Source organism: Prionailurus viverrinus, chromosome E3 (genome assembly GCF_022837055.1).
Source record: "Prionailurus viverrinus isolate Anna chromosome E3, UM_Priviv_1.0, whole genome shotgun sequence".
Classification (NCBI taxonomy): domain Eukaryota; kingdom Metazoa; phylum Chordata; class Mammalia; order Carnivora; family Felidae; genus Prionailurus; species Prionailurus viverrinus.
In genome coordinates this window covers 31172814-32225975 of record NC_062576.1, presented here as the reverse complement: position 1 = coordinate 32225975, position 1053162 = coordinate 31172814, and the positions used below count along the sequence as shown (strand labels likewise).

Below are 1053162 nucleotides of genomic sequence, written 5' to 3'. Positions count from 1 at the left end.
GCGGCGGCGGCGGCGGTGGCCCCGGCGGCCCCGGCGGCCCCGGGGAGGGACGCGCGGGGCGCGGCGGGCTGCGGCCGCGGCCGGAGCCGGTGGAGCGCTCGCTGGACGCGAGAGCCGACCGCTGGCTGACGCACGTTCACATTTCCGGGCGCCGCGTGTGCGGAGCAGCGGGGACTTAGCGCGGCGCCCGGCCGGGAACTGACCCACTTTCGGGGATCGGGAGGGCTCCCCGACACCCTTGGCAAGCCCGCCTCCGGTGCTTCCTACTCTGCGAATGGAAACTGGGGGGCCGCGGAGCAACCATATTGTACCCCCCCGCCCCCAGCCCCGTCTTCCAGAGGCGGAGCGCTAGGGGGCAGCCGTGGATGCCAGGCCCGCCTAGGCCGCGTTCCGTGTGCTGGCTCTCCGAGGGCCTGGCTCCCTGCCCTGCAGGTGCCTGACAAATGCCACGTCACCCACCCCACTTGTAACAGCCAGGTGCCCCTGGGGGCCAGGCCCTGCCCTGTGCCCTGGGGCTCAACCGCGGGCAAGGCAGAGTTACCACCCAGGAATGGGATGGGGAGCGGGGTGTCGACCGTTTAGACCAGTGAAAACCAAAGACACTGAGGCCAGGTGACGTGACCGTGATGGAAGGCTACACCGAAGGTGGGAGCTGAGTGAGGAAAGGCCTCAGAAGGTGACAGCCGTGCGGAGATGGGGAGCATGCCCCAGGCGGAGGGAAGAACAAGTGCAAAGGCCCTGAGGCTGGAGCTTGGTGTCTGGGGAGCGGGAAAGGCACATATGGTGAGTGGGTGTAAGGGGAGAAAGGTCTGAAAGAAGAGAGGGGCCGTGATTGGGAATGTGGCGTTCTGTGTGGTGTGGGAGTTCCTTGACAAATCAGAGTCCAGAGGGCCTAACCTTGGTTTACATTCTGGAAAGTTCTCTTGGGCTACTGTGCAGAGACTAGGCTGAAGGAGGGACAAGACAGAGCAGAGAGCAGACGGACCAGCTAAGTGGCTCTCACCGTCGCCAAGGGGACATAGATTTACAAACCAGATGTGTTGGCCTGCGCGGGCTGTCCTAACAAAATGGCCACAGACCTGGAGGCTTTAAAACAAGAATTAATTTTCTCACAGTCCTGGAGGTTGGAAGTCCAAGATAAAGAAGACAGTATGGGGGGGAGGGGGCGCCTGGGGGGCTCCCGTCCCTTAAGCGTCCAACTTCCGCTCAGGTCATGATCTCCCCGTTAGTGAGTTCAAGCCCCATGTCAGGCTCTCTGCCGTCAGCGCGGAGCCTCCTTCAGATCCTCTCTCTCTCTCTCTGCTCCTCTTCCAGTTGCACACTCCGTCTCTCTCTCTCTCTCTCTCTCTCTCTCTCTCTCTCTCAAAAATATTTAAAAATAAAGGTGATGGCACGGTTGGTTTTTGTGAGCACTCCCCGTGGCTTGCAGGTATCCACCTTCTCGCCGTGTCCCCTTGTAGCCTTTCTTGCGTGCACACACGTCCCTGGTGAGTCATAAGGATGCCCCTCCTGCTGGTTTAGGGCTCACTCTTGTACCCTAACCTTAATCACCTCGGCAAAGGCCTTAATCCCCAGGTACAGAGACCTAGGAATTCGGAGGGGACGCAAATCCGTCCAGGGAAGCGCCGTGACAGAAACGTGCAAGGAGCGCTGACTGGGGCTGGGACTTGAGCGAAGGGTCCTCTAAGAAGGAGGCTCTTCTCCGGGCCAGCAGCCTGTCAGGCCTCCGTTCCAACAAGGATGTGCCAGAAGTCAGGAGCTGCCGGGCTGCACGGAGAGAAAAGGAAACATGTAAAGTGGGGAGATCCTGAGATCGCCAGGTGGCCAAACCACGGCCAGCTGGGCGGGGCACCAGGGCGACGACCCGAGCAAGGGCCAGGCCCTGAAGGACATCGAAAAGCCACGGGAAGTTGCACGCTATTCTGCCAGTACGAGGAAGAACTCAATGGGCTCGTGTCAGTCGCCTGCACCTGCTGCTACCGAATCACCACAAACTCAACGGCTTGACGCATTCATTATCTGACAATCCTGAGACCGAAATGGGCTTCCCCGGGCCAACGTCAAGGTGCCGACAGGCCTGGTTTCCTTCGGGAGGCTGCAGGAGAGAATCCTCTCGCCCTTCCCAGCTTCGAGCCGCCGCCCGAGTTCCTGGGCCCCCGGTGCCTCCCCCCAACTGGACGCCTGACTCAGACTCCTCTCCGGCTCTCTTCTTCCTCTCAGAAGTACCCTTGCGATGACACGGAGCCCATCCAGGTAACCCAAATGCCCAGCCGTCGGACTTCATCCTGTGACCCGACGATCTGGATTCTCAAGAGACACCATTCCTTTTCTATAGGTTTGTTTTTCCCGGGGTGTGTTCCGTCAGTCTGTGCTTTCAGTCTCCTTACTTCCCTTGGATATGACGGGGTGGGGGTGGGGGGTTTGCCCTCCTTACTTGCCTGTATTAGGAGTCAGTATATAGGACTCTTTCTGGTCCCCTTGGTTTTCTTTTCAGCTGGGCACTAAAGTAGACATCTCAGTGAAGGAAGGTCATCTCCAGTGCTCATCTGGAAATGCGGGAGTGACTGCCCACTGGGCCGTCTCAGGACACAGCTCCCACACCCTGGCAGGGATGGCAGTGTTAGCTCTGTTTCGGGTATAGAGTTCTCCAAGATTCGGGGCGCCCAGGTGGTTCAGTCGGTTAAGCATCCAGCTTCGGCTCAGCTCATGATCTCCCGGTTCGTGAGTTCAAGCCCGCGGTCAGGCTCCGTGCCGACAGCGCGGAGCCTGGAGCCTGCTTCGGATTCTGTGTCTCCCTCTCTCTCTGCTCCTTCCCTGCTCTCTCTCTCTCGCTCTCTCTCTCTCTCTCTCTCTCTCAAAAATAACTATTAAAAAGTTTTTAAAGAAAATAAAGTTCTCCAAGATTCTCAGCTGAAGCTGGCCTGCACCACACGATGAGAATGGTTTTTGTTTTACCTATTTACATCCTAAGTTGCCTCTAAAGGAAAAAACAAGAATGTTCTGTATTGTGATAAATGCCACACTCTCACTCAAGCTCCTCCACATAAATACAAGGTGAATGTTGTGGAATAAATTTGTGTGTCCCCCTGAATGCCTAGGTTGGAATCGTAATCCCCAAGGTGATGGTGTTAGGAGCTGGGGCCTTTGGGGAGCAATTGGGTCACGAGAGCAGAGTCCTTCTGAATGGGGACTGGTGCCCTCCTACAAGAGGCCCCAGAGAGATGACGTCTGTCTCCACCATGTGAAGGTGGCCGTCTGCAAGCCGGCAGAGGGTCTCACCAGACACCAGACCAGCTGACATCTCGTTCTTGGATTTCCCAGCCTCCAGAGCTGTGAGAAATAAATGTGTATTTCTTTTTAAAATTTTCTAATGTTTACTTACTTCTGAGAGAGAGAGAGAGAGAGGGAGAGAGAGAGAAGATAAGCAGGGGAGGGGCAGAGAGAGAGACACACACAATCTGAAGCAGGCTCTAGGCTCTGAGCTGTCAGCATAGAGCCCAATGTGGGACTCGAACCCACAAACTGTGAGATCATGACATGAGCCGCAGCCAGATGCTTAACCGACTGAGCTACCCAGGCGCCCCTGAGAAATCAGGGTCTTTAAGCCCTTGAGTCTATGGTACTCTGCTAGAGCAGCCAAACGGACTAAGACAGTGAACATCTGAGATCTAGGAGGGAGCTTAGTGGTGAGAGGAGAGGGGCTCTGGGGCCTGGGAAACACGTGCTAATTGCCAAGGTGTTCCCTACCATGTGGGTGGCCCCAGCCAGCATCTCACAGCTCAGAGGCTTGCTTCGATCTCCTGGAAATTGTGGATAACGACCCCTCGGGCGTGGTGAGGACGGAATAAAGTGCGTGTAGGTAAGGCACCTGTCTCAGAGGGGGTGTTCAGTTACCTTTCCCTAGAGGAGCTAATGAACAGAGTAAGCTTTCCAGCGTAATCTTGGGGGTGGGATGGGGCACTTGCAATGCTACACCACCTCCCAGACATGGGGAAGCATGTTCCCTGGTCCGTTCCCCCCCCCCCCCCCGCACTGCCCCGGAGTTAATGACCTTGGAGAAACTGTTCCTGAGGGGCATGACGGAGGGGTGACCTATCTCTTCGGTGCACTGCAGCAGGGAAATCCTTGAGACTCACTGCCTTAAAAATGGAGCCTCAATCTTGGGACCATTATCACTACTTATGGAAATGGACTGACCAGAGGGACAATGTCAAATAAGAAAGAATAATGGAGGCACCCGTGTGGCTCAGTTAAGTGTCTGACTCTCGATCTTGGCTTGGGTCGTGATCTCACGGTTCGTGGGTTTGAGCCCCACGTTGGGCTCTGTGCTGACCCGCTTGCTCAGAGCCTGGACCCTGCCTTGGATTCTGTGTCTCCCTCTCTCTCTGCCCCTTCTCCCCCAAATAAATAAACTTAAAAAAAAGAAGAAGAAGGAGAAGAACGAAAATGATCTATTTTCTCACATTACATACCTGTACCAGAAAAGGAAATTTGGTAGCACTCAGGATGTGAAAGACATATGCTAAATGTTTCGCCCAGCAACCATATAAGTGTACAAGCCACATGCATTGACATTTGTCAGTTAATCATAGGGGACTCTGTGCACAGCATAAAAAAAGTTTAATATTATTCCATTCCTAAGTGAACTGAACAATATCTGCGAATCACCTGGGCTATACTTCTTCCAAATTAAGCTCTGACAAAATCCTGAAGGGTCAGAAACCTACAAAAATATTGTCTGGATTCCTTTATGTCCCATAGGCTGGTGGCTTGGACATTAATTTGAATATGTAACTAACTGCAAAGCTGGCTCCTCAACATGAGATAAGGGAAGAGAACCCTAAGTATTCAAAGGGGGGAAAAAAGCAGTTACATAAGTGGATTTGGGGGCCAATAAGACAGCCTTTGTATTTTACTTGTCAGCACTTTTTTTTCCAGTAACTTTTCAGGAGCTCTCCAGAAGGACGCCCTGCACAGTGATGGGAAAGCAGATCCTTGGGGCACCTGGGTGGCTCAGTCGGCCGGGCGTCCGACTTCGGCTCAGGTCACGATCTCGCAGGCAAGACCTTGCAGTTGGTGAGTTCGAGCCCCACATCGGGCTCCATGCTGACAGTGCAGAGCCTGCTCGGGATTTGCTCTCTCTGCCCCTCAGCCACTCGAATACTCTCTCTGTCAAAATAAACAAACGTTAAAAAAAAAAAAAAAAAAAAAAAAGGAAAGCAGATCTTTGCTTCTGAAGGACATTTCGTCTTTCTGGATTTGACACCTAGTTTAATGTCACGGTGTATCACAGTTCCCTGCTCGTATCGGGGGAGACAACACATTTACCAGAAAAAAGGACCCCATTAAATCGTAGTAGCTTCTGAGAACGGAGAAGCATGAGAAATGAGGGGCCCTCCCTTCCGAGACCCAGGCTCAGTTCTTGCCCCTACTTTTTTTTTGCCCCAGTATGGGCAAAGAGGATCCCTTTTCCCTGTGTTCTGTCTCCCCTCAATACCTATTCCCAGCTGATTTTTCCTCCCCTACCCTGTGATTATGGAGTTAATCCTGCCGTTACTTTCAACTGCCTCCAGGTTCTGGAGCTCAGGCCACTGGGAACTGGTCCTTCCAGAACTGTGGATAGAACCTAGGGAACTTCATTCACCTTTTCAACAAATACAAGCGCCGACTACATTCAGAGCAGTTTTCCAGGAGCCAAGTCCCCCAGTCACGGTTCCCACACTCCAGATACTTAGAATAAAACATGCCATTCGAAGGCCCTCCAGGACGTGGGTTTGGAAAACGGAGTATGGAACCAGCAGGAACACCAGGACCCTGTGACGAAGCAAAAACCTCATCTGTTTGAATGTAGAGGCCAGGATCTTTGTCTTTCAAGATGTGAGGTTGGGTGGGGGGGGCGGAGAGGGGCGCCTGGGTGGCTCCGCCTGGTAAGCGTCCAACACTGACTCAGGTCAGTTTGTGAGTTCGAGCCCCGCGATGGGCTCTGTGCTGACAGCCTGGAGCCTCCTTCGGATTCTCGGTCTTCCTCTCTCTCTCTGTCCTGCCCTGCTCGTGCTCTGTCTCTCTGTCTCTCCAAAATAAGTAAGCATGAACATAAAAAAATTTTCTTTGGAGATGCGAGGTTGTTGGGATGCGTATAAATGAAAATTAATGTGAAAAAAACACTGCCCTCAATGAAAGGGGAGTGCTGTCAGGCTCCATGAATGCAACAGATCGACAAGAGAGGGCTGACTTTTTTTTGTTTTGTTTTTTTAACATACTCAAGGATCATAAATTTTACTCAGTCATTTATATCCCTTGGCAGGGTGCCAAGGCTTATTAGGAAATTCGCAGAAACCATAAATATAAAGAGGGCACACCTTCCCCCTTGAGTAAACCCGTGAATGGTTCCAAAAATATGTCCAAAGCCATGCGAAGTTGTTATAAAATGCACTGAGCACAGACCTCCATCTGCTGTTCTAGACTGACTTACAGCAAAATTGAAGTCAACATGTAAAAGACATTTGCCAAAAGGCATAAATGTGAACGCATTCTAAATCTAAGTCACGGTGGGGGCGCCTGGGTGGCTCAGTTGGTTAAGTGCCTGACTTCGGCTCAGGTCACCATCTGGAGGTTCGTGGGTTTGAGCCCCTCTGTTGGGGTCTGTGCTGGCTGCGTAGAGCCTGCTTGGGATCCTCTCTCTCCCTCCTCCTGTCTGCCCCTCCCCACTTGCGCATGCTTTCTCCCTCTCAAAATAAATAAATAAACTTCAAAAAAAGAAAAACAACATCTGACTTCAGTTCAGGTCATGAGCCCACGGTTTGTGAGTTCAAGCCCCGAATCGGGTGGCCCTACTTCCTCTCCTCTCTCTCTCTCTCTCCCTCTCTCTCTCTGCCCCTCACTCACTTGAGCACTCTCTGTCCCAAAAGAAAACAAAAAAAGCTTGTTGTGAATATATGCTCCTTGATGACCACTGGTCTGCAACAGGGATTCTAAGGGGATTTTTTTTTCTTCAGTTTTATTTGTTTGAGAGAGACAGAGACAGTGCAGAGCCCAGAGCGGGGGCTCGAACTCACGAAGCCCCAGGTCAACACCAGAAACCAAGAGTCGGTGCTTAACCGCCTGAGCCACAATTTAAAAGGCCATCCTGATGTCACCTGTACTTCAGTAATAAAAAAAATTTTTTTTACAAAATTAAATAACTAAGTAAAAGGCCATCCCAAGGGTGAGTGTAGCATTTTGTATTTAGTTGGGGAAAATCCAGCAAGTGGGAGATCGCGGTACAGCCGGACTGATGGACAGGTCAGCGCGAGAGAGAGGCGATGCTCCCCGGGAGGAAATAAAGCAGAAACTGATGAGATCAGCAAAGGCCCAGGAACAAAATGCAAAAACAAGGAAGGAAAAGTCAACAGTAAGATGTGATGAACCAAGGAGCAAACTGTCCTTCAGGAAAGCCAAAGCTTTCTGAACAAAGTTCAGGGTGTTTACCAACAGAAGCAGCGAAGCGTGGGGGTTTTGAATCTGTGCTTTTTACAACCGAAAAATTCAGCGCTGTCAAGGATTTGCCTCACGAAGGCAATTAAGTCAGAATTCTGAAAAAGGCTGTGAAGTAAAATAGCTTTAAAAATTTTGTTTTAATGTTTATTATTTTTGAGAAAGAAAGACACAGCATGGGCAGGGGAGGAATAGAGAGGGAGACACAGAATCCGAAGCAGACTCCAGGCTCCGAGCTGTCAGCACAGAGTCCGATGCAGGGCTCGAACTCACGGACCGCGAGATCGTGACCTGAGCCGAAGTCAGACACTTCACTGACTAACCCACCCGGGCGCCGCATAGAATAGCTTTAATACAGTGAAGAAATGTTAATATTACAAAAGCCATTCACACGAAGAATCCATTTTGGAAGGCAGAAGACCCAAGAGGAGCACTAGAATGTTCTAGAGCAAATACAGAAGTTAGGAGGAAAGATATGGAAAAGTGAACTGCACTCGTCACGTGCTCTAAGAGAATGTAGTGGGTCTAGAAAACATCCGTATCAGAAGATTAAAAAGTGGAAGCATTATTGTGGAAAAGTGAACTATGAAACTCTGAAAGCTTTATCGCAGAACCTTCCGAGAGAATCCTGGGAGCATTTATACTTCCATAACAACCCCAGTCTGAAGAAAGGAGGGGACATCTGACACACTCTTGGAAATCAGTAATTATTAAGTGATAATAGAATATATTATTTCACTGCAAAACCAACAGATTGGGGTAAATCATTGTCACTAAATTATTAAAAGCATGACTAATGTTTTGGCTTGAGTTTCTACAGGCGTTATCGCTAAAGTTCTGTTGTTGTTGCAAGATCAGAACCAAAGTTTGATGTGTAATAAATATTTAATACAAGGCCTATGTTTTATGTGTCTACACCTATCCCTACAGACATTATTTTGTGAGTATAGTCAGAGCAACTGCTGGGCCAGTGGCATGAGCCTTTTGGGCTTGTTGGGAATCCGACTCAGTAGATCTGGGGTAGGACCTGAGGTCTGGCGTTTCTTACCAACCCTCAGTGCTGCCAGTCTGTGGACCACACTTTGGAGAGGGAGGTTCCTCTAGACAATGTCCCATTTGCCTTTAAAAAAAAAATTATTTATTTTCAGAGGCGCAGAGAGAGAGAAAGAGAGAGAGAGATCTCCAAGCAGGCTCCGTGCTGTCCGCGCAGAGCCCGACGTGGGGCTCGAACTCACGAAGACTGAGATTGTGACCTGAGTCGAGATCCAGAGCTGGATGCTTAACAGACAGAACCACCAGGCGCTCCCCACCCTCCATCCCCCACCCCCAGGCAATTTGCCTTTTTTATTTTTTTTTTATTTTTTTTTCAACGTTTATTTATTTTTGGGACTGAGAGAGACAGAGCATGAACGGGGGAGGGGCAGAGAGAGAGGGAGACACAGAATCAGAAACAGGCTCCAGGCTCTGAGCCATCAGCCCAGAGCCTGACGCGGGGCTCGAACTCACGGACCGCGAGATCGTGACCTGGCTGAAGTCGGACGCTTAACCGACTGCACCACCCAGGCGCCCCAATTTGCCTTTTTTAAACTCCATTCCTTTCCTTAGGGTTTTTCTGTGTTTTCACCTAAAAAAGAGTGGGATACTGGGATTTCACAATGCTCCCAATCAGAAAAAAAAAACTTTGTTTGGGGTGCCTGGGTGGGTCGGTTTGTTGAGCATCTGACTCTTGGTTTCCCCTCAGGTCATGATCTCACTGTTTATGAGTTCGAGCCCCCCCATCAGGCTCTGTGGGAACAATGTGGAGCCTGCTTGGGATTCTTTCTCTCTCCCTCTCTATCCGGCCCCCTCTCCTGCTTGCTCTCTTTGTCTCTCTCTCAAAATAAACTTAAATGTACAAAAAATTTAGAAAAAAGTTATGTTTGAATTCAGAAGTTTTGGGGCACCTGGCTGGCTCAGTCGGTATCAGCATGTGACACTTGATCTTGGGATCGTGAGTTTGAGCCCCATCTTGGGGGTAGAGATTACTTAATAAGTAAAAGTCAAAAAATCCATATGGCAGTTTTATGCTCTTAAGTCATTTCAAGAATGACAACTCTCAAAGAGGAACCCTTTTGCACTACCGGTGGGAATGCAAGCTGGTGCAGCCACTCCGGGAAACAGTATGGAGGTTCCTCAAAAAATTAAAAATAGAATTACCCTACGACCCAACAATCACACTACTAGGCATTTATCCACGGGATACAGGTGTGCTGTTTCGAAGGGACACATGCACCCAATGTCTATAGCAGCACTATCCACAATAGCCAAAGTATGGAAAGAGCCCAGATGTCCATCGATGGATGAATGGGTAAAGAAGATGTGGTCTACACATACAATGGAGTATTACTTGGCAATGAAAAAGAATGAAGTCTTGCCATTTGCAACAACATGGATGGAACTAGAGCGTATTGTGCTAAGCGGAATTAGTCAGAGAAAGACAAATATCATATGACTTCACTCATACGAGGATTTTAAGAGCCAGAACAGGTGAACATAAGGGAAGGGAAGCAAAAAACAATATAAAAACAGGGAGGGAACCAAACATAAGCGACTCTTAAATACAGAGAACAAACTGAGGGTTGCTGGAGGGCTGTGGGTGGGGGATGGGCTAAATGGGCAAGGAGAATTAAGGAGGACACTTGCCGGGATGAGCATTGGGTGTTATACATAGGGGATGAATCACGGGATTCTACTCCTGAAATCATCATTGCACTATATGCTAATTAACATGGATGTAAATTTTAAAAAATAAATTAAGTAATACATGAAAAAAAAAAAAAGAATGACAACTCTCCTTTAGGGAAAAGGGGTGGGGAACCCAACAACAAAAAGCAAGTTTCAAAGGGCTTTGGCAGACCACTACTGACACCTTGTGGCAAGTTCTTATAATTACAATGGCATTTCTGGCCCCAAATGTAACCAGTGGAAAAACTGACGTCGATTTTTTTTCATTACAACAGTCTACGGATTAGTACTATTTAAACTTTTAACTTTTCGTTTTGAAATAATTATAGATTCACCAAATATTCCTAAAACATGTACAGGGAAGTCCCATGTGCCCTTCTCCCAGCTTCTCCCGATGTTCACGTGTTCTACTTTTGAAGGCAAGAAATTGACGTTGTTCAGATTGTGCCAGTTAGACGTGGACTCGTTTCTGATCATAGCATTTTGACATGTCAACCACAACAGACCTAGAAGATTCTTTTACTTGGGTGGTTAAGTAATATTAAATTCAATACCAAAAACTGGAAATCCTTAAGGGTCGTAACAAAGTAAAACAAATCTGATACTCACAACCCACAATTTTACTGAGTCAAATGTTGTAAAAGGCGTGAGATGGTTAAGTAAGCGCCAGACTGGGAACCAGGAAGTTCAAGTTCTAGTGCTCGGTTGGGCTCCGCTTAGCTGAACAACCTCGGGCCGACTGTGTCATCTCCCTGGGCCATATTTTCCCTATCTGCAAAACAGGGGCATTGGACTAGCTGACTTCTAAGATTTATTCAAAGCCAATGATAAAAAGTGTATTCTTCACTTTTTCATTGAACAGTGGTTTAAATGTCTATGGGGAGCTTGGTGGTGAGATACATCAACGAACAACAGTGTTTTTCTTCAAGGAGCGGGCAGCCTCGGATAGGGCCATAGATCTGTAAGTGCAGATGTCCTGCGTGGTGACCAGTCTATGCCCGCGCTGTCTGGTGCAGAGACCCCTCGCCACATGTGACTATTTATGTTAACGGGCACCTGGGTGGCTCAGTCAGTTGAGCGTCTGACTTCTGCTCAGGTCATGATCTCTCGGTTCATGAGTTCGAGCCCCGCGTCAGGCTCTCTGCTGTCAGCGTGGAGTCTACTTGGATCCTCTGTCCCCTCCACTCTCTGCCCCCCGCCCCGTTCCCACTCTGTCTCTCTCAGAAATGAATAAACATTTTTTAAACCATAGTAAATTAGTGGGGCGCCCTGGGTGGCTCAGTTGGATGAGCGTCCAACTTCGGCTCAGGTCATGATGTCACAGTTCGTGAGTTCGAGCCCCACATTGGGCTCTGCGCTGACAGCTCAGAGCCTGGAGCCTGCTTCGGATTCTGTCTCCCTCTCTCTCTGTCTCTGCCCCTCGCCACCTCATGCTCTCTCTCTCTCTCTCTCTCTCTCTCTCTCTCTCAAATATAAATAAACATTAAAAATTTTTAATAATAAATTAGTTAAAATTACATAAAATCAAGACTTCTGCTTTGGTCAGAAAGGAGCAACAGGGATCAGAGACACCCCCCTGCATGAGAGCCCTAGAAGGTATAGAAAACAATGGTTTTCAAGTTGCTGGACCACAGACCAGGCCGGCCAGCGATCCCAGGGGACAGGAAGTAAACAAGCAAGACGAGCCTCCTATGAACTCTTAGTGTCCCCTCTACAGATGCGTATGTTGGAGCCCTGACCCCCAGCGTGAGGCCATAAGAGGCGAGGCCTACCTGAGGCGAGTGGATCATGAGGGCGACTCATCCAGAATGGGATGCCCCTCTTCCTGCCACGTGACCCACCAGAAGTCTGCAGCCTGCAGAGGCCCTCCAGAACTTGGAGGAGTGGATTCCTGCAGCTCATAGGCGCCCCCAACCCCGACTGTGGTCTTTTGTTGCAGTAGCCCAGATGGACGCAGACAGAGCCCCACATTTGTCCCCAGCTCACTGCCTAGAGAGAGATTCCAGGCCACAGCACAGGGAGGGGACAGAGGCACAGCCCCGCGGGCTCCCTGAGGCGGAGGGACCCAGCCGAGAGGGTGGGGAGGCCGCCAAAAGTACACTTCTCGGGGCAGAGCACCAGAGAAGAGAGGGCTGTCCAGAGAGAGCCCCAGAGCCCTCCAAGGGGCCCTTCAAGTATTCAGGGGGACACTGTGTGCGAGGGAGCTGGGGCCAGGGAAGAACCACTCCAGGGGGTGCAAGGTGCAACACCCAGGACTCAAGCAGGCCTGGTGACTGCCAGTTCCACCAGCCAGAGGAAACTTCGTGATTCCCCGGGGCGGGGGGAGGGGAGGGAGCACTGGGTAGAACATTTTTCTGTGGCAGGAAGTCTCAGCCTTATCCTCTGGTCCTGCTTAACAAGCTTTAAAAGCTAGACCTGAGATCCAACGATTTCAAGTAATGTAGCTACGTTCCGAACAGAGCGCAAGAACAGTTAGAAGCATCCAGAAAAATAAACAAGCCAAAATAAACAAGCCAATGCTCTGGTCCTGCTTAACAAGCCTTAAAAGCTAGACCTGAGAGCCAACGATTTCAAGTAACGTAGCTGCGTTCCGGACAGAGCGCAAGAACAGTTAGAAGCATCCAGAAAAATATCGGACACGCAACCACTTGACAATGGCAATGCGGGGCAGCCAGTGAAAACCTACAAGGCAGGCAGGAAGTAGAACGGAGTGACCCAGTTCTAGCCGATCCAGGAACGACGCAGCAAATAGTTATTACAACTGCATCCCATGTGTTCCAGAAAGTGGAGGAAAGCCTAAATATGCTTAGTAGAGATATGGAAGAGGTGTTTAAAAAAAAAAAAAAAAAGACCCAGGGGTGCCTGGGTGGCTCGGTCGGCTGAGCGTCCGACTTCGGCTCAGGTCATGATCTCACGGTCTGTGAGTTTGAGCCCCGCGTTGGGCTCTGTGCGGACAGCTCGGAGCCTGGAGCCTGTTTCGGATTCCGTGTCTCCCTCTCTCCCTGCCCCTCCCCTGCTCACACTTTGTCTCTGTCTCTCTCTCAAAAATAAATAAACATTAAAAAAAAAATAATAATAAAATGCCCAATTTAAACTGCGAGGGACGAACCCTATCATGTGTGAGATGAAAACCACGCTGCACAGGAGTTTACAGCAAAGCAGACGCAGCAGAAGAGATCCGTGCCCTGGAGACGGTACTGATTTCCTGTTACCGCTGTAACCGACCCCCACAGACCTACCAGCTTCAAACAACACACGTTTATTCTCTTACGGTTCTGGAGGCGCCAGAAGTCCCAAATGGGTCTCACGGGCCCAAGATCAAGGTGTCAGCAGGGTCGCGTTCCTCCTGGAGCCCCGAGGGGAGAGTCTGTCTCCTTGCTTTTCCCAGTTTCTGGTGCCTGTGTGTTCTGTTCCTGCGTTTGCACCTCCTTCCCTCTGACCTTCCTGCTTCCCCTTCTATAAAGACCTTCGAGATTACAGTAGGCCCACCTGGCTAATCTAAGATAATTTCTCAATTTCAAGTCCTTCACTTAGTCACACCTGGAAAGTCCCCTTTTCCATGGAGGGTAACATAGCCACAGGGTCCAGCGATTAGAACGTGGATACCTCAGGAGGCCGTGATTATTCCTTCCACGGGTTACGTCTAAGAAAAGAGGAGAAAAGCGGTAAGTCAGGCAAGGACTTCACAGCAGACTTCAATGTAACTATAACGTCTTGTTTATTTTATTTTTTTAAAGTTTATTTATTTTTGAGAGAGCGAGGGACAGAGCAAGAGTGGGTGAGGGACAGAGAGGAAGACACAGAATCCAAAGTAGGTTCCAGGCTCCGAGCCATCAGCACAGAGCCCGACACGGGGCTCGAACCCACAAACTGTGAGATCATGACCTAAACCAAAGTCGGACGCTCAACCGACTGAGCCACCCAGGTGCCCCTAATGTCTTAGTTTTTTTTAAAGTCTAAAGTACGTAGGCAAATTGTTAAGATCTTGCCCTAGATAACAAGATAGTTTATTTTATTGAGATACAGTTGCATATAAAAAATTATAAAGATTTCTCAAAGCCTGTGGTACCTGGGTATTGATTATATTCGTACTATTTTTGTATGTGCTTAAACACTTTTAAATGTTTATTTTTATTTTTTTAAAATGTTTATTTTTGAGGGAGAGACAGAGCATGAGCAGAGGAGGGACAGAGAGAGAGGGAGACACAGAATCGGAAGCAGGCTCCAGGCTCTGAGCTGTCAGCACAGAGCCTGACATGAGGCTTGAACTCACGAACTAAGAGATCATGACCTGAGCAGAAGTCAGACACCTATCTGACTGAGCCACTCAGCCACCCTTAAATGTTCATTTATTTATTTTGAGAGAGAGAGAGAGCGCGCGCGCGCGTGTGTGTGCGTGTGTGTGTGTGTGTGTGTGTGTGTGTGTGTGTGTGTACTCATGAGCAGGGGAGGGAAAGAGAGAGAGAGACAGAGAGACAGAGAGAGAATCCCAAGCAGACTCCACGCTCCGTGCAGAGCCTGACCTGGGGCTTCATCTTACGACCGTGAGATCATGACCTGAGCCAAAATCAAGAGTTGGATGTTTAACTGACTGAGCCACCCAGGCATCCCTTAAACATTTTTATGACAAACGAACTTGAAATGCCTAATCAATAGTCAAGCCTGGAATCATATGATAATCCTCAAACAGTGCTTTCCTAATATGTGACTTCTTCCAAATATGATTTCTACATCTCCAATTTAGTAAAGTCACTCCTCTCCTGGAAGGATAGACCATTTAACATGAAGTGTTAATTTCCTTAAAGGGGAGACAGTCTGATATACTTTATAGAGTTCTGGACAAGATCCTGGTTCATTTGCTTCCATGACTGATACCTCTATTCCTCATTGATAATACGAGCATCTACTTTTTCTTCCAAGTAGAAAAATTATATGACTAGTACATTGGTCTGCTAGGACTGTTATAACAAAACAACAGAGATTGAATGGCTTAAGCAACAGAAATTTATTTTCTCACAGCCCTGGAGGCTGGAAATCCAAGATCAAGGTGTGGGCAGATTTGGCTTCTCCTGAGTCCTCTCTCTTGGTTCATGGATAACCACCTTTCCCCTGTATCCTCAGGCGGCCTTTTCTCTGTGCCCACGCACACTTGATTCTCTTCCAAGAGAATGATCCAATAGGACAATCCAGTAGTGGTCCTGTTGGATTAGGGCTCCAACCATATGACCTCGTTTGACCTTAATTACCTCTTTACAGATTCCATCTCCAAATACGGTCACATTGAGAGTCAGGGCTTCAACAGGGGTTTTTGAAGGGACACAACTGAGCCCATAACAACTCTTAGAAGGTATGATGTGAAGGGATACCAAATAGAGAGCTGGGTCTAAAGTATCGTTGAGGTCCTTTAAAGACCATGAGGAACTCACAGAAGGGTCATAAAGAAGCCAGCCAACTTTTCACTGAGCCCAGGTCTCCTTTCTTAAGGTGGTATACTTCCCGAGAATGGATTCTCCTCGTCTCCTATGGGAAGTTGGGGGCTGGCAATAAATGTGGACGAGAGGGCTGACTGCCCAGTTGACATGGTTGACCTTGGTCTTAGACCAATAAGAAAGAGTCAGTTGGAACACAATGTTTAGCTACATCAGTACAGACACCCAAGAAGTCATTCGTAAAGTTGACCAACGTTTGTGTATTTTAAGAAGAGCGGCGGAGCAGGAGAGAGAGGAAGAGGGGTTTGAGGGCACGTGGAAAACAGTGATGGTGGAATATGGACTCCAAGTCAGATAATGGGAGCAGTAAAGACCCTACGGGACTCGTGGAAAATGAGCAATTTGGCAGTGGTCGTGTTGGGGGTCTTCGGAGAGAAGCATTTCCACAGTGGGAACAGTAGTGTAAATGATCTAAAAGATTGGGAAGCTGTGGTCAGAGACTAGAATGACTGAAGGTGGGGATCCAGGCTCCTGTGGTGCGGGTGGCAGTGTCTGGGGTATGGCAAAAAGGCTGTTGCAGAGAGACACGGCCAAAAACCAGTGGCTGTCCATCAAGTGATGACTGGATGCATAACAGGCGGTCTAACCGTAAGAGTGGAATATTGTTTAGCAATGAAAATAAAAGTGGATGAACCTAGAAGACACGACAGTAAGTTGCAAAAACCCATATATTGTGCAATTCCATTTACATGAAAGGTGCTGAGTGAGCAGAGCTATAGAGCCAGAAAGTAGATCAGTAGTTACCTACGGTAGGGGGGCAGCAGGAAGTGACTGCTAATCTGGATGAGATTTTGGGGGGGGGGGCAATAAAAATGTTCTATGATCAATTGTCATGATGGTTGCACAACTCTGAATATACTAGACACCCCTTATTCCCATAGGTGGATCAATTGGATAGTATGTGATTTTTGTCTCAATAAAGTCGTTTAAAAAAATACCAACGAGGGGCGCCTGGGTGGCGCAGTCGGTTAAGCGTCCGACTTCAGCCAGGTCACGATCTCGCGGTCCGTGAGTTCGAGCCCCGCGTCAGGCTCTGGGCTGATGGTTCAGAGCCTGGAGCCTGTTTCCGATTCTGTGTCTCCCTCTCTCTCTGCCCCTCCCCCGTTCATGCTCTGTCTCTCTCTGTCCCAAAAATAAATTAAAAATGTTGAAAAAAAATTAAAAAAAAAAAAAATACCAACGAGGGGTGTCTGGGTGGCTCAGCTGGTTGAGGGTCTGACTCTTGATTTCGGCTCGTGTCACGATCTCATGGTTCGTGAGCTCGAGCCCCACGTCGAGCTCTGTGCTGGTAGCATGGAGTCTACTTGGGATTCTCTGGCAGGTTTCAGTGACCAAAGGGGAGGGGGCAGCATATGGGCCGACGGACGCTAACAGGTCAGCCATAGGAAGGAGAGAGGGGCTGGAACCAGATAGCATGAGCTTTAGAAAACTCCAGAAGGAATAATCAGTTCCAAGTAAGGTGGAGATGTTAAAAATCTCTTTCACTTTAGTTTTCAGGGTCTTATTTCAAGTTTGAGAATGGTGCCTAAAACAAAATTGGAGGTGTAGAGACAGTCAGGTTCCATATAAGATTACAAGCAGGATGGGGCGCCTGGGTGGCTCAGTCAGTTGAGCGTTTGACTTCGGCTCAGGTCATGATCTCACAGTTCTTAAGTTCGAGAACTCACATTGGGCTCTGTGCTGACAGCTCGGAGCCTGGAGCCTGCTTCCGATTCTGTCTCCCTCACTCACTGTCCCTCCCCCACTCATACTCTGTCTGTATCTCTCTCAAAAATACATACATATTAAAAAAAAAAAAAAGATTCCAAGCAGGTACTGGCCTTGAGGTGGAACCTGATACAAGACAAGGTGGATGTTCTCAGCTGCTTCTTGTGCTCCAAAGGATCTCTGGAAGCATGTTGATACTTTAGAGATAGTCAGAAAAACGAGTACGATCCCGACGATGACCACTATATATGTTGTCTTAAGCTCCGATTGTGACGGCAGTGCCCATAACTGGAGTCACCGATCCCAGGCTGGTGAGGATGATGGAGCCCAGTAGCGAGTGTGAAAAGGCTTTCGCAGGGCGCTCTTTGGTAACCTTATCCTCCAGATACTCAAACAGACCGCGTCCTTGTCGGAGAAGCTTAAAAAAAAAAAAAGTCATGGGTTAGGCAGGCAAAAGATGAATCATAACCCTCCTTTTTCCATTTGGAGGCACATTAGATTTAGATAGAATCTGAAATCTACTCTCATGAATATGACAGGATAGACTAATAGTTGATCGAATCTGATCTTCTCAGGGTGCAAGAAGGGCTGATCTCTTACACGGTACTCTTGTCCTCCCTAAACAATCTTTGCAAGTGTTTTTTGTCTGCGATACCTTTTTAGGTGACCTCAGGAAGCCATCTGTCTTGATCTTCAAATCCAGTGAGTTGCCTCCAAAAAAAAAAAAATGGTTTAGTCAGTACTCCTGAGATTCGCGTGAAGCACAAGGAATCCCAGGGAGAACAGAGAACACGGGTTCGAGAAACTTCGTATAAGTAAACCTATATAAATGTTGGGATAGGACGAACACTCTTTCAAATTTAAGAAGAACAGGAACAAGAGGGGAACTTTATTCTTCCCCCCTGGAAAACTGGGTAACTCTCTCCCACCATTCCAGCGTATGGATAGAAAAATAAGGAAGGAAAATTTTCAGAGGGGGGAAACACTCCCAGATGTTTCCTGTCACTGCTGTTGACTTGGGGTCAAGCTCCCGGGAAGGGGGAGCTCACATTGCCTTGGGAAGGGTCAGCTGTGATTGAAGCACTAAGTACAAGAACCATTAAGATATCTCGTGTCTGGCGCCATTTTTGCTGGGCAAATCAGCTGCCGGGATTTTATTTATGTTCTGTGTCCCTGGATCCACGTGAGGACTGAGGCTTGAGCCTAGCTGGCCATGGTATGAATTCCAGGCTCACAATTCAGCAGCTGCCAAGTGTGAGGCCAATACCAAAGTGCCCCAAATAAATCTGCAGGTCACGAATCTTCGGAGGTTGGTGGACGCATGGAATTCTACAAGAGAAGTCTGTCTCAGTAGCATCCTTTTTACAGAAAGACTTCACTCCCTGATCCATACTCCCACGTTCTCTTCTTTCACTAAACAAGAGGGCTCACCTCTTTTCTAGAAACTTCGAGACTTTTTGATTTTGCATTCAAGTCAGGACATGACCTCTGGAGTGACTCCACTGCGTTCACCTTACAAAAAACACTCACCTTACAAAAAACACTGACTACAGAGAGATGTTCCCATAACAGTTTCCTTGAACTCGTAGACTTCAAAGTCTAAACTATGTATCTCTGAGTATTTTTAAATTTGTCGTGTTTCTTTTCAATAGCTTTTTGAGGTATACTTTACAAACTATAAAGTTTACCTATTTCAAGTGTGCAATTCAATGATACTTATTACATCTACAGAGTTCGTAATATCACTACAATCATTTTTCTGACATTTCATCGCTCAGATGATCTGCTATGTCCCTTTAGAGTCAAGCCCTGTTCTCAGCTTCCGCTCCAGGCAACCACTAATCTACTTTCTGTCTCTTTAGGTTTGCTTTCGGCACGTTGCGTGTGAATGAGATCTTACAACATGCAGTCTTTGCACCTGGCCTCATTCCCTTGGCATAATGGTTTCAAGGTTCATCCATGTTGTAGCAGGTGTCTGGACTCATTCCTTTTATTTAAAAAAAATTTATTTTATTTTATTTATTTATTTTGAGAGAGAGAGAGCGAGAAGTGGAGGAGAGGCAGAGAGAGAGAGAGAGAGGGAAACAGAATCCCACATGGGCTTTACACAGTCAGCACAGAGCCCTAACCTGGGCTCAATTTCATGAACCACAAGATCATGACCTGAGCTGAAACCAAGAGTCCCACACTTAACTGACTGAACCACCAAGGTGCCCTGATACAGTCCACATTTTTTTTAATGTTAATTTATTTTTGAGACAGAGAGAGAGAGAGAATGAGTAGGGAGGGGCAGACAGAGAGGTAGACACAGAATCAGAAGCAGGCTACAATCTCTGAGCTGTCAACACAGAGCCCGACGCGGGGCTCAAACTCACGAACCCATGAGATCATGACCTGATCTGAAGTCGGACGCTTAACCAACTGAGCCACCCAGGCGCCCAAGCCCCCATTTCTAAGAGTCAATTTATCTCTCTTTTCCAGCTTGATGGTGTTTTTTTGTTTTGTTTTGGTTTGGTTTGGTTCTCCAGCTTTGTTTAATAAAAGAATTTAAGGTCCTAATTTTGTTTTCAGGAATGAAACTGAAAACAGTAATACAACACAAATGGATTATTTTCACTCAACAAAAAAAGAACAAATGTAGAGGAAAACAGAGCAGACGCCAAGTCAAAGGCAGGGACAGAGCAGGAGGATGGCTCCACAAGTTGTAACAGACAAGAAACTACACTTGAGCCACTGGAAGGAAGGGCCAATGAGGAGAAAGCCAAAACCCAACAGACAAACAGACCAAGTTCCAAGCCAGAAACACAAGTGAGGACAGGCAAACGGTAAAGCAACACATGCTGTGATGTTCCATCCTCACGAACGAGGGGGTTACGGGAAGAGCCAGGGGGCAGGCAGCCTCTGGGTCTCTGGTGATGCTGAGAGGCCAGCAATGAGCAAGAGGAAACTGATTTCTTCACCTGACACGACTTTGAGAGCCAAGGATTTCTGCAGGAAGAAATAGAGATTTCACAGAGGCAATACAGGGAACAAGAACATTCCGAAATTCAGGTAACAAGCTTTTTAGAAGCCAGAGTTTATTTCTACTCAAAACAATGCTCAAAGAGGTTTAAGGGGATCCAAAGGCCCAAAGATATCTGGGTTTAACATAAAATTATAGTCAGGTGCTTGCTCTGGACGCTTCCATTTTACAATACCAGGAGTAGTTATTCTAAGCCTCTGGGCACTTCTAAGATTTGCCAATTCTTCTAGGCTGAAAGATGAATTTTCTGGAATTTTGACATGCTCCATACAAGGTGAACATTGAAGTAATAACAATAAAAACAATTCCAGAGGCATCTGGGTGCCTCAGTCAGTTAAGCATCTGACTCTTGATTTCGTTCGACTCAGGTCATGATCTCATGGTTTTGTGAATTTGACCCCCATATTGGGCTCTATGCTGACAGTGTGGAGCCTGCCTCAGATTTTCTCTCTCTGTGTTTCTCCCCCACTCTCTCTCTCTCTCTCTCTCTCTCTTAAAATAAGTCAATAAACTTAAAAATTTTTCAGAAACATCATCATTGCAAGAGAAAGAGTTATGTGATCAGACAAGAAAGCCACTGCAGAAAGTTCCAGAAGCAAAATGAGTAATCCCAAAAAAAAGGATACATTTATAAAAATTCTGTGGAAACCCTTCCTGCCATCTTCTCAGCACCCAGCTCCCCTGGGTATCACCTCAAAAGCTGAGGTCATGAGGAGTCTCGTCTGCAGAGATTAGGAGGAAAAAATTAAGGTTAGTAAGCCAGAAGTTGACTAGGAACCTATCTCTCCATTGGGCATGACATTTAAAAAAAATTAACTAATTTTTAAATTTACCACCAAGTTAGTTAGCATATAGTGCAACAGTGATTTCAGGAGTAGATTCCAGGGACTCATCCCCTAAATATAACACCCAGTGCTCATCCCAGCAAAGGCACAATCCTCCAGATTGGTTCATAGAGGACCAGCTTTCCGCAAGCCCCACAGGGACTCTTAATGCTGAAGAGAACTAGCAAGACAATGCTCTAAAATTATTCACTCTCTACTTCCTCACTGCTTCAAAGAAATACAATAAGGCACAAGGATTGGCACCATTAAGATCATGAACACATCCGTCACCCCTGAAAGTCCCCTTTTGTAAATCATGCCTTCCTCTGTCCCACCTGCATTCAACCACTGATCTGCTTGCTTTTTCTTTCTTTCTTTCTTTCTTTCTTTCTTTCTTTCTTTCTTTCTTTCTTTCTTTTCTTTCTTGTGCAGAAAAGGTGTTTTTATTAAAGCATGGGGACAGGACCCCATGGGCAGAAAGGGCGGCCCAATATCCGCTTTCTACTGCTGTGAATTATTTTGCATTTTATATAAATAGCACCATTCAGTATAGACTCTTCTACATTCCTTCCCTCGGCATAAATATTGTGAGATTCATCCCTGTTGTTCTGGGCATCAATAGTTTGTTCTTTTTTTCCAGCTTTGTTGAGGTACAATTGGCAACTAAAAATTGCATATATTTAAGGTATACAACTGGATGATTTGAGATATATATATATATATGTATGTTGTGAAATGATCTCCATAATCAAGCTAATTAACATACCTATCGCTTCCCAGAATTACCACCTTCTTTCTCTTTCTTTCTTTTTTACTGTTGCTATGAGAACGCGTAAGATCTACCCTCTTTGCAAATTTCATGTATACAACACAGTATTGTTTTTTAATATATAGTGAGTTTATTATGGTTATTTTTAAGTATCCTTAATACAGTCAGCATACCGAATTTTACATCCCTGGGTCTTATCTCATTTTGCACGACCGAAACTCTGTGCCCTTGGACCAACTCCCCATTTGTCCCTCCTCGCCAGCCCCTGGCAACGATGATCCTACTGTCTCCTTTTAGGAGTCTGTTTATTTATTAAAGTATTTTTTTTTTGAGAGAGGGAGAGCACAAGAAGGGGAGGGGGAGAGGGAGAGGGGGAGAGAGAGAATCCCAAATAGGCTGCACACAGGCAGCGCAGAGCCCAACGTGAGGGTGATTCAGAGGCTCAGTCTTCCGCTCAGGTCACGATCTCACCATTCCTGACTTTGAGCCCTGCATCCGGCTCTGTGCCGACAGCTGGGAGCCTGGAGTCTGCTTCGGATGCTGTGTCTCCCTCTCTCTCTGCCCCTCCCCTGCTCACACTCTCTCTCTTTCAAAAAAAAAAAAAAGTAATACATATGTTCCTTGGAAAATTCTGGAAAATAGAAGATTCGTGTAGAAATAAAGGTCATTGAGTATTCCACCACTCAGAAACAATCACTATTAATGATATCCAATGTATTTCTGTTTCCAGCTTTATTGAGGTATACTTAATAGACAAAAAATCATACATATTTAATGTATATATTTTGATGAATTTATGGACGTATGCATATACCCATGATACCATCCCTGCAGTCAAGGTAATAAATGAACCCATCATCTCCGCGAGATTGCTTGTGTTCTCTTGGTTTTTTTTTTTTTCCTTGTCTTCTTTTTTGGTAAGAACACTTAAGAAGAGATCTTACAAATTTAAGGGTAAAAAAATTTTTTTAAGTGTATTTATTTTTGAGAGACACAGAGACAGCGCGACTGGGGGAGAGACAGAGAAAGAGAGGAGACAGAGAACCCCAAGCAGGCTCTGAGCTGCCAGCACAGAACCCGACACTGGGCTCAAACCCATGAAACCCCAAGATCATGACCTGAGCCGAAACCGAGTCGGATGTTTAACCAACTGAGCCACCCGGGTGCCCCAAATTTAAGTTTTTAAGTGTGCAATGCCATTATGTTTGGATTTGTTAAGTAATCTCTATGCCCAACATGGGGCTTAAACCCCAAGATCAAGAGCCACATGTTACACCGACTGAGCCAGCCCGGCGCCCTGTAATGTTTGGATTTTTTTTTTAATTTTTTTTTTCAACATTTATTTATTTTTGGGACAGAGAGAGACAGAGCATGAACGGGGGAGGGGCAGAGAGAGAGGGAGACACAGAATCGGAAACAGGCTCCAGGCTCTGAGCCATCAGCCCAGAGCCTGACGCAGGGCTCGAACTCACGGACCACAAGATCGTGACCTGGCTGAAGTCGGACGCTTAACCGACTGCGCCACCCAGGCGCCCCTGGATTTTTTTTTTTAAATGTTTTTATTTATTTTTGCGACAGAGAGAGACAGAGCATGGATGGGGGAGGGGCAGAGAGAGAGGGGGACACAGAACCGGAAGCAGGCTCCAGGCTCCGAGCTGTCAGCACAGAGCCCAATGCGGGGCTTGAGCCCACGAACCATGAGATCATGACCTGAGCCGAAGTCGGACGCTTAACCGACTGAGCCACCCAGGCGCCCCTAGATTTTTTTGACATCCACCTTAGGGACAATAAAATGTTTCAAGATCATGCCCCATTGTATGTGTGTGTGAGTGTTTGTATGTGCTTAATCACTATTTTTGGACATTGTTTTCAGTTTTCCACATTGCAAATGGTTGTCCTTCAATATATCCCTACACCTTTATCATACAAAAAATTTTCAATTTTTAAAAAAAAATTTAATGTTTTAAAATTTATTTTTGAGAGAGACCGACAGAGTGCAAGTGGGGGAGGGGCAGAGAGCGAGGGAGACACAGAATCCGAAGCAGGCTCCGGGCTCTGAGCTGTCAGCACAGAGGCCAACGCGAGGCTTGAACTCACAAACTGTGAGATCATGACCTGAGTCGAAGTCGGATGCTCAACCAACTGAGCCACCCAGGTGCCCCCCAAATTTTTCAATTTTTAAGCTCTATCCTCATTTTTTTTTTTGAGAGAGAGAGAGAGAGAGGGAGAGAGAGCATGTGCGAGCGGCAGAGAGGGGCAGAGGGAGCAGGACAGCCAATCTTAACAGGCTCCACGCTCCGTGTGGAGCCCAACGTGGGGCTCGATCCCACGACCTGGGATCATGACCTAAGCTGAAATCAAGAGTTGGACACTCAACCGAGTCACCCAGGTGCCCCTCTGTCCTTGTTTTTAATTCCCAAGAGCTCTTGCTTTTTTTCTTTATTGATCCTTTATAACACACTATTCTTACGTCTCTTATGTAATTTGTTCTCCTATATGTCTGAAAATACCAGTATCAACTATCTATACCAATATATTTTTTCTGTTTCCTGTTCCCTGCCCTGGCTTTTCTGTTTCCTGTTCCCTGCCCTGGTCTTCTAAAGTCCTTTGAGTTTGCAGATCATGGCAGGCAGAGATGCTCCTTAAAAGTTTGTCTTCCTTCATATTTCAGAGAGAGGGGCTCGGGGGCTGTTGGATAGGGCTTGGGGACCAGTAGGACTCCCAGGGACAGGAGGTGAAATGGTAAGCCATCCCTATCATTGTGGGACCCCCAAATGCCCGTCGAGGGAGAAGGAAAGACTTTTCATTGGCCAACTGTCCTACAAAAGACTCTCTCAGACTCTAGGCAGAGTTGAAAGCATGATCGGACAGAGTGGGGACTGCCTTTTGAGGTTAGTGATCACGATTTGAAAGGCAGCCAGTCAACCTTAATCCGGTCAACCTTGGATTTGCTCCAAGATGTTTGCCCCTTTGATTTCATGTGCCCTGGTGGTGGTTTGGTGGGGGTAAGTTTATACAGGACCAGGCATGTAGAATTAGAAGGGAGGGAGGATTCACAGGTATTTCTAGAGGGAGCACGAATCGGACAAGAAGAAGGGCAAGTCAGGGAATCCAGGTCACCTGACCAAGAATGAGATGGGCTGTGTGGTGAGAGAATGGGTATGTGAAGGGGCTCACAGGTGGCAGTGATGACGGGACAGGACAGGACCATGGAAGCGGGAAACTGCTCGCAGAGGTAAGATTGGGGCATCTCATCCCAAGGCAAGTGACGAGGGCATGAGCTGGGAACCTTCAGTCTCGGGCAGGTCCCTGATGTGCATGTGAAACCCTGCAGGAGGTGACGTGAAGAGACAGAACGAGAGGCACAAGTAGATCCTCGGCGACAGCAGGTGAGAGAGAAAGGGTTCCTTTGTCTGTCATGAACTCGACAGAGGTCTTCCCCACGAAGAAATTTCACAGAAGCAATAGGGAACAAGAACATTCTGAGATCAGACAAGCTTTTCAGAAACCAACATTTGTGTCTTTCAAAACGCTCAGGAAGCTTTAAAAAGGCCCAAGGGTCTAAAGAAAGCCAGGTTTCGGGCAAGTTTACTGGCCAGCGCTGACCGTGGGTTTCTCTGTCGCTAAGTGTAAATTTCAACCTGTTCCATCCTGTACCTCCACGATTCTTCTACGCGGGGAGCGCCGATTTCCGCCGACTGGCAGCGTGCTCCGAAGGCGAGCGCTCCGAGAATGACGACATAAACCACGGCGGTGGCAATCATCATCACTGCCAAGAAGAACATTCTAGGATCCAAGGAGACAGCTGCCGTGGCAATTCCAAAAACCAAAGCCATTAATCCGGTGAAGAATAAAAATGAAGTGTCAGCAGAATCTACCCGAACACAACTTTTTGGATGAGTGTGGATATTGTCTGCAACCAAGCATGCTGACAATAAGCCCGAGGTGCTGAGATCATGATGAATCTTAGCTGCCGGGATCAGGGAAGAACGAAATGAAGGTCAGATACATCGACAGATGTCCTAGGAAACTGTTTTCCCTGTATGGGGTGACATCACCTTTAGATGACGTTTCAAATTCTGTGAATTACAAGTTACCCAAGAACCATGGTATGGTTCAAAGGGCCAGCGGTCAGGACAGCCTGGAGACGGACTTCCGTGGAGTCAGGATTTGCTGGAAACTCAGGGGGTCTTAGTACGTATTCTTGATTTGCTTTGGACATTTCTTTCAACAACCTTCATGGAACGGTCACAAACTTCTGGATTCTATAGAGAGCCCACTACCGAATTGGGTGCCCCAGGTAGGAAGCCCTGAGCTTTGCTAGCAAACACGTCGAGACTCGGAATATACATTGCATTTTATGGGAATAGCAACCCTGTCTGGTGGCATATTTAAGATTGTGGTACTAAACCGGACACCCATGGAACGGAGCACAAAACAGGAGTTGTGTTATCGAACGGAGACGCTGAGAGATCACAGAGTAGGTGCTAAAAGCCATATGTGCCTCAGACGAGGCAGAACGGGGAACTTTGAACTCAGTACAGGGGTCCGTTCTCTCCTCCTCTGCCAGTGGGGAGACCCGGGTGCCGCGTTTGACGTGCAGGAGGGAAGAAAGCTTGTAGAAGTTTCCCACTGATGCTCTTGTCCTGGCCTGAGTGAACTGAAGGGGTTTCTCGAGTTCCCCAGACTTCAAAGGGCCACTGGTGAGGGGCAGAGTTAAGGCCAGAACCACGGGGAAACCCCGCCTTGGTTGGCATTTCAGCAGATAGACGGGCTGCCCGCTGACTGAGGACCGTGAAGGACCCATGTGAAGACAGACGTCGTGTCTCATCCCTATGGTTCACAGCGACGATCTCAACTCAATCAAGGGACTGATTCAATCAACTCAACCGACTAGTCCTCTTTCTCATTGTTCATCTTCCTTTTTCCAGGCACATAACCCAGCAGCAAATCCTGGTGCTGGGCACGATCTGTGACATTTGAAGACATTTTTAAGAGGCACGTCACAGTTAGGGGTCTTCTGTTTGATAACTACCTTACTCATTTTATTTTTTTTTTTCTAATGTTAATTTTTTTTTTTTTTTTTTGACAGAGAGACAGAGGGCAAGTCGGGGAGGGGCGGAGAGAGAAGGAGACAGACTCTGAAGCAGGCTCCAGGCTCCGAGCCGTCAGCGCAGAGCCCGACGCGGGGCTCGAACCCACGAACTGTGAGATCACGGGCTGAGCTGAAATCAGACGCTTAACCGACGGAGCCACCCCGGCGCCCCCACCGTATTCAATCTAATCCATAGGTAATTTGTGTACATTGCTCACATGGGAGTCTACGTGATATCGGTGCTGATGTTAAGGGAATATGAAGAAAGTTAAGTGAGTGACTTTTTAAGAATGGGAGTCACCGAAACAAGTACTTTTGCAAGCAGATGTCTCTTACTCTTCTTAACAAAAAATGGGAAAATTAATGGACTGCCAGCTCAGTGAGAAAAACTTGATAAAGGAGCACCCGGGTAGCCCATTCGGTTAAGCGTCTGACTCCCAGTGTCAACTCAGGTCATGATCTCACAGTTCGTGAGTTCCAGCCCCACATCCGGCTCCACTCCGACAGTGCGGGAGCCTGCTTGGGGTCCTACCTCCCCCACCTGTCTTTCTGCCCCTCCCCTGCTCACTCAGGCTGTCCCCCTCTCTCTCAAAATAAGTAAATAAACTTAAAAAACAAACACGAAGAAAAGGATAACTTGATAAAAGATTACGTGATTTTTGCGCGTCGCCCTGAAGAAATTCACAGAACTCAGTGACAGCATGAACGAGGCTCTGTTCCCGTACTTTTAGGAGTGTGAACAGATGTTTTCCATTCCCACGAGAAACATCCCTGACCTCACCTGGTAGCCACAACAAAAAAATCCTCACGACTTCCAAACACACGGCGACTCGTATTTTTCAAAAACACAGTTTCCTGTACCTGATGAAGTGAATCTCCTTGACAACCAACAGCCAACTGGCTTCCAGGGAAACACCAAACGCGGCTCTTGGAGTGTCTCTTGTAGGAGGTGGGATCTGGATTGGGTAACTGCGGTAATGTGGGTTCTCACGGAAGTCACTTCACCCATCAGCTTAGCCTCCTCGCCATTCAGCCCATCGCAGAAGATGCCGAGGAGCTGGGAAAACTCCTTCCAGGAGAGGCTGTTGGGACACTGTCGTGCTGTAGTGATGGAACCGGGAGAAAAAAATCAGGAAATCATCCTTTGTCTCCCCCTGGCTGTGGATGGAGGTAACTTCATGCGGTTGCTCCTGATGAGGGTTTGGTCAAGATGAGGGAGGCCTCCTTCTAGGCCCACGTTATACCCGTGTTTCCCATCGTGCCTCAGCTCGAGAATTCCCACGTCCCTTGTTGAAAGCACAGTTCACCTGGTGCTTCACGGGGATCCAGGAAAGTAGACTTTCCCCAGCACCCGGGGCTTACGATCTGCAAAGACTGGGGAACACTGCTTGGAACCGTCCACTCTCTGCTTCTTTATTCACAGCTTCACGGAGGTAATAATGAAGGAAAAAACTGCACACAGTTAAAGTATCCAATCGAGGGGCACCTGGGAGGGCTCAGTCAGTTGAGCCTCTGACTCTTGACCTCACATCAGGTCTTGACTTCAAGGTCCTGAGTTCAAGCCCTGCACTGGCCTTCATGTGAAAGCATTAGCACATGAAAAACACATCCGTTGTTCCCAGAAGTTTCCTTGTGCCTCCTGGTAATTCACACCTCTCTGTCTCCCCTTGACCCAGGCAACCACTAATCTGTTTCTTGCAGATTAATAAAGAAGTGAATTTTTTCTTACTTTTATTTAAATCTCTGTTAGTTAAGGGGCGCCCGGGTGGCTCAGTCAGTTGAGCATCCGACTTGGGCTCAGGTCATGATCTCACGGTTCGTGGGTTCGAGCCCCGCGTCGGGCTCTGTGCTGATGGCTCGGAGCCCGAAGCCTGCTTGGGAGTCTGTGTCTCCCTCTCTCTCTGCCCCTCCCCCACTCATGCTGTGTCTCTCTCTTTCTCGAAAATAAACACTTAAAAAGAAAATAAAGGAAATCTCATGAACAAAAGCTTGAAAATATAACTGGCGAAAAAGAAGGGACATGGAAAACTCTAGACACAGGGGATAAAGACAGAAAGGACAAGATGTTCTGTTTAGAATCTTACAGATTTCAGTCACTTCAAAAACATGCATCACTACTTCAGGGATGGAGAAGCCAAGGCAAAGCATTTGCAGCTGTTGTTAAAATAATACCAACGAAGTGCCAACAGGACAGATTGGCAGGAGAACTTCTAGGTACCTACATGCCAGCTTCAAGTTCATTGTCACCGGAGGTTGCAGGAAGTCTCTCATTTGAGGAAGGTATTTCCTTTTCCTGTAATCTTTAACTTGCCAATGTATTGACACAGATAAAGCCATTTTTTCTTTAAAAAACAACGTAGATCCTGACCTGAGCCGAAGTCAGACGCTTCACCAACAGAACCATCCAGGTTCCCTATCTGCTTCCTTTTTCATTTCTAAGCATTCTTGATCCTTTTGCTGATGATACCCTATTCTGACTTCATTTGTACAATTTCTGTACACGTGGACAATGTCAGTTACCGAGAGCAAGACGTTTTTTTCCCGTCAACTGCTCCCTGTTCCGTCTTCAGGTCCCGTCCATTGCTTTGAGTCTGGGGTCATAACAGAGGCGCTCCTAAGGGGTCTAGTTTCAGGGCTCTCCATTCATCTGAAGAAGCGAAGGGAGATGTTTGGGGGGCTGTTGGCTGGGGCTTGTGGACTGTTTCGGGGGAGAAGCTGGCATGCTAAGTCCCCACGTTCATTGCGGTCATGGGAAGTGCTTAATTTTGGTAGTTTAAAGGACACCTTCCCACACATTTCATGAAACTATCTCATGACATCCAGACGCTGCTTCTGAAAATCAAGTTCTGTGTCAGGTAGACCTGACCTGACATCTTCCTGAAGCACGACCACTACTTGATGGTGCATTTAGATTCCTACGTGTTAGATACAAGCGATCACATTCAAGATGAAAGGCTAATTTAAGAGGAAGGACTGGGGGCCCCTCAGCGGCTCAGTCGGTTGAGCATCCAACTCCTGATTTCAGCTCAGGTCGTGGTCCTGGGATCGTGGGGTCGAGCCCCGAGCTGGGCTCTACACTGACCTTGGAGCCTGCTTGGATTCTCTCTCTTTCTCTCTCTCTGCCCCTCTCCTCTGCTCATGCTCTCAAAATAGAATAGGATAGAATAAAATAGAATAAAATAAAATATTAAAATAAAATATTAAAATAAAATATTAAAACAAAATATTAAAATAAAATAAAATATTAAAATAAATATTAAATAAAATAAAATAAAAATTAAATTAAATAAAAAATTAAAATTAAATAAGAAATTAAAATAAAATAAGCAATTAAAATAAGAAATTAAAATGAAATAAAAAATAAAATAAAATAAAATAAAATAAGAGGAAGGAAACTTTGGACAATTGCCCAAGGGAAGTGTATTTTCCATACTAATTGTCAGTAGGGAACCCAGGGCCAAATTTAACAAGCACGAAGTTGAGCGGGGACGAGGGATCCCAAATGTTTCCCACGGTTGGTATTGCTCTGGCCTTAGGCACACTACTGAGCAAACTAGAAAGCATCACTTGTGAATCGCAGAATTAAATGGCCACCAAACTAACCCAAATCTTGATGGGTATTTTAACAGATAAATGTGTCACTTGCATCTTCCAAACACACCAGGACCCACGTGCGGAATAACGCCATCTCATCAGTGGGTTTATCGGCCAACTTGCCCATCGATGGTTTTTCTTAGCGTATGCAGACAAAAGCCATTTCCTGAATGAGCGCAGCTTGATACAAAATTACCACTCATGATCTTGGGCCAACACAAATGGCCAAATCCTGGGTTTTCCAGAATCTGCCCGTTGCCTGAAGTATGGGTCTATGTTTTCCCCCAAATGAATAACCAAGAATCTCTAATTCATTTGGAAAATTTTGTTTGTTCTCCCTACTGTGAAAAACCACTATTATAGTAAATTCCCCAAAAACAGACCTGTGCGACGTTACCACTCCTCTCTATTTCTTCTTCGTGTGTGTGTGTGTGTTTTCCCGCACCATAGAGCAGACCTTTGGAGCTTTTGGAACCTGGTTGGAAATGTTTTCCCCCTCAACAGCCTTCGGGACTTTTCCCGTCTAGTTCCATATGCTTCCTTTTCTAGCAGCATTGACTTCAATTTGCCCACGTCATCCTCAACACGCCTATTCAAGTTTGATGTTTTATCAGATTTGAAATAGAGCACCTAGGGAAAAGTTACATCTTCTGAGTCCACAGGGACTTTGGGAAGAGGGAGGGTGTCCTCTTGCGGAGGGTCGACTCTGTCCTTCGGCACATGGCCAAACTTTTTTTTTTTTCTGCAAGAGACTTCTTGATCGTGCTCGATTTATGTGTATGTATTTTCTCCATCTACTTGCGGTTGTAAATGGGAGTTTTGTTTTGTTTTTTATCAGTTCCGGTTATAAGTGGTCTTTACTCCCAGGAAGGAAAGCTACCTGACCTTACCTTATGTCTAACCGTATTTATTTGCTTCCTCCTTTTTTGTTCTGGTACATCCCCTATCACTGTGGTCTTCAGAATGGGCCACACAGTCCCTGGGGAGGATCCAGGCACTTTCCAGGTACCACACAGGTGTGACAGCTTTAAGGGAATAACTTCCAGGTCCTCGCCTTCTGTATGTGCTCGAGCTTTGTTTTTGTTTTCAGTTTAGTTTTAGTAATGTCTACACCCAACACAGGGCTTGAACTCACGACCCCGAGATCCAGAGTCACACGCTCTTCCGGCTGAGCCAGCCAGCAGCAATACCCAACAACCTGCAAGGTGTCCCCTTTTGAAAGTGCCCTTCTCCTATTTAAGGGACGAAAAGCAGTGGACAGAGGCTTTGTTTTCATCTGTTTTTGTTAAACCTCCAGGACGGGAAACCTCGGAAAAGTTCAAAATATATGCTATCTGTGCTAAGAAAATGAATGACTAGTGATTGGCAATATTGTTCAAGTGACCGGGCGTTTGCCCGTTTTTGCTTTCAGCCCTTCTTCGCCCTCAAATGGAAGGAGAAATAGACCCTCCAGCTCGGAAAAAATAATTCAGCGGCACGTCACTGTAATGGATGTGCGTATCTAAGCAACTCCGAACAAAGCCAAAGAAGGGAGCCACGTTGCTAGAAGCCTCATTCCATTTCTATCTGGCAGTGTGAGGTTTTCTGCACTTAAATCTGTGACAAAGAAACACAGGAGGCGGAACCGTGTCTCCTTGTAACCAGAAGGAAGAGCCATTCATGGAAATGTGCACAAGGGGAAAGAAAGACCCAGCTCACTGAGAGAGGCGCTGCTCCTAACAACAGGTCATGAAAAATGAAATCTTATGAAAATACGTAGTATACGGGCGCCTGGATGGCTCAGTCGGTTGAGGGTCCGACTTTGGCTCAGGTCATGACCTCACCTCCGTGGGTTGGAGCCCCGCACCAGGTTCTGTGCTGAGCGCTCAGAGCCCGGAGCCTGCTTCCGATTCTGTGTTTCCTTCTCTCCCTGACCCTCCCCCACTCACACTCTCTCTTCCTCAAAAATAAAATAAACATTAAAAAGTGTTATATTTAGGAGCGTCCGGGTGGCTCCATCAGTTAAGCGTCCGACTTTGGCTCAGGTCACAATCTCGCGGTCTGTGAGTTCAAGCCCCGTGTCAGGCTCTGTGCTGACGGCTCGGAGTCCTGGAGCCTGTTTTCGGCAGCTCAACCAAAAACAATATTGTAAAAAGCATTTTTAAGGCACTTCCAAGCACACAAAACAAAAGCAAGCTACCAATTTTATACAAGAAATGGTAAGTTTCTCTCACCTGGTCCGAGAGGCAGCTTTTTAGTCAAAAATTATATATATCTCGGAAATAATTTCCTCCGAACGGTCCGATAACACTCAAGATGAAATGATTTTAGATGAAAGGCGAGTAAAGCCGTCTCAGCGTTTCTTCTGTATGAATTAGGCTCTTGATTGGATCATTGAAATAACATGGATTCTCAAGAGAAGCAATTCTCATGCATCAGATCAGTTTTTTTCTTAATGCAATAATATACACGCCTCGGTCCTGTAGATTTGGAAGAAACGCCTAACAAGGAGAGACTGGGGCCAAATGCACATGCTAAGTAGCTTACTTGAATGTCCTAAGACACAGTTTGTAATAAAAAGAGGAAAGACAAGATGTTTTCCTCAGGTTGTCTTACACTTGGCCGTCTCATTTTGTTTCACCTGCAGAGAATTTGCTACAGATGTTACTAAGTGTAGGAAACTTCTAGCTACCACTCGCGTTGTACCAGTGTTTCCCAAACCTCTCTGAGGATAGGAATCACCTGCTCTTGGGGCGCCTGGGTGGCTCAGTCGGTTAAGCATCGACCTGACCCTTGATTTCAGCTCAGGTCATTGTCTCTTGGTTTGTGAATTCGAGCCCCGCATCTGGCTCTGTGCTGATAGAGCAGAGCCTGCTTGGGATTCTCTCTCTCTCCCTGTCTCTCTGCCCCATGCTCGCACGCTCTCTCTCTCAAAATAAACAAACATTAAAAAAAAAAAAAAAAAAGGAATCACCTGCCCTCTTGTGAAACATATAGATTCTGCAGGCTGCCATGTGTTATCTAATCAAGTAGGTCTGCAGTGGGACCCGGAGTGTATATTTTTTATTTTTACTTATTTTTTAGGAATGTATAATTTGGAAAATATAGATTGGAAAAAAAAACCCACTTATGCCCAGGAAAAAAATATTGTCAAAAATATACCAGATATTAAAATATTAACTGTGTTTATCTTTGGAAGATAGATCTATGGATATTACTTACAGATTCTCAGGCTAAAGAGGACAGAGCACATTAAAAATATTTGGTGGCAGTAGTCCCACTTCAGAGATGGAAAAAACAAGCACAGAAGCTTATTTGCAGACGTTTCAAAACAATACCTTGGGGCGCCTGGGTGGCTCGGTCGGTTAAGCGTCTGAGTCGGTTTCGGCTCAGGTCGTGATCTCACAGTTCGTGAGTTAGAGCCCCACATCGGGCTCGGTGCTGACAGTGTGGAGCCTGCTTGGGATTTCTCTCTCCCTCCCTCTCTGCCCCTCCCCTACTTGCTCTCTCTCTCTCTCTCTCTCAAAATAAATAAGAAACTTAAAATAAAATAAAATAATATAAAGAACCCTTAAAATGCACCAAGAAAACAAGCCGATTAAAAAAAATGGCCCAGGGGCGCCTGCGTGGGCTCGATGGGTTGGGCGTCCGACTTCAGCTCAGGTCACGATCTCGCGGTTTGTGGGTTTGGGCCCCGCATCGGGCTCTGTGCTGATGGCTCGGAGCCTGGAGCCTGCTTCGGATTTTGTGTGTGCGTGTCTCTCTCTCCCCCTCCCCCATCGTCTCTGTCTTTCTCTGTCTCTCAAAAATAAATAAAACGTTTAAAAAAAAAAAAAATCAGTGGCTGCCAAGTTTCCCAGTGGGTAGGGGAGAGGGAGGAACAGGTAGAGAATGCGGGATTTTCACATCAGTAAAATTACTCTGTATGATAGTAAAATAGTGAGACGTGTCATCACACATCTGTCCAAACCCACGGAATGCACACCACCAAGAGCGAACCCTTGGAAACTACTAGACTCTCGGTGATGATGACGTGTCCGTGGAGGTTTATGGGTTATAACAAATGTACGGGGATATTGATAAGGGGGGTGGCCCATGCATGCACCGGGCAGAGGTATATGGGAAATCTCTGTACCTCCCTCTCAGTTTGACTGTGAGCCTAAAATTGGTCTTTTAAAATGAAGTCTTAGAGGGCACCTGGCTGGCTCAGTCAGTTAAGCGTCCGACTCCCGCTCAGGTCATGATCTCAAGGTTCGTGAGTTCGAGCCCCACGTTGGCTCTATGCTGACAGCTCGGAACCTGGAGCCTGTTTCGGATTCTGTGTCTCCTCTCTACCCCTCCCCCGCTCATGCTCTGTCTCTCTCTCTCTCTCTCTCTCTCTCTCTCTCTGCCAAAAATAAATAAACATTAAAAATTTTTTAAAAAAGAAATATTTAAAAAATCTATAAAATACAATAAAATAAAATGAAGTCTGAGGAAACAACAGAACACCTGCATGTAAGACTAGCAAGAAATGACAATGACGGGAAAACCAGCTGCCTTTGCTGACCATCAACCCATACTGTGCCATGTGGGGGTTACAAGTGCCCTTTGACAAGTTGAGAATCTATTTTCATTTCTTGGGATCTTTCCGTAAGGCGTGAGGATAAAGAGAGAAACTTGATCATTTTTCTTTTATTTTTAATCACTTTTTAAAAATTATTTTTTCAAGTTTATTTACTCATTTTTGAGAGAGAGAGGGAGCAAGTAGGGGTGAGGCAGAGAGAGAGGAAGACAGAGAATCCCAAGCAGGCTTCAAGCTGTCAGTGCTGAGCCCGATGCAGGGCTTGATCCCATCAATTATGAGATCATGACCTGAGCCAAAGCTGGTCACTTAAGTGACTGAGCCACCCTGGCGCCCCTTAAAATAAAAATCTTAATAAAAACAATCTGAGTTCCTTACCCAGAAATAACCATTATTAGCATTTTGTGGGTATCTTCCCATCTTTTGCGGCCCATTGGGACTTTAAGACAGAATCCGAAAGAGATCGTGTGTACTGTAACTTTCTTTGTCCCACTGATAATACGTAGCGAACATCCCACCGTGTTTATTGATTTAAATGTTTATTTACTCCTGTGTTTGTTGCTCTGTATCATTTGTTAATGATTGCATAGTTTCTCAATGAATTGATCTGTGTTTACTAAGCATTTTGTAGGCAGCAGGCACTGTTCTAACAAGCATGGATTAAGTCTCTTTAAAAAAAATTGCAGCTGACAATGTTGTGTTCCCTTCAGGTGTCTAATGTAGCGATCTGACAATTCTACCCGCTAAGCTGTGAGCATTAGATAACTGTGGTTCCCATACGCCACCGTACGCCACCATACGCCATTATTACGGTGTTACTGACTCTATCGCTACACTGTACTTTTCATCCCCCTGATTTATTTTACAACTGGGAAGTTCGTATCTGTTAATCCCCCTTCGCCTAGTTTGCCCATCTCCCCGCCCCTCACGCCCCAGTTTTTCCACATCCATCTTGTTACTGTCTTTTGTGTTCTTTTTAAAGTTTATTTTGAGAGAGAGAGAGAGAGAGAGAGAGAGAGAGAGAGAGAGAGAGCGCAAGTGGGGGAAGAGGAGAAAGAGAGAGAGAGAGAGAGAGAGAGAGAGAGAGAGAGAATCCCAAGCAGGCTCCCAGCTGTCAGCGCGGAGCCCAGCCTGTGGCTCGATCCCATGAACAGTGAGATCATGACCTGAGCCTAAATTAAGAGTTTAACCACTGAGCCACCCAGTACCCTCCACTTTGCTCATTTTAAAAACTGGATTGTCTTTTCATTGTTGTTTTAAGAATTTTGCTCATTTGGGTTTTTTCGTTTTTGTTTTGTTTTTTTTTTTTTTGTAAGCTCTACACCCAAAATGGGGCTTGAACTCATGACCCCAACATCAGGAGTCACATGCTCTACCCACTGAGCCAGACAGGTGCCCCTTGTTAAGAGTTGTTAATACATTCTTAATACAAGTTCCCCATCAGGTAAGAGATTTTTGAATATCCCCCCATTCAGTAGGTTGTCTTTTCACTTTTTTGTGAAGCACAAAGTTTGTTTTAAAAATTTTTTTTAATGTTTATTTTTGAGAGAGAGAAAGAGTGTGAGCAGGGAAGGGGCAGAGAGAGAGGGAGACACTGAATCTGAAGCAGGCTCCAGGCTCTGAGCTGTCAGCACACAGCCCGACGTGGGGCTCGAACTCACGGACCGTAAGATCATGACCCAAACCAAAGTCAGACGTCTAAACGACTGAGCCACCCAGGTGCCCCTACACAAAGTTTTCAATATGGATGAACTGGTTTTTTGTTTTTTTTTTTTTCACTTGTGTTAAGGTGTCATAGCTCCAGAAACTAGTGCCTTAACCAAGGTCATGAAGATTTACTCCCGTGTTCTCTTCCAGGGTCCCATTTTGAATTATTTTTTCGTATCCAGGGTTAGATAAGGATCTTTCTTTTACATCTAGATATCCAGATGTCCTAATGCCAAGAGTTGAAGACTCTTTTTCCCATGGTCTTGATAGACTTGTCAATCAGCATACAAGTAAGGGGTTATTTTCTGGACTATTCTATGCCACGGGCCTGTATGTGTAGTTCTCCTTCTAGCTCCCTCCCGTGGTTTCCATTAGCACTTCCCTCCAAACACACACATTCTAAGCTTAACACTCAGTTATCGGCAGATGGCAAGTTCCCGAGCCTCTGGACCCCCTCCTCCTCGGGGCCGAACACAGCCCCTATTCCCAAATTCTGGCGCCGTCACAAACTAGACCGGGGCTCTCTTGAAGTTCAAAGCTGTGCTGTGTGCATTAGTTTCTCAAGCCCAGCCCCACACCCGGCAGGTTGTAGGAACTTGGTGGTTAAACGGCAGGTAGGTGAGTGGCCAAACGAAGGAAATGAACACTGATGTAACCCGGCAGCTGAATGGCTAGTTCAGCGAAGTTTCTGACTCTGTGCCACCGTGAGGCTGAGGACCCTGAGGAAACGATTTTATGGGAAAATCTGTACAGAAAAGTTGGGTATCGAATTCACATCATCAGCTAGCTTCTTCTGAAAGGCTTAAGAGCCAGGTTTTTAGGGGACTCAAAAGAATACATATGGCCTGATTACTTCCTGGGTATTTCAAGTATAGAAAATGCCCCCAACTGAGTCAAACAGATGCTAATCCCCCTTTTTTTAAGCTTATGTATTTATTTTTAGAGAGACACAGAGACAGCTCAAGCAGGGGAGGGGCAGAGAGAGAGGGAGAGAGAGAGACAGAGGAAGAATTCCAAGCTGACGCCCCACTGTCACCGCAGAGCCGGACGGAGGACTCGAACCCGTGAAACCGTGAGGTCGCGACCTGAGGCACAACCAAGCTTAACCAACTGGGCCACTCAGGCGCCCCCGGATGTTGATCCTTTTAAGACAGCACTGGACTAAGACGTCGAGTCTGTGGTTAAACATAAGCACCCAGTTTGCCATTTTCTCTCCGAGACCATCATCCTGAAGTCATCGCTATAACCCAAATTATATCTGTGGTCCTTCATCACACGCATGAATTCCTTCAAGACCCAAGGCTTGACGAGGGCTTCTGATGGTTCGTAAAGTCCTGCTGAGAATCTTGGTGCTGTACATGTGAACACAGGGAAAACCGTAGCAATTTGAGGAGAAAGAAATGTGGGTGGTACAGAACCTTCAAATATCTAGTAAAATGGCCAAATAGTTCTTGGCTGGTTAAACCCTTCAACGCCTGTGAACTGGAAGCGGCCAGGGCAAGGGTCTGGGGTCGGTAATAAGATAACAGGACTCAACCAATTCCTTTGGTCCCTCATTTTTATTATTTCTCAAGGAGACTATGAAATACGATGTGATCTTCACTAAACAGCGAGGCTGTCTTAAATACAAAACATTTAAAAATATTTTTGGAGGGGAGGGGGCTCAGTCAGTTGAGCATCTGACTCTTGATTTCAGCTCAGGTCAGGTCACGATCTCACCGGTTTGTAAGTTCGAGCCCCACGTCGGGCTCTGTGCTGACAGCACGGAGCCTGCCTGGGATTCTGCCTCTCAAAATAAATAAACTTCAAAAGTTTTTTTGATGGTTATTATGGTTCCTTAAAAAAAAAAAAAAAGAAAGAAAGAAAAAGAACCAAAATTCAAGTATTTCTTCAGAAAGGTTGCATGACATTTCTCCCACCAGACCCAGTTTTGTCCCTTGAATCTCCACGGCATGGCGGATGGGTCCAGAAACCCAGCACTGACTCCCAGTATAGTGTCAGCCACACACCCAGCCTTTTAACCCCAAGAGCGTGACTCACCATAGCAGCGGTTTCCCGCTCCTCTCGGCCCCAGGTCGCAGCCCTATCGGCCAGCTGGGGACGCGCCTGAGCCTTAGAGACCTAGCAGGTGGGTTTGTGCCTTGTTGTTGCAATTCAGAATTTTCACCCATTCCCGAGCCGTGGTTTCCAGTTGTCAGAAGGTGAGCCTCCTGCTTAAGAAGTTTAAAATAAATCTGCTGTTTTCAACATAACCTGAGTGACCCCTGATGTACAAAGGACAGGAAGGTAAGCAGCTGCCCCACATTTCCATCAGGAGGAAGCCATAGACCAAAGAGATCACTTGTGTCACAGAATCCTTATTGGTTGGGTGGAGGGTGGGTAAAAGACCGAATGCTGTCCCCTCCCCCCATCAGGTCACGTAGAGAGGAGCAGCACTGTGTACGTGATGACCCACGCCAAAGAGGACTTCACCTTCACGTCTCAAGATGTGGAACAAGGCTGGCCTGTTGCCGTGGGACCTCGTTTCTGCAGAAAATTCAAAGCGATTGTGCTAATCCTCTTTGTGAAATGTGTACTTGAAAGCCTACAAGGACAGCGGAATTACAAAGTTGTGTTATTTGAGAGGATTTGAGGATTGTAAGTTAACGTCTGAAAAGCAAAAGCTCTCGCTCCTCTAACTTGATGGAAGACGGTCTGCAAGTTGACTGCTTCCCGAGCCACGTGATCCCTGAAAGCGTGCCTCACTTCGGCCTTTCCGGTAGGACAGGGAACCCGTCGCTTACCACCAGGGATGGGGACCCTGATTCAAATCGAGGGAAAGGCCAAGCACCTGAAAAGTTACTGACTGCCTCAGAACACATTTGAGTCACCCCAAATCCACAGGCCACTCTCTCCGGCTTCCTGGCCTACAGTCGGCACACGCGAGCGAATCCACACAGGCCGAGGAAGGGTCTGGAGGAAGACGGCAAAGCTAGAAGGATTTCTGGTCTCTGGCAGGCGGGATTCAACTCCGCGTCTCTGAAAACGGCTCCCTGTTAACCGGTCTCATCAAGGGCACGCCCCCTCGGCGGCCCCGGCCCGGGGCCGACTACCACCAACATCCACTAGTTGATTCCGAAACCCGCCGAGGGCTTCTTGTAAGTTGCACAGCTGAGTGCCAGGCAGCAGCCCCTCCCTGCCGGCGGACAAGGGCTGGGAAGGTTCGCACAAACTAGGGTAATGGAGCCTAGGCAAAACCCACGGTGACAGCAGACGGGGCCAGGGGTCACATCGCAGGGATTCAAGGAAAACCAAGATAGGGAGCACCAAGAGTTTACTCAGAAGCCGTTACACTTTAATGACAAGCAACCACACAGAAGCACTGTATTTTCCCTCTGTTACATTAGCAAATACATGGAAAAGCAACTTAAAAAATGGGTCTCCTTCACAACTACTCCTTCCCACGCCCACCAACATCCGTCAGAATTGCTTGCGGAGGTTTTAACAAGTATTTAAGTCTGGGCCTCACTCCTGGAGGAGACTGCGCCGGGCAGGGGCGGGATCCAGGCATTTTTTAAAAAGCTCTTCAGGGAGTCTGGAGGATTCCTTCTGCTTGAGTCTCTGATTTTTAGGTCGACTGGGGCACTCTGGACTTTTTGGGCCACTGTTTGGGGGCGTGGGGGGCTTTTTTCGCAGACTTACTAGGAGTAGTGAAGAACTTGGCCCCTGGCTTCTTGGTCACCTGTCTTGGGTCTTTTTTGCCCAGTGAAGAGTTTTGTTCTTTTCCCGCCTCTTCTTTGATTCTTGGCTTCTTGCCCGGGCTGCTACCTGGGGTCTTGGGCTCCGCAGCCTTCGGGGTCTCGAAACTGGGAAGGGCCTTTCTCTTCTTCCCACGAGGTGCGCTGGGATTGGGACTCTTTTTCGGAGACTTCTTTCCTGTGGCGTGTTTTTGCATCTAAGAAAAATAAGAGTTAAGTGCAGGGAAAAACGGCCCCTGACAATGGAACTCCGAGAGTGACTGTCTTCACCAGGCCTGAAAGGTTTTCCAGGCAGGACCCAGCACCCAAGCTTGCCCTTGCCCTGGTACATTTCCAAAGATTAATCATGTGGTGATCCGGGACTCACTGTCAGAAACTGAACCACTGCCCAAATGTCTGCCCCGGCCTGCTTTTGAAAACCCACAGGCGATGGGTCCCAGAATTATTAACATGACCACCCCTCCCCTGAATCCGAGATACACAGGGGAATGTGTGCACTGCACATCACTCCAATACAGGGCAAAGGAAGCCCCTCCCAGGCTTCTGGGTCTACCTGGTAAGTTTCATCTATGACCTCGGGATCTTTGCTACGACAGATTCTGCTGGAAATACACTAGGGACAAACAACGCCCCCGTCCTTGCAATGCCTCTTACACGCATGGCTCAGCGGGGTCTGCCTGACACACGGGGGCACTGAAGCCATCGGCCACTAGCACCAATAGAAATACCTCTCCGTTTTCTTTCGCTGGAGTCCTCTCTATTGGTACCAGTTGAGGGAGCTCCTCTTCGGATTCGTCCTGCACTTTATTCTGGGCTTTTCCTCGACTGCTCTCTTTCTTCCCACACGCTCGGGCCTCCTTCAGGGGTGCGGGGTCCTTCACCGGAGCACCGCCAGTTCCAGGGCCTGCCTCCTCCTTCTTCGGGGCCGACGAGGCCTTTCTGGCCTGCTTCGTAAGCCTTTTGCTTCTTTTCTTCTCCTTTTGTTTTTCACGATACTCTTTTTGTTTTTCTTTTTTCTTTAATTCCTACCAAAACACCAAACAAAAAACCCAGTAACAAAAAAGCCACACCAAACTCCAAGCCTAACTTTAGTAGGGAACACACTTGTTGGTCAATAAATGGCATAGACTTAGAACTTGCAATGCTCATTATTCATAAGCTTCTGGAAAATGCCTTGATCTGTGGCAACTCTGAGCAAACAAAACACAACACCAGCACTGGAACCTCAATGGCACTTGGCTCTGACTCACAGAACTACATATGGGGACTTGGAAGCAATGAGGTGTGCAGTCAGAGCTTCTGCAAGGTGATCTGATTTATAGGTGAGTTAAGAATTATCTTAGGGATGCCTGGGTGGCTCAGTCGGTTTGAGTGTCCAACTCTTGAATTCGGCTCAGGTTGTGATCCTAGGGTTGTGGGATCAAGCCCTGCATTGGGCTCTGTGCGGACTGTGCTTAAGGTTCGTTCTCCCTCTCCATCCCTCCCTCCCTCCCTCTCCCGCTCTCTCTCTCTCTCTTCCCCTCTCTGTCCCTCCCTGGCCTGTGAGCGTGCGCACACACGCACACGCGTGCGCGCACACACACACACACTCTTTCTCTCTCTCAAATAAAAAAATAAATAAAAACCTAAAAGGAAAAAAAAAAAAAAAGAATTATCCTAAATTGTAGAGTATTCTGATGTGAATTACATCTCAAAACAGTTTTAAGAAAAAAAACTGATAATTTTTCCCTACTTCAGACTGGGGCAGCAGTTAGACTAAGAAGTTTATAGAACCAGGGGTCCACTGTCCTTACCACAGACCACTGTTAAATGACCCCCATAATAGTGTGTAAACTCCATGTTAGCCAACAATTCCAACATTTTTGCAAACTCCTCAAATCAATGTGCTGACAGATGGCAAAAAAATTCACGTGTCCTGCTCCTGATAATGGCAGTCTTTTATTTTGGGTCATTCTCCCAATGAAAACAAGTAAAAGTGGGATGAAATACTTAAAATTTTTTTTTTCTTAAAGGCATCAATGAACCAACTACCTGTGAGACATCTAAAATAAGGACCCCATGGGTAAGTGAGTCCAGAAGCAAATTTTGCTGTGAGTACTGGCTAATCGATAATTTTTGTTTTAACAGGGGGTGGGGTGGGTGGAAAGAAATCAAACCCCAGTGTCCACACCAGGCAGGGGTCCTAGGAGGACCCCCCCCCCCAATAAGCTGGGACCCCACTGAGTCATGCTCTTAGGGCAAAGATGAACAGAAGTGGAGGAGTGCAGATTCTGAGCATGGTTTGCTCCGAATCACTCAGGGAATCTCAAGCCTTTGATCTGCCTTCAGGGAGTCCCAGGCCAAGGTCCAGAGACTTAAATGGAAATCTTCTAGAGAAAGATCTTCACCCTACACCTCAAATTAGTTCTACAAATAATTTTCCAATGCGACGACCGAGACATGGTCAACGATGACCGAGTCCACAAGGAACCAAAGGGCACAGAGAACAGGCTGGGATACCAGGATCTCCACTACTCGAATGACCAGACAGTGAAGCAACTGTGCTTAAAGTGTTCCAACAATTAAGGTGAACAGGAGTACTGACAGGTAACAGGAAATTAAAAGAAATAAGCCAGTGTGAAAAAGAACAAACATACAACTTCCAGAAGCAGGGGGTGGGGGGGGTGGGGGGGTGTAATTAAAAGACCAAAATTAAAAACCCACTGAACATGATTAACATGGCTAAAAAAAAAAAAAAAAAGGTGGGGGGTGCCTGGGTGGCTTAGTCGGTGAAGCCTCTGACTTCGGCTCAGGTCATGATCTCGTGGTTTGTGAGTTCGAGCCCCGCGTCAGGCTCTGTGCTGACAGCTCAGAGCCCAGAGCCGGCTTCAGATTCCGTGTCTCCCTCTCTCTCTGCCCTCCACTGCTCACGCGGTCTCTAACATAAATAAACATTAATAATAATAAAAAAAAAAGCGTCACCAAACTAGGAGACTGGTCCAAAACAGAGCAAAAATAGCAAAATAATTCTCTCGTTCTACCGAGAGAGGCACTAAAAGCCTACAGACCCAAACTGACGGCTATCTGTTAGCCTCACGCAATCGTCAAAGCTGTCCACAGGAAAGTTCTTAACACGCTCGGTTTTGGTTTTCTTTCAGCTCCTCCTGCCGCTACACAGGCCCCTACTGAGCTGACTCACCCCACTCAAGGGAAACCAAAAATGATCAACAAACACAGGATATTTACATCAGACCTCAATATACTTCATTCACACCACCATGAAGTGATCTCGGAGAAAAGCGGGAACAAGGCACCTAAATGCACGAGCCCTGGAAACCGCGGAAGGTCAGGCAGGAACGGAACCCACTCTCCTTGGGCCACGATCACGCCTGCGAGGAAGCCCACCTGGTGTTTCAAGTTCGACTCACCTTCTTCTTCTGACTAGGAGTGCGCACTCCTTTGGCTTCGCCCTGACAGCTGACAAACGAGGAAAAGATGGGAAGCGAAGCGGACCTCTCGGTTTTCACATACAGGAGCTTCACACTCTCCCACTTCTGCAACAGAGACAAGAACGACACTGTCGGTCCACGTCCCGTTTCTGCTGCGCGAACCACCGACTGCTGCACCTGTTAAGACCGCACCTCTGGCAGCTTCTGGGAAAGCCTCTTCGTGACCGCGATGATGTTATCGATGATGTGCTGGACCTCCATTCCCGTGTGACCCACGCGGATGGTACTGAAATGTAACACGGCAGCAGACAAGAAGGTTTTTAAGAATAAGTTGTTTAAGCAATAATAATGATTTGTTTCTCGGGGAGCCTGGGTCACTCAGTCGGTTAAGTGTCCGACTCGGACTCAGGTCATGATCTCACAGTCCTTGAGTTCGGGCCCCGTGTCGGGCTCTGTGCTGACAGCTCAGCGCCTGGAGCCTGCTTCGGATTCCACCCCCCCCCCCCCCCGGTCCCTCCCTGCTTGTGTGCTCTCTCTCTCACTCTCTCAATAATAAATGAACATTAGAAAAATATATGAAAAAAATTTTTTGTTTTTCAAAATGCAGCACAGGCAGGTATGTGAGAAATCTAAATACACAATCCTGAAAAGAAACGTAAGGTAGAAACATTATAACCTTTAGGGTTTCAACAGATTTTAGATTCTCTCTCTTGCTCTCTCTCTGCCCCGCCCCATGCTTGTGTGCACACGGGCATGCTCTCAAAATGAATAAACAAATGTTTATTTAAGGTCACCTGGGTGGCTCAGTCAGTTAAGCGTCTGACTTTTGGCTTGGGCTCAGGTCATGATCTCACAGTTCGTGAGTTCGAGCCCCGTGTCAGGCTCTGCACTGACAGTGCAGAGGCTGCTTGGGATTCTCTCTCCCCCTCTGTCTGACCCTTCCCGGCTTGTGTGCATGGGCGCTCGCTCACTCTCTCTCAAAAACTAAATACTTCTAAAAATAAAAATAAATAAACATTTTTAAAAGGGGGGGCGGTGACACGCCTGGGTGGCTCAGTCAGTTAAGCCTCTGACTCTGGATTTCAGTTCATGAGCACACGGTTCAGGAGTTTGAGCTCGGTGTCGGGCTCTGTGCTGAGCTCTGAGCTCTGTGCTGTCAGTGCGAGGCCCGCTTGTGATTCTCTCTCTATACGTATTCTGTATACCCTCAGTCCTATATAGAGAACACTGATAGAGACCACTTACATCACTGTGGAAAGCTCTAAGGGGCAGCTGCTTCCAGAGAATGACACGCTTGGTAGGGATGGACTTTAGTTTTAATAGAAGGATCTGGTTTTCATTCACACAATCTCGTAAGAAACAGCTTACAAAATTATTACCGAATGAACAGGAGACTAAACAGGCACACACGAACACCTTTTCCCTACCTGCAAGAACCACTTTTTGAGATGTTCAAGACAGTCCCGCCTATACAGGTGTTGATCTCCTTGGATAAATTCTTGGCCAGAAGGTTTACAGGAACGGGAACCCTGTAACGACACGCAGGCGCTTGGAGCACAGTGCACGCACACGGATGACGTCCACGGGGCTCAGACGCAGCCACTGCGAAGCAACCTACTTCTTTCTGTGATAGAAGTGTCTCCCCAGGTGTGACGGCAGGAGCCGCCGGATTCTCGCATCAGTGAGGAAGAAGTCAAAGCTGCCCAGCAGGCGAAGCTTGGCTTCATAGGGTTTGTATTCCGTCTTTAAAGTTCGTAGAGGGATGATCTAGAAACATAAGAGGAAAAACCCCAAAAGTTAAGGACTTGACCAAGAAGGAGAAACACTCAAGCGGTAACTTCGGTCTGGATCTCAAATCGTCATAGAGCCACATAGTTCGGTCAACCTGCGGCGAGAACCCACGACGTGCCGGGAGCTGGGCTCACCGATGGAGGCACAAATGGGCTGGGACCCACATCAAGAAAGGACACCGGTGACTACAAGCCACGACAGTGACCTAACGGAGAAGTCTTTTGTGAATTCTTCAAGATAATAAAGGTACTGCTGTACCTGTGAGCTCTGGGGTCAAGAAACCTCAACAGCTCATCCATCACAGAGAAGATGAAGCCGTCCTACCAAAGCCAGTGAGAACCGAAAAGAAAAAATTAAATTAAAACTTAAATTCCCAGGGGCACCTGGCCGGCTCAGTTAGTGAAGCGGGCAACTCCTGATCTCGGGGTTATACGTTCAAGCCCGACGTTGGGTACAGAGATTGCTGAAGAACAAAATCCTTAAAAACTAAAAAAAAACAAAAACTAAAATCCCTAGGAAAGAAATACTAGATTATAAGGTAGTGCAAGAATGTATGATTTAGCACTTCAGTCAAAAGAGCGAATCAGAGCTTTTCATTGCCCTGAAAATATTAACCACTCCTGACCTGAGAAATGGTTTTAATTCCATGTTTGTTCAAAAGCTTCTTGTAAAACCGTTCTGTCTTTTCAGGAGTTAAATTGGGTTCATCCTTGGTAAGTAAACAAATATCTGTTAAATCTGATCGAATACCATGAGGCAAGGACCTGCAAAATACATGAGAAGGAAGTGAGGGATAAAGCATTATAACGGACAAAATATACGTTTCTACTCCACAGAATACACAATAAATTCAGTCACTTCAACAAACTTCATTCATGCTGTCTAAGCAAATACTCTACCAAGAACATTTAAAAATACATCTAGTTTTCAGCAGTCTGGACAGATTTAAGATTCAAGTAAATCATCACAAATACCCAGCATCCAAAATATCAATTAATATCTGAGATATAACCAGACTTAACATATAATCAAAGATACCCAAGACAGCGCACACGCAGTTATCATTATACGACGCTACAAAAGCATGTGTTCTAAAATGTGAACAACCTGGTTTCATGAGGATAGTTCTGCTTCAGAACTTTACCCTGCAGAAAACCCTGGATTCCATAAACAACATAACCCTTAAGAGCTGAACAGAAGGGGCGCCTGGGTGGCTCAGTCGGTTGAGCAACTGACTTTTGATCTCAGCTCAGGTCCTGATCTCATGATTCGTGAGATTGAGCCCCTTGTCGACCTCAGCACAGGAGACTGCTTGGGATTCTCTCTCCCTCTCTGCCCTTCCCCTAAAATAAACTTTAAAAAAAAAAAAAAAAAAGGCTGAACAAACCAACAAGGACCAGAAAACTTATGGTTTTTTTTTGACAGGAGACAAAAGGACCCACAGAGGCAGGGGTGCAAGAGAGAATACAGGACATGTTATATACATATATATATATTTTTTAGTATAATTATGTCCCAAATATTACATGGGACCTACTTATACGAAAAAATTACTTCTATTTTTATTTGCTAAGTCTGACAACTCTGGAGAGAAGGGATCTCTGACCTAAAAGTCCTAGAGCAAGAAGAATGTGTGATCACCATAGCTTTGTTTTCCAGAAGGAGCTCACTGCCGTCTGTAACCATCTCTGCATGTAGGAGCGAGTCGGGGACCTCACGAGTTTAGCTTGAAACTACCATGACATGGAAAGATAACAGAATGTATACAAATACAAAAGCTGTACTAATTTATTCTAAACCCAGGTTTCAGATTCAACAGAACTGTGCATCAATCCCCAGAAAACTGGTGACATTTTTAGAAAATTTAAGCATGTGTGAATTCTTTTTTTTTTTAAGGCACAATTACACATTTCAACTCATATTTTTATTTTGAATTTGCAAAATGTGCACTAGAAACAAAAGGGCGATGGTTACAGACACACAGAACGACCAAGCCGGTAACAGAGGCAAAGGCAGAAAATCAGAACTTACAATCTGACCCTCAGTTCTTTACTTGGAATCTTCCATAACACTACCATTAAAAAGAAATTTTCATTCTCATTCAGAAGCAATCCATTCGCGTTTTTCCTCGACTTGGAATGTGCCAACAGAGCTTCCACTGCCTTTCTTATCTGCAACGTGGAGATACACCAACAAATTCATTCTCAATCTGATTTATGATTTAGCATTTGTCCCCTCCTCGCGTCTATTTTTCCTTTTTTTTTTTCCTCCTCAAATTCTATTTTAATGGGCAACCTCCATAACCATCTCTATCAGGATCCTGCAATTTGGGATCAGAGGAATGTCAGACTCATCAGAAACCACCTAAGGATCCACTCAGCACCCGTCTACAGAAAAGAGCCTCTTTCTTCCACGTTAAGGCGACTATCGCGCCAGGTGGGAACATGCTTCCCGGGAAGTGGGTGGCGAAGGCGGCAATGCCAGGAAAAGGGCAACACGCAACTAGCGTATACTGGGGCCATTACTATATGCCAGGGACCTGACCGAGACCAGCAGAGACACTTTCTTTAAACCCAAGGTCACGGAGACTGGGAAAATTACCCGATCTGCCAAAGTCAAAGGGTAGGGGAACAGAGCCGGGTGGAGCTCACGCCGGAAGCCCAGGCTGTACCTGCATCCACCTGGAGGGCCAGGCCGCAGGGCTGGGGGCGGCGAGCGCCTCCCCGAGCGCAGGAGGAGCGGGCAGGCTGAGCGCGACGCGACACGGCGACCCTCTTCCCAAAGCTCCGGGGACGTCGGCGAGGGCCAGGGGCCCGGCCCGGCCCCCCGCGTCTCGCACGGCCGTGGCCACCCCGCCTCCCAGCCCCCCTCCCCACGGGACCACTCACCTGCCCTTGGTCCAGCTGATCCAGGGAGGCAGGGGTCTCTGGAGCGGTGGCGGAGGCCGCGGTTGAGGAGGAGGGTGGGGTGGAAGCCGAACCCTCCATTTCGTTCCCACCTCGTGCAGACGCTCGCGCGGTACCGGCAGGGCTCTCTGTGCGCACGCGCGAGCCCAGGCCCGCAGCCGGAAGTTGGGGGGCGGGACCGGGCCCTGATGTCACGTCCGGGAGCGCGGGGTCAGGCCAGGGGATGTGGCACCGGCGAGGTTTGGAGGCTGCGCCGGCTGTCCGAGTCTCCGTCGTCAGGCGCGGGAGCGGCCTCGGTGACACCTGGCTCTCATTCTGTACCGAGCGACTCGAGCGAGCGCCTGGAACTAGGGGAGGAGGCCTGGCCCGCCGCCCACCTGCCCCGCCGCCGCCGCCTCTTGGGAGGCCGACGCGGTGGGGCGCGAGTCGTGAGCCAGCGCCGGTCTCTCCTGGGCCTCGGTTCCCAGAAAGGCGGGAGGTCAGCGCAGGTACGCGGAAGCGTGCAGGCTGGACCACCTGCGGCCGCAGAAGGTAGAGTTCCCCGCCTCTCCCGCAGAAGGTAGAGTTCCCCGCCTCTCCGCAGCCCCAGTGGTGGCTCCTGTTCCCTGTTCTCCTGGAGCCTTGCGGGGATGTTCCTAGGCACGTCTAGAAACGACTCTTTCTTTTTCTTCTTCATGGATGATGGGTTTAAACTTAAATCTTTTTTTTTTAAACAAATCGTAGCCTCGTAGACCCATTCTTTGTTCTGCACGTTGCATTTCCCTCCGAATGCTTACTTCTTGGAGGTTGTCTGTGCCGCTACCTCATGCCCTGCCTCATTTTTAAAAACTGCCCAGTGGCCTTCCATCATGTGAATAAACAGTTTATTTAGGAGGTTTTGGTGAACGTGCGGGATGGTTCTAGTCTTTTTGCAACCAGCTTTGGGCATTTTTGAGAGATGAAAGAATGGGAGTAGGGGGCTTTCCATGTCTCTTGCTTTCCAAAAAACCCTCCTTCCATATTGCAAAGCTGGAAGAAGGCATGTTCTGCTGCTGGTCCCTGATAGTGACTTTGTCCGGCATCAGCTTGTAGAAGAAATGTTCTTAAATCATTGATACCCACTGTTATTTGTCTATTCTAGAATGTTGTGTAAGATGGAATTCGTTTTAGCACAGTATTATGAGTTGTTACGTTAGGCCTCGTGTATCAGCGTTTTCTGGTATTCTGAGAGGAGCATTAGGGATGTCACATGTGTCGTTTGAATTCAAGTTTGCGAGCCAGATTTCTAGACCAAAGGAAAGGCATGAATTCAGGTACAGGAGCAGAGTGATGTTTGCAGGTGGTATTAAGAGGCTGGAGAAGGGCCATGCAGAGGGGAGGGATGGGAGATGGGGCTAGAATGGTAGGTTAGGGAACTAATGCATCTCCAAGGCTGATGGCTTGTCTGTACCTTGGAGAAAACTATGCATACAAGATTGTTGAATTGCCGGATTGTGATTTAAAAAATGATTCACGGGGGCACCTGGGTGGCTCAGTCCGTTAAGCATCCGACTTTGGCCCAGGTCATGATCTCATGGTGGTGAGTTCCAGCCCGAAGTCGGGTTCTGTACTGACAGCTCAGAGCCTAGAGCCTGCTTCAGATTTTGTGCCTCCCTGTTTCTCTGCCCCTCCCCCACTTATGCTCGGTCTCTCTCTCTCTCTCTAAAATAAACAAACATTTTAAAAGATTGACAGAGAGATCAGAAGGGAGCTCATGTTATTTCACCACCTTTTAGGAATACTAAATGGTCTGTGTTTGATAATCGCTTTAATAAAATCAGATAAACAGAAAAGATGAAACTTCTCTGGTTTACTTATTTGCATTTCTAATGATAATTCAGAGAAGGCTGTATTTGCAACCATGACAGAATCTTAATTGGGAAACAAAATTAAACCTCCTTTCAAGGAAGGATAAAAAATTCTGGGATATTCATAATATAAAATGTTGGTCGGCAATAGGGAATAAACTACTGATACAACATGATTCATCTCTAAAACATGATGTTGCTTCAAAGAAGACAGTTGAGGGCCTCGTGATTTCCATTTATGTGGAGTTCAAAACCAGGCGAAACTAACACGGCAGAACAGTCATCCCCCTTGGCAGGAGGAATGAACTGGAAGGGGGTGAAAGGAACTTCAGTGATGGAAATGTTCTCTGTGTTGATGTGGATGTCTACATAATTGTATAGACTGGACAAACTCATTGTAAAGTTATATATATTCCACTGTATACACATTTTACCTTAATAAAAAATTCCTCTTGTACACAAGTTCTGTCTGCTGCACCTTCTTTACAAATAGTAAATAACTCCTAAGTCTAATTCTTTCAAAAATTTCTTTTTCCGAAAATTTAGTGTATTTCCCGGGGAAATAACAAAGCTTGGTAATGGACAGATTGCTTTTATTCTAAGTAATTTGTGAAATCTACAAGCCAACACAAAATACTTGAATACTTCGGGGCACCTAGGTGGCTCAGTCGGTTCTGACTTCAGCTCAGGTCATGATCTTGCAGTTTGTGGGTTTGAGCCCCATGTCGGGCTCTGTGCTGACAGCCTACAGCCTGGAGCCTGCTTCAGATTCTGTGTCTCCCTCTCTCCCCTCCCCTGCTCATACAGTCTCTCTCTGCCTCAAAAATAAACGTAAAGAAAGACTTGACTACTTCAATTAAAAGGGGTTAAATCACCATAGTAAATCTCAATCTAAATATAATCACACAATAAAGAATGCAAAATAGGTTAAATATTAATTTTTCCCATTCCCTCTCTAGCTAAACTTTTACCAGTAGACTTAGATGATCAGTAGCCTCACTCTTAAACCAGAGAATGAAACTTTTTTTGTAAAAATGTTTTAAAATTAAAACTCAAATCATTAAGTTTGAACTTCTTTTACTGCTTCTTTATTTGGGCACTGAAGTGAAATGTTTAAGAGATCAAAGGTAAGATGGGTTAAGAAAATGTGCAACGAACATTAAATGGGACCCAGTGCACAGTGAGAGGGTGAAGTTTTTGCCTCATTTTTTTTTATCTTAGGGCAAGAGAGGGGGAAGGGGGCAGAGGAGGGGAGACAGAATCCCCAGCAGTATACATGCTCAGCACAGAGCCCAACATGGAGCTTGATCCCACGACCCTGGGATCATGACCTGAGCTGAAATCGAGTCAGATGCTCAACTGACTGAGCGACCCAGGCACCCTTAACAGAAGGATCGTATCATAAAAAATAGTACTTGATGGGGCACCTGGCTGGCTCAGTCGGGAGAGCATGCGACTCTTAATCTCTGGTTCATGAGACCAACCCCCAGTTGGGTGTGGAGCCTACTTTAAAAAAATATACACAGTCTTATAAAAAGTTAGTAATTGAGTAACAGCACACTTGTCAGTTCCGAGGTTTTTGTTTCCTTGTTTTGACTATTTCTAGCAGAAAACAGGAAAATACTTCATGCAAGGAATTTGGGCACAAAGAGCCTTCGGAAAGAATTTAAAGGACATACATATTCGTGGTAACAAAAATTTCACTTTCTAGACTGGATTTACAGGATGAATGTAAGGAAACAAAAACACGTGCCACTGCAGTACAGGACTTTTCAAATTCGTCATGTATGGTCACAATGGCCATAAATGGTCAGAGACTTAAAATAGATGAGCTTGTCACTAAAGAGGTTAAAGACAAAGTATCTTCCAGAACCTGGTTTTTCCCACGGTCAAAGAAACTGCCGTTTTGTTTTTTTTCAGGTCTTTTTAAATTCGGAAAACTTTAAACGTCTTTTATTGTAACCTGGCCATCATTTATCCTAGATCTCTCTACTTCTTCACTACAAAGCTACCGAGTCCAAGGTATTGGTGCTCTTTTTCTGCTTTAAGACGCATCGATAGAACGGGTGTCTCTGAAACCGGCCAGGAGATCTAGAACTCTCTCCCGTCAGCCTTTACATGCCGCAGTCCAGTGCCCATGAGTGGTTGGATGCCCAGACACGTTTAGGCCACAGGGTTTGCCGTGCGGGGATGGTGATCCTGTCCCTGAAGGGTAGAAACGTGTTGACCCCTGGGGTTACTCACAAGCCACTTAGTTAGAACTTTCCTAATATGAACCCCTGCTTTAAGAGCAAGCTTTAATAGCAAGCCTTTAAGACTCATTCATGCCAAACACCTGTACTGCAGACCGATTCCCAAAACCTGTCACCTAAGATTGTTTAAGCAAGAGCTCATTGTCTCACAGAGACAAAGGAATATGCAGGAACATACTGTTGCCATCCCCCGAACCACTGTGTTTACTGCCTCTCTACCATTAATTTCTTCTCTCTGGGCCCTTCCTTTCTTGTTACTAAACATCCTGAACATAGAGGTTTGTACTTGTGACGGAATCCCTGATGGCTCCCCAACTCTGTTCGTGTAAAAACCATGTACTGTGATATTTATGATTAGGCACCTTGGACTTCCTACATGGCTGTTGTTAAGACTCAGTCACGTGGGCCACATGGAGGCCTTTGCTTACCATGTGCGAGCAGACTACACATGTGCAAGTTCCTCGGTCAAAGAGCTGAGGGGACCCGTCCACATCCGCTGCTAGATAGTTCCCGGCCCTGAGGCAGGAAGAAAGGATGTGAAGAAGGGACAGAAACACACAGGGTATGACAGGATAGGCAACTGTAAACACACAGACAAATCCTTCAAAAGGGAAGATGACAATCTTTATTGTTATTACAAAAGCAATTTTTTTTTTTTTTTAACTTCAGTCATTTGAATAATTGCAAGAGCGACTAGGGGCTTAATCCTCACACAGGCATCAAGTCAGGCACAGTAGGTAGCTACAAATCATAAGAAAAAGGTTTCTCTACCTTGGATTCCCACCGTCCCTACCTAGAGAGCATTCTGCCACGCTTTGGAATCAGGTTAAAAACCCCAGCAGACCTACTCCGTTCCCTTGAATTCTCTGGCTTTTTTTTTTAAAATGAGAGCTAGGTATTGTCCTATGCTGTCTAGTAAAACCTAGTCGCTAAATCCTGGCCTGAGAGAGATCCCCATTTCCTTTAGAACAGAAGAAACTTGCCAACTCAGGGGAGTCCATTTCTGAGAGCCCAGGGGGGGTCCCTAAAACGCAGACCTTGGGCTCAGAGCGCAGGTGCACCTCAAGCATGTGGATGGTCCCCTGAGGAGCGCGGGAGCCCCGGGCAGCGGGAAGGAGGCAGCAGGGACTCGGGGGGACGTGCGGAGCCTCGGGAAGCACGAAACGTCCTTCCACCTTGGCTGGCCACAGACCTGAGGTTTCCAGTGGTAGGTTTTAAAGGGCACAGTGGCGTGTGTGGCAAGGTAGAAAAGACAGTTCCCATTCCGACGGCTGCTTGCAAAATTCCGCCTCATCGGACGTGGTGCCTATCCGCTTTTCCCTGACGCTGGAGAACGTACCAGGTTCTCCTGTCCACTCCCCCACCTCCAGGCGCTGAGAACATTCCTTAGTAATTGGCTCGGCTAGCATATTACTGTTTCAAGGAAGCATCGGATTAGAGGTATGTGAAATAGCGTATTAACTGAAGGGAAGTCTCAGTATGTTCTAGGATACCAAAAGTCAACAGTACCCTAGAGCCCAAACCATCACAGGTTGAACCAAACCTACCCGATCTGAATTCTGGCAGTAAATTGGTTCAAATGGAATCCACTGAACTGTCGCGAGGCAAATAAAAACAGTTCTGATTCCACTCACTAGGAAATCTAATCTAACCAACCGACGGCTAAATTGAAACCTACCAAGAAGTCGTCTGAGTTGTGCACGTGAAATTACATTTATTTACCAAGCGGCTGCCACGGCGATCTCTGAAGAAGCAAAGCGTGGACGTATTAGACGGCATCGTGCTAGGGTCACTGAGAAAGGAGGTGGAGGAAATAGAAGCCATGGCATTTGGAGACAGAATATCGTCCCCTAAATCCTTCTGACTGCCGTCTGCCTCACGCACGTCTGTGAGAGGATTACTAGCACAGTTTCTCTGAGAAGGTAGGCCAACCCTGTCCAGAACATCAGATCGTTCAACAGTCCGCTCTAGTGCAGCAAACCAGAATGTTCACAAAGGGTTTTAAAAGTTTCAAAGTCGCCGGATGGTCAGAGCGGTCCTAAGAACGATCTGCCCCTCGACTACCTGAAGTCCCTCCCCAAGGCAGCGAAGCCACCAGGGACGCAGTGGCGGGGCCGTGAGGAAGGCTGACAGCAAGGAGGGCAGCTGAAACGCTGCCCCGTGGGACCGTCCTCACAGACCGCGGAGCGGTGACAGCCGGGGACTAGTGTTCCCGAAGATGCCAGGGAGTCTAGCGGGGTTTTGTCAAGAGTTCATCACGGAAGCAGCGTTTGACCGCAGGCTCGCCTTGTTCTTGGGTCACGAAACCACATCTGATGGAAAGTATGACCCCAAATATCCCGCAGCACTTCCGTCACGGTCCAAGCGCATCGGCCCCTTCAAAGTCCATCACATCCCGGAAAAGCCGTTCTCGTGACTAGTGTGAATTACCACTCGTTACGGCGAACCGCCTGTACTTTTCACAACTTACAAAGGTCTGATATCCGGGTATCACAGATTTCAAGACTTTCAGTTCCAAACGAAGAAATACGCACGGGCTTCATTATTCAAGAACACTTTACTCTCTGTCACCTCGTTTCATGGCGACAGCTGCTCGGTCCGACTCTTTGGGTTTGGTTTTACGTGGACTTTGGCTGGACAAGTCCTTTTTGGCAAATTAAAGACAAGAAACAGATGCTAGCTTTACCCCTCTCCCGCAGTCAAGGGTGGAAAATGGCAGTTACTTAAGATGTTCATTTCAAGGACAGCTTTCTTGTCTTAAATTGATTAATTTAAAAAACTATGAATAATCAAGCATGAAAGTTGTATCCAGAACATGAATGCAAAGAGATGCAAAGAAAGTTGTGATTCTAACGTATCTACGCCAAAGCCAGAGAACAAACTGTTTCGGTATCGCCCTCATCTGCCGTCAGCTACCCTGTGTTTGCACCGTCAGCCACAGCAGCACACGTGCGCTTGCAGAGAACAGAACGGCAGCACAGGAACCCGAACTGCTTTGGAAGGGCCCGGCATCGCCCACGGCCCAAAATTCAGCGCTCTTCGACGCGCGCGCACTTCCCGAAGAACTTCAAAGCCCACGGAACGTAAGGTGGTGGTTAAGTTAAGCAGCGAGGTTTCTTTTAAAGCATCTGATTGTTTGCACAAACGTAAAACGAATCCGGTGAGATCTTTCTTTCGTCATTTTACTCATCTTCGTGATGTTTTCTTTTTGAGACGTAGGCCCTCCACAGCCGGCATCCGTTCGTCTTGCAGCAGAGTCTTGGCAACGTGTGCCTGATATTCTAGAAGTGTAAATGTTGTAATAGCAAACAGAACTGGTTTTCAAAAATGAGTTCAGTTTAAAAATGGAAATCTAGTCTTGGAAGTAATTTCAACAACTCTTACGCGTTTAAAGATTCATTAAAATCTAGGCAACTGCTATTCTGTTCCTATTACCTTGGAAGTACAAAAAAGAGGCGTTAAGTACGGATTAGACCTCCCCTATTTCCCCGAAAAATAAAAGCCCAGAGATTTGCAGACATAGTAAAATTTAGCTAAATTTCATGCACTTTAATAGCCACGAGTATGGTTCTAGGGAGCTTTAGGGCAAGAGCTTTGCTCCGTCCCTAAGGTACAGCCTCGTTCATGAAATGCATGGTAATTCGAAAGTTAAGAGAACAGGATTAGATTAAGGTTTATATTTTGTGACTGGAAATACAGTCTGACTAGGCTTTTCTTTTCTGAGGAAGATTACAGGGCACACTACATTAAATACACAATTACAAAGTATCTTATTTCGAGATAAACCACAGTCTAAAAGAGGTCAGGTCTTTGACAAATGGCAACACTGAAAATCAAGGGCGGCGGGGAGGGGGGGGCTTCCCAGGAAACGCAGAAAGCGGCTCTTCCATTTCCCACTTACTCTCGTTAAAAATTTCAAAGTCACGACAGCTGCAGTCGAAAGTCAGCCTTCCATCTAAAAACCCCCACAATGCTCCAGTGTGGCTCTTCCAAATTACAGGTTAGCAAATTTCAGCTTTGTATTTAAGAAAACAGTCAGTTTCAAATAATAGAAAAACGTCGATACTGTGCTTGATTCCACTGATCACTGCTAACTTCCGTCCGTGCAGATTCGGGTGGCTCTAAATAGGTGTTCGTTTATAGTTGCTGGACGAGATGCAGCTTTCGCCAGCAAGGATCATCCAGCCTTTAAAATTACCGACACAGATAGTAAACGGTGTCGTTTGCAGAAGTGGCACTTGCGACTGATACGGGTTTTCATACTAGATGCATGCAGCTCTTATAAATACTAAAGGAGGCATTTTTTTGCCAGGTCTCAACATGCTGTCTTTATTGCAAATTCCACTGATTTAACGAGTGAATGGAATTTTCCGTAGGGGTACAATTTCATTATGCTTTACTTATAAAAACGACAGTATGCTGTTCTTTAACTTTAAGACAACTTACTGTGTTTAAGAAGTCATGTTAAAATACAAACTGGCGGAACGTAAGGGACAGACCTACGAAAGCAGCGTCACCGTCGCATAAAGGCGTTTAACTGTATGTATGCGTCAGCCATCAAAAGGAGGGGTCCAACGAGTTCTTTCCTTTAATACAAACACGAACATCGTTTGTAAATGCCTCATTTAAAGTAGTGGATAGGGGAAGGAGTTTAGAAAAGTCCAAGCAATAAAATGTACTCAGTTACTTGGTAAGTTAAAAAGCTAATGCAACAATGTTACATCCAGATAAAAAATATTATTCAAAAGCAATTCAAATACCGAAAAGGATTTCAAATTGAATATTTTATTAACATGGTAGTTGTCTCTGTAACATGTGCACACACACTCGCACACTCAGAATGATCTGCCTGGGGGAAAAAGACTAAGTAGGTCTAAGGGGAAGATGAAAAATAAAAAAATTCCGGTAAGTTTTCATTATTGTAGGCAATTATGTCCACATCACTTACAAAGCTATTGCCAAATCTGTCCAAGGAAGCAGAGTTTGGGAGGGGAGGGGAAAAAAAACCTGGGGGAAAATTCAACAGTGGCATAGCAGAGCTCTCAATATGAGAAAGCTGACATTATGTGGACTTTTGCTGTGAATTTCGTCTTTGCAAAATACGGGGAGAAGTTTGTCAATGGGCAGAAAATGAGAGAAGGCGGTGTGAAGTAGGCTTTTGCAGTCAATTTTCCTCACAGTACTGTGCAGGGTCATCGAGAAAATGCTTAGTCTTTCTCTGGAACCAGTTTCAGAACTTTTCCAATTGCAATGGTTTTACCTAGAAATGAAATTTAAAAAAACACAAACAAAAACCCTTTTCAGTAGTTAACAGCAAAGCTACGTGAGGTATTAAAGCTGATTATTGTAAAACATAAAACTATTTTTCACAATGCAAATTACTGACTGGCTTTACCACCAAAGGTGTGATTTCTCATCAGGTCGTCTCAGTAAGTGGATCTTTGGAGGGTGGGGGGAGCCGAAAAGAAACTACATTTCCCGTTATCACAAACCTGTGTGTGGACAAGTAAATCGTGGAGCGCCTGTACCATGGCATACTATTTGGCAATAAAAAGGAGTGAATTACATACGTGTCCTAACAGAGCCGAACCTCAAAAACGTGCCAAGCAAAATAAACTAGATACTAACGACCACAAAGCGTATGGTTCTATTTATATGGCACGTCCAAAAAAGGCAGAGAGGGAAAGATTTGTGGTTGGCTGGGAAGAAGAATACCAAGCGACCGTAAACAGGTGCAAGGGCTGTTTTTGTTTTTTTTAAGATGTTGTGAATACTCCACAATCAGAATGTGGTCATGACTGTACACCCTGTAAACCTACAAAAATTCATGAAATTGTACACTGAAAACAAGTCAATTTCAACGTATATAAATTCTCTCAATAAAGCTGTTAAGAAGGGTTCTCAGTCCTATTTTAAGAGGTACGAATCCCATCAGGTCACGTGAAGAACTTAAAAGCCAAGCACCTCCTTAGGAAAACAAGTAACTCTGGGGTTAAACACTTTTGCTAGGTTACTTTCTTCTGGCCGACTGATTTTTATCAGGTTCTAACCGGCAACTAAGGTTCTCATTTTGTTATGTGAACAGGACAAACCCAGTGACCGGCTTCACTAGTACTAGATACAGACTTTAAAATAAAATGGAGCCAGTCTCCGTACAGATTTCGCTGAAGGAAGGTTCAGGAACTGGACACATTGTGTTCCCCGAGCTCTGCACAGCTGCTGACACGCAGGAGACACATCGTTTTCTGTCCAAGAGAACCGGGACTAACTAAGCTGCCGATTCTGTATCTCAGCTGAGCCACAGTGTTTTATGTAAGGTTTTCCACCGTCTTAAACTTAGTTACCTAAGTCAGAAATACGAATCAGCCACAGGGAGCCATTTACTAAGAGCCGCTGTGTTTTCATGCTACCAAAGACTTTCACGGCCACAAGACAGGGAAAGCACAGTTGTTCAGATTCACTGAGAAGCAGGCAGAAGGACACCCACACTCACATAAAAACGCTACTAAACCTCTGTAAAAATTAGGTGCTAAAAGACCATCAGCTTCTGTATCCCCTTTATCCCCCCCAATATCCATGTAGTGAATGTTTTATCACACTTGATTTTCAAATGTCTTCTGACCACAGAAATGACAAGGTTTTACTGCAGAGGCTCGTATGGCAAAAAACGTGCCTTCCAGGGTTAAGCCCTCCAGGACGGGCTTTAATCACTCACGGTACAAAGGATTTCCTCAGAGAAGGTCTTGCTTAGTGAATAAACTAACTCTCAAAGCCCGCTCCTTGCAAGAGATCAAAATTAAGATTCTTACAACTACAGCATACACTGCTAAAACGCACGGCCGACTCTGTCTGCTGTTCAATTCCCTCCGCTCATAAAACGTTACAGGAATCTGTCACAAAACACGCACCCAAGTTTTCCACAAACTCGTGATGCGTGCGGTACTCTTACCCTCATCCCTTAAGGTAAAGCGCCCCATCTGAGGGAAGTCTTTGAAGGTCTCAAGGCAGATGGTTCCCGCCGTCCTTAAGCGAGCAATGCATACTTGATCTTGTTTCACGAAACGGGGTCGGGTCTTACTTTTCTCTCCTGATTTTTTGTCTACCAAGCAAATTAAGGCCTGTCCGAAAAAAAGGAGGAGGTCACAACAGTGCCGAGTGAAAGAACCTTTAAGACAAGGAGTGCAGATACAAGTGCTTCACTGGTGCCGAGCCGAAATGATCAAGATGAGACGGTCTCCGAACCCATACACAAACAAAGCCCCCGGTGCTCTTAATGATCAAAGAATTTCGACTCACTGTTATTTCGACTTCCTCAATGCAGGTGTGAATGTGCAGCACCGCGTTATAGCCTGGGCAGATGATGGACTTGTGCTCTATGATCACTATCTGTCAAACAAAACAATGCACATCTTTATCCCTGGGGTGAAACAGACCTGACCGTCCTGCAGAGCCACTTCGTACCACCGGAATGTGGAACTCACCATCTCGGCAGGACACCAACTGAACTTATTTTTGAGTTAGAAGTGCTGGGTCAAGCGGCCTGATATCCAAGCGTGACCGCGGAGATGCTTCCCCTACCCATCTTCTAGGCCACGGCCCGACTTTAGAAACCCAGCAGGCAGACTACCCTGAGAAGCCTGTCTCTCCAAGCCATCTCCTCCCCGAGGAGTGAAGGAACTCACCGGCACTGCAGCTGGTTCTCATTTGTTTTGTTCCAGCTGTGAACTTCACAGTTTTATCCAATTCTCAATGACTAAGGCCCAGCAGAAGTAAACAGCCTCGTACCCAGCATCAAAACCTATCCTGCCTAGTCATAGGAGCTCGTGACAGAACTCGAAAATTCTGTGAGCTACGCCAGTCGTGCTCCGTCATCCCTGTGGGGAGGTCACGTAGCTAAGGACACGGACACCCTGTGTCTTCGTGTCTGGAAGGGGACTTACTCTGAAGAAACAGACACAGCCTCATTTCCAAGGTGGCTGTGCTCTCCTCAAGGGAAGGGCGCTCTGAGCAAAATGTTAAGTCGTAATACCTCTTACCAACAGGTGACCAAAAATAAAGAGGAACTTCCGAAGAATACCACCTCTTGAAGACCGGGTGTGTGTGAGACATCGCGGTGGCCGTGATATGTACGTATGACCTCCCCTATCTCATTCCCCTGATACACACGATGGAGGGTCACCAGTGATCAGGCAAAGAGCATTTACATCCTGATCGCACATGGAGGGTGAGGACCGCTAAGGCAATTACAATGACTAGTCTACCTGGGCATCAAATGTGCGTCCAGAATGACAAAGATTATTAGGGTCACAAAGGATGAATCCTGGGAGAATCTCTTCCTCTTCAATTCCCTTCAGTCGGATTTTGAGGTTTTCACCTGGGGCTACAGAATCAGTTTCTACATCATCGGAAAGGATTCCAAGAACTTCCACGTTGTGCTTGAAAACAAAAAACAAAAAACAAAAAAAAAACCACATGCAAATAAACCCCAAACTGGAGGTTTTCGGACACACACGCTGCACGGCAGAATGTAACGTGATCCGATGGTCCCTTCAAGCCACATTTTCCTGCAAATCGTGGATGAGCCAGAACGTTTATTAACACTGAATCTAACATCTGGATTTGAATTTGATGAATGTCATTTTTATTACGATGATTACATTCTAGGATTCCAAAGGACACCGTTTGTACTACCTCTCAACCCCAGATATCTGAAGAGTGTATGTCTCCAAAGTTTTCTGAACAATTAAGCTTTGAAAGAACAGTCACTAGGGGCACCTGGGAGGCTCAGTCAGTTAGGCGTCTGACTTCGGCTCAGGTCATGATCTCACGATTCAGGAGTTCGAGGAGCCCCGCATCGGGCTGCGGTCTCAACGCGGAGCCTGTCTGGATCTTCTGTCTCGCTCTCTCTCTGCCCCTCCCCTGCTCTATCTCGACAATAAACATTAAAACTATATACATTAAAAAAAAGAATACCGACTAATGGGTACAGAATTTCCTTCTGGGATGTTGAAAACGTTCTGGAACTTGACAGCGGTGACAGCTGTGAATGTACCAAACGTCACGAATGGTAAAACTGCCATCTCTTACCAGTTACTTAAAAAAGAGCATACCGGTGGGAAAAAGTGTGAAAAGCAATACCCACAAGCGTTGCCTTACTTTACTCCGTCTCTGCCCCTGGAGAGAATTCATCTTTTTAAAACACACACCCCAGGGGCGCCTGGGTGGCGCAGTCGGTTAAGCGTCCGACTTCAGCCAGGTCACGATCTCGCGGTCCGGGAGTTCGAGCCCCACGTCAGGCTCTAGGCTGATGGCTCAGAGCCTGGAGCCTGTTTCCGATTCTGTGTCTCCCTCTCTCTCTCTGCCCCTCCCCTGTTCATGCTCTGTCTCTCTCTGTCCCAAAAATAAATAAAACGTTGAAAAAAAAAATTTTTAAACACACACCCCAAAACAAAACAACCTGGTGACGGCAGGTAAGGGGCGGCGAATCCAGAATGCACTCTTCCCCCCGCGGCGGGCTGAACTCCAGTCTCTCCCCTCCCCGACCCAAAACGCTCTCCTTTCCCAAAAGGCAGCTTAGACCTTTTTGACAGCTGTCGAAATTCCTTCCAAGAAGTGAGATGGAGCCAGATTTGTTAGCTAAAGTCTTTACGGTAACAGGACAAAGGGGCAGAAACCAGCAGTCCCACCGCACACAAACTAACAAGTACTGTCTGCTACTTTCTGTCCAAAAATCCAGCGGGACAATCCCTCTCCCAAACACACTCTTTTACGGCTTAACGCAATGCGGCCAGTCCAATCTTTAAATTAATCCAGTTTCAAAAATTAAGACAGAGGCCAACAAATTCTCTTGGTTTATGAAAGGTAAGGGGCACATGGGTGGCTCAGTCAGTTAAGTGCCCGACTTCAGTTTTAGCCACGATCTCATGGTTCCTGAGTTCGGGCCCCACGTTGGGCTTGCTGCTGTCTACCTGTCAGCACAAAGGCTGCTTGGGATCCTCTGTCCCCCTCTCCCTGCCCCTCCCTTGCTTGCGCGGACTCTCTCAAAAAGTAAGGAAAAAAAAAAAAAAGGCACTAAGGATTGTCTGCTCTAAATACCTCACCTAAGTGGAATCATACATCATTTATCTTCTTGTGACCGGCTCCATTCACTTGGCACAAGGCCCCTGAGGGTCATCCATGCTGTAAGCCTATGTCAGAAAAGCTGAATGACAGTCCATTGTACGTACAGACGTTTCGTTTGTCTCATCGGTCAATGGCCACGATCAGCTGCTTCCCCATTTCAGCTTTTGTAAGCGGTGCTGTGGATATCGGTTCTTGGTTCTTCGAGGTCTGCCTTCCATTCTTTCGGGTACATGTCCTGAAGTGGAACTGCTGAATCGTGTAATTATTCTATTTTTAAAATGTGGAGCAAACATCATTACGTTTTGGCATAGCCGCTGTGCACGCTTACATTCTCGCCAACAGCGTACGAGGGTTTTCCAATTTCTCCACACCCTCACTGACATCTGCTATTTGGTGTTTTGACGGTAGCCATCCTGATAGGTGCGAGGCGCCGTCTCGCTGTGGTTCCGATTCGCATTCCCCTGATGATCAGAGACGCGGAGATCTTTTTCAGGTGCCTGCTGACCAGCTGCACATCTTCGGAGACAGGTGTAAGACCCCTGCTCATTGTTTAGTCGATTGTTTTTTTTTTTTTTGCGGACTTGTTTTTTTGTTTTTTTTTTTTTAATTTTGAGAGACAGCAGAGCGTGAGCAGGGGAGGGGACAGAGGGAGATGGAAAGAATCTTCCGCAGGCTCCAAGCTCAGTGAGGAACCCAACCTGGGGCTCGATCCCATGATCCTGGGATCAGGGCCTGAGCCAAAATCAAGAGTTGGACACTCAACCAACTGAGCCAACCAGGCAGGCACCCCGTAGTTCTTGATATATTCTGGATTTAACCCCTTCTCAGATTCATGATATACAATTACTTTCTCCCATTTCGTAGGTTACCTCCCCATTAATTTTTTAATGTAAGATAGGCATCTGTGTCTTTTAAAATATTGAACTCTGTTCCACGGAGACTCAGCAGGACTAAAGCGAACGGAGTTTTTAAGGCTTCCCTAACGGCCACAGCCCTGCTACAGCGACCGGCCCAGCAAGCAGCTGTAATGGGCCTACGAGGACGCCTCCCCTACGGCTAGGGCCTGGCACTAGGTCACTTGCTCAGAGCAGACTGTACTTTTCTTTCTGTTGTGGTGGCACACTCATGAAGTTTACCTTTTTCAGCCACTTGCCATTGTACAATTCAGGGGCAGCCACTTGGCATTTCACAATATTGTACAACCATCACCAGTTATCTAGCTCCAGAACATCTTCATCACCCCAAAAGGAAACCGTGCCTTTCATTAACCAGTCACTCCCCATTCTCTGTCCCCTCACCTCTCGGAACCACCAATCTGCCTTCCATCACCACGACCAAACTACTCCTGTGACTGCTCTACGGATTTACAGTGAGCACTATTTTCATTCGCTGTCCCTGACATTCAACTGCAGCGATAAATACCTTGGTAAAAAGAGACCAGGAGAGGCTACTCCAGTCTCCAATGCATAAGGTATCAAGAAACCTCAAAGTACAATTTGTAAGGCGCCAATTATACCTAAACGTTACAGTGGCAAGGGATACTTTTCCTAATTCACTGTGCCTAGAATAAGCATGGTGAAGAAATTCTCCCTTAAACCCAACAAAATCTCTATTTGGAGGTTCTGATGGCTCAGGCCTACTTTCCTACACAAACATCTTTGGAGCTGGGAGACAAGGCCGCTCTGGGAGGCAGGTAACAGTTCCTTAGTTACATGTCTGTCATTATCAGCAACTGAGCAGTCAGACGTAACACAAAGGAAGAATTCATGGGGGTTCTGCGTGTTTGAACGAAACCCTCTCCAACAGTAAACAACTTACAAAACGATAGGAAGAAAGAATTCACACGAGACTCATTTATGATTAAGGCAAACCCTCTTCTCTAAAAACAGGTAAGGAACACAGATGGGATACATTATTTTATAGTATCCAATGTAATTATGTACAAGAAGAAGAAAAAAAAAAGGCCAATGATACCATGGTTAAACCTGACTCTTCGTCCCTGGCTTGCTCGATAACCCAATGTGTTAAGAGCAACAGGTCACTTAACCACTCCAGACCCCTACCTGCCTCTTTTTTTTTTTTTTTTTAATTTTTTTTTCAATGTTTTTTATTTATTTTTGGGACAGAGAGAGACAGAGCATGAACGGGGGAGGGGCAGAGAGAGAGAGGGAGACACAGAATCGGAAACAGGCTCCAGGCTCCGAGCCATCAGCCCAGAGCCTGACGCGGGGCTCGAACTCACGGACCGCGAGATCGCGACCTGGCTGAAGTCGGACGCTTAACCGACTGCGCCACCCAGGCGCCCCCCCCGCCCCCCCACCTGCCTCTTGTGAAAGAACAGAGGCAGAACTGTCTTGATAAACCTTTTAGCTCTAACATGGTGCCGGCCCCTCCCCATCTGTCACTGGGTCACTGTAATACCACTTACTCTGTAGTACACTGTGCACGTGACGTTAATAAAATGTAATCATGGATTTTAAAAGTTTTCTTTTAACGGAAATCCCTAATTTTTTTTAAAAGTTCTAGCTCCTTGCTACTGTTTTCAAGACGAAATCCAAATAAGACCATTACTAATTCTTACCTTGTTTGGCATCATCACAAGCTGCTGGCCTTTACAAATAGATCCTGATTCCAGCTTTCCCAGGACCACGGTGCCCATATCCTGTTTAAATTCGAAATTAAAAACACGGAGTTACAGACTTTTATTACTATTCTACAACAGTTCAACAACCCCAAGTGAAATCTTATGGGGCTTACTCATAAAAGAAAACCTATGGCTCAAGTGGCAGAATGCTTAGGACTAATCTTAAACACGAGACAGGTAACAAATACTCCATATTGTTTGTCATCAGCACATGTACAGTTGTCACACTAAGAAGGATGCCTGACATCTAAAAAAGCATGCTACTGGAAACAGCACAGAATTTTACATGTGAAGATCTGAATTATTTGTTTCAATTCACTCCGATTCTCTGAAAATCTGAGCCTGCTTCCTCATACAAAAAATTAGAAAAATACTTGTTCAAAAAATGTAGCAGGGAGCTACTGACAGAATGAAGTATTTGAGGAGAGCAAACATGACATCGATAAAACTTCAAAAGCGCGCTGCTGAGGCTGCGGTCCGACCAGCACTCACGTACTCTGCTCCCAGTATCTGGAAGGCTACTGGTCAGTATCCATCAACCGTAACGTGTAAATCCTCTGCCTCCAGCAGTTTTTCCCTGTATGACTTTCTCTCTAAAAAATGATTATTGGCCTAGTGGGGAACAGCTTAAATGAAGTAGGCTGGCTGATTAAACAGCGATCCATCTATGTCACTAAACATATGGCCACTAAGGAAGACCTCCAGGGGCGCCTGGGTGGCTCAGTCAGTTAAGCCTCCGACCTCAGCTCAGGTCATGATCTCACAGTTCATGGGTTCGAGTCCCATGCTGGGCTCTATGCTCCCAGCTCGGAGCCTGGATCCCGCTTTGGATTCGGTGTCTGCCTCTCTCTCTCTGCCCTTCCCTCACTCCCTCTCAAAATAAAGAAATAAACATTAAAAACAATAAAAAAGAGAGACATCTATGCTATGTTGTTAATTATCAGGACTGTTTCATAATGTAAAACACAAAACAATGACTTCACCTCCCATAAAACCCAATTTCTTGAACATTCGGGGTACCTTGTACTTATCCACAATTGGCAGCCTGATTGGTCCATCAACTGATCTATTGAAGTTTGGCAGATTATCCAAATACGGAATAAATGGCAAACCACTGAAAACATAATAATATCCATTAAAGAGCATCAACAGAAGTATTAAAATTTTAAGAAATTACAGGACTGTAACTTTATACAAAAAACAGTTCTAATAATACTCCCATTCTACCCACGTACTCGCTCATTCAACCAATTTATTACCCAGTTCATTTCCTTCATTCTTCAGAAAACGCAAAAAATAACAAAATAGTTCTATAATATAGAATATATTATAATAAATATTATATAAATATAATAAAAAAGCTTCCTCATAAACTTAAGATTTAGAAAATATTTTATAGCAAATGGCCTACATAAATTGGCTACATTCTGCTACTTAATTTTTATGGACTTTTCCAGCTCTAAAATCAGGATTCTATAAAATCATTTCCTCTGTAACGCTACAGTGTATGAATTGGGAGGCTTAATACTGCCAAGACAGCAATGCTCCCCAAAGCGATCTACAGATTCAGCACAATCCCCATGAACCTCCCAGCTGCCTTTTGGAACAAGGTGACAAGTTGATGTTAATGTTCGTGAAGATATTCAGGGGACCCAGAATAGCCAAAACCACCTTGGAAAAAAAAATAACAATAGTAATACTAATAAAATTCAGAGACACTTCCCAATTTGAAAAACTCACAAAAGCTCAGTAATCAAGACTTTAACAAAAAAAATGAACCCAAAATGCAGCAGACATCTAACTGTAAGAGCTAAAACCACAACAGGTTTCGAAGAAAATAGTGTGGCTCAGTCTTCACGCCTGAGTTAGGCAACGTTTTCCCAAGTATGTCCCCACAAGCACAACCAACAAAAGAAAACACAGACTGGATTTCATCAAAATTAAAACCTTTTGTGCTTCAAAGGACACCGTCCAGAAAGGTGTCCCCGAGGAGAAAATATCTGCACATCATTTATCTGATAAAGGACTTCTACTCGGTACATAAAGAACTCTCCCAACTCAATTAACAAAAAGACAGCACAGTTACCAAATGGGCAAAGGTCACGGTATTTTTGAAGCCGAAGTCAGAGAAAGTATTTACTGAGATTACTTATAAAGACATAAATTTTTTCTACACGGAAGCAAAGGTTACTTACGTGTACCAAGGGCAGAAATCTGATTGCTCTTTAAGATTTGCTCCGGTCAGTCCCGAGCAGGGCATAAAGTGGATGTCCTTTTTGGGATTGAAGCCAACTTTCTTCAAAAATGGCACTAGTTTCTCTTTGCACTCTTCATATCTATGAATATTTATGAATAACTCCATTATAATATGAAATAAGTGAACTCTAGTTTCATTATTAAACACATTAAGGTTAAAAAAATTTTTAATGTTTATTTATACTTTTGAGAGAGACAGAGACAGAGCATGAGAGGGGGAGAGGCAAGAGGAAGACAGAATCCAAAGCGGGTTCCGGGCTCTGAGCTGTCAGCACAGAGCCCGAGGCGGGGCTTGAACTCACGAACCGTGACATCGTGACCTGAGCCAAAGCCCGACATTTAACCCACCGAGCCACCCAGGCGCCCCCGACAAATTAAGGTTTCAGAAAAACCGCAGGGGCAAACAGCACTCGGTCGCAAAGCCACCCTCTGTCCCACTAAGATGCCTGTACAGACCAGGAAGACGGCAAAGCTCACCTCTCGCTGCTCCAGTTCACTGTCGGGTCATCCATCTTATTAATGAGCACGATCAAGTGCTTCACACCTGCCGTCTTTGCCAACATCGCGTGTTCCCTCGTCTGTCCGCCCTTCTCAAATCCAGTTTCAAACTCTCCCTTCCTAGCAGAGATGACCTATTCCAAGAAATCCAGAGTTTACTCTTACACATTCACGTCTACCCTCCGAGGAACGGGGTATCTTTCCTTTCAGTTTTATCGAAGCTTTTTGCAAGAAAATAAAAATAAGTGAGTTATAATATGCATGCTTTTGAACATCCCGATATCTAAATGGCTGAAGATTTTGGCACACGTTTGTACCGATCCCCTAATTTTCCAAAATCTAGCACGCCTTTATAATTGACAATTCACACCTGCATGTGACAGTGCCGGCACACGGACAAAGCGAACGACCCTGAAAAATGCCCGAAGGCCGTGAGAAAACAGATCATTTCTTACTGAGTTTTGTACCCACGGCACATGGGAAATGTGCAAAACGGATCAGGCAGGAGACTGAGCAGACACTAAGTTCTGACACGGTCATAGATGGGAGTGACGGCAGAGAAAAGATGAAACGCTGTTTTCCTACGTGAATCCAATTACAAAGATTGCTTGAGAGCAGGTGAGACAAAAGTGACGTCTGTGACCGGAGGCTCCAGCTCGCTGCAACCTGAGTTCTAGCTGTTCGAGGGTAAAATCAAAACACTTCACCACGAAGCAGGGCTGCTACCAAATACACAGGTGGCCCGGAAAGGTCTTTCTTACCAGAACAGCCAAATCAGCTTGAGAAGCGCCACCAATCATGTTTGGGACAAAACTCTTGTGGCCAGGGGCGTCCAGGATCGTGAAATGCTTCTTTTCCGTTTCAAAATAGGCACGGCCCACTTCGACTGTTTTACCCTTGTCTCGTTCTTCCTGATTTGTGTCTAAGGCCCAAGACAAGTACCTGAAGTAATTTAGAAATAAGAGTAATGTCACTAAGAACATAGGAGTTTTGAAGATATTCTTCTACCGCTAAAGGTATAATGAGGACATCCAGCTTTATGTCCAGAATACAACATTTAAATCGTGAACAGGACAGCAGCGCCCGGCTGGCTCAGTCAGTGGATTGTGCGACTCTTGATCTCGGGGTTGTGAACTGGAGCCCCACGTTGGGTATGGAGATTACTTAAAAATTTTAAAAATCAAAAAAAAAAAAAAAAATCACGGGGCGCCTGGGTGACTCAGTCATTCGGCATCTGACTTTAGCTCAGGTCACGATCTCATTATTTATGAGTCTGAGACCCACACAGGGTGAACTCAAGCCCCGCTTGGGTGAGCCCTGCTTTTTTCTCTGTCTCCCCGTCTCTCCGTCTGCCCATCCTGGGATTCTCTCTTTCTGTCTCTGCCTCTGGCTCACTTGTGCGCTTGCTCGCTCTCTCTCAAAAAAAAAAAAAAAAAAAAAAAAAAGAATAGGACTGGGTAGAAATGAAAATTGATAGAATAAAACTTTTATTGTTGCGATTCAAACATTTAGAGCTTTTACAAATATCCAGGCAATTACAGGTATCCCCTGATTTTTGAAAGTTCATGTTATGCCACTTTGCTTTTACAAACAACCTACCTTAGTACCTGTTCTTACAAACTGAAAGATACTCAAAGAGGATTTTTTTAACGAAAAAAAGTGAAAAGCAAAACTAGCGTTCAGCGTTTGTTCTGCAGCGAAGGGCGAGACACGGCACTGAGCGGCCAGGGCGACACCACACGCTTCTGCCCCAGGAGCCTCTCAGCATCTCTGCGTCAAGCTGTCGCAGCTTTGAACTGTGTCTGCGCATCTGGGCCGTATCGCCATTTATTGTGTGTATCCGTTAGCACAGATGAGTCCTGAGGTATCAGAAAAGCCCGAGAGATTATTCTCCGGGTCTGGGAATGCTCAAAAAATGTTTTCCAGGTAAACTGATGACAATTGCTTCTTTGCTTCACGCCATTTTGGCTTACAAAAGATTTGAAAGGAATGTTCTACTTTTGGATATACAGGGGGAAAACCCGTATATATATTCTATAAGCAAAGAGTATTTATGGAAACAAGCTGACTACACAGAAAGGCTACTTAGTACCAATGCCAATATCACTGTGAGTTCTTAAAATCGCCTGGCACCAAGTATAATACAATAACGCTATCTAGGGATATTTTTCAAAAGTGAAAGCCGCGAACAACCATCTGGGAGCAATGGTTACCTGCTAAAAATTATTCTGGTATTTCTTTGCCATGTGAAAACAATTTATGTAAGTTCAAAGCGTTCATAATAGTACGTATTAATTTAGATAACTCATCATCTGTATTTCATAGTAGATAATCCATTTTTAGTACATTGATAAAGATCTTTTCCCTTAATACAGAGCAATTAAAAAACAAAACAAAAACCATGAATGTCCCAGGTAAACCTGAACTTTTAAAAGAAAGGTAAGATTAGAAGGAAAAAAAAACTGACCCTTTCTCTCACCACTCAAGGCAAGCACTGTCAATAATTCTGTCCACTCTTGTTTCTTTCCAGGGTTTAATTTATGTCGTTACTGATCACATTCTAAGTAAGATCACGTCACCTGCTTTCTCCCCAAATTCCACTGTAACTTGAGTTCTATTTCTGGTTATCACAAATTCTATAAATGCAGTTTTTTAGTGGTTAGGTAATGACCCCGTCAAATGGATGGTTTAGAATTCATCCCACGAGTCTATTACTGACACTTGGATGTTCCCAGGCTCCCTGTGTAGGCTCCGAAGTCATCCGGAGCCAAGATACTGTGCAGTATGAGGGCAAAGGACCCCTCTCCTGTATTATGACACCATCTCAGACCTCATGCGCTTATATCACGGGGGACTAGAGAAGCAGCAGGCAGGGTTTCCTTCAAAGTAATTTATCGTGCCGTCAAGGTATACTATACCAGGTTTCTCTGTTTTTTTCTTTAGCTTCTCTTTCATATTTCTCAAGTGTCCTTTTGTCAACCATTCCAGTCAAATACCTGCAATCAAAGAAAACAAAAGTAAACATTCCATTGCTCAGAAATTACTCAGAGAAGTTTAGGAAAACTCTAAAGGTCTTTAGGGGAATTTCAACCCCAGAAAATAGCTATTTTAAAATAAAGGAACCACTGATGGATGCTCAAGCCGTGGAACGTTTCAGAGGAAAAGATATTTACATAGTCTCAAATTATCTCCCTACACTTAAAGGGGAAAAATAATAACTTTACAGTGGAGAATCCAGGCAGACAACACATGAACCAAGTAATCCTGGCTAATATGACCAGTAGTAGAGAAAACACACTAAAGGGTGCCTGGGTGGCTCAGTTGGTTAGGTGTCCAACTCTTGATTTCGGCTCAGGTCATAATCCCAGGGTGGTGGGATTGAGCCCCCTATCAGGCTCCACACTGAGTGTGAAGCCTGCTTGGGATTTTCTCTCTCTCTCTGCCCTTCCCCCGCCCCCGCTCATGCTAAAATTAAAAAAAAAAAAAAAAAAAAGAATAAAACAAAATTAAAAAAAGAAAACCCATTGAATACTGACATGAGGCACCCTCGACAGGATGCTGAGAAGAGCACAACATCCCGTGTGAGATTCTTGCCCAAATGTACGGCCACAATCTAAATGTGAAAAAGTATCAGTTGAACCCATACTGAAGACCGTCCTAAACAGCACCCTTCAAATGATGAAGTCATGGGAGACCAGAACGAGGCAATGTCACAAGCTGGAGGAGACAAAGATGGGAAACTGGAGGACGGAACAACTAAATGCACCGTGGAATTCTAGAACCGAAAAACGCCACGTGTGGAGAAACCGGTAAAATTCAAGAGCAAGAGTTTAGTTAATAGGATGATTATACCAATGCGAACTTCCGAGTTTAACGACCGTACCACGGTTATTTAACAACGTTCACGTAGGGCAGGCTGAAAGAAAGTTATATGGGAACTCGCTACTATTCCTTTGTAAACTTCTAAGTCTAAACTTATTTCAGAATAAACATTTTTTCAAGGGCAAATAGAAATACTACATAAAAGAAAATAATTCTTACAGTGGTGCTCAGGCAATTCAGTCTTACTAATGCATTTCAACATTCAATACTTAAAAATATTGTCAAAGTAAGATTATAATTTTAAAACAATTCCTTAGTAATACTGAACTGCTTCCCTGGACTCAATCCAAACCAAAGCCTTCCTCTGAGCTCTCATCTCTGTGTTCTCTGCAGTCATCTACAGTGCACGCTCCTAACCAGTTGAGCACGGAAGCCTAGTGAAATACCCGTGAAAATTACAGCCCATAAGCAAGAAATATACATTCTCCTAAGACACAAAATCGAACGGGCCCAACACTTCCATCCATTGATGGAAGGATCTCTATTTATTACCCTATTTTAAGGCGTGTTGTAGACATTTTCAGAAGTTGGCCAAGATTACCAATAAGATTACTAAATAATGAAGATATGCCCTTGAGATCCTCTGATGGATGACACGGTTTAAAGAAAAGGGGTCTAATGTAGGAGGGATTAAAACTGTAAAACCTTTTTTAAAAACGGGGGGTGCCTGGGTGGCTCAGTCGGTAAAGCGCCTGACTTCAGCTCAGGTCAAGATCTCACAGTCTGTGGGTTAGAGCCCCTCATTGGGCTCTGTGCTGACAGCTCAGAGCCTGGACCCTGCTTCGGATTCTGTGTCTCTCTCTGCCTCTCCTTCCTTGGCTCACACTCTGTCTCCTCTCAAAAATGAATAAACATTAAAAAAATTTTTAATATAATTAAAAACAACAACAATAATAATCTCTATCCCAAACCCGGAGTTCAAGAATCAAATGCTCTAAAACAAAAAACAAAAAAAAAAAAAAAAAAAAAAAGGAGTCACATGTTCCACCAACAGAGCCAGCCAGGTGCCCCCAAATTCTAAGACGTGTTACTTAAAACAATTTTTCAGGGGTGCCTGGGTGGCTCAATCAGTTAAGTGTCTGAACTCTTGGTCTCGACTCACGTCATGCGATCCAGGTTAGTGAGAGAGAGCCCCATGTCAGGCTCTGCACTGACAGCACAGAACCTGCTTAGGATTCTCTCTCTCCTCTGTCTGCCCCTTCCCCACTTGTGTGCTCTCTCTCTCAAAATGAATAAACTTTAAAAATAAAATTTTCAATACTAGAATATATTGTAAAGGTCAACCATGATGTTTGCATACTTACATAGCTTCTACATATGATAAAAAGTTATCTTAGCATGTGAGCCAGACTACCTGTCTTTGATTAATCCACCTAGGATTTAAGAGCTGATGAATATGGAAAAATGAGATCCCCCTGCCCAAGTACCCGATTTAAGTGCTGGTTTTCATTATTCCCAAGAAAATGATATTCAAAGCAAACTAAGATTGCCTATAATCTAGGGTTCTATTTTAGTTTTTATTTTAAAAAATGTAAAAGACAGCATTCAGAAACACACTTAGTTAATGTTCTATGACAGTGGGACAGTGATAAAAGAATTCTAGGGAATGCCTAAAATCCATCAGAAAATACTAACGATTGGGACACCTGAGTGGCCCAGTCAGTTAAACGGTCGACTTCGGCTCAGGTCATGATCTCACTGCTTATGGGTTCGGGCCCCAAGCTGGGCTCTGTGCTGACAGCTTGCAGCTTGGAGCCTGGAGCCTGCTTCAGACTGTCTGCGTCTGTCTGCCCCTCCCCGGCTCAAGCTATGTCCGTATCTCTCTCAAATATAAATAAAATATAAAAAAAATTTAGAAAATACTAACTGATCACACTGCAGAAATTCCTTCTTAATTAACATCAGCTTTCCTTACAGGTAATGTCTTTGTAACTTTTTCAGGTGACCTGTTTGATTTCCTTTGTATGCCTGTACGTTCACAATGCCCAAAATTTATTCAGTCAAATTAACTCTATTATTTAACAAAAAATACAGACTTACATTATCTGTCCTCCAATGGTTGACTTGCCGGCATCTGAAAGTAACAACATCATCAATAATATGCAAACCACGGGTGTACAAAAAAATAAAACAAAACCCACTATATACACTAATACAACTAAAGGTACCACTTAGCACATACAATTACATGATGTCGTTGCAAAAGAAGCTGCTAAGACCCCTCCCAGCTCAACAATGACGAACTCGTACTCGTGGTAGAGAAGAATGGAGAACTACTTTACTGATAAAGAAGATTCTTGAACAGACTGCTCTCTGACCTTCAGCTAAGAGCACAGCAGCAACAGAATATCAATTACCCAAGGGCATCCTCAGGGGAGAGCGAAAGCACCCGAAGAGCTATGAACTACATTTAGGTCGTGTGCCTTTCCCTAATTTTAGCAAATACAGGCATTCCTTTATAAATTTCAGAGGGAGTCCTTGCTACTAAAATAGTGTGGTATAGTATTATATTCAGGAGGAAGCAAGAGACAAAGGGAAGGAAAAAAGAACACATAATTCTGTGTTTTCTCACAATTTGGGGGATAAGTCAGATGGTCAGGGAATGTGTGAGTCCGTTAAACAGGGTTTTGTTTTGTGCTAACCAGCAACTTGATAAGCATCTAGAAGTCACAACAAATTAATTTCCTAGGTCAGACAAAATGAAACTATCTAGGTTAGATGAAGCCCATAAAATAAACAAATTAACTGAAGTCACCCCAAAAAGGAAGCACATTATCTAGGATATTAATTCATAAATGTCTTAAGATGTTTAGCCGCCATCAGTGTGGATCACATACAAATATACTGAAGCTAATTTTCTTCCTGCTTCTGTGCCATCACAAAATTATTTCTCTGTCCCACCTTCAAAATCAAAGCATTGGCAATTTTTTGCCAGCTTAAAAAAAAACCTATCGAGTTAAAAATCAGAAACCTTTCAGATTAATTCAGTTCAGTTTCACTAAACATCTCCAAGTAGCTGTTTGATGTACCCCAATGACCGGTCATTTCTTTCACCGCTATGAGTGCAACTTACCTACGTGCCCAATGAATACTACGTTTACGTGTTCTTTTTTAGGAGCCCCTGGCGGGGCAACCACGGATTTAGGTTTTGGTATTTCCTCTTCCTCCTCCATCATTTCTTGGGCGCTCTCCTCTGGGGGTCTCCCATCTCCCAAAGAACCACCCCCTGGCTCTGCGTCACTTATTTCTTCTTTGTGCTCCCATGATTCTTCTGGGGACATTTCTGTCTCCCCATTTTCTACTGAAATAAGACACTTAACTTAGTACTCTGAAAAAGAATCACAGTCTGTACTCTAAAACACAGATGCCTTCAAACAACTAATGTATTTTGCATATTTAGTTCCATTTCCTAATGTCTAGTGAAACATAAGCAAGAAAATCTTTCACAACAGAAATGGATTATGGCTTTCAAGCCCGGCCCCACTCTGGTATCAGAGCCGACACAGAGACTACGGGCGATTGCCATCCTCACGAAGCTTCATGTCCATGAGGCCACACAAGATGTAAACAGGAGATGTACCATTCCTAACAGCCCAGTTGTCCCAGGGTCAGGATGCCCTGACAGAGGGCAAGCAGCAAAGTTTAAAATCAGAACACAGGATTTACGAGATCTCTGCTTTTTCCTCTGCAAGTACTTTGGCATCGACTTCATCAATCACCTTGGGAACAGGACACCCTTAACAGTAAGCAAATGACAAAAAGGAAGGAAACCTTTCACCAAGGAAATGGAACAAGCCCAAGCCCTTAAACTGACTTTTGCACTCTTGCCCTCCGCTCGTCTCTATCTGCCGTCACTCAGTTTATCGCGGCAGCGCTGACGTCCAGCTAGTGCTTTCTAAATCCCAACAGCCAAGACTCAATGTCAGGTTTAAATGTAGGCATTCCAATAACCATAACACTTACATTTGTACCTTCTATCTTGAGAGTGAAAGGGTTTCATATTACTGTATTAATACAGTCAGAAATTTTCTTACCAACAGGTTCTGAAAGTTCCATGCTAACAGCTGAATTTGAACCTAGACAAGAAAGTGAGATATAATACATTTACGAAACAATATCTAGGCTTTACACAGAGACAACTTAATGTTTTCTCCATTAAACATTCGAAGGGTCATAGCATAGAAAATTACCTTCGCATAGCAACGACTGTTCCTCTTGGGAAGGTTCCGCAGGTGCTGTTTAATAGAAATAAGTTCTATTAAAAATTAAGTCCTATGCATCCATTTGTGCGTATCTTTAAAGACACAGTAAAAACAGGATTTCAATAACACAACAAAAACCTCAATAATGTAAACCAACAGGAACTAACTCAGGTGTTCAAATTAGAAGTCTCTGTTTAAAAAAATCCTTTTAAAAAATCTACTGAATACAGCCAATTTTAAAACATTTTTGTCAACTGAAATGTATTCATAAAGGCACAGTTATTCTCTTAATTTGCTTCATAAAACTCTTCCTTCAAAGATACTGTAAAAGCAAGCCGCAACCCAGTGCTGATCAAATTAACCAGATGCCTAACCGATCCCCAGTGCTTCTCTAGATTCTCTCTTGGTAGCTCCAGCCTGAGAAGGCTATGATTAAGCTCTTTTTAAGATTCTATAATCACATATGTTCTCATCAAGGTGCTTGAATAAATTCTATCTGATATCAATAAAATAAGAAGGACAGTCACACAGAGTCCTCGAAATGCAAACGACCCCTTACAACATCTCAGAAAAGGTGATGACGATGACGCCAGTTTTGTCCTATAGCAGAATTCTGAGATCAAGCAATAATCCTGTTTCCACAGCTGTCACACTTCAAGTCTACTTATGACCCCGCTGGAAGAGATGTAGGACAAATATATACAGATACCCAATCGCATAAGTTTATTTTTCATATCTAAATGATACTCCAACATGAAAGCGCCCTGGCTTCAAAAAAAATCTCCAAGACGCAAATGGTATCAGAGAATTTGAAGTCACCTGAATCTACGCACGAATTAATGAAGAATAATGAATTCATAAACTGCACAGCTCATATTTAAAATCACTGCCCAGAAACACCTGTAAGCCAAGAAAAAGTTTGGGGCCCAACCTTCAATAACGTGAAGTGTGGAAGAGGGTCATTTCCTGTTCCTGAAAGGGAAAAGAGCAACCAGCTTTTTCCGAGGAGGGAAGTGACAGGCTGAGCGTCACCTGGGAAGGTAAGGGTAGCACAGCGTTCATCGGGGAGGGAAAGAAGACCACTGGCAGAAAGACCAACATCTTCACTGCAGGAAGGCAGGTCATGGGAACAAGTGAACAGTACAACTAGAGAGGAGGGGTTAATCGCAAAGATAACAGAGGCATCATCGGACGGGAGGGGGAGGAGCGAAAGGTCTGAGTGACCCCGGCCTACGTGATTAGCAGCATATTAACAGAAGAGAAGAAAAAAATCATTTGAACGAGGTTTGGAAGGGGACAGGAATCATACTTCAGACAGAACAGAGGTTAACCTTTCCTCGTTTTCCATTTCAAAGGAAAGTTCATGGGCAGGGTAAAGAGAAACTGCTCCATTTTCAGAGAAAGCCAGCCAGTGCCAAGGGCATCAAGTCCACATGCCTCCCAAGGGCCAGAGGGGGCGGCAATGGGTAGCGGTGAGGGGCCAGCACCGAGCTGACCCCCGCTCTCCGTGCTGGCTTGTCACCTGACGTCGTGCGACGCAGTTATTTCGATGCAATTACAGACAGGACATACCACCCTCCCGACAGGACTGCCAACAGGATTAAAGGAGGGAATACACTTGTTCGCCAGTGTCTGTGAAGTAACTCCTGGCACCAAACAGATACTCAACACGTGAGTCTCGACCCCCTAACACGCGCTGGGAATAAACTCAACCCTATCAACCAGCACAACGGACTACAAAATGCGGGCCAGACCGGACAGAAAGGCTCACAAATCTACACGGTGCTGGAGGTGGGGGCCCAGTACCTCCCAATGATTTCTAACAAGCCCTGAGGCGCTGACTCACTTGATCCCCCCACAAGCGCCGTGCAAGGGACGGCTGCCACCGCTCCCATCTGACGCTCAGACAAATCCGACCCACTAGGCTTTTCCAAGGTAGACAAGCAGCAACTCGCCCTCCGTCAGACAGCGTCTGCTGAGAAATCACTCAGCACAAGTACACGGAGTCGGCGAGGAGGTAGTGTTTGTTGTAAGGCAGGAAAAAGACGCCTGGCACGGTGGGCTCCCCCATCGCGCAGTAAGACACCCCGAAGTGCAGCCGACCTTTACAAAACCAAACAGTACGTACCCCTGACCACCCCGTTCCAGAACCGGCTCGCGGGCTAACAAATACACAATACTGCAGAAGACCGTAAGGCACGTCTTCGGATAGTGACACCCGTCACAAGACCACCTCCATGGCTGCAGAATGCGGCATACTGAACATCTGTTCAAGGTTTTATTTTTCAAAACACCTTCCATGTATAATACGCTTGCCTTAAGTCTGTACGGCTGGTACAGAGAGAGTCAAGTACCAAACACAATCAAGTGCTTAATATATACACAATGAAGGGGCGCCTGAGTGACTCAGTCGGTTAAGCGTCCGACTTTGGCTCAGGTCATGATCTCGCAGCTTGTGGGTTCGAGCCCCGCACTGGACTCTGTGCTGACGGCTCAGGGCCTGGAGCCTGCTTCGGATTCTGTGTCCCTCTCTCGCTCTGCCCCTCCCCCATTCGTGCTCTAGCCCCCCCCCAAAAATAAAACTTTAAAAAAAATTATAGTATCACACAATGATGATATTAAAGAGCCCCCCCAAAATAAGTTGACCATATTTTCCCAAGGTGGAAAAAAGCTTTCCACACATTCAGACATGAATCACATTATAAATCTAATGGCAATGCTAGTGACATTCGTGAACTGTTATTTTTGGAAAAATGAACCAGAAAAATCAGATATAGCCAAGATGTTCTTTTAAATTTAAACTTCTCGGGGCGCCTGGGTGGCTCAGTCAGTCAGGTGTCCAACTTCGGCTCAGGTCATGATCCTGCTGTCAGTGCAGAGCCTGCTTCGGATCCTCTGTTTCCCTCTTTCTCTGTCCCTCCCCCAACTCATTCTCTCTCCCTCTCCCCCCCCCCAAAATAAATAAACATTTGAAAAAATAGGTTAACTTCTCAATATAGTTGTACCCAGTCTTCTCATGCGCACACACGTACAGACAACCTTTTCCAGCTCCTTCTACTCAGGTCATATTCATGATGCATATCACATCCTGATGTTACTGGCTACTGAGGAGTTGGGGCCCAGAGTCATTCATTTGTTCGTGGTTAGCAAACAGATGATGTGATTTCTCAAGTCCTGCACAGGTCATACCCGATAGCAAAAGAACAGTATACCTCCCAAGGAGTGAGGAGTAAAATCACAGTTTCAGATTTTCCAAAGGTGTTTCCATGTTCAGAAATACACCCTGGTCAAGCATTGGAAAAGAGAACAATTTTCATCACGGCGGAGAGTTATCAGAGTGTATCAGTGAGTAAAACTGTGATTCCCCAAATTAAAAGGAAAACTAATACTATAATTTACGATAAAGGAAGATTAATGAACTGGCTGTGATACTAGGTACATTATCACAAATTTTAAAACAGGAAGTGAAAGAATTCACCAGAACACTGTCAAGCGAGAGCACTGCCTGTGGTTTAACAAAGATGAAAATCCGAATCTTCAAATTATGAGAGAAAATTTGACCATGGTGAAGTAAGTCAGACACAAAGGGTCTCCTGTTGTAAGATTTCACTTACGTAAAATGTTCACAATAGGTAAATCCACAGAGACAGAAAGCAGGATGGTGGTTGTCAGACGCTGGGAGGAAGACAGTGACTAGGAAGTGACTGCTTAATGGGTACGGATCTCCTTTTGGGGTGATGAAAATGCTTTGGAACTAGAGAGGATGGTGGTACAACACTGGCTAAATTATTCACTCTAAAATGGTGAATTTCAGGGGTGCCTGGGTGGCTCAGTTGATTAAGCATGCGACTCTTGATTTCAGCTCAGGTCATGATCTCATGGCTTGTGAGTTCGAGCCCCGCATCTGGCTCTACGCTGACAGCATGGAACCTGCTTGGGATTCTCTCTCTCCCTCTCTGTCTCTCTCTGTCTCTCTGTCTCTCTCTCTCCCCTCTCTCAAAATAAATAAACATTTTTTTAAATGGTTAATTAAAAAAAATTTTTTTTTTCAACGTTTATTTATTTTTGGGACAGAGAGAGACAGAGCATGAACGGGGGAGGGGCAGAGAGAGAGGGAGACACAGAATCGGAAACAGGCTCCAGGCTCTGAGCCATCAGCCCAGAGCCCGATGCGGGGCTCGAACTCACCAACAGCGAGATCGTGACCTGGCTGAAGTCGGACGCTTAACCGACTGCGCCACCCAGGCGCCCCATTAAATGGTTAATTTTAAGGGGCGCCTGGGTGGCTCAGTTGGTTGGGCGACCGACTTTGGCTCAGGTCATGATCTCACAGTTTGTGAGTTCGAGCTCTGCGTCCGGCTCTGTGCTGACAGCTCAGAGCCTGGAGCCTGTTTCAGATTCTGTGTCTCCCCCTCTCTCTACCCCTCCCCTGTTCACACTCTGTGTCCCTCTGTCTCTCAGTAATAAATAAACGTTAAAAAAATTTTTTTTTAAGGAATTAAAAAATTAATAATAAATAAATGGTTAATTTTAAGATTTTACCTTAATTTTCAAAAAGAATACAAATATGTTTAAAAGATCTGATCGTAAGGGGGAGCCTCAGTCAACAGAGTGTGAGACTCTGTTCTCAGGGTTGTGAGTTCAAAGCCCCACATTGGGCACGGAACTCATTCATCAATCAATCAATAAAACAAATACAATAAAATAACTGAATAACTAACTCAAGAAAAGCTGTTTTCATGGATCAAAAGGACTTCAACATGCAGACTTCTACTATGCTAGCTCATCATACGGCACAAGTCAGTCAAGGCCCTGAGAGGCGGTAGGTTGAAAGCCACGCTTTCACTCAAGCTACATGTTTTCAACACAAATGTTTGGCCGATTCTTGAAAAGTGCTTATTCTGTACAGTTCATAAATTAGTAATTTAAATTTGTACTGCTGTAGATATAAAATTGATTTTTAATCTGCCTTATACACTAAACAGCAATATTAATTTTTTTAAATTTTTTTTAACATTTATTTAAAAAAAATTTTTTTTAACGTTTATTTATTTTTGAGACAGAGAGAGACAGAGCATGAACGGGGGAGGGGCAGAGAGAGAGGGAGACACAGAATCGGAAGCAGGCTCCAGGCTCTGAGCCATCAGCCCAGAGCCCGACGCGGGGCTCGAACTCACGCACGGCGAGATCGTGACCTGAGCTGAAGTTGGACGCTTAACCGACCGAGCCACCCAGGCGCCCCTAAACAGCAATATTTAAAATAGCTACCCTACCTAAAATTCCTTAGTCCTATTCGCTAAATGGTGTGCTCATTCAGGAAAAAAATAAACAACTTCAGTGCTGTCACAGACGCCCCAAGTGTCTTACACTGAACAGAAATGAGAAACAGTGTGACAGAATTCTGCCCCATACAAAGTTGCTGCGATGATGGAAATATTCCCAGTGCTGTGACAGGAGGGTCACTAGCCACAGGTGGCTATTAAGCACTTGAGAGGTGGTACCGCAACCAAGGAACTGGAAACTTTATCTCATTTTAACTGAACAGCCTCACGGGCAGTTTGAGCTGCACATACACATTCTCCTCAATTCTGGCACAAACTTGCCACACCTGATCTTCCACTTTTTTTTTAATGTTTGTTTATTTTGAGAGAGAGAAAGGGAGGGAACAGGGGAGGGGCAGAGAGAGAAGGAGAGAGAGAGAAAATCCCAAGCAGCCTCCACAAGGTCCACGCAGAGCCCGGCGCGGGGCTCGAGCTCAGGACCATGAGTTCATGACCCGAGCCGAAATCAAGAGTGGACACTTAACCCACCGAGTGACCCAGGAGCCCCGATCCTGCACTTTTATCACACTCCCCGGCCGGCCCACAGCCTGAAGGCTAAGGATCCCTCGGCAGAAGCCCTCCAGCTAGGACCCTGCCTTCAAGTACAGGTGCACACACGTCAGTCTGGTTCCCAAGGACAGGACAGACTTCCGGAGTGACCGAGCCTCCCTCTGTTCTCTACCCTGCAGTCCCCACAGGCTGGTACAGAGCCCGTCCTGTAGGGCCCAGAGGCACCGCTGGCTCATTCTCCCGAGTTAACGCCGGCTTCCCTTTGGTCTCCAGGGGGCTGCTTCCCCAGCCCGGTCACGTACAGGGTCACGTACACGGAGTCTGCGCGGCGGTCCCGGCCCGCCTACCTCACCGCTCTCCCAGGAAGGCCCGGGGAAGGCCCATCTTCTCCGCGCCCACTTTGGAACAAGGGCTCAGAGAAACAATACTCAAGAGATGCTCAAGTACGGTCTGAGTGAGGAACTCAGAATTCGCCAGCGCTCGGGCGGCCACACAGTGTCACCCAAACTGCACGCGGGGGGATCTGTCTCCCAGACACAACACCGGAAACCAGTAAAGGCAGAGACATCAGAAACGAGAGGCCACGGGACACACACACAGGTCCGTGGTTTTGCCTTAATACCGAACACTCTAAAATTACAAGGCACGATGTCACAGACAGCAGTGACTAGAACCACTGAAATCATTTAAGTCATCGTTTCCTAAAATGTATGAAGAAGCAATTTCAAAGTATTACTTTATTTTTTTAACGTTTATTTATTTTTGAGACAGAGGGAGACAGAGCATGAACGGGGGAGGGTCAGAGAGAGGGAGACACAGAATCTGAAACAGGCTCCAGGCTCCGAGCCGTCAGCACAGAGCCCGACGCGGGGCTCGAACTCAAGAGCCGTGAGATCATGACCTGAGCCGAAGTTGGGTGCTTACCCACCTGAGCCCCCAGGCGCCCCTCAAACTATTCCTTTAAACGAGAGCCTCGATCCTTCTCAGAAGGCCGCTCTGCTACCACTGAGCCAGCACACAGAGACTGTGCCACAGCCCACGAACTCTTGGGCTCCATTTCGGAAAAAGTATCGCAGCTAAAAAGATCTTTTTTTTTTTTTTTTAATTTTTTTTTTTTCAACGTTTATTTATTTTTGGGACAGAGAGAGACAGGGCATGAACGGGGGAGGGGCAGAGAGACAGGGAGACACAGAATCGGAAACAGGCTCCAGGCTCTGAGCCATCAGCCCAGAGCCCGACACGGGGCTCGAACTCACGGACCGCGAGATCGTGACCTGGCTGAAGTTGGACGCTTAACCGACTGCGCCACCCAGGCGCCCCTAAAAAGATCCTTTAATATCAAATCACAAGAAAAGGACGAGTGGGATAACCGTTACTAGAATAAGCTTGTATTTTTTATTTTTTTGAGAGAGGGAGGGTGAGCAGGGGGAGGGGCACAGGGAGAGAGAGAGAGAATCCCAAGCAGGCTCCACCCTCAGGGGGATCACGACCTGAGCTGAAACCAAGAGTCAGATGCTCAACCAACTGAGCCATCCAGGCGCCGCTAGAATAAACTGTGAAATCAGACCTAGATTCTAATCCTAGCTCCTTCGTTTATTCCTGGATGTCACTTTGCTCATTTATTTAGCTTCTCTGAGGCTGAATTTTCGTATCTGTAAAATGCTTTTAAGAGGACCTAGGGGCGCCTGGGTGGTGCAGTCGGTTAAGCGTCCGACTTCAGCCAGGTCACGATCTCGCAGTCCGGGAGCTCGAGCCCCGCGTCGGGCTCTGGGCTGATGGCTCAGAGCCTGGAGCCTGTTTCCGATTCTGTGTCTCCCTCTCTCTCTGCCCCTGCCCCGTTCATGCTCTGTCTCTCTCTGTCCCAAAAATAAATAAACGTTGAAAAAAAAAAAAATTAAAAAAAAAAAAAAAAAAAGAGGACCTATGCCTCAGGAGGGTATAGTGAAGGTACGGGCACATTAAGCTGCTCAGTAAATTTATTACTACAACGAGTGTGTCAAAGCCCCATAATAATCACAGGAATTTAAGAATGAAATACAAGGCAAATTCGCGAGCGAGAAGATCCATGCTGGTTGGAGCACCACCTCTGGGAACACCCTCCTCCCCATCATTAAACAGTGGGGTGCGTGCAGAGCACTGAACTAGCAGTTAGCAAATGTGGATTCCAGAACCAACCATGTCATTAAAGCCGCCAGAGACCTTTTGCGTTCCCTTAGCATCTCTAGGCTTCAGTTTCTTTATCCATAAACAGGTTATTACTTTATCCAAAGGCAGCTGTATTACTACTAGGGTCCTGTCTGCCCCTAACATTCCAAGGTCCTATTTATTCAGTCCCTAAAGCAATGCCACATACCAAGGTGAGCAGGCTTTCTCAAAGAGTAAAATTCCACTACATTTTCCAAACACCCCTCAAACATACGTCTAGGAGTCATATCCCACCCACTTCAAAAACAACTTGGGGGGGCGCCTGGGTGGCTCAGTCAGTCAGGTGTCTGACTTCGACGCAGGTCAGGATCTCACGGTCCCTGGGTTCGAGCCCCGCATCGGGCTCTGTGCTGACCGCTCAGAGCCTGGAGCCTGCTTTGGATTCTGTGTCTCCCTTTGTCTCTCTGCCCCTTCCCCACTCATGTTCTGTGTCTCAAAAATAAATAAACATTAAAAAAAACAAAAAACTAGAGGCATACTTAAAATTCACACAGTGAAACCATTTCAGACAGCCCCAATAAGGTACAAAGAGAAAACAGCTATGCACAACCCAAATCACTACCCAAAAGAGGTGGCCACAGACCGCTTAACAGCACGGTAACCCACCGGAGTTCTACGGCGCCGGTCAAGCAGGAAACACCCCAGTGACATTGAAGGTATGCACTTTGTTTCAAGTGAAGGGACACAATTACCTAGTCGGTATGTCGTTTGGAAGTTGGTGCCACCACTCTTAGGCCAGGCTACTGAAAGATGCTCAGAAAATCCTTACTAAGTGTTCCTGTCACCTTGAAAGTAGCATTACGATGGGGATCTGGTTTAAACCGGAGCAATGAAACAATGAAGTTTCCTTAGAACAAAGCCATTTATGAAAAAAACCAAATACATCTACAGCCCAGCCCTGCTTGGTTACAATCTGAAAACAAAGACAAAATTTTTAAGCAGCTTTGGTACGAATCAATGATTGCAGCTAAAAAAGGAGGCTAAGGATCTCAGAACTATCAAGAACCTTCGACTAGTGGCCCAATTCTTGCTTCCCAAGGATTTGTTAAGAACTGGGCGCGGACCATGCGATCCGACATCGACCAACCCCAAAGACACCACCGGAGCTGGGGGCTCGCTGCTGTTTGACATGAAAGCCACGGCGCGCGGTGGGAAAAGAAAAGTGTCGCTCACGGGGACGAGAGGCACAGCACAGGAACATGGCCAATGGCATCACAACTGCAGTGTGGTGACTGGTGGAGCTACTCACCGCGAGGGGGACCACGATGCTGTGCACCTGTAACTAGTCACGCCGTGTGTCAACCACCCTTCGATTAATAAAAGGTAACCAATGCTCTACGCCAGCCAATTCCTAACAAACTTAACAGAATACAGAAACACAAGAAAGGGGGACTGTACATGTGAATTACAACTCAATCCAAAAAACGCCCAGGTATTCACACAGAACACTTAGCAGAAAACAGAGCTTTATTTTTATGATTAGGGTGACAAGACTGAAATCATCACGCACGTCAATCTAAGAACAGCTCCCCCTCTTAGCTTTGAAAGCCCTCCAACCCCGCTGCACGGCCCTCTTACCACCTTGTGTCTCCCAGGAGAGGAAAATGGGTATTTGATCACTTACTAGGCTCCTTGAGGATCACAACTTAATCATCTTGGCGGCATCCCTTCAAGTGCCTAGCCCAGGATCCTGTGTTCTGAAGGCAGGCAAACGTTTGTTCCTTTAACTGCTACATATATGTATATCTAAGCAAAACAGATTCCCGGCTCCAGACATTCCATTCTAATTCTACTAACTCACCCCCAAAAGGATACCCAATCTCTTTTTCACTCCTTTCTTTTTCAACCAGGACACTACTATGTTAACACTTTAAGCCATTTTCCTCCCCACTAAACAAAAGCAAGCGAAACGAGGCTTAAAAATCTGTCCTCTACATTTCCCTAACTCACATGACAGATTTTAATTGCTGTCTTTTCATGCAGTACAATTCCAGAAAAGGTGAGAAATTAGCAAAGGACAAAAGAATGCAAACAGTGATGTACTATCTACGCTAAAGAAAACCTGCCCCAAAGAGAGTTTCCTCCCAAACATTCAACAGTTTCAAAAGCTGCTGGGCCCGGCACAGCACTCTTGACACCTTACTTGTTCCCTAAACCCCAATGCGCCAGCCAACCCAGCATGTAAAATCATAAAACAAGAGCCCAAATCTGGTAGTCTAGAAATCAAGTCAAGAAAAGAAATAACCAGGTAGATCACTCTGTAGCAAAAGTAACACCCCAGTAACAATACTCTTCCCGGATTTCCTCTGCTTACTGGATGCCATTTCCTAGCCCATCAAAGCCTAAAAAAGTCTTAACATTAGAATTGTTATTGAAAGGAAGGCATTTCAGTCTTAAAGAAAAAGAAAAACAGATCATAAGAACCTTATCTATCATCTATCTAAACATATCTATCAGTTTTGACAGGCACTGTTTAATGTAAGAGCTCTTCTGGATGAAACACTATTACTTTGATTCTGGATCTTCTCCACTCTGATGGCTCTGAACAGGTCACCTTTGAGAGACTAGGGATTAATGAGCATCCACCAAGTGGTGAGTTTTAGGGGCACTTGGGTGGCTCAGTCAGTTAAGCGTCTGACTTCGGCTCAAGTCATGACCTAGAGGTTCATGGGTTCAAGACCCCACGTCGGGCTCTGTGCTGACAGCTCAGAGCCTGAAGCCTGCTTCAGATTCTGTGTCTCCCTCCCTCTCTGCCCCTCCCCTCCTCACACTGTCTCTCTCTCAAAAAGAAATAAACATTAACAGAAAATTAAAAGGTGAATTTTATGATGAGTTAGAGCTCAATCGTTAAAAAAAAAAAAAAAAAAAAAGAAAATCCTTCCCCTACAAAAAGATACTCAGTGGGGTGCCCGGGTGGCTCAGGCGGTTACTTCTGCGACTTCGGTTCAGGTCATGATCTCCCACTCTGAGTTCGAGACCCCTGTCGGGCTCTGTGCTGACAGCTCAGAGCCTGGAGCCTGCTTCGGATTCTGTCTTCCACTCTCTCTGCCCCTCCCCCACGCATGCTCTGTCTCTCTCACTCTCAAAAATGAATAAATGTTAAAAAAAAAAAAAGATACTGAGTGAAACCCAAACACTACAAAATAGAACATTTCTCTTTAAAATTCCAGTTCCACGACACAACATGCAACATCTTGGAGACAATTCCTCCTCTGAGGGCCTACTGAGGACTGCTGGTTTTGTTCCATACTGTTTTCACCAGCAGAGTTTTGAGAGGTGCTGAGGACGGGTTGGTGGAAAGAACACTACCCCCCCTCCCCATTTTAGAAGCTCTGGCCCTTCTAAAAGGTCCCAGTGCTATGTATGGTCTGAATACCTGTGCCCCCCTGCCCCCCAGCAAATTCCTATGCTGAACTCCCAGTGCCCAATGTGATAGAATTAGGTGGGGCCTTTGGGATGCCCGAGAGGTCATGAGGGTGTAGCCCTCATAAAGGGATTAGTGCTTTTATTTAAAAAAAAAAAAAAAAGAAGTCCCAGAGAGCTCTCTTGCCCCTTGCGCAGCGTCCACAAATGTCAGCAGTTGGCTATCCAGAAGAGGGCTCTCTGACCAGGCCGGAACCCGGATCTTGAACTTGAAGCCCGCAGACCTGACACCAATAGACTTCTGCGGCTTACAAACCACCCGGTCTGTACTACTTTGTTACAGCAGCCCGAATACACCAAGTAACCCTCATCACCACCGATGAATCTGTTTGTCATTTAACAAAGAAAAGACCGACCTGGGTGCAAAGCAGAACTGTGAGTACATTCTATGGGAGAAAAATGTTAGTTTTAATCCAAGTAACCCCCGTCTTCTACATGTTAATTCATTTCAGGGCCTCCACTTTAAAGGGCATCACTTAGCCAATGCACTTACTTGGATCCGTAGGGAATTAAATGAATTTAATGAACTTAAGTGAATTATACTTAATTACACTTAAATGGGTTCCACTTAATGATTCCTTTGGAAATTTGTATTAAATTTTCAAAGAGATCTAACTAAGGTCAGTACTGAATCCCCAGTTCTGACCTGGGATGGCTAGAAACAGGCATACGTATGAATGAGCCTTCCAGAAAGGTGAATGGCACTTTGGGCAAAAGCACCTTCTTCCTCCTGCTCAAGCCACCACAGAAAGTATTTTCAAAAAAAGAGACAAAGGAAGAAAAAATGAACTAGCCTGTTTTTGGGAGAAATGACAGATATCCATTCTACACACATATATTTTACAAGTCAGTCATTCTAGTGCTCTCCCTCTAGACCCTGTCAAGAGTTCTCCTGATATTTAGTCTAAAAACACACCCACCACAAATTTCAGCTATGGCTTAACAACAAAAGAAAACAGGCTTACCCTCCTGACTATTTCCTCACTACAAAAAACTTGCAAATTTTATGGCTCCCACTTTGTAAATTTCAATCCAAGGCCTAATTTCAACTTTTTGCCTGCTTCTTCCAAGCACAGTTCCCGGCTCTGATGGTGGTCTTTTATGGACCTGAATGGGCTGAAACATGTAATCCAACAGTCCCAAGCAAGTATGGACCTCAGTTTAGAAAAACCATTCTCGGAGCGCCTGGGTGGCTCAGTAGGTTGAGCGTCTGACTTCAGCACAGGTCACGATCTTGTCCATGAGTTCGAGTCCCGCATCTGGCTCTGTGCTGACAGTTCAGAGCCTGGAGCCTGCTTCGGATTCTGGGTCTCCCTCTCTCTCTGCCCCTCCCCCGCTCATGCTCTGTCTCTCACTGTCTCAAAAATAAACATTAAAAAAAAATTATTAAAAAAAATCCATTCTTTTCTAAATTGACGTCCTATGGAAGATTATGTTTTGACATTAATGGGCATTTTGTAGAAGCAGCTGGTAAAGTCAGTAACACCAAAATAGGTTTCTGATTTAAAAAAAAAAAAAAAAAGAAAAAACTGACCACAACGTAGGGAGTTTTCCACCAACTTCCCCACACACTTTTACATCTCCAACTTCTAGCAGTGCCACAGAGAAAGGGTTAAGAGTAAGGCTGCAAGTGGCAACTACCAGGAAGAGAAAAGACAGTCCCCAGCATAAGAGGTCACTCAACAATAACCATCATTACTGACCACTGCTCAAGGATGCCTGTCCTCTGACGGCTGATGACTACGTAGTCTGGAACAGGAGCGCTAGGTGAAGCCAAAGTGGTGGTGGTGGCTCCAGAGGGAGGAGGGAGGGCCAGAAAGAGAAAATGGATGGATAAAAGCAATCTGCACGGTAAAGTATGCGGAAACAAATAACGGAGCTGGTAATGAACTAGTTTAGGCAGCCAAAATGGCTTGGTCTAAGCAACAAAATAAAATAAAATGAAATAAAGATAATAGTAATACTAAATAGTAATAATGGCTGAATTCCCTTATTCAAAAGGAAAACATCAGCCACTCACACAAATAAATAGCAGTCAATGAAGCAACCCAAATCCAAACTGCGTGCTCACACACACACTTTGCGAAAGTATTTCTCCAAACTTTCTGCTTCTAAAGACAAAACTATAGCGAAAGCTGCTGAAAAAACTAACTTCCGAGAGCACTTTTATGATGTCCACTTACCTACGACATGCCACAACACAGAACTCTAAAGAGAAATCAACAATCTACTCTCACTGGCAAATTGCTGGGAACCTCGAAGACCCAGTTCCCAACACCCTGGTTAAAGAATTGGAAGGACAATGCACCTTTTCCTTTCTCTCTCTCTTCCAACAGATACGGACAGTTCCTAAAGTAAGCGCCTTTATATGGTACGCATAGAGTTCACTCATTTCACGTTGCTATACAATCAGCTTCTGAAAGCATGCTGCCCTGAAGCAGAATACAGGAAGATTTTAAAGACCCGACTCAACTTGAAACCACAGAAACAATGTCTACTAGCAATGATGAAAACGGCACATGACAACTATTCGTTCTAACAAAAGCTCAAGTGTATGAACAGATTCGTTACTGACACGTGAACAGAGAGAAAGAGCGACTTACACCTAGCAGCCTGAATAAGGTATCCGATCGTAACGCAACGAACATTCTAAACGTGTCACTAAAGAGGAAAGTCCGAGCCCCGCTTTGAGAAAAAGGCCACACCAATCAAGACAGTTGCCTAACACATGAAGGCTTAAGAGAGGAACTCTGACTTTGTGACACTTTGTGAACTTTACAGGCTTACAAATGCTGAGGGTGAAAAAGATCTTTGTATTGATAGCCAACAGTTTCTGCCGGATCACAAGACTGCAATGCATCTTGGGATTCCTTCAGGACGGTTCCGTGTCACAGATATTTAAAACGTAATTACTGTCTCAATAATAGAAACTGCAGCAAGAGACGCTCTCTCGCCTCGCCCTAAGGTGAAGCGAGAACTCGAGCATTCGCCCTCCCCAGCTCCTCGGATCTCTCAACGTCCCCCCCGACCCACTCCTGGCCCCATCTGTCCTCACTTCTAGGCCTCGTGGCACTGACCGGCCGCGGGCCACCCCCCCCCCCACTCCGTCCCATACGGTCCCCACTCCCAGCGGGTGACTGCGGCCCCCCGGGGGAGGGGCGGCCCCTGGTCCCGCCGGTGTCCCCCCCCCCCCCCCGCACGCCGCCCCCGCCCCGCCCGGCTCTCCGCCGCGCCCGGCCCGCGCAGGCCGCCTCCCGGGCCACGGGCCGCCCCACCCAGGGCTGCTCTCGCCCCGGCGCCGCTGTCAGCGCCCCACGTGCCGCCGGGCCCCGCGGGACGCGCCGCCCGAGCCCACCCCACCCCACCCCCGTCCCCATCCCCGGCGAAGGGGGGGCCCCTCCGGACCCAGGCCGGCTGCTCCAGCCCCCGCAGCCCGGCTCCCCCCCGCCCCCCCGCGCACCCCGCGGCTGCCCCGCGCGTCCCGGCCCTTTACCCGGAGGACCTCCAGCGCCGCTGCCGGCTCCGTGGTTGGGGGCGGCGGCGCCAGCTGGGGACAGCGGCTGCTGGCTCGGGCCCCGCAGGAAGGACGGCACGAACTCGGCAGCGTGGACGTTGGGCACGAAGGGCTTGGCGTTGACGTTGAGTTGCCGGCTGAAGGCCGCGCTGAGGTGCTCACGCTGGGCCTCGGTCGCCGCCGCCGCCAAGGGGCCGCCGGCGCCACCGCACGGGCCCGGCCCGGGGGCTTCCATGTCCGCTTGGTCCCAGCAGTCGGGCGCCGAGTCGCTGCTGCTGCTGCCGCTGCTGCTCCCGCCGCCGCCGCCGCCGCCGCCGCCACCACTGCCCGGATCCATGATCGGGGGGGCCGTGTGTGTGGTGAAGAGAGGGCGGGAAATGGAGGCGGGGGCGACGGGCCGGGCAGGAGCAGGCCGCGCTGACCCGGCGAAGCGACGAGGCAGAGGGGCCGGGGGCTAGCGACACAGTCCCCGGCGTCGTCGCGGCGAAGGCTCCGGTCGCAACTCCGCACTCGCGACGACAACGGCGGCACCAGCTCAACCCTCCTCGTGTGTGCGAGCGGATCTCCTCCCACCCAACCCCAACCACCTCGGACCGCCTCAGCTCCGGCCCCACGCCCGGCGCGGATTGACCCCTCCCCGCCACCCGTACCTTCGCCTCGGTAGTTCCTGGCCCTGTCCGTCCCCGTTTCTGGCTATGAACCACGGCTGCAGACGGAACTACGAGTTCCGGCAGCGCCCGCGCGACCCCGCTGCGGTTTTCCCGTGGGCCGATGGGAGTGGGAGTTCGGGGCTCCGGAGCAACCGGAAGCGACTCCGGCTCCCGGCAGGCAGCGCGGGGAGGCGGAGGTCTGGTCACAGCCCCGCGGCCCCACCTGTCACCGGGTGGGGGTAGGGGTGAGGGCGAGTCCTTGCCTGACTCTTCAGCCGCGGGGTTGGTCCACGCTGCCCTGCGGGGCACAGGCTGCGGGGAAACGGATAACAGTTCTAACGCGCAAAGCAAAGCTCTCGGCTCCTGGAATCCCCTCCTTCTCGCATCACCGGTTTCTGCGTTCTCTGCCTCCCCAAGTCTCCCTACCTACCTTCTGCTCTTTCTTTCCACCTTCCTTCTCCCCGCCCCCAGCCAGAATCTGCCCTACATTTCGAAGCCGACGCTGCGCGTCTTGCGTTTTATGTATTCATTTGGTGGAAGAGAATAAAACCGTGAGACAGTACAACTTGAACTGCAATGTGGCTCGTAAAGCGCTCGGGCCCAGCCTCTGCCCCGGCAGAGGGGATTATTAACTGGAAACTTTGAATGACTCACCGTCTGTTTGACTAGTCATTTAAAGCCTTCACCCAAACTTTTCCATCCCTCTCCTCCTCCCGGCCAAGGGCTTTGCAAATCAAACAGAGGATTGCCATATTCCATGTTGTATCCAGTTGTACCCACCTAGTTAAGATTTTTTCCGGTGCGTCCAGCTTCTTTATGCACCATTAGGTGAAGTGGTTTTCTTCTGAATGATGGGATTTGCTCCAGTATTCCGTAGTGCTTTATTGACTGCCTCTCACTCACCCGGACCCTGTGCCTTTAGGTAAACACGGAGGAGGGGAGAAGCAAACCCTTAGGTCAACTACATGAAGTAGGAAAATAACGTTGTTCTGAGTACCTGTTAATTTCCTGTAATTCACCCACGTGGAACCCAAGACTGGGGGGGGCCGAGGGGGGGACCTATTGTTGATATTTTCTCAGAGGAGTCTAGACAGCTTGCAACTAATCTGCCAAAAATTACAGAGTAAAGGCGTAGACGCACACAGAATAGATGATTCTTAACAACCTTAAGTTAAGGTCCCAAATCTAGATCTAGATATGAATTTAAAATTTAAATATCTGTACCTTAAAGATAAAAGAGGATCCAGCCTAATGAGACAGCTCAAAAACAAACCTGTCAGTTACCTTTCAAAACAAATCCTAAGCTAAAGTGGTTTGAAATTGTGTTTAATATTAAACTAGCAAATTTTATCAATGCCTTTTTTTTTTCTTTAACTCATAACACTTGGAATATCAACTGCTGTAAATGTAAAGAAACCAGAGACCTCCATTATAACAAGGCTGGCTTTAAGTTTATCTTTTTTCTTAAAATTTTTTTTTCAACATTTATTTATTTTTGGGACAGAGAGAGAGACAGAGCATGAACGGGGGGAGGGGCAGAGAGAGAGGGAGACACAGAATCGGAAACAGGCTCCAGGCTCTGAGCCATCAGCCCAGAGCCCGACGCGGGGCTCGAACTCACGGACCGCAAGATCGTGACCTGGCTGAAGTCGGACGCTTAACCGACTGCGCCACCCAGACCCCCTAAGTTTATCTTTAGATCTGTGGTCCATACTGCCTGAAATCTTCTGGATGTTGATTTCTTTTTTCCCCCATGACAGATGATGTAATCCTCTAATTAATACAAAGTTCAGGTTACAGCCTATTAATATAGTTTTCTGAAGACCTGTTTGAATCTTTCTTAAGAGCATCCCCCTTCGGGGATACCTGGGTGGCTCAGCTGGTTAAGCCTGGGGGTCTTATCTCGGCCCAGGTCTCGATCTCACAATTGGCTCCTGAGACGGAGCCCCACCTCAGGCTTTGCGCTGACAGCGTTGGGCCTGCTTGGGATTCTCTTTCTCCCTCTCTCTCTGTCCCCTCACCCACTCACACTTCTGTCTCTCTCTCTCAAAAATAAACTTAAAAAAAAAAAAAAAAAAGCGTGTCCCACTTTAAAGTTGGTATTAAGTGATTGCCCTCAGGTTTACTGAGAAGTTGTTAACAATTGATATAAAAACTCAGACCTTCCTTCATATAAGGGAGACTTGAATTGCTACTGAGTGAGATAAATATTTTTATTTTCTAGTCACAAGAAGAAAATACTGTGTCCAAAATAAAATGCCTTCTCACTCGAGATTGGCACTCCCTAACCTACTCCTTAAAAAACGTCAACACAAGCGTCTGGCTCAAAGAGTGAACCGTACTGTCCTTCAATCACTTTGTCATTGGACGCTATACTTCACCGTGGACCAGCCACAGGGCACCAGAGGACGGGTCCCTCTTAGGTTAGTTCTTCACGCTAATTAAATTAGCAGCGTCTTTGTGGCTGCGGCTTTTTCTAGAGACAAAGACAAAAACTGCTGAGACCGCAGCTTAGAAAAGCAGTTGATGTCGTTAGCTGCCATGTCCCTGAATAGGATCATCATTGGAAATTCAGGAAAGAATCCACTCCGTTGGTTTTCAGAAGCTTTGACCTGCCAGGGTTGAGGCACTGCTCTAGCGGGCAAGTGGGAGGCTCTTCTTGATAATCGCATGCCCCGTATGATGCACGGCATAGAAAATGTGCTTAACAACCTCTTTAGTTCACGCCATGCTTGTTCAAGGTCTGAGTCGTTCCGGGACAGAGAATTCCTGTCTTCCAACGCAAGCCCCACCAGCTGGCGTTTCTAGTATTCTCTCTCTTTCGCTCTCTGCATTCCTCCTATCCTCCCTTGATTATTCTGCCTTTAAAGTGAATCAGGGTGGGGGCACCTGAGGGGCTCCGTCGATCAGCTCAGGTCATGATCTGACGGTTCGTGGGTTCGAGCCCCACGTCGGACTCTGCACTGACAGTGCAGGGCCTGCTTGGGATTGTCTGTTTCTCTCTCTCTGTGTCCCTCCCCACCCCCTTTCAAAACGAAAGAAATAAATATATTTAAGTAAAAAAATGCTTTAATAAGTAAAATAAAATAATAAAATAAAATGAATCAGAGTCTTGGGGTGCCTGGGTGATTCAGTCACTTGAGTGTCTCACTCAATTTTGGCTCAGGTCATGATCCCAGGGTTGTGGGATCGAGCCGCCTTGGGATTCTTTCTCTCTCTCTCTCTCCTCTGTCCCTCTCCCCAGCTCGCATTCTTTCTCTCTCTAAAATAAAAATAAAAATAAAAATAAAAGTAAAAATGGGGCACCTGGGTGGCTCAGTGCATTAAGCATCACACTCTTGGTTTCCTCTCAGGTCGTGATCTCACGGTTGTGAGATCAAGCCCCTTTTGGGCTCTGCCCCAAGCGCTGAGCTTGCTTAGGATTCTCTCTCTCCCTCTCTCTCTCTCTGCCCTCTCCCTTACTCTGTAAATGAATGAATGAATGAATAAATAAATAAATAAACTTAAAAATAAAAACAAATAAAATGAATCAGGATCTCAGCACCTGCACCTTTGAGTTTCCCACCCAGTACGTTGTTTTGTTTCTTTAATCTGAAAGTTTATCCTTCTTTGCTTCCAAACACGAGGCTGATATGAAAACTCACGGCCATCCCAGGGTTTTAGCAGATGGAAACGTGTGCACACAGCTGGACACTTGAGATGACGTGGGCATCCCGCCAAATGTTTTCTGCAGAAATACAAACAGGAGGGTAAAAGCCTGTCCTTTCCAGCATTTTTGCAGTAGCTCCAAAGCAGGAACAACCTAACTATCCGTCAACAGGGAAATTATGATTAAATGAGGGATGGTATATCAATACCGTGGAGTAATATGCAGCTATCAAAAAGAGTGACAGACTAGGTGCCAACGTGGAAATTCACTTCTAGCATATGGTGAAGTAGAGGAGGAACGCTTTGCGTTGTATGCGGAATATGTAGTAAATCAGTGTCTCTAGTACAATCTATGTCTTTAAAAGCATCTAGATTTTTCCTCTCCCTGAAATGTTCTTTCCCCAGATATTCACCTCTCCAGCTCATTGTCGTTCAGCCCCGAGATGTCCTTTCCTACCCACCCTGGCTCTCCACCAACTCACATCACTCTCAACCCTTATACACAGTTTTATTTTTTTCAGATGCCTTATCACAATCTGAAATTCTTTATTGGTTCCCGTGCTTACTGCCCATCTCCTCCTTCCGGAAAGTTAATTCCGTGACTGTCTTACTTGCTACTGCATTCCTATCACCGACAACAATGCCCAGCATGGAGAAAGTGATCAGTAGACATTTGAGAGAGAAAGAGACATATGTATCTCTTTGTATGTTGTAAACATTTTTAAAAGTGTGGACAGTTACATATTAAACAGTTCGTGGAAGGTGTATTTGTGAGGTGGGATTGGATGTGGAAAGGAAAGCAGCTAGAAGAAGAAATTGTAATTTTTTACTTCTGTTTTGTGTTTGGGTTTCCCTGCAGGAAGCAAATGGCTTTAAAAAAATTCTTTTAGGGGCGCCTGGGTGGCGCAGTCGGTTAAGCGTCCGACTTCAGCCAGGTCACGATCTCGCGGTCCGTGAGTTCGAGCCCCGCGTCAGGCTCTGGGCTGATGGCTCAGAGCCTGGAGCCTGTTTCCGATTCTGTGTCTCCCTCTCTCTCTGCCCCTCCCCTGCTCATGCTCTGTCTCTCTCTGTCCCAAAAATAAATAAAACGTTGAAAAAAAAAATTAAAAAAAAAAAATTCTTTTATTGGGGCGCCTGCATGGCTCAGTGGGTTGGGCTTCTGACTTCGGCTCAGGTCACGATCACACAGCTTGTGAGTTCAAGCTCCAAGTTAGGCTCTGCGCTGACAGCTCAGAGCCTGGAGCCTGCTTCAGATTCTGTGTCTCCCTCTCTGTCTGCCCTTCCCCCACTTGTGCTCTGGTCTCTTTCTCTCTCTCTCTCTCTCAAAAATAAACCTTAACAAAAATAAAAAATAAATAAAAAGAAGGCTTTTATAGGCAGGAGGGAGCAGGAACAAGGAAATGATAATAGCAAAAAGGCAGATTGGTTGTGGCAAGGTCCCTTTCCTTGGGCAGATGGCAGGGGTCTGTTACGCAGAGGACCTCATTAGTGCTGACCCGGTGATTCTTGATTGACTGATTATTAAGATTCCATTTCTGGGAGAGACCAACACTAGAATTAAGACTCATTTTGGTGACATGGGCTTAGCATGTGACTCTATGCTTGGGCTGTTGCCTTATTTATAAAAATAACCATCATGTATGGAAAGAGCCCAACTGTCCATTGACAGATGAATAGATAGAGAAGATGGGGTATATATTTATGATGGAGTATTACTCGGCAATCAAAAAGAATGAAATCTTGCCATTCGCAACTACGTGGATACAACTGGAGGGTATTATGCTAAGTGAAATTAGTCAGAGAAAGACAAATATCATATGATTTCACGCATATGTGGAATTTAAGAGACAAAACTGATGAATATAAGGGAAGGGAAGCAAAAATAATACAAAAATGGGGGGGGGGGACAAAGTATAAAAGACTCCTAAATACAGAGAACAGGGGCACCTGGGTGGCTCAGTTGGTCAAGCATCCGACTTCAGCTCAGGTCATAATCTCACGGTTTGTGGATTCGAGTCCGTTTTGGGCTCTGTGCTGACAGCTCAAAGCCTGGAAACTGGTTCAGATGCTGTGTCTCCCGCTCTCCCTGCCCCTTCCCCACTCATACTCTGTCTCTCAGTCTCTCAAAAATAAATAAATGTTAAAAACAATTTTTTTTAAATACAGAGAACAAACTGAGGGTTGCTGGAGGGGTTGTGGGCGGGGGTATGGGCTACATGGGTGAGGGGCATTAAGGAGGACACTTGTTGGGATGAGCACTGGGTGTTACACGTAGGCGATTAGTCAGTGGAATCTACCCCTGAAATCATTACTGCGGTATCAGCTAACTAACTTGGATGTAAACTTAAAAATTAATTAATTAATTTAAAAAGTGAAGAATAAAAATAAAAAAATTTAAAAAAGCATGTGACTCTTGATTTCGGCTCAGGTTACGGTCTGGAGGTCGGTGATATCAAGCCCCTGATCGGCCTCTTCGCTGACAGGGCAAAGCCTGCCTGGGGTTCTCTCTTTCTCTCCCCCTCTCTCTGCCCTTCCCCCACTCCCACTCACACGTGCTCTAAACAAACAAACAAACAAACAAACATTTTTAAAAATACATAAAAAGAAAAAGAAACCCTAAGATAGGACTTTCTTGTTATTTCATTGCCTCAGGAGCTTAATGACATCAGGGGCCCCTACCTTTCCATCCGTCTGCTGGCCTGGGTGTTGGCTTCCTCTCCAGTCTGGTCCCAAGACAGCTGCAGAGTCCCAGAGGCCAAGTCCAGAGAAACAGTAGAGAGCATCTTGACCGGTATCTTCCTTCCAAGAATGAGAAGTTTCTCCCAGAAGCCCTCTAGGAGGTATCTCCTCCCATGTCATTGGCAGGAATTGGGCCAGATACCCATTCTTTTTTTTTTTTTTCAATAAATGAAATTTATTGTCAAATTGGTTTCCATACTAGATACCCATTCTTGAAAAGGACATCTCTTTTTACTGTGGTGAAATACACACACAAAAATACTAAGATTTACCACTCTCACCATTGTAAGTGGATACTTCAGTGGCATTAAGTACATTTCACATTGTCAGAGTGCCTGGGTGGCTCAGTCAGTTGAGAGTCTGGCTCAGGTCGTGATCTCATGGTCTTGAGATCGAGCCACACATTGGGCTCCGCACTAAGCATGGAGCCTGCTTGGGATTCACTCTCTCTCTGTCTCTCTCTCTCTCTGTCTCTCTCTCTCTGCCTCTCCCCGCCCCCCTCAAAATAAAGAAATAAACATTAAAAAAGTGTATTTCACATTGTTGTGCATCCACCACCACCATCCAGCTCCAGACCTGTTTCATTTCTCCAACCTCAAATTCCATCCCTACTAAACACCAACTCCCCATTCTCCTCTCCCCTGTTCCTGGTAACCACCATTCTGCTTCCTGTTTCCATGCAGGTGCCTCGTGTAAGTGGAATCCTACAGTGAGAAGCATTGTATTACTTAGCATAATATCCTCAAGGTTCATCCCTGTTGTCAAAATTGTCTTCCTTTTTAGCGTTGAATAATATTCTATTGTGTGCGTGTGTGTGTGTGTGTGTGTGTGTGTGTGTGTATTTTGTTCATTCATCTATCGGTGGACGCTTGGGTTTCTTCCACCTTTTGGCTATTGGTATGAGTGGACAAACACCTGCTCAAGTCTCTGCTTCTGCTGCTTTCAGGTATATGCCTACAAGTAGAATTGCCAAATCATAGGGCAATTCTACATTTCATTTTCTGAGGAACCTCCATACTGTTTTCCACAAGGCTACACCATTTTGCATTCTTACCAGCAGGGGCACAAGAGTTCCAATTTCTCCCCCTGCTCACCAGCGTGCATTACTTCCCGTTTTGTTTGTTGTAATCATAGCCATCCTAGTGAGTGTGAAATTTTATCTCACAATCGGGGTTTGCACTGTTGGTGGCACGTTAAAATCACCTGGGGGAACTTTAAACCTAACCCACCTGGGAACCGAGACATGTTATTCTTTTTCTTTAATTTTTTTAATGTTTATTTATTTTTGAGAGAGAGAGAGAGAGAGAGCGCGAGCATGAGCGGGGGAGGGGAAGAGAGAGAGGGAGACACAGAATCTGAAGCAGGCTCCAGGCTCTGAGCTGTCAGCACAGAGCCTGATGTGGGGCTTGAACTCACAAGCTGTGAGATCATGACCTGACCTGAAGTTGGAGGCTCAATTGACTGAGCCACCCAGGAGCCCCAGCAGTAATACATTTTAAATATGAGGTCTCTGTGTGAGGCCAAGCTTGAGAACCATTGGTCTAAAGACAAATCATCTAGAAGGAGGGAAGGAAGGAAGGAAGGAAGGAAGGATGTTGGGGAGTCAATTACCGCGTGAAATACATCTCAGAATTGAAAGTACAGAGTCCTCAGTTGGGTTTCTAACTCTAAATTATTCATAGAAATTTGGAACCAGGGTAGCACATCAGCCCAGGTAACCATAATGGATAGAAAACATGTCGTGTGCTGCGAAATTTCTTCACCCAGCAAACATTTAGTCACCATTGGCAACACAAGCTATGGTAAGTTGACTGGTGCTGCACTTTGGCTAGACTCTCTCCTTTCATGCGGTTTGTTTGTTTGTAACAGCGTTTGGAGGTTCCATTCACGTGCCATACAATTCCCCCATTTAGAGCGTACAGCTCAATGGTTTTTTAGTATATTCACTGTTGCTGTGCAACTGTCCCCAAACATCATGGTGTTTGTTAGTGTTTGAAGCCTGGATTAACGGAAACGCAGTTTGGAATGAAATGACCCAATGGCTGACCTCGAGCAGATAAAGGGCGGTAAGTCGCAAAATACGTAAGCAATTCTTTACAAAGAAGACCGCACCGAGCAAGGCCAGAAAGGTAATGAAAGGGCGGGGGGGGGGAACCTGGGTGGCTCAGGGATTTGAGCACCAGGCTCAGGTCATGATCTCACGGTTCCTGAGTTCAAGCCCCGCGGCGGGCTGGATGCTGTCCGGACAGAGTCCCCTGGGCATCCTCTGTCTCCCTCTCTCTCTCTCTCTCTCTCTCTGCCCCTCCCCCGCTCTTGCTCTCTCCCTCAAAAATAAATAAACATTAAGGGCACCTGGTTGGCTCTGTGGGTTGAGCCTCTGACTTCGGCTCAGGTTGTGATCTCCCAGTTCGTGAGTTCAAGCCCCACATCGGGCTCACTGCTGACAGCGCGGATCCTGCTTCGGAACCTCTGTTCCCCCTCTCTCCCTGCCCTGCCCCCGCTGACACTTTCTCTTTCAAAAATAAGTAAATACACATTAGACACATTTTTAATAAATAAATAAAGATTAAAAAAAAAAGAAAGGTAATGAAAGACTGAATCGATAGAGGATAACAGAGATACTGAATTTGCTGAGGCCAACCTGAGCGCCATGACCTTGAGCCCCAGAGCTCTGTCTAAAGGAGTCAGTCACCCAGTTCCTGTGCCAAACTGGCTTCCTCAACCAGTTCCTCTGGGTTAACCACCTGTCCAATGAAACTGCCACGAGAACCAGTTGTTCTGGTCTCCCCGGGACTCGGAGGCGCTTCCACGAGTAAGTTTCCTACGTCACGTTGCAGGCTTCGCTTTCCAAGACCATCTGCCCGGAGGGAATGCTTGTATTCAGAGATCTTAGCCAACATCATCCTGGGTGCCCTCCGTGACTACAGTCCGGGAGGTTTAATGATTGCTGACCCCTGCTGGCTTTCCCTGCCAATGGTTTGTCCCCACGAAGCAGAAGGAAGCTACCAGGACCCCCCTGAGACCTGCCTGTTTCCTCAGCCAGCCTGGCCCGGCTCTGCTCCCCGAGCTAGCAGAGCTTGGCCGGTAGAAAGGTGTCTAAAAGACAGCAGTCTCCAGGTTCCACGGGCCTATTGATTTACATTTGAAACGGGCTGTCTCGTGGCTAATGATTATCGCATTACATCCCCTTTGTGAACGTAAAAGACCCAGAATGGAGAGCACAGAGAAACTCTGATAATGATCAGTTAACTCAGATGAAAAGTTGATTCATTCGGCAGAAATCAGGGTTCATTATTTCCGAGGGAGTAACAGATTGCTAATTATGTTTTACATCTAAAAGCCTGGCTAATTTCATTCCAGGGTCCCCGGCATGTTTTTACAGACTCCATGTCGGGGAAGGGGATTCATAGGTGGGAAGAGGAAAAACAACTAAAACCAGTAGCTTTAAGCTGCGCAGCTTGCCTATTAAATAATGTATATATTTTACCAATACGTAATAACAGCAATTATTATTTCATAGTTTTCATTGAACCATTCAGTGGCATTAAATACATCTCCATTGTTGTGTAAACATCACCACCATTTATCTCCAGAAATTTGCATTGTTTCTAACGGAATCTTTGTGAACAATAGCTCCTCGGGGCTCCTGGCTGGCTCAGTCCCTTAAGGTTAACGTCCCGGAGTCCAGCTCATGTCATGATCTCACATTTCCAGAGTTGGAACCCTACGTCGGGCTCTCTGCTTTCAGCGCAGAGCCCGCTTAGGATCCTCTGTCTCCCTCCCTCTGCCCCTTCCCTGCTCACACTCATTCTCTCAAAAATAAATATTTTATTTAATTTATTTATTTTAATTTTTTTTTTCTTTGAGACAGAAGGAGACAGAGCATGAGCAGTGGAGGGGCAGAGAGAAAGGGAGACCCAGAATCCAAAGCAGGCTCCAGGATCTGAGCTGTCAGCACAGAGCCTGACGCGGGGCTCGAACTCACGGAATGTGAGACCATGACCTGAGCTGAAGTTGGACGCTCAACCAACTGAGCCACCCAGGCGCCCCAAAAATAAATATTAAAAAACAAAACAAAACAAAGCCACAATAGTTCCTCATTCTCTCTTTCTCCAGTCTCTGGTAACCTCTATTTTGTTTTCTGTTTCTGTTAATTTGCCTACTCCGGGTGTCTCATAGACGTGGAATCACACATTCCGTTTGTGTCTGGGTGATCTCACTAGCATGTTTTCAGGGTTCATCCGTGTTGTAACCTGTATCAGAATCTCATTCCTTTGTAAGGCTAAATCCTTTGTAAGGCTAAATAATATTCCAATGTGCAAATGTACACCATTTTGGTAGGGTTTTGGGTTTTTTTTTTTAATGTTTTTTATTTATTTTTGAGAAAGAGAGTCAGAGCATGAGCAGGGGAGGGGCAGAGAGAGGGGGAGACACAGAATCCGAAGCAGGCTCCAGGCTCTGAGCTGTCAGCACAGAGCTCGACGTGGGGCTTGAACTCACAAACTGTGAGATCATAACCTGAGCTGAAGCCGGACGTCTAACTGACTGGGCCACCCAGGCGCCCTTGTGTATCAAGATTTATTGAGTGCGGAAGGCTACAGGGACTGGTCACAATACTTAACTCCAAGTTCCTCAGCCCACAGGGAGGAGAGAGATGGGTGGATTGTGTACCCCTCTTCGGTAGTAGAGAATACACTAGTTTGTTCGTTCATTCATTCATTTTATTTCAATTCATTGTGACTCTACTGAGGGCCAACAAACTTTTTACTTATCCTGAAGTCATTTCCTGGAAATTGAGGTTAGCACAACACAACACAACCTGGGATGTTGGGCCCCACCCCCCCTTCCCTCCCTGACCTCTAACCTCCCCAGATGTGACTGGCATCCATCATTGACGCCAACTTTGTCCGGGTCCTGACAAGCACTGGAGCACACTCGGGAAGGCAGAAGACATTTACCAACGTGTGATGCTACATAAGCCGACTACGCGGTTTTCAGGACATGGGTGGCATTGAAGACTGTGTCTGTCCTCCGTTCATTTCACCATAATTCTTCCTTATATCCTTACTGATTCATCAACAGCCATCTAGTTCTCTTGCACCTTCTGTCATGGGATTTTCATGATTCTTTTTTATTTGAGAGAGAGAGAGAAAGAGAGAGAGAGAGCGTGAGTGGGGACAGAGAGAGAGAGAGAGAGAGAATCCTAATGCTTAACTAACTGAGCCACCCACGCGCCCCCAAGTGTTTCAAAAGTTTTAAAAGTGCGACTTCTATGGCAAAAGGAACCTAGACAAGGCATTCTTTAGCTGTTTATTGTTATTTTACTTTTCGGCTGTATTGAGGTATCACAGGCAAGTAAAACCATAGTATGTCTGGGGGGTGGGGAGATAGGCAAAATGGGTGAAGGGGAGAAGGAGGTACAAGCTTACAGTTATGGAAAGTACCGCACAGGTAATACGGTCCATGGTGTTGCAGTGGTGTTGTATGGAGACGGATGGTGGATATGCTTGTGAGCATAACATCACATATACACCTGTCAAATCACTACGGGGTATACCTGAAACCATTGGAACAGAGTGTGCTAACTATACGCCATTTCTTAAAGGTTTATCTTAAAAAATTTTATTTATTTATTTTGAGAGAGAGAGAGAGAGAGGAGGGGCGGAGAGAGAGAGAGGGAGAGAGAGAATCCCAAGCAGGCTTTGCAAGGTCAGTGTGGAGCCTGATGCGGGGCTTGAACTCACGAACTATGAGATCATGACCTGACCTGAGATCAAGAGTGGAACGCTTAACCAACTAGGCCACCCGGGTGCCCCTGTACCTCATTTTTGAAAAGTAATATGTTTAAAGTATATAGTGTGATGATTTGATATCTATATACACTACGAAATTATACTCAAGGTAATTAACACTCCACATAGTTACTGTGGTTTTTGTTGTCGTTGTTCATTTGTTTGCTTCGGTGAAAATGCTCTTTGCCAAGTTTAAGGGCAGGGAATACTTAATTTCTTAGCTGGGTTGTGACCCCTTAGCTGGGTTGTGAAAGATGGACAGAGGTTCACCAAGGGAAATGATACTCAACATTAACTTGCGTGATATGCATATCCAATTACTAGAGACTTTGGGGGAAATGTATGGCTATAATTCTTTTTTTATGTTTAATTTTTAAAAATAATTAATTTATTTTAAAATTTACATCCAAGTTAGTGCAACAATGATTTCAGGAGTAGATTCCTTAATGCCCCTTACCCATTAAGCCCATCCCCCTTTAGCCCATCCCCCTTCCCACAACCCCTCCAGCAACTCTCTGTTTCCTAAATTTAAGAGACTCTTATTGGGGCGCCTGGGTGGCTCAGTCGGTTTAAGCTTCCGACTCCGGCTCAGGTCATGATCTCACAGTCTGTGAGTTTGAGCCCTGTGGGGGGCTCTGTGCTGACAGCTCAGAGCCTGGAGCCCGTTTCGGATTCTGCCTACTTCTCTCTCTGACCCTCCCCGTTTATGTTCTGTCTCTCTGTGTCTCAAAAATAAACATTAAAAAAAATTAAAAAAAAAAAAGAATAAAAAAAAATAATAATAATCAAAGTAAAGAGTCTCTTATGTTTTGTCCCCCTCCCTGGCCATAATTCTTATAGCAGAATAAGGTTACACTTATTTAAAATGGCCTGATTATTGAAGGTAGCAGAATGTGTCATCCCAAAATATGCCACTTTGGCATAAGGACTATTTCGACCTGAGGGCAACTGAGAAGAAACAGATTAGAGAAAAACTCTCTGCCTTTTCCCTACTTGCTTAACAAGTAAGACAGAAATTTGCAAAGGCGTCTCCCCTCCCCTGATGCCAGGAAGGACAGAAGTTAATCACTGAAGACAACTCTAGACCCTTATCACCAAGGAGACATTTGCATAACGAACCCAGGTAAACACTAGCCCTGGGGGGGGGGGGGGGACACCTGCGTGGTTCAGTTGGTTAAGTATCCGATTCCGCTCAGGTCACGATCTCCCAGTTCCCGTGAGTTCAAGCCCCAGGTCGGGCTCCCTGCTGTCAGCATGGAGCCCACTTTGAATCCTTTGTCCCCCCCCACCTCTGTCCCCCTCCCCTGCTCATGCTTGCACTCTCTCTCTCTCAAAATAAACAAACGTTTAAAAAATTAAGACCAGCCCTCACCTACCACTAGTGTCCCCATATACTTACCTTCCCATCATTTGCTGCCTGTAGAGGCGCAAAGTCCTTTTCCTTTAAGTTGTCCCTTCTCCCCAAATGTTGTTCTTTTGTTAAGAAGCCCCAGTCTCACTTGCGTGAGGGCTTCCGCTCGCACACTTAATAAACTTCTGTCTGTTTTGCCCTTGTCCGTCTCGCCTGTCTTTTGTTGGTTCAGTTTCCCGGGCCCCAGCCGGAGAACCCAAGATGGGTCGAGGACAAAGGCTTTTTTGCCTCCCCTCCACTATCAAGCGGCGGCCAGGGCAGACCCATCACGTGATCCAGGGTGATGGGTGAAGGGGGAAATGGGAAGGAAATGAGGGATTCGCTCGGTGAATTACCTCGGACCGGTTTGATCCTCCCGGAGGTGTCATTCGTCACCCCGGGAGCTCTGGAACAGTTTCCGTCTCTGGGGCTCAAGGCTTGGGTTCCCACCGTACCTGGCGGCGGTGGCTCTCGGGTGTTAATGCTATCTGATTCACCTGTGGGCTTGCCAGGACTGCAGACTCGGGCTCCCAAAGACACTGGCGTCAGGTGGCCCATTCCGGGAAGGGAAAGAATGTCAGGAAAGGGGGAGCGGCGGCGGGAGGGTGGGATGTGGAATCAAAGGAGATAGAGGCAAAGCGAGTTCCTGTAGAGCCTCAGCGGTTTGCAGAGCAGTGGGTTGTCCGGCAGAGCTCGCTCCCCACGCTGCTGTCATGTGTGACTCTTGTACTCAAAATGCTATGGGAGATCATTTCCCATCTCCCAGCGATGAAGGTCAAAGTCTTCATCACGGCCGGCCGGGCCCCGGGTCACTCGGCTCCCTGCTGCCCCTCTGCCTCTCTGATCGCTCCGCTCGGCCACACTGACCTCGCTGGACCTTCACCATGCCAAGGGTACACCCACCTCAGGGCCTTTGCACTTGCTGTTTCTGCTGCTTGGAGGACTTATGCGCTTACAGGTCCCTCAAGTGATCCCTTGGCAGAAAGGCCTTCTCCACAGTCTTTATTACTACCTGACATACAACGTGTTTTACAGATTTAACCTCATCATCGTCCACTCCGCGAAGGCAGAGATTTTATGTCATGTCCCAGTAGCATGATGTAATAGAGAGCTTCCCTGAAAAAGCAGTTTAAAACAAGGAATTGTATTTTGTTCGTTTGTTTAGGAATTGTTATATAAATATATGCGTATAAATATATACGTATATAAATATATATATTTATATATATAAATATATACGTATATTTTAAGTACTCTCGAGGCCCTACTCTCGAGGCTTGAACTCATGACCCCAAGATCCAGTTGTGTGCTTTACCGACTGAGCCAGCCAGGTGTTCCGGAATTGTGGTTTTGTGGGTTTTGGGTTGTTTTGTTTTGTCTTTTTCAAACAACAGCTGGGGCCCCTGGATGACTGTCCGTTGAGCGTCCAACTCTTGATTTCAGCTCAGGTCATGATCCCAGGATTATGGGATCAAGCCCCATGTTGGGCTCTGCACTAGGCATGGAATCTGTTTAGGATTCTCTCTCTCTCTCTGTCTCTCTCTTTCCCTCACTCTTGCTCTCTTGCTCTCTCTCCCCTTCTGCCTCTCTCCCCTGCCCACGCACGCTCTCTCTCTAAAACCAAAAACACAAACAACACCTGCATGCTTCAAATCTATAAATATGCTTTCATTTGTCAATCCCTTGAGGTGGGACAGACCCTTTCTTCTAGAACAGGTCCGGGTATTGATTGTGGATCTAGTCTGAGAGCTATAATATCTACCTCTGCCTTACTTATGCTCAAGGGCATTGGTGACAAATGTAGCCGCTAGCTGCTAGCACAGTCCGGCCAGCACACCGATGTCCCTCTCACCTCTGCTCAACTCAGAGTCCAGGGTCACGGCTGCCCCCCGGCCAAGCTGTTGTCACATTCTTTCCCTGCTCAAGGGGACCGTGGAAGGCGCTCATGCGGGACCGCTTCCCAGCAAGAGAAAGTTTACCCACCAAGGTATTTCCTCAACCTGAAATTGGTGTGTTATTAAAAAGAGGGAGTGAATATGGAATAACCAAAAATAACAAACGCCAGGACAAATACTGTGTGACAGACACTCACAACATGGGCACAGCGTGACAAACGCCCGGGCATTGGCCCATTCCGCCAAAGTGGCGGAATGTGATCCTTCCTGCTTGGCTATTCATTTAACAAATGTTTAAGTCAAATCTACGGTATTCAAGACTTAAACAGGATCAGTGTACCTTTGGTCGCTGAATCCAGTTTTGCTGATTATAAACCTTGCAAGTAATAGTAAGCCATTGAGACTGACTTTTGATTCGCCCTGCACAGGGCAACGTATGGTGAGCAAGATAAATCACAGAACACTGTGGACCATCCGTAGAGAGAAGCACCGAGAGTCTATAGGTTTAAGAAGAGCCAGGGGAGAAACAGAACGTAATAGAAAGAGCCCAACTTGGAGTCAGATATACCTGAGCCTGAATCTTCTCAGAGCATCTAGCTGTGTGACTTGTGACAAGTTACTTAATCTCTCTGAGCCCTTTTCCTTAAAATACATCGCTTGTGCTTGGAAATAGATTATTATAATATGTTAACAGATAAGATTTCACTGCTAACCCCTCTATATTATTACTGAAGTCAAGGCGACAGAAAACGGACTCGGGGGGCACCTGAGTGGGTCAGGTGGTTAAGCGTCCGACTTCGGCTCAGGTCATGGTATCATGGTTCATGGGTTCGAGCCCCACATTGGGCTCTCTGCTGTCAGTGGAGAGCCCGCTTCTGATCCTCTGTCCCCCTTTTTCTGCCCTCCCTGCTCTCACACTCTCTCTTTCTCACTCTCAAACTAAACAAACAAAACTTTAAAAAGAAAAGAAAAGAAAATGAGCTTAGATTGTAGCAAGACTGATTTCGGCCAGGCATGATAAATTACACTTGTTAGCGTGTAAATGTATGGGACTTAAGCCCTGGGACCCAAGTGAAAGGACAGGGCCTGGGCTGTTAGAGGATCCAGGTGGGGACAGCAAAGGTAGAGGCTGAGGGTGGGACCATGAGGGTGGCCTGAAGGGAAATATTTGCCTAGAGACAGATCCATTTTTTTTTTTTTTAATGTTTATGTATTTATTTTGAGGGGCAGAGAGAGAGGGAGGGAGAGAATCCCAAGCAGGCTCTGTGCTATCAGCACGGGGCCTGAGGCGGGGCTCAATCCCACACTCCTCGAGATCATGCTCGATTTGAGTTGAAATCAAGAGTCAGATGCCTAACCAGCTGAGCCACCCAGCTGGCCCCGGATCTGGGTTTTGTGTAGACGGTGGGCCAAGATCTATGTGGACCCTCAGGACCAACCTACCCCCGTGCTCCTTTTCCAGCTTTATTTCCTGCCTCTCTCCCCACGGCTCTCTCTACACTTCAGCCGCTCAGACCTCCTTTCTGATTCCCCAATTCTCCACGGGGGTTTCTTCCTCAAGTCCTGTGTTCTGGAGGTTCTTTCTGCCTGGCGTGCTGTGATGCCTGAATCTCACACGGCTGGTAACTTCTCATCATTCAAGTGTCAGCTCAGGTGTTACCCCCTCCTGAGAGAGGCTCCCAACTGCAAACTAGCTCCCCCACCCTGCCCCCCCAGCCTCGACCACATCACACTGACTTATGGTCGGTCCGATCATTTGCACGTAGCTTTGGTATTTGCGAATCTGCCTACTCGCTAGAATGTATTTGTAACCTCCCAAATCAATACTCATAGCGTTTTCACAATCGTCGGCCGAGGGACGCAGAGTGGCAAAAAATTTCAGTCACCCCTTGTGCACATTCCCTGCTGGATTGGAGCAAGGCCGTGTTCTGCCTCTTTGTTTCTGCTGTCATCTTTATTATTATTATCTTTTAATTTTAGTTTTTAAAATTTACATCCTCCTTTATTATTTTTTTTAATTTTATTTTTTTAATTTACATCCTTCCTCCTTTATTGTTATTATTTTTTTAATTTTATTTTTTTAAATTTACATCCTCCTTTATTATTTTTTTAAATTTTATTTTTTTAATTTACATCCTTCCTTCCCCCTTTATTGTTATTATTTTTTAATTTTATTTTTTTAATATACATCCTCCTTTATTATTATTATTTTTTTCATTTTATTTTTTTAATTTACATCCTTCCTTCCTCCTTTATTGTTATTATTTTTTTAATTCTATTTTTTTAAATTTACATCCTCCTTTATTATTATTTCTTTAATTTTATTTTTTTAATTTACATCCTTTGAGCTGTCATCTTTTTTAAAGGTTTTTTTTTAAAGTTCATTTATCTACTTTGAGAGAGACGGAGATAGCATGAGTGGGGAGGGGCAGAGATCGAGAGGGAGAGAGGGATTCCTAAGCAGGCTCCGTGCTGTCAGCATGGCCCCCAACTCGGGGCTTGAACTCAAACCAGAAGATCATGACCTGAGCCAAAACCAAGAGTCGGATGCTCTTGAACCGACTGAGCCACCCAGGCGCCCCTCCAAGCAAATGTCCTTTTCTGGAGAAGACGGGGCACAGATGATCTGAAATTGACTCATGTCTATGGGTCTTCTTGATTATTATTATTATTATTGTTTTTTTTTAATGTTTATTTTATTTTTGAGACAGAGAGAGACACAGCATGAGCAGGGAAGGGGCAGAGAGAGAGGGAGACACAGAATGTGAAGCAGGCTCCAGGCTCTGAGCTGTCAGCACAGAGCCCGACGCGGGGCTCGAACTCACAAACTGTGAGATCATGACCTGAGCTGAAGTCGGCCGCCTAACCGACTGAGCCACCCAGGCGCCCCATTATTATTGTTATTATATGTGGTTCCTATTGACTGTCTCTGCTTTGGGAATGTAAGTGTCCTGAGAGCGGCAGCCTTGTCCTCCACGTTCCTTACTGTCCTCCCCCAAACCCTTGCCTAGCAGGCACTTAATGAGTATGTGTCACATCGGTGAGTAAAATAAAAGATTGGGCTGTCTGCGTTGGGGAGGAAGGGTCAGGAGCCAGGTGGCTCCGTCGATGGGTGGCCACACCGGGCAGGACAATCGCGTCAATAGCATCCGCAGAGCGAGCTGGTTTTATGAGCCAGTTGGTGTGCTGGTGTTTGGCTTACATACATCTCTCTAAACCACACAAGGACTCTGCAGGGATGGGACCATCTCCTCGAACAGGTGGACTCACTCCCTGAGGGTCACGGAGCCACCAAGGGGCCAAGCTGAAATTCAAACCCAGGCCAGTCTGATCCCAAACCGGGACGCCTTGGCCACCACGATCTGTTTCTCAAGCTTGAGCCTTCACGTTTCTGCTGTCTGCACCTACCACCTGTGCTTTTATTTACTTCATGTCTTTTCTTTTTTTTTTAAACTTTTTTTTTTTTTAACGTTTATTTATTTTGGGGACAGAGAGAGACAGAGCATGAACGGGGGAGGGGCAGAGAGAGATGGAGACACAGAATTGGAAGCAGGCTCCAGGCTCTGAGCCATCAGCCCAGAGCCTGACTCGGGGCTCGAACTCCCGGACCGCGAGATCGTGACCTGGCTGAAGTCGGACGCTTAACCCGGTTGACTGCGCCACCCGGGCGCCCCTACTTCATGTCTTTTCTTTAAACTGCCACCCTTTTTTTCACCAAGCGTATGTTAAAAGGAGACTTTAGGACTGCAATCAGTGGAAAATAGGTGTCCCTTCTTACAGAAAGAGTATCATTTTGACAATACATATAAATTTTTAAAAATTTTTTTTAATCTTTATTTATTTTTGAGAGAGAGACAGAATGTGAGCAGGGGAGGAGCAGAGAGAGAGGGAGACACAGAATCTAAAGCAGGCTCCAGGCCCCGAGCTGTCAGCACAGAGCCCGACGTGGGGCTTGAACTCATGAGCTGTGAGATCATGACCTGAGCTGGAGTCGGACGCTCAACCGACTGAGCCACCCAGGCGCCCCATTTTGACAATACATATAAAGGAAACAAAATAGCATTACATTCCGGCCAGACATGGCTCTGGGGACTTGAGGCTCACTCTCTCGTTCACAGTGGAGGTTAGCAGGCCTTGGAGGGGTGTTACAGACAGAGGAGAATTCACCTGATGCTGTCTTCTGGAAGCATCACTGGGTGGCTCGCTATTATTTACTGCCATGCCTCTCCACCATACATGATCTCCCCGTAGTCCTAAAATCAATTCATGTGACGTCTGACCAGCATAGGGAGGCAGAGTTTATGTTATGGAAAGTTGTAGAGGGAATTTAAAGAGCCAGAATGTCCTTGAGCCGACATTCGATCCAGTCTCGGAGGACAGGCTGAGGGATCAGTCGTCCCAGACAACGAGTATCCTGCTGTGTTGACTTTCTAAGGATGCATCAAAGTCATGATGTATGGCTTTGAGAATGGTGGTAAGGATCATGGGCAGAAATAAAAATTCATAATAAGGGCAGAGTAGGGGCACTGGGTATTGAGGAGTGGCTCACAGTCCTTAGCAGGTGGAGAGCCAGTTTAGAAGACTGACATAAGATCTCCGTCTTCCAGTCTCTGCCTTCCTCTGCAGGCCTTCTGGAAAACAAGTCCATCACTTACTGCCTAAAGGGGGATTGAAGACATACCGAAAGAGACAAAAGCAGAGGGGAGGGGATGTCATGGTGGAGAAGCTATGGGATTGCTGAAGTTACAGGGCCTGATTGTCAGAAGTGATATCAGATCAGATGCTGTAATGTACATGCACCAGCCTGGGGTTTAAAGCCTATGAGATCTTGAAGGATCTAGAACGGGCAGGTAGCTGGATGGTTGAGGGAGAGGCTGCTAGAGGGGCTTTCTGTCTTCCTCCTGTGCTTTTCATCTCTAGTCATTTTATTTTTATATGTTTTTTATTTTTGAGGGGGGTGGGTAGGGGCAGAGACAGAGGGAGAGAGAGGGAATCCCAAGCAGGTTCTCAGCCTTCAGAGCAGAGCCCAGGGCGAGACTTGAACTCACAAACCGCGAGATCGTGACCTGAGCCGAAATCAAGAGTCGGATGCTTAGCCAACAGAGCCACCCAGGTGCCCCTCATCCTTACTCATTTTAGAATGAATGTGCCCTCAGGGGCGCCTGGGTGGCTCAGTCAGTTGAGCATCCAACTTTAGCTCAGGTCCGGATCTCACGGTTTGTGGGTTCGAGCCCCGTGTCGGGCTCTGTGCTGACAGCTCGGAGCCTGGAGCCTGCTCTGGATTCTGTGTCTCCCTCTCTCTCTGCCACTCCCCAACTCTGTCTCCCTCAGTCTCAACAATAAATAAACATTAAGCAAAAATTACATTAGAATGAATGTGCCCTCGGTTAAAAGGTGGGATAAGGGGTCTTTCTCTGCACTCCATTAATATTCAATTATTCAGCAGGAAGTACTCAGCACTTGCTATGTGCCAGTCACTGTGCTGGCCCTGGGCAGCCACAGATGAATGAGACCGTCCATGATCGCCAGGGCTGCGTGGTCTCCACAGGGAGATGCTAGTGATAACTAGATGACCAGAAAATACAATATAATAGTTAAGACAACGGACTTTAGATTAAACAGACCTGCCTGAGTTTGGTTCTTGCTTCTTCCCGGTTGTGTGTGTTGCTTTACTTCTGTGCGTCTCAGTTTCCTCATCTGTAAAGTGGGGATATCCGTCGTGCCCATTTCACGGGCTATTTGTGAGGCTGGGATGAATTAATCCAAGTAGCACTTGCCCAGAGCCTGGGATACTATAAGAGCTCCATAAGGCAAAACTATTATTATTGGTATTTTAATCGGTGGAGGAGGGAATAACTATCTGGGCAGTTGGGGAGGCTTCCTGGAAGAGGTGATGGTTTCTAAAGTGAGCTGTAAAGAATGACTAGGAAGCCCCATGCGGGACTCGAACTCATGAACCGTGAGGTCATGAAGTCGGACGCTTAACCGACTGAGCCACCCAGGCGCCCCTGCCTACTCCTTTATTAGAAGCCAGGAAGGACACACAAAGCGGTGAGCCAGGGACACCAAATGGACTGTTTAAATTGGTTCATATAACCTGCGGTGTTTCATACTTATAGCATGTGGAGGCGCATAACTTCTTCAACTTACCAGTGCTCATTTTCTTTCTTTCTTTCTTTCTTTCTTTCTTTCTTTCTTTCTTTCTTTAGATTTTATTTTTTAAGTAATCCCTACCCACAACACGGGGCTCGAACTCACAACCCCGAGATCAAGAGTCACACGCTCCACTGACCGAACACCACCCAGGCTCTTCTCCCACCCACCCCAGCTCCCGTTTACTAAACAGCATTCTCCCTTGTTTGTCTACAAGAGAATTCGCTGGAGGACTTCGTGAATAATGCAGAGGCACGGGCTCCTATCCTGGAGATTCTGGCTCAGCTGACCCGATGGGAGGCCCAGGACTCTGTTTTTCAAATAAGCATCCTGAGTCATTCTGTTGCCAGTGGTCCCTCCTCGCGCCCCTACGCTTTGGGAAACTCTATCCTAGGGTTTCAACTCTCAGTTTGAAAGATACCTGCCAAGGGGCGCCTGGGTGCCTCAGTCGGTGAAGCGTCTGACTTGATTTCGGCTCAGGTCATGATCTCGTGGTTTGTGGGTTCAAGCCCCGCATCAGGCTCTGCGCTGACAGTGTGGAGCCTGCTTGGGATTCTCTCTCTCCCTCTCTCTCCGTCCCTCCTCTGTTAGCTCTCTCTCTCTCTCAAAAATAAATAAACACGTTACTTTTTTTTTTTTTTAAAGAAAGCTTCTTGCCTAGCTCTATAATGTAGACAGACATTATACCTGAGCCCCTGAGTAGGAGAAAATGGCATATAATCAAAATTGGCTTTGACTATCTCCTGAGAACCATTCCTTTGGATCTATCTACCAGCTGTAACTCTGAGCACACTTTTAACCTTCAGCATTGGAAATGCTGTTGCTGTTTCCTTGCTTCTGGACTTGGCTTGTATTAGGGGCCCATGATATAAAAAAAACCCAAACAAACATATTTCTAAACCAGTGTGATTTAGAAACTAGAAGTTTCTGCGATGATGCAAATGTTCCATATCTGTACTGTGAGTATCCAGCACTTGAAATGTGGCTGCAATGATCGATGTGCTGAACATTTTATTTTAATTAATTTAAATGGATTTAAATAGTCCCTCGTGGTTACCACTGTGAACCAGGGGCTTCTAAGCCCTGGAACTGTGCTGAGCACAGAGAGCACACACACTGTGAAGGTCTCAGGGACTGACACAGCTTTGGGGACCAGCAGGTGCATGTTCCTCCTCTTGGGCTCACCCTCTGGGTTCTGTGTTCTTTGGAGGGAGCGGAGGGCAGAAAGTCCTGCATTACTCAAAGGGCAATTTTCTCTCTCTCGCACATACAGTTGGATTTTCCAAATTAAAGACACGTATAATATGACTCCACTGTGGGGCTTGTCAAAGCATTCCTTCATGGAGCGCCTGGCTGGCTCAGTCGGTAGAACATGTGACTCTTGATCTTGAGGTTGTAAGTTCAAGCCCCATGTTTGGTGTAGAGATACTCAAAAATAAAATCTTAAAAAAAAAAAGCATCTTTTCATGATCCTGTTTTTTTTAATGTTTATTTTTGAGAGGGAGAGAGTGGGGAGAGGCAGAGAGAGAGGGAGACACAGAATCTGAAGCAGGCTCCAGGCTCTGACCTGTCAGCTCAGAGCCCTACTCGGAGCTCGATCTCACGAACCACGAGATCATGACCTGAGCTGAAATCAAGAGTTGGACACATAACCAACAGGGCCACCTAGGCGCCTTGGCATTGATGTGATTGGAAAGGAGATGATTCTGAAGCGGGGTCAGGGTTGAGAACCACAGTTTGAAGGAACGTGGTTTCACACCCGCTCTTCTCAAAGCCTGGGATCTTCCTGCCATGGCAACTTTGGCCTCAGCTCAAAAATCACTTCCTCAGAGACACCCTTGAAAATACTTTCTGGAGAAGGCTTGTCTCTCCCTGAAGATACTGTCTACCAAATCACTCTCTTATTTTCTACAGCACTTTCGCCGTGTGCGACGATCACTGCTTTATTTTCTGTGATATCACTCCCACTAATCCCCGACAGCAGATATGGTTTCTATCGTGTTCCTGCAGCACCCCCAGGGTCTGAAATGTTCCTAGCACACAGAAGACACTCCATACATATTAGATGAACAGATAATTAGGTTTCTTTATTCGCAGGGACGTGCTATTCCCTAATCACTTTGAATGGACTTGGTATTCCTCAAGTCTTTGTCAGTAACACATTGATAAACTATCTGCTGAGAGTTTATTTTAGATCTGGCTAATTTCGTGTGCTATGCCTGTATTTTTTAAAAATGATAAAAGTTGCACAAATATGTGTCCATTATAGTTAAAGGAGAAGCAGGGGCACCTGGGGGACTCAGTCGGTTAAGGGTCAGACTTAGGCTCAGGTAGTGATCTCGCGGTCTGTGGGTTCGAGCCCCGCATCAGGTTCTCTGCCGACCGCTCAGCCTGGAGCCCGCTTTGGATTCTGTGTCTCCCCCTCTCTCTGCCCCTCCCCTGCTCACACTGTCTCTCTCTCTCAAAAATAAATAAACCTTAAAAAATGATTTTTTTAAAAGTTTAAAAAAAGAAAAGAAAAACTAGAAGCAAAAGTCTCAAGTTGAAAATAAACTGTGGTGAAATATCCACGAGGGTTGCCTGGCTGGCTCAGTCATTAAAGCATGTGACTCTTGATCCTGGGGTTGTAAGTTCGAGCCCCAAAGCGGAGCCATACAGTGTTTGTCTTTTTCTGCCTGGGTTATTTCCCTTAGCGTGATGTCCTCAAGCTCGTCCACGTTGTAGCGTGTCAGCACGTCCCTCCTTTTTAAGGCGAAAGAATATTCCACCGTATGGATAGACCGCATTTTGCTTCGCTACTTGTCTGTCGATGGACACTTGGGTTGTTGCCACATTCTGACCATCGTGAATGAATCTTTGGCTATTGCTGTGCACGGTGGCAAATGTCTGTTGGAGTCCCTGTTTTGAAAACGGGACTGCAGAATCCTGTAGTAATTGTGAGTTCAATGGTTGGAGGAACCGCTATACCGTTTTCCACAGGAGTGGTGCGATTTTACATTCCCACCAACGGTGCCCAAGGATTCCCATATCTCCACATCTTCATCAACATTTGTTGCTTTTTTTGAAACAATTTTTTAACTTTTATTTTTGAGACAGATAGGGAGAGAATGTGAGTGGGGGAGGGGCAGAGAGAGAGGGAGACCCAGAATCCGAAGCGGGCTCCAGGCTCTGAGCTGTCAGCCCTGAGCCCGATGCGGGGCTCGAACTCAGTGCAAGATGGTGACCTGAGCAGAAGTTGGACGCTTAACCGACGGAGCCACTCAGCCGTCCGGTTGTTGTTGTGTTTACGCTCACCATCCTTACGAGTGTGAGGTGGTATCTCATTGTGGTTGTGATTTGTTTTTCTCTAATGATTACTGGTGTTGAGCATCTTTTCCCGTGTTTGTTGTTCATTTGCATATCTTCTTAGGAAAAAGGTCTCTTCGAGTCCTGATTTCTTTTCTTTTCTTTTTTTTTCTTGAGAGAGAGAGAGAGAGAGTGTGAGCATTGCAGGGAGGGGCAGAGGGAGAAAGACAGCCTCAAGCAGGCCCCACACCCAGGGAGGAACCTGACGTGGGGCTTGATCTCATGACTGTGAGATCATGACCTGAGCGAAAATCAAGAGTGGGACGCTTCAGCGAGTCACCCAGGCGCCCCGGGTCCTGATTCCAAGTAGCCACCCTCCCCACCTTCCTTTTGTGTCAGGGTATCTAGCTCTGTACCACCTTTTACATAGTTGCATAGTACTCTGTCGCAAAGCCGTTCTACATTTGATTAAACCAATTTCTCACGGTAGGGCTTTTTCATGATTTCAGATAATACAGTGGTAGCGTTCTTGTTATTTGATGGTGGTTCCTGAAAGCGCATTTGGTTTTTGTCTCCACGTGCCCATGGTCTTTCAGCCTTGCAGAGTTAGATACAGCAGCGGCACCAGAGACCCAGCTGGGAAATGATGTTCAAATGAAAAAGGCTTTGTCACCGCGCGCTGGCTCTCACTCTTCTTCTGTCGGCATGGTGGTTACGTTGTTTTGTTGTGTCACCGGCCATGAACGGAGTCCTAGGAAGACAGCATAAAAAAATAGCCATCCAAAGCCCCAGACTCGGAGACGTTTGGATCCATCACGTATCAGCCGTGTGACCATGGACAAGTCATTGAATCTCTCTGAGCCTCAGGGTCATGTTTAAAGAGGCATAAAGGGGCGCCTGGGTGGTTCAGTCATTTGAACATCTTGCTCTTGATTTTGGCTCAGGTCATGATCCCAGAGTCATGGGATTGAGCTCCATGGTGATGCTTAAAATTCTCTCTCTCTCTCTCTCTCTCCTCCTCTGTCCCTCCCCTGCTTGTGTGCATACACACACACACACACTCTCTCTCTCTCTCTCTAAAAAATAAAAATAGGGGCGCCTGGGTAGTTAAGTCAGTTAAACATCCGACTTCAGCTCTAGTCATGATCTCATGGTTCCTGAGTTCGAGCCCAGCATCAGGCTCTGTGCTGACAGGTCTGAGCCTGCTTCAGATTTCGCATCTCCCTCTCTCTCTCTGCCCCTCCCCCGCCCATGCACGCGCTCTCTCTCAAAAGTAAATTAACATTTTGGGGCGCCTGGGTGGCTCAGTCGGTTGGGTGTCCGACTTCAGCCCAGGTTCACAAGTTCAAGCCCACATCAGGCTCTGTGCTGACAGCTCGGAGCCTGGAGCCTGCTTCAGATTCTGTGTCTCCCTCTCTCTCTGCCCCTCCCCGTCTCACTCTCTGTCTCTGTCTCTCTCTCTCTCAAAAATAAATAAACATTAAAAAAACTAAATAAACATAGAAAAAAATTTAAAATAAATAGATAAAATATTTCAAACATTAAATAAAGAGGCTTAAAAATAATAGCCTCCCTGCAAATGGCAAAATGAATGTAAAAATGCTCAGCGTGCCGTGAGAATGTAAGACCAGCCCCTCGGTGAACATTCACTCGTATTCTGTTTCAGTCCCTTAATGCGATTTTGGGTTCTAGCCTCCCTGGGTGAGGGACCGTTGAATGTTTCTTTTCACCATAATCAGGGCTCTCAGTTCTTGTAAAGGAGGTACCTCATCAACTCAGTGTTTACGTGGGTTAAAGACGGATAGCTGGGCACTTACACGGAATTTACACGCTAGTGCGTTCACAGAACAGGTGCTCGGGAAGCACCTGTCGACGACTGCCCAGGGATCTCGCCATTGGGTGGTTCCCTATTCCCCATTTCGTGATTGCTTTTCTTCTTCTCTGTGTGGGGTGACTTCCCCCTTCTTTGAAGTACCCCACTATGATTCTGAAGGGATGGCCCTAGGTGGCATATTCGTACTAGTTTTTTTCTTCCACCTACTTGCCACCAATGATTGAATGAAGGTGGGCCCGTGGCTCAGAAACTGTCATGTTTCTAGGGAAGAACCCTCCCTTGCTTTTGCTAGCTTCTAGTGACAGAGGGCAACTCTTGCTGTCCCTTGGCTCATAGAGTGCCCCCCCGCCCCACTGCCGCCTTGAGTCTCTGCCTCTGTCTTCCCATGGCCTTCTGTGTGACTGTGTTCAAATTTCCTTTTTTTTTTAAATTAAAAAAAATTTTTTAATGTTTTTATTTATTTTTGAGACAGAGAGAGACAGAGCATGAGCAGAGAAGGGGCAGAGAGAGAGGGAGACACAGAATCTGAAGCAGGCTCCAGGCTCCGAGCTGTCAGCACAGAGCCCGATGCAGGGATTGAACTCACAGACTGTGAGATCATGACCTGAGCCAAATTTCGATGCTCAGCCGACTGAGCCACCCAGGCCCCCCTCAAATTTCCTCTTCTTAAAAGGACAACAGTATTGGACCAGGGCTCACCTTAATAACCTCGTCTTTCAAATTTTTTTAACATTTATTTATTTTTCAGAGAGAGAGGTGGGGGGAGACAATGTGAGTAGGAGAGGGCCAGAGAGAGAAGGAGAGAGAGAGAATCCCAAGCAGGCTCCACACTGTCACCACAGAGCCTGACATGAGGCTCAAACTCATGAAACCGTGAGATCATCACCTGAGCTGAAACTAAGAGTTGAACGGATGGAGTGGGAGGAAGGAGGGTAGTCAGGGAAGGCATCTCAGAAGAGGTTTCGGAGGCAGACTAGGAATAAAAAATAAAGGACCCAGTCAAAATGTGGACTGAGGTAGCTCCCTTCCCCCTTCCTCCTTGACCAGTGGTCTCCTCTGCTTTCCTTTCTCTTCAGAAGTCTGGAATCTTGGGGCGCCTGGGTGGCTTAGTCGGTTAAGCGTTCGACTTCAGCTCAGGTCATGATCTCACGGTTTATGAGTTTGAGCCCCACATTGACCTTGTTACTGTCAATGCCATCTGTCTTAGGAGAGTGCTTAGGACTGTCTGTCCTCTTCTCGCTGCCCCTTCCCTGCTTGTGCGTGCACGCTCTCTCTCGCTCTCTCTCTCTCAAAAATAAAAATAAAACATTAAAAAAAAAGTCAGTTCTTACGGTCCTCTGTCCTCTCCTCTTCACACAAGCCCACCCAGCCCAGCCGTAGGGGTTTCTCAGCGTCCCGAGAGAGGCATGGAGGGACGGACCACCTCGGGGACCGGCACACCTGGGCAGAAGCTGCTGGAGGATTTGTCGACAGTTCCCAGCCACTTACCTTGTTTTCCCAGAGAACTGGCAGTGGTCCCAGCGGTTCGCCTGTCGGGCACACGAAAACCAACCGTTCCCCGGGTGGGATTGCAGGATAGATGCCAGTTATTCCTGCTTTTCTGTCTGGATGAGTCCTGGGCTGTGACTATAGCTGTGTGTGTGTGTGTGTGTGTGTGTGTGTGTGTGTGTGTTCTGTCACTGAGTGGGCTTCGAGGTGTCGGGAGGGGAACCCGGAGGCCCAACTGCAAAAATGGCAAGAAGTTGGACGTTAAGTGCTGTTGGGGCATTAGGAGCTCAGGGCTCTAACACCCTCTGAAAGCTTGATCCATGGCATGGTCAGTTTCATTTGTCAACTTGAGAGGGTACAGGGCGCCCGGATATTTGGTTAAACATTACTCTGTGTCTGTGGGAGTGTTTCTTTCTGGAGGAGATAAACATTGGGGGGGGGAAGCTTTTTTTATTTGTTTATTTATTATTTATTTATTTATTTTTAATGTTTTATTCATTTTTGAGAGAGAGAGAGAGAGAGAGACAGAGAGACAGAGCATGAGCGGGGGAGGGGCAGAGAGAAAGAGATACTGAGAATCCGAAGCAGGCTTCAGGCTCCGAGCTGTCAGCACAGAGCCCGACGTGGGGCTCAAACCCACAAACCGCAAGATCATGACCTGAGCCGAAGTTGGATGCTTAAGGAACTGAGCCACCCAGGCACGCCAAGGAGGTAAACGTTTGAACAGGGAGACCGAGGACATTGCACTGCCCTCCCCAGTGTGGGCGGGTTCTTCCACTCAGTCAGGGGACGATTTTCGATTTTTCGAGCTGGGTCGTCTGTCTTTCCTGCTTTCAGACCTGGACTCACACTGGAAATTCTGCCATCAGCTCTCTTGAGTCTCCGGTTCGTCACCTGCGGACGCTGGGGCTTCTCAGCCCCCAGAACCCCGTGAGCCAATTCCTTGTAGAAAATGTCTGTTCTCCGGAGAGCCCTGACGCATGCAACCACTTTTCCGTAATTGAAAAATTCCCCTCTTTTCGGCGGTCACAATCCACAGAGAAATCTTCCCAATGAAATGAGTCTGTGGCTGGTTTAATTTGGGGAGTGGAGCTCATTCATCCATCCCTTTGTTTAGCAGATGTGTACGGACTAATACAGTCCCTTATGTTGCGCACTTCTTGCCGGTGAGATGCACAGAGAACACACGGGACTCGGGAGCCCCCAGAGCTGTGTGGCTTGGCAACCCTGTGCCTGTTATGTTAGGTCCTGGCTGTGTGCTGGGCTCTGGGGACATATCTGACTGAACTGATCCGATCGCTTCCTGCCCGCTGGAGCTCACCTGGACCTGTTGCAAGATGCTGGAAAGCCAACCAGTTCCCCAGCTTCAGATGCCTCTGGCCTAAACATAAGGAAAATTAATAGTCTTGATCGCAAACTGGGGCACCTGGGTGGCTGAGTCGGCTAAGCATCTGACTTTGGCTCAGGTCACGATCTCACAGTTCGTGAGTTCAAGCCCCGCATCTGGCTCTGTGCTGACAGCTCAGAGCCTGGAGCCTGCTTTGGATTCGGTGTCTCCCTCTCTCTCTGCCCTTCCCCCGCTCTGCTCTGTCTCCCTCAGAAATAAATAAACATTAAAAATCCATTAAAAAAATATTCTTAATCACGAACTGAAGTCTTACACTTTGGGGAATCTGTAGGGAAACCTTCTGCTGGGTCTCTTATCACCCCCCCTCCCCCCCCAGTCTGGGTTGGATGCCCCTCTCTTTGTTCCGGCTGCATTCTCTACTTCCCTGATCACAGCCCTTATCTTCCTGCTTGAATGTGTAAACACAGAGGCCAGTTACCAGAACCCAGGGGAACTCGAGCCGTAGGAGAATGCGGCCTGGCAAGAGCTGTGGCATCTGCTGGAGGAATATCCCCAGCAGGATGTGTCTGAATAAGAGGGAGACGGCGGTATTAATACCCCAGGCTCTTTTCCCCAGTGCTGTCACGCCGGGATCTCCTACTGGCCGACCCCAACTCTGAGCAAGAGGGCAAGGATCAACTAGTGTTGATGTAGAGCCTCCTCATCAGCCCCCTGGGACAGAAAGCCGGGCAGAGGAGGTAGAGAGTAGATCTGGAGAGGTAAATGGAATGATTGTCCTCTGCAATAAGGCAGAACTTTCTAACTCTCCAAAAGATGGAGTGAGCCACCGGATGGGAGTGCATGGTGTTTATAGACATCCTAGTGGGGTCAGCCGCCACCCACCCGGAAGACAGGAATACGTGACCACTCAAGTCCTTTACCAAGGACTTCAAAAGAGTAAACGCTTTTGTGATACCTGCGGCCACCAGCTGCCCTTCTCCTTTATCCTTAGATGAGACAGCAGTGACTGTAATGGCAATGGTAGTCACATAATAATAATAGTATTAACAACCATCACCACTGGCAACGTGGCTGCTGTCATGTAATTAACACGTAATGGGGTAATGGGCGCGCGGTTGGGGGGGGCGGTGCTAAGCCATTTGCAGGTTTCACCTTTATTTCTTCCTCATAACAACGCTACCAGGTAGCTGCTTTTACTGATTCCATTTTGTAGGTGAATAAATGAAGCTCAGAAAGGGTTTCAGTAACTTTCTGGAGGTCACACTAGTAACTCACAGAGCTGGGATTTGCACCCAGGCCCCTGCGATGGATTGGTATAGTCTGGAAGCCTGGAACCGCCAGAGTCTTGCAGTGAAGAGTCAGGAGGAGGTAGGGAGTTGCTCTGAAAAGAACAGAATCCCCAGGAGGAAGCCTCTCCAAGAGTGGGACCCAGTTTGCTGGACTCTCTCCCCGCTACAGATGCATGGGCTTTGCTGACTTCCAGATCAGCTGAGGTCATCAGTTTCAGTTCTTCCTGATGGTTCACCAGTCTCCGTGGGCTTTTCAGTCTCTGGCCGAATCTTCCGGCAGCTAAATACACAGACAGAGCTCCCCCTCCAGCTGGGGAAAGGAGAGCTCTACATAATAAGGTTGGGGTTCTGCCTGGACCCAGAGTCTCACGGGAAGAGAACACTGGTGACGGCCAAGATCCGTCACTCTTCCTCTTTGCTGGCTTCCAGACTTGGTTTCTGCTCGTCCGTGTATCTTGGCATATTGAATGGGAATGATGCCCTCCAGGGTCCTCCCACACCGATCAGCAAACTCTTGGTGCCTGTGGCCCATGGCAGAGCTTGGAGTCTTGTTTTTTAGAGAGGGAGATACTGGCTCTGGGACCACATGATTCACAGAGGGGAAGCATCCTTCACGGTGAGCGTCCATAAAATGGGGATCATAACAGAACCACAAGAGAACTGCATAAGGCAGGTAATAAGGGCTAAACGGTACCACCTAAGAAGGGCATCTAGCACGGTGCTTAGTACATAGTAGTCACTCAGTAAGCAATGAATGAAAATGCCTCCCCTTATAATTCCTGAAGGGACACTACTTTGTTATTTTGACTTCTCTGTATGACATTCTTTATGTTTTAAAAATGTTAAATGTTTATTTATTTTTGAAAGAGAGAGACAGAGAGAGAGAGCGCAGAGGAGGGACAGAGGGAGAGGGAGACGCAGATTCTGAAGCCGGCTCTGGGTTCTGAGCTGTCAGCACAGAGCCTGATGTGGGGCTTGAACTCATGGAGTGCGAGATCATCATCTGAACCGAAGTTGGATGCTTAACTGACTGAGCCACCCAGGCCCCCTGCTGTATGATATTCTTGATTGAATGATATCAAATGCTTTCTCTACATGAATTGTGTTAATCATATGATTTACTCTGCTTAGCCTGGTAAAATGATGTATTAACAATGATAGGTTTTCTTAGTTTGAGCTCTCCTTGCATTCCTGTGATAAACCCTACTATTTATTTATTTATTTATTTATTTATTTTAATTTTTATTTTTTTAAAGTTTATTTATTTTTGAGACAGAGAGAGACAGAGCCTGAATGGGGGAGGGTCAGAGAGAAGGAGACACAGAATCTAAACAGGCTCCAGTCTCCGAGCTGTCAGCACAGAGCCTGATGCGGGCTCAAACTCACGGACCCCAAGATCATGACCTGAGCCAAAGTTGGCCGCTTAACTGACTGAGCCACCCAGGCGCCCCTAAATCCAACTTTTAAAAAAAAGTTTATTTATTTTGAGAGAGACAGGGCACATGCATGCATGAGTGAGTGAATGGGAGAGGGGCAGAGAGAGAGGTAGAGAGAATCCCAAGCAGGCTCTGAGCCATCAGAGCAGAGCCCAGGGCGGGGCTCAAACTCACGACCATGCTCATGACCTGAGCTGAAATCAAGAGTCCGGTGCTTAACCAACTGAGCCACCAGGCACCCCATGGCTTTTTTCACTTATTATAAAGTCTAAATAATATTCCACTGTATAGATATATCCCACATTTTCTAAATCAAGAGGAAGTAGAAAGCCTGAACAGATCAGTAACAAATAGGGAGATTGGTCAGTAATCAAAACCTCTTAACAAAGAAAAGCCCAGGACGAGATGATTTCATGGCTGAATTCTACCAAACATTCCAAGAACTAACACAAATCCTTCTTAAACTCTTCCTAAAGTAGACGAGGGAACACCCCCAAACTCATTTTATGAGGCCACCATCACCTGATACCAAAACCAAAGAGATTTCAAAAAAAAAAAAACTCGAGGTCAGTATTCCTGATGATCACAGGTGCAAAAGCCTCAATATGATCCTGGCAAGCTGCATTTATATTTTATTTTTTAAAACGAGACCATCTATTATCTGTGACTAATTGTTGAAATCCTTAAGAAGAACCGATGCTGCAACAGCTGCCCTCTTGGGTTTAGGCGTTGCTCCTTCACAGAATCCACGCCTGACTCCACGGTACACAATTTTTACTCGCCTGGTTCAACTGGTCCTGGTGGTTTTTCATCTTTTAGCCTTGGCACTCTTCTGCTCGGCAGAATAGTCACATTTGCCACAGGTTGATTTCTTTCTTTTTGCTTTTTTAATGTTTATTTGTTTGTTTTTGAGGGAGAGCGAGAGAGATAGCACGTGCGTGCATGTGTGCAAGTGGGGGAGGGGCAGAGAGAAAGAGAGAGAGGGAGACAGAGAATCCTAAGCAGGCTCCAGACCCTGAGCTGTCAGCACAGAGCCCAACGTGGGGCTTGAACCTATGAACCGCGAGATCATGACCTGAGCCGAAGTCGGACACTTAACCAACTGAGCCACCTAGGCGCCCCTGGCACAGGTTGACTTCTGAAGGTGGCGGGCCTTAGGGCAGTGGCACAACACGTGTGTCTTATTGCAGTGCTTTCCAAATGATGATGTCCCCTTCATCATCTTGTTTCCGCAGCCAAGACCAAAGAGGTAAACTGCATTTAGCAGTACATTAAGAGGACGATGTACCATGGCCAAGTGGGATTTATCCCTGGAATGCAAGGATAGTTCGACACTAGGTAGGATTTAGACATCTACATTCATAAGTGAAATGGGCATCTAATTTTCATTAGAAAATTGATCTCTGGTTTTAGACTCAGGACCACACCAGTTTCATGTTATCTGGGAAGCTTTCTCTTCCTTTCTTTCTCTCTCAATCTCTCTGTCTCAAATTGTTTCTTGGCAGTTTGGTAAAATCCACTTAGAAAACCAAGAAACAGACCCCTAACTCTAAGGACACACTGATGGTTACCAGAGGGGAAGGGTAAACTAGGGGACAGGGATTAAGGAGGGCATTTGCTGTTATGAGCACCAGTTGATGTATGTCGGTGTTGAATCCCTGTATTGGACACCTGAAACTAATATTACACTGTATGTTAACTACCTGGAATTTAAATAAAAACTTAAAAGAAAAAAAGCACCGACATGGAATTTTTGGGGCAATGGAGGTCTTGGTGACTCTTCAGCTTTCCTAATACTCATTCATTTATTTTAGCGCTCTATCTTGTTTTCATGTCTATTTCTACAACTTCATCTATTTCCCAAGTCATTGATGGTAACGGTTGAATAGGAGTTCATCTAGTCCATCTACGTGTATGTAACTTAGACACCAGCTGGAGGCCCTCCTGCCACAGAAAGTGTAGGTGAAACAGGAAACTGTCTTTCCATCATACTTAACAAAATGCAAGTAGCAGAAAATCCAACTCAACCTGGCTTCAACCACACGAAGGACTTATCGGTTCCTGTCACTGAAGAAGTCTGGAGATTGGATGGACTTTGAGTTGGAGCTTCGTGTCGGGTTTTGTGCCGACAGCTCAGAGCCCGGAGGCCACTTCGGATTCTGGGTCTCCCTCTCTCGGCCCCTCCCCGCTCATACTCTGCCTCTCTCTCTCTCAAGATAAATAAACATTTAAAAATAGTGTAAACAGAAATTTACCATATGATCCATCAATTTCCTAGGTATTCATAACTGAGAGAAAGGAAAACCTATGTCCACGTAATGACTTACACAGAAACATCCATAGCAGCATTATTCACAATAGTCAAACGTAGAAACAACACACATACCCAGGAAGTAATAAATGGATAAACAAAGTATGAGCTATCCATGAAATGTTGAACAACAAAAAGGAATAAGTCACTCGTACATGCTACAACATGGGTGAGGCTTGGAAACATGCTAAGAAAAAAAGCTAGTCACAAAAGACCGTGTATTATATGATTCCATCCCTATGAAATGTTCAGAAAACACAAATCCATTAGGATGGGAAGGAGATGAGTGGGCACCTGGCTGGCTCAGTTGGTAGAGCATGTGACTCTTGATCTCATGAGTTGTGAGTTCAACACCCATGTTGGGTGTGGAGCCTAGTAGAAGGAAAGAAAGAAAGAAAGAAAGAAAGAAAGAAAGAAAGAAAGAAAAGAAAGAGAAAGAAAGAAAAGAAAGAAAGAAAGAAAGAAAGAAAGAAAGAAAGAAAGAAAGAAAAGAAAGAAAAAAGAAAGGAGATTAGTCATTGCTTGGGGCCTAAAGTAAAAGTGGGAAAGACGGGGAGGCTGGGTGGCTCAGTCAGTTAAGCACCAGACTCTCCCTTTCAGCTCGGATCATGATCTCCCAGTTTTGTGAGTTCGAGCCCCGACTCGGGCTCTCCACTGACAGCTCAGAGGCTGGAGCCCTCTTGGGATTCTGTGTGTGTGTGTCTCTCTCTCTCTGTCTGTCCCTCCCCGACTCATGCTCTGTCTCTCTCTCCCTCAAAATTAAAAAAAAAAAAAATTTTTAATTAAAAAAAAAAAAAGAATAAAGATGACAATAAATGGCCATGAGGGATCTTACTGGGGTGATGAAACTATCCTAACACTCTATTGTATTGATAGTTGCACAACTAAATAAATTTTTAAAAAATCACTGAGTTGTACGCTTCAAGCGGTTTATTGTATGTTAAAGGGGGAGAAATGAGGAAGTGTTTGTTTCAGAAGCTCCCCCTGTGACTCACCCGCCCAAGCTGTGGGTCGGGGAATGGCGTGTCCCGACTGGTCTGGGTCCCGGTTCTGGCAAGGGAAAGCCCATCCCTGGGATCGGGGCTGTGGTCAGCCCTTGTAGCACACAGACTGTGGACAGGGATCACTGTCACTACCTAAACAAAAACAGGGTACACGAGGAACGTGGCAATGGAAGATTGGTGGGTCACCAGCAATGTATCGACGACACCCAGACTGGCTGCTGAACACCGCGGCTCTATCCCTGCATTGTCCCATCCGTTACCCACATTCTGTCTCCAGGCTCTGCCCAGGACAGAAAAGGGAGGCACGGGTCATGAGAAGAACCACTTCTTGAAAATGTGGAGTCTCAGTTAGGGTCACTGACTGTCCTGGAGAGTTTGGGTTGGAGTGGTTTCCCGGGATGCAGGAATGAAGGTACCAACATTGAGGAAGTCCCAGGCAAGATGGGAGGGGCTGGTCACCCAATGACCTCACCAGGTAGATAGATAAAAGCATGCCTTTTTTTTTTTTTAAATAAAGTAACTATGGTTCTTTTTATTTTTCAAGTTTATTTATTTTGAGAGAGAGAGAGAGAGAGAGAGAGAATCCCAAGCAGGATCCTCATTGTCAGTACAGAGCTCAGTGCCATGAACCACCAGACCATGACTTGAGCCGAGTTCAAGAGTTGGACACTTAGCCCGACTGAGCCACCCAGGCGCCCCAGAAATACAGAAGCAGTCCTAGTGGATTGGTGAATCCTGGCGTCAGGCTGCTAACAGCACAGAAAGACAACTGGTCATTGTGTGCCTCTCGTGAAAGTGTATTCAACACCTCTTTTGAAATTTTCTGTTTGTTTATTTATTTGCGTAATCTCCACACCCAACATGGGGCTCGAACTCATGACCCCAAGATCAAGGGTCACATGGTCTACCTACTGAGCCAGCCAGGTGCCCTGACAAATGCCATAGTTCTTCAACAAATAAGTTGGAAAGGGGAAAAAACAGAGGCAGAAGGGAACCTATAAAGGCACTTAATATCAACTAATTGCAATGCACGGGTCTCGTTTGGATGCTGATTTTAACAAATTAGGCAGAAAAATTTGAAATTGAAATTTGAACCTTAACAGGATATTTGGATATGAACAGGATGTTAAGAAATTGTTGGGGGCAGCCGGGTGGTTCAGTCGGTTAAGCGTCCGACTTCGGGTCAGGTCACGATCTCACTGCTTGTGAGTTCGAGCCCCACATCGGGCTCTGTGCTGAACTTTTAGTCCTGCTACGGGAGAGGCGCGTTGGCCTCATCTTCTTTCAGAGTAATGGGTTCTTGCATCTGGCCACCCTCACTTCACAAAGGCCACCAGACGTGTTTCCTTTGGCTGCACTGTGTTTGATACTCTCAGATTAATTGCCAGCATTTAACATTGGGCACATGTGGCTAAAAATCCAGATTCCCAGCATCTTCTGAGAAACAGGAGCTCTGGCAGCGTGGAAGCCACATTCCTGGACCGTGGTGACGGGGAGCAGACAGGGGTGTGCTCTGTCTGGTTCTCCGTGCTCCCCACTGCTCCCCACTGCCTCCCATGTAGCCCTAGGCCTGTGCTGTTTTTCTAATGCTCCTCCTGCTTTATTCATTTCTATTGCCTCCTTCCTAAGGATTGACACCCCCCACCCCAACCTCTGTCACCCCTCCCCTGGCTTTGGCTCTGGGCTGGAGACCACAGGGTCTCTGTACATTTTTCCTAGATGGCATTTCAGCGGCCGGCTGGAACAGATTTTGCACAGTACACACATCTGGATCTGTGTGTATCTCAGCCTTTTCTGTTCCGCCCACACCGTGGCCCCGAGATACCCCGGGCTAGCTTTGCCTACAGAATTCGCTTCTCTGTGGTGCCTTGCCTTTAAGAACTTGCCCCATTTTACAGATGGAGAAGCTCCAGGGGACACAAACACGGGGATGTGTCCGAAGAAGAAACGCACCGGAAGCCTAGCGTGGTGTCCGAGCGGTTGCGGGCGTAGAGGGGTGTCCTCCGTGCAACGGAACATATTCAGCCACAAAAAGGAACCAGGTTCTGATACGTGCCACAACACGGATGGTCCTGGAAACGTTTTTGCGAAGTGAAATAAACCAGTTACGAAAGGGCACATTTCGTACGACTCATGCGAGGTGCGTAGAAGAGGCAAACTCAGAGAGACAGAAAGTCAAATAGAGGTTACCAGCGGCTGGGAGGGGCGGAGGATGGCATGAGTAAAGAGCTTCTGTTCGAGGGGATGAACAATTTTGGAAATACGGACGATGGTTGCGTAATACTGTGAACGTAAGTAGTGCCACTGAACCGTTCCCTTAAAAAGGCTTAAAATGGCACATTTGATTACTTATTTACGTTTTAAGCTTATTTATTTATTTGGGGAGAGAGAGCGAGAGAGAGGGAGAGAGAGTATCCCCAGTAGGCTTCACGCTCAACGCAGAGCCCGACACGGGGCTCGATCGCACAAACCGTGAGATCATGCGTGGCCTGAGTTGGAATCAAGAGTGGGATGCTTAACCGACTGAGCCGCCCAGGCGCCCCAAGGAAGTAAAATTTTTAAAAAAAGTTGTTGTCATCTAAGACACCAGGGAGAGGACCCTTCCCTTCCAACTCTTGATATGTAATAACTCTTGCTCGTTCCTCACACGTTGGCTCACCTGTGGCTCCCTCTCCCTGGCACTTCCTGTCACATTTCATCACGCTCAGTGGCGTCGCTCTGTGTCAGCCTTTAGGGTGATGATCGATTCATGTGTCTTCTGTAAGCATCGCACATCACGTGACCAAAAATCGTCCACGATGAGGAGGAAGGAGAGGGAGGAAGGGGAAGTGGGTACCATGTACATTTTCTATTGCTGCTGTAACAAATCACCACAAATTTACTGGCTTTAAACAACCAAATTTGGGGCACCCGGGTGGCTCAGTCAGTTAAGCATCGGACTCCTGATCTCGGCTCAGGTCATGATCTCACAGTTCGTGAGTTCAAGTTCCGCCTAGGGCTCTGTGGCTGACAGCACGGAGCCTGCTTGGGATTCTTTCTCTCCCTCTCTCTGCCTGCCCCGCCTTGTGTGTGCTTGCACCCTCTCTCTGAAAATAAATAAATGAACTTTAAAAAGAGAGCTTTTTACTAAAAACAAATCAACAAAAAAACAGACACATTTCTTCTCTTACAACTCTGTAGGTCAGGAATCTAAAACGGGTCACCAGGGCTGTATTCTTTCTAAAGGGTCCGGGGAAGAATCCATTTGCCTTTTTTTAGCTTCCGAAGGCTGCCTGAATGCCTTGATCCCGCATCATTCCAACATCTGCTATGGTCGTCACCTCTCCCCCCACTCGCGTCCCCCTGGCCCCCTCTGATGAGGACCCCTGGGATTGTGTTGGGGCCATCTGGATAACGCATGACAAGCTCCCCACCTCAAGATTCTTAGCCCCATCTGCAAACTCATCTGCAAAGTCCCTCCTGCCGTGTAAGGTGAATATACCCGGGTTCTGGAGGATTAGGGTGCGGATGTCTCTGGAGGGTTCTTCTGCAACCTACCTCTCCCTGTGCCCAAATTTCGGTTTATAACCATTTATGCAGAAGGTTCCAAGATAAAGAAATAATCTCTTCTGCCTTCCAGTGGCTTCTAATCCTGCTGGGGAGACAGAATATTTCTGTGTCACAGAGAGAGTCCGCAAAGCCCCAGGCAGTGCGGTCAGTGCTGCCGTATCTGGTGGCGGGTACGCTGAGGAGATTAAGGTCAATGCAGGGACCCGTTCTTTCTCTCAGTATCTCCTCTGCTCTGAGCTGCAGCTACAGCCCTGAACGCTGTGCCCCCCACCCCAAGCTGGGGCCCACCTCCCGGGAACCGCGGGTCTCGCGACCGCTGTCCCCTGGCGGTATGTGACACAGCCTCCCTTCCTTCTCATAGGAAGAGAAAGACTAGAAGTTGGGCAAGGCTTGGCTTCGGGAAAGGCGGGATGGCATCTCCTAACTAAGTCCGCAGACTCCTTGGCTTTCTACTTGCATTGATTGCAATGGTCTGAATGTTCGCGTCCCTCCCCAAATCCCCGTGGTGAAATCCTGATCCCCAAACGGGACGGTAATAGGCGGTGGGGTCTTTGGGAGGTCCTTAAGCCTTGCGGGTGAGTCCTTGGGAATGGGATGAGCCCTTTGCAACGAGAGGCTTCAGAGAGCGCCCTTCTTCCGCCACGGGAGAAGATACAAGAAGTCTGCAATCCAGAGAAGGGCCCTCACCTGAACACCTCGCACCCTGCTCTCAGACTTCCAGCTTCCAGAGCCGTGAGCGACAGATTCCTGCTGTTTATAAGATGCCTGGTCTGTGGTATTTCGTTAGAGCAGCCCACACGGACCGAGACACTGAGGCTTTGTTCGTTTGGACTCCGGGGACAAGGTTCTCAGTGTTCCACTGACGTAGAGTCCGGAAGGTAAGTTGATGGTAAAACGGGGTGTGGTAAGGGTGAGGGCCTGTCCTCCTCCTCTCGCTTCGCAGAGCCCTGGAGAAATTGTATCCCTTAGGAACGGGGCAGGACGTGGGGCGCCTGGGTGGTTCAGTCGGTTGAGTGTCCGACTCTTGATTTCGGCTCAGGTCGTGATCTCACGCTTGTGAGTCTGAGCCCCGAGTTGGGCTCTGCGCTGGCAGTCGGAGGAGGCTGCTTGGGATTCTCTCTCTCCCTCTCGCTACCCCTCCCCCGCTTGTGCTCATGAGCTGTCTTTCTCTCAAAATAAATAAATCAACTTAAAAAAAAAAAAAGAGGGACACCTGGGTGGCTCAGTGGGTTGAGTGTTTGACTCGGCCCAGGTCATGATCTCACCGTTCGTGAGTTCCAGTCCTCCGTCGGGCTGACTGCCGTCAGCACAGAGCCCGCTTTAGCTTCCCTGTTCCCCTCTCTCTCTCAAAAAGAAATAAAACATTAAAAAAAAAGGAAAGAGAAAACGGCACGACAGTCCAAAGTACAGGAAATCAGGTACTACATTATACACTGTGTGAGCGGCTCCGTGAAAGCAAGAACATTGCAGGTCCAGATAGTAAAACCCGCTGCCGACAGCAATAAAGACAGGCTGTGAGCAATTTAATTGAATTATCTGGAAGGGAGACCGCCCACCGTGCGTCCAGTTTCCAGGTAACTGACTCTGGGTCTGGCCCGTGGCCGGAATGCGCTGGGCCGTTCACGGGTGGGTAGTTACTTTTGCAACCGGTATCTGTCCTGGGGCCTGGTTCACGTAACTCTACTTGCCCAGACTAAAAATTGTGACGTGTGTCACTCAGTAAGGATTACTCGATGCGTGTCAGCTGTGTGACACATATGGCAGCCCTAAAACGTATTTACACATTGAATCTTTCCTTTAAAAATAGCTTCATCAAGGGGCGCCTGGGTGGCTCTGTCAGTTAAGAGTCTGACTTTGGCTCGGGTCATGATCTCGCGGTTCGTGAGTTCGAACCCCATGTCGGGCTCTGAGCTGACAGCTCGGAGCCTGAAGCCTGCTTCAGATTCTGTGTCCCACCCCCCCACCTCCGCTCCTCCCCCACTCAAGCTCTGTCTCTCAATAAATAAATAAATAAATAAATAAATAAATAAATAAATAAATAAAGCTTTATTGACAGGTGCCTGGGTGGCTCAGTCGGCTGAATGTCTAACTTCCATGTAGGTCATGATCTCACAGTTTGTGAGATCAAGCTGCGGGTTGGGCTCTCTGCTTTCAGCCCAGAGTTCGAGTCATATCCTCAGTCCCTATCTCTCTACCCATCCCGTGCTTTGCATTCTCTCTTTCTTAAAAACTAAACGTTAAAAACAAAACAAAACAAAACCTTTCTTGAGGGGTGCCTAGCTGGCTCAGTTGGAGCATGTGACTCTTGATCTCGGGGTTGTGGGTTTAAGCCCCATGTTGCATGTAGAGATTCCTTAGCAATAAAATCTTAAAGGAAAAATAAAAATAGCTTGATTGAGGTAAAGTTCATGCAGCCTACAATTCACCCATTTAAAGTAATTCTTTAAAAAAATTTTGTTTAACGTTTATTTTTGAGAGACAGAAAGAGACAGAGCACTAGCAGGGGAGGGGCAGACAGAGAGGGAGACCCAGAATCTGAAGCAGGCTCCAGGCTCCCACCTGTCAGCACAGAGCCTGACGCGGGGCTCGGGGCTCGGACTCCTGAACCGTGAGATCACGACCTGAGGCAAAGTTGCATGTTTAACTGAATGAGTCACCCAGGTGCCCCCACCTGTTTAAAGTAAAGAATTCAATTTTGGGGGCATATTCAGAATTGAGCCACCATTACCTCGATCAATTTTAGAACATTTTCTTAATCCCCTAAAAGAACTCCAAACTTCTTAGCAGTCACTTGTCATTTCCTTTTCGAACCCACTCCCCCGGCCCTGGCAATAACTAATTTATTTTCTGTCACCATGGGTTTCCAGTTCTGGACCCTTCATATACATGGAATCGTATAATATGTGGTCTTGAATAATGTTCCTTTGTATGGATATACCACATTCTGTACATCCACGCATCGGTGGATGAACGTTTGCGTTCTTTCCACTTTTTGGAGACGCGCAGAGAGTAATGTGGGTGTAGAGAGTAAAGTTGCTATGAATATTTATGGGCGAGGTTTTGCATGAATGAATATTTTCAGTGCTCTTGGGGCCACGCCTACTCGTAGAATTGCTAGGTCATATGGTGACTCTGGGTTGAACTTTGTGAAGAACTGTTCTCGTCTTTCAAAGCCGCTGTACCATTGAGCACTCTTACCAGCAGTGTATGAGGCTTGAATTTCTCCATATCCTCCCCAGCACTTGCCATTGTCCATTTTGTGGTTGTGGTGAGGGTTATTTGCTTGTCTGTATGGCCATGCCAGTGGATCTGAAGTGGTATCTCATCGTGGTTTTGATTTGCATTTCCCCGACGTAACCCTCTTAACAGTGTCGAGCATTTTTTCATGTGCTTATTGGCCACTTGCATACTTTTCTTAGAGAAATGTCTATTCAGATCCTTTGCCCGTTTTGTCACTGGGTGCATTTAATCCTTTTTTCTTTTTTAAATGTTTATTTATTTTTGAGAGAGACAGAGTATGAACGGGGGAGGGGCAGAGAGTGAGGGAGACACAGAATCCGAGCTGAGCTGTCAGCACAGAGCCCGAGGCAGGGCGTGAACCCACAAACCACGAGATCGTGACTTGAGCCGAAGTCAGACGCTTAACCGCCCAAGCCACCCAGGCATCCCGGGTGCATTTAATCTTGAATAGTCTCCATAACAATTACACATTGGAACCACTATTGATTTGTGGTTCACAGTGGACACTCTGAAGCTGATGGCCTGGATTAGGATCCCAGCTTGGCCACTTAATAGTACATGACATCGGCCACTCATCTGGACCTCAGTGTGTCAGACACAATGGGGATAGAAACGTTAGCTAATTCACAGGGTTGTCATAAGGATCGAAAAAGGCCAGGGTGCCTTGGTGGCTCAGTTGGCTAAGTGACAGTTGATCTCGCCTCAGGTCATGATCCCACAGTTGTGAGATTGAGCTGCACATTGGGATCTATGCTGGGTGCAAACTCTGCTTGAGATTCTCTCTCTCTCATTCCCCGACCCGTCCCCAACTTGTGTAGCATGCTCTCTCTCTCTCAAAAAAACAAACAAACAAAAAAACCCACAAAACACAAAAAAACACTGCGTGTCAAAGGTTTAGTAAGGACTTGAATGTTACCTGCAGTGGTAAGGCCATCAACACTCACTAAGCTTTTCCTATTTTATTATGTGCACGTAGGTGATCTTATGTAATGTACACGGCAATCTTGCAAAATAGGTCTCATCGCCTCCATTTTACAAGGGACAAAACTGAAAGCTGCTGGAGGCGAAGGAAGGTGTGCAGGGCTCCATCCCTGGTAAGATGCAGGGCAGAGATGCCTCTTGGGTAACTCTGGAGACCCTCTGGAAGTGTTAATCTTGGGAAGGTTTTCAGCCGGAATCGGCACGTCCTCTGGCGGCTTCTGCTATTCAAGTGCAGCTGTAATTAAGCAAATGCCATCAGAAAGGAACTGGAAAAGAACCCAGTAATGAAATCATTAACGGCTTATTCAGGCAGAGAAAAGCCACTGCAACCCCGAGAAGAATGGGCTCATCTCGCTCCGCTCCCCGGGCAGGCTTCTGAGCCATGGAATTTTGCACAAAGTCCTGGCGAGCTTGCCTCGTTTGGCAAAGGCCTCTGAGAACTTCACGGAGCTAATTGGAGAAGTGAAAGCCAAGGGTCCCGCTTTGCCCCCTCTTCTGGAATCACTATTTACGATTTCCCTGTAGTTCCCCTTGGCGACATTGGGTGTCACCTCTGAGTTGTCTGAAGCCACTCGTCCCCCGGACATTGACAAAGTGCATTGTTTTCCCAGAGTTTCTGTCTCTGTAGGATCCAATATGGAGGTATCCATCACCGGTACTCATGCCCCCAAGACAGCATGGCTAATCTGGTTTTTATTTGTGGGGCCAAAGCACTGTCCTGGACGAAGTCTCCCTGCAGCTGGATAAGCTTTGAGTTTGAAAACAGGCTCCACAGTCATGACTTTGCACTTGGTTTTTCTTCCGTTCATGGGGGAGTGATGAGAGATGGTTTAGGCAAAGCCCCGGTAGCTCAGAACCTTTTACTTCCAGAGTTCTCTACTTTCCAGAAAAGCTCGTCTGCTCCAACGACTGTGTCTGTGCGGCACTGTGAGCAACTGCGGGCAACTTGGGGACAGGAACTCTCTCCCTGTCTCTGTTTCTCCTTTCCTTCGTGCCTTCCACTCCATACACGTTTGCTGAATCTGTGTTATGTGCCAAACACTGGGGCAAAACAGCCAAGTTCTCTGTCTCCATGGAACTGACCTTCTAATTTCTTAATTATCTCTATGTTCACAGCACCTAGGACATAGTAGGTGCTTAATAACTGCTTTGGTGGCTTGGTGCATACACTGCTCTTCCAGGTTTTTTCCTATGCATAGACTAACACATATACATGATATTTAAATTTTAGATGGAGAGATAGATCACGCCTTAATGGTATCCTGTGACTCCCCTCCCCCCCCCCCCCCCCACTTAATAGTGTATTTTGGCCATGTTTCTATGTTAGAACATAAACATTGACTTCAGGGGTGCCTGAGTGGCTCAGTTGGTTAAGCATCCAACTTTGGATCCAGTCACGCTCTCATGGTTTGAGAGTTCGAGCCCCGTGTTGGGCTCTGTGCTGACAGCTTGGAGCCTGGAGCCTGCTTCAGATTCTGTGTCTCCTTCTCTTCCCCTCCCCAGCTCCCACTCTGTCTCTCTCTTTCTCTTTCAAAAATGAATAAACATGAAAAAAAAATTGTTTTTAATTCGACTTCAGTGTTTACATGTCCCCAACTGCTATTCGGGGTCTTTCTGCCCCTTGGAATCTAGAAAAGACTGGCTTGAATCTATTCCCTGTAGATAGATTCTCAGGGTCAGGTTAGGATTGCTCGTGTTCTCATGGTCATTTATGGTGTCTTTCCATGCTTCTGCTGTGTATTCCTTACAATATATTGAACCAGTTTCCTACTGATGGACATTTAGGTTGTTTCCAGTCTTTTGCTATTATAAACACTGCTGCGGTGAATAAGCTTGTTCATCCTTTGTTTTATGCACATTGAATAAATTGCTAGAAGTGGCATTGCTAGGTCAGTTTAGCAATAGAGGCTGCTGTAGACACAGATACTGCAGTATGTATGGATGCTGCTAAATTGTCTCCACAGTGCTTGTACTAATTTTCATTCCTGATAAGATGTGCTAGCAAATTATGATCTTTGCTTACTGTCGCATACTGTGAGTCTGGAGTTCTCTCTTGTCCAGCAAGAGAGCCGACGCAGAATTGAATACGAGAGAGGCTAATGCCCAGGAGGAGACAAGAGCCCCGAACAGGGGTTTCGTCTCCGTATTTATTGAGCTCACAGGATGATACCTGCGTGGTGAATGTGAGGAAACCAAGATCTTACACACGTGAACGTGGAGAAAACAAGCAGACAGTAATCATTAACTTGTATGTGTAAGAAGCAAAGGGTCTGGGGGGGCCAGTGGAGTTTGTGATCACAGCACCGTATATTGGCATCAGATGGAAAGTAATTTCTTGCAGGTGATACAACAAGTTACTCATGATCCCATTACAATATCTCACTAGGTAACCTCGAGTGCTTTTTGCGCCATGGTTGGCGGCATGGTGGCGGCTTTCCACCCTAAGCTTCTTTCTAACCCACTTATGTAAGTAGAACTTATTTCCCCACAGCCTACCTGTGCAAATACACACATACACTCACACCTTGTTTTTTCATATCCTTTGCCCTTTTTTTATGAGTTGTTGATCTCGAAGAAGCTTTTATACGTTTAGGGGAATTATCCCTTTGTGATTTGAAATGCAAATATCTTTTAGCTTATTATTTGTTTTCCTTTTTTTTTTTAATGTTAATTTATTTTTGAGAAAGAGAGAGCACGTGAGCGAGGGAGGGATAGAGAGAGAGGGAGACAGAGGATGGGAAACAGGCTCCAGGCTCTAGGCTCTCAGCTCCAGCCCACGAGCCCTGGGATCATGATCTGAGCTGAAGTCAGATGCTTAACCGAATGAGCCACCCTGGCACCTTTATTGTTTGTTTTCACATCCTTTTTTTTAACCAGCTGGCTAGTATTCCATTAAATGGTCCTACCGTAATTTTAAGCGGTCTCTCATTTCTAGACATTTTGGTTGTTTCCAACCTTTTGCTATTATAAACATTTCATTTATTTTTTTAACTAAACTCTGTACCCGATGTGGGGCTCTGAGGCACGACCCTGTGATCAAGAGTGACATGCCCTACCTACTGAGCGCAACTTTTTGCTGTTATAAACTGCACAGCTCTTTCCACCACTCTGCATTACATCTCTCAATCTAGGCTAAATTCCTAAAAGTGCAATTGCTTGGTTACAGAATGTTTAAAAAGCCTTTTGATGTGTATTGGGCTTTGGATATTATACTTCTTTCTTTCTTTCTTTTTGTTAAATTTTAAAACAGCAAATGTTCATTGGTTTAAAAGAAAATCCCCCACGTGCTCGCCATTCACCCAGACCGGCTGGTCTAATCTGTTCTCCCACTCGCTTCAGCTTCTTTCTCGTTGGATCAAAGCAAATCATTTCATGCATCAAGATGGAAGGATTTAGAGAGAAGCTATCTTTGGATGAGAAACTCCCCGCCTCCCCTCCCAGTTCTTTCAGAGAGTGGCAAGGGAAAGTTACCCATTACCCAACGCTGCTGTTTGGAAACCTTCCACGGTGGGGGGGGGGGGGGGGATGCAAGGGGGTGACTGTGCATTCCCACCCCAAGGGCCCCTTCTGCGAAGCCCCACTCTTCTTTTGCAGACAGGAAAGAGCGATTGCCCACGTGGATGACTCAGCCAGCCCCGGGCCACTTTGGTCCAGTACAGAAGCGCCAAGGACCCAAAAGCTTTGCCTCGACCATCCGTTTTCACTTAGTTTTGATTCATCCGGTCCCAGAGGCCGGCAGGAAATTGCTGGCAGTGTTGTCAGTCACGTAGGAGACTTTGCTCTGCCCCCTGCCATTTGGATATTGCTTCCTTGAACAATACCACTTTGATGGGCACCCCCTGCCCCATGCCATCTCATCTGGATGTGCACTGACATCTGGCCAGTGGGGGGCTCTGTCTATGTCATGGCTGAGCTGCTAAGACCCAGGGAGGGAACATTCTCCCAGCCTTGCCAGCCAGAAAACCAGGGTTCGAGCCTGGCTCTGCGGGCTCTTTCCATTAACCTATATCTCGTCTCCAAGACGGCTCCTCCCTGTGGAGCTGCTCCCAGTAGCCACCTGGATGGGAAACAATGTCAAATACAGTCTTCGGGAGGGTGAATAAATGACCGAGTGACAGCACCTCCTACTGGGGTTGCACAGGGGGCCTCCTCCCTGGACTTTCCAGGCTGGTTTCTGAAAATTCTGCTTGCTCTGGACAAGTTCCCAGTCTCCATCCTTGGGTGGCTTCCCCGCAGGGGTACCGGGTGCCGAGGGGTGCAGGGCAGGCACGTGGCCAGCCAGGTCCTCAGGAGGGCTTCACGGCCACCCCTGCCTCCTCGTCTACACAGCACCGATTATTGCCAAAGTGGCTGCCGGTCCTTAGGATTTGGGAAGCAGAGAATCCTCAAGACTGCAGCAATATCCAGAGTTTTTCTTTTTCTTTTCTTTTTTTTTTTTTCCAGCCTGGAGATTGCTGCAGTTGTCTGCCTGGAAACGTGAGCCACAGCCTGACTGTCTCTACATGAGTAACATGAGCCCAGACTCCGACCCTGGGCAAGCCACCGTGGCACCGGGGCCTTACCACTGAAGCCTCCCGTACCCTGTAGACGAGCATTTAGTTATTCTTGTTTTACTCAACAACAGTAGGAGGCTCTCAGAAAGAGTAAGCGGGGCGCCTGGGTGTCTCAGTCAGTTAAGCACCCAACTTTGACTCAGGTCATGATCTCCTGATCCGTGAGTTCGAGCCCCGCGTTGGGCTCTGTGCTGATGGCTCAGAGCCTGGAGCCCGCTTCAGATTCTGTGTCTCCCTCTCTGCCCCCCCCCCCTCACACTCTGTTTCTGTCTGTCTGTCTGTCTCTCTCTCTCTCTGTGTGTCAAAAAACCAACATTAAAGGAAAAAAAAAAAAGAAAGGAAGAGTAAGCAACTCCCTGAAAGTTACAGGATGAGCAAGTCCTGAACTGGGATTTTGAACCCAGGTCCTTAAGCTGGAATTCTGACCCCAGGCGCTTTGTCTTACCTATTGATTTGTGGTTTTTTTTAGAACGAATAAATCAGATAGAGGTCATAGTAGAGACGCCACCTGATAAAACCTACCTCTGAGGCTCGGCCTGGGGAACTCAAGAGAACTAATGTCAGGTAAGAGGTAACATGAATACTGGCCAATGACACTTTTCCAGGTAGAGGTGGGGTTCAGGCACTGGAGCCTTGTGGTAGGAAGTCTGTGAGCAATGACTTCTGGCTTCTTTGGGGTCTTATCTAGAGATGAGAGGGCTGGTTCTCCACTGGGGGATTTTCTAGCTCAGTGATGAGCAGTATTGGGGCCTTTGGGAGGTTTTCACATCACAATTAACAGAGCACCTTGTGCATTCGTGCAAAGCGGAGTACTTAGCCCAAGTGGAGGTACTGGGGCTGGTGTCTCCTCTGCCCACATCACCAGGACTCCCAGGCACCAGGGAGCTATGGGATGCCAACGTGGTAGAAAAGAATGTATCCTGCTGAATATTACATGTGAGGTAACAACCAAAGACAGGATTTCATTGTTCCCACTGCAGGAGTGCAGAATATATCACCCCAAAATGTGCCACTTTGGCAAATCGATTATTATCATTTTTTTAATTTTCTAAAATTCATTTTGAGAGAGATGGAGACAGCGTGAGTGGGGGAGGGGCAGACAGAGGAGGAGAGAGAGAATCCCAAGCAGGCTCTGTGTTGACAGTGCAGCTCGAACTCATGAAACCATGAGATCGTGACCTGAGCCGAAACCAAGAGTCGGATGCTTACCCGACTGAGCCACCCAGGCGCTCCAGCATATTCATTATTTTTAATTAAAGTTGCTTGAGAAATAACCAGTGCAAGAAGAACCGTCTGACTATCCTGTTTCCCCATGGAAACAGGAGAAAAATCTCCCATGTGAGAGTTGCCCTCCCTGTACCGGGAGGGGAGAAGGCATCCTTATTACCAGAGACAGGGAATTTAGGGCCAAGGAGGCTGCATAAGAAAGCTTTGTTAATTCTTCACCATTTACCCTCTGTAGCACGTAGCCCTGTGCCTTGTCAATTCTTCACAAATGTATTGTCTCTTTGTCTAAAAGGTATAAACCTTTCCTGCTCTGTTCCCTTCTTGGGAGGCTCACACCTTTGCGGGGCTTCCATATGGACATATGTCATTAAACTAGTTTTTCTCCCGTTCAGCTGTCTTTTATTATAGGAGGTCTCAGCCGAGAACCTAGGAGAGCAGAGGGAAAGTGATTTTTTCCTCCCCTACACCACTTAGCCCCGTTCGCTAAAAATGCATGGTGGAGAGATTTCCAAATGTGAGCTTTGACATGTGTCAGGGCTCAGTCATTATTTTGCACTGATCTCCCCTCCCCCGACTCCAGCCCCTTATGTGAGTTTGTGACATCACCCTTCGTCTGGGCTCTCACACGAAAAACAGGCTCCTCTTCACTCTCCCACACTCCCCACAGTCAAGCGTTCATCACTGACTTCGCTCACTGATTCTCTCTCTCCATCATTTTGAAACTTGCAGCAAACCCTGCAAACACATCTCACATCTTTTGACTCTTCTGCATGTCTGTTTACACCGTCCTGACTTCTCTTACTTGGGGGGCGACTGTCCCGTTGGCTGTCTGTGGTTTCCCTCTTTCTCCACTGCAGTCTATTCTCACAACACGGGCAGAATGAGCTTTTAAAACTCAACCCAGATCTTCTCACTGTTCTGATTAAAATCCTTCAATGGCTGTCTTCCCGCTGTGTCAATGTAGGAAAAATGCAAACTCCCGCCCTTGGCTTCCCAGACCCTCAGGAAACTGGTCCCTGCCTGCCCACCTGTCTTGGCTGCGCTTTGTTGCAGGCACGCTGGCTTTCTTTCAGCTCCCATGATTAGCACCGTCTAGCCAGCCCCAGGCCATTTGCACTTGTAGCTTCCTCAGCTATACCACTTATAAGCCTGGTCCTTCTCATCCTTCAGGACCAGTCGCTCAGAGCTGTGGAAGTGACAGTCGCTGAAGTGACAGTTGCTCAGAGCAGGCTTCCCTTTAATCTCTATCATCTAAACAGGTCTCCTCTCCACGCCCCCCCCCCTTTTTAAATGATACACTTGCGTTCATTTTCCCCCTATAATTTACCCCCGGGTTAAATTATGTTGTCCAAAAAGGTATGTCTAAGTTGTAACCAATGGGAGCTGTGAAAAGCAGCCTTATTTGGAAATAGAGTCTTTCCAGATAGAATCAAGTTAAAATGAGGTCATACTGGATCAAGGTGGGCACTAATCCATTGGCTAGTGCCCTTATGAGAAGAGACAGACAGACACAAGGACACCATGTGACTGTAGGAGCAGAGACTGGAGTGATGTGTCTACAAACCGAGGAGGGCCAAGAATTGCTGGCAGCCACCACAAGCTCGAAGAGACAAGGGATGGTTCTCTTCTAGAGCCTTTAGAAGGAGCGTGACCCTGCAGACACTTGACTGCTGACTTCTGGCCTCTGGAGCTGTGAGAATGTCAATTTCTGTGGTTTGAAGCCACCAAGTTGTGGTGATTTGTTACCTAGGAAACTAATTGGTGGCAATTATTTTGTTTGCTTGTTTGCTTATGATTTTTCTTCCACTCGACAAGAAGTTTCTGTCTTTGTTCTGTTGCGTATCCCTAGTGTCCAGCTGTGTGTCTAACATAGAGTAAGTGCCCACCGTGTAGTTTTGGATGAATCGATTCCCTCCCATAGTCAGCCACAGCGTTGTACCAACTTGAGCTTGTCTTTTGTTCATCACTCTGGATTACGTGTATTGCTTCTGCTCTGGCTCATCATCTCTCTCTCAATTATTGCAAGAACCTTCCATGCTTTCTCCTTGCTGCTTCACCTTTCACCCTCTTTTACTCTTTACAATTTTTTTAACGTTTATTTATTTTGAGGCGGAGAGAGCGAGCATGAGTGGGGGAGGGGCAGAGAGAGGGAGAGAAAGAATCCCAAGCTAAGATTCTCACCCTCTTTTAACACAAATTTGGGGGTGTCTGGGTGGTTCAGGTAAGCGTCTGACTCTTGATTTTGGCTCAGGTCGTGCTATTACCGTTTGGGAGATCCAGCCCTGTGTCGAGCTCTGTGCTGACAGCACAGAGCCTGCTTGGAATTTTCTCTCTCAGCCTCTCTCTCGAGATAAATAAAGAAACATTAAAAAAAAAAAACTATAAATATCTCACTTTTCTTTAAAAAAAATTTTTTAAATGTTTAGTTTTGAGAGAGAGAAAGACAGAGTGTCAGGAATAGGGGAGGGAAAAGAGAGGGAGATAAAGAATGCGAAGCAGGCTCCAGGCTCTGAGCTATCAGCCCAGGGCCCAGTGTGGGGTCCAACCCACAAATTGCAGGATCATGACCTCAGCTGAAGTCGGATGCCCAGCCACCTAAGCCACCTAGGTGCCCCTGATCTCAGTTTTCTACTTTAAACTCTGTTTTTTCCCTATTATCCTACGCTAGCTATTGGACCTCCGGCATGCTCCATAAACTCTGAGCCTCAGCCTTAGTCTTCCCATCTGTGGAATAGGAGTGACAATGACATCTACCTGACCAGGTTGATATGCACACGAACTGAGAATCATTGCAAAGCGTGGAACGCAGTGCCCTGCACATCACAAGAGCCCTCGATTAATTTCAGCATTTGTTTTGGACCAAGGCTAGAGGCCCACGGCTATATAAAATGAGTCCTTTGTTAAGATGGAAAAAAGCAGTTGAAAAATCACATGTTCAAGGCTGGCTTGCCCAACGACTGTTCAAAAATAATGAAGAAGCAGTTTGCCTAGCATTTTGGCCCGTTGAAGTTTGGAGAAGAAGTTTGAGAGCGTGAGTCTGCATATCATTATACCAACAACACAGAGACAGTAAGTGAAAAACTTAAAATAGGTTCACATGTATATTAAAATCATATCATTTGTACCATAGGCATAATCATAAATATAGAAATAAAGGGATTCATCTTAATCATGACTCAGAATTGATGTTCTTCATCTATGAAAACCTCTTAATCAGGAAATTTCAAAAAAAATGTTTAAAATGCATGGTAACACATTTCAAAGCAATTCCAAAATCTAATGTGTGCAAATTATTCATATATTCATAATTTTATTATAGCACATCAGATTTGGGGAATCAAGTGCAGGGTAAAGAGAATACCCATTAGCTGCTAAAAAAAAAGTCCATAAGTGAAATGAATTTAAGTACTCTAACTTCCTTCCTCTTGAGTCAGAACTCTCGCCCAAGCACTAGCCATTTAATAAGATTGGAATTTCTCCTTGATTTGAAAGGCAAGGTGAGAACTTTTCTTATTCATTTATTTATTATTATTTTTAAGTTTATTTATTTTGAGAGAAAAAAAGAGAGAAAGAGAGAACAAGCAAGGGAGGGGCAGAGAGAAGATGAAGCAGAATCTCAAGCAGGTTCCGTGCCATCAGCACAGAACCTGATGTGGGGCTCGAACTCACAGACTATGCCGAGATCAAGGGTCAGATGCTTAACTGACTGCCACCCAGGGGCCCCAGAACTTTTTTTTATTAAAAAAGCTTCCTTTCAAGAAATCAGGCTTTGTGTAGAATTGAACTGAACTGATGTGGTCAGCTGCTTTTCAGAAGCTGCTTTTGTTTGATTTGGGAAATTATTGTTGTTTTTTTAAAGTTTATTTATTTATTTTTGAGAGAGAGAGGGAGAGAGAGAGAGAGAGAGAACGCGTCCTCATGCGCTGGGGAGGGGCAGAGGGAGAGGGAGAATCTTAAACAGTGGAGTTCAATCCCAACATGGAGTTCAGTCCCACAACTGTGAGCTCATTACCTGAGCCAAAATCAAGAGTCCGATGCTCACCCAGGTTTCCCAAGGTAGTGTGTGATTTCTCATTTGTGTCATTTAAAATTCTAAGTTGTACATGCTCATAGTTTAAAAACCAAATCATCAACAGGGGCGCCTGGGTGGCTCCGTCAGCTAAGCATCCGACTTTGGCTCGGGTCATGATCTCGCGGTCTGTGAGTTCGAGTCCCGCGTCGGGCTCTGGGCTGACAGCTCAGAGCCTGGAGCCTGCTTGGGATTCTGTGTCTCCCTCTCTCTCTGCCCCTCCCCCACTTGTGCTCTGTCTCTCAAAAATAAATAAAATTTATTTAAATAATAAATAAATAATAATTAAAAAATAATAAAATAATAATAATACAAAAATGTAAAAAAAAAAATAATAATACAAAAATGAAAACCAAATCATCATCCAAGACTGTTTATTGAGCCCTTACTTAGTGCCAGGTACCGAGCTACAACGGTGTCCCAAGTCAACAGTTTCCGTGGGTGCCTCCTTCCCCTCTGGGGGGACCACGCCCAGCTGACAGTCCCCAGCGGTGGTGTCTTAAATATAATCTCACTTAATCTTCCCACTGACCCAGGTGCTAGGTGCTGTCCTTAGTGTTTCTCTCTGACAAGTTAGAGAAATTTGACCGAAGCCCCGTGACCGGTAACGGGCAACTTGGCGGAATCTCAAATCAGGCGGTCTGGCTCCAGGGCAGGGAGACTCCACGCAGGAATGTTTCCTGCGGTTTGAAGTGGCTCCTGCGTTCATCTGAGAGCAAAGCTCGGGATGAAAAGAAATGAGTTAGAAGGTGAAGCAAACAAGCATGATGCAACTTTGCATTCTGTGTCCCGTGACACCTTGAATCATGCCAGAGTGTCGCCCTTCACACTTCATCGCAAGTATCGGTTCTGCGGCTACCGGTGCCCCGGAGAGGAAGCTTCATGGAAAAGGGTTGTGATAAAATAGCCATGCATACCGTATCACAGGACGCAGCCGCTGCTTGAGGAATGTTACCCGCCTCCGGTGGGTGGAGGTCAGGGAATCCACTAAACGTTCTACGATGCCCAGGGCATCCCCTCAAACAGAATGATCTGGCCCCAGATTTCAGTAGTACAGAGGGTGAGAAACTGCTTTAGGATAAACATCCAGAAATGGGATGGCTGTGTTGTATGGTAAGCATGTGTTTTAGTTTTTTAAAAAGGTTTTATTTTTATCTTGTCTTACTTTAGAGAGAGAGAGCGAGCATGCGAGAGCAAGGGAGAGGGCCAGAAGGAGAGGCGGACAGAATCTTAAGCAGACTCCACGCTCAGCACGGAGCCCGACGCAGGGCTCAATCCAGCGAGCCTGGTATCATGACCCAAACCGAAATCAAGGGTCAGACATTCAACCAAATGAGCCACCCAGGCGCCCCAGTTGTTATCATTTTTTTAAAAGTAATCTCTGCACCCAGGATGGGTCTCCAGCTTACAACCCTGAGATCAAGAGTCTGATGCTCTACCTACTGGGACAGTTCAGGTGCCCTGGGCTTGATTTTATAAGGAAGTACCACAGTGTTTTCTGGAATGGCTGCACAGTTTTGCATTCCCACTTGCAACGTAGAAGAGGTTTGTTGATGTAAGTCGCTCACCAGGGCTTGGTATCGCTGATATCTAGATCTGTATCTATATCTATATCTATACCTTTATCTTTAGCCATTCTAATATGTTTGTAATGATAGCTCACTGTGATTTTAATTTGCATTGCCCTAATGGCTCAGGATACCAAGTATCTTTCCATGTACTTATTGGCTTCTTTACTTAGGTGAAGTGTCTTTTCAAGTCTTTGCCCATTTTAAAATTGGGTTATATGGGTTTTTTTTTAAAGTTTTGTTTATTTATTATTTAGAAAAATTTTTGATGTTTATTTATTTTAGAGACAGACAGAGCACAAGCTGGGGAGGGGCAGAGAGAGCCAGAGACAGAATCTGAAGCAGGCTGCAGGCTCTGAGTTGTCAGCACAGAGCCTGACGTGGGGCTTGAAACCATGAACTGTATGGATCATGACCTGAGCCGAAGTTGGACACCCAACAGACTGAGCCACCCAGGTGCCCCTAATATTTATTTATTTTTGAGAGAGAGAGAGAGCAAGCAGGGGAGGGGCAGACAGAGAGGGAGACACAGAATCTGAAGCAGGTTGCAGGGTCTGACTTGTCAACACAGAGACCTATGCAGGGCTCAAACTCATGAACTGTGAGATCATGACCTGAGCCAAAGTCAGATGCTTAACCAACTGAGCCACCCATTTTGTATATGATGGCAAAATTCTCCTCTAGTGCATATTTTTTCTGTTAATGTGTCTCTCGCACAGCAAAAGTTTTAATCAAAATGAAGTCCAGTTTATCAATATTTCCTTTTATGGACTCATTCTTTTGGTGTGCAGTCTAAGATCTCCTTACCTAGCCTCAGGTCCCAAAGATTTTCTCCTATTTTTTTCCACCACAACTTTTGTAGATTTACATTTTACATTTAAATCTAAGGTCCGCTTTGAATTTTTGTATCAGATGTGAGGTTTAGTTTGAGGTGTGTGTGTGTGTTTGTGTGTGTGTGTGTGTGTGTGTGTGTATGTGTGTGTGTATATATATATATGGTATGGATATCCAGTTTTTTCAATGCAATTTATTAAAAAGACTGTCCTTTCAGGGCGCCTGGGTGGCTCAGTCGGTTAAGCATCCGACTTCAGCTCAGGTCGTGATCTCACGGTCTGTGAGTTCGAGCCCTGCATTGGGCTCTGTGCTGTCAGTTCAGAGCCTGGAGCCTTCTTTGAATTCTGTCTCCCTCTCTTTCTGCCCCTCCCCACTCATGCTCTGTCTCTCAAAATATGAATAATTGTTAAAACAATTTTTTTAAAGACTGTCCTTTCTCCACTGAATTTCTTTTAATCAAAAATCAATTGATTATATTTGTATGAATTTATTTCTGGATTCTCTATTCTGTTTCCTTAACATATGTGTTCACCTCTCCATGGTCTTAATTATCATGAGTCTTTTTTTTTTTTCTTTTTAATGTTTGTTTCTATTGAGAGAGAGGGAGAAACAGAGCATGAACTGGGGAAGTGCAGAGAAAGAGGGAGACACAGAATCCGAAGCAGCCTCCAGGCTCTGAACTGTCAGGACAGAGCCCAACACGGGGCTCAAACCCATGGATGGCGAGATCATGACCTGAACCGAAGTCAGACATTTAACCGACTGAGCCACCCAGGCGCCCCTTAACTATTTTAAGTCTTAAAATTGGATGGCTTGAGTCTTCCATTTTTCTTTTTCTTTTCTTTTTTTTTCTTTTTCAAGATTGTTTTAGCTGTTCTAGTTCCTTTGCCTTTTCGTATAATTTTTTGGAATCAGCTTGTTTGTATCTACCAGAAATTCCACTGAGAATTTGCTTGGAATTGCATTGCATGGATAGATCAATTTGGAGAGAACTGACATTTTTACTATGTAAGTCAATCACATACAGGGTATATCTCTTCATTTATTTAGGTCTTCGTTGATTTCTCTCATCAGTGTTTGGTGTTTTTCAACACACGTATCTGTATGTGTTCTGTTAGTTTTCTATGTGATTATTTCATTTTCTTTTTCTTTTTTTAAAGATTTTTTTTTTATGTAATCTCTACACCCAACATGGGGCTCGAACTTACAACCTAGAGATCGAGAGCTATATGCTCTTCCAGTAGAGCCAGCCAGGCGCCCCAAATTATTTCATTTACTTGGTGGGGGGCTGTTGTAAATGTATCATTTTTTGAATTTCAGTTTCCAGTTACATATTTTCAGTACATAGAAGTACAATGGATTTTTGCATGTTGACCCTGTATCCCATGCTAAACTGGGTTATTCGTTATGAGATAAAGCTTTTTTGGTAGTTTTCTTGTTTTTTTTCTGCAGGCAATCATGTCATGTGTGAATAGGGAGAATTTCATTTCTTCCTGTCCAATGTATATTATGCCTGTTATTTATTTTTCTTGCCCTTCTTTTCTAAGGTACTTACATTATTATATTTGAAGTAACTTTCTCATAGATAGTGCATAATTGGGTCATGCTCCACCAACACCAATCTTCCCATTTTCTCAATTTCTGTCTTTAATTGATTTTTTTAGACCATTTACATTTAATATAATTATTAACATGTTTGGATTTAAGTCTACCACTTTATTATTTGTTTCCTATGTGTTCCCTTTGTCTTTAACTCCTCTGTTTTCCCTTTTCAGCTTGGGTTAAACACTTTGCTAGTATTAAAAAAAATAAATAAATGGATGTCAAGATGACATTGCTCTAGGCAGCAATCAAGCTAGTTGGGTTTAGGGTAACCATTTTTATCCATGTTCTGTGGGTTGTGGTCCCAATATCAGTTCATTCTTTCAAGCTTTGTAATGCTAGTCAGATCTGTCTCATATGTGTGCCACCAAATGGCCAGCATGGGATCTGGACAAGGCATTAGTCTTAATGTTCCCAAAGTCTCTTCAGCATAGAGAAGTTCAGGAAGTCATAAATGACTTTATAGAGTCACTTTGCCTTTCTGTAATATCCTCAGTACTTTTTAGTCCTCTGAGGGCCCCCTTTTTGCTCTTAGAGCCCCAATCTGACAGTTTAGTTATCCCACACTGCCATGTAGTTCTTTGGCTGCACCCACGTTCTGGCTCAAACAGTGAAAGCATTGGAGGGCTCCTCTCTGGTTTGCTAGTACTTAATATTCTTTTCATCTCCATTTACAGCCGTTATTTACATTTCAGAGTCCTCAAGTAGCTACATTCCATCCAGTTTTATAGCAATAATCAGTGGGAGACACAAGAGTATCCTTACTCCATCTTACCTAGAAACCAGAGCCCTACATGTAATTTTAGAGAACATCTTGAAGAACTTAAATCAGAACTGGTTATTATTCAAATCTTTAAAAAAATTTTTTTAACGTGTATTCATTTTTGACACAGAGAGAGAGACAGACGGACAGAGCGTGAGCAGGGGAAGGGCAGAGAGAAGGAGACACAGAATCCAAAGCTGTCAGCCTTGACGCGGGTTCGAACTCACAAACCGTGAGATCATGACCTGAGCCAAAGTCAGACGCTTAACCGACTGATCCACCCAGGCGCCCCAGGTTGTGAATTTTTAAAAATTGCGGTAAATTAAACATAATGTAAATTTACCATCTTAACCATTTCTCAGTGTACTGTTTAGTGGCATCGAGTACATTCACGTTGCTGTACAATTATTACCACTATCCATCTCCACACTCTTTTTTTCTTCCCACACTGATGCTCTGCACCCATTAAACGCTAACTTCCCATTCCCCCTTCCCCCAGCCCCTGGCAACCACCCTTCTACTTTCTGACTCTGAGGTTGACGACTCTAGGTGAGTCATATACGGGGAATCATACAGTATTTGTCTTTTTGTGACTGGCCTCTTTCACTTCGCATCACGTCCTCCAAGTTCGAATGTTACAGCACGTGTCAGAATGTCCTTCCTTTTTAAGGCTGAGGGATATTTCAGTGCATGGATAGACCACATTGTGTTCATCCATTGCAGTCATACTTTTATTTAATTCTTACAACAGACCTCCCAAGAGACACGTGTCTGTAATGAACACATAGTACGTCCTGCTCAGAGGACCTCGATGCCCTTCTCCTGAACCCTCACTAGCTGGCTACATCTGACTGGTCACTTGCGTTAGGAGTCCTGGACCCACCCCTGCAGCCGGGTCGACCAGCTGGCAGTGTAGTTTCTGGCTCCTCCTGTAATTTTCAGATGTGGATGAAACCCCACCATCCCCTGTGGCCAACACCTGTTGTAAAACCCCCACCTCTCGTCCTACAGGGGGTCCTGCCTGGTCTGTGCCCTGCTCACCTCCCTCTGCCCTTTTCCAAGTCCTCCAGCTCACCTGCCTCCTTCCTGACCTTCGGGGCATTGCTCTTGGCCTTCCTGTTCCCAGGAACACTCTCCCCAGGAGGCTTGCACAACTGCCTTCTCTCAATCTGGTGGGTCTCAAACTAAACATTACCTTTTATAGTCATTTCCTCCGGGTTCTGTGACAAAGTACCTCAAAAGTGATTGCTTAAAACAACGGAAATTGATGGTCTTGCCATTCTCGAGGCCAGAAGTCCAAAATCAAGGTATTGGCAGGGCCAGGCTCCTTCTGAAGCCTCCAGGGGTGACTCCGTCCTTTCCTCTGCCAGCAATGCCCGGTGTTCCTTGGTTTGTGGACACATTTAGTCCTATCTCTGCCGCTGTTTTCACATGGCCCCTTTCCTTTGTGTCTCTGTATCTGTCTCACCTTAGAAAGACGCCGGTTGCTGGATTTAGTGCCTACCCTCATCCAATATGACCTCATCTTAACTTGATCCTATCTGCATAGCCCCTATTTGCAGATAAGGTCACATTCACAGGTGCCAGAGGTTAGGACTTCCATGTATTTTGGGGGGACGCAGTTCAGCCCCTACCACCTGTTTATAACGGTTCCTCTGAGCACAAGTCCTGAAGAAACGTGTTCCTTAACTCTATATAGGGGGCTTGAACGGCCATGAAAAAGGTGCTCCCCAGGTCCCCCACTATGGGGAGTGGGCTTGAATGGTCTCAGCTGCTGCCAGTGGTTTATCCTTACAGGGATCCGTACCTGCCCTGGGTTAGCCTGGATACAGCATGGCCTTTCCTACTGGCAGATGCTTAGTTGGTAACACCACTACCTAGAGTCTCATGGAATGCTGATCCATGGGCGTGGAATCCCACACAACGTGGCATTCACCCAGGGGACTTGCTTCACAGTGAAGGAGGCCTGGGAGGGGGCCTGTGACCACCGGTCATATTATATTCTGTACCATCCAGAAGCAGCTGGTCGCCTACAGAGTTGGAAAGGCCACCTGAAGTCATGGCTGAAATGCCATATTATATGCAGTCCTCTGCAAGACGGGCTGTCATCCTTCCAGATGCAGGAAATCAGAGACCTCCCGAGGGTGCTGTGTCCCTGACCGGAAGCATATGCGGGTGCAGGTACCAAGGGAGGGTGTTGCTCAGCATGAGTCACTGGGGGATTTTCTGTTTCCCATCTCTGCCAGTCTGGGTGTTCTGCAGTGTGGTAGGTCCTGGTCCCCATAGGGCATGCACTGTCAACTGGGAATGCAGCAGAGGTCCGCACAAGCTGTGCCCAGTCACTCTGGACACCTGTGCCCAGACCAGTGGGGAGATGGGGAATCACCATCTTCCTGGGGGTGATTGGCCTGGTCCTTGAAAGAGGCACGGGTGCTTGTATGTGATGGGAGAAGGGAGGAATATGTGTGAAACCCAGGGCATCTAGTTGGGGGGCCTCCTGGCACTTCCCTGCCCCCCTGAAACTGTGAATGAACACGTGCAGTAAAGTGGGCCTGAGAAAGGTGTGATTCGCTAGTTCACACCTCTTAGGAGCAAAGGTTTGGGCCACATCAGCAGGTGCAACCTCAAGACCAACTGCAGTGACAAAGACCTTAGTGTGACTTTTTTTTTTAAATTTTTGAGAGAGAGAAGGTGGGAGGGTCAGAGGAAGAGAGAGAGAGAGAGGGAGAGAGAGAGAGAGACTCTCAAGCAAGCTCCACACTTAGAGTGGAGACTGATGCGGGGCTCTATCCCATGACCCTGAGATCATGACCTGAGTCTAAATCAGGACTCAGATGCTCAACCGCCTGAGCCACCCAGGCGCCCCAACAAAGGCCTTAGTTTGAACCATGAACTTCCCTCAGGGAGTAAGACCCATGGAAGTCATGGCGGGCTGCTCCCCAAACATACCCGAAAAGTCCAAGTGTCAGCCATGACAGTGACCTCAGGGATGTGCTCCAGCCAGGCCTGAGCCTGCTTCCAGCCAGGCCTGAGGACGGTAAACGCATTAGTGCCCTGGGCCCATTTCTACAAGACATGGGATTCCTCTGATGGCCAACTTTGGCTCAAGAACTCTCCAACAGGGGCACCTGGGTGGCTCAAGTTGGTTGAGCATCCGACTTCGGCTCAGGTCACGATCTCATGGTTCATACATTTGCACCCTGCATCGGGCTTTGTGCTGATGGCTCAGAGCCTGGAGCCTGCTTCGGATTCTGGGTCTCTCCCTCTCTCTGCCCACCCTCACTCTCTCTCTCTCAAAAATGAATAAACCCTTATTTAAAAGAGAGAGAGAGAGAGAGAGAGAGAGAGAGAGAGAGAGAGAGAGAGAGAAAGAGAGAGAGAGAGAGAGAGAGAGAGAGAGAGAGAGAGAGAGAGAGAGAGAAAGAGAACTCCCCATCAGACTGGCCAAACCTCTGTGGCCCTTGCATTTCAGGCAGGCTGAGGTCCTTCCTAACCTGACTGCCCTTCCCTCCCCTCTCCTGGTTCCTCCCCTTCCTCTGGCTTCCTCCCTTTATCCTTCACAAGCATGACCCCCCCCCCCCCCCCGAACCTGTTATGGTCTAATTCCATCATGACTACTGCTTCTGGGAAGACCCCCAGCTAACACTGAAATTTCTCTGCACCCCACCCCTGCCCCACTTTTTTTGGTCTCAGTAGCATGCTTTTTCCTTGAAAGCACTTGCAAGGTTGGATATGCTTCCTCAGATCGTCAATTCCGTTAGGGCAGGAGCTCGTCTACAAGGAACTCACTGTTCTAGCTGGTGCCCAGCACAGAGCCTAGCACACGGTGGGCAGGCGGTCCGTATCTGTCATATCTGTCGACTGGGAGGCTTTCCTCTGCCTCTCCAATCCCTCAGCGATGTGGACACCCCGGTCAGGATGTTCTGGGGCCTGGGGCTGTTGGTGTTTCAAGTGGGGACATAAAGTGTCACCGGGAGACGTCAGCGATTTGCAAAACGAGAAATCACCCTTCCCCCACACCGTGAGCCTTAGACCGGCAAGCAGGCAGGACATTCTGGAAATCAGAGAAATCAGAGCGAGGCCACTTGGAAAAGTTCTAAAGAGTGGACAGGATGTGGCTCTTATGATAGCCCGGAGGGAAAGCAGGAGTTCAGACGTGCTCCTCTTCAAAGGGAATCTTCCCTGAGAAGGAGCAGCCTTGGCCCTGAATCAAATCAGCCTTTTCATGTCCGCAAGCAAACAAGGCTTCTGAGTGATGTGCCCAGAGCTAAGTGAGGGGAAGAGAAGGAGGGAGGAGCGTCTTTGCATTGGAATCTTCTGGTGCAGGGCTGCTCAGCGGGGCTTCTGGGCTCTGCTTCCTCAGATCCTGGCTCTGAGCGGGGGGAGATCTCCTCCAGCTCCTCTCAGCGAAGGCCCGCTTCCCCCAGGCTCTGTTTCAGGTTGAAGAAGAAATGAAACCGTCTGGAGTTTGGGGACGCTCTGGTGGGCCAATGGTTCCGGCTAAGTGTTTGCTGTTCCTTTGTGTTCTTTGGGATTTCTTTCGTTTTGGACTGCACTGCGCTGGAAAGGGCTTGTTCAGTAAGAGCAGGTCTCCAGAAGCAGTTTTTAGTGGCAGTGAGGAGACCGTGCTGCGCGGTGGTTAATTCCATGGCTTTGGGGCTCTGTATCAGTCAGGAGAGGTGAGGTCATGTCGCAGTAACAAACACACCCAGATTTCACTCATGCCTTGTGTCTGTCTTAGCTCGGGCCGATGTAACAAAATATCATAGGTGAGGTGGCTTAAACAACAGACCTTTATTTCTCTCTGGAGGTTGGGGAATCCAAGATCACGGTGCCGACTGACTTGGCTTCTGGGGACAGCTCTCTTTCTGGCTTGTAGCTGGCCGCCTTCTCACTGCGTCCTCCCGGGGTGTGAGATTGCTTGAGAGAACGTTCTCTGGTATCTCTTCTTCTAGGGGCACTAATCCCATCACGAGGGCCTCCTCCTCGAGACTTCATCTAAACTTTACCACTTCCCAAAGGCTCCCCCTCCAGATACCATCCCCCTGGTGGCTAGAGATTCTACAAATACATTTTGGGCCCATCGGGGCCTTGCCATTCTGTGTGGCAGAGGGAAGGGCATGTGATGAATCCATGCGATGAGTCTGTCTCTTCTGTTTACATTCCCTTAATCAAAGGAAGTTACACATGCACGTGTAACTTCAAACAGGGGTATGGGAAATACAGTCTGGCCTTGTACTCAGAAGAAAGAAGTATATTGTGTAACAGCTCTAATGATCACCAGAGTGTGACAGTCTAGGTGTTGTTGTGAGGGTAGTTTTTTTTTTTTTTAAGTTTGTGTATTTATTTTTGGGAGAGAGAGAGAGACAGAGCACGTATGGGGGAGGAGCAGAGAGAGAGGGAGACACAGAATCTGAAGCAGGCTCCAGCCTTTGAGCCGTCAGCACAGAGCCCCACGTGGGGCTTGAACCCACGAGCCGCGAGATCATGACCCGAGCGGGAAGTCAGATGCCACCCAGATGCCCTGCTGTGAAGGTGTTTTTAAGGTATGACTAATGTTTAAATCAGCACACTTTGAAGGAAGCAGATCACCCTCCATAATGTGGGTGGGCCTCATATAATCAGTTGAAGGCCTTGATCACAAGGACTGAAGTTTCCCAAGGAAAGAATGTGGCTTCAAGACTGCAACCTAGAAACTCTGCTTTGGTTTTCAGACTGCCTGGCTTGGCCTCTGGATTTTTGACTCAAGACTTTGAGTCTTCCGTGAATTTTCAGCCTGCTCACCTGTCCTGTGGATTTCGGACTTGCCAGCCTCCCGAACTGTGTAAGCCAATTCCTTAAAATATCTATCTCTCTTGGCTTTTCGTGGTTTCAAGCCTGCCAGTTCTTGGACTGGAATTTACACCAACACTGTTGATTCTCCTGGGTCTCTAGCTGGACAGCTGTAGATCTTAGAACTTAGAAGCCTCACTAATTGTAAGTCAATTTCTTATAATAAGTCTCTCTGTCTCTGTGTATATATTTATGTATATGTTTGTTTATACACCCACATACACACACACACACACATCCTGTTGGTAGTGTTTCTCTGGAGAACCCTAATTCAGGTTTAGATTTTTCTCTCTAAGTGAACAATCTACTAAAGTCCCTGGAAGAAATTGTGTACTTTTGGTTTGAAGTTGAGAGCTAACGGGGCACCTGGGTGGCCCAGTCGGTTAAGCGTCAAACTTCGGCTCAAGTCATGATCTCATGGCTCGTGAGTTCGAGCCCTGCGTCGGGCTCTGTGCTGACAGGTCAGAGCCTGGAGCCTGCCTCGGATTCTGTGTCTCCCTCTCTGTCTGTCCCTCCCCTGCTCACACTCTCTCCCCGCCTCTCTCTCAAAAATAAAGAAGCGTTAAAAAAAAAAAGAGCTAAAGTTCAAAGAGTTCTGCTGTGCAAACTTGATCATAGTTTAATAATATAAGGAGAAGAATCTTCTGGTTGGATGGAGTTCTCCTTGCAGAGAGTGCTAATGGCTTTTCAAGTTTGAGGGAGCGTCTCTGCTTTTTTAGAGCTATAAGGAAGCACAGAAGCTTGGGGCTGACTTGGGAGGTTGGTTTTCCTCCTGGTTGTTTTTTTTTTTTTTTCTGTATTTTCCTCCTATGTAGAGTGAGGTCAGACCCAGCAGTCTTTTGGTGATGTTATCACATCAACAAACTCTATCGTGAAACTTTAAAAAATCCTTATTTTAAATGTTGGTCCGCTAAGTCCCTACGTCACAGTCTTTGAGACCTGGGGGGAATCGTGGAGCTAATCTGGACTCATTTTTCTCAAATTGTGTTCCATGAAACATACATTCCGAAATGTAGGTGGTCCTTGAAAAAAGGGATTCCGTGACCACGTAGGTTTGGTAAAGGCAGCGTGCACTCTCTCCCTTGTCGCAAATCCAAATGCTCTTCGATAAAGTTTGAGGTGCTTCTTAAACTTGGAAGTAGAGATATCAAGTAGTCAGTTAGCAGATGGGTCTGGATTTCAGGGGCAAAGTTGTTGCATTTGTAGATTCGGAAGTTAACACATTTAAAACCATGGAAACAAGGGCACCTGGGTGGCTCGGTCGGTTAAGCATCCAGCTCTTGGTTTCGGCTCAGGTCATGATTTCACGGTTGGTGGGTTTCAGCCCTATACTGGACTCTGCTCTGATAACGTAGTGCCTGCTCGAGATTCTCTCTCTCCTCTCTCTCTCTCTCAAAAATAAATATTAAACATTAAAAAAAAAAAAAAAACCACGCACAGAGAAGCAGAGGAGATGACCCTGGAGAGGGTTTGGCAGGAATAGGAGGCGTGAGGTCTGGAGGTGCTGCAGCTTTGTTGTGACCATGAGGTGAAGGCCCAAGAATTGAGGCAAGACCCAGAAGATGGCATTGCTGAACCAAGTGACAGAGAGAAACCAGATACTAAGACAAAACTCAAGCTACTAGAGCCGATTCTACCTCTGGATTTCTCAGCTGGACACCGATAAATTCCTTTTTGAGTTTTTATGTGATTTTATGTGATTTCACTGTGTCCTGACTAGTATGACATCTCCCAACCTCTTTTGCACACTTATCTCTGTTTCCTCCTAGTCTCTGTTTCCCCACCTCCTTACCTGTCCTGTAGGTGGACCAACTGACCCCGAGATGTCAGAATTAACTAGTCACTCCCCTCTTGAGGAGCAAAGGAGAGGGCACGCCTTCCCCCAGTCTGTGTCTGTTGTCATTTCAGACATGAGTGGAGCGATCAGCTAAAAATCGGTTAATGTGGCTAAAGATTTTATTTTTAGTTTTAGATTGCTAGCTGCCAACCCAAACTGACTCTGGCGAACCCAAGCCGCAAGGGGAGTTTATTGGAAGGATCACAGGCTTCCCCCCACAGGATCAAAGGCAGAGCTGGACACACTGCACAACAGCCTTGGGGAAGCGGAGTGAGGGGGGGTGGTGCGTGTCCTGGGGAGTCTCAGCAGGTTTTCATCAAAACCCTTTCCGGGCTGACCCACCGCCTTGGTGCTCTCTCTGTTCAAGCTTGGAATGACTGGGAGAGAGAACATGTTCTAAGGACAAAGGCGTGACACAAGATGAGCCTCTTGGCCCTGGTTCCCAGGAGCCCAGCCTGCACATCGGAGAAGCTTGGTGGCCCGCCAGGAAGGGTCTGCCAGATCTCTCTGCGGGTGGAGCTGTCCCTGGGCTTCTCGAAGCGAAGCCGAGAGGCTCGCAGGTGGTTAAGAACAACCTGTGCAGGCCTTCCCTGCTCAGTGGGAGCCCAGTGGGGGCTGGGAGATGCTTCCCTTGGTGCTTTTGGCTTTCAGGACTCACGGTGGCCCAGATGCTGCCCATCAGGGGTCTCTCTGACATCTTTAATCTTTATCCCTTTCCCTTGGTCCAGGCTGTTCATGCCTTTTGCTCTACCTTCTTTCCTCTTCTAAAAGCCCCTCCTTCTATAGACTGAATGTTTGTGTCTCCCCTTTCCCCCTACCCCCCATTCATGTTGAAACCTAATCATTAATGTGATGGTACTGGGAGGTGGGGTAAGTTTATTTATTTTGAGACAGAGAGAGAGTGGGGGACAGGCCGAGAGAGAGAGGGAGAGAGACAGAAGTCCAAGCAGGCTCTGCACTGCCCAACATAGAGCCCGATGCGGGGCTGGAACTCACGAACTGTGAGATCATGACCTGAGCCGAAACCAAGAGTCAGATGGTTAATCGACTGAGCCACCCAGGCACCCCTGATTAGTGTCCGTGTAAAAGAGACTCTAGAGAAATCTCTTGCTTCTTCCGTGCTGGAGGATTGTGGCCAGTTTAGCTTTTCCCTTAGATTTCCCCATTTCTGCCCGAATTCTGGGATTCTCCCTAGGTTCAGGAAGTGGGCTCTCACCAGGTGCTGAATCTGTGAGAACTGCATTTCTGTTTTCCGTAACAGAACTATATTCTGTAGTATTCTGCACAGAGCAGCCTGAATGAACTAAGACACCATCCTTTAAAAAAGCGATTCTTATTTAAAGAATGATTCTTCCAAAAGAATGATTCAAACAGTACCAACGATTTTTCAACGAAAGCGAAGTCTTTTTCCCAGCCTATACTTCCTGTCTCTTGCCAGTAATTGCAATCAGTTTTCTGGGTATCTTTCCAGACGTATCTTGTGTCTATACCTCTATATACCTTCTATATTTTACTCTGTCCACCTGCTGTCAGCAGAACGCATTACACACCTGCTCGGTAACTTGGATTTTTCCACTCAGTGATGTAGTGTTCATATCAGAACGCATCTAGCGCATTCTTTTGGACGGCTGCGTAGTATTCCACTGTGAGGCCCCCCCCCCCCCACCGATGGACAGGCTTTCGAGAATACGAATGACGTGGCAGCGAACATCCTTCTGCACCTGATGTCAGGCCCCTGAGCGAGCCCATCTGTCACAAACAACAGTGCCTTCCTTCCCCAGAGTTATCACAGCTTTGGTCGCCCCGAGGCATCGCCCACACTGACTGCTTCCCTTTCTCCCCACTCGTTGAAGACTTACCATATGACTTCCGCCCATGGATATCCTCAGAGGACACCGGTGACCTCGTGCCTTGGTGTGTCAGCTCCGGCTTTTCTGCAGGATTTGACCTCACTGCCTGTCCCGTTCTGAAAGTCTCCTTGCTTGGCTCCTACGGTGGATGATCTTTGTCCTCCTAGCTTCTCCGTGTGTGCTGTTCCTGTGACCTTCGTCTGCCTTATTGTCTGGCGGGAGCTGGATGGAATGGAACCTTCTGGGTCAGTCCTTGGCCCACCCGGGCGTCACATGTGTTTACCTCACTGCCTGGACCCCACAGGAATATGGGGTTTTGATCAGTATCTGAAGTCACGCTCTCTTTTAGGCTCCAACCCTTCATTTAAAAAAAAAAAAAGGGTTGTTCTTAATTCCTGCATTTTATGTTATTATCACTCTTTTATTTATTTTAATTTTTTTAATGTTTATTTATTTTTGAGAGAAAGAGAGAGACAGAGTGCGAGACGGGGAGGGGCAGAGAGAGAGGGAAACACAGAATCTGAAGCGGGCACCAGGCTCCGAGCTGTCAGCGCAGAGCCCGATGTGGGGCTCGAACTCAAGAACTGTGAGATCATGACCTGAGCCGACGTGGGAGGCTTAACCGACTGAGCCAACCGGGCACCCCTATTATCACTATTTTAATATTTATTATGTACCATTTAAAAAAAATATGAAAAGGTGTTAAGAATAACAAAGAATAAGGGTACCTGGGTGGCTCAGTCGGTTAAGCATCTGACTCTTGGTTTCAGCTCAGGTCAGGATCTCACGGTTTCGTGGGTTCGAGCTCCACATGGGGTGTGGGGGGGTGCACTTCGCTGGCCGCTTGGAGCCTGCTTGGGATTCTCTCCCTTGTTCCCTCTCTCTCTGCCCCTTCCCCACTCGCTCTGTCTCTGTCTCTCTCAAAATAAACACATTAAAAAAAAAAGAATAACAAATAATACAACAAAAGAATTCTACAGCAGCTATCAATGTATCCACCACTCGGCTTAATAAAAATGTGAGTCTCTTTTGTATCCTCCCTGTACCCCAGAGATGATTACTGTACTGGATCTGGAGTTTGTCATTTTCTTGCATTTTAATCGAGTCCTGAATTTCTGGCTGACCTCTCCGGATATCTCTCCATGGGTATCCTACTCAGTATGGCTAAAAGCAAATGCAAACGCATTTAGCTTAAGAGGAAAATGCGCCCTATCTATCATCGATCTTCAGAAACCCTTCCAGAAAGATTTATATCAGCGGTCCATCCAACGACACGGCAGCAGGCCTGTTTGCAACCTCTCTGGTACATCAACGCGTTGACTCTTTCTGGATGCTAGGACTGTGGATAACTTTTCTGTCTGCTCATTTGCATTTCCTAAGTTTTCGACAGCGTTGTGTGGGCTACGTTACCGCTACCGCTCGCGTTACTCCTGATACCCCAAACTTTTCTTCCCCTCGACCCTCTTCCCAAATTCGCTTTTAGCCTAGACGTCCCTGTTTCTGTTGGAATTCTGGAATTCTTCACGGGTCGGAAATGTGGGAGCCGAGCTTGACTCCTTTTTCCCTTTTTCACAGGCCATCAGCTTTTACTACGCTCCGTGGTTGAGTGGATTTCTATTCCCCCCACCCCGCAGTTAGATTTTAAGTTCTTAAGGGGCACAGACCTCATCTCATCTATCTCCCTGGGGCCGATCACACAGCACAGCTCTTCAACAGATGGGCCCAAAACGGTTTTCAAACCTTTCTGCCTGACGCCTCAGGCTTGCCTGCCGTCTTGCAACTGTCACCTGGCTTATTTATAGACATTTCCTCTATAAATAAGCAGTTTCTGTTTCAGGTCTGGTTTGTCCTTGGTATTTCCAGTCTACCTCTTGCCCCACCCCTAGGTCTCAAACTTAGAATCCGGAATTGGAGCTGGTATTCAAATCCTTCACCACAGTACGGGGAGATAGCCCCCGCAAGAACTAAGTCATCGTGGTGAAGTTCTTTTTCACCCTCGACACCCTAGCTGCTGTCGTTAACGTTTGCTGCGGACTTCTTGACGAGATTTTACCTGTCCTTCCATGCTGTTCGTTCTGAGGTTTGCTTCTTTCTTTTTGCGATCCAGTTCCGGATGGCTCAGCCGTGCTTCCAAAATGAATATTTTGACAGGTTGCTTAATGTTTGCAAACCTTGTCACCTTCGATGTCTTAATACCCCTCCCTCACCATGTCAGCGATATTGCAGCGCAAGTAAGTAGTTCCGCTTAAACAATTAATTCATTCGTGTCAAGGAGTTTCTCTACGTCGGCTCTTTACTCAAAGAATAAACGTTACAGGAAAGATGGCGAGATCGGAATCAAAAAGTGCAAGGAAACAAGGCGAGCCTTTAACTGCCAAGCGGAGCCAAGTAATTATTCAGAAGTGAACTCAGTTTTATTCGGCACTGTTAGCAACAGAGGTTTTACCGACTCTTCTAATTGTTATTTAGAATCTACAAATCCGTGCTGACGAATTAGGGGGATTGGAGGACAGATCACCTTTGCTGGATGTGGATATCCCGTTGTCAGTTCATTATCTCTCTGATATTGTTTTAATGCAGTGAAAGGAACAAATACAATTCTCTGGACCTGTCTGGGCCTGAGCTTGACAGTTTCTTTGACGGTTTTCGTGTTGATGTTCTTGCTAAGGAAGATGAGGTCTGAACCATCAAAGGACGCATTTAAAAACACAGGTTGGTTTGATGGTCCCTCTTTGAAATCTATTTCCAAGAGCTGGCTATTGTGAGTTTCAGTTCCTCGTCCTTTTTTCATGTTATTTCATTTGGTTAGAGTCCTTTTGAGTGTGTTAGAGGACAGTTAGGTTAAATGAACTTTTGGCGTTTTCGGTGTTTGTATCTTCTCTGGAGGTACCCTACAATGTCAGCCTTCCCCCAGATTCTTCCCTTGGTAATTACTCTTTTGAAGTACTGAGGTTTTCTTGGCAAACATCCAGCTCTTTGACCAAAGTTCGCACCTTGACTGGATGTGCAGAAACTGCTAGCCAGGTTGACGACCATCAGGAAAAAATGTATTTGGCAAGATCCCTGGCCATATTTTTAATACAAATGTTAAGTGCTATTTGCTTGGGTGAACATTTTGCTGCCCAAACGATGCTAGAAATGAATAATAACCAGTTGTCGTTAGATTGTTTGAGGAGTCATTTCAAAGATTATTATCTTTATTAGGCGGTAGAGAAGCGGCCTCAGAGAAATGAATGCTCTACTTAAGGGCTTTTTAAGAAAAAAATATTTCCGTAGCACCTTTGTCTGTGATCTGATCCCCCAACACTTTGCAGCCATTGGCTTATTTGCTTATGCACTTATTTTCCGTCCATAACCCGTAAAGCACTCACCTCATTTGCTTCCTAGTGCAGTGAAGAGAGTTGGATGGCTGTTTTACATAATTTATTCATTTTTAATTTTCCCCCCTCCCCCCTTCCCGTCGGGGTCTGAGAGACAGGTGGGGAGTGACTTTAAGTAGAACATTTTGGGAGATGGAGTTATTCTGTGGCAGCTTGGAGAAGTAGTGAAACTTGCCTTCACAGGCATATAAATGGGGACATAATAGAAACTCCTACCTTACGTGATCATGAAAGATTCATGATAAAAAAAATTTGATATGCTACCAAGTGCTCTGTAAGAGAAGCATCTTTACTTTGAATTCTGAAGTGTGGCCCAAAGGCTGGGTTTGGTGTGCTAGAACATATGGTAATTTGTCACCTTCCATGTGTCAAGTGGGGCCTCAATGCCTCCAAGGGCCAAGTGGGTACCCAGTGAATGCAGTGGGCCAGGTGGAGACTTCAGCCGTGGATGCCCTTCTGAAGGAGACTGGTGCTCTTGACTCTGGCCATTTGTTTCCGTGGAGGAATGTTAGCTCCAAGTTGCCACGTTTTATTGTTGTTGTTGTTTTAAAGAGACCAATCCCCTAGATTTGCATGTGACACCTCTGGAATTTTTTAAACTCTTTTAGAAATTATTTATTTATTAAAAACAGTTTTAATGTTTACTTATTGTTGAGGGAGAGACAGGCGGGGAGGGGGGGAGAGAGAGGGGGGGGGGGGAGAGAGAGGACATGAGCGGGCGAGGGGCAGAGAGATAGGGGGAGACACAGAATCGGAAGCAGGCTCCAGGCTTTGAGCTGTCAGCCCAGAGCCCGACGCGGGGCTCGAACCCACCAACCGTAAGATCATAGCCTGAGCCGAATTTGGACACTCAACCGACTCAGCCACCTGGCGCCCCCCCCCACCCCTTGTAAAAAACATCTCTTGATTTCTAAACGTGGGCCAACAGAACATGTAAGCAAACACTTGAAAACACTGTGTGGCCTAAACAGACTCTGTCTCCAAACCCGCTGTGGCCCGTCGGTTCGTGACTTCTAGTGCAAACATACTCACTTGTTTTGTAGATCTGTCTGCATTGCTTTGAGCCCTAATGTGTGTTGCTGAGACTGTCGTGACCCACCTGTCAACCACCTGGGGAGTTCAGGTTAACGGTTCTGTTTCCGCATCACCAGGATCGGCTCTCCGGAACGAGGCAGAGGCTGACCAACGCGAGAGCCGTGAGAGCAGGACTGGAGCGAAAGTACTCCTCTCGAGGGGTCTGGAGTACACAGTCGAAGAATGTACCTGTGAAGACTGTGTCAAGAACAAATCCACGGTCGATTCTGACCATTCCTTTCCGCTCCCGGCTATGGAGGAAGGTGCAACCATTCTCGTCACCACGAAAACAAATGACTACTGCAATAGCCTGGTAGCTAGTGTCACAGAGATGGAAAGATCCATTTTTACCAGATAATTGACCATGTTGCCTGGTATCGAGCTGCTTTGAGCATCTTTTGTCAGAAGGCAGGAGGGCGATGTATCCCATCTCTTTAGGATGATTGTATGTGTCAGTTGCCGATAGAGCTTTTTTGGTCCTGTAATTCCAGCCAATCGTTATGTTGGCTATACTTCCCTACTTCATTGTTGGGAGCCTAACTGTGTAAATTTCCTTGGTTTAACGATTAAATTCTTGACTCACTGAAAAAAAGCCCTGCAGTGTGTAAATCGCATAGTCACACATTTCTCTGGTAGCCACCTTCTCTCCTAGACCTGCACGCATACATTTAAGGCCAGATTGGAATTTTCTCTTTATTATTAAAGGGAAGCAAGGTTGTTCTATGTACTCCTGTAGGTAGGAGGAGCCTAGAGTCAACCACAGTAATTTAGTGCGCGAGGCAGGAGTGCAAGGTTCCTGACCTTGTAAGCTTCCAGCTTAATGGAGACATCAGGCATTATTATAATTGTGTAAATAAACGTGGAACCGCAAACTGTGACAAAGGCATAGTAGGTATCACTTTCAGAACCCGAATGCAGGTAGTAATAATTATAACTAAAACCTAGCCTAATGTGCCAGGAATGTTCTATATGCTTTGCCTGTACTCACTCCCTTAATGCATACAGCAAATCACAAAGTATGTGGATGATTATTATCTCCACGTTATAGATGATGGCAAAGACGTTTTACAGATGTTAAGTCAGAGCAACTTAACATAAGCAGTAAATGGCAGAGCCAGGATTTAAACCCAGGCGTCCTGATCTTTTTCTCTTTTCTTTTCGTATCAGTTTAAGTCCATGTGAATTCTCCCAAATCTTTTTTGGGCTACAATTTTAGTCATTACTGGGCAGCATTCCTCTCCCGGGGTTGTTTATAAAGGTCCTGGGGTGCTATGGAAACGTTATGCAACAGGTGATGCCTTCTGGTAATGTTGACTTTGATCATTAAGATGCTCACTGGTACACCGAGCATAGATCTCTTGGGGCATTGTGACTTTTGTGTCAGGTTTGGGATATGGGCTTCCATTTGGGGCCCATAATGGTTCCATTCTAGGCTCTTGAGGGCTACGGGAGACAATACAGTACAGTGGTTAAGGCATTGGCTCTCGGAGCCAGACTGCCTGGGTGTGAATCCTGGCTCTGTTGCTAGAAGTTATAAATGGTGGGTGACTGTGTGAAAGTGACTTACACACTTGTGCCTCAGTTTCCCCATCTGTAAAATGGGAATGATAATAGTCTCTCCTTATAAGATTGTCTTAAGGATTGAATGAAAACACACTGACACACCCAGTTGTATACACACGTGTACATATATTTTTTCCATGAAAGTTATCTGGTTCATAATCTTTTGAGTCAGTTATGCTGCTGTAATGATTAGTCCCTTTGAGTTGTAGTATCTCTGAGAGCAGGCATACGTTCCCTTTTAATATACGGAACGTGGCTCCTAGCTTCTCACAGACCCTTTTCCTTCTCCCCTCCCCCCCCAGTACAATCTCTTCAATAAGTAGTTTTTCAAGGCCAAGAAGAGTTGTAGACTTTAAGCTTTTGATTCTTGGTCTTTGAGGACCGGGCTAAAATCTCGGAAAAGAGGAATCACAGTATTTAAAGGGGGTGAGTGGAGAGTGGAGGCAGAACACATAAAGCACAAACTGCAACGTCAATGACTTACCCTGCGTCAAGTGCCAAGGAGAAAAGGCACAGAGTGCTACGAGGGGGTCTAACAAGTTAGGCTCACAACAGCTCCGTGAAGCAGGTGTGCATTGCCTTACGGAAGGTTCCAGAGGCAGGTGGACCTAATTGGGGTGGGGGTGTGCAGGGGGTAGATCTACACACAGACTCTTCAGAATAACAAGTTTATTTATTTATTTAGAGAGAGAGAGAGAGAACGAGAGACAGGGAGCAGGGGAGGGGCACAGAGAGAGGGAGAAGAGAGAGAGAATCCCAAGCAGGGAGCCCGGCACAGGGCTCAATCTCACAAATCATGTGACAGTGCCCTGAGCCGAAATTCAAGTTGGATGCTTCACCGACTCAGCCACCCAGGTGCCCTTCTTTTTCCTTTAAATTTTTATTTAAATTCTAGGTAGTTAACATACAGTGCAATATTGGTTATCAGTAGAATTCAGTGATTCATCACTCACAAACAACTCAGTGCTCATCATACGTGCCCTCCATAATACCCAACCCCCACCCACTTGTCTCCCATCAACCCTCAGTTTGTTCTCTATCCTTAACAGTCTCCTATGGCTTATTTCCCTCTCTCCTCTTGTCTGGTGGGTTTTTGTTTTTTTTTTTTTTTATTTATTTTTGGGACAGAGAGAGACAGAGCATGAACGGGGGAGGGGCAGAGAGAGAGGGAGACACAGGATCAGAAACAGGCTCCAGGCTCCGAGCCATCAGCCCAGAGCCCGACGCGGGGCTCGAACTCACGGACCGCGAGATCGTGACCTGGCTGAAGTCGGACGCTTAACCGACTGCGCCACCCAGGCGCCCCTGTGTTTTTTTTTTTTTTTTTTTTTTAATATTTTCATCTTTACGTTCTCTCAGTCCCTACACATAGCCACATTTTGCATGTTTGTAATCATGGCATACAGACTAATTTGCGTGGGCTTTTTCTTACTTAATGTATTATCATTGGCTTTTCTCTGGGTTTCCGACTTTATAATTAGCATTTTCAACGACTCCAAGAGATTCCTTGTGAAGTGGGCCATGATCTGCTTAGCTCTTCTGTAGCTGGGCTTCGGTGCTTTCCCCTCTTCCACTATCATATTATTACTTTTTTAAGTTTATTTGTTTATTTTTGAGAGAGACAGAGAGTGTGAACAGGGGAAGGAGGGAGGGGGAGAGGGAGGGAGGGAGGGAGGGGGAGAGAGAGAGAGAGAGAGAGAGAGAGAGAGAGAGAGAGAGGGAATCCCAAGCAGGCTCTGCAATGTCAGTGCAGATCCCGATATGGGGCTCGAACTTACGCAACTGTGAGATCATGACCTGATCTGAAACCAAGAGTCGGATGCTTACCGGACTGAGCCACCCAGGTGCCCCCCACTATCATAAATAATGCTGCCTGACAACCTTCTCCAAAGAGCCCTTGACCTCTGTTGAACCCAAAAGATCAATTCCCAGGGGCCAGAGGTTTTGTGCTGAGAGGCAGCGTAGTAGGAAGACCAGCCGGCTGTGCATCGCACAGAACTGGGCTCGAATTCCGGCTCCATTTCCCTGTGGGGTCTGGTCTCTCAATTCAGTGTTCTTAACTGTGGGTCAAGATTTATCAGCGGATCAATCAACGGTCTCAGTCAGCATGAAAGAAAGAAAGAAAAGAAAGAAAAAGAAAGAAAGAAAGAAAGAAAGAAAGAAAGAAAGAAAGAAAGAAAGAAAGAAAAAAAGAAAGAAAGAAAGAGAAAGAAAGAAAGAAAAAGAAAAACAGGAGAGAATACCTACAGAACTTTGTTAAAACGTCTCCTTTAACCACGCATGCGTGTACTGGGTTGTGACGTAAAATACATTGTTACTCCCAGTTGAGGGCAGGACAAAGAGGAAAATTGCCCTTTTAGCCTTTCTGGGTCCTTTCTCCCCAATCTGTAAAATGGGCAGTAACGTGGGCTTTATATTACGCGCACGTGTTGGCACATCATTCATCCGCCTTCATCTCCGATGCCACCACCGTAGCCCCAGGCGTATTATTTCTCTCTGGGCAACTGACTGAAATGGCTCCCTAACCAGCCACCTTCTTTCCAGCCTGTTCCACTAAAACTCATTCTCAATCCGGGAAGAGCAATCGTCTTAGCACCTAATTCAGATCCTGTCACTCTTCTGCTTCAATTCTTGCAATCCTTCTGGTTCCCTTACCTACGTAAGAGCTACACAGAACACAGAAGGGTCCAGGCCCCTCAGCACGGCCCTCAAGGCCCTCCGCCCAGTTCTCCTATCTCCTCTCTTTGAACACTCTCTTCTCACCCACCCTCTGGCTCCAGTCAACCCGTCAAGTCAGGGCCTTGGCGTTTGCCGTTCCTTCTGGAACATTTTTCCTGCGCCATCTTCCCCGACCGTCTCCCAGCCATCATCCCGGTCTGGGCTCAAAGGTCGACTCCTTAGAGGCGCCCTCCAGAACCGTCCGCCTCCCCCGTTCCCACGCTTTGGCCCATTCCCCTTTTTTATTTCCCTTCTCAGCTCCTATTACTCTCTGGAAAGGTGTTGGCCCATTTCTCGTGGCCTGGCCACGGTCTCCCGACGGGGCTGTGGGCCCAGGAGGAAAGCGTTGCTCTCGCACCACCGCGTGGCCCTGCGGGCGCCTCTGACCCGTCCCGGCCCCCGCCGCACCACCGCCCCACCGCCCCGCCGGCTCCCCTGTTTACCTTCCGGGTCGGTGGGCGGGTCCGCGGCGGCGGCGCTCTACTTCCGGGGCGGGGCGGGCGGGCGGGGCGGCGCGCTGTCTCCCGGCCTGTCTGGAGCCCGGCGGCGGCAGTGGCGGCAGCGGCGGCAGCGCGGCGCAGGCACCGGCCCGGGAGCAGCACCATGAGCGGTGAGTGGCGGCCTCGCCGCTGTCACCCGGCCGGGCCGCCCCGGCTCCCGCCGCTCCAGCTGCACACTCCGGCCCCCGAGCCCCCGCGTCCCGCCCGCCCGCCGGCCGACCCCGTCCCGTCGCTCGCAGACCCCTGTGTACGCCCGGGGGCTGGACCCTGGTCACCTGCACTTCTCTGGCGACCCGAGCCCAGGCACTCCCAGCCCCCAGCCTCCCGTCCACCACTTAGCCCGCTCCTGGACACCTGTCTCCAGACCTCCAGTCTCTCCCAGCGCTCCGACCCCCGTGCCCAGTCACCACTCTCCCCGTCCTCAGTCCACCGGGTCTCAGTCCCTCCTAACTCCTGGACGCCCCCAGTCCCAGCTTCAGCTCCAGGGCCCTCGGCTCCTTCACCATTCCCGCTTCCCAGGCCCCGTGTGTGCGGTCCCTCCAGTCTCCAGGCAGGCAGGGAGGGTGTCGTCTCCAGACACTCTTAGCTTGCTGGCCCCCGAGCCCCGAGCCCCCGTGGCTGTCGGTCCCCAGAGGACTGTGAGTGCTCCAGCCTCTTTGTCTTCCCCGCGCCTCCCATTCCCTTGCGCCCTGTCCCCCGGTGCTTTGCTGTCCCAGTCCCCAGTGGTTCCCAGTTACTCGCTCAGTTTCCCTACTGGCCCTTGCTTCTTACATTTTGGTTATTATTATTATTATTATTATTATTATTTGTTTCATACTCCCGCCCCTTTCACTTCTTTTCCTAGCTCCTCTGAGGTCTCCTTGGCCCTGTCCTGCACCCCCTTCCCTTCTGGGTCCACACCGAACCCATCTGGGGACCAACGCGTCGCAAGTCCCAGCCCACCCCCCTCCCGCCCGCAGGGAGGGGTGTGGTTTTGGTGGGGAGGCCGGGAGTGGGAGGGAGGTGGGTGTGGACAGCTCGTCCTCGGTGTTTCTGAAGTTTAGTCCCTAGACTTGGACGCGTGTTCTCAGCCCTTCTCTGAAGCGGTCTGTCGGTGTTTTGGTGCTAAGTCATTCCTGGGTGGTGGTGGACGTTCAGAGTGACTCCGGGAAGCCTCTCAGCCCGCCCTGACTGGGATCTGCATTTTCTTAGGAGGATCCGCCTACCGTTTCCCTGCCTGTTTTCCTCTGAACTGTGGGATTGCCTCTGAAGTGTCCCTGCATTCCCCCCCCCTTCCCCCCCCCCCCCCCCCCCCCCCGCCCGTAGCCCTAGCCTTTCACCCAGGCATTTCTGGAGTTTGGGGGGTGGGGGCAAAGAGGTGAGGATGTGTCTCTCTTAGTTTTTAACGTTTGAGTTATCTCCATGGGTCACTTTTTTTTTTTTTTTTTTTTTTTTTTTTTTTTTTTTTACAAGACATGCGCCTTTTGTTTTGCCTTTCAGAGCAAGATGTGTGAAATTGTTGGTCCTGGTGAGGGAGCTGGGAAGGGGGTTTCCTGGGAGATAGGCCAGCTTCTGTTGTCAGAGCAAATGATTTTTGGCCAGTTAAAGTTTCTGGCCCCTGAATGTCAGTGATCCTGCAGCAAAGATGTGATGAGCTGGTTTCCACCCAGGAGATAATACACCCTGGTGTAAGTGCGGGCCCTGGATGGAGCTAGACAGCCTGAGTTCAAATCCTGACTCTGCTATAAAAAGCTGTGTGATTTGGCCATTCTGGAAGTCCCAGCAAAATGGGGGTAGATAATAGTACCTGTCACCTAGTTGTGTTGTGATGACTAAATAACTCTACCGGGTTATTGGTACTGTGCTTCGTGTGGTGTGTAGATGGGAACTTAGTGCGGTTGTTGTGGAGGTAAGGACCCAGCCGAGGCTCAGGTGGGGTGATTTTCTGACCCAGCTCTGAGACAAGGGCTGGGGCTAACTACGCCTTGAAAACCTCTTGCTTTTAATATAACCAAGGAGACTGTGCCTCAAATTCTGGACCATTCTCGGGCCTTGATCCCAGGTGCCAGTGAAATTGACAAGCCAAGGGAAATTGATCAATGTAGCCTTCAAAAGCCAACTTAATACCAAAGATAAGGACGTTTTAAAATTTATTAAAAAAAATCATTACAAAAGGAAACCAACAGATGGCTTTTTAAGGAAGAAGTGTTCAGGATGGATGACAGCCTTCTTTTGGAAAGATTGTAATTGAGGCAGAAAAAATGGTTGCTGAGGGCAGAAGGGAAGTCCGAGGTATTTTCAATTTTTTTCTTTCCCCTAGTTTTATTGGCAAATAATTGACATACATCACCGTAAGTTTAGGGCGAGCAGCGTGATTGCCATTTATCGTGAAATGATTACCTTGATGGGTTCAGCTAACATCCATCTTCTTTGGATACAATAAGAAAATAAGAACATTTTTCTCTTTGCGATTAGAGCTCTTAGGATTTCCTGTCGTAGCTCTTTTTCTAGATATCGTACAGCTGTGTTGACGTGTTGTCCTTGACATCTCTAATGCGTACATATCTTATAACTGGACTTCTGTAACTTTTGACCCCCATTCTCCAGTTACCCCTTCACGTTTCTTTTTTTTTATTTTTTAATTTTTTTTTAATGTTTATTTTTGAGAGAGAGAGGGAGAGACAGAGCACGAGCGGGGGAGAGACAACGCGAGACACAATCCGAAGGAGGCTCCAGGCTCTGAGCTGTCAGCACAGAGCCCGATGCGGGGCTTGAACCCATGAACTGTTGAGATGGTGACCTGAGCCAAAGTAGGACCCTTAACCAACTGAGCCACCCAGGTGCCCCGCCCCCCTTCACGTTTCTTGAGAATACAGTTAAAACAAGGTTTTCTCACCCTTGGGGTTGATGATTGGGCACCATAAAATAATGTTGCATGGAAGTATGTCTTCTCTTCCCTCTGTCCTTCCTTTTTTTTTTTTAATAGAAAATTTCAAACATCTCTAACGTGGAGAGAATAGTCTAATGAGCACTTACCATCTCATGATCACTTCCCCTTTGTACCTATCTATTTCTTACTTCTGTCCCCAGTTTATTTTGAAGCAAATCCCAGACACTGACCGGATCCTTTCATCTGTTACTATTTTAATGTGTATCTCTAACATATTGGGACTCTTTTTAAAAAAAAAATTTAGCTCAATTTCATTATCATACCTGTAAGAAATTAGCAGTAATTCATTAACAGCAGATATTCAAGATTCAAATTTCCATGATTGCCTTATAATTTTAGAGTTTTTTCTTTAAGACTCAGGATCTAAACAAGGTTTAAACAATGCAGATTGTTGTGTTTTTTAAGTCTTCAAATCTCTCTCTCTCTCTTTTTTAGTTTAATTGCTATCTTTTTAGTGTTTAGTATATTCACAGAGTTGTGCCTGCATCAGCATAATCGGATTTAGAACATTTTCATCAGTCCAGAAAGAAATGCTGTACCTCTTAACTGTGGTTCCTCATTCTCCCTCCCCTTAGCCCCAAGCAACCACTAATCTACTCTACCTATGGATTTACCTATTGCCAATATTTCATATAGATTGAGTCATACAATATGTAGCCTTTTGTGTCTGGCTGTTTTCACTAAAAGTATCCTTCTAAACTTTGCCACAGTGTAGCATGGAACTCAGGTTCATTCCATCTTGTGTTTGAATAACATCTCATTGTTCTCTGTTTTGTTTAGCCATTCTTCAGTTGATGGACATTTGACTTGTTTCCACTTTTTGGCCCCTTTAGGAATAATGCTGCTGTGAACATTCATGTACAAGTTTTTGTGTGAGCGTATCTTTTCATTTCTCTCTGGTCGATATCTAAGAGCAGAATTGCTGGCCCCGTCTGAGGAACGGTCAGACAGTTTTCCAAAGCAGCTGCACCATTTTCCATTCCCACTAGCGCTGCATGAAGGTTCTGGTTTCTTCACACCTTTGCCAACAGCCTTTTGATTATAGCCATTCTGAGTGGGTGTGAAGTGGTGCCTTTTTGTGGTTTTGATTTGCATTTCCCTAATGATCAATGATGTTGAGCATATTTTCATGAGCTTATTGGCTGTTTGTGTGTATCTTCTTTCGAGAAATGTCTGCTCAGATTCCTTTGTCCATTTTTAAATTGGGTTGTTTTTATTGTTGACCCATAAGAATTCTGTATAGTTTCTAGGTACAAGTCCCTTAGATGTATTATTTATAAAAATGTCTCCCATTTTGTGTGTGTGTGTGTGTGTGTGTGTTTTAACTTTCTTGATATTGTCCTTTGAAGCAAAAAATCTTTTTTTTAGGGGTGCCTGGGTGGCTCAGTCGGTTAAGCATCTGACTTTAGCTCAGGTCACGATCTCACAGTTGGTGAGTTCAAGCCCCATGTTGGGCTGTGTGCTGACAGTTCACAGCCTGGACCTTGCTTTGGATTCTGTGTCTGCATCTCTCTCTGCCCCTCCCCTACTCCTGCTCTGTCTCTCTCTGTCTCTCTCTCTCAAAAATAAATAAACATTAAATTTTTATTTTATTTTTTTTTAACTAATAGGTTGCCGTTTCATCTGTCTGTTTTTACCCCTTGCAATTTTTGATGAAGGAAATAGATCATGTCTTTGTGGGATTTTGCTGATTGCATCCTTTTGGTGTGGTTTGACATGTTTCTCAGTCTCTTGTATTTCCTGTAAATTGGCAATTAGAGTCTTCTGTATTTTGTAGTTGAAAACGTTTGAGTCAGAGGTCAGCGGGTTTCAAGGCCAAATGCATTAAGTGCAAATAACCAGGAAGTGGAATGCCTAGGTAATGCGTACACAAGATAAATGGGTGTCGTGAGGCCGAACAACCCTGATGACCATTAACAGGGTAGATGAGACATATATGTGGTATGGTCACATGATGGAAAACCTCAAAGATGTTAAAAGGAATAAAATGGATTTATACATATCACTGTGGCTATATCTCAACATTAACGTTCTCTAAAAAGAAGCAGAGTGCAGGAATATACTAAAATATATACCTTGATGCACATTAAACCATGTGTATGAAACAATGTTTGTGGATTCGTATGTGTGTGTAGAGGTAACATAGCCAGTAGGAAGGATGCCTGCTACGTGTGGGTGGTTGTCGGAGGTTAATAGCTGGTCATGATTTATTTGTTTCTCTTTAAAGAATCTAGTAGGGAGGAATACTTACTTGATGACCAGCCTGCTCGAGCTAAGGAATTATGATTGCCAGATAATTCTTCTGCTCTTATTTAGAAAGTAGAACTTGAAGGACCAGAAAGTCATGGTTCTCAAGCTTTTTTTTTTTTTTTTTGTAAGACTGTTTGAAGGACCTTGATGCTCATTTCCATCAGTAATTAGTCTGTCAAGGATCTTTAAGTTAGTTAAGACGCTAAAAACCCTGTTTCAAGGGTGGGGAAAGCTAAACCTAGAGAGGTCACATATGTCCGAGTTTGGGGCTTCGTGGGTCATTTGCTGCTGTTTCTTGCCTGATTTTTATGTACATTTTGGCAGCTTTATCTTGTTTTTCTGGAATGTTGAGGCTCATGGTTTTCTCTTTGGCATTGACTGGGTTATTTTCAGCAGTAGCTTGTATTTGGGATGAAGAATCAGCTGAAGCGAGTGAATAGAAAAAAAGAATGTGTGTGGTTTTCATTCAAAGAAAAAAGTGATGATATCAACTTTTTTCCCCTCTAATGAAGGCATTGGGTTGATCTGTTATGGCAGATTGCAAGAAGTAAGTGTTCTACTGTCAGCAAATATTTGACCATGTCCTGTGCTAGTAAGTGGCAATGGACTAAAACCCATTGACATCACCTCTCCTGCTTCCTTGTTGTAACCAATAGGAAACTAAGTTCTTAGAGTTCTTAAAATATGGGAACTAAAATCTAAGAATCTGTGGCCTTCTCTGAATTCTGGCAAATGTAAACATGATTCTAGATAAAGGATAAAGCGCCTTCCATCCCGCTGCCCTCTTGTCTCAATGGGGGTGAAAAGTGGTTCTCGAGAGAGAAAGAAATTTTAATGTTATGTGGGAAACACAGATATGTATGCAGTATGTAAACAGATATACAGTGTATTTGCGGTATTGAAATTTCATGGAGGGATGATTAAAAAATTGTCTGAACGAGATCTGAAGGGGGAAGGTAACGAATAAAGGGTTGAGCAACACTGATAAGAGCTGAAGTAATTTTACCATTACTCTAGAAATTTGCATTTTGCTTTTACCCTTAACATTTTTGGGTAAAGCTTTGCCACATCGCTACATGATCTTTGTATTGATCACTTTTGTAGGCTTCATAACCCATCAATCCATCTACCTGCTTGTAGTATAATTTTTTAAAAACATGTTTTTTTAAATTTATTTTTGAGAGAGAGAGAGAGAGCATGAACAGGGGAAAGGCAGAGGGAGAGAGAGAGAGAGAGAGAGAGAGAATCTGAAGCAGGCTCCAGTCTCTGAGCTGCCAGTGCAGGGCCGGACGCGGGACTTGAACTCACAAACTGCGAGATCATGACCTGAGCTGAAGTCGGCTGCTCAACTGACCAAGCCATCCAGGTGCCCCATATGTAGCGTAATTTTTAAACCATAGTATTTGATTCTACTTTTGGAAACTTAACTTATTTTCCTTTTTCTTTCTTTTTTTGGTTCTTATTATAAATAATGATGCATTATTATAAATAATGATCCTTTTGATTGATATGTCCTTAGGATGATTTCCCTGAAGTAGCTGTAACATGGAAATGTGGATAGTTCTTGATTGTTCTTGCTTTCGAAGTGGTTGCAGTAACTTGAAATGCTGCTGGAAGGCGTGAGGGCTCGGGTGGCCACAGAGCCTGGCCGGAAATTCAGGGTTCAACATTCAGCAGACATTTACCGAATGACACTTTGATGCTTCATCCGTCACTTAGCAGAGGGCTGCACTGTTGGTGTCTGTGGAAGCACATGGAATGAATGGACCAAAAGGTTTTGTGGGAGTAACGGACATGTCAGCCAGGACTCCTCAGTTGCCTGTGGCAGAAGTTGATCTGGGAAAAGCTGGAGTTTAAAACATCTTGCAATGGAGAGGTCTAGGGATAGGACTGTCCTCAGGCCCAGTTGCATTCTGGTGCTGAGAGCATCATTAGGACAACCTTTCTGTCTGTTTCAAAACTCCACTTTCCTCTTGGTTGGCTTCTCCTTCAGCAGCCTCTGTCTACCCCGTGGAGGCAAGATGCCTGCCCGCAGCTCTCGGGTCACAGCCTACCGTGTAGCAACACCCAAGCAGAGGGTGGGCCTCTTTCCCAGTTGCTCCCGCAGCAGTGCTGGGGCTGACTCACAGCAGTCTGGCAGGCTATGTGGTCATCCTGGAACCCATCGCTGTGGCTCTTGTTGGCCGGGTCTGGGTCGCACGCCCAGTCCAGAGCCCGAGGGTGGCGTCTGACTACTTGTTGTCTGGATAGAGGAGGAACTGACGGGAGAGGGCTGTGAGGAAGGTGGGTTGTGAGCAGAGACCTGAGGGAGGGGAAGGGTTGCTCCTGAGTTTTGCTCCTGAGCAGCTGAAGGGGGGGTAAGCCTTGCCTCTCACTGAGGTGGGGAGGGTGACGGAACATCAGTTTGGGGCGTGGGCGGTAGCAGTCTGAAGCCTTAGGGGGAGTGAGGACTCTTCCTGGGCCCTGACTTCTGCTTGCCTCTCTGGGAGCCCTCCAGGGGTCTGGCTCTGGTGCTTTGCCCGTCGCCCCTGCAGCGCCCTGCTGGGCTGTGCTCCCTCCAGGCTTTACTTGGAGGGAACCTTGTCCATCGCATCTTATTTTTCCTTGCCTGTCTGCATGTTTTAGGATCTGCTCTTTTCTCCCTCATCTTAAAAAATAAATACATAAAAAATAAAAAAGCAAAAAACCCCAAATGACTTTAAAGATGATTGTGAATACATGGAATATCCCTATAGACATACCTTCCAAGAACATTAGGATGTTTAGATTTTTAGTTATTGCACTTCTGTCTCTGCTCAGTGCATATGCATTTTACATAATTGCCTTGAGTCTACATCTGAATTAGTGTTTCCACTTACATTATAGCATTTATCCATGTGTCTTCCTGTCACCGTTATTTAAAAAGGCTGCATAACGTTCCACCAAATGGATGTACCATTGTAGGAAAAGAGAGTAAATTCCATTTATGATGTTCAAGGATAGAATTGGCAAGCGTTTTCTGTAAAGACCCAGATAATAAATATTTTCTGCTTTGTGGGCCATCTGGTCTCCATCCCAACTACTCATCCCTGTTGGAGTATAAAAGCAGCAGAGGCAATCAATAAACGAAAGGATGTGGCTGTGTTCCAATAAAACTTTATTTAGAAGAACAGGCAGCAGCTGGATTTGCTGTGTTTGCTGACCCCCCTTCTAGAATACCCCAGGAGGAGTCTGAGTGCCCCTGATGCTGTGCTTGGGCTGTTACTGTGGCCTAGTGGCATCAAGTTGGGACTCAGTCCTGGATTGAACTCCCTGTGGAAGGACCTGAGCATGTTCTGGAACTTCTCTGACTCTTAATTCCCTCATCCGAAGATGCAAGTTAAAGCAAGCGATGGACCTGTAGTTCCTTAGTATTTGGAGCATAGAGGAACTGGTGAAATAGTCACTTCTTCCTTTTCTCATTTCCCCTCTTCCTCCTCTTTGGCTTAGTTTCCAGGGTGTCAGGAAGGTATTTGGATGTTTTGTTAACTTTTTGTGTGGACTTCCCCCTTGCTCTTCGGAACCTACTGCCGCCATACGTTGTTGGCAGTGAGTGCTGTGTGTGCCTGCTTCCACACACTTTACTGGCAGTGGAGAATTGCATCCTCAGTGTTCCTTGGTGAATTGAGTAGTTATATAATGGCAACATGTGGCAGCTAATTTGGTAGGTTTGTAATTTGCATTTCTCCAGCCGTGAGGAAAGATTCATTTTCCCTTCAGAGTGCTTGCACAGTGCCATTATAGTGTTTTTTTGTAAGCAGAGACTGGCAAACTGTGCCGGGCACCTGTGTTAACGTTAATAAAGTTTTATTGGAACACAAGCACGTCCGTTCATTGACTCTCGATAACAACTGCTTTCGCTGTCCGGTGGCAGAATTGAGTGGCCGTGACAGAGAGACCTTATGGCTTGCAAAGCCTAAAATATTCGCCATCTGTTCTTTACGGAAAATGTTTGCTGAGCCCTGCTCTAGAGTGAATTCTTTGCCTGTTGATGAATATGCTGTTGACTTAGTCTTTGATCTTAGACATCACAAGGCCACTTGGATGGCCTGAGGCCATCTCTCTGCCTTGAAGCAGAGCCTGCCCCTTTCCATTGTGTGGTGACGACACTCTGTCCTTTTGTCCTGGCCCAGCTGTGCCACTTTACCCCACAGTACAGGGAGCTAGTGCCTGGACTTTGGGGAAGAATGGAGTCTGTTTTATCCCTTCGTGCGCAAACGCTGAGCAGACAGAACGGCTGCTTCACTCCACCCGTTACCCCCGCGTGGGGCTGCTGCCGTGTCCTGGCTCGCTGCGTCTTCTCCATTTAAAGCAGCCACTTGGGGAGCCACAGAACCTAACCCCAGAGCCCTGACTCTACCACTGTTGAGCTCCTTGCATGAGTGGGGGCGTATTGACGCTGGCTCCCCCCCTGAGCGAGAAGGCTCACAGTCAAGGATAGGCGTGTGCCAGGAGATTTCTGATTCCCCATAATCCTTTGTGTGGTGGCGATTATACCAGGGGTGTGGTGTGGCTGCAGGGTCGTGGGGACACCCTGTAGAGAACAGTGTATTGTGCCGGGGCAGGGAGGTTTCTCACAGAAGGTGACACTTGAGCCGGCCACTGGGAGGTTGGTTTGTCTTTAGTGGCCCTTTGTGGAGTCCCTTTGCCTGCATGCAAGCTGGGCTGCCCGAGGTTAGCCTGGTCTTGTGGAGGCTGGAAGGCCTGGGTGTTGGGGTCCAGCGTTGGGGCATTCTTCCTGGGACAAGGGATCGATGTCTCCAAACCTCGGTTCCTTTATCCGTTAGGAAGGGGTCACGAGCACACATCTCATGGGTGGATATAAAGGTTTAATGTGTATCTCAGAACAGATTTGTAGCAGATCTGGCCTCTGGGTGTCTTGTGTTTGGTTCAGGCAGAGGTGGCTGAAACACTGCTGTAAAATTAGGTGCCAACTGACGGACGTGAAGATCTGAGTTTCTGTCTCCTTTGAAAAACCACAAGGTGGGGCAACTGCATGTTGGTGTTGCTGTGCGGTGCTGTCCCCTGTGCGGTGCTGTCCCCTGTGCGGTGCTGTCCCCTGTGCGGTGCTGTCCTCCGGAGCCCGGTAGCAGCTGCCGTCTCTCCAGAGGCACCCCTCAGCCCCTTCCTGTCCCTCTTTTCTGCCCTCCCTGCCCACTGCACTCGTTTCCATCCTGCGCCTGACCTTGGAGGCGTGGGGGTTGGGAGGGAAGATCTGATGTCGGGCTTGTACGTGCCTCTCTGGCCTATACGAGGCCGGCCTTTGTGCCCATTCTCTCTTGCTTCCGCTTTGGAGTGGTGGTGGGTTTTTGGGCATCGTGGAAACTAAACAAACAACGGCACTAAACTCTCCACTGGGCTGAGAGGGCCAAGCATCCTGTGTGCCTGCAAACATGAGCGAGCCGGCCTTGCAGCGGTGGCCACGCGTTGGTGGTGTACCTGTCCCTTGCCAGGCTCTGATGTGGGCCGTTGGTTATAGGGTGAGGGAAGATGAAGGGGTGGGTCTGGTCTATAGTCTTCCGGAAATCCCTAACGTGTAACCGTCTTACTGCTTACTGGGTAGCCATAACGTCTAGAAACACAGACAGTGTTGTGTTAATTTTTAAAACCTCCATCTGATTAATTCTGCTAGGGCAGTGGTTGGCAAACTATGGCCCGTAGGGCAAATCCAACCCAAGGCCTGTTCTTGTAAACAGCTATGCTCGTTCCGTAATGTGTTGTCTCTGGCTGCTTTTGAGATGTCAGAGCAGAGTTGAGGAGTTGGGACCCCATGACCCACAAAGCCTAAAATGTTTACTGTCTGGCTCTTGATAGAAAAAGTTTGCCGACCTCTGTCCTGGGGCACATTAAAGGTGCAGGTTTATTCAGTGAAAACCAGAAATACAAATCATCTGAGACAGCCCATCACATGCTTAGGACTTGATAGAAACTCATTGTTAGCTGCACTTTTGCAGGGTGCGTTGCATGAACAACTCATATAATATCATTGAGTGTATCGTGTGTTTGTTGTATAAGATCACTCGGTCATCTGCTGCCACCTGTGCCGCTGTGTAGGTAATCGGTGCAGGGTGAAGGCCATGGGAACAGAAGGGCGCAGGGCCACAGCCCGGAGCAGCAGTCACAGCAGGGCTGGCTCTCCCGTGAAGGAACAGCTGTGCTGGCAGCTGGAAGCGTGTGCAGGCGCAGGCGTGGCTTTTGGTAAACTTTCGGGGAGATATTCTGACATCCTCGCATGCTATAAGAATTGCACAGATGAGGGGCGCCCGGGGGGCTCAGTCGGTTAAGCATCCGGCTCTTGGTTTCCGCTCAGGTGAGCATCTCACAGTTTTGTGGGTTCAAGCCCCACGTCAGGTTGTGCGCTGCAGGTGTGGAGCCTGCTTGGGATTCTCTTTCCCTCTCTCTCTCTGCTCCTCCCCTACTGTCTCTCTCAAAATAAATAAATAAACTTTACAACAAAAGAATTGCACAGATGAGAAGAAAAAACTGACTTGGTGGGGCAGTTGCTGGATATGTCCTTGAGCAGATGAGAGGAGACAGGAGTCAGAGCACAAGTGGAGGTTTCAGTTATTTAGCCTCTCAGAGCCTCAGTTTCTTCATCTCTGAAGTGGGATAATCACATGTACTTTCAGGAAGAATTTCCTAATTGCAGCATTGCTGACCGGCCAGATAACTCTGCCGTGGGGGCTGTCCTGTGTGCTCTTGGAGGTTTAACAGCATCCCTGGCCTCCACCTGCCCCGTGCCCCCTCCGACTTGTGCCGACAATATCTGCAGACATTGCCCAGTGTCCCGTGGTGAAGGCAAAATCACCCTGGTTGAGAGCCATGTATCTCCACCCACCATTCGTAGGGCCCCTCGTAACCAAACCTCTCAGAACTTGCTTTATTGGACTGTGCCTGTTCCCCGTTATTAGGCTGATGATGCAGAAGTGAAGGACCTCTTAGCGTCAGACCCCCTCAGTGGAACCAGAAATATGGAAGGGAAGTGAGGCGGGGGCTGGGTGCTGCTATCTGGAGTCCTTTTGCCCTCCTGCCCCCCCCACCCCCCTTAACAATTATTAAACCAACCATTTCAAAGTGAACAATTCACTGGCATTTACTACATTAATGATGTCGTGTAACCAGCATCTCTGTCTAGTTCCAAAAGATTTTCATCACCCCAAAGGAGACCCCGGACTCATTAAGTACTTGTGTTCTGTCTGTGTGGATTTACCTATTCTAGTTCTTTCCATCTTTTAAAGCACAGCTCAAGTTCCTACTTTTTCAGTAAGCCTCCCTGGGCCCTGGCAGAATGGCAGTGCGGCATGGTACAGGGAGCACTAGTCCAGGAGTCAGGCAGACCAGGGGCTTAACCTCTGTTGCACCACTGATTTTGCCACGTGACCTTGGGCAGAATTCCTGGCATGCAGCGGGCACCCAGAGAACATTGCCCTTTTCTTCCCTTCCAAGTACCTGTTCAGTGCATTGTGAGGATTAGCCTTCAACCAGAGAAATACGTGGTGTGACTTTACATCTGCCGCTGCATGGAGAGCCAGGGAAATACTACTGTTTGAGTGTGTATGTGGCCTTGATCAAATGACCTACCTCCTCTGAGAGTGGCACCTTTATTTAACCTTGACCTGCAGGGTCCTTGCAAGGATTAGAGAAGGAATGTACATAGAGTTCCTGGTATATCTTGATTGTTTTCCCCTCCCTAGAGTCCATGGGGACTTTATCACTTTTGTCCCCCTCAGGGCAGTGAGCACAGAGGCCTGGATTGCATAGCTTCCCCGTGCTTCAGAGAGAAAGCAGCCAGTTGAAAGCATTTCTTAGAGCCAGATGTCTGACACCCCTGGGGGGTACAGGGCTGTCAACAACAATAATAGTAGCTAACATGTAAAAAGTGATTGGTATAGACTAGGCACTGTTTTAGGTGCAATGTGGATGCTTATTTATTTAATAGATCTAGGAGGTGCAGAGAGGATAAGTAACTTACCTATGGTCACATAGCCAGTGGTAAGGAATCTGGGCTATCCCATTCTTTTTCTTTTCTTCCTTTTTTTTTCTTTTAATGTTTATTTATTTTGGAGAGCGAGACTGAGTGCGAGCAGGGGAGGGGTAGAGAGAGAGGGAGATACAGAATTGGAAGCAGGCTCCAGGCTCTGAGCTGTCAGCACAGAGCCTAACGTGGGGCACGAACCCACGAACTGAGAGATCTGAGGTGAAGACCTGAGCTGAAGTCTTAACCGAGGGAGTTACTGAGGCGCCCCTGGGCTTTCTTAACCCCTGCTCTTTCTCCCTAGGAAGTAACTGAAGGCAGGAGGTTTGTGGTAGAAATTGATTTAGGATCCTCAGGATTCTAAACATTAAAAACAACAAAGATAAACACACACACACGTGTCATATCTTGTTAGAGCCTCAGGGGATCACTGCATTTCTCCGACAGTTTTGTGGCCCCCTGGGGGTATTCCCTGGGGTACCTTTCCATTTTCTATTTTCATTTTGATAGTGATCTACCAAGAAATTCAAAAGAAGCCTGTTCTGGCCCTTGTGGTCAAGGGTGTGGACTGAGGGCTGCCCTTGGAAAAGGCAGAGAGCAGGAAAGCTGGGGCTTGCTTCACAGAGAATCACAGAGAAATCCTTGCTGAGTCGGCAGTGGGGCTGTGACTGCAGGTTTGTTACAAGGCTTGAAAGCCAGCAAGATTTAGCAGACGGCCGAGCCAGGAGCTAGTGGACTTGAAACCGAATCTCTCCTTGAGTACTTCCCATGAGACCAGCCTTGTGTGCTCCCCACTGAGCCTCAGGGCTCCGGTGAATGGAGCCACTTTATCTGTGTCAAGGGTTAAATGTCCATCCCTTAATGGCACCCCGCGCCGCCCTTCTTCACTGGAAGAAGGCAGGAAGGACCCTGGTGGCATAGATTCTTCTGCCTGCCTTGTCTCCACCAGGGCCCCGTGTTCCAGACTGCAGAGCTAGGAGAACATGATCTCATGCAGAAACCAGTGTCCAGAGAAGGGAAGTGAGTGTCCCTGTCACATGGCCAGCAAGCAGCCCTATGGAGATAACTATGATGCCTTGTGACTTTCCACTGGTGGTCCTTCCACTGCTCCTCAGGGCTGTGGCCTCCCGGGCACCCCCTGCAGTGGCTGCATGCCCCCAAGGCCGCCTGGGCTCCCTTTGCCCTACGACACTCCTTTCTCTGAGTCCGCAGTTAGGGCCAGGGTGGCCACAGGTGCCTCTTCTGAGGTCAGGATGGTGTCACTCAAGTGCACTTCTTACCCGCAGAGGGATTACAGCCAGGAAGGGTGAATGGAGGGCTGAGGCCTGCACAACTTCAGATCGGTCCTCCGTAGTGAACAGGCCTTTTTTCTCACCACGAAGAGAGGCTTTGCAAGGTAGGGCAGAGGAGGCTGCTGACATCTCATCTAGGAAGAGCAGTGGCTCAAGACACTGTAGAAGAGATGGGATCATCATGCCTGTCAGGAAGCATAGGCTGTGACGTCCTTGCTGTTCAGGTGTGGGTCAGGAACCAGCGGCCTCAGTCAGCATCACCGGGAGCTCGTGAGAAATACCAAATTCCAGGCCCCACCCAGAACTGCCGAATCAGAACCTGCCTTTGAACAAGACCCCAGGAGATTTGTGTGAATCCAGAAACTTGAGAATCACTGTGCTAAAAATGACCAGTAGCATGATGATGGAGATTTTTATTTTCTTGGCACATTTTTTTCTCCTGATTTGTTTTTTACTGTGGTAAAATACACATAACAAAATTCACCATTGTAACCACTTTTTTCAAAAAAAATTTTTTTTCACGTTTATTTATTTTTGAGACAGAGAGAGACAGAGCATGAGTGGGGGAGGGTCAGAGAGAGAGGGAGACACAGAATCTGAAACAGAATCTGACACAGAATCTGAGCTGTCAGCACAGAGCCCGATGCGGGGCTTGAAGTCACGGACCGCGAGATCATGACCTGAGCCGAAGTTGGACGCTTAACCGACTGAGCCACCTAGGCGCCCCTTTTTAAATTTTTTTTTTTTTTCAACGTTTATTTATTTTTGGGACAGAGAGAGACAGAGCATGAACGGGGGAGGGGCAGAGAGAGAGGGAGACACAGAATCGGAAACAGGCTCCAGGCTCTGAGCCATCAGCCCAGAGCCTGACGCGGGGCTCGAACTCCCGGACCGCGAAATCGTGACCTGGCTGAAGTCGGACGCTTAACCGACTGCGCCACCCAGGCGCCCCTAGGCGCCCCTTTTTAATATTTATTTTTGAAAGAGCATGAGCATGTGCGCATGCATGAGTGGGGGAGGGGCAGAGAGAGGGAGACACAGACCCCGAAGCAGGCTCCTGGCTCTGAGCTGCCAGCACAGAGCCTGATGCAGGGCTCCAACCCATGAACTGCGGGATCATGACCTGAGCTGAATTTGGACGCTCAACCGACTGAGCCACCCAGGCACCCTGCAGTATTTATCTTTTTGGGGACTTAGCATAATGTCCTCGAGGTTCATCCATCTAGCAGATTGCAGAATTTCCTTCCTTTTTGCAGCTGAATAATAATGCATTGTGCAGATAGGGCACATTTCGCTTATCCCTTTATCTGTCGATCGACACTTGGGCTCTTTCACATTTCAGCCACTGTGAGTGATGCTGCTGTGAACATGGGTGTACAAGTATCTCTTTGAGACCCTGCTTTCAACTCTTTTGGGTGTCTACCCAGATGTGGAATAGATGGGTCATATGCTAATTGTATCACATAAATTACTTTTATGATAAAAGAAAATGGCAAGGGCATTTCAGGGTGGAAAGCCTTGTCGAGTTTCCAGCTGGCACTGCCCAAGGCCAGGTAGCGTTGTTGGATGCAGTACTTGGAAGAAGGAAGAAGGAGAGCCCGACTTGTCCATCCTGGCGTTAGAGAGAGAAGAGCGGGAGCCAAACATGTTAAACAAAGAGTAGGATTTATTGACAGACACAGGTATCAAGAGAGCTGTTTGGGGGGTCTTGGGCAGGTGGCATCTTCAGGCGTCCTGAATGATGCTTCATCATGGCCTTGTGAGTTGGGAATGACATGGAGGCCATCCTTTCTCAGAGCCCTCCAGAAAAAATAACAGTGGCAGAGTTCGGGAAGTCAGTTGTATCACCATGTGTCCATGACTGGCTTTATCTCTGGGTCTGGAGTGAGGCAGCAGCCTTGTGTGGTGGCCTGGACATAGACTCTGGAGGGGCATGGTCTTGACTGAGGATCACAGTTCCACCAAGTGGTATTCAGATGAGAACAAAACCTACCCCAAACCTGTGATTTTGGTCCGTGAGGCCCTTTGTAACCGGCTCCTGCCTGCTGTCTCCTCTTTACTTCCTCCTTTTGGCTTTTTGCTCAAGTCACAGCTGATTTCCTTCTGATCCTGGAAGAGTAGAAACCAAGCTGGTTCCTGCCTCTGGGCATCTACCCTGGCTGCCTGCTCTGCCTGGAATGCTGGTCTGCTGTAGTTCTCCAGGCTTGTTCCTGGTCCCCATACAGGGCTCAGCTCACCTGTCGGCTGGGCGGAGAGGCCTTCCACCGCCACCCTGGCCGCCGGGGCCTCTTGCTTCCTCCCTGTCTCATCACCCCATCTGCTTTTCCTCCGACTATGACTCTCTGACGTCCTCCCACTGTAGGTTTACTTAGGTGCCCTGGGTTTCTTCCCTAATAGAAGTTTTGCTCCATGAGAAGATGGCTCTTGTCTACCACTTAACTCCTGTGTCCCCAGCACTTGGGACACTGCCTGGCACACGGTAGAAGTTAGATTAATACTGAGTGCATCGCGCACAATGCTGTTCTCCCTGAGCTTCACCTTCCCCGTCTGCGGTGTGGGGTGTGTGTGTGGGGGGGTCCCAATCCCTTGGTTGCAGGGCGGTTGTGGAAATTACAGGGTGTGATCTTGCCGAGCACTGAGTGTAGCGGCTGGCACGCAGGAAGTGCTCCACACGCGGTCACAGTGGTGGTCAGCCCAGTGGCCCTGGCATGATTTGGATGAATCGCTGACCGTCTGTGGGGTGATGCCCAGCTGGTACTCCCTGGTGAAGCCCGTGTTTAGTTGCCCAAGAGAGAAGCAGCTTGGTGGCACTTCCAGGCTTATGGCGTGGGGCGTCTGCTCTTGTACCTCTGAATTTGAGTCTCGTTTGAAATGACTCTGTTCTGTGTTTGGTGCGTCACAGTACGTAGCCGTGTCTCTGTTGATTGGGGTCCCTGGGCCTCGCAAGGGACCGCAGATGTAGCTCTGACAGGGTTCTGCTTGGTGCTTTAAAGTGTGCCTGCCTTTGACCCTCATAAACAGAAGTTGAGCACACGCTACATGCATTGGTTAGGAATGCTTTTGGCCGCAAGTAACAGCCCGGCATACAGCGGTTTGAGCAAACAGGGTTGTTTGCTGTGTGAGAGGTGGGAGATTTCTGGTATTGGTTCAGCAGTGAAATGGCACCAGGCCTGGAGTCTCTGTGATTCCCTTGACCTTCCTTCCAAGCTTGTTGCTTCATGGCTGCCCGGTGATGCTCTGGCTCCCCCCAGGGTATTTATGGTGAAGGCGTGAAGGATGGAAGGAGGAATGAAGCGATTACCATCTGTTCTTTGATCAGGAAGGCGTGGTTTCCCCAATGCCCACGGCCCTCTGCTCTCTAAGGCCAGCCCTCCAAAAGAGGCTGAGAAAAGGAGTAATTTGGTTTTGCAGCTTGTACCGCAGGAGGTGGCCTGGGGAAAGGATGCTGGAGAGAGTGAGGTCAGCCAGTGGGCAGTGCCTGCCATACTAGGGAACCTCGGTTATAGTTACACTGTGGGTTCTCACCTGGGGGGGCAGTTTGTCCCCCGGAGGACATTTGGTAACATCCGGAGACATTTTTGTTGCCACAACCAGGGTGTGTGTATGTGTGTGCACTCGGTATCTGGTGGGTGGAGGCCGGGGATGCTCCTAAACACCCTGCCGTTCACAGGGCAGCCCCACCACAGAGAATGATCCGGCCCAAATGTTAGAAGCGCCAAGGTGGGGTAACCCTGGGTTAGACTTTGCTGGACACGTTCTTCAACTTCGGGGAATACTAGTTTAGCTGCTTTCCTGTGATGCCTAACAGGCAGATGGCCAGACTCCATTGTAATGATGTAGATTATTGGTACCTGGTCTTGTTGTTCTCCTCGCAGAGGCGGTTGATGCTAGGTGGGGACAGCCCTGCACCATGTGGCAGAAAGTCTCGATAAAAGGCTTACGCGCAACAGAACTAATGACGCCTTGTTGCATTTTAGGATCACAGAACAATGACTTGAAAAGACAGTTTCTGCTGGAGCGACTCCTGGATGCAGTGAAACAGGTAAGAGGGAAGCTCGCACTTGCCTCTGAGGTCGAGTAACGGTGCCCGGCAATTCACATGGGGTCATCTCTGCCCTTCCACGTGCGCGGACTTACTCCCACTTTCTGGGAGCAGTGAGGCTGGCGGTGTTCCGCAGGAAACGATAGGGCAGGTGAGGCAGTCCGAAGCAGCGAGGGAGGGGCGCCCGCGTCCTGACTTTCTGATACCTTTGGAGGCCCCCGTCCTTCGTGACGTCCCGGTGGGAGGAGCGTTGGTGTTGGTTTCGAAGTCTCCCTCCAGGCAGTTTGATGGCAGCGCTTCCAGGAGCTGAGGTCGTGGTTGGAGTTAGCCCCTCCTGGGCACAAGAGCAGGGCAGACAGGAGGGAGGAAGCCTCGCCCAGGGTCCGGAGGGCCCTCCCGGAGGGCTCTCCTCGGTGCCGCTTTTGGCGTCCGGCTTTTGGCCGGGCCTGGAAGCAAGCTTTGGCTTAGGCTGGCGTCAGCGTGCCGGCCTGGCGTGCGTGAGTGACACGTGCATCATTTAGTGCACGCTCGTCACGTGCCAGGCCCCCTGCTAAGCGCTCCCCGTTGAATCCTTCCCACCAGCCTCTGAGGCAGTTCGTATATTTAAGTGTCTTTAATTCGTATATTTAAATATCTATATATTTAAGTGTATTTATTTTGAGGGGAGGGTGCGGAGGGGAAGAGAGAGGGGGAGAAAGAATCCCAAGCAGACTTTGCCCTGTCAGTGCAGAGCCCAACGCAGGGCTTGAACTCACAGACCTGGAGATCATGACCTGAGCCGAAATCAAGCGTTCAGTGCTCAGCCGACTGATTCACCCAGGCGCCCGTGGCACCACTTTAAGTGTAGCCGTTGAACAGAAATAAATTGGAGCTGATGCCCAGAGCTGCTGTTATTATTATTGTTGTTAAATATTTTAGTGGGTGAAAGTGTACATATGGTTTTTAAAAATCAATCTTACTGACATATAATTGAGGCATGCAATAAAATACACTAATTTTAAGTATGCGGTCCCACGTGTTTTGACAAATACATCATTTAAATTCATTAATGCATTCATTCTTTGGATGAATAAGTTCCGGAATCTTGCGAGCCTGCTCCCCACAGGGGAGAGAGTGGCTGATGGCTGGGCGATATTGTGAATTGAATGGTGTAACTAAAAATGGTTAAGATGGTGAATTTTACGTTATCTATATTTTACCACAATTAGAGAAGAAAGAATGGTTTGCTTTCATCTGTATCCACCCTGGGTGAATTGTCATTCGGCACAACCAGATGACATGTTTGAGGCTTGAATCATGCTGCCATAATTTCCTAGCCAGTCATAACAACTCTGGGGCCCTTTCCAAAGGCACCCATCACCACAGATTTGTGTAAGTATTAATTGTCGCCCGTGGGGAGCTCTGTGTTCAGACAGTCAGCTGCTGACATACAGAAGCTTCCTAGAAAATCTGCACAAGGCTGTGTGCTTCAGTTTTCCTCTTAGCACTGTTTTCCCACACGCCTTCCTTCTGTGCAAGTGGGAGATAAAGGCTTCAGTAGGTGGCGGCTGGAAGGCTGCCTCACGTCTTGGCTTGACACCTGGGACAAGGGGACACCCCGACTCGGTACCTGGAGTTTCTGGCCCTGTGTGTCCCAGGACCCCGAAGGCCTGTGTGGGCTGTTAGTGACGTCTGAGTGTCCCATCGCAGCCGCTAATCTCAGCGGCTTCTTTTTCCATGCAGTGCCAGATCCGCTTTGGAGGGAGAAAGGAGATCGCCTCGGATTCCGACAGCAGGTAAACGTGTCGCTTCTAAAACCATCTACTGTCAAGACCAAAAAGGCGGCCAGAGCTGAGTCGCTTCTGTGTTGTCTCTGCAGCCGAGAGGTGCGGTGACTCAGCTTGGGTAAGCTGCGGACCACCTACGCAGTGACGGCTCGTGTCGCGTATTCGCGGCTTCCTGCACTACTCCTTCTGGTAGTCCGTTCTGAGGGAATTGTTTGAAATACCTTTCTGCATAAGGTTATCTTCAGGGTAATTGATAATGATGGCAAGTCAGAAATCTAAGCAGGGCATCAGTAGAACAGAATGTCACATAGCCATTAAATTGACGTCCACACAGCGTTGACTTGAAGCAGAGAAATGCACATGGAGTAATTTACAAATTATGTAGTTAAAACAAAAAGACCAGCATATAAAGTTATGTCGACACAGAGTGATGCTAGCTATGTGAAACCACCACTCTGGCGAAGAACATACCAGAATGTGAACACAGGTAATCCTGGGTCTAAGAATATTGGGGATCTTTATACTTTCTGTTGGTCTTCATATTTTATACTGTGATTGCTTGTTTCCTTTATATATATATAAAAAAGAAGCCCCAAAATTGGCATTGACTTTCCTGACCCGGGAAGGACTGACATAATTGTGTAAGCTTCTCACATTGCCTGGGAGGAGATGGGAATGTTTTGGCAAAGGTAAGAGACACACAGGCGTTTGCTTTGTGAAGTCATTCAGTGATTGACGGTGGCGGGAGGAACGTTCCCCGCAAAGGAAGGGAAATGAGGGAACTCGCTTGCTCGGTGCTCATGTCATTCCGGAGACTGGCCGTGGCCCGGCCCACTCACCCCAGCCCGCCCAGCAGAGCCCGTTCCTGGTCTGTCCTTTCAGACCCATGTCTGTGACACACTTTACCAGCCGGAGCAAAGCGCATAGCGCCACATTGTCATAGAGCTGCAGGGACTATTTGAAACTGGTGCAGATTTAACACTGTATCCCTCCCGTATCCTGTCTCTCCTTCACCTGGTTTTTCTCCCTGGCACTTACCACCAGCTGACAGACTGTATGTTAGGCTTGTTTATTTTGTTGGTTTCTGTCTCTGGGTGTTGTCATGTCAGCTTTGTGCAGACAGGGATGTTTGCTGTCTTGATCGCTGATGTAAGTCTGGTGCCGGGAAGCGTGTAGAAGGTGCTTAGGAAAGACCCATCAGGGTGAGTGACTGGGTGAGCGCGTGCACGGCATCGTATCGTAGTCAGCTGTTTAATCTGTGGCACCACGAGGCTTGTGAGCTTTGAGGGCCGAGGGGCGACTCCTCTAGTGTGTATCTCTCTCTTTTGCACAGACATTTTGTGCCTGTCGCACATTTGGTTCTTAGTATGTGGTTGTGGCATCAGATCATTAGACCGATTTATTGTTTCAGTTCTCTTTTGTTTCAGTAGATGAAATTATTGTTATTACAGAACTTGCCATGTTGCACTGTAATAACTGGTTTATGAATGCTCTTGTGCCTTGACTGTGAACATGGAGAGACAGCAGGCAGGCCCTGGGTCCTGACCTCTCTCCTTCCCAGCGGAGTACTCGTAAGCAGTAAGTAGAACGGACGTAAATCTGTAGTGTTTGCTGGAAGATAAAATAGCCATGGAAAGTGCCAGAGCAAAAGCTTTATCCTTAAGAGTATAAAAGCTGTATCCTTACTGAGATTTTTATTTACTTACTTGTCAGTGTCTGTTTCTGTTTCATTGATCTTTTTGTCTGTCCTTCCACCCCGTATCATACAGTTTTAATAAGTGTAAATACAGAATAATTCTTTTTTTTTTTTATGATTTGCATTTTACAGTTGTTCTTGAGGCTTTACTATGGGGCCTGGCCTTGGTCAGCACAGGGGTCCTGATTTGGGGACACAAGGTCCACCTGCATCAGAATCATCTGGGAGGCTCATTCGTTAATGATGCAATTCTCCCTCCCATCCTAGACCAGCTGCACATATGTGTGTGAGTGCGTGTGCATGCATGTGTGTGGATGGGTGAGGGTGTGTGTGCTCAGGACTTCTCCATCACTTTTTTATTTTCGTAATTATCCTGTTCTTTTCTTGAGAGAGACAATCCATCTCTAAATGTTAAATGAATGTGTTCTTATATAATAGAATATACTACTAAGGTTCTTAGTAGGTAAAATATTACGTTTCATAGAAGTTAGAAAGTTAATTCCTTCAATGAGAGCTGTGGTTTATGGCTAAAAGGAGGGTGCTGCTTTATGTTAATAATAATGGTTACTGCTTCTTATTTATTTTGAGAGAGAGAGAGAGAGAGAGAGAGAGAGAGAGAGAGCGCGTGTGCGTGCATGCACACACATGGCAGAGGAGCAGAGAGAAGCAGAGACCGAATCCTTGGCAGGCTCCACCCCATCAGCACAGAGCCCGATGGGGGGCTTGAACTCACAAACTGTGAGATGGTGACCTGAGCTGAGATCAAGAGTCAGATGCTTAACCAACTGCACCATCCAGGTGCCCCGATAGTTACTGCTTCTCACGTCTCTGGCCACTCCTTGTGCATGTTGACACTTAATGTCTGGAGTGGTGGTGTTATTCCTTCTTCACGGATGAGAAAACAGACTCAGTCCAGTAGAGTAATGCAGCCAAGGTTAGACATCTGAGAAAGTTAGAGTTGAAAGTGGGACCCTAGTTTCTCGGGCTCCAAAGTCCGTTCTTCCCGTGTTAGGCTGCAATTAGTGATTATGTTGATTTTGAAGCTGTGTTTAAAAAAATTGTTTTGGGGCGCCTGAGTGGCTCGGTTGGTTAAGCATCCGACTGTGGCTCAGGTCATGATTTCACAGTTCGTGAGTTCTAGCCCCGCGTCGGGCTCTGTGCTGACAGCTTGGAGCCTGGAGCCTGCTTTGGATTCTGTGTCTCCCTCTCTCTCTGCCCCTTTGCTGCTCACGGCCTGTCTCTCAAAAATAAACATTAAAAAAATTGTTTTTCCCCCAAGACTCAGAGTCTTGGTCTTATCTTTGCAATATGTTTGGGTAGAGGTGGCACCACCTTCATACAGGAAAGGCCACATCATTGTCCTTATATTGTGACAAAGCTTGACCTTGCAGTTAAGAACATTTTGTTGTGGGGTCTGGAAAGATAGATGAGTCCCCTTTCTTCTTCACCCCTGACAAATGGCCCAGCACCAGAGGTCACCTCACATGTATTCACTGCTTTCCAGCTCCCCGCTATCACCCTGTCCCGGTCACCACACCCCCCATAGGATGGCTGCCATCGACTGACTCCCTTTCTGTCCTGCTTCCTCTGCACAGAGAGACTTAGGAAGAATGCAGTTGCCGTCCCTTCACTCTGCCATAGGGAACCTTCGCTCTTTGGAAAAAGACTCGCATCCCTGATACAGTCTGGCTCTTTGCTCCAGCTACTCTGGCCTGGCCTTTTCTGGTTTTGTTTTGTTTTGTTTGTTTTCAAAGTCTTTGAATAATTGTCGGGGAAGTCTTCAGGTCCCCCGACTGCAGTTCTTCCCCTGCCCCACCAGACCCCGAAGTCCCAATTATCTGGAGCTATTTTCCTTGCTCTGTACCATGGATCTGCACACTTTCTGCGAGGGGTTGTCCTTTGTGACCCCTGCTCAATACTGTCAGAGTCTAGAAATCTCTGTTTCACATTACGCGTTGGTACGATGGATTGATTACGTTTATCTGTTCAACTGCATGACAAGCTGGAAATAAACCTATTTTGCGCACACTGTGTCCACAGTGCCTGGCACATAGTAAGTGCTCAATAAATATTTATTGGATCACTCATTTGTTCAGCAGTTAGTTGCTGAATGCTTAGCTGGTGTCAGGTTCTGTGCTGGACACGGGGCCTTCTCAAGTATTTCAGGAGTGTTTCTACCCTTCAGGTGGCTTTCTTTCTACTGGGGAAGATAGCCCAGTGAGGCAGTGATTACAGAACGTGACTTGAGGGCTATGTCTAGGAGGTTGGGAATGTGCCCTGGGCAGGCTGGCGGGAGAGAGCTCTGGCTCTCACTGCCTGGCTTCGAGTCTGGCTCTTCCCCTTTGCGGTTGAGCCACCTGCCTAACTTCTCAGAGCCCAAGAATTAGGTCTACTGTGATATCTTGATTTAAACAGGAAACATATTTGTTCTTTGCCGTTCTTGGCCTTGAGCTGTAAAACCCCTGGAATTTCCAAAGCTATGAGAGCCATGAAGGTGTCTTCTGTTATGTGAATACAGTGACTTTTAGCAAGTCCCAAGGTTGGGGGCTGGTGGCCAGGAGAACCAGCCACGCTATTAGAGGGTTGGAACTTTCTTTCCCAGCAGCCCCCCCCCGCTCCCCCAGGGAGAGGTGAGGAGCTGGAGGTGGAGGTCAGTTGCCAGCTCCTGGTGATTTAATCAGTTGTGCCTATGTCATGAAATCTTCATACAAACCCAAAAGGATGGGGTCCCGAGAGCTCCTGTGTTGATGAGCACACAGGGGTGCAGGGAGAGAGGTGCTCCTGAGGAGGGCACGGAAGTTGCGTGTTCTCTTCCTTTACCTGGCCCCACGCAGCCCTCCCCCCGGCTGTTCCTGAGTTCACATCATCCTCTTACAATAAGCCGGTTATCTAGTAAGTAAAATGTTTCTCTGAGTTCTGTGAGTCGCTGTGGCAAATTCATCTAACCCACGGAGGAGGTCGTGGGAATGTTTGAGATACACAGCCGGTCAGGCAGAAGTACAGGTGACCGCCTGGGCTTGTGACCGGGGTTGGGGGGGGGGGGGGGCTGGGGGATGTGTGGCGTCTCATAGAACTGAGACCTTGTTCTGAATAGTACTAATTCACGATAGCCACACTTTTGGTTTTGTGGAGGAAAGCTCTATTAATTATGAGGGAAAGGGAATATAAGCAATTCAACAATTCCAGTAAACATAAAGAGGGAGAAAAATACAGAGAAGAACAGAGAAGGGTAAATTCATCAAATCGGGTACTCACAACATCCAGCCTTCTCGCTGGGGGAGCCCAGCGGCGAGCAGCCCCGTTGGAGTCCCAATGGAGCATCCTGAGCAGAGCGCCCTCCCCTCAGGTGGGACTTCCGACTAAGTCTTCCCACCGGGGCAACATATACACTTACCCATATGTGATTTATTAAGTCTGCCTGAGTGCGGTCCTGAGCAAGCCGTTTTTTCCTCTGTTTCTCTTATTGTATCTCACAATCTCTGGAGCCCGGGTGTGTGCATATTTCTCTGCCCTCCCTGATCCCTTCCAGGGGCCCAGCCTGGTCTGGCTCAAGGAGGTGAGGCGAATTAATTCCTCTTGGTGTCGGGGACAGAAGGGCCAGTTCTGATCCTGAGCCCGGATACGGAGCACAAGCCGACTAGTAAGCCCCCCATGACTGTGTGTGTGCGGCTCTGGGCGGAAATGCATGACAAACCACACCAACAGCTTCTTTGCAGAACAGACCTTCACCTGTGGGGTCTCTAATGTTGTCTCCAGGTGGAAAATGTCAGAATTGAGTTGAGGTGTAGGACACCCAGCTGGTGTCAGAGAATCGCTTGGTGGTGTGGGGAAAACGCACGCATCCGAAAAGGTGGTCAGAATCAGAGCTGCCCTGCCATTTGGGAAGATTAAGTCAGATACTGTGTGTAAAAGTGCCAGACATGTCGGAGTGTTAATTTCACTCCATACGGAGTGCAGTCTGGTGGGGACGGTCCTCACTCGGCTGGGACTCCTGCCATGCTGTCTACTGATGCAGGCACCAGTCTGCAGATGGAAGGGAAGGGCAAAAGTGTATTAGCGAGACCTTTCGATGTTCCCGAGGGTGGAAGATTTCTTTCCACATAACTCTGGGTACAGTTCTCAGACCCCACATCCTGAGACGTGCCTCTTCTGTGTCATTCTCCTATAGGAAACTGAGAACAAGTGACTACTAAGATATAATGGATAATTGGAAGGGATCTTCTCTTAAAAGGCCAAGTGTTACCTTTGAAGGCCATTGAAAATTGACTGTCGTAGGTAAAGTTCTGGGCATGACTGTGAGTGTTGGCTTAGGGTCATAGCCAGATTCCAGTTGGTTGGACGAACAGCAGTAGGAACTTTTTTTTTTTTAATTTTTTTTTTTAACGTTTATTTATTTTAGAGAGAGAGAGAGAGACAGACCATGAACGGGGGAGGGTCAGAGAGAGAGAGAGAGAGAGAGACAGACAGACCATGAACGGGGGAGGGTCAGAGAGAGAGAGAGAGAGAGAGAGAGAGAGAGAGAGAGAGACAGAATCTGGAACAGACTCCGGGCTTGGAGCTGTCAGCACAGAGCCCGACACGGGGCTCAAACTCACGGACCGTGAGATCATGACCTGAGCCGAAGTCGGATGCCCAACCGACCGAGCCACCCAGGCGCCCCACCAGTAGGAACTTTTGAAAGGCTGGCACACAGCTGTATCTGCCAAGGCTCTTGGGCAACAATCAACAGGAATCTCCAGCTAAGGATGTTGTGGGCTTGTAGAATTGATGGAAGGCCGGGTTTGGAGATGGGAAGGAGTCAAGACAACTTTGGAAGGCTCCTGTGCTAGACACAGGGGCCCAGAGGTGTCTCTTAGCAGGAATGCTGGTCCAGTTGAGGTGCTGCTGCCAGAGTGACTCTCATTCTGGCCAAGATTGAAGGTCTAGGGAGGAAACACCTGACTGGCCAGTCTCAGTCTCAGGTCACATGACCACCTGCTGGCCACCAGCAGAAGGATTTGGCTGAAGGAGCTTCCTGGGAGCCCGCTGGCCTGTGTAGTGCCAGGTGTTTCCTCGGGTCACCATCCCAAGACAGGATCCAGTGAGGCAGAAGTAAACTTTCAAATGAAATCTGGGTGCTGTTATGAAGGTGGCTGTTATGAATGAACACGGGGTGGCCATGATGCCCACCAGTTGTCCCCTGTTGCTGCTGTATTGTAGTGATAGGCTTTCTTGTGACAATACCATGCGGTTTAAAAATGTCCGTGTCTAGGGGCACCTGTGTGGCTCAGTCGCTTAAGCAGCAAACTTGGGCTCGGATCATGATCTCGCACTTCACAAGTTTGAGCCCCATATCCGGCTCTGTGCTGACAGCTCAGAGCCTGGAGCCTGCTGCAGATTCTGTGTCTCCCTCTCTCTGCCCCTCCCCTCCTTGTGCTCGGTCTCTCTCTCTCAAAAAATTAAATAAACATTAAAAAATAAACAAAAAATAAAAGTGTTCATGTCTATGTGATCGGTGTCCTTTGATCCTTGCAGTGACCCTGAGGGGTAGGCAAGCAGGAGCAGGGTAATTTCCCTGCTCTTACAGCTGTAAAACCTTGGAGGCTGGTCATTTTTGTAGCATTGACTTTGTATCTAGTACCCATTGGTGCTGGAGCATGCACTTTGATTAGGTGGGTCACGTGGTTTGTAGGTAGTGAACAGGATTGGAGACAGACTTTGTTTTCCTACTGTGGTCCTGTTCTCTGACACTATAGCCCCTCATGGTTTTCCTAACACACCGTTTCCCCAAAAAGTACTTAATGTTAAGTGTTAAATGTCAGGGCATTCAATTCCCCTCAGCTGCCTAGTGGCTCAGTGGTTCGCCTTTTCTTTTCCAGTCCCAGCGATACTGGGGGAGAGACCTGGTTTGGTATTAATGTGAGGTTGAATGAAATGAAATTACTGATACTTGGTCCTTTCGACCTGCGAAGACAACAGTAGCCTACGGTTCAAAGTGTGTCCAGCACAGCCCCCTCCTCGTGTCTAAACAGAGGCTTCGGGCTTAGCCTTCCTCCAGCAGAGCGGCACAGGGGCTTGCTTTGTGGGGCCCAGTGCTGTGACAGCAATAGGTTTTCCCTTTTCAAACAGGCGTCTCTCCCGTGGAAAACAGGAGTCAAACCCAGGACAAGTAAACCAGGCTACCCATGCTCGGATGTAACAAAAGTTGCCCATCTGTTTGTGAATGGCTCAAGTCTGGGAAAGAGCGCTGCCCCTGTGCCTTTTGTACACAATGTTATTCTGTTACAGCCGAAATCGCAAAGTGTGAGCGTGTGGGAGGCAGATGTGTTTGATCTTTCGGAGATGACACAGCAAGATGCCACGGGCCTCATGTAAAGCATCAGACACCACGGACATGAAAGGAAATGGCAGGCGAGGCTCCTTGCATGATTTTGTCCTCCGAAAGCCCCCCAGGAGGAAATGGGGCAGTCAGCAGGCTCCCGAGCGCAGCGTTTCTCCTCACCCCTTCCCATTGGAGTTGTGGTCCTGCTCTGTTTGGCCCTCAGAACAAAGACCCATTCTTGTGCTTCATGAAAATTATTCCACGTACTGTCAGTCACGCTGGCCTTGGGAGAGGCTGTAATGTGTGTTTTGAATAGTTTGCCTTCCGGAAATAATGGCCCAAGGACTCAGCAGGCACTGGAAGTCACCTCAAGGGCCAGATACGTTATTGTTCCTCAGAAGCGTCTCCTTCCTCCGTGGAATTACAGAACACCGTCTGGAAGGTGTCCATTGGAATTATCGGCAGCGACCCAAACTTGGGGCCGGCAGGATGAGTGTGGGAATTGGAGCTCAGTTTGAATCCTCGTGTCGCCAGTCCCCAGTCATGTTGGACTGTGGGCAAGTTTTGACTTTCTTGTGCCTCAACGTCCTCATCTGTAAATGGGAACAGCAGTAACTTTATCGACTCAGTAGAGCTCTGAGTCAGTTCATGTGAAGCCGAACAGCTAGTATGTTTCCAGAAATTGTTAGCTATTGTTACTGTCGTTGTAATTTTATGTAAAGTGTCCCGACACTTGGTAAATATTCTCTGCGCACTGTGTCTCTTTGCCGTGATGGGTGGCGATGGGTTGGCTTTGAGTATTTGTCTCAGAACATTTAGGAAATGTACATTTTTGTGATCCTTTCAGGGAATGTTGTCAGAAGAAGTCGGAGAAAGGAGCATTTCTTCTCCTTTCAAAGCTTGCCAGGGAAGAATGATTTGTTTTGGTGATTTTTCTTTACCTGTGAAGAGTTAGAAACATTCATGAACTTTTCAGGAAGCTACAAAACAAAACCAGCTGACCTTTGCTGTTCCTTAATGTTATTCTCAGCACAGTTGAAAACTGTCGTTATGGATTCCTCTGGACACTTATGAAACCAAATGGCTTTGTCAGGCATTCCTTTTCTTCTTTTAAAGGTCTTGTTCATCATGTGATTTTTGTCTTCAGTTTGTCATGGGTTTCTTCCCAAGCTATTAGTTTGAGGTGTTGCCTGGATGTTTTAATTCTTCTCATCTTGCAAAAAATCTTGGGGTTCATTAATTGGATTTTCTATCCTCCTATCTTGAGTACTTCATTTCCACTTTGAGGATCTGTAGTAGGTGGTTCCACATTGTGTGTGTGTGTGTGTGTGTGTGTGTGTGTGTGTATAATTTTTTTAACATTTATTTATTTGAGAGAGAGCGAGAACATGCCCAAGAAGGGGAGGGGCAGAGAGAGAGGGAGACACAGAATCCAAAGCAGGCTCCAGGCTCTGAGCTGTCAGCACAGGGCCCAACACAGAGCTCAAACCCACGAACCGCAAGATCATGACCTGAGCCGGAGTCGGATGCTTAACTGACTGAGCCACCCAGGCGCCCCTGTATATGTATATTTTTTCATGTTGTATATTCTTTTATTTTACTGTAGTGATCAAATGAATTGATTTCTTTTTGGAAAAAGATTATTTTTAGCTATAGGGGAACTCTAGGGCATTTAGCAAATCTGAGCGCATTTCCATGTCTGAATATCAATAAATATTTATATTGTTTATAGCCGCTGACAATAGTGCTTGGCCCAGGGGAAACAATATGTAAGCACTGTCATCACCATCACCATCATCATCACTGTCCTGATAGCAGAGAGAGGCCATGAGCCTGAAGTCTAAGCTCTGACGTGAGAGGCCCACCCAGCCACAAATCACCAATTACCAGCCGCGTAATTTTGGACTTGATTATCTTCTCTAGGCCTCTGTTGTATCATCCGGAACATCAGATGATAATCATGGTCCCCGCTTCCTTATATATAACAATGTTTGCTTGGCACAGCCAGTAAGAACTTACTAAAACTCAATACATTGTCTCCGTATGACTTGACATACCAGTGTTTGGGCCAATTTGGAAACGAAAGGCTAGAATGACCGCTCATTAATTCCTCTATGCAACAGTTATCTATCTGTAGACTACTGTGTTGGCATTAGGGATGTAAACTGGACGAGATGTTTCTCCGATTGAGTCCAGGAGACGGGCATGTAAATTGCGGACAGTCAAGGAGGCCTGTAGTAACAATTACATTGTATAGACGTGAGAGGTGAGTACTGGGTCTTTAGCGGTCACATGGGAAGAATGGGAATTCCAGCAGCAGGAGTAGCAAGTGGGAAGGTGGAGGCAGGCATGAGCAAAAGAGGGGATTGTGGATGATGTGTTGTAGGTGTTGGGAGGTGATCTGGAAAGTCACTAGGTGTTTGAACTTTATCCATTAGGGTATCATTGTTTTTCTTTTTCTTTATTTTTTTAAAAATTTTATTCTATTTTAAGTTTATTTATTTATTTTGAGAGAGAGAGAGAGAGAGCGAGCGATTGAGCAGGACCTGGGGAGAGGCAGAAAGAGAGGGGGAGAAGAATCCCAAGCATTGTTAGTGCGGAGCCTGACCCGGGGCTCGAACTCCTGTACAGTGAGATCATGACCTGAGGTGAAACCAAGAATCCATTGCTTAACTGACGAGCCACCCAGGTGCCCCTAAGTTGTTGTTTTTTTAATGTTTTATTTATTTATTGAGAGGGAGAGCGTAAGTAGGGGAGGGGCAGAAAGAAAGGGGACAGAGGATCCAAAGCGGGCTGTGTGCCGACAGGCTGACAGCAGTGAGCCTGATATGGGGCTCGAACTCATGAACCACCAGATCATGACCTGAGCTGAAGTCAGACGCTCAACTGACTGAGCCACCCTGGTGTCCCTCTTTTTTTTTTTTTTTAATTCATTTTGAGAGAGAGAGAGCAGGGGAGGGCCAGAGAGAAGTAGAGAGAGTCCCAAGCAGGTTCCACGCTATCAGCGGAGAGCCCAGTATGGGGCTTGAATTCATGAACTGTGAGATCACGACCTGAGCCGAAATCAAGAGTTGGATGCTTAACTGACTGAGCCCCCCAGGCACCCCAGTTAGGGTGTCATTTCCCAGGCTGTGGCTATTTGCATACCATTTTCACAGTTTTTGCCATTTCTCTATACCGTCTGAGCCAGGTGTTGGCTTGTGGTGGAATTTGAAGGCCCTGTCTTATGACTCTGGTCTTGTCCTAAGTAACAGCATCAGTGATATCAAAGATGGACGGCTGGTTATAGATTTTCTTGATGCATTGAAGTGATTAACATAGAAATGTTCATCTGTGTCCCTTCTGAAATTGTGTCATGGACTGTATGCCATGGCAAAGTGTGGCGTGGGTGAGAGAGAAATAAAGGACAATATACTCAGATCTGCATTTCCCGAGGAGGTGGGGGGGATGGGTGGGGTGGGATGGGGCCCGGGGAGCAGGGGACAGGGGCGCTGGGTGGAGGGAGTGCTCTTGGGAGGAGAGACGGAAGGATCGAGAAGCATTGTGACTGAGCCTTGATAAGCCTGAGGTGCTGACTGGACACGGAGGATGAGATGTCCGTTCTCTGGCTCTAAGGTGCGGCCAGAAATCAGAACAAACTGGTTTTCAATTGTTCCCTTTTGTTTGAAAGCAGGCTTCGGCGTGAAGTTTTCTTTCTAACAGACTGGGTTCCCACCAGGCTTGGAGACTCATGGGCCACTGGCTTAATGTCCCTTCTGTGTCTCATTTCCCATTTATTCCCTCCTTCTGCATCTAGGGACTCTTGTCTCCGTTCTTTTTCCCTTTTAATGTCACCAGCCCCTTCAGCTGATTTCCTTCCCAGCCGCCAGCCCCTGTTCCTGATTTTGAAACGTCTCTTCTGCCGGGAGAAGCCGGGACAGTGTTTGCTTCTGGAGAGAGCTGGAGGTCTGTCCACCCCAGAGAAGACAGATCCTGTGTTGGTGTTAGTAACTTGTGAAAATGGTCAGAAATTACGATTTAACCCATTTAAGAATTGCTCATTGTTTTGATTTCTTGCTCTTCTGGTAGAACATACATTTGATTTTTTTCACTTTCTTTTTACACCCTCAAACGCTCACACTTAACACTGTCTTGAAAACTATTGCCTTGTGAGTTTTCACCCTTACCAGGCTTGCATTCTTTTTTCTGGTTCTGTGTCAGCTTTTTTTTTGCTCTCTTTTTTACTCCCTTCCCTCCCTCTGGGTACCTTGTGTTCATGACCGAGATTTATTTGTTCTGCGGTTTTCTCCATGTTCTCAGAATTTTTACAAATAAAACACAGGTTTTATTGCTATTGTTTTACAAAAATTGAATCATATGTAACGTTTTGCTTCTGCATTTTCTCTCTTGGCCAAACCCTTTCCAAGTTACGGTTACCTTTCCAAGTTACGGTTCCAATAATCGTTCTAATTATTTTTAGTTTTTTAATTCTACTAGTTTTTATTTTTTTTTAAGTTTATTTATTTTTGAAAGAGAGAGAGTGAGCGAGCAGGGAAGGGGCAGAGAGAGAGGGAGAGAGAATCCCAAGCAGGCTGCACACTGTCAGTGTGGAGCCTGATGCAGGACTCAAACTCCTGTACCATGAGAATATGACTTGAGCTGAAATCAAGAGTCAGGTGCTTCACCAGCTGAGCCACCCAGGTTCCCCTTGAGCATCTTTTCTTTTTCTTCTTTTTTTACAAAAAAAAAATTTTTTTTTTAACATTTATGTACTTTTGAGGGACAGAGAGAGACAGAGCTTGAGCCAGAAAGGGGCAGAGAGAGAGGGAGACACAGAATCTGAAGCAGGCTCCAGGCTCTGAGCTGTCAGCTCAGCTTGAGCAGAGCTTGGGCTTGTGAACCACAAGATCATGACCTGAGCCAAAGTCAGACACTTAACCAACTGAGCCACCCAGGTGCCCGTCTTTTTCTTCTTTTGAGAGAGAGAGAGAGAGAGAGAGAGAGAGAGAGAAAATGAGTGAGCAAGGGGCAGAGAGGGAGAGAGAGAGAGAGAGAGAATCTCAGGAGGGCAAAGGATGATGAATCGTGAAGCGGGGCTGGAACTCAAGAACCGTGAGACCATGACCTGAGCCAAACTCAGATCCTTAAAGTGACTGAGCCACCCAGGTGCCCCTGCAGTATTTTTTATTTGTGGGTTAGAAACACTTTTTAAAATCTTTTTGTAGATCTCCTTTTTTTTTTTTTTGCTTAACATTATGATCTAAACTTAAAAAGAAATGTATTTCAAGTTCTCTATAAGCATTTAAAATAGTTGTACACTTTTTTCTCATCATAACTTTTAAATCATATTTCTTCATTTGTTGTAGCTCAAGGTAGCAATATTTCTGGTTTTTGAGATAAGAATATTTCTTTAATGCTTATTTTGGAAAGAAGCTAAGTTCAGGAAAACATAAAGGCAAGAAAGACATCAGCAGTAATTCTTTTGCCAAGTGGCTCTTAATTTTTTTCACCTAATTCTCTTTAGGATTTTTTTTTAGCATGCTTGAGAGCATACTTAGTATGTAGTTTTTAAAAAAAATTTTTTTTAACGTTTTTTTTTAAAATTTATTTTTGAGACAGAGAGAGACACAGCATGAACGGGGGAGGGGCAGAGAGAGAGGGAGACACAGAATCGGAAGCAGGCTCCAGGCTCTGAGCCATCAGCCCAGAGGCTGACATGGGGCTCGAACCCACGGACCGCGAGATGGTGACCCGAGCTGAAGTCGGACGCCTAACCGACTGAGCCACCCAGGCGCCCCAGTATGTAGTTTTATATCCCGCTTACTTTTCATTTTATATTTTAAACCTGTGGATCTTCACTAGAAGCTCTTGGTATGAGTTTTAAGGGCTAAATAGCATTTGACCATATGCTCTGTTACTGTTCATTCAACTAGTTCCCAGTGTCAGCTCTTTAGGTGTTTTTTAACTTTCCACAGGTGCAGATGATAATGTTTAGAATATTTTCATTTGTAAATCTTTATCCGACTTGTAGATTGCAGCGGGGGACTGGTCTTTGCCAGTGAAATTCACAGGCTACAGGATGTGCCCTTTGGAAAAGTTAGTTCATAAGGCACAAATACAGAGCATAGCCGCTGCAAATGGTTGTCGTGTCACGGCCTTGCCGTAGTAAGGCTGGTGTGATCGCGCTGCCTTAAATGTGGCACAGGGCTGATGCTGTTAATTGCCTGACTTTTAGGGGTACAGTTGACTCCGCTCCAGGTGACATCGGAGCTTTCCACATGAGGATGATCCAGTCCATTTTCATAACTGTACTTGGTTTTCTCCCAAAGGTTCCTCTAACACGTGAAAGGAGTGCTTTGAAATGTGCCCTCCTTCGTAAGGTTACTTTCATTGTTGATCCTGTCTGTTGTTCTAACGTTTGCCATAAAAAAGTAGAGGATTCTTAAGAATCTTACTGTAGATTGATGTGGCAGGTTAAGGAGTCTTGAAATAGAGGTCGCAGCTTGCAGAATTTCAGCAGTAAACCAGTTAAGCTCATGCCGTGTCCCCCTTTGCTGGTGGTAGATAACTTTCACATTCAGCCGGAGCAGGCTATTTGATTTTCCATACATGAACTCCTTTATCAAGCTTTACTGAGCACCTTGAGGACCGTTTTTTTTTTCTTTTTAAATAGCTTTTTTTTAAGTCTAATATACATACCATACAAATCTACCTCTTGTAAGGGTACAATGCACTGATTTTTTTTTTTTCACTACTTTTATAGAGTTGTGCAACCATTAACCACAATATAGTTTTAGAACGTTTTCATCGTGCCAAAGTTTCCTCCTGTGCCAATTTATAGTTAACCCCTGATTCCAGCATTAGGCGACCACGGATTGACTTCTGGTTTGTATGTATTTACCATTTCTTAGCGTTTCATGGAATCCTGCGCTGTGTAGCCTTTTGGGTCTGACTTCTTTCCCTTAGCATAGTGTTTCCAAGGCTCATCTTCGTTGTAGTGTCAGTTTTTCACCCCTTTGTAGGGGGTGCTGAGCAGTGTTCTGTATCGATACACCACAGTCGATGTATCTCTTCATCTGGTAAACAGTTGTATGCGTAAATACTTGAAGTGATTTTTTTTTGACTGGTGCTTTTTCTTTAAATTTCTTTTAATGTTTTATTTATTTCTGAGAGAGAGAGATAGAGCATCAGCAGGGGAGGGGCAGAGAGAGAGGGAGACACAGAGTCCGAAGCAGGCTCTGGGCCCTGAGCATCAGCACAGAGTCCAGTGTGGGGATTGAACTCACGAACCATGAGATCATGACCTGAGCCGAAGTTGGATGCTTAACCGACTGAGCCACCCAGGTGCCCCTAAATTTTAAATTTTTTTTTATCTTAGAGAGCGGGAGTGGGGGAGAGAGGCAGAGAGAGAGAGAGAGAGAGAGAGATGGAGAGAGAGAGAATCCCAAGCGGGTTCCATGCTTAGTGTGTAGCCTGATGTGGGGCTCAGTTTCATGACTCTGGGATCATGACCTGAGCCGAAATCAAGATTCGGATGCTGGGGCACTTGGGTGGCTCAGTTGGTTGGGTGACTGACTTCGGCTCAGGGCATGATCTCACCGTTTTGTGGGTTCAAGCCCCATGTCAGCCTCTGTGCTGACAGCTCAGAGCCTGGAGCCTGTTTCAGATTCTATGTCTTCCTCTCTCTGCCCCTCCCCTGCTCACCCTCTGTGTCTCTCTGTCTCTCAATAATAAATAAATATTAAAAAAAAAAAAAGTCGGATGCTCAACCGAATGAGTCACTCAGGTGCCTCTTGATTGGTGATTTTAAAAATATGAAAACAGGGAGACTCTTAAATATGGAGAACAGAGGGTTACTGGAGGGGTTGTTGGGGGGGGATGGGCTAAATGGGTAAGGGACATTAAGGAATCTACTCCTGAAACCATTGTTGCACTATATGCTAACTAATTTGGATGTAAATTAAAAAAAATCAATAAAAAAATGAAAACATGGGTGCCTGGGTGGCTCAGTCAGTTAAGTGTCTGACTTTGGCTTAGGTCTTGATATCACAGTTTGTGAGTTCAATCCCCACGTTGGGTTCTGTGCTGACAGCTCAGAGCCTGGAACCTGCTTAGGATTCTGTGTCTCCCTCTCTCTCTGCACCCCCTGCCCCTACTTGCACTCTTCCTCTCAAAAATAAACATTAAAAATTAAAAAAAAAAATTGAAAACATTTGCTGTTAAGTCCCCCCACTTAATTAAAAACATGCCCAATTCACTGACTTACATTAGAAGTTGGATGTGATGAAATGCCATGGAGGCAGCCAGCCCACCACAGTGATGCCAGAAAGCATTTAGCAGAGAGCATTCTGGGAAATAGGAGAGACCAAGCTGAGAAAATGAAGAGCCCCGCTCAAGCAGGTGCCCCTTTGCTTTGCAGGAATTATCATAGCAATGAGTAAAGATGAGAAGAAATGGAAGCCTTAGGGTGTGAGGTCATAAATCAGTGCCTGTAGTGTGTCCGCCATGCGTTAACGAGGTAGAGATGCGTGTGGTTGGACAAGTGTGTTCTGCCTGATTCAACTGACCTGGGCCCGAAATACGAATTGTACAACATCTCCTGAGATGCGTCTCTTGCCTGAGTGTGCAAGTCTGTATTCTGAGTCCCCCAGGGGAGGCGCCATTTTGGCCACGGTTACCACACTTGTGCCACATACTGGGACAGGCATTGTGCTACATACTGGGACACTGAAGATGCATGAGGCATGATCCCTGGTGTCTGGGAGCTCAAGTTAGTGAGAGGAGACAGCTCTAGGAAGCAGCTTATTAACAGAGAGGTTGGTCAAGTGCCGTACTAGAAAGAAGCTCAGAATGAGGAAGCACTCAGGAAGGCTTCCTGGTGGAGGGGACCCTCGAGGCAAGTCTTGAATGACCAGTAGGTACAAGGTCAGGTAGAATGGGAAGTGAAAAGGGGACATGGGGAGGGTGATAAACAGAATGGCCTTTGGCAAGGCGGTCATCGCAATGAATTAATTATAGGATTAGTACCCCCTGTGGGTTTTCTGCTGCATTAGGTTGATTGTGACATGTCTGCATCTGGAAGGTAATACTGATGATGTAACCTGAGCCTTGGGGACTGGGTTTGTGCTGTTCACCTGCATTCCATTCTCTTTAGGGGCCAACTCATTATCTAGAGTTGGCGGGGCAGTTACTGACTTGTGCACTAGAACCAAGCAAACTAACAGGGATTGTTGATTTCATTACCGTATTTGCCGATAATTTGTTTAAAGGTACAGGCTGTGGTTTATTATGGAGAATAATAATTCTGGTGTATTCCTCCTGTGATAGGGCTTTGGCTGGGCTCCATTTTGCCATACGTCTTTTGGTTGCTGTGGAATTTAGATAGTTTTGCTAGGTGTCCCAGCTTTCAGGAAGCCCTTAAATGTGTGCCTGGGTAAACTTGCAGAGAGACTGGCATAGGCACAGCTCATATTTAAGGGTGACATCTGCCCAGCAAAGAGGGTTGTTCCAGTGTGGGGGAGTAATCTGGGACTCACGATTTAAGATTATTTACTCATTTTCCTGCCCGCTGAGAAAGGATTTAGGGAGCACGTCCTGTGTACCAGACATTGAGCAGTTGCAGGAGAGCCAAGGTAGCAGCTGGAAACCAGCATAGTTGAGGACACTTGTTCGGTTTGGGATGCCACATAGGTTTCTTTCCTGTGGAGGGCCAGCTTTGATCATTGGCAGTGGTCACCTGGAATGCTGGGATGGATTAGTGATGTCTGTCATGAGAACAGGCTGGAGAGTGAATGTATGAATGCTGGGTATTTGATGCTCTGTTAGGGTTTTCTGGTGCAGGCAGAGGACTTGAGTAAAAGTGGGGTATGGGAAAGAGAGGACATTTGTCTTAGAATAAGCATGTTTGTCTTGGTATGGGGTGTATTGGAAACTACCTTGGATCAGTTCAGGCTTGGGCAGGACTGGAGTACAGATGTTGTTAATTATGTACTGTCTTATATTGCTGCTTATTATGTACTCATGTTACTGTCTCTGAAATGTCTTTAGCCTGTATTTTTAAGGTGTAAAATGGATGTAATACCACCTGTATCATAATGTTGGTGGAAAGAGTTAATGAAATAATGGCTATGAAAATATTTTACCACCCACAGAGCAATAAACTCTTAGAGTATTATTGCTACAGGTGTGGAGGTGGTGGATCAGGAAATGCCTGAAGTTAGGCAAGGTTGAGCCAGATGGTGATGGCCTCCGGGCCTTTGCACTGGGTCCCCCTGCCCAGCCTGCTATGTCTTGTCACATCCAGGTCGTAACTCCAAGGTTACCTCCATTTGGGCCACTGAATCTAAGCCTGTTCCTGACGTGTCTCCACCTGTCACCTCGTCTTGTTTTATTTTCTTCAAAGTTCTCATAACTGAAATGGTCTGCTCAGTTTGTGTATCTCCCTCTGTTAGAACCATGCAAATGTGGTGAGGCAGAGACCTTGGTATGTCTTTGTATCCTCAGAGCCTAGATTAATAGAGCCTGGCACAGAGGAGTTCAGGATTTCTTAACGTATGTTGTATGAGTGAATGGAAGGGTCTCTGAAGTCCACAGACCCGATGGGCCTTGGGGCCCGAGAGCCCTGGGATGGTTGTTAAGAATAGGACATAGTAGCTGTGACCTCCTCTCTTTGCCAACATGACCTTGAAACTCCTATTTCCTTGGTTATTGAGAAATAAATTTAATTGAATCCACAGTAGTTGTAACTTAATTGAAAATTCTTTCCATTAACTCTGGATCTGACTTCACAATATTCTTGCAACAAAATAAAGAACAAGAATCAGAATTCATATTATTTTTTTAGTGTATGTAACAGGCCATGAAATTATACAATGTTTCCAATTTGTCAGGCTGGTGCATTCAATCTCTTCAAAGATAATCTAATTCTTTAAAGTACATGTGATATGAATTAGAGTTGGAACTTGTGAATTGGATACAGTTAGCAGCCAGCCCCTCCCTAAGCCTAACTGATCTGTTTTTAAATTGGATTTTATTCTTTTCTCCTCTGATGGCTGGCACCAATTCCATTTCCCTTGTTTCCTGTGAATTGTTACTATGCGTTCAGGAGTCTGATGAATATGGCCAGACTTTGTGGGGCTTCCTGGACTTATGTGAAATGAACAAAAACGGGGAGAGGTGTGTGGAGAGGCCCCAGTCAATTCCGTGTCACTTACCTGACTGCCAATCCAGCTGTCCAGTGTGTACCTTCCCGCTGAGCTTTACAACCGCTGACACACCCCCTCCCCGGAGGTGCTGGGGCTGCCCTGGTTATCTGTCTCCCTTCACAGACGGACTGATGAATCACTGGTTCTCTCGCAGGGTGACCTGTCTGTGCGCCCAGTTTGAGGCCGTCCTGCAGCATGGCCTGAAGAGGAGCCGGGGATTGGCGCTCACGGCGGCCGCAATCAAACAGGCAGCAGGCTTCGCCAGCAAAACAGAAACAGGTACTGCTTGGCCTGATGCAGCGCAGAGGATGAGGTCTTTTCTGTTGCCCTCCTTTTAAAAAGTTTTCATTTTTTAATCGTGTGGGACGGGGGAGGGGGGAGCGTGGTGGCGCAGAAATCCACGAGTGAGAAAGTCTTACCCGGGTCACTATTGGCGTTGTCCTTTGCGGACCCCTTGGAGCCGCGGGTTGCCATCTCTGGGGGCTCGGGGTGCTGCAGCCAAGGTGCATATGTGACCAGCGTGGCTGGCAATCGCTGGGAACTCAACGTGTTCTAATTTTGTGTGTGGGGATAGCACGCCATTCCGCGGTCAAGTCTGTCTTCAGCAACAGCGACAGCAGGTCTCTGAGCTTACGCCTCTGCTACCGTCCGTATGCGTGTTGCCACAGCATTTCCCGCGTGCCCTGCTCCTGTGTGTCTGACGGACGGGGCCAGTGTTAATAATGACTACCGACACATAGGAGCAGTTTGCACAAGCCTGGAACCTCGTCAGTCTTTTATATCAGTTAGCTCATTCGGCAGCCTTGTGAGTAGCAGGGACCTTATTTTCTCCATTGTGCAGATGAGGAAACTGTTCAAAGCGATTTGCTTTGGATCTGAACCTAGAAGCATCTCATGTCCTATAAGATACGTACTCTGCCCTTCCTCCAGGGCATTTTATTTAAAGAAAAAAATTTTTAACGTTTATTTATTTTTGAGACAGAGAGAGACAGAGCATGAACAGGGAGAGGCAGAGAGAGAGGGAGACATAGAATCTGGAACAGGCTCCAGGCTCCGAGCTGTCAGCACAGAGCCCGACACGGGGCTGAACTCACGGACCGTGAGATCATGACCTGAGCCGAAGTCGGACGCTTAAGCCGAAGTCGGACGCTTAAGAGTCACCCAGGGGCCCCCCTCCAGGACATTTTAAAGAGTAGGTTCTTTCAGACCCTGCTTGTGGGTGCTGCTCTGAGTTCCTGAATCTCGTCACTGTGGCGACGTGCGTGTCACTGCTGACCGAAATGCTCGGAGGGCCCCTCGCTCACAGCTGACCGTTGGCCCTCGCCGTGTCTGTCCGGGGCGTCTGTGGGAATTCTCTGCCAGACAAGACAGTTCTCTGCCTCTCCCTCTCCCTCTCCCCCTCCCTCTCCCTCGTGTTGTGTGTCTGCCTTCCTTGGATTCTCAGCTCTATTGTTCATTTCCCCAGTTGCTCCTGTTCACAAGTGAACGTGCTTCCCCTTGGGGTCAGGGGACAGCCACGAGAGGGATTCCCGTCACTGTTGATTTTTCTTCTGTGCTCCTGGGTCCCTTCTTTAAGTTTTGGGGACATACGGGGCCGGGTTGGACAGGAGCCACCTGCAAGGGCCTCATTCCTCGTGGAAGCCACCGCCTGCTGCCTTGGTCGCCTAGGATGTTGGCCTCTGCCGTCTTGGTGGCTTCTGTCCTCCACATGCAGCCGGCTCAGTGCTCTGGGCTGGTTGATGAGCTGCTGGAGGACGTACCTTTTCCCAGGGTCCTCCTCACCATGATGGGCCCTCGTGTTTCTTCTTGTTTCCTTCTTCCCTGTCCGTGCGCAGCTACTTGAGAGAAACCAGTGTGGGGTAGGCCATGAGGCCTTGGGTCTGCTTGCGTCCGACGAGGGCAGCCGCTGGCCTGGTGGGAGGCAACGTTGGCTTTGGAGTCAGGCCCTGAGGGTAAGGCTGGTAGACCCTAGGGCAGCGCCCCTGCTGCGCCTTCGTTGTTTTCACCAGTGAGTCTGACGTACATTCCGTCTCCCTGGGGGGCTGTCCGGAGGCTTCCGTCGAGGCTGCCTCGGTTCCTACAGCCTAGTCACCATGTAACCAGTTACCCTCCTCTCCCCAACACCCTTTAAACGTGTAGACTCTTCCTCCGTCTCCTCCCACGGGGGTTCCAACCTTCGGCCGTGCAGGATGGCTCTGTCTGGCCCTACCCGGACTAGGATTCGTGTGTTTCTCTTACTTGGGCCTGGTGATCAGAGGAGCGCCAGCACACGTGTGAGGCTGTGGCCACCGTTCGTTCATGCCCCTTCCCGGTGTCTCGGCGCCCTTTCCACACCTGCATCCGGAACAGACCCCGGCCGGTGAGCAGGGTCTCTGCTTTGCTTTCTGCTGTGGAAGAGGTTCCGGGCCTCCCGGCAATTAGGAGCGGAGGAAAGACCGAACTGGCTTAGCCCGCGAGTGGCTGCCAAGGGCTTCCTTCAGTCTTGTCGTGGTGCAGTTAACCAGTCACTGGTACACATGGTCCTTGGCTGGTTAGAGCCTCTTTCCTCTTATTGAACATTTTATTAAATCCTTGTATGGGGGGTGGTGGTGGTGGGTTTTCAGCTGCTAGGAGTCAGGAAGAATCAGATTGGTGGCTGTTTACAGCTGCTCGTAAAGCCATTGGAATGACCGTAGCAGGCGGAATGGAGAAAATGAAATCTTGAGAGGAGGGTTGGATGTGAATGAGTGTCCCTGTGCTCCCTCGTCCCTGCTGGCTGCTGGCCTGGGCCCTTTATGTAGCTTTGCAGTTAATACCAGACCCTAGAGCTGGTGACATGTGACCCTAGAAATCCCGCTCTGTGACTCGTCACACGTGAGCTCCCTGGGACATCCTCTCTCTGAGCTTCCATTTCCTCGTGCGTAAAATAAGGTCGCGGTTTTGTGGTGGGGGCTTGATGAGAAAGCGCGTGCAGAGCCCAGGCCTGGGCACAGAGCTGCCAGAGCTGGTGCTTGATAACCTGGCAGCAGCTTTGCAGGCTGGGTGATGATGCCCTTATTTTTCGGATGATGCCACCGAGGCTCAGATAAGTGAATAAGTTGCTCACTTTCGCATAGCTAGTAAATGGCAGAGCTGAGGCTTCCAACCAGGTCAGACTGATGTCAGATTCCTGGCTGCTGTCAGCTCCCCCCTCTTCAGGCAGGAACCCTGGTGCCCTGCCCTTTGTTGCTCCTCTGTAGACCACTGTAGCCCAGTTAACTGGACTGGAAGCGACAGGGGACAATAGGATAACAGTGAATTAACCCACAGGCTGTTGCAGTAGCTCTGTTTACACATGAGGAACATTACCTTTTGAAGAGAGGAGAACGGAGTTCAAGGTAATGACTGAACAAAATGATACTGTCGAAAATCACAATACAGTCGATAGTACTGAGGGTCTGCCGGGCAGGACTGCGTTTGTTCAGCTGGGGTTGGGGTGCACGTTGGGCTGAGTTTAGAAACTGGTGCCCTTGTACAGTGTGCTTAAAAAAATTTTTTTTTAAAGTTCTCAACATTTAAAAATGATGAGTTTTTGTGCTGAAAGATGGATTTCTAGCTTGTCTTCAGCTTGAGGATCTCTGACTCTGGGCCCACATTTACTGTTGACTGTGCCCCTGACAGCTGAGATAGTGTTGTGTTGTTAGCATTCTTGCTGTTCTTACCTGAGATTTAGCAGTTTTTGAACAGAAACACTTCTTAGATGGTAAACCCCTGAAGTCAGTTTCCAGAGTGCAGAATGGTGGTCTCTTTCATTTCTGTCTAGTTATAAACTTGCTTTCTAGGGAGAGGATTTGTTAACTTCTCACTTGGCTATCGCCAGAAGCCCCTTATTTTTTGTTGTCATCTTGATATTGAGTGCATTCTTGTCTTTGGCTTGTGCTTGGTGGTTTTTGACTGAGTCCCAGGTGTTGTGTATGTTGTGTATGTGACTGAGTTCCAGGTGTTGTTGGAAGCTTGGGATGATGTTCTCTTTCTTCAGAGAGAATTCACTCTTGCTGCTCAGGCAAGTACAATAGAGGAAGATCAGTTTTCTCCTGTCGAGGACTGAGCATTTCATGCCTGGGCTTCAGCATTTGCGAGGGCTGATCTATTTCTGCTTTTGCCTTACTGCTAGGACTAGTTATTTGGGGTTTCCAGCATATATCCGTTTCCTAGAGCTGCCATAACAAACTTCCACACCCTGGGTGGCTCAAAACAGCAGAGAGAAATTTATTGTCTCCCGGTGTAGAGGCCAGGAATCCAGAATCTGGGTGTTGGCACGGTTGGTCCCTTCTGGATGCTCTGAGGGAGAATGCGTGCCCAGCTTCCGGTGGTTGTCTTCCGTCCTTGGTGGTCCTGGTTGTAGCTGCTTCAGTCCAGTCTGGGCCTGTGTCTTCCCATGGCCTCTTCCTTCTGTGTCTCTGTCTCCTTGTCCTTCTCTCTCCTTAGAACAACAGCCCAATGGGATTTAGCCCCACCCTACTCCAGTATTACCTCAACTTAACTAGTTACATCTGCAAGATCCTTTTTCCAAGTAAAGTCACATTCTGTGGTTTCAGACGGACAGGAATTTTTGGGGGACACTGTTTAGTCCAGCCCACATTGGATCCCTGAGCTGTTTACCAGTTTCCATCCTCGTCTGCTGGTTCTGAGCTCTAATTTTTTCCTTTCAGACCTTGTGGAAATTCTGAAAGCTCTGTTTAGCTTCTCGTCAGAAACTCTGTAGCCGGAAGAAGCCTCGAGGGCGAAGTAAGGCCCCAAGCGTAGGACTGTCCGTGGACTTCCCTTCTCTTTGGGATCTGAGTTCTTTAAGTCTTGCCCGGGCAGCAAGGTCCTCGGGACCTCCCAGGTCCTCAATTTTGTTTCAGTTAAATAACTGCCTAGCGTTTTCAGTTGTTTTTGTGGGAGAGGTGGTCTGTCTGGACTCCTCTTTCAAAGCTGAGAAAGTGGCCCCTTGAAGTGACACTTTGAGTGTGTGCCTTTTCCTGTTGCTAGATCGCCCCCTTCACGTGTGGCCATCTCGGTTACTTTCCTATAAGTCAGGCGTCAGGTTTTCCTTCTGTGATGAACTGTAGCCTGAGACAGAGGTTGTGTAGGCAGATTTCCTCCAGTTTTGTGAGGTTTTTAGCCAGCACCTGCATCCACCTCTCTGCCCCCCTCCCCCCTGCCACCCATTCCCTAGTTTGCTTGTCTGTTAGGCATTTTTGATTTGCTTTTGGCTTAGCATTCAGGGTTCATTTGTTTGTTTTTTGACTTGGGGAGTTTTTACCCAAACATCCCTGAATTGTGCAATGTTGGTAGGGCAGACGTGATTACAGCTCAGCTTTGTCTTGTCACGCATTGTCTGCAGGTGTGGGAGCAGTGTCCAAGCCTCGCTGAGATCTCCTCGAATAGATCGTGCAGACATGTGGGTTGTGCGGGACCCAGAGATGCTTGGGGTGAGGTTACCCAGTGTGTCGTCTTTGGGATTTAAACCCCAGATGTGAGAGCCTGCTTGTGTCTGGGGGAACTGTTTCCTCTTTGATATGTGTCTGGATTTATCTACACAAAAGATTGATTTGGGGATGGCGAGAGGGGAGTCTGCATTTTCAGAGTCTGGGCCTGCAGTCTATGTAACTTTGCTCTTGCAGTGAGGCAGGTCAGTGTGAATAATCACAGCAGGCATTGGTTATTCCTCCCCCAGCAGTTCTGTCCCTTCTTGCTGAGAGAATGCTGATTTTGTTCAGATGTTGGGTGGCCAAGAGCTTCAGGCCTGGAGCTAGCTGCAGGGGCAGTGAATCCAGACCAGATCAGGCCACCCGTAATGATGATCAGCTTGCCAGTAGCTGCTTTTAGTACAGACCCAAGACGCCGTTAAGGAAGGAGAAGTCTGCTGTGGGCTTCTGAGAAAATTCATTGCCACCTGAACGGAAATAGGAGAGAAGACTTACTTTGTGGCCTTGGGTTGTTGCTTGGGACTGCGATGTTTGGAACTTTGGCAATGATCTTGTGATGAAGGGGGACAGATCTGAGGACAGCAGCTCAGAAAGATGGAAAGTACCTGGTTCCTTGGTAGTGTCACTGAGCTTCTGAATTAACCAACTCGAGACCTGCCTTACCTCTGGACTTGATGTGTAAATGTCTAAACGTTTCCTAATGGTTTAAGCCATCTTGAGTTGGATCTCTGTTGACACGCATCCAAACATGTCCTAACTTAAACAGTAGAGAAAAGCAAGACAACTTAAAAAAAAAAGTCAAAGGCCTGTGTTCCAGAAATGAGAGGAAAGTTGTGAATAGCATGTTAATCTTGGAAACAACACTGGGATGTTTTCTCCTTTTTAATCAATTGGCTGACCACAGGCCTCGCTTCCTTGTTTGCTAGTGACTCATTCTGAGCACCTCCCGTGAGCCAGGGGATTCGTTAGACCCTCCGTTCCTGATTTCATTTTATTCTTGAAACATCAGTGCATAGTGAATGATAGTGTCCCCGTTTTATAGGTGAAGAAAATACGGCTCAAAGAGATGAAATCGTTTTCTTAATGCTCCAGAACTAATGATTGTGGCAGAGCTGGGATTTTTACTCAGGTCTACATGATTGTGATTGTGTAGCTCCTACTCTTTTATTCATGATGGTATGTTTCCAGAAAGAGGGCTCTCTGAGAGATCCTGATCCTTTCCCTTCCCCCATTTGAATTCATGAGTAAATTAAGCAGCAAGTATTAAGTTATGATCACTTAGGGCAGAGGTCAGCAAACTACGTCCTGCTACTTCTTTTTATAGATAAAGTTTTATTGGAACACAGCCACATGCGTTTATCTACTTAGTTTGCATGGTGGCTTTTAGGCGGCTGTGACTGAGACTGTTGGTCCCATAAAGTCTAAAGTATCTGGCATTTGACCCTTTGCAGAACAAGTTCTCTAATCCCCATCTTTGAGAACAAAGGACAGGGATTCCATTTTACCTTACCACACCAATTCACATGTGTGTACCCCCACTGGATGGTAAGCTTTGGGACTGCAGGGTATCATGTGCGTCTTACTTCCTCTTGACTTTCCAGCTCCTAGCAGAGTTTTTGGGAAATATGTAGGTACTTCAATAAAAATGTATTCATAAATGCGATATTTCAATTTGCGCAGTCCTATCTTTCGTGATTTCTGAGGTACCAGAGTGCTACCAAGGAAGAGAGCAAAGATCCATTTTTAAAGTTACTACAGATGAATTAAAAGCGGCGGAGAGCTCTGCATAGGCTTGGCTTGGGATTGGAGGGTTTTGCCCAAAGTTGTCAATGTGGAATGCGGTGTGGAAAAAGGAATTATTTTTCATTGTACTGGAGAACGGAGACGGACCCACTGCAGCTTGTGCCTGTCTTGGTCTGCTTGGGCTGCCGTAACGAGAGGCCACAGCCGGAGGAGCCTAGAAGCAACAGCAGTTTATTTCTCACAGTTCTAGAGGCTGGGAGGTCCAGGATCAAGGTGCCGGCATGGTTGGGTGAGGGCCCCTTCTCTGCTCCATAGCCGGTGCCTCTCTCTGTGTCCTTACACGGTGGAAGGAGCACGGGACGCCCTGGAACCTCTTTCCTAAGGGCCATGATCCCATTCCACGAGGCCTCCACCTTCTTGGCCTGAGCGTTCTCCCGAAGGCCCCACCTCCTAACACCATCACTTTAGGGGCAAGAGTCTTGGAGGGACACGTTCAGACCGCACGGGTGACATTTCTCTGCAAAACCTTGGAACTTGCTGTTTTTGTGAATCACTAACATATCGTCATGAGGTGATGTGTTGGCGGTCTGTGACAAGGTCATACGCTTGGTTCAGGACATACCAGAGTCGCACTTGCTGTTACGGATCCGCCCGTCCTGTAGAGCGTAAGTCTGATCTTCCTCGTCTGTTTAGCAGCCTTGGGCAGCAAGGACCCTCTGACGTTGAAACAGTTTCCCCCTCTCTGCCACCACGTCCTGGCATACTTACTGCTGCTTTGTGCCTCCTTCTTCTATCATTTCTACACCCTCAAATATTAAATATCGTTCGTCTTCTCATTCTTTTGTTTGCTCTTGTTTCTGTGCATACAAGTACTGCCTGAATTCCTTGGTGAAAACTGCTGTCCGTGTGTCCATTACTGAGAGTTCTCCCTCCCCCGACCCCCTCTTTTACGTGTCTCTGTTTGGACGTACCGCAGGCTCATCGCAGGTTCCAGGACGGAATCTTCCTGACCTCCCCCATTTGCTCCTGTATTCCTTGCTTAGCGAATGGCTCTGCCCTTCACCCAGCTTTCCTGACAGCCCCTGGGCTTCCTTGCAGCCTTCTTGTCCTTCCCCTCTGCCCTGTTTTGTCCTTCTGCCATCCGTTGCCATCTTCTCTAGTCCACTGTGCACGTTGTGCCAGGCCGGGGGCGGGGGTGTCTTCAGTGACCAGCCTGCTCCCCTGCCTCCTACTTGAAGTTCTGTCACGGTTCTTTTCAGAGTGGGGCCGGAGGACACACACCTTGTCATGGCTTCCGAGGTCTCTCCCCTCCCTGCTTTGTCTGTCTCTGCCCTTCCTCTGAGCCCTGCCAACACCCAGGGCTGACATGGAGACGCCAGGTAAGACATTGCAACACTCGGATCCAGTCGATAAACCACGACCCGAGCCTTGTGAGTTCCCCTCCTGCCACAGCCCCTGCCGGGAGTGGGGCTTCTGGGACCTCTTCATGATTCAGCCCCTAAAGTGTTAATGCTAGACTCTCTGGGGGAGAAGGTCTTCAGTACCTCTGTCTTTTCATTGCTCAGTGATCGCTTTAGATGGTTAAATCCTAAATTTTGAACGGCACTGCTGGTCTCTGCAGTCCTGAAGCTGTCGAGTCTGGAAGTGCACTTCGTTCTTACCTTTCCGTTACCCTCCTTGCTCCCTAGCCCTCGCTCAAACGCTAACGACTCAAACTTCTCTTCTCGCTTTTAAATTGTGGCAAAACATATATAACTTAAAGATGACCATTGTAACCATTCTAACTGTATATATTGTACGACCATCACCACCACTCACCTCACAACCTTTTCATTTCCCCTTGTTCACAGTCCATCCCCATTAAACACGGACTCTCCATTCTCCCTCCTCCCAGCCCCTGGCACCCGCCATTCTCCTTTCCGTCTCTATGAATGTGTCTTCAGTGCTTCTTGTAAGTAAGGTGTACTTATACTCCACATGGATAAGGCTTATTTCATTTAACATAATGTCTTCAGGGTTTGCGCCTTTGCAGTATGTCAGAATTTCCTTCCTTTTTGAGGCTGAATAATACTCCATTGTGTACACACACACACACACACACACACACCCCGCTTTACTCATCTCTGGCTGCACACCGGGGTTGCTTCTATTTGTAGTAATGCTGCCATGAACGTGGGTGTCGACAGAACTATTTGCATCCCTGCTCTCCGTTCTTTTGGATAAATACCCAGACGTAGAATTGCTGGATTGGGTGGTAATTTTATGTTTCACTTTTTCAAGAGACGCTGTATTGCTGTTTTCTGGAGCGGCTGCCTCATTGTACATTCATTCCTACTGGCCACAGGCAGGGGTTCCAGTTTGTCCACATCCTAGCCAACGCTCGTTATTTTCATTCATTAAGTAATTATTTAAAAAAGATGTTATTTATTTTTTTTTAAGTTTATTTTATTTTGAGCGAGAGACAGAGAACGAGAATGTGTGGGGGTGGGGGGGGGGGTCAGAGCGGGAGAGAGAGAATCCCAAGCAGGCTCCACACTCAGTGTGGGGCCCATCGCGGGGCTCGATCCCACCGCCGTGAGATCATGGCCGAGCCAATATCAGGACTCAGGTGTTTAACCAACCGAGCCACCCAGGTGCACCCATTAATTTATTTTTTGATGATACCCATTCACATGGCTGGGAAGTGGTATCTCATTGTGGTTTTGATCTGCTCTCTCTTGCAATTTCAGATTTCTCCCCCAAAAAGTCATTCGTGAGCTCCTCACCCAGTTCACCTGGCCTCTGCCCATCCTCTAGGTGTCGTCTTCTCCTTTCTGCCCTCCCCCCACCTCTCACACCCAATAGTCTTGAGTCCTTGTCTCATCAAACCTATTTCTGGCGCTATGTGTTTTCCTGACTTTCTCTCTCGATGGTCAAGGGCTGGATCTATTTTTGCCCTTTGTTCTTTCTTGTAGCCCCAGTGTATTGCAAGTTGCCTGGCCACCAAAAAGGATGTTCAAAACAAGGACTCCAGGTCCCAGACTTCAGGACGTGGGGCTCATGGTCCTGGGAAGACTGACACCCCCCCCCCCCCCCATCTGTATCTCTTCACAGTCAGCTGGAAGCAGGTGGTATTAATATACACCCAGCTGTAAAATTAGAGAAACCGACTTCCTTGATCCTCAGTGGGGCTTTTTGAAAATGGTTGATTGCATTTAGCTCAAAGCAGAATTTATATTTTGCTTCATTGGGTCACCTTGGGTAACAATTTCATTTCTGTAGAAGAGTATTTTTGGAGGAAGCTTCATGTGCCGGGAGAAGCCCGGGCCCATCCTTTTGATCATGAGGGGAAGTCCACTCCCCACCCTCCCACCCCTGTAAGGTTTTCAGTTCCCTCTTTGTGTTTCTCTGTCATGTTTATAAACTTGCAAATCAGCTAGTTCTGGCACAAAGAGCCTTGGAAGGATGTCTGTGGAAGGTGTGAAGGAAACACTGAGCTCTGTCCAGGGGTGGTGATAAACATGTTTAACAGCTGGTAGAGAACGCTGGCCCTGGGGGGAAGCCAGAGCCAGAATGCTAGCCCCCTTGGGCCCGGTGTGCACCTGCGAGCTCCTTGATTACAGGGATGTCCACAGTGTCCTGGGGAGGGTCCTTGACAGTCTGGGTGGCTGAGGGCGTGGGCCAGTGGCTACTTACTAAAGGGCACGAAACCGTCCCAGCACATAAGGATCCGCTGTAGCCGGACTGAGGCCTCTGGGCCAAACCTTTGGCTGTTTGAAAGGTGTCTCATCTTATTTTATTATTATTTTTTAAAGGAGGCTTCATGCCCAGTGTGGAGCCCAGCGTGGGGCTTGAACTCAGGGCCCTGAGCTGAGTTCAAGAGTCAGATGCTTAACCGGCTGAGCCACCTAGGTACCCCTAAAAGTGTTTGATTTTAATGTCTAGTAAATTAAAACTCAGATTTGGCCTCAGAGTTGTCAGTTTTCAATCCGTAATTGCCTGGCCTGTTGGACCCATGAGTCCTTTGCTTTATTCCTGTCAGCATGAACACGAGTCTTCAGCAGAGGATGGAGTCCATCCCTAAATGGAAACAAGGCACAAGCCTTAGAAGCCCTTTGTGTGGCCCGTTCCCCCTTTTTAATAAAGGAGGTGGTGTAGACTCGCATGTTCTGTGGGTGAATGCCAAGTGCGCTCTGCTGCGTTGTTACAGCTCGGGACTGCAACCCCGGATGCTCGCGGGGGCCAGGCAGACGACAGAGATGAGCGCATCAGGCCGGTGAAAGGCACCTGGGTTGGTGCCCACTGAGTTGTCTGGCCGCTGCAGAGCAGGCTGGGAAGGGTTGTCTGTCTGGGGGTTCAGGAAGAAGAGAGATTTCGATGAGCAGCTAGCAGCCTGGGATGGGGTGGGGGTTCAGTCTTCTGCATAGAGCGGTCAGAGACCGTCTCTATGGACTTTTGAATAGAGACCTGAGGGAGGGAGGGAGGGAGCCATACTGTTACCTGGGGGAAGACGTCTTAGGTAGTTCAACACATTGAGAAGCCTGTAGTCCTTTGCCTGTTTGCTCTCAAATTTATTGTCTGCCTTCCCTGCAGCTGTGTTTCCCAGGCTCCCTTGCCCACTGTCTTCACACTCGTCCAGAGGGAGATAGTGATGAGGTTAGAAGATGGGAGGAAAAGGGAAGCTAGAGCATTTCTTCCCGGCCTCACACGGCATCTGTAGCAATGCCGTGCTTCCTCTGTGGTCTGTCGAGGTCCCATGAGGTCTGCTGGTTAGGCCTTGGCCTTCCTGTTTCACCGTCCTCTCTGGTGCCAATGCCACAGTCCAGCCGTTGCCCGGCAGGTATGTATTTAGGAGTGGAATTGCTGGACCATACGGTAATTCTGTGTTTACTTTTTGAGGAAACACCGAACTATTGTCAACAGTGGCCATGCTGTTTTATGTTGATAATTTTTTTTGAGTAGAGATGGGATTGCCTTTATTTCTTTGCAATTGAACTTAACTCTGCTGTTAAATCTCCTTTCAGTTCTTATACTCTTTTTTTTTTCAAGGTTTTTAAAAAAGTTTGTTTATTTTGAAAGAGAGAGAGAGACAGAACTAGTGGAGGAGGGGCGCAGAGAGAGAGGGACTGAGGATCCGAATCAGGCTCTGTGCTGACAGCACAGAGCCTGACGTGGGGCACGAACTCACGAACTGTGAGATCATGACCTGAGCCGAAGTCGGAGGCTTAAGTGACTGAACCACCTAGGTGCCCCTCAGTTCTTACACTTTTTTAAACAACAAAAAAAATTTTAATGTTTATTATTTATTTTTGAGAGAGAGAGAGAGACAGAGCACGAGTCGGGAAGGGGCAGAGAGAGAGGGAGGCACAGAATCCGAAGCAGGCTCCAGGCTCCGCGCTGTCAGCACAAAGCCTGATGCGGGGCTCGAACCCACAGACCGCGAGATCATGACCTGAGCCGAAGTCAGACGCTCAACCCAGACACCCTGGTTCTTATACTTTGAACACTACCTCTTGCTTTTGTTCTTCTGGCTTCAGGGATGGATTGGCTTTCTGCCGTTAGTAATTTCTGTGGCCTCATTATTCTCTTATTTGGCCTCGTAGCTCTTGCAAAGTCTTCGTAACAAATGGCCTGTGTGAAATTCCTTCATTGGACTCCCTGGTGTGGTTTCTGTTCATGGCCGGGGAGGCCCTGAGGTGGAGCGTGTTTGGCATGTTGGACGAGTGTCAGGCACATCAGCGAGGCTGCAGCAGGGTCAGTCGGGGGGAGAGCGGAACAGGGTGAAGCCCACAGGTGGGGGAGGAGCCAGGCCACAGCCGGGCAGTAGGTGGCAGTTTATTCTCCTTATCTTGCTTTGTTTTTCTGATCTCCACCCACCTCTACCAAGATAATTGGCCCTGGTTCTCTGGAGTCAGTAGGGATGTTTAGTGGTTATCCATCTATCAATTCATTTTTAGAGAGATGCCGATGGCGGGGGGTGGGGGGGTGGGGGGGGGTGGGGGTGGGGGTGGGGGGTGGGGAGGGGCAGAGGGAGAGAGGGCGAGAGAGAGAATCTCAAGCAGGCTCCATGCTCAGTGCAGAGCTCGATACGGGGCTCGATCCCATGACCCTGGGATCATGACCTGAACTGAAATCGGGAGTCAGGCGCTCAACCGAATGAATCACCCAGGCACCCCGGGATGTTTAGGTTTTAGATGTAAATAGACTGGAGTCTTCAAAAGTGATCCAGTATCTGTGACTATTGTGCATTTGTTCACTCTTAAAAATGTACCAAGTTCTGCATTATAAGCTTTAAATTGGCAGATTTTATGTTAAGTAAATCTTACCACAGTTAAAAAAGAAACCTAGGGTGGAGCCTGGGTGGCTCCGTCGATTGAGCATCTGATTCTGGGTTTCAGCTCAGGTCGTGATCCCAGGGTTGTGGGATTGAGCAGTCTGTTGGGAGTCTGATTGAGATTCTCTCTCTCTCTGCCCTTCTACCCCACTCGTGTGCACACACTCTCTCTGTAAAATTAAAAAAAAATCTGGAAGTGGCTATAGTTACCTTTAATTGGCAAGTTTAAGGTTTTTTCCTAAGAGAGAATTTAATAGCAGAGTTAATTTCAGTTGCACAGAAATAAAGGCCATTCCATCTCTATTAATAAAAAATATATCAATGTAAAATGGTATAGCGGCTCAGAAAGGTAAATAGCGGCGCCCGGGTGGCTCAGTCTGTTAAGTGTCCGATTTCGGCTCAGGTCAGGATCTCACCACTTGTGAGTTTGAGCCCCATGTCAGGCTCAGTGCTGACAACTCAGAGCCTGGAGCCTGGTTCGGATTCTGTGTCTTCCTCTCTCTCCCCCTCTTCCCCTCAGACTGTCTCTCTCCCTCAAAAGTAAATGAACTTAAAAAAAAAAGCAAACGGAATTATTGTATGATCCAGCAATTCCACTCCTAAATACAGACCTAAAAGAATTGAAAGCAGGGACTCAAACGGACACTTGTATACAAAGATGTTCCTAAAAGCATTATTCACAAGAGCCAAAAGATGCAAAAAAGGCAAATGTCTGTCGACAGATGAATAGATGAATGCAACGTGGTATGGCCATATAGTGGGGATATTACTCAGACAAAAAGAAATGAAGTACAGATAAGTACTGTAATGTGGATGATCCTTGAAACGTGATGCTAAATGAGAGTAGCCAGACGCAGAAGGTCGTATGTTGAATGGATTCCACCCAGAAGAAGTATCTGGAATAGTCACATTACCAGAGACGGAAAGTAAAATACAGGCCCCTGGGGAGAGGGGACAATGGGGGAGTTAGTGTTTAATGGGTACAGAGTTTCTGTCTGGGATGATGGAAAAGTTACATGGTAGTCATGGTCGTACAACATGGTGACTGTACTTAATGCTACTGAATTCTAACTTAAAAATGGTTAACTTGTTAGAGGCGCCTGGGTGGGTCAGTAGGTTGAGCGTCTGACTTCGGCTCAGGTCATGATCTCGCATTCCATGGGTTCGAGCTCCACATCGGGCTCTGTGCTGACGGCTCGGAGCCTGGAGCCTGCTTGGAATTCTGTGTCTCCCTCTCTCTCTGCCCCTCCCTGACTGGTGCTCTGTCTCAAAAATAAAAAAATAAACATAAAAAATTAAAAAGAATGGTTAATGCGGTACATTTCATTATGTATATTTCACCACGATTTTTAAAAAAGCAAAAAAAAAAAAAATCAAGTTTACATACTTTTTACGCGTCTTTTTGATGTGACGTTTAAACCACACTTCCTGTGTCCTGCTTTCAGGAGGCAGCCTTGTGGCTGCTTGGGGGATGGCTGGGTGCAGCCCCTTACTGGGGACTCTGCTTTGCTGAGCCAGTGGTGTCTCATAGTCAGGCTCATCCAGATTTGGATGTGACTGGGTTTGGGGGGCACCTGTGCTCACCTAAGCCTGAGGCCGGACTAAGGGGGTGCTTGGTTGCCTTTTGTCCCTGGAATCATTGACAGCGTGTATGCGTGACTCTGTTAGTTTTTTAACACTTATTTTTTTACGTTTATTTATTTTTGAGAGACAGAGTGAGACAAAGTGAGAGTGGGGGAGGGGCAGAGAGAGCGGGAGACACAGGATCCGAAGCAGGCTCCAGGCTCCGAGCCATCAGCACAGAGCCCGACGTGGGGCTCGAACCCACAGACCGTGAGATCATAACCTGAGCTGAAGTCGGACGCTCAACTGACTGAGCCACCCAGGTGCCCCTGTTAGTTTTTTTACTTAAAATCCATGACCCGTTTCTTCTTTGGCTTCACAGATCTTGATTTTGCCTGGGGCTGTGGGATGTCTTCTAGGTAATGGATCCTAAGTGATTAAGCCAGTCTTGACATTCTGCTCCCTTTGGTTTTCTGGGATTCCTTACGCCAGCCTGGAAAAAAAAGGGGTGATGGGGCTGGTTTTATCCTGTCCTCTTTCTTTGTGCTCTGATTGTGCATGTGATGCCCAGCGTGGTGGCAGCGCTCTGAGACAGTGAGGGGAAGGTCAGGAGCTCGGAGATTCTCCCCGCGACAGAGCCTTTGAACCAGGTGCCTACCTCCAGACTAAGTGTGTGAGAAGAACAATCCTTTCTTCGTCTACAAGGAGCCTGGCCCCCTGTTGTTGGGCTTTCTGTTTCTTGTTGAGCAGGGCTTTTTTTGTTTTTGTGTATTTTTGAGGGATGCATTCTTCACTTTTCTGCATGCGGCTATTGCTTGGTGCCTGGCGTGTCCCCTGTCCCCTGTAAATGATTGTCAGGTGACTGAAGAGCATACTCTCTGTCACAGCATCAGGCTGCTTCTGCTTGCAGGGGACAGCAAGCCACTTAGATGTCAGCAAAACAGGGCACTTCTAACTCAGGTAACAGGAAACTGAGGGCGAGCTGGGTTCCGGGGCTCAGCACCCCCCGCACCCGTCTCTGCTCTCAGCCCTACTTCTGTCTGGGTGGGTGTCTTTCCAGGTGGGCGCAGTCTACAGGAGAGGGAGGAAAAGAGCCACAGGTGGCTCCAGGTTTGCAGGATTATTAGAGCTCCTGCTTCTAGCACAGTGGATGGCAGCCTCTTCCTTGAGGGATCACATAGTAGGTATTTGGGGGTCTGTGGGCAACTCCGCTGCTAGGACTGTGTAGCAGGAAAGCAGCCACAGACAGTATGTCTACAAATGGGCACGACTGCGGTCCAGTAAAACTTCACTTACGTAGACAAGTCGTGGGCCACGTTTGGCCCTTAGGCCACTGTTTGCTGACTTCGGTTCTGGAAGAGACAAGGTCTCTTCTCTAGTGGTTCGTGTAGAAGCCGTGGGGAGAAGCCTGTGGTCCAGGGCTGGGACTCGGGTGAGGCCAGTAAGGCATTTGCCGCAGCCTCAAAATTTATGGCGGCACCAAAAATTTAGCAACCAAGAGAAATAACATCTTCGTGCAATATTTTTAAAAAGTCAATTAATACAGAAAAAAAAAAAAATGATGCACAAGATAGTAATCAGGGCCGGGATGAGCACAGGGTGGTGAGCGAGGCCAATTGTGGTCTACACCCTGCTCCTCCAGGTGGTTGCCCCGCTGGGTTACCTGTCCACCCCGGTGGGAGGAGAGCTTCACAGGCAACCAGATGGAATGCGGTTCTCCTAGGAAGGAGGGACACGGCTCCCGGAAGAAAGGGGGGAAGGGATACTGCTTGCCTGCTGTGGTGCCTTGGCCCGAAGCATTTAAGCTTTATTTTCTCATTTTTTCCCCTTGTCACAAACCGTAAAGGCGGGTACTGTTATCCCCATCTAACAGATGAGGAACATGAAGGACAGAATAAGTTGCCCAAGGCCACACGGTGCCTGGACTAGAATCTGAGTCAGGGTTTTTGTCCTTGTCCAAAGCGTCTCAGCATCTGTTAAAGTTGAGTCCTGTTAGAAACTTTGCCAAAGGGCCTGTGGTGTTCGTCGTCCTCTGTGAAAGGTGCCCCGGGAGGGAGCTCGCTGCAGCGCCCCCTGCATGGCTCTCGTTTGTGTGGGGAGACGGCTTTCCGGCGTTTGGAGAACCAGGAGCCCTCACCCCCTTTTGGAATCAGCCCCTGGTTTCGGGCCATAAGGGATCGATGTTAATCCCGAAATTAAGTTACGGACACTGCAAGCCTTAAGTGGCAGGTGAGGTGAGAGGCACTGGAAATAGACCTTATTAATGCTGCAGTGCAGGTGGAGCCCTGCCGGGATAATTCTTATCATCGCCCGCATCACTTTGGCAGGCTTTAGAAGGATTCTGTAGCGCTAAGCAATTTACGAAATTGAAAGGTGAAAACACACGTTCAGGTGCTGCGTACACATTCAAGGTCAGAGGTAGGTCACGGCAGTTCTCGAGAAAGACCGGATGCAGGTGAGAGTCACCTGATTTGAGTCATGACAGAGATGCAGACGGTTGTTTGGCACATTTGAAAACAAGCGATGGGCCTTTCGGCCTGGGCTCTTGCTCTCACCGTCGCCAGTCCTGGTTTCCGAGGGAGGCTTTGAGCGGAAGAAGGGCCGTGATGCACACGTGTGGTCTGGGCTGACCTCACGGGCTCGGGAAGGGGATTCGTGTGGCATTTAGGGATTGAGACACAAGGTAGTCCTGAGTGAGTGGCTCCGTTGGTTTTTCCAGTCATTCCCGAGGTGTTTATTACGTCTAATCCTGGAGGTTAGCTGGATCCACAGGTCCCCCTACGCACGCATTCAGTTGCTGTTACCAGAAAAAGGAGAAGAGGAAACAACACAATTGCTTTTGTTCGAGAAGGTAGTCATTGAGCAAATGGTGGTTGGCCATCATGGCCCGGGCATCGTGTTCAGGCTTTGCTTCCCTGTTCTCCGGTCTCCCCGAAATCTCTGAGTGATTCTGCACTTTGGGGCTTATTTGGAGGGAGAGGAATCTGAAGCTTAGCGTGGCCGAGGGAGCTGACCAGGGCCATTCTGTTGATTGGTCTCTTCACTGTTGTGTGGCCTGCTGGACTGGAAGCTTGTTGGGCGGGCGTGAATCCTTATCTACCTGGTATCCCACAGCCTTGCCTGGCCCGTGGCAGCTCCCACGAAGCAGTCCAGGGGCACCTGGGAGGCTCAGCTGGTTAAAGGCCCTTCTTCTGATTTCGGCTTAAGTCATGATCTCATAGTTCGTGGGTTCGAGCCCTGTTTCGGGCTCTGTGCTGACATGCTGATCCTGCTTGGAATTCACTCTCTCTCTGCCCCTCCTCTGCTTGTGCTCCCTCTCTCTCTCTCTCTCTCTCTCAAAATAAGTAAACTTAAAAAATTAAAAAAAAAAATGCAGTCCAGGGGCACCTGGGTGGCCCATTTGGTTAAAGTGTCTGACTCTTGATTTTGGCTCAGGTCACAATCTCACGGTTTGTGAGGTCGAGCCCTGCATTGGGCCCCTCACCTGAGAGCATGGAGCCTGCTTGGGATTCTCTCCCTCTTTCTCTGCTCCTCCCCTGTGTTCTCTCTCCCTCTCTCTCTCTCTCTCTCTCTCTCTCTCTCTCTTTCTCTCTCTCTCTCTCTCTCAAAATAAATAAGTAGAGGAAAACTTGAAAACAAATGCAGTCCATGCTGACTGAGCTGAACTGAAAGCTTCCAGCGAGCTTACTAACCTGGGATACAGTTTATGGAGATGCGTGTCTTTGCATTCTTCTAGAAGGAAGGTGGAAAGATCACGTCTCCTTCTCAGAGGGGTCTGTGATCCTGTTTAGCTCCAGGAGTAGAATCGCCGTCTGTCCGCAGAGACTCCGCATTTCCCCCTTTGGGATAGTAAGCAGTTGTGAACATGACCGTTTTGATGAAGGTAGAACCCTCCCTCATTGCGCAAGGCTCTCTGATTTAGCGGTTTGCAGTCAGGCGGCTCCGAGGTCCCATTCTACTGTACCGCTTACTGATCCTGTATCCCTGGGTGAAATTAACACATTGGTCAGGCTTTGGACCTTGTCTTTGACACAGAGATGGCCTTGGTGCTTAAGAGGACTGAGGTCAGGTGTAAAGTCTTTAGTGCGGTGGCTGGGACTTAGCTCATAAGGCTCCATCCACAGTTCCAGCTGTTGTTGTTGCTGCTGTTATTGGCAGCATGAAAAAGTGTTGATGAGCCAATGTGCAGAAAATTGATCACAAGATTAGGTAGATACTAGAATTAGAATTATGAAAAAATCTGTTGTGTGTGGATGAAAAAGGCAGGATGTGAGGAGATACAATAACTTTCTTAGCTCGTCCGTAAAGCCTCAAGTCTGTTCTCCCTCAGTCATATGGAAATCTTTTGTAGGGAAGTAGAAATGAGGACAGTTATGTACAAGAATGTTCAAAGCAGTAAGTAGGGATAATTGGCAATATATCATGTTTCCAGCAGAAGAGAAATAGTTCAATTATGTTTAACCGGGAGGCTGTCAAATACCATGTCTTCAAAGATCTTAAAAACTTTTTTTCAATGTTTATTTATTTTTGAGAGACAGCACGAGCAGGGGAGGGGCAGAGAGAGTGGGAGACACAGAATCCGAAGCAGGCTCCAGGCTCGGAGCTGTCAGCACAGGGTCCGACACGGGGCTTGAACCCACGTACCATTAGATCATGACCTGAGCCGAAGTTGGACGCCCAGTTAACTGAGCCACCCAGGTGCCCCGAATGTCTTCAAAGATCTTTAAATGTTATAGGAAAACGTTTGTGATCCAGATCAGTAAGGAAACAAACCAGGATTCAAAATTACACTCGTTGGTACCTTTCTTTTTCTGTGCTAAGGAAGTAACTCTTTTGCAGAAATGACTGGGAAGTGTAAAGGGATGCGCGTCCCAGGCTGAGTGCCACAGTGTCCGTCCCTCTCTCTGCAGAGCCGGTGTTCTGGTTCTACGTGAAGGAGGTCCTCAGCAAGCACGAGCTGCCACGCTTCTACTCCCTGCGCCACATCGCCTCAGACGTGGGCCGCGGCCGGGCCTGGCTCCGCTGTGCCCTCAACGAACACTCCCTAGAGCGGTACCTGCACATGCTCCTGGCCGACCGCAGCAGGCTCAGGTACCCGGGATGGGCATCTGCGGGGAGGGGTAGCCGAGCGCTTGGAATTGCAGAATCTGACTGCCCGGGTTTGCATCCCAGACTCCACATCGGGGCGGGCGGGTTCCCCTCTTATAGTCCCTGTCGATTCAGCTGTGCTGTGGGCACGGTCGGTCAGAGAATTAGTGCCAGAGTGGAAGCTCATAAAGGGCTCAGCATGGCACCTGTAGACAGCAAGCACTCCATAAATGTTTATTATTATGTAGGTGTGGGATGCAGAGGGAGCTGTCATCCCGGCACATAGCCTGCTCTTCCTTTGGTGGTTTAATCTGGGCTTCTTTCAGATCCAGAATTTCTTTCTCTTCAGATACTGGGTGTTCAGAATAAGTTTCATGTGTGTCTTTCCTTTGTGCTGGGTTCTTTACAATTCCTTCTGTTTTTTTTTTTCGAGGTTAATCCCATATTGACTGAAAGAAATAGGGAAGTTTTGTGTAGGGGATAGAAGTCAATTGTTAGTTTAAAAATAGCCATTTTATGATATTTCCTCTTTTTGTTTTCCCCTTGATTGTAGACTTAAAGCTCACTCCATCAGTTAGTTTAGGTCAGTTTTTGCTGCCAAAACAAATATCATAAAACCCTCAGTGACTTGAGATGATAGCCACATTTACCTCTCCCCCTGCTACGTGTCTGTCGTGGATGAGTTGGGGTTTCCCATCTCAGGGTTCCAGGCTGACATAGGCTCCGTGTGAACGTTGCTTCCACGGTCGCTGAGGTAGGAAGAAGGGATGTGGGTTGAACTGAGCGTTGGTTTTTAAAGCTTCTGCCCAGAGAGAACCTTCACTTCCACTCACATTTCATTGGCCAGCAAGTCACATGGCGGCAGCCTAGCTCGGCAAGGTGGGGGTGCCTGGCTGTCACAGAGCAGTGGGGAGAGGACACCGAATATGGGTCAACTGTGGTACGGTCAGCCATGTTCCTTTCAAAACCGTGTGACAGCACTGTCATTTTCCTATACTCGTGGTGTTGATGATATCTCTGTGTTAGTGGCTGTTATTTACCACCTGAGAATGGTGGACGAGACATGTTGTTTTGTGTCACCTGATGATGCAAAGGGACGGTGATCCATCCCACACTGGTGACCTGAATAGCTTCCACATTAGCAGTGCCCAGATCCTCAGTAGTGAGGATTTGATTTCAGTGAATTAATCTCATTTAATTCAGTAAGCTGGCATTTCATCAGTGCCGTGATGCATGGCCACAATTTTATCTGCTGCCACGTGCTCCCTGGCTTGTCTCCCCTTCTGTTTTGTGTGTGTGTGTGTGTGTGTGTGTGTGTGTGTGTGTGTGTGCTGCTTGTGGTCATCTCCCTACCAGCAGTTTGTTATGTGTTCTGGGATGATCCACTCAGGCCCTTACAAATACCCCTGAAGTTCTCCCGGTGATGATGCTCGTGGCGCCTCGCTTGGCTGGACACTCAGACTGTGGGTCTGAAATGGGAGGCATGGGGGCCAGGAAAGCCATGCTGGACAGCACCCGTGTGCTATTCAGCTCTGGGCCGGGAGGCTGTGAATGTCTGCGTGCACCGCCCCCCAACCCCACCCTGAGCATTAAGCGGTTTTAGTTGAGGAGAACACACCCCGTTTCTTACATTTCCAGGAAGCTCCTCCCAGCAGATCATTTGCAAGTAGTTCCGAGTTGTCCCACTCCATTTCAAGGTGGACTGTTAACAACGAACAGCCGAATCACAGTTGAACTTAGCTGAATCACTAGCCACTTATCCACCTAGCTGTGGGAAAACCAAATTCACTTATGTGCGTGGAACCTGGCTTAGATTTTTAAAGAGTCACGGCCTTGGGAATTGGAGGTACAGTTGGCATGCCAGCTCAAACACGTTTGTGCTTCCGCTGACGTTCTGCTGGGTGAGTCTGTTGAAAGTGGGGCGTTTCTTCTTTCCTGTTAGTTGTCCTCAGTCACTCGAGTGGGGAATGCATCCCGTCTCCTGCTGAACCCCATGACCCTCACCACTGATGGTGCTTCAGTGATTTGAGCTTTGAGGCAATTAACTGAGAGTTCTCCTACCTGGTGGCTGAGTCAGGGGTTGAGGATATTGGCTTGCTGTGGTTTAGCAGGGGTTGGATAAAGAGCCAGGGAATTGGGCTGGGAGACCTGCTTCAAGCCCTGCCTGTACCATTATTGCCGACGACCTTGGACAATCCCTGTAGGTCTTGCTGACCTCTTGCTACAGCCATTTAGATTCATGGGGCCCTTTTAGCTTCCCAGCCCTTTCCAGGGATAACTCGGGCTTTTGGGTCTGCAGCCCAAGGAGGTATTTCATGAAAATGTTGTGGTTGCTGGAGCCACAGAATTGTAGAATTTCTTTCTGAAGTTGTTTCTTGCGGTAGCTTGGTCAGGGGGCCAGCTTGGATTTCTTGTGTGTCTTACAGACATTCCCTGAGTGAGCACTACCTCTCTGTTCGTCTCCTTCCCCTTTGCTTCTTGATATAAATGCCCTGTTTACGTTGCCCATTTCAGTACACCGGAGCTCAGGGCACCAATGAGGAAGTCGTAGGATATATACCTTCAGTCCTTTACAACCAGAAGCTTCATCCCCATGGAGACCTTGGATTTCCGCTCTGGGATGACCGGGCGTGGATTTTCCAGGGAGCCATGTAAGGGAATTTATTTGGCTGATGGATGCAGAGAACTGCTGTTCAGAGCTTTTCCCCTTTCTCTTTCAATTTGCAGCACTTTTTATGAAGACTGGTCTTTTGTGATGGATGAAGAAAGGTCTAGCATGCTTCCCACCATGGCAGCTGGTAAGCCCGGCTCAGGCCAGGATTGATGAGTCCTTGAAGTGTGGTGAGCACAGTCGGCTACCTGGGAGGGAATTTATAACTCCAGGGGATGCTGTGATTTCCCCTGTCCCTTGCTGACTTCATGGGTCACTGGCCGCTGCCCTTCCTTTGGTGGAATTGATTACTGAGCCCATTTGTCTTGAATTGGATACCCTGGTAGGGAAAGCCTGGGGGTGGGGGCTTTGGCCGTGGCTTTACAAGTATAACATGAAGACCTGGGGATTTGGAAGCAGGAGACCTGCCTTTGAAGCCTGGCCCTACCCCCTTCCTGGCTGGTGGCCTGGGGCAGATCCTGTGAGCTCTGTCACCCTTACTGCCTGCTCCTCTGCAAGGCAGGGGTCTTGATAGCATGGGAATTGTTTTCATAGTGCCATGAGAGAATCACACGTGACGAGAGTAACATGTGATTTATCAGCGTGAGAGCCCTGGATTGATGTTAGTTGGTGAATCGTTAGATTATCATTTGATTTTCACTCAAAGGGTGAGCCCAACAGAAGTGGGTAACTTGCTTCTTTCTTTAAAATCCTTCCTTGCCTCCCTCCTTTTTTTTTTTTTTCCCCTGAAGGTTCACACTAAGGCCCACATATTGAGAGTTAATGTTAGTCGTGTCCACTGAGGAGGAGAAGTCAGGCTCTGACCGTGAATTCTGGGTAGGCCAGAATTCTGCAAGCTTTTACCTAAAGTAATTGTGGTAATGATACTGGTTGGCGCACATTTTTGGTTGCGTACTGAGCTGAGCGTTCTTGGTGGGTGATTGTCTTTGACACCCTGTGAAAGCGATGCTGTTGGCCCCTTTTTACAGATAAGGAAGCTGAAGCTCAGGTGGTGCATGGCCTGACCAAGGTCTCCTAGAACGTGGTAGGATTCACCGCAGGCCCTCTGACCCCAGGGCTTACATCTTAACCTCCCCCCAGGCTGACCTCCTGTCTTCCACAGATAGGGAGAGGATTTGGAAAGACTCCCCTCCTGCCATCGCTGGGGTCTACTGACCCCATTTTGTGGGAGGTTTTTTAATCCATGTTTAAGATCAGCCGGTCCCCTCTTGCGTGTTCTGCCAGGCCCCACGTGTTCATCGTGGTGGGGGCGTGACTCTCCCATGGCAGACACTCCAGACTTTTCCCTTTTTTGGGGCAGGTCTGAACTCTATCCTCTTCGCAATTAACATCGACAACAAGGACTTAAACGGGCAGAGTAAGTTTGCTCCTACCGTCTCAGACCTCTTGAAGGAGTCCACGCAGAACGTGACCTCCTTGCTGAAGGAATCCACGCAAGGAGTGAGCAGCCTTTTCAGGGAGATCACAGCGTCCTCTGCTGTCTCCATCCTTATCAAACCCGAGCAGGACACGGAGCCCCTGCCCGTCGTGTCCAAGCACGTCAGCACCGGTGAGCAGGATGGGGCGTGCGCGGTGGAACAGGGGGTTCGGGTGAAAGGACGACTGGCCGCGGCCAAGAGGGATGCGTCTGTTGGTCTGAAAGTCCCAAGGGGAATGAAATCTATGTTCCCTTCATTTTTAGTTCACGTTTGTGTTTATTTTTCTTCCGCTTACTCAACTCTGGAAGGGGCTGAGAGCCCTGCTGAGCTGTGGAGATGATATGGTGGGAGAGCAGACAGCTCACCGAGAGCACACTGAACGTGAGGGTGTTTGAGTCGCATGAAAACAGAAGAGCTGGAACTTCATGCATTTATTCCTTCCTTCGTTCACGTGTTGATTCACTGCATTCTGTGTGCTCAGCGGGGAACTAGGAAGATTGCTGACATTTAGACCGCAGTCTCTTTTGGGCTGGGTAGGGGTACCCATTTGATGGCAAATTATACAAATAAGTGAGTATCCTCTTGATAAATGGGATAAAAGCCAAGCAGGGAGTGCTATCAAGAATGTGTACTCTTGCTGGGGTGGGGAGGGGGGGGTGACAGTTAGGTGCAGGCCAAGGGGGAGGGAGGAGTTGGTCAGCTTTGACTCTAGGCTGTGGGGAGGCAAAGTTGATTTAGTTGAGATCAGTTTTATGAGAAGTCTGTGATACGCTTTGAACCTTCCGGGGCGTCCAGCATGTTGCTACAGCAAAGTTGGAGATGTGGGGTTTAAGTACGTAGTCCTAGTATTCTCAAACCTCTTAAACAAGGCAGTGATCATGGGCATCTCTTTGGAATTATTACTGACAGTGAAGATTCAGAACCCATGGGGTCTTTGGTATACATTGGCTTTATCTCTCTGGTCCTCCCCTTCTCTGGCAGAGACCCTAGCAAATGACAGGAAATAGGACCGTTGGGGGCTTTGTGAAGCAAAGACCCTGGAAGTTGTGTACCCCAAGGAGCATTCTTTCCATCCATTTTGGGGACTCTGCTTTTGACACTGTCTCAGCGTTTGATACACTGGTGAAGCATCCCCATGTGGTTCAGACGGGAAGGAGTGTCTGGAGTCAGCTTGAAGTGTCTCACACCCAAGTTGGACGATTAAGATGGGTGAACAAACCGGTTCACATAGGTACTAGTCACCAAGACAGCCTTGATTTCTGTTTCAGGTAGTCTTTGCTGTGTAACAAACAGCTCCAAAGTGTAGTGGCTTGAAACAACCACAATTTATTATTTTTTTGATGACTGTGCATTGATGGGATAGTTCTGCTGGTGTCGCTTGGGCTTCCTCATGGGGCTGTCCCGAGCTGGTGGCTGAGCCGGAAGATCTAAGACGGTCTCACTTATGTGCCTGGGAATAGTGCCCACTGTTGGCTGGGGCATCTGTTTTTCTACACATGGCCTCCTCTGCTCTGATACGCTAGACTGGCTTCCTTCCCCGGTAGTTTCAGGGCAGCATTCGAGGGGGTGCAGCACCTACTGATGGCTGGGCTCCAGAGTTCCCCGTTACTTGTGCCACAGGCTGCAGGGAAGATGTGAGCACTGAGCCAGCCTGTGCTCAAGGGGGTGGGGAAATAGACACACCCCCAGAAGGAGGAGCAACCGAGTCCCATTGTAAAGGGGACCATTGACCACCACCCCAAACGGCTGTTCTTGGTCTCATCAGTCAGCCAGGAGAGCACTTTCCAAAGTGAAAGTTGTCTCAGGAGTGGGAGCACCCTCTGAATCAAAGTGCTCAGAAGGGACAGTTGTAATGTGTGCTCTGTGGTGTGTTTGTTTACCCCGGAAGGGTAGTCCCACATCCATTTTGTTCAGTCTCCTGTAGACAGGTTTTTCTCCTTCGAGGATTAAAAAAAATCTGAATGTATCTGAAGTGTATTTTTCCGTTGACCAGCGGAGGAATTTCCACAATGTAGACGCCACATGGCTCAACTGTGGCTTCATCTTGCCTACTTCTTGTGACACCATATGTTCTTTTACCAGATGCCAAATGTAAAAAGGAGCGGAAGAAGAAGAAAAAGGTGACCAACATCATCTCGTTTGACGATGACGAAGAGGAGAACTCTGGTGACGTTTTTAAGAAGATACCCGGGGCCGGGGAGAGTTCAGAGGAGAACTCCGACCGCTCCTCGGTCAACATTTTGTCGGCCTTTGAAAGCCCCTTCGGGCCAAATTCCAACGGAAGTCAGAGTAGCAACTCATGGAAAATTGATTCTCTGTCTTTGAACGGGGAGTTTGGGTACCAGAAGCTCGACGTGAAAAGCATCGATGATGAGGATGTGGATAACAACGAGGATGACGTGTACGGAGGGAGCATGTCCGGAAGGAAGTGCCTGGGACACTCGGGGTCGCCTGAGAAGTAAGTTCCACTTGGAGCTTTTAGTGTGGGGTTGGCGCGTTAACGGCTTTCTCTTTCTGCAGCCTCGGGTGAAGTGGGCGCACACACGGTTTATAGGAGGCATCATTCGCTTTTCTGATCTTGAGTTAGGAGGAAGGAGCGTTAGCTTACTGTCCTCCTGAGAACGAACTCGAGGGAAGGGAGTGCATTTGAAGGTCCTTCTTCTAAAGTTGGTGTCCAGACGCGTGCCTTGACGTTCTCGCCTTAGGTACGTGTCCTTCATTGCTGTTGCTTGGATGTTGCTTGTGTCTCTAACTTGCTCCTCGCACAGGAAGCTCGGGAGAGAGGCAGGGTTTTTCTAGAGCACAGTTGTAGGCTGCCAGTTTCTCTGTTTATGTACCGGGGCGTGAACAGCAGGAATTTGCCTGCACTTGCCGCTTGAACAGTGGACTTGGCGGTAGGTGGATGTTTGGAAGGGCCCTGATGCACACGGGGGCAGAAAGCACAACAGCACAGTGCAGAGTGTGGGTCCTGGAATCGACACAGCCTGGCTTCTCATTTCCTAGCTGCGTGGCTTTGCTTGGACACGTTTACCTCCCAGAGCCTCAGGCCTCATCTGAGACCTGGGAGCAAAACAGCACCTGCTTCTCGGAGTTGTTGAGTTAGCGGCAGACGTGCGTGGGGCCTTTGGCAGCAAGAAGGCACACAGGTCAGCTGCTTCTGCTCTCGCTGCTCTGTACTCATTCCTGTGCTTGGTCTTGCTCTGAGCACCGGATGAACGAGCTGCCCCTTCACTTGGGCCTTGCGGTGCACGGGGCCATCGTCACGCTGGCTTCACACCCAGCCCATTGACAGCATCACCTGGAGATGCCGACACCCCGTGGCGGGATTAGGGGCACAGCGTCTCTGGCTGTGAGCTTCTCATGTCCCGCCTCGTTCTGTCTCATGACACGGTGCCTGTTTCTGATTTCTGCTCTTTTGCCCTCATTCACACGGGTGCCCGTCTGAGCAGTGTTACCGTATCAATCACCTGTGATAGGCCGGGCACGGCGGGCTCCTCGCGTACCCGCCCTGGGAGGTTGGTGGGTGCCACGCTCGCTCGGTGGATGAAGGCAGACAGCAGAGATGTGTCAGAGCAGCGGCAGGGCGGTCCCTAAGGTTCAGTTACGCTGTGCTCCCACGCTTTGACTGCCAGCTGTTTTCCACGTTTCTACATGACGTAGGGATATCGCTTGGTTGACAGTCCGTCGGATCAACTTGTCACGATTTGCTAACGTCTCTTTCCCCCGCGTTCAGTATTTAGGTTGTTGGCCTTTGATGTTGTTGCTGCCGTTTTTGCCTTTCTTGTGATCAGCCACTCTGAACTGGACGTGTTCACGCACTAGCGTTTCTTCTACTCCTGGAGGGTGTGTTGGGGTAGGTCCCCCGGAGTGTTTCTCTTGTCCAGAGGGATGAGCGTTGGCCATCTGGGACCCACGTGCTGTGACCCGCTGTATGAGTCCGGGTCTCCAGGGAAGCAGAACCGATGGGGGCGGCGTGCGTCTGCACATGGGCAGGAGTCCTGCCCGCTTGTCCGCGGTTCCACTTGCCACGGTTTCCTTTCCACGGTTTCCGTTCCCCCGGAGCCAACCGTGGTCCTGGAGCAGTGGCGCTCCTTCTCCCGGCTCATCACGAGGTCCGCAGTGGCCTTGCGCTGTGTCACAGCACCCGCATTCACTCTGCTTCATCTCACTGATGCCGGCAGGCTGGGTCCGAGGACCCAGAAGGGCTCCCACAGGACCAGCCACGAGCGGCCCTGGCTGCACACAGGCTAGAAATCAAACTCGAGCCAGCAGCAGAGGAAGACAGAACTCGCTGAAGGCGTGGAGTACAGGGACGGTGTGTTTGGGAGACTCAGCAAGGGAAGGACGGAGTCACGTCCTTGCTTGGAGCCTGGGGTTTTTTACTGAGGATTGTGCTCTGGGGTATGTCACCTCTCGGGCGTCCGGGAACCGCTTAGAACAAAGACCAGGATCCAGGTGTTATGCCTTGGAGCCAGGGGGGTCTTGGCGTCGAGGGGTCTAGCGCCGGTGGTCTGGAATACTCTCTGAGACCTTCCTCCGGCTGTTCTGGCCTGGTCCTTCCTTGGATGTGATCTGGTCTAAAGAAATCATTCGCTCCTTGTCCCTTACAAGGAGGACGTCTGCTATTTGCATTTTGAGGCACGTGTAACGTGGGGTTGCGGGTCCTAGCAGGAAAAGCAGCAGGAAGGGGAGCAAAAAGCCGATTTCTGTGGAGTCCTTCAGCTTCCCTGCCTCCTCATCACGTGGGCAGTGGGTCATCTCACGTCATCACGAGAAGGGTGACTACAGTGCAGTATGATATTTTGAGAGAGAGAGAGAGACCACATTCACGAAACTTTTGTGGCAGATCATGGTTACAGTTGTCATATTGCATTGTAAGTTACTGTCGTTAATCTCCTAACGTGCCTCATTTATAAGTTAAACTTTACTATAGGTGTGTATGGATAGGAAAACACAGTATAACTATAGAGGGCTCAGCAATGTGTGTACTCTTAGGAATTCCTTGGGGGAGTCTTGGGACATATCCCCTGCGGATAAGGAGAGGGGGACGCTACCGTCTGTCTGGATCTGTCTGTCTAGATAGATTTTAAGGAATGGGCTCACATGATTGTGGACACCTGACAGGTCCAGGATCTGTAGGGCATAGGCCAGCGGGCTGGAGACCAGGGAGGAGCTACATTTCCAGTCCAGGGGTAGGCTGCTGGCAGAATTCCTTCTTCTTTTTAAAAAAAAAAAAAAATTTTTTTTAAATGTTTTTATTTATTTTTGAGACAGAGAGAGAGCATGAGCAGAGAAGGGGCAGAGAGAGAGGGAGACACAGAATCTGAAGGAGGCTCCAGGCTCTGAGCTGTTAGCACAGAGCCCGACGCGGGGCTCAAACTCACACACTGCGAGATCATGACCTGAGCCGAAGTCGGACCCTCAACCGACTGAGCCACCCAGGCGCCCCCAGAATTCCTTCTTCTTTGGGGGACCTCGGTTTTTCCTGTTAAGACCATCAGCTGATTGGATGAGACCCAGCCAAACATGGAGGGCGATCTGCTTTACTCCGAGTCCACCATCTTAGGTGTTAATCTCATCTGAACATATCTCCTCAAGCAACTGGAACAACGTTTGATCAGATATCTTGGTGCCGTGGCCTAGCCACGTTGCCACATAACATCCACATAAGCCCTTTGTTCTTCAGCAGGGCCTTTTGGGACATGCCACTTGCATTCAGTGTCTCTGTGGGTGAGTGCATCTCTGAGTTGATTCACCCTGTGTATTTTTTGTCCCCAGACACAGTCATTTCTCTTCCTATTAGCCTGGGACCATTGAGGGAAGCCTGAGCGGGAGGGCAGCCTGTGAACTAAGGTAGCCACCGCCGGCATTGTGATGTGTAAGACACAAAACAGTGCAGGGTGACCTTTACAGGGGCCCGGGCCCTTCCAGGCCATTGGGCCTCCTGCACATGCTGGATGGACTCTCCCTGGCGTAAGGCGGTGGATCTTGATTGAGCATTCTGCAGAGCCCCTTGGCGAAGAGCGGAGAATGATCAGATGGCCCACTGAATAATACTTTCGTTTTGATTCTAAGCTCACGTTCACAGGAGAGGTCTGGGAGCTGGAGGGGCCGGCGTCTTAGCAGTTGAGCAGCACAGCCAGGTTTGTGAGGGAAAAGTGGCCCTTCCTGGAGAAGCTCTCTGTGGATGTGACAGCCTCTGGCCAGTCAGTGCCCTGATTGTCTTTAAAATGCTCTGTTGGGCATTTAAAAGCTGGGTTTATGTTTCTGTTTGCTGGCAGTTAAAACGCTTCTTTGGTGACCGAGGGAAAAAAATCTTGTCCCTCCCGCCTCAATATTTACAAGTGTTTGGTTTGCCTTTTTTTTTTTTTCCTTACAAGAGGATAATATCTTTATTATAGAAAGGGGTTTTTCTGTCACTTGACGTGTGTCCTTGGACAACCAGTAGGGAAGTGGGGTGAAAACATAATTCAAAAAGAAATACAAACATAGGGGAAACTGTTAACGTCTTGCTAGCAATTAAGCAAATGCAGAGTGCAGCAGACAGCTGGAATTTTCCCCGGGATTTAAACTGAAAACCAGAGACAAGGAGAGCTCTAGGTTAGTGCTCTGGGGGGAGGGCTTGCTCTCCGCGTGTCCTCAGCTGCTTGGTACCTTCTAGGCACACAGTAGGCCTTAAATGTGGAGTGGATGATGGGGCGAGTCTGGCGCACAGGGCCGCCAGATCCTCACAGATCACGTCCCTCGTGTTGACCGCCTTGTGGGAAGACGGTTTGACACGACCTCAGGAGCCTCCGAAATGTTTGTCCCACCTGATTCAGCAGTTTTGTTGCTGGGAATCTACCCTGAGGAACGAGCCTCTGGAAAGGAAAACCCGTTGCTGCCTCTTGACTCCAAAGTCCTTGCTCACAGAAGTAGAACACTGGAGCTGACCTCAGCTCTTGTGTAGTTCAAACTCGAACGTCTTAATGGTGCAGATCTTGGACATCTTTTTTTTTTTTTTTTTTTTTTTTTTTTAAGTTTTTAACGTTAAATCCAGTAGTTAACGTAGTGTTTCATTAGTTTCAGGTGTACAATATAGGGAGTCAGCAGTTCCATACAGGACCCAGTGGGATCTGGAACATCTTAAATGACATTTAAGAGTGTCTTAGTAGTGTGAACACAAACTTATGAATTAATATGGAGTGGGAAAGAGCAAAATATTAATCTTACATTGAGTTTCGTTATGACCTCTTGAAGAAAAATACGTGTAGAATGAAGCCGCTACGGAAATGGTGTCTAATGCAGTTTTGCTTTTGGTGTATCCCCTCCCCCCCCCCCAGCCACCCCCCACTTTTTGGCATTTTCTATCTTTTAAAAGAAATGTCTGACTTTTTTGATGAAAAGCAACACCCATTACTGTTTTTAAGCCAGATGTGGCACCACGTTCTGAGTGGGTCTGTGCCTTAGGAATCACTCACTTCAGTATAAGTCACTTTGGGGGTGGTAGCCCTTGGGCCCTTTTGCTTGGGTTCGGAATCTCAACTAAGGGGACCTGGCTTCACCTGTGCTCTGCCCGTGTTGCTGAGAAGTGGCAAAATTTCCCCTTAGAAAGAGCAGAAAATCCCATCTGCCTGGAGCAAATGATTCTGCTGCCTCCTCCTGAAGGGCCCCCCTGAGCGCCTCTGGGTGTCTGGGAGTCCCCTGGGTCACCAGTTGCTAGATTGGAGCCCCAGGAGGGCGGCTCTGTACGGATTCTAGAGGCACAGCCAAGTTCACCCCAGGGCCCGGCCAAAGTTTGGTTCTGCTGGTGCACCCCACCCAGTCTGCTGAGCGTCTCATTGTGGGTGTGACCTGCACGGTTAAATGACGGAGTTTGCAAAATTCTGGTAGGATTATTTCCCGTTTGTTGCTCTGAGCCAAATGTTTGACCAAGAGGTAGACAGGACTGAAAGGAAAAGCTCTAACCGACTCTGGAAGCAGCACAGGCTTGCCTCCAGAGGCGGGCCCTCTCCCCTCACCCCTTGTTAAAATTTAAATTCTAGTTAGTTAACTATCGGTTTCAGGAGTAGAACTCAGGTTTTCATCACTTCCATACAACACCCGGTGCTCATCACATGCCCTCCTTAGTACCCATCACCCATCTAGCCCAGCCCCCGCCCACCCCTCCCACCTCCCTGGTTGTTACTTTTTAAAGGATTGCTAAGGACAACAACAACAAAGAAGAATACTTATGCCACAAAGCCTAAAATACATCCCGTTTGGTCCTTTACAAAAAATTATTCTTGATCCCTGCCCTGAATCAAAAGAAAAACTGCATACATCATGTCACATGGTGGGCGGCAGCCACGGGGCCCAATGTGATTGGATTTGGAAGATGTGGCCTCAGATCCTTGAAGCCTCGGTTCTGTCCAGGATGCTGAACTTGCACTAGTGACATAACCTCCTGGAACTGGTTTCCTCTCTCCCGCCCCTCACTTCCCCCTCTTCCTCTCCCGTTCTCTTCCTCTTCCTCCTCCTCCTCCTCCCTCCCTCCCTTCCTCCCTTCCTCTGTTAAGTAGGCATGACCATGGTTTGCTTTGGATTTCTTTATAACTGTGTCCCAGAAAAGAAACTGAGTTACAGAAAGAAAGGAAGGAAAGGAAGGAAGGAAAGGAAGGAAGGAAGGAAGGAAGGGAAGGAGGGAGGGAGGGAAGAAAGGAAGGAAGGATGGAAGGAGGATTCTATGAACTTTAAAGCCTGTGCAAACACATTCTGGTATTTATTCATGTCTCCTACTTGCCCAGAGACAACTGCTGCAGTGGGGAAATCCTTTTTCAGACTCACTGAACTGAACCAGCTGGTGTGACAAAGATGGTCCAGGTTGCTCTTGTACTTCGTGGATAAGGGGACGGCATGACAGCTCTTATGAGCCTGCTTTATGTTTAAGCTGACCCCCTTTCTTGGAAGGGACCCAGACACGATCTGGTCTGATTCTGCCATTTTACTAATGAGGGCTCGAGAACCAGCCAGGCAAAGGGACCCTCACCCCGGGTCTCGTGGCTGCCGTCCCTCCAGAGCCTGGGACACTCTATCCTTCCTCCTGCTTCAGGACTTTGCACCTGCTTTTCCCTTGCCTGCGTTCTTCTCGTCCTTCTCTTCACTTGGCTGACCTTGTGGTCTCGCTTTCAGCTCTCATCTGTCACCTGTCTTCTTCAAGGAAGCCTTCCGTGGCCTTCCTGACCAGCTCCATGTATCTGAGCTGCTGTCTTATGTCTACTTGTGGGATCGTGTGGTTCATGTCCTGGTCCCCCTGTGACTTGTAAGCTGCCGGAGGGCGGGATAAACACTATTTGCTGGCTCTTTGGCCAGCACAAAATATACGTGAGCACAGAGCCTGGCATATAGTAGGGGCTCAAGAAACACTGGTTGAAGGCACGAATGTACGAGGCCTGGGTCTGGACCACACGCTCCTGCTCCCAGCCTGGGCCTCCTGTCTTCAGCTCAGTCATGGTCTGGTTGGTTCCCCAGAGGGAACTTGAGGGAGGCTGGCGGATGCTCGTGGCCCTCAGAGGCTCTTCGGTCTGTCACGCAGCTGTACTCTCTCACCTCAGGCCGCTGGATGCGAACGCCCGCCTCGCCCAGATGCACAGCTGGGCCCCGCTGCAGGTGCTCCAAGGTGACGCCGATGTCCTCTTTCCGGTCAGCGGAGTGGGCTCATATGGCCCTGCAGGTGGGTGTTCCCCGATGACGTGTTCCGTCCATTCATGAGCTTGGGCCCTGGGAGCCAGCAGCAGGGTCCGGGTCCCCTCTGAAGTAGGACTGCACGAAGGGGTGTGGGGCCCAGGGCTGCAGAGGCTTGTTGAGGTTGGGACTGCCTGAGGCTTTGGCTTCTCTTCTTGCTGAACCCGAGGGCTTGACTTGCTCCCACCTGAGCGAGTGCTGGGCCAAAGCAGCTGACAGGTCATGAAGGAGGCCCCCAAGCCTGTGTTTTTTCCTCCCCAGTGATTTTGTTTTGGAACTTGGTCATATACAAGCAGACCACCAATGGTGATGGTTATTGTTGCCTCTTAGGGAAAAAGTTACAGCACCCTTTGCAACCAAGTGCTTGGGGTCAGAGAGTAGCTTGCTTGAAACCTGCCTTTAGAGCGGATGAGCGTTTCGGACCCCTTCCATTTGGTTGCGTGTGCTCTTGTGTGGTTTGTTACTCTTTTCTTTAGCTAGAGCAGGTCACAGGGAGCAGCGGGAGAGGGGCGAATGGGACGCGGATGAGCCCGGTTGGTCCAGGGGTGGGCGTGCGGTGCAGCCGGTACGGTGCCCGGCGGCTGTCACGGCCCCGCGACACCACCGGGTTGGTGAGGTCCCAGCCTCTTCCCCTCCCCTGCCCACAACCCCCCGTATAGGCCCCTTCTCACCCTCCCAGGGCCGGGTCTGAGAGGACGTAACAGGGCCCACCGACTGCTCAGGAGGCTGTTGACATTGTGAACCGGATGGTGGACTGTTCTCGTCACCAGCGGGGGACAGAAACCCCCTCCAAGTAGCTGGAGCGCAGGGGTGGGCGGGCGGGACCCTCACTGGTGGTGGTCTAGAGTGGGGGTCAGGGAACCTGGCTCCAGGAGCCGCGTGAGCTGGTCACCTCTCCGGGTGGCAGTGCTCCTGGCGGAAACTGAGGCTCCAGAGCGTGGTGGCTGAGTGACTCAGTCCGCCGGGCTGGGCTCCTCTTCGGAAGGTGCAGCCGGTGGTGATCCTGACAGCTGAGGCGTACCAAGCCCTTGAAGCGAGTCCGGGACTGCAGGGCAGCCGGTGTGGATGAACACGTCCCCTCTCGCCCACGGCCCGTGAGGAAGGGCTGGGCGTGTTCTCTCACCTTCCTCTAGATTTGTGGCAGGGACTCCCAGGCGAATGTGGGGAGAGGCACCAGGCACCTGCCGCGGCCCCGAGAGAGCCTGCCGTCCACGTGGGCATCTCGTGCCGGGGAGTTGGAACGAAGAAGGGCGTTCGTGTGTGTCCCCCGTCCCGCACCCCGCACTTCCTCATGTGGTCTGTCCTGTCTCCACTGCCCTTTGACAGTCTTGCTCTCTCTTGCCCTCTCCCCTTTCGGCCTCAGCTGCGCGGCCTTCTTACCAGCCAGCACTTCTCCTGAGGTCTCCGCTGAAACCGCTGAGAGGGGCCGGCTGGTGGGCCCGGCTTCTCCTTTCCCTCAGGTGGCCATCCGTGGTCCCAGCGGCCAGTGGTGGGGTTGGGTGCCTCGCCGCTGTCCACTGAGCATGGTGCACGTGGGGGCTCGCAGAAAGCAGGTGGTCCTAACGCCCACGTGGGACCCGTGTGGGACTTCCAGCTGGTGACCCAACACCCTACTCACCTTGTCGCCCTCCCCACCGAGGGGGCCTTTCTGCCCAGCTGCCAGGTGCCCGCACTAGGCACGCTGTCTCGTTTCTGGCAGCCCCTTCCTCTTGGGGCTGGGGGCTGGCTGCTCCGGGGGCGCTGCCCTGTTGCCCTCTGTGCTGGGGTGGAGTCTTCCAGAACCCAGCACTCCTCCTCCCTCTGCGGGCTTCCTCCAGGGTCTGCGGGGAAAGCGGCCTCTGGCCAGCCTCCAGCATCCTCTCGGGAAGCTTTCCCCTGGTCCCGCCTCTGCTTGTCAGCCTTCCAGACCCGAGGCTTCACCTTGTCACTGTTTGGGGACCCCGAGCTCCAGCTTATCTCCATTATCCTCATCAGACATGCTGTGTGTGAGCCGCCTGCCAGCTTGTTAGTTTACTGTGGTAACAAAGCCGCCAGGAGTCCCGGGAGCCTGTGACAGCCTTGGGCAGACTCGCCGTGGGTAGGAGTTGCATAGGAAGACAGTTATGCTCAGGCTGCAGAAGACAGGAGAGACAGCACCGGAGTCGATCTGCTGCCCGACTGGAAGGCCAGGTGGCATCGAGTCCCTCCCGGCCTGGCCCCCGTTTCCCTGGGAGGTGGGCGGACCTCTGGTGTCAGGACTCACCTGTCAGGGAGGCCTTTCCCTGGGCGGCTCTGAGTGCATGCTCTCGGCATTTCTGTCCCAGACTCCTTTGCTTCTGGTGACTTCTGACCGCTCTCCTTTCTGAGTGACACCCTTCTACTTGAGCAGGGTTAACCTAGCCTCTCATTCTGGCCAGGGAGCCATTTTGTGTCTTCAGTGACAGTTTTGGACCCAGATGGCTCTACCCTGAGGAGACCTTCCCATCATCTTTGAAAGTGTTGGTATCTGTAGTGTCACTGCCCGTGGGGACATTTAGAGGAAGATGGAGGGAGGCACGTGGTGGAGGAGGAGTGTTTTGGTGGCCAAATCTGGAGAGAGAGAAGGTGGCAGAGAAGGGGACTCTGGACACAGAAGCATTGTCCTGATTCGTGGACGGGGAGGCTCTGTGGCTTAGGGGGCCGTGCTTTGGAGCTGGGGTGGGAGGCTCAGAGAAGGAAGACACCATTCAGGTCACATGGGACCAGGGTGTGGGATTAGATACAGTCATTCCTCTGGGCGTGTCTGTCACCTGCAACATAGCAAAGCACATTTACCATTTCTTTGAAGCTGCATGGGAGAAGAAGCCCCAAAGTTCCTTTCAACCCAGAATACTCAACGGAGGTGAACACCCATTTCTACCCATGGCACACATGAAATTGTTATTGCTCCTGTCCTCATCGAGGGTCCTGGGGTTGGTGGTGGGTCTTAGCAACTTCACAGTTAGTTAGCTTCTTTTCTTTTCTTTCCTTTCCTTTCTTTCTTTCTTTCTTTCTTTCTTTCTTTCTTTCTTTCTTTCTTTCTATGTTAGAGAGACAGAGAGCATGCGCACAGGTGGGGGAGGGTCAGAGAGTGAGAATCCCAAGCAGGTTCCCTACTGTCAGTGCAGAACCCAACGCGGGGCTCGAACTCACCAACTGTGAGATCATGACCTGAGCCGAAATCAAGAGTCAGACACTTAACCGACTGAGCCCCCCCCAGGTGCCCCCCAGGTGCCCTCCAGGGTCCGTTTGAGGCCTTGTTCGTTCATTTGAGACCTTGGGTCCTCAAACCTTCATTTCCCTGGTTCTTCAACTTCTTGCCTCATGTTGGGTCTTTGAGGTTGCTTGTTGGGGTTGAGGAGGCTCTGTTGTAGCACCACACTGACCTGAGACGGTTGATCCGGGGCTTGGCTCCCAGTGGGCAGTGTTACTGTTGGGGATGTCAGGACCCTGTGGTGCCCCTGGACCTGCATGATGTGTGGTCCCCACACTGCTCATGAAGGTCGTGTGCCACTCAGGGCTCGTGGTTTTCTTTACGCAACCAGTGGGTGTCCTGCTCTCTACCGGCCCTGTGCTGGGCTCTGGGGGGATCCGGAGATGAGCCTTCCCAGCCCCCGGAGTTTTGCTTGCAAGGAGGGGACAAGGGACATCGACAGCTCCCTCTGCTCCCACCCCTGCCCCCACCCTGGCCACTCTTCGCACAGCAACTGGAGTGATGTCTTAGAACTTGAATCAGATCGCCTCATTTCCATGCTTCAAGCTCTTCTAGTGCCCTGAGGATAAGATTGGGAACCCTCACTGTGGCCCCCGAGGCCCCGGCTTGCCCCACAGCTTGATGCCCTCGTGATGCCCCAGCCACACCAGCCCGCTTCTGCTTCCTTGAGCCGAGCCCACCGCCGTCTCTCTCCTCCCACCTCCTGCAGCCTGTGCGCGTCCTTCGGGTCGCAGCCCGAGTGTCACGTGCAGAGGGCTCCTCCGCCCCCTTCCCAGGCAAGCCGGGCGTCCTGTCCACACTGCCATAAACCTCGTGTGTCCCCATGCCCTCACCTCAGCTTGGAACCGTGTATTTGTGTAATTACTTGGTGATGCCCATCCCCCTGCTCGTCTTTGAGGTCCTTGAGGGCGGGGCCGTGTCTGCCCTGATTCCGGTGTGACCCTGACCCTGGTCAGAGCCGGGCCCACAGTGTGGGCTCGGGAAGCCTGTGCTGAGTGGGGGCGCAGTGGGTGGACCGAGTACCTGGGGGTGGGGCTTGCCGACGGGAGTGGACACCTGGTGGTTGGAAAACTGATATCCAGGTGGGGACACGGTATAGACAGAGGAATGGGGCTGGGAGTTCAAGGACGCCTAGAGAGAGAGGCACGTGGCCCAGATCAGCTGTGTGAGAGATCACGGAGGGGGAAAGGGCTTAGCTCTGGCTCTGGGCAGAGTGAGGTTCAGACTCTCACACATTAGCTTGTGATCTCGGACAGGTCACTGAACTCCAGGGCCGTCTCCACATCTGAAAAATTAAGATAATAGTAGCGGGCACCTCTGAGGGCGCCTTGAGGGCGAGTGAGGCAGCCTGTGCTCCCGTGGGACATCGCTGGGCTGAGTCGGATGGAGGGTGTCTGGAATGCTGGCAGACGATGTGGGCCTTTACTCCAGCCGTGGGTTTCCGCTGTGTATGTTGGAGTCCCTGTTTCCGCTCCAGGGAGGGGAATCTGATAGCTGTGAGTGGGTTGGACCATCAGGGGTGAGGCAGAACTGTGGGGGCTCCTGCAGGAGACCCCTGGAAGGTATCGAGCCTCAGCACTAGGGCGGCAGTGGAGACGACTCTGGACAAGGAGTGGGCGATAATGAGGTGGAGCTGGCAGGTCTGGGGCTCTCTGGCTCCATGATGGAGGGAGGAGGGCGCCTCGCTCTGAGGGGAGAAGGCCCAGTGGAGAGGGTGACAGAAGGGAGCAGTTGGGACGTTACTATCAGTTGGTGGGCCCTGCAGGTGGCCCGGTAGAGCTTCAGGCGGGCAGCTAGCACCGTGGGCCACGAGTTCCGGATTGAGGTCTCAGCCAGAGGCGCTTGCTTGGGACGTGTCCCCTTTACACAGCCGGGGGCCAGGGCCCCGACCCTGTTGGAGTGGCCAAGGGGGGCCCCTGAGCCGGGATCCAGAGGCACGGTCACAAAGGAATCAGAAAAGATGAAGGTGGGAGGGCGGGGATGATGATGGCGGTGGCGATGGAGCCTGTGGTAGGCAGGCTGGGCTGTAGGGTGACGTTTCCCTCTCAAACTCCTTTAAAAAAGTAGGAGCGAGTGGAATAGCTTGATGGGGATGGCAGGGTAGAAGAAAAGGTGGCAAAACATTCTCTCCTTAGGACTCCCCAGTGCAACCCCTTTAAGAGCTGGGGTATCTCCAGCAGGATGAAACTCAGGCCAAAACGGGAGGAAGGACAGGCAGGAGGCCGCGTAGCTTAGGGCAGTGAGATGGGCTCCCTCCCGCCTCTGCCCCGTGCCTGCATCCGGGCCTGGTTCTGCAATGGCTGTCGAAAAGCCAGAAATTTCTCCACTGGGCAAGTGTTAGCCATGGGTGATACCGGCCTTAATGTCACCGTCCAGCCCAGGGGGCCATGATTTGCACTTTTTTCTGAAAAGAGACTTGAACAGCAACTAACACATATATGAAAATCTTCAGTGCCTCTAGAGATGATTTGTGGCCTCACTTGTTCCGAATGCCTTTCTCACACACCACTCTCTCTGTGCGAGGTGGTGGCTTTTCAGAAGGCGGCAGGGCCCTGGGTTTTGATGTAGGCGCTGTCGGTGATGGGACTGTGCTGCCCCCTTGTGTCTGTCATCAGCCACTACAGTGCAAGCAGTTTTGTCCAACAGAAAGCTGATTTCTGTTCTCTGATCCTGAGGCTGGCTCTGAATATGGACTTGGTGCACCATTCCAGGTGGCTCAAGGTCAAAAAGGTTAAGTGGGATGTTGGGGCCCCCTGCCTTGTGTCAGTGCCTGGTGGCAAATCTGGGATTCTGGCCAAAAGGACGAAACAAGTAGCAGATTAAAATCCGGCGTGCGGGCCAGGAAACATTTGCCAGTCGACTGATGTAGAGGGGAGCCCGTGTCTGCACCGTGCCCGTGCCTCCTGGAGAAAATGAAATGAGAACAGACAGCTGACTTTCTCTCCGCCACTGCTCTCTGTGCACAGATGCCCCCCTTGGGAGCCTGGAGAACGGGACCGGACCAGAAGACCATGTTCTCCCGGAGCCTGGGTCCCGGTACAGGTTAGTATTCAGAAGCCAGATCGCCTTTGGGATTGAATTGTCCTGTTGACAGCTGTACCTTTGATGCTTTTTTGAAGGTAGGAGCGCACCTGCTGGGATTCAAGGTCAAGGCCTTATTTCACACTCATGTTCAGGTTTAGATGGGAAGTTGCCGAGGGTGTCCGCGTGAGAAACGGCGTGTTACCAAACTTCGTTTGTGGACCCCCTTTACTTTTTATGATTTTGGGGGCATATCTGGGTACCTCTTCTACTGTCATTTACTGGGTTTTAACATTTGGTCACAATATTAGGCAACTTTCATATTGTGGAATACTCGAGCCACTTAGCTCTCACGTATTTGAGAAGTGCTTCGTCCCGCATAGAGTAGTAAGCACCATGTCGGGTTTCTGATTTTCAAATAAAAGTATCTCCAAGGGAAACTGAGTTGCTCAAAGTCGTTGGATACTTGGTGGCAGAGCTCAGATGGACACTGAAGTCTCCCTGATGCCACCGCGATCTTTGCGGCTCTTAGAGTTGTTTCTTCTTCTCTCTTCACGGTTTTAACTGGGCGCAAACCAGGGGTCGATCACACCTGCATTTTCAACCTCAGCTCCAGGGTGGGAGTCACTGGTTACATCAAACCATGCTTGGTGTTACTGTCTCTCCCTGAGTCGACGGGGCTCTGCTCTGTGACAGTGACACCACCTGTAGGTTCCTGCACGGTCAGTGCATTGTCAGGGAGGACGGGTGTCACCAGGTCCATCCAGGATGCAGAGTCCTTTCTGCTGTTTCTTAAAAAAATGTTTTTAATGTTTTATTTATTTTTGAGAGAAAGAGACAGAGTGCTAGCAGGGAGAGCAGAGAGAGAGGGGGACACAGAATCCGAAGCAGGCTCCGGGCTCTGAGCTGTCAGCACACGGCCCGATGTGGGGCTCGAACTCACCGACTGTGAGATCATGACCTGAGCTGAAGTTGGACTGAGCCACCCAGGCACCCCTGCTGTTTGTTTTAGAAGAATACTGAGTGTTGATTTCAGGGACACAAATCAGCATCAGCGAGCAGGCAGATTTGCAAAGAGGGAGTCTGCAAATGATGAGGGCTGACCGGGGTTTTTGAAGGGCTGCCTCCTGCGCCTTCTGGTGGTTGTACCTGAAAACCCTGAGTCCCTGCTAGTTCTGTGTTCATTTTGAGTGGCCGAGTGTGACTTGCTCCCGTCTGCTTTTTCCCAGTGTGGAAGCCAGTCCTCCTGGCCAGGGAGGCCCTCTCAGCAGCCTGCTACCTTCCTCCTCGGTGCCAGAGTCGATGACAATTAGTAAGTACCTGCTGAGTATCCTCCCCCAAGGCCGGGTGACTCTCGGGCCTGCACCTCAGCGGGTGCCGTGGCGCTTGCCCCTGCGTGACTGTGGACTTCATGAGATGTGGGGTAAAGTCAGGTGTGTGTGTCCGTGGTGTGAGTGTGCTGTGCCTTTCTAAGCTTCCCGAGCTGTGGTTAATGACCAGTTTGGGCGTGTGCCCGCTCTAAAGGACACGCTTCAGAGCTGGAGCGGCACTGAGTTTTGAGGGGTTTGGGGGCTTGCCTCCTGTACGGTCATTAGCCACAGAGGAACTGTGCTGATTGGGTAGGTCTGGAGGAATCATTTTTATAATTAAGGAAGAGTGTATCTCTTAAGTGCAAAGGTTGTTAAAGATCAGGTTCAAACGGTTTCGAACCTTCGTGCTTGGGAAAAAGTATTAGAGATATAACAAGGTTAGGTTTGTGTGGTTTTATATAATAAAGAGAAAGCCAGCTGTAGCTTAAGGAGATAGAAATTCATCTCTCTTTCCAGAAGTAGGCAGGCTGGGGCTGGTATGTGGCTCCATGTTCGTCAAGAGACTGGGACTCCTTCCATCTTGCCTCATAGTCCAAAATGGCTGTTTGAGCTCCAGCCATCCCAGTCTCATCCCAGGTAGCAGGAAAGAGGAGGGAGCAAAGGAGACATTTCCTCCATTTCCATCGATAGGATTCAACTTTTTCCTCTAGCCTCTGACTGAAATTTACATTTCCTTCAATTATGAAAGTACCAGCAAACCATAGAAACCACATTCATGTTAACAAAATGGGTGACTTTATCACCGATAGAAGTCGCAGGCCCCCCTGAGAGCTGCAACATGAAAAAAAATCTCAGATTATTGTTTCTGCTGGAAAATAGGGTAGTTTTTAAAATGTGATAATAAAGAATTCTGTGTATTTTTGTGTCACTTTTATTTTTTACATTTTGCTAATCCTATTTCAGTATAATCTGTTTCCTTTGAAATCTTGTGTGTTTTATTTTCTGTATTTTAAAATCTTTTTCTGAGAAGTGGTCCGTGGGCTTCACGAGACTGCAGAACGGGTCCACGGGGTACAAAAAAGTTGACGCCTGCCCCCAGCTGCGAGGACCCTTCCTAGAAGTGCACACAGTATCCCACTGACTTGGCCAACATCAGTCCCATGGCCTCCCCGACTGCTAGGGAGGCAGTGCCCCCCTACCCCCACCATAGGGTTTTCGTTGCTTAGGGAGGCAGTGCTCCCCACCCCGTCATTAGGGTTTTCATTGCTTAGGGAGGAAGAGCGGGGTCTGGGAGACGGCCAGCACTGTCTGAGTCAGGGATCAAGGAGGAAATGAGGTTGGTCGGTGGAAATGACCAGTCTCCCTCTGTGCAGTGAAAGCGTGCAGTTCATTATGGTCCTTCTCAGGCTTGAGTTCGGCCAGGCAGATATTTGTCGATCTGTACTTGTGGGGCACACGGGCTGGGAGAACACTGAAGTCGCTGGCTTTCAAATTTCAGTTATTTATTTACTGCTGTACTAGTATTTATCCTGTAATTTTTTTTTTTTAATGGGTGCACTTAGGAAAAGTTGAGTGCCTTTATTTAACAAGGGAACTTTCCATGATTGTAGTAAATGGAGAGTCGCTCTTAGTTGACCTAAATAGCAGGTAACTGAAAACAAAGGCAGCGGAAAGGGCCAATGCTCAGTCGGCCTGGATGTCTTTGCCTGTCCCAGCTTCTGTCTGAGACCCCCTCCCATTGTTAAAAGGAGGCGAGTAAGTGAGCAGCACAAGGAGGATGTTGGGGATATCCTAGCGCTAAACTCCGATCTTTTTCCTGGAAGTAACCAGAAGGATTGAGAAGGGACAGAAGGCGTCTTGTCCGAGTCCCTGTGACTTCATGCCTCGTCTTTCTGCGTCTGCAGTGTTCTCTGTGTGGCTCCCACCTCACGTAGAGGGACGAGACTTCACTCTGGCCCTGAGGTGTGTCCCCTCCAAGGAGTTTCCGTTTCCTTTGCAGAGAACGGCGACCCCGAGATCGTGCACCCGAGTACCACGCTTCATAGGGGCCTTGCCGTGGGCGCTTTACTGGGGTGCGGGCATCTCTGTGCACCCCAGCAGCTGTCCAGCACTGTGTTCCCCAGATGAAGTCCCTCCACCACCGCCGAGCTCGGGCCGTGCTGCCGGCTGGCCTGTGGGTCTCCCTCAGCCACTTTGTGCCGGAGCAGGTAGCTGGCCCTGCGTGCCCACCGGCAGTAAGGTCATCCGTCCAGACAGACTGCAGTTGTGCCGACGGCTGAGGTTTAGGCTCTGTTTTCCTTGCTTTGACTCAGACGGTTTTCCGAAAATGTAAATCCGGTTGTATGACTTGCGATCTTCGGCAAGTAGGGACTTACCCAGAGCTCGTGACTCGAGTCTCGGAGGAGATATGTCAGCACACCCGCATCTCGACCCTCGGTACTTTGTGGCGGTGAACGTGTGCTTCCTGGGGCAGGGGCAGGGGGTGGGGGCCCTGTTTGCTGAGGTGGCGGCAAATTTCAGCGAGCCTTCTGGACGCAGCCCTGCATCGCCCGTGCGTGTTCCTGGTGAGAAGTCAGGATCCTTAGAAATTTCGGATGGAAGGTGGGTTTGACTCGTGGCCCCCTCATCCTGCCTCTGGCACCGTGTCGTTGTAGAAAAACGAGAAGCGTGAGCCGGTCCGGGTGTCCAGGGTGTCAGCTGGGTGTCAGCTGGGGTGGCCCTAACAGAGCCCCACAGACTGGGCGGCCTGAAAACAAACTTCTGTCTTGCAGTTCTGGAGGCTGGGAGTCCAGGTGACCGTGACGGCTCCTGGCAGGGCTGCTGGCCTTGCCTTGCAGCTGGCCTTTTCTGTCTGCCTGTGCATCCCTGGTGTCTCCTCCTCTGCTGATAAGGACCCCTGTCCTGCTGAATTAGAGTCCTACCCTTAGGACCCCATTTCACCTTAGTTACCTCCTTAAAGGCTCTACCTCCCAGTACAGTCCCACTGAAGGTTAGGGCTTCACATATGAATTCTGCCTGGCTGGGAGGGGGGGGGGCACCTGCAGTCCTGGGGAGTCCCGAGAATGGTGTCCTAGGAGCTGCCCACCTCCAGTTCAAGGATTGCATCCCAGCATGTGAAGCACGTAGGATTCCACTCAGGGGAGATGCCTGCCTCTCTAAAACCCCGAAGAGCCTGGCTGGGGGGCCCCAGCTCTGCTCTGTGAAGCAGGGAGCGTTTCCTTCACATCCTGCCAAGCGGCTTCCCCAGTTCCTTTACTGGTCAGTACAGGCGGCTGCCTCAGTGCTGTGACGAAACTGGAGTCCTGAATCCTCAGTGCTTGGGGATAACTCACAGGTCCCCTGCCAAGCAGCCTTCCCCTCGAGAGCTCTCTCTCTTTTCTCTCTCTCTCTCTCCTGTGTCTGTCTCTCTCTCCTCTCGAGAGATGTCTCTCGATGTGGCAGAGGGTTTTGTCCTTGGCTTTTTGGCTTTTTGGCTTTTTGGCTTTTTGGCTTTTTGGCTTGTCAGCTTGTCGGCTTGTCATTATTAAGGGCCCAAGAGAGGATGCTGTGGCCAGGCCTACATTGCTGCCCTTTCTGCAGGCCCTTTGGCATTTAAGAGCACACAAGGCCTGTTGGGAAGAAATGGTTATTTCGTGAAGTACTAGAGGCAGTCTGGAGCACCCCAAAACAGCCGCAGTTCTGCCCGGGCACTTCCATTTCCGCAGCTAAGTTTGTGTGTGTTTGTGTTTCGGGTGCTCAGGGGTGGGAACCGCGGCCCGCCTGTTGCTTTGGCGGGTGATGTGCTGTCCCAGCCAGGAGGCCACACTCTGAAACCAGGCCGCCCGGTTCCCCACACTCCCCAGGGTGGACGGAACCTCTCGGGGTCTGTCATCCCAACCCAAGGATGCTGCCAACACCCATCTTTTGCTGAGAAGAGTATTTGGGTCAGAGCTGAGAGTCGGTGAACAGCAGCTCTTACCAGTGAGCCTGTTTGTATTGTTTCCTTAACGTTATTCCCGAGGCCTTTCCCCCTTCATCTCCCGGGTCATCCTGCCGCACGACTGTAATATTCCGACTTACTGGATTGTTTGGGCAGTTGGGGTGCGCCAGCCAGGTATTTTTGTTGTTTTTTTTTGCACTGACTGTCTTCACTCAGTTAAAAAAAATTTTCTGTTAAAAAGTTTTTAATATTTTTTTAATGTTTATTTTTGAGAGAGAGAGCATAAGAGAGAGCACGAGCAGGGGAGGGGCAGAGAGAGAGGAAGACGCAGAATCGGAAGCAGGCTCCAGGCTCTGAGCTGTCAGCACAGAGCCGGACGTGGGGCTCAAACCCACGAACCGTGAGATCATGACCTGAGCCGAAGTCGGTCGCTTAACCCAACTGAACCACCCAGGCTTCACTCATTTTAAGGAAAGAATGGGCAGCACCAGGCTTGTAGTAAATTATTTTTTTCTGCTTATGTGTTCCTTCCTGGTTAGTTCCTGGGCTGGGGCGTGAGCAGGCCACAGGTGAATCCTGTATTTATGGGCCTGTTACCAGTAGCCTTTTTATGTTCTCAGTTAACCGCATTGCCAGTAGGGTGACAGCTGGTGACAGCTGGTGACAGCTGCCGGGTTCTTGTCAGTTCACCAGCAGTACTTGCGAATAGTTTAATGCAGTCTGCTACTTGAAGAGCTGGAAAAATGGGGCTTTGAGGCTGGGTGGCTGTGCATTCCCTGGAGGGGCAGCCCCCTCCATGCTTTTGTATGACATTTGTAGCCCCCCCCCCCCCCCGCCTTTTGTTTCTATCCTTTTGTTGGGGACTCTGGTCCTCCCGTTGGCTCTTCTGCCTGATGTGGAGAGGAAATGTGGAGGGGGGGCACACAGGACACTGTTCGCTGCTCACAGCGGTGGCCGTGTGGCTCGGGGAGAAGGCCAAGAGGACAGGCCGACGGCCCCCGCCTCCCCGTGCTAACCTTGGCCTGTATGTCAGTGAGCAAGGAGCCAAAAAGCCTGCCCCGAGGAGTTGCCAGCCAGAGGGGAAGACCCACAGTGGCGACGTTAACAGACATGTGAACTTGGCTGGCGAATCTCAAGCCCTGGAAGGGGGGCTGTTTCAGGGTGTATTATTAAGACAGGTTGGTCTCGGGTGATGGTGCAGCTGAGGCCTTCAGGGTGAGGGGGACGGTGGGGCTCTGCTGGTGGGCGGTGATGCTGGAGGTATGGCTGGGTAGCGGGAAGCGGGGAGCCCTGAGCTGGAGGATGCTGGAGACGGCCCTCAGTCGGATTTTATGCCAAGAGCAGCGGGAAGCCGGTGCAGGGTGTTAAGCAGAGCGACGTGACGGCTCCTGCTTGCTCTTGCAAAGGGCAGGTTGGGAGGCTCGTCTGCTACCTAGGGCACCCTCAGTAGTACGCCCTCCAGGCCTCCAGTCCTCCCCGTAAGTCCCCGCTGGCCCTTCCTTGCTTGGTGGTTCGTGAAGGCCTCCCCTGTGCCTCTCAGGCTGGGACTCCTGAGTTGGCGTGCGTGCCCCCACTCTCTCAAGCTGCCAGCAATCCACAGTCGGTGCCCTGAGCGCTGTGCACGGACACCCACAATATAGCAAGGTGCTAGGTGCTGCGGAGAGCTGGGGGGGGGTGGTGCACAGCCTGGGGTCTGGCCCTCCCTCCAGTGCTTCCTGACTAGGCATCCCTTTCTCTTGCTTTTTTCTCCCCCCAGACTCTCTGGGCCCCGTTTCCTCATGTGTAAAATGAAGACACTTAGACTAGCTTCTCAGGGCCGTTCTGAGGGTTAAATGCACTGACCTAGCACGGCAGGAAACCCGAGTGCTGAACCAGGCATTACACGGGATGGGCGCCCCTCCGAGTGCTTGTAAGCGTCACATGTGGTGAGCCTTGCCGTTCTGGGTTCCCGAGTCTGTTTGTCGCCCAGCAAGGCGTGGGGACCAGGTCGAGACTGAGGACAGTGAGAGAATCGCCGTGAGTGTCCAGCATCATGTCATGATGTTTGGGTGGCATCTCTGGAGGAATGCCAGTTCTTTCTGGAATTATTTCCGGAGACCCTCTGTGGGGGTCAGTTTGGAACCCATTCAGTAGCCCCAGGGGTCAAGCTCTGAACCCTAGTTGGAGCCCAAACTCCTAGGGTCGTGAGCCTGGTCCTTGGCCAGTTCCCTCCTGGTTCTTTCTAGGTGACCTCTGCCAGCCTGGCTTCAGACGGCACACCCCCCCCCCCCCTGGGTTCAGACCGGTCTCTGGGGCAATTCCAGTCTCCTTCGAGGAGTGCCCTGAAGAGGTTCATAGTATGCTGTCTCCTCGCTTGTTTCGCCTCCTGTGACCCAGGCTTTATTTACACTGTTGCCCAATTGTCACAGCATCCCTGCAGGCGGGCGTCTGGGCCTCGGTTCGTAGTTGAAGAAACAGGCCGAGAGGCGCCGCGGGAGGCCTGAGTGCCAGGATGCGGTGGGACCGGGCTTTCCTCTCTCCCTCCTCGCTGTTCCTGGAAGCCCAGGGCTTCTGGAGTGCTCCGCCCTCAGAGGAAAGCATTCGGGTCTGCCGAGATGTCCCCCCTTGAAGAGGCTTCCCTCCCGAGCACTCGTCTGGAAGAGTTTTTCCTGCACCACCCGTGCTATTTTCACGTCTGCAGATTCCAGGTTTTCAAGCCTTCCTGACCTGAAACCTGAATATGCTTTTCCTTGGATTTGCATGTCCCCACGGGGATGTGAGCTCCTTGAAGCCAGGCGCTTTGCCTGCTCGCTTAGGGCCTGCATCCCAGGGCCTGTAATCCTGCCTGACATGTCGTTGTGGCTCAGGAAACCTTCGTGGAGTGGATGAAGGAACGGAATGGTGTTTATTCGAGTTCTGACAAACCTGGAGACTTTGGAAAGGGTTCTGCTGGAATGACCTGAAAGCCAGTTCCCCCGTCACCCCTCCGTTTCTAGCTCGGTCATGCAGCATGAGCCCGGGACTGTGAGTTACACATGGGGGTGAGCGGTACCCCCCGCTCCCGTCAGGGAGGAGGCAGCTGGTGGTGGTAGAGGGAGCACTGGCTTGAGAGTCAGGAAGCCTTGGCTCTGACACTGCCTCTGATAGTAGTGGGTCCCTCGATGTCCCTGTGCCTCAGTTTCCCCAGCTTTGACTCGGAGGAGACTGCGCTCAAGGATTCCTTATACTTCTCACCATCTATTCTGGGAAGGGAGTCGTGATCCCTGTGTTCTGTGCAGCCATGAAAGCCAGGTTGTTGAAGTCTGGATGTTTCTAGTGTCTTGTCTTGTTGGGCCTGTTGGTCTGCGGTCAAAGCCAGACCTTGTCATTTTCCCCATGCTGACTGGCTCCCTTGCAAATGTGCTGACCGTGGAGCTGACTTTGCATGACCTTTGGTTGGTACACTCGTAAGCACAAGCACACTGACGTTGACATCTGGCCCGTAGCTTTTCCTCCTCTAGGCCAGGTGCTGGCCGATGTAGGAGGCATGGCCATTTGGAAAGAGGCAGGATGGTGTGTGTTTGAGTGCCCGGATGCCTGCGGACTGCTTTGAAAAGACGCTGCCTTACAGAGTTGGTACAAGGTGAATTAACCTTCGTGAGAGGCAAATATCACCTTCAGGTTTTAATTCTGAGTGGCCAGCAGCCCTTTTACATGGTCACTGCCAAGTTTCTATCACCAGTGCTGCTGGAAGATGAGATATATAAATCCGTTCTGTACTTTACGCGTCCTTTATTTTTATAGTGTTCTGGCGTGGGTGGTCGCAGATGAATTGAGTTGAGAAGGCAGCCTTTTGGGGTGGGAAGAACACTGGGGTCAAGCTGACCACAGTGCTGCTGTTGAAGAGCTGTGTGACCTTGGGCAAATGCTTTACCTTCTCTGAACTCGGTTTCCCCGTCCCCGAAACGAAGTGAAATACCACCTGCTTACAGGATTCTGAACGAGCTGTGTGAAAAGTGTAGCACACAGCTTCGAGTATATTATGTGTGGTGTTTTACTGGAAGCCCGGGGATAGTTTCACAGACTGCAGAAGCCCTTGCCACAGTGTGCAAAACTGTGTTAGGGAGTTTGTGCTCATACGTGGATTTTTCCTGGGGAGAATTTCTTTGCTTTCGTTATTCTGCTTCAGAGGGCTCCAGACCTTGGAAGAAAGTAAGAAACACGTGGGTGCTCAGTGTGTGGCGATTACACACGGTATCTGCAGCAGCCCTAGTGGGTATGGTGGTGTTACCCTTGCTGTCGCCATTCTGCTCTGATGTTACTACCGGTAGGCTCGCCGTGTTCTTACCCACATCCCTGCCCCGAGTAGCAGTGGGAGCTTGAGCAAGGTATCGAGCCTGTCTGTGCCTCCGTATTCTCATCTGTAAAACGGGGCTATTAGAAGTACTTGTTGAATAGGGTTGTGAGGATTAAATCAATACATACATGGAAACTACTGAAGATATTTTATGTAAATTACATCTTGGTAGGAAAAAATGGAAAAAACATGTTTGGGAGAGCGCCTGGCGTATTAAGTGTTCAGTAACTGGTAGCTCTGTTATTAACATCCTCAAAGGGTACGTTTCTGGCTAATCATCCTGAAGGCAGGATCTGGGCCTTCTTGTTGAGCTGCACAGGGAGAGGCCTGATTTCCTGGTTTACTGAAATCCTCCCTGCTGCACAGGCCCCTAAAGTTCCCTTTATGCGGCTTTTGCTCCTGAGTCTTCCCTCCTAGTTAAGAGGAGAAGAATGTGGTCGGTCTGAGAGGCTGGGGGCCTTGAGAAAGGAAGTGATTGGAAGGACAGTGGTTCTCATTTGGGGGTGCTTTCATCCCCAGAGGACATTGGGCAACACCTGGAGATGTTTTTGGGTGTCACACTGGGGTGGGGATGCTGTCAGCTTCCTCCTGTGCACGGGACGGCCCCCCAGCAGAGAATGGTCCAGCTCTGGAGACAGCAGTGCCCAGGGCCTGAAACCCTAAGGCCGGAGAGGGAGGCAGTGGGGCTGTTTTCCGGGATGTGTGTTTTGTTGTAAACCTTTTCCTTTTTTTTTTTTTTTTTCACCACGTGCCTCCTGCATGGCCCAGGGACTAAAACTTAGGAGACAAATGGATTCCAAACGAACCCAAATGAAATGATCGTTCTCAGAGAGCATTTGTTCTTGGGCATGACCTTGGGAGCCGTTGAGTTCCATCAGTGCAATGAGGATGATTTAGGGGGGGGCTGTAGATGCATAAGAATAAACACCTGTAGACTGTGCTGGAATAAATGATAGCTGGATCTGATCGCTGTAGAGACATGCACATTCAGAACGTGCAGCTCCTTGGGGCTCCGCTTATTCACAATTCCTTCAGTTGGTCCTTGTTGGTATTCATGCCTTATATTCCTTCACTTCCCCTGTAAAAATGAGTTTCTACTCCTGAATTAATTTCTTTGTTTGAACATATGATTATTTGGAAACGGGAAGTTGAAGTGGCTCAGCCTTGATTCCCGCTGATTGCAGGAAGGGCAGCCCTGCGGCCACCAGGGGGCACTCTGGCCCTTTCTCTGCTTTGCTCAAGACCGCTTCCCTTCTGCAGCTGTGGGGTGTTGCTGTCTCAATTTTGGATGCCCCGTGCTTGTGCCCTATTTTAACTGTGAGGTGGGGGTGGTGATGGCAGTGGGAGCAGCGGTCTTTTCTAGTCGACAAACATCAGGCACGCGCAGAACGTTGTATTTGCTGTTAGCGTGACTACAGTTGTACGTTGCTGGCGGCTTTCTGAGGAGGGGTAGGTGTCTGGCCCTGTTTTGAAAAGGCATCATACAGCTAATTAGAAAACAGTTCTCCTCTGTCACTGCTTTTCACGAGGTATAATTCATTATCGGTGGAGTGTTACTCGGCATTGGAATCCTAACTGTTGCCTCCTTTTTCCTTTTTTTGGGGGGTGGGGAGTGATTGGTAGGTCATAGAGAGAGGTAAGCCCAGATAATCTACTCGATTGTTTCCTTTTGATGGCTCCTCACTTTTGAGAATGAGCCGGGGCAGAGGGTGAGAAACACCTCCTTGGTTGTCAATAGGCCTTGTTGAGCGGGTCCTCTTCTGTCCCGCTCTTACTGGAAGGGGTTCTCAGTGCTAGCGAGGAGGTCTGGCTCATCGCCTGGCAACACAATTCCACACATTCTGCAGCTTGAAGAGTGCTTTGTAGCAATTCAGAGGGGGCGGCGAGGCCCGACAGCTGGCCCATTGCTTGGCTGAGCGTTTGATGATTCGGTTTCAGGCGGGGAGGGCGGGCCAACAGGCCATTGCCCTGGTTGCACTCTGAGCCCCTTGCCCACTCCCTTAAGCACAAGGAGTGCATCTGGTTGGTACAGCCAACACACATTGGCAAAGTTTCTTTAAAGGGGAAACTTCCCACTGAATGTTATCTACTAGACCTTCAGTTGTTGTCTTGGTACTTAGAATGTTCCAGATGGAATTTAGACATGCTTCACTTCTTTATTGATGTGTTTATGTAGTCCACAACGTTTACTGAGCATCTCTCACATGCTGGGCCCTGCTGTAGGTGCTGGGGAGTCAAAGGTAAAGGAGGTTCAGCTCTGCCACTCAGAAGCACTGTGCCTCAGTTTCCCCATCATTAAAATGCAGCATCCTCTGTCGTGGTGAGGACTAAGTTAATCTAAAGTGCTTATGCCAGTGCGCTCAGCATCTGTGAGTTCTTGCTACATGGACCCGGCCCACAAGAAGCTCAGGGTCTCTTGGAAGCAGCCACGGTGAGAAAGCCCAGAAATAAACAAAGAAGGGTCGCACGGGGCAAGGAAGGCAGTTGGGTCATGCGGGGTGATGTATTCCTTGTTGCCTATGGGCACCAGGTGACTGGCACAGTGACCTTCCCTCACCCCCACCTTGAATGCCCCCCTCCCCCAGAACCGGAGAGGCCTCCGGCCCCACGTGGGGCGCCGCCTGGAACTGACCTGCATGGCTGTTTCCCTGCTGCTGCCTCGCGATGGGGGCTGCTGTCCGGGCCGACAGGGGGGAAGGGCTCAGCGGTGGGTGTAGGGGGTTGGGGGGCACTCCAGGGAGAGGGCAGCCGTGTGCAAAGGCTCCTGAGGGAGGAGTGCACCCAGCCCCACACCCCTGGGGTCTGGAGGGACTCTTCCTGCTGCCAGGCCCTCGGTCCCCTGCCACGTGCACTCACCCTTCGCAACACCCCCGTAAGGGTGGAGCCGCTGTCACCCCATCTTACAGAGAGGGGAAGGGACTTGGCTGGAGCTGGCCTGTCCCCCGGGGTACTGCCAGGAGTCTCTCTTCCAGGGTGACCTCTTGCTTTAGGCTGGGGTCGCTCCCCCGTGAAGCTCTCCCTTGACCCTCATCACTGCGGCTGCCGTGAACTACTGTCACCTCCCCAGGTCTCAGCATCATGTCTGTGCTCGTGGTTCTTTTGAGCCAAACATGATTTACCCCCTTTTGGGATTTCATGCTTCTAGTCTCAGATCTGTTGTGTTCCTGCCGGCTCCCTTAGCAACGCACACTCTTGATTTGCTTACGGATAGGGGTGCTCACGGTGGGTGTTGATTGCCCCTCAGGCAGGAATACTGTTTGGTCTTGAGCTCTCCAGTGGGCTCTCAGTCTGGTGGGCAGCAGCTTAGGTAATGTAACCGTTTGTTGCAGTTCCGAGCTGATCCAGAGCCGGCTTCCTGCTCAGGGGTGAGGCACCGGTTTAGACTTGTTTGAAATGCCAGCTTTGCTGGAAATGCGCCACCAGAAGAGCCGGGGCAGCTCAGCGTGTGGTCACATCACAGGGGCAGTTACCAGGTGTGACTTTGGCGGGGGAGGTGGCCTGCTGGGGCGGGCATCCCGTGGAAGTGGTGGGTCCCCGGAGCAGTGAGGCTGGAGAATGCCTCAGGCTCCAACGGGGGTTCCAGTCCTAAAAGGTGGGAGTCCTCCCCCACCCCCCCGTGAGACGGCCTGATCGATAATGGGAGGGGGGTAACGGGAGGCGTGCCAGGGGTTCTGGCACAATTCTTCCTTTCCCTCCATCTCTTTCCTCTCTGCGGGATCTTCAATATTACCTTTTTAAGTTTTATTTATTTATTTTGATGGGGGGGGGCGGGGAGAGAGAGAGACAGACAGGGAGAAAACATGCACAAATAGGAGAGGGACAGACAGAGTGGGAGAGAGAGAATTCCAAGCAGGCTTTACATGGTCAGTGCAGAGCCCGATGTGGGGCTTGAACTCAGGAACCCCGAGATCATGACCTGAGCCGACATCTAGAGTCAGCCGCTTAACCCAGTGAACCACCCGGGTGCCTCAAGGGCAACCATGAAAGTTTGTTATTTGTGTGTGAATACATTTGCACGGAAGAAACTGAAGATACTAACAGGGCGCAGTAAGGGTTTGCCTTCCCCCTCTTCCCAGCCTCCCCCCCGAATCTAACCTGTGTGGAGGCAGCATCTGGAAGAGTGCAGCTGCCGGCCTGCAGGGACAGGGCTGGCCCTCGCCTTTGACCCTCACCCTGGGACAGGGTGTCAGCTTTCTTCTGAGCACACCCAGCTGCCTCAGGCGTCTGCACCCACTCAGCTTCCTGGTGCCCATGACGCCGTCCCTCTGGTCCTTCTGCTGGGAGCACTGCCCACCGCCTCTGCCTCCCAGCTGGTGGCCTGGAGAGCGCTGGCTCATTTTTAAGACTCAGTTTCGGTGTCACCTCTTCTAGATGCAGAGACATCACAAATGGCCGCCTCGTTATCAGTAAAGCTGCCTGGAAAACAGCTGTAAGCCGGGAGCACGCAGGCTTGCCAAAATGTCAACCCTGCGTTCACTGCTCAGGTGGAGACCCCGCTGGGGTCGGTCCTGAGTGTCCCCCACGGGTGGGTGGGTGTGTGGGAGTGTCCCTCCCTAGGGAGAGAAGAAAACAACAAAACGCCAAGGCAACCTGGTCATACACATACGGGACAACATCCCTCGCGACCTTGTAACCTGAGACCCCTTAATCAGACTACGTGTTTGTTACCACATACGGGAGGCGAAGAAGTAAAAAAATATACAAAAAACTACGCCACGTGGCCTTTGGGGCTCAGCTCTTTGCATACGAACCCAACCGAGCGGTGCTGGCAGGAGTAGCTGTCAGGACTCTGTGCGAGAATCCTGCTACATGTGAGCCCCGAGAGAGGGAACCTGCGAGGGCTGAGCATGTGCCGCCCCTCCTCGCAGGCTCCTGAGCGGGACACGTCACCCGTGCCTCCCTCCCTCCGGGGAGCAGGGAGTGAGGGGCAGAGAGAGCGGGGTGGGAAGGTGGGGACATCTGTCCCGCATGGAGGTGGACAGTGGGAGGCGTGGTGGCACCTCTCCAACACAGAGCACCTCACTTGAGAAGGCACTTAGATTTCAGGCTGTTTTTAGGTCTGTGGTTTGGGTGGGTGACTTTCCCGAGGCTCTGTTTTCTCTTCTGCAAAACGGGATCCATAATCTCTCCCTCACAGATTTGCTGGCAACGTCCGACAAACTAGAGCTTGTCGAGTACCCGAATCTGCTGGGTGCAGGCCGAGTGTGAGGTCCAGGACCCCTTTCACTGGCGTCCGGGTTTCGGTTCGCTGTGCCACCCTTTTCCCCCGATCCTTCCCGAAAGGCCCTCCTCCCCTTGTCCCTGAAGCACGGAGATGGGAAGGGCAGCTACCGAAGGGGGTTCCCGCTTACGTCTAGAGGGGAAGTTAGGTTCCGCTCCTGGGACATCAGGTGACAGGTCATAGTCAATATCTAGTGACGCTTGCCCTAGTGCCCCCTGTGGCCGCAGCACACGTGCTGGGTGTTTGTGGGAGGCTTAGATGAGATGGGAGGGAGAACTCGGCCAGGGCCCAGGTGGGTTTTGACCTCTCCCCTCCCCATACACACACATTCTCCCGAGTTTCCGATGGGTTTAGCCAAGAAGTCAGAGCTTAGGGGAAATCAGGAGGTGGCAGGGCACAGGAGACACAGCCTCTCTAGGGCGGTGGTTCCCTTGCCTGGGCTCCTTCTACAGGATTCTGCCGGTCTTGGCTCCTGCTGCCGGTGGACTCCTGGCTTTGAGAAGGGAGCCCACTTCGGCCATCACTGGCCGCCTGCTCTCAGACGTCCACCGCTGTTGGCGAGAATCGCACGGGTGCCCTGTGCGCATCTGGTGCGGGCAATGCGTACCAGTGGGGCTTCTCTGGGGGACAAGGCGGAGCACCCAGGGTTGCCTGTGCCTCCCGGAGGTGGCACGTCCTGCCCTGCCGTCCACCTCTCTGGGACCTCGGGCCCTTGCACCGGCCTGGTTCTGAAAGGGGCTGGGAGCAGGGGACCCGGGACGCAAACCGGTTCCTCCGGAGTGCTAGGGACAGTGAAGGCCGGGCCGCAGGGACTCCACGTGAACACGTGCGTGTGAGCACGTGTGTGTTCAGTGTGTCCTCGGTGCCAGGCTCCACTCTAAGTGTGTTCCGTTTATCCCCCTCCTCTGCCCTTCCCACCAGCCTCATGGGGCAGGTGTTGTCCTGCCCGTCTTACTGACAGCCAGAGGCTGAGTCTCGGAGATGAGGGGGCGTGCCTCCCTTCACACAGGCGCTGAGTGCTTGTCGGGAGCGCCTGGGTTCCCCCCCTGTGCCCTGCCGCCTCCGGCCGTGTGTATCCACTCGGGCGTTCATTCAGCAAGTACCGAGAACCCGCCGTGGGCAGAGGTTCCCACAGTGCCGGCACTGCTGACCTTTGGGTCGGGTCATCCCGTGCTGTGGGGGCCGCCCTGTGCACTGTAGGATGCTGACCAGCGTCCCTGGCCTCTCCCCCTCGATGCCGTAGCACCTCCACTCCAGTTGTGACAGTCAGAGATGTCTCCGGACATGGCCAGGTGCCCTGTGGGGTGGGCAGCCCGCCCCCTCTCAGGTGAAAACCACTGCTCTAGGGGGGAAAGCGGGAAACACGGAGCTTACCTTTTATTGGAGAGTTTCGGAGACCACAAACGTAAATAAGTCTATCAGGGGATGCTCTGTCCTCTGAAGCAAAATGAAGCAGAACAGGAGCACAGATGGAGGCTGACTGGAGGGGCTGCTGTGGCCTCCTGTCTGTGAAGGCCCTTCTGATGAGGGGCCTTTTCTTTTTTTTTTAACATTTTTTTTTTTTTTAATTTAAAAAAAAATTTTTTTTTTTCAACGTTTATTTATTTTTGGGACAGAGAGAGACAGAGCATGAACGGGGGAGGGGCAGAGAGAGAGGGAGACACAGAATCGGAAACAGGCTCCAGGCTCTGAGCCATCAGCCCAGAGCCCAACGCGGTGCTCGAACTCACGGACCGCGAGATCGTGACCTGGCTGAAGTCGGACGCTTAACCGACTGCGCCACCCAGGCGCCCCAACATTTTTTTTTTTTAACACTTATTTATTTTTGAGAGACAAAGCACAAGCGGGCGAGGGGCAGAGAGAGAGGGAGACACAGAATCCGAGGCAGGCTCCAGGCTCGGAGCTGTCAGCACAGGGCCCCACCTCAGGAACCGTGAGATCATGACCCGCTCGAAGTCGGATGCTGAACCCACTGAGCCACCCAGGCGTCCCGGGTGAGGGACCTTTTGTGCAGAGGCCTGATGCAGTGAGAAAGGGAGCCGTGAGCATATTGGAGGAAGACTGTTCCTAGCAGAGGGATAGCCAGTGCTAAGGCCCTGGGGTGGGAGAGTGCCAAGTGGGGCATAGGCAGATGGAGCCAGGGGCAGGGGGAGAGGAGGGCAGAGAGGGTGGGCATGGCTTCAGCTGTCTGTATGGGATGGGACACCCACCGGGGCTCTGGAGCAGGGGAGAGACACAGACCTGTGTTTCGGAGGACCACTCTAGCCTCTGGGTGGAGAGTCAACGGTGGGCCGACGGGGGGCGGGGGGGGGCAAAGGAGAGACGCTGGCAGATGATGGTCGGGGTCGAGGCAGCAGACCCAGACACCGGAGGCGACTCTTGGGCTCTCTGCTTAAGAGGATGATCTCTGGGCGCCGTGGTGGCTCAGTCACTTAAGCGTCCTGAGGGTCACGATCTCCCTGTCCGTGCATTCGAGCCCCGCGTCGGGCTCTGGGCTGACGGCTCAGAGCCTGGAGCCTGCTTCAGATTCTCTGTCTCCTCTCACGCTCTGTTCCTCTCTGTCTCAAAAATAAGCACTAAAAAAAAAAAAAAAAAAAGAAAGAAAGAAAGGATGCCCTGTGGGCTCTTTTGAGATTCAGATAATCATTGTGATCCCTGCCCCAGTTTGAAAGCCCTGGCCAGCCCCGGCTAGTCCTGTCCCTTCCAGAGCTGAGAGTGTGCCTCTTAATCTTTGAGCTGTTCCTTCTGCAGTTCAGTCCTCTTCTTTGACCCCATTTCTTGAACCAGCACTTTTTAAAAAAGGTCAGTTAGCTTCCTGCTAGGAAGGGCAGGCACTGTGTTTCCTGATCTGAGGTCCCTGATGCGCTGAAGGAAGCATCTTCTTCTGTGCTTCTTAAGGTTACCGTTTGTTTTTTTTTTTGCCTCATTCAAATCCAGTTGCCCTCAGATAGCTTTTTTCTTTTTCTTTTTTTAAAGTTTATTTGTTTTCAGGGGCATGCACGTCGGGGAGGGGCAGAGAGAGAGGGAGAATCCAAGCAAATTTCACGCCATCAGCTCAGGGGCCGACACGGGGCTTGAACTCACGAACCCATGAGATCCTGCGCTGAGCCCCAGTCAGGAGTCGGATGTTTAACCCATGCAGCCGCTCAGGTATCCGCCCCCCCCCAGCCCCACCCCCCCCAGATAGCTTTCTGCCTCAAGTTGCCTTGCGGGCCTTCAGCTGCCCTCGAGTTACGTTCCTGTCTCCAACAACTGCGTTTTATCGATCCCCTGATTAATTTTAATCACTTTATATTGCTAACCTTAGTCACAGCTGCCCTTGATAATAATGAAAAAGTAAAGTGTCTCTGAACGTGTCCTTGTTTTCATTTATCATTCCTCCGTGGCATTCTTGTAATCGTTAATTTATTCGTTTATCCCTAGGGGCCTGTGTGATTAGGGCCCTTCTGAAATTCACTGATAAAAAGATGCACTATGCTCGAAAAAAACCAATCACCTCTCCTCACTTCAGTTTCCTGGAATTGGAAACCACGTCTGAGGCTTTTTTAATGAGGATGAGGCAGCAAAAAATCAGAATTGGTTTTCTCGAACTGTGGCCACGACTTGGTCTCAGGCCATCTGACGGTTATGTGCCTCATTTGAAAAATCAAGGCACAGTTCGATGCTTATGGGCACTTGGATGCCAGAAGAATCTCTTCAAGGGAAACCAAATGCAGAGGTACCCCTTGCTAGAGTTCTCTTGGGCCAGTTCTTTCTAAAAAGTTCTTGTCACCTACATTTACCTGGTGGTGTGGCTTCATCCAGAATTGTTCCAGGGTTAGCTTTGGGTTGAGGCCATCATGTGGTGAGCTATAATCGAAGTGTTCTTTATAGCACACGAAATAGTTGAGGCACTGATCCCAGGAATACTGGAAATCTGCATTTTTCTGTGCCTGTCTTTGTTAAAATTAGTTGCTGACCCTTGTCCTTATTGCTGTATATTGTATTCAGAGCATTCTCTGCCTTCCATAGATGGGTCCAAAAGAAAAAAACCTCCTGGGGGAAAGGAACCGGAAGGAGACCGTGGTTTCTGCTACACGGGGATGTCTGCCGGGAATGTGGGCGTGGTCCAATTCCTCAGGTGGGAGGAGTTGGCTCTGAACTCAGGCCCACTTGCGCCGATCAATGTTTCTTTTTTTTTAATGTTTTTATTTATTTTTGAAGGGGGGGGAGAGAGAGAGAGAGAGATAGAGAGAGCGCGCGAGCGCGCATGAGCTGGGGAGGGGCAGAGAGAGGGAGACACAGTATCTGAAACGGGCTCCAGGCTCTGAGCCTTCAGCACAGAGCCCCACACGGGGCTCGAACTCACGGACTGTGAGATCACGACCTGAGCCGAAGTCGGACGCTCAACCGACTGAGCCACCCAGGCGCCCCCGATCAATGCTTCTTTTTGCCTGTTCCCTGGCCGATCGCTGCAGGAGGGAGGTTGAGGTTTGCTTTGAGAGTTTCTAGGAAGTCAGCCTATCTCCCCAGAGTGTTGGGACAACGCATTGGGCAGGTGTTCACAGGTAAGGCCGCAGTTAACTCAAATACAAAGCCAGGCTGCTCTAAGAATTTGATTTGAAAAGAGCATTTTTTGGGGAAAAAAAATCCACCAACATATCTTTAATGAAACTCAACCCTTTAGTCTACATTAGAATTTTTTCTTTCCCGAGTAGGATGGATAACTTAGAGCAGATTCATTTTTCTCCAGGTAACACGTGAGCCGTGGAAAACTCAAACTGGTGCCAGGGGCTATCTGTCTGGGGATTCCTGTCCTTCCTCCCTCTCTTTCCAGAAGCCCTCAGATGCACCAGTGTGGTCCTGTCACACAGATGAGTCACAGTCCCTGAAGTGGAGAGAGTACTGTGGAGAGTTTTACCGAGTTCTCTTTGTGCAGATATGAAGTTCAGGTGATTGAGTTGAGGAGTTGGGGCCCAGGGACCCTAACCGTATTTAACAGAGCTCCACAGTGGGCGTGCTGCCTGGCCTAGCGTGGGAGGAGGTGAAGAGTGAGAAGAGTGATTGCTTTGCGGAGGCGGCCCTCCCACCATCCATCGTCACTAAGATGGCTCCTCCGGAGAGACAGGGCCTATGTCTCCATCTGAATCTCGTTGGGGAGGAGGGAGAGACGCAGAAGCACGATTGTCACGGCTTAATCTGCACTGCTTTCACCAGGGCCCCGAGGAGTTTGGCTTCTGTAAATTTCCTTTGCTCATCCCCAGCTTGCGTGGGCTGTGGGATGCCACTGAAAAGCCACCTTGCTAGTGCGTTGGTGGCCCTGTCGAGAAATGCATATGGTAGCACGCGAGGCAGGAAGTCACTCCGGCTCCTGTCACAAAGACCCGCCGTAGAGCTGGTTTAACGAGATGGAGCTTCACCCCTCCCCACCTCACAGTCTGGGACCTGGATCCCCCTGTAGGTGGCTGCTCCGTTGTTTCTCATGCGTTGCCCTGGTCCACATGCCCAGCACATTTACGTTTCTGCCAGAGAGGTGGCAGGGCCCCTCAGGTCCAGCACGGGTTCCCACTCACCCCTCTCTTCTCTCATTTGCCTGCGTGTCTCCAGCACCTTTACTGTGTCTGGCACCTGGTGAGTGGTTGGCCCAGTGAGCGCAGCCAAATCAATCAGCGGGTGTCGACGTGCCGACTGCTCACCGGGTGCCAGGCCTCTGCTTGACCTTGACCGTCACCCTTGCGCATCTGCACCCTGACGCTGCAGGCATGTGTTCTTTTGTCACCTATCTTACAAGTGAACGATCCACGGTCCATAGAGATGAAAGAACTTGTTTGCAGTGATAGCATTTCTTACCGAGAACCTGTGGAGACTTCTGGCGTGGGTATTTTTTTAAGGCCAAGAATTGATTGACAGCCCTGGGATGAGGTGTAGAACTGTGTTAGAAATTGCTAGAAAAAGACAGGAAAAAGGGGAATGTTGGGATAAACCATAGAGATTGTCCTATTGATATATCAATTGCTGTTTGCTTTCCCCAAGAGGATAATCACAACATTCCAGCCGAGGTGGTAGGCGGGCTTGGCATCGGAAGGCCAGGATCTTCTTGGACCATCCGTAGGATGCGAGAAGCCCTCTCGGTGGCAGGAAAACTCGACTTTTCCTAACCTTGCCTAACACCCCTTGAGAAGCACTGGTGGAAATGAGGAAGGGGTCCGCGTGAGGCTCGGGGAGAATGCCACCTGGCTCTTGGGGCTGGGATGCCAGTGCTGATGCCGTCTTCACGGGACATGCCATGACAAGCCACAGGGACACTTGGTTAGTGGCTTCCAAAAGAAGAGAGGACTGGGCCGGACCTGCCCACTGGTGGCCTCACAGGCCCTGGTGTCTAGAGCCCACGCGCTGCCGTCAGCTGTCCCGCCAGCCGCCTCTGTAGGGTCTGTGGCTCCAGCCCCATTAAGACAGGCTGGCGGCCCCGGAGGCAGACGATTAATACGAGCTGGTGGTTCCTCTAGGGGCCCAGGGACTCCTAGAAAGACCACCACACTCTCATCCTCCTTAGGAGACGGCCCCTTCCCTGGCAGATGGGCACGTCCGCCCCTCCTGCCCTGGCTCCCTGCCCCCCTCAGAACCCGGCAGGAGCTTTTTTCTGCACTTGGGGCCACATCCACATTCCTGCCGCTACACAACCCTGCCTTTTTCTCCCGTAGGCCGTGCCTGTCACTCTCCCCCCACACTGACCTTCAGGCAGCTCCTTGGATGTGCAGAGTTCATTCTTGCCTGGGGGCCTTGAATCCGGCCCTTCCTTCTGCCTGGATGCCCCCCTCCCCCCCCCACTATCACCTTTCAGTTATTGTCTTGCTTCCCTCAGGCTCGCCTGCCTGCTCCCCCACAGAATCGTCTCCTTCCTGATCTTTCCCTTCCCAGCCTCTCTGTGGTGATTTTCTTCTGTGCCTGTGTAGTATCTGTCTTCCCACAGGCCCTGAGGGGAACCCTGCCCTGCCCCCCCTCCCCCCCTCGACTGGCGCCATGGATGGCACATAGCAGGGGCTTGGCAATGACTGGCGAATGAATGAATGGATGAGTGAATGTTCCTGGGAGGGGCCAGTGCTCACCAGCCTGGTGGTGTCGTGGCCACCCAGGGAGGACAGCAGTGAGAGTTTGGAGCTGCCTGATCCTCAAGGAGCTGCCCTTTTTGGAGCAGGTGGCTGTGAGCTTGTCCTTGGAGGAGGGGCAGGGCCAGGGGGTGGAGGCCAGCGTGTCCCTCCAGAGGCCGTGAACATAGTGGTGTCTTTTGCCCGGCTCCCCTCCCCTCCGTGGTTTTAGGAACCGTCGGCTCGTGCTTGGCAGAAGCCTGGATTTGGGCTCAGGGTGCAGCTCAGTTCTGTGTGGTGCTCGCCCTGCGACCTTGGGCCGACCCCAGGGTCGAGGTGGGTGCATCAGGGCAGCCTCACCCGACCAGGGTGCTGCGCTGTTGGGGTCAGTGGGCGTGCCGCCCCGTGCCCTCGTGCCTGCGGGCTGTTCACAGCACCTGGTCCCTTCCTTGCGTGTTCTCAAGCCGGGAGGACGCCGGACTCTTGGTTTTGGTTCGCGGCCTGGGGCGCTCTTTGGCTTCTCTGGTGTGTGCCCCCCAGCTCCCCCGCGGGTGGCTTCGGTGGTGTGGCATCTCCCTGCAGGAGTCTCCGTGAGTGATCGGCGGGGCTCAGCATGTGTAACTCTCGCACAGAGAGCGCCCAAACCGCGGGTTCGCACGGAGGGGGTCGTTCCCCCCCTCCCGGAGGAAATAGATGATGGTGGTGGTGTTCCTCATGCTGTCTCCTTGCTGGCTTCTGCACCATCTGAGGGTACGATGGCCTTCCTTTTAGGTGTTGGAAACGGGCATTTAGCATGAAAGAAGGGAGAGCATTCTCTGGGGCTGCATTTTGTCTTGGGTACATGATCCCCTGTTGAGTCTGGGGGGCTGTTTCTGCCGGGACGGGTTCTCTGCCTGTTTACTGTGTGCAGTGCCTTCCCCTTCCACCTCTCTGCTCCGGGAAAAGGGAGCCAACAGATTGGGCTGCACTGAGGGGAGGTGCTGGTCTCCTCTTGCTTCCTTTGGAGGATTTGTTGTGGGGCGATTCTGCCCCGGGTGTGGGGGGGGGGGCTGGGGCAGCGCGTGGAGGCAGGGGTAGGAGAGGGGAGGGGAATGGCCTTACAGCTCCTGCTGCCACCTGGTGTCTTCCAGTAGTCTCCTTTAATCCCCATAACTGCTGCAGGAGGGGGAAGATTCTTGCTGTTTTACGGGCGAGAATTGGTTTCAGAGAGGTTAAATCACCTGCCCAAGGTAGAACAGCTGGTAACCGATCTGAGCTCTTCTGACCATCAAGCAGGAGTGTTTATTTGTTTTGGCTGTGTTGTGCTGCCTCCCAGGGAAATCGGTTAACTATTGAGACCTACTCTGTGTGAGAGGTGGTCACATTCTACCAAGGATTTCTTTTCCCTTAGTCCCCAAGGCCAATCTGCGGCGGTCCCCGTTGTAAAGTATGGCAGCTCGAAGGCTCGGAGAGAACCCCTATCTCGGTTCTGAGCAGGATTTGGGCTCAGGGTGGAGCTGAGACAGCTTCAGAGGCCAAGAGGGCCCGTGTCCTTGCTGAGTTCCAGGTGGGCCTGCTGGGGGTGCTGGGCGGAGCTGGGAAGTCAGGCAGGGGCGCTGTCAGCTGCAGGCACCGGAGAGCCCCCTTCATGGTGGTTTAAGTAAGCTTGTTTTCTTCCTGTACCAGACGGTGGGGAGGTGGGTGCTCATTGGCACGGTTCAGCCGCTCAGTGCTCCTAAGGGCTCAAGTTTCTTCTGCCCCATCTTCTTTATTTTATTTAAAAAATGTTTATTTTTGAGAGAGAGAGAGCGCGAGCGGGGGTGAGCATGAGTGGGGGAGAGGCAGAGAGAGGGAGACAGAGGATCCCAGGCAGGCTCCCCACTAACAGCACAGAGCCCGATGCGGGGCTTGAACTCATGAACCGTGAGATTGTGACCTGAGCCCAAGTCGGGTGCTTAACCGACTGAGCCACTCAGGCACCCCTGTTTGTTATGTTTATGGGAGTGTCATTAACAGAGTGTAATATTAGTTTCAGGTATGTGATAGGATTCAACAACTCCATTTCTCAGTGCTCGTCAAGATAATTGTACTCTTAATCCCTTTTATCTGTTTACCCACTTTGCTTCTGGCCACCCCCAGCTCTCTATATTTGAGAGTCTCTTTCTGTCTGTCTTGTGTTTCTTAAGTTCCGCATGCAAATTGGTGCAGCCACTGTGGAGAACTGCATGGGGGATCTTCTAAAAATTAAAAATAGAAATCCCACGTGCTTTGGTAATTCCACTGCTGGGTGTTTATCCAGAGAAAATAAAAACGCTAATTGGAAAAGAGCTATGCACCCCAATGTTGATTGCAGCATTACTTAAAACAACCAGGATACCGAAGTTGCCCCAAACTTCTTGGGTTGTTAGTTTTCCATTCTCGTGTTTGCTGCCCCCTGGGTGCAAGCTGCCAGACCCCTGTTCGAGCTGGAAGCCAGGGAGAGAGGGTAGCCCCTGCTGTTTCTTCCTGGGAAAATAAAAGCCCTCTCACCAGTCCGTCTACTTACTAGACTCGCTTTTGTATCTCGGTGACCAGAACTGAGCCACGTGGTCCCCTCCAGCTACCAGGAAAACCGTCAGGCCGTGTGCTAGGCTGGATGTTGAGAGAGGATAGGCTTGTTTCTGCTCCTACAGAGCTCCCCCTCCAGCAGGGGAGGTTGTTAGAGTTAGGGCTGAGGTCCTTGGGCTGCCCCAGGATGGGGAATTGGCTTCATCTTGGCGAGTTCAGAAGGCTTCCTCCGGGAGAGGGTATATGAGCCAGGTTTTACAGGTGAAATAGAAGGCAAAGGACAGTGAGTCCAAATCACTAATGATTTTCCGTGTGCAGTTGCTTTCTTCCTCCAAGCTGACTGGTTCTGCCTGTCCTGCTCTTAGCTCTCGAGTCTCCATTCCCTGCCCCGGGGGCAGCTTGACCTGTAACTCCCATCTCCTGCCTGTGTTCTGCCTGATGTTTGAGATCCGCCCTTCAGCGGAGTCCTTGGTGCCCCGAGAGCGTGGCTGCCTGGTGTGCAGTCACGGAAAACCCTGCTAGTCAGAGACCGTGTGGTACACGTGGGGTCACAAGGGTCCAAAGATGGCCACTCTGGGGCTCCTGGGTGGCTCAGTCCGTTGAGCGTCCGACTTCTGCTCGGGTCATGATCTTGCGGTTCATGGGTTCGAACCCTGCATCGGGCTCTGTGCTGACAGCTCGAAGCCTGGAGCCTGCTTCGGATTCTGTGTCTCTGTCTCTCTCTCTCTCTGTCAAAAATAAACATTTAAAAAAACAAACAAACAAAAAAACCCCCAAAACAAAGATGGCCACTATGTGTTAGCCTCTTGTGTTCTGAGTGTCTCCGGTCCCTCCACCTTTTCGGGCCTCCCTTGCCGTAACTGTAAAACTTGGGAGTGTTGTTAGGCTTCCCTTCCTCGCTGTCCATGGCTGAGAGGAGGCGGCTTGGGGGGTGACTACCTAGCCAGACATTAGCATCCCGTCGTTCATTCACAGAGCGCGTCCTGTCCTCTTTCCCATCAGATCACCTCTCACTTTAGAGGGGGAGGGTAGGTGCCATCATTCCCACTTCAGAGTCGGGGAAACTGAGACTCCAGGCAAGTGAGAGGCCCATGGCGGCCTCGGGAAATCTGCGGTAGAGCTGGGACTGGAGCCGGGTCCGTCCTGGCGACGTGGAGCTCGCGTGCTGGGTTCCAGACCTCGAAGTGTCTGAGCGTAGAGGAGGACAGCAGAGGGCCGCAGACGCAGTCCTGGTGTGAGGCTGGCCTGTGTCCCCTCAGTAGCTGTGTGCTTCTAATTAATTGCAGATTAAGTGTGCGGATCTCTCTGAGAACTGGCCATACATAGGCTAGCACTGCCTGAGGGCCAAAGGAAGCTGTGCAGCTGATGTCTTAATTATTTATGGGCACTTCACATGCAATTAATCTGCCCTCTGCCATCAGTTAGCCCCACCCCTCCGCTGAGTGTGAGGCCAATTGCAGCCGATGTTGGAGTTGGAGCCCTCGGGGCTGTGGCCGACCGGGTGCTTCCGACAGGTCGAGGTCATGTTTACGCTGGTCACCTTTGGCGGTCCCGCCGAACACAGCCGGTAGGTAAGAGTGGATGACGGGGCTGCCCGGCGGTCTGTGTTTGCCTCCAGGAGGCAGAAACTAGCCAGGCCCCTCTGCTCTTCCCAGAGAGCCCCAGCGTTGCAGAGCTAGGGGGCTTCCAGAAGACCAGCGTGACTAACCAGCTCACTCTCCAGATGGGATGTCTCCGGCCCCAAGGGGCTGTAAAATGCCTAACGCACCTTGCCGTTTAGCGGCTGAGCCGGCCGAGGGCTGGGAATCCAGCCCAACAAGTAATTTGTTACTTGTCACATCTCCCATCTTTGCTGACAGCCTTTAATCGTCCTGCGTGTCTCTCGGCTCGCTGGACCCTTTGGCTCCCGTGCCCACTCCTTTTGGTTCCAAGGTGCAGCTTGTGGGGCCGGATCCGTTTGTTTGCAGGGGATGGGAACCTGCTTCAGTCAAGTAAGGGAACGCTCCTCTCCTGTCTCCCGCGGCACCAGACTCTGGGATCAGGTGGTCTCCGGGGCTCCCTGCTGAGGGCTCTGTTCGTGGAGGAATAATGAGGAGGAGCTGGGGAAGGTGTGCCCTGACCCCTGGCCCAGGAGGCTGCCTAGACCCTGCCGAGGCTTTGTCCCCGATGAAAATCGGGAATGTTGACCTGTTTGGGGGTGTGCGTGGGGCTCTCCGTGAGATCCCACCGTGGGGCTGTGGGGTTGGGGAGACTGTAGGTATCGCATGGTAGTTGCCGTTGTGTGTGTGTCTCATTGTCAGGTCGCCTGGGTTGTGATCAGTGCCTCTTTCCTTACCGATAAAGTGGGTTTGCTTCTAGAACCTGCTTCATAAGGCTGTTGGGAGCACTTAATGAGACCGTTTCCACTGCATCCGATCCGACGTCTGGTGCGTACGGGCAAGTATCCTGCTAGCTGCTGTCACTGGAAGAGCTCTTTGACTTCTTGTTTCTTCCACCTCCAAAGTGGGGGATGACCCCCTCAGCCCCATGAAACAAGGAACTTCTTGGTTCCTTTAATACAGCTGAGCCCTGACCTTCACTCCCAGGTCAGTAGTAGAGGCAAAATTACCACGTGCAGGACAAGTGCTAGAACCCGGGGCCCTGGTCCGTCCCCGTGGGCTCTGCCCTTCTGGCTCGCTCGCCAGTCACACTGAAACCCCAAGCTGCCTCTGGGGGCGCTGGGTCCCCTTTAAGTTGTAGCCCTGCCACGGGCGGCCTGCTCTTCATGAACACCTGAGAGCGGCTGGAGTGGCTACTGGGCTTGTCTGAGCGTCGGGGTACATGCATCCTTCACCTTTGCCTGAAGGGGCCTCCTTCAGGACAAAGGACAGAGCCCCCCCGCCCCCCACCCCGGTTGGCTATGCAACCTGGTGATGGGGAACACAGGCCCTTGGCCTGGCAGGCTTCCCCAATGTCCTAGCTGTGTGACCCTGAGCAGGTCATTTAACCTCCCTGAGTGTTTGTTGGCTCATCTGAAAAATAAGAACAGCAGCAGCTTGTAGTTTTGGGGATTACCGGGGGGGCTCGTCTGAGGTAATGTCTGTGAAGTTCTGTGGACAGTGGCTGGTCCCCAGTGGGGGCTCTTGAATACTGGCATGTGGCCCTCTGCTGCTGTGCTGAGTCGTCTGCAGCCTGGGGTCTCCTGGCCACCCTCCGCTGCGTGTTGACGTTGGCTGAGCTTTACACGAACACTGATGCCCTTGTCCCATCCCTGGAGATTCTGGCTTACGTGCTCTGTGACGTAGTCTGAGCCTGGGTGGTGTGGGTGTGTATGCATGCTTTTTTAATAATGTGTTTTTAAAGTTTACTTTTCAAAGAGAGAGAGAGAGAGACAGACAGACAGACCGACAGCATGAGCGGGGGAGGGGCAGAGAGCGAGGGAGAGAGAGAATCTGAAGCAGGCACCGCACTGCCAGCACAGAGCCTGATGTGGGGCTCAAACTCATGAAACTGTGAGATCATGACCTGAGCCGGAACCAAGGGTCAGACCCTTAACCGACGGAGCCACCTGGGCGCCCCATGTTTTTAATAGCTTCCTAGGTGTTCCCAGCGTGCAGCCCAGCCAGGCTGGAGAGCCGTTACCCTCCAACATCTGCTGTCCCCTGCTCTGTCCCAGGGTGGTGCTGACCCCACCTTCCCTCAGCACCTGGGTGCTCGCTCACTCTGTTTAAGCCCTGCCAGGTCCAGCCCCTGGAAAGTGAGATCTGGGGAGGGAGGCTTTCTTTTCCCAGGGGTTGAAGCCAGGGAAGCCACCTCTGTCAGCAGAGACTTTATTCTCTGTCCACACCCATGATGTAGCACCAGAGCACAACTCTGGGACCCGTGGAAAAGCCACACCAAACAGAACGGGGTGGTGGTGTCCTTTTGTCTCTTGATTAAGGTAGTACACGAACGTTGTGGATGCTGACCGGATCTGGGTCAGTCCCAGGAGACCGTTTTCCACAGCGGGTCTACTTCTGATTTCTGCATGTTGGTGATGTTGTGGGAGCAGAGAATTCTGGCAGTGGTGTCTCTGGAGTAGTGGGGAGGGCACAGTGCTGCCAGGGTTGTTGTGTTCCTTATGGTGAGAATCCTTTCCTCTGGTGGAGATTGTGTTCTTCACAGCTGCAGAGGGAGAAAGTGGTTTCTCCATTTACCTGGGGCTCAGAGACCCGAGTGCCTTCAGGGGTCAGGCCGGGGTGGGGCCCAGCGGGACAGGACCTGCTCTGAGATGAGGTTTCGTTGGGCCTCCTGCACAGCACAGGGCAGGGGGGTAACCAGGTGGAATCCCACCGTCCCAGCAGCAGGACGAAGTGACCCGTGGGGCCAGGCAAGTTCCTCTGTGGAACGTTCACCTCCTTCTGGGCACCTGCTGACCCAACTGTTGTGCACTGACGAGCAGGTAGGCCCTGCTTTCCGTAGCTTCACATTTATCCGGTGCCATCCAATTAACACCTGTATCCTCCTTGTCACCTTAAAACCAGCCACTGGCCTGGTTTCTACTCGGTGTTTCTCACCGGGCCTTCCTTTCTTTTTTTTTTTAAACATTTTTTTTTTTAAATTTTTTTTTCAACGTTTATTTATTTTTGGGACAGAGAGAGACAGAGCATGAATGGGGGAGGGGCAGAGAGAGAGGGAGACACAGAATCGGAAACAGGCTCCAGGCTCCGAGCCATCAGCCCAGAGCCCGACGCGGGGCTCGAACTCCCGGACCGCGAGATCGTGACCTGGCTGAAGTCGGACGCTTAACCGACTGCGCCACCCAGGCGCCCCCGGGCCTTCCTTTCTTTATGAAACGCTTGAGCCCATAACACTGAAGGGGAAGAGCCCGGGCTCCAGGTATGATGGTGAAGTAAAGTGCCTGCCCCTCCCTGCGGAATCCCCTTGGGTGAGCAGCGGCCTCCTGCCCCTTCCGTCTCCACTGCCTGTCGTCTTCTCCAGAATCCATTTCTGAACTGTGTCCGAAGTGGTTTCTTGTTGGAAAAATACTTGGCAGTGAAGGAGGACGAAAATAAGAATGGTAGGAATTGACCAGCCTGGGTGGTGAGGGCCCCGGGGGGCTGCCACGCGCATCTGAGTTCTTCTGTGAGGGGCGGCGGTTTTAAGCAGTTCCTGCCTCAGTGCGGAGAACGGTTTGGCGGTTTTTCGAAAAGTGCGACAGAATTCCCCTGTGACCCCACAATTCCACTCTAGGTGTCAACCCCCGAAGAGTTGAAAGTAGAGACTCCATCAAGTTCACGTACACAAATGTTGATGGCAGCACCGTTGACGATCCCCCAGCGGTAGAAACAGCCCGCATGTCCGTCAAAGGGTGAACGGACAAACCGATGTGGTTTATCCCTGAGGCCTACTGCTGTCCAACCCTACAAAGGACGCGGTCCTGACACCAGGGCGAGCCGCGGCAACCGAGTGGCACAAACCCTTCTCAAAAGAGTACGTGTTGGAGGCTTGGATTTGTGGACCGTCTGGGGAAGGAAATTCCAGAGGACCAGAAAGCAGGCGGGTGGTTGCTGGGTGGGGGGACCTATGGGAGAAAGTGCGTCACAGGAAGGGGCCGGGGAGAAGTGTTTGACAGCTAGGTCAGGGTGGTGGCTGTACGATGTGCGGTGTGCTAGGCATCGCTGAATTCGTCACTTTAAAGTTGATTTCGGGATGCCTGGGTGGCTCAGTCGGTTGAGTATCTGACTTTGGCTCAGGTCGTGATCTCATGGTTGGTGAGTTCGAGCCCCGCGTCGAGCTCTCTGCTGTCTGCACAGAGCCCACTTCGGATCCTCTGTCTCCCTCTCTCTCTGCCCCTCCCCTCAAAAATAAATAAACATTAAAAAGTTTCACCTCAGCGCATTATTAAAAAAAACAAAACCACAACCTTATGCCCACCCCCTACCCCCATCTACTGTCTCACCAGGTAAGTCCGTACATTCTATTTTTTTCTGCTTCAAGCAACCTTTAAAACTGCTTTTAGTTCTTAAGGCAGATGCCTCTTTAAAGGTAGATGGTATCCTGATACCTCTCTTTTTCTTTTTAACTTGAGAAAATAAACGTAGAGACTATACTTGTTGATAGGAAAAAAAATGTGTGGAAAGAGCCCTCCCCCGGCCCCCACCCCCGAGTCCCTCTCGTTCCTTCTAAGCTGATGGTTCTGTGTGTGTGTGTGTGTGTGTGTGTGTGTGTGTGTGTGTTCTGCTTTTCGAGGTGTCTCTGAGAGGGCGGGGGCGCTTGGACCCTTGCTGCTCCCCAAGTCCATCGCTTTGAGGTTCCTGGGGAGTTTTCCTGGGGTGCTGAGTCCTGCCGGCCCCTTCCAACTCCACACTTGGGACATTCTCTAGGAAGCCATTTTGTTTGTGTCTCAATGGCTCCACCTGTGTGCCCCGTTTATCGTGCGTCTCCAGGCTGGTGGCAGTCAGGAGTTCCAGCTTCAGGGCCCGGCTCTCAAAGTGGTGGCCTGTGGCCATGATGCATTGGGCCTGTTTGTTGAGGCCTTGTCAACCCCGTTTAAAATCTGATTTACCTAAAAATGTGGTTGCTGGCTTCGCTTGACAAATCCAAATCGGTGGCAGCCCTGGATGTGCCCTGTGTGGGACAGTGGACTGGAGGCAGGGGCCACTGCCTTGTTGGGGGTGGGGGGCGTGCTCTCCCCTCCTCCAGCTTCCCCATGTTCCTTTGAGGACCCTGTTGTGTCCACTACGGTTACTTGTGGGGCCCGGTCTGCCTTTGCTTTTTGGACACTTGCTTTAAAGTTTGTGTTACAGTTGCTGTGAATACACTGTGTGTGTGAGAGTGTGATGAGAGAGAACCCCCAAATTACACCTACGGAGAGGATGATAAAGGTCTAGAACTTGATCAGATTGTTGCAAGGTATTTTTCTTTCCCTTGTGACTTTCTCATTTGGTTCCCTTGGGTTTCTCAGATCTTTTCCTTTGTTCTACTAGATTTTGTAGAAACAGTAGAGTGAAGGGTGGGGCAGGTGGAGATTTGAATCGATTCCTCACGTTTCCCTCGCCAGCAGAGGCTGGGGGAGCGCAGGCCACAGGCTGGGGGCCCCATCCCAGGGGTGGTTTGGCCTGGTGCTGCCACTGCAGGTCCGGGACAGGCTTCCCAGGGAGGCCGGGCCCTGGCTTTGTGGCCTGCGGCAGGTGCCTTTGCTTTTTTGGGCCTTTGTTTCCCCATGCACGGAATTGGTGCAGTAGGCCTTGCTCTTCTGGAGGTAGCAAGAATTAAAGGAGATTGTGGATAGAAAGTGCGTTCCCCTGGCTGGGCCCGTAGGAAACTCTCTGCAGGGTAGCTCCTGGCCCTCGGAGCTCAGGCAGCCGGTCTGGGGCCGTTTCATCCCCAACTTACCAAATCGCACAGTAGAAACCCTGGGTGGGCAGGGGAAGGGGGAGGCTGGGAATGGAAGAGAAAGCAGCAAGGGCCTGGATGCATCTCAGAAATTACAGTGGAGCTCGATACAGTCGGTCCTTTGTCCTGGAGATGGGCAGGAGCGGGTAGACAGGCAAAGTTAGAAAAAGCAGTAAAGTCTGAAAAAAGACGGTGTAGGTTAAGTATATAGTGATAGAAGTGCATTATTTATTTCCGTGCATGTGCCCTCATGAGCGGTCTCTTTAAATAGAACGGAGTATGGGCCCCAGGGGAGCATTTGTAAAGGCTCTTTGAGGTCTTTGGGAAGAGGTGCTTTTTATAAAGGCAAAGAACTATTACACAGATCTATGCATATGTGAGTGTGCACGCCCACGTGCACACCCTGATAGACCACATCTAGTTCGCCTATTCCTGGACTCCCTCTTCAAATGACCTTTAACTCCCTTTTCAAATTACTGTCAAGATAATTTCCCCCCTTCATTGAAGGGCCTTCAATGTCAGAACAGGGGAGGGCTGTCCCCTTCCCGCCCCATCGCTGTCTCAGTACTTTCTATACTAACCCGACCCCCATAATCACCGTGTGAATGGGGTTATCCACGGTGTGCATCCGCGTTTATGTTGGTCCCTGCTCTGCTGATCTGTTTGAAATCGGGGATTCCTGTGGGTGGATTCATGTGCCAAGGAGGAGGGGAATGGTCCAGTTTTAGGTCCTGGTAATGATAAAAGAATTCGTTCCCTCCCTTCTGTGGGTATCCATTCCCAAGATGCATAGGAAAAAGGTGTGTTCGAGCCTGAACTTGTGTCATGGGGACAGGAAATTATAGCTGTGAATCTGCTGGTTAGTGTTTTCTGGGGAGGCTGTGAACTTCTGATTACACGCAGTTGACATTTCTGCCTGGCCCATCGTATGCTCTGCGCCTGGAGAAGAGCGGGCTTCGGCAGTGGGTGTCGCTCACTCCTTAATCCATCCCGCCCTTCACTCATTCCTAAGGTCTTGTGTATACTGTGGCCAGGGGCTGGGGCAGGTGGGGGGCTTCCTCTTCTGCTCCCCCACTCCCCCGTTCCGGGCTTTGCTGCTTCCGTGGAGGTATAGACGAGGGCCGGCGGGGCTTAGGGAGAGCCGGGTCTCAGTTGGCCTCATTGGCTGTGAGGACTTAGAACAGCTGAGGTTTCGGACGTGAGGACAGAACAGTAGGGGCTTCCCGGAGCCTGGCAGGAGTTGGGGTGGCCCTTCCTCTCTCCCCGTGTCATTCTTGTGGCTCTGCGTCTCTGAAAGTGACCCTCAGAGAGCTGTGCTGGCTCGTACATCTGTGCAGTAAGAGACCAGGTCAGCCACTGCTGCCTTTCCCAGGTCGGTAGGGATTCTTTGTAGACTTTGGGTTTCCCTGTGGCCTTGCCCCGGTGTTAAGCAGCACTCTGTGGCTCACGTTAGACACTTGAGACACCACTCCCTTTGTGAATCTCCATATTTTTTCAGTGCTGGGTTTGCCTGGAGGGGTTATACTGGTTTCTCTCTTGGGTGGCCTTCTGCCCCTGTGTCTGTTAGCTCCTTTGTCCCTGGCCTGGCCAGTGGCCCTCTGCTCAGCTTCCGGCATGTGGCTCTTGGTGGAGCAAATTAGAACGGTTTTCTCTTGGCCAGATGCATCTGGTCGAGTCCAATACTGGCCCATCCCAAACTTCTGGAGGACTCCCTGTGATTGGCTCGGTTTGGGGTAACCAGCCATCCCAGATTTCCCTGGCTGTAGTTGGAGGACTGTGGGGGCGGACTCCTGAGGAGGATATGGGTAAGACTTGTTGTTCCCCCTGCTGGTGGGGGAGGGCCTCATGGAAGAGGTGCTCTCTGGCCCAAGCCTGGAGCAGGCCCTGAGTCCTTCAGGACTGCCTGTGCCAAGACGCAGAGGCATGAGAGAAGGGGAGTGGTTCCGCCCCGCGGCCGACAAAGCAGGGAAGAGTGGAGGAGTTGGTCAAGGTGCGAACCGTCCAAGGGGCTGTGGGGCACGTGTGCTGGAGCTTTGGGTGTCCATGGGGTTCAGGTGGTGTTTGAGCCCTGGGTGTAGATGCCGCCTGTCCTGGGAGCCGGTGAAGGCACACGGAGGACATCTAGGGCAGGAGGCTGAACGAGGACAGTCGGAGGGACGAGCGGCAAAGCTGAGGAGACCTCTGAAGGGGTGGGGAGCGGTCCGCAGTATCTGAAGCAGGAGCCGCTCCCCTGCTGCCTCGCGTCCGTTTCAGCCTGGTCTACCGTCTTACTGGGGTCCAGCCAGTGAGCTCCACTGGCCGGCCTGAGCGTCCGGCAGGCCTGTTCGTCACCGCAGACTGCTGCCCCCAGCCCTGAATGGAAGGAGGCTGGCCATGGGACAGGCGAGGGGGAGTTCCTGGACGTCTTCCGACAACAGGCAGATCTTTTCTGAAAGGGGCCAGGTGGCAACCAGGTGAGGCCGTGCAGGACCCTCCGTGTCTGTCACGACAGCTCAGCTCTGCCCTTGCGGCACAGAAGCAGGCGTAGACCCAGACAGAGGAGGGTGGCTGAGTTCCAGGAGAACGTCTGCCGACCCCCGCCCCGTCCCGTGAGGCTGGCGGTGTGAGCACCGTTCTTCCAGCTGAGGGGCCTGACCGCCAGAGGGTGCCCAGGGTCCCTGAACAGAGACTTGAGGGGTCTGGGATTTGATGGGAAGACCTGGTTTTCTACTCTGCCAGGGACTGCCTAGAAGAGTGTCCAGTTTCCATAGTGGGTCGGTGTTGTGTTAGATTGGCCCTCCATGGGCAGAAGTTAAAAACAAAACAAAGCAAAAAAACACGAGCAAGACAAAACATAATTTGCCTAATGCGCTTGTTTGCTTTCATGGCAAGGTCTCTGCTGCTGTGGCGTAAACGTGTGTTCGCATAGTGACACTGTTGGGTTGCCGCACTCACGTTGAAATGACGCGTTCTAACATTTATTTGGATACAGAACAGAGGCAGGGATGAAGTCCTGTTTCTCGCTCCCAGAATGGTTCTCTGCCCCAGTAACATTTACAGATGAATCTGTCCTTTCCACAGTGGTTAGAAATGCCCCTCGTTTGCCCAGATCAGTTTCTTGCGGTTAAAACGAACATTCTCCTGTGTGCTGGGTTGGATTTGCCATTCAGTCCTCTGCAGCCGAGCAAGGAAGCGATTTTGAGGTGGATGGTCCTCCCCCTTTCAGCCCTAGGCGAGGGGGACCCCGGCTCCGCCGGGCTCTGCGGAGGCCGCGGTCTAGAGAGGCGTCTCCATCGGCCCTTGAAACGTGTGTTGTGGCAGGTAACGAAGAGGAGGAAGGCCACGATGCTAGACCTGAAACCAATAATGGGATGCCTGGTGCTGGGGAGAGGAGAAAAATTACCAGTTTGGGAGGAGGCCCTGCCGGCCTGTGTCACTGCTGCTCAGAGAAATACTGTATTTCTATGATCTGTGCAAACCAACCCCAACGTTACCTGCTGGCTTTACTGCCTGAGAAAAATCAGTAAGGTGAACGTGTATAAAGTAAAGCCTGTTGAGAGTGTTTGTCAGGCAATGCCGCTCTCTTGGGACATTTTTTTTTTTTTTTTAACGTTTATTTATTTTTTTGGGGACAGAGAGAGACAGAGCATGAATGGGGAGGGGCAGAGAGAGAGGGAGACACAGAATCGGAAACAGGCTCCAGGCTCCGAGCCATCAGCCCAGAGCCTGATGCGGGGCTCGAACTCATGGACCGCGAGATCGTGACCTGGCTGAAGTCGGACGCTTAACCGACTGCGCCACCAGGCGCCCCGGGACATTTTGTTTTTAACCCTGACTCTGAATGGCGATGGGGGGGGGTGTGTGTGGAAGGTGGGAGGGACTGTCTGACGACACCCTTTTCTCTTGTGATTCCCGGAATCTGAGAACTGTTTGACTTGTGTTTGTGTCCTCCATCATCCTGATGTTGATGCAGATGCAGGGGCATGGTCCACGAGGCTGGCATGCACCGTGTGTGGGGCAGGTGATGTCAGCAGGATGGGGAGCTCAGCCTTGGTCATCCTGGTGTTTGTCATGGTGGCTCCGGCCTCATGGGACCGGGGCCCCTCTGAGGTGAGCCTGTGGTCGAGCTCCCATTCCAGCTACTGTGGTTCCTCTTGCCAGAAGAGCACATGTGTTTGCTGGGACTTCGTCAGGATTGCTTCTCGTTCCGAGTTGTCTTTCCCCCACCGAATACGCAGTTTTTAGGGGCAGAGTCTGAGTGGCGGTATCTGGGATCCTGCACATCGTATGTCCCCAGAACCTGGACACTCAGCCTCCTCTAAGTGACCCCTCCCTCTCTGGGTTTGATTTCCCACGTGGCCCACAGTGATCTTGTTTGACACTTCAGAAAATTCTATTATCTAGTCTGCTGCTTTAGGGCATAGACCACTTAAAAAAAAATCTTTTATTTCCCAAGGTCGAGGTATACAGGAATTCAGTGAAATCTCCTAACTCCTGAAAATGTGCTCAAATGCACTAACTCCTACTTGGGCAGTCTCTGCTACCTTGTCCTTGTCTTTCTGTCCCCTGCTGTTGAATGAAAAGGCACTAATTATAGGGATAGATAATGCATCGTATGTTTTCTATTTGCTGAGCATTTTCTTTTCTTTTTTTTAAAAAATGTTTATTTTTTTGAGAGAGCGTGAGTGGGGGAGGGGGTGCTGAGCATTTTCTAAGCACCTAATTTACGTATTACCTTATTGAGTTCTCATGGCATTTGTATGAGCTGGTGCCCATTGAGATCCCATTTTGTAGATAAGGGAATCGGTGTTCGGAGAGGGTGGGTTACTTGGTCGGAGTCACCTGACTGCAGAGTCACAATTTGAACCCGGTCGTATGCTCTAGAATTCGGGATCCTGAACCACTTCTCTGCATTGACCGCCGTGTGTCCACCAGGTGGGGAACTCCCGTGAGTCTTGGAGCCAGTCTCCAGGGAGTGTGGTGCGGTCACCATTCTGCATTTTGCACAGATGCAAGCCCAACTTAAGTTTACCAGGCAATTAGGGGCTGAGCTGGGGTTTGAACTCCGATCTTCTCAGCTCAGGAGCCTGTTGACAACAGCTCTTCTTGGGTACTGCTCTTATTGGAGTGGAAGCTGCTAGAACCTATTCCTCACCATCTTGCCACTCCCCACGAAAGCACCTCCTCTCCAGCTCTTGGTCCTGCCAAGGGCATTTTCCATAATTCTTGGCCTTAGGGTGGGGAAGGTGAGTTGAGACCCTACAGGCCTTGTTCCGGTTTGGGTTTCGGCTCTGTACTCAGCGCCCTCATTAGGCGGCTGTGAAAACTGAAACAAGGCTTGTCAGGTGCTGAGACTTTGCACGTAGAAAGTACTCATCACGTAGCCGCTATTACTCTTGTTAGTTTCAGGGGTATTGTCGTTGGATATGAATAGTCTCTCTGGACCACTCCTTTTCCGTGAACCTTGACCAAGCACCCGACTTGTTGGGCCTCTGGGGACCCAAGATGCCTGACATGTTGTATGTCTATAAGGAGTTGTGAGTTAAGTGCAGGAGACAGGTGGTTACTTCACACTCTGCAACTTGTTGAGGGTTAGGGAAATCACAGAGGGCTTCCTGGACATGACACCTTTTTGTCTGGACCCGAATAAAGGAGTTGGATTTTATCAGACTGGAAGTTGGGCATGAACTTGAGAAAAGACGGGTTCCGTCCATGAAATCCATGAACCAGTTCACGGGTAGGGTCAAAATAGTTAAAATCGAGAGGGTCTCTCAGGAAACCTGGTCAGAGGCTGCTGTCCGTGCAGGTGAGGCCAGGTACAGAGGCTGGCGATGCCTGGTGACACCAGGAGGGGCCTGATGCAAACCGCTCAGCATAAGGATAATGTTTCTGGATAGTGAAGGGCTCCCTCCTGCAGAGGCGAGCAGAGCCGGTGGACTGAGCAGTCGGGGGCACCCTGTACTGAGCACTCTGGCGGTGGGGGGGGCCCTGCTGTGCACATGGGCTCGGCAGAGTTCGGCTTAGATCCAGAGCAAGTGGTTTGTTAGCATCAGTCCCACCTGTGTGTGGTGCAACTTCCGAATGGAAGGCTGATGGGTCGAGTGGAGATTCTCTGATTCACGGAAGATTTCAGCGAGGGGTTCGGGGAGAAAGGGATAAATGGGCGGAGCCCAAGGGATTTGGCCGGGCAGTAAAACTATGTTGTGTGTTACTATAACGGTGGATACATGTCCCTACAATGTTCCAAACTCCTGTGATCTACAAGTCCCCTTTGGGTGGTTATGATGTGTCTGTGGGAGTTCATGAAGCATAACAAATGCCCCTCTGTGGTGGGGATGCTGACAGTGGGGGAGGCTGGGATTGTGGGGGGGGGGGCAGAGGGTGCCTGGAAAATCTCTGTACTTTGCAATCTGCTGTGAACCTGAGATGGTTTTAAAAAGTCTATTGAAGAAAAAAATTTCACTCTTGCAGCCTCCTGGCAACTCCCTGCAAATGAATATCTTCTTCCTTTGTCCCTGTAAGAAAGCTGAGACCAGTAGAAAACCTCAGCAGGAAGGCAGCTTTGTAGGAAGATTCAGGATTCAAGCAGTCGTTGGAGTAAAGGAATGATTCCCAGGTCTGTGTCCACAGTCCACAGCTGCTCGCCACTTGTGCTGGGCATCTTGAAGAGAAAGACAGATCTTATCCTGGTCTTAATAAGTCTTTTTTTTTCCCCCCCTTTCATGGCTATGACATCATGCTTAACCGACTGAGCCACCCAGGTGCCCCCTATCATGGCTATGACATCATGGAACAAATGACTGGGTTATGCTTATGTGTGGATTTTTTTATTTCTTGAGCTTTTTCAGATAATTAAATAAAAGCATTAAAAATTTTTTTTTTATTTTTGAGACAGAGACAGGGTGCAAGCAGGGGAGGGGCAGAGAGAGGGGGAGACACAGAATCTGAAGGAGGCTCCAGGCTCTGAGCTGTCAGCATAGAGCCCGACGCGGGGCTTGAACTCAGGGACTGTGAGATCATGACCTGAGCTGAAGTCGGACGCTTAACCGACTGAGACTCCCAGGCACTCCCAGATAATTTTTTTTTTAACATGATGATTTCTGAGTTCTGAATGCACCTGCTGCAGTGTGTAAGAGTCGATGCCTCGACCAAGGGCCTGCCCATCTCCTTGCTCCTCTGAACATCCTAGCACCCCAAGGAATTGGGGAAGGTGGGTGCTGTTTTTGCTGCTTGTACACAAGGGAAAGGCTGAGAGACACTGAGACACTGGTAGGAGGCTGAGAGCCAGGAGTGTAGACACTTGGTCAAGTTCAGAAGACAAAGTCCTGTAGACCATTTCGTGATGGGCATATGCGAATGTGTGTTGTTCTCCATTAAGAGATTCTCCTTTAAAGACATTTCTTCCTTAGTTCAGTTGGGAGCCTGGCTCTCTTCTTCGGAAGGTATCTTGTGCCTACTGGGTGCCCAGTAGGTGCTGACCGATGAATGAATGAACGAATATGTGAGCTCTGGGCTGTTGTAACTCCAGGCAGGGCACAGCTGAGGCAGGTACACGCTCCTCGGCTTTATCTGCTTTGCGTGCTGGTTCCCGTCTCCCAGGGCAGGGCTCTGACGTTCACACATGTGTGCTTGTGTGACGTAACCTGCCAAGTGTGCACTTCCGCTGTAAGATGGATTAATGTCCCTGTGAGGCATCGATAAAACCCAAGTTCTTACATCTATGCACGTGACTTGTAACAGTTAACTGTTCTCTGGGGTCGAACACAGAGTTTGGAATTGGACGGATCTGGATTTGAATTCGCTGCTCTTGGTGTTGAATCTCCTTCATCTCGTTGGCGTGCCTGTAAGAGGACTGGAAGATAGGGACCCATGAAGTTGCTCTGTGGCCCTGGTGAGGTTGTGGGCCTCAAATGCTTTGCCGGGGGTGCTGGCATTCTCATCCAGTCCTCCAGAAGGGAAGTTTCTAGAACTCAGGGCGGCGTGCTGCATCTTCCCTCCATGCCCCTGGACTCTGGCAGGGTCTCTGTCTGCTGGATTCAGCCCTCCTGGTGTGCTGCTTCTTCCGTCTCCCCACCCCCGTCCCTTGGAGGAGTGCCCCTGCCCCCCTGGCCCAGTGACCAAGCTCACACCGGTCTCTGGGCCTTTGCATGTGCTCTTTGCCATGTGGCATGTTTTTCCTCCATGTAGCAGTGTGGCCGGCTCTGCTCGGAGGGGCCTTTCCGGAGCACTTCAGCGTGCAGTGACACTGCTGTCCCCTGATTTGCCCTTGGCCTTGCTTTCCTTTCCTCTTGGCATCCCTGACCACCCTCGGTGCCGTGTGCCTGTTGGCTGGATTGTCTCCCCTGCTAGAGAGGAGGCCTCCTACAGGCAGAGACGTGGGTCTGTTCTGGTCACTTGCCCTTCACCAAGAAGAGTGCTTGTACCTTGTACGGGCTCAGTGCCTACGTGTCGACCCAGTGATTGTTTGGGGTCTTCCGCACTGACCCCTCAGTGACCCAGGACAGGGACACCTCAGACCTCCCTCCTCACTGACACCTCACAGGGTCCACTTTGTCCCAGTACAGTGCACAGGTTTCGTACCGTCAGAAGCTTGATGGGGGAGTCAGGGTGATGACCGCCTACTTGTGTCCATGTGGTGCCCAGGGGACTGCTCTGCTTTTAGAGACAGGACGGTCTCTTTCTTTTTTGCCATCTCATCCAAATGGAGCAGCCTCTAGAGCTGAGGAGGAGCCTCTCTAATACCTTTCCTTCCTTTTCTTGCCCTGAGCCCCGGACCGTGGAATATCCTTTTCCCTCCTGCAGCCTGAGGACATCATTAGTCCTGTGGCCCCATTTCTTGCCTCGGGGTCTTTGGCGGGTGTCTTTCTCCCTGGGCATTCTGAGTATGAGGGGACCCAGAGGACCCACCTATTGGTCTCCCCCCCCCCGACTTCTCTTTCCACTCCTGCAGTTTCTTCATACCCCGGGAGCAGGGATGGTGATGTGCATTTCTTAGATGTGCATAAAGAATTAAATGAGATAGTGCCAAGGGCCCTGAACTAGAGCTTGGCAAGTCGAAGGATTTCAATTTTAACTAAAAGGAAGAAACCAAAACTCCTATCTCTTTCCAAAAGAGGATTTGAAGTAGCGTCTTAAGATAGCCTTTGCAACGTGCCATAGGTTGTGAGTACTTTGGCCCGAGGTGGAGATACAGGTTGGAGAAGATGGGCGGGGGAGGGTTAGGGCACATTGTGGTTGCCACACGGATGTGAGCACTTCCCCGATGGGCAGTTTTGGCTGGGAGCTTCCTAGCAGCCAGTCCCAAGGGGGGAAACCATTCACAAGGTTTGTCAGGGGTTGAAAAACAAAACAAATCCAGAAGGTCTGGGTCTTGAGATCTGAGGGATAGGTGAACGACGTCTTTGACCTGAGGATGGGTTGAGACAACAGTTACGTTTGCAGATCAGAAACTCGGAGGCTAATCTAAAAGCATGGTGTTCTAGCCATGCTTTCTTAAGTTGAAGGTGTCCAGAAGAGTAGCCCCCATAAATAATTACAGAAAGTGCACTGGACAGGAACCCCTTTACACTGTCGCCTGAGTACGAACTAGAGAGAGCCGTGTAGGACTAGACCAGATCTCTTCATAAACTCGGGTAAGTATTTGTAGGTCTGAGTGGAGCCCTATGTCTCTCAATCGGCTCCTTCTCCTCTGTTGATAAACAGCTATAACTGGGGGTGGGGGGGATCCTTGTTCAGAGCGGATGTTGTCCAGTAGCAGGGACTCGGAACAGCGAGTTTAGGAGCTGCAAGGCCGTCTCGTCCTGTAGCAGCCGACCGAGGGGAGCCCTCCAGGCTCCTCGTGCGGCCCTGCCCTCCCGTTTTCGTGGGGCTGAGAAGTGATCAGCTTGGGCCCGTTGGGTCTTGCAGACTGTACAGGAATTAATCTTGAAAGGGAAAAGGGGAGCTCGTCTAGACAGCTTGCCCTCCATAGCACTCGATGCATGTCTGTGAGGGGACAGCTGTAACACGTGGGGTCTGCTGGTTAATCTCAACCGTGCTTTCTTCCCTCAGACGAGCTGCGCCAAGCCATCGTGGCCATGATGACCCGGAAAGACGAGCTGGAGGAAGAGAACAGGTAGCCTGACCGTCAGGCCTGGAGGGTCGTCTCTCCAACGTCCCACCTGGGGAACGTGGGGGGTCCCAGACGATGGGAAGCGTGCTTGGGTGACAGAATTGTGATCGGTGGTTCCTTTTAGTGTGAGACGAGCCACTTTACTGTTGGCAGGGGATGAAAACCTTACTATCCGGGCTCTACCTTGGAACAAACTAAGAATTTGGTAAAGCAGTCTTTTAAAAAATTTCTCTTGTAAAAGAGCCTCTGGGATACAATTCACACATTACATCATCGACCCACTTAAAGGGTACAGTTGAGTGGTTTTCGGTGTTTGCGGACATACACAGCCATCACCAAGGTCCGCTTGAGAACGTTCTCCCCTCCTTGAAGTCTTCCTCCTTCCCTGCCTAGAGCAGTCTTTAGAATGATCTTCAAACTGAGAGCCTATCTTTCCGTGTTCTGAGCATTCAGACACTTAGTTTTCTCGAATCGGGGGTACCCAGGGCAGGCTGGAATCCGGCTGCTTGATCAGAGTAAGGCCCCCTGCAGATGGAGAAAGGAGCAGGGCTCTGTTCGTGTGTGGTTTCCCGTTGAAACCAATGGTAGATGGCCACGTCGTTGCCATCTGGCTGCCTTGAACGTGAACTTCTCAACCGCCAGGACCTTGTCTTGGCTACAGGGCGGTGGGTGGAAGGATTTGCCCGCAGTTGTCGGTGAGGCTTCTATGAGCCTGACAGTGCTGCGTCCTGGGGGGTTCGGGCAGGTGCCCACGTGAGCCTGCAGTGCGGGTTCCTGGGGCTTTCTCACTCTTTCCCTCAGAGTAGGAATTCGGTGTCTGTGGTGCCAACCCATCACAATTGTCCTTTTTAAACCTCCTCTTGGGCCCTGCTTCCCAAGCTTCTTCCCCATCCTGTATGGAAACCCATAAAAGCAAACAAGCATGATTTCTAAAAACAAAAGATAATTTTTTAAAAAAGAGATCTTTAGACAGCACGATTTTCCAACTAAAATAAGGAGGGGCTTTAAAAGGAGGGGCTTGTAGACATTAGAGCATTGTTTTTCCTTGCTGCAGCTGGAACTGTTCTCTTGCAAGAAGCCATAGGTTTTGTCCTACCTTATGAAGAAAAATAGTCCCTGTCTGTTAATTTCTCCTTTCCAGAAAACAAAAACAAAAACCACACCATGTTTGTGTTGGGGGGTTCCGGGCCCCAGGAAGGGAATTTTCTCAAAACCCTGAAGGAACACAGGCCTCAGAGTTGAATGAGTGACAGGGCTGGGTGCGTGCCAAGCTCACCGCCATCCCTGTGCATCTATCCTGGTATCAGCTGGCATGTGTACAGATTTAGGATGTTAGGTGCCCCAAAGTCAGTACACGTTTGCCAGAAATAGCCATTTGAGGTCCACGAGACCATCAGAACCATGTATGGCTCACTCCTTGGCGGCAACCTGTGGTTATTTCTGGAAGAGCTGCCATCTTGTTTGCTTTGCAAGACCAAGGATGACCAACAAATGGACGTATTTTGGAGGGCGAGCTCCCAAACATAGGGTGAAACGGGATCCACGCGATGTCTAACTAGACCGCTCCATAGAACGTTGTATCTGTCTTTTTCACCTGGAGATGGCAGGGGGCAGGGTTACAGCGTACGTTGGGGCAGCTTTGGAGTTGAGGGTGGGCCTCTGTCGGTATTCCTCACGGATGTCTCAGAGGACGCGTGTGGCCTGTCCTGGTACCCGCTCCTGTCTCTTTTCTGGAGTGACTGTCACAAAATGGTCTCCCTTAACGTGCTGCCCCTTTGGGTGGGATGCCTTGAAAGGGGCTTGCCTGGGATTCTCTGAACTCTTTGTCTCCCCTTGATGGGCCCATCCTACGGGCTGTCGGGGACACAGATCCCGGGCCACGTCCTCCTCCTTACTCTGAGGCCCTTAAGCCGAGTTTGGGATCTCTGTAAATACCCTGATGCGAGATTCAAGTTTGCGGGGGCCCCTGGAGAAAACGGAGGGGTTAGGACTTGCGTAAACAGCTGTGTTCTGGCCCAGTGGACTCTGCCGACGGCATCTGAACGGATCGGGCCCCCTCTTCCCAGGTCTTTGCGGAACCTGCTCGATGGTGAGATGGAGCATTCTGCTGCACTCCGGCAGGAGGTTGACGCGTTGAAAAAGAAGGTGGCCGAGCAGGAAGAGCGGCACGTCACGAAGGTCCAGGCGCTGGCAAGGTAGGGGGGCGGAGGGCCTGAGAGGCGGGCGTGGGCGGCGGCCGGGTAAGAACCCAGGCACGGCCTTCACTGGCGCTTGGAATGAAAAAAAAAAAAGAAAAGGAAGAAACCAACGGAAATCAGCGCGTTTGAAACCTTCACGTAACTTTTTGCATAAGTACCGAATGATGTGTGTGCCCATGGTTCAAAACGCGAGGGGTAGTAGGTAGGGCTAAGTGATCCCCAGCCGCCCCTCTGGTCCCCCGGAGGCGGGCCGTAGGAGCGATTCTGGAGACGCTCCTTAGCTCCATGTGGCCACTTCCTTTCTTCTTTTCACCTCCTCCTCCCTCCTCCCTCCCCCCTTCATGAAAGGTGGTCGTGTATTGTACAGTGCACTCACTTGGCCTCACGGAGCTTGTTCTGTGTGGGTGCACGGGGGGCTGCCGGCTGTGTGAAAGCTCGTGACATTTCTCGGTCTGCGCCAGAGTTCATCCCACCCGCGTGCCGACTGCCAGCCATTGGAAGTGGTTTGTGACCCTTTGCTGATAATGGTGTTTGTAGTAATGCCACAGTGATTTGCGTTTGTGACTTGATTCTCCTATGACTATATTTATTGGAAAAACTACCAGGAGTAGAATTGCTGGGTCCAGGTGCTGTAGTTTTCTAAGGTGAGTGGAGGGCACCTGTCCCCTCTCCTCACAGGCTGGGCCAACATGTTCCCTGGAACAGCAGCCAAGAGGCCTGCTCCGGCCCGTCTGGGCCCGAAGGGGCTGCGTCCCCTCTGTGGGTCCCGGACAACATCACCGGGAAAAAAGTGGCCCTGACAGAATTTTCGTCTGCGTTTTCCTAATGAAGAGTAAGGTTAAGCGTCTTCTTGTTAAAGAGCCATTTTATTTCCTTGGCTGTGATTTAGTTTATATTTTATTAAAGAAAACTCGGAATCTCCAGTCGGATAAAAATGTGGATTTTCCTGAATTTGTTCACGTGCAAAGATCGTTAGGTACTCCACTTTGTCTGTCTGCTTCTCTGAACCACTTCCATTTCATGTTAATGACTTACATGCTCGGATGTGGCCTTTCATTGAGTTAATGTCCCACGTTAAAATAACTTCCATTTGTTGGACATTTGAGTTTGCGTTTGTTGCCTTTTGTAGGTAAGATAAGCAGTTCATTGGTGGTTCTTTAAAGCTACTTGAAAATAAGACCAGGGGCACGTGGGTGGGTCAGTCGGTTGAGCGTCCGATTCTTGATTTCAGCTCCGGGTCATGTTCGGTTCCTGAATTTGAGCCCTGCATCGGGCTCTGCCCTGCCCGAGCCTGCTCGGGGTTCTCTCTCCCCATGCTCTCTCTGCCCCTTCCCTGCTTGTGCGTGCGCTCTCTCTCTGTCTCTCTCTCAAAATAAATAAACATTAAAAATAAGACCAGGAGGTGGGGCTGTCTGGGTATGTAGGGGAGTCCAGAGCTCGGTAACCAATAGCAGCATTTACTGCCCTGGTGCTGCTGGGTGATGTGGCACTAATGGAGTTGTTACATACATGTCCTCGAGAGTTGGTGCCATGATCCCATATCTAACTTTAATTAGAATGTCTTCACGTTTTACAGTGACCTCTCAAGAGCATCCGACAGTTAAAGGACTATGATGAGTCCAGTCCTAGGTTTTCTCCCCTGGACCACCATTTAGCCTGGCCACGCCAGGAAACCGTGGTATCATTGTGTTTGCTTACAATAAAGGTTGGCGTCTATAGACACTCTGGTTCTGAGCCACAGACAGACTTCTGTTCTCGGTCGTTCTTGGATTGTGCCAGGAGTCGGCTTAGCCTGGAGTCCCAGCTGCATCGCTTGCAGATTGTGTGTTTCTGGGTGATTTCTTACTGGGAATGAGTGTGCATTTCCTAGTTTGCGAACTAGGATGGTCGTATGCAACAGAAAGGACAAAATGATTGTATTTGAAAGGACGTGAGGCCCTAGACACAGGCAGTTAGGTGTGTTTTACAGTAAGTGTGTTTCAGGACCTGATAATTCTGGGGAGAATTTTAGCCCATGAGTGGAAAAGAAAAGTTTTTTTTTTTCCCCTCACTTAAGAGAGGGTGTGAGTGGGGGCACCTGGGTGGCTCAGTCGGTTGAGCGACTGACTTCTGCTCAGGTCCTGATCTCATGGTTTGTGAGTTCAAGCCCCGCATCGGGTTCTCTGCTGATGGCTCGGAGCCTGGAGCCTGCTTTGGGTTCTGTGTCTCCCTCTCCCTCTGCCCCTCCCCGACTCATGTTCTGTCTCTCTCTGCCTTGGAAAGAAACAGTAAAAAAAAATTTTTTTTTAAAAAGAGAGGGTGTGAATGGAAGGAAGGGAAGGAGAGAGGAAGGGAGGATCTTAAGCAGGTTCCATGCTCAGTGCAGAGCCCAACATGGGATTCGATCCTATAGTCCTGGGATCATCACTTGAGCTGAATTCAAGAGTCAAACTCTTTTTTTTTTTAATGTTTATTTATCTTTGAGAGAGAGAGAGAGAGTGGGGGAGGAGCAGACAGAGAGGGAGTCACAGAATCCGAAGCAGGCTCCAGGCTCTGAGCCGTCAGCACAGAGCCCGACCTGGAGCCCAAACCCACAAACCACCTGATGGTGACCTGAGCAGAAGTCGGATGCTTTACTGAGCCACCCAGACTCCCTTCGAGGTCAGACTCTTAACTGAATGAGCCACCCAGGTGCTCCTTAAATTCTTTGTTTTCTTAGCTGTCAGATGAGGATAAGAAAATCCTGTACCTCACTGTTGTTGCAGGATTAAATGAGAACCCATATGTCGGCTCAGTAAATGTGCCTCATAAATGCTCATAAATGATGGTAAATGTTACCATCATTTTTCTTTAGTACAATAATTACATTACTAAGAAACCTTACCTAATCAAAACCTAAATTTTAATGGCAGTGGTGCAGAAATAATTAAATGCTAGGCTCTTTCAGACCCTAAGAAGTGAAATTATTTATGCTGTATATGTCGGAGTACTCAGGGTGTTCGTGTGGATGTGTGTTTTACTGGCTCTGAGTGTGGTTGCACAAGTGAAAAACCCCAGAACAAATCCAGCATTTTATCACATTCCTTTTTGCTCAAAATTAATGGCTTTCCTTGGTGCTGTCGTGGCTCAGCCAAGAACAAGGTCATTAAACCAGCCCAGTGCTTTTAGGGCCCCAAGCCGCTGCTCAGTCCTGAGGTGGACGTATTTGCCGTCAGCAGCACGTCAGGGCATGTGAATCTCCTTCCCTAAATGATTGCCTCCCTTCCTACTGAATTAAGAATGCTCAAGTGATAAGATAGGTGTTCACAGGAGGAAGACCTTTCCGTGAGAACTGCCTGGGAGAGAAGCAAGTGACCTGGGTTGTTGGACGCTTGCTGGCCTGTTGTCTGTTTAGGCTCATTTTATTAGGTAGCTTTTGCTGTGTAAAAAATTATTTCTAAGCTTGGCCGTTTAAAACGCAAAACCAGGGTCCTCTACAATTCTCGTGGGTTGGGAATCTGTGAATGGCTCAGCTGGGAGGTGGTCCGTCAGAGTCGATCACAAGGCTGCAGTCCTCTGATGGCTTGGCTGGGACTCGAGGGTCCGCTTCTGAGCTCACTGGTGTGGTCGCTGGTGAGAGGCCTGTGTTTCTGCCACAAGGGCCTCTCGAGTAGAACTGCTCACAACACAGCAGCTGGCTTCCCGGAGTGAGTAAGCACTCCCCCACCCGGAAGCCACGGTGTCTCTTGCAACCTAATGTTGGGAGTGAGACCCTCTCAGGTTCACTGTTCTCTGTGGTCCCAAAGATCAACCCTGGTTGAGTGTGGGAGGAGTCTACACATGAATGTGATGACCACGAGGCAGGGGTCGTTGGAGGTCAGTTTGGGGGCTGCCCTCCAGGCCCACCAGGATTCTTTCACCCCCTGGGGTAGACCCTATCCCAGTCTTTCTTGGTGGGTGTGGTTCTTCGTTCCTGTTGTGTGTGATTCGGTGGAAACGACCCCACCACTGCCCAGCTGGGTTCCAGGGCAGGGTAGGTGGACCAGGCCTGGGCAGCCGGCTTGTTCTGTTTCCTGGTCACTGTGATTGGCTCACAGAAGGTCATGTAGCCAGGTTGATGAGGTCTTCTTGAGGGCCTTCTTGAGAAGGTTATACTATAAGCCAGGAGTTGCTGGGTGCAGTCTTTGCTGCTATGTGGGAAGATCCTGACCCCAAATGGCAACAACACAGTGAAAAATGGAGACAACCTGGCAGGTTCTAATGATAGACCTCGAGCTCCTGGATCCAGCCTTTCCGGAAGCTGTTGTTCTCCTGGACTTGGCAGTTACATGAACTAACACGTTCCTTCTGTTACTTGGGCCTCTTTGTAACTGGTCTTCTCTGTTAACAATCCTGAGTCCTATCTGACCGGGCTTCTTTTTTTGGATAATGGCAGATTGGAGTGAGTTGTGTTTCCTCCATACCTAAGTAAAATCGCTGCCTTAACCATGAACCTGTCAGGTCCGTGAAGAGACACGCATCTGGTCATGACTGTGGAGGCCATGTCCTGAGGGGAACCCGGTGGGTTGACAGAGCCCTGCTCAAGGCCTTGTCTTCCTGTGTTCCTTCAGCACCAGCCCCACTATTACTCTCGGTCACACCTTTACCTCCTGTTCAGGACGTTTGGTGTGTGAACAAGAACGTGTAGCTGGTTGTGTGATGGAGCCATTCCCTTTACGCTTCGGAGCCTCTGGTTCCTCGTCTATTGAAAATGGAAGAGGTGGTGGGTGTGCCTGGGTCCTCTCCCTGTCTCCCGTGGGAGGACGAAAAGCAGGATGCTGTGTGATGTGTCGTAGTGATGGCTGGTGTGCCAGGGCTGTGTCTGACCCTTGGCTGGGGAAGCAGCGCAGCGACCCTTCCCCTGGCTGGGCCACCTCGCACATCCTCACGTCTCCCTTTCCCTGTCTGTGAACCGATGCATGATAATCTTAACCAATGTCACTAAGCTTTTGGCTGTAGGAACCCGAACCAAACTAGCTTGGATCAACAGGGCAATTTTATGTTGATGTGACCGGTCCCTCTCTTCAGGACCCAGGTTCTCTCGGGAGGTCCTCGCTCTGCCCTTGGCCCTGTGTCCTCTCTGTTAGTGTTCTTGGGCAGGGCCTTGGCACGTAGCAGTAAAGAGGGACTCTGCTAACGCCAAGCCTCGTGCGGGATCTGAAGAGCAGAGACTCTGTCCTGATGTCCAGGTAGAACATCTTCGACTGCACTGGGCCTGTTGCGGGCAGCAGTGAGCAGAAGGCCATGATTGACTGCCATGCGGCAACGGGCAGATAAATCCTGTCTGTTGCACTTTGGCCTAAGTTGGTGGGGACGAGGACATGAGCTTTTTTGCTCCTCAAGCCCTGAGCAGAGCTCCAGGCTCCTTGTAAACGTTCACTACGTGGTCCCTGATTTCTTCTTAGCTGGCGCATTGGCCATGGGTGGCTACAGATGCCGAGGCTAGAACAAGAGCTTGCAGGTTCTTCCCTTATCCCAGCTTCTCCCCGCAGTGAGTACCTTAGAGCCTTTGGCCTCTCACTGGCCTTCACTTGACCTTCAGCTCCTCCCGGTGTGATTTTTGCCGCCCCGTGTGCCCAGCGTCCCTTTATTGGTCTCTGTGGGGCTGCTGAGTAGTTGCCTGCTGTGTCAGTGTCCTGTTGGTGGCCAGAACTGCACTACACCATCTGTAAGGGAAGGCTGGATGAGGATCTTGGGAGCCTCGATCCTGTCATTCCACTCGCTGTCCTCTGGGAGACTTTGGTTGGCTTTCTATGAAGGCTTTAAATCTGTTTCTGCCCTAAGTCTGTCTCTGCCTTTTTCTCGTTGTTAAATTAGAAAAATGAGATGAATATGCTTTTTGTGGAAAAGGACAGAATGTGTCTTCAACGTCCATCTGAAGGCATTGATGGTTTTGTTTTGTCTTAGCAAGTCTTTATTTTAATTCTAGTTAACATACAGTGCGATAGTCGTTTTGGGAGTAGAATTCAGTGATTCATCGCTTACATACAACACCCAGTGCTCATCATATAGGTGCCGCCCTACCCACACTAATGATGTTTTTAATCCCAAGAGTCCAATAGTCAGCGTTGAGAAGGTCACACGCAGGTCCTATGTCCTCTTTTCTGTCTTTCCTTGGTTGGATCTTAATGTCCAGTGATAATTTGACCTCGTCAGCAGTCACCGAATCTTGTGGACTTGGGGTTCTCAGGCTCTAGAAGAATCTCTATTCTTTTTTTAAAATAAATATTGGGGAAAAATTTTTGATAAGGTCCCCTTTACTGCAATGAAATGCACAGTTACAATAACCTACGGATGGGAGCTAATTATTTAAAATTGAGTATAACTCCCTAACTACTATGAAGGAGAAGGCTGAGGAAAGTAACAGGTAATAAAAGGTAGATTTCAATATATTATTGGCCGGGCATGGCTTTGATGGAGAACATGATGCGGTTGAGTGCTTGCACCTACTTACAACACATGGATTTGGTTTTAAAGGCAGTACAGTAAGAAGATCACCAGGCATTCTTGATAAGAACAGAAAATGACAGAGCAGAGTGTACGTGGGTGGATTCTTGGGTAAAAACTAGTATGTTGTGTATATGTGAAATGAATTGTAGACTCAGACTGTAGATGAACGTTGCACCCATGTGAAGCGTCCTAGGACAGTTGAAAGGACAGTGGGATGTAGGTTGCTCTAGGGTGTGGGGCTGCCTTGGCCACCAGGACTGCTGGTGTCTCTGCCCACCCCCCCCCCACCCCCCGGCAGCCCACCATAGTCACCAGGGGGGCTTTAGAAACACCAACGTCCATACCTCTAGGAGGCATTCCAATGCCATTTGCAAATGTGCCATCAGAACTGGGTGTTGAGGAGCCTTCTGGTCCATTTTCACTTGCTTGAGTCCTTGAGAGTCTTTAGCCAAGAACTAGACCATGACCACACTGAATTCTCTGTGGAGCCCCCTCTGTGTGTGCCAGCCTACTCTGGTGCTCTTGTCCCTCACTTCCCCTTGAACACGAAGCTTGCTTTCCCCAAGGTCGCTGGTTCTTATACTTGGCTGAGTCGCATTAGCTGAATAAGGTGTGCTCTTCGTCATTCTCCACAAGCCCTTGTCAGCGGCTGACAGTCCTTTATGACTTACCCCGGAGCAGCCAAGGAGAGTTAAGTGCATGGGGTGGAGCAGGGAGGAGTAGAAGACGCACACGTCGGGGCTGGAGACAAGATGGTCAGGGGGAACCGGGTTCCTGAAGCTTAATGCTTCCGAAATTCAGTGAAGGATGGAGTCAGACCAGATGCAGCTGGCTGTAACCTGTAGGTGTGACAATGGAGGGGCAGATATATAGATATCTTCATATATATGTGTGTATGTATGTATACATATGTATGTAAAGATTTTAACCTTTTGGCTGACATTTTTGCTTGTATTCCAGTAGACTTGGCCCTTCTTAGCGGGAAGCATAGTGTAATGGTCTGGGGCAAGTCTTGCATTGGAGCCCTCCTTCTCAAGGTCAAGAGTAGGGTAAGGTGAGTGAGAAACTCCATCTGAAGGTCATGGAAGTACTTTGGCCACTTGTATTGTGTGATTTCGGGTGGTAATTGTACCCCTAATGCTTCTCATGTAGAAAACTGGGATAATCTTCTCACTCTTACAGATACTATTCAAGAGCTAATGAATGAAGAGGGCTAAGCGCAGTGAGTACCCTGAGTAAGTACTTAGGAGAAGCCAGCCATGGTCGTTAGTGTTTTCGTGGAAGTAAATTATGCCTCTGTCCAAGCTTGCAAAGAGTCATTGTCTGGAGTTAATCTAGCCTGATGTTGCTCAGATGTAACTAACTTTCTAATAAAGAATTCTTGGGGTTGAAGTGCTAAATGCCTCGCTTAGACTTGGCTGTATATTACATTCACCAGGGGAGCTTTGAAAACTGTGTCTACCCAACCCTCCCAGAGCTTCCCCCCACCCCCCCGTCCCCTAGGAAAAACCTGTCCATGCTGCCCCTCCAGACCAATTACGTCCAAATCACTGGCAGCAAAACCCACCCTGCCCCAGTAAGTAATTCCAGGGTGTAGCCAAGGTGGCTGGTGGTGGTAGAGGTTTAGAGCAGCCTTCCTCAAACCCGAATGTCTCCACCAGTACCCATGGCAATCGTGGCTGGGTGGGGCCTGTCAGCAGGTGTCTCTCACAAGCTCCTGGTGCTGTTGATGCCTTGGGTTCCTGACCCACACTCTAAGCAGTAGGGATGTGAAAGGGGCAGTTCTCTGAAACCACCTGGGCTTGTAGAAAGCTCAAGGCTCTTGTGATTGTTTTTTTTGTTTCTTTCAGTGCCAAAGCGGGAGTTAGTTTTGTTTGCAGGTTTTTTGTTTTTTTTTTAACGTTTATTTAATTTTGAGAGAGAGAGAGAGAGAGAGAGAGCGAGCAGGGGTTGAGGAGGGGCAGGGGGAGACAGAAGGAGACACAGAATCCAAAGCAGGCTCCAGGCTCTGAGCTGTCAGCCCAGAGCCGCATACGGGGCTCGAACTCACGAACCGTGAGATCATGACCTGGGCCGAAGTCGGCCGCTCAACCGACTGAGCCACCCAGGCACCTCTTGTTTGCAGTTTGAAAACTAGAATACTTTGATCCACTACAAGAATGATTTACCATTCCCATTTGCCATTTTTGCTTTTGCTTTTATTTTTAAGCTAATGATGAGAATACCATGTAGGTTTGCTTTTGGTGGGTTTTGAAGGATCTGCATTTGAGCTTTTAGCATGAGCCCAGCATCCTGCGGCTTGATTTGCTCCTTTGATGTGGAATTGGATGCTTTCATGTTCAGATGCATGCAGGTGGGATGCCAGGGCAGGATTCTGCCGTGACTAGGCAGCTGGAGAGTTCTTGAGAAAGCTCTGGTTTCCATGCTTTTTTTTTTTTTTAAATCACCTTTAAATTGTAAAAGTACCATATGCTGAAATGGAAAAGAGCATCCCAAATCTCCCGACACCAGCCTAACGATGTTCTCCCCTCTTAGTCCATTTCAGTACGATTTGTACCTGGTTCTACCACCATCAGTGTGTGCGTGCATTTTTTAATAACATTTTCTTGCGCTTCTCTGTAGACTTCAAATTATGTTTAGAGATCTCCCCCTCCCCCAAGAATATAAAAATGTACAAATGGTAGTCCTTAAGTCTGAGACTAAGAGAGGTTTAAAGAAGAAAATCCTCTGGACGCAATTACCGTTCATGTCTTTTATTTATTACTGATGAGGCCCTTTATCCCAATTCATCTTATGTATGTATTCATTTTACATAATTCAGATCGTTCTGAATCTGCAAGTTGGTCTGCTTTGAAAAGCAATTAGCATCCCATCATGCAGGTTTCCTCACGCTGTTCACTTCTGTGGGCATCCCTTTCAGAGGCCGTGTGGAAGTCTGTTTGGCTTTGGCCTTGTTTCTCACACTATTTCCTTAACCATTTCTCTCCACTCTTTTCCAACACCCACACCACCCCCCTCCACTGTAGGAGTAGGATTTCTACTAATGTATTTTTTGGTAAAGCTCTTTAAAGTCCTTAATCTAGACTTCTAGAAGCTGAGTTTCGATGTTAGAAGGTATCTGTAAAGGCCCTTGCTCCGTAGGGCCAAAGTCCTTCCCGGGAAAGAGGTGTCACCTGATAGCCCCTTGGTGATAGGTGGAGGGCCTGCCTCTTTGTCCTTTGTGAAGGCTGTAAAGGAGGCCGCCATATCTGACCAAATAGTTTCCACATGGGCCAGTGTTCGGCTGCTTCTGGTTTTCTGAGATTATAGCCTTGTGTCTCACTTGTTTTCGCCTCTCTCAACTTCTTTCCTCTGTGTGTATGGGCAGGAAAAGGATCGCTGGGCAAAGGATAGGAATGTGTTAATGGCCCCAGTCCTGGGTTGCTCTGGCTCCAGGGTGAGGCAGGAGGATCCACCCAGAGAGCTTCAGCCGGTTTAATAACCTTCTCCTCTCAGCTCCTGCTTCTCAGAGTGCAGAAGTTGAAGGTGTATTTGGCACGGATGATTTTCCAGCTGGTTTTTCTTTAGGAAGTAGAGACATGGGGATCATCCTTTCCCCAGACTGAAAAATGAAGAAGCCAAACTTGTTAACACCTGAACCAAAAATGATGAGACAACCTTCCCAAACACCGTGCGAGGTGGATGGTCCTAAAGGTTCTTTCACCCTCCTTTCACAATGCCATGACCCATGTGAGTTTCCTAGACACTTTTTCCGTATGAAAATCAGGGACCGGAAGAGAGGAACTGGAGCATCGTGGCATCTGTTAGAGCAAAATCACGTACAAGGGAGAAAGCCATGTGCTTGTTTATTTTCTCTAAAGCTTCTAGAACCCAATCAAAGACTCCGGTTTTGTTGATGAACTAAAATTTTTAGGGGGAGGAAGCAGCAAGGTATATTTGCACGAACAGCTGCATTTTGCAGCATGTGCCCACGTCGAACGGCTAGGCGTTAGTGCCATTAGCGGTCGGTGCCAGATGTTCCCCGCAAAATGTGCACCAAACATGGATTTGGGCGGTTCATCAAGATGCAGAAAAAACCCGCAGCTGCCGGGGGGGGGGGGGGGGGGGGGGGAACGACGGGGAGAAGGTTGTGTCTGAAACATTGTTGCAGCCCATCACTTTCCCCATCGGAGCACAGGAGCGGGAGATAAAAAAAAAAAAATTACCCAAACCAGTAACTGTGATAGAACTCTGATTAAAAGGTCACGATGATTATCCACGGAGGAGGGGAACGCGTTTACCATTCATTAACGTTCCATTTGCTGTATTTTCTGATGAGAAGTCAGTAGAGAAGTCTGGAGGAGTCAATAAAAATAACAGAAGGGTTTTGAGGGGAAACCGAAGCAGAGCCGGGGAAGGGAGAACAATTGGAAGAGAGAGTGGCTCCCCCGAGCGAGTGTCAGCGTCTGTGCTACTCGAGGGAAGTGGTTGAAAGGCCCCAGTCGGACCTGGCTGACCCCAGAAGCTGGACCCCGGTGCTCAGTTGAACACCCTGGCCTGTTTGCCTGGGGAGAGGCAGAGTTTGTAACCTGGTTATCCGTAGAGAAATTTTCAAGCCTTGCCTTTCCGGTATGGTTCACGAGGTGGCAATTTCCATGTCCCCGCGCGTGAAGCCTGGGTCTTAAATATAGCTGGCATGTGGATGCCCTGCAGGCGGTGACAGTGACAGTGACATCACTGCCAAGCAGCGCCTTGTTATTTTGGAGCCGGGGAGGGGAACAACAGGAAGCTCAGCAGAGGGGAGATATTCTTGGCAGCGGCAGGAATGCGGTTTAAAGAGCGACAACCGTCAAGTCGAGGGCTTGTGGAAGGTGGCGGAGCTTATTTGCTCAGTCAACTGAGTTCGTGCTGGGTCCCAGACACAATGTACAGACGCGTGAGACGCTCCCCTCCCGCCACACGCCTCCTGTGGCCCAACGACCCTCGCAGAAACCTTTCAAGCGGGAGAACTGTTTCTTCAAACATGGTCTGTCTCCAGTGCTCCAAATGCAGCCTCACGGAGAGCAGGGCCGCGCAGTTGGAGGGCGGGGGTCCCGGAACACCACCTCCTGAGCTTTAATAAAACTCCATCGAGAACCATGCTGAAAAGACACGTTGTAAATGATTACCTAGAGTGGAAAGAGGTTGGCCTTTCAGTCCGGTTGCGCCTTGTTGCTGCTGCCTCGTGGGGCTGAAACCACACGTGGCCTCTACACCTCTTCTCCACTCGACGGTGAACCCAGGGGGCTTCACCAAGCGCTAAGTTAAGGGCGTCTTTTTGGATCGTGTTTTTCTCTTCATGGACTAAAAACATTTGTCTGTCAAATTTCCCAGTGGGATCCCTCTCCTTCCTTGTCTTCTCAGTCCCCCTTACTTGGTTTTTATTCCCCCTAGCTCTGTTACGATGTGCACTCTGGCTCCTTTCTTCCCCTTAAGTTGCAAGCCTCGTGAGGGCAGGGACCTCGGTCTCCTTTGTTGACTGATCTTTCTTAGGGGCCTGCACAAAGCCTGGCACGTGATAGAGCCCAGAAATTTCTTGAAAGAGCAAGTGGGTATCAGTTTCCTTTATATTGCTTTGCTGAGTTTGGCTTACCTTTCTAAGGTCCTGTCATGGTCTAAGAAGGCTGCTGGATCCCTAGCCGTTATATCTGCATTCTGTGCAGCAGGAAGGATGAAGCAGGGGAAGGGGGAAAAAAACAAAACCGTTCTGACTTGTTTTAAGGAGGTCACCCACCACTCAGAAAAGTTTCTTATATTTAAGTGGCCTGAACTATTTCTGTTAGGGATGGTGAAAAATACTTGTTTTTAGTAGGGTACCTCGTCACCCCAGACAGACTGTGGAAGGGAAGAGTTGATATTTCGGAGGGCAGATTGTGGTCTGTGCTCAGTGCCTTGCGTGTAGGCCTCCTGCGTTGGAAAAGGTCACTTTTGTTACATACAACGGTGAGGTTGTTTCCGGGGTCAGTGGTATATTCACTTGCCCCCAAGGTGCTGAGCAGAATGGCTTTTGAGTCAGACCTTGGCTCAAATCTTTGTACTAAGCACCGGCTTAGTGCACTAGCCATGTGACCTTGGGTAAAGTCACTTTACCTCTGTGAGCCTCAATTTTTAAAAGTCTATAAAAGGGTGATAATCTAGAGCATTTTCACGCATGATGGCAAGGATTGAAGGAGATGATGGGATAAAGAAACGTGGCAGGGTGTCTTTGGCAAAGGAATCTGTATTCTCCCATCATCTTGATGACCATCTTAGCTTGTTTTCTGGTGTCTAGATTCCAGGGATCCAAGTGTGACAGACGTGGTCTCTGTGTTCCAGAAGGTCACAGAATGGCATGCTGGGCAGGGAGAAGAGTCGCTGTAAGGGGAGAGAGGCACAGACACGGCTGTTAGGTTGAAGAAAGCTGCAGGTAGCTTGGGATGGCCACAGCGCGGACTGCTAGAGTCCACCGTGTGTTTGGGGAATGACTACGGAAGGTTCTGGAAGAGCAAACTGGAGACAGATTCCCAAGGTCCCAGTGAGGAGTTTGGCCCTGGTTCTGTGAACGGTGGGGAACTGGCCAAGGCCCTTAAGAAGGAGAGTAATTGATCAGGTCTGTTTTGTGTGTCGTTCCCTGTCCCAGGCCCTGTGGAGGACTGGATGGGACAAGGCCGGTCTTAGAGGTCTGAGTGTAGACTGGAGCCATTCGGGCAGGAGGTGGCAGTGGCCACGTCTAGGTAGGGCTGGTGTTTCCAGAGAGAAGACACGGTGGGTGAGACCATGGTGGGTCAGCACTGAGGGGTGTGGTGCTGCTTGCCCCGCACTGGATTAGGGTCTGTCTGCCCAGCGGACACCATTTCCTGGGGGTGAGGGGAGGCTGAACAAGCCGTAGATGAAGGACTTGAGGAGCTCCTCCAGGCAGAAGACCATCTCCCACCTGGGTCATTGCTGCCCCAGTGTTTTCTCTGCGATGTGCATTTCCTGCCTGAGCACCCTTCCTAGTGCCTGGTCTTTGGGAGAGTGAGGCAGCATGGAAACGTTACAGCCCTGTGCCCGTGACGGCGTGAGGCCCCAGCTGCCGAGCTCATCACTGCCCCGTGATCACATCCCGAAGTCGGGTGTGCGGTCCTGCACCCCTTTGTGATGACGGTGGTCGTCACGTCAGCAGGCCCTAAGCCCACAAGGAGGAGGTTGCCCCTGGGTCACCAGGGCGGTCACAGCTTGTGATTTGGGCTCCTTTGTGCATGTTGAGGCTCCTCTGTTTTGACTCTTTTATCTGAGTTGGAAATTGTTCAACTGGTCAAGAGATGTGTTTTTTTTTTTTTTTGTTTGTTTTGTTTTGTTTTGCAGAGGGATGCACTGCGGTTGTGGCCAGGGTTGGGGTGGTGGGGGGAGATGTGGCGGGGATTTTCTGCCCGGGTGGGCTGCTCATCAGGACGTGGCCTTGGCTTTCAGAGGACCTGAACCGAGCCAAGAGGGCTCTGCCTTTCTCTGCCACAAGGCTGTACGGTGAAACTTGGGATATCTGCTTGCTCATGTTTCTTAACTTTTTTATGGAGGCATTTTTCAAATACTTAGAAGAGTCAAACCTACCACCCAGGTGCCCAGCAGTTACTCACATGCTGTCACTCTTGTCTTGCCCGTTCCTCCTCACTGACTGCTTGGGGTTGTGCTGGAGTACTTTAAATTCTAGATACCATGTCACCTGTAAAACGGGTTATATATACATCTCTAACAGATAAGGACTCGGAGGGAGAAACATAACCATATGCAGCGCTATTAGTTGCATTTAATACAAATGCCAGTGATCTCTTGGTATCCTCTAGTTTCTAAATTCAAAGATACTGGTTGTCTCAAATTCTTACAGTGACTTCGTTGAATCTATTCTGATTTTACTTTCAAAAGTGTAAATCTGCTCATGCCATTCTCCTGATTCAAACTCTGTGCACTCAGGAAAAAAAACCTTGCCTCCTTACCGTGGCCTGCAAACCCTGCACGATCTGGCCTGAGCCTGCCTGCTGTCTTTGCTGTCTTTGCTGTCTTTGCTGTTTCTTCTGCCTGGAACGTTGCCCCCCCTAGGTCTTGGCACGGCTGATGCTCTTCCTGGTTTTTGAAGAGAGGGCAGCCTTGTCTAAGCAGGCATATCTCGCTTTCCTAACCTCTTCTCTCCCTCTCTCCTGGTCTTATGCTTTCTTATTGTGGTTTTTTTTTTTTTCAAAATTTTATTTAAACTACAGTTAATGTAAGGGTAATATTGGTTTCAGGAGTAGAACTGATTGATTCATTATTTACATGCAACACCCAGTGCTCCTCACCACAAGGGCCTCCTTAGAGCTCCTCCCCCTTCTAGCCCATCCCCACGCACCCCCATCCTTCAACTCCCTTTGTTCTCCATCTTGAAGTCTCTCCTGGTTTGTTTCCTACGCCCTCCCGTATGTCCACGTGTTTTGTTTCTTAAGTTCAAGGTAAGAGTGAAATCATGCGGTATTTATCTTTGTCTGACAGACTTACTTTGCTTCACATCGTATACTCTAGCTCCGTCATTGCAGAGGGCAAGATTTCATTCTTTTCAATGGCCGAGTGATATTCCCCTGTATAGTCTGTGTATGTATACATCCCGCATCTTCTTTATCCCTTCATCAGTTGATGGACATGGTGGCCCGGTGCGTAGTTTGGCTTTTGTTCACGCTGCTGTAAACACCGGGGTGCAACTCTGTATTTTTGTATCCGTTAGGCAAATACCTGATGGCGTAGTTGCTGGATTATAGGGTAGTTCTATTTTCAGGTTTTTTTTGAAGAACCTCCACACTCTTTGCCAGTTTGCATTCCTCCCAGCCGTGCAAGAGGTTCCCCTTTCTTCATAGCCTCACCAACACCTGTTGTTTCTTGTGTTAATTTTAGCCATTTTGACAGGTGTGAGGTGGTATCTAATCATGGTTTTGATTTGTATTTCCTGATGGTGAGTGACGTTGAGCATCTTATCATGTGTCTATTAGCCATCTGGATGTCGTCTTTGCAAAAGTGTCTGTTGATGTCTTCTGCCCATTTCTTAACTGGGTTGTTTGTTTTTTGGGTGTTGAGTTTGGTAAATTATTTGTAGATTTTGGATACTAACCCTTTATCAGATAAGTCTTTTTAAAATGTCTTCTCCCATGCTCGAGTCTGCCTTTTGGTTTTGTTGATTGTTCCCTGTGCAGAAGCGTTTTATTTTGATGAAGTCGCAATCGTTCATTTTTGCTTTTGTTTTCGGGCCTTTGGTGACGTATCTGGTAAGAATTTGCCATGGCTGAGGTCAAACTCCCTCCTGGTTTTAAACTTCTTCACACTGCCTGTCCTTGGACATTTCTTAGTGTTCTTGTTTGATGTAGACCTCCTTCCACTCACAGATGTCTGCCACCTAGGTCTCGGCCCAGGCCCGCTAGGGTGTTCTGTTCCCTCAGTGCCTGGCACTTGAGCCGTTCAGCCAGCACTTGTTACATGAGTGGACGATTATTGAGCACAGCGCTTTTGCACTGTGTGGCCTGGGAGCCAGGAGCACTCACCTCTTGTAGGGAGGACTCATAAAGGGAGTTGGCCTTCCCTTTGTCTTTTTTTTTTTTTTTTGGTACTCATAATGTTGGCACAGGTAGGTCAGGCCCTCAGAAAAAGCCATGCTAATTATTATTTACATAATAGTGTATTATTTTATATATTATAAATATATTTATCTGGCAATATATTATAGTTACTATTTATATAATACTGTTTTTATATCAATATAATTTTATATATTATAAACATAATTACCTTATAACATATCATAGTTATTATTTACAGAATAATACTCTGTAGGGCACGCAGAGTAGCATCGTTGGTTTCTGTAACTCTCTCCCATTAAGAGGAGGTCCCAAATGAGATTTTGAATCCTCCCCTCCCACATTCGGGCTGGGAAACCGGGTTACAGATTGGGAAGTCAGGACCCCGACGGGTGGTCATTTCAAGGTTTGGCCTCCCGGTATCCGGAGAGCAGACCGTGCGGCCTGACAGGTTGCGCCCCGGGCTTCACAGGAGGACTGTTGGGGGAGCCTGCAGGTTGTGTGCTGCAAGCCCCAGGTGCCTCCCTTCTGAGGACCTCAAGTTGCTCCTGCAGAAGGTGGGGCGAGCCAGCACCTCCAGAGCAGCGGCCAGCAGGGCCTTCCCCGGGCTCTTTCTGTGCCGCACAAGGGCCGCTGTAACTGCTGACTGTGTCCGGCCTGGAGATGAACGAACGTGGCCACAGCTCCCTGAACAGATGCCGTCCGTTAACCGGAGCTGAAACGTGTTTTTTAACTACTTTTTCCCCCCCTTTTCCGAAGTGTTTTCTGTGCCCCAGGGATTGTTTGGTCTGTCAGCTCAGCTATTCCTCACAGCAGCCAGTGAGTCGGGTCCTGTGCTTCTCCGTTTACAGGAGGGAGGCCAAGCTCACACACCTACACAGAGGCGGGGCTGGGGTTTGAACCTGTGTCTGCCTCCCGATTCTGTTGTCAGGTGCCCTTGACATCCCTCTTCACGGTCATCAGGGTGGTTTTAGCACCGTGTGAGAGTCACAGTGGGTCTCTTGCAACGTTGTGATTCGTTTTTGTCCCAATCCTGGCTGTTTGCAGTCCAGGATAACGATGGTTGAAAGGGGGTCGCCTCCTGCATTTTCGTAGTCCCAAAATAGCGCCTGGTTCTGAAGCTTCTGTCTGGCTGCCCCTCTCAACCCCTCGGCCACTCTCCTGCTACGTGTGACTCAGGCCTAAAGCTTCTTTCTGGCGACCGTCCTCTGTATTGCTTTTCCCTGAATCTTCACGGAGAACTTGAGAATGCAGCTTTCCCGGAAAGTTTTATATAGCAAGACATGTTGACAGGAAGACCGATCGTGGGGCTGTAAATTGAAGAAAACCAGGCGGCAATTTGTCTGATGCCTTCCAGTTCTGTTCTTTTACCTTCTTCGAGTCTGAGTTATGGAGACGGTTTCCTCTCGCTTCGGAGGTTAAACTGCTAGGCGGTGTTTTATTGGGGAACGTTCTATTAAAGCATTAAGAACAATTAGATGCGGAGTCCTATTTTATTTTTGCAGGTTTTGACACTTAAGTAGTTGGAAGTTTGGCTCTCTCTTTTGCTCTTCCTTTAAAGAATTCGGAAAACGCTGGAAGAAGACGTATTTCAGGGGGGAGTTTGGCGGCATCCTTCCTGTAATCGCCCAGAGAAGGAGAAAAAACGTGGGCTTTTGGAGTTGGAAACCTCCAGACCTGAGGGGCTTTGCTGGGGCAGCCGTGCCCTCCCCGCCGAGACCCTCAGGATGGAACAGGCTGTGCTTGTGTGGATTCTGGCAGGCTTTTGTTCATAGCCCCGACTGTGAGCTTCTAATTACATATGTGGGGCCTCTCTGATGATGGTCTGTCTGCTGCGGGACTCAGACTCCCATGAGAAGGAGGGTCCTGGCTCTTTGTCTCGGCTCTGACTCTTCCAACCTGAACCCCACACCTCACGCAGCAGATGCTGGGCACCTTGAATATTTGAGGAGTGAATGAATGAAGTTCGACTAAGGCTTGTCTTCTTTCATCCTGCTCCCCATCCCCCTGTCCTTTCACCTATGACAGCCCGCTGGATGCCCCTGTCCTCTTGCTGCTGTCTGACCACTCCCTCCTCTGCAGGCCGCTCTGGTGCCTGCTGTAACAGTGCCGATCAGAGGAGAAAACTCCGTCCGGGAGGAAGGGACTTTGGTGAGAAAGGTTGGGACAGTATAATTATGTGTCTGCGAGTGCTTGGAATATTCTGTACATTCTGTGGAGAGAAAAATATCGTGTTAAGTCGGTGAATTCAGAACACGTAGGATTTAGCAAGCCTCTGGGAACCGCTGACACCAAGAGCTCCTGAGTGTTTATTTTCTTGGGAGCAGAAGAACGAGGTGAGCCAAGGACTGTCCCTAACAGGTACAGGGGAGGGGTTGGTGGCGGGGTGGAGGACACCAGACCTCTCCAGTGGCCTTGGCGTAGACATTGGCTCTGTGCTTTGATGGAAAATGAAAGGGTGGACTGAGCTGGTTGAGCGCTGAGAGCCACGTGGACCCGGGACTTTGGTTGCCCTTCTGGAGTGGCCACACCAGCATGAAGGCACTGAGTGATCGTGAGCCCGGTGGCCTCCCCTGCCCTCGTGGTGACACCGCTACGAGGAAGGGACCCGTGCCCACGGGCACGATGTAACGTGTGCTCGAGAGTCCGACTGACCTGTGTGGAGTCCCCTTCCTTCACTTCGTGCCGTGTGACCTTGGGCCCCTCGGAGCCTGCTCCTTCCTTTGTAAGGCGGAGTATGGGGATGAAAAGAAATGGAGCCCTTAGCCTTGTGCTCAGTGTGTGGTTCTTGGCCACAAGATCGTGAACTTTGACCTACTTCCCCAGTGAGTTGTTGACACTGACTCTCCCCTGAAAACAAGTCCTCTGTGCTTGTGCAGTTGAGTCGTTCCCTTCTTCCCGGGGAGTGGGTGGAGGGCGTGTTGGCAGCACCTGCTGGGTCCTGTCCGTCCTCCCGGCAGGGAGACTCATGCGTGGGTGTCTGTGGAGAGCCCTTCTTGTTCCCTGTCTCAGCGACTACGACGAATGAAGCCGCGGGTGGCCTCTGCCAGGGACACTGGTCCAACGGAAGGCCTCTTCGGCTCCCAGGGGTGGTTGTCGTGTCTACAAGTGTGTGGCGACCCCCTGCGAGGTTAAGGCCCGGTCCTGCCTACACCCCGGTTCCTGGCAGAGCCTGCAGAGCATTATGGGGCAGCTGGCTGCGTTCCCCGCCTGTCCAGAGACGGCGGCTCAGCTCGCGGTGGGTTTGGCCGCCTCTCGGAAAGGAGGCAAGAGCGAATGGCCGGCGATCTGAGGGCCCGGCGTGGGGCAGATGCAAGAGGGCCTGGAGACCCCCAGCCGCTTCACGTGCCGGGCTGTGGCTTCCGAGGTTTCTCAGGAAACGTACATCCCCAAAGATGGCGAATTTTCGCCAAACCGGAGACTGTATCTCTTTGGAGACACGGTGGAGTGTTAGAGGAGATGACCTCACTGGCGGGAGGAGGATGGAAGTCTGCACTGACTGGTGAGCTCACTCCTCGCGGGCACTGGCCTCCTTGCCCCTGATGCGCATATCTGGGGGATGAAAGTACACGGAGTCTGCAACTACTCCCACATCCCTCGCTCGTGACAGACCTGAGTCCTCAATCTCTGGAGTCGCGGATGAACCCCAGATTCCTCGTAATCCCACGTCCAGGTATCCACTTCTGATTGGAGTTGGTTCTTTAGGGAAAATCTGTTCTTTACCTTTCCTGTCTCTTTGAACCCTGAGACAAATCCTTTCCAGAAAGGGCAGGCTAGCCAAACATCTCTGACAAACGGTTCTAAGGCCGCGTGGGGATGATGAGCTTGACCAGAGCTGGGAGGAGCGCCGAGGTGGTCACGATGAGCAGGCCCAGTCCTTAGGCCAAGGCGTTGGTCGCGTTGACCGTCCCACCACCCCCCAAGGACCGCCTCATGTCCCTTCCTCACTGTGTTCACCCTGCAGGTGGCCATGGTAGGGACAAGTGTCCAGTCTTAACATGAAGAAACTTGTCTGGGTGGAGTATGCTTGGCTTTCACCTGTTTTGGATTCACAGCCTATTTCGGCCTCTGTGTCTTCCTCCTGAGATACACAAGCAGAGGGTTCATGTGGCCTGCTCGGCCCACCAACTTTGAAGGGTCCTAGCCAGCAAGATGTCTCAAAGCATTTAATGATAACTTAGAGCTTTTACAATTCCATTTAAAGATAATGTCAAGAATAGGCAAATTGGTGGAGACAGAAAGTAGACGGCTGGTTGTTGGGGAGGGGGTTGGGGGGCCATTGGGAATGACCGCTAATGGATACAGAGTTTCTTTGGGGGGTGGATGAAAATGTTCGGGAATACGAGTTGGTGGTATATATACTTGGGCATATTGACAAATTACAGACGTACACATTTTCAAAGAGTGAGTCGTGGATCGTATCCTAAGGAAAAAGGTGGGAAAATTACGTGGGGATTTGAAGCAAAACAGTGCAGGTTTACTAACGGCTACTCTTTGTTGAGCACGTAGAGGATGACTTGGTGATCTGAGTGCTGTGCCACTCCCCGTTTATTCTTTCCAGAACATCACTGTGGGGAAAGGAAGATGGTGGCCTTTCCCTTGCGGGTCCCACGTGGCAGAGAGGTGAATGCTTTTGTCTCTGAGCTCGCACAGAGAACAGCTAACGTGCATGTGATTTGGAGAAAGGCAAACTGTCCTCCGCTTTCCCGGTCCCTCTCAGGAAGGTGGACACATTCCAGCCGAGCAGGGTACACACCCGATGGCCTTTTTGACAGAGCAGTAGGAAAAAGTTGATCTTTCGTTCGCCTAACCCTTCGTCCTCCCGAAGAATATGTCTCTCTGGTACCTCTCGACATCCTGTGATGTTGGAGACATTGTCTCCACCGATGGCCTGTGGAGCCACGTTTTCACCTTCATGTGGGTAAGGCGATGCCATAGAGATGACGTCTTCTCCTCTGGATGTAACATCCTCCCTTCTCTACCTCGTTTTGTACCCCGGGAAATGCACCTTGATGGACTCCATCACTGGGCTCCTTTTCCCCACACCTTGCAGGGAGGGTTTGGTCTGCTTGGTGGATGGGAGGCGGTGGCCCGAGGAAGGCAGGGAAGGGGCGAGCATTTAGTCCTCTGGCCCCCTCCCTGCCAGGCCTCATGTTGGTGGTGGCCGTGTTCCTGTCTTGGAGATCCCAGGACCTTAGGTGTCGGCCTGTGTCCTGCTGGGTTCTGGTAACTGCTGCCTCCCTCTGACCTTCGGGCCTGGAGGAGTGTGGGCTGGGTGGCTTCCTCCCATCGCCAGCTCCTGAGTCAGTCACCGTCCCTTGTTGGTTTCTCTTCACTTTGCCCGCGTAAAGAGTTTCTTGATTAAACCCCGTGGTTTCCCCCTTGTGTTCTGTTTTCTGCTGAGCCGTAACTGAAATGCCGGGCTCGATGCAGTTATCTGGCTTTGCACTTGCTTGTTGCTCTCCTGGAATACTCTTTTCCCCAGATCTCGGTGGATACCCAGGCTCCGTGTGATGGTACCACCTCAGGCAGGGGGGGTGGGTGAACCTCACCTGTGTACCTTCCTACTCATTCTATCCAAGGACCTGACTTAGTTATTTATTTTTTTAGCACTTGGACCCCTGAAATCCTCGTTTGCTTGGTTGGCTGGTTGGTCTTGTCGAGGACATCCTGGCTCTGCTAAATAGACCAGGGGTTAGCAGACCTTTCCCGTAAAGGGCCAGAAAGTAAATACTTTCAGCTTAGCAGGCTAGTTGGTCTCTGCTGTGGCCAGTAGAGTCTGCTGTCCTAGCAAGAAAGCAGTCACAAAGATTAAATGAAGGAGCATGTTCGTGTTCCAGTAAAACTTGCGGTAGGTACATGCCCTCTTACTACAGCTATTAGAGTAGTAACAAAACAAGCTGCATGATGGGTTTGGCCTGCGGGCCATAGCTGGAGAACCCTCAACTGGACTGAAAGCTCCATGAGCATTGGAACCTTATTTGTCTTGTTGATTTTGGTCCCCAGTGCTTGGCCTGTGGACCGTCCCATAGGAGATGGGTCATAAGTGTTCACCACATGCAGACACGTAATAAATGCCTGCCCTATGCAGGTCATTGTGCTGGACAGTGATACCAACGGGAGACAAGGACCAAATCCTTGTCCTTGGGGTCCCAGGGAGACAGACAAACATGTTGATTGTACAACTTACTTGGTGGTTCTGAGAGATTGAAGTGGCTAATGGGAGCCCCCAAGTGAATCGGCTCACTCTGCTGAGAGGGTCCGGGACTGGCCTCCATGTGGAGGGAACCTCGAGGGTGCATCTAGAGGGATGATGACTGGGTTGGCACGTGGACAAGGTGTGTGTCTGGCGGCCTGGGCAGAGGCCAGGTCATGGGAAGTCTGCTGTGCTGTGCTTTCTGGTTCGCTTGTTGTGTTATAGGTTGTGGAGGGTCCCTGGAGGAGGCTGAACTGAAAAGTTCCCATGATCAGAGAAGTTTTTCATTGAGAGCAGCAGGGAGACTGGGTTGGAGGGGGCTGGTAGCAGTGGGAGACCAGGAGAGGAGAAGCTTCTTGCCTGAGAGTGGGTGTTAGTCTGGGGCAGGGTTTCAGGAGGACGTGGATTTCCTAAAGCTAAAGTTTATGCTTCACCAGGTCTGGAGACTGTTCCCTGCCTTAGAACTTGGATGTGGGAGGAAATAGACGATAGGTTCGTACAGACTGTTTCAAGCTTGGTGGATGGAGGTACTGTTCCCTGGAGCAGGAGGGCAGGTGGGTGTGGATGAGGCAGAGATGTGTTCAGAGTTGATGCAGCGGGTTGGGATGGGGAGGAGAGGGGAAATAAGAATGATAGGAAAAGTAAGATTTTGGATAGTGTAAGTATCGAGAAGACAATAAAAGATGGTTGAGATGAAGCTGTTGGGGACATCTGGGGAGAAGCCACCTCTTTGTTTTGTTTGTTTTTTAATATAATTTATTGCCGAATTGGCTAACATACAGCATATACAGTGTGCTCTTGGTTTGGGGGGTAGATTCCTGTGGTTCATCGCTTACATTCAACACCCAGCGCTCATCCCAACAAGTGCCCTCCTCAATGCCCATCACCCATTTCCCCTCTCTGCTGCCCCTCACCCATGAACCCTCCGTTTGTTCTCTATATTTAAGAGTCTCTTATGTTTTCCTCCCTCCCTCTGTTTGTAACTATTTTTTTCCTCCTCCCGTCCCCCATGGTCTTCTGTTAAGTGTCTCAAGTTCCACATATGAGTGAAAAGGTGCTATCTTTCTCTGACTTATTTCACTCAGCATAATACCTTCCAGTTCCATGCACGTTGCTGCAAATGGCATGATTTCATTCTTTTTCATTGCTAAGTAGTATCCATTCATCAACGGATGGGCATTTAGGCTCTTTCCATAATTTGGCTATTGTTGAAAGCACTGCTGTAAACATTGGGGTACAAGTGCCCCTATGAGTCAGCACTCCTGTATCCTTTGGATAAATTCCTAGTAGTGCTATTGCTGGGTTGTAGGGTGGTTCTATTTTTAATGTTTTGAGGAACCTCCACACTGTTTTCCAGAGCAGCTGCACCAGTTTGCATTCCCACCAACAGTGCAAGAGGGTTCCTGTTTCTCCACATCCTTGCCAGCATCTGTTGTTTCCTGAGTTGTTCATTTTAACAACTCTGACCGGTGTGAGGAGGTATCTCCGTGTGGTTTTGATTTGCATTTCCCTGATGATGAGTGATGTTGAGCATCTTTTCATGTGCCTGTTGGCCATCTGGATGTCTTCTTTGGCAAAGTGTCTATTCATGTCTTATGCCTGTTTCTTCACTGGATTATTTGTTCTTTGGGTGTTGGATTTCCTAAGTTCTTTATAGATTTTGAATACTAACTTTTTATCGATATGTCATTTGCAAATATCTTTTCCCATCCTGTCAGTTGCCTTTTAGTTTTGTTGGTTGTTTCCTTTGCAGTGCAGAACGTTTTTATCTTCATGAGGTCCCAATAGTTCATTTTTGCTTTTAATTCCCTTGCTTTTGGAGACGTGTCAGGCAAGAAATTGCTGTGGCTGAGGTCAAAGAGGTTGTTGCCCGCTTTCTCCTCCAGAGTTTTGATGGTTTCCTGTCTCACATTTAGGTCTTTCATCCATTTTGAGTTTATTTTTGTGAGTGATGTAAGAATGTGGTGTAGTTTCATTCTTCTGCATGTTGCTGTCCAGGTCTCCCACCACCATTTGCTAAAGAGACTTTTTTCCATTGGATACTCTTTCCTGCTTTGTCAAAGATGAGTTGGCCATACATTTGTGGGTCCAATTCTGGGTTCTCTATTCTATTCCATTGGTCTGTGTGTCTCTTTTTGTGCCAGTACCATACTGTCTGGGACTGTTATGCCTCCTGCTTTGGTTTTCTTCTTCAATATTACTTTGGCTATTCGGGGTGTTTTGTGGTTCCATACAAATTTAGGATTGTTCTTTCTAGCTGGGAGAAGAATGCTGGTGCAATTTTGATTGGGACTGCATTGAATGTGTAGATTGCTTTGGGTAGTATTGTCATTTTAACAATATTTTTCTTTCAATCCATGAACATGGAATGTTGTTATATTTTTTTAAATGTGTATTTGTTTTTGAGAGAGACAGCTTGAGTGGGGGAGGGGCTGGGAGAGAGGGAGACACAGAATCCGAAGCAGGCTCCAGGCTCTAAGCTGTGATTACAGAGTCTGATGTGGCGCTCAAACTCACGGACTGCGAGATCATGACCTGAGCCGAAGTTGGATGCTTAACCGACAGAGCCCCCCGGGTGACCCTGTGTTTCCATTTCTTTGTGTCTTCTTCAGTTTCCTTCATAAGCTTTCTATAGTTTTCAGAATATAGATCTTTTACATCTTGGTTAGGTTTATTCCTAGGTATTTTATGGTTCTTAGTGCACTTGTAAATGGGATCAATTTCTTGATTTCTCTTTGTTCTTTTTGTTTCATTATTGGTGTACAGAAATGCAACTGATTTCTGTGGACTGACTTTGTACCCCTTGACTTTGCTGAATTCATGTATCAGTTCTAGCAGCGTCTTGGTAGAGTCTTTCTGGTTTTCCACTTAGTGTATCCTGTCGTCTGCAAAAAGTGAAAGTTTAAGTTCTTTGCCAATTTTGATACCTTTTATTTCCTTTTGTTGTCTGATTGCCGATGCTAGCACTTCCAACACTATGTTAAACAACAGCAGTGAGAGTGAACATCCCTGTCGTGTTCCTGATCTCAGAGGGGAAAGCTCTCGGTGTTTCCCCATTGAGGATGATATTAGCTGTGGGCTTTTCATATATGGCTTTTATAATGTTTATGTATGTTCCTTCTATCCCGACTTTCTTGAATGTTTTTCTTAAGAAAGGATCCTGTATTTTGTCAAGTGTTTTTTCTGCATCCATTGACAGGATCATATGGTTCTTATCCTTTCTTTTATTAATGTGATATATCACATTGATTTGTGAATATCGAACCAGCCCTGCAGCCCAGGAATGAATCCCACTTGATCGTGGTGAATAATTCTTCTGATATGCTGTTGAATTTGATTTGCTAGCATCTTGTTGAGAAGTTTTGCATCCATGTTCATCAGGGATATTGGCCTATAATTCTCCTTTTTTGTGGGCCCTCTGTCTGGTTTGGGAATCAAGGTAATGTTGGCTTCATAGAATGAGTCTGGAAGCTTTCCTTCTGTTTTTATTTTTTGGAACAGCTTGAGAAAGATAGGTATTAACTCTGCTTTAAATGTCTGGTAGAGTTCCCCTGGGAAGTCATCTGGTCCAGGACTTTTATTTGTTGGGAGATTTTTGATAACGGATTCAATTTCTTCACTGGTTAGGGGTCTGTTCAAGTTTTCTATTTCTTCCTGCTTGAGTTTTGGAAGTGGGTGGGTGTCTAGGAATTGGTCCATTTCTTCCAGGTTGTCCAGTTTGGTGGCATGTAATTTTTCATAGTATTCTCTGATAAAAGGCCACCACTTTCCTACTTAAGGAAATCCTCTTGGTGGTTGGAAGGAAGAAAAAGAGCCACCTATCCCAAGATCTGGGGGCAGGCGATTTGACTTAGAGGGATGGACATATGCAAAGGTCCTGAGGTAACAATGCATGGGAAGTATTCGAGGAAAGTAGAAAAGGCCCATGGGACCAGAAGAGACCACGTGGAGGGGAGTGAGCTGTGGAATTAGGCTGACGACACTACCAGGAGTCCCATGACAGAGGCCACTGTGAGGAGTCTGGGAAGTAGAATTTCCAGTTAATGGTGACTTGTGGTTTGACAGGATCCTAGTTTGGCCAGCTTCAGAAAACCTGTATGGTAGTGAAGAGTTGCCTTAACAGATTTAGAAGATGTGCCTGGGCGCCCTGGGCTGTGTAGGTTGGAGGCTTTCAGAAGTTGAGCCAGTACATTTGCCCTTCTGGCCCCGTGTCCCGACTTTGAGAAGATTCACTACTGTTTACGGCTGTGTTCCTTTCTGGATGATGATCTGTGTCTTTTTTCAACTTCTCACTTGAAAATGGGCTGGCATGGGAAAAGCTGTGGGAGCAGTCTGAGCATTTGGCTTGTTTTTAATCATGGAATTTTCTTCCTTGGGCAGTGAGATGTGTACGGAATGTGTTTATTCATGCTTTCTTGACTGCCTGCTCCCACAGCTATTCGTGGATTTGCACAGCCACTGTGGAATGAATCCAGAATCTGTCCTGTTGAGGCTTTTGAGGAACGTTGATCACAACTTTCAGGGAGAGGTTATAACTTTTTACGTGTATGGTTTTACAGGGAAGGGAGTATAACCGCGTCGGCCTGTGTTTTGGCTTTCGAGTCATTGTCATTTAGTCGGCCCTGCGAACGTGGTTTCTCTAGGTAATCTTCCTGAAGGGTAGAGTAGCTCGAGTGATGCTCATCTCCACAAACACCTTTTTCCTTGTTGCACCGCGCTTTCTAGCTGTTAGGTGGCACGTGTGTGGCCTGTCGAGCCCTTTGGCGATTGAGTGGCATGAAAAGGTCACTTGCCTGTCATTTTCTGTTTCTGCTCAGCTCGCGTACGCCTAAGGAAAGGGGAAAGTGACGAAGGTAGTAAAAATTGCCCATGCTGTAGTTTCTGAGTGCTTACTCAGCTCACCGTCTTTTATAGGCCTGCTTTCATAGGCCTGTTTTTATCATTCAAATGATAAAAAGAGACTTGGACGCCCTGAGCACTTCTGGAGGGGTTCTGTGTCATTTAGGGCTCTCGACGGTGTCAGGAAATCTAATGCACATTGCCTAGAGCAGAAAGGGGATTCGTGGGCTTGCATGAACCAGGTAGATTTTGTCTTCAGGCATGGCTGGACCCAGAGTCCACCTCTGTTCCCCTCTCTGTGTGGGCCCCAGACTTCCCATGTTCTTACTTTTATATCCAACAGGCAGGCTAGAGCTTTAGCTCTTTGTAGTCAAACAGAAATCTTAGGCTTGACTCTCATTGGCTTATACGCCGGCCAAATGTGTGCCCATCCCTGAGTCAGTCCCTGTTACTGGGGGAGAGTGAAGCCCTGATTAGCCAGCTCCGAATTATCTGTCTGTGGAGGTGAGGTAGGGTCAGCTCTCAGGTGAGCATAGGGTGGGAGGAGGATCTGTGGAGGTCCTGTTCTTGCTGTGAACAGAAACATGAACTGCCCCCCGAAGTTGTATCCTGTTCACGTGTGTATCCCTTCTCCCTGGCCCCCACGTGCCCAGCGCAGTGCCCTGCCGGTCCCGGTTAGATTCAGTGAGTGTCCCCAGAATCGAATTCTACACCTGAGACTGCCAGTTAGACTGTGCTCAGGTCGGCCAGAGGGGGTGCTGTGGCACTGGCTGCGGTCTCCAGTTGGGGAACTAGGAGGGCTTCTCTAGTTGTACAAATATTTTTTATTTCTGTAATTATATTGGGTTTTTAGAAAACGTAACCCACCAAACGTGTGATGTTGCAGATTCTCTTGCTTAGGACAAGGTGATGTCAAAATGTGGGTTGACTTAAAACCATTAAGGGAATCCTAGCACAGGTGCCATAGGCTATGACTCATGCGTGTGCAGGCCTGGCCCAGTAATGGTTAAGAGTGGGGGGTCTTTGAGGCCGACTGCCTAGGGTCAGCTGACTGCCTCACCCGAGCCATATGACTTTGGGCTCGCTGCCTCCCCTGCGTGGGGCCTGTCTCCCCCTGTGGACTGGAGGGTTGTTGGAAGAAGAGTAGGAGAAGTGCGTAAAGTGCTTAGCACCACAGTTAACGTGGTAAATGTCGAGCGGATAGCAGCTGTTTTTAACAAGAGTAGTGGCAGTATAGATACGGCTCAAGGTTAAAAATGTGTTTAGGAGGTTCAGTGAAACACACACGTTAATTCGTTCATGAAATAAGTGTTTACTGAGCGCCTACTGTGTGCCAGGCGCTGAGCAGAGTACTTGGGATACAGAGGTGAATAGGTGTTGGAAGGGCATCTAGCCTAGCGGTAGAGAACAGCGGAGAAGCCGTGCTGGGAATGCTCTCAGGCGTTAAGGGGAGGGTGTGTGCCAGCACGGAGGAGGAAGCCTTCCTGGAGGGCAAAGTCCAGAGGGGGCTTTGGAGCTCTGCCTTGAAAATGGAGGAACTGGCTAGGGAAACGGTGAGGGAAGGGCCATCTGCCCAGGGGGGCTGGCGTGTGCCAAGGCCCCAGGCATCAACAGCTCAATCTCACAGTGTGCCGGCAAGACTGGAGTGCCGGGGGCAGGCGTGTGGCCCTCAGTGCATTTGCAGCTAGGTCGTCTGGGAGTTTTCTTCATCACAGTCTTTCCCACCTGCTTCCCAGGGGACTGCTGTCTGTTGGGGGCCTAGCAAGAGGGCACATTGTTGCGCAATTCGCAGAAACAGAACATTCTTTTATTTTAAAAATTTTATTTTTAGAGGGTGAGTGTGAGCAGGGGAGAGGGGCAGAGAGAGAAAGAGAGAATCTTAAGCAGGCTCCGTGCGGAGTGTGGATGCGGGGCTCAATCCCACGACCCTGGGATCATAATGTGAGCCGAAATCAAGAGTCGAATGCTCAGACGACTGAGCCCCCCAAGGTGCCCCAAAGCTGAGAAAATTCTGTGTGCCCTTCCTCCCTTGGAGACCCACCTATTTCTTTTCAGAATTGCCACCAATAGGTTCAGACATCCGGAGTGTGGTGTCTGTGTACATGTGAGTATGTGTGTGTTTAAAATCAGGAGGATGTGATACAGCTTTATTGGAAGATCACAGGGAATCTCTGATCCAGCTGAGCACTGTGAATTCAATAATTGCAATTATTGGTCTGTTGGGGCAACTTCCATATTTATTGTGCAAAACAGAACTAAAGCCTTACTTTATTTTTTTTATTTTTTTATTTTATTTTTATTTATTTATTTTTTATTATATGAAATTTATTGTCAAATTAGTTTCCATACAACACCCAGTGCTCATCCCCAAAAATGCCCTCCTCAATGCCCATCACCAATCCCCCCCTCCCTCCCAGCCCCCATCAACCCTCAGTTCTCAGTTTTTAAGAGTCTCTTATGCTTTGGCTCTCTCTCCCACTCTAACCTCTTTTTTTTTTTTCCTTCCCCTCCCCCATGGGTTTCTGTTAAGTTTCTCAGGATCCACATAAGAGTGAAAACATATGGTATCTGTCTTTCTCTATGGCTTATTTCACTTAGCATCACACTCTCCAGTTCCATCCACGTTGCTACAAAGGGCCATATTTCATTCTTTCTCATTGCCACATAGTACTCCAGTGTGTATATAAACCACAATTTCTTTATGCATTCATCAGTTGATGGACATTTAGGTAAAGCCTTACTTTAAACAATGAAAATGTTTCCATCCTTGCTTGGGGTTGCCGCATGGATCTCCTGCTGTTTGTGGGGTCAGCCAGTCATCTGTGATGGTGGTGAACCAGCTACTTGGTGTTAGAACCTTCCCCCTTGGCTCATTAGTGCCACGCCTGTCTCATTTGCATCCAAAGGGATTTTTGACATTGTGGGGACCCTGTGATCAAGTCTCAGCTTTGCTGGCTGGACCAGGAAAACTGACTTCCTGGCCATTGTCCTCATTTGGAAATGGAAACCGTCCTGTCCTTTTTCCTGGTCTCCCTGGCTCTTGAGAGATGCAGTTGCGGTGGCCCATGACTGCACCAGCTGCCTGGCCGGTCCGGAGCTGTGTCACCCGGTGGTGCTTGTTTGATCTCTGCCAGGAAAGCAGGCGGGTCGGTTGCACAGAGGTGACTGTGGTGAGCCCCACCCGTCTGGCCATCCGGACTGTGCAGGTGTCAGATGTCATGGAGGTTCTGTGCACCCAAGTAGATGTCTTGGAATCACCTTCCTTCCCCGGGCTCCCCCGGTTGCCTCTTTCCTTGTTGGGGCTGGCTTCGTCATCCTTGTCATTGCGGCCACCAGCGTGGCAGCCACCGCTTGCCAGCTGCTTAGGGTGGGATTCTCTTGTCGCTACCACCGTTGACGATGACTCCTGTGACTCTCATAGCTCAGTTTATTGAGTGCTTACTATATTCTGGGTGCTCACTGAATCCTCCCGGAGCTCAGTGCGGTAAATACTAGCATCCATCCCATCTGACAGGGGACTGAGGCCGAGAGGGTTTCAGTGAGTTGTCTAAGGTGTTTCTGCTGGGGGGTGGCTGAACTGGGGTTTGAGTGCAGACCCTGCCTCTAGACCGGGGGCCGGCGAACTGCGGCCCACGGTGCTGCTGTGACACATGCATTTCTGGATCGTGCATGGTGGTGTTGGCATTGCCACGGCAGAGCCGAGCGGTGGCAGCAGAGAACGTCGGGCTCACAGAGCCTGAGGTATTGACTGCCTCACCCTGTAGAGCAGAAGCCGGCGGATTTCTCCAGTAGAGTCCAGGCCGTCAGCCACCATGCGCACCGCCTCTCCGTCGACAAATAAAGTCCCTGATTTCCTCCGGTGTGCCAGCTGCGGTGCCAGGCGCCGGGAGACGGTGATGAACTGGCAGACGTTTCTCATGCCTCGGTGGGGCAGGCAGGCCATGTGCCTGCCTGCCTTACATACACCTTAGCAAATGTCTGCTTACGAGCAGACTCGCGCTCTGAAGGAAGCGTGCGGGCTGTGTGAGGGCCACGAAGAGACGTGTAGTGCTTGTACATAAGGTGGAGGGATCCGGGAGGAGGCTCTTGGGGAAGACATGCCTAAGCACATAGAGTCGGTGGGGAGAGGGGTCCTCGGGGAGACAGCAGCAGATGAGGAGAGAAGTCTCCTTTCAGATGCAGAAACTGCGGCTCAGAAGCTGAAGTTGAACCCCCTTTGATTCTAAACTCTAGGTGGTTCCTTGTGTTGTGTGTTCCTGCATGTGAAGTGTCCCTTTCCTTACACGCCTTATCCTGGCTGGAATCCTCTTTGAACGGGTGAGGCCGAGGGGTCTCCCAGGACCCTGGGATGAAGCCCGGACACAGAGCTGACAGCAGCACAGGTGAACGGGGTCTCCGAGACCCTGCCAGTGCCTTTTAGGGCCTGACCTGCATGACTCTCCCGCTCTCCTCCTCGAGAGCGACCGCTCGTGTCTTCTTTTCATCCTGCATCACAGTGAGGCCAGTAGAGCGCATTCCTGAGTTCACCTTTGCTGCTAGAATTTTCTTAATGAACCACCTTGAGTTACTAGATTGTAACATAAATTCTTATCAATGCATTCTGGTAGGTTGCCCTCTGAAGAGCTCTTTTGGAAGATAAAAGGAATTCACAGAAAAATGATGTGAGTGAGTTCAGGTTACTGGAAGGCTGGTTTATTCTTGCCCCGAATCATTGCTGGAAAAGGCTGAGCGTGGCAGGCTGGAGGCTGTGTGGGGACGTGCCGCTGCCCTCCCCCCTGCACCGCTTGGGGAGGACGGTCACAGGAAAGGGTCTGCGTCTCCAGGGATGGTGTCCTAACTGAAGGAGGACTTTAGGGGTGACCTCGGCACCAGCCCTCTGCTAACGGCTGTGGGTTTGGGAGATGAGGAAGTTCTTGAAGACAGATGATGGGGCTGGTGGCCCTAGAAATCATTTATTGTTGGCTTGGAGTAGGTGAATTGCCTGGCATGTGAAGTACATCTTCGTAGAGCTGTTAGTTAACGAAAAGGGACTGGATGGGAAGGAGAAAGCCCCCCCTGCAGCTCATCCAGGCTCAAAACACGAGTGTGAGTGGCATACCAGGTGATTGGCCAGAAGGTGTAAGAGGTATCTGATTCTAGGAGGCTCTCATCCTGTCGATAATGGCGACGGGACCCCCATTGCAGACAGAGCCTGACAGGTTCCTATGGTGGACTCAGAGCACAAGGCTGACTGGTCTGTACACAGGCCTCTCGCGGCCCCGCACGGACATGGAACATGCCAGAAGGCGCCTACTGTGTGTGGAACCCTTGAGGGATTTCTCCCCGGGAAGGAGCCCAGGGATGCCTTGTGGGGCTGGTCAGTGGGGCACAGGCTTGGTGGGCCTGGGTCGGGTCAGGCTTCTCCCACCTTCTACCTGAGGGACTTTGGTACAGGACACAGTCTGAATGGGGGAGCGTGGTGGGCCTTGAGGAATTCACGTTCGGTGTACAGGTACCTGTGCACCGGGCACTGGGGGAGGTCGTGGAACAGGGAGGAAGGATCTCCCCCGAGGGGAGCTGAGTTTACGGGGAGGTGTCTCCCCTTCGCTCTGCTGACGTCACCGGTTGAAATTCTGTGTTGGGGGCTGTCTGCTGCCCTGCGGGACGTTGAGCGGCTACTCTGGTCTCTACCCACTAGATGCCAGTAGCACCCTCCTCTTAATCGTGACAATCAAATGTCTTCGAACATAGCTCGCTGTGCCCGGGTTGGAATTGGCCTGGTTGAGAACTAGCTCTGGGGTTCGGGGGGTGGGGGACACCTTGCGCCACGCCCCTGCACCGGAGGAAGCTGGCCGTGAGTGGGTGCGGGAGGCGCCCCACAGATGAAGGGCAGCAGGGTCCCGGTGAGCTCTGGCGCTCTGCACGCGAGGTGGTCCCTGGGAAGGCCAGCGGCGGGCGCGACACATGAGAGCCCCGGAGTGGGGCGCTCGGGGGAACCCTGGCTCCGCCTCTTCTCTCCGGGGCCCTGCGAGCCGGTTTCAGCTGTGAGTGGGGGGGACGCTGTCCCCTGTGCTGTCGTGGGAAGGAAAGGGCTGTGGGTGTGTGGCCCCGAGGGTGCCTGCCCGTGTCATGTGCATGAGGCAGGCACGTGCAGGGGGAGGGGGGCCCACGACATGCCCAGGGGTGGGAGGGTCTTGGGAAGACGTGACCTTTGATCGCTGGGAATCTTGGGCTGAGAGGGCGTGGTGTGCACTTGTGTGTGGGTGTGTGCTCACGTGCCCACGTGCACTTGCGTGCGGGCGGGTGTGCGTATGCCCCTCCTGCTGGGCAGAGCGGCAGGGAAGGCCTCTCCGGCACGCGGGTCCCGTGAAGAGTGCTCAGAGCCCAGAGAGACGGCGGCACGTTCCAGCAGCTGCTTCTGGTTCAGCGTGAGGGAGGTGGCCGGTAGGGCTGTGCTTTTCAGTGGGGGCAGGGCTGACGGGACAGCAGGGTGGAGGCAGAGAGGGTGGTGGTGATCCCGGGGGTCAGATGGGCCACCCTGAGGATGTGCTGGGGCGGGTGTGGAAGGTGCTGTTGGAGGAGCTTGGGAGGCAGGCTCCGTGAGATGGGTGGGTTATGACCAGGGAGCAGTGGAGGATGATGGGCTCTGGAGGTGTGTGTGCCTGTGTGTGTGTGTGTGTGTGTGTGTGTGTGTGTGTGTGTGCGCGCGCGTATGCACGCGCGTGCATGCATGTGCCTGTGGGTCATGTGTGTGCATATGTGTGTTGGTGATGCCAGCCAGGGACTTGATAGACATCCAGGAGACCTTCAATGCCAGTGGTAGGATTTATTGATGGCTCTGGAGCTCAGGAGAAAAATCATGGCTTTTAGGTGCTTTTCGGGTCTCGGGGATTTTCGTATCTGAGATCACTCGGGTGGTTTGGAGAAGGGCTAGGAGGACCTTTCACTGGGGCCAGGGTGCCTGCTGGTGGTCTGATTCCTTCTCTAGCTCCGGACAGACCCCACAGGAGAACACCAAGGTTCTCTGCTAGTCTCTGGGTTTGCTACAGGCTCATATAACTGCTGCCATTAATTGGCAGTTTCAGAAAACTGCCCACGTCATCTTTGTGTTAAGGCTGAGAGCACCACATTGAACTTGGCTCTGCAGTTAGCTTCTGTATCACTAAAGCCTTGCCAGAAGGCTGAGGTTTATTAACAACAACAAAAATAAATAAAAGGAGGGGATAAAAACACTCGGTTATTGCCATCTTGTGATCATCCTGAGTCAGGTGGAGATGTATACTTTTGGTAGATCTTTCCCAGAACATAGGTTTTTTAGGTGCTTTGGGTGGGTTCTCTTATTTTGAGCCTGTGCTGTTGAGAACCAACTGCCGAGGGCGGGAAGGCGGGAGCCCCCCAGCTCTGACTGCAGCCGTGTTCCGAAGTCCACGCGGTTGTCTTTGCCAAAGAGGAGAGAGTCGTTGAGGGCTGTAGCCTGTGGGTGCTCTCTCTAGGAGCGGCAGATATAGAAGAAGCACTGTGTGTGAGGCTTACCGATAAAAAATCTGAACTTGAGTCAGTTTCCATACGACAAAACCAAAAAAAAAAAAAAAAAAAGCAGCAACAAAAAACCAAGGAACGTTGGTCAGTGTAATGGGAAGCCCGAAAGGGTGGTGTCAGCTTCTGATGTGGGTCCAGAACAGTAATGAAGTTCCTGGCCTCTGAGTCTGTCCCCTGGACTTTGTTTCTGGAGTGATGTCTTACTCAGGTGGGGATTCTCAAAAGGTGGCACATGTGACCTTGAGCAGCTCCAGGCTTAGGTTCCTGAAGATTTTCCACAGAGTGAGTAACCCTGTTCCTGCACAAAAGGCCTCTGGCTCGGGCTGTATGGGTCAGTAGGCTCTCCCCTGGTGTGGTCGTCCATTCCAGAGAGAGGGGCTAGCCAGGGTCAGATGCCCACCCCTGGTAGGTAGGGAAGATGGGGCTATGGATTGACAGGCCCACTGGAGTCTCATGAAGGGCAGTCTCCAGAAGGAAGAGAATGACCCCCAAGGCAGAAAAGCTTCTTCGACCAGAAACTTGGCAAATGCCAATACCCCAGGATCCTGGATTTCAGGTCTCTGAAGAATAGAGGGACTTCACCCGGTCGAAGGGTAGGAAGCCTTACTTTTAGGCTCAATACTGCATTTAGGTCCAATTCAGGTTTGTAGGATAGTTGTTACAGGTGCTCAATTTTGACATCTGCCTCTCATGTCTCCTGAATCCACGACTCATGGCTTGGGGCCTGCAGGTTGTCAAATCTGGTCTAGGACTTTGTTTCAGTTCTCAGCCCCGTTCCTTACAGGCTGTGTACCTTCGGGAAAGTTTCTTGTTCTCTCTCTCTGCCTCAGTTTCCAATGAATACCCAGCCTACCTCCCTCATGGTGCTTTGTGAGGACTGGATGGGAACCCAGACTTGCTTAACTGTGAAGTTCCTAGAGGACATTCCCACTCCCACTGCCTGCTGGTGGTGGTCTGGGGCACGCATGGTTTTTGTTTTTGTTTTCCCTAAATGACACCAAAAGTTTTGAAACTTTGTTCGGGGAGTATTACGCTCTCGGACAAGTTGTGTGTGTATGTGTGTGGTAAAATCGTACTTATTTTTATCTACTTAACAATGTGAAGTGTTGCGCGAGAAGGAAATGCAAATCGTCCCCCAGGTGGCTCTCAGATGGTTTGGCTTTGCTTACCCGCTGAGGAGAAGTAGGTTACGTATGTGTCTTAAAATAAAAGATGGCTAACTGTTCTTAGCCACTGAAGGGGGAAGGGAATGGCAGGAAGGAGAGGGGGCCAGGCTGGAGGGAGAGCATGGGGACAGGCCAGGGGGTGTCAAGGTGCCTGGGTGGGGCTGAGATCTGTCCTTGGCCTGCTCCAGTGGTCAGCACCTCCACCTGTGTCCCCAGGGCCTGAAATAGAAGTGGGTTAGGAGCTTGGGCTGAACCTCAGCTCCACTGTCACCTTAGGGGTGTGAACTTAGAGGTGTCGCCTTGGTCACCTTTCTTCTCTGAGCCTCCGTGTCCTCGTCTGTGAAATGGATTCATAACATGACTTTCCTCATAGCGTTGTCGTATGGACTAAATAAAATCTGGGCAATGTGCTCAGAACTCTCAAAGAATTGTCATTGAGAGTATAATGTTACAACAAATGACTGTGAGTTTTAGATAGGAGGGACAGATGGCCGTGCAATTCTCATTTTAAGGGAAATAGACATGAAGATTGGAAGATTGAAAGCAGCTTATGTGAGGTGTTTGCGTGGCTCATGAGTTGGCAAACTTCGTCTGTAAAGGACCAGATAGTAAATACTTCTGGATCTGTAGGCCGCACGATCTCTGTCGCAGCTACTCAGCTCTGCCATTGTCCTGTAAAAGTCGCCACAGGTGACATATCAACTAGTGGTTGTGGCTTTGGGTCAGTAAAAGTTTATTTGCAAGATACTGTTACAACACTTAATTTACGATAGTTGTGGCTGCATTTGGCCCGAGGGCCTCGTTTTGTCCCCCCACCCCCCTACGCCCCCCATAGCTGGTGAGTGGCCAGGTGCTGAGTTAGCCACTTGCATGTAGGTCTTGAGACTTGAGATTCTAGCTGCGTCCCACTGTGACATGCAGCTTCCTCTACATGCGAATCAGGAGAAGCTTGTCTGCCACCAGGGGCCAACACCTGCTTTGGGAGCCGGTGGGAGCCTTTGGGAGAAGGGAAGGGCTTCATCTCCCAACTTGTGAGACGCTGGCGAGATGTTTCCTCTCTTGAGAGCTTCATGTATTTTATTTTTTAAATGTTTTTATTTATTTTTGAGACAGAGAGAGACAGAGCATGAGCAGGGAAGGGGCAGAGAGAGAGGGGGACACAGAATCCGTAGCAAGCTCCAGGCTCTGAGCTGTCAGCACAGAGCCAGACGCAGGGCTCGAACTCACAGACCGTGAGATCATGACCTGAGGTGAAGTCGGACGCTTAACCGACTCAGCCACCCAGGCGCCCCTCATGTATTTTAATTCCTTTGACACTTAGGTGGGTTTTGCCGCCCTGCTGCTGTTGGCTGATGGTTCAGCAGAGGTGAATGAGATGCACTGAAGTCTTCATCTGGATGGGCAGGCAGGCTCCCGCGAGCTGCCAGCTGAGACCAGGTCAGCACCTCCCTGGTGGCCCATCGCTGCCACACAGCAGGCTCCAGCGGCCTCTCCCGGGAGGTAGCTGGGGCCCTGGCTGGCTTTGTGCTCCTGAGCTGCTGGAACATCCCTGTGGAAGGGGGGTGGAGTGAAACCCTTCGGGAGAGCAGGTGGCTCCCGGTCATCTTGTGAACACTCTGCTCAAAGGGCAAGAAGAAGAAGGTCCCATCTGGGCAAGAAGAAGTCATTAGAGTCTTTCAGCCTTGACCTCTGCTCCAAGGAAAGGGTGAAAGAATGCATTTGTTGCTGTCACTGTCTGCTCTGGGAGGCGGGAGGCAGAGGGATTTCTCCTTGGATTCCTGCCGACTCCACCTCCGTGGCCAGTTAGTGCCAGGTGACCCGGGCTGGGCGGGGAGAGGATTGAGCGGTGACAGCACAACGCCTTGTGTGGCATTCGCCTACCGTCAGGGCAGACCTGGAACCGGCACAAAAGAATCCTTGAGGCTCATTTAAAAGCCGAAGGAATAGGTGTATTTTCCATGAGATAACACTGTTGGTTCTTGAGAAATACGAATAATAAAATGATTAGGAGGTTCAGTATGAGATGAAAATGGAATCTGTGCTGGGTGGCTTGCCTGAAAGTTGCTAAGTTCTCCCTCTGAGTAATAAACAGCATGTTGAAGGAGATTGTGTGTTTGGCGGTGTTGCTCTTGGGATTTTGGAGGGGAAGAAAATGGTTCTAGGAGTTGAAAATATGAATCTATTGCATATCTAAATTCTTTTGTTCCTGAGCTAGGAGGGACCTAGCTTAGTGTTCTCTCCTGAGCAGAAGCGTAACAAAAAACATTAATTATATTTCGTGTACGGCTTAGGTAACTTCCAAAGGGAGATTGGGTTTGGGAATAATTATTTGGGGATTATTCTATTTTTAGTGCTGACATTCAGGGATTAACTAAATTGTTACTAATCTGTTACTTGCCGGCATGTTCTTCACCGCCTGTCTTATAAACTTGACGTGGGTATTGGCCCCGTCAGAAGTGGGTCACTATTTGTTATAGACTGAATTATGTCCTCCTAAAATGCATATGTTGAAGCCCTAACCTTGATGTGACTGTATTTGGAGATAGAGTCTTAAAAAAATTTTTTTAATGTTTATTTTTGAGAGAGAAAGAGAGAGAGGGAGAGGGAGCGTGAGAACAAGGAAGGAGCAGAGAGAGGGGGAGGCACAGAATCCGAAGCAGGCTGCAGGCTGTGAGCTGTCAGCACAGAGCCCGATGAGGGCTTCGAACTCACAAACTGGGAGATCATGACCTGAGCTGAAGTCGGATGCTTAACTGAGCCACCCAGGCGCCCCAGAAAATAGGGTGTTGGAGGAGTAATTGAGGTTAGAAGAGGTCATGCAGGTGGGGCCCTGATCTGATACGATGGGTGTTCTTTGGTTCTCACGAGTAGAGGAAGAACTGGCCGAAATGCAGGCACACGGGGGATAGACTGTATTGAGGACACGGGGAGAAGGCGACCTTCTGGTAGCTGAGGAGAGAAGCCTCGGGAGTAAACCAAACCTCCTATACCTTGGTCTTGGGCCTCCAGCCTCCAGAACGCTGGGAAATAAATTGCTCTTGTCTCAGCCCCCCGGTTTGTGCTACTTGGTTATGGCCGCCCCTAGGCAGGCTAAGACCTTGCCAGCTGATGGCTCTTGTCCCACCTTTTGACAGGTGCAGGTTCAAATCCTGGATTCACGGCTTACTAGTTGTGAGTGCTTGGGACATCTCGTGCCTCAGTTTCTTTTCCTGTAGAATGGGGGGGGATGGTGTATGTCCCAGAAACGGCGTGTTCTGTGATTGTGTGGTGTTGTAGTGTGAATCGTGAAGGGGTTTGACTTGGTCTGAGCCTTGCTTCCTGATGACCTGTGTGCTGGTGTTCCCTGTCCCTGTGGGATCTTGGTTTTCAGTGACTCACATTTGTCAGTGATGGAGGCAAACCTCTCCCTCGGATTTATGGCCAAAGTGGAGTAGTATAGTGAGAAGATAAGCTAGCTCTGGGGTTAGGCTGCATGGATTTTCAGGCTCCTGTTGGGTGGGACCACCGGCTGGCTGCTTTCCTACTCATGGCCGCAGTTGGCTCAGCTGTATAATGGGGCCAGAGTGGAGCTGGGCTGGCATTCTTCCGTGTTGTACAGATGATGGTTCTGTGACTCCATTTTAATCTGCGTGAGACGAGATCCCTCGAGGCTGTCCTTGTGGTTTTTCTCCCCTGTTTGGGGGATGATACTAGGTAGACAGTCTTTTCTTAAAGTTTGTTTATTTTGAGAGGGAGAGAGTGTGAGCAGGGGAGGGGCAGAGAGAGAATCCCAGGCAGGCTCCATGCTGTCAGTGCAGAGAGAGCCCGATGTGGGGCTCAGTTCCTCGAACCTCAAGATGATGACCTAAGCCCAAATTGGGAGTCTGACGCTTAACCGACGGAGCCACCCAAATGCCCCTGTATAGAAGGTCTTAATAAAAGACTGATCAGTCTTCTCTAGAGGTGGACCTTGTTGGCTTAGATTCTTGCACATCCTTGGTGCCTGGTATAAAGTGGATGCCCACTTATTTCTATTAAGTTTTATTGATACACATTTCACACATCCCAGAATTCATTTACCTCAAGAATGTGGTTTTGTGGTTTTGAGTACATCGGCAACATTCAGTTATTTTCTCGATGTTTAAGTACGAAGGAGTGAATTCTTTGGCGCTTCATGTGTAGCCTTTGTCGGGTCAGTCATTGTTTGCTGTATCCCTGCTCTGTGCAAGGCCAATGCTAGTTCAACCCTGGGGATCGAGCATTGTCCCAGTCGGAGGAGACGGTCTGCCTTCGTGGGGCTCACGTTCTTGTGAACTCGGGACGACACAGGCCAGGATTTGGTTGTGTTTGGCCTTCCCTCTGTCATGGAACTGCTCTCTAGCTATTGAACAGAGCTACCTAGCAATAACTCAGTCTACTTTACCTTACATTTCATCGTCTCTGCCGTTCCAGAAGTTGCTAACGTAGGCTGTCACTGTAGTTTTCATCTGATCAATATTCATTGGACGTGGGGAAGGGGACCGAGGGCAGGAAATACCGGGGTGGAGGTTCCGTGCTTCTCTGAGCTCCAAGGAGGACATGTGAGGGGACCGCCCAGGATGAACATTGGGTTACGGGGAATGGCTGCAGTGGAGGGCTGGCCGCTCTGGTCTCTTACCACGTTGTCTTGCATTTGCCGTGATCTGTGGCTGCTTATGGTGGTGAAAGGGGCTGCACTGAGCTCTTACTACAGTTGGGGGTGACGGGAGGCTGAGTCACACTCATGTGAGAGTGACGTAGGATACAGCCCTTCCTTGTCTGTGATGCTGTGGCACGTGGAGCTCCATCAGGACATCAACCAGATCCCAGGGTTCCACAAACCGTCTTGGCTCTGCTCTCATCATCTTTCAGGTCAGCTGGGACCACAAAGGGCGACCCCCCCCCCCCCCAGGAAAAGGCCTTGTGGTCATGGAAACAACATGGAACCCTAAACAATCAGGAAGCTTGTCGAATAGGTCTTTTTGTCTTTATTTTGTAGAGGGGAAGGGCACGTAATCAGACTGACCAAAGATGAGTCAAAACAGAACTTTGGATTGTATACCGCAGTCTCCTCTCCTTTTCACCCTCTGCTCTGTGGCCACGGTCACTTGTCTTTGTGGGTCCGGAAATCCTATCCAAGTCCTCAGAATTCAAAAAGTTCCGACGAGCTTGAGTGGTGTTGTGTCGTCTCTGCACAGTCACGTGAGCGGGTGTGATTTGGAAGCATTGATTTGGCCAAATGGTCACGTGGACTTCTCCTCGAGTGTCTGCTCTGCTAATAGTGGCATTCTGGGACCGTTGTGTGTATGTCGTGGTACAAAGCCCACGAGTTACCCCAGGATACCCTAGAGCCACCATGCTATGTGTCGTTGCCATACTCTGTATGAGGAGCACGGGATATAGAAGCGGCAACGTCAAAGAAATAAACTCCGTAAGACTGCCTTTGAATCGGAAATAACAGTAAGAATAATGAGGTATTTTATCTTAAGAAGAGATACTCGTGTGTATATTCCTATGTGTAGATAATTTGTAAAGTCTCAGAGTAACACCCCTGCTACTGCTATAGTATAATGGTTTAGCACAGAAACATTTTTACAGATGCTTTCCCCGTTCTTGAAGAACAATCCTGCTGCATCTGTATTCCCTGAGCACGTGGCCAGTAACCTCTTGTTTCTCCTTAATCCTTGTTTAGTCTTCGTTCCGTAAGCTTACGTAAAGTCATAAGGTTTTTCCCCAGCTCTTTGGTTATCTCGCCAGTCCTTTGGGCTCTCACAAGCTTAGGCGCTGATATTTTGTGGGGTGCCAGGCGGGTGGGGTGGTGCTTATGGGAACAGCGGGCTCAGAGTTGTTGCGTGCTGTTACTGGTTTGTGCTCTTTATATTTGAAAGTAAATTTGGTGGATCTGAAAGCTCTTAGATCTCGATTTCTCGAAAGCCCTCAGTTTCTCGATTATCTTAAATACGTTACTATGTCTTTTGGAAGTATTGCATTGAAAGCTGGACCATAATCTAATTTTCTTGCTCTGAGAAGTCCCTTGCCCCAGGGTGTTCTTCACTTTTTCTGATGTTCGATAATTTTCCTTGACTGAATCTTGGTGTTCGTCACTGAGGACTTGTGTTCCCAGGTATGTGGTATGCTCTTGCAATAGGTAATTTCAAATTTCTTGCAACAAAGTTTATTTGCCCTCCAGGGGCTTCTGTTTTCTCTCTGCTGGATCTTCTTTGTTGTTCGTATTTGTCAGTTTCTCTCAAATCTTTTTTTTTATTTCCCTTTATTTCTTTTTCAGTTTTTTAAAGGTTCATGTTGAGAGAGGGAGAGGGAGAGAGAATCCCAAGCAGGCTCTGTGCTGTCAGCGCAGAGCCCAACGAGGGGCGTGACCCCACGAACCGTGAGACCATGACCCGAGCCGAAATCGGGAGTTGGATGCTTAACCGACTGAGCCACCTAGGTGCCCCATTTTCTTACTATTTTTCTAAAGCTTTTGTCTATTTGTTTATTTGACCTTCTAGGTGTTCCTTCTGGGATGGTCTTCATTTCTGAAATGTTTCAATTGCCTCAGTTTTGTCACCTCATGACTGAGTCTTTGTAATTTAGTTCCTGTTGTTCTTTGCTGTGGTGTAGCATCTCCGCGTGTCTTTGAGCTTCTTCGGAAATAGAAGGTCACAGTTACATGGGTATTTTGGGCATGCTTTCATTACCTGTGGGTATGTTCCACTTAACTTCTTACAACTTGGGATTTTATCTGGATCCTTCTCTGTTGCTCTTTATGTAGACGCAGGAAAGTAAACTTCTGGAAGGAGGGGAGGTTGAGGGCTGCATTTTCCAGCTTGGTAGAGCTCCCTCTTCTGTTCCGACGGTGCGCTCAGGCGTGTGGCACACTTTTTCCCGAAGCTTTCTGCCCGTGTTGTGCTCCCCTGCTTGTACCTAGGTCGCCTCTGGTGTCTCTCCCCTCCATTACGATTCTCACCAGTGGATGGTGCCCTTGCCACAGGGCCCTCCCCGGGAAGGGCATCCTCTGGGCCAGTGTGCAGGATTAGCGGAGGCCAGCCTGCATGAGCCCCTCAGGGTCACGGTAGGTCCCTTGCTCCCCTCCCCCTGCTGTGGGGAGAAAGGAAACCTGCCCCAGCGCTTCTGTTGTCGGCTCAGCAGGTTGTCCTTTCCAGGGGGCATCCGCTGGTGACCGAGGGGTTCATTTTGCAGGGTATGTTCTCAGATGCCCACGTTGCTTCCCTCTGCACTCGCCTGCACGCACACAAGCTCACGCCATGGTGGCAGTTGGTTTGTCCTCTCCTGCTTATATTTGAGGGTTTGTGGGGTGCCTCGTCACCCAGCTTCACCTCATCGATAGGCTTCGGTTTTGCCATTTAGCTATCGATATATTTAGAGAGATTAACAAATTAGGCTGCTGTCACTGCTCTTTTCCTAGAATCCCTTGCTGAGCAGACCTTTAAAGTAACACTAATAGGGGTACCTAGGTGGCTCAGTCGCTTGAGTGTCCGACTTCAGCTCAGGACACGATCTCCTGGTTTGTGAGTTTGAGTCCCGCGTTGGGCTTGCTGCGGTCAGCCTGTGAGCGCACGACCTGCTTCCCATCCTCGTTCCCTCTCCCTCCCCCGCTTGTGCTCTCCCCATATTAAAAAAAATAACATGAATAAATCCCCCCTTAACAGTGATTCCACCAGAGCAAGCACAAAAGAAGGAAGTTGCCAGTGAACATGAAATTGGAGCTGAGTGGTCAGCTGGTCAGAGCCTCATGGGTTGCTGTGGATCAGAGCTCCTTTTCCTTCACACAAGCGATGCCTCTCTAGACTCCCAAGCACCGCCTGTCAGTGCTTCCCGCGCAGGGTGCCGCGGACGGTTCCTGGAGGCGGGGATAGCGATGCCTTCAGCCCAAGGGGCTGCCAGCGGGACCGAGGTGGCAGGAGCCCCTGGCCAGTCACCTCCACCCTGAGGGGGGCATAGAAAAGTCATTTTGAGTCAGCCTTGGTTATGGATCGCTTTGTTCATTAAGCCCTCCTTATTAAAAGAGAATTGCATGACTTTTTATTGTGAAAAATTTCAGGCCTTCCCAAGAGGTATAAGGCTAGTACCATGGATTTGGGTAGGCATGCCCTTTTCCTAGATTCACCCGTGGCTCCCACTTGGCACATTGGTCTTTATTTCCACTCTTAATAAATGAATAAATTGTGTGTGTACACATTTTTTTCCCCTCAGCAATTGGAAAAATGATTTCAGACCTTGTGATTCTTTACCCGTAAGTCCTTCCACATTTATTTCCCAAGAATAAAAAGAGTCTCTTCTATTACCACCGTAGTATGATGCCTGAGAAGATTGAGAGTTCCACAATATTTAACATACAGTCCATAGTCCTAATTCCCTCATTGTTCCTAAAATGGTTTTTTTAAGTTATTTTCCCCCATGAAATGGCTGCGTTCCTTAGCTTTGGTTGGCCTGTCATCAGACCGTCTTTGAGCCTGGATTCTGTGCTGTGCCCTCGCTGCGTGTCGCACAGGGTCAGGGTCCTGCTTCTCAGGAGCTTCTGCCTGGAAACAGCCGCGTTACAAATAAAAGCTATGAAGATTCGGGCTTCCGAGAGCTTCCCGCTGGTAGCTGTGCTCCTGAATTTGAGTCCCCTTGGTCACAAAGGCCATCCAGTCCCTGCTAGACTTGCAGACCCCTGTGTGCGGTCAGCTTCCTGGAACGCATAGGATTTCATTCGCATTTGGGCACTGGCCTTTTAAAGCCATCGTAAGAGCTTTCTAGGCACAGGGTTCTGGCCCTTGTGAATTCTCAGGAAGCCTGGAGGCCAGAGAACAAACACTCCTTACGTTTAGGAGCGTCTTCTGTCGTTCTTCAGTAATTCATCCCCAAGGTGTGGGGCGGAATCGAACACAGCAGGAAACTGTTGGCATCACGTCCAGACGACCCACAGTGGTGGGCAGCTTGAAGGAGCCTGGTTTTGGGCTTTGTTTTTTTCTCTTCTGCTTTGTCAACTTGTAGTCATTAGCTGTTCAGGGGAAAAAAAAGTGTTTCCTCAGGAACGCATTATAGTTGGTGAAATCCTCTGGGACTGATTGTGCATCCCCGCGAATGTGCCTTTTTGAGCAAGTTGTGCTGTGGCCACTGAACCCTAAGCCATTGTGTATGGAGGGCCGTGTGTGTGAACGTGGATTTACAACCCTGGGGGAACCTGATTTTTATATTCTGTCTCTGCTTTGACGCTGAGATTTTCATCCCACAGCCGTCTTTGAAATTGGTCGGAGTGGCCGTGTTTATGGGCTGATGGGCTTGGGTGGCTGGGGGGCGGGGTCTCAAACTGGAATTCCTAGAGGGGCCAAGTGGGTAGCGGAAGTGAATGAAGAAGGCCCCAGGAGAGAAGAGGGACCGGGGGGAGCCTTGGGGGAGCTGGAAAGCACTTGCCCTGTCTGAAGGAGCTGCCACCCGCCCCAGCACCACCCATGAGTGGCCACCAGGCCCGCAGCCCCGTGTGGTCAGACACTGGGCTTTTTTCAGCATAAGCTGAAAAGGGAGAGATCTCGATCTGTAAGATTTGTATCTAATAAAACTGCATCTCTCTCTCTGTCTCTCTCACACTCTCTCTCTCTCTCTCTCTCTGTCTCTCTGTCTCTCTCTCTGTCTCTCTCACACACACACACACACACACACACACACACACACACACACACGCCATCCGCACCCCCTGAGGCTCAACAGAGCACGTCTCCATGCCACACAGCCCTCTACAGTCACCTTTGTCTTTCTCTCTCTCTGCTACTTGGCCTCCATTGTTGTTATTTTGTGGCTACTTTTTAAATTTTGCGTTTTTCATAGTCTACATTTCCTGCTCATGGTCTCAAGAGGTTGGGATTGGGTGAGGGTATTGTGACCTACTCAAGAGCCAAATCAAGTGTTCAATTTGGCATTCACGTGCCGGGTGCGTCTGTCTCCCAAGGCTCCTCCACAGTCCATCACATTCCCAGACGCCACACCACCCGGAAGGAGGGGGACCATTCCAGGCCTTTCCTGCCTTTCCTCGTACGCAGGCGGCACAGTAATGATGAGTGTGTCCCCTTGCTCCCTGGTGCCCCTGGAAGTGTTGACCAGGTTCTTGGCACCAAGGAGATGGGCACATTTTGTGAACGGCACCCCCTGAACTGCGTGGCATTTATCCATGTAACGCACTACCTGGGCCTTGTTACTCTCAGATCCTTCGATGTGCTGTATTTACTTGACGAAGCAAACTTTTCAGTGCCAGTTGTAAGCTATTTAATCCTTCAAACCTTACTCTATGGGTTGTTTTTATAAACCCCTATTGTTGGTTGAGAACCTTTAAAATTTTTTTTCTCTTTATTTTGAAATGATTTAAAAATTGCTAAAGAATTGCAAGAATAATAAGGACTCCCTTTCGGCCAGATTAACTGGTCATTAGTATTTTACCATCTTTGAGGTTCATGACTCTATATCTGCCCATAAGAACCTTTTTGCTGGTCATTTAAGAGTCGCAAACATCATGACCTTTAACCTTTAAGTGCTTATGTTTCCTAAGAACAAGGGCACCTGTGTAGAGACCTATTGTGTGATGATAAGATCCAGGAGATAGTGATGTGATAGAGTGTAAAGCTATTTTACCACTGCGGCTACTGAAGCCTTTTATGGCCATCTTCTTTGATCCAGAATCAGGCATTGCGTTGAATTGTTGCATCTGTTAAATCCCCTGTAATCTGGAGCCCTTCCACAGCGTCTGTGTTTTTCATGACCTTCTGTCTCTATTCCTTTCTGGCCATTTGCTTTGTAGACCATCCCTCAATCTGGGTTTGTCAGCTGTTTCCTCATGATTAGATTCAGGTAATGCATTTTTGACAGGCCCTGAAGGGTTTTAAATCCGCTTGGTCTTGGTCTAATAAAGGGACACTAACTAGCAAGTAGACTTCTGGTCATGAGAGTGAAAAGCCATGGGAGCCCTGGGGCCCCAGCCAGAATTGGGCTTACAGGTGGGTCTTGCTGGGCAAGTGAGTTGCTTTTTTAAAAAAGTTGTGAATTAAAGTGTTTTAAGACCTTAAAGCCTGACAGAGAAATCCAGATTGCCAGCTGCTGTTGAAGATCTGGCATCCCTGGGGTCACAGTCCCACATGCCTGCTCTTGGGTCACGGATGGCCCCTGAGACGGGCATGTGCTCTCTCCTGTGACCCTTACCCACACACGATGCCCAACGTGCATTTCTCCTGCCTGCTTCACTCCTGCGTGTTAGTTGCCTGGCCCCCGTGGGTCTGCGACTCTGAAACCTCTAGAATAAACCTCTAGAATAGGCTTGCAGTTAAGCTCTCTCTCTATTCTGCTCTTGTACACAAGTCCTGTGTTCTTCTCGGGAACATCCTTCTTGAGGGAATAATTGGCCATTGCATTACTGCTTCTTCTGCTCCTTCTTGCCTCTTTTGAGAGGTTGGTTTTTTGGCTATATTTGTCATCCCCCTGCAGTGAAACTGCTCGTGTTCACTGTTCCCAAAGGTAGATTGCACATGGAGGACCTTCAGGTGTCCTAAACTGGCTCCCAAGGAGGCCCGGTTGAGGGAGAGGCTCCTTCAAGCTCCCAGTCAGTGTGGAAGAGGCTCCATCCCAAGCTGGGGAGGGGAGGCGGCCTACAGCAGCCTAGGGAAGTCAGGCGAGGAGGGGAGGTTGAGTTGGTGTTCGTCCACAGAGCTCCGGAAGAGCACTGCCTGTTGATGCCTGACCTGGAAATACTTGAGGGAGGACTTGGGCATTGCTGTGCGTCAGCCCTCGCCTTTCAGTTGCATGGAGAAAACAGACCTTTGTAGGTTAGAAGACCATGATGGCGGAACTTCCGTTTACAGTTTATGAATAATGATAGCAGAAGAGAATAGCTAGCATTTACTTAGTACTTAATATTTTCCAGTCACTTGATACATATTTGCATTTGTGCCCGTGTGTTTGTGTGCACACATACTTATTTTAATCGTCCCTGTCAATTTCTAAAGTAGGTACTAGTCTCCCATTTTACAGTGATAAAACCAGGGCCCAGAGAGGTCAAGTGACTTACCGAAGGTCGCACAGAGGCAAAGACAGTGTTTGTGTTACGCCTGTTGGGCCTCAGAGCAAACACTGGGATGACACCAAGGACTGGGGAAGGCAGCTTACTGCTCACTTGAAAAGTCAGTGCCCTAAGAAGTAACTTGAAAGAGTTTTGAGTATAAATGACAGTCAAGTATGATGCAGCTATTAAGTTTGGAACCCTATGATTTTCCTGTTGTGCTCTGGATATTTTGGGTGTGTATCATCTGCAATTAATTACCTTCGTGAGTTGCTGGCGTTGTTTGGGCTGTTTCCCTGGCTCTGGATATGAAATGTGGGGCCATCGTGCCATTCTGAGTGGAATTTACCAGGTGGCTAATGAGATGGGGTTTATAAAAGAAATAGTGAAATGGTGGGAATAGGGAGCAAGCACTAAAAATCAAACAAGCTTTTTACGACCCTCTTCCCCGCCCCCCCTCCAGCTGGCAGATGAGACACCATACAGCTCAAGGAGAAATGCAGACTGCCCAGAATTCGGCCCCCCTGGCTGCCTTTGCACTGTCTTTTTAGAGAACATGGCTGGAAAGCAAGAAGTAGTCAGATTTCTTGTGCATGGTAAGGGACCACTGCTTCCTGAACCACGTCACGAGAGGTATATTGTGCCTCTCTGGACTCTGGTTCCGATGGGGTGTGCTGGGAGAGCACAGGGCCGTGCGTGGTTCTTGGGTTCACGTGTGGCCCGGAAGTGACCTGGGGGCTGGTTAAAATGCAGATTTCAGATCTGCTCCAGAGTGCAAATGTTGAGCTGTGCAGCGGGGCCTGGAATTATTTTTTAACTCCTCACTGTACTGGTGTTGGCTATGAACAAAACATTCTCCTCCATAATGTATACAATTCGTCAAAATCAGAAGATCAACATTAGATTTTTCCATCCAGTCCCTTTTTCATTTTCAATCTTTACTGGTGGTTCCAGTAATGGCCTTTCTTGCAAAACGATTGAGTCCAGAATGAGTTGTTAACATGTAATTTCTTAGGTGTGGAACAGTTGTTTTTTGAATAGTCATTTCCGTTGACTTTCATGACCTTGACATTTTTGAAGGTTATTGGCCAGTTGATTTTGCAGAATGTTCCTCGGTTGGTTGGTTGTTTCCACGATTAGCTTCAGTTTATGCATCTTTGTTATTAACATCATGGTGGTGATGCATGCTCTTGTGAGAGCATCCTCGTGGGTGGCACACGCCTTCAATTTGTTCCATGAGAGATCATGTTGACTTTGATCCCTGGATCTGATGGCGGCTGCCCTCCTTCCCCACTGTGAACAATTCCCCCCTTTATAGTTGCGCACTATTTTGTGGGGAGGTAGTTGGAGCCAATGTAAATATCTGATGAGGCATTAAACTTTCCACTTATTCATTTTTGGGTTCGTGGATGTCTCTTTCGTTCAGTGGCTCATCATCCATTACTCTCAACATTTTGGTGGTCAGATCGTCCTGGATTGGTCTGGTGGCAGTGCTGATGAGTTGGCTTCTGTGTCCTTTTGAAATGACCTCATGAGTTTACACTGACACCCACCCAGAATTCCAATCCAACACCACACTGTCAACCTCCAGTCTTCTCAGTGTATGTTGTGACTCCCTTCTTTGAAGTGAGAACCTCGGCTCCTGCTGTCTGTATGTTTAGGGATTTGTTTAAAAGATATCATTATGTTTATTTTTGTGTTTTTTTTTTTTTTACCGTAAATTTTTGGTTTAATTCCATTTAACATACAGTGTAATACTAGTTTGAGGTGTATGGTGTAATAATCCAATAGTTGCACATATCACCCTGTGCTCATCATGACAAGTGCATTTCTTAATCCCTGTCACCTACTTCACCCACCTCCCCCCCTGCCCCCACCTCCCCTCTGGTAACCCATCGGGTAATTCTGTATAATTTAGGATGTTTCCTGCTTTGTTTTTCTATCCGTCTGTCTCTCTCATTTTTTTTCCATTTGCTTGTTTGCTCCTTAAATTCAACATATGAGTGAAATCATACATTTGTCTCATTTCACTTTGCATTATACTCTCTAGCTTCATCCATGTCATTGCAAATGTCAAGATTTCATCGTTTTTCATGGCTGGATGATAATCCATTGTATTCATACGCCACATCTTCTTTATCCATTCATCAGTCATGGGACACTTGGGCTGCTTCCATATCTTGGCTATTAAAAGTAATGCTGCTATAAACATCAGGGGTCTCTTTGAATTAGCGTTTTTGTATTCTCTGCATAAATATCCAATAGTGCAGTCGCTGGATCTTAAGGTAGTTCGGTTTTTGACTTCTTTGAGAAACCTCCATACTGTTTTCCACAGTGACTGGTCCAGTTTGAATTCCCACCAGTAGTGCATGAGGGTTCCTTTTCCTCCACCGTCTCACCAACCCTTGTTGTTTCTTGTGTTGTTGAGCTTAGCCATTTTGACGGGTGTGAGGTGTTAACTCACTGCAGTTTTTAAAAATATTTTCCTTTTTTTTGAAATTTTGTTTATTTTGAGGGTGAGAGAGAGAGAGAGAGGGAGCACGAATGGGGGAAGGGCAGAGAGAGGGAGAGAGAGAATCTCCAGCAGGGCCCGGCACCTGATGCTGCTCTTGGATCCCACAAACCATGAGATCATGACCTGAACCACAGTCCAGAGTTGGAATCTTAACTGACTGAGCTACCCAGGTGTCCCTCATTGTAGTTTGGATTTGCATTTCCCTGATGATAAGCGATGTTGGTTAGCTTTTCATATGTCTGTTTGCCATCTGCCTGTCTTCTTTAGAGAAATGTCTGTTCATGTCTTCTGCCCATTTTTTTAGATGATTTGGGTTTTGGGTGTTGAGTTTTGTAAGCCCTTGATGTATTTTGGATACCACGCCTTTATGAGGTATGTTATTTGCAAACATCTTCTCGTAAGGCTGCCTTTATTTTATTTATTAAAAAAAATTTTTTTTAATGTTTACTTATTTTTGAGAGAGACAGAGACAGAATGCGAGTGGGTTAGGGGGAGAGAGGAGGGAGACACTGAATCCGAAGCAGGCTTCAGGCTCTGAGCTGTCAGCACAGAGCTTGACGCAGGGCTTGAACTCACAAGCTTTGAGACCATGACCTGAGCCGAAGTCGGACGCTCAACCGACTGAGCCACTCAGGTGCCCCTAGGCTGCCTTTTAGTTTTGTTATTTCTTTTGCACAAACCTTTTATTTTGATGTAGATCCAGTAGTGGATTGTCACTTTGGTTTCTCTTGCCTCAGGAAACCTATCTAGAAAAAGGTTGCTCTGGCCAGTGTCAGAGAAATTACTGCCTGTGTTCTCTCCTAGGATTTTTGATGGTTTCAGGTCTCACATCTAAGTCTTGCATCTATTTTGAATTTATTTTTGTGTGTGGTGTAAGAAAATGGTCCGATTTCATTGTTTCGCATGTTGATATCCAGTTTTCCCAGCACCATTTGTCGAAAAGACTATCTTTTTTCTCCTTTGGTTATCTTTTCCTGCTTTGTCAAAGATTAATTGATCATATTATTGTGGGTTTATTTCTGAGTTTTTTGTTCTGTTCCATTGATCTGTGTGTCTATTTTTGTACCAGTACCATACTCTTGATTCCTGCAGCTTTGTAGTAGGTTTTGAACTGTGGAATTGTGTTGCCCTCAGCTTTGTTGTTGTTGTTGTTGTTTTTTCTTTCAAAGTTGCTTTGGCTATTTGGGGTCTTTTGTGGTTCCATACAAATTTTAGGATTGTTTGTTCTAGTTCTATGAAAATGCTGTTGGTATTTTGATGGCAATTGCATTAAGTGTGTAGGTTGCTTTGGTGAGTGTGAACACGCTAACAGTATATATTCTTCCAATCCATGAGCATGGGATATTTTCACATTTCTTTGTGTCTTGAATTTCTTTCATCAGTGGTTTATAGTTTTCAGAGTTAAAGGTATTTGACCTCTTTGGTTAGGTTTATTCCTAGGTATCTAATTTTGGGTGCAGTTGTAAATGAGATTTTTTAAAAAATTTCTCTTGCTGCTGCTTCGTTTTTGGCACATAGAAACACAACAGATTTTGGTACATTGATTTTGTATCCCGTGACTTTATGGAGTTTGTGTCTTGGTTCTAGCAGTCTTCTAGTGGAATCCTTATGGTTTTCCATAAAGAGTATCACGTTCTCTGCACATTGTGAAAGTTTGATTTCTTCCTCACTGATTGGGATTCCTTTTATTTCTTTCTGTTGTCCGATTGCTGTGACTAGGACGTGGGCTGCTATGTTGAATATGTTGGTGAGAGTGGACATCCCGGTCTTGTTCTGACCTTAGAGGAAGAGCTGTTTTTCCCTTGGGATGATGTTTGCTATGGGTTTTTCGTGTATGCCTTTATTATGTCGAGGCCTTTATTTCATATGTGGCCTTTATTATGTTCCCTCTAAACATATTTTGTTGAGGGTTTTTATCATGAATGGATATCGTATTGTGTCAAATGCTTTTTCTCCATCAATGAAATGATCATCTGGTTCTTACCCTCTTTCCTACTGATGTGATGTATCACATTGATTTGTGAATATTGAACCACCCTTGCAACGCAAGAATAAATCGCACTTAATTGTGGTGAATGATCTTTTTAAATGTATTGTTGAATTCATTTCACTAGTATTTTATTGAGAATTTTTGCCTCTATGTTCATCAGGGATATTGGCTTGTGTGTGTGTGTGTGTGTGTGTGTGTGTGTGTGTGTGTGTGTGTGTTTTAGTGGTGTCTTTATCTGGTTTTGGTGTCAGAGTAATGCTGACCTTGTAGAATGTAGAAATTTTCCTTCCTTTTTTATTTTTTGGAATAGTTTAAAGAAGGATATAGATAGGTATCCTTTAAATGTTTGATAGAATATTTGCCTGTGAAGCCATCTGGTCCTGGACTTTTGTTTGTTGGGAGGTTTTATTTATTTACTTAGTTACGACTCAATTTCTTTGCTGGTTATCAGTATTTCCTCCTGTTTCACTTCTGTTTGTTTATAGGAATTGATCAACTTCTTCTCGGTTGTCCAATTGGGTGGTATGTAGTTTTTCATAATCTCTTATGATTGTATTTCTGTAGTGTTGATTGTTATTTCTTTTTTCTCATTGATGATTTTGAATCTTTTTTTTTCCCCTCAATAAGTCTGGATAGAGGTTTAGCCATTTTACTGATTTTTTTTTTTTTTCAAAGAACCGGCTCCTGGTTTCATTGATCTGTTCCATTATTTTATTTTATTGTTTTAGTTTTTATATCATTTCTTTGTGCTTTCATCTTTATTACTTACTTCCTTCTGCTGGTCTTAGATTTTGTTCCTCTTCTAGTTTCTTTAGGTATAAGGTTAAGTTGTCTGAGGTATTACTTCCTGAGCAATACATTGCTACACCCCCCACCCCCACCCCCCCCTTCGGGCTGCTTTTGCTGCATTCCAGAGATTTGGGGCCATCTTGTTTTCATCTCCATGTTTGTATGTTCTTCTTTATTTCTTTTATTTCCCAGTTGACCCATTCATTTTTGAGTAGCATGTTTCACCTCCACGTATTTGTGGTCTTTCCAGATTTCCTCTCGCGGTTGACTTCAAGTTTCCTAGTGTTGTGGTCAGACATTAGGCGTGGTGATTTTCATCTTGCATTTGCTGAGGTTCGTTTTATGGAGCAATAGCTTATCTTTTCTGGAGAATGTTCTGTATGCACTTGAAAAGAATGTATGTTTTGCTACGTTAGGATAGATTGTTTGGAATGTGTCTGTTAAATCCATCTGTTCCTGTGTGTCATTCGTAGCCATTGTTTCCTTGTTGATGTTGTATTTCAATGAATTCCTCTGCTAGTATTGTGTTATTATCAGTTGGTTTCTTGATGTTTGTTACTAATGGTTTTATGTATTTAGTTGCTTCTGTGTTGGGTGCAAAAATATTTAAAATTGTTACATTTTATTGTTGGATGGTCCCTTTATTATTATTATTTTTTTAATTTTTAAAGTTTATTTATGAGATAGAGATAGCATGAATGGGAGAGGGGCAGAGGGGCAAAGGAGGCTCCAGGCTCTGAGCTGTCAGCACAGAGCCTGATGCGGGGCTCAAACCCACGAACCGTGAGAACCTGAGCGAACCCGTGAACCTGAGCCGAAGTCGGATGCTCAACCGACTGAGCCAGCCAGGTGCCCTGCCCCCCCTCCCCCCTTATTATTATGTAGTGTTCTTCTTTGTCTCTTGTTACAGTCTTTGTTTTAAAGTGTTACTACTCTGGCTTTCTTGTGACATCCATTTGCACTATAGATGTTTCTTTATTTGCCTTTCCCTCAGCAGGTGTCTGTAGGTCTAAAATGGGTCTCTTGTAGGCAACATATGTAGCTGGGTCTTGTTAATTTTTTTTTTTTTTAATATGTCACCCTGTGTCTTCTGGATTAGAACATTTAGTCCCGTTACATTCAAACTAGTTATTGATAGATATGTATTTATTGCCATTTTGTACTTTGTGGTTGTTTCTGAAGATTTTGTTTGACCCTTTATTATCTTTCTCTTTCATGCTTTGCTGATTTTCTTTAGTGATATATTTGGATTTTTTCTCTTTACTTGCATGTTTTTTAGTGTTTTTTGGCATATGGTTACCATTAAATTCATACATGACCTCTTCTGTGTAATTAGTCTATATTCAGTTGATGGTCATTCAAGTCTGAACCTATTCTTTTCTGTTCTCCACATTTTTAGATATAGGTAACTATATTTTAATCCCTTGTTTGAGAGTTTCTTGACTGATTTTTTTTCTTCTACAGAAATAATCATTTTTACTGCTTTGTTTCCTGTCTTTATGTTGTCACTTTTTGTCCCTCCTTTCTACTCAGAGTCCCTCTTAATATTTCTTGCTGGGCTGGATTAGTGGTCACAAACTCCTTTAGTTTTTGTTTGTCTGGGAAACTCTGTCTCTCCTTCTATTTTCAATGGTAGCCTTACTGGATAGAGTATTCTTGGCTGCAGGTTTTTCCCATTCAGCACTTTGAATATATTGTCACTTCCTTCTGGCTTGCCAGATTTCTGTTGAGAAATCTCCTGCTAGCCTTATGGGTTTTCCCTTGTAAGTTAATGACTTGTCTTGCTGCTTTGAAATTTTTTGTTTTATATTTTGCAAATGTAATTATGTCTCAGCGTGGCTCTGCTTTTGTTGATTCTCTTGAGAGTTCCTAGATCTGTTCCCTTCCCCAGATTAGGGAAGTTTTCAGCTATTATTTCTTTAATAAATGTTCTGCCCTCCTTTCTCTTCTTCTGGTACTTTGATAATATGAGTGTTGTTATATTTGATGGAATCACTGAGTTCCCTAAGTCTCTTCTCATTTTTTATAATTATTTTCTCTTCTGTTCTGCTTGATTACTTTCTGTTCCTTTATCTTCTAGGTCATTAACTGGTTCCTCTGGGATGTGTGGCTGGGCAAGACACACAAGGGTGGCTAGGGGCTTAGAGCTCGGTGTGATGCAGCAGATGTGTGGGGTGACATCTGTCTACCTGGCTGGCTTGGTAGGGTGCCTGGAAGGCCTTCACAAAGTTTGGCCTGAGCCCAAGACGAAGGGCAGCAGGCTTGGAGTGGGTGAGTCCTCCGAGAACTCAGGGTGTTGGGCACACTGCTAGCGGGTTAGGTAGCAGGTGTATATGCAGCCCTGCCTCCAGCGTGGGTCTCTGTGCTTATTCTGGGGGTGGGGGCAGGAAAATGGCACTTGTCATTTCCCTCATTTTTAGAAAAGTTCTCGACAGGTTCAGAAACCAATATGAACAGATGTTTTCTCTTTGCCCCTGGTGTTGTGTAAACTGCCCTTTTTATTTTGCTTCTCTGCCCAGGCTGCTATCTCTTTAAGGGCTGTCACTTGCCTGCCTTCCCGCTCCCCCGGTGCCCCCCCGGTGCCGAGTCAGCTGATCTCCAGAGCTCCAGGTCCCACACCCTGGTGGTTTTACAAACCAAAAGAATTCAGCCCCTGTGGTTTTTAAAGCCAAAAGTTAGGGGGATTAGTCTTCTCTGTGTGAGGGCCCATTTCTTGCCCTCCTTCAGGCAGCCTCCTTCTACCTTTGTGATCTTCCTAACTTTTCAGATGCAGCTTGTTCTCTCTATATTTAGTTGTGGCGTTTGTTCTGCCAGTCTTCAGGTGGCTCTCCAGTTTAATGACTTGGATGTGGATGATATCTACTTGAAAACGTGGGACACAGTGAGATCAGGGTTCCTCTGCTCTGCCACCTTAACATATCAGGCTATGTTTAGTTAATTTGTTACTTCTCCTGTATGTCACTGGTCTCCAGTGGTTGAGGAAAAGCAGGGCTGGAAGATCCCTATTTTTGGATAAACTCCTCCCGCTGATTCCCTTTTAGGGCATTCTCCATTCCTTTAGCACGTCGGAAGAACCCTGGCCTGTTGGAAGGTGTAGACTTTGGGGTTGCTGAGATAACAATCCTATTTCCACTCCTGGGTGACCTTGTCCAGTCCCCGACCCTGCTGAGCCCCCCTTTCATGTGGGCATTAGTAATACTAACTATTTTATAAGGGCTAAAAGAAGAGAGATAGGATCTGACCACTCTCCTCAAGGTCTCACAGTGTAGACTGAGGTGATGAGCACAGGCCAGGGCTATTAATGTTTTTTCCTTGTCAGGAGGGAAGCTTCTCTGGGATATGGTGGAGGCTGAAGAAGGGGTGGTCTCAAACCTCTGATGGGGGAGGAAGGGCTTCAGAGAGAACATGCCTTTGAAGAGACTCTTGCAAAACCTGGAGTGTTCACCAGGGAGCGGGGGGGGGTGGGGGGGGGGAGTGTTGTAGACCCAGGGTCAGATCAGCCTTGGCAAGGCACAGGTGTCAGGAGTAGCCTGGCTGCTGTGGGTGGCAGTGATGAGCTGATTGCCAAATCCCAGAGTCGGGGTAGGGTTCTGTGTGGCTGGTCATCTGAGCTACTCTGGGAGCCCCGGGCAGTTGCAAGAGGGGATGGGGACAGGTCCAGCCTGAAGAGCCCTGTGTGTTGCAGGGGTCAAAAGCCTGCACGGAAGCCTAGAATAGGCTCCCACAATGGCCTTTGATGGCCACCTCTGAGCCCATTACCGCCTGGGTGCTGGCTGGCCACCTCGGTTTATCCCCCCCGAACCTCTTTGCCTCGTTGATGGTGTTACAAAGGCAGCATAGGGAGAGCTTGTCTTCCAGCTCTGCAGCCACATGGCCCCTATCCGGGGCCTGGTTCTGCTGCTTGCCTGCTTGTTAGCTACCAGGAGAATGACGGAGTCTCTCTGTAGATCTAAAAACCCTGGCTGACCCTGGTCCCCTTCTCTGCTGTCCCAGTCAGTGCTGGACAAGCGTTAGCTTCTGTTGTCATTATCATGGTGAAGAGTGAAGAGGGTGTGAATGCCCAAGTACGCATCCTCGTGCCGGGGAGCAGGAATTCCTGCCACTTCAAGGGTCCTTCTAGCTGGACTAAGAATCAAATTGATCTGAGTCAAATGGGCAGGAGAAAATACAATTTAATAGTGTGCGCACAGGGAATCCACACAGGATGGAAGTTCCAAAGACAGGCATAATGAGGTGTCTGTGGTCATCCTGAACCAAGGAGAAGGGGGTGGGCGTCTAGGACTTCAGAGGAAAGGAATGGAACTCACAGGGCGATGAGATGAAAAGGTGTTTCATAGTTCGATGTTTGCCCTGCCATACAGATGGGTCATCCAGGCAGAAGTTAACTTTGCTAATACCACTTTCTCTGCAAAGACACTTGAATTGAGATTCTTTTATGTAGTTAAGGGAGTGGCTAAAGTTTTTCTTGAGCCCACACTTTCTAGATCGCCTTCAGTTCAAGATAAGGTACACGTCGAAGTGGTACCTTTTGGAGGAGGGGGACCTGTCCTGAACTCCTTCCCAAGCAACAGGCTTGAGAGATCATAATGCCCCCAAAAGGTGGTGGCGCTAGAATTGGTGAGAAGACTCATAGGGGAGCACACAGTTAGGAAAAAATGATTTTTCTGCTTTGAGTAGTTTTGCAGGGAGCTTGACCTTGCATGCTGAGGAGTGGCTATTTAACACCCCAAAGCCCAGCCATTGATGCCACCCTTCCTGCCTTTTACCGGTGGCTTCTTGGGACAATCATTGTCCTTTCGGGTAGCCTGGCCACACTTAGCCACATGCTTTTTAATATTCAGGTGTGGCTGTGGTGAGTGCCTGCTTGGTACCCGGCAGATAGGTGATGTGAGGTAGCCTCGCTCTAGCCTCAGGCTGGCTGAAGCGGAATTCCTGTAGGTGTTTCTAACTGTGATGTTTTGATGCCTGTGAATTACCACATGCACTTAGCAAGTTCTTTGGTTTTGTTTGGGGTAATTATCTTTTGAGTAGCGCTGTCTGGGGTTGCTGGTTGTTGATTCTGACTTTGGGGCAGGCGTAATTGCTTTCACTTACAAAGATGAATCATTGCTGTTGGAGAGGTGCTTACCACCTGCTCCGTGATTGGCTTCCCTCACTCATGCTTTTGAAGAAAACTGCAGGGTGGCCAGCCAGGTGTTTTCGGGGCTGGGGTGGGAGTTGGCCAGACGTTTTGGAATCCTGCAGAAGAATATCCGAATATTTCTGCCTCCTCTGTCACCACCATTGTCCTTTCTCGCCTGGATGAGTGGCCACAGTCGCTTTCGTCTGGTCTGCCCAACTCGTTTCTGTCGCCTGTTTGTTTTACTTGTTCTCACATACCATGTCATTTCCCTGCTGAACACCTTTTATTGGCTGAATGAATTCGTAATTTGGGGTCCATCAGGATTCCTCGCCTGCTTCGGCCGCCTTGGCTGCCCTGAGTCCTAGGTCCAGGCTAGACGCAGGCCGGCCTGGGGGCTTCCCCCCACCCCACCCCCTGGCTGGTCCCTCTGCCCAGAACTTTCTCCTCCACTGTCTGGGAGTACTGGCATCCCCTGGGGGCTTGGTAGATGTGCCAACTCTCAGGCCCCACTCCAGACCCTCTGAATCAGAACCTGCATTTTAGCGAGACTGCGCCTTTCCTTACTTGGTACAGGTGGTACATCTTTGTCCCCTTTGTGAAAGGTCATCTCAGACTGTCCTGTCTGAATTACTCACTTACCTTATCTCTTTTTCCCCTCCTTCCTTGCTTTGTTAATAAATAGACATTGGGGAACAGTTTTAGATTTTCAGAAATGTGACCAGAAAGTAGTGAGTTCCCACATAACCCTTCTTTGCCCTTGTCCCCAATTTCCCCTATTAACATCCTGCATTTGTGTGGTACATTTGTTAGAATTGATGAACCAATATTGATAGTTTATTATTTTTTAATATTTATTTTAGAGGGTACAAGTGAGGGAGGGGCAGAAAAAGGGTTGGGAAACAGAGGATCTGAAGAGGGCTCTGCGCTGACAGCAGGGAGCTCGACATGGGGCTTGAACTCAGGAACCGCGAGATCACCACCCAAGCCGAAGTCGAATGCTCAAGTGACTGAGCCACCCCGGCACCCCTTGATATGTTATTATTAACTCAAGTCCATAGTGGACATTAGTGTTTGCTCTTGCTTGTGTATGTTTTGTGGGTTTGGACAAATGTACAGGGACCTGTGTCCGTCATTGTAGTGTCATACAGAGTAATTTCACTGCCCTAAAAATCCCCTGTGCTCTGCCTGTTGACCCCTCCCTCCTAATCACTGATCTTTTTACTGTCTCCATAGTTTCGCCTTTTCCCGAATATGATGTCATTGGAATCTTAGTCTGTAGCCTTTTCAGATTGGGTTCCTTCGCTTAGCAGTATGCGGTCCAGTTTCCTCTGTCTTTTCATGGCTGTTGTGGCTCCTTTCTTTTCATCACTGAGTAATACTCCTTGTCTGCATATGCTGGTTTGTTTAGGTAGTCACTTAGGGAAAGATGTCTGATGGCTCCCCTCTTCTGGCAGTTAGGGAGAAGACAGCTATAAATATTTGCAAGGTTTTGTGTGGACATAGTTGCAACTCCTTTGGATGAATACCAAGGAGTGTGATTGCTGGATTGTATGGTAGGAGTGTGTTTAGAGTGTAAGAAACTACCAGACTGTGTTCGAAAGTGACCGTACCATTTTGCCTTCACACCAGCAATGAGAGTTCCTGATGCTCCAGGTCTGTGCCAGCATTTGGTGTTGTCAGTGTTCTGGGTTTCCGCCATTCTGTCGGTGTGGTTTGGGTTAGCTTTTATAGTCCTCATTGTTTCTAAAGTCTGTTTCCTGGTTTGCATACCTCCCTTCTGTGATTGTCTCCTTCCTGAGGGTAGAGACCTTGTCTGTCCTGTTCCCCTCACCATCTCTGTTCCTGAGATAATGCCTGGTAATGAGTTGAACAAATCAGGTACCTTCTACAACGTCCTGGTTAAGTCCTCAGTATTTTTACCTTATTGAGGCAAGTGAACTGAAGCGCGGAGAGGGACATCCATGCTGCACACATTTGCTGAGACGTCGCCCTGACTGTGAGACCCTGACACGGACAGATGAGAGATGGGTCGGAGGAATTCATCACCTCGGGCACGTTACTTGTCCTCTGTTCTCCTCACCTCTGTTCTGAGATCCGGGATAAAAGGACCTCAGAGAATTGTTGGGATTAAATGAATGAATCTATGTAAAGCATCTTAGTTATCAATTCTGTAAAAAGTGACCCCACAACGTAGCACATGAAAACAACAGTTTCGTCTTCTCGTTTATATGGGTCAGGAATCTGGACACGACTTAGCTGGACTCTTGTGGCTCAGGCTGTGGGGAGGTTGCGGTCAGGTGTTGGGGGAAGCTGCCGTCATTTCACGGCCCCAGTCGGCCCTGGACCATCTTCCGAGCTCGCTTACTCGGCTGCTGGCAGACTGCTTCCGTCACGGGATGGGCCTCTCCCTGGCTGCCCTTTAGGGATTGCCCACCTGGAGGCGTTGAGAACAGACCTTGAGGCCCGTTGAGCACTAGGTGCATTCAGGTGGTGGTGCCGCTGTCCCTGCTGCTGCCACCCCCCTTGCCCTTCAGGTGTTGTCACAGAACTGGTAAGAACTGGAGCTGAGAGCTGCCCGTGTGGCTTCGTTGGTTAAGTGTCTGATTCTTGATTTCTGTTTAGATCGTGATCTCATGGTTTCATTAGTTCGAGCTTCACACTGGGCTCTGCGCTGACAGTGTAGAGCCTGCTTGGGATTCTCTCTCTCCTTCTCTTTCTGACCCTCCCTGACTTGTGTGCATGCATGGGCCCTTTTGCTCTCTCAAATAAGCATAATAAAAATGTTTGTTTTGAGAGAGACCGAGTGTGAGTGGGGGAGGGGCAGAGAGCAAGGGAGACGCCGAATCTGAAGCAGGCTCCAGGCTCTGAGGTGTCAGCACAGAGCCTGGTGCAGGGCTTGAACTCATGAACTGCCAGATTATGACCTGAGCCGAAGTCAGATGCCTAACTGACTGAGCTACCCAGGCACCCCTCAGATAAAGATAGAAAGACAGAAAGACAGAAAGACAGAAAGAAAGATAGATAAAGGGAAGATAAAGATAGATAAAGATAAAGAAAGATAAAGATAGAAAAGAAAGAAGGAAAAGAAAGATAAAGAAAGAAAGAAAAAACTGGAGCTGAGAGTCGAATCCAGGTGTGTCTGACCCTAGATACTTGGTTTCCTATGCGGGCCACTGGAGTTGACTCTTCTGCTCCACTCGTGGTTGCCAGGGCTGGTGTCTCAGGCCCACTGCCTTGTGAACCCCAGGAGGGTAGAGCGTCCTTGTCTGTTTTGTGCAACCTCAGGCCTTCTGCACCCAGCCCTGTTTAGTAGATGCTTTTTGATAACCTTGTTAGCAGAACCCACCAGCATTGTACCCTCTATGTATTGAATTGGAAAAATAAAATTGAGAAATAAATGCAGCTCCAAGAGGCCAGAGAATTGTCTTTTTTGTTTATTGATGCATTCCCTTCTCCTTACATTGTGCCTGGCCCTCAGTCAATTCCTGCTGGATGAACGAGAATGAATTGATAGCCCCTTGTGGCAAACAGTGCGGCCGCTCCCTGGTCAGGATGGACTGAAGGTTGTGGGTAACACTGTGCAGTGTTGAGTGGAGGTTAAATCCAATCGTCCGGCTCTGTTCTCACGCTGTTTTGTATTTTATGCAATTGAAGACAAGTTATGTTCTGGATGTGAGGTGTCAGTTTTCAAAGAATTGAAAGGTGGCAATAAAATAGTCGAATCTAGAGTTGAGCTTCTTCTTGGATTCTAAAGTCAAGTCAGGGTCTCAGAAGGAGACCTCAGGCTTCTACCCAATCTAGCAATTTTGATGGTGCTGAGCCAGCGTGGGAATGTGCACCTCTGTGCATTGGAAGCCTGAGCAAACTAGGCTAGGCTGGGGGCTTGTCTTGTTGAGAGGTCCTAAAATGGCTCTTGATCATGGCTCACAGAGTCTTGGGGGCTACGTTTCAAACTGAGTTTTGAATTGCGACAGGCCGCCTCATTCCCCAAAGCTCTGTTCACAGGTTGATGTACCACTGTTGATGGTGACGCTGGGCCAGTCCTCCCCTTAAAAGCCAAAGGGGTATTAGTCACAGAGACAGACAGTGGGATGTGGGTGCCAGGGGCTGGCGAGGTGTGCGGTGGGGGTGGGACTGGGGAGTTGTTCAGTGGGTACAGTGTCCATGCAGGATGACAAAAGTTCTGGAAATGGCCGCACGACACTGTGAATGTACTGGGTACCACCGAACTGTACGTGTAAAAAATGGTTGAAGGCGGTAAATTTTATGTTGTGTGTATTTGATTAAAAAAAAAAAACAGAAAAGATGCAGAAAAGGTACAGAGATAGTGGAAAGGAGGTGACTTTGTTACTCTTAGTTTTTTTTCCTGCCCGCAATTAGCAGCCAGCTTTACGGTGTCTTTTTTAGGTGCCCATATGATGGATGGGGGTCAGTGGAGGGATGCCCCGTGGCTGGGCCAGTAGCGAATATGGTCTTACCTTCTTTTTCTCTATAACTTACTCTTTTATATTAACCGGTTTTTGGGTTTAATGTACATACCGTGAAATTCACTTCTTAAAGACATACAGTTGGCAGTTGTAAGACCTGCATGGATGAGTGTCACCTCCCTGCTGCTGCGGAATAGTTTCATCAACTCCGGAAGGTCTCACCTGCCTCCCCTTTGTGGTCATTGGTGCCCCTGCCAAGTTTGTCTGCTGCTGACCTGTTTTCCACCCCTGTAGTTGGGCCTTTTCTAGAATGTCTTGTACATGGAATCATAGAGTGTATAGCCTTTTGAGACTGGTTTTAACAAACGTTTTTGAGATTGACCCAAGGAGCTACCCATCAGTAGTACATGGCCTTGCGTGATGAGTGGTGGTCCTTTGTGTGGATGGGCCCTCGTTTATTCAACTCTTGACCCACCAAAGGACACTTGGTTCCAATTTTGGGGATTGTGAATAGTACTGTTCTCAACATTCATGTAGAAATTTTCTATGAACAATAAATTTTTATTTTTCTGGGAAAAATCCAAGGAAGGGAGTTGCTGGGTTATTTGACTAATGTGTTTAACCCGGTAAAACACTGCTGTGCTCTCCCCCATTTCCACCGGCCGTGTAGGAGCGTGTCCCTTCCTCCACACTTACTACTATCCTTAGAAAGTTTTTTTAGGTGTTTTAGTAAGTTTGTAGTGCTCTCTCCCTGGCTTTAATTTGTATTTCCTTAATGATTAATGATACTTAGCATTTTTTCATGTGCTTGTTTATTGTCTGTATATCTTTGGTGAAATGTCTGTTCAAATGTGTTTGCCTCTCCTCTTTTCTTATTGGGTGGTAGTATTTCCTTGAGTTTGGAGAGATCTTTATTAAACGTTGGATACAAGTCCTTCGTCATCTGTATGATTTATAAGTATTTTCTCCCAGTCTGTAGCTGGTCTTTTCATGCTAGCAGTGTCTTTTGCAGTGCAAATCCAGTTTAACATCTTTTTTCTATTACAAATCCTGCTTTTGGTGTTAAATAGAAGAACTCTGTGCCTAATCCCGGTTAGGCATGCAGATTTTCTCACAAGTTTTAGAGTTGTATGTTTTATGTTTATCCATCATCCAGTTTAGGTTAGTATTTGTAAAAGGTGTGAGGTGTTAGTTGAAGGTGAGTTTTCCGCAAATGGATGTGTAGTTGTTCCAAAACCAAGTGTCCAGAAGACCATTATTTCTCCTGAGTTCCCTTTGTACCATGGTCAGAAATTACTTGGCCATGGGCACCTGGCTGGCTCAGTCGGTGGAGCGTGTAACTTTGGTCTCAGAGTAGTAAGTTTGAGCCCAATGTTGGGTGCTCAGATTACTGAAAAGTGAAATATTTTTTTAATTTTTTTTAATGTTTATTTATTTTTGAGAGAGACAGAGTGTGAGTGGGGGAGGGCCAGAGAGAAAGGGAGACAAAATCTGGAGCAGCCGCCGGGCTCAGAGCAAGCTGTCAGCACAGAGCCTGATGCGGGGCTTGAACTCACAAACTGCGAGATCATGACCTGAGCCAAAGTCGGACACTTAACCAACTGAGCCACCCAAGTGCCTCTGAAAAGTAAAATCTTAAAAAAAGAAAAAAATGACCTGGCCAGATTTGTGAGTTTATTTCTGGACTCTTGGTTCTATTCTATTGGTCTCCCATCTTCCTTGATTGCTGTACCTTTATAGAAAGTCTTAAAATGCAGTAATGTGAGTCCTCCAAAACTGTGCTTCTATTTCAAAATGATTTTGATTGTTGTAGTTTCTGTGCCTTTTCATATATATTTTAGAATCAGTGAGGGCACATCTATAAAAAAATCAGGGATTTGATTGCATGAAATTGATGGATCAGTTTGTTGATTGATATCTTAACTATACGGAGTCTGCCAACCTATGAACCTGATGTTTCTTGTATATGTAGTTATGTTTTTATTTCTTCCATTTGTGCTGTGTAGTTTCCAGCCTCCATCTCCCGCATGTATTTTATTGAATTTACACCCGTCCATTTCCTCTTCTGGAGCTATGATGAATGACTCTTAGAATTTTGCCTTCTAATTTGTTCACTGCTGACATATAGCAATGCATTTTTTTGCACGTGACCTTTAAAAACTCACGCAACTTAAAGGTGCTTGATTTTGGGGATTTCCTGTGTAGAAAATGAGGTCATCTGCCAGGAGGGGCTGTGTTACTTGCTCCTTTCCAAACTGGATACTCTCTTTTGTGGCTTGCCTTCACTGGTTAGAACATGTAACACTGTGCTCAGTGGGAGTGGTGATGAGGGTGACTTCCTTGACTTGTTCTGGGAAACCATTCAGTCTTTCATCGTGAAGTGTGATGCATTAGATGGAGGGTCCCTCCCCCCCCCCCCCCCAATTAGATCTAATCTTATTTTAAACTCTCCCCCCCCCCAGTTCACCTGGTAAAGTATATTGATGGAAAACTTAAATTTGTCTCCTGATAGCATCGCTGAGAAATGAGTGCTGCCGACGTGTGGTTTCCATATTTCTGTGGTACGTACCAAACCGTACATGTAACAGCTCCACAGTGTCTTCTTGTACGTGGCTTCTCTGTAATTTATCCACCCCCCATACTCACGCATAGAGTCTGTAACCAGTTTCTTGCAGATACAGTCGTCACATCCTTGTGTGTGTTTTGAGACTTCTCCTCGTTTCAGGAGCATGGATTCCCAGACCTGGTATTGTAGGGTCAAAGGTGTACAATTCTTGAGGCTGTCGATTTCCTGTTTGCTAAAGCTCACCTCTGACCTGCCGTTTCCATTCGTGAGGTTTCTGACGATGGGTGGCAGAGGCTTTGCTGTGCAACTCTTGGAAAGTCCGCCTCTGAACAAAGCCTGGCGGTGGGGAGAGTCCTGTTCACATTGGCCCGGGACCTGACCAACCCAGGGCGTGTGCACACCCGTGCTCTTCAGCCCTCCTTGTTCAGTGGAATCCTTCAGGGCTTGAAGTTTTTGGCTCTGCCCATTTGCTTAATTCCCTAAATGTATAGGGAACAACATGAGACTCGGGAGGTAAGGGACATCGGTTTGAATCTCAGGTTTGACTCCCCGGGCCTTGGCTTCTCCATCTGTAAAATGGGCACAGTGAAACCAACCTCCTGAGGTGATCCGCTGAGATTGAGTGTTGACACAGTAAAAGAACAAGGACTTGGAGATGCTTCTGTGTGAATTGTGGCCCTGCCTGGAACTTGCTGTGTGATTTTTTGGGTTGGCGACTGAACCTCTTGGAGCCTCGGGTTCTTCATCTGTACGATGAAGGTGATAAAATTGGGGGGTCATCCTGACCCATCTTGCGTGGTTGCTGTGCAGACTCCCCAAGAGCCTTTCTGCAGCGTCTCTGCCATCGGGTGCTTCACACAGGCAGACCCTGTTGTGTTGTGGATACGAGAGGGACGCTGGTGAGTGAGGCGCAGGGCTTCCCTGTGGGAGGACTTGGCACTGAGGTGCTTCTCATTTCTTGGCTGGCACGGAGGAATTTCAAGGAAGACCTGAAGATCTCAAATGCCCACCTCTGCCACCGTCCACACGGGCCACAGTTTTCTAACAGAGACTTGGTTCTTTGCCACTAAAATTTGTCTCCCGGTCTTAAGGGGCTGTGTCCAATCTGAAAAAGCAGCATCTCACAAACCGTAGGGTTGGAGGGGTTACTGGGTGGCCAGTGTGCATAAACACGTTGGGGCCTCTGAGGAGCTTTGAGGCGACGGGGGAAGGGGTGGGCAGTGGGGGGTGGGGAGAGAAGGAAGTTGTTCGGCACATCTTTCCGTGACTGTGTCTGACTGTAATCCCCATGGTCCTCTTTCCACGCCCTTTGTCACCCCCTGGAGTGCAATTTAGGAAGTACACTTAAAATACTGCTCTGTATTAAGGATCTGCTTCTCCAGATTTTGGTCACTGTGTATCAGGTTCATGGTTTGGGCCACGCCTGCATGCCCCCTGCATACTTCTCAGTTTTCTTTCACTCCACTGATTTTTGCAAACCTTTAAACTTGTTTTGTTTTCAAAATATTCTGTATATCACTGCAATATATGGAAAATCAGCTCTTAAAAAATCTAGAATAAATATTTTTTTAAAAAAGTTTGGTGAATTGCTCAATTGTCTTGGGAATATACCACATTTGGAAAATTATTTCTAGTTCATTCTCTTTCTGTGTGTTTGCTCGTTGATTGAGGGAGTTGGGTCCCACTGGGGAGGGGGGAGAACTGGACAAGGGGTGAGGAAGGGGGCTTTCTGTAAGTTTACCTTTGTGAGGTTAGATTCCCGCTACAGTTGCTTGGGTCCCGAAGACTGGGTCTGCCTGATGGAGCCCCTACCCCTCCCTGCTCCTTCTTGTTGAGTGGTTTTCTTGTTGTCACCATTGTGATGACTGAGCCGCCCCCCACAGCCCCCCGCATTTGAGGCAGAGGGTGAGTTAGAGCTGAAAGACCAGATCCTTGGGAAGAGGCCAACTGTTAACAGGTGGGTTACTGACTTGTCCCATACAGGGTGTGAAGCTCCCAGCTGTACCTGCAGCAGCAGTAACTTCTCAGGTGGATGGGGAGAAAGTGGTCACACCCTCAGGACTCTGGAGCTGCCTGTGCCCCTGGAATGTCTGGGCGTGGGCAGTTCTTAGCAACGACAGCATCCCACCCCAAACTTTTGTAGATGGTTCTTTGGATGGCACATCAGGGTTTAATCAACTCCGTTGGTTACAAAGAGAGCTAGATGTGGTGGGGTGATGTTCGTCTGAGTGATGTGCACCCTGGCAGCAAAGAAGGGGAGAGTCCTCTGAAAGGGAGAGGAGGGGCTTGCTCTACGGTCTTACTGGAGAGGGAGGCAACCATCCGTGCTTCCTCCATCAGAGCTCTCCTCCTCCCAGGCTCTCCAGCCACGTGTCGCCAGTGTAGACAGGGTGGGGGTGCCTCCCCACACCCAGAAGGTGAGGCGGTGGCCTGCTCCCTAGCAGCTTCCTCTTCCTGTTTAGCATTTTGTTTACGTTTTCTGAGCAGATTCTTTACATCTCCAATTTACGAGACTAGGCGGTGCGGGTGTTTTTTGTTGGCAAACATGACTTAGCTCTAGAAAATCAGGGATCGACCAAGGGAGGAAAGGGTTAAAAGTAAAAGCCCTGTGGCCTCATCCTTCAGAGGAGTCTGTTGGAATACTGCCTGCGTGCAGACCCTTCTGGGCTGTGTGGAAGTGGGTGGGGTGTAGCAGAGAGGCTAGGTCCCCCCAGCTCTGAAGACACCTTGCCCGTGAGCCGATGCACCCGGAGCTGCCCCCAGGCTTTGGTCTGCCCTGCTCCCCTTGCCCCTTCGCTGCTGAGGCTGACCGGCCCCTGGTGGTGGGGCGTGGGGTGGCTGGAAGGCCCTCGTGAAAATGGGCCTACATGGCCACCCCCGTCTTGCACACGCTCAGAGGATCTTGGAGCCCTTGTCTAGTTAGGGTTCATTTAATCGACTAATCCATTCAGTTGTCTCGTGAGGTGTCAAACAGAAAGGCATTTTTAATTTGATAATCATAACAGACCTGTGTAATAAGAATAATGGATTCTCTGTGGCTCTTCTGGCTACAAATTAAAGTCCTGTCAGCTGGTTGCATATTAGTCGTCCAGAGCCTGGGAATTATTTTCTTGGCCTGGTAATGTGTGTGTGTGTGTGTGTGTGTGTGTGTGTGTGTGTGTGTGTGTGTGTGTGTTTAAGTTTATTACTTTTTTTTTTTTTTTTAGTGATCTCTGTACCCACTGTGGGGCTTGTTCTTCCAAGTGGCTGAGCCAGCCAGGCATCCCAGTAATATTTTAAGTTATAAAAAAATTTTGTAGTGGGGCAGGAGCTCCCTGGTTTTCATAGCCTCCTGCCCCCTACTCCCTTTTAGACCTGCTTTGCTTTACTCATTGGTGTAGCCTTTGTGACTGTCGTGCCATTGTAGTCTGTATTCCACGTTAAGAGACACACTGTGGGAGAGGATTCTTAGGGGCATCAGTGAAAGTAGTGGGCTGGACAGAAACACACACACACACACACACACACACACACACACACACACACACATTTCATGCCCGTGTCAGACTCCTGGGTTTACTATTGCTTCGTAGGTAGGACGTAAGCTGTAACCACTGGGGACACTGGGCCAAGGGCATAGGAGCTCTTGGTATTATCTTTGCAGCTTCATGTGAATCTCTGTAATCCTTTCAAAATAAAAATTGAACAAAAAAAGGGGCACCTGGGTGGCTCAGTCGGTTAAGTGTCCTACTTCGGCGCAGGTCATGATCTCACAGTTGGTTGGTTCAAGCCCCGTGACAGGCTCTGTGCTGACATCTCAGAGCCTGGAGCCTGCTATGATTCTGTGACTCCCTCTCTCTGCCCCTCGCCTGCTCACACTCTGTCTCTCTTTCTCTCAAAAGTAAACATAAAAAAAATAAAGAAAAAAAATTGAACAAAAAGGACTTCATTCCTAGTGACCTGAAAGTGTTAACTTCCTGCAAAAGGCAGACAAGTTGACTGCTGCAGAATTGTCTGGGATGAATTTGTGCCTCTCAAAGGTATTCATCCAGTGGTTTGATGTACTCTCACAGTTTCTCATCATTTTGATGGAAATCCGTCTATATTAAAAACCTTGGTTTTCATCTCTCACATCTAATTTTTACATGGAATCTTAAGAGACTAGTAAAAGATCCAAACCAGAAAAGCGAGCACCTGAGATGTCTCCATGCTGGCTGCGGTGTCACTGAGGAACAAGGGGGCTGAGGGTCGGTCCATGTGCTGTGAGCACATGACAGGAGCCTGAGTAGCCAGAACGCGACACAGTTCACCTGTCCGTCAGCCCAAACCAGCCTGCGTGTTCCCCCATGTGGTGGATGGATCTGCCATGAACCCTTGTCAAATTAGGCCATATAGAAATGCAGATAAATAGCGTTCCCTAGTTTTCAGGTCCTGTGTGACTTGAATTCCCTCATGGGGTGAGGAACAGATCGGGATGAGTGACAAGACCCTGCAGAGACAATTCCAGAAAATAAGCAGTACAGTCCACATGTGTTGGGAACGTCTCCCTCCCACGGGCCTTTCCAGGACTTGGTGCTTAGCTTCAGACATTGGCTGTTCATGTCACACGTGGGGAGAGTGTGGACGCCTTGAGGAACATCTGAGAGACGCTGTCTGCGAGGGGAAGGGGGTGATTAAGGGACCCTCTGTGGTGTACTCTCTAGAGCTTCCAAGATGAATGCAGTGTCCTCAGCGGTTGCCCGAGTATGGGGTAGAGTCTCTACTTGGTGATGTTCTTTCCGCCAAAAGTGCAGGAAAATGAAATAGCAAATGCAGGGCTGAGGTGTAGCCGGATGCATTGAAAACAGAACCGGTGATGGGCAGTCTAGAGTTTTTACACTGCGTAAATGTGTGGTGCACATCATACCAAGGACTGGTATTTCCATCCGTAAATGGATTGAGTTGAGTTAGAAGCTTCCTGTGGTGAATTGTTAAACAAGGCAACCCAGTTGTGACAAGATTTATAACAGCTGGTTTGCTGGGTTTCCACATTGGTTGCCATGAGGAAGGATGGTGAGTGGAGCAGTAAAAAAAGGAAAACAGACTTCAGAAAGAAAAGAGTGTGAAAGATGCTTCATCCAGGAAAAACGATACTTACTTGGTATATAGGTGCGTGCCTAGAGAGAGGTGTGATACAGACAGCTATAAAAATGTCACCAGAGTTGATTTCATGGTATTGGGCTCTCACGTGACTTTTACATTCCTGCTTAAATGTCCTCTGATTATTTTGTGATGAGCATTTAAATTTTTATATTTATAAAAGAAACCCAGCCTTAAAGGTGTTGTCATACTGAGGAAATGGTCTCTGGTATTTAAAGGCATTCAGGTTCAGGGCGCCTGGGTGGCTCATTCGGTGAAGCGTCCAACGTTGGCTCTGGTCATGATCTTCATGGTTTGTGAGTTCGAGCCCCACATTAGCCTCTCTGCTGTCAGCTTGGAGCCTGCTTCAGATCTTCTGCTCTCCTCTCTCTCCCCCTCCCCACTTCAAAAATAAACATTACAAAAAAAAAAAAAAGGCACTCAGATTCCAGATCTTTGGGTGGGAGGAGTACAAGCAGAGAATGTGGGAGAGGCACCTCTCCCTGTGGCTGGAGGGTAGGGGGGTGGTGATACTTATGAGAAACCAAGTCCAACTCCCAAAGGAGACTGAGGAAAGATCCTCTGGGCCTTGTGGGCAGAGCGACCTGGGTTTGTGTCTTGGGAGTGTGCCTTACTTTTGACCTTGACCTTGGCCGTGTGACCTTAGTCACAGACCTTATCTGTGCCCAGAGAATTTCTGCTCTGTCACCTGAGAAGCATAATATTGGATCATTGTGCCTAATACATGACAGACACTCAAACATTTTTCAAACAAATGAAGAATGAATGAATGCATGCATGCTTGATTCACTGAAGGGACCTGGGTAAAGTCTGATATATGTGGTACATAATAAACAACATTTTTCTTCTCCTGGTTCTCATGTTCTTTTCCTTAGCCAGTATACCTGGGGAGTGAATTTTGTAGAGTCTTCTTACAGCCTGAGTTCTGTGTTCCGTAGTATGGTCTTATATGGAGGTAGGTGTGGGCTTAGCTGCTTCTCCTCTTTATGCCTCAGTTTCCTCGTGTATAAAATGAGCATTGTGACAACACATTGGAAGCGTTAGATGATAAAGACTTCACATGATGCCTGGCAAATACTAAATGTTTGTTGCATGTAGCAGTTAATAAAAATAATGAGTATTCCCTAGGTTGAGTACATGGTATTTAGTACATGCTTCTATAAATGGAGAGAACATTACCTAGTGCCTGATACAGAATAGAGCACAACACGCGTCAGCATCTTGACTTTGTGGGAACTGGAACCAGTTAGTACTGATTTTCATTATGAGTGAATGGTTTTTGAAGGGATTCTTCAAATGTGCCCTATGTGGTGTAGTCTTCTCCAGTGGTGATCGCTAAAACAGAAAAATGTAATAATATTTGTAAGATGCACCTTGTGTGTTTTTCTTTACACAGTTTCCCCCTCCCCCCAACTTCGGTCTATATTACCATTTTTTAAAAACGTATTTTTTAACATTCTTGTACCTGCAGAGAAAACGAGGTGCTCAAAGTCCAACTGAAGAAATATGTAGGAGCTGTCCAGATGCTGAAAAGAGAAGGTCAAACAGCTGAAGGTGAGGAGGAGACTGAGCTTGGGTGGGGAGCGGGCCAAGCTTTTTAATCTTTATAGCCTCTGTGCCTGGCACACAGTAGGCACTCAACATGTGATGAGTGCATATGCAGGTGAATCGCAAACACAGTACTGGTCAGGATTCTAGAAAACTAATCAGTTGGAACATCCTGTTGTGTTTTCTTGCTCAATCCGGTAAGACATCCTTGCTAGATCACTAGCAACAATTGTATCAGTTTGTATACTTAAGGAATTTTATATATTTCCGGTCTTGAGATAATTGCCAGATAGCAAACCTTATAGAATGATTAAGTCCCATCAGGCTAGTGGTGAAAGCAACAGAACCCCAAAGTGGTGGAGAATCAGATCTGTGGAGTTAGGCTGACCAGGCTCTAGCTCCAATTCTGGCTTTGTTTTGTTTTGTTTTGTTTTCAAGCTCTCTGTATGATAATTTCTTCATTGGTAGAATAGGGTTAGTTGACAGTCCCTACCTCATGAGGTAGGTACATAGACATCTTAGCATCTTGCCTACTATAGGCTAAGTACCGAGTAAATGGTAGCTAGTCAGAAATAAAAGGGGATAGAAAAATGATCTCTTGACCAAGATTTCACTAAATGAGGTGATACCCTATGCTTCCTCTCTGCATTTTGGCTACAGTTGAACTGTCATGAATCAACCAGAACATTTCTCAGTTCAGCAGGAAGAAAGGGTGTTTAACTTTGGCTGAAACGTCCTGCAGCCTTTCAGCCAACTTAGCATTAAAAGACTGTCTTACATGGAAGTGAGCTCTTGGAGTGTAGACATTTTAACAAAAGGGTAGACCCTCCGGGCTCCCAGGTCTTGGGTGTCAGCCAGACCTGCACTTGAAGCCAGGCTCAGCCAGTATAACTTGATGTCTTGGAATTATTTTGTCATGTATAAGTGGAAACATCCCACCACCATCACAGAAGTTGTTGTGGGGTTTTCCTGAAACAATGAACGTGAATAAGTTTCCACTGTTGCACCTGGCATGTAATGAGTGTTGGGTAAATGGTAGTTACTTTTCTTTGTTATAGAGAGAGACAGGATTGGAATCGGGATGTAGTTTGTATATTAATAACAGAAAGGCTTGAGTTTTGTTTAAAGCTTTTGTGTTTATTATGGTCTCTGTTTGATCGGCCTCAATGTGTGTGTGTTTTTCTTTTTTCCTCTGATCACATGCCTCGCGTCATTTCCAGTTGGTCTGTGCCTGTTGGCAGTCTAGGGGGTTATCACTACAGAGTCAGTTGAGTCCTCCTCTGTGGGCTCATCACCTTCTCAAACAGATACTGCCGTTACAGCCCTGCATTCATTTCACCTCGTGCAGTTAGGTGTGTGTGGGTCTTTCACTTTTCGCTCCCCATCTTTGTGTCCCCAGCACCTAGCTTTGTAGCTGCCTGGCCCACCCATGACGTGTCTCCCATTTCCAGGCTGCTTCAAGTCCTTTTTCATTTGACTCCATCACCCTGTGAGGAGTGGGTATTTTTGCTCTACTTTAAAAAGTTCCTTATTTGAGGCTCAGGAGAGCTTAAGGGGCTTGTGTGTGATTCTCAGGTGGAAATGAACTCAGGTCATTTTCTCCAAATCCCTGGTTCTTTGCTTATAAGCGTTCTTTGTTTTAAAATTTTTTTTAAGATTTATTTATTTTTGAGAGAGAGACAGAGCACAAGCAGAGGAGAGGCAGAGGGAGAGGGAGAAGGAATCCCAAGCAGGCTCCAGGCTCCAAGTTGTCAGCACAGAGCCCAATGAGGGGCTTGAACCCATGAACCGCGAGACCATGACTTGAGCCAAATTCAGACGCTTAACCGACTGAGCCACCCAGGCGCCCCTGCCTTGCAGAGTTCTTAAACTCTTGTGTGCAAAGGGAAGTACCTGAGGAACTTGGTAACTATGCCACTTCTCAGGCGAGAAGAGGGCTCCTCCCTTCAGGAGCTGTTGCATTGGATCTCGGATGGACCGCACGTTTGCTTGTCTAGATACGTGACTCTTACGCCCGTAATGTGTAGTCTGCACCCTTTGGAGATATCTGTACTCTGCCTGCTCAGAACTTTGACTTGGTGCAGTAAGAAAATTAAACCTAGGAAAAAAGAACCCCTGCAGGGCTTGTGTTGGATTTAAAAACCTCAACGCTGTAAAATGCATTTTGGCGTGTGAGCACTTTGGGAGTCTTCCTCCGGCAAATGGGTCCATGGAACCTGCAGTGTGCAGCATAGTTTTTTTGTTTGTTTGTTTGTTTGTTTGCAGCTGAAGTTCCCTGTCCTAAGACATAGGCTGAGAGTTCTGAGCCAGAGCAGGGTATGTGCCTTCAGGATGCCACGACAGCCCTGGAACGGATTGGAGCTGAGACCCTGTAGCGTATTTTGTACTCCGTGTGGTAGCAGTTGTTAACTGCTCTTACTACCGGGAATGCCCTTCAAGACCATCTACTTTACCTGTGGGTCCTCTGTCAGCAGAAGGTTTTTATGAAAGCCCTTGGGCGTCGGCATACCCTCACGGAGGCTCTGTTGTTTATTAAGTGCTGTAGTTTGCACTCAGAAATGCTAGTGAGCGCCTCCTCCGTGCCCGGCACCGTGAAGCAGCCTCACTACAAGTTACTCTCTGGGGGGGCGGGGGGGGGGGGCACCTGGGTGGCTCAGTAGGTTAAGTGTCCGACTTTAGCTCAGGTCACGATCTCACGGTTCGTGAGTTCCGGGCTCACTGCTGTCCGCACAGAGCCCGCTTGGGATCCTCGGTCCCCCTCTTTCTGTCCTTCCCCTGCTCATTCTCTTTCTTTCTCTCAAAATAATAAACTTAAAAAAACCCCAAAAGCAAGGGGCTCTTTCAGAGAGCTTTTACCTCACTTTCACGTGATGCCCTCTGTTAGTCCAGCAAAGTGGGACTCCGTGCTCGAGCCCAGCTAGTTGCCGACTCATGCTGAAATGGTGAGCGTGGACCCTCATCAGGCTGTGGCAGCTTGGGGTGTCTTGGCCAGGCTGGGATGGCGTGGGGTGTGTGGGGCGTTGGAGGGGCAGGGGCAGTAGGAGAGCCCGAGAGTCGGTTCTGATCTCCGATTGCCGCGGCTCCTGGTGTTACGGGGCTGGAGCTGGAGATGGGTGCCAGCTTCCCAGGTTCCAGGTGGGGATTCAGAATGCATTTTCCACAATATGAGTCTTTTAGTTCAAGGGTATAAGGATCCTTTTTGTCTTTTGGCAACAATTTCTTTATGAAAGTGTGAGCACTCATCAGTAGGGAAAAGAGTGAAAAACCACTTTAAGCCCTAAATGCCTTCAGGGCTGAAGAGAAGTCTGAGGGCTGTGTTGAGACCCCCCATCTTCATTGTTATGGAAATGTCTCTGGGAGTTAAAAACAAAAGCAAAAACAAACCTTGAGAATAGATTGTTGACACCCTTTAATTTTCTGGATCTTAGATTTCAGATTTGCACCCTTTTCCTTTTTTAAAAGAATGGTATAATTCCTCTAAGAAAACCATGGTTTAGTCAGCAAAGTCTGGACTAGGATTCTGGTGGCCTCATGAAATAACTGAAGGAAAATTTTTGTTTTTTCCTAATGTCCAGAAGTGAGGTTGGGTTGTTCCTCCCCTCAAGTGCTAGGTTTCCTCAGTGAGGTCAGCTTTCCCAGCAGCTTACACCTCCACCTGAGGTTTTGGATCTCTTGTCATCCCAGGGTGTGTCGTCTGTTCACCTCCAGCCTTAGAGCTGTGGCGTAAGGGCTTCCACATCCACAGAGAACTGGCTGGACGGTGAGGCTCACAGCGTGACTCTCCCTGGGCCTGGGAGCAGTTGTGTTAAGGAGTCGAGGCACCAACTCTCCTCTCCAGCACCGGGCGCTGGCACTTACGGAGGGGAGGGCCACAAGGAGATCACTCTCCAGACGAATGTTTTCCTCTCAGGCTTCGCTGAATTTTGAAGCGTACTGTGACAAGTTGGACTCTTGCCCGAGGGGGCTGAGGAGCAGGCGAACCTATTCGGATCCCTGATAGGTTGTGTCCGCAAGACCGGCTCATTCTCTTAAGAGTCGACTCACATTAGCCAAACTTGCAGGGAATGATGTACAATCAGAGGAGCAGTTCATCCATCAGTAGGGAGAAGCTGGAAGGCCCAGATCTGATCCTCAGGTACTTCATTCCTCTGGGCTTCTCAACTTGGGGAGCTGGAGTCTGCACTGATGGTGGCCCGCTGAGTCAGAGAAGCGGGGACTGGTTGGGCGCTTCAGCTGTTCAGTGGCTTAATGTGTCCCAGACCTGGTGAGGGAAAGGTCTCGACTGGGGTAAGCCTTTACTTGGAGAGACGCTGTCACCTGCTGGTCTTTCCGTGGTCCTTTTTCTCCCTTTCGGCTTGTGGGTTAACAGGGTGCTGTGCTAGTGTCACATGGTAGTTGGTGGTGAGAGCGAAGAAGAGAACGTGATCTTCTGAGATACGTACATGTTTTGTACTTTCCTCCTAACCAGTAGCCAACAGATGACTTTGTTGCAGCTTCGAGATCCTACTTAACGAAGGCTCCTCTCCCTGTCTCTCAAGTTCCCTGTAAGACACAGACACAGGACTCTCTAGGAAACTACAGCGTGACCTGCAGCCATTGTCACCGTCCCTCACACACTGCCCCACGTGTAGACCCAGGGACTCCCCTTGTGAGGGCTTGTCGGGTCTACAGAACTCCTTCTCCCCCAGTGGGGGCCGGGAGGGAAGAGAGTCCATGGGGGACCTTTGAGTGCCCTGCACACGGTCGAGAATCTCCCCAACCAGCCACAGGGTGGGGGGTGAGGCTGAGGGTATTTCGCTGATGGAAGTCTCCGTGGGGAAACGCAGCCCCTGAATGGAGTCCACCTGCCAAGAGCTGTGAGGGCCGCAGCCGCGGAGGGGCCTCCGGGGGGGAGATGGTGGCGGGGCTGGGTCGGGAGCATAGTGTAGTGACAGGGCTTCTGCTCTGCTGCTTTGGCCGTCGGAGAAAGAAGGAAGGCTTGTCCTGCCCTTGGCTGGTGTCTTTGTCCAAGGTGCCGCTTCATCCCGCCCATGGCCCCGGAGCGAGACGGTTGCGACCACAGCCTTGGGGAGACCTGGCATCCCACCTGGTCCTGGCGTCTCACGATGGACGTGGGTGGATGAGTGACTTCTGTGTAAGAACACTGAGGACGCCCCTGTACAGTTGACTCACGGGCCACGTGGCCTTTCTGTGACTCCGTTTCTTCTTCTATAAAAGGGGAATTGCCGTAGTAACTTCCTCGCAGGCTTTGGGGGAAAGCAGACATAGATCAGTACGAAGCCTTTAGAATCTTCTCTGACTTGTAACCGTTCAGTACGAGTTAGTAGTTGACATTATGGTCACTCTTTATACCTCTGACAGCCCTTTGGTACAGTCTTAAAGTTAGAATGAAAACAGTATGTACTTGATAAGCCCTTGTGAGGATTATGTGTTAGATGAGGGAGTTGAGATCACACGCTCGTATCAGAGTCTGGCATCTGGAAGATACTGTGGCGGGCAGAATGCTGGTCCTGCAGGGACATCTGTGTCCCGAGCCCCAGAACCTGTGAATACGCTACCTGCTCTGGCAAAAGGGACGTTTCAGCTGTGGGTAGGTGAAGGATCTTGACGAGGGGAGATTATCCTGGTTTCTCCCGGTGGCCCCAGCGTGGTCACAAGGGTCCTCACGAAAGGAAGGAGGAGGGTCTGAGAGGTTCCAGACGCTGGGAAGACCCGGGGAGTGGGGTCTGCCCTGGAGCCTCTAGGAGGAGCACGGACCTGCCTTGGGCCTGACCGGAGCCTGTAAGACCTTCGAGACTTCTCACCTCCCGAGCCGTGAGGTAACAATTTTGTGGTGTTCTAAGCCCCCGAGTTTGTGGTTGTTACAGCAGCTATAGGAAACGAGCACAGCTACTAAGCTGACTCGAGGTGCTGACTCGACCGTGGACAGGCCCTGGGCCCATCGTCATCACGGTCTTATGGAGCTTGAGCCGGGTGTTGATGTTTTGAAGGTGGGGTTTTTTGTCAGAGTTTCCCCGTGGGCAAAATGAGACCTCAAAGGAGAGCTGTGGCCTTTGCTGGGCGGCACACATGGGACAGGAAAGCTCACTGCCCCGGCCCGTGCCTGTGCACCATGTGTCCTGGGGTCACCGGTGCCAACCCCTGTGGATGGTTCCCGTCACCGCCTGCCCTGGACGCCGGAGGCGAAGCCCCCATGCCGTGTGGTTGGGACCTCACTGCTGGAAGGACCCTTGGTGTTACTCTTGAGATGAGGGCGGTGGCCGCGGGTGCAGTCGACGAGGCTGCTTTCTCAGCGTCCCGTGGGATTTCTTCTGGGCTCTTTGCCGCTCACCAGAACCTTGCTCAGTGGCGGCCTTCTCTCGGGCTCCCCTGAGGAGCATTTACCTGTGAAACAGAGCTGGCTCTCTGGGCCAAGGAGGAGCGGTGTTCCTGCCAGGGGCACCCTTCTTTCCTGTTGGGGCCTGGGAGGCTGGGGCCACTACAGTTCTCTTTTCTCCGTGTGAGGCCGTCACGCACAGGGAGGAGCTGAGCCGGGTGGCAGGGAAGAGCTGGGTTCTGATCATGTCCTTTGAGCCTCCGAATCCAGCCATACTTGACAGGAGAGTGCAGCCCTGAGTTCCCACCCTCGCTCCCCGGCCCGTTTTCAAGCTTGAGTTGGGTTTCAGTAGCTCATAGGCTTGTGCGAACGATCAGCTTCTTGACTGGATGCGGAATCCCTCCTGTCCTGGGACAGGGCTCTTAATTCTCGGAATCTGCCTTTGCAAATACCCCCGTCTGTGGTGTGTGGGGGGCTCTCGCTCCTGGCCTTCCCCTCGTTGGGCTCCCTCCACTGTCCTGCCTTGGCCACCGTCGTCTTCTCCTGTAGTGATGGGTTTAAGGCTGCACGCTCTTGTCGGTGGCTCCGTTTAATTAACGTGTCATGGGCTCAGGGACAGAGGGCTCTGTTGCTAGTGGCTGTCCTTGTCACTGGCGGTGAGGCAGGAGGTACAGTGGGAGGAACTTGACAGATGATGGAAGTTTGGGAGCAATTTAAAAAATTTAAGAAACGGAAGAAGAAGAAAAAAGTCCTCAGCCTCTCTGATTTGTTGCGTCTCTGCCGGCGTGTGGCCTGCTCGCTGATGCCCCGTTGAACATGGCGTGTGCTTCTTACTCTCAGGGACCTGTGTGTCTCTGGGCTCCCAGAAAATAGGGCAGGACAGTTGAGGCCCCTACTTCTGTGGAGATGGATGGCCATGGGCGGGGTATTGCTAGAGCCTGAGTGTGTCCCTGGGTGTGGGGGGGGCCGACTTTGTGTCCAGTAGTATAAACCACAGCAGGTGTGGGCCGTCTCTGCTTGGGTGGCCTTGCGTCCTGCCCCCCGTGTGCACAGATGCCTTGATCTGCGGCGGGCGGCTTTGGTCACGAGGAAGGCTGGCTCCTGACTCCGCCTGTGCTTGTGTCTGGGTGTAGTGGGACAGATGTGGAACCTCGTGGAAGCATCTACCAGATGCCATCACTGTGCTCTTTAAAACCCGTTCCACCCGTTCCAGGCCTTTTGATGCTGGCCTCCAGTGCTGGCTGTGGCCCGGCCCTCTCCCACCACCTTCCAACCCTACCTCCTCCTGGCCTGTCCCCGCCCCCGCACCCCCCCCCCCCCCCCCCCCCCCCCCGGCCACACTGGCGTTCAGGCTCTTCCCCAGATGCACCAGGCTCGTTCCTGCCTCAGTGCCTCTACAGTTGTTCCTCTGCTGGAATGCTCTTTACCCGTGTCTGCACGGCTGACTCCACCCCGTCAGGCAGGTCTCCGTTCAGGGGTCCCCTCCCCTGACCGCCCTATCTCATGTTGTGTCTTCCCCCTCCTCTTTTATCATGTTACTTCATCACAGACTGTATCGGGACCTCGGAGTATCTTGACGCTTCACCCCGTCCTGTGCTTGCTGTCTGTGCCCCTCTGTGCAATCCACAAGAGCGGGGACCTTGTCTGTTCTTTCTTCCCCTTTGTTCAAAGTGCCTTGAGCAGTGCTGGACTCAGGTACGTGCTCCATGAGTGTTCACATGAATGAGTAGAAATTTCCGAGGGGCTCTTGTAGGACCTTGTGGCAGGCTAGGTGACAGAAGACCCGTGGCCGCTCTGCAGGGAGTGGCCGTGGGCGGGTTGGTGGGTCAGTGCCACGCTGCCAGTGTGCTGGAGCCCACGTAACTGCTTCTGATGCTTGGCGTCCAGTCAGATTCTTCCACGTGTCGCTTGTTTATCCTGCCTACGGTTAGCACACGATTTTGACTGCTCTGGTGTCATCGTTCAGGGGTCTTGAGGGTAGGACTACTGCAGTCCGATTTTATCTGGCCTAAAAAAAGTCTAGAAGTGCCTGTCTTCAGGGATGTCTTGATCCAGGGGTTCAAATAACAGGACCCCCCCCCCCCCCATTTCTCAGGTCTGGTTTTCCCCCACCCTTCTCCCCCTAGTGTTGGCAGTGTGTGCTGCTACGTGTCGGACCGCTAGTCCTCTGGGGGAGAAGTCCTCCGGTTGAGGGTGCTGGCCGATGCTCCCCCCGTGGCGGAACCCAGGCTGCCAGTCCTGTGTCGCTGAGTGCCGCGTAGGGAAGAATGCACAGCCTGGGCTCCTGTGACTGCTAGGCCCAGCCCCCGTGCCCCAGTGGGCGCTGGCCCGCGCTCAGCAGGCCTTCTCACGCCGGCAAGAGGCTGCCCGCAGCTCTGGGTTTCATCTTTTCGGCAAACGAGCGGAAGAGAGTGCTTCTCTTCCCCAGCAGTTTCCATATAAACCACTCTGCCATCTTTCCCCACGTGGAGCAGACTGGTGCTTCCCAGCCTTGGCTCCACACTCAGTCACCTGGGGAGTAAAAATGCCCGTGCTTGCCCACAGGAACCACTCCCTTGGCAGATTATCACCTGCACACAAATGAAGTTCAGGGCCAGCCGGTAGGCTACAAATGTGACTGCTTTCTGGCTCCTGGCCGGCGGCAGGCGTCCCAGGTCAATCAAAGCTCTGTCTTTCATCTCCAGTCCAGGTGTGGCCTCAGGACTCGTCTCCAGATAGGTTCCAGCAATTATGAAGAGGGTGGGTGGTTAGGGAGGTGGGTGTGTAATGGAAGGTGTTCGCCCCCACTGCTGAGTCAACACAGTACTTGTACTGTGCCCGCCCCTGCCACCCCCCACCTCCCAAGGACCCACAGGGGGCGTCAAGCCCGTCTCCTTTGTTTCTCTGACCTTTCCCTTCCCCCAGGAGCGTGGCCCTGCTTCCCCGTGCCCAGTGTCCTTCCCCTCTGGGTGGCGCTCAGGAAGCTTCATTGCATTCTGGCCATGTGCCCCCATCCTGACCGCTTTCTGATCCCTCCTGTTGGCTTATCCAGTTTCCTCTTCTGGAAGCGCCACTCCCTTCTCCCTGGCCAGGCCAGATGTTGCGTTGATTATAAGAGCCAGCTCTTCTGTCCCCATAAGGAAATGTAATCACACTGGTCTTCGGTTTGCTAAACTCCTCTTGCCCTGGGGAGCAGTAAGCTAGCCCTGGCATTTGATTGCCTGCCTGCCCTCAGGACTTTGTAGCCCTGTCTCGGGTATGTGGTCTGTCTGACGGCACAGAGGATTGTTACTTTAGTTTGTGTGTGTGTTGACCAAGGGCACAATAAGTATTTGATAAAACTTGTTGCCACATTCCATCCACATACTCTCAGCAGTGATTTTGGAGTAGTGGGCAAGTTGGCATAGACGGGAGCGGCGTTATCTGAGAGGAGGAGAAGTTGGGGGGAAGCAGCGTTACTCAAGAAAAGGAACAGAATCATTGTTCCCCCTTCTTTCAGCAGTGGCCCGCACCACTCTGCCTGCAGCCCACGGCCGGGGACTAGGCCTGGGGTTCCAGCTGGATGCAGACGGGTCTGGGGACTGTCTTCTCTGGCTGGGTGGCTGCTTCCCAGCAGCAGTTCAGTACAAGGGAAGGGGATCAGAGGTTCATGCCAGTCATAGTGGGCACTCGGTTGGATGCATGTGGGGGTCTGTCTCCTAAGCCACTTGGGTGGCTCCTGAGAAAGGGACCTCAAACCCAGTATGCTTTTCATGGGACTTGTGCCTTTAGAGTCTTGGAAGGAGTGCTTGGTAACTTGTAAGGGTCTGCAGTAGAAAGAGCGTCCAGGAGTGTGGCTGAGATGTGTCTGTGAGGAAGACTGATGGCCTTGCCGGTCATTAATTGGGGTGGAAAGGCCATGTTGTACCTGCCCCATGTTGAAAGGTGTTTCTGGTGTCCCCTGCAAATCTTGGCTTATTGATGGGAAGAAAGGATCCCCTGTGATTCTCTCAGTAGATTGGACGTGTGCCAGGCACAGTTGTGGGAATGCTTCAGTGACTGACAGGTACAAGCTCTCCACCTGAGCTGACTGCTTAGTGAGGGCACGGACAGTGAAAAGTAGACACACAACTACAAATGCAGGGCACGATACAGCTCTGCCTTTTCTGACAAGACCTGGAATCACCTCGAGAAATACCTGGTCGATGGTGAAAGCAGAAGCCTCCATTCAGTGGGTACCCGTAACGTGCTGGACCTGTGGCGGGTTCTTCGGCCTGTAGCGTTTCTGTTGGTACTCCCACTTGACACGTGTGACGAGACCGCGGCTCTGAGAGATGGGTGTGCTCAAGGTCCCCATACTAGGGGTCTCCAGAGAAACTGCTACATATATACACACACGCACATAAGCACGCATGTATGCACGCATACATATGTGTATATCCAAGTACACACGCGGGTTATACGTACAAACATATGTATGTAGAGCTGTGTGTATGTACATATACACTTGTATGCACATGCCTGCCTACCTCTCTATCTCTGTGTGATGTGACTGATCAATTTTTGAGGAATTAGCTCATGCTCTTGTAGAATCTGGGAGCTACGAAATCTGCTGGGTAGGCGGGCAGCCCGGAGACCCAGGGAAGACTCGATGTGGTAGTCTTGAGTCCGAGGCCATCTGGAGGCACGATTCCTCCTTTTGGGGGAGCTCCGTCTTTCCTCTTAGAGTCTTCAGCTTAAGGCCTGCTTCCCTTCCATGCATTGAATGAGGCACGCCCACATTATGGAGAGGAATTAGCCTCAAAGCCTGCTGTTAAAATGTTAATCTCCTTTTAAAAAGTACCTTCATAGTGGCAGTTAGACGAGCGTTTGACCACACACATGGGTGCCAGGGCCCGGGCACGTTGTCATGTGAAATTAACCATTTGAGTCCTCTGTCTAGACAGAGGCCAAGCTGGGGTCTTAGCCAGGTTTAGGCTGAGTGCATGCGTTTCCCGCTTCTCCACGCCCGTTATGCTAGCCGGAGAATGGTGTCCTAGGTGGTAAAATCTGTTGTGTCACCCTGGACCTCCGAGGTGGGGTATAGCTGCTGACCAGGAGCTGCCTGCCTATGTGGGGCAGCCTGGGGTGGGGTAGCTCAGCGGGGTAGCATCTACCCCTTAACTTTATCCTGAGAAAGGTCCATTCCCTGTCCCTCCTCTCCCCGGATGACTGAAACCTAATGTGTGCTGCTGGGTCAGAACGTGACTGCTTCGGGACTGGCCATCAGACTTGGGGAGAAACCACTTCTAGTAGCAGTGGAGACGAGGCGGGCTATCGGCCTTGTCTTCTTCCTCAGCGAAGGCTCCTCCTCCCACAGTAAAAGGAGAGGAGGTGCCTGAGGAGGCCACAGTAGAGCACGGAGGCAAAGACAGGCTTGGGTTTTCCAGCCAGTGGGGTCTGGCATGAATCTCCACACTCTCCTCGATTAGTTCCAAATTCTTAGAATAAGTTTTTAACTCAGAGCTTTCAGTGTGTTCATTTGGGGGGCAGAGGTAATAATGTAGTGTTGACTTGTGCAGCTATTTGAAGTCTCAAACGGGTGACATGTGTAAAGTTCCGGGCAATTGTTGACGTTATTTTGGATCGGAGGTGCGTTTTGCAGGGCATCTAGTATGCAGAATTCAAGGCACATTAGCAGAACACCTGTATGTTAATTTCTGAAAGTGTTAATTTCTGAATAATTGTGGTGATAATCGTAAAGTCGATCTCCTTGAGAGCCTTGCAGTCCTGGTAAATGATTTGTGTGATGAGCTAGTTTACTGACCTTCAAATAAATACCCGAACCAGTAGCTCAGTACCTGGCCCCTTACGCAGGGATCAGTACTGGCAGCACCCAGGGAGCCATTCGTGGGACAGTCGCCCAAACTCTGATTTTTTTTTTTTTTAATTAGAATTTACTGGAAAAGCCTGGGGAGTAAGGTACCCAATACCCAGTGTACTCACCCCCCAGATTCAATGGACAGTTTTCCATATTTATTTCAGATCAAGAAAAGAATTGAGTTTCAAGTGCCATTTAGGTAGGACGTCCTTACTGATGACATCCATATGTTCCCAGATGAACCCTGTGCCCCAGCTTGCGTCGCCTGCCTCCCTTATGGTAATCCTGTGGATTTCAGAGGAGGGTTAGAACTCTGATGGGCCATGCCAGGCTCCTCGCGTGCCCACTCCTGGCGGGGTGGGGGGGAGGTGAGGTAGGAGCAGCTCTACCCAGCACACTGGATTGAGAATGGGAGGGAGGCAACCCCCTGAAATGAGGAGGGAGACTAATGAAGAGGGCACATTGGGTAGCAGAAGCACAGGTGACCATGCAGCCCAAGTGACGTGGGGAACGTAACCTCTCCAGAATTTTTACTCAGGAGAGGTTTGGTGGTTTTGTTGGGTACGGGTTTGGAGGCATTGTCTTGACACTGCATCTGCATAACATGGGGTCTGCTACTTTGAATTTTGTATGTTCATTTGGGCTAGTGGATCAGGTGGCAAGGTGTGGCTGCCTTAAAAAAACCAACCCAACCCAAACAATGACTTGTACAAGATTTTTCTCTTACTTACCAAAGTCCGGAAATACATCCTCTTGTCTGGGGCTGGTGTGATGGTTTTATGATCATCAGGAACTCGGGCTGTTTTTTCTTTTTGCTCTGCCATCTGAGGTACGTGGCTTTTTATCTTGTTGATTGCCTCATGGCACCTAGAAGGCAGCTGGTGTTCCAGCCCTTACATCTGTATTTCAGGCGGGTGGAAGTGGGAAGTGGGGAATGGCCGAGGGTGCATTTTGTAGCTGAATTGTATAAGGATTTAAAGCTTCAGGGACAATCTTTAAGGAATTTTTCAGAGTACTGCCCCTCCTCTAGGGCCTCTGCTTCTAGCTCTTGGGCTCCCCTGATGGCAAGGAAACCTGGGAAATGTGATGGCGTCATTGGCACACCAAGAAGGAGGGATAACGGATATTGGGTAGGCAGCCGGCAGTCCTGGCCCCAGGTGGCTTGGGGGAGGGTCAGGCTGATTGATGGAAACTATGTGGCAAGGGTGGGGGGTTGCCACAGCTCCTCCCCCCCCCCCCCCCCCCCCCCGTTTCCCACCACCCCCAACCAGCCCTTAGCGCTGTCAGCATTGAGAAAAGCTTCATCAAAGGCACAGGGGTCATCATTGCAAGAGGATCTGGTCCCTGGTCTCTCCGGGGACTGCCATAAAGGGTAACATTTTATTTACTCGCCCTGATTTTATCCCCTGCAGGATGCTTTCCCCTGCTAAGTCATTGCAAGAGCAATTGCCTGGAAATACCAAGTATCGATTCATGATTTCTGTTCATTTCTTTTTTATTGTTCGGTGGGAGATGAAGGCCCAGAAGCAGAATAGGAGCACTTGGAGGGCTTCAGCTCCCTCCTCGGAGGCGGAGGCCATGGCCAGAGGTCCATGGATCATTGTTGCTGTTACTTTTTAGGGCCGCCTTGGCCTTGGGTTGTTGTGCAGTTTGTCAGTCAGCGTCTTCTTTGGTGTCCGGCTCCTCTCCTTCCAGGAAGCTGACAGGTGGCTTGTTTTGTTAAATGCCACTCTAGTTCTGAAAGCTGCTCTAAGTTTCTAATCAGAGCTTTCATCAGGCATCAGGTCTTTGTGCTTTGCTTGTGTGGGTAATGACGCCTTGTACCTCAGGTGAGAGTCGCTTGTCTAAATGGTTTTTCTTGGACCGAATAGAAAAACAGACATCCTGTAAAGAGATAAAGCTCATCTCTCCATCTGGAGTTGTTTCACGGGTTTACGGCCTCGATTTCACACTGTGTTTGGGTGGAAATCCCCTTCCTCCTCCCCTCCCCTCCCCTGCTCCCTGGAAGGCGTCCTTACCCGTGTGCCTCCTGTTGACTCTGTCTAGAATCTTCCTGCTGCCCAGCACACGCCCTGTTCACAGACCTCACTGCCCCACCTTGATTTCGCTCAGTTCTGTAGTATTGCTGCCTCTTTTGTGCTTAAAATTTTTTTTTTATTTCTTCCTTTCTTGCGTGACGGATTCACTAAGCGTTTATACCAGGATTCGGGTTCCTTGTGAGGAGCACTGACTTGGTTTTCATACTGTTGGGCAGACACCTTGCAAAGACAGATGCCTGACCCCTGGGAGGTGACAAATAGCTTTTTGGTGAATGAGTGACAGAATGAAATGTGTTGAGCCCCTTATGATAATAGCTCATGTGGATTAAGCCTCATATGCCAGGCCCTGCTCTAACTGCTTGATAGGCACCCTTCCTGCGGGCTGACTGCTTCATCGTCCCTGCTGTGCAGGTGGGGGAACTGGGACTTAAGAGGCCCGAACATAGAGAGGGGACGAACTGGCTTACGGCCCCTGCCATCCCCTGTGTTTTAGATTGTTGTTCCTGTCATCGGCGCGGCCGAGTGCTTTGCCCAGGTGCACAGTGTGTGAATGGTGTCCCGACGCAGAGGGGAATGACGCACAATGTGTGCCCCTCTGGAGCCCGCAGGCAGGGGTGATTGGGTGGGTACACTTGGTGGGCTCCAGGAGACAGAGCACCCACATTTCCCCCAGCAGCCAAGCCAGTGGGCAGAACAGGACAGGATGCGGACGTCGAGCCACGTGACGCGTGTCCTGGGTGCACTTGACCACGGGACCCGGGAGGCATTCCAGGTACGTGCTGTACCTGAGACTACTCACTTTGCCGGGCTCCCCGTTGGCCTTTTCATTTCCCTCTGACTCATCCTCACACTTTTCCTGGGACCCGGTCCCTCCAAAAACACACCCTCCTTTCCCCAGGTGGAGCCAATGAGGCCCAGCTCGGCTCTACCTTCATTTTTTTATTTTTATTTCTTGGAAACATATGAAATTTGTTGTCAAATTGGTTTCCGTACAACACCCAGTGTCGGCTCTACCTTTAATTACTTGTGCCTTTGTTTGCATCTGGTTCGTCTCATTATAATGCCATTAGCAGAGTGCAGGGGTCCCCGCTGCTGGGCAACCAGGAGCGGTGCCCGCTCAGTTTGAAGCCTTGCTTCTGTGCTCTTGGCTTCTTCCCGATGAGTAAAATGAAGGATTTGGAATAGACAGGAAGCAAACGTACATCCAGGGGCCAAAAGCAGTCTGCGGAACTGGCAGCTTGCTTAAAAATAGTTTTCCCGCAACTTTATTGTTGAACGTTCAACAATTTGCGTTTTCTTGTTAAAAAAGAGGCCATATTTACTGTAGAGAATGTAAGACGATACAGAGAGGTGGAAAGCGAAAAAATAAGTCACTTACAAACCCTCGGGTGTCATTAACCATCTGGAGCCCACCTTTCCGGGTAGGTACGGCGCTTTGCCGTGTGACCCCTCCTGGGGTAAGCACCCCCACCTGAAGACGGCTTTGTGATCTGTGACCCCCCTCCCCTTCTGACACGTGGACTTGGTGGGCGAAGAGAAAAGCTGATGGCATGGAAGAAACCCACAGTTAATGATAGTAAAGTCAGGTAGTGGTGAAATACACCTGTACCTGCAAGGTGGATCAAGTGTCGGCGACCAGTCCCATGTGGGCTGAGTGACTGGAAAGAGGGTTTGATGGGGTGAAAGCTGGCTGCCGCTGGCTGTCTTGCCTCCTTTCTCACCTCTTTTCCAAAGTAGAGTGGGACAGCCTTCACGGAGGCAGCCTTTACCCGAAAGTGTTAGAACATGAACATGAGACCATGGCTCGGGCTCCGAAAGTCCCAGGTCTGCCCTCTGCCAGAAGCGTGACCTTGGGCAGGTTACCTGGCCTTTGGTTTTCTGTGTGTGTACTTCATTTTGGGTAGTTTCTCCTCCTGAGTCTTCCCGTTCACGAACTTTTTCTGCTGCAGTTTGCCCATGACACGTTCATGTGGCCTCACGTGGCTGCAAGGGATGCTGGGAAATTGTCTTTGTTTTCCATCCAGATGGTCAGGTGCCCGGCAAAAAATTTTTCTTGCTACTGAAGAAAGAATGGCTAGGAGGGGACGTGAGCCCTTTGTGCCACACTTCGGAATTCGCAGGTACACAGCTTTTACCCGAGGGAGCAGCCGTGCTGGCTTGGCCAGCAGGGCAGCAGTGGGGTCTGTTTCAGTGGAGAAATGGGGAAAACTAAAATGTGAACGATGCTTTGTGCTCACTCCTTTTGAAACTCTCCCCATTTGTGTGAAACAGGACAAACGGGAGTCCCCCTTCTCTTTGTTTAAGCCGTTCTCTTTGTGTCCCAGGCTTATTTGCCCTGTGAGTCCAGGGTGCCCTTGTAGCGTGCAGAATCGGAATTACCACGGACAGTTGTCCTGTTGACCAGCTATTGGTCAATACTGTAAGACTCTGAACTAGAATTCTGAGGCCCAGGTGCAAACTCTGACTTAAGGCTCGCTGCTGTCATTTTGGGATGATGTAAACTGAGCCACTCCACCTGTAATGCCCACCTGGTAAGATTCATTCCTTCATTTCTTCGAAAGAAAGTGCTAGAGGGGGAGAGAGAGAATCCCAAGCAGGCTCCACACTTAACATGGGACTTGATCCCATGACCCTGGCATCGTGACCTGAGCTGAAATCAAGAGTTGGATGCTCAACTGACTGAGTCACCCAGGCGCCCCTGAGCTTAAGTATTAAATTACTCTTTGTGTATCATTTGGCCTCCCATGGGGAGAGGAAAATAAAATTAATCTTGGTTTCCTCTGACTTTCTTTTCTCTTTTCATCTTTTTTGGCAAGTTGTAGCCGGAGAGCTCTTTGTATGACACTTGACATCCAATTAAATACAAATTATAGAAGGTACCTTTTATAACATAAAGATGTACAGAAGCACAGTCACTCTGTGTAGACGTGAGTTCGGTGCCCGTCAGTTGCCTTTTGGTTTAAAACCTAACAGCAAAAGTGGTTTTCTATCCTTTTTGACTATGGCTCACGATAAGAAAGAGGCTTTTAAGTGCACACGTTCATGCATTAAGGAATTGAGACACTGCCTTCCTAGAACACTACTTACTTAACCTTTACTGTGTGCAAAACATTCTTATGTTGTATTTTCCATTCTGTTCCATCATAACAAACAGTTGTGACTCACTGAATTACTTTCACCACCCCACTAAAGGGATGCAATCTGTAGTTTGAGAAACATCATTTTATAGAAGGGGGTAATATTCCAGAATCTTGTAATCTAGTTAATACGTTCAGTATTTTTTCTGTTGGTTAAGACGTTTCCTCCCTCCTTCCCTTATCTAAGGTGTAAACATTATTTCTCTTGGCGAAAACTCACTCAGATTTTAGTACGTGATTTGTTTATAGTTGCAAGGCGGGAACAGACCAGTTTCTTTTAGAAATAGGACTTGTTAGGTCTCTTCACATTTCCCGGGGGAGTGCATGTGGGGGCTTTGCTGCCATGCACTGTGGGCACCCGTGAGCCAGGCCAGCTCACAGGTGATTTGTCTTTTCTGGGATCCAGCCCAGTCCCTCCTACATAGATCCTGAAGACCCTCTGACCCCAGCAACTGGAAGTAGGCCCCCGGTTGCAGGTGTGGCTCGATCTAGGCATGCACACAGTTTACCAGGAACATGTATCCCTCTGCCCCTTGGTTCTGTCTCCAATATAGGTTTGTTTCATTGTCGGACAGGTCTTGTTTCTTGGAGGGAGAGAGAGGTAAGAGTGCAAAGCAGGGGGTCAGAGCAAGTAGCACCCCATATGACTTGCCAGCGGTGTGGATTTTATGCCCCGGCTCGGGGGGCCTGGGGAGAAAAGAAAAGCAGGAAGGGACATGAGCCAGTTGGCATGTTTCTTCCCCTCAGACGAAGATCTGCCCCATGTGTTGTTTCTGTGCACGACAGAAATGATTCTGCCTTTAGAGGGCTGGTTACTTATAGACACTGAAAATATTTTTCTCCCCCCCCCTTTTTTTTTTGAAATTTCTGACATTGTTTGAATTTAATGATTCATATTACGAATTATTCATGAAAATGATCTTTTAAGCTTCTTATAATAGCTGAAATTATCCTTCATTAGATACTGACAGGTCCTGTGATGGGTGTAATTATAAAAAAATATTCTTAGGCTAGCTATATTCTGCAGTGTTAAAATTACGCAAATGAGCAGGGGATAAGAATAGAAGCTGAGTAGGATGGTCAGATTTTATGGGAGCGGGGAGGGTGGCGGCTTTGCAGATTTTCTAAAGATGAATAAATATGTGCTGCACACATTAAGTACGTTTTTATTAGCGTCTGCCTCAACGCTTACCTTTTCCTCATCGGCAAGGGAGCAAATTAATTTTAGCGCCCCGAATTGTTTGTCACTCTTGCCCAAATATGAATCGCACGAAGGAGAATTTTTTTTCCCTTTCCTCCTTCCTTCCACTCAGCATTTTCTGCAAGGCGCTCTGTAGTAATCTGACGGTCCTGCCGAACGGCAGACCTGTCGCGGAGACAGCTGAGCGGGGAGGGGGCAGCAAGTCTTCGTCCCGGCGCCCCGCGTGGTCCTCTGGCCAGCTGAGCCCGAGAAATCAGGACCTGCTCTCCTTCCGGTCCTGAGGATGGCCAAGTGGGAGGGTCCTGGCTTCTCTAGGGTCCCCCCCCCCCCCCCCCCCCCCGGCTTCCTGGAACTAGCCTTGGTGCTTGTGTAGGGAGATGCTGGGAGGAGCAGCCCTGAGCAGCCCATCGTGTTTGGTCTAGAACCATGGTGCCCGGGGCCCCCTGTGACCTGGCCCTGCCTGCCTCTCTGAGGACTCTGTCACTCATGCCACCTCTCTACCTCTTGGGCGCTCCCATCCCTTGTTGGGGGCTGTATGGCAGAACCCCTGAGAGAGGGGGTGGTTGGCAGGGGGCCATCATGGACTCTACAGTCTAAGTTCTACTCACAAGTAAGGCCAACGGAGTGGACTCTTAATTCCTTGTCTTTGAATAGCACCGTTCAGCAAAGTGTCGGGTAGGGAGAGTGCTTGGTGGGGGGGAGCTAACATTTAAGTGGTGCTTACTCTGTCAGGTACTGCATGAACACCTGTCCACTTACTCACTTAATCCTCATATCTTAGATCGTGGATGCTGTTACCACCAAGATGGTGGATCTTTGTTCTGCAAATAAGGAACATAGCTTAAGTCAGTTGCCCAAGGTCACACAGCAAGTTAGGAAGGTGAAGCACCTCTGGTGGATTCGCATTGATGGGGGTGGGGGGTGGGGACAAGGAGAGACCCCTGATGTGCTCATCCAGGAGGTTAGCAGAACAGCTTGGGTTTATTCGTGGAGGCGACTCTTCTAGAGTTCTCCTTTCTGTTACCTATTGCTTGCTTGCTTGCTTGCTTTTTCCATTCATTTATTGTTTATTCCAGAGAGAGAGAGAGAGGGAGAGAGAGAGAGGGGGAGACACAGAATCGGAAGCAGGCTCCAGGCTCTGAGCGGTCAGCACAGAGCCCGATGTGGGGCTTGGACTCACCAACGCAAGATCATGACCTGAGCCCAAGTCGGGTGCTTAATCACCTGAGCCACCCAGGCCCCCTCTCTCTTACCTCTTTAGATTTCATCCTGGATCTCCTGCTACCTGGGCAGGTTTTGAGCGCACACTGTGCTGCCTACAGCTCTGCCCGAGTTTGGTCCCGCCATCCCTTGTACGTCCCTGTAGGACAGAGATGGCTTGGTGTCCTCCCTGCCTTGTGCCTGAGCAGCCTTCCTTGCTGTTGGGTTTTCTTCCAAAATGTGCGCAAACCTTGTTCTGCCTTCAGGTGATAGGAGGTGAAGGTTCACTGTGTGTCGTATCTCAGACCAGAGGTAAGGGCCCAGAAGCACATATTTGGGGCATGGTGGATGGTCTGTCTCCTTGGCCTCTCCTGCCTTTATCCCTCCTCTCCCTCCTCCCGTTCCTCTCCCTGAAATGTGCGCTACTCACAGTATAACAGACCACAGGCTGGATTTCACCCAAAGGGTATAGTTTGTCAGCCTTTGTTACAGACATTTGTTGGTGTTAAACTGCCTCTTAAGAAATCTAACTGTCCTTGTTCCTGGGGGTCTGATTTTTGCCTCTGGTTGTTCTTCTCTTATGATGTCTTCTTTTGTCCCGAAGTACTGTCAGCCCACCTTTGTATTTTCTCCCATTCGCCCTTCATCTCCCGTCACTCCAGCCACACTGGTGCTCTAGAAATTTCTCGGAGATACGGAGGTAGTGGGGTTAAGGGTGTTCCTTACTTTTTCATGCTATCGTTTCCATGGTAGACAGGCATTACTTGCATCAGAAAGTAACTGGATTAAAACATAACCTCTAGCCTGTGTGTCGGTGTCAAAGGGATATTCGCTTGGGACGGCTTTCCCCCGAGCTTCCCGTGTAGGCTAGAGGAGGAGTTGGGTCGGGCCCTTCATGTGGGCGTGAAGCTTTATGGGTTACAGAGTGCCGTCGTCTGACTGATGGTGTGGTCACCTCACGCAGTCACCAGTGTCGATGTTCCTCTGACTTGGCACGTGAGCAAGCTGAGGCTTCCTTACTTGGCACAGGGTTCCGCAGCCAGCAGGGGGCAGAGCTGGAAATGGAGTCCAGGTCTTGGGATTCGAAAGCGGGGCTTCCGGCTGTTGACTTCTTGACACCCCAGTGGTTCTGGAATGCTTTTTCCCAGTGTGGGTTGAGGTTGAGAGTAGGGTTTCTGGAGTCCGACTCTCAAGGGATGAACCCAGATCTGCAGCTCAGCCAGTGTGTGTGACGTCGGAGAAGCTACTTCTCTTCCCTGGACCCTGGCTTTCTTACACCTGAAATCGAGATAACGGTAGTACTGCCCTTACGGGATTGTTATGACTGTAGAATGAAATCGGTGAGAGCATGCTCTGTAAACAGTAACCCTCATCGCTACATCGTTCCGTAGTTTGTGGTTTTTGCTACAATTAGTAGGAAAATACACAGAACAAAATTCACCAGAGTAACCATTTTTATGTGTGCGCTCGGGCCGCGTTCAACACATTCGCACTGTTGTGCACCCCATCTTCAGAACTCTCTCTTTCTTGCAAAACTGAAACTCTAAACCCGTTCAACAATTCCCCATTCCTTCCCCACCACCTGGGTCTTTGCTGTGCTTTTCATTTATGTTTGTCACGCTGTTGAACGCCGCACCCGACATCCGCCGCCAGTGGTCGTGCTCTGGGACGAGGCCTGTGACCAAGCCGTTTCGACAGAGAAGGGACTGTCCCTCCCTGGCTGTCATGGCGCCTCCATTTATCAAGCACTTGCTCCTCACCGGGGCGCGGACCAAACCCTTGATGGCGAGCGCCTGGCACGAGCCTCGGCGTGGGAGTTTGCTGTGTGTTCTCGCTGCCCACGTGGCGTGTGAAGGTGCGGCCCCTCCGAGGGCCCGAGCAGCTGACTCAGGGTCCCGTGGCTGGCAGGGGGCAGAGCCGGCGTGGACACCCAGGGCCACCCCGGAGCCGGCTCTGTACCCTGGCACCGGGACTGGCTTTGCTTTTGGTGGCTTCTCCTCGCTGCCCAGTCGCTGGTTCTTGGGCGGCTGTGGTGAACTTGTTCCTATCTCCTTTCTCACCGTGTGACGTACGCATCCCCTCGAGGGGCACGTTATCGGGGCGTCTGTGTCAGACTTGAAGACCGGAGTGGACGGAGCAGATGGGGCGAGTGGCCCGCCCTCTTCCCGTTGCCCCTTCCTCCCCCGTGGCCACCTCCTGCGTCCTTCCTGCTCCTCCCTCGCCCCTTCTCCTCACGTCACTGCTCTCTGACACGCGTACGGAGGGCCCGCCGCAGACCAGGCCTGCTGTGGACACGAGACACGGTCGCTGTCCTCAGAGCTGATGGACGAGAAGGGCAGGCAGACGAGTAGGGAGGTCACAGCACCACAGGCTGTGTCCCCTGAGGTGGCCCTGAGGAAAGGCCACGTGTGACCAGAAGGGTTCTTGGAGAAAGTGCTGTCTGCTTTGAGGGTGGAACTGTGAGTAGTTGTCCAGGTGGAAGGAGGAGGGGTGAGATGCTGAGCACTTTGAAGAACCCGAGTGGGCACAAGCGGGAGGCTAAGTGCAACTGACCAACCGATCTTTCTCCTGCCAAGACTTTTTCTTTTAATGTCGCAAGCAGGCAGAGCGCCAGACAAGCTGAATGGGGTCCCAGCTCTGTATCCTCTTGGATTCCTCCCCGGTACCTCATGGATGAGCCCAGGGCCAGTGACAGTGCTCTAGGGCAGTCAACACCGACTCGGGCTTCAGATCCGGGCCTGAACACAAGGCCCGTTCGGAATCCAGCCCGGGTACCTCCCAAAGGGTGAACGCTGTGGGGGCTCCTGGGCATTGTACTCAAAGCAACCCAGGACCGAGTGTCTCTACCCAGTGTTGCCAGCTAATCTGTGAGCCTTGAAGTCCTCTTCCTTCCATGAAAAATCTTTACTAACAGCCATTATTCTCATTCACAAACCTTTGCTGGCGGTCAGGGATCAAGACGGTTGAAGTCTGCATCCTTCGTACTTGGCTGGCGATGTGTCATAGAGTTACAGTAGGCATCTGGGTCCACGCAGGCCCGGAGGCAGGGTAGACGCAGCGTGGAAGGTTGAAGTTCTTCCCCCGAGCTGTTGGAAGATTCGAGGAGCTGATGTAGGTTCTGACCAGATCTCAGCAAAACCTAAAGAGGGGTTGTTCTTAGGTCGGAACTCGGCAGGCTTTCCTTGATCTGTTAGGAAAGCGTTGCCTCTCCAGTATCCGACCCCGCCTGTGTTTATGTGGCTGTCCTCATCTGAGTTAAGCCTGTGGTAATACCCTGGAGCTGATGACGAGACCCTCGTGTCTTTTAACTAACACCAGTTCGACAGATGAAGTAGTTGAACTCTGTGTTTTGTACTTGGAAACCAGCCAGAATCCAGCCCTCTCCCCCAGCATCCTGGCCAGAGGCAGCGTCATGCATGGTGCGAAATCCCTCGCATACAGATGACTTCTTTGTCGTCCCACCCCTTGCTAACCATTAATTCTGGTGATGATTAATCTTTTCACCCTTATGTTATCTGACAAGCAATCTTGTTCAGCGCTCTGGAGACCTGAAAAGTGCTATGTGTGTTTAATGTTAATACGCAGCCACTCCGAGATGTACAGAGTACATGGGAGCTGGGGCTGCCGTAACCCGCAGAGGCTCGAAAGTGAGGTGTGTGCTGGGAGAAAGCATGAATCACCTCTCTGCAGCAGGAGAATGTTCTCATGATTTTTTAATGGTTCTCCGAAATGAACGTGCACTATTAAGGTAAACTGTTTAAAAATTAAGGCTTTTGACATTATGTGAGTTTAAAAGGGAGAGAGGGAGAGAGAGAATCTGTAGACTGATGCATGGGACGCGGCTCTTGGGGTCGACAGGGATGGCCTGGAGCCTTGGGTCTCTGTTTCTTTGAGAAAAGGGCTTTGGTTTCCAGGGAAGCTCAGTGCCGTGGACTGAGCCTCCAGGTTTTGGGGATGTTTATTTAACACGGAGTCCATTGGCCATCTGATGTTATATGCGGGCAGCTGGGTCTGGCTCCCACCCTGGATTCCGAGCTGATTTGCATCTGTCTTTAGGAAGGAAATTTGGACTTAGCTGATGTCCATGACAGTTAGGATTATGGACCAGGAGTGTGGGGGGTTCCGCACACAGGATGTAAACTACCCTTGGGGGCTTCTGTAAGAGCTAGCATCCCCCCACCGCCCCCATCCCCGCAGTGATTGTCAATGCAATAAGGATGCAGAGGCCCGCAGAACACGGACGATACGTACATATGACGTTTGTCGTATTCTAGGGTGATGTGGTTTTTTTTTTTTTTTTTTTTTTTTTTTGCTCAGCTATCCCTGGAATCTTTGGGACTCATCTTTGTAGCAGTTGAGGGCTGAAAGTCACACACACATGCACACACCCCAGCTCCATTCAGTCAACACCTCTCCAGTGTCCTTCTGTGTCAAGCTTTGGGAGCTGGTGCTCAATCTGATAAATCTGTGGTGACAAAAGAGCGCAAGTTCTCAAGATCCCCACTATTCAGAGTGAGGCCTCCAGGCCAGCAGGACCGGCGTCAACTGGGAGCACACAAGTGCAGCTCCTCGGGCCCTACCCCAGCCCCATTCTCTTAGGATCTGTGCTCTGAGTAAAGATCTCCAGGTGAGTTGCCAGCATGTTACCGTGCGAGAAACACTACTGGAAGTTTCTGTAAATGGAGGACAGATACGGAAACAGGTTGCTGTTACTCCTCCTGTTCCTGGAGCAGGCATCACTAATCACACTGGATACTTCTTCCCAGTGAGCCCTGTCTGCGCCTCACAGCTCTTCTCAGAGCAGTGGTCCAGGCGGCTGCTTCCAGCTGCTCAGAGCAAGTCCGTGAGGTCAAGTTCAGCCTCTTCACCCCAGTCCACACTTCTCTCTTACTGGACAACAGCAGCATCCTGGTCCCCTGCTTCCCCTCTTTCCTCCTCTCCACAACCTAGAGTCCTCCTTGAAACATACAAAACCGCCCTGCCTAGAACCCTTTAGTGACCTGCCGTTGCCAATAAAGTAAAACTGTGCCTGACCAGGCCCTGGTCACCTCCTAGCCCTGTCTTGGGTCTCCTCCCGCACTTGCCTGCTCATCACTGCCCCTCTGGCCTTGTTTGTATCTGTCTTCAGAGCACGCCCACTCGTGCTGCAGAGCTGGGACATACTGAAGTCACCGTCTCCCTGGGTGTCCCCGCTGTCCGTGTGAGAAAGCCGAGGAGGGCAGAGTTTTGATCGGCCTGAGGCCACATGGCGGTTAGAGCCCTGGCAGGCTCGTCTCCAAGCCTGAGCTGCTTGTGGAAGTTAACCCCCTCCAGTGGCCACACCAGGGAGCCACAGCAGGTCCTTGAGTCTTCTTGTGCTTCCTGTATCCACACTGTCAAGAATGCTCCTCTCTCGGGACGCCTAGGTGGCTCAGTGAGTTAAGCGTCCGGCTTCAGCTCAGGTCATGATCTTGCCCCTCATCTGTCTCTGTGCTGACAGCTCAGAGCCTGGAGCCCGCTTCAGATTCTGTGTCTGTCTCTGTCTCTGCCCCTACCCCTCTCATGCTCACTCTCTCTCTCTGTCTCTGTCTCTCTCTCTCTCTCAAAAATAAATAAACAAACAAATGCATAAATAAAGAGAATGTTGCTCTCTCCCCCTCTCTCCAACCAATGCCTTATGTGGCTGGCTCCTCTTTATCTGTCAGGGCTGGCTTTGGGCCTGTCACCTTCTCAGATAGGCCCTCTCTGGCTGTCATCGTCAGGCAGCCCCCATCGTTCTGTCTCAGCATCCCAGTAGTTTGCTTCAGAGCCCTTGTCATAATTCACAATTGGTTTTTATATATCTATTGTTTGACTTAGTCTCTCTGCTTAGGGTCTAAGGTCCATGGTGGCAGGAATTCTGTTTGCGTTATTGGCCCTGTACCCACAGCACCATCACAGTGCCTGGCACATTGTCAGTATTTAGTAAATGTAATCTGGGCTTAGGCATGAATGGATCACGGGAGTGGAGGACAGTCCTAAAATTTTAGGCTTGGTTTGGACCCAGAACCGTGTCTCACGTGGTTTCCACATTATGTACACAATAAAGCCAAGAAACAGAGGTCTGACCTTCCTGAGGTCAAGTGGCTCATCAGATCCAGAGTGATTTTATTTCAATACTAGGATACTTTTTAAAGTTACCTACTCCCAGTGGGCCACATCAAATAGCCCCAAATACCCTATTCTTCTTACCCTTTTTTATCTTACTTCCTTTGAACAATGGTATCTTTTGAGACACTCAAATAACCTTTTCCTCAATCAAGTAAGATACTTTCTGTGTTGCACAGAGATCTCCTATCAGTGAATTACCTAGCATTTGAAGTAGGGGGTCTGCTTTTCTTGGGTGAACAGTCTCCATGGGGTGTGCCCTGAGCCAAATCCGAACGGGTGAATTGTGTTGCCTCTGACTTGTGTCTATCACTGTCTCTTGCTGAGATCTCCACCCATAGCTCAGTCCTGTCTCCTACGAAGTCTATTTGGACCCATAAGGGTGACTCATGTGAATTGCCTTGATTCTTTCTTGGACAGGGATCAGCAAATGTTTTATATAAAGGGCCAGTTAGTACACATTTTCAGCTTTGTTGGCCACACAAACCTCTATGAAAACTACTCACTGCTGCTGTTGTGGCACAGAAGCAACCCTAGACCTTCTAGAAATGTGTGGTCATAGTTGGATATCAATAAAACTTTATTTACGAAAACACTGTCAGCCCGGATTTCGCCTGAGTGCCATGGTTTGCAGACCCCTGTTCTGGGATGTCCAAATTAAAAATCGAAACCAAAGAACTTTAAAAGTTAGCTTTCATTTGTTCAAATTTGTTTGTAATGTACCTTGAAAGATGACTTCAAGGGTGCTCTTCTTTGGATGGGGAACTGGTTCTTAAACTTAAGAAACAGAGTTGCTTTTGGCCTTCTGTGTGGGCAAAGAGTCAAGCAGTGATTTATCACTTGCAAAAATAGTTTTGATTTTTCAAACAAATAATTGCATTCTCATGAGTAACCCACCTGCCAGTCCATCAGCAGTGTGAGGAAAGATTCATCCTTAAACATGGTAGCAGGATCGCATAATCCAACTAACCTGCGTTGTTTAGTGATAGCTCTGTTTTGGAAACTGGATTGCGTTGCAGATGGGTCCATCGTCCTTGCCCGAATGCTGGGAGGGCCCATTCAGCTTTCTTGGAAATGCCAACCTTCTATGAGATAGATTGGGTGGAAAAAAAAAACCCTGCACGTGGACCAATGTCAGCGTTTGTGTTTTTGACAAATGAACAGTCAGTAGGCATTGAATGCCCCAAACGCTGATCTTTGAATTAGGTTGGAGAAAAATAGAAAGCCAAACCCAAAGTATTACTCTATCCCTTGGGAACGATTTGGGCTGTGAGTAACGTCAGCAGCTTTTAAGAATAAGGGTTGAGTTTTCCCTTGCAACAAGTCATTTAAAGGTTACACTGGCTGACAACAACACTCTTTAACCAGGTTGATTAAATAGGGTACAACGTTGACTCTCTTGGGCTCCAGAGCTTGGTCTTCTGCTGCCACACTATGTCACTTCATTAGAGAAAATAAAACAGGACTTCCTTCAGAAGAGTTTTCCTCCCGCTAACACTTTGAAAAAGATATGCACTCACACCGTGCATGCAGTTTTGAACCTTGTTTTTCTCTGTAATTGTCCATCTCAAGAATTTTTAAGTCTTTCATAGACTGTGTAACTCCCAATTCCTAACAACAGCGTATTATTAGATCTAGAGGATAGACCAGGGTTTATTTAGTCAGTTTCCTATTGTGTTAGACCTTTTTTTTTTTAAATGTTATTTTACTGAAAAATGCTGCAGAGAATGTCTTTTGTATACAGAATTTTCCCATGTTTCTAGTTACTTAGGAGGAGTGGTACCATAAATACAACTGCTGGGTGAAATGGCATGTTTTTTCTGACTCCTGTGATGGATTGCCATGTTGCTCTTTGGCGATCTGTCCATTTGAAAGTGTCCCCAGAAACAGGTCTAGTTGGCCGCTCTCTGCCGCATTAATGAATGGTTACCATTTAAACACCATCAGGCAGAAACCTAGCTGATTGTATTTGATTTGTATTTCCTGAGTTGCTATGGAGATGGAATACTTTTTTTTTTTCCTCTGTATTTATAAATTGAATTTCCTTTTGGTGAATTGCCAGCTCATTTCCTTGGCATGTAGAAGAATTTTTCCTAGGGGTTATATGAGGGCTCGGCATCGGTAAAGATGCTGGCTGTGTGTTTTAACCAGCTGTGCCTCTTTTGTTAATTAACCCTATAGCACAATAGTAGCTGGCTCTGTTTTAGTCCGTTCCCCGTTCAAGTGTCTGGCATAGTTCTAACTTCTCCTCCCCTTCTGGAATGTCCTCGGTTTGGGTGTTCAGCAGTTGGCCTGGTGTAGGCACTCAGACGGTCAGGATTTTGGGAGCGAAACCTTCAAGCCTTTGTTTGAAGGGACTTACAAAGGCTTATGGTCATTAAGGGGGGAAAGCACGTGTAAGCCCTGTTGAAATCCCCCTGCGGTCTTTCTCATGGTATAATTACTTCCGTAGTGGATGTGGTTTAAAACCTTGAATCCTGGGCTCACTTTTCCTTTGGTGAACGAAAGAACAGCTCTGGTTCGTAATCTCCCATTGAGCCTCACGGTGGGTGGCTGAGACTGAAGGAAATCTGGCTACTGACCGGAGCGTCATTCTCCCTAAGCTACCAGGGTGCTGATCCCCAGTTGCCTTGTGAAACCCTTGACTGTGGGAACAAAGCAGGGGCTTGGAGCCGGAGGAGTGCGGATTGACCGCCGCCGCGTAATGAGCGCTTGCTGCGTGAGCCCTAGAGGCGTCGAGGGGAGAGGTTCCAGGATCAGGCTGGCTGCCAGCTGGGTCCAGGCCGTGCCCGTTTTTGAGCTCTGTGCCTTGGGCAGGCCACTCTGCTGAGCTTTATCGCCCCGCTCTGCAGAGCGGGTATGGTTCACTGTTCCCTGAGAACTGTCCTTGCGAAGATGCGGCGAGCTGAGCCAGTTCAAGCCGAGCCCTGCACTGCCTGGGGCGGACTCTGCTCTTGAGTTTTTCTCCTTGGTTCCCCGTCTCGCACGGAGGTGCCCAGAGTCCATGAAGTGCGTTCATGTCTACCACCTGTTTGATTCTTTCAGATAACTTGATGGGTTCTGGTCTTTTTAACATGCAAACCGATATATACCATCGTGTCCCTGAGTCCTACCCTTCACTGCCCTGACATGGCTCCTGATCTTCGCTGTCTTCAGCATAGGCCGGCCTGTGGTCTCTACAGCCCCCTCCACACACCTGTTCACCTTCTCTCTCCGCTCTAGCCCCCTGGACTGGTCTCTTCCTCCCGTTACAGGACCACACCACTTTGCCTCTCAGGGCGTTTGCACTGACCATAGTCTTTGCTTGAACCTGCCAGGAAATCAAAACCAGCCAACTCCTTCACCTTTCTGACTGGCCTGTAGGCCCCAGCCAAGTACAAGGCCTGAGGGTCTGGGCAGTCAGAAGGCGCAGGGACAGATGATTTCTCCAGCACGTGGGTGGGTTGTTGGTGACCCTTAGCTGGATTGCAGTTGTGTTGTCATTTATGTAATTCTCTGCTCCAGTTCTGTCTTCCTCACTGGAAGCAGACACTCCTTCCCCTCCCTCCAGCCCAGGCAACCACTAATCTACTTTCTGTCTCTATGGATTTGCTTTTTCTGGGCCTATCTTATGAATTGAATGGTATGATCTGTGTCTGTCTTCTTTGATTTAGCATCATGTTTTCAAGATTGATCCAAAATTATAGCACGTTTTACTACCCTGTTCCTTTTTACGACTGAATAATATTCCACTGCATGGCTGTACGCCATTTTGTTTATCCATTCTTCCTTTGCGGACTCTGGTGCTGTCTTTGGCTGTGGTGAACAGTGTTGCTTTGAATGTTCATGCACAAGTTGTTTTGTGGACATGTCATTTCTCTTGGGTGTGCCCTTAGGGGTGGCGTTGCTGGATCACATGGTAACTATTTCACTTGTCGAGGAATTGCCCCCCTGTCTTCCTAACTCCACCTCCCGCTAGCAGTGAATGAGGATTCCCGTTCTTCCCCGTCTCTGCCGGCTCGTGTTATCATCTGTCCCTCTTACTATAGATGTCCTGGTGGAAGTGAAATGCTGTCTCATTGTGGTTTTGACTTGCATTTTCGTGATGGCTAGTGATGTTGGTGATTTCTCACGTGCTTTCTGGCTATTTGTGTATTGTCTTTAGAGAGCTGTTCCTTCAAACCCTTGCCCTTTGGTTTTCAATTAGCTGTATTTTTTATTGACTGTGTGTTATTTGTATATTCTGGACAGTAGGCCCGTACCAGATGCACGATGTGCAAATATTTTCTCTCATTCTCATTTCACTTTCTTGCTGGTATCCTTGAAGCTCACTGGTTTTTGATTTGGATGGAGTTCATTGATGCTTATTTTTGTTGTTGTTATTTGAGCCCTCATATTTTTGGTGTCTTGCCTAATTGAGTTTGTTTTAAAAATCAGTGTTGCAGTATTACGCCTCAGAATGATTCACTATTTGCAGAGTAAATACTCTGGCTCTGGCCCAATGATTTTGGGGTTCATTTGGGGAATTGTTCATTCCCCCTCTGGACTCACCACTGTGCTACGTGGACATACCTCTTGTGCCGGGGACTGACGCTATTTCGGGTACAGCGGTCTCCCTTCTGAGCAATGTAGTGGGTGCCCGGAACATACCTGTTGACCACATGACCGAATGATGCAATGCTTCCTCTGGGTCTCGATTCCTCACGTGGCATGTCTGTGTCCCTTCTTTGTTTCTCAGTTACTGTTGTTCTCCCCCCTCTCCCCGCCCCCGGTCTCTCTGAGTGTGTGCGTGCACCTGTCTTTCTCTCATTCCTCCCCTTCCTCCTCTGTGTCTTCCTCTCTTTAGGTGCCCCTGGCTTGGTCTCTTTATTTCTCTCGAAGTATTTCTCTCTCTCTGCCGTGCCTCTTTGTTCATTATTCCTTACCTTTTTCTTCCACTTTACCCCATCAGATGGCTACAGCAGGTGACCGGAAGTGACCCTTTCTCTGCATTTCTTTCTTTCCTTCTTTCTTCTCTTTGGTTGTCTCTAGTGTTTTAGAAGTTTGGGGAACTTAGACACAAACTGTTGAATTCCTCGTCCCTGCTACGCCCCCGGCTTGGCAGGAGGCGCTCCGGAACCAGCTGGCACAGTGCTCACGTTTGCAGCTTGCCGTGTGCGAGCCTGTCCCCTAGGCCTCCGGTACTTAATTTGAGATTCAGTTACAAAGCCGCAGCGATGCCTTTGCACTTTCTGAGCTACATCTTTGGCATGTCGGGTGGGAGCAGCGCGGGCAAGTTTTCCCGTGTGTACCCCTGCCAGAGTTCATTAGGAGCTTTATTATGGAAATGACTGCTTCTGCCTTTGCATTTTCCCGTGTTACTCTTCTGTATTGATATATTTTCACCTGCGCAATGTTGGGATATTCTTCAGGGTTCTTGCTTTCTGATTGAGTGGCAAGCCTCAAATTAACACACGGGAAAGGAATGGAAAAGCCTCTGGGTAAAACAGATTTGCACTCCACGCTTCTTTTATTGAAAGGAAAAGTAATCAGTGTTTGGAACAGAAAAACTTAAACATAATAGAGAGTGGGTGAAAACCTAGGTTGTAAATTTGATCTGGGTGTATATGTATATGTTTGGAGTACAGATTCTGATTTATGTTCCCAGTTCTTTTTGGCAGGGCATAGAAGCCTCAGGGAACTGAAGAGAAGCAGGTAAGGATTTGGAAATAAATAACAATTTAGGGGTTATTGGAAAAGTACAATTTTCTGTTTCCGTAGGACTTGTGTCTGCGCTGGGGAGGATAGGGAGGGATATGCGTGACTTAATAACTGATCTCTCCCTTGAATACAGCTACCTCTGGTCTCAGAGATAACTCAGAACTGCTTTACATATATATTTCCCAGTACTATAGGTTTTGATTTTACATCTCCACTTTCTTCGCATCAATCCGACACAAATCTTGTTAAATAAATATCCATCAGGTGTGTTCCAGCAGTTACCGCTTGTTGGTTTGTCCAAAAGACCGGACTGGAAAAAGAAAGGCAGTCGTTTCAGTTGGCGAGTATTGACTTTAAAAGTCTTCGTCTCAACGCGCGTCTGCGTGAACAGGGCTGATGGTGATGCCTGCTGTCCATCCTCAGGTTAAGGAGCTTTCCTGGAGGCCCCATCTAACAACCGGGGCTTACAGCTTACTGGCTGGTGTCTCTTAGTGGCACCCACTCACGTGAGGGAGGTGCGACGCGATCTTCTGGCCTGGAGCACGGCCTTCCTGAATAAGGCTGGGCTTCTGCCGTGACGGAAGAAGGAGGCACGCTGGCCTGCCCTGGCCGTAGAGGGGTTGCTGGCGGTAACTAGCGTTCATCGGGCGACGCTGTGTACCAAGACGTACAGCGAGCACGTTAAGCGCATGGCATGTGGGTAACCAGACGGAGCCGACGTCTGCCTCGGCATTTAGTGTGTGGTTGGCTAGCAGGCTTGATAATCGTTCAACCCCATTTCCTGGCTTGTACCTAGCTCCCTGGACTCGAAGCTCCTTGAAGACTGGAGGATTCGCTTTTGTCCCCCAGAGCTTACCTAGCTCGGTGTTATGTACCCAGGAGCTAGCCAGCGAATGTGGACTTACTAAACCAAGGCTATTTGTACTGAAAAGTGTGTGTGTGTATTTTGATTGCCGAGAGCAGTACGTTCATTAGAATTTTAAAAGCGGGCACTAGAACAACGAGAGGAAAAAACTGCTTTTAATCTCATCACTAGTTTAGAGCCACTGTTCACATTTTCGAAGTGCTTATTTTCAGTCTTTTATCTTTGTGTGTCTGTGTGAAACAAATTTGGGACATTCTATGTATATCATTTTGAATTCTCTCACTTCACTTGGGATTACATCATGAGCATTTTTACATGTCGTTAAATGTTTTTCCTTAGCAGTCTGTGTGGCCACATCACGTCTCCTCCTTGCTACGGCCTGGAATTGGAGTTGTTTTTTATTGTTACGCTGACCATCGTCTGTTTCTGTATCTGTGTCTCTATATCTGTATCTATCCACACGCACACATACACACATACATTTATACATACATTTATACATACATGTATACACACATACATTTGTAATATTTTTTTAAGAGCATGAGAAGGGGGAGAGGGGCAGAGAGGGAGAGTCTTAAGGAGGCTCCGCCCTCAGTGCACAGCCTGACGTGCTCTTCAGTCCCACGACCTTGGGATCGCAACTTGAGCCGAAACCGAGAGTTGGACGCTGAACCGACTCGGCCACCCAGGCGCCCCATATGGTGACCATCTTTCTGTGCACATTTTTGTATGTGACTCCAATGATTTCTCTAGGGTCAGCTCCTACAAAGCGGGTCCCTGGGCCATTCAAGGCCCTTGACAGAGATGGCCAGCACTTTTCTGGCAAGAGCACGTCGACGTGGGCTTCGCGTGCTTGCCTGCTCTGCTTCCCTCTCTCCCACATGGGGTGTTAGCATTTTCACTTTGCTAATCGGATGACACGTCTTGGGTGTCTGTGGCGATGGGATTTTTCCCAAGTGTTAACCGTTTGTGGTTGTTTTTGTTGGTGTGAAGAGTCCGTTTATTGCTGGTCTTGATTGTTTTTTTCTTACCACGTCTTTAGGCTTTTCTCTTTATAATTTGGTTGTGCTTCATATTTATAAGAATTGTGGTAACACGTGGCCACTTTGGTGGCAAATACTTGTTTTCCCTTCATTTTTCTGTGTCATGTGTTTTTTTTAATGTTTATTTATTTTTGAAGGAGATAGAGACAGCATGTGAGTGGGGGAGGGGCAGAGAGAGAGGGAGACAGAGAATCAGAAGCAGGCTCCAGGCTCCTAGCCGTCAGCACAGAGCCCGACATGGGGCTCGAACTCACGAACTGCAAAATCATGACCTGAGCCGAAGTCAGATGCTCAACTGACTGAGCTACCCAGGCGCCCCTTCCCTCCCTTTTTAATGTTTATTTATTTTTGAAGGAGAGAGAGACAAAGCAAGAGTGGGGGAGGGGCAGAGAGAGGGGGAGACACAGAATCCGAAGCAGGCTCCAGGCTCCGAGCTGTCAGCGCAGAGCCTGACACGGGGCTCGAACTCATAAACCGTGAGATCATGACCTGTGCCAAAGTCGGACGGTCAACCGAACGAGCCACCCAGGCGCCCATCTGTGTCATGTGTTTTGACCTATATAACATTTAAAATTTTTCACCTGATCACATTGGTGGACTTTTCTTTCTGATTTTGTCTGTTGATTTGGAAAGTTGTTACATCTCCTGAGAACGAGTGTTTACTTCTTGGACTTACTTAAAATTTTCAAGTCTCTGCAATACATTGGGAGTTTATTTTAGTGTTAGAAGTAGAGAGAGATTCTGACTTGGTCCCCGTTGTCTCCCTCCAGCTCGCTAATTAAGCAGTTACTTCATTCTGCGCTGTTCACTAACACTTGGTCTCCCTCGGTTTGTGATGCTTCCTTTCTGTCTTTTTCATAACTTAAAAAAAAAAAAAAACATTCTAGGGTCTGTGTCTGGTATCTTTCTGTTGCCTTGAGTCTGTTGGTGGACTCTTGAGGCCATACCGTAGCATGTTAATATAGTCTTGTAGTATGTGTGTGTGTGGGAACAAGTCCCTATTCAGTGTTCTTTTAAAAGAACCTTTTATTTGCTCCTTGTCAAGATAAGCTTTGAAATTTGGTCAGATTAAAAGAATAATGAGGATTCCAGTTGTGATCTCGTAACATGCCTAGGTGGCTTTTAAGAGGATTAATGATTATTGATTAAAATTCTTGCCTGGGCTTGGCCTGGTGGTCCTGTGGAAGTCATTGTTGTGGAGCGGGGGAAGTTGACTTTGTATTAAGGCAAGAAACCCTAAAAATTACTAATACTGTTTTATATTAAGAGGGAATTTATTGATGACCTAGGTAACAAGTTTTCTGGCTTTAGGCACTGCTCGGTCAAGGACCGGCTATTATTAGGGCCTAATTTGTGTGTGCTTGTATGGCTATTTGTAAGTCTTTGTTTCTCTCCTTGTTTGCCTCCGTCTCTCTCTCTCTCTCTCTCTCTCTCTCTCTTTCTCTCTCTCTGTCTCTGTCTCTGTCTCTGTCTCTGTCTCTGTCTCAGCGTTTCCCTGCTTCTGCTCCACGTTGGCTCCATCATCAGACAGGCCAGGCTCCCCTCCTGAATATAAGATGATTGCAGCAGTTCTGGGACCTGGGCCATTTTAGTTCACGTCCAGTGTGGCCTAGGGGGAGAGCCCCTGCGTCGGCATCGCACGGCTGTGCACAAGTTTCCTGGAGCTTCTCTGACCCGAGCGTGCGCGTCTTGGAACCAGCACTTGGCTGGGAGACTGCACGCCTTGGTTGGCCCAGCCCCGTTTGCGTGCCAGCCTTGGCCCAGGGCCGGAGTCAGGCCCTGGGTGGAATCCGTGGCGAGGGAAGGTTGGGGAGAACTGGCCTTCCAGACAAAAGTTGGGTGTTCTTTCCCAGAAGTTGAGAAAATGGGATCCAGGCTTCCAGTACCTAGCACGTGCCGGAAAGTTGGGTGTTCTTTCCCCAGAAGTTGAGGAAATGGGGTCTGTGCTTCTAGTATGTAGCACCTGCCCATGACAGTCTCTTGCGAGCAGCTCAGCGCTCTCCAGCAGCGTGCTTCGAGAGAGCCCAGGGCAGGCCAGGTGCCTGTCGGAGGAAGCCAGCAGCACCCTGACGTTTCAGGACAGGGGATTCCTCTTGGTCCCGACCTCAAATCCGGTGAGCGCGGATGTTTGCCGTCCTCTGGTCTTCTCTCTGGAAAGCAGCTGCCTCTCCCCCATCCCTGGTTAGAGGAGCCCTGGGCCGCCGAGTTTCACAAAGAAGGGCATCGATCCCAGAGTTGACCTACGTCTGCCTTGGCTGTCTTCCGTTACGGGTAGAGAATCCAAATCTTGCCAATTTCTTCCAGCTCTCCCGACGGCTGATTTCACGTAAGGGTCAAGCAGAGCCGAGCGAGGTGCTGCTGGTCGGTCCGCATGAAATCCCGTCAGGACCTCTGAGGTTAAGGGTGCACGAGGCAGGAGGAAAAACAGAGGCTTCGAGGAGGCCGGTCAGTATCAGCTGAAGCACGAGGTTCAGTGGAAACAGGCCCCGCTGTCAAAACGCAGAGTTAATTTTTACGATTTTTTCCCTGTCATTCGTGTTTCTCCAGCACCTGATTCCACAACCTGGGGTAGCATTTTGTGTTCCCGAGAGAGGGTTGGCCGGGCCTCTCAGTAAGAGTCTCTGTAGTCCAGTCACTGGTGGGCTCAAGAGACGCCTCTTGCCTGTTCAAGGATGCTGATGGCCTGTTTGGGCCTTTGTTCTGGCCCAGACACCCCTGGGCATTTAATTGGGTTAAACAGTTGTTCGATTGGGTTTCGGGTCCGTTTAGAAAACTCCGAGGGCGTTGATGGCGGGGTCGGCTCTGTCCTCATGGATGTGGGCGGGATCCCCAGCCCCCGGAAACCCTGCTCGTTACCGTGCGCGGACGGCATTCCGTGAGTCACGTGGGTGACGTCGGAGGATCCCTGTTGAGACTTTGCACCCAGTGTCACAGGGTCCCTTGTGGCTCTTGCAGGGCTTGGGTTCTCACCAGCGTGGACAGTGGGAACCCCCAGTAGTTAGAATTATTCTGGGAAATCCCTTGGGAAGGTATCATTTTGTGGGTGTTGGTGCTTCCGGCAGCGGAACGGATGGTTGATTCTGAAGTCAGAGCCCACACGCGGTGGCTGGCGGGCATTTAAGAGCTAGGTCGTTCCAGCACCCACACTCTCACACAATGTCAAGCCCTACAACCTCTCATTGAGTAGGAGCCTCCTAGCGGTGGGGGCACGTGGCCGCCAACACTCCGGGGGAGCAGCAGGCCACGCGTCTCTTGTGCACACGTCCTGGCGCCCGAGCGCGACCAGCGGAAACGTGGGGCGGCACCCGGTAGTGGTGTTCCTTTCTCCTTTCTCTCTCGGTGCGGGTCTGGTGTATCATGTACACACCGGTGCGTGCACCTAACTGCACGTGCATGAACTGTGCGTTTGATGTCACTCTGGGACGCGTGCTGCACGTAACCTCAGCCCAGTCCCCTCACCCAGGTGGTCACGTAGCTGGTAGAGCGAGTGCTGGGGGCAGGGTTCCCGTCTGGCCCCGCCGACCCCTGAGCCCCAGCCTTCTCCCACTCTGCCGCCTGGCTCTTGGTGTCTCTCCCGTGCCTGGCGTCTCCTTTGCAGACAGATAATAACTCTGATGCCTTGTGATGAGTTGATGAATGAGTAGCTGAGAATACATGGGGCTGAGGGTCTCACAGGATGGGAGGTCGCTGGGTAACCTGAATATGACTCTGGAGGTTCTTCTTGCCCCCTCAGGGTGATCAAGTGGGTCTAGCTCTGAGAGTGAAGAAGATTCTGTTTTTTCCTTCATACAATCACGTAAGTCACACGCGCTAAACCGAGTTTCTTGTGCCTCCTAGAAGCAAAAATCTTCCTCTCAGTATTGACTGGGACAGTATTGTGTAAATGAAAGACGGTTTTACCATTTTTGAGAACCCATCCCCCGTCTCTGAGAATTGGCTGCGGCTGGAGGGAACGAAGCGGGCGCGCTCGCACGGGAGGGTGGCTGGTTCATGTGCAAACACAGATGCGCGTAGCTCCAGGAGCCACATTTCTCACCATTTGTTACTGTTACTTAATTGGAAGTGACAGTTTTGTGTTCCCAAAAGAACAGTCACGTTTCTCCTTCCAGATTTGTTGTGGCAATTTACTAGTGGATCTAATTACGATGTTTGGTGGGGCCTCGGGTGGAGGGCCCACCTAAGTGGTAATCACACATTTTTCTTATGATATAGAGCACTGGATTTTTCCCCCCTGTGTAAAAATTGCTTCTAAATGGTAAAGCTAAATTGAAAAATGTTGCCCTTTTTGGGGGGATCCTTTATGTGATGGTTGAGAGCTTTGGCCATGGAATCGGTCAGTCTAAGGCCGAACCCTGACGCTCTACCTTACTCGCTGCATGCCCTTGGCTGGGATGTGATGTGACCCAGCCTCAGTTTTACCACCTGTCAAATGGTGAGATAAGAGGAGCTCCTCAGAAGGTTGATAGGACACTTCCATGTCTGTGGCGGACTGTGACCGTGCTGTCAATCACTGACTAGTGTGGTGCCCGTCTCCCAATATGTGTGACTATCTTTTTTTTTTTTTTGATGATTGCAAAAAGATGGCTTTTTTATTGTTGATAATCTTACTATTCTTTTTTATCATTAAAATTAAAAAAAATTATTTAATTTACATCCAAATTAGTTTATAGTGCAACAGTGATTTCAGAGGTAGAGTCCTTAATGCTCCTTACCCATTTAGCCCACCCTCCTTCCCACAACCCCTCCAGTAACCCTCTGTTTGTTCTCCATATTTAAGAGTTTGTTGTGCTTTGTCCCCCTCCCAGTTTTTATATTATTTTTGCTTCCCTTCCCTTGTGTTCATCTGTTCTGTCTCTTAAAGTCCTCATATGAATTCAGTCATGATATTTGTCTTTCTCTGACTAATTTCACTTAGCATAATACCCTCCATTTCCAGCCACGTAGCTGCAAATGGCAAGATTTCATTCTTTCTGATTTCTAAGTAATACTCCATTGTATATATATCCCACATCTTCTTTATCCTCTCATCTATTAATGGACATTTGGGCTCTTTCCATACTTTGGCTATTGTTGATAGTGCAGCTATAAACATAGGGGTGCATGTGCCCCTTCAAAACAGCACACCTGTATCCCTTGGATAAATACCTAGTAGTGCTGGGTTGTAGGGTAGTTCTATTTTTAATGCTTTGAGGAACCTCCACACTGTTTTCCAGAGTGGCTGCACCAGTGTGCGTTCTCACCAGCAGTGCAAGAGGTTCCCCTTTCTCCGCATCCTCACCAACATCTATTGTTGCCTGAGTTGTTAATGTTAGCCATTCTGATCAGTGTGGGGTGGTATCTCATTGTGGTTTTGATTTGTACTTCCCGGATGATGAGTGATGTGGAGCATGTTTTCATGTGTCAGTTGGCCATCTGGATGTCTTCTTTGGAGAAGTGTCTAGTCATGTCTTCTGCCCATTTGTTTGCTGGATTATTTGTTTTAGGGTGTTGAGTTGGATAGGTTCTCTGTGGATTTTGGATACTAAGAAAAATACGGAAGCTTTGCGAATCTGCCTGTCATCTTTGTGCGGGGGCCATGCTAATCTTCTCTGTATCGTTCCAGTCTTAGTACATGGGCTGCCGACGTGAGCACTACTTGTGACTATGTTATGATGACTTTGTCTTAATTCTTTCCATCTGCTTGTGTTTTGAATGACAGTGTCCACTTAGGTGTTTCCCCTAGCACAGGCCATGTGGACTTTTCCTAGATACGTAAGGGAAATTTCTCTTCCACGTGGTTAAAAGTATAGTGCTTAAAGACATTTAATTTTGTTTTTATTTTTTTCCTGCCCAAACCGAAACCAGTGGTTGAAGGTTAGCTTATAACCCTTGCACCTCTCCTGACTGATGATGACGGAGACCTTGGTCAATGAATTCTGAAATAAAAGTTGTTTCCTGCAGAAGCAGCTTCTGTTTCTTTTATGGGAAACAATGAGTTAGCGGCTCTGGGGGCAGGCTGGTTTGGTGGTCGATGGTGTGTTCTAGAGAGATGAGTTGGTTGGGGGAGGGCACAGCGTTAGTCATTTCCTTAAGGTTCCCCTTTCTCATCTGTGAAATAAGGATCTTACTCACAGTGTTCACTCTGTAGAGTTTTTGTGAAACTTCAGAGAGCCCACAAAAGATAAGGAACACAGTGCCTGGCACATAGAGAGCACTCCATAAATGTTAGCTGTTGCATTTTTATTTCTGTTCTTACTTTCCTTGCAAAGTTCTGAGGATGACTGAGAGAGGCACCCCACGTGTTGATCTTGTCATCTTGTTCCTTGGAGTTGGTAATTTGGACTGCTGCAGGTTAACACTGAAAAAGGTTTGGTGTGAAATCACGTGGTGCCTGATTTCGGAGAAGCGCACAGCTCTTGAGGTCTCCAAGGACGTGGAGCTGGCAGACGTTGTGATGTATGACCTTGGATGGTGTGAGGAAGGGACAAGATGCTGGTGGAGACAACTAATTATCATTAGAGCTAGTCCCTCCTCCGTTGTTTGGGGGGGGGTCACAGCTTGGGGGTCTTTGGATCAAAAACAGCGCTAAGTTGAGTTCTAGAGTCAAAGAGGAACCTTTCAGTATCAGCAGTACAGAAGGGCCAGTTTGTGATGTGCTGGGACCGATGACCCCGGCCCACTGTGGTCACCGTCAAAGACCAGAGCTGTGACGCATCTACTCAGGTTTGCGGACTGGGGTGTGGGTCAGGTCTAGCTCCGGTGAGGAGGAGCTGGAGCTCAGACCTGAAAGAGGAAGGCATTCCCCTTCCACACCAGGTTTATCTCGTTGCCTCGCAGGGGGAGAAAGTCCAAAGCAGGAGGAGGAACAGGTGGCAGAAAAACTGAGGAGAGGCCGGTATTGTCAGGGCCCAGGGTGAAGGAATGGGGGGCGGCCCAGAGCACCCCAGGCCTCACAGGTTCCAGGAAAGGATTTGGTCTTTGCTTTAAGAAGAATGGAGTGTCTTTCAAGAGTCCTAAACAGGGATCAAGTTGGCCTTTTAAACTTGTTACATCGTCCAACTGCGGAGAGAGAATTGGTGATGGCCAAGGTCTGTGCCACTTGAGCTGTTGGCCCCTGCAGCTTTCAGCAAGCCAGGTGCAGTGGTTGGAAGTTGGGGCTAGGACGATGGGAATTAAGGGAAGATGCAAGGATTTGGCCGAGGAAACGGACAGGACCAGGGCTCCGTGTCTTACGTTTTTAGATCGAACCCTTTCCTTTCAGACTATATTCTTGGTTCAGTCTTTCTGCCTCTGCTTCATTTCCCTATGGCTCGCACGGTCTCTTTCCTCCTGCTTTTCCCTGAAAATGATTCTTTGGGTAAAAATAAATACCTTCCCGCTTAGAGCAGCTCCTCTTCCAGATGAAGCGAATAAGTGAGTGACTGAAATGAGCAGTGACTCGTAAGGAGGAAGGTGCCCGTGGTCCGTGATTGACACAGGCGCACCGTTTCCTCCCGGAGAGCCGTTGGTTCAGTGTTCCATTTACAAAACGCCCAGCAGGACCCGCACTTCGTAGTGGCTTTACCCAGCAGAGCATTACAATATTGTTTATTTTCAGGCTCAGCGAAGGCTGAAAAGGTCCCCCTTTCAGGCAGTCTCCAGGCTAGGTTTGCTTGTCTTTCGATTGGGTTCCTTAGGTGGCATGCTTGGGAGGTACCATTAGTGCGTGTCTTCCAAAAGAAAACCACCTGTGACGGCGGCCACGTGTGTTTCGTGTTCCAGCCTTGCTGTTGTGCAAGAGTGACGCTCTCATTTTCGTCTCCGAGAAAGGTGGACAAAGGTGAGACCCACAGCTCTGAGCCCACCTGCCTCCCCAGTTGGGAGAGGTCGTCGGCACGTGCTGGGATTGTCGCGGCAGCCTCTGCTGGTGGCCCTGCTCCCACCGTGGCTGCGCCTTCCCTGCTGTGAGTCTCTGCTGCTGCCATGGGGGGCCCTGGAAAATAGAAGTTGGGTCATGTCCCCTCTAGCCTCTCGGGCTTCCTTTCATACCTTGCCCCTCACAGCCCCACATCGTCTGGCCCTTCCCTCTTCTCCGTTTTCCTTCCGCCATCCTGCCCCGGACACCTCCGCTCCTTCCCCTCTGGCATGTTGCAGTCTCCAGACTCTTGCTGCCTCTTTGGCCTGGTGTGTTCCACTTCCAGATCTTTATAGGCCCTTCTCCCTTTCTCCCCAAGGTCTTCAGCTAAATACCACTTTAGCGAGAGACTGTTCTATGTGTGACAGCACCCCTGACCTAGCTTCAGTTTTCTGTGTAGCTCTTTGCACTGTTTGACATAAAAACTGGTTTGTTGGCTTCCCCGGCTATCCCCCACTAGTGTCAGCTCTAGAGAACGGGGGCTTTTCCGTCTCCTCTGCCGAATTCTGGACCCAGACAGTGACAGGTGCACGGTTGGGCTGTGTGAGCGTGGCCGAATGAGTAGGAACTTGACAAGTACCCCACTGGGTCTGCATGGTCGTATCTGGGAAAGCGAGGCAGTGCTTCTGTTACCTGTTTTTGCTTAACAAATCACCCTAGAAGTTAGTGGCTTAAAACAGCCACCGTTGCATTTGCTCACATTTGTGTGAGGCAGAGATTCGGTGGACACAGCTGGGATGCTCATCTCTGCTCTGTGTCACCTGAGGCCTCAGCTCCAGTGGCCCGGAGGACCGGGGCGGGGGGGGGGGGGTGCGCCGGGCCAGCTGCGGCTGGTGCATCTGCACCCACGTTCTGGCTGGTGGCCACGTCCCTTGGTCCTCCTTCACCCGAAGTGTCCATGCGCCCTGCTCGGCCTTAGGCGTTCCTGGTCGTCTCAGGGCTCTCGGGAGTGTTCCTGCCGGACGTGGCAGCCTCTGCTCGTGTCACACCTGCTGGCCAGAGCGAGTGTCACAGCCAAGTCCAGGTCAGCGAGGGCAGTGCCTGCACAAGTACAGGGACACCAGGGGGTGTGGTCCGGGTGGGGCCGCCGTACAGAGTCTGGCAGTGTGTGATGCGGAGCTGAAGGGACAGATCTAGAACCGCCTGCTGGGTTTGTACCTTGAGCTCACAACTCTCCAGTGGTGGGCTTGAGCTAAGTGACCTGGTTTTTCTGTGCCTGTTTTTCTCACGGGTAAAATGGGGCAGAGGCTACTTGGTAGGCTTGTTGCTGAGAGTGGTGGGAATATGTGTAAAAGCTCTGAGGTTGCCTCCTGGCCCGTAGTGAGCGCGGTGTCAGCCAGTGGGTGACCGGCACCCTTCCGTGTGCTGCACCGTCCTGCCCTGCATTTCCGCTCTCGTTTCTTTGCCTTCCCTTTATTTCACCTGCCAGATGTTGCTTAAGCACCTGCTGGGTGCCAGCCCTGTGCCTGGGCTCTGGGATACAGGAGGTCCCTCGTGGGGCTTGCGGGAGGCCGGGGAGGGCATGTGGGGAGGTCAAGAAGTCTTCTCAAAGCGTGTCGTGGGCCGGGTTGGAGGGCTCGGGGAGCCCAGAGTGCACGCCCTCACCTGGGCTGGGGCAGGGCCGGGCCGAGAAGACTTCCTGTGGAGAATCTCGTAAGACAATCCCTGAAGGATAAGCTGGGCTTTGGTGGGCAGAAGTTTCCAGTTAAGAAAGGGCACATGGAAGGGCATGTGCAAAGGCCCAGAGGAGGATGAGAAAGCAAGGTCGATAGAGGGACTGAAAAGTTAGGGGCAGGAAGGGCCGGACACAGTCCCCCAGACACGGACCTACAGTTTGTTACTTCTTAGGGTTTTTAATGCCTGAAGTTTGTGATGCAGAAGCCATTAACTTAATATTTTTAACTTTTACTTTACTTTTTTTTTTAAGTTTCTTTATTTATTTTGAGAGAGAGTGAGAGCAGCCGAGGGGCAGAGAGAGAGGAGGGAGGATCTCAAGCAAGCTCCGTGCTGCCAGTGCAGAGCCCAGTGTGGGGCTCAGACCCACAGACCGTGAGATCATGACCTCAGCCACAGTCAAGAGTTGGACGCTCAACCGACCGAGACACCAACTAGTAATTAGTCAGTGCCCCAACTAAATATTTTTAAAGAAAATTGCCACAGTTCTCCAGACCCGCTTGTCACAAATGATCCATAAGGACTTCCAGAAACGGAATTAAATGACAGAGAAGACTGTTTGCGAGCCCCATCCTCAAACCTCAGAGTGACAGATTTAAAGCAAGGCTTTTTACCCCTTCTTCCACCCACGCCTACCAGGTCCCAAAGCATTTGAACTTCCTGTCTGTAAGCCGGAAAACTGGGAGGTCCTGCTTGAGAAATTCTGGGTTGGGGTTCCCCCTTGGTGACCTCATCCAGTGTCCTCTGAAAGTATGAGACCTCCTTGGTCTGCTTCACCGCCCACTGGCTCCTTGATTTCTCGGGAATCCGGTCTTCCCCTCTCCAAAATGGGGGGCTGTATGAACCTGATAGGCTGGAGAAGAGAATTAAATCAGGTGCTGTAATCACACTCTCGTGCATGCTTATTACTTCTCCGTGAACATGGGCTCAGCCCTGGAGGAACCCGTGCCCTGGGTTTCTCGCCCCTGTCCCGACACCTGCCTCGTAATCTCCTCCTGGTGCTGGCGGCCTCCCCTCAGGCCTCAGACGTCTTTGGGAAAGCTTCCTGCGTCCCCTGGTCACACCTCTGAGAGGCAGCAGCTGCCTGAGGGGCCCCAGGCACCCAGCCACTCGGAGCCTTTGGACCACCGGCTGCTCCTCCAGGTGGCACGGCGCCCGTCGCGGGGGAGCCCCTGCCCCTTCCAACTTTGTAACTGTTCCTCAGATCCACTTGGGCGCCAGCCCAGCAAACCTCAGCCCCGGCCGGCTTTGTCCTCGTGATCTGGACCGCCCGCTGGGGATGAGGGTGGAGGAGGGTTTGTGTGTGGGGTTCTAGGAATTTTTGGACCCACACGGAGAAGCTGGTGGTACTGGGGCTCATCTCTGTGGGTCTGACCCACAGGAAGTAGTCATTTGTCCGTTCAGCTGGTGCCCTCCAACCCTCCCACGTGCTGGGCCCAAAGATCGGGGGGACACAGTCCTTTGGGCCGTGAGCCTCCAGGGACCGGGCATTCACCTGGAAGTATTTGTTTATTTTTTCATCCATTAATTCCTTTTTAAAAACACTTGTTAACTGGCAGTCATAGGCCACTCTCCTTGCCATTTGGGCTCCCAGTGAATGAACCACGTGAAGGTCCCTGTCTTGGTGGGCTTACCTTCTGGTTGGGGGAGACTCACCGTCATCAGCAAATAGGGTAAAAAAAATGTATGTCCTGTTGCAAGGTGATAGTTGCTCTGGAAGAAAAGTAAAAACGGAGCGGGCCGAGGGGACCGGGAGTGTCTGACCGGAGGCACGCAAGGAGGAGCTTTGCTGAGAAGGTGCTGCTTGAGCGCGAGCTTGAACAAGGGAGCCGTGGCCAGCAGGTGGGAGAACATTTGAGGCAGAGGGAAGTGGCCTGGAAACGGCCTAGGGTGGGAGTGTGCCTGGCACATCCCAGGGACAGCAAGGAGTGACTAGGAAGGAAGTGAAGTCACAGAAGGTTCCGGTGGCTCACCTCCTGCAGAGCCTTGTGCACTGCTGTGAGGAGGTTGTGTTTTTTTCTGTGCAGAAACTGGGGGGGGGGGGGGGGGCGGGGAGGGGAAGCCACTGAAGGATTTCGAGAGAGGAGTATCACCTGACTTAGTTGTTGAGGATCACTTTGGCTGCTGTCCAGAGATGAGCGTCTAGGTGAGAACGGCCAAAGCAGGGAGGAGAGCAAGGTGGTGGTCACAGGAATCCAGGTGGGAGGTGGTGGCCGAGACCTGGGTGAGCTCTGGCTGGATGTCGATGTTGGGTGTCCAGGAAAGGATTTCCCGGAACTTGGGCGGTGAGGTGTGAGCGAGAGCAGCACGGGATGGCTGGGAGGAGCTTGCCCTGAGCAACCAGAAGCTTCTCCTTGCGGTTGAGCAGGATGGGGATGGCTTTGGGCAGAGCAGCCCTCGTGCGACCAAACGGGAGTTCTGGTGCAGACGTGCTGTGTTGGAGATGGCTGGGTGTGGGAGAGGAGACGGGAAGGATACGTGTGCATCCTGGGCTGGAAATACACGTGGAAGGTGTGGACAAACCAAGATGCTTAGGGCCCCGAGATGGGATGAGATCCCTGGGAGAGAGAGCGTAGATGGGCCAGGACTGAGCACTGGGGCCTTCCACCTTGAGAGCTTGTAGGAAGGAGGGGGACGTGCCAGCTAGGGTGACGGAGAGGCAGTGCCTGGGGAGGGGGGGTGGACACCGAGGGAGAGTGTGCGGCCCTGGAAGCCCAGTGAAGAACATGCTTGAAGGTGGAGACTGTGAACACCGGTGTCACACGTTGCTGATGGACGAAATGAGATGGGGGCAGGTGACCTGTGGAATAATCCAGCGCCCGCCAGCGGTGACGTGGGCTGGAGCAGGTTGGGGAGAGCCTGGTGGGAGACTGTTCAGACAGTGGGAGGAGAAGTGCCATGAGGACCTGGTTTGGCGGCTCTTGGAGGAGGTTGGCTGCGGGTGACGGACCACATTCACGCCGCCGGGATTTGTGGAGGACACGCTGTGCCGCCGTCTGTTTTAGCTCTCTTGCAGGCGATGGTGGGTGTGACTTGAGGCCTCTCCGCGTGTCGTTCCAGCTGTCCGTGACCCCCTGCCTTCTGGCCTGCTCTGCGGATCTGCAATGGCGGAGCCAGAGCGCTCGGTCTTGCCACCTGGCCTCCGGTTCCTCCTCTGTCTTCCCGGTTGTATTAGTTTGCTTTTGCTGCAGTAACAAACGTCACGGCCTTTGAAGCCATGTTAGCGTATTATTAAATGTCTGACGGTCACAAGTCTGATGTGGATCTCTCTGGACTGAAACTGAGGTGTTTGCAGGATTGGGTTCTTCTCCGGAAGGTCTGGTGGAGAACCCATTTCCTTGCTCGTCCAGATGTTGTGGAAATAATTTCCCAGTGATCATAGAACTTAGGTCCCCGTTTCTCTGCCGGCTGTCACAGGCATTCCCACCCCCGCAGATCTCTTCCAGTCCCCACACGCAGCCTCTACGTCCCACACCACCAGTGGCACACTGACTGCTTGTCGCATGCAGAGTCTGACTTCTTTGTAGCATCCCCTGCCTTCCAGCCAGAGCAAGTTCTCTTCTTCGAAGGGTTTGGGTGACTAGAGGGGCCTCACTCACATAACCCGAGATAATCTCCCAACTCAGAGTCACGGAGGTGCTATGCGAGGTGACACATTCCCAGCTTCCAGGGATTCGCGTGTGGTCACTTTAGGGAGACCCAAACCACCCAAACCACACTGCCTACCACACTTGTCTCCGTGCGTGCCGCTAACTGGTTGCTCAAACCTGGGAGTCAACCTTAGATTCTCGACAGACTGCATCTCCCATTGTGGTCAGGAGGTCTTGTCTCCTCCATAACCCGCCCCCAACCCACCTCAAAGAGGGCCAGCAGCTTCTGCCATCTCACCGCCGTGAGCCTGGCTCAGGCTGCCACCGTGTCTTGTCTGGAATGTTGTAGCAGCTCCTAACTGCTCTCTTCTCTTCCAGTTGTGTTGTTTAGCCATCCGTAATTCACACAACCATCAGAGCAACTTAAAAATAAGCAAACGAATGATATTCTAGAAACCCTCCCCGGCTTTGCTTGTGAGAATAAGGTAGAACATTCTGCCCATGGTCTCTGAGGCCCCGTGTGATGCACCTGATACCTGCCCTCTGGGCTCCTCTCCCCCCACACACCCTGTTCACCATGCCTCAGCCACACTGGCCTCCTTTATATCCTCGAAGAAGCCCCCTCTGTCCCGTGCCATAGCCTTCACCGTTCCTTTGCCAGAATGTTGTCCCCTGCGGTAGTTCCTAACCCGTCTTGTCTCCTCGGAGAAGCCGAATTCTCCCCTTGTCTGAGGAGGTCTTCCCCATGGCACTTCTTCCTGGTTTTTATATTTTGCATGGCCATTGTTACCACCGGAAATTACACCCTTTTTTGGCTCGTTTGCCACCAATCAGGTGCCAGTTCTAGGAAGGCAGCAGCTTACTGTGTCCTGCTCCCCGTGGGGTCCAGAGCATGTGACCCATGGACACCACTCCACATGCATGTACTGGGGGAACAGACGAGCTTCTGGCGTGAGGATCCTAGAATGCTTTTGGAGAATGAGCTGTGTCTGTAACGGCAAAAAATGCTTTCTTCGACTCGCAACACTGCAACACCAAATGTGTGGGGATTTTTCCCACATGAACCATTCCCCAACTCTGGGGACAACAACCGGGTGTCCTGAAGTTGAGTTCAGTTCTGATGAACCAGAGTTAGTGCAGACACCACAGCCTCGGGGCTCGTCCCAGAAGGTGGCCTCCGTTTCAGATGCCAGTCGCAAGTCCGAGGTCTCCACCTGCACTTTGGAGTGACTGGCTATAAATTGGAGTTCCCACCACCCCTTCCTCGGGTTCAGCAATTTCTAGAATGGCTCCAAGCACTCAGGGAAATATTTATTTACATTGAATGGTGTATAAAAAATATTAGAAAGGATGCAGGTGAACAGCCAGATGAAGAGGTAGACAAGGTGAGGTGTGTTGGGTCCCGAGCACGGGAGCTTCTGTCCCCATGGGGTTGGGGTGTGCCACCCTACAAGCACATGGACGTGTTCACCAGCGCTGAAGTTCTCGGATCCTTCTAGATTAGGAACTTTTGTGGGTACTTGATCACATAGGCATGATGGACCGTGATGAACTCGACCTCCGACCCTTCTCCCCTCAAATGAGGACGGGGGTGGGACAGAACGTACCAAGCTTCTAATCACCGCTTGGTGTTTCTGGTGACCAGACCCCTTCATGCAGCCCACCAGGAGTTACCTCATTGGAACATAGGATACTTCTCTCAGGAAATTCCAAGGGACTTGGGAACCCTGTGTCAGGAACTGGGGTGCTTAAGACCAGTGTTTATATGTCTTACACAGTTTGTCTGCCTTTCTACCTTCCTGGCCAAGAGGAAGAAACACTTTCTATCTGCTCATGATCCATGGGATTTGTCATAGTTTGGGAGTCAGCTCGCACATCCAACATCTCCTCAGGGGCGTCAAGTATGGAGAGAGTGGTTATTTTTTTATTTACTTTAATCTAATACACAGTCAGACACCTTAGAGGACTTCTAGCCTCCCTTAGGAAGTTTCCTTGGTTCTCAGTATGAAGAGGACTTTATTCTTCTATCATTATCTGAATGTAATAGTCATGTATGAAGACACTACCATATGCGGACCAGAAACAGCCCATCCATGCAGAAAGAGGTAGATTCAGCCCTCTGGCTTAGAATGTTCCAGTTCCTTCCCCGGATTCCTCCTCTTGTCCCTTCCATCGTCGGCTTCCTCCAAATCTTCCTTGCTTTGGGTTCTTAGATATAATTAAGATTTTTTGAAAGTTGTCAGGGTTGCAGAACATCTCTGTGGTCTTTTTGAAATAGGCTCCTGGTTTGTCATATATTATCATGTTCCAAATATGTCAAAGTCTGTTGCGCACGTGGGAAGGAAACGGTCAGCTTCTAGATATCCAGGGAATTGTTGAGAACACAGAGCGGTCAAGGCCAGGCCGCATGGTCCGTCTGCCCCAACTTTGAGGGGAGGTGGCATGGGCTCCCTCCCAGTGTGGGTGGGATTGGTGACGTCACTGGTGGATTGGAGCCCTCCCTCTTTTTGCCTTCCGTCAGCTAGAACAAGCCCTCATTATGTTGCGTTGTGCTGTGGCCACCGCCAAGGTATGTCTCTGGCTTCCCTGGCCCAGCAGCCTGGGTAAGAGCCGTGACTGAAGGTGCTGTGCCTGGTGAGCTCCGCGGAGCCCCGAGGAGAGGATGATTGGGGCTAGCCCTGGAGGGTCCCTTGTGGCCCCTACGGGTGAGCGCGGGGATATGCCTGTTCTCTCAGTTCCTAGTTGCTGTGCGTAGGACTTCTCTCATTGCTTACTGCACTGGTTCAAACTTCATGCATTGAAATCACCTGAGTATTTGTCGAAATGCAGCTTTCTGACTCTCCCCTCAGACTGATTGAAATAATTCTGGGGTCTGGGTCTTGGAACCTACCTTTTACCACTTGCTACTCCCATCCATCCCTCGCCAGGTGATTCTGATGAGGGTGGCCCACGGTCCACCCTTAGAGTCCCACCGATCTAATGGACCTGCCTGTGGTGTCACCACCTTGTCCACCAGCACCCTTCCCTTCTCCCTCCCTCCCTCCTCTCTCCTGCCCCCCAGCTGCATTGGTCTCTGTCCCGCTTGGACCTTTGCTCTTCCCCATGAACATGGATGTTCCCTGTTCTTCTGTCCCTTTAGGAGGCAGCTGCCACGTTGAGGCTCTTCCTGTGCTTCTCTGTGATCCCTCTTTTCTTTCCATGGTGACTTGACCTTGTAGCATTCTTGAGAATTGTAAGCGAGGTGAGCTTTCAGAAGGATTTCTTTTCTAAACCCATCAGTAGTCCCCCACCCCCGCACCCCGTCTGAAACATCAGCTCTGACCTTGAGTCTCAGGGATGTGGATTTTTCTTTCCTGCCTCTGTTCTGGGCGTCCCTGTTTCAGCCTTGACATTGCCCTGCTGTGGGTGCCTGGAACAGAGACAGATTGTGAGTTTTCAACATGAATTGTGTGAGCGTTAAAAAAACAAACAAAAAAACTCCTCCCCTTGACAAAAGTCCCTTCCTTAAATCTTTTGTATTACTGGCTTTTGTTGACTGGCTGTGTCCTTGTGGCTTCAGGCGTGGTGAGTGTCCCGTAGCTGCTTAACGTACGTGCTGCTGTTCCCTGTGGGCTGGAGAGGTTGCTCCTCCGAGTCCAGGCTCCGGTCCCTCACCTCGGGGGTGCATGTCCCTGCCCTGCAGCTCTCCAGTCTGGGGGCACCGAGCACATGCGTTTCAGCCCTCTGGCATCTCTGTCCTTCTGCCTGCTGCCTTCGCCTTTCTCGGGTGCCTGGCTGCGGTGGCCGTGCCGTGAGCTCTGGTTTGCCGCTTGCCCCAGCGCCCCTCCTATCTTGTCATGCTTCCTGTGGATCTCCTGGACTGCAAAATGAACATCAGAACTGAAATCGACTCAAAAGTCTTCTGCTTGGTTTCATCCACAATGATGCGGAGGCCCACGGCAATGAGGTGACAGTTCAGGGTCACAGAGCACTCTGGAAATCTGGGCGGTGGGAACCTTTTGTCAGCTATTACAATTTAAGTTGTACATACCCTTTGACCAAGCGGCTGTGTTCCTAGGCGTCCAGAGAAAGGTTCCTAACCGTGTGTAAAGACAGGCACAAGGCTGTGGATTGTGGCAATTGAACTGGGATCCGTTCCAGGCGCTGGTGGAAAAGATTGTGGTTGCACCCTGTGATGAATGACGAAGCCCGTCTGCCTGTGCTGGCTCGGGGTGGTCACCAAGGCTGGGTGTGGAGTGACGGGGGGTTATGCAGCGTGTGCCCCAACCTGTAAGAGCACGCAAGCATGTACGTATGTGCACATAGAATCATGTAACAACAGTGAGGGGCGGGCTTGGGTTGGAAGGGGAGACCATGGTGCTTGCTTTGCTCTATAGTTAGGCGTTGGAATTTTTTTTTTAAATCAAGGTTTCACATCACCTACGATTTGCATGTTTTAAGTACACTATTGAGTGTTTTCTAGTATATTCACCAGGATGGGTGACCATCACCGCTCTAACTCCAGAACATTTTCATCACCCCCAAAAGAAATCCTGAACCCGTTAGTGGTCACAACCGTGAAACCACTTTCTGGTTGTGTGAGTTTGCCAATTCTGGACATTTCGTGTAATTCCCTGCTCTCCGAAGGTAGGGTGTTACTAGGAGGGCTTCCTTCAGCTGAAATGATCTCAGGTGGAGAGCCTCCCTGCTTTCTGAAAGTTCGTGTCTTGCCCTTGGCTTTCACAGAAGACCTGCATCAGTAGGGTGACAGCTTTTCTCCTGTCTCACTGTCCAGATGCTTTTCACTGAAAGGGAAAGTTTCTCTCAAATTTCTCTCAGAGCCTCTGCTAGGCTCCATCACATGAGCAGGTGAAAATGCGTTCGGCGAGGGTGTGAAAACAGTTCTGGTTTTACGCTGCCGTCATTCCCAGCTGCCCTTGTGCCCGTGTTGTATATTTAGATGAGCTCTTGGAACAGAGATGCGGCATCTGAACAGGTGAGCATCTTTGTCTGGAGAGACCTAGGCGGGATGGAAGTTTCTAATGAAGAGGGTTTCTGTTTTGAAAAAGAAGGCAGGCTCTTACTTTGCCTTTGTTTTTAAGAACCTATCCTATCTTTAATGCTTGGAGTGGGGATATAAGATGCTTTGTAGTCTTGTCTTGGTTAATCCTCAACCGAGGCTCAAAGAAATAAAGTGATGTGTGTAAGGTCTCACTCTAGTTGGTGGCAGGGCCAAGATGTGAACCTAGGGATGCCCGTGTGTCTGCACACACTTCCCGTCATACATAATGCGTCGCCTGTTACTAAAAAAAACCTATGTCTCTCAATCCCTTGGTTCCTCGTTCTGATCTTCAGGGATACAGATGAGTCCGCACTCTTTGGATAGATCACGCTGGCATGGATATCCCACCCTAGGGCATTCTTTAGATCACTTTCTCTTGGCCTGACTATCACACAAGCCCCCTGCTTTTTTGCTTGTCTCTCACTCTTTTTTTTTTTTTTTTTTAAACCAGAGAATCCTCTGTGAGGTGGGTGGGTTTATGTGAAGTTTTGGAAGAATTTGGTTGCAACTCTCAGGAGAACTGGAAATTTTTAGTATTCTTACATCATGAGGCAACCAAAACCGTTAGGGGGTGTGTGTGCACATAGGAAAGTAGGTCTCCCTTGGAGTTGTGGCGCATGGCCTTGGAATTCTGCCATCTGTGGAATGGGGACCGCCCTGGTGAGTAGGCTCCTCCAGATGGCAGGGACGCAAGTGTGGTGAAGGGGGGGTGTGTGGCACGGGGTTTTGAGACCAGACCGACTGGGGTTTGTATAACAGGGCCGATCATTTACCCTGTGTGTGTGTGTGTGTGTGTGTGTGTGTGTGTGTGTGTGTGTGTGTAATTAAACCCAAACCTCTATTTTCTCATCTCTGAAATGGAGATTTGGGGCAGCGGTGTTCTGAGCCTTAAGTGAGAGGCTGCGACTCAACGTGGGAGTTGTGTGGTGTGTAGGGCTCGGGTAACAGGAGCTCATCTGGCTCTTGACTGCCGCCAGCGGTGTTGGGGCTGGAGTGTGTGGCGGAGTCAATGTGAGCGAACCGTTCCCGCACCAGGAGAACAGCCGGCTTTTCAAAGCCACCTTCTTTCCCAAGTACGAGGGCCTGGCTTCTCACGAGAAGTTCAAGGTTGGATAAGGTTGTCTTAGCTTTCGGGGACTTCCTACTCCAAGATCAAAAGTAGCTGAATGGCAGCCATGGCTCATCTTTTGCCCTGTCCCTGGAAAGGCATGACATGTTGAGTGCTGAATGAGCAGGCCCCCAGAGCGTCTGTCCTGAGAGATTCCAGGCTGTTGTCCGGGCGGCACCTGATTTGGTGAGCCTGGGGCCACATGGGGGCCGGTGGCAGCGTCTTTCCTCCGTCTCTGTCACAGCCCTGGGGCGGGGCGAGAACCACCGTGCCCCCTGTCCCCTGCCCCCTTCTTTCCCGAGTTCTCCTTAGCCTTTGGACCCCATCAATGCCTGCTGGACCGAGGACTGAGTGAGAACGTGAGCAAGATGCTCACTTACTCAGCTGCTGACGGGGCCGGACAGGCAGCACGTGGCAGGGGGAGGGCACGGGTTGAGTTTTTTCTGATCCCATCGCTTGATAGCTGTCTGACCTTGGGCAAGTCATGGAACCCCCTGGAAGGTCATTTTGGGGGTTGTTAGTACCCACCTTGCGTGTCTGTTGTGAGAACAGGAAACGCCGTAAAGTGCCAAGTAGCGTGGCTGGCGAGGACGCGTCACGGCTCAGTGGCGAGCTCAGCAGTGAGAGCGTCGGTGCTCCCAGCCCCGCTGAGCTGAGTGTTTGCCCACGTCAGGGTGGCTCCTCCCGCGGCTCTCGGGGGTTGGGCTCCTGCTATTTCACGACGGAGGAGACTCCGCTTCCAGGGGATGGGCGATCTCGTCCAGTCCGGTGGCGTTACGGTGTCTACACCGTTGACTTCGGACTTGAGATGCGCAGCCTCCCGTCTCCCTGGAACTCTGGACTCACACGCTCCCGGGCTCCTGCCGCCTGTTCTCACATGGCCGGTGGTTGTGCCAAACCTGACTTGTCTGAACACCAGCCCCCTGGTGGGCAGCCGCCTCTTCTCTGTCACACCCGCCCTTTCCCCAGCTCGGTGAAACGATGGCCTCATGCGTTCAGGTTCCTGAGGCCAAAGATGGTGGTGGGAGCGCGACTCCTGTCTTCGCTCTAACCCCACATCGGATATGTTAGAGTCTTCCCTACACCTCCGGGAGTGCTGTAGCTGCAGGTTGTCGGCTAACTGCCCTCCTGGAACAACAGAACGGCAGGTTCTTCCCTGAAGGGCGACCTGAGCCGTGCCTCCCGCCCCCAGGCCCTGCACACGCCCTCCCGTTTTCCCCACTCGCCCCTTCGTGTGGCTGGTAGAATGATCTTTTAAAAAATGTCTGATTTTCCTGCCTTTTGTTCTGAATCTCTGGGGTTTTCCTGTTTTTGCTCACAGTAAACTATCCTCCCTTCCAACCCCCTGCCCCCTCCTCTGTGGTCTCACTTCCTGTTCCCTCTCTCATCCCTTATCCTTCAGCCGTCCTGTCACCCTTGCTCTTCCTGGGAATGCTCTCTCCCAGGGCCTCGTATGGCTCATTCCCTCACTTTATTCTGGTCTCTGCTCAGATGGCATCTCTTTGGTGAGCCTTTCCCTGCACTCACACCATCATTTTCTCATGCTTAACCTCCCCCCATCTCCGGCTGCAGCACTTTTCACGACCTGATGCATTACGTAGTTCTTCATTTGCCGAGGCCCACCGTTGCAGCGTAAGCTTCTTGTTGGCACTCAGTTTCCCCCCTTAGTACGTGCCTGCAGGTCCAGTGTCTAGTGCCTGGCACATAACGAATCTTCAGGAGCTAGTTGTTGCATGAAGAAATAAAAGACTTGCCCAGGGTCACTGCCTGGGGAGTGGCAGAGCTAGACTTGGCCCCTGGTCTCTGATTGCGGAGCCCGCACTCTCACCATCAACATGCTCTCCCCTTGCCACAGCGGGCACTTGGAAAATGGCGGATGCTTTCCTTATGAGGACCGTCTCCTTGGCTGGAACAGTGGTGGGTACCTATTGTCCTGTAGGGATCATCGTCGCTCACCCAGGAGGGACCTTTCTACTTTGGAACCTCCAAGTGTCCCAGATCTCCCATCACCGCAAACCTGGCCTGCTGTTCCAGGACCCGCACCCTTCCTTTTGTCCATCAAAACGTTCCGGGGAACCGTCTCTGAATTTAAAGTGGCTCCTTACCCTCTTCTGCCACCAGCGTCACACGCTGTTTGCATCTGGGGTCCTGCTAAGCTTGTTGCATTTGAAAGTAAAACAGTGGCCTTATCGTGCTGTTTGCCGTGCCGCTCTCCGTGGCGTTTGGAGTTTTTGCTTAAAATAATTGAGGCAGAAAACCTCCTGTGTTCCCTGGTGCCTGCGAGTGAGACCCGCATAGCTGCTGCCTCTTTCAGATGACTTACCACGGACACCTCCAGACTGTAATGGCAGGCTGCGAGGAGGTGAAAACTGTGTCATGTTCACTAAGTTTAAATGACCTGTGGGTGCTCACAAACCCACAGCTTTTCTGGAACATGAAAAAATGGTTCTGATTGAAAGTAAATATCTTTGTGCTCCTACCGAACACGATTTTAGTTGTCTACTAGATTTACAAAGAAAAGGCTTACCGGTTTGGCCAAACGTTCCCGTTTGGAGTCTCGCTTCTATAATTAGCCCATGGGGGAAATACAAGAGAAAATGGCGGACCTCTCAGAGTGGACGCATGTAAACCAAGTGTAGGTTGTCCTGTGAGTGATGTGGATGTTAACCGGGTTGCCTGGGCTGATGGGGCGTCTCCTCTACCATGCACATTACATAGATCTCTCCCCCTCTGGCACAAGCATACGATGGCCAGACCGCCCGGTGCCTGGAGGCTGCAGTGAGATGACGCATTGGAAGGTGCGTGGTAAGTCATAAAGTGCTGCGTCAGAGGAAGCACTGTCACTGTCGCCTTTTTATGGGCACCTGCTGTACGAGGATGTAGCTCTCAAATTTTTTTAGCACGTTAAATACAGTTCTTCCTTTTGCTTTTGGACCTATCTCTGTGCCTTGGCCTTTTCAGTATAACTTAAGTTCCTCATCCCAGTGGAAGTAGCCAACCACATAGATGGAAGTTTCTGTCTTGTTGGGTCCTGGCAGCTGCACTTGACTTGTAGTCCTTGACTGGGGCAGGCCGTGAAGTTCTGAATGCTGTCAAAGTAACTCAGAACACGGACTGGAAATGTGAATGATGAAATTGTAGATTTGAGACTGCACTGCTGGGACGCCTGGGTGACTCGGTCGGTTAAGCGTCCAACTCTTGATTTCAGCTCAGGTCATGATCTCACCATTGTAGGCTCGAGCCCCGAGTTCGGCTCTGCAGTGACAGCACAGAGACTGCTTGGGATTCTCTCTCTCTTCCTGTCTCTCTGCCCCTCCCCGACTTGTGTGTGCACGTGCAGTCTCTTTATCTCAAAATAAATAAACATTAAAAAAGAGAGACTGCATTGCTAACCTCTTTTCAAGCCTTGTGTTCTTGAATTCAGGAAGAGCTGTTTTTGATAGGAATAGAAAACTGTGCTTTCCTCTTGGGCTTAAGTTGTCTTTCTCTCCCTTCCAAACTAATAGATCGTTCAGGAGATGCGTGTCTTTAAAACACCCTGTCACTCCCGTTTAGTTGGATCTGTCACAAATGTTTGTGTTTGTCGTGTGGGTGTGACTTTCAGAGATGAATCACGTTGATGCTCCCCACGTTGATTGGTGTACTGGGGGGTGTGCAGAAAGTCTGGAATGGGGGTGTAGCGTGCTATTTCTGGCTCTCACACAACTTGATGTTACTCGGGCTTTGATGGCGTTGCCTTCCTTGAACACCCAAATGTCCGCCTGCTCCCCAGGCAGATGAAGTGTTTCTGACTGGAAAGTAAAGAAAGGAGACATGGCCCTGTAAAACTTGAACTAGCGGGATGGCTGGCTTCTCGTGCCTTGCGGTGTGCGCTCCTTGCCAGCCGAGAGGTGGAGAGTGTCTGACCGAGAAGTGGCTCCTTTCACTTTCCTGGTAACCCTTAAGCCATAGAGATATACCGGCCAAGTTCACTTTGTCCTTGTCCTTTTCATAAACGTCATCCACGGGGAACCACACCATTGTTGTCCTTTTTGTAAATGCCATCTGTGGGGAACCACCATCGTCCTTGGGACTCCAGGGCCTAAGTCAGAGTCTCACCACAGTGCTCTCTAGGAACTACCTGTTGAGTGACTAAAGGTACTGTATCGTTGATCTCTTGGTGTGTAACAAATGACCCCCAAATTCAGCAGCTTAACACAACACTCAGCTCACTCCCTTGAGTGTGTGGGGAGGAGCAATCCAGGCGTGGTTTAGCCGCGTCCACTGGCCCAGGGTCTCTCACGGAGCTGCGGTTGTCCTCTCCAGGCTTGACGGGAGGAGGACTCGTGTGGCTGCCAGCAGACCCCAGGGCCTTGCTGGCTGTGTGTGGGGGATGCATCATGGCTCTCTCCATAAGGCCGCTCACAAGGCGGCACCTGATTTTCCTCAGAGGGAGTGAGTGGGAGTGGGCACCCAAGACAGAAGCCACCGTCTCCTAAAACTTAATCTCCACAGTGACATCCCTTCGCTTCCACCACATCGTGCTCCTTCGAGGTGAGTCAGTAAGTCCAGCCCTATACGCAGGGGTGGAGATCCAATGACGTGAGTGCCAGGAGGGAGGGATCACTGGGAGCCATCTTGGAGGCTGCCGACCAGCGAGAAGATCGCAGTGTAGCTGGGATTTGCTATTTATTATTTCGTGCATGGAATAGAAGTCTCTGACATGCTTGTTAAAGCTGCAGGAGCTGGACCGGGGCACCAGGAGGTCAGAGAGTTGCAGGGGAAGGTTGGCTGGTTCGTTTCTCAGAGACCTTTTATAAATTCATGACTGTCCAAGGTCTGATTCCTAGTCTTCAAGGTTAACAAGCTTATTCATGCATCTGCCTCCTTCAGTGCAGAGGACCGTGGCTTGCTCTCACATGAACCTACAGAGGGGCTGGTATCTGAGGAAGGGAGGCCAGTGGCTGGATTTCTAAAGAGATGTGCAGACCTCAAGCGGGTTGGAAGGCCACGTCTTTCTGAGCAGCGGGATCTCCTTGTGGCGGAAAGCACCTTCGCTCAGGCGAAGATCAGGTCGTTTGGAGAGCACCTGCGGACCGTGCCGTTAGCCCGTCCGTCACACCTTAGATGCGGACTGGCCCCGGACTGCGCTGATCAGCCACAGGCAGCTTCGTGCTGGGGCGTCTGCCCTGCCTTGATGGGCACTGTTAGTGTCTGAACTTTTCTAAGTGCAGCTTCCTCTCAGATTCTTTTCCTTGAAATCAATTCCTCCCTTCTGTTTTTTAAGTCCCCCGCTGGCACGTGGCCTTACCATAAAAGACCTGGTACCTCTAGCCGCCACCCCTCCCCCACCCCCATATTCCACACCCCACAGGCAGCTGCTTCAAACATTTACCTTACGGTTCAGGTACTTACCTTAATGTCTCTCAATAATATGTGTCTACTGCTCCTTGTTGGTTTCTCAGTTGTAGGTATTCTTGACTGATTTCTCACTGTGGAGCGGGGGGGATAGCTCTTGGGTCCCTCTCCCCGCAGGGACCCCTCTCCCCACCCGTCCTCTAGCACAGACATACCCTCTTTTTAGTTTGGTCCCTCTTCGCTGAATGCATTACTAGGATCCCTAAAATGCTATCTAGCCGAGCTGCAAGGTACGGGATCGTTATTTGGGCACAACTTCTAAATTTCTTTTGAGTTCCTACTGGAACACAACCAAACAAACATGGTGGGTGTTGTGTGAACTTACTACTTACTAATCAAAATGCACGTGCTCTCTCACTTACGGAAATGTGAATATGTGAAAAACCGGGCCCCTGTGAGGCCGTCTCTCCTGCAGTCCTCTGCCCGCCGTGGCCCGAGGGAGCCTGGCTGCTCCGTGGGCTTGTCCCCACCAGCTCTCTGGTCTTACCGCTTCTTCAGTCAGATGTAGTTCGCGGGCCACACAGTTCACCCTTACGAGGTGTGCAGTCCAGTGGGTTTCAGTGCATTTACAAGGCATGTGACCTTCCCCTGTCTCTTTGGGATGATTTCGTCATCCCAAAGGCGAACCCCATCCCCATGAGCGGTCATCCCTTATCCCTTCCTCCTCCCGGCCCCTGGAAACCCATACCTGTTCTTGGCGTTTTGTATAAATGGAATCCTGCCGTCCGTGACCTTTTGTGTCTCTTCTGGCGTCTCGCCCTTTGCGTGACGTTCTCAGGGTTCATCCGTGTTGTAGGCGGTGTCCGTGCTTTACTCCTTTTGAGGGCTGAGTGGTCTTCGGCTGCAGGGACGAACGCCTTCTGTTGATCCATCAGTCCTCCACGGTGGCTGTGTGGGTGGTTTCCACTTCCTGGTTATTAATAATCTCCTCGCTCTTGTGTCGTATCTTCTCTTTTGTAGAAACTGTGTTCTTTTTCTTAGATTTTTTTTGTCTTTTTTTTTTGGTTGGGGGCGGGTTAAGATTTTTGGAAGATTGCATGTCTGAAAATGTTTTTACTTTCTTACCACAGGGTTTGGCTTGGTGCCTAATTCCAGGGTGGAAATAATTGCCCTCAGGGTGTTGACAGCAGTTATCACTTGATCGGTTGCTAGCTTACAGGGTTGTTCGGAAATCCAAGGTCATCTAGAACTTTCTGTCATCTGTAAAAGTTCTGCCTCCGCTCCGGAAGTTAGCACCCTCTTCAATTTGTCTCTCTTGACCTGAAATTTCCCTGTGAGGTGCCTGAGCATGGTTCACCCCTCGTGCTGTGTGCCCACTGGGCTCTTCTGTCCCCGCACCCGCCTCTCTGGTTCTAGGACATTACTTGAATGAAGTCTTTGATTTCCTGGTCTCTGTTAACTTCCTTTCCCCCCTTCCCTTTCTTGGTTTCTCTCAAATGGTAATTCTCCGTTTCATTTTTTTTCCCCTTTTGTTATCCTTTGGCTCTGTCTTCCGGACATTTTCTTACCGTCTGTCCTTTGTATCTAGTGTTCCCTTACTGCTGTCCCAGTTTGGCGTTCCAAACGAGTTTGTCTTTTTACTCTGTGCGTGTGTGCCTCTTTTTCTTCTTTTTAGACTCCTCTCGGTTCCTGTTTTCAGCTGTACCGTCATCTTCTGTCTCTGGGACTGTGACCGACAGTTTGCAGATTCTCGAGTGTATTTTTCCCTAACTTGTGTCTCTCCCTTACAAGATGTTCTCTCCTGTCTGTAGATTCTGGTCCGGGTTTTCCGTCTTAGGTGCTTGTCTCAGACATGAGGCGATCTCTGGCCATGTGCTCCGAGATAGGGGTGAGGTGCCACAGAGCCGAGCTCTCTGTGTAGGAGCTGTGCTCGTGCCCTGGTGGGGTGATCTGGCTGTGCTGTGTCACTGCAGAGCCCCTCGTATCAGCCCCTTCCGGTCTTTTCCTCAGCCTGTTAAAATTCCAGGACAATCCTTTGTACTATGTTGGCTTCTTGCTGCTGGGGAATGGGAAAAGAGGAATGGAAGAAGTTCAGCAGTACTGTTTCTCACTCTCTTTCCTGTGGGGTACCCGTGCCTTCAGCTCGGTCCAGACCACTGTTTTCACCTTCTCTGGAGAATAAGCCCTTAATTTTCTGCAAATGGTTCCTCCTTCTCCTCCTCCCCCTCTTCCCCCCCTTCCCCCTCCTCTCCCTCCTCCCCCTTCCCCTCCCCCTCCAGTGTTTGTTTATTTTTGAGAGAGAGAGGAGCGGGGGAGGTGTAAAGGGAGAGGAAGACAGAGAATCCAAAGCAGGCTGGGAGCTGTTGTCACAGAGCCCGATGCAAGGCTCGAACCCAGGGGCTGTGAGATCATGACCTGGGCCGAAGTCTGACACTCAACTGACCGAGCCACCCAGGCACCTCTGCAAATTGCTTCTTAAACAGACTTTTTTATCTTTCCTCTTCACATTCAGCCCCATGTTTACCCTCCCCCCCCCTTCTAGAAATGTCTTGTATTAGCACTTTGTCAGCTGTTGGCGAGTTGTCCCGTTTGAATGAGATTGCATTTTGGTGTTGTGCACCTGCAGCCCAGAAAGAAATTCTCTCAGGTCTGTCTTGTTGCTCGCCAGTGATTGGCCTGCTTCTTGGCTTCTCGAGTTTTGTCGTCTTGTCCCCTCTCTCGCTCCCTTTCTTTCTCAAGGGTGATGCTGCTAGAATTTTTAAAATTGGTATTTCAATGGGACTCAGAGGATGCGAGCGTAAATGAATGTGTTCAGTCTGTCATCTTGAAGTGGAAGCCCTTTAAAGGTTTTCTCAGTACCTATTTCAGGTTGCGGAGGGTTCCTGGGTCACTGTCCTCAGCACTGGCTGGGCTGCGGTCACTCCTGGGATGGGAGCAGCTTAGGACGCATTCCAGTGGGATGTGTGTCGTCATTCAGGGCCCTGCTGCCTCTGGGCCTCTATCTCGTGGCCTGATGGAGCCTCTGGGAGAGGGCTGAAGGCGGAGCCGCAGTCGGTGCAGACTCAGTACCCCCAGTTTTGCTTAGCCTTGGCCCACTTTCTCGTCCTCCCCCGGTCTGTCCAATTGCTGGTGCCAGAGGGGGGCTGGCCTTCACTACCATCTCCTCAGTCGATGGGGCGTCCGGGAGTTCCGTCTCCTGGAACACGCAGGAGATGGAATCCGCTTACCTGATGCTTCTTTCTGGGCTTGGGGCTAATCCACATTCTTGATCCACGCTAGTGGGGCACTTCCTTCCTGTCCGTGTTCCCTTGTTTTTCTTGGAATTCACCTGCTCGTTCCCAGTTCTCACTTCTTGTCCTTTTCTACAAAGCAAGCATTCATGGATGCGACTCTCGAAGGAGGAGTGGCACCCGCCCGTGTCTTCTGTGCTCCTAACTCCTGCCCTGGCCTGGGAGCCAGTCTCTTGTTTGCATGGCCTTGCTGGGGATTCTGCATCAGTTGTCGAGTGTTTCCCGAAGCTGCCTAGCTTCCGCCCTAAGCACGGTTGGTAAACGTTCATTCTTAGCGGCTCTGCGTCTGCCCTGACCCCTGCCGTTGACGTCCAGCTGTAGGCGGGCGGTCCTGAGCTGGGGAACTGTGCTGTTGGAGAAAAAGAAATGTGACCAACATAACAGGTGGAAACGGAGGCTCCTACGTCTTGCCCGTGTGTCATCTGTTTTGCCCTGGGATGGGGAGTGGTGACCGGGCGGTTCCCCAGACTTCTGTGTGTCTGTCTCTGTGACACTTCCATTCTTACCATTCACTTCATTGTACTTGTGTGAAAATGTTGGAGGGGTGAAGTCATTAGTAGTTGGGATCTTTTTTCTGCCTCATCAAAAGCACTCTCTCTGTGGAGAAACCATTTGGCAAAGACCAAAACATTTTTTCACTGGGAGAATAACTTTTGGTTACTGTGAAAATATTTATGGGGTTTCTTTGTTTTCCTAAAGCTGTCCCAAACCTTTGGAACGTTGATGGAGAAGTTGCAGTCACTGAGCAGAAGCCGGGAGAAGTCGCCGAGGAGCTGGCGAGCTCCTACGAGAGAAAGCTCATCGAGGTAAGGCTGGCTGTCCCTGTGTGTTTACCCCCATGGTGGCTGCTTCGTGGATTTTCCGGAAACAGGTCCAACCTGTCACACAGATGGTAGCAGAGCATTCAGACCCTACCCCCCCCTTCCCCACGAACAAAGCAAAACACAAAATGGTGAAAGCATTGTGCTTGGTGAAGAAAACCTAGAGCAGGTTCTTCGAAAATATTAAATTAGAAAGTCTTGGTGCCTGTGGCAAGGAAGGAGAGAAAACGAAAATGTGATGTTAAAAGTAAGCAAACAAATGGACCCTTGGATTTGGAGATTACAGACAGGAGAGAATATGACAAACGACTTTGTGCTCAGCAGTGCGCACGCGTGGATGAGATGGTCTCTTTCCGAGGATAACATGGATTGTCCACATGAATGGAAGACGAGGCCAGCTTGCCTGCGGGGCACCAAACAACCGGAAGAAAGTTGTGAACATAGAGGAGGTCCCTAAGAGATAGCAAACCTGGATGCTTTTATGGCCATTTTGCTCTTTGTGCTTCCTTAAAGCATCATCTCTGTCTTTATATCCACGTGTCTGTATCTTGGTTCAAATGTGCATTATTTCAATATCAAAAAAAAATCACGAAGATGGCATAAAAAAGAAACTATAATCCACATTAAAATGGGACTTATTTAGAATTTCAAGGATGGCTTAATGTTAGGAAATCAATCAAGTCAGCTTATTAATAATTAAAGGTGAAACACCAGATAGTGATCTTGATTGGTATTAAAAAGTGATTTGATAATGTTCATCATCTCTATCTATATCTAACAAAAATACTTTTCATTGATGTAGAGTTGATATATAATGTTTCAAGTGTACAACATAGTGAGTTGACAGCTCTATGATAAAAATATTCCTGATCTAAAGAATAAAGGCAGGCACCTGGGTGGCTCAGTTGGTTAAGCCCCTGACTCTTGACTTGGCTTTGCTCATGATCTCCCGGTTCGTGAGCTTGAGCCCCATGTCAGGCTCTGCACTGACTGTGCGGAGCCTGCTTGGGATTCTCTCTCTTCCTCTCTCTCTGCCCTTCCCCCTCTCATGCTTTCTCTCTCTCTCTGTCTCTCTCTCTCTCTCTGTCTGTCTCTCTCTCTCAAAATAAATAAACTTAAAAAGAAATCTTTAAAAAAATAAAAGGGACTTCTCTGATAGGATAAACTTTTATTTTTTTTAATAAGAAACCATTAATTGTCACTGTACTCAGTGGTAAAGCTGGAGGGCTAAGTTTTCAATTAGGTAACTCCTATGTAAAATATATACTGTATAAGTGCATATCTATGTTGTATATGTTGTGGTCACATGGTGATAGTATTTATCAGAAGTCGTGCACATATACACCTATAAGTATACAACTCTACTTGTAGTACTTTCTGAATACTCTACGTTGTGTTTTATTTTGGGAATCAGGAAGATACCCACTGTTACCCTGGAGACATGCCTGACCTTGAGGCAGGGTCTTTGAGGAAGAGCCCCTAGGCTCATCTCTGGTTCCTTCCACAGCCTTGTGGTCTGTTTCATTGTGTTGCTAATGAAATCTAAAGAAGGGAGGTGAGAAACAATTTGAATTCTAACTCAAGGGAGCTCAAAGGGGAAAGAGCTGGGGTCTTAGCACAATAGGCTGATGGGGGAAGAGTTCCAAACCAGGATGGAAGGGCCTGGGGAGACTGTCCCCTCAGGGCCTCTTGTCACCCCAACACCTATCCTTGAAGCCCTATTCAGTGGGGTCGTTGACCAGAGTTGGCTGCTGGTGCTCTCAGGTGCTGGGCCATCAGTGCCTTCCCAGAAAGCCTGGGTGGAGAGGCAAATGGGCGCCCTTCCTTCAGGATTGTGGTAGCCTGTGTGTTTGTCTCCCCCAGGACCTCGAGTCCCCGGAAGGCAGAGACCATCTGTTCTCATCTGTGTATACTCAGCTACCGTTTATCGGCAAGTGGTAACGCGAGTATTTTTAAGTTCTCCTAGGACAGGCATGTCTCTGGTTCGTTGAATGAATGAAGAGCTCTTGAGCTCAGAACGGTGGCAGGGTTCTTCTCAGAGTGGAAATGGGTTGGTAGCTTGTGTCCCTTCAGGAAAACCAGGGCCGAGTGTTGAGTTGTAAGGACTTGGTCAGACCTGCTCACATTGTGGAGATTAGTGCTCCTGTCCCCTGACTCCTTTGAGCATGCTCAGCCCCAGGCCTGAGGCAGCGATCCACCTGTAGGTTCGTCCAGCTGGAGAGCTGACCTGCTCTTTGGTAACTCTGGCTGTGAAGGCTCGAGAAGACCTTGGCTGGCTGCTTGGCCCACTGAGCGAAGCACCGTAGATCATTTGTTCCGTGGGACATTAGTTGCTTGATCTGGTGTTTAGTGGGTTCCTGCTTTCTGCATAGGAAACGGCAAGGACAAAGGTCCTGCCCAGGGAGAGAACAGGCAGGTTCTAGGACCAGAAAGGAGACCCTCATGTCTGGAACAGAGCAGACATGTGGAGAGATGTAGCGCTGTGGCTGCTGAAGTCGGTGGGCCAGATGACAGTGCTTTGGAGGCCGTGTGTGGCCGTGCCACCACCTGCTTTGACTGTGACGGAGTCTCCCCATCTCCCTGAACGGAGTTAGTGACGTGCAGGGAAGGTGGTGGTGGGGTGCGCTTGCGTTGTCGTTCTTGTTAGCTGCTGCGTCGGAGGGGGTGGTGGTCGGGGGCTAAGAATTGGTCTCGTCAGCCTTAACTTCCTGTCTCGTGGTCCGCAACCTCCTTACTCTGGGACCAGTAATAGAGTTGGTGGCCATGGCGGAGGAGCGGGGAGGGACGGGAGCTTGGAGCAGAGATGGTCCTCCGAAGGCATTCGGTCCCCCAGACTGATTTTTCGTTATGTTTCTGATGGCACAGGGAGGTCCGTCTGTCAGTGATCTTTCGTCCGTGGCATCTCTTTATCCCAAGACTTTTGCTGAACCCTTTAGGTTACCAGTAATTGAGTGCTTTTCAACGTTCTTTGTGATGCTTATCTGTCATTTCATTATGGTTGGTTGTTACCAAGGGGTTCTAAACACGTGTCTGTGTGACGTAATGAAAGCATGTGGGGGAAGAGTTGATGCACTTCCTTAATTTCAGGAGCAGAGGGAAAAGCGACCTTCCATTTTAAATAATAGGACTGTTTGAAGAACCCCAACAACTGAATTACTTTTTCGTGATTCGTTCCAGTGAGAAGGGAGTTCCTGAACATTCTTTTCCTAGATGTCTCTCAGCGTTGAAGCCGCCTCATCCACCCGTGCACATTGCATACACATCGGTGCTCAGTGACCTGAATCTCACACCCCTGGCAGCTCAGGACCCAAAGTCTACACCGTGAGTCGCCTTTTAATGGCTGGAGAGCATCAGGGACCAAAGACTGCCAATCGAGAGATGGTTCTTGACACCCTTTGATGGTTAACTTTTGAAAGCAAGAAGGAAGGGAGAGTGCTGGCAGGTGTAGGCTCACCTGGCGAGGGGGGAGAACATGAATATAAAAACACCGATTATTTACCAGCCACTGTGATACTCACAGCTCGCTGTTGGGTGCACACTTCTTTCCGGGCCACGGGCTAAGAAAGCCTTTACGTGGATGAACTCATGTGATCCTCAGCAGACTTCGTCAAGGAGGAACCTGTTCACAGCTGTTCAACTTTGAGAAGTTGAGGAACGTGCCCAAGATTTTTCGGCTTGCTAGGCAGCAGAGCTGGATTCGAATCACCCAGGCCGCCCAGCACGAGAGCGCAAACTGTAATCTGTCTGCCATGCTCTGGAAGGCCGCTCTCACGGGAGAAACAGAGGCTGGGCCTGACCGAACAGAAGGGATGGTCCCTGGTCGTGTTGGAGAGAATGCGTGGAGGGAGGAAAACGAGCGGTAGAAAACAGAGATGGTACGGCGCCAGCCGTTCACGGCGGTGCTGCGGGGAGGGCACACCGCGCACCCTTCCTTAGTTGCGGCAGAAGGGTGTGATCTCCTCGGTGCGGCAATTACCTGCTTCTGTAGCGAGTGGAATAGAGCCCCAGGCTGGGAGCTCCTCCAGGGAACCGTAGATGTTATCTTTTTAACTGCATGTTAATTGCCCGACATGGTTCCAGCATACAGTAGGAGCTCCCTAAATAGTGAGCCGAATGACAGTCTCTCGAGCGGAATCAGCTGTTCACTGCAATGTTTGTAGAAAGTGGTAGATGTGACTTAATGAAGCCCTGGGTTGCGAGGGCGTCGTACGGAGCACTGCTATAGCTCAGGAGGGATGTGTGATGAGAGGAAACAGGGGTTCTTCAGGGGAGGCAGACTTGTTTCTGGCCCTCAATTTCAGGAGGAATTTGAGCCTGGAGAGGACACTGAGGGACAGACAGACCATTCCAACTCCTATAGCACATGTTTATTGAGGACTTCTAAGTGTCCAGCCCCTTCTTCCTTCCTTCCTCCTCCTCTCGTGGCCTTCCCTTCCCCGGGAGCCATATGGCTGATGGTTCCAGGAGGTGGTCATAGAAGATGTGAGTTGAGGCAGAGACGCCTCTCAAATGGCATTTACTTCCCTGGATTGTGTTTTCCTTCTTTTCTGGTGGCGTCTCTGATGTCTCACTGGTGGGTACCACTGGCTCCTCATCACCCCCAGGCTTGGTCCTGGGGCACAAGGATGAGGAAGAGCTCAGGCACCTTATGGGAGCTTCTAGAATGTGCCTCCCTTTTTCTTCCATTACTGTTAGTAAGGACGCTTGAAATTGCTTTTGTAAACTTTGTATCTATCTTGAGGATCTAGCCATGAGGAGCAGTTGGTTTGTGCTCACCAAGGGTCTTGAGGGTAAAAGACAATGGATGCGTCCAAGGAAGATGTGTTCTGAAAGTCTGCTTTACCTCCTTTAAGGACAGTTCCTTCAGTTTAGAGTCCTTTGTAGAGGTTTCCCGGTTCTTTTCTGCCAGGTGTGTCAAGGAGAGTGTAAAATTCTGTGGCATCTGACTTTGTTCCTGCATTTCTTCAGCCCCACCTTCTCCAGCTGTGTGGCCTGCAGACCACATCTGTCCCCCATCAGAGAGACGGAGCACAGGTTGTCACTCCCTGCCGTGTGTTCCGGGGCACTCCTGTCCTCTCTAAGTCCTCATTTCTCTGTCAGTAAAATGCAGCCAGTGATGCAAACGGGTAGGGCTAATTTGAGGAGGCATCTTCGGGCCTTCTTTTCTCCCTTCTGGTTTTTGTTTTGTTTTGTTTAGTTTTGAGGGTTGACCTCGCCACAGCTTGCTTTCACGGAGGGGAGAAAAGCCAAGTCCTCTGCCCTTCCTTGGCACGGGGGCGGGAGGGTGCCTGAGCCAAGGCAGAGGGGCTTTAACTCTTGCGTGAACAGCAACGGGGCGTGGGAGGCCCATTCATTCAGAAGCGGCTGCCTGCATGCTCTCTGCATTCCCGTTGAACTTGGCAGCACTATTCTGGGTCCAGTCCTTTATCGGAGCCCGTTTTCTCCCACTTTTCTGTTCACAGTGATGATTTCTCGGTAGTTTAGAGTCTGTTTCTGTTACTTACCTCCAAAGTACCCCAGCTCATAAGAAACTATATATATACAGTTGACCCTTGAGCAGCCGCGTGGGTCCACTTACATGGGGATCTTATCCAGTAAATACGGTATAGTACTGTAAATGGAGTTTTCTCTTAACATTCTTTATTTTAAGAATACAAGACATACACCGTATGTGTTAATTGGGTATGTTATCGGTGAGGCTTCTGGTCGAGAGTCAGCCATTAGCAGTTAAGTTTTGGGGGAGTCAGAAGTTACATGCAGATTCTTGACTGTGCAAAGGTCACGCCTGTAATGTCCATGTCGTTCAAGGTCACCTGTGTGTGTGTATTAGCAGTAGATGACATTTCCATTCATTTCCCCTTACAGTCTCTGCTTGCCAGGCCTCCTTTATACCTCCCTTCTCTGTACCCAAGTTGGTTTTTTTTTTTATTTTTTTTTAACGTTTATTCAGTTTTTTGAGAGACAGAGACAGAGCGTGAACGGGGGAGGGGCAGAGAGAGAGGGAGACACAGAATCGGAAGCAGGCTCCAGGCTCTGAGCTGTCAGCACAGAGCCCGACGTGGAGCTTGAGCCCGCGGACCGTGAGATCATGACCCGAGCCAGCGTCAGACACTTAACCAACTGAGCCACCCCCACTCCCCTCCGTACCCAACTTCTGAGGTTTGGCCCTGCACCCCTGCTGTTAAATCGCCGGTTCACCTGCTTCAGAACTGCCAGCCCCTCCTCTCTGCAAACAGGTTTTTACTTCCTCCCGTGTGTCAGGACTCAGCTAGCTTTTGATTGATTTCTCAAATTATAGGATACTTATCATTTACTGTGTGAGTGTAGTTGGTCCCTGAATTTTTGCTCATGGGTGAAATAAATGGTATATTAGCAACATTTATTCTCATTATAATGGCAGGTTACTATTAATGGAAAAGTAAGCTGCAGCTGGCTAAAAAAAACCACATTCATAACCACATGCTGGAGATAATGGAAAAGTTCCCTGAGGCGACCTGGACCTTGGGAACGGTCAGACCGCCAGCACTTGATTCATAAATTGGCCCCAGTAGCATCAGGCCATCTTGATGGATCTGAGAGTCCTTTTTATACGAAAGAAGGATGATGAACTTTGCAGTAGAATACCGGATTCCATGTAAGGACTCAGGGTGAAGAACCCTGAGCTGAGATCTACATGAGACCTCTGCTCCTAGTGAAAAATAGGGTGTGAGTTTGTTTTTGTTATTTTAGTCACAAGGCGCTGAGTGATTAAGACCAGGCTCTCCCCTCGTGGTGGGGCGTGGAAATGTTTTCTCAGGAAGTAAGACCGTTGAAGTGTTGTCACCTATGAGTGAAACCTGGCAAGGAGTTCTCTTTTCTGGAGGGGTAGGTGTAATTCTCACTAAAATGTGAATGACAGACAAGACTAAACCTCTAAGGACTTCTCTAAATCTTTTTATTTTGGAGATGTGGCAACATGTACAAAACCCAGAATAGTCTCATGAGCCTGTGTGTCCCCATCTCCTGGCTTCAATAGTGACCCACCTCTTCACCACTCTCGCGTCTTCTTTGTCCCAGTCTCCTGCGCAGTCTTTCACGGTATTGTGAAGCAAACTCAAGATTTCATGTAACTTCATTCCCACTTATTCCAGAATGTATTTGTAAAAAGTAAGAGGTTTTAAAACGCACACACACACACAGTCCTGTGAACGGAGCACCTTTCAGAGGGCCCCTTGCTTCCGGATCCCCCTCCTCGGGGCAGAAGGAGGCTGGGAGAGGAAGCTTAGCCTTTAGTTCGTTGAGGACCGCCCACCTCGGGTCTTGTCTTCCTGTGTGCCCCTTGCTTCCGTCAGACATTGATTCCAGCTGGTACTGACCATGGCTATGTCTCCAGCACAGCCACACTGGCCCTGCGCTGGGAGTGCTGGGAACTGAGGAGTTGGGAGAGGAGTGACCGGGGCTTACAAAGTTTCCACCAGCGCCCTGGGCCTCCCGGCCTCCCGTGTGTTGATGAATGAGCTCATTCCCTGATGATGACCTCAGAAGAGACAGGCTGTCTCCCACAGGCGGCTCTGCCGGTAGTCATTAAAAGGGTGTTTTTGCTGTGGATTCTTCACATGTATTTAAGAGTAGACAGGACAACACATGAGCTTCCACGTATGGTCCGTGAACCTCCACCCTTGTGAACTCGCGTGGCCAATCTTGCTTCGTCCGTGTATCTTTCCACTTCCCCATCTTCTCCTTGTGTTGGAAGCAAATCCAAAGCATGGCCTTGATTTCATCCCAAAGTATTTTAATCTCTTATAAGACATAGGGTTTCCCCCTTTTTAAAAAAGAAAAACAGCCTACGCATATCACTATCCTACCTACAAGTCAGCAATAGTTCCTTAATGCCATCAAGTCTCTGGCGAGTGTTCAGATTTCCAGTCCAGACACATTTGACTCATGTCCAAATGGGATCCATCCACATACTGTGATTGGTTCATAGACCCCTAAGGTCTCTCAAACTACAGGTTTCCCACCTGTATCTTCCCTGGCCCCCTTGTTTTACTTGTAATTTATTGAAGAAACTGGAGAATTTCTCCCACCAGTGTTTTTGAGGGCTTATTATGTACTTTGATTTTTCAAATTATAGGATGCTTATCGTTTATCGTATGAATGTAGTCATTCCCTGAATTTTGCTCATGGGTGAAATAAATGGCATATTAGCAGCATTTATTCTCATTATGATGGCAGGTTACTATTAATGGGAAGTAAGCTGAAGCATAAAGCTGGTAAGAACGCTCTGTGATCTGTTTGGCTTCTGGTGACATTTATGTAAAGAAAAGCAGCCAATAATCTATGGTAATGATGGTGACAGCAGTTAGCATAAATTGAGGGCTTACTCTCTTTCTAGGCATGTGCTGATGGTGGCACCTTGGATTGTTTAATGTTTGGTACATCCTCACAGATGAGGAAACCGAGGCTTGGAGCAGAGAGCCCCGTCCGAGGTCACAGGGCTTGCGTGTGAAGAGCCAGCACGCGACCCTGGCCGTCTGACTCCCACACCAGCGCTTTGGCTCTTAGGGCCTCCTGATGCCCAGCTAGGAGGAGCCGGGCCTTCCTAGCTGGCTCTAACTTGGCTTTTTCAGAGCCTGGGCCGTGAAGGCACTGACCAGTGAGCCGGCCATCAGCTTGTCAGACCCGGGAGTTACGGCAGGGATGAGGAGGGGTCATAGAGATAAATTCTCACTGACACGCTCCATACCCGCAAACAAACCTGAGTGCTTGCTCACACGGCGGGCGGCTCCTGGTGTCGGTCGTGCTCAGCAGATGCCCGCAATCTGCTCCTGTGTGCACACGCTCCCCACCCAGTGCGACAAATGAGGAGCTCCACTCTTCTCAGCGCCCTTTTTCACCGGGCGGGCCGTCTTTCTTCGCTCTGGCTCCCTGGTCTTTCGGGGGCACGTTGCCCTAGGCAGGGCGTCACCAGCTGCAGGTGACATCTGTGTCCCTGTGCGGCACGCGCACGCCCCAGTCTTGTTAGCGTCTGGCCTTGCCCATCTTATGATTTCTCTGAGACCTTCGGGCCTCTCGTTTCCCATGTCCTGGTGGAGTCACTGCCTTCTGGTGATGGTGACAGGCCCTGCGGTTGGCTCACTGTCTCCACTTGGCTGCCTTCCCGTTCTGTTGAAGTCTCATTTCTGGTTTTGTCTCTGATCTGGGAGTCTGGCGTCCTTGACAGTGAAAGGATGAAACTTTCTTAGACGCCAGGGAAAATGATCCACTCCTCCTTTTTGGGAAGTAGATAAAAAAAAAAGTTGTAATTGGGGTGGCTGGTTTTGAGCTTTTCAGACCCACACTCTTTTGGGCCTGTTTTATATTTGCTTTCCTCCTTGAAGCGGGAAGTGGCTTCTTGGAGCTACTTCTGGGTCCTCAGAAGGAATCGTCTCTATAGAAGTGGGTACAGGAGGCATTGTCCTGTTGGGGTTGGGCTCAGTGTTGAGAATAGGCCAGGTGAAGGGACAGAAGTGTCCCACCCCAGGCCACCAGCCAGCCCACCAGTAGCATCTAGGAGGTATCCCTGGCAGAGTGGAGCTATAGCAGGTGGGGGTGGGGGCCAAAGGCTGAGACGTGGAGGAGGGAGGGGTTGACTTTAATGCTCGAGGATGGAATGATGAAAAACGGCTCTAGGCCGGGTTGGTCCAGGCTGTTTCCTTGCGTAAAACTCAAAATGGCTCACCTTTGCGTTTAGACGGATTTAGACGAAACGTGTTTTTAACATGTTCACACCGTAGGACCCTGTGTCTTACAGCTCGTGCCTTCTCTTTGAGACGCAGGTCTCCCCTCCCTCCCAGCTTGTTTTAGTTCCCAGATGTGTGTGTTCTCCTCTCCAGACCTGCCCACAGGCTGCTCTTCACCCGAATCCCTGTTCTTTCTCCGTGCTCCCTCCCCATTTGCCCCGGCTGCTGCCTTGCATCCTTCAGATCTTCTCCCAGGAGCTTTCCCCGTCACCCGCTGCCCTGCCCAAGGCCAGGTTCGGTTCCCCGGGTGTCTCGTCGCAGCCCTGTCTGCTGTCCTTGTCGTGCGAGTGTCGTGTTGTGTGCTGGCCTGCCTGTGTCTTTGTTTCCCCTCCCCTCCCCCCATCCTCTTCCGTTGCCTTGTTCACAGTTCTTCTTGTCCTGGCACCTGCCGTGACCCCTGCCACCTGGCCGGTGCTGGTGCTTATCTCACGGAGGAGGCTTTTGGTTGCAGGTGGCGGGGACTCTGCTGTGTGTTTATCAGGCCTGGCCTGTGTCATTGCTGTCCTCCAGGACGAAGACGACTGGGGCCTTCCCTGTCTCCCTTATGGTTTGGTCAGGACCCTGTGACGGCTGCTGGCCGTTGGGCTGTCAGTAGAAGTGGGGAGTGTCCTCCAAAGCTGAAGGCTGGAGTGGATTTTCTGCGCATTTCTCCTGTGGTGACCCTGGAAGCTGCGTGTTCTGTGTGGCGTGGCTACAGACAACACTAGCCTGGGTTCCCGAGTCGCTGCTTGGAGGGCGCGGTGCGGCACGGGCACGCCGCTGGGCCCCCTACAGGCTGGGTGAGAGCAGGAGCAGACCGGATCTGCCAGGCTTTGCTTGTTACTGTGTCAGAGCACCGCCTACCCTGACTGTCCCCAGGAAGAGTATTCCTTGATCCCAGGGAGACACCGGCTTTAGGTGTGGCTGAACTGTGATATGCGAGCTGTGTTACCAGGTGCCTGTTGCCCTCTGTCTGGCCCCCGCCTCTACCATTTCTGAGTTGGCATCATCTTCTGTGGATGTCCCCCTCTCCTCGGCCTGGTCATACATGGCTGTGATAACCCCTGGACAAACGTTCTTGTTTGAGGTTCCCATGCAGAGGAAAAAGCAAGAGTTTCCATTCCCAGCAAGAGGCTTCAGCTGACTCGGATAGAGCCGGCTTAGATCCCACACTCCCTTTCCAGCCAGGATCTCACTCATGTGCTAGGCTAAGGGAGGGCCCTGTTCACACACGCAGGCGGAAGGCTGGGGAGAGGGGGCCCCACATGAAAACTGAGACCATTGCTAGAGGGAAATGGGTGCCAGAGAGGTGGATGCCAGCGTCCACGTCGGTGCTCAGTGAACGTTTGAATGAGTGTATGAAAGAACAAACAACGTCTTGAGTTGCCAGCCGAGTCGGTACATGGATGAATGACCCTCGTCCTTGCCTTAGGGGCTCCCAGCCTAGTGGCGGAGTCAAACAGTGATTTCCAGCAGCAAGGGGTCAGAGAACCAAAACGAGTACCACAGAGAAGAGAGGGTTAGCTGCGAGGTCTGGTGGTGGAGGGGACATGGTTTGGCCTAGCCCGGGGAAGATAACGCCAGCACTCTTCCATTTCTAAGCTGGGGCCTGTAGGCGGAGCAGGCATTCACCAGAGAGACAAAGGAAGGACGGTCCCGGCTGCGGGACCAGTGTGTACGGGGGTCTGACCGGTTGTCAGGAGGACACTGGCTGGCGGATGACGGAGGCAGAAGCCGAGCATCCTTTATCAGCGCTATATCCATTGGACACGCCTGCTAGCGTCCTTTTCGCTGGCTCCGATTAAGATTTGTTTTTCCAAAAGTGGTACGATTGGAAAATATTCTCTTCCCTCGGCCTTCTCCTCTCCTCCTGCCCCTCACACGGGCATCCGTGGGCTGTCACACGTCCCTCCTGCTCGCCGCTCTCGGCCCATGACAGCAAGCCCCTCGCAGAGCCCGGCCGGCCGTCTCCACCCGTGCAGGAAGATGTTGTTTTCCGAGTTTGGGCGGTGGTGCCGAGAGACTTTGGTTTCTTAACATCGCTCTGCAGTTGGGTCCTGGGGGACGACGCCTGAAGACGATCAGCTGGAGGGGGTTGCGGCCCTCTGGCTCGGGTGTGATTGGTCAACATTTTGTGCTAAGCGTTGTCTGAGGGGGCCCTGTCATTTTAGACGCGGGGCCCGGCTTCTAACAGCTTGATGTCATTGTTTGCTTTATCTAAAAGGAAGTAAAACCCTCTCTCCCCTGCCCATTCTCCACCACGGAGAGGCTGGTGCAGCACCGTGGCTCTGGGGATAGGTTTGCAACAGCCCGAGGTTCGACTGTCTTAGCTTTTGTGTAAGAATTGCTGCGGACGTCCGTGCCAACCGCTTTCTCATGTGGAATAGGTAGAAACCTTCCTCCAAAGTGCTTCACACACCTGGAAATGGAGCCGTAAATGAAGGAATGGTGAGGTGCAAATGAATACAGTTGATGGCACTTAATAGGCCCCTACTGTGTGTCAACAACCGCACTGGGACATCCCACACACCCTCTCATTTAATCGGCATAGCCGGTCAGGAGACCGAGGCTCAGAGAGGTTGAGCAGACCGTCCCCAGTCACACCGCTGGGACGTGGCAGTTCTGACATCGGAACTCCGTTCCCATGCCGGTGGGGGGGTGAGGGGGGGAGGCTGTGATCCTGCCACCTCACCCTTCAGACGGTGCCTTTGTGTACGGAGGTGCTCCTGGGATTGGACGGCCGTCTTTGGAGGTTAAGCTTAGCATTCGTTTCCTGACACATTTTAGGACTGTCCTCTAGTGGAATACCTTTCTAAAACTGGAAATAGCCCCAAGATGGGAACGGGAGCGGCTTTGAGGTTTCTTGCCTCCTCCTTGCTCATTACAGTGCAAATTAATCAAATGAATTATGTAGCTCAGCTAATAACTCGCTTTGATCCAACAGCTCTGTAGAAAGAATGAGTGGAACATTTTTATTTAATCCACTTTGGGGGCATAGTTGAGTGGATAAAAAAAAAAAGCACAGAGAATCCGTTTTATCCATGAGTTTTCAGCCTGCCTGTTGTTTTGGGCGGGTGTCTTTCTTCATAATTGTTAAGGTCCTTGTCAGGCTGGCTAGCTTACATGTTTTCAGCGTTTATACTGTGTTGGGCATTTTTCTGAGCCCTTTGTGTCATTTGATGCTTAAAATCACTCCCTGTGGTGGTGTTACTGGGCCCCGCATTTTACGGGGGAGGAAACTGAGGCGTGGTGACACTATTCCCATTTCAGGTCCCATGGGTACTTGGTGGCAGAGTTGGGAGTTACATTCCAATCCCTGCTGGAAAGAATTGATTCTTGAATCTGAACTACAAGTGATGACGGAGGTGGTCTGTCCCCAGGTTGGCCAGAGTGTGAGGGTTCCAACACAGCCTGAGGCGTGTGCCCTGGCCGTGTTACCTAGCCTCTGGCTGCCTTGGCTGCCTCTGTTGATGGCCTGGGAAGAATCATTCCTTTTTTCTTTTTTTAATTTTTTTTTTTTAACATTTATTCATTTTTTGAGAGACAGAGCGTGAGTGGGGAAGGGGCAGAGAGAGAAGGAGACACAGAATCCGAAGCAGGCTCCAGGCTTCACGCCATTGGCACAGAGCCCGATGCGGGGCTTGAACTCACGAGCTGCGAGATCATGACCTGAGCCGAAGTTGGACGCTCAACCGACTGAGCCACCCAGATGCCGCTGGGAAGAACCATTTCTGAGGCGTAGTGTTGAACGGGGATAGGCATCTCTTCACGCTCTTCCTCTTCTCCATAGGTGAGAGAAGGACTCTCTCGTCTCATTACCTGCTGGGGACAGACTGTGTCCCTCCTGCACCAGCAGCCCAAGCTCCAGCTGTCACAGAGCAGCTGTGGGTGTAGTCGTGTCCCGGGCCTGTCTCTCCTGATGGGCTGAGAGTGGCCCCAGCGTGCTTACTCAGGGACAGGGGGCCATCCCTGGTTTCTGTGGATGCACCGCTCCACCTGAGACCGGGAAAGACCCCGGTCCTCCCTTCTCTGCAGTCTGCGCGGGAATCTGGAAGGCTCTGGGCTCCCGCCACAGCTACTACGCTGCTCCCTGAGAGGTGGTCCTGACTCCCTGCCCCGTCCTCTTCTAGGGGATGAGGACACACTTCCCCTCTGGGGAAATGCAGACCTTTTCATCGGCGGTGTCCCCAGGCCGGCCTCTGCCTCCCTTCTGGCTTGCCATCACATGGCCGAGGACTGCGCGTCCCTCCCGGAACTGCTCTGGGTCTCTCTGGGACTCTGGATCCAGGCCCAGACAGGCGGGGCCCCAGGGAGGAGCTGGCTGTCCGTTCCCACCAGCTCATCATCCACGTCTCCGGGCGTGACTAGACGGGGATGAAGAGCACTGTGGGGGAGGGGGGGATGCCGGGGTCACTGTTCCCCCTAGGGCACCCACACCCGCCACGGGGCGCTGAGGTCCACCCCTGATCGTCCCCCTGCGCCAGCCGCTAGTTGAGCTTTCCACGAGCCTGCTGTGTTAGAGCGCTTGCCACTCGTGCTCTGGGCCACGTGCCTGAGCCCCTCTTCCTGCCAAACCAAGGGCGCTCGCTTGCACAGTTGCCCGGCCCTTTGTCGGTTCTGCCGTTCACCAGACAGCTCTCTCGCACAGCTTCAGGCTGATCCCCCCCTCCCCGGCACCCTGCTTTCTCAGCGGCTTCCGCTGACGAAGGTGAAGGTCACCCCTGCAGCGGGGGAAGGAGGAGCTGAGCCAGCCGGGCTCCGTCTTCCTCGGCGTGAGCCACCTGTTCTGGTTCCGGTGCCGCAGACTGCGCTTCGCGGGCGCCGGCCGGCCGCCACTTTGACGTGGTGACAGGAGCTTCCCGAAAGTTCCTTCTCCCCTCCACGGAACCTTCGGACTGCCCCGGTTCACTTACGTCCCTGGGCCACGCCGGCAGCTCCGTGGCCTGCTTGGGGCAAACAGGGTTACTGGAGCAGAAGAGGTTGAGAGTGGGCTTTGCTGAATTTTTCTGCTCCTCCATATTGTCCAGGTGGCTTAAGAAAATTGATTTTTTTTTTTTTTTTACATTTTAAAGATAAAAGAGGGAGACCAGCCTTACAGAAACTTTTCCTCCCACAAACTGCACCTTCTGTGTACCAGCTCTTTAACTTCCAGGTGCCTGAGAGTCACACTTCTTGAAAACGAGTCTTTAAAACTCCCTTCCCCTCCTCGACACGAAACGTGTTTGGTGGGAACGATCCAATTCCCGCTCTGCAACACATAGAAATTCTTTTCCCTTGGGGAAGAGAACTGAATTTAAATGCTAAAACATTACCCTTTTGTTTTCTTGGAAGATCTTTTCTGCTTTCGGTGGAAGAAGCTTTTAAAATTAATGGAAAATTCCTCTATCCCTTTGCTGTAGCTCAGGAGGAGAGCAAGGTACTGGTTTCTCTGTCAGTAACGTAACTGCTGCCTTCCTGGGGTTTGAGGTTTGAATCGCTGCGGCGGCATATATTTTAAAGCAAGGTGGTGGTCAATTTGGATGAAAAGTGATAAAATCGAGTGGATTAAATTGGCTGTCAGCCGTTAAAATGCCATTTTGCGTCTGAAACTTTCTGCCAATAGCTTTTATGTATGTAGGGAAAGAAATGTAAATTTCCTCCCATTTTTTTTTGACACCTCAGAATTGTATCTTTGTGCACGAGTGTGTGCACGTGTAGCACTTGACAGCTGCTAGAGGGTGGGCCTGCAGACTTCTATAAAGTGCCAAATAATAAATATCTGGGGCATGCAGGCCACACAGTCTGCATTGCAGGTTCTCAGCCCTGCCACTGGAGGCCCCACGACAGCCCTAGACAGTAAGCCAACATGGGTGTGGCTGTACCGGGGAAACTCTTTACCAAATCAGGTGGCCGTGGGCCGGTCCCTGATCTAGATGGTTCTCCAGCTGCCTGATGCTGGCGATGGCGGTGATGGGGGCATCGTGTGTTAGAATTGGCTACCGTTTTGAGTGCCTGTCATGGGCCAGGCAGTAGGCATGTTTCACGCTCCTGCATGCTTGAAGGAAGGGTGAGAGTGATTATTGCCACTTTACAGAAGAATAAAGTGGGGTTCAGGTACGTTGTCATAAAACTTTATGAAAACTATGAAAACGTGAAAAAGCTACAGTTCAAAGGACACCTACTCTTGTGTGTGTTTTGCACTGATAGACTTTTCTGTTATCGATTGTATTGTCTGCCAGCTTTCTGGGAGCTCTGTGTTAGGTGCGGTACCTTTTGCAAAGCACAGTGGACTATCTTGGAGACAACATTTTAGGGTGAATATGTTTTGAAAGAAATCTCATCATAAAAAAAAAAGAATTTTTAGTTAGAGAGGATCCATTTTGGGCTCTTGAGGAGAAGAGCCATTGAAAATGAAAGGTAACTTGATTAGTCACATTCTCATGACACTAGGAGGGAAGTGACCTATCATTGAAAAAAATACAGAGAAGTAAAACTTAGGAAAGAAAACACACTTGCTGTTCATCCTGGAGATCATCATGTCGGGGTTTGTTACGACAACATTTTATTTCTATGCATAGATACAGTTATCTATGTCTTGTATAGGTATATAAATAGAGGTATTATCTGTCACATAATACACTTATTTTTGACGGCAATGTATTGAATTTTTAAACTTGGAATCCTACTCTCTGCAGAGGTGTGTAACTTATCATTGAAATCAGATTCCCATTCTGGAGGCATTGTCAGTAGCTAGTGGTTTAATAACACCACTTCTGAGTGCATAATGTGACCTTCCAACAGGCTGTCAGATTGCCCTCTGACTCGGTAGGCTTTGAAACGGTAGGGACCTGTCCTTGGTCAGCAGCACATAGGTCTTCCCTCTGGGTGTGTGGGGATGAGTATAAGGTGAAACTTGCTGCTGTCCAAAAGTCTTCATTTAAGAAATGGTATTCATGAACTCCTGCCCAAAGGTCCTCTGGTCTGTCCATGTGAGACCCTTTTGTCCTTAAATTAAGCTAGATCACGGGCAGGAGCAAATGTGGTCTGAGTTGCTTTACTGCTTAGAGAATTATTTCCCAATTCACCATGAAGCCATCGGCCTCTTCTTTCTGAGTTGGAATTAGTTTGGCCATGACTGAACTCTAGAATTTAGCCCTACCTTGAAGCGTTGTCCACGTGCACCAGGAAAGACATGTACAGTCACATCCATTGTATTGCTTATTAGGTGACACATTCAATACAACTCACACCTCCATCAGCAACAGATTTGAGTTAAAAGAAGTGGAATGTCATGTAGAAATCAGTGCAGCAGTGAAAATGGATGTTGTTGAGCTGGTACATCATGAGAGTAGGTCTCATGAAGAACGTGTGGCCTGAAGAAAGCAAGTTGTAGTAGAAACCTGTTTCTATTAAAGACCAGAATAGTGTAGAATGGAACAGGAGACAGGGTAGGAGTCCACACATGTGGTGAACCATACATCCCCAAGGGGGTGACGCATTTAAAAACCAGGCTAGTGGGGCGCCTGGGTGGCGCAGTCGGTTAAGCGGCCGACTTCAGCCAGGTCACGATCTCACGGTCCGTGAGTTCGAGCCCCGCATCAGGCTCTGGGCTGATGGCTCAGAGCCTGGAGCCTGTTTCCGATTCTGTGTCTCCCTCTCTCTCTGCCCCTCCCCCGTTCATGCTCTGTCTCTCTCTGTCCCAAAAATAAATAAACGTTGAAAAAAAAAATTTAAAAAAAAAAAACAAACCAGGCTAGTGATTGGGGTGCCTGGGTGGCTCAGTCGGCGAGTAAGCGTCCGACATCAGCTCAGGTCATGATCTCACGGGTCGTGGGTTCGAGCCCCGCATCGGGCTCTGTGCTGACAGCTCAGAGCCTGAAGCCTGCTTCCTATTGTGTGTCTTTGTCTCTTTCTCTGCCCCTCCTCTGCTTGCACACGCTCTCTCTCTCAAAAATAAACATTACAAAATTTTTAAAAAGTAAAAAAAAATCAGGGTAGTGATAATAGATGGGGAGAGGGTTTCAAGAGTACAAGAAGGTTCTATCTCTTAAGTGATACAGGAAGTGAGTAGGTATACAGATGTTTGCTTTATTACGGTTACTTATTTCCTAGTCGTATGTGTTCTTGTTGCTTGAAATCTTTCGTAGTTTAAAAATTGGATTTGTCGGGAGCATGGGGCCCATATTCCCCCACAGTAGCCGTTGGCTGGAGCTGAGGTAGAGATTCCTGCGTTAGGTGCTACGCAGACTTCCCAGCTTGTCAGAGCCCCTAACTGTCTCCTGTCCTCTGCTGTGCCCCTGGCTCAGTGTACCTCCCCCATTTTCATTGGCACTTGAATTTTGATCTCTGGCCTTGGGGTGATAGAGGAGTACAGCTTACTGAAAATCATCGTGGTTTTTCCTGCAGCATAGAGGTAAGGATGTCGTGGTTCAGTCAGATTGTGTGTGATTTCTGTGTGAGAGAAACTTGAGTTTGGTAGATGGACCAGGAATGATTTTTTTGGCTAAGTAGCCCATTCTTGTGTGTGGTATGAATGTTGTCACTGGTGTTTCCTTCTTTACCTTGGCTGCTAGGAAGCTCAGAGGCAAATGTGGGCTCGTCTCTAGCTAAAATGGAGGTGTTGAGGCATGTGTCTTTGATTCTGACCTTACTATTGGCTCCGTCTATTTTCCTGCCTCTCCTTCCTTCTCTGTTTCCTCACTTAATTTAAAAATACTATTCCATAATGTACCCGTTTATAAGTGGCCATTATTCTTTTTGGGGAAAAAGAGGATATAAATTAGAAACCTCTCACTTAGAATGATGGCAGAATATGGGTTTGCGAGAACATTCTGGAAATCTGACCTTTATCCAGAATGTTTTATTTACAAAGCTGCCTTGATGATCTATTTCAGCCATGTGGGTTACTAATTTCCCAAGAATGAGAATATAATTAAAACACACTTACCGCTAAAATGCAACTGAACATAATTTGATCTTTGATAATTTGGAAGGCAGTTAAGGAACTTGCCTTGCCTCAAGGCCATAATTACAAACATCAGTTAGGATAGTGTGACACTATAAAAAAAAGTCTGGTTATTTCAGCTTTCTGATGATTTCCAGTCTGTAGGAACCAGAGTTGAGAGTCTGTGTGCAGGAAAGGGGTTGTGCATAGAAAGGGTTCCGTTCTCCAAACACGTACTAGGCAGTGCCTACCTGAGTGCTGGGAAAAGCCTCGCCTTTTGGTTCACAGCAGCACATGAGAAGGTAAATAGATAGGTTTTGAAGAAGCGGCAAGAGCACAGACTGGTCTCGGCCTGAGCACGAAGGGAGTAGCTGAAAGAAGTCGCTCGACCGGGAAGGAGCGTGGCCCCCTGGGAGGCGGAGTGTGGGTGGGTTGGGATGCGGGGGGGATTGAGGGAGGCCTGAAACAACCTGGATTGTTTTAGAGGCTTGTCTCTTTTTTCATCCTTATGCTGATGGTGCTAGAGGAGGTGGCGGAAGTGATGGAGGCGGCCGTGTGGGAGATCGGGTGCTGGCTGCAGCGTTTAGGGGGCTCAGATGTGTCCGGAACTGTGCTGTGCTCTCGGCACACGTGATCGCACTTCAGTCCCCGTAGCAACCGCGTGGGGGTAGGCGTTCAGTATCCTCCCTTCCGAGGATGAGGAAGCTAAGTACCTTCTCAGGAGACGGGAGCGAAAGGAGACGGATCGGGGCTCACTTGCCCATGTCCTTGGATGTTTGCTCACACAGGGGTCCACCCCGCACGGAGCCCCCCCCTCAACACCCCGTTGTTGCCCCAGCTTTATCGAGTTCTTACTCATGCATCAGTTGTGTGCGTGGAAGAGGGGTACAAGGGGATGATTTGACACGTGTGTGGCATGAAAAGCTCGCCACAAAAGGTCACTTAACACCTCCATCCTCTCCCATAATTACCGTTTGTGTGTCCACGGAGAGAACGTTGATCATCTGCTCCCCTAACAACTTTCAAGTATGTGGCACGTGTCATCAATGACAGTCACCGTCCTGTCCATCGATCGTCAGGATGCATCTTAACAGCTGGAAGTTGGTACGCTTGGATCAACATATCCCCGTTTTCCTGAGCCCCTGGCAACCTCGACTTCCTATTTCTGGGAGTTCAGCTGTTTGAGACACCGCAGCCGAGTGAGACCTTGTGGAATTTGTCCTCTGCTCTCGGAGTCATTTCACTTAGCATAATGCGCGCAAGGTATATCCGTGGTGTCACAAATGGCAGAACTTCCCTCTTTTCCTGACCACCCTATTCAAAACTGCTTCCCGCTCCCCACAGACAACTCTTCCTGTCCCCTAACCCTGCTTTGCTTTCTTCCATATCTGCTATTTTCTGGCTTGTTCTCCGTGTCACCTGCTCTGCTGACTGTGTGTCCCCACTGGCATGTGAACGGTGCATGGTCCCTTTGTCCACTGTTGTGTGCCCAGTGCCTCGAAGAGTGCCCACATGCGGTGGGGCTGACACTTCATGGAGAGTTCTTGTTTCCCTCCCCCCATTGTGGGAAAGTTGGGCTCAATGTCCCAGAACCACTTCTTTAAGAGGAGTCGAACATCTAGGTTTTTCTGAAATCTTCATTTCAAAATGGTGGGAGCCGATTTTAATTGGAAACAGGGAGGCCAACAAAATGCAGTTGTTGCTGGGTTCACCTTGCACCCACTGCCTGCACCCCTCTGTCAGTCTGGGAGTGGCCTCGGCCGGCTGGAAGCAGAGGTGTGTCCGACCCGTCCTGCCGGTAGCCCTGTAACGTCATGAGTGGAGTGGGGACGGGGCGCTTGGTATAGGAACCCCACCCCAGGTGCCCGGGCTCCCGACAGCACGGGGTGGAGGGTATCTTAGTTCCCAGTGACAGTGTGACTGTGACAAGTCACTTTGCTTTTCTGTGTGTGTCTTACCATCCCCAGAAGGAGGAGCAGTGCAGAGCCCAGCCATATCCGAGCCTGAGGCAGGAGGAGGAAACCATAATACTGGTCCCATATTTCCTAACAGTTTTGCTCTTTTGTTCGTTAGAGACCCTTAGGCCTTAATTTTGGTGTTTCAGAATATCACACGAAAACATTATCATGATGGGGGAGTTTTTTGGCGTCCCCTTAAATTTTGCACCTGGCCCCTGGTCACCCCAGTCCCACCCCGAAAAGCAAAAGAGGATTGCTTTTGACGTTGGAGCCCATTTGGGCTCAGAAACCTCTGACATGGTGCAATCACAGTTTTACAATTAAGGCTCCCTGGGCTTTGAGGAGGAAGAGACTGTGTTTCCACCTAGAATTTTGTCAAATCACTTGTCCTTTTATGTGGCAAGGCAGAGTTCCAACCAGCTCGATAACCTATCCTGACACATAATAGGCCTTTAAATAACATTTTGTGATTTGTTGAAATCTTTGGCTGGAGAATTAGATTATTACAGAGCGTTTCCAATCTTTGTCCTGCTCTTGCGAAGACAGAGTGTGTGAATGTCTTTGAGTGCATATTTCGCCGCCTTTACAACCACGTTCCCTCCGGCTGAAATTGAAGGCAGCTTCCGTGTTTGATGATGATTGCTGGGAGTTAGCCCACTGCTAATGGCAGAGCTCCTGCTGCAGTGGCCTGGCCTTTGGGGATAATGGCAGAATGTTCGATTTCGCTTCCCCAGCACTTTGGAAATCGTTCAAAAAAGTTACTCTGGGTGTGACAGTAAAGGACAGACTTGTTGGGCGAGCTGTCCTGTTGAACTCACCGGGGGCGGGAGCCTCTGGTTGAAACAGAATGTTTGTCTTGGTTGGGGGTGGGTGGAATCGCTGCTCTTGAAGCTTCGTCCTGAGACCGCATCTGGGGTTGTGGGCACATGGCCGTGGGCCACGTGTGCCATGGGGGGGAAGGCAGGGGGGAAGCAGAGTGGTGTCTTAGAGCATGATGTTCAGAGGGGTCCAGGCTGGATCCTGAGCCTGGTGTTTTCAAGGGTGGGTGTGCAGGTGACCAGAATCAGGTCCTTCTCCTTCCCTGCGCCTCGGTGTCCTCGTCCTTAGTTGGCCGAACAGGCTGTTCTGAGAAAGGATTGCAGAAGCCCTAACAGACGGGTACGGGTTCAAATTCTGGATACGCTTCACTGCTAGGAATCTTACTTTTTCTCCTCCGTCAAATGGAGTAGTGATCCCAAGTGCGTGTTGTCATGAGTGTGACTGATGATTTGTATCGGGTGCCTGGCGGACAGGATGTGGGGTGGCCCGTGTGTTCTGTTGCTGGGGCTGAGGGAGCTGTTTGCTCTCATGGGCCCCATGGGTACGGTTCCTGTCCCCACACGGGATGATGTCACAAACAGTGTGCAGCAGCATCAGGCGTGTGGAGTTGGCCCCACACCCACGTTGCTGGAATGTCAGATGGGGGGACGGATGCACGAAGTCCTTGTGTTGCGAGGGGCTCGTTTCTGTCCTCTGTTTCATCCCATGAGTCTGGCCCAGAGTGGGGCAGCTCAGCGGGTGCACACTTGCCACGTGCACATCTAGGCCAAGAAGGGACAAGAAGCCATCAGTGGTGTAATCCGTGGAGGCTGCCTGGTCTCCTGCGTGGTCTCGAGTGTGTTCCAGCCTGGAGCGGCTCTGGGGAGGGTGGAGGCCCGTCCGCATGATGGTCTGTGCCCAGCCGCCTTTGGTCAGGGCTCTGGATTAGCACTCATGTGGCTGTGCCAGTCGTGACAGTGGTGAACTACGTACCCCACCTGTCGGCGATGTGCTGTCATGAACTTCCCATGTCGTCCTTTACTTCCCCAGTGACCTTGACCCTGCGGACTCTCAGCCCACCAGCCACCTGTGCTCTGAGGTTTTTTGTTTTGTTTTTCACCACCGGCAGCAGGGGTGATACTTCACTGGCTGTGGTGGCACCTGACAGGCAAAAGCCCAGGACTCATCTATCAAACCACCAGCTGGCCGGCCACCCAGCCTCTTTTCACAGTGGGACCTTGGGGACCTACAGACCCTGTCCCGTCGTGACTGTTCCCCACAGGGCCTGGGGTTGTCCCAGATTTGGAACAGGCTCCAGGTTGTGTACTATCCATGTGCTAGGTGAGTGCTGTGGCCTAGCGCTGCTCTGGGCCCTGTACACGTGATCCTCTTCAACCTCAAACACTCGCGAGTAAGGTACCATCATCGTGTCTGCCTTGCGTGTGTTGACTTCCGGTACGAATACCGCGTGCTCGCGGCTCACCAGTCCCTGCTCTGGGTGTCTGGGATAAACTGAGCAAAACACGAGAGGACCCTTGACTTTGAAGGTGGAAGGCAGATTGTCGCAATGCGTGTGTAATACTGCCTCTTGCGATTTACACATAAACAACGTTCTAGATGGGTACAAATGACAGGCCATCCCGCCAGATTTTTAGCCGGAGGGTCTTGACAACACGTAAGGATTTGTTTACCTAATAAGCAAAAGCAGTAACAATGCCTGCAAGGCACGGCGATCGTATGCCTGATTGTGTAAGCTGTCGATTATGGAATCCCGGAGAGGGGAAAGGGGCAAATCAGGGAGATGCAGGTCACAGTTGGCTGGGGTTCATGGGACCGACATGAATGCTTCTAGCAGACTATTCAAAAGGAAGCCTCGCTGTGATGGAGGCTTGTCTGTCTTTAGGGCTTTAGCATTGGCAGACGCTGCTCTAAGAGAGGATGATCCACCCAGTGTGCTGGGGAGAGATTTTGGTTTCTGAGGCCCTGCTGTGATTCCTGTGTAACCTGAGACGGAGGAGTGAAGACCAGCACGTTCCCCAAGAGCTGAGTGTCCACTGGAGTTGTGTTCGGCTCACGGCCCTTGGTCTGAACCAAGGGCTGTGTTAGCCCCGAGCAGAGAGGTTCCCCCTGCCTCCCAGGGGCTTGAATGGGGGAGATGCACAGACACTCGCTCAGGTCCGGCCAGCCACACCCCATTACATGCGTTTCTGGCTGATAAGATAACAGCAACCCGCAACCCGCGAGGGTACACAGCGCTACAGGCATCGCATGGTCTCTGCTCAAATGTCTGCCTCTCTGGAGGTCCTTCTTCCTCCATGCTCCTCCCCAGAATCACCTACCTCCACCCATTGTGCTCTGCCCCCCTCCGCACACTTATTTTTCTTCCCTGCACCTGCCGCATTGGTTTATTTGTGGCCCATCTGTCTTCATCAGCTCGCTTGTCCGCTTGGTGACAGCGAGGACTGCTTTGTGCACAGTCCTCTCTGGGAGTCCACTCCAGTTCCCGGCACATCGTAGGTACTTGGTAGATGTGGATTGAACGAACCAAGGCTCCCAAGGACTCCTGCGGGTGGATTCTGTTGTCTTCAGGGACTGTGGGGCCTGGGGCTGAGTCACAACTTCAGTCTCTCCTGCCAGTTTTTTTTTTTTTTAATTTTTTTTCAACGTTTTTATTTTATTTTTGGGACAGAGAGAGACAGAGCATGAACGGGGGAGGGGCAGAGAGAGAGGGAGACACAGAATTGGAAACAGGCTCCAGGCTCCGAGCCATCAGCCCAGAGCCTGACGCGGGGCTCGAACTCACGGACTGCAAGATCGTGACCTGGCTGAAGTCGGACGCTTAACCGACTGCGCCACCCAGGCGCCCCTCTCCTGCCAGTTTTTGTGGGGCTGGAGGTGTGTGGTTTGGAGAAACCGGAAGACTGGCCTTAGAAGGGTCAGGGCAGTTGAGGGCCCCATAGAGGGTCACACAGTGCCTCTGATTTTCCTCGGTGTTGGCCTGGAATTTACGTGCACCTCCTTCAAGTCCACGGCTTAAGTCACAACTCAGAACTACTTGATGTTTTGTCCTCCGACTTCTTGAGCCAAATATGCAGGGATCAGGGTTCAGTCAGAGAAGCGGAACCGCTGAGAGATCTGTCTGTGTATGTATTAAGGGATTTGATACAGGAACTCTACCTCACACGCTTGGCAGGAGTCGGTTAAGCAGACTCTGTAGGGCTGCTGTCTTCACCTCTGATGCCGGGGCGTGAAGTCCTAAGGGCAGGCCGTCAGGGAGGGGAGCGCAATGTAAGCTCGGGACATTGAGAGTATCCTGGGAGCCACACTGGAGCCAAAGGCCCAGGGCAGTTCTCATTTCCTTAGCCGTGGTGCTGTGGGTGTCCTGAAACAGCCAGCATGGTGCTTTGGGTGCCCTGAAACAGCCAGCATACTGGGCTGGGTTCCCCGAAACAGCCAGCGTGGTTCTTCGGGTGTCCTGAAACAGCCAGCGTGGTGCCACGGGTGCCCTGAAATGGGCAGCGTACTGGGCTGGGTTCCCTGAAACAGCCAGCGTGATGCCACAGGTGCCCTGAAACGGCCAGCATGGTGCTGCAGGTGCCCTGAAACAGCCAGCGTACTGGGTTGGGTTCCCTGAAACAGCCAGCGTGGTGCCGCAGGTGCCCTGAAACGGCCAGCGTGGTGCTGCGGGTGCCCTGAAACAGCCAGCGTACTGGGTTGGGTTCCCTGAAACAGCCAGCGTGGTTCTTCGGGTGTCCTGAAACAGCCAGCGTGGTGCTTCAGGTGTTCCGAAACAGCTAGCGTGGTGCCTTGGGTGTTCTGAAACAGCCAGCGTACTGAGGTGGGTTCCCTGAAACAGCCAGCATGGTGCCGCGGGTGCCCTGAAACGGCTGGCGTGGTGCCACGGGCGCCCTGAAACGGCCAGGCCCTCCCTCACCGAGGAAGTTTGTGCACTGGAGAAGTAGACCCAGAAAGTGGAGTCTTGCAGGAGCATATGCACAAAATGCATTAAAATAAAGCCCTAAGAGCCGCCTAGCATCTTGACTGAGCATGCGGAGCCACTAGCCAGGCGGTGGGTTCAGATCCTGCCTCTACCCGTACCCGCTGCAGCGGTCTGGCCCCTCCTAGTTCGCAACGTGGTGATGAGAATGATACCTGCTTCATAGGACTTTGAGAGGATTAATTCGCTCAACAACTGGAAAGAGCTTATCATGGCCTGAGATATACATTAAGTGTTCAAAAGGTTAATGGTAATAACAGGATGAAACGTTTACCTTTGCCCTCACTCAGATCCAGGTTCCCTCTCCTGTCCAAGATCGTAGTTGTGCTGTACTTGGAGACTCAGCTGAACGCTGATCCTGGTATTTGAGCCTGAAAACGAAAGATGCGCCACAGGGATAATACTGCACCTTCAAAGCCAAGGTTGGCCTTGTGCTCTGAGGTTTTTATCCACGAGAAAAGGCAATACACATCTGTACAGAGACTTGTGCACAAACGCTCTGGGCACCTTCACTGGTGATCGACCCGCACTGTGAGCACCCACATGGACGTTACTGGTGGGTAGGTCCCCCCTGGTTGTCTGCCTGGACAGAGGGGAATGAACCAGCAGTATATCAACAGCACGGATGGATCTCGGGTATGCTGATTGAAGAACAGCCCGACCCCCCAACAGAGCACACTACGTGATTCCATGTATCAAAAACTCTAGCAAATGCAGACTAGCGTTAGAGACAGAGAGCAGACAGCGGCTGCTGGAGGTCAGGGCGTGACTAGGGGGCGCAAGGAGGGGATATCCGGAAGGCCCGAGGAAACTCTTGGAGGTGATGGGTATGTTCACTGCCTGGATTGTGGTGGTGATTTCGTGCATGTGAACATGTGTCAAAGCTCTCGCGTGACACTAATTAAGTGCTTATCGTATGTCAGTTGTACCTCAGTAAAGCTGCCTTAGGGGAAAAACGGTGAGGCTAGAACGACCTAGGCTGCCCTGGAAGGTGGAGGAACACTGGCTCCACTGCAGGAGCGACTTCCTCAAACCCCAGGATTTGGGGAGAAATCAGTGAGCACGCGGCACGTCCCCCAGAGGAAAGGCTGTCAGTCAGTAACCGCTGTGCGAGGAGGGAGGAGATCATGAGGCGAGGTATCTCCGGGAGCCCCGTAACCTAGGGACGAATTGCAGTCAAAAGAACGTAAACAAGGCTTGCTTTCGAGAGTCATAAGCGAGCGCTGGTCGTTAATAATCACCTCCTCGGGGCAAAGGTCTGTGGCTAGAGAACCAAGCTCTTCATCTGGAAGGCGGTTGGGGACTTGGAGGAGTCATTTTCCTAAATCCGCCTGGAAGAGGAAACTTTCCTCCCTCCTCTCGAGTGTTAGTCCTCCCAGAGACTGCCAGACACGTGTCATGGTATCGTCCACCAGGTTCCGTTCTGAGGGGGACGGGAATTGAAGGCTCAGGGGCATCTCCTGATCGCCTTCTGTGACCCACAGTCTACGCTGGGACAGTGCCCATCATACCTTGGCTGGCCTCCTGTCCTTTCCCTTTGCGAGCCGTCTCAGGTCTTAATTTGTGGCGGTTTGCGTGAGCGTTTGTTTTTTGGTCTGTTACCGCGCGACCACAAGCCCCACCTCCCTGAATCCCTGCCCTGGAGTAATGGTCCCGTTACTACTGGTTGAGAGAGGAGTCCGGACGTGATAGTAACGGATGCTCTGGAAATTGGAGCCGCTTGCATTGAGTCCCACAGCAGTGAGTTCCTGTGACAGAGAGAGTATTGATGATCTTGTTTTACAGTGGCTGAGGCTCAGAGGCCGTCAGGTGCAGACCCCAGGCTCGAGCCAGCTCTTTGGTGTCCAGGGCGATACTGTTCTTTTACACATCGCGGCTGCATTCTAGAAATAGGCGGTGGGCGAAGGAAGCACAAACGGGTCCTGTCCGCGTTGCTTGCCGCTGACCAAGAGGAAGGAAGTGGTGGTTGGGAGCAGACCGTCGAGTCAGACAGCCTGGGCGGGAATCTTCACTCCTTGAGTTCGTAGCTGTGTAGACCATGGCCACGCTGCTTAGTCTGCCTGAGTCTCTCTTTCCTCACCTATAAAATGAGGACCACAAGAGCGCCCCTCTCATCGCTTCGTCACGGGTGTCAAACGAGTTAATGGAAATGAAGAGGCTCGAACATTGCCTGGTGCCCAGGAAGCACGGTTTAAGTGTTTGTTTTTTGAAAAAGAAAGACACCTAAAATCAGGTCTTGGTATTGTCCGTGTGAGCCTGTGAAACCAAGGCTCTTTGACTCTAATTGAAATTGCGGTTGAGTAGAAGGGGAAAAAAAAAAAAAGACGAGAGAAATAGAAGCCAGTCGTGTCTGTGGCCCTTAATAGATGTTGGCGGATAAAAAGTGACACGCATGACGTTAACCTGTGTCATACCAGAAGGCCCGAAACACCCAAGTCCCTTGTCTTGGGAACGGTCCTTGACTGGTTTCTGAATTACAACGGAAGGGGCGTTAGCAAACCTCGTGCCCTGCCAGACCGCTCCGGGGCCGCCACTCGGCAGGTGATTGTGTTCGCCAATTCCCCGGGTATTATCTCCGTTCTGACTTCGTGGGCTTGCATTTGTCATCTCTAGTTTCCTGGTCCAGAATCTCGAGGGACTTGGTAACCGGCTTGGGAGGGACAAAGCTGTGGCTGACGGTAAAGCAAAGCGCCCGGGTGCTGTGGCTTGGATTTTAGGTGGGATCTTCTGATCCGGCCGTGGGGAAAATGAGGACCGTTGTGACGTGCCAAACGTAACGGGGCTGTGTTCTGGAGAGGAGTTTGCAGACTTCTGTGAAAGGCTGGGGAGTAAATTTTTCATGCTTCGTGTGTCTGATGCTCCGTGTGGCAGCAGTTCCTCGTCCAGAGGCCGTATGTAAACAGACGAGCGTGGCTGTGTTCCGTGAGGGACTCAGTTACACACACCACGCGCCCCCCCGCCCCGCGCCAACTCCTGTGTTGATCCCTAACCCCCACTGTGACCGTGAATGGAGATAGGGCCTCTAAGGACGTAAGTAAGGTTACATGAGTGGGGCCCTGTGTCACTAGGACTGGTGACCATAGAGGAAATTGGGGTACAAGTAGAGACATCAAGGCCGTGTGCTCACGGAAGAAAGGCCCCCTGAGGACACAGCAAGAAGGTGGCCATCTGGAGTCCGGAGAGGAACCACCCCTTCCAACACCTCCTTCTTGGGCTCCTGGCCGTCAGAACCGTGAGCCCTAAATTGGTGTGGTTGAAGCCACCCCTGTCTGTAGTGCTTGGTTATGGCAGCGGTGGGACACTTGCCACGGTGCCAGCAAAACCTTATTTACAAACACAGATGGCGTGCTGGGTTTGGCCCACCAGCTGTACTTTGCTGACCGTGCTCTAGACGATCGCCAGCAGTAAAGAAGTCAGTAAGAAGGTTTGGAGCAACTATCCGGAGCAAGGTGCTGGGGACGTAAGGGGGTGATAGGTGATGTACAGGTTCTCTGCTGGAATGGAGTTGACGCTCTCGCGGGGTGACTGGCGGCCAACGAATGCACAGAAGCAAGGCTAGGCTGAGAGCAAGTAGAACTGACTACTCCGGAGAAAACAGGGGTGACGTGTGTGGTCAGGTGACTAGGCAGAGGCGGGGGTGGAGGGAGCATGGTCAGGGGTCTCTGAGGAGGTGATGCTTGAAGCGCAGAGGTCCCAGAGTAGAGTGCCCCAGGCAGCAAGGCGGCAAAGGTCAAAGGCCAGAAGCAGGACCGAACTTGGGAAGTTGAAGGGACTGGCAGTGGCCTCGCAAATGGAAGGATTTGGGGGAACTTCCCTAGGGAGGGGGCTGACCTGCACCTAGACTAGCGTCAGCTGCAAAAGGCCCTTTTGACCGAATCCGGGTGGTACTCTCCGCCACCTCGGGGGCCACCCCTGCGCACCTTGGGTGACTGTCTCTCTGTCCCAAGGGGTCCTCACTTGCCCGCTTTGAGGCCCTGCTTGCTGTGGGCACAGAGTGGGCCCGTCTCCTCCTCTGTCCCCTGCTCCTCCTCCCTGTTATGCTGCCTGCTGTTCCCTCTTGGCTCCTGGCTCCAGCGCTCGTGTGGATATGATGGTAAGGGCAGGGCTGTGCCCAGTGAGCTGGGAAGATGGCAGAAAGTGAGATCTTCGAGGCCACGTGGGAGCTTCATTGGAGTGTTTGGAGCAGAGACAGGTTTTAAAAGGCTCATTCTGGCTGTTGGGTTGAAAGCGGACTATGGAGTGGTGGCTAGGGACAGAAGCCCATGTCTCTGGGAGTTAGAAACCTCACATTTTATTATTAGTATTGTTATTTTTATTAAAGAAATTTGACTTGTACTCTGTGTGTGCGCCTTGCTTCCTACTTGCCCTGTGTGGTGGAGATCACATCAGTCATTTTTGTTCCTTTTATCTCTAGAAGTTTTTCTTTCCACCTTGGCATTGTGCAGGGACCCAGGGCTTCTCCAGAGAGGGGGCTGGCGGGTGGTCTTCTGGACTGCCCTGCACGGAGGCGGCTGGTCCCGGGCCTCCGTGCACAGGCCACGTGCAGGCAGGAGCCTCTGCTGCGGGCTGGTCCTTTCTCCCTGCCACGCTTGGCCACAGGGACGTTTCTACAGGCCCCCAGTACATGAGGCTCCCCCTCCTTGCCCATATCAGGGTCCTGTCCCCTGAGCTCATGGGGGCCCTTCTCCACCATCCCCTCATCCCCTCTCCTGGTTTCTGTCTTGGTTTTTTTCCGTAGCCCCCACAAATAACCCATATTTCCTTGTCCCGTTCCTTCTGTGATAGGGCATAGTGACTCATCTAGAGGTGGGGGTTGGGGCATTGGGGCCGCAGAGCCTAGGAGCTCTGAGGACCTGGGGGCCTTTCTGGGGTTCTGCCTGCAGGCCCGTACTAACCGCCAGCCTCTCATCCCCTAAAGATGGTAACATGCTGCTTGTACAGCCACAGAGAACAAATCACAGGGTTTACACTCCCACATTCTCCACTGTGACGTGCTCACTTCCTCACCTAGTGGGCAACTCTGTGTTCATTTAATACCGGATGTGGTCTAAGTGTGGGGCTAAGTGTGTAGTCACCATTGTATGTGTGGTGACTCGGGCACAGAAGACACCTAATACTTGTGGAACGAACATGAGAGGGATCAGATAAGCATTATTAACTGCACAACCCTGGACATGTAACCGAACCTTTCTAAGCCTCAGCTGCTTCATCTGCAAGATGGTGGTGGTCCCAGCACCCCCCTCCCGCTCTGGGATCGAAGGCGGTAAATTAGGCATGTTCTCTGGGAGTGGAGTTGGCGATCTAGTGGGGGAGATCAGCCCCCCCCACCCCCCCCGGCTGAAGTGAGATACCGCCCAGGAGGCGCTTGGCCCAGGACCTGCTCATACTGGTATTTCCAGCTGCTGTGGGAGGAGCCACACTGGATTTCGGTGGTCACAGCAGCTGGGTCAGCAGTAGAAATCCCCAGTACGGCCACGCTCTGTATGGAGTTCTGACCTCCGGCGAGGCCCGCTGCTGGCTCTTCACACCCTTGGCTCTCACCAGTTCTGCGACGGAGGCGTCGCCAGCCTGTTTGACAGATGAGAGTGTGAGCCGCTTTCCCAGAGAGTGCCCTCCGAGCGTGGCGGGAAGCCAGTCCCACACGGAAGAGCCGGCGTTGAAATTCACATTTCGCTCGGGGGACGGACACGCTTGGAGAGCTTTGTGATCTGGCCAGAATCAGCCAGCCAGGCCCCTGTTGGACCGTAAGCAGCAGCGACCTTGGATCAGGCTGCTGACGTTCCTTGGACATCGTTACTCTAGGTTTTCTCCGGGTGACAGAGACCCCATGGGCGCTGGGTGTTGCCCACTCACGGGTGCATCATCTGCTCGGGCAGGAAGGGAACCAGCAGGTGGAGAGCCTCAGCTTGCTGTCTGCCTCACGTGGGAGAGTGCGTGTGGCTTAGGTTTAGACTCCCTGGAGGGAGGGGAGAGCTGCTTCCAGGGCAGAGAAGACCGAGCCGGGAAGGCAGAGCCGTGCAGCTTTATTCTTGTCACTTGTTCGAGAGGATGCAGGGAAGATGCAGGCTCAGCGGTTAGAATCTGTTTTCTTAGGATGTGCAGTTTGTCCCAGGGCAGCAGAGAGGTCAGAGTTTAAAAGTTGAGGGATCCCATCCCCCCACTTCAGAGGGACCCTCACGAAAGTAACAGCAACATTTTAGCTGTCATGGGTTGAGTGACAGTGTTCTGAGAATCAGGGCGACACTTCATCTATGGTGCTGCTTTGACCCATCCCGGGAGCCAAGAGAGGAACCGATCAGGTGCCCATTTTATAGACGGGGAGACCAGTGGCGCAGGAGGAGAGGACATACTGTTGGCAGCCACCTGCTCCTCGCGTGTGCTAGCTCACATCCCTTCAAGAGAGCTGCAAGGTGAGCATCCTCACTTGCTTTGTGAGCTGTGGAGGCCTTAGGTCGGGAGGAACTTCTTTCTCTGGGCAGTTTCCTGGACAGCAAGGAAACTTGCTGTCATAGCCTAGCCCTATGGCAAGGGCTCAGCCATAACTGGCTTCTTGGTGGTGGGTTTCTTTAACCTCCCACACAGAGAAAACTCAGAGTGTCGTGAGGAGGTCCCCGCTCCTGCCGGCCCCAGGACTCTGTCCCCTGGCCTCCCTTGCTCTGCAGGACCGGCTACCTCTTGTCAGTACATGACCCCAGCACAGTGGATATGACCCCGGGTCGACAGTGAATTAAATCAGCGGCTCCAGGCTGACTCATTGAGAAAACCGTTCTTGTATTCAACAAAATGTTTGTTGATCGACCAGTGAATAAAGCAGATGGGTAGAGCATACTTCCTAGTGGGGCGGACACAGAGGATGCGTGTCTGTGCCTGCATTCCCAGCAGAGGACCTGAGATGGAACTCCTAAGGCCAGTCGTGCTGGTGGAAGCAATGAGGGAGGCTGCCCTTGTTGGCTTAACCTCATCCCGCACTCCACCCCGGAGCTGGGTGAGGTCACAGGCCTGGACTTACACAGGGTCCCCAGGGGAAATCACAGGCCATCCCAGGGAGGGGCCAGGAATGGATGCTGGGGAGGCCGCCCAGTGACCACTCACTGCGCTGGTGGGTTTCTGTCTGTGGGAAGATGCGGGGAGTCTTGTCCTGGGGTGAACGGGCTCCGTTGATCGCGGATCCCCGTTGAGAGAAGGAATCTGCAGTGTATGTGTTTTCCCACGGCCCCCCTTGCAGTATCTGTATTCCCCACCCCCCCACCACACACGCTGCGGTATACATGTTTCCTCACCCCCCACTGCAGTGTATGTGCCCCCCCCCCCCTGCGGTATATGTGTTTCCCCACCCCCCCGCCCTTCCCCCCACTACTATGCATGTTTGTTTGCACTGTACGTAGTTAGATAACTTATAATGTACAAAACAAAACCTGGCAACCTAAAGATGATGAATCAAAGTAACTCTGGATTGGAGTTCTGATACTTCTCAGTGTCCCGGCAGATTGCCCTGAGCACCCTGCCCTGGGGGGCCCTGTCGTGATGCCCTTACCTAAGGCTGAGTCATTCTCCTCTCCTTGAGTTCACTGCTGCTACCTTGAGTCATTCCCCTGCTGCTGTCATGACTTCTGCTGTCTGCCCACCAGTACTGATTTAATATTCTCCTCAAATGGGCTCCTATTTTATTTTATTTTTTTTTTGCCCAAAGTCGCTTTATTTATAAAGAAAAGCAGTATCGTTTGCCACGAAGAAAAAAGGCCTGCAGAAGCACCACGATGAATACCAAACAACTGGTTGTTTCCAGCCAGAAGCGGTTGGCTGCCCCAAGGTATAAAGGGAGATGAGCCCTGGACCGAGATTTTGTTCTGGAATCTTCAGAGAGCCTGGGAGTGTAAAAAGAAGAGCTTTGTCTCTGGTCTTGGGTCTCTCTGGTGGGTGAGATACATGCTTGCAGGCAATACCGGTGAGCTAGTTAAGAGCTCGGGCTCCCGAGAGGGGTGGATAGGAGTCTGAATACTGACTTTATCACTTCACTGCTGTGCCTCAGTTTCTCCATCTGTAACAGGAGTCTACCTCACAGGGTTGTTGGATCGAATGGAATCCTGTTTTGAAGTCTCTTCACATGTAGTATGCTGTTGACACATATGAGGTTTTATTGTTATTGGTTTGAATTATTTGAGTTTGTAACATGCTTTTTAAGAGCTACTTTTAGTTTAAAAATATTAAAACAGAGGTGGGTTTTAAGTGCTTTTTGAGCCAACTGACCCCATAGAAGAATCTAGCAAACTTTGCCAGTTTCCCCATGGGAACTGAGATCATGCTGGTCTTCAGAGGTCCAAATCGAGCCGTCATAGGTGTATTTGGTTTTCTCACCGTATGACTTTCTCATGGGAAACCAGCCTCCCCTGGGCTCTTTGGGCTGCCCTTAGTTTACCTGAGGACGACATCCTGGGAACCTCAGGAAGCAGTAGCCCCTCATCAGCTGGTCCTAGGGAGCTGGGAAGGCAGGCCCTGGCAGTGCAGAGGGTCCAGGCTGGCGGTGTTCCACGGGGATGGAGAACAGAGAGAGAGAGAGAGGAATGTCCTAAGAGGTTGACCCTCCTCCAGCTCCAACTGATTCTTGCTCTGTGGGTATGTTTTTGGCATTTCAGTGCTGGCACCTGGCTGCTGTTCTCTTTCTCGAAGATAGACTGGGCAAGCCAAGGCCATGGGCACTCTGTTGTCTGAGCCCATCTCTTACCCATTTCATCCTCCTTGTTGTCGCCACATCGTTGACCTTGGAGTTCAATTCTTAGCTCCTTGCTCATCTCCTAGCCCCTTTGATGGTAACCAGTGCCATGAACACAGCTCAGAGCTGGCAGGCGCTCCTGCTGACCTAGTGATCCATCTATCTGGGAAATGACCTAAGCCCCCCAAGCATCCTAAAGCCCCTGTAACAGCATCAGATAATGCCAGCCATCGAGGGAGAGGAGAGCGGCAGAGACGGCAGCCTCAGAGTCTCAGCCAGGACTCAAGCTCAGAGTGACTTCACCCAGAAGGTTCTCTTTCTCCTCCTGGCCCTGCATATAATCCCCCGTGACGGTAGGCACATCACAGCGACGTTGTGGAACAGCCACCTCAGAAAAGGTACTGAAAACATCCAACTACCCCAAAGTTTTAACTGTGTTTCCTTTGCAAAAATGTGTCATCGACTGGCACTCTTTCCCCTTTCTGCACATCTGCAGGCCCCTCTCTGGGAAGAGGGGAGAAAAATCTGAAATGCCTACATTCTGACCATAGCCCTTCCCGTCCGCCCCTTCTGAAAGGCGTTTGTGAAAAGGAGCAGCCTTGTTGGAAGGTCACAGGACATGTATTTGCTCAGTGTCCTGGCAGATTTCAATTTGGCAAGGAGACTGTGCCTGAAGGGGGCATTAGAGAGCCCTCGTAAGGGGATTTGGAAAAGGTTTGCTTTGCAAAAATTAGTGAAATGCATTCTGGTAGCTCTTCTTGGAAGGGTAATTGTGATACTGACTGTTAGGGAAAACCTAATTAATAACAACGGGGAAAAAAAGCTACACTTAAGTAATATTAAGGTTGTGACAAGCACTTTATAAAACCAAGAATTCAACATTAAGGTTTAGACTTGATCTATCAACCTGTGGCCCATTGTTCCCAGGTGGCGAAGCAGATAAAATGCTTTAATTAAATACTTGGGAGGCACTTTGCTGGTTCTTCTTATTTATTATCTTGTGCGCCGTTGACATCTTGGCAATTTCTGAGAACAAAAGAATCTAGAGAAATTTGCTTTCTCTTTAGTTCATCAGTTGGATTATATTTAAATACAATTTTTGTGTTTTCCTTCTTTCCCACCCCCCTCTGGATGTGAGGGTTGGGGAGAGTCCTGGAAAGGTTGAATTGGGTGGACAGGGTGTGGGGTCCCTTGTCTAGACAAGGCCGGCAGACTTTCTGAAAAGGGCCAGATAATAACTAAGTTCCGCCTAACGGACAGAAGGTCTTTGCTGCATGTATCTACTCTGTAGACAGGCTCCTATAGACCACACAGAAACAGATGGGCCGGGCTGTGTTTCAGGAGAATTTTATGTGCCCAAACAGCGAGGCTGGGTTTGGTCCACAGACCAGAGTTTGCCGACCCCCCCCCCCCCCCACACACACACACAGAGCCTGGACTCTGTGGCCTGGGGGGGGGGAATCTAGGTCACTCCCTTGTCTGCCACCCTGGAGAAGTGCTTCAGGTTTCTTGGGCGGAAATGGGGATAATATTCTAGTACCTACGTGGGGCGTGTGGTACAGGAGGCACAGAGGCCTGAAGCCATGTGGGGGGTGTGCATGTTGTTTGTGTGTGTGCATGTGCGCGAGTGCGTGTGTGCTCAGCGGGGGCCCATGTGGCAGCCCTAGTTAGGTGGAGCCCAGTGTATTTGTCACTGTGAGCCACTGTCAGGGACATTTGGGAAATGCTGGGCTAGGGGGTGGCAGCGGCTGCTGCAGGTGGGGAGAGACAAAGCTTTGCAGCTCCATGCTGGGCTGATGGGAGCTCCCGGCTGCTGCGACAGAGAACTGGGGTTGTGGGGGCGGGGGGATCCTGTAGGCTGGGCTGCTGCAACAGAGAACTGGAGGGTGATCCTGTCGGCCTGTCCAGGCAGGTCTCTCCCCACAGGGCGGGATTTCAAGGCTCCTCTCTTGGTGGCACTTACCCTTGGTCGGCGTTCATGACAGAACGTCCCCTCACTCTCCAGCTGCCTGTGTAGGTGATGGGGTCCTCCCAGGCTTCTGGGGGCTTTTAGCCTTCGCAGCAGGATGGGAGCTCCTCCAGATGAGCAGAAGAGACCGTGTATTTGTCGGCTCGGGCTGCCATGACAAAGTAGCAAAGGGTGACAAAGGGTGCTTAAACAGTTGGCATTTATTTTTTACCGATTCTGGAGGCCAGGAAGTCCAAGATCAAGGTGTCATCCGTGCCCGTTGCTTCTGAGGCCTCTTTGCTTGGCTTGCAGACGACTACCTTCTCCTCGTCATCCCTCCATGCGTGTCACTGTCCTAATCTCTCACAAGGACACCTAATCTCTCACCAGGTGGATTAGGGTCCACCCCAGGGACCCGTTTTTACCTTAATCACCTCTTTTTTTTAAAACAATTTAACGTTTTTTTATTTTTATTTTTGAGACAGGGAGAGACAGAGCATGAACAGGGGAGGGTCAGAGAGAGGGAGACAAAGAATCAGAAGCAGGCTCCAGGCTCTGAGCTGTCAGCACAGAGCCTGACGCAGGGCTCTAACTCACGGACCGCGAAATCATGACCTGAGCCGAAGTCGGCCACTCAACCGACTGAGCCACCCAGGCGCCCCCTTAATCACCTCTTTAAAGATACTGTCTGTAGCAGTTACATTCTCTGGCCAGGAGTGTTAGGATTTCAACCTAAGATTGGGGTGGTGGGGCTGGGGCACACACAGTTCAGCCCACAACAGGTAGAATCTCTTAAGTGCCTAAAAACTCTTTGTGACACAGAGTGCACAGAAACCTTCGAATTCGAGTGCATTGATGTAGGGAGGGAGGGCAGGGAGGAAGGGCCCCCAGTTGGGCCACCTGCTGGGCTCCCTCCATTGAGGCGACCCTTCCGGATTAGGTCTGAACAATACTCCACTGAACGCCGGGTAGATCGAGCCCTTTGTGCCTCCAGCCCGGGTCACAGCAGCATCCTCTTGGCTCCCCCAGGACCTCCCCGAGGAAGCTCAGCCCCACCCAGACACCGCCACCTGGTGGCATAGCAGCGACCGTCGTGGGGTCAGACTGGCCGGGCTGTGCTCGCTGCATGCTCTGGGGCGGGCCGCCACTTGGCCGAGCCTCCCTTTCCTCATCGACCTTACAGTGTGTGTACCTCCGCGGCTCCCGCCGAGAACGCCTCCGTGAATGTTAGCTGCTTCGTTGTGACTATTGGCTTTTGTCGTTTTACTACTAGCATTATTTCTCTCCACCATAGATGCTTCTGGCTTGTTAGCATCCCTTGGTCTTTCTGATAAAAAGCGTTCGTTAAAGCAGCTGCTCTCGAAATGGACCCCACGATGGTTCCGAGCAGCTTAGCAAATGTAAAGAGAGTTCTTCTACAAGCGAAATAGCAAGCTTTTGGCTGCCTCGTATCCCCAGTGACCCCATTTTCTGTGCTGGCAGCAGCACTCAGAAAGCAGAAGTACGGGCTGTGGGCCCGGCCCCGAAGCTCTTTGCTCTCAGCCCCGGGGGAGACTGCGGACGGCAAGGCTTTGTGGAGCGTGCTTGGTTCCGGTGTGCTTGGGATTTGTGGTTCTGTGTCCCCGGAGGACCCGGCGCTCTGACTCCTCGGTCCCCCTCCCTTGTCTCGCCACGTTCAAGCCTCTCCTGAGGAGGCTTGTCGGTCCCTTCCCTTGGGCGTCCGCTAAACCAGATTCCCCTTCTGTCACAGCTCTGCTGACTGTGCTTGGATCTTACTCTTCACGGATGTGTCTCACTCGCTCGGCTTCTTGTTGTTACGGTTGCCAGAGACCTGTCCTAACGCGATTTTGGCGCTCTTGCAGCCAAGTTGATTGGCGCCCATAAAGGACTCTTGGAGGGGCGGTGGCTGGATACGGGTGCCCCGGCGACGGACGAGGACGCCACCTCCCTGCCTCTCCTAGCTCGCTCCCTCACCCTGGTGGTGTTCTCAGCAGGCTTCACGTGGCAGGGGCTCCAGGCTGCCGTCCTGGCAGCTCCATAAGTCCAGCTGAAGGCGTGGGATGGGGCCTTGGTGGGGGCGGGGGCCGGTGGGACCCCGGCTGGGGCTGCCGTCGTGCACATTGGAGGTGGACAGATGACGGTTTCCCAAAACCTTTGTGCTGTGAAAGTAGACAGGATGGAGATGTCAGGCTGCCCCGGCAGCTGACGCCCGCTCACACGCCGTAAGAGCGGGGAGGTCTGGCTGCCTGGATTATGTAGTCGGGCCCTTGGCGGAGTCCTGGCCAATGAATCCCACGCGCTGAACAGAGTTGTCACGTGAAGATAACTTGGATCCCGGTGGCTTCTGTGATGGTGTGGTTTGGTGGCACAAATGACCCGAGTGATTTGTATCGAGTACAGGCCTGTGCAGTAAACAGGAACATGCGTTATTTTAGCGTCTCCGCTTGCCAAATGGGGAGCACGCTTCCCTGGATGGTGTCGGCCTTCTCGAGTTCACGGTTCCCTGGCACCGAGTCCTGCTTTATGTCCCTCAAGAGGGCCGTCTAGAGACGTGTGCACACCTGCGGAGCGGCCCTTGCCTGTTGAGCTAACATGGAAAGACGGAACTCATGTTTTTAAGCGTGTTCCTTCGTCGTTCTTACCCTTGACAAAGGGCTCTCTTCCCAGAGGGATTCAGATGTTGGCGTCTTTGAGGGTGCCTGTGTGTCCTGCGGGGCTCCAGTCTGAGAATGGGGTGCGTGCCAGGTGCCGTCCTGAGTTGGGTTTGTAGCTGTCATGTGCGCAGGGCCTTTTCCCACAGGCAGACGTAAACGTGTGATCTGGTCCCCAGCTGGCCCACCTCACCCTTTTGACCCAAGTAGATGTCACTGAGTAGCACGAAGAAAATCGTGAGAATATACCCCTGCTCCGTCTAAAAATGCCACCACTGGATGCCTCCAGTGGCCCTGGGTTCTCGTCCTCAGATGCCACCTCGCTAAGCTTTTCTAGCCACCCGCTACCACGGATGAGGACTCCAGGCTCGGGGCCCACGCAGAGGGCTCGGTCCGCCCGGCCCACCTCGCGCCCGTGCCTGTGACCGGCCAGCCTGGGGATTCTTTGTGTGGTGGTGGCAGGTGGTGGTGACTGTGCCCCAGGGGACATGCGGCAACGTCGGGAGGGGGTGCCACTGGCCCCGTGAGTAGAGGCCAGGGATGCCGCTAACATCCTACGATGCACAGGACACCTCACAGCAAGGAACTGTCGAGCTCCAAACGTCAGCGGTGCTGAGGCCGGGACACCCTTGGCCGGTCTTATCCGTGTCGCACACGTGAAGAAACCGGTGCAGGACGACTAGACGATTGGTCTTTCACCTCCGGTCACGCAGTGGGAGTGGTAGAGTCCAGATGGCGCTCAGGGTTGGCCTGGTGGCCAAGTTCCCGCTCTCCTTGCTGTGCTGGCCTGGGTGCACTGGTGAACCTCCCAGCCACCACCTGCCCGTTACTCTCAGCCAGGGGTGGGTCGACTTTTCCTCTGAGGAGCCAGATGGGACGTGTGGTAGGCTTTGCGGGCCCTGTGGGCCCTGTCATTGTGACGCACACCATAAACAGTATGTAAACGGATGGCCGTGGCTGTGTCCCCATAAAACTTTGTGTAGGGACACGGGCCACAGACTGGATCTGGCCCGTGGGTGGTAGTTTGCCGTAGTTTGTCACGGGCTCCAGTCTGCGTCCGTAGAACGGGCACGGTAGTGCTGACCTCGCGGCGGTGTTGGGACTTACGAGGGAGCTGGTACAGTGATGTTGCCTAGGAAACAGTGACCCCCCCCCCCACCTCCGCCGGGGCCTTGAACAAGTGACGTAACCTCCCTGGGCCTCATGTGCCTCATCTGTGGAATGGGCTTGGTGGTTCCAGACGATAATGGCTAAGGCCCCCGCCGTGCATCTCAGAGCCAGGCTTTCTGTAAGACATGCACCATGTAATCCGACCACTCTGGGAGATAGGCGGGCACTGTTGTCACCACTACGGAAAGTGAGTCTTGGAGAGTTCAAATAGCGGCCTCAGGTGACCTGCAGGCAGGTAGCCGGGCCGGGCGGCCGAATCCCAGAGCCCTGGTTCTTCACCACCGCTCAAGTTCCAGCTCTCCGTGCCTGTGCCTGTGGCAGGCTCTGGAGCTGATGTCAGCACCCCGGCTCTCGGGAAGTCACGTCAAATATTTCTAGCCACGGATTCTCATTACTCAGTGGGGTAAGTTTGGGGGCAGTTTTATCTTTGAAAGGTAAGGCTTGCTCCCCGCGTTTCCTTCCTTCGTTAAGATTCGGGCCAAGTCTTGGATACAGAACATGGGTGTCCACCCCACGCCCGCTCCCTCTTCTTACAGGCTACCAGAGGATTCCTCATCCACCTTCCACAAGCTGAGAACAGTTCAGCTGATCTTGGGCCTGGGAAGCCAGCCTCAGCCTCTTGGTCCACAGCTGCATCTGTACTTGGCAGAGGGCTGTGGCTTCGCCCCACAGCCTCCCACCTTGGGCCCGGGTGCACGGGAGCTGGGTACGGGTAGGGCCCACGTGCCAGGCCTGCCCGGCCTTTCTCCAGAAACAGCGTCTTGGCCTCAGCTGCTCTTGAGACCGACTTCCCAGGCTGCCGGACTTGGTCGGGCTTCGTTCTCAGAACCTCCTGCGTGAAGGAAGGTTCTGCCCTAACAGGGTGGAAGAAAGACTAGTGCCTTCTCTCTGTGCTCCAGGCCGGTCTCCTTGGGCACAGATTGCTTTGACTTGGGTGTGCCGAAAAAGGATTGGAGGCTGCCCCAGAATTAACTAATTAATTCTTGTTCTGAAAAGCACCGGAAGCAGGTTGTCTTCCATACAGGTGCTAGCAGCTTGGGTGTTATATCACCTATGCTGGGTCATTGTGGGCATGTTCTTTAGCTTCCCCGAGTCTCACTTTCTCCGTCTGCGAAATGGGAGCAACGGAAGACCTTTCTCAGGACGTGATGATAATTAAGCCATTTGTAGCATAAGCGTTCGTTACTTTGGTTGCTACTGCTGTCATCAACATTGTTACCGTTCCCCTTGGGATAAAGTGTGATGGTCCAGGAGGATGAACGTGTAGTCTGGCTCAGAACCAGGGGTGTGTGTGTGCGTGTGCCTCCGACAGATGCACGCAGGTGTGCCTGTCCTGGCCTCGTTGCCACATGGCTGCCTCTGGTTTTTCCTTGCATGAAGCACCATCCTTTTCCACAGAAGTTGGGGAACATTGAACATTTGCTTGTAGCCGAGAAGCTCCTTAGTGGTCGCGCCTGTCAGGAATGTCTGGTTAAAGCAGCTTCATTGGCGGTATTTTAAAAATATGTGTTGTTCTCCGTGTATTCCTTTTGCCTGTTGGAATAAGGCCTTCAAACCGTCTCCCGTCCCGATCATAGTGAAGGCCATGGTCTAAAAACTTGAGAAAGACCTGGAGCTTGGTGGGGTGGCTCTGGGCTCCCCCGGGATCCTTCAGCAGACGCTTCTGGCTCGTGAGGGCACCAGCTCTAGGCCCGCCTTTCGCGTTCACCAGCACCGGCAGCCCCTGGATGGGCACCCTGTCTCTGCGTCACTCACTCAGCCTGACCTGTGTCACTTGCCTTTTTGCACACTTTTTCTGCAGACTCTTCCTCAGCCCTCACAGTCCTGTCTGCTTTTCTTTGACTTTCTCTTGGCTTCAGCCACCCTCCTTCTTCCTCGAGATACCTGCTCGGGTCCCTCAAGCTTCACCTCCAGCTGGTGCAGCTCCTCTCCTGAGGGGCCAGCTCTGAGACCCTCCCGGCTATACTTCTGCAGGTGTCTGTGCCTGCTTACGCCAGTTTTCCCTCTGGCAGTTCACACAGAGGGAACGGAAGGAAAGAGGCAGGCGAATGTATGACACCTGGGGAGTGCCGGGCGCCCTGTTGTATCGTCCCCTGACTGCTGTGTGTATGTTGGTGATGTTTTTCCCGTTTGAGAGATAAGAAACCTGAAGCTCAGAGAGGTGATGTTATTCCGCCAGTGACATGAGATGACAAAGTGAGGAGGTCAGACTTCATTCATTCATTCATTCATTCAGCACCTTTTCGTCAGGTGCCCATGGTGGCTCTGCAGTAATGCAGGAGCTGGGCTTGTTGCTGTGAACGAGAACTTCCCTCCTGGGGGGCGTTCAGGTCCAGGTCCAGACCCAGTCCTGTCTGACTTCACATCTCTGTCTGTCTTTGTCACAGTATCCTCTGATGAGGATTTCCTCCCAAGCAGGTGGTAAGGCCCTCCTTGGACCGCTTCCCGCATCCCCCACAGAGCTTGCGTTCGGGGGACTGGGCAGGAGTGGGGCGCTCCCGTGATGTCGCATGGCTCTTGCATGTTGATTGCGGAAAGAGCACGTTTAACCAGAGCCGTCGGGTTGTCCTGAGAGCCCCGGCAGAGTCCTAACAGCAGCCACTGGACTGGATGCACCCGGCCTGCCTTTGCCCCGTGCCTTTCGCTTTCATTTCCCTGCCTGTAATGCTGTGTCACGGGAGTGCTTCTTTCCTCGTGTAGCTGGTGGGTCTGTTGGTTAACCATTGGCGGGGGGGGGGGGTGGGGGGGGTGGGGTGGGGGGGGTGGTCATTTTTCAGAGACCCTTTTAGGAAAGATAAAAATAAAGGGATCATTGCTTTCAGCCAAAAAGAAATAAGGAGTAAATTGTATTTCAAAGGGAGTGTCTCTTCTGAAACCCCCCTTCCACATTTTTAAAAGTTTTGGCTGAAGAGTGGCATGACAGGATGTGTATGTTGATTTAAAACCCTCCCTCAGGAGATCTTTGGGATGGGCTCTTTCAAAAGGAAGCACAGCATAGATGAACCTTCTTAACTTGGGGCAGCTCCAGTGTAAGGGCTTGTTCACAGGCCTTTTTGTTTTTAAGTTTTTTAAATGTTTGTTTATTTTTGAGAGAGAGGGTGCAAGCGAGGGAGGGGAAGAGAGAGAAGCAGACACAGAATCCTAAGCGGGCTCCAGGCTCTGAGCTGTCAGCACAGAGCCGGACGTGGGCCTTGAACTCAAGGACCACGAGATCATGACCTGACCTGAAGTCGGATGCTCAACTGACTGAGCCACCCAGATGCCCCTAAACTTAAAAAATGTTTAATTGATTTTACTGACAATGTTCAGCAACCAAGACATTCCCCATAAAATCTTTGAATTCCAATTTCTCTTGAAAAAACGTGGAAAGATCCATCAGGAGTGGGTCTGTGCTTGCTTGGGGCTAAATATCCGCTGCCCCTTCTCTAGGAGGTGGTCCCCTGTCTGGCCTGATTGTGTAGCTGTTTACCTGCCCGGCCCCTGTGGGCATTTGCTTTAAGTAATCAGCCTCCCAAGCCCTTTTAAAGCAAGAGTTTCTCAGGTTTGATTTTATATACAGACTTGGAGATATGTCATTCACTCAACATTGATTGAGCAACTATGTGCCAGAAAATGGAATCTGCCAAGGTGCCTCTAGGGAGATAGACTGCTGTCTTCTGCCTCTTTCTGTGGGAAATGACTTAAATTGTAATGGGGAGAGGCCGGCAGGACCCTCAGCAGAAATCCCCACAGTGATGTCCCGTGGAAGCATGATTTCTGTGGACCGTCCGGGCTCAGTCATGTTTGTCTTACACGGCTGGGCCGTAGGTCATGGGTCTCTGAGAGCCTTGGACTCCAGGCAGGCCTGGGGCGTGGTGGGAAGGTTCTTGCAGACATGGAGGAGAATCGGTTTTACTTGGAACTGTCGCTGGGTGAAGAATTCGCTCGCCAGTCAAAGAAGGTTCCGTGCAGCGGTGTTCATTCGTCCCGGTAGTAGCCGCTAGTGCTGCGAGAGCGTGCGTCCTAGTGTCGGAGCGCTCGGTGCCTTACTCAGATCGCGTCAGTTGCTTCGAATGGTCGCCCCATCCTGTGGCTACCACGGTTATCCAGGTCTCACTTGCGAGGATGTCAGGGCCCGGCGAGCATCCGTCATGCCCAAGCTCATACAGCTCGCAGCTGGCGGGATCGGGGTTTTAACCCGGCCGTGGCACCTGCCCCCTCCACCCTCTCCTGCCTCCGTTCACAAACACGGCAGGTCTGGGGGCGAGGACACTTTGTCTTTGCTGAACCATTATATTCGAAGAAGAACCGGTTGGCGTTCAGTGAGGTAGAAAAACAATATTTACGTTTCAGATCAAGTTAAAGGAGACCAGCACCAGAGACCCAGAGGCACTGACTGTTCATAGAGCAGGAAGCAGAAGGTTGAGATTACCTAGTGTTGCAGTCTTTCAGCTCTTAGGGAGCAAGTTTTGTTTCGGATTTCACTGTAACACAGGTAGAGTCACGGTATTCAAAACACAGTCTCTGCTCAGCATCCCAGGATGGCATGGGAGCCGGAAATGAATTTGACTGCAGAAGCGTTCTTGGCAGGAAAAACAACAAAAAAACAGAAACCAAAACTTGCAGTGGGGCACGTGAAGCTCTGTTTGCCCTCCCCTTTATCTGTTCAGATCGGCCTGGGCGTGTTGGCCCGTCTCAGTGGCTGCTCCTTTCATTGTGTTGACTGTGATACCGTACAATTTTATTCTCTTATCGAAAAGTGATTGCGATCCTGTGTTTTCTTTGTTTCCGGGGTTTGTGCTGAAACGAGTGACTTGTGTATTTTCTTAAAGGGTATTTTGAGGGGCGCCTGGGTGGCTCAGTCAGTTGAGCGTCCGACTTTGGCTCAGGTCACGATCTCGCGGTATGTGAGTTCGAGCCCCGCGTCGGGCTCTGTGCTGACTGCTCAGAGCCTGGAGCCTGTTTCAGATTCTGTGTCTCCCTCTCTCTCTGCCCCTCCCCCGTTCATGCTCTGTCTCTCTCTGTCTCAAAAATAAATAAATGTTAAAAAAAAAAAAAAAGGTATTTTGAAAGGGTGGCAAATGACAAATCCTCGATCCTCCCGTTGTAGTCGAAGAAGACCGCCGTGCAAGGAAGTGCTCTTTCCTGTAGCCGTACCCTGAGGCGGGCGTTAGCGGAAGCCACGGAAGGCAAAGGGACTGAACAGTAACTGAAAACCAGGCTTGGCCAGGCTCTTGAGGGTTTTCTCTCAATTTTACCTTCTTAACCACCCTAGGCAGCAGTTAGCAGTAGCCTCTTTTATAGACAAGGACCCTGAGTACATGACATTGAACGTAAGTTGTGTCACCTGTTCAGGGTCAGCGAGTACGTGATGGAGCTGGCATCCAGATCTAGGTTTGTCTTCCCTCCGAGAGCCCCGTTCACGTCACAGTGCCACGTTGTCCCCAGAGCTACTAGCCGGAGATCTTTTAAGGTTCCCACTGAGGGTCTGCCTTTCCCAAGGCACCATTTTTGACTCTGCTTTCAGCACAGAGCGGTCTTTGCAGAACATCCTAGAAAAGGCCGCGGCAGGTGAGGCACAGTCCGGCAGCTCGGGAGTGGTCACCGAGGCACCCACGTCCCTCGCTGCTGTCCGCTGAGCTCCCAGGGTGTGCACCTCCATCCCTGGACGGCACCTCCTCGCAGCTCTGGAGCTCCCAGCCTCGGGTCATACCATCCGCAGGGAGGTGGAGCCCACCAGTCTTTCCAGAAGCCTCTGCAGCCGTCTCCTGCCTTCTCCTGCACTGTGATGTGGCTGTCCCTGAGCCAGTCACTTGGGATAGGGGCGGCATCAGTCCTGCCAGATGCCTGTGGTGAGAAATGGGGGCAGGGACCGTTTCACTCGATGATTCATAAGAACTCGTCATCTGCGTTACAGAAATATCTCCTTTGGATCTGTCCTTTGCCCCTGGCACGGCCGGCTGCACGGTCTGCAGGGCCCAGTGCAGAATGAAAATGCAGGCCTTTGTTGAAAAAGTAGCATATGAAAGTGTCTTCCTGCCTTCTACCTTTCTCTCTCTCTTGACCTGTCCGCGTGGTTTTTAAAGTTTTTATTGGCCCTTGGACGTCGCGTTCCCTTGGGGACCCTCAGACTCCTTGTGACTGTGGACCCTCGCAGGCACCAGGAGCCCAGTGCCATGGCGTGACCTGCGCGGGCCTGTGCCGTACACGGGCCCCGTCGGGAGTGGAGCCTGGCGGCCCTTCCTAGGTGGGGGCCGGGAAGCAGGCAGCCAGGACTCCGCGTGTCCCTCTGCTCGTGCACACACCCCACTGCCCCTCACGCTTCACTCAGCATCGGTTCACAGGTGAGATTACTAGGAATTTCAAGGTGCTGAGCCCAGAGCTTCAAGCCCCGAGTGAAGGGCCCACCCCGCTGGTCACATACCCGTGAAGTTGGCCCTCGACTGTTGACTTGGTTTGTGGTCATTTCCATAGCAAGTGACACGTGGTCTCCTTTTGTTTTAGTTTCTGGATTCCGCAAAGGCAAGTCCAGGTTGCGTCGTGAGGAAGAGGAGTCCATGCTGGGCGGTCGTTCGCAGAGTTCACGGCAGGGAGACGCCTTCAGAAGGCCAGAGGCCGTGTGTGTGGGCGTCAGGTGTTGTCAAGGGATGGGGCAGACGCGGCGATGGTGGCTCTCGCCACTGTATTGGTTCGGTCGTGCCTGGTGCAGTGGCACAGCTTTCCCCCGAAGACCCTACCTTGGCACAGTCAGTGCGTCGACCAGTCTGCTCCTCTGAGTGGGGGCTCGCATCCTTTCCCTAGAGAGAAGCTCCTACCTCCCTTTGCAGCCAGGCACGGGCTCAACGTGGTCCCGGTCCTAGACCACCTCCCCCTCAGGCAGAGCCCTGATGGGGCCCAGCCCCGTCCCCACCCCCGGCCCATCCCCAGGGTCCTCCTGGGATGATTGCTGTTTCCCGTACCGAAGCCAGTGACAGTTGGTGTGTTCGTGCCCCTGGGAGAGCAGCAGGTCATGTTGAAATACCTGTTTTAATTGTCCATTTCTGGCCTGACTTACAAAGCAACACGCGCCTGCCTTAGTGTATTGGTGATGAGGTCACACGCCCGTGCCTTCTCCAGGACAAATGGCGCCGAGACAGGGGACGCCTGCACAGCTGCCCCCACCCTTCCGACTAACTTTGCCGAAGCAGGAACGTGAAGTTCAGGTTGGTGTGGAGGGAGGTGCCCCACGTGGGGAATCAGACAGACCTGGCTTCGAGTCTGACCAGCAGGTGGCTGTCCGTTACTTGAGCAGCGTGGGTCTCTGTTTTCTTGTCGGTTAAACGAGGGAGGAGGAGTCCTCCCCGCTCGTGACAAGATTGTGTGACGCCGCTCACCTAAGGCAGGCACAGTCAGCCGTGTCCACCCGTCTCCCGGGCTCGCTCGAGTGTTGGCTTCGATGGCTGGAGCCCCCGTGAGGAGCCTCCCCCGGGGGACTGTGCCGGGGCCTCACGTCCAAGCGTGGCCGACGTCCCAGAACCCTGACGCCGGAGGGAGTGGAGTCCAGAGACGTCCTGCTCTGACCTGACTGACACGGAAATTCCGTTGGCGCTGTTTCCGTTTCACAGATGGTGAGTGCCTTTGCCGGGCACGCCAGCCACACTGGGTCCTGCCTCTCTGGAGCTTATGTCGTAGCACAGGGAAGACACTAAAAACAAGTCGTCAATCAAGAAGGTAGTCTAGGGGTTTTTTTTCTGTGCAAAAAAAAACCAAACAAATGCCTCCCACGCTTAGTGGTTTTAGACATTTTCTTGTTCTGTGGCAAGGTTTGCCATCCGGCATGTGAATGTGCCGGCCTGTTCCCCTTTGGGCCTGAGGGGCTCGCTGGCCAGGGGCCGCACACGGCCCTCCATTCCTGGTCACTGGGGCGCCCCCTTAGAACAGCTCACACGTGTCCGCCGCTGGGAGGTGGAGAGGGTGAGAGCGAGACGGGGTCAGTCTTCTGTAACTTCCCTTAGCGGTGGTGTCGCAGAACTTGTGCCATGAGCTGTTCGGAAGTCGTCCCTGGGTGCGGCCCACACGCAAGGGGAAGGGGCGACCTGAAGGCCCGAGGGGCACAGAACCCCGTCTTGTTGGGAAGAGGCTCTGTAGATGGGGTGGTCAGGGAGCGCCACCCCCAGGAGGTAGCGTGTGCGCTGGGTTCTCCGTCATGGGACGGAAGAGCAGGGAGGTTTGAGGGAGACTCTGTGATGGGGCAGGGCTCAGTGGAGGGACTGGGAGACCATCGTATCAGGGCGTAGTGAGTTAAAAACAAAAAAAAAAGTGTGAGGATAGGCTGGGAGGGTTGGCAGGGACCAGCCTTTGCTTGTAGCGATCTTGTGGTCACAGGGAGCTCACCGCCTTGCAGAGCAGCCTGTCCTGTTGAGGGGTAAAGGTCGACATCAGGAGTTTTGCTCTCACATTGGGCGGGGACTGGTCATCTTTGCACCGGCTGCAGGTGCCTGGCCCTGGTCCTCTGTACCTGAGTCACAGACACAAACCTGGTGGGCCTCCCGCGTGCAGTGCAGAGGGCCGGGCATCACGGGATTTATACTGAGGTCAGCCTGACAGTGTCCCTGAGCTGGGGGAGCTTCCGAGGCTGGAGAGAAGGATCCAGTCACAAGGTGGAGGCCGCAGGAGCCGCTCCGTAGGAGACGCGTGGCCCGCTGAGGTGTGAAGGCAGAGTGATCACGCCCTGTGAACAGGTGGGTAGAAGCTTCTGGACGAGAGAGCCCCAAAGGCGTCTGCCTTGTGGGCTGCCAGACGCAGATCCTCCCTGTGCAGGATGCGAGCCGTGACCTCAGGAAAGCAGTGCATGGGCTGTTGGCACAGACGGGGTGGGGCTGGACGTGGTTCGTGCCTGGGGGGGGTCCGGGTCGGTGACCCAGAGTGTCAGGGAGATTTCTCCGACATGGGAACGGTCCAGAGATGATGTCACGTTCGGAAATTAATGGCTGCCTCTGTCGAAAAGGCTCCAGAACTTTCCTTTGGCTTCAGAACCAGCCTCTGTGAGTGCGTGTGCCCTCTGGGAAGCCCGCATTCAGGAGCGGGTGGCCTGTGTTTTATTTTCTTCTTTGTTCCTCAGTCTTGTGTGTGGTACACTTGTAATACCCCAGACACTGTCCTTGGAGCTCTGTGTACACGGTCTGACCGTCGACACCCCCCAGTGATCAGGCATCAGCGCCCTCCTTCAGGGCGGAGCCCCAGGCCCAGAAGCTCCGTCAGCCTGCCACATCTCACACTGGGGGCCGTGGAGGTGGGTCCGCCCTGAGGCCCCCCTGCCTGCAAGCCTGCCCCCTTTCTGCTCACCTCACACCTCCTTTCCCTCGTCAAAAGTCTTGGGTCAGAAAGCATCCCTGGTGTCCATGTAAAACATCACCACAGAAGGTGCCAGAACCCATGGAACAGGCATAGAGAGAGGCTTAGTTTTGATGTGGAAGAAGGTCCTGTAAGCAGATAGGAATGAGGGCAGCCGTGATGGTTGCCCCTGCTGGACTGTTTTGGTGACCCTCCCCCCCCCCCCCCCCATCCCTTTATTGGTGATTTCTGAGCCTCAACGGTGTCAGGCACCACGATTTGGCTCTGAGATACAGCGGTGAACAAAAGCACAGTCCCTGCCTGAACCGCACCACCTCTGGTCTAGCGTGAGCCCCCAGTGCACCAGAAGAGGTAAGGTTGCAGGCTCAGCACTACGATCTGGCAAAGGAAGAGAGGGCTACCTTCCCATTGCCATGGGTGATTCAGTGAGCTGAGCTATGTTGCCCGCAGGATAGGACCCAGGAGTCCCGGTGCCATCGACAGAACCTGTGTGAGCTGCGCCAGCCAGAGAGGAGAATCCTGGCGACGGCCTGAGGCTCATGGTTCCCACCCCACACGGGACTCTCCTCTTCCCCCTGAGTGAGCTGTCTGGGTCTGTTAAGGCTGCTGGAATGATACCCCAGTGTGAGCAGCAGACCTTGGGTGCTGGAAAGTCCCCAGTCAGGGCTCCAGCAGGTCCATGTCTTGGTGAGGGCCCACCTCCTGCTTTGCAGACACCGTCTTTCTGTTTCCTCACACGGTGGAGAGAGACGGCAAGCTCTGCTGCTCCTTCCTCTAAGGACACCGCTATGGTCTGAACGTTTGTGTCCCCCCTGCACCAAAACCTAGTGCCCACGGGGGTGGTATTCGGAAGTGGGGCTTATGGAGGGCGGTTAGATCATAAGGACGAGTCCTCAGCAGGGAGGCTAGCACCCCAATGAAAGATGCCCAAGAGCCCCCAGCCCCTTCCACCTGCGAGCACACACTGCGAGCAGTGTCAATCTGCTGCCCGGAGAAGTGCCGTCACCAGAGCCCAGCCCTGCTGTCACCCTGCTCTGGGACCTGCAGCCTCTAGAACAGTTGAGGAATACGTTTTTGTTTTTGTTTTTTGGAATTTACCCAAATACTGTTCTAGCAGCCTGAATGGTGGAAGACAGGCCCGAATTCCATTCATGGGATTCCATTCTCATGACCGGTCCCCTCCCAAAGGCCCACCTCATAACGACGTCACGTGCTCGGTAAGCTTGGACACAGGACTCTCGGCCGGGGACACATTCAGTCTGCATCACTAACTTGCCTTGCATCTGGCGGTGGTGGGTGCAGATCATTCTTTGTGGAAGGAACTGTGGGGGTGCCTCATATTCACCTTTCTTTTTTTCCCTTAAAAAAACCTGTTAGTTTATGTTGAAAGAGAGAGAGTGTGTGTGTGCCAGCAGGGGAGGAGCAGAGAGAGAGGGAAAGAGAGAATCCCAAGCGGGTTTCACACCGCGAGTGCAGAGCCGGGTGCCAGGCTCCATCCCGTGAGCCCTGAGATCAATACCTGAGCCGAAAACAAGAGTTGGGTGCTCAGCCAACTGAGCCACCCAGGTGCCCCTAGTATTTGCTTTTCTAACACTTAAACATTTAACATTGCTCACATCTAAAAAATGCTTAGAAGTGATTTATATTCCTCTCTCTCCACGTGTTCCACACACTTGTGGAGCACTTGCTGTGTGCCAGGCACTGTTTGGGGCCCTGGGGGTATGGCATTGAACACCACCAGAATCCCTGCCCTCCTGTTGCCTACTTCTTGTGCGGATGAAGTGACCATGAAGATGCGTAATCGGCTGATAGGCAGGGTTGTACCGGAATCAGACCGAGGGTGGGGAGTGATGGGGGTAAGGGGAAATAGTTTGTACAGTGTGGACATTCGAGGTCATACTGAGATAAGCCAGGAATAAAGGTCCACGGGTGGAAGAGACAATGAGCCAGGTGGTTAATTATCTGGGGGAGGAAAGTCCTATGCAAAGGCCCTTGTGTTTAAAGAACACAAACGAGGCCCATAAGGCCGGAAACGGTGTCGGGGGCCGTGGTAGGAGACAAGGGCAGAGATGGAAGGGCCTGGTCAGGTCAGGCCTCCTAGGCCCTTGTTGGGACATGCCTTTAGCTCTGAGTGATGTGGGAGCTGCTGGTGGATTTTGAGCAGTGACAGTGCGGGTGCACTGGCCACTCTGCTGAAAGCAGGGGGACGGTGGGCAGGGCAGAGGGCGGTGAGACCACCTAGGGACTCTTGCAGGAGTCCCGGTGAGACAGCGTGGTGGCTTGGACCAGCGTGCTGGTGGGGAGCGGTGAGAGGGAGGGCGGCTGGTTCTAGACTGGGTTTCGAAGGAGAGCTGAGTTTGCTCTGGGTTGCATATGGGCCACAAGAGAAGGAGGAGCCTGGGACGATTCCAGAGTTTCTGGCCCATGCAAATGGAAGGCAGTGAATCGTCATCCGGTCTGACGGGGACATCTGCAAGGGGAGGAAAGTCAGGTTTGGTTCTCAGGCCGTTTACTTTGAAGGAAATGGGCGGGCCGTGGGATATGGGCATCCGGGCTTCCCCCGAAGATTTACAGTGATTGGTCCTCAGTGTACAGGTGGTGTTTAAAACCACACGCCTGGCCGGGGGCATCGAAAGAGGTTTTCAGAATCTCCGTCTGTGAAGCAGAAAGCTTGCACACATCTGAGGAGATGTTTGCACACGTGTGGAATGGAGAGGTTGATGTAACCTGTCCCATCTAGCTTCCTCGGTGATGAGGGGGGGAACGTGATCCCTACTTCCCATGGGTGTTTGTTGTAAGGCAGCCTCTCACATGCTTCTCCGGGCTTTATGCCCTTCTGCAGACTTGCAGGCCCACAGGTCTGGGACATCCAAGCTTGTGACCTGGAAGGATTGTGTTAGGATAGGCCTGGTTCTGCTGCAGTAATGAGCACTCCCCAGTCTCAGGGGTTTAATGTAATAAAAGCGCACTTCGGTTGACACCGATGTTCAGCACGAGCTGTGCAGGGCCAAGGGTGGCAGTGTTCTGCCCCATGAACTCACTCAGGAACCTGGGCCGCCGGAGGCTCTCCTGTTGTGCGGCCACACCGGGTGGAGACTGTGGCCTCCTCACTTAGTGTGGCAGTGGCACAGAGCAGCAGCCCTTGGCTGAGACTCAGAAGGGACCCGTGTGACTTCTCCCTGGAGCCCATTAGCCAGAGTAGCCAGGCGCCCGTGCCCAGCTGAGCCCGGGGCGGGAAGGTGAGCGCTGGTCTCCCTGCCACAACGACTCCTCGGTCGGTCATTGCCACCTCGGGGCTAGAGTGGCCGTGGGCTCGGGCCTTCAGGCCACCTGCAGACCAGTGCTTTCTGCCGGTAGCGAGAGAGATTTAGGCCTCACTCCCACCCTTCCACCTTGGTACTTGGTGTTGAGCAGGTGAACTGCCTTTTGCTTCTACCAGATTCTGGGGAAGGGGGCATGGTTTCGCCTGGTCACCAGTTGCTCAAGTGATAGAAGACCCGGACAAGTCACGTTTGAGGCCCTCTGTTGGGGTCAGTTGTGGAGAAGGACTGTGTTACTGTTCCATTTATCTTCACTAAATATGTCATGGGCTTAAGGGACCCAGAGAAAAAAGCTGCATCCCCTGTGGGCCTCTGCGGAAGGGGGAAAGGTAACTGATGTTTGCTGAGCGCCTGCTGCCAGCCGGCCATATTCTCGGTATTTCAAAGTACACAGGATCTTGGTTACATCATGAGCACCCATTGGAGGGAAGAGGGTATGGTGTCCACAGTGAGATTTAGAAATGTTCAGAACTGTAAGGAAGTAGCATCTCCTGTTCATGGGACACACCTGGCCGAGTGTGGCCGTGGAGTCAAACCCAGTCTGTCTGCCTTGAAACTCCATGTTGTTGGTTTGTTTGCTTTCTAAACCATTCTGCCTTGTCTTTCCATTGTGAGGACCTTGGCGCATAAAGAAATCTTACAGGTGCACACATTTTCGTGTGTGACCAGAGGCTGTGAGAATCTGAATCCTAATTGCCCCATTGTTTATTGAGCCCTCGTTGTGTCTGGACTCTTTGAATCCTTATAGCAACCCTATGACTTTACATGATTCTGTTGCCACCATCTTATAGATACAGAAGCTGAGACCCAGAGAGGCTGAATGATTTGTCCAAGGTCACCCAGCAAGTCACTGGCAGATAAGGGTTTGAACCCGGGTCTTCCAAGTCCAAGTTCATCATCTAGACCACTACCCTACACTGCCTGCTGAAACTTGAGCACGCCCTTCCTTCTGTACAGGCGTTCATGGCCCCAGCTCACCCATGGGTAGTGACTTGGTTTCTCCACGCAGGGAGAAACTGGGCGGTCATTACCTGAAGGGGGCCTCTCTCAGCTTGAGGCGAGTGCCATGTGGTATGAGAAGGAGACTCTCCAGGGAGAAAGACTTTTTTCTGAAGCTCATAAAATTTAATGTTTTTCATTTACTGTCTTTGTTTTGAAACTTGGGCATAATACATAGAGCCGTGTTTGAAATATTCAGGAGGTCTCTGTAGTCCTTCTGAAGGAACATGATTAAGAATGCAGGCTGGACCCCCCTTATTTCTCGAAGACATTGGAATATGACAAAGAGCCATATAATTTCAGAATTTACATCTTCATATGAGATTCTGTGCTTTCCAGCACCCTGCACAATAAATGTTAAAGCGACACTCCAGGGTGAAATATTTTTTGAAGAAACCTCTGGAATGGGGAGCGAGTATTAGATCCGTGATATTGTAGAACTTCCTGGGTCTGGCAACTAGTTCTGCGGAGCAAGCAGCAGCTGTCCTGTGCTGAGGCCCTACTGTGTGCTGGCCTGGGTGCCCTGAAGGCTGTTCCCTGTGACAGATCCCCACCTCACAGCTGAGCAGGCAGAGCTCAGAGCAGGGGCTTGGGGATGGGGGCCTGGCTCTCATCTTGTTCCACATGCCTCCTGTCCTGCAAGCTTCCATGTGATGTAACTTGCGGACCCCTCACCAGGCCCCCAGGGGCGTCTCCTCCATGTTCCTGCCGCACCACAGGCCACACGGTATGGGGACTGTCAGAGGCTGAATCCTGTGGAGACCGGGGGTCCCTGAGGGTCACCGCTGATGGGGGCACCCAGGACAGTGCGTGTGGCTAAATGAGCAAATGAAGAAGTAATTCTAGAAGTGTGCGGGGAGGCGCATCTGGCCTCAGGAATAATAGCTGTATAAAATAACAACCCCAGAGCTGCAAGAGATTGTACCCGCGGTAGCTGGGAGCATGAGCTCCGGGTTTGGATTCCAAGTTCTCTGCGGATCCGTCTTGACTAGGACTTAACCTCTGTCAGCCTCGGTTTCCTCGTCTCTTCCCTGGAGACGGAGCTAGAACACAGAAACCACCAGGGCAGGGCTCGCTCTCTCTCTGTCTCTCTCTCTCTCTGTCTCTCTTATGTTGGCTGCTGTCCACAGTACTGAAAACAGGGCCTCGTGGGCGGTAGACGGTCCGGAGAAACTTGTGGAAGGGATGAGTGTGCGCATTTTCAGGCGTTTCCAAAGAAGGGAATATGCTGTGGCCTGGCCTCACAGGTTGGCTGCGTGTGAGCTAATGAGTGGGTGATGCTAAGAACCAGGTCTGGCCCAGAGTACGTGCCGAGGACCTGTTGGCTCTTAGTGAGGAAGGAACCCCCCGCCCCACCCGGCACCCCCTTCGTCTTCCTCCTCCACTGCCTGTCGTGCCTGGCCTGCAGGCTGGACAAGGTGTTCTGTGCTCGGAGGTGGATGAGGCCACCGTGGAGCTGCCTTCCAACTGTGGGGTCCTTGGGAATCCGTAGTCGGCCTCTGTGAGCTGGCCTGTAACCGCGGTAGTTTTGAAAGGGGAGGCCAGCAAAGCTGTTCAACGTAATTCTGGATCCATTTCCCCAGGGTTATGTACTTGTAATGGGTTATAATTGCACCCATTGTGTGATGCCAGGTGAACTGCATTATCTCCTGTGTTACCAGAAAGGAGACTTTGTCCTCTTCGCTACCGCTGACCCTCCCCTAATCCCGCAAAAATAAGTCCTGGGAGTTTCTGGGTCACTTGGCAGTGATCCCAAGTCAGATGTATGGAGACGGAGATCTGCGCTCTATGCAGACACTGTGCATTGCGTGGGAGACAGCGTTGTCTGCTGGGTGCATGAAGACTGGTCACACCATTGCTGCACCTCCTTCTGTGGGAGTTTTGTGTAACAAAGAGTGTGTGGATCCGGGTGTTAGCTATTGCAGTAACTACTTTGTGCTTACGGGGAAGCGTTCTATCCCCTTTGGACCTCATTTTCCTCCCCCTGTGAAATGGGAGCAACAGTGGCAGCTGGCAGAATGTCTCAGGCCACTGTGTACAGTTGTACAGGTTGTATACTGCACAAGGGCATGTGTTCGGGGACCAGTAGGAGCTATATGTAGCCCATACCACGCTCACCGAGCTTAGGCTTCATGAGACTGTAGCTACTCAGAATGCACACCTTTTTCTTACCTCTGCAAAAGATCCTTTATCTATGCCCCTGCAGATGCTTCATCTGTATTAAGTGTTAGGAAAACAGTAGCCGCTTTTGCTACTGTTGATGAATCATTTATGGAGACAGTGGATGAATGGATCAGAAGAGTGGGGGAAGGAGATCAACAGAGATTTGACTCAAGGTTTGAAGAGTAGATAGGATTGTTGGAGGGGGAGCATGTAGTCTCATTTGGTCAGTGGCCATCTTTCCCTTGAGATGTTTTCTCCCCTCCCCTTCCCACGTCTCTGCTCTTCTATTGGCTATATGCTATGCCAAGGAAATTAATGGGATGCTGTTGAAAGTTACTATAAAATTTGGGGCTCTGGAGAAATTTCAATGCAGACAAAATGGTATAACATATCTCCCCATGCCCGTTGCCTGCCCACCCGGCACCTTCTCTTTGGCCAGTCCTGCTGCCTGCCGACCCTCCTTGACCACCCCCTCCGTATGATCTTGAGGTGAATTGCAGGCATCTTGTCATCGTATTCGTCCACCTCATTGACAGGTGTCAGGCAGAGAGGAGCGTGGTCTGGTTTGGGTTTTACGGGGACTATTTGAGCATCAGCTCGCGCGCAGGGCGGAGAACAAGTTGGGCAGCAGGGGCTGCCCTGTTTGTCCAGGTGGGATATGAGGCTGCTTCTGACCCAAGGCTTGGGGGACTGGCTGGAAGAGAGGAAACGCATCCGGAGGGGGTTCAAGCTGTAGATCGTGCAGGGCCTTTGGCACTGGCTGCTTTTGGTAGCACCTGGTTAATAGCAAGCAGCGGCTAACAGTATGGAGTACTTGGTGCACGCCAAGCTCCAGGCTGATCACTCCTCATGTGTTAAGTCCTTTAAATGTCACAGAAGCCCTGTGACATTTACACTGTTATCAACCTCATCTTATGGATGAGAAACTGAGGCCCAGAGAGGGAAAAGCGACTTGCCTGAAGCCTCTGCCAGGAAGGGGGAAAGGTCTCCTGGTTCTGGGTGCAGCATGCCCTGAACACCCTGCCGGCCAGCCTCTGTGCTGATGCTCCAGCAGGAGGGGGGATGGATGGCGGCACCTGTTTCAAAGCTTCGCGGCCACATGGCGCGTCTGTGCTGTTCCTGGGAGAGCGCATCCTTCGTGGTTTTGTCGGGCTTTGCTCTTCCTCCTCATTTGTCTCAAGCAACCGCTGCGAAGGTGTCGGCTGCTCCTTTGTTACCGCGGTTTCTTAATATTCTGCCTTTGCTCTGGAAGGGCCATGAGCAAAGGCAGGGAAGAAAAGGTGTTTTCTGGGCTGTGCGCAGCTGCTGCTCCGTGTGACCTTTCTCCACGGCTTGCCTCTGTATTCTCGGAAAGGTCGTGCGTCAAGAGAAGTGAGGACCCACGTGTTAGGGACTGGGACCCAGCACCTCCGTAGCGGACCTGTCACAACTACCTGAACATGTGTTTCTCAGCGACATCCCGGTATTAACTGAGCTGTTGTTAGTTCTGGGTGTTTCTTCCCCTTCCCCCTCCATGAAATCGTAATCCCAGCCAGATGTTTCCAAGTATTACTTCTTGCAAGCTTGGCGCTGTGGGCACAGCGGGGCTCGCTACACAGGAGGTGAAGGCAAGCTCTTTCAAACTGAACTAACCACTAGGGTTTCCTCCCCAGTCACTACTTATCTCAGTGACTTTGCAGACGGAGCCCACACGGTCCTATCTCGGTGGCGCCTGGAGGTGGGTCTGCCTCACAGGCTTCGGCCGAGGGTGTCACGTGACAGCTTCATGACGTGCTGTCGAGGAGGCCCAGTGTCAAGGTAGCAGAGCTGCTGCCTCGCCGAGAAGGGAGGGCATGGACAGCTCCTGGGCTCAGCCCCCCTTCCCACCAGCAGGAGCAAAGCAAAAGGAGCAAAGGAAGGAGGAAGCTGGAGAGACTGGGAAGATAGGAGACCCAGGACTGTGAGCTCTGGACTCATGCACCCCTTCTTGCAGACAATCGCTTGCCCTTTCTGAACCTTGGCTTCCTCATCTGTAAAATGGGCGCAGAGCTACACTTCCCAGGCGGGTTGTATATGCTAATGTATGAAGCCCCCGCAACGCTGCCTGACCCCAGAAAGTACTTGTTGTGATCACTTAGGGCTCCTTCCCTGGGGCCAGCACTGGGCAGCGGCCGAACTCTCTTTCTCTGTTCCCCATGACAAACCTGTACAGCAAGGGACAGTGTCCTCAATTGACAAAGAACATAGCAAGAATCAGAGATGTGAAATTATTTACTCGCGGTCACACAGCAGCGAGTAGACAGAGCCTGGGTTTGACCTCCTGGTGCTGGAGTGCTCCCGGAATCTTCTCTGAGTTTCTCCCTTGGACCCTGAGTTCCCCAGGAGGGTCTGCCTTAGCAGGGGTTCTGACTCCTTCTGGGTGCTCTTTCCCTTACTGCCAGGGTCTCTCGGGGTGGGTGTCTGGAAAATGGTCCGAGGCTGGGTGTCTGGAGGCTCCGAGGGCAGTGGGAGGAGGTCTCCGTGCTGGTGACAGCATGCCCTGTAGAGCTGATGGTGCCTTTTCCTGGAGGGTGTGTGTCTGGTGGTGCTTGTTCTTCGGGGGGGGGGGGGGGTGTGTGCGTGTGTGACGGCACCTTGTCCCTGGGGGGTGTGAGTGTGCTGGTGCTCTCGTCCTGGGTCTGGGTCCATCACTCCTGGCGGCCCCGTGCTGCTGAGAATGCGCTAGCATCCTGGTGATGGTGGAGGGAGAGGCAGGGGGGAGAGTCCAAAAGGAGGACTCAGAACTTTGAATCTTGGTTCTGATGCAGCCGGCTTGCTGTGTGGTCATGGGCAAGGTGTTGATTATCCTCTCTGTGCCTCAGGTTCCCTAGCTATGAAACTCCAAGTGGAAGCATCACCTCCCAGGGAGCCATGGCATCGATGAGGTGCTTCCTAAAGCATCGCTAGAGCAGCTGTTGTGCCGAGGAATTGCCCTGTGAGCCTGACGCCCCTTCCCCACGGTCACTGTCCAAAATGCCCCCTCATTTCTCACCTTGGGAGTCTCATGGCCCCGGCAGAGGAGGAGGAGACCGGGTCTAGAGTCGTGGCCCTGGTAGGAATAAGCCCTGTGGCCTTACACGGGGCTCTCAGCCTTTCTCAGCCCGGGCTTCCTCTGTCCCCACACGGTCACAATATTGCTCTTGCTGGCTAATTTATCCGTCGCCTGAAGGGTCACATGATGGAAAGACTGTGGGCTGTGGAGCCGGGATGACTGGGTTCGTCTCAGCTGTCACTCGTGAACTCTGTGACCTGAGACAGTTTGTTCCTTAATTCCTGAGCCCCACCTTCCTCCCCTGGAGAATGGGCATGATCAGGCAACTGTAGGAAAAGTTCAACACACGGGGGTCAAAGAAAGTGATGGCAGCTATACTTTCCCCAGAACTTCTGAGACCTGTGTCCTAGGCTGGGTCTGCATACTCATTATTTTAGTTAACTTTCCTAAATTTGTTTAGTTTTCAAGCCCAGACTGACACTGTACAAGAAAACAACACAGAGGCACCTGAGTGGATCAGTCGGTTGACCGTGCGACTCTTGATTTCCATCCGGGTCATGATCCCAGGATTGTGGGACTGGGCTGCACATCAGGCTCCGAGGTGGGCAGGGAGCATACTTGAAATTCTCCCTCTTTCCCTCTTGCTGCAAAATAAAATTGAAAAAGAAAACGCATATCCATCTGATAGACTGACAGTTGATAGCGTTGGTTCTGTCTCTGTTTTTTTAAAGTTTACTTATTTTGAGAGAGGCTGTGCGAGCAGGGGAAGGGCAGAGAGACAGAGAGTGAGAATCCCAAGCAGGTTCCTCGCAGTCAGCAGCCAGAGCCTGATGCAGGGCTCAAACTCACAGAACTGTGAGATCGTGACCTCGGCTGCAATCAAGAGTCAGATGCTTAACCAGCTGAGCCACCCAGGCGCCCCAGTTCCTTCTTTTCTTTTCTTTTCTTTTCTTTTCTTTTCTTTTCTTTTCTTTTTCTCTTTTCTTTCTTTCTTTCTTTCTTTCTTTCTTTCTTTCTTTCTTTCTTTCTTAAAGAATTCAAATCTCATCTAAAAACAATCATAGTTGGGCTTCATTTTTCATCATTAACTCATCATTGTTTCTGATAATTATTAATGCAAGGCACAACTGGGGTTTTTTCTTGAACTTCCAATTCTTTGCAGACTGACACCTATGTATACCCCCCCCCCAAAAAAAAAAACCCAGAAAATCTATGGAATTCCTGGATTGCATTGCAATATGAAATTGTGTCAAATATTTTTAGCTCTTTACTGTGAACTTCTGTTCTTACCTAGTCCCACTCTGGTAGCCCACGGTCCGCCTTCCACATCTCGGCCCCATTTCACGGGCCCCTCTGGGTAGCACCTGCCGCAGGCTCACTGCGCCGTTTCCGAGCGTTCTGCCCGCCACACTGCGCATGCCAGTTGATGCTGTTAGCGCCCTGGGGTAGTTGTTCTCTGGCTCGTGGCCTGGTTCACCCCCGCGAGGAGTTGGAAGTGGACAGCCGGCAAGTGGAGACGCTTCCGTGACACCACTGTTTTGCAAATAGGAGCTGAAAAGCTAGGTTTTCTGCAAGTCAGGACCAGCCCAACTGCAGTTGATACACTGTGTGTGACTTTGAAGGCAGCTCCCAGAACTGAGTGATCATCATGGCCGGTGGGGCCTTCAAAAAGTACTTGGTTGGATTTCCTACTCCCAGTGAGTCAAAATTTCTGAGGGTGAGGCCCCCAAATCTTTCTCTGTTTTTAAATGTTTTTTATTTTATTTTATTTTTGAGAGAGAGAGAAAGAGAGAGAGAGAGAGAGAGAGAGAGAGAGACAGAATGCAAATGGGGAGAGGGCAGAGAGAGAAGGAGACACAGAATCCGAAGCAGGCTCCAGGCTCTGAGCTGTCAGCACAGAGCCCGACGTGGGGCTCGAACTCACGAGCTGTGAGATCATGACCTGAACCGAAGTCAGCCACCCAGCCAACTGAGCCACCCAGGCGCCCTCTCAAAATCTGTATTTTTCAAACACCCTCCAAGTGGCTAATGATCAGCTTGGCTCGGGAGCCTCTGGCCCGCACTGCCCTGCTTCCCTCTACCCCGTGGGGCAGGCTCCTCTCCTTCACCCTCGAGGGGCACAGCTTTCTACCATAGCTCCGGATGGAGTGCAGAGAGCGCAGACGCAGACGAGGGGCCTTCCCGCCTGCTGCTTCCCGACTCTGACTCTGACACTTAGTCCCCTAGCCCCGCCTCTCTGAGCCCGAGGCTCCTCTTTAGGAAGGCACGCCCAGCCTCCAGGAGGCATGTGGGCGGAGCGAGGATCCTGTGAACGGAAGGATATAACACCTGGAAGAGGCGTGGCATGCAGTTGGTGCTCAAAAGCCGATGCAGACAGGTGGGCGCTGGCCAGGGCTTGGTCCTCACTGAGCAGGTGCAGTGTCCTCAGCCCAGAGAGAGGTTCTCGAACCCTGCCTGCAGCCTGTGTACATGGGACCAAAGAAGAGCTTTTGCGTTTGACGAAACTTAGGATACTGAGACCTCTCAGTGAATGTTTTTGGATCCTTGGGGGGGTGTGACCCGAACATCCTCAGTTGCTGTTAAAATTTGGGGGGTGTCTTGGTGTCGTTCATCAGGGACGTGTCTAATCAGGTAGCTGAGGGAGAAGCATGATTTGCTCTGAATGTGATTAGATAGAACATTCTGATATCAAAGGAAATGCCAGAGGCATTTTTTTAAAAAAAATTATAATTCTTTCATGATTTGGCAGGTAATTATGATAATTCCTGGGATTTTCACAGACTTAAAGGCTTTTTCACAGCCACTTTGTTTTTGGAAATCATCTTCTCTGATGCTCCAGCTGGAATGGATTGCTCAGTCCCCTGACGTTCCAAAGGCATCATCTTCCAAAGCCCAACTCAAATGTCACCTTCCTGATGGCACTTTCCCGCATCCCTTAGGCCAGGGATACCAAGCAGGGATCTCCCACGGACCCAGATGCTGATCGGTTGGTAATGGCTGCCTGGGTGTTTTCTTGGGGAAGGAGTGCAGCAAGCAGCTAGTGATATCTGCCAGGGGCTGGAGGTGGGAGATAGGAGGTGGGCCTGGTGAAGTCTACCAAGCCATGTGGTTGAGCATTTAGGTGGGTTCCAGCTGTTTGGAGTTAAACTGGTGCTTTGGGCACAGGGACAAGTAGAGTCACCAGATAACTCCCCAACAGAGATTTGCCAGGTCACAGGTGGGTGATACAAAAGTTGGATAGATGTTGCCAGATCGCCTGTGACTTAACACTTCTTGAGTCTTTCTACCTTCCATCTTTGTTCTCTCTGGGGAGGCCTTCCCTGACACCCTGTCCTCTTCCCCAGTCTTTCTCTCTCCCTGAGCTCTAAGTTTGTTTGACCTGGAGGGTGTGAACCCCATGACATACCTGCCTCCCCCCACCACACGTGGAACAGGGCCTGACACGTGGTTAGCAATTCTGTTGGTGACGTTGCCTCAGTGGGGGACGAGGAGTCTGTCTCCACAGCTGAGCTCCTTGGTAGAGCACGTGTGGCCCCTTGTTTCCAGCTTCAGCAGGCATCCTTTTCCTTTATTTCCCTTCCATGCCATCACCCATCCTGGAAGGCCGGCTCTCCCCCACTGAGCGCTCACCATGGCCAGACGCAGTGCACCCGCTCAAGGCAGCAGCTCTGTGGCCCCATGCAGTGGGTATGGTTTTGAACCCTCATTTCGTAGGTGAATGGCTTTAGGCTCCTCGTCGTTAAGTGATGTGCCCTAGAGCTCACTGTAAGTGATCAAGCGCAGGCCCATCTTGCACCGGAATCGGAGCCCTTAACTGCCTTGTCTCAGCTGCCCACGCCACCCCAGCAACTTCGGGGCCTTTGCACCTGAGGTTTCCTCTGCTGAATGTGCCTTTCTCCTCCCTGTCTACAGGGCGTCCTCCTAGAGCTCAGTGCGTTTATGGGATGTAGATCTGTGGGTCTGAGTGACTTTAGATGCCAAAGGTGGGGGGCAAGCGATGGGGGGTTAGAGAGAGGCCGGCACCAGATCTCAAATGTGTTTGGGTTTTATTTATCTTCAGGGCAGCAAGAAGCATTGAAGGTTTTAAACAGCAAGTGACAGCATCACATGTTGCTTTGGGAAGATCACTGGGTCTGCTTGGTAGAGGAGGGACTTGAAGGGTAGCTACTTAATGTCCCTCCCTCCCCATTCCCTGCGAGTTTCTGTGGCTGCTGAAAATCAGGAATGGTCAGGTGGGACCTGTAAGCACCCTCAAAGCCTAATAAAAATTCCAGCAGGCAGTGCTTGAGCTTCCTGCTTTCGTTTTTATGATCTCTGCTTGGTCTGGAGGCTCTGGGAGACTTGAATCCATTTTTAGTTATAATGGACTTGGAAGGAGGTACTCACGGAACAGCATGCTCGGCATGGTTTGTGGAAGACGAAAGCTGTGTGTCTCAGTGCCTGTGTGTAGGGATCTCTCGTACAGAAATTCAGAGTTTCAGAGCCTGGCTGAATAGCAGGAAACCTTGTAGTTTTCATGGCAGCTCGAAATGAGCGCATCAAATTTTGTCTCCTCTGTTCCCCTGGATCTCCACCCCTTCCCCCTGCCTCCTTCCCTAGTGAAATGAAAGCTTCGTCTGACACGGTCAACTCACTCTTCTGGCTGCAGAAGAGAACAGCTCGTGATAAATACCCTTTGAAGCTGGGATGTGTCGATGTTTTATGCATTTATGGAAAATTTGTTTCAACACTCTGGCTGCCCCTGCAAAACAAAGCAAAACAACAACAAAGCGAAAGCCCTGCTTTGCTTTGGAAATGACAGTGGCATTTATTCAAAGCTCTATTTTGTGGGGGCACGTTGGCAGGTATTTAGCAGTGATATGGGTAGTTGTGTCACAGTTTCCTGTTTACTGTGTGGTAAACGGATTCTTAGGCCCGAGGAGGCTCATGGGGGATTTACGTGATTTCTGTGTGGAGGATCCACACACGCATTATTAGCGATACTGTGTGTGTTTGTGAAAGGCCACAAGAAGACCATCCTAAGCTTTTTTTTTTTTTAATACAAAAGGGATAAGACAACGGGGAAACATTAATTTTGGGTCTATACACAAGGACCCTGGGTAGGGGCTCCCTGACTTACTCTCCCGTTGTTAATTGCATGGGACTTGCAGTGTCTTTCCGGCCCTTCTCACCGTGCATGTCGCACTGGTTTGAAAGAGGTGCGCACCTGAGAGACGGGGGCCACCGTGGACAGGGTGGGGGTTCACACAGCAAGTCGAAGGAAGCCTCAGAATTTGATCGGGAGCTCGGTACGTTTCATGTTGATTGTACCACGGCTGCCTTTAGTTTCAGGCCAAGAATTTTAATTCTTTTAAAGAGCCCAAGTGATTATACCTGCTGGTAAATGGAACAGTGTTCATTATCAGGAAACTAAAAAGTAAGGAAAAGTAGAAATAATGGAAAGAAAATCTGTCCCTTGACTAATGGTAATATCTTGTGTATTTCCTTTTATGCCTTTTACCTTTTATATAACGATGTATCAAAAAAAAATAGAAAAAAAGGGGGGCCCTTCTTTACTCCTCCTGAGGCCTCAGGACTTAGGTTAATGATCCTTTCTTTTCCCACAAAGGCGTCCTTAGATCCCTTCTTTATTCTGATGGTATGTTTTATATTTCATATATAATACTTATTACAAATGGTCTGGTAATATTTTTGTCTCGACTAGTGTTTATACTAAGTACCTGGCTGCAGTCTGTGGTATGTAGGAGGGAGTCATCTCTTGGGAAAAGCAGGGAGACAGGGTTAGGTGAGGGTCTCCTGACATCTCCATTCTCGAGGGATTGTCTTTTGTGGTTGTTGTTTATTTATTTTTGAGAGAGAGAGAGAATCCCAAGCAGGCTCCACACCGCCAGTGCAGACCCCAGTGTAGGGTGAACCCACAAACCATGAGGTCATGAGCCCAAGTTGGACACTTAACTGACTGAGCCACCTGGGTGCCCTGGAGAGGGGTTCTCTTTAAGATACTTGCAAGATTCTTCTTTGAACGTTCCTGAAGAGCATGGCAAGAGGACGTCTCACATTTCTCTAAAAAGTTTAAATAAATTATAGTTGAATTTGATTTTAAGCCCGGTCAAGATTGCTCATGTAATCAGGGAAATTACTTTATGTTTTGGCCTTACAGGAAGACATCTTTGTAAACAAATAGCTGGAAAGGTCTGTTGTTGATTCTGTACATCAGTCATAGACTACCTTATGGCAACCTCTGTTTCTGTTTCTTTGGGGTGAGCTGGGGGCATTAAATAAACGTGCAAAAATTCAAGGGCTCACCGTGGGCCACCATCAAGTGGGCTGCACGTGGGGCACGGTGGAAGTGGTAGAATCGTGGCAGGTAGCCCAGTGGTCGAGACCCAGGGTCCTGGAGTCAGTCCTTCATTAGCGGTATGACCTTGAGCTAGCTTCTTCCACTCTGTGACAGCCTTTCCCTTCTGCAAGGCAGAAATGACAACGCCTGCCTTATAGAGCCCGCGTAGCAAAGATGTTAGCAGCGCGTGGAAAGGATTTCCTGGCGTTGACTAAGCAGTGACTGAGGGGTAGCTGTGCCATTGCAGTTCTGTCTGTCATCATTACTGTTCTCATCGCTTTGAGCTCTGGTTCTATTTTGTCGGGTTTCAGAACCAAGTTCCTGAGGAACAGAAATGGTCAGTCAGTCCAGCTGTACCATCAGCAGCGTAATTTTTGGCAGGCCCAACTCAGATAAGCAAGAAAGCCTTTGCTAGAAAAGCGTCCATGAAGGAGAAAAACCTTAGGCCCCAACTAACCCGATAACAGCACCGTCCTGACCGTGAACGGTCGACCATAGATTCTGTAGTGTGCAAGACGTGTTCACCTTACAGGTGGATTTGCGCGACTCACAGGTGAGTGGCGTTCTGTCTCCAGCCCAAACAACCTCCCGGTGCCTTGCTGACAAGTGACAGGCCCAGAGAAGGTGGGACAGGTGACCATGGTGAGGGGAGTCTGCCCTCTGAGCCTCACTGTTCGGTGCTTGTGTGTTCCAGGTGGCGGAGATGCACGGCGAGCTGATTGAGTTCAACGAGCGCCTGCACAGGGCCCTGGTGGCCAAGGAAGCCCTCGTGTCCCAGATGAGGCAGGAGCTCATCGACCTGCGAGGGCCGGTGAGTGCTCCCCCCCGGGAAGGTCCCAGCCCTGCCCTCCTGCCTGCTGTGTCGGTCTGTCTGCCCAGCCTCCGCGGCCCCCAACCCTGCTCCTCAGCTTGTTCGTCGTTGACTGTGTCGAGGGTGTAGAAGAAGAGTACAGAGATGGCCAGAGGGAGCTTCCGGGTACCCGCCGTCCAGCTGTTACATGTGCATTAACCTCCACTGCGCTTGGTTTTCTCTGGATGGAAGGGGGTAGAATAAACACGATGATACCAGTTCCATTTGAAGCCCCCCTTTGTAACGTTTCATGCCCCGGCACCCCATAATCCATATTCGGAAATGGGCGTGTAGCCTTCTCCTTCCTATTTTTATACTTTGCTACATACATACGTTTCAATTGGCAATAAGCAGTCTTGGTTCTGTTTAACTTTCCCCTGCATGATGTTACTGTGTAAATCCCGTGGCCCCTTGTTTTTGCTGGTTTTTAACTCAATTTTGTGGTTTGAGGACTGTCTCACAAAGATCTAGTACAGGATCTTTAAACTGTGGCTCTCTCGATACTTGGGGCCACTTACGGTAGTCCCCCCCATAGCCGTGGTTTCGCTTCCCGTGGTCTAGAAGCACACCACACTCCTTCTGGTGAGTTGTGAAAAGGTCAGCGGTGGCCTCATGCTACATCACGATGCCTGCATCACTCACCCCCCTTGATCCCGTCACTTAGGCCTTGGGTCATCGCACATCATCACAAGAAGAAGGGGGAGTACAGGACAGTAAGATTTTGACAGAGGGGCTCATTCACATCTTTTATTACAGCATATTGCTAAAATTATTCAGTTATTTTCTGTTGCTAACCCCTTACTGTGCCTGATTTATAAATTAAACTTTGTCATAGGTATTCATGTGTAGTAAAAAGCACAGTATGTGTATGCTTCAGTGCTGTCCATGGCTTCAGACATCCACTTAGGATCTTTGAATGTATCCCCCGCAGATACATAAGGGGGGACGATGGTAGTTACTGGTTGTGGGCTGTCCTATGCATCCTGGGTGTTTAGCAGCACCCCTGATTTCTACCCACTGGAGGCCAGCAGCACTCCAGGCTGTTACAGTGACCAAGAAGGCCTGCAGACATTGCCCAATGTTTCCTGAGGGGCAGGGGCCCAACCACCCTGGTTAGGAAGTCCTGGTCTAGTTCATTCACTTTCTTGACTCTAGTTCTCTATTGAACAATGTATTGCACTATTTTTTTTTCAAAACATTTTTTAGTGTTTATTTTTGAGAGAGAGAGCGCGTGCAAGTGGGGAAGGAGGAGAGAGAGAGGGAGACACAGAATCCGAAGCAGGCTCCAGGCTCCGAGCCATCAGCACAGAGCCTGACTCGGGGCTCGAACTCACTAACTGTGAGATCATGACTGAGCTGAAGTCAGCCGGTTAACCAGCTGAGCCACCCAGGTGCCCCAGTACCACAGTACACCACAATCCCGTCGTGTTTTATTGGACATTTGGGTTGTTTGCATTTACTTAGCTGTCACAAACCCAGATGCTGAGAGTGTTTCATCCTCCTGTGCACGTTTATGATAGCTTCTTCATCTCAGAGCTTTTATCATGTTAAATGTCAGATGCCCATAGGTAGGCAGGTAAGTTTAAAGCACGTCCTGTATCCCTGTGAAGTAGAACTGTCCTCAGTCGAGGTTAGTTTGTTTGAAGTTCTGCACCTGCTTCTCCCTTCTGTATTAATTTGAATCAAATACTGGGTGTGACTTCATCTGTACACAACTCCGTGTAGATCTTAGAAATAGGAAACCATGAATATATTACCATCGTCCCCTGTCTGTGACCATTAGTTCCTTTATACCATCAAATATCAGTGTTCTTACTGTTCCATATCTTTTTATAGCTTTTTAAAAATTAGGATCCACATGAGGTCCACGTGTTGTAATTGGTTATGTTCTTTATGTTTCTCTTCTTCTTAAAACCCTTGTTTGAATTTAGTAAAATACGACATAAAATTTACCATGTTAGCCAGTTTGACGTGTGCAGTTGTGTGGCTTTAGGTACACTCACGTTGTTGTGCAGCCCACACCACCGTCTGTGTCCTGACCGTGTTCATCTTCCCCAGCTGAACCTCTGCCCCACTCTACCCCGACACCCCATTCCTCCCTCCTGCATCCCCTGCCAACCAGTGTTGTGCTCCCTTTGTCTCTGGATTGAACCACTCGCTTATGTTTCTGTTCTTCTATGGAGTCCTCCAACTCTCTTTTCCTTAACACGCGTCTGCTGAAGACCGGGTCGTGTCACCACCTGAGACTCGCAGATCGCACCTCTACAGTGTTACTCCACACGCCCCTCTGTTGCCTCTGTTTTCTTAACTTGGCGCTTGGGTCTGGGCACTTGGATGTTGGTTTAATTTTCCCGCTAACATGCCTGTCGCTGGAGTGGTGTTTTCTATCAGGAGATGGATAGCTTCTGCTTGTCTCCCTTTACTATCTTAGTGGCCATTTATTAGCACTTCCTGCCTCCACTACGCAAATGTTTCCTTGAGATCCGTGTTGTTGTTGTTGTTTATCACCTGTTGATTATCCCTCTGTCAGTGTGTAGGAGTTCCTGCCAACACTTGAACGTCTCTACGAATGCTTCTGGGTGTGAGGTGGTTTCCCTGGGATTTTTCTGATCACGAGCGTGGTGGGCCTTCTTGACATTTGCTGCCTGGTTATTTTGGCTTCCCCTTCTGTGACTTGTAGTCTTTGTCCACTTTCTACTGGGCTGTGTGTGTGTTTTCTTGCTGATTTCTAACAGTACTTCACATATCTTTTCAGTTACGCACTTTGTGAATATTCCCTACCAGCCTCGGGCTTACTTACGAACTTTTAATAAAATGGCAATTGCAAACCTATGGGAAAGGGAGAATCATTTAATGAAACCCAGTCACTCAGCTCTCCCAGTGATCAGCTCTGGGTCATTCTTGATTCATTCCTACTCAATTCAATCCCTTCCCAGCTCAAATTATTTGGATGCATGTTCAAGTCATGATACTATTTCAGACATAAATATTTGAGTATTTATCACTAAAAGATATTTACAGTACGATTATCGTACCTGAAAAATCAGTGATAATTCCTTAGTGTCTTCAGATATCCAGTCAGTGGTTAATTTTCTCCAGTTATCTGAAAAAAATGTTTTTGATTTATCTGCTGTAATCAGGGTCTTAATGCAGTGCATACGTTGCAGTTGGGTAATAGGTCTCTGAAGCCTCTTAATTTGTATATTCCCTTCCATAGTCCTCCCTTCACCACCTTGTGTTGCCACTATTGACAAACTTGGCCCTTTGAACTCTAGGTTTTCCTGTTTAGGATTTTGTTGATTGCGACCCTATGGTGATCCTTACCGTGTTCCTCTGTCCTTTGCCTTTCCTTTGAATTGGTCATTAACTGTAGAGTCTTGATGAGTTTCAGGTTTGATTTTTTTTTTCTTTTGGACATCTTGCTTTCACAGGTGGCGGTTTGTCCTTCCAATCAGGGTGCACGTAGGCATCGATGTGGGAAGGCACCACTGGAGGTACTTTCACACCAGACCCTCTTTGTTTCTCTGATGCCAGCGTGTGAATGTTGCCTCCTGTGCTTAAAGCCCTGTGGTGCATCCCTGATAGAGTTTGTTTCCCTCGCTCCTCACAAGCCCAAGATTTGTACGAGATTTCTGTGGAGCTCTTTCATTAGGGAGAGGCACATTTTCCTAAGACGGAAACACATTTCGTAAGTACCTATTGTGCACTAAGAACCCTTTGCAGCAGTTGATATCATCTTTGTTTTATAGGTTGACCAAGGCTCAGAGAGGTCCCCGAATCTCTGAGTGAGTATGTTGTGGAGCTGGATTCAAACCTGGATTTAATCACAAAGTCTGTTTCTTTCTTGCGCTCCACCAACTCTGGGCAATTGGGGGAACAAGTAAGGGGGCTTCCCTTGTGTTACCCATCAGCCTTCCAAGCAAGATCCCAAGGTGCCTCTGCGTGTCCTTCCCAGCCGTGCCCCGTGTTAAAGACCTCGGCAATGTGCCTTCACATTTTACTGCATCTGTGACCCCGTAGCTGAGAAAGGACAGTGGGGTTGTAGTAACGGAGAACTTCCGGCGTTGACTTGTGTTTCAGAGTGTGGGTGGAACTGGTATGGGGTGCAGGCAAGTGTCTCCCATATCCCTGCCCAGTGCAAGGGGTCCTGGCATATTCCATGGCCCACCTTACTGGAGGGGGCTTGATAGCAGGTGCAGACCCAGGAGGGCTCCCATTCCTTAGTGTAGGTCGGATCCTATAGGAATTGTCATGTGGCCTTTATGCTGAAAGAAAGATAGGTGGCTCTTGTCGCCGCAGATGAATTTTCAGAGTGCACCTTTGGTGCATTATTCTCTGTGCGAATGACAAATACTACTAACCAGTTGTTATAAATAAGCAACTCTGGTTTTAATAGGTGACATTTATTGAGTAATTGATGTTTACCTCACATTTAAATACGTCTAAAGTATTAGCCCTTCATTTAATCCTCACCGACCTCAGTGGTGATTACCATTATGACACCATTTTGCAGAAGCAGCACCTGAGGCTCAGACATGAAGTAACTCAGCCAAGCCCCCACAGCAAGAAGCGGGGGCTCTGTCTGCCTTGCAAGACTGGATTTTGCTTTAAACAATTGAAATTTGCAGACTTTTGGACTCTTGACAAATCTCGTTACACCCATGCTAAAAAGTCAAGCAGTGTAAGAGCATTTAGTGAAAAGTGAATCTTCCTCCTGTCGCTGGCCCCCTCGTTTTTCTGCCTGGAGTCACTAACCATGACCAGTGTTGGGTTTGTCTTTTCAGAGATGAGGGATGCCTGGGGGCATCACACACACAGTCCTCCATGCTTTCGTAACTAGCTGCCGACTCCATATAGGACTCCCCCCAGCCCCATTTAGCGGGGGGGGGGGGTCTTTTTATTTTACATGTAGCTCTACCTCATTCTTCTGTCGAAGAACTATGGCATGTTCCCTTAAACTGGCAATACCATAATTTATTTAACCAGGCCCCTGTTGATGGATATTGAGTTGTTTCTCGTTTTTACTTCCATGACAATGTTAGCATAACATTCTTGTGAAATCCTACTTTTGGATTAGAAGATTGTCGGGCAGTCTATGGGACTCAGCTCAGCCAGCTGATCCCCAGAAACCTTGCCTTGGAAGATTTCCAAGGCACTGGGGAGGACCACCCCATTCTTCCATCCTCCCTGACCTCATTGCAGGAAACCCTTCTGGGGGGCCAGTATCCATCACCAGCTCACGATGTATCAAGTTCTGACAGTGTGTCAGGCACACATTGGGTCTTCGTGTTCATCCTCACTTAATTTTGGAGAGAAGCCTGTGAATCAAGTTGGGATGTCACCCTCTTTTATAAATCTGGCAGCGGAAGTACAGAAGGGTTTAGGTCCCACCTGCCACCCCGTTACGGTGCCCCACAGTGGTGGGCCTCCAGCCTGTCGGTCGTCTTCAGCTCATGGCCCTTGCTTCCTCGTTCTATGTACCCTTTGCTCCTGCTGTTCCCTCTGCCTGGAATAATGCTCTGTGCTCAGGCCTCAAACCATCCATATCAACTCCTCACTTCCTCAGGAAACTATGCGGATGCCCGCGACAAGGTCACATTTTCCCTGTAGAGTATGATGCTTACAAGCCTCTCTCCCTTCTTCTCTTAATGTAATTCTATGTGAATCTGTCACTGATTGTTATCTGTCTTCCCTGCTCCGGAAGAGCAAATTCTATGTCTCCCGCTTGCTTGGGGCCCAGTGATTCATGCAGTAGGTGCTGAGTTCATGTGGGTTGGCTCATTGAGTGAATCATCAGATGAATGAATGAAAGTCCCAAGTAGGAAGTGCTGGAGTCCAGACTTCCCTGGAACCTTTGACGTGTAAGCCCACCTTCTCTCTGCCCTGCCATGTTTTTGTCTCCCGTCTGAATGTCCTTCAGGGCAGTGGCATCCATTCACACAGAGGTAGCTCTGACTGTCATAGGATCCTTTCCTGGGGGCAGGTGGTGCTGGACACAGGGAGGAGAGAGGAGAGAGGTCATTTAAGGGCCTGAAGACTGTGGGAAGAGCTGGCCATTTGGGCAGTGGTCCCCAGGGCACACTTGACCTTGTCATTGCCCTGGGTCTGCTCTGCTTACCTCCCCAGAGTCAGATCACTGGGGCAAAAGGAAGGAGGAAGTTGTAAGCTCAGCTTCAGTTCTGGAGCCTTCTATGCCTCTGTGAGAAGCATCTACCTTGGGAAGCTCGGGCTCTCCTGCATTCATTTCCACTCGGCCCTGCTCTCTGCTCACCTTGGGTTTGACTTGCTTTTACACTACCAGAGTGTCAAGGGCAGCCCTGGTTTTGCTCTATTTGGAAGCCCCACCTGGCCCTTGTATCAAGTGGGGATAACATGGCTCCCCTGGGCGCTCGTGAAGAGGCTGCCAGTAAAACTGCTCGGTCGTGGGCTCGTGGCGGTGGCCTGACCCATTTTCATGTCCGAATCGCCAGTGCCTAGCACCGACGTGCACGTAGTAGGTGCTTGCTGAACATTTGCTGAGTGAGAACTTCGTTTGCACGGAGCTCAGGAGGAGTGTCTGACCCGGATGGTTGTTTTCAAAGATAGGAGCAGGGACATAGTTTGCTCCCACTGCTACCTTTTTGTGATGTTACAGACTTTGAAGCCAAGTTGCTTATTTTAAGAATGAGTTTGGGATTAGGGGTTGAAGTTTTTTCGTTTTCTTTTTTTGAATGTAGGTATTTTTAGGACTCTGCTCATTATTCTTTTCTCCCCCTCTGGTATAAGATGTGAATGAATGCCGGAGTTTTTTCTTTTTCTTTTTTCTTTTCTCTCTTTCTTTTTTTTTTTTTTTTCCACTTTTAGTGGGATTTGATTACAGCCCTGAGAGCTCTCTGGGAGAACAGCTCCTGCTTTGAATAATAAATGGAGACTGGGAAATAGAGCCTTGTAAGATTTTGAGGCGTGCGGGTCCATTAGAGGGGAAAGCTTAGGGCTGAGCTAGTCATCACGTGGGGGTTCGTTCCCCCTGGGGGAGCAGACATGGTCTCACTTCACGTCGTTGAAGTTGGATTCCTCTTCTCTCTCTTCTGCTCCTGCGCTGGGTCTCTGTCTCTCCATCCTGAGCATCCTTTAATTGCATCTGCCCCTTCCGCCCAGGCGGCAGAGATGGCCCAGTGTGTGTGACTTGAGGCGGCATTCACATCCTCTCCCCGTGACAGCGGCCCTGTGTAATGTGTGTCTTAGGTCCAGGGGTCACACGAGCTGACAGAGATGCAGGGAGCTCTCGTGACCCAGCCCGAGGCACATGGCTTTGCAGTGGTACCCCATGCAAATCCTGGCCTTTCTCCTTTTTCAAACCGTGCCTCTGCCTCTTTCATTTTTGCTTTTTCATTTCAAGCGAAATTTAGTGTCTGATGTGCTCTAGGCCCGACACACTGGGTGGTTTTAAAGATCCAGATTCCTCTGTGGTGCCCACTCCCTACCTGCAAGATGAATCTGTCCCTTTCTTGTCTCCAGCTCATTCTGGACATCAAAGTAGTTTTTGTTTTGTTTTGTTTTTAAGGCATACTAATCACTTCATCTTCATCTCAGAAAGGGCTCTTTGGAAAACTTGGAATCTAGAGAAGGCAGTTTCCCAAAAGCAGAACACTGATTCAGAGGGCATGCAAAGCTGGTGCCTTTAGAAGAGGGGAGTGCAGTGGTGGAAGGATCCAGAAAATGTTAGATCAGAGCGTGTTCACTGGGCTTCCTTGCTGTAGCCCTTCCCACAATGGTGCCTCCCCGCTCTCCAAAGAGGGTAGGTAGAGCATGCGTTATATGCATTATTTCCCAAGATCATTTCCCCAAGGAGCATCTTTTCGAAAATTTGTTTAAATGTTTGTTTATTTTTGTAAATATAATTTATTATCAAATTAGTTTCCATACAACACCCAGTGCTCATCCCAGCAAGTGCTGTCCTCCCTGCCCATCACCTACTTTCCCGTCTCCCTCACGCCCCATCTGCCCTTAGTTTGTTCTCAGTCCTTAAGAGTCTCTTATGGTTTGCCTCCCTCCCTGTCTGTAACTGTTTTTAGCCTTCCCCTCCCCCATGGTCTTCTTTTAAGTTTGTCAAGATGCACATATGAGTGAAAACATATGGTATCTGTCTTTCTCTCACTGACTTATTTCACTTAGCATAATACCCTCCAGTTCCAGCCACGTTGCTGCAAATGGCCAAATTTCATTCTTTCTCATTGCCAAGTAGTATCCCGTTGTATATATAAACCACATCTTCTTTATCCATTTGTCAATTGATGGACATTTAGGCTCTTTCCTTAATTTGGCTATTGTTGAAAGTGCTGCTATACACATTGGGGTACAGGTGCCCCTAGGCATCAGCACTCCTGTATCCCTTGGGTAAATTCCTAGCAGTGCTATTGCCGGGTCATAGGGTAGGTCTATTTTTAATTTTTTGAGGAACCTCCACACTGTTTTCCAGAGCGGCTGCACCAGTTTGCGTTCCCACCAACAGTGCAAGAGGGTTCCCGTTTCTCCACATCCTCTCCAACATCTATGGTTTCCTGATTTGTTCATTTTAGCCACTCAGACCGGCATGAGGTGGTATCTTAGTGTGGTTTTGATTTGTAGTTCCCTGATGATGAATGACGTTGAGCATCTTTTCATGTGTCTGTCGGCCATCTGGATGTCTTCTTTGGCAAAGTGTCTACTCATGTCTTCTACCCATTTCTTCACTGGATTATTTGTTTTTCGGGTGTTGAGTTTGTTAAGTTCTTTACAGATTGTGGATACTAGCCCTTTATCAGATATGTAATTTGCAAATATCTTTTTCCATTCCGTCGGTTGCCTTCTAGTTTTGTTGATTGTTTCCTTTGCAGTGCAGAAGCTTTTTATCTTGATGAGGTCCCAGTAGTTCATTTTTGCTTCTAATTCCCTTCCCTTTGGAGATGTGTCGAGCAAGAAATTGCTGTGGCTGAGGTCAAAGAGGTTGTTGCCCGCTTTCTCCTCTTAGGGTTTTAATGGTTTCCTGTCCCACATTTGGATCCTTCATCCATTTGGGGTTTATTTTTGTGTATGGTATAAGAAAGTCGTCTAGTTTCATCCTTCTGCATGTTGCTGTCCAGGTCTCCCACCACCATTTGTTAAAGAGACTGACATTTTTCCATTGGATACTCTTTCCTGCTTTGTCAAAGATTAGTTGGCCATACACTGTGGGTCCACTTTTGGGTTCTCTATTCTATTCCATTGGTCTCTGTGTCTGTTTTTGTGCCAGTACTGTACTGTCTTGATGATCACAGCTTTGTAGTAGAGGCTAAAGCCTGGGATTGTGATGCCTCCCATTTTGTTTTTTTTCTCCAATATTACTTTGGCTATTTGGGGTCTTTTGTTTATTTTTGAGAGAAAGATAGAGAGAAAGAAAGAGCGGGGCGGCGTGGGGGGGATGCAGAGGGAGGGGGAGACAGAGAATTCAAAGCAAGCTCCAGGCTCAGAGCTGTCAGCACAGAGCTCAGTGTGGGGCTTGAACTCCTGAACCGTGAGATCGTGACCCAAGACGAAGTCGACGCTTAACCAACTGAACCACCCAGGCGCCCCAAGGAGCATCTTTTCTAAGATGTCTTTGGAGGAAGGCATTTGGGAAAGTTAGGGCCCAGTTACACACCGTTTCATTACCCACGCACCAGCTGGCAAGGGGATCAGGGAAGCCCGGTTTGTCTCATGGGCCTGTCTGGGCGTGCAGGGTGGAGGGGCTGGAGGGGAGGGAGTGACACCGTGTGGCTGTGGGGTGCAGTGGGGTCTTTCGGTCCCGGCTCCGACTGGCTCTCCGCTCACCCCAGCTGGCCGGGGCCTCGGTCACCTGAGCAGCGCTGAACCCTGGCCCTCGGGGCCTCTTGCACAGGTGCTCTCAAGGAGCTGGCACGTCTTATTCTCGCTCAGATTAACTTCTCTCTCCTGCTCTCTCTCCACTGTCTGGTTGATTGTTAACTTTTTCTCTTTTTCTTATGTCCCATTGCGCTTTTCTCTTGCTGTTCTCCTGCCTGCTTCTCTTTCTCTCTGTCTGCTCCTTTCTTTCTCTGTCTGCCTATCTTGACTCTGACTCTCTCTGACCTCCCAGCCCCACTTCCTGCGTGTGCTTGGTCTCCGTCTGCCTGTCTGTCTCTTGCTCATGCCTGAACCCTTCTCTGCAGCCGGCTCACTCTGTCTCTCCCCTCCCCGCTCCTTCCCATTTTCTCTCCTTGGGTGAGCGTTCTCGTTGCCTGGTGATGGGAAGATGCCTGCTGTGCGTCGCAGCTGGCTCGACAAGCTCACAGCCTTTCCGTTTCTTCCTTGTTGCCCGACTTGTGTGTTCTGCACAGGGCCCCTGTGTGGTGGTATACCTTAGGACCAAGCTCCCCAAAAGCCTTTGCAGACTGTCCCTTCCTGCCTGCTGCAACACGGTTCCCCTCTCTTGTGTTGTACTTCGTTTCCCATGCAGACTGGTAGCTTTCTTGAGACGGGTCTGTGTTCACGTGCCTCTCCTTGGGCTGCCACCAGAGTCACTCCCAGAGCGTATGATGTGTAAATCTGACCATGTACCTGTAGGATCCATGGTTACACTCTCTTAACCACCATACTTGGTTATCCAAGGTGCCTTCCTGGATCCTGCAGGATAACAGACTTGCTGTTAATCCTTGCTCTAAGCTGCTTGGCGTTTCCACAGGGCACCCTTCCTCTACTGTGGAAATGACTGTGCCTGGTGGGAGAGCAAGACAAGTAATTTAAAATTCAAGGTTGAGATCGATGGCGGAAAAAAAAAGAAACTCATCCCAAGTTTTTTAATATGGCTCACTTTGAAATGAAATGCTTCCTGGGACTTGCTTGGGATCGTTAAAACCTTCAGAGGGAATGCTTTCATTTGTGGTCTGATGCTATTTAAGTACAGAAGCTTAATAAGAAATATATTTTTCAGCTGGGCGGCACTTGCAGAATATCTAATGATCAAGTACCAAATTGTCTGCTGCCCCACAGCAGCTCTAAACGTTGAGTTCCAAATTATAAGAGGCTTTTAAATCCAGCACTTGGACATTGGTGTTTTAATCGTCTACCGTCTTGAAGGAGATTATTTTTAAAAGTGCCATTTAAGAGAGGCTACTAAAAATATATCGCACATAGAGGCTTAGCTTAGAAATGTTAGTTTTTGACACAGAATCCTCCAGAAGGATGATTGCAGAACCCACTTTAGACCTCTCTGTGTCCCAGAATCAAAACCCCTCTTTCAGTCCAATATCTTTTTCTGCCCATGGGCACAGACCCTGAGTGATCGCACGCTCCTTGGCTTTAAAGCAAAGGGTTCTTCAGATCGCCAGTCTGTCTTCCCACATGTGCCCAGGTTAAACTCTTGCCCCTGGTTTATGCTTGGCTTGCTCACCGCCATGGGTAGTTGGGTTCCATAGGAGAGCCCTGTGGGGCTACAGTTAGGGGTTCAGGTGGGCAGTACCTGGCTACCCGGGACATACGGGTATGGAACTTTGAAAGCACATTTTCGTGACGATCGGGGTTTTGTGTCTGTTGGCAAATGCAGCACGTACAAGCTTTGCCCCGAAGCCGGTCTCCTATGGATGCAAGCAGGAAACACTGGCAAGGTTCAGAAGAGTCCAGACTTAGACACCTGGTGCTCCACAGTGATTTCAGCTGTGCGTTGAGAGAGGCACTGGCTGCCCTGGCTGAGGCTGCCTGTGGGTCGCTCATGTTTTGTGTGTCTGTCTTACATAGTGTGGGCCCATTGCAGGCAGGTGGCAGACGTGGAAGAAACGGGCTCTGGCTCTGACAAGGTCAAAGACAAGAATATGTCCTCTGTGACGTGCATTGTGACTTGGCTTGGAGACAGAGGTCTACACGGACAGAGGTCTAACTCTGGCACCTTTCCTGCCACTGCTTCTGAAGAAAGAGAAGCCACAATTACAAGGCGGCTTTTGGCCCCCCTGTTACCTTTTTCCCTTCCCCAGCACAGCTTTGCGAATGGATCGTTCGACTTTGCTGCCCACAGCTCCACCAGCAGAATTGGCAGACATTGGCAGCCAAGATGCTCCTGTGCTGACAGGCACTCTGCCCCATTGGATTCTCTACCAAGTCCTTCTGAAACAAGCCTATCTTCCTTGTTTGTTTCCACCTGACCCGGAAGTTCACATTTGGATGAAGCGGAGTCCCGCGCTGGCGACACACACACGTGATTGGCACCAGCAAGGCCCGCTCTTACTTGGCTAATGGGGTGGCTGTGACCTCACTCTGCCTTCTGCGGAAGCTGCTCCCAGACTCCACTCCTGCCTCCCACAAAAGGACCTTGTGTTGCTTTGTTCCCCACTGTTGTGTATTTTATCGGCCTGTAAGTTTCTCAGTACGATGTCATTAGCACGGAAAAGGGGCTCCTGTGATGCGGGCCTCCAGTGGGACTCCTGTATGGGTTGTTCTGGGCCAGGACCTCTGTCCCTTGTGGTGGGAATGAAGCACTGTCCTTGACTCATTTTTGCAGACCTCCCCAACCTGCTCTAGTCTGTCCCCACTCTGCCTTATAAATCTTTCTGACCAAGACATTAAATCCTAATGTAATTTCTTTTATTTCTGTTACATTAACACTGTATTTCTGAGGACACAGAACCACACGATTACACTTGTACAAACCCTCTAATTAGATATATTAGATGTACTTATGCCTTAATTTAATAAATTTTTCTTTGTGATAATAGAGTTCCCTTCCCTACCAGTTACATGTGACTTTCTCCATTTTTATTTTTTAGGTTTCTTCCTAATTTTTATAATCTTTTTTTAAAAAATAAAGGCCCATCTGTACTTCCTGCTTTCCTGGCCCGTTATAAATTTAGGGCTGCTGTGTTGGGCAGTGAACACTTTGAGCTGAGTGGCATCTGGACATCAAAACGATCTTCCAGTTGGCTCTGGAAGCTTTCCCCATCTTCTTGAAGTAGATTTATGTAATCTCCCCGTAAAAACAAATGGTGTTTTTGCTCTGTGTTTCTTGCAAGTTGAGTCGCTGGCTAGTTGGTTTGTGGGATCCAGAGTTGGTTATGGGTGGATATGTTGCTGTCTTTCTTTCGGGAGATTATGCGATTGGATTGGAACCAGATGCATCTCGGGAAAGGGATCCCTGATGAATGGGCACAAAGCCAAGCCATTGCCTCCCTTGATCTGTTCGTTTGGAAACGACCTCTTGATATACAGCGTCATCTTGGAATCCATGGGGTTCTTGAGTGCCCCCCTTGCCAGTGGGGACTGCAGAGCTGCTGCACTTATTTTTGAGGAAAATTATTTTACTGACCAGGATTCAAGTGGTTTTCTCCCAGATACTCAAGGGGCTTGTCCACACCAAAATGAGGGGTTGTGATTTGAGTGGTGTTTCTAGCGGGGCGTTTGTGATCTGACTTGGCCAACAATTCTGATGAAGTTGGAAAAACCTCAGGTCCCGTTAGGCTTTTATTTCCGTTCTGGGCAAGTGGCTTTCTTCTTGCTGTCCTGGGGTATCCCTGCCTGTGGCAGCATGGGGGTGTGTAGCCTCTAATGGGAATCACCTCTTTCCCGTTACAGGAAGGTCCACAGCCACCTGTTGGCCCCAACACCTTGATACACTGCTGATGTCTTTTTAGCTTTGTTGCTCAAAGAATCTCGTGGATGCTGAAGCAGGACCTGGCTGTCCCCTTCTTCCTCGCCTCTTACTAATGGCCCTTGGGTCACGGAGCTCTGCCCCTTCCGTTTGATCTCCATGCTAGTGGCAGGGTCTTGCTCCTCTGCCTTCTGAATTACGGAAGACCTACTTCCATTTTTTTTCTAAGTTATATAAATAAGAATATATTCTTGAAAGAAATTAAATAATACATATATATAAAATGTACACTGGACAGAATACAAAATACAGGTGTCCCCCTCCCAGAGATCTTTCCTGTGAAGAGGTTTGGTATCTATCCTTCCAGATATACTTATGCATCTACATAAAGACAGATGTATGTACCTGTACTTTACTATTTTTAACAGCCGGTTGGGACTGGCTTTCTCCATTCATAAGCATGAGTTGGCATTTCCTTCCTTCCCTGTCTTCCAGATCTTTTCCGTCCCTCACAGACCAGCTCGTTCTCAAGCGCTTTTTGTGGCTTTGTCGGTAGTGAGTGGTTTGTATTTTTAACTTGCTCAGAATTTCTGTAATCCTGTTTTCTCCGCTGGGCCACCCATTTTGTCTACTTTTCTTATGTCCTCCTTTGTTGATTCATTTGTTCTCTTGAATTACACTCAGGTAATTGCTTCTGCCGCTCGACAGAGGCTAGTTGTACAATGGGGGGGAGCCCAGAGATACGTTCACACGTATCTGCAGTGGCGTGTGATTGTGTGTGACAAGTGGTAGGCTCTTCAGACGTGGTTGTTGAATGAATGAGCAAACTGGAAAGACTTCTGTAGAAGTGGGTGTAATGGTGGCACAGGGGTGGGTGAGTTAACCGCTGGGATTGACTGGGAAGGCTTCAAACGGGACGTGTTTGTCTTGGGTTTTGAAGGATGAGTAGAAATTGGTCAGGAGGATGGGCCTGTTAGAGGAAATAGCGGTGTAAGTCAGCACGGTTTGTGTGTGGATATTATCCGCTGCTTTGGTGGGGTTATCTTTTTGCTTCTGTGTCAGATAATGAGGTCCTTAAAAATGGGAGGGGCATTTATGTTCCTCCCTACAACTACTGTTTTTTGAGCACTTACTGTATACCCAATTCTTTCGCAAGTATTTTACTTCCAGCAGCAAGCCCGAGTAAGTGCTCTCCTATCCCTTTTAGGGATGAGGAAATGAAGGTGCAAGTGAAATAGATACTGTCCCTAAGTCCTTGTGACGAATAAGGGACCAAGCTGGTAAGTATCCGCTTTTTTCAGTCTTCTTGTGCTCGTCTGTAAAGAGGACTGGGAGGCACCTGGATGGCTCAGTCGGTTAAGCATCTGACTTCAGCTCACGTCATGATATCACAGTTCGTGGGTTCGAGCCCCACGTCGGGCTCTGTGCTGACAGCTCAGAGCCTGGAGCCTGCTTGGGATTCTGTGTCTCCCTCTCTCTCTGCCCCTCTCCCTGCTCGCGCTCTGTCTCTTTCTCTCAAATAAACTAAAAATCAAAAAGTTAAGCAGGACTGGGGATGCCCACCAGAGAGAGTTGTATGAGGCTTGAGTTAAAGGAGATAACGCTTCTCAATCATGCACAGCAGGGGGTCAGATACCGCCTTGTCATCACCCTAATAAAATAGCACCCCCGTGCTTTATGTTTCTACATAGCACTTACCCTGCTCGGGGTAGAGTTGTTTAATTGCCGTCTTCCCCTTAATCCCTTTATACTCGACTGTGTCCCCAGCTCCGGGTAGAGACTTTTAAGTATTTGTTGAATGAATACATATTAGTTTCCGCTCCTCACTGTAGCGTCTGAAGTTTGGATGCCCAGGAAATACTTGGTGAATTTGCCTCAAGCTAAACATTCTATGCCAGTTGCCTACTGGCACCCCCCAGCAAGGGACTGTGGATTTATGTGTCACAAGACGATCAACATTGCTGTTTTCTTTTTTTGTTTGCTGTCATGTGTGAGGAGCTATCATATGTCTCCCGCCCCTGATTTTCCTGATGGTCTCGATTTAAACGGTTTCCAATTTGAGTATGAAATTATCCATCAGTCACAGCGCGAACTCGTGCTTTCCTCGGTGGCTCGTCAGAATAAGCCAGAGCTTAATTGGAGAGACAACTCTCGGGAGAGTAAGTGCTCGCTGGGGAAGACATGCCCCTTCTGCCCCCCAGCTCCCCCTCTGGAACATTGCTTCCCCCCACCGGATGCTGGTCCTAGTCTTGTCCATCCCCCAGATCGAGTGTGGATGGTGCCTCGTTAGTTAGCACCCTCTGTGAGTTGGGGGCTGACCAGGGCACTGGCGATGCAGAGAACAGGTCCCAGACTGTCCCCTGTACCCTCAGCCTGCATTGCGGAGGACACCCCACGTGCGCTGAGGTCTGCCCCTAGCGTGGGGGTGTCTGCTCTTCTGCATCTCAGTGTTCTGAGAGGACACAGCAGGGAGGAACGCCCGGTCCTCGGATCCGTGCTCCCCAAGGTGTGAGGCATGTGGTCCTGCTCTTAGGCGGGATCATTTCAGGTGGCTCATGAGCCCACTGCTAACTAACATGGGCCCTGCAAGGGAGGGGAGTGGTTTTCTTTGCCTGGGGCTTTCAGCAGTGCTGCTGTCTTGACTGCTTCCGTGACCCCCTCACACAGTGAACAGGGGCCTCAGGGGCAGGGTGCTGGTCGGCCGTGGCGTCTAGAAGTCTAGATGCTGTGGCTCAACCCCAGGTCAACTGGAGGGGTGTCTCTGAAGCATGGCCAGGACATCCCTTGGCGACTCAGGTGCTTCTAAGGCAGGCAGGGGTCAGAACCACTGACGCTTTGAATTTCAGAAAGTTGCACTCGTTGGCTTTGGCTTTCTATATATAGCAAGTAACATCGATCGGCTCTTTGCTAGAGTGATTCCATTTTTAAGTAGACTCTGTAAGAAAAAAGGCGGGTTGATTTGAGAAACTACATTAGTAAACAGTAGTGCAGATGGTACACGAGTGTGGTGCAGTCGTGCTGGTGCCTCTTGACGGGCTCGGGTCGATCACAGTGTCAGCATTTGAGTCCCCGGTATTTTGGTTCCCACAGGATCCCTGGGGCTGATTCCCCCACAAGGGTAGCCCGGAAACAGCGCCCACAGCTCGTTAGCACATCTCCTTGGGGATTCTGCTGGTTATCCATCTCTGCGTGGCAAGTGGTCCCAGAACTTAGAGGCAGAAACAGCATCTTGAAATAACCGTACTTTATGGTTTCACAGGAAGCCGGGTGCGCTTGGCCTTCAGCCTCCCCGGCTGCAGACCTCGCGAGGCCCCGGGCCGGGAAGGGTCTGCTTCCTGGCTCTCGAGTGTGGTTGCTGGCAGGACTCTGTTTCTCACGGCTTGTCAGACCCAGAGCCTCAGTCCCTGTTGGGCTGTGGGCTGGAGGCCACCCTCCTTCCTCCCCACACGGGTTTATTGCGGCCATTTGCCTCATCGAAGTCAGCAAGCCCAGAAAGCGGCGGACACGAGGAGGACGGGGGTTACCTGTAACCACTCGGGGAAGTAGCGCCCCATCACCTCTACCCTCCCTCTTCATTAGGAGCCAGTCGCCGGGGCCCCCACACTCAGGGAAAGGGGACCACACTGGGGCAGGAGGGTCAGGAGACGGGAGCCACCGGGATGCATTTGGGGAGGCTGCTCAGCACAAGAAGCTTGCCAAACACACCTGCTCCTTCGTGTCCCTGTCACCTGCAGAGGCGCCCCTGGGGGAGAGTTCTTGCAGGTCCTGATGCCAGGAGATGTGCCACTTTGAAACCATCGTGGGTGATTTTGTGGACTGAGAGGATCCTGGGGCTGGTTTTATTTCACTCTTTGGTCGCAAGGCATCTGGGTCAAAACGACTGCTTCTCTTCAGTTGACTGTGTAGAAAGAAGCGATCGACTGTGGAGAAATGGACAACCTGGAGCTCCCGTGGCCGGACTTTGTGTGCAGAGCCTTCTGCTCCAGTCCGGAAGTCCTACTTCTGTCTTTATCTCGTCCCTGTCTCCTTGTGGCTTGCTTTATTCTACCCCGTTGCAGATACTGTCACGTGCCTGAAACTTCACGGGTCTGGGGGTTTAGAGAAGGTGGGATCTGGGGGTTGCGTTCTGTTTAGGGTGGGCTGCGGGTTTCTCAGGCGCAGAGCTGACCATATTACCTCCGTCCTGGTGCCTGGGGACTCCAACCAGGAGCGAGCGGGCGAGGCTGGTGTTGAAAGCCCCCCGCTAGTTGGCTTGCCGCGGAATCACCACTCACAACCGGAGGAACGGTGGCCATGGCTTCTCGTGTTCTGCAAGCCTCTCTGCTGCAGTAACAGCATGGTTCTGGACAAGGCGTGTTACCTCTTTGAGCCCCACTTTTCCCGTCTACAAAATGGGGTGTAGGCCTTCAGTCAGAGGAGGCTGGGTTGTGTTGTAGTCACAAACAGCTCTAAAAGGTCGGTACGGAAAACACAGAGGTTTCCTTCTCAGTCACGTTCCGCATCTTCACGGTTGGCTGGGCTGCTGCATCGTCACCATCTTCGCACCCAGACCCACATCACAGAGAGGGAAAGAGTCTGGCCAGGCACTCGCACTCCATCTCAGAGCTTCCACCCAGGTAGGGCACACGTCCCTTCTCTCTCCATTGGCAGAGCACGGCCCACGGACGCATGTCACTGCAGGCGGGAGGGGGAGCGCGGCGTTGCCAGTATCAGGAAGGAGCGTCGCAGGTGGTCTTGGTGACTTCTGCAGGGGGCACCTTCTCAGGGTGGTGGTGAGGGTTCCGTCAGAGGACGCGTGCAGAGCGCTAGAGCCTGGCGTCCAGTTCCCGCTTGTAAGCAGTGATGCTGTGGTTATGGCCGTGGTAACGATGCTGAGCAGACAGGTCAGGCTTATCTAGGGGCCCCGGCTGACAAGCCTTTGTCTTCGTGATCTTTTCCTCCAGCGCCTGTGTCATGGGGTCCTTGGGTTCCTGAGTTCCGAGTACTGTGGTTTGAACTGGGGATCGGAGGCGAGACCTACATGGTCTGTGTCCTCAGATCGCTCACAGTCTGTCCTTGGCAGCAGGAAATGGAAGGATTTCCTTTGGGTTTTCATTTTCATGGCTTGACCTTTGTAGGGAACCATAGAGAATACAAGAAATGCTGGAGCTGGAAGGGGCCGTTGTTTCTGTACCAGTTAGGGTGTTTTCGGGGACAGAAGCACAGAACCGAAGCTAAAGCAGGTTCAGCAAAGCCAGGAATTGGTTTTGCTGGATGACTGAAAAGTTTAGAGCTTGGTGAGCAGTGTGCCTGGCTGTTCCTCCTGTCAGTCGTCCTCAAGAGAAAGAATACAACTCTCTGTCCAGCGCTGCCCCCACATCCCCAACATTGTCTCCGATCAAACCAGCTTTGTCGTGGGCCAGTCTTGAACTGGTCACTAGGACCACGTGGGCAGGATGTGCTGTTTGACCTAAGAGATTTAGTGCCTCTTCTGGGGTCGAGGCGTAGGATTTTTTCCACCCAGATCTCTTGTAAGGTGATTTCCCAGGAGGGGAATGTGCCAGGCCTTGGACAGCCACAGTCTACACCTGTATCTTGCCCCTCCCTTTCCTTGGGGGGAAAACAAGCTCAGAGCAGCGAAGTGACTTGCCTGCTGCCCCTTGGCACGTGAGAGACAGAGTGGGAGCCGGCTGTGGGTCTAGGACTGTGCATTCCTCCTGCTTTGACTTAGTTCCAGAAACATCTTCTTGAAAAGTTGCCCGTTTCAAAGGTTTGGGGAAACCTCCCATGTTGGGAGATGTGATTATACCACAGATGTTAAATGACACTGTGCCTGGTGTCTTTAATCAGCAAAACTTCATTATTTATTGCCTGGTGATAGTAGATTGAAAAGTAGGCAGATTTCTCCCTGGCAGGACTATGTCTTATGTCCTGTCTGTGTGGGTGGCAGTTTGGGGCTCTGATGGAGGGTTTTGGTGATTGGCTCCCTCAGTCATCAGTACCAGGGAGTGGGCACTGCCCAGTGGTGACGAGGCCATTGTCAAGCTGGTTGTGGGAGGCACTGGTGTGGGGGGAGTGGGGCAGTTAACCCTCATGGGTGAGTATTCCCGGAAGCGGCTGTCTTGGAGTTATTGCCAGTCTCCAGCGTTGAGCATCGTGGTGCAGGTTGTCCAGGAGGCATGTTCCAGAATGTGCCATTTTAGTGTTTGAGGACAGAGAGCTCAGCTCAAGAATTCTTTCCCAATTTCTTCTCTCAGTGCCATAATCTTTGAGTCATGCAGACTGGATCTCCTGAGGCTAATCACCTGTGTGAACTGTTCTGTGGGATTTATTTACCCTCCCACCCCTCTGGCCTTTCCAGGAGCTGACAGCACAGTGGGACAGGTCAGGTGGGTGAACTTAGGACACGATTTGCCCTTATAGTCACCACGTTCCTCATAGAAGAACATGTCTTCCAGCCAGCCCCTACCCCCCCAGTCTTTGGAAATGACCATCCTTACCAGTGAGGGACACCGTGACCCTCCCTTACTCATGCGTTGAGATACTTTCCAAGTGCCTCTTGTGTGTCAGGCCCTGGGATACAACCCACCAGTATGTAATTTCTTTGACTTAATCCATAGTAAGCCCAGCAGGGGAGTAGTGCCTGCCTGCTTCACCACTGGGAAGGGCGGAGCTGGGGACGCCGGGACTTTGGGCATGCTGTGTGGAGACAGTGTCCTGTCCTGGAGTGGGTCCTGGACCCCACGCTGCCTGGGTCCTCTCCCAGGAACCCTGCACCCTTAAGCAAGTTGGGTCACCTCTCAGAGTCCTGAGTCCTCGTCCCCATCTGTGCATAAAATGCACGCATAACAAGGCCTGGTCTGGAACAAGAGGGGAGTCAGCGTAACAAATGACCACAGGTCTGGTGGTTGACGACAGCACAACAGGCATTGGTTGTCTCTCAGTCGTGGAGGCCAGAAGCCTGAAATCCAAGCACGGGCACCAGCAGGGCCTGGCTCCATCTGGAGGCTCCAGGGGCGGATCCTTCTTTGATGTCCCTGCCGGCTGCTGGCCATCCCATCCGTGACCGCCATTCCTCCTGCCCTGAGCCCCTCAGCCCGCGGCTGCCAGATGGCTGTCCGGTCGAGCAGCTGCGGTGTGGCCACTAAGGTTGGGGTTCCTGGTAAAATGTCATTCAGGAGGAGGGGTCTGCCTTAAAACCAGTGGAAGCCTCGAAACTACAAGGAATGGAAAATCCACGGGTACGTTTGTAGCCTGGGATAAATCGTTCCCACACGTGTGGCAAATGCAGATGCGAGCTCAGTGTAAATGAGAAAAGAGGTGAAGGGTGAGAAAGAGAATAAAAAGCCTTTATTCCAGAAGAGAGGACACAGCAAAGAAGAGGTGCGGCAGCTGGATTTCTGTTCTGACAGGTGGAGCCCGGGTTCAGTCCTGGTGTCTCTGGCCCCGTGGGGAAGGCGGGCCGTGTCAGTTCTCCACTCCTCACGGCGCAGCCGAAAGGCTCTAGAAAATGCAGGAGCCGGGGGAAAAGCCGACAGCTTGCTGTCACGTCCCGACCTCCCCACGGGGGCTGGCGCACTCAGGCGTGGCCGGTGAGCGGGCCCCGAGGGGCCCCGGACAGATGAGGAGATGGGGTGCGTTGTGAAAAGTGGAAAATGGGTTCTGATCAAACATGAGCCCGAGGGAAAGACTGAGGTTGTGAGCCGCCTGTGACGGCTTTCCTGTTGTCCTTGTGCAGGGAGGCGGAAGGGCGGCTTGGGATGGGAGGGTGACGAGTGGCACGTAACTGAGAGCTTGCTCCGAAAGCAGAGTGGCAGTGCCCTGGGCAGCGTGCAGACATGACGAGGTCGTGGGTGTTGGCTCCAATTTACAGACCAGGAGACCAGGGCACAGGGATTCTTGGTTAGTAAGTGGCGAGACCCAGGTCTGCCTTACCTTAGGACAGCAGGCCCTGTGTCTCCCCGAGGACCCCTGCACCCCGAAGTGATCAGTACAGAGCTTCCTGAGGAGCAGACCCCTCTACCCCTGCCCCCAGGTGCCTGAAGCGGCGTCCAGGGTGTGGCTTTCATGTTTGTAAGCAGTAGAAGTGAGACCCCCGGAGGAGACATTCCAGAGCCATCTGGCTTTTACTTGAACATGAGCAGCGCCTGCTCAGCGCTGATGGGATCACTGCGCTCGCGACGGTAAAAATACTGTCCCTGTGTGTCGTTAGCGGCAACCCGCCTGGGCGCGCCGTGCTCTAACCACCCAAGCGCCTTCTTTGCTCGTTACAAGAAGCCGCCTTTCAGAGGCGCTCAGTCTTCCGGGTTCCTTCCTTCCCAGATGAGCCTGTATGCTTGTTTTGGACCCGCGTTTCTTGGTGGAGAGGCAGCAGGTGTAGTGGAAAGAACGCGGCCTGGAACCCAGCCAGACCTGGCTTTGAATTTTCGCTGTGTCCCTGGGCGCATCACTCAGCCTCTCTGAGCCTCTGGCAGGATGTGGGACACCATCTACTGAGAGCTCCCTCTGGGCATTTCATGGATAAAAGCGGATTAGTGACTGGATCTCTAAATGCCATGTATCATCAGTCCTCTCGGGCATGATCCAGGCCCTCCTTTCGTTCTTTAGCCTCTGAGAATCATTTCATTGGGCTGTGGAAATCAAATCATTGGTTCCTCCCCGCCAAGAAGAGTTGACTCTTAACCCTGAAATTACCAGTAATTTTTCTCTGGCTGTTGCATCATCAAGTGGATCAGGAGTTGGCCAAGTTTCTCTGTAAACGCCCAAATAGCACGTGTTTTAGGAAGGCGGGCCACACTGTTTCTGTCACAGTTGCTTGACCTTGTGGAGGTAATGTGAAGGCCGCCCTAGATGATAAAGGTTGTACAAGCATCCCTGTGTTCCAGCGAGAATTTATTTACCAAAGCAGGCTGGGATTGGCCCATGGGCCATGATGTGCCGGTCCCTGATCTGCCGTATGGGGAGGCCCTGGGTTTCAGGCTCGAATTGGCACCGTGAATGTGCCACTGTCTCTGCCCTGGAGGGTTGCCCCAGCGACACGCCTACCCTTGTGCACTAAAGGGGTTGGGCGGTGGAAGGGGGGGGGGGGAGAAGGGGGTGCTGTTTGCAAGGAGACAGCGTCAGAGGTGATAGACGTGGCAGGAACCTGCTGTTGTCCCTGTAGTCTGATGTCTCCAATGGGTTCACCTAGATGTACCGTCATCCGCTGCTGGGCGATACTGAGCTGCTCAGACCTGGTGCTCTAACATCCACAGTACCTGTTACTGCTCCTGAGTGCTGCTTAGTGGCCCCTGCTGGGCTTTAAGTGACCATCACCGTTGTGTCTGCGCGTGCTTGGGGGAAGTCCTGCACGCACACTCCACTTCCCCACGATCCTAGCGAGGCCGGCTTCGGATGCTCGTGTTTGCACCTCCTGGTTGCCCTGTGCCTCGTTTTCCCTGGCCGCTCCATGGGAGGTAAGGGTGAAATGAGAATGAATGAGGCGGTTCCTTAGTGGTTTCTGAACGATTTTCTTCTTGAAAACATCACGCTTTTTTTAACTCTTTGTTTAAGAGGATCTCTTCCTTAGATATGCGAAGTGGGGGTCCGATCAAAGAGGAACCTTCTCCTGCTAAAGAGGGCCTGGGGGAGGGACACGGCTACTAGAAAGCTGGGAACCTGTCAGGAGCAGGTAAGCACCTTCCCACCGCCTGCACGTGGTGTGAGGTTATAGGAGCCTGCAGCGAGGAGCCCGGGTGAGGCCGTGTGTCCCAGCTCCCCCCCCCCACCCCCGCCGGGCCTCAGGGGCCTCCTCTGTAGCAGGAGTGAGCTCAGATTAGCTGGTGCTCCCGGCTCTCCTACACCTTTCACTGGAGATTGCTGAGGATTCTGAAGAATTGCTTTATGTCCTGGTAAGTTAAGCCCAGAGAAACTGTAGACAGTTGGTGATTTGTACTCTCTTACAGGCGAGCCTTACAACGGTCTGTCGATGGAAAGGCAGAGAGGGTGGCAAATGACCCTGTACGCACTCACGATCAGGGGTGTGTTTGAGAAGCGTGTGCGGGGGCCCCCTGGCTGTTCCATCCTGCCGGCCTCCAGCCACCGCTCTGTGGCCGCAGAGACTGAGCGAAACTCCAGCTGGCCCAGGCTTCCCTCGCTTTCCTCCCATCGGGACTTCTCACTGTCTGAGCGAGGACCAGAGTCCTGCTGTTTTCCCTCGTGTTTCAGCCTCCCCTCCAGCTGCTTTGCCCTTCCCCCTCCTGGAAGCCTTACTTACCCTTTGCTTCTGCGCGGACCTGGACACTTAACGGCATTGATGGGTTTATCTGGAGACCGTCTCTCCTTATGGATTGTAGGGTATGTGAGCCACAGGGCTTTGTCCCTGCTGGCTGTCGCCTCCCTGGTACCAGAGTGTCTGGTCCTTAAGAGGAACTTAGCATGGATTGGTGGACCAAACATCTCAGTGCTGGCAGGTGTGTGCGTCTGTAGAAATGGGGCAGTTGGCCCTTCACTCGTGGGTGAGGGCTGCTGGGTCCTGACCTTCTGTCTGTGCAGCACCCTTGAACTCCACCCATGAATGATGGGAGTGGTTGCCGCTTAGCGGGGGGGGGGGGGGCGTCTCTTCTCTGCCAGATGCTCGGTGGGGTAGGTCCTGGGGGGGGGCCTTCTGAGCCCTCCCGGCAGCCCCACGGGGCATCTGCTTTTGCCCTGTTCTGCAGCAGGAAGGAGGGCTCAGAGAAGGGTAGAGCCTTGTTCTTGGCCACAGGTGAAGTCAGCTCCATCCCAGCTGACCCATGTCCCGACCCAGTCATGTTTTTACCTTTTACAGCGATTTGTTTTTGAAAGAGCACATGTGCGTGTGTGCACGTGCACACACACACACACACACACACACACACACACACACACGCCCCCCTCCCCCAAAACACACTCGAGCCGGGGAGGGGGCATAGATAGAATCCCAGGCAGGCTCCGTGCCATCAGCACAGAAGCCGATGTGGGGTTTGATCCCATGAACCGTGAGATTGTGCTTGAGCCGAAATCAAGAGTCGGACGCTTAACCTACTGAGCCACCCAGGTGCCCCAATCCAGTCCTTTAAGAAAAAAAAAACAAATTTGATCAATCACAACACATTTTCATTTTTAAACACGTGATAAATACCACTAATGTCTCAGAATCCAGAGAACCAAAGTAGTTTTATTAACCACCCGACACACTTCTGTAATACTTTCTCTCCAACATTTTTAAGCTGTAAACTGATATTTTCTTTGTAAGACAGCAATATCTTGTGATTTTCTCTGCAGAGACTAGAAAGGTAATTCCATTGTTCTACGTGGTTGATCAAAACTTGTTTTTTCCTAACATTCTATTAGAAAATTTTAAGAGTTATCTTGAAAAATTTCGCCATAAACACCTGTATACTCATCACATGGAGTCCACCATTAACAGTTGACTATACTTTTCTCTTCCATCCCTCCACCCATCCCTTTCGCTCTCTCCCTTTATATCCCATCGATTCATCTTTTAAAAATGCATTTCAGGGGTGCCTGGGTGACTCTGTCGGTTAAGCTTCTAACTTTGGATCAGGTCATGACCTCACAGCTTGTGAAGCTGGATCCTGCTTCAGATTCTGTGTCTCCCTCTCTCTCTGCTCCTCCCCCCACTTGTGCTTTGTCTCTCTATCGAAAATAAACATTAAAAACAATTTTTTTAAAAATGCATTTCAAACTAAATTACAGTTATTAGTATATGTTTCTTCCCAACGACTTTAATGAGGATATCATTGACTGGAGTTCAGTGTTTCTTACTTTTTTAAAAAAGCTTTTGATGGAAAGTTTGCATAGAGTGAAATGTAGACATCTTGACCATATGCTCACTGAGTTCTGACAATTGAACACATTTGTGTAGCAGAAAACTCAGAACTTTGCCGTCTCCCCAGAATGTTCTTTGATGCTCCTTCTTGGTGACTCCCTACACCTCTACCTCAGAGATAGTCACTGTCATGTTTCCCCCCATCGTAGAATACTTTTAATTTAAAATCTCAAAGTTATGGGGCACCTGGGTGGCTCAGTCATTTAAGCATCCAACTCTTTATTTTGGCTGAGGTCATGATCCCAAGGTCATGGGATTGAGCCCTGTGTCAGGGTCCTTACTGAGCTGCTTAAGATGGTCTCTCTCCCTTTCTATCTACCCCTCCGTCACTCGCTCGCGCTCTCTCTCAAAAAATAAGTAAATAAAAGCTAAGATAAAATGTCGAGGTTGTTACATTTATTTTTTGAAAGGGTAACTTCCTCCTGCGTGCAATTGATAAGGTATAAAGTTGTACAGTAAAAAATAATTCTGTCCCCCTCACACCCTTGCTTTTCAGTGTCCTTCCTTTGAAGGCATTCACTGTTGCCAGTTTTCTGTGTGTCTTTCTAGAAATGGTTAATGCAGATGCAAAAGCACGCATGCGTGATGCGTGTGTCTTCCAAGTCCTTGATGAAAACAGTACCTCAGGTCGCCTGTTGTGTTGTGTGTTTGTTGTCATTTGACTACATCCTAGAGGTCATTTATTGCGTATCGTTGCTAGTTCCCTGGCTCTTACTGCCGTAAATGGTGCTGCAATGTATGTTCTCAGACAGGTGAGTGTACCTATGTAATTCATGCATCTTTATTACTTGGAGAGAAACTAGTTGTCCGTTCTTAGTTAACTGGATATTTTCCTCATGCCCCTTCCCTGAAATTCCTGTTCTCCTCCAGCCATGCATTTATCCATTTACCCATTTCTTTTTTTCTTTTTTAACATTTGTTTATTTATTTTGAGAGAGAGAGAGAGAGAGAGCGAGCGTGTGAGCACAAGCAGGGAAGGGGAAGCCGGGGCGGGAATTCCAAGCAGGCTCCATGCTGTCAGCGCAGAGCCTGATGGGGGCGCTCAGTCTCACGAACCATGAGATCATGACCTGTTCCGAAATCAAGAATTGGGGGCTGAACTGACTGAGCCAGCCAGGCGCCACTATCCATTTCTGTATGTGTTCACCTTTCTATCCAATGGGAATATTCATTGAGCAATTACTAAGTGCCTGGGGCCAGGATGGGCTCTGGAAATATTGTCCTTGAGATCCTCATGGTCTTTGGGGAGAAGCAGACACATGAAAACCCACACCACAGAAATGTAATAGTCCGCATTTGTTCAGGCTTCCAGAGTTTCCCAGAGGACAGCATAAAAAACTTTCCGAAGCTCTTCATTGCCAGTTCTCTACTCCCCACGGAGGGTCTTTGACCTCCGCTGATTTTTTAAACCATGCAAATGCCTCTAATTGTTTGTAAAACAAAAGAACAAATAAATAGATAAACCCAGAAGCCTGAAAGTGGTCCAGCCCTGGGCTGGTTGCCTCCTGTGGGGCCGGGAAGCCCAGGCCGACTTAGTACTCAGAGCACAGCCCTGGGTCTGTCTGCTCTCTGGCTTGGCCAGCCACGCTGGAAGACAGCCGTGCCATGGCACATTTTGTTCCTTATTAAAAAAACAAGACGAGAGAGCAGGGGTACAGTTGGGCTGGGAAATAGTTGTGTTTGGCAACACAAAGTGAGAGCTAATTGCTTAAGGGAAGGCTTTTCGAGAAGAACCATGATGGAGAAGGTGACTGTGGAAAATGTAAACCATGGGTGTCATTTTGTGATTGGGACACAGGTTTGCTGCTCCAGAACGTCTGCCTTTTGCTTTTCTTCTGAGCGGTAAATCTGAAAGCCGTGTAATTAGAAGAGAGAGAGAGTACATTTGTCTTCCTCTGGTTTTTCTTAACTCCAAACTAAGTTATCCTTATCATGCACGAAGATTGCAAATTTGCTCCGAAGCAGTTTAAAAATAGACATTTCAGCGTGGAAAGACAGCTCACATCATTCTCCGTCTCGGCAGTCACAAATACTAATTCAGCGTCCTCAGTGTGACGGGTGCGGGGCGAGGCTGCCGTGACATACAGTGCACGTGTCCCCCAGCTCACAAGGAGGGACCAGTACACAGACTAACCGGAATGGATTAATGGCCAGCCGCACAGCGTGAACCATAGTGGTGGCAGGGGAGATGTGTTTAGTTTCTGTGGTCTAGGCGGGTGTCTCCCGGGAATGCACATTTTAGCTGAATCTGGAAGGGCGTACAAACAGGTTGTGGGAAGGGGGTAGGGGAACGTGACTTGAGATGTTACTTGCTGCACACGTGATTTGAGGATTACATGTGGGAACACACTGGCACACAGTAGGTGTTCAACACATGTTGGGTGGTCCTTCCCATCTTTGTTGATTGTCTCTAATAGGGCACTCGGAGACGGGTTGTCACGGGGTAGGTGAGGAAGAAACCGGGATTTATTGAAGCCAGGTGACTTCTCTCGCAGAACATCCCATTTTTTGTTAGTCCACTGAGACTTGACGCATTCTGCTCAGACTCTAGGCTGACGCGTGTATTATCCGAAGGTGGGAAAGGACCTGGGGTTTCCTTGGGAGAGAGCCAGCCACCTTGGACTGGGTCAGGCCCGCGCCTTGTTCCTCCAGGCCGGGCATCTGCCAAAAATCACCCTGTCCCATCAAAGAAAACAGACTTGTTAAGGAAGGCTTCGGATTTTAGACTCACGTGGACACTTGTGCACATCTGCTCTTGAGCGATTGAGTCCTTCCGGGCCTCCTTCACTCCATCCGAGGTCTCTGTACCAGCAGAGCCCCTTCTGGGTGAATCTGGGTTACTTCCTCTCCTGGGCTTCTCCTTTTGCAGAAGCAAAATGCAAAGACCGGGGATTTTGTAGTGGGAGGCGGCGTAGCTTTAGGGGTAAAAAGTGCCATTCCCTCCTCGATCACTTACCAGCCGAACGACCCTGGGAAAGTTACTTTTCGGGCTACCTACTGCTGCATGTCAAGCCACCCCAAAACTTAATGATGCCAAAACACAACCATTTTCTTGGATTTCATGGTTCTGGGGGTAACTGAGTGGTTTTGCTCCAGCATACGCTGCGGTCTGGGGCTCACCTGAGCTGGACATCCAAGATGGCGTGCTGATTCATCTGGTATTTGGTGCTGGCCTCCTGGCATCTCTGTTGCTTTTGTTTATTCACGCTGAATCCCCTTGTCCTTGCCTGTGGAATGGGGTGGACGGGGAACCCCTGTGCCCACAGGGCTGGGATGGGGAGGACCTGGGATGATTTTGATGTGAAAGCACTTTGTGACGCAGGAAGCCTTTGATGATGCCTGGTGGTGATGTGTCTGTGTTTGCAGCCCCTCGAGACTGGAAGTCAAGACAGCTCCAAGGAAAGGGAAGCTTCTCTGTCCACTCTCGCTGCCCCTACTTGCATCCTGATTCTGAAAGGGGGAGGAGGGAAGAGATTTTCCTGTGGCTCTGGCAGTTGCCTGATTATTTCTTTCCTCTCTTCCTCCTTCCTTCCCTTCCTGTTTAAATAAGCACTTACTTAGTATGTTTGTTACTGTTTTTGGCCAAGTCTCAGTTCTTTGAGCCCTTAACCCAGGTCTGAGGAATTCTAGGTCAGAACAGCAGGGTGAACCAGCGTCTGGATTCCATTTTGGCCCAGTTGTGAGGGGCTACGGTGAGCTGGCCGATCTCTGCTCCCCCGTCCCCAAGCAGCTCGTGAAATCCTGATTTGGGAAAGACTGGGGAAGCTTCTTTGCTAACGCAGCCCAGGAGAGTGTTTTCTGTGAGCCTCGCCTGCCCCCCCACGCCCATTCATGTTTGTCCAGGAGGATCCGGGAATGCTGGCTGCTCTGTGTCTCCAGAAGCGGGCTCTGCCTTTCTTGCACCCACGTGCTGCCACGTGAGTCCCCAGCCCACAGGCCAGGCGGGGACCCGCCTTTTCTCCAGGGCCTGAGAGAAGTGAATGAGAACATCCGTGTTGCTGATCCCTGTTTTATGCCCCCTGTTGAGGGGGAAGCCAACACAGGCCATATCCTAGAGACGTGTCCCTCCAGGCTTTCCTTGTAGCTTCGGGCGGTCACAAGGGATGTTTGTGGCCCATGTCCTAATTCAGAAGGGTTTAACACCTTCCGGCTACTTAGATCCATTGTCCAAGATGATTCTTAAAAATGAGCACCCCTGAGAGTTAATGTATGTGTGAAGAAAATACTGCCTTCTGAGAATCGATTCCTTTTTAGAAGCGGCTTTCTTTGTTCTTAGCCTTGTAAAGTGATGTCTGTCCTTAACACCCTCACCTTCTCTTTTCCTTGAGTCCTTCTGGTCTCCTTTCCTTCAGCTTTGTGGGGTCGATCCAGTCAGAACCTTCCCTCTTGCGGGTGCAGCTCCCTGGGTCTGAGCTCTGTTCGCTTCCAGTGTGAAACCAGGCTGATGGAAAGATGGCGTCACCATGCACGAAATGGCGTGGCAGCCGTCTTCAGTCTGGCAGTCCCTTCTCCAGTATGCGTACCTGCTTCTCCTGTCGTGCCCGAGGAACCTTCCCCAGACCCGGGTGTCAAGGGGGAAGCTCGGAAAAGAGAGGCCAAGGGCCGCCCCACAGCCATGCCAGAGAAGGTGCTAGAGTCCTGGCCGTGCCACGGGGCTCCGTGTGGAAGAGCCAAGGGGAGCGTGGTGTGTGCGCAGTGCTGGGCCTTCAGAGCCTCCCCTTGTCTTTCTGTATCCCGGACTCCAGAGCATTTGAAGGCAAAGTCTCTACTTTCTTCACGGCTTTCTGCATTTCAGCCAAGTGCATTTTGCAGGGGGCGGGCTGGGCATCGGGCAGAGTATTTTACTTACTTTACACAGTTACACGAGAGACACTTAACACATAATATGTGTCTGTTTACGGTTACGTGATCAATGCACTTTCAGTGTAGAAAGTCCAGAAAAGTGCAATCCATGTGACCTCTCTCTCCCCGGTGTCCCCTTTCCCCTCGTTTCATTCTGACCTTACTGATGGGTGGACGTCCTAAGTTGTGCTTAAGAATTCACAGTTCCAAGCAGCGTTTTGTGAAACAGAGGCAAGGAGCTGTTGGCTATGCCATTACAAATCTATCAGAAGCTCTCTTCTGGCGGGATAATACGTTTTTATTTAAATGTTCAATTGGCAGTACGTTATTTCAGAACTCAAGTGATGTAAAAGGATATTTAGTAAATAGACTCGTTTTCTTTTTTTAATGTTTTTTTTATTCTTTATTTTTGAGAGTACGGGTGAAAGCGCTCAGGAGATACGTAGAGAGAGAGGGGGACAGAGGATCCAAAGTGGGCTCTGTGCTGACAGCAGAGAGCCCAACACGGGGGTTGATCCCATGAACCGTGAGATCATGACCTGAGCCGAAGTCGGATGCTTAGCTGACTGAGCCACTCAGGAGCCCCTCATTTTCTTTTTTCTAAAGTGTTTACTTATTTATCTATTTGGAGAGGTTTACTATTTATGTATTTACTATCTATATGCTTAGAACTGGAAAGTAGGGGAGGGGCAGGGACAGAGGTAGAGAAAGAATCCCAAGCTGACCTGACTTGGGGCTCGATCTCATGAACCACAAGATCATGACCTGAGCCAAAATCAAGAGCCGGATGCCTAACCGACTGAGCCACCCAGGCACCCCCAAATAGCTTCATTTTCAGTGTCTTCTGCCGGCTGCCCAGGCCCCCACTCCCACACCCCGGTGCCCACTGGGTGCTCCTTTTCTAGGTGTCTTAAATTTCCCTGCTAGTGCTTCTCAATGCAGGAACAGACGAATACAGCTTGATAGTTACCTCTGCACTTGTGCGTTAAGGATGGTATGTTAGACCCACCACCTGCACCCTGCTTAGGCTTTCTCTTGATCTTTCCTGGAGATCTTTTCATGACCGCACACGGAAAGCTATTTTGTTCTTCAAAAGCACATTTAAAATTTTTTTCTAAAGCAGTTCATTCGAAAGATAGATTATTTTAGTCTTATGGAAATACAGCCAATGCAAATTTGGTCTGTTTCTCTCCCCACTCCCACTCCTACTGTATTATCAATGATAGCCACTGTTAATGTTCTTCTGTATTTTTCCAGAATCATTTTCACGCTTGTACCCTCATGAGTGTGCACATGTAACCTATTTTTTGTTTAATCTGGCCATCTCATACAGACGTGCCATCATTTCCTGAATGGTTTCTCTACGGTTGGACCTTTAGATGATTTGCAAAAATCTCAGCCATTGAAAGAGGAATGATCTTTGATGTAAATTTTGGTCTGTGTCTTTGGTTATTTCCTCCAGAGAAACCATAGGAATGAGGTATCTGGGTCAGAGCATGTGGATGTTCTTAGGGATTGGGGAACACAGTGTCACGGCTTCCCTAATAGATTAAACCGTCTTCCCAGCCGTCCACAGGAAAAATGACGGACGCCATAACAGAAGGGCCACACCAACCAGCCCAGTGAGTTCCTCGTCCCTTTAAGCTGAAGTTTTCTCAGGTTGTGGGGTAGGCATGTACCTCCTTGTTGGGGTTGAAGGAATCCCTCCATAGCAGCTTCTTAGCCAAACCTGCTCATGGAGCCCATTTTAATTGCTTGGCTGCACACATCTGTCCAGGGCCCCGGTTGGGTGTCCTCCCCCTGGGCTGTGGGGAGAGACGGCCTTTGGGTTGGCAGGACAGATTCTCTGTGTCAAGGATAACAGAACATAGAGCTTTTCTCCGTAACGGCCATACTGTTACTACAGTGCAGTGACCGTGAACGTCCTACCTCCCAGGTGTTGTTCTGGGTACTCTGTAGGCATCAGCTCATTTTGTCTGTAGGTGAACTCTGAGTGCTATGACTGTCCTGCCTGTTTTACAGGTGAGGACAGTGTGACCAGAGGGGGCAAGTGATTTGCTCGTGGCTGCAGGGTCAAGAACAGCTGGGGCTGGGGTTGACCCTGAGCCTTGTGGCCCCAGAGTGTAGGCTCCATAATCACGGCATCCTCCTGCCTCGGAGAGAACCCACTGTGTCTTTAAGGAGTGCCTTCTGGCATCTCCAGCCCCCGGGAAAGGGTCCAGGTCTCACCTCCTTCCACCCCACAGCTGGTTTTCCCTGTGTTTGCTGAGGGTTTGGCAGAAAAGCCTTTGCGGTTGGACAGATCTGAATTCAGACCCACTTCCTGCATGTGTGGCCTTAGCAAGGTCTCAGCCTCCCTGAGCCTGTTTGTTCATCTATGAAGGGGTTGGGGGGACAGATTTTTATGAAGAACGATGCAGATTGTGGTAACAGGAAAGCTCTGACAGGTGTAGTGTGTGAAGTCAATGCTCTCTTCCTCAGTTGCCCACACCCTCCCCCTTTGCACTCTTTCCTCTTGGTTTTGATCCACATCCTTAAATTCTGGCCACTTCAGGTCCGATCAGAAGCTCATGCCCTGGCCATGACCGTGATACCACCATTTATTGAACATCTTCTGGTGCTGACCATTTCAGTACCTGCTTTACGGGGAACCTGCCATCCTGCCAGGCAGTGGAGTTTCTTGGACCGAGTCGTGTTCTCCCGGGGCCCTTCTGAGTCAGGAACGGCAGCTGTGCTGTGCCTTCCAGGTGCTGGTGTATCGTGACAGGGAAGGATGGAGCCGTCTGGGGGCAGACGTTGACCTTTTGTGTTTATGTCCTCCGTGCGTCTGTGTTCATCATGGTGGCAGTGGTTGTTTTGTCCACTACTCATCTGGTATCTTGTATCTCAGATCCTAACCAGGTCTTTAGAGCTCCAAAATTACACGATTTTATAGGCCTGCTATTATCTCGATAGGATCAGCAGTCCTTTTTCTGTGAAGATAATCAAGATTCCTCATGGTGACATATTTTTATTACCCCAACACCGTCTCTAACCATCCTTCCACACAGTCTCTTCTTGTTTTCCAGTAACTGCTTTCTCGCCTTGTTCTGAACAGGAAATGTGTAAGCATCATTGGGAGGCAGGATTCTTGCGTGATTATGCCAACCACGGTAACCAGGATGCGTTTTCTCTCTCCCTTCTCCCCTTTCCTGATGGCAGGTGCCCGGAGATTTGAGCCAAACATCCGAAGACCAGAGTTTGTCGGATTTTGAAATGTAAGTCCACGGCATCTACTCACGAGGGCCCCTTTAGAAGTAGGACTCAGTGGTTTGGCTTGTCTCCCAGAAGACCACGGTGGGGGGAAACAAAGATCACTGTTTCAGTCTGCGCAGGGCAATTTGCTTATCATAGAGGGAGAGGCTGTTCACCTGCAGCCCAAGTCTGGCCTTCAGATGTGCCGTGGTTCTCTTCTTGGGTATTAGAAAACAATTATTTTTTTGGCTGACATTTTAGACTTGGAAGCTATCGCATAAGAATTTAAATTTCGCTTTCAAAAGAAAACAAGGGGGGCTCTGATCCCTACCAGGCCACGGTCAGTGCTGAGTAGCAGCCGCCTCCTTCACACAGGGCAGGTACTCTTTCACTTACCACAGTCCCCCCTTTTCCCTGTTGCCTGACTCTGGCCTGCTGCCCTCATTTCTTTCTCTGTGTGTCTCCCGGAAGAATGAGTTCGCAACCCCTGAGTTAATGGAAACAGCAGTGGTTTGGTGCATGGGTCTGATTTGTGACTGGATGTGACTCTGGCTGGTGCCCCTGATGATAAGCTCCTAAAGAACTTAGTTGGTCTTCAGACTGTTTCACAATCAGGTTGCTTTGGGGTTCGGGTACTTGGGCGTAGTTCCTCAGCCCAATGAGAACAGTATATACTTTGCTTCTTATTTTTAAATACATATTTTTAAATGTTTATTTTGATAGAGAGTATGCACCAGTGGGGAGAATGGGCAGAGGGAGAGGGGGAGGGAGAGAATCCTAAGCAGGCTCCATGCTCTCAGCACGGAGCCAGACTTGGGGCTCGATCCCACCAATCATGAGATCATGTCCTGAGCTGAAATCGAGAGTCAGATGTTCAACTGACTGAGCCACCCAGGAGCCCCTCTTGTCAAGTGTACTGGTACGTTCTCCAGGATAGATCCTATGTTACACTACAAAACAAGTCTCCCTCACCTTAAAAAGATGGAAATTCTAGAAAGTACCTTCTTGGACCACAGTGAATTACTAACCAGCGGGATTTGTCTCTCTCCCACTCCCCGAGGGCAGGGTCTGGGTTGTCTTGCTTCCGTGCTCTGTCTCCAGGACCTTGAGTAGCCACTGGCACATAGTAGGTTCTCAATCAGCATTTATTTAATGCATGAGTGAGCCAACAAAAGATGGAACAAGTGAGTTAATATCAAGGAGGGAAATGGCCCTATAAACAGTTCTCATGCTGTGGGGTGAATGTTCTGAGACGGAGAAGTGCTGAAGCCAGTCGGGGATGTCTCACACTCACTGATCAGGAAGGTGAATGCAAAGCAGATCGTTGAGTCCGCTGGTGCCCGACCCACCCCCGGACAGAGATGCAAGGGAACACTTTAGGCGCTAGAACCCTTGGGAGGACCTTTCCAGGAGGGATGGGCGGGGTGCCATTAATGTGCAAACCAGCTTGACGGCTCAGAATTGCCATTTGGACTTGGAGCTCTGAGAGCTGATGGATGATTTTGCCCCGTGGAGGAAGTCAGTACCTCAGCTCGGAGCTTGGAAGGATGCCGCCTCAGGAGAGAACCATCTCTCTGTGAGACTAAAATGCTCTCTACGCCTGAGTTGGGGAGACCACTGAGTCCCGGGCTCTTCCCCCATCGTCTCAGATTGTGTTGTAAGCACAGAAGTCTGGTACATCTTTGTAGGCTGCTCCTTAGAGAGAGGGAGAGTTCAGGAGGGGGCACGGAGCCCGGGCACAACACAAGGTGGAGGCCCCTCCCAGAGTTGTGTGGTGCCCTCGTGATACCCGTCAGGACTGACCCTCAGGTGTTAGAGACAGGGTTTCCAGCCTGCACGCCTGGCCTTCAGCCTGGTGGAAGATCGCTGGAGTGGGCCCGTGTACCCAGCGACTCACAGCTAGGTGACAGCCGTCACGTGAGGCAGAGCTCACATACCCCAGGGGACCCTTGAAGGACCCCTTAAATATCCCATGAGGATTCACTGAGATAATCCAGGGAAATCATGAAATCATACGTTGTAGGTGCTCAGGAAACGACTTGCCCTTGAATTTAAATCTTGGTTCATTGGAGCCACACACAGTGGTTTTGGAGAGTTGCAGGGCGGGTATTTGCACCTGGCTTCCTGGTATCCCAGCCTGCCATTTTCTCTTTCCCCTCCCCCCACCCCAAAGAGCCGTTACCTGCATCGCCATGGATGTCGGTCTCCTGAGCCCCTGGGTGGAGTCTGATCTTAAAACGGGGACCAGGGTGTAGAGGGACACAGAGAGGAGACAGTGTGACCCCTCTGGGTGCCCCAGGTACCCTGCAGTCATCAGGTCACATGACCCTCCACACCCCCGTGAGGGCCTCCAATTATTATCCCTCTTTTCAGAGGAAGAAACTCAGGTTTAGAGAAAGTAGGAGTCATGGTGACTCAGTTGTAAAGCTAAAGTCCATTTCTTATCCCAAAGTACACACTGTGTGTCTGAATAAAAAAATACACATAGACTTAAACTCAGTCCCTGAAGAATGATCCTGGGGGTTGGGCGAACACGCCTACCCAGGCCCTTCATCTTACTTGTAGACATGATCGATGTTGTCCTAAATTCTGGTGTGTGATGCCTCTTAGAGGAGAAGTCTGTTTTCCTCCGATCCTCATTGTAAATTGAAATGACTAATTTTGATCTTTGGTTTCGGTCAGATCAAACCGGGCGCTGATCAACGTCTGGATCCCATCAGTGTTTCTGCGGGGCAAAGCGGCGAATGCCTTCCACGTGTATCAGGTGAGCGTCTGGTTTTCGGCCAGATGTCACTGCTGGGGTGGAACCAACAGCCTTTTGTTGCACTGTGGTGCCTCTGCCCCTCGGCCACGGCCACGGCCTCCCGACGCCAGCCTCCCAGTTGCCGGGCCTCCCCGAGGAAGGGGTCCTTCCTTCATGTAGACAGGAGGGGCCGGGGTGGAGCTTCGTGTCGGTCAGGCCCTTTGGTGCAGACGCTGCAGATCTGAGCTTGGACAGCGGGGGCCAAAATGGGATTTGTCGGCTTGTGTTGCAGCCAGAGAGTCTGAGTGTACGTGCGGCCCAGGCATGACCGGGCCCGTGGCCGGAAACCTGCTGCCATCCGCTCTGTCCTTTGCTCAGGCGTCCTTCTCGGGCTGGTGCTCTCTGCGGGTTGATGGGTGGCTTTCAGCCTGTCTGGGTGCTTCATTGTCTCTCCTGGGCCTGTCTTGGACCAGGATCCCCTTCCTGATCCTCAGGGATGGGTGATGGACCCGTGGGATGGGCCAGGTTTGGATGTGACCCCTGCTGGTGCTGGGGTGTGTCTGATGGAGGGAGAGGAGTTCTCTGAATGAAAAGCCGGGTACTCTTCTCAGCAGAAGGGGCAACAGTTACTTGACGTAACCCAAAGAGCAGACGTCTCCTTGTCCTCGGGGGAGAACTGGTCCGCTCCTGGCTGGGACTTGGGTGTTGGGGACTGAGGGGCCTGTGCATGCTTTGGGGGTGGTTTATCCCCATCACGTGGGACTCCAGTTTTCCATATTTCCTGATTTCCCGATGCCTCTTTCTGCCCTGCCTTCGTACCATCTTTTCCTCTATTGTCTTTTATTTTTCTTACCTTGGATCCTGATCTCCAGCTAGTGGTGTTCACCTGTCCTGGACTGCTCTGTTTTCACCACTGACTCTTAGCTGCTTTCTGCTTCCGTCTTCTTGTGTCACGACAACACAGACAGAGACAGAGCGAGACAGAGAGAGACAGAGCATGAACGGGGGAGGGTCAGAGACAGAGGGAGACACAGAATCCAAAGCAGGCTCCAGGCTCTGAGCCGTCAGCCCAGAGCCCGATGCGGGGCTCGAACCCACGGACCGTGAGATCATGACCTGAGCTGAAGTCAGACACCTAACTGAGCCACCCAGGTGCCCCACGTTTTTGTTCTTACTCCCCATCAGCTCTGTGAAAAGTCTTGAGTTTTGTTGCTTTTTTTTTTTTCTTAAGTGGGGAATTGACCATCAAAGAAGACATCTTCTCACCTATTAAGATATTTTTCTCCAGAGGCTGGATGGTTAGGGAAAAAAAAAAAAAAGACACTGACCTTGAAGATAGGAGCCCTGGTTTCAGTTTTGTAACCTTAAGTGAATCTCCATTTCCTCACGAGTAAGATGGAAATACTGCCACTCCTTGCCTTGCAAAGCTCTTGTCAGCGTGAGGGGCGTGTGGCGGGTAGGACACATTCTGTATTCTCGTCTTGGAATTTCTGCTGTTGCCAAATGCTCGCCCTGTGTAGCCTTCAGTGGCAGGCATGGTGGCAGGTGTGTGGTTTATAGGAACAGGCATCTGTATGGTACACGCATCTTGAAATCTCACAGACAGGTGAGCTAGGGTTTGGCAAGGAAGCTTGCACCAGAAAGCGACTGGAGTTTACTTGTTTGGCAACGGCACTTAGTAAGTAACTCGTCAGTAAGTGTTGGAGAATCTGAGTGCTCCGGATGCTCTCACCTTTGGCTTAAGAAGAGAGTTAGACTTGACAGATTTCCATACATCTCCTTGGTTCTCTTTCTCTTTCGATGCCACACCAACCAAAAACCGTCTTCTAAGAGTGTCCTTTGAGTTCTGCTTTGCGGCCATCAGAGAGCCGAGAGGTGTTGCCCAGGGGGTGAACAAAGAGAAGCAGACAGCTTTATCTTAGACCAAAATTGAAATGTGATATGGGGGGTGTGAGGTAGCACCTCTTGAATGCAGCTGTCTTTCTCCTCTTAGCTAACAGTGCTTCTGGTCAGTATCTCACAAGCAAAATCCATACAACATGTTTGGAGACGTTCGAGAAAGCTTTTTACGGGGTTCTTACCGTAAATGATAAGGGAAAGAACAAGAGTCACTGAAAATGCTGATACCATTGGACATTATTTTTCTTAGTTTAAAAAATGCCATCTGTATATTTCCCCAAAAGATTTGAGATAATTTCTAGAGGAACACCTGTAAAAGAATGATAACATAGAAGTAAAAAATGAAATGTCACGGTCTGGGAAAACGTAAACTGGTAATACTTCCATTAAGGAAATCACGGAAATCTGTCATGAGATCCTACACCAATGTTCTCGTTGCTTTGTGTATTTCCTCTAGGCTTCCTGGCAGCCAGGGTGAAAATGGAAATGTGCCTATTTTGGATACTACCATTGCTAATGAGAAGAAAATACATGAGCTCCTCAAAGGCAGCTCTAAAAGAAATTTCCACACAGAGCTGTAGATTAAGCGATATTGAGGGATGTAGTAGACAATCCCCAGTTACATGCCTGTGACAAGTCCCTGTCAGGTTCCATCACATCTCCCTCAAAGGAAGACAAGTGTGTAACCTCCAAACAGATATCAGTTCATTCGAAGAGCCAAGATCAAGGGATCATGATGTGTAGTTTTCTCAGTAGATCTGGGCTTTCCACTACGACAGCCACTAGCCACACACAGCCATTTACATTTAAATGAGCTAAAATACAGTAAACTTAGAAATTCAGTTCAAGTCCACTAGCCACATTTCGAGTGCTTAACAGCCATATGCTGCCAGTGGCAACTTTATGGGGCAGCACAGTTACAGAAAGTTTCCATCATTGCAGAAAGTCCTCTTGGGCAGAACAGTGTCTCCAAGAGTGTCGGAAAGCAGGATAATTTTATGTATGCTTAACCAGGTTCTAGAAAGACAGAGACTGGGCATTAACAAATCCTGCTGGGAGAAAGCCACTCCGTTTTCAGCTCTTCCACGGTTTGGGGTTACCAGGGGGAGAAAGTCTTCAAGTGTTGACCTTGTGCTGTCCACACCCTTGAATCTTTCTGTTCAGTGGCGACAGGAAGGAGCAGACTTGAACTTGATCTTGTTGTCTTGTTTTAATTGTGTTTAATTTTTACATTTCCCTTCTAGTTAAGGCACAGAATCCTGTTTTCCATTTACCACAGTGATGCATTTTTTTTAAGTTTTTTTTTTTTTTGACAAGGGGGTGCATGGGGGAAGAGCAGAGGTCAGGTGGGGGGGGGGGGCGAAGGGAGAGAATCCTAAGCAGCCTGCATGTCAGCCCAGAGCCTGATGTGGGGCTCGAACCCACAAGCTGTGAGATCATGACCTGAGCGGAAATCCAGTTGGACGCTTACTGACTGAGCTACCCAGGCACCCTTCATTTTCCTTCTAAAATAAATTTAAGAAGAAAGAAAGAGACTCTGCTTGAAGAACAACGCTAAATACATGATAATGCAAGCAGCCAGAGTTTGGGACAGTGTTATGTATTTGGGAAACACCGTGCTGAGGGAACAGACCGCTTACAATAAAACAGTAATGGGGAGAATACTAACAAGAAGCCGTAGCAGCCGCTGCCTCTCGCTCGTGTGTGTGCATTATGTCAAATAGCTCATTGAGTCCTCAAATCACCCTGTGAATAAACTCTTCTTATCCCCATTTTATAGGTGAGAAAACAAAGGCACGGAGAAGCATGGCATTCACTAACATTTTTGGAGCCCAAATAGCATTTTCTCACAAGGTGCCGGTTTCCAGAGGTTCTGAGACTGAGGGTGAAGCTCTTTAAAAACCCAAGAGGCAATTGGGACAGTTGCCTTCAATCTGAAGGGAGGGGCCCGGCCTGCCTGGGTGGCCGCCCGCGTTTCTGAGAAGGTGGGCCGCTGCAGCCCAGCAGGGAGTTTTCTGTAGAACTGCGGGGGCCACCGCAGGGCCCAGACATGTTACCCGTCGAGCCCCCCGCCTCCACAGGCCGGGCCGAGACGGTCTTGCTTAGGGAAGTTGTCTGAGCAGGTGTTGGCGTTGGCTGCTCTGGCCGTGCGCGGGTTTCAGGGAAGCTCCTTCAGAGCTTCCTGTTTGGCCAGCGTCAGGGCCTGGAGAGCCTGCCCGGAGGCCTGGCAAAGGTAGTCCTAAATGCCAGACGCGCTGAGATAGCCCACCTGATGCACGTGGTACCAATGGCTTTCACCGTTGGTGTGGCTGGAAGAGGTCTGGAATTCTATTTTGCACACGGGGTTCTGGCAGGCGGGCCATCCCCGGACGGGGGTGAATGCAAGGTCTTAAAAAGCGGCTTGCGCCTTTGAGTGCCAGGATTTCCACGCTCCGTCCCCGAGTCCGAAACGGGGGCTGAGGGGTGCTCTGGCACTAGCAGGAAATGGCAGCGTTTAAGCAATCCTCAGGACAGAGGTAAAACTGGTGTCCAGAACCTTTCCAGTGGAAGGTTTGTGTCCGTGAACATCTCTTACGCTTCTGGCGGCTCCTGATGCTGGGTTGCCAACAGACATCAGCCAGAGACACGGCGATTGAACAGCAACACGTGAACCGGGAGCAACTATTTATTTTATTATATTTTCAATTTTTTTTAATGTTCGTTTCTTTTTGAGGCAGAGAGAGACAGAGCATGAATGAGGGAGGGTCAGAGAGAGGGAGACACAGAATCCGAAATAGGCTCCAGGCTTCGAGCCGTTGGCACAGAGCCCGACGCGGGGCTCGAACTCACGGACCGCGAGACCGTGACCTGAGCCGAAGTCGGGCACTCAACGGACTGAGCCCCCCAGGCGCCCCATGGGAGAAACTGTTTAATAACTGGTTTTCTTAGTTTCTCTTTCCTTCTCTCTGTCTTTACACACCATTGCGCTTGTGGGCTCGGTTTTCTGTCACTTCCATATCATTTGTTGTTAGTTAGCACCTGGTTTGTACCTTAGCAGTTGTTTGATCTTCTTCTCCAAGTACCCCCACTTCTGAAGAAGATTGAGGTCCGCCGTCTTTAATATTCTGCTGTAGTGTTTATGAAGGCATGGGAGACCTTCAAACAACCTGCCTATTTTGTTCTTAAGCAAATATTACAGGCACTAAACTGGAATGAAAGAATCCATCCATGTGCTTACGTTCAGAACCCTTAAGTCTTTGCCTTTGAAAAGTACTGTTGGTGGAAGTACAGCTGAAACCTGTCCTCTATGTGGGATTAATTTCAGACTTTGAACTCAGCCACCGGAAACGCTGCTTACTGTAAAATACTCCATTTGCACAGCACAGCTAATTAGGTCTCCTTTGTATATATATAAAAAAAAAATCATTGCTTTGTTTCAGCCAAGCTCTTCCCTTCTGGATGGAAGAGGTCCCCTTTTCTAGAAGCCACAGCGTGTGGTCTTGGTTAAAGGTGCCCCAGGAAGGCCCAGTGAGTATTTGTGGTCCCACCCGGAAGGACCCCGTGTCACCTGGGCAGTCCTTTTGCAGGTTTATTCCATCGGGGCGTGTTTTTGTATGTGAGGCCGGGAATCCATTCTTTCCCCTGTGAATAATACATCACAGGGTCCAGGTGGGCTGCACGGGGTGTGGAGGAGGGTGACGCGTTTGTACTTGAGGCTGCAGGCTTCTCAGCCATGCCTTTTCATCCCCTTTCCTAAGAGGCTTACCCCGCAGGCCCTCCAGTTCTCTTCCCTGCGGCTCTGTCTCGAGGCTTGCTTTGCTGCTCTGCAGAGAGGGAGGAATTCGTTAAGTGGAGACGGATGAGACAGACACAGGACCCACAGCTGCTGTAATGTGGGCTCTGAGAAGCCCCTGCCCAGTTCCGGATTTGGGGGGAAACGGACCGGCTCTGAGGCAGAAGTGAATCTCTCTCGTCCGCGTCTGCTCCCTCCTGCCACCCCTGTTGTGCGCGAGGCAGGCCCTGGGATTGCTCAGTGTCGTTCTGGCCCCGTCGGCCTTTGTGCTGCACGGTGGGCAGCGCCCTGGGCTGGCTGGCCTTGGTGCTTGCGGTCCCTCCCCTTGAGAACGAACCGCCCCGCCAAGTGCAGCACCTGAGCGCCTCTACGGTTCACGGCACGTCGGCCTCCCGCCGTTCTGGGATGTTCAGGGCTTCTGAGAGAGCCTGATACCGGCAAAAAGAAAAAGCACGTCCCTTTGGACGTACAGGTCACTGTTACTCTCTGTTACTGCTTGTGTCTTCCCAAGCAGGAAGAACTACTTTTTCGCTTCACAGTATAAATCCTGTATCCATCCGAAAGCTGTTTATCGAGGGTCTCCTGTATGCCCGGCTTGTGCTAAATTCAGCAGAGCCAGCGGTGAGCGAAACCTCCTGCCCTCCCCGACCTGACCGTCTGTGGGGGAGACACATGCTGTGGAGTAAACGTACCTTTCGTCGTAAGGGCTGGGGAGAGAGGTACGGGTGGGAGGGACGGAAGGCCACTCACCTCGCACAGTGACAGGTCCCGTGTTGGACGCAGTGTCTGACACGCCCCTGTGAGATGACTACCATTAGCGCTCCGGTAACTGCCTGACCGTGATAAGCTACTATACCTGGAAGCAGACATAAAAAGAACATTCAGTTGAACCTCTCTGGGCACGTTCATACATTGAAAAAAGGCTTTATTTAGCATCTACTTGATCAGGGGCTCCGCATCGGCTACCCGAGGAGCTACGAAGAGCCAGATACCTTCGTCCTCCGTTTCCGGGGCTGCCGAGGAGGTGGGACCACCATTCAAGCAGCTGAAATGGAAGACGGTGTCCGTGCAAAACTCTGTGAGGCTTTGCCCAGGGCTGAGCTCTTCCAGCCGGGGCACCAGTGCTCAACAGATACCTGATATCTAATATCCAGATACCTGATATCAACAAATACCAAATCACATGGGATTGCATAGAGGCCTGAAGTATTGAATGCCCAGGCCCCAGTACCTGAGAGTTTGGCCAGCTGGGACATGCCCACGTGGTGCCGGCTTTAGTCTTGGTGTGGACCGAAATTCCTTGTTGCATTGGACCAGTGACATTATTCGTCAGCATCTCCAAGGTGCCTGTTCGTGATTCCTTCTCTGCCCTTCCTGGAGAGGTTTTCCTGAGATGGTTTCCTGATACAGCTTCTTTGTCAGGAGCTGTGAGCGGGGCTAACGTGCAGACCCAAACGCACGTGTGTCCTCAGTCCCTGTCACTGCCTGAACTACAGCTGGGGGCTAGTTTCCAGGTGGGTACCGCCCCCCACTCCGATGATCCCATTTGCTGGCCCCTGTGCTTGTTCCCTCGTGGGCATGTTTACATGGGGAGCTGTGACTTGGGCCGAGGGCACGAGTGGAGGTCCCGGGTACTTGGATGGCAGGGTCCTCGGGATCCAGCCGTCACCTCAGTAGAACCCAGCCTGATCCTCTGACGTGACCCCCCCGTTTGCAACCAGGTTGGGGCTCCTCAAATCGGGACAGTGTGGGAAACGAGCTGACCACCCCTGTTCTGACCAGGATACTAACTCCCGAGGTAACACCTGCCCTCTCCTGGTCGTAGGAGAGCGACACCCAGCTCCAGGGCTTTGCCACCTGGGGCACATTAAATCGAACGCAGTGCAAGGAAGTGTTGAAAGCAAAGAACTTGTGTCACTTGTCACAGGTAAGGAGACGGGGAGACGGGTCTCAACACACCGTCTCTCCTTGGGGTTAGTGCTGGAAGCTTTTATTCAACGCATCACAAGGCGAGGGCAGGGAGTTGGGTACATAAGCAACCGGTACGTTTTCTGTTACTTAGACGCTTAGGTTCACCTGCACCTGTCATGCTTCTGTCATGCCCGTCAGCCTGCTAGTGTGCACATCGTATGTTCGACCCGGTGGTGGAAACCCCCGCCCGTAGGAGGAGAGCTGAGACTGTAACGAGCTACAGGTAACTGGGGCAACGTGGGGGCTTCTGCGCAGGCCCTGAGCTCCCTTCCGGCTCAGACCGTCTCACGCAGGGGGTTTTCAGTGGAACACTTGGCCATATGTGTCCTTGGTAGGAGCTGCAGCTTCTGCAAACCAGACACATTCTTTTTCTGCCTTCGTCTCTGTCCCCTCCTCCCTCCTGCTGATAGCTTTCAGTTCTCCCAGTAACTCTGCACTGAGTCCTGACTAACAGAACTTAACAAAGGGGATTCATTGGCTTGCCTCATGGAAAAGACCGAGGGCAGACCCAGCTTGAATCTCAGGGACTCCGTGTCCTGAGGGCTGGTCTCTTTTGAGAAAGTAACTTTTCCCTTGCATTGGCTTTGTTCCCAGCCGGGCCGCAGTGGCACGAGTGTCGGTGGGCACCTACAGGCTGACCTCCCCTCGGCTCGGCTGACCCCAGTGAAAAAGGCCCCTGTTCCTTTCGAGGCTGGCAGCAGTCCCGGACCTGGTTCTGACTCTCGGTGGCATGGGCCATACCCCTGTCTGCTCATTGCCTTGTCCAGGTGGATGGCGTGCTTTTGGGTTATATACCTACTCCTGACGCTTAGGGCAGTGGAATAAGGGTGTTTCCCCAAAGGAAAATGAGGATGCTCTGACCGGCATTGGGGGGACTTGGGCTGTGCATCACCTGGGCTTCCTCAGGAGCCAGCTTGCTAGAAGGCATCTTCACACCAGGGTTTCTCTGCTGCAGCACAATTGACATTTTGGATTGGATAATTCTTTGTGTGGGGAGGAGGAGGAGGTCTCACCTGTGCATGAAAGGATGTTGAGAAGCATCCGTGGCCACTACCCACTCACCACCCACGCCATCTCTCCGGTTGTGACAACCCACAGTGTCTCCACACTTTGCCAAATGTCCCCTGGGGGCATAATTTCTCTAGGCTGACAGGTACCGCTCCACACGGATCCCCCGAATGCTGTTACGGTGTTATTTTGTTGAACGTAAATGGGATCCTGTGATACATGCCTTCTTTCTTAGTACTCAGACCTCTCTCTTCCTTACTCTTGTTAAACTTCGCCACATTATTTCCCGGTATGAGGGAGCCTTTACTTAATGGTCTGATGACGGACATTTAGACTGTTTTCATTTCCTGGCCATTGCAGACAAACCTCCCAGACTGTTCTCGTACAGACCTCTCTGTCCATATCGTAGGCAGGTCTTTAGGATAAATGACTAGAAGTGGATTTGCCAAGGTGCAGGATGTAGACCTTTTTTATTTTAAATAGGCCTAGCTAAATTGCTTTCCCAAAGGCTGAACCAATTTTCAGTCCTTCCAGTGCCATAAAGGAATATTTTGTCCCCATGTCCTTGCCGTCACTGGGTATTATCAGTCTTTTATTTATTTATTTATTTTATTTTATTTTATTTTATTTTATTTTATTTTATTTTATTTTATTTTATTTTATTTTATTTTATTTTATTTTATTTTATTTTATTTTATTTTATTTTATTTTATTTATTTTTGGGACAGAGAGAGACAGAGCATGAACGGGGGAGGGGCAGAGAGAGAGGGAGACACAGAATCGGAAACAGGCTCCAGGCTCCGAGCCATCAGCCCAGAGCCTGACGCGGGGCTCGAACTCCCGGACCGCGAGATCGTGACCTGGCTGAAGTCGGACGCTTAACCGACTGCGCCACCCAGGTGCCCCATATCAATCTTTTAAATACGACCATTCTGATAGGGGGAACAATGACATTCCATCCATGTCTGGATTTGCATTTTCCTTATTGCTAGGGAGGGTGAACATACGTCTGTACTTTAATCTGCCATTTGTGTTTTGCGCGTGTGTGTGAATTGCCTGCTGGTGTCCTTCCCTATCTTTGTATGGTACTGTTCATCCCTCTCTTACCCATTTGTAAGAGTGCTCTGCATAGTAATCCTTTGTACTGTACGTTTCAGGCTTTTGCTTGTCTTTTAGCTTTATAATGAGGATTATCGAGTGTTCTTCTATTTCCTGGTCTTCACATCTTGGGAAACCAGGAATTTCTTGGTTGACCTACCGAAGCATACTGCGCCTTACTTATTCTATGTGTGGTTTCACCAGCCCTGAGGTATTGTGGATGTTCTTTCCGTTTTAGAGGTGGACAAAGACGTGTTCACAATGGTAAGGAAATAACTTGTCCGAGGTCTCAGCGCAAAAGCATCAGAGCCAGATTCACTGTTGGTCTCCCCACCCCAAGTCTGGGGTTTTCACCTGGACTCCCAGCTGCCTCCCAGAGGACAGAATAGAGACCAGAGAGGGGAAGTTGGAGAGAAACAGGTTTGGGCTCATCTACTGATCTCTCCAACTGTGTGTTCATCTCTCTGTCTGTCCAGCCATCCTGCAGTGGGCTGGGTGCTGGGGATATTGTGAAAGATAGAGACGGAGCCTTGGCCATTGACGACTTGATGTAAGATTGAATGTGGAGAGCTGTTTAATGGCAGAGTGGGCTTATCACCTACTGATCTCGACTGTGCGGGAGAGACCACATGACCACTGAGGCCCCTTTCCAAGTTTATCAGTTTGTGAAAACTTGACTGTCTGATCTTTCTGGTCTGCATGGGTAAAAAAGGAATTTTTTTTCTGATTTTGATTTCACAGCCTGAAAAGTAGACACACAGGTGCTCATCCATCTTGAGACTGACCCAAGCATGAGAAGCAGCCAACATGCCCACTGCCCCCAGCCTTGGACTGCTTGGAGGAAGCACCTTCTGGGCTCCTCACAGCCAGCAGAGTTAGGACTGTAGACTAGGACTTGGCCAGAGAGCCGGGTGCTGCAGAGCAGGGGTGTGCCAGAGCCCCGTTCCATGCCATGGTGGCTCAGCAGAAGCCAGAAGCCCAGCTTCTCTCCATGGTTCTCATGTGGTCATCATGGCCTTGGCTGCCATGTTTATACTTGAAGTCTAGACCCAAGGCTTTGTAGCACACCACCCTGTGCAGTTTGTAACCTGTAGCTTTGTGTGGCCCTGCTCTCCTAAATCCCTGCTGGTCCTCTGGCAGGAGGTCAGCCCCACAAAGCCACCGCTGTGTGTCATTTTTACTCACACCTGTATCTCCAGTGCCTAGAATTGGGGAGCAGGCTCAGTACATGTTGGATGGGTGGATGGATCAACAAACCATGTTGACTCTGATTCTCCAGTATATTCTGATAGGCCCCTGTCTTCAGAGTTCTCACTTTGGATTTGTTATCAAACTCTTCCCCAAACTCCTTGGTCCTCTTGGCTCATTTCTCTTGTCATTCACTCTCAGTCTTGCCTCACTTTCCTCACTGATTAAAACAACTCTCTGCATTGTTTATTACTAGCCCCGCCCTGGTTCAGGAAGTTTTACCCCCAGGTAATAAGCTGTTTTATGGTGTAGTAATGGTTTTAGTTTCTCTAGAGTTTAGTGGTCAGGGCGGTCTGTACTGCTGACTGTAATCTGCGGACTTTCCCAGAATCACCTGTGCACACTCGGGGCTCCAGTCCCAGCACCTGCCCCAACATTTTAGGTACTGGGACTAAGAGTTCAGGATTGGCAGGCAAGGCCTTATCAAGGTCCAACAGTAAGGATTCATTGAACTCCTATGAATCAGGCACTGTGCTAGGTCGTGGGGATACATCAGTGAACATTGTACAAGGTACCCCCACACTGAAGTTTATAATCCCACCAGAAAAGAGCATTAAACATACTAATGTACGCATAACATACAGATAAATCTATAGTTACAAACTGTTGCTGTGAACAAACACTGCACAGGGTTCCAGAGATTGTAAGAAAGGCCCAGTTACACCGGGATTAAGAATGGAATTTTTGAGAACATCTGCTCATTCCTGAACAACAATTTGGAGTTAAGTCAACAGAAGAGGAATAGCCCAGGCAGAGGGGATTTCCTTGAAGTAGGAAAGAACTTGGGGCATTAGAGGAGTTGGAAGGCTGCTGCATCTGAGGTGGAGTGACAGAGGGGAGAAGACAGAAGCTCAGGGTGCTTCAGCCAGCTGGATCTTCCAAGGCTTTGTAGTGCAGCCTGCCTGATTGCCTGCCTGTCCATCCACGGAGCCAGCCATCCCCCCACCCAGGCAGCCAGCCAGCTGTCCGGGCATCTACCCGTTCATCCACATGTCCGCCCATCCACTTACCCATCCACCTGCCGACCTGATCACCATTGCAGGAGCCTAGGTGAAAGGAGATGGTAGCTAAGACGTGCAAAATGGCCATGACAGCAGAGCAGATGCTGTGTCTTGAGGTGTGAGTTCATCAGGGTTTCGGGTACCTGTGACAGCTAGCAGTTCACATGTAGACTCTAGCCTCAGTCCCAGCTTCAATGCCCGATCTGCTTCTTGGTTCCTAGTTGGATGACCTTTTATGACAGCAGCTTTCTCGTTCTGCTGAAGCCACAACGTTCTCACCTTCAGAATGGGGGATGCTGCGTCCTTCATAAGATGCTTGAGAGCCCCTGATGAGTGTGTTTCTTTAGTGCCCTCGGCCCGGTGCTGCTCCTGCTTGGTGAATGGGAAGGGCCCAGAGGGTGCAGCCACTTTGTTCAGCCAAACCAGTGTGCAGCTCAGGCACGCTCCTAACACGCACCTGTGACTTGAGATAGACGTGTGTGGTGTGAGTCTTTACACACGCAAGTAGGCCCTCCTAGACACACAGTGGTCCGCACCCTTAGAGATGTGTTCCTCTCCAGCGGGAACCCAGACCCGTATGACCCTCTCCTTCATTCCACGTGGTTGAGCAGGTCGACATGCGGTCTGCTGGTCCCTGCTTTGCTGAGGCTAGAAGACCCGCACGACAGCCCGGAGCTGCCGAGCTGGGCGATGCCGTGCTGCGTCTCCTCAGTGGGAACCAGGTAGCGGCCCTCTCCCCCACCCCCCATGCACGCCCTGAGGTTGAAGGGAGGCAGTACGTGGAAACAGTTGATGAGCAGCTAGGCAGCTGCCCAGATGTCCACTGTGATCATTTATGTTCACGTGCTGCGTGTTTTCCCGAGACCTGGGGCGTGGAATCATAACTCCCCTATTTCTGTGTTTAAAAAAGTACCTCTGCATTGGGGAGTACATGCCTTTCCTGGCCCGGGTGAGCCCTCTTCGGATCTGTAGGACTTGAGCCGTACCGGTGTCGGAGGGCTTTCACACCCCTTTGAGCCTCCGCCTGAATGGATGCGCCCCCACACATCCGGGCCGCCGGTTTTTCCCGAGCTGGGCTTTTTCAGAAGCCTGGGGCTCATAATGAAGTAGGAAGGGTGGGGCTGTTGCTTACGCCTTGGATCTTTTTCTACTCCTTGCAGATACAGAAAAGCGTTTTGAATCCAACCTTTAAAGGTTATCTCCTTGTGCCGCCGGCAGACTTATCCCGAGAGACTGTGAATTCCAGCTCCCCGCCAGACTTCCCAGCAAAGTGAAATTCCGTCAGACTGCTCTGGCTGTCTGCAGTCGGAAGAAGCAGCTCAAGTTGGCGGCCTCGTGGAGGCTGCGTGTCAGGGCCGGCGGAGAGGGGTGTGTGAGAAGTGTGTGGGGCGCTAACTGGGGTCTCAGGAAGGCTCATAACGGTCTTAGGACTGTGAGCGCAGCGTGATGGGGACGGGGGGAGGGGTATCTCCCCCCGGCGCTATGTGGCTGCTGGTCCTCAGTGGCCCAGGGGGTGCCGGGCCAGTGTGGCGGCAGAGGGCCCCCAGAAGACTTACAGGGAAACCAGCCACTAACACCTCAGTTGCCAGAATCACGGAAAGGAAGACGAGCTGTATTTTGCAGCATGTGATCGAGAGGAAGCTACGTGCTAGACTGCAGAAGTCAGTGAGTCGTGGGATCATGCCTGCCCCTCCCCTGCCCACTTTTACGTTAACCTCTGGGCGAGACACAACATAGGCGAAACACAGATCAGGCCGGTGCGAATAGTAAGCCCCGATATTTATTGACACTTTCCCACACACAGTTCTGACCCTTGCCGCCACCCTGTGAGGGGAAGCATTTTCACCTCTGTTCACAGGTCGGAGAGGTGAAGCAGACTGCCCAGGGTGGCACAGCTGCTCGGTCTCAGGGGCACACTGCAAGCCTAGGTCGCGATCATCCTCCAGCCCTACGTTCTTTGAGAGAAGAAGGCTGCTGTGTTCTTATTGACGGGCTTTCCCCCAAAGTAAATGTGGAATAAAGATAATGACGAGGGTGCTGGTGATGTGATGGCGGTCGATGGTTGGTCCTGACGGGCCACGTGGACGATGAGGGTTGGTGAGGACAACGATGGTGATGATGGTTGACGAGGGGGATGGTTGGTGAGGAGGGTGGTTGGTAACATGGCAGCAGCCGCGTTTCCCGTGCACCCAACACTGTGCCAAGTTCTCTCCATGTTTTATCTCCTTAAACTCTCACAACACTCTGATGGGAACGTTCTAATTATAGCGGCAGGAACAAGAAGAGGCCCATGTTTTCCCTGAATACCCTATTTGTGTTAAGGAAAAGCTTATCAAGAAAGAATCTGGAATCTTTTCACAGCCGAGAGAAAATTTTCTACACACTACAGCTGGTTTTCAAGTAGTCCTCGTCAGGGGCCTAGCGGAGCCTGGGGAGCCAAAAGCCCTGGTTCGTCTCCAAACCTCCCTGGCTAGATTTTGGCCTGGACTTGCCCAAAGCACAAAGCAGGCCACTCTTCGTTTCCAGCCCCCTGGCCTTGAGGAGTAGCACTGAAATGCTTTGGACTTCCAGCTCTTCTCACCAGAAAGAGGTTGTGGCTGGCTTGGCTGCCGTCGGTCTGCTTTTCAGACGCCTTGGGCCTTAGAGCCCTCGGGATCAGGATGTTATTTACTTGCCTCTGTTATTGACCAGCTGTGTGTTTACCACACGTGTTCCTCGTCTGTAAAATGTAGCTGCCACCCACCTCAGGTATGGGATTGGCATGAGAATTGAGTGAGATCTAGAGGAAAAGTGCCAGCCACCATTCTTGGCATATGGTAGATGCTTCATAGACCTGTGTTCCCATCTCGCCGTCACTCTGCACTGCTTATCTTCATGTGCTTGTTGTCTGTCACACTTGGTCCTTGCACACCCTCTTACTTTTCTGCTGCATCCTGGCACGTAGGCTAGCGCCTGTGGGAAATGTCTCTAGAATGAATGGATAGGCAAGCATATGGCCTGGGGAAACCAGTGTTTGCACCAGGAGTCAAGGCGTGGAGGTGAACGATGAAGCTAGTGAGGTGGGCTTGAGCCCTGTGTCTGGGCTGTTCGGATTTTTCACTCTCGAGCGCGAGTCCCACAAAATGAAGTTAATAGCTGTTTTTCTGAACGTCTGAGAACCGCAGGCAGCCTCCGCCATGCACGTATCCGAGTTAGAGCCTCACGGGTACGAGTTTTCAGAGAATGATGGACGTGCGCTCTTCAGATTCCAGAAGCTCATTTCTGTTTCCATTTGGCAGAGCCGTGGTTTCCTCCTGTCAACCTCTGTCAGAGGTAAAAGCGAGAGCCCTTCAAGATCTGAGTGTGGAATCCAGTTGGGGCGTGGCCGTCGCCCAAGGCCCGAGTCCCTGGCCCGGAGGAGGCCTTGCTAGCACTTTCTATCCTCCACCTGTTAGAGGAGTTGTGTTTTCTGTTTTCATTTTCCTTTGTGCATTTGCAAAGAAAATGAAGGAGATAATGGAATTGCGACTGGTTTTATCTCTTGAACGTGCTGTTAACATGAGGATGATAATGTTCTGTCTCAGGGCCTGTCCTCAGGCAAGTTGGATCTTGATATGCACCCTATTTCAAGAGCCGGACTCTTCTGGTATCAGTAAATCATTACTAATAACAACTAAGTATCTTTATTGGCAGTAGGAGGCAGGAATCATATAAGAGCCTAGGGGGTTAATTTCATGTGACATATGTAGGGAGAGAAGAATTTTTATAGCAAGCAGAAACTGGGAAATTATCTTGATTGTTGAAAACAGACCTTGTATCTGGGAGTAGGGTCCTATCGTTGGGCACACTAATAACTTGTATTCCCTTCCCGTCTGCTTCCCTCCTCCTCTCCCTTCCTTTCTTCCTCTCCCATTATGGGTCAGTCACTGTGCTAAGGGCTGAATTACAGTGACGAGAAAGCAGAGACCAGTTTCTTGCCATCATAGAGTCACAGCCTACTGGGGGGAAAACATATCAACCACGTAAATAAGTGCAAAATAACGAGCACGACCTGTCCATCCACGGAAGAGTGAGCACATACACTGTGGCGTATTTACACGATGAAAGACTGGACAGCAAGAATGAAGATGTATCATTGCATGCAACAGTACAGACATTTCACAACCCGGTTGCATGAGAAGCCAGATACCAAAGAATGAAAAAATGCATATCAGGTGATTGCATTTATCTGAACACATACGCAGGCAAGACTACTCTGTGCTGTCGGTGGTGCAGTGGTTAACAGGAGAAACCAGCTTGGCACCTGTGCCATCACCAAGCTCCCTGACCACGGAGTCAGTCCTGAAGAGGATAGAAGACAACCGCGTTCTTGCATTCCATGTGGCTGTCGAGGCCAACAAGCCCCAGATCACGCAGGCTCTGAAGGAGCTCTGTGACACTGACCTGGCTGAGGTCGGCGCTCTGGTCAAGCCCCGATGGCTTGAAGAAGAAGGGCCTTTGCTCCGTTGTTTCTTGACTGATGCTTTGGACGTTGCCAACAAAATTGGGATCATCTATAAATAGTCCAGCTGGCTAATTCTAAATATAAACATTTTCAACATTAAATCCAAAGCAAAGCAGGACCTCTGGGGTCCTGGTGGTAAGGTGTGGCTAGTATGGGTCACTTAGGTTAAGTGGGGGGCTCAGGGTAAAAGTGGAAGGCCTAGGAGAAAGGAGCAAGCTGGAGCACCCAAGACATGCCTGGAGACCACGACCGAGCCAGGGCGTGTCACGTTCCAGAGAGGTTAAGCAGATGCGACCTGTTGATGGTCATTAGCTCAACAAATGTCATAAGTTACAGAGTCCCCCTGAGGACTCCAGCCCCTGGGTTATCACTCGTATATTTATTATTGAGTCAAGGGAACAGCAAGTCGTTGTGGTTCTGAGATCGCAGGGCCCATGGAGGAGGAGAACGACCAGGATCCTTGGGTGCACAGGTAGTTCCCAGTGCAGTTTCACTGAGATGAAGTTCACTTTCTTCATTGATCACAATGGCTTTGTTTTTTTAAGGAATGGAAAATGGGAGGGGGTGTGCAGTGGAGAGGCGGATATATGGCCTTGTTTGAATCTGAGGGAGGCCTGTTCTACTCAAGAACATGTGCCCTGGAATGTGCGAGAACCACACGGGGGTGAGGGCAGATACCGCCTCTTCCCTTGGTCCATCTTCCTGAGTTCTTTTCACATTGTGAGCATCTTGCCGCTTAAAGCTGCCTGTTTGGGGTTCTGCCTTCTTCAGCCTTTGGACACAGTAACGAATGACCGGTGACACAACTGCCTCTGTCTCAGCTGTGACACTCGGTGTGCTTTCTGCAAGGCCAGCTGGACCGTCCCATCCTGCAGCCAGCAGACCACACAGACCCACTGCTGCCAGCCTCATCAGGGCCAGGCTGGGGCACTGGCCAGAGACCTTTGTGTTTTTGGTTTTTAAGTTGATTTGGAGACGGGGCGGGGGGGTGGGGCGCGGGGAGAGAGAATCCTAAGCAGGCTCTGTGCTGGCAAGAGTTGGATACTCAACTGACTGAGCCACCCAAGCACCCCCAGAGACCTTTGTTAATGGTTTATTTGAAGTTATTTTAAAGAATCTTTTAATACTGGAGTGTATCAGTCAGCTGAGGCTAACTTACTATGCCATCACAGTAAACAGTCCCCAGATCTCAGCAGCTTATAATACTAGTTTATGACTTGTCTGCATAGGGTTGCTGATTTATGATGCTTTCACTTAGCATTTTTTAGCTTTATGACAGCAGGAAAGTGATAGGCATTCAGTCATTCAGTAGAAACCATACTTTGCTTTTTGTGCTTGGGTCTTTCCTTGGGCTAGTGAGAGGTGGCAGGGGTCCTCTCTGGCGATGCGGGGTGGCGGCACTCGCCACAGCCCGTGGTCAGCCCCGCGATCATGAGGGTGAAGGACCAACACACCGAAAACCATCCTGTAGCCATATAACCATTGTGTTTCTCACTTTGAGTACAGCGTTCAACAAATCACAGGACACGTTCAACGCTTAATTGTAAAACTGATTTTGTGGTAGGTGGTTCTGCCCAACCAGCAGGCTGTTAGAACCGTTCTGAATACGTTTAACGTAGGCTGAGCTAAACTGTGATGTCCAGCAGGCGAGATGTGTTAAATGCATTTCCCACCTACGATATTTTCAGCTGAGAACGGGTTGATTGGGACATACCGCTGTCATAAGTTGGGGAGGATCCCTATTTCCCTTTCGTGCTGCATGCCTGCCGGTCAGCTGCGGTTCTTCTCCACGTTGTCTCTGTGCCAGGACCTAAAACCAAGAAGCGGCCCTGAGCTGGGGCGTTCTTTCCTCATGGCAGAGGGAGACGAGAGGATAGCGGACCACGTCTGCTTCTGGAGCTTGCGCTCACAAGTGGCAGGCATCACTTCCACAAGACCACCTGGTCAAGCCTGATGGTCAGGGACGGGAAGACTTATCCTCTTACAGGAAAGGGCCCTGCAAAGAGGACAGCTGGACCGTCTGGTACAGGAATAATATGATAGACCTCGCAAAGTAAACGCTCCCTCCTTAGGGAGGAATCAGGAAAGGTAGGTAAATACTGTATAACCATCAAAGATGATGATGTAGATTCTTTTATATGGCAGCCCGAAAGGTTATTTTTCACAAAATAGGGGGAAATAGGTAACTAAATAGAACATAGAGTGCTATTAAAAAGAAATTTTAGGGGCGCCTGGGTGGTTCAGCCAGATAAGCATCTGACTTTGGTTAGGTCATGATCTCACAGTTTGTGGGTTCAAGCCCCGCGTTGGGCTCTGTGCAGACAGCTCAGAGCCTGGAGCCTGCTTCCGATTCTGTGTCTCCCTCTCTCTCTGCCCCTCCCTTGCTCAAGTTCTGTCTGCAAAATGAATCATCGCTAAAAATTAAGAAATAATGTTAAAAGTGTGTGCATTAGCTTGGGAGCATAAAGTGGAAAGATCTAGACCTTTTGCAGGAAATTTCCATGTCTGCAGAGTCCAGGCAGGAAGGGAACCAGGCCAGCTGCCTCTCATCACCAACTGATTGTCACCACGCAGGAATATGGGCCTCGTTTCTCCCCATCTTCCAGGATGTTTATTTGACATGGGAATCTGGATTTAGATGTGAAAAACTCTGGTTTTGAAATGTTGGCGAGTCATTAAAATGTTTAACCTGCATGGGCTACCAGTTTTGCAGCCTCCGATAATGAACCGAAAATGATTTTCTGAGGGTGGAGGAGGCCACAGGGAATCGAAGCTCAGAGTCCTTCTTGGTGTCTCGCATCACCTCCACCAAGTGGAGGTCACTTGGTGACCTCCAGCATCAGGTTTCTCCGTGCTGGCTTCCGTTAACCCCCTGCGTGTCTTGCTGAAGGTGACTCTGAGTTTGGGGAGCCCCAGCAGCTGTCTTCAGGGGAGAAAGGCGAGCCGTTGTGCGGACCAGCTCCCAGAGCGCTTGCTGAAGGAACTCGGGTGACGTCCTGGGGCTCCTGCTTGGGAGCAATTTGAAGCATGGCCCCCTGCAGTGGCTCCATTTACCAAGCACCTGTCACCTTCAACGAGATGGCGCAGAGTGGGAAAGGGAGATAGGTTGGGTGTGGATGTGAGTGTGGGAGAAGGCTGGAGGTTCAGGCTGCCGAATATTCAGGGCTGGTTTTCATTTCTCTTCTTCCCCAACTGTAATTCCCTGCCTCACCACCCATCATGCAAATGTGATTCTTGTGCATTTTCTAATGTTACTCTCTCCCTAAACAAGTAATCAAAACAAGGCTTTGAGCTGTATGGGAGCCGCAAATAAGTTTAGTATAAAATGCGATTATTCGCCTCAAAAAAAATCAACAGAGACAATTTGGACATTTGAAAGGACTGAATTACCCTTCATCAGAACTCAGAATGGCAACCATTCCAAGGATTAAAATAAGCTAGGACTCAGCCCTAGTTGATAATAGCCAGTTGCTTAAAAAGAAAAAAAAAAAACTTTTAAAAAAGGCTAAAAGTAGTACATGCTCGTTACAGAAAAATTGGAAAATAGTGAGAAGGAAAACAACTGACTCATGACTCCAATATGTAGTTACAATTACAACTAATGTCTCTTTTTCGTCTTTCCTCTCTGTATTTTCTCTCTAGATCATCCCATGCGTGAGCTTATGTGTCCGGCTTTTTTTTTTTCTTTTTTTTTTAAATTTTTTTTTTCAACGTTTATTTATTTTTGGGACAGAGAGAGACAGAGCATGAACGGGGGAGGGGCAGAGAGAGAGAGGGAGACACAGAATCAGAAACAGGCTCCAGGCTCTGAGCCATCAGCCCAGAGCCCGACGCGGGGCTCGAACTCCCGGACCGCGAGATCGTGACCTGGCTGAAGTCGGACGCTTAACCGACTGCGCCACCCAGGCGCCCCTGTGTCCGGCTTTTTAATGTAACATAAATGTTTCCCACACTACCCTACCCTCGACGTCAGAGTCCTGTTTCACAGCCATGTAATATTCCACCGCAGGGATGTCACACACTTTCTCAGATCCCTCCGTGAAAAGGCAAACTCTGTCCTGTAGAAAGTTCCCAGTGTTTATCGGGGTGAACATGGGTGTCCGGTGAGCAGTGCCAAACCAGAAGTGGTTGTCGGACCTGGGTTGAGTGGTTGAGCAGACGGGACGCAGAGGCAAAGCAGGGGAATCTTTGGCTGCAGATTTGGTGGCTGCGTTATTTGGGGGGCGCTGGTTGGCCGCTAGAGATCGGTGGTTCTCCTTGACCTCTTGGCGTTTACGAGGACAGGTTCTGGCATGGCTTTCCGTTTCCTTACGCGGGCTCCTGACGCGCCACGGCCGCCTCAGTGTCCTGGCCCCCTTGTTCTGTTAACTGAACAATTCCTCTTGTTCTGCATTCAGGTTTTTTCCAATTTCTCCCTGTCCATAAACAGTCACAGATTATCCTTCGGGCCTACTAGGGATTGTAGATTCTTTTTTTCTCAATAGGTCTGTGGTTGGAGGAGGGGCTTAGGACTTCTGGAGTAGCTCAGGTGGATACACATTCCAGTCCTGGCCTACTGTTTTCTTGTTCTGGGACCACAGGTGACTTTGGAAGCTGCACAGCGGGGGCAGGATCACCAAGCAGCTTGCAGGGTCATTATGAAGTTGCGAATAATGACTGTGAGGTGCCCGACATCTAAGGGACACTTAGGTAACTTGATAGGTGATCAGCCACAAGGAACAGAAGACTTGATTGGCCATGACCTTCAGATCAGACACACTGGCTTCAGAATCCATTCATTCCTGAATTCATATCGCAGTTCTGCCCTGAGAGAGCTGTAACCTTGGGAAAGTCATAGAATCTCCCTGAGGCTCAGTTTATCTATTTTTTTTTTTAATTTTTTTTTTCAACGTTTATTTATTTTTGGGACAGAGAGAGACAGAGCATGAACGGGGGAGGGGCAGAGTGAGAGGGAGACACAGAATCGGAAACAGGCTCCAGGCTCCGAGCCATCAGCCCAGAGCCTGATGCGGGGCTCGAACTCACGGACCGCGAGATCGCGACCTGGCTGAAGTCGGACGCTTAACCGACTGCGCCACCCAGGCGCCCCATCAGTTTATCTATTTGTAAAATGGGAATAGTGGCACAAAGCTCCCCAAGGGGTCATGAGGATTGAGGGACTGACAACATGAGATCATGTGTACAATTGGCATAGTACTCGGACTATAGGTCATACTTGCTGCGTGGCGGCCATTGGTACTGCTCTCTAAGCCTTATTCTTACCAGTGGTGTCGGCGAACTCTACAGATGCTGGCGTGGGAGAATGAGGACAGACCCTTCACTCTCTTTGAAAGGGGTCGTGGAAGGTCACAGAAGCTTCCAGGAGGAAGTGATGCCTGAACCAGTCCTTCTTCTGAGTTGGGACGAGCCAGGTGGGTGAGAGAGGCTCCCAGCCCCCAGATGAGAGCAAATGGGATGGCTGTGAGAAGGGGTCCTTAGGTGGAATGGCCAGGACCCCCAAGCAAGTGTCAGATCTTTGCAGGCCCTGAGGGCATGACTCCAACAGACTGAGCTCAGAGGGTTCCGGAGGAAGAGGAGAGTATTCATACGGTTTTGTTTTCAGGGGCTGGAGCATTTCTTGGGTTCTCCCGTTGCTGTAATCGATCTGCGGTGTATGGAGGATGCTCTCCAGCTCTGGGTTGTGATGAAAACACTCACCTTTGATGCAACACATTGAAAAGTGAAGTACTCCTTCCCCCTTAAAAATACTTTGAGATATTACTCAGCGATCAAAAAGAATGAAATCTTGCCATTTGCAACAATGTGGGTGGAACTAGAATGTATTATGCTAAGTGAAATAAGTCAGTCAGAGAAAGACAGATATCCTATGACTTCATTTGTATGTGGAACTTAAGATACAAAACAGATGAACATAAAGGAAGGGAAGCAAAAATAATATAAAAACAGGGAGGGAGGGGCTCCTGGTTGGCTCAGTCAGTTAAGCGTCCTACTTCAGCTCAGGTCACCATCTTTCAGTTCATGGGTTGGAGCCCCGCTTTGGGCCTGTGCTGATATCTCAGAGCCTGGAGGCTGCTTCGGATTCTGTGTCTCCCCCTCTCTGTCCCTACCCCACTTGCACACCGTCTCTCTGTCTCCTTCAAAAATGAATAAAGATTAAAAAAAATTAAAAACAGGGAGGGAGAAAAACCGTAACAGACTCTTAGAGACAGAGAACAAACTGAGGCTTGTTGGAGGGATATTGGGTGGTGAGATGGGCTTGAATGGGTGGTGGGCATTTAGGAGGACACTTGTTGGGATGAGCCCTCGGTGTTATATGTAAGTAATGAATCAGTAAGTTTTGTTCCTGAAGTCATTATTATGCTACCCGTTAACTAACTTGGATGTAGATTTTAAAAAATAATACTTGGGGCACCTGGGTGGCTCAGTTGGTTTAGCATCCGACTTGAGCTCAGGTCATGACCTCACAGTCTGTGAGTTCGAGCCCCGCATCAGGCTCTGTGCTGACAGCTCGGAGCCTGGAGCCTGCTTCGGATTCTGTGTCTCCTTCTCTCTCTGCCCCTCCCCCACTCGTGCTCTGTCTCTCTCTATCAAAAATAATAAAAATATTAAAAAAATTTTTTAAATAAAAAAATAATACTAAAACAAACATATAAAAGCAGAAAAAAAAGAAATGTGATGGTTTGCCAAGAATTTCAGAAAACGAATCCCGTCTGTGTTATATAAAGTGCCCTCTTACTTTCTCCCTCAGTTGAACAAAATCACAGAATAATGACGTAAATATTTTCTGCTTCAGAGTATTGAGAATTTAGTGCCCAGTGCCTTCTGAGCTGTTACCTGAACTCTTAGCTGGGCCCCATGAGATCAGTTACGCTCACCATGTACGGACGGCTCACAAGCTCCTTTCTGGAAGTTTGTTCCTTCATTCGTGCGTTCTTTCATTCTTCGAATTAACCAACCAAGGGAACCGCCAACAGTATTTATCCAGCACCTTCTCTTGTATGCTCTGGGGATACTCTAACGAGCCCAACTAGATACGATCCCTGTGGCCACTGAGCCCACATCCTAGTGAACAGGCCCACTTAGTAAATGAGCCCCGTGGTCCCATTCAGCAGTTAGTTGTAGGAAGCAGATAAAGTGGGTGCCGTGGGGGGAGCCCCGGGGTGTGGGCCAGTACAGGCTGCTGCACGCGGGGTCAGCTTTCTGTATTGGTTGGCGTGGCCTTTAAGCTTTCTGGCGACCGAGTGAATCGGTCCTCCCCACTCTGAGGTTCAGCCGATGGTCATTGTTACTTGCGGATCTTTGAGTGTGTTTGTACTTGTTCTTCCAGGTTAGCCAGGCCAGCGGGCAGAGAACTTCCTCCCACGGTGTGACGGTTTTACTTTCGGGAAGGACTTAGAGGGCCTCCTCTTGCATGAACTTGGCCAGCCTGTGGACACAGGGCGTGGGGTGGCAGGGTCTGCCGGGCCTGGGCCCGTGTCCTGGAGGCCAGGGTGCGGGTGGAGGTGAGCTCTGGCAATGCCACACGGAATGGCGTTGAGGGCGTTCTCAGGGGAAGGGGTGCCGGGCAGACAGGACTCACCGTGCTCTCCTGAAAAGCGTGCGCGTCCCATTCCTCTTGGGCCGTCGCAGAGGTCTGCTCCTGCCGTGGGGGGTGACCGGTGTCCCGTCTGGGTTAGCCGGGCTTCTGGGCGGCTCTTGTCAGTTAAGAACAGAAACCATGCAGGGCGGACATCCTGAGGGGAAATAGCAATGAAGACGTAATGAGTATTCACCCCTGCTGCCGTGTCCGCTAACGGGAATACGTCCCTTAGTGGGTCTTCTGGTAGGAAAGTCATGAGAATTGTCCATCCCGTCTGGCCTCCTGGTGTTTGCAAGGGAACATTCCCACATGCAGAACAGAGGTCGACCTTCAGCAGCCCCCACTCCCCACTCTCTCTGGACTTAGATTCCAACCCTAGCTGCTTCCTTTCCGAGGACCATCGCCTCTGCCTGACTCGCCTGCTACGGTGTGTGTCCCCCCTTGAGTGCAATCAAGGGCCCTGGGCTAGTCTCTCGGTTTCAGATCAGCCTCATTCATTGGGCAGCTACTGGGATCGGGTGGAAAAGGGGTCCGTGGTGTTCGCTTGGGGCCCACACGCAACCCCAGGAGTCTTAGACTGAGATCCAACCGTGTCTCAAGATGGGTTTTCCAGAGGAATTAGAGCCATTTTGTGGGAAATGCCTGAGCGTGCTGCCCGAGATCTGCGTGAGCCGCGGAGGCACAGTCGGGGGCCACATCCCCTGTCTGGGCCCCGGCCTCAGGCTCGGGACGGGAGGCAGCGGGTTAGGGAGCTCACAGACAGACGTTTCTATTCAGAGAGCGGGAAAGGAACGAAGACAGGAACACGGCACCATTTTTAGTACAAGGAGACGTGACAGCTTGGCATCGGCACGATGCGTGACATCTGAGCGTGTAAGGTGTGCGGCTGCCTGCTGGAGCGGGGAGCGAGCACCTGGCTGCTTCCCTCGTTGCCAGATGCCGTTTCAGGAAGGCGCGTGTGTTGCTCAGACAGGCGTTCACACCCCCGACTGCTCAGGCACTGACCTGGCTGAGGATTCCGGGAGGCCAAGGGGGCCTCTCTGACCCCACTTGGGCCTGAAGGGTCTCTGGTGGGTCCTTGGCCCCTGGCCACCGTGCCCTGGCTGTTGGTCCATGCTGCTTCTTGCCTGGGTGACCTTGGCCTGGCCCTTTCACTTCTGCAGGCCTCACTTTGCTTTCCTGGACTGTGAACTTGAGGGTTGGCCCGGCGCGGGGGGGAAGGGTGGGGGGTGGCATCTGGGAATATATGAACAGAAGTTATCGGACCTAAGATTCTGAAAGACCTTTCTTGTCGGGCTTAGAATGACAGAGTGTGTCTGCAAAGACACAAAAACAATATTGTTCTGGACGATGTTGCTGAGAGCCTATATTGTTTCACCGTAGCCAGATGTCATGCGATGTATTTCTTTCTCCCTCCGCCTCTTCCTGTTCTGTTCCTCTCTCTCTTCTTCGCTCCTCCTGTTTTCATTCGTTCTCCATAGCCTCCGAGTACCGTAGCAGGCCCCTGCTGTGCCCTCTGCTGAGGATGGGGCAGAGGGCCCCAGGCCTGCTGCATCGCATCCCTGTTCCGGAGGGGGAGAGAATCACGTGATCAGGTCCTTGTGATGTGGCGGGTCAGGCGTGGAGAGAGAGGGGGGTCCCGGGGCAGTGGGAGTGCAGGGGTAGGTGGCCTCTTCCAGACCTGGGAGTCAGGGAGGTCTTTGTGGAGGGCACGTGTCACCTGAGTCCAGTTGGGGGCCGCACGTCTGAAATAGGTTGGCAAAAAAAAAGGGGGAAGGGTGGGGCTGGGAGCGAGGATGACGTCTGTCGCCCTGCGCTGATCCTTCTTTGCCGTCTCGCCCTGGCGCCTTCCCCACCCTCCTGACCAGCCAGGCCCAAAGTCTCCGGGAGATGCCAGGAGCGCACCAGCACCCTGGATCTCCCCACCCCTCTTCCCTTTACAGGAGGAGACTCAAAGCTTGCCCTTTGGGCGTGCAGGTGCGTGGGGGGCAGACACAGAGACTTGTGCTCGGCAACACATGACAGAGTCTGAGCCTGGGACTGCCAGGACAGTGGAGTTTACTGCTGATCTCTCGTACGGCCCCGGGGACTTAACTTTTGGGCCGGCTTGTGGGGCCTCTGGCTGTGCTCATTCTCAACCTGCTCAGTGGCGTCAGGTGACCAAGGTGGCTACCAGTGTGGTGAGGCCCCCAGGCTCAGTACAGGCCTGTCCGTCCCCGCCCGTCCCCGCCCGTCCCTACCCGACTTCCAGCTAAGGCGTCATCCCTCCTCTGGGCCCCTGCACCTGCTTCATAAGTTCAGCTGGACCCTGTGCCCCCTTGTCCTTCTGTCGTTCCTTCCCCTTTTCTCATCCCTGAGCACTTTGTGTCTACCTTCCGTTAACCCCTCTCGCTTTAACCTGGCCCAGTTGCTCCGACGGACTTTGTATTTTAAGTGATGGTTTGATCTCACCTTACACCCAGTTAGCCATGTGCCCCCAGGGCCTCTCAGGTGAAGGTAGCACAGACCGGGGCCTTCCTTGGGCACAGACTCACCGAGTGCCAGGGGGGCCGGGTGCCGAGCACGTGGGAGACAGGAAAAGCTAACGCGGTTCCCGTTCTCACGGACCTTTGGGAGCTTCTGCACAGGGGGAAGAGCTAGTTTCTGTGCGGGCGCTCACAGTCACATGCACACCATTAGGGAGCAGAGGGGCTGCTCAGAGCACCAGGACCACAGCTCCATGAGCACCTTCACAGCAGAGGCGGGGCAGGTCACCAGGTGCAGGGGTGCAAGGGGCGCCCTAGACTCCTGGGAGGTGTGGGGGCGCCGCGTGGAGGCCCGTGTGGCTGGAGAGGGCGGCGGGGCCCCCTGGCTAGCCATGTAGGCTCCTGTTTTCTGTCATGGCCGCAGGCTGGCAGCCCCAGTGTCCGGGGGGTGGCCACGTCCAGAGGAAGGCTTCCCCTCTGCTCTCATTAATGTGGCCCGTCTTTCCAGGGTCATTAAGCTGCTGCGGGAGGTGGGAAGCCACCTCAGGAAGAGGGTGGGAGCCAGTGTGGGCCCAGAGCAGGAAGGTCTGACCTGCTGAGAGATGGGTCTCAGCCTGAGCACTGAGTTAAAAGGCCCTCTGAAGTCTTCCACAGGAAGCGGCAGCACCCAGTATGCAGGGGTGCAGTCGGGGCGGGTCCCCTATTGGCTGGGCCCTGAAGTCTGGTTTACTGACTCTAGTCACTTTACCTCCCAGAACCTGAGTCTCCCCTTTTACCCAGAGGCAGCGATAGGTCATCCCCCCTGGAGGGAGTCAGAACGCCAAACTGCCCAGTGCGTTTTCTGGCTGATGCTCACCAGCACCTGGTCCTGGTTTTCCGTCCTCCGTCCTGGCTCTGTCCTGTGGGCAGACCGCACACAGCACCGGGGAGCGCGGCCGTCCCGTCCAGCTCATAGTGGCGCAGGGGGCGCGGGCAGACATCTTGACTTTGCCTCCCCGCTTGCATGGCCTTGCGGCATCGCCTCTCAGAGCCCGAGGTATAAGAAGCCCCTGTCACCACCACCCTGGAGCGTTTTGAGGCTGAGCAAGCTGATGGTCATGAAGGCCAAAGTCAGAACGCAGCAAAGAGCAGGGCCGATTTCCCGTGATCCCCTCCTTGCCCCTGACCATCTCTCTTCTCTCTCCCTCTTGAAAGATTGAGGTAGAAATCACGTACGATAAAACTGACCTTTTTGAAGTGTAAGGTCACTCACTTTTTAGTAGGTTCACAAGATTGTGCAGAACTGTCCCACTGTCTGGGGCACCTGGGTGGCTAAGTTGGCTGAGAGTCTGACTCTTGATTTCGGCTCAGAGTGTGATCTCGAAGTTCATAGGTCTGAATCCTGAGTCGGGCTGAGACTGACAGCACAGAGCCTGCTTGGGATTCTCATTCTCTCCCTCCCTCTCTCTCTCTGCCCATCCTCCCCTCATGCTCATGCATTCTCTCTGTCTCTCTCTCAAAATAAATTAAAAAAAAAAAAAGTCCCATTATCTGATCCCAGGACATTTTCCTCAGCCTCAAAAGAAACCCTGGGCACATTAGATGTCACTCCCCATCCCGACCCTCTCCCCCGAACCCCTGGAAACCAGGAATTGACTTTCTTTACCGGGTTCCCTTTTTTGTGACATTGCGTGTCCGTGGAATCATCTAAATCGTACATCACGTGCCTTTTGTGTCTGCCTTCTTTCAGTCAGCATAACGCTTTTACTGTGTCCGCGCTTCGTTCCGTTCTACAGCTAAAAACATCGTAGGGATCTATAGCTCGTTTTGGGTATCCGTTCATCCACTGACAGACTTTTGGGTTCCTCCTTTTTGGTTGCTGTGAATAACGGGGCTGTGTTTGCTGGGTGCTGGGTTTCTGTCCTCTCGGGTCTACACTCAGGGCTGGAGTTGCCGGGTCGTGGATCACTTTTTCTGGTCGCAGCCGTCCTGGCAGTATCATGTAGCGTCTCGTTGAGCTTTGGATTTTCTTTTCCCTGCTGGCTAACGGTGTGGAGCATCCTCTCGTGTGCTTACTGGCTGTTTGTATAGTTTCATTGGAGGAATGTCTGTTGCAGTCCTTTGCTCATTTTCAAACTCGGCTATATTTTAATTTGATTTTTGAGCCGTAAGAGTTCTCTTGTATATCCTGGATGCAAGACCCTGATCAGATACACGGCCGGCAGACGTTCTCTCCATTCTGTGGTTGTTTTTCCACTTTGTTGACGGTGTCCTTTGAAGCACAAAAGATCTTAATTTTGATGAAGTCCAGTTTATCTGGTTTTTTTTTCTTTTGTTGTTCGTGCAGGTAAGAATTGATTCATAAAGTATCGATTGAGTCTGCAGGGTACCCGAGACGAGGCTGCGCAACTGGAAAGCTTTTGTTTTCGATTTTTAAAATTCCGCTAACAACAGGCACCCAATGATGTGTACTTCTGTCTGTTTACAGAAAAAAGCCAGGTAGAAAGGTACCCGAAGGTCATGCAGGTGCCCCGTGGGCCTCCTTGAACTACCTGAATGCTTTGGGAATCCTAGACTCTATTTGAAGGATGCTGCTAGTCTGTGGTATTTATCTCCAATAACCATTTGAAGCACGTTTTCTAGAAACCTTCATCTGGTCCCTTCCTGACAACCGTGCCAGTGTGGACTCCCCATAGTGTGCCGAGGGGGGCACCATGCCCACTTCATACTGTCTCTGGCTGCTTTTCTGCCACAGCAGCAGAGTCGAGTCTTTGTGACTGGGCCCGTATATGCCAGAAAGCCTGATACTTAATGTCTGGTCCTTTACCGAAAACACTGCTCCCTGCTAGATGTCCCCCTTCAGGGCGCTCACACACTGGGGCTCTGTTCCTCTGTTCTGCACTTTCCAAGCTGTATCCTCCCAGGCCAATTCTGTGTATGTCTCCCCATCAAGTGCGAGCCCCTTGAGGGCAGTGGTGCTTTCTTCCCAGGCCCCGTGTCTCGTCACACGGACACGTAGCCTGTGAGATGCTCAGTGCCTGTGAGATGGCTGGATGCCTGGCTGAATGCATGAACAAGCTAAGTGAATGGTTGAGTAGGGTGACATCAACCTGGGAAGGGCCCAGAGGAAAGCTGACGCCTTAGCTGGAAGCTTCCTGGGTGGACCTAAGCTCAGTTTTCTCATCTGCAGAAACGTGGCCTCCGTGTAGACTTGGCCCAGAAATTCTCCATCTGCAGTGTGTCAGCTCCCCCCACCCCGCCCCCCCGTCTCAGCAACCCTCACAATGAGTGGGGGTCACCGATGAAAGTGGCTGACCCTCACCGCAGTACCTACTGTGTGCCTGGCCGTCTACTGAGAGCCTCTTGGATGTTTACCAGCGCCAGCTTTGGGACCCTCCTCAGAGGGAGGTACTGTTACTGGTCCTCTTCTACAACGAGGAGGTCAAACGCCAGGAGGCTAAGCAGCTTCCCCAGAGTAGCCAGCTAGTAAATGCGTGTGTGAGCGGAGGAGGCTGCATTCAGACGCACACGGTTGGGTTCAAGTACACGCCCCTTGCCGTGCACATCCTGCCTCTTGCGCAGCCCCCTGTCCCCCGCCCGGATGTGCAGCTGAAACAGTAGCTTCTTGTTCCATTTGTTTTAAGACCAGGAAGCTCCTTTCAGAGTCTCTCCTTCAAATCTTAAAAGCATAGCACAGTCGGTATTGTTCTTTATCATCTGGTGGCGTATTTAATGCGTTAACCTTCTTTAATTGAATGAGTAATTCAGGATTGATCTAGCACTCCAAGAGGCACCCATTGTGTGCTCGATGAACAGAAGAGAGAGTTGAAAGAGCTTGTCAAGAACATTTCTCGAAATAGCGAGCAGTAAATGTTTTCCTCTGAAGGAGCTGGCCGTGTGGAGGAGGTTCTTTGCAGGGCTTCATGGCAGAGCAGCATTCATGGCTTCCCCAGGAGCCCTGGTTTTCCCTTCCTGGAGGTGTAGTAACAGGTTGGTTGAAAGTAAGGTCGAGGGACAGGACCCTCAAAGCAAAACCAGGATGCTGTGATCATAAGCCTGGGGACACCCTGGGAAGAAAAATCAAAACCGCACAAACAAGAAGGCTGGCTCCTGTCGTTTGTTTTGGGGACGGGATCCGAACTACTGCAAGGTGTGTGTTTACACGTGCCTGCAGTCTTACTGTTCTGTTCATTCATTCTTTCGGTCCGTAAATACGCTGATCACTGCGTCCAGGGCTGAGTGCGAAACACTCCCATCCTTTGCTTTCATGGGAAACCTGGTTGTGACCCGGGTGGTCGGACACTAGTTAGAAGGTTGCTGCATATTTCAGACGCCGGGTCCCGTTAGGTGAATTGCCCGTCGCTAGGGCTGAGCTAGGATGGATGCATGTTTCACCTCCCGGTAGAGAAGGTCTTCCCAGTGCAGTCCGAATGACCGTTGGGAGAAATTCTGTCTCCCCGGGACAATGGTGACAGGGGCAGTGCCATTGCCCACTTCCTTAAGCTCGACACAGTACTTCTTAGAAAACTGTTAGGTGGAATTACATCATCATTGTGGTTTTGTGTCACACCTACAGAATGTGGCCCAGCCTAACACCTGCTTGTAGGGAGGTGCCAGGCTGATCCTGCAAGCTGGTGGCATCTCCCTTTCTCGAAGGTGGCATCCCGTGCTCTGATCTCTTGTTTGCAGCCTCCGGGGACAGCCACCTCCTCCAGCTCTCCAGACTCTTGGGGAAAATGTCTCCCGTTACCTTTACCTGCCAACTGAAGACAACTTTACTGACATTTGATAGGCCAGATATTCATGGTGGCCCCGTGGACTTGACGTGGACTTGATGTGAACACATCCTCCCTAAGTCAGGTCTGAAGCATCAGCACTTCCTTCCTCTGCATTGTGGCCACACTGTTGTTCGTTCTCTCGCTCCTCTGGTCTCTCTGGAATTCAGATGATGTTCGCTCTGACTGCATTTTCTCTCCCTGTCTTCCTCTCCATTCCCCACCTGCCCTCTGTGACTCCTCTGGAATCTTCTTACCTGGCTAGATGTCACCTCTTCTCCATCCCCATGGGACTGTTTGGGCCTGCCTTACAGCATATCCACAATCAGTCTTTTAAATGGCACTGATGAGGGTGTGTGCCAGGGCAGGGGGTTGGGCTTTGGGTCCTGATGGCCCGGATGTGCTAGCTGTGTAGCCTTGGACAAGGGAGGTCACCTCTCTGTACCTCAAGTTGTGAGGATTCAGTGAGTTAACTCAGGGGAAGCACTTCGAACCGATGCCCCTATGTACCGAGCTTTCTGTATAAAATGCCTGTTTGGGGTGTCCTGCTTTATGAAATGTATCCCTGTAAGTTGCCTTAAGTTCTTTATTTAACAGGGCAGGATATAAACATGGTAAGTACCACAGACTAGGGCCGTTCCTTCAAATAATAACTGTGATTCCTGAAGTATTTAAGTAGGTGAAGAAGGCCCACAGGGCCTTAGCATGAACCTCAGGTACTTTTCTACCTGGCCTTTTTCTATAAATGGACAGAAGTTCATGTTAGTGGGTGTTTGTTGTTAGCGGAGTCTAAAAATTGAAAATGAAAACCAGTTGGTCAGGAGGCCTAATTGGATGCATTTTGGAAATTCCCCGTTCTGAGTTGAAATGCAGGTTAACAGACGAGGCTGTCAAGTCATGTGTTGTTTTTCAGAGCTCATTCCGGAGATTGTTTTTGTGATGTGACTAATTACAATGCTTCATTTTACTGAACAAAAGCTAAAATAGCCCTGCCACTCATAGAGCCCCTCCTTCCCTGCCCCACTCCACAGAGCTGGAAAGTCTACAGGGATAGCACCGTTGTCAGGAAGAGACGGGGCGGGGGGGGGGGGGGGCGCTTCCAGAGAAAGTGCTTCACGTGGTTACCTAAGATAAAAACCCCTCCAAATCCTGTTATAATCACTGAGACTGCTCTCACATAGCCCAGGGCCCGGGAGAGATCCTGGAGAGATCAGGGACGACTAAGATGTTATTCGTGAGAGTGTGCTGGTCATTGTGAGTATACGTGGGTCTGCCTCATAACAGCCCTGCAGGGCAGCCCTGCAGGGCAGTGAGAACCTCTCCGCTGAAGAGGAGGGCGTCGAAGTTCAGAGAGGTGGAGCGAGCTGACCGAAGCCCCCCCAGCTTGGAAGTGACAGAACCCAGGCTTGGATCCAATCTGTCTTATTTCAGAGCTTGTGCATTTCCTGAAAATCACCCTCCGCCACCCCAACTACAGCGGGCCACCCCAGTTCCTGTAGTTTAAATCCTCTCTTAGAGGTGACGGCGACTGTCGCTGACACCAGCTGAGTATTGACCGTGTTTTTATGTGACACTTCAGTTGCTGCAGAACATCTTTCTTAAACTGCAGATTCTTAAAATTGTTCAAGTCATTTGGGCATTTTTGTCCTTAAACCACCAGCCAGTGATCCCACTTGACTTATAATCATCTTTCACTGTGGCATCTCCTATTTATGTGCAGCTCAACATCTGGGAAATACTCAAGGTTCTAAGCCAATGAGGGGGAGAAAGCAGGTGATTTTTCCAGATAATCCTCTGGCTCACCTTGTTGCCTAGAAAAGCCTGACTCCGTCATAGGACCTCATCCTGTTCATTCAGATGTTGGTATATCATGCTAATTATAGCAGTGGCTGCCCAACACCCAGAGACACAGCCGAGACTTCCCATGTGCCTGGTTCGGAGTCATGTCTGTCTGTCTTTCTCCACCACAGGAAGCCATTCTGATGAGTTGCTTTGAATATGAGGCCCTCGTCTCCAGCCCTGTCCCTTTCCTCATTTCATTAAGTGTTTTCCTTTCCCGTTTGGACAGTAGTGATTTCTTAGCTTTCACAGTCACTGACCCTACCCAGAGTTTGATTCCCCGTGGTCAATTATTCAAGGTACTGAAACGCTTACCGGCTGCCCTGAGGTTTCCTCTGGAGCAAAACTCAGTTCAGATTCAAAAAACGTTGTCCAAGTGACCCACTCAGTGCCGAATGTGGTGCTCAAAAGAGGGGTAGAGAGATGAGGACACGCAGCTCCTTGTCCTCAGATGGTGCCCAGTCTAGGGGAGACAGAGAAGACAAGCCCACCAGCAGGTGACAGAGGTTGGCTTAGGGCACCATCGGGAAATGCAAATAGGCTACCCCAGGGAGGAGGAGCGAGCAGGGAAGGGCATTCCGAGGAGAAGGTGCTTGATGAGTAGGACTCACCAGGCGAAGAAGGCAGCGTGGGGACGGGTAAAGAGCTCAGGCTGAGAAGAGGCATAGACAGGAAAGGGAGCATGGCACACGTGGGGAGCTTGAACGAGTCGGGTCAGCTAGATGACGCGGTGCAGCGTGGCCAGCGAGGTTTCCGTCTGGCCCTTTCACGTGGAAATGGTGGAAAGCTCAACCGAAATTGGCTTGAGCCAAAAGGAAATGTGTTAAGCCCTGCAAGCAAACAGCCTTGGTGTAGGGCTAGCTTCCGGGTTGACCAGGGGCACAGACAAGTGGGCCTGTTCTCAGCATGTCCTGTGTTCTCTGCGGGCATTCTCTGTGGGGTTCTTCTCGTCAGCACAAGTGGCCAGTAGGAGCTCTAAATACACTCCCCTTCAAGTCAGCGAGGAAAGAGAATCTCTTTCCCATTAATTGCAGCCGAAGCCTCACCGCATCATAGGTGGTCACATGTCCATTCTTGAACCAATTGCCGTGGCCAGGGGAATGAAGGCATGAGCCGATGGGCTTATGCCTGGGTCACAGATACCACCCGGAGCATGCCGTGTGAGAGGAGAGGATGGCAGCTTCCGGAAGAGCTGGCAGGCCCCGGTAACCAGAGGGAACCGGCTGAACCAGGTGGCCCAAAGCAACACACGTCCGGTACAGGCTGGCAAGGGGGGCCTCGTCTGCTGTGCCGAGCGGGTTGGGCGTTACGCAGCACATGATGAGGGGCCCGCGGAGTGTTTCAGAGGGGAGTGACACGTGGGACTGGTGACTGAGGCCGATCACTGTGGCAGTGGACAGGTGGGGTCAATTGCAGGCCGTTTTTGAGAGTCCTGGCAGGAGTTGATGAAGGGACTGAGCTCAGGAGTGGAGAAGAGGGAGTAAACCCGAAACACAGGAGGAGGTAGAATTGGCCACACTCCACGTGCTCATCTGCCGGCCAGAAGACAGAGTTTGAGCTGCACTGAGCAGTCACACTGGGGACCTAGCCCTGGGAGGCAAGGCTTTTGATCATGAATTTAGACCAAAGGCTTACCTTCTGCAAGCAAGGGAGAGAGTCCATGCATTGCCAAAACAGCGGCCGCTCTCTCCTTGAATCGGAGATCTCCTGAGGGGCTTACTGTTATTTTTATTTAGTCCACAATGCTCTGCCCACTGGCCCCCAAACTCTTGAGATTTATGTTCTCATTACTACTCAGCGCATTGCTCTAAAGTACACATTAGGTTCATAAACACAATTTCAGGGCTCTGTGAGAATATGGAGATGCACGGTGACAGAAAATGAGCTTCCCTGCCGGCTCCCGCGGGTTGAGACTTCATTTCCTTTGACAGCAGCATTCTTGGTGGGGGGCAGAAAGGTGCCCTAGGGTTAGAAGTATTAGTAACTAATCGCCGAGCGGTAGCCGCCTCCTATAAGCCGTCATTTAACGATCCGATGGTGGCCCGGTGTGCGGGGTGACCCGTGACCCTCTCTGTTTATTTACCAACAAAGAGCTATCCCCTGCAGCAGCTTTTGGGCCCTCGGAGGCAAACAAAAGGCCCTCATGCAGTGATGGCCTCGCTTCAACAAGCAGCTGGTTTCCAACGCAAACTGCTTTGCTGAGCGCCTCCCACCCTCCCTGTCCTAAAACGGGATAATCTATCTGACCGCTTCCCAGCAGCTTGAGCCCCACGGGCCTTTCGGCTCCAGTTCTGCAAAAGGGCAGCTTCCATCTGTGTGGGCAAGCTGGTGAGCCCCTCTGAACCTCAGTTTAGTCATCTGTAGGCCAGGGGTAGCTGTACTCACTCTGTCAAATTATCGTGAAGCTTAAAAGAGACACGAGAACAGCTGTAAAGGTGCTTGGCACAGGTACTAGTTGTATGACTCGGGCACGTCGCGGGACTTCTCTGAGATGATGTCCTTCAGCGATTCTCCACCAGGAACCATCTTGTTCCCGAGGCAGCGTTTGGCAATGCCTGGGGGCACCTTTGGGCATCCGAACCTGGGGGCTGCTGCTGGCCTCCAGTGGGTGGAGGTTGGAGAGGCTGCCTATCCTAGAGCGCACGGGGCGACTCCCACTGCACAGAGTCATCTGGCCCAGATGTCAGTAAGGCTGAGGCTGAGAAGCTCTCTATCACACACACACATCCAGGAAATACTTAGTGTAATGCCCGGCTGCAAGTATTTCAGGAGAGGGCATCTATCCAGTGGTGGGTGCTGAGTGTCAGCGACTGCGCTAAATTTAGACAGGCAGAGAGCAAAGACGGTCATCCCCTGGATGGTCGGAATGGAAGTGCCAGAGCTCAGAGCAGACTCACCTGACCCGGTGTGGGGGAGTGGGAGTGGGGGAGGGGGTCACAGGCCACTTGGTGGAGAAAGAGAGCTCAAACGATGTCACAGGAGAGGCACCAGCCGTAGGCACTGGGGTAGAGAGGCGGGCGGCTTTCGTGTGTGACTCCTGGACCCCTCTGTGTGTCCATCACATGGGCCCGTGGGGGAGGGGCTGGGCGGCAAGTGTGTTGGCAGGCCTGGCACTCCAGGACGGGAACTGTCACCTCTGCTCCGGTCTAAGATCACGGCTCTGTCCTCGTAAGCTTGGGTTGCAGAATAAAATAACATCTTGTTCTGACTGTAGCTGTCGCTGCTTTTGTTACTTTTGAGGCTATTTGCTAATAAGAGGCATAATTTAGGCCTTGCAGGTGGCCTTCATTTTGGCAAGTTGCTAAGCACCCACTTTCTGAAGGCACAGGGGCCCTAGATGATGAAAGGATTCCTAGCAGCAAGAGCTGGGGCTGCCTAGCGGCATGGCAGCCTGTGCCTCCCCTCCTGCCCTCTGCAGACAGCAGCGTTCAAATGCGGTGTTTCCGCAGGCAAAGCCACCACCAGTAGTCTCCCAGATCGGGGTGCTCCACACACGGCACTCCCCACCCCACCACCGTGTCCGTGGCAGACATCGCTAATCATTCAGGACCTTGTTCAGGGAGCTGATCCTCCTCCACACGCCGCTGCCTGCCCCAGGCAGCTGCACTAATGGTTAGAGTAGGCGGGCGACTCTAGACTGGGCAGACCTGCCAACTTTATTCTAGACCCTTCCTGACCCTGTGGCCCCGGGCACATCACATGACCCCTCCAAGTTTGTTTCCTCTCCTGCAAAATGTGGGGAATACTTACCTACTTTGCCTGCTTGTTATGAACACTGGAGAGTTAAAGTGCCCAGCATAGCCCTCCAGTATACAGTAAGTGCCCAGTAATTGTCAACTGCCTTCCTGTGTGCATAGAACTTCCCCTTCCTAGACTGCAGCGGGACTCGTCCGTTTTCTTCCGACCTGATCTTGTCATTCATCTTCTCCGCTGAATTTTTCTCAGAATGTGGCCTGGGCAGGGCAGGGATGCTGCCTTAGAATCCTTTTCATCTTCCAGGATTCCCTTAAGATGTGGTAGCGGGTTATAGGAACATGGCAGAGACTGCTGTTGGCCTGTCCGGAACACCCATTTCTCACTTACTCTTGGTCACAGAACCCTGGGCAATGTGCCCAAGTGGAAGATCCTAAGTTTCCCTGCCTCCCTTGCAGCTGCAGCTGACCAGGTGACTGAAACCTGGCCAACCAGATACAGACACTCGTGGTGGGTCTTGCTCAGGAGATTGGCTCAAAGAGAGGAGCCTTATCTGGGTGGTACGCATCTCGCCCTTCTCTTCTTTTTCTTTCCTGCTGCTTGAAACTCAGACACGATAGTTGGAGCTCCAGCAGCTGTCTCGGCCCGTGAGAAGACCATTACAGGTGGCAGAGCAGGATAGAAGGCACTCGATCTCAGGGACTTGGTGGACCGGCCATACCAATCCTGGCCTGCCTCCCTATGAACTTGAGAAAATAAACCGCAAATGATAGGCCTCTGCTATTTTGGAACCAAATGCAATTTCTAACAGCTACAAAGATTTCTTCAAAAGAGGTTGAGAGAATTGTATGCCCAGCACCCTAGAGATGTTAGGCGCAGAACGTTTAGGGATCTGGGGTTTAATTAATTTGACAGCTCTTCATGAGTTCCCACGTGTACCAGGTGCTGCTGGGCACTGTGGCTCATTGCTGGGTTTACCAAGGAAAACGAAGAAGAACCTGGAAGAGAGGTGAGCAAGGGAATATCCTGCTGCACCCTTGAAGGCATGTGCAGGAATTCAGACTCCCTCTTGAGCACCATGGAGAGTGACGGAAGGACTTAAATGCATCATTTGGAACCTCTCTTCTGGGTGTGGCATGGAGCAGGGGCAAGACGGGAGAGAGCTGACTTCATCCATGCTGGCGAGGATTCCTTCTCCCTCGTAGAATATGTGAGCCTGCTAGCCATCTCTGAGACCCCCACCCACCCACCTTCTATACCAGAGCCCTAAGTCTTATATTTTACATGGGTGGCCAGTCAGACCTTAGTATATTTCTGGCATTTTCTAAAACTCCCACAGCTCTTGACCTTGTGGGCTGGGCCTTCTTGGTCCCGGGTCTGCCCCTGTCAAAGGCATTTTAATTGAGAACCTTGTCCTTTCTTGGTCAGCCACAGGCCGGGCAAACAATGGAAGTTTGGTCGGCATCCGCTGTGTCTATAACTGACCTCTAGGTGGCAGTGGCTGCCTGCTGCCGCTCCCGCTCTCCATACCATGGCAGCTGAAAGTCCTCTTTCCCCCATCAGCCAGTCTTCCTTCTCTTTCCTCCCTGGATTTTGGATCCAGACACCTATTTCTCTCTCTGTCTTACATGCTGTCCCTTTGGACTTGGCACTTTTCACTGCTATTAGCGTCGTGTATCTTCTTTACAAAGTCTGTATTTGTACCACGGACCGGATGGGGCATCACACAGTCTGCGTACGTAGACTTTGGTCCTTCCTATCAAAGACTTCCATCCCTGGCTCACTGTCAGACAGTCACCAATGAGGATGGGCATTTTTATGTGTAGGTGGGTGGCTGGATGCAGAGGATGAGCAATGTGCCTGCCTGCCTTCTTCGTTCTTGTCTCCTTTTCCTTGTGTTCATCCCTGTATCCAAACATCCATCTATCCCCGCACTCCTGTGCCCTTGAGGCCTTTGAGTACCTTGAGGCCCTGAGAATTCCTAGGAGCATCTAAATCATGGATTCTTGACCTCAAAAAAATGTATCCGTGGTAAAGCTACAAAGACTTGTACAGGTACAAATACAGGTAAATGTTCAGGTGACATTCATTTGTCCCTTCAGTCCCTGAACCGTGTTTATTGGGCAGCTATTTTCCAGGCACTGGGAACTGAGTGTGGGTGCTAGGTCCTGTGGTGTAGTGAGTAAGACTTAGGAATTTTTATGCTAGTTGAGAGGAGACAGCAGTCAATAAATAAATATGCATAATGTTTGTTAATGATGCCACATGCTAGGAAGAAACAGAATACCGTGGTAGATGAATTGGGGGCAAGGAGATGATAACCTGAGGAGAAGGGAGCAGAGTTGTGTGACCTGAGTCGTGGGAGATGTGTGGGCTTTGCCAGGCAGACCGTAGCAGGAAAGGCATTGCAGGCAGAGGTCCTGGCACAGAAAAGGCCACTGGGAGTGGAGCACCCATGTGGGGGAGGGACAATTCAGGGGTCTCTGGTGACAGCTCAGCGTGGCGGTGGCCCAGGCTGCAGTTTGGAGTATGAATGGGGATGGGGCTGCCGAGACAGGCAGCAGGGAGATGGGGGAGGGACCTCACGTGCTTTGTCCAGGGGTGTGGACTTGATCTTAGAACCAGGGGGCTTCCACTGGGTTTGTGGTGGCCTAGTGCTGCATAGACGTGCCTCAGACCCCCCCCCCCAACCCTGGGTAAAGAGGGGCGGAGTGGGGGGGGCCTAACTCTCCCCATGCTCTTGCCATAGCTGTTCTAATGCCTCAGACCCCCCCCCCCTGGGTAAAGAGGGGCAGGGTGGGGGGGCCTGATTCCCTTCCTACCCCACCCCCACCCCCACCCCCACCCCCCGTGTTCTTGCCATAGCTGTTCTGTCTTCATCTCTTAAATCAGTCATATCTACACAAAGTGTCTGGTCCAGGCAGAGAGTGGGAGTGGGGAGGGACGTTTGAAGGTCTGTGGGTTGAGCGTAGTTACTAGCCATCTGGGCTTTTGCCCTCGGATCTGGCTCTCTGGGCCTCCGTTTGTGTGTGAAAGAGGGCTAACAGCAGTGCTGCCTTTTGGAGTTTTCGTGAGGATTAAACAGGGCACACGGTGAGGTGCTTACTCACACGAGAGCCCGTTCCAGGGTCCATGCTCAGCAAATGCTAGTTGTAGGCTCGGTTCTCCTGTATATTCCTCTCCGGCTGCTTTTCCAGCACCTCACATGGTTGTGGATACACAGCGCTCACATCGTTAATGTTGGTCGTCACCTCTCGTCCTTCTCACCCAGGATCCTGTGGTGACATCACCTCTCTGCCCCTTTCACAGTCAACATAGTGGAGGCCAAAGGAAAGTCAGTGTAGCACAGCAGCTCAAGAGCTCAGGTTCTGAAGGCCGGACAGAGAGAGGTAGGATCTCTGCTCTGTCGCATTCCAGCTGTGCGAGTTTGAGCAGGACCTCTAGTTGTCAGACGTGGCCTAGTTGTTGTGACTTCGTGGTGGTGGCCAGCCGGGCCCCAGGACTCTTCTGAAATGCTCTGAGATGATTTGTAGAAGTGTGTGCACCTAGTGGGGGTGTGAGTGTAAGTGTCTTCTCAAAAGAGAATCCATAGGCCTTGTGAGTGTTCTCGGGGAGTCTGTCCCCAGGAAGCGTGGAAAGATTCCACATGGTGGCCTGCAGGGACACATGGCAGGATACGACAGCTGCTCAGGGGCTCCCCCTGCACATGAGCTCCTGGCAGGTGGTGGGCCTTCACCATCTAGGCGATGAAGGCCACCAGACGATGCTTTGTATATCTCCGGGCCAAAGGAGTGTTCGACTCAAGTTGCTGGAGTTCACTGTGACAAATCCTTGGCCCCCATGCCACCTCCTCTGGGCAGTAAGTGTAGATCTCAGACAAGGCCCGCCTCCCCTTTTCTTCCCTCCCCAGCTCCAGTGCCTTCACGGAGAGTCCAGTCCTGCACGTGTCTTCCTCACATCCAACAATAATTCAGTCCCTCGTTGGATTACTAATAACACGATAGATGTGTCCCGCACTGTGTCACGGGGCTGGGACACCATCCTGTGAGGTCGATGCTAGCGTGTCCCCAGTGTACAGATACAAAAACCAAGGTTCAGAAAGGTTAGGAAGCTGCTTGGCCTGAGTTCCCCAGCCGGATGAGCCCTGGGCTGTAACTTGTGTTCCCTGGAGAGGGCCCTCCTCACTCTGGGCCGTCAGGAAGGGCTCACCGAGTGTTGCAAGCCCGAGACGTGAATAAATGTGAAGAAATGTTCATCCCGGCCCCATCTTAGACATCAGCATCTTCTTTTTATTTATTTATTTTTAATTTTTTCTTTAACGTTTATTTATTTTTGAGACAGAGAGAGACAGAGAGCATGAACGGGGGAGGGTCAGAGAGAGGGAGACACAGAATCTGAAACAGGCTCCGGGTTCTGAGCTGTCAGCACAGAGCCCGACGCGGGGCTCGAACTCACGGACCATGAGATCATGACCTGAGCCGAAGTCGGAAGCTTAACCGACTGCGCCACCCAGGCGCCCCTGCATCTTCTTTTTAAAGGAACAAACGCTCCCTTCTGGGTGTCATGATGAGGGAGACATGAGTACGTGGAGCGAATTAACCATGTTACGACGTTTGTGGTCTCCAGGTCGGCACAATTTGGTCGTGTGTGGAGACAAAAGAGGTTCTTGCTAATGACTGCTACGTCTCCTTGAGCGTGCATCAGAGAGAGGTGCACGGAGTTCTCGCGTCACGTCGGAAATGTTCTATTGTTCTGTTTGTTTTTCATTACTCTGAAATGATTACTGCAAAAATTCTTAAATTGGATGCTTTTCAGAGAAGAAGATTAAAGCCCATAAGCACAGGCTTGCAGCTGTGTAAAAAGGAGCGTGCATCTGTGTTCCTGTGGGACGCTCCGGGCAGAGCCGCGGCGGCCTCACCTTGGGCTCTCCCCCCGGGTGCAGGGGGCGTGCCCGCCATGCTCCTTCCGGGAGCCTGCGTGGAGCTAAGTTGACATCTTGTGGCATTTTCCTCAGCCGTCCTTGTGGCATAATTGAACTGCGTTTCATGGGGAATGGTCCTCCGGGTGCCAAGACCAGGAGGCTGAAACGTACTCTTGCTTCAGCACCTGCCTGAGAATCTGTAGCTGTTTGATTAAGGCTCAGTTCCTTTTTTTTTTTTTTTGTATTTGTTTGGTTTATTCATTTGAGAGAGTGCGAGCGTGCATGAGTGGGGGAGGGGCAGAAGGCGAGGGAGACACAGAATCCCCAGCAGGTTCTGCACTGTGAGCATAGAACCCGACTCGGCGCTCAAACCCAGGAACCCCGAGAACGTGACCTGAGCCTAAATCAAGAAGTAAATCAGCTGAATCAGCGCTCAACCAACTGACCCACGCAGGCGCCCCAAGGATCAGTTCTAATTAGAGAATCTAGTTAGAGAGTCATTATCCACAGACTGTGGTGGTTGTTAGAGTCCCCGCTCTTCCTGTGTATTGAGTGAGGAGGGAAGTATTTGTACTCCTGCTGTTGGCTATGAGGTAGTCCCAGCCTTGGTAGCCAGGCTCCCGGGGAGGGAGGGGTACTTGAAAAAGCTTTGCATTGTTACGCAAATGAGTTAAAGGACCCATTCAAGGTAGAAAGGGAAATACTTTGAGGAAAAAGGAGTAGGTGTCCTTTAGAATGCTTTACTATCTGCTTCTCTGAGAATTACCCCTCCCTTCCGCAGACACACTGAGCAGAGGCACAGAGGAGACACTCCCCACACTCACTGGCTCATGGTGGACACCCAACTAGGGGAAAACCGATCTGGACACTGGCCTTAACACATTCTCTTTTGGCCTGGGTTCCTTTGAGTGTAGGTGGCAAAAACTTTATCTTAAACTGGCTTAAAGAGAATAGTTAGTTTAGGGGCTTCTGTAGCAGAAGCGTTCAGGTGTGGCTTGATCCAGGTGCTGTCCCCCTCTGTTCCCTAGCCCGCAGTTCTGCTTTCCTCCGCGTTGGCTTTATTCTGTGGTAGATTCCCCTTCTTGTGGTCATCAGCAGTACTGAGCTTATAACCTCACAGGGCAAGAATAATGAAAGACTGTCATTTCTTCCCCAGTCACCCAGGCTGCAGATTGGCCTTGCTTAGGCAAAATGCCTGTACTGTAGTGCACGCAGGACTTTAACTGGCCAAGCCTTGATATCACGCCTACCTGTAGGGTCAGAGTTGGCCTGGGATTCACAGGAAGCCCAGAGACTGAGATTGGGTGGAGAGCGGGTCCCTGGAGGAGAGCAGAGTAGCTGATGTCAGGCAGAGAGAAACAGCCCTGTTCACTGTGGACGCTCTCTCCTGGACCTCCGAGATTGGGCAGCCTTGACTGGGTTGGTGTGAATGTATGTGGGGCTGGGTTTGAGAGGTGTCATGTTTGGACCATGAGCTCAGAAGTAGCGAAAGCAAGCAGTGTGGAGAGATAACTGAGTGGGTGCACAGAGAGCAGCAGAGTGTGGGATGTGCAGCTCCCTGCCCCTGTTTTGCCCGGCGTTGTGGCTCCCGGTCCAGCCCCTCAGAGGGCCCAGCGGCATCTCCAGCCCTTGGCTCCCGGAGATGCCCTCGTGTCCTTCCGGTACGTCTGCATTTCCTCGAAGGCATCATGAATTGGTTTCTCTTCCTGGTGATCTAGAGTCCACGACTCAGAAGACAAGGGCCAGGGACACTGTTAGACCAGCTCCTGGGGGTTTCTCTGCAGGAGAGAGGCTCCTGGCTCCAAGTCCTGGTGGAGATTGAGGTGCCCAGAGCAGAATCACGATGAGACCCAGCAGAGCCCGGCATGGGTATGTGTGAGGGAAGTTCTCCGTTCCTTAAAGGATAATTAGCAGCAGTAAGAGAAACAGGGTCATTCTTAATCACGTTAGAAAGGGACCGTGTTTTCCTTGCTGAATTTTGACCTCCCGTCCCCATTCGTTTATACAAGAGCTGCTTGCCTGCCTGACCCTTGATCACACGGCCCACATCTCAGAGGCCAGTGCAGTTGAATAGTCCTCGCATGGCTGAAACGTTTCAGAAGCCCTGAAACCATCTTTGGGGAGTGGGGGTAGTAGCTATTTCTCTGCTGCCTCCAGAGTTGAGTTCACTGCTTGTTCAGATGTCACGTTCCTTTATAACGGTTTCTTACTAATTTTCTATTCTCAAGAATATTCGATGTGGGAAGGTCATCGTGTACTCCAGCAAAGTAGAAAACTCCTTCTGTATGTAGCTTTGGCCTGGACAGCCCCTCCCATTCCCCCTTCCTTCCAGCCAGCTTTTCCTCTTCCTTCAAGACTTTGCTTAGATACCACCACCTCCTGGAGGCCCTCCTTGATGCCTTCCACACCAAATCATCTGCCACTTCTCCTTGTCTCCTGGCCTCCTGTGCTTCCCTCTGTCATGACACCTCTTCTACTAGACCGTAGTTTTTGTCTGTTCGTCTGCCTCACAAACGTGTGACCTTCTTGAGAGCAGGCCGCTAGCTTTTGCTAATAATAGCTAACTTTTGTGAAATGTTTACATGCCAAGCAGAGTGATTGATCTCAGACACAATCCTAGAAGGTGGGTGCTAAAATCGTCCTCATTTTGCATTAAGGAATCAGGGCACGCGGAGAGGCTTCCTAAATTGGGTAAGGTCACATCGCTCAATAGATAAAGTGAAGTCAGTATTTGACTCGAGGCATTCCTTGTCCCCAGACTGTGCTCAGCATCATCACTCCAGCTGTCGGTCCACCTCTGTCTCTGTGCCTGCAGCCAGCGAAGGGCCTGGCAGGTAGTAGGTGCTCAGTAAGCACGGGGTGACCCGAAGGAGATGGTCCCGAGCTGCCTGTGCTCTGCCTGCCCTGCTCCGTGGGGAAGGCCCGCATCCGAGGGGGTTTTGCTGCTTTTATTACCGGGAGTTAGAGGCAGGTTGGGTGCCCACTTCGGTACAGGCATGCATGCTGTCCGAGAGCACGTTCTCACCCCGGCCCTTCCCCTCAGCGAGGCACAGAGACCTACTCTGTTGTAGGAACTTCTTTCCCATGCCGGCAGCTTTCTCACAGGCTTTAGTGGTGAGCCCACAGAGGGAAAAGCAACTTCCTATGTATCACAGCAATATCACAGCTAGCTGTTCGGGGGCCACAGACGAGTTTGGAGCCTCAGATCTCCCAAGAGGGTTTTACTTCCAGTTGCCCTGTACTGCATTCAGGCACGTACGGGGGTGAGGAGGGCAGACCTCGGGGCCCCGGCTGTGGCTTCGCACAGGCTGCTCAGCCTGGTCTCCTGGCCCCGGGCGGGCGGCCGCTCCCCAGGCTGCACTGAGCGTTCCTGGCCTGGCTCCGTGGCCCAGCTCCCTCGGGGACGGGAGGCTCCTCCTCTCTCCTCCTAAATGGCAGAGATAGTCCTCTGGGTTTGGGACCAGGCCGTGCATTTCAGAAGGTGTCTCTGTTTGAAAATTTACCCAGTTTATTTGGAGAAAAGAACGAGGGTCAGCTGTCTCTTTAGGGTCAACCAGAAGTCCCACTTACTTGAAAAATGTCACTTAAGCTTTCTGTTACCAAAGTTGATATTCAGTAGAGGAATGAATTTCTGAGGAACTCAGAAAACATTGAGGAAGCCATAAAGATAATAAAAACCCATCAACCTTATGAAATAACCACTGTAAATGTTTTGATTTGAATCCTTCTGGCCTTATTTTCAGCAAGATAATGGCACATATTGGTACATGTGATTGGAATGTTCCATTTCAGTGCATCATAAGTAGGCCCTGAATTATTTCAGAATAAACAGATACCCAGTTTCTGCTCCCCCCTTTCCCCTACCCCAGGAAGACTCAGCTAGTATTAGTATCTGGGAAGAAAAAGCCAGAAGACTTTTCTACTTTCTCAGTGAGTCTGAAATGCCATTTTGTAATTTCAGTGCTGCGGAGTAACCAGCTTTCAACAAGAGAATGTCTCTTAGCACATGGCCAAGGGGATATAATATGCATGACTCAAATACTCAGATGGCAACATGTGACCACTGGATGAAGTCATATTTCCTTTTAAAATTCCCTAAATGTGATCATTGGAGCCCCCAGCAGCTTGATTGCCGGAAATTAGCTCCCATCAAAATGGCTGCAGCTATTTCTGAGTTCCCCGGGGACTGTCTCCCGCACCCTTAGGGACTCGCTCCTTGTGATTTTCTCTGTGGCCCCCGATCTTGCGGCCATGCTGAAGGTGACCATCGTGAGGTGGCCGGGCCCCTGGGCCCAGCTGCCCACCCGTGATCGCTGCCCCTCCGGCTTGGGGCGGGGGAGGGATTACCGTGCTATCTCGTCTCTGCTGTTCCAACCCAAATATGGCCTCTGTGGCTGTTCCTTATGCTCCTTCCAGGCCAAGAAGCAAGACCAGGCCAGAACTTTGATTAAAACCGTGCCAACAGTGCAGGGATCGTGCCAAGAAATACAGCTTGGGGAGATCTCTGAGTTCCTGCTGCTAGGCGTCGCTCTCCTCAAGTCCAGGCCGGTGTTCAGGAGTCTCTCAAGTCTGTCTCCCTGCCTCGCCTCTGGTGTCTGACTTTCTTGAAAGGGCCGGCTTCTCCCCCCGCCCCGGGGCAGGGCTCTGCCTGGAGCCCAGGGCCAGCGGGCTAGGAATCCACAGTACTGGCAGCTTCTCCCTTGTCTCTGACGGAGGGTCCTCGGTGGGCTCTGAGGGGACCGGAAGGGCATTCACTTAGCAGGTGTGGCAGGGAGTGGAGCCTGGGCCCACCAGTCCCCTGTGAGAGCCCCTCTGCATCTGGCCGTCAGTGGAAGTGGTCTTGCCCATGATTGTATCTAGTGCCAGGTTTTAATTTTGAGCCGCGGTGTGAGGGGTGGGTCATGAACTCAAGAGTCAAGGGATCCAGAGTCCCCACCTTTTTCATTAGCATCCCTTGGTCTTGGGGAGACAGGGTCTCAAAGGAAGAGCGAATGCCCTGAACCCTGGGTCCAGTTCTCCTCAGCACAGAAGCCACTTGGGTGCAGTCCAGTGGGAAGGCTGGCCTTTGGCAGAAGTACTGAGACCACTGTCCAGTGTCCAAGATGGCAGAGCCTGGGCCCGAGTGCAGTTGGCATCCCCGGTGCGCCACGATCCTCTCCACGAAAGAAGCCGTCCACAGGTCAGCCAGTGCCCGTGATCGTGGGGTCACTGTTCCAGGTAGAGCCGAGACTAGGCTGCGTCCATTCTCCTTCGGAAGCGTCCATTCTCTCTCCTCCTTTAAAAGATGTGCCGGGGTTGTGCTGGCAATTCTTAGTAAATAATGCATTTCCTGCTTTGCTAGCCTGCCGCATTTCCATAACCCAGTGAACTGAAAAGTCATGTTTCTCCAGCGAAGTTATTCATCCTATTCTTGGCATTGGGCTGCTGTAATATCGCTCCATCAGTGTGGTCATACGGTAATTCAGGCATTTTGTTCTAGCAACGAGGACGCTTAGAGTTAATAACACATGAAGCCATTTCATTAAACGGGAAGTTTTGTTAGGACACATTAACACAGGCCACCAACCAAAACACAAATCATTCGTTGGATATTAAGGAAGCAGGATGAATTAGGAACCTAAAGGCATTTTTAGAAGAGTCTTTGTCATCCTGATGTCATCGGACTGTCTTTGCGTTCAGCCATGTGCAGAAAGGGCATCAGAACTGGGAGTTCATAACTTTTCTTTCCTTTCAGTTACAGACGGCATCGCTCTCGGGTGTAACCTCAGTTTAAGCACCTGTTCTGCTCCTCCCTCCCTGGGTCATATTGGGCATGTTTCTGGGTTGTTCCGAGTCTCTGTATGAGGGCATATAAAATTGGAGGGCTGTGGTGAAAATTGTAGGGAAGATACCTGTCACATGACAGGGGCCACTAAATGTTACATCATTTCGTAGAAGTCCGAGGAGTTCTCACCGTGAATGCCACGGAGTATCACGACATGCATAAAGAAGTGTTTGGTGCCCTGGTGGGGGAGTTTGGATAACTGAAAAGTGGCCTGTAGTTTGAAATGGAGGGGCATGCATTTGACTTAGGCTGCGAACAAAGCCGGGCCGCCTGGCGTTTTGTTTGCAAAACCAGCCGTGTGTCAGTGTCAGTGAGCGTTCACGTCCGAGGTCTTGTTGCCTTCCCATCAGCAGTTTCTCTGTGGGGTCTGACCCTTGCTGTAACCATCAAGTATCTCCTGTGAGGTCCTCCTCCTAAAATAGCACTCTCGTCCAGAATCCTTGGTGCTGGTGTGGCAGGGGCTATATAACTGCCAGGCCAGCCTGCAGCCAGCAGAGAGGTATGCTGAGCTCATTCTGAGTCAGAGGCCCCAAGAACACATCCCAGGTTTTGTTTCAATACTCGAAAACCCACCCAAGAAGGTCATGCACTGAACTCTCCTGTTTCTGTCGACAGATTTTTGGAAGCACAGGGAAGGCTTAACTGCCCAACCCACAGACTGTGCATTATGTTTATGTTTCCTCGCCTGCCTAGCATTTGACAATTAATTAGGCATGGTAATTACCTGCTGTAATTTTGTGATTGCACATCCTATAATTACCCCTAATTCTGTAATAGGGAAGTTCATGTACACAAAGGCAAATGACGACGGAGGTGACGGTGTTAGAGTATTAACAGCTGCCACTGCTTACTGCCTGCCAGGCACAGGCCAGGCACAGCATCTCACAACGCCCCAACACAATTGCTATTGTCCCCATTTTGCAGATGGAGAAGCTGAGTCTTGAGGTGGAGTATCACCTTCATGGTCACAGCTAGCAAAGGGAACAGCTGGATTTTGAACCCAGGCCCCTCTCCTTGCCCAGCCCATGCCCTTTGCTTGTCATTCTGCCTCTAGCAGAGGAGGCCTCAGGTGTCGCTAAGACCCAACAGGGCCTCTGCTTGGCAGACCCTTAAAGTAGACCTGGAACTTGAGTCCACTGAAAAGTTTTTAAATCTTCATTCTCCCTCTTCCCTAGTCCTCCTTTATATATACTGTAATAAATATGTGTACATTATACATACGTGTGTGTATATATGTATATGTATACATGTCTGTATACATATGTGTGCATGTATGTGTGTGTGTGTATGACTCTCCATGTATAATCGAGGCTTGGAGAGGTGAGTTAACTTACCCAGGGTCACCTGGCTAGCAAGACGTGGGGCTGGAATTCAAACCCACATCTGTCTTAGGCCTGGATCTGGTCCTGGGACCCCATCTCCCGATTCTGACATCTGGTTGCATGGCAGGTCCTCATGGACACCCACCTCCTACAGTCTCTTCACAACCTGCTGAGAACACAAATTAGGGTAAAAACTCAATCTCCTGAGAATACTGAAGACCTGGCTTTTGGGGGGGGGGGGAAGCTTTGGTTTTAAATTCAGGTTTACTATAAAATCAGGCGCACACGCCGTAAGTGTATCGTTCAGTTAATCTTAACTTCTCTACATATCTGTGTAACTACTGCACGGAGATACAGGCCATTTCCAGTACCCAGAAGGTTCTTCATGCCTTTGTGGGGGCTCTGTGTAAGAAACCTCTCCTACCCTGAAGGTCATAAAGATACTCTCGTATGTCCTCTCCCCATAGTTCTACAATTTTACCTTTCACATTGAGACCTATGATCCCACGAGACATGAGTGTAGAAGCCAGGCGCGTGAATGCCCGTAGCTGCCTCACCTACAACAGCCTCCCTGGGATCGACTCGAATGCCCATTCCAGCAGAGCAGGTCAACAAACCGGGGTGTGTTCCTACAGCAGAACGTCCTCGATGGCAACGAACGAGAACACAAGGGTGCCGTGCACCATAGCAGGGAGGTATCCCCCCAACACAGTCTGGAGCGAAAGGAACCAGACACAAAGGAATACACTCTGTATGAGTCCATTTAGACGAAGTTTAAAACTAGGTGAAGAAACCAGAGGGTGAAGGGTGCGGGGTGCCCAGCAGAGAAGCCAAATGGCATTGACTGCTGAGAGGGGCACAGAGCAGGCAGAGAGCACTGCTCCATCACATGTTGCTAATCTAAAGAAAAAGTGTTTCAGGAGGCCCTGTGTACACAGGCGTTTTTTTTGGATTCAATTCATTGAGGGACTGCGGTTCCCCCCGCCCCACCTCTCCTTACCCCCCATTATTACAGGCATCACTAGGGTCATTCTTCCCACTGGAAGAGAAACCTCAAGATTCAAACTTCCTCTTAAAACAGAGAAGAGACCATTTGCCCTGATTCCTGATCACAGATATTACCCTCCTATTTTATTGGCTTCTGCTGAGTGGAGGAGATTGGACTTGAAGTAGCTTTTTATTGCTTGTTTTAAAAGGGAACTTGCTTTTGCTGGAAGAGGTCAATTCTTGTTATTCCTCCAAGGAATTATCTTTACAGCTCAAGCAGAAGGAATTGAGACTTATCAAACTTAACTCGGAGCGGGGAGCCCTTAAAGTAAAAATTAAAATCCCAATGATTTTGGACATGAGCGCTTTTAATTCTTCAGTGAAATAAATGCACAATTTGGTTAAGTGTAATTCAAGGACAACTTAATTTACAGAGAAAGTTTCCCAGTTGTGGATGCTAAGAGCATTGCTGTTGAGGACGTGTGATCTGCCCACAAAAGGGGCATTTGGGCCCCAGAGGTATCGAGCAGGGACCTTTGTTGCCAGCTGCTCTTCCCAGCTGCCAGCACTACTGGCTTGGGGTTCTTGGATCTTCAAGGGCCTTGAGTACCGCAGCAACGTGCTACAATAGAAGATGCCAGGCCTTAGCGTCAGGCAGACCCAGTCCAGATCCTGTATCTCCCCATCTCCCAGGGCAAGTGACATCTGCCTCAGAGTCCATGACCCTATCTGTAGAAGGCGGCACGGTTCCACCTTTTGCCTTGCAGATTGAGATGAGGACGGCAGGTGAGGCAGAGGGAGTACCCGGCATCGTACCTGCCACACAGTAGGTGCTTCGTAAACGGCAAGCCAAGCAAGAGTGTTGAAGATAATTATGTTTTATTGGAGCTCCGAAAAATAGTTTACTCTCTTGGGTCTGGCGGTGGGCAGCTCCACTCTCACTCACTTTCTCCTGGAGCTTCCTAACTTTGCCTGCCAACCGAGGAGGTTAGGATTTGACCAGCATCCAGACGACAGCAGAAACTGAGAACGGGTGATTGTCTCCTCTCCCCTCGCTACCCGGTGGCCTCCAGATAATAAAGGTGGTGCTGAAAGTACCCATTGGCCATTTTTCACCTTTGCCTAATGCTGGCAGAGGCAGAGGTGAGGACAGTCACCAGTCTTGACAGAAGCATCTAGAACCCCCTCCGCAGGTGGTTCTCTGGTGATTGTTCTCAGTGCCCAGTGTTCCCAGGCAGCACACTCTGGGCTTGGTGGGGTGAGTCTCAGACAACTGAGCTTTGAAGAAAGAGGCTCCAAGGATAGTTGTGCATTGGCCTTTCCCTTGAGTATGAGATCGTCCTAAGTCAAGCTCAGGTCAGACCCCCTGCCTGGTTCTCGGAAGCCCTTGGTCCCCAGCGTGAGGTGGCCGTGGGATGTGGCTGGGGAGAGGCCCGTCGAAGTACATGGAGTTTGTAAATCACCTGAGGACTCAGAGGGTAGGAACCTGAGGACTGTAAAGTAAAGGGACCGTCTGGTCCCACCCCCGCACTTTGCGCACTGGGAAACAAGGCCCAGAAGAAGCAGGGATGCTCCAGGAGCGCACACGATGGCCAGGAGGGGCCACATGTGGTCTCACTTGTACTCCCAGGAAATAGGTTTTGCATTGTGTATTTGTGGAGCTCTTTAGGGCAGGAGCACTCTGATTTGTGTTTCTATTTAAAATTTTCAGTGACCCACAGAATACTTTGTTCTAAGCCCCAGGTCTAAGACTTAGTGGTAATCTACGCAGTTATTTGCTGAGCAGAACCCTTACAGTAGAGAGCATAAAGCCAAGACAGGTGTTGACTTCAACAGCAGTGCTTCTTAAAGTTTGCAGAATGTCATGCTTTTGATGGTGACGACAACGACAATGACAGCAGCCGTAGTTAACACTTGTGGACGCCAGGTGCTGTCATGCTTGCTTTTAGGCATCTTTTTATTATGATGATGATACCCGCTTCTCAGATGAGTAAACCGAGACCCGGAAAGGAACCATTTTCGGGTGGGGGGAGGAGGTACGGAACTTCTGGGAGGCCGCCGTAGTTTCTGGGCCAGGCTCAGATTAGCTGATGTCTCACTGCAGCCCAGTCTCCGTCAGTCGGACTACGAGGGGGGTATTCATGTTAAAGCTGATTGCAAGGTCAGAGACTTCCAAAATCCAGATCTCTGTCATTTCCTGGTGGCGACCTCACCAATAAGTTTACATTTTTGTTTGTTTATCGAACGCTCACCTGGCACCTTCTGTGTATCAGGTTCTGTTCTAAGCCTATTACGTGTGTGAACATATTTAAATCTCCTAAGACCCAGCAAGGGTGGTAATGTTACCATCTTCATTGCTCAGGGAGGAAGCAGGGCACAGAGACATTCATGGGTTTTTGGTTGAATGCCTCCTGTCACCCTGGCAGGAGATACAACCAAGGGAAGGTTGGAAGGTCAGGGCATTTCCTTTAATCCGAACATTTTTTTAACGTTTTGAAGAATGCAGGCAAACTGGCACCATCCTGCTTTGCCACAGCCTGTGGTGGAGCGTGAAGGAGGACAGTGCGGTTAAGCAGGAGCCGTGTAAGCCCAGAGGGGCCGCCCGCCGTACCTGCTCTGGACCTGTCTTTGGCTCGCAGACATCCCTCATGGACAGTCGCTGAAGGAGTGTGAACAGCGAGATGAACACGAATCGCCTAGGGGAAAATGCATGGCCAGAACACCATCTAGCGGCCTCTCACAGTGGCCCAGGCAGAGGAAGGGACAACTCCAGGGTGGGTCAGCAGGCCTTGTTGTTCAGTACTTGAACATGTGGGTGAAAGAACAGAAGTGGTTAAAGGTGATGCCCAGGTTTCTCACTCTGGCAGCCGAGTGGTCCATTCACTGAGAGAGCAAGATCCCAGGAAGAGGGAGGAGCGGATCTCCAGTGCAGATCGGGGGATCAGATGTAGACATGATGAGTTTGACCACGTCTGGGCCTGGAATTGATAGCAGAAGTCTAAACGAGAGACGCAGATTTGACCTAAACGTGAAATGTGCAAACCAGAGAGCTGGGTGCTCTTGTAGGGGAGAGAGGGTGGTGAGCGAAAATCTCCACCTGTGGCATGGGCAGAAGAGGAGGCATCCGTGTGGAAGGCCAAGAAGGGGCCATCGGAGAAACGGGAGGGACTCAACATTTCCATGGTATGAAGCAGTTGGCTCTTGAACGTGTTCCGAAAAACATAGAGTCACGCTTTGTCCTTCATGCTACAGATGCCTGTTTTCATCATTACGTTAGAGCTTTTCAAGATGTGCGTTGATGTTGACTGCTTGCAAATGATACTAGCTGTTTGTCACTGGAGATTTTACTCTAGGCTCTTCTTAGCTCATGTAATTTTTTAAAATGCGTTAATCTCTCTCCTACTGTTTTCCCTTCCAGTGTAGTTGCTGTGTTTCTGGAAGGTGTTAAGGCCCATAAAAAGCTGAAGAAACAGCCCTTACATTGTGTACCCCCAGAATGTCCTCTTGAGAGTCCCATTCTGATGCAAATAAATTTTATGCCCCCGTGGTGCCTATCCCATCTGGACGTGACCATCCATCCAGCTGAGCTGATGTCAACTCTGGCCTCTCCTTCCTGCCCCAGATGGGTTTCCACCTCCTCTGTGTGGGGGTCGACGCGATCCCGGGCATAGCTGCACTGCTTGTGTGTCCAAGTATTCCCCACACTGCTGGGAGGAGGTGCTGTTGGTAAATTCCATTTTATAGATGGGGAGACCCATAGAGAGGAGACATGCTTTGCCTGATACCTAAGTCTGTGCTTGACCTCCGGGGTTACCCAAATTGCCTGCTGCCTTAGTCCATTCAGTCTACTGTAGACTTGACGGCCTTAGACAACCTTTATTCCTCGTGGTCTGGATGCTGGGGAGTCCAAGGTCAAGGCATTAAGTAGGTTTGGTGTCTGGTGAGAACCCACTCTCTGGATCATAGATAGCATCTTCTCCAATGGCAGGAGGGGTGAGGGATCTCTGTTGGGGGATCTCTGTTTTTAGGGCACTGATCCTGTTTTTGAGGGTTCTACCCTCATGACCTAATCACCTCGAAAAGGCCCCCACCTCCTGACACCATCACATCAGGGGTTAGCATCTCAACATGTGAATTCTGGGGGGACACAAGCATTCAGACCATCCACACATCAGAATCACTAGGGAAGCTTTGGAACACTACAGATTCCTGGGTCCCAGATGGGTAATACATCCCACCCAGGGGCTGGTAATATTTGGAAAGCCCTGCCCCTTTCCACACCAGATCTTGGCTATGTCAGTGGAAAAATAACAACAATGAGTGCTGAGTATCTAGATCAGAGGGAGGACAAAGTGTTTTTTGTAAAGTGTTTTTGTAAATAAGTATTTTCAGCTTTGCAGGCCATATGGTCTTTGTTGGAACCATTCCGTTCTGCCATTGTATTTCAAAAGCAGCCATAAACAATAGGTAAACAAATGGATGTGGCTGGATTTGGCTCATGGGCCATAGTTTGCCTCTCCTGCTCTAGATAATTAACCTTGTGCATGATGATCAGGCAAGTAGCTGAACTTGACGCTCTCTAGGGGATACCTGGATTTGTGTAACAATATGCAAGCAGATACAGTCCATTTGAGATGTGGCAGATTGGAACTGCATTCAGCCACCAGGACAAAGACCTGTAAAACATTAAGCTTGAGTAAATTCAAGGTGAATATTTCTCTTTTGTTAAAAAAAAAAAAAATCGAGTAGATAGTCTAGTAATTGGCGTCGTGGCTCCATAGTGTCATCAGAGACCCCACAATCCCTTCTGTCTTCTACCAAAATCAAGATGATCTCGTGATCATAAAATGACTCCTGGAGCTCCAGTCATCACATCTGTAGGAAAGAAAGAAAAAGAGAGGGAGAAAGGTAAAAAGGCACCGTAGGCTGAGGCAGATCTCTCCTAAGGACTTTCTTAGAAGCCCCAGTGATTTTTGCTTACATCTCATTAGCTACTCTTACCTGCGAGGCAGACAGAAAAATGTAGTTAAGTCTCCCTGAACACATTGCTATCCCCCCAAATAGTGAGGGGAAATGGATGCTGGGTGGGCAACTAGCACTTGCTGGGACCTGAGGGGACCCAGCAAATGCCCTAAATGTGCTGTGTGAAATTCCCCTGAGCTCTGCTGGGTTTATTTGCGGATTCATCATGTCTCAGCTTATAGAGACTGGGAGAGCCTGAAGTCCCTTTTCTCCCCCAACTAGCCAGGCCCTTGCAGATCCTTTTGGGTCTCCTGTATACTTTACTTCTACAAATCAAACACCTGGCTAATCGGGGTAACCGTCATACCACTGCGGGGACCTTCAGTCCCAAGAAGCCTTCCCTCTCGGCAGCTTTTTGTCCCTATGGAATCTGTCTTCCTCCAGGTGGTACCTGCTCACAGTTGTGAGCATCCAGAGCACGTCATCCTGGGTTTCCTCTTTCTCCGTACAGCCTTTCCAGGAATTTTGAGATCTCTGCCCCCTCTACCCTGAGGCTTGGGTTGTCGCCCTCCACTGCCTGTCTTCTTATAATTTGGCTGCAGATCCTCTCCTGGGGCCCGTGCTTCTCAGAGTCAGTGTGTGGTGTGATCCGCCTGGTTCTAGTTCCGAGCAGTGCATCTGGGGTGGATCCCGAGACGCTCCATTCCTGACATCTCCCACGTGATGCCGATGCTCCCGGCCCAGGGACGGCCCTTGTAGCAAGTGACCTGGGCCTTTCTGAACATAGTTCATCTTTTAATAGGTGGCAGCCAAAACCTAACTAAGTCGCTATGGTCGATTTAGGACAGAGCAAGACTCTCAAGTCGCTTATCCCAGAAGTTAGCGTATACCTTTTTTAACGAGGCCTGGAGATTACATAGGTTTTTTGGTGGCCCTCCCACATTATTTACTTAGCTCAAATTTACCGAAACCTGTAAGTCTTTGTCCCACAGGCCACTCCTGTGCCCTATTTCCCTTTTACTTATGGTGATGGTTTTTGGAGTTTTAGTGTACAACCCAACATGGATCTTTTTGAATTTCAGCCCATTGGATTAGACTCATCCCTCAGGCCAGTGGAGACCACCTTGTTTGCCCCCCAGTGCATTTACTGCCTCTCTTAGTTTGGGGGCTTCTAATGAATTTGATAGACCTCCATTTCTCTATCTGATTGCGCTGGAAACTTCGGTCCGTTTGTTGAAGTTCTTTGGTTTAAATCGTTCGTCCATCTTGTTCACAAGAGGATTACAAGAGGCCTCCATGGTTGTCTTAACCAAAGTTCCGATGTATCTTGTCTGATTTGGGAATACTGGGTGGTTTCCACGTAGAGGTGGAATCTGTCGCTCACATGAGGGATACCTGTGTTTATCGTTACACGAGAGGTTTTTGAGATGTGTATTGACGTTCGCTGATGACCGGTCACAGCAGCTGTTTATCATTGGGAACTTTGCTCTCTGGGCTGTTCTTGTGTAATATTTTTAAATGCATTGTTCCCTCTCCCGCTTCAGTTTTCCTTCGAGATGTGGTTAGTGTGTGTCCCTGGAAGGTGTTACGGTCTATCAAAAGCTGAAGAAACAGCCCTTACATCGTGAACCCCCCAGAATGTTCTCTTGAGAGTCCCATCTTGATTGAAAATAAAGAAGTTTTACGTTTCCGGTGTGCCTGTCCCCTCTGGACGTGACCTTCCGTCCAGTTGGGTTGATGTCACCTCTGGCCCTTTCCTCCCTCCCGCCCCAGATTGGCTTCCCCCTCCTCTTTGTGGGGGTCTATGCCATCCCAGGCATAGCTGCCCTGCCTGTGTGTCCGAATGCTCCTTGGGAGGAGGTGCTGTTAGTCAGTTCCACCTCATAGATAATGACATGTGTCGCCTGGGGGGAGTTGGATTCTCAGCAGCAGTCACCACCACAGCATGCATGTGACCATCTCAGAGATCAGCTTGACTGTTCACCTCTGCTGATACTGGGAACTGGTACACGGCGTGTTGTTCCCGTCACCTGCCTGCTTTGTTCTTTTGTGGACCCCTTCGTTGACGTGGTACCACTGAGGCCCTCCTCTGCCAGGCTCTGGGCGTCCAGTGGCCTGAGGGACGGCCGCGGCCCCTGCCTCTCGCAGAGCTGGCTTTCATGGGTGGAGCGTCCCCGAAACCCCACCCCTTTGTAACGAGAGCTTTAAGAGAGGTTGACATTTTCCTTCTGTGTGCCTTTCTCCGCAGGTCTACATCCGGATAAAAGACGATGAGTGGAACGTGTATCGGCGGTACACAGAGTTCAGGGGTTTGCACCACAAGTTACAGAACAAGTACCCTCAAGTGAGGGGCTACAGTTTCCCACCCAAGAAGGCCATTGGAAACAAGGTACTGTCGCCACGGGGAACCGGGGACACCCCGGTGCCTGATCACCCCGGTGATCACCCCGGTGCCTGATCTACACGCACGTGCCCCTCTAGACACAGGTCTCGGAGGTTGGCACATAGAAGAAGAAACAGGGACAGAGAAAACACCTTTACTTCCACAGCGCGTCATGTTTTGTTTGTGCACGCCCTCTTATTTCTCTAGGACAGGGGTCAGCAAGCATGTTCCGCTAAAGGGCTAGAGAGGAATTGGTTTTGGCTTTGCAGACCATACTCCCTTAGCTGAAAATACTCAGCTGTGCCACCGGAGTGTGAAAGCAGCCACAGGCTGTTCTGACCTGGATGGGCGTGGCCGAGTGCCAATAAAACTTGATTCATAAGGTGGCAGCTCGATTTAGCTGATGGGTCTGTTTTCTGATGCCTGTTCTTGACCAAAAAGATGTTTTCTGGCTTTTTTCCATAGTTGTCAGGTTAGTTATTTGGACTCATGAATGTGGGTGGGGTTACTTCCCAAATACTTGTGTCGGTATAGGGTTGTTTTCCTTGTGAAGGTTAGTGATTTAATGACGTCATGTGTTTCTGGGGGTTCATCCAGGCACCCTGGAGAAAGGTGCTAGCCCTCTACGGCCTGCCAGCCGATGAGTGCTCGTTGGTGCAGAAGTGTCTCCCGAGCATCATCACATGTCACGGCGGGGAAGGCGGGCCTGGGCCTTGTCGGGGGGCCTCGCGTCGCCCGCTTAGGCCACTGGTGTCATTTTGTCGTCCTTCACGTTTGCTTAGAGCGGCACTCCTCCGTCTGGGCCACACTTGGAATCCCATGAGTACCTTTAAAAGCTCCTAAGACTTTAGTCCCTCACTCCCAGTGAAGTGAGGCAGGGGCATGGAGGGCTGCAGTACGCAGCCGCGCTGGAGAACGCCTGGCTTCGTGTCTGGTAGGGGACGGTGACACTTGTGCAATCGCAGGATAGTGACGAGCTGGGGGCAGGTACAGTTGAGCCAGAGGAGGTAAGATCATGACCCTCATGAGGACAGGTGAGAAACTGGGCCTTGCACGAGGCACCCCTCTCCTACCGTGGTTCTCAGAGAGTGGCCCCTGACCATCAGCATCACCCGGCAACTCGTTAGAAATACCGATTCCTTCCAGTGCCTGGCTCATTTGGTTAAGAGTCCAACTCTTGATTTTGGCTCAGGATCTCGAGGTTTGTACGGTCAAGCCCCGCTTTGGGCTCTGCACTAACCGCACAGAGCCTCCTTGGGATTCTTTCTCCTCTCTGTCTCTCTCTCTCTCTCTCTCTCCCTCCCTCCCTCCCCCTCCCCTCCCCTCCCCTCCCCTCCCCTTGTCTGCCCTTGGTTTGCTCACTTGCTCTCAAAAATAAATAAACATTAAAAAAAAAAAAAAAGAAACACCAATTCCCAGGCCCCACCCCAGACCTACTGAAATACCAGCTCTGGGCTTGGGGCCCAGAAATCTAGGTTTAGAGCTGTGTGGTGGTGATGCCTCAGCAAGCGTAAGAACCACGATGGTGTCGCACTGACAGAGTCGTGTGGCAGATGCTGTGTGTGATGAATTTCCTAGTTTCTCTCTTGAAGGGCCACCTTGCTAGAGTTTTCCTTGGATGCTTGTCTCACAGAAAACCAGAGCAAAAGTTTCGATAACCACTACGAACACTTGGGAATTCTGCTGGGAATACTGTTACTGTCTATGATGTTTACGTGTTCATGGATTTCTTTGCTTTTAGATTAGAAATCCTATCATGTCAGGGTCTGTTAGATCTTAATTTAAACAGTTATAAAGCAAGTTTATCTGAGGCCTAGAATAAATGTGCCATTCCATTATTTTCCTGAAGATGAGTGAAGTTGAGCCCATAAAAACAGAAGGCTTAGAAATTCTACACTTATGCAGAGCAAGGAGGACAATGATTCTTATGAAAAGGGGGAAAAATTATATACTGGTTTAATCTAATGACTTGCAGGCTCATACAAATCTTGGGACCCATCCAGAATGCCTGAGAATGTCATAAAACAGAATTCTGTGTAAGCAGCTTATTATCATGATAAGATGGTGTCATTTGCAGGAAGCCTTCTGCTATAGCAGCCACTCCATGACCCTCGGGGAGCTCGGCCCGTCTGTGTCTCACTAAGGGAAATGAGGACAAGGCTGAACCAGAGACGTTCAGGTGGCGAGATGTGTTGCATTCTTTTTGCCTCCCGTGGCTGCCGCACGAACGTGGCCCCTGTTTAGGGGTCTAAAAAACACAGATGTATTTTCTTACACTTCTGGAGGTTAGGTCCAGAATCCATCTCCTGGGGCTAAAATCAAGGAGCCAGTGGGGCTGGTTGTTTCTGGAGGCTCCAGAGGAGAGTCCTTTCCTTTTTTAGCTTCTGGAGCCTGTCCGCATTCCTCAGCTCAAGGCCTCCTGTGTCTTCAAAGCCAGCAACCTTGCAACGCTGACCTCATTTTCTGTCATATAGTATCTCTGCGTAGTACCTCACATAGTACCTTTTCTGACTCCTCTCCCTCTTACAGGACCCTCGAGATGACACTGGGTCCACCCAGATAAGCCACCATAATCAGTCTCAGGATCCTTAACTTAATCACATCTGCAAAGTCCCTTTTGCTCAATAAACAGAGTATTTTATACTCTCAGGTTCTGGGATTAGGCATCTTTGGGTGCCACAGGCTTTCTCTGCAGAGCAAAGTGACCCCTCCCACTCTGGATCTCCAGGCAAGCCTAATAGTTATGCAAAACTTACTTCAGACCTAAGAAACTTACCAACACCACCCTCCCAAGGACAGGGATGCAGTGACTTTCCCCTCTGAGTGCGACGTCCCCAGCCTAGCTTCACGCTGTCCCATTCTTGTCAATCCTGGGACTGACTCAGCAGCTGTGGGGTTTTGCCCTGTGAAATCTGTGTGAGTAGGGCTCTGTCCACCCTCCACCCCCGACCCTAGTGCGACCCTATTTGCAAATAAAGGAATTTGGGAATTAAAGATACCATGCTGGTGGGCCTGGCCTGGTTCTTCACTACATTTTTGGTCCTGCTTCCCATGGTCAGGGGTGGGCCTGACAGGTTGCCTGCAGTCACAGGGCCTCTGCCTCTTGTCCAGTCTGTGTGTCCCTTTGCTGTAGAGTTGACTGGTTGGCTTCTGATTCTCTCTCTCCCTGCACATTTGGCTCACTAAGACTTACCCACTTCCCTGAAGTACACTTTGGCTGCTCTCTAGGACAGATCTGAGGGTTTATCTGATTGTCAGGAGTAGATTGAGTTAGCAGGCAGGACTTCAACATCCGACAAAAGTTACTGATGAATCCTGTTAAGAGACAAAGCCTGCACTCGCCTCACCAGGACCTACACGCTCAAGATACCTGCCTTGATACCCTGAGGGTGAGTTTTCTTTCTAAATTGGTCCAGAGAAGTCAGCCACCTCAGAAGCTTTCCCTTGACTAGGTCACTTCAAGAAGGTCTCCCTTGCCTCTTGTACCATTAAGGTACTCAGGCTTGACTTCTTTGTGTGGATTGCGTTACAAGTAGGTTGCTGCTGTTATGTCTTGGACCCATTAAGTGATTCAATCTGGGATCCATGGGCCTGGACAGGAAAAACTAACTATAGTTTTTTCAGATTCGTCATATGAATATCTTCCTAGCCTGAATTTCTAGGTATTTTCCCAACGGTGCCACCATTGTCGATTGTCTGCCAGTTACAGAATCAAAATGTGATCTGACCCCAAGTTTGAACTTTTTTTAATGTGTATTTATTTTTTGAGAGAGAGAAGGCAGGAGAGGGAAGAAGGAAAAGGAGAGAGAGAATCCCAAGCAGGCTCCACGCCCCCAGCACAGAGCCCAGCTTGGGGTTCAAAGTCATGAACCGTGAGATCATGACCCGAGCCGAGACGAAGAATTGGACACTTAACCGCCTGAGCCACCCAGGCGCCCCAGTTTGAACTTTTTTTAATTGGTGAAACAGCCCATTGTGTAGTTCATGGATGCAGGATTTGTCTTTAGCACAGAATTTCTTTTGCCTTAGTATGCCATGCATGTGTTTAATCATAAATACCCACAGCTCTCACTAGAGCCGCCCATGCCTTTAGGTGTCACATCAAACTTGAGTTGTGTTGAGGTAGTTTCCTGAACATCAGTCCACCGCTTGCTGTTCATTTCTTCGTAGCTGAGTCAAACAAGCCGCAGTAGTTGTGTATTAACGTTACTCATTAAATCTGAAATATCACAGGCATGGGGCTTGTATCCATTGTGAGATAGTCTGGATTAGGCTGAAGTAACGACTTTGTAGTCTTGGCAGCCTGAGCCAACCAGGATTTATTTTTGGCTCGTATTTTGTGCCCATCATGGGTTGGCTGGGAGCTCTGCCCATCATGACATCAGGAAACTAAGGACAAGGGAAAATCATACACTGGCTATTAGAGCTTCTGCCCAGACGTGATACATGTCAATTTCACTCCTTTTTCATTGGCCAAGGCCACTTACTCAGCCCTGTGTAATGCCAACGGGGAGAAGGAGTCCAGTCCTCCCATGTGCCCAGGAGAATTCAAGTTTTTACCATCAGCTCTCATGACCCCTACAAGGTGGGGGGGGGCACTTGTCTCGAGCCACATTTCTGAGCAGGGTGGGGATAAGAGGAGAGGACGACCCCACCAGCCTAAGATGGGCATGCCAGGTCCTGTGGGTCTCCTTCCACAGAGTCCCAGTTGAGGTGCATCCCTCTACCCCTGCTTCAGTTATCCTCACCCAAGCCCGGTCCTCTCTGGTGTGGGCATTTGCAACAGTTGCCCTTTTCCACTCTTGCCTGCTCCCATCCATCCCCCATGCTGACCCACAGTGAGGTTTATATGACATCAAATCAGATGATGTCATTGTTGCGTAAACCCCCCCTCCCAGTAGCACCTTTGGCAGTTAAATTCAGGACTCCTTATGGCCTTTGAGATGTCCCCTGACCTGTCCCCCACCTCCTCCCGTACCTTATCTCATGCCCCGTCCTCCCTTCTATACCCAGCCACACTGCTCTCCTCAGACTTCGATGCTGTTCTTACCTTGTGGCCTTGGCATCTGCTGTTCCCTCTGTGTGGATTGGCTCCCCCACCTCTGCATGGACAGACCCTGCAGGTCATTAGAACTCCCTTCCAACTGCCCTCATCAGTGCTGCCCCTTGAGTCACTCTCCAATCCATTAGTCTGCTGTAATTGTCCCCTAGCACGTACCATCACTCTAAGTGATTGATTTGTGACCTTGAGTAGTATTGTCTCTCTGCACTGGAATGGAAGCTCATGACAACAGGGCCTTGGTCTGTTCACTGCTCTCTCGCCAGCTCCTAGAATAGCTTCTGCCCCCCCAGAGAGACTCGTGGCCTGAATTAAGGAATAAAGGAACACACATTAAATGGAAAAGTTTCCCTGTTATTTTCTTCTTCAAGTTGCTGGGTCTTGGCACAAATTTTTAAAAAAACTGAATTGCCCCACTGGGTATAATAGCTTTGGGGGTGACTGGGGAGGTGCTTTTGCAGAACGGGCCAGAGGCCGGCAAGCTTTTGCAGAACAGAAAGGTGGCTCTCCAACGGTCCAGGGGAGTTGGCTGTCAAGCCTCCCTGTCTAGGGAGACTCGGCCAGCATGAGGAGTTAAGGAAAAAGACTCATTTCTGATGACGCTACTGCACGTCTGCCTTATTGCTCAGCAAGAAATAGATTTGAGAGGCTGTCATTCCTTCTTAGGGTAATGGAGTCAGTCTCTGAAAGTTCATTTGGCATTAAAGCAGGGCAAATCGCTTTCCTCAGAGCCGCAGATAATTCAACTTGTTGGACGAATTATGCGTCAAAATCCTCATTAAAAACACATAGACCAGTGTGTGCTGGAGGAACCAGCTGGCACTCACGGAGCTGTGGAAGCCCCTTTGCAGCTGAGAGGCGCAGATTTAAATGCAGCTCTGGGGGTGTCCAGCCCCCAGCGGAAGGGACTTTCGGCGGTGGGAACAAGTGGGTACCTGGAACAGTGTTGAAGGTGGTCGAATTTTCCATTTAGAAAAGCTTCTGGAATGTAGGGCTGTCATGCTAGGTGTGAGGGGGACAAACGTTGTCCAAAGTAAGGTCTCTGCCCTCACAAAGTTCATGACTTTGTGGGGAGAAAGACTAGTAAATAGGTCCTCGCAGAAGAGTCCTGCGAACTGGGGGAACCAGGGCCCCTGGGGCGGTCTGGAGGGGGGCGGTGAGCAGGGCTGCCTTCTGCGCGGGGCCAGCAGGATCCTGGCAACAGAGCTTACTAGTGGGAAAGTGGGCTCAATTCATGGGTATTCTTTCCTTCTTTGTGCCCCGTATTAGCTTCATATTGCTGCTGTAAGAAGTCACCCCAAATCTAGTGGCTTTAAACAGTACACATGTATTGCATGTACCTTCGAGTTGAGGAGGTCCGAAATAGACATTGGGCATTAGTGGGTTGAAATCATAGTGTCAGCAAGGGTTGCATCTCTTTCTCAAGACTCTAGAGGAGAATCCCTTTCCTCGCCTTTTCCAGCTTCTGGAGGCTTCCCAGATCCCTGGGGTCTCCCTCCATCTTCGGTGCCCCATCTCTACGCCCATTCTTGCGTAGTAACATTTTTGACTACAGTCAGGAAAGGTTCTCTGCTTTGAAGGAGCGTGATCAGATTGGGCATACCCAGATAACCCAGGATAATCTCCCCATCTGAATTTGTGACCTCTTTATCACCTTAGTCCCCTCTGCAGAGACCTTTTGCCATGTAAGATAGCACATTCACAGCGATCGGGGCGGGGAAATTTGGCAGGGGGTAGGGGGACGTTTTTCTGCCTACCTCACAGCTCTCTTTCCTTGCCTGAGGTATAGGTATTTACACATGGGGAGGGGGAGGCACCGGGAGGTAAAGTGACTTAACCAAGGCCATCTCGCTGAGCTGGCCACTTAAGGTGATAAGCGGCTCCAGGCAGATGGTCTCCAGAGCCCCTGGCACGCAGGGATCCACAGAGCTCCATGGAGGGTGGATGAATGTAGATTGACATTGACTCCTGGAAGTCACTCCCTCTACCCCACCGATGTGGAAATCTGCCTCTCCCTCTGTGTCTCCACCCCCCTCACCCACACCCTGCCCTGTCTGACTCAGGAGCCATTGGTACAACTAGAAACTGCTGCCCTCACGGTTGATAGAAGCTTGTATAAGCTTTCCTCGCAAACCGAAGCGTCTGGAAGGATGGTCGTTCGTCCATTTGTCCATTCATTCATTCAACAGGACTTTGCCAACTGTGACAATCAGACACAGAAAGGAAAAGGCTCCTACTGCTTCACTAGATGGATGGCATCGGGCGAGGTACTTGATCTGTCCCTGCCTCAGTTTCTCGTCTACATACCGCTTCTCTCTAGTGTTGTCATAAGGACTTACGGTGGTAAAATTGCTACAATACTCACAACAGCGTCCACACAGGGTCAGTGCTGTGTACGTGTTGCTGAAGGGGTGCAGAGGCTGGCGGTGAGGCCGAAGAAGCTGACACAGGAGCACGTCCTCATGGCAGAGTTTGCAGTGGGTGAGCCTGACACAGGTGGTCCTTCCAGAACCCTCATAGCCTGTGTTTCTGTGTGTCGTAATACCAGCCATCACGTGCCAGGCGTGTGCATGGTGGGGGCTGTGTCTCCAGTCTTTCCCTGTGTCCTTCTTGTCGAGTCCCATGCAAGATGTCTCAGAGGTGAGGAAGCTGGGCTCAGGCTGTAAGCATCCTGCCCGGGGTCCTGTGGCCTCCATTGGAATTGAGTCACACGCCCGCCCCAAAGACCATGCAAACTGGTGGGAGAAAAGAAGCTCCAGTTGGACGAAGCTATAAACTCTAGTTTGTTTCTCATTTGACACTCTGCCAACCGCTGTGTAAACAGTCCCGGTACTTAATGCATTAAGCGAGAAGAAGAATGACATTGGGCTCATTATACATCACACATTTGCGTTACTCTTTAATACAGCAAAAGCCTCTTAAGATATTTTCCAGGAGAGCAGTTGCTAAAACCATCTTGCCAGAGCAACGGTCTCGGGAGAGAGACACGGAGGAGCCTCAGGCTTGGAGTGTGTATATGGATACGTATGCAAATATGCATAGGTATTTAATAAGGGGGGGGGGTTCCTGGGGAGTGCTTCTCTGTAATATCAAATTAAAATCCAATAAAAAAAATTAAGGTCTGTTTATAAACCAAAAGTCCAGAGCCGGCAACTAGAAGTGTATTTGCTGCTCTGTTGGCATCCTGCCTGTTTTCTGCGTGTAACATGTGGAGAAGTCAAATCCAAGCTGACCTTTTCGGTGATCTCGGGCCACAGACCTTGCAGGCGCCTCCCCATCCCGGAAGCCTTCCCCAGACTCAGAGTGTTGGCTGCCCCACCTCAGGTTCCTTCCCCAGACTCCCTCATGGCTGCCTGATGCACCCTTCTCTCTCTCCACCAGCCCCATGGAATTAGAGCAGCACCCGGCCTGTTGGGTCTCAGTCTTGCAGCATTTGACGCAGCGCGTGGCCCGTGGTAGGTGCTGAGTGAAGCGTGTTTGATGAACGTAAAACCCAAGCCACGTAAGAGCTGGTGAGCCAGGTCATTGTTGTGCAGTTACTGGTTCCCTTTCTCCCCTGTTCCCTCCTTCCCCTTAACTTCAAGGTCTTTGGTAACCGTTCGGATGAAGGATGCACAGGCCTTAGCGACCCGCTGGGTATGAACACTGCACCGTGAATGTTGGCATTGTCCACGCCTGGTGACAGAGATGAGAGCTCCGTGACAGATCTGGGGTCCAGCCTTGCCAGGTCACCAGCCAGACTGGGCCGCCTCCCTGGACTTGGCCCATGTCAGGCCGAGCTCAAGGCCTCTGATACAGCAGTGGTGAACCCACTGGTTTGGAAACTGACATGAATTACAAGGCACTTGATTCTCCACTGGGCATGAAGTGTTGTCCAAAATATTTCTGAGGCTGTTAAATTACTTGTAGGTCATTACTTACTCCTCCTCCTAGCTCTGAAGGCCTTCAGAATATACTTAACCCATGTTCTATCTGTTGTTTTCCCTCACATTTTTGGACAGCTGATTAAAATCGCAACGTAGAAGAGTACTTGTGAGCTCTTACTCGCTTCTTGAATAATTGAGAATAATTGCTACCTCCCAGCTCAGGACTGCCATTAATATTTGGGGACTGTGTATTACAGTCTTGGTTCATCCTCAGCAAGCCGGAGAAAAACATGTTTAGTTTCTCAAGTCACCCCCATTGGTCTGTGAGAGTCCGGAATGCCTCGTGTATGGAGGAAGTTGCATCCTTCCCCTCGACCATTTGCATTTTTAGAAGGCGTACGGTACAGGGGTTAAGAGTTTGGGCTTTGGCATCTCACTGGCCTCACTTCAGATGCGGTCTCTGGTACGCACTGGCTGCATGACCTCCGCGTGCCATCGGCCTCCACGATACACAGCTGTCTCGGCTGTCACGTGGGTTGTGGGTATTGCATCATGGGATCTTGTGATGATCCACCCAGCACATCCTGAACCCTCAAGTGCTAGCTTAAAAAACTACGTCTCAGCGGAGGCTCGCTAATTGGGTTTCCATTCTCTTGTAATTCGTGCTCTGACCTGACCAGGCTTGGCTCTCCTTCCTCCCCTCTTCATTCTTCTCCTTGATACGGTGGGGTGTGTGTTTTCTTTCTCCTCTTTTTAAAAATTATTTAAAAAATTGAGTTATAAATGCTTTCAGTCTTAACGTGTATAGATGACAGATTTGCACAAAATGAGCGTACCTGCACGAACAGCACGGACACCAGGAAATACATCATTGGCAGGACTCCAAGCCTCCTTCTGTCACCCCGCCAGCGTGGCCACCATCCCCCTATCTATTCCACAGGTGGGTTTTTCCCATTATAGGACTTTATGTAAATGGCACCATAGGGCATGGACTCCTTTTTGTCTAGCCTCTGTCACTGTTACATCTGTTGACATTCAACCGTGTTGTTCCAGGTAGCAATTGTTCTGTTTTTTTTTCATTACCATGTAGACTTCCATTGTGCGGATTTATCACAGTTTATCCTCTCCTTTGATGGATGTTGGGTGGCTTCCAGTTTGGCTCAGTTACACATACTGCTGTAATTAACACCTCTGTGTATGTCTTCTTGTGGTGGTTAAGTGCTGGTTTCTGTGGGTCCACACACGGGAAAGGAGTTGCTGGATCACGGGACGCTTACGCTCCACATCAGTAGAGAGTGCCGAAGAGTTTCCCGAAGGGGTCACACGGTGGTGATTTCTTAAAGAAAGAGGGGGGAAATGCAAAGAATAAGGTAACAGGCACCCATATCCCACCACCTAGATTTAACCGCTGTTCACGTTTTCTCCAATTTGCTTCTAAGCTTTTAAAAATGTATTTTCAAATACACTGGGTATTTCAAATGTGTCCCAGAATGCATAGCCAAATATCATGAACACACACATATCGTCATCCTCATTTAATAAAGTTAGTGTTTAGGAGTTAAACATTACAGATCTAGCTGAATCCTCTCGGAACCCTCCCCCTGCCACAGGGAATGGTTCGGTGGAGTTGTTGTGTGTCCTTAGTGTCTGTGTATCCTTCCTGTATGAAAAATACATACCTTGTCTTTTTCACCAGTACTCCCTTTTTGAGGTTGATGCGTTCAGATGCATAGCATTCTAATTCGTGAACTTTAGCTGCTGTACTTACTGACATTCTGTTGTATGAATATTCACCGTCGTATTTATTTTTTCTCTCTTTGATGAGCAATTAGACGGTTCACAGTTGTTTTCTGTTCAGTTTCTCCCGGGGACGCACCGATGAAAGCGGCTGCATACTCACAGCGCCTGCCTACCTTCACCTTTCCTGGCTTTGGGCAGGTTGGTCTCCAATGGGATGGTACCAGTTGTTCACTCCCAGCCAGGGGCATCAGACTCCCGTTGTTTCACGATGTCAGCGACACTCGGCATCACTTACACTTACACTTACACTTACACTTACACTTACACTTACACTTACATCACTTACACTTACTGCTGTAACTCGGCAGACTTACAACTGACTTATGTTTTGCTAACACACTGTGTACAGAGTGTCAGCTCCTCGTGGTTGTAATGCCCATTTGCCTGGTCACCGAAGAGGTTGACGATCCGTTCATGTGTTCAGGCCATTCAGATTTCCCCTTCCCTTCCTTGCCTATTTGTACCTTGGGGGTATTACTCTACTGGAGTTTCTGTCGGACTGGTTTTCGCATCTCCTTTTGTTTTCCTGATGCCAGCCTCCATGCGTGCCTTGAAAAAGATGTGACTCTTGCGTCCTCCTCCAAGAAGCCCCTCTTGCTGGCCTGCCTCTCCTTCCATGTGTCTCCCCTTCCCTCTGCAGCGCCCCCTGCCCCCTAACGCTTTAGTGCGCACATTAAATGCTGCCTTACTGGACTGATTTTCCATGAGCAACAACCGCTTATCGTCCTGCACACAGCAAGATGCCGGCATGGTGTCACGGTTGGGGAAGGCAACATCGGCGGATATTTGCGTGAGAGAACACTAGGCCCCGCATTGTGTTCTCTCATGTGGACCCAGAGTAGACCCACTCCCGGCTCCTGTCTCTCAGATGAGGTCCCGAAAGCTTTGACCATCCACGGACTGTTGGGCACAATTTCCTCTGCCACTTCAAGGAGCGGCTGTTCCCTGCCAGTTACAACTAGGTTAAGCTTGGCCGCCCCCTTGGAACTTTCTCATTGTTTAATTTCTCAGCTCTTCCCCTTTCTGAGGGAAAGTGAAGTTCTTTTTGTAATGAGTTTAGAAGCTTTTTTGAGTTAAGTCCCGGATCCTCATAAGCTCACGGAAATGGAACCGTTTCATATTATAAAGGAGCCCTTGATGCTGGCTTTTAGCTCTCCCTCATGAACTGGGCAGCCTTCTTCTCCGCAGCAGGAAGTAAACAAACCCTTCTTCACATCATCACTGCCATCTTCCTAAGAATAGTGACTATTTATTGAGTGCTGACTACATGCCCCGTGGGGCGACAAGGGCTTTGCACGTTCATTTCATCCCGCCAGCATCCTGGGGGCCCAGGAATTATTACCCCTGCCTCCCCTCCTGCCACTGTGCCTGTCGCCCTCTTAGATCTTGAACCCTCTAGCTCTTTCTTGCCTCTGGGGCTTTGCTCACACAACTCTTTCTAGAATATTGCATCCTCCACCTGTCCCCTGAGTCTTTCTCATCTGTCAGGCTTCAGCTTAAACTCTGCCTCCTCAGAGAACTGTTTCCCAGCTGTCCCGCATAAATGACCCCCGGCCCTGCGCACCCCCCACAGTGGGCTTTCCTGGCCCCTTGTTTTTTCCCTTTGAAGCATCAGCTATAGTTACTCATTTAAATATGGCAGGTGGAGGGGGAGCCCTTGAAGGATTCTAAGCAGAGCAGTGACAAGATTTGATGTGTGTTTTGGAGACATTGCTGCCATGTGGAGGATGGCTTGATGGGGGGTAAGCAGGGAGACCCTTGCCGGGGCAGGGACAGAATGTCTGTACCTGGTGCCAACAGGTTTGGGTCAGTGTAGAGCCCCTGAGGACTGGGAGAGCGAAATTAGCAGACCTGGAGATGTGGCGTCTTCCCAGAGACAGGGTCCTACGGAAAAGACAGATACATGCAGAGGTGACTATAACCTGTGGTGTAATGGTCCTGTACTCACTCCGTGGGCAAAAGCCCCAGCTCAGAGGTGGTCAGCTGGCAATCCACAAGACCATATTCCACCTGAGATAGGTGCCGAATGGTGAGGACAGTAACAATGATAGTGATAATAGTAAGCCCCTGTCTGCAGCTTGGAGCCCACTCATGCCCCAGCAAGGAGAGGCTGGTCTTTCTCTTGATCTCAGATTTCCTTGTGGCAGCAGCTGGCAGAAGCTGACTGGGAGCTGGCCCTTAACAAGGGGCGTGTGTGCCCCGGGTCACCAGTCTGCCTTGTTTTTCTCATTTCCTAGTCCCTGAAAGCTTTTGAATTTGTCACCCTTCAACTTGAGGGTAGACTCACTGGAGGGGATGGTTTTTCATCTGAGCTTTGAAGAATGAGTAGAGAAGACAGGGAAGGATGTTCCCATCAGAAGGCAAGCATCAGCAGAGGTACAGAAGCATGACAAATCGCTGAGTTCAGGTGCATGTTGGAGTTTTTATGTCTCAGGGCTCCAGCCCCTCACGGGGGAAACATAGGGGTGCAGCACTGGCTTTAGCCTCAGTTGAGGTCCAGGTGAGCAAGGTGCAGCAGTAGTTGGGCTCTGGGCCGGGTGCTTTCTCACAACCTTCGACTTGCCACTTGTTACCTCCAGGATCTCCAGCTTTGGAGAACTGAAAAAGAAGCATTCGGGGAAGTAGAGAATACTAGCAATGGTCAAGAACCTGAGAAGTCTCAGAGCTCTTACCAGGAAGGCCATGAAAGTATTCTGAAGTAAATGGAAATCTTCATTAACTTTCAGGTAAATGTTTCTTTCCAGTTAGACATACCCTTAATTTATTTTTTTAATTTTTTTTAATGTTTATTAATTTTTTTTAGAGAAAGAGAGAGACAGAGAAACAGAGCAGGTACAGAGAGGGGCAGAGAGAGAGGGAGACACAGAATCTGAATCAGGCTCCAAGCTCTGAGCTGTCAGCCCAGAGCCCAGCGCGGGGCTCAAACTCACGACCTGTGAGATCATGACCTGAGCCGAAATCAGACGCTCAACCGACTGAGCCACCCAGGCACCCCACCTTTAATTTTTGTTTTTTAATTTAAAAATTCCTTTGGGGTATTTATGATACATGAAGTCTTGGGGCTACTGAGGCAAATGAAATGTTTCTTGCCCTCTGGGAGCTCACAGTCCAGTGGGGCAATTGGTAGATCACCTCCCAGTAGGTGCTTTGGGGGGATTAAATCAGGATTCTGTGGGAGCACAGGGAACAGTGTATCATCTACGATGCTTTCCGCTGCAACTATAAAAACCAGTAAAAATCAAACTATTTTTACTCTAAAAAGAGGATTAATTGTCTTGTGTAACTGGGAAGTTTAGGTCTCACTTCAGGAATGGCTGGACCCAGGAGTTCCATGACCTCATATGATGTAATTAGCTCTGCCACTCGCTTTTGCCTTTGCTTACTTACTCTCTTGCTTCTTACTTGTCTCCCTGTCTCTTTCTCTCTCTACTTGCCTTTTTCCGTGAGCTGCCTGTGTTCTCAGGCAGGCAGGCAGGCATCCCTTTCATAGCAGAAATGGTCACATACCTCTTGACTTCTTTCATACTACTGTGGTAGCCCTGGCAGAAAGAGTAAATCTCTTTCCCAATAGTTCCAGTCTCAGTGCCAATGCTCACTGGCTCAGCTTGAGTCCTATGCCTATCTTAACACCAATAATAATGATTGTGGTGGGCCAGGTCATGTGCTGAGCCCTGAGTCAAGGGGCGGAATCAGTCCCATCCCAAAGCCATGGTTTGAGAGTGAGAAACATTGATTGCCCAGGGGAAGATGATAGTGCTGCCACCAGGAGAAAAAGACATGGGTGCTGAGTAGGAGAAACCAGAGAAGCCAGCCTGGGGTGGGAGTGGGGGCCAAGAGGATGGATGGTGAAGGAAAGGAGAGACACAGAGAAACTTCAGGGTGGAGGTAATACCTGAATTAAGCCTTGAAGGGTGAACAGGACCCAGCTGTTGAGTGACATGGGGAACTCCAGGCAAAGGAGACCACAGTTTGGGGGGCAGAGTTTATGGAGCAGCTACCCCCTCAGGCCCATGATGCCTCCTGAGCAAATGACAGATACTACATGTACCAGATGTACGTGACACTGTGTGGCGTGTGAAGGGACCATTCCAAAGAGCTAGGCAGCAGCAGTTACCTTGCATGCTCAGCTGAGGAGTTTGGATTTTTATCCTGAAAGCAAATTACTTGGTTTTAAAAGATGGTTTTGCATTTTTTAGAAACGCTCACTTGGAAAGCAGCATAAATGTCAGTAGGAGAGAATAGCCCAGAGAAATCCCCAGAGGGCTACAAACATACCAAGAGGAACATCATTCATTCATATCTCCATTCAGGAAATCTTCCTTCCTTCTTGAACACCTACTGTGTGCCAGCCACTGATAAGATGGCAGGAAGCTAAATAAGGGCCTGGTCGCATCTAGGGCTTATCTATCTACTTATCTATCTTATCTATCTGTCTATTGCATTTAGGGCTCATTGTTTGCTACAACAATTATATATTGCTGTATACATATAACATATGTATATATATAATGTTATATATAATATATATTAAATAATATATTATATATATATAATATTTTTTTTTCCTCACTGCTGCCAACCAAAGTAAAATTACTCAGCTCCTTCTGCAAGACAAGGGTAAAGATAGAGAGATGGTGGGTTTTCAGCTAGCTCTGAACCATCATTTGTGCCTGACCTTCTGCTTGACGCTGGAAGTGGCTCTTTGTGCTGGGTAATGGATCTGTAGTGTGTTTTGGACAGGTGCATAAATCTTTGTGGGAAGCTAGAAAAATGAGCTAGCCAGGAAGACCTGGCATTCTGCTTAATCTTCATTTCCACCTTTTATCTACCCCCCCCCCCACTTCTCCCTCTGTTCGTTCCTCCCTCCCATGGCAGGAAATCCCCATAGAACGCACGAACTGGAATTTCGTGTAGGCATTCTTCAAACTAGAGCAACAAATAAGAAATGGTTTTGCTATGTGGGGCCTTCCCCCTCAATCATACCATTAGTGTGCAAGCAAGTCTGGAGAGCTGTAAATCAAGCCTTTCACTCTGGCTTCGGAGACTGTTGCAGATGCCCCAGATGCATTGATTTTGGAAATAATTGGACATAACTGTTTTCCCTTTTCCAATGGGTTAGGCTTCACTGCTGTGCTACAGGTGACTGATGGATATGCCAATAATGCCAGTACCTAAACAGAGCAAAAATGTCAGCATCTTTTCCGGATTCTCAAACAATGTGGTAAATTATCGCCTCCCAGATCCCCTAAGTCTGTATTTAGGCCACATTACAAGTCACGGGTCAGCACCACGGACAGTTCCACCTCAGCTGCCTTTTGTCTCATGGTTTCCCACTCTGGATGCAGATCTGAGTCATAGGGTTTAAACAAGTGGAGATGCTCAGACCACACCCCAGATGTGGTGAACTAGAAACTCTATGGGTGAAGCCCTGGAGTCTGTATTTAAAAAAAATTCTTGGATAACGCTGGCACAGCTAGTCTGCAGACCAATGAGTGGGGACGCGGACCAGAGGCCCAGGAGGTGGAAATGACTTGCCTGGGATTGCATGGTGAGGTGTTCAGAGAGCCAGGCCTGGAGCTCTGATTACCATCACTTATTATCTCCGCAGGCTCATTCGCTCTCCATCTTGTGCTCTTAGGCAGAGGAACAAAGAACACAGGGGTGGATATTTGTACGAATTGGTAATCTGGCTTGAGGTTAACAGTATCAGTTAGGACCTCCAAGAAAGCTTTTACAGATCTTGTATTCGGATGGGCTGCATCAGTCTCCCCTGAGAGTGTTTTAGGAATGCAGAATCACAGGCCCTACCCCCATCCTACTGAGTTGGAATCTGCATGTTTAACATGCAGGTGAGTTGTGTGTACCCAGAAGTTCAAGAAGCACTGTTCCATGTTATTTCTGTGTTTATACCTGGACCCTTGGAGCAGCACACTTGACCATCTCCTTCCTGTCCTGCTCACCTCGATCGCCTCAAGGGGTGAAGATTGCTGTTCACGTCATTGGGTCATCAGGCTTTGAGCCACACCTGTCAGTGGGCAGAGTCACCCTGTGGTTAATTGGTACATCAGGATGTGCCCGTGTCCAGTCTCAGCCTCCCGGGTTGGAACAGGAAGCTCCCAGCAGCCAGCTGGCCTAGTGTCTTGTTGCTTTCTTTTCTTTTCTTCCTGTATGATATTCACCCATATTTATTCAGTTTGCACAGTTGTGCTTAAGATGGTGGGGAAGACAGATATGGGTCCTGCCCTCTTGGAACTTCTGGTTTAGCAGAGACAACCATTAAACAAATAAACCTTCAAATGGTGCCAAGTTTCTATGCAGGAACACTGCAGGAAGTTGTATGTAACACAGAAGACCTGATGTAGTGAAGGAATCCAGGTAGGGACATTCAAACTGAAATGTAGAGGCTGTGTGGTGTTTGGCTAGCAAACAACCTGGGAAGTGTGTTCCAGGCAAAAGGAGGCCTGCATGCAGCTCCACCCTGGACATTGGGCCAGACACACGCTCTCTCTCTGCCTGGCTCATACGGCCTTTTGTCTTGCTGGAATGGAAAGGTGTTCTTGGTGCACACTCGGAGTTGGCTTTGTCTCTGGGCTCAGGACTGCCTCTGACCCAGGCAGAACACATGTTCCACACAGAAATGCAAGGCTTGGAACAGAGGCCTCTAGCTCAAAATTGAGTGCGACTCAGCTTTTCTTTGTCTCCTCTGGGCTTTTACCTCTTTGGGACGCTAGTGAGGGTGGGGGAGCAGGGAGTGAGAGGCAATAGAGAAGGGTATGAGTCCTGGGGTCAGAGTATTTGGGTTTGAATCCCGACACCAGAGTACATCAGCCTGTCATGTCTCTGCGCCTTGGTGCCCTCTTATGTGAATATAATTTACACAGAATTCTGGTGGCTCCTGCTCGAGGCTGTTGTGAGGCTTCAGTGAGGAAGTTCAGGGGACAGGCCAAGAACACAGCCTGGTCCACACCAAGTGCTCAGAAGCCACAGTTGGTGGTAACAGGGCTCTCCCAGCCACACTTCCCTGTTAACGCCTCACCTCCCCACATGGGCAGTGCACCGTTCCAGAGAGGCCTGCTTGGGGGCTCAGCCTGATCCAGCCCACGAGTTCTTATTTTAGGGTCTGAGCATTTATCCTCAGACAAATCCTCAGACAAGAATCACACTTTTATTTTCCCTAACATCTAATTAAAACTGAATTTAATAATGAACTCGGGCCACAAACTGTAAGAGTACCCCTAATACCTGTGGCTTTATCTGCGGTAGAAATCAGTCTTACATATTTTCATGTCACACGACAGTCGCCATAGATGGCCCCAAATATCCTCAAAGCTCACTGCTACCTTGAAGTTACAGTGGTGATAAGACCTGCCCCTGCATCTTGTTATCCAGGGCCTCAGCAAAGAAGTTCTTGTGTTGCTTTATCAACATTTTATAAGTGCTTGTCTGTCTAAACCCGTGTTAACTTGTTTCGTGCATTTAAAAACAGTTCTGGGGGCGCCCAGGTGGCTCAGTTGGTTGAGCGTCTGACTTCGGCTCAGGTCATGATCTCACTCCGTGAGTTCAAGCCCCGTGTCGGGTCCTGTGACGACAGCTCAGAGCCTGGAGGCTGCCTCGGATTCTGTGTCTCCCCCTCTCTCTGCCCCTCCCCTGCTCATGCTCTGTCTCTCTCTGTCTCAAAACTAAATAAAAACATTTAAAAAACACAAAACAAAACACAGTTCTGATTAGGAGCTGGTAGGCTTCATCATGGCCATACAGAGAACCCTGCTGGTGACCCTCCCTGGAGACCCCTCTCTCCCCCACATCATGTAACTCCCAGCTAGGGCACCTCTGCTGTTTTTGGCTGCCTTGCTCTTTCCAGACTCTTCTCCCTATTCCTTCTCTGCCAGGTTCTTTTTTTGTGAAGCAGGTGCTAGATAAATAATTAATAGGTGGGAAAACTTGTTGGAAATAACACAGCTCGCATTTATTTTTAAGCATTTGAGTTATAGAGCCCTGCTCCAGGTGCGTTCCAGGTGGGGAAAGTGTCTCTGACTGAAAAGGAGGTTCTGTGAGGTGGATGGGAGGCCACAGCCAGCAGGAGGGAGAGGACTTTCAGAAAAGCCTGTGCCCTGGGAAAGGTGGAGTATGGGGCAGGGGGGCTCCAGGGTGGGAAGTCCTGTGAAGGGGGGGGGGTGTGACCTGAACAGTGAGTGGAGGATGCCAAGGAGGAATCACAGTTTCAGTGAGGAACTGAGCTAACATCCTCCCACACTGAAATCCTGGGAGGAACTTGATTTACGTGATTGAAAAGACCAGGAATGCATTGCAGCTTCAGGCATAGCTGGCTCCAGGGCCCACGTGATCTTGTCAGAACCTGATCTCTCTCTCCTTCCCATTCTCCTTTGTTTTCCTCTCGGCGGGCTTCTTTCTCAGACAGGCTCTCTCCAAGCTGCCTCTGGCAGTTCCAGGTTTATATCACCCCACCGGCAGCTCAGGAAGAAAGCACTGCCTTTCCTGGTGGTTCCAGCAGAGTCTAGGAGTAGATTCACTGGTCTGCCTGGGCTGTGTGCCCTCTTGTTGTTGTTTTAAACAGCCATAATCTACTTTTTGTACCTACAGATTGACCTATTCTGAAAATTTCATGTAAATGGATTCATACGCTCGTCTTATGTGACCTCGCAAAAGCATACTGTTTTGTCCATGTTGCAGTATGCATCAGAACTGTGTTTCTTTTTACTGCCAAGTACTATTCCATTATACAGGTAGACCACATATTTATCCAGTGGTCTGTTGATGGGCATTTAGGTTGTTTCCGTGTTTTGACTGTTATTGGGTCTTTAACATGGACATTCGTGTGCACTCTTCTGCGTGGACACACGCTTCTCTTTTCCTTTAATTTCGTTCTTCTGTTGATTTTATTCCACGTAGGAGTGAAGTACGGTCATGTGGTAACCCTGTATTAAGCATTTTGAAGTACTCTGTTTTCCAAAGTAGCTGCACCATTTTATATTGCCATCAGCAAGGTATGAGGATTCTAAGTTTGTCACATTCTTATCATTGATTGTTACTGTGTGGTGTGTGTGTGTGTATGAAGTGATGTCACATGGTGGTTTTCATTTGTGTTTCCCTATTGACAAATGATACTGATGGAACATCTTTTTGTGTGTTTATTGGCCACTTGTATATCTTTGGGGAAATATCTATTCAGATCCTTTGCCCGTTTTAAAATTGGGTTGTCTTTTTATTGTTGAGTTGTAAGCGGTTTTTGTCTATTCTGGATACAAGTCCCTTATCAGGTATATGATTAACAAATATTGGGGCACCTGGGTACCTCAGTCGGTTGAGTGTCCACCTTCGGCTCAGGTCATGACCTCACAGTCCATGAGTTCGAGCCGCGCGTCGGGCTCTGTGCTGACAGCTCAGAGCCTGGAGCCTGTTTCAGATTCTGTGTCTCCCTCTCTCTCTGAACCTCCCCCATTCATGCTCTCTCTCTCTCTCTCTGTCTCAAAAATCAATAAAGGTTAAAAAATTTAAAAAAAAAAACAAATATTTTTTTCTCGTTCTGTGAGTTGTCTTCTCCTTTCTTGATGATGTCCTTTGCAGAACCTAAGGTTTCATTAATACTGATGAAATCTAATGTACGTATTTTTTCTTTTGTTCCTTAGGCTTTCTGATGTCTATTAAGAAAGCTTTGCCTAGGGGCGCCTGGGTGGCGCAGTCGGTTAAGCGTCCGACTTCAGCCAGGTCACGATCTCGCGGTCCGGGAGTTCAAGCCCCGCGTCAGGCTCTGGGCTGATGGCTCGGAGCCTGGAGCCTGTTTCCGATTCTGTCTCCCTCTCTCTCTGCCCCTCCCCCGTTCATGCTCTGTCTCTCTCTGTCCCAAAAATAAATAAATGTTTAAAAAAAAAAAAAAAAAAGAAAGCTTTGCCTAAAACAGGGTCACTACAATTTATTCCTGTTTTCTTCTAACAGCTTTACAGTTTCAATGTTTCGATTTAGTTCTGGGACTCATTTGGAGGTAGTTTCTGTATGTTATCAAGGAAGAGGTCCAAGTTTACTTTTACATGTGGATATCCACATGTCACAGGACTGTTTGTTGAAAAGATCATTCTTTCCCCCACTGCATTGTCCTGGCATTCTTGTGGAAAATCAGTTGTTGGCCATGAATGTGAGAGCTTATTTCTGGATTTGAAGTTATTTTCCATTGATCTAAATCTCTATCCTTACCTCAGCACCATCGTGTCTTAATGACTAGAGCCTCTGTAGTAGGTTTGGAGTTGAGAAGTGAGCCCTCCACCTTCGTTCTTTTTCCAAGATTGGCTCGACTACTCTGGGCCCCTTAAATTTTCCTATGAATTTTAGGATAAGCTTATAAAGACTGTTTAAAAAAAAACAGCAACTGAGATTTTGGTAAGGCATTACGTTGAATCTGTGATCAATTTGAGGGATGTGATTTTTATAACAAGGTGGGATGTTTTTCCATTTATTTAGGTCATCTTTAAGTCACTCAGCAATGTTTTGTAGTTTTTAGAGTCTGAGTTTTGTGGTTCCTTGGCTCATATGTACATTCTTGAGCCAATCTCTGTGGCCAGGGGTATGGAACATTCCAGTAGCTGGACCTGACTCAGGTGTCATGTCTGCTTCTACAGATGGGGAGCGGCAGCAGTGGGTGGGGGGGCAGCCTCTCCCCCACCACATGGACTGAGAATAGGGAGCAGGAGATCTTTGAGAGGATTGTTACAGTGCTCTTACCAGTGGCATGGAGGGGATGGCTGCTGGGCAGGCAAAAAGAAGAAACTGTCGGTCATAATATCTTAAAATCGAGGCTTCAGTAAAGGCACCTAAAGGGATATGGAGGCACTGGATCCAGGGTTTAAAAGGCTCTTGTCCATTTGCTTCCTCCATAAAAGAAGACATGAAGAGAAATCCCTGAGGTCTGTGGCATCTTAGGATACAGAAGTGAGATTGTGGAATCTTCTATTTACCAAAGGCAGCACATTAGGGATTTAAAGTAGGGTGGGTTTGGGAATGTCAACTCTGGTCAGTGAATGGAGGTAGTGAAGGCTTAGCTGGGGAAGTGGGATCTCCCCGCCCAGACAGCCTAGGCTGACTCCACACCATCCCCCACTTCCGCCCCCAAACAAACAGTGCATTCACTGAAACCGCATTCCGCCTTCCTCGGGTGCCACTCCTGAAGCTTCTCCTTCATGCAACACATGTCTGTTCCTTCTAATCTTCAGTTTTGCATTCTTTTGTCTGACAAAGCTGTGAAATAGTGAACGCCACGTCTCATGCGCTCATCAGCTAGTAGAGATGATGATTGTACTAAACCCACGTGTTATTTTGAGATAGAAATGCCCTGGCAAAGTGATAACAGCGATGGTAATAACACAGACGGAGCACTTACTCTGTGCAGGCATTGCAGCTACTGTTGTTATCCCTCTTTTAAAGATGATAAAACCAAGCACCTCTTCCAAGGCTAGAGATCCAGTAAGTGGTAGAGTCGGGATTCCAACCCGGGTGGTATAACCACCACCAGCTCAGTTTCTTTACCAGGAAATCACGGAGTTGAGCACAGCGTATGGCACAGAGCAAGCCCTCAGTAGATGATAGCTGCTGTTTGCAGTCAGAGAAGAATCTTTACTGTGCAGAGCAGGTGACACTTGGCCCCGTTGTCCCAGGTGTGGGCAATGACCAGTGTAGAATCGAGCCCTCTGCCTCCTCCATTTCTCCGCACGAATTAGCTGTGGTAGGGCTAGCTGCCGCAACGACTTTCAACCCCAGACTTTGAGTTTGTTCCTTGTTGACCTTGTTGTCTGATGTTTGTGGTCAGCAAGTGGTTTATACAAAGGCCCTGAGTAGACTTGGAATATCACTGAGCCCAGCTTTGAGGTTTGCCTCTTTTCATTAAATAGCTTGAATTTTTCTAAGTTGGTTTGCATCACCTACTCGCTTGCTGACTGCAGTAAAAGTTCTTTTCGTAGAGTGGCTCCTTGGACATCCGCTGACTCAGCACCTGAGATGTATTCAATGCGATCTCGTGCAAGGAGTTCCAGGCTGCGGATTGGGAGGAAAAACCACGCTGGGCTTTCAGTTCCTCTTCTGTAAGAGGTGGTGTGGGCACCACCGTTTCATTTTTAACTCCCTTAGTTTTGGCATTGGTACCCTCTGGCATTGGACCAGAGGGCATGGTTAGATACGTGGATTCTGAAGTCAGAGGGGCCCGGGTTTGACTTGCGGTTCCTGTCGTCGAAAGGATGTTTGACCTTAGACAAGGTTTTCACCTCAATGTAAAATGGGTTTTCCTCGATTTCCTCATCTGTAAAATGGGTTTAATAATAGTGTCCACCACCAAAGGTAGGATTAAACAAGTGGAAAAACTGTGTTAACACCGAGCCTCACACCCAATCAACTCTCAGTAAATGGCTGCTCTTGTCACCACCTCCAGTAGTTTAAACAGAGGAAGGGGAGCTGCTTTGTTGAATTAGACCCTCCCCTCACCCCCCAGTTAAAGCCCCCACCCAGGACACTTCTAGGGAGCTCTTCAGGAACCTCCTTGGAAATGATTTTTGTAAAGTGATCTCTACACCCATCGTGGGGCTCGAGCTCACTACCCCGAGATCAAGAGTCACACGCCCCACCGACTGAGCCAGCCAGGTGCCCCTGCAGGGACCTCCTTAGAAGACTCCTGAACGTCAGAAGTCCCTTTGGTTTCAAGGGACGAGGTCGAGGAGCCTGCATTCAGTCTTGGCTGTCAGGCAGGTCTGTGCCTCGGTGGCCCCCTCTGGCAGTGGGGTTGGCAATGGCTGTCTTGGCATTAGCAGGTTATTTGAGGTTGGAGGGGAGTGTCTTTTGGAGGAGGTTTGAGAGAAGCAAGAGGAAGGGGCCACAGTGCCCCCAGGTCTCTGCAGCATGCCCGACAGAGAAACGGGACAGACACAGCATCCCTGACCTCGGACCCCACCAGACGGTGTATGTCCCTTCTGCTTGCTGCCCATTGGCTAGGGCTGCTCTCCTGACCCCAAACTCCCTGCGGAGCATATAGAGCAGAGAGGTATTTTGTGTGTACCAGCTTCCTACGCTACAGTCTCATGCACTGGTGTGCGCCAGCTCCTAGCACCTGCTTGGCACATCATGTTGGTTGAGTCAGGCATGATGACAGCTGCCACTCTCTTACAGAGAAAGGAGCGAAGACCTCCAGCTGGGGCGTGTCTTGACTAGCTAGGTTGAGTCCGTATCTGACTCTGATTTCATTTTTACTTCTTAAGAGAAAACTCCAGGGTCCTTGTCCAAGGTAAATAAAACTCCCAAGTAAAACTCGAAAATAATCCCTTTATCCTTCCTGCTTTATCTTCCCCATTTGGTTTTTTTGATATTGTGATATGATAAGAAATATATGTTTAGTCTTTGTCCCTGGTTCCTGGCACAGGGCTCCTAAAATCCTTCGAATTTTCTGATGGGGTGAGGGGAGAATCTTTTGATACAGTGTTGGACTCAGTCTTGGGTCCTGACCCAAGAGCTTCTAAGACCATGGGGATCTCCTGAGGCTAATGAGATGAGTGGTGGCTGGGACCCCTAGAAGCCTGCAGAATGGGGCTGGCCTCCAGAAGGGCCAAGACATGATTAGAGGGTTAGAACGTTCAGCCCCGACCCCTGACCTCTGAGGAGGGAGAAGGCTGGAGATTAAGTCAATCCCCAGCGGTCGGTGATTTAATCAGTTGTGCCCATGCACTGGAATCTCCCTAAAAATCCTAAACTGTGAGGTTGGGAGATCTTCACGTGGGTGAACACATTGAGGACCTGGGTGGGTGGTGCCCCCAGGGGACGCAGGGACAGTCCACACCTCTCCTCCTCATCAGTACCTTGCCTTATGCTTCTCTCCCACTTGGCTGTTTTTGAGCTGTATGCTTTATAATAAACGGGTGATGTTAAGTAAATTGGTTTCCTGAGTTCTGTGAGCCATTATAGCTAATTACTGAACCCGAGGAATGAATTATGGGAATCCTTGATGTGTAGCCAGTTGGTCAGAAGTACGGGAGCCTGGGATTTGGGATTGGCATCAGAAGTGAAGGCAGACTCGGGACAGAGCCCTTAACCCATGTAGTCCCATGCAGACTTCAGGCCGTTAGCGTCAGAAGGGAGTTGAATCATTAGACGACCGGTTAGTGTCTGGAAAGCTGGAGAATTGGTTGCTGGTGTGGGAAAAAAAAAAAAAAAAAGAGGAAAAACCCCTCTCCATGTGGTATCAGAAGCATCATGGAGAAACACAGTTCAGGTTTGCATGAAACTCAAATGTCCTCAAAGGTAAGGCTGTTGCCCTCTACCTCTCCCACCCCTCCAGTGCCCAGCTTGGTAGCAGGCCCAATGCATAGGCTTTGTGAACTGAATGGAACTTTTGGAAACTTCTCTCGAGAAAGGGGATGGTGTGGGACAGCAGAGTGGCTGGGCCTGGAAGTTGGAAGGACCATTCTAGCGTGAGCATAGACAAGTTAATTCCTCTCTCTGTCTCAGCGCCCTAAAATAGAGACACCCTCCCCCCACCCCCAACCACAGAAGTGTGTTTTTGAGGGTTAATGAAATGCCATATTCTGAACACCTGGCCTCAGGTGGGTGTTGAGTCTATAGCAGTTACGGTCAAGGGCCCTGTTACAGCCCCAGGCCTGCTGCGGTGGGTGAGCCAGGCCCCAGCCCTTCCCAGGGGGTCTGGAGCCTTTCTCCAGAAAGGCGCTCTGCCTGCAGAAGCCTGGAACCAGCCCCTCTCAGAAGCCCAGCTTGATGGCCGCCAGCAGGGTGGGGGCCATGGAACCAGCCTTGCAGGGGTCTCTTTTTGATGACCTATCGATTTTTTTTCTGTTGTTTCTGGATGGCTTGCAGATACATTTTCTTTGGTCTGCACCATGATCTCCAGGCATTTGAGTCAGCGGCCAACTGATCTGAGAATTGAGAGATTTTGCCTTCATTATGCCTCTCCCAGCCTGTGGCACGAGCAGTTAAGAATTGATAGTCATCATAGAGGCTGCAATTAAGGCAGAGATGGTCCCCCATAATGCCGCTGTCGCTGCTCTTAAAACCTCTGAGAATCTCCAAACCAGACCCCGTGCGACCATCACACTTGTAGCCACCAGACTGTGAAATGGTCTGGGGCCTCGTGAGGGGACCGGCCTTCTGTCACGAGGGAGCGGCTCTGTGTGCCATCTCTGCCCAAGGGCTGCATGGAGGACTGTGGACAGGAGGAGAGCGGGGCCCCGTGGGGCCCGCAGGCAAGGCTGGAACATAAACTACGGGAGAGCACTCCGAATCTCCAGCTGGACTGTCACGGCTCGGTCTCTGTGTCTGCAGTCGTCAGACTCGGAGCTTTTTCAGGGCGGAACACACGTGCACCCCAGATCCTGCTGGGGACTTGGGGTCTGATGGAGGCAGGGCCTGGCCGTAAACGGGCGCAGGCAGGAAAATACTGCCGCTCTCCTTTCTGTTTCCTCCTTACCTCGGGTACAAAAAAGCGCAAGTGAATGCTGTTCTACAGCTCCAATAACCTGACCCCGCTGGTCACCCGGAGGCCCCCAGCTCTGTGTTTCTCCTCTCTTAGCCCGGCCGCCTCCCTTTCTCCTCCCGCTCTCCTCCCTGCCTGCCGCCAGCGGCTGCTCCAGCGGGTTTGGCTGTGGCTGCAGACATGTTGGTTTCCTTCTAGACTGTTGCAGTTGCTGTGTTTTTTTATTTGCCTTCACGGGTGTTGCGCGTGAGTCTCTGTTCCTTTACTTGGCGTACTCAGCACTCTATCTCAGCTCCATTCACAGGGCTGCCTCTACCTACACTTTGCTCCTGTACGTGGTGATTGTATCTTGGGGGGAGCGTCAGCCACGTCTCACTTCCCCTGTGGCCTGGAGGGGCCACCCAGTGGCCCCTGACTCCAGAACCAGGCAGCAGTGAATCTCGCTGGGTGTGACCCCTGTGGTCCTGCGTGAGCGTTCTTCCAGGATAGATCTCAGGATGGAGTCAGTCTGGTGCGTAGTCGACTATATTTAATTTGACCAAATAATGCCAGGTCGCTGAAAAAAAACGTAGAGGCAGAGGGAACCTGAGTTGAGCTTCATTCTAAAAGAGGAAATTCATTGCGTATGGAGTGTCCGCTGGGTACTGAGAGGACCCCCAGTTTCTGCTTTACAAGCATGATCTCACTCGGTCACGCGGCGATTCTCCGAGTCTGGCATTCTCCATATCTGCATCGTGCAGCTGGAGAAGCTGGGGTCCAGGGACAGCTAGTGACTTGGCCACGATTACTCGGCTAAACAGTGGTAGGAGCTGAGCCCGCCTCTGAGTGGCTCTGGTGGGCACATGATGCGACTCTCCCGAAAGAATCCCAGGTCCTGGGGCTGGCTGTCATGAATTTGAGGAGAGCGTCCTGAGTTCAGGAGCCTCTGACGGGCTCATCTGTCTCACACCGGTGGCTTTGTGTGGCGCGCTCTTTGTGTTTTGTTTGCTCTGCCTAGTCTTTAAATATTTTTACAATTTTTTAACATTTTAAAATCTGAAGTTTCACATAAAAATCTCAGCGATCCTGCAACAGTGGGCCCGAGTTTATGCCAGGCCAAGTTTCTGGGATTACAGGAGTGGTACCCCTTCCCAGCTGGCCCCGTCCCCGTCGCCCGTCCTGTGGCTCGTGTCACCCACAGTTCTGCCGAGTTTGTGGTTCTGGAAGAGATTTTCATCTATGGGCAACACCCTTCTTTCCTTTCTGAGTTCTTCCTATTAAATCCACGAACCAGCCTTTCCCCTGTCCCCAGCTGCTGGGCCCGCACTGTCCCTCGGCTGCAAAGTCAGTGACGGAGAAAAATCGTGCTTAGCTGCAGCGGAGCCTGCTCCTGGCCTGCCAGGAGAGATCATCTGTCGTGTCCTGCCTGTGTCCTGGCCCAGCCTGTGCCAGGCACCGTGGAGGGGGTAAGAGATGCCGCTCCTGTGTGGCACGGGGATTGGGCAGGTGGCGGGGGGAGGGGGGAGACAGGCCGCCATACCCAACCCGTCTCCAGCAAAAGAGGCAGCGGCGAAGCCTGTGCACCGAATCGTCCCTTCCCACAGACGGGGGTTCTATTGATACAAAGGTGAGAATTCCTCCAGCCACAGCCACTTCTCACTGTGTGGAGTGGGGGCCGGGGGAGTGTGTAGAATGACAGTATTTGGTTCCCTCTGTGCGAACTATAGGACCAGTTTCTTTTGGATTTCTGTCTTTAGTAAAGCTGTAGGTCCCCTGCAGTTGGGAATCCATTCATGCCGAGAGGCAGGAGAGTATCGTGGGTGTGAGCTGAGCCCAGCTCTGTTCCCCCACCAACCCCTCACTGTAGAGAAGGCGCTTAATCTCTTAGAGCCTCAGTTTCCTCATCTGCCAAATGGGGGTGTGAGTAGCCAGTTCCTAAAACCCTTGCAGCGAGATAATGCAAGGAGGCACTTCAACTAGGGGTGGCACACAGGAAGCTCACAGTAAACCGTGACCTAAGTATTGCTCTTTCTGTTGCTCTCAGAAGCTTCTGGGAGGAGGGTGTACACGTAGCTCGGGCCTGTGTGGGTTTTCTGTTGCTTTTCCGAAAGAGCGAATTGCTTTGTTTCCTGAACGCGCAGTCGGCGTCTCGCGTGGGTACGCCTTCGATGCAGGCGGGGTCAGGCTGTGCTTTCTGTTCTGACGTTCGGCGAAGTCCACCGATAGCGGGTGAGTGCTGATGGCCAGCCGCCGTGCTGTACCTGCTGTATGCCAGCCCCGGGGGTCCGATCTGCCTCCCCCGTTTAGTTAGGTCTCATCACCCGTGGGGCTCAACACAGCGCGCTCAGCGGTGTGAGCAGGAGGAGGAGGGGCTCTGGGACCAAGGGGAGGAGCGCGGCTGCCAAGCCTGTGGCCTCTTCCCTGAACGAAGCGCGGACAGGACCCGGGTCCAAGAGTCCTCTTGAGTCTTCCCTTTTCTTGCCACCACGGGCACTATTTCACCCCGAGACCGTCAGAACACAGCCTTGGGCCGCCGACAGAGTCTTAAATCTGCCTGCGCGTCGTGCGCAAAGCCCTGATTCAGACACTGTCCGCAGCCCCTTGGCCTTTCCACGGGGGTGTCAGCATGCGCTTTTGACGGGGTCAGCCGACCTGGTTCACACTCCACCTGTGTGATTCCCCGGATCCCAGAGCTTGGGCATGGCCCTTCTGCCCCCCGCACCTCTGATTCCCCATTTGTGAGATGGGCTCATGGTAGGACCTACCTCGGAAACTCATTTTGAGGAAACTCTGCTTGATAGTTAGGTACAAAGCACTTAAAACACGTCACGCAGTAAGTACTCCTGTGTTCGATATTACTATGCTGGCTGTTACTCTGTGTGCTTCTGCTGTGCAGATGTTTTTAGGTCATGGGAGCTCTGTTACTCGTTAGACAGGCAGGGTTCATGGTTCCTTCGCCTTCCCCACACCCGGGTGCTTCACCAAATAGGGGGAGGCGGTTGAGGGCAGTTGAACGGGTACAATTTGGGTCTGGAAGGCCAGATTCTCAGTTCCAGCCTTCCGTGTTTCCTATGGATTTGGGAAGCGAGATCACCTTGGAGATCGTCCGTTACCACCTACGCAGAGGCTCAGCAGTCCAGCAGACTCTGCGAGCTCCCTGTCTCGGAGACCTGACACTCCTTCTCCGTCCAGATCCCAGTACCGCTTGTCGCCTTTGGGTGCGGCGAGTAACGTCTCTACCCTCTGCCCGGGAAGGAGGATGCCGGGTCCTGGACCTGTCCGCTCCCTTCGCACATGAGGAAGCTGAGGCTCAGAAGGAACCCGGCATTCCCAGGGACGTGCACAACATGGGAGGCAGCATGAGACCAGGACCCGGGTGCCCAGCGTGTGACCCCTCACCTGTCCCAAGGCACAGGGAGCCTCAGCTGCATGAGACAAGGACCTGAGATAGGTTGTCACCCCAGGCTTGAGGTGAAGACACTGGTCTCTCTGGTGTCACCTCATAATGGAGAGTTCTAGTCACTAGCTTTTCATGCCCGTGAGCTTGGAGGGTTTGCCCCGCACTCACCTCTAGAGCTCACGCCAGCTCCATGCCGTGGGAAGACGCGGTGGGAAAGGGATGGGCGGTGGGTCGGAGGAGGCTTCTCTGGGAACCGCCTGGGTCTGCAGAACAGATCCATGGGGAAATGCAGGCTGGACAAGAGGTAGACCAGAGCTCACCCACAAGGCAACCCAGAAGCCTGCGATAGTAGAGCCTGGGACCCCTCTAAGGGCAGATGCAGTTTGCATCTGGTGACGTCCCCGCCGGGGCCCCAGGAGTCTGCTCTTCCAGGTAGCCTAGGGGCCCTGCTCTCGTTCGTGGCCGTCACCTGACAGTTGAGAACGGCTTACCCTTCCGGGAGCAGATGTGCATGTTAGCGGAGACTCTGGCGGCACCGCTGCGGGGAACTGGAGCCCCAGCTCAGTGGTTGTGGTGTGGTCTCTACACCGAGCCGTGACCTGGGCCTGCATTCCACCTCCAGACTGCTCACCCACTAGCTCCGCGAGCTCAGGCCGACTCCTTAGCTTCTCCGTGCCTAACTGTGCAGCCGGAGAGGAGCCGAAGGGGCCTTGGAGGGAGCGGCACATGCATCAAAAGGTTCAGCAGAGTCTGGTCAGTCCACACTTACCAAGAACCTGCTGGATACCAGATACTGTCACCAGGCACCGGAGACATTATTGTCATCACCGCACAAAAATAAAGGGGTAGGGAAGGCGCCACAGTGGATAAGAGGGCCTCTTACTCGAGCATAAGGGACTTTGGGAGGAGATGGGGAGACGCTGACAGGAGCCATGCAGGTATCTGGATGGAGGGCATCCAGACGGAAGCAGCAAGTGCAAAGGCTCAGAGATAGAAGCAGGCTTGGCGTGTTCTGGGAGGTTCCCCAGTAATGAGAGTGGGTGGAGTCCACGCGGTTCCCCAGTAGTGAGGGGAGTGGGCGGACACGGGACCCAGGAAGACGGGAGGAGCTGGGGCCTGGTGGCCTTGGTGCCGCAATGAGGACGTGGGGATATTCTAGATGGGGGGCGTTGGGTGGGGCAGGAGGCGCTCTGGCCCCTCGTCTGCCAAGAGCCATGCCTCGTGCTCAGTACTGCAGATGGAGAGGGCAGTGAGCAAACCAGTCCGTGTCCTGGAGAAGCTCCTGGCCGACAGGAGAGACTTCCGTGTGGAGTGACGTGAGGCCACCATGCGCTTGGGTCCGGGGTCTGTGGCCAAAAGGCGGCAACCAGCTGTCCCAGGGGGTTGGGGGAAGCGCTTACGTTAGACAACGGAGCTTGAGTTGGGAGGCGACAGCCTCTTCCTGGGGTGTGGGACCAGAGCCCTGCCCAGGTGAGAAGGGGCGGCCGACAGGCCCGTGGCAGCTGGGTGACAAAGGGCCTTTGGTGCCGTGAGAGGGACCTTGAGGTTGACCTCGGAGGCCCCGGGGAGCCCCTGGAGGTTTCTGCCCAGGAAGCGGACGGGAGCGGAGCTTGAGGTGACTCCTTGCACCGGATGCCGAGGCACCTCTGCCCAGTCACTGGGACGATTATCCTGGAGGCCGAGAGGGGTTTAGGGTCTGCCCTTGACGTTCCATGACTGGCCCATTCGCAGCCCACCAGACTCAAGAGGCACTCTGGGGACGCATGACCTGGTGGGTGTGCTCCGCAGCACCCCCCACCCCCGTCCAGTTTCAAATCCCAGCTCCGCCCGGACTCTTTGTGAGCCTAGCAGGCGTTCATTTCTCTGTGCCTCCGTCGCCCCAGCCGTGAGGTGGGGTGGTGGTCCCAGCCCCACAGGAGGCAGCCAGGAGTAAGGGGTAAATTCATGGAAAGCTCTCAGAGTGGTCCCTGTGAGGTGGGAGCATCAAACCGTCCCCCCTTCCTCTCCCCTGCCGAGTTCCCCAGCCCCCATGTGCACCTGTTGTCTCCTTCACACCTCAGTGACTTCCGGCCTTAACCTGGGACTCCCCACAGCCCAGCTCCAGCCCTGCTTCAGTCTGTCCACGCCTCCACCCAGCTTCCTCAGTCCTGCTTGCCACCTCCCCCAGACCCTCATCCTCGGGTCTCCCCCCTCCCTCCCCCTCGGGAGGCTCCCCTGGTCCCTGGGCCTCCCCCCTGCCTCCCCCTCGAGAGACTCCCCTCACCCCTGGGCTCTTGCCCCTGGGCCTCCCCCCTGCTTCCCCCTCCGGAGGCTCCCCTCGCCCCTGGGCCTCCCCCCTGCCTCCCCCTCGGGAGGCTCCCCTCGCCCCTGGGCCTCCCCCCTGCCTCCCCCTCGGGAGGCTCCCCTCGCCCTTGGGCCTCCCCCCTGCCTCCCCCTCAGGAGGCTCCCCTCGCCCCTGGGCCCTCATCCCTGGGCCTCCCTCCTGCCTCCATCTATGGAAATCCCACTCACCTCCCCAGACCAAGGCCCAGAGTGCCTCCTGCTTCCCAAACCCTCTCCCACACCAGGCTGGCTAGAAGGAAACACCACCTTCCCCTAGAAGCTCTTCTGTTTTGCCACAGAGTTTTGTTAATGAAATGCCTGCCTGTTGCCCACCACTGGGCCCGAGCGCTGGTGCTGTGACTTGTCATGAGTCTCGTGGGCCCCCAGTTCAGTGCTGGGCCCATCGGCCTCCTGGAAACATTAGAAGAACAAAGGGATTCTAGGTTGCATCTCTCGGGGCGCTCTCATGGTGGCCTCTTCTGGCATCTTCTCCCCACAGGCCCTGGTGCAGCCTGGAGTCTAGGGAGCGTGGCTGGCGAAGGGAGTCCAGTGTCTGGTGCCTGCCGGCTGCTTGGATGTATGAACGATGTGTAGAGCATCTCCTGGCCGTGGGCTGTCGGAGAGGGAGACTGTGACGTCCGTAGGGTTACGCCTGTCTCTTGGATTGCTCCGTCCTTCCTGGCCCATCACTGACTACTTGCTCGGTGATTGATGCTGGGCTTGAGCTGCTGGGGTGAAGTAATTATAATCACCAGGACGTTGCTTCCCTTGTCCCTTCAGAAGGGCAGTGACTCTGACTCCTGAATTTGTGGGTGTCTGTGGAGACTGAGGGCACGGAGTCCTCCCCAGGGACACCTTAGAGACACATCGCAGGCTTCCTCTCCCTCCCCTGCCCGAACTCTCCAGATGAAGCCTTTTCCTTCCCCTCTTGGCTTCTGCATTCCAGCGCAGGAGCACCTGGGAAACAGCCTAAGCGAGGCCTCTTTCAACCAGCCAGGTCACTCATCCGGCTGTTCAGCCCCGGTGTGATCCTCGGGACACCCCCCACCCCCCACCATGGCCCCTTGGAGCCCGTTCTCAGCATAAAGATGAGAAGCACAGTTACCTTTTCCAAGTTTGCACTCTTATTGTTTCCCTGAGTTAATCAAGTAGAGATGCTTCCTGTAGCTTCGCTAAAGATACCTGGTCAGAGGCTTACACAAGGGGCTCGGTGGCGTTCAGGAAGCTGTACGGGGGTCCATCGTGTGCGACAATTCATTGCTCTCGGTTGCCTCCATGGAAAGTGTTGAAAGTGGCAATTGCGTGCATTTTCTCTCCTCACTTCCCAATTAGCGATTGCATAACAGTCTCCCTGGAAACAAGTGCTCAGGCATCACACCCGGAACACAGCAGAGCTTGCTGCTTTGCAGCCCGCGAGCTATGCCTGCTGCCGGGGGCGCTGAGGCCTGTCCCCGTGTCCCAGGAGGGCGGGCCTGGGCCTGCGGCCTCCATCAGCAGCGTCTGCACCTCCCGGCTGACCCATACGTGAAAGGAGAAAGGCAGGTTTTCAGTACCCCTGAGATACAACCCAGTGACAGAGACCAAACAGAGCTTGTCAAGTCTGGAGAGTCAGAATTGCTTTTCTGTCTCAGGGAAGGAGTAGCTGATGGTCACTCTCTTTTGCTTGGAAACACCCATGGTCCCGAGGGTAGAGTCCACGTTCTCTAACTTGACCTCCTGGCCCGCCCCTGCCAGCTCCCCCGCCTTGTTCCTGCATCTGGACTCCGTCCCGCCGCGGCCCTTGGCCCGCCCTGGCTGTTCCCTGACCGGCACCTTTCTGTCCCCCAGCCTGAGAGCAGACGGATGCGCATGGGCCCAGGAAGCAGGCGCAGGAGTTGTGAGCACGTAGGTGCCGACTTCGCCCTCTGCCTCCTCCTCCTCTCTCCAAAGTGCCGTCTCTGTGGGCCTCTGTGGATTAAAGCGCCTATGGAAGAGGCGCTCCCCGGGGGAGTGGTAACCACCACCACCCCCACCACCCGGGCCAGTCTGTTTTCTTTCCTCCTGTCCAGCCCACACCCATCTCTCCCGGAGCACTCACTGGGATGTATTCGTCTGCCCGCTCCTGGTCTCCTTCCCCAGGAGCCTCGAAGCTCCTCAAGGGCAGGGGCCCCGTGTGTTAACCGGCGCACATTCTTTCGAGGCACACCGCCTCGGACAAAGGCAGGCATACCCTAGAACACCAGTGAGCGTGTCATGCGTGAATCCGCAGAATTGGCCCGAGTACCTCTCCCAGCACGTGGCGCAAATCTGGAACTCTGTGGCTTTGGCAGCGAAGTTAATCTCTCATTCAGGGCACACCTGGTACAGAGAGGGTGGCTCCGGTGGCCCTCCTTCCTGCAGGTGGTTCTGCCACTTGGCCCGCGTGGCCTCCGCACTCCCAGAGGAAGACGAGAGGTGGGGAGGGTTGCAGGGTGCTTGCCTTTCTGTGGCAAGCCCTGGACGTGGTTGCCTCACGTGGCATCCACCAGGCCCGGTCCGTGGCTCCCACCTCGCCACAAGGACACTGGGAATCTTGTCTTCCTTGTTCCCAGGAAGAAGAAATGGGCTGGGTGAGCCAGTCCCCTCAGAATTGGGCCTGGGAGGGACTCTCCTAGCCAGAGGATCCTCATGCTGGGCGCCTTGGGAGTCTCATCAGTGTTGCGGAATTCTCCAGCCAGTGACACAGTGTCAGATCAGCTGACTCTGGAGTAGCTGCTTCTCAACAAGGCCTCAGCTGCTCACTCCTCCTGATGGAACCAGACCTCCAATTCATTTTATAAAATGCCATGACATTCTTCGATGAAAATAAAAACGGACTCTGGAAATGCAGTCACCCCTGCCCACCTGGCAGGCAGCTCCCAGGAAGGGTGGCCCCAGGGCAGGTCCCCTCAGGGGGTGTGGGGGCATTTGGCTGAAAAGGCCAGCCCAGGGAAGACCATGCCAGAAAGTGGAGGGGCTGGGGGGGCCGAGCGTTTGCTCTAGGAAGCGTGGCTTATTGTCTTGTTTACAGTGTGCCATCGTTTTTAAAATTGCTGCTCTTGATGTGACTGTGTCCTTGTCTTCTCGAGACTCAAAATGAAATTAACCTTTCTGGAGGAAGGCAAATGCTCATAGTAAGATAGCCCTGAGTGTTCTTTTCAGAGGCAGAGGCGAGGACTGAGCCCCAGCACTGCTAATGGCGCTAGGGTCACAAAACAATAGGGCCACCACGGCTCAGGAGGGGGCCCCCAGAGGAGTCTGGCAGGTTCCTTGAGTTGGCTTCCATCCCCTCCCTTCACTTCTCACACTGCAGCCCGAGGAGCCCAACCAACGAATGGAAATCTGTCCTGTCCCCTTAAGCACTGGACCGACCCTGTGGGGACAGGCTCTGACAGGACAGTGATCTCCTCCAGGGCGCCCCCGTGTGACAAGTGGAGTCTCTGAAGAACCAGCTCCCGGCCTTCTGTCTTCTCCCTGCCTGAGGGCATTTGGAGGCTAGCCTCCTTTCCTCCATACCACTCCCCCTCTGGGGTCTTTGTCCTCTCTCCTTGGACTTGGCAACAGCTTTCCAACCACTCTGCCTGGTGGCCTGCTTCTCCGCCCCTGAATTCATCCCCTATGTTTATTCTATTATCTTGCAGTGAATGCTTATGGGGCTTCTCATGATCTCCACACACTGCATTGGGCTCTGTGATACTGGGGGGAACCAGACAGGTAATGGCCCTGCCTCCCTGGGACGTAGATCGTTCAAGGAAGGTGGGGAAGCTAGAGGCACATGATGAAGCAGTGGTGAGGACCTTGAAGAACAGAGAACAGGACATCGTTAGCAGGGGTATTCTGGAGGGTCTCTCCGTGGTGGGGGCACAAGAGTAGAGACTTAAATGTCAAGGTATTCCAGGCCAAGGGAATGGCTTGGGAAATGCCTAAAGCATCAGGGGCATGGGTCATCACCTCATCCACATAGAAGTTGCTGGTGGATCGGCATCAGTCACAGCCTCCAGAAGATGCTGATTACCAGGCGCTTAGCCTGGGTTGTCCTGAATGAGGTGGGCCCATCCTTGCCACCATTTTATGGATGGGAAGCCTGAGGCTCCCACTGGTTTAGCCACCTGACCGTAGATGGCAGTGTGGGTCGCGCTTCCCGCCTGAGGGACTGTCATCTGGTGTGATCATCCCGCGGTGCGGTCTCTTGGATGGTTTTCTAGGGGCCCACGGAGGCCAGGGGACCAGGGAGAGCGGGCCGGCAGACATGCTGGGTCTGTGCTTCCAGCCAGCGAGGGCAGGACTGCTTAGCTCTGAAATCGTACCAAAGCCCTTAGTGGTGAAGTATCACGGTGGCTATCATTTTCTGTAAGATACCTTCACCAAAAGCAACGGTGAGGCAAACGTGGAAAAGGGCTAAGACTTTATTAGATAAAGGGTTGTGGGGATTTGTGGTACCGTTTGCTCTGCTTTATGCAATTTCCAGAATAAAAAAAAGAAGGTAAAAATGAAAGGACAGTCATGGGAAAAAAAGGTCTTTCGTGAACGGTTCTGCCCTCTTCCCTGCCCCACGGAGCTCTGCCAAAATCACGGGCAAGGACTCGTGAAGCGGATTGAGACCCGAGGGAAGCGATGTCCCTGGTAGAGGTTGGCAGTCGGGCACCAGCGTCGAGGTGACAGGCTTCCTTCCCTCTGCACGATACATGGCTTCAGCCAGAGCTGACCCCAGGTGGAATCTCTCTGAACTGAGTTCTGTCTTAGGGAAGCCTGTGGTTTGCAGGACCCGTAGGTTTCTCTGCTATAAATTGGAGAATGTCTTCTGGATTGGGGGTGGCTCTGACTGTGCACTGGTTGGAGACCTGGGACCCTGCCCATCTGTCTCCCGATTCTGAGCCCTCGGGCATGTGCCTTATTCTTTCTGAGCCTCCGTCTCCAGCATCAGATGGGAGCGTGCGGCCCAAGGAAAGAGCTCAGTGCACAGTGTGAGTAAAGATCCCGCAAATACCCGTGCTTGCTCTGAATGGCTCAGGTAAAACTTGCCCACATGTCAAGTTCGGTGCTGCCACGTTGGGTTTTCTCAGGGGCTGGTTAGGGTTCCAGGGCCCGGAGCTCTGGAGCAATGAGTTCTTGGAAGGATTTGGGATTCTTCCAGGGTGATCATCTTTCCGCCACGTCACTCCTGCCCCTGGGACCTTGGTGAGAAGAGGCACTGAGACCAGGGAAAATAGACACTTTCCACCCCTGGGTAGCTTCCTCCCACCTTCATTTTGAGCATTCTGACCTCCCTAGGATCCTGTTGCCCAGCCCAGCCCCATAGGCAGAGTGGGGAGCCTTCCCCCATCTCCCCTTCTTGCTTGAGAGGGTGTTAAGTATTCCCTGCTGCAAAAACGGAGAGACTTCTGGGGCTCACAGGCTCCTTGGTGGTCCTCCGACAGCCTCTCAGGTGGGCCTGTGGGCTTCTCATGCCCCTTAGAACTTAGGCCCGATGGACTCCAATTGGCACTATGTGGCCACAGGAACCCCCTTCCCCAGAAAGAGCATCTCAGTGCCTAACGATGGGTCGAAACTCGGAAGCCATAGAGCAGCACCTGGCCATCAGACCAGGAACGCAGCACAAGTGGCTGCAGCTTGTGCCATGACTGGCCGCTGGTCTCCGGCCTGGCGTGCCTCCCGCCAGGCCACGGGAGCCCAGAGCCCCTGTCTGGGGCCGCGCTGGGCCGGGACTCGGAGTGGCTTTGGCAGCCCTTAGCGCTCTCACCCTCTGGAGGAGGGCCGGGCTGAGGCAGCTCGTGGAGGAGGGCCGTGCTGAGGCAGCTCGCGGGGGTGGCCCTGGGCAGGAACCCCTTGCTGTGACCCGGAAGGGATCCGGGGAGCCCGCCGGCCGCAGAAGCTCTGTGACCTTTCCTCCCACCCCGTGTCCTTGGAAGGGCTGCCGGGTGAAATACAGGATGCCCGGCGAAATATGAATCTCAGATAAACAGTCATTTCTTAGTTCCACTGTCTCCCAAATGTTGCACGGGAAGGTTTTATTGTGTGGCGTAGAGTTGAATACTGAAAAATTATTGAGTCATGAATTATTGAATATTGAGTTATGAACACTGGAAAATTATGCGTTGTTTATCTGAAACTCAGATATCGCCAGGCATCCTGTGTTTTCATTTGCCAAATCGGGCAGCACTAAAAGAATCCCCCTGCCGTGCTCAGGTCCTTAGCAGGGCCTTGTGGGGACTCTTCTCTCGAGATCTGGGCACATACCGGGATCGGGTGCCTCTGGGCACGGCCTCATTCAGCTAACTGTTGACTGAGCCCCTCTTTGAGGTCACCTCCACGCTGGCACAGGGCAGAGGGCGGGGCTGAGGGCCATGCTCCATCCGTGAGACCTTGTGCACAATTCACCCAGACCCTCTTAGGCTGCCACTTCCTCATTTGTCACGTGAGAGTAGTCCCCTCTCTTCTCATGTTCTTGTGAGGTTGGATGACCTCATTCCTTCCCCTGCCCTCTCTCTCCCCTTCCCTTACTCACCTCATGTGGTTCTTCCATCTAGGAAGGGCATCACTCTCACAGAGAAGGAGTCTCCTGCCCCCCACGCTGGCCAGGGTTTCTTTGTGATGAGCCACAGCCCCCTGGTGCAGATCTGCATGAGCAGGACAGGCCACACAATCTCTGGGGCCCCTTTCTTCAATATCGTTAAGGATTTCAACCCTGGGACGGCAGACTGTCACCCAGTTGTAGTTCTTGGTAGGCATGCTTGGGCCACCAGCCCCGCTGCCGAGGGCCAAGCCGACACGACAGTGGAGGGTCAGAGGACGGAGCCCCAGAACACCGAGGGTAGAGACTGCATAGACCCGGGGCCCTGTGCCTGCCTCCCGAGCCATGCTGCACGGCCCCCAGCCTGGCATGGTCCTGTGCTGCCCAGTGTCATGGTTTTTCAAGGGAAGATGGAACTTCTCAGTACAATCTTTCTTCTTTCTTTTTTTAATCTTTTTTGTGTGTGTGTGTGCTTATTTATTGGAGAGAGAGAGAATGTGCACATGCCATTGGAAGAGGGGCAGAAAGAGGGAGAGAGAATCCCGAGCAGACACATGTCAGCACAGAGCCTGACGTGGGGCTTGATCTCACAAACCATGAGATCGTGACCTGGGCCGAAATCAGGAATCAGACACTGAACCAGCTGAGCCACCCAAGTGCCCCATCAGTAAAATCTTTCTTAAAGAGTGATGACTGATTCATATTTTAGAAACTTCCTATGATGGTAAATCAAACACTGTCTCTGGGAAGCAGCTTGGACCTGTGTGGTGCCTGGATTTCTCTGTGAGTCCTACACTGGCCTGTGACCTCCACCAGCAACACAGCAGTGACTGGCTTTGCTCATTGTTAGGTCCCCTGGCCCCTTCACTGCCTGGGCACATTGAAGGTCCTCTGTAAACAACAGGCACAGTTGCTAAGACTTCATTTATTCATGGGAACACACTGTAGGTGGTTTCATGGATCTGTTGTCCCCCTCTTAGTAATAATATCACGAGCGTCTTCCCTGTTGATTCAACAGGATCGCACGTGGGAAGCCTTACGTACACCCTTTGCTCGCGGCAGTCACTCAGGTCGACTTGAGCCGTCTGGGTGATGACCGATCGCTGTATCTTCTGTGGGTGGTTTTCGGAAGAGGAAAGAGTGAGCGCCTGAGCGGCCCTGTGTGTCTGTTTTCTCAGGATGCCAAGTTTGTGGAGGAGCGGAGGAAGCAGCTGCAGAACTACCTGCGCAGCGTCATGAATAAGGTCATCCAGGTGGCCCCCGAGTTTGCCGCCAGCCCCAAGAAGGAGACCCTGGTGCAGCTGATGCCCTTCTTTGTGTAAGTACTGTTCACATGGGCGCTCTGCCCAGCACTTCCTCCTCCCCCTCCTCCGAGGTTGGCAGGCGAAGTGCGTGGCCATCATTGACACACCGGGGCCCAGGTGTTGTTCCCCGAGCCGCACGAGCTGAGGCGCTATGCACTTCCGAAAGGGCTTCAAGACAGCGGGTCAGCCGATGAGCGCTGTTGAGCTGAGGTTTGCAAATAAATGCAGGCCTGCATGGCTTTCTACCTTCCACGTTTTGATCAAAGCAGAGAGTAATTTTCTCTGCAGCTCACAGAATCTTCCAGAACCAAATCAGCCTGTCACCGTTGCTTCAGTGGGTAATGGATGCAAGGGAAAATTCTCAGACTCCCACTGCTGCTGACTTAAGTAATACTAATATGAAAATAATTTTAAGTGTGAGCTAACTTAAAAAATTAGGTATACATTTCTTATTCATATATCTCTTAAAAAAGTGAACAGGAATTGAAAGACGTTTGTTGACGTGTCAAGCACTTACAGAATCATCACAATTTAAAACTGTCAGCACAACAGATACTGATGTTGTTTTGAAACCGAAGCTTTGCTCGCGTTGGCCTGGAGCACACTCCTTCCTTTGCCGCGTGCGGCGCCCGTGTATCTGGGGGCCAGCTCCATGCCCCCCCTCTTCTCTGGTCACATTGCTGGGGACATGTCTGTGCAGCACCTTGGGGCAAGTGGCCGTCCCTTGATGTCACTACTTGATCGCCGAGGAGTCCGCTATACCATAGAACTGGAACAGAGATGATGGAATAGTTGGTTTTTTTAGAGCCTTCAGATGCTATAGAACATAATCGTATCATTTCTAGAATGTTAGCATCATAGGGAAACTCAAGATGTAAAACTCTGTACGGCAAACCTGTGGATCCCCAAAAGTGGGATTGGGACCCATTAGTTGAGATGCGCTGGTTGGGGCTGTGTGACGTGCTGGGGTGAAATAAGTGTTTCTTTTCAGCGTAGCTCTCGAGAACAGTCCGCTGAAGGTCCAGGGGTCTGTCCTCATTAACGGTGATGCTCTGACCTCAGCTGGGCTTACCCTGTTTATGTCTGCCTTGGGTCCCACCTCCCGGCATTTCCAGCTTGAACTTCCGACCAGGCCGACGTTGGCCAGCTGCCCCTCTCGATTGCAGCTTGCTCATGTTTTCCTGATTTTTTCAGGGCTTTTGTAAGACGACAAAATTTGTATTCTGCATCTGGTAAAAGGCACCTTTTTTTTCTTTTATTTTTTTAAGGATATATTTTTGAGAGAGAGTGCAAGTGGGGGGTAGGGGAAGAAAGAGAGGGGCAGAGGATCCAAAGCAGGCTCCCCACTGACAGCAGAAAGCCTGACGCGGGGGCTCGAACTCCCAAACCACGAGACCACAACCTGAGCCAAAGTCAGACGCTCAACTGACAGAGCCACCCAGGCGCCCCACAAGCCATCTTTTTTTCTAAACGCTTGCTATGGAAAACCACATTTTGCATTCATTCCCTGGTGATGCTGGGGCTTAGTCTTGCTGTTTGGAAAGCGCCGTAATGGTTTGTGAAGGGAGTTCCCGTTCTTTTAAAGGCAGCCACCTGGCCTGCGATATGTGTTGGAAATTAACCTGTCCCTGAGTCCTGTGAGTTTGAGCTAAATTCCCCAGTGAAAACCAAGTTAGGCGGTCCTAAGACCCTGATGCGAAGCCAGGCCACCTGCCCCAGTCTGAGGAGAAGAGACTGCTCACAGGCCAGCTGGCGTCCCTCCTGCCTGCCGTGGGCAGCCCGGGTTTCTCTGATTGGGCTTTTACCAAACAGCGGCCTGCGGGATCGTGGAAACTGTATGTTCATCGAGCAGCTCAGTGTGCTGGGGGAGCTCGGCCGTGCGGTTATGTTCATCAGAGCTGAGGGAGAAACCTTCTGTGTCTAATTAGCACAGAGAACAGAAAAGCACAAAGAATCTCAGTCAGAGATTGTGGCAGATGACGCCATGTTGACGCCAGACTTCCGCGGAAATGCTAGCCTAGACCCCGGTCGGAATTAAACCACTTGCTCCCTTTGGCTTTCCCGGGGTCCAGATGACGCTGCCCGGCCCATGTCTATCTTTTGTGAGTGAGGTGGGGATTCCAGGTTGGAGTGTGTAGATTGGTTCATTTGGGGGTAGACAGAAGGTGAGCAGCGGTGCGATTTGTCGCTGCTGGTAAGTCTCCGTGCGATGATCTCCTGCTTGTGCGTGCCTGGCGCTCAGCTCACATCTCGCTCTGAGGAATTTCTGATTTGAAAAACCCAAATCTCTCTTGGTTAAGGGCATAAACCCTACAAAGGATAATTATTCTCATAAAACTTGACAGACGTCCTCCGTTCTTTCAAAAGCTGACTCAGGATTCTAAAAGTCCCTGTTAGCTACTGAACAGAAGTAGGCGTGTTTACTAAGGAAGGTGCCTCCGGTCCCCTTCCATGTGCTGACTGCTGACTACAGGCACCGGCTCAGGGGTCCCCTACTTGAACTCATCTTCCCAGTCTTCCTGAGAACCTATTAGGTGGCACCCTATAAACCTGCCGATAAAAGTGGCAATTTTGTGAGGTTCCACTCAAAACTGCTGAGCAGAGCGAGGCCCAGAGAGGTCCCCCGCTGACCCCAGGGTTACCCAGCCAGCGCACGGGGAGCCCCAGGTGTTCGGTGCCACATCCCGTGTTTCGGGGTAAACCTTGGAGCCTGTGGAATGAGCCCACCCCGCCCCCACCCCCGATCTTTTATCTGACCAGTCCAGTGGAGTTTTGGTTTTTGTTTACTTTTACTGAAGTGTCCCCAACCTCAGAATAGCAGTGTCAGATCACGTATCAGGCTTCTCTGGAAAACTGAGACTCGGTCCTCGCGTGTTAGGGACTGCACATGTGTGTCCTCCCCAAAGTCACGTGTGGAAGCCCTAACCCCAGCGTGATGGTATTTGGAAGTGGGGGTTGGGGGAGGTAATGAGGTTGACAGGAAGTCATAAGGGCGACACGATGGGATTAGCGCCCTTACGAGGAGAGGAAGAGGCGCTGGCGTTTGCTCGCTCGCTCGCTCTCTCTGCCACGTGAGGACACCGTGAGCGGCAGCCATCTGCAAGCCAGGAAGAGAGCCTTCACCCGGAACTAAATCTGCCAGCACTTTGGCTCTTAGCCTCCAGAACTGTGAGAAATCAGTGTCTGTTGTTGAAGTAAGCCACCGCAGTCCGTGGTATTGTGTCACGGCGGGGGGCAGACGCATACGCCCCCGTTCAGCACCCCGCCACCCTTGGCTGTCGCGGAGCAGTGCTGCCTGCCCTCACCGAGACCCCCGCCCCGTTGCCTCCTGGACCCCGAGCCGAGCCTTCCCCTTCCCCTGTTGGCCTTTGGCTGCTTTTCTCCTACGCTCGTTTGCGTTTCCTGCCTGGCCCCCAGCAGACACTCGGGCGCGCAGTCCTGCCTCTCACCCGCCGCTCAGAGGGCCTCTCCATACAGGCTGGATGGGAGACCGGACCCTGTGTCACCCAAGATGCGTTCGGTTTGCACGCTGCTCTCGCGCGTGTTCTGAGAGCTGCCCCACTGCCAAACTTCCGAAAGGTGGTCCCTCTCTGATTTGGGGTGGGCGAGGGGCGGAGGGCAGGGGACTCAAAGCCGGTGCGTAGAACTTGCTCCGTTTTCTTCATAAATCTTCCTTAGAGCCTTTAGGCTTGTGGGGCCCAGCATCCAGCAGGACCCGCTTTTGCACGCACGTCTCCACTTTGTTTTTCTTCTTTCGGGTGTCAGTATTGCTCTGTGTTCTGCAAGGGGCATCCCGACCTCCAAGTAATCTGCCATCTGCTCCGATCTGAGAGCTGAAGAATCGGCTGGTCGGATCTGTTCTCCAAACCTCCCCGCCTCCCACCGCCGTCCCCGCCAGGGCCGGCAGCAGACCGAATCAGAAAGCCGGGCGGCGGGAAGCAGACCGTTTCTTTCCCATTTTGAACTCTGTGTGTCGGGTGGGGACCGGAGTCTTCCCGCCCCCCCGCCCCAAGATGGTGAGCAGGGGAAGAGCAGCCCCCTCCGGCCCCCTCCTTGGGAGCCCCGTGTCGTTTGCACCCCCCAGCATTCCAGGGAAAGGTGGGCGCCAAGACGTGACGCGTGGCAGATGTTAGCAGACGCCGCGGGGACGTCAGGTACTCTTTTGAGAGTGCGTTAATGAGGGAGGCTTGGATTCCAAGAACTCATCCTGCGGAACTGGACCGCACATTGGTGAAGGCTCACATGATTTCTTGTGCTGGCATTTAGCGCATTATTAAAATGTTTACTGCAGAGCAATTCATCCTGGGGGACTGCATCACGGTCGGCTGTTTGTGAAGGGGAGGGAAAAGTTACAGGGGTGAGGGCTGGAGTAATGTAGGTCACAGCACTAATTCCCAACTGAATTTTCAGCAAAAAGTGTGGCCGATGTTTGCCCCTCTCACCACCCCCCTCCGCTGCTGCACTTGCTCCGAAAGCTTGTTGAATGTATTTTTTGCCAAAATAGGAGCTGCCATTTCTCCCAGTGAGCAGGGGTGTAGCCTGGGGATGAAATGCCCCCCGCTGCTCACCACGAAAGGATTACCTGAATCCCAAGCTGAGACCTTTCACTTTGCAAGTTGCTGCTGATAGAAATTACTTAGCTCCCTCCTAGGGACTTTTAACTCACACTGCTTCTCTGGGTGAGCCTGAGCCTTCCAGGCTCCAGAGTCCTCACCGTGGCCCAGGTGCCACAGAGGAGTGCAGACCCGATTTGACAGATCTCAAATGTGTGGCCAGACCTGGGAGACTGGTTAGGTGTGGACAGTGTTTAAAGTAAAACATGAAGGTGAGTGACTTTTGATGGGACGGTTATGCCCCACATTGGCACCTTTCCAACTACCCAGTCGGGCTTCCTTGATTTCCATCAGCTGCCAGGCCCTCAAAGGCAGATGGGTCTGAGGTCCCTCTAGCCAAACAGAAAGGGTGGGGAGTGTGGCGTCTGAGGTTCCCCAGCTCTCCCACTAAGGTGGAGGATGGCCTCAGGCAAGGGTCTGGCCTCTGTGTCTCGTGTCGTGAGGTGTACAACAGGAAGAACAGTGGCAGGACCACCAATCTGTCGGGGGTGAAGTGAGCTCACGTGAGAGAGCCCAGTACAGTGTCTTGTCTGAGATGTCCGCTCGTGAGAAACAGGAGGAGAGAATCCTTATAAAAACCCCACGGACATTTCTGGGTGTCTCTTCATCCAGCCACATATGCATCCATCCCTACAAGTGAAATACTGGAGGCCCAGGAAGTTTAAATGATTTGCCCAAGATTATTCTGAATTATTCCCGTCCCCCTACTAGGGATCCCGCACTCTAGACAGTAATCAGGGCCCGCCTCAGGGAAAGCGGCTGCAAGAGCTGAGCTCTGGCTTTCCGGGTGCCCGAGAGGTCGGCCTGGGCCCGTGGACATTGTTCTTCCCACGGGAAGGCACCCCCAATCCTTGGAAGCCCACCACCAGAGGCTCCTCCCCGGCGACCTACCGCCCTGTCACCTGGAGACAGGAAGTATAAAATGCCACCCAATCACCTCCAGCCAAGCCTGGCTATTTCTTTTTCTTTTTTTTTTTTTTTTTCCTCAAGTTTATTTCTTTTGAAGGGGAGGGAGGAACAGAGAGAGAGAGGAAGACAGAGAATCTCGACGCAAGGCTCAATCCCACAACCGTGAGATCATGATCTGAGCGGAAACCAAGAGTCGGATGCTCAGCCGACTGAGGCACCCAGGCGCCCCCAGCCAGGCTGTTTCTGGGGCTGCTGCTAGGGTACGTGGAGGCAGTGCCACCCCCAGGGTGCTGGCCCTCCAGATCCCAGGGCTCCAGTCCAAGGAGAGGGGAACGAGTCCCTCTGTTTGAAAGTGACAAGGACAGCAGCTACTCTTGTCTAACATTCAGAGAGCCTTCGTGTCCCCAGGCTTCGTACCCTCAGTACTTAGGGTCTGACTGCCGTCTCTTTCTGTTTGGTGGGGAATGGGGAGAGGTCAGCTCCACAGAGGAGGGACAAGAGCAGGGAGGAGGAGGATGGTGTGACTGTAACGAGTGCCAGAAAAAGTGGGGGACTCGGGGACACGTCCAGGACAGAAACTCTGCTGACTGGACACATGGAAAGTACCCCTCAAAGGAGCCTACATTCAGCGGACGTCTTTCCCATCTGGTTTATCGTAGAGCGCAAAACAGAAATAAGGTTAAAAAAAAACAACAACACTCTCTGCTTTGATGGAGTAGGGGAGTGGAAAAATAGACAAACACATACATACACTGCCAAATAATAAGGTCTTTGAAGAAAGTTCATGCAGAGTCAGAGGCTAGAGAGTCATACAGTGGTATTTTCCAGCAGATGGTCAGGAAAGGCCTCTGTCAGGGAAAGATCTTGCAAATTTCTGGGGGAAGGCTATGCAGTTAGAGGGAACAGTAAGTACGGAGGCCCTGGGGCGGGAGCAAGCTGAGTGTGTCAGAGTAAGGGCAGGGTGGCCAGATCACAGATCATCTGGAGCCTTGAAATCCGTAACAATGACTTTGGGCTTTATTCTCAGTGAGTTGGGAAGCCCCTGAAGGGCTTGGGGGAGGGCTGTGATAAGGATCTGGTTCGCACTTTTAAAACTTCACTCTGGGGATATGGGATAGAGAATGAAATTGGAGAGGAGCAGGTGGGACGGCTTTTGTAGGGTGTGCGCAGGAGGAGTTGGCATCTTGGCGGAGGTGATGAGAAGGGCAGGTGAGCAGTGAGTGGACCCCGTTGTGTTTGAGGACCGGCTGTCCAGGTGGGGAGAAGTGACGATGCACCCAGCATCCTGCCAGGCCGGGCAGATGCAGCGACGCCCCCACGTCCGCTCACTGGGGACAGTCTCGGTATTCAAGTCAACAGACATGATTGAGCGCCAACTGTGTCCAGGCTCTTGGGTTAGCAGAGAGGTTGGCAGGGCTACTAAACCGATGACTAAGATGTGGACCTGGCACCAGGGGCCCACATACGTATGGGGCTTGAATCATCAGGCCATGTGTCTTTCATCCATTCACTAGGAACTTGCAGAGTGCCTCGTTACGTGTCACACTGCCGGGTTCGGATCCCAGCTCTGCTACGGACAGGCCGGGTGGTCTTGAGCAAGTCACTGAAGCTCTCCCGGGCCTCAGTAGTCTTCACCTGTACAATGGACATATTCGTAGCATCCGCCTCGCGGGGGGCCACGCGGGTTCCACGAGCGCACGTATGTCAGGCTCGTCAAACAGCCCTTTGCACGTAGTAAGCACGTATGTGTGTCACTATTTTTACCAGCAGAAAGGAAGCACGGGGGAAGGAGAGTCTGGGGAGCAGACGTTTTGGAGGAAGTGATAAACTTAAGGTATTAAAAAAAATGAAACACTACAGAACGAGAGGAGATTGAGAAGTAAACATCACTCTGCCGAGTACTGTGCCCCCACCCCCCGTGACCGCCGTGAAGCCGCTTATGTAACGTTGTAGAAACTGTTAATCCTTTGTATGTCCAAGCCGGATCCTACACAGCATTCCGTAGTTTGCCTTTTTAATTTAATAAAGCTGGCTCATTCCTTGTGAAAGCCACGCAGCATCCATTGCAGGGGCTGTTTTGTCATTTATTTCACCATTGCTCTACTGGAAGATGGAAGAGATTTCCAGATTTTTCTCCCTCAAACAGTGCTGGCAGGAATGCTGCAGTAGAGCTACATTTTGGCAGATAGGTAGGGAGGATTGATCTTTCTTTAGAAGCCAGTCTGGCTCAGAGGGCAGGTGCATTTAAAAATTTTGACAGATGTCACTAAACCCCACCCCCTTGTACCAATCTGATATGCAGAATTTCAATAGGCGTCAAGAGGGGAGACGGGAAGGCTGGGACCTGGGAGTGTGCAGGTCTCGAGAGAGTTTCTGTCCTGGTCTCCGGAAGGGTTGCCCATGCAGGCCTTTGGGCTCAGGTCTGTGTTTTAGGAGGAACACAGTGACAGCTGGGGGAGAGTGGAACGGTGGGGGGTGGCGGGGTGCTTTCGCTGTAACCCACAGAAATGGTGGGGATGGGCCTGAACCAGATGATGCCAAGTGTTTGAGGCCAAATGTCTGGGCAAATGATGGTCAAGGGGACAGAAGAGAAGCTGGTTTGGGAGCAGACAAGGTGAAAACAAGGCATTGGGTTTAGAAGCTGGTCTTGGGTCCTGAACGTGAGCTGGGAGCCAGGTAAGGAGGGATGAGCGTCTCCAAGGAGTGCTTGTGCCGAGCTTCACATGAGCTGGAAATGCCCTCCTGGCGCTCCTCAGGAAACGTACCTGTTCACATCCCAAGAAAAATCCGTCAAGAGATGGGGGCAAGCATTGCATTTCTCTTGTGGAAATTAAAGGGCAGCGATCACGATTCGTGGTTTGAAGGAATCTACACCAAGGAGGCAAAAGGGAGATTCCCGACACACGGACGTGGTTAAGGGTGACATTTCCAGGAACCAGGGCAGGAATTCAGAGGCGAGAAATGGTCATGGTCTCATCGGTCAGTCTTGCTTTTAGCTGCCACCGCGTCTTTGGCGCATGTTTGTGGTTGTGTCTGCGGCAAACAATGAGTCCTTCTTGCAAATGAAATAAATGCTAATCGGCTTAGGTGCATAAAATGCTTGATGTGAATGGTATTCCTAGAAATAAGTTTGGAAGCGCAGTAAGTCCTTACTTTGATTTTGACCCACAATTCCGTGCGATGCTGTCCACTTTGGCAGGAGATCCGTGCATCGCGCTGTTAGGGGAACAGTCCCCGGTTACGCGTGCAGGTGTCATCCGTTGTTCGGGGCTCGCTCGGCTGCGGGTCTTGGCAAATACCTCCAAACTTCCTGTTTCTTCTTTAAGAGGTAAATCTTTTTAGATCTCCAGAGTAATAAACGGTACGAAGACTATTGGGAATATTTGAAGAATAAGTTGTGACTTGGGCAGTTGCCAAGAATGTCCCGGAACCCTGCTTCGTGGCTCTGGAACCCCGGAGAGTCCTCTCTTGCAGGAATGGGGAGACACTCCTTGCTTGGGATCCGGTCTCCTGATACAAGCTTGGCACTGGTAACCACGGAGATGGGGAAAGAAAAAGGGAGAGGAGAGGAGGAGAGGGCTGAGGATAGAAGACGGGGCCAGGGCAGGTCCTGTGGAGCCAGCAAATCAGCAGGACGGGGAGGCAGGACCCTGGGAGGAAGGAAGCTGGGGCGGGGTCGCGAGGGCAGGGTGTCTCCCGAAGCAGCTGTCCTCCGCATGCGAGAGCTGCGAAGTTAGCACTGAGTCTCCGAGCAGGAAGATCAGCCAGCTGGCCGCCGCCTCCGCTGCCACCTTGGCTGATGACTCTCAGAGCAGGTGGCTCAGCACAACCACGGTGGCGCCCCTGTCACCCTTGCTGGGGAGAACGCGGTGAACAGGTCATCCAGAGCAGCACAGGGGAGGCAGCACCTTCACCGGCCGCAGCCTGCCTGTCACGCCTCCGGGCAGGGACGGGCTTTTTGCCAGGCAGGCCTCTCTCTGCAGGAGCCGGCTTCTGGACCTGGCAGCTGTGTCCAGCCTGGTTTTGCACAAGGGAGCAGCGTATTCTATGCAGGGCACTTGACACAGTTCATAGCTTCTGCCTGGAAGTTCAGTGGCTGTGGCCCCCTCCTCAGAGTGTGTGCCCTTTGGTCCTGGAGCAACTTGGCGGCCGTTGGGGCTTGCAGAACCTTTGACCCGTTTTCTGACACGCTGGTGCTTTGTTGGGACACACCAGGGGTCAAGCACTAACGTGCCCCCTGCCCACCCCACCCCCCCAGTTCACAGGGGACCTTGAGCAGGCTGGTATGGAGGGGAAGCTCGTACCCACGGCGGCTGTGGTCACTGTTCCTTAGCCTCCACATCTTGCCACGTCGTTCCTAACCAGGTGTGCGATCCGTAGGAGGAGGCAGTGCGCCTCCCGGCTGGACACCCTTACCTGGGACATAAATGCCCCCGTGGGACGTCCCCTCCTGACTTGCTTCTGTGATCTCGCAGCCTCTTGCTTAGTGAAGCCTCGCACCTTCCCCGCATCCGGGAGCAAGAGAGCAAACGTCCCCAAGTCCACCCCTGTCAGCTGGGGCATGGCGGCAAGTACAGGTGCCTGTCGGGCCAGGCAGGTCACGTATAAGCGAGTAACGCCACTGACGTGTGACCTCAGGTAGGGGTGTGGATCCTGTGGGAGAGGGTCGGCCACTGCCCTCCCCGTTAGTTTCCTGTATGTGGATCTGCAGGTGGCCAGACTTTCTGTTTCTCCACATGGCAGAAACCTATATCTCAGTAAAAAATCTGATTTGAAAACTAGGCGTCTGCTGATTTGTGTGTGGGCTGCATGTGGCCCCTGGTATATCGCAGGGCTTGCCAGACAAACGGGATATGTGTTAGATGAATCTGCTCAGCACACGAAGAAATGCAGGGTAGGGTGGAAGGAGGCGGCAACCCCCTCAATCCCAGGGGACGATGACCACTGGATACCGACCAGGGTAACTGACAACCAGCCCTCAAGACACAGCACTGCCCGCGGTCCTGACCGAGGTCCCCCCAGCACTGGGCCTGACAAGCTGTGGGTCATCGGAACAGTCCACAGGCAGGAGATGTCTGCTCAGCATCCAAGTGCAGCCTGTCTGCCCTGCGCTCTCCCTGTGTGGCAGCTTCTGGATCCCCAGAGCGGGCTCAGTGCCCGGCCAAATGTTCGTCTCTTGCGGGCAGAGCACCTGCCCGAGCTCTCTCCGTCTTCTCTGTGGCACTTCTTCCTGTTCCTTGCCATGTTTCGGTGCCTCTTGGTGGCACTTGTTTACCTACAGAGAAGGAACACAGCCAGTCATGATGTGGTTTTCCTTCTAGAAGCTCTCCAAGAACCGTGCCGTGGGTCCATGGAGGGCAGTTGTGTCTATTCCAGGGAATTGGTCACAAGTTACCGGGGTTGAAAAGGAAGTGTGGTATTTTCACCTATGAAGTCCAAGAAACCACTCTTGTTCACAAGTAAAACTTGCCTTGAGGGGTTGCGCACAGAGCAGCCACAGTGGGCCCTTCTGTTTCTGTTGACCCCCAGGTTCTCAACTGGGAGCTCTGTCACCTTCCTCCCAGCCCCAGGGACAGTTGGCAGTGAATGGAGACAGTTTTGATTGTCACAACAACGGGAGGGGGGTATGCTACTAGAATCCAGCGGGGCGGAGGCCAGGGATGCTGCTGAACGTCCTACAGTGCACAGGAAGGCCTCTCACAACAGAGAGTTTTCTGACCCAAGGTATCAGGAGTCCCAGCGGTGAGAACCCCGGTCTTGTTCAAGAAGCTGGTCTGTCATTGACTCTCATAAAACCGGCTGCAAACCTGTGTGGCCCCATGGCTGAGAAGGAACCAGGTGTGAGGTCGCGAGCTCTTCTGACGTTAAGTGCTCACATCTCCCCCTGGAAGTCGGCGTTCCTGTGCCCTGCTGCCCAGCGAGGAAACAGAGCCTCCCACGGCAAAGGAGCCTGGCCGTGGGACGGGGACTCGCAGCTGGCACGGGGTGGGGTGGGGAGCTCAGGCTGAGTTCACGTGGCTGTCCAGCCTCTGTGGCCATTGTGTCCAAATGAAACAGAGTGTTGGTAAATAGCCTCATGGGCGGTGATTTCGAAGCTCCCGGTTGTAGGTCTTAGCATCCCTGGGAAGGGAAGCCTGGACTCCGTCGCACCTGCCTGTTGCCAACCCGCCTCTCCTCTGCAGGGTGTCGTCCAGTGTGGGGCTCATGTCCCTGGCTTTAAACCTGCCCCACCCCCCCGCCCGTGGCCTCTGAGTGCACACATCTCATTAGTACAGCGCCACTGGTTGGTGCTGCCCAAGGTCCAACTCATCTCCCCCTACTTGGGGTTAATTCCCAAAGTGGGTGTTGCAGAGAGGCCTGGAGGTTGGGGCTGAGAGGGGTAAAGCACTAAGGGGGGGTTTTGACCCAGGTCAGAGAAGTGGGTGTAGCTACCTACCCACACACGCTCTCCAGCCGTCTCCTTCCTCCCTGTCTGCTCCTGTCCCGTGGCCTCTTCCCGTCCTTGTGAATCTCATATACCTGCGATGTTTTCTTGGGACTGGAAAAGAGAGCCACGTGATGTTTTGGCCCCAGGAATGCCATCCTTTGTGCAATCAGTGGCTTAGCCAGCGTCGCTCAGAGGATAAAGCAGGTCACGGCCTACTGAGGGAAAACACAATTCCTTGTTTTCATTTCTCTTTTTTACACATGGGAACTTGCTGTGACAGAGTTGTGGATGTTTTTCTCACTAGCTTGTCCTGGGAAGGCAGGTTGAGAAATTACTAATGCACCAGGAAACAAGCCATGCTGTCGGAGTTTGGGATGCAGCTCGTTTTGTGAGTTTGACGTTGAAGGGATGAGCAGAGTGGCATCACCGTTCAGAGAAAGGGCTGTGCAGTCCCACAGGCCTGGGTTTCGAGGCCAGGCCGTTTACCGGCCCAGTCATCTTGAATGAGGCCTTTGAGGGACTCTCTGCCTTGATGTCCCCATCTGTAAACGGGGACTGGTAACAGGCCCTCCTCCCTCAAAAGGCTGATTCAGAGATTTAACAAGTCTCTGCCCCAGTGACGAACACCAGGTGCAAAGTAGGCCCGTGGCTGTGGCCGCAGGAATGACAGCCACCGCTTGGGCTGCTGGCCGAGTACACGCAGCCCCTGTCTGCGTTCTTAGAACCAGCGCACGCCTTGGAGCGCTGGGGCTTTCAGAGGAACACCCAGCAAGCACATTCACTGAGGACTTGGGGGGGATGTGAGTCTCGATGTGTCTCCCCACCACTGTCCCTGCCTTTCTTTCCAAATACCGTCCAGTTGATCTGAGAAGCCGATGCTCTGTGATCTCGTCTCCACGAAGATGGCCTCCTTGTGGCCAAGCCCTGCCTTGCTGAAACCAGGCTGTAAAGTACGAGGCTCCCCCCAGACAGCAGACCCTTTCACCCCCGTCAGTGGTTCTGTTTGATGGGTGGATTTCCTTGTGGTAGATACGGCAAAGCTCAGCTTTGAGTTTCTCCCGGCTGTGCAACAGCAGTGTGGTACGTAACCGAGAGAGCAAGACCTTGGATGAGTCAGACCCGGGTTCAAACGTCAGCTGTACCACCGGGCTTGGGGCCTGGACCGCTCTGTGCCTCAGTTTCCCCATCTGTAAAACGGGGCCAGTAGCACAGGCCTCACGGGTTTGGCAAGAGGATTAAATGTGGCGTCACCCAGTAGGAGCTTCTCCAAGGGGCTTCAACTGTGGTCACATTTCAGGTAACCCTTTGTTCAGACTTTCCAGTCTCAGAACGAGTCGAGTTGGCAGCTTGTCTTGTATTACAGTTGCTTGTCCTACTTCCTGTCTTTTATTTTTAAACGTCGGAGCATCTGAAAATTCAGTCTGGAGCGAGGGAAGCAGATGAGGTTATTTTGGGCACAATAACCCCCGTCCTATTTTGGGGTTAGTAAAGAAGTGACAGTAATAAAAGCTCTCTGGTCCCAAGGAGGCGAGGCACACAGGAAGTTGCTGGCCCTCTGCCAACCAGGTGGCCTCTTCCCACAAAATGCGATCGATCCGCCGTCACTTCCCGCTCGGTGGGCCGGTTTCCGCCCGGGAGGCCGGCCGGTCGTGGCCTCGTCTGCCTCCAGGTCTGGGGATCGGCTGGCTGTCTGCTGGTCCAGGATGGCCTCGGCTGGGAATGATGAGGCAGCCGGCGCCCTCGGGCTGGCCAGGTATGCGTGGCAGAGCGAGAGCGGGAAAGGCCCACCCCCTGTAGCACTTTCCAAGCTCTGACTGTGTCACGTTCGCTAACTTTCCCCTTGGCCCCGGCGTTCCCCAGGTAGAGACCAGAGTCAGAGTGGGAGGGCCCTGCAAAGTCACAGGGCAGAGGACGAGGCAGCAAGTGGTGGAAAATAGGGGCCAATTTCACAACTAGCACAGACAAGTAACTTGTTTTAGGGAGGAGAGGGGAGTGTGGGAGATGGGGTGGAGGGCGCACGAGGGTGGGTCTCTAGGGTGAGTGAGATTTCACTGAGGGAGAAGGTAGAGGGAAGCCAGGGACGACCGCCCCAGCACTGGGGCTCACTCCGCTGTGCTCCAGAAAGGGCCACACGAAGGCCTTCAATGTACCTACCAGAGTCCCGCTTGCCTTGACATGGCCAAAAGAAAAATGAAATTAACACGCAATAAAAGGAGCTTTTTTGGCTTGGAGTTGAGGTCTGTAAACTTGAATGCACGTGTAGTCAGTTGAGTATCCACACCATCACACTCAGGATACGGGACAGTTGTGTCAACCACCAGTGCGCTCTCATGCTGTCCCTTTACGGTCGCACACTCTTAGCCCTAACCCTGGCAACCGCTGATCTGTTCCATCGCTGTGGTTTTGTCTCCCGAGGACGTCCTCTGCGTGGAATCCACAGTGCCCTCTGGAGACCGGCTTCTCTCACTCGCCACCGTTCTTTGCGATGCACGTGAGTTGGGTGTACCTGAGGTTCGGTCCTCTGATGGCTGAGGAGCATTCCAGTGTGTGGAGAGACCACCGTGGAGCCATTCACAAGGCGCCTGCGTTGTTTCCGGTTGTTGACAGTTTTGAGCGAATACAAACACTCGTGTGCTTTTTATGTGGACTAAAATGCTCATGTCTTTAGGGTAAATACCTCAGCGGGGGATGGCCGGGTCATGTGGTAAGTGTACGAAAACGGCCAGCCCGTGTTCCCGCGTGGCGTAGGGTTTCAGGCGCCGCGCACCGGGGGTGGAGATCTCGCCATTTCCCTCCCGATACTGAGCATCTTTTCATGTGCTGATTTTTCTTCAGCCTCTTTCCTCTGGGAAAGGTCTATTCATGTCTTGTCCCCATTTTTAAAAATTAGGTGGTTTTTCTTTTCCTGTTGTGTTTTGATGGTCCTTCTGTATTCTCTGTGTAAGTGCTTCGTCGGAAGGTTATTTGCACGTATTTTCTCCAGTCTGTAGCTTTTCTTTTCCTGTTTCTGAACAGTGTCTTGTTTGTGACAAGACTCGCTAATTTTGATGAAATCCAGACCTTGGTTTTTTTGATCATGCTTTCGGTGTCCTGAGAACTCTTTGCTTAAACCAGGGTCACAAAGACTTTTCTCTCAGGTTTCCTTCTAAAAATTTTGTAATATGATGCTTAGATCTGTGATTGCTTTTGCGTTAACTTCTCTGTAAGGTGTGAGGATGTGGTCAGGTTGACATACTCCCCACGACTGCTCTCGTGCCCAGAGCCAAGTGGAGGGGACCCAGAGAGGAAAAGGACCACCGTTCTTCTTTTAATGTTTATTTGGTTTTGAGAGAGAGACACACGCAGAGTGTGCAAGCAGGGGAGGGGCAGAGAGAGAGGGAGACACCGAATCCGAAGCAGGCGCCAGGCTCTGAGCCGTCAGCACAGAGCCCGATGCGGGGCTTGAACCCATGAACCAGGAGATCATGAGCTGAGCTAAAGTCAGACACTCACCCGACTGAAACACCCAGGCGTCCCAGGCCCAAGCTCTTCTGATGCAAGAGGAAAGTTTCCTCCTGTGTGAGTTTCCTGTGGCCACTGAAACTGAACACCACAAACTCAGGAAGGAGTTTGGAGGTCGGAAGTCCAAGATCAGTGTGAAGTCAAGGTGTCAGCAGGGCTGGCTCCTCCCCAGGGCTCCAGGGCAGAATCTGTTTCCTTGCCCCTTCCAGCTTCTAGAACCACCGCAATGCGTCCTCCTTTTGTCCGGGGATGACCACTTCTGTCGGCTGCTCTGAGACTCTGCTCTCATGCCTCCCTCATTTACGGGCCCTTGTGACCACCCTGGGTGCACCCAGAAAATCTGAGATCACCTCTTCCTCTCCAGGCCTTAAATTAATCACATCTGCAAAGTCCCTCTTGTCATATGAACAACAGCGATGAGGACATGGCCGCCTCGGGGGAGCCCTGCTTCCTCTTACCACACCCTCTCTCAGAGTTCTGGGCGTGCAAGGACAGTTGCAGACCGAGGCACGACAGAACCGAGAAAAGCGAGAGAAACACGGGCTCCCCTTCCCCACCACACCGAGCATTCAGGGCCACGTTCCTGCCCTTTGAGCCAGAAACAGAGGGCTCACCTGGAGGCCTGTGTGTGCCCCGCGCCATTTCCAGATGTCGGGCTGACTCGAGTCCAGGCTGGACGGTCCTTGAGGGAAACGGTGGTAAACTCGTTGCAGCTTCGATGGTACCTCAAATTCTGGTCGTCTCCCCCCAGTCCACCTGCCATTATTTCCTTTCCACAGCCCATCAGTAGCTGCCTCATGTACTCTGTACGTTTTCGTAGCTACATTTGGTGGCATTTACTCCATCTTACCCAGATCTGGAATCTCCAGTGTTTTCTCCACCAAAGTGTTGTGCGATAGTTGTGCATGCGAACGAGGGATATGCTTTGTGAACATGCGTTATGTCAGGGAGTGAACGCTCAGTAACGGGGATATTACTATTATGGTGGTCAGCATTTATTGAGCACTTTGTGACTGCCGGAATTATCTCATTCGTTTTTATAATTTTCCCTATGAGAGTGATTACCATGTTTTGGCCCATTTTACAGATTAAGAAACTGAGGCTCAAAGAGGCTAATGAACTTGGCCAAAGATCCATACTGAGTGAGTGATGGTGCCTGTATCTCACACCAGATCAGTGTGACTTGGGGGACCCCAGGCTGTAACCGTTCCCTCTTGCAGTTTTAAACCTCCCTCCTCAGTGCAGACCTTGGCCACGTCTCTGGATTCATAGAGTGTCCTTTGGCTGTCCTGACACCCCATTACTGCTCCCATCAGGTGAGAGTTTGAACCCCACCTCGACAGCACAGAGACTGCTTGGGATCCTCTCTTTCCTCTCTCTGACCCTCCCCAGCTTGCTAGTGCTCTCCCACGCTCACTCGCTCTCTCTCCCTACCTCTCTGAAAATAAATAAACATTTAAAAAAAACTTCAAAAAAATGGGGGCACCTGGGAGGCTCAGTCGGTTAAGCATCCAACTTTGGGTCAGGTCATCATCTCACAGTCTGTGAGTTCCAGCTCCGCGTCGGGCTCTGTACTGACAGCTCAGAGCCTGCAGCCTGCTTCAAATTCTGTGTCTCCCCCTCTCTCTGCCCTTCCCCCACTTGTGCCCTGTCTCTCTCTCTCTCAAAAATAAATAAGAACATTAAAAAAAAACACTTCAAAACAATAAATAAAAATAAGTTATTACCTAAATGGAAAAATAGGAGAAAGGCATCTTAAGGTGTCTTGACCCATGCCAGGCATTCAAGATGCTGTCTGCATCTCTAAAGATCCCAGAAGCATGCTGTGTGTCTCAAAGGACTCTGGTTTGCAAAATTTCTGAAACCCACTTTGAATTAGCCTAAGCTGAAGAGAAGTATTGATTGATTCCCGTAACTGCAAAGCCCAGGGATAGTGTAGCTTCAGTGGCTGGATCCAGAGGTTCACATACTGTCAACCTTCGTTTCTCAAGCAGGTGTCCTCCATCTGGCAGAACTGTGGCCCTTATGGAGCCTGTAGATGCGGGTCCTGAGAATGCGCACTCCCTCACTGGCTCCAGCCAGGGTCTAGAGAAGACTTACTCATCACATCCTTCCCAGTAGGCCCAGCCGAGATTCCAGAGAAGTTTCTGATGGGCCAAGCCTTGTGTCATCGGCTCGTCTCTGAGCCCATGTCTGAATGTGGCCTGGAGAATGGAATCCCGTTAGCCAAATTTGGTGACTCTGGGCTGAAGGGCTGGGGCATTCAGCCACCTCAACTTCTGGACTGAACGTGGTTTCAGTGGGGGCCGTCCCCTGAAAGGAGAGAAGGGGAGTGGACACACATGTCCATTCTGGGGGTCTGTCCTCCAGCTGTGAGTCAAGCCACAGCCAGCTACCCCAGCAAGCATTTGTGTAAGAAGCCTGTGATTCACTCTGGGCCGGGCATCCATGCCCAGGGAGCCCCGAGAGCCCCGAGATCTTGCTTCTGGGCTGGAATCTTCTGCATGTCCCCTTAGCCCTCCTTAGCAGGTGTCTTCTATCTGGCAAGGCAGTCTGGTTGTATTCACCAGGATGAATTAATGAACTTGGGGGCTGCAGGGGGCTGCCTAGGGTTGTAGATACCCCAGGTGTGACTGCTGCTGTAGAGTTTTCTCCCAGCCCATGGGCTGGGCACTGGAGAGACTCTGAATGTGGAAGAGTCGTCCAGGACGAAGGTCCTCTTACCACCTGTCAGGAGCTCTCCCATCCCTGCAGGGAGAACCAGGGCTTTCACGTTAAGGGTGAGGAACAGACCCACTGGGGAGAGGGGGCAGGGTCAAGGCAGGTGGGAAGGGGCTAAGCCCTGGGCACACCATGAGTTCCCAGAGGAGGCCTTGGACTCTAGACCCAGCTGCCTTGCCACATTCCAAAGCCACAGGAACTGCTCACATCAGCAGAGGCAGTTCCATTAAGGGATTCATTTGTTCCGCAGGAATTTTTTTAAATACTCATTTACTTAATTGGAGAGTGAGAGAGCACAAGAGGGAGGAACAGAGAAAAAGGGGGAGAGAGAATCCCAAGCAGGCCCTGTGCTGTCAGCAAAGAGCCTGACACCGGGCTTGATCCCTTGAACTGTGAGATCATGACCTGAGCCGAAATCACGAGTCTCACGCTTAACCACCCAGGTGACCTCAGCAGGAATTTTTTCATCAGTTTCCATTCCTTGTTCCTCACTGACCCTGGGGTCAGCAGTTCATGAGAGATCCCCATTAACGGCTTTAAGAGAACTGTTGCGGTCATCATCTTCCCTTACCCCGCTTCCGGTGAAAATGAAGCCCAGAGAGGCGTAACGACTTGCTCCGGGTCGCATAGCTGGTGAGTGGCCCAGCCGAGACTCCAAAGCAGGGACTCAGGCAGGGAATCCGGCAAGGCCTCCCTGGCGAGATGCCCACGGCTTCCAAGGGAAGGGTGGTAACGAGCTCATTTGCAATCCTGTTGTAAAACATCAGAGCTACGCAAGTCCCAAGGATTAGTGGAGTAGAGAGTGCCGAGCAGGCTCAGAAATCCAGAAACCGAAGAAGGTCACGACAGATCGTTCCTACGCAAACAATCCTGGGGTCAGCGAGATGTCACCCAACTTATGTGGACAGTCCCTGGCACGAGCCACCAGCTGTTAGACACTATCGTGGCCAGCCTCTGGATGTTATGCACAGACGAGACAGAGAGTCGGCAAAGTTGAGCAACTTGCCCCCGTTCGCACAGCTTGGAAGCATCACAACTGGCTTTCAGTAGCCAGCTCTCCGAGACTCTAAGGCCCAGGCACGCTCTTCCCTCCTTCCTCCAAGAGTTACTAAGCACAGACAGTCGGTAGCCTTCAGAGAAATACAAACGATCAGAAAAAGAGGCGGTGGGGGCAGATGACAAGGGGGCAGCCCCTCCTCTCAAGTAGCTTCATAGAGTTCCCTTGAGTAACTGGCTTACCAAGTGTATCCCTTTAAACACGGAGGGCCTACAGCCCCCTAAGGAGGGCGTGACAGGGACTCCCACTGCGCACAGGTGGCGGCAACCCCTGTTACACGGCAGGTGCACAGTCATCGTCCCGGCGCGCCCTGCCTGGCTTCTTCTCGCTGGGACTTTTGCTGCCGGAGCTCAGGGACTGATTGGCGACCTTGAGCGAGCCCGTGCCCTCCTGTAGGCGGCGTGTTTTGAGAGAGCAGCGCTCAGCTCCTAGTTGGAGGTGATGAGGGCCTTGGCCAGCAGGGGGTTTTTGGAGAAGCTAGTTTCCAACAGACTGAAGAGCCCCCTTCCTCTAGAATCCTTACATAAAGAAAGCAAAGACCAGGCTGTTTTCTTCTGTTCTCTGAGCCCAGACCGGCCCTCACCCAGCTCGTAGCCTCAATAAAGGAAATCGGATGGTTCAAAACTGGACGCATTATTGTGTAACCCACGGGTCCACATGGGGCACCTGGGTGGCTCAGTCGGTTAAGCATCCGACTTCGGCTCAGGTCATGACCTCACAGTTTATGAGTTCAAGCCCCGTGTCGGGCTGTGTGCTGACAGCTCAGAGCCTGGAGCCTGCTTCCGATCCTGTGTCTCCCTCTCTCTGCCCCTGCCCCACTCATGCTCCGACTCTCTCTGTGTCTCAAAAAATAAATAAATGTTAACAAAAAATTTAAACCACGGGTCCCCAGATTACAGCCTGGGGGCCAGATCTGGCTTGCTACTTATTTCGAAAAAGGTTAATGGGAACACAGCCACGGCCATCCACTATATACCGTCCATGGCCGCTGCGACATGGCAATGGCAGAGATGAGTATCAGAGCCTGTATGACTTTTGCAGCCTAAACTCCTCACTGTCTGGCCCTGTAGAGAAAAAGCTTGCCAACTTCTGCACTGAACAGTCGGCAGCAACGTCCTCCAGGGTGATCTGCGCAAGGAAGGATGGCTTTATAATTCAGATGTGTACGTTAAAGAGGGAGGTTGGTCCTCACCTTGCCAGACAGTGTAGGACAGTGACCGAGGGCCGGGGGACTCCGGTCCTAGAACGAGTTCCTTCACCTCTTCTGGCCTCAGATCCCTTGTCTGTAAAATGCAATTATCAGTAGCCCATGCCTGGTTGTGCTGGAGCGAGGTCTGACCCCGGGCCAGTGCCTGGCCCATCGTGAACATGGTGCACACTCCTGCCGTCTCTGTTGCTGCTTCCGTGATAATTACCGTCCACGGCACGGGCATGGCTTCCTACGCGTGGTCTAAGTCCTGTTGCTCAACAGGCCTGTGCGCAGGGGGAGGTCACTGGGCCTTACTGGGTCTCAGTTACCTGCTCCATAATGTGGACACAAGTGTACATCCTCGCTCTCGGGGCTGCTAAGAGGGTTACCTCATGGCCAGGCACCGGGTTGTGCTTCGGAAATCAAGGGTGTTTTTGCTGCAGACGTGTCGCATTCTGTCTAATCCTTTTTCTGCATCTGTTGAGATGATCACTCCCCCCCCCTTCATTCTGGGAATGTGGTATATTACACTGAGTGATTTTTGTCTGTTGAACTATCCTTGCAATCCAGGAATAAATCCTACTTGGTCGTGGTGTAGAATCCTTTTAATATGCTCCTGAATTTAGGTTGCCAGTATTTTGCTGAAGAATCTGGCATCAGTGTTCATCAGGGATACTGGTCTTCAGTTTTCTTGTAGTGTCTTCAGCTCGTTACCAGGGCAATGCTGGCCTCGCAGAAGGAGTTAGGAAGTGCTCCCTCCTCTTTGATGTTTGGGGAAAGTTTGAGAAGGGCTGTCGTCAGTCCCTTAAATGTTTGGCAGAATTTCCCAGTGAAGCCATTAGCTGCAGGCCTGGCCCTTGTCAGACTCTGGATCACTGATGCCGTCCCCTTACCAGGACAGGTCTCTTTGGATTTTTTATTTTTTGGATTCAGTCTTGGTAAGCTTTGTGTCTCTAAGAATTGGTCCGTTTCATCTCAGTTATTCAACGTATGGCACACAGTCATTCGCAGCATTCTCGTGGTCGTTTTTGTTTCTGTAGCATCAGTGATCATGTCCCCGTTTTCATTTCGGGTTTTGGTCATTTGAGCCTTCCCCCCGCTTGGGTCCATCTTGCTAAAGGTTTGTCAATTTTGTGGATCTTCTCAAAGAACCAACTTGTTTAGTTTCATTAATTTTCTCTCCTTCTTTTCCCTTCCCTATTTTGTCTGTCTCTGCTCTCACCTTTATCATTTTCTTCCTCCTGCGAACTGTGGGTTCAGTGTGTTCTTTTTCTGCTTCCTGAAGGTGTAAAGTTATGTTGTCGATTTTAGGTCTGTTTTTTTTAAGGCGAGTGTTCATAGCTGTAAACTTCCGCCTCAGCACTGGTTTCACTGGATCCCAGAGGTTTTGGTATGGTGTGTTTTCATTTCCATTCAGCTGGAAGCAGTTTCTGATGTCCCTTGGGATTTCTTCTTTGATCCGTCAGGTTGTTTAAGAGCGTTTGAATTTCCACAGATAGGTGAATTTTCCAGTTTTCCTTCTGTTCATGATTTCTGACTTCATCCTGTTGCAGTCAGAGAAGATAATTCGTAAATCGCTTGAGATCTGTTCTGTGGGCTAACATACAGTCTACACTGGAAAACATCCCTCGTGCACTTAAGAATCGGCCGTTGCTGGGTGGGGTCCTGTGTGCATCTGTCAGCTGGCTGTTCTGGCCTCTACTTATGTCTGGTGATTCTGTGCATGATTAACAGTGGATACGGAAGTCTTCACCTATAACTGTAGAACGGTTCCTCCTTTGACTTCTGTCCATTTTGGCATATTTTGGTGGACCGTTATTGATGGGTAAATGTTTGTAACTGTTCCGTCTCTTTGCTATATTGAACCTTTTCTTAACCTATAACGGCCTTCCTCGTCTCTTGTACCTTTTTTGATGTAAAGTCTTTTTTGTGTTACATCAGTACAGCCGTGCCGGGGGAGCCAGGGTGAAAATGAGACCTGCGGTCCCTCTACTTGGAGATTCATTCCTTCGTTTAAAACTCCTCGCCGCGACTCCTCTCCCCCGTCAGGCCCCAGGCACCACGCCAGGCTCTAAGACCAAACCAGCCGTCTCTGGCCGCAGGGAGTTGTGGGTCAGCCTGGAGGCTCGGGGAGGGGCAGGAGGAGGAGTTGGGCGAGGGGTCTGCCTGCCTCCTGCTGTGATGGCACTGAGGGCGGCCCCCTGGCACAGCCGGCATAGAGGGAGCGGCCCCGAGCCCCTTAGCCAGGGCAGGTAAGCCCCCTTCCTCCTTCGGGGCATAGGGGCTCCTGGGCCAGTTTCCTCATCAGACACAGGCCCCCCACTCTGTCCAGCTGAGCCACCAAAGCCCTGCAGGTGCCAGGCCGGGTCATCTTCTAGTCCCCCGGCTGCCTCCTCCAGCCTCAGCAGGACACGAGCCGTCTCGGGTCTGGCTCATTGCCAGGAGGCAGAGGTTGGAGGTCTGTGACCACCTTAGGGTGCAAGTCGCTTCTGAGTAAAGAAACATCAGGAAGTGGCGAGTCCTTGGGGAGCCTGAGCAGCCCAGGTATTTGGGGGAATTTGACAATAAGGGCGAGACCTATGCTTTGGTGGGGACCAAAGTTTGTCGTTTTGGCCTCCAGTCTGCACGTGCACAGTGGAAAGTGGGGCAACTTCCCAGTCAGTCTCTCAGCTCCATGACCCTGGGCAGTGTTCCCTCTGTGCCTCCCATTTCTTCATCCACAGAAAGTTGCTAATCACCCAGACCTCACAACGTGGCCGTGGGGATTGACGCAGGGAACACAGAACCACCCGGCCCGGAGTCGGTGTGGAGCTCTGTGGAGGAGAAACGAAGCCCCCCTTTCCAGCCTTGGTTCGACCCAAGCAGCATAATGCAAGCAGCCTAGAAATACAGATGGGTTACTGTAAACAGAACTAAGGGGGGAATCTTTACGTCTTACTACACGTAGAACCCCTGCTGTTAAAGCGGTCGTTTTGACTGGAAAACCAAGAAAACTCAATGAGAAACGAAGCATTTAAGCACCTATTTCTGTGAATGTACATTTTTTAACAGGAATTTTAAATACAAATGATTAGGATTGCCTTAAAATATGTAAAATATAGAGAGATAATTAGTCTAAACTCTAAAAGGTAAGACCCGGCTAAGGCAGTTCTCCCCTCCCCCACCCCAGTCTGCCAGGGCTCCAGGGACAGGCACAGCCACTGCACCCGGAGCCGGGGAGGGAGAGCAGCCTGCAGCCCTAGAAGCACGTGAGCAGGTGTGGACCAGAGCAAGAGTCCTCCATCCGTCCCCCCGTCCCTCAGCAAATACTGCCATGTGCCTACTTGGGACCATTTCAGATACTAGTATTTACTCAGCAGTGAATGAATGTCCCTGCCCTCATGCATATTCTAGGGGAGGAGAGACACGTTAAATGAAGAAGTAAAGGGGGATATGTCAGATGGTAATTGCTACGGAGAAAAATAAAATGGCCAAAGACATCCCATGGGGGTGCGTGGGGAAGGGGCCTGGTGGGGAGGTGTTGCGTACGGCCGCTGCAGGCCACCAGGAGAGTTTGACACTGTGTGGAGACCTGAGGGATGTGTCAGGCAGAGGAAACAGCATGTGCCAAGGCCCTGAGGCAGAGCTTTCTTGGCCACGGCAGGCAGCCAGGATCAGGAGCAGAGTGAACAAGGGGGAAGAGGCAGGGCAGTCAGGGAGGCAAGGAGGAGGCCCGGTCACATATGGCCACGGAGTCCAGGGAAGACGCTGGCTGCCACGTGGAGTGAAATGGGAGCCACCACAGGGAAGAGCTCTGTTGTGAATGAGGATGTGGGATCGGGAAGGGAGCAGAGAGGCCAGGTGGAGGATCATGTGGCCACTCGGGCGTCAGGAGAGGGCGGCTGGGCTGGGCTGGTGCGGGCAGATGGCACTGATTCAGGAGGTGCTCTGGAAGTAGGGAGGATGCGATTTGCCACTGGGTCGATAGGGGCACGAAGAGAGAGGAATCGGGACGGTGCTACGGTTGCTGGTGTAGGGGACACGAAGGAGACAGTTGCCATTTTTAAAGTGGGGATGGCCATGGGGGAGTCAAGGAGGTGGCTTGGGACACGTACACCTGAGATGCTGGTCACATATCCCAGGGGAAATGGTGAAGAGCCCTCAGTGTAAGAGCCCAACCTTCAGGATGCAGGTCTGGGCTGGGAACCGACTTACAGGGGTCACTGCATGTTGGTGGCAAGTCATGCTCGGAGACTGGGCAGAGTTGCTGAGGAAAGAGACGGGGACGGACCCCCGCCTGCCCGCCTTGTAGAAGTCGGGCCCTGAGAGGGAGCGGCAGAGAGGACCGAGGAGGAAGAGCCAGGGAGTTTCAAGACGAATCCCCACCCAGAAGCCCCAGGGGAAGGTGCACCAGGCAGGAGGGCACACGGAACCGGATCTCGGCACCCTTGACGGGAGCATCCTCTGCACTGTGTCCAGGAGGCAGCGACGTGTGGAAGGGAATTGCATCTGGGACTCAGGCAGCCCTTTCCAGTTTTGGGCGTCCCGGGCAGGTCCTCGTCCTCCGCGAGCCTCTTATGTCACAGGATGCTGACACCCTTCTCAAGAGGGACACTGGTGACCTTCCTTTCCACTTCCTTGGTCCTCCGTGCCCAGGACCCATTCGCAGGTGCCATCTCAGACCCCTGGGATAGCCAGCGGCCTCCTGCCGATGCCGCACACAGTGTCTGACGTGTGGCCGGAGCTCTTTCCGCACAGCTGCGTGCCTCGTCCTCTGTCACCTCCGCGAGGAGCTTGGTCTGCCCCGGCCCGGGGCCCTCCCACCGTTCTCAGAATGGCTCCTTTGGTTTTCAAAGCGCAGCAGCGGGATCTGTCAGACTAGGCGGTGTCACCACCACACGGGGCTCTGCTGGGGCCTCTGAGACCTTAAAGGTCCCGTCCTCTACCAGGCCTCCCCAGGGCTTGCCCACGGGACGGCGCTCCCAAAGGCCGTCCGATGCCAGAGGACGACCCCAGGCTGGGCCGAGTCCAGACGGCAGGAAAATGGCCCAGGGAGCAAAGGGAGGGCTGGACCTTAGCGGGAGGGAGACCTCCTCGTGTCCTCACCCTGCGCCTCAGTCCCTCACTTGGTTCACCTCGGGGGAGGCAGCCTCCCCCTACCCCAGGTCCAACGGTGCAGGACTCGTGCCACGTGCGGCCGCCCCTTCCTCCCGCCGCCAGCAGCACCCTGGTCTGGCGAGCCCGAGGGGACGGGAGCCGGCTCTCCGGGCCCAGGCTCCGGGCAGCCATGGCTGTGTGAGCAGGGGTGGGGCTGAAAACGGAACGGATGCGTGGCCGTTACAAAATAATCGGAGCAGTGACCGTGGTCATCAGAGCTGTCCGTGATCCAGGGCCTCCTGCCCGTCCCCACCCCCCGTCTGTGGACCCGTGGGAGACGCTGCCCCGGCCCCTTCTGGTCCGGCCGCAGCCCCGGAAGGTAGCTACCCTCGTTGCCGGCTCCCAGGGGAGCATGTCATGGATCGTGGGGGGAGGGACTTGCCTGAGGTTCCAGGCCTGACCCCTGACCCCAGCATCCGGGCCTTCTTGGCCCCAGCCACCGCCTCTCTTCACACACACACACACACACACCCGGAAGGCAGCGAGGGCTGCCCTGTCGCGCCAGGGCTAAAAGCGCAGTGTGGCTGCGGCATGTTCTGCCCGCTCTCTGCGTAGGAGGGCGGCACAGAGACCTCCTTCTCTGCCTGATCTGGAAAGACCCCCTTCTCGGGCTCCAGGGCAGAACGCACTTTGCCCGGCTGCTTTCCGGCCGGCTGAGGGCCAGGCCCGCTGCTCTCCTGCTCTCAGTCCTTCTGGACAATCACTCACGCGGGGCGCTCTGCTTTTTAAGCCCCATTGAAGAAGCGAGGGGCCTGACACTCAGGGTGCGGGAGTCCCTCCCACCTGGTCCCTCAGGATTTGAACCCAGGCTGGCGGCTCCTCTTCCTTGGGCCTCGTGGGGCCGGCTGCGTGGACTCGGCGCGTCTGGAAAAACGGCTGGGACAGGGGAGACTGTGTGGGGAGTGCGGCGCTGTGCCCAGATGGGCCGCCCCTCACTGCGGGTCCTCTCTGAGCCTCAGGGCCCTCCTCTGGAAATGGACTTTATTAAAGGTGGGAGCGGGAACATCTCACTTAAACCTCTGTGGGGCGGAGCCTGCTCTCAGCACCTCAGGTGTGTTAACTCACTTGCCCCTCCCGTCACCTAACGGAGGGGGGCACAAGGGGCTGGGGAACTTGGCCCGGGTCCCTCCGTCTCTGAGCAGAGACCTGCCCTTGGCGGTGTGCTTCCTAAGGCCTGGCGTGTGGCCAGCCACACGGCAGGCTCAGAAGTTTGCTTCCCTTCAGCGAGCGCTCCGAGGCCCACGGCCCCGCGCCCGGCTGGCCCTCGCCCAGCCCTGGCACCTCCGCATGCTGCAGTGACTGTGCCATTGCCGCCTGGCTCCAGCGGGTGCGTACAGACGGTTGGTTGCAGTTTCCCTCCCCTCCGAGCTGTGTGCCCTGGGGGTGAGCCCTCTGGGAGTTACTTCTGTCTGGTGCCCACCAGAAGTTCTCCACCGTGGCTTGAACTGAAGCCCCCACCCACCCAGCCAGCCAGCCAGCCCCATGACCTTGCCAGGACAGTGGGCGGGGCCCAGTGCCCGTCTGGTCCCAGCGCCACGGGGCGCTGCTGGGGAGAGGTGGCGTTCCTGCACTCCACCGCCCTGTATGAGCCTCGCTCTTGGCTCAGCCCTGGGGGACTCAGGGTGGGCCTGGTTCTGTCCGGCTCTTACTCGTCTCTGGCCGTGTGTGCTTCCGGAAGGTGCCGGGTCTCACTGGAGCAGCAGTGTGGGCAAGCAGGTGCTTGGGCACAGCCAGCGGTAGGACCAGGGAAGTCCTGCTCTCCTGGGGCCTTGGTTTGCTTGGGGGCAGAAACTTGAACCGGCGATTCTACCTGCCGGCGAGGGGTCAGGGCCGACTTCTCACAAGGGAGAAGTGGGCCCTGTAAGGGCATCTGGGCAGGCATTTCAACAAGGAGCAGCCAGGACAAGGAGAGGAGGGCCCAGAGGGGCGAGCACGGACAGATCATGTAATATCTTGGGACTTATGGCCACACCTATAGCTGCGTATTAATCATAGCATTCAGCTTTATGTTAAATGATGGTTTCTTGGGGACATAGGAAAACCCTGGGGTAGGACCTTGACCTTAACAGTTTTTGTCATCATCTGTGCCATTGGAGTGTCTGGGTGCCAGGCCCCCCGAAGCTACTGAGCATTAGTGTCGTCCGAGTCCCACATAGCTGGGAAGGGGTTGGAGCAGGGTTTCGTTCCTTGTCCCAGGAGCCCAGTCCTAAGGCCGGTGTGTCCGCTACCCCCTGCCTCCTGCATCTTCATAGCTCTCCACCTCCACAATCGTCTCTAAAAACAAAAACTAGCTGCTTGCATCAGCCTGAGGTGATCCCGGGGGCTGGCATGTTGGTGTCCCGGGTGATGCTCGGGGGGACAGGAGAGTCACCAGGCAAAGTCTGTTCCAGCGTTTAGCGTGAGACGTGTTGGGTGATAGATGATTTTGTTGGCGGTCACATACTCCTAAAGGAGAGAGCCCATTGCTGGTCCTCGTGCTTGGGGCTGGCAGGCCGTGCCGTCTTGGTGTCGTGCAGCCACGGACGGATACAGCTGCTCCCTGGCTGTAGAGTGTGGTCCACAGGCCCGATCCTACCCACTGCCTGTTTCTGTAAATTGTGCTGGAACACAGCCACACACATTTAGTCACGGACTGTCTGTGGTGTCTTTACGCTCCAAGGGCTGAGTAGTTGTCACGGGAGTGGCCCACAGAGCCTGAAATGTTGACTTCACTCAGAAGTTTACCGATCCCTAGACTCTTGAGGCTGACCTGCCTGGGGTGGGATGGAAAACTCGCCACGGTACATCTTTCAGGGGAAAAAGCAGGAGCACAGTTCACACGTTTCCACTTTTAAAAATAGCAAACAGTATATACGCACACACACCCTCACCTGTCTTTATGTACATGCTCTATACGCAATGGATCATTCTAGAAAGATACACCGAAAAATAACTGGTGGCCTGGAGGATGGGGGTGGGAAGCCTCACTTCCTACGTTTATCTCTGCATGCTTTTTTATTTTGCACCACTTTTTGTGTTTCTTACTCAAGAAAATAATTTAGTCCCAAAGTATACTGAAGCTGAAGAGTGGAGATAAGGAAGACGGAGAACGAGTATCTTTTGCCTTATTTACCTTTTTCAGGAAGATGGAGTCACTGTCTCTTTATACGTGGGATGCTTCTTATTTGAATGGCATTTTCATAAGACTTGAGAGAAAGCTGTAAGAGAAACTTGGAATGGCTGGTTATATTGAAATGCACATAAACTTTCCGTTGAACCCTTGAGGTGGAAAGGCTTGGGGGCACCGTAGAGAACCATCTAAGCCTGTCTTCCTCTTGAGCTGCACGAGGCATCCCTGTAAGCAAAGTGCCATTTTGGTGAGGGGAACAGAGCCTTTTCGTCTTCTGATGGTCGTCTTGTTCCTTAGATGAGTCCTGATCTGGTCTTGAATGGTGAGACAGGGCACACATCGGCCAGGAAAACCCCAGAAAATCTTCACCAGCCATGCGGATCTCATACCCGCCAACCTTCACGGACCGTGCTCAGATCTGCCCTCTTCCAAGGAGAGCTTAAAATTCTTCCTCCAGAAGGTCCAGATACAATCAGATGTTCAACCACTTTGCCATCTCACCACAATACCTGCCCTTGACCTCAAGGATAAATGGAACAGTTCTCCTTTTAGCCACTCTTCCGGTTTACAGAATCACCCCCAAGTGACTTGGTTACTTTCAATCTGTGGCTCTCAGCCATGGCGCACTCACTGGATCCACCCGGAAGGGGTCTAGTAAGACAGAGGTCAAGCCCTGCACGGTGCCATAGGACTTCTTATTTCTGTGTCCCACTGGTGATTCTTAAGGGTACCCAGGGTGGAGAACCCCAGCTTGAGGGAGGTGTTGGAGGAGACGCTGGGAAGGTGGTGGAGTTAGAAGACCCTAAGCTTACCTTGTCCCATGGGTACAACTGGACGGCACATCAGCATAAATAACCCACAGACTCTGCGGGTACTGGCAGAGAAGACGATGCATTAAAGAGGACAGCAAAGGGCAGCGACATGGTGGGGAACGAAACGGGCCCTCGCCATCCACAGTCAGGAGGGGGCAGCGGCTGCAGAGAAGGGCAAGAAATGGACAGTCACACCAGGGAGCCTGAAGGAGGAAGACGAATTCCCGTAACCTTTGGCTTTGAAAGTGGTATGTGCTGAATTCTGGGAGTTTTAAAACCAGAGGGGTTTAAAGCCCGTAATTTTTAAATCACCAGCTTCTGGGAGACAGGAAACGGAGTCTCCACCCCTAAAGAGAGAACTGGACAAACAGCCCACGGAAATAGGGCATAGAAGCAGCAGTTTGAATAACGCCTGGGGCCTGCCGGGGGCGGGGGCAGTTATGTACTCACCTCAAAGCAGGTCCCAGGGAGGATCCGCCAGGAACAAAGGAGCTGGCGGGTGCCATCTCTGTCCCCCACCCCCACACGGGACAATCTGCTGGGACCAGTGAGAGGCCAGCATCCACCACCCAACTTGCTTACGCCGAGCCTCACCCCCCTGCGCTTCGGCAGATGGGCCCTTTCCGGTCACCTGCCCCCAGTCCCCGTGCTGCGGGCCCCCTCCCCCAGAAGACCGGTGCACACCTTGCCAACACCACGTCTGCCACACCGCGCTCTGCGGGGCCTCACCCGGATGGCAGTGGGGGCAGGCCCTGTGGAGGCTGGAAGCAGACTTCCTTGACAGTGCACGCCATGCCATGGGACCGAACAGCGCCCCCAGCAGGCCAGGAGAGCCTCTGCAGGTGACTGGACTGAAGGAGGCAGCAGCCCGGACAAAACTGGGTGCATGCAGCTCGCCGAGGAAACACCCCTCGGAGTGCCGGGTTCTGGGGGCCAGGGGACCCTGCACTGCAAGGCCTACAGCACCCCTTATTCCTAAGACCGTTACTTCCGAGAGCACAAGATGTAGCTGGCATTCCAACACACGGGACACAGAGTTGGACCGGAGGAGACAGAAGACTACGTCCCAGAGGAAAGCACAGCACAGAGTCACAGATGAGATGGATACAAGTCATATGTCGGTAGAGAGTTTCATGGTCATAACGATGCTCATTAGACTTGAAAAAACTGGAGGATATCTGTGAGAGTCGTAATGAGATTTAAAAAAAAAAAAAAGAGCCAGTCACAGATAATACAGTAAGTGAAATTAAAAATGCTCCAGATGGAATAAACGGTCACAGCTTCAGCAGCAAACAGCTCGGTCCCACAAGTGCTCCAGGGTCCAGTGTGGCAGCGGCCATGCGAAGCCACCCCCCAGCTATGGAAGGCAGCTCCCAGCAAATGGAATATTGACCGGGTCTCTACACTTGGTTTATAAGCGAAATGAAAAGCAAATCTCTCTCAGTGGCCATTTTTCACTGATGAGCGGCTGAGACCATCGGATCGATGGTACCCATGTGCTGGGGCCTAGGATGCCACGGTGGAGCACCCCAGTGGCTTATTAAAAAGAACGGGCAATCCTAGGGCTCCCGGCAGGTGCTACTCACGCAGACGTGGATTCCTTTGGTGCCGCGACAGTAGCCAGCGGGAGCAGAAGAGGGAGTTTCTGAAAGGTTTGCCAAGGGGACACGTCAGGTCCAGAAGACCCTACAGGTCAAGGAGTACGTACGTGGGGGACATCTGGGCTGTGTCCTGGGTGACCAGCAGTACTCCCTTCCAGCTGAGGGCCTGGGCCAGGCTCCGGCTGAGTGCTAGGTGCACAGTGTCCGTCACCGGGACGTGATGTCCCCATCGAGCTCCCCGTCTCCATGACAGTGCATCCCTCTGGCCCAGGAAGTCCACGTTTTGCGGGCCAGGGGCAGGAAGCTTCTCCACCATGTTCTCCCTGGTCTCCCGCCCACTGGTTGGAACACTCCATCCCCGCGTGCACCCCAGGATGGCTCCACCAGGACCAGAAGGACGGGACTCCACTTGGACCTGGGAGCTGTCTTGTCCGAGGCGAGATGAGCCCTGCTGGAGGTGGCAGGAGGGGACTTTTATCAAGCACCCAGAACGGTGTCGTGCTCTGTCACACAGACCCGCCAGAGAGGGTCCTGCAGCGTCCTTCCTTGAACTCTTTTGTGCCATTTTGTAAAACAGCCTTGAGATGTAGTTCATGTTCCATGCAATTCAGCCACTTCCAGCATGCACAAATTACATTTTTATCACGTCCTGAAGGAACCCCGTATCTCCCTGGCTCCCGGCAGCCACATGCTTCCTGTTTCTCCAGATCGCGCTATCTGGACGAATGGAGTCATCGAGTACGCAGACTTTGGAGGCTGGCATCCATTACAGCAGGCATTTGCAAGATTTGGCCCTGCTGCGTCCCGCATGGAGGCGGCCCCGTTCCCCTCTCCCCCCGAGGGGTTTTGTTTGGGCTGAGAGGTCAGTTAGCACGTGCCCCCTGCGTGGGGGAAACACGGATTCCTAGGTGTTCCATGACACAGGGGCATAAGGAAGTAAAGACCCCACACTGGCAAGACCCACGTGCTCTCCTGTTAGGTGTGAGAGTGAACTGGGTCCTGTGGGGATGCGAAAGGAAGAGAAGAATTTTAACAAGACCTTTTTGTACAGAACACTCCGGGCCTCAGCTTCTCCTCCTTGATCACACTGTGACTTTACTTGCTAGTAGAGAGGGGATGTCGTTCACGGGGGAGTTTTATTTTCTGCTTTTAAGGAAAAGGAAGGGCAGAGTCCTTTCCTTGCATTTGCCACTCTCCGAACCCGTGGCCGCAGCGGTGTTCTGGAGCGGAGTTCTCTGCCACTTGTCACTCGGAGCAGAGTTTCATTACTGCTGCAGCTGAGTGACAACACTGCCTTGTACGGCTAGGCCACGTTCTCCATTCTGCTGATGTTTGGGTTGTTTGACGCTTTTTGGCCATTCTGACTAACGCTCAACGTCCAGCTTTCTGCGTCGGACGTGTTTTCATTTCTCTTCGGCAAGCGTCGAGAGTTGCCAGGTCCTGCGGTCACTGTAGTCACTTGAGGAACGGCTGGACTGTCTTCCAAAGCAGCCACCACACTTAGCATTCGCGCCGATGGGTAGTGGGGTTCTGCTTTCTCCACATCCTCCCCAACATTTGTTGCAGCCACCTTGGGGCTGCAGAGTGATACTTCGTTACGGTTTGGATGTGCACGTTCCGAAAGCTGATGACGTTGAGCATCTTTTCGCGTGCTTCTGGGTTATTTGGATATTGTCCTTGGAGAAATGTCTTTTCAGATTTTGGCTCCTTTTGTAATTCACTTGTCTGAATGGCAGTTTTTACTATGATCCAGCTTATGAGGGGGGACTCGGAATCCCAGGGTGCATCAGTGACCTGTCCAGGTAGTCCAGCTGGTAAATGATACAGTGCAAGATTTCTGTCCCCAGGTCCCTGCTTTTTCTACCCAGGCAAGGGGACAAGGTCATGGTCTCCCAGGAGACGCAGAACAGAGGAGAGACGCCCCTTCGTGCTGAAGTAGATCTAAAAAGATTACCTTGGGGCACCTGGGTGGCTCAGTCGGTTAAGCATCTGGCTGTTGACTTCTGCTCAGGCCAAGATCTCGTGGTTCATAGGTTCCAGCCCTGCATCAGGCTCCACTCTCTCTGCTCCTCCCCCAGCTCATGTGCTCTGTCTCCCTCTCAAAATCAATAAATAAAGTAAAAGCAACAGCAGCACCAGCAATAATCTGCCTTATTTCAGGGGGTCTCCATCAGTGTGAGGCTTCCCGCCTCCCTGGACTGGCCTGTGCAACAACCTTGGCCCAAGCACTCTTGAGGGAAAGGACCCAGGGAGTGGGCAGCTCTCCTTCCCTCTCAGAGGGGGCTCAGCTGTGCTCCAGGCACCGCACCCCCTGCTCCTCCCGGGTGAAACAGACCCACCGTCTCCGGTCTTCCTATACTATTCAATTGCCAGTGTTCGACGTAAAAGTAATTGTGTGGTGGTAAGAACATGTGATCTACCCTGCTCCGTTTTAAGAGTACAGTACGTTCTTGGGGGTTCACAGGGACAGTGTTGCAGCTAAGGGCTCTAGAAAGGATCCGGGTTTGTTTCCTAACTCCACACTCAGGAAACTGCTGTTCCACTCTTGATTCCGGGACTGTGACCGTTTTCCACACCACCTGTAAGTGGAATCCCGTGGAATTGTACCTTCTGCAGACTCCCCTCACTTAGCCTAATGTCCTCCAGGTCCGTCCGTGGGGTCGCATGGGTCAGAATTTCCTTTAAGGCCAAGTGACATCCCGTCATACGTGTACACGTTTTCTTCATCCATTCATCAGCCGCGGGCACTTAGCTCGTTTGCAGGTCTTGGCTGTTGTGCGTAAGGCTGCCGCGAACCCGGGGGTGCAGATACCTTTTCAAGATCCCAATTTCAGTTCTTTCGGGTACACACCCCGAGGGATGGCTGGACTATGCAGTGCTTCCCTCTATAATCGTTCGAGGAAGCTCCATGCCGTCTCCCGTAGCAGCCGTAGCGTTTGATACTCCCACCGACAGCGTGCAAGGCTTCCGAACCCACACTTGCTCAGCGAAACTCAGTGTCTTGTGGGAACTGCCATTCTGACAGGTGTGAGGCAAGGCCTTATTGTGGTTTTCATTTGCGTTTCCCCAGTGACAGGACCGTCTCAGCACTAAAGAGGACGTTTTTCCAGAGACAATGTGCCAATGGCCAACGGGTATAGGAAATTATTTGGGACAGTTTTTAACCTACAAAAACTGTGGCCTTAGGGGCTGCCAGGTCTTATCCAACTGCTTCTCGGTCTCCCCAGCCGTTACTACGGCTTCCTGCTCCCCCTGGACTTTCTCCGGAGGTGACACACTCAGTATGAGGCCAGCCGCCCTCCTCCAGTGGCCTCCACGGCCCTGGGTTTACGGAAGTCACTGCAAAAGCTTCTGCCCATCGCAACCAGCAGTGTGGCTTAGCTCATGGTCACTGCTTGCCGTGGCCTTTAGGGTGGAGCTGTCCCTGGCCCGTCTGGCCCCTGTCCCACCTACGTTCACGTCAGGCCCTCAGCCCCGGCGGCAACTCTGAGAGGCCACACATATCATCTCAGTGACACCTCACCGCAACTCTGTGGAAAATCCTGCCTCCTGAGAAGGAGAAGCAGCTGGCCGTGTCTGGCGGGCTCCCACCCCACCCCTCCTGGCCCAGGGCCCTTTGCACCATGAACCACACAACTCTCTTCTCATCCTTTTCAGCTCTTCCTCCTCTACCCACTGCGATGACCCAGTCTGGTGCCCTGCTCAGAACACCCTGTGTTTACCCCTGCTGGGGCAACTTCTCTGGGGTCCGCCCTGCCTGTCCCACATGGGGCTGGGGCCCCTTTCTACCTAGCACAGTATCTGGCAACATAACTCACGTGGTCAGAGTGGCTAACTGTCCCTGGAACTCTCAAAATAGCTCCACCTTTAGTGTGTCCTGGGAGCTAAGGTTCGAGAACAAGGCACTTGCCTGAAGAAATGCAGCCAGCCTGTGGCTTTCCATGTGGCCGACTCCCCATTCCTGGCCACAGCATCCTGACAGCCACATGCTCATCCCCCTGTGACAGGTAGGGGAACGAGGCTCAGACAGCAAGGCGCCCTGCCCGTGGGCCGCAGGACTGGGACCTCCCAGCCCGGGCCCTAATGCCAAAAGCTAGGCTGCGTCCCCACACAGCAGATGCCATTTCTGGACAGAATGATGTTCCTACTGACTTGTAACTCTCCCTCCCAAGAGTCACTTACCTCGGGGCCAACAGGCTCTGGCAGGACTCACCCCTCCCTCGCATGTTGTGCCCAATAAGGGTGGCCACAGAGCGAGGGGCAGCCACTTGGACCCTGGATCCTGAACAGGGGCGGGGTGGAGGGGTAGTTTCAAATGACATTTATATCCAAGTCCTCCTGAACATTGAGCACCACGATTCCTTCCAGCATCTTCTACCCATCATGTAAGGCGCCTTCTGGGATAAAGAGGCCTTTTGGTAACTCAGGTAATACCGACAGAGAAGGACAGGGTGCCCTTGGGCCTATGGCCAAATGTCCTTCTGAAGGAGGGTTGTGTGGCTAGGCAGCTGGCCAGGCCGCAGGAATGAGGAGCCACAGCTCACCCTTGTTCAAGGTCATGTGTGTCCTCTCCCTCTGCACACAGAGCAGAGCACCACCCCACCCCCCACCCCCCCCCCCCGACTCCTGAGGGAGAAGGGCGACATTCGAGGGAAGTTTTCATTTTGTCCTGGAGATGTTGTCCTCAACAAGGGACTTCTCACTGAGCACAACGCCTATGTCCCTGAACAGGCGTGACAATCATTGTAAGCAGGACCAGTGCCGAGTGGCAGGAAGGAATTGGGAGACTGCGCAGAATTCACTGGGACCCCCGGGGGCAGAGGCAGATTCTTTTTGAACGTGAGCCATCCCCTAAGTCATCTAGATGGGGCCCAGCTGACCGGGTCTGCCACCTACACCTGGGTGGCCTCGGTCCTGCCGAGCCTCTGTGCTCCTCGGTAGATGGGCGGTCTTCCCTTGCAGAGTCTGGGGGGACCCAGGTCACACATCTGGAAAGGTGCTGGCACAGGGAGGCTCATGACCTGAGTTTCATCTCAGCCTGTTTTTTTGCAGGTATTTTGTGCCAGTAAGATGTGTACCGTAGAAGTTTTTTCTTCTCATTTTTGACCAGCTTAAGCTCACCCTTCAGAGAGCACTGTTGTTCAAGTACCAAATCTTAATGATTCCACTATTCAGATCTCAGTCTTTGCCAGACAGGGTGACCCCAAGAATGTCCACGTCCCAGTGCCCAGAACTTAGGACTGTGTCCCCTTACGCGGTGCAGGGGACTCCGCAGATGTGGTTAAGGGTCTTGAAAAAGGCAGAGGGCCTAAGTGGGCCTCGTGTGATCGCAAAGGTCCCTTGAACAGGGAGAAAGAACTGGAAGCACCAAGGAAGTACTCTCGGCCGGGGTCTCCGGAAGGAGCCAGCCGTGCCGCCGCTCTCTGCTGAGCTCCATAAGACCGTTTTGGACATACAGCCTCCACAACCATAAGATGGTACATTTTGCATTAAAGCCACTAAGTAGGGGGTCACAGGTTACAAGAACCGTAGGAAATAAGACCGAGTTCTCCACCTCTGCATTCATGGCCACAGCCTGGACCCCTCAAGTCCCCCCTCCACCTGGCAGACAGGGGTCACTTTAAGTGCATCCGAACCGTGGCCTTCCCCAGCGAGAGCCTGCAGGCGGGGCCACCTCACAGCCCTCCACCCTGTCCCCGAGAGCCGAGAGCCTCCCGCCTGGGCCCGCACACCCTCTCTGGCAGCTTCTGCCCTCCTGGGGGCCACAGCCTCCTGCCCATTGCTGCTCTGGCCACCTCTGTGACTTATCTTACGTGTAACGTCCACCTCCCCCGGGGCCTGGGGGTTTTGTCCACTGTTGTAGCTGCAGGGGCTCGAACAGGGTCCCGCCCACATGGGTGCTCAACCATGGAACAGAGGGACAAAGCGACACATCCCACAGGTTCTTCCTGTGCCTGGTAGGTCGCACGCCCTTCCTGTTGCGTCCCGGGTCCTCATGACCCGCCCTCCCCAGTCTGTAGCGCTTCTGCTGTCCTGCTGTCACATAGACCATTTGAAACCAAGTAATCGTCTCAGTTGGACTCTGGTGGCTCGTTGGCTCTTCGACACAACGCCGTGAGGCGCGTCCTCATAATTAGACATTGGTCTAAATCCGGGTTATTCTCTCAGGATGAGTTCCACCAGAAGCGCCCATTTTTGCTACACCCTCCTTGATGTTAAATGCAATGTTCTCCAAAGCACTTTCTTTTTCTCTCGTCTCCCAGCCAGGGCACGCTTCAGTGACGACGGGGGAGGAAAGCCACGGCCGGCCTGTTCTTTCACAGCCTTCAAACTGGGGCCAGAGCTAACCACCCCCCCCCCCCAAAGCTAGTTGGATGCACACCTAACGCTCGGGGGCTTTTGAAGACGGAAAATGCACATGATCCGGGTTTTCCATTTCCCCTGTTGCACTCACCAGAGCTGGGTAGCGACTGTCCCCTCTGAGACCACTCCTGCTGTCCTCACACCCCACTGTTGGACGCCCTGCCTGGAGCCGTTTGCATTTGGAAGCCCTGACTTAATCAGATTCTCCCCTGCTCTGTCTTACAGCGACATTACTCCTCCCGGAGAACCACTGACCAAGAACAGCCGACCCAAAGCGGCTTCCCGCTTCCCCAAGCTGTCCCGAGGTCACCCCAGAGAGACACGCAACGTGGAGCCCCAGAGCGGCGACCTCTGACCTCAGCAGCATCCCAGACTCGGGCCCTATGTGCCACGCCAGCTGCCTCTCCCCAGCAGCTCTGCGTCCGGCCTGGCCGCAGCGGCTGGTCCCTTAATCCCTGGAGTGACAGCCATGTCCACCCGGTGACCCCCCCAGGGAGCTCACCCTCCCCACCGGCTCCAGGACCCTAATTAAACTGCTCAGTCTCAGAGGGCAAGGAGGCTCCTCGCTGGACGGCCACACGCACACTCTCCCAGGGCCGGTGCAGGGCAGCGGGAGGGTGGGCGCCAGGTCGAGCTCGCAGCCCGCTGGGTGACGTGCACAACTCTGAGATTCCGTTGGGTCAGAAACCTTGTCTTGACTCTTTCCCACGTGGGAATTAGAAGGACTGTTATTACCCTTTTTCCTTTAATGTCACTGCCTGCTGTAACCTTTGGACACGTGGGGTACAGAGCGGGAGGTCTTCCCCCTTCCCCTTTCGCTCTCCACCAGTGGTCATCAGACAACCTGCTGTGGCCCCCGTGGCCAGCAGTGGCCGACGCGGCCTCCTTGTGAAGGAGCCCTTAGCGATGCTGAACTGGGGTGCTTGCAGCACTTTCCCTGCCTTCCTGGATTGGCTTCTGGACGTACCGGCCCACGTAGGAAACCTGAGGCCACCCCGGGCCCACGCACACCTCCGTGGGCTTGGTGGCACCTCCACCATCTGGGCCAGCCCTCGGCAGCAATCCAGGGACCCTAAGCTGGCCAGAATCCAGGGCCTTGACCTCACTAGCCAAGAGGCCTCGAGGTCATGAGAGACATTCCGTTCTGCAAACCATCGTGGAAGAGGCCGTGGCCCTGGGGCCTTGTGGTGCTCAGCGTGGTTCCCTGCGAACTTGGACCGTGTCCACTCTGAACAGATCGTGGTCCTTCCCTAAAGACCCGCTCGTGCTGGACTCTCTACCCCCCACGTGCTCTTGGTGCACCCGGCCCGGGTTCTTTGATTCCCCCATCTCAGAGCAGGCCCCGTGGGCTGGGGCGGAGTGGGGAAGGGGCTGAAAAGGAGCAGCTCTGCCCGGCTCACGCTCCACTGCTCCCACATCAGATCACCTGAGAACCAGAGCCCTTTCACAGTGTCAACTCCCAGAATCACACAACTGTCATGCTCAGCTGGTGCGTATAGTCACGCGGAGCTTGCGCCTTCGGGGGAAATGCTGACATACTAGATCAGATGTGAGACGGAGCAGGAGGAAGATGGGGCTTGAGGTGTTTGTGAAAAATGGCCAGTGGAAGGCTGACAACGTCCGCCTCCTGGGGCTGCTCGAGTCAGCCTGAGACTTGGCAAGCCACCCGGTAAGCATCGAGCCTTTTCCCAGTGGAGGGGAACTCTGGAAGGTCTGCGTCCAACCCCCTGCTCGCCAGAAGGAAACGGAGACCGTGGACACACAGCTCTGCAGGGCAGCCGATGGGCCCGAACTGCTTGTGAGGGGACGTTCAGCTAGGTGAGCCAGGCCCCGGTCCAGAACGAACGCCCTGTTGACAGCGGTCGGAAGCCAGAGGGGCCCCGCCGTCAGCTCCTGGGGGTTCAGAGGCCCTGAGACGCCAAGTCCCCGAATGGCACCACGGGGTGTTGTTGGCCAATGTGCCCACTGCACATGCCTTGCTGTCACCTCCAGCCCCCACGGTGCCAGGCGGCCCCCGTCGCTTGCTGTGCCATCGGAGTCCTCGTGGACTGAATCGGGGACCATCTGAAAGCTCAAGCAGCCCCAGGCCTGCCTCCACCTAGGTCAGTTGGAGGCAGGTGTGTGGTGCCCACAGAGGGACGGTCCTGCACTGCCGGCCTGGGAGCAGAACCCACCCCTGCGCTGTCCCCTGTTTGCATCAGATACGGAGTGGAGCCCCCTGTGTCTGACCACCCCCCGCCCCACACCCCACGCCGCCATCCCCACCCACGGACAAAGGGTTCGGATCACCCAGCCTGGTGGGGACCTGACCTGAAACCAGTCTGCGTGTAAATCTGACCTCACCTTCTCTAACACCCCTCCCAGGAACAGGCTTTGACACTCTGTGCAGGGATCCAAGTGCCGTGAACTGTACGGACAGATGCCAGGCCTGGATAAACACTTACACACTCAACCTCTATTTACAAAAAGAGAATCCCTGTCTTTTAAAGCTTAACTCTTCATGGAGCACAGGCCCCACACACAGACCACCGCCTCTGATTTCGGTTCAGACAAGCACGTGACACACAACAGCAGCTCCTCCAAGCCTTAACTCTGGAGTCACGGAGAATGTTCGGCTGTGGTTCAGTCTATCCAGCTGCTTAGGACCCCCTGCCCTACTGTCTGGTGAGGCGGGATGGATGGAGAAGCAATGGAATTCTGGTTCCTGGAGAAAGAACCAGAGACCCGGGTCCAGCCCGGTGCAGGCTGGGGTCGGACGCACAAGCCCCCCTCAGCCCCGTGCCCTGTCAGAAGGAAAGAACCAGAAATCGTTCCTGTCTCCTGGATCCAGTGAGATCCTTTGGTGCCTCCAAAGGTGGCATCCGAGGAAGGGGCGGCAGTGTTCCCCTGGGAGAGGACATTCTGTCCCGTTACCTTTAGCACCAATAACGAGGCACATGCGAGGGCTTTCTGGGTACAGAGGGATCACCTGACTGAGGTGTAAAGACAGAACCCATCGTATTAGGACACCTGGCACGAGATGGGAACAGAGGGAGGGGTACGGGCCATGGTCTGTGGACGGGGTGTGACTGCACACGCCGGGCTCTGCTCCGTGGCTTGGCCCTGTGGAGTTCTCGGAGAACCACTCAGAGTTGGCACCGACCGGCAGGTGTGGCTTCTGCCTTTCAAAACAAGAGGCGGCCCAACCTGTCCACACCGCAGGATGGATACAGCAGCAGCAGCCCATGCTGAGAGCCGACAGGCATGGCCAGCCTGGTAATTGATCCACTTTGCGACCGAGAGGCAGGAAACAGGAACGAAGAGCCACCAGGCCAGTTGCTCAGAGAATACCCTGATTGCCCAGCTCCCAGAACCCGGGTCACACTAAGTGTCCCCTTTTTCTCTCAGCTCCACAGGGGACAGTTTGCAAGCCTGAGGCCCAGGTCTCTAGGCCTTGAACCGCACCCCACCCCCACTCCACCCGCTCCCCTTCACGTTCGGCACCAGCCAGCCCCCCACACAGAGGCCAGGCCTTATTCTCTGAGGTCCTGGCAGCCACCCTCCCCGCCAGGCTCTTCCAGAAGCCTTTATGCTTCAGCCTCTGGCCCCTCTGTACCAGGGGTAGAGCCCGTTCCCGTGAGGGGCTCCGCTCCCCCGGGAACAACTCGCCTTGCCGGGGTGTGGACCTGACACAGAGAACAGGCTCCCTTTTCCCCCCGGAGCCACCAGAGAAAGACACTGCGAGGGCCCCGCCTGTGCAGGAACAGCAGGCTGGCCCGGAAGTGTCCCCGAAGGGTCACACCTCAGGCTCCCTCTCAACCCCACAGGCAGTAATTGTCTTGAGCTTTCCTCAGTGTCTCACTGGGGCCTGCCACGCGTGGAGGACTCCGGAGGGTCTGCCCGCAGGCAGGCATCTGCTCTTGAGCGAGGTCTCGCACGGCGATCATTCTTCCAAGTATTTTGCATTGTTTCATTAAAGCGAACATTAAATATTTGCTGTTCGGTTTGGCTTCTGTGCTAACTTTGCACAACTGTAGCACTGTATATTTTATCTAACACTTCTGTGCCAGAAAGTTCATTTCCATGTTTCTGTAACACGTGGTCTTGATTAGGTTTCTTAAATACAACTTCAGCTACGGGCTCAGGAGGCAAGAGGGGGTGAACACTGGTCCCCCCACCCCCCAGGCCCTGCTCAGAGCAGACCAGCTACAGGCTCACCCTGCCGCTACCCCGATGTCCCCTGACCCATTCCCCTCCAGGTTTCACCCCTTGCCGTCAGCCTTGAGCCATTGCTGGGTACGGGCTGGATTTTTGATAGCTGGAAGTTAGGCCCAGGGGTCTTTACTTCTGTGTCTAAATCCCAATCCCCATCCTGAGTCAGTTTCCTTAGCGGAAAAAAGAAATCCGCTTTCTCTGCAAGACGGTTGAGCCTACAGCGTGGATGAGCACACCCACTGGTCGAACAGGCTGAACTGGTGTCCTGAGGCCCAGGGGGTCAGTTCTTGGGGGCACATGAATGCTTCATCATAACTGGAAAACCACTACCGACCTGTCCAGGTACCACCCTTCCCATCGGAACCAGGGCCGGTCTGCTTCCCACCTCGATGAATTAAGTGGAGTGGCCACTCCTTCCCCTTGAAGATTCTTGATCACCATCAAGAGAGGCCATGCAGGGGGGAGGCCCTTGCAAAAACTGGGACTGGGCCATGGAAGGATACAAAATGGCAGATTGCACATTTGCACCCAGAGGGGCTGAAATCAGCCTGGAGAGCAGGAGTTTCCAGGAGTGAGGGGGTGTGGACCTCCTCAGGAGCTTTTATGATCAAGGATTCATCCTAGGAAGGATGGCTTTACTCCACAGCCTTAGTGGCACCATCCCTGGCGTAGTCATTTGGTACAACACTCTGATTACCTTAGTAGACACGGATGTCTTGGAGGAGGGAGATCTCAGAATGCAGGAGCCGTCACATCCCGGGGGAAGGACCCCCAATGTCTGGGTCCCCGTGAGCCCTCTGCAGGGGGGTAAGAAGGCAACATATCTAGAGCCTCGTGCACTGTCTGGACGTGAGTGGGGCTAGCAGGTCACAGGTTGGCTCTGAAACGTGTAATAGTATGTTAACTACCCTTTTATGTTAAAGTTTACACAATAGAATTTTTAAACAAATGTGTTTAATTTTCTAAAATCTCTTATATTAAAGTTTTCTTTTGGAATAAGTTGTGGTAATTTTGTTACAATCTGGTTGAGACACACCTCTTTACAATGCCAATAAAAATGATCACGTTTTATAAATTAGATGGCCCACTTACCGTTGGCTTCTCTGTGTTCTTTTTCAGCAGTTGGGGATTAGGTGAACTTTCAATATACACATCATGAATATTTCCAGAAAGGTCATTCCCCCATTTCATACGAGAGCCTGGAACCAGAATTTGCTCAAACCAACCTCAGCCGAAATGGAGCAGAATCCCATTTTGAGTCGTTAGCCCTGTAGAATCAAAATACCATACACAAAATCCCTCATTGAAGGTTCCTATTCACCTAGACCATTACTGGGCACCCAGTGTATACCAGGCGTGGGCATAGAGCAGAGGACATGACAGAGGCACACACACCCCCCCCCCCAGCACCATCTTGCATTTGTGTTCAAGGTGAGACCATGAAGAATGAAGATTTTCTAAGTCAGCCATCCAGGTAAGTACAGCCTGTGTTAGGTACCATGAAGTAATAGCTGGGCCTGGGGAGGGAAGAACAGGACCCGGGACCTACTCTGAACCACACAGGTGGGGGTAGGGTCTCCTCTGTGGCGCTGCTGACCCTGGAGGCTGGAGAAGGCTGTGCCAGATAGGCCAATTCCAGTAAGGAATTGAAACGAGGCTGTTCTAGAAGGGAGAAGAATTATGATTCGTGTGCTGTAGGCAGCTCTGAGGGATGTGGCGATCAAAACTATTAGTAGGGCTCAGGCATTGGTATATGATCATAAGGTCTTAATACCAAAAATATGCAATGAATTCCTAACTTAATACTGGGTTAATTGAACAATAGAAGCAATAATGCTAGTATGAGTAACAAGAAATGTTTCTCCTTGCATAAGCTTATATCAGGGCTGATAACCAATGATAGTTAACAAGAAGATAAAAATAACTATAAGTATCAAACCAGTTGTCGACCAATACAGGTATGCAATCAAAGAAAGATTAAAAGAAGTAAAAGGGACTCCACAAACACAGACCCCACCTGTTTACCAATAACATCACCTCTAGCATTTCTAGTATTAGAGGCACTGCCTGCCCAGGGACATTCGTTACACGGCCATGGTATCCTGACCGTACAAAGGTCGCATAATCACTTGTTCCCTAAATAGGAACTCCTATGAATGGCCACACGAGGGTTTTACTGTCTCTTACTTCTAATCCATGAAACTGCACTCTATAGAGCATTAATTCACTGGCCCAAAGAGACTACACCAGTACAACCAATAGGGACCACAGACCTCCCCATGGGCCAACAATTTAGGTTGGGGTGACCTCGGAGAATAAAATAACCTCCGAGGGACTTAGATTTAGACTTAGCAGTCAAAAGTGCAACATCACTTACTGATCCAAAATACTTAATCAACAGAACAAGTTACCCTAAAGATAATAGTGCAACCCTATTTTAGAGTCAATATTGACAATACGGTTTACAACCTTGATGTTGGATCAGAACATCCCGATGGTTCAGCAAAGTTTCATTTGTTCAACAATTACAGTCCTGTGTGATCTGAGTTCAGACCAGAGCAATCCAGGTCGATTTCTATCAAACAACTTGGTACTAATTCTTACATCTCCTTATCTGTGATACAGAGATTTAATTCTTACATATTTTTTTTCTTTTTGTTTTCTATTTTTTTCTACTTTTCTTCAAGTATGCCTGGGTGCTGGACAAGCTGAAGGCAGAGCAGGAAGCACTGACATCTCCCTGTGGAAGTTTGAGACCAAGAAATACTACACCTCACCATCATCGATGCCCCAGGTCACCATGACTTTATCAAGAACATGATCAGTCACCTCACAGACTGCGCTGTGCTGATTGTGGCAAGTGGTGTAGCTGAGTTTGAGCCTGGCATCTCCAATAAAGGGCTGACCCGTGAGCATGTTCTGCTGGCCTATACACTGGATGTGAAGCAGCTCATTGTGGCAGTCAGTACAACGGACATCACGAGCCTCCTTACAGTCGTGCACGCTTCAAGAACATCAGTAAGGAGACGAAGGCCTAAGTCAAGAAGATCAGTTTCAACTCTGAAGCTGTCACCTTCGTGCCCATCTTGGGCTGGCATGGGGACAGCATGATAGAACCCAGCAACAAGATGTCCTGGTTCGGAGGCTGGAAAATCACCAAGAAGGAAGGAAACGTGGTGGGCATGACCCTGCTAGAAGCGCTGGACTCCATAATGCCCCCTGCCCTCCCTGTGAACAAGCCCCTGTGGTTATATATAAGATTGGGGACATTGGCACCATGCCCATGGGCCAGGTAGAAACAGGCTTCCTCAGGCTAGGCACGGTGGTGACCACCGCCTCCTGTAACACTACCATGGAAGTCAAGTCTATAGAGATGCACCATGGGGCCCTGGCTGAGGCCCTGCCTGGTGACAATGTGGGCTTCAATGTGAAGCTCTCTGCAGGGAAGGAAACAGACAATGAAATCCAAGAGGCACAGAGAACTCCCTTCGGATGTAACTTGCATCCATCCTCTGCATGACATATCATAGTGAAACTAGCAAAATGCAAAGATAAGGAGAGAATTCTGAAAGCAACTAGGGACAAACGGGCATTCACCTACGAGGAAAGACACATAAGGGTAGTAGCAGACCTATGCACAGAAACTTAGCAGGCCAGAAGGGAGTGACAGGAAATATTCAATGTGCTGAATAGGAAAAATATTCAGCCAAGAATCCTTTATCCAGCAGGCTGTCATTCAAAATAGAAGGAGATACACAGGTTCCCCCCCCAACCAAGAAAACTGAAGGAGTTCATCACCACTAAACTAGCCCTATAAGAGATCCGAAGGGGACTCTGTGAGTGCAATATTCCAAAGACCGCAAAGGACCAGAAACATTGCTACAAGCATGAAACCTACAGATAACATAGTGACACTAAATCCATATCTTTCAATAACCCTGAATGTAAATGGACTCATTGCTCCAATCAAAAGACAGAGGTTATCAGAATGCATAAAAAAAAAAGACCCATCTATTTTCTGTCCCATTTTAGACCTGAGGACACCTTCAGATTGAAAGTGAGGGGATGGAGAACCATCTATCATGCTACTGGAAGTCAAAAGAAAGCTGGAGTAGCCATACCTGTATCATACAAACTAGATTTTAAACTCAAGGCTGTAACAAGAAATGAAGAAAGGTATTATATCATCATTATGGGGTCTATCCATCAAGAAAAGCTAACAATTATAAATGTTTATGAACCCAATTTGTAGCACCCAAATATATAAAATAATCACAAACATAAGCAATCTTATTGTAAAAATGTGGTAATTGCCAGGTGACTTTAATACTCCACTTACAACAATGGACAGATCATCTAGGCAGAAAATCAATAAGGAAACAATGACCCTGAATGATGCACTGGACCAGATGGACTTGACAGATATATTCACAACTTTTCATCCAAAAGCAGCAGAATACACATTCTTCTTGACTGCACATGGAACATTCTCCAAGAAAGATCACATACTGGATCACAAAACAGCCCTCAATAAATATAAAAGAACTGAAATCATACTATGCACATTTTGAGATCACAATGCTATGAAACTTGAAATCAACCACAAGAAAACCTCCAAATGCATGGAGGTTAAAGAACATCCTACTAAAGAATGAATGGGTCAACCAGGTAATTAAACAAGAAATTTAAAAATATGTGAAAAGAAATGAAACTGAAAACATGACTGTTCAAACCCTTTGGAATGCAACAAAATGCAGTCCTAAGAGGAAAATACATTGCAGTTCAGACCTGTCTCAAGAAAAATCCCAAATACAAAATCTAACAGCACACCTAAAGGATTAGAAGCAGAACACCAAAGAAACTCCAAGGCCAGCAGAAGAAGAGAAATAATAAAGATTAGAGCAGAGGGGGTCCGGGTGGCTCAGTCAGTTGAGCGTCTCACTTTGGTTCAGGTCATGATCTCGCAGTTTCTGAGTTCGAGCCCCACGTCAGGCTCTGTGCTGACAGCTCAGAGCCTGCAGCCTGCTTCAGATTCTGTGTCTCCTTCTCTCTCTGCCCCTCGCCCTCTTGTGCTTTGTCTCTATCAACAAATAAATAAATGTAAAAAATTTTTTGTAAAAAAGAAAATAAAAGATTAGAGCAGAAATAAACAATATAGAATCCGAAAAACAGTAAAACAGATCAATGAAACTAAGAGCTAGGTTTTTGAAAAACAAAATTGATTAACCCCTAGCCAGACTTGTCAAAAAGAGAGAGGACCCAAATAGATAAAATCAAGAATGAAATTGGACTTATCACAAACAACCCCTCAGAAATATGGTTATCAAAGAATACTATGAAAAATTTTATGCCAACATACTGGACAACCTGGGAGAAATTGACAAATTCCTAAACACCCACACACTACCAAAACTCAAACTGGAGGAAATAGAAAATTTGAACAGACCCATAACTAGTGAAGAAATTAAATCCTTTATCAAAAATCTCCCGGGGCGCCTGGGTGGCGCAGTCGGTTGAGCGTCCGACTTCAGCCAGGTCACGATCTCACGGTCTGTGAGTTCGAGCCCCGCGTCGGGCTCTGGGCTGATGGCTCAGAGCCTGGAGCCTGTTTCCGATTCTGTGTCTCCCTCTCTCTCTGCCCCTCCCCCGTTCATGCTCTGTCTCTCTCTGTCCCAAAAATAAAATAAAAACGTTGAAAAAAAAAATTAAAAAAAAAAAAATCTCCCAACAAGGAGCGCCTGGGTGGCTCAGTCAGTTGGGCATCCGACTTCAGCTCAGGTCACGATCTCACGGTCCGTGAGTTCGAGCCCCGCGTCGGGCTCTGGGCTGACGGCTCAGAACCTGGAGCCTGTTTCCGATTCTGTGTCTCCCTCTCTCTCTGCCCCTCCCCCGTTCATGCTCTGTCTCTCTCTGTCCCAAAAATAAATAAACGTTAAAAAAAAAAATCTCCCAACAAATAAGAGTCCTGGGTCAGATGGCTTTACAGGGGAATTCTACCAGTTAATACCAGTCCTTCTCATGCTGTTCCAATATGTAAAGAAAACTTGTGGACTCATTCTATGAAGCCAGCATTACTTTGATTCCCAAACCAGACAGGGACCCCACAAAAAAGGAGAACTACAGGCCAATATCCCTGATGAACATGGATGCAAAAATTCTCAACAAGTACTAGCAAATCGAATTCAATGACATATAAAAAGAATTATTCACCATGATCGAGTGGGATTCATTCCCGGGTTGCAGGGCTGGTTCATTATTCCCAAACCGATCAATGTGATTCATCACATTAAAAAAGAAAGGAGAAGAACCATATGATCCTGTCAATCGATGCAGCAAAAGCATTTGACAAAATATGGCACCCTTTCTTGATAAAAACTCTCAAGAAACTTGGGATAGAAGGAACGTACTTAAACATCATAAAAGCCATATATGAAAAGCCCACAACTAATATCATCCTCACTGGGGAAATACTGAGAGCTTTCCCCCTGAGATGGGAACAAGACAGGGATGTCCACTCTCACTGCAGTTGTTTAACATAGTATTGGAAGTCCTAGCATCAGCAGTCAGATAGCAAAAGGAAATAAAAGGCATCCAAATGGGCATAGAAGAAGTCAAACTTTCACTTTTTATGGACGACATGATACTCTACATGGAAAACCTGAAAGACTCCATGAAAAGGCTGCTAGAACTGATACATGAATTCAGCAAAGTCATGGGGTAAAAATCATTGTACAGAATTCGGTTGCATTTTTATATACCCAGTAATGAAGCAACAGAAAAAGAAATAAAGAAACTTATCCCATTTACAATTGCAACCAAGACCATAAAATACCTAGGAATAAACCTAACCAATGATGTAAAAGATCTGTATGCTGAAAACTATAGAAACCTTATGAAGGAAATTGAAGAAAACACAAAAAAAATGGAAAAACTTTCCATGCTCATGGATTGGAAGAATAAATATTGTTAAAATGTCAATACTCCCCAAAGCAATCTACACATTCAATGCAATCCCAATCAAAATTCCATCAGCATTCTTCTCAAAGCTAGAAGAAACAATCCTAAAATTTGTATGGAACCACAAAAGACCCCGAATATCCAAATTAATATTAAAGAAGAAAACCAAAGCAGGAGGCATCACAATCCCAGACTTTAGCCTCTACTACAAAGCTGTCATCATCAAGATAGCATGGTATTGGCACAAACACAGACACATAGACCAATGGAATAGAATAGAAACCCCAGAACTAGACCCACAAAAGTATGGCCAACTCATCTTTGACAAAGCAGGAAAGAATATCCAATGGAAAAAAGTCTCTTTAGCAAATGGTGGTGGGAGATCTGGACAGCAACATGCAGAAGAATGAAACTGGACCAGTTGCTTACACCAGACACAAAAATAAACTCAAAATGGATGAAAGACCTAAATGTGAGACAGGAAACCATCAAAAACCCAGAGGAGAAAACAGGCAACAACCTCTTTGACCTCAGCCGCAGCAATTTCTTGCTCATCACGTCTCCAAAGTCAAGGGAATTAAAAGCAAAAGTGAATTATTGGGACCTCATGAAGATAAAAAGCTTCTGCACTGCAAAGGAAACAACCAACAAAACTAAAAGGCACCTGACAGGATGGGAAAAGATATTTGCAAATGACATATCAGATAAAAAGCTGGTATTCAAAATCTATAAAGAACTTAGGAAATTCAACACCCAAAAAACAAATAATCCAGTGAAGAAATGGGCATAAGACATGAATAGCCACTTTGCCAAAGAAGACATCTAGATGGCCAACAGGCACATGAAAAGATGCTCAACATCACTCATCATCAGGGAAATGCAAATCAAAACCACACTGAGATAACCTCCTCACACAGGTCAGAGTGGCTAAAATGAGCAAATCAGGAGACTATAGATGCTGGCGAGGATGTAGAGAAATGGGAACCCCCTTGCACTGTTGGTGAGAATGCAAACTGGTGCAGCCACTCTGGAAAACAGCGTGGAGGTTCCTCAAAAAATTAAAAATAGATCTACCCTGTGACCCAACAATAGCACTACTAGGAACTTACCCAAGGGATACAGGAGTTCTGATGCCTAGGGGCACATGTGCCCCAATGTTTATAGCAATGCTTTCAACAATAGCCAAATGGTGGAAAGAGCCTAAGTGTCCATCAACTGATGAATGGATAAAGAAGATGTGGTTTATATATACAAAGGAATACTACTTGGCAATGAGAAAGAATGAAATCATGCCATTTGCAGCAATGTGGATGGAACTGGAAGGTATTATGCTGAGTGAAATAAGTCAGTCAAAGGAAGACAGATACATGTTTTCACACATAGGTGGAAATTGAGAAACTTAACAGAAGACCATGGGGGAAGGGGGGGGAAAAGTTACAGAGAGGGAGGGAGGCAAACATAAGAGACTTTTAAACAGAACAAACTGAGGGTTGATGGGGGTGGGGGAGAGGGATAATGGGGGTTGAGCATTGAGGAGGGCACCTGTTGGGATGAGCATTGGCTGTTGTATGGAAGCAATGAATCACGGGAATCTACCCCCAAAACCAAGAACACACTGTACTCATTGTATGTTAGCCAATTTGACAAGTTATATTAAAAAGAACTACTTTGAGCCAAATGAAAATACAAAATACTTAAACTTCCGGGGCAGCAAAACCAGTGCTATGGAGGAAATTCATAGCTATATGCTCACATTAAAAAATAAAATCTAAAATCAACCTAACTTTAGACCTTTAAGGAACTAGAAAAAGGACAAAGTGAACCCAAAGCTAAGGGGGTGGGGGGACACAACTTGCTCAAATCAGAAGTGAAAATGTGGATGGTATTATGGATTCCTTAGAAATAAAAAGGATAATGAGAGTGCTGTGAACAACTGCATGCCAGATGCTGAATAACCTACATGTAACAGACAAATTCTTAGAAACACAAAACCCTGAATCACTAAATTCTACCCCTGAAACTAATGTTACAGTGTATGTTAACTAGAATTTAAGTAAAAACTTGGAAGAAAAAAAAAAAACCTACGAAGACTGAACCCCCAATAGAAAATCTGAAGAGACCTATAACCAGTAAGGAGACTGAATCAGTGACCAAAAGTCTGACAGTGGAAAGGCCTGTACCCAATGCCTTCACTAGTGAATTCTGGTGAAATTTTAAGGAATAATGCCAAATCTCCATCTTTTTCCCAAAAATTGAGAACACTTCCTAACTCATTCTATGAGGCTAGCATTGCCGTGAAACCAAGATAAAGACACTATAAAACAAAACTACAGACCATCATCCCTAGTGAACATTGATGTAAAATTCCTCAAGAAAATACTAGCAAACATTCAGCAGCATATTAAGAGAACTATATACCATGACCAAATAGTATTTATTCCTCGAATGCAGGAATGGTTCAGCATATAAAAACAGATCAACGTAATGTGCCACATCAACAGAATGAAAGGAAAAAAAACCACGGGATCGTCTCAACAGGTGCAGAAAAAATGTTTGACAAAATTCAACACACCTTTCTTGATATCAACACTCAATCGGAGCGCCTGGGTGGCTCATTTCCTTCAGAGTCAGGCTCGTGACCTTGAGAGTCAGGCTCAGCTCGTGATCTCACAGTTTGTGAGTTCCAGCCCCACACCGGGCTCACTGCTGTCAATGCCGAGCCCACTTTGGATCCTCTGTCCCCGTCTCTCGCCGCCCTTCCCCCACTTGCCCTCTCCCAAAAATAAACATAAAAAACTCAATAAACTGAAAATAAAGGAAACTGCCTCCACATAATAAAAGCCATATATGCGAAATCCACAGTAACCCTCATATTTACTTAATGGTGAAAGACTGACCACTTTCCCTCTAAGATGAGAAGCAAGACAAAAGTGCCTAATTTCGCCACTTGTCTTCAACATGGTCCTACGCACAGAAGTGCTCTGGCTAGCGCATCTTGTACCTACGGTGAGACATGTAGTCAAAAATCAGAGACAGGAAGCACAAGGTTGCCCCGGGCTGGGGGGAAGGGATGGGAGTCATCCTCTAACAACACAGAGGACACTTTGTGCAGGGTGGGGAGCCTTTGGAGAGGGAAGGGTGGGACACTTTTACCTAACAGGTTTATTTAACACTACTGAACGGTATGCTTTAAAGTGGTTAAGGGGCGCCTGGGTGGCTCAGTCGGTTAAGCGTCCCACTTTGGCTCAGTCATGATCTCCTGGTTCGTGAGTTCGAGCCCCCGGTCAGGCTCTGTGCTGACCGCTCAGAGCCTGGAGCCTGCTTCTGATTCTCTGTCTCCCCCTCCCTCTGCCCCTCCCCTACTTGCAATCTGTTGGCCTAAAAAGTAAGCATTAACAAAAGTGGCTAATACAGTTTTGTTATGTTTCACCACTGTAAAAACACATGTTAAAAGTAAAGAGCTTTAAAATCAAAAAGACGGGAGTTTGCAACAGATCAGCTGTAGAGCCTCAGGTCAGGCACCCACACCCCAGCCTCTGTTTCCTCATCCATTAAAGGGACACCAGAGCTCAATCCACTCTAGGCTGTGACAGGGAAGACCCTGCCAGTAGTGGGGGTCCAGCTCCCAGCCCCTTGAAGCAGCAGCAGCCCCAAGGGGTCTCACCCTTGAGTCCTGGGCATCAGGCCCTCAGCTTCCTGTCTCCCATCCATCATGCGCAAAAACCCCAGCACCCCGGTCTCAGGGCTGGAGGGACATCTCAAGTGGGCATTACCATCGCTCAGATGCCGAGGCCAGCCCCCAGCACCCTGACCCCGGCTGGCTGATTGAGCCTGACCATGTGCATCTGCGACCAGCTCCCTCAACACCCCTTCCCCAGACCTGGGCACACGCTGGAGAACACAGGCAGCAGATATCCCAGCAGTGGGGAGGAAAGGACCAGCTTTGGGCACCAACATCCACTGCACGCCTGTGAGATCCTGACTGGGCACTGAGCCTCTGCATAAACCATTCAGTGCCCACCACGCCCCAGCAAGACAGGCACCATTACTACCCCCATCTTGCCAATGGGCAAACAGAGGCACAAGGAGATTAAGTCCACAGTAAGCGGCACTGCTGCAGAGTCTAAGAATATTTGCATCAGGGAGACTGAGGCTGCGAGTTGGAAGGCCCTCATGACTCCTTCTCCCCCAGAGGCACCCGTTCCAAGGCTGTGTGGCCACGTTTCCTGGAGGGGGGTCCTCCTAAAGGTCCCATGTGTTTCTATTCCCTATTCATATGCTCTTCTGGTCAGGGACCAGTAGGTTGCAAGACATCTGGGGCCCTGCAGGGGCAATGGGGGTTATGGGAAAGGGATTCTATTTGGTCTTGAACCTGACCAACTCCATCCAAGCACCATTTACATGAGATTGGCACGTGGTGGGGTGGGGGTGAAAAACGCCCCAAGGCCAAGGGCTGCCTCGATGCCCACAGGCCATGCTCCCTGGGTGGGGTGGCCCCCGGGTACTGGGGCTGAAGAGCTGGGATAGGAAGCAGGATTAGCGCACGGCTGGGTCCCAAACCTGCACATTTCTCCCCAGGTGCATGGTTGCTTTACACTCACGTGACACGGGGAGGATTTAAGCCGGGACACGGAAAGGCTCTTTGGTGGCAGTATTTAAGCTGAGGCCCAAAGGGGAAGAAGCAGCAGCTAATCTAGCACAAACAAGGGGAAGAGTAGTCAGGACGAGGGAACAGCATGTGCACAACCAGAGGCCAAAAACTCAACAAGGACCAAGTCGGCTTGCAGATTTGAACTGACCATTCTTTTGTCCCCCCAGCTGCAAGGTCTTCAGGGCTTCAAAAGATCTTGGCTTTTTTGTCTAGCTCACTCTAGTAATTGTACTATACTGGGTGCCATGTGCCACACCCCATTCTTAGGATCGAATGTGGACTGTTTCATTTAATCCTCCCCAAAATAGCTGAGGTAGTCGCAATTATTCCCATTTTACAGACGAACACGTGAGGCTCAGATGGTTTGAGCACCTGTCCCAAGGTCACACAGCTAGTGAGTGGGTCATCGGGGATTCCAGCCCTCGTCTTCCCGATTGCAGAGATCACTGTACCCCAGCTGTAACCTGCCTTACCAGCAGGCAGGGTCTGTTTCCTGCTCTGAGCAAAGGCTTTCTCTGCGCCTTCCCATTTAACACTCTGAGCAGCCCCGTGTGGTGGGACTCAGCATCCTCAGCCTAAAAACCGAATCAAGCCCAGGAAGATTAAGCCACAAGGGGAGGGATCCGGACTCTGATCCCCAAGGTCTCGCATGCCCCTGTGCAGGTGCAGGGGTCCTCAACATATCCTTGCATCATCACAAGGCTTGGAGTAAAGACTTCTTCCACATGTGGTCACAGGGGATGCCTCAACCCTCCACCCCACACCCACCTGTAGGGAGGGGAGAGGGCCTGAGGGGCCAGAACGGGGGCGGCCACTGGGAGGAGTCTCCAGGTGAGCAGATACCCAGCCGAGGTGGCTGGAAACTCGCCAAGTTCAGTAGGCAAGTCACCTAGACAGAGCAGGTGTCCAGCAGATACTCTTCGGATGTTTCAGAAGGTGGGAGGGTGAACGGGTCAGGGTCAGGGGCTGCGTGGGGCTAGGGTGGAACAGGAGCACCAGGATAAGAGCCTGAAGAGCTGGTGACTGGGAGGAGAGACGTTCAGCAGTTGGATTTGGCTGGCTCTCAGGCATGTGACGGAGGGGCTGGGCTCAGAAGCTAATGAACCCCGGGTTTTAGGGCCTGGGTGACCAACCCCCCTCTGCTCTTGCCCCTTCCTTTCTGAGGACTCGGCCATGCCCCATGTGACAAGGACAGAGCAATCTCTCCATGCTGGGCACATGCTATGCCCCTCACATTCATCTCCAAATACCTCTACATCCCCTCTCCCAGGCAAGATCCCTGTGATCAGACAGGTTAGGGGCTTGCCCAAGGTCGCGCAGATGGCAAGGGGTGAGGCCAGGACTGAAACCTGGGCCTAGAAACTCGAGAGCCATGTTGGCATCCGGGGGACCCTCTGAACCTGTGATCACTGTTCCTACAAATCCTCCCTGGTGCACGCACCCCTCTTCAGTCCCCTGTGTTCATACTCTGGCCCCAGCCTAGTTGTCTAAACACAATTGTGCATTTTTCTCCTCTTCTTCTCATGACTCAAGTATGCCAAGCCCTCACCTACCCCAGTCCCTTTGCACAGGTCAGTCCCACTGCCTGGATCGCTCTTCCTGCCTGGCCCCTTCCTCCTTTGTATCTTCAACATCACTTTCCCAGAGAAGCCTTCCCCCACTTCCCAGCCCCCTCTCCATCGTTGTCTTATAAACCCTGTAGCATATATGTACTTTGACACCAATAAGTCTGCTTACTTGTAATGGCGGCCACCACTGCTCTAGAAGGAAGGGACTGTGCTGGGGTTATGCACCATTGCATCCCCGTTGCTGGAACATAGTTGACCTTGAGATATGGGACCACGAGCCCTCATTCAGCTTCATGCCCACACTCCTCCAGACGGCTCCCTGCATTTTGTTCCAAGAGCATTCTTTGTCGGATGCAGAATAACTTCTCCTGGGAAGTTAGGGGGTGACTAGTGATGCTGGACGAGGAACACAAAACCTCCATTAACCAGAGGCTGGAAATTTCCTGAGGCTAACGGAATAGCTTTTCCGTTCTTGGAAATACGGACATGTTTCCTGGTCCCACATGAAATGAATTAGATGAATTGGATGAATTGTTGATTTGTCAATGCACATGAATGCATGGAACATAATTCTGACTGACCTCAGGGCAACTGCAGGGTCTCACCACGCCCCTTTTTTTTATGGTTACTCTCACTCGCGTTTCTGCTTCTGTATATTTGAAGGCTCACAAATTCTGCTGGTTCTCTTCTCCTCTTCCCTCCCGGCATTAGAGACCCGAGGTCAGGTGGCCGCCTCTTCCCCAGGGGATCTGATCCAGTGCTTGGGACACCGTCTACACTCCCGTGACTCCCCAGTTGACTCATTCAGAGCCTTCTATGGGAGTGTCTGAGAGCCATCTCAAACTCAGTGTGCCCCAAACAGAACCCTGGGGACCACCTCCCCCCGCCCAGCCTCGCTTCTCCTCCAGTTGTCCCATGGCGTGGTCAAAGGCGCCTTCCCCCAGTTGTTCAAGCTAGGATTTGACTCACACTTGACTTCTATTGCATTTTCTGCGTCAGCAAATCCCTTCAGCTCTGGCCTCCTAAAATCTAGCCATACGGGTTGATCAGCGTCCTCCTAAAACCCGGGTCCACCCAAGGCTCAGAGCGTGGCCTCATTTGGAAACAGATCTTTGCAGGTATAATGAAGATGAAGTCCTACCGGACTAGGGGGGTCTAAATCCAATGGGTTGGTGTCCTTCTGAGAGAAGAGGACCCCCGGAGAAGGCACAGGAAAATGGAGGCAGAGGTCCAAGCGAGGCAGCCCCATGCCAGGGAGCCCCAAGGACTGCCAGAAGCCACCTTCCGGAAGCTGGAGGGGGACAAGGGAGGAATTTCTTTCCCTGAGCCTTCAGAGGGAGCATGGGGCCTTTGCAGATTCCTCAGTTTGGGACCTCCAGCTTCCAGAATTGTTGGAGAAGGAATTTGTTCTTTTAAGCCATCAGGTCTGTGGCGGTTACAGCAGCCCTAAGGAGAAAGGGGGGCGGTATCCAGACCCATCCAGTGCCAGTGTTGTCTTCCAAGTTCCCATCAGCCTCGAACGGAACAGCCCCAACAGCCTGCCAGCTGGTCCCCATGCCATTGCCCCTCAAGACCTTCTCTCCTCAGTGGTCCAGATGAATGTGTCTGTCATTTACACGCTGAATCAGGTGCGAGGTTTAAGAGGGCATGTTGGCTTGAGGCGCCATTCCATCCCTACCACTGGGACATACACACTCAGATGTTTGTTAAGCAAACAAATCCACAGGTGAATGAATGACACACAGCCCCAGTTTATGTGCACGGCCCGTCCCACTCCACTGAACGCCAGGCTTGTGTTTTCTTTTTTTGAATGTTTGAGAAAGACAGATGGTGAGTGGGGGAGGGGCAGAAAGAAGGGGACAGAGGAGCCAAAGAGGGCTCCACGCTGCCATCAGTGAGCCCGGGGTGGGGCTCGAACTCATGAACCGTGAGGCCATGACCTGAGCCAAAGTCGGATGCTCAACCGACTGAGCCGCCCAGGGGCCCCCAAGCTTGTGTTTCCATCTGCTCACTTGGCAACTCCACTTGGTGGCCCCTTGACATAGCAAACTTAACACGTCCACACAGAGCTTCTGATCTTCCCCTCAGATGGGCTCCACCCCTGGTCTGTCCCCACTCGCTGTCCCCGAGTCCTCAAGACGAGCAGAGGCCAGAGACGCTGGAATCACCTCTCACTCCTTCCTGCCTTTCCTGCCTCATGTATCCTAGTTGGGAGCAGTCGCTGCCGAGGTACCTCCCTTCTCACCATCTCCTTGGTTACCTGCTTGCTCCAAGCCACCTGGACTCCCACCCGGATTAGTGGTCTCGCCTCCTAACCGGCCCTGCTTCCACCCGTACCCAGTGATGATCATTTTCAACCCAGCAGCCTAAAAAAATCCATTGGAAAACGTCACTGGTTAGCTCCCTCCATTTCTCTCAGAGTAAAATCCAAAATTCTTAACTAAAGTGCATAATGCAGGAAACATCCAGCCTGACAACCCCCTGGCCTGGTCTCCTGAGACACTCCCTTCATTCCCGTAGCCACACTCACCTCCTGGGGTGGGGGTGGGGGGTCACAGTCACACCTCAGGGCCTTTGCAATTGGTGTATATTCTGCTAAGGTTGCTTTGACCCCAATCTGACCAGTCTCAGTAATGTGGTGGGCAGACTGCTAAGACCCCAGTGACCTTCTAGAGTGGACGGAACCTAGGAAATGATGGGCTGTCACTCCCATGTTACATGAAGCCAAAAGGGGATTTTCGGATATAGTTATGGTTCCTAATTAGTTGACTTAGAGTCAATTAAAAATGGAGATTATCGGGTGGGTCTGGCCTTATGAGATAAGCCTCTTACACCTGGCTCTAGAGGTGGGGGACAGAGGAAGCCAGAAATTTGAAGCATGAGCAGGATTTGACATACCATCCACTGGCTTTGCAGGTGGTGGTGGCCATGTGGGAGGGGTACACAAACAGCTCCCTAATCACAGCCAGCGAGGAAATGGGTGCCCCAATCCTACAGCCAACAGGGGACCGAGTTACTCCAGTGGCAAGGAGGAGCTAGGAAAGAGATTCTCGCCCCCTGCCATCTTCCAGAGGAGAATGCAACCCATGGGACACCATGATTTGGCTGTGGGATCCCCTGAGCAGACACCCTGGCCAGACGATGCTAGACTCCCAATGTACAACTGAGCCAATACAGGCATGCTGGTTTAAGCTGCCATAGTTTGTGCTAATTCTATGTGCAGCAACAGAAAAAAAAAATACAGATAATCTTCAAACCTCTGGAGAGGGAGAAGATATTTTCAGTTCATAGACCCTAGAAGCTCAGATCCAGAATATAAAGAAATTCTAAAGAAAGAAAGAAAGAGAGAGAAAGAGACAGAGAGAAAGAGAGAGAAAGAGGAAGAAAGAAAGAGGAAGAAAGAAAGAGGAAGAAAGAAAGAAAGAGAGGAAGAAAGAAAGAGAGAGGAAGAAAAGAAAGAAAAGGAAAGAAAGAAAGAAAGAAAGAAAGAAAGAAAGAAAGAAAGAAAGAAAAATACAGGCAACTCCATAGAAAAGGACCAAAACACCTGAAAAGACACTTTACCAAAGAGGATACCCAAGGGGCTAACAAACATCAGGCAACGATGAAAACTGAAACGAGTTAGGACTCACACACACCAAAACCCACCAGTGACAAAGCGAAGAAACACCCAGCGTTGGCCAGGATGAGGCACAGCTGAGATCCTCCTACCCTGCTGGAGGAGGTCAGCTTGGTAAACATACTCTCAAGACGAACGATCTACTGAACTTGAACCTATGGGTAACCTGTGGTCCAGCAGTCAGGCTCCGGAATGTGTATACTCAACAGACATGACTACACAATCCCATATGCCACACGCACATCATTCACAGTGATGTACAACGGCCTGGCCGTCCAAGGTCTCTCCGACCTTCCCTGGTCCCCACACTTCCCTTGGCTGCACCCCCACTGGCTTCCCTGCTGTTTCTTGAACGCAGCAGTAACCCTCCTCCCTCCTGCCCTGGCACCTTCTCTGTCCTCCACACAGCGGTCTCCTGCCCCAGAGCACTTCTCGACATCCTGGCGGACAGTTTGGGAAGGTCAGGAAAAAGCTTTGACTTCCACGCCTGGGGATCTGCTGCTGTCATCTGGCGAGCAGGGACCACGGATGTTGCCACACATCCTACGATGCACAGGACAGTCCCCCCCCCCCCCAACAGAGCGTCCACAGTGCCGAGGTGACTAAGTCCACCCCGTGGATCACAATGGCTCAGTCCCCAACTTCCTTCAAGTCTGCTGGACTGCCACTCTCCCAGGGAGCCCTTCCCAAACCACCCTGGTTAAGATTTTACATGAGCTTTCAAGAAGGCACGCCTTCCCCACACACCTTTGTTTCTCTATAATAGTTACCATCAGCTGACACACTGTTCTACTTTACAGTCTCCCCTTTACCCACTAGACTATACACTCACAAGGCAGTGAGTTGTGATCGCTCTCCACATCCCTAGCCCCCTACAACAGGTGCTCAACCGACACCGGTTGGATGGAAGGAAACAGTAAATGCGGAGGGAAGTCACCAAACTTCACCGTGTGCCTGGCACTTTTATTCATTCTCAATTGAAAGGTGCGCGAATATTGTTAAGATGCCAATAACCACCCAAGTCTTTGAGAGGAAGGCCTCTCCTCTGCCTGTATCCTACTCGTTCTAAGTAGTTTGCTTCCAAGGTCTGTGTGCTTCACGACTGAAATCTGACTGTAGTTTTTGTTCCAGGAAGATTATTGCCCATAAACTCGGGGTGGGGGAGGGAAAGGCAGAGGTAAAGACCACACACATTCGGGAAACAGACGGCACTCTTTGGATGCAAAGCCCATGAAGGCCTAGAGAGAAACTTGGTGCGGGATGGTGAGCTTCTGTTTCTTACGCTAAATCATCTGGACTCCCTGAAGTAGCCAAGTGGGCACTTTAACACTGGTGTGGAAGACAAACACACCCCCTCTGTGATGGTGAAATCCGAGTTTCAGGAGGGGGCTCCGTGAGAACCTGGGCCATCTCTGAGGGTCAGGAGCGTGGGGAGGGGGGCTACGAGGGGCCTCAGCTTGAAGAGCAAGGCTCTGACGTCAGCCTCTTTGATGCAGTGCTTGCTTCCCCATGTCCTGGCTCACAGGACTTGTCTGCAGATTTCTGAGCATGAACTTGAAAAAGTTTCTTAAATTTAGAAGCGATGAGATGTGTTCGAAAATACTGTGCTATTTTTAATACATACCCCCGAAGAGGCATTTTCAAAGAATGAGATTTTCGGAAGTGGAACTTTTCTATTTGTTGTTCTTCCCAGTGAATTGTCTTAACCGCCCTCTGTGGACGCGGACTCCGTCCTGGCAACCGATGCATTAGATGGAGATTCTCTTCGACTGGCTCTATAAGAGCAATCACAGCAAATGATGTGGAGCCCAAGCAACCCACGTTGTGTCCTAATAGGGTCATCAGCCTCACAGCTGTCACCAACCACATTTGGTCACGACAGGGACTCTGGACCTAAGAACAAGAGAACCTGGCGGGAGGGATCTGGGACCATTTCCATCCTTTCTTTTCATCTGTACCTCCTTGGCCTCTTCTTCCACCCCCTTCTAGAGCTTTCTAGGTTCTTGCCAAGAGGGTATAAGCATCAGTGATGTTTACAGTTTTTAAGTTTATTTATTTATTTTTGAGAGAGAGAGAGAGAGGGAGTGCAAGCACACGCAAATGAGGGAGGGGCAGAGATGGGGAGAGAGAGAGAATCCCAGGCAGGTTCCATGCTGTCAGCGCAGAGCCTGATGCAAGGCTCGAACTCATAAACCACGAAATCATGACGTGAGCTGAGATCGAGAATGTGACACTTAACCGAATGAGCCACCCAGGCACCCCATGTTTGCGATTTCTTTCAAGGGAGAGATACTTGTCCTCCTCTTTCCCCATCCTGCTGGCTAAAATGTGGCCAGGAGGGGACACTTTCTTGGGCCACAAGGACAAGAACAATACATCAGGGATGGCAGAGGAACAAAACAGAAAGAGCCCGGGCCCTCGAACAACCTGCAGAGCAAAGATGGTCTCAAGCTGGCTTAGGCTCCTGTTATTTGGTGATCTTGTTTGCAGGTGAAATTATGTAACAAGACATTATTACGCTAGAGAAAATCCTGGAAAGGTCCACCAGATAATGTGAGGTTGGGGGCCTATGTCTTGATGTCTGAAGGCATTAACAGAGGTTTAGCTCAGGGGAGAGAAGATTAAGGCAAAGCATGGCAGCTAGCTTCAGACGCCCAGACAGCTGTCCCCAGGGAAAGGGTGGTCTTGCTCTGGTGAGTTCCAGGTTTTGGTGAATTGGTTGATGAATGAGTGGATAAAACTTGACACGTACAAGTTTTAGGAAGGCATATTTTGATTCCACAAAGAAAAGTCCCTTTGAACAATCGAGGCTAATGGGGAAGAATGTAATGTTTAATTGAGGAACTGCTGTATGCCAGGAAAGGCATTAGGTGCTCAGCATCCTGCTTGTGAGGCCGTCCCATCCAATATGAAGTCCAAACTACAAATTCATTCACCATGTGCACCTTAATTCAAAATTCTCCTTTTCTCCAAAGTAGACTAAGGGTCATTAAGCACATGAGAAGATTCTCAACAGCATTCGTCATTAGGGAAATGCAAATTGAAATCACAATGAAACACCACTCCACACTTACCAGGATGGCTAAAATAGAAGAGACGACAGCAAATGTTGGCAAGGATTTCGAGAATTAAGAAAGCTCATGCATTGCTGGTGGGGTTGTGAAACAGGCTGCTTGGAAAAATCTGGAAGTTCCTCACAAGATTAAACATAGTCTCTATACAACCCAACTATTCACACCTAGGAATACACCCAGGAAAACTAAAAATAAACACTGGTACAAAATTTATACACAAAGGCACGTAATATTCCCACGAGCCAAAATAAAAAGTAGAAACAACTTACATGTCCATAAACTGATGAACGTTTAAACAAAACGTGGTCCATCCATACAGTGGAACACTAGTTGGCCAGGAGAAGAAAAAGCACAGCCACGCTATACAACATGGGTGAACCTTGAGAACAAGCTACATGGAAGAAGCCAGATGCTCAAGGACAAATACGGTACGATTCCATTTCCATGGAATGTCCATAAGAGGCAGTTTCATGGAGACAGAAAACAGATTGTTGGTTGCTAAGGGCAGTAATGAAGGGAACATTTTAAAATTAGATACTGATGATAGTGATCACAAAGACTGTGTGTCCAACTACTGAAATATACTTTAAAGAGGTGAATTATAGGTTATGTAAATCTCTCAATAAAGTGGGGTTTTTTTTAATCCTTTAGCCGCCCTGCTGCCTAATGCTGTATCCATGTACACCATTATTTACCTAATATTTTCCTTTAAAGCCACTTAATTTTTTTTAAATGAAATTTTACAGGTTTCTGGGAAGATAGCAAAATAGGAGCATCCTAAGTTCAACTCATTCCACGGACATACTGAGACAACACCCATGTCAATGCAGCTAACCCACAAAATGACTTGAGGACCAGCATTAACAAACTTCCCCAGTTAATTGAAGACAGGAGGCCATGTCAAAAAGGGTAGAGGGGGAAGACACACACTTGGGACCTAAATCCCTGGGGAGATGAACCACGAACAGGAGGGATACCATAAGCAAAGAGAAGGGAGAAAACAGATCCAACACCAGGCATCCCAGACATGGAGACCTGGACTGAGGAGGGAAGTCCCTGTAATATTTGGCTTTGAGAACCAGTGGGGCTTAACTTGATGAACTTCTTTAATCAGGAGGGCTTACAACTCTGGGGACTTAAAAATTGGTGAGCTTAGCTCTTGGAGAGCTGGAGGACAATAGGAAACTGAGTCCCGTCCTTTAAGAGCCAGTTACAAAGAACTGGGCTGAGATACAACATAGAAACATGTGCCTTGGGTAAGAAGGAGATTTATTTATTAATCTCAGAACATGTCCTGGAGGGGCAAGGATCTTGAGATTTCTCCAACAAGAGCTGGCAGGCCCCAGTTCTCCACCCTGCCCCCAACCTAGACAGCCTGACAGTTGCAGGAACCAGCAGGAACACCTCCAACCCCGACCTTGCTAACACAGCAGACCCCCCCTCTACATTTCCCTGCAGATCTGTCCCATCCAACCTACACCATTCAGGAGGAATCCCTCTAAAGTGGCTCCTTATGCATTGTGTCCTGTAAGCATCCCTGGCAAGGACCACCCACTCCAAAGAGACTCCTGCCCCCAGGAAGAGGGGAAGATAAGCACATATGCCAGGGTACCCACAGTCCTAGCAGCCACACTGGAGAGCTGGCAGTACAGAGAAAGCATTCTGCTAACTAGGGACTGCAGCCTCAGCAGGTGGACTGGGGCCAGGTGTCTGGTCTGAGTGCTGACATCACCCAACTACAAGTCTAAGGCAGCCTCACACTGGCTCCTTAAAAGCACAGGGGCCCAAGTCTGCCTGATGTGTCAACAAAAGGGGCCACTGCAGATGACTGGACTGAAGGTGGATGTGGTTCAGCCACAATAGTAGGGCACACATAAGCCCTGAAGTGCTTGGTTCTGGTGAGTAGGGTCATTGTACTAAGGGACACCACAGGATCTCTTCTTCATAAGGCTGTTACTTTCAAGATCAGGAGATGTAGCTGACTTTCCTCACATGTAGAAGCAAACATGGAGTTACAGAAATTGAGGAGACAGAGGAATAGATCCCAAATGACAGAAGACGACAAACCCACAGCAAGTGAGTTAAGTGAAACCGATTAACAATACACCTGATGAAGAATCCAAAGTTATGGTCATAAAGATAATAGACTTAAGGGTGGGGAAGATCTCAGTGAGACCTTCAACAAAAATATTTTTAAAAAGATCCAATCAGATGAAGAACTCAGTGACCAAAATTAAAAATATACTTGATGGAATCAATAGTAGACTAGAGGAAGCAGAACAATAGATGAGCAAGGTGGAAGACAGTAACAGAAAGTAACGGAGCTGAACATCACAAAGAAAATGGAGTAATAAATGAGAGTTGGTTAAGAGAACTCCATGAAATCTTAAAGTGTGATAACATTCACAGTACAGAGATCCTGGGAAGAGAGAAAAGTGGGAAATAGCAGCTGTAAACTTCCCTAACCTGGGGAAGGAAGCAGACATCAAGATCTAGGAGGCACAGAGAACCCCCAACAAAATGAACCTAAGAAAGTCCACAGGAAGAAATATACCCATTAAAATGCCCCCACCCAAAATAGTGATAGAGGATTTTAACAGCAACAAAAGAAAACCATTACATATAAGGGAAATCCTATAAGGCTATCTGATGACTGTTCAGCAAAAACTTTGCAGGCGAGAGAAGAGTGGCAGGATATATACAAAGGGCTGAATGGGAAACACCTGCAACCAAGAATACTCTGTGCAGCAAGGCCACACTTCAGAATAGAAGTGGAGATCAACAGTTTCCCAGACAAAAATGAAAGGAGTTCATCACCATTAAACCAGCCTTACAAGAAATGTTAAAGGGAATTCTTTGTGTGGAAATTAAAGGCTTTATGGGGTAAGGAAATGAGAGGGAAAAAAGTTCACACACAAATGCAAACACAACAGACTAATCACTTAGGAAACCAGTACAGAGGTTAAAGCAAAAATGCAACTTTACCTGTAAAAATCACTCACGGGATTTATCAAATAAAAGTATGTGAAGTAGGACATCATATATATACGATGTGCAGTGGGGCAGTGGTAAAAATGTGCTTTTAGAAGGGGTTCAAACTTAAGCAACCATCAACTTAACACAGACCGTTACAGGCAGATGTTATATATGAACCAAATGGTAACCACAAATCAAAAACCTGTCATAGTTCCACAAAAAAAATAAAAAGGCATCTAAGCAGATCACTGAAGAAAGCCATCAAACCATAAGGGAAAGGAGCAAAAGCAAAATAACAGAAGAACTACAAAACAGCCATAAAACAAGTCACAAAATGACGATAAGTATATGCCAATCAATAACTAAATGTAAAGGGACTGAAAGTTCTAATCAAGAGGCAGAAGGTGGCTGAAAGGATAAAAAAGAAAGACCCATCTATATGCAGACTACAAGAGATCTACTTCAGAAATAAAGACTCCTGCTGATTGAAAGTAAAGGAATGGAAACCCATTTATTAAGCCAACAGAAGCTGGGGTAGCAATACTGATATCTGATAAAATATCAGTATTTTATCATTTAAAATGACTTTAACACGAGACAGAGAAAGACACTACATAATCAAACGGGACAATCCAACAAGAGAATATAACAACGTAAATATACACCCAACATAGGAACACCTAAATACATAAATCGACTATTAACAAAAGAAAAAAATAATACAATAATACTAAGGCTCTTCAACACCCCACTTGCATCAATGGTTAGATCATCCAGATAGAAAACTCAACAAGGGAACAAGCACTTTGAACAACACACTGGACCAGATGGACAAAACAGACACATTTAGAACATTCCATCCCAAAACAGTGGCATACATTCTTTTTGAGTGCACATGGAACATTCTCCAGAATAGATCACATGCTAGGTCACAAAACAAATCTCAATTCATTCAAGAACACTGAAATCATATCCTGGATCTTTTCTGAGCACAACAGTATAAAACTAGCAAACAACCTCCCCCCCGCCCCCCGCGGCCAAAAAAAAAACCAAGAACACAAATACATGAAGCCTAAAGAACATGCTACCAAACAATGAATGGGTTGACCACCTTATGCTGTTAGTCTCAAACTATTCCAAAACAGAGGAAGCAAAGCTTTCAAATTCATTGTAGGTGGCCCGCATTACCCAGATAACAAGACCAGATAAGGACACTACACAAAAAGAAAACTATAGGCCAGTATCTCTGATGATCATAGATGGGAAAACCCTCAACAAAATGTTTTCCAAACAAATCTGAAAATACACTAAAGAACACCATTCACCATGATCAAGGGGGATTTCTTCCAAGGATGCAAGGGTGATTCAATATTCACAAATCAATGTGATATATCACGTCAATAAGAGAAATAATGAAAAAAAAGTATGACCATTTTAATAGATGTACCTGACATCTGTCAGAATGTCTATTATCAAAAAAAACAACAAAGGGGCGCTTGGGTGGCTCAGTTTGTTAAGCGTCCAACTCTTGATTTCAGCTCAGGTCATGGTCTCATGGTCATGGGATGAAACCCTGCATTGGGCTCTATGTTGAGCATGGAACCTGCTTGGGATTCTCTCTCCCTCTCTCACTGCTCCTCCCCTTCTCAGGCTCACTCTCTCTCAAAATAAGTAAGTAATAAAACATTTTTAAACACACAAGTAATTATTGGGAGGATGTGGAGAAACCACACACTCACTGTTGGTGGGAATGCAAGCTGGCACAGCCACGGTGGAAGACAGTACGGAGGTTCTTCAAAAAGGTACAAATAAAACTACCTTATGATCCAATAACCCCCTACTGAGTGCCCCAAGAACACAAACAACACTAATTCAAAAAGATAAAGGCACCCTTATGTTTACTGCAGCATTATTTAAAACAGCCAAGATACGGAAGCGATCCAAGCATCCATCCATCCGTAGACAGATGGGTAAAGTATAGGATGAAACATCACTCAGCCGTAAAAAACTGAAATCTTGCCAATTGCAACATGGATAGACCCATAAGGTGTAAAGTTAAGTGAGAGAAGTCAGAGAAAGAAATAGAGAAGATTTCACTCCTATGTGGAATTTGAGAAACAAAACAAATGAACAGAGACGAGAAGAGAAACAAAACAGACTCATAAATAGAGACAAGGGATGGTCGCCAGAGGGGAGGTGGGTGGGGGCAGGGGTACAATAGGTGAAGGGAATGAAGAGAACACTTACCGCGGTGAGCGCTGAGTCACGTACAGCAATGCTGAGTCACTGTACACCTGACGCTAATCTAACACTAAGTAAATTACACTCGAATAAAAAAGAAATGATCCAAACTGAAGCAGAGAGAGAACAGCCACCTGGGTGGCCCTTGCGGGGGGGGGGGGGGGGGGGGGCGGCAATCAAGTCATCTAACATCCGTGCAATGGGAACGTCAGAAGAACAAAGACGTGGGCAGCTTCCCTTCTAAAGCAGGGAATAGAAATCAGTTACAGAGAAAACGTAACAGGGAAAGGTTTTTAGGTTGATTCTTTGAAAAAGTTAACGTTAATACGCTACTAGCTTAGAAGGATTAACAGTCTAAAGGGAATACTACAAGTGAAAACACATCACTATCATCTTATAGACATTAAAAATAATTTTATGAACACTTGTTTCAATAAGTTTGACAAGTTTTTTTTTTTTTAAGTCCCTATGTTCCTGGAATTAAACTAATTACCAAAACTGACCAGGAAGAAATGTAAAGTCTCAAGAGTTTTTTTTTTTTTTAATGTATTCAAGTAATTGAATCCATAATTTAAAAGCATCCCGCAAAGAAAACTCCACGCCAAGAGGGGTCTACTGGTGAATTTTGTCCATCATTTAAGGAATTTTACCAGACAAAAAGGATGCCTTACCAACGCCTTCATGAAAGAATATTCCCAACTCATTTTAAGAAGCCAGCATCGTTCCAACACAAAACCAAGCAGAGACATTGCAAGAAACAGCTGCTACTGATCACTATTGCTTGGGAACAGATACACAAACATTCTCAACAAAATATTCAGAAAATTGAATCTTGCAATCAGGTGAAGTTTAATCCTGGAATACAATATTGGTTTAACATCTGAAAATTACAAAATTCATCACCTTAAGAGATAAAGGAATAAGGCCACAGAATTATTTCAATAGATGCAGAAAAAGCTTCGAAAAACTATCAATATACACTTATGACAACTGTCAGAAAACCTGATAAAGTGTATCCACAAAAACCTACAGCTATCATAATTTGGTGAAAAGACTGTGTCCCCCCCTAACATCGGGAACAAGGAAAAGAGGTCTGTTCTGGTCAGTTGGATTTAACATTTTACTAGAGATCGTAGCTAATGCAATAGAAAGAGAAGTACAAGCAAGTCACAAAAGTTAGCAAGAGCTAAAACTTTATTTATAAATTATGATCATTGTGTATGTAAAAACTCCTAAGCATTCTATCAAAAACAGAACAAAGCCTGACTAGATATAAGAATCAAATTTAGCAATACTGCAGGAAAGGAGGTCAAAAGATAAAAATCCATTTTTTCCTAGGATATCAGCAGTGAATAGTTGAAAAATGAAACTTAATACCATTTAAAATAGCATCAAAAAAAACCCACTCAAATAAATTCCAAGAGCTAGAAGAAGCTTCACTGAAAATTATGTCCCATCCCTAGAGAAGATCTAAATGAAGATCTCTCTTCTGTCATGGGTTGGAGAATTCACTGTTAAGAGGTCAATTTCTTCTCCAATTCCCCTGCAGATCTAAAACAATCTCAAAAAGTACAGCAAGATTTTATAGTAGAAACTGACAAGATGAATGTAAGTTTTATAGGAGAAGACAGGTGACCTAAAGTAACCCAAACAGTTTTGGAAAGCAGAGTCTTGACATAAGGACCAATAGACCAACAGAATGACAAGCTGTGAAATAGACCCACACTTACAAAATAAAGTTCCGAAAAGAAGTTGCCGGACAATTTAACGCGGAAAGGACAATTAACGAGCAGTGCAGAAACAACTAGGTATTTCTATAGAACAGAAGGGAACTTTGGATTCATAGATCACTTCACACACAAGGGTTAGAACAAGATGGACCAAAGCCATCCACAGAGATTCTAGAAACATAGGAGCATAGGGGCACCTGGGTGGCTCAGTTGGTTGAGCGGCCGACGTCGGCTCAGGTCACAATCTCGCGGTCCGTGAGTTCAAGCCCCGCATCGGGCTCTGTGCTGACAGCTTGGAGCCTGAAGCCTATTTCGGATTCTGTGTCTCCCTCTCTCTGACCCTCCCCCATTCATGCTCTGTCTCTCTCTGTCTCAAAAATAAACAAATGTTAAAAAAAATTAAAAAAAAAAAGAAACATAGGAGCATAACTTCATGATCTTGAGATAAAGAGTTCTTCGCCAAGAGGCAAAAAGAACTAATCACTAAAGTTGTAAAACGTTAAACTATACTTCATCAAAAACGTATATACATATCCATGCATCAAAGGACACTGGTTAAAAAAATAACGTAAGCCATTAACTAGAAAAGAAAGTCATAACACATATACCTGACAAAGGACTTACGTCTATGGCATATAAACAAATATTACATACGAATAAAAAGACAAAGAAAGAAAGGAACAAAAGACCTGAAGGCCCCTTTACAGAGGAGGGTCTAGGACCGTAAACATCACATGTGGGCAGACATGTGGAGCCATTCACCTCCCCCACCACCAGTGGAGGTGTGGAAAACGAAAATAGGACCAGAGAGTCCCTCGAGAAATGAAGATCCCTATCCAAAACCAGTCTTGTACAAGAAAGGCTGGTCAAGTTGTACAAGAAAGGCTGTACAAGAAAGGTGCTGTGTCCAAATAGCCCAAAGCTGAGCACAACCCAAATGTCCAAGAAGCGGTAAATACATTATGTTCACACTGCAATACCCTTCGGCAATTAGAGGGGGCGCCTGGGTGGCTCGGTCGGTTGAGCATCTGACTCCCGATTTTGGCTCAGGTCATGATCTCCTGACACTGACCCTGCATCGGACTCTGCACTGACAGCAGGAGGCCTCCTTGGGAGTCTCTCTGTCTTCCCCTCCCCCACTTGCGCTCGCTCACCCTCAAAATAAACTTTTCAGTGGAAGAAAACATACTGTTGCCACCTGTACGATTTCAGGTCGTCTCGAGCAGAGATTCCTATGCAGAGAGTGCACCGGATCCTAGGATCCTCGTCACAGCAGGTCACCCTTACTGAGCACGATGTCCCGGGCACTATTCTAAGTGCCTCAGAGAGATTAGCCACCCAAGACTGATGAAGTCTATGCGACATTCACTTTGCTTTAACAGGTGGAAAAAGCTGACCCACACATTCACACTGAGGGCCTCACCTGGGAGTCGCTTAATGAAGGCATTCAGTTAGTGACAGTGACCCCTAGCTCCTGGGAGGAACGGCTTTGCCGCTGGTGAGGTAATGTCACGCTTCGTATTATACATCAGGTTCGGGACTTACAAGCCCAGAGTGAAACACAGGTTTTTGTGGAGCCCAGGCTGTGTGGCTCCCCTAGGGAGAGGGACGTGGCAGGACCCCATGCTTGGTGAGACAGGCTCCTCCTTGCTGGGGGACCTCAGGGGACATGTTTGGGCCATAACAAGTCCTCCCACAGCCCCACCCAGCCCATGAGGGACAAACCTGACCCGGCAGGCTATGGTGGAAGGAAGTGAGGAGAACCCTCAGGTCTGGGGACATCGGTATGTAAATTTCCCATTGCTCTTTGGAAATCAATTATAAACAGAGCCCATTATTTTGAAGGACACGAATGCCCGTGTCCATTTCTACATGTGGCCCAAAATACGAACCACAGCACTTTACGGTCCCTGTCGGTGTAGATGTAGGGCAGGCTTGCTTTCCAGGTCTCTGTTGGAGACTGGGGGGAAACTTGCCATGCTACCCTACATGCGTGGAGAGCTTCAGTCGCCCGTAACATGTCTTTGTACAAAGGAGAAAGAAGGCGGCCTTTCCCCGGGCAGAGGCAGCCCCATGCACCCATGCAGGACCCTCGCCAGGACAAGAGAAACAGGGCTTGGATGCCATCTCCCACCTGTCGCATTGACAAAGCATCCTAGAGCTGAAGGTCACCTCCCCAACCACACTCGGCAGGCTTTACAGAGGCCACAGATTTCCATCAGAGGGGAGCTAATAAAAGCCTTCAGAATTCCGCCTTCCATGTAGAGCTTGGCTATGGCAAGCATGCCTCTGTGAAACTGTCCTTCGGATGAAAGCCCTATTGAGACAACAAAAAATCCACTCCTGGCGGATGGCTAAGGGGTTGTTGCTGCGTGGAGAACACTAGTGATGCGTAACTGGCCCGGCTCCAAGGGTCACAGTGCGTCATCCTTTCTGGGCAGAGGATCAACGTAGCACCAAGCCCAGGCAGAGAGCCGGGCCTTGGTTCTGCAGAGTTCTCAAAGGTGCGATGGCTTAGCTCAGGGACCTCCTGCACTCATTCTCACACACAAGACTCCCTGTTCCCTGGTTCGGCTACATCAGGCAAAGACACGCTTCTTGAAAGCACTCTGAGGGGACAAGGGAGATTCAGTATGCGTGGGTCCAGGGCCACACAGCCAATCGATCCAAATTCAAACGCAGGGCTTTCGACTGCACATCTGGTGTTTTTTCCACATGCTTCCCCCGCGTGGGATCCAAGCCAGGAGGACACCCCCAACGTCAACAACTCTTAAGAGTGTGGTATTGCTGCCTCTAAGCCCAAAACATGCCTCCAGCAAATCCGAGGTAAGAGGACCCATTCACGCACGCCACGCAGGCAAAAATTAAGTCGAGCAACAGACTGTGATAGGTGTAAAAACAGCTCCTCAAGATACCCGAGCCTCCATCCCCAAATCGGGGGTGGGTGGTGGGTAGGTCCTGCACGTGGCAAGGGGGAAGGAAGTACACAGATAGAATTACTGTGCCCAACATAATCGCAGGGGCCTGTAGAACAGAAGGGGGAGGCTGAAGGGGACAGAGAGGCCCAGGGAGGATTCTACCTGCCGGTACGGGCTACGGGGAAGGAAAGACCAGAGCCAAGAAATACAGGTGGCTTCCAGAAGCAGGAAAGGGCCAAGAAATGAACCTTGAGAAGAGAACGTGGCCCTGCCAACACCTTCATTTTGAGCACAGCGGGACCTCGTTTCAAGCTTGTGCCCAACAGAACTGGAAGAGAAGTTCACGGAGTTTTTCAGCTGCTGTGAAGGTGGCAGTCTGCTCCTACAGCAACAGGACATGAACGCGCCCAGAACCTTCCCAGGCTCCCTGGTGCTGGGTGCTATGGGAACACAAGACCCCAGACGGAGCGATGGAGGTGCTGGTGGCACCAGGGTCACCCAGCCCATATGCTGGTGGCAAGCCGGCACCAGCATATGGTGGCCACCACAGCATCCATGCAGAAGGGGACAGGCCAGGACAGGTGCCGGCAGAGGACAAGACTCACGGATGGACCAAGGGGACAGTCGTGGTGGCTGCTCGCAAGGACTGTGGGTGGGCGGGGCGATGAAAGAGGCAGGTGGGGTCTTGTTGGAGGTTCTTAGCACATCCCTTTTACCGCAGGGGCTTCACCGGGTCCTACTGGGAGTCTCCAAAAGCTGTTCTGTACTCCTTAAAGCTGCTGCATGTCCCTGTCCCCAGAGGCACATGTGCCAGGGAACGGAGGTTGCCGTTTACCATCTGCGGGGTGAGGCACCAGTGAGGGAAGAGGTGTGTTAGTTAGGAGGGGTGCAGGCGAGGGAGAAAATGACCACCATCTGCTCTGGCGCTTTGGGGGAAGGGGCAGGACAAGGACGAGGACACGGGCTTGGTGACCCCAGTTTAGTTGGAAGAACAGTCTTGAGGATGGAGCATAAGGGACCCTGGTATCCATAGCAATGCCCTTAGCTGTCAGTTTGTGGTCCCCACCTGGAAAGCCGCCTTGGGTCTGCTCACCAAACGGGGCCACCTGCCATGGCCGGTCCACACTGGGAGGCCACAGGCAGGGCGCTTGGGTGGGGGAGGTTGACTGAGGAGGGGTACAGCAGTGCAACAAGGGATCGGCTGCCTAGAGAAGACGGTCCATACAGGGAGTTGGAGAAGGGGAGGCTGGTCCCAGGACACAAGGATTCAGGAGGGGGAGCCTTCACATTAGACGATGGATGCTATTTCCAGCCACAGTTGGGAGGAAAGGGCTTGTATATCTCCAACACCACAGAAGTTCACTTGTTTGAGGTTCTTGGCGTGAGACATGAGGTAGCCCAGGCTTCCTGCTGAACAAGTCAGCCCAGTAAGACTGGGATAGAGGCTCAAGAATCAGAAGAGGTCATCATGAGCCCAGAGGAAAACTCTGAAGATATAGGGAAGTTTTGTAGGGTGCATTTTCTGTTTTTAAATACAATTTGTTGTCAGATTGCTTTACATATAACACCCAGTGCTCATCCCAACAAGTGCCCTCAATGCCCATCGTCCATTTTCCTTCTCCCCCACCCCTCCTTCTACCCTCAGTTTGTTCTCTGTATTTAAGAGTCTCTTATGGTTTGCCTCCCTCTCACTCTGTTTGTAACTCTTTTTGTTCCCCTTCTCTTCCCCCATGGTCTTCTGTTCAATTTCTCAAGATCCACACACGAGTGAAAACATAGGTTTTCTGTCTTTCTTTGACTGACTTATTTCAGTCACCATAATACCTTCCAGTTCCATCCACGTTGCTGCAAGTGGCATAGTTTCATGTTTTCTCATTGCCAAGTAGTATTCCTTTGTATATATAAACCATATCTTCTGTATCTATTCATCAGTTGATGGAAATTTAAGCTCTTTCCAGAGTTTGGCTATTGTTGGAGGCACTGCTATAAACATTGGGGCGCATGTGCCCCTAGGCATCAGTACTCCTGTATCCCTTGGGTAAATTCCTAGTAGTGCTATTGCTGGGTCATAGGGTAGATCTATTTTTAATTTTTTGAGGAACTTCCACACTGTCTTCCAGAGCAGCTGTACCAGTTTGCATTCCCACCAACAGTGCAAGAGGGTTGCCATTTCTCCACATTCTCACCAGCATCTGTAGTCTCCTGAGTTGTTCATTTTATCCACTCTGACCAGTGTGAGGAGGTATCTCAGTGTGGTTTTGATTTGTAGTTCCCTGATGATGAGTGACATTGAGCATCTTTTCATGTGCCTGTTGGCCATGTGGATGTCTTCTTTAGAGAACTGTCTATTCATGTTTTCTGCCCATTTCTTCACTGGATTATTTTTTTTTTCAGGTGTTGAGTTTAAGTTCTTTACAGATTGTGGATACTAGCCCTTTATCCGATATGTAATTTGCAAATACCTTTTTCCATTCCATCGGTTGCCTTTTTGTTTTGTTGATTGTTTCCTTTGCAGTGCAGAAGCTTTTTATCTTCATGAGGTCCCAATAGTTCATTTTTGCTTTTAATACCCTTGCCTTTGGAGACATGTTGAGCAAGAAATTGCTGTGGCTGAGGTCAAAGAGGTTGTTGCCTGATTTCTCCTCCAGGGTTTTGATGGCTTCCTGTCTCACATTTAGGTCTTTCATACATTTTGAGTTTATTTTTGTGTTTGGTATAAGAAAGTGGTCTAGTTTCATTCTTCTGCATGTTTCTGTCCAGGTCTCCCCCACCACCATTTGCTAAACAGACTGTCTTTTTTTCCATTGGATGCTCTTTCCTGCTTTGTCAAAGATGAGTTGGCCATACATTCGTGGGTACAATTCTGGATTCTCTATTCTATTCCATTGGTCTGTGTGTCTGTTTTTGTGCCAATACCATACTGTCTTGATGATTACAGCTTTGTAGTAGAGGCTAAAGTCTGGGACTGTGGTGCCTCCCACTTTGGTTTTTTTCTTCAATATTACTTTGGCTATTCGGGGTCTTTTGTGGTTCCATATAAATTTTAGGACTGTTTTTTCTAGCTTTGAGAAGAATGCCAATGGAATTTTGATTGGGAATGCATTGGCTGTGTAGATTGCTTTCGGTAGTATTGACATATCAACAATATTCTTTCAATTCATAAACTTGGAATGTTTTTCAATTTTTTAGTGTTTCTTTTTGAGAGAGAGAGAGAGAGAGAGAGCATGGGTGGGGGAGGGACTAAGAGAGAGGGAGACACAGAATCCAAAGCAAGCTCCAGGCTCTGAGCTGTAAGAACAGAGTCTGATGTGGGGCTTGAACTCATGGACCATTAGATCATGGCCTGAACTGAAGTCAGATGCTTAACCAACTGAGCCACCCAGGTGCCCCTGTTTTTCCTTTTCTTTGTGTCTTCTTCAGTTTCCTTCATAAGCTTTCTATAGTTTTCAGCATATAGGTCTATTATATCTTTCATAGGTTTATTCCTAGGTATTTTATGGTTCTCAGTGCAATTTTGAATGGGATCAGCTTATTTCTCTTTCTGTTGCTTCATTATTGGTGTATAAAAATGCAACCGATTTCTGTACATTTTTTACCCTGTGACCTCGCTGAATTCATGTATCAGTTTTAGCAGCCTTTTAGTGCAGTCTTTCAGGTTTTCCATGTGGAGTATCATGTCATCCGTGAAAACTGAAGGTTTGACTTCTTTGCCCATTTTGATGCCTTTTATTTCCTTTTGTTGTCTGACTGCTGATGCTAGGACTTCCAACACTATGTTAAACAACAGCGGTGAGAGTGGACATCCCTGTCTTGTTCCCATCTCAGGGGGAAAACTCTCAGTTCTTCCCCATTGAGGATTATATTAGTTGTGGGCTTTTCATGTATGGCTTTTATGATGTTTAAGTACGTTCCTTCTATCCTGACTTTCTTGAGGGTTTTTATCAAGAAAGAATGTTGTATTTTGTCAAGTGCTTTTTCTGCATCTATTGACAGGATCACATGGTTCTTCTCCTTTTATTAATGTGATGTATCACATTGACTTATTTGCGAATATTGAACCAGCCCTGCAGCCCAGGAATGAATCTCACTTGATCATGGTGAATAATTCTTTTTATATGTTGTTGAATTTGATTTGCTAGTATCTTGTTGAGAATTTTTGCATCTATGTTCGTCAGGAATATTGGTCTATAATTCTCCTTTTTGTGGGGTCTCTGTCTGGTTTGGGAATCAAAGGAATGTTGGCCTTATAGAATGAGTCCAGAAGTTTTCCTTCCATTTCTATTTTTGGAACAGGTTGTAAAGAATAGGTATTAACTCTGCTTTAAATGTCTGATAGAATTCCCCAGGGAAGCATCTGGCCCAGGACTCTCATCTGTTGGGAGATTTTTGATAACTCATTCCATTTCTTCACTAGTTATGGGTCTGTTCAAATTTTCTATTTCATCCTGTTTGAGTTCGGGTAGTGTGTGGGTGTCTAGGCATTTGTTCATTTCTTCCAGGTTATCCAGTTTGTTGGCATGTAATTTTTCAGAATATTATCTGATAAATGCTTGTATCACCAAGGAATTGGTCATGATAAATCCATTTTATTTTTTTTTAATTTTTAAAAAAATGTTTTCATTTTTATTTTTGAGACAGAGAGAGACAGAGCATGAGCAGGGGAGGGGCAGAGACAGAGGGAGACACAGAATCTGAAGCAGGCTCCAAGCTCCGTGCAATCAGCACAGAGCCTGATGCGGGGCTCGAACTTACAGACTGTGAGATCATGACCTGAGCTGAAGTCGGACACTTAACTGATTGAGCCACCCAGGTGCCCTGATAAATCCATTTTAATTTGTGACTTTATCTATTTGGATCCTCTCTCTCTTTGCTTTTTGAGAAGTCTGGCTAGGGGGTTATCAATTTTGTTCATTTTTTCAAAAAAAAAAACAACTCTTACTTTCATTGATCTGTTCTTTTTTTCTGGATTCTAAATAGTTTGTTTCTGCTCTGATCTTTATCATTTCTCTTCTTCTGCTGGGGTTTCTTTGGTGTTCTGCTTCTAGTTCCTTTAGGTGTGCTGTCAGATTTTGTGTTTTGGATTTTTCTTGTTTCTTGAGATAGGTCTGGATGGCAATGCATTTTCCTTTTAGGACTGCCTTTGCTGCGTCCCAAAGGGTTTGGGTTGCTGTGTTTTCATTTTCATTTGTTTCCATATATTTTTAAAATTTCTTCTCTAATTGCCTGGTTGACCCATTCATTCTTTAGTAGGATGTTCTTTAACCTCCATGCTTTTGGAGGTTTTCCAGACTTTTTCCTGTGATTGATTTCAAGTTTCACAGAGTTATGATCTGAAAGTGTGCATGGTTCGATTAATTCTTTTATATTTATTGAGGGCTGTTTTGTGACCTAGTATGTGATCTATCTTGGAGAATGTTCCATGTACACTCGAGAAGAATGTGTGTTCTGCTGCTTTAGGATGACAAGTTGTGACTATATCTTTCAAGTCCATCTGGTACAATGTATCATTCAGGACCACTATTTCTTTATTGAAATTCTGTCTATATGATATGTCCATTGTTGTAAGTGAAGTATTCAAGTCCCTTGCAATTACTGTATTCTTACCAGTAAGGTTGCTTATGTTTGTAACTGTTTTATGTATTTGGGTGCCGCCAAATTTGGTGCACAAATATTTATGACTGTTAGGTATTCTTGATGGATAGACCCCATAATTATTATATAATGCCCTTCTTCATCTCTTGTTACAGCCTTTAGTTTAAAATCTAGTCTGATATAAGTATGGCCACTCCAGCTTTCTTTTGACTTTGCAGGGTACTTCCAGACGTGGAACAGGGGTTCAAAAAAATCCATCTCGTCTGGATCTTAAGGGCAAGAAGACGTCCAGCTGACTTCAGGGTCCACACCACAATATTTAAAGTTGACAAGGGAGCTGCTGTAGTGGAGGTGGGAATGGAAAGACCCAAGGAGCTCCCCCAAAAGTCCCTGGCTAGATGGTGCTTGGGGTTCAAATCTCTTAACCTTAAGATTTGATCATTAGAGTACAAGTTATACCTAAAATTAACATCACCCTCAAGCCAGAAGGACAAGATCGCTTCTGGGCCTTTTGGTGAAGATCAAGGGAAGCCAGAGAGGCAGGAAATCAGGAAGGTCATTACTCCAAGGGGAACAGTGTAGACCAGGAGGGGTTAGTTCTGTAACCTAGCACACACTTGGGTGCCTGCACCCTTGACCTGAAGGACAGACATATGGGACTGCTGCTCATGTTTTTCTACACCCCACACCACCGCTGGCTCACCAGAAAACTTCCTGTGGCTGCTGTGTCTAGTGTACATGATCTACAGAGAAACTTCAAAGCATCTTGGTGTCTCAGGAGCAAAGGTGCAGCCACACTCAGCAGTTTGCTTCTGGGGCACACACGCGGGTTGTGGCAAGCTCGTGAAATACCAGTCTGTAACCACAGATGCACAAGAACCCCCATTCTGAAATCTCATGCATGTTTCACAGTGTGGACTGGGATCTGGGCATGCATGACACCCAGTTTCTCAGGGACACAGTTCACATTTCCTGGTCAAGTGTGACTCCTTCCAACAGGAAACAGTCCATGACCATGGTCTGCATCTTCAATGACCCAAGTTATCTAACACACACAAGTAACTTCACAGTCCATGTGGGAGGTTATCCAATGGGATATACTCAGATACTCAACAGAGAAGGACTGGCAAAAGGGGGTAAGTTGTCCAAATGCAATTTATTTATTTCTGGCCCCAAAGATGGAATAAATAACAACAAGAGCTAGAGTAACTAAAAGTGGCCCAAATGTATTGGGTGCATACAGTGGGCAGGTTCTCATTGACCTGGAGGCTGGAAGTCCAGGATCAAGGTGCCAGAGAGCTGCTTCCTAGAGAAGCACTGTGAGCTCACACAGCCCTTCCCTTGTGTGGTGTGGTCCTCATCTCTTCTTAGAAGGACACCAGTTATAGTGATTGGAGCCACACTTTCAGGACCTCATGTAACTCTAAGTACCTCCTTAAAGGTCTGTCTCCAAATATGGTCACATTGGGGGCTAGGAATTTGTGTCACGGAGAAGACTATTCAGTCCACAGCACATGGATTCATCTACTCCTCACCATCTCATGGGGAGGTACTATTACCTCACATAGAAATAGAGGCACGAGGTACACAGTGGGCATTCGGGGTCCAGAGCCTGTGCTCCTGACCACCAGGTGATGCTGCCTTCCCTGGACACCAGTGAGCTTCCGGTAAGCACACTGGAGGAACATTCCCTGGCAAGGATACTTTGAATCATCTGGGAACCTTCCTAAGTGATCAGCCAAGTTGAGAACCAGGAGTTAAGAAACCTAGCCTCTGCCTTCTCCTTGGAGTCATCACATCTCCAGATGCTACAGACAATCCTTAGTTTGCCTTGTGTAAATGAGGCATTGAACGAGGAGGAGACTCCTTCGATGCAGGACCATGGTGACATGGCAGATGTGGCACAGGGCCCTCAAACCGTTAGAGATGTGCAAATGGATGCCACGGTCAGTCCTCAGTCTTAGTTTTTAAAGGTTCGTGGCACTGAGAAAGACCTTAAATCTTTCTTGTCTAAATACAGCCATGCCTGGAGAGTCCCTCATTACAGCAGAGGGGAGCTAATGGGGCTCAGTGAACCCACAGCATGGTGGTCACCATCAGAGTTGGTGTCAGTTCATTTATCCAACAAAGAGCAAGATGCCAAAGGCCAGAAAGCAAAGGAGGCAACAAACAAGGAAGAGAAGAAATAAGAATGGGTCCTAGAATGGATGGTTTTCCCAAGAAACTGAAAAGCCTCAAGTTTCTAGGTTAGAAGGCGCAATTCTGAGAACATCCAGGAAGATAAAATGAAGGTTAACCACAATAGGCCACACACTTTTCTCCAAGAAAAGTTAAGAGTAACACAAAATCTGAAGGAGTTTGAGAGAAGCCTTGAGTTAACAATTTACACCCAGCCAAGCTGTTATTTGTGCATAAAGCAGAGGAAAAGGCATTACTGGAAGATTAAGGCAATAGTCAAGAAAAACATTAACAAGTGTGGTCTAATCCATCATATTACAACACAATATAAAGCTGCAAAAGATAGAGCAGTGGGAGGTCAACCTAAGAATTAACCCTCCAGTCAATGAAGCTGAATAGCTTTAAAATGGGCCCCCAATAGAATTTTGTACAAGTTAGGTACACAGATTCACAGGATCACTATTTTTCAGGCTTATACTGGAGGCTGTAACACACATAACAACTCCAAGAATCAGAAACAAAGTCTACAACATAGAATACAATCCTAGGAAGAAATTTACATACCATTTATAAATGAGAACAAAGTGGGCAGATGGTAGAAACACCCAAAAAGACACGATAGAAAATTTAAGAATTGGGTAGCAATGAAACTTAAAAAAAGAGGTTAAAGAGACCAGGATCAAGCTCTCCTGATTACCAAAAGCCTCATTAATGGGGTGGTATGTGTTCATGAAGGAGAAGATGATCACAAGAATGCAAGTCCTTTCTTCCCAAGTCATTTCATAAATGTAATAAAGTCCCTGTTAAAGTCCCAGGAATATTTTTCATGGAGTTTGACAAGATTATTCTGAAATTCAAAACAAGACCCGGGACCAGTTTTGGGAAAACATAAACAAATGAGACTGCTCTCACCAGATACCAAAAAGAGATTACAAAGCAGAAATATACGTAACTATGAAAGACAACACAGACCCAGGTGTGGAGGAGGGGGTATTGTGTTAAAGGAGGGATTTCACAGAAGCAGAAAAAGATTCTTCTGTAACTTGTGTAGAGACAATTGGGTGAACTCATTTAAAAAACAAAACAAAACAAAACAAAATGTTGGAGCCCTACCTCATGACCCACAGAACTAAGTTTTAATAAAAACGAAAACTATTACAATAAAATGAACAAATGTTGAGGACTTTAGGGTTTTAAAACCCTTTACAAATAAAAGGTTTTAAAAGCCATGGAAGACAAGACTGGTATTTGTGAGCATATGAGGACATTAGGGTTCCACAGAAGAAAAACACAGTTCAGAGGTGCCTGGCTGGCTCAGTCAGTACAAGGTGTGAATCTTGATCTCAAGGTGGTGGGTTCAAGCCCCATATTTGGCATAGAGATTACTCAAAAGTAAAATCTTCAAAAAGTTAAAAAAAAAAAAAAGAAAAAAAGAAAAGTTCAAAGGCAAGGAACATTCCCCAGAAGATATTAACACATGTGACAAGCAATCCAAAATAATTATATACATTTCATTTGAGGGGAAAAGGGGATAAAGTCTCTTATGTTGAAAAATTATTTCACTCAGGTGCACCTGGGTGGCTCAGTTGATTGATCATCCCAACTTGTGATTTCGGTTCAGGTCATAATCTCATGGTTTGTGAGCTTGAGCTCCACATCAGGCTATCTGCTGTCACTGCAGAGCCCTCTTTGAATCCTCTGTCCCCTTCTATCTGTCCCTCCTCCTTTTGTGTTCTCTCTTGCTCACTCTAAAAAATAAACATTAAAAAATGTTTTTCAAATAATTTCATGCATATATGGAATTTTAGAAAGAAAACAGTGTTGGAAAAGCACTCCTCCCCCCTGAAAAAGGAGCTGGACAGAAAGTGGAAAAGTGGAAACAGCTGCAGGGACCAAATTAAAAAGGAAGAAAGGAGAAATTCCATTAAGACTCTAAAAACAGGGGATGGTAGAGTCTGAAACTCTGCAGCTTGTTACCTGGCAGGGCTCTGGTGGGAAGGGCGGATCCCCAGGAGCAGAGTGAAGGCCAGTTATCCTCAGGCTACATGGGGAGAGGTGGTGCCCCTGCTGGAGGACATCTGGTGGGGGTTGTGTGGCCACCCAGTCCCAGCAGACCCTGGAAAACAACCACATTTGCTGGTGCTGGAACAAGGTCATTAAAGGCGAAGACTGTGGCCAGATGCATGTTGTGATTTTCCATGATCCCTGAAACACCAGTGCTACACAACCACGTGAACTTTTCCTGGGGCGAGCTGGTGCCCAGCCGCAGTCTCTGGGCATCAGCAGGTCCCCAGAATGTTTCTGGGTGAGGCTGGCACCCGGCCATTGCTCAGGGAGACCCTGGGGCAGAGGATCTGAGGGGGTTCGAGCCGCAGTTCCTCAGAAGTGAGGGGTCGGGAAACACAGCCACAAGGGAGATAAAACTCAGGAAGGAGGTGCCGCCTGGCAACCTGATGGCTTGGTAACAGTCAGTGTAAAAGCAGGAGTGGAAAAAGGCAGAGACAAAGGCCGGGTATGCGATTGCTGCTTGGGGAGAACAGAGTTCTGATACCAGAGACTGGGTAGCTGGTTGGTGCCATTTTCACTGCTCCCGCGCATGAGCGTACACACCTGCAAATGCCACAACAGTCCCGTCCAATAAGCTGAGCAGCGCCATCTAGTGGAGAATAAAGTCATTACACTAAGCCCCACCCACTGGGCCAACCTCGCTCTTCAAGAACACAAGTCTCTCCATCTGCTTAGTTTATGGACTATAAAGTGCTTCCTGGTTAGACTTCTAGGGGAAAATGATGTAATTCCAATCACATTTCAGTCTGTTCACTGGACCATCTATTCAATTTTTTTTTCTTTTTCGTTTCTTTTTTTTTGAAAACAGAAAAAAATTTTATTTTCAATTTTTATTAAAAATATTTAAAATTTTTTTCTAATATATTTTTTACTTTATTGTGAAATTTTCAAATTCTATTTTACTTCCATCATTTCATTTTATTCTATTTCACTGTATTCATTTTTTCAACTTTTCAAACGTTTTCCTTTATATATATATATATTTTTTTTTTCTTTTTTTCTCTCATCTGTCAAGCTCCTTTCAACACCCAGACCTAAACGCACCTAGGATCTAGCATCATTTATTTGATTTGTGTGTGTGTGTGTGTGTGTGTGTGCGCGCGTGCACGAGCGCATGTGCATGTGCCTGTGCGCCAGTGTGTTTTTTTAATTGTTTTAATTTTAATTTTTTTTTTACCTTATTAATTCCTTTTCTTCCCTCAAAATGATGCAATGAAGGAATTTACCCCAAAAGAAAGAGCGGGCAGAAACGACAGCCAGGGACTTAACACAGATACAAGCAAGGGGTCTGAACCAGAATTTAGAATCATGATAATAAGAATACTAGCTGGAGTCAAAAATAGATTATAATCCCTCTATGAGGAGATAAAAAAAGTAAAACCTAGTCAGGATGAAATAAAAAATTCTATAACTGAGCTGCAACCTCGAATGGATGCCACGGCAGCAACGATGGATGAGGCAGAACAGCAATAACAAAGCACAAACTTCTGGAGAATAATGAAGCAGAAAAAAGAGGAACGCTAAAGCAAAAGAGCATGATTTAAGAATTAGAGAAATCAGTGACTCATTAAAAAGGAACAACATCTGGCTCATAGAGGTCCCAGAAGATGAAGAGAGAGAAAAAGGGGTAGAAGGGCTATGTGAGCAAATCATAGTGGAAAACGTTCCTAACCTGGGGAAAGACACAGACATCAAAATCCAGGAAGCACAGACGACAAAAACCGACCATCAACATGGTATATCATAGTCAAATTCACAAAATACTCAGACAAGGAGAGAACCATGAAAGCAGCAAGGGAAAAAAGTCCTTAACCTACAAGGGAAGACAGATCAGGTTTGCAGCAGACCTGTCCACAGAAACTTGGCAGGCCAGAAAGGAGTGGCAGGATGTATTCAAGGTGCTGAATCAGAAAAATATGAAGCCAAGAATTCTTTATCCAGCAAGGCTGTTATTCAAAATAGGAGAGATTAAAAGTTTTCCAGACAAACAAAAATTAAAGGCGTTCATGACCACTAAACTAGCCCTGCAAGAAATTTTAAGGGGGACTCTCTGAGGGGCAGAAAAGACAAAAAAAAAAAAAGGCCAAAAGCAACAAAGACTAGAAAGGACCAGAGAACACCACCAGAAACTCCAACTCTACAAGAAACATAATGGCTACAAATTCATATCTTTCAGTACTCACTCTAAACATCAACTGACTAACTCTAATCAAAAGACATAGGGTAACAGAATGGTTAAGAAAACAAGATCTATCTATATGCTGTTTACAAAAGACCCTCTTAAGACCTAAAGATGCCTTCAGATTGAAAGTAAGGGGATGGAGAACCAACTATCATGCTAATGGTCAACAAAAGAAAGCCAGAGCAGCCATACTACATCAGACAATCTAGACTTTGAAATAAAGACTGTAACAAGAGATGGAGAAGGTCATTATATCATAATTAAGGAGTATATGCATCAACAAGACCTAACAATTGTAAACATTTATGCTCCAAATGTGAAAGCACCCAAATATATAAATCAATTAATCACAAACATAAAGAAACTCATTGATAATAATACCATAATAGTAGGGGACTTAAATAGCCCACTTACAACAATGGACACATCATCTAAACAGAAAATCAACAAGGAAACACTAGTGTGTGAATGACACACTGGAAGAGATGGACTTAACAGATACATTCAGAACATTTCATGCTAAAGCAGAGGAATATACATTCTTCTCCAGTGCATGTGGAACATTCTCCAGAATATATCATATACTGGGACACAAATCAACCCTCAACAAGTACAAAAAGATCAAGATCATACCGTGCATGTTTTCAGTCCACAACACTATGAAACTCGAAATCAACCACAAGAAAAAATTTGGAAAAATAACAAATACTTGGAGACTAAAGAACATCCTACTAAATAATGAATGGGCTAACCAAGAAGTTAAAGAGGAAATTGAAAAGTACATGGAAGCCAATGAAAATGATGACACCACAGCCTAAAACCTCTGGGATGCAGCAAACGGGGTCATAAGAGGGAAGTATATAGCAATCCAGGCCTTCCTAAAGAATGAAGAAAGGTCTCAGGTACACAACCTAACCTTACACCTTAAGGAGCTGGGAAAAGAAGAGCAAATAAAACCCAAAACCAGCAGAAGACAGGAAATAATGAAGATTAGAGCAGAAATGAATCCTATTGAAACCAAAAACCAAAAACCAGACAAACAGAAAAACCCAGAACAGATCAATGAAACCAGCCGCTGGTCCTTTGAAAGAATTAACAAAACTGATAAACCCCTAGCCAGTTTGATCAAAAAGGAAAGTACCCAAATAAATAAAATCAAGAATGAAAGAGGAGATCACAACCAACACAGAATAAAAACAATAATAAGAGAATATTATGAGCAATTATACACCAATAAAATGGGCAATCTGGAATAAAAGGACAAATTCCTAGAAAGGTATACATGACCAAAACTGAAAGAAGAAGAAACAGAAAACTTCAACAGACCCATAACCCATATAGAAATTGATTTAGTAACCAAAAACCTCCCAAAAAACTAGAGTCCAGGGCCAGATGGCTTTCCAAGGGAATTCTACCAAACATTTAAGGAAGAGTTAATACCTATACTCTTGAAGCTGTTGCAAAAAATAGAAATGGAAGGAAAACTTCCAAACTCTTTCTATAAAGCCAGCATTACCTTGATTCCAAAACCAGGCAAAGACCCCATGAAAAAGAACTATAGACAAATATCCCTGATGAACATGGATGCAGAAATCCTCAACAAGATATTAGTGTGCCTGATCCAACAATACATTGAAAAAATTATTCACCACGACTGAGGGGATTTATACCTGGGATGCAGGGCTGGTTCAATATCTGCAAAACAATCAATGTGATTCATCACATCAATAAAAGAAGGGACAATGTTAAAAAATAAAAAATAAAAAACGGGGTGCCTGGGTGGCTCAGTCGGTTAAGCGTCCGACTTCAGCCAGGTCACGATCTCGCGGTCTGTGAGTTCGAGCCCCGTGTCAGGCTCTGGGCTGATGGCTCAGAGCCTGGAGCCTGTTTCCGATTCTGTGTCTCCCTCTCTCTCTGCCCCTCCCCCGTTCATGCTCTGTCTCTCTCTGTCCCAAAAATAAAATAAAAACGTTGAAAAAAAATTAAAAAAAAAAAAATGTTAAAAAAAAGTAAAAAAAAAAAATAAAAGAAAGGACAAGAACCACATGATCCTCTCAATAGATGCAGAGAAAGCATTTGACAAAATACAGCATCCTTTCTTGATAAAAACACTCAAGAAAGGATAGAAGGAGCATACCTCGAGATCATAAAAGCCATGTATGAAAGACCCAACGCTAATATCATCCTTGGGAAAAACTGAAAGCGTTCCCCCTAAGGTCAAGAACAAGACAGGGGTGTCCACTCTCACCACTGCTTTTCAAAGTACTGGAAGGCTTATCCTCAGCAATCAGACAACACAAAGAAATAAAAGGCATCCAAATCAGCCAGGAGGAGGTCAAATTTTCACTCTTTGCAGATAACATGATTCTCTATATGGAAAACTCAAAAGATTCCACCAAAAAACTGCTAGAACGGATCCATGAATTCAGCAAAGTGGCAAGATATAAAATCAATGCTCAGAAATCAGTTGCATCCCTATACACCAACAATGAAGCAACAGAAAGATAAATCAAGGAATTGATCCCATTTACAATTGCACCAAAACCCGTAAAATACCTAGGAATAACCTAACCAAAGAGGTGAAAAATCTATACACTGAAAACTATAGAAACCTTATGAAAGAAATTGAAGAAGACACAAAAAAATGGAAAAATATTCCATGCTCCTGGATAGGAAGAACAAATAGTTATAATGTCAATACAACCCAAAGCAATATACATATTCAATGCAATCCCTATGAAAATAGCACCAGAATTCTTCAGAGCTACAACAAACAATCCTAAAATTTGTATGGAACCAGAAAAGACCCTGAATAGCCAAAGCAATCTTGAAAAAGAAAAGCAAAGCAGGAGACATCACAATCCCAGACTTCAAGCTATATTACAAAGCTGTCATCACCAAGACAGTATGGTACTGGCACAAAAACAGACACATCAACAGAACAGAATAGAGAACCCAGAGTTGGACCCACAAAATATGGCCAACTAATCTTTGACAAAGCAGGAAAGAATATGCAATGGAATAAAGACAGTCTCTTCAGCAAATGATGCTGGGAAAACTGGACAACAACATGCAGAAAAATGAACCTGTACCACTTTCTTACACCATACACAAAAATAAACTCAAAACGGATGAAAGACCTAAATGTAAGACAGGAAGCCATCAAAATCCTTGAGGAGAAAGCAGGCAAAAACCTCTTTGCCCGCAGCAACTTCTTACTCAACACGTCTCTGGACACAAAGGAAACAAAAGCAAAAAGGAACTATTGGGACCTCATCAAGATAAAAAGCTTCTGCACAGTGAAGGAAACAATCAGCAAAACTAAAAGGCAACCAATGGGAGAAGATATTCGCAAATGACATATCAGATGAAAGGTTGGTATCCAACATCTATAAAGAAATTATCAAACTCAACACCCAAAAAACAAGTAATCCAGTGAAGAAATGTGCAAAAGACATGAATAGATACTTCTCCAAAGATGACATCCAGATGGCCAACTGACACATGAAAAAATGCTCAACATCACTCATCAAGGAAATACAAATCAAAATCACAATGAGATACCACCTCACACCTGTCAGAATGGCAACAACAGATGTTGGCGAGGATGTGGAGAGAGGATCTCTTTGGCATTGCTGGTGGGAACGCAAACTGGCGCAGCCACTCTGGAAAACAGTATGGAGGTTCCTCAAAAAATTAAAAATAGAACTACCCTACGACCCAGCAATGGCACTATTAGGTATTTACCCAAGGGATGCAGGTGTGCTGTTTCAAAGAGACATAAGCACCCCAATGTTTATAGCAGCACTATCAACAATAGCCAAAGTATGGGAAGAGCCCAAATGTCCATCGATGGATGAATGGATAAAGAAGATGAGGTATATATAGACAATGGAGTATTACTCGGCAATCAAAAAGAATGAAATCTTGCCATTTGCAACTACGTGGATGAAACTGGAGGATATTATGCTAAGCAAAATAAGTCAGTCAGAGAGAGACAAATACCATATGACTTCACTCATAGGAGGACTTTAAGATACAAAGCAGATGAACACAAGGGAAGGGAAGCAAAAATAATATAAAAACAGGAAGGGGGACAAAACATAAGAGACTCTTAAATATGGGGAGAAAACAGAGGGTTACTGGAGGGGGTGCGTGAGAGGGGATGGGCTAAATGGGTAAGGTACATTAAGAAATCTATTCCTGAAGTCACTGTTGCACTATATGCTAACTAATTTGGATGTAAATTAAAAAAAATTAAATTAAAAAAAATCTTCAGATGCCTATGAAAAATAAATAAAATAAAATGACATAAAATAAAATAAAATAAATAAAGGGAAAAAAGGAGAGAGGGAGGAAAACCCTAAGATCTTTATTTTTTTTTAATTTGTTTTTGAGAGCGCACAAGCAGGGGAGGGGCAGAAAGAGGTCGGGGCAGAGAGAGGGTGACAGAGGAGGCAAAGCAGGTTCTGCACTGACAGGAGTGAGCCCAATGTGGGGCTCGAACTCACGAACCGTGAGATCATGACCTGAGCTCAAGTCGGACGCTCAACCAACTGAGCCACCCAGGTACCCACATAAATGACTCTTCAAACAGAGCAAACTGAGGGTTCTGGGAGGGGAGATGGGGGGTGGGAATGGGCTAAATGGTGATAGGCATTAAGGAGGGTTCTTGTTGGGATGAGCACTGGGTGTTAGAGGTAAGTGATGAATCACTAAATTCTACTCCTGAAGTCATTTCTATACTACGTGTAAACTTGGATTTAAAGATTTTAAAAATTAGAAGTACAAAAATGAGCCAAAATAGAAGTGGGCAGTAGTGATGAATGAGCAGTTCAAAGAGCAAATCCAAGAACCCAACCATCACATGAAGAGGCATTCACCCTACTTAGCCGACAGAGAAATTCGAATTTAAACGAAGTAACATTTCTACCCATTACATTGCCAAAACCTGAAATACAGTACTTTCACGCATGGCTGGCCGGCAATTGCTAGAAACACTCTGGAGACCATGTCATCTGTAATGCTATGTGCCTACCTAGGATGGAGCCATTCTGTTTTTCACAGTCTCCCATGGAAGAACATTTGCCCACGTCAGCCCAGAAAGCCTGAAACACGGTGGTCATCATATCACATATAAAAGTGAGTCAGAGGACAGCCCAAAGGTTCAGTGCTGGGTGGATGGCTGGATCAACCTTGGTGTATCTGTACCATCATGTACAGCACAGCAGTTGCGAAGAAGGAAATAAAGCATACCGGTATACTGGTATACCTCAGATACCAGAGGTGAAACAAATTTACCAATACATTCAGGATGGTCCTGTTGACAACAGGATCCTGTGGACTTCTGCCCACAGGAAGATGACTGGAAAGGCACCCACTTAACCACGGACAGAGAAGAGAAAGGTGGGAAGTCTGGATGGTGGCTAGCGGTCAGAGAGGACTTTGGTTTTGCGAGAACTTTAGAACATCTAGGTTGTAAAGAATGTAGTTGTCAAAAAAGATTAAGAACTCACACTTGGTCAGGAGAGTTAAGATCTTGACCGGCATCTTCAGAAATATCTGCTGGTCTACTAGGAATTTATCCAAAGGATACAGGAGTGCTGATTCACAGGGGCACATTGTAACCCAAGGTTTATAGCGGTGTTATCAACAATAGCCAAAATTATGGGAAGAGCCCAAATGTGCATCAACTGATAAGTGGATAAAGAAGATGTATTTTATATATACAATGGAATACTACTTGGCAAGAATGAAATCTTGCTGTTTGCAACAACGTGGATGGAGCTGGAAGGTATTATGCTAAGTGAAATACATCAGAGAAACACAGAGATCACATTTTCACTCCTGTTTGGAATTTGAGAAACTTAACAGAAGACCATGGGGGAAGGGAAGGGAAAAATTAGTTTCTAACACAGAGAGAGAGAGGCAAACCAAAAGACACTCTTAAATACAGAGAACAAACTGTGGCTTGATGGGAGGAGTCGGGGAGAGGGGAAAGTGGGCGATGGGCATTGAGGAGGGCACTTGCTGGGATGAGCACTGGGTGTTGTATGTAAGCAGTGAATCCTGGGCATCTACTCCCAAAGCCAAGAGCACACCATATACACTGCATGTTAGCTAACTTGACAATAAATTAGATTAAAAAAAAAAAAGTATCTGCTTGTGTCCTAGAAGAATGGGCAAGGGATGGGAGCAGGAAAGTAGACTCTGAGATGTGGGAGGTTGGGTCTGCTTCAGGCGAGTAAATCAAGGTCAGGAGTAAATCATGCTTCTTTTTCAAGGTCATTGTAAGACAGTTTCATTTCTTCCAGCCCCTGGTGACACAGCAGGTGTCCAGTTACAAAAATCAGAATCCCAAATTCAAGTCCCAATGGCACTTCTCAACAGGTGATCTCTGGGTGAGCCAATCATATCGCAGAGTTTATCATTACTATATACATAAAAGGGCATTCCAGGCCACCTTGTCTCCTTTCTGGTCACTTTGAGTCAGCTACAACATATGAAGAAGTTCTCTGAAAGCTATAAAAAACTCAACACACAACAGTTGACTCCCTTCCAAACACACACCAGGATAATGTGTATACCTACTGAGTAAAGACACAGTTAAACTAGTTTTTCCCCCTCAAATTTCCCAGGAGTTCAATACCTCACACCAGATTCTAAAAGAATGCCCAGAGGACATAATCAAACACTAAAAATGCAATCATATAAAGATCCAAATCCAAACAGTATCTCCTTTACATCAAGCAAAAGAGGCAAAATAAGGCTGACAACAAACTTTGAAAGCAACACACCGCACATGTGGTACAGAAAGGCCTTCCACAAACCAATGTGAAAAACAAATTCTCTAACAGAAAAAGAGTTGCCAGAATTCTAAGCCAATCAACCTCAAAAAAAAAAAAATGGAAAGTGAAAAATCAAGGAAAGAACAAATTAGATGCTTTTTTTGGCTACCATATTGGCCAAGTCAAAATACCAGTAATATTTAATACTGCCCCCAAATCAAGCAGGATGGACCCCTACAGTCATGCCATCCCAGGAGTTACCTGCCAGCCAGATATGGAATTTAACACTTTCCAGGATTCATGTTAAACGCAAAAATAACCAACCGAAATTTTAATATCTTTAACCCGATATAGCAAAAGTGCTATTTTAACTCGCTACGAAATTAAGATTCTTACACCCACCCCCCTTTTTTGGGAGAGTACTGCTTCTTTGAAATTTGTTATTTTAGACTTACAGCATCTCTCAATCCAGATGCTAGACTTTTGTTGGATAGGTTTTGAGTTTCCTAAGATTTTCTGAAGAAAAGGATTTTCATACCCATTTTGTCCCAAACATATTTAAGTCTCCCAATAACAAGATTGAGTATCAAGTTTTAAAATTAAATCCAGATTAATTAAAATTCAAACCATTCCTCAGTCCCCTAGCCACGTTTCAAGCACCTGAAAGGCACGCAACGCTGGTGGGTACCGTTCTAGAGGACATTGCTCTATAGGAAATCTGACCAACTACCTTCCTGTCCCACCCGGCAGTGGGAAAAGGCCATCATCCTTTTCTGTTCCTGCTGGGATGGTTTTCTAGGGGTCCCCCCAGCCCATTCCTTAGTTGGTGGGCACCTATTTGGTTCTCATGCTAGAAAGAGGAAATAATGATGGGAATAAGGAAGATAAGAATACAAAGTGGTAGGTTCCATCTACTGAGCGGCCCAAGGTACTCAAAGCTTTCTATTCATCAGCCATCTGCACCCCTCCAGTTTTCAACCAGGAGACTGGCTCAGGAAAGCAGCATGTTCAGGTCATGCTGGAAAAGTCTCACCACTAGTGGAGCCACCTGCAGTTGGAACCAGAGCTAATGGCCCCCAGGCCCTTCCCAGGCTGTTCCCTGTTCTGTGTTCAACCTCCCTCCCCCAGTCACCAACAGGGCCTCCCAAATCTCCATGCAGGGTCAGGGGCACCTGGAGGCCCTCTGGGGCACTGCTTCTTTCCAGAACAGCATTAGGCCCAAACAAAGACGAAAACTACCATGTGAGAACCTACCAGGTGTCGGACACCATGCCAAGCCCTCTACGCAGACAATGCTCACACCAACTTGTGAACTTGGGACGGTCATTTCTACCATTTTCCAGAGAAGAGACTTGCCCAAGGGCAAGCAGCAAGTGGGAGGGCTGGGATTTCAGGGTGGCACATGAGTCCCATGCTCTCCCCAGGTGACCGGTGCTGTGTGCATGCAAGACCACCAGGGTAGGGGGCACTGGGTTCCCCACACCTCAGTCCCCACCTCCGAGATGATCAGATACTGATCCCTGGGGTCTGCGGTCATGGCCGAGTGAGACCTGTACTTTGTCAGATGAAAGCATTCACAGCAGTTTTCTGCATACTGTACGTGCGACGAGCCATTTCCAAGACAAGCAGGTTGGGGGCGGGTTATCGGGCACCCACTGTGTGCCAGCTCTCTGCTAAGTATTCAGGTGGCTTTCACATCTGAGTCTCTTCACAAGTCTGCAGGCTGGGAAACACATCCCACAGAAAACTCAGGTACAAAAAAGCAAAGAGACGCATTGACGATGACCAAGTAAATGGCAGAGTCGGGATACAGAACCACCTCCCAAAGTGGGAGGGGCTTTCTCCAGGCAAGCATCATTTATCCAGCCACCTGTGGGCCCGGCACTGACGAGGCACCCAGGACCCAGAAAGGTAGGGCAAACATGACACACAGTCCCAGGGGCTTCAGTCCCCCAGGTGGGGACTGTTTCAGTGTCTTTTATGGATGTCAGAATTCCATGACCACCTCCCTCCCTGATTTCCCCAGCCCCTCCGGATTCAGGTGGCTGGGACACGAACACTGGTTCCAGCCTGTAAGCCCTCAGTGGCAGTGAGGGAGGTCCTCTCCAGGCAGAAGCACACAGGAGTCGGACACGACCCAAATTCTCCTTGGAAGTCAGGTGGAACCAGCCTCCCCATGTGGAGGGAGGGTGAGGCTCCCACATGCCAAGCCAGGGAGAGGAGAGGGAGTGGCTGCAGGAGGGCCAAATACAGGCTGCAACACGGGGAGACAGGATCAAGTTCTACACAAAGTTGTCTCATACCTTACAGGAGAAACGAGCACGGTGAGATTGTCACAGACTGCTTTGGTCTTGCCGGGGAAGGCAACCATTGGTAATGGGAAGATGGGGAGGGGGTCAGACAGACGAGGACAATGGCAGGTCCTGCTGGTTAACGTGCCAGGCATAGTGCAGCTTTGTGGACATCTGAGTCAAAGCCAGGCTCAAAGAGCCTCACATTTGGGAGGAGTTGGGAGGCTAGGAGGTTGACCCTGGGCATATGGTTCATCAGGCACAGGTCACGGTCCACTTTCACGGGTTTCACACCACGGAACAAGCGGCGTAGTGGAGAGGGAACCTTCAAGGAAAGCCTCTCTGGCTTTCCTTGTAACAGCTGAAGGCTGGAGGGGAATGGTGAGCTCTGGACGCAGGGACAGTGAGAGGAGGACATTCCAGGGGATGCCTGGTGGGTTTGTGAACCAGCAAGGGGCAAACATCTGACAATGCCCAGAGATGCCACCAGCTTCTGTGAAGCTGGCGGTGCTGCCCCAGGTCCTGTGATGCACAGGATGGCCCCATAGCAGACTACAACCTGGTCCCAAGCATGGTCAGGGGTTGCTAGAGACTAGAGTGCAGAGAGAAAGCAGAAGGAGCCCAGTCAGGCTACTGAGTAATTCAGACAAAGCAGTGGCTTGGGCCAGGGTGGCAAGAATGGAATTTCTGATGCTCTTAGAAAGAAGAGCCAACAGCATTTCTGCAGGAGAATTCCAAGGGGAACGAGAGAGGGAGAAGTCAAAGACAACATCAAGGTTTATCATCAGAGCCAGGAAAGAGGCATTTATATAGAAAAAGCATTCGTTGAGCACCTAATAGGTGCCAGAGAAACAGGCATTAAAAAAACCCTTCCCTCACTGACACCACTGAATGGGAAGGAAGCTGGCAGATAAGCCAACACACAGTAACTTCTGGTAGCATTAAGCCCTCTTAACTATGATTTGATACAAGACTTTACCAAGGGTACTTGGGAAGTTTCTTTGAGGAGCTGCCATCTGAACTCCCATCAGCCAGGAGATCTGGGGTAAAGATCATGGGGTACGGTGGGTGCAAATGCCCGGAGGCAGGAACGTGTGCATTCTGAAGAACAGCATGGCTAGACGGAGCGAGTGGGAAGGCGGGGGCACCGGGCAGGTAGAAAGAGGGACACAATCCCCCCGTCTTCCAGCTACGTCAGATTTCCTTTTCAGTACAGCTGGTTGCCATTTGATGATCGAGCTGAGAACCATATTAACTCGCTCTTTCAAGGAGGTCTCCAAGCTGCCACCAGGGAAGGGACCCAGAGGGCATCAGGGGAAGCAGGGGGATCCACCAGGAGACTGAGCGGATGTCAGGAGAGGGGACGTTCTCTCGGCCTCAAAGCCTGGGAGTCAGAGGAGCTCACAGAAACTCAGAAAGTAAGATTCGGACACCGGGCCGGGGCCCTCCGCCTCAAGGTGACCCCAGGCCTCCTCTGCACCCTTGCTGGGATCACGTGGTGTTCTTCAAACAGCAACCGTTCTCAGCCACAAAGCCCTGCTATAGGGGTGCTCCCAGCATCAGGGGCTCAGGAGGCCAGAGGCCTGGGTGTTGGGTCTTGACCACCAGACCTCAGCCAATTCCGTGAGTTTTAACAGCCAGGGTGCTTTGGTGGGACGTTCCCAGAGGTGTGCCAGTCAGTCTTGGCGTAGAATCTGGACCCCACCAGCCTGTGCTCTGGCCGAAGCAAAAAAATGTTTGCACCTGCCACTTATTGAAGGCAGTAGAGTGCCCAACACATAGCAGGTGCAATCCTCTGGTGTGGGGATTCAGGTACTGACATGGGCAACCTGTCCACCCACTTTCAGTGAATAAGCTCGAGGCCATAGGTGTTGGATGGGAAGTCAGCAGGTCAGTCTTGCTGGAGCCAGACCTCAATGGGGGCTCGGGTGGCTCCTTTGATTCTGTGGAACCTCTGGGCTCATCTGTACAGTGGTGGTAACACAGCAACTGCCTCCAGGGCGGAGGGGTGCCCTCGATAGACGAGCACCCTGAAGCAGGTTAGCGTCAGACTGGAGTTGGGGTGCAGCCAGCTGGGTTTGAAAAGCTAGACACAAACTACACGGGGGGACCGGCTGCCTATGGTAAGCAAGCAACAGGTCCCCCTCCCAGGCATCCACATACACCGCATAGAATCTCTGCACTCGGGCAAAGCCACGGGCCAACCCTGCCGAGGGTGTGGGATCAACAGTCCTACACTTGCTGCTCCCGGCACCTGCTGTCCTGCTAACAACACGGAGGGCTATGGGCCTGTAGGCAAACTTCACCCAAAGCTGAGGATGCCCCCCTCACTTGCAAGGGCCCTTTCTAAGATCCAGGAACTGATTATAGGTCTAGGTGCAATAATTTTTTAAGTTTTTAAGTTTATTTTTTAATTTAATTTTTAGTTTAATTTTTTAAGTTTATTTGAGAGCACGCACACGCGAGCAGGGGAGAGGGAGAGGAGAGAATCCCAAGCAGCCTCCACCCTGATGCAGGCCTTGATCTCATGAACTGTGAGATCATGACCTGAGCCGAAATCAAAAGCAGGATGCTGAATTGACTGAGTCACCCAGGCGCCCCTAGTTTAAAGAATTTCCAAAGAGACTCAGCAAATTGCACAAACTCCAGGCCCTAAAGCATGTCCACCTGCTGTGGTCTAGACAGGCGGGTGACATTACCTGAGCGCAGACATTTCCATGGCTAAATAACCATGGCCGTGCTCCTCAGATTTTTCCATGCATTAAGCATCCCCAGGGGCGTCTATTAAACTCTATTTCATTAAATGCCACCCTCAGCATTTGAGGCAGATCCAGACGGGACCTGAGGAGATAGATTTCCAACAAGCTCCATAAATGATGCTGATGGTGCAGGATTGCAGTCTGAGAACCCCCGCGCTGGGAGGGTTCTTCCTACCACCACCGGCCCCAATGCCTCAGCTAGAGCTGCTCCGTCAACCAGTAAATGCCCTCGACTTCTGCCTCCAAGGAGCTAAGGCCTAGCTTGTCCACCCCCTCCAGGAAGCCCTCCCCGACCTTGCAAGCAGGTCCTGGGGGTCCCCTCTCCCCCGAGGTGAGCCAGAGGGGGATCCAGGTGCCGCCAGAGCTGGGACACAGGTGTGTGTGTCTCGCGAGTTGAGTTGTGACCTGGGAGGCGGTGGCTGCTCCCCGCACGGCAGTCTCGGGACACAAGCCTCAGTCCTCACTCTCCCAGAACAGCCCCTAGAATGTGGAGCTGGCAGTGCTGAGAAGACCTCATCCAGCACCATCTGGGGGCCTGCCTTCCTCACCTAGCCACGTGGTCTATCCCTGCAGCCCACACAGGGACCGGGGCTCCTGCTCACTTCACCCGGTCCCCAACCCAGCTTCTCTCAGCTAACCCCCTCTGCTCCCCAAACTCCAGCAGCAAGGCAAGTCCCCAGACCTAGGTGAGCCTCCGAGACCCGGTGTGAGGCTGGGTCACCGGAGACAAGGACACCCACATGAGGCCCACAGAAAAGAGAAGAAAAACGCCACTAACCTCTTTAGCTTCCAGGGACGTCCTCCTAGGCCTGCGGAAGATCTGGAAAGGGCCAGCTGGGAAGGATCGGATAAGCTCGGCTTGAAGCCCGACCGACTGATAGGATGACCCTGGTGCAGATTTGCAGCCGGCCTCTCGGGCCCCAGGGCGGAGCCCTGACCTTGAGCACCTGGTCGAACTCACCCCAGACAGCCCCGCCCAAGACCCATGAGTCACGTGGGCATCTGCTTTTCACAAGCAACTTCTAGCAGGTGCCAGTGTGTATATACACCCATATCCGGGGGAAACTTTGGGGACCACTGTTCCCAGATCTGGATTGCCAGGTGTGAGTTTTCAAGGCTGATTATCATCATGGCATCTGAGGGGCCTCAGGTGTGAGGGGTGTGCTTCTTTCTTCAGGTTTCGTTTACCTGCGTTCTCTCAATGAGCAAAGACGGTGGCAGTCGTTAGCTCTCCCTGAGACCCAGACACATTACAGACAAGGAAGCCACGCTGTATGATTACAAATCACCCCATTTAAAAATAGCAGTCTCCCCCATTTGTTCAAGTCGTGCGTGGCCATTATAGAGCCACTACAAAAATATTACACATTATAAAAATAAAAGTGATCATCGCCTTATAATCCCACCAGGTACAATACCAACACTCAGTGATATCTTGATACATTTCCATCCAGTATTTCTTCTATACATGTTTGACATAATTGGGAGCTTATCAAATGCAGTTTTTTTAAACAAGAAGCTCAATTAAGATATAGTTAACATATAATAAGCTGCACATACTTAATGTGTATAATTTAATATGTTTTGACACATATACACTTATGAAACATCACCACAGTCAAGAAGATGAATATATCCATCACTTCCAAATCAGTATTTTAGGTGGAGTTATTATTTTGGAATAGATTTGGGTTTACAGAAAAGTTGCAAAGAGAGAGTTCCGGTATACCCCAGGCCCAGTTTCCCCTGACATTAATATCTCACGTCCCACATACATTTATTAAAACCAAGATTTTGATATTGGTACATTACTATTAATTCAACTACAGACTTCATTTGGATTTCACCGCTGAATTTTCCACAGTGCCCTTTTATCTGTTCTAGGATCCAACTCAGGATACCAAACTGCATTTTGCCAAATATAATTTTATAGCTTATCTTCTGTTACTTAACATTATCCATCTTCCAAAAAAAAAAAAAACCTTTGAAAACATTGTCTTAAATGACTGCTTTGTATTTCTTGATATCAATTTATCGTATTGCTTGACTTAGGTGATCTCTAAGTTTTGTTCTTATAAGTGATGTTGCCATGAAAATCTCTGCACCTAAATCTTTGTTCACATCTTGTATTGTTTCCTTGGGATATTTTCTCTCCCTGCTCCCCTGGGTTTATGGAGATATAAGATTATTTTCCTTGAAATACAACTAGTAGGTCAAAGTCCTTTGGTATATACTTACTTCCAGTTTACTCAAGAAGGCAGTAAGCTTTGACAACCATCATAATACTTGTTTCAGGGCAGAATCATCAGCAGAAACCAAAATTAAAGTGTGAAGGCTTGGGGCGCCTGGGTGACTCAGTTAAGTGTCCTGAGATTTCGGCTCAGGTCATGATCTTGAGTTCGTGGGTTGGAGCCCCTCGTTGGGCTCTGTGCTGACAGCTCACAGCCTGGAGCCTGCTTCAGATTTTGTGTCTCCCTCTCTCTCTCTTTCCCTCCTCTCTCTCTCTCTCAAAAGTAAATGAACATTAAAACAATAAAATGTGAAGGCTTGATGACAAATGGGATATTCACATGGTCTCAGATTAACTCCCCACATATTATTCCTTGATTACAAAGGAAGGAGTAGCCACTTTAAGCAGAGAAACCCGGCAGGCACCATCATAACTGAGTGATCAGCGTTAAAGACCTTGGAATGACACAGGCCAACATCTGAGCCTCCCTGCCTGACATGCAAAGAAAACCACGAGATCGATCTGTGACATTTGTGCCAGAGTTGCATCACCTGAATCTAATAAAGAGAAAACTTCAGGCAAACCCAAACTGAGGAACATTCTACACAATAATTGGCTGTACTCTGCAAAAACGTCAAGGTCATGGAAGGCAAAGGGAAGCTGAGGAACATTCTAGATGAAAGGAGATTAAAGAGACATGACCACCGAATGCAATATATAATCCTGGCTTGGATCTTGAACCATTAAAAGAGGAACTTTTTTGAAAAAAAAAATTTACATAGAAGACATTGGGAAAATTGATCCATAGATTAGATAATAATACCATATCAATGTTAATTTCCTGAGTTTGATATATATATATATATTTTATGGAGGAGGCAGTGTGGACTTCCAACTATAAGGTATTCCGAAGACACCTGATATTAGACTTTTTTTTTTAAGTGCTAAAAGGCATATTCTGATGCTTTAGGATTCTAGCATCAGAAAAGTCTTACTATCCCACCAAGGTGATGGCAAGATGCTTCCACAAAGGCTTGAAGTTTCCAATTTCCAGGAAAGTTGCAAATCCAACAAACAACTCCCATCTGCTTCTTACCCAAACCTTATTCAAATTTTAATAATTGCCCAATGATGCTTTTTAGCGGAAAACATCCAGTCCACGATCACGTGTGTTATAACCAAGTTTTAACGTCTCTCCTGCCTCCTTCAATCTGAGCTGAATCAGGAAGAAAGAAAGAAAGGAGGGAGGAGGGGAGGGAGGGTTGGTCTAGATGTTTAGAGAACCCTTTGTTTCCTCAACATCAAAGTTTCTGAGTAGGAAAATCTGGGAAACATAGAAAAGACAGAGAAGAAACTTCTCTCAGATCCACTGCACCAGATAAGCATTCTTCACTCTTGAACGAATTCCCTCATTTTTTGTTCTCTGATCTGTGTTTGAGATTGGAGTGAATATGCACCATTTCAGGGGTACATGGCATCTCTTGGTGAGCTTGCTTAAAGTACAGATCTTTGTCCTTGCTCTACCCCAAGTCCACTGAGTCGGCATCTGTGGGGTTTTTTTTGAGGGGAGGGGCAAGGGCAGAGAGAGAGGGACACAGAGAATCTGAAGCACGCTCCATGCTGTCAGCACAAAGCCCAACATGGGGCTTGAACCCCTGATCCGTGAGATCATGACCTGAGCCAAAGTCAGATGCTCAACTGACTGAGCCACTCAGGCGCCCCTGGCATGTAATTTTAACTGTTTGCAGGGATGCCAATGCAGTTTAAGAATTTGAGAATCATCTTGGCATTATGTATTTGTCATTTAATATTTATTATGTCATAAACATTTCCCGTGACCATGAGACAGTCTTTTCAATCACTTCTATGAGCAGATATTAGTTATTTTATCCTAATGATTTCAAAAAATCTTTTAAAGACCAGCTATCCTGGATTCCTGGTTTATAACTTGTGTTCTAAGGATTTACCTGGAGGTGGACACACCAGCAGGGGCTGAGGGAGGGTCTATGGAATCCCAGTGACACAGGACAGACGCACATTATCAGGAAACGGAGTGAAGCGGCACCCGCCCCACAGACTCACACATTTGGGCATAACAGTGAGCTCTGATGCCATTGCGGGGCAGGATCTGTTGAAATTAAAACTACACTTAGCCATCGGCTAGCGTTTCCATCACCAGGAATTGGTTTCTTGTGGATATTCTGCACATAGAAAGGCAGATGATCTAGGAAGCTCACTGCAGCATTGCCGGTAAGAGCAGATGACCGGAGGTGACATAAATATCTGCAAGTTCGAGATGGAGACCACGCCACAGAGGGCTGGGCAGCCTTGATGGGAATGTGCCCGTTCGGCATGTAGGGACACTAGGAGTTGGCCCTCATCAGCTGGGCAAAAACCTTCTGTGGATGTGTTTTAAAGGATTAGATGGAGACCTTCGGTGGCTCAGTCAGTTAAGCGAATTCTGATCAGGTCATGATCTCATAGCTTGTGAGTTCGAGGCCCGCATCGGGCTTTGTGCTGACAGCTCGGAGCCTGGAGCCTGCTTCGGATTCGGTGTCTCCCTTTCTCGCTCTCTCTCAACCCCTCCCCGGCTCGTGCTCTGTCTCTCTCTCTCTCAAAAATAAATAAATATGAATAAAAAACTTTTAAAGGATTAGAGGTAACTGTCCGTTTGCAGGTTTGTATATACCTAAAACATTTCTGGAAGGACACACGAGAGACTGTTAAGATAGTCGGGGCTGATGGGGGAGTGGCCTCAGAAGTCTGGGGCAAAAAGATCTGGTTCTTTATCGTATATTTTCTTGTGCTGTTTGAAAATTTCACCTTGTGGTTGTATGATCTGCTTAGGGGGGAAAAAAACAAACTAGCAACAAACAAGTAAATAAATGCTAATGAAATGTCAGCTGGAGGCGGGGAGGCAGTGATTCGGGTTGCACGCAGTGTGGCACGTGCCCTGGCATGGTATTTCCAGGTGATCCTAATGGGTCCTGACTGCAGTGTGTTGGCCGGTCTGAGATGCCTCTGTCATGTGTCCCCGCTGCAGCGGGGGCAGGAGGGGGAGAAATCTGCGTGCTGAGCATGTGCAATGCAGAGCCTCTGTGCTACCGCCTGGGGAGCTCAAGTCCCATCGCCAGGTTTCCACATCAGCTCCCAGATCCCTGGGCTTCTTCCCGCTGCTCTCGTGTGATCTGACGGGCCTTGCTGTGGCCCCTTCCTCCTGGGTTTATGAAGCGGCTCCTGGGCCTGAAGCCCAGCCCGTGTCCTGCCTAATGTGGTGGTTGTGGGTGGCAGCACAGAGGACAGGGTGCAGGGTTCAAGGCCCGCTTCCACTGCCTACTGTGTGGCCTTGGGAAACTTAGGCAACTTCTCTGAGCCTTCCTTCCTCATCTATAAGATGGGGTTCATACACATATCCATCTAAGATGGGGTGCGTAATCATATCCATCTATCTCGCCGGGCTGTGTTAAATGAGACACTCTGTAGAAAGACCTCGCCGCTCCTCAGCAATTTATTCCATTCACAAACATTTTTCAAGCCCCCTAGTAAATGCTACATCCTTTGCCAAGAACTGGGAGTTAAAAATTGTTTAAAGACCTTTATTGTTAAGTAACTCAGGAAAAGGGGTAATTCATCATATTTAACAGCTACTTTTCAAAATGCTTCCACATTTATTATCTTCTTTAACTTTTGCTATAAACCCTATGAGGTAGCTATTATTATTCAGGTTTTTTCTCATATGTTTATTTGTTTACTTTGTGGTGGAGGGAAAGGGGCAGAGACAGAAGATCTCAAGCAGGCTCCACGCCTTCAGCGTGGAGCCTGACCCGGGGCTTGATCTCCAAAACTGGGAGATCATGACCTGAGCTGAAATCCAGAGTCAGATGCTTCACCGACTAAGCTACCCAGGAGCCCCTTACTTTGATTTTTTTTTTTAATTTTTTAATGCTATTTATTTCTGAGACAGAGAGAGACAGAGCATGAGGGGGAGAGGGACAGACACAGAATTGGAAGCAGGCTTCAGGCTCTGAGCTGTCAGCACAGAGCCCGATGCGGGGCTCGAACCCACGAACTGTGAGATCATGACCTGAGCTGAAGCTGGTCGCTCAACCAACTGAGCCACCCAGGCGCCCCCTCTTACTTTGATTTTATAGATGAGGACACTGAGGTTCACAAAGGGACAGAGCAGTGAGTGGGGGTGAAAAGGATGACGGAAAACCCTTGCTGGGCTCCTCCCCGCCCTCACTACCACCGCACCCCATTTCTGACGCCAGATGTGTGGCTTTCCCACGCAAGCAGTTGTCTCCCACGGCAGCCGGGCGGCCCACAGTTCCGTTCTGGCACTACTCAGACCCCACAGGTGAGAGGCTGTGTCTGTCCCACGGGCCTGTCCCCTACTTCGGGTGCCAATCACAAGGCATAGGTCCCCAGGCACTCACAACTTCTGTCCTACTTGGCTGCGGATCGGAGGTTCCCACAAGCCTCTCCTTGGATGTGTTGTCATTTGCCAGACCAGTTCACAGAACCCAAGCAACGGGTGATGGGTGGCATGGGGCACGAGTCAGTTTGGCAGCCCCAGTGGTGCCGGAGCGTGCAGAGGACAGACACGCGTGCCGCTGAGATCCCCACAGATCCGTCCGTCTCCCTGCAGCAAGTTCGGGGGCAGGGCCCTCCTGAGTGGGGAGGGGGAGGGCTGCTGAGGGCACTCGCTTGGTAGTCAGGTGCCACAGCTGTGTCCCTCGGCCCCCTGGCCAATCCTCCAGTTCCCTTCTAATGATGGTCAGCAGCTTGTGCTTGAACAGAGTGCCTGGCTGAGAGTGGCCGAAGCCACCTGGACCTTTACCATGCCCTTGAATAAGCAGCCCTGGGGATAGGTGGGTCCAAAGTTGCTTAACTCGGCCCTTGATGATGTCAACACGGGCTCTGGGAACTGCTTCTCTGTAAAAATTTTTTAAACTTTGCCCCCTGGAAGCGCAACCTCATGATGCCGTAAAGCAGGCAGGCTCTCTCAGAACATGTCTCACTTTGAACCAGGAGGGAAAATCTTTCCCTAGAGCTCCGGCAGACTTCCCCTTACATCTCATTGGCCAGAACCAGGTCACGCGCCCTTGCCGAGACCAATCGCCAGTGTGATCTAGAAGGCTCTACAAGGTCTTGGGTGCCGCCGCCCTGACCAGCCTCACCAGATGCCCCTCTCCCCACAGCGGTTCTTTTCAGTGCCTTGAATGACGTGGCCCCCTCCTGATCTCCCCTGTTAATTCCAATGCACCCTGCCTGTCTTGCTTCAGTTTTTAAAGGAAGTTACTAACCTTCTCTGCCTCAGTTTCATTCTCAGCAAAAGGCATTCGTATCCAGTTGCTTCTACATTCTGTGGGGACTGCTCAGGCGGGTGGTTCTTTGGTCCCCCTTGGGGTGTCATGCAGCTGTTGCCAGATGGTGGCTATGGCAGTTGTGCCCAAGATGGCTTCACTCATATGGCTGGTACCTTGGAGGGGCCTGGAAGGCCGGACCTCGTGGACTCTTCATACCCCTTGGACTTCTTTACCATGGCGGCTGGATCCCCAAAGCACGAAAGTGAAAGATGCCAGGTCTTCTGAAGGCTTGGGTCCAGAGCTAGCACGCTGTCACGCCCATTCACTTCCATATTCACTTGATTAAAATGGGTCACAGGACCAGCCCAAATTCAAGGGGAAGGGGTGCATGCAGGGTCTGAACACTGAGAAGCACAGGTCTCTGGGAGCTATCTTTGAAGACTAGCTTACTGTACCATTTTAACGGGCGACCTAAAGAGAATCGGTAGCTTCCAGAACCGATAAAAAATAATCCCTCAAGTTCACTGGCATCAGAAGATATGCTTTGCCAAATGAACAAGTCTGCTAAAGCCACGCTTCTTCTAACCCTAGACAAGGTTCTGTTCCCCCAAAGTCCGTCTGGCATAGGAAGACAGCTAAAATAATAACCGAACCTTTTCTTCACAAGGGCCCAACATCTAAAATCCTTACTCAAAGAACTGATTTCTCTCTCTCTCTCTCTCTCTTTTTGGGGGGTGGGGGACTCAGGGGGGATCTTGAGACACAGCACTGACATTGAAAGAGCACTGGGACAAAAGTCAGGAATTGTACATTATAATCCCAACTGGGCAACTAAATAGCTAAAGCTTGGCGAAATCTCTTCCCCTGTCTGGGCACAAGCCATTCCTCTAGGAGGCACGGCCACATGGCAGTAAATAATATTGTCACTAACTGAGACAGTTATCTCAAACTTTTTTTCAGTCCTTCTGCTTATACCAAGGTACGGTATGTCTTTAAACTCTAACACATGGGGAGTAATCAGAATAAGTAAGATTAGCTGCTGTAACAACTCCAGGATCTTACTGTCTTACACCCGGATGGCAAACAGACCCATGAACAGATGCTCCACATCATTCGTCAGCAGGGACACGCAAATCAACACTACCATGAAATATCACCTCACACCTGTCAGAATGGCTAAAATCAACTACACAAGAAACAACGGGTGTTGGTGAGGATGTGAAGAAAGGGGAACCTTCTAGCACTGTTGGTAGGAATGCAAACTGGTGTAGCCACTGTGGAAAACAAAATGGAGACTCTTCGAAAAGTTAAAAATAGAACTACTTTACGATCCAATAATTGCACTGCTATATCATATCTACTCCCCAAAATACAAATACACTAATTCAAAGGGATACATGAACCCCTATGTTTATAGCAGCAATATTTACAATAGCCAAGTTATGGAAGCAGCCCCAGTGTCCATCGGTTGATGAATGGATAAAGAAGATGTGATATAGGTATATAGACATATAGATCATATATATATGTGTATATATAGCCACACAATGGAATATTACTCAGTCATAAAAAAATAATGAATGCTTGCCATTTGCAACAACATGGATGGAGCTAGAGGGTACTATGCTAAGTGAAACAGAGAAAGACAAATACCACGTGATTTTACTCATATGTGGAATTTAAGAAACAAAACAGGAGTTCCTGGGTGTCTCAACTGGTTAAGCACCCAACTCTTGATTTCAACTCAGGTCGTGATCTCACAGTCATGAGATCGAGCCCTGAGATTCTCTCCCTCTCTCTCCCTCTGTCTGTCCCCCACTTGCACACTCTCTCTCTCTAAAAATGAAAACAAATTAAAAAAAAATAAAGAAAAATGAGCAAAGGAGAGACAGAGAGAAAGAGAGAGAGAGAGAGTGAGAGACCAAGAAATAGACTCTTAACTACGGAGAACACACTGATGGTTACCACAGAGGAGGTGGACGGGGGGATGGGTGAATAGGTGATGGGGGTTAAGGAATGCACCTGTCGTGATGAGCACCAGGAGATATATGGAATTATTGAAGCACTATATTGTGCTCCTGAGACTAATATAACCCTGTGTTAACTATGCTGGAATTAAAATTAATACTTAATAAAAAAAAAAAAAAGGAAGAGAAAAAAGTCTAATGGTCTTAACTCAATAAAGGCTTAATTCTTGCTCATGTTTTGCTCCACTCAGTGACTCAGGCATCCCACCTCCATCCACCTACGGGCTCCACCAAACACCAGGCATGGGAATCTTACTTAAACCTCTGCATCCAACTGGTAGGCAGAGGAAGAAAGGTAGCTTGAGGGGAGGATTACTAGAGAATTTCTGAGCTGCCCCTGGAAATGGCCTGTGTTGCTTTCTCCCATATTCTACGGGTGCAGGCTGCCATGGGACTTCACCCATGACTAAGAGGCCTGGGTGGTAAGGCCTAACACCGAACCAAAGAGAGAGATCCTTGATATACCAGTGAACTGTTAGCCAGCCACTGCCATACTTGCTAGTCTTTAGGGCCAGAACATTCTGGAAGCAACAGTATCTCAGCAGGCATTGTTCGGCTTTCAGCGTGGCCATGTACACTGTTACCTTCTCTTTAGGGTAAACAATGCTTATTTTCCATTTCAGTTGTTAATGTGAAATTCCCGTATTAAATAATTACCTTTTTAAAAAGGGAGTCGATGTGGCCAAAGTATACCAATGCCCGACATTGGGGAAACACTGGTGGAGGGCAGCATTGTGCAGTGGAACTTTCTGCAATGATCCACATGTTCTGTTCTGTGCTGTCCAATATGGTGGCCACCAGCCACACGTGGCTCTTGAGCACCTGAAATGTGCCGGGTGCGACTAAGAACTGTATTTTTCATTTAATTTTACCACATAAGACAATGCAGATCCAGGGTCATAACTAAGATTGACAACGAATGCCTGGAACATGTCTGAAGGAGAATTCAGAGGGCAGTGGATTATTAACGTCTAGGATGGGTGTGAGAGAAAAGTGATGGTGAGTGTGCCATTTACTAGTCATCCCTATGCTTGGTTTTCTTAGAGGGTCTTTCTAGCTCTAACATCCCAGTATTACAGATCCTTCTCTAAACCTTCCACAGAATTTAGCACCTACTTAATGATCTAACCCAGGATATACTGGAAATATTTCTCTTTGGTCTCTCTGTTCCTATTTAAGACGTCTTACCATCTGTTCCTTTCCCAATAAGTGTAGAGACTATTGATTAGGGGGATTAACTTGCAAGTTTTTACCCATATCTATATGCATTTGCCTTGGAACTCATGATTTCAGGCCTGTGAGATGTGAGTCACCTTCTCTTGTTCTCAAGAAAGACATCGAAAAGCCACCTCTTTAGAGGCAAGGGGTCATTACCAACGGAAAAGGGAAGGACCCCTTCTGCTTAATGTACGGCTAAAAGGAGGAGGCTGGAAATAACCTTTCACCATGTGACGGCAGAGGTGGGGCAGGCTGTCAACAGGCTCTCGTGGTCTTGGAGAGGAACCCACAGTTTCTGCTGTAGAGAAAGGAGGCAGGAGCAGAAGCCGAGTGTCGGAAAGACTGGCAGCTTTTCCACAGCCCTCCCCAGTGTCCCTGTCGCGCCTGGAGGGATGGGTCATGGGGCTGACCCTGGCTGGCATTTCAGACAGCTTCATAATCACGCTATCTGTTCAACTTACCGTAACCTTCTGATCGGGTCTGAACGCGTGCGTGTTTCAGATGTGTCCTTCGTCTTAGCCTGATCTCCTGATCATCATTTTCTTTTCAGTTCCTCTCTGGCCTCCTTTATCACTTGGACCACAACCCTGGGTTGTAGGGGTCAACTCAGTTTCTCTTTCCTTCCACTTATTCCTATTACTGAATTACCCCGAACGAGCCCCATCACCTCCTGACCTCAGTTTCCCGTTTGTGAAATAACATATTTTGACGGGATCATAAGAATCGGTGACAGACTACTCTTGACGTGGCTCACCTTGTTTTGGTCACCTGCTGTCGTCACTGCCTCCGTCCAAGTCTTCATCCTCTGTCAAAGTTAGGACCATGGTCCTAACACACCGAACGGGCGTCCCCCCAGGCACCTGGGCTCCCCTCCAATCCGTTCTCCTACCTGAGCTGGAGTGAATCTTTTCAACATGTAACCTGGGTGGTGATTAGGTCACAAGAGTAGAGCCTTCATGGGGTTAGTGCCCTTATAAAAAGATAAGAAAGAAAGCTTGCTTTGTCTTTCTCTTCTCTGCCACGAGAGACCATGAGCAGACGGCGAACTGCAAACCAGGAAGGAGAATCTCACCAGACACCAGATCTGACAGCACCTTGACCTCGGACTTCCAGGCCTCCAGAAATGTAAGAAATAAACCGTTTGTTGTTGAAGCCCCCTAGCCGATGGTAATCTGTTACGGCAGGTCAAGCGAAGCAAGTGAGGCAGCTGGTTCTCCTCCCATTTAGCCAGTTTCCAGTGATGTTGACGGCAGGAGAGCAGAGAGGGGAGAAAGCTGGACTTTGGGGTTTAAATACTCGCTCTGACATGTGCCATCTGTAGACTCTAGGCCAATTATCACCTACAGCCTCAGTTTCTGCCCCTGTGAACTGAGTGTAAAACCAGGGAAGGAGTTCATAGTGTTCTTGGGAGAATGGAATAGAAGGTGTATATAAAGCTCGGGGAACAGAGCCTGCTGCTCCGCAGATGTCCATGCAGCTGTTAAGTTTCTTAAGGACAGAGCAAGTGGGGGAAGTGCAGAGAGAGAAAGAGACAAATACATACCCATCACCTAGATGCTACCTTTTCTGTAGAATTTTATGTATTTGCTCTATCACCTCTGTCCACCCATCCATCCTTTCATCCACCCCTTAACCCATCTAATTTTTGTTACATTTCAAAGTAAATTTAGGGCGTCCATACCTCATATATTTGATCCCTAAATACTTCTGCATGCATATCATTAACTAGATTCCAATGTCTGCCTGCAGCCTCTTTTGATGCATAATCTATATACAGCAAAAGGCAGATCGTGAGTGTACCTTCACTGAGTTCTGACCAATGTATACACCTGTGTGACCAACACCCCTATCAAGACATGGAACAGTATTATCCTCAGAAAATCCTCCCTTGCCCCATCCCCGTCAATTCCTGGCCCCACCCTCAGAAGCAACTATTGTTCTCATAGTCTCCATTCTAGATGGGTTTTGCCTGTTCTACAATTTCATATATATGAACTAATACGGTATTTGTACAGTACCCTCCTTTGTGCAAGTCTTCTTCATTCCACATATTGTTTTCAGGATTCACATCAACAATTTTTTACCACGGCATATAAGGGTCAACTTGGGCTGCCATCCATAATACCGTGGACTGAGTGACTTAAATAAGTTTAGTTCCTTATAGTTCTGGGGGCTAGAAGTCTGAGATCGGCATGCCAGCGTGGTTGGTTTCCTGGCAAGGACTCTCTTACTGGTTCCCAGATGACTGTTCTCATTGTAACCCCATCAGCCACCAAAGGCCCTGGCTCCTACTGCCATTACATTGGGCATTGGAGCTTCAGCATATGAATTTTGGGGAGATACAAACATTCAGTTATGGACAAGGTTAAGGTTTTTCCTTTCCATATTTAGACATCTTTTTTTTTAAAGTTTATATACGTATTTTGAGGGGGGGAGGGGCAGGAGAGAGGGAGATCTTGAGAGAGAATCCCAAGCAGGCTCCTCGCTGACAGAGCAGGGCCCGATGTGGGGCTTGAACTCACGAACGGTGAGCTCATGACCTGAGCCGAAATCAAGAGTCAGACACTTAACTGACTGAGCCGTCCAGGCAGACATCTCTTGAAACTCAACTGGCCAGGCTAATCCAGCCAGATCTCCTCAGATGAAAGGTATCAACAGAGAGGAATATTGTTGTGCTATTAGATAGCTTATCATGAATTCAAAAGCTGTAAATGGCATAGATTTTGAAAAACATAAGAGTGCCTATTGTGTTTGGCAGAATAAAGGCCACCCAAGTGGCAATCTCATGGCACAATAAAAGTACCTGGGGATTTTCATCTGTTTTGATGCTCAAGTAGGGCAGGGAGGCCCTGTGGCAACTGTTGCATGACATGAGGGTTTTGACCAGACATACAAGCCAGTGGACTTTACTTAACAAACAAGCAGGGAAGGGATTCCATCTCAGTTTTCCACTGCTATTTCCCTGGACCCAGAAGGGGGCCTGGAGTAGGTGCTAAGTAAATATCTGTAGAATTAGTTGAGGACCACAAATGTGCATCTATGAAGCACAGGTTCATCCTTCCCAATAGGTTGGTCCTGACATTCTGACGACTGTCCTATGAGTCTGTGCTGCTCCTGATCAGTCAGGACGCATTACTCCCCCGCCATGCCTATAATCCCCTTCCCCCAGCCTCCAGTTCTGGCTTATGGGAATAAGTTGCAGAGGTAGGATGGAGAAGACAAAGTGAGTCAGGCCAACAAGTGGATGGTATTTTGGTCAGGTCTCTTTTAGTTTGTAAACAACAGAACACGGACTGAAGCAAAGAAGGAAAGCTGTTGAATTGTTTCATTGAGCAGTCAGGCATTGACTCGCTTCCGGCACGGCTGGACCCATGAGCTCGTTTTGGTTTCTGGGGTCTGCTTTCTTGTTCCCTCTACCCTTCCCCCCATCTCTCTGCCCTAGTTTCCTTCATGATGCGTCATTCCCGGCAGGTTCTGCCACAGGTGGAGCCCCCAGCAGAAAGAGAGCCTCTCCTCCCAGTAATTCCAGCAAGAGTCCTGGGACTGCATCTGCTTGATCTGACCTGGGGCCTGTGGCCTTGTCTGCCACCCTGGTACCAGAACCGTGGCACTCTGATTGTCACAGGTATTCCTGCTTCCTCCGTGGGCAAAGGCCAGGAATGGGACCAGTGCAACCAAACAACACAGACTAAAGCGGGGGAGGGGAGGCCTCGCAAAGTAAAATCAGAAGGGGCAATGGCTGCTGCACAGATAACAACAGATGTTAGTGGCATGGGGGTGGTTCACATGGCCACTAAGTCATCCTGGTTGAAAGTTAGACTTGATGGGGGGATAGGAAGACTGTTAATAAGGTCCCAAAGCCTTCCACAAAAGAGGGATGCGTTGCCAGAAGACTGGTAGATGATGTCATTGACCAGGAGCCCTGAAGTGTATCCCCAGGGCAGAGGACATGGCCGAGAATTAGTAGAATGAGCACAAGCGAGCAAAAAGCGGTGTGGGCGCCGGGGTTGGGGATACGAAGCGGGTAACTGGCAGCACACCAGTGTCACCTGTGTGAGGCGCGGCGGGGATGCGGAGGGGAGGGGACAGCTTGCACTCAGAGTAGGCAAATTGGTCAGCCAAGTAGGAGGGGATGAGGGTGTCCCGAGCCCAGAGAAGGGGCTGCAGAGGCAGGCGGATTTGTTCCAGAGAAACAAGAGCTCCAGGGGCTTCGACGGAAAATTTTGACAGAGGGAGAGGGTATTGTGAGAACTTGGAAGGAGCCTCCGCGGCACTCTGCTGGTGCGTGGCTTCTCTCTCTCAGATTTCCTGGAACTGAATCATGTGAAGCAGGAAGACAGCATTGTTGCCAGACTGACATTTTCAGGCCGTAATTAATTTTGTTAAACGTCTTTACTTCTCCAAAGCTCAATGGAGTCCTGCCACCGGGGAGATCAAATTATTCCCCTACCCTTTTTCCTTTTGAAACAAAAGCATATTGTGAAATTTACCAGAATCAATTAATATTTGTATCTGCTCTAATCCTTTAGGTATTGAACCGTTTTCCTTTCTGCTGGGTTTGATTTCATGACAATAGATGGTACCCAGGGGCATGATGATTGCACTGACAGTTTAATCTGAATTTCTGATGCTTGGCAGAGTTCATCCCAATGCAGATGATTAGCTTCGGAGCCCATGACGAACCCAACTGAAGCCAAGAATGGCAAGGTGTCCTGAGTTCCTAATTTCTAGTTCCCCAGGATCTATTGTTATCACCTTCAGAAAAGCCCATCATGCACCGAAAGGGTGTTTCAATTATCAGCCCTGTTGGGAAGATGCTGCCGAACTGTCTTCACGACATCAGAAAGCTTGTTTTCTTGAATGATAATTAGAGCGTCTCCATGGGAGGGCTAGTTCATAAAGATGCTCTCTATGAAACTGCTCCATCCACACAAACAAGCCAGACGGGGTACCGCGACCAGGAGAGCAGAGGCCGCCACTAATTAGACATGACATCAGCATTTATACTCCACTGGCCAATTATGTCGGGAGAAGTAAATAAAGCACATGAAACTTTCTTTTCATCTGTGCCAGGAGCTAGAGTCTCCCTAGGTGAGTACGGTTGGCCCAGACACCCCCCCTGCTGGAGATCTCTTAGGGAGTGTGTGACTTTATTGCCAGAATTCCTTGGAGAGGGGAAAAAAAAAAGTACTTGATTGGATAATTAAATAGATAAAATGCGTTCCATTTGTCAAGGAGAGGTAATTTTAGGATGGAAAGAATTAGTGTTCCAGTCTGTGACTCCAGAGGGACCTCCATGTTGGATGGAGGACAGGCCGGGGTCCTGTTTGGTAACAGGGTCCAGCCTGTGCAGCTAAGGGGGTACCTGTGTTGTTCCCCCCCCCTTACACCACACGGGGTTGGGGGCTGCCCCAGGGCGAGACCCCCTCAGGCCACTTTGAGGCTTGTTACAGTGTGTGAGTCATAGACTTTAAGCGCATGGCTTGGGTACGAATTGGCCCTGCCACTCTTGAGCTGTGCTATCCTGGGCAAGTTCCTTAATGTCTCTGTGCTTCAGTTTCTTCATCTGTAAAATGGGGGTAATAAAAGCACTTCCTTTGGTGGGGTTGTCGTCAGCATTCGGTGAGTTCGTGCACGGCCAGCCGTGTAGCTGACGTAGCTGACGTCCCCGAGCCTCCGCGACCCCTCCCTGGTGACCAGAAGGCAGTTTCTTGTTTCCTTTGGAGGATGAATTAGAAAAGCACCAACTGCTGCTTTGCTGTTCATCACAACTGCCTTTTCCGCAGCCCTGTTGTTTCCCGTTTTTGCCACCTGTTGTGTTTATTGGCAACCATGTCATCTTAGAAATTCCGGAATACAATTCCATGTTTGAGGAGCCAGTCTGGGAGGCAAAACACACGAGGGGCCTTGCGATGCACTGCTGGGCTCTGCACTGGGGTAGGGGTGGGAAACCAGGCGTGTGGTGTTTGATGATGGTCAGCATGTTATTATGATACGTCACGTGCTTACTCTACACCTAACAGTACGCTAATGTATTCAGCAATCGGCTCATTTAAACCTTATGGAGAAAGGTGCTATATTGCACCTATTTTCTAGAGAAAGAAACTGAGTCCCCCAAACAGGACATGACCCGCTCAAGGCCTCCGGGTTACTGGACAACGTTTCCTCCCTGGCCTGGAAGGGGCAAGACATTTTAGAAGCAGAGAGGCGACGGGCAGGAGGCCGTGGCAACGATTCGGTGACCCGAATGGCAGCTGTGGCTGTGGGGGTGACACTTACTGATCGCTCACTGCGTTGTGGCCTTAGGCTAATGGCTCAACCCACACTGTTTCACTCCATCCTCATCCAGGTACATTATTATCCTCCTTTCACAGATAAGAGCGTGGACAAGGTTTGCAGAAGTTACAAATACCCTAAGTCAGACCACCATTGGAGGCCCAGAAGGGATTTCGGGCCAGGGTCTGCCTTTGAAGCCCCTGCTGTCACCGACTGCACCAAGGATCCAGGGGCCACTGAGGCATCAGTAGCTGTGAGAGGTGGAACATGGCACCTGGACAGAGGGAAGAGGTAGACGCTGGGTTTCTGATGCCGGGCAGACGAGTGAGTGGGGGACGTTGCCACTTGCCCAGGAGAGGAAGAGTAGACAAGGAAGTGTTTTTTAGAAGGATGAACTCGATTTTGGAAATGGCCGAGTTGTCTTGGGGATAATGTTTCACTGTCCACTTGGCCTTTACAGTATATAATACAGAGGCTTAGACGTTCATCTCATCTTAAAAATGGTTTCTGTAGGGATTGCCATCACACAAGCAGTCATTAAGGCTATTGGTACTGATTGTTTCCTAAGGACAGAAGGGAGCAGAGACGGCTGTCTGGGACGTAAGAAAATCAATATTTAAATTGACTCGCTGAAGTCGAAGGCTGCTTTCTGTTCACCGGTGCTTGGCGCAGGCTGTGTGTTTGGGATGGATGAATACTTGCCGAGAAGGTATGCCAACAGATATTTATAAGGAGTGCCAGGTCCTGGGCCAGGAGACAGGAACACAGTGGCCAACGAGACACTGTTCCTGTCCTCGGGATCTTGTGCTCTTGTCCAACAAACCCTGGAGATCAAGAGAGTACAGGACTACGTGACAAGTACAGTACGATTTCATTTAAATGGCTTTTCAAAATCTGTGACAGCTAAAATATGTGCTTAGGGACACAATGTTCCAGTTTGGTAGTGTTAAAAAAAGCAAATCCAGAGAGCCTTTCAAAGATGTTATAAGAGATGAAATCATCTAATTTCTTCCTGAAAGCTTGAAAGAACACTTTCAAAGCCCGGGGAGAGACTTTTTCTACAGCCGGGGAGTAAGCCACACCTTGCGTTCACTCTTCCTCAACGTCTAAAATGCATCCCATATGGCCCACCTGGAGGCAGAGCTTCAGTGAAAGCCAGATGGTCACCAGTTATACACAGATGGTGGCTTTTGCCTGACGAGACGAAGGTGAACTGTGCCATCAGTCCAGAAAGCCTTACCTGTTTCACAGCGAAGCACAGACACGGAGCCCTTCTGAGAAAGGCATCAGCAGGAAGTGGGCTATACCTGCCAGCCGGCCAGTCACCCCATGGCTCCGCCCATGTTCTCAGCCTTATCACCCGTTTTGGCCTCTTCACTCTTACCTCATGCAAGGCTGTGCTCCCAAGTGCATTTCTTTCCCCTTCCAATGGCCTTGTCCTACTGGGTATTGTCCCTTTCCACATCCACTTTCAGCCTTGTTCTCACTCGAGGCTGCTCAACCCGCACTTTTCTCCACTTACTCTCAGTCTCCTCCCCTCCTGTGTTCCTGGGAAAGGCTGGTCTCTGCTGACACTTTTTCTTTCTCACCCCTCGCCACTTGAGCAGTTTGTATGCAGTGTGGCTTTCATGGGCACAGCAAGGTGCTCTTTCACAATTACCGGCGGGCCTCATCCCTTATCCTAGGGTCTCTTTTCTGTGACTGTGATGGCTGTTGGGTTGTATTCGTGGCATTTCTGTTTCTGGACAATGGGACTTACGATGCAGAATCCGTTGAGGGCCTCTGGGTGAAAACTTCCTCTTGGATAGAAAAAGTGACTCTGGAGGTAGAGACCCACCCCACCAGCCCTTTCTGTCTTGGACTTAATGATGCTTGGAGTTGGGTGGCCATGTTGTCAGTAGGAATCACAGAGCCATCGACACAGAGCTGACACGCTTCACTGCTCAGACATCCCAGAGCCACCATCGGACTCAGGACTGATGTTGTGGGAGAAAAACAACCCCCTTACTTATCAAGCCCTTTCTGATCTGATATTGTTACCATCGGCTGGAAGTGTCCCAACTGATGGAGTGTGCGGATACTGAGGTATAGGGAGGTTAGTGAGTCTTGCGAGAGAAACCATGTGAGCATGGTTCACAATCTGAGAGCCTGGGTTCAAACCTGGGTCTGTCTTCAGAGGCACAGGAGCTCTGGAAACAGGTACCTCACATGACAAAATGCCTCCTTGGCTGCAAATGATGCTCCTTCTGAAAACATTGCCTTCCCCCAGGCTGGATAAATCTCTCTTCTTTTTAAATTATTTTAAAACAATTTTATTGAGATACATTTCACTAAGCTGCACACATTTATTTCTTTTTTAAGTTTATTTATTTATTTTAAGAGGGAGACAGAGAGCGTGAGCAGGAGAGGGGCAGAGAGAGAGGGAGAGAGAAAATCCCAAGCAGGCTCCGCACCGTCAGCACAGAGCCCGACTCAGCGTTCAAAATCAGGAACCGTGAGATCATGACCTGAGCCTAAGATAGATGCTTAATCCACTGAGCCACTCAGGAGCCCAAAAAATTACTTTTTAAAGAGAAGTATCAGAACACAATAATGAAAGGTAACTTGTGATTATTCGTGTTCAATCCACTTTATTTACATAGGCTTTGTTTTTGTTTTTTAATCTACATGGGTCCTTTGTTTTTGTTTTTTTAATCTACATGGGTCCTTTAGGATTTATCTAAAGGAAACATCCTCAGGGCACCTGGGTGGCTCAGTCGATTAAGCATCTGACTTTGGCTCAGGTCATGATCTCAGGGTTCATGAGTTCGAGCCCTGTGTCAGGCTCTGTGCTGACAGCTCAGAGCCTGGAGCCTGCTTCATTTGGATTCTGTGTCTCCCTCTGTCTCTGCCCCTCCCCCACTTGTGCTCTGTCTCTGTCTCTGTCTCTCTCTCTCTCAAAAATAAATAAACATTTAAAAAAAATTTTAAAGGAATCACCCAAACTGTATATAAGTGTATATGTGTACGTGGTCACTAATGGTAAAGAAATAATGGAAATAAAAATCCGTGGAAGGAAAAAGAGAATTTAGTCAGTAAAACCTTTCCTAGAAAGATGTTAGAAGTCATTATTATTCCAACAAAAGAATCATATATATATCCCTAAGAGCTCTCCAATGACAGAAGACAGTATTTTATGAAGTTATAAAAAAAAATCAATATTACCTGTCAAGTACTATCTCTTGCATGTGTAACCCAAACTACTAAGGTTATGTGCAAGCTTTTAATAGAACTTGCCTTGATGGTTTATTCCAAAATCTTCCTTTTCCCCCCAGCTCAATACAATGTCGCTACTTAATTTCACGACTGCGCAAAGCTGTTTTAGACACTACTTGGGGAATACGTATTAAGAGTTCAAGTAAATGCAAATGATGTTTTTGCTACCTTTCCTCAACAGATTTCGATGAGAATATAGACTATACTATTACACTGTATTATGTGTAATACAGTTTCCACAGTTATATGTAACTTGGTGTCTTTTGTACTACATAAGGGAAATGGTCCTAGCGTTATTATTCAGGCTTAAAACTAGGGTTTGCCCTGTAACTCCCTATCAGGGCCTGACAACCAGGTAATGCTGAAAATCACAAGACGGTATGAAACGTTCTGTTTGCTCGCTTCCATAAGATTTACTATAGACCTTTCCCCCCTGTTCTCCAACCTGAGGGCAAACAGGACGGAGTTCTAGACATACACTTACTTATAAAAAGGTGAACACAGTTAGGTATCTCCCCAACCCGTCCGCAAGCCCGCTGGAGTCTTGAGAACCCCATGCATGTTAGGTCTCCTTAAATAACCTTCTCCTTTTAGCAGCCCTTATTTCTACCGCCAAAGAAAACGATGCATTGGAAGGGGAGCGCTGGGTGGCATTGCTTGCCTTGAGAGAGCCATGGCTTTCCTACTCCTGGGGGCAGGAACCACGAGCAAGCAGTGAGCGTCATCCCAAGGAGTACTTTACTGTTGTGGGCAGAACTGTGTCCTGTGGCCTCCCAGACAGGAGTTTTCCAGTATCCTCGGGGAAAACTCTCTGCCTGGGACAACTTGGACAGGCTTTGCCACCCTGGATCTGGTACAGTCAGAGAAGGGGTGTCCGGGCTTTGCAAACCCTGGGATCAAGCCCCATGGCTTCCCGCTAACACTGGGTCATTGTCCAGCAAAGGTGGTCAGAGGTGCTGAATGTTGTCATGTTGCCACAGGCTAAGCTGCTGCAAACCTCTCACTGTGAGAAACGTTTTCTAAGAGAGATGATAGTGTTAATAAGGAACACGGGCTAGGCCGTCAGACTGCCTGCATCTCAACCCTTCCTTCCCCACGGGTGAGCTGTATGACTGTGGCCAAGTGAGCTCCACCTCTCTCAGAGCACTGAAAATGTACTTAGCACATAATAAACATTAAAAATCATAGCACTTAGGATCATGGAGTATTTTATTGTTTTCCAGAGTATAAGGCACTTATTTTGTAATGTGTTTTTTTCTTTTAAAGAAAAAGCAATCATAAGTGAGTACATTGGTAATTATCTATTATCAGAATGATACACACTCATCTACAAAATCATTTCCTAACTTCTTCTGAACCAACTACCATTAGGGAATATTGGTGGTTACTTAAAAAAACGGTTAGAATTTCATAGGATTCCCTATTCTTAGCATATCTTTGCTGTATCCTGAATCATTTTTTTTACATATTAGGTTTCTGGGGAAGGAGACTCAGACGTTTCATTTCCATTGCATTTAATTTAATCCATATCCTCCCCCAAATAAAATGAAACAAAAAGTTACACCTTTTACTGAACTGCTGTTCCTGACCTCCTCAATCCACACCTGTTGTAAAGAAAAATGGAACACAAATCAAGACTGCAGCAAAGTCCTAAAATAAGGGCATTCTAATTTTGAAAAATTCTAATTTTCTTGTGCCACACAGCGAAGAGCTATGGTGCATCACGGATCTGTAGTATAATTAACTTCTCATCTTTTTTCCTTAAGAATTTACATATCTAATTATCTTCCTATTTAATGTCTCACGGTTTTGCCACATTGACTAAGACTCTGTAACACGAAAGTCTTGTGGTTTAATGGACTTTGCAGCCCATCTGTATGCGTATGCCAGCACACTACTGCACGGCGTTGTGAAATATTCCTGGCAGGACAGACAGCCCAGGCTCCCCGTCCGCCAGGGGGACAGACGAGATCGCGCCATGGTCAGTCGCGGTGGCAAAGCAGCAGCAAAGGAGATCACGTAAAAATGACACTGATTTCAAACCGCCCGTGCTCCTTCGTCAAGGAATACGGTGCATTTCCTCAAAGCCAGGGCTGATTTAGATGATGTGGCCAAAAGCTCCATTCCTGCCCCACCAGAGTCTCTGCTTTGCTCCCTTGGAGAACTCCATAGCAACTCCCACTTGTTCTGTCCAAGTGGACACAGCAAAGAGTCTCATAAGCGGAGGGCCACTCCCATTCCACAAGGATGCCAATCTGCAGGGTCGCCACGCTGTCAGACGTGAATGTGAATGAAGCCAGGGTGTGGGGCTTCAGTTCTAGTCTCTGTGATGAGGTTTCTACAGATGGCCCGTTCATGTGCCAAGCAGGGTTTTCTTGTCACCCAGAAGGCAAGTTCAACTTTGACTTGTACCGACCGCGTTGTCAACAATGCCAGGAGTCTCAAAATTTAGTAGCAGATGTGGTCTACCCAGCTCCTTGTAAAAGCAAGCCTGTGTAGCTCTAATGGGTTACAGTCATGTGCTTTGTTAGGAAGGAAAGGAGATGACCCGTGTTTTGCCTAGCACTTTGGGAGTCGTGACCACAATTTAGTATGATCGGATGCGGTCTGATCACAGAATTTTCAAAGACCACACTTGGCTATCAAGGTGGGATGGAGGTCGACAGGTAGACATTTATCACATGCTAATTCACAAGCACTAATTCACAAGCAGAGCTGAGGGACACAGCACTCGGAGAATTTATTCAAGCATCCAAGCAGAGAGACGCTAGAATCATTTATTCTTTTATTTTCCAGTTCCCCCAACTCCTCTCTTTTTTAAAGGGAGGGAAGTTCTACTTTGAATACAATTTAGGATAGGAGGAGAGGACCCAGCTCTCTGATTTATGCAAAAGGACAAAAATCCACACATCGGCTTGGAGAACTTTTACGTTTCAACAAGGGACGGTGTGTACCTGCTGCTTCTGGTAAAGTAAAAAACCAGGGGAAGTGAAACACGAGATCGCCAGCCACCATCACTTTTCCTTCATCAGGCCCATGAGGTCATCTTCTATCCCCTTCTCACTCAGCTCATCCAAGCTGTAGTAGCGGTGAACGATTTTCTCGGCAGTGACCACGACGACTCGGAGCCCGTGGGTGTCCTGGCCCAGCTGGCATCCGATGGCAGATGACACCACCATGTCCAGGTTCTGGTAGGTGCCCCCGGCATTCCTGTGGTAGTGGCCTGAGAACACAGCTGTGACACCTGCGGGGGGAGGGAACAGGACATTAGGGGGCCAAGGACTTCCATGTAGGGAACTTGGGGGATTCCCGTTTTCTGCTAGGCACAACATGGTATGTTATTAAATTAAGTGCGTAATATTGACTCAGTGCCTAAGAAATGAGAAGGCAGCCTCGTGACATCCACAATCCTTTCAGGGAATAATTCATCGATGTAACATATTAACACGTTTGTTATAACCGGCGCAAGAAAGTGCCAGGGAACAAAGGGAGAGGAGGAAGATAAAGTGAATGACTTCGGGAGAGATACAGGAAGCGGAAGGAAATATTCTGAGGCCTGTTATCGACAGCCACAGGAGACAAGTTAAATGTCTACAAAAAATCATGTTTATGGAGTTCTAATCAAGAGAGTAGAGCATGCTCAGCATTTAATGTACCTTCTCCTCCCCACACTCAAGAGCCATGGTGGGTAAGATAGAAAAAAAGAAAGACCAAAGGACAGAAGTTGCCTCAGCACCGAAATAAAGAGCTCTGCGGATGAGAAACAAGACAGAAACGCAGAGTAATGAGCGGGGTTGCAGTATTGCTGGGAATGAAGCTCCTGTAGGGTAACAGAGACTGAAAGCAGTTTCTGTGAAATGAGCAAATAAAGCCCGGCCCCTGTTTGGAGGAGGGGTGGCCTGGGGACCTCTGTCTATGGAAGGAGGATGCAGAAAACCGTCGCTGTCTGGGGCCCGGGCAGTGGTGTGCAGGTGTCTTTAACAAGTACTCCAGAAAATAAGAGAACCGATCTGTAATGCTCACTCATTTCTGTGGGTGAACGCTCTCGTCATGGCTGCTATCAAATCACCCGCGTGATGTCACTGACCCAGACGTGGGAAAACATGCGGTGAGCACATCACTCTATGGCACCTCTTGCCACACAGATACAAAAGCCGTGAGCAACCTGGCAGCATTGTAATAGCAACAGGTAGCAAGGTAATTAGAAAAGAGTCAGTTTTGAGTATTTACTACCTTTGCTTTTCAATAGAATTTATTCACTGGTGAGTTCGGAGAATTTAATTTTTGGTAATTGTTGTTTGACAATGAGCTCACAGAATTCCTTAAAATTTAATCACTGGTTTTTGTGAGCTGGATAGGAGGAGCTGTCTCGAGCACACTACTGGGCTGGGGCTTGTAGCGATCTACGGGTCTAGGAAGGAAGGACAGACATAGGCTCAAGTCTAGGAAATGAGACATGTTTTCTCAGTGTTACCGTGGGCAAGGGCCTTCCAGCTCTACTGTAAGACCTCGTTCCAAATGGGGCTGGAGTGGAGAAGCCCAAACCACCAGGCAGGAGGAAGCTATTCAAGAGACAAAGTGAAAGAAAAGCCAAAGAAAAAAAAATTACGTCTTACTCAAATTGAATCTGGAAGAAAATCCCACCACCTGTGAAGAAATCTCATGCTAAGTAAGACAGTCTACAGACTCCTCAATCAGGAATATGAATTCACTCCAGATGAAATGAATGACATAAAACTGCCTGACAAATACTTAAAATGAGTTATGTTTAAGGCATCAAAAGGTCCTCGATAAAGGACTAATATCTATGAAAAACAACATGTTAGGAAAGAAAACAGGCATGAAAGAAATGAGAATAATTGGTAACGAAAGCTCAGAGATAAAAGACAAGCCATTAAAATATAAAACAAAGACAACTCTCAATAAATGGGATAAATTCTGGACGGGACACTGTTTAGAGAGGAAATCAGTGAATTAAAAGGCAGAATGCAGGCAGTGAACCAAAGACAACACAGAGACCCAGACACAAGCAATAAGAACACGCAGTTCAAAGAACCCACAGAATGGATTAAGAGGTATCAATGGACTCTTAAGAGGAGCTGGAACAGGAGAAAGGAAGAAAAGGAATGACAGACAGCAGACACCCCTAGCAATAACAGAATCAAAGAGTGATACCTTCCAATGCTGAGGGCAAGCAACTATGAACCTCAAATTTTATATCCAGCTAAACCATCATTCAGATTGAAGGGCAAAATAAATACATGCTGAGACATATAAAGAGTTTACCACTTCCAAACCTTCACTGAAAGAATTATTAGGAGACCTGTTTCAGCAAGGAAGGGATGAAATTAAAAAATAGTGATGAGCAAACACTAATAAATGTATTTTGGTAAATTTAATTAACTACTGATTTCCCTTGAAAAAACTATTTTTTAATGTGAAAGTGAAACTAAAACTCAAGAATGTCAGGATGGGAAGTTCAATGGATAATTAAAGTGCATGAAAGTTATTGTCATGTTTGGAAGGAATGCGAAAATAGTAAGTAACTTTGTATTTGCTAGGAAAAATGAGTAATTAACATGCTTCTTAAAAATGGGCACAAGTCGGGGCGCCTGGGTGGCGCAGTCCATTAAGCGTCCGACTTCAGCCAGGTCACGATCTTGCGGTCTGTGAGTTCGAGCCCCGCGTCAGGCTCTGGGCTGATGGCTCAGAGCCTGGAGCCTGTTTCCGATTCTGTGTCTCCCTCTCTCTCTGCCCCTCCCCCGTTCATGCTCTGTCTCTCTCTGTCCCAAAAATAAATAAACGTTGAAAAAAAATTTTAAAAAAAAATGGGCACAAGCAACCAAACTAAAAATAGACAAAGTGTACCTATCAAAACTTGAAGGTTTTGTGCTTCAAAGAACATTGTCAACAACATGAAAAGATAACCCATGGAATGAGAGAAAATATTTGCAAATCATATATCTGATAAAGATCTAATATCCAGAAAATAAGAAGAGAAGAATATGAAAACTATGAAAAGATGTTCAATGTCACTGATCATTAGAGAAATGCAAATCAAAACCATAATGAGGCGCGCCTGGGTGGCTCAGTTGGTTAAGGGTCTGACTTTAGCTCAGGTCATGATCTCACAGTTTGTGAGATTGAGTCCTTCATCGAGCTCTGTGTGGACAGTGCAGAGCCTGCTTGGGGTTCTCTGCCAGCCCCTCTCTCTGCCCCTCCTCCACTCACATGTGTTCCTTCTGTCTCAAAAATAAATAAACTAAAAAAAAAAACCATAATGAGATACCCCTTCACATCTACTAGGATGGCTACAAACAAACATGGAAAATAACAAGTGTTCACAGGGATTTGGAGACATTCGATCCCTCATACAGTGCTAGTGGAAATGTAAAATGGTACAGCCATTCTAGAAAACACTTTGGCAGCTCCTTATAATGTTAAACATAGAGCTATCATGTGGACCAGCAATTCCACTCCTAGGTAGGTACTCAAGAGAAATGAAAACACACAGCCACGTACAAACTTGTGTGTGAATGTTCACAACATTACTCACAGTAGCCTAAAAAGGAGCCTACATGTCCATTAATCGATGAGTGGATAAACAAAATGTGGCACATCCATACAATGGAAGATTATTCAGCTGTAAAAAGCAATGAAGTGAAAGAAGATTCTTGTATGTCAGGGGCTGGGGGAAGAGGGAAAGAGGAAGGGAGAGTGACCACTAACAGGCACAGCATTTCTTTGTGGAATGGTAAAAACTGTCTAAAAACTGTCTGGAATCAGACAGTGGTGATGGCTGCACTATTAAAACCAATGAATTTAGGAGTGCCTGGGTGTCTCAGTTGGTTAAGTGTCTGACTCCGACTCAGGTCATGATCTCACAGTTCATGAGTTGCAAGCCCCGTGTCAGGCTCTGTACTGAAGCCCAGAGCCTGGAGCCTGCTTCAGATTCTGTGTCTCCCTTTCTCTCTGCACCCTCCCCATGCCCCTTCCCCCTGCCCTCGTTCATGCTCTCTCTCTCTCTTGCAAAAATAAATGAATATTAAAAAACCCACTGAATTTGTACTTTAAAAGGGGAAATTTTATGGTATGTGAATTATATAATACCTCAATAAAAAATGCAAAAAATAAAATGTGTGGGATGAGGAGGAAGCTAGAATGAACCATGGCGTAGTGGATTGCAGGTGGAGACATCAACAGGAATTCATGTTTACCTTAATATCAGATGCTAAAAACAGACGAGGACACCCAGAAACGTTTATAGAGGTGTACAGACACAGGTTAGTAAACAGGATACGTCCTTCCCAGCCTAGAAACAAGGGTGCACACTAGCAATGAGCACACCTAGTGTCCAGATCTTAGTTTCTAACACCATTCTCCAGTAAAAGGAGATGCAGATCCTTGGAGAAGTGACTGCCGTAGGGCTGGGGCACGAAATACACAAAATGAGCCTGGAGCAGCTTGTCGGGCCAGAAAGTAAGGAAGTGCTGAAGTTCTCAAAAGCTCACAATAATGGGGCGGGGGAGGGGGTGTCAGAAGGGACAGAGGGGTCAACTGAAAGAGCTCCCCATAGTCAAAGCTTAACAAACTGAGCAACAGCTAGTGCTGAATTATAACCCAAAGTATAAGAAATAGAAATCCACGAGTCTGTGTTAATATAAATAAACATGCAAATGTGGGAAAAAGGGATGAATCTCCCATAGAGAAAAACAAATAATTTACTTAGATATTCTGCCCTCAAGCAGGGGGAACATAACTCCCCACCCGTAGGTGTGGACTGTGCATAGGGACTTCGGTCCAAGAGTAACTTTACGGTGGAGACACTGACCGAACATCAGCAGGGATGACAGAGTCAGGTTGACTGCATGCACCCCACAATGTACCTTGACGATGGTGATGAGAACGGCACTTTACATCCGTGTGATCTTCCTCCCCCAAACTCAGGGCTCCAGCATGAGAAAACCATCAGACCCATCCCAAGAGAGGGACATTCTATAAGATACCTGACCAGTACTTCTCAAAACTGTCAAGGTCGTCAAAAACAGTCACAGCCAAGAGGAGACTAAGGAGGTGTGATACCTAAGCGAGGTGTGCTATGCTAGATGGGATCCTGGAGCAGAAAATGGGCATTAGATAAAAAGGAAGAGAACCTGATTATGGACTTCATTAATAAAAGTGTTATCGATATCAGCTCATTAATTGTAGCAAATGTGCTACTGGTATAAGATATAAATAACAGGGGAATCGAGGTACAGGGCATGTGGGAAGTCTCTGTATTATCTTTGTAATTTTTATGCAGATTTGAAGGTGTTCTAAAATTTTAAAGTTATTTAAGGGGAGCCTGGGTGGCTCAGTTGGTTGAAAGCCTGACTCTTGATTTCAGCTCGGGTCATGATCCCAGGGTTGTGGGATCGAGCCATGCATGGAGCCTGCTTAAGATCTCTCTCTCTCTCTCTCTCTCTCTCTCTCTCTCTCTCTCTCTGTCTCTCTCTCTCTCTCTCTCTCTCTGCCCCTCTCCCCCACTTGCATGCTCTCCATAAAATTTAAATAAATTTAAATTCATTAAAAAAAAATACGGATAATTTCCAAAAGAAAAAAAATGGAATATGTGGCTCTCAATCAGCAAAGAGGTGGGGGAAAAAATCACAATAACTACAACAAACGAAAAAAAACCAAACACGAAATTTTAAAATGTTACAGACACCAAATGCTGGCTCTGGTGCAGAGACACTGGATCACTCCCACAGCACTGGTGGGAATGTAAAGTGACACAGCAACTCTGGGAAACACTCTTGCAGTTTCTTACAAAACTAAATGTGCATTTACTGTTACGACCCAGCAACAGAACTCTTTGGGATATTTATCCCAGAGAAGTGAAAACTTAGGTTCAAATATCTGTACACAGATGTGTTCTACAGCTTTATTTGTAATAGCCGGAAACGGGGAACAACCTAAATGTCCTTCAGTGGGTATACGGTTAAACTGTGGCACAACCACACCACGGAATACCACTCGGCAATAAAAAAAAAAAAAAAAAAAAAGGAATGATTGATACACACAACAGCTACAACAGATAGCGAGGCAATTATGCTGACTTTGAAAAGCCAAAACCAAAAGCTTCCATCCTGTATGATTCCATCGACACAGCATTCTTGAAATGATGGAGGTGTAGACACGGCTGCTAGGAGTGAGGCACAGAGGTTGTAGGGGTTGGGAGTGGGTATGGCTATAAGAGGGATCCTCGTGGTGATGGAACCGTTCGCACTTAACAAGGATTCCGAAAGGGCTGAAGGAAACATGTTCAAAAATGTTGACGGCAGCTCCTTCTGGTTAAGAGGATTCTGGGAGAGTCTGCACAGAGCCCTGTAACAAGAGCCGCCATGTGCTCACAGTAGGAACAGAGACCCACCTGTGGGCAGGTGCGGCCGTCTGCCCGCTGAGGTCCACGCCTCGGGATGGGAAGGAAGGGGACCCAGGTTCTTCTGTTTAGAACAGCCGAGGGTGGCGAGGATCAGTGAGTTCCATTTACTGTTATCAGGATGCAAACAGATACAACCCATCTCAGAGAGGAGCTATCTTCTCACGTTCCCTGATGTGTTCCCCTTGACCCAACACCAGCAATTCCACTGAAATGCCCGGAAAAGAGTCCAGAGATGCAGATGTGTTGCGTCTGGAGGCATAAATACATAGTGCAGTGTTTGTGATGCTCATTTACAGGAGATGCGATGGATGACGGGTGTATTTTACACAAGAGGTAGATTTACATGTGCTGGCATTGACAGTCACCAAATATATTAAGTAGGAACAGCAAGATGTTAAAAAAAAGCATCGTGTGATCCTGGTTTTGTCGAAGAGAGAGCATGCGTAGGAGGGATTATGCGCACGGGTCTGTATCCCCCAACCCAATGGGGCTATGTTCCCACTGCTCCCACGGGTGATTTCATGGAGATGGTGTGGGGGGGGGGTGCTGGGATTAGTGAGGGGGCATCACCTTCTACTCTTTATTTCTGTGGTACAACTTTACCAGTGATCATGAACACACACATCCAGGAGACCTGAACAGCGTGGTGGTGGCGTGCCAGGTGCCCCGGGGGGAAGGGTGACAGTAGGGAAGGGTGGAGGGGCCACCATGCCAGGGCCTGAGCTTGTGGGTCAGAAGCTGTGGGTGAGGCCCTGGGTTGGGCGCCCAAAGGGTCCTTGCTGCAAACGGAAGATTGGACAGTCCTGGCCACACAGACTGGAGGACCGTGGACAAGGACCGTAGACGTGAACCTCTTCCTCGCCTTCCTGGCCTTTCAAAACTGCGGGGCCTGGGCCATCAGACCCACCTCAGGGAGTTCCTAATGGCCAGACAGAAACCACTCAGTGTCATTCTTATTTGGTTGTGTACTAGATTGTGTGCATGAAATTTGGCTCTTTCTGCCTAATTCCTAGCTGCAAACTGTAATATTCTGGAAGGCATGTTTGGCAATTTTGAGAGTGGCTCGCATTAGCCGTAATTAGCTGTAAAGACTCACCGATGATCAAGTTTCACGCCATATTTATCGGCACCCACAGAGACAAGAGCATTAATGGGGACCGTTTGAGTGACCGGAGGGAATTTCAGAGCGGATCTCTGAGGACAGCTGGGCTGGGGGGGCGGGGGGGCGCTGCAGTGAGTGTGCTATCCATCGTCCTGCTGCAAGCCCCTTAAGGCTCACCATTTATTGCTAATGTCCCAGGTCACAGCCAATGTGACTGAATGATGATTCTGGCATTAGCAAGGATGCCTAAGAGAGCTAGCGATAACGATGGGGGAGTCTGTCGGTGAGCAGGGCCATCGTGTTCGGGATGTTCTCCCCTCTGGCAAGAGATCGTCTCCACCCCCACCACTGCCATTAGAAACTTCACATCTTGGAGGCCTGAATAAGAAGCAGTGAGAAATGGCCACGGAATAAGGGCACAAAGGGACGGTCAGGCAGAAGGCTAAAGTCTGCATCAAAAAGGAGGAGGGTAGGCCTAACTGTCCTTCCTGCTGGGCTCTGGTGCGGAGTTTAAGGCTCTGGGACATTCCTGGCTGGCCCAAAAGCGCGTGAGAGACCTCTTCTTGGGCTGGAACCAGAACCAGAAGCAGCCTGGTGGCTGACAGATGGAGCTTCTATTTCCCACCTCCTGGCAAGTCCAGAAGTTTTGAACCCAGATCATGTTCTCCCAGTCCTGCCTCAAGTCAGGGCAGTATTGAGGCAGGATGAGAGTGGCTTAGAAGCAAGGACAGCCACAGGACGCTAGGGCCCTTCCATCCATCATCTCGCTGAATCGTCCCAACGGAGGCTCGAATCACCGTTTTTCAGAGGAAAAACCCGAGGCCAGGACAAGGAACAAAGAGGCAAAGTTACACAGCTGGGAAACGGATGTCGGAGCCTAAGTTCTGAACTGACCTTGTGGACTCTGTTTCTTTTTCTTTTTGTTTATTTATTTTGAGTGAGAGAGAGAGTGAGCATGGGAGGGGCAGAGGAAGAGAGAGAGAATCCCAAGCAGGCTCCACGCTGTCAGCGGGGCTCAAACTCACAAACCCGTGAGATCACGACCTGAGCTGAGATCGAGTCGGAAGCCTGGTTCTGTTCTTTGGGGACCTCGGGCAGGGTATTACTGACCCTTGAGAGCCTCCGTTCCCTGGCTTGTGAGACGAATAATGAAGATGACTCATGGGTGGCAGGGAGGTTTAAAGGAGAGCATGGAAACGGGTACCACAGTAGATACTCCTGAACCCTTGGGGCTCCGTCTCGGGCAGGGTTGGCGGCTAGCAGAGGACAGACACACCACGTGCTGGCTCTGCCACGTGGTCTCCTGTCCAAGTTACAATCCCTCTCATGCCGACAGGCCATGAGGACCCATCTCTGCTTTTCTATTAGCCTTTGATGGGGAAACATTGATTCACAACTCAACGGAGGTAGGGGATGCATTAATAAATCACAGTTTCCTTGACGGGGGATTGATTCTAGTGGTGTTTTCAGGAGTTGGGCAGAGTTTCCAACCCGGCTATTCATTAGTCATCTGTGGCCGACATGCTTCTACAGTTCCTTAATTGACTGTTACGTATGGATTGTTTTTGAATTATGAACTGCTGTAAGGGGATGACAAGCATCATCTTAAATTACCACCAGAGGAATTCCCAAGCAAAAGGCAGCCCCTGTGCATCAGGGGAGGACCACTTCTGTGGCATTCGCTTCATGCTTATTTCTCCATGGTATCAAGTCACAGAGATGCTATAAAAGCTATTTTTAAGCTGTCTTGATTCAAATTCATTTCAAATCAATTGGGAAGGGAATGCAATCTCCATGTAATTTAATATTCGAATACTGGAAGTGTGCCTCAAATCAGTCAGGAAATCAGGAGGCTCCCCAGTACAATTCTAGTATTAAGAACCAGCTTCCTGAAGGCCTTAGTGTTACTTAAGCCTGGAAAGAGTAAACAGATTTAAATTGGACAGCTTTTGCTTTTATCCTGAGTAGATATACATTTATGAAAATGTTATGCATCCTTCACATCGCCGGCTGGAATAGTGAAAATTGTGTTGTAAATCATTAGTCACAATTCCCATTTTTCCTGCCTCAGTGGTAAGGAAAAAAATGTGCTGGAAGGAAGGAAGGAAAGAAAGAAAAGAAAAGAAAGAATGAAGGAAAGAAGGAAGAAAAGAAAGGAAAGAAAGAAAAGGAAAAGAAAGGAAAAGACAAAGAAAAGGAAGGAAGGAAGGAAGAAGAGAAAGAAAGAAAGAAAGAGAAAAGAAAGGACAGAGAAAGAAAGAAAAGGAATGGAGAAAAAGAAAGAAAGAAAGAAAGAAAGAAAGAAAGAAAGAAAAAGAAAGAGAGAGAAAGAAAAGAAAAGAAAAGAAAAGAAAGAAAGAAAGAAAGAAAGAAAGAAAGAAAGAAAGAATCAGTAGGAACATACAGAAAACAGGTGCAAATAATCCCTGCTACAGGGAAAGGCTTTCCTCAGCAGGTAGTTGAGAGGCAGGCCTTGAGACGGTGATCCCTGCCAGCAACCGGCGGCCTGGGGTGGCCCGCGTGGCAAAGGGGCAGAAATATGTTTCTTCAGCAGGGCTGGGAGGTGCAGCCACGCATCTGAAATCAGGGTACGGTCCACTACTGGGTCAGGGTTTTGAGTTGCCAATTTGGGAATTCTAGGTTCCTCTGGAATCACTTTCCTTACATTTCACTGGCACACATCTCCCCAAATGCCTGAGAGCCCGTGGCCCAGGCAGGCAAGGGAATGTGCAGGAGGGGAAAGACCAGCTCCACAATCTCTGGGTGAAGCTGGAGGCTGTTTCTTCCGCCAGCTCGGGGAAATAAACACTTGTGGAGCTCCCCCTTGGTGGGAGGGTAGTGGGGCACCCAGATGACCATTCCTAGCAACTGAACACTCAAGGCCTACAGCTGGATAGTAATATAAACAGCTATCCATAATAAAAGGCAGCAAGTGATAAGTGCACGGTTTGTAGTGTTTTATTTACTGAACGCCCACCCTGAGCCGAGAACTATGCTTATTATGTATCGTTTCAGTTAAGCTTCACAAGGACCCCCATAAAGACATTTGCCCCCTTTTGCAGGTGAGAAGAATGACACACAGAGAGGTTAAGGGACTTGCCTGGGGTCACAGAGCAAGGATTTGTGTGACCCCACACAAGGGTCAGGCTGACTCAGAAGATGTTCTGTCCATCACCTTCGAGGTACAAAGTGCCAAGGATCATGACACGGCAGACCCAGTGAGAGGGCTTCCTGGAGGAGGTGGCTTTGACCTAAACACACCCTCCACTTCTGCCGGTTCTTTGTTCACTTCTGTCCTGGGACTTGAGGTAGGATAATCATTATGGTGGTAATGACAGTGATAATAAGTGGTGTTTATGGAGCGCTCCTATCAGACACACTTCTGAAGAGCACTTTATGCGTTCTCAGAAGGCGTAATCCCCACAATTTCCCTACAGAGATGGCATGGCTATTATCCCAGTTTGGCAGATGAGAGGACAGATGTAGACACATTTCACAGTTTGCCTAACTCAGCATGTCCCTGGCAGGGCTGGGGTCAGAACCCAGGAGTCTGGTCCAATTGGATGGAAACTAAAAGCCTGTGAGAGACGGGGCACACGAGGGAAGGACAGGAGTTGGGGTGCTGGGAAAGCAGGGGCAGGATTCCCTCGCTATGCCTTTGAACGCTCTCCAGTTGTGTGATATAGAAGAAATTCTTTTTATTTCAAGCTTCTTTATTTTGAAAGAGAGACAAAAGGTGGGGGAGGGGCAGATAGAGGGAGAGAGAGAATCCCAAGCAGGCTCCATGCTGTCAGCACAGAGCCCGACTCGGGGCTTGATCTCATTAACTGCGAGATCATGACCTGAGCCGAAATCAAGAGTTGGATGCTTAACTGACTGAGCCACGCAGGCGCCCCCATGGGGGAAATTCTCATACACATCCTCCAGGGGAGTGCATGGTGGCACCAGGACTCCAGGTCAGATTCCAGCTCAGCTGGAGGCCAGGGGGCTGCACTGAGGGCTGGCCGAAATGGAGACAGGGGAGGTGCAGGCTCACATCTGCATCCATCTCCTCCACGTGGGGAGCATCAAAGCACCCTGTCACTCCCAGTTTGGGCCTTGTGTGAATTCAAACCTTCCCATCCCCAAACTCCCATTAACCGAAGCGGGATCTTAAAGACATTTCCATGGAACGTCCTCTGGGGATCGCTTGTACTTAAGTGACCTGGGGTCTGCCAACATTTTCTGTAAAGGGTCACAGAGTATTTTAGGGCCATGTGGTCTCCGTGTAACCACTACTCAGCTCTGCCCTTACTTCATCGCAGGGAAGGAGCCGCCATTCATAGTTATGTAAACGCATGGGCATGGCTGTGATCCAATAAAGCTTTATTAACAAAAACGAGAGGAGGGTCAATTGGAGAAAAAAGCTTACCATCTTGAAAAACAAATACAAGGATTCTAGGGAAGATGGTGGCATAGGAGGACGCTGGGCTCACCGCGCGTCCTGCTGGTCACTTAGATTCCACCTACACCTGCCTAAATAACCCAGAAAACCGCCAGAGGATTAGCAGAACGTCGCCGGAGCCAAGCGCAGACGAGAGGCCCACAGAAGAGGGTAGGAAGGGCGTTGAGGCGGTGTGCGCTCCACGGACTGGCGGGAGGGAGCCGGGGCAGAGGGGCGGCCTGCCGGCCAAGCAGAGCCCCGAGTCTGGCTTGCAAAAGCGGAGGGGCCTGATGGACTGTGCTCCGACAGCAAGCGTGACTTAGCATCTGGGAGGTCATAAGTTAACAGCTCTGCTCGGAAAGCGGGAAGGCTGGAGGACAAAGGGAGGGAGAGTTGCTGAGCCCCCGGACGACAGAGCTCAGTTTGGTGGTGAACAAAGGCGCTCGCCAGCGCCATCTCCCCCGCCCATCCCCCAGCCAAAATCCCAAAGGGAACCAGTTCCTGCCAGGAAACTTGCTTGCACCGGGCAAACACCCAACGCTGTGCTTCTGCGGAGCCACCCCTCCGGTGGGTCTGGCTCCCTCCGGGTGCCGCAAGGCCCCTCCCGAAGCAGATCTCTGAAGAAAAAGCAAGCTGAGCCTGCCCCTCCTGCCCCTGTGCCCCTTGCCTACCCACCCCAGCTAATACGCCAGATCCCCAGCACCACAAGCCTGGCAGTGTGCAAGTAGCCCAGACGGGCCACGCCACCCCACAGTGAATCCCGCCCCTAGGAGAGGGGAAGAGAAGGCACACACCAGTCTGGCTGTGGCCCCAGCGGTGGGCTGGGGGCAGACATCAGGTCTGACTGCAGCCCCGCCCACCAACTCCAGTTATACACCACAGCACAGGGGAAGTGCCCTGCAGGTCCGCACCACTCCAGGGACTATCCAAAATGACCAAACGGAAGAATTCCCCTCAAAAGAATCTCCAGGAAATAACAACAGCTAATGAGCTGATCAAAAAGGATTTAAATAATATAACAGAAAGTGAATTTAGAATAACAGTCATAAAATTAATCGCTGGGCTTGAAAACAGTATAGAGGACAGCAGAGAATCTATTGCTACAGAGATCAAGGGACTAAGGAATAGTCAGGAGGAGCTGAAAAACGCTATAAACGAGATGCAAAATAAAATGGAAATGACCACGGCTCGGATTGAAGAGGCGGAGGAGAGAATAGGTGAACTAGAAGATAAAATTATGGAAAAAGAGGAAGCTGAGAAAAAGAGAGATAAAAAAATCCAGGAGTATGAGGGGAAAATTAGAGAACTAAGTGATGCACTAAAAAGAAATAATATACGCATAATTGGTATTCCAGAGGAGGAAGAGAGAGGGAAAGGTGCTGAAGGTGTACTTGAAGAAATAATAGCTGAGAATGTCCCTGAACTGGGGAAGGAAAAAGGCATTGAAATCCAAGAGGCACAGAGAACTCCCTTCAGACGTAACTTGAATCGATCTTCTGCACGACATATCATAGTGAAACTGGCAAAATACAAGGATAAAGAGAAAATTCTGAAAGCAGCGAGGGATAAACGACCCCTAACATATAAAGGGACACCTAGGGGCGCCTGGGTGGCGCAGTCGGTTAAGCGTCCGACATCAGCCAGGTCACGATCTCGTGGTCCGTGAGTTCGAGCCCCGCGTCAGGCTCTGGACTGATGGCTCGGAGCCTGGAGCCTGTTTCCAATTCTGTGTCTCCCTCTCTCTCTGCCCCTCCCCCGTTCATGCTCTGTCTCTCTCTGTCCCAAAAATAAATAAAAAATGTTGAAAAAAAAATTTTTAAAGGGACACCTATAAGATTCGTGACTGATCTCTCTTCTGAAACTTGGCAGGCCAGAAAGGATTGGCAGGAGATCTTCAATGTGATGAACAGAAAAAATATGCAACCGAGAATCCTTTATCCAGCAAGTCTGTCATTTAGAATAGAAGGAGAGATAAAGGTCTTCCCAAACAAACAAAAACTAAAAGGAATTCGTCACCACTACACCAGCCCTACAAGAGATACTAAGGGGGATCCTGTGAGACAAAGTACCAGAGACATCGCTACAAGCATAAAACATACAGATATCACAATGACTCTAAACCCATATCTTTCTATAATAACACTGAATGCAAATGGACTAAATGCGCCAACCAAAAGACATAGGGTATCAGAATGGATAAAAAAACAAGACCCATCTATTTGCTGTCTACAAGAGACTCATTTTAGACCTGAGGACACCTTCAGATTGAGAGTGAGGGGATGGAGAACTATTTATCATGCTACTGGAAGCCAAAAGAAAGCTGGAGTAGCCATACTTATATCAGACAAACTAGACTTTATTTTATTTTTTTTTTTCAAAAATTTTTTTTCAACGTTTATTTATTTTTGGGACAGAGAGAGACAGAGCATGAACAGGGGAGGGGCAGAGAGAGAGGGAGACAGAGAATCGGAAACAAGCTCCAGGCTCTGAGCCATCAGCCCAGAGCCTGACGCGGGGCTCGAACTCACGGACCGCGAGATCGTGACCTGGCTGAAGTCGGACGCTTAACCAACTGCGCGACCCAGGCGCCCCAGACAAACTAGACTTTAAATTAAAGGCTGTAACAAGAGATGAAGAAGGGCATTATATAATAATTACAGGGTCTATACATCAGGAAGAGCTAACAATTATAAATGTCTATGCACCGAATATGGGAGCCCCCAAATATATAAAACAATTACTCATAAACATAAGCAACCTTATTGAGAAGAATGTGGTAATTGCAGGGGACTTTAACACTCCACTTACAGAAATGGAGAGATCATCTAGACACACGGTCAATAAAGAAACAAGGGCCCTGAATGATACATTGGATCAGATGGACTTGACAGATATATTTAGAACTCTGCATCCCAAAGCAACAGAATATACTTTCTTCGCGGGTGCACATGGAACATTCTCCAAGATAGATCACATACTAGGTCACAAAACAGTCCTTCATAAGTATACAAGAATTGAAATTATACCATGCATACTTTCAGACCACAATGCTATGAAGCTTGAAATCAACCACAGGAAAAAGTCTGGAAAACCTCCCAAAGCATGGAGGTTAAAGAACACCCTACTAAAGAATGAGTGGGTCAACCAGGCAATTAGAGAAGAAATTAAAAAATATATGGAAACAAACGAAAATGAAAATACAACAATCCAAACGCTTTGGGATGCAGCGAAGGCAGTCCTGAGAGGAAAATACATTGCAATCCAGGCCTATCTCAAGAAACAAGAAAAATCCCAAATACAAAATCTAACAGCACACCTAAAGGAAATAGAAGCAGAACAGCAAAGACAGCCTAAACCCAGCACGAGAAGAGAAATAATAAAGATCAGAGCAGAAATAAACAATATAGAATCTAAAAAATCTGTAGAGCAGATCAACGAAACCAAGAGTTGGTTTTTTGAAAAAATAAACAAAATTGACAAACCTCTAGCCAGGCTTCTCAAAAAGAAAAGGGAGATGACCCAATTAGATAAAATCATGAATGAAAATGGAATTATTACAACCAATCCCTCAGAGGTACAAACAATTATCAGGGAATACTATGAAAAATTATATGCCAACAAACTGGACAACCTGGAAGAAATGGACAAATTCCTAAACACCCACACTCTTCCAAAACTCAATCAGGAGGAAATAGAAAGCTTGAACAGACCCATAACCAGTGAAGAAATTGAATCAGTTATCAAAAATCTCCCAACAAGTAAGAGTCCAGGATGAGATGGCTTCCCAGGAGAGTTCTACCAGACGTTTAAAGCAGAGATAATACCTATCATCCTTCTCAAGCTATTCCAAGAAATAGAAAGGGAAGGAAAACTTCCAGACTCATTCTATGAAGCCAGTATTACTTTGATTCCTAAACCAGACAGAGACCCAGTAAAAAAAAGAGAACTACAGGCCAATATCCCTGATGAATATGGATGCAAAAATTCTCAATAAGATACTAGCAAATCGAATTCAACAGCATATAAAAAGAATTATTCACCATGATCAAGTGGGATTCATTCTTGGGATGCAGGGCTGGTTCACCACTCACAAATCAATCAACGTGATACATCACATTAATAAAAGAAAAGATAACAACCATATGATCCTGTCAATGGATGCAGAAAAGGCATTTGACAAAATTCCGCACCCTTTCTTAATAAAAACCCTTCAGAAAGTCGGGATAGAAGGAACATACTTAAAGATCATAAAAGCCATTTATGAAAAGCCCACGGCTAACATCATCCTCAATGGGGAAAAACTGAGAGCTTTTTCCCTGAGATCAGGAACACGACAGGGATGCCCACTCTCACCGCTGTTGTTTAACATAGTGTTGGAAGTTCTAGCATCAGCAATCAGACAACAAAAGGAAATCAAAGGCATCAAAATTGGCAAAGATGAAGTCAAGCTTTCACTTTTTGCAGATGACATGATACTATACATGGAAAATCTGATAGACTCCACCAAAAGTCTGCTAGAACTGATACATGAATTCAGCAAAGTTGCAGGATACAAAATCAATGTACAGAAATCAGTTGCATTCTTATACACTAATAATGAAGCAACAGAAAGACAAATAAAGAAACTGGTCTTATTTACAACTGCACCAAGGACCATAAAATACCTAGGAATAAACCTAACCAAAGATGTAAAAGTTCTGTATGCTGAAAACTATAGAAAGCTTATGAAGGAAATTGAAGAAGATACAAAGAAATGGAAAAACATTCCATGCTCATGGATTGGAAGAATAAATATTGTTAAAATGTCAATACTACCCAAAGCTATCTACACATTCAATGCAATCCCAATCAAAATTGCACCAGCATTCTTCTCGAAACTAGAACAAGCAATCCTTTTTTTTAAATTTTTTTTTTTCAACGTTTATTTATTTTTGGGACAGAGAGAGACAGAGCATGAACGGGGGAGGGGCAGAGAGAGAGGGAGACACAGTATCGGAAACAGGCTCCAGGCTCTGAGCCATCAGCCCAGAGCCCGACGCGGGGCTCGAACTCCCGGACCGCAAGATCGTGACCTGGCTGAAGTCGGACGCTTAACCGACTGCGCCACCCAGGCGCCCCTAGAACAAGCAATCCTAAAATTCATATGGAACCACAAAAGGCCCCGAATAGCCAAAGTAATTTTGAAGAAGACCAAAGCAGGAGGCATCACAATCCCAGACTTTAGCCTCTACTGCAAAGCTGTCATCATCAAGACAGCATGGTATTGGCACAAAAACAGACATATAGACCAGTGGAATAGAATAGAAACCCCAGAACTAGACCCACAAACGTATGGCCAACTCATCTTTGACAAAGCAGGAAAGAACATCCAATGGAAAAAAGACAGTCTCTTTAACAAATGGTGCTGGGAGAACTGGACAGCAACATGCAGAAGGTTGAAACTAGACCACTTTCTCACACCATTCACAAAAATAAACTCAAAATGGATAAAGGACCTGAATGTGAGACAGGAAACCATCAAAACCCTAGAGGAGAAAGCAGGAAAAGACCTCTCTGACCTCAGCCGTAGCAATCTCTTACTTGACACATCCCCAAAGGCAAGGGAATTAAAAGCAAAAATGAATTACTGGGACGTTATGAAGATAAAAAGCTTCTGCACAGCAAAGGAAACAACCAACAAAACTAAAAGGCAACCAACGGAATGGGAAAAGATATTTGCAAATGACATATCGGACAAAGGGCTAGTATCCAAAATCTATAAAGAGCTCACCAAACTCCACACCCAAAAAACAAATAACCCAGTGAAGTAATGGGCAGAAAACATGAATAGACACTTCTCTAAAGAAGACATCCCGATGGCCAACAGGCACATGAAAAGATGCTCAACGTCGCTCCTTATCAGGGAAATACAAATCAAAACCACACTCAGATATCACCTCACGCCAGTCAGGTGGCCAAAATGAACAAATCAGGAGACTACAGATGCTGGCGAGGATGTGGAGAAACGGGAACCCTCTTGCACTGTTGGTGGGAATGCAAACTGGTGCAGCCACTCTGGAAAACAGTGTGGAGGTTCCTCAGAAAATTAAAAATAGACCTACCCTATGACCCAGCAATAGCACTGCTAGGAATTTACCCAAGGGATACAGGAGTACTGATGCATAGGGGCACTTGTACTCCAATGTTTATAGCAGCACTCTCAACAATAGCCAAATTATGGAAAGAGCCTAAAAGTCCATCAATCGATGAATGGATAAAGAAATTGTGGTTTATATACACAATGGAGTACTATGTGGCAATGAGAAAGAATGAAAATATGGCCCTTTGTAGCAACATGGATGGAACTGGAGAGTGTGATGCTAAGTGAAATAAGCCATACAGAGAAAGACAGATACCATATGTTTTCACTCTTATGTGGATCCTGAGAAAGTTAACAGAAACCCATGGGGGAGGGGAAGGAAAAAAAAAAAAGAGGTTAGAGTGAGAGAGAGCCAAAGCATAAGAGACTCTTAAAAACTGAGAACAAACTGAGGGTTGATGGGGGGTGGGAGGGAGGGGAAGGTGGGTGATGGGTATTGAGGAGGGCACCTTTTGGGATGAGCACTGGGTGTCGTATGGAAACCAATTTGACAATAAATTTCATATATTGAAAAAAAATAGAAAAAAAAAGAAAAAGAAATACTTTTGGGTGATCAGCCATGGTTTCTCAAAATTCTCCAAAAATTATGTTTCTTTCTGTACTTCTCACAAATCAAGAAAACAGTAATTTGTAGTTTTTAAAACTAAGAATGCCATTCTGGCCAGGGGAGACGATGTATTTGCCCAGCAGAGAACACTGCTTTAACGAACATACAAGTTATTTTATTAGCAATTACTCAATTATTCAATAAACAAGAGCATTTGTCCTAATGGTCAGAAAGAGACTTCTATATTTACTTGAAACTAAGAGTGTCTGCATCCTTCCATCTAAAACAGTAACTCAGACCTGAAACATTAAAAAGACTGTGTGTTGACAAGTTTTGCTTGAACTTAAATAGCTAATGGGGCTGATACAGTAAGTGCATGTACCAGTAAGAGAAATTACAAAATTTAACCAGCATATAGCTTACACTCAAAAAATATAAGTATATGCTGCTGAATTAACTTTCCAGGTGTCCTTTATACAGACAGTGTGGGGTGGAAATAGCTCTAAAGTGGCCCTGCTTAAAGGAAGCATAATGTGAGCCTCTTGTGTAATTTTAAATTTTCTAGTAGCTGCATTTTAAAAAGTAAACAGTGACAGGTGAAATTATTTTTAGTTACGTATTTAACCCAATATTTAAAATGTTATTCAAGGGGTGCCTGGGTGGCTCAGTCGGTTGAGCGGCCGACTTCGGCTCAGGTCATGATCTCGCGGTCCGTGAGTTTGAGCCCCGCATCGGGCTCTGTGCTGACAGCTCAGAGCCTCAAGCCTGTTTTGGATTCTGTGTCTCCCTCTCTCTGACCCTCCCCCGTTCATGCTCTGTCTCTCTCTGTCTCAAAAATAAATAAATGTTAAAAAAAATTTTTTTTTAAATAACATAAAATAAAAAAATAAAATGTTATTCAACATAGAATCGATATATAAAATGTTACTAATTTTACATTACTTTCCTACCAAGTCTCGACAATCCAGAGTGTGTTTCACGCTTAGAGCCCACCTCAATCTGGACCAGCCACGTGCGGGTATGACACTGAATGGAACAGTTCTGGAGGGGGACAGAGATGGAAATCCAATCCCAGTGTTGGCGCTTTTTAACTGAATGGCTTTAGTTTCATCATCTGAAAGATGGAGATAATAAGAGCTACCCTGCAAAGCTGCTGCTGTGAGAAACAGCTATTTTGTGCCTTGCACACAGTAGGCTCCTGACAATTGAATGCCATTATTATATCAATTACTTAAATGACTGAATAGTTCAGTAATAGAAGCACTGAATTATTAATATCATACAAGGCCTTTTTGCAGAGCAAAAATAACCACACCACCTACACAAACAGACAAAAAATTTTAAAAAGTAGCTCTAGGATCAATAGTTCTCAAATTTTACAAGGAAGGTGAACTACTGGGTCCAAGCATAGCTCGACTTTTTTGGTTCAGCTTCAGATATAATTGAAGAACCATAAACTTCACATATTCGATCAATTTGAACACACATAAACACCTGGAAACCATCACCAAGATCAAAATCACGAACACACCCATCATTCCCAAAAGTTTCCTCGTGCTCCTCTGGAATCACTCCCTCCCAACGTCCTGCCCCATGCCATGTGTGACCTGCTGTTTCCATAGATTAATATGGATTTTATATAATGGAATCACATAGTATGCACACATTTTTGGTCTGGCTTCTCTCATGTAGCATGATTTTGAAAGATTCATCCACATTATTGGATATATATATATATATATATATATACACACACATACACACACACACACACACACACACACACACACACATATATACACACATATCCAATATATATACCAAGAGTTTGTCATGTGTGTGTGTGTATATATATATATATATATATATATGTATGTATATGTATACACACACACACACATATATATATATACACATACACACACATCCAATATATATACCAAGAGTTAGTCATGTGTGTATATATATATATATATATGTATATGTATATGTATACACACACACACATACACACACACATATATATATATATATATATATATATATACACACACACATATACATATACATACACACACACACACACACACACACACACACACCAAGAGTTCATCCTTTTTATTGCTAGGTAATATTTCATTGTATGGATATCCCATAATTTGTTTACCCATTCAACACTTCTGATGGACCCTAGGGTTATTTCCAGAATTGCCTCAACATTTGATGAAAACGGATTAACCATATATGTTTGGGTTTATTTCTAAACTTACTTTTCTGTTCTACTAATCTGTTTTTCTTATACCAAATGCCAGTTTTGATCACTGTAGGTTTACAGGTAGTCTTGAAATCAGGTAGGGTAGGTCTTTCAACTTTGTTCTTTTCTTTCAAAACCATTTTGCTATTATAGGTAACTTGCACTTCCACAGAAATTTTAGAATCAGCCTGCAATTTCTATCCAAAATAAAACTACAGGAAGTTGATTGGTATGTTGAATCTACAAATCAATTTGGAAAAAATGCCACATTAGCAACAGTCTTCCAATCCATGAACACAGTCTATCTTTCCATTGACTTACATCTTCTTTAATTAATCTCAGCAATGTTTTACAGTTTTTAGGGCTTAAGTCTTACAAGCCCTTTGTTATTCCTGAATATTTTATGTTTTTTTGGTACTATGGCAAATTGAATTATTTTTACAATTTCATGTGACAAGGGTTTGTTGCTGATATATAAAAATACAATTGATTTGTATTTCTATTAACCTAATATCCTGAGACCCTGCTAAGTTCATTTATTAGTTCTAGTAATTGTTTTGTAGAGTCCTGGGATTTTCTAAGTAAACAATCATGTCATCTGCAAATATGGTTAGTTTTATTTCTTCTTTTCTGATTGTTATGCTTTTTCTTGTTTTTCATTATGACCAGAATCTCCAATCTGCTGTTACATAGGAATGGTGAAAACAGGCAACTTTTCCTTGTTCCTGATCTCAGGCGGAAAATTTAGTCTTCCATGTTCCCGTAGTTTTAGACTTTTGATATTACCATCAAATTCTTCTTAAGGAAAGAAACCAACTTAAATTTCCACAAAGGGTGTGAGAGTCTGGTCACTGAGACTGCACTCCTTGGTGATAAGGCAGAGCCTTTCAAAGATTAAAAGGGAGACTGCCCAGAACAACACTGTGTTTCCATTTATCCAGAAATTCTGAGTAACTGCTCTCCTCCCTGTTCCTCTAACACCCTGGATAATCCCTGTCATCTTACTCTTAACAGAGCCCTTTCACACGACTTACTCTGGTGGATGTTGTTGGTGTCCCTGCCAGGCCCCTTCACGGGCTGGTGCATCCATCCTTCGGCTGCGGGGAGGGCTGGCCGCGAATGGCTCACAGCTGCCCTTCCCCTGACCCCTGAAGGACTAAACCAAAGCCCGGGCTGGGGGCACAGCCAATGACCGAATGACACGAGAGTGCAAAAGGCCGGCCCCCAGACCATGTGGTATAGGACTCCTCTTCTATGAAGCATCCAGAACAGGCACATGTATGGCAACAGAGAGTAGTCTTGTAGGGCAGGGACGGAGGAATGGCTAGTGACGGCTGAAAGGATGCGGGGTTTCTTTACAGGGCCATGCAAATGTTCTAAAGCTGACTGTGATGGCCAGTGCAAAGCTCTGTGAATGAACTCAAGACTGCTGAAGTGTACGCTTTAAATAAGTGAACTGTGTGGTATGTTAATGGTAGGTTGTGTCAATAAAGCTGTTACGGTGCAGTGGGGGAGGGGAAAAGAGGGAATAATGACCACAATAGTATTTTTTTTTGCAGACCTACTACAGGGCAGGCATTGTAAACAAGTCTCATCGTGTATATTATTTTTAATGTTTCCACATCCCTAAAATGGACTACTGTACATGGGGATTGGGCGTCGTGGCCCCCTGCCTCAAGGTGGGTCCACCTCTGTGGGGTGACTCTTACTCTAGAGCTCTGGCTGGATCAGGCTGAAATCCTGAGCACGTATCTTTGCTTAGCTTTGTCGCCAGCCCTGTCCTGTGTCGTCACTTTCCTCCTCCAGGGAGCCTCCCCCATATGTCTGACGAATCCGTGTCTCAGGCTCTGCTTCCACGGACACTAACCCAGAGAGGTCAGCTGCACCTCCTGACGCCTCTAGTACTCTCTCCGGGAGTCCTAGGGCCGCCCAAGGGCTCCCGCCACCACCACCCCCCCTACACACACACCGAATTCTCCCACAGCCCCACCCACTTTAAAAATAACAAAGACTGGGGTGCCTGGGTGGCTCAGTTCGGTTAAGCGTCTGACTCTTGGCTTCCGGCTCGGGTCATGATCTCATGGTGTGCGGGTTTGAGCCCCGCAGAGGCTCCATACTGATCATGTGGAGCCTGCTTGGGATTCTCTCTCTTCTCTCTCTCTCTCTCTCTCTCTCCCTCTCAAAATAAATAAATACACAAACTTTTAAAAAAATAAAATTAAAATAACGACTTTCTTTTTTTTTTTTTTTTAATTTTTTTTCAACGTTTTTTATTTATTTTTGGGACAGAGAGAGACAGAGCATGAACGGGGGAGGGGCAGAGAGAGAGGGAGATACAGAATCGGAAACAGGCTCCAGGCTCTGAGCCATCAGCCCAGAGCCTGACGCGGGGCTTGAACTCACGGACCGTGAGATCGTGACCTGGCTGAAGTCGGACGCTTAACTGACTGCGCCACCCAGGCACCCCTAAAATAACGACTTTCTATTAAGAGCCTCAGCTTGCTCAGTTCAGTGGTTTTTAAACTTCCTTTCCACTCTTTATCTGGACTGTGCTCCCTGCCTTAGGAGAGCAGCTGAATGAGCTATGGCATACACACAGCGCGGCTGGAAGGAAGAATCAGGAAGATCCCCATGAGCTGATACGGATGACAGCCAAGAAAAATTATGTGAAGGAAGTGCAAAAAGCGTATACAGTAGGCTTTCGTCTGTGTCAGACGGGATAAAGGAACAAACACACGTGATGCATGCAGCTTACCCTCAAACACATCAGAAAAAAAAGATACATATTTGCCATACCTCTCACAAATAATAAACAAAAGAAAGCAACTGGGGTAAAATGCCAGATAAATCTGGGTGAAAGGAATACAGGTTTTCCTTTCACTTGGAACTCTTCTATAAGCCTTAAAATATTTCCGAATAAAAAGTCCGAAGAAAAAAAGCAAGGCATGTTTGCTAAAAATACAATCAAATATTGTAAAAATACAAGCATGGAAAAAAAAAAAAAAGGAGGGTCAGGAAAATGTCAACTTTCTCTTCCCATTTGAGTTTAGTGTGTACTATCCGGATAATGTGAATGTCTATACTAATAACACAGGTACTAGATACGGGTCTATGGCAATGCATATACACACAAATCCCGATTTCACAAAAATGAGATACTCTATGGGTTTGCAACTTGCTTTTATGCGCTCAACACTGTATCTCTTAATTGTTTCACTCGGCACACACAGCTTGACCCTCCATAAAAGCCTGAAAGCTGTATTTCCAAGATGTAAACATCCAGGCTGTCAGCTGATCGTTGTGTATTTTAAAGCGGGGGGTCGGGCAGGTTCAGCGCCCTTCGGCCCTGCAGGTACTCGGAGGAACTGAGAGTTAGCACAGCTTCTCAGAGAGCCCCGGGAGGACCTGGGAGCACACTGCTCCTGGGAGGAAGGAGTCTCATCACCCAGCCACTGCGGCGGGTCTCGGGGGAGAGCCCACCTGGCCCCGTGTGCCGCAGGATCACCGGCACAGGGACAGACCCCCAGGCATATGGAGCACCAAAGCCAAGCGGTGCTGCCCGGGGTGAGGGGTGCACCGTCTCCTACAGGAGCTGGGACCCAGCCTGCAGACAGACGGGGGTGAACGGCCACAGCCGGCGGGTGACGACTCCATTCATGCCTCCCCCTCTCCTGGGGGCACTAGGTAACTCGCCGACATCTGGTTCGCTCAGGCGTTTGCCCAGATGTCTGCTCCACGTGACGTGAAACATGTGGCTCGGCTGACGGACCCGCAGCCTCCTCTCCCCAGAGAGGACTGAGTGGGAACGAAGAGCCAGTTGTTGAAATGACCTTCACTCAAGGCCAACTCATTCCTGCCCTATAACCACAAGAGGTTTTTTTCTTTCTTTTGGAAAAAATGTACTCCCGTAAAAAAAAAAAAAAACAAAAGTACACTTTCCTTGCCTTGCCTCAGTAATGATCAACAGAAATGACAGTGTTCCCTGCCCAAGGCTTTTCTTCACTGAAACTACAGGAAGGTGAGAGAAGTGGCCCGAGGACACCGAGGGCTGTGCATCTTCGGCAGAACCAGGCTGGCAGTGGATCCAAGAGCCCCGCAGAAGAGCAGCTGGGGAGAGAGCCGCTGGTCATCACGCAGACACCCAGAGGGGCCCGGTTCCCGTCTGTGACATGACGTTTCCGCTTCCACCGCCGCACCCGACGTGCCCACCCTTACGCAAGGACACGAGCCTTCCCGGCCTTTGGGGCACCTGAGCTACCACGACCCAGGCCGGAGAGCAGCCCGCGGTCTGCAGGTGCCCGGCGGCCCCCACATCCAAAGCCCAGGGAGGAGGGTCGCGGTGTAGCCCCACCTCCCGCCGTGAACTCGAGGATTCACGATACACCTCCAAAATTCAGGCTCACCTCCCGTTTACCCACATGGGAGGCTGTGCTCAGCTTTTCCATTTAATTTTTCCCCTTCCTGACGACGCGGCAATTCAAAACCTGCGTGGGATTCTCAAGAGGAGGGCTGCGTTTTATTAAGACTAATATTTGGTTGCCAAAAAAAAGCAGTGGCAGCTGGGGGTAGGGGCCAGGGGGATGTGGGCTTGAACCTCAGACTGCTATCACCAGGCTGTGTGAGCGGAGCCTGCCCACCGACCTCTCTGAGCCTCCCGTTTTGTCACTCGGAAGGCATAACCAGTATCGACCACCCCCAGGGCCACTTGGAAGATCGAGAGAGACTCACAGCCGTGTCCAAGGCTGCATGGCAGGAAGCTGCATGTGACGGACTCGGGCAGCGCTCAATAATTATACCTTCCTCTCATCCTTCTCGAAACATCTGATCAGAAGATCTTTTTTTTCCATTTGCACAAATTACATCTTTTTTCGCTATTCATAATTTCCTCTTTATTTTTAAAAGAAGATGGTGGGCTGGTGAGATGGGAGTGTGGGGCACACATTAAGGTTTCAATCCAGAATGGACAATTTTCTAGATTTCCATTACCCGGCTTCCATGCCCTATCTTAAACACAGCTGTCAGGACAAGAGGCTCATTAAAAAGATTGTTTTGACTGATGGCATGTTCATGTATCAAACTGGAAATCCATCCAAAAATACTCGGGGGAGGTAGACAGAGGTGGCAGCCAGCCGTGGAATGGAGAGGCTCTGCAGGGTGTCGAGCATGAAACTTGCTGGGGAAAAGGTGCTGCAGCCTGGACTCGAGACCGGGAGGTCTCGGAGGGGAGCGGTGGCCACTGAGATGGGAGGGGGCCTCAGGAAAGTCAGCTTCTGGGTCAATGACCAGAGAAAGAAAGGTGGCCATCAGGCAGATCGGCACGGCATGTGCCAGAAGAGTGAGCTTTTCCATGAGCCCTTTACCTGGTGGTCTTCCCCGGGGAACTGGCCACGCCCTTGTCTTCCCTCGGGACGACCACTGCCTCCATGTGACCTCAGCCACCCGACCCCGCTGCTGACGACTCCAAGCCATTTCCCAGCCCAGACAGTTGTTGGACCGAGTCGAGGCTCCCTCCTCCCAAGGTCCCTGCAAGCAAAGGGCAAACTTGACTCACGCAATGCTTTCGCCCCCAACACCTGCTCCTCCTCTCGTGACCTTCCCCGGGCCGGCATGCAGTCACCTGCCCCATGGACACAGGCCATGTGTCCCACTGCTTTTGTGCTAGAGTCCGCTCACAGCGCTTTCGGCTCTGCACCCCCAGGACGGTCTCTGCGGCTGCTGGTTCCCCTTGTCTTCCTGCCTTCCTGGCCGCCCCCCTCTATGTCCCCAGATGTGTCAGGACGACAACGGCTTGAAGAAGTAAAAGGTACATTTGGACTTACGATGTATTTATCCGTCTCACATAAAGAAAGGAGGCGGGTGGTCAGGGTGCATACAGTTTCACTCAAGGATTTCACCAAATATGTTTTTGTGTTTGTGTTTGCAGGTTCCTTCTGTTTTTCTGCTCTGCCATTCTCAGCTTATGGCTTTGTCCTCAAGACAGCATGATGGCTGCAGGGCTTCCAGACCCTGTGTCCACATTCCAGGCAGGAAGAAGAGAGAAGGGCCAGCCAAAAGCTGTCCAGGAAGCCCCAGGGGCTAGATTCCAGGACAGAGACAAGCAGTCACACTAGGTGTCGAGGGGTCTGGCAAGGTGCATTTTCAGCCTGTCCCGCTGGCATCCTGAACAAATCCAGGTTGGGAAAGAAAAAAGTGCATCGTGGACACACCGAGCAAGGCTGTTCTTTCTAAAATGCAAAACCGGACTGACACAAAACCTTTCCATGCTTCTTTAACACCTGACAGTCCGGATCTCGCTCCTGTTATACACCACCAAACATCTCGAGTCCTGCTCTACTCACCAGTGGTTTCAAGGCCAGCGTCCACACGCACCAGGCTGTTGTGGGGCTCTGGGCTCAGCTCACGCTCTGTCCTGTGGTTTGAATGCCCCCTTCCTGCCCACATCTGCCTGGTGAGCTCTCACCCTTCAAGCCCCTGCCTGCTCAGCTCCTTGAGGAAAGCATCCTGGCCCAGCTGAAACAAGCTGATTCTCCTTCCTCCTGATTCTTACACATTCCTCTACTTGCATCCTGTGGGTTCTTGCTTCCCACCTTGGTATCCCCTACTGGTCTGTGAGGACAGAGGGCAAATCTATTTAACTGGATACCCATCCTCAGAAGGAAGAGAATAGAACTACTGCTCTATAAATGACTGTTGGACAGATGGACGGTGAATGAGTATATGAAACTTGAGGCAACTCATAAGCTGTGTGTTAGGAGGTGTCCTGGAGGAGAAATTCCAAACTCCCCATTTTGTCAGTATTACCTACAGAGAAGTAGAGTTCCGGCATTTTCCGATCTTACAAAAGAATTACTGTGTTCCTTGTCAAAGAAGGCCTGATTATTACTAACAAGAGGGTGGAAGACAGAGACAGAGAAATTAGCATGGATTCGGAATCATGTCTTGTCACTTAAATGCCACATGACAAGCTACTTTACCTCCCTGAATGTCCATTTCCTCCATTTTCAAAAAGGGATGCCAACAGATCCCTCATGGAGTTGCTGTGAGTTTCAGAGATGATGGGTTTAATCCTCAGCAAGGGTTCACTGCACGCTGGAAACACAACGCTTTTCGGCACTGTCCCTGAAATAAGGTGTGAACCTGGGTCCTTTCTTCCTTGCCACAGGAGGCGCGGCTGGCCACCTTTTAATACCATGCCCCTCCCTTTTTCTCTTTGCTGGAAAAAAATCCTGATTTTGTTCCGGGAAACATCCTCCTCCAGGAGCTCATGGGCTTCCTCCCGGAGCCAAGGTCACGGCCGCGGTGGTAAATGTCCTCCTACAGCCACTAAGTGATGAGCTTGGAATTGGTCTGTGGCCCAGGTCTGGGTATGAAGCTGTGGGAAGAGATCTGCCGGGGTCCTGGGAAAGGTTCTGCTTCTTCTCAGAAGCCCCCTCCCACTTCTGAATGTCAAGTCCAGAACTATGGCAGCCATCTGAGAAAGTTCAATCGGAGGAAAAGGCTGCGTGGAGTGGCGGGTGGGGGGCAGCAAGCAGAATCAAAGCAAGATCCTGGTCCCCGAGTTGGCCTGGCTGAGAGCCTGAACCATGCCCAGCCTTCTATTGACATGAGATAAGAAACTTCCTTACTCTCTGCACTGGGCGAGTTGGGACTTTCCCATAACAGCCAAAAGGAACTAACACTACCCTATACGTTTTAGGACAGTAACTCTCCTTTTGGGGTGACCAATAATCCACTTTCAAACACTATATAAACTAGCTTTTGGAAGCTCTTACAAAATAATAGACTTCACTTGTTCTCCAACAGGTCCCAGGATGGTTCCTTGATAGGGTGGGACTCCATTAGAGCACTATTTTGTCAGTGACCTTCCTGACATCCTTTCTCCGGCTCGCGAAATTGCTTTCTCAAGCATCATGCATTCAGTAGGACCGACGCGTGGACCCAAGGCAGCGCAGTGGCACAGAGGAGGGGGAAGGTGGCTCAGTAACCTCAGGCCACGTCTGTATGACAACTCAGAGGTAATTTGGAAGTGAGAAACAGATAACACACATCAGAGGCAGAGTGTGTCAATGAAAGACTCAAAACATGGTCAGTCAAAAACAAAGAAAGGAAATCTTTTCCTCCCTCAGATTTTAAGCTTTTCACATTTAAGATTAAATGTGGAAAGTGCTAAGTGGCATAATTTTTTGAAACAAACTGATGGCTCTGCAACTATTATCCTTATTAATGTAAGAGTCAATGGTGACTGATCTTAAGTACCTGGACCAGGGGTTGTGAAACTACAGCTCAGGGACTGTTTTCTTATAAGGTGTGGGAATCAAGAATGCTTCTTAGCCTTTTAAATGCCTATAGGTAGGTTTATTTAACCATCTATGTAATACTCTTAATTTTGCCTGTTGGCCCGCAAAGCCTAAAATATGTACTATCTGGCCATTTACAGAAACAGTCTGCTAACCCCGATCTAGATACCACTACAGGGAATCTTTTAATTCTTTTTTCATTTTTGGAAAAACTGAGAAAATTCAGATGAGTACAAAAAATAATGCAACCTTTATATTCCCACCACCCACGGATAACAAATATTAACATCTTGTAACATCCACTTGCACAGTTTTCAAGAATGAAAAAATTATAATTATATAATCTTCATACAATTATAGCCCAAGTCCCCTTTGATGGCCACAAGCTACACCAGAGGCACCTGCCTTTACCTTTAAGGAATGGGTATGTTTGGCCAGAGAGTCAGTGACTTTGACAAGGTTAAAACACCTTTTTTTAAACCTTGATCACAATGCTTCTAGGTAGATGGATCAAACACACAAAAAGCAGTCTTTGTCATGACACATGAGCTTGGCATACAGTAGGCAACCTCCAAAATCTTCTGAACTGAATGGATGTTCCCATCAAAGCAAACGTTTGATGGAGCGATTTCATGAAGACACAGCCATGAAGTAAAGGTTGTTAGGAATGAAAAGAAGAAAGAAAGAGGGAAGAAATGTCCCTGATGTGGAGGCTATCCAAGGCAATAGGGGTGACACAATTCTCACAGTGTTATGGGAAATCATGCCCCTATCCAATAATAGCAGGCAAAGTATTTACACAGCTTCAAATGCAGTTTATGGAGAGAGGAATTTAAATATTAGAAACAAACGCCCAATGCGTCATGAAGTCCCCTCTAAGATGTCTACACTGACTGTAATCCTCTGCTTCCTTCCCTTTTCCCCTTAGACTGAGCTTTCCAATCTAGATGCCACTACAGGGAATCTTGTAATTCTTTTTTCATTTTTTGGAAAAACTTAGAAGATTCAGATGAGTACAAAAAATAATGTAACATTTATATTACCACCACCCACAGATAACAAATATTAACATCTTGTAATGTCTGCTTTCACAGTTTTTAAGAACGAACAAATTACAATTATATAATTACAGGCAGATCATGACCTAAGCCGAAACCAAGAATGGGACACTTAACCGACTGAGCTGCCCAGGAGCCCCAAGAAAGAATTTCTTAATAACAAGAAAATGCTAATGAATAGACTGTTTATGAACCAAGCCCCTACGAAAACAAAACAAACAATGCCCAAGCTGTGCACCCTGGCAGAGGCACCTCTGTGTTGAATCACAAATCATACTAAAGACAGGGGACTTCATAAAGCCAATGAAAGTGACACTTGGGGAACTGCCAGAATCGGGAGAGGGGAAGTCATCAACACGTAAGGCTGTGGCAGAAGAAACATACACACATGTACACACGGGAGTTCCTGAGAAGGGCAATAATCAGATTACTGAGGATTCAGAATCAGACCCTTAGGAAAACTGATGAAACCTGTAATTATTTTTCTCTCATGCAAAAAGGACCCTCTGCTGTCAAAAGCAGGATGCTGTCGAACAATTATTTTAGTCTATTCAGACCAAGGAAACCAAGTCTACACTTGATTCATTCCTTATGCATTCCAAGAGTTGGTGCATGTTTGCAACAACAAACAACAGTTTAGCAAACACAAGCTAAAGTAAAATGGATTGCCATGATTTGTCTCTTTTTGCAAAATAATGTCTCAAATCAACCTTTATCTTTATTTCATCACAATTTTCTAAGACCTACGTTCCCCACATTTTAAACAATTTTTTAAGTCTGCTTACTTATTTTGAGAGAGAATACATATGCGCACGAAGTAGGGAAGGGCAGAGGGAGAGAGAGAGAGACAGAGAACCCCAAGCAGATTCTACACTCAGCGTGGAGCCCAACTCGGGGCTCCATCTCACAACCATGAGATCATGACCTGAGCTAAAACCAAGTCAGATGCCTAACTGACTGAGCCACCCAGGCACCTACTGTCCCCATTTTTTAAGTGAGCTTTTTCTGGTAGCCATGATCCTCAGCTAAGGGCCTCCCTGGACTTGTATCCCAAGGGAGCCAGCCAGGGTACAGGGGTGGCACGGACCCCTCCCTGTTTTGTCTGCAGAAGGCATAATTCACATGCTCAAGGTCAAAGGACGAGCTGAGAAGCTCACTCTGGAAGAACGACCGCTGCTTGCCAAGGCCGGAGGGGCATCTCACACCCGGGATGGACTCCCCGGAACCTCGCTCCACGGACCCCTCAGACGGTGCAGCTCCAAGCCTCCCTGTTGAGGCGGACCAGCTCCTTCCTGGGTTAGCCCCCGCAGAAGGGCAGGTGCAGAGTGGAAGTGGGGGTGAGCAGGTGGGCAGGCCCCAGCACAAGCTGGCCTGGCGCCTTGCTTTCTTGCCGTCAACACCTGTGCCCGATGCGCACTCTGCTCATTACGCCGACAGCAGCATGGCTAAGAGGTCAGAGCACTGGGGCAGGTGCCCAGCTCGGCCACTTCCCAGCTGTGTCTCTCTCTTTTCTTGTCTATAAAATCAGAGCAGCGGGACCTGTACTGTTGACGTGCACTCATAGAACTGTGCTGTAATATTTAGTGAGTGGTAATTACTATGACACGAATGTAATGTTAATTGTGCTGTAAATGGCTTATGAAATAAAACTAGTACTAAGAAGGTTGGTTACCCTGCGGTTTCTAGCACCCACTGGTGGCACATCAGGGGCTGTCGCGGGGACATGGGACTCCAGTGTGGTGGGCAGAGGAGTAGCACGGTGCCTAACATGGTTAGAAAGTCTGGGGTCCCGACCCTGGCAATACTCCAGCAAGCCAGCAGTGGGCAGGGGTGCGACCTTGTGGAAAGGAGAAGATACATTCCCTACGCTTCCCTTTACCGAACGTGAAGTCACTCACAGTATCCTCAGGGTAATGATGTTAACGGCAGTAAGACGGGTAACACCAACGGCACTTTTGTGACTGAGCACCCGCCGGGAGCCAGACACTGTGTCAGGGAACTGGATTATCTTATCTGATGCCCACAAAAACCTGACATAGTACTACCTGCTTCACAGCTCTGTGACCGGGACAGGTGATTCCACCTCCTGGACTCAAGTCTGCCCGTCAGTGGCAGAGACAGAACACGGACACCTTGCGGGGCTGTTGTGCGGGCTGTGGTGACAATGAGCATGGCCACTGACGATACCATCAGTGTAAAACTGAACGTGACCCAGGGTGCCTGGGTGGCTCAGTCGGTTAAACGTCCGACTTCGGCTCAGGTCACGATCTCACCGTTCGTGGGTTCAAGCCCTGCACTGGGCTCTGTGCTGACAGCTCCAAGCCTGGAACCTGCTTCCGATTTTGTGTCTCCCTGTCTGTCTGCCCTTCCCCTGCTCATGCTCTCTCTCAAAAATAAAATAAAGATTAAAAAAAAGAAAAAAGATGGAACGTGACCCATGGCTCTCAGGAAGCTTGTTCATCCTCTCCCTTTCTCAGCAGAAAAGCTGCTCTACTAGGTGTCTTCACTGGCATCTGGGAGGGAGCGAGACTCCAGCCCCCCAAGAGAGACATAAGCACAAGCCGCAAGGCCGCACCCAGGCAGGGTGACCCAGCAGGAGGTTTGTAGCTAAGGTAGCATCACACCTGCCCTGGACATGTCCCCTGGGCAACATTACTGCAGGGAGCTCCTTTCCGAGGCTCCCAGTGCGGCACAGGGTAGTGCTCTGTGTAAGACAAACACCAGAGAGAAGGGCCTCTCCTTCCTCTCATGTGTCTGTAATTTAAATTTAAAGATGACTCAGAAGCCAGACAGCCTCTGTGTGTGCTCAGCTCGCCCACCTGTACTAAGGACAGGTCACAGGGTCCTCGGCGTTGTTATCCAAAGGGGTGCCATTCTTTCACCTCTAAATCAATCACCAACATGCAAATGTTTTTGTTAAGCAAAATGAGAACACAAAAACAAAAACAGAAAAACAGGGGCGCCTGGGTGGCGCAGTCGGTTAAGCGTCCGACTTCAGCCAGGTCACGATCTTGCGGTCCGTGAGTTCTAGCCCCGCGTCGGGCTCTGGGCTGATGGCTCAGAGCCTGGAGCCTGTTTCCGATTCTGTGTCTCCCTCTCTCTCTGCCCCTCCCCCGTTCATGCTCTGTCTCTCTCTGTCCCAAAAATAAATTAAAAACGTTGAAAAAAAAATTTAAAAAAACACAGAAAAACAAAAACAAAGCAATCTCTAGCTTATTTTAAATAACAGTATTCTAAATGTTCACTTATATTGTTGGCCACGGTGGGGACAAATACCTCTTAAAGGAAAGTGAGTCCAGTAGCTAAAAAGTACCTTCCCAGAACCAGTATGGGAAGTCAGAGTGTTTAGCTAAACTAGGGATATTTCAGTTTCACAAAGGAATCCCACTGCTCGTGTGAAAATGACATTAATTGCTATTTTTTTTAAATGACCTAAAAAGAGAAGAGACAGTGTTTTGATTTCATAAACTTAAACAGTCGCTGCTGCTTCCCATGCACTTGTGCCTCGTTTCTGAAAGACCACGATGGATGGGGTTCTTCGATAGGATTTTATCATTTTTAGCTTGAGAGGGACCCACCATGCCGCAGAAGGAACCGCGGTCTGTCATGTTCATTACCCTCCACGGTGCCTAGCCCCGGGCCCCTGCTACTTGTTGAATGAGTAAATGTTGACTTAGCCCTGGAAACCAGCACACAGTTACACACGCCAGATTCTCAATTTATAAATATTTACAGCCAGGACTTGATTTCGACTTTAATTAGCCCAACTGTTAAGGATACCTCCACAGTGAGAAAGGAAACCCAACCCGTGGCACCAGATGCAGCTTCGGCAGTTGGGCTCTTATCTAGGTTTAGCGTGAATGACGTGCAGACATCCAGTGACTAAAGCATGATGGTTTAGGGTGCACTGATCAAAACAGAAAACAGATCCAACCTGGGAAAATGAATTCAAGACCAAATATAACTTAAAGAGGGTAAAATTCCTCAAGCTGCTAGGCCCCCAGAAACTCTGGATTCTACCGATGCTGAAAAAAGGATAGGTGATGCGTTCTCACTTGAGAGCTGGTGAAACTTTTTAAAAAATGTTCATTCGGGGCACCTGGGTGGCTCAGTTGGTTGAGCGTCCGACTTCGGCTCAGGTCATGATCTCACTGTCCGTGAGTTCGAGCCCCGCGTCGGGCTCTGTGCTGACAGCTCAGAGCCTGGAGCCTGCTTCCGATTCTGTGTCTCCCTCTCTCTGACCCTCCCCTGTTCATGCTCTGTTTCTCTCCATCTCAAAAATAAATAAACATTAAAAAAAAATTAAAAAAAAATGTTCATTCATTTTTGAGAGAGAGAGAAAGTGCCAGTGGGGGGAGGGGCAAAGAGCGAGATAGACAGAATTTGAAGCAGGCTCCAGGCCCTGAACCGTCGGCACGGACGTGGGGCTCAAACTCACCAACCGTGAGATCATGACCTGAGCCAAAGTCGTACACCTAAACTTAAACCGACTGAGACACCCAGGTACCCCAAGAGTTGGTTAAGAAAACAACCACTAGGATCGTTTTTTAAAATACATTTTATTTATTTTTTTTATTTTGTAAATGTTTATTTTTGAGAGAGAAAGAGAGAGGGAGGGAAGGAGACAGAATACAAAGCAGCTACCAGCACAGAGCCGGACGCGGGCTCAAACTCACGAACCGTGAAACCATGACCTGAGCCGAAGCTGGACGCTCAAACGATTGAGCCACCCAGGCGCCCCTTAAAATGCATTTTAAACAAAGGGCATTGTGAGATGGCTGCCATTGTCTTGTGGACACATTTGCTAGATTCAGAAAAACCTGCCTATGACATCGTGTGTTCACAGGTGTCTCTAGCAACGCATCAACTGGTTTAGAAAAAGTAACGGGGAGTCAAATTCTATCACTAAATTCCAAAGGAATTTTTCCATCTAGTTGAGGGCTTCCCTGCCTCTGATAAAAGCAAACATAGCAAGTATTCCTTACCCGCACTGAAAAATCTCACACTCCTTGAGACACGGTCCATCTTCACGCACATCCTAGGAGCTAAGAAACTTTCTGTCTAGCTTCACTTCCCGTAGTTTGTATTAGAAGAAGAGTTGCTAATTGCTTTCTTTCGCCACTTACAAAGTCACGTTGGCACATGCCTCTCCTCGAGGGGAGATTCTCGCACACGCCCTCTCGAGGAGACCCTGCCCCTCCCGCCGGCATCCCAGGGCGACAGGCACCGCCTATGGATAAAGCCAGACCCTGCATCAAGCAAATTTGCCGGCTGTGGGCTCGCGGTGGGGTCCAGGGTCATCTCATGACACACAGCCCTTCGTGGAGCACATACTGTGTCCCCGCGTCACTTCAATCTGGTGCTCCCACCAACCCTATGAGGCTGGGACCAGAGCCCCCATTTGACAAGTGAGAAAACTAAGGCAGAAGGATGTTGGGCAGCTCATGTGAGGCCATGCAGCTGGGGAGTGCCACCAAAGGATCTGAATCCGGGTCTGTTTGAAACCCAAGCTTGTCTGCCGCCCTGTGCTGTGATATGGCCCCATCGCTCCCGCTGGTGCGCACCTGCTCTCCCTACACCACCTCCACGAGTTCGGCCCTACCCGCATGCTACTGGTGCTACTACTGATGATTTTTAACTTGAAGAGCTACTTATGTATTTTTTCAAACACATGTTAAAATAAACACCCAAGCGTTGGACTTAAGTGCCCCCACGTCACTTCCCACAGGGACCTCCAACGGGGCATGCCTCACCTGGGTGTGTCCTCCATGGAGGAACCTGAGGCTCGCTCTGGGCAGACCCTTCAGCGGGTCAGGCAGCTGCCGCGGTGGGGTCACCAGAAGCATGCTGGAATTAGACGCACGCACGGTGTGGACACGGTCTGAGGGCAGGGCAGGAAGATTTCTCTGAGCCAACGGCGGGGAAAAGTACGACCCGCCAGCTCACACCTGGCTTTTGTAAGTAGAGTTGTGCTGGAAAACGGCCACGCTCATTTGCTTATGTATGTCTGTTACTGCTTCCATGCTACAAAGGCAGAGCTCTGCGGTTGCCACGGAGACCACAGCCCAAAGTGTTTACTGTGTGCCCCTTGGCAGAAAAAGTTCACCAAGACCCCGCTTTACGTGATACATTTCCCATCCAAAGCTCAGTTCGCCAACACTGATCCACAGGGAGTATCCACATTATCTATGATTCTGCTGATAAGTATGTGAATCAAATCTAATTCCATTCCACTTAGCCAATATTTGTTTATTGACAGGGCAACCACATGACAGTTTTGGCCTGACAGGCTGGGCTTACAGAGGTGAATAAAGCTGGGATTCCATTTTTGGAGGAATCAGGACATAAACAAATAATCTCAATACAACTCAGAAGGACATCAGAGTAGAATCAGACATTTTATTTTTCCTACAAAATGGACCCTGGAAACCCGACCATTTTGTTCTTTCAAACTTTGAAATTTTCAAATGATAATTATGGGCTAAGATCTCTTTCTCTCTCCAGTTTTTTTTTTTTAAAGGAATAAATACTGGAGATGAAACTATTTCTGTGAAATTACTCATTACCTTTTGCAGGAAAGATCAACTTACTGGAATGTTTCGTAATTGCCAAATTCGCTCTGGGCTCCCTACTACACAGTTCTCATCTCTATGTTGAGAATGGAAAAAAAAAAAAAAAAAAGGTATCGAGACATCAAGGGAGACGAGGTCAGTTAAAAGAGCCAGACTTTTGTTTTTTAAGATTGAGTTCTTAAATTGGAATCCGTATTAACTAGGTCACAAATTAACCTTTTGCTGAAAAAGGCATGAGGGACAGAGACAGTGGCTGCGTTCAACCACGATTTCATTATCTACTATCTGTCTTTGCAACTCAACCAGGTATCAGGTGAATTAAGGGGAAAACCAATTTCTACATGCCGTGGATGTGAGGAAATTGATTATCCTCAGGCAGTACAAAGGAAGACCGAAAATAACGGGTGCAGCTCCCCATCTGTGCGTCTGTCCTGCCCTGATAACTGTTTATTTGCACTGGCTGTTGACGACGCTTTTGTACCACACAAAGAAGGTTTTTCACTGAGCTTCAAAAGGAGAAACAGAATGCATCCGTTTCTAGGGAAACCTGAGTGGGGAGGCTCGCAGGCTTGGATTCATAGAACGCATCCCAACACACACGGTGGCCCATTGTATAGTAACACCCCTCCTCCTCATTTACCTCATCCCGTTTGAAAAATTAATGCAACAATGAGAGATGATTGTTGATGTTCGTTATTAAATCATTTATTCATCCCACACAATGATTCAGAATTATTCATTAAGCTTGCTGGGAGGAAGCTGGGTTTTACCTCCATGGTGGTTTGAGGAGGGATGTGCTCTTTAAAAGGATATTTTATAACAACACAATTATCATAATTAAAAGCTACCCTGATATTCTGATGAGCTTTTGACATATTTTTGAGTACCGGCATTTTAACTCAGGGAGATAAAGGAGACTGGAATAGCATGAGGGAATAATATTGCTGTGGGGGAAAAGCTGGAGGCAGCATTAAACAGCAGCATCACCCCCAATTTGATCACGGTCTTGAAGTTAATGAATCTTATGAAATGTCACTTGAACTCTGGCTTTCCCAAAGGAGTCCAAGAATTACACTGCTGTCAGCTGAGCGATCTCTGGGATCGTGAGTCATGGGTGCACACATTCCCTAGGAGAGCCAACCTACTCATGCTTTCACCCTAAGCAGATCACTCAGACCGCCACCGAGCTGGGTCCACATCCGGCCTGGATCTCTTCTTGACATTGCCCTTGGTTTGCTGTGTGTGTGGAAGGCCACAAAGGAAAGGGCCAGGCTTGGTAAGCCACTAAAACTGGCAGGTGACAGCAGGAAGGACACCTGTCTCTCTGCTTTTCCCTGGTTAAGCAGGCTTAGGTGAAGTTCCTAACGCCAGTGGCCAACAGGACTCTGTCTCATACGTGAAGGTGCCTGGTGTGAACAGTGGGGGGCCACGTGGGAAGAGAGAAATTGGCTGCTCTATGAACCTGGAAAGCCAGCATCAAGGGAGGACTTCACGCAGAAACGAAAGGCTTGGACATATGCTTGATCCTTGGAACGCACCTTGAAAAGCTCTATGCCCAGGAGCTCCACGACAGCACGGCCCTGGTCTCTGTGGCCAGCATACAGTGGGTGCTAACCAAATAAATGGGCTGTGTCAGTCCCTCGTTCACTCTACAAACACGGATGAGGCACTGACTAGGAACTGACCTGAGCCAGGCGTCCTGAATGCAGAGATGAGCACAAGAGCACCCCCACACTCAAGGAGCCGAGTCTAGCGGGTGACTGAGATAAGTCAACACAAACGAGTCTGCTGAGATCAAGGAGAGCTGAGGAAGAACCCAGGGCAGGGCTGGGGGCACCTCACGCAGAAGGTGCTGAAGGGGAGTAGCTGGCCAGGTGAAACGGGAGAGTCAGAGACAATGGGGAAGAGTGGGGAGCTGGCTTTGCCCCGGGGCTGAGGGGGGCCAGAAGGGTGGAGGGCTGGAGAGCTGCCACTATGGCCCAGATGGTGGCCTCAAAGGGTGGATAGTCTAGAGAAATGTTAAGGCACTGGAAATACCGGAGTCTTCTGGGCCACGCGGCCCTACTGGAGATGGACCCGGCAGTGTTCCAGAGCCTGACACCATTAAGGCTGGAGTAAGACTAGTTCCTCTGCTCAGTCTCACGCTTAGCAAGCGAGCTCCTGAATGGAACGTGGCTTCCCACGTCGTTCTGCCCACGGGAAGAGACTGTGCCGTCGGGGCGGAGGGGAGGGTTTCAGCCGGGCTTTGCATCAATCGATGGGCATTCTGGTGGTAGACCCCAACCCCTGTGAGCCGGGGCAAGTGGAGCCCACCTCTAAGACCCGGACCAGCTGGGGGTGTGCTGAAAGCTTGAGGGGCCGCAGGCCCGAGGGGGAGGTGGCTGGCGCATCCCAAGTACCCCACCGCCTTCCAGGGCTCCTGGTGGGTGGGCAGGAGGCCTCCCCGGAGGCTGCCTGGTTAGAGCCGTGGGCTCTCTCTTTATAAATGCCTACAGGTCTCAACATCGGGGGGGTGCTGGTGGGCCACACGTGCACACGCTGCTCAAGAACGTGGTTGACAGGGAACAAAGAGCGGCCACGGGGATGGCATTTACATCATTTAACATTTGATATGAAAGGAATCACTTCTCTGGCATTAAATGTTCTCTCTGACATTATTCTCTGTTACAAAATAGTCTCCACGGTGGTGCTGATGCCATCTTGACACTTCATTTCCTTGTCATCAAAATGGTTTTCTGCACCAACTCAAGCATGGCATGAAATTTCAAAGGCCTCAATAAAAGTTTTCCAACTTCATCTCCATGGAACAGTTGGATAATGTCTCCAATTATGCGAGCCTTTTGTGAAATGTCTCAAAAATACAGAAGGGCCTATTGTACATTTAACAAGTAAATGTGAACACATTTAAATGCTCAAAGATGAAAAGAAGAGTGTAAGAAATTTTGTTTTTTTAAATGAACGTTTGCTATGGGGTCAGGCTGCCACCTCCCTCTCCCTACCCCCTAACAAACAAGTGATGTATTCAAATTTTAGAAGCATTTGACAAAGTACACTCTGGAAAGATCTGAAAGGAGGCATTAAAACCAAAACAAGAGACCCAACAGTTGTCAAAACCGGAATCCTGCCAAGTCACTGGTCATGCAGGGAATCGGCTTGGGACGACCCATTTCACAGGACAGAAACACTACAGGTGCTGCAGGGAGGAGAGAAGGAAGTGTGCGGACCAGTAGGCCGTCTGAGGGCTTCACGGTGTGTGTGTGCATGTGTGTGTGCACACGCATGTGTTAAATACATGATTCGCCAAACATTTATAGCAGGTTAAATCTGACTAAATACATTCCTGTCTCCTCAATCTGGGGGAGAGTTTAGTCCCTGTTCTAGGAAAAGTGATGAGGCTCCAGGACACCCACGTCCCAGGACTCCCCGGGGTTACATCCAACACCGGTAAAGCCTGGCTCTTGAAGATCACCTGCCGTTGGGCAAGTTCGTGCTTCACAGAGATATGAGAAAAGATGACGCTGGCATCATCCCTTCTCCCTGGGTCAGTACAGCCACACTCAGACCCCGTCCAACCCCAATAACCCCACACCTGCAGGACCCCCAACCTCAGCTGCCAACAGCTGCCACAACCTCACTACTTGGCAGGCCAGGGGCTACTGGAATGCTTTACAGGCCCCTTCTCCTTTAATCCTCACACCCACCCTATGAGAGACCTCCTTCTGCTACTCCCACTTGACAGATGAGGACACCAAGGCTGGAAGGCCAGGCAGCTTGTCCAAGGCCATAAGGCCAGTGAGCGGTGGAGCTGGGGTCAGAACCCAGTTCTGTCCAAAGCCCCATCCTCTCTCTGCTTTGCCAGGCTGCGGGGGGTGGGGGTGGGGTGAGGCGGAAGAAGGATCTGGAAGCCTCCTCTCTAGATGGCCCTCCCCACCAGCCCCCGGGGTCCAGGGCGCTACCTGCTCGGACGAGCTTGTCAGCCACCTCCCTGCGCACAGACTTGGTGAGGTTGAAGTAGTCGTCGTCCTCGTCGATGCTCTGGAGGAAGAGTGGGATGTGCTGGAAGACGATGGCGTGCTGGCACTCGCGCTGGCCCGCGACGCTCAGCTGCTGGTCCAGCCACTGGTCCTGCGCCTGCTTCAAGGCGGGGCACCGGGAGGCATCGTACCAGAACTGGGAGTTGAGCACGAGGCACAGGACACCCCCGACCCAGAAGCTGAAGTAGTCGTCCCCCCAGGTCCGCTGGAACTCTGCCACGGTCTCGGGCGTGGGGGCATTGCCCAAGTCGTGGTTGCCACTGACGAGCACCAGCGGGATGTCGCTGTCCAGGCGGGCCAGCACCCGCTGCAAGTCCGCGGTCTGCTCCTTCCGCCAGGGCGTCCCTGCAAGAGTGAGGGTCACGTCTGAAACGGCCGTGGCGGTTCATGCATTTACTGACACAAGAGAGTATGATCTAGAAATACACGCAACCAGGTGCGTGAAACCGCAAATGGTATGTTAGAAGCAAATCAACAAGTGAGGCGGGACCTCTGGCCCGCTTCCCTCAGGGCGCTGTGGGAATTCAGAGTCTAAGTGGCCGTGTGCCCCAATGTTGCTGACTGGGAGATGATACAGAGTTATTCTAATATTAAATATTAGTAAGGCTTAATTTCTCTTATTTAGATGAAAAACAGTTGTGGCTTTTCTGTCCTCTCTCAATGGATCATCACATGTGCCCCTATTGTGTGTGCACGCTTTGAAAACTAGTCCCAAACCAACTGCTACTTAAAGTTATTCTTACCGTACGCGTGGCCTTGCAAACTGTGTGAGCACTTGTACCGGAAAAATTCTTACAGATCAAATGGCCTGTGCATTTGGCCAAACCCCGCTCCCCCATGCCCCATACAGGGGAAGAGGTACTTTATATCCTACTAATAGTGTGAATAAGGGCACGGGCTCAATGTCTTTTTAAAAATTTTTTGACGTTCGTTTATTTTTGAGAGAGAGACAGAGTGCGTGCAGGGGCGGGGCAGAGAGAAAAGGGAAACACAGAATCCGAAGCAGGCTCCACACTGTGAGCTGTCAGTACAGAGCTGGATGTGGGGCTTGAACTCACAAACTGTGAGATAGGACCTGAGCCGAAGTTGAACGCTTAGCCAACTGAGCCACCTGGGCACCCCTCGATGTCTTAAATATTAAGTGTGTTTCACTCCGTCCTACCCCAGGCACACAGGATTCAGTATGGAGATGATGATTTGGACAGAGAGTTGTCAAGTAAGTGGGAACCCTCCTTCACACTCCTGGCTTTCCCACTTCCTGTCATAATGTATTAATACTTTAATGAACAGGATTTGAAATGACCAATGCCATTCTGGATCTGGTTTTGGTTGTTTTTGTTAGGTTTGGTTTCTTGAGCCCCTCTGTGCTAATTCATTCAACAAATATTTATTGAGTACTATGTGTAAGGCACCGATTTCATTACCGGGGCAGGCCGTGAGCCAAAGAGACACGAATCTTTCCCTCCCAACAGGGGAGTCAGACAAGCGATCCAGCAGATGATAGGCGCACACCATCCGTATCACATGTTGTGAAGCGTTACTGAGAAAGGCAAAGCGGGTGAATGACAGAATTCCTGCACCGTGTTCGTCCTGAGGAACACACTCCAATACTATGCGTAAGGAAAACAATGAGAGAAAACAGCGGCCAGCTTCCCCAGGGATGGCGAAAATGCACCTGAAAAACCTTGCCATGAGCAGATAAAAACTATACCCGACATTCTGTGTCCGTGATGAATTTAAAAGCAGGCAAAAGAATCTCTACAAAGTGACTGCAGCTAAGAAGGAGGACCAAATGCAGAGAGGAATTCAGGCTAGAGGGCCATAAAACAGGCAGGCGTGACGCAGGAATGGGAAGAAACAGACTCGGGAGAGAAATAGAGGCAAGAGAGAAAACCGTTTCAGAAGTTCCAACTACAAGAAATTAGCAGTACCAAGATTTCCTTTACAGCCGAATAGATGCCAGTTTTTCTCAGTCTCCCGTGTGAGCTTGGAAAGAATGTGCATTCTCTAACTGTGGAATATGGAGCTCCGCGCATTGCCACCAAACGTGGTCAAGGTGTGATTCGAATCTCCGGTGCCATTCATGACTCCTTGCTTTTGGCCTGCTGATCCGTGTCACTTTCAGAGACTTGGTTAAGTCTCCACTGTAACTGTCACCTGTTCCGTTTCTCCTTGTGACTATGCCAAGTTTGGTGTGCATTTAATTTTAGTGATGTTGTTGGGATGGTAAGAGTTCAGAATTTCCCTATCTCACTGAAATAGCTTTATAATTCATTCTAATAAAATAAATAAAAAGTAAATAAAGAGGCAGATCTACACTGACGCAACAGGAAGATCATTAATATATTAAGTTAAAAAGGTAAACACATGGAGGAAAAAGTCACATGTCAATTTTTAAAAGGTTAACACATATTCACATATGGTGGACGAAACTTCTCCAAAGACGTAAAGAAAACTATTAACTCTAGTTAAATCTGGGAAACAGAAGTAGGGAGGGAGGGAGACTTCCACATTCAGTTTAAAATCCTTTATACTACATTTTAAAAGTTCCTTCCTTCCTTCCTTCCTTCCTTCCTTCCTTCCTTTTTTCCAAGCTTACATATACTAGTTTCCATTTTTATTTAAAGAAAGAAAAGTGTTTTTTGTTTTTTTTTTTAAAGGTGATTTTAGTTCCAGGATCCTAAGGTTTAAAGAAGATCCAGGAGCTATATTTTGTCAGCTGCATCCCAGTCAAGCAGCTGCATTTTGAAGTAGTCCCAATTTCTGGGATGAGGGGAATTGGTTTGGGGAAGAGGTGAGCTGGCTGACTGCCACAGGAGGAGTTCTTCAGGGGAGAAGCAGGTCCTGCCTGGCACCAGGGACCAGGAAGGCCCTCCCTTGGTGGTGCTGGGCATTAGCTTACAACCAGTGTCTGCCTCCTCGCTCTTGTGGACTGGCACTGGGGCTCCTGGTTTAAAGGGACTGACATTGCTTGTTTGGCTAAACCTGGACTGTGGACATCTGTGTTGACTATACATAACCCCCTCTAAGACCCCATTGTTTAGTTCTTTTCCTACCTCAATAAACAGGGAGGATGACTCCTTTATGATCTTGAACGTGATAAACCATTTCAAAGGAACTCCATAAACCAGCGCCAATCTTTCCTCAACCGGTTTCCTAAAAACCCCAAAGCCACCACGAATGTTCTCTTCTTTCCATTCATGCAGACTTGGGGATACTTATCTGGCACTTACTATATGCATCAGGCACTGTTTTAAGGGCTGTACTCACATTAATTTGGTTTGACAACTAATGGGGGAGTCAGGATTTGAACTTGGGGCTCCAGCTCAGAGTGCTGCCTCTGATTACAGTATCTTGGTCACGAACTAAGATCCTAGCTTCCAGGGTGACTTCTCTCAGCCGTCCTGATCCGTAGGACAAGGACTTTATAATGCACTGGGATGCAGAGTGTCTCCCATTCGTGATTTTCAAAAGGCATTTCATCACGACCCTTCACATACTGACACAAATGACATTTGATCAGCTAATGACCATACACAAAAAAAGCACCTAAAAGAAAGGCTTAGTCAAAACGGGGAAAGGAGACCCTGCCTACAAGCCATCTATAGTGAAGAGCTGTGAATTAGACACGGTAATAGGATGTTTGTTTCCAAACTTCGGAGGGATCCTGCTTTAGAGAAAACCACAAATATGCCCAATAAACTGCTAAAAAAAAAACAAAAACAAAAAAACAAGAAACCCATCTTCCCTGGATCCCTTCAGTCAAATATGAGCCTCTCTCATGAAGCTTTTCCAGAACCTTCTATACTCCTCACGTGGAGGCACAGTATGAAGGTGGGGTCTAGGGCACCTCGGTTTGGTCCTTGACTCTTGCCTTTCACAAGCCATGTGGCCTTGGGTGAGTCACTTGGTTCCTCTGAGCCTTGGTCTCATTGTGTATGAAATGAAGATGGTGACCTCCACACCTCAGAGGGCAAGCGTAAGGATTCGTACCAAGACCACGATTTTCAGAGTTTGTACAAACAGGGATGCAAAAGCACTGGCTGTCTTCCCTCTACCCCAACACCCGAATGTACTGAATTCTCCCTTTTTGACCGGTGACTCACAGTGTGCACACAGCAATCAATAAATCATTTCTGAAGGAAAGAAAACATTCCCCAGGGATAGAAAGAATTTTTAGGTAAGAATTTAGAAGCGATGGAGTAACTTCTCGATTACAAAAAGCCAACAAGCTTAAGGAAAACATTTGCATTATTTTCAACATGCTTTCTTCTGTGTGTACCAGAATGTCTTTAGGGTCAGGACATCAATAACCCCTTAGTATTATTAACATAGCTGCTAGTGTATCTGAAAAGAAGGTAGTACTTCCTAAAGAAGTCATATTATTAATAGCAAAGCCCAAAGCCAAACCTCACAAGCATCAGGAACAGAAAAATGTTACTCTGGCCAAGGACACCGAGTTTCCATGAGTTTCTTATGGATCAAGCAGGGCTGTGCACTTCACAGGAAGGATAGAAAGGGACGCAGGGAAAGGGAAGAAGAGACTTTGGAGAAGGAAGAAAAATCGCAAGAAATGACTGAGAAGAAAGAAGGAAATCTCCATTAAAATTTTAGGATTATTTGGGCACCTGGGTGGCTCAGTCGGTTAAGTGGCTGACTTCAACTCAGGTCATGATCTCGCGGTCCATGAGTTTGAGTCCCGCATCGGGCTCTGTGCTGACAGCTCAGAGCCTGGAGCCTGCTTCACATTCTGTGTCTCCCTCTCTCTGCCCCTCTGCCATGCACACCGCTCTCTCTCTTTCTCTCAAAAGTAGAATAAAAAAAAAAAACATTAAAAAATTGTTAGGGGGGTGCCTGGGTGGCGCAGTCGGTTAAGCGTCCGACTTCAGCCAGGTCACGATCTTGCGGTCCGTGAGTTCGAGCCCCGCGTCAGGCTCTGGGCTGATGGCTCAGAGCCTGGAGCCTGCTTTGGATTCTGTGTCTCCCTCTCTCTCTGCCCCTCCCCCGTTCATGCTCTGTCTCTCTCTGTCCCAAAAATAAATAAACGTTGAAAAAAAAAATGTTTAAAAAAATGTTAGGATTATTTGTTCTAGTTCTGTGAAAAACGTTGCTATTTTGTTGGGGACTGCATCAAATCTGCAGATTGCTCTGAGTAGTATGGACGCTTTAACCATATTTGTTATTCCAAACCATGGGAATGGAGTATCTTTCCATTTGGTTGTGTGAACGTCACAGAACTAGAACAAATAATCCTAAAATTTCTATAGAACGACCGAAGACCCTGAAGAGCCAAAGCAATCTTGAGAAATAACAGCAAAGCTGAAGGTATCACAACCCCAAAGTGAAGTTATATTACAAAGCTGCAGTAATCAACACAGTATGGAACTGGCACAAAAACGGACATACAGATTAATGGAACAGAATAGAAAGCCTAGAAATAAGCCCACACTTATATGGTCAATTAATCTATGACAAAGGAGCAAAGAATATCCAGTGGGAAAAAGACAGTCTCTTCTACACCAGGTGTTGGGAAAACGGGACAACTACACGCAAAAGAATGGAACTGGACCGCTTACACCAAATACAAAAATAAACCTCAAACGGATTAAAGAACTAAATGTAAGACCTGAAACCAGAAAAATCCTGTAAGAGAGCAAAGGCAGTAATTTCTTTGACATTCATTGGCCATAGAAACATTTTTCTAGATATGTCTTCTGAGGCAAGGGACACAGAAAGCAAAATTAAACTATTGGGACCACATGAAAATAAAAAAAAAAAAAAACCTTTTGCACAGTGAAGGAAACCATCAATAAAACAAAAAGGCAACCTACTGAATGGGAGAAAATAGCTGCAAATGATATATCTGATAAAGGGGTTAATGTCCAAATTAGTCAACACCAAAAAACCCAGATAATCCAATTCAAAATGAGGAGAGGACCTGAACAGACACTCTTCACAAGAAGACATACAGATGGCCAACACAGGAAAAGATGCTCAAGAGTACTCATCGTCACAGAAATACAAACCAGCTACAATGAAGCTTCCACTTTACACTTGTCAGAAAGGCTAAAATCAAAAGACAAGAAATAACAAGTATTGGCGAGGATGTGGAGAAAAAGGAATCCCCTTACGGCGCTGGTGGGAATGCAAACTGGTGTGGCCATTGTGGAAAACGGGATGGAGGTTCTTCAAAAAATAGAGGTTCTTAAAAACAGAAATACTACCTGATCCAGTCATTGTGCTACTGGGTTTTTATTCAAAGCAAACAGAAACACTAATTCAAAAAGATATTCCGGAGAGTCATTTAAGTAACCAAGATATGAAAGCAACCACATGTATCAACTGACAAATGGACAAAGAAGATGTGGTATGTATATAAAAATGGATTATTAGCCATAAAAAACAACGAGATCTTGCCATTTGCAACAAGGTGGATGGAGCTGGAGAGTATTACGCTCAGGGAAATAAGTCAGAGAAAGACAAATACCGTATGATTTCACCCATTTGTGGGATTTAGGAAAACAAGTGAACAAACAAAGGAAAAAGAAACAAACAAAAAACAAGATCCTTAAATATAAAGAACTGATGGTTGTCGGGGGAGGGGGCTGCAGGGCCGGGTGAAGGAGACGAAGGGACTGAGAGCACAGGTACTGCGAAGAGCACCAAGGAACGCACAGAATTTTTGAATCGTTATATTATACACTTGACACTGATATAACACGATGTCGATTACACTTGAAGAAAAAACGAAAAGAAGACAGGAGAAGGACTGTTCCAGACGAGTCTCCACGGTGGACGAGGGGCACCTGCTGAAAAGGGGGTACCGAGAGAACAGGGACCCCGATGTCAGCACACACCTGCTAACTGAGAACTCTGGTTGGGACTGACGAGGGCAGCGTGGAAACCTGTGATGTGCTTAAAATACATTTAAAAAAAAATTTTTTAATGCAAGTAGTTAAAATAAAACCAGGAGGTAGAAAACATTATAAAGATAATTATAAAGTATTTATGTCATTCATTACCTTTGAATTTTTTTAAGTTTACTTATTTATTTTGAGAGAGACACAAAGAGAATCCCAAGCAGCCTCGGCACTGTCAGTGTGGAGCGTGATGGAGGGCTCGAACCCATAAACCATGAGATCATGACCTGAGCCAAAATCAAGAGTGGGACATGCACCAACTGAACCACCCAGGGGCCCCATTAAGTTTGAATTTTTGATACGATGTGGTACCATGGAATGTGTAACTTTTACTGTCATTACTCATTAAGGCAGAGATCATTATCTTCTTTCTTTGCAAATAGGCTTAAAATACACTGCTTGATAAAATCTCTTGGCAGACTTGGAAGAGAAGTAAATGTCCTTAACTAGATAAAGCACAGCTACAAAAAACCTGTAGCTAATGCCATACTTAAAGGTAAAAGACTGAACACTCTCTCCCCCTGACTGAGAACACAGCACAGGTGTCTGGTCTTGCCATTTCTATACAACATCATGCTGGAAGTTCTGGCCAGGGCAGTAAAGCCACAAAAAAGAAATATTTTCTCTTCTCCAACAGACTGGAAAAGAGAAAATAAAACTGTCTATTTTCAGAAGACATGACTGTCTCTATAGAAAACTCCAAAGAACTTATTGTTAAAAAAAGGTTTCTAGATTAATAAGGGGGGGGATTAGCTTGGTTATTGGAATCAAGGTCAGTATACAAAAATTAATTATATATATACTAGCAATGAAGAATGAGAGGTATAAATAGAAATATTTGAAAGATATTTAGCGGGTAGAAACAATGGAAGTCCTTGTTGTATGAGTTACGAGAAGGAGAAGAAGGGCTTAAAAATAATTCCTGGCATTTCAGCAACTGGGAGGTCATATCATTTACTGACAGGAAAAAGACTGGGGAAGAAAAAGATTCAAGGTAAAAATCAAATGCTCTTTTTCAATATAAAACTTGAAGTACTAATATGGATACAGGCAACAAAAGGAAAAAAAATGGACTTCATGACAATTTTTAAAACTCCTGTGCAACATAAAGCTGGAGAAAATATTTGCCAATCATGTATCATATAAGGCATTAATATCCCGAATACAGACAGAACTTCTAAAATTCAACACTGGATGAGGGCTCCACCTTCTGAAGGGAAAAGAACACTGTGCTCTACTGAGAGCACATCTCTACCAGAAGTGCGGGTAGACACCACAAACCTTGAGTGCTTACCTGCTAACCACAAAACACCACGATAAACATATTTTGTCTTCTCCTCTGGGGAGAAAGGAGAACAGAAGCTGCCTCAAAGCCCCAGAGGGTAAAACCTGGCTACAGAAAAGAACAGAACAAGAAATGAACAGCCAACCTGTGTGTTTCTATTCCCCTTCAACCATCCCAAACCTGGCCAGCAAACGCAGTGATGGGAAAAATCCACCAGAAAACTACTGATGAAAACCATCCACCTCTGAGACCTTCAAAACGTTTCCTCTCCTCTGTGGAGGCTGTCTAAATAACAGATGCTGCGAATAGATTTCAACGGTGTTATGAATCTATTTACTGTTTTAGTAAGACGACTTTCTTCTTTTTTTTCAACAAGCAAACCAATGTCCTCTGTAGCAAATCGACACGAAAGGGTGCTGCTTAAAGAAAATGAGACTTCTCTATTCCCTGGTCCCTGTAGGCACGAGAACTCAAACGAGAGCTGATGCTAATGTACTCAACCACTGTCAGGAAAATTTAAATTAAATAGCAGGACAACTTTAGCAAGCACAGAAACAGTACGATGATGAAATGGGCTATTCATTCGGCAGGATCTAGAGTGGACTTCCAGTTCAATACCAGCGGCGGTGAAAAGAACAAAATCAATATGACGCTCGAATAAGCACACTCCGAGCAGTTACTTACAAACCCAATGATTTCCCCAGCCTAGGCCAGTGTAGGGGAGGCAGATGAACTAGTCTGTGATGGGCAAGAAATACCTGTCTGGAAAATGGCTGCTGTATGCGGTCAGATCCCTTCACACCTGCACAGTCTTGTTGGCCTGCCCCAGCTCTCAGGGGCTTGAATCTGCCTAGTATTTCACATGGCACCAAGGCTGGGCAGTGCAGTGAGCAGCAGTCTCCAGTAGCGTTTTCTTGGTGAAGACACTTGGGAGATATATATGAATTTGATCTAATTTGGGATCGGCTGAATGCAGAAATTAACAAGACAGTGGGATACGCACAGAACACCCCCCCTTCCTCCCTCCTCTCCCTAATCCCAGTGGTGGGTTCTCGGCTAAGCAACCTCAGAACCCTTCCTCTTCAGTCCAGGCTTTCTGAGAAGGAAAGAAGGTTCAGCAACTTCTCCATCCAGCTGCAATCCAACTTCTACACACACACACACGCGCGCGCGCGCACATACACGCACGCACGCACACACGCACGCATACATGCACACACGCACGCACATGCACCATTCCTCTATCCCTAAAGTCTCTTTCCCTAACAGAGCTGTAGCAAACTTGAGGTAATTAAAGGCACAGCTTGCAGTGAACTCTGTGAAGCTGCATTGGGTGGCGGCATGTGCCTATTACAGGCTAAAATGCTTCCTCTCAAATTCTTATATGAAAATCCTAACCCCCAGTAACTGCATACAGTACACAGGCCCTTCCCAGGAGAGCTGACCCGCTGCCCTCTTCTTAAATCCCTCTTTACCTATCGTTCCTGCATCATAGAAAAGGCAAGACCACGTTTCTTCTGCTCTGGTTGTAGCTTACCTCTCGGAGGCCTGCGATGGCCCATGGGTGCCTCTTTGCAATCCGTTCTCACAGCCAGGTCATGAGCTTTCCCAGGCGGGTCACCAGCCCGTCAAATTGCTCACTTCACGGAATCGCAAACTACTCAAAGTTTCAGAGGCTTGGCCTCGTCTTCTTACTCCTCATCCCACCTGACCCTCACATCACCCTTGCGATGGTGCACCGGATGGATGTGGCATCCTACGCAAGAGGCACCTGCTGAAATCCCTGCCCAATACAAAACTTGCCTGTTTCAAAACTACTGCTGAAACAGGATGGTGTTATTTGCTTACCAGCTCAAGTGCCCCCGACGCTTTGCAAGAGCATGAAAAGTTTTGCATTTTACTCACCACCCGCTTCACCAGCTCTGAAATGACATGATTCTTGACAAACGTTTAATTTGAAGGGAGCTGTATTACTTCAAAGGTAAAGCATAAAGAGGCTTTTCTTTCTTTCCCCCCCTTTTTTTTTTGGTACCATGCTATTTTGGGTTCACATAGCATCAATCCATTGTTCTATTCCCACGATTTAGAGATGAGCGAACCAGGACTTACTGTAGTCACAGTGGGGAGGGAATGGGGACCCACGGCCGAGCTGCATGGAGCCAGGGACTCAGCCACGGAGGGCTGGTCTGGGAACTGGCTCGTCTCCGGGGGGTTCGTCGGATTCGGGGAGCGGGGAGACGGGCGTTCTAAACCTCACTCTGTGACAAACCAGCTGTGCTCTTTTTTGGCAACAAGCAGTGATGAGTGTGCCCCCTTGCTATCATTAGTGAGTTTCTATATGCCAGGGCACCAAGGTCAGCACTTCTGACGTATTATTTCAACACGGCCACCATCCTGTCACCATGCCACCACTGCTTGCTTAACTGTGTGCTGCCTTAATTCGTCCAGGTATAAAGCAGCAATCGAAACCTGCTATGTCTATGTTCAGTGAACGGAAAACAAAGTCAACAGCAGTGACGCAACACGTACACGTACAGGGCTAGGCGCCCGGGGCGGTGTGAAGGAGACAGACGCGGTCCCTTCTTCAGGGATGCACACACAAGGCTTCTGATGGTGCTGGGGCAGGGAGAACACTCGCACTCGACGCTGGGGACCGTCTTCAAAAGACCATCAATGAACCACTGACCAAGTGACGACAAAGAGCGCACAAACCTCACAGCCTTTTGACAATAAACAACTTGACTCCTGGGTTCACGAGGTAGAGTTAGTACATCCAAAAGTGTGTCAAATAGAGGGACGCTCCAGACTTATTGACATGTATCCAGGCCAGTCAAGCAGACAGGCGTTCCAGCCAGTGGTAACAAGGAGCAGAGCACACAGCAGCAAATTCTTGGACCAAATGGTCAAATCTGCCAAAGACATCGGGGAAATCGCTGGAATTGTAGAGGAGATTCTGGATGTCAAAGCCATTTTTATTTAAGCCTTCCATTTGGGCGGAGTAATGTCATCTCCTCAATAAAGATGAGGCTCTATACTTTCTGAATTCCCCATAATTCTGTACTTAAAAAACATTAAAATACAGTTGTATTAACTTGCAAACATTTGGTGTTTGGTAAATTATCCCCCTTGGAGCAGCCGGCAGTATTTTTTTTTTTTAAAGGGGAAAGATTCTAGAATTATAAAAATCTGTAAACCTCTTAGAACAGTTTTCATTTCACAAATGCATTGGGTGCAAAAGTTTGTTCATACACCGGCTGCTTGGAAAGCAACTAGGATTTGCCACAGGAATAACACTGCAACTGGTGATTCGATCTCAGGTTACCTCACAATAGCCTAGTTATTCCACAACACTGATGCGTGTACTCACGGAAGCACATGAGACCTACAACCACGCTTCTCTCCCCAGCTGCAATGTTTACCTTCCCAGCAACGTATTTGAGATTTCTGTCAGTGTTGCCAGATTTTGTCTTTCCTTCTTTTCAAAAATGCTCTTACCAGTTAGCGTAAGAACCTAACTATTATTTATGCCCATAGGTAACAATACTTACAAGGGAATTTAATATAATATAGAAGAAAAATGTATTCTGTGAACTAATGAGTACACTAAATGCATCTGATTAGAGGTTTGGTAAAGGTATAATTCTGTGGTTATCTATACTTAGAAATATTATTTGTTACATTGACGGGAGGAAAATGTACTAAATTCGTGGTTTTAGGGTAACATATCTCTGATATATGAAGAAGCAGGGGAAATAAAGATGAAGGGTCTTCAGGTTCTTCGGGTTGATTATATTCTTGGGACCCCAAAGAAAGAGTGAGGTGAGCCAAGGTCACAGGAGAATTAGACCAAGTGAAGCAAAGAACTCGCCTAGGACACTTAGACGCTCACTCTATAAGAAGAAATCATACGTGTGATGTCAGTTATCAGCCATGGCATTCTTACCGCGTGCTAAGCACCAGCCCTACTGCATCCTGAGGCACCTGCTACTGCACCGATACCGTGGTTACATGACCAGGTGACTGGGGCCCCTCCGCATGGTAACGCTGTGCTAATGGGTAGAACCACATCAAATGATGTGAACTGAGGCCACGGGAAAAGAAATGTGGTCTTGCCGGTTCTATGATACAAGAAGGATTGGTAAAGGGGATAAGTTAGAGGACAAAGGGTCAGGTCTCCTGGGGAGGGGCCTGAGGGGTAAATGGATGGGACGTTCGGAACCTAAGAGCTCCGGAGCGCCTCAGGCATGAAGCGTGCCTGCCATCTTGTCTGCTGGCGTGCTCACTACCTCTGTGAACAAAGAAGGTGTCTGGGACTCCTCATTGCCATCCCCACCCTGCCTGCTGCCATCTCTGCACTGGAAGGAGGCCCCAGAAGGAGCCCTGGGGTGGGTGGGGGGCAACATGCACCCTCCGTTCTTTGGGGAAAACACGGTCTCATTTCCAAACCAGGGCTGCAGGAGTCCCACCGTGCCTCCTAGTCCTAATGTGCCCAAACCAAAGTGGGGAAGAAGTCCCAGGGGCGAGTGGAACACCTGGGACATACACTGGGGATGTTACAAGGTTAAATGTTAGGGTATTCAGATTTTCCTAGACTTGAACACTACAAGCTCAGGGAAAAAAACTTAGGGGAAAGAACCCCACAAACTATACCTTTAGTCTGTTCTTTACCAATTTTTATATTTGATAAAGACGTGGAAGCAGAATTGTCTTGTCACTTTGCTGACGGTTAGGAATGCAGAAAACAATGTCTGGAGTAGCTGTGAAAGGCTGAGAGCAACAAAGCCTTGTTTTTATAAAACCTTTAAGCAGAAATGACTCAGAGAAAACACAAGAGTGATCGTGTTTGGTAAGACTGAGAGCTAAAAGCCATCTTCAAGTCCTAAGAGGCTTCCAGTTAAAGATGGCTGATTGGAAACACACACTTGGCTCTGTTCCTTGCCCACACTGTACTGCAAAGACAGTCTGCTCCCCGGGACAAAGAAGAGAGGAGAGAACAGCCACAGAAATGTGCAAACCGGAGAGCAGGGGAACAAGTGGACTTAGCTCACTCAGAAAGTCAAATAATCAGCTGAGGGGCGCCTGGGTGGCTCGGTCGGTTGGGCGTCCGACTTTGGCTCAGGTCATGATCTCCTGGTCTGTGAGTTCGGGCCCCGCGTTGGGCTCTGTGCTGACGGCTTAGAGCCTGGAACCTACTTCTGATTCTGTGTCTCCCTCTCTCTGCCCCTCCCCCGCTCATGCTCTGTCTCTTTCTCTGTCAAAAATAAACATTAAAAAATTTTAAAAAAACATAATCAGCTGCAAGCGGGAATAGATAAGAAGCAACTGGCTTGGTACAACCCCTCTGTAGAACCCTCTGGAGGGATTTACCAAAGCTCAACCTCCATCGTCCCGATGACCCGGCCAATTCCACTCCCAGGACTGTCCCCAACAAAGGGAGTACACAGTTCTAATAAAAGACAGGAGTACGAAAATTCATAGCAGCATTATTCATAGGAGTCCCCAAACAGATATGACTCAGATAGCATCAGTAGTGGAATGGGCAGGTAAAGTGTGATATAATCATGAGACAGATACTATACCGCAGTAACAAAGCACGAGGTGCCACTGCACGCGGTGACATGGATGGATCTCAGATATCACACACAGTACAAGAAGCCAGAAAGAGTACAAAGTGTACAATCCCATTGTTATAAATTTCAAGAACAGGCAACACCAACTGATAGTGACAGAAAGGTTATCGACAGAGAAGAAGCAAAAGGGAGCTTTCTGGCAGGTGGCAAAGGTTCGCTCTCTAGATGTGAGTGGTGATTGAGGGTGAATGTGCACCCTAGAGCTCTTCACTTCAGATTAACAGCATCTTACTTTTTTTAATATTAAACCTAAATTTTATTTTATTTTTTTAACCAAGCTAAATTTCCTTTATTGTGAATATTTGCATCATGTGTAATATACTCAACTATTTTAAAATCATGGAGAAATTGGGGCGCCTGGGTGGCGCAGTCGATTAAGCGTCCGACTTCAGCCAGGTCACGATCTCACTGTCCGTGAGTTCGAGCCCCGCGTTGGGCCCTGGGCTGATGGCTCAGAGCCTGGAGCCTGTTTCTGATTCTGTATCTCCCTCTCTCTCTGCCCCTCCCCCGTTCATGCTCTGTCTCTCTCTGTCCAAAAAAAATAAATAAAAAACGTTGAAAAAAAATTAAAAAAAAAATCATGGAGAAATAAATGCCCCAAAATATTTTCAGAATGATGTGTTAGACAAAACAACAGTTACAGTTACAAAACAACAGTTAGACAACTGTCTGCACAGGTTTAAACCTCAATTTTAAAAAGAAGTAAAGAAAGCGAATGAAAGGGGAAAAAATCTGATTTGTATTATAGATAACCCAAAGGCCTAAGAATGTGTGGGGACAGGTATCCTCAAAAATGGGAGTAAAAGGGAGCTAAAATGGAAAGATGTACTGAAATTCCTGGGAGCTGGACCACTGACCTTTGTACTTTGGTAGATGGGGGCTTTAGTTTTTGTAAAGAGTAGATAGGGATTCTGAGAGCCAGCAGGTACGGTGGGGGATGGAGGTACCATAGTGAAGACAGGAAGATTAAAATAAAAGGTTTTACCCTAATTTTGTGAGCACAGCCTTTTTCCTCCATGTGTCTTCAGAATGAGAGCAGCCAGGTGGGCCCCCCCGCCCCCCAGAAAGAGGCACGGAAAATCTGTCATGAGGCAGGCCTCTGAGAGCCAGAGAGAAAAGACCTACAAACACTGGTTTTAGGGAAGATGGGGAGGGGACTTCACTGCCCTGCGGTTAAGAGGACACGAGCCCCCCACCCCCAAAAGGTCTAATCCAGTCTGCATTGTTGTTTGTGTGTGTGTGTGTGTGTGTGTGTGTGTGTGTGTGTGTGTGTGTCTGATGTACTCAAACAGGGATCATTATACACAACCAATATGAAAGACATACCCAAACAATCAAAACGGGGGGAAAGGGACTATTTGGAGAAGGAAAAATACTATCATCAATACTCTCAGGGAAGGAAAAGAAGATAGATATAGCATCCATTAAACAATTACAGAAGTAATGACCAAAAAAGCTCTTGAAAATTAAAAGTATGGTAACAGAAATGAAAATCTCAGCAAAAGGCTTAAACGATAAAGTTGAAGAAAGATCTCAGTAAGTAGAATAAGCGAGGAAATAGGATAAAAAGGAGACAGTATCTGAGGGCCAGTATAGGGAGTTCAGCATCTAAAAAAAACACATGAGTACCAGAGAATATAGAGAACAAAATCACTGAGGGAAAATCATCACTGAAATAATTCGACAATATTTCAGAACTGAAGGTCATAGACTTAAATTTTTTTTTAATGTTTATTTTTTGAGAGAGAGACAGAGACAGTCTGAGCAGGGGAGGGGCAGAGAGGGAGACAAAGAATCCGAAAAGCTCCAGGCTCTGATCTGTCAGCACAAAGCCCAACTAAGGGCTCGAACTCACAACCCATAAGATCATGACCTGAGCCAAAGTCTGATGCTTAACCGACTGACCCACCCAGGCGCCCCCATCATAGACTTTAAATAAATAGATAAAGCAGACTCATGCCATGGTATATTACACTGTTATTTCAGAACCCTGAATACAGAGGGAAGATCTTACATGTTTCCACTTTCATATAAAGGATCAAGAATCAGAATGGAATTGAAAATCTGAAAATCCATACTGGATGGGCAAAGGCAAGGAAGCTGAGCTTTGAAAATCTCAGAGAAAAATGACTCCTTACTTAACATTCTATACCCAGCTGAACTACCACAATCTCAATCTAATGTGAGGCTAGAATGAAGATGTTTCCAATATAAATTCTTCTCCAGAAGCTACAAGAGAATGTCATCCATCTGAAAAGGAAAGAAACAGGATCCAACAGGAAAGAGGTGAAGGTAGTCAGTTCCTCAAATGGGGATGGAAAACTCAAGACAATAGGTGTCAGCAGGCTTAGAGTAATCAGGCAGGAAACAAAGAACTTTCTCCTAGACAAAGCTCAAGAAGCTAAAGCTAACAGAATGCCCCAAAATTTTAAATTTATTGACAGGAAATCTATGCACTTATGCTTTTGGAAGGAGAAAATGAGACTGAATTAGCACATTTACAAGATGAAGATGCTGTATTTAAAAAAACTTTTTTTAACCTTTATTTATTATTGAGAGACAGAGAGAGACAGAGCATGAGCATGGGAGGGACACAGAGAGGGGGAAACACAGAATCTGAAGCAGGCTCCAGGCTCTGAGCTGTCAGCACAGAGCCCGACGCAGGACTTGAACTCACAAACCACGAGATCATGACGTGAGCCGAAGTCAGACACTTAACCGACTGAGTCACTCAGGCGCCCCGTGAAGACATTGTATTTTAAAACCACAAAAATACTCTACCAGAAAAAAACTCAAGGCATACAAACATGGCTCGGTTGTGAATAACGTTTAAGATAATGTATACGAAGATGAACTATTATAAATATCAACATAACTAAAATCAAAATTTAATGAAAATGTAGATTCAACAAATAATAATGAGTGGATCCAGAAATAGCAATATAAGCAAGTTATTCAGAAGTATGGAAGTGATTATCTACATCATTAGCTGAAATCACTGATGGCAGCTGCTGCAGGGAGGAAGCCACGGCCAGGTGAGGAGTCGTGAGCTGCCCCTTCTCAGAACAGTTTCTGTGTAATAATTTGACTCATTAATCTACATGCCTATATAATGTTGGCAAAAATAGAAAACCAAATCAAAGAAGTAAGACCTTAAATCATCATGCTGTTTGGGTTACCATAAAACAGTAATTCCATATCCTATATAAACTATTACCTAATAATTTTTGTAATTAAAAAAATCACTTTCCTGTCCCCATACATACTTAAATGTCTAAGATATAGCTCGACTCTTCTGAGCGGCTATAGGTTTCCCACTAGATCCCTCATCGGAGCAGATGAGAAGGGGAGTGGGGGCTGAACACAGGGGATCCCAAACCATGGCGTGAACCCCACGAAGACCACTAAGCAAGTGCCAGCCTCAAAGCGGAGATTGGCCAGGGCCAGAGACTAAAGGGCTCTTCTGTCCTGCCTCAGGTCAATTGCTCTCCCACACCTGGCACCGACTTCAGACACCAGGCAACGTAGGAAGATGGCAGGACAGGAAATGGCGTGAGCCTTGCCACCAGGCAGAGAAGTGGGGAATGCTGTCCAGAGGGTCAGCTGGGAAGACTCGGGTCACTGCCGTCACAAGTACACAGGAGTCTGGAGGATCCTGGGTGCAACTCCTTTTCAAGGGCCTGAGAATCTGCCCCTCTGGTGCACTCTACCGAATGATTATGAATTTTCCCTTTCCGTCCCTTGGGCAAAGAGATAAAATAAGGCTATGACTATAAAGCAATTTGCACCAACACCCAGGTGCCCCTTTCCCAAAGATGAATTACACATGGTGCAACAACATGTATAATTATGCTGCCTGCTTTGTACGATTGTTACGAAGATTAAGTGAGTTCATCTTTGCAAAGCACTTAGAACAATGCCTGGCACATAGCAAGCCCTCCAAAAATTTTAGTTATCTTAATAAAATAAAGGAAGAGAATGTGGTGTGTTGGCAAAGGCACAGTGGAAAGTCTCTCCCTTCCCAGAAGTTATGCACATGTGCTGATGAAATGTTCCTACAAGAGACTTAAAGGGGGCTGCCCCCACAGGTGCCCCGGTGAGGAACCCCGGTGGTGGAAGACAGGTAGGCCTGGGTGTCATTATGGGCCAGAGTTTTGGTCCCAGGGCAGGTTTAAGTGGTCACTCTGGCCCCAGGGCAGGTATAAATGGTCAGACCACCTGCCACCTGAGACACAAGACGCTCTGGGCCCCCAGAGCCTGACTGAGCTCACTGCCAACGTTCTGGCTTTGCCACAGGGAACTGGGCATACGGGGGGCGGGTCTCCCTTATGTCTAGGGTGGCTTGGACCTTCAGAAAGCCAACCCCGATGCCAGCAATCATCTGAAACCTGGGTGCAGTACAACCAAATACCGCTTAGCACTATCCACAGATGAGAGAAGGTTTAAATACCTTTAGATTTTAGCTCTCGGTGTCTGGAAACTTCTAGCTATTGTATTTAAAAACAAGTGAATTCTAACCCAGAGAGAAGACTCCAAAGAAAACAGGGGAGTGACTTGGACTTAGTGGTCTTCCCACTGGCTTAACAAATATCTATTAAACACCAACTGTGTACCAGGCACTGTACTGGGCACTAAAAGAGCTGAGATGAAAACAAAGCAAACAAAACTCCCTGCATTCGTGGAACTTACGCACCGGTGGAGAAAGCCTCAGTACAGTTAGTAAGTACAGTGTGTTGGATGCTACATGGCACTGAACGCTGTGGAGAAAAATACAGTAGGAAGGTGCTGGGAAGAGCAGATAGGGATGGAAGGAGCTGCAATTTTAGAATCAGAGACCGTCTCAGTGAAAAGGTGACACACCAGCAAAGGCTTGAGCATGCCTGGATAGCAAGTACCTGGAGCACAGGCAGGAGCTCGGATGTGGGAAGAAGGGACAGCAGGGAGAGGGAACAGTTTCCAGGAAGAGGAACAGTATATGTGAGAGCAGAATGTCAAAGGGACACAGGCCACTGAGGAACCGAACGACAGTCAGGATGGCCGGAGGCCACCGCACTCTGGGAAAGTGACAGGAGATGTGGCAGGAAGGGTCAGGTCCAGCAGAGCCTGTGGCCCACCACAGGGACCTGTCTGGATTCTAAGAGCAATGGGCAGCCCCTGAAGGGTTTTGAGCAGGTTTCAAACAACCTCACTGGCTGCAAGGCTTTTACTGCCCACAACTCTTTCGAAGAAGGAAAAGTAAACAGGCGGGGTCTGGGGAGTTTGCCCTGGCCTTACCAAAGACTTCTATTAACCATGTTGGGCTGCAGGGGCCAGAGGGGCCAGCTGAGCCCTGAGAAGAAAAGGGACAGTGGAGCTGTGCAGCAAAGGGGCTCCAGGCCACCAGAGCAGTGGCCAGATATGGAGCAGCAGAAGGGCACGGCTGGCAGGAACGCCCGCTCTGTCTTCGTGGTGCTCACCCTTGGTACCAGGGGGCACCTGCCGCAAGACTGAAGGATCTGCTCATCTTTCAAAATATAAAAATTGCCGGCATCTTGTTCTACCGCGGAAAAGTCATCATGACAAAAGAGGGACTGATGCTCACCATTTTGAGGCAGGTAGAAGGCCCGTTGGCAGATGTAGCAGGATCTGCATGATTCTTCCTTTAGAAAGTGTTAGCAATCCAAGGCTCACACCACGACAGCCATGACACGATACAAACATCCACCAACAAAGGAGGGCGCTGGTTGGGGGCTGGTTCTTTAAGCCACGGATAAGGAAGGGCAGCCTTCCTTTATAAGTAATTTTCTATAAAGAGCAAGATGTAGAATTAAAAGCAGGAGTAGAGGAATGTGCAAGGCAAAGGCTGTGCTCGCTCTCAGTCACAACAGCCGCAGACCAGGCTCACTGCCACATGGCCCTCTGCAGCCCCTCTGTCCCCAGACCCACGACCTCCTCCACACAAGAGAGGAACACAAGGCTGACTGGTAATCGCACCGTGCTCTAAGAGACCAGTGTCGAGAAGCCTGGGCATCCTCACACCTCAAGGCGCGACAGAGAGAAATACAGAGGGATCCTGAAGTTCCTGCCGATGTTTCATTAGCCATGGGCCTTGGGACCGGACGCCCATGCACAAAGCCGTTCTAAGACTCACAGGCTTTCTGTCCTCGGACAGGCAAGTTATCTGCAGAGAAAACGTTAGGCTAGAGTCTCTGTAAGGCAGCAACGATTTCTGTGCTGGGAACAGCCATTTGCAAACTCTACAAGCACTGCAGGCTTTTTAACAGTAACGACGCAATCACATGCAGCTTCATACACGTATGGAGGAAGAAAATGAAAGGTCAAAGGCAAGGGCTTGGGACTGGAAGAACACAGGGTATCAGTTCTTTAGTCTTCTTTATAACACAGAATTGGCTATGGCCTGCAAATGACTCCTTAAATGACGCATTTGACTTTAGAGGAAAGGATGTCTTTTGAAGGAAATACGCGAAATAATTTTTTTCTAAAAATTAAAAAGAATCGCTGCTCTGATGGGTTATCCCATTTGTGGCATACGTTACTTGATAGAGTAGAATAAATTATTTTTCAGGCCTTGAAACGCAAGGCCTGTCTCCAAATAAACTTGAGTGCTAGACCCGGCCATGGAAGAAATCCCAGTAACCCCTCCCTGCCCCCAGGGCCAAAGACATGTGTCGCAGTTGCTGGGAAGTCAGCTTGGCGCCCCGTGTCTCAGGGCCCCTGGTTCAGGTGTGCATGAGTCACTCCATGTGGATGGAGGCCGTGTGGACAGAGGGCTGGGAGGGCAAGAGGAGGAATGTGGGGGCTAAACAGAAGACATGACTTCCACACCGTTGTCTTGATAAATCTGCACTTGAGGTCAGCGCCCTAGTGTCTGCTGGGCAGGAGGAAATCAAGGCACACACGATGGGCCAGGGAGACAGGAACCAATCACGTGAGCCATAAGATGAGGAAGACACTGGACATTTAGAAAGAGAACAAACACGGCTGGAGTCAAGGGGAGATCAACAAAAAGGGGAAGACACTTTGGTATGGGACGCCACAGAACACATTTACGCAATCTTCTTAAAATTCAGAGACAGATCCTGAAGCATGCCTATCTAGAAGATGTCTCTGTCGTAAGGCGTGTGAAATAATATTGAAAATCTTTTTACTTAAGGGGCCCTATCCTTGTCTCACTTCGGCGCCTATTTAAAAAATACGAAAGATGGTGTGCGGTTAATGAAGGGACATTATGCAGCCATTCACCATGATGCTTGTAATAACAGAGAGGCTTATTTACGTTACGTGAAAACTCACGGCACAGAACACTGCAAATAATGTGTGAACTCGGCTATGCAAAAAACAAATTCTTTTTTTAAAGATTAGGAAGGAAATATGCCAAAAATGTTAATAGTTATTGCCTCTGGGTGGTATAAAATTATGAGTAATGTTTCTCATTATTCTTCTTCCCTAATTTCTCTCAATTGAGCATCTATTACTTTTACAATCACACAAAAAAGCCACACACACTATTAAAAAGCATGCTGAGGGGATGAAATGTGTCCGAATATTTTTGTTCATAAAGGCATAGAAGCTGAGGACCTGAATATAGATGGTGACTGTTTCTTTATTCTGAAATAAGAGTGCTGGGATTTTCAGGAATAATAAAGGGCAAAGTATCTTACCTACTTAAACAGCAGAAGATTATACAAATGATTTAGAATCCAACAGTATGCACTAACTGCTGGCTAAATGCTTATTAAGCAGGCTCCCATCCAAGGCCCCCGTGCGAAAAATTACCAACCCGCTCAGAGAATGAAAGTCACCTTATTAGACCCCAAAGATAAAATCACCCCAAATTACTGTTGCAATATTGTTAGCAAACTGTTTTTGCCAATACATGCTTCATGAAGCAGCTGAGCTGTGGCAGGCTAAAAGTCACTGGGCCCGCCCCCTTCCCCTCCCCAGTAGGAAAAGGTCAATGGAAGAGATGGGCTGTAATCAGTGCAGGAAGCAGTGCCTCACTGTGGAAGGGAGAGGGCTCTGGGGGGGGGGGGGGGGCGGGGGGGGTGGGGGGGGGTCTGAGTCTTAGTTCTGCCCCTTACTGGGCTGCACAACCTCAGGCAAGTCGTTCATTCTTTCTGAGATTCCATTTCCAATCGCAAAATAAGGATAACAATGTCTGCCTCACCAGAATGGTCATGAGAATAAGAAAAGGGGTGTGTAGGATATGAGGATGGACACTGGCCCACACTGGACAAGGGATGAATGAATGAAAAAATAATCACGGCAAGAGTCTCCTGCTTGTCCATTAATACCAAAATACTTGTGCAGATACATGCTAGGTTGACAGGTGGGGTAGACCGCTACTGGTGCGCTGACCTTACTCCCATTTTTCTTCCCTTTTTCTATTGTTTGCCTCCAGTACAGAGGTTAGAGAAGCTATACACATGGTTTCCGGGCTCCTTTCTAGCTATGGCAAAGTGACAAAATGAGACAAAAATAAAGTGGCTGGGGGGATCCCAGGAAACTTTTGCTTTCTTGATGACAGGGTCAAATGTCGATGGTACTGCATCCCTACCTTCCTTCTTCTCTTAAACATGGAGGGGATGGCTGGGCTGCAGCAGCCATCTTGCAACCATGAGGAAAGTCACAAGAACATGGCAAAGACACTGATTGTGACAGTGTTAAGCAACTTCATACCAGCAGTTGCCTACTTTTAGACTTGTTATTTTTAATTTTTTTAAACTTTTTTTTTTTTTTTTGAGAGAGAGGGCATGAGCAGAGGAGGAGCAGAGAGAGAGGGAGACACAGATCAGAAGCAGGCTCCAAGCTCTGAGCTGTCAGCACAGAGCCTGACGTGGGGCTTGAACTCACGTGCTGTGAGAACATGACCTGACCCAACGTCAAACACTTAACCAACTGAGTCACCCAGGAGCCCCAAACTTGTTACTGTGTAAGAAAAAATAAGCCTTACTTTAAACCACTTTTTCTTAAAACCTGCAGCCAAAAGAATTCTTAAAGAATCAGTGTGATCATGTCTGGTCCCTGCTGTCAGGAAGCTTACCATCTACTAATGATAAGGACAATAAAGGGGACTCACACACAAAGGCAACATTAGAATGTATTATCAGTGTTATGAAGAAGGGGGTACATGAAACTCTGTCCTCTGTAGATAACAGATTTTGAGCCAGTGGAGAAGGGCAGGGGTGAAGGGGACTGAAGGAGAGGATTCTCAGCAGAGTGAACAGCAGACACACAGCCCCATGGCAGGAAATGAAGTGCAAAGCGTGCGGATGTTAAACAGGACAGTGGGCTGGTGCAGAGAGCACAGACAAGTACAGCGCAAGATGAGGCCATGGGAGGTGGGGAGGGCCAGGCCTCTGTGGACCTTGTATTTCTTTTAAGTAGATAGAGTTTTCCCCCTACGAGCAAGGGGAAGCGAGGTAAGTGAGTCTGGCAAAGAGGGGACACGTTCAGACTGAATTCTGATGGTTTTCTGACAGCCACCTGTGGGCGTGGTGTCACATATGAGAGAAAGAGACTGAAAATACGTACCTGTGGCATACTGTAGACACAGTACCCTTTCTCCCGTCTCCCTTGCCCACAGAAACCTAATCTTCTTCAGGGCAGCCCTGCGCTGTGCCCCGGCAAAGGACTCTAATTGGCCCATGCCAATAAGCACTTTCTTCTTCCCCGTTCCCGTTTTCTAAGATTCCCTCGGGTCCAGCAATGGCCATGTGGCCCTGATCTGACTGAGGGGATGGGGGCCGGGTGGGGGTGGAGGTGTGCCCAGAGGGTGCCGTCCTAGGGCAGCATTTGCTTTCCTGGTAAGAGCCGAACCCTACCTATGTGGCCAACGCAGCCAAGTTGAGACCACAGGAAACAAGCCGGAAAATGGAAGCCAGCATACTAAGGATGATGGGACCTGCGATGCCGAGGGCCCTGCTAGGCTGCTGGACTGCAGAACTGTTTGTTTATGCTGCCTACACCTGGGTGGCCGTTCCCTGAAGCCGAACACTTTCCTGAGTGATGTACCTGATAGCAAAAGAGAAAAGGCCGGGCGCCTGGGTGGCTCATTCGGTTGAGCATCCGACTGCGGCTCAGGTCATGATCTCACAGCTTGTGGGTTCAAGCCCCGCGTCAGATTCTGCGCTGACAGCGCGGAGCCTGGACCTGCCTCGGATTCTGCCTCCCTCTCTCTCTGCCCCTCCCCTGCTTGCACGCTCTCTCTCTCAAAAATAAATGATTAAAAAAAAAGAGAGAGAAATGGCTAAGGGTCCACACCGATTTAACATGCTTGATAAGTTGATTTGTTGGTGTAAAATGCCAGCATGGTACCCGGTAACATTCCCATTTCTAAGCCGGGAGAACTGCCTGACACAGGAATGTACGGGGACCCCATCATGACAAAGCACAACTGGCTGGATAACATTTAACAATAAAGTGGGCAGCACAGCAGACAGGGTAAATCATCAGGAAGAACTGTTCTGCCCCGTGGATGACACCAGAGACTTTCGGTTAGTTTTATATCCAAAAAATGAGCAGAAAAAAAATAAATCCCCTTAGGGTGTCTTTTTTTGTAGAATAAGTGAATCGAGTCAGACCTGCTTATGGAGAGCTGCGGAGAAGCGTGCGGGAACGGAGAGAGACGGCAATCATTACGAGTGGTAAAGGGACCTCCACTCGCTGTGGGTAAGGTTGAACACAAGAAGCTCAATTTAGAGCAGTTTTTCAACTGGGCATGATTATCTGCTTCCCCTCGTTAGGGGGAAAAGTTAGTCAGCCACTATCGATCTGTTTGCACAAGCCACTAGAAAAATTCACTACCGCAAAGCTGGTCAGGCATGTGAATTTCTATGGGACAAAAAACACTGAATGGACAGATAAGACAACGGCTGGGAGTCTATGGGAGGGTTCGGTTAACCGTGCCACGGCTTACAACTTCTAGCGTGTAATGCCGATCGCTGTATGTGTGCTTTCGCTGTGTCTACAGTCAATGAAAGTCAGCAGTATGTAAGACATGACAAAACAGAGACAGTCTTAGAAACACAGGAATAGAGAAATACATACAGGTGATAATACCTGCAGGAAAAAAATACTTTATACTGCAGACAAGTCTTTCAAAACATTACAAAACGTGCAATCACTGCACCCATCACGAACTTCTGCCTAAAGAAACATACTGTCCATAAAAGCAACTGGCTGAACAGGTGGCTTGCTAGGTTAGAAATCACACAGTGACATGCCTCGTTTCGGGCCGCACTGACAAAAGGGTCCTAGTCAGGTGACTTAGACACGACAGAAATTTACTCCTCAGAGTTCTGGAGAATGGAAGTCCAAGACCAGGGTGAGGCCCTCCTCTGGGTCACAGATGGCCCTGCATAATGGTAAGAGGGGCCAGGGAACTCTCTGGGATCCCTTTTATAAAGTGCTAATCCCACTGGCTTCCCAAATGGGATCTAACCACTTCCCAAAGGCCCCACCTCCTAATACCATTCCAGTGGGGGTTAGGACTTCAAAATTCACTTTCAAAACTTAAAACTCATTCATGACCAAAGTTCAAAATATAAATTATGCAGGGGACACAAACATCCAGCCACAGCATGACAAAGACGTAGGCAAGTCAAGCATGTTGAATGATCTTGGGATTTTAAATTCTCAGTCATGATTAGGAAGGGAGAAGATTCTTAACTGAAGAAAATAAAGGAATTATAAATATTCCAAGATGATAAAACATTTTTTCCCATATCTATTTAAGGCCGGCAGTCATAACTTATTTCACTAATTGAAAACACATAAAATATACCCCCCTGAAAGATTTACTGCTGAATATTTAACACCTTCCTCCAAACTACCATAGCACTTTACCTGTTCCTTTCTTAGGGCTATTAATTATCACTTATTGAGTGGCACAGGGTATGTGCCAGGAATTGTATAAAACACCTGAAACCAGGGAAGGGGCCTTAGATGCTTAGATGGAGAAACCCATGTTCAAGAGTAGTTAAGAACACTGCCCAATAACTCCTTCTCAGAATTATCATAATATTGTCAGGGAAACCATGTTGGGGGTCCCCATGACCGGCCCCAGCTTTGATAACTCTATGAGGGCTCACGGGACAGAACTCTGCACACAGTCATGCTCATGGCTGTGATTTATCACAGCAAAGGATACAGAGCAAATCAGCAGATGGGGAAAGGATGCAGAAAATCAGGCACCAGCTTCCAAGAGTCCTCTCCCAGGGGAGGCACAGAGGACGCACTCAACTCTTCCACAAATGAGCTGTGACAACACGTATGACATGATGTCTATCAAGGAAACGCCTTAGAGACCCCGTGTCAGGTATTTTATTGGAGGCTGATCACGTAGACAGCCTCTGCCTAGCACACACAACATTCCGGACTCACAGAACAGAAGGGGATATTCCACATAAACCACGTAGTCCGTACAATTCAGGCACAGTGAGGTCTTCGTCAGTTCTGGGAATGGTGGGGACCTCCCCCTGAAATCCAGGTTCCCAGATGCCAGCCAACTGTGTGGACAGGCCTTTCTAAGGGAGTCTCAGACCTGCCATGCTAACTCTTGTCTGCATAGATAATCATTAAATGGGGCAGGGCAAGTGGCAATCACAAGTAGGAAAAAAGAAAATAAAATTGGATCCCTATTCCAACAACGCACTCAAGTCAATTCCACATGAAGTAAAACAAACACCAAAATATAAGGACCTTTTTAAGCTTTCTGAATAAAATACAGTAGAATATCTCAATGACTTCAGGGTAAGGAATGATTTCTTTCTTTTTTTAAATTTTTATTTATTTTTTATTATTTTTTAATGTTTATTATTTATGTTTTGAGACAGAGAAAGAGAGAAAGAGACAGAGTGCAAGCATGGGAGGGGAAGAGAGGGAGATACAAAACCCAAACCAGGCTCCAGGCTCTAAGCTGTCAGTGCAGAGCCCGACACGGGGCTCACACCCACAAACTGTGAGATCATGACCTGAGCCGAAGTTGGATGCTTAACTGAAATAAGCCACCGAGGCGCCCCTGGTTTTTTTGTTGCTGTTGTTTAATTGTTGAAACATCCCAAACTTTAAAAACGTGGAGCCCAATACCTAATCCTCAGAAGGGTCTGAAGACTCACTGATAATGAGAAATGCCTTTTGAGGCAACTCAACAAAGAATACCGAATTGGAAATCAAAAGGAAGCTTCCTAGGGTCACCAAGCTGGTAGACCGCGGGGCCAGAATCCAAGGTCTGACTGAGTGTTTCGCGCTCCACAGCTCTGCCCTGAAGATAAAGGCTTCTCATAAACCACTGGTTCCAGTATAGGAGCTCAAACACAGCAGGAGCACAGGAGTACCGCAGAGGTTCAAGTTTCCTGAAAAGGCTTGTTCTCTAAGAAAACCCTAGTAAAGGAGCGTCATGGGCTGGAGCTGGAGTTTGGTGAGGAGCGTCCTGCAGGTCTTAGAGGACCCACCTGACGTCAGGGTACAACACAGATGAGCATCGCTGCTCGGGTTCGATGGGGCTGCCGTGCTCGAGAAGAAACTCTCATGTCACCGATCAGCCCGCCACACACGCGGCCAAGCCCAGCTCAGTCCTGACAGCTCTTGCTGGATTCTCCCTGACTGCCTTCCGTTCAACCACAACGGGGTTCAGATAAGTGGGGAGAAGTCAATTTTGTCAGTATCGAGTGCATCAAATTACTAAACTCTGAAAACGGGTTACTCGAGGCTTAGACTGGCAGGTAAACGAATGGGTGAGTGAGACTGTACATAATGGTATGAAAAATTATACATGTACACGTAATTCTGCCTGTGTGGCAAGTGCAACTCCAAACCCTCTCGCCCTTCAGCTGTACGAGGTAGCTTGCTTCCTCTCTCTGCTCTGCACCACGTGAGGACACGGCGAGAAGAAGGCCCTGTTGCGCACCAGGAAGTGCCCCTCACATACCAGATCCGCCCGCACTTCGATCTTGGACTTCCCGTGAGAAATAAATATGTGTTGCGAAAGCCCCCCAGGCTGTGGTGATGTGTTGCAGCGGCCTGAGCAGACTAATACACACCAGGGCTTGCAAAAATTCCCACTAGACTTAAGCACAAATGAAGGAAAACATCTGGATCTGGTGGGAATTATCTATGGAGACCTGTCCCTGTATGCAGGACGGCTTTTCTTTCGGTCTCGTTCGGCGCTTTCCACCCCCTTCGAAGCCTCTGCTTTCCACCAATGCACCGAGTCAGCCCAGAGGAGGGCGGCTCTCCAGCCCACGTGTGCACACGGGCCCTGGGCTGGCAGCCACGGTGAGCTCGGCGGGCACGGGCAGGGAGAGCGGAAGCAACAAAAACCACAACAATGAATCTCAGATGCGCCAGGCAGTACCCAGCCGTGGCTTCGAAGCGTCTTCCCTGAGCCGCCAGACTCCCTGACTTCACTCTGGTCGGTGGGGGAACGGTTCCAGGAGGCAGAGCTGCTCTCACTGCCTGGGAAAGGCGGACGAAGTTCGTGCACATTCCCCACCCCCACCCCTCCCTTCCGACCCAGCCAAGTGGGTCTTTGCACGTCTCCTGACCGTCCTCAGGGCTTTCCTGTGTCTGCATCCTGTTTCTGAACGGCCCCCTCTGTGGTAGACCCTCTGGATTCTGCCTGCCCTGCATTCAATTCTCCTCTTTCTGGCAACTACACTACCATTGTGATTTGCAGAACTACCTTTGCCAGTTGTTCGGACTCCACCGGGACCGTCACCTTAGGACCATGTGCCCCTCCTGGCTGAAGTATGGGTGTGGACGTCACCTGGGCCAATCAGACCCCCCACTCCCTGGCACGGATTTGTGGGTGGACTGACACAAGGATGAAGTGTGGCAGCAGCAGATGCACCTGGCCAGCAGGGCTGTGGGAAGATGTTGCATTAGCCTCTGCTTCCCAACCCCCCGGAGCCAGTCGGGGGCCCTCTGCTTTCCAGACGCCTGTTTTTCAGCTTCTCCTTCACTCCTCTGAACCACCTCTAATCTTTTTTTTTTTTTTTTTAATTTTTTTTTTTTTTAACGTTTATTTATTTTTGGGACAGAGAGAGACAGAGCATGAACGGGGGAGGGGCAGAGAGAGAGGGAGACACAGAATCGGAAACAGGCTCCAGGCTCTGAGCCATCAGCCCAGAGCCCGACGTGGGGCTCGAACTCACAGACCGCGAGATCGTGACCTGGCTGAAGTCGGACGCTCAACCGACTGCGCCACCCAGGCGCCCCTAATCTTTTCAATGAACCCATCTCTCCCCTTAAAGCGGCCACTGGTTTCTGTTGCTTGCATCCATCCAAATAACCCTCTTGTCTCCTCGGGGAGAGATCTATCTAGAAGATTCCTGCCCCCAGCCCGCACACAACGATAAGGACGAGTGCCAGCAGCCATGTTTGTACTGTGCGACCTGGAGCCTCTGCCAGTGGCTGGTCAGCCTCAGAGACACCTGACTCCACCTGGGCCAATCGCATGCTCCCTTCTGGGAGTGTGAAATCGGACCTTTTGACATCTACCCATCTCACCGAGGAGAGGGGCTAGGAGACCACGTGAAGGCGGAGGGCAGGGATCACCAAGAAAGCTGGTCATCAGAGGGGGGATGCATGAAGCAGAGGAGGCCATGGGGACCCAAGAGAGGCAGAAGTCAGTGACCACCACCCTTTCCGTCTCTGTGCCCACAGGCCTGTCCCCAGGTCTCAATGCACTCCTGTTCCCCCACTCGGTGAAATCGTTCTGAGTCCCAACCACCCCCCCCAACCCCGCCACGCAGCCACTTTTCTTTCCTAAGTAAGTCTGACTAGAGTTCTCTTTCTCATGATAGAATCACCTTTCCTGAAGATCCTCATAAATCCCCCCTTCCTCCAGAATCCCCCTCCCCTACTATACATGCTGATGTCAGTCCACTTCCTACTTTTCACAAGAAGTCTGTGCTTCCTTCCTTTACCTGGACCACACTCCCAGGGGAGCCCCCACCCTTGTGCGGTTTTTCTGTCAGAGCTGAGCCTTCTGGAAATCCAGCCCTATTTGGTGACGGACCCAGGAAAGGAGGAAAATGTTCCTCCCGTGTGGGCTGTGAAGAACCTGGACAGGGATGACCCAAGACGGCCATGAATGAGGCTCTGGGTTCCTGAAAAGTTCATCATGCTCATTTCACTATAACGCAGGCAACCTCCCCGGGGTCCTTGGCGGCTTTCCTCCCTGGCTGCCCGTCATTCCCGGCTCCAACCTTTTATTTCTTTGTGTGGCACAGTTTTGTCAGGTAGACGATAGACATCGGGTCTGCAGACTGCGTCTCAATAACAAAGACCATACCCAGGTGCACTGTGGCCTTTGAACCCACCCATGTGACTTCCAGACTCTGCAGGAAGATAAATGAAACAATAAATATTAGTTTTGAAACTGGCTCTGTCCCTAGATCATTCTGACAGGATGTTTTCAAGCCAAACCCAAACCAGATGAAGCCCTCGTAGCTCAAGGCAATGTCCACAAGCACCTGCTTGTTGGTTTGAGACTGCACAGGCATGTGCACGCACACACACACACACATGCACATGCACATACAGGTTGCTCCTCCTCCCAAGAGAAGGTCTCCCCACACTAACAGCATTGTTCTCAATATGCTGCAGGGGTGGAGAGGGGGACACAACTTCCCAATCTGATCCGCACGCATACGATAGAACGAATTGAGGGGATGGGCACACACACACACTCATTTCTCGCCCTGCAGAAGGGTAAACTGTAGAGACCTCCAAGATCCTCTGCCACACACAGTCTATTTATAAAAATCTGATTTTCGCAGGACCTTGTCTAGTGCTGGGAGGAAGAGGCCAACAGGGAGAATACCAGCTTTTCTCTGTACACTGGACCAATTAGAGAGAGGCTGGGGTCAGACTCACTATAAAACTCCTGCGCATAGGAAGCTTCCAGGCAAGTGGAAGTTTTCTCTCTCTCAGGTGGGACGTAGCAAAAAACGGGGCCAAACGTCTCTGAGGGGTGCTTCTTGGCAAAGGAACTGCATCATTTTGGACTAACGTCACAGTGACCCTCGTGGGTTGACCACTGAAATTCTCTCAGGGTGACCGTTTTGCAAGCATTTCAATGTATCTCTTTCCACATCCACTAGCTAGGATGTTAGATCATTCTTACGATACAGATCAATACTTTTAAGAAGGCTCACATCCATAGGATATTAGTTTGTTCTCTGTTGCTTCATCATATGAAAACAGGCAGACACCTTCAGCCAATGGGGAAGACACGTTTGAGGCGGTGTGAATAAAATCCCGGTTAAGTGACACACTTAAATCCCAGTTAAGTGACACACTTAAACAGCACAGTGGGCTCTGCAAGGTGCCTCCAAGAGGCAGAGGTCGGTTCAGCTACAGAGCCTCTGAAATGGTACAAGGATATGTCCACAGGACAGGCGACTGAGAGAGCACGCTGTCCACATGGACAGTCTGTGGACAGACAGGGGCCCCCGGAACGTAAGGTCACAAGGGCAGGCACCGCAATGAGGGGGTGATTTGCAACAGTGTGGAACCACACGTGGCGGCTCCGTGCAAGCTGTTCCAGGGGAAGGAGCAGCAGAGACAGATTTAGTTAGCAACAGGGAGTGATTCTGCGGAGCGATACCAGGAAAGCAGATCAGCAAAATGACAAATCGGATAAAAGCGAGCAGTCAGAGGGTGACTGGAGAAGTTTAGGGTTCAGCTTTATTTTACTTTTTTTAAGTTTATTTATTTTGAAAGAGAGCAAAATAGAGTCGGGGAAGGGCAGACAGAGAGAGGAGGAGAGAGAATTCCAAACAGGCTCCGCACTGTCAGCGCAGAACCTGACGTGGGGCTCTGTCTCAGGAACCGCGAGATCGTGACCTGAGCCAAGATAAAGAGTCAGATGCTTAGCCGACTGAACCACCCAGGGCCCCTAGGCTCCATCTGTAACCCTTGAGACCAAACTTGCAGACTTCGACGACACTGCTCTCCCAAAATACATCCCTGATGGGGGGTTTCCTCCTATGGAGTCGTGAGCATTTACATGAAGTGCATGAACCAACAATGCTCCATATCTCACTTCTATAATGTTTAGTTACAACGCCCAGAGAAATGTCTATCTTCACAAACTACAATCTGGGTATAGGAAGACCGTGTTATAGCACACGGAGGGTGACCAACCATCTCAGCTTGTCCAGAACTAAGGGGTTTCCCAGGATGTGAGACTTTTTAGTGCTGAAACCAGGACAGGCCCTCGCAAAGCAGGCTGGGTGGCCACCCTAATCTGGAGTAACACAGAACTCCACGGTCTAGCTACACGCGTCACTACAGATGCTAGGAGCCCCGTGCAATGAGGTCTTCCTAAAGGGTTTGCCTATCTGAACGGTACAGAAGGGCCAGGACATGCTTGTAAATAAAACCCATGAAACTGAATGCCTTCACTGGTTTCCCTTTGAGCACCTGGCATTACATAGACAGAGCCTCAGACTCTAGGCACTGATATTCCACACAAGGAGTGGGGGTATCCTAGCAGCACAGGTACCATGAGTAAATAACCATTTGCATCCATGACGCGCTTCATTCCTTCCAGATGATCTACCAAAACAATCCTAGTGGCAACCTTTTAAAGAAGGAGAAAAGGTCCTCTCAGCATGCTCTCGAATGGTACCAAATTAAAAACACTGTGTAATTATTTACAGGAGACGGCGGTGTGTCAGAGCGTTTGGCTGAAAATACCATGTTTCCAAATACATTTCATCGGAAGCTAGGGTTGCTCTGAAACAGAACAAAATACATGGGAATGAAAGGCAGAGGAGGATCTAGTCACTTCGGTCTGGCACAGCGTCAAGTGAGGATAAAGGAAAACAAGTGAGGACATCACTCCATCACTGCCACCACCAAAGCCAGTCAGAGGCCCTGTAGTTTATGGCCTTGTGTCATCCCCCAGACGACCCGAGAGCACAGAGGTCACCGCCCCTGGCTTCCAGCTAAGGAAGCAGAGGCTCAGCGAGGTCTAGGCACTTGCCCACAAACAGCTCATAAATGACACTCAGTTTTCAACTCGGGTCTGTCTATCTCCGAAAAGTGTAGATGCTGTCAACACCTACTATGTAGGGAGGTTCTGGGATACAAGTGGATAAATGGCAGAGCACCTATCTTCAGGAGGTTCCCAAGCCGGGAGGAATTGTGCAAAACGGTCCCCAGTCACTGTGTCAGCCGTTCCTCCCGTGTGCCCATTGGCTCAGCTAGTGCTTTCCATTTTCATGATTTTCCAGCTGTACAGAGTCCGGGCTTAAAGACATTAAGTAACTAGCCCAAAGTCACAAGTTAATTAGTCATGTCTTCTGACTCCGAAATCCAGGCTCTTAACGAGACTGTGTGTGTCAGACAAATGCAGATGACAGACTGAGCCAGGCACCACAGGAATGAAACAGACCGACTATTGGGTTTCGAAGTAGAAGCGATCATTAGAAACTGGGGATTCTGGAGAGGTCTTCAAAAGACAGGAAGCGGAGCTGAGTTTCAAAGGAAGAGATGCTGACGATGACGAGGACAATGGCAATCAGCGACAACAAAGATGGAGGACGATGAAGGGGGATGGGGAGGATGGCCCAGCACCATTTATTCCATGAGTATTTTGCGCCAGCCCTCTTACGTTCTTTATCTTGCGTCATCCCCACAAGAAGCCTCTGCACAGAGATACCATCATTAGCCTCATTTACAGAGGCGGCCCAAGGTCACGTGGCCACGACAGGATGCAGCTGGGACTGGTACCCAGGCATGGAAGACTGATGTTGTGGCCTGTGCTCTTCATCACTGACCACCCCTCTGCAAACCAGAGGTGAAAGGAACACGACATACACCCTCCATCTCCCGAGGGGAGGAGCTGCAAAGTCACCCTGCAGGATGGGGTGCACAGAGGTGTGCCGGATGGAGGCAATCTATTGTAAGCACACCACACGGGTGACGGGAGGAGCACAGGACGCAGTGGAGGTGGACAATTTGATGAGGGGGCCACACTCTTGGTAGAGAGCTCAGTCAGGCAGCTGCAAAAGTCCTGGCATGAGTGTCAGGGCTAACACGGTGGAGGGGAGTCAAAGCTACAGAAGACGGGCTGCACTGGGCAGGGGTCGGGCGAGGAGGAAAGGCGGTTCAAGAATGAATCCAGAAAGTAAACATTCTTATGACTGAAGGAACAATGAGACGCCACCAGATGGAAAGGAAGCTCTAAGGACAGCGAGTCTGGGTTTCTCACGATGAAAGTGAGGCATGAGTGGAACAAGGCAGATACCCACGGAGAAGCACAGAGTGAACTCTGGCCTGGGGACCGGGGTCAGGGGAGTAATTGGGAAGCACCTAAAAGAAACAGCGTGCAAGCTTCCAGCGGTCAGCCTCTTTCCTGCAAACAAGTGATTCTGGCTAGTTTAAGCAGAGTAGCAATTTACTAAAGGATATCAGGTAGCTGGGATTCAAAGAAAGCTGGAGAACCAGGTTGCAAGGCTAAATAAAAGGGCAGAAGCAGCACCTCAAATCACATGCAAAAATGCTTCCAGGGAGAAACACTGGCCTGGACGCAGCCCCCAACCCCGGCCTGCCCGCTGACACTGTGGATGGCCATGCTAGATGATAGTAACGTCATGACCCTGCCCACTGCTGCCCCTGGAATGTGGGTGTAGGTGGAACCCCTCACCAGGACGGACCCTACCTCTTCTGTGTCTACAGCTGAAGATCCGCAACCTGCTTCAGGCGGATGTGAGTGGTTGAAACCAGGTCACATGCCTGAGTCCTAGCTGCAAGGGAAGCCAGAAAGAGCATCAGGGCATCTGGCTCCAATCACAGCAGGTGGTTTCTGCCTCCCTGGGGAGGGACAGTGGCATTCAAATGCACAGGGAGGTCAAGCGTAAGCATCCACTGCAAGCATCTGATTCTGTCTTTTCTAAATAATCGATGAAGTTCGCCTTTCACGGGTAGAAAAATATTTACACATCTCGGAACGAAAAGAGTTTCACATGGTGATTTAAAAAGTCTGAAGAAGATGGTGGCATTCATCACTGGTGAGTCTAGGGGCTGCTATGATGATATGGTCGCTTTTTTCTGCTTTTGGGGGCCCAGTGGTCCTGGCATGGGCTGTCAGCAGGCCTGGTCACCAGGAACGAGAAAGCTGTCCCTTAAAGCCCCTCCTGGAGTCTCTGCGGTCGGTGCAGAGCCTGCTTTGGATCCTCTGACCCCCCTCCCCACTCTCCCTCTCTCTCTCAGAAATAAGTAAACGTTAAAAAAGAAAGACAGACAGCTGTCTTCCATTCAGAATTGCTGCAAAGCTCCCATATCCCACAGCATGTATCAAGCGTTTGGCGATCCCTGGGTTATGGACTCTGGGGACCATTTTTAATTTACCGATAACTGAAATTTTAAAACCTAACATCTTTGAGTACTGCTGCCCTGGTCTATTAAACAAAGAAAAGCAACTCCCATGACAATATCATCCTATTAACCTCAACCTGATAATACTGATGTGGACCAGGGTTGGCAGGATGGCCTAAATTGCAAATAAATGGCACCTGTTTCCACCTGCACAGACTTGCACGGCCTCACCCTTAAATGGACACAGAGACAGACCATTTTGTATTGTGTAGGTTTAAATCCAAAAGAGCACGTTGGGGGAGGGGGACACCTGGGTGGCTCAGTCGGTTGAGCAACCAGCTGCGGCTCAGGTCATTATCTCGCGGCATGTGAGTTCAAGCCCCGCATCGGGCTCTGTGCTGACAGCTCAGAGGCTGGAGCCTGCTTTGGATTCTGTGTCCCCTGCGCCACCCCCCCCCCCCCGCCTCTGCCCCTCCCCCACTCACGCTCTGTCTCTCTCTCTCTCAGAAATAAACATTAAAAAAAAATTTTTTTTTAAACAAAAAAGCATGTAGGGGTGGCTGTCATCAAATTCAAGTCGGGAACACTTGTCCCCACCCGCCTTCACCCCGTTCCCCTAGTTCTCATGCAGCCTTGGCCCGTCGTGCCATTCTCTCTAGGACGTCTATGCTCTGCGAGGGTCCAGTAAAAGGGGGCTATGCTCTGAGTTCTGGGGCTGGCCTCGGCCCAGCATCCCATAACCAGCTGGGCAGTGCTGGGAGAGCTGTCAGACCGGACTGTTTGCTTGTCGGGAGGAAGGGACAAGAATACCATGATTTCATAATAACACAGCTACCTGCCTTGGTGGCTCTCCACTACCCTGAGTGCTACTATTTATGGTAACAATGTCTGTGGCCACTTCAGTTTACCTAATGATGAGGAACAAAACAGGAAATACTGTTTTTGAAGTAATTACTTTAAAAAGAAAAAGGCGGCCACACATACCAGCAGCTGAACTCCACTCCGTGAACCTGCTATTTAGTTTCCAACATTTTCAGACAAAATATCCTTAATGAAAACTGGGAAGGATGAAGAGTTAAGAGTCTTATGATAAGACACTGATTCTCAACTGCTGAAGACGGCAAACTGGGGTTTACCTGAGGCAAAGAGAGCGGCCACTCACCACCGCCTCCCTTCTGTTTACTGCCCTGGACTGCCATTTCCACATTAACAACACCCTCTCCTTTATTTGTACTTCTTTTGTCCGCAGGGGTGGGGGGGTGGGTGGGGGGCAGTGTAGGAGTGAGGTTCATACACAGAAGACAGTAAGTTTGATTTTGTGGGTCACTAGGGATATTGTTTAGCAACAGGATAAAAATACTAAAATGTCCTAGTTGTGCCACATATTAGGACAAAGCCCCACTTTTCTTAGTATTACCATTTGATTCAACAATCTACTTTTTTGGAATACATTATATATATATATATATATATATTTTTTTTTTTTTTTTTTAACGTTTATTTATTTTTGAGAGAGCACACGCACAAGCAGGGGCGAGGCAGGGAGAGACAGTGACACAGAATCCGAAGCAGGCTCCAGGCTCTGAGTTGTCAGCAAAGAGCCCGACATGGTGCTCCAACTCACAAGCTGTGAGATCATGACCTGACCTGAGGTGAAGTCCAATGTTCAACCAACTGAGCCATCCAGGCGCCCCTATGTATTTTGTTTTATTTAAATGCAAGTTAGTTAACAAATAATGAGTACAATAATGATTTCAGGAAGAGAATTTAGTGATTCATCACTTACATATAATACCCAGGGCTCATCCCAATAAGTGTCCTCCTTAATGCCCATCGCCCAGTCAGCCCATCCCCTTACCCAACACCCCACCAGCAACCCTCAGTTTGTTCTCTGTATTTAAGAGTCTCCTATGGTTTGTCTCCCTCTCTGCTTTTTACCTTATTTTTGCTTCCCTTCCCTTATGTTCATCTGTTTTGTTAAATTCCACGTGTGAGTGAAATCATCTATTTATCTTTGTCTTATTTTGCTTAGAATAATAACGTTCACTTTCATCCTCCTCGTTGCAAATGGCAAGATTTCATTTTTTGATGACCAAGTAATATTCCATTGTACATATATACCGCATCTTCCTTAGCCATTCAACAGGCCATTCAACATCCATTCAACATTAGCCATTCAACATCCGGGCTCTTTCCATAATTCAACAATCCACTAAGAGTTTATCTCACAGGCTAACAACAAAAAGCAGATAAATAGAACGTGGTCTATCCACAGGCTGCGGTATTATTCGGACATGAAAAAGAAGCAAGCACTGACACGTGCTACAATGTGGACAAACCTTGAAAACATGGTGCCCAGTGAAAGACGCCAGTCCCAAAGGACTGCGTGTTACAGGATTCCATTTGTATGAAATGTCCAGAGCTGCTAAATCCACAGAGGCTCAGGGTATGCTAGCGGTTGAGGAGGGCCGGGGATGAGGATGGGCTGGAGGGAAACAGGCAATGACTGCTAATGGGCACAAAGCTTCTTTTGGGATGGATGAAAACGTCTGAAGTGGACGGTGGATGGTCACACAGCTCCGTGAATACAGATGAAACCACTGATCTATACACTTTAAATGGGTGAAATACACGTATGGGAATTCTGTGTCAATAACACGCTCTCATTTAAAAAACGCCACAGGGGGTGCCTGAGTGGCTCAGTCGATTAAGCGACCGACTTCCGCTCAGGTCATGATCTCACAGTTTGTGAGTTCAAGCCCCGCGTCGAGCTCTGTGCTGCCATCTTGGAGCCCGGAGCCCGCTTCAGATTCTGTGTCTCCCTCTCTCTCTGCCCCTCCCCTGTTCACACTCTGTCTCTCAGTAACAAATAAACGTTAAAAAAAATTTTTTTTTAGGGGCACCTGGGTGGCTCAGTCAGTTAAGTGGCCGACTTCGGCTCAGGTCATGATCTCGTGGTTCGTGGGTTCGAGTCCCGCATTGGACTCTGTGCTGACAGCTCAGAGCCTGGAGCCTGCTTCGGATTCTGTGTCTCCCTCTCTCTGTGCCCCTCCCCTGCTCATGCTCTGTCTCTGTCTCAAAAATAAATAAAAAAAAAATTTTTTTTTAAATGCCACTAGCAGGAATAATCGTGATTATTGTACAACGGTATTAAATTCCAGACCGCATTAACCGTTATCTCTCAGTAACAAATAAATGTTAAAAACAAATTTTTTTAAACATCACTGGCAGGAATAATCGTGATTATTGTACAACGGTATTAAATTCCAGACCGCACTCTAAGCACTTTTTAAAGTTTTATGAGAAGCCTGCGAAGTACCGTTATCATCCGCATTTTACAGACAAGGAAACTCAGCCAGAGAGGGAGGTAATTTGCCCAAGGTTATCCGGCTGGTAAAGAAGAGGTCCAGGATTTGAATTTAAGCACGTGGACTTCACGGCCGCATTCTTAACAGCTGCGCGTGTGCACAGAGGTGCAGGGTCACGCGGGGGCCCTACAGTACCGGTCATGACAGAACACGGGACACAACCAAATGCCCACCAGTCGGGGGCAGGTGACGCACGCTCTGGTATCTCGTGCCCTGAAAACAGCAACGGGCACCTGCACACGCTGCCATGGAAGAGAACAGAAACAAGAGAAGTAAATGCTGGCTCTTCTCTGCTCCCATGTTGTTGTTTCACAAAACACTGTGCATGCAGTGTATGTACACGTGCTGCCTTTCTATCATTTTTCATGAAAAGCCAGTGTGGTGTTCTCGGAGGAGAAGTACACCAGGGGTGGTGGGGACGCTGACTACTTCTCTGGATACCTTCTGGATTTGATGTCACCGTTGACACGGTGAGCACAGCGCGGCTACCAAGAGTGCTCTGGCTCCACGGAAGCCGCTCCGGCCCAGCATGCCTTCCCTCACAGCCACCGGCACTCACGAAGGCCACCAGATTAGATTATGCCATTTGTGTGGCCTCTCGCTCCCTGCCTCCCTCCTTGGCCTGCTGGACGCCTCCTGAGGCTATACAGGCACTGGGCCTACTTCTCGCTAAGCTGGACCAGGCAGACCCCCCCCCCCCCCCCATACTTACCTGCTGTGACTGATCACACAAACGAGCCAACGAATTACAGCCGACTGGCCTGACTTGGACTACAGACGGTCAAGGCCAGAGCAGACCAGCGGAGGGGGAGGACGCTGCTCTGGGATACACGGGGACTGGGGACCGCGCGGCAAAAGCAGCCTTGAGTGGAAACTTAAGAAAAGGATTTATTCCTTCCAATTAAAAACATTTAGTTTCATCTAGTGCCAGAGAATTTACAGAGCCGTAATCCCATCTCGCCATCTCGAATCTTTTCCATTATCTTCTCCTAATTAATTGAGCTATGCAAATTCATTGATCTAAAACTCTGCAAGCCTAAGCATTACTCACGTAGTCATTTGGCGCCACACTGCCAACAGATCAAGCTTAATCAGGTTCTACTACTTCTTAAATTATACATGTTATTAGACAAAATTCATTTAGTTTTGCATCTAACAGCTACAGCTTATTACACTGGCTGCTCCCAGACGTTTCCTGCGACTCACTGCTGAATCTGTACTATGAGCCAACTTGGGGTGCAATTAATAAAGGGCTCGACACAACTGGGGGCTTTGGTAAGGTATGGAAAGTGCTTCACTGTGTTTTCGGGAGGCGGGGGCGGGGGAAGATGAAGCAAAATCTATTATCCAAGTGAAATGTCTAAAGTGGCTACCTTACAGATCAATATAGAATTTCTTCACAAGAATATTTATGGATTATGACAGCAGTATTTCACCCAAACAATACATAAAGGGAGGAAGAGACAGTAAATTTTTTATACAACCCAAATAATATATATTCAAAAGAACTCGCCATGGTTTACCAATAAACTACTCAGGAACTAGAGGGGAACAATCTAGAATTCCAAACACGCAGGCGAGTCTCTAAATTCTGAGGGTTACAAAACAGGCACCTTCAGCAGTTCTGGCACTTAAATGTGCTGCATCCCAGCCTCTTGTTATATTTCTCATTTCACATTCTAATCACTTGACCAATTACCTGATAATTGAACCCCTTTGGGATCATGCTCCCTTTTTAGTATTTCATTTAGTGGCAGAAAATAGGCCCATCAAAAGTGGGAAATGTGCCAATTCCAGGAAATTAGTGTTTAGAGTGAAAAACAATGAGAGGAGAGGTATAAATGTTTCAATCAGCTAGGTGCGCACGAGGAAGTCACGGGTTCTATATGATAATATCCATTTACCAGGGAACTCTACAAGCTTCCGCAGCATCCATCCGCTGTCCCTGCAAATTCCCCAGGGCAGGGCAGAAACTGGAACTGGGCTCAAGAGCAGACCCCCACAGGTTCTCTGCCCAATGGCCTCTATGTTCACCTCCCCTTGAGGGAAAGTGCCCTCAGACGGAAGCCACAAGCAGGGGCGGTCAGCTCCTTGGTTGCTTAACCTTCTTTTGAGTCATGGAGTCCTTGAGGACTACAGTCCTTCTCCCCATTCCACTCCCCAAAGCATCTATGCAGATATGCTGGGGGTTTTTTGCCCGGTTTTATGGGGCTCACCAGTTGGACACAGCCTATTCATGGACTTAACACCCAGTTTAAGAAACTGGACTCTAGCAGTCCCCCTGCCGGACATTACATCACTTAGTGCCCCAGAAAGCAATCCTCATGAAATCTTTCTTTTAAATCTACGACACTCTAGAAAAAGCTGTGTCCCTCTTAGATATGGGTTTGATCTTCTTTCTCTGGCAATCGTCTTTATTGTCTCTGGCGAAACCAACATCTTATCAACCATGGGCCCTTAAGCTCTGCCTGTTTGTTTCTGCCTCCCTCTCTCTACTCTTGACTTCACACATGAACTTATATTTTCTTTGGTCCTGACTGGTGGTTTCTTACTTATATTTTTTCCTTGTGTGCTTCTATTTGTTTTAAGCCCTCCCAAACGCTTCATGGAACAAATAAACCAATGCAATAAGGTTTTCTCAATAGTATGTTTTTGATCCAAACACTGGAAACCAGAGAGAAAGAATACAGATTCCCGCCCCCCCCCCCCCCGGCCCTTAATCAAAAGGAAATTGTTCACTAGCTCCTGTCATGTCTTTTCACTGAATAATCACACATCCACACTTTCACAGCCATAATTAGGAAGCCTTTTAGCCTTTAGTTAAAGGTAGCGTTTCTGCCACTGAGTTTATACTTTGGTCAATTATAATATCCACAAGTTGACTACGATGAGACAGCTCCAGCTGGGAAACAACAGGGTGTCCATATGTGCACACGGATAAGGGCTCTGAATCTGGGGTCCACGGGGATCTGTGAATCTAGATGGGAAAAAACCTGCATTTCCACTAACCTCTGATATTTAGCATTTCCTCCTACTATTAAGTTAAGCAGAAAATCACAGAGGTCTTATCAAGGCTCCTGTGATTGTCACCAAAAGAAACCACGAGGATTTTTCATATCCCATTACAGTTGTTGTGGACACCTCATGGCATTGTTTAAGCTCAGCACCACTTTGAAATTATGGTAGTCATTAGCCCTGCTGGACTGTGTTGTGTAACAGACCAACAAAGAAGTATGCGTTTTACTCTATCAAATAATTTTAAAATATTTTGATAAGTGTATTTCAATGTGATCGGTTTCCTTTGAAATCCTATGCATTTCATTCTATGCACTTAAAAACTTATTATTTTGGGGCGCCTGGGTGGCTCAGTCGGTTGAGCGTCTAACTTCGGCTCAGGTCATGATCTCACGGTCTGTGGGTTCGAGCCCCGCATCGGGCTCTGTGCTGACAGCTCAGAGCCTGGAGCCTGCTTCAGATTCTGTGTCTCCCTCTCTCTCTGACCCTCCCCCGTTCATGCTCTGTCTCTCTCCGTCTCAAAAAATAAATAAACATTAAAAAAAATAAATAAAAATTTATTATTCTGAGTGGTGGTCCAGAGGTTGTTTGCTAGCCTGCCAAAGGGGCCCAAGGCACACAGCAGGTTAAGAGGCCCTGACTGGGGACAAAGAGTTGACAAGGCCTGCAAGGAGCACAGCCCCTCTGAGTGACACCTCGTGCTGGGGGCTGGGGGAGGGGACAATCATGGCTGCCAGCAATGCTACTGCTGATCACACACCTAATCAGAAACAACTTTTCAAGTAATGCTCCAAGCTCCCTAATTAGTAATATTAGGTAAATTAGTTCAAACCACTTTCAATCAGCCTTGGCAGAAGGAAGGTATTGTCGCTGATTGCCTAGATGCTTTAACAGGCTCATAATGGATGTGAAGGATCTAGGGAGCCGCGGGGCTGGCTGATTGCTCTGGGTTACCACTGCTCAGCATTCAGCCACACACAACCTGCTGGGAGGGCTGAGGCTCACAGCCATGCCCATGCCAGGGGCTGGGGACTTCCCATCCCAGGCAGAGCACTGCCTTGCTCTCATATGACCCCTTTTATGTTGCTGGCTGTTAAGCTGTTTGGTAAAGCGTCTTCAAATCTTAGCATTTCCTGGAGCCGGAGTAGGCACTTAAAATGAAAAACGCAAGGCTAATCACACAGGTGAGGAAATGCACCTAAGTTAACTGAGCTGTTTTTCAAAAAACAGCAGGAACAAATCCTGTGATAGGGACAAGAGGGTTTTGGTCCAATGGAAACTTTCTGAGTAGCGATGGTGGGGTGGGCACTGCCGGGACTTACCGCTTGTATAAGAGGGACTGAGATGCTGGTGGCACAGAAGAGATAACGTGGAAGTATGGGTCAATCCCTGAGAGATGTCCTTCGGGGAAGCACGCAGCAACCCGGCCGGTGTTCAGGTCGTGCAAATGCCACAGCAGATCCCAAACCCGGCCAATCCACCCAACTTCAAGCCTGAAGGAAAACTGACCTGCAGTATAGGAGAATGTCCAATGGCAGCACTGTTTAGATTAGCTCCAATAGGAGGAGATTATCACTCCTAGTTCCGACCAGGGGAGAGGATTAACCAATTACAAGATCTCATCCATGGAAGGCAATGCCCTTATTAAAAGCCCGACATAAACCTCTATGTAGCAACATACAAGGATTTTCCAGGGAGACGGAAGGGGAAAAAGGAAGTCACAGAACAACATGCACTGAATAAAGACATTTATAAGACAGATATATATATATATATATATATATATATATATGTATCTTACATATGGTGACCCCAAGGGAAGGACTTGGGTGACGTTACACAGTTGATTCTAGACACAGATGCTAAATCTGTACAAAGGGATCATATTCACATATCAGTTGTATCATTTAATAATCTAATGAAATAATAATACAGATCCATATCAACCTGAGTTTGAATACTACGAAAGATCAGAATGAGAAGGAAAAAAAAAAAAAAGAATGTCATGTTTCCATGTATCCATGCCCCTTATTTCTAGGTCAAGCAAGGACTTCTGTCTGTTGTATTCGCTGAGGCAGCACAAACACCTAGCACACTGCCTGCACAAAGTAAGCACTCAGGAGAGACCTGGTAAATAAATGAACTGACTTTTCATCTAATCCAGAAATTTGTACTGGGGGCCTCCCACGTTCTGACCACTTGCTAAGCACTACTGGAAACAGAGCAATTCGTTTGACCTGCATTCAGTGAACACCTTCGCCACGCTCAACAGCTTTGGGTACTGGATGAAAACACACAACCAACACAAACACACACACACCCCCCCCCCCCCGCAACTGCCCTGTAGGATCTCAGAATGAAGCTTGGAGGAAGGTGAACTGGTAGAGGTCTCAGGGATGTGATAAGGCCTCTTCCTGGCTTTGTTTCTCAATTCCTCTGAGGCTTTGCTTATCACAGTCTGTCTTGTACCAGAATTACGTTCATGTGTTTGGTGTCTGCCCCGTTGGGGAAAAAAGAACACCAACCCTCCTGGATTACATGAACGCCAAAAGGACACACGGCTTATTCTCTGCCTGAAGCCCGGCCCACCAAAGCACTCCATTTTCACTTCCTTTGCCAACTGTATCCATTCATCACGGAATTAAATTCTCCAACTGCGAAAGGTGTCTTGGGGGTCATTTGGCCGCGGTGACTCCTATCTGGACCTTGGCCTACCTGTTCACATCTCATTTAAGGCAAAGAGCTACCAAACTGAGTCCTTTTTCAGGTTTCACTTGGATCTTTTCAGAAAACCACAGTCCCGTCCACAAGTAATTCTAGTTTACATTCCCACAGCATCTCCCCATTCCTAACCACCACTCTGCACATTCCTTTACTTTCTGGCCCTTTACAGCCGTATCTGCAGACATCCAGCCCTTTTTTGCCTTGAAGTTAAGACTTTTCCACCTAAGTGGATTATTCTGCACTTATCTATAGCAAACATCACCTCGGTGCACATATCCTCTCCTTCAATTTGTCAGAGTCATTTCTGAATTCAATTCCATTTTCATATTCAGTCCCTTTGGTCCCAACAAAAATAGTGCCCAAAATTTAAATAGGAGAGATCCTGGGATCATTTTAACTTAGAAACTGAGATGCTTACCGTGCAGTGGGTGTGCAGAAGTTACCTTGGGAGAAAGTCAAATTGGAGGGATGGAAAAAAGCCTTCGGTTTCTAGTGATGAAAGGCTTCTTCATCCATAAATCCAAACTTATCAATATTGCAGATTCATTATGTTCTTATCCTAAACCCGAGGGGCCAGATCTGCTTTGAAGGTTGGAGTTTTTCAAACTCTAAAAACAGCAATACTGGGCGTGGGGCACATATTAAATAACCCCTCGAGCTGGATCTCAGGCAACACCCCGTAATGGAGCATAGTAATATTTTGCTGGCAAAACACATGAATATTCCCACGAAGTAGGATAAAGAAAGACTATAAATATCCTCGTGTCAGTTCAGGTCGATTTTGCTGCCAACTGAGTTAGTTTTCAAACTTAAGAAAAACTCTTAGCTTCCAGAGCTCTCTGGACTTTGGAATAGCACATAAGGGATTAGGCACATGGACATAACCCCAATCAAAGAACCCGTCCTCACTCTCCCAACCATTCCGCATACAAATCCTTGTAAAGCATATATGGGTGACTGCTTTCCTGAATATTTTGGACAAGTTCTGTTTTGATGTAGTTGCTCAAAATGGTGTTTAGGAAGCCAAGCAAAACCCACAAACTTAAAACATTTGTCTGTGAGGGCTTAGCTTGGGAAGGCTCAAGTAGGGACAGCCCCCTTGTGAAGCACCATTATCTTTAACAGTTGAAGGGAATGCCCACAAACCACGAATGTACACACAAAATTTGTACCTAGTGCAAAACACACAGGGCCTGGTGCATTTTTGTCCAGCAAATACGCCTCAAAACTTTACGGCCCATAAGTAATAAGACCTGGGGATCTCTTAAAAATGCCGGTTCCATCTCATCAGATCTGGGTGGGGCAGAAATTCTACATTCCAAACAAGCTCTTGACTGCTATCCTGGGGACCACCCTTTGAGCAGGGAGGCTGCCCTGTGAAGTGCATGAGGTTTGAACACAGCTGGACTGGGGTCAGATCCTGACTCCACCGCTTATAAGCTGAGAGACCCCAGGAAAAGTACTTAACTGCCCTGAGCCAGTTTTGACCACCAGTTCACATGGAAATAGCAACAACACCCTCCTTTCATGACTCCAATGGATAGGTCAGCTAGCAGCACTGGTCCTGGCACATACCCTGAACTGCATCCCATGTGTGGTAGGCTGAACAGTGGCCTCCAAGACGTCCACATCTCAATCCCCCGAACCTGTGAATGTGTTATCTTGCACGGAAAGAGGGGAATTTGCAGATGTGATAAAGTTTGAGCTGGAGATCTTTATCAGATCTTGAGGTCCTGGGTTATTGGAGAAGGCCAATAACCACAAGGGTGTTTATAAGAAAGAAGCAGGAGGGTTAGGTTTAAGGGAGAGAATATGATGGGCGCCTGGGTGGCTCAGAGCATCTGACTCTTGATTTCAGCTCAGGTCATGCTCAGAGGGTCATCGGATCAAGCCCCATGTCCAGCTCTGTGCTGAGCATGGAGTCTGCTTGAGATATTTTCTCTCCATCTCTCTCTCTCTGCCCTCCCTTGCTCTCTCTCTCTCTCTCAAATTAAAAAATAGAAGAGGATGAATCAAAGGTCAGAGAAGAGAGAAAACGCTATGCTGCTGGCTGTGAAGATGGAAATGGCCATGACCCAAGAAAGGTGGGCAGCCTCCAGAAGCTGAAGCCTGTCGAACACCACAGCGCTGCAGACCCAGGGCTTCTAGACTTCGGACCTCCAGGACTGCAGGAAAATCACTGTGTGTTGTTCCAAGCCACTGAGCTTGCAGGAGTTTGTTACAGCAGCCACACAAAACTCACACACCTCGTACTGGAAAAAGGCTAGTGCGGGCTTGCCTCGCTTTACGTTTGCAGGATTTCCAGAGGCCGAATCATTCACGGACGTGAAATCATGTAACAGCGGCCCAAAGCAGAGGACCATATACAAAGAACCCTTCAAGGAGCCTTTATATCCAGGGAAGAATTTGTTCCACACTATCTGTTTTGTTTGGTTGTGGCAATTTTTAATCAACAGGCCAGACACACACATTAATAACAAACTGTTCTACAGGCTGAAAGGACCCCCTGTACTCGAATGGCATCATCACATTCCACCTGTGGATTCCTCACATGACTGCCGAAACCGAGCAAGGTTCCCACGGACAGCATCAGGGGGTCAGAGCCTCCACATCAGGGCGACCAAATAAAGTACCCTGGGCTTCAGCGTGATGGACCGAAAATCAGTGGTCTCAAGAGCACAAATGTCCATTTGCTGTTGATAATGCGTTTACCACTGAGAAGCTTCATAAAACAAGAAAATACCAACGTAACCAAAAAGACATCTGCAGAGTGAAAACATGTCTTTCAAAACTACCTGGACTTTGCCCTGCATTTCTTAGGCTTTCCCTTCAGGCCCTGGCACTGTCCTTCCTTTTGCACTTCCTTTATCAGACTCTACGCTCCACAGAAGGGCTGCTCACTCATCTCCAACCATTATATCCACAGCATCTGGCACTGTAACTGGCACTCAGTGTGTACACGCTGAGTATGTGTAGGTGAACAAATATTATGACGAATATTTATTTTTTTAACGTTTATTCATTTTTGAGAGACAGAGAGAGACAGAGCGTGAGCGGGGGAGGGGCAGAGAGAGAGGAAGACACAGAATCCGAAACAGGCTCCAGGTTCCGAGCTGTCAGCACAGAGCCCGACGCGGGGTTCGAACCCACGAACTGCGAGATCATGACCTGAGCAGAAATCTGACGCTTAACCGACTGAGCCACTCAGATGCCCCATGATGAATATTTATAATGGAAAAGTGCATTATGACTTTCATTAGAACAAGCATTATTCATAAAGTTCTTTTGCTCCAGTTTGAACTTAAAACTACTTGGCCCAAGATATTATTTATGGTAGAATTAAAAGTATGCTTTCTGATTTTATTTGCCTATTAATATATGCATCTGATAATTAACAATGTGCTAAGCAGTCAAAGCAAATAATTACTTTTCTAGTGTCTGCCCCTGCATATGAGCTAAATGAGGAGGAAGCCGCTAATTGCATATTAAAAAATGGTAACTAGCTTTAAAACGTTCTGCTTAATCTCCGACCACAATATTCAGAACAGTTACAGTCCCTCCACTGGCTCAGTTACAAGCATCCAAAACAGTCCAACTCTTCAGAACAGATACAAATTCTGCTCGGGTCACACTGCATATAAAATATGTGCTCAAAAGATTGCCAGTTCACGTTTACAAGGTCTTCTGACCAACAGGAAAAGTTGAGCATAAAAACCGTATCTTTTAATTTACTATGCTCAGTATATTTCATTGAAGCAGCAATGAGACTGTACGGAGAGCTTTTATTTTAAATCTTATTTTGAAATATGACTGAACACATTAATGTAATTCGGAACAAGTTGGTAAACATCTATGAAAACATGCTATATAATTCCAGTGAGTCCTGTAACATTTCTATTTGCAAAGAAAAGAAATCGCGGCACATAAAAACAGTAGATTTGGAATCTGGCCTTCAACTGTCCAGGAAAAGCAGAACTTTGCTCACTGGATGGTCCAGAATGAGAGATCTAGCTGATGCTACAGTGCACACGGGCCAAATGATGCCAAAGCGCCCAGCTAACAGCAAATCAGACCATCGGGAAGCAGCATTAATCTGGTCAACTGGCATATTACCCTGATTTTACCTTGTCAACCAAGACTCTGGGTCCTACTCTGATTTCTAACTCCTTTAGAGACTGGGGCATCCTGTGGTCACCAAGGGTGACCGAGTGTGAATGTGCTTCTGCTCCAAGCTGCTGAGATGTCCACCCCCTGCACCTGCCCCCATGTGGTGAAGCCCTACAAGGTCGAGGTTTTGAATGCTTATTGCACTGATGGGCTCAGAAACGGAGGCCCAGAGAAGGTAAGGGGACTGGCCCAAGTTTACCCAGCGCATCAGTGGCAGGTGCGGAGCTGGCATCCACCCTAGTTCAGGTCTCTATCCACTGCCTTACTTTCCTTCTTTCCCACCTTGCTGCCTCTGTATAAGCCCAATAGCAGGACAGGCTGATTCTCCGGGGATGACCGCCCTTGGGTTCCATCCAATGACATGGGCATGTCCACATTCATGATTTTGCATAAAATATGTGTAAACACAGAATGAGGGGAGTTCTGAGGGTTCCTCCTGCTCATTACACTCACTGGACTTGGGGACAGTGATTCCGGGCAGCCCTTTTTCCATCCTCACATTTTTACTTTGGGATTGTTCTCGATAGGTTGGCTGCTAGACAAGGGAAGCTTGAAAAATGAATGCAACCCAGCCTATTGTAGAGTGCCTCAGCTTGTAAAGGCACAGGAAATCACATCAGGACCCAGAGTCCTGGTTTACAAGATGGCATTAGCCAAAGCAAACGTGTGGCCACTGCAGTGTTTTCTGCAATGGTCTTCAAGCCACTGCTGCTCCAAAAGCAGAGACCGATGTTCCACTAACAGTGGACATGGGAGTGCACGCTACCTCTCTGATGGGCAGGTGGAGGTTCCACCTGCTTGTACTTGCTCACTGGACTTTATTCTTGCCTGGGAGAGAAGGTATCAGAAGAAGAAACAAAACGCAAGAGACTTCTAGAAGGCACCTGTTGTTTCTTACATTCGATCTCACTTTTCTTGTGCGGAACCATCCTGCTCTTCAGACCACACTGCTGCAATGGAAATGAGCCCACACCCTGGTTTCAAGGGGCCATAAGAGCAGGATGAAGGATGAGTGCCGGTCTGGGACTTTGATTGGACCACCAAGAATGAGGCATTTTCTTTCTCTTATGGTTTCTGGTAGGAGCTCCCAGGGACCACTACCTAGAGACAGCCTGCCTAAAAATGAAATCAACCCAGAGGAAAGCAGGGCTGAGCAACAGAAACCAAGGCCTGATCACAAACTCTAAGCTTCTAGATCCAGCCATGGATCCTCTACCTGAAGCCCAGAGAGGCCCCTGGACTTCACAGTCCCATAAAGGAACACACATGTTTAAAAACATAGGGGCACTGCCGGGGTGGCTCAGTCGGTTAGGCCTCTGATTTCAGCTCAGGTCACGATCTCACAGTTTGTGGGTTCGAGTCCCACGTCGGGCTCTGTGTTGACAGCGTGGAGCCTGGAGCCTGCTTCGGATTCTGTGTCTCCCACTGTCTGTGTCCCTGTCCCACTTCTGCTTGCTCTCTCTCAAAAAAAAAAAAAAAAATTAAAACATAAAAAAAAAGTTTTAATAAAAAATATAATAATAATAATAATAATAATCCAGTTTATGTTAGATTTCTGTCACTTGCAAATGAAAAAGCACTAACAAATACAGGAGAAATTAAAGTGTCAGAAGAGGAGAAACAAGAGAAGAAGGTTACATTTATGGATATGGTATCTGGAAGCAGTTCAAGTTTGTCCCCTGGAAATAAAGGTGACACATGGGAATCTGTTCCATTTTTCATAGTAAGCTCAGATCATCAGAACTGTAGCTCTGCCTAATTACTGCGATCAATCTCGCCAAATTCTAAATATAAAATGAGCGTGCATTTTCTGATGTTCAAGGATACTCCCTCCAATAGCCATGGAGGGAAGGAGTGAGCCATTCCTGAATAAAGACGTCTCTTCAAGAGAAATCTGTTCCTCTGCCCAAATGCACTCAGGACCAGAGGAAGCAGAGGAGGCCCCAGGCCCCGTGCAAGTCTTACCTGGCATGGCATGGATGAGGTCCCCGCAGAGAACAAAGAATCTGGGTCTGGGCTTCAACTTGTTGACGGCCTGAACAGCTTGCTCAGTTAGACGGATCTCCTGCCCCCACTCGTCACCGCCGCTGTCACAGTTCCCGGTGGACCAGGCCTTCATGAGCCCGAACTGTGGGTCTGCGCCTTGGATGAAGTAGAATGGGCCTTTCCATTCCCTTTCCTTTTCTTGTGAAAACGAAGGGGGCGGGGGAGGGAGAGGGAAGAAATATTATAAAATCTGTCAGGGAAAGCATCCAGGTTATCGTGCAAGTGGATACAATATTTTTCTTAAATTAAGTAGGTCATTTTAATAAGCTGCTGTTCAAACATACCATTTTCCTGTCATAGTCTAGAGGATTTTGATTTATACTAATTATGCCTGGGACCTGGTGATTCCCAAAGGCCAGGAAAAACCACGTGGGCAGCAACAGCCACCCAGCCAAGCTGTTTGTTTAAAACTAGCCGGCCAAGATGGAGCACAGAGGCACAACAGCATGCCGTATAGAGGATATTAACGTTCAATAATAGTTTTTTAATTAGAATTAAAAATACCAGAAATTGAAAGCTGCCAGAAGTATTATATTTAAATTACTAGGTGAAGTGCTTGCAAATCTTTTATGCCAGGCTTAATGGCACAATTTGCACTGTTTCGGGGGATGTGACAGAATTTTAATTATAAAACTCGGAGCTTGGAAGCTCTGGCGATCTGGCAGGAGATGCAGTGCCAGAAATGAAATCTCGAAATGAGTTAGTCAACGAGAAAAAAAGAAAAAAAAAATCGATGCTAACATTTCAAAGGCAGCACGATGCGGGCTTAAACGAGGTGTGAGGCTGGGGGGTGGGGGGGGGGAGCAGGGAGAAAGGAAGGAAGAGGGGATTCTTCATGTTCTTGGAAAGGGTGCTACGTCACCTGCACCAGCAGGATTAGGCTTGCCCTTCCTGCTGGTTCTGCTGATCCCAAGCTTCGTGGGCCACAGGTGCCCACCCTTATCAGACCAAAGAACTGCCCTGGGCACCTGGTTTTGCGGAGCAGGAAGGGCCATTAGTGGGCATGGAATCCCTGCGGGTGTCCAGCTTTTCTTTTTCCTGGTGACAGCACCCTTTCCACCCTTTCTTCGAACCAAACCTTACACGGTAGACCAGTGTTGAAAACCAGAGCTCCTGAGCCTGAGCTGGGTCTGAGCGCAGAGCAGCGTGAAGAGCCCCAATCTGCAGCCCCTGTTTTTATCCTCTGAGGAGGCTGTGGCCCAGAGACGTGCCACAGCTTGCCTAACGGCCACCAGCGATCCGTGGCAGGGACAAAACGACCCCACCACCTTCAGACTGTTTTCTTCTTTTTAACAAATTAGTGTATCTTGCATGTGAACTGAGTAAGTGGCATTTCCTGTGGAAGTCATGAAGATATTACAACTTCCAAAAAATTCCTTAGAGTCAGTTCACATCTGTGGGTTCGGCACATTCATTTATTCGGTAAGTGTTCACCGAGAATCAACTGTTTGCCAGGCCCCACACATGGCGGCGACAATACACGTCTGGACCCAGACAGCCGAGCCCCCTGCTCTCCCGGGGCTCAGTCCGCACGGGGGACAAAGACGACGGACAAAGAAGTGAGCAGGGAAGGGAGCCAGAATGCCAGGACTAGGAAGGTGGCGTGAGAAGCAATGGCTAATTCCAACTGGGCACACAGGGAAGGCCTCTCTCTAACGTGCCACATCCAGGCTGAGATCTCAGTGGCAAAGCGCCAGTCCAACCTTTCCGAATTCCGCAGCCACCCTCCAGCCCACCACACTGGCCTGCTGTCATCCTACAGTAGACCTCCGGCATTAGGCCACCCTTCCTCCTCAATTTCTTTACCAGAACTTAAAGACGCAAGCGTGCGAGCTGCCCGCACTTACTTATAGAACAAACTGTGTGTGCAAAGTCACCCCACGAGTTCCGGACCTACAGCTCGGGTGGTTAACTGCTCGAGCAAGTCACAACCAACTTGAACTCCATCTGAACAAGGGCTGCATGAAGCCCTGGGGCATGCATCTCATTGCTAAGGATGGCTATCTGGCACTACAGCTGATATGAACTTGTATTTATTGAGCCCTTACTACGTGCGGCAGAAAGACTCCAAGAAGGTCCCAAAGATCCCTGCGTTGTGACAGTCACGTCCCTGTGCAATCCCCTCAACTGTGACTTTGTTCTAATAAGCAGAACACAGCGATGGGATGTCCCTTCAGGGATTAGGTGATACCAAGATAGGGAAACGATCTAAATGTACCTCAATGGACGGACGGATAAATAAAACGTGGTATATATGTACGATGTGCTATTGTTCGGTCTTAAAAAAGAAGGAAATCCTGCCACTTGAAATAATATGGATGGACCTAGAGGGCATTATGCTAGCTGATAGAAGTCAGCCAAAGAAAGACAAATACGGTCTGATCTCACTCATATGTGGCTTCTAATACAAACTCATAGAAGCAGAGAGTAGAATAGTGGACGCCAGGGGCTGAGGGTTAGGGGAAATGGGGGAGGTGATGGCCAAAGGGTACAAAGTTCTAGTTTGACAAGATAAAGAAGTCTTGTAGACTTACTGCACAGCATCATGCCCTCAGCTAATAATACTGTACTATATACTTAAAATTTGCTACAAAGGTAGAATCTATGTGAAGTACTCTTAGCATACACACAAGTAATAATAACAATAATAATAAAGGTAATAAAGTGGTTAAAGGTAATAAAAGGTAATAAAGGTAATAATAATAAAGGTAATGATAATAATAATAATAATAATAATAATAATAAAGATTATACAGGTTTTGGGAGGAGATGAGTATGTTTATGACCCTGATGGTAATGATGGTTCCACAGATGTGTACTTATCCCCAAACTCTTGGGGACTGTTGTACACATTAAACATATACAGCTTTTTACAGCTCAACCATGCCTCAATAAAAATGGCTAAAAAGAGACAGAGAGAGGGAGAGGGAAAGGGAGAGAGGGAGGGAGGGAGGGAGGGACAGAGAGAAGGAGGGAGAGACAGAGGGAGGGAGGCAGAGAGAGAAGGGGAGAGAGAGGGAGGGAGGGAGTAGGCTAGAAAAAGACCATGACTTCCATCTTGCTCATTCTCTCTCGCTCTCTCTCAGAGCCCTCGCCCTGCATGAAAAAGGCTGTCACACAGTGGCTCGCCCTATGGAGAAGCCAAAATAGTAAGGAACTGAGGCAACAGCCCATGGAGAACAGAGGCCCTCCATGCAACAACCCAAAGGACTGGAATCCTGCGAATAAGCACGTGAGTGAACTGGGAAAAAGGGATTCTCCCTTAGTCGGGCCGTCAGATGAGACCACAGCCCCAGCTGACACCATGCGTGAATGCTGGGGGAGACCCTGCTGCAGAAGGATCCATTCGGCCGGGCAGTGCCCTGATTCCACATGGAAACTGTGAGAGGACAATGAAAATTTGTGGTTTCAAGCCGCCAAGTTTCAGGGACATCTGCTACAAAGTAGTAATAGATCCTGAGGGATCAGGCATTAAAGACACAGAGTCAGCAAGACTTCTCTTCAAGAGGTGAAGGCTGGGGTCATGAAAAAAAAAATGAGATTCCCATTTGTGTTTTAAAGTTAATTGTTAGCATCAATCATTTATTTTCCTTGAATAACAACCTTTTCACACTGAATGCTTTTAGCTACATTCCTGTTTCTGAGGCAGACTGCAGAGTTGTTTAAACTGGACAGATGAATCAGAACCAGATCAGGGAGGGGATCGTCACCCCAAGGCTAGTGCATAAACCAATATTCTGTAACCAACAGAATTTATACACAGTTTTCTACAGCAAACGTCTTAACAAATATAGTTTCCTACAACAAAACAGCCATCATCTCAAAGGTCCTTGGAGATATTAGAACAAATCTTCCATTATTATTTGTTTACTTAGTAAAATCTTAGACTCTCAACTTTATGAGGACAAGGTACAAAATAAATAGATCTGACCTGAAATGACGACAGCTCACTATGTAACAAGGTATAAATTTATAACTCCCCCATCACTCACCAGGGACAGATTTCTATTACGAATCTGAATGCTTAACAACACTTGCCTTAAACGATGTGGCCGAAGTCTACAGTCACACCCAGGGGTGGGCACAGGTATCAGGTGACATCTACAAGAGCCAGGGAGAGCTGCGGGGCAGAGGTCTGGACCTGGCAGAGTCCAGCTTCTCTCTTTAGACTCCCCGAAAACACTGTTCTGGCAGTTCGAGCCACAGAAGGTCAGATGTACTGAAATGCCTGATAGCCCCCCACGCCCCAAGAGGAGCACAAGTGCCGGAAGTGGAGGCTGAGGGAGAGAGAGAAGGTGCATATGACAGGAGAGCTCCATGAAGCATGCCACACTGGGCGTGAAAGGCAGGGCTGGGCCTACACCTCAGCATCAGCACCTGTGAGCCTGCTGGAAAGACAGCCTCTCAAGCCCATCCCAGGCCTACTGCCTACTGAGGCAGAGTCTGCCTTTTAACAAATCTCCACGTGATCTGTATGCAAGTCCAAGTTTGAGAAGCACTGACCTGTAACTAATAGGTTGAACTGCCTAATGTGTTTGATCAGAAACAGGTGCAAAGTGATTTTTGTTTCCCTCTACTGAAATAATGGCTTGGGGGGATTATTATTGTTTTTGCATATTTTGCAATTCATTTTTAGGTCCCTGTCTGTGTCCAGCTCAGGTAATTTCCAAAATCGATAAAAGAATGCAGTCAGGGACCCTAATTGGTGAGTATGATAAGGCCAAGGTCAAATTTTGAGTATTTGTAGAATGAATGCATTAAAGAATAAAGCGAGTTGATTAAACTAAGACCTCATACTTGACCTAGGTGGTACCAAACAAGACTATAATCTTCAGAAACATCTGACACAACCTTCTAGTAATGTCTGTAGGGTACTTACTGTCAATACATCATAAAACATGTATGTATTTAACTAAAACACCTGAATATAAATAAGAATGTCCACGGGGAACTGAATTTTTTCAATGTTAATTTGTGTAACAAATTCGAAAAGCTGGTGTAGAAGCTGATGCTATTGTAACAAATGAGCACAGATGTAGTAGTCTGAAACTACACATTCATTATCTCAGTTTCTGTGGGGTGGGGTTCTAAGGCAGGGCTTAGCTGGGTCCTCTGCTCAGGGTCTCTCACAAGCTGCAATTATAGTGTCAGCCAGCAGGGAGGTCTCATGGGGAGACTCACACGGGGCAGGATCTGCTTCCAAGTGCACTTATGGGGCTGTCGACTAGATTCCTTGCTGGCTGTGGACCAGAAGCTACCCTCGGTTCCCTGCCAGGTGGGCCTCTCCAAGCTGGCAGCTGGTAACATGGAAACTTGTTTCATAAAGCCAGCAAGGGAGAGGGTCTGCCAGCAAAGGAAGTTATGTAACCTGGTGATAGAAGCGATATTCCATCACTCTGCTGTGTTCTATTCATTATAATCAAGTTGCTAGGCCAGCCCACACTCAAGGACAGAGGATCACAGAGGCCACGGATACTAGCAGGTGGGGATCATTGGGACCATCTGAGAGTCTGCCACGGAGGGTGATACTGAACAAGGCCTAGCCTCATATGACCACACGTTTACATCTGCCCCTCCTGCACTGAGCTGTGTGAGCCCATTTACTGGAGTCCATCCCTGGGAGGCTGAAGGCTTACCTTATAGAAGCCATCCTTTGCCCACTAAAGTACTGGAAATTTTCAGTGTGGGAAGGACTTGCAGAATTACCAACCCCCTCATTTAACCAACAGGGGATACTGAGGCCTGGCTAGGAGTCTCAGTCATGGTTCAAGTTCAAGACCACACGCTTAATGAGCAGCAGCTTCTATTATCCAGGATCTCAGTGCTGTGGGGCTGGCTTGGAGAGGACAGAGCCAAAAAGGAGACGGAATGTGTCCTGGGCTGCTGCAAGCTGTCCACCTCCATAAAGACATTTTTATCTCCAAAAAGTTTCCTTTGAATGGAACATCTTGGTAAATAAGAAAACCGTACACAGAGATGATGCTGGCAGGCTTTTCCCCATTGGCCGTGATGCTCACAGTTCCTGCCAGTAGCACAGGGCTGATTCAGGGTACAGGCTCGAGCCCGGAACATCCACCTTCTATGGGATGCTAATTGGTGATTTTCTCCAGAGATGACAAACCCCGGGTCTCTGGATGCGGTCTGGCTAGCACATGTGTTTTGTTTGGCCCACGTAGTAGTTATAAAATTTTGAATGTGTTGCCAATATTTTAAATTCATGAGTTTCCTATAGATACCTGTTTTTCTGGATTCTCTTGGGAAATGTGGCCAAAGCAGGCCCAAGTGGAGTATGCTGACTGGCTGGGCAGAGCAGCAGTTCCCATCAAAGGAGGTGTGTGCTCTGGAATTCACCATGGGCCACACTCAGTCCACACTTGGCCTGTATCTAGGGTAACTCTTCCATTTTGCTTAGAGGTATGGATGAGGAGACTCAGCAAGGTCAAGGTTAGGTAACTTAATCAAGCTCTAACGAGGGCTGCGAGGCAGAACCGGGCCTATTGTGCCACAGAATCCTGACCTCGGGGCAGGTGGTCACACAGGTGATTATAGAGAAGACATGTAGCCAGAAGTGCCAAGGTCTGTCCAAACGATATGCCAGAAAAAAACAAGCTCTGAGTTACCATAATAAATAGGACCAGAGCCTAAACCAAATTAATTTTAAAATTTAGTTTTTAAAAATCTAAATTAATTTTTATTTTATATATACATATATTTTTAATGTTTACTTATTTTTGAGAGACAGAGAGAGAGTGCACAAGCAGGGAGGGGCAGAGAGAGAGGGAGAGAGAGAATCTGAAGCAGGCTCCAGGCTCTGAGCTGTCAGCACAGAGCTCAACGTGGGATTTGAACGCACAAACTGCGAGATCATGACCTGAGCTGAAGTCAGACACTTAACCGACTAAGCCGCCCAGGCGCCCCAAAAACATAAATTAATTTAAAAGCACCTTCATAAAGGAAAAATTGGCCTTAGGGAGAAATGTGCTTCAGCCATTGTATACAGAATATCAAGATTTGACCACTTCCATGGGGGTGCCTGGGTGGCTCAGTGGGTTAAGCGCCCGACTTCAGCTCAGTTCATGATCTCACAGTCTGTGAGTTCGAGCCCCACATCCGTCTCTGTGCTGACAGCTCAGACCCTGGAGCCTGCCTCAGATTCTGAGTCTCCCTCTCTCTCTGCCCCTCCCCTGCTCACGCTCTGTCTCTCTCTGTCTCAAAAATAAATAAAAACATTAAAAAAATTAAAAAAAAAAAAAGATTTGACCACTTCCTGATTTCTGCTAATTGATAGAGACTGTCACAGAAAACCGCCTTTCAACACTGAGGAATAAAAAGACAGTGGATTTGGGTGGTATTAAACCATAGACAGTAGAAGCCAGGGACTCTTCTCTAAGCATTACTGGGTGCAAAGCAACTGCACACGTCGTAGAATCTTAAAGACCTTTAAAAACCCACACAATGCCTTAGCACTAATCCTTCCTCTGAGACTGTTTACACGCCAGTGTCCCACCAGAAAGGCACTCAGTCTGCAAATGCTCTTTGCAGTTGGCACTTTTAACATCGGGAACTAAATGTCGCCTTGGGTTTGTCTCTGCCAATACGTTTCCCTGTCCCTCATTTTTACTATACCTTTCAGGCATATTTGTCAGCTGTTAATGAAAGCTGACTTTTTAACATACACCAAGGATTAGAAACTGCATTGATCCGTTCACCATTGCCGGTTAATCGATGACTAACTGTAATAAATGCATCCCAAAAGCAAATGAATCACTATTTTCATCACCCTACCAGGAAAAGGCCTACACGAGGTGGTCATGCCGTTAATTAATAACCCAACACTGTAACAATCTGTGCTCTCCTGAGGTGCTACACCTGTTACTTCACAGGCAACTTAATTTTCATCAAGTGAAGTCTCATTTTCTAAATCTCGTTTGCTTTTTGGGAGATCCTGGTTAAGAAGTCTGATGATTATGACACCACATCACTACACTCTAAGACTATTTAACAGTCTGATGTCTGGGCTCCTGTTAACTTCTCGGACTCGGTATCATACACGAACTGGGCCCAGAGGGGCCACATTTCTCCATTTGACAAGAAAGCCATAGAACTCGCTAAAAGAGTGAGTAGAAAGTAGTAGGTCTGCTTTCCTGGATACGTCCAAGCTTCCGGCTCGTGCCATCAGCACCTTACAACACTCCCACAAGCAAATTCATCGCCTTCCCTTCAAGACTGGCCTCTTACCCTGATGGCCCTGAGTTTGCCACCATCGTCCCCAGTCCACCTATCTAAAGATGAGACGGTCGGGTGTTACTGGGCCCTTTCAGCTGCCGGGTGGATGCACCCACATCTGCAGCGCTCCGCAGCACGTCCTTGACCTCCGCAGCCCTAGCACCTTGGGTCAGGGTCCACCACTCCCCCCGGGGCCGCCAGGACAGCTCTACGCAGTGCTTCCCGCTCTGACTGCCACTGTGACTCTTCCTAAAACACTAACACTGATCACCAAGCTCCCTTGCTGAAGGGTCACTAGGCACCAACCCCCACGAGGAAAGGCCCACATTCGTGTTCCCTTCCCAGCATACTGTCAGCATGTATCACTGGGTCGCTGGCATGTGAGGGGCACTCAGTAAACAAACATTCAGTGAAGGGATAAATGAAGAGGTCGATGGATCCTCGTGCATTCTGGCTCAGACACTTAGGCACTTTGGGTCACGGTGTGAGAGTCTCCCAGCTAAACTGCCCACTGCTCCCACTACATGGGTGGCTCTCACCCAGGGATGATTTTGATCCCCCGGGGGCATCTGGCATTCAGTGGAGGGAGGCCAGGGATGCTGCTTGACATCCCACATTACATCGGTAGTCCGGCCTTAAGGCCAACACGCGGACATCCAGAAACCCGACACCAAACGTGCCACAGGGTCTCTCTCCCCCCACCCCCACCCCCGCCCCCGACAGACCGTCATCTGCTCCTCAAACGCACGCCACGCTGTCCCACTCCCTCCTGGGGCGATGCTCCCCTTCTACTAACCTTTCCGGCTAAGACTCCACCTCCCCTCCTGGCCCAGACCAAAGCCTACCTCCCTCTGCTACAAAAGCAGGCACAGCTCTTCCGTCCCCCCCCCGCCTTCAGCAGGTTGTCCTAGCACCCGCTACGTGACAGGGGCCACACGGGTCGCTGGACACTCAGCTGCGAGCAAAGCCGCAGGTCCCATTCCTTAAGACTAACTTACACAGTAGCGGGGAGGTGCGCGGTCACGGAGAAGAGTGGGAGGGCTGTGGCTGGATGAAGCAGTGAGGCCACATGACAGCTGAGGTGTGAATGACGACCAGAGCCAGACGCAGGGTAGCTGTAGGCACACACCCCAGGCAAGGACAGGCCCTGACACCATGGGCAGATGTGAACGGAGGGCAGGGGACCGATCACACCAAGACATGTGGGCATGGGCAAGGGCGTAAAGCCTAGGTGCCACTCGGGCCTCCACCTCCCAAAGCCCTCACCTGGTGCCAGCATAGCCTAGACTCGGAGGCCTGTGTGCCAGGCTCAAACCTCATTTCCACCCTCTACCACCCATGTCGCACGATGCAAGTTCTTAACCTCTCGGGGCCTTGGTTTCCTCACCCGTAAAGTAAGAATACCACTCCTACCTCAAAAGGGCTGTTGTGAAGAATTAGGGAGTTAATACATGTAAAGCATTTGCGCTAGGCACACAGTAAGCAGTCAGCGGTGAGCTTGTGTTATCACGACTGTTATTCTTGGTAACTCCTACCCTTGTCTTAGTGGAGACAAAACCAACAAAATCCTACCCATCCCTTTACCCCCCACAGCACATAGTGGGGCACAGAAAATATCTGATGATACAGATACACAAACACACACACACACACACACACACACACACACAATTACATGCTTTGGTCTTAACATCCTGTCCTCCACACACTGGAGATACTGCTTTGGTTATAAAACAGCAAAGACGGGCAGCTTTACAGCTGTCTGGAGGCTTTCTGGCTAAAGAGCAAATGCCAACGAAATGCAATTTTTACAGTTTCTCATGGTAGCCATCTGCACAGTGAATCACAACCTAAATGTCTTCAGCAACACCCCTCATCTTCTCTGAGGATTAATCTTATTTCAGCGGTTACAAACAACAACAACAACAACAACACAATAGGAGAAAAGCAATCTTTACCACCTCGGGACTCTTTCTGGCTTAACAACCCAAATGTCCCAACTGGAAGCCTGCCAGGACTTACACCCCATTTAATAGCGTCATCCATCAGTGGCTGTCCGGGGCTGGAGTGGGGGGTACGGTGAGAGCTAAGGGGTGTGGGGTTTCTTTCTGGGGTGATAAAAATGTTCCAAAATCGACTGTGGCGATGGTTACACAACTCTTTTGAACAGACTAAGAGCCATTGGGTTGTACACTGTAAAAGGGTGAACCGTATGGTATGCGAAGCTATTAAAAATAATGGTGCCCTTCGGGGCTCCCTCTTCCCCCAAATAATTAACTGTGACAGCCACATCCTCAGAGTCTCCATATGACTTTTCCTAAGCAGCAAGGTGAATTTATCCAACCTCTCTTTGCTTTGCCTAAATGCATTCAAAGGTACTTTGTGAGACACACAAAAGCTTCTGAGTCATAGCTTGGCTGCCACATTTGCCATTTGGGGATAAAGGACCTGGCAAAATCTTTATCTGCAACCCGTCAGAGAAGTAAAAAGGCAGACAGGCCAGGACTCCTTGGCCAGGTGGCTTTCGGCACCACTGGCTTTGGCCGATGCTGTTCCGGCCAACGGCTAAAGGGGGGAAAGGCATTTCCCGAACCTCCCCCCTTTTCCAAAGCAGAACCCCATTTGGGGTTTGCCTTTTGGGGGTGGGCGTTTGCTAGGACTTGCTTCCTACCATCACCCATGTTCCCCTGCCAAGCAGGCAGGTGGCCGCTGGCCCGGGTGGTGCTTCGGGGAGAAGTGGCAGAAGGCGCTGTCTCTGGGCCGAAGCGCCCTGCAGGCACAAGGCTGGGCAAACAGAGGCTCTGGATGCAGAAGGCGAGCCTTCCTCAGGGCAGACGCAGCCCCGAGAGGGCGCCCACCCGGTAACAAGAACCTCCTTTAACAGACACTTGTGAGCAGTGCACAAACCTCAGGGCCACGTAGGGTGGTTTGCAAGGGATCCTCTTGATTTGGTTCTTTGGTAAAAGAACCATGTATCCTCCAGGATACATGCTGGAAGCAATGGGTTAGGCAGACACAGGAACGTGATCAAAGGGATAGTGTATTCGTTCATATTTACTCATTTGTTTATATAACGAATGGTTGATGAGTGGCCACCACTCCTAACACTATCCTAGGTCTGGGCCTCCTGCCCTCCAGGAATTTATCGTCTAGAGGCATGAAAAGACATGAAAGTCACAGGAATAAATACACAACTGTTAAGTTGTAATAAGTGTGGTAAAGGAAAAGAATGAGGGAAGGGGAGTAACAGGGCCCTAAGTGAAAATGGTAGGATCAGCACGGGTTTCTTTTAAAATGGTACCTGAAGAGGGGCACCTGGGTGGCTCAGTCAGTTGAGCGTCCGACTTTGGCTCAGGTCATGGTCTCACAGTTCATGAGTTCGAGCCCCACGTTGGGTCCTGGGCTGGCAGCTCGGAGCCTGGAGCCTGCTTCCAATTCTGTGTCTCCCTCTCTCCCTGCCCCTCACCGACTCATGCTCTGTCTCTCTTTCTCTCTCTCAAAAATAAACATTAAAAAAACAAAAAATGGTACATGACGAACAAGAGGCTGGAGAGAGAGGAAGAGAGGGACAGGGAAAAGTGTCAAGGGATGATGGGCCCAATTTTCTTTTCAAAGAGATGGCTCTGAATGCTTTACGGGGAATGGACTGTTGGGGCACGAGGGGAGGCAGAAGGCTGCTGGAGGCGTCCAGGGAGAGATGTGGGTGGCTGGGGGTCACGGAGCTGGGAAGGGAACGGATGAACAAAACCAAGGTGAGCTCTGCAGGTTGCAGGGGCAGGGCTGTGAAGAGAAGGGGAGAAGGAGAGGTCAGCAATGACGCCTAGGCTTCTGACCGCACAGGACTTGGGGGAAGACTGGAGAAGGAGCAGACTGGGCAGGAGACGGAAAGTTGTGGCCTATTCTAGTATGTTCTGGGGGCGAAGCCAAAGGGCCAGCAGCCAGAAGGGCTGTGTTCCCTTCTCGGACCTCCCAACTCCTCGTTTAGGACCTGAAATCACCAAAGTGTCTCAGCGCCCGCCCTCATGTAAATGAAGCCAATGCACATATCATCACAGCTGCATCTTAGACAGTTCTGGCCAACACTCTGCCTTCGTTTTACGAACCTACAACATTAGTGTGACTAGGTTTTTGTTGTTGTTGTTCTTGTTCTTTTAAACAAGAGTACTCAGAGGCTTTGGGCATTCTTTCACTCAACCAGTATTTCCTGATTGGCTGGCTGCATACCCTACCGGGTTCTAAGAGCAGCTAATAGCAGTTCTCGGGGTCCTGGAAGCCTCCGGATGCCAGGACCCCATGCTATTGCCTGTAACTAATTGCAGGGTTTGGCAAAGTTAAAAATCATATGCTTCACAAATATAAAAAGCTGCCAGTTAGTCCTCTCTGGGAAACAGACGCTCTCTTAACAAACCTCCAGATTTACCAACACTCTGCATGCCCTCTGCAAAGGCGTGGACTGTCAACCAACGTCCCTGAAGAAGCCGGCTCCATGTGTCCATCAGGCGCTTGTCCCCAAACCCGTTCATGCTAATGCTTATTTTTAAGTCACTTAATTAAACATGTAAACCAGAGAAGTATGAATCGTAAAAAGGGTTGTTTCTAATAAAGCTAAGATAGATGCTTTGGGAAGACTCAGTAAAAGGCAAGCTGGTGAAAATAAAGCACTATTCAATTAGGTGTTGTGCAGAGAAGTCTAAAAGATTAGAGGGAAAAGAAAGTATAAACCTAGAATAATTCTTCACTCAGAGTGCTTTCTTTCCAAGTGATTTTTAACTGACTACTCCACTGGAAAAAACCCAAACTGGAAAAGATTCATTATGGGTGTTGTTTATGCAAGAAAGGCTCCATGGCAGGCCCATCTGTAAACCCATACTCCAAGACAAGTCCTTGGCCCGACCTCAAAAGAATGGTAAATGGATGTACATTTATAGTTTACATTAAAAGGAAACGTTAAAAGAATGTATAATTTTTTAATTCCCGTTTAGCTATTTTTTTCTATTCATTGACCAATTATGAGGTTTCTACTGTAGTAAGAAAAAAATAAAAGGAAATTTTCTAATAATTAGACACTTCCCCACACCATACATAAAAATTAATTCAGTATGAACCCAGACATCAATGTACAAGCTTTAACTAGAATACTCTTAGAGAAAACACAGAAGTAAATCTTCATGATTTGGGGTTAGGCAAAGGTTTCTTAGATAGGACATCAAAAACACAAGTGATAACAAAAGAGTTGATAATTTGGACTTCATCAAAATTAAAAATTCTGGTGCTACACAGGATATCATAAAGCAAGTGAAAGGAGAATCCACAGAATGGGAGAAAATATTTGCAAATCATGGACTGGGTAAGGGATCTGTATTCAGTATATATAAAGAACAGTTACAACTCAATAAAAACACAACCCAATTAAAATTGGGCCAAAGGGCAGGATGGGGGGCGTGGGAAATAGGGCAAAGGATCTGAAAAGATATTTCTTCAAAGAAAGACTGTGGCCAGTCAGCATGTGAAATGTTCAACATCATTAGCCATTAGGAAAATGCAAACCAACCTCACAATGAAATACCAATTCATACCCATATGATTGGTTACAATCAAAAACACAGATGATGACAAGTGTTGGCAAGGATATGGAGAATATGAACCCATATACCTTAGCAGTGGCAATGCAAAATGGTGCAGGTGCTTTGTAAAACAGTTTGGAAGTTCCTCAAAATGTCAAACGTAGTTACTTATATGACCCAGCAATTCCAATCTTCAGTATCTACCCAAGAGAAATGAAATCTATGTCCATACAAAGATTTGTATGTGGATGTTCATATCAGCTGTATTTATAACAGCCAGCGGCCAAACTGGGGAATGTCAGTCAGTGTCCAAATGCTCATCAATGGGGGAATGGATAAACATGATGTGGTTTCTCCATACAACGGAATACCATTCAGTAAAAAGGAACAAAGTATTGATACTCTTGAAAAAATTATGCTAAGGGAAAGAAGCCAGTCACCAAAGACCACAGATTTTATGATGCCATTTATATGAAATGTCCAGAAAAGGCAAAGCGATGGAGGTAAATTAGTAGTTTACGGTGCACTAAGTGGAAACAGGAAAAGACTGCAAATGGGCAAAAAGTTTTTTGGGGGGAGATACTAAACTCCTGACACCATACCACTCTACAGATTTATTAAAAACCGCTGAACTGTGAACTTAAAATGAGTGAATGTTAGGGTACCTCAATAAAGTTATTACAAAAAATAGGAAGGCACTCAAAAATAAAAGTTCATTTATCTGTTGGAAGTGTTATGGTGTGAACATTTTATAAACTAATTTTGGCTGATGATAATATCGAGGAGGGGATAATCAAAATTCTTCTTTTAGTCACAGGAGTCCTTCTCAAATAAGAGATAACTGGTTCGGCCTAACTGTATGGCATAGTTAAAAGCATTTATTTCAGGTTCTTCATTGATGTTAGAATTTTTCAAAGCACAACATTTTCAGCCCCGTTGAGACCTGGATAAACATGTTGTCCAGAGAGGAGTTCTTAGGTGAGATCTGCAAGGCATGGGGTAGTACGTTATTTTTTGGGAGATTCCATTTATTTTCTGCCCCGTGAGAAAGGGACCGAGAAATATTCAGCATTAGTGAATACGGTCGGCTCCTCTGAAACAGCTACAAGTGTAAAATATGTAGGGACATGATCTTTCTAAGAAAACCACCAAACAGCCCTATTCTCTAAGAGGGAACATATTGTGGTGGTAAAATGAACTGGGGAAAAAAAGAAAAAACACTTTAGGACCTGAAAACAAATAGATATAGGTAATTTGTAAACCCGTTTTATCTTGACAGTTCTCACTTTTAGAATTTTTTTCAGCACAGATGTCGTAAATTTCTCAGAAAAACAATTATTTGCTAGGAGATAGTAGTCTTAATTAGGATGTGTCAAGGAAATATAATTATCAATTTGCCTAATTAAAATGAATATGTGAACATGCCTGAGGAATGTGAACCTTCTGCAACGAGACATGTACAATTTACTTTTTACAAACATCTGTCGACGGAGCCTAGCAGATCACGTTAACAGGGACTCGATGACTGAAGCCAGGCTTCACAGACAACACTGGAAGAAGTGCACACGAATGCGGCCACTCACAGAAACCACCAGGGGGGAAATGGTCTTAAGGTGCTTACCACAGACGTCATGTTCGTCTGTGGTTCCCCCTGATTCTTCTCTTGAATCCTAAACCCCAATGTGACGATACGTGGAGGTGGGGAGCCACAGGTCACCTTAGGGAGCCAGGAGGTCACCGCGATGAGATGAATGCCTTCTGAAAGAGACCCCGGAGTGCTCCTTCCCCACTTCCACCATGTGAGGGCACAAGAAGACGGTCTAGGAACTGGGTGGTTGGCCCCCACACTCGGATTCTGATCTCTGGACTTCCAGCCTCCAGAACCGTGGGGAGTAAGTGTCTGTTGTTGACCAGCCGCCTAGTCTACGGGCTTTGTTATGACAGCCCGAATGGACTCAGCCGGCACTCTTTCACTTACCTGCCAGGTTCCACTAGAGAAATAAACTGTTTAGCTAACGCTGGAGGGGACTTCGAGGAGCGAGTATGAGGCTGACCAGGGCTGCGATTTCAGGCAGCGTGGCTCGAGTTAACCAAACTTCTTTCACAGGGAGGGTATATTTTGGCAAGAGACCGGGAAAAGCCAGTTCCTTCCCTTTCTCCTCCCAGCCTGCCTCTGGAGCAACCCTACCAGCTTGAGGCTCTATATTCCCACAGAGTCTGGAATGGCACGGGACCCACGAAAAGCATCTCTCGAAGTTGCTAGCAATGCTCGCAGGAAATGAGGACTCGAGGAAAACTCAGTAAAAGCAATGGAGGCACCTTGGGGGTGGACTAGGGGTCCAGCACCCAGTGAAGGGAACCCACAAGACTGGGCGTTCCAAGCCCAACCCTCCAAGGCCAGGCCTCTGAAAGCCCTGCGCTAAATGGCCCACACTGAGCATGCCCACTGGTGCTAAGGGAAGCCCAGGGTCATTCTCCTTCTTCCTACCTCAGCAAGGTAAGTATCCCGTCACTTTCTCTTCTAAGGCTTTCTCTCCCCACCTCCCCATTCTTGTCCAGCTCAACGAGTCTCTTGTTCTCCGTACCCCCTATGGCAACACCAGTGGGTCAGTCAGCTTTGACATCTGAGTATCCCCAAAATCTCCGTCAGAAATCCACCCCCATCACATGCACCTCCAGCTACCACAATAAATCCCAAGTGAACAACGGGGTGCTACGGAAATGCTGCTGCGAGACGAGTTCTTGGGCTCCAGCTTGCAATCAGATTGCGCCCCAAGTTCCTCACAAACACAAATTCTTTTCAGACCCTTCTTTCCAAAATGGAAATCTGATCACGTGTCCTTGTTTCCTCACACATGCAGCTAAAACCTCGTCGACGTGCTGTTAGGTAAAGACAAAACTCCTCAATTACTCACCACCCATCCTCCAGCCTCACGGACCACCACATCCCCACCCCCATCCTTCCTCTTCCCCACCAGGCCAAGCCACAAACTTTCACACTTGTTCTACCCGTGATACACAGCGGTCTTTTCCTCCCTTTGTGGCCCTGCCGTCCATACTCCTCCTTCTGCAGAGAGCACACCCCTGCCTCAGGGAAGACACTCCACAAATGCCCAGCAGCAGAATGGATAAAATAGGCAATATATCCATTGGAATACTGCCCAGGAAGAAAATGAGTGAACTGGAGCTACTTCTATCAAAACAGATAAATCTCAAAACCCTCAAGCTGGGCGAAAAAAGGTATATTAAAATATTTAGAGAATGGGCACTATAGCAGATTGTATTTTCCCCAAATCCACCAAACTTCTATCTCTGGCCCCACACACCCTTCCAGAACCTTGCCACTCCCCACCAAGAGCTGCAAGGAAAGAAAAGAACAAGGTCTTAGGACAGAGAACTTCAGCAGGAACCTACTTTACGTAGGGTGGCCAGGGGAAAAAAATCTGACTAGAGGAAGTGACTGAATTTTAAAACAGGGTCTGAAGGCTGAGAACAGACCAGGCCCAGCGGCCTGGCTATTCATCAGCTATGGGAGCGGAGGACAGAAAGGCCTTCAAGAAAACGAGTGAGGCAGGAGAAGCGGGCAAAAGGCCATACGACAAGCACGAATCAAGGAAGGGGAGCACAGGCTAGATCATGCAGGGCATCTGGGGTGACGTCCCCGGGGTTACAAAACTGGTGAGTGCCGTGGGAAGGATTCTTAACTGCGGGCCGCAAAAAGCCAGAGAGGACCAAGACACCAGGAACAAACTTCCCTCTCGACTTATGCCTCCAGGGCTCACATTCACTTAGCACCTAGGCTGTGTCGGTCACTGAGTTATAAAAATACTTTCAACTTGTTAACGCTTCCCCATAAAGTTTGTTTTTCGTAATCCATTTTTACAACGAGAGTGATTATCTAAATCCAAACTCCAAGCACTTAATTTGACACGTCGCCGGGCTGCACTCCCGCTTTGCGATGGGCGGGCGCTATATACAATCTGGTGGATGACGCCTATTGCAGGAAGAAACCGGGATTGTGGAGTATAAAATGCACCGTGGCGAACCACCACAATGAAAATAACCGCATCTGACACGCACCGGGCGCCTATGAGCGCCACGCGTAAGATCACGGTTACGATTCCCGGCTTGCAGGTGGGGAAACTGAGGCCAAGGCTTGCGGAGTAACGTGGGCGAGGCAGGACTGAAACCCCCCGCTCCTGTGAAGCACGCTTTGCCGCTTTACTCCATCTCCTCCTCTCTCAGGGAAGTCAGGTCAAGGCCAGCGGAGGCCCCAGCGCCCGGACACCCCGTCTCTCAACAGCGCCCCTCGAAGCCCCGAGGGCGGGCGGTGAGGCCGCTCCTGCGGTCCTCAACCTCCGGGTGCAGCCCCCGAAGCGGTCCGGCTGGAGGCGCGCGCGCCCAAACCGACGGTTCCCCAGACGCAAGGTTCCGCAGCCTTGAAGTCATCCCCTCCCCGGGCGAAAGGCCGGCAGTACCTGAGGGAAACGCGTCCAGGGTCCTGCCCCGGGCTCTGCGGAAAACACCCCCCGCCTCCGCAGCCGACATGGCGAGCGAGTTTCCGGCTTCCCCTGAATACCCAGGGTGGGAGGCAGCGGCACGGCACGGCACAGCCCAACCACCGGGCCCGTGGCGCCCCACTGGGGGCGGCGCCCTTTGCTCAGTGCGGGGCAGGAGGGCGGTTGCGCGGGGCTCCGCCGCTCGGGGCGCCGCTAGTGCTGCCTGAGCGGGGCGGAAGCGTGAGCGGCCCCTCTGGGATCGACTGGGGCGCCTGGCGAGTGGGGGCGCCTAGACTGAGGCCTGCGTGCATGCGCAGAGGGGGTGCTCCTGGGCTCTGGCAGGAGGCAGTGGGGCGGGGAGTGGGAGAGGGAAGGGGGTCCTTCCTTTCTGTAAACATTGCTCGGTTTCGCAAATAAAAGTACAGGGCGTCCAGTTAGTTGGGATTTCAGGCAAACAACGAATGATTGTTCAGTACAAGTATATCCCATGCAATATTTGGGAGATACTTACACTCACATTTTTTCGTGGTTTATCTGAAATTCCAGTTATCTGTGCTCCTATATTTTATCCCGCAACCCTAGCTTGAGGCCGGAGGAGGTGGGCCCCGTTTCAGGACAGTCCTTCAAGCCACCAACTGTGATCTAGGACACCTGATCATGAGACATTCCAGGTTCCATGTCGTCTTCACTATCATCCTGTTAATGTCATCATCGCTCATTTAATCTGAGCACCAGCGCCAGGAGATGGTGCCGCCTTTAGCTGCGTTTGTTGGAAGGGGAAACTGATGCTCAGAGAGGTGGAACAGTTTGCACAAGGTGACACATCTGGAAAAGTAGTGGAGCTGCCTCCAATTCAAAATAGGATCCGTCCAGCAAAAGCAAAAAACAAAAACAAAAACAAAAACAAAAAACAAAAAGAAAAGGCCTTTGCACTAAATACTTTAAGCCAGTGTTTGTGGAAGTTGCTGTAAACACATTCCAGGAGAATTTCCACCTACTGAATCCAAATCTCTAAGAGAAGGGTTTTTAACTCCCTGACACTGTGGAGAACAAAGGCAAAAGAAATGGAGAAAAAACTTAAATCTCCCTGCAACTTGCAGCCCACTGACAAGTCCTTGGGACAGGCAGAGGGACCTCCCTTTATCTCTACCCGCCCCCCATCCCAGCAAGATATATGTTAGCAATCATCCTCCAAGCATATGACCCACTGACATACATGTGAAGGGTCTCATGACTAAGGTTTCACTAGACAGTAGTAAATGACCTTATCTTAACAGCAGCTAGCCACTCAACGTCCTGGAAGCCTTTCTGCCAAATTACTTAGAGACTTAGGCTATCCCTAAACCCCTCCCAACTTGAAAGTATATTAACAGTCACCCCTCACAACCCCAGTGCAGCTCTTTCTGCCCATGAGTCCTGTCCCAGTGCTTTAATAAAACCTCCTTTTTTGCACCAAAGCTTTGTCTCAAGAATTCTTTATTGACTGTTCACTCCTGGACCCCAACATATCATATCACCTAAGGAGTTCTTTTCATCTGCCAAGTTTGGGAAATTCTCTTAACTAGCTGCCTACATCGGAAGCACCCTTTGGGTCACAAAACTGACCGGGACAACTTTTCCTCCAATCTCGGACAAAAGTTTTAATAGCAAATGGTAAGTACTCGATGTATGTTAGGCATTATCATAATCATTATTATTAATCGCCATGTCCCTACTACCTGCATACAGTCTGGCCCAGCGGAGGATTTTCAGGAAGCATGCAAGAGGTTATGACTAGATGCAAATTAAAAGTCCCAATGGTGGCCTCAAGGCCCTGCAAGTTCCAGCCCTTGCCTACCCCTCATCCACTAAGGGTCCTGTTTCAGTTCCTTACGCATGCAAAACCAGTTCCTTTTTTGGCACATGCAATTCCTTCCGCTTAGAAGGCATGTGTCCATTTAAACATCAAGGCCTCTGCTTAAATCACACTTCCAAGAAGAAGCCTTACCCCCACGCACGCACACACTCTATCTAAACCAGGTCTCCCTCGTTCTTTTTAGTATCCTCCGTTATTTTCTCTCCTAGCCCTTGTCATAGTGGGTGCTATCACCACGCGTGGTCATTATTTGCCAATGTAATGATTTGTTTCAGGTGTAATTATTTGTTCCCTGACGTCTTGCCCAGCTCGACTGTTAAGGTCCACCAGGGTGGCTACCTTGACAGTCTAGCTCACCAAGCGGGGGTGTTCTTGAGGCATAGACACTCTGATGGCGGCTGCATGAATAAATGGATTATAAATATCTTGGCAACATAACCCTGACTTGAACCTGGGCAGTGGTTGGGCGTAGCTCTGTTGGTAGTGATGACTGACCTCAGAACTACATCATCACGCCAGATAAGGGTAATGGCTACAACTAGGGTCACCCGGGTGGCTCAGTGGGTTAAGCATCTGACTTCAGCTCAAGTCATGATCTCATGGTCTGCGAGTTCAAGCCCCGCGTGGGGCCCTGTGCTGACAGCGTGGAGCCTGGAAGCTGCTTTTGATTCCATGTCTTCCTCTCTCTCTGCTCCTCCCCTGCTCGTGCTCTGTCTCTCAAAAATAAATAAACATTAAAAAAATAATAATGGTTACAACCAAACCTGCCCACCGCTGAGTCCCAGTAGCCTCTTAGCTCATTGCCTGTCCAGTCCTCTCCTAATCACTATACAGGCCAGGGATTCTACTCTCTTCTGACCATGCTCCTCCAGCTCATACCCTCCTCTGTTCAGCTGTCTGCCTGGCAGGTGAGAGGAGGCAGAGAGGCAGCAAGAGAAGAGCATATTCCTGAGCAGCAGGACTTATTCTGCTGGACCTGTCCAGTCCACTTCCTGGCTCTGCAACCTTGAGCAAGTCATGTAATGCTTCTGAGCTTCAGCATCTGCATTTAAAATTATAATCATAGCACCAACCTCATATGCATTTGTGAGAAGTCAATGCAGCTCTGGGCAGTTTCTGGAACATACTAGGTGCTTCATACATTCTTTTTCTGAGTCGATATTGTTATTGTTGTTGTTAGACTACCCTTCAACTCATTCTGTTCTAGTCAAAATTCTCTTTCAGGACTGGGCATTCAGGAGTCACCTCTTATATCAGTCAGGTACCCTGTCTTAGCAAATAACCAAAAATCAGTTCAAATTGGCTTAATCAGAAAAGAAATCCACTGGCATATATAAATAAAAGCCCTACGGCAGCTTCAGATGAGGTTTGATCAAGCTGCTCATATGCTGTTAATAAGAATCCAACTTCTCTCCACTTACCCTCTCTGCCTTTTGTAATTTTGGCTTTATCTGCAGTCGCCATGCAGAGAACTCTTTCCCATCCCTTGAAAGTTCCAGGCTCCCCCTTCACAGGAGCATAATGGTTACAAAAGTTCCAGACCACACTCTCATGAGACACATCTAGGGAGAAGAAAAATCTCTTTTTCTCAGAAGCCCCCAGGAAACATCCCTTTGCATTGCTGCAGTGCCGGTGGGAATATGTATTCCTTTCTGAAAGTCAGAAGATAAATGGCAGGTTTAGAATGACGGAAGGTGTAAGGGCCATCCTTATGGAGGAGTCGTATCAATGTCACTCAAACCACCTGCCTGAGTATTAAGAGCATAATTCTCTTCAGATGAGATCTGGACACACCTATTGCCCTGATAAAGGTGGAGTGGCTAATTGTTTTTAAGCACCAGCAGAGAACGCACTGGATTCCCCAGGCACAAGTGAGGGGTGGGAGTGAGGGGAGGGAGAGCATATCAGCTAGTGACTACCATGCCTCCTTCCCACCCTTTAAAAACTGCTCCATCATAGCCTCCCTCCATGAAGTAAGGAGAACAATTTGCCTTAACACTCAAAGGCCTGAGGCTGCTGAGCTTTTATAGTTCTTCCATCCACTTTTTAAAGATCCTCGGTCTCCTCCTCACTGTCAGGCTGTGAGCTGTCACCGCTCACTGTTTCTGGAATCTGCCGGTAGCCAAGTCCTCACTCTACCTCCTTCTCTTGTTTCTTGTCTGCCCAGGTGTGCGAATCCAGATGACAAAGGTTGTTAGGATTCAGAGCCGGACTGGTTTACAGATTTGAGCCGGTAGGCTTGCATCAGAGCTCAGTGCCTCATTTAGAGAAAAGTGCTCGGGCTTGACCTTAATGGATGTAGTCATTCCTGGTTGGACTGTGTGACAGTGTTATGTCACATTGGCTGGCCCCCAAACCTTATTCTGGACGGTTGGGGTTTTTTTGTTTGTTTGTTTTTTGGTTTTTGGTTTTTTTGTGATACTCTTCTTTAGGTAAGATTTACATTTAAATCAGTGGACTTTGAGGAATGCACGTTGGGCTCCATAATGTGGGTGGGCCTTGTCTAATCAGTTGAAGGTCTGAATAGAACAAATGAATGATTCCTCAAGCATGAAGGTAGTCAGCCAGCAGATGGTCTTTGGATTTCAACTGTGGCACGGCTCTTCCTGGTTCTCCAGCTTGCCGGCTCACCTTGCAGATTTTGGCCTCCATAACTGTGTGAGCCAATTCCTTAAAATAAATCTCTTTCTATATATCTACACATCTTTGCTTCTGTTCCTCCAGAGAACCCTGACTCACACAGCTTGTCAGAGGCCTTTTTTGGAAGTGTTGAAGTCCCAGAGTGAGGCTTTAATTCAGGTTGGTATCATCATCCTAGAAGGAAGGATACTATCCTGATGCACCATTTTCGATACACGGAAACCTGAGACACAATATAATGACTCAGCAACGTGGGCGTCAGATGCCTCTCACCTTTACCCACTCCTGACCCTTCAGCTGGGACTCAGGAATGATGGACCAGGGATGGGGTCAAGGAAAAGGGCAGTCCAGGGGGATGTCAGTTTTTTACATTTGATTGTCTTTTAAGAACTGAAAGGGGGCGCCTGGGTGGCGCAGTCGGTTAAGCGTCTGACTTCAGCCAGGTCACGATCTCGCGGTCCGGGAGTTCGAGCCCCGCGTCGGGCTCTGGGCTGATGGCTCAGAGCCTGGAGCCTGTTTCCGATTCTGTGTCTCCCTCTCTCTCTGCCCCTCCCCCGTTCATGCTCTGTCTCTCTCTGTCCCAAAAATAAATAAAAACGTTGAAAAAAAAAAAAAAAGAACTGAAAATAAGTAACTTGGACCAGGTCAACATGGCATGAGTACTTCAGACCCCAAAAGTCAGTGGTTTGGGTTTTTTATTTTTAATTTATTGACTTCACCGATATTGCCATAGGCTTGGTATTAACGGGACCTCCATAATCTCCCCCTTCCCAAAGCGTTAGAGGATTTCAGAAATGTTTCAGGCGTGCTCATGTTCTCCCGTGTCAAAATTAAATCATGTCCTTGAGACCTTTTAGACATTGTTGCAATCTCTTGGGTGAGCTGCATAGCTTACAGATTGTGTTTTCATTATTAGAAACAAAATGTAACTGTTATGCATGATGCTGTGTATAATTATCTTTCATGAGTGTCTGCCAAGCCCTTACACGCATTTTCTCTATTATCCCTCAAACAAAATAAAGTTACACCTCATTTAAAATTTTTTTTAATGTTTTATTTTTGAGAGAGAGAGAGAGAGAGAGAGAGAGAGAGAGAGAGAGACAGGGTGCGAGCAGGGGAGAGGCGGGGGTAGGGGGTAGATATAGACTATGAAGCAGGCTCCAGGCTCTAGGCTGTCACCACAGAGCCTGATGCAGGGCTCGAACTCATGAACCGCAAGATCATAACCTGAGCTGTAGTCAGAAGCTTAACTGACTGAGCCACCCAGGCGTCCCAAGTTTCACCGTTTTAAAATTGGGACTAGGGAGTCTCGAGGAAGCCAAGGAATTGTGCCTGAGTCACCCTGCCATTTACCAAACCAGCAAAGCCCACATCCCCTCTCTTCACCCTCTTTCTGCCTCTCAGGGCCAATTTCCAGGTTTGTTAGGTGCTGGGTCTCCTTACTGCCTACCACCTGGTTTTAAGAGTTTCTTAAGTCTTTGAAAACGTGCCCCTTTGGATGCAATCATTTAGGCTATTCAGTGACATGACCTGAATTCAAGCTCCTTCTACTTACCAGCTCTGTGACCTTAGGCAAGTCACTTAACCTCTCTGAGCTACGTTTCCCTCACCTGCACGGTGAGCATCATCATGTTTACCTACAGAGTGGTTGGCAGGATTCGGTGACGTAGCATATTTAATGTACGTCTCACCACACATAATAATTGCTCAATAAATAGCTTGTGGCTGTTATCCTCTCGGATTAGACTTCCCCGGGTGACGGGGCACGGAGGCGGGGCTTGTGCACGGAGGCGGGGCTTCCTGAAGTTTAGAGCCTGGGGATGAAGAATGTGAGTTGTATCGCCAGCCCCAGTGAAGGCCCACCGGGCAGAACTCGTCACATACCCTGTTTCTTCAGATTGAGCAGACCATTACAGTAGCCACTAGCCACATACGACTACTTAAATTAACCAAAATTAAATACAATCAAAATGACAGTTCTTCAGTTCCACTAGGCACATTTCAAGTGCTCAGTAGCCACATGGGACCAGGATGACCAGAGTTAGGGGGTAGAGGGGGGGTGGGGAAAGATACAGTACGGGCAGTTAAACCTGAATTTCAGATAAAGTAGGTCCCCACCCACTTACACTAAAAAGCCATGTGTTGTTTATCCGAAATCCAAATCTACCTGGGCATCATACTTTACCTGGTTAGGACCACCAGACTGGAGAGCACAGAAGGGGAATGTTCCCATCACTGCAGAAATTTCTATTGGATGGCACTGCTCCAGAACATTAACGGGCGAGGGAAGCCAATGAAACTTACCCACTACCTAACTACTATAATAAAGTTGTTGGCCTTTGAAGCGGTTAATACTAAGTATTCCAATTCTTTTTCATCCAAACATTTGCATTTTTTAAAAATTTTGAAATGTTTATTTACTTTTGAGAGAGAGAGCCAGAGCGAGAGGGGAGGGGCAGAGAGAGAGAATCTGAAGCAGGCTCCAGGCTCTGAGCTGTCAGCACGGAGCCCAACACGGGCATCAAACTCACAAACCGTGAGATCATGAGCTGAGCCGAAGTCGGACACTTAACCAACTGAGCCACCCAGGCGCCCCCAAACGTTTGAATTTAATTTCCTCATTTCGGCTCTTGCTCCTCCATTTTATTTTCTTTTTTATCCCCCCTGCATTGCCTAATACCCCTCGTAAATAATCATCTCCTGGCATGATTGTAGGGCCTTCCTCTTTGCCATTTTCATTTTCATCTGTATCACGAATTCAGCCTCCCGAGCCGTTTAAATATTTTGCAATCATTCACTTTGTGGCATGAAAAATCCTTTTTTCCCTTTCTCAGCAAGAATGAGTGTTCTCCTGAAAGCTCCAATCCTCTTGACTCAACTACATGTTAAATGCACAGTCTGATCTCCTTGCGGTGTTGGGGAATCTTAACAAAACGACGAGACTGCCAGTTGACCTGTGAGCCGGACCCGGGCACTGGAGGGTCCTCACCTGTTCCCCTGTCCTTGGAAGGTGACTTCTGCTTGCCTCACCTGCTCTCAGAGGCTGCTCCAAGAACACAGTCTTGAGATAGCGATGTGGTATTGAGAACACCTGCATGGGACACATGACTGACCCCAGGGAGGGTCTGTTTATCAGGTTTCAAGATCTGGCAGGTGGGTGTGGGGATCCATTCATCTTGCCACCCAAGGCAAGCCTTGAATGCAAGTTCCCTTTGCTTATTAAAACTTCGGCCAACAAATAAGTAAAGCTTCCAGATACCAGCCTGGAGTGGTCTGCCTTTTTTTTTCCCTACCTCTCCCGGCCCTCTGAGAACAGGAGCCAGTTTCAGGTTATACCCAGGAGGCTCCCAAAAGGATCCTGAACCAACACAGGGATATACACTCCCCAAGGCACGTATATATTTCCAGTGGAAGAAACCAAGTGTCCAGAACTGACCTGACACATAGGAAAACCTCAATCAACACGTGTTGAATTGTCTCCAATTTGCTTCTCGATTAAACTTACTAACGTCAACAGTCCAAAAGGCAGATTTCAAATTCTGTTATTCCTCCCCCTGCCTTAGCATTGGACCGGTTTGCAGTGAATGACAACCACAACAGAATTCTACATGCTTCAACCCCTGCCTCTCCCACTGCTGCTTTTCTTTAATTTGTCATGTGTCCATGAAAAGTCACTGCATTTGGTTTCTGGCCGTCTCTGGATAACATTTCTGCCAGCGGAGGCTCAGGACCAACTGGAAAGTCATTGGAAAACACTGCAGACACCTGTCCCTTCCTCTGCTTTCATTTTGTTTTTCCGTCTTCATCCTGCTGGGCACTGTTTGAGTCAAATCCTACGTGTGCTAAAGTCGGAATGATGCTTTGTTTCCCACAGAAAGGAATGACTCCACACAAGTCTGAATCTAATGAGTCCGACTGGTTTTTGTCTTTCCAAAGCACTGGCCCAGTTTTTTACTGACCTAATGTCCTAGAGAAGTAAAGGCTGCGTCCAGAGCACTCCAACAGCACTGGATTTTATCTCTTGGGACCTCTGACCACACTCGTCTCAGGGAGTGCTTCTCAACCCTGGTTGCACATCAAGATCAGTGGCCTGGAGGCCTTTTAAGCACACATTCCCGGCTTCGCCCTGGAGTGTCTGATTGGATGAGTCTTGGGTAAGGCCTGAGAATTAACCTGAAACGTGCCCCAGGTGATCCTGGCACGCAGCTGGGGTGACGGAATGCTTGTCTGCACTCTAAGATGGGGCCAGCTACCAGAATCAGGTAGACAGCCGGTGAACATTATAGCCTATGGCTGCAGGTCCAATGAAAGAAGGACGGTGACATTCGCTGCATCGCTGGGCACTGGGATATGTGCCTTTTAAACACAGGGTCCCATTTAAGTGTCTACAGCATCTTGAGAGCTTGTGTGTTGAAGGGTCCCCCGAAATTCGTGTCTACCCAGAACCCGTATTATGTGACCTTATTTTGGAAACAGGGTCTTTGTAGATGTAATCAAGTTAAGATGAGGTCATTCTGGAGTAGGACGACCCCAATCTGATGGCCTGTGTCCTTCTAAGAAAAGGACACCCTGGGACAGGGAAGAAGGCCAAGTGGTGAAAGTGACAGACACTGGAGTGATACATCTACAGGCCAAAGATCACGAAGGATTGCAGCCAACCGCCTGTAGCTTGGACAGCAGCAAGGAAGGATTCTTCCCTAGAACCTTCTGAGGGAGCACAGCCTGCTGACACTTTGATTTTTGGCTTCTAGACTCCAGAGCTGAGAGAGAGTCTATTTCTGTTGTTTTAAGCCATCCACTTGGTGCTAATTTGTTGTGGCAGCCCCAGAAAATGAATACAGATTTGTATTATTGCCATTTGACAGATAGGAAAATTGAGGCGGTATGAAGGACACAGAGCAGTTAGACGTGGGCCCTGTCCCCATAATGTATACCAGGGCTCTAGGAAAGGACCACAGGCAGATGGAGAGCCTGGGCTCCAGAGGAGATAGACGCGGATAGCATCTCAGCTCCAAATCTCACTTGCCGTCTCACTTCAGGCAACCCCCCTTAGTGTCCACTGAGGCAACGTATCCTCGTTTTCAAAATGGAATATTTCTACAGAGTTTTGGGGAGACGTATATGAGAAATGGCAGGAAAAACACCTTCAGTGGTACATGGTCCCCTCTCCAAACACTGGTACCTGTTATGATTGTCCATATTATTGGTATTAATAGTAAATGGAGCTGGCCAGGAATCAAAATGTAATTCTGATTTTGTGCTAATGCGTCACCCTTTAACGTGGCCCTAGTGCCTTTGGTCAACAAAATCAACTGGAGGTGAGGGAGGAGGGTCTTGAGCTCCCCCTAGAGGTGAGCATGGGTTACAAACCATGTGAGGAGAGGAAGGGAAGGGAGGAAATCCATCTGTGGGACGTCAGGAAGAAAGCTGATTAGGTGGTCCCCGAAGGGGCAAAACCTTGAACCCTAGGCAGACGAGTTCCTTTAAGACAGACAGATGGGCAGACTATGGTTTTGGTTGGAAGGAACTAGATGTGAAGAGAGCAAGAGAAAGCTGCAATGGCTAGGTGGAAAGTTCTGGCAGTCAGAATGGAAAAGAAAAAAATGTAGGACAGAGCTACTATGAAACAGAGGACCTGGTGACAGAATGAATTCAGGCACTCTAAAGCAGGAATCCAAGGTTTGGGTTTCCAGCCTGAGAAAATAGAAGAAAAGCTGATTGTCCTCTCGGAAACAAGTTAGTTGCTCTCTCAGAAGCAAGAGCCAGTTCGGCGGTAGCAGGGAGATGATGAATTAGTTTTTCAGCAAGTGGAATTTGATGACATTTTTATCCTTGTATGACCCTTCTTTGCTAACGCTCTATTCATATGTTTTGCCGACCACCAGGGGAGTCCAGTATTATGGAAGATGGAAATGGTAACGTGTGAAATTTAAGGCACCTCTTGAATTTCCCAGGGAAAGTCTAACTACCTGATAAAGCTTTTTTTTTTAACGTTTATTTGTTTTTGAGAGAAGAGACAGAGCACAAGTGGGGAAGGGACAGAGAGAGAGAGAGAGAGAGAGAGAGAGAGAGAGAGAGAGAATCTGAAGCAGGCTCCAGGCTCTGAGCTGTTAGCACAGAGTCTCATGTGGGACTTGAACCCAGGAACTGTGAGATCGTGACTTGAGTTGAAGTCGGACGCTCAACCAACTGAGCCGCCCAGGTGCCCCAATAAAGCTTGGATCTTTATAAAATGTTAAAGCAATGAAGAGAAGACGAGAGTGTTTTGTAATCCTATCCTTCCCAGACATCACTAAATAGTTTTAGATATACAGGTGTCAATATAGACACATCTCAACTTTAGTAGGCCTATATGAATGTGTTGTGTGCACATGCATGTGACTGTGTATTAGGGAATGGGGGGAGGGGGGTCCAAGAACTATCTTCTTAGCTCTGTAACAATATTTTATTAGATATATAGGAAGATCAATATATCTCTCGTCTCTGATAAAAGCAAATTTGGAGGACATGGCTGGTTTAGGTAACCAAGTGGGTTTTCTAATGCTTTCTGCCTCTAAATTAGACTTTTGCCAGTCATTGCCCAGCCAATGATCAGCATCTCCCAACAGGGGCAGAAACTGCCCCCCTGAACGTGCCTGGCTGAGGGGAGAGCACATAACAGGAGGCCAGCTCTGGAACCAGGCTGACCCAGTAAGAGGAAGTATGCATGCACAGTTCATCCTTGACAAGTGACCAATCAGAGAAGTCCGCCATCCTCCCTCTGGATGGAGAAGAGTAGTAAAGGGAGGGATAGAGAAGAGTCAGGAAGGCCCTGTCCAGAGAAACACAATGGAATGGGGAGTAAGGGTGCAAAATATTAGAATTCATATGTTTGTTTCCCAGACTTTTTCATTACCCTCAGAGCTCCATGAAAATGCTCAGGGGGATAAAAGAATGCTGTTTTGTAAGCTGCTTTTTTCACTTACTGTGTTGATGCTGATGCCATTATACATAGGGCGCACGCATGCACACGTGTGTGTGTGTGTGTGTGTGTGTGTGTGTGTGTAAAATGTCATTGTTCCACAATGCCATTTGCATTCTATTCTGGGTTTGTTTCAAATTCTCTTCTTCTCAATACAACTATTTGAAATTGCTGTTTTCATACACCAAAATGGTCAAATATCAGCAATTTTATATGTTCCAATCTAATATTTATAAGCAATGTCTCAACGAACAGTTTCAATCTATTGGTACACTTTTCCGATAATTTCTTCAGGATACATTCCTAGAAATGGAGCCATTTGGCTAAAGAGTATACACATGTGAAATGGTGATGGGGTGTCTCAGAGTGCCCTCTGTACCACCATCAACTATGAGACTCCCCACCTCCCCTGACAATTGCCAAACTAAGCCATGGGTAGATCAATTCATTCTTATCACATGTGTACACATCCCTCTTCGTTAGATTTTTCTGTGGAACTTTTGTTTCCACTTGTCTTCCTTTCGGGTCTTCTTTCCTCTGGCGTATGGATACCCAACTGCCTTCCCCGCCCCTCAATGCCGAAGGATCAGAAGGAAAAATCTGAACTATGCTTTCTTCCATGTCAATTGTAACAGAATTTCTGAAGTGTGATTGCTACGAAAAATATTGGCTTATCTATTTCCATCTCCTGTACATTGCACCAATTAACTTCTGAGATTGGTGTGCATTGTGAATACAAAATGTTATCAATAAAATAAAAGTAAAATTTAAACTACGCTTACAAGGCGCAAGCTATGATGTTAAGCATTTAGCTTATGGAATTCTCCACGTGGCTCAGAGAGGTTTGGAGGCTCACCCAAGGTGCCAAAGCGCCTGTATTCAATACCTACTGCTCCATAACAAACTACCACATGCTTAGCAGCATAAGGCAACAATTATTTATTATTTTAACAATTGCTGTGGGCCAGAAGTCTGGGCCTAGCTTACCTAAAAACTCTGCTCATGGGCTGTCACAGGCTGCCACAAGATGCTAGCCAGGACTGGGGTCTCATCTGAAGACTTGACTGGGGAAGGTGTGCCGCCAAGCTCTTACATGGTTGCTTGTTGGTCTGAGGGCCTCAGCTCCCTGCTGGCACTCGGCTGGAGGCTGGCCTCAGTCCTTAGGCACATGCCCTTTCCAACATAGCAACTCACAGTCTGAATACTTGCACCCATCAGAGCCAGTAAAGGAGAGAATCTTCTAGTGAGACAGAACTCCCTGTACATAGCCTCACCACAGAAGTGGCATTCTGTCACTTTTGCTATAGTCTATTGGGTAGAAGCAAGTGACCAGTCCAGCCCACACTCAAAGGTACAGGGTTACACAATACACAAGGGCATGAATAAGAATAATAAGTGGTAAGAGTCCTTGTTGGACATTATGGACTCTGCCTGTCAGAGCAATTAAATAGCACAACGAAGATTTGATGTCAGCCTTTCCAAACTCTGAAGGTCCCAGTAGTTAACCACTCTGCTTTCTGCCTTCCCAAGTTAACCAGATTACCTCTCAAAAGGATTAATCTGGTTACTCTACTGCAGACTCCAGCAGTTTTTCAGAAAGGTATTATCAGGGGTGCCTGGGTGGCTCAGTCGATTAAGCATCTGACTTCGGATCAGGTCAAGATCCCATGGTGTGTGAGTTCAAGTCCCATGTTGGGCTGTCTGCTGTCAGCACAGAGCCTGCTTCAGATCTTCTGTTCCCCTCTCTCTCTCTCTCTGCCCTCCCCTGTGCTCTCTCCCCATCTCTCTCTCTCTCAAAAATAAATAGACATTAAAAAAAAGTATTATAGGTATTATCCTTTTAAATTTAATCTCCTGAGTGGGAAGCAGAAAGATCCAAAGTAGGTGAATTAACCAGTCCATTGGATTTTAATTAGGGGTAACATTATTTTTTTAAATATAATTTATTGTCAAATTGGCTAACATACAGTGTGTAAAGTGTGCTCTTGGTTTTGGGGATAGATTCCCGTGGTTCATCACTTACACAGTGCTCATCCCAACAAGTGCCCTCCTCAAGACTAAAAGGGGTGCCCAGGTGACTCAGTCGGTTGAGCGTTAGACTTCAGCTCGGGTCATGATCTCACGGCTCATGGGTTCAAGCTCTGAGTCACGCTCTGTGCTCACAGCTTTGGATTCTGTGTCCCCCTCTCTCTCTCTGCCCTTCCCCAGCTCATGCTTGTTCTCTCTCCTCTCTCTCTCTCTCTCTCTCTCAAAAATAAATAAACTTTAAAAAATTTAAAAAAACAAGAAAGTAAGACTAATGACCTCAAGACTTCCAAAGTTAAATCCTGACCCCTAGATATTAGACCTAGCTTTCTCATGTGAGTTTTAGAACATCCAGCCAATTTGCATAAGGATAAATACAAATAGGGCAGACGATTAGATTCAAGGCAGAAAAAACAAAGCTTCCTTGGGAGAAGTCGTTTATATCATTTGTCCAATCTTTTTTCCCTCCCATTTGGTGTCTTGATTCTGTAACTAAATTGAGAACTGAAATGAGTAGCTTTAATAAACATCTTCAGACATAGCCATACATCTGTGTGTAATTTGGTTTGGGGGAAAACAGGAGAACTGGTTCATGGGGGCATCTATGTGGGCAGAGAAATATCTTCATTTATTGAAACGTTCCTAGCAACCGAAGTTTGCTTTCCTTTTCGCCCCCAAATTCTCAAACCAGAAACAGGCAAAACGGTGATAAGAAATCTAAAAAATTATAGATTTATTTTAGTTTCTTTAGAATGTAAGCGTGTGGTAAGAGTATCTCATTGCATTTGCCAATATAAAGTCAAACTCTTTTTTTTTTATTTTAATGCCAAACTTGGGTTAATGTGGATTTTTCCCCCCAAAAGCTAACTTATACAATAGCAGGTATCATATTAAACTCCTTCAGGACTGCTTTGGCATTTCAATTGCCTTTCCCTTGCATGATGATTTTTCTTTGGCTGTTTTCATATTCTCCAACTCGGCACGCATTTAGAACTTAGCCAGCTCAATCCCTTCTGGGAACTAACAACAACAGTAATAACATGTATTAAAAAAAATTATATCCATCAATTACAGTGTTTCATACCATGCTCTGCATTTTCCACGTCTTCCTTCATTCTCTCTTAATAATAATCCTAAAAAGTGAGCACTTATCCTAATTTTACAGCTCGAAAAACTTAAGCAGAATGTCTGAGGTCAGAGAGTTAGGAATTGGGGGAGCAGGATTTGAGACCAGCTCTTTAGAACTATGCCCTACTGCCACCCCAATGTTTGGGCATACGGAATGAATGAATAAATGAATGAACGATCGATGAGCTCAATTATAGCAGGCCTTCCTTTAGATATCGTATTTTCTCAATTCTCCCATCCTCCCTTGGCAACATGTGGTCTATAATAAAACCTCCCGCGGGAGGTAATATGCACTGTGATGTCAGACAGTGCTTTATTCCAATTCAGACTTGCAGCATTTTAGCTGGGTGATCGTGGCCAAATTATATAACCTTGCTGTGTCTAATATTCTCCTACCACAAACCAGGAATCATAAGTGCACCCGCTTCTTACAGTCAATATCTGTATCTACAAGGATATATAGATCTTTCTGAACTTATGATGGGGTTACATCGGGATAAACCTATCGTATGTTGAAAAGGTCATAAGCTGAAAATGCATTTAATGGACCTAGGCCACTGAGCATCATAGTTTAGCCTCGCCCACCTTACACGTGCTCAGAATGCTTCCATTAGCCTACAGTTGGGCAAAATCATCTGACAGAAAGCCTATTTTGTAACAAAGTGTTAAATACTATGTGTTACTGGATACGGTACCCAGAGTGAGAAACAGAATGGTAACATAGGTACAGAATGGTTGTCGGCCTCTGGACTGGGGGGGCCACAGCTGCCGTCACTGCCCAGGTCACAAGAGAGGATCCTGTGGCATGTCACTACCCTGGGAAGAGATCCAAATCCAAAACTCGAAATACAGTTTCTACTGAAAGCATATCGCTTTCACGTGATCGCAAAGTCAAAAAATCCTAAGTCGAACCATCCTAAGTCCGTGAGTACTTGGACAAGTAAAGAGCTTAGCACAATGCCTGACATGGGGAAATGTTTCTTCATAGGTAGTTACATCATTACTACATGGAGTCGTGGGGATCCGGATGTAAACCCTGGTTCCATTGCTTATTTGCCCTGCATCTAGAAGCATGTACTGAACCTCTCTGTTAAATGGGCATCATATAATAACTCCTTTGTCATCAGGGATTTTTGTAAAGGTTGTATGGCAGTGTTTCTCAAAACGTCATCAAGTAGAGATATGGCAATGTCTGGTCGTGACTCGGTGGGGGCATACCACTGGCATCCTGTGGGTAGAGGCCAGGGATACCAGTAAGCACCCTATTGTGCAGAGGACAGCACCCCCAACAAAGAACTATGTGGCCTCCAATATCTATAGTTCCAAGGGTGATAAATCCTGTTGTATGGACACTTCACAAACAGCAAGAACCCAATACATGTTAACTATTATCTCCTGCCCTTTGGAGCTTCCATTTCAATCAACCTGTTGTTTCCAGGAGCCCAGTTTTAAAATTATCTGATTCAACATATGTGAGGTAGCTACACGCACATATATGAGACAAATAGGACACAAACATTATTCCGAGGGTTCTCATGAAGACGAGTCGAAAACAGTGATCTATGGGTGGCAACAGGGAAAATTCATTTTTTTGGTTATTTGAAGTTTTGTAGGTACATGAATTCAGCAAAGTCTCAGGATACAAAGTCAACATACAGAAATCGGTTGCATTTCTATACACCAATAATGAAGCAACAGAAAGAGAAGTCAAGAAATCGATCCCATTTACTATTACACCAAGAACCATAAAATACCTAGGAATAAACATAACCAAAGATGTAGAAGATCTGTATGCTAAAACCTATAGAAAACTTATGAAAGAAATTGATTGAAAAAGACACAAAGAAATGGACAAGCATTCCATGCTCATGGATTGGAAGAAGAAATATTGACAAAATGTCAATACTACCCAAAGAAATCTTACTTTAGAACAAAAGTTGAAGGTAGTTCTTCTAAAAGCTGGTTTTCTTCTTCCCATTTTATATTAAAAGAACACCCAAGACAGACTCTATTTGTGCTGTAATCCCATGCCTATTTCCAGGGCTTTTATAAAACTCAAGATTTCTTGACACAGGAAATGTCCACTTATTACTAATTGTTTTTCCTGAAAAATTATAGGTATGGGTATCTTTGTCATTTATGTTTTAGGAGTTAAAGTTGACAAATCAGGTCATCCTTTCCCTAGAGATCAGCCTTTTTTTTTTTTTTTTAGTGTATGTTTTCTTCTTTTTATAATAGCAACACTTAATCGTTGTGGAGAATTTGCAGAGTCTAAGGAAATACTATAAAGAAGGAGGAAGAAAAGAAGAAATAGGCATAATCTTATCACCCAAATATACCCAAAGTGTTACGAATATTTTGGCATATTTATTCCTAGTGTTCTTTCTCTAAGCATTTCTTAAAAAAAAATTTAAGAGCTTATTTATTTAAGTAATCTCTACACCCAATGTGACACTCGAACTCATGATCCCGAGGTCAAGAGACAGGTGCTCTACCAACTGAACCAGCCAGGTGCCCCCCTAAGCTTTTCTTTAGACAAATGAAATGCAACTACATAAAGAAATGTTATCTTACCTTCCCCACTTAACATCACAGCACAAAAATTTCTGCGTGTTACAAAACTACGTCCTAATCATTTCTAGGGTGGTAGCCTATTTCATTATATTAATGTATACTTTAAAAATGTATCACCCGCTTGTACAAACATTTCATCAGAGAACAAATTTGTTGCAAAATATCAAAAATACAGTATACCGAGTGAAAATTAAAAATTAACCCCTTGAACCTCCTCAAATTCCCTTTCTTCAGTTGTAACTATTTTTAAAAATTCCATGTGTTTTTCCAATATGGTGTTTATGGCAGTCAGTAGTGCTGTCTTCCATACTCCCAATTCTCCAGGCATATAGTATGGTTGCACCTGCTGGCTAGTTTATGTTTTGGTTAGACCATGTGACTAGTTCTGGCCAATGAGCTGTTAGTATTTAGTTACTGCTGGGAAGACCCTCCAGGGCCTTTGTTCCCTCTGCTGTGACAACCATCAGCGTCCCAGTTAGTAGCTGCCTTATCAGCCAAGTACCTGAGAGGAGGTGACACAGAGCAGAGCTCCCAGACAACCATAGTGGAAAGGTACAGTAAGTGAGGCATAGGGGCACCTGGGTGACTCAGTCGGGTGAGCGTCGGACTTCGGCTCAAGTCATGATCTCGCGGTTTGTTGAGTCCGAGCCCCGCGTCAGGCTCTGTGCTGAGCGCTTGGAGCCCGGAGCCTGCTTCAGATTCTGTGTCTCCCTCTCTCTCTGCCCCTCCCCTGCTCACGCTCTGTCTCTCCCTTTCTCTCAAAAGTAAATAAACATTTAAAAAAAAGTAAGTGAGGAATAACACAGACTGTTTCATGAAGGGGTTGTCTGTTACAGCAGTATAACTATCCTATCCTTACTAATAGACCAGTAATGTTAATACATATACACATACATATATACACATGCTGACACACACACAAATTGACTGTATACATTCTTTTGTAGCCTACTTTTTTTTTTTTTTTGCTAAGAAATACATTTAGATAGGTAGATAGATAGATGTCTATTGAACATCTACTATGTCTCGGTACCATTCTGGGTGTTGAAGCTATATTTGTGAACAAAACAGGGGGAAAAAACCCAACTTTAATGGAATTTATTTATGTGGATATCTTTCCGTGTTTGTACATGTATACTGACCGTATTATCTTTTTAAATTGTTTTAACATTTTTTTTATTTTTGAGACACAGATAGTATGAGCGGAAGAGGGGCAGAGATAGAGGGAGACACAGAATATGAAGCAGACTCCAGGCTCTGAGCTGTCAGCACAGAGCGCAACGCGGGGCTTGAACTCACAGACCACGAGATCATGACCTGAGGCCAAGTCGAACGCTCAACCAACGGAGCCACCCAGGCATACCTATTCTTTTTTTTTTTTTAATGTTTATTTTACTTTTGAGGGAGACAGAGAAGGAGAGAGCAGGAGAGGGGCAGAGAGACAGGGAGACAGAGGATCCACAGTGAGCCCTGCATTGAGAGCAGTGAGTCCAATGTGGAGCTTGAACTCAGGAACCTCCAGATCATGACTTGAGTTGATGTCGGACGCTCAAGAGACTGAGACACCCAGGTGCCCTGACCTTATTATTCTGAACAGTTGCCTATTATTCTACTGTGTGGATGTACCAAATTGGTTTAACCATACTTTTACTTACGAATATTCAGGTTATTCCCAGTTGGAAATTGTTGGAAAACAAGGCGACTAAAAATATCAACATATACGTGTATCACACACACACCTGAGTATCACAGCTGCACTTATGAATACATCTTAGTTTACTTAACTATCCTTCCCCAATTGGACACATGAACCGTTTTCAATTTTTGGTTATTATTGATGCAGTGGTTTTATAGTTAACATCCGTCTGTCTGAAGATGTGGGGGGAGTACTACTGGATTAGAGGGTTTGGGCAGTTTCCAGGCTACGGACACATGTGGGCATGATCCTCTTTTACGGATTTTGGCAGGAACTGTCCTGGCCTGTGTGGTTGTTTTGCACATAGCAGGTAGGGGGATTTGGACAGCCCATCATCAACCATTCCTTCTCCAGGCCATTTGAGACACCAAGAGAAATCAAGCCAGGGATGAAAAACTCAATTAATACTGGTGGACAGACTGTGTTTTGTTAAGACTGCTTTTTAAGCCATTAGCGTTTTCCTTTAGTCTCTTTTCTAGGCATTAAGGGATTTGTTTGTAAACAAGGTTTCTACAATGGACACTTTACACAGATGACTTCACACCTGCATTGACCATGAGCCCAGGAGGGCACACCTCCTGGGCTTCCCTGTGAGCTGGCTTTTCTACTCTCCAAGACAATGACTCCTATCTTTTCCCCTCATCTTCCCACTGTCACACCTACCCCCTCCCTGTAGCTGTACCACTTTCCTGCTGCCCTCCCTCCACTAATCATGTAGGGACAGACTGTGATACCCATGAAAGACACCCCTTACCTTGTGTATAACATCTTATTCCCTCGAACCTGCCCAGAAGATAATCATGCTCTCTCTTGCTCCTTTATCAGTCACTTTAGCACAGAATGGTGCACAGATGTTTGTTATAGGACCAGAGTAGCCATGAAAAATTCTGCTCTTCTTCTCTGGAAAGGGGATAAAGACAAGATGCCAAGGGCAGCATCTTGTCAGGGTTTCTAACCAAATCAGAAGTCTTCTGAAAATGACGTGGGCTGCAGCTGTCCTATCCAGAAAGATTTGCCTGTGGGACATACCAGCTGCCGCCCACATTGCAGATTGTCCCAGGGAAGCTGTGAATTTTTAACTGCTCAGGGTTACTGTATTTCTAGCCCCTAGAGTTGGTGGTGGAATGACATTCAGGGTCCCTAGTACACAGGCAATGAGCTGAGCAGATTAACTGGAAAAGTGAAATTCCATTGTCTGGCTCTTCATTCAGTATGGCTACAGGCTTTTCCAGCTCAACACATAAATATGCAGAAACCCAAGTTAGGCTGAAGGGCAGGGGGAGTGTCCCTTCCTTGGGACTTCCGTTCATTTGTTCTACAAATATTTCTCGTATGTCTCCTGTGTGCCAGGCACTTCTTTGGGAGCTTGAAATAACTGGGCAAATAAAACGAAGATATCTGTCCTCATGAAGTTTACATTCTAGCAAGGGAGTTCAGATGAGACATATAATAGATGGATGATAGAATGTGACAGAAGATGATATTCATGCTATCTATATCTATATCTATATCTATACTGTTTATTCATTTTTGAAAGACAGAAAGAGAGAGAGAGCACAAGCAGGGGTGGGGTGAAGAGAGAGGGGGGTTACACAGAATCTGAAGCAGGCTCCAGGCTCCGAAGTGTCAGTACAGAGCCCAATGCGGGGTTCGAACCCACAAACCATGAGATCATGACCTGAGCTGAAGTAGGACGCTCAACCGACTGAGCCATTCAGGTGCTCCATGCTACGTATTTTTTTTAAAAGGACACAGTTGACCAGAACAAGGGGAACTGAGCATGCTAGGGCAGAGAGAAGGAAGTTGCATCATCAGGCCGAGTGGCCAGGGTGGCTCTCACTGAGAAAGTAACATTTCAAAGATCTGAAGGAGGGAAGGGAGTTAGCCAAGTAGGTACCTGGGGGAAGGGCCTCAGTTGAGAAAAAAGCTAGAGCTAATTCTCCAGAAGGTGGGAGGGGGTGCCTGGGACATGAAGGGCCAGCAAGGAGACCACATTGTGCCAGGAATAGATGAACAAGGGGGCAAGAAAAGGAGAAGCAGTCAGGGAGGTGATGGGAGGACATCACACGGAGTCCTTTTATACCACCGTAAGAGCTTTGGGTGAAACGGGAGCCCGTGCAAGATTCTGAACAGAGGTGTGATGTGATCCAACTTATGTTTTTAAAGGATCCCTCTGTCTGCCATGTGGAGAATTGACCGGAGGGAGAGAGAGAAGCCAGGAGTCCTGCTAAAAGGCTATTCAGGCCAGAGTTGAGGAGGAACAGAGAACAGTGGGTGGACTCTGGGTGCATTCTGAGAATAAAGTAGAATAAAGTCAGCCTGATTTTCTGAAAGCTTGGATGAGAAGAGAAGGCAAGAATACTTTTGAGATTTTGTTCTGAACTACCAGAAGGATGGAGTTTTTAGGACATAGTCTGGGAGCATTTGTGGGCGAAATAGTTTTCCACGGGTGGGGGAATCAGGAGTTCATTTGGGGGCATGTTGAGTTTGAGACGCCTGCTACACATCCAAGTGGAGATGTTAGTAGGCAATTAGATAGATGGATCTAGAATACAGGAGAAAAGTCTGGGTTTGATACCTGCTAGGGCTCAACTTATTTTTTGGTCTATTTTTTATGAGTCAGAATTTCTGTTATGTGAAATCACATTGACCCCTTTTTTGTTTTGGTTTGTCGATACTTCTACGTATCCATCATCAATAATATAGTATGTTCCAAATGCTGAACCCGAGACCCATAAGACCCTCAGATACCTTCTGATTCCCTGGTAGAATAATACAATCAAGTTGAGAAAGCCTTTTGGCTTGATCGTTGCTATCTTTTTGCTGCATGCCTGGTTGAATACCACCAAGATTATTCATTCGTGAAGCCTTTCTCCACTTCTGTCTATACAGAGAAGGGAATGTGGCAGGAGTGAAACAGGTTCAGAAAGAAATCTGAGTTAGATTCTTAGTGCTGGAACTTTTCTGCTGTGAGGGGTAATTAAAGTTTTTGGCATCCCCAAAGCTTCATTGTGAAACAAGAGTAATACCCATCTCGGAAGGCTGTCGGGGTAAATGCCGTGCCATGATCCCTGAGGCTCATCAGTTTTGTGATTCATACCTTGCCCATCAGGTGGGTGTCCAGGAAACCTTTCTAGTTCCTCTACTCCTCCCCCAACCACCCACAAAAAGCGTAGCACATAGTAGGTGTTCAATAAATGCTTACTGATTCATCACTCAGGCTATATTCATTTCTCCTGGCTCTCCTGCTACACGTTGATTTGTGTGAGTCCCATAGTGTATGTCACTGCGGGACACTGGGTGATGTGTTTATCTCCTTAGTCTCCACCTCCCCCAGGAAACGTAAGCTTCAAGAACGTAAGGACTTGCATGCATTCAATCAAGCCCTAGATCTCTACTCCCTACAACTGTGTCTGGTGCACAGCAGGGGCCCAATAAATACGTGTGGAATAAATGAGGAGATGCACGAATGATGTGAGCAAAAACCCAACTCTACTATTTCATAAACAAAGTGAAACTTCAAGGACCATAAGCTGAATCACCTTGAAAAATCCACTGCCCGGAAAAGGACGGACCTACGTTATTTCCAGCAGTAAGGTTTTACAAATTAATTGATTTTTCTGACTCACTTAGTGTGGGCCTAAACCGTTTATCTGAAAGTGCTGTAATATATTCTTTGAATTACTCTAACAGTAAGAGACACAAAAGCTGAACTAATGAGTTCACACTTAGCCGAGTCATCTTTATTAGTTCCTTGCGTCCACTGGTCTCCACATCACCTCTGCCGTGCTGGCTTCAATGCACATTTGGTTCTTCTGGGGACAGGTGCAGTGAGTTTTCCCTCCCAGATCATGGGAGAAATCTGCAGACCTGCCCTTTGGTGACATCACCTCTTTTCTGATCAGGAGGCTTTGTTAAGGGCCAGCCAGACATGCCCAAGGAAGCCACTGCCTTGTCCCAGCACTGGTGTGTCCCCTACTTGCCCGGATGAGTCACCGTTGCGAGTAGCTGGCCAAATTGAAATCTCCTTCAACGAGAAGTGCCTTGAAATGCAGGAATAAAACACATTCTTTGACTTTCTACTTGTAATGGGCATATTACATATTTCCAGGGACGACACCGGCATTTTCTTCCTTCTCTTGGATATCCTAAAACCCCTGTGACTCTAAGTTAGGTTCAAAGCTCTTTCCTAACTCAGGGCTCTGTAAACGTTAAGCATTCCCACACCATTCCTCTCACTCTGCCCCATCCGCAGACCGCCTCCCGGGTTGTTCGGTTTTGCTGTTGTTTTTTGACTATAACTCACCTTTGCTACTGAAACATCTTTGCTTAAAAGAAGACTTATTTCATCTCATTCCTCAATGATTCTGGTGAGCCGGCATCTCCTGCCCCAAGTAGAAATGTGTAAAATTCAAGGGGAACAACCAAATCACCCCGATACGTGTTTGACAGCTTCAGCCATCACTGAGGACGCTGAGGCTGGGATGGGTGGTGTCCCTGACAAAGAGGGAGAGCAGAAAGGGTTAGGTGTTGAGGAAAGAGACTGCAGACAGGGGCTGTCCCCCTGGAAGTCGTGCGGTGATGTGAGAAAGAACACAGATGGGGGAGCTCCTCTGTGGTGATCTGTTCTGTGCCAGCAGGCGGTGGCTACAGGAAGCTGCACACGGGATGAGGTTGCAAGACACCCACACATGTGTACAAGCAAACACTAGTGCAATCTGAATGGGGTCTGTAGTCTAGATGACAATCCTGGATCAGGGTCAATTTCCGGGCTTGGACATAGCCCTGCAGCTATCTACGATGTCACCACTAGGGAAGCCAAGGGAGGAGTCCGTGGGACTCCATGTACTCTTCGTATAGCAACTTCCTGGGAGCCCACAATCATTTCAAAATAATTTTTTAGGGGCGCCTGGGTGGCTCAGTCATTTGAGTGTCTGACTCGTGATGTCAGCTCAGGTCGTGATCCCAGGGTCGTTGGATGGAGCCCCGTGTCAGGCTGGGCAGGGAGCTTGCTTGACATTCTCAGGGTGCCTGGGTGGCTCAGTTGGTTGGGCGTCCGACTTCAGCTCAGGTCATAATCTCACGGCTCTTAAGTTTGAGCCCCTCGTTGACTCTGTGCTGACAGCTCGGAGCCTGGAGCCTGCTTCGGATTCTGTGTCTCCCTCTCTCTCTGCCCCTCCCTTGTTTGTTCTCTGTCTCTGTCTCTCTCTCAAAAATAAATAAACAATTTAAAAGAAAGATTCTCTCTGTCCCTCTCCCCAGTTCACACTCTCTCTAAAGTTAAAAAAAATTGTTTTAAAAAGGAGTACTTCCTCCCTTACGTGGCCTGCATGCGGGTATCACCTGCACCGACATGTGTACCACCAGCTGTTACACGTCCCACTTTGGGCAAAAAGTGTTTCATCATTTTGTGGAGGTAAAATCTCCGAAGAAGATGCATTTATCAGACTTCAAAACCCTCGAGAGATTTAGGCATGTAGTAATGTAACAAAAAAGCCAGCATTGCAGTAGGACCTTAGGCTTGGGGATCCCATCACAACTGGAGTGAACATCAGGTTCATTCTACCAGTGGAGAGACTTTGGGCAACAGTCAACCTCTCAGAACCTGCGTCCCTTTGGCTAAAAAGTGGCGACAAGAATATGGCACCTTTCTCATAGGGTTTCTTTCTCTCTCCCTTTTTCTAATATTTATTTACTTATTTTTGAGACAGAGAGAGAGAGAGAGAGACAGAGAGAGAGAGTGCACACACAAGCAGGGCCAGGGGCAGAGACAAAGAGGGAGACACAGAATCTAAAGCAGGCTCCAGGCTCTGAGCTGCCAGCACAGAGAGAGCCCAAGGCGGGACTTGAACTCATCAACAGCAAGATCATGACCTGAGCCAAAGTCGGATGCTCATAACCAAGTGAGCCACCAAGGTGCCCCTATCACAGGGTTTCTCAGTGGCTTATATGAAATAATCTGGGTAAAGCACTTAGCATACTGCATGGCAATTAATAAGTGCTCAATAATTATTTCTTTTGTCTTATTATCTTCCTTCTCTTAATCTTTCTCTCCTTCCTATCATCATCATCATCGTAGTGGGTTGAAGTGTATCCCCCAAAATGATGTATTCAAGTCTTAACCCCTAGTACCTACGAATGTGCCCTTATTTGGAAATGAGGTCTTTGCAGATGTAATCGAGTTAAGAAGAGGTCATACTGGATTGGGATGGGCCCTAACGCAGTGACCTGTGTCTTTATGAGAGAAAGAGGGAGATCTGGAAATAGGCACGCTGAGATCACACAGGGAAGAAGCCCATCTGAAAATGGAGACAGAGATTGGGATTTACGTTGACATGAAGTAAGGCATACCAGGGGTTGTCAGCAACCATGAGATGCTAGCAGAGGCAAGGACAGAATCTTCCCTAGAGACTTCAGAGGGAACATGGCCCTGACAATATCTTGATTTCTGGCACCTAGGACTCTGAGATGACGAACCTCTATGTTTGTTTGTTTTTTAATGTTTTATTTATTTTTGAGAGAGGGAGTGTGAGTGGGGGAGGGGCAGAGAGAGAGAGAGAGAGAGAGAGAGAGAGAGATCCAAAGTGGGCTCTGTACTGACAGCAGTGAACGGGATGGGATGCAGGGCTCGAACTCACAACCTGTAAGCTCACGACCTGAGCTGAAGTTGGATGCTCCACCAACTGAGCCACTCAGGGGCCCCCAAACCTCTGTGTTTTAAAGTTACCCAGTTTGTGGTAATTTGTCAGGATGGCCCTAGAAAAAAAGTACAACCATCATCATCATTGGTCAATCATCTTAGGCCCAGTGTCTCAGTATCTATCATATTGTCATTTAAAAGACCCTGCGAAGTTCTAGAAAAGAAAAGCCCATTCAACTTTCTCTGCTCTGTGTTTCTAAACGTGTTTGGCCAGAAACTAGCATTTGCACGTAGAAAGACCAGGCATTTGGGAAATACTGACTTCATCTCATTTCACCATTAAGAAAACTCAGGACCAGCGAGAGGGGTTGACTTGCTCAAGTCATACAGTGAAAGCAACAGAATTACAACTCAGACCTCCACTCTCCTCTCCCCCCTAATCACAACAAAAAATAATCATCATCCAGCCACAGAATTTTAACTCTCAGGGTCTCACAGCTCATCTAGTCCAAAGCCTTGGTGGGGAAACTGAGGCCCAACAGGAAGCGACTTCCCAAAGTCACAAAGCAGGTCCCTGTATCTTCCTGTACACAGAAAATGTACACCCCAAATAACCCAGGAATCCAGCTAACATACTAGATGCTGCTGCCCCTAGTGGCAGTGCTCTACTGTAGAAGCTATCACAGCACAGATGTTTTCAAAAGTAGTGTTTCTCAACAAACATGATAAAGCACAGACCACTCAGCTTACCAGAGGTAAAGTAAGGTTAAATCCTTAATATATTAGATTTAAGTTTATGATTATACTGACTTTGCTATAGAGCATTAATCATTGATACCAAAACATCCCTTTGAGATGATTTTATATCTTTTTTTTTGCCTAGGTTAGTACAATATTATGGCCCATCTAGGGCTAATCATTTTCTACTGGATTTTAATACATAGTAAAATGTACTTAAAACAATCAAAAGTAATGTGTTCCTTCCAACAAAAAGTACTTTAAAATCACGTTCCATACATATACAATGAAAAAATTATATTTTGTCCCCCCAGAATATAATGTAGAAATGGAGTATATTTTCTATAATTGCAGAGGTTATGTGCCAGCAAAAAATGCAGTAACACAGAAAATCTGGGTTTTTTATATTTATATCTCAATGGGGAATCTTTATTTGTTTTTTAAATCTTTAATGTTTATTTTTGAGAGAGAGAGAGAGAGAGAGAGAGAGAGAGAGACAGCAAGCAGGGGGAGGGGCAGAGAGAGAGGGAGACACAGAATCCAAAGCAGGCTCCAGGCTCTGACCTGTCAGCAAAGAGCCCAATGCGGGGCCCGAACTCACAACCCATGAGATCATGACCTAAGCTGAAGTCAGACGCTTAACTGACTGAGCCACCCAGGCGGCCCTGTTTTTTCATCTTGCCCTTCGCTTCTGAGTCAGTACTTATGTGAATTTCAGGAAAAAGTTCACTGGTAAATGTTCCTGAACGTTACCCCCCTTCCCCACTCATATGAGGAGTCAATCTAGACATACGGGCACGTGATCTATTGTTTTGAGGGCTGCAGTAAGGGAACAGGTCTGAAGAGTTGCTTTTCTGGAAAGATCAGGTTCAGCTTCCTCAACTGTAGACTGACAGGGTTAGCCAAGATTAGTCAATCAGGTATTTGGCGAATAGCTTCAAAACTGAGCACGGCCCTCACACAGGTCTTGTGTTTTCTCAGAAACAGAACATGATGCCAGGCCAGAAGGAAGACAAGGACCAATTCATGTTGATGCTTCCTTGCATATCTTTCTCTGAGGAAAGCAGAGCAGAAGAAAACCAAAAATTTTTGTGCTAAGCAGTGGAAATCCTTCATTTAAAAAAAAAAAAAATCCTAGGGGAGCCTGGTTGGTTCAGTCGGTTCAGCATCCAACTTCAACTCAGGTCATTATCTCGCCGTTCGTGAGTTTGAGCCCCACATCGGGCTCTGTGCTGACAGCTCAGAGCTTGGAGCCTGCTTCGGATTCTGTATCTCCCTCTCTCTCTGCCCCTCCCCTGGTCACGCTCTGTCTCTCTGTCTCAAAAGGCCCTTGGTTTTATGTTATCAACTAGCATTTGCTGAGGACTCATCACCTGCCAGGATCTGCAGAAGTTGCTTCACGCGTATTATTCCCATTTAATCTTCAACATCGGCATGGCATTGGCCATCCTTCTCAAAGAAAGAGACTCAGACTAGAGACTGTTCAGACTTGCACAGTCTTAGAGGCAGCCATCGATAAGCTTCCCTGGAACAAGTTGAGAAATGAGAGACAGGAGTCAGAAACAGGGAGATTAAAACACCATGTGGAAGACCAAGGGACAAGCCAATGGAGATGCTTCCCCAATGTGTCACACGTCCAAACTCACATCTTTGTCAGCAGAGGAGGTGGGATTTAAACTCTATTCTGTGTGGCTCCAAAGTCCAGAACCTTACCTCCCATGCTGTCCTGTCCTTATTCTTCCTCTTATTATTGAAATAATGGGATTAGAAGGACATCCCACGAAAACAAGTTTCATCCATTCAAATCTTGATTACCTACAGGCGATTCTAACTCCCGTCACTAATGGATTAACTATGGGCTCATGAACACTTCAATTCTTTTCATTATAATCCCTGGAATGAAAAACCTATTGAAAAATGGTCCTCTGCCTAATGGATCATATTCCAAAGAGCTTCAACAAAAGGATACACTTGTTAAAAGGACACTTGGGAGTCACACAAAGAAGGAAAAAGTTGAATTGAACCAGGAGAAAGCATAGCTTCCACATGAGGATGACACACATGTGTGTAAAAGCCTCTTGCTCTGCTCTTCCCCTAGCAATCACGGAAGCACTTCCTAAAAGGGAGCCTCCACATCTTGGGTCCCTGGGTGACCTTTGTGAGAGGACTCCTTCCAATGACACATGTCGGATATTTGTGCTAGTAATAAACAAACCTTGACTATTGTAAGATTCTGAGAGTCTGTGGCTTCTAAAATACTTTTTTAACTGTAGTATAACTTAGTTGATCCTAATAAGGGGTATATTCACTTTCTGTTGCTGTGTAACAAATTACCATAAACTTAGCACTTAAAAGAATACTCTTTTATTTGTCCCAAGTTCTGTAGGTCTGGAGTTCTCTGCTAAAGAGGCCTCAAGGTAGGGGCTCCCGGGTAGCTCAGTCGGTTAAGCATCTGACTCTTCTTTTTAAAGCTTGTTTGTTTGTTGGTTGGTTGGTTTAGAGAGAAAGAGCTGGGGTGGAGCAGAGAGAGTGAGAGAGAAAGAGAGAGAGAGAGAGAGAGAGAGAGAGAGAGAGAGGGAGAGAGAGAGAATCCTAAGCAGGCTCTGCACTAGCAGGGCAGAGCCCAATGCGGGGCTCAGACTCCTGAACCGTGACCTGCACTGAGACCAAGAGTCAGCCAACTAGCTGACTGAGCCACCCAGGCACGCTGTATCCAACTCTTGATTTGGGCTCAGGTTATGATCTCACGGTTCATGGGTTCGAGCCCCATGTGTGTTCTGTGCTGACAGGGCAGAGCCTGCTTGGGATTCTCTCTCTCCTCTCTCTTGCCCCCTCCCCTCCTCACACATGCACGCATGCTCTCTTTCAAAACAAATAAATAAACATTAAAGAAAACTCTCTTTAATGAAATCAGGCTGAAATCAGGGTATCCACCAATCTGCATCCTAATCTAGAGGTTCAACTGCAGAAAGTTCTATTTCTGAACAACCTTGGGTTGTTGGCAGAATTCACATCCTTGGGGTTGTAAGACTGATGTCTTTGTTGTCTTGCTCCTTGTTGACCTGGGACCATTCTCAGCTTCTAGAGGCAGATCTTAGGTTCTTGACATGTGGCCCCTCCTTCAGCAGCAAAGAATCTCCCTGAAATTGGGTCCTTCTCATGCTTTGAGTCTCTTTGATGTCCCTGTTTATGACCAGCCAGAGAAAACTCTACTTTTTAAAGGCTCATGTGATTAGATCATCCCCACTGGGATAATCTCTTTATCTTAAAGTCAACCATGCCACATAACATAACCTGATCATGAGAATAAAATCCATCATCTTTATAGTCCTGGGGATTATGCAGGACAATTTATGCCAAAAGGACAGCATACCTTGGGGTCTATATTAAGATTCTGTCCAACACATGTCAAGTGAGTAAGACTACTTGTTGGTCTATTTTCGCATGGGGAATAATCTCTATACCTATCTCTTGTTGAATTACTTCAACTCATTCCTAAAAGCTTTGCTACCAAATAAAAACCCATTGAATGGGGAAAAAAAATTCCATTACTTTCAATGGGAAAATTATGATATGTTCCATCTCAATCCAAAATATCCTCAAAATTTTCAAAGATAGAAAAATACATCAAGTGAACAATAAAAACAAGTTTACTGAAGTACCAAATAAAAAATAGAAAGTACATAAATATAGTGTGTACATAATATACAATGCAAAGAAGGGTTATTGTGCTTGGCAAGGGAGGAAGATAAGACTTAATTATGGAGGTGAGCAAGGTAATCGTTTCTTTGAAAGGTGCATTTTTCCTTCCATGCCATTTTCTTCAGTAATTTCTGAACCATTTTGGGGGCTGGTGGGTAGGTTATCTTGCACTCAAACTGCTTGAAAGAATAACAGTAGAGCTCAGATAAACACCTTTAGGACAAAACAAGCTGAGATATGAGAGCACTCATGGAAATAGTACATGTGCAGAATGTACTAGAATGCTATAGAAGTCACTGCCTCCTTGCCTCTTTATCTTGGTGTATACATACAGGGAAAATCTTTTGGGTTCATCCAAATATGGCTTGCAATTCAAATTTGTTCCACTTGATATTTTCTGACTTAAAACAGTTGTGTTGGGTAAATTGTAGAGAGTGTCTTTGCCTGAAACCATAGTGTCAAACTATCATTTCTCATAGCATATGTATTCAATGTGTTTTGGGGAAGTAATATTGGGTATTTTAAAAAAAGGTGGTTGTCAAAAAAAGTAGCATACTTTTCAAGAGCCATTATGACAGAAATGGACTGAACAGCAATCATGTGATCTAGTATTTAGATTGAGTTCAAAGGTACATGGTTTAGGGACTCTGTGAAATACACAGGCCCCATGCTAGTTTATATTTGTTACCTGCTGTTGAAAAATCACTCTTTTTCTCCCATGACTACACTGACAATTAACAAGTCAAATACCATACAGGGAAAAAAAATTGAGATTGAATTTAAGCCAAAACGACCCATTTGGAGGTTACCACTAATTAGGAATCGCTAGATGAGTCATGCTTAAAAAATGAATGTAGAACCAAAAGCAGATAGTTACTGACTTTTGTAAATCTTTTCATTTAGGTTTTTAAAAAGGAAACTTCAAAGTTAAATGTTAACTTCGTATTTCAATGTACTATTTCCTGTAGCACAAGGAAATGGACAAATAATGAAAATATAATTTTAAAAAATCAGCACAAAAGCAAAAATAATGCAATTCTGCATCTTCCTTTACAACATTTTAGTACAAACTGTCCATTTATGTTATGGTATTATATTTCTATTTTGTGAATGTCATGTAGGGTACTTTTTTAGGATTCTGAATGAGGTAAAAAGGCCAGTAAGCCTTAGCTTTTCTCTTGTTATTTCTCTGAGTTAGTCTTACTTTAAAAATTCCTTGGAATAAGTTTATCTTTATCAAATATGGACACAAGAATATTTTTGGTAAAGTCCCTTGACAGTTCAAGAGGAGAAAATACAGTCTTCAGCAAATACTATATAAATATAATACACTTGAGATAATGTTTATAGAAGATGTTTTCTGTGTGTCCTCAATACATTTATAATCCAAAATGATTGACCCTGCTTCCATTCTAACATTTTTAAATAGGTTTTATTAAGAACTGAACCATACACTGCACTTAGGGACAAGAGGTAGAACACTCTCTCTTGACCTCTCTTCCCCATATTCCATATCCATTTATTGCTTGGAGCATAAATGTTGAGCAAAGTGAAGGGGAGGTTGACATATGATCTGGGGAGCAGTGAATCTCCATTGCCAATTGCTTCAGGAAGAATTACATCATGCAATCCCTCTCAATAAGCTATATGTTTATCGGTATTGGCTTATGCAACCTGATTCTCTCAAGATTTTTTGAGGTGAAATTGTTACTGATAGTAGTTTCAGGGCTTTCTCCCACAAAATGATGACAGGTTGGAAGGCACTATGTTATAATAGTTGAATAGGATTAAGTTCAACTGCAGTAAAACCCTAATGATGCTGATTTAATGGAAATGTATTTCTTTTTCACATAAGTGACATCTAAAGGCAGGCAATCTGAAGCTGTACGGAAGCTGCATAGTTCTTGGGGATTCATGCTCTTTCTATATTCAATACATGATTTTTACCTCATTGTCCAAGATAGCTGCTGGTACTCCAGCCAGCAGGAAGAGCAAAGGAAGGAAGTAGAGGCCAAAGATACATGGTAGCTACCTCTTAGGAAGTTTCCTAGAAGGCAAAACAGATTACTTCCTCTCCCACATGGAATTTATTTATACATCCATACCCAATTACAGGAAAGTCTGGGTTGTGTAATCTTTATTCTGGGTGGCTATATGTCTAGCTAAAAATTTGAGATTTTATTACGTTGACAAAAGGGGAGAAGGGATCTTGGTCTCTGACACTTGTAGAAAGAGCATGGTCTTTGAACTCAGACACATCTAGATTCTAAATCTAACACTTATCAATTGTGTGACCTTGTGAAAGTGACACAATTAAGTCTCCATTTTCAAACCTAAAACAAGGATGATATCACCCGCTCTTATGGTTATTATGGCCTGCCTTCCTAATTTCCACGAGTTATGTCCCCAAAACAATAAAACTCTAACTCCTGATATGTGCATCTCACACTATAACTTCCAACACACTCAATCATCTTTGGAAACAACTCTTTGAAAAACTTCCTTCAAAGTCACATAAATCTCATTAAATCAGAATCTCCTGCTTCATACAGAGTGTTTGTACAGCAATTGTGAACTGAAAGAATAAATACATTTGAAGAAAACTCCCATGAACCACATCATACAATTGTATACTAAATACTGACTGGATGAAAAATTAAAGAAAAAAAACACTCTAATTCTTTCATTCTTTATTTCCACAATAATTTTAAGTAAAATTATGCAGGCTTTGGGTTAACCCTTCTCTGATTCCAGTCCTATTGTAAAGAGAGGGTCTTTTTCAAAATTAATTTTTAGTATGAAAGTATATTTGTTAGGGTTCTCCAGGAGAGAACCAATATGAGATAGATAGATGGATAGATAGATAGAAAGACAGTATGGATGGGTACATGGATAGATGGATGGATGGATAGGTGGATGGATGGATGGATGGATCGATGGAGATAGACAGGATGGATGGGTGCATGGATAGATGGATGGATGGATGGATGGATGGAAAGATAAGATACAGACATGTCTCTCTATATAGATACATAAATCTTTATATCTACATTGACATTTATATCTAAAATTAAATTTAATGATAAAGAACTGGTTCACTAGATTATGAAGGCTGAGAAATTGCACAATTTGTCACCTGTAAGCTACAGACCCAGGAAAGCCAGTGGAATAATTCAAAGACCTAAGGTCAGGAAAGTCAGTGGTGTAGAATCCATTCTGAGTCTGAAGACCTGAGAACCCAGAGTCCCTGGGGCAGGGGAACAGTCAGGCAGAGAGTGAATTCCCCCTTCCTCTGCCATTTTGTTCTATTTGGCATATGAATGGATTGCATGATGACACCCATATCAAGGAGTGATACACACCTTACTCAGTTCACCAGTTCAAATGCTAACCTCCTCTGGAAACACCCTCACAGAAACCCAGAAATAATGTTTAACCAGATAAATGGACACCCTGCATCCCACTCAAGTTGACCCCTAAAGTTAATCATTATATAAAGTAACAAAAATATCGGTTGCAAACAATCTGGAGTACAGAAAGGGTTAAAATGAAATAGTAACTTTTTTAAATGTTTATTTTTGAAAGAGAGAGCGTGTGTGCATGCACACATATAAGTGGGGGAGGGGCAGAGAGAGGGAGGCATAGAATCCAGAGCAGGCTCCAGGCTCTGAGCTGTCAGCACAGAGCCCAATGTGGGGCTCAAACCCACAAACTGTTGACATCATGACCTGAGCCGAAGTCAGACACTTAACCTACTGAGCCACAGAGGCACCCCTAAAATGAAATATTAAAGCCCATAATTGTCTTCATCCCCCAAGATAACTGCTGTTTATTTATTTTGAGAGAGTATGAGTGAGAGAGGACAAGAGGGGTGGTAGAGAGAGAGAATCCCAAGCAGGCTCTGTGCCATCAGTGCAGAGCCTTATGTGGGGCTTGAGCCCACGAACTGTGAGATCATGACCTGAGCTGAAATCAAGAGTCAAACACTTAACCGACTGAGCCACCCAGGCACCCCAACTGCTATTCGTAGAACAGGATTTTTCCTTCTTAACTTTTTTTACTCTCCATATTCAAGCAAACATTGGAATAATACTAAACCCGCTATTCTGCACCTTCTTTTTTTCCTTAACAAGACATCTTGGACATTGATCCACATCAGTTTATAAAAGCTGACCTCATTCTTTGTAACTGCTGTATAATTCCCCACACTATGGATCTTCCACGTGTTTCTTTAGTGCTGAATACGGATGTTCAGGCTGTGTCCAGTTTTTCTCTATGACAGTGTTGTCAGGGATATCCTTGTACACATATATTTGCTTACATCTGTGGGGGGAAATGCCCAGAAATTAGATCATTTGGCCTAAGGATCTGTTTGTTTGGCAGTGGAACACAGAGGGACAAAATGCCAGAAGAAGCCATTTAGACATCTTTTGTTTGCCACTCTCTGACTGGTGTCTGAACTGAAACTCCCCACTAGGTACAGATCTAGATTTGTTCACAATTTCTTTTCTTTTAAAAAAATTTTTTAGGGGCGCCTGGGTGGCTCAGTCGGTTAAGCGTCCGACTTCAGCTCAGGTCATGATCTCACACCTGGTGAGTTTGAGCCACGCGTCGGGCTCTGTGCTGACAGCTCAGAGCCCAGAGCCTGTTTCAGGTTCTGTGTCTCCGTCTCTCTCTGACCTTCCCCCGTTCATGCTCTGTCTCTCTCTGTCTCAAAAATAAATAAACATTAAAAAATTTTATATAAATAAATACTCAGGGGGAGAAAAACAAGGGATATCGGCGATGTAGGAAAATTATCTGAAATTCAAGTTTCATTTGCATCAGTAAAGTTTCATGAGAACACAAACCACACTTGCTCATTCACATATGGTCAGTGGCTGCTCTTCACAAACAAGGGTGGAGGTGAGCAGCTGCCATAGAAATTGTATGGCCCCAAAAGTTGAATGTTATTTCCTATCTGGCCTTTTGCAGAAAATACTGTCTTATAGTTCCTTCATTTATTTTGTTATTAAAGTATAATTAACTACTGTGTTGTATTAGTTTCATACATCCAATATGATTCAACAGTTCTATACATTTCTCAGTGCTCATCATAACAAGTGCACCCCTTAATCCCTATCACCTATTTAACCCATCCTCCCCACGTCCCCTGTGATAACCATCACTTTGTTCTCATAAAAACTTTTTTTTGTCTCTTTTTTCCTTTGTTCGTCTGTTTCTTAAATTCCACATATGAGTGAAATCATATGGTACTTGTCTTTCTATGACTGACTTACTTCACTTAACATTACACCATCTCGATCCATCCATGTTGTTGCAAATGGCAAGATTTCATTTTTTATGGTTGAGTAATATTCCTGTGCGTGCGTGTGTGTGTGTGTGTGTGTGTGTGTGTGTGCGTGTGTGTGTGTGTGTGTGTGTATCACATCTTTGTTATCCATCCGTCTATGGAAGGACACTCCAGCTCCCCAAAACATATAATCCATTAAAAATGATCAGAGGACCTGAATATACATTTTACCAATGAAGACATCCAGATGGCCAACAGACACATGGGAGGATGCTCAACATCACTCATCATCAGGGAAATGGAAATTAAAACCACAATGAGATACCCCTTCACTGTCAATGACTGTCAGAATGCCTAACATCAAAAACACAAGAAACAACAGGCATTGGTGAGTGTATGTGGAAAAAGGAACCCTCGTGCACTGTTGGTGGGAATGCAAACTGGTGCAGCCACTGTGGAAAGCAGCATGGAGGGTGCTCAGAAAGTTAAAGTAGAACTACCCAATGACCCAGCAATCGCTGGATTTACCCAAGACTATGAAAACACTAATTCGAAAAGATATCTGCACCCCCTTGTTTATCACAGCATCAGCTACTACAACAGCCAAGATAGGGAATCTTCCTGTTCCTTTAGGTCTGAGCGGCTCTTTTCTTTTGTGCTAGTCTCGTGTTTTCTTCTCCAAATTCTTCCTTTGTGTTATTTCTTGTTTTCCTCCACAATTCTCTGAATACCGCAAATTAGCAGGCCCGTTTTAATAGTGAATTATATTTTCCCACTTGCCAAGTTTCTGAAGGTAAAATATATTTTAAGGAATATGTAGAATAATGCTTTGACTCTGATCTAAGATTAATTTTGGTCACAATATTAACACAAAGCTAATGAAATTCAGAATAAAAAGGAAAAAAATTTAATGAATAACGAAATATAGCTCTTAATCTTTCCAGTCCCACCGTTCCCTAGAAAGACTGATTTAATTTTAGGGGGGGAACCAGAAGAACTGCTACCCCTTCATATGTGGGGTCCATCAAAACAAAAATAGCATTAACCCTTTCCGAACTAGGACTGGCCAGAGGATGAACAGCTGCTAAAGTATTCCTGGAAAAGCCTATTTCTAGGCTCATAGATAGAGGGAAGGGCTTGGTCTTTTTAGATTAACTCCCTGGCCACATGGGATTCTTGCAAGATGACAAGTGATTCTTTGCAAGATGACAGAGTAGCATTAAGCATCAAAAGAGAGGATGTGAGAAGGAATTCTGGTGGCCCCTTTCCAGGAAGACGGCCACATGGAGAAGTCTGTGTGGAGCAGTGAGGTGGGACCATGGTCAGTGGATGGCTCATGCAACCAGAGCGTGGACATGAGATGGCTCCTTGAGAATTAGACTATGACATGCATGTTCTGCGAACAAGCTTTGCCTGGGACTCATGCCTGGGTGGCTCGGTTGGTTGAGCAACAGACTCTTGGTTTTGGCTCAGGTCATGATCTCACAGTTTGTGGGTTAAAGCCCCTCATCGGGCTCTGTGCTGACAGCTTGGGGCCTGGAGCCTGCTTCGGACTCTGTGTCTCCCTCTCTTTCTGCCCCCCTCCCCTGCTCAAGCTCTGCCTCTCTCTCTCTCAAAAATAAGTGAACACTTAATAAATAAACGTTTGAAAAACAAATAATAAAAAGAAAGAACAGCTGCATTCAATCCATATCTAAGGGTTCAGACAGACTGGAGGCAACACTCAAGAACTCACCAGAACCTGTAAGGTTTGATGTTTTCTGTTGGTGGGCTGGTTGTTTCTCCTAATCATGGCTACTCTTTATCTAGTTCTCACTATGTCTCAGGCACTCTGGCACATTTAAAGAATAAGAGCTGGCATTTACTGAATGTATTACAAACACTGTTCTAAGTGCTTTACTCTTTTCATTTTGAGAGCAATCTAATGAGGTGGGTGCCATCATTATGCCCATAATACAGATGAGGAAACTGAGGGACAGAGTAGCCATGTCTTTGGCAAAGGCTCATGAGGTAGCAACGAGAAGACCCGGGATGTGAACCAGGTGGCCAGGCCCCAGAGCCACCACTTATAACCACTGTGCCCTGTTGCTAGTATCCTGAGATGGGTTACTTAATTTTAGGCATCATTGTATCCCCTTCACCTTACTTAGAAAGCGCAATGTGTAACATTTTATGGCTAAAGAGTCAGAGGCCCGGAGAGGGCAACTAACGTTCCTCAACTCACACAGCCTTTAGAGGCTCAGCTGGGTTTAGCCCCTGGCCTGTCTTCTTCTGTGCTGGGTCCTTTGAGCTATTAATCCCACGCACCCTCCTCAGGTCTCCCGGGGCGCTGGCACATGGGATGGGTCATCGACACTGAATGCTGCCGGCTATTGGTTCAGAGAGCTTTCCCTGACCCTATACTGGCACAGCCTGACCCATTCTAAAGGGAGTATTAGGAACAAGTCCTCCATTCGCCACCAAAAGCAGCACCACCAGAAAGGACAGTCCCCAGGAATCTCCTGGGAGCTTGCTGTAAAATGCAGGGAAGGTGAGACCTGATGCACGTATGACTCACTTGAACAGCTTTCCTTAGTACATAAATGGGGGTGGGGGAGACATCAGTTAAAATAGGTGATTAAGTCATCACAAATATGCAGAAGATTCTAGGGCATCAAGGAGTTCAACATGTTCCATTAACACTAATTAAAAAACACAGAATATCCCTTAGAGAATTGTTAAAAAACAAAACAATACAAAAAAAAAACCCCCAAAACACCACAGGTCCAAAATGGTGTCACTTAGATTAGGGTCCCAAGTCAGTCAACCAAGACTTAATACCTCACCTCATTACAGTTTCAACCCCTGCCCCCCAGGAATGTAAGCTTTATTTTTTTTAATGTTTATTTATTTTTGAAAGAGAGAGAGAGAGCAAGGGAGAGGCTGAGAGAGAGAGGGAGACATTGAATCTGAAACAGGCTCCAGGCTCTGAGCTGTCAACACAGAGCCTGACACGGGCCTTGAACTCACGAACCATGAGATCATGACCTGAGCTGAAGTTGGATGTTTAACCGACTGAACCACCCAGGCACCCCAGGAATGTAAGCTTTAACCAGTCAACAGGGGAATTTTCTGGTCCACACTGGGAAGTTTACTGATAGACCCCCTTCTGTTCCCTTTAGGATGGTGACCTTGCCTAAACCAATGGATGCGTAGGTAATAATTTCCCTTTTCTCTGCTCCCTTTCTCCCTTTAGAACCCTTTTCTTTCTGCAGCCCTTTGGAGCACCCCTCTACCTGCTAGGTGGGATGCTGCCTGATTCATGAATCAATTAATAAAGCCAATTAGATCTTTACAACTTATTCGGTCGAAATTTTATTCACGAAAAGCATGGTGGTGTAGGAAGTCTGGCCGCTTTCAAGTTTGAGAAATCTGGTCACTTCACGGTGTCGGGCTCAAATCGTCACCCTCCCATGTGTGTTGAGAAGGGTGCCTCAGTCCTGAAAGTTCGCTGGGGGCTTAGAGTCTGGCTACGACCACCAGCCTCTCTGGTTCTGTCTCTCATCAACTCACTATAGTTTCATCACACTGGCCTTCTGTCTGTTCTAACATGCTAAGCTGGTTCCAAACTCAGGCCCTTGGCCTGCTCTTCCCTCCAAGCAGGATATTCTGTTCTCAGATCCCAGCTTCGGCATCTAGTTAGCTGGGATGCCAGGAGACGTTCCTCAAATAGGGGACTGAACGCTATTGGCAGAAGAGAGGAGGGGACAAAAGCAGGGAAGGTATATACGGGTCTCGTTCTGCAGAACCAACAGCCAAGGACACCCCAAAATAGGTGTTTTGCCTGAGAGTCCCCGTATGTGAGCCAGCTGGAGCCAGCCTGGAGCTGAGGGCTCACACAGAAGCCCTCCCCGAGCTGACCTAAAGTCACCTTTAGTTCATCATACTATTCAGAATTTCCTGCCATGTTTTGAACATACGATGTGTGCACTAGCATGGTGACATGCGAGGGGTGTGCCATTGGGACAGCAGTGTCTCTGCAAGCTCCCTGGCCCTGGCCCCTGACGCACTGAATAAAAGCTTCCTGTACTAACCCCACTGGGAGACGGTGCTTTGAGAACGATCTGATCTCCTTACTCGTAACGAGTAACGAGAAGTTCTTTGCTTTCAACTCTTACACGGGGCATGTCCAATCTGACACACGCCAAGCACTGGACCTCTAGAGTTCCGGTTACAGCAACATTCAGGCTTTGGCTGGAGGGTCTTACCCTGAGAGAGGCCTTCCCTGGTCACTTTGCCTAATGGCACCCTTCTTCGTGGTCCCCACTCCAGGCCAAGCATCAGCACACCATCCTACTTATTCTCTCCACTTTCTAATTTTATTTTTTATTATTTTCTTAAGTTTTTAATGTTTATTTTTGAGAGAGAGAGAGCATGAGCAGCGGAGGGGCAGAGAGAGGGTGAAACACAGGATCCACAGCAGGCTCCAGGCTCCGAGATGTCAGCACAGGGCTTGAACTCACAGACCGTGAGATCATGACCTGGGCCAAAGTCAGATGCTTAATCGACTGAGCCACGCAGGTGCCCCTCTAAAGTTATTTTAATTACTCACAGGTTTATGTGGCCTCTCTGTCCCCTCCTGGAAATCTATGCTCCCTGGGCGCAGGGCTACAGCGTCCCCGGAGCCTGCCACACGGGCTGGTGCCCACCCAGGGAACCCTGCCTAACTGCCTGGGAGCCTCCCTGGGGGGAGATTCCAGATGCCTGGGATTTCTTCCCCTGTTCTGCTGTCAGGCTGGATCTGAAGTCAGATCCTGGGTTTGCGCTAAGGGCCCCCCCCTATTGGGCATTCTTCACGCTGCAAGGCGGGAGTCTGCAGAACCCTGCCATCTGCCTGCAAAAGGGCAGGTGAGCAGGTGCCTTGCTCCGGGCTTGCCCAGAAGGGCAGCCCGAGCTCACCTTTCCAGCCCAGGGGCCTTTTGGGTTCTGATGGTGATTATCTGAACGAGGCATTTTTAACTGCGCGGTGGAGAGCTTCTCGGCAGGGGACCCATTAACACTGGCCTAAATGGGAGTCCCCTAGAGGGAGTGAAGCCCCAGGGAGCACTCTGAAAGCTTTGGCAGAGGGCGGGGCCTCCTCTGTCGCTGCGGCTTCCACAGGCAATTAAGTGGGCAGCAGATACGATGGCTCACTTAGCATCTCCAGCCTCTGGTCTCCGAGGCCACCCAGAACTGTCTGCCCCGCAGCCCGCAAATCTGCCATCAGCCTCCCAGGCTCCCTCCCACCCTTCTTCCTCCCTTCTTCCTCCCCTCCTCTCTCCCTTTTCTTCCTTCTTCCTTTCCATCCTTCCTTCCTTCCTTCCTTCCTCCTTTCTCTCCTCCTTTCCTCTTCTCCCTTCTTCCAAACTTCCTTCCCTACCCCCCTACCCCTTTCCTGTCCAAGAACATTACAAAAGTCTCTTGGTCCCCCGCTCTCTACCTCTCATCCCTGACAACTGGCTTCACCCGTTCCGGCCCTTTCTCATGCATCTGGCCTGCCTCTAAAATCTCGACTATTAAGGTGACCTACTTTCGCTTTGCAGGTGTTGGCCACGGCGCTGTGGCTGGATGGTTGAGAAACGGGCAGAGGTGTCCAGCAGACAGGAACAGTGGGCCCCAGAGGTTATTGGGCGGGACTGGCGGAGGCTGCTTGCAGGAGCACATTTTCCAAGAGCTCCTTGGGCAGCATCCGTGGACTTGGAGTTCTTCACCTGGAGTGTTTCAGGGCATCTCTTTTGGCAACAAATCGAACGGAAGCTGGGATTTCTATAGCCAGGGTGCTTTGTTGGACCCAACATTTACTGAGTGTTAACACTGCTGTGCGAAGCAATGTGATCCAAGTAGGAATAATCACGATCACTTCAGCAAAGCACTTTGCACACACCGTCCCACTGGAATGCTCCCCAAAGCCCTGCGAGACGGGGAGGATTTGTGCCCATGTTTCAGACGAGGAAACTGAGGTGTAGAGAGGTTAAGTTGTACTCATGCCCAAATTACAACTCTGTGAGGGAGAGAATCATAATCTCCATTTTATTCATGAAAACCCCCGAGGCTCAGGGTCAAGACCACACAGTCAGTCAGTAGGAAATCCGGGGCTTAACAGCAGTCCCCAGGGCAGGCTCTGCCGGGTTGCAGGGCACAAATAAACAAATACCATTTGCCAAATTTTTAAATTCAGTTGCTAAGAGAAACACTCATCTGGCGAGGGTTTCCTGCACAGCAAGTGGGTATTAGGCTCAGCTGTGGTTCCAGAGACAGCAAACATGACTTTTCTCTACTTTCTCTCTAGCAATATCCCTTTGCAACCTGTCTGCCCTTCCCCCATCAGGAGGTGGAGTCTGTTTCTGCCTCTTGCATCTAGGAGAGAGATATGTCCTCCTCAGGCCTGCCATCTCAGCTGGCGAACAGCAGTGTGGCTGGCCAGCGGCTGACCATGGATGCATGAGGGGAACGGAAGAACTTTCCAGCTGAACCCAACTCCAAATGCCAACCATGTGATCAAGAGCACACACTAAATTAGTGGTGAAGTATGGAGTGTTATTTTAAGCCACTAAGCTTTGGGGCGGTTTGTTACCCACCAGATGCTGCTTGATACAGATGTAGAAGATGAACTCGCCCATGCCCTTGAGACACTTAAATTTCATTAGCATTTCATTAAATTTCTTTTTTTTACTGTTCATTCATTTTTGGAGACACAGAGCATGAGTGGGAGAGGGGCAGAGAGAGAGAGGGAGACACAGAATCTGAAGTAGACTCCAGGCACCAAGCTGTCTGCACAGATCCTGACATGGGACTCGAACCCATGAACTGCGAGATCATGACCTGAGCTGAAGTCAGATGCTCAACCAACTGAGCCACCCAGATGCCCCAACATATTCTTAAAGTAAAAAGTCTGCAATGTATGAGGCCAGATGTTAAAATTACAAACCAATATCAGATTGCATGATCGTAACGAGAACTAACATTTACTTATTTATTTTTTGAGTTTTTTTTTTAAGCAATCTCTACACCCAACATGGGGCTCGAATTCACAACTCCAAGATCCAGAGTCATATGCTCCACCAACTGAGCCAGTCAGGGTCTCCTGAGAACTAATATTTAAAGGAACACTTACTATACGCCTGGCTGTGAAGTGCTTTGTAGTTATTTTACTAAGTCCTTGGAGGAACTCTTCGGGGTTGGTGCTGTGTTTATGTCCATTTTATGGATGGAGAAACTGAGGCCTAAAGAAGATTAGAGCTTTGCCTGAGGTCACTTAACCAGGCAGTGGCAGAAAAGGAAGCTAATGTAGGGGTGTACCAGAGTCTTTTTTTTTTTAATGTTTTATTTATTTTTGAGAGAGATAGAGCACACAAGTAGGGCAGGGGCAGAGAGAAAGAGAGAGACAGAATCCCAAGCAGGTTCTGCACCATCAGTGCAGAGCCCGACACGGAGCTTGAACCCATGAACCACAAGGTCATGACCTGAGCTGAAGTCAGAGGCTTAACCAACTGAGCCACCCAGGCAACCGGCTGTGTAGTAAATGCTTAACTCCATGTTCTGAGGTGTAGTAGGATCCAAACCCTAAGTACACTGCAGAAAGCATCCTGTGGACTTCCAGAAGGAGAGACTTCCTTATCACTTATGTCAGAGGGAATCCCTGTGTTGACTTCAAAGACCCGGCCTATGAAGACAGAAGGGAAGAAGGCTTTCGGACAGGGCACAAGCTGGGGCAAAGGTGAAGAAGAGGCAAGCCTTAGGCAGAGGCAGTCATTTCATTGACAGAAGAGAGTGTTCTGGGGAAGGACTGCAGCAGAATTTTAAGTTCAGAGAATTACAAAAATCCAGCATTAAGAATCTTGTTGGACACTGGGTGTGGGAAGGTTATTTGAAATATTAAATTATTTTTTTAAAATTTGTTTTAACATGTGTTTATTTTTGAGAGACAAAGTGAGACAGAGCCTAAGTTGGGGAGGAGCAGAGAGAGAAGGCACACAGAGAATCCAAAGCTGGCTCCAGGCTCTGAGCTGTCAGCACAGAGCCTGATGTGGGGTTCGAACTCACGGAGTGCGAGATCATGACCTGAGCTGAAGTCAGACGCTTAACTGACTGAGCCACCCAGGAGCCCTGAAATATTAAATTATTAAACTCAGCACTAACTGAATGTCTTCTGAATTCCGGATAGTGTGGTCTCTGAATCGGTTTCCTTCCACCATTGGACTATACAGCGTTTGAAGGTGTGGCACTTGAAAGGGTAGGGAAAATATTTTGATCTTGTTTTGGTTTGTGCTCTCACCAAATTTTGTGTATAGATATTTTTTCCTGGAAACTTATGGAGACAGTAAGACCATTCTCTTCCTGCTTTCCTGTCCTTACATACCAACAATCGAAAGAGGGAATACTTAAGTGAGTATCTACTATGTGATCAGCATCCTGTCACGTTTACCACAAGTGGAGATACTGTTCCTGCTCCCAAGGAATTTACCAATCTAATTGGAAACTAAACGGTTTGGCACAAATTCTAAAAAAAAATTTTTTTTAACGTTTATTCATTTTTGAGACAGAGAGAGACAGAGCATGAATGGGGGGAGGGTCAGAGAGAGAGGGAGACACAGAATCAGAAGCTGGCTCCAGGCTCCGAGCTGTCAGCACAGAGCCTGACACAGGGCTCGAACTCATGAACCACGAGATCATGACCTGAGCCGAAGTCGGACACTTAACCGACTGAGCCACCCAGGTGGCCCAGTTTGGCACAAATTCTAAGGACCATTAACGATGACAGAAGAGGGGCGCCTGTGTGGCTCATCCGTTAAGCGTCCAGTTTCAGTTCAGGTCACGATCTCATGGTTTGTGAGTTGGAGGCCCTGCATCCAGCTCTGTGCTGACAGCTCAGAGCCCGTCACCCTCTCTTTCTGTTCCTCTCCTGCTTGCACTCTGTCTCTCTGTCTCTCTCTCTCAAAAATAAATAAAAACTAAAAAAAAAAATAAAATAAAATAAAAAAAAAACGAAGACAGAAGAGAAATATCAGTGCAGGATGCAGAAACCAGAAAGACCTTCCTGGGAGAAGTCAATATTGATGCCAAAGGAAATTTCAATCCAATATTTGGTATGTTAGGGCCATCCTTAGTATCAGTTAGAAAACACTCTTATCCAATTTAGAAAAACAAGAGACAACCTCTTGCCTAAAAACTTCTTGGCACTTTTCAGTCTGAAGTAGCAAATGTGTTTCTTTTTCTTTTTTTTAATGTTTATTTTTGAGAGAGAGAGAGAGAGAGAGAGAGAGAGAGAGGTGGAGGGCGGAGAGAGAGGGAGACAGAGAATCTGAAGAAGGCTCCAGGCTTTGAGCTGTCAGCACAGAGCCTGACGCAGGGCTTAAACTCACAAACTGTGAGATCATGACCTGAGCCAAAGTCAGGCACTTAACTGACTGAGCCACCCAGGCACCCCATAAAGTAGCAAATGTGTTTCACCTCTTAGATCTGTTGGAGCACTTGCTATTTCATAAAGGATATCGAGTCTCTGCCAGCCTCAGAGGAAACGAGTGCTGGAATCAATTGGTGATGTCTGCCACAGGTGTGGAGGGAGCCAAGGTGAACCTCCTACATGTACGACTTCTCTCTCACACGCTTTGCTCTGTGAATTATAAGAAAATACCTGTTATCGTGAAAAAAAAATTAAAAAAATACCTTTTTTCATACACCCAATGAGCTGAAATCTTTAACTGGACTCCATGCCTTGCTTTTGACTTTTAGGACAAAGGCACATAAGAAAAATCAAACATAGCAAATATTTGAAGAGAATTTTCCCATACATTTCTATTCATCTAGTTAAGTTTTAAACCTTTTTTTTTTATGTTTATTCACTCCTGAGCAGGAAAGAGAGAGAAAGAGAGAGAGAGAGAGAGAGAGAGGGAAGGAGGGAGAGATGAAGCACATGCACGCACATGGGGGAGGGGCAGAGAGACAGAGGGAGTTACAGAATTCGAAGTAGGTGCCAGGCTACAAGCTGTCAGCACAGAGCCCAACGTGGGTTCGAACTCACGAACTGTGAGTTCATGACCTAAGCTGAAGTCAGGTGTTTAACCGACTGAGCCACCCAGGAGCCCCATCTAGTTAAGTTTTAAATTGATGTCCTGTACTTTACTTAGAGTATTATAAGCTGATTCCTTTATATTCTGAAAAATGAACATGAGGAAAAAAAAATCCTCTATTATTAAAGATAAAGTGTATATTTGTATAAACACCAAGCTGTGTTCGTTGAAAACATGTATTCTTAGATGAACATCCATTTGCATTAAGAAACACTCAATTTAAGGATGTAGTTACTGGCCACGGTGGTATTAGGGGATTCTAAAAGTGTTCGATTCTAATTAATGTTAGATAACAACCCTGTGTTTTGAGGCTAAAAATCAGGAATCGAAGTGGGTCACGAGAAGACGATTTTCTCTTGACTGGACAACACCATTAACACGAGGAATGGGGAGTAGGTTCGTAGGCCTTCCGTAGTGCACAGCTCTGGGAGAAGCTATTTGTAACACAGTTATTTGCAACACAGTGAATGGGGCTTCCTGGATTTCCATCTAAGCCAAGCTCAAGTTCAAATGCCAAGTTCAGTTCAGCTCAACAAATATTTATTTAACATATACCAAGTATCTTAGTCAAGGTTTCCCAGAAAAAAAGGAACCAATAGAATATATATATGCGGTATATATAGGATGCATTCATTGATTGATTGATTAAAAGAACTGACTCGATTGATTTTGGAGGCTGAGCAGGGGAGAGACCCAAGAAAGCCAATGATATAGTTCTAGGCCAAGTCTGAAATCCCGAGACTCAGCAGTGCCTATGGTATTAAGTCCTGGTCCAAGGGCAGCAGAAGATCAGGGTCTTGGCTCTAAGAGTCAGGCAGAGATAGCAAATTCTCTCTTCCTCCACCTTTTTGATCTCTCCAGGCCTTCAGAGGATTGGGTGATGCCCACCCACCTTGGGGAGGTTGGTCTGCTTCAGTCAGATGCTAATATCATCCAGAAATACCTTCACGGACACATCCAGAAATAATGTTGAGCCAAATTATCTGAGCACCCCTGCAATTTGGTCAAGTTGATAAATAATACTACCCATCACACCATTGTGTTTGACCCTGAAAATACACAGGTAGATCAGGAAAGGTCTCTCATCTGGGGGGGGGGGGGGGGGGGGAGAGCTCTCACTCAGCACAGTGGGGAGGAGGGCTGACAATTATAATACAATGCAATGCACCTTAGCACAGAGAGAAGTGCCTGAGGATATGGCGGTACAGGCAAAGGGCACCCAGCCTGGCCAACGGTAAGGGAGCAGCAAGGAGTAGGATTTCCTGGAGGAGATGATGTTTAAGTGGAGTCTTAAAGGATGGGTAGGGGCTTCCTGGAAAACCGGATGTGGGAACGCTTCTCCAGGCAGAAACAACAATGTGGCGGAAGGCACGGGAGCAGCAGTAGAGGGAACAATAAGCCATTTGGTATCGTCTCCAAAAGGAAGTGTAGGACAGTGTGTGGCTGGCAATCAGGGAGCTCAGAGGAGACGCTGATGCCTCACTAGGCAATTGGGACTTTATACCTAAGGAACCAGGGAGTCCACGAAAATTTCCAAGATGGGACAGATTCTGTTTTTAGCTAAATCACTCTGGCAAACGGTGTGAATGAAGTGCAAGCAGAGGCGTGAAACAAAAGACCTCTTTCCTCCTTTGGGCGAAGGGATGGAGAAGAATGGAAGAAAGTTCAGGAGCGAGTCCCTGGGGCTTTGATCTCAACCAGCGCTGATGCTAAAACCTGGAACTGGGAGGAGGTTTAGGTACCTTTGAGAGTCTTTATGATTCTTGTTAACAAGAAAACCACAGGGCCAAAATGGAGCCACTCAGGCTAAATCACCAGACCTGGGCTTAATACCTAACCTAACCGCGATTCCAACCTCCCTGGGATAGGTCAGCAATTAGACCCTCTGCATTCCCCCCCTAAGGAGAGGTGCCCTTGAATGGAAAAATCCTTCCTTCCTTTCTCTCTCTCTCTCTTCGGTAATAACTTCCTTGCCCTTGCCCTTGCCCCCTTCCTATAAAAACCCTTTTTTTTAATCTTGTACAACTCCTTGGAGCTCCTCTCTACTTGCGATATGGGATGCTGGCCGATTCGTGAATTGCTTAATAAGGCCAATTAGATCTTCAAATTTACTCAGCTGAATTTTGTTCTTTAACATTCTGGTAAGAGATTCAGAAGCGTTGCTTTTACTCAACCTCAGGAGTAGATACAGAGTTAGATTGTGCAGAGATCTTTGATTTAGAATTCGGTGAGAATGTAGCCTAGAGAAACCTATGCACGTGAACTCAACCTTCAAATTCTAGGATGATGTTCATAAGCACCTTGTTCAAGAGAGCCAAAGTGAGGGGCGCCTGGGGGGGCTCTGTCAGGTGAGCGTCCAACTTCTGCTCAGGTCATGATTTCACAGTTAGTGAGTTGGAGCCCTGCATTGGGCTCTGTACTGACAGCTCAGAGCTTGGAATCTGCTTGGAATTCTGTCTGTCTCTGTCTCTCTCTCTCTCTCTCTCTCTCTCTCTCTCTGACCCTTCCCACTTGTGGTCTCTCTCAAAAATAAATAAACCTAAAAAAAATATTTAAAAAAAAAGCCCCAAAGTGGAAACAGCCTAAATGTGCCCCTTCAGTAGCCTGGATAAACACTTTGCATGTTCAGGTAATAATATAGTATATACTATGTCACATGAAATTATTACTTGAATATAGTACTATACATGAATATTACATGAATATAGCAGTGAACATAAACATAAGAGAGATAATGAAACTATAAAGATGAATCCAAAGAACATAATACTGAGCAAAAGAAGCAAGATACAAAGAATACACAGATGCATATGTTTCTATTTACATAAAGCTCAAAATTGGACAAAATGAAACCATGCTATTGAGGGATGTATCTATACATTGTAAAGCTACAAAAGAAGGCAAGAAATGCTTACCTGGGATAGTCTTGGTTTGTACATCGAGGGTACAGAGAGCTGAAGAAAAAGGCCGACCACTCCAGATGGGTGGGTGGCAGGGTTATTAATAAGCAAGGCAACTTACAGGTGGCCCTGAGCCAGTGGACCTGGGCACCTGCCTGCCAGAATCTTACCAGTTTATACAGAGGCTCTAATAAGGTTCATTCATGTATATTATCTAGACGATCTCCACAACCCCTTACTCTCTCACGGCTATGTCCTTGGACTGGCTGCTAGCTTGGGAATGGTGGCCAGAGAGTAGTACGTGGCAAGGATAGGGGAGGGGGGTGGAGAAACTCTGATTGCCTGGGTCCAGCTTGCAGGTCAACCAGAGGTCATGTCCTCTCCATGACCTCCTCCAACGGGATCCCAGCTATTTAAACTGCAGAAAAATCTAGACATCACCTGGGGCATTTCCATAAATTCCAAGGTGTGATGCCTAAGAACCTCTCAAAGGTTGGCCCTGAAAGTTTGAACTTCTGAAGGGATGATAGATCCAGAGCCACAAAAGGAAGACTCAAGCTTGTTTTCCCCACGTCTTGGGAGTGGGTGCAAAATCATCCCCCATTTCAGAACCACTGCTCTAGAACAAGGCTATTCTGTAGAAATACACTTTGGGGCACCTGGGTGGCTCAGTCGGTTAAGTGTCCGACTCTTGGTTTCAGCTCAGGTCATGATCTCACTGTTTGAGGGTTCAAACCTCGCATCGGGCTCCACATTGATAACACAGAATCTGCTCGGAATTCTCTCTCTCCCTCTCTCTATGCCCCTTCCCTACTCGTGTGCATTCTCTGTCTCTCTTAAAATAAATAAATTAAAAAAATAAATATACTTCAAGCCACATGCATAATTTTAAATTTTCTTGTAGCTATAAAGAAAAACAAGTGAAATATATTTTACTTGACTCAATATCCAAAGTATAGTCATTTCAATATGTATCAATATAAAAAAAAACCTGACATACTTTCCATTCTTTTTTCAACGCTAAGTCTTTGAAATCCCATATTTTATACTTCTGACAACTCAATTTACACTAGCCACTTTTCAGGGCACCTGGCTGGCTCAGTAGAGCATACAACTCTTGATCTCGGGTCATGAGTTTGAGCCCCACATTGGGTATAAAGATTACTTTAAAAAAAAAGACAAACCAGCTGCTTTTCAAGTACTTAACAGCTCATGTGGTCCACGGCTGCCATATTAGACAGTATACAGTATATAGTAGAACACAAGCTCCAAGTGGGTGGGAAATCTTGTCTGTTTTTTCACATTGCTGTATCTTCCGTGCCTAATACCATACGTATCACAATGTGGACCCCAACAAATGTTTTTAAATAAATGATGAAATGAATCACCAAGTCTATTTGTAGGAGAGAGAAGGACATTCTTTTTTCCCCTAGTTCTCTTGAGATGTAACTGACATACAACACTCCAGAAGCTTGAGGTAGACAGCATAATGAATGACTTCATATATGTGTGTGTGTGTGTTTATATATACATATTAAAGGATTACCACAATCAGCTGAGTTAATATCCATCATGGAAGGGCATTCTTATACGGAGCGGGACACTTTAAGAGTAGTAAGGGCAAACCAAAGCAAGTCAGAATAATAAATTCCCATCTGGGGAGTGTTTAAACCTTGCACAACATGAAATTCATAAAACCACCAGTGAAGAGGCCAGTTTGCTGTAAGGTGGAAGAAGTGTGTGGGTGAGTTCACACACACACACACACACACACACACACACACACACACACACACAAAGTGCACTGCTTTCCTGCTGTCTCCTGGACTTCCCAGTGGGATGCTGAGTTGCCCCCTTGGAAGCATCCGCCCCTTCCTGTGGTTTCAACATCCAAATCACTGTCATCTCTGCTGCAACACTATTTTACCAGTCCACATACTGTGTTAAGAACTACAGATTTCTTCTAGCTTTCTGGTCTCCAAAATACTGGCCTGCTGTACCTGCACTTGAGATTGAATTTTTTTAATTGGCGTACATCATGATCTCCTGTGTATGAGGAGGCAGTTAAATGTGTTATTAAAAAGGGACGGTGTTTTGTTCTTTACATATGACATGCTGATGCGAGCAAGCTGGCCGCAAAAGACACAACCAGGACCTTCTCCCAGAAGCTTCTTGACACCCCCCAGCCCCCACCTTCTCCCAACGTCCTGATGTACTTTTCACAGTAGACCCCGAGTCCTTTCGGGTCTTGCCTCATTTTTTTTTTTCCTCCAGCAGTAGGAGCATCACGGTTCTGGGCAAGCTAGTTGTGCAAGATGACACTGAGTTAATTTCACGGACATATCTTCCTCCCACCCTTCCCTGGCATTGATATAAACAAGCACATACAGATGGACTAGATTTTCTTTTTTTCAGTTCAAGAAAAAGATTCTCTCCTGTTAACAGACATCAGGGGAGAAATCTAACTGGACTAACTGAAGTACACTACTTTCTCATCAAGAAATCATCTGTATTACAATTGGGTTTTCCCTTTTCAACAAGTCTGCCATTTGCTCCCTGTTCCTGTCAGCACGTCGGCCGGGTAGATGTTACACGAACCTGTTGTCTCCCTGGAGGATAAGCAGACACATTTTTCCGAGAGCTCCTTCTAATGCCGACCTCTTTGCTCTCTGTTAAGTGGTGATAGTTCGGGTTTTGCATTCTCTGGCTGACATGGTTTACGGAAGATCAATCCCCCAGCTGAAGCAGAAAGACCAGCATCCCACCCTAAGTCCCTCACTTTTGAATCTCCCCAGGCAGGAGAGGCAAGCCTTAAGCTCCCCAGTGAGGACAGAACAGTGGTTCTGAGACTTTCCACGTCATTTCAAGGTAAATGCATCCCTGGTGGTCAGCACCACAAAATATTGGTGATCAGTGGAACCATTTGGAAGATTTTTAAAGAACACAGATTCCAGTTTTAGTGAACATGAGATCAATACTCTGGCAAGACTTCTGGCAGTATGGTACTTATTTCCCAAGGGAAACCGATTTATATGTTTTAGGTGGACTTGACATTGATAGTTTTGCTCCAGAGATGGACATATGACTCAGCCCTTACCTATCAAAGCACTGCATCCTTCTGGATACTGATTGGTTCAAAGATGGGCATGTGACCTAAGCTAGACCAATCAGATGTTACCCTGGGACTTTTGCTGAAACTACCTGGAAGGAGATATACTCCTGTCTTTGAGGATCACTAGCAGAAATATGGCCAACATAGAGCTATAAGTGGCTATCATTCTATCATTCTATCACGAATGAAGTCAAATGGAGGAAGGAGAGAAACCTGAAGGCAGCAGTGGAGTCCCTGGATCTAGCAAGGTCTAAATCTAACTAAAGGCCTGGACTTTTTAATTTCATGAATCAACAAATCTGTCTACTTTTTTTTCTTAGCTTATGTTAGTTTCACTTGATTCCCTGTCATTTTCAGTTAAAACTATACCTATTAACGCACTCATATTCTCATGATCTCTCTAGTGGGAAACCACTGAGTCAAAGATACTGATATTGGAACTTTAGAATGTATAAAATTCAAACAAGGGCTTTAAGAAATGCTGATCTCTGGGTCCTCCCCAGAGATTCTAATTCAGAAGCGTGGAGCCCAGGAATCTGCATGTGGTAAGCACTCCAGGTGTTTCTGATGTAGGGCCACACTTTGGGAATCACAGAATTAGAATATCCTCAGGGGCCACAGCTTTGGAATGAAGGCAGGTGACTCACTGGGTGCCTGCCAGGAGCCATACGCCCGAGCTAGGTTCTATATTTCCCTCATTTCACCTCCAGAATAACCTAGCAAGGTCCCCAAAAGAGAAATAAAATCTCTCGCCTTGGATTTGCAAAATCATTTTGCATAGAAATACAACAGCAATTCCGTTATTTGAACCCCGACAGAGAGGTGCAACAAAGAAAAGAATCCACAGAGTTTTCATTGATTTTCCAGGTGTTAATAATTCCAGGGATATATGTAATTAGGAGAAGTTAATTAATTTCTGAAATAAAACCTACTGGTCTCGTACACACGGGCACAAGAAGATAGTGCATCTTTCAACAGACCGAATCGTTAGCCCGTTAGAGTCTGAATAGTAACTAGTTGAGCTGAGGCTTTGAGAAACTGTCATTACATCAGCCATGATTTGAATCATCCTGTTTTATGAAAACTCGAAACTGAGCTTTTCTGAAGCCAGTCTTGGATCAACGATGTTCGTGCATTCTGTTTCCGGTTTTGAGCTTAAACATGCAAAAAAGATCTCCCGAGACTGAGTTCTTCAGGAGACCCAGTGATGAAGATTCGTGTGTAATTAATTCATTAAGGAAGCCCTTGCAGGAGACACCCACAGGGAAAAGACAAGAAACCAAGCAAAAGTGTCATTTAGGCAAAGCTCCACAGGGAGTAACTTCAGCCTAATCTTGCTGGGGACTCTGGAGGGTAAAGTATGCTTTTGACTTTGTTTGGACCCAAGCAGAAAAGCTGTAATTTCTTACTTCTGCACTCAGATGACATTGACCAAAGGCTTCTAGGAAGGATGTCAACCTGGGAGCACTTCCAGCTCAGAACATCCAGGCAGATTTGCACCACTGGCCTGAGACAGTTCCTCCCTTTAAAGACTTACTTGTGCATGCTCGTAGAAGCAAAGCGCATCTAATTAGGCAAGGGACCCAAGAGATGGTCAAAGGAATCCAAGGGAATCTGGGAGGAGCACCAACAGTACCCAACCCTGACTTTATTGCCACCTTGACAAATCTAGTAATTTGTATGCATTTTATGAATTCCCCAATGGACGACTAGTGGATGGAGCACATTCGTTTTATAACGCAGCTGTGATCTAATTTGAGAATTCAAGATTAGGAGGTATCTTTAGGTTGCCAGCTCTCGTACATGCTCAGCTTATAACATATTTTTGTGTGCCCTAAATGTGTATAAAATAGGCATAGACTTTGGGTTGTTTTTTTTTTAATTAACCTTGTTCCCTTCAATAAAGTGAGTAATCTTCCAGTTGAAGAACACACATATTTTCCATGGAACTCAACAAAGCCATGTTTGATTAAAGAAAACTTGGGGATTTATTAAAATTACAAAGTAAGGCATGCCACAAGAAATCAAATAAGAAGTGAGAAAACAGGGTCACCTGCGTGGCTCAGTGGGTTAAGCATCCAACTCTTGATTTCTGCTCAGGTCATGATCTTGCTATTGGTGAGTTCGAGCCCTGTGTCAGGCTCTGTGCTGACAGTGCGGATCCTGCTTGGGATTCTCTCTCTCTCTCTGCCCCTTCCACCACTTGTGCTCTCCTTCTCTCTCTCTCTCAAAATAAATAAATAAACTTAAAAAGAAAAATAAAAAAGAAAATAGAAGTTCTCCCTTTTAAATAGCACTGCCTGGAGGTGATCACATTCTAGTGGTTTATTCTATTTATTTCCTCTTTTTGTTTAGCTAGTTTTTCTGTTGCTGGACATTTAGGTTGTTTCCAATTTTTCACTAATATGATGTTGCAACACATTTTCTTTTTTTGTCTACAGTCTTGGGTAGGATATGAGTATCTTGTGCACAAGAAAACACCCTTCAAAGGAGAATGGCTGATACCGAGGTTCAGGCATTCAACATTTTATTTTTATTTATTTACTTTTAAAGTTTATTTATTTTGAGAGAGACAAAGACAGTGTAAGTGGGGGAGGGGCAGAGAGAGAGGGAGATGGAGAATTCCAAGCAGGCTCTGCACTGACAGTGCAGAGCACAATGTGGGGCTTGAACACACGAAAATGTGAGATCATGACCTGAGCTGAAACTGAGAGCAGGATCCTTAACCGACAGAGCCACCCAGGCTTCAATATTTTCTTTTCTTTTTTTTTTTAATTTTTAAAAATGTTTTTATTTATTTTTGAAGGAGAGAGAGAGAGAGACAGAGCATGAGCTGGGGAGGAGCAGAGAGAGAGGGAGACACAGAATCAGAAGCAGGCTCCAGGCTCTCAGCTGTCAGCACAGTGCCCGATGTGGGGCTCAAACTCACAAACTGTGAGATCATGACCTGAGCCGAAGCCGGACGCTCAACCGACTGAGCCACCCAGGTGCCCCAAGGCTTTAATATTTTTAAAAATGGAGTCAAATGATCACCCCACACTCCAGTCCCATAAATGCTTATACTAATATATACTCTTCACCTACAGGGATTAAGGCTCATTTCCTTGGTTATTTTATTTTTAAATGAGAAAAGGGTATATACATACATATATATGTATGTATGTATATAATCATATTTCCTAATTTGGGCCCTATATATAAAATGGCACTCACCCCCCAAGCCTTATCCTCATGGATAAAATCTGTCACAGAAGATGCCCTGGCTCAGGCTAAGGCTTGGGTCAGTTTTACTCCAGCCACTTACTTAAAAGTGAATAGTTCATGGCTTTTAGTACACTCACAATGTTGTGCAATCATCACCACTTACTAGTTCTGGAACATTTCCATCACCTCAAAAAGATGATCGTTTTTAATGACCTTTGTAAGGAGTGAACAGTCACTGCTTATGGGATGTTTGGGGGAGGAACAACACACATGTGAAGGAGAAAAAGTGCTCACCACTGAGATTAGAGTTCTGATCATCTTTCTTTTGTGTTGTAGCGTTTCTAGAACATCGAGGGTTCTTTTCAGTGCTTGGAGACTTGCCAAATGTGCTACTCTTAAATAAAAAAAAAAATCCCTGTTGGCCTAAGTAATTTAAAACACTGAGCGGGGATCTTGGTAAAAACAAACAAACAAACAAACAAACAAACAACAACAGCAAAAAACCCAGAAAACCAATGGGGCTCACTCTCCTATTCTCATCTTGTTCTGCTAGCCTGGTCTTCTGCATTATTCTACCATGTTGTTCATCGCTTGACCACACTAAGTACCAGTGTTCCTAGGCTCTGCCTATGTTCCAAGTGTTCTCTCTGGCCCAAATACCCTTTCCCTGAGACGTCCTGCTCATTCTTCAAAACCCATCTTTAGGTCATCTCCTCCATGAGATCTTCCCAAATATTGATCTCTTTCTCCCACTTATACCCAAAGTGCATTGCTGAAACCTTCTCTTTCAGATAATCTGCTCTTTGAAGGACTTAACTGTATGTCTGCCTTTCTCCATCTGAATGTGATGCCCGGATGGCAGGGACTTGGCCCCATTCATCTTTCAGGTCTCACATAGTTTCTAGCTCAATACACGTTTGCTGAAGAGAGTTGAACCATGGAATATGTTACCATGAATTTTGATGGTATTTAATTAAAAGAAAGTAATCTCAGGGGAAAACAGGATTCGTATTTTGAGAGAACAAAGAATATTTGTCTTAGGGCTCTTTTGGATGAAAGAACCCAAAATCTGTTCAAATTAGCTTAGGTGGAAGTGGGTTTTTAAAGAGAGATCCAAATCCCACAAAATCCCAAGAAAATGTAGAAATCTAGATCTCTCAAAGGAAAAGGAACTGGGTGGTACCACGGAACCTACAGCTGTCAGAATTTATGAACTATTTCTCTGGTGATTACCTTTTCCTTCAATAAGTATATATACACACACATGTATATATATGTATATACACTATATGTGTGGGTATATATATGCATAAATACATATATATAAAATACCTGAGAGAGTGCAGAGGAGAAAGGCAGAGGGTGAGAGGAGAGAATCTCAAGTAGGCTCCATGCTCAACGCGGGCCTCCATCCCATGACCCTGGGATCATGGCCTGAGCCAAAATCAAGAGTCAGAGGCTCAACTGACTGAGCCATCCTGGCACCCCTCAACAAATATTTATTGAGCACCTAGTATGTGCCAGAGTGGTGGTAAGCATTGGGCATACAGCACGAGGAAGACTGTACAATTCCTGCTCTCATGCAACTTTGTCTGGTTCCTAAGTGTTGAGGTAATGGGACTCCCTGCCCCCCGTCTGTGTTTTCTTAGCCCAAGTTCTTGAGGACAAATATAATTCATTTTAGGCAGCATTATAATTGACTGGATCCTCCTGGGTCAGGCGTCTGCATCCATCTCTGGCCAGGCTATGGAGGACTTTTCTCTGCAGAGGGTGCCGGGTTGATCAGGCGCCCAAATGTGCCTCTTGTAAAAAATCATCTCATTCTACATGATTTGCAAATATGTTATTTATGATTCATTTTATATCCTTTAAGGTGCCAGATTCCAAAGATAACTCTAATAAAGAAAACGCCATTTGATATTATGATGGCAACATCATACGCTGCTGTGGGAAGCCAGGACAATTACTGCTTTAATTTGAAAGAAAGTTCTGCCCGAGCAATTAGCTCTGTCAGCGACTATTGCAGACGGTTTTTGGAGCCGGGACCTTAGAGAGCATTGAATTCTGCTGACCTATTTTCCAGATGATAAAACCGAGGCCCAAGGAAGGAAAATGGTTTAGTCAAGGTCAAGGATCCATCACGGAGGTGCCGAGAGTGGAACTCAGGTGGTGGTTGTTGAGCTGTTTGAGGCTCTTTTCTTTTTCATCTACCCTTCAATTAGTGCACTTTCTTGTTTACTTTGCTTTTAAAAACATTTTTATCAATTACTTTGCTGGAAGCAAAGTAAAAAATTACTATGCTGAAGCATATAGATGGTTAAAAAACAGTACAGAGAAGCATTCTGGGAAGAGCAATGCGCCTCCCCATGCTTCCTGTTCCGAGGGTCACTGCTTCTTCTAGTACATCTTCCCAGAAATAGTCTGTGCATTCTAAAAGTAAGTGTGCTTGGGGCGCCTGGGTGGCTCAGTGGGTTGAGTGTCTGACTTCGGCTTAGGTCATCATCTCGCAGTTGACGAGTTGGAACCCTGCGTGGGGCTCTGTGCTGACAGCTCGGAGCCTGGAGCCTGCTTCTGATTCTGTCTCTCCCTCTCTCTCTCTGCCCCTCCCGGCTCATGCTCTCTGTCTCTCTCTCTCTCTCTCTCAAAAATAAATAAACATTAAAAAAATTTTTAAGTAAGTATGCTTGTATTTCTGCCTTACTTCTTAAAAAAAATTGTATCTTGAATGAAGATCATTTCAGATATATATACATACACACACAGTATGTATTTATATGTATATTTTATGTATTATAAATACAAATTTACTTCTAAGTTTAATATTTGTATTATTTACATAAATACATTCGTATAATATACTCATAATATGTATTTATACATTTTAATAAATAAATATAAATATAAAAAAATAAATATATTTATTATATATTTTCATAAAATATATTTAGATGTATAATAATATGAAATATATGAATTTATTGTAATTTGTAACATGTCTAGAATATAAACATATTTATTAAACATATTTATTAAACATGTAAATAAGGCAGTAATGCTTAAACTGAGTTCTGGATTTTTTTTTTTTTGATTGATTGATTTTGTAAGAGAAGTGGGCAAGGGGCAGAGAGAGAGGGACAGAGAATCCCAAGCAGTCTTTGAGGTGTCAGCTCAGAGCCTTCGCGGGGCTCGATCCCACGAATGGCCAAGATCAGAGCGGCAGAGAGGCAAAATCAAGAGTGGTATGCTCAACTGACTGAGCCACCTAGACACCCCTAGAATTTTTTTAACTGCTGTATAGTATTCCAATATGGAAGTACTGTCAATTATTTAGGCAATATCTCACCGATGGAGAGATCTCTCTGGGAGACTACCAGTTCTCTCACCGATGGAGGTTTTCAGTTCTTTGCTATTACAAACAATGCCATAAGGAACACTTTTGTACATCTTTGTGTGTGTGTGCAATGACACCTTTCTCCTCCCCTCTCCTCCTCCCCTCTTCTTGTCTCTTCTCCCCACCCCTACCTTCCCCTGACCTCTCCTCCTCCTCTCCATCTGGCCAACTCATGGCTTCGGGGAGGAGAGACACAAAATGTAACACTTGGTGGTGATGTGACGAAGGCCTGAAGAGAGAAACTGGAGATAAAGTATCTCGGTCAGAATTATAACAGGAATCAACTTGAGCTAATTTAGGCAAAAACAGGAGGAAGGTAGGAGGACTTTATTGGAAGATCCAGGAGTATCACACAGAACCCCAAAATCTCAGGATCCAGAAAGCCATCAACAAGGTAGTTAAGTTCCTTTTTGTCTTGTTTCTGCTTCTCTCTGGAATCATATCTATTTTCCCTTTCTGTTTCCCAGCACTGTTTGATCCTGTCTCTGCATGGAGGCCAATGGGATTCCCCACAGGACTCGGTATAGACGTTCTCAGCTCAGACTGGTTGGCTTTTTCTCAGTCCCAGATGGGTGATGAGGACCAGACTGGCTGGCAAAGTGATCTGCATAAGGTGCAAATCTGAACGAACGTGTCTCTCTTTGCTTTACATTGTTAGACAAGGTACCATCATTATAGGAAGCAGTCTCGAGCCCCTTAGCAAGGCATTGAAACAAGCTGACCCCCTACTTGACCTTTATCTCCAGGCTTTTCTCCTCAAAAGCTCCAAGTTCTGGCCATGCCAAGCATCAAATCATTTTCTGTATACACCAAGAGTACGTGACTTGGCCAGGACAGTGCAGGTTGGATTTCAGCCCCAGCTCATGCATCAGTTGGGGACACTGTGGAGCACACATCAGCATAGGCATACAGGCAGAAGCAGGAAGTCAGAGTCAGAAGAGATTAGGAGAAATAGAAATCCCTTGATTGTGGCACGGGTGGTGATGACGGTTAATGCTGCGTTTCTCTTTATATGGGGATGGTGCTCCAACTATTTTATTCAATTTACAAAGGACATGATGGTCATGGCAACTACAGGATTTGGAAGAGGGCATCCAATGGATAACACCTGGTCTTCACAGGCACCCTCCCTGTTCCTTTAGACTTCCCTAGTTTGTCTCTATTCCAGATAGGTGGTAAGCAGGTTATGTCCTTTGCAGGTACCATCGACCATCAGAGTTGGTGCAGCTGATGTTGGTGATGGAGTGGATGTCTCTTATCAGAGGCGGGCCATCACCAAATCCTGTTGCTTCTACTACATACTGCCAGGACCCTGAATTATTGCCTTTCTACTTTTCTTCTGGAATAAAGCAAATGACTGTCTTCTGCCTCCAGCACTGGTTCCCCCGATCAGCTCTCCACAGAGCAGGTGGGGTCATCATGCAAAAATGCAGATCTTGGTCGGGTCACTCCTGCTTCAATGGCTTCCTGGTGCCCTCAGGCTTAAATTCACTGCCCCCCTCACCTCCCTCTCCTCCCTGCCAAATCCTGTTGGATCTGGACCTTGCTACCCTTCAGCCTTAACTTCCACTTCTGAGCCTGCCTTCCTGTCTTTTTGCCTGGCTCACTAATGAGTGACCCTTATCTGGAACTCAGTGTAGGCATTACTGCTTGTATTAGTTTCCTCTTGCTGTTGTCACAAATGACCACAAATTCCATGTTTTAACGCAAGAAAGCTTTATTCTCTTATACTTGTGAAGGGTAAAAGTTCAAATTGAGCTTTAACAGGCTAAAATCAAGGTGTCGGCAGGCAGATTCCTTCTGGAGGCTCCAAGAGATTCGAATCTCTTCCTTGCCTTTCTCAGCATTTCAGCTTCTGGGGCCTGTGGACCCTTCCTCTGTCTTCAGAGAACATCACTCCAATCTCTGCTTCTGTCATCCCGTCTCCTTTTTCTCTTCCCTGGTCAAATCTCGCTCCATCTGCCTCTTAGAAGAACACTCATGATTCCAGTTAGGGCCCCCTTGGATAATCCAGAGCAATTTCTGTCTCAAGATCCTTAACTTAATCACATCTGCAAAGTCCTCTCTGCCAGGTACTAGGTTTGAGGTTCAAGGGATTAGGACTTAGATATCTTTGGGGGTCATTATTTAGCCCACTGCCCTGGATTCCCGAATCCAAGGATATGTTAAATACATTAGACCCTCCCCTGGTTCCCATAGGATGCCATACTTCCCAGTTACATGCATGACAAGCATCCGTTGAGGAAAAGACTCGTTATACACTCACCAGCTCTCTGTCCTCCTCTGAGCACATAGGAACACTACACTTCCCAGACTCCTTTGTGCTTAAGTTGGGACCATGTGACCGAGTTCAGCCAATGGAATATGGTGGGAATGACATATGCCACTTCCCAGGCATGGTCATAAACTACCTCACTCCATCCTTCTGCTCTTTGCTCTATGGCTCCATATGGCCTCCACACGGCTTCCACATGGCTGAAAGTAAAGGATTTTGTGATGGCGGTGCTGCAGGATGGGAGGGACCTGGATTCCTAAGTCACCATTCACTGGGTTACGCCACTGAGATTTTGTGGTTATGCAGTACAGCACATGACCTGCCCTGATGAATAAATTAAGTCTTTTTTGTTTCTTTCTTTAGCCAACGATGGGCTCTCTCTTATTTCCTCTTATGTCCGCCACCACAGTAGAGGGCTTGGCACGATGTGAGCATTCAATAAAGGCTTGTTAAGTGAATGAAAGGCAACTGGATTCAGGATGAGGACATGGAAGTGGGGGTAGGCAAAATTAGGGAGAAGTGTCATCATCACCGCGAGAGATGATGAGGGCTGAACTGAAACAGGAGGAATGGGGATGACAGGAAGGAAGGATCTGATGTTTGTTCAGGAGGGAGAATTAACAGACCTTGGTGACCAACAGGATGTGGAAGTTGAGACAAAGGGAGGCACCAAGGACATCCTGGTTTACCGGTTTGGAAACACGGCTGGCTGTTGGCGCACTGAACTTGCCAATGTACAGGGGTTGCTCTGATTATGCAGGTGAAAACACAGCTTGTGTAACTTCATGTGACTGTTGCTTCTTTGCTAACAGTAAAAAACATGAGTATCAGTTTCTCCTGGAATACTGTCGGTGGGGCAGTCTTGGTGACAGGGAGATTTTCATTCTACTGTGGTTAGTAGTAATGGCATTTGAACTGTTTGTAACTTGAAGCTATCCTCTGTGTGTCCTCTCAAAATTCCCATCTGGAAATCCTAATGACCAATATGATGGTATTAGAAGGTGGGACCTGTGGGAGGTGGTTAGGTCATGAGGGTGGCATCTTCACGAATGGAATCACTCTTCTTATAAAAGAGACCCCACTGAGCTCCATCACCCCTTCCGCCATGTGAGGACACAGTGAAAAGGTGGTGGCTATGAACCAGGAAGAGGGCTGTCACCAGAATGTGTCCATGCTTGTGTCTTGATCTTGCCAGCTTCCAGAACTGTGAGAAATAGATTTCTACTATTTACAAACCACCCAGTGTGTGACATTTTGTTACAGCAGCCCAAATGGACTAAGACAGTTGACATAAAATAGCTACAGTGATTCACACATCCCTGCATGCATGTCCCTTTTTTCTTTCGTTCTTTTCTTTTATTTTCAGTTTATTTTGAGAGAGAGAGAGAGAGAGAGAGAGAGAGAGAGAGAGAGAGAGTTCAAGGGGTCAAGGGGCAGAGAGTGGGAGAGACAGAATCCCAACTGAGGGCTCGAACTCACAAACTGTGAGATCATGCCCCAAGATGAGATCAAGAGTCGGATGCTTAACTGACTGAGCCACCCAGGCACTGTGTGCATGTTCCTTTACAACGCAACTTTGCCACTCTTCCATATTCTCCTTGAATACGAACTGCCTTTGTAGCTTGTTTTGTGCCAACAGAATATGGCATAGGAATGATGTGCCTGTTCTGACTCTGGGTCTCAATAAGTCTTATGTGCTTTAAGTGAGTAGGAACCCTGCCCAGGCATCATGTGAAAAAGCCTGGGATAGCCTAATGGCTTATGAGAAATCTCATGGAACAGAGAGGAGCTGTCCCACATGAAGGCTGTCCCAGACCAACCCAGCACCCTGGTGACCTGGCAGTTAACAGCAAATGCAAGAGTGAGTCCAACCAAGACCAGAGGAACCATCCAGTTGAGGCCAACCTAAGTTGCCAATCCCCAGAAGTATTAGTTAAATAAATAGTTATCTTAAGCCACTAAGTTTTGGGATGATTTGTTACATGGCAAAAACTAACTGATACAATCTGTATTTATAGGCATTTGTTGGAGCAGAGAGACACGGGTCTGGGGAGTTGTGTGATTTGCATCCAGCCATAGCTGATTCCTGGGGATACACCTCGTCATTTCAGCCAATGTATTTAGCTGGAAAATGCATGACCCTAAAACCTATTTTGGTTTCACAGTACAGTTGGAGGGACTTAAATTATTCAGAGAATTGCTTCAAACTACCACTTTACTTGTGAACAAAAGCTACTGTGAGATTCTTAAATTAGTCATCCCAGACTCTGGGATTTCATCTCTAGTAAAATGACCAAAAATTAGGGACGATAAGTCTACCATTTTTTCCCTGGTAAGAAATATTTAAACACGCATATGCGTGCATACACACATACACACACACACACACACACACACACACACACACTGATAAAGATAAGACTAACATAACTGAGAAAGTGAGTTATTATACAAATAGAGTACACAACCTTTAAAAGAGGTGCTTACAGAACATCTATTTCATCAACCATAATTTTTCTCCATTTTCTATGGACCAGTGGAAACTTAAGCATGGAAAACTTCAGTATTGTTCTTCAGACTGACATTTGAGACACCAAATCGTTTCAAAGGCTATGGATGGTGAAATCAGTTATTCTGTCTTTTAATTTCTCTTCTTACCCCCTATGTTGTTCTTCATAATTGCATCTCAGCCTCCTCCTTTATCCAAGCCAATGACCCTACAGGGTTCATATGTCTGTCTGTCTGTCTGTATTTTAAATATGTATTTAAGACCTTGGGTCCTAAATGGAGGCAGAGCTTTGGCTACTGGTCTCAGAAACAATTATTGCCTCTATTTCTATAGAACCACCTAAGTTCATAACTTTTCTCTTACTGCAGAACAAGGGGAGAAAATGGGTCTTACGATGAAGGAATTGGTTTCTTTTTTGTTAAGTTTATTTATTTGTTTTGAGAGGGGGAGAGGCAGAAAGATGGGGAGAGAGAGAATCCCACGCAGGCTCCACACTGTCAGCACAGAGCCCCATGTAGGGCTCGATCTCAGGAGCTGTGAGATCATACCCCGAGCCGAGATCAGAAGTTGGATACTTAACAGACTGAATCACCCACGTGCCCTGAGAACTATTTGTAAAGACAATCTACCAGGAGGAGCCAAGATGGTGGAACAGCATGGAAGTTTTTTTGCACATCACATCCATGAAATACAGCCAGATCAACACTAAACCACCCTGCACACCTAGAAAACAGATTTGAGGATCAACACAACTATCCGCACAACCTGAAGCACAGAAATCAGCAGGTACGCGGGGCAGAGAGGTGAACTGGGGGAGGGAGAAGCCGCTGAGAGCAGGGAGCTGTTATTGCCTGCAGAGAAAGGATGGGGGTGGGGGAAGCACACCCCCCACCCCCAACAGCAGCTGGAGAAAAGTGGAAACAGCCACAGGGACTGAACTAAAGGGGAGAAAGGAGAAAGGAGAGAATTTAAATTCCATTAAGACTATAAACAGGGGATCGTAGAATCTGAAACGCCGCAGCTCGTTACCTGGTGCTGCTCTGGTGGGAAGGGTGAAGCCTGGGGCCAGATGCGTGTTGTGATTTTCCATGATCCCCGAAACGCTGCTGCTACACGATCGCGTGAACCTTCTCTGGGGCAGGCTGGCGCCCGGCCGCAGTCTCTGGCTACGGCAGCAGCAGAGTCCCGCCAAAGTCCCGGGTGAGGCCGGCACCCAGCCATTGTTCGGGGAGACGCTCCCAGAGAGGATCTGAGCGGGTCCGAGCCGCGGTCCCTCTGAAGTGAGGGGTTGGGAAACACAGCCGCGTAGGAAATAAAGCTCAGGAGGTAAGTGCCGCCTGGCAACCTGATGGCTTGCTCACGGACAGCGTAGAAGCGGGAGCAGAGGAAGCCGGAGACAAAGGATGGGTGCGCAATTGCTGGTGGGGGAGAGCACAGAGTTTCCACACTAGAGACTGGGCAGCTGGATGACGCCATTTTTACCGCTGCCACGCATGCGCATACACACGTGCAAGCGCCGCAACAATCCCGTCCAGTGAGCTGAGCAGCGCCATCTAGTGGAGAACGAAGTCATTACCCTAAGCCCTGCCCAACTGGGCCAACCTTGCTCTTCAGGAACACAAGTCTCTCCGCCTGCTTAGTTTACGAACTATAAAGTGTTTCATAGTCTGACTTCTAGGGGAAAACGAAGTGATTTCAATCATATTTCAGCCTGTTCGCTGGTCCATTTATTCAGTTTTCTTTTTTTTTCTTTTTCACTTCTTTTTCTTGAATACAGAAAGACAAAAACTTTATTTTTATTTTCAATTTTTATTGAAAATATTTTTCTTTATTTTTTCTAATATATTTTTTACTTTTTTGTAAAGTTTTCAAATTCTATTTTACTTCATCATTTCATTTTATTCTATTTCATTGTATTCATTTTCTCAAATTTTCAAACATTTTCCTTTTTTATCTCCCCCCCCCCCCTTTTTTCTCTAATCTAGCAAGCTCCTTTCAATAACCAGACCAAAACACACCTACAGTCTGGCATCATTTATTTGATTTGTGTGTGTGTGTGTGTGTGTGTGTGTGTTGTTTTTAATTTTTTCATTTTAATTTTTTTTTTTGCTTTATCAATTCCTTTTCTTCCTTCAAAATGACAAACTGAAGGATTTCACCCCAAAAGAAAGAGAAGAAAGAAATGACAGCCAAGGACTTAATCGACACAGATCCAAGCAAGATGTCTGAACCAGAATTTAGAATCATGATAATAAGAATACTAGTTGGGGTCAAAAATAAATTAGAATCCCTTTCTGCAGAGATAAAAGAAGTAAAAGCTAGTCCTCAGGAAATAAAAAATGTTATAACTGAGCTGCAACCTCGAATGGATACTCCGGCAGCAAGGATGGATGAGGCAGAGCAGCAAATTAGCAATACAGAGGAAAAACTTATGGAGAATAATCCGTAAGTTTTCTGTTGCAGAAAAGCAAACAGCGAAGGCAAAAGAGCACGATTCAAGGATTAGAGAAATCAGTGACTCATTAAAAAGGAACAACATCAGAATCATAGGGGTCCAAGAAGATGAAGGGAGAGAAAAAGGGGCAGAAAGGTTATGTGAGCAAAGCATAGTGGAAAACATTCCTAATGTGAGGAAAGACACAGACATCAAAATCCAGGAAGCACAGAGGACCCCCATTCAATTAAATAAAAACGCACCATCAATAAGGCATATCATAGTCAAATTCACAAAATACTCAGGCAAGGAGAGAATCATGAAAGCAGCAAGGGAAAAAAAGCCCTTAACCTACAAGGAAAGACAGATCAGGTTTGCAGCAGACCTAGCCACAGAAACTTGGCAGGCCAGAAAGGAGTGGCAGGATATATTCAATGTGCTGAATCGGAAAAATATGCAGACAAGAATTCTTTACGCAGCAAGGCTGTCATTCAAAAGAGAAGGAGAGATTAAAAGTTTCCCAGACAAACAAAAATTAAAGGAGTTAGTGACCATCAAACCAGCCCTGCAAGCAATTTTAAGGGGGACTCGCTGAGGGGAGAAAAGACGGAAAAAAATTATCAAAAGCAACAAAGACTAGAAAGTACCAAAGAACACCACCAGAAACTCCAACTCTACAAGAAACAAATGCCAATAAACTCATATCTTTCAGTACTCACTCTAAAGGTCAATGTACTAAATGTTCCAATCAAAAGACAGAGTGTAACAGAATGGATAAGAAAACAAGATCCAGGGGCTCAGTCGGTTAGGCATCTGACTTTGGCTCAGGTCATGATCTCATGGTCTGTGACTTTGAGCCCCACGTCGGGCTCTGTGCTGACAGCTCAGAGCCTGGAGCCTGCTTTGGATTCTGTGTCTCCCTCTCTCTCTGCACCTCCCCTACTCGCACTCTGTCTCTTGCCGTCTCTCAAAAATGAACAAATGTTAAAAAAAAATTAAAAAAAGAAAAGAAAACAAGATCCATCTATATGCTGTTTACAAGAGACTCACTTTAGACCTAAAGACACCTTCGGATTGAAAGTAAGGGGATGGAGAACCATCTATCATGCTAATGGTTGACAAAAGAAAGCCTGAGTAGCCATACTCGTATCAGACAATTTAGACTTTAAAATAAAGACTGTAACAAGAGATGAAGAAGGGCATTATATCATAATTTAAGGGGTCTACCCACCAAGAAGACCAAACAATTGTGAACATTTATGCTCCAAATGTGAAAGCACCCAAATATATAAATCAATTAATCACAAACATAAAGAAACTCATTGATAATAATACCATAATAGTAGGGGACTTAAATACCCCACTTACAGCAATGGACACATCATCACAGCAATGGACACATCCTGACACAGAAAATCAACCAGGAAACAATGGCTTTGAATGACACACTGGGCCAGATGGACTTAACAGATATATTCAGAACATTTCATCCTAAAGCAGAGGAATATACATTCTTCTCCAGTGCACATGGAACATTCTCCAGAATAGATCACATACTGGGACACAAATCAGCCCTCAAAAAATATAAAAAGATCAAGATCATACCGTGCATATTTTCAGACCACAATGCTATGAAACTCTAAATCAACCACAAGAAAAAATTTGGAAAAATAACAAATACTTGGAGACTAAAGGACACCCTACTAAAGAATGAATGGGCTAACCAAGAAGTTAAAGAGGAAATTGAAAAATACATGGAAGCCAATGAAAATGATAACACCACAACCCAAAACCTCTGGGATGTAGCAAAGGCAGTCAAAAGAGGGAAGTATATAGCAATCCAGGCCTTCCTAAGAAGGAAGAAAGGTCTCAGATACACAACCTAACCTTACACCTTAAAGAACTGGAAAAAGAACAGCAAATAAAACCTAAAACTATCAGAAGACAGGAAATAATAAAGATTACAGCAGAAATCAATGGTATTGAAACTAAAAAACAAATACAGTAGAATGTATCAATAAAACCAGAAGCTGGTTCTTTGAAAGAATTAACAAAATTGATAAAACCCTAGCCAGTTTGATGAAAAAAGAAAAAGGAAAGGACCCAAATAAATAAAATCAAGAATGAAAGAGGAGAGATCGTAACCAACACAGAAGAAATAAAAAACAATAATAAGAGAATATTATGAGCAATTATATGCCAATAAAATGGGTAATCTGGAAGAAATGGACAAATTCCTACAAACATATAAACTACCAAACTGAAACAGGAAGAAATAGAAAATTGAACAGACCCATAACCAGTAAAGAAATCAAATTAGTAATAAAAAAAATCTGCCAAAAAACAAGAGTCCAGGGCCAGATGGCTTTCCAGGGGCATTCTACCAAACATTTAAGGAAGAGTGAACACCTATTCTCCTGAAGCTGTTCCAAAAAATAGAAATGGAAGGAAAACTTCCAAACCCTTTCTATGATTCCAGAATTACCTTGATTCCAAAACCGGACAAAGGCCCCACAAAAAAGCAGAACTATAGATCAATTTCCCTGATGAACATGGATGCAAAAATCCTCAACAAGATATTAGTGTACCTGATCCAACAATCCATGAAGAAAATTATTCACCACGACCAAGTGGGATTTATACTTGGGATGCAGGGCTGGTTCAATATCTGCAAAACGATCAATGTGATTCATCACATCAATAAAAGAAAGGACAGGAACCACACGATCCTGTCAGTAGATGCAGAGAAAGCATTTGACAAAATACAGCATCCTTTTTTGATAAAAACCATTAAGAAAGAAGGGATAGAAGGATGATACCTCGAGATCATAAAAGCCATATATGAAAGACCCAACACTAATATCATCCTCAGTGGGGAAAAACTGACAGCTTTCCCCCTAAGGTCAGGAACAAGACAGGGATGTCCACTCTCAGCACTGTTATTCAACATATTATTGCAAGCCTTAGCCTCAGCAGACAACACAAAGAAATAAAAGACATCCAAATGGGCCAGGAGTAGGTTAAACTTTCAGTCTTCGCAGATGACATGATACTCTATATGGAAAACCAAAAAGATTCCACCAAAACCTGCTAGAACTGATCCATGAATTCAGCAAAGTGGCAGGATAGAAAATCAATGCACAGAAATCAGTTGCATTCCTATACACCAACAACGAAGCAACAGAAAAAGAAATCAAGGAATCAATCCCATTTACAATTGCCCCCAAACCCATAAAATACCTAGGAATAAACTTAACCAATGAGGTGAAAAATCTATACACTGAAAACTATAGAAAGCTTATGAAAGAAATTGAAGAATACACAAAAAAATGGAAAAGTATTCCATGCTTCTGGATAGGAAGAACAAATATTGTTAAAATGTCAATTCTACCCAAAGCAATCTACATATTTAAGGCAATCCCTATCAAAATAACACCAGAATTCTTCACAGAGCTAGAACAAACAATCCTACAATTTGTTTGGAACCAGAAAAGACCCTGAATAGCCAAAGCAATCTTGAAAAAGATAACCAAAGCAGGAGGCATCACAATCCTGGACTTCAAGCTGTATTACAAAGCTGTAATTATGACGACAGTATGGTATTGGCATAAAAACAAACACTCAGATCAATGGAACAGAACAGAGAACCCAGAAATGGACCCACAAACGTAGGGCCAACTAATCTTTGACAAAGCAGGAAAGAATATCCATTGGAATAAAGGCAGTCTCTTCAGCAAGTCATGCTGGGAAGACTGGAAAGTGACCTGTAGAAAATGAACCTGGACCACTTTCTTACACCATACACAAAAATAAACTCAAAATGGATGAAAGACCTCAATGTAAGACAGGAAGCCATCAAAATCCTTAAGGAGAAAGCAGGAAAAAACCTCTTTGACCTTGGCCGCAGCAACTTCTTACTCAACATGTCTCTGGAGGCAAGGGAAACAAAAGCAAAAATGAACTATTGGGACCTCATCAAGATGAAAAGCTTCTGCACAGCGAAGAAAACAATCAGCAAAAGTAAAAGGCAACTGACAGAATGGGAGAAGATATTTGCAAATGACATATCAGATAAAGGGCTAGTATCCAAAATCTATAAAAGTTATCAAACTCAACACCCAGAAAACTAAAAATCCAGTGAAGAAATGGGCAAAAGACATGAATAGACACTTTACCAAAGAAGACATCCAGATGGCCAACTGACACATGAAAACAATGCTCAATATCACTTATCAGGGAAACACAAATCAAAACCACAATGAGATACCACCTCACACCTGTCAAAATGGCTAACGTTAATAACTCAGGCAACAACAGATGTTGGCGAGGATGTGGAGAGAGGATCTCTTTGGCATTGCTGGTGGGAATGCAAACTGGTGCAGCCACTCTGGAAAACAGTGTGGAGTTTCCTCAAAAAATTAAAAATAGAACTACCCTACGACCTAGCAATGGCACTACTAGGTATTTATCCAAGGGATAGAGGTGTGCTCTTTCAAAGAGACATATGCACCCCAATGTTTGTAGCAGAGTTATCGACAATAGCCAAAGTATGGAAAGAGCCCAAATGTCCATCGATGGACGAATGGATAAAGAAGATGTGGTGTATATACAATGGAGATTACTCGGCAATCAAAAAGAATGAAATATTGCCATTTGCAACTACATGACTGGAACTAGAGGATATCATGCTAAGTGAAATTTGTCAGTCTGAGAGAGACATATATCACATGACTTCACTCATATGAGAACTTTAAGAGACAAAACAGATTAACACAAGGGAAGGGAAGCAAAAATAATAAAAAACAGGGAGGGGACAAAAACATAATAGACTCCTAAATATGAGAACAAACAGAGGGTTACTAGAGGGGTTGTGGGAGAAGGGATGGGCTAAATCAGCAAAGGGCATTAAGGAATCTACTCCTTAAATCATTGTTGCACTATATGCTAACTAACTTGGATGTAAATTAAAAAATAAATAAAATTAAAATTAAAAAAAAGAGAATAGGGGTGCCTGGGTGGCTCAGTCGGTTAAGCGTCCGACCTCGGCTCAGGTCATGATCTCGCGGTCTGTGGGTTCGAGCCCTGCGTTGGGCTCTGTGCTGACAGCTCAGAGCCTGGAGCCTGTTTCAGATTCTATGTCTCCTTCTTTCTCTGACCCTCCCCTGTTCATGCTCTCTCTCTGTCTCAAAAATAAATAAATGTTAAAAAAAATTTAAAAGAAAAAAAAGAGAATATACCAAAATTCTTCTTGCTATGGGAGTGTCTGGGTGGCTCCATTGGTAAAACTTGATCTCAGCTCAGGTCTTGATGTCATGGTTGTGAGTTCAAGACCAGCATTGGATTCCACACTAGGCATAAAGCCTACTCAGAAAAAAAATTCTTCTTGCTATGTTACTGAGAATGCTTGCATGTTGCTGGGATGTCCCCTTTGAGAAGCCTTTGCCTGTGTAGGCTGAGCGAAACATCCTCCTGTAAGTTCCCACACGCTTGGCCTCTCGTTCTGCCAGAGTTGCATCCCCTACATAGAGGACAGGCTGCAGAATTGGTGAGGCCCTGTGTTCAGAAATCATTTGAGTTCCAAGGTAACGGCAGAGCAGCAGACAAAGCATGGGGCCCTCCTGAGCATGGGTTGCTGCATGGAGAGCAAGGATCTTGTCTCAGCCTTCGGTCTCCTCAGGGCTCAGGGCAGTGCCTGACACCTGCTAGCCTCCTTCAGGTTGCCTGTCATAAGAGTGACTCTTTACTAAGCACTGCCTAAGGTCCGTTTCACTGTGCCAAGCGCTCTATGCAAGATATGGGGTGTTTGTAATATCAGAAGATATGGAGTGTTTGTAATATTCCTGGGGAAAGCTCCACTCTTTTTTTTTAAGTTTTTATTTATTTATTTATTTATTTATTTATTTATTTATTTATTTATTATTTATTGAGAGAGCGCACCTGTGCATGGCGGAAGGGCAGAGAAAGAGAGAGAGAGAAAGAATTCTAAGCAGGCTCTGCACACTGTCAGCGTCGAGTCCAACACAGAGTTGAACTCATGAACCATGAGATCATGATCGGAGCTAAAATCAAGAGTCAGAGAGGCTTAACGGACTGAGCCACCCAGGTGCCCCAGGAAAGCACCATTCCTATCCACATCTGATAGATGGGGAAACTCAGGCTTAGAAAGGTTAAGTGACTCATTTGAGGTCATAAACCTCTTATGAGAAAGAACTAAGATTTCAACACGGGGCAGTTCTCAATCGATTTCGCAGTGTCTGCTCATCCACAGTGTTCGTTTGTGGCAACTGGGAGGTGCTACTGGCATCTAGTGGGTAGAGTCCAGGGATGCTGCTGAACCTTCTACGATGCACAGGACAGCCCCCCGACACCAGCTCCCCACAGCACAGAATGATACACTCTAAAATGTCAATATCACTGGGGCACCTGGGTGGCTCTGCCCGGTAAGCGAGTACTTTGGCTCAGGTCACGATCTCATGGTAAGTGTGAACCACTCATCCGGGTCTGTGCTGACAGCTCAGAGCCCGGAGCCTGCTTCAGATTGTGTGTCTCCCTCTCTCTCTCTGCCCCTCCCCCACTCACGCTGTCTCAAAAATAAATGAACATTTAAACAATGTTAGATAAAAGGGGGTGCCTGGGTGGCACAGTCGGTTAAGCCTCCAGCTCTTGATCTCGGCTGAGGTCATGATCTCACAGTTTGTGGGTTCCAGTCGGGGTCTATGCTGACAGCTCAGAGCCTGGAGCCTGCTTCAGACTCTGTGTCTCCATCTCTCCCTGCCCCTTCTCTGTTCATACTCTGTCTCAGTCTCAAAAATAAATAAATACTGAAAAAAGAATGTCAACAGCATTGAAACTGAGGAACCCTGTCCTCATACCAAAACCCACATTTCCTAAACACAAGACACTTCCTCTTATTTTCTTTATATTTTATTAATAAATACTACAATGTATTTATTATTCTTCTTAAATGTACTTTAAATTGACGTGCACCTGAAACGTTTCTGCCCATGAAGCCAAGTGTGGACGTGTCATTATTTTTTTCTGACACACATTAAAAGTAAATATAAAATTGTTAAAAAAAAACATGTTGGGGTGCCACCAAAAATCCTCTCACCTACTACTTGTAGTCTGGGGAAACCCAACTTTAGACCCGCTTCACTTCTCTTGTAGTTTATCTTTTATCTTCCTTTTTCTTTTCAGAAAAAGAGAATAAAATACATCAAATCAGTGTGTTGCCCCCGCAAGGCAAGGAGCTAGCCACATTTTGGCTTCTGTTGGAGAAAGTCATCCAGGGGACATGACCTCCAGTTGACCCCTGAGCTGGAGGTGGGCAATCAGAGGCTCGTCACCCCCTCCTCTGTCCTTGCAATGTATATTCCACCCACTGTTCTGGCACTAGGAGTCTGCTTCAAGGATGCATCCTTGGGAGAGCAAAGTGCTGTTAAGACCATCTGGACAATATACTGATGACCCCTGTTGCGAGCTCTGTGTAATATAAACTTGTAAGATTCTGGCAGGCAGTTGCAGAGATCCACTCGCCTTGCAGGGCCCAGGGCAGGCCTTGTAAGTTCCCTAGCTTATTACCCCCACCACCCGCCCATCTGGAGACATCTGCCCCCTCCTTTGGTCTCTGCCTACGCTCTGTATATGGGAGTTTAGTTTTGATTCCCCGCCCCCCCTCCAGCCCCCAGGTAGCTCTTAAGGTTTCGAACCAACAGCTTCCGAGTCTTCTCATTTCTTTTTTCTCAAGGCTAACAGTTGCTAAGAAACCTTTTTGAAACCCTAAAAGCCACCTGATGAGGACTATTAACAATCAACGCCTTCAGGTGAGGGCCACAACACAAATAGTCTGATTTGTGGAGTTGCTTATAGAGGGACACGGGCTCCGAGTCCTGGTGAGCAAACCTCCTTTGTAACATCGCTCCTTCCCCCTTAATTGTTGGGAGTACGGTTGCAGGCTCCTTGCAAATGGTGCTGCAGACTGACATAATTAAGCCTAGAGCAAACGAGATTCTTCTTTAGGTATTAAAAGTGCCTGTCTTGTAAATAATGTCATCATCTCTTTCATAGAAAGCACTTTCATTAAGAGCTGCGTTTTAATTTCAACACATTTGCATGAATTCATTTGGGTAGTGGTGGGGGGTGGTCTTTGATGATGATTTTTCATCTTCCATGAACTTGACAGGTGTTTCAATTAGGAAGTTAATAACCATCCCCCCCACACCGCACCCCTCCCCGTGAGGAACCCTGAAAGAAATGTTTTCTCAACCACGTGTTCTAAATGGGGACGTGTTCTCAATAATCACACACCTATTAGGCGGCAGTGACTCTATTTACTGAGTTGACATACCCAGAGGAAAATGGCTTTCTTCCTTTAAAGAGTCAAATGAGCCTGATTCCCCCCTTCTTGTACATACTTTTCAAAGCTTGGGAAACAGGTGTGGGCGATATTCCAGAGGGGCAGGCGGGAACAGCAAGGGAATTCGCTTTGGGTGAAGCTCACAGGGGGAGCAGGTTTAGAGCTTGGGATCTGGCAAATAAGCCGCGAAGGTCGGTCTATTAGGTCGGCTTCTTTCTGAAGCAGGCTCCCTGCACTCTCCTTGTGACAAACAGGGGGCAGTCTCTGTTAATTAAAGCCGGGAACAGCAGCCAGAGTGAGTCTCCTCTGAGAACCGGACTCAAATGTTCTGGTGACAGGCAATATTTTACAGAAATTGGAGACATTCTAAAATGGACTTTGCTGTCTAGATTTTGTCTCTTTTGGCAAAGGTGCTTTTTTTCCCTCTTTCTTAAAATCATATTTAGAAGTATCTGAACACCCCCAACTCTTGTGGGAAGGTGTCTATGACCTATTCTTCTACCAGGCCACTGACCTAGGCTTCCAGCCCTATGCTTGCTGGGAGGTGCCTTGGTGGGGTGCGGTGGGGGTGGGCAAGCAGGAAAGCAGAGGTTAGGAGTCTGGCATTCTGCACCCAGCCTGGCTTTCCCATTTGCTGACCATGTGACCTTGGGACAAAGCCCTTAACCTCTTTGAGCCTCAGCTTCCTGGACCTCGGCAGGCCTGCTGGAACAGTCCTTTCCTATTCTGATTTAGTGCCTAGAAATATCCCAATCCCTCTGCGTGGTCCTGACAGCAGAAACTCCATTGTCTGTTCCTGTCGTACGGGTTCCTTTCCTCCCTTGGTTTAACACCAACGGTCTTGCGTAAGAGAGCTTAGTAAGTTAATCAAAACAGCCTCTAAGTATTTTTTGAGTGTTTGTCATGCTTCTCGCTGCTGTAGGTGCTGGGAGATGCTGCAGGAATCAAGGCCCCTTTCTGTCCTGGAGTTTACCAATCGACGTGCGGAGACAGGAGACAGGCAAAGACCAAATATATAACGTAATGTCAGATGGACAGGGAGTCTGGAGGCCTATTTTAGGAAGGCACTACCTGGAATGGTTAGAACACAGACCCAGGAGTCACATTTGTTGGGTCAAATGCCAACTGGGTAGCGTCCCTTGCTGCACTACTGTGGGCAATTGGTTTAATTGCTTTGGGCCTCAGTCTCTCCCTCTGTTGTGTGGACCCGGTAATATTACCTAGAGATAGAGTTAAATAAGATCAGTCACTCAAGTGGTTTAGCAACTATTCCCAGATTGTCTGCGAGATGCCAGGCACTGCTTTGAGCATCTGTGAGGAGGTGATTTTAGAAAAGACAAGCTTAGTGGGTATGTTGTAAGCATCGAATAAATGTCAGCTATCATTAGCTCTCACACACCAATGCTTGTGTTTGTAGAGGCTCACACAGTGGTGGTGGGTGTGGGTCGACAGACATGTCACACTACCCTATTTCGGGAACCTCATTCCGATGGCTCTGATGCATTTAGACTGAACAATCTCACACCTTGTCCAGGTGGGTTTGAGACAAAATACAGCCCATAATTCAGTGAGTCTCCAAGGGCTGGCATGCTCCTGGATATGCTGGGTCAGGGTCGGCCTGGTTCGTATTTTCCTGGAATAGGGTCATTCTATGCTAGTCTTTCGGAAGACAGTAGGTGACATTCTTCGAAGAGAAGGCACAATTAGCTTAGCTCCCAGTCATTCTGAGAAAACTTACAAGAGAGGCCAGCAACCACCTCTCTAGCATGCATGCTTTTTCAGTTAAAGAGAACCCACTATGTCATTTTATACGTGGTCCAACTTTTTGGTGCTTTGAAAATGCCTCGAGAAGCCCCTGACTGAAGCCCAGGGCAGGGGGTGGAGTGGTTGGAGGCATCATTTCCCTGCAGATCGCCCAGCCGACTGCAAAGTGTATACTTAGTTAATGCAATTAAAAAAACAAAAACGCAGGGGCGTGTGGAGATCTAAATTCGGTGTCGCAGCTTTGGTGCAAATGCTGTTTGGGGGGCTATTGGAGTCAAATTCAAGCAGAGGAAAGAAGTGGGAGAAATGAGAGAGGGCTGACGGATGGCTGGAATCTGCTGAGTGGAGAGGGCAGATTTGGAAATGCTGACGGGCCACGACCGGAGGCTGGAAGCCGAGGAAGCAAGGCCGGACTGCGCCACATCGGGTGAGGATGTCTGGGGGGCTCCGTGAGCACAGGCGCCAGCCGTCTCCGGAGACCCACGCGCGGACTCCAGGCGCGGGAGGGTGGCTGAAGCTAGGTGTCCAGGCCTTGAGTTGCACCGGATCTGGGCGCGCAGAGAAGGCGCGGCGGTGTGCCCTCCTGTGGAACGCCCGGAACGCCGCGAGGTCATAGAGGGACAGAAGTGGCAGGTCCTGGGGCCTAGGAGAGTCCCAAGGAAAGACGTTCCAGGACGTGGGACGTGCCCCTGCCTGGTCTGCTCTCTCCCTACCCCCTGCGCTTCTTCGACTTCACTTCATCTCACGGCCTTCTCCCGGGGGTGCTGACCTCGGGGCCAGTGGCTTGCCACCCCGCCTTCCCAGCTGAGCCTTGGTCCTCGGCAAGTCCCAGGGAGTAGAACCATCCCGGATGCGCGCCTGGCTGGAGGGCGCATTCGGGGGAAAGGAAGGGCGAGGCGGCCCCGTGCACCAGGGAGGGGCGATCCTGATCAGTCTGTACCCTAGTCCGCCTTGGAGTGGAAGCCACTTAGTCTGTCCCTAACCCCTCCGAGTCCCCTCTTCCCTGGAGGGCAGATTGGAGCCGCAGCTCCTCCGCACGCACGCCTGAAAAAGCCACGGGCGGAGCCGCCTCTTCGCCCGGAACAGGTCTGAGCAGTGCCTCCCTCCCGGAGAGGGCGCGGGAGGTCCCGCAGCCATCCTCCACCTGCCGGGAAACCCGAGCGGTGCCTTCAGCCCCGGTGGCTGCCGAAGCTCCCTCCTCCCCGCCCGCCAGCCTAGCTCAGCTCCGCACGCCCCCCAACTCGCTCCCGCCCCCCCCCCCGCCCTCCCGAGTCACCTCTTCCGCGCCCCCGCCCCTCTCGAGCTCGCGCCCGTTCCACCCCCCCTTCCCTCCTCTGCCCGCCCTCCTTCCCCTCCCCCTCCCCCTCTCCTCCTGCCCTCCCTTCATTCCACAAGTGTTGCTTCGCTCTCTCCAGCGCACTTGGCGAGCTGGAGAGGTGAGAGGGATCCTGCGAGCCGGCGCAGGGCGGCGAGTCCGGAGCCGCCGGCCAAGGCGAGGCGCGGACAGACCGACGCTCCCCTGCTCTCCGGCCCCCGCCTCTCCCCGTAGCCGGCCGGACCTGCACCCCGCGCTTGCCCCCGCTCATCCTCCCCCCGCCCGGTCAGGCGCGCTCCTCCCCGGCCGGCCCCTCGGCGCGCGGCGCGCTGGAGGCGAACGCGGGCTGAGCCGAGCGCAGTGGCCGCCGACCACCGAGCGCCCCGCGCCGCTCCCTGCATGTGCGGCCCGCGGCGGCTCGCAGCCCCCGGCAGCAGCCTCGGCAGCTTCGGCCGCGCCTCGAGAGGCGGCTGCAGCGGCTCCAGCGGCGGTCGAGCGGCCGAGCCCGGGCTGGGAGACACGATGCGCCGCGTCCTCCGGCTGCTCCTCGGCTGCTTCCTCACCGAGCTGTGCGCCCGCGTGTGCCGGGCGCAGGAGCGAGCGGGGCACGGGCAGCTGGCGCAGCTGGGCGGCGTGGTAGTGCTGGCGGGGGGCAACCGGTCCGGGGCCGCCTCCGGAGAGGCCGGCGAGGGCGCGGGGGCCTCGGACGCGCCCCCGACCCGGGCGCCCACGCCGGACTTCTGCCGGGGCTACTTCGATGTCATGGGCCAGTGGGACCCGCCGTTCAACTGCAGCTCGGGCGACTTCATCTTCTGCTGCGGGACTTGTGGCTTCCGGTTCTGCTGCACATTTAAGAAGCGGCGACTGAACCAGAGCACCTGCACCAACTACGACACTCCGCTGTGGCTCAACACCGGCAAGCCCCCCGCACGCAAGGACGACCCCCTGCACGACCCCACGAAGGACAAGACCAACCTGATCGTTTACATCATCTGCGGGGTGGTGGCCGTCATGGTGCTTGTAGGCATCTTCACCAAGCTGGGGCTGGAGAAAGCGCACCGGCCGCAAAGGGAGCACATGTCCAGGTGGGCTGCCTCCCCTCCCCCCGCCGCCTCCCCTGCAGGCGCCGCTCTCCCTCGTCTTCCCTCTCCACCTTTCCCTGGGCAATGGCGCTTCCCCCACCCCCCCCGCGTCTCCGCTGGGGGAGGTCGCCCGGGAAGCCAACTTCGGCTCCCCGCGCGGAGAGGGGGCGCTGGGCTCCGCACAGGTGTGGACTGGAGCGCGTGTGTGTTTGGGGGGGGGGGTCTCTGCACCCGTCACCCTCCCGCCGCCCCCTCCCGCCTAGGATTGAAGCGGGTCTGAGACACACACAGCCCGGGAGCCCGCGGCCCCGGAGTCTTGGGTTTTGGGGAGGGGTCTACCCCTCGGATTCCAGACGCTAGCTTCTAGGTAAACAGGGCAGGCGGGCCCGAAAGGGAAGGGGGGCGTGTGTGAGCCCGCGCGCGCGCGTGTGTGTGAGGGAGGGAAGGAGTGTGTGCCGCCTGCAACTCGTAAGGCTCGCGAAAAAGAGGCGAGGGAGGTGGAGAGAGAGAGGGGAGGGAGGGCGAGAACAAAAGCCTTGCCTGGAGCGGCCGCCTCTCTCTCCCTGAGCTGCCAGGTCCCCGGAATCGGGACCTCGGTTGCCTCCCGGCCACCCGCACCCCTCGCCCCTTTCCGCCGTCGCCACTTCTCCCTGCTGGGGGCCGGGGCCTCCGCCGCTCACTGCGCCCCTTGCAGGGGGTTGGCGCGGACTCCAAGGGCGGGAGCCCCCCTCCCGCCCCCCTGATTCGTCAACTTTCCTGGTTGCCTTATTCATTATGCAAGTCCCAGCGCCAGCAAGTCGCAGCAGATGGGAGAAGGCATTTGGGGATTAATGGAGCTATTTGCCTTTTGCTTTTTTTAAAAGTGTCTAAATTGATTCGCACAACCCAGTAACTTTGGAGGCCGAGAACGCAACCCCCAGGACTCAGCCCCCAGACCCGACGGAGGCCAGGGTTGGCGTGAGGTCTGGGCGGGCGGGGTTGGGGAGCGACTGGCGGTCTTGGAACGGCTGGATGGCTGGGCGCTAGCTAGCTCGATCTTCTTGCCGAGTGTAGGCAACGGGGGTCGCCATGGGTTCCCCCCCCCCCCACAGACACACACCCTCCCCACACCTCCGGCGGGGGCCCATGTGTGCTCGTGTGGATGCACGAGCTCCGTGCGCCTGCCTAAAAAATCTGAACAAAGAGACCCACCAAAAATAGGCGAAGGAACATTACCACCTCACTAGTAATTATTTTCTATTTATACGCAGAGTATCCGATGATTCTTTCTTTTTTTTCCCCAGAGGGGAGGGATTTGGGGCAAGAGGTGAGGAAGTTCCTCTTGGTTTGGGTCAGCAGGGAGGGGTGGGTAGATGTTGGGGTCTTGAAGCACAAAAGTAAGCCTCCAGGGGATTCAGGAAACCCTGACCCGCTGAGCGAGTAACACGCTGGCCCCGCCCACCTCCTGCACCCCCAAGAAGCCCTGTCGCCAGCCCCACAGGCCGGAGTTTCACTTCCCCGCAGTCCCCGCCAGTCCCTGTAGCTTCCCGGGGTCTGTGTTGAGGTGAAGGAAGAGTACCGAGGCAGGACTGCGGCAGGCGGCGGGTGTCGCCTTGGTAGGGAGAGAGTCCCCCAGGGATAGGTAGCCTGCCTTGCAGATTCGGGTTAATTCCTCTGCTGAAGTATCCACTGAGCCTTTCCCTTGCAAACCAGCGCTTACGGAAGCCCTCCTGGGTGTTTGGGTGGGGGGTGGAGGAGGGGAGGAAAGGCGGGAGAAGGGGAGGTGGGAGGGTGCCAGCGGAGCTAAGGGTGGGCGGCTCCCTTTGGCCTGCGGCGGGAGAAGGTGATGTGTGATCTTCAGGCTCCAGGCTCCGCGTGATCTGGGTATTCCTGTCGAGAGCGCTCCACCGCCGACCCGAGGGCCCAGGAGCGACTCCCATTCCTGTCCTGCCACCTTGCAGCTCTTGTCTGGAGAAAAAGAGTCCCCCCCCCCCCCCCCCAGCTTGGTCAGTTGTGGCCACTTCTGCAGGGACCACTAAAGGGCTGCTTGGGGGTGGCATCGCTGGGCACCCAGTCCTCTGATAACAGAGCCTGGTCACAGGACTCTCCGGGTACACTTTGGAAATTCCAGAATGCGGTAGAAGTACATTCTCTTGAAGAGAAAGGATAGTTGATTTTTATTGGCAGTTTCCACCCTGTGGTTTTCAACCCCAGCTGCTGTTTAGGACCACCTGGAGTGCTTTAAAAAAAAAAAAAATCGTGTTGCTAAGGGCCCCGCCCTCGACAATTTCCATCAGAATCTCTAGGGTTGCTGAGTCTGTGTACTTTTGTAAAGCTCTCTAGGTTTTCCAGCGTGTGGACAGTTACCATTACAGAAGATGAAGGAACATTTGCCAAGCACCGTATTAGGGGTGTGTGTGTGTGTGCACGTGCATGTGTGTGTAAACACGCCTTTAGTGTGCACAGCTGCCCTAGGAGACAAGTGCTGTCAATTCCCACTGATAGATGAGAAAATCACGGTTCAGGTTGGATGGCTTCTCCAAGGTCACACAGTTATAAAACTGCAGTCCCCAGGCCCCTGATTTCAACGGTGTTTTCAGTGCCAGTGAGCATTGGATGGGGGTGGGGGTGGGGGCTTCCTAAAATGCACATTCTTGTGTTCTGTCCGGAAAGGTTCTGGGTCAGTAAAGGTCTGAGCCCCAGAAATCCGCATGTAACAGTCTCCCTGAATGGCTCTTCAAAAGTGGCCTTGACGTTCTTGCGGAAGACCGTTCTTGAGTTTGGGACTATTTTTTACATTCTTGGGAATGGATGAATTAATCCAAGGCCATTCCCTTATTTGCATTTGGTTGTGTGTTTTCAGCACGTATTTCTGCTTTGTGTGTTTGTGGTGCTGGGGGCTGCCCCAAGGACCGTCCAAATGCATGTTGCACTGTGTGTGTGCAGTTGTTCATTTCAAGTCCCGGCCACAGCCATGAGTTCATTGGGTTTTGCTTGTGGGGGCCAGGGGGTACCTGGGTGGGTGCATCCAGCCACCTGAGAGTCTGGGTGCAATTAACGTCTCAGCCACAGCCTCTTAATTTATTTTGTCTTGGGCTGTGCGGGTCACCGAGATGAGGGGTTCATTCTCATTTCATCGGAAAGCACTCCTAGGTCACCAATTGCTCCTGGTGACCCGTGCGCTTGTGGTATCCCGGAAGAGGCCTCCGTGATGTCGGTTTTCAGACCCAGAGTCCTGGGCATGTTGGCTGCTCCCTTCTGGGCCGACTGGGACCTGATAACAGGAGAAAGTCGCTAACTCCAGGAGCTGTGGGGGTCTCACCCACGATATCAGAAGAGCTTCAGAGACCCTCATTCACCAGCCAGAGCAGCATTAGATCCAGCCACTGTGGATCAGAACAAGTGACTGCAAACAGTGGCCGGCTCTGGTTACCCAACCATGCAGGCATGTTTTGTTTGGTCTGCAAGGTGTGGCTATTTATGTATTCTTATTTTTATTTTAAAGTTTCACTCTCTCTCTCTGTTGTTTTGTTTTTTTTGTTTTTTTTTTTTTACATGGTGAAACATTTTGCACATACAAAAGAAAAAACTTGAAACATAAAAATGTCTTTAGGGTTTGTCACTCCCGGTATGACTGCCATTTGGAGCCGGCTCATTCTCAGTAGTGGGGGGGGGCTGTTCTGTGCATCCGTAGGGGGTCTGGCAGCATGCTTCGACTCCACCCACTATGCCAATAGCACCCCCCTTACAACCCAGCTGTGACAGTTAAAAAATAAATGTCCTCAGTCATAGCCACATGTCATCCGGGGGTAGAATCACCCCCAGTTGAGAGTTACTAATCCAGGCCACACAATTATTAGTATTTTGTCATGTTTGCTTTAGTACACACTCTGTATTTTCTTTTCCTCTGTCCCTTTCTCCCTCCCTTTCCTTTTCCTGTGTTTCTTGGCTGAAACATTAAAAATGAATTGCAGACATGGCACTTCATCCCTAAATACTTCAGCATGGATTGCCTAAGAACAAGGACATTCTCCCCCACGACACAGTCCTAGGATCACCCTCTAGAAGAAGGGCAGAAAGTCTGTCATACCATCAAGTAGCCAATCAGGGTAACATTTTCCTGGTCGTACCAAAGATGTCCTCTGGAGCTTGAGGTCCCAAACTCGGATCCGGTCAAGGCTCACTGCATCTGGCTGTAAAATTTCATACATTGTGTCATACATTGTGTTTTAAAACCAACTTAGAACTAAGGAGATTTCACGTAGAAATCCCGATTCCTGACTTCTCTTGAGAAATCGGTAGTTTGGACAACACTGATGTGCATTTTCCCAGGGAAGCTGTTGGTTGCCACCCAGTGGTGAGTTCCCTCTTTAGGAAGCTCTCAGGTCGGCCTCTGTCTCCACCCCCACTCTGGAGTCCCTGGAGACTCAGTCGAGCCTACCTCAAGTCAGATGTCTGGAGATTCCAGCCAGCCTGGCCACTTAGGAGCTGTGTGACCTTGGGAATGTGACTTCACCTCTCTGAGTTTTAGATTCTTGTCTGTAGAATGAGACCCTGGTGATCCCTATGTCCCAGGCTTGTGCGAGGTTTCACTGAGACTGGACTTGGGAGGCCCTTAGCACAGGACCTCTTTATGGTCACTGCTCAGCAAGTTTTACCCCTTTGCCATCACCCATATTACTGGAATTTTCTACCCCTTAACTGCCAAAGGGGTAAATGTTGTAGTCTGAAACTCAGTACCTTGTCCTTGCCCTGTTCCATCTTTTAAGCTGTGTGGCATTGGTCCAGTCTCCTAACTCCTTCAGAGTTAAGCAGCAGAGGGGGACAGGTTCAGAATAGAAGACCCGGGAATGGCCTCATTAAATGCCTTGCAAAGTGTTGGCCTGGGTGATATGAAAGAAGCCTTGTCCAGCCTGCTATTTCACCACGAGCTTGTGTATAAGTGCTCATTTAATTCCAGGCCCTGCCCCAGTGAGGCAGGCCTTAGGACAGTGTGCCTCTGAAGAGGCACAGGTTGCTTTCCGTGAGGATGAACGAGGCCCTGGGGAGTGGAGGAGTCAGACTTCCAACCCAGACAGTCTGAGGCCAGGGCACAGGTCCCTGACCACTAGGCTGCACGGCCTTTGAGTGGACACGTGCTAGACTAACGTGCTCTCAGATCGCAAAGAAGTGCTTGCTGTTCTGCAAATGGCGACACGTGCAGGGGGGCCAGTTCAAGGACCCCCTGTAAGATCAAGACCAGGAGTGTTTCCTGCATCCGCCCCTGGCAGGGCCAGCGCCCTTGGAAGGAGCCGTTGATGAGAAGCGACCTTGGGGGCAGGAATGTGTGTTTGAAGCTCCATACGCTTCAGGCCAGTAGGGAACACATGTCATTATTTTGCCCACCTTCAAACAGAATCAGAAATCCAAGTGGCACATCGCACAGCACAGTGTCCCGGGTGCTTTTCAAACACGCTTCAGAAGAGCTGGAGTCCCTTTTAAAGAGGCGGCATCAACCGATAAACGTCTCTCCTCCTTTTGCCTTTTCTCTCTTTCCGCTGCCCCTTTTCCTTGCATGTCTGTGGTTACCCTCTGGCTTTGACCAGCTCCCCAGCTTGGAGAAACCCTTGCAGGCAAATCTTGTTGCCCATGGAGAAGAGTCTATAAATTCTTGCTCGTGGCAGGTTACTTCTCTTTGGGCGATGGAGTCCTTGCATTTTAGCAGTCACCTTCAGTGGGGTATATACTTGACCCAGTAAAAGGCACACATTTTAAGTTTAAGTGTGGTTTCAGGAGCTTTGCCTCTACCTGTGTAACCACCACTCCAGAAAGTCACCTCATGCCCACGGCCCTTGCGTTCTTGAAAAAGTAAAAGATGCTTCAGAGGAAATGTTCCGGAATCCTATTCAGGTGTTTAAATGTCAGAACATAGTTTAGACCTCGGGATTCCTGGGAGCTTTGAAGCCAGATGAGGAGGTTCTGAGCTCTGTTTGGAAATGTTGGGGTCTTTTATTTGCTCGCTGTGATTGGAAAGTGAAGGAACACCGTATTCTCTTTTTGTTCCTCAAATATGCCAAGCTCATTGCTACCTTGGAACTGTCGCGTTGGCTTGGCTCGAATCCTCTGTCAGACCTCATGCGCTGGCTCCCTCGCCATTGAGGTCTCCGCTCTGGTGTCGCCTTCTCCGAGAAGCCGTCCCTGATGACCCTGACGACTCAGTTACCACTGCCCGCCCCCCTCTGGCTCATCGCCTGGTGTTTCTTGCTTCATTACAGCCTAAAATTAACTTATTAATTTCCTGGTTTGCTACTTGGTTATCTGTATCTTGCTTTACTGTCCAAAGTAAGGAGTGTGGGGACACCACATCTCTTCTGTTGTATCCTCAGTGCCTAGAACAGTATCTGCCACGGACAAAACCAGTATCCTGTTTCTGACATCATAATTTACAAAAGAAAGCATCTTGTCTTTTGTTCATTCATTCATTCACCCATTCATGTAATCATTTCATAGGTATTTATTGAGCACCTATGGCATACCTAGTACCGTTTTGAGAGCTATAAGAGAATAGTGACAATACAGACGCAATCACTGCACTCAAAAGAGCTAACAGTCAAATGGCACGAGACAAGTAACACACGAGTACATCTAGAAAGAAATTGACGCTAAATTGAAACTTAGGAAATTGCCAATATTCAATCATCTATGATCACAAAAATGGCAATGTTTCAAGGTAATTGTTCTGAGCTGGGACAAGAGATAGCAAAGAAAAGTGCAGTTTCTTTAGTAAGGTACCTGTATTAGTTATGGTTCTCCAGAGAAACAAAACCTGTAGGAGATATATATATAGAGAGAGAGCAAGAGTGAGATACATGATGTGGACTTGCCATTAGGAAGTCTGAAATCTGCAGAGCTGACATCCCAGTTTGAAGGCTGTCAGGCAGGAAAATTTCCTTTTACTCAAGAGAGGGTGGGACTTTTGTCTCTGCATGCCTTCAACTGATTATATGAGGCCCACCCGAATGCTATAGGGCAATGTACTCAGTCTGTTGAATGTCAGTGTTCATCTCATCCAAATGCACATTCTCAGATGCATCCACAATGACATTTGACCAAATATTTGGGCACCCTGTGCCATAGTCAAGTGGACACTTAAAAGCTACCATTATGGTTCTTTTAGGGACTTAGTACTCAGAGTATGTCCTGTGGAGCCGCCTCATTTTCGTGACCTGGGAGCTTGAGTGGAAGAATCTCATGCCCTGCCTCAGACTTACTGAAATAGAATCTACATTTTTAACAAGACCCCGAGGTAGCACGAATTCACATGGTTTGAGAAGCACCCAAACTATGTGCTGCAAATAGATGGCAAATCGTTGGGAATTTGGTTTATAGCACATAGTTGGTGATGTCCATTGTCTTATTTATGCAGCTTTTTTGACACGTATTTTAACATGTTTTTTGGTCTGTACCCTAATCCATACACATTTGTTGTACTAATAAGTATGTGCATGGACTGGTGAACAGTTGTTAGGTACATTATAAAGCACACCTAAAAACAAGTTTTAAGCTGAGCTGAAGGTGCAGTAAATTAATTAAGTCTGTTGGTAAGCATGATGACGTCATGCAATCATTAGCTAATGTCAAATCATGATGTTTGTTGAGGATGAAACTTATCATTAAACATTCCACATTTTGAATATTTTTCATGAGAATTTTGACTATTTTTGGCTGACTTGGCTTTGATCTGAATAGAACATTGTTGTTTTTAACCTTGTAACAAGCTAGCTGTTGAAGAAAAGTGGAGAGGCAACGCAATTGTTTTCTTTTTATGTGTATATATAAAATTTACTGGTTTCCATACAATACCCAGTGCTCATCCCAACAGGTGCCCTCCTCAATGCCCATCACCCACAATGCGATTGTTTTCTTGTGCTTCCTCTATCAGAATTTTCTTCAGCCTGTGGTTTTGTTACGGTTGGGGGGGCGGTGGTGGTGGTGAAGCCATGCGCCTGCTCAGTGATGGTTAGCCTTGCTAAACTTAGATAATGTATCTGCCTATCCCCTTTAGGGGGGTACATAGCTGTAATATGGGCAATGCACCCCAGTCACCGTTCTTGGTCTGAGCTTCCTGATTCTCGCTGGCTGACGTGGGCATCTCAAGTGAGGGTGCCAGCATCCATACCCGTATTGCATTGATTCCTCACTTGAACGACTAAAGACCATACACAGGAGTTCTTGGATTTCCTGTCCTTATGCCGAATCATTTTTTTGTGGTGCATAAAGTGAGTGGACTCTACTTTGAAGGCTGCTTTTCCAGGATGTGGAGGCCTCTTAAGAACTCTCATCTCCATTGTGTGCCCTGGCTTTTGGGCTGGGTTTTCAGGAATTTCAGCACCCCAGAGAGGCCCAGGGAATGTGCAGAGAGCCGCGCTGACCGAGTTCGTGGTAGCTGTCCTGATAACTTACTTTGCTAACCTCTTGAAAGCCTGAATAACGTGGAATTCCAGGGGGGGTGGGCAGGGACTCCTTAGAGGAACTGGTGAAAGCTATGGCTCCTTGCTTGAGAAAAATGCACAAACAAAATTTCCACTCAATTCCCGAGGGGTCCAGGGACCCCCTGAAGTTCATGATGAAGATCCTGTTGAGAAGTGAAAAAGGCATATCAGGTTTGGAGTGCCTCCTTTACCTCAAACCTTCCGTTTCCTGCAGCCTCCTTGAGTTTCAGACTCTGCTTACAGCACAGAGTGAGGAAGGAGGCTGAACTCTAATTTCAGAGACACTCGGGTTTGTATCTCAGTCCCTGCTGTGATGCGCCGGGTGAACTTAAACAGTTTTTTTTTGCTCCATAAAATGGGTAGGATAATCCTCACCTTGAAAGCTTCCTTCCTTATTGCCTATCCTCCAGCTTCATTGGCCTTTTGGCTTGTACTTCAAGTATATGAACTCTTTACTGCCTCAGGGCTTTTGCATTTGCTGCTCCAGCTGCCAGGAAGTTTCTTTCCATCACCTTTACACGACCAACTCCTTCTTACAGTTCAAGGCTCACCTCAAATGTCAACTCCTCAGGAAAGCTTTTCCTGGTCACCTTATCTCTCTCTCCCTCTCTCTCCCTCTCTCTCTCTCTCTCTCTCTGTTTATGTAGAATTTTAGAAAAGTGTACAATTCAGTGGTTTTTGACATATTCATAAATTGAAGCAACTATCACTCCTGTCTGATCCCAGAACATTTTCATGGTTGAAAGTCCGTATACATTCCAGAGCCACTCCCCAGTCCTCCCTATCTCCAGCCCCTGGCCACCACTGGTCTCCTTTTTATCTCTATGGATTAACCCTTTCTGAACACTTAATGGACATAGAATCACGTACCCCGTGGCTTTTTGGGTCCTTTGCAAGGAGCTTCAAGTTTCCAGGTTCCATCCATGTTGTAGAGGTGTCGATGTTTCCTTCCTTTTTGTGGCTGAATCATACTCCACTGCATATAACACCTTCTGTGTGTCCATTCATCAGCTGATTTGGGTTGTGTTTCCACTTTGGGGCTGTTGCAAATAAGGCTGCCATGTGTCAGTGTCACTTGACCATGTTATACTTTTTATTTATTTTTTTTTTTAATTTTTAATTTTTTTTAATGTTTATTTATTTTTGAGACAGAGAGAGACAGAGCATGAATGGGGGAGGGGCAGAGAGAGAGGGAGACACAGAATCCAAAGCAGGCTCCAGGCTCTGAGCTGTCAGCACAGAGCCCGACGCGGGGCTCGAACCCACGGACCGCGAGATCGTGACCCGAGCCGAAGTCAGACGCCTAACCGACTGAGCCACCCAGGCGCCCCACGTGTTATACTTTTTAAAAATTTATTTAACACGCATATATTTTTTTTATCCTGTCCCCTAGAATACAAGCTTTGGTAAGACAGTGATCTTGTGCATCCTGCACACTGGCTGTGTTCCCAGAGCTCTGACTAGTGCCTGGCACATAGTAGGCAATGGATATTTGTTGAGTGAATGAGTGAATGATTGGGAGCTGTCGTTACTGTCTTGCGTCTTGGCACGCTCAGTCTTTTCCTCTAATGCGCGAGGGACTCTTGCTGTGTCCCCTGTAGTTCACATCTGACACTTCTCACCCGCTGTGGTTTTTGGGCCATTGTCTCCTTGCCCCCTGAGCAACCACTCAGTCCCCGAGCTTGGGGTCTCCGTGAGCCTAACACAGGCTCAGACTTGGATGTGCACCTGAAAACACAGGTGGCTGCCCCTGGAGTTTCTGAGTCAGTAGGTCTGGGTGGACCCGAAAATTTGCCTTTTAACGTGCTCCCAGGTGATGCTGGTGCCGCTCGTTGGCAGACATTGTTTGAGAATCGATGCTTATACGGGGTGGTGGGGGGGGGGTGAATTTCAGCCGGCAGGCTGACCTCTCGCAAACAGCTCTCCTTCCGTCTCTGTCTCCCTCGATGTGGACTCAGAGGGTTCTGGTTGGTTGGGAGCATCTGGATGTATCCTAAACCATGGCAGTATGACTTGTGGGTGTGTACCCTGAGAAGCTCTCCCTGGTCCAAGAGGAGGCGTGAATGAGGGTGCCTATGGCTGTGTTGTGTTCAGAGGCAGGGAGGTGCTGAGCGTCTCGGTGCCCATAATTAGGGAAATATTAGGGAAATGGCTAAGCAGGGCTGATACTCGTCTGCTTCTCCATGAAACCACTGGGGAAAGGAGATTCACCCTTAGCATCTTGGCTAGCTCTCCTGTCGCGCAAAGAGGAAGAAGCAGAATTAGGTTTGTGGTCAAAACACGGCTCGTGTCAGAGATGCATACCTGTGCAGTTATACCCACAATAGTACGTATCGTTCAAGGATAATCCTGTCTCAGGAATGACCTGGTGGAGTGTAGGCCGAGAGGCAGATGTGGGGTGGTGAGGTCTGACCTTAGATGTGGTATCCGCTTGGCACTTACCTCTGTTCTGCTCTCTGTGCAAACGCTGAGCGGCTTTACTAAGGTTACATCTAATTGTGAAGGTCACCGTTCTGGGTGAACGGCGTACCCCCGCCCCATAACAAAAGCTTTTTTAAAGTCCTGGTCTTGTGGTCCTCAGAATGTGACATTATTGAGGAATGGGATTTTGCACATGTAATGACTTGAGATGAGCTTATCCTGGAGGAGGGTGCGCCCCAACCCAGTACGACTGGTGTCCTTAAAAGCAGGTCTTCACGGGAAGACAGAGCCTCATGAGACACACGGGGCAAAGACGGAGGAAGAGCCTGGGGGTGAGGCAGCTGCGAGCTAGCAGATGCCAGAGATTTCCACCAGAAATCCACCGGAAGCCAGGAGGAGGCAAGGGAGGAGTCTCCTAATATTCTGATTTTGGACTTCTGGCCTCCAGAACTGTGAGACAGTACATTTGTGTGGTTTGGGGCCACTTAGTGTGGGGCACTTTGTTACGGCAGCTGGGAGAAACTCACATCGTCACTTAACACCTCTCAACTGGTTTTCTTATTTGTCAAAGACAGCCGAAAGAATACTGACCCTTGGATGAGTGTCAAGGAGGTGAAACATGACGGTAAAACACAGTTAGTGACTCAGGTTGTAAGCTTGCCCTATGTCCCAGCTACTGTTTAAGAGGGGCACCCACATTGGGGGGTATGGATGGATCGTGCCAAATCCTCCCTAACTACAGGAAACCCAATGCACTCAGCATACAGAGCTGTGAAAACGGACTCTTGTTCAAAGACCCGTGCAACGGGCTGTGTGACTTTCAGCAGGTTAATTCACTTCTCTGAGCCTTTGTCAGCTCATCTGCAAAGAAGGAGTAATAAACCTCATAAGGTGTTTGTAAGCCCCTTAGTTAAGGCTTAATGTGATTCACACGGTGCCCCACTTGTGTTAAGCACCCTATAAATGTTATTTGTGGCTAACAGTGGACCACTGATGTACGTGGGGTGTGGTATCAGGTGTCAGCTATGAGGGGGGCTAGGTTTATGGGGTGCAGACGCATTACATATATTCGTCATTCAATCCTCTCCACAGCTCTCTGCAAGGTAGGTGATATTGCTAATTACACATCTCTTGTGGGGAACGCGTGTCCTGTTTTGCATGAAGTCCTTATGTAATCTGTAATTGCAGTGATCTTCTTAACTTCCTGATGTCTTTTTCTCCCTCCCACCTCTAACGAGCATGGCAACTCCGTGGAGTAAGGGACCTCGTCCTCCTAAGTACAGTGCTCAGAACACAACAGGTGCCAGTCATTGCGTTTGGAATAAACAGATTTCACTTCTTTCTCCTTTCAGGGCCCTTGCAGATGTCATGAGGCCACAGGGCCACTGCAACACCGACCCCATGGAGAGGGACCTCAACATTGTGGTTCATGTCCAGCATTATGAAAACATGGATACCAGAACTCCCATAAATAATCTTCGTAAGTATAGCTGTGTGGTCCGTTTCCAGCCCCACTTGGTGACCCAGGCAGTGGTCACGTGTCCAGATTGCATGGGATGTGTTTGGATTCTAAGAGCTTTTCTGTTTGTTGCCTAGTTGCAAGTTTTCTTCCATCTCTCCGGATGAAGGTAGCTAGCTGTGTTCGGCATCATCCGATTTCACTTGGTTGGTGTTTCTGTTACAGATTGATCCATTCGGTTGGCTTCTGATGGTTGGTTCTTCCGTTAACTAATGGCCCTCTTGGTTGGTTCATCATGGGGACTTAGTTAACCAATGGGTTACTTGGTTGTTTCATTTTACGTAATCTGTTTGGCATTAACCCATTTTATTCGTTCATCTTGATCGGAAAATCGTTTAACCGGTGGTCCATTGGCATATTCGCTTCCTGAGGTGGACCAGTTGTGACCTTTAGGCTTCATGCTGTTTTCAGTGAACGGATAGTAGTTCAGAAGAATTTGATCTCTTTTTCATAAAAAGGAGAGTTTCATAAAAATAATTGCAAACTACTCTGAGTATGTACACACGCACATACATGTGCCTTTGTGTGTGTGGGGTCTTGACTTGTGGTTATGTTGCTTTGGGGTGCTTATTCCTTGCTATTATGTTTTCAAGTTACCCCCCACATGAAAGTAATGTGGAGGGCTTCGTTTAAAATAACACAAGCCAGACAGTTTAAAGGATGTATTTAGTGGTGGCTGGAGGTTCTTAAAAACACTGCACATTTTGTAGTCTGGGTCGCCTTTGCTGAAGCCCCGTTACAAAAGTTGCATTGGTAGCTTATTTGCTGAATCACCATTTCGGACTGTTTGGCTACAAATTTTTATGCTTGATGGGTAGAGGAATAAATCTGCGGTATGTGACACAGGTGATGTAGTTTCTCTGATTCTGCATTGTGATAATTTTTCATAGGCTTGAAAATGTTGCCACATAGTTATCAAATCAACGTTTACATGGTTCCGAAAAGGGCTACCAAATAGAATGTCTTAGGTTTCGCTGTATTCAATGATTTGGCATTATTTATTTATGAATCGGGTCATAGAACGGCGTGAGAAATGGCCACATTTTAGAGCAAAATACATCAGCAGTTAGAAGTTTTATGACCAAACCTCACAGCCCTGAAAGATACGGTAAATTGCACCAACTCGGAAATGGCAGTTGCTGAGTTCCATTCTGTCTCTGATGGAAATGAGCACATTCCCTTTCAGGTGTCACTGGGAAAGAAGCAGAACCTAGTTGTATGTGGGTCCCAGACGTCACACGTGAGAGAGTGTGGTCACGGAGTAGACAAAGGTGAAATGGTGTGGAGTCCGTGGCTCTCCAAGGGGAGTTAACAAGTTTCTCATGTGAAGTTGTAAGTTCTGTGGTGATTTTTGAATCAACACTCAAACAGAATAACAAACTCAGTGAAGTCACCCACGTTTCATCATTGCATTAGGCCAAAGGGCACGGAGCGTTAATGAATCTTGTTGAAATAAGGGACTTCTGTTAAAAGTTGTACTGGAGACAAATTACTGCTCAGAGATGGGTGTCCAGGCACTGAGGAATTCAGAAGTCTCTTGTGACAGACTAACTTGGTTTATTTATGATTCTTGCGTTTGGCCTATGTCTGAGCCTCAGTAATCAGGGATATTTATGCCAATTAAAAAATGTCCTGTAATGTTCTCTTGGGTGGATGTACACCAGAGCATTCCTGGTAGACTACAGAAGAGAATTCCAGGTCTACACAAACACTTACTGCATTCGTACGAGATGTTAATTTCCTATCCTGCTGCTGGGATGATGCAGTCCTTATTTCCTAGAATTTTTGGGAAGGTCTGGAAAGATAAGCACATAGCTATTCCTCTAATTTACATTAATCAGTTTAATTTTGTTTAAAATGTATCTATTTTTGAGAGAGAGATAGAGCGAGCATGGGAGGGGCAGAGAGAGAGTTAGAGAATCCGTAGCAGGCTCCTGACTGTCAGTACAGAGTCTGATATGGGGCTTGAACTCACAAACTGTGAGTGAGATCATGACCTGAGCCGAAACCAATAGTCAGAAGCTTAACCTATTAAGCTTAACTGATTAATCGATTAAGCCACCCAGGGGCCCCTTAATCAGTTTAATTTTCACAGTTAATTTAGTAGTTGGTAGTAAAGATAGCCTTCCTTATAGTGATTTTGTCTTTTTATTGATTCACAAGAGCTATTTACATATTGTAGACACAGGGAAAATTTACATGTTCAGAAGAGGGAATGATTTTCGAAGTTCATTGACAGGCTGGGCCTAAATGACTGATATTTATCAATTATTAGGGCTTCAACAGGCTAGGCAGTCACCAGAGCCCATTTTGACCCATAGAGAACTAGGAGAGAAGGAATTCATTCCAACTGAGAAGTTAGACCAGCTCTTGGTGCCAGAATTAGAATGCACCTATTGAATTGAACCCTTCTCTGGATATTGTGAGCAGTGAAGATTTACCATTACCAAAAATGGAAAGAAAGGTGCATCCAGTTGTGATATACCAAGAGGGGGCACATCATGCCATTGTTGCGGTATTCTTCACTAAACATGCAGGTTACCAGACTTGACTGGGAATTCGATAACCCAAACTTGAGTGTCATTTTCATCTCTATTCATCTCTATTCAGTGACTTTTCATAGAGTGACATTTTCATCTCTATTTCAGTGACAACATAGCTTTCAGAGAATACTCATCTCCAATCTATTTCTCTTTCCTCATCTTTTTTTTTTAATGTTTATGTATTTTTGAGAGAGAGACACACAGACCATGAACGGGGGAGAGGCAGAGAGAGAGGGAGACACAGAATCCAAAGCAGGCTCCAGGCTCTGAGCTGTCAGCACAGAGCCTGACATGGGGCTTGAACCGACGATCCATGAGATCATGACCTGAACTGAAGTCGGACCCTTAACTGACTGAGCCACCCAGGCACCCCTCTTTCCTCATCTTGATACTAATGCTAGACCCCTTTCTGGTCTTTCCATTATGCCTTGGTCAAGCTAAGAGAATCAAAAGTCTGCAGAAATCCAGATATTTAGAAGGAAAGGACTGGAGGACTAGGGTAAAGGCAAATCCGGGTGGTGGGGGGGAATCTTCAATGTGGGGAAATGTTGTCAACTTCCCTTTATACATTTCCTAGGGTTGATCTTTACTGTGATATGCAAGACTTGCTTTTTTATCTGAAGATGAATTTTTCTTCAGCTGATGCTGTTCATGTTCTTTCCAGGCATTCAGTGATATTGCCTAAAAATATTTAGTCTGATAATCAAAAGGGCCTCGACCTCTTGATGAACAGGATGTAGATTCAGATGAGATAGTGATTTTTCGCAAATGCTCCTCGGCTTCTGTATAATTATAGTTTGCTTTTGAAGGCACATTTTGTCCTCAAGTGCTATGAACGTGCTTCTATCTCCCCCACCCCAGCTTCCCAGCCTGCCAGGGACACTCCCCATGCTTTTCGGGAGTGCGGAGTAAATATAGGCTCCCTTGTGTCTTAAGGATGGGAGATGTGAGGGGGCACCTGGGTGGCTCAGTCGGTTAAGCCTCCTACTTCGGCTCAGGTTGTGATCTCAGGGTTTGTGAGTTCAAGCCCTACGTCGGGCTCTGTGCTGACAGCTCAGAGCCTGGAGCCTGCTTCGGATTCTGTGTCTCTGTCTCTCTCTGCCTCCCCCCTGCTCATGCTCTGTCTCTACCTCTCAAAAGTAAACATTAAAAAAAAAAAAAGGATGGGAGATGTGAGTGAAGGCTGTGGGTGCAAGGAGAGAGACCAGGTTAATGTTTCTCAGCTCATTTGTGTTAACAGCACACTTTCTAAAAACTATATGTAATTTTAATCTGGAAATAATTTTATATTTACAGAGAAGTAGCAGAGATAACACCCAGAGTTCTATATACTCCTCACCCACTTCCCCCTGATGTTAACATCATTTATTACTGTGGTACACCTGTCAAAACTAAGACATTAACATTGGTACATTATTTTTAGCTAAACCGTGGATAGTGTTTGGGTTTCAGTAGTTCCTTTCCTTAGGTCCCTTTTCTGTTCCAGGATCCACAACAGGATGCTACATTGTATTTTGTACAGTCAGGCTGATAGTAGTATTTTGGTTGTGCAGTATTGTTTAATGATGTGGTAAAGACTGAAAACAGCACTAAATAAGTCTGCGGCAATTACAAAGCCTTTATTGCCACAGTAGAAAAAGTATCTCCCAGGATCTATAAAAGCATCCACATAAAATTATTCCCCTGGTCAGTGTGGGAATAGAACCAGTTTATGTCTTCACTGTGCTCTTACAGAGGCTCGTGGGACAGAGTACCCTCTGAGTGTTCTGTGCTAACACAACACGCCTCTTTCGAATTGGGTTGATAGTACAATATTTACTTAGAAGGTGAGATCTCACCCCAGACTGAGGAGAAATGCTGGCTTGATATTTCTGGACACAGGATCCATCAGAAAGACCAGAAATTCCAGCCTCAGCTCCCCACTGACCACCCTCCTCACTTCCCCCCTCCCCCCCCCCCCCCCCCCGACCTCCAGGACCATTTCCCAGCGGGTTTACAGGGAACCAGATGAAAAGCAGATCCATCATTTAGCTTCTGAAGATGTTGTGCAGCTCATATCTAGGGCCAAATGGGTTTCCATTCATTTCCCATATTTACCAAGACACCCAAATGTCCTATACTTGACTTTTGGAGACACTGGCGGGGATATTCCCAAATATCTTTTAAAAATCGGGGGAATTTCATAATTGGGGCAGGTATATAAGAGTAAAAATATATGTAAGATAGTGGAATATTAACAGTAACTTATATAGGCAGCATTCTACCCCCCACCTCCACATTGAATGTTCAAAACCTTATTAGGTTGGTACTGTTATTTCCACCATCATAAAGGTGGGGAAACTGAGGCTCAGAGAGGTTAAATGACTTATCCAAAGTTCATACAGCTACTAAATGGTAGAGCTGGGATTTAAACCGGGCCAGTGAGACCCCAAGGTCTGTGTTTCAACCACTATACTCTGTGACCTCTCCTTTGGGTACAGGTGTTTGCAGAAGGGGGAAGTCTTCCCCCCTAGGAGTTGAAGTGGTTGAAGGATTTGGGAAGTGAACCCACAGATGCATTGGCCCTGTAGGAAAGAGAGCTGTTTCGAAAACACACTCCAGTGTAGGTCTTGTGATGAGTCCTTCCTTAGGAGGAACAGGAACTAACATTTACTGAGCACTTACTATGTGCCAGACATTATGTTAAAGCTCTGGACGCATTAGCTCATTTTGTACTGAAAACAACCCGTGAACAGCCTTGCTCATCCCTGCCCCAGGATCTTTGCACTTGCTGTGCTCCCTGCCTGCAGAACCCTGCTCCCAGGCCTCTACCCTTTTATATCATACGCCTAAAGCTACCTCACTGGAGAAGACTTCCTTGTCTCCCTTTGGCCCACAAGCTCCCTACTGTTCCTCATTCCCCCATTATTTTCTTAATAACTTTTGTTCTTTCTGAAGTTGTCTTCTTCCTTATTTATGCCTCTTCCACTACCATGTAAACTGCACCAGAGCACATGCTTTGTATTGTGACAGTGACCCCCATACCGTGGGAACCGGGCTGGCTGACAGAAGCAGCCCCATCCAGTTTTGTCTAGTGAATGAAAAAGTCGACGGACAGGGTATCGTTATTCCTGTTTCAGTGGAACAGTGGAACAGAAGGGGGGAAATATTGCATATTACTATTAATAAATATTACTATTATTGTTATTATTTGGTGGCCAAATACATGGGAGTCCATTCTATCTTTGTATTTGAAAATATCCATAATAAAATTAACCACGAAAGATCTTGTCCACGGTGTCATAGTTAATAGATACAGGAACCAGGATTCGTCCCCAGGTCTGTCTGACTATATAGCCTGAACTTTGTTGGATACACATGGCGTATCTTCTGGGGACTATCCAGGCTCAGGAAGGATAGGAATCAGGGCTACCTTCAGGACTTTAGCAGGTGGAGTGAGTAAAGCATCCCTTTTGTCTTTAAGGCAGTTCGCTGCTGTGTCTTTTAGTTCCTATTATGCAGAGAGAGAAAATGTGATTAGCTTCTGACCAGCCTGTGGGCTGGCTTCCTCTGGATCAGCTGTCTGACCTGGGTGCAGTCAGTTGAGTGGGGTAGAGAGTGTTTTAGCTCCTCTCATGGCCGTGGTGGAGCTGGTTCTCCAAGAAGGCCATCCTTGAGAAGTGGGGTGGAGATTGCTGTTTTAAGCTTTGTTGGGGTGGGGCAGGGGTTGTGTTTGTTTTAGTCATCCCCGTATCTTCAGTGAAATGACACAGTGTTCAACAGGTGTTTGTTGGATGAAAGAACACATGCATGGAAGAATGAATCTCTGGTCAGTGGAACCTGTTAGTAGGACCCTTGGGATTTTGAGTTTTGAGGGAACTTGGCTAATTCCAACTCTTGTGAGGCTCTCACTCTTTTCAACGAAGCCATGGCTACCAACGCTCTTGTTTCTGAAATGTGAGCATTCTTTTCCCCAATCAGGCGGACTAAGACTGTTCCATCTGAAGATCTCTGACTGTTAGGGTTTTGGCACATGGGTCAGTAAGTGATGAAGTTAATAAGAGGTAGGGGTTGGGTCTGTAGTGGATTAACTAAACACATTTGTAGGTTCCGTGCAATGACTTGAATCAATTTTGTGTGATTTTAGATCAAGAGTTCCAGTTTTCTCTTGAAGTATTCAGTGTTATGGAAGGGTCTCTCACGTGTGGTCGATGCCCACTAAACATGTCCAATATGTCTTTGAGATAGTGCAGTGAGGCAGTGGGGTATGTGGACTTGGGAGGTAGACGTAACTGGGTATCTGCTCTGTTGCCTGTTGGTTATGTAATCTTGGGAAAATTAATTTCATTTTCTGAACCTCGGTTTCCCATTCTATAAAAGGAGCAAAATACAAGATTGTTTGGCAGGATTAAATGCATTCATTCAGATAGTGAACTTAGCATAGTGGCTGGTAACCTAAATGTTGGCCGTTACTCTTACTTGTGGGACGAGTGAACCTTCATGCTAATGTGGTCCATTAACGAGGGGGTGATGATACACACCAGCACGAATTCATCGTGCAGTTGCTATTTCAAAGTGAAAATGTTTGCCCTCCACAGTCTGCACGTGTGTGTGTGTGTGTGTGTGTGTGTGTGTGTGTGTGTTTGTTACTACTAATGTTTTTGATGCCAATGAGAACCAAAGAATCTGTCAATTTCTTCCCAAGGAAATAGTTCTGATGGAACAGCTGTCCTATTCTTAGCCATTTGTTCCTGTCTTATGTTTTTCTTCTATTCCCGTTGAAACACATGAGCTTTTGTTCTGTTAGGAATATTGGTTTTAATATTTTATTTACAGTGGCAGACCAGGCCTGTAGAAATCTGTATGGTTTCAAACATGGTTTGTATTTTCACCCAGAAAATGGGATTATGCGTTCATGAGGGAGTGTGTATCTGTGTGTGTGGGCAACACAGAAACGGAGCCCTTGAAAGAATAAAAAAAAACTACAAAAAACCCCCCAAACCCTACCACTTTCTGTAAGCCATCTCCTGGGCTGTTTTCAAAAATTGCTACTAACTCTGGCCACATGGCATTGCTTAATTAGGTTTGCATTGCTTTTCCAAAGTGCTTCAAACCAGCTGTAGGACTATTTGTAAAGAAAGCCTAAGTGCCCATCACAGTGTCTGGTTAAAAGATGCCAAGCTCTGTTCCTGCCATACTAGGGGAAGCCTATTCTTGGACACAGGTATTTTTGGGAGAGCGTTTCTATTTATATATCAGGATTAAATGATGCAACATGCCTACTATGTTTTTGACACTTAGTGTGGATATAAAAGGAGTAATAAAACAGAATAATGTTTGTTGTGCACCTGTCACGTGCATGCATTTTACTTCTCACAATAACCCCATGAAATAATTGGAAAAGATCTTGCACCCACATATTATAGATGAGAAAACCGTGTCTCAGAGAGTTTAAGTAGCCTGCCCAAGGCCACAGAAATATTTGGTAAGGCATTCACATCCTACATGTGGGTTCAAATATGAACTCAACTCTTGTCTGGCTTTATACTTTGTACTCTATTCATGACTTTTCTTGGGCCTTTTCCAAGGACCTACACTGGGTGATGCTCCAAATTATGTCTCTTCTCTTTCTTCTCCTTATGTTTTGGTTTCTGCTAATAATCACTGTTTTAGACTACACTAATCTTTGAAAATGGACCAATGGAGAGAAAGTCACCATTTCTGTTTTGGAGGACTCAGATTTTAGCCAATTTGTCTGATTTCTTGTCATTAATATTTCCATCGACTCAACCGATATTTAACTGATACTTATAAAATCCTGCCAGACAATGTGCTAGGAATGGGAGGTATACAGATGAATGAGACAAAAAATTGGAACTGTCCTCTTAGAGTTTATGAGACAGTGGAGTAAACAGGTAATTGCAAAGAAGCATGGTAGGCGTAAGGGCAGGATGCCGTGGGTGCAGGCAGGCAACCTCCTCGAAACACTTGGGGCCAAAGGAGAATGAAGAGATTAGCACATTTTCTTGAGAAATTGATATTTTGTTCTAAGAGAAATATGCCCTAACAACTTCCCAAGAATCATAGTGAAAGAAAGCAGAAAAATTTCATGTACTGATTTTCCTCACCTTCGACTGAGGGGAGATCTATCAGTCTTAGAATATAGGTCTTTCTTGCAGGTTTGATTAGTTTTATACAGATTGTCTAATGGGAGAAGGGGATTTTGTTTGGTTGGGGTCACACTGCTTTTGGTAGGAAAATGAAAATGCCACACCTGACGTGGAAGGACCAAAATTTCAGGATTAGCTGTCAGGAGTTGAGTACAGATCTTTTTCAAAGTACTGTTTTCAGTTCGATCAGCTCACTGTTCTTCAAGATTAGTGTTGAATTTTTTCTTCTTTTAAAAATAACAGCCAATATAAAATTGAGCAACATAGTTTAATCCCATAATAAATATATTAAAATAACTTATAATAAGGTTTTAGGAAGCTGCATGAAAACCCCAGTAAGAATTCTCAACAAAGTTAATTACAAGTTGAAAGGGAAACCCCATCATATTATTCTGAGAATGCAGTTAATGAAACTAAGTGTAATCATAATCTGAATATTTTATTCCATGGAGACTTAAATTTATTAATTTAGGTATTAGGCCTTGAGTTGTGTGGTCACATGAAGACTGCCATGCTCAAAGCAGAGCCTGCACTGTGTTCTCATTTAAATTTTTAAAAATGTTTTATTTATTTTTAAGACAGAGAGAGACAGAGCATGAGTGGGGATGGGGCGCAGAGAGAGGGAGACACAGAATCTGAAGCAGGCTCCAGGCTCTGAGCTGTCAGCCCAGAGCCCGATGCGGGGCTCAAACTCACGAACCGTGAGATCATGACCTGAGCCAAAGTCGGACACTCAACCGACTGAGCCACCCAGGCGCCCCTCTTCTACTCATTTCAATCCAGCCCTTTGTCCCCCAAGATGGGCCCCACAGTTGGAGATCTGTCCGTGGTGCTGAATCACTCCCTGATGCAGTTATATGGTTCAAACCATTCAGCAAGAAAAGTTTATCTCCTAGAATGCTGGAGCTTGAGAGAACTTCAAGAATTATTCTTGCTTTTGGTTCACCACACTATTGGTTTCAAAGATTAAAAATTTTAAAGAAATTGGAGAACCGGGGGATCAACATAGTATACTAACTTCCACTTTTGCCAAGAAAGGAAATTTCGTAAAAAGTAACTATAAAATACTATCACCATCATTTCATAAATGATAGGGACATTTTTTTTTAAATTTTTTTTTCAACGTTTATTTATTTTTGGGACAGAGAGAGACAGAGCATGAACGGGGGAGGGGCAGAGAGAGAGGGAGACACAGAATCGGAAACAGGCTCCAGGCTCCGAGCCATCAGCCCAGAGCCTGACGCGGGGCTCGAACTCCCGGACCGCGAGATCGTGACCTGGCTGAAGTCGGACGCTTAACCGACTGCGCCACCCAGGCGCCCCTTATGATAGGGACATTTTAACACCAAACATGTAGGAATGAAATACTTCTCAAAATAAAATACATTTCCTAAATCAAATGAAGTGTTGATTTTATGAAAAATGTGTTCCACTGTCCTTATTCTCGGTCTGTCTCTTTCTCTCTGCCTCCAATAAGTTGAGAATGAGAAAATGGATTTGGAGTTTTGAGAATAATTGATTATTCCTTAAATGGTTTGCTTTACTCAATGAGTCTTTATTGAATAAATACTGGGGCTTGGTGCTAGGGATGCAGATATTGACTGTGTGTGTGTGTGTGTGTGTGTGTGTGTGTGTGAGAGAGAGAGAGAGAGAGAGAGAGAGAGAGAGAGTGAGAGAGAGAGAGAATGTAGGTATATGTGTATATATCCATATATCACTTCATAGAGATTATGCTCAGTCCATTCTTTGCATTTTACAAGTAATGAAACTGAGGACCAGGAAAATGTATGGGTTTTCTTAAAGTCATACAACAATGAAAGTTATCAGATTAATATTGTCTTAAAAATATTATTGAATATTTAGGATGCAATAACTGATCACAGATACATATTTACTTGGCAGTTCTCTGAAATGGACTTAAAGATGTGAATGGTAGGGATAGACTATAGCTATTGGTACAGTGCTAGTTTAGTTTGATGTCTTACCTCTAATCCAAAGGAGCTCTTTGAAATATTCGGATATTCTTAACATTTTTAACAAAATATTGACTTGTCAAAAGCCCACGAGTTGGAAGTTGTCTAAGAGCAGCATGTGGTATTTGACTTTGTTTATTGAGTAGTAACAAGGAATGGAGAAAGTGCCTCATTCTTCAGCGGCGTTACTTAAAAAATTTGAGAACATGTATTCAAAGTCAAAGAAGGTCATCAGTCAAGCAATTCTTTGATAATAGCCAACAAAGACATTGCACAAACATGTTTTTAAAAGTTGTGCCTTGTGAACATTTTTGTTCTCTAATCAGCTTAGAGGTGGCCAGGTTCAGATTCTGGTATGTTTCTTTAAAACATGTATTTTGTTTTGTTTTGTTTTTTGTTTTTGTTTTTTTACTTATTGTTACATACATATATATAATTATAGAAATTTTCATATCATGTGGTACTCAAAATTCTTGCTTCTGTCCTTCATAGCTCCTTTAGAGATACAAACAGGATCTTAAGTCATATAATTACCAATTCTTTGTAAACCAAAATAATCATTTTATTTCAACATGTATGTACCATGTATGATATACATTCTTAAATTTCATCTCCTTTGTTCATTGTTTTGTCTTCTGTGCCTGTAGTAGGGTCTGCCGCATAGTATGTGCTTGATGTGTAATGCTAGATGAGTGAATGAATTTATAGAATTTTGGCACTTTATAGAAGGAGATTCAGAGATTAGTTAAGCTTGTCACCTCAGTTTAATTACAGTACTGAATAATCATCTGTAAATTCTTCCTGCCTAAAATTGCCTCATTTTTGGGCAACACCAGCACCCTGACTTTTCTTTTGGGGGAACCATTTCCCATCTACATTTTGGGTGGAGCTCATTTCCTCCTATTCCATGGATGAGCTGTTGACTCAGTCATAAGCCAACAAATGTACTGTAGTCCCACAGTGTATTCTAACTTTTGGAATAATGTAATGTTGGTCATCCAACTTTGTTATTTTTCTTCAGAGTTGTTTTGAGCACAGCTGTGGGTTCAAGACTGGGCAGTTGACCCAGTAAGAACTGGGTTCACAATTTTGTTTGTGTACTGGAGAGAAAAATAACTTACTGATAGGGTTGTAAGAAAAATAACTTACTGATAGGATGTACTCCTGGAGTTGATGGAAGCCATCTTGTCACTGCAAGGTGGAAAACCTTCCATGGAATAAAGCTATTGTGCAGGAAGGCAGAATGGAGAGAGTGAGTTTAGTTCTGATGATATTCGTTGAGTTCCTGGGTCCAGCCACCCCTGAAGTGAGATTTTTAGTGACCTAAGAGAATGAATTTCTTTCAAACTTAATTAGCTTGAGCTGGATTTCTGTCACTTTGAATGGAAAGAGTGCTGATTTCTGTAAGCAAAAGGTACCTTTCATAAATTAGTCACAGTTTTCAAAGCATATATCTCATTTAACTCCTACAAGAATCACCTGGGACTACAGCCTATTATCCAGGAATATCCAAATTTATGCATAAATGTGCTAATTCTGTTGTGATTTTATCCTACTAGACTGTGAACCCTTTGAGGTCTGGGATTAGGTCTCAACATTTGGACCTGAACACACAGTAGGCAGTTAGGAAATGGTTGGTAAAGACACTATTGAAGCCCTGCCTCTTAACTCGTCGTGACTGGTCGAAGCTCGGGGACAGAACAAGGACTCCAACCCCAGTCTCCAAACCTCAGGTCTAGCGCTTTGATTGCCCACCTTGCATGTGAGCCCTGGCCGCTTTGGGGGTATAGTGACATGTGGGTCTTCACCTTCACTTCATTACATCACAAACTCCATTACCTGCTTAACACTAACCACTTGAGATTTCCATTGCTTGTTTCCGTTGCCATGCAAACAAAATACCAAACTCCTCACATGCCCACAAGGTCCTACATAACCTGCCCGAGCTCTTGCCCTCTACTCTTCATCTTGCTCGACCATGGCAACTTATCTTTTCTCTTCTTCAAACATGTCAGGATTGCTGTCACTTTAGGAGCTTCACTTTGACTCTTCCATCTGCCCGTGACACTTTTCCCCAGATCTTTGCAAATGGATGCTCTTTGCTGCCATTCAGGGCTTGGCTAACCTGCTATGTCTTTGAGGAAGCATTCCCTATAGAAGGTAGCTCACCCTATATAAAGAATCCTACCACCATCCCTCTCTATCAGGTCAACATTTTCTTTTCTTTACTTTTGTAGTGTTTGTTTATTTTTTTTTGAGAGAGAGAGAGGGAGAGAGAGCACGTGTGCCCCGGTGTGCAGGCAAGCAGAGGAGGCTACAGAAGAGAGATGGAGAGAGAGAATTTTGTATCCTGTAATTGGAGAAGCAGGCTCCACACTATCAGTGCAGAGCCTGACGCGGAACTCCATCCCACTAACCGTGAGATCATGACCTGAGCCAAAAATCAAGAGTTGGATTCTTAACCAACTTGGACCACCCAGGCGCCCCGCCATTTTATTTTCATCATAGCTCATTACCTAAAATTATCTCATTTACTTGTTTTCTTTGTGTCTTCCCCACCAAAGTGTGAGGTCCATGGTATCAGCGTATCAGCGACCTTGTCTGTTTTGCTCCCCACTTGTAGTATCCCCAGTGCCTAGCATAGCACCTGGCACATGGTAGGTGCCCTCTAAAAATTAGTCAAGTGAATGCTGTCAAAACACAAGGCTGGGCACCTTTTCAAGTACTTGCTACTATTACTTCTTCTTTGTCAGTTCATTGGGGTTTTATTTCTTGTGGACTAAATCTTCAGTGTTGTTATTGGTTTAGTTTAGCAGATGCCAACTTACATGCCAAGAGAAGTTGCATACGTTTAAAAGATCGTGGGCAGATATTCCAGCATTACCTGGAAATTATGAAATGTCACCCAGGACAACGGTATCAGAATCCAGTCTACTGACTTAATCCCAGTAGATTTTTGTCATTGGCATTTCCCGCCATTTTATTTCATTCAGCTTCTTTGGGTCATAGATGTCGTGTTTTCATCAGCCCGAAAGCAAACTAAGGAAGGAGTTGGGTGTGTTTAATAGTTATGCAATTGCTATGGTGTGTTGATATGGCTAATAATAAAAAAAAGACTTTGGTGGTGCAGGGTAACCTTAATCATCTCCTGCTTAGGATCACAATATTAATTTAAATGTATTGGCAAGCAGAGTATTATATCTCCAGCAGCTATGTTCCACATTTAATTATTGTATTTAAAAGGAAGTCTTGACCACCCAGAGGGAGGAGGTGGTGAGTATGGGCGGGGGGGGGGGGGGGGGGGAATCTCAGCAGACCCACAGATTCATTTTGTATCCTGTAATTGGGCAATCCTCCAATGGCAGGCCCTAAACCCTGACTTATCCACGGTTACGATCAACTGTTTACCCACCCTTTGAGTCCTCAAATGCTCCAATATGCCACCAGATCTTATAATGCTCACCTCTGGAGCAAAACCAGGTCAAGCTAAGAAAAGTGCTTAAGAACAAAACACGCATCCTTAGGATTTTCAATCACGAACTCTCTGAGCATCTCCTGCTGCCCAGGATACTTTTTAGTAAATGTAGGGAAAGACAATGGATAGAATGTGTTGTGTGGATAGAGGGGATGGAGGGAGGAAGTTGGGTTTTTTTGTTCCCTTTTCCTGATTTTCAGTCTTTGTGTCCCATTGTGCTAGCTTCTGGAAGGTTTCTGTTTATGCCAGCCCATCTTATTAAGCCATCATTGTATGTGAAACCCTCTATGAGGCTTACTTGGGGGGAAAACTAATAGCACCGGAAGCATTTATTGGATACCTGCTGTGTGCCACATGTTTCAAATATATTATTTAATTCTCTTACCGAAGAGAAAGTGGGTAGGATTATCTATATCTGACAGAGTAACCAGGCACAGATTATCCTTCGGATACATGGATTCAAGCACAAAGCTGGGGCTCTTTCTTCCACCCAGAATAAACACCCCCTAGGGTTCCTTTTGGGTGCTATCACTCATGACCCCTAGAGTCGTCCTGAAGTGGAGTGTTTCAAGGGTCTTCGAGGCTGTATTCAAGCCTGGTGGGCGTGAGGGGTGAGATTGAGTAGCCGCGTCTGCTGTTTTTGTGGTATTGATGTTTACCCCTATTTCTGCAACACATATGATAAAGGCACCTCAAAAGACTTAGGATTTTGTAAATGAGGGAAGACAAATGTAATATAAAATGAGGGAATATACACCAAACTGATGGGTTGGAATGGAAAGGCCTCACGTGTGTATTGCCTAACATGTGGCATTTGAACATATGGCAGCTGATGAGGCATATCTTTGTTGAATGAATGAATGAATGGATAGTTTGAGGCGTTTGATAGCTTTCTGTTCTCTTAGGTTCTCAAGCTATTTACATGCATCAAGTCATACCACCATGAAACTACGTATCAGAACTGCATTACTTTGTTTCCTATAGGCGTAGCCAATCCAGGACTGTGTTCATAGTACCTCCTTGTGTTTGTTTTCCTTTTTTTAAATCATGGTTGATGTAACAAAGGGCAACGTGGAGAATGCATATGCATTCTTGTAAGTGTGCTGTTGAAAATGGGGTTTATTCTATTGTTTAATCCTTTCTACACAGAATGACTTCTGCATTACACAGATCTTTGTCTTCCATGATCTTGTTTAAAGATCATGCTAGTGGAGCAAAAAGTAAGCCACATTTGTGACCTCTAGAGTCTACAAGTGATTGATGGAAAACTCTTCTTATATTCAATAGATAAAAGTGAGAATTCTTATTTGTGATATGTATAGGATGAAACAAGGAGGGTGGTGAGATAAGGAATAACAAAGGTGACAATTTAAGTGAGGCCTAAGGATGAATGAGAAGGAATTGTCCACATAAAGAGTGGGGGAAAGTGGTATTCTTGGCAGAAAATAAAGAATGTGCAAAAGCCTTGTGGCAGGAAAATATTTCACCATGCCTGCGGACATAAAGGAAGCCCAGTAGGGCCAGAGTCTGGTGAAGGAAGGGAAGGAGTTATAGAAGTAAATGTGGAGAAAGGCTATTCAGAAATGAGAAGGAACCAAGTGGGATACTAAGTATAAATTGTCGCTATAGTTTTTGAGAGCTTTCTGTAACTAGGCATTGTGTCACCTGCTTTACATCTGTTATGTTGTGTCTCAATGGTTGATATGTCCTTTTTTTATGTAACAATTTTTTTTTTGAGAGAGAGAGAGAGAGAGAGAGAGCATAAGCGGGGGAGGGGCAGAGAGAGAGAGAGAGAGGGAGACACAGAATCCGAAACAGGCTCTAGGCTCCGAGCCATCAGCACAGAGCCTGACGCGGGGCTCAGAGCCACGACCTGTGAGATCATGACCTGAGCCGAACTGACTGAGCCACCCAGGCGCCCCTGATGTCCTTCTAATAGTGCTTCCCAGTGGGTGTTTCCCTGAACACTAGTCCTCTGAGATGCTCTACAAAATGAGAGTTTCTTGGCCAAATAAATTTGGGAATACCTCCATGCTCTCCTGCCTCTTGGAGATTTTCAGAAACATAGTAACACGTTGAAGACTGGGAGAATACACACAATGAAGCCATTTTCGATGGCATTCAGGTCAACGCTTTTCAAACCGTTAGATCTAGGAGAAACATCTTTTCATCTGATGATTACGGATGTACAGAGGAGATAACATCTGGAGAGCTAACTTTGAAGAATGCCGCTGGGTGAAAGTTAACTTGGCCCTACTTAATCACCCGCTTTGGTGGTAAGCTCCTTACCTCCCGAGGCGATCCCTTTTGCTTTCAGGCAGGCCTCCTTGATGAGAGCCATCACCGCAGCCTGGGAGTCCTCCTTCCAATCCTGCACCAAAGCGTTTGGAGGGTTGCTAGGAAACGGGATGCTTGAGCAGTTGAGATCTGAATATAACAATTCTCTAAGTTTCCATGGTTGGAGGAGGGGCAGGCCAGTCCTTTGCCACGTTTTCTTACCTTACTCGGGAGGAGAGTCAGGCATAGGTACCTCTAAGCTGTGTGGATTCAATTCTGTGCTCTCAGGTCAGGGATGGGGAGAAGTGAATGGGAGAGGGGAGCCAGAGGGAGAGAGTGAGAGGGCGACTTAAATAATGTCGGTATTTCTGGTCATCACTCCACACAATGAGCATATGCCGAAAGTAGATGGGAGACGTGAGCCTGCTTTTGCCTCAGACAGACTCACTTCCCACGAGCTTCTCCTGAGTGTGATTCTAGCATTTAAAGATATGCATTTTTCATAGAACTTGGCCCCGAAACACACGCCAGTTCCTTCATCTGGTGCTCGATCTGAGAAACAGGCACGGTGGGTGATGCTGGCTGAACGTGACTTTAGCTGCTCCCTCTGGCCCCAGACCCCTGCCCCAGAAGGGACTCCAGTGTGTAGTTCTGTGAATCCAAGCTGATGCCATGTAAGTGCCTGTCTGCTGACCTGCCCTCCCCTTGGCACAGTGTGGACTGGCTGGAAAGTAGCGGGGCTCATTTATCTGTCCCGTAGCCCCAATAGACGTCTCTTCTAGGGTCACTATTATAAGCTGGAACAGAAAATACGGCCGGGTACCCTCATACAGTTAGCCGGGCCTCCCGTGAACCCCAGCCCCTCCCCCGCCCCCTCCACTGCCCTTGCCTTGCGTGTTTCTTGACATTTCAGGGACTGATTCTCAGATGGTTTGTGTAGCTGGGGATTTCCCAGAAGGACAGCTTCCCTAGGTCTCTGGGCAGTGTCCTCTGCCCGTTGACATAGAGTGCATTATTTTGGATGTATGTATGTATTTATTTTTTAAATCTTATTTTAGAAAGAATGCGAGCCAACATGGGAGGGGAGGGGGGCGCGAGGGAGAAGGAGAGAGAGAGAATCTCAAGTGTCAGGCTTCATCTCACCAACCGTGAGATCACCACTCGAGCCAAAATCCAGAGTCGGAGGCTTAACCGACTGAGCCACGCAGGCGCCCGTACTTAGAATGCATTGGAAACATTAATGTATTTCTCTGTCTGAATAGGTCAATACATATACGGAGTAAAAAAATCAAGCGGTAGAAAGGGTGTCAAGGAAGCACTAGGTGTCCCCTGTTCTCTTCAGAGGTCACCACTGTAACAAGTTTTACTGTCTGTTCTCCCAAAGATGCTCTACACATTTATTAACATTTATAAACAGCTTTGCACTTTGTTTATCTCACTTAATGGTACATGTCCGCTCAGGCCACTCGGGCTACTGTAACAAAATACCGCAGACTCCCTGGCTTCAACAACAGAAAATTATTTCTCACTGTTTTGGAGGCTGGGAAGTCCAAGATCAAGGTCTAGTCTATTTGGCTCCTGCTGAGAATTCTCATCCCGGCTTGCCGATACCTGCTTGCTTGCTGTGTCTTCACTTGGAGGACAGCTGTCTGGCGTATCTACTTCTTTTTAAAAGGGTGTCAGTGCTATCCGATTAGGGCCCCACCCTTGTGGCCTCATTTAGCTTTTATCACCTCCTCACGGGCCCTGTCTCCCAATACAGTCACCTTGGGGGTTGGGGCTTTAATGTATGAGTTGTGGGGGTCAGGGGACACCCAAACAGCCTGTAACCGCGGATGTTGAAGAGTGTGTGGGAAACATGTTCAGGGAGGTAATGACTTCGTCTAAGTGGCTTTGTTGGGATTTGAATCCCTAAATCTGGTTGGTGTTTTCCCCACTCCATCAACTTTTCTCACCCCGCCTCCCCCTTCTCCTGCCTCTCCCTGCCCTCTTGGTGGTATTGGTTGAAGCATCACAGGAATGATAGAAATGATAAGGTTCCTAGCATACGCCCGGCGTGGAACACGGTCTTGTGCATACAAGGTCTGTCAGCGGAGCCTCATTCTCTCGGGGCAGAGATGCTGAGAGAGCAAGTCTGGGGGTGAGCCTGGGATGCATGGCCATTTAACAAGCTCGCCCTTCTGCCAGGTGATGCTGATATAGATGTTCCTGGGCCATATTTTGAGAAACACTGTCTTAAGAGCCCTAAGTATTCATCTTACTGATTTGGACTCTGGTATAAGGGGTAGATACTCAACCAAAGGTTGACTCCTCCCAGATATCTTATTTTAATTTTTTTAAAGTTGTTTTATTTATTGAAGAGGCGGGGAGTGAGCACAGCCAGCAGGGGAGGGGCAAAGAGAACCCCAAGCAGGCTCTGGGCCATCAGCGCAGAGCCTGACGTGGGGCTCCATCCCGAGAACTGTGAGATCATGACTTGAGCTGAAATCAAGAGTCGGATGCTTAACTGACTGAGCCGCCCAGGTGCCCCCCTCCCCTTCCCCCCCCCAGATATCCTATTTTAACGGTGTGGCTCATACATGGGTCTGGTAAGGAAGGCATTTTTTTGTTAATGAAGGCCTGGGGCAGGGGGTTCTTCTGCCCACTTGTGGTTCCATGGTGTCCACCTGTCAGGGTCTGAGGCAGAGACCGGAGCGTGGGCTTTGGAGTCCCTTAGACATGGGTCCAGACTCGTGGGCTGTGCCTCTTACCTGTGGTGTGACCTGGGTCAAAGTGCGTATCCTCTCCCTCCTGCCACAGGAAGTGATGGTGTTATGGCTGGTTCCTTGGATTGCCCTGAAGATTAAACGAAATACCGTGTGTAAAACCATTGGCACAGTTCGAAGGCAGCAGCAACAACAGACAAAACAAACACACCTTGTCTTCCCAAGTGTTGTGTTGGGATACTCTGCTCCAGACCTGCCTTTGTCCATGGAACTCGAGTATGGCACGTGGTCAGACTAGGCTTTGTCAAAGCATTACTGCTCCAGGACAAGTTTAGGGGCACGATGGCTTTACTCCTTTTTCTTTGCAAGGACAAAGACTCTGGAACAATCTGTGACTTGGGCTGGAGCCATTTGAGATCCCCAGTGCAGTGATAGCCTGCTGGTAGCGTGAGATCCTAACAGTTTGCGTTAATCCTGGGGACAGAAGGTGAGGACAAGGGAGGCTCTTGAGGGTGGCGCCCCTGACGTCTCCACACACCTTGCTGCCATCTTCCTTGGGGCTGAAGGACGGGAGATTCTAACTCTCTTGAGCTTCCCTTCTCAGTAGGGGAGGGCAGAACCTTCAGGAGCTGGTACAAGTAAGCTGATTTCCAAGCAGGAAAGGGCAGAACAGGCTGAGAATTGTTAGTGGCTACAGTGTTCTAGAACTGGCTCTAGGAACGTTCACCGGTGGAGAGAATCTTCAGGATTGTGCAGAGTTGGATCATGTTGCCTTTCTCCTGATCCCACAGAATCAAGCTGACCAACCCTGTAAGGCGGGTCGGAGGGTGGGTGGGGGGTGTTCCTCAGCATTTGCAACAGAGTCTGGGTAACAGCTTTGCAGATCCCATGATTATATTTGCTGAAGGGTGTGCACTGAAGGGGACGTCCTCTGTATCTCAGCATTTCCTTCTACAAAGCCCATTGTGTTTTGAGAAGCTGGTGCTAGGAGAAAGCTTGGCATCTCCTAAGGAGCTCGAATATTCTCATGGCAAATCTACGGAGAACGATGTACCTGGTCACCCTAACCTTCCTTGACCCACAAAGGCAACCAAATTCAAACCTGCATCAATTCTCATCTCCTGTTCTCTGGTTTCCATTTTGCCCTCATCTTGCTATGTGCCTGGACTGTGTCAGGATCTTTTACATTCTAGTGACAGAAACTGAATGCAAGCAAACAGATTCAGTGGACCACGCCACTGACCTTCAGACATCTCTGGGTTTCAACAGGTGTTCTCAGAGCCCTTTCTCTCCATCTGTAGACTTTGTGTGTTCCCTCATCTTAATTTAAAAAATTGTTTAATGTTTATTTATTTTTGAGAGAAAAAGAGAGCATGAGCAGGCATGGGGCAGAGAGAGAGAGAGAGAGAGAGAGAGAGAGAGAAACAGAGAGACAGAATCTGAAGTAGGCTCCAGGCTCTGAGCTGTCAGCCCATAGCTTGACGCAGGGCTTGAACTCACGAACCCTGAGATCATGACCTGAGCTGGGGTTGGATGCTTAACTGACTGAGCCACCCAGGCTACCCTCCTCCCCTTTTTAATGTTTATTTATTTTTGAAGGCGAGAGGGGGGGGGGAGAGAGAGAGAGAGAGAGAGAGAGAGAGAGAGAGAGAGACAGACAGACAGAACATGAGTAGGGGAGGGACAGAGAGAAGGAGACAGAGAATCCAAATCAGGCTCCAGGTTCTGAGCTGTCAGCACAGAGCCCGATGTGGGACTCAAACCTGAGAACTGCGAGATCATGACTTGAGCCGAAGTCGGATGCTTAACCGACTGGGCCACCCACGCGCCCCCTTGTCTTAATTTTAAGACAGGCTCTTTTCCTGGGCTGGCAGTCCTAATGCAGCATTGTCCTTAACTTCCAGACCCCAGAGAATGGGACAGCTGGAGTTCTCCACAAGGTTGGAAAGAACCTTGGAGAGGTCTGTGATTAGTCTCTGATAGCATGCCAGTCCCTGCACCAATCACGTTGACCAGGCGGAGCCGTGCTCTGACAGGTCACTCTGGGATCACGTGTTCACTCTGGCCGTGGGAAGAGTCAAATACATCCAGATCTCACAGACGAACAGGATCCCCGTGGAGCAGGTGTGTGTTTGTGTACAGGGCATATTTGATGGGGAGTTCTTCAAGAGAAAAGTTTCCAAACAGACAACCACCTTAACGAAAAACCCTCCACACCCCTTATTCTAATCTGTATTGTTCCTGGTTTGGGTGTATGATTGTTTGTTTATATCTACTTGGCTGCCTCAAACCCTTTGTGAAATGAGGTGGAATAAGTAAATGATAAGATGTGTAAAATGACTGAAAAGGCACATCAACACATCTTTCCTTACAAAAAGGGGGTGGGCTTGGCAGAGAGAACAGTCGGCAAACCCAGCACCAAACTGAGCTGTGGAATGTGTTCGAGTGGAAAGCTTGTCTTCGACTTCCTTCAGACTTCCATTCTGTGATGGGCGTGCCTATTTAAAAAATGACCCCACTTCCTTTTGTGGATGTTGATGAGGGAGTCATGATAAGGTCAAGACCATGTCCCCCGTGGAGAACCAGAGCAGAAGAGGAAGGCTCTAGCCCAGGTTTCACATCTCAAAATTCTCGATTTGGTTTTTGCCATTCTTCCTTCTCCTTCCTCTCTTACAGGGTGTCTCAACCTTGATACTCTTGACATCTTTTGTCTTACTGTTTATTTATTTTTGAGAGAGAGAGAGAGAGTGTGGGGAGGGGCAGAGAGAGAGAGAGAGGGGAGCCAGAGGATCCAAAGCAGGCTCTGAGCTGTCAGCACAGAGCCCAGCGCAGGGCTCGAACTCACGAAGCATGGATCATGACCTTAGCTGAAGTCGGATGCTTAACCAACTGAGCCCCCCAGGTGCCCCTCACAAACATTATTTTAAACTGCTGTGTAATATTCCAGTGAGTACCATATTAGTTGTTTAATGCCGCGTAACAAATCACCCCAGTTGATGGCTTAAGACCATAACAATCATTTATTATCTCCCATGGTTTCTGTGGGTCAGGAATTGGGGACTGGCCTGACCAGAAGCTTCTGGCCCAGGGCCTGTCCTGAGATCACAGTCAAGATGCTGGCTGGGGCTGCCATCATCTGATTAGCTCAGGAGGATCCACTTTCAAGATGGCGCACTCTTGATGATAGTGTGAATCTCAGGATGTGAGAATCGCTGGAGGCCATCTTGGAAGCTGGCAGATACGTGGGCACTCATTAAATATCTGTTGGATACATTAGTGAGTAGATGTGATGCAGTCATCCTCTTATTGCAGCATATTCTGATTATTGGTGGGGGGCAAGAATCTTTGGTCCACAGGAGGGGGCCTGAGTGGGGAGGTTAGATTGCCTTGAAGCTCATGACAGAGCTTGATTTTCTCATGTTAGAGTTCCTTGTCCTATTAAAAATGGAAAGCTCGGGGTAGGGGGGGGCGTGGGGTAAAAATGGGCAGAGCGAGGTGCCGGAAAAAGGATTAAGTCAGGTAAAAAAAACCCCGTCAGCTGTGGGCATACCAGCCAACTAATAACAAGATCTGATAATAAAGCGAAATGTTTTTGGAGAATCCGCTGGTTACTGGGCACTTTGACCTTTGTGTAAATGATGAGAGCAGTTTTTTTAAAAATTTTTTTTTAACGTTTATTTATTTTTGAGACAGAGGGAGACAGAGCATGAACAGGGGAGGGTCAGAGAGAGAGGGAGACACAGAATCTGAAACAGGCTCCAGGCTCTGAGCCGTCAGCACAGAGCCCGACGCGGGGCTCGAACTCAGGGACCGCGAGATCATGACCTGAGCCGAAGTCGGACGCTTAACCGACCGAGCCACCCAGGCGCCCCATGAGAGCAGCTTTTCAAGGCAGCCATTGTTGTTCTTATCTGGGAAATGGGTGATGTGGGTACTCACTGAGCCTGGGTGTCCTCATTTACAAACGGGCTGACAACACAACCTCCAAACAATAGTGTGTGTGTGCCTGTGTGGGTGCCAAAGTGACTAACACGATGCAGTCAGCATAGCGCCTGCCATGCTGCTCAAGACCTGCTCCCTGCTCTCGCCACTGTTCTCACTGTGTTTGTTGTTATTCTGACTGTCGTACGTTCCAGGAAGGTGGCAGAGCCCACGTCTGTCAGATTCTGTATTCTTCGTCCTCTACAAATGTGCCAAAGATCCATCCTCCTTGGCATTCGCCACCCTCCAAGGCTCTCAGGGTCTTGGGAAAGATGCACCTTGGGAGCATAAGACAGCCAAGAGAAGAAGACGATACAGCTTGGGTTTTAACGTCTTATCTCAGGTTGATTTCCTAGAGGTAAAGCCCAAGACACAGATTTGGTTGGGAGTGTTGCCCTTACTGAGGAGAAGGGAGGTGAGGAATCGGAATAAGGCAGAGGAACAAAGCTAAGAGAGCATGTGGCCTTGGTGGGAGAGGAGTTTCAGCCTGATCCCACAGGGAAATCTGGAGCATGAATTGTATCACAGAGGGGGTGCTGCCTTGAGGCAAGTGGCTGGCGTTTTGTACCTTTACTTCAGTCAGCCCTTTGTTGGCTGTGGGTGCTCCCCTGAGTGGACGCAGGGAAGAGTGACTTTCTAGGAGAGATGGTTCTGGAAGCCAAGGTGGAGAAGGGGCAGCCGTAAGCCATTAGCAGCCGGTAGAGATGATCTGAGTCAGGCACTAGCAGTGGCCACTGTCCATAGACCGGGGCAGGAGTCCAGAGACTACAGCCCATGGGCCAAATCCTGCTTGCCACTGTTTTTGTAAATAAAGTTTTATTAGAATACAGCCATGCTCATTCATTCCCATATTGTCTCCGGCTGTCAGTGCTACAACGGCAGAGTTGAGTCGTTGTGACAGAGACCATATGGCCTTCAAAGCTAAAACATTTACTCTTCCCAGCACCTAGTCTAGGGGTTCAGAGAGGACTGAGGTGCTCAGAGTAATCTGGGGTGGCCCCATGGTGGAGGTCACTTTTCCCTGGGACTTAGGGGATGGGTGAGGTGTGGGGTAGTGGTCAGGAATCTGGAAGATCTGCAAGGGCTAGTAGGTGAATGCAGGTATAGGGGAAGCAAATACACCCTGAAAAAGGTGGAAGACTGCACCGGGGAGCGTGATATGGTCTAGAAACTTCTCTCCAAGGGCCACGTGGGTATCTGGGACAGGAGCTTGTTTAAGTGAAGAAATCCACTTAAGGCTCATTTCCAGGGAAGAATTCCATTTAGAAACCCTTAATCGGAGGAGTGTGTGGTCTGGGGTGTGCTAAGCGCAAATGCATTCAGACGTAATTATTTGGAGCAGCTATAAACAAGTCTGGTCACTTAAGATAAAGATGTAAAGCACACACATTGCCTTCATAGGAACAGCAAAAGAAGAGAAGGGTGTCTCAGTCCTTGATATTGGTGAACGCGTAGCAGGAATTCACTCAGCACCGGTAGACATCATGTGCTAGCTAACAGGGACGTCAGGACAGCAGCTCTTGCAACCCACGGACTATTTTTGTCAAAGGAGAATTCAGTTTTAAATATTCGATGCCTTTAGGATAACTCATCTATCACTGGGCCAATTTAAGTCTCATTAATCACATAAAGGAGAAGGGGAAAGAACTGTCTGCCCCTTGAAGGTATTAGTGCACAGCTGTGGGATGGGAGCCCGGTTCCCCTGAGAAATGGGACTCGGTGGCCTCAATATGCAGAGATTGGAGCGACCGTGATCCCCCTGAGTGGGGACTGTTCCTGGACTCAAAATTGCCAATCGTGGCTTTTGCTGCAGATCCCGGGGCAACCAGATTTGAGAGGATTTGGAAGATCATGATGGGGATCTACAGAAGCATGGGGCGTTTGGGGTTGGGCAGCCTCTATCTATGCGTCTGCCGTCCACCGAGACCTACTATGTGCCAGGCACTGCGCTGAGCACTTTAAACCCCAAATCTCACTTGGTTATCACAACAACCCTATGGGATGTATATCATTGCCACCCTCTGCCCCTTTTACAGATATGAAAATTGAGGTTTAGAGGCATTAACTCAAGTCATAGGGCTTGATAGTGGCCGAGCTGGGATTTGAACCCCGGTTTGACTATTTCCCAAACCAAACCAAATGAAACGCTTTTACTGTTACACTGCCCTGCTCTCAAGGTAAGCCAGTCTCATCAGAGGAGAAGTACTCACCACGCACTTTGGAAAAAGTGGAAAGCACACAATGGTAGGAAGTTGAAAAAAATAAACAGCCATTAATTCTAATTGCCCGAAGTAAGATCGATAACACTGTGGTCTATTTCCTTTCAGGCTTTTCAAAAATGGTCCTATTTTAAAAACACTTGTACTCACACAGTGCCTTTTTATCTTATGTTTTCCAAATCAACATGATGCCGTAAGTATTTAAATATTACCACGTACCATTGTAACGGTAATTTGAAAGAGCCCCCCAATATGTTATTGAGTGGCTGAACGTACTCCTCTATGTTAGGTCCCTTATCTTTAAAATGTGGCCAATATTTCCTACCTCATAGCTGTATAGTGAGATACGATAACAGTTATTAAGTGTCTGGCATATGATGGGTACTCAATAAATATTGTCTATGTTAAGTTTTCTAGAATCAGAGCCTTAGATGGGGATGCTGGCATAAGCCTCTTTTTTTTTTTTTTTTTTTTTTTGAGCTGCTCTCTGATGATAATCTTATCATCAGGATCATCATCTGGGTGATGTCTAGGGTGTCACCTGGCCTTCTGATTAACCAGTTATAAGTCAAGCTTCCCAGGACCCCCCTCCTTGAGTTTGATAATTTGCTGAAATGGCTTAGAGACCTCAGAGAAGCACTTACTTCTGTTTACCGGTTTATTATAAAAGGGTATGATAAAGGATACAGATGAGTATTCAGAGGGAAGAGATCCATAGGGCAGAGCATATGGGAAGGAGTATGGACTTTCTAGTACCTTCGTGTGTTCAGCAACAGTGTGAAGCGCTCTGAACCTTTTGTTTTTGCGGTTTGATCGCATGATCATGTAGGCACGATCGATACTTAGTTTTTAGTCCCTGCCCCCTTCCTGGAGGGTAGAGAACGGGGCTGAAAACTCCAAGCCTCTAGTCATGACTTGGTCTTTTTGGTGACCAGCTCCCATCCGGAAGGCCACCAAGCATTGCCTCCTTAGAACAAAAGACACTCCTATCACATTTCAAGGGACTCAGGAGCTCTGTGTCAGGACCCAAGGTCACTGACCATATATTAGAATAAAAACATGCTCTTGGTGCTCGTATCATTTAGGAAATTATAAGGATTTCAGGAGCTCTCTGTCAGGAGCAGGGGCAGAGACCAATATATGTACTTTCTGTTATTTGATAGGTGTAGAACCTTTGAGTGAGGAGTCTCCTAGTCTCCCAGAGGAGGCTTTCTAGAGCAGTCCTTCCCAACATGGTAGGGAAGGACTATGAAGTGCTCGGAACGTGGCTGGTCTTACCTTACCTTGTGATGTACCTTGTGATAAAATACAGACCAGATTTTCGAAGGCTTCACATGAAAAAGTAGATGTTTATATCATAAATAGATTACAACTCAATTACATGTTAAAATGATAACACCTTGAATACAGTGGGTTAAAGAAAATATATTATTAAGATTAATTTCACTGGTTTGCTTTTATTTATGTTTTTCAATGTGGCTGTCAGAAAAAATGAAATTACATATATGACTCGCATCTGTGGCTCTGTTGGATAGCATTGCTCTGTAGTAGCCGTTGGCAAACTTTTTCCATAAAAGGCCAGAGAGTGACTATTTCAGACTTTGTCGGCCGCCCAGTCTGTGTTGTAACCACTTCAGCTCTGCACTTGTGGAGGGTGTGGGGGTGGGGTGGGGTGGGAAGGGGCCATAGAGACAAGGTCAATGTTGAATGGGCATGGCTGTGTTCCAATAAAACTTTATTGATGAAGGCAGGTGGTGGGCTGGACTTGGCCCATGGGCTGTGGTTTTCTGATTCCTGCTGTAAGAGAAAAAAATCAGCTGTGAACTTTTAGCCAGTGTCCACATCAGTTGGGGATGGTGTGTATCAGTCTGTTAAAGACAATCTGGGTGGGACACCAACAGTGTGTTCTCCATAGTCCCATTTCTCCCCTGGTTAGGGAAGAATTCTCTGCCCACATGATTTCCACCCCCCCCCCCCCCCCCGCCTTTGCTACTGACCTCTACTACTGTCTCTACAGGAGTAAGCTTCAGCAGAAAACTTTAGGGAGCTTGGACCGTGAGGCTAAAAATGGAGAAATAGAGTAAGACCAAACATTTCTTTCCTTGAGAATCAGAGGAGAGGAACACACGCCCATCAACGCAGCGTTTGAAGATGCTATTTGGTACTCTAAGGGTCTGTGTAACTGGTCTACCCTGGAAGGTCGGAGGCAGTGTCCTCTTGGGGATTTAAGTAATCTTTTTTTTAATGACACGTCCTTCCTCCTTCCTCCCCCTAGCTTTTGCCAACACAAACAGAAACTTGGGGTTTTTCAATGGAGAGCAATTAACATAGAATGCCTTAGGCCAGGAAATAATTAACACACAATTGTGGGGAAATGGCAGCCCCTGCCTCCCTAAGGTGGACTTACTCAATTAAAATGATCCCTTGGCCTCCAGAGAACTGTGACCTGTTTAGGCAGAACCTGCATGTCTCCACTGGCTCTGTGAATGTCTCCTGGCAGCCCCACTGCCCAGCCCCTTCTTGCCAATGCTGAGAATCTTCCAGATGTCCCTTTGGCTGGTTTGCAGCAGATCCTTCTTGATGTTTTACCCATTTATAGGTGAGGATGCCCTCCCAGGTCTCCTGTCCCCTCCAGTCAGGCTCCTTCAAGGCAGATTGACATCTTCCTCCTTCTAATTCTTTCTTGCTTTCACAAATGTTTATTGAACACCTATTATGTGCCAAACCTGTTTTTTTAAGGCACCATTTACTGGGTCAGGCTTCATATGCTAGTGGAGAATACTAATAATGAATATGTAAATCAATAAGCAAATAATACAACTCTAGGAAGTGATAAGGGCACTGGGATTGAGATGGGGGGATAGGAGATGTCTTCTCGAGAAGGTGGCATTTGAAATGAGGCCTAAAAAAATAGAACGAGCACGGCCAGTGTTTATATCATGCCTCTGTGCTACCGCGGTGTTTCCCAGACATTGATTGATACCCATGAAGAGGCGTTGCGATAGACCTAGGATGAGCCCCAGCTGGTAGAACCTGAGGTATAGACAGATGAAGTCATTGGTCTGAGGATGCCAAGTTCACCAGTGGTGGGATGGCTCCAAGCCCCCTGGCTCCAAGTTCTCTCAACTATCAGGAGGCATTAGGACATTGATTTATTGAATATTTGATTCATTGATTTATTCTAGACTCTCAGAGAGGACCTAATATGGGCCATGTAGACATAGGTAAGACCTATTCCTCAGTCATTGCCTTGGGGAAGAGGCAGCCTTGGGGCTCAGGCTTGCTGAGAACTATTTTCAACATGAGGAGCTAGGCTCTTTTCTCAGCCTGGGACAGTGGCGGAAGGACCATGGAGACCCCTTGAGGGAAAGTGACAAGATAAACTGATACTTGCAGGAAGGCAGTGTTGGACTGGAAAGCGGGAGAAGAGGGGTCAGGAAGGGCTGGCAGGCACAAGGGACCACATTTCGCAAGGACACGGAGCCATTGCAAGCTCAGGCAAGTAATGGTACCGACAGAGCACCCGTAGGGAGGCAGCAGCTCATGCGACAGGCAACGTGGGCAGAAGTTCAGATTGCTTGAGTAACTGGGGTTGGCAGGATCCCATGGGATGATTCTACGTAAGAAGTGACATGGTTGTATTTGTGCATTTAGAAGATCCCATAGGTTCCATTGTACGAGTACGTGGCGGTTTTACGGGGGAGACCCAGGTGTATTTGTGTATCACTTCTTATTCCTAAAGTAATATGTATTCACCACCAAACATTTAGACTGTTTGGGTAAGCAAAAAGAAGAAATCAGAAGTCACCTTTATTCTTTTAAAACATTTGTTTTTATTTTTTAAAGTTTATTTACTTATTTTGAGAGAGAAAGAGTATGAGCAGGGGAGGGGCAGAGAGAGAGAGAGAGAGAGAGAGAGAGAATCCCAAGTAGGCTCCGTGCTGTCAGTGTGGAGCCCTGTGCGGTGCTTGAGCTCACGGACCATGAGCCAAAACCAAGAATTGGATGCTTAACCACCTGGGCCTCCCAGGCACCCCCAGAAGTCACCTTCATTCTTACCATTTAGAGATAAATGCTGTTGATATTTTGGAGAGCGTTCATCTAGTTCTCTCCTATTTATTACAAAATGAAATCATATTATAAAATGTTATTTTGTAATTGGTCATTTCCCGTCACCACCTGATGGAGGCACCTTGACATTCTTCTCCAGGGATGGTCTTCAAATTGGTTGTAGCCTTCTGAACCGTTTCTATGAGCATTGGAAATGAAATTTATAAGAGAGATTGCTTTTGTCTGCTGGGGCTGCTATAATGAAACCACAGCTTGGGGTGCTTAATCAAGAGATATTTATTTCTCAGAGTTCTGGAGGCTGGGAAGCCCTCAATGAAGGTGCTCTGATTTCGTCCCTTGAGATCCTTTTCCTGGTTTACTGTGAAGGGGATCTTTCTTGCTGTGTCCTCATGTGGTAGTAACAGAGAGAGAGACAGAGAGAGAATGTTGCCGCGTGAGCACTCAGGGGTCTCTTCTTCTTATAAGGGCACTAATCCCATCATGGAGTCCCACCCTTATGACCTAATCCTCACCTAATCACCTCCCCAAAGCCCCACCTCCTACTGCCGGCACATGGGGAGTTAGGGCTTCAACATACGAATAGGGGGAACACCAACATTCAATCCATAACACAGATAAAAGAGCCTCTCGGATTGAAGCAGAAGCAAAGGAACCCAAATTTCATGCATTTGTCCTCGGTTGGCTCCTAAGTCAGCTCTGTGGATCTTCTAGCTACCAAGGAGGACTTTTTGCAAAAGGAAAATCCTGCTCTGGCATTATTTTAGGTGGTCTCACTGTATGCCATTGTACCCACGTATTCATTCTGTAGCATCAGACATCTAGATTGCTGTCCATTGTCTGCCATTAAGAACGACATGATAACGGACAGCTTTGCATGTCCAACCGTGTGTGCACCTGTGATCGTTTCCCTTGGATGTGTCTTAGAAGTGAAATGTCTTTTGATTCCTGTCTGGTGGAGATTTCCCTCTGAAGCCCAAATCTTTATTTGGCAGGCCAGGAGGGTAGGCCTGGGTTCTGAGTGCGTATGTGACAGACACAGTATGTCTTCGTAAGAGACGGCTGGTGGTGGCCTGCTGAGTCGTGCCGTGTTGTCAGGACAGCCACAGACTTACCCCCTTGGTCCGGCCTGGCAAGACTAAAGCCTTTCATGCGATCTTGCATTTGCAACAGGCTTTGATAGTTTTCAAAGTCCTCTTCCTCTGTTGTCCCACAGTTACTCCATGAGGTAAGTGGGGAGGAGACAGATGGATCTTTAAAACAATTTAAGTCATACTGAGGTCCAGAGAGGTTAAGTGACTTTCCTAAGATTATGCATCTTGTAAATGGTGGCACTCTGTGTTAGTCAGCTATTATGGCAATAATGTTGCATAACAAATAATACCACCCCCCTCCCCCCAAAAAACGCCAGATCTCAATACCTTACATCTATGATTATTTTTCTTTCCTCCATGACAGCTGAGTGTGAGGGTTGGTTGTGGTTTGGCTGATCTCAGTTGGGGAGCTGTAGCTGGGTGCAGGGGACAGAGGGAAAGGGAGACCAGATAATGTCCTAGAGGAAGATTTCGGCAGGACCCGAAAGGCCACAGTGGGGACTTTGAATGTTACACTTACTGCAAGTTTGGAAGCTTTTGAAAGATTTTACATGGTGGGGGGCAGTGTGAACTGATTTATGTCTTAAAGGATTATTTAGACTTGTTTGTTCCACGTTGGATTTTCTGTTCGTGGTTCATAACTGATGCACCGTTGATATTTTGTTCGATTAATAATGAACCCGTTTCCCAGAGAAAGCAATGCTTGCCAGACCTGAGGAATTGAGAATTGTCCTGTCCTGTGCGAGATGCTGTTGAGCTGGTTGGCTTGTCTGGGCAGGATCTGTTAGTTTTTTCATTTCACTAATTCAGCAAGCATTTACTGGGTGCTTCCTCTGGGGTGTCCACCCCAGCTCAGGGAAGGCTGTGCATCTGCAGAACTCTGGAGACCTCAGCTAACGTCCTGACCTCCCCTCTTCTGCTGATTTGCTTTTCTTCTAAGGAGGAAAATCTCAGAGCAGCTGGTGAATAAAAGGGGTTCAGACTTTTGAGAGACAGACTCCTTCTCTATTGGAGGCAAGGAACCAGGGCAGAGGGTGACAGTCATTGGTAGTGGCAGAACACCCTTCATTCACTTCTTCACTCAGCTCAGTTGTGTGGAAACCAAGTCCCCGGATGCGGGAGAGGCGGGGAGGTGACCTGATTGCTCAGGACAACCCAGCAGATTAGCACACAGCCAGGTAGACCCCGCCCCCCCCCCCTTGTTTTGCTCCTCAGGCTCCTTGGCACCACCCTGCCCCCCGCACCCTCCACCCCCCACATTCATCTTTAAGCCAACAGTTTCATTGCTCCAAATACAACCTTGGGGAAAGAAAATAGTGGTGTTTATTTTGAATTAAAATGCTTTTTTGATTAAGGACCAACTCCGTAAAGATAGTTTACGTTTAAAATGGAATGTCAAAGTGCAAAGGTTGCCTTCAGGAATAGGAATTACGGTTTCTAATTATATAGTATTTGGGACTATGTATTTATGGAACCTTTGAAGAAATGCTTTTATAAATGGGTCAAAATGGGCCTCACGGTCCTTATGTGTTTATTCGCCTGGTACGCTCGTTTGGCATCCGGCCCTGATCTTGTGCAGCCCTGACTTTGGTTACATATTCTTGTGTAAATGAATCCTCTCCAGCTAGACTGTAAGCAGGATTTTTTTTTCTTTCTGTTTATCCTTTCTTTCCCTCCGTCACAGTGCCTAGCATCATGGTACCTGGCACAGGGAGCTTACTTAATAAATGCATCTCATTCCTTCCCTCCCCACCCCTCCCCTACCTCTTGTCTTACCACCCTCCTCCTCCCTTCCACAAACACCTCTGGAATAAAACCATTCCAAGCCCTTTATAGCCACTGGGGATTCAACGATGAGTACGGTGAACCGTTCCTGCTCTCACAGAGTTCTGAGTCTGGCTGGGGAGGCCCAGACACTAAGCAGCTAGAAAGTGCGATCACTTGTAAAATTACATCTCTGATGTGAGCAGGGGAGAACGGGAGACAGGAGAGCATGAAATGGGGGCCTTTGGTCAAGGGTTAGGGAATGCTGTTTGCCCAGGATTCGCTGCTGGAGCAGAGACCTGGAGGGCAGGTAGGAAAGGCGGTAGGAAGGGACAGAATAGAACAGCAACCCAGGCCCAGGGCACCGCATGGCTCTGCTGGGGGAAGGCCTTGAAGTAGGCAGTGGCCTAGGCCTTTGGAGGAGAGGGCAGGAGACCTGAGTGGCCAGAGTGGAGAAGGCAGAGGGGGTGTGGAGAGGTCAGTTCACCGACCGTGGGAGGTCTCAGAGACCATGGGGCAGAGGGTGGCGATTTTCTCGAGAGCAGTGGAGATCCACAGAAGCGGTTTAAGCAGGAGGAAATCAGTCTGAATTTCATTTCCGGAGGGTCCCTTTAGGCCCCATCAGTAGGGAGTGGCTTAAATAATCGGTGTTGGGTCTGCACTGTAGTGGTCTGCAGGTGTAAGAAAGAAAACAGAGGAGACAGAACGGTCCCCAGAAATGGGGAGACACCAAGGTGCAGAACGTAAGAAGTAGAGGGAGTAAGACTGTGTATCTGAATTTATGTGTACTTGAAAAAGGAAGCGTTGGAAGGCTGAAGACAAATGTAGCAAAAACGGCTGGATGTCGTGTAGGGGGAAGACGGATGGGGACAGGGTGGCCGCCCCAGACTTCTCCACGCGTGCCTCTCCATGTCGTACTGTCTTTTGAGCCACGTGGATGGCTTCTGGTTCAGAGATTGCAGACAGATAGATGAGCTGAGCTGGCCCCTAGCAGCCGGGGGCTCTAAGTTTGGGGGTGGGGCGAGGGGAGTGCAGGCTGGCTGTCAGATCTCCACGGGAACCGCTCTTTTAACTTTGACTTTCCCTGCCGGTGCTTCCTGGTATGGTGGCAATGTTTTAATCATTTATTGAACAGACGCTCCTCATCTCCTAGCTCCTTCTCTGCCAAGACTCTGGCTTTAATAACTAATTCATTGGCATCTTACCTTTGACGGTTGTTGTAGGGTTGCCTCAGCTGGAGGGTGACGTTATCTAACTTTTACTGAGCACATACTATTCACCAGACACAGCGTGTTCCTTCTGCACGGTCATATTTAATTCTGACAGCCGTCTCTCGCCACTGCTTAGTGCAGGAGGAAACTGAGACATAGAAAGCTGAGGCGTTTTTGTCAGGAGTCCCCCCTTGGAGGTCACCCTGGGGAGGGTAAGAAAGCATCCCATTAAGGCCCGGGTCATGATCTCACAGTCCGTGGGTTTGAGCCCTGCGCTGACAGCTCAGGACCTGGAGCCTGCTTTGGATTCTCTGCCTCTCCCTCTGCCCCTCTGTCTCCCTCTCTCTGCCCCTCCCCTGCCTGTGCGCTCACTCACTCTCTCTCTTTCTCAAAAATAAATAAAAAACATTAAAAAGAAAAAAAGAAGCGCCCTGAAACTGACATGGGGGAGGAGCTGGGTGGGGGCCAGGTCGTGCTGGACCTTGATACTGTTCCTGGGCTTTATGCCATTTTCCCCGGCCAGCCCACCTCCCATGTACACCTTTCCCGGCTTTCAGTAAGTCCTGCGGTCTTTAGAATAGGTCTGTAGTCAGCTCCCGAGAGTCCTTCCTTGCTCAGCTGAGCACTTGCTATGTGTCAGCCTCTGAGCTAGGGGTTCAGTGGTGAAAATTATGCGGTGCTGTCTTGGGTGAATCCGATGTGGAGACGGACAGTTTCCAGGTGTTAAGTGACATTATACAATGAAGCCCAGAGAAGGGGCATGTAGCTAGAGGCAGATGGTGGTCGGGGAGGTCTTCTTGGAGGAGGTGACCCTGGAGCTAAGTGCTGGTGGATGAGGGGGAATTGGGTGGGGGGTGAGCTGGCGATGCCTCAGAGCGGAAGGGGCAGCAGAGGCAAAGAAGTGTGTCTGAAACAGCGGAGTGACCAGAGATAAAAACTAAAGGGCTAATCAAGGCCCTGGGAACCAAACGCTGAAGTTGAATACAGTATTTGCCAACCGAGCGGGAAGGAGGAGGAAGGAGAAACAGGGGGAAGAAGGGAGGCATCCTCTATTTCAAAACCGTTTCCCACCCAGAGCAGCCTGTCAGTCAGTCCCCAGAGCACCTGGCACTGGCACTTTCCCCCGGGGGACAGTGAGCTCCTCACAAGAAGTCAGGTTTCGGCTGAGCCCTGCACACTGGACAGCTGTCAGGTGTGATTGCACATACCTGCCAGAGCTGCCCTTTGTCGGCCAGGCAGTGAGGTCTTCCTGCGTGGCTGAGAGCAGGACCCCAGGGGGCCAGAACCTCCGGCCTGGTAAGAATAATTAAAATAGGATCAGCGGTCCCTGTGGCGACACCGACATCAGTGCTCCCAGCACGGAGGCCTCTGGCCACGGCCGGACTTAATTTCTGAGGGCTGGCCCCCCTGCCTGCCTTGCCTGCTTTGGCCAGGCTCACCCCAGCCGGGCGGGAAGGAAGCGCCTCCCTCCACCACCTGCCGTCACGTGCTGGCGCTGTGCTGTTGTCACATTATACGCGTGATCCGAATTGTCAGGACGGCAGCCTCAGGAGGCAGGAAGGGGAAACTGAGGCCCAGGGAGCCCCTCCCATGGACCGTGGGAGCCGAGTCAGGACGCGACCCCAGGTCTTCGGGCTGCTGCAGGTTCTGGGTTTTCCAGCCTCCCTCACCACCTCTTCTCAGCCCCTCCTGATTCTAAGAAGGATGCTCACTGTGGTCCCTGTTGTGGACTGCGTGAGTGTGCCCTCCCCAGGTTCCTGTGCAGAAGTCCTCACCTCCATGGTCTTTGCAGGGGCGTCTTGGGAGGGGCTTAGGGTTAGGTGAGCTCATGAGGGCGGACTCCCTTCCCCCCCCCCCCCACCCCCATGGCAGTAGTGTCCTCAGAGGAAGGGGAAGAGATACCAGAGCTCTCTCTGCCATGTGGAGACGCATGAGAAGGTGGCCGTCCACAAGCCAGGTTGCCCTCACGGTGACCTGAGTCGCGTAGCGCCTTGACCTTGGACTTCCCAGCCTCCAGAGCTGTGGGAAATCAGCGTCTGCTGTTGAAGGGCCCCGGTCTGTGGTGTTTTGTTACGGCAGCCGGAGCAGATTTAGACAGCTGGAACGTATTGTCACTTCCTTAAGGCACCCCGATTTCCACTTGGAGGTTTACCTCCTCTCCCTAGCTACCTTGTGGTGGGCCTGACCATGGGCTGGTCATGTGACCACGCCAGGCCAGTTGGAACTTTCCCAGACCTGGCCTCTGCAGTAGATTCTCAAAGTCCAGGAACTTCCTTCCAGGGGCAGCTTGGGGACATGGGGAGTGTGGCCTGACCCCAAGCCTACTTCCGTACCTGGTTCTCAGCCTCCCATCTGCTCTGTAACGTACCCGGGGTCCGTCTAATCTTGTCCCCACAGCTGGTTTCTGGTGCTTTCAGTCAGGGTGGCCCAGGGACAGCAGTAGCCTGGTTCTGGGCACTGTTTTTTCTTTTCTTTTCTTTTCTTTTCTTTTCTTTTCTTTTCTTTTCTTTTCTTTTCTTTTTTTTTCTTTTCTTTTCTTTTCTTTTCTTTTCTTTTCTTTTCCTTTCCTTTCTTTTCATTTTTCTGGAAAAAAAAGTATTTATTTTTGAGAGAGAGAGAGAGAGGCAGAGAGAGAGGGGGACAGAGAATCCCAAGTAGGCTCTGCACTGACAGCACAGAGTCCGATGAGGGGCTCAGACTCATGGACCAGGAGATCATGACCTGAGCTGACCTCGGAGGCTTAACTGACCGAGCCACCCAGGCGCCCCTGTTTTGTTTTAAACAGCTTTATCAATATATAATTTACATTTCCTCCTGCCCTCAGCCCTGGCATTTACAAATCTACTTTCTAAACTCTGGATTTGCCTATTACAGACTTTCCACATAAAAGAATTCACACTATATGCGGCCTTTTGGGTCTGGCTTTTTAGACTTACTGTATTTTCAGGGCTCATCTCTGTCGTAGCTTGTCTCAGTAATCCCTTGCTTTTTAACAAATCTATGGTAAAAAAGACACAGAACATGAGATATACCCTCTGAGCAAATGTTTAAGCGTCCCGCACAGTGTTATTCAGAACTTTTTCATCCTGCGAAACAGAAACTTGATACACATTAAATGCCATTTTTTAAAAAATATTTTCTTTAAAAATTTGGAGGGGGGGGCACCGGGTGGCTTAGTCGGTCAAGCGTCCAACTCTGCTCAGGTCATGATCTCACGGTTCTTGAGTTCGAGTCCCGTGTTGGGCTCTGTGCTGACAGCTGGGAGCCTGGAACCTACTTCTGATTCTGTGTCTCCCTCTCTCTCTCCCCACGCCCACCCTCCCTGCCCCCGGCTCTCAGAAATAATAAATAAACATTAAAAAATAGTTTTAAAAATTTTTAAGTAAACGCTCTGCCCAAGGTGGGGCTCAAACTTATGACCCCAAGATCAAGAGTCACCTGCTCTACTGACTGAGCCAGCCAGATGCCCCAAATGCTGTTTGTTTTTAATTGTACACTGGAAGTGTGTAACCACCAAACGAGTTGTTACAACCGAACACGTATCCTGAGAGAATGTGCTAGACCAGCAGGAAAGGCACTGAGCATGGAGTCTGTCTTTGCAGAGTGCAGTCCTGGGGGGTCCAGAGGACCCTAAGCAAGGTGACCGTCTGACCCATTCCTGCAGCTGGAGCAGGGCATGGGGGTCAAAGGTGCACCCATCACAGGCTTTGACCTTTGGGGGCTCCTATGTGGCAGGAGAGGTCGGCAGGGCCTAAAATAACCACATCGTGGTGAAAATAATCCGGAGCGGAGGAGACAAGGCAGTGGGTGTTCAGAGGACAGAGGTGGTTCTGTCTGTGGATGATTAATAATGATAACAGGAACAATGACAATAGGGCATTTGTTGAACTTTTATTATGTGCTGGGTGCCTTGCTTCATGTTGTATGTTTTTACATCATTCGATCTTCATAATACCCCAAGGAGGCAGCCACTGTTCATTCTCCCATTTCCTAGTTGGGGAGACTGAGGCACAAAAGAGGTTATAAAAGGGGCTCACGGTTACAGGGTCAGAGCCGCATAGAAACCCTCCCCTTTCTGGCTCCGCAGACCTTGGTTTCCACAAGGTTTCACAGGGCTGGAGTTTTGGGAGTCGAGCTGTGAAGGCAGGCTGGGAACATTTAGCCCAGAGTCAGATAATACTCACCTCAGGCAGAAGGCATTAGAACAAGCTTTTTACATGTTCTGGGTGTTGTAGGTGAGAGAAAATCATTCATGTAATCCCTTCCCTCCAGTCCTCACCGAGGGGGCTTCTGCAACCCCCTCATGTCACAGCCTTATAATTAACTAAATGAAAAGCTCCCTGCAAACAGGGAATCTTCAAAGGGCTGCTGTTTGCAGACTAATAACACTGACACATCATGGTTTTCATTAGAACAAATTGCTGCCGAAGTCGGGCCAGGCACAGGTCTGCCCTGGTTATGTTACAAAGCAGTCCGTTTTCAGATCTGGCCTGAGATACTGACTTTGAAAAGAACTTGGAGCCAGGATACAGACTTGGCTGATCTGGAAGGAAGCAAGAATGTATCTCCTGTCTGCTGGCCCCAGATCTTGGCACATAGTGGGTACTCCATAAAAATCTGATGCCTGAACAAATAAAAAGAGTTCAGAAGTAATTGTGTGGAGCCTCACTGGCGTCACATGACCCAAAGGGGTGATGGTGTATCAGTCAAACCTTTGTTTGGGGTTTTCTGCTTTTTGATGCAACAGAAATTGAAACTGATTTAAATAATAGAATATATTGGCTATATAACTAAAATGTCCAAAGGCATAGTGGCCTTCAGGAAAGATTTGATCCAGCAATGTCAGTGTCATCAAATTACTGTTTTGTTGTGAAAGCTCAGCTCCTGGGAAATTCAAGACAGGATGTGTTTGTACTACAGCCCTGTTTGAAATCTGATGTTGTGGCTCGGTCAAGGGTAGTATTTTACAGGCACATGATCTGGCCTAAAATGGAAAGGAATCGCCGGATTGCCAGGCTTTTGTGAAGTAGAGAGGAGCAAATCAACAAAAGTCAAGACCACAACAGAGAGTGGAGGGAATTCCTAGCTCTGTTAACCTCAGAAAAGTTGCTTAGAGCTCCCCAAACCTTGTTTCTCTGCAATACAAATGAATAGTAATTTTTGCCCTGTTTAATTCTTGGGGCTGTCCAAAGGCTCAATTGAGAAAACCTATCTATTAGAATTCTACACAAATGAGCAGCTATAACTAGTGATCATGGGAATTAACTGATTATTGATAATGGTAATTTCTTCTAGTAGGTGCTTAGGCTGATTCATTCATTTATCTATGCATTTTTTTTTCTGTATAGTTTTCAGGAAATGTTTGATCTAGTGATATCACCAGATGATTGTTTTTGTCTTGAAAACTCAGCCCCTAGGAAATTTGAGAGGTGATGTGCTTAAACTACAGCCCTTTTTGAAGTCTGTTTGAAATAGGCATGTGTGTGTGTGTGCACAATTCACATGCCATACAGTTTCAGCCTTTTAAGGTATGCAGTTCAGCGGTTGTTTGTAGGCTCACAAAATTGTGCACCAGTCATCACTTCCATCTCCTCAGAAAGCAACCCCATGTTCATTAGCAATCATTTTCCCTTTCCCTCTTAGCCCAGCCCCCGGCAGACACTAATCTCCTTCCTGTCTCTCTTATTGAGCACCTACTGTGTGCAAAGCCCTCTACCAGGTGCTAGACAGATGATGATAAGAAAATCCTCCTAACTGATTTGGAATCAGATGAACAAACCCTGAATTCTTCAGGCAAAACCCCAAAATAAGTGGACCTGCCTGATTGCTGGTGTCACTTAGGCAGGTGACTGCTTTTTCAGGAAGGGACAGCATAGGGTGGAGCAGAGCTGACTCCCTTCTGCCAGGAGTTGGCAGCCCTGTGGCCTTGGTCTTCCTGAGCCCATTTTCTTGTCTTTAAAATGTCATCCAGCTTCTAGTGTTGTTCTGAGGATAGAATGAGGTAATGCATGTTAAGTGCACCTAGGTGATGCACGTTGAGTGCTCCTAGGTAGTGCATGTTAATTGCTCCTAGGTGATGCATGTTAAGTGCACCTAGGTGATGCATGTTAAGTGCACCTAGGTGATGCATGTTGAGGGCTCCTAGGTGGTGCATGTTAAGTGCACCTAGGTGGTGCATATTAACTGCTCCTAGGTGATGCATGTTAAGTGCTCCTAGGTGGTGCATGTTAAGTACCACTAGGTGATGCATGTTAACTGCTCCTAGGTGATGCATGTTAAGTGCTCCTAGGTGGTGCATGTTAACTGCTCCTAGGTGATGCGTGTTAAGTGCACCTAGGTGATGCATGGGAAGTGTCTTAGGTGGTGCATGTCAAGTGCTCCTGGGTGACACATGTCAAGTGCACCTAGGTGGTACATGTTGGGTACACAGCACCTAGTGCAGAGTAAAATAAGTGGTCAATAAATGGTACCAATATTACCCTTGAGATGAATGATGAGAAAAAAACAGTAAAGACAGTGCTTATCTCAGGAACAGAAGAATGGGGAACATTTTCTAAACCTCCTACATTGAATCTGGGGTCTGACCCTGGCACTCTGACCTGGATAAATCTCTGTCGGGGTCCAGGTCTATTGTGGGAAGCATAGCAGTGTCCCTGGACTCCAGCCACTGGGTGCCATTTGCATTTTTCAAGTAATAACAACCCAAACTGCCTCCTGACATTTTGCCCCATGTCCCCTGGAGGGAAGAATAGGGTGGCACTGGTCAAAACTGGATGCTCAAGTACTTTCTGAAGAACCCTTGGCTTTCTGGCCTCAGTGACTTTGTCCCTTGGGGGGATTTCCAATGCCCCAGCCCCACTGTGTCCAAAGCCCCCCATTGACTTTCAAGGCCAAGCTCCAATGCCTCTTCCGTTTTGTATGTTCCCCGTTGTAAGAGCTTCCCCCGTCTCAGATCCCACGTGTTTGACAGTCCTCATGGTAATTCCTCAAGGAGGGCATCTGTATCTTCATTTACCGGTAAGGAATCCGAGGCTTGGAAAAGCTGTGTCACTTGCTCAAGGTTGCATAGCTGGAAAGTGGCTGAACCAGAACCTGTGTGTGCCCTTTAGGGTGTATGCTACTTCCTACACCCGCCTCGGTCTTTGCGAAAATCCCTTTCTTTGCATTGGCATGACCCACATACATAACTCTCTCTCTTCCTCTGAAGCCTGGGAAGCCGTTTTGCATTCATTTCCTAGCGCCGCCCCTGGCTCGTAGCAAGGGCTAAAGAGTATTTGTCAAGCGAGTACATGACAAGTAGAAGAAATCTCCGAGGAGGCTGCCAGGTACGGTCACTGAGATTTTGAACCTGGGAAAGACACCGACCTATCTGAGATGGTTAAATATTTATCTTCTGGAAGGAAGGCTGTTGTTTGGGTTATCTTTTGAATTCTTGCCTGCTTAGAGCCTTTCAGCAGAAGTTTCCTGAGTGTCTCCTGCATGTGATAATTTCTAGGGGTCTAGAAATGAGTAAGACAGGACATTGCTTGGTGGAAATATTCTGGAAACCAATTTGGAAACTTCTTGGAAAGTTGAAGATGCTGATACCATCTGAATGAGCAGTTTCTCTCCTAGGTGTAGATCCTAAGAAAGTGAGTGTCACGGGCACAGGGAAACCTGCAAACAATAGTTATTTCAGTGTTAACAGTGAAAAAATTGTAACCAACCTAATTCATTCGTTCCCAAATTTGTCTGCCTGTTAGAATCGCTGGAGATGTTTTAAAAATTCCAAAATTCGGGCTACGACCCATTTCAAGTAAATCATAATCTCTGGGGGTGAGACACAGCTGTCACTGTGCTTTGAATCTCCCGGGTAACTCCAAGGTGCAGACGGGTTTGGAACCACTGATCCAAATATCCACTGTCAGGTGAATGAATAAATAAATTATGGTATATTTATATAATGGATTACCTTCCTGTAATTACAATGAATGAACTACGCTAAAAGATGTGTGCATGGATGTTTATAGCTGCACTCTTCATAATAGCCCTAAACTGGAAACAGCCCAAACATCCGTCAACAGTAAAATGGGTAAATAAATCGTGGTGTGATCATAAAACGGAATACCACACATCAGCAAGAATGAACAAACTACAATTACATGTGTGAGTCTCTTAGGCTGTGAGTGAAAGAAGGCAAACCCAAAGGTACACAGACCATATGATTCCCTGGGTGTGAGACTCTAGAAGAGGGGTCAGCAAAGTTTTCTGTAAAGACAGCAGTAAATATTTTAGGCTTGTGGGCAGTATGGTCTCGATTGCTCACCAGCTTTGCCATTCTCGTGCAAAAGCAACCATGCACCGTACATAAATGAGCACGGCTGTGTTCCGATAAAACTTTATTTATAAAAACAGGTGGCAGAATGGATTTGGCCCACCATTTGCAGTTTGCCAATCCCTATTCTAGAGCAAGCAACATTAATTTATGGCGAAACTGCGATGAAATTTGTTACCCTAGGTGGAGACTGGTGAATGGAAAGGCAGCTGCTGGGACTATTTTTTTTTTTTCTTTCCATTTGGCTGCTGATTATGCTGCTGTGTTCACTCTATGGAAATTCATCGTTCTGTGCACTTACGATGTGTACACTTTTCTGTGTGATATTATTCCTCGGTGTTAAGTTTGCATTGGAAGCAACAAGTAAACAAATGAACTGAAACAATGTGCTTTAAATGATAGTGTAGGACAAAGTCAGTGTTAGAAGATATATACACAATTTGAAATAGGCAAAACAATGTAACAGACTATTGAGACCACGCACTAGATTAAGGTGAAGAAGGGGTTCATGGGAATGGTAACCTCCACATCCAGGATAGTGGGTATCTTTTTTTTTTTTTTTAACGTTTATTTATTTTTGAGACAGAGAGAGACAGAGCATGAACGGGGGAGGGTCAGAGAGGGAGACACAGAATCTGAAACAGGCTCCAGGCTCTGAGCAGTCAGCACAGAGCCTGACGCGGGGCTCGAACTCAAGGACCGTGAGATCATGACCTGAGCCGAAGTCGGACACTTAACTGATTGAGCCACCCAGGCGCCCTGATAGTGGGTATCTTGAGAGGAGGGAGGAAAATGGGATGGGCGGGGCTACAGAGGGGGCTTTTGGTGTAGTGCTAATTTCTTATTTTTTTTTTTTATCTGAGTTTGAGTAAATCAGGTTGTCTTTTATTTCCTTTTATGTATCTAAATATGCAGTAATAATAGCAAAAAGAACAGCAGATAATATCCCTGCTTTTCAGGGGTATATGTTTTCAAGTGAGTTGAGAAGATGGTGAGCCCAGGAGGGCAATGGTTTTTAATCCTCTTAATTCATTTCTTTTTCTCCAGTGCCTAGAAAAGGTCCTGAGTTAGAGTAATTAAGCACATGAAATACTCATTGAATGAATGAATGAATGAATGAATGAATGAATGAATGAATGAAGCGCTCATCACACAAGACTGAGATTGATTGGTAATTAGAGTTTGAAAGTGTGGGGATTTGGAGAGAAGGGGAACCAGGGACTCCCTGAAGACCCGCACCTGGGACCTGGGCAGGAACAGTGGACACTGCCCAGTCTTCAAAGGTGCTCATTTTCCAGCCTAAATGACACGATCAAAATGTTGGGTCAAGCACTTAAAAGATGACACCGGCTGACCTTATTTCCCTTCCAGATCCTGAGTTTGTGCAGGGAAGGCGTGAGGACCCCTTGGCTTGCCTGCTTTGTGGGCTGTCTAGTAAATTCTGCAGCCTTTGTTGGGAGTCAGGAAGCTCAGATCGCCAGTGCTCGCTGCTGGGGAGGGAGGCGGTGGGGGAGATACGGGCCGTGTCTGGCCGCGCTGGAGAGGCAGGCAGAAGCCCGCTTGTTTCTTGGCTGGCTGCCCGGTCTTGAATGGGAAAAAGGTCTTCCCATGAAGCATGAGTCAGCCTCTGAAGCTTGGGGAGGGGTGGGGGAACTGTGGCCTAATTTGGTGCATAATTGGGGAGGCAAGCACCCTCCCTGTGCTCTGCGGATGCTGTCGTTTAAAAAATTCATGAATCTCCTTACTCACCCTGTACTGTTCTGTGGATCATCTCTCTTTAGGAGGATGAACACTGAGAGCCATGTGCCGTACCCGATTATTTCTGTGATCACCATTATTATTAATGCCATCACCGTTGTTCTTGGGGTGGATCTTTGAGGCAATTAATCAAAGCAGCCAGAGTAAAGAAAATCCTGTAAAAATGGAGAAAGCCGGTATTTGGCAGACTTTCCCAGCTCCTTTTCAGCTCAGTGTTCAGCTCAATCTTAGTGGTACCCACGGGGTTATTCATATTAGCTTTCTCTTTAGAGGATTGCCCCATGGATTCTGGCCTGTCTTTGCATTATAGTTAGTCTATTCATTCCATAGAAATTTCTTTTGAGCCCTTAGTCTATACTAGGCACCTTCTGGACGCTAGAGATGTGGTTGTAAATAAATTTGGTAAAATCCCTGCTGTCCCAGAGTTTATGTTCTAGTACGTGTGTGTATATGTGGGGCGGGGGCAGGCATGAGGACAGAACAAACATAAATAAATAGGAACATTTCCAGTAATTGTAAGCACTAAGATTATTATGGTAGCAGAATCCATTAGTTAGGGAGATCAGGGAGGGTTCTTAGGAAAGGCAAAACCTGAACTAGGACCTGAAAGATAAGAAGAAACAAACAGTAGGGCAGAGTGGAAGAGTGTTCCAGCCAAAGAGAACCGTAGGTGCAAAGGTCCCGAGGCAGGAAATAATTTGGGAAGGTCTAAAACCAAACAAAAGTCCAGTGTGGTTGGAACCAAGTGGGCAAGAACGTGGGTGACACTTGATGGGATGAGCGGAGATATTGGAATGAGTGAAGTCATATAGAATCTTTCGGACCCTGATAAGGAGTTGAGACCTCCTTCTAAGGCAGCTCTCTCCAGTAGAGCTTTCTGTGATGATGAACCTCTCTGTTCAATATGGTAGCCACTCACCATGTGTGGCTACTGGGCAATTGACCTGTGGCTCATGCAACTGAGAAACTCTATTCTTAATTGTATCTAATTTTAATGAATTCAGAGTTATATTGGAATAGCTGCATATAACTATCCACTACCATATTGGACATTGCAATTATAAATGACCCATATACCAGTGGGTGGTTTTGACCAGTGGAATGGTATGATTGGGTAATATTTTTCCTGCTAATGGACTTTTGGGGCAAGAGTAGAAGCAAGGGCCCACTTAGGAGGCTGTTACATCCTATATACTTTTCCTAAAGAGCCTGGCAGCTGAGTCCAATACAAAGAAAAATTTCCTTTTTTCCTTCTTCTTTTCCTTCTCAAATGCCATCATCTTCTCTGGAATGATATGGGATCATGCCTGAGCAGATCCTTTAGGAAAAGAGATAGTCATGGGGAGTAGGCTTTGTGTTTCGATAGACAGCTCTATTCTGGGGGTACTCAGGAAGAGATTCTTGATTCCCATAAAGATATGGACTATAGACCAAGCTAGTTAATGCCATTTGAACAATCACTGGGCAAATGGTACATCTTGATTTCTGAGCACAAAGCTGTCAGGACACTGGGCAAGAGAAGGCCAGTTTCACATCAGTGGCTTTCCTGCAGAGAAAGCTCACATAATAAAACCGTGAGATGTTTTTTTTTTTTTTCAATATATGAAATTTATTGTCAAATTGGTTTCCATACAACACCCAGTGCTCATCCCAAAAGGTGCCCTCCTCACTACCCATCACCCACCCTCCCCTCCCTCCCACCCCCCATCAACCCTCAGTTTGTTCTCAGTTTTTAAGAGTCTCTTCTGCTTTGGCTCTCAAACCGGGAGATGTTAATGATAGCCTTTTTTGTTGTTGAGTACCTATGAGCTATGCCACTTATGATGTATATGTAACACATTGAATTTTGACAACCGCTCTCCCTGTGGATGATAGATCCCTAAGAAATTTCAAGATACAAATATTTGTATTAAGACTCCTCAAGGTAAGGATGGCATTGCTGATATGGGGACAGTGGAAAGAAAGAACAGAGGACCAGTGCTCCAGAGACCTGGGCTCTGGCCTCAGTTCTGCCACTAACTGGCTGTGTGGCCTTGGGAAAGGCTCTTCTCGTGTCAAGATATTATTTGGAGGGGATTAATGAAGTCTGCCCCAAGGCCCTTTCTGGACCCTGCATGTTTGCCCTTCTTATCACCCATAACTGGTGTTATTGAGACTGGGGCTCAGGGAGGGAGCATGGCAGAGGGTCTCCAGCATTAGCACGGTCAGGGTCCTTGGGTGGCGCACAACAGAACCCAGTTCTGGTCATCCTGAAGAGCTGAAGATGAGGCCTCGGAAGGACAGGTAGCAGGACTTCCAGGGTATCTAGAGAATGGCTGTGAAGGCCTACCTAGGTTGAGCCCTTGTGTTCACATGCACATGATTCCAATTATGGGGAGAAGAGCGTATGTTTGGACAAGCTTGGACCACTGCTTGGCCAGGAGAGGGCAGGCCGCCTTTACTGATAACTTCTCAAAAATTGAATCTGGTGGGAGAGAGACCTGTTTCCTAAAAGAAAACTAACACCCTCTTGCTGACCGAAGGGGGAAACCAGGCCAGGTTGGTGGAAATGACCAAGGTGTCTCCTAAAAACACAGGCTATCTTTTTGAAAGTGAAGCATGTAATCCAACTGCCGTATACACATTGATGGTACCAGCCGTAATTCTAAGGGAAATGTGTCTATTAATCAGAATCCTAAATTCACTGTTTTGTTTTTGTTTTTTTTTAGGTGACTCAATGTGAAAATTATTCTGAACTTGGAACTATTTCTATCTACATCTGTATTATCTATATTTCTACTCATTTCTCTATATTTACATAATGTTTTGGGATTAATGCATAGTCAACTGAGATCCAAACTCTTGTACAATGTTAACCTATATGCATAAGACTCTGATCCACCCATCCATCCACCCAGCAGGTGTTTGTTGAGTACCTTTTGTGGCTAAGCACTGTCTTTAGGTGCTGTGAACACAGAATTGTAGAAGATACATTCCTGGCTCTTCAAGGAATTTTTGGTTGGGTGTGGGTTATCGTCAGGTGGTGGGTGGGGAGACACATAAGGTAACAAATGAATTGCCACGTATATTGTGGTCAAAGCTATTTTGATCTGGTGAACTAAGTATTGTGGGGAGGGATGGGGCTCAGAGATTGGAGCTATTAGCTCTGTCCAAGTAGTCGGGATTATGGAAGTTGGGTGTTTAAGGATGATTAGAAATATTTAAGTCATAGTGTTGCCTGGATGGCTCAGTCAGTTCAGGCTCTGGCTCTTGATTTTGGCTCAGGTCATGATCTCATTGTTTGTGAGTTTGAGCCCCACATCAGGCTCTGCACTGACAGCTCAGAGCCTGCTTGGGATTCTCTGTCTCCCTCTCTCTCTGCTCCTCCCCCGCTTGCTCTCTCTCGTGTGCTCTCTCTCTCTCGCTCTCTCAAAAATAAATAAATAAACATTAAATAAAAAAAGAAATATTTAAGTCATAGTGACCAGGGAAGGCCATTCAGGCCGTGATAACTGAGGAACAAAGGGGTAGCACTGTGAGTAGGCCTGGCCTAATCAGGAATTGTTTAAATTTCAGAGAAAATTTGTGGGTGAGGTCTGTGGCAGACATGGATGATGCCCCAGATATTTGACAAGATCCTCGGTCATCCTTGAGGGATTTGAAGTCATACTCAATAGCCTGGCTTATTAAGAAGGATAATAGCTTCATTTGTTTGAGCAGCATTTTTGGCAGTGAGCATTAAACCGATAGAAATTTCTAGTGAAACATTAATTCATCAGAAAATCTGATGACCCAGAGCCTCCTGACTAATCAAAGTTTTACTACGATTCTCAATTAGTTTCGTTTGGCAACATATTTGAACCAATCCTGAGTTGCTTACCCCACTGATTGCTTTAGGAAAAGAAACTCATTAATTTTTGAAGAGGGTGGCCCTTTGGATTCTCTTCTGTCCTTTTGTGGTCACTGGCTTGCGTGCATCATCTCTGAGCTTGAAAGGTGGGAGATGCAGCCTCCCCTGCCGCTAATTCTCATTCTCCTACCATCTCCGTGGCATTGCAGAGGTTTGGAAAGATGCTTTACTTTCTCCTGTATGTTTGGACCAAAGATATTTTCTCCTGAATCTTTGAATCATTGAATCTGAGAATCTTTGCCTCTCAGAATCTCTGAATCATTCCACGCTGTGGCTTTGCACTGCAAAGTGACTTCCAGGGGCTAAATAACAAAACGGTTTTCAGGCGGGTGAGTGTTACAGTCAAACGCGGGTGATAGTCAAAACCTTGAGCCTGAGTCAGACCACCCTGGTTCCAGGCCTAGCTCTGACTGGAATGTCCCCCTCGACAGAGGAAATGAAGTAGCATGGTGGAAATGCTACTTCAGAGATGTGTCAGGGACCGTGGAGGAGGCTGGCTGAAGGTAAGCCAGTGAAGACTTTCAGAAAGAGATGGGTCTTATAATGAATCAAAAGAACACGTAAGGTGGCGGAGAGTCTCAGGAGGAGACCATTATGAGCTTGAATGATGCGGGCATGTGAGTGGAGAATATGTTGGGTATTTTTGTGGGGAGCAGGGCTTGGCAGGATGATTGTGCATCAGTCATCCTAGTTTGGGTTATGCTGCAGTAACAGATGGTCCCAACGCTTCAGTGGCTTAACCCAAAAAGGCTGATTACTCCTGCCTCAAGGCGGTTGCAAGTAGGCTCTATTCTGAGTCCTGCCCACTCAGGAAGCCCACTTACCGGAACGTCCATTCTCTGGAACGTTGTCAGTCTCTGAGACGGGGCGGAACGGGCTACAGTAAGTCACGTGGTGGCTCTCACAGGCTTCTAGTCACATGTCACTGGCCAAAGCAAGCCGCATGTTTCTGCCTGGCATCAGGGCCATTGCAAGGTCCAGTCCTACCCCGTTGGAGGAGAATGGGAAATACCAGTGTACAGAAGGAATGACTACTAACAGAGTTATAAAATCGGTTTGGAATCATTTAGTGTCCTTATGTGATAAGGAGATGTTAAAGATTCTTGTGCTGGGCTGACTGAGGATAATTATAATCACTGCTACAAACCATTGTGCACGGACTATCTGCTAGGCACTGGCTACATGTTTTACGTGCATTAAAAAATGGACTCTTGGGGCACCTGGGTGGCTCAGTCGGTTATGCACAGGACTTCAGCTCAGGTCATGATCTCGCAGTTCACGAGTTCAAGCCCTGCATCAGGCTCTGTGCTGACAGCTCAGAGCCTGGAGCCTGCTTCAGATTGTGTCTCCCTCTCTCTCTGCCCCTCCCCCCTTGTGCTCTCTCCCTCTCTCTCTCTCAAAAATAAATAAAAAACAAAAAAATGGAGTCTTAAAGAACACCTGGGTGGCTTACTCAGTTGAGTGTCCCACTTCAGCTCAGGTCATGGTCTCATGGTTTGTGAGTTCAAGCCCCGCATCGGGCTCCTTGCTTTCAGCACAGAGCCCACTTCGGATCCTCTGTCCTCCCCCCCCCCCCTTTTGCCACTTACCTGCTTGTGCTCTCTCTCTCTCTCTCTCTCTCTCTCTTTCTCACTCTCTCTTTAAAAAAAAAAAACATAAAAAAATCGAGTCTATACAACCTACTCTGTAAGCTAGATTTTTATAATGCCCGTTTAATGCATGAAGAAACTGGGGTTCTGAGAGGTTAATCTAAGTTTGCCCGAAGATACCCATGTAGTGAATTCTAGGGTTCATAGCTTCAGCCCAGGTTTCTCTTGCATCAAATCTCAGTCTTTCCAGCTGAAAAGGAGATGGAACACTTATAGGAACATGGCAGCTCCCGTCCTGGGTGTGTGTGTGCGCCTATGGGTGTGGCGTTCCCCCTGGATTGTAAGCTCCGTGAAGGTAGAGGACCTTTCCTGTCTCATTGACCCAAGTGCTCATTGTGTCCCAAGTGCCTAGAACAGTTTCTAGTACTTGCTCAACAAGTAGCTGTTGAGTGAATGAGAAGGGGTAGACCTTGGTGGGTTATCCTCTGGCAAGGCACTGAGCATAGACATGAAAGAAATGGGCCCTTCCCTTAGGGGACTCACCACAGATGGGAGGAGGTGGTGCTGTGGGGAACACAGTCCAGTGGGGGGCTTGGTGGGGGAGGGGAGGATCGGGTAAAACTTCTTGGGCTTCCTGAGCAGAGCTGTGAAGAAGGAGAGGAAGTTATTCGCTTGATGTGAATAAGGGTGGGGGTGGGGAGGAAGCTTGCCTAGGGACTAGCTGGTGCAGAGACAGAGGGGAGAGAGAGAGAGAGAGGGAGGGAGGGAGAGAGTGAGCATGGTAATGGGTAGATGGCACCTGGGATGGCGTGCTGTTCACCAGCTCATAAAATGGAAACCCGAATTTGCCCCACCCTACTTTCATTAACCAAAATGGCACCGCTGACTCTGTGTCAGATAATGGGACTGCTCAGTGTTTCTTCCGGAAGAAACAAGCCTGACTTCTATTCCCCCTTGGGGAAGAATTTTCATAAATGTATCCCTGTTTCATCCAATTACAATTGCTGATTTATATAAAGAAGGAGGAGTATTATGTAACCTAAGGAGTCAATTTTGATTGTAACTGACGTTTGAGTATTATTTGAAGCACTCAGAATTTAATTATGCTCCGTGTAGATGGTAAATAATTTGAAATGTTAGGTGGTGAGTGTGTTTCCAAACCCCAGACCGAATGCCAGTGATGCAAATTGCCACCTCCATAAAACTCACATAAAGAACAATTAAGGACAATAGTGTTTGTTTCCAGAGTAATCTGTTTAATATCTAACGGGAATGACATTATCAAAGCCCCACAGGAGTGCAGCTACCTCGGGTGGGGTGGGGGACAGTTAGGGATCATCGCATATACTGTTTGGTCTCTGTGTGTAAGGAGGTGAGAAATTTCCTTCAACTTTGTTTCCATCCCAGTGCATTGTGACGGAACTAGTAAGGGGACCCTCTCCTTAAAAACATAAACACTAGCAGGGGCACCTGGGTGGCTCAGTCGGTTAAGCGTCTGACTTCTGCTCGGGTCATGATCTTAGGGTTCGTGAGTCTGAGCCCCACGTCGGGCTCTGTGCTGACAGCTCAGAGCCTGGAGCCTGCTTTGGATTCTGTGTCACCCTCTGTCTCTGCCCCTCCCCTGCTCGTGCTCTGTCTCTCTCTGTCTCTCAAATATAAATTAATGTTAAAAAAAAATACTAGTAAAAGAAGATGAGTTGAGGGGTGGCTGGAGAATGGATAGAATGAATGATAGATCATGTGAAAGAAAATCTATCCAAGTACTGACTGTAGCCTCTATATGGTGAGTACGTGGGTCTTCACCATACAATTCTTTCCAATTTTCTGTGTACTGGGAAGTTTCTGTAATAAAATGTTGGGGGGATGAAAAAGCCAGACACCAGTCTCTTCAAGTGATGGGATGGTTTCTAATCAGTTTGGGGGGTTCCGGAACCTGGTTGCCAGCCTGGATTCCTCTCCCCTCTCAGTCTCCCTGTCTAATCAGCCACTGAGTCCTGCGGATTGTGTGTTGGCATTAAATCTTCAGGTACTGCCCTGTCCTCTCCTGTCACCATGTCTTGTCTCACCACGTATCCTTGCCCGGGTTATACAGCCACACCCTCTTTGCTGGTCTTTCTCCGATCCCTCTGTGATCCTGCACATCGCTGCCAAAGTAATTCTCTATCCATTAAGCACCTTTTGAGTATCTGCTCTATGCAAGACACATCTCCTATGTGCCGGGCACACAAGACTGGACTGATCATACTCCTTGGTTTAGAGCGGACTCTCATTGTTCCATGCAGGGCTTGATTTTGTGTGGTTAGTTATGTCGAATAGTTGATCATTTTGGGTGATGTGATAAGCGCCTGTGAGCTCATGGCCCAGATTAAGGTAGAATATCGATAGTAATGTGCATCTAACCGTATGGTTCCCCGTCAGCCCACTCCCCTGGCTTGCTCCATCCAAGTCCAAATCCCGCCCCCCCCCCCGCTTTTAAATGTTTATTTGTTTATTTAGAGAGAAAGAGAGCGTGCACATGCGGGAGGGGCAGAGAGAGATGGACAGAGAGAACCTCAAGCTGAGAGTTTGGATGACTTGGGACTCTGGCTCATGACCATGAGAACATGACCTGAGCCAAAATCAAGAGTCAGATGCTCAACTGACTGAGCCACCCAGGCATCCCTCCTTGCTCTCCTTCTGATATACTTATTGTTTCTCCTTATATTCCTAAATGTTTGTATTTTTATTTTGACTCCTTTTTTTTTTTTTTTTGTAAAAGGTGTATCATGTTATTTATCACCTTTTGGGTCTTCCCTTTTGTCCCCGATTTAATGAATATTCATCCATAACATTGCATGTTGCCATTGTTCATTGGTTTTGACTGCTGTTTATCTGTTGTAATTTCTTTCAGTGTTTCTCACTTAAAAAATTTTAATCCTTGCTTTCTTTTCACAAATCGATGTCTCTAGGTCTCCTCTTGTAAGATGAGTACTTAACACACTTCCCCATCCCTTTGGCCCTTCCCTCTTTACCACTAACTACTGACTTCATTGGACTGGTGCCTCTCACATTCTTTAAATTTTTTTTAAATGTTTTTGTTTATTTTTGAGACAGAGACAGAGCATGAGCAGGGGAGGGGCAGAGAGAGAGGGAGACACAGAATCCGAAGCAGATGTCTCTCACATTCTAATATGTATTCACATCACCTGCAGATCGTATTAAAATGCAGATTCTGTTGGGGCGCCTGGGTGGCGCAGTCGGTTAAGCGTCTGACTTCAGCCAGGTCACGATCTCGTGGTCCGTGAGTCCGAGCCCCGCGTCAGGCTTTGGGCTGATGGCTCAGAGCCTGGAGCCTGTTTCCGATTCTGTGTCTCCCTCTCTCTCTGCCCCTCCCCTGTTCATGCTCTGTCTCTCTCTCTCTCCCAAAAAAATAAATAAATGTTGAAAAAAAAAATTAAAATGCAGATTCTGTTTCAGTAGGTTGTGGGTGGGGCCTCGATTCCTGCATTTTTAACAAGCCCAGGTGATGCCCCGGCTGCTGGTCCAGGGACCACACTTTGAGTAGGATCTGGAGGCTTTTAATTCTGTGTTTTTATGGATACAATTTCTTTTTATTTGGTCTTAGCCATTCCTTAAAGACCATATCAAGACAGTTGGTCAGCTCTATCAGTCTATCTGCCATCTCCTGGGTATGTCTTTCCCTTTATTTAGGTAATTCATTCCAAATTGTTTTCCATTGTGGGGCTGGCTCTGTGTGACATTTTTGAGGTCTTCTGTACCTGACAATACCTTTATCATATCTTCATATTTGGATGACAGCTTATTTGGATATAACATTCTAATTTTTACGTTGTTTTCCGTTTAATTCTTTGAAAACGCTACTTGGTTCTCGCATACAGTGATGCTGATGAAAATTCTGATGTCAGTCTGACTCTTTGATTTTAGAAATGTGATCTCTTTCTCCTTGGAAGCTTTTAGAATTTCCTCTTTCGTTTTGATAATTTTAACTTGTACTCTAATATGTCAACATACATGTTTTTCCTCATTTCTCCTCTTTGGACCTTAAAAAAAAAACAAACTTCTGAGAACACCATATCCAGTGTTTTTTCAGATACTTAATCTTCTCTACTTTTATTTCTCTCTTTCCGGGATTCTTATTGTGAGATGTTAGGGGTTCTTTTCCATCCTCTGTATCAGTTGACTTAAAGAGTAATTTTTTATTTTTTCTTCTTTCTAGAAGATTTCCTCAATCTTGTCTTCCAGTTGATTAATTCTTTCTTTAGCTGTGTTTGTTCTTTATTTCATTGTATTCTTTATTCACATTGTATTCTTTATTTCAATTATTACATTTTCATGTCTGATATTCCAACGTGGTTTATTTATTTATTAAATTCGTTTTTTATGTTATGTTATGTTATTTATTTATTTTCAAAAATGTATTCATTTTTGAGAGACAGAGACAGAACAGGAGCAGGGGAGAGGCAGAGAGAGAGGCAGACACAGAATCCAAAGCAGTCTCCAGGCTCTAAGCTGTTAGCACAGAGCCCGATGTGGGGCTTGAGCCCACGAGCTGTGAGATTATGACCTGAGCTAAAGTCTCATGCTTAACTGACTGAGCCACACAGACGCCCCTGAAGTTTATTTATTTTTGAGGGGGGGGTGGCAGGTGGGTGGAGAGAGAGAATTCCAAGCAGGCTCCATGCTGTCAGTGCAGAGCCACAGGTCTGTGGGCCTTGATCTCCTGAGCCACGAGGTCATGGCCTGAGCTGAGATCAAGAGTCAGTCACTTAACCAAATGAGCCACCCAGGTAGCTCTCAACATGGTTGTTTTATATATTTTCTTGTTCTTTAAAAAATTTTTTTTCATTTCATTTATTTTAGAGAGAGACCAAGAGTGTGCAAGACCATGAGTTGAGGAGGGGCATGGGGTGGGGGGAGAGAGAGAGAGAGAGAGAGAGAGGGAGAGAGAGGGAGAGAGAGAATCTTAAGCAGGGTGCACGCTTAGCGTGGAGCCCAGCTTGGGGCTCCATCCCACGACCCTGGGATCATGACCTGGGCTGAAATCAAGAGTTGGTCTCCACCAACTGAACTACCCGGGCGCCCTGACAGTTTCTTGTTCTTATTTTTTATTGCTGATGTTTTCTTTTTATCTTTGTAACACGTTTAACGAAGGACTAGTTTTCAATTCTGACTGCTCCGATATTTTTTCTTCTGTTGGAACCTGTAGCCCAGTGTGTTGTTTTTCTTTTGAAAAGGTTGTTTTCCTCAAATGTCTTGCTATTTGGGGTTGTAGGCTTGTTCTACCCTGAAGGTACTGGGTTATGGTGATGGGCAGTGTAGATGGGTGAACGCCAGGCCCCAGTGTTAGCTCCAGTGGGCTCAGGGCTCAGAGGGTAGGGGCTGGGTGCCCTGGCATGAAGAACCCCAGGTGCCAGCAACCCGCAGCCAATCACTGCTCACCATTCCAGACAGCTTTTCAGGCATCACTGTGCCATCAGGGCGGCAACAGAGGAGGAGACGCTTTTGGGGGTTTGAAGGGCGAGAAGTCCTCACCTTTCTTTGAGGTCAACTTCCTTCCTTCCTTCCTTCCTTCCTTCCTTCCTTCCTTCCTTCCTTCCTTCCTTAAAAATTTTAATGTTTCTTTTTTAATTTTGAGGAAGAGAGAGACATAGTATAAGCAAGGGAGGGGCAGAGAGAGAGACAGACACAGAATCCCAAGCAGGCTCCAGGCTCTGAGCTGTCAGCACAGAGCCTGATGCGGGGCTCAAACCCACAAACTGTGAGATCATGACCTCAGGTGAAGTCTGACGCTTAACAAGCTAAAGCCACCCAGGCGCCACAAGGTCTACTTCTTTGAGGTGACTTAGGTGCCACCTGCTTTTTTCAGCACCCTATAAGCACACAGCCTTCCCTTGCCCTGATTTTACCTCTGACAGCATCTGGATGGGAGGCCTGAGTTGGGCGACAATGGGGCAGGTGCTGTTTGCCCCAGGGCAATGGTAGGGGAGCACTGGGGGCCAAATTCTTATACCTGCCCTTCTGGTTTATCTTCCTACAGCCATGCTAAGCAGCTTCTGCCTCAAATCCCAGTCATTCCCCACTTTCCCCCATCCAGATTAGCCCCTAGCCGCTCCAGCAACTCCTGCCCAGTCCTCTGCTTTTCTCTCTGGTTCCTCCAGGGTGGATCCCCAGGGGAACGATCCCGCAGCCAGGCTAGCGCAGCCTGTGATCAGAATGGAATTGGCAATCTTGATCTGCCGCCTGCTGTAACTTTGTTAGAACACAAATTTTGTGCCCCCCCCCAATTCATATATTTAAGTCCTGACACCCATTACTTCACAGCATGACTGTATTTGGAAACTGAGTCTTTAGAGGGCTCACTGTGTTAAAATGGGTCTTATGGGTGGGCTCTGATCCAGTGTGCCTGGCGTCCTTATAGGAATAGGAGATTAGGACACAGTCATAAAGAGAGAAGGCCATATGGGGACACAGGGAGAAGACGGCCATCTGCAAGCCTCAGAAGAAAGCAGCTCTCCCTCCTGACACTTGAACTTGGACTTCCAGCCTCTGGAAGGGAGAGAGAATACATTTCTGTTGTTCATACTGCCCAGCCTATGGGACTCTGTCATGGCGGCCCTAGGCAACCGTCTGTTGCTATGGGACTCTACGGAGGCCACCCCACTCAACACCTCTGACTTCTGTCCATCTTCCTGCACTGATGCTTGTTCAGTGGTTCCTGTGTGTCAGGCACCGTTCTGACCGCTCCACATGCACCCACTTGCTTCATCCTCCAGTGCTCTGGGGAGACCTCAGCATCATTCCCATATGGCGAATGAGAAAACTGAGGTACAGAGAGGTCATGGAACTCTGGTCAGGGTCGTGCAGCCAGTTGGGGGTGGAGTCAGCCTTAAGGGTGCCTCCAGACACCATTCGGGAACCGTTAAGGGTGGCTGCCTAATATGGCACCGTTAGTCACATGTAGCCATTTACGTTTAAATTAATTCAAATTCCGTAAAAAGGAAAATTAATTAAATCAACATAAAGAGCGGTGAAACCTTGAGGAATTTCCTTGGACCTCTTGGAGCCTCAGTTTCGCCCTCTGAGAAATGGGGATGTTTGCACCTCAGAGACTGTCTGTGAGGGTTAACTGTGAGAGACTGCAGGTCAAGCATTTGGCACAATGCCTGACATGTAGTAGGGCCTCAGAAAACATTTGCTTTCACTTGGTGTCACAGAGGACAAAGTACTTTTGAGTGTTAACTTTCTGGTTATTTACCGTATTGAGCTCTGTTCTGTGCCCTCCGATTCTTCCAATTTAAATCCCCTTTAGTTCAAGCTGGTTTGACTGGGTTTCTGTTTCTTACAACCCAATGGTACATGATTAAGGTAATGAGTGCTTGTTGGCTCTTGGCGGTGGCTCCTGTTTATGACTCCATATTGGCATCCGTTCTCTTCGGCTGTTGGTGTTATTTGCTTCAATACTTGGTAGGCAACGTTGATTTCCAAGCTCAAACCCACCTTGGACTCCCCATACGGGGATCTGGCATTCGTGCAATCCCAGCATTCCCAGCCTTCCTGCCACCTTGCCCTTGTCACTCCATTGCCAATACACTGATTCTTATCTCTTTAAGCTTCCTCAATATCGAAGCCTCAAGCATCAAGGAAATGAGCAGAGGTACTGAGAGGCAGAAAAAAAAAAATGAAAGGCATATTCAATATCTACCATGGTGAAAATTAAAGCCCTTGTAATGTATTCAATCATTTTCCTTGTGGAAGGATTTCATATTAAATCTTAGCGGCCTTTTATTTTGCCTCCAAATATGAGCTCAATTTGCTGAAGTTCTGTGAACAGTCGAATTCTCTCTCTTATTTACTGATACATGTATGAAGAGAGCTGAAGATCCAGGAGCAAGTTACTCAATTACGTCTCTCTCTCTCTATAGAGGTGTAAAATGCGATACTTTGCTTCGATCAGAGCCACGCTTAGGTAATCAGCTCTTGGAAACAGTCTTCGAGATGATCTTTATAACTTCAGGAAGGGAGCCTTCTTTCCACTAGACAGCAGGGAAGTTGGTTCTTGGGGTTTAAAGCCTGGGGCTTGGGAGAGTGCTGCTGGGCTTGGGGAAGAATGATGGAGGCCAGTGTGTTGTCGCCTCTCCTCCAGTTGCTTTGGCATGCCTCTGTGGGCTCTGCTTCCCCTGGTCTGCTCCTGTGAGTCTTTAAAGGACCCCTTTGGGCAGTTAGCTGGATCCTTTCTGCCTGCGAGCCTGCATGCCCCCAGTACCTGAGTGATGCAGGCCTGTGGGGCCCAGTTCTCTTACCTTGAGTTGGAACTAACTCTGAGGTCTCGTGTTCACATCAGAACTACAAAGAGGATCAGGATGAGGTTGGCACATTCCCTGAAATTGCCCCTTGCTCAACCTCTCCCCCTTCCCTGTCCTGTTTTGTCTGCTCCCTTACCCGTTTTTGCTGTGAGCACTTTCTGGAAAATGTGTTGCACATTACCTGAATTGCAAGTAAATCCTCCTCTCAGGGTCTGCTTCTGGATTATGTTTGCACCCAAACGAGGTAGTGTTGGTGGGGGTGGGGGTTAGAGAGAACGTAAGGTGTATTGTCTGGCGAACTTGAGATCCTGGACTTTCTCTCTTACCGCTTACTGGTTGTGAAACTTTGTCCAAGTCTCTCAGACGTTCCTAGCCTCAGTGTGCTCCTCTGTAAAATGGGAAGAATATGATCACCTTGCAAAGTGTGGTGAGGTTGGACACGTGGTCTGCCCAATGGCGTTCTGTAAGTTTTAACTCTTATCGCTCTTTACCATTGAAGGGAGTGAGACTGGAGGCCAGGAGTTCATTTGGAAATGAATTGCCAGAGGGGCGCCTGGGTGGCTCAGTCGGTTAAGCATCCGACTTCAACGCAGGTCATGATCTCGCGGTTCGTGAGTTCGAGCCCCGCATCGGGCTCTGTGCTGACAGCTCAGAGGCTGGAGCCTGCTTCCGATTCTGTGTCTCTCTCTCTCTCTCTCTCTGCCCCTCTCCTGCTCTCTCTCTCTCTCTGTCAAAAATAAAAATAAACATTTAAAAACACAGAAATGAATTACCTGAGAGGAGAAATGTTAACCACCTGAGCAGGTACCCTCTGCTACGCTATATACCATTTATCTCCCATAGTCATCATTTATATGCATTCCCTCCCCACCTAAGGGCTTGGACTGACATCCAGCTGGTGTCATGTCGGCACTCCACCCAGGTCTGCTAATTTTTCTTTTCATGCTGAAAATACTGGATTTTGTTCAAACATGTTTTTGTATTTTTATTTTTAAAAATTATAATTATTATCATTACTACCATTCTCGTGGGATCCAACCTTTGACTTTCCTGTGCTTTTGTTGGCAACAGCCGGTACCAGTGATTGTTGTTCCGAGGACTTTCCCAGCTGCTCCTGGAGCTGTTTCGCTCACATGCAAGGAGCCAAAGACGCCTGACAGTTTGTATCCTGCTCCCAGGACAGCCCTGTACTCATGACCGCCGGGCGCAAGAATTGAGAGCCCAATTCTCTTGCCCTGGATCAGGCCATCAGTGGGGCCAGTTTATACCCTAGATCCTGCCCCCCTTTCCTTTCTTTGTTCTGCTTCAGTTGCTTTCTTACTGGTTCGTTGTTGTTATATGTTTGTTTGTCCGTTTTTGTCTTTCTCTGGGAGCAGTTTCTTGGTAGGTCACCCATGGGACACCCAGTCTAGGACAGCTGGTACACACGGGTGTGGCCATGAGCGGTATTTAAATATTGAAGTGCTACCTTGCTATTGCCCTGGGTGCCCTAAGTACCCACCTGCCACCTTGGCCCTTCCCGTAGATCCTCTAAACCTTCCCAAGATTTTTTTTAACTAAAAGGGTAACGACAGTGTACTTCCAGAACCTTCTCCAATGCTATGGTCAGTGTCCTTTCTGATTGGTCAGTAGATGCAATGTCAGGGTTATTAAATATTGTGTGTCAAGCAGGCACACACAGGGTTACCCAGAAGTGTGTGTGTGTGTGTGTGTGTGTGTGTGTGTGTGTGTATGTGTTTGTGTGTGTGTGTGTGAGGAATTAAGAATGGCAGGCAGGCTGGCCCAAATTTGTCATCTTGTGGTGGCACTTCTCCCAGACATCACAAAGCCTCCCTTGTTTAACAAAACCCTCAAGCACTTCTGTCTGCCCAAACATCCAGACTCACGCCAGGGAAAGGAAGAATGGGCTTCTGTTGGAAGTCAGCAAGACACATGAGTCCATTCAGCTTGAGACTCACCCACAGTGACCCCAGGGGGCTTCGGGGCAAGCAGGTGTGCTGGTGGCATAGTCATAGGGAGACACCTGTCACCTGTCTGCTCTGGTGAGGCCAAGAGAGAGTGTGCTCAGGTGTGCAGTACCTGTTTGTCCTCAGACAGTCCTGCCCTGACCATGGTTATTCCCCATTCACCCTTTCCTGGTGGTGCTCAAGGACTTGCTTTCTCCATTCCTCTCTTCCTCCTTCTTTCCCTTTCTCTCCCTCTCTGCTTCCTTTTTCCTTCCTCCCTTCCTCCCTCTCCTCCCTTCCTTCTTTCCTTCCTGCCTCCCTCTCCTTCCTTCCTCCCTCCCTCCCTCCTTTTCCTTCCTTCCTTCCTTCCTTCCTTCCTTCCTTTCTTTCTTTCTTTCTTTCTCTCTCTCTCTCTCTCTCTCTCTCTCTCTCTTTCTCTCTCTCTCTCTCTCTCTCTCTCTCTCATTCTTTTGTGTGTATGTATGGTAGGGTACAGTGTGGTATTGTCTTTACAATTGATTTAGAATTCCCTTTCCATGTAGTGAATGGATGAATTACTCTTCACAGCCATGAGTTGTTTGTGTTTGGGGGGTAGGTGGTGGAAACAATGAAAGTATATATCGTAATTCCTGAGAAAGTTTCCTGTAGATCTGGGTGGTGAGGTGGAGGGGGAGTTCAGATGTGTGAGGTCATGAGCCCCGAGGCCTTCCCAGACTGGATATCGGAAGGGGTGCCTGACTCCCGCTGAAAGGATCTCATTTCTCTGCAGGTCGGGGAATCGGGGAATCAGGGAATCAGACTGTCTTTCCAGGATCCATACATCTAGTCACCCAGATTTCAGGAGTGCTAGTTACTCACATTCATTAATCACTCACTTGTGTGCTAGGCACGATCCCAAAGGCTTCCCCTTATTTTGTTCTGCCGACGATCCTAAGTGGGAGACGCGCTATTGTTAATCTCCCCATTTTACAGATGAAATACTGAGCCTTAGAGAGGTGAAGTTTCTTGTCCAGTTCACATGGCTGATCAGATCTGGAGTTAAAACCAGGGACTATGACTTCAGGGTCTGAGTGCTAACCATGATCTGACCTTGTGTCCTCCACTCAATAGCTGCTACCACACTTGACTAACGTGCGTCTTGCCTTCCATCTCTGTCTTGGCCACGGGACTCTGAGCCACCTGAGGCCAACAGGCTGTTTCTTGACCTTCTCAGGATCCCTCGCAGCTCTCCGGGACCCAGCACTGGTCAGTGGGTGCTGAAGGGAAGAGAGCACTGTGGGCAGAGACCGTGTGACGATCCCCAGAGCAGGTGATGGGGCCAAGGAGCTGTTGTCTCTCGTTCTTTGTGCATCTTCCCACTGATCTAGCCCGTGTTTGAAGTTTCAGAAGGACCACTTCCACGTTGAGGAAGGTTCTAAGTCTACGTTGGGAGGAAACAAAATGAGAGCTGCCATTTTAGTGAGTACTTGCTAGGTGCTACCTCCAGTGTGCAAACCAGTTTACCCAGCATCAGTTCCAGCATCTGCCTCTTGTAGATGTGGAAATGAAGGGTTACTACCTGCATAAAGTAAGCAACTTGCTCAGAGGTACAAGAGCTAGTACATAGTGGACCCAGGATTCATCTCTAGGTGGTGGGTCCCCAGCTTTCCTATGCTCACACACAAAGCTATTCTACTTGTCTAATTACGTCAGTAGTCAGAGACCCAAAGAGGAAAAGGAAGTTGCGGGACAGGCAGGAAGATCTTGAAACCAAGTGTCCAGATTCTTTCAGGATGTCCCTATGGCCATGCCCATGGTCCTCTTAGATTTCCCTGCAATTACCTGGGACTCCCAACTCTCCGGGCTCTGTAGTCTCAAGGGACCACCGTATGCCCAGTAACATTCTCAGACTCGATTCCCCTGCCTCTTTGTAAGGCCTTTCATTGGCTGTTTTAACTGTTAGGTCAACTCTTCATGACCCTTGACATGTCCATACTCTTGCTTTGAAGGTCTCTCTCTGCCCAATTCAGACAACATTTTCCTACAGGCCGTGCCCTTCTGCCAGGCAGATTTTTCATCCCTGTCTTTATTCTACCACTAAGAGTTCTGCCCAATGCCAAGTCCCCAAGCACCAGTGACCACGCATTGTCAGATAGCATCTTTCCCCCTGGAGAAGTCAGACGAGCTCCTCCTGGCTTGGTGCCGTGTATTTGTTTTCTTTTTAAGAAAAAGGTTTTGGGGCGCCTGGGTGGCTCAGCCGGTTAAACATCCAGCTTAGGCTGAGGTCATGATCTCGCAGTTCAAGCGTTCGAGCCCTGTGTTGGGCTGTGTGTTTACAGTCTAAGCCTGGAGCCTGCTGCATATTCTGTCTCTCTGCCCCTCTCTCTCTCTCTCTCTCTGCTCTTCCCCCACTCGCACTCGCTCGCTCTCTCTCTCAAAAATAAATAAACACTAAAAACATTTAAAATAAAAAAAGAGAAAGTTGAATTAAAATGTAGTTCCTGTTAATGAGAACTAGCTTTTATCTGAATTCTTCACGACTTGCCAGCCGCCTTCTTAGGCATTTATGTGCGTTACCACACGGTTATCCCATGTGGTGGATGAGGTCACAGCAATTCGGAGCTTAAGAGTTAGTAAGAATAAGTGCTAGAAAGTGGCACTGCTGGGATTTAAAGCCAGGCTTTTCAGACTAGAAATCCATTCTCTGAGCTTATAGAACCTGTAGCTGTTTTGAAAAAAGAAACAAAAACTGCTTTTTCATCCTACTACCTAAAGAAAATGGACGTGGGCATTTGCTTTATTTCCACTTAGTCTGTTTTAAAAAAATTTTTTTTTAATGTTTATTTATTTTTGAAGGAGAGGGAGCAGGACATAGAGTGTGAGCGGGGGGAGGGGCAGAGAGAGAGGGAGACACAGAATGTGAAGCAGGCTCCAGGTTCTGAGCCATCAGCACAGAGCCCGACGACATGGCGCTCAAACCCACCAACTGTGAGATCCTGACCTGAGTGGAAGTCGGGTGCTTAACCGACTCAGCTACCCAGGTGCCCCACTCCACTTAGTCTGTTTTCCTAAGAATACACGTCTAATTAATTTTCTCTCCCCCCATGCCATTTTGTTATGATTAGGTTTCCATGCCATTAAATACCTCTTAAAAGCAACATTTTAAATGTCTCCGTAATATTCCATCATATGAACAGACCATAAATTATTTGACCCTTTTGTTATAATTGGACAGACGGGTGGCTTAAGTGGTTATTCTTAAATCAGTGGTTTTCCATGGGGATTTTGCACCCCAGGGAACATTTGGCAATGTCTCAAGACAGTTGTGCTTGTTGTGACTGGTGGTGGGTAGGCGAGTGGGTGTGCTCTTGACCACTAGCAGGTGGAGGCCAGGAATGCTGCTAAGCATCCCAGGATGCATAGGGTGGCTCAGCAGCAGAGACCCCAAGTGTCATTTGTGCTGTGCATGACTGGCCTTGGTCGTAGACATTCTTCGTGATGGTCATCCTGTCCATTAAACCAAGCACATTGGACTGACACAGCTTCTGTGGTTTCTAGAAAGGGAACTGCTGAGTCAAAGATTACCCCCTCTCGGAGGGCCCTTGAAACACAGTGTCAAATTGCTGTCCAGAAATGCAGAAACACCATTCTTCCAACATGGGTACCCATACCACGACACTCCACCTAGCTTGGAAAATGATGGTGTTGCAACCCTTCGCTAATTTGTAACAACAACAACAAAAATGCTCCCCTGTTGTTTTAATTTGCATTTTCTTTGATTAGTAAGGAGTTGAGTACTTTTCATATGCTTCTTAGTTCGTATTTCTTTTCCTATGAATTAGCAGCTCGTGTCCTTAGTGGCCCCCCCCCCTTTTTTTCCTACTCAAGTTTTAGGGGCTTTTACTTGGTGGGAAAGTGTTCCTTTTGAAACCTTTTTTTTGGATTTCAAAGGCAACTCAGAACATAACGTGTTTGGCTCCTTATGCATAACTTATTAAATATTGTTTGGTAAGAACCATCTAATAGGATGATGATGGGTTTTCTGGAGATTTTCTCCTGTCAGATATAGAGAAGTCTTTGGAAGTTGGCAATATTCTTTGAAGATGAAAATGTCTTTGCCTGGGTGTAAACTATCCTCCTATTGAACTGGAGAGAAGGAGATGAAGGGGCCTGAAGTTTCAAGTGTGAATTAAAAACAGAATGAGGACATTTAAGCATGTTCTCAGAGTGACAGAGCCCGAGTCTCTGGCTCGGAAGAAAAGTTCTTGTAATTGTGGAGTAATTCCTCAATTAACGTCACTCTGTTCGTCGCTCCATCAGAGTGGGCTGGAGGAGAGGAAGGTAAGCCGTGTCATGCCTCCCTCCAGAGGCGTTCAGAACAGCACATTTGGGAGAATTACACGGAACTCAGCTCTTTTCCGAGCCCAGGTGTCCAGAAGCATCCACCTTGTATCACTGGGGGCACCTGAGATTTTATAGATGGATATTGATGGACCCTTCTAATCGTTACCTTTATTATTTTTATTTGTGTTTTTAAAATTGAAAAAAAATGTTTGTTTTTGAGAGAAAGAGAGAGAGACAGAGCACGAGTGAGAGAGGGTCAGAGAGAGGGAGACACAGAATCTGAAACAGGCTCCAGGCTCTGAGCGGTCAGCCCAGAGCCCGACGTGGGGCTTGAACTCACAGACCGTGAAATCATGACTTGAGTCGAAGTTGGATGCTTAGCCGACTGAGCCGCCCAGGTGCCCCTGTTTTTTTTTTTTTTGTTTGTTTGTTTGTTTGTTTTGTTTTGTTTTGTTTTGTTTTGTTATTTTAGAGAGATTGAGAACAGGGAAGGGTTGGAAGAGGAAAGAGAGAAAGAATCTTAAGCAGGCTTCGTACTGGGCTCAATCCCATGACCCTGAGATCATGACCTGAGCTGAAATCAAGAGTTGTACACACACAGCCGACCGAGCCACCCAGGCTCCCCGTCACGCATTTATTTTAATGTACTCTAGAGAAAATATCTCTAATTAGTTCGTTGAGCCCATGTGTTCACGGATATCAGTGCTCAGGAGAAGGTAAAGTCGTATAATTAGGTAAAAAAACAGAAGTCATCTGGAGCAGTGCTCAGTACTCAGAACTGTCTGGCACGTATCAGGGCTCAACAGACATTTTTCGGATAAACAGAATATATTATTAAGTGGGTGATATGGGTAATATGTAGGTACTTTATAGTAAATACTGCAAAAGTTGTAAAAGAATGGAAAGTTTGAAGAATGGTGTTACTAACATCCTTGACTTCACACAAGAACCCTGAGCCTCGCTCACGGACGGGAAAAAGTGGCCCAAGGTCACATGATAAGACCCAGACTCTGGTCTCGATGCCAGTTTCTCTGTTTCGGAGACCCGTGCGATTTCAGCCACAGTAAAAGGTTGTTTGTCGCAACGTTAGCGTGGAATTTTCTTCTTCGCTGTTGTAACTGTAGAATCCACTTCCCCTGTCGTTGTTGGTCTGGGACGTGACAGGTGGTGGTGTGCATTTTGCCAAGGGCACGCTTTCCAGGGGCAGTAAACATTTACCGCGTGCGCATCGCACACGGGGCGGAACTGAGCCCTTCACACGTTTCATCTCTCTGCTTTTCCTCCACATCTCTACCACGTAAGTGCTAGTCGTTTCCTCCCATTTCACAACTGGGAAAACCGAAGCCCAGAAAGATGACATCACACTTCTTGTGTCATCCGTTTGGCCCTTCTGCACGCACTGCCAGTGACATTTTCCTCGTCTTGGATTCTTAAGGAATTCATTTTTGTCTGTATGTATTTATAGCTCTTTCTCTGAAAGAGATGACATATTTTATGGTGGGGACGGGGTGGAGAGGAGAATGGGGTAGCCTCAGTCCCTCCGGGAGCCTCCCACTGTGTCTACCCCCAGTTGTGGTTTCTGAAGAAGAAACGAGTGAACTTTCTTCTTGTCTTTGAGGCTGAGTTAGGTGGCAAAGAACAGGGGCATGGCCGGCTGTCTCTGGTCCTGAAAAATTACTTTTGGGGTGCCGCTCGAGGAAGCAACAGACAAAGCACAACAGTTAATTGTGTGGACCCTGGAAATGGACATAACTGGGTCTGTGTCTCAGTCTGGTTTTTCCTAGTGATAGGACGTTAGGCCCATTTCTCTGCCTTTCTGAACTTCCATTTCCTGGGATTAATATACCTAGATCAGGCATGGTGATGAAATAAAACAATCTAGAAAGTACCTGCAGGCTTGGTGTTCATTCAAGAACCACTAATCAAGCACCTGCTCTGTGTGCTGTGTCCAGCACTCATGACTTGGTGGGGTGAGTTGATACAGCCCCTTGCCCGCATGGAGTTTACAACCTAGTGGAGAGGCGGACATCAAGCCGACACTTGCCCACTTTGGAGTTTTCAACTTCCGATCATTTCAGTTCATAACAAATGTAGGTTGTTTAAGGAACTAGTCTGAGGAGCCTGTTTAGCCCGGGCAACCCCTTGCCTTTCTGAGCAAGATAAGTTAAGCTGAGATCTGCAAGGTGAGTAGGAGAAGGCTCAGACACCAAGGAGAATGGTGGTGGTGGTGGCGGGGGGGGGGTTGGTTCCCGGTGGAGGGGATGACCAGGAAACGGACAAGAGGTTAGCCAAGTAGGGGGCCTGAAGGCAGGCCAGTGTGGCTGTAGCATGAGTGAGGGCGAAAAAGGGAAGAAATGAAGCCCTGTACCCCAGGCTAAAAATAGCTAGAGATTTTTAGCTAGAGAAATAGTCAGTGCCCTAGAGATCAGGATAGGGTATTTGGACTTTTCTGGAGTGCAGTGGGAAGCCATCGGAACATTCACCATGAGCTGATCAATGTGTAGCTGGAAATGCTGGCTCCTGTGTGAAAAACAGATTGGAGGGGCTGTAGAAAGCAGGCGATTGCAAGCCTCTGTGACACCCAGTTGAGAAATGACAGTGTCTTGGCCCAGGGTGGGGGCAGCAGCCATGGAAGAAGTAGATGGATTCAGGATAGGTTTTGGAGGTCATCGAGGACTGCATCTCTGGCTACACTTTCCCCCCGCCATTGGAAGACAGTACTTCCTCAACCACTGATCCTGGGCTTGGCTGCATGACATGGTCTTGTGAGTGGAATATGAGCAGAACTGACTGTATGATCTGAGAAGAAACCCTACGAGGACTTGAACCTTTGTACCGAGCTCTTGTGTTCTCTTGATTTGGTATGAGATCGTCAAGCCTGATTGCTGGTCGTGGTGGTGCTCCATCACCCTCGTTCTGGGATGAGGGGATGTGTGATATGGTCCTGCCCTTGCCCTGCATCTTGAGAAGGAGCCCAGCAGAGTCAGGCAGACCTCCTGTTGACTCCCTGTGGTCTCCGACCCCTAAGAGTTTGGAGTTGTTTGTTACTAGAGCAAAAACTGAACCTTACGGAGGTGGAACGGATGTGATCACGGGCAGGGATGTGATGTCAGGGTGAGGAACACAGTGGTGTCAAGGTGATGCCTGCGTTTCTGGTATGGGCAGCTGGATGGATGGTGGAGCCATTTACTAGGAAGGTCAGGGGTTCCGTTTTGTTATTGGTAATCTGAGATAACCGTCAGGTGCCCAGGTAGAGATATCAAGTCTATAGATGGACAAACGTGTCTTGGGCTCACAAGAGGGTTTTGGGTTAAAGATAGACTTTTTCTTTTTCTCGATCAGCCTCTAAACAATGCTCAAAGGCATGGGAGTGGGTAAGACCATTTGGGCCAGTGTTTCTTGAACGTTGGTGTGTGCCCAAATCTCTTAATGATGCTTGCTGAGAAAGCAGGTGTCTTGGCCGCACCCATGGAGATTCCAACTCATCAGGCATTGGCTAGGATCCGGGTTATTGAATTTTTAAGAAATCTCCCCAGGTGATTCTCTGGTCGAGGGTCTGTGGACCATACTTTGAGAAACACTGGACTGCGGAGAGGTACCTCGAATGCAAACACGAGGGTCTTGCGAATCTTCACCTGGCGTTCAGCCCAGCAACAACAAAGTGCTCGATTTCCAAATTTAATCCTGCTCTTGACTGCTCCTTCACTCGGCTTCCACCTTCCCACCACCAGAACTCCTAAGCCTCCAAGGATTTCTCAAAGTAATCAGCTTTAAGAGAAGATGTTTGCATTCCTTTTTACTTACTTATTTGTTTGTTTGTTTGTTTATTTATGGACAAAAGTCTACCATTAGATGACCTAATAAGCATTTTTAATTAGGTATTTGTGTTTATTAATTTGTTTTATTTTTTTTTATATTTATTTTTGAGAGAGAGAGAGCGTGTGCGTGTGTTTATGAGTCAGGGAGGGGCAGAGTGAGGGGGACAGAGGATTCAAAGCACAGAGCCCAATGTGGGGCTGGAACTCAGGCACCACAAGATCATGACCTGAATTGAAGTCAGATGCTTAACCGACTGAGTCACTCAAGTGCTCCCATCATGTTTATTCATTAAAAAATTTTTTTTAATGTTTATTTATTTTTGAGAGAGAGAGAGAGACAGAGAGACAGAGTGAGAGCAGGGGAGGGGCAGAGAGAGAGGGAGACACAGAAGCCAAAACAGGATTTGAGCTGTCGGCACAGAGCCTGATGCGGGGCTCAAACTCACAAATTGCAAGATCATGACCTGAGCCTAAGTCCGATGCTTAACCGACGGAGCCACCCAGGCGCCCTATGTGTATTCATTTAAGTGGTACCTTCGCTCAGCTGCTTGAGCCTGGGATCTGTGTAACCACAGTCTTGTAATTCCTGCCTTCCCAGTGGCTGTCACTCATGTGTGTCACTGGCCAACGGATGGATAGACATACAGGAAGCAGTACCCATGGCACTCATGGTGCTTCCAGACTTGAGTTTGGTGCTCATGTCTCTGGTAATGCCAATTACATAATTCCCTGGAAATTGCAGGAAGGTGTGACTAAAATCTCCTGCCTCTCAGAAGGCAGACAGCGAAAATTCCTAAATGTATCCAGGACGCAATGGGATAACGTGCACCTGCCTCTTCTCGTTTGTTGCCAAGAACGCAGATGATTTTTGATTAAAGTCTTCCGCCCAAAGTTGCAAACTGGTGACCAGGAAGGCTCTGGAGTTGTCTGGCAGATATGTTTGATTTGGGCTGCACTGTGGGTTTTTTTTTTTAAATCAATTTTATCCCCAGCATTTAAAAACTGGGAAGCTGCATATAAAATGCAGATTTTTGGCTCTCTTGAAAAAATTCAGATCTGGCAGCGCTGAGTGCATTTTCCCACATAGCAACCGTCAGTTGGAGGTGAGTAGCTGCCGTCCCATTTTAAGGGGGTCGGGTTCTCCCATTTGCCACAAGCCCCACCACACCCTCCTGAGCCTGGTATTCTGGCTGAGGGCTGGTTGCCATTTGTCATCTTTTCCAGGCCTCCTTGACTTGCTTTGGTTACCGGCATGGCGCCCATGGCTGCCACAACTAAGACCTCAAGCTATGCTATTCACATCATAGTCTGGAGGTGTGCCTGTGTTCTGTGCAACTGTACTCAGCAGCCCTGCGAATTCCCTTGGATCCGTGGTTCTAAACCTGGGATCCCTGAGCCCTTAGCATCTTTCGACGTGTCTCAGGGGCCTTGGAGGTGAAAAGGGAGGTCCTGAGGGTGGGACCTTATGAAGGACTTTACATTGCCTATCTCTGCTTGCAACAGAAAAGCTTCCTTTGGGTCTGTGATTGTGGAATGCCGAATATTTTCATTTTGAAAAAAATAAAAAGTTTTGTGGCTAAGAAAATTTGGAAAAGGCGACTGCTCAAATTAGCTTTTCTATAGGGCGCCCAGTGCTGAGCTCTCTGGGGATAATGCCGCTCAGCATGCCTGTAATTGGCGTTTGCAGCCCTCCAGTCACCAGATCCTTAGCCTAGAATTTGTTTTAGGCAGTGTGATTTACATACAGTGAGGTGCACATAGCTTAGGTGAACAGTTCGGTGAGTTCTGACAGCTGCATTAACTCTTGTAACCAAGTCCCCGGTCGAGATGAGGAGCCCATCCCTCACCCTCAAAATTCCCTCATGCCCCTTCTCATTCAGCCCGCCCATCCCCTAGAGGAAACCACTATTCCGATTTGTCTCGCCACAGACTAGTTTTGTATGCTCCTGAGTATTGAGTAAATGGAATCATCACTTAATGCTGTCCTTTGTGTTAGCTCTTGTAGTGGGCCAATCCCTGAGGCCCACTGACTAGGTGTCAGAAGGTCTTTCTGCTGTTCCTGAGTTTTCTCCCCTTTCCGGAGATCCTTAGGGTGGATGTATTTACCTAAGCCTTTGGTTCTGAATCTTGGTTGCACAAAGAATCTCCTCGAGAGTATTTAAGATTGTAATGCCCCGATGTAAAAGAGAAAGAAATCAAACAGTGGTTGATTGTGGGGAAGGGAGGTGTGGATTGACTGAGGAGTGGTATGGAGGAACTTTCTGGGGCAGTGTATCATATCTTGATAGAGATTGGGAATATGCATAGGAATAGGCAGTGTTAAATCCATAAAATGGTATGTGGCAGATTTGTGGGTTACATTCTAAATAAATATTATCTCAAAAGATAAAAGCATAAACAGATATTGAACTTCAGTTAATGACATGTTAGGCATGCCAACATATTTAGGGGGAAATACTCTGATGTCTGAAATTTACTCTGAAATTCATAAAAAGTAGTATGGAGTGACAGGTGGATAAAGGGATGGATGGATGGATGGATGGATGGATGGATGGATGAATGCAAGGAAGGATGGAAGGAAGGAAGGAGGGAAGAATGTAAGGAAGAAAGGATGGTTAGACAGATGGAAGGAAGAATGGATGAATGGATGGATGGAAAGAAGGATGGATAGAGGGATGAATAAATATACAAGAAAGCAAGAATAGTAAAATGTTAAATGTAGAAGTCAGGTTGTGGGTAATGAGGGTTCACTGTAAAAATCTTTCAACTGAAAAAAAAATCTTTCAACCGTTGTGTATGCTTCAAATTTTTCATAAGAAAAATTTTGGGGAAAGCGCCAATGCCCAGGACCCTCCCCCAGATAAATGGATTTAATTGGTCTGGAATGGGGCCTGGTTGTCAGTACTTTGTAAAGCTCCCTGTGATGGAAAACCCTAACCCTTTTACCTAGGGTAGTAGCATTTCTCTTTTATCATGTGCCTATTATATGCCAGGACCTCTACGTACAAGATTTCATTTAATCCCTTGTAACAGCTCTGGGTGACCAGAGAGGGGTCACGTGTTCATCGTCACACAGCTGCTAAGTGGAAAAACCAGGTTTGGAAACACCATGCTCCATATCCTTGACGTGTGACCTTTCATGCAACCTTTCGCATGGGCCAGGCATGATGATAGCATGCAGAGTTTCACTGCTTCCCCATGCAATCGTCCTAGGAGGAGGTCATGATTATCCTCACTGTGGAAAGGCAGAGGCTGAATTGCTCAAGCAGTCGTTCATTTGGTTGATAAAAAGAGATGTACCAGGCACTGTGACAGTCAGCTGGCTCCTGTGTTCATAGAATTTACTGTCCAGTAGGAAGGGAGGCTCCAAAACGCATTCTGGGCCACACACCTTATGACAGTGGTGATGGGTGCTGCACAAGTCCAATTAGAGGGCGCTGTGAGTTTATCTAAGAAGGACTTTGGACCGAGCCTTGGACATGAAGAGGCCATAAGCAAAGCACCGTAAGAGAATACTTTTGAGCTGAAATCTGAAGAAATAGTTGGTCTTGGCAAGGGGGCGAGCACATTCCAGGTAGAGGGAACAGCATGTGCAAAAACTTGGAAGTGGGAAAGAGCAAGAAAGAGCAAGAAGGCCAGGGTAGTTGAAGCAGATCAAGAATTGGACAGGGTGGTGCAAGCTGAGAGTAGGGTGGTAGCCTGTGGCCGGATCCTGCATGGCCTCACGCACCAAGTGGGTGACTTGGGACTTTAGCCCCAAGTCCTAGGGGAACAAGGAGGGGCTTTCAGACCTGAGAAGAATGTGACCCATTTTGTTCCAGACTCCATAAGTGAGAAAATGGCCAAATGCAGATTTAGACTGGCACCTCTCTGTCCACAACCTAAGCGGTCACTCTAAGCTTGATGGGATTCCACACTTTTTTTTATGTTTATTTATTTATTTTGGGAGAGAGAGAGAGGGAGGGAGAGAGAGATAAAGTGCATGCATATGCACGAGCCGGAAAGGGGCAGAGAGAGGGAGAGAGAATCTTAAGCAGGCTCCACCCTGTCAGCCCAGGGTCCAATGTGGGGCTCAGTCTTACGAACAGTGAAATCATGACCTGAGCTGCGATCAAGAGTCAGATGCTTAAGCTGCTGAGCCACTCAGGCGCCCTGGGTTTCCAGACTTCAAACGCTGGTGTGTTTCCAAGAATTAGTTGTCTTGGCCATACGCGAAGACCCGATCTGCTCTGACGGCAAGGAAAATTCTCTCTGTTCTAAGGCAGGAGGCATGAAAGCAACCTGTAAACACCGCTCATGACAACACATAATAATCAGAAGTTACAATATCCATAATATTCTGTGCGGCAGGAATAATGAGTGGGTGTTGGATATGCAGGGCGCTGGCCACGCATTCTTTATGATTTCTGTTCCAGAGGTGTCCTGGGAGGACAGCGTGTTGGGCTGTGGTGGGAAATAAAGCAGGGAGGGGAGGACAGCGTGGGGATGCTTTGCATATTCTGAGCATTCTGCTTAATAAGTGCTCAGAAGTTGTCTGAGAAGGGGGACTGTGGATCTCTTCCTTAAGCCTGCCTCAAACGAGGTATAGGAAGGAGCCTACCTTTTGACAGTTCTGGAAGGAAACCTGGGGCCCAACTTGTCCATTTTAAGGAAATCCAGAGGAGTGATCTTACGCAGTCAAGGTTCAGCAGGAAGCCTGTGGTAATTCAGGAGCTGGAAACCGGGTTCCCTGATGGACGGGTCAGCATGTTAAGTATCTCCAAAGACAGGGCCAAAGACATGGTCAACAGCGAGGCCGGAGGGTTGGGCTGGCCGAGTTGCTGCTTTGGGGGAAGGGTCCTAAGGTGAGGATTTTGGTCTTCTTCTCAGAGCCCCAGGAAGCCACTGGAAGACTTGAAGTAGTGGACTGACTTGACCAGATTTACATTTTATGGAGAGATCGCTAGATGCTTGGTCTAGAGCAGATTGGCAGAGTCATTCAGGTGGCAGATGATGGTGATTGAGCCTAGTGTGGGGTGGGGGAGGTGTTGACTGGGGATAGATTCAAGAAATATACAGGAGATACAATTGGACACGACCCTTTTGATGGTTCATGGATGAGGGTGGGAGAGAGGTATTGAGGTTGCTTCCTAGATCTCTAGGTTGGGCCGTTGAGACCAATGGAAGTACCGTTCCTGAGGCAAAGGTGACTAGTTTGTGGAGTTGGTGGGCAAAGGGTGGCTTGCTCGCTTGATCTGAGGCACTGAATCCGGGACGCTTGTGAGACAGCCAGTCACAGATGCCATGTCAGCTGTTGGATAAATGAATCTGGAGTTCAGAAGAGAGATCAGTGCTGGAGATTTAAATTTGGGAGTTTTGGAAGGGCTACAGGACAGATGAGATCAGCTGCTAAGGAAGCATCGAGGGAGAGGAGGCTGGGAGTGTGGGCGAAGGACAGCCAGCACTTATGAAGCACCTACTGTGCACCAGGCCCTCTTGCACCGTGCTAGCACCCTGGGGGGGGGGGGCATGCCTGTTGTGCCAGTGAGGAAAATGAGGCTCAGGGAAGTGAAGTCATTTTCCCAAGGGCACACAGCTCATAAGTGGTGGCAGAGGTGGAATTGAAATCCCGGTCTTTCCCTCTCCTAGAAAGAAAGCTCTTCCTGCTCAGTGGATCTCAGAGGTGCCATTCATAAGGGTCCCGGGACTGACTTTTGCAGGACAGATATGATACTTTCTCATCCCTGTGTCCATCACTCGGGCCAGCGGGACCTCTTGATTGGCCTGGCCTGGGACACGTGCCAACCCCTGAGACTAGACACAGACCACATGGCTGGAGAGTGGGGGAGGGGAGGAGCTGTTACCAGAAGAAGGGGGAGAGGATGCTAGCAGGGACAAAGAGCAGGTGCTCAATGCAGGCAGACACTTAGCCTCTTGGGCACCAGCCTTCCAGGGACCGCAGCCTGTTTGGAAAAGTATTGCTGCCACATGGTGGCTCTTGGTTGACCTCGGCTTATGAGCAGGAGAAGGTCTGAAGCAGTGGGAGGCTCTTATTTCGGAGAGCTTAGTGCAGAATGCTGGAGTCCTTTTAGACTGTAAAGTCACCCACAAAGGCATATGTCTCCCTGCAACTCAGGATGCAGATGGGCAGTGAAGCCACACACACACACACATACACACACACACACACAGACGCTCTGAGAGACTGATTTCAGACGAGCTTTTATTAGCTAGCATATCATCTGTGTGAAGAAGAGACTCACATTTGAGCATGTGCATCATTGGAAGGAAAGGAAAATAAACCTGTCAGACTCTTTCCTTCCTCCCCCAAAGGAAGGGGCAAGAGTGACCTCAGCAGCCTGGTGGGTGTGTCTGGTCTGAGCACCTGTCCTCTGGCTTGTTTTCTCAGCCTAGAATGGGAGAGGTCAAACCACAAGCCATCAGCAGTGACAGAGAGTCGGGTGCGGGTGGGGGTGGGGGGAGGAGAAAGTTCTTGCTCCCTGTTACCTATCAACATCACAGTCAGCCCGTGACACTGGGTCAATATTTATCGAGCACTTTCTCTGTCTTTCCAACTTGTGGCTGAGGGCAGAGACGATGCCAGTGAAGCATGACTCAGAGTTCTGTCCTCAAGGACTTTGCAAGTCACTAGGGGACTTGATTCATTCGTTCGTTCATTCATTCATTTATTCATTCATCATTTTTATCTGTCTTGTCCATTATTGTATTGCCAGCACCTTGCACATTGCCTGGTTCGTGAGAGCTGTTCTGTGAATACTTGTGGGGTGCACACAGGAGGGAAGAAATGAGGAAATGAGTGGTAGAAGACCTTTGGTGAAGGGATCAAGAACCTGCCTTCATTAGGGGGACGTAGGCACCCATCACCACATCTGAGGCACCTCCCCTGGCCGCTCTCTGATCTTTGAAACTCACCCTTCCCTTGCTTTTCACGCTCCACTTTCTCCTCTGCTTCCCTTCCTTCCACCACCCAGCCCACACAGCTCGGGCTACCCTTCTCCCACCTGTCCCAATCTGCAGATGGATGTCTTTAGCTCTCTTTTTCTCACCTTCCATGCCTTCTGCACACCTGCTGTCTCAGGATCCTGTCCACACCACTGAGCACTACCTGGCTTCATTCTGCCATTCAATCAACGGGGACCCACGGGGAACTGTTCATGGGCCAGGCCCTTCTAGATGCTGGAGAGAATGTGATGAACAGCACAGATCCAGGTCTTGCCCTTGAAGAATGTCTGTCTTCCACCCTCCAGTCCCTCTTGAGTTCTAGACTCATGCAGCCCGATGTATTCTTGATTAGACGTCTGAAGGGAAATTCATCCTCTTTGCTACAGACCAGCCCATCCTCCTGCGTGAGGGATCTCAGCAGGTGGCTCTTCCCACTACCTGGTTCTCCAAACCAGAGGAGGGAGGCTCACCCTAGGCTCTGCCCTCTTCCCGTGCCCCCTGCGCCCAACAGGTCTCCAGTCCAGTGGGGTCCCACATCTGGCATATCTCTTGTTTTCCACCTGCCCAGCAGAAGTGCTCTGTAGCTCTGGCCTATATGTACTGCTGTGGCCACCATATGGGTCTCCCTGTCTTTGTTCTTGCCTCCTTCCAATTTATATCCCCACTGCTGCCAGAGGGATCTATCCCAATAACATCACACGTCTTCATGGCTCAAAACTTTGAAAGCCTTACATTGCCTTAGGGTGAGAGCCCAAGCTTTTAAATATGGCACTAGGGCCCATCCTCTTGACTTGCCCCCCTCTGGATGCTTCCCCACTCTCAGCTCTTCCCCACTCACACTGATCTACCCACCGAAACTCTAACCCTTTGCTCATGCATATCTTCTCTGTAGCTGTTTCTTACGCCCCTGCAGAGACCTGGCCTCTCCTTCCTTCAAACCCCACTGGTGCCCTGCAGCCTACCTATCAGTAATTCTTATTGCACAGGATTATTTACACATCTTTTAAATATTTTTAAGTTTATTTATTTACTTAGAGCGAGCGAGCGAGAGAGCACACAAGTTGGGGAGGAGCAGAGAACGAGGGAGACAGAATCTCAAGCAGGTTCTGAGCTGTCCGCTCAGAGCCCACCGCGGGGCTCGAACTCATGAACCATGAGGTCCTGGTCTGAGCTGAAGTCGGAAGCCTAACCACTGAGCCACCCAGGTGCCCCTAAACGTCTTTCTTTTTAAATCCCACAATGGAAAGAGCAGGGTCTTAGTTTCCTCAGTGCCTTGCACTTGTAGGTACTGTCCCAGACACTTTTGGTGACTGCTTTCCTCTTTCCTGCTGGCTTCTTACCTGCAGGTACCTGGGACTCTGCCTGAGCAGTCTCGACGGCCACAGGAGCAGGCCTGGGATGTGAGAGAGACCGGCTGGAGGTTAGGGCTGTAGGGAGCATTGGTGGGTAAATAATAATTTAAAATATATGTTAAATTAGGATTGGCATTGGAGGATTAATAGCCCAGCTTCCTTCCTCCTTGGGTGCAACAACCGTGAGATGGTTTTCCCGCCCTCTCCGAGAGGTCCCCGTTGTGATGTGCCCCAGTTATGTCTGTGGTAACCTGCTCATTAACACACCCTTCCCCCGTATCATGCCCTCACTCCTCTGCTGCGACTTCCTGGGATCATCGTGTGAAATAAGCCACTGTACCCGAAATCTTTGTCTCAGTAATGCCTGCTTCTGTGGAACCCCGTAAGAAATGTTTGATGACTGACCACACAAATGTCATACAATGACTATAAAGTATCCATAAAACAGTAAGTGAGAGGCCCGAGAGAGCTTTTAAGCAACCATCAACAGTTGCAAAGCTTTCTAAGTCAGAGGAGAAGGGTGGGGAGGAGGATGGGGAGGATGGGGAGTGATGAAAGCTAACACTGAATGGGCATCGAGTATGTCCCAGGCTCTATTCTAAGGTTGTGTGTCCGTGTGTATTTTTTTTCCTCATTTAACTGTCACAAGTCCTGGGAGGTGCTGTTGTAACCGCGCTTTACACGCGGGGAAGTAAACTGGGGCACAGAAGGGCTGAACGTAAGACTTCCCAGCTGTAGGTGAAGGAGCTGGGAGTCTGCTCCAAACGGTCTGGTCTCCAGCTGGATTCTAAGCTGCTGTGCCTTGACAAAGTGATGGGATTTGTTCTGGGTCTGGAATGGCTGGAAGGGATTGGGGGGACGGCTAGGAAGGCAGGTCAGCAGGAGCAGAGCAAAGAGTGTGCACAGCTTTGCTCAAGGTCTCACGCCTTGAGCGAGTCTTTATTTGCAGGAAGGTCTGTGTTTTGCAGCTATCTCCTTTCATCTTCCGTTTTCCCTGCCCCCCGCCCAGGGTTTTTAGCACTGGAGGGTGTGGGGACGTCTGAAGGGCCAAAACCTGGAATCAGAAGCCTCTGAGGAGACTGGCTGCAGACCCAGCTTTATGCATTTGTAGTCAGAGTCTTGCATGAGTCTCAAATGCACACGGGAACTGAGATCCAAAATCACAAGATCCCCGAGCGTCATATCCAAGGTCACAAACTGAAATGCCTCTAAAGGCCAGGCAGTCTGGGCAAACAGTGGAACGCCCTGATGTAAGATGGTAAATGCCAGGGCGCCTGGGTGGCTCAGTTGGTTAAGTGTCCGACTCTTGATTTTGGCTCAGGTCATGATGTCACAGTTCATGGGATCGAGCCCTGTGTTGGGCTCTGTGCTGACAGTGCAGAGCCTGCTTGGGCTTCTCTCTGTCTGTCTGTCTGTCTCTCTCTCTCTCTCTCTCTCTGCCCCTCCCCTACTCATGCGCTCACCCTCTCTCTCTCTCAAAATAAATAAGTAAACTTAAAAAGAAAAGTTGGTCACTGCAGCCTGTATCTTGCCTGGAGAAGCCAGGCAACACCCAGCTGCAGCCTATAGCCTGCAGCCTATTTCATTGCCTGCTGGAAATGCTAAATATTGACAATAAATTAAGAAAACAGTTTTCAGGCTGACATTGAGGAGGTCAGACAAAATGGGTTGGTGGGTTAGGTTTGGCTCACAAGCCCCCATGTCTAGACTTCCTACTGTAGACAATAGAATACTGTACTCAGATCCACAGAATCCTGGATGTAGAGAATCTTAGCTTCAGAATCATTAGTGTTATAGATGCTCGGAGTTAAAACTCTTCTGGATGTTTGGCACATTAGAATAACAGATGTAGAATTTTAGCTGAGACCTTGGGTATATAGAATCATAACCAGAAAATCAGAATCGTTAACCTGATAGAGTTTTCTGAGTCCGAATCTTTATTGTTTAACTTAAAATCTCACAATCGAGTATCATTCGAATCAGATGCATCTGGCCTTTAATGTATTTAAAGTTAGTAAAGATGTTTAGCTGGAAAAGTATAGTTGCTAAATCTCTGCCTGAATGAATCTCCCTCCCCACCCCCCGATATTCTTGTTCATGTCTTCCAAAAATTTTTTACTGAGCACCTGATAGAGGTATCAGTGAACCGAGAGAGACAAGGTGCTGCTGTAACGTAGCTTAAATTCTTGTGCAGGGAGGCAGGCAGTAAACACATACACAAGATGATTTTAGGCGGTGATGATTTCTTTTTTTTTTTTAAGTGTATTTTCTTTATTTATTTTAAGAGAAAACCCGAGCAGGGGAGGGGCAGAGAGAGAGAGAGAGAGAGAGAGAGATGGAGAGAGAGAATCCCAAGTAGGTCCTGCACAGTCAGCCCAGAAGCTGGATGCAAGGCTCAATCTCACAAATGGTGAGATCATGACTTGAACTGAAATCAAGAGTCAGATGCTTAATCGGCTGAGCCATCCAGGCGCCGACAGTGATCGTTTCTAAGGAGAAGCGAAACAGAATAATATTACAGAAAAGGAGCTGGTGGGATGAAAACATTGGGGTTCAGGTGGCCCTCTCTGACAAGGTGACCTTTGAGAGGAGACTCGAATGATGAGGAGTCAGCCATGGGAAGATTCGGGGAAAGAGAGTTCTGGGTAGGCAGAACAGCATGTGCAAAGGCCCTGGGGTAGGGACAAGTTTGTGTGATTGAGGTGTAGGAGAATAGTAGTGTGGTCATAGCACGGTGAGTGGGTGGGAAAATGGGGGGAGGTGAGGCCAGATTGCTGGGCAGGAGTGCACCCTCTTTTCAAGTCAAATAAACTTTCAGCACACTTGTGTTGAACCCCCTGTGTACTCTACGTCACACGTAAGTGCCTGCTAGGGGGTTTTGCATACATAATTCAGGTCACAGAGAATGAAGTGGGGGTTAGCCCTGCTCTGGGCCACAGTGTCGTGCAAGGGTCTGCAGTCAATTTTGCTCAGTGCTCTGGTAAGCATCCTCCTCTGTACTTAAACCACTTGCTGTCATCACTGCTTTGTGATATCCCCTCCTCCCTGGTCCTGCAGCGGACCTGGGGTCCTGTGTCTCTATCAGCAACGGCCAGACAGGGAGGAGAGGCAACTTTCAGAAGGGTGTGTGAGAGCTGTCACAGCCTCGGTGCCTGCTATCTCCATGGTACCCAGGCAGGGGGACAATCTAATTAGGCTATTTTCAGCCTCCCAGAGGGAGGGGGGAGTGGAGGGAGACAGGGAGAAGGGGACCTGCCTTTCCTGCTGCCTGTCTCTCCCTCCCTCCCTCTCTGAAGTTCTTATTGATTAAGGAGTCAGGGGCCAGGGAGGCAAGACCTTTGCATGCTCCGTGCTGGGATCAGAGGAGGCTTTCTGACAACGTGGTGGGCCTTGTAAGTCACATCAGGGACCCCAGGGCTGGTAGGCTCCCAAGCCCCCATTACTAATGAGCTCTGAAGCTTATAGCATTGTCCAGAAACATGTCCCCTGCGGGCTATTTGTCCTGTGCTGGGGCCAGCTGCCACCAGCTTCCTCTGGAATGATGGGCCCAGGGATAAGGAGGCTGGCAACCCTGTGTTTCTTAGCCCGGGGCTTGTGTTGGCCTTCAAGGCTTTTGCCTGTGATATTCAGAGCCTTGGAAGGGAGCCGGCCTTTCATCTGCCTGGAACACGTGGCCAGAGGCTTCTGGAGGTGACTCATGGGCTGTAGACTCAATGGAAACCTACCGGACTCTTAAGTTCTGAGTGGCCAGGGATCACAGCCAGTTTGGTCCCCCATGCCCCGGCGTCTAGCACTTACAGGCGCTAAACATTTATTCATCAAGTGTCCTACGGACCTGTAAGAAGGCGGGCTCTGTACGGTTTTTCTTTAAACCACAAGACACCCCTTTTCACGTCTGCCCATTTGCTCCTGCTTTGTTCAAACTTTGCCCAGGTCTACTGGATCTGGATGTTAATACAGGTTGCAAAATAAAGCCATCACTCTGTGTAGGAAACTGTGCCAGATGGGCCCCGTGCATCGTCTTATTTAACCCTCAGAACGACTCAGCGAAGTAGGTATTTTTATTAGCCCCATTGCACAGATGAGAACACAGAGCCACAGAGCGGGTAAAGGAAGATGCCCAAGACAACACAGCTGGTGTCAGGTTTGGGATTGAAACCCAGGTTTGCCTGACTCCAGAGCCAGCTTTCCAAGGCAATAAATTTAAATGGGATTCACGGTTTCAGGACTCAAAGGTGTCTTTAAAAGGTTAATATGAGTTGTGAGTCTCAAAGAAGGGGCATCTCCTGAAATTATTTGATCCTTTCTTTTTTGTTTTTTTTGTTTTCTGGGCACACTTGTTAACGTCTTCTGACAGCATTTTGGGAAGGGCTGCTAGGAGGTAATTAAACAGAGCAAGTGATAATGTCCTTAATTAATCCAATTCACTCTCTTTCATTTGTGCTTATTTCCTTATATTGGCAATAGCTCCAACAGGAGGTCTTTAACAGTCAAACCCCTGGTTATTCCGTCTGACTCCAGAAAGAGCATGAACACCAGAGGGGGCGCTTTCAGAGAAACGCTCATCTTGGGTTACTGCTTTGCACCAATCGGAGAGGTGATGCTGTCTGTCACAGCAGAGGGCGGCGCATGAATTCTGAGCCGGGGTTAAGGCTGTTACACAGCCACACACACACACTTTGACACACTCACACGCCTGCCCTGATGAATCGGAGCTGACCTTGGGACTTTGTCCTTTTGTTTAAAGTATTACAGAGTCACAGGACTTCAAAGACATCCTTTTGATATTTTTTTTTATTGCTGGATTCCCTTTTACCCATGATTTACTTCTTTGCTCTGTGACACTGCCCCGATGGTGGGGTCTCACTAGTATGCCTTCTACTTCTCCCTTTCAGTGTCTAGCAGAGGGCTGGCTATGCAGAAAGGCTCAACAAATGACTGGTTGGTGGATCTTCATTCAGCGTTGCTGTTAGCGTCGTCAAAGCTCCCCCTGGTTGATTGTCTTCTGTGAGTAGACGTCGGGCTTTACGCTTCGTAGTCCAGAGTCAATATATTGCAGCCCATCGGCCAAATTCAGCGGGCTGCTTGGTTTTTGTCAAGTAAATTGTTAGTGGAACACAGCCACGCCTTGTCATGTAGGTATTGTCTGGGGCTGCTTTTGTGCTGCAATGGCCGAGGTGAATAGTTTAGGCAAAGCCCTTTGCAGAAAATGTTTGCTGACCCCTGCTTCGTACAACACACGCAGTCTCTTTTAATGCTTGTAACAACCTTGAAAGCAATGTTCCCATCTCACAGAGAAGGAGATCGAGGTTCAAGAAGGTTAAACAGGGGCACCTGGGTGGCTCCGTCAGTTAAGTGTCTGACCTGGGCTCAGGTCGTGATCTCACGGTTCGTGAGTTCGAGCCTTGCGTTGGGCTCTGTGCCGACAGCTCAGAGCCTGGAGCTTGTTTCAGATTCTGTGTCTCCCGCTTTCTCTCCTCCTCCCCCGCTCACACTCTGTCTCTGTCTCTCTCAAAAATAAATAAACATTAAAAAAAAGTAGAAAAAAAGAAGGTTAACCCATTCGCTCAGATGTTAAGTGGTAGACCCAGAGTTTGGGCTGAGGTCTGTGCCTCCAAAGCCAACTCTATGTACTTTGCCCTGTGTCCCCTGTTCCTCAGCAGCACAGAAAACTGAGAACAGCCTGAATAGTTTGGAACTAGGTTTTCAGAGCATCTGGGGTTGGTGCTATTGGTGGTGGAGGGGGCAGTGCCTACCTAAAATCACCCGAGAAGGCGGGATGCCTGGGTAATTGGAGCTGGAGGGGCCTGTTACCCTCTGCTTAGATACAGAGATTCCCTCCTGGAGATGAAAGGTGTCGGGAGCCGCGGATTCATCAACACTTTTGAAGTCTGGTGCCAATTTCGCAAAGACAAATGAATTTCCTTAGCCTCCCAGCCTCTGATGGCTTCAACACATCCAGTGCTTTCCTCTAAAAAAGTCTTGCAGTATTTCTGCACGCCATGGATTCCTAGAGCTGGCCGAGTCTTTGGTGACTTAGAGTAAAGCCCAGTCCACAGGTGTTAGGTCCGGCTGGTTGGCTGTGCATGGGTGGCGGTGAGGGCAGAGAAATTCTGTGTCTCTGGAAAGAATACTCAGACGAATTAATCTCCCGGTCGTCGGTGGAGTTTTTATCACTTACATTTTCGTTAGGCAAGCCTAACAACCTGACCCAAATGCAGAGCATCTCATTTCGTTCATTGATTTCATTTGGACCTATGGTTCTCTTGATGTTAAGGTGCTACAAATGCATGACATCATGTGTCAAGGGAACAGACTTTGTGGAAAGTGTGAAGTGACAGGAGTCAAGACCATCTTGCAAAGGCAGGGGCATGTTGGTTTGGTACTTTCTAGGCACTTTTCAGGGACATTGCAAAACACAATCCCCAAGAGAGGCGGTTTTGACCTAGTGAGCTTTTTGTGGTATTAGGAATTTGAAAGTGCTCACCTGTGTGCTGGGGGGGGGGGGGGGGGGGGGGGAGGGGCACAGAAACCTTTGCTTTTCTGGAGGGATGAGATTTGGGATTCTGTGCAAGGCACTTTGCTGTACATTATCTTCACACGGTAGCTACATAAAAAGCCTTCCATGGTGTAATCATTATCCCCGTTTTGTTAAAGCAAAAAAAAAAAAAAAAAAAAAAAAAGAAAACTAAAACTCAAATCTATTAAGCATGTTGAAAGTCTCACAGTTCCTGGCTAAGCAGGGATTCCCATTTAGATCTGTCTTATTGAAAGTCCTTTTTCTTTGAAAATAATGGTATCATCATCATCAACAATAACCATGAATGGTTGATGGCATTGAGTGCCAGCTACGTGTCAGGCCCGTGGTAAGCGCTGCCCGTGAATTACCTCATTTAATCCTCATGATAACCTCACGAGGCAGGTCTTACATTATCCTCATGTTACAAATTCGAGAAAGTGAGATTCGGGGCAGTTAAGTAACTGTCTCAAGTCTCCCCAGCTTGCAAGTACCAGAGACAGCGCTTGAGTGCATCTTGCCTGATGCCATTGTTGGAGGAACAGGAGTTCTGCTGCCTTCTATTCAAGTCACACCCATTCATGTGCTCAACCAGGGATAACCTTGCTTAGGGGTCATCTTATCCCAATCTCATCCAACAGTGAATCCACTGGGACTTCAGAAAACCCCCTCATGTCCCTCTTCCCCTCTCAATGGAGATTTTTGGCTACTTAAAGGTGAAAGGTCTAGACTCAAGCTTCTTCCATATACCACCCAACACCATTCACTCGCCCCAATCCTATGTTGTCCCCCACTGAGGGGCTAGCTCAGAGCCCCAGCCCTCTGCTGGACAGAAGCAACCACAGCTAGATACGTAGCCCACCCTTTATGCCCTTAGTGGAAACATTCACCGTCCGCAGACATCACCGTGGGGACGGTTATTGAGCCACTGCTGGCCTGGCTTCCCCTGATCATGCATGCCCTACACCCAAAGCCTTGGCCCCAATCTCGCAAGAGGGGTCTGGTCTGCTCTTTGAATTTAGTTTCTTGTCTGTTGGCTCCGCCCCTGGGGAAAGCCATTGGCACTGGTCAGTTAAGACCAGATTCTCTGCGTTTCCTGTTTCCTTCCTGGTCTTTCCTCTTCGATCCTCCGTCCACCTACCCTACCGCCTAGCATTTTCCTGGCACCCACATCTTGTACCTCGTGGGTCATTCATTACAAGCTATGCTTTTGAGCAAGGCAGGGGAAGAGGAGAGGGTTCCATGGGGATGCAGGCAGTGCTCAGCATAGCAGAGACATGCGGAGACATCTCAATTTTCTCTCTGCCTCCATCACTGTCATTTCCAGCCCAGGAGAGGCAGTGCAGCTGGTATTTCCAAAATAGAAATCTGCTTCAAATCCCTTACTGATTCCCAGCCACCTATCAGCTTTGGTTATACAATTTTAATGTGCATGAACATCACCTTGTGAGTTTGTAACAATGCAGAGTCCCAGCTCTCAGAGGTCCTGATTCAGTAGAGGTGGGTTGTCTATTTGGAAGAGCCTCTGGGGAATTCTATGCAGATGGTCCAGGAACTGAACAGTGGAAAGCTTTGACCTATAGTCCAGACTCCTTCGTATGTGTCTTAGTCTGCTTGGGCTACAATTACAAAATGCTCTAGACAATGGGCTCCAACAGCGTGAATTTATGGTCTCCCAGGTTTGGAGGGTGGACACCCAAGATCAAGGGTCTAGCTGACTCAGATCTCTCTGCGTGGTTTGCAGATGGTACCTTCTTGCTGTGTTTTCTCATGGCCTTTCCTTGGTGTGTGTGCAATGAGAGGGGGGGAGAGAGAGAGGGGGGGGGGAGGGAGGGAGGGAGGGAGGGAGAGAACTGGCATCTTATAAAGACATGAACTGTATTGGATCAAGGCCCCATCCTGATGTCCTGACTTAACTTTAATTACTTCCTTTAAAGGCCCCATTTCCAAATACAGTCACACTAGTAGGTTAGGGCTTCAAAATAGGAGGCTTTTTGGGGGGGCGAGTAGGGGGACACAAACATTCCGTCCATATAGTATTGCACTCAGGGTAGGGGGACACAAACACTCAGTCCGTTATAGTATTGCACTCAAGACTCTTTGAGACCTGACCCTCCATATCCTTTGTGTCTCCACTGCCCCTTCTGCTTGGCATTGTCCGGTCCAAATGTACCAAACTACACTAGGCCTGTGATATTTTGGAGGGATGGGTTCCCAGACCTTTGCAGCTCTAAGCATCAAGGCATTCAGAGTGAATGTGATGCTTGTTCCTCTTTGGAGGAATGATACAGAAGGGCACAAAGTTTTGATTTCATTCTTGACTGCACGCCTCTGACAGCTCCCTACCCCTTCGCTTCCATGGGGATTGGTGCTGGAGCAAGAAGCCCAGACGTTAGAATCCCCGTCTTGGTTCTCCTGAATCTGGAAGAGCTGGGTGTGCCGAGCTGAACTTGTTCGTGCAGCCTCATGGACAAAGAGGGGGTGTTCCTGTCTTCCCCATGACCGGATGCATGTGTGCTGGGTTCTCCTCTAGAGCAGGGGTGAATCAACCCGGGGTTACCCTGCCTTTCTTCCTTCTCCCCCAGGGGTATTGAGCAATATCTGGAGACACCGCTGATCATCACCCACGGGGGGGGGGGGGGGGGGCGGGCGGTGGCTCTCGGCATGCAGTGAGTGCAAGCCAGGGCTGCAATGCACAGGACCCTCTTCCCTCCACACACGCAGAGCAAAGAATTACCCAGTCCACATGATGGCAATGGGGTTGGGAAACTCAGCTCTAGAGGTCCTGCTGAGGGTGTGTTGGCAGAGGGCATGTGTGTAGAACAGTCTTCCACGTATGGAGGCAAGAAGTGACACGGGAGGGGGGCTTCGCATCTGATATTTACCAGCTTGCTCATCATGCCCACTAGCAAAATGTGTCTCAGTCAATGTAGCTACTGCCAGATGTTCAGATGAGCAACTCCTCTGCCCAGGGGACACTGGAAGACTGGGAGCTGGGATACGGGAGAAGGGGACAGAGAAGTGACCCACTCTCTGGGTGGAGGGGGCATGGGTGGGGGTGGGGGGGGAGGGAGAAGGTGCACCAGTCTCCTGTGACTGCAGCACCACGATCACCACACACGGCCTGGCTGTAACACACTACAAACCAGTTTTCCTAAAGCTTGGGAGGCCAGAGGTCTGAAATCAAGGTGTTGGTAGGGCCACACTGTCTCCAGAGTCTCGAGGGAGGGTCCTTCCTTGCATCATCCAGCTTCTGGTGGCTCCGGGTGTTCGTTGGCTTGTGGCTGGTGGCCGGTGGCCAACCTCATCCCTGTCTTCACGTGACCTCTGTGTTGCAAATCTCCTCCTGCCTTTTCTAAGGACACCTCTCCCTGGATTTAGGGCCCACCTGGGTAATCCAGGATGATCTCATCTTGAGATCCTTAATTGGATTACATCTGCAAAGAGCATTTTGCTAAATAAGGGCACGTTCACGGTTCTGGGGATTAGGAGTTGGACAGTCCTTTCGCGGGGGGGGGGGGGGGGGGGGGGGGGGGAGGGGCAGCTGTTATCTAACTCACCCCAGAATGGGATAAACCACGGAGATGGAAGAGGATAAAGACACTCCATGGAATATGATTTACCACCTAAAAATTCAGGGCAAGAGGCTGACGAAGGAGACAGAAGCATTAACAGGGCACCTACCATGTGCCAGGAACCGGGCCAAAGCGTTCCATTCCTCAGACCCGTTAATCCTCACGGATACTTGGTGGATTGGTTATCTCCATCTTCAGGATGGAAATAGAAGCTCGGAGAAGGCAAACAAGGAGCTCAAGCACCTACAGAAATTGAACACAGGTCTGCTGTTTCCAGAGCCTGTGCTCTTTCTAGGATAAAGGAAGCATTTGCAGCCTCTTACTAGCAGCTGTGGGGAGAGGCCAACTCCAGAACATCTATTTTGCAACAGAGAAGCTGTCACTGCTCGTCCTAGGCCTCCCCCAGCCTGGCGTTCACCTGCTTCCTTTGGCAGCCGGGACCCAGGTGCTGGACAGCCCAGCTGGCCCGGAGCCTCCTGAGGCTGGGGGATGGAGGCAGATTCTGGCTGGTTCAGAGGCAACGCCCCTTTTGGCGCCCTTGCCCACTTGGCAGAGGAGCCAGTCCCACAGATAAATATTAGTGGGTTTGGATTCCCTACTCCCACTGGTGCTGGGATCAGAGCAACCCAGGCTGGATTTTCTGAGAGAGGCTGGGCAGAGTGAGAGAAAGAAGAGGTTGCAGGGGGACAGACCTGGGTTCAAATCTCATTTTTCCCACTAATGGGCTGTGTGACCAGAGGTGAGTTATTTCATCCCTCTGAGCCTCTGCTTCCTCGACATTAGACCAAGGGTGATAGGGCGCCTGGGTGGCTCAGTCGGTTAAGACTAAGGGTGATAATCACCACCTTCGCCAGACACGCACATCATACATCTTGAATGGTGCCCGCTGCATAACAGACTCTCGAAGTTCCTAGGTTGGCTGAATGTGCAGATTCCTGAGATGCTTCCCTACACCAGGTTAGCCTCACTCCGTAGGGCCTGGTCGCTGCTGAACTCTGCAGTGGTAAAGCTGGGATCTCACTGTCGGGTACCTTCTGTCAAATGCAAATGTGTCCATCAATGCTAATGAACGGGGCAGATCAAAAGAGGTTGTTAAAACTCTGCCTTTTGTTCCTTATAAAGGGAAACGTAAACTTCCAACACGGAGCTTGCAGCCCAGAAATACCACTCCTATGTATCTACCCAAGAGAACTGAAAATTACATCCACACAAAGGAATCTACACTAATATTCATAGAAGCTTTATTCAGATTAGCCCGAAACTGGAGACAACCCAATTGCCCAATAAACAAACTGTGGTACATCCACACAATGGAATAATTCTCAGCAATAAAAAAGAATGAATATGGATACATGCAAAAAAAAAAAAACCCAACCACGCTTGAATCTCAAAAGCATTCTGGGGGGTGAAAGAAGCCAGGTACATACTGTATGAATCTATTCATGAGATTCAAAAAAAGGTAAAACTATAGCGATAGAAAGCAGACCAGGGGTTGCCTGGGGTTGGGATGGAGTAATTGACTTCAAACAGACCTTCCTGAGGTGATGAAAATGTCCTCTCTCCATTGTCATGGGTGTTAACCTGACTAATACGCCACAACTGATCGAATTGTACACTTAAGACGGGTGCATTTTATTATGTGTCAGTTATACCTCAATAGCGTTTATTTTTTAAAAATCCGTCTCCGTCTCTAGGCCCTGCTCGCCTCTCTGTGCCTTCACTGTCAGGTGGCCTCTCCCCAGGTGGTGGCAGGGACGGACCTCAGTGACTGTCGCCCTTCAACTCAGCAACCCTAAGGGAAGAGACTTGTTCCTATTTAAAGCTAGCTTATGCGTTGTTATTGGGCTAGCTGGGTCATATGACCTTCCCTGAACCAATCACTGTCTGGGAGTGGTAGTAGAATTGTCTCATTGGTCAGGCCCAGGTCATGTGCTAGATCCCGGAAGTGGGTTCAGTCCTCCAAGGCCACGGCGCACCGAGGCAGGAGAAGAGAACAGAGGAGCTCATACCGGAAGGTGGAAGAATGGATGGGCTGCATAGACCTTTACCTAGCTATGACCTTTCTGGGACCCTGTTTCTCTTGCAGACCCCTCGTCTTCCAGAATTAGAGAGATCCGCCTCCGTCTCGCCTTCTGCCGGCTTGAGGTCGGAGAAAGGTGTTGCTGTCAGAAACACGTGGGTTTGAAACTTAGCCCGGCTTCTTCTTAGCCCCTTGACCTCGTGCAGTTTTATTGAAGTTCTCCAAGAATCCCTTTTCTCACCTCTGAAGGGAGCATAATCGCAATGCCCGCACCGAGTCGCTGTCGTATTAAGTGAGATGATTCACGTCAAGTGTTTGCATAATGGCTGGCACCCAGTAAGCGCTTAATGTCCTCTATAACTATTGGTTCTGCGATTTCAGATTTCTTTTAAGAACTGAACATTTTTGTTTATGACCGGGTGGAGCAGATGTATTGGGGCCCTGCCATACACCCTGGGCGCTTGCATTCCCATCTACCCTCGTGGAATCCTCCTTACTACGGGAACCTCCTACTCCTTCTGCTGGAGGGCTTTCTCTGGCGTGTTCTTTTGCATGCGAGGTGGGCTAGAAGTGCTGAGTGTTGGCGCCCGTGGGAGGAGCCTTCCGCTAGTGATGGGTACCCAACTTTCTCATCTCTTGGGTGAGACAGTCTGGGGCACATTCTATAGCGTCTGACAGGGCTCCCCCCTTCCCCACCGGTTGTTCCTGGTAGTAATATGACCTTTAACAAGGGATGGGCTTACATTCCTTTCTTGTCTATCTTCCCTGTTCCTTCCTACCTACTAAACAAACTATTTGCATCCAAACTTTATTTCAGAACCTGCATCTGAGGGAACCCAGCCTGAGATCCAGACCTTATGAGTGAGTTGAAATATCCTTTTTTTTTTTTTTTCTCTCTTGGCTGGAATCACACGATTGTCTAGTGTTACAGTGTAGGGTACTTATCTCCTGCAGGCCAGAGGCATTGAGTGGCAGCTCTTTAAGGTTTTGATGAATAAAATATGGTAAAAAATAATGAATTATTCCCTAGTAAATGCAGGTTGATGGATAGGTAGACCCTATAAAAACACTTATAGCGAGGAATGCAAAGGGGGATGTGAATCCCAAAAGGCAAAAAAGAGAGGGAGTTACTGATGGGGGAGTTCTCAGTAAATATTGGTTGAGTGATTGATTAGCCTGGCTCCTTGCACCAGGCTATGACTCAGTGTCAGAATAGTCAGCTGTGGGCTTGTGTGCATCCTAGTGGCTTTGCAGAACTGCAAGGCTTAGAAGGCTGAGCACACAGCCTCAGGCCACTCCTGTAGCCCTGTGATGTTGCCAGAGAGGGCCTCGTCTGAGAAGACATTGGCTAAACAAAGTGCCACTGGGCACTGGCTATGGTGGGTCTTACCCCATGCTTTTTGGAAATGATTTCGCTAAGGGTCCGCAGCCTCCAATTTTAATCCCTCTCTTGCCATTGTTTTCCTCAGTGACCTTGGTGAGTCCCCTGCTCTCTCTGGCCCTCAGTTTCTTCCTCTGTCCAGTGGAATGGTTTGGATGAAGAGGTCCCAGTGTGTTTTGTGAGTGGTAGGAGCGCCGTTGCCTTGTCCATGGTGTATCCAGCCACTGTGCCCTCTCCGTGATGCGTGTGGGTAGCAAATGGACACTGGCCCATTTTACAGATGGGATAACTTAGGCAGAGCGAGCAATCTGATGCAGTCCCCACAAACTGTGCCACGTTTAAAAAATTTCAGTGCAGAAACTTGTGTCATTCTTGAGACTTGACAGTCAGAGCTAGGGAAACTTAGGCATGTATCATAGGAAATAGCGGTGTTTAGGTGAAGCATGCCCGCGTGGAAAGCAGGTGAGTGCTACGGTCTGATAAACATGGGTTTGAATCATAGGTTGGCCACTCACTGGCTCTCTGAACCTCAGTGTCTTCCCTTGTAAAATGGGGAGAAATCCTATCTATGTCCCAAGGTTAGAGGTTGGGCTCACGTGAGAGAGTTCTGCGGCCACACTGGCCCCCAACACATGCATTTGTTCCTATGCGATTAATCTGTTAGGAAATGGTTTTGACTATAATGCGGATTTCACACTTGCTTGTGTGCAGTTTCATCAGGGAGAGACAATAGGTGAATGAAGAAAACTGCACTCACCCGAACTGAGCCATGGAGGACTACCCCCAGGCACACATGCGCACACCTCAGATGTCTCCCAGGTGAACTATGAGCCCTACCCATTCACGCCTGCTGGTAAAGCTTCCCGTCTGATTTTGGATAGCCAACAGGAGCCCCACGTCTTCACAACCCCAGTTGCAGCCCTTACAACACACACCTCCAGCAGCCACCTTCAGGTCATTTCCAAGGTAAACTGTCACATTTATTGTCAGGTGCATGCATTTTAAGACCGCAGACTCCATGTAAAACTGTGCTACCATTTTGATGAGGTTCCTGTGTTTTTTCCTTTCAAATGCCTCGCTGGTGAGGTTTCTGAGTGCTGTCCCCCAGCCTCGCTTTCCCAGAAGCTCTGTGATGTTTGCTGCGTGATTTTGCCCTGTGCATTGACGTTTAGGGATGCACGTGCTGTACTGTGGGAGAACTGGGTGCTGCGGAGTGCCTAGGAGAGTGCGTGGCACAGAGTGAAGGTTAGAGTGTCCTCCTACCTTCATTCTTCATCCGCATGTAATATAAGGTAGAAAGGCACGGTTTTGACTCTTGATTGTTGGTAAGAGGAACCCCTCAAGATTTATAGGTGAAAAAAGAGGGATTTATAGAATTCTCTAGGGATCTTGCATGGACAGGAATGGAAGTTGGCTTCAGGGAAGTCACACTGATGCCCTTTGGTTGTAAGAAACAGAAAACCCAGCTCACTTCCTAAGACAAAAAAAAAAAAACAAAACCAAACTTATTGGCTTGTATCTAAAAAGTTCGCGGAAGATTTGTTTCTGTCACAGATGGATCCAGGAACTCAAGCCACAGCCGTGTCCCTGGGACTTCGTTTCCGTCTCTCAGCCCTGCCTTCTGCCACTTTGGCTCTATTTTCGGGCAGGCTTTATCCTAGCGGTACCATGATGGTAGCCAGCAATGATTGGCTTACATCCATACAGCTTCGAGCCAGTGGGAAAGAGAGGGTGCTCTTTCTTCTAGCCTCAGCTGCCTAAATCCTGAGATTTGCTGGCTCTCATTGGGTCACATTCCCATCCTTGAAATTACAACTGTGGGTGGAGGGATACCATGTTCTTATTTGGCCAGGCTTGGGGGCCACACCATGCCCTGGAATTAGGGTGTGGTCAGCCCTGATGGGAATGACTGGCACTGAGGCTGGGAAAAGAATGGTTCTCCAAAGGAAATTCAAAGTATTACTACCCACGTTAAGAAGAATGAATATTAGGGGCGCCTGGGTGGCGCAGTCGGTTAAGCGTCCGACTTCAGCCAGGTCACGATCTCGCGGTCCTTGAGTTCGAGCCCCGCATCAGGCTCTGTGCTGACTGCTCAGAGCCTGGAGCCTGTTTCCGATTCTGTGTCTCCCTCTCTCTCTGCCCCTCCCCCGTTCATGCTCTGTCTCTCTCTGTCCCAAAAATAAATTAAAACGTTGAAAAAAAAAATTAAAAAAAAAAAAGAAGAATGAATATTGGGCAGGCAAACAACAGAATTTCATTATACGAAGTTACTCAAACCAGGGATTTGGAAGCCATTTAGATTTTCTTTCCTACTCTGTGCTTCATCCTTTGCTTTGCCGAAAACTTTTCTTTCTCTGCTCGTCTGATTCACATGGTCTTCATAATGGGCGGAATCTGCCAACCCCCACGCTTGCCCCACACCATTACAGAGCCAGCCACCAGAAGGGGGTGACTATCCAATTCAAAATTCTAAAGGAAGGAGTCTATCCCAGCTTGGATCAGGGGCCCGCTTGTATTCATATGGCCTGACTCAGGCATGGGGGTGTTGCTGTTCCGTCGTACAAAGACATGCTAGGAGCCCACTGTTATGTCTGTAGATGGGGAGAATGAGAGGAGTAGTCAGCGTGAGTTGGTCAGTTCATAACAAGGCAGGTGTTTTCCACCTGCTCCTACCTCTACTGCTTTCGGGATTCCAGTCCAAGATGGCTTAGCCCATCACTGACAAAGCGGAGGAGGCTAATTATGAGATACCACCGTCTGAGACCAGAATCTTCCCTTCCCACAAGCAAAGGAGGAGCCTGTTTGGTCCTTGGAATCTAGCCCATTAGGAAGGATAGAGGGGAACACAGAGGAATGGAGTTGGTGGGGGTAGAGGCAGTGAACAGTACCAGCACCTCTTTGCCAGTGACCCGACTTCGCAGCTTCCCTGTCACCTCCTGGCCCTGCTAGACTTGGTAATGAACAGTAACGCTGACTCATGTCTTACAGAAGTCAGGTGGTTGCGACGTTCTTTTTTCCCTCCGGTGAGGGAAATTGCATCATAGGCATTTAGCCTCACTCCAGAATTAGTGAGATACGAGAGCAGGAAGTAATTTCAGTTTATCGTTTTGGTCCACTTGGGCATTGTTTGGTCCACTGGCAGATGGTCAGGGCAGACCCAATTCTTCAGCCCTCTTCCGCACACACACTCTTTTCTGTGTGACGTTGCAGTTGTCATCGCAAAGAGGCAGAGCTGGTTCCCCAACCTCTTGAATTTGGTGTGGCCTTCGATGTGCTTTGACAAGTTTGACAGAGGTGACCCTGCACTGGTTCTGAGCCTAGAGCTGAAGAGACCCTGTGTGTCTCTACTTGGACTTATTGCACCTCCATCACTGCCCAGACGGGCCTGCTGGAGGATGACAGACATGTGAAGCATCCCTGGGACCCCCGGTAGCCCCGTCTGAGATTTTCGACAGTCGGCCCGTCCTGACGTGTCAGTGAGCTTAGCTGAAGATCTGGTGGCCGATCCTTGCCTCAGCCACTGGTCCTAGACTTAGGAGCTAAATACATTTTGTTTTAATGTTTATTCATTTATTTATTTTGGGAGAGAGAAAGTGAGCGAGCAGGGGTGGTACAGAGAGAAGGAGAAAGAGAGTCCCAAGCAGGCTCTACGCTGTCAGTGCAGAGCCCGATGCGGGACTCGAACCCACAAACGGTGCGAGCCGAAACCAAGTGTCGGACGCTTACCAGACAGAGCCACAGCATTTTTTTTTGAAGCTTCAGTTTTTTTTTTGGGGGGGGGGTGGAGCTGATTTCTAAAGTAGTGTTCTGTGACACATCACTGATGTATGTTTGGGATAGAACTAATAGTTCTATATCTGAGTATCTATTATGCAACAGACATTTTATGTGCCATGGCTTTAGTCTTCCCAGTGCATTTAGGTAGGTTACATTTGGTAGACAACTGGGATGGGGATCAAAGAAACAAGTGACTTACATGGAGCCAACCAGCTAGCAAGGGGGTGGTTTGAAATAACACAGCAGATAATTGCCAGTCTGTCATTCTGCCTACTTCTCTGTTGTGCATCCACACCCATGTTGGTGATACCTATTAGTCCAAAGAGCTCAGTAATTCAGAATGAAGGTGTGTGTATTTGTATGTGTGTGTGTGTGTGTGTGTGTGTGTGTGTGTGTGTGTGTGTGTGTGTGTGTGTAGGCAGGGTGGAGGGGCATTCTCATGGATGGTGTCATCACGAGGTTGATTTTGTCTTCCTGTAACTCCGTTTTGATAATTTCTACCCATAAAGGTCTTGGATTTGTTGGTGGTATTAACATCATCTGTAAAAGAGCAAAAAATTTGAGCAGACAGTTCACCAAAGAAGATACACAAATGGCTGATCAGCTCCTGAAAAGATGCTCAACATCATTAGCCCCCGGGGAAATGCAAATGAAAACCGTAATAAGATACCACCCTATAGAATGACTGCATTAAATAGAGTATCCAGCGATGACAAAAACGTGGAGGCCACTAGAATTTTCATATATGGCAGGTGTCGAAGTCTACAACCAAAAGGAGTTTGGCACTTCTTCCATAAAGTTAAATCTGCACTGGACCATATGACTCATCAGTTGCACTCTAGGTATTTACTCAAGATACACGTAAACATGTCAGTGGAAAGACTTGTACGCTGATGTTCATAGCAGCTTTATTCATAATAGTTCTGGAAGCAACCCAAAAATCCATCTATAGGTTAATAGGTAAACTACTCGTGGGATGTTACTTAACAATGAAAATGAGTTAACTAGTGATATATGCATTAATATGGATGAATTCCAAAGAAATTATGTGGAGGGAAAGAAGGCAGATATAAATGAGAACATACCATGTAATTCCATTAATGTGAAGTCTAGAACTGACAAATCACATCTATAGTGACTGAAGGGAAATAAGTGGGTTTTTTTTTTCCTGTGGCTGAAGGTGTAGTATTTAATTCATATAAGGCCCAAGGGGGCTTTTGAGGATGACGGAGATGTTCTGTAGCTTGGTGGTGGTGATGGTTAAATGAGTATATAAATTTGTCGAAAGCCTTCAAAATGTACAATTAAAATGAGTGCATTTAATTGTACATAAATTATACCCAATAAAGTTGATTTTCAAAAAGACCTAAAATTAGGTCTTTTGAAAGTCACATGGTTAGGAATTCTTGGGAGATGGTGGATGGTGAGGTATAAAACCAGCTTCCAAGAATTAGGGGGGAAAAGTCCCCGAGCTGCCCAAGGTAATTCAGGACCACAGACAGCCCCTAAGTGTCCAATGATGGGTCTAATGCAGGTAAAGCCAGTAGCACAGAGCCTGGCAAGAGAGTTAAGCTCTTACTAAAAAGGCAGTTCAGAAAACCCTTTAATGAATGCCTACTATGTGCCAAGTATCACGTAAGACCCTATTTATATGCATTATTTCATTTTATTCTCACCAGCCACTATTATTATCGTCACTTTGCATTTGAGAAATCAAGCATTTTCCTTAGTGCAATTTTGTAAGGAAAAGGAAAGTGTGGAGAAACACACACACACACACACACACACACACACACACACACACACTAAACTTTGCCATGTTTCCTGAAAGGGGAAAGGGCATTCTTGCTTCTCTTGTGTAATCATGTTCTGCTTCCAGGATGTCTGAAGGCAGGGTAGTCATCAGGCAAAGCAGCTGTATGTGCCAGTGTGGAGGAACCACAGGTACATTTCCCCTAGCCTCTGGCAGATTGTTTTTTACATACAAAATTACTTGTCAGGCAGACTTTTTTTTCCTCCCTTAGTTCTCATAGGATAGAAACAACAGTGTTATATAACATGCATCAGCAGCGTTGGTTTTGCAGAGCCTCTGACCAAGATTGGGGGGTGGGCAGCAGCAAGGGAGAAGGTAGTTGTAGCTAAGGGAGCCTCGAAGGCTGGAGTTCAGGGCAGACTGCCGGGTGAGAGCATGGGGCGGAGACGAACCCTTCGCCTTGGAGACTGGGCAAAGGGACACGCTGGGGAGCTCGAACCCGGGGTCCTTGCCCGCCCGCTTCTCCTCCAGTTCACACTGTTGCCCTGTGGTTCCACACCCATCTCTTGCCTGAACTTTAGAAGTGACTTCCTAAGTCCTCTCCGTTCCAGCCTTTCCTTGGCTTAACCTTAGGGCTTTGTACACGTGTATCAGATTTTTTTTTTTTACTTAGTTCTATCAAAGGTATGAAACATTCTTCCAAACTGAACTTCCTCATGTGGAGTCAGTCCTTCATAAGCCTAAGGTGTCGTTCAAGATCAGGGTCATGAGTTCTTCACTGGCCTCCTTCCTTGCTTCTGTGCACCCTTGATCCTCCTTCCACTGAACTGTTTGCAGGTCTCTGAATACATCATGTTGTGCTGTATTTTGCCTACATATTTCCCTCCACCTGCGGATCCACCTCTCTAACTCCTAAATGTCCTCACAAAGCAAGAGCTCAGTTGTCAGTTTGTCCCAGAATCTTCCTCATCTCCCTTCCCCCATTACCATTCTGGCTGGATGAGAGTTCCCTTTGTTGTGCTCCGACAGTATCCCTATTCCAATCCCTTATGCAAACTTGTACTTGATAATATACACATCTGTTTAATCATTCTGTACTTTGCTTTCTTTTCTCTAGTTCTCTTCCCTTCCTCCACTTCCTGCAGAGCAACTAGGGATAATTGTTTTAGGACCCCACTCTTACTAACACTGTTCCAGCTACCATGGGTTTTGGGGTTGGGGAGGAGGCTTCTCCCACATGCACCATACTCCTACTGCCTCAGGGCCTTTGCATGTGCTGTTCCTACTACCTGGGATACTCTTATCCTTCCCCATAGTTTCCCATCTCATAGCTAACTCCCATGCTTCCTTCAGAATTCAGCTCAAGCATTTCCCCCAGGACCCCCTCTTTGTGCTTTAGTGTCACCCTGCATGTTTCTTTAAACACATGTCCTAACCCTGTGAAATGATGTATTTGCTGATGTGATCGTTTGCGAATTCTCTTCCAGGCTAGGCTGTCACAAGCTCCGCAGAGGTGGAGACCACATGTCATATCTGTGTTGCCTACCACTGAATTACTAGCATCTGGCACATAGTAGAGGCTCAAGAAATTTTTATTGAATCGCTCAATGGCTCTTTCTACCTCATCCCCTCACGTTAGAGTAAAAAGTTCCTAATAGTAATCATAATGTCACATAATTCAGTTCACAAAAGACTTTGACATGCAATGCCTTCTATATTTCTGCTCGAACTCTCTGAGATTGACAGCATAGGGTTATTACCCCATTTTTCAGAAGAGAAGCTTAAGGCTCGGAGAGGTTAAGTGACTCAAGAAGGACACCCAGCTATTCAGGAGCCTCTCTCTGTCTCCTGCTCTTTCCATGCTCCCGACTCCAGCTTCTGTAAATGGAAAAGATATGCCTGACCGATTTGTCAGTGCCGTGGGTTCATTTCCGTGACTCATAGAGGAGGTTGCGAGGCTAAGGAGGGTGGTGTGTTTAGAGCCCAGAGAAAGCTACAGTATAATGCAGGCCCTTATTACATTACCCTTTGGAAGATGAATTGGAGCCGCCAGGCATTTGCCTAAATCAATAAGCAGCATGGCATTAACTAGAGCGAGGTCCTCTTCTCGTCCCCAAAAGAGGAGCAGTTGGCTAGAGGGGCTATGCACTAATCCCACACACCTGTTCTTTGCCAGTGACCATAAGCACAAAAGCTCCATAAAAAGAAGGCAGACTGGAAAGAATGCGCTGGGCTCTGGAGCCACACAGACCTGGTTTCATATCCTGGCCCTGACGGTTTTCGGCCCGGTGGCCTAGACCTCAGTCTTCCTAGTTGAGCAAATGGGGATCGTAAGCCGTTCCTCATCCATCATCCCCCACGGTTGTTGGCCTGCTTGATTCTTTTCTCTCTTGAGTCCTATTTTTTTTTCAACTCCATCTATACATTGTGCCCTGCATCCCTCTGCTTCTGGGCACCACCTTGGTCCAGGCCACCATCATCTCCCTGCTGGTGGCCTGCATTAGCCTCCTCCCAGGTTTCCTGATTCCAGTCAGACCATCCACCCGCAGAGTCCTCACTATGCCCTGCGAGGCGTGCATCATCTGGTCTGTGCCTCCCTTTCTTGCTCATCTACACCTCCCTGTGCCTTTCCTACTCAGTCACAAGTGCACTGGCCTCCTTTCCTTCCTCCAACACTTGACGCGTGTTCCCCACCCCAGTGCCTTTGCACTTGCTGCTACCACTGCTTGGTGTGCTATTCGCTGTAATGTTTGCACACCTCCTTGTCATTCATATTTCAGCTCAAATGCCACTTCTACAAATGGTCTCTTTTTCTAAAAAAACTTCCTGCCTGGCTAGTTTGTTTCTTCTGCATCTGCCTGTTTAAAATTTTTTTTATAGCATTGATCACATGCCAAATGATCTCATTCATTTGCATGTTTTCATGTTTATGGCCTGACTCCCTCATTAGAACATAAACTTCAAGAGAGAGGGATCTGGCCTATTTTTTTTTTCCTGCTCTATCACCAGTGCCTTACACAGTGTCTGATGCATAAAACATCCCCATAGAATTTTTGAATTAAAAATAGCAAACAGTCACTGAGTAAAGAAAAGTTTCTTTGCCTTCTTCCTATCATGCTAAGGTCTGAGGATGCTTAGAGGTGCATTTCTGGTGCAGGTGAACACTAACATAGGAGTTTTAGAGTCATAAGCAAACTTTGCTTGTCTTAAGCTGCCCCACTGGACTTCACAAGCCCACTTGCTAGAGCCGGCCTGATTTTTCCACCACTTGGAGTGGGGAGCAGGTATGGAATCCTGAACATCACTTCCAGGGACCCTCCAGCCCAGAAATGGGCACCTTTGCTTCACAGTGAGCAACAAGGAGCTTGTAGCAGATATGGGCCCTTCCTCCATCCGTGTATCCATCCCGCCCTCTATCCATCCAGCCAACAGATACAGTAAAACCTTGGTTTGCAAACATAATTCGTTCCAGAAACATGCTTGTAATCCAAAGCACTTGTATGTCGAAGTGAATTTCCCATAAGAAATAATGGAAATTGAGATGATTCGTTCCACAACCCAAAAATATAATACAAATATAATATACTGTATAATATACACTAATCTATCCAAATATATACTAACATAATACAAAATAATAACAAAAATACAAAATAAAAAAGGTAAATAGATTAACCTGCACTTACCTTTGAAAACCTCTGTGGCTGGTGTGAGGGAGGCAAGAGAACAAGAGAGAGGAGGGTTATTGTGTAGGACGACTTTCATTATCACTAATGGAATCACTGCTGTCTGTTGGCTTAATGGAACCTTTTTCTGCATGGGGGTCATTGTATACACTCGCACGGGTGTTGCCTACAGTGCAGTATTAATAAACTCTTGTCATATACTGTATTTCATGTAACTGGCAGTAAGGCATCAGAGGAAAGGGTCTATATCCGCAGGCAGGCTGACCTAGAATGAAGCAAAGCATTCCTAGGCTTACTCTTGTCTGGAAAAGCAAAGGACTGTCCGGAGGTGCTTGGAAGTGACAAAAGATACACCAGTGCCAGTTGTGGGTACCTTCCCCCGTTCTGAAAAATCACTGATTTCTGCCAAATACCGCAGCCTGAGACTGAACATCCGAGCATGGGACACGATCACCCACAGTCCCGCAGCGAGAGAGAGAAGAACCACTGACTCATTCGCGATCACGTGATGTTCGGCATCATGTACTACTCCTATTGCAAGACATCGGTTGCTTATTAAGTTAAAATGTATTAGAAATGTTTGCTCGTCTCACGGAACACTCGCAGAACAAGTTACTCGCAGAGAACAGTTTCTCTGCAAGTCCTGGGCTCCGTATCCAGGATGCAACATTGAACAAAACTTGCATTTTTCCTCTCAGCAGCTCACAGCTGGGTGTGAGGTCTCCGTGATGGACATCATAGCTGTCCCCAGGAGCACTGCTGCCCCCTCAAAAGCTCGCCTTTCCTTACCAGTTCCTCCCTGGCCAGATAGAGCCTACCTCTTTGGCCAAGTTGATCTCTTGTTTGCCTCTCTGTGTCCCATAGCTGATCTCTCTTTGTATGTTGGGCTCCAGTCTCATTGTGGCTGATCCATATTTAGGATGCCTGTCTTTGTTCCCAGCCTGGGCTTGGCCAATCCCTGACTCCCTGCTCTAGCTCTTATCAGGCCTTGCAACCTGCCTGGCTCCTCCCCCACATCCAAGGTCGGACCGTGCCCTCCTCTCTTTGGCTGTTCTGTTCCCTGTCAGGGCCAGGTAGCCCCCGATACGGCTTCTGTGGTACACCCTCTACCCCCCTCAGCCATCTCGAGGCTTGCAAATCAGGGGCTGGGTGCAGTTCTACCCTGATGATTTTGTGTTCTGAAATCCTCATGAAGAACTTATTTTAAGGAAGGGTTCTGTGGCTCTGATCAAGTTTCACAAACACTGATCAGATCAAATGAAGGCGCAAACCGGTTTCTTCCCCTTTTTAGCAAAATGTCAAAGTAGTGCCTAGGTTCACAGTTCTCAAATTTTCGAGTACCCGAGGCTCGTTGAGGAAACTGATAAAATACCAATTCCCTGGCTTCACCTCCACGAATTCTAATTCCGTGTGTGGTAGGACTCTGGAATCCGCCATTTGAAAGAACTCCCCGGGAATTCTGATGTAGGTCCAGGGGTAATATCAAGAATGTTTAGGGGCTCCTGGGTGGCTCAGTCGGTTAAGCGTCCGACTTCAGCTCAGGTCATGATCTCGCAGGTTTGTGAGCTCAAGCCCTGCATTGGGCTCGGTGCTGAGAGCTTAGAGCCTGGAGCCTGCTTCAGATTCTGTGTCTCCCTCTCTCTCTCTCTCTCTCTCTCTGCCCCTCTCCCACTCACACACACACACTCTCTCTCTCAAAAATAAATAAACATTAAAAAAAAGAATACTTAACAAATGTTATGACATAAGCACCATCCTGTCGACAAAATCTTGTAGGTCCCCCTCAACCTTTCACCAAATGCCTGGCTTGCCTTTTTGGTTTCTGGATTGGAAGGAGATTTAGGGGAGGTTGAGGGGGTTGTGTAGCATTTGGATGATCCAGCGGATATTTTGGGTTCCCAGGGCAGTGCTAGTACCAACAAATATGGATGTGTTTCTGTATTTTAATAACTGGTATGAGTTCCAAGCTCTTCTGTGATCTGCTGGGTAGAAGGTCTGCCGGAATGCAGCCCATAAGGAAAACTGGAAGTCTTGGACCAGTTCCCACCTCACCCTATAACTGTGCGTTCATGTTCACTACTACCTAGAAGAGGCTTCTTCCTTGCTGCTCGGCAAAGTTCTAGCACCATGCTCGTGATTGCCTTTGGCTCACTGGCAGAATTTGTTCCTTTGGGGACTGATCTATAGGATTAATGAAGTCAAAGCGGATTTGCTTTGACTGTCTTTTGTGAGAAATACAATAGCAATTTATAGCAGAACAGACACTTTTTTCAGGCGTGTGATCAGGGTCAGAGCAAATGCTTCCTCTGTTCTCGTCAAACTCTTCCCAAGCTCAGATCGTTCGGCTAGATGTCCACTGAGCCAGATGTCCAGTTTTTTGATGAAGGGGGTCAACGGCGGCCCCTTTCTTGGACAGCTCTCTGGTCCTATACTGTGTACAATGCTAGATACTGAAACAGACTTTTTTGTTTTGTTTTGTTTCAGAAGAAAAGTGGAGGCAAGTGACTCCCTGATTCAGGGTCAGTGCCCTGCTCCCTATTCCTCTCTTCATGTCATCTTGTTTTATTTCCAGTACAGCTCCTTTTGCAGTCTAAAATGCTGTTTTGTGCTTATTTGCAACGTATCTCCCTTTACTAAAGTTGCATAACAGCAGGGCCCTTTTCCTTGTCCGTTGCTGTGTCCCCGATGCCTAGAAGCATCCCTGGGACAGAGTTGACTCTTCGTGGAACGAACTAACTCAAGGAGGATGTTGGTTAAAGTAATGCTAGCTTCTGGAACAGATAAACTCCAGCATCTCCGCGGCTTTAATGCAACAAATGTATTGTGCAGTCACAGGAAGTCCTTTTGTATGTTCCCGGACAGCATTTGGGGACTGGAAATGGCAATAGCATGTGCTGCCTCATGCAGTCCCTCAGGGACCCAGGATGATGGAGGAAGGTCTGCTTTATTTATTTTTTTAAAGTGTATTTATTTATTTTGAGAGGGAGAGACAGTGCAAGCGGAGTAGGGGCAGAGAGACAGAGAGAAGGAGACAGAGAATCCCAAGCAGGCTCCACACTGTCAGCGCAGAGCCCGACGTGGGGCTCGAACTCGCAAAACCGTGAGATCATGACCTGAGCCCAAAGCAAGAATCAGACGCTTAACCTCCTGAGCCACCCAGGCGCCCCAAAAGTCCCCCCCTTTATCATATGGCTTTCAGGGTTGGTCTGGGTGTCATTTGTAGCCAGTAAACAGCAGGGAATGCTGTGGACCCAGGAGGGAAGGATCCCCTGGGAGTTTTTAACGGGCTCGACCTGGAAGTAGGCATGTCAGTTCTGTCCATAGTCTTTTGGCCAGAACTCAGTCACATGGTTTCATCCAACTGCAAGGGGAGCCTGAGAAATGTCTAGCTGTGGGCCTGGGAGGAAAGAGAAACAGGTCTGGTCCTTAGCTAAGCACTCCCTTTCGTGGGGGCTTTCATGGTCGCTTTGTGATTCCAGAGCTGGACTTTGAGGTGCTTTACTTAGTTTCCGAAAGGACCCCAAATGACATCTCTCCTCCTCCTCACTGGCCCAGCAGGCTCCACGAACATTGAATCCCACCTTTCTTAAGTACTCTGTCCGCTTTTTTGACATGTTTACAATTTTCCTTCGGGGTGGGGTGAAATAGGGGTAGGGGATGAAGGGGGACAGACATCCAGTTATAAAACAGATAAGTCACAGAGATGAAAAGCATAGCAGAGGGAATATAGTCCGTAATCCTGCACTCATGGCAGATAATGACCACACCTGTCAAGGTGAGCACTGTGTGGCGTATCACCCTGAGTCACTTTTTTTGTACGCCTGAAACTAGCCTCAGGTTGTATGTCACCTATACATCAGCAATAAAAATTAAATTTTTTTCCATTGTAGAAAGGCAAATAAAGTTAACATTTACGTTGACATTTACAGTCTCCCTTGAAAAGCCACATGAGTATTTCACAAGGCTGCCCAGTGTGGCAGTTAAACACGTAGCTTCCGGGACCCTGCTTCCTGTTTGAATCCCTTCCCTGCAGTTCCTAGCCCCGTGACCTTGTGCCGATTCCTTGTGCCTCAGTTTCCTGATCTGTAAGACCCGATATCAATAGTACCCACCTTATAAGCTTCTTCGAGAGATTCAATGTGTTTGTTCTTTTTAGTGGGAGTAATTGAAGGTTTTAAAGTGTTTTTAAGGCAAAAGTGTGAGTCAATGTAAAAAACGTGTAAGTTTTTCACGGGTAACTTTGATTCCTTACTGGGTATTATTCTAAGTGTCTTACCTGTATCATCTCATTGACTGCTTACTATGAGGTGGGTGTTAGAAAACCATTTTACAGGTGTGGACAGATAAGTGGTTTGCCCAGGGTCACATTGTTAATGACAGAGCAAGGATTTCTGCTGGAATTCTGCCTCTAGAGCCTACACCACTAATCATGATGCCCTGTCTTGGTTTAAGTAACACAAGATAGTCCATGGATATGGCAGAAGTAATGAAATGTGTTCATTCACTTACAAACTCAAGAAATACTTATTGAACATCTACTCTGTGCCTGGCTTCCTTGAAAATGCTGGGATCGGTAAATCTCCTGGGGAGTTTAAGTGTACTGGGATGAGTCCGTAAGCAAAGACATACACCAGATAATTTCATACCCAGGTAAGTCTTGGGAAGAAAATAAAGCCGGAAAATGGGATAGAGTGGCCGGAGAGATCTTGTGTGGCTGCCCCAATGGAAGAGGCCACAAGGGGCTGGGAAAGGAAGGTTTTTGTCATTTCCCCGGCTGCGGCTTGTCCTTGCTGATAAGCCGGGCCATGTCACTGTTATGAATTCAATCCAAATTTCAAGACGGTCAGGCCTATTAAGTCAGACCTTCCGTCCAGTGTGCCGAGCACAGATTTATTATATGTCAATGTTTGTTTAAATCCGTAACTCTCTCACAGCGGAATTGAGAAGGCAGGCTCCAAATAACCATCAGAGCCCATTAATTTTCTCCAAATGCAACAGCATATTAATCAGACCATCACCAAGAAGCTGTGGTCTGGAGGTGACGCTGATGCTAGACAGATAATCTCATCTGCTCCCCTCCTCCAGCCCCTTTCCTGGGGAGAGGCAAGTTTCCCTCCGTGCCTGTGTATTCTGTGTGTGCAAGATGAATGTCGCGTCACAGCCTATCTGCGCCAGAAGGGACCTTAGTGAGGGAGGCTGTTTTTTTCTTGAACCTCAATTCAAGTCCTGTCTGGGCCGACACAGGATTTTTGAGCTGCTTCTAAATGTGAGAGACATTCTGGATACGGGATCCAGGCTCCCAGAGAGCAGGGTTCCCAGGTCCTTTGTGGGGGGGGTGGGGGGTGGGGAGAGACTGCCGTGACACAGAGGATTTCCTGGGCCTGCCGCTGGGGGAGCCAGGATGCATTCCTGCCCTGATCTCTACTATCAGCTCTCTTGTCTCATCTTCCAGGAGATAGAGCTCAGAGAAAGTGTAAATGACCCCTAAACACAGAGCAAGTTATTGAGAGAACGAGTATTCACTGTAAAGCAGCCGGGGCATGTTCATAAGTTTGATGGGGCTTCCTCCTGTCTCAAGCCCTCCGTGGCTCCCCATTGCTCTAACTAGGGAAGTTAAACTCCTTACCTGAGTCTCCTGTTCACCTCCCAGGTATCTGATAGCTTGGTTTCCTCCGCCTAAAGCACGCTACCTCTACTCCACCTGGCTAGTTTCCCCTCATCCTTCAAGCTCCGGTTGTAACGCCATTTCTCCTGGGATGTCTTCCTGGAAGCTCTCACCTGGAGCAGCCGCTCCTGGTCTGTGTTCCGCCTCCCCCCCCCCCCCCCCCCCCCCGCCCCAGTCCCTCCCCGCTTCAGCGCTCTGCCTGGTGCTGGCCACAGGAAAGAGACCTGACTAAAGGCGCTCACATCGCAGATGATGCGCGGGAGTGCGGGTCTCTCTCCAGGGGACCTGGTTTGCTATTTTCTAGGACGGGCAAACAGGAAGGCTGGAAGTGTATTCATGCCCCAGGTCTGCCCCACTCCTAACTCTTCAGCTCCGCCCCTGACACCCACGTTTCAAGGGTTCCTTTCTGGCAGTTGCCCCAGAGCGTTAATGCGTCCCTTTCCGCCCTTCCTGCCCACCCCGGCGAGAAGGGAGCCAGCCAGCTCACTCCCTGCTCACAACCCTCAGGCTGTCTGTCCCTCTGTTAATCAGACTACCAGCCCATGGTGCCTCACCCATCCTGGGGAAAATCAGAAACCTTTCTCGGAGCCTTTGGGGACAGGGCCAGGGCCTCCAGCTGTGGCTTCCGATGCTGGCACCCCTCCAGCCCCAGACTGTGGCAGATTGGCAGTTCTTACTTTAAACAAACTTTCTTAGGCAGCGAAGAGGAGTTTGCCCAGGGCATAGGAATTGGCTTTCTGATAGTGGCTTTGTGGAGGGGGTGGGGGGGGGGGGCTGGGTGTTTACCACGTAATGGTTCTGCCCTTCGGAAAGAGAATACATTCAGAAAACCCCCAGTAGGGCCATCTGGAAAAAGTGACAAGAAGTAAACATATATCAAGTTCCTCCCGAGTGCCAGAATCTGTGTTAGATTCTTTGTGGCTTTTATCTCACTTGAGACTCTCCCCACCCTATGGGCTTAATACCACTGATGATATTTAATAATAAGGTCGCTAAAGCATGGCGAACAATTACCGTGTCCCAGACCGTATGTTGCGGGCTTAAGATGCATCATCTCATTGGATCATCATTGCCGCCCTGTCAGGTCGTGGCTGTTAATGTATGTTCCTTCCCGTAAAAGTGACGTGGAGACACGGAGAAGCCAAGTGTACTTAGGTTTACCCTGTTCACAAGTGGGATTCAGATCCTGTCCAGCAAACCCCAAGGCTGGTTCATTTTTAATGCCTGGCATTCCGACTTAATTGTTAGCTGAGCTGATCAACAGAAAGCTGTTGAGGCTTTCTGAAAGGATACTGCCCCAGGAGACACCCCCCCACCCCTGCCCTCGCCCCAGGAATTTCTTGAGATGGATTCGGAAGGCTCCGCTTTGAGGTTGCAGTCTCCAAAATTTGCATACCAAACAAGTCATTTGTTACTTGTTTTCCCACGTCAACTCTGTTGTTATGATAAATGGCATCTCTCACACAACTGGTGTTGAGGAAGTAAACAAGTCACTTCTCTGATGTTTCATTTTGTCAAACTCAAAATCTAGTGGGGTCCTCAAGACTTCTTATCAGCGTGGTAAGGAGGGCAAGCATTCACGGAACCCAAAGCAAATCCAGGCCGGTCTTGAAGGTGCAATTTCTCAGAAGTCTTTTGAGCCACTGAACATGGCTTATGGACCCACAGCATTTTTAAGAAGCACTTTGTGCATCTAGGAGTCTAGAAAGGAAGCTGGATTGTAAGGTCAGCTTTGGAGTTTAAGAGAACTCCATAGTCGTTAGAAGGCATGGGACCTGCTTGTCGAGTATATGTGGGTTTCACTGAGTAGATGATTCAGTCATGAATTAACTATTCAATTAGATACATTCGCTCATTTAATATTTCATTTCTCCTATTATTTATTGATTGATTATGTCATTCAATTCATTAAATCCTTTGAGCCAACGTTTCTGGTCCAGTGTGTGAGGTGCTGGAATGTCTAACAAGGGAAAGTGACCTTAAATCTACTTTTTGCTCCTGGCCCTTCAAGGCACATCCAGGAATTATTGGCAAATCCAGAGCTTTGAGCAGCCATTCTAATTTTGGTGAGAGAGAGAGAGAGAGAGAGAGAGAGAGAGAGAGAGAGAAACAGTGACTGTGTGTGTGTGTGTGTGTGTGTGTGTGTGTGTGTGTGTGTGTGTTGAGTTTTCAGGCTCGCTTGGTATTTTTCCAGATAGGTGTCAGGACTCATGGAGGTATTTCATGGCTTCGGGGAAGAAAACAACACTGATGAACGGTCCCAAAGTGCTCTCTGTTAGAAGTTAGCATACCTGGGCCCTGGGGTGGTTCTGTTCCTTAACAGTTATGTCATTTCTGGTGAGTTGAGGAACATTTCCAAATCCGGCGTCTGCGTCTGCAAAATAAGCTGGTTGACCAGATGACCCAAGATTCCTTTTATGATTGCTTGTGAAGGGCCCTGCCCTGTGCTCCGTGGGCAGTCAGCTCTTGGTAGGTAATCATTTCCTTTGCTCCAGGTTTGAAATGAGGATTCATGGAGAAATGACGAAGTGCGGTTTTGTTCCTCACCCTCTGGGGAGGAAAGTGTGTCCTCTGTGTTGTTTTCCCCCCGCGGGATCATTGATAGTGGCGAGGGAGCTGGAGATCAGAGACCAGCCTGTGTTGTTGTAACTAAAGTGAGCAGCTATGGACAGCACAGATTTCTTCTCTCTGTGTGCCTTAAGTCTTCCCTGTCAAGAGGGGAGAATTACACAAAGGAAAAGTTCTCATTTCTTCTGCTGCTTTTCCTCCCGGTGAGGTCAAAGTGTCCTGGCTTCGCCCTGCCGCCCCCAGCTCAGCTCATGCTTTCAGATGATTCTGCCCTCGTGAAATGCTCAAATCGGAGAGGTGATGGTATGGGGGTCCGCCTCTCCCTGTCTGTGGGTGGTTCCGCACGCGGAACCCCACTGCTGATACTTTTTTCCCCTTGATGTTTGTTTTCTCATGTGCCTCTACACGTGTCTATTCAAGGTTTCGAGGACAGAGGGCTATACATCTCCTCAAAAGGAGAAACGACTTCTAGGAATTTATCCCAAGAAAATCAGCGTGGAGGGGTCAAACTGAATGCCCATAAAAGGGGATGTTACATAAGCGAAGTATTATGACATCACATCATGGGGATATAGAATAAGTATTGGCATGCAAGGGTGTCTAGGATGTCTTTGGTAAATTTATAAAAAGCACGGTTACCAAATTGTATGAATAATATGACAATGTGATCGGGAGAGGGATATGGAAAGAGTTCTAGATACATCGGTATATAACAAAATGTTAAGGTTAATCACTGGGGAGGTATTTCCTGTCTTGCTTTAGTCCCTTAACAAATGAGCAACAGAATAGGCTTAAGCTCTTTTCATGGGACGTCCCATCTCCTAAAGATTCATCAAGAAGGGTGCGCCAGGAAAACCCCAAATATTTTGCCACGAGTAAATATCTGTGTATGGAAGTGGGGTAACTTTGTGTGCTTCTGTTTTACCACTCCTTCGCTGGGTGACTTTGGGTCTCAGTTTTATCCTCTGAAAATGGGGTTAATAATGATCCCATGGTGGGGCACCGGAGTGGCTTAGTTGATTAAGCACCTGACTTTAGCTCACGTCATGATCTCACAGAGTGAGTTTGAGCCCCGCGTCGGGCCCTGTGCTGACAGCTCAGAGCCTGGAGCCTGCTTCGGATTCTGTGTCTCCCTCTCTCTCTGCTCCTTCCCAGCTCAAGCTCTGCCTCTCTCTCTCTCAAAAATAAATAAACGTAAAAAAATGATCCCATGAGACTAGGCTTCCAAACAAGCTTAGCACAGAGTATGTACCCAGTACACATCAGCTACAGCTGGTTTGGGGTTTGGGATTCATGTTCCCTCTCTGCCATTGGTTTTTACTACCCATCTTCTTACCTATGTTCTGTTTTTGTTTTTGTTTTCTTTTCTTCTTCCTCTCATTCTTCTTCTTCTTTCCCAGTTTCTCCTCCCAACTCTACTGCCTCTCTTCCTCCTTCTCCTCCTCCTCCTCCTCCTCTTCCCAGCTTGAGCAGCATTTTTGCATACCTGGGGCCACATGGTTTAGATAAACAAGTGAGCAAGTAACAGTGAATGTTGGAAGCAGTCCATATTTCCAGAGGAAGTACCACTTTGGTTTTTTTATTATTAATTATAATTTATTGTCAAATTGGTTTCCATACAACACCCAGTGCTCATCCCAACAGGTGCCCTCCTCAATACCTATCACCCACCCTCCCCTCCCTCCCACCCCCCATCAACCCTCAGTTTATTCTCAGTAGTTAAGAGTCTCTTATGGTTTGCCTCCTTCCCTCTCTGTAACTTTTTTCCCCCTTCCCCTCCCCCAGGGTCTTCTGTTAAGTTTCTCCAGATCCACATGGGAGTGAAAACATATGGTATCTTTCTCTGCCTGACTTATTTCACTTAGCATAATACCCTCCAGTTTCATCCACATTGCTACAAGTGGCCAGATTTCATTCTTTCTCATTGCCACGTAGTATTCCATTGTGTATATAAACCACATCTTCTGTATCCATTCGTCAGTTGATGGACATTTAGGCTCTTTCCATAATTCAGCTATTGTTGAAAGCACTGCTGTAAGCATTGGGGCACAAGTGCCCCTATGCATCAGCACTCCTGTATCCCCTGGGTAAATTCCTAGCAGTGCTATTCCTGGGTCATAGGGTAGGTCTATTTTTAATTTTTTGAGGAACCTCCACACTGTTTTCCAGAGCGGCTGCACCAGTTTGCATTCACACCAACAGTGCAAGAGGGTTCCCGTTTCTTCACATCCTCTCCAGCATCTATAGTCTCCTGATTTATTCATTTTAGCCACTCTGATCAGCGTGAGGAGGTATCTCAGTGTGGTTTTGATTTGTAGTTCCCTGATGAGGAATGACGTTGAGCATTGTTTCATGTATCTGTTGGCTGTCTGGATGTCTTCTTTGGAGAAGTATCTATTCATGTCTTCTGCCCATTTCTTCACTGGATTATTTGTTTTTCAGGTGTTAAGTTTGGTGAGTTCTTTATAGATCTTGGATACTAACCCTTTATCTTATACGTCATTTGCAAATATTTGTATCCATTCCGTCGGTTGCCTTTTAGTTTTGTTTAGATTGTTTCCTTTGCAGTGCCGAAGCTTTTTATCTTGATGAGGTCCCAGTAGTTCATTTTTGCTTTTAATTCCCTTGCCTTTGGAGATGTGTTAAGTAAGAAAATGCTGTGGCTGAGGTCAGAGACGTTTTCCCCTGCTTTCTCCTCTAGGGTTTTGATGGTTTCCTGTCTCACATTCACGTCCTTCATCCATTTTGAGTTTATTTTTGTGAATGGTGTAAG

General features: G+C 48.6%; 6 protein-coding genes, 2 long non-coding RNA genes and 1 other non-coding gene across 25 annotated transcripts in view; 3 read left to right on the top strand and 6 right to left on the bottom strand.

Annotated features, from left to right (window-relative positions):
• Positions 1-40259: 40259 nt before the first annotated feature.
• RSL1D1 (ribosomal L1 domain containing 1) lies at positions 40260-48949 on the bottom strand. The gene is made up of 9 exons (XM_047839289.1): positions 48792-48949; positions 47935-48074; positions 46529-46667; positions 45731-45879; positions 45540-45641; positions 44305-44398; positions 44092-44217; positions 41413-41709; positions 40260-40881 (listed from the first exon to the last, which is right to left on the bottom strand). Exons 1-9 carry the CDS (start codon positions 48888-48890, stop codon positions 40555-40557), a joined length of 1473 nt encoding a protein of 490 aa, XP_047695245.1. The 5' UTR covers positions 48891-48949; the 3' UTR covers positions 40260-40554.
• An 8707-nt stretch (positions 48950-57656) lies between these two features.
• On the bottom strand, positions 57657-92173 carry GSPT1 (G1 to S phase transition 1). Of its 3 annotated transcripts, none has more exons than XM_047838072.1 (15): positions 92115-92173; positions 76480-76524; positions 76324-76365; positions 75363-75590; positions 74330-74363; positions 71326-71403; positions 69169-69349; positions 68387-68541; positions 67849-67989; positions 66674-66767; positions 65591-65671; positions 61149-61322; positions 60184-60273; positions 59837-60005; positions 57657-58147 (listed from the first exon to the last, which is right to left on the bottom strand). In XM_047838072.1, exons 3-15 carry the CDS (start codon positions 76343-76345, stop codon positions 58095-58097), a joined length of 1500 nt encoding a protein of 499 aa, XP_047694028.1. In that variant the 5' UTR covers positions 76346-76365; positions 76480-76524; positions 92115-92173; the 3' UTR covers positions 57657-58094. The 3 variants fall into 3 exon arrangements, with proteins under 3 accessions (XP_047694028.1, XP_047694027.1, XP_047694025.1); XM_047838071.1 differs by lacking the exon at positions 92115-92173 and adding an exon at positions 91444-92068 and having other exon boundaries at positions 75363-75587; XM_047838069.1 differs by lacking the exon at positions 92115-92173 and adding an exon at positions 91444-92067.
• A 69384-nt stretch (positions 92174-161557) lies between these two features.
• On the top strand, positions 161558-164677 carry TNFRSF17 (TNF receptor superfamily member 17). Its single transcript, XM_047839173.1, has 3 exons — positions 161558-161862; positions 162212-162343; positions 164163-164677. Exons 1-3 carry the CDS (start codon positions 161745-161747, stop codon positions 164441-164443), a joined length of 531 nt encoding a protein of 176 aa, XP_047695129.1. The 5' UTR covers positions 161558-161744; the 3' UTR covers positions 164444-164677.
• A 4217-nt stretch (positions 164678-168894) lies between these two features.
• Positions 168895-668145, top strand: SNX29 (sorting nexin 29). Of its 11 annotated transcripts, none has more exons than XR_007147870.1 (25): positions 168895-168976; positions 187308-187372; positions 189095-189147; positions 208473-208597; positions 228280-228460; positions 231185-231255; positions 232429-232677; positions 234629-235004; positions 242119-242237; positions 248426-248501; positions 249710-249792; positions 290221-290284; positions 292348-292476; positions 364256-364338; positions 426372-426478; positions 492227-492343; positions 525823-525878; positions 528538-528619; positions 585673-585813; positions 592930-592938; positions 593056-593133; positions 593248-593347; positions 594248-595672; positions 596591-596670; positions 599112-599166. XR_007147870.1 is itself a non-coding variant. In XM_047839171.1 (21 exons), the coding sequence occupies exons 1-21, from the start codon at positions 168970-168972 to the stop codon at positions 663308-663310; spliced, it is 2454 nt and encodes an 817-aa protein (XP_047695127.1). In that variant the 5' UTR covers positions 168895-168969; the 3' UTR covers positions 663311-668145. The 11 variants fall into 11 exon arrangements, 2 of the variants coding, with proteins under 2 accessions (XP_047695127.1, XP_047695128.1); XR_007147868.1 differs by having other exon boundaries at positions 593248-593908; XR_007147867.1 differs by having other exon boundaries at positions 593248-594378; positions 595526-595672; positions 599112-599159.
• LOC125154648 (uncharacterized) lies at positions 303256-307707 on the bottom strand. Its single transcript, XR_007147873.1, has 3 exons — positions 307432-307707; positions 306540-306625; positions 303256-305298 (listed from the first exon to the last, which is right to left on the bottom strand). It is a non-coding gene; the product is annotated as an uncharacterized LOC125154648 (long non-coding RNA).
• Positions 403285-403391, bottom strand: LOC125154865 (U6 spliceosomal RNA). Its single transcript, XR_007147958.1, has one exon. It is a non-coding gene; the product is annotated as a U6 spliceosomal RNA (small nuclear RNA).
• A 75681-nt stretch (positions 668146-743826) lies between the features above and the next one.
• CPPED1 (calcineurin like phosphoesterase domain containing 1) lies at positions 743827-853867 on the bottom strand. Of its 3 annotated transcripts, XM_047839177.1 has the most exons (5): positions 853662-853867; positions 835313-835531; positions 784828-785250; positions 763637-763804; positions 743827-744299 (listed from the first exon to the last, which is right to left on the bottom strand). In XM_047839177.1, the coding sequence occupies exons 1-5, from the start codon at positions 853729-853731 to the stop codon at positions 744070-744072; spliced, it is 1110 nt and encodes a 369-aa protein (XP_047695133.1). In that variant the 5' UTR covers positions 853732-853867; the 3' UTR covers positions 743827-744069. The 3 variants fall into 3 exon arrangements, with proteins under 3 accessions (XP_047695133.1, XP_047695134.1, XP_047695135.1); XM_047839178.1 differs by lacking the exon at positions 763637-763804; XM_047839179.1 differs by lacking the exons at positions 763637-763804; positions 784828-785250.
• Positions 853868-930804: 76937 nt separating this feature from the next.
• The window catches only part of SHISA9 (shisa family member 9), a 277140-nt gene continuing 154782 nt past the window's right edge, over positions 930805-1053162 (top strand). For both annotated transcript variants that reach the window (XM_047838808.1, XM_047838807.1), the window contains exons 1-2: positions 930805-931367; positions 943588-943715. In XM_047838808.1, the coding sequence (XP_047694764.1) occupies positions 930805-931367; positions 943588-943715 (691 nt within the window). The remainder of the gene's footprint in view (positions 931368-943587; positions 943716-1053162) is intronic.
• Positions 932626-960264, bottom strand: LOC125154459 (uncharacterized). Of its 2 annotated transcripts, none has more exons than XR_007147796.1 (4): positions 960184-960264; positions 955569-955642; positions 935434-935536; positions 932626-933311 (listed from the first exon to the last, which is right to left on the bottom strand). It is a non-coding gene; the product is annotated as an uncharacterized LOC125154459 (long non-coding RNA). The 2 variants fall into 2 exon arrangements; XR_007147795.1 differs by lacking the exon at positions 932626-933311 and adding an exon at positions 933744-934617.

Excerpts from the sequence above, each read along its gene's own strand:
- RSL1D1 (XM_047839289.1), bottom strand. The coding sequence starts at position 48,890 with ATGGAGGGTTCGGCTTCCACCCCACCCTCCTCCTCAACCGCGGCCTCC. Across the intron at positions 46,668-47,934 it reads AAAGAACTGAGGGTCAGATT|GTCCTTGCCTCATGGTATTC; the intron begins GTAAGTTCTGAT and ends TGTATTTTGCAG. Across the intron at positions 40,882-41,412 it reads CAGCGAAAGAAAACGGAGAG|ATGCAAAAACACGCCACAGG; the intron begins GTATTTCTATTG and ends TATTTTTCTTAG.
- GSPT1 (XM_047838069.1), bottom strand. The coding sequence starts at position 91,801 with ATGGATCCGGGCAGTGGTGGCGGCGGCGGCGGCGGCGGCGGCGGGAGC. Across the intron at positions 76,366-76,479 it reads ACAGTCGTTGCTATGCGAAG|GTTCAAATTCAGCTGTTAGC; the intron begins GTAATTTTCTAT and ends TTTCTTGTCTAG. Across the intron at positions 61,323-65,590 it reads TTGTGATGATGCCAAACAAG|CACAACGTGGAAGTTCTTGG; the intron begins GTAAGAATTAGT and ends TTTGTTTTCAAG.
- TNFRSF17 (XM_047839173.1), top strand. The coding sequence starts at position 161,745 with ATGGCTCAGCCGTGCTTCCAAAATGAATATTTTGACAGGTTGCTTAAT. Across the intron at positions 161,863-162,211 it reads TCAGCGATATTGCAGCGCAA|TGAAAGGAACAAATACAATT; the intron begins GTAAGTAGTTCC and ends GTTTTAATGCAG. Across the intron at positions 162,344-164,162 it reads GGACGCATTTAAAAACACAG|GATCGGCTCTCCGGAACGAG; the intron begins GTTGGTTTGATG and ends CCGCATCACCAG.
- SNX29 (XM_047839171.1), top strand. Across the intron at positions 426,479-492,226 it reads ACGAGAGAAAGCTCATCGAG|GTGGCGGAGATGCACGGCGA; the intron begins GTAAGGCTGGCT and ends TGTGTGTTCCAG. Across the intron at positions 492,344-525,822 it reads TCATCGACCTGCGAGGGCCG|GTGCCCGGAGATTTGAGCCA; the intron begins GTGAGTGCTCCC and ends TCCTGATGGCAG.
- CPPED1 (XM_047839177.1), bottom strand. The coding sequence starts at position 853,731 with ATGTCGGCTGCGGAGGCGGGGGGTGTTTTCCGCAGAGCCCGGGGCAGG. Across the intron at positions 835,532-853,661 it reads CCTGGACGCGTTTCCCTCAG|AAAAGGAAAGGGAATGGAAA; the intron begins GTACTGCCGGCC and ends CGTTTTCACAAG. Across the intron at positions 744,300-763,636 it reads GGATTGTCGAGACTTGGTAG|GTGTCACAGCTGTGTTCTCA; the intron begins GAAAGTAATGTA and ends CTCCCCCCGCAG.